The sequence below is a fragment of the Zootermopsis nevadensis genome, unplaced genomic scaffold (assembly GCF_977971745.1).
Source record: "Zootermopsis nevadensis isolate Lab colony 2312 unplaced genomic scaffold, Znev_1.0 Znev_ptg000020l, whole genome shotgun sequence".
Classification (NCBI taxonomy): domain Eukaryota; kingdom Metazoa; phylum Arthropoda; class Insecta; order Blattodea; family Termopsidae; genus Zootermopsis; species Zootermopsis nevadensis.
This window is the reverse complement of record NW_028259152.1, coordinates 5065872-5968426: the sequence shown is the minus strand read 5'-3', so window position 1 is coordinate 5968426 and position 902555 is coordinate 5065872. Positions and strand designations below refer to the sequence as shown.

Here is a 902555-nt window from a genome sequence, read left to right as displayed (position 1 = left end):
AGACAGACGAAAACCACGAAAATCTTGGCCATGATATCTAGTTTCTGGACCGATATTCGAACCCGGGACCTAACAAGTGCACGACAGGAGTGGCTGAACGCTGCGTCCGGTCCCAGTCGCTTCAAATGGCAGAATGTTATGCCGAAGCTTTGGAATTTGTTTTATCCTCATGTTGTACGCAATATATTGAAAAATTTATACGTTTTAAAATACAAAGGAACTAACTGAAAGCACCCAGTCTTGTCTCAGTCTCCGTTTTGCTCTCGTCTTTTCTTCCTGTGCATTCTGAAAGCACTCGAGACAAAATACTGTCTACATCCGGCCCGTTTAATTTGTTCGAAGATGAACTGAAAATGGTGCAACAGTTGCCTGTACTGGCAGCATAAATGTGACTTACTTTGTGAAATGTTGTTTTAACAATTTTTTAAGTAATGTAAGGATTTGACGTGCAGTGTATGACAGTAGATAATCTTGTGAACAGAACTTGGACACTAATACTTAATCGCGGTCTCCTTTCAGTCTCGGTCATAGTATCAATATACCTGACATCTGCTGTTAGTTTCTGTGACTAGGTTTATTTGAGCTCGCATCTGTTCTTGAGACGTCGCGTGTACTGTGTGCAACGGAATTAAACGAAAGCCGGGCATGTTGTTTTCAAAGTTTCATGTAGTTCTGTGAGTGAAAAGTGATACACACATACAAGATATAGGCAGATCGGAGCAGGCATTTCGTCAGTTATCAAAGTTGGAGCAGCATTTGGTAAGTATAAATATACTACTCAAAATATGTAGATGTTGGTCTTCTGAGTTGTAACGCAAACGATTCGGAGAAACGTACTGTCTTCATTTACGAGTATTCACACAATGACAGGGCGTCTTTTAATCCCTGACCAATGACTCACCTCTAATTCATTACCACTCTTATATTTTCTTATTAATCCAATATAAAATCTATTGACAAAATAAGCTTGACTTGTTAAATGGACAATGTTATTGCATACCCATATTTGTCAGGTATATAACCTTCAAATTAGAAAGTAAGATTTCGGTAACAACTTCTTTTACGTTTTTGCAGGACTACTTTCGCCACTTTTGATTGATGACAAGTAAGATAGTCACTTGATATCATATTGTTTTATACATTTTCAGTATCATATTTTAAAAATATTTTTGTATATTGCTTCCCTGCATTAATTTTTAATCGTGAAATTTGGCAATGGATCTAACTAGAAATGTTATGACTTGATTTCAGTTTTGAAATTTTTCACAACATAATATTAATATTATAATATTTAGATATGTTGTAATAAATGCAATCTTTTCAGATGGATAATTGGTTAATTATTTAGCAAATAAATAGGGTAGTTTGAATTCATGAAAAGCTCGTACGTGTCACAAGAGGGAAAAAAAATAATTGTCTGAGCTTACGTCCACTCAGGATATGCATTTTACGGTAAATAACTGAGTTCCCAATTTGACCCTTTGAACTGTTAGAACACTGTTTACCTCTTACAGTTTGTCACTGATACAATTCTTTAGTAATGTATTTCATGCCCATGGCATCTGGGTACAGGTGTTGTTAAAGCTTTTACGTACTGAGTAGGATTAGCTCGTTGGTATATTACGCTGACCTGAATTTGTTTGAACTGATTGCCCCTTGGGCGTGAGTCATTGCTTCTTGTACAAAGTTTAGACCTATATGACGATGTGGAATGGAAACGAAATATACTACTATAAATTATGAGTACAAGGAAGCGACCGTAGTCTGCTTGAAGGAACTCAGACACGATACATGGATATATAAAAAATAATGCTCTGATTTCTTCACTTTTACATGTGTTGCTCGGGAACATCATTCTTTATACCTGCTCATATTTAGGAATTCTGAATAACGAATATGCTCTTGTAAAATATGTAGGAGAAACTAGATCTACATCTGAAAACGTTATATTTTTTCTGCGTTTACTTATCCGAACAAGAAAATGCAAATTATAGATTATATACGCACGCACGCACACACACGTACGTTACGAAGCTCCCCATTGTATTGTTTTCCAATCCTTCGTTTTCTTTCGTCTTTTTTTGCCCTGTTCTCTCATTGTGGTGGAGGTACATGTTTCACAAAGCAAAGGCGATGAAGATTATGGACGAGGTGCGATCGGAAAGTTTCAAGACTGTGTCAATAGCGGGCGAACCGGATGTAGTACGAGCTTCTGCCTTTAAGGGGTGCGGCCTACATTCATAGTGAATCAGTTTGCCAGCCGGCATCATCGAATTAGCATTTGTTTCTTAGTTACGGGCGTTTTGGTAGTGCATTACACCGACCCTCCTGCGATTTCGGAATGGCGGATTTTCATGAACAAATCAAATTTTGCCAAAGACTCGCCAAAACGGCTACGGAAACCTATGAAATGTTAAAGCAAGCATTTGGGGAGTCCGCAATGGGTCGTGCACAAACTTTTGTGTGGCATTCACGTTTTAAAAATGGCCGAACCTCTGTCGATGATGACGAGCGTTCTGGACGACCATCTTCGAGCACAACGCCCGAAAATGTTACGAAGATTCGGCAGGCCATTCACGAAGATCGACGTCGTACCATCAACGACTTGTGCGACATTGTTGGGATAGGCTATGGGACCTGTCAGCTGATTCTAAAGGAAGAACTCCACATGCGACGCATCGCAGCCAAGTTTGTGCCAAGGCTCCTGTCTGAGGACCAGAAGCAGAATCGACTTCTCGTTTGTCAGGAGCTCAAAGATCTTGCAAGAACCGACCCCAACTTCCTTTCTAAGCTCCGTGTGACTTCTTCCTCTTCCCAAAGATGAAAATTCAGCTAAAGGGAAGGAGATTTGAGACGATAGAAGAGATTCAGGCAGAATCGCAGATGGTGCTTGACAGGCTGACAAAGAAAGATTTCCAGGGATGCTTCCAGGCTTGGCAGCGGCGCTGGGATCGTTGTGTTCACTCCCAGGGGAACTACTTCGAGGGTGATGGATGAATTTAATACCTGAGATAAGTGTACGGGTTTTTATACGCGCAGTCTGAAAACTTTCCGATCGCACCTCGTAGGTGTAATGAGAGGATGGGATTATCATACAAATTTTCTTTAAAATGGAAATGAAGGGGGGAGAAAACAGAAGACATTTGTATGAAAAAACATGAGGAATCTCGGTCAAGTTGTTCGGTGCTTTGCAAATATTAAAATGAGAGCCTTGAAATTAAAGCACACTAGAATTGTGGCTCATTCTATACGTACGTTCTCGTGACCAATCGTAGCCAATCAGGCTCAAAACATGTTGAGTATAATAATAATAATTATACAATGATTTTATGATGTATTTGTTTTTTCTGTGTTTTAATTCAGGGTGCTGTCAGTAGCTCAGACGATATAGCGTCACATGGTGGGATGATTAATGAATCAGAAAGGATATGGAAAGGAGCGAAAAGACAAAATTGATAGAAAAGTTGTTGTGGAGAGTTCAGTTCTGCTTGTTCTGGGCCTGTGGTGAACGCTGTGTACACTGACGTCAGAAGATGGACACTTGCTTTTAGTTATATCCTCTGTAGACAGGTGGCACCAACAGCTTCTCTCACATGAGCTTTGACAGAAGAGCTGCTTTCTCTTGTTTCTTGACTTTCATTCTGAAATTGAAATTGTTTACGAGTTCCTTGTTCTTTCATCCATGTGTAACTGCGAGGGTCAAGGTTGATCCACACAGCTGTGGATTTACGTCTCGGTGGTATTGGGTTCTTTAGAATCAAATTAGTGCGTTTTAGATAGGTCTGCTTTTCTATGTCCGTTCTTATTTTCAAAGGCATTGTACGGTAACTGAAACTTATAAAATGTGATACTTTAAAAATGCTGAGGAGCTTCGCAATGTCGGAAATCTTAAGGGAAGCGTGCTTTGCCATAATATTAAAATAGTTTATCAACAAATAGGTACTGGGGATGTGGAATGGATTCTTGTGACTTGATTCAGGGTTCAGTGACTCTTTAAACATGGCAATAAACCTTCGGATTCCGTAATTTGTTGGCTAGCTTAGCGCCCATTAGCTTCTCAAGAAGGCTTCTTCTCCAAGAATAAAATTTGTCATCAAAATATGGAAGTCATTCAGTTTCTACGACGATTTCTACCATCATCGGCACGAACTTCATTGATACTACCACAGTTTTTCTTCAGGGCTACAGCCTCATTAATTCGACATCCATGTCACAGTACAAGCCTTATACCACCATTGTGAAACACATAACATGGAACGAGAAAGTCAGTTCAACCTGAGCAAAGTTCGAACCTCAACCAGGGCATCGAATTCTGATTTTATGTTTTTGAGTCCATCCAGGAAAATTCCCGAAATCTATAGAGCACATATGCCTGTAAAGTTTAACAGACGCTTTTATTATCTCGTAATATTGGTCGCCAATTAACAGTCGTGGTTAACACTGCGTTTTTAAAAAATCAAGACAGAAATTGGCTGACTGACGTCCATAGACTTATCGGAGATCGAGCTGTGTCTGAAAGCTCGTGTTTAAGTTGTATTCATCATTATGGGACGACTACGTTTGTACTATACATACCTACGTGTTCATTTGTGTGAACGTCTCATTGAAACGTACACCACGGTCATGCAACATATCGAAGTCCCTCATAGTCTTTCTCTGGATTATCTCATCTTGTTTAAATTTAGTGTTGCTTTTCCCTTTAATTTAATCGTTAGGGTAGCTTACAAAGTTGTGTTCTGATCACACTCCCATTGAATCTAGAATTTGAATAACACGGAATAGACACCAATCTCTATAAGATTTAGCAACATTTCAATATTTATATAGACCCCCTTTTTGTCATCTTGAAACGTCGGTTTAAAAAAAGCCGTACAATATTTATGAATTCATTTATGACCTTATATATGGTTTATTTAATGAAGAAGTCTGTAACAGATTAAAACGTGTCGATACACGACACCAGTACACTGCTACAAAAATAAAAAACAAAACTATTAAATATAATATATGTTATTAACGTTTCAAACTCAACAACGATAAACAAAAATGTAACAAACACATTCACTCACCGAGGTACAGCGGCACAATACAACCAGCCCACATGTTCTGGAATGTATACTGGTATAAATAACATGCATCTGCATTTTAAATTGGCTCAACTAGCAGTAAAATCAGCTATTCAGAAATATTTTGCGTAACGTCTCCGGCAGTTGGCACTATTGCTGCATCCTACCACCTCATTTACCTGTTACAGTCGTCAAGTGTAAGGAAATGGTAATTTAAGATAGAGACGTCTTGCGTACTCGACGCAAGAGAAGTGGCTGTTGTTAAGTTGAACCTTAAACAACAGGATCAATCTCCACAGGTAATGCAGGAGAAAGACAGCAAAATATTTTCCGCAAAATAATATTTCCAGGAAAAGTAAAGAAAAAGTATCACGTCGAAAGTTTAGCAGGTGCTGATGAAGATCCTGAACATCTCGCATACCAGGTACTTCTTGTACTATCCGACTTGGATGACTGCTGTACGACATACACAACTCGTTTTCACAACAATATTGTACTAAAACTTCAGTCAGTCAGTCAGTCAGTGTGATTTCCAACAAAGCTGGTCGAACCTGTAGCTTGTAAGTAATCTTAGCAAAAACTGAATAACTCTCATTATTCAATGCATTGCCAACTCACAGTTCCAGTGATTTGTGGAAGCCGATCCCATCGACTTCTGGCAGATGTGAGCTAATGACAGTCAAACCGAGAGCACGTCACTGTGCAGGAAACTGCCAGGCTTGTCGCTGCCTTACAGTGTCCATTCTGCGACCCCAGTTGGGCTCCTGTTGGTTCACTACCGCACCCACTTGCAGCTGCTGCTGCTGCTGCTGCTGCTGCTGCTGGGGTGATGGTACCTGAGGAACCTGCAAATCCTTGCGATCCCAGCCGTGATGCTCTGGAGGATGATGGTGCTCTTGAATCAGAACCCACTCGTGGATCCATACTGGTTTCCAGATCTTCTTCCAGGCAGGAACCCAAATTTTCTTCCATGCTGGCACCCAGATTTTCTTCCAAGCTTCTTTCCATACCAGTTTCTTGTCAGGAACCCAGATTTGCTTTTTCTCGGTTCTCCAAATTTGTTTCCAAGCCTCTTTCCAGACTAGTTTTTTATCTGGTATCCAGATTTGCTTCTTTTCGGTTCTCCAGATCTGTTTCCATGCTTCTTTCCAAATTAGCTTCTTGTCTGGAATCCAAATTTGCTTTTTCTCAGTTCTCCAGATCTGTTTCCATTCTTCCTTCCAGACCAGTTTCTTGTCTGGAATCCATATTTTCTTCTTGGCATTTTTCCAAATCTTCTTCCAAACTGGTTTCCATACTACTTTTTTCCTCCAGAGCCCATGAGACGTATATTCCCAACCGTCATGATCTTTGCCATGGTGTTTCTCGCCAGGTACCCATTGTTTGACTAACTCAGGCACCCAAATTTTCTTCCATGCAGGAACTTTAATATCCTTCCAAGCAGGGATTTGTATCGGTTTCCACACGGGTTTCCACACTTTCTTCCAGTCTGGCACTTTAATTTCTTTCCATGCAGGGATTTTGATAGGGACCCACACCGGCTTCCAAATTTTTTTCCAGTCAGGAACTTGAATTTCTTTCCAAGCAGGAATCTGGATCGGTTTCCATTCAGGTTTCCAAATTTTCTTCCAGTCAGGAACTTTTATTTCTTTCCACGCAGGTACTTGAATGGGGTGCCATTCTGGTTTGTATATCTTTTTCCATGCGGGTTTCCATATCTGTTTTGATGCAGGTTTCCATATTTTCTTCCAGTCAGGTTTCCAGATAAGTTTCTTCTTCCAGTATCCCTTAGGTTCGTGGTGGTGGTGGTGCTCCTCCTCTGGGTGGTGGTGCTCATCTACTTGATGGTAATGGTGCTCTTCTCCGGAGTGATGGAGCAACTCGCCGGAGTGGTGATGATCCTCAAAGGAGTGCTTCTCTCCGGAATGATGATGCTCTTCCCCTGAGTGGTGGTGCTCTTCGCCGGAGTGGTGGTGCTCTTCGCCGGAGTGGTGGTGCTCTTCGCCGGAGTTTTGATAATCCTCTCCAGAGTGGTGGTAATCCCCCCATCCTCCAACTCGCGGCTGTGCAATCCTATAAGCGGACAAGATCAAGGTGTTTAAGAAAAAAGTGACGACAAAAGTTTTGTCTAAGAGAGAGGAAATAACAGAAGGACGGAAAAAATTATACCAGGAGTAGTATGTAGCCTACTCTTTACCATGCTCTATTATGGTGACCAAATCAAGGAGATTTTAAATGGAGACTATGTTTATAAATTCATTGGATGTATGAGAAATGCACAGAAACGAAGGTCAGTTTATTCTCTGTTTGTATGGGCAAAACACTGTTTGTATGAACCCAATTTCGTGCAAAGGGTTTTCTCTGTCTACGGACTCACCCCCACGTTCCAACGAGAGTGAAGAGCTACTTACTGTGGCTGCGGTTGTTGGCTTCCAATTGCTTTGCCGACTACCAGGGCAACTTGCAGTAATACGCAAAGGGTAACCTGTAAAACAAATTGTACTCGTAACATTAACAGACACTATCATTTACGACGCAACATTAGACATGAATTGGCATAAATAGCACAAGAGAGGCGTGATAGACAAGGACCTAACCAATGAACTGATTAGCAGTGCAGCGGAGTCATCGTTGAGAAACTGGTCAAGAAATTCCTCTTATTTTATGGAGTATGAAGGTCTATTGCCGTGTTTACAAAAGACCGTCACTGTAAATCACACTGAACCTTCAATCTAGTCTACGGCTTCACACCATATTTATGTATGATTAATCTAAACGCTGATCTGTTATCTGGTCAGATATAAAAAGTTACTTCCAGTTGGAGTTTAAGACCTAACTTTTGTAAGCATCACCCGCATTAGTGATACATACCCGACAGTGTTTTTGACCTAATTTTACCACAGTGTTGTTGAAGAGTACAAATTTCGAAAACGAGAAGTTCTATAAGAAAATTATTGTTAATTCACACTACAGATAATTATCTCCGCCTAGTAGAAACAACAAAGACAGTTCTTGCAGTCAAACTAGGAATTAACTACGTACACTAACATTCCATCACTTTTCACCATGATCCCAGCATTATCTAAAAAGGAATCCAGGTAAAGGTCCAGAGAGATTGTTTCTGGACGCGTCAACTTTCAGATTCCCTGCCCTGCCCTGCCCTGTACTTTACAAACCGTCATCCTAACCCAGTACTATGGAAAGCTGACCCCAGGCTGAGAATCGAGGGCAAAGTGCAGTGGGAGTTCGTGCAATATTAGTGTGCTGTGAGAAAGTGACCTGAATGGCTTGCTTTAATATTGTTCACGTCCCGCGTGACTCAGCCCGCGTTTCAGCGTCTCGCTTCAGCGTTTAAAAAAACAGAAACGAAAACCTTAACCTTCCCAAGGAGGAAACTGAAAGTGTTCTGTACCTTCCGCTGGAATGAGGTTATGTTCGCTGTGAGCACACGAAGGTGACAGAGGTAACCGCGCGATACGATATCGTATTACGTACGATAGGCTTGTTCGTAAGACATTTAACGATTGAGGAGGATCGGGAAGGAAGAGATCGTGTCAAGTCTTAAAGTTACTATAAAAGAAGTGATTTTGGTGAACTGAGAAAGAAACTAAGGAAATTTAACAAGTAAAATTTGTATGTAATCTGTATGACTGGACGCTCTGATAACAGTGTAGAGGACCTGGAACTCAACTGCAGTATGTAATAATATTTAAGCCGTGACAAAATAAAGGAGGATGAGATTAGCAGTACTAACGTTTAGCGCATACGCGAGAAACCATAAATGCATAGATAATTTTGAACGGAACCTGTTGGAACTTGAGATCTTAGGCGCAGAAAGGAGGTTAATATTTTAATTTATCTCGAAGCAACGGGGTGTATGAATGTGACTCAACGCATCCTTCTTACTTATACTGGGCGATGTGAAACTTATTCTTTTGAGCAAGGAGGGTGTTCGCGGAATAAACCATTTCATGAAGAGCAAAATGAATTGTAATAATTACAAAATACTGTAGAGTCTGACGAAATGCTTCCTACTTGTACGAATCACTTAAGAGCCGAAGTTCATATTGTGAAGAACAGTTTTCTAAGCTAGTCTATGCAAAAACAGACCAAAATCGCTGCAGCATCTCAGGCGTATGTGTGAATATGGTATATGCCAATTTCAAAATCTGCTTGTAAGGTGACTTCTTATCAAACAAACCGCGAGCTAAGATTGTGTTCCATGAAGAAGTCTGATAAATTTCTGTTTATTCGTATCATTTAATAAAATCATGAATGGCGGCCGCCACTGAGCACGCATTTCGCTAGGAATTTCTTAAATGGGGCTGAATTTCAGAAGAGTCGAGGCTTACGAGTTTTCATAAGGCTATTGGGCGTTGTGCAGCTATAAGCTGGAAAGCATGTTGTGGTTATGAAGAAAGTAGACTCCATCTGTTGAACTTCCAGTGCGTTTGTATGTATGTGTATATATTCCAATGTTCAACTGCCACTACATTTTAATATGTGTGTGTGTTTGTGTTTATTTACTCTGTCCTAACTGGGTTTAGAGCACGTGCGAAGAAAGAAGAACTGTTTTTTCCACGCTTCATTAGCATGATAGGTGAACTTTCTCCAAGCTTCTGACAGTAACACGATTTGAACTCAAGACCAGTAAACGGGGACAAGTCCATTCGTGGAGAATGGAACGCGTTGTGTCCTGTAAAATTGTGGGTTGTGTTGTTACCCGCAGTAATTAAAGATGCTACTCAGGCTTGCTAATCTTACTACAATGAAAGTATGCAATTTTGGATGCTTAAACACCAGTTCGTGGGAAATGAAACGCAATATATAACATTGTTCTTACTTTTCTTGGGAATGAATTGCATATTACAAAATATTGTCTTCGAAACATTAACACGTTCAGAATAATTTACGATTACGACCTATTTTAAGACAGCATTTCACCATTTTACGGAAAGAACAAGAGTGAATAATGTCGCTGTCGATATATACCCACAATTCCACACGGCGTCACAACCCGTGTTCTCCGTCGCGGGAATCTCAGATCTCATAAGAGTGAACAGACGCACTCAGAATTTGTAAACGCTTTGTCCTGTATCTGGACCACCAAACCGGGAATTTAAATTGGCTGCGTGAACCGCGTAATAGTAAGTGGCTTTGGGGTAATCACGTCGGCTAGTTCGAAGATAACTCTCTCCTGGGACGTTGGACCTGTGGGTTTATAGAAACATACCGACGTTTCAGAGGTGCTTACTCTCTCCATTATTATTGAGATGAATAAGACGCGGGCGTAGAGATGTAGGAGGAGGCCGGACAAGGCAGAAGTTTGGCTGGACCAATGAACAGGGTGGGGGCAGAATTGGAGGACAATCAGTGCAAGGGAGCCAATGGCAGTGGAAGGACCACAGTCAAAGAAGTAATTACAGGTGGATTCTGTGATTGAGGTTTTAACATTTGGTTTACATGTTATCCAGTTTCCTCCACATTCAATTCACTAGCAAAATTTATGTAGACTAAAAAACCAAATTCAAGTATTATTCCTGATATGAAACGCTTTGCATTTATGCAATTTTCGTGAAGTACGTATACAAAGGAAAAGCAACAGAATCCGCATTGTAGTCTGAGGGATGTAATGTTTCGGTCGACAATAACATTTGGTAATTATAGCGGAGCCCTCATGATGCGTTCATGTTTCGAGCTATAACAGTGTTACGATCGAGTGGAATGAGGAACAGACATTACGGCCAGCGCAAGATGTTTGTACTCAGAGTGGAGGCCATTACGGCAGAATGCCGTTGGGCGATTTACTTCCAGAACAGCTCCTAAACTCTTCTACAGCATGTGAAAACAAACCACTTAACCTCTCGCCCCGGTGTGTTAAAAGAGCCTGCCCACATAGAAACTTGTGTACAGGCATGAAAACAGCAGCGTTTCATATTCCGTATTTTTTATAGTTGTGTATGTACTGCTCATTTAACGATCATGGCTGAGTTTAGAAACAAATCTACAAGTAAGTACAGTTTCGGAATGTCTGTCCGTCCAGCCTCAAGCAACGGCAGCCAAACTATGTAATCAGTTTCGATAATTCTCGACGTGGTAAATTCAAAACCTAACATAACTTATTTATTGAAAGAATTTCCTCTCATTTGTACATAATTTATTATTTATGATGCATAATTTTGCCCCAAGTTGTTTAATTATGTTGGATATGAGAGAAATTGCGAAGGAAGTTGACTGAGGTCTAGCGTAATTGTGAGTGAAATTACAAATCAGTTAGACGGAGCTAAGAGTCGATCCAGCGACCCTCAGACAGTAAATCAGACATTTCATAATGAAACTTTTCTCTGAGATAAATTATTATTATTATTATTCAGTGTTCTGTCTTACGACAGGTCCATTGCTCTGCCCAAAAAGAGCTCTCCAGTTTTCCCTATTCTCAGCTTCTCGTTTTAACTCCTGAAACTTCATCTTCTTTCCTTGTTTAAGATCGTCGGTTAGCTGTATCAGTCTTCTTCCCAGTCCTTACACCTTTTTATTTCTAATTGCGTAAAGAATGCATAACATATTGCTTGTAATGATAACTAGACGCATAAATTTGTTCTGACAGAAAAAATATAATCGAAGGACAGGACATGTCACGAAATTAGGCTAAGTAATATTTAGTTGTACGTTACTTCAGTGGCATGGAAAACAAAGTTACCTAGACAGTTGACAAATGTCGAGTAACTTGCTTGAGACAAATAAATTACAGAATCCGCAACATGAAAGTGACATCTTTATTCAAAGGGTTTAAAAATTAAGACACGTTACAGTAGTACTACAAAGCCTTCTAAATGACGACACACTAGATCAATCTTAGTCATTCTGACTCAACACACAAAAGAAAGCTCACGTCATTTTAATTACATATTCAGTACCTTTAATGTACACGCTCTAGAAAGCAGGATTGTGTTGGAACACTCGGCTTGATTTCTTAACCGAGATGATAAACAAATTTCTCACTTCCAGTATCAGTTAACTTCATGTCAGTACCTCAGGAGTTGTTAGAAATATGGGAAAAGTTGTAGAACGAAGAGCTCCATATTTTTCACTCTTTAGCAGCAAGGTGATAAAACCGATGATGTGATATAGCACGGATGGTAAAATGAGTTCATAGTTATAATCGGATAATAAGAATGGAATATACCACTTGGGAGATGGTATAATAATAATAAATTGGATAATAAAGAAATACTGTGTTGCGGTTTCGAATGGATTCAAATTGTTCAGGACAGGATCTAATGTCCTGCTCTTGTAAACAGGTTAACGACTCTTTGAACTCCATAAAAGTCGGATTTTTTGACAAGTTGGACAACCGTCAGCTTCGCAAGAAAGAACTTCGAAGTGGTTGTTTGATCCTGAAAGTAATTTTATTTGACGAGTTTGTAACACAAAGCAAGAAACAATTATGATTTATTTTTAGAAGTTGTGAAACGCACTTTTTACTTTATAGCTGGCGTGTACAATTCTCAGTAATTTTATATTCGTTGTATAATTTATAGTTTATAAAATAAAAAAATTATACCTATAACACAGCCTTAAAATACTGCCAACTGCAGTGCTCGTTGTTTATTTCAATGCTTCTTAAAATTAAAAGTACCCAAACACCAAATTTGCTTATTTATTACGGTGTAATTACTAGCAAGCCCATAGATACTAATAGACAATACTTAATTATTTAACACTATTGTGGTTCATAGGATTGGTTTTATTAATTAAATATTTGCCAAATCACGAGAAAGTTGTGGACTTAGATAATATTTATATTACAAAACCAGTTATGATCGCCTTGCAACGAGTAGGGACGGAAAAGAACTGAGAGAACAGCAGATAACACCGTGCGAAATGATTTCATATACTACAAGATTATTATAAACTACGCACGAGAAACAAAACATGGAACAAATTAAATTTCTAATAGACACGAAGTTCTCTTTGGTATGTCGATGTTCACAATCAGCAGGTCTCTTTTCGCATAACGAACTGAACATAATATCCGAGACTTAATTTTACAAACAGATTTAGTGAAAAGGGGGGTGACAAAAGCTGTGTGGATCGCTCGAGATTCACTACCAGACTAGTACTAATCCACACAAATCGTCGATAGTATGTGATTTCGATTCCCTACTCGGCTACAAATTGTTCTGGTTTCTATGTGCATCACCACGTTTTCATTGACCCACACAAGTATAGGCTAAAAACACTTCACTGACCACAAGGCTCTTGTAGCTCCTCATGGTTCCTCCGTCTTCTCCAGTGCACAGGCGAAGTCGGGCGTTCTCCTCTGCAGCAACAATTACATCCGTGTCATTGGGCACAGGCTCCCGGGTTATATAGTCAGCCCCTACTCGTTACTTCAGATCTGGAAACAATTCGTTCAGGAAGGGATAGAGAGAAGAGATGGAGGAAGTAGAATTAGAGGAAAAGGAACGGTGGGACGGATGGTCGGAAGGAGAGGACCGCCGTCACGTCCGTGGGTTTCACTTTCTCCGGTTTGTCAGTCGTCCACCCACCCCCTCACAGAGAACAAGGTCTTCTCTAGCAAGGCCAAGGTATTGAGGAGAAAACACTTTAAAATAAAAAGTGCGTCAGGGGCGGTTGTGGCAGGCGCTGGTTTCAGGGAAACGAAGTAGCAGTTTAACAACTTTCGATAGAACTGGACTATCCAGATGGGAGAAATGCTGCATCTACAGTTTTCATTGGAATATCGACACGGAGAAACGACGCATCATGTATGCTGCTCGTGTTATGAGACCACTTTCACACTGCTTGCTTGTGAAGAGTGTCGATCAGTTGCGTACTTGGCTGAAGAACGTATCAGCGTTCGATTGCACAATTCGGATGTGTACCTCCCGAAAATACACAATATTGTACTTTCAGCAACATCATTTTTCAGCAAAATAGGACCATCTCATGATGACTGTCTATAAAACTTGACGATTCACAAATACCTTTTCATAGGATGTTATTGGCTTCCAGTGAAGATAGTGAAATGGCTGGCAAACAGACTTCCGAGTACGCTGGTAAGCTCTTCTGCTTTATATTCAAATGTCCCGGGTTAGAGTATCCTGATTGAGATTTTCATAGTTGCACCCAACACACCGGGAATATGAGAGAGTAATAGGCCAACTTATAGTAGGCTAAGGCCAATGCCTTCTCAGGCAATTCAGAGTTGTCCCGTACGTGTTCTTGAGACGTCTAATGATTTCCTTCGACTTTTCTCGTTTTCCATTAACATTTCGATGATATCTCTCTACTTAAACTGTGACTGCTATATCGGAAATTCTTAATTGCTGTTTTCTCTCGTGTTCCCATGAAAAAGACGAGAAACTTAACCCCGAACAGGGACGTAATCAGATTTAATATTCGTAAGTAATGTCTGAATTACTTCTGGAGTGATTCCCACACCAAGTCGTATTGTATGTAGACTATATCCTCCCCAAATCCGGAAATACCCTTGAAGAGGAAATATTAATTCCCTCTGCCATCACTAACTGGGTACGCAAGCTACTCTCTGCGGCCCCCTTTCTACTCTGGATGTCTAGTAGGGTCAATTGCTGAAGCTGGAATAAATTGGCTTTACATTGTCAAATGTAGTTCCCTGTAGTTTAAAATAATCTCTGTGAAACAAATAACAAACGTCTAGAAGCTCTTGTTCCCTGGACGAATATTTTGGTACCTGATTAAATAAGAAACTATTATTTTTAGCATTGTTCTGCTTGCCATTGTTGTAGAATTTGCATAGAAGTGTTACTGGTTACTTTTACGTTGCATTCAAGACAAGGAAAATTAAATTGTAGTGTCCCATAGGCTTTCATTGCTGCATACACTTCCTGTGTGATCTTCAACTTTTACTTTTGAGCTACTTTCCTAATTAGCGCGTTCTTCATGGGCGGGCAGGCCCATTGTTTACATCTCTAAGACCTCGCTCTGTTCATGTGCCAAACATTTCTTAACTCTGTAAAGCACGGTGCAGTGGTAAATGTGCGTAATTCATGCTTTAACCCTCATCATCCATCCATTCTTCTGTGACACTCATAGCATGGCGTTGTATAGGTCTGCGTGGCCTTGAAGACATTTTACTTGCACTTGGCGCCGCTGATGGGATATCAGACTATAAGTTTCTATTTTCTCTTGCCCAGCTGTACCAGTATCAGTCATGTTCCTATGTGAGATTTATATTGTATTCGTTTGAACGAAAGTGGCAGCATATTTTGCTTCAGTAGTAGTAGTAGTATTAATAATACTAATACTACTACTACTAATAATAATTTCCTCATTATAGATTACGCTGTATAATGGATTTAGAATTGCCTCAAAACTTAGAGAATCGTAAACTATCCTGTGTTATATGACTGTTATCTTTGTTCAGTAATTTGCATTTACAAATCTTAGGATGTTCTGCAGTGACATTAGTGGCTATATTTACCACGAATAATTAGAAACAACAGTGTCTCGAAGAAAAGTTTATTTAGCTGCTTTGTATGAGTGCAAAAAGTGGTCTCACGCTTTGAAAGTACATAAGTTACGTACAAGTGTTTAAGAACAAAAGAAATTTGAAAATTTTTGGACCTAAGAAGCAATCAAATAAGTGAATAATTTAAAATATTTTATAACAAGGATATTATTGTAATTTCAGATAGCTTATAACAAGGATATTTGTTATTCACAGTTCACCTAATAGGTCTCTTGTTGCTAAAGTGAATTCCAGGTTCGGAAGTTACAATGGGGTTGATACGTGGCTAGGATTTGGTAGATAATGAATGCACGTACAGTTCTGACTGGAGTGAAAACCTCTTGAAAGGACACTTCGAATTCTGGGAAGGCTATGCAAAGATAAAGTAAAGTTTGTTCTTAGGAAGAAAATTTGTAATGATGAGAGACGGGCGTAATTAGCTCAGGATAATGTTCAGTGGCAGGCTTACTGTGTTAACAGACCTTCGAGCTCTAGTGGTATGGCCTTCAGTTCACTAATTGACCAATAAACAGAAATAATAAGAACTTCGAATAAGTACACATTTTCTAGGGAGTGTAGGACTGATGTGACGCTCTTACGAATTCAGGAATAGGTTCGGTGTCAGATTTATTGTAGATTTTCGTAGCGCTTCATTCAGAGAATTGAAAATATATGCGATATTATGCATATTGAAATTTTTTGACTTTTACAGTTTTTTCCTTTGTAATGATTATGAACACACACAGCATGTGGTTCGAACACCCGCCTTAGCGTTGTGCGAAACACCACTCGGAAGACCAAGGCGTAGATAAGAGAGTACTATTTTAACAGGTCTTAGTGAAATCAGGTTTGGGATTGTAAATCGGACTCATCTGGCTCACAATAGGTACCGGTGGTAGGGTGTTGTTAACACAGTAATAAACTTTCGTGTTCTATAAAAGCCCATAACTTTTATGGCCCCTGGTGTTTTTGTTCTTTATACATTGTAAATTAATTAACTTATGTCAGTTTGATGGCATTGCAATCACAAGAGTTTTGACAGCGTCTTAGATGCGCACAGTTAATAAGTAATATTATACCAGTGATTTGTTGTAATTCAGTTTTATTTGACTTAAAAATGATTACGAGTGATAAATTGGGATATGGAACGAAATGATTGTGGCCTGTTTTAATGAGCAATCCCAGAATTTTCCCGGGGGCTGAGAAAAGCCATAAATATCACAAGTAAGTTTCACCAGCTCGGTTTGTGAATGGAACCGTAGACCTGTATAATACCAAATAGGAAATATAACTAGACTCATCAGCATTGAACGCCTTATACCAACGACGAGTGCCGTTTCAAATGTGTTTATTATAATTTGGTGATGAGGTTTCATTCTACGTAAAAACACAGTGATAAGTAACAGATAAATGGAAATTGAAGTGATATTTTTTATTGGACTGTTTTGATTTCTGTGAGCTCTCTTTTTTATGTCATTGTATAGAGCTTCGAGTTATCCTAACATACCCAACGAACCAACTCATGGTGCATTGTTTTACTAGCGAAACTGACAGGCATCAATTTAACCTGGAAATCCCCCATGTTTTATGGAAACCCAAGATTTGTTTGCTATAAACCGCCACTAGTTCTTATTCTGGACCAACTAAATCCAATCCACATCCTCGTACCCCGTCCCTTTAAGATCCATTTTAATATTGCAGATTTACGAAACTCAGGCTTTATTGTAGGCAGGTTTGCGATGTGAGAAGCAGTATTCATATATATAAGGTCCTTATGTATTCGGTGTCTAACAATAATTTCTGTTTCTGTTTTAATATAACTGGTTAATGAACTCTAAAACAATTTTTGCAAAGGTCATGATAAAAAAAATAATTACTTATGGAGGACAATAGTATGATTCACAATGTCAACAAAATCATCATGACGTTAAAACCGTATTTCCCATGTTTGAGAGAGCATGACATGTTTTCTTTTTGCGTCATAAGGTTGTTGATCGTGCCAGTATGGATTCAATTGCGCATGACTGATTGACCAGCATGGGAACGAAATTTAAGGATAATCATTCTTTGTATCCATTCACATAAGAACCCTCTAGCCTTCGTTTTCTTGAGACAGATTTGCTCTTAATGGATGCTTAGTATAAACGTTTAAAGCTTTACGGTCTTCACATAATTTGAAGACCCTTGATTTAGAAGTGAATTTATTTCATATACTTATTTTCTGTTCGTAGAAAAATAAATTTATTAGAACTTTGCCATCTTCTCTCTCATAAACGTATTTCTCTGTCTAACGTCAAATATTAGTTATAAATTAATTATTCAAATTATCTATATGAACAGGATCCTTCCATCCTTTTCTCGGACTGGGACCTGTTCATATACGTTCTTGGCAGATGATCCAGAAGTGGTTTGCCATTGCCTTCTTCTGTGTGTGAATGGAGTAATTGTTGGGATGCCACGGAGAAACCGGGGAAGCCCCGGAGGAAAACTCCGTGTTGCCTAGACCACGGCCTTGCCCAACACAAGTTATAAATTCGGGCACCGCCGGGAATCGAACCTGAGACCCCAGGATTACAAGGCCAGCGTTCTAACCGCTATACATAGTAGCTCTAAATTATTCGATATTTTTCAGAATAACCTCAGAGTTTCGTGACGTCGCAATATCTGTAACTTATAACTCACAAAAAATCTTCAAACAGAATTTAACTTTTGTGAAATTTTTTTCTCAGAATCAGTTATCAAGCGGGAAGCAGATGCCATAGAGCATCTGTGTTGTTTTACTTTGCATGTGTAATGATCTGATCCATCTTCCTGCCTATAAATTAATGAGAACATTATTCACACAGACTGAAACTCTTCAACATGGTCAATAAAGTTCATCAGAGACTTTCGTGCTATATGTTCTTTACATTGGGGCATAAAATGTACGCATGTCATTTGTGTTTAAGTTATTTTCTAACAGGTTACCGTGTTTGGAATAAATGAGTACTGTTGTTTCAAGAAAATAATGCTTCATTCTTATTCTCATCCGTTATCGATTTTCCATGACTCGAACCTCGGTCGACTAGTGCGTAGTCAGATTCTATGCTGCCTGAGCTACCCCTGTTCCTGGAGACCTCATGAGAGAATAAATTTTTACCTTAAATATTTATCGTCTTGGGAAATATGAATGAAGAATAATAATCTACGCCCCCTCGTTGTGAAACACGTCTATTGATTATCGGACTTGTTAACAACAGAATTGACTGTTTTGTTTTTTGTACAAACAGCCTGTATTTGATTTGAAGATTTCTGTCTTCTGGTCGATCGACCAGACTACACAGCGCAACAACCCAGAAGACAGAAATCTTCATACTCATCGCCCTGATGATGGAGGCAGTATGACCACTGAAACGTTGGGAAACATCGACCAGACTACACAGCGCAACAACCCAGATGACAGGAATCTTCATACTCATCGCCCTGATGATGGAGGCAATATGACCACTGAAACGTTGGTAAATATCTACCAGACTACAAAGCGCAACAACCCAGAAGACAGAAATCTTCATACTCATCGCCCTGATGATGGAGGCAGTATGACCACTGAAACGCTGGTAAACATCTACCAGACTACAAAGCGCAACAACCCAGTAGACAGAAATCTTCATACTCATCGCCCTGATGATGGAGGCAGTATGACCTCTGAAACGTTGGTTAACATCGACCAGACTACACAGCGCAACAACCCAGAAGACAGAAATCTTCATACTCATCGCCCTGATGACGGAGGCAGTATGACCTCTGAAACGTTGGTAACCATCGACCAGACTACACAATGCAATAACCCAGAAGACAGAAATCTTCATACTCCCCGCTGTGAAAACCTGAAATCGTACATAAATTTGATTTATTTTCAGATGTGTATGTCTTCATGTCAATCCACAAACGAGAACTGCTTCCAAGTTCTGAACGTTAAAGTTTTGCCGTAAGCTTCGAAATCCGGTCTACCTCACCTGAAAGAACTTGTAATCAAGTCTTGTTTCTTGGATGGGAAACAGTTTTCTCGTTAGGGCCTCGTCGCTTTGTGTTGACCTCGGTAAACTAATCCCTCCAAACAAATGGTGACTATATGTACCATATGCTTTAACATTAATTTTACCCATCGAGTGTATTTGTGGGTTTCTTGTGATTATCTAAATAAACAGCCATTATATATTCCTAAACAGCGTTAATCAATTTGATTTTTATAGTGAAAAAACGTTGTGTTTATTAAAGGTAGGAATTTCACTTTTACGTATTTTTTAGATTAGTTTCATGCTTCTTATCGTGTTATTTTTTATATCTTACGCAGAAGGAGTAAAACAGTCTTGCGGTGTTAGTTTAACCAGGTTCTTTAAAAATATTTATAAATGTATTTTCTTATTTTTCTTTTCCTTATACAGGCAAGGCAAAATAATTTCATAGAAGTGACGCCTCTCTGCATTCTTGTTCCTGGTTAGTAAGGCCGTGCTTATTTATAGGTGGATATCGGAGGAACACATTTACTGCATCTTCAGGACTAAAAATATAAGACGTACGCTGCTGTACTGACAGCAGTTACCGTTCCCTCATGAGGAGGGCGCCTAGTTTCTTCGCTGACCCTGGGCAAATAACGACTACTCCATAATGGTACAGGTTTTACTTCCACAAATGTCTGTGTGCCATCGTGATTTAATGGCTTTTGGTTCCCTTTACTACCTCCATATCATCTCACCATCCGCCTTAATAAGGTAATGAAATTGCAGGTACGTAGTTAGAGAGAAAATTGGGCCAGTTAATACACCCTGGAGCTAGAACTGAGTTAACGCGCTAGAAAATGTGGCTAGTTATAATGGTATAGTTTTTGTGAGAGGATTCAATGAAACTGGTTGGATGAGTTTCCGTAAGTTAGTGGAGTAATGGTAAGGGGGGGGGGGCGAAATATAGAAAGCAGATTGTTTATACATGAGGAGTCGCGGTAGCCTGGCTGGAAAGTGAAATGACCTAGGCATTGAAAGTAAGAGTGGAATCGCGTGGTAAGAGAACTGTTTTGAAAGTTTGCTTTTAATTACCGCTATCGACAGTTATGTTGCTCAACACTTGTGTCCCAGTCGAGCCAGATAGTACGGGTTTTCAGAAGTTCAGGACAGTAAAAATTTGGATTGTGATCTTGAAGACTACAATATGAAGATATCTGTCTTCTGGGTTGTTGCGCTGTGTAGTCTGGTCGATGTTAACCAACGTTTCAACGATGAATCGCCCTGATGACGGAGGCAGTATGACCTCTGAAACGTTGGTTAACATCGATCAGACTACACAGCGCAACAACCCAGAAGACAGAAATCTTCATACTCACCGCTGTGAAAACCTCAAATCATACAGACTACAAGATGTCATATCGCAGAAGATCACGATCCAAATGATTCGAAATAATATATTAACAAAGAGGAGTACAGTTTGTAATGATATTTCTTATACATATTTCTTAAATAATAATAAATAACAAATACGTCGTCCGAACCTGTGGCTGTCTAGCTTAGTATGACCCGTCATATTTAACGGGAATGAACCTTTATGTGTTGAACAGTAACACAGTTTGCTACAGAATCATCTTTTCAAAACGCATTGGAGGCAGAGCATTTTTTAAAAATTTCTTTATAAAAGTAATCAAATGTGAAAACATTTTCTTGGCGACTGAAGACAGATTCCTGCCAAACACAGTAACACAAAACCGACTGCTTCGCTCCATAGACTCCCGACTCTTGCCAATTGCAGAGTCCGCAAACCCCACCATCGCCTCATTTGCAATTCTTGCTACAAGAGCCGCCACCATCAGACTTTATTTTAAATTCTTGATCCCGTCGCATCCAATGTGTGACGGACATTGAATGGCTGTTTGTTAGAAGTAGATGGTATTGCCAGCATATGACACTTGAGAAATTAGAAAGGGACAAAATACAGTATCCTGAAATTTCCTTTATTTTCTGTGACGCCTGTAACTTTTCTAAAAAGAAAATCTGAGAGATTGCTCCTAAGTACTGGTTGTTGAGAAATGTGATTTAGTAAGTAGAAGAAGAGGCCTGCAACTGAATTCGACTATTAAGTGTTGCATTGTGTTTATGGAAAGAAAATTTAGAAGCAGTCAACTACGGCAAACGTCATTTTTAAGTTTCTCTGCGGTGTGAATACAAACGGTGGAATTTTGGGTCGTTGTGACAGCGCAATTTCACCATCGTATATATTTATATTTTTTGCAAGCTTCTAGGCTAGATATGATACCTCTTAGGAAATATTTTATAAAATATTCCTCGCCCCCCACAGTTTCAGGACTACAATTTTATTCAAAACCCTCGACTGTTTCTATTCGTTGTTTATATCTTGTATGTCGAAAATGTTGTACTAAATACGCAGTTCAGAAGAGGGGAGTGCTCTGCTATAATGCACAGTTACAAAGAGATTAAGTGCGGGAGTCCATTATAGAATAATATAATACTATGAGTACTTTATAAATTAGACTAGAAAATTGCCCGTTAAAGAATGATGGGAGAATCTGAAGTAGTACAACATCAAAACACGATTTTATTGACATGTGTAACAAAGCAAGGTATAAAAATTAAAATAATTGCTTATATTTCTTTAATTACAAAACCTCCACACTGTTCAAACGTACACACGTTTTGCTGCCATGAATAAAGATTCATATACTTAGAAGACAATGGATAAGCGAAAACTATTTTGTTTCAGTGCATTGTTTCCACAGAGTACTATATAACAATTAAAAGTAACAAATGTGAGATTTAAGGTTTCCACATCGGCGAATATGAAGAGGGTTTTTTCTGGTCTGTTGCGCCATATATTCTGGTAGAAGTTTACCGACGTTTCAGAGATATTTGGTACCTCTGTCATCAGGGTGATGACCAGATGATGGGGGCAGCAAGCACCTCTGAAACGTCGGCAGCTTTCTACCAGACTACACGACGCAATAGTCCAAAGTACAGCCATCTTTAACTAAGTTGTTTAACAAAAATTAATATTATTAGCTGCACATAATAGGCCTCATTTAACAGCATTTCCATGGCAACGATCATCCCATAAAACCAATAATTTCTTAATACCATACCAAGATAACGAAGAGCCGGGATAGCTCAGTCAGTATAGTGACTAGCTACGGGCTGGACGACCGGGGTTCGATCCCCGATGGGGGCAGGATTTTTCCTCTAGCCTCTGCGTCCAGACCGGCTCTGGGGCCCACCCAGCCTCCTCTACAACGGGTACCGGGGTCCTTTCCCGGGGGTAAAGCCGGCCGGGGCGTGATGCTGACCACTCACCCCCATCTAGTGCCGAGGTCAAGGAAGAGAGGAGCTATACCTCCTCTCACCCCAAACGCCTACATGGCGTATAGTGGGACAAACTTTACTTTTTTTTTTATACCAAGATAACGGTTATAACATCACACACGTTTCTAAATATTATAACATAAGGCCCAAAACCCCGAAACAACCAATTTTGTCCATCAACCGACATTGCTTAATATATAGACAGTTGAGAAATAATTTGTGTTCCCAACATGGATGCCTTTTCAGTGGCATCTGCTTATTACGAAAGTGTTGGCCTAAAGTACGGATGGAGATGAAACTGGACAAACATAAGCGGAAGTGGAAATTGTTCAGACTAATCAGTTTGTTTGATTTTCCTCTGGTGAACAGCATGTTGACTTTCCCTTAGAGTATGCCATGTTTCGCGCATAAAATTCTTATCCTTACCAGTTGAATTCTGGTCCAAGCTTAATATTCCATGCAAACGACAGAGCAAAATTCAATACCAGGAAGTATGGGAAAAGTTATGTTAGTCCTGGTATTGATTTATATACATTAAAGGTCATGCCATAGCACAGTCAGCTCCTTCTGACCTCAGAGGCCTGGGTTTGTGCCCAGGGCAGTCCGTGTGCGATTTGTGATGGCAGTGTGGAGCTGGGATCGGTTTATGTCAGAGTCCTTCGGCATTCCGCTGTCAATATCAATCTATCGTCGCTCCGTATTCACTCGTGTATCATCTGGGGGATGAGCAAGGGTTCGTCTAGCGGCCGCAGTTACACAGAAATACAGTCTCATTCCCTCGCAACCATAAAAATATACACGTTAAAACTTTACTTTGTTTAGAACTGCAGAAGAAATTTAATTGTAATAAAGGATTTGTTTCTGGACCTCGCTTATATGACCACTGCTTAAATAACATTACGATGCTCAGTGAACTAGGAGTATTTATCAGTGGATAACAGATTAGGAAGGAAATTTAGATTGTGGCGCTTATCTTCTGAAAATGCACTCACACAGAATACTTAAAGAATTTTAATGTGGATACCGGATGGTTGTAAAGATAATAGCACGTCCTTGAATAAGATGGCAGTCTCCAAGTTGAAACGAGTCAGAATATTAGTTCGTAGACGATGATTTGTTTAACGTTATACACATACTAACCAGTAAGTAACTTCTTAGAGCAGGGCCGTTCTTAAGAATGTTATTGAAATCTCAGGTATTTAGTTATAAAATTTTCCATATTTTATGGTACCGGAAGGTTCATTACCGTGTTTACAAGAGCCTGCCACCGGCCTCTGTTCCAGGCTAGATGAATCGAGTATACCTTTGCACCCTACTTCCCAAAGGCATATTTTAATATCATCCTTCTGTTTACGCTAAGGTAGTGGTCTCTTTCCTTCCGGTTTCCAACCACAATTTTGTTAGCATTTCTCATTTCCATCATGCGTGCTATATTTTGGTGTATTATGGGCTTTAAGTCATTGTCAGTAATCAACGTATGATAAGATATTCAGGAAAGAATTGTTTCTTGATTTGACTTTAAAATAATTTCCAATCCTATCTGAAGATGGAACTGGGTTTCTCTTATAATGAACTGCAACTGTTGAAGCTTGTAGAAATTGTTTCGTACAAACCAATATTGATTACAAAGAGCATTGGTAAGGTGCAGGGTAGAGCCAGCAAATTGCCTACACTGCCTGATGGACGAACAGGCCACCTGCGTGTATCACATCCCCCGCTCCGACACACAGTAAACACACTTCCTGTAGTCTGTATGGCCTTTGTCAATTCGATCCTCTCTTTGGTGTACTGTGGGGCATTATTTATTTATTGTCTTTTTTGCCAGCCATTGTGTTGGACCATATTGTGGTTATTGACGTTGCAATATTATGTGCGTGTGTGTATAAGACTGATATTCCGTAATAGTTTCAGCCGACGTTTGTGGTACTTAAAGCCGTTATAGGGATAAATTTACATTCAAACCGGCATCCATCTATTCGTTTGAAACGGAAACTTTCCTGGAAACAGATAGCCAGTCTCAGGGATAAAATTCAAACTCGGGACTTTTAATATAGAAAATAGAGGTTCTTGTCCTTAGCGTTTTATTGGCTGCAGTTCAGTGTACAACCTCGGTTTTCGGGAATGAATCGTGTTGAATGTTAAAAATCATCGAAGGCTATCGGCAAACATTGCAGTTGCAATTTCTGCTGCATTGCGCTGAATTGCGTTGGAGTTGAAAGTGGGAAGCACGTCGCTACCCACTTTCACCTAGGTCTCGCACCACATCAAGATTCAGGCAGCCCATACAATTAATTTTAGTCCAAATGTGGAAACTACAGTGTTTCCCAAAACAGCATTCGACACGGCTTATCCCCGAAAACCAAAGTTGTAAAGGGCAGAGATGTTAACCGCTGCATAACGATGTTTGGTGTTCGCCTTCTATCCAGCGATAACGATGATTGCTTCACAACTGAAGCTATATTCCTGCCAGACGCACCTACACTAAATCGACTACCAGACTCCAAACTGCAGCTAAATACAATTTCCGCCAGACCGCATCATACTTGATACTTTGAAGACCCGTTCTTCAAGTGCCTGAGCACTGCGGGTCCCAAATTTTCGTTGGCTCGATCTATAGACATTCGGTAGGACTCCTTCGACGAGGGATCGGCCCGTTGCAAGGCGTCGTCTACCTGTGCACAGGACAGCACAACACACAAAAAACGCGGACAAACATCCATGGCTTGAGTGGGATTCGAACCCACGGTCCCAGTGACCAAGCGGCTCAAGACCCACGCCTCAGACCGCGCGGCCACTGTGACCCCCAGACCGCATCATACCCTCATTTAATTTGTTTTTGGTATCAGAGTCGCCACCGTCAGATCTCAATGTCAGGTTTTATCCTCACCGGACAAACAACGCACTCATACGTTTAAACGTGACGGACATTGGCTATTATATTATATTAAGAGTAGGTGTTTCGTATCTTCTGTGCATAACACTCACTAGGTCAGATAACATGTACACCAGTTGTCACTCTTCAATGTTTTTATACGAACCGCTATGATCTGCTGCCATCCCGAATGTCATCTGTGTATCTTTTGGTGACTTTTCACAATAAAAAAGTCCATGAGCCTCTATTAGCTGATATTAAAGTCGTATCAGCCTCAAAATTTCCGACAATTGACGTATTGATATTAATGTTGTTACAAAATTACAAAGTATAAAGGTGAGAAATCTTCCTATAACGTGGCGCTTATGTGATTCTAACGTTATTAGAGGGTGAGCACGCACATTGACATGGTGATTACATAAAGTCTCCTTTATCTAGGCGTGGGGTAAGTAATTTCTGAGTAGGATTTTAGATTCTCACGGTAATGATCGCCTTGATGGTGGAATTTGGAAGTACCTCTGAAACGTCTTTAGAATTCCACCAAGTTACGATCCAAACGACAGTTGTATTTATTTCCTGACTAATTTAGGAAAGTAATGGATGCAGTAAAAGGTAATTTATTACCTAATTTACGTAGCAAAATGAAGATAATCTTCTCGATGTCTGTGTCCGGGGTCTGTTGCATAGCCAGAAGTTGTAATGGTTTTTTTAAAGAAATCTACGCCACTCGTAGAACCTGAATTATTAATTGCTTTCCTGTCATGGATCTGTTATACCTGTGAAAGTTGGCCGTGAATTGAATTTCGAAGGCTAAGTAGTAAGTAGTTTGTTTACTGTCTTCGACAACAGGAAATTTAATGGTTGCATTTATTTCGCGATCTTTAACGTGTCATTGAATTCCAAAGGCAGCACATTCTACACATATTAAGCACTTTAAAACAATGGCGTGTCTTCAGGAAAGAGATGATTTATATGATGCGATGCATTGGCTTGTCTGGTTGTTGTTACAGCAGTCAGGACATGGTTTATATTTTGAAGTGGATGCACGATCTTTATGTTCGCATGTATACGAGGACAACGCATGTTGAAGTGAGAACGTTTACAGAAGAGCTGCTATTTTTCACTAGCATCGTGGAACACAAAGAGTATGCAAATTAAGTGAAAGAGGAAAGGGTATTTAGACAGACAGCTCTCAGCTACTCATGAACGCATTCCTCTCTGTGGAATAATCCCCTGCGTTCATAAATTTCTGTCTGAATGTTCGCAGCGTTATAATACTAAGAACTCGCCCTTTTCTCATCTAATTTTCAAACAAGGTCGCCACGCTTTTGTCATGTCACAACACTCGTAAATTTTTCATACGGATTCAAAAGAAAGAAATAGCTGGAAAACAGCTGTAAAATGCGGCAGACTTCCTTCCAAACGCCGTTGTCATATGGTTATCTCCCTGACTTCGCACTCTGGCAGCCCATCGCTCATACTCAACATTGGGTAGGCTGTATCTAACTCATCCTGGGAAATCAGAAACGCATGTCTTGATAGAACATTAAAATTTGTCACTTTTACGTATTTTCCGTTTTCTGTTTACTATCTTGTCAACCATAAACACAACTTTCGACACCGAATGTCCTGAGTATACGATTCAGCGTTATATAATTACGAATCAGTAGGAAAGTTTATATAAATTGTACTTGTCCTTTTTTATTTTATTAGCCTGTAGTTGCTGATATAGGCCACTAGTGGTTTCTCTGAGGACGCTGTACCAATAATTAATGGCGGCGCAAACAGGAGGGGTGGGGACAAACATGGGGGGTAGCCCCTCCCATTACTAGCGAAGTGTCTAGTTGGGCTTCGCCCAGGGCCTTGAGAACTTCGGCTTTTATATAGTCCTAATTTGAGGTAACAAATATCGTACATCGTTCTTTGAATTACAATTCTCAAGTTAGTTCTTGTTGAATTGAAATCTGTGTTAGTGCAATTAATCTTTTTCTTCCGTTCATAATTATTAATATATTTTAATTGCCTTAAGCTTTGGAAGCTACATTTATTGCAATGAAACCGAATTCTCAACACCGATATAAAGTAGAAAAGCGAAATGTGCTTTTGATCAGTTGACATTGAACTCGTTCTGTGTTACGTAACAAATGTGATAACTGAAATAATCAGATTAAATTTTAGGTTACCAATTATTTTACTTTTTGATTACGTTACTTCGGATTTCATTTGTTTTTATTCTTATTTACAGAATATAAATAGCCTACCACGTTTTGACATTACTAATTAACAAGTGAAAACATAACAATAACAAAGATGGCTGTCTTCTGGATTGTTGCGCCGTGTAGTCTGGTAGAAGTTTACTGTCTGTAAACGGCACAAGAGCCCATAAGACAAACTCAGCGCCGTGGAAACCTCAAATCCTACATAACAATAACGAGTAATTCAAGGGTGTAATGTACGGCAGTTGCTTGTGTTAGGTTATAAAGTTCTTTTTATTAAGCTTTGCAGAAATATGCATTAGTGAATTGTGGCGTTGTTAATATTAATGCAACACAATGTTTCAGGACATTTAGACGGATCATATTTTGATCAACCCTGCTGTAGAGAGACAGTAGGGGACATGTAGCTAAGTCATAACATGCCATGTTAAGGGAATTGAATTTGGGGGGAAGGTGGCTCATTTACATAACTGCATTGCAGCCAAGGAGCTACACGTAGGAAGAAACATTCGTGGGTGGGTCCTCATTTTTTATGCTTCGCCCATCCGCAAGTAAAGTAGTCCAAAATATGTAACCTGTTATGTTGTAGACGACGTACATTGACTTATTGGGACAATTTCATTCTTGTGTAATTTGTTTCTTTTCAAGGACTGTCTTACTTAAGACCAAAGTAAATTTTAATGATCTTAATTCTTCTCATACAGTTTGATACACTGCAAGAATATGTATTATGTACATTTCTTTCTTCTGTTAATTTAGTTCTAATATAACAAGCATAAGGAAACATTTCGAATGAAGAACCATAAATGATGAGAGACGTAAACATAAATCTGAGAATTATGTTAAAATAGAGTTTTAGAATTAGGATGAGAAATTTGTACCCGATTAAATAGGATAAAGATGAAACCCAATACAAGTGTTTGTAAACAGTAACAAATCTTTGCATTTCATAAACTCGGAGAATTTATTGACCAGTTAAGTGACTTTCTACTTTGCAGGCAATACCCTGCTACTTGCACTCCCAATGTTGTTTCACTTTTCCGTATAAGTACTTGACATCTGTTTTCGAAAGCTGTTTTATCGTCTGAGATTATTGTATTTCGTAAGTAAAATTATTTAAATTTACTTAAAAGTGCTTTATTGTCTGTTAGTTTTACGTCTTATTGATTTGTTCCTAAAATCGTACACTCTTATTTCAGGTTTTCTCAATTCTTCACTATTACATATCTGAAGATGTATTTTCGTGTGTATTGTTAGCTACATCGAAATTTAAATACCCATCAGTTCAATTATTTTATTTCACGCATAATTAGGCCTATCAGTAGCTCAGGATCCAGTGACAGATTTGGTGTAATTTTGGAATATCAAATATCGAATTTCGATCACGTGGCGTTATCTAACGGCAACGGGCGGCATTAGCTCACTTTCAATTCCGCACAGAGTGCGTTGTCTTCCCGCTCGATGTCATGTCATGACTAACAAAACCAGAAGGAATGGAGACGGTTCTCAGGTACAGTTATCTGATTTTCCTAATTGACTTGCGATTGAGGTATCCTAATACAGTGCTTTAAATTAACACTTTAAAAGTAACATTCAGTAACTGAACTTTTTCGGGTTGAGACCAGCCTTGATTCTCGAAAGAGGCCCTGAAAGCTAAAATGTCTGCCGGTATAGAAGAACATTATAATCGAGATTTGAGGTTCTCACGGCGGCGGTGGGACTCCGCTGGGTTGTTTCGCCGTTTAGTCTACCAGATTACATGGCGCAATAACACAGAAGACAGTGACCTGCAAGACTGCAAATATTAATAGATCGTGTCGTAGCTTAAGCGAGTAGACGCTGGCTTCTCACCACGGAGACTCATGTTAAATCGTGGGTGATTTCAAGAGAGATTTGTGTTGGACAAAGTGACACTGGAGCAGATGTTTTATCTCAGTGCTTCATCTTTCCCTGCAAATAATCATTCCACCACTGCGAACACCACCCTTATGATGGAAACATCAAATACCGATGAAACGTCGGTAAACATCTACCAGACTAAATGACGCACCATTGAAGAAGACAAACTTTCTCGCAAAAGTGTTCGTGCACCATTGCCAGAAAAACTAGAGAAACATGTTGCAGAAGAATATATATTGTGACATATTTCACACCGCCGAAAATGTATCAAGTTAATTTTCAATCACGTCCCGTTGTGGGACATTTGTTCCCGTGATCCCGTAAAAATGTAAAGATGTAACAAGGATGTGCGATTTCATATTCTCACGGAGGCAAATGTGAAGAAGGCTGTCTTCTGGGATGTTGTTCCGTGTAGATATTGACCGACGTTTCATAGTAGCTCACTGCCTACATTATCAGGGCGATGACTCATCACAGTGGAATATCCCACAAGACAGCCATCTTCATGTAACGGGTACATTGCGTCCCGTACGATCTCAGATAATGCTTAGTTAATGCTTACAAGTTGTTTTGTGAATAGAAAATGTGCGGAGAATTTTCTCTGCCTTATATCGCAACGTTGCTGTTGGGATAAACCACTTTTTCCTATGCTAACTACTGTCAACTGATGAACTACGTTTGCATTGAACTGTAGGTTGACTGTGTTCCGGTAACACAGCGTGCCCATTGGTGCAGTGCTGAAGTAATGACGAATACGAGACTTTCGAAGCGTGTAGAAAGTCAGTGCAGTACAAGAGACTGGGATGTGCCGCAAGAATGTAGTTTTCGTGTCAGTGTGTTTTAAAATTCTTGTGAATCTTTACATCAGTAGCCCTACAACAGCGAGAGGCATACGTGGGATATTCCAGTCAGAGAAAGACTAGGAGAGGCATAAATTACAACTTGAGATACCCTTATACGGTTATTCTCGGTTAGAGAAGAAGGAAGTGCTTGGATGCGTGTGAAACTCAAAACTGGCTTGTAATTAAAAGCGTTACCACATTTAGAAACAGAAAGGGTAATGAAGACATAACAGAAGATAGAATGCAGTTATGAACTTTCGAGATCTGAGGTACTTACAGCGGTGAAGATGCTAATGCTGGTCTTCTGTAATATGATTTCTTATTGGAAACACATCTTGTGGCTTCTGAGAATATTAAGTTTTCTCATAGCTGAAGACAAGAAGAAGTGTTCACATTGAGCCTGGGACGAACATGTTATCCAGTCAGAAATTTGGCGAGCACATCACTCCACACACCAGACCATATTAGCTAACTTGCAGCCACAAATAAGGAGCTGGGGCTGGTATCCAACAATTCAGTGCCCTGAGGACGAGGACGAAGATATGTCGTCTTCTCCATTCAACCTCTTGACTCGGCTAGTAGCCCGAGAAGAATTCATTATACTTAGTCGCCGTGATAGCTTCAGATCGTACATATAGTCATAAATGTAATCCCACAAAACCCAAAATCCGTTAACATCATTACCATCGCAATGGTTGGTTATAACAACACACACATTCATAAATATTATCCCGTAAGATAAAAAAATCCCTAAACACCAGATTATGTAAGTTATCGTTATCGAAGAGGCTGAATAACGGAAATGCGAGGCATATTTCATCCGCAGTGGCATGAAAGCCTGAGTTATACATGAACTCCAGCCTCGAAAACCTAAGGACAAGAAGCTTATCACAGATCGCGGTCTTCTGTGTTGTGACGCCTTGTAGCCTTACACATGACCCATACAGCCTTTGCATAAAGCCGTAAACCATCGTAAGGGATGCAGGCTCTAACGCGACGTTTTGAATAACCAGCAACTGAAGTTAAGGTAGGAACGAAGACGGATGCCAGCTTCAAAATTCATGGCTGCATCACTATGCTAACTACATTTTGTTCCCGGTGGAACCTACGCATTGTAACAAGATTATGATGAACAGGTGTTTAGAAAGTGACAGGTTTTAGCCTTGTCAATGCCATGGGCAAGACAATTGCAGGCCTACATACAGTAAAGTACACTTGAATGCCATACCAGTCTGACGTTTTTACTCCCCAGCTTAAATAGTGCCCAAGTAATGTAAGATAAGAGAAAGTAAGGCACAAGGGCTGTACAAAAGTACAACTGTTGTATGGTTAAGGCATCTTGTTCATATCATGTATATTCAGGGACAAAATTAAATTCAACTGTTGCATCTATTGAACAAAATCTGCATTAGGTCAATCGCAATGTATCGAAACTTTTTCCAGATATATTCCGCACTTGAAAAATTATATTACAAGATTTGAGTTTTGTTACGAGATATGTGATCCGATGGGACTAATCAAACTGATGGCTTAATGGTTCTTCGAATTAAGTCTCTGTCCTTTCTCATTCATTACCTTCTAATTTAATTAAAATTGTCTGTAAAATGTGCTGCCCTATGACACAGTTCTCAATGAAGTCTCATACACGAAGGAGCCCTAATATTGGACACGTGAGACCGGCCACATTTGGATGTCCAGGTATAAAAGGTTAAAGAAGGAACAATGGAGTTTGTATATGCCACACACTGAAGTTATCTGAGCCTTCGTGGCTTTTACAATATGGAATAACACCAAGGAACTCGTTGATTTAGTCATGAATTAACAGCCACTTCGGAAAACACGTACTATAATATTTTCTGTAACATTCTTCGAGTATCCAACAGGCTACTTTTAATACATTCAATGTCACAAATAAGCCATACCCATGACTGTTATGGCGGTAATATACATCATACGTATAGATATAAGAGGGCATGCAAGCATTCCTGCTCCCGGAGATCATTAATATGAAAGTATGTAGGCCTACCTACCAGTGGTGATGTTCGCCGCCTGTTTGAAGTTACCTTTCCAAAATTTCTCCTCCGCTTTCAACACTTTGGTGAAGGCCACGCAGGAATGTAATTTGTTTATCTGTCTACGCTTAGGTGTTCATATTTTTCTTCTGATATCGCCTGATCCAGCAGTTGTTACTTCTCAGTGGAATAGAAATTAGCTTTCGGCGTTATTTTCTCAAAGAGCCGCCAAATCCGCGTCTCTGTCTGCATGTTTATCTCCGAAAGCACTTAACTGATGTCTATTAAATTTGATATAGGGTTATGAAGAAAGTTACAATAGAACGTCTAAAGTTAATTCAGATTTCGGTCCACTTCGATCAAATAAATAAAGAAAATTGTCTAACGAGGAAACTTAAAAATGTATCTTACAGGGACACGTTGTGTCATATGGGTTAGGATACCATCCAGCGTTGGGCTCTCGTGAACATGCTGAACAGTGATTTCATATTCTCACGGTTGCATGAAGATGGCAGTCTTCTGGGCTGTAGCACGGTGTGGTCTGTTAGAAGTTTACCGATGTTTCAGAGATGTTTGTACCAGACTGCACAGAGCTACAACCCAGAAGATAGCAATATTCATTATAAACAACGTCGAGTTTCTGAAAAATATTTAAAATTTGAGCAATTATGAGTTTTTAGAAGGATTTCTTTTTATTGATTTAGTTAACCCCTTCTTTACACGAAACTGTAGTTCAGTAAACTTGTACATACGTTTTATTTGGAAATGGTTTACTGTGCAATGAATATTTAATGAAATGCAAAGAATAACAGGTCCCTGACAACCTGAAGAGGATGGAGGGATCTGGTTCATATGGACCTGTCGTCAGACAGAACACTTAAAAAGAAAATAAAAAAAAATCGACAGACACACACGCGCGCTCGCACTTTTTTCTAAGTTTAAGCTAAAACCACTTTGGTCTCACACTGTGACTGTGCACTATATGCAAGAAATGTCATCATATGTGGAATTAATTATTTTTATAAAAGTTTTGAAATTGCCCTGACAGTCATAGGCAGTTATTTCTCGTCATATAATATTAAATTTATATGCCGAGAAGTTTCTATGATTCGTCTAGGTGGTGTAGGAAATAACTATGATAACCAAATGAAGAATCAGAATAAATCAGGTTGTTGTCGTAACATAAACTGGGCCTTGAACTCACAATTAGCCTAAAGGCAGCTCATTAGAAAGTCTTTTATGAATGGGGTAAGGTGTCTGGTAAATGATCTCTCTTTATACAAGAAACTGCTCGCAGCTCAATTAACCATCGTGTTGTTCCGAATTTCATCGTCCATATTTGTATAGTGCGACAGGCAATTTAATCATGATCATACTGATGTTCATAAGCGCGTAACTGACTGTTTATTATCATTGATTCATTTTTGGATATTTGACTAAACAAAGCGTAGCTTGATAACATGATTGCCAACGATGAATTGCACAGAACGTGGGTGAAGGCGGTTGTGGGCTATTTTAAGTTACTGTCCCAGCATATACTTGACGGAATCTGAGTAAATGTGCGAAATTCTTATGAAGGTGGCTAATTTTCGGATCGGGGTTTGAGAGATGTCGTATAAGACTAAAAAACATACTAAATCCCACTGCGTCAAATTTGGTATTTTCTGTGTTGAGCAAAGCAACTTTTTTGTGTTTAAAGACATTACTATTTCCTCTTTTTCATTTGCGTCATTATTCTTTACTTTTCTACCGGGATCGAGCAAGGCAGTAGTATAAACTTTGAGGTATATAATTAAACTAGTATAATGATGTAAACGTTTCCCTTTCAGAGAATTACAGAACTGATTCTGATTTCTTTATGCCACTGTTCCACGCACTGCAATGTGTTGACTTTTATTACGTCCCAGCTGTAGTAACAAGCTCCTGAAAAGGCAATTTACATCAGGCACCCCTTTCGCTTCTGAAACGCTGGAACATTTATGTTTCAAATAGAATTTTATTGGCAAAGCATACAGGTTCTGCAGTTCAAAACTACATTCGTATTTTTATTCACACATCGTTGAAAATCAAAACAAAAACGTCCCTGTATTAGCCTGATCAATGCTCCCTGCTGCGTTAACACTCTCAGCCAAGATCCTTTTACGTAAATTAAAGAAAAGTGTAATAATGTCGTTCACAGGCTATTTGTCGCCAAGCCGTGGAATTGAACCAAGAATAATTAAAGACTTTGAAATTTCAAAACAGCTTTCTGAAACGAATCTAACAAAAGAGAATTGTTATAGAAATATCCTTTACATATTCTACTTTTTCAAATCTTGAGGAATCGAAAATACGAAGAAGTTATGTAGCATCAAGGTGGCACACGAACGTTTTAGTGGAGAGCTCTTAATTATCGAAACTTCAAAACTACTGTTTTATAATGTACAGTACAAGTTCAGGTTGGCATTTACGTGATCTTACGCCTTAATATAAATTGCATTAACATCAAGCGTAATATTATATGCAAACATCTGAAAACAAATTCATACCTCATGAGAATCATTTCCTAACTTCATCGCTTACCCTACATTTTTAAGGACACAGTTCTTAAATAGCGATGGGGAATGTTAAAACACGAGGCATTTAGGCAAGGGAGATCGCACAAGCTCTGAAATGTCATTTTTGCTATGGGGGAAACTAACTGTTATGTGAGGTTTCAGGTTCCCCCGGCTGGAGTACGAAGATGACTCTTCTCAGATGTTGTGCCATGCGGCCTGGCAGATTGAACGACGTTTCTGATACGCTTACTGCCCCGTCATCAGGGGGCTGAGTAAGCGGCGCGCTGAAACGCGGGTTAAAATATAGCAACAAGTCCGACAAGACTTTTTGGTTTTAGGGTTTGTTGTAAACCCGTAAATGAAGCGTTGACTCATTGACTGTCTCGATCTTGAGTGTGGTATGAATGTAGATTTCTGCACATTGCAATTAACAGCGAACATAATGTTTCTTTTTGTTTACGTGGATTTTACGTCATCCTTATGTCGGTCTTAACTTTCTTATGCCACGAAACATTTCGGTAACATATTACTTCACTGCAATTTATCGTGTACGTCACTCTTAATTAATATACAAATAATATATTGTCCATGTACGGTGCATTCAAACCAATTAAATGCCATAAGAATAAATATACTTTGATCTTAGTATATTCACATTGTACACAGAATTGGTAACCCAATACATTTATTGAAGTAAATATAGCCTGGGATATTTTAGTCTGTAAAGTAGCTGGGTTTGGGCTGGTATACTGAAGTTCGATTCCCGGAAGAGGAACACATCCACTCCTCCTCAATAGCCTAATCAGCCTTCTGTTAAATTCGTACATTTGCTGTTCCCGCATGAGCATACCAGTTGGATCGTGAAGCTGGCCACACAGTTGTGATAGTGCCGAAGTCAAATGTGAGCGAATTTTATAATTCTTCCCCTTATATGTATTTATGTTGTTATGCTTAAGCACGCAAAAAACGTTGCCCTTTTGCCTGTCTGTTACTAAGTGGAAAAGGATTTGAAGTTCTTGAAATAAAATTCTGTGTTAAAAGTTTGTATAAAATATATTACAAAATTACAGGTTAAAAACAATAACAATATATCGCACTGGCTACATGAAACTCAACAGGTGAGGCAACTATGTGATATTTACATGGGCTTCTTCACAAAATAGGACATAAAAAACACCCGTTATCCGTGCAACAACATGCATAGTTGTACTTGTGAAGCATTAAAACGAAAAATAGAGTTACGGAACGCTCTTTACAACAAAGAATCATACCAGCTATTTTTAAATCCAAGTAGTGAAAACGTCTAACGAGAGACATCGGTCGTGAAACATTTCACTTCTTGATGACGAGATCGTTCTCTGTAAGAAACAGGTGTCATGGACGTTTGAGTCGTTCGCAGAGGAACGAGTGTCAGTCCCAACCGTGTTGTTGCTCATGGTGTTCGTGATGCTCTTCGTGATGTTCTTCATGATGGTGAATCGGTACCCAAACGTTTTCCCAAACCGGTTTCCAGACCTTCTTCCATTCCGGTACTTGTATCTGCTTCCATGCGGGCACCCAGATCTGTTTCCATTCGTCCTTCCACACAAGCTTTTTATCCGGAACCCATTCCTGCTTCTTTACTGCTTTCCATATCTGTATCCATTCTTCCTTCCAAATCAACTTCTTCTCGGCGATCCATACCTCTTTCTTCTCCGTTCTCCACACCTGTTTCCATTCCTCCTTCCACTCTAGTTTCTTCTCCGGCACCCAGATCTGCTTCTTCTCTGATCTCCACACTTTCTTCCACACTGGTTTCCAGATTAGCTTTTTCTTCCAGAGGCCGTGCGACGTGTACTCCCAACCGTCATGGTCTTTTCCGTGCGACTGCTCACCCGGAACCCAGACTTTCACCCACTCCGGTACCCAAATTTTCTTCCAGTCAGGAACTTGAATTTCCTTCCACACGGGGACTTTGATCTCTTTCCATATCGGTTTGTAAACTTTCTTCCAATCTGGTATTTTTACCTCCTTCCAAGCAGGTACTTTGATTTCTTTCCACAATGGTTTTTGAATCTTTTTCCATTCTGGTACTTTGATTTCTTTCCAAACCGGTACCTGAATTTCCTTCCAGATTGGAATTTGTATCTTCTTCCAGTCAGGCTTCCATATTAATTTGGAAGTTGTTTTCCAAACTTTCTTCCATTCTTCCTTCCAGACAAGCTTTTTTTTCCATACTCCCTCTGGCTCGTGATGATGGGCTGGCGGTCCGTAGTCTCCCCGTGATATATCAGAATCCACGCTATAATCAAACGGGTTACGTCATTACTTTTTGTTCTCTGAGCATCAACGCGAGTTCTCAGACTCCTTAAGCACAGTAACTTGTGAGGTCAAAATGTCACTGAGCTTTTACTGTTTTGTCGTATAATTATTTTTTGAGGTAAGAAATTGTCTCTCTCTTTATTTTTACGTCTGAAAACACGCTGATAGTATAAGTTACTATCACTTGCTTTCTGGAATATTCTAAGCTGCGATTGAAATATACACGGTAATTCTTTTAGCTTACCGACAGAATTATATAGGAATGTTAAAAATGCCCATTATTATCAGTAACAGGTAATTTAATGTTCCATCGACTGTCATGGATTTCGACTTCTGGCATTTTCCACATAGAATTAATCCTGAAACAGCGAGTTTTAAGACGTTCTGTACGTCTCCTTGAACGGCAAATGGTCTGCGTTCATACCACAGGACACCTATTATATCTCGAAGAGAAAGAATCCTCGATCCGTTTATTTGAGTGGACCATGATCATGGGGGTAAAAGAATCATAAATTGACTTACTTTTGTAAATTTTATATGTAACAATGATATAAATCTGTTTGTATAATTTTGATGGAAGGTTATTATGAGTAAAATATAATTTCCACTGTTGCATTTAGGAGGTAGTGACATTTAAAATGCATTCAGAACAACTACAATTACATGCGAATATAATACGTTGCTGATTATTAAGATGTCACATGGAATCATTCTATTTTCATGAGTTCGAAGACCGTACACGATATTTATAGAAGTATCATTCTTATTATAATGAGAAATAACGATACTACTACATCTATTACTACTATTAACAGTAATGACAATAATAATAACAATAAATCTGTGTGTTATTTGTTAATAATGAAGAGAATGCAATTTTATATAATGAAAAATTTAATAAATATGCCCAACAGAATTTCTTAATATTGTATTTAAACTTTTATAACCACTGCACTTAAAATGAATATTAGTTGCTAAGAGTCATTGGAGTGCTCGCTCAGTAGATTACATGTTTACTTTTGACTGCGAACCGAACGTAGCTGTTAGACGACAAATGAACTATTTTAAGGCAGCGCATTCGTGAGAGCTGATCAGCCGTATACTTCTAGGAGGAGCATTGTTTATCTTAAGCCACGTCTAGTTACTGTAAGCTTACTCACTGCTTCTTTTCCCTGACCGGGTTGCTGAGGGTGGGTACAGCAAGCAGCACTCCAAGCAGGGTCTTCGAGACATGAAACAGATCAGTCAAAGTTGATTTACGTCATAACCAATTCACAGCATAATTCAACCAGTTCATGAATATGAAAGACACTGACACATAGCAAAAATATTTTAGTAGCATTTTATTACTATATTAGTTAAATTCAGTGTCGCTGTGGGTCAGATTTATAGCTGAAAAGGGAGAAATAAGGAATATATATTAAGTTTTGGTGGGAAACCTTTTCGAATTTTGTTGATTGGAAGATGAAGACTGTGAGAGAATATTTAAAAAGTTTAGTGAAATTATATAATGTGACCACAAATAAAACAAGAACCTTCAGAAACAAGAACGAATAAATGGGTTTGGAAGATATGTTCTGCACATGTAGGTGTTTTTTGAACGTTGAGAAAAGAACAAATGAGAAAAATGAAGATGGCAAAATATTCTTCCTAGGGGCGGTTGTAGGATTCTTATTGACGAATTCTAAACGCAATGACGATACTGAAGAGCAACTAGGAAAAAGACATACCAGTACAACACTAAAATACTATCAATATAAATTACTAGGACATTTGAAGAAAATGCCCGAAGTTCAAATCGTTACACTGCTGTGTCAATATAAAGCACGGGACAGACGATAAAAGGGGGTTCCGTCAAACGGAAGGAAGAACCCCGCCCTAATAGGAGCAGTTCGTGACCTTAATGACAGGAACACAAGAAGCAGTAGACCGATCCTTTGACGGGATGAAAGTGATATAACCGTGAACGTACTGGAATCGTGTGTCTAAATTGCAAAGAAGAAGAGATTTTGGAAAGACCAAATTATGGAGGCAGGACAAGATGAACTACGAAATGAAAATTTAATGATTATGATATTAGTAAAAATTGTACTGGATTAAGCTTGTTCAGGATATAGCACAATGGAGATATTGTTTGCGGTTATAAATCGTTGAGTTCTATTGTTCAGAAACCTAGCTGGTTGATTAGTTAAAATGTATATCATCTGTCCATGTTCAAAACACTGTTATGATAACAGAAGTTATACAGGTGGTTGTGTTATTATTTCATTTGCCCTAGATAATTTTAAAATTATGAACCTTTCTTATTGTACTGCGTATATCAAAATGTCTTTAATTTAACTTCTTGGATATTTGGACTATGTGAAGTTACGTTCTGTTCATATGAGATCAGTTATCGCCTGTACCACGCCTTTATAGTCTGTAACAGATGAGTATTATTTTAGGCCATTATAATATTAAAACACAGTATTTAAAGCTTTTAATTACTGCCAATATGACGGAATAAATTTGTAGTTTTGCCTCTTGCAATGATTTGACAGCTTTAATTGGTAATACAATTGCAATACAGCAGATAGATTGCTCTTGTGCACACGATAATGAACCTTTAGCTTCCATACAATACTAGAAAATTATTGGTTTTCTGGGCAACTAAAAGCTATTTAGTAAGATCTGGTCTCAGTGAAGTTAGTTTAATTAGTTTTTGAATACACTTTTCTGAGGTTTGTACATGGTAGCTTACCTGATTTTTGCATAATCATTTCAAACCAAACATTATCAGTAATAATAAATATTCTGTAAATTTAAAACACCACAGGCTATGCTTCCCGCATCTACATTGTTCCATTACCATAAACCGGATCATCGTAATAGAAGCATTCATTTACACGTACTGATATTTTAAAAGAACTTGGTAATTGAGACGTTTAAGGAATTTTATTTGGGAACTTCAAATCTTGTTCTTTTATTTGACTACAGGCTAAATTTTTTTTACATTTGTCCTTAGGTTTTCGAGACTGGAGTTTAACGTATAATATTTCATTTAGAGGACATGTCGATTTTCGTGAAGATGGTAACCGCAATGTATGCAGAAACGTTGGGAAACTTTTAGCATTAGACGCAGCTAATCCCAGAAAAGCGAAGGTTTACATTAAGTAATCGTAAATTAGCATCGCCTACGATAAAAACTATGTGAAACACGAGCACCGAAGCCGGGTACCTCACACACGGTGACAATACATTTTATTCTGTGACCGAGAGCCACTGTACTCAACACTCAAAGCACTAGGCACTCATCCACCACACTGACCAAGAATATCCACGTCTTCATGGCGGCCGTTGCAGCCCCGCGTCGCCAGGCTATTTCGTTTGAAGACACTGCTAGTCTGCAGAACAGTGACTGAAAGTTTCAGATAGCCCAAACTCTGTTATATACTCGTCAACATAGTTTCATACTTTTGCATTGCTTTTAGAGGCTTTTTTTTATACTTCGTCGGCTTGCATCACTTTCCCCCGCCCGTCGACACCGGATAAAACACTCAAGCCTATTTCTCCCCTTTTACCAGACGCTGAAGAGAAGAGACAGAACGAGGAGGCCACAGATCAATGTAACTTTCTTTACTGGCGATAAAGAATAGGATGGGGTGGGGGGACACACACAATCTCCCACCTGGAAAACTTTGATGCACACACTCCAGCCCGTTCACGTTGGAGCAACATTGTTCAGTTTCTTTGTGAACAGAACATGCTATGATCATACCTAAATGAAAACTGAAGGAAAGTTTAAATCTGTGCAGGTGGCTTTAATTAAAGCGATGTCTTAGTTTCTCACTTTATCTTTGTGCTTAAAATCTGCCTGTTTATACTTTTCAGCCATTATCGTTAATTCGATATGAGTACACAAGCGTACACAAATACAGTGCATGTACCCATACATTCATTTAGTTATTCTGCCTCGTAGCCATTTTCTCTACCTTAATACAGCCAGTTAAACCTAATCTTGTATAGTTTATGATGATATTTTCACTAGTAAAATATTCGTTAAGAGCGAACAGGAAATCTTAAATGGTAAATTATCATAATTTATATTTTATGTGTCGTATGTTTTAAAAGATTATTTTCCTTGAGTACATTTGAAGAGTGCTGTGGCTTAATACTTTCATTCAACAATAGTTTTGCTTATTATACAAATACAGGTGAAAATAAACATTTTAATTATCTTGTTTTGAAAAGGTTTTAAGCAAACGATGTCTATTGTCGACTCAACAACGTAACGGTTAAGTAATGTGTATAAGCTAATTTGTTCACTCAGTAAAATCTTCTAGAGCTATCAGCCGCGTCAAATAGTTAAAAGATTAAACCGACGTTTCAGGGACCATCTCTGTTCCCATCAGGGTTTGATGATGGTGACAGAGATGGTCCCTGAAACGTCGGTTTAATCTTTTAACCATTTGACACGGCTGATCACCCAGCAAGATTTCATTGAGTTACGTCGCCGCGAAAGCTTATATGTTGTCGTTAGGTTAGGTTAGGTTAGGTTCTGAAACAAGCAGGTAGGAAGTTTGAGACACCAGTTTTAGGCGATTTTATTCTCTTCCTGAAGAAGCAAAACGGACATAAAACTCAAGACAACAATTCTGGAAGCACTCTGCAAACGTTTATTACAGTAGTACAAAATCCATATAATAAACGCACTGTCTATTTGTCTGTCCCTACGTTTCATATGCGAAGTTGTCCGTTAGATTTTAATAATTACTTGATGATTATAGAATTTAGTTTGGTTCGTATCTGTGAAATATAAACTTAACTAAAGCGAATAAGAGATCATTTAGCTTTATAAGAAAATAAAGGATGATTTTGTATGTTTATTTGGAAAGGATGGTACAGAAAATTGACATGTCCTGTTTCGAAGAATTGAACCTTTATATTTACCTGAAATTACTAAATAAAACCATGAGAAAAGTGAGAATGTTTGGTGCACTGATCAAGACTCTAACTTAATATCTCCAGAATCAAAAAATCAAAAGTGGGACTGAGGAAACAGAAACCAGTGTATATCTAATTGTCTACGACATCATTCATTATCCAGACAGACTGCGGAAGGAAGTCAGGAATATCTTAGGAAGGACAGTCGGCAGCAAGATATTAATCTCCGTAATTTGTTTCCCGTGTTTTGCTCATGTGTCAGTCCTCAGGATGCAGCTATTTTATTTCCATCCTAGCATCATTGAAAGTAAAGTGTGTGCAGTGCGACTGAGCGAGAAAGAAATCCTGCCACTAACACTAACTGCATGGATTTGATGCCGTTGACCTAGAAACAGCAGCGTTCACTGGGTATTGCACTGTCTGAGGAGTACATGGTGCATGCACATTGACATTCGTTCCACGTATGAAGAATTCAGAATTTTGGGAATATTCTTGCTATTTTCAAAAGTGAAGGTTCCAAGAAGTATGTACAAGATAAGTACATTCGCACTGGATAGAAGGATGTACGTTACATACACTGTAAACCACACAAACCCAGACATACATTGATACAAAAGAGCTGGAACCAACATTTGTTAGTTACTGTGTACCGGAATTGTTGTATAGTGCAGAGCTTGAACGAGATGTTCCGCATAGTTTAGGAAAAGGACGAGAAACCTGTAGACCACTCCATTGGGGTTCGCATATCTGGCAAGAGCAGTGTTTGTCCGTTTGCATTAGTCTGTGGCAGATGATGGATTTCAGGTTCTCACGGAGGAGAAAAATATTACTGTCTTCTGGGATGTTGCGAGGTGTAGTCTCGGAGACACTGACCGACGTTTCAGACGTGCTTACTCTTTTCTTCACCAGCACTATTGCCCATGAAATACCTGCGCAACATCGCACAAGACAGTCACGTTCTTAAAGTCGATCTCCGATTGCATCCCCCGCTACCCTATTCCTCTCGAAATAAGCTTCCATATCTTCATTAATTTTACAATTAACTGGTTCCCATCTGTGATTGGCCCTTTTAAATACATTAATGAACCTACACGACCTTAAACAAGGAAAGAAGATGACGTTCCAGGAATTAAAGCGGGAAGCCGAGAATAGGGACAACTGGAGAGCTCTGTTTGGGCAGAGCAATGGACCTGTCGTAAGACAGAACACTTAATAATAATAATAATAATAATAATGAACCTACGGATTACATAACAGGGTGAAAGGCTATCAGCTTATCAAGAAGGAAGGCACTTTATAGAATTTCTCGAAATATTAATTTTACATAAAATTATAAATATTTGTTCAGTATAATCTGTAGGGAAAGACAGAATCCTTGGACTGTTTGAAATGTCGAGAAATGCTGTTACTTCTCGGACGAAGAAGCAGAAAACCGAGTTCTATTGTGAGAGATGTCCCGGCCAAGCTTCCAGCACAGGCAGAACTAAGTGGATTCCGTAAAATAATACGGCTGTATGTGCTTCGTGTACTATATATTTAATATTTCAGTTTTTGTGTTCCCTCATATTTACAGACACAAAAATATTTGGGAATTGATGGTCAGCGTCAGGTACAGCTTTCAGCTCTTCATTCATGAACTGATACGGACAAGCTCCATATATTCTCTTTATTTTGTGTTTGGGTAAAATTCTGTTTATTTTCAGTGGTAACTTTTTATGTATTTGCTAAAAGAAATTTTTTTTTCTGACAGTCTTGCTGTCTAAACAGTGTCAGTTATGTGAGTTGACCACGTGACCTGCTCAGTCATTATCCACTGCATACATTGTTGATTTCTTTCGTATGTCTTAACCATTACACTTAGTAAATCTTAATTGGTAATACAATTGCACAAGATTGTAAAAATTTTCGATGCACAAAGAGCGCAAATATAAAATAGGTTACTTCGTTTTGTAATTCTGAAAACAACAGCATCTTGAAAGGAAGCTTGTCCGGTATTATTAACCTCTAAGTTAAGTTGAGTTCCATTAAAACTACGTACTAATTTCGTATAGCAGTAAAAAATATACTAATTGAAGGATTAAGATTTAAAATATATTAAACGTGTCCATATTTATTCATCAGTATTTAATATCATTATGTTAATCGCCAAAGCTCCCAAGATAGTGTATGCGGGATCTGAGGTGGACAAAGTGCACTGGGCCATGTTTACCTCAAAGTAATTCGTCTTTTTCCTTTCAGCTTTATAACACTGCTGCTCCACATTCATTCATTTATTCATTTATTCATTTAGAACTTACAACGTGTATCCTAAGAAGGGAGTACCGAATGAGACGACAGTATAGTTCTTGCCCTCGCATTATATATATCTACAAGATAATTTTTAATATTCTCGTCTCATTTTCGCGTGTATACTCGAAGTTCTCTTTCCATGAGATGATATTTAGTGAAGGTCCTAATTATGTTATTTTCAGTATTACAGACGTAGGTAGTGACATAGCCCAAGTGTCTTCAAGTAGTCCTCAATGTAGATAAAAATACGTAGTCTATTACCAAGAACTGTGTTGATGACAATGCAGAGAAGATAAGCCACTGGGCATGGGCCCACTACTTTAGTTGTTTACTGCAAATAGGAGGCTCATAAATGAAAAATTATTTCTTTGGTGTATGTACCTTGCTCCTTTCCTTTATCGTGCCTCAGTCGTTTCCCCTGTTTTTGCCGCTATTAATTTCCCATTCTTGTTACTTTTCAACATTTTAGTAGCCCACATTTCAAATACTTCAAAAATCTGCATATTTGTAGCAGCATTTGTGAAGTATAACCCTAACATTCTGCAGTCTGTCGTAATTATTGAGTGATTTTGTATTTCTGGGAGCGAATAATAAACACACACTTGCACACTTTCAGTCATAAACATTATCCGATTATATACATAAGACATATACTTGACATTAATCATGAAATACCGAAAATATGTAGAACTGACCTCCCAAAAAGATCAGTAGCCAACACAGATGTATGGTACTTGTGGGCGGAAAAGAAAACAATTTCCTTTTTCATTCTGTGGCTGTTCAAAGCCGTAAAATGAATTGACAACACCAGGAAGGGCACACATCGCTGCCACCAAAGCATGTCTTTAGGTTAAAGGTGAAGGGAAATCTTTTCATGTTTAAAACGTATCGTTTCCGAATTTGTTTAACTAGAAATGGAAGCCACTTGAATCCCATAGTTCCAAAGCTAGAATCGCGTATGTGAAACTTTCAAGAAGGCAAGATTTTATTTGCCATGGATAATCTGCACGGAAGTCGAGTTGCATCGAGAAAGATGACTGTATCTTTTCTCGCCGAAATTTGACGTGCACTTTCATGCAAAGTAAATGCTAATTTTAGCCGTAAGCAGTGAATTATGCAGACATTACAATTGTGATACTGCAGACCTCAATTTCGAAGAGGGAAGCCATTTTCAAGGACCTTAAAATAGCCTTTATTGTGAGACAAGTGCAATGTTCAGTCACAGGTGAAGCTCGTAACTTACACATATGACCGGGGAAGTGACAATGTGCTGCTTGGTCGCCACTGTTACACAGCTCCTAAGGCGATAGTAGAAGAGTATGGAGCAGTGGTGAGTGATGGATGACTCGCATGGGAGAAACGGGAGAACTTGTTAGCATGGGTCCAGGTCTGAGGCTAGCGGAACCAGGGAGTCCAACAGACAGGCCATCCCCCTCCCCCTTCTTACGTGAAGACGGAAGCAGAATCCAGCTTCCGAAATATTATAGTATCATATTTTATAGTGTAATTTAGAAGACGGGCAAAGTCGAAAGGAACAGTTTTACGCGTTATAACGCACCATCGTCAGAAAACTTAAGATTTTCGACTATAGTAAAATAACAGCTCTTTTCACATTTCTCTGTCCTCTGCAAAGGATATTGAGAGCAATAATAAGCTTCTTCTGCCTTGATAACAGCTTTACGCTCGCATCATGCGATTTTACAAACGAGACTGTGAAAACAGAATCATGGGTAAATCTTGAGTGAGAGAATTTCTATAACGCAGAAAAAATGTTCACTTGAAGTTTCGTATTGAATTTGTGGTTCTATTTGTTCAATATGGCGTCATTGTTTATCCAGGTGTGTAGAAGCTTAGAGGATTTGTGGCGTACAAAAGAAAATTTAGTTAAAGAAGGAGAAAGGTAACATGGAAGTCTGCATTGAATATTCAGCGCGAAATGCATTAATTAGCATAATAATATCAATAGAGAAAAGGTGGATAAAAACAAACGAGGGTCGGGACCGAGTCCTGCTTCATATTCTGGAGGTATTAGAGACCGGCTGTCCTGACTGAGGTTTTCCATGGCTTTCCATAGTCCTGCCGGGAAAATACTGGGATAGAACCTAAAATTAGGCCACTACCGCGTCTTTCCACATCCTTTCTTATTCGTTGTAGATTGGTCATCATATCATTCGATGTTATAGACAGATGTACTGACAGCGTCATTAAGTGAACTACAAATAAATAATGGCGGGCGTACGTTCGAACACACAACCACACATGGATGTCGGATGTAGATGAGAATCACCGGCAATCACCATCACCTACAAGAATGATTCTATCTTTAATCATAGCTAGCCTGAACAAGACAGCACGACAGCATGTCTGGAACTAATATCAGATTCTCGCATGGACAGAGAAGTACACGTTATCACTCACAAGATTATCTCCTGAAGAGTCAACATGAGACAACGTCACGAGAAAGACAAAGCGTACAGCGTGAACAAGAAAGGCTCAGAAACATTTAAGGCAAGAGTCACTTTACTCAGACATTTTTCTACAACCCCTAGAACTCTTACAGAAGCTAGTAAGACAAATTACGAAATTGGGCTAAAGCACTCGTGAGTGGACGATCTGTCCAAGACGTGTTACGTCGAGAAAGTACTTCTGAATTCCTTGAAGGGCGCTTTGTATTACGAAACACGAAAGTCTTGAATGTTTACGCAGCAATCAACGTGCAAGTGAAAGTAAATAATGCAATTAGGAGAACACATAACAACCGATACAAGTCATCTTCTTTGCATATTTCACATCACTTTCTCTTTTTCCAAACTAATATGTCAAAAATTCCCGTGTTTCATAACGCTGTGGGCAATGGTCAATATGCGTGCAGCTGAGCAGGTACTAATTTGGAAACAATTTCGCTTAAATTTTTTGATGTAAAATTATGCCTAAGTTATTTGATAACTTTTAATTTACGTTAAATGCACCCGCATTCCGTGCGGTAGTTCTAAAGTTTTCAGTGACTCTGGTTAAAATTAGGTTAAAAACTTTTCCCAAGTTCATTCTCATTACTACGGCCAGCAGTTAGAGATAGCAACTAACTAAGTAACTAGTTTAGAGAATGTGCGTAACACATGATTTTCTTGTTTGACTCTTTCTTCTGGGTTCAGAATTTTAAATTCACTGCGTATTTGTCTTTAAAATATAAAATTTGTTATCTTTCTTCTATCTGTTACGTTTAACAAACATTTTGCAGAATCTTGTGTTATTATAGAGACTATTGCATCTTCGTACTACAAATTTTAGCGATGTTTCTCATTCACTTGTGTTCATTAATTATCTAATATTAGTGCCAGATATGCAATTTATTAGCCACATCTTCATCAGAGCTGTAAGGAATATCGCAAGGTGATTTAAGTATGCTGTCAATCACACGTTAGTAAAACTTATTGTTATCTTTTATCTTGTTAAATATTACTTTTTGATGGCTGCTACTACACAGTGTTCTGTGATGTAGCCTATTTTTAAATTGAATGTAAGAGTTGCGTACAAGCTAAATTACAAGAACTGCAATTCAATCAACTTCAGAAATTTTATTTGGAAAATAGAACAGGCGGGTTCTAGCACGAGACAATGACCTGGGAACTACAAAGTGCGAAGAAATGCTATTATGGAGTATATAGTCAAATGACGGCAGCACAATCTCTCAACAGCCAGTCCATCCTCAGTCTCGGGATTCAGCTCTTTATTAAACTTAATGCCAGTGGCAAACACACTGTGAACGCTAGGTAGACCTTTCACCGTGAAGATAAATTGGTTCTGTCTTCCGAACACCCGAGTTCTTCTTCTGGACCTTATAATGCTCCCCGCTTTCTTCCTTTATTGAATTTCTGTGAGACTGACCTATCGAATTTCAGCAACGAGAAAACGTTTAGTGGAATATTTTCGCCATAAGTTGCAGATGTGTCAACCGATTTTAAATTATGTGCTTCACATAAGACAAGGTATTCAAATAAAATGTAATTGTTTTATCATTTAGTTTTCGATAGAAGTAAGTAAAAACAGTCGTTAATGGCAATTTCAATCCAGAAGCTTTCATTATTGAGTTAAATTATCAAATCTACGTTTGTCCTCAGTAATTGAGTGGTGAACTGCAATTGGTAAGCCGCATAGAATTAAATTCTTATAATTAGGCCTAGAGTCTATTTTCGTAAGAGAAGAAGAATAAATACCAAACGACAGTGTGTATTTATAAATCTTATTGTATTGTAATTATAATTTATAAACATTCAGCCACGTGACGGTAAGGCATATAATTTTGTGTTCACTAGCAAAACCTGGTGCGTAAAATGTCGGTAATAATAATAATTAAGAAGAAATATTAAATTTGCGTTCTGTTACATACAGCGATACTATCGTTTCGAAACAAAATACAGAAGAACACGAAAAATAAGTTGAAATACAAAAATCTAAATATTGAAATTCAGCAAGTGTGGAATGAAGTGTTTTGTAATGCCGGCCTGCGGGAATTGTAACTAACCATTAAAGCACCTGGAAACAATTCTATGAAAGAATTAAATAGATTATCCACGCAACACAGCCATAATTGGAGCAGCACACCTAATAAGAGAAGTGCTACTATCTGAAACTTGAAGCCTGGGCGGATGGGTTTACCGTTGGTTTAGGAGGAGAAATGCCAAGAAAAGGGGAAAAAGTCTGGGACAAGAGAAGATTAAGAAAATAATAACCAAAATTTCTATCAAAACAACAAATAAGACGCCTAACAGAAATATCCGAACCAAACAGAAACAACCTACAACAAAAATACAAACGAAAGGTTTCAGAATGTACATCCCTACCAAAAGAATTAACGCAAGTGTGGCAACAAAATAAAGTACAGCTAGCTCTAACACCTATGGCATTAATTGAAAACGTACCACAGCATCTACAGAACAGCGTGAGACATCTGGACCTACCAGAAAACATATTATTTACTAGTATTAGACTCGCGTTCCATGGTCCGTGCGTTTTTATGTGTTGGCATCATCTACTTTCTTTTCATATAATCAAATCAACGTACTTTATACACAGCCAACAACAAAAAAATTAACGGGTAAAGAAGCTATAATAGATTCTGCGAGGAATATAATAAATCAAAACAATGTAGATATCAACACAAATAGTCAGATTTGTCGTAGATGCCTGAACCCTGGGGGCGCCATTTCTAGATAAACAGAAATGAACAACAGTGTAATGGCAGTTAACCAAACAATACATAGATCTACAGCGAGAAAGAAAAGAAAACCGAGTAGGTAAAATAATTCCGTTCAATTTGCTTCACTTTTTTATTTTAAAGGGCTATCTGGAAAAGTACAGAAACCAATTACATAGTCAGCACAAGAAGATAAAATACAAGAACCAGAAAACAAAAGAACTGAAAACAGAATAAAACTAATCGAAATATAAATAGGCCTAATAAATCTGAACACTTTCTCGTGTCGAGAAAGTTTTCTCAGAGGAAACTATAACAACAACGAAAACGAAAACAATTGCGAAATAGGACTAATATCTAAAGTAATCTCCACCTAGGGAGTACAGGACCTTAACGTGGGTGGTGAAATTTTCGTATCTCCATGACCCTGAAGGCTATGCCGGCGGCAGGGTCTTCCTTGCCGGACAGGTCAAAGGGTAGGGATCAGACTAAGAAGTACTCCAAGTGATAGGGCAGAGGGGGTTCATAGGTGTGGTGAAACCAACCCCTCTAGGGGAGTAAACCCCAAAATCAAATCAAGGGGGCTGGGAGCTAATCACCCCCAACTCTGAAATAAACTGATTCAGAAACCTAAATGTGATGGCCGGACGGATCCTGTAAGACGAAGGAAGAGAGCGGAAGATAGGGCCGAATGGGCTATCATATTGAAGGAGGCACTGGCTAAACTTTGAGAGCTGTATGCCCAAGAAGAAGATATCTAAAGTAATAGTAAAATTTAAAGAGGCGATTGTAAAATTTAACACTTTAAACTATAATACGAGAGAAATAACGAGATTCAAACTCAAGCTTTCGTACACAAATGAATCATCCGATGTAACTACTGGATTCACCAGATTGTCCAGTGATAATCAAAGGCAGTAAAGACAACTGTAGCGTCAGTCGAAATACTTTTTATTATCAAGATTTTAAAGACTCAATCATTTCAGTCACCCACCCATCTTATCCAGTGGGTGTCGTGAGTTCTACACTCGGGAGTGTTATTGAAGCTGCCTGTAAACCTCCATCTAGTGCGAAGGTGAATAATACGTACCTGGAGCCATACCTCCTCTCCACAAACACGTCTTCGTGGTGTTACAAGCGACGCTTGGCTGAAATGCGTGATCTCACATGTCAGTTACGCTTTTCTAGTGTAGAAAATAAATTGTGCTGTTGACTGATTACAGGATGTAAGCTAATTGGAATTAAATTAATGAGGTGTTTTTGTCACGTTCAGCATAGCACAGCGTAAGAGACCGCATTCTGATGCAATTTTCTTTGTGACGTGCTCGGCGTAGTGTGCCAGTGGAATGTAGTGCCAGTTTAACCACTAGACGAACCAGGCGGTCGCCTAGGGTAGAAATTGAATAAAAAATAAAATGGCGCAGAATAAAATGTACTAAACGTCTGAAAACAAGGATAAAAAGAAAGAGAGAATAAAATAGTTTTCACGTATGTGGCCTCGTGATATACCGCCGTCGTTTCTTGGTATAGTACGGAAACAGTTTATGTGTGCGTACTGACGTTTCGGCACATTTCGTGACAGAGCGCATTTAGTATTTTAGACGTCATCGTCAGTTGACCGATTGATCGTGTGCTAATAGTTTCTGTTTCGCGTTTGTTCTGTGTTTAATTTTTCTTTCGTCATTTCTTTGTACTTGTTTTGTTTATAGGTTACACACATTAATTGGTAGTAACATTATTCTTTGTTAATAAAAAAGTAGTTTTATGTAAAAAGTAATTAAAAGCACGTGCATTAATGGCATCTATAACAACATTATAATTAGTTGTTAAGGTATAGAACTGCATACTAATGTTTCATTGAGGAAGGTTCACAAGACTGAAGGTTCACCTAGAGCGAAAAATACTCTTTAGCCGACCCTGATCGTATGGAATCGAACGTTGCTTTAATTACACAAGCATGTATGCCTTATAACATCTCAGGAGCGTCATGTCGACCGATAAAGTGTAGATGGCGCAAATAATTTTGTAAAATGCAAATACTGTCAATCAATTCATTACGATTTTGATGATCATGCACTAGGCTCAACGATTCTTCCGATTAATATTATTTTCGTTGTCATCATTATTATTCTGAAACAGAATTACTTCTGTTATCCTGTGAGGTTCCGTAATTATATTTAAGAGCGATGTATGGAAACCTTGCGTTTGCCGACAACGTGGTCGATCTTGCAGCGCAAGAGCGTGTCGTAAACACCAGTGCAACAGAGAAATTAGTTTCACAGAATTAGTAACTTTTACTGAGATATTTCTTGCACATCCTAAAGACAATAATAAGTTTCATGAAGAAATTATTACGCACACTTTCTTCCAAACACTTTCATTTGTGTAAATACTGTTGCACATATAAACATTAACTAACGTATACAAATTATTGAACTGTTTTCATTAATAGTTTATAGTATTTCATGGGGAAATGTTATTGACCGGACAGTGAGCACTGAAACTTTCCTCATTCCAAAATCTTCAGAAAAAGTTTTCCTCACAGTTTCTCTTCCGTCATTTGTACACTTAATCGGCTGTCAGGACGAACCAATTTCCACTTTTTTCCCAACTGTCCGGTGAGCTTTCGAACGTCCAATCCTTTCGTCGTCTTTCATGTCTTCCCGACCCACACGGATTCTCGAAATTTTCCTAGCATCAGCACCAGAAGCCTCTGTTAGAATCTCTTGAGTTTCACTCTCGCGTTTTCCTAACGTTGCACAAAATTTGATGTTCATGCGTTGATCCAATAACCTGTCACTCATCTTTCCGCCGGGACGAAACCACACGCTTTTGTAACTCTGCCGATGCTTAGCCTTATTTGCTTCACAAACTTCCACCGACCGTCGTAACACGTTTCTGCTTAGTTATTGTTCACTCGCTGCTCAATGTAACATATTCCGGGAATTTAATTATCAGACCGGAATTACCTTCGACAAAGATGTGTATGACTAGCCGGTGCGGCCAGCGGCAATGAATATGTTGCTGAATCTTGGTCTGTAGGTTGAATAGGGAAGCCCTTACGTGGATGGAGGGTGAGGCAGTGGATTACTTTGACAGGACAAATTAATCTCTCTGTAGTGTTAACCCTAAAGTGTCTAATAAACACATTGTATTTAATTTTGTTTGTAAAGGTATTTCATTGCTATAGTTCTACTTTTGCGTAGATGTATTGTGTATTTCATTGTAATCTTTGGCTTATTTCAGTAGTTATTCTCGTTGGAAAAGGGAGAAGGGGGCTTAATAAACGTTGGATTTGAAATAACGCTGTTAACTAACCCAAGAACCAGTGTAAGAGAACAAAGGGGATCTTTGGTTACTGTTACACGCGTGTAAGCAACAAGATCTCCCTTTCTCTTGAGAATCAATTCGTCCGTCTATTGTTATGACAACAGGGCGTGTTCCTGATCTGCATGCTAGCAATGTCGTTATGGAATGTGTTGCGTGATTGTTTGGCTACGTTGTAGTAACTTCAGTGCCAGTTTTGATACAACGCAATGAAAGTGAAAGCTTCATTTATTGAAGAAAAAAAATTATAGCGATTTCGGATAGGTGCTGTAGAACGAATTTCTGGCCCAAGATGTCTTCCTAGTTTCTCCTTCATAGCCAATTTTTATTTGTTCCCATGTTTCCTTGATGCTTATATATGTTTTACAGGGATATTTCTGAACAAAATCCTCCAGACATTAAGTGTAAGTGCGGATATATCAAATAAGCAGTTACGAACTTCGATATTAGGTGAGGCTAATAACTGCTTACCTCAAGAAAACTAGCACATTCCGAAATCAAGCAGATAGTCTCGGAATGGGTTGGAGTGTTTGAAACGACTTGAATGGAAAGTGTACATGATATTTTCTTTCTATAGGTCAGTGTGAAGCTTGACCTATTAGCCTAAGAGAGGGCCATAGAGCGTTTATGGACATTGTGGTTACTATTTTGAGAGAGGAAAATGGAAGGTTGTGAAATTTACTTAATGAAAATAATTATAATCTTTGACAAATGCGTTTAGTTATCAAATCAAGAAGAATGGGATGGGTAACGCATGCAGCACATTGGAGAACGATAGACAGAAATATTAGTCGAAGAATGTGAATGTAAAATAACACTAGGGATAATTGGTTGTAGAAAATAAAATAATGCTAAACTGGCTGTTAAAGAAGTAGTATGCGTGGTTACGTATTCAATTCAGCTATGTGAGGATAGGGTTCAGTGTCCGGGTCTTGTGCACAACATAATGAAGTTTTGCTTTCTGTAAATGGCGACAATGTTTTGACCAGCTAAGCCACTCTCACCTTTTCATTTCATTTCAATTCCTTAAGTTGTCGTATGACTCATGTTGCCAGATGCACTATCCTGCTCCTCTCGAACTCGCGAGAAATAATTGTATATAATTAGGTAACCGGGTATATGAAATCGTTTGATAATTTTTATCGTTTCTGCTGGTATTGAAACCTCGGTTTATATCACGTTTTAAATAAAAATCTTAGATTTTAGTTACGGCAGGAAATTAAAGAAAATTAATTTTCTTCAGGTAATCTTTCTTCTGACTGGAAGCACTATCAAACTTCTGCAGAAGATCAAACTGTCCGAGGATCCGCTGCGTGACTGGTGAGTACCGCAATGAATTATGGTTTTGTCTGTGTACCATTACACTAAATCTGAAACTGAAGAGAGAAAGTGTGTGGTTAGCATTCTAGCAAAGAAATACAACTACACGTCCTGGCAGTTATGTGTTTGTAACGGAGCTTCGTCCACACGGAAACGAATTGTTGTGACTGTTGCGACAAACTAGTTTGTTAAAAGGAAGCTGAGCTTAGCTTAGATCGTGATCATACCAGTGTAACATGGGTTTGTTCCGTTTGCACAGCAAGCGAGTCGTAATTATCACAACGGATGTAACATAGTTTTAACACGGATTTTACATTACTATAATTACGAGACAGAAGCCACAACGAATGAAGAGTCCATTAGTCCCCCAACGCAATAACGGCTTAGGAGACGAGAGAAAGAGAGAGAGAACCGGAAATTTCTTGTAAATTATCTCACTGCAGAAACTTTGGTTTCCTTCTTCCACAAGGTGCGTGAAAGTGGAATATTGTGAAGTCAGTAATTCTCTGATGTTAGACCAGACGATTCGGCGAATCTGATATCAAAGACTGCCATTTTACATGATCCTGAGCCACATCATCTACCTCTCACCCTAAAACATGTGAGATCTATCTTAATATTATTTTCACACCTCGTTCTTGGCCTTGCAATTGAGACTTTTTCAGATTTTCATCAAAATTCGTTCCGCATTTTCTGAATCTTTCGAGTTATTTTTTTGTGGTTTATTTTCTAACGCAGAAAGTGGCTTGTACTGCATAGTGTCTAATGGTAGATTGATTATTGTAATGCTTTGTTGAATTTTATTATGGTTTTAACAACATAGCCGAGTGACCACCGGTATAAGTGGTCCCGCTCTACCAAGTGCCAACAACCTCTTCGGAGGGTGGATGAGCGGGTGGAGGTTCAGGGCACCCTCATGCCCTTGGGGTGAGAAATTACCCCTAAAGGCGGATGAACCCGGATGGGTCAACGGCATTGGATGCGGAAGGCAAGGGGATTTCCCAAGTATCAGCAGCTCAAGAGCTGCTGCCAACCAATCCTAGGATTGATTACAAAAGAAGAAAATCAACGTAGCAATGCACCTGTGCGCAGTAAAGCGATGTTAACGTTATACGACTACACCTATCATCTTTGGTGCATTTGTTGTTTCCCCTTCGCTCAGCGACTATTTATCAGATCATGTGGCAGCCTACATAAAAAGGTTGCGAGGGCCACTTGCGACCGCGAGCCTCAAACTGCAAACCCCTGATGTAGGATCTGTTTAAGACCTTTTGTTTTTTTAACTGTTTATCAGACTGTTGAATTGTAACCTTTCTTTGTGGTTGTTTAAAAATATGGGTCTTCCCTTCTGTGCCACATAGGCTACTACAACATTTTGTTCTAAACTGGTTAATTAATAGTCACTGATATGTCTGCGTGTAAGCACTCCACTTGAGGAGGATAGTATTCTAATAAGGATTTCTCCATGCGCGTCATGTATTTATCATCAGTGAAATCGCCTGTGTAGACCCACATTCCTAACCACATAGTATACCTACACACAACTTGAAGACTGTCTGTTGCCCCTGAAGCTTATGTTGCAAACCTTTGGCCGTCATAATTCATCTTACCCGAACTTGCCAACTTCTTTAACACCGCCGCGATGTTGTTGTTGTTGATTCTTCTATGCTCCTACCCGACTGATACGACGTTTAAATGATGATATTAGAATGGATGCTTGGGCGCCATTTACTAATGAAGGTAAAGGTTGACGCAGTTGTAGGCTACGGATTCGGGCTGGTTAGCAGGAAATCAGTGCATGAGGTCGCCTCTGGGATACAAGATACAGTCAACAGACTGGATGACGTAATAATTTTGGTTATTTGTAGCAACGTAGCAGTTTAAATACACAAAAGGCGTCTTTAAAGTTCACAACAAAAAGTCTGAACCAAAGATCGGGCTGGCAGTGTAATATAAACTGGGATGAAACTAGTTTCTTCAATATCCTTAATTTTAATCATACGACATGTAATCCAAGTTAAATTTTGAAAGCTCTTTCTGGTAATGTATGCGAAATCTTATTGAATGAATTTGTTCCAGAGCGGCGTGAAAATATGTTCGCTGTGTCCGAAAACTGACCCGAGAGTTTCGTTTCGTCACTCACGCTTAGGAAGCAACACACACACAACAACAACAACAAGTTTTTAAATTGACTGGTCCTAGTTTGTCAGTCAGCTTGAAACTTATGCCACTGCTTCATTGTTTGGCCACAAATTATTGCAGCAATTGGCTGAGGGTAGCAGTTTCGTAATTCTGGAAGATTCCAAGAAGCCAAACTTTCTGCTAGGGGATAAGGCGCACAAAAACATTCGAAATTTACGTCGATCTCGTTTGAAAATCGTGGTCGGTTTGTGTAACCTGAATTTTGAATCTGCTCCCCCCCCCCCCCCCCCAGGGAGTCTAGATTCCGTGTTAGGAAAACAAGCCGAGGCCTGATCAACGGACTTGCCCAGATACATCATATAATTCAGCAATACCTGAAAGATTCTACTTATTTTGTGGACATAGCTGTATTCTACATTCCTGTAGGTGTGCTATTTGATTTACACACGACCAGTGTTAACGCTGCGAAAACATGGCCAACCAAATTCCTTGAGATGAAAGACCGGTTTGATCACTTGGCCGAAGAAGAAGGAGTTCATTAATATGAGATGATCGCAACAGTAACTGAGAAAGGTTCCGGTATCATTTGTTGAAAATGGCCTCATTAAGAGCGTATGCCGAAAGCAGGGCTCTTGAAATAGGAATTAAAAGTGATTTAAAAATGAAAAAAAAACATTATGGCGGAAAGGAACACAAGATTTAAGACCTAGTTATGGAAAATAATACGACAGGAATTAGGAGTCTTATATAAATGTTCAAATAAAATAAATTAATATTTAAACGCAGAGAAGTGACTACTCCCAGAACAGAAATACGTACGGATTTCAACACGTACAGACACCCGCGACCTCACAACCCCAGCCTGGAAGGCCGTACTGAATACCACCATTGGCGTGGATGTGGCACAGCGGGCGAAGCCAACCTTGCCTAAGGAAGCTGTTTTTTTAAAGAATTTACAGCAGTACTGATTTATAAAGGTCACTGCATTACTGATGTTATGAGCTCACGTAATATTTGTCATTACCATTGAAAAGAAAGTTGTAAAATATTTAGAACGTAATATGTTTTGCAAATGTAACGCGTTAAGGCATAATTCACGCTTAGGCGCTGTGCTTCACTCTCACACATTTGAACATATTTGGTTATCTGGGAGTTGAACATTCAGTTATTTTATAAAAAATATACAATAATTATTTTGATACTGTTATAGTAAGAATGATGTAGAATAAAAAAATGTTTTAACGTTTAAAGTTAATGGTTCTGTAACACTTGAGGCCCAGTTTCTTCTACCGTAAAATAATTACGTGTCACAAACTAAAACCCAGGTTTAAATAAAGCAAGTTTTGGCAATCCTCAAAGACGGATGTGAAATAATAATAGACTGGCTATATAAACCAAATAAACCAAAACAGGTTGATAAAAATAGATCCATGTGCTGGTGTAGATTTCTGTCATATAAAATTCTGAGCTACGAATCAGAAATTCGGTTAGTTCACAAAGCACAGTACAAAGAGATTTAAAATATTAATTTCCTTTAACATAAGAATGTCCTGAATCACAGACTCTCTTAACGTCCAAGTTTAGAAGTGATGTGAAAGCTGATATTCGAATCGACCAAGTTAGTCGGTAGGAAGTTTTATTTGTTTTCGTGAGGTACACTGCTAACCTAATTAAGATTTTCTCCGGCATCTGCAGTCTTTTGAAACTGATGTCAGTAGGCATAATCATTTCACCGTTTGTTATATTCATGGTACCATAATCGACGGTCAGTGACCGTTTTAATTAATGCAACGCCATTAATTATGAACTGTTCACCTAATGGATAAAATAGATGATGTCATATGTAGGCTTACAGATATTTTAGAAGTTCATAAACGGTGTTAAAATAGCTATGAACATGTTTGTTTTTTTCGAAGGTGACTGTCTTCTGGGTTGTACCGTGTAGTCTACCGACGTTTCCGAGGTGGATGCTGCTACACTACACGGCGCAACAACTCAGAAGACAGTTATCCTCATATTCAACGCCGCGAGAACATTATATCTCACATCGTTTTCTTTCGTTTTATGGTTCCAATATTTTTATATACTGTGTGCTATAACCAGGTCATTTTGCGGTGATGTTACTTTCGATTTCTGTAATATCGACTGAGTAGGAATCGGAATGGCTTCGTAACTTTCCAACTCGGAAGTGAAAATGGTCTAGACAGCTACACGTCGCAGAATAAGAAGGCAAATGAACTGTAGGCAGATGAGATGTGCGAAATGTTTCTTTTCCGTGAGGACATGCCTGAACGCTTCTACAAATCATCTTCTAAAACCTGGTCTGTACTGAGCCTGCAGTAGGCCAACGTTACGTTCACAGAAGGGGTTATTGTAATCGAGTCATGGTGGTAAAGCCTTTACATTAATCCGTATGTAATAGCCAACATCCGTCCGTCCCACCCTGCTTCTCCCAAACAGCGCGTCTTAAAAATGAAAAATGCTATCTCGACAACCGTGCTGATATTTCGAATCGCGGCTTTCATCGAGACATGACTGTATGAACTATCACGTCGCTCAGTGCAGTTCAGAATCAACTCTTTCTTAGTACGTCTATATTATGAATGTAGAAAGTGGATGAGGGACGCGTGATATATTAACACTATTAGAAGTTGTATATTTTAACTTGACGTTGAACCCAGCTTTTGTAAGGCAATATTGTGACCTCTGTTTACGAGAAGTTATGTATATTTGTTAAGTGGCAGATACTGTTACAGACTTATATTTGAGAGCTGATTACATTTGAACATCATGAATTACTGCATAATTTGAACTGTTTATTTTTGCAATTGTGGCTTTTATAATATAATAATTTAAGGAACGTGAAATTTTATCCAATATTTTTATTTTAGAGGAGAAAGTCCTTTGTGCATTTATACTTGTTAAATATTTTAAAGGAAAATGAAATACAAGAAGAAAGGTAAAACAGATTATGTTTATATATCACTTTCCCTTGTGGTGTTTACACCCGAACGACCTTGGCATTATGATTGTGTATGTGCGTGTTTCGACATGTGAAAAAATAAAAAACGAAAGAAAATTATAGTACAAAGACTAGGCTATATCACACAACTATTATAATTAATGCCAGACTGTATCTGAATAAGACTTTCTCTAACCGGAAAAACTACTGCAATTTACGTTTGTTTGTTTGTGTACATTAAATATATCAAAAGTAAACATATCGGAAGCTGTCAATATCTGTATATTGGAGAAGTCAGTTTTTCCGCAAAACAAAGCATTTAGGCTAAAATAATTTGTAGAGTTCGCGCACTGTATTTTGCGCATAAAGTTGGGAAGAAACGAAGATACGCCAGCAAAACTAGTCATACTGTGTTTGAATCAAGGCACAGGACTCTCTAGGCAGTGTACTGCTGTGTTTAGTCCTTGGACTGCCATAAGAACGTTAATCGTAGTTAAATGTTTTCTTTTGGCGTGCTGTGAAATTGTCAGTGCGGTCATGAACCCCAAGTGTAAGCCCTCAAGCAAAGTGATGAATACTCACTCACCTAGTTCCCTTTCGCTAATGCATTTCGCTCACGTCTCTTTTGCAGCCCAAAGTCAGATCTGCTGTGTCTTCCTGGAGAAAGTTGCGATGAATGCATGTCAATCAGAGATGCGCAAGGCGACGATAACAAGGGTTCATATCGTGGCGTCATTGAGTATAAAATTATTAACAGCTAGACGTTGTGTTAATGCTTGAAGCCTCATTTCCTCCGGAAACTATTAACTGGTATGCGAAAATTAAATAACAATGGGCTAAGCTGGACATGCGGCACTTATGGGGAGATAAGACATCCGTACATGTTAGTCTGCAACCCTGAGCGGAGACTAGGCTTAGATGGGTGGTTTATAAGAATGAAATTATGAGATTGTAGGTTCTCATGATGGAATAGATGTCGGTGTCACACTTCTCGGTAAAACGCCGTGTGGACTTGTAGGTATGTACCAACGTTTCGGAGGAACATACTGCCTTATTCTTCACGTATGGTTATGTAAATAAAGTACGTGTTGCCGAAAATAATAATGTGAAATTATTACAACCTTAGTTCATAAATGGAACAAGTTGTTATGGCTGTAATATATATGACTTTAATTCGGGATGTGGTCGATTCAAAGCCCGTTCCAGTCAGGTATCTCGTGACAATACTCGGTCATTCCTGGCAGATACTGGGATTGTCCATTGAAACAGCCAAGGACGACTCCTTTCCGTATCCTTCTCTCTTCATATGTTGTTCATAATCTGTTTTGATATATCGTAACTTAGAGCCTACGTGATTTATTTTTTTCTTCGCACCGAGTTTTGAAAGTTTTTTATGTGTTTGTATACAGCTGCTTTTTATGTGCTCTGCCTAGCAGATTTCCCGCACTTTAACTGCGGGGAGATCTGAGATACGGTAACATTCTCTTATAAATCTTTCTTCTCCGAAAGATTATTATAGAGCCAATTATGTCACGTGGGTCTGTCGCTAAATATAATAAAACCCCGAAATACAAAACATTTATCTACACTGTATTATCTACAGTGAGAGTTTTAAAGATATTCGTCAGGATTTTACCCATTCCTTCTGAATGAATATACAGCAGGTACGTTGTTCATCCTCATGTTAGTTGTGTCACAAATATTATAAAATTTTTAAATATATTATACAGCGACCGGCCCGGAAGAAAGTAATTAAGTATTTACGAAATTATTAGAATATGTTGACTGACATTAAGTGTCTTTAAGATTAGTAAGTTGTCATTTAAAAATTAAAGTCTTGAAAAATGGAGAACTCTTGGTCAAAGGTGTCTTTAGGAGAGAAAGTTATTAATTAATGAAAAACATCAGGATGATAAAAACCCTGTCGTGTGGAACTGTCAGCGGAAGTAACTTCTCTGAGCCAGTGCACAGCGCTAATCAGTCGCCTTCTATTGACAATGTTTATTTGTGGAATTAAGGATATAACGATGCCTCCTCGTTCTGAGTCCTTTAGGCGATTCGCGTGCTTTTCATCCTGATAATTTGTCAAAGTGGTGAATACTTCACTTATCATGGTTTTTGTAATGAAAATTTCTGACAAACAAATGGCAGAACTTACAATGGCTTCGATTTAAAGCCGTAATAGTGGGTACTGTTTCCTCTTTCTAATTCCGTTTAAATCAAAAGAGGAATGCGTTTGGAGAAAGCTGATAGATAATTGGGACACTAGATAACATATGGGAAATCTTGTTATAGCTTTCACAGTAAACAAAATTATAGTGTAGACCAGCAAATTGCAGGTCAAGATCGATGGGAAAATCTAAAGCAGTAAACACACACGGTCATAAATATTATCACATAAAGCCCAAAATCCCGTAACATTACCACGACAACGTTTATAACACATGAATTCATAAAAATTGTCCCGCTAGGCCTAAATACGTTAAGAGCAAATGGCCAATCAACTAAACCAACCAACCAACACTAGCCTGTATGATTTGAGGTTTTCACAGCGGTGAGTATGAACATTTCTGTCTTCTGGGTTGTTGTGCTGTGTATCCTGGTCGATGTTTACCAACGTTTCAGAGGTCATACTGCCTCCGTCATCAGGAAAGTATGACCTCTGTAACGTTGGTAAACATCGACGAGACTACATTGGGCATCAACCCAGAAGACGGAAATCTTCAACACTTGCCTGTTAAATATACAGATAGATACTTCAATTCTTGTTTTCGATCTGAACAACTGCCCTTGTTGATGCTTATGTTGTTCAAACAACGTAACTGAACAGTTTTGCCTAATTTAAAAACCTGTGTCACTAAATTACTATTTGGGAATTAGGTTTGCAACGCCGCAACAAATTTCTGCTACTATTGACTCTTGACACGGTACATACAACACGAATCTGCATGCTAGTTAACATTGAAAAAATGACTGACCTTTCATAAACACAACTTGTAAGTAATAAATATTTCAAGAATATTTATAATCATATAGACTTGTATGTTAGGTGCCATATTATGACTTACCCCCTTCTTCCTTTATCGTCGCCATTGTTGTTGTTGTTGTTGTTGCGAATAGGAGAGACCATGTCTCTGTGGAACTGCCCCCTCCCCCCAGATAATACTTCGTGAGCATGGAGCATCAGTGGAATGATACTGACAGGAGAAAGCTGATGGACCCGGATAAAAACCTGTCCCAGTGCAACTGTGTCCACTACAAATCCTGCATGGACCGATCTGAGCTCGAACTTGGGTTTCCAGTCGGATATTCCTTTCTCTTTACTGACACATGTTTTTTATATATATTTTCGCGGGATATAATCTACCGAATAAATCGACTTATTCAGAATAGACGATTGAAGACATTGTCGTTCTTTGGGCATGGCTAAGAAGATATTTTACTCTTACCTGGTACTCCTGAACATGGAGACAGTATTTTCATGGAACGTAGTTATCTACCTGTACGTCCACACGGACTTTGTTTCTTTTTTCAATCCTCTCTTTCCCTGCTTCTTTTTTCCTTCCTTTCCACTTTCTTTGTTATTTCTTTCATATGCCATTAGTTCTTTTTCTTCTATTTCCACCTAATACGATCTATCGATTCTGGCGACATTGGTTTGATAGGAACTCCGTAATGATGGCGCCTACATTCTGCTCTGAGGCCACCCGCACAGGCGGTTCAAATACTCGATTCTTACCATTGATGTCGCCTGGTAGCCTTGAGTTACCAGTTCAAATTACACTGCTCTGTTGCAGTCGTGACAGCCTACCGAGTGTGGTGGAGTGGCCAGAACATCTTCCTGGAATGCCCACGACTTTACACTTAGCATGGTATGGAACCATCTCATTAAAAGCTGCTAGTCACTTTCGTATTAATCCTACGAGATCTGATCTGCTGTTGTACGTAATGTCTAGGAATTCACTAGACATTCTGTTCATCGTAAAGCAGTCAGCCATGTTTTCGGTCACTGACAGTTTCTTGTTACTAGGCTGCAGCTTTAACCCTCAGGGTTTTTTTTAAATCCCATGCACGGGAGAAGTAGAATTCTGAAATACGCGGATAAACATCCATATCTGAGCTGTATTCGAACCCGCGACCCAAGCTTTAGCTAGTTGATATCTTGCAAGGTTAATTCACGGAATCACATGAGAAAGAACGAAAGAATAAAAAAGGTGTCGTTGTTAAAACAAATTTGATACTTTGATCTCTGACTGAAGCTGTTTGTGAAGCGGAAAACTGTAATAAAATTTTGTTTATCTCAATAATACGTTCTTCTTACAAAATGTTAATAATGATGCGGCTTACAAAATAGACTATATGGGGTAATTAAGTAGTTTATTCAGGTTTTATGACATTGATATCTTAACTTTTAAACAGCTCTCATCAAATTGCCTTCCAGTTATAACAATGGCGTATTGTAGGCTGTAAATTGTATTGGAAAAAATATTGAGATTTGCTGACCATCTGGACAAGAAGGTGCGCATAGTGGTCACTTTCCCTTTTATATCCTATGTCAGACGACACAGCTGCCCCAACGAATGTTTTTTTTTTTTGCAAGTCATTACTTTCACTATAGGGCCAAGCTTATTATCCCCGCTCCATCACCGAAACAAGTCTGAAGATGTCCTGGACGTGAGTGTAATCATCGTCAGTATACGAGTGTAGCCTACGTCTCCTTATGCTGTATTTTATGAATAATGAGATTTAAATATTCACATTTCCTTACCTGATACCTTAACATTTAGAAAACGTAATATTTTATAAACATTAACAGATGTTGTTTGTCTGTATCTGTTAGTAATGGAGTCTGAGTTGACTCTTTAGTGATGGTGTTTCAAGCATGTAGCATCGAATGAGAAAGACAGATACTAAACTGCATAGTCTGGTGGTTAACATTACACATTCGGGAGGTTAATATTTCAAATCTACGTTTTAATAACTTACAAAGCAGTCAAATGCGTTGATAATGTGTCTCTTTTGTTCTAATGTTAGTTCTGTTTCTGCGTCATGACACCTTGTATACGTGCATATGTTGTATTGTCGATGGATCACATATTCTTACTGTCTCCATCTTCAAGGTTGAATGACTGCTCAGTGGCCACTTTAGCGAAGAGTAGACAGGTCTACAAGCTGGTGGGAATTGCTGCTTTTGATTCGTTCCACCCGGCTTAAGAGGTGGATGTCGCGATGTTTTAAGGATGTCGGAGTAGTATTTGTTGTTGTCGCTGTTGGGAAAGACTCAGACGTTTATGACGTCTGACAGTGAAACCTGAGCAACTTCTGTTCCACCGACCTTATAGTAGCGAGGAAGTTTCTCTTCGAGGACAGTTTTTGTTTTGTACGTAAAACGCCCTGTTTCCCGTTGACTGGTGTGCATGTGAAACAGTGTTGGGCGCCAGTTTTCCTACGTTGTCGAATTGTCGCACGTAAGAGGAAGCAGTTTTGAATATTTGAAGGCATCAAGTTATGGCAGAGAGGGGAAAATACAGACGGAATGAAATTAAAATAACAGCAGATTCACTTCTCCATAAAAATTAAGTGCAGCATTCTGTCATAACCACTTTATATTAGCAAAGGCTCTGGCCAGTAAACATTAGCCGTCATTGCATGAATTTCGGTTTAAATATATAAGTGTTACCAAATCCAGTTATCTTTTGCAACATCATCGCGTTGAAACAATAATATAAATGCCTCGAGAATATAATTTTCCGTGGACTATTAGTATTTGAAATATTTTGTATATCGATGGTCTTGATAACCATTTATTACATTCATAATTTAAAATTCTATAATACCAAATACAATGTTGTTGTAATAATAATAATAATAAAAAGTTTTTGGCTGTTTGTGGACCAATCAAACAATTGATGCATAATAATAATTCAATTCAATTCATTTATTAATAATAATACATGTTAGAAGTAAGGATGAATAATGTGGTGATACAATTTGAAGTAATCTTCAAAATTGCTTTGAATGTCAGCAACCATGTTTGAACTATGTTCATGATCCAGGATTCTTCTTGTGGAGTTGACAGTCATTCATCTGGTCAGGAAGTATCACGTCTTTTAGGGAATCTAAAATTTCGTAACCGTGCTCACAACAGCCCATCATTGGATCCTTTTCTGAGCCAGCGAATCCCAAGTGCAACATGGCAATGGTGAACGCGTCTAGTACGTCTTCATAGCTTTTGTCACGCAGATTGGAATGAACAGCAACATCAACATTTTTAGTGTAGTGAGAACTGACCAGTCTATCGTTCTGCTGTAAAAGCTTCTGAAGTCGTCACAGCGAGCAGCAGGCAAGATGCTGTATTTATTGGTCCCACTTCTGTCCAGGAACACGCACGTTTGCCCACTCTTGCTTCCACTCCTGCTTCCACTCCCCGTGGGGCGTCTCCTGCCAGACCTCCTTCCACACCTGCTGCTGGCGCCAATCCCCTCCTGTGGGCTCCAGGTGAATGTGGCGCACCTCCACTCTGAAAAACATTGCACCATTGGTGGGAGTGTAGATTTATGTACATTCATACGTGTGTGTGTGTGTATATATATTCGTATATATTTACACACACGCCGAAATATTGTGTGCAGGGTGGTTTAAGATTGAATCTGCCAAATAAGTTGCTCAGAGAGAGTGATTAGCTACTGGGTTAATAAAATTATGCTTCAGTTAGGTATCTTCCAAATAAAATTTGTAAATTTAATTTCATAGTGATATTCAAATTTCAAAGATGTAATTTGTTTTTAAATTGAGTTCGTTTCATAAAGTGTTATCATTAAGATCATCGATAGGACGGGATAAGGTCAGAATCTAAAACACTGTCAAGAAGATTTATGAATTTAGAGATAAGATCTGCTGTAGAATGAATGTGTAGACTTGCAACCCATGAATCATAGTAGGATTATTTTGCGAACTTTCAAAACTACAGGCCTCTCATACCAGAACCAGATCCAGGTACAGGCTGAACCAGGGTACCCAATAGATACATTCTGTTCTCTTCCCCCTTATTACTTAAACACGGAAACAGAATCGAGCTTCTAGAACGTCGTACTTTTATAATACAGACCATGAGCTGTGTCCGAAGTAAGAGTTTTACTTGTCCCATCGTCAAAAACTTTTAAATTTCATTTAACATTAATGATAGGTAGGATGTGAAGATAAGAACTGCGCTGAAATGACTTGATATGATTATTTGTGGTGACCTCGTGCACGAAGATGGCTGTCCTCTGGGTTGTAATCCCGTGAGGGACTCATCATCCTCATGATGGAGGCAGCACGGGCGTCTGAAACGTCGGTAAACGTCTACCAGACTATAGGACGCAACAACCAAAAAGACAGCCATCTTCAGATTCGCAGCCATCAAAACCTCAAATCCGACCTGATACACCTTCGAATTCCAGGGAATTTCTAGTTCAGACTGCTGAACTGTCAACAAAAGTTTTGTTTCGGGCAATTAGTTAGGGTCCTCCGATGTTCTTTAGATAACCCGTCTTTTAAACTCCCAGTTTAATCACAGGAAATCCTATTTGGAATTCATCAAAATATTAGAAACAGGGCTGGGCTGGTTTCAGCTGATTGGAAATATAGTCTGCTGGTTGATCTCTGTGGACATAGTAATAAAATTTGAGGGAAAACAAATTAACTCACTAGGTGAATTAATATCCGTTTATCAAAAATGACTCTTCATGCAGTTATTTTTTTCCCAATTATAAAGTTCTAGAGAAATTCTATGTTATATTTTTTATAATCTTCCATATATTCAGTTTGTGTAAAGAGCTTATGTTTATTGTTGGTGACGTGATCTTAACTTTCCAGCTGTAAGGTATGAAAGGCAAACTTACGTATTTTTCGGGAAGATGGTAGCTTCACTTAAATTAATTAGAAGCGTCATTGCTATCACCATCTGCAACAGTCAATAAAGATCACTTTTCCAATAATCTTTTAAGGCATCTTTAAAAACTGAAAGAAAAATACTTATCTAGTTTATATTCTACCGAGGTCTTTATCTGTTATGTTAATTACTTATAATTACTTACAGTGAACAAATACGTATATAACGTAATAGTGTAAAGTGTGTGTGATGATGCACATACTCCCAATTTGCTAGTACGTGACCATTTCATGAGACGTTCAATGTAGAACACTTATCGGTAGTAAAATTACACTGAATTATTTGCAACTATAGGAACACATTTTCTGGTTTGTGCAGAAGATTATAATTTATTGTGAGACCACATAAATAACATAATAAAATCTACAAAATTTATATTAAACTTTTTAATAAAATAAATGAAGTATACTGAATTAAAATGGTGGCCGTTTCCGTTCGGTTTAATAAATTACTCGTCACTTCTATCCTAGATACAGACCGAAACTCCGCTTGCAGTCTGCATATTTGACGGTTTCCAGTGTACACTTCCCACTGCTCGCTGATTGATTCATCTGTCCATATTACACCCAACAAATTGCATTTATACAGAGAAGAAGCTAACATTTGAATGTCAGTCATACGCGCTCTTAACGATATGTTCCGCTTTCCCGTCAATTTATGGTTTAACGCGGACGTGCTTTGGCGCTTGTGTCCGAATTCGTGAAGACCTCGTTTTCATTGTGGCCCGCTTAGAGAGTGGATGGACGGCATTATGGATACTGAAGAAGTTTATGGTCCCCATAGGAGTTTATGGTTCGCGCTCTTGAAAACGGTTATGTCTCTCTGGAAAAATCACCAGTTCATTCCTACTCAGATGAAACTTACATCTCGACTGTGTAAATCCACACGCTTTACTTAAAGTCTCCTAACTGTACAGGGGTGTCCTTTAGTATAGAACAATGATAAATATTATTCCTGAAGTACAGACTTTAATTAAAAATTTCGTTCCACAATTACAGTGTATCACACATACCTTATAGGAATTTTTCAGTATCATATTCCATTTTCATATAGTTTGTCTATTGTTTTCATTCTTCAACGTTTGATTGGACATGCTTGCTGTTAAATTTCTCTAACTAGTAAATAACAAGTTAGTAAAAGTACTTTTTAATTGAATTTCATTGTGTTTGAGTCTTATGTCACTTGTTATTTGGTCTGAAATAGGGCACAACCGGCAAATTAGTGTTTATTAGATGCTTGTTCTGCCAGTTCGATAGGGAAACAAAAGTAATTTACAGGCACTGGACAAGAACAAATATTAATATCTCTAGCAACACTTAAACACGAGCTCTCGATTACGCATTACTAAGAAGGTCGTAGTCTTAGCTTCTCAAGATGTTCTACGTAAGTGTAAGAATCAAAAATATTTTCAGGAATAGGTCTGTTATTTACACGTTTATAAATTAAAAATATAGAAAATGACTCTTTTTGTATTAGATATCCGCAAGGTATACTTACTTTCGAATGTCCATATATTTTCCTTCTAAAATACAGATTAATTTTTCCTATCGGGTTTCAAGCCACTTTTGCATTCATCGTTTCCAGCACTGATGCCGCTATAACAGTGCTGACCTTTCGATTGTCTCGAATATGGTAGTCGATCTGCTCCTTAACCTCAGCATGTTGCGGTCTAAGAGGCATCATCAGCAGTGCTCGTACACCTCGCTTTGCGTTAGCACTCTTAACTTCGTATTCAGTAGCCCCAGATTCGGATCTCGGCTCGGGAAAATACAATATTGATTTGGGTTACTTATGACTTTCCTCAGTCCCTCTAAGCAAGTTAGAATATTCTCAACATTATGACGCCAGGTGAACCAGATGACGCTTATACTACTTCCAGTTTGGGGTTTGTAACATTTCAAGGGCTTGATTTTGTTGAAAAGAGCCTACGTGCATGTGATGGGTGTTACTTCATCGGGGAAAGTTCGACATTGAAGAGGCTGTTACACTGTCCCGGAGAAAGTGTTGAACCAGATGCACCGCAGCCAATATGTCGTACTTATTGCTACAAATATTGCCCATTGTCTAGTGCGGATAACATTCTGATGCGCTTCGATTTCTCTGAGACTCTTTGCACGACATGTGACACGCTGGACGGTAGCTTGACCTGTCCTTTGCAAATCTCGGTATGTCCGTCGTCTTCATTGGTTGTAATGGAAATCCAGATGCTTTCAAAATCAGTTGTTGGCTTCAACAATAAATTAAAATATATTTTAATGATAAATTATATCAACATTAAAATGATGATGGCGATTTCTTTCTAACGAACGTCACACTGGAGCGGTTGTCACTTCTGCTTCGTATTCGGAAGATCGCTTGACCGAATCTCAGCCCAAGGTCGACTATGGTTACTGAGACTTGTGATTTTCCTCAGTACCATTAGGCTGAGATAATACTTTAAAGCAGACCATGACCAAATGAGAGGATTCTTCTTTTCCAACACGGAATATGAGTTTCAATCAAAATCATCTGACATCTTCACACGACTTTATGTATAAAATTTAATTTGTTTCAACACATTAATTAACATAATCCACTTTCTACTGTTTGGTGCGTGGGTGGAATACAGGGTTTTCAACGATGCTGTCTCAACTGCAGCTTTATTTACAATCTAATTATTTAAGAGGACGATCTCGCGTTCTGTGAAATTGAGGAGGAAGGTGTCGTGATTTTTATGTGACAAAGGCATTTGCCGCAAGGTGATACTGCTAAGTAAAAACAATGATAGCTTGAGTCTGAATAGTAGCTGTCCCTTCCGAAATTCGGATTAGGCAACTCACGAATAGAAATTAGAAGCAGTAGCGTTTGAGCCAATACACTCTGTACTTCGCACTGAGTGTTTATTTTCTCTTAGACTTTCATCACATGGAACACGCAAAGAACATCTGCTTCTCGTTGTCTCGTTTTACAGATGCATTCGCATGGGCTGATTCCAAGAGATTTTAATGAGTACCGCGATGTATCGTCTCACAATTAATTATAAATCCATACAGACAACAGTATGTCTGTCATTCGTGAAGAAATAAGACGATGCGAAGAAACACAAGAGAAGAGGCCCTTTCACATTAAGGGGACTAATGATTTGTTGTGGGACCCCAGAATGCGAGGTCGTTCGCCGTTTGTAGGACAAGAGTTTCCGGTCCTTTCACCTGCAGGTCGTCTTGCGCTCAGTGAGACAGGGTTGAGCAAACGTCCTAACTCTGCTCGTGAGAGAACTTAATTGTGATCGTAATGCTAAAATGTTCTTGGAATATCCGGATTTAAATTCGAATATCTTAGAGCAACTCTTTAAAAATAGCGACAAATGTGATATTATCTGCGTCATTCTCCAATAATTTTGTATTTGGCTCACAGAGTGTAGGTCTGTTTGTGGGTTTCGTATGATTCTCAGAATAAACAGCTACTATTTTTCCAGACAATATAAACATCGTTGCGTGTTGTTGTAGTTAGGAACTGAAGTTTTATGTGGACAGGATCTGCATTCAAATAGTTAATGTTAGCTTGACTTGGGGTTCCGAAAGAACCTCTAGTCATTGAATCACTAGCTTTCATAGACCCATAAGAGCCTCACTAAAATTATCTTTATTGTTATCTATACCACTGTAACTGACTCCTTCATTTCGCATCTTGAGAAGCTAAAAGCATTCACCGTTTTCACAAGAACCCGCCACTGAGTCATGTCCTGAGTTAGTTGAATCTAGTCTACGGCAAGGAGTTGTTCCCAAAATTGAAGGACCGTCCTTGTCAGCAGTCCGCCACTTCATTCAGTACGGTGATATCTCCACATCTGGAGGTCGTCTCCTTTATTCGCGTCATGCCGTGTTGACAAGATGGACGATAGTTCTAAATATATTGAATAAGTAGTCTTACGTAGCTCACCAATGTAGTCTCCCGTCTTTCGGTTAGGACTGACGGCAACAACTCCTCACCGTAAAGAAAATCACGAAGTTACGGAAGCCTCAGGCGGTGTGCAATGGATTCATCTCGCTCAGAAAAGAGACCAGTGTACGGAATACAAACAATTTGTTATGCCATTGAGCACTGAAATGGGTCTTAGGAAAATAGATTCGTAGATTTAATTTATCTGGCTCAGGATAGGGACTGGTGGCGGGCTCTTGTGGAAAGTGTGTTAAACGTCTCGGTTCCATAAAAGTAATCGTGATTAGCCGAGTGCCCTGTTAGCTTTTCAAGGACTATGCTCAGTGAAGTTAGTTATGGAAACAGAAGCAATGGCTTGAGGACAGAACATAACAAAAGCAGCGGAACAGAATAAAATATGCATAATAGAGAAAATCTAATAATTTAATTTTAGGAATATCAGATATATTTTGAAAATAGCTGAAAACAGAGTAAACTCAATCCCAAAAAACAAGTAGCACAGTAATAATCTCCTTTAAATACTTTTGTGTCTTGTAACAGATTATGTAATTTAATCAAAAACTATAGTCAACGGCTGTTTTAATTCCAAGTGCAGCCCAGGTAAATTTGTGTTCACTTTTATATCTCAGATATGTTAATTTTGTTTATGTAATTGGTTGTGACGGTCACTCTTATTAATATTAACATTTGAAGCTAGCTTAGCGCTGGCTCTGACATTAAAACGGTTGCCTATTAATATGTAATTTTTTTCTGACTTTTTCTGAGTCCTAGTAAAAAGATCCCGTCTTTTTATACAGGACTTCCCCGTTTCGGGAAATTATAATTTAATTTCTTCTCCGTGTACTGCATCATATTCATTCCTTTATCCACGTATAAAATTGTATTTTTGTCGATGTTGGTCTAATAGATACCAAAGCCGACTGGATTTGTAGGTAGATACAGCATTTTTGGGAAAAAAATTATACTGTATCCATCTTCAACTTTAAATCTTGTGGGCCTATTTTCTCGTCCATAAGATGAACGCTATACCTACAGTTGCCTGTTCTTTTGGTTTAACCAGCGTTATGTTAATACAAAATTATTTGGGCCTCTCACTGTTACAGAGGGAGCATCACCTCACAGATTGCAAACTGAATTTTGCAGTGGTACAGCGTGCTGTAATGTCGATCGTTCTCGGCTGTCGGTCAGTGTGTTCATTTAGTCATAGATGGCAGGCTCAGTCTTGTACGTACTAATTTTACATTTATGAACCTTGTAAAGTATAGTTTGTCCCACTGTACGCCATGTAAGCGCTTGGGGGGAGTGGAGGTATAGCTCCTCTCTTTCTTGACCTCGGCACTAGATGGGGGTGAGTGGTAAGCATCACGCCCCGGCCGGCTTTACCCCCGGGAAAGACCCCGGTACCCATTGTAGAAGAGGCTGGGTGGGCCCCAGAGCCGGTCTGGACGCAGAGGCTAGAGGAAAAATCCTCTACCCCCGTCGGGGATCGAACCCCGGTCGTTATGAACCTTGTACTGAAATTCATTATGAATGACAAGTTTATAAATGGGGTGAAATATTATACAAATGACTAAGCGCTTACTGAGAGAGATGTTAATTACTAACACAGCCGACTGACGCATATTTTTCATTAACAGTGAACGAGTTTATTATTATTCACCTTTTAATGTCTATTTTATGAACTCTTCTTTCTCTTAATTCAGGGTAAAAATTGCTCCACTATTCCAAATTGGTATCTCTAGTCTTTTCCAGTTATTATCCAAAATATGGAGTTCATCTTTATAGTTTCTCAGGTTATGTGTAAAATAACGTTATTTAAAAGTAAGCAACAATTATAAAGGAATAAGAAATATGGCGTATTCCGTGAGTCCATTTAGTCAATCGAGCCTAAATCGTTTTCTCACTTCGATTCCAATGAACCGTGACGTCGGCAAGCTGTACCACAGTATTTTGCAACTTGGTTTTTCTAGCAAATTTTTAATTTTTTGATTGGGACTATCGTCGCCGACTTTTGTCGACTTCTGTTTCTGTGTTGTGCCAATAATTCCAAGGCTCTTGCTGTCCAGATCAAAGGATACCTCAGTTTGGAAGCCAAGCAAATAGGTTTCCTGCCGTATTCTTTCCTTTTACCCGATGAGGATAGCAGAAACTTCGTAATTTTATAAAGAAACCTCCTAATATTAGTTGTAATAAATACATATTTATTTATTTATATTTTTATTGTTCATAAAATAGTGTAGTTGCGTCATATTGTGATTTATTAAATTAAAATTAAATTATTTGGTTATTCCGTCAAATCACAATGTATTTAAAATAAGATAATTAAAATAATTAAAATATCATTCTGTGTTCCATATCACCTCCAGACACAACTGTGTTGTCTACTATTTCATCTCTGGTATGTTTATTTTACTTTCCTTATAATATTATTTATTTATTTATTTATTTAATTGTTTTCTATATTCATCCATATTCAATAATGTTTCTTTGAATCATTTACTTCACAGACCGATGTAAACATCAAAAGCATCACTTCAAACAATAAAGTTGATCCATTATATGAAAATATCTGGACACGACCTCCAAAACTACACTACGAAAAATTATAAAAAATTGTAATTGAGTTTTAAATTCAATATAATTTTACACCTGATGATGGTTTAATAAAAGCGAAACATGTTTTAACTGTTCCAATTGTAAATCGATTATTCTATATGGAACACAGAATGATATTTCAATTATTTTAATTATCTTATTTTAAATACATTGTGATTTGACGGAATAACCAAATAATTTAATTTTAATTTTTATTGTTGTTGATAATTTCATTTTCATGAGATGTTTTGCGTGATTAGCTGAGTTGCTGTAAAGGATCTGTGGAATGTAATTAAATCCAGTTCGTTTCTTTAAAAAGGTTTATTGTTTGCAGTACCAGATTCCTGTCACACATTTTCTTCTGATTATAACCTAACATTGAGTTGAGCGTATTTGTTAGGACTGCACTGCATGCAGCATTTATAGAACATAAATCACATGAGTTACTTACTGGTTTTTCAAGGTAAATGTTTAGTTTCCATGTTAAGAGGAATGCGGTTATGCATTTCAAAAAAACGGGGACACGTTTCCACAGACCTTGGAAGGTTCTTTCTTGTGTGATTAATTATTACAAATTGCTCCCAGACATTAAAAATAAAGCAGGCTGCTTTGTGACACAGTAGCCACACTAAATGACTATCTTAAATCAGTGATCGGCATTTGTTTAGAACTGATTGAGTAAAGATTCAACTTGCGAGTTTTAGAAACAACTAGTACTAAAAATAATTTGATTACATGGTAATTGCAAAGTGAATTCCATTTCCACCAACCCCACTACAGTCAGTCTAAGTACAGACGAAAAGAATAACAACTGAGCAACACCAATACTGTGGCAGGAGAACAGAAAGGTTCGACACCTCTAATATCACAGCTCGTATTTGGACACAATTCTGAACCAGTTCTATCCACCACAGCCCTTCTAATTCTAATCCATCCTTGTGAACCTCTCCACCCAATCGGTCTTACAAACATATTTTCCAGAGTTACCCACCAAAATTCTGTTATTTCTGCCTCTGCAGTTCTATCTGCACGCATAGTCCATCATAGCCTTTAACATTTTATTGTCTTAACAATATGAGAATACATTTTCTGTTAGGTATGTTGAAATGGTTGTAAGTCTTGTATACAGCAATAATAATTACATTTTCGTATAAATAAAGTTCTTCTGGAGCGGCTAGTCGTCATCATCGCCATGGTGATGATGGTGGTGATTATGTCCGTCGTGGTGATGGTGATAATGGTGCCCGTGTGAATCATGGTGGCTGTAGTAATGATGGTAATGTGGTTTTGGCTTTACCTTCACCACATGGTGGTGATGAATGTGTTTCACCCGATGTGGAACATGAATTATAATGCGCCTGCAACATAGGTGAACCAAATAACACATTTTGTAGCTTAGATGCGTCATGTTTGTGTTGAACTAAGTATGTATTTATTATTCCAGTCTATACACAAACTTAATTTAAAAAAGATATAAATAACGATAAAAACCTGAAGATGATGCAATAATAGCATCGAAACATGTCGTTAATAATAAGCGCCGAATAAATGTAACATCGTAATACGATGAAAAGCGCTATAATTTTAACAACAGCATTTTTAAATTAAGTTTGTGTATAGACTGGAATAATAAATACATACCAAATAACACAACTTCAGCTTTGTCATTGGTGGAATAACACTGAAACAAGATATGTGTCTAGGGATTTGCCACAGGTTGTATAGAAGTGATTCGTTAAACAATAATATTTCATTGGTAATACTACCAACTCATTCGCTTTTGTGGCTTTATATAATTTTAAGCATTCGCTTGCTCTAGAATTTAGCATGGGCCAGAATTTTATAATTTTAACGGCCTACCCCGAGGAACATTTGACTCGATCCCTATGTTTATTTTGAAATATTTTGCTCTTATCCAACTTAAGCTCGATTTACCTTCTTTCCAGTCGGAATTAAGCCCGCTCTATTTACAATCTGCCCTGAGTATAGTGTCACTAATGCATCTTTAATTCACAAGTGCCCGTAATTTTTAAAAATGTTATTTTGGCATTTGAGGTAAGGAAAAAAGATTTCGGATGCCAGATTTGTAAGGTGTTGTCTCTGACTGTTTTTGGGGTAGCCAGCTGCAAAAATCCTTGGAAAATCAAGTCGGTGAGATTTATTTCTGGAGCCCGAGTGTGTCACGAGCATGAGGTGAGGGCAGCTACAAATAACTTTGTTTTACGTAAGAAAGAACAGCCCAGAAAGCCCAAAATGCTCATTGCTATCATTTTAACATTAACCGAACATTATCTTTTATATCTGGCCCACACCCGGTCCTCAGGTCGGCTCGTGCCGCCGAGTCTTGGGGCCGTGGAGACTTGCGCCATACTCGTGGTGTTATTTAACCTATATCGCAGGTTGACAAGGCGTTCGTTTGTGCTTGTGACGTAATCAAAGTTTAAGCAGCAGCTGTCATTCGTGAGCACAGGCCTGCTCTGGACGTAAAATATTTCGGCTATATTGCCAGATAACGGTTTATGGTAATTTGAATTCCATCCATACTACGAGGTCTGCGCTTCAGTAATTTGGACAGGGTCTTACCGTTTCACACACGCCACTGCAGACAGCACTAACATCACTATAAGCGCTGCACCCAGAAACTGCAAAGACAAGGAAAGTCACTTACTTAATAAAATATATGTCACACAATTAATTTGTCAACTTTCTGTCATATAAGAGTTTGTCACCTGGTGGTGGTCAGATGTTGATTTGAAACATGCTGTAGCTATAATGTTGCTGACATTTGTACATACTGGTAGTGTATATATGAAATGTATAATATTTCTTTGTAACATAGCTTACGAACCGAAAGGCGGTCAATGAAAAGTATAGTAAGCATCTGAGTAGGTTTTTGATCAAGTTCATAATTCGTGTCACTTGAGTTTCGAAATATATAGAACCGTTTACAAGAGCCTGCCACTGTATATTCTCAGCTAGTTGAATCCAGTCAATGCTGCCACACCAAAGGATTTAAATGACTCAGTTTCACTTCTGCATTCCCTGTTACAGGATGGCGCACGAAATGTCATACCATTTGTTTTACATATAACACATTTTTATTTTTATAAAAGTAGTACAAAACTGGTATAGAATTAATCACTATAGCCTGAAAAATTGTTCCTAATGAATAACGTGTTCAATATGACCGCCGTTTTTCCTCACAACCTCTTGCAAACGAACCCTTGTGTTCGTCACCACTTTTCGACACAAGTCTTCAAATAGCGCACGGCACAACTGCACTATGAGGACTCTGAGCTGCACTACATTTTCTGGCCTCCTTTGGTACACTTTCTCTTTGAAGAAACCCCACAAGAAGAAATCACACGGATTAATGTCCAGGCTATGAGGCGGCCACATTTTGCCGCTCTCATGACGTTCAGGAAACTGATGCGACATCACACGAAGATTAAACGTCTTGTGCAGGAAATCAAGAACCACGTTCGCAGTGTGTGGACGGGCTCCATCCTGCATGAACCACTGTGTTTGCATAGGGAGACCTGTTGCCAAGAGATGAGGGATAAAACTGTTTTCCAACAGGTCTTTGTATCGATCTTTGTTAACGGTTTCATCGAAGAAAAATGGGCAAAATGTATTATACGTAAAACAAATGGTATGACATTTCGTGCGCCACCTGTATATGATTTGCTTTAAAATTTTCATTCTTCCGTCCGTCCGTCCGTGTCTGCGTTTCCCAAGTTTTCTTCTTCGCCCAGGTTTTATAATTAAATGCTCCGTTTCTCAGTTCTGTGCGTGCTACATGTAGGCCCATCGCTTATTTTATTGTTAGAATTTGTCCACCATTATTTACTTCGTATTAGATTCTCTGCCTGGTGTCCGACCATACTGCTGTTATTTTTTGTATTACCCAGTAATTGGAGCCAAATTCTGAAAAAGTATGCCTACCTTAAATTGGTGCTAGAGTTTTCTGCCATAGTTTATCATCATCCTACCATATGACGAATAATCTATAATATATACATTTGAAATAAGAAATTAAGATATTTAATAAACTAAGAATCAACGTTCGCCACCGTCTTCATAAGCCTTATAAGAAAATGCGTGAAATTAATGAATGATTTTGAGTGGCTGAGAGCAGAATTTTGACAATCGCGAAGAGATGTTTAAACAACGCAAAGCACAGCACCTGCTTACCTTGCATGAGGGAACCATGCCGATGCCAGTGGAAGTCCAATATTGCTGTTTCCCGGATGTTACGAATCGCTGTCTGAACTGTGTTCCGTTCTCACGCAAAATGAAGCAAATCACGACCCTCAGTCTAATTTCACTCTCTAAATAGTGTGCTCTTCCGGACTACTCAAGTTGAAAACCGCAAAGTTTCTCCATTTCGAAGTAGATTTGGTTGATTTCACCTGAGTTCATTATCGGGAAAGAACTTGAAGTTTTGATATAACACAAACATAAGTTATTTGTTGTTTTTAGGACGAGTGGGTATATAAAATCAAGACGATGGAAAGGATATTAAGTTTAGTCTTGTAATTAATAATTAACAGAACTCTAAAGATGTACTCCAAATGATTTTACGGTGTTCTCTGATGCGTTGTTTGCATATGCACTTTCTTCTACGATTTGATATTGATTCATTGCGAATACAACGAATTTATTAATTTTTTATTTGTCATGTAATGAACGTGGTATGATTCAGCTGTAAATCATTTGCAGTGTAGGCCTAGCATAACGTATAATTTAATGGTGACAAACATAAATATATATAGAGTAGAAGACTCATCACATCACAAATAGGGAATTATTCATTGTTTATAATAGGAGTATCTAAATGCCACCTATGACTGAAATAATCAGAGTTTCCAGCTATAAAATACTGTAAAATCGGATACAGGGGCGCGGCTTCTCCGTCTCTACAACCTCACTCATTGACCGTCCAATGTCACACTGTACAGAATCGCCATCCTCAGCATTCCATTCGGCTTCCATCTACAACCGCATTGTTACCAACTGTGGCAGTATAGATTTAGATTACCTGAGCTGGGCTAAAGTAATATCTAGTCTACTTATGCTTTTATATGAATCAGAATGTTTTACGTTAGCGAAAGAAGTGAGAAGAAAGCAAGCAACACAAATGTGTTTCATAATAACGGTCGCTCTGTAGAGGTTGAAGGACAATAAAGTAGTCAAGATATTTGACAAGAAATGGGGAAAACATTAATAAACCAATAAAGGAAACAGTCAAGAGAATTAGCTGTACTATTTGGGAAGAATGAATATCGATACTGAAGCTTCTGTATCAATGTAAAACCGAGGGTGTAATATGTCAGGGCATTTGATATAGAAATGGAAGTAACAGTTTTAATCTTTGTAACTGGAAAACGAAGAAGCTTAATCTGTGTTATTGCTGCTGATGCTGAGAATAAGAAAACCTGACCGGATTCAATTTATCAGAATTTGAACTGAACTTCATGTGATGTGTTCCATACGACGATTAAGTTTATGGGAAAATAAATTACGAACTCGTAGTTAATCCTTACTTTCAGTCATGTTTGCAATTCAGTTAACATTCGTGGGAAGTAGCCTACAAGCCTGTGTAAACACACTTATGGGGGGGGGGGGGGTGTCATCTGTTCCTTCATTTGGGTGCACAACTTTACATGCATAAATGAGTTGAATCGTTTAGTTAAAATAAATAGTATCAAATAAGATAAACATTCTTTAACCGGGTGAGAACTCAGGTTCTCACGGCGACGGGTATGAAGATGGCTGTCTGCTCTGGCAGAAATTTACCGATGCTTCAGAGATACAGTCCACGACTGTAATCTTGAGACTTGCAAAGAATGCAGGAAATCCGTAGCGCTAAAGGCAGACGCTATCTTTAATCCGTCCTCCTTCACCCCACTTCCTCACCCCGCAAGTATCAAGATTACAGTCATGGACTGTACTTGCTACCTCCATCAACAGAGCGATTGCCCTGGAACAGTTTCTGGCCTACAGTCTATTGGAATGTTGATTAAACCAAGGCTAACAGGATCCGGACTGGGATTATAAAAACTAATTTTCCGAACGCAAATTACGTGTCGTGTGAACTAAGTAATTTTTTTGCATGAAACGTCAGATTTTTAATAAGTTTTTATTAATTTATAACAGACAAAGGTAATCATACAAAAATAATGGGTGAATTGAGGTGAGTGGCGAAGAAAAGCAGACAGCAATGTGGCGATGTTAGGAAGATAACAAACAACCTGCAACAAATAATAGGTACATTAGTTTCGCTTTGTACACAGCGCGTAATATTGTTTGGGTAATTAAACATGGAATGATGGGTTGGGAGGGACATGTAGAAAGCATTCAGGAAATAAAGCACATTCTGATCACCAGAAAACAAAGGAAGGAACTCTTCGGAAGATCTAATCGCAAATGGGAGTATATTATTAAAATGGAGATTATATATTCTTACAGAAATTGACTGACGTTTCAATGGTGCTTGATGATGGAGGCAGAAAGCACCCCAATACATGATGCAACATCCGAGAAGGCGAGTCATCTTCATGAGAACCTAAAGGCTTATCACGTTAAAACGGTTATCAGAGAATTAGGGTACTAAGTTGTGGATTGTATTAAACTGGCTCGCGGAATGGATTTTTTGGGGGGGAGGGGGACTTCTGTGAATATAAAGACAAGGCGTATCTTCATACTTTTGCCAAAGGACGAGGCTGACTGCCAAACCTGGGGCAGTTTCTTGCGTGGATTTGCCCGATAGTGACGCAGCCAGTGGGCGTTGAATGTGATCCGACTCGAACCCGAGTAAATAAAAATGGTTATTGCTGGCGTCAGTTATGATAAACGTACTTACTGTTATGTAGGGAGATTCCTCAGTCCCAGCCGTCGTAATGGTGGTGGTAGTGGCTCTTGATGTATACGGGCACCTTCTTCACGTGGTGGTGATGGACCGTGTGCACCTCGTAAGGCACGTGTACGATGTAGTGTTCGCTGCAACATACAGTGAAACCGGCTTAATACGGAGGCTTGTGTGAACGGAAATCTGGTTTTATCCCATGTTCCTCAGGGTCAGTGAATATTGTGTGACAGTCCAAAAACTGCTTCCAACAAGATTGTAAAAGCGCACTCTTTAGAGAAAATTAACATCTCAGAACCGTTCTTCAAGGCCACATCACGAAGGATGTTCTTGCACTAATGTGTTACTGGTTCATTGTTGCGTTCTACAAGTTTGCGGTCTGTTGTGTGCATAGTAATGAACCATTCGTTTACAACAACAACAAGGAAGGGGGGATGCCTTGACCGGGCCAGGAACTGTTAGTTTCTTAAGAATTCTGCCTAAGTAACAAGCTTAAACTGAAATGTGTGTGGAGGGCGCAGACATTTCAGATCTTCTTTGATTTTGTTATAAGCAGGTTTTAATGCAGGCTGTTTCGCGGGCTGCTGTTTACAAATTTGGCAGGTGATCTGTTAAATAGTTCACTTTTCTTCATACTTGGGTCAGTTCATCTTTATCGCTACCAACGTCTTGCATCAGGTACATCACCTTTTTCCGTACTCGTTAAACTATGCACTGGTGAGATAATATTTCTTGGTCTTACAATACTGGTCTTCAAATGTTGTGGGTTGGTTTGAATGAAAGTAGGATTTTAGAAACTAATAGAAATTAGGAAGGGTTTAGAAGAGGAAACATGTTCCTATGCAGGGTCAACGAAGTGTTAAGCCATTTTTTGGTTCCTGGAGAGCTGGAACCAAAAAATGGCGAATGCAATTTATGAATAAGAAATGGTTGTGTATAAGTGAGAAGAAAGCTTATAAGAAAATAGCAAACTGTACAAATATAATTCATGTAATACATTTAGGAGAATATTTTGACAAAGCTAAACATAAATGGAAAAAGAGGATGAGAAAAGAGGAATAATAATTTTAAGCTGTCATGAGATACAAAACAATAGTGCATATATGGAACAGAATATATATCGAAAAAATCAAGTATTACACATTCTGTTGTCTTACATTAACTTGTATTTGTAAATGAAATTAACTCATATATATATATATATATATATATATATATATATATTCAATTTCTTAAATATACGTGAAGCATGTTTTTTGTTCATTTAAAACATTGCTTCGAAACCCAAAGAACTTTAGCCCCAGTTTCCACTCGAGACCCACTAAATTGCAAATAAGAACTCACTGTTTTCCGCCAAAGCCTCCTGGCTCTGGAACCGGGCTGCTTATTGCTACGGAGAACAACACAAACGCACAAAGAAGCTGCAACAAAACAAATTTATCTTTTATTACTTTATACGCAAGAAATAAGCTAACTATAAGAGTGTATAGGCCTGTGCCTTCCTCAACATAAAACCGTTTAACAAGACATATTCAGCGTAAACGATACAAGATGTATATCAGGTTGGAATGTTGTGCATTGATACGAAATACAGGTTTAAAAATGTCAAGGGCTTTATCGTGCTGGTATGAGGTGTGCCAGTTGATACGGCGATAAAATTGTAAGTTGTCGTCTTGTGGATTGTGACGCCTTGTAGTCTTGTAGGTGGCAACGTTTCTGAGGATAGTGTCTATTCCACCTACATTTCTACCCTCTAGATAGAGATAATAGGTATTATCATTCCAAAATATTGGTGATACCTACCAAACTACACGATCCTACAACCTAGAAGAAGGCAAACGAAAATATGTTGTTGTTTTTCGTGTGACAATAACATTTGGTTTGTCCTCCATTTAAAGTCGAGATTATCGTGCTCCGACACTCCACGATAGCGTGGACACTATTTTAATACTTAGTCCAAATGTCATTAGTAATGTAACAAAGCGAACATCACAATGCGACCTTATCTATTTAAGTTCATTTAGTGTCATATGCGAAAATTGTTATTTCGTCAATTTCCACAGCAGTTTTATAAGATCTCTTTAATTTTGTGCAAATCACCGTTTTATCATGAATATAAATGTCTTTCTTTCAAGCAGGTTGCTCAGTTTCTGGCGTGGTTGACAGGTCACAGTAACGAGCTATAGTTTTCCAGAAGACCAGCGCTCTTCCAGTCTTTGAGCTCTTTATATTCGTCAGAGCTTTGCTACTTTGCAAGCGTTCAATGCATAAAGTTATCACCACAACGGCCACGATGGTAATATAACACTTGTTGCCACAAGTATGTCTCTTCAGAATATTGTTATAATATCAAATAATTTCAATGCAGTTTATTTTTAAAAATCCGGACAAAGAATTGACACTTCCGATGTAATTTCATAGATCAAAGAAATTTAAATCATTAACCGATAATCTTTCGATGTGTTATGCTAAATTCCCACATTGCAGACCGTCTGAAAACAATGTTATGAATCTGGATTAAAAATTATTTAAATTTATTTACTCACTATGAACTTCAGAGCTGCCATTCTGTGCGGCTGGTCCGTTTATCTCCTTTAACACAGTTCACTTTGACTCTGTCAGTCGTTTGTTAGGAACGTCTTCGTTATTTAGTCACTTTATAAAGAGAAGAAAATATCCCCACCCTTGCTTAAAAAAGAAACAACTGTGTGACATGTTGGCTCCCCTCCCTTTGTTATGCGTCGAAATGCAGTGCAGTTCAAGTGAGAGTGGTCAGTGTACGTGTGTGAGAGAAATCATATGTGCCCCACGTTAATACCAAAGATGGGGGGAGTGGAGTGCCAAGGGATGCAGACTGCTGACCACTCCTCGTTGTTTTGATATCCCTCTGTTTGGAATAGAAATTTCTGAACAGGAAGTAGGAAGTGAAGTAATCCGAACCGCATTGACCGGTATAACGGGTCTTCCGCCGTGCGTAATTTCCAGTAATTGGAAATCTTACAGAATGTTCCTATTACCTTAGCTAACAGAGGAAGTGCTCTCGTTCTGAACTTAGAATAATATTTATAGACGAGTGAACGACTGTGCTAGACATTAACAATGAAGGTCGTAGGCCCAAAATATGAGATCAATTTAAATTATGGTTTAATTTTATTTTGTATTTTGTCTCTCACTGTAAGATAAAAATGATCTATAGATTTAGAGATTTTGGTAGCAAAGCGCAAAAAGGACGTATAAGAGATAAAGTAGAATTTTCATAAAGGTAAGCCCTAATTTGCACTCTGCATCTGGTATATTAAATTTCATTAAATAAAAAGTATTATATTAGCGAGATATGTATGACGCTTAGGAAAGTAAGAATTCGTACATTTTTTAACAACAAATTTTAAGGCAGGAAACCAGGTGAGAAACTTAAATGCAGATAGAACCATGACTATGCAGTAGAACAGTATATTTTAGAAAAAAGACGAATATGAACACGTTAACTGTATTCAGTTGCTTAAATATGAGGTTGAATAGCTGGGTTCCTCTAACACGATACTGAACCTTCGGGTTTTATGAAAGATGAGAATATCGTGACTACCTACGCGACTACCATTTGTAATTTTCGCTTTATGTTAGGTTTATTAGTGTGAGTAAACTGTGGAGGAAAAGACATTATGGTCAGTTAGTTCATAAAGATAAACGAGAAATGTATATTTTTTGTTCAAAAAGCTATCAGTGAATAGAGCTTGAAGAAATAAACTGTGCAGATGTCATCTTCAATCGTCTGTTTCAGAATAAGGTCCAGTAGAGAGGAAATATGAACACTTTTTTGGGATTTATAAAAGAAGGCAAATCATTGACAGTGGATGTCACTATCTGATGAGACACTGTTGCGCCACACATAGCACAGGATAAATTGGCTTCCAGTCATTTCTTCTATCTATAAATACAGTTTTAACAAAATTAAAAGTGTTTTCCAGCATTTACATGTTTCCCACATTTTTATCAAAACAAAGAAACATAATTTTTGCACCAAACCGTTGCCTTCGTTGAAATTTTAGTTCATGTTTGGGTTTGCTGAATTTGTTCCACCTTAGCGACGGCAACCGAATCATTTCTCTTCGTGCGTGCTGGAATTTCAGTCATTGGTTTAGATGTAACACACATCCGTGGATGGTTATTAGTAATAGAAGCAGGCGATTTCGCTTCTCAATTGGCATCATTGCTAGCCACGAAGACGCACTTTCTACTATGAAATTCAAGGAAAAATTTCATCCGCCAACAAAATTGTGCTTGAAGCCTTGAGAATATTACTCATTTATTAGTGAAACCTAGAAACATTTTTCCTGCGTGTGCTGATACAATGTTATACCCCTGTAATTTGTCCTGACCCATTTTTCATTGTGTCGGTTAAAAATTGTGACTCAATTAGGGAAACAATTTTAAGAAAAGAAATTCATTTTGTGTGATTACTATGTTTCGTCCCCTGAGGACTGTAACAGAAAATAATTAAGATTAAGACTTTTTTCCTCGTATTGCTTGGGACTTGAAAAGACTAGCAGTTCTACTCGATATTCATCTTTAAAATTTGTTCATAGGTATGTGAGGAAAATTCGTATAAACTGTATATAGCCTAATAGGATTAATATAATTTATAACCTTCACCTAGCATCGTTATGGATCTTAGAATAATAAGACTGAAGTGGGAGGGTTTGAAAACGACAGGGAAAGAGACTGTACCTATGGACAGTGTAAGTATAGGTGGGAAGATAATGTCGTCTTGCACAAACATACATTATGAATATGTGAGAGAAGTAACAGAATTTGTCCTGCTTGTGAACACAGTGATGAATCTGCTGGTGCGTAACAGGAGTACTGCTAATAATCTCAATAACTATCAACTGCTCAGGAAAATCATCAGAAGCCCGAGTTGGCGGAGCTAGTGCAGATGTTATGATACCACGTTTCACACCCATACAGCAGAACTGGCAGTGTTATTGTATACTGATATTCAGCGTTTTGGAAAGTAAAAGAGGTGTTAACAGTTTCTGACAAGTATTTCTAAAATGAATACTTGTCTTAATGTGGTCGTAAAATTTAGTCTTATCGTCGTTCCGCTGCTGATTATTTAGCACATATGCAGCTATTTACCCCAATTATATGGAAGTCGTTTCCTGCATACGCAACTTGAGGACGAGCGATGTCGTGATGTCAAGGGGTCAGCTATTGCATTGACTTTTTTTTTATTATTGGGCGGTAGTAATTTTTTGTTTCATAATTCATAAGATATTTATATAAATGGTTCTTGTAAGAAGAGCGTTTACAGAGACAATACTATAAATTATTACTTTTCCAAAAGAATACTTATTAATAATATTTCGAATTGTTGGCTTCTGTGCCTTTTCCATCGTCTGATGTTACAGAAAACACAAAGTTTTGAGAGCTGGATGTTTCCTCGTCTTCAGATGTAGTGACGGAGGTACCTACTCTGTGGAGTCCGCTAGAATGAGCAAATCCAGTCACTAACAACTTCATTACATCTGTAGACGAGGACAGATCCAGTTGTTGAACCGTTGTGCGTTTAGTAACATACGATGGACAAGATCCAAAAACTTAGCAGCCCAGGTTGTATTGTGCCGTCGTCAGAACCCTTCAGAATCTATAAACATTATTCCGTGCTGAAATTTGTACTAAATATTCGTGTTTGTTTGACAATGAACTCGTGAAAATGAGAATGCAGCCAGGAGCGCGTTTGTCCTGCCTGAAGAACCTCTTCACGATCTTTCTGATATTCAGACACGACGGTGTAAAGAATGTTAAACAATGCAGGCCATAAGCACGACACAAGGAATTTCAGAAACTAATGAATCTGTCAACACTGTGTCCAACTGCTGATTGTCCTTCGTCTCCATCTTCTTTTGTTTTCCTGCTTCTCGTAATGGCCAAACGCCATAGCCGATTAGTTAGTATCTACTTCGCATTTCGAGGTTCCGGGTTTGAATCTCGGCCAGTAAACCGTCTGCTTGACTGAAACATTTCGTAATTTTTCTCAGTTTCTATAGGATAATTGTATCTGAACAACTATACCGAAAATAAAAACAAAGAAACTCAAGTGGAAGGAAAACGATAAAGAAGGGAAATGAAAAGAGTAGATGGTTAAAGAATGAAGAAAGAGAAAGGTCGTGAAACAAACGAAATAGGAAGAGAAGCGAAGCGAAGGGAAGAAAGGCATAAAAGGACATAGAATAAAATAAAGAAAAGTTAAATGACAAGCTCGAGGAAAGAAATGAAAGCAAAAATGAGGAAGACGAAATGAAAGAAAACAGTAGGCATTTGAAAGAAAAGAGGACAAAGCGAGGGCAAATATTAGAGAAGAGGAGGAAAATCACTTTAAGAGGAGGAAGTTAAACGAAGTGGAAAGAGAGAATGGATGGAAAATTAAGGAGTGGAAAGGAAAGGGAAGTTATGAATAAGATGGAAATAAATTAAAGTCAAGGATAAGCAATGGGAAGAGGGTTATGCGGTGCGAAAGGTTACGCCGTCACTCTTATCCTCGACCTTTCATTAAAGGACGCGCTTGAAAGCAGTGCACTCTTTTGGCAAGTGTGACGCAACATGCGTGGCGACTAGTTTTCTGAATTTGATGTAATATGGGGAACACGTGTTGCTATGAGTTATCAACTTTCTCAAATTGTTCACTCTTCACTTCCGACTCAGCTTTCTTGCCTTCGTGTTTGTATTCACTTTCAAATTTCAGATATGTTAGGTTAGAAGCAACAATCCCACCATTATCTTTTGAAAACTCAGTCGCTACTGTGTGCCTGTGTTCCATTTACATCAACATTCGATAACTTACAATTGTCCACAGATTATGATTCTCATTATAAGCAGCGATTATTTTCCTAAACAGCGGTACCGATATAATGATATAATAGGCATAATTTCCTTTCTAAATAAATAAAATATGGTAAAACATGTGTAGTTTCACACATACTTTGACCGCGTATGTCAATGACAACTTAATTTCGATATTATATTGATTCATGAACCGCTGATAGATAGTGAAGTGACGCCATCAAACAGTATGAGTGCGAGTTGTGTGATGAATGTGCACCAGAACACGGCTTATGCTAATACTGTTTTGAGATAATACAGATCTTGTGTTTGCTGAGGTAAAAATACAGCAAACGGCTGTCAATGTTTGCATAAAGAGCGCAGAGTCCAACTTCCTTGCAACTGGGACCGAGGCGATGGGTAATTGAGATGTTTCGGTAACATCAGATTGTTACGTGTCGGGACTGACGTACTGCGACATGTACATAAATTACTCAAAATATCTGAAAATTTAATTAACAATTTTTTAAATGTTTACGAAACTTTCTATCAACTTAGTATTTATAGTTAGTAGCCTTCATGTAGTCCAGTTAGTAAGGTCTATCGACTTTGAAGATGACTCTTCCGGGATGTTGCACAATGTAGTAGATATTTATCGATGTTACAGAGGTTCGTACTGCCTCCATCATCAGGGTGATGATACTGACTTTCATCTGATGACGTTTCAGAGCAGCCATGCAATTCTAATGTGCAAGTATTTTGCCGCCATGAGCATATGCCAGTGATTCTTGTAATGCATTCTTGGCATAAAAGCTACACTATTAACTTAAAGCTGGTACATGACCGTCTTCTTGTCAGCATATGTAGGGACTAGCTCTACCGATTGTGCCGAACAGAAAAGGTTTTTACCTGAAGACGGAGATAGATCCCAGTCCGCGAAATGTCGTGTTTTATTAAATATGGGACGATGGATAATATTTAGGAAGTAGTTTGCTTCATGTAACACCATAACTTGTAATTCAGACACTGGTAGATGTGTAAGTACAACTTTTGGCCCTTACCATAACAATGACATTTTCGAGCTCTGTCCTGTGTGTTCATAACAAGTGTCCACAAATTCTGAGGCACGCTTTCGTTTTTCGACTAGAAAAGAGATTTTACATGCAGAAGATCCCATTCAAAATTTTGATTTCTTTAAATATTTATTTAAATTTAATATCTTGACTTCTTATTTTTCAGGAACCAAAACCCACATTTCCCATCACCCGAAACGTAATTTTTTACTTTCTGCTTCGGGTTTAGCTACAGACATATCTGATACCGAGAAACCACGTAACTGAAACATGTTCTTCTCTATCGTTGATGTAATGTCTTGCGAATGTCACTAGAGTTAATTTAGAGTTGATGTGTTTACTGATGTTATTTTTACATCTGAGATAATGTAGCAACACAAGGGTTTTTCACACGTGTTTATGTATAAATGTTAAGTACCAATAAATTGGAATTTAACAGCAGTAGGATGTATATTTTTATTGATCAGTTTCTGAGCAAGACTGTTTTTAAATTAGTTAAACATTGTAACTCAGCTTCATGTTTAGCTTATGATGTTATATGCATTCAGTTATTTTGCAGTTTACACAAGCTTCAGTTTAAGTAGCTGGAAATCCATTAGAAATACAATAGGGCTGAGAGCTGTATTTTCCACAGCTGAGTGGCCTCAGATGTGAAATTTGCATACGATGCCACGAAATTCTGCTACTAGTGGTGCCCTCTTTGTATCTTCACTCTGTCTCTGTAAACAGGATGAGAATTAATTAGTAATTTGCAGAACAATACCTAAAAGTCAATGAAAATAATTGGACGATATAACATAAAAGACATAACAATGGTACAAATGTAAAATTCGTAGCTGTTATGATTTTATTAGTGTGTGTATATAATAACAGATGTAGTGACTGCATTTATCATACAAAGTTCGACATTTTTGTGTTTGTTATATTGTATTCTGTGTCACTTGTCTGTTGGCAATGTTAGCAGTCTTTTATTTTATGTCAGGGCTAAGAAGCGTATAGGAAACCCAAAATGTGACTTCTGTATTGTATATATTTCCTATTATCCATGATTTAGTAAAGCTAGAACATCAGTTTTAAGCTAATGACTAAATTGCGTAGCTCATCGTGTATTGGTTGTTGTAAAAAAAAAAAAATTAAACTTGATCTGTAAGGAATTTCAGAAGATTGTTTTGATTTCTCATTTTATATGACTTAGAGCTATTTATGACATGCCCATATTTATGCCGGACTTATTTGACTGCAGCTTAAAATGCTTTATTTATTGCAAAAAATCTTTATTCGTAGATATCCATTCAAAACCACCAATAGTGAAATAGTGTTCTCTAGTTTGGAACAAACATATTTACAAGCTTGCATACGTCATTGCGTTTGATGTTCATTTAGTACATATAAAATCCATTACTCTATATAGAAACACATAGTAACATCTCTCCCATGTATTTTCTTCAATAAATACGATGCTAAAAATTGTGCATTGTTAACATTAAGATTTACTGTCAGAAGCAGAACAGATTTCATTGTTTGGTATCGTTGTATGTGCAATGCTTGCAGTAAACCTATTTTTAAAAATAATATGGGTTACAAAACTCTGATTTTGAGACAATCGGACCCAAAGACAGAGTTTAAATTAGATTGATACTGCTGTATTCAATTTTGATTTTTTAAAAAAATGTCACTTTGTTCTGCTGTCTAGTCCGATGCTAAAAGTCGCGAAATGGTACGTGAATAACGCCATTACCCATAATCGTCAGCACATGCGTGATGACGTCATGACCCTTGATTGTATCATTAGCCTTAATAACGTTGTCGATCTTGTTGAGGTAAAGTGTAGATAATATTAAAAATTATTTGCATGAAATGTGTGGTAAGGACACCTTTGGAATGTGTCTACTCGAAAGAGGACATATATCCACTCCACAAAATGCAATCGTTGACTTCATAGGTCAATTATAAAGCGTTGGTGATTATAGTACGTCATGACACCAGCCTGTTACTGCCACTACTTGAATGATCTCAACTAGTGATTTGTCTCTTTTAATTATTTTGAATTCATTAATATAATTACAATTGTACTAGATACACTTACCGAATTTTGATAACAACTACTTCAGAAGTGGCAATATTTAGCAATACGACTGCTAATACAAGGATACTCAGCAGAATCTGCAAGTAAAGGCAAGCATTATTTTATTAGGACTGTAGTTTTCAGAAATGCATCAACAAATCTGACCCGGAAGAAGTTCAGTTTTGTCACGGAAAGTTATAGGCCGGATACTCTAGTTAGTTTCTCAGAAGACTGACATTAAAATCTGTCAGAACCTGAAAAATAGCAAATAATTAATTTCCAAAATCCACGTAATCGCTAATATCTCCTTATTTTAAATTGTGTTTAAAAATATTTTGGAGAAATGCAATTCACACACGTACATCGTATTTTTAAGATCCCTCACCGTTTTTATCCGTCACTGTCTTCCCATTTCTAGTAAACAATTTCCTCGTTGTGGATATATAGAACGTCTATATGCACAAACTAAGGATCTTTGCTTTTGGTAATCATTAAAAAGTTTCATGAATCGTGTTTAAGGGACTCACTGCTATGAGTAGAATTTACCGTGAGAAGAGAAACATACACACTCTTTACGTAAGAACATTAATATTACTTTCCTGTCCGTTGCCTGCCAACGAGATATTTCTGGCCAATTATTTCTCTAGGCAATTGTACATAATTCATTGCCATCACATCATCATTTACATGTCAGGGACTTAGGTCACTTGTTGACCTGTTTCGGGTCAGAAAGTTCTCCACGGTTCCTTGTCCTAAACGGTTTGTAAATTTTAAAGAGCCCCGGAAGGCGCTCTCTTTCTATTCTGTCGAATTTCTTTATTCGGTGTCTATGTGTATTTGAAAATGGTGTCCATCATATGTTACGTTATCGATTATTATAATGTCTTTGTTTTTATATTACATCCAAGTGTTTTTCTTTCGTCATGCATGATTATTGATGGAAAATGATCAGCCCATATTATTATATTTTCGATTTAGTAGAATATAAAATCTTTAGTTCCATTCAGATATTGTAAAAACACATTTTTAACTTACTAGTAATATTTAGACTATAGAATTTTATTCTTTGTGCCATAGAAAGTGAGACTTAAAGCTGAGGTCCTCAAAGACAGGTTGAGAACCGCTGCGCTAGGTTGGTTACTGAGGAGGGTGTAGACCTGCGTCGTTACGTAATATGCCGTTTTGCTGGTTATAACATTCAACTTACTTTCACAAAGGTCTCTGACTCGTCCGTCCGACTCTGTAACTGATCATTTACAAGTATTCCGTATATCACAGACCAACATAATTTGAACGGGAATAAATACCAGATTCACTTAGTAGAAGATCCGTGCGTCATCCAAAGTATGTTTTGGAATTGGAGGAATGCTTTGAACACGTGTAAGAATAGATTGTAATTACTGGAAACCTAGAGAATATTATTAGCGGACACTGTGCCTTACGATGTATCGACCTGGTATGGTTACTTTTCTTTTAAAATACAGTGCGTGAACCACAGATAGTCAGGGTCAACATGTCACACCACATAGTTCAGAGCAAGGGTCTTCAGCCTTTTCCGGACCTAGAGCCCTATTCACACTTGCTCATAGACTCGCGGGCCGCAAGGTTATAAATTAGGATAATGTGTCGTAACTTCATGATAGTTGATAACCAATGCTACTAACTTGCTAACACATTTGTTTACTTTCTCAGCAATTGTATTTTATAAATCAGTCATTAGCGACATATTTACCACTGGTCGTGCTGGAATTATCTTTAAATATCTCTGTTGTTACCATCTGCAAGCATTCAGGTGTTCATTAGCAATACGTGTCCTACTTTCTGATCTGACGTTCTTCATTAAGCTATACGTTGCTCATAGTAACATTTACTGCGAAATATTTTAGATGTTAACGAGATGTGTTTTCTGATACAAGGTAACTAATTTTGACAAACAACTTTATCGTCACTCAGTTTTTTTGTTATTTCCCTTATGTAGCACGCTTCCAGTGAAAGATCTAGTTGGAAAACACTGGATTGGGTTCTAATAAATCTACATATCCTGCTCTAAAACTTATTAATTCCATAAGCTTCGTAGAGGAATTTGAAAAATATGTGTATCTATATGTGTGAGTATCTTGGCCTGTATATTTGATTGCATTCTATTTTCGCCTTTATAATTTCATAAATTGTTTACCCTATGTCAGCCTTAATTGTATTTCCCCGTCTCCTTCTTTGTTTCCCAAAAAACTGCTTTCCAGTTTCCCTACCAGCATTATGTAGGTTTATATTCCTCCCCGATTCGCCTTGCATGACTGGTACGAAGTAATTGCCTTGTTTTTAATTTTGTAGGCGTGGCATGCAAAGCTCTTCATTAACATCTTAAATTATTTGCTTTGTAGCTCTTATGGCTGGCAACAGAATAAGGGATATAAGCTCTGAAAGACAACTTTATACTGAAGCATCTCTGTGTGTGTTTTCAGTAAACCAGAAATTCTATTAATCAGTCACATACAACTATAATATTACAAAATTTGTTAGGCCTCGCAAGTTTTTTCAATCTGTAGTTGTGCGTCTCAGATTAATACAATAATTGGCATAGAAAGTGAGTCTACAAGGAATGAGAACAACTTTCAGGAAGTCCTCACATATCACAAATACCGATTTTAACAGAAATACTATTATGACTGAAATATATAGACCTTACCTTAAGTGTTAAATTTTGCTAAATTGCAGGTAACGTGAAAAGTAAAGTAGCGATCTCTTCTGGGTTTATAGCGGTGATATTTTTCTCAGCACTATTTTTAAAGTAGTTTTAATTATTTATATTGTGCAAGATATACGAATTTAAAGGGTTAATATTTAATATTTCGATTATTAGCACGTTGGCATTCTGACTTTTATAAGTTTTTCCCAGCTACTATAATACCAGCCTGTGGTTGAACCGATGAGACACTACATTTTGAAACACTTTAATGAAAATGAAAGTTGAAGCTTACTTACGGTTAACGTGAAACTCCCCATGCTGCATTGCTTAGCTACAAGGCAGTTCACTCCACGTTACATACAGCTGACTATTGCTGCCGTTCCGATAGGCTGGATAGTTTGACGCTCAAATACTCGTCTGTGTTCAAGGGCTTCAGGTTCTCTGCTTGCTAAAATTGCTTCAGACGCTCGTTTCATAGTCCCTAGTAGATATAACGTAATTCAGAAGTCCGGCACAAAAGCACATCGCAAAAGAATATTCACCACGCACTGCCTCGTATGATTTATTTCTGGGCTATTTAAAATATATTAGTCTGTTTCATAGATTACATAAAGCTGGGTATTAAAATGGTCATAAATTATGAATTTCAAGCACACTGAAGTTAACCGGGTGGTCTGGCTAGTAGCCGAAATCGTTACTAAGTTGTTGTAATGTGTAAAGTAGGCCGGAGCTCTGTGTTCCAAACCCGTAACCTCTTGAGTGTAAAGCAGGAGTGTTAGCGCCTGCTGCAACGTTCGCTACTGCTTGTAATATTAGTCATTCCGTTGTAATTTAAACTAAAACGATAGGTAATGATTTGTTCAAACGTAGCATTGCAAGTCACTCATTCATTAGAACGTCCCTGAGAACCAGTGCTGTACCTCCCACAACGTATCTTTAAGATTATATTTAGTAATGTTACGTTTGAAGGAAAGTAAATAGACATATATTTCTGTTTCTTTTCTAGAAACGCTTAATGTGAACAGACTTAGAATGTGTAGAGTACGAGGTGCGATCGGAAAGTTTTAAGACTGTGTCAATAAAGGGCGAACCGGATGTAGTACGAGCTTCTGCCGCTAGGGGGTGCGGCCTACATTCATAGTGAATCAGTGTGCCAGCCGGCATCATCGAATTAGCATTTGTTTCTTAGTTACGGGCGTTTTGGTAGTGCATTACACCGACCCTCCTGCGATTTCGGAATGGCGTGTGCATCAAATTTTGCCAAAGACTCGCCAAAACGGCTACGGAAACCTATGAAATGCTAAAGCAAGCATTTGGGGAGTCCGCAATGGGTCGTGCACAAACTTTTCTGTGGCATTCACGTTTTAAAAATGGCCGAACCTCTGTCGTTGATGACGAGCGTTCTGGACGACCATCTTCGAGCACAACGCCCGAAAATGTTACGAATATTCGGCAGGCCATTCACGAAGATCGACGTCGTACCATCAACGACTTGTGCGACATTGTTGGGATAGGCTATGGGACCTGTCAGCTGATTCTAAAGGAAGAACTCCACATGCGACGCATCCTGTCTGAGGACCAGAAGCAGAATCGACTTCTCGTTTATCAGGAGCTCAAAGATCTTTCAAGAATCGACCCCAACTTTCTTTCTAAGCTCCGTGTGACTTCTTCCTCTTCCCAAAGATGAAAATTCAGCAAAAGGGAAGGAGATTTGAGACGATAAAAGAGATTCAGGCAGAATCGCAGATGGTGCTTGACAGGCTGACAAAGAAAGATTTCCAGGGATGCTTCCAGGCTTGGCAGCGGCGCTGGGATCGTTGTGTTCACTCCCAGGGGAACTACTTCGAGGGTGATGGATGAATTTAATACCTGAGATAAGCGTACGGGTTTTTATACGCGCAGTCTTGAAACCTTTCGATCGCACCTCGTATGTGTCCGTCTGGCTGAGTGAATGTTCGTTTCATCTCCCGTGTCACTGAATGAATTTTCGAATACATTTTTTACTAAGGAGGTGCACAGGAAACGTAACCAGGCATATTTAGGATCAAAGTTTATAATGGAGTGGTTAGCTCTCCTATTTCGTATTCAGGATTCAAATTTTGATCCGGAGTCCGGCGATCATGACTGAGGTTTTTCGTGTTTTTCTCATTCTCTCCAGGCAAATGTCGGAATAGAACAACAAATTAGGCAGCGACAGCTTCTTCCACATCCTTTCCAATTAATTACTCGCTGTCATCCTGTCATCCCACGTTATACAGTCTAGACCCTGAAAGCGTAATTAAATAAATAAATAAAAACAACCCAGAAGACAGAAATCTTCATACTCACCGCTGTGAAAACCTCAAATCTTACATAATGTTTAATCCATAGTCTTTGTGTATTGTAAGTGCCCTTTGAAAGGTTTTAAGCGCTTTTCTCGATTCCCATATAACTCTGCCGTCTGCATGTATATTTTGGTAAACTACTCTTTTGTCCTCCTGTTATTTTTGTAGCCTTACAATGTTTACCAGCATAGGATATAATGTCTTATCATATTTTGATATGTGATATAAACGTGACAGTTCTGCATCTTTATGAAATCTTACAAAAACAAGATTGGAAAAACACACGAGTCTGGCATTTTCCTGATTAATTCAGCATAAGTCATTTTTAGTTTAGCTAATCTGAGACCTTGAGAACTAGAATTTGCAAGGCATACACAAAGGAAATAACGCCCTGCTGTCGACTTAGCATTGTCCTTCTAGCTTATGTCGGCATAGCTAACTAAACAACGAAATTTCCATGTTTATTGTGACGTGCGGACATATTCAAATAGCCTGTGTTTTTTTCGAAATTATCCTGCCAGTTTAATTGTTAGACAGATATACCGGATCTTTCAGCTGAGGATCCTTTTCGCTGTAGCAGCTGAGTTATCCGTGAAAAATATATCAATATGAATAATTCCCAGAGAGGTGAAAGTGTGTGGCGAACAGGAGTGAAAGTCATACAGAGCGAGACTCTTCCGTTTTCACGATCAACTGGATATCGTTCGTGTTACTAATTAGGATGGCAATTTGCCTTGCGGCACACCACATAACGAAACAGTTGTAATGTCAGACATGCAGTGCCATAAACGTTTTCGGAATCTTTAGAGGACTGATGTTCAGAACTTAATTATTTACAATAACCGTAGTAAACTTAACATCACGAGACGGTCCTATGTAATACGTGTTGCGACGTATCCATAATTTAAATTGGAAGAAATTTTAAGACCAAAGTGTCATTTGAGTTGTAATTGAATCTTATGAGCATCCCATCGATCGTATGTAATCTGAGGTGTCATGCTGCTTATGTGTGCGCGCTCGCCCGTCAAGATGCAGTGAAAGGACATCTCGAACCCGATACTGCGGAAAGGGAAGCATCTGACCCGAGAAAGTATGAATTAATCAATTGTTGATTATCTGCTAATTGATAATGAAGTTCCTTTAGAAGAACAAAGTTCTCTTGTATAACAGTAATCTCATCTTGCTCAAGTCTCGAAAAATATGATCTTTAACCTACGTTATTCTTAAATACGAGAGGCATTAAATTTCACTTGCGACTTATTCTTTAACAAGACGTTCAACGAGGGACTTAATAAGCCTTCTTTCCTTCAAATGTTGGCAGACACTAGCTTAAAATGATACAGCTGTGTTATTGACAAGCGTATTCTTCGAATGATTTTAGTTTCGCTCATTTAGGTTGGTCATGTTGGTACGAAGCTTTGCGGTTTCAAAGTCACAGTGTATTAACATTGGTAGCCTTTGGTTTGTGATCCGTTTACTGAAAAGAGATACCCAGTGAAGACTTTTGAAGTTAATATTAATTGCTTCGATCATTGTTTCTTGTGTTCGTAAATTATTCTTTGCAAAACAAGGGCAGCCAAGCGCTCTCAAACTTTATGAAGAAGTTAACTTGATTCTTTGAATGTGTTTTACCTTTTATTAATAGGAAGATGTTCCCTTTAATGGCTCATATTGCTCTGTTCCTGTTTAACTCCTCTATACCTAATAGGACTGAAGTACAGGTAAACGAGAAAACAGATGTGATAGCCCTTAACACACTCATGTACAGTGATTGTCGAATCCTTTACCACAACCGAGCGAACATGTAAGAAAATATGCGTTATGATTTATTTCAGTGTGGTGTTAATTAGTACTATATAAAGGAATATATTGAAATGTGATTTTCTTTTTTTTATATTTAATTTTATATTTATATATGAAATAATGACCAAACTGTTCATAAGAATAGGAATATATAGTATTTTATCCACACAAATTATTATATTGTTATTACATATGCCAACCTTACTAAGCCATCATCAGATGTGTTTCTTAAACATCAAATTATCTTATGACAGTAGTATTAGTTTAGCCCTACAACATGTTAGATAATTCGCTACCCTAAACCACACATCTAAATGTGTGGTACATAAAATACACACATAAGTATATATATATATACATATATATTTTTATTCATTACACATCAGGAACCAGTCCCCGAAATAATTGTTCATAAGAAAATTACTCTCATTATTTCCATTTGATCCATTATTCATTGTAACAGACTGTCATTTGGCAGGACCGCTCTTCTGCTACTCTTGTTTGTTCATATAGACACTAGAACAAGCCAAGACGCTGATGGTTGCTATTTACCAGTGATGATCGTGGTAGTGATAGTGATCAGGGTAGTAAAGGTGGTCTACGTGATCATGATGATCGTGATAGTCGTGGTAGTGACTATAGATGTACCGTGATACGGGAACCACGTGATGACGGTAGCTGAAAAAACCCAAGGATATTTGTTTTGTCATTTCATGGGTGTAACTTGCATATCTGTGATTTTTCACGTGTTTTCCTATTTGCTGTGAGTCTTCTATTTATAAGGTGGAGTACAAAGGAAGAATTAGATTATGAGATAGTTGTTTTCTGGGTCGTAGTGACGTGAAAACCTCAAATCCTACTAAAAATTAGATTACGTGTTTCATTTCAAGGAAATTTTCCACTGTTTTCATGCGATCTCAGGATGTGTTAGCTACCCATCGTTTCGATCATGGGTTAAGTTGGCCAACTTCACGAGACCTAACAAATAAAACGAGGAAGCGATGTACGAGGTGCGATCGGAAAGTTTCAAGACTGCGCGTATAAAAATCCGTACACATATCTCAGGTATTAAATTCATCCATCAACCTCGAAGTAGTTCCCCTGGGAGTGAACACAACAATCCCAGCGCCGCTGCCAAGCCTGGAAGCATCCCTGGAAATCTTTCTTTGTCAGCCTGTCAAGCACCATCTGCGATTCTGTCTGAATCTCTTGCCAAAGACTCGCCAAAACGGCTACGGAAACCTATGAAATGCTAAAGCAAGCATTTGGGGAGTCCGCAATGGGTCGTGCACAAACTTTTCTGTGGCATTCACGTTTTAAAAATGGCCGAACCTCTGTCGATGATGACGAGCGTTCTGGACGACCATCTTCCAGCACAACTCCCGAAAATGTTACGAAGATTCGGCAGGCCATTCACGAAGATCGACGTCGTACCATCAACGACTTGTGCGACATTGTTGGGATAGGCTATGGGACCTGTCAGCTGATTCTAAAGGAAGAACTCCACATGCGACGCATCATGACAACGCGCCAGCGCACACCGCCCTCAAAGTTCGGCAGTTTTTGGCCTCAAACACCATGGCCGTCATCCCTCACCCTCCTTAGCTCCGTGTGACTTCTTCCTCTTCCCAAAGATGAAAATTCAGCTAAAGGGAAGGAGATTTGAGACGATAGAAGAGATTCAGGCAGAATCGCAGATGGTGCTTGACAGGCCGACAAAGAAAGATTTCCAGGGATGCTTCCAGGCTTGGCAGCAGCTCTGGGATCGTTGTGTTCACTCCCAGGGGAACTACTTCGAGGTTGATGGATGAATTTAATACCTGAGATAAGTGTACGGGTTTTTATAGGCGCAGTCTGGAAACTTTCCGATCGCACCTCGTACATAACTTTTGTGCGTGTCGTCCTCCGTAAGTAGAAGCTGCCCTAACAAATTTCCATAAGATTCATTTCTGCGTTATTAATTCTGAATTTGACAGGCCAAGGGACATAATCCGTTATACCTTATGAAGAAACACAAAGCCTGGTACACACTACTGGAATATTTTGACTGCTCATCCTTACCGGATGATTGTTCCTGGGTCTCCCTTCACGATGCAGGCGGCAAGAATAAGAAACACAAACTGCAAGAGTAAGCAAGATATTAGCTGCTTATGCATATGGGAACGGTGTTCTTTGCCAATATTCAACATTTAATCTCTGTTAACATCATTTGGGAATACGTATTGTTTTGCAAAGGAACGTACACTTTATGGGTAACCAAAATTGTCATAATTTTTTGTAAGTTAATAATGAATTACTGCTTATTAGTATCACATTTTCATTTTAATTAAAAGTATACTTACAGTAGGAAATTACCCGTCAACAGTGACGAAAGAATCTTAAATAGTGGACACATAATCAGAGCTATTATCCCATAAAGCCCAGAATCTCTTAACAGGAAATGATGACCAAGCGACCAACTGTCCAAGCTGCCAGCCATCATTTGCTTATTATATAGACAGGTACTTCTTAACATGCCGAAGCTGGTTTGAAATTTGTGAAAATGCTTTTAATTTCAGGCTTATGTGCTGGACATGCAAACAGATGTGTATTTTCCTCCTCAATTTCCCTTGGTCTTTTTTCAATACGTAGTTAATGCATGCAGAACATGCTTCATTGAATTATGGGCATGAAGTCGCTATGTACCTACTGTAGTAGTCCTACAAACTACAGGTTACGAAAGAATTGAATTCTTAAATATTTATAAATTGTACTGTACTTCTTGCTTCAAGATTGTTATTAGGGGGGCAAGCGGGAGAAGGGTTCTAACGAAATCATGTTTAAATGACGAACTGGCTTAGTTGTTGATTGACTGCCTGGGGAAACTGAATAGTCGATTGTTGTTATTCAGTTTTAAAGACATTTTACAGTTGCTTCAGAACCTCACGATACATAACTGTCATCTAAGCAGTCACTTATTTCAGCTAATCCTCAGGACTTCTGATCTAGTTCAGAACCTTTAGAACCATACAGTGACTTTTATTTTCCTCCAATTTATAATTTCGTTTTCCTGAAGACCTCTTTCGAAACGATATTCCAACCAGCATTTTCATTATTTTGTTTGTTCTTCTATTTACTGCTTCAGGTATTTACTGCAGTTTAATTTTCGCTTTAGCCCAGATGTCAAATTCAGTTAAAATTGAACGATTATTAAAAGCTGGGCTTCATGTCGTTCAAGTTTCTATTGGCGGTGAAAAATATCAGCAGCTCCATATTTTATTGTGCCTTACATAGTAAACATAACACTATATACTTACTGTACGGTGTAAAAGCTATCAAGAGTGCCTTATACTATTCTTAACAGGCTAATTCCTACAGTGAACTCAACTAGTAAAGACGTAGTTCAATTTCCAACTTAACAATTAGTTTCTCTGGCAGTTGGGATTAGTTCTACGACTCAGTTACTTATTCGTTAACATAAGAATGCAAGGGACTGCTTTAACGATAATGCTGCCCGTTGAATTGGTCGATTAATATTAAAATATTAAAAAACTTGGACGAGCTTGTGCCCGTAATAAAATTTATTAATTTATTTTGAAATTTTAAATTAATTGTACACAGGAACTTTCAGTAGGCCAAATAGTATGTCACTGGTATAATACTACATTCCTTAACTAGAATTTAAAGTGCATATGTCGTGAAGTGTGAACAAAAAATACAAACCAGAATTCCCTTGTTCATCGTGGCGATGACCACTTCTGACAACTATAATGTGACAACACATACTTCAAGCTTATATTTATATACAACAATCCTATACTTTCACTGTTGATTTGTGATAAACCGATACGTCACATTGCTTTCTGTCTGAATTTTGTATAGTCGGAAGCCTTTGTTTCTGTTTCTGATAGGAATATAATATTTATTTCGAAACCTAAATGCGTGCTTTATACACCTTACCCTCAACACGAACATCGGAGTCACGTCCCATAATAGGATACAGTTAATTTCATCCGTTCGTGTCCACGTTACAAACATATGAATGGAAGCCTCCATTGCCAACAGTAGTGGCACGTGACTTCAGTGCCGGTCCCTGACCAGGAAGAAATCAAGTTATAATAAATATTCGATAATTTTCTTTCCGTCCTAATGGCCCGCATACGTACATACAAACTTATGCCTTGAAGTCAAAATAAGAGAGTATGTCACTATCTGTGCTGCGTTGCACAGATATACATGTACACAGTAAGCTATGGGTATACAAAACGTTATCACTTGTGGCCCAAAACCCTTGAACAGTATTACCATGGCAAAGTTATAATAACGTAAATTCATGAATACTATCCCGTAAGGCCGAAAATCCCTTAACAACTAACGATCACCAACCAGTCAAGCTACCAATTCTTGCTTATTATGTAGATAATTATAACTGTGGGAGTAATATTAATTAGGCGTCGCGAGGATGATAATATTTAAGCTTATTTTAAAGAATTGAGTTGTTTCAAGTGTCAAAAGCAAGAACACTAAAACTAGACTTTACAACATTTAAATTTGCATGTACAGAATGTCCCAAAAATATATATACACATAATACGGAATATTTAACCTTGTGTGTATACATCTTTGTGGGACATCTGATTCATGTACCATTCGTATTGTCTCGCTAATTAATTTTCACAGCTGATGAACAAAACCCTCGCCTTCTCCGAAGTTACTTATTTTCTGCGTTGTTTACTATATCAACGTAGTGAAAAAAATGTTTTATACAAATAGTGTTGCCGTTCATGAGTGACAGGAACATGGCGCGATGACCTTGGGTTACCAACATTTCGGAGAATCTGACTGCCTCCGTTTTTCCTTGAAGCTGGAGTCGATGAGGTGTCCTCAGCCAATACAAATCAGTGCCGAAGTGATTAGTGTAGCTGTTTCATATTCAGGCGATGCCGGTTCATATCTCAGTCTCGAAATCGTTTGTACAGACACGTTTTTGTGGTCTTCCCCAGTTCCTCCAGGATAAGGCTGTTATAATGTCGTATCTATTAATCTATTAATATCGATATCTATTAATTAACCTGACATTCGTTAAATAAATCGCTAATAAATACGAACGTTCTTTATCTGTTAAATTAACAGGTTAAACCAAGATGTTAAACAATAGAAATCTGCCTGGTTAAGATGGATATATTTCTTACTCACTTTGACAATCCTAAAATTATCTTTTTTCGAAGATATGCATAATATGAACGCATATATCCCTGGTCTTGCCTATTAGCAAGTTTCAACACGAAAACCGCAGGACGAATTTTTATTTAATTTGGTATGCACACATAATACAAAAACCATTTACTTTTACTCACTATTTGTTGGTCTATATTTACTTCACTACACGCGTTTCAGCTTTTATACAGCCAACATTATTGGTTCAGTGTTTATATTTTGGGTAGAAACATTATAAATACACTGTGGCCATTGCGTCACAATAAACGATATTGTTAAGATAGACTGTGACAATTGCTCAGAACTTTAAAATTCCTTTCAAGTGCACATTACATAACATCTTTATGCATGTTACATCATGTCCCTGTGTTTCACAACTTCTTTGTATGCCTTTGTTAAACAGATTTGTGCGCATTGAACCACTGATGAGGGCTCTGTAGATGAAGTGAGCCTTGTAATAACTGTACACACATATGCACGTTGCAAGGAATGTTAAGACTGGTGTAGGCATTACGCTATTCGAGGAAAACTGAGTTTCATACATTTTAAAAAAGAAGCATGGCGGACACACAAACTTGTGAGATAGCAGCAACACTGGCGTCATTTAATATAGGATCTTGGGATCATGTAAATGAGGACTGCGTGTTTTCTGTTGAGTTTGCTTTTTGGATTGCAAAACGACAACATTCGTGTTTAATTTGGCAACATTTATTAAACACTAAGAATGGTTTTATTTAAAACAAAATACTTCAAGAAACATTACAACAAAAAAGTAAAATATCTGTGAGTAGTCATTGTAGTGACAAACAGCAGTCTCATTGCAACAACGTGCATTTGCACAAACACGTGCATTTAATATAATAATGATGATGATTATGACACTTTGAGAAAGAAAGTCAGTGATTAGATTTTGTGGCGCACTGAATTCTATTCTATTAATTAGTTTTTTCTGCTAGCGGATGTAGTACATTATTACTATAGGGTATAATTTTATGGTGTATTAAGCTGAGTTGGGAAGTGAAAATACGCACTTTTCGACAAATCAAAGCCCAGCGCATTGGTCCGAGCAATTTGTGGTTGTGTTTGTGCAACACTAAACCAACTGTATGCGGACTGATTAGTGTAGTTAAGTGGTATTGTGTTTACTGATCATTACAGTCTTCTGTATAAGTTCATTCTCTTTCAAAAGTTAGTATTTACAGTTTAAGAAAGTGAGATTAACAGTGCAATATGTACTTAGTTTAAACATCACAATTAAAATGTGTATTAGCATTTATGACAGTGTTGTTTTATGCTGGTCATTGGTAAATGCTAATATTAATTTAGCATCATATGGATTTTTATATTTCAGATTTTTTCGAAATTCGTCGTTGATAAAGTGGAACGCCGTCAGCTTTACCCTGTCCTGGAAGCTGTCACCATCGACGTGTATCATGATTTAAACACAAGGTTCACTAGATAATAGACCAGGAATATTAAAAAATTCCGCTGCACTTATGAATATTCCCAAATACGTGTCAGAACATTAATAAATCGTAGTCATCAACATTAATGTGATTTTCCTAGAGCGCTGCACAAATACAGTGTCGAATCTGAAGAGCGTAAGTCAGCTTTATGATAAAATTCGTACATTTGCTGATATTTAATAAATGTATCAATTTAATTATCTTACCCGGATGGGATTGGTAAGAAACATTTTTACAGCTAAGGGGCTTCATGCATATGCCGAGGAAAATAACGTGCTTTATTTTTCCCAGCAAGGCTACAGAAAAAGCGAATATAATTTATATTTATTGGAGTTTAGTGCAATAAATACTTTTTCTGTAGCAATATGACTATAAAAAATCTTCGAAATTTAGTGGAGGGGCGTTGTAAACTTGTGCTTCCTGCTTATACAAAAAGCTGTGTGATTCTCTGTCGTCTTCCGTGAGAGGAAAACTGCCATACTCTATCCTGTAATTTCAGGCCGTAGCAGGCAAAATGAAACACATAGGTAAAACACAGAATGAATAAAAATTATAATCGGAAGTACCGATCTATCTGACTTTGTATCGAAAACAATTTTTTAATAACGTAAAATAGGCGATTATCAAGGTGACTTGTAAAATGAATTATGTCAATGTGACAGAGCGTCCACTGATCAATACATTCATCGTGAGGTGAATATACCTGCTCGAGGTTCTGTGGCACAACAGGCGATCTCATGTCCACACTTCTGTAACACTCAGGCAGGACGACACATAAACACGTCAGTCAAATGTTTCGATAAATATTATTTAAGTCTCATGTCATTTGGGCGATTCATGGGTACCCGTGATGCTCGTATCCTCCGAAGTCACCTCCTCCGAAGTCGTCGAAGCCGTGGTGATCGTGATGACCATGATCTTCGTAGTGATGATCGGGCTCGATTTCGTGATGAATAATTTTTTTCTGGTGGTGTACTTCGTTGATTATATGTGGAATGTGCACTCGGATATGCACACTGAAATGGAACACAAAGATATTTTACTCGGAACTTGTAAAGACAGCGTAGGCCTGCCAGGAAGTGTATCTGATTCACTGCATCAATAGCAAGAAAACTAATTAAACACTTTACAAAAATTTTACATTATTCCTTAGCATACATTTTATCCATTGTTCGTTATTAATGCGAGGCTTTTCAGCTATATTAGTCGAATAAAATCTAATTGTACGATGATTTTTAAAGATGAATTGATGATGTGGAAGGAAGAGGTTGTGGCCTAGTTTCTAGTACTGTCTGAGGTTTTGCCTGGAGGGACTAAAGAAAACCACGAAAACAGTCTGATTAGTCGGCTTTCGTTTTTCCTACTTTTGTGGCCCCGTAATTTTTTTATCAACTTGAAAAATCATCGACACAAAACTAATAGCACGGGCACTTGTGCGTGAAAGTCCTTTGCAGTCGGCCAACATTGCCTCAAGTGTCGGTATAGCACAAATACAAAAGAAGGTCAAGTTCCGTAAGTATCTTATTCATTGAGGCAGTGCGGTACTCAAAAACACAACCGATGCAGGTATTAGGACACTCTCTTTTTAACAGTTTCTCTAGGCTTGTGAGATTATCTATAAATGCTGTAAACATTATTTTGTTTTAATAAAGACCCTTAGTTTATTGAAGAATTACTCTTCATTTTAAATACAGAGATTTTTATCTGTTATAATTGAGAATTAAATATAAATTACTAAACATCTATATATTTAGTTGAGATATTTTAACTACGTTCTTGACAGCGAGTTGATCCATCAGTGGCTCTAATTACATAGGACAACGCAACACAGAAAAAAACAGACATAACATCTATGTCTCGAGATGGATTCGAAACCGTATCCCCAGTGTTCAAGCAATACAAAGGAGGTCATCCACCGCGCTGCCACTGTCATGAAATTTATTTTAGACTTAAGAGATTTCAGTAAGAATAAGACACGTGATTTACATTGAAAATCCGAAGGACGATTGTTTTTAAAAAAAAATAATGTGGATGAATTGCGAAATAAATATATTCGTAATTACAGATGAAAACATAAAAATCGTAAAGAAGGGCATAGATGCTTTATCAGATGTTATGTAGTAAGAAGGTTTATCTAGAAGTAAGCGCAGAGAAAACATTCTATGTCATTACTCGTAACGATAAAGCAAGATGAATTGTTAAAACAAAGACAGCTATTAAATCCTTCATACATGTGGAAAATTTAAAATATTTTGAAACAATAATAACAGATTATTCAATTCAATTCATAATGAAATCAAGAGCTGATAAAATCCGGGGAACCTTATTTACAATTCTGTAAATTTCTGCAATGCATACGAGTTTATCGGCAGAATTTGAAATACGATGTACTCGTAAGTCGGACGCTGCAGTGTGTACGCGAAGCTCAAGGTTATATCCAAACTTGTAACAATTTAAATGTAAACTTTCTTTTGAAAGTAGGAGAAAGAATAAAAGACTGGAGCGTTAAATCTCCGTGTCTGCGGTAAACGCCTGATCAGCTGTTTCCGGTCGTGAACATTTCCACTCCAGTCTTTTACTTGCCAGTTTAGGCACGGCGATTCTGTGATTGTGATCTGTTGTTGTCCCTTCGCGCTGCGTTTTTCGGTGGAGAAGAGAACCGTTTGTGACACTTTGTGGTTTATCACGTAGCTCATGGAAATTTATGTAGCTCTCTGTTATTATGAAGATTAGGAAAATTAAAAGTGATGTGTATCAAAGTAGAGTACTGATATTAATAAGACTGAGCATAAATATATGTTTACACTTCACTAAAGACCTAATTTCATAAAATGTACTGGCTGTTTTGCATGGAGAATTGTAGTTTTCTGTCCAGACACCGTCGTACATAGAAGTATACAAGGTAAAACTTAAATTCCATTCATTCTATGCCAATCTTAAAATAAATTCGAATTCTAACTTTATCGTTCGATAAGTTCATAGTAATTAATTTTACACCATTGCCAGACATTATGCAGTTTTCGGCTTATCTGTATCATGTTCAGAAATTTCATTCTTTTATTTTCATAAAGTACTCAAAAATTAAACTCAAGAAGATGATAGTCACGCAGCTAATCAACACATTTCCCTAATTTCTTTCATTTCGACCGTATCTATCCTCCACCATGTTAGAAAGTTTAACAACCTTAAAATCTTAAAAATCACAGGTTTTCGGAGGACGGATATTCCTTCGTTTATCCCTCTTTTTAATCTGAAAATCCATCGCTTAAACCGTAATTTCTAAGTCATCCTCTTTTGGACTCGGTTTGATGTTAGCTAACTGCCACTTCCACAGGAGCCTATTACTGGCATCTGTCTTCTGCCAGATGAATTTATTTAACGCCCTTGAATCCTATTGTATTATCCATTATGCTTCATACTCCAGTCTAGGCGTAGGTCTCTTCCGTTGTGGTTCTCCGACTGAGAATCAGCATTAATTTATCATTGTTACACGAATCCTACCGGCATTTGCCATCTCATAAATTTGGCGTACATGACGTGTCATCTTCTTTAGGAGATTCTGATATTTTGAATAGTTGTCTCTCGCCAGTTTCCCGCCCCGTTCCACATAGCCGTCCTCACGGTCTAGCCACTAACCTCGATATAAGGTAGAGAGTCACGAAGTAAAACAAAGACATCATTTTCCCCACAGCTACTTGAAAACAGGTATTGCCTGTCTGAGTTTCTGTGTCATAATTGACACTCTTTCCGTTACGGAACAGACGAATGCAGTTTTGATCGAAACAGCAAGCTGAAGACCGTTCTTTCTTTTCGCTTTGTATACAATTAAACATAATTTGTATTCTGCCCTGCTAGATTCAGTTTAACCACTGTGAAACTATATAATCAGCTGCCTTAAATTTTCAATATCTGTACATTTTGCTCACATAGTGTAAAAATAGAAATATTTCTGTTATCGAGAAAATATCCTCAGGTGAGACATTATTTTCCTAAAAATATTTTTAAAACCTGCATATGTCATCTGCCTAGCTGAAGAAGTATGCCTTAGCTCACTGTTCACACTGAAGTTACAAAAATCTTTTAATTTACCTGATAGGCATATTATTAATATCAAAAGGATTCATAATCAATGATGACGATGACAGTAATTATATCACATTAAAGGGATATTGTAAATAACTCGATGAACCTGTGTGTCCTATGAAAGGTGGGGAATTCTTTTCCTAGCTAAGCGACTGTTAACTTATCAAGTACTTCATTCCATGAAGTTATATTAGTTCAGTTAAATTTAATTCTTAACAAAATAATAAAACCACCATAGATGTTACATTACAAAGGTCAACTGGTTAATGCTGCTGAGAAAAGAAATTTCTGTTTATTTGATAACCATACGAAATGCATATTTAGCTTGAGTGTTTTAAGCTTTTTTCTTTTATGCGTATAGTTAGTGTTTGCCTCCAATATGCTCTTTGTTGCAAAAACTCCAATAAAGAAACTGAATTAAATAATTATTTTGAAATGTTTATAATGATAATAATAATACACATTTAATTGTTATAAATAGACATGCATAGGTCTACTTTATTCTCTTTTCCTTCAAGATACTTTGTCAATTATTATTATCATAATTCCTGATGTTATTAATACGGTTTATTTGATCGGTAAGCAGCCAAACAGCTTGTCTCAGTTCATTAATATAATATTACATCTCGGAAAATGAAAGCTCTGGCTTAGTTCTCCTGTTAGTTTCTTAATAATCGTAACCTTTCACCTGTGTCTCTACACTCATTTGAAGTTCTCTCACTTTGAATTTGCAGCGGAATTTTATTCTAAATGCCGTCATCTAACTCTGGTACATGAGTACATTTAACAAACGTGGTTAATTTCGATGGCATTACTAGTCCTTCGTTTCATCTGTACATAATTGTGTTGGCAAACATAACCATTAGAGGTCTTGTGCACAAATATTCAACTAAAATAATTTGAGTATATTTAATAACCAAGAATATATTTGTCGTCATGTACTATTCTGACTGTTGTTTTCGTAAAGCGAACTCTCATTTCTCTCTTCTAATAGCTGTCAGGAGTTTGGAGAAACCTAAATGCGATTCGTATTCGTGATTTCGTTCTGAGAGCGTACTTACTGTTCGTGACTTCCGCCAAACGATGCTTCGCTGATCATCACGGTTGTTATAAGAATTACAAATATAAGCTGAAACAAAGATCATATTTACAGATAGATAAAGCTTGCTTCCAAAACACTGTTTAGTCTTATGGTCGTGATGATAGTATGAAATCTCATAGAGACGTGTAAGTGATGTCTGTTTACAGTTGGAGTATAGTTATGCAGATTGAGAAACCGCGGGTAATTACGCAGAAACATTTTACAAAATTCAGCTTACACAATAATCATTTGAAACAACATTATTATGCATGTTTGCCACTGTAGTTTTATTGCGTGACTTTGCGTGACTTGCAGAATAGCCTGCACATAATGAGATTAATATACCTGATCGTATTGTGTACACGATGTCATTATATATTAATATAACCAGAGTTGTTGAATTTTCTTATTGTGTACTGAAATATAGACAACTTTCATGGAAGTAGTGCAGTATCGAAGTGTAAGAATTGTTTTTGATTTTATTACACTTTCATCTCATTCAGCCAAATAGTCAAGTACACGAGTTAAAGCCGCGTTTTTGTGTGATAAAGACGGCCTTGTTGCTGGGCTGCCATATAATGGTTAAGAAATGTAGTACAGCGCATAAACTCCAAATAAAATTGTAATAGATCGTTTAACTGCCTTGTTTATGGAAATTCTGTAGTGTTTTCCGTGACAATTCCTGTACCATCCGTGTCTGGTCTTCATATGTGTGTTTTAGTGACCATATTCATGCATTTACATCAGTAATACGCGCCTGTCTCTGTATTATTTTGTGTTCCATTTCTCTTTATATATTTATGATCATATTTTTTTATTGAATTGATATTAAGAATTTTTTATATTATTCCCCGTCAGTAGCCGCAACTATTGCGGTAATATTTGCGTGAATAAATTTCCTATAGAACATATTAAATTGAAAACTATTACAAATGATTTAACAGAGTCTTGATATTATTTTATTCAGATCATAATTATCTTTATAAGCAAGTCTACTGTAGATCGTAGAATTGGTACAAAAACCAACCTTTACACATAGGTAACGAAGGTATTTTTTTACTCTTATGCTCAGTCAAGACTTATACAACCTTGATATTTAATATGCAAATATAGGTAAATAGATAAATAAATAAATAAACATTACTGACCGTGATTCCGGAAGCCATGTTTTCTAGTTGCAGTGTTAGGAACAGATTGTGTTCATAAGTAGACACAGGATCTACACATGCTGCTCTTATATACCGAGAGAAAATATCATGATGCAGGTTTCAGGTTCTACTTTGTCCATTTTGGTGAAGAGGAGAAGGGGAAATGCGGGACACTTGTACTCATCACATTAATCTAATCTTGGCCATGGACTTTTCACTCTCATTGATGACAAGAGATAGATGTAAGCTTTTAGTACAGACGTTGAAGGGAGATGGACGGAAGAGAAGATATTGTTGATGCTTAGAGATCCTCCCAAAGCTGTTAACCTCCCTTCTCTTTTGATGTAATTGTTTCCATGCTTGGTCGTTTCACACTCCACTTACTTTCTTAATAACTTATAATTCACTCAAGTAAACAGGTATAAATCTTTCACTACGTTCATGGAATGTGTTTCCGTTCTCAAAGCAGAGTAAAGGAGCAAGTCTTGCATTTCAAGAGAACAGGAAAGAAAGATCATGTAGTTTGTGTGTGAATCACTTGATATTCTCCCTCCAGTGATACTGTAAGATATGGCTCAGTAATTTTAAACAGTACTACCACCTCAGAGCACATGGTTTGTATTAGACTTTTCGCTATGCACGCCTTTCTGAGCGGAATTAAAAGTTTTCTTCAAATGACCTTCTTGGGGGGGGGGGGGGCTGCTGCTAACAGTTGATGAACAGTGAGCAGTTTAAAATCACCTCAAGATGTCACTACTTGCCGAAACGTGTTATGATTATTGAATATTGCTATATTACTCGTATATGCTGTATGGCAGTGTGGTAACTAAAGGTTATGAAAATTAGCACTGCTCTAAAAATTAAATTTAAGAGATAAATTTAGCTCCTCTATTTCTTCGATTGAAGTCGAGGTCTCGCCGTTAATGGTTTGTTTATTGCATCCGATATTTACCACATACACAAAGTTCCCATTGAGTGAAAGGGAATACACGTGGAATAATTGCACTGGATCGAGATGGCTTCAAATCCAAGCTTTCTGTACCGGAGACTTGCTCCTAGACTATCAGGCTGCCCCAGGAGAATCACACATTTGTCCCAATTGTAGTTTTAATATCTTTGCTCCAAATCGTCTCGTGTTTCCTTGTAAAATTGGAGGCGGAGAAACGTGATAAATGAAAGTGTCGTAACTAGTTATGTGCGAGGCACGTTAAATGCAAACCTGTTTTGCGTCTGGCCCACATCTCAGCTTAGATCATGGTCAGCGAACCTTGACCATGACTGCGATGTAAACAATTTAGACGACAAGAAGGTAGTATGTAAGAATAATGTAAAAACTCCAAGATTTATGAACACAGGTCTCTACAGAATTTCTCAACGCTACATAGTCTGAGCTACTAAAAAGCGTCGTTAAATAAACCACAAATTAAATAAATAATACAGTTTAAGTTAGCAAATCTATGAAGTATTCCATGCGAGATATTATCTGCCTCTTCCCTCAAGGTTAACTCCATATGCGGATTAAAATGTAGCAGATCATAGCTGTGAATTCTAACGTGCCAGATAAACTACTGATATTCTTCATACCTCAGATAATGGAGATGAAACAGCAGTGAAGTAAATTTGAAGGAAACCTACGACAGAAAATTGTACGAAGATGGCTGCCTTGTAGATTGTAGCGTCGTGTAGTTCAGTAGAAGTTTACCAGCGTTTCAGAGGACATTCACAAATAGAGTAGTGCAACGTTCCCATTTGATGAATCTATTTAGATTTATACAATTTGTGTTTAAATGAAACGTTTGGTACAATCTGTAGACTACAGTTAAATATTTGTCAGATGCGTATTCTATTACGAATTATTTTAAACACCGATATCGTTTAACGATTTTACAGTTAAATACAGTTCCTTAAATGCAGTTAAACGGGATTGTACACGTACCGTATATCCTCTATTTTAAGGCGCACTTTTATAACATTTTCAGTATTCCGAAATCGGGGTGGGTCTTACATTTGATGGCGTCTAAGAATCGATGTAGCAAATTTTCTCCTGAAATCTTCTACTTACATTTGATGGCGTCTTAAATTCGAGGCAAAAAGGTAATTTATAATTTATTTTTTGCTCCAGTTTTAAAATTTCTTACAACTCTAAATAAAGTTTTTCTCCACCCCGCTCGATATAACTAAAATTGTGTGATGATTGGACTTCATCCGCCTTAATTGTGAAGCTACTCATGTGTAACAATTGAATTCTTGAATGGTAAGATGGAATATCGGTCGTCCGGTTCATGAAATTCTCTGAAGATGGCAGGACAAGGTTGTTACACCTTTCAAAAAGTTGTAGTTTTAGACACCAGAGTGATGGTAGCTAGAGTATGAACTTCTGGCGGGAAGGTTCTGTTTTCCCTTCTCAGGCTCCAGTCACTTTACTGAGTGAAATCATTTCTTCATGGAACTGGATCAGTCGGCGTGTTTGGTAGAATTCTGTTCCGTTCTTCTGCATACTATTCCAGTCTGTTTACTCTCTTGCACAGAAATTTCAGTCTGTTACACTCTGTATTATTCTATTTTGCTTTACTGAGTTCTGTCCTATTTTGCTGCACTGTATTCTGTTCTGGTCCATTCCAGTCTTGTGTAGGTAACGAGGTAGAAGGAAAATATCGATTGTGGTCTTCCGAGAAGTGAAGTAGTGTAATTCCTCAGCAACATTGGTACATTGGTAACTTCCTGCATGACTACACAGCGACAGAACTCAGAATACCACACTCGACATGTCTCTACCGTGACAACCGAAGTTCTCAGTAGGTTAAATAACTTGTGACTACAGTGTGATCAGGAATTTGTGACTCTCTCGGCGGTAAGGATGTCAGTTGCTTCAGGATTGTGACAGCGCGAGGCATTATAAGTCGTATTCGGCATTTCAGAAGAACGTTTATCTTTACCTGTAGTGTGAAATATGGAAACGTTGGTTACCGCTATAAGATTACATGACATCACAACCCATAAGACCACTATCAGTTATATTTTTATGAAATTAATTAACTTCAAGATCAATGCAGTTATGCAGAATTCCAAAGAAAGCATTCGGAAAAGAAACTGTATTCAGATTCCAAGTAACATTTCCATTCTCGTTGGTCTGTTAGCTGTAGTTATATACAACTTACCCACATTCAGTGTATGGGCGTTAACAAATAGAAACGTGGTTAATAATAACCCGACTTTGATTAGAGAATAAATTATGTTCTGTGCCTCGTACCACACCCACAGCATCTTTTGTGCGTGTGTTCAACATTTCAGTGGCAAGTAAAAAAAAATTGAGTTCTTGTTGGACTCGTGTCTTAGGCATCCACTTTCATTCTTTGGTCAATGACCGGATAGTCTCAACAGCTTGTTGTTAGTGAAAGTACTTTCATGGGAAAAGAACTTGTCCCTCAAGCGGCAAGGTCAAGAACTAGCAATAACTGTTTCTTTTTCACACAAATTTCCATTACAGCTCAACCCTTTCTATATTATATTGACGTTGCAAATATGTTCATCGTTACGCGTTTCTTAGGAAATAAAATAAATATGTAAGGTTTGAGGTTTTCACAGCGGTCAGTATGAAGATTTCTGTCTTCTGGGTTGTTGCGCTGTGTAGTTTGGTCGATGTTAACCAACGTTTCAGAGGCCATACTGCCTCCGTCGTCAGGGCGATGAGTACGAAGATTTCTGTCTTCTGGGTTGTTGCGCTGTGTAGTCTGGTCGATGTTAACCAACGTTTCAGAGGTCATACTGCCTCCATCATCAGGGCGATGAGTACGAAGATTTCTGTCTTCTGGGTTGTTGCGCTGTGTAGTCTGGTCGATGTTTACCAACGTTTCAGAGGTCATACTGCCTCCGTCATCAGGGCGATGAGTACGAAGATTTCTGTCTTCTGGGTTGTTGCGTTGTGTAGTCTGGTCGATGTTTACCAACGTTTTAGAGGTCATACTGCCTCCGTCATCAGGGCGATGAGTACGAAGATTTCTGTCTTCTGGGTTGTTGCGCTGTGTAGTCTGGTCGATGTTTACCAACGTTTCAGAGGTCATACTGCCTCCGTCATCAGGGCGATGAGTACGAAGATTTCTGTCTTCTGGGTTGTTGCGTTGTGTAGTCTGGTCGATGTTTACCAACGTTTTAGAGGTCATACTGCCTCCGTCATCAGGGCGATGAGTACGAAGATTTCTGTCTTCTGGGTTGTTGCGATGTGTAGTCTGGTCGATGTTAACCAACGTTTCAGAGGTCATACTACCTCCGTCATCAGGGCGATGAAGATTTCTGTCTTCTGGGTTGTTGCGCTGTGTAGTCTGGTCGATATTAACCAACGTTTCAGAGATCATACTGCCTCCGTCATCAGGGCGATGAAGATTTCTGTCTTCTGGGTTGTTGCGCTGTGTAGTCTGGTCGATGTTAACCAACGTTTCAGAGGTCATACTGCCTCCGTCATCAGGGCGATTCATAACTTTTTAAGTACAAAGAACTGTGTTAATTTAATTGTTTCAGTATCAATAATAGCAACAACATAAAAAAAGTTCTATAATAGTAAAATGTCAATGATAAGTGCGTCAGTCTTAAATGAAGTAATGATTATATAGCTGGTAATACGGTGGTAGATCCTCCAAGCCTTGTTCTTCAAGGCACCTGGAATGTGAACAACCGATGATATCTGGCAGCATATTAAAACTCTTACGTAGCTGTCAATTCAACACGTACTGTCTATAACTCCCTGTTCTTCAAAGAACATTTGGACTGAAACCATTATAGATATCCTTGTAAGCAACTTAACGACGCTACATCAACTGCACAGACTATTGAGCTTCGAATGTGATTAGATGATGATACGCTTTTGATCAGAAGAAACTCTTAAGAAAGTGGACGTGTTTGCTTCGAGATATCAGTAGATAGAAGGTTAATAAGGGACTTGGCGAAGCCACGCTAATCTTTAGCACAAATATCCTGTTCCCCCGCTGAGATTCGAACCGGTTGTCCTCTGAATGCAATTCATTTAACCTGGTTAACACAACTACATTGGAATGAGTTTCAGATTGCAATAATTCTGAAACGTGATCCTAATATGTTATATCTGTTATTTTGGTACTAGAAATACAGGCTTACATACACGATAAGTTGGAAACAAGGGGAAGTTGCCCTTCTTTCATTTGACTGAAGTTTTAATTTTAAAATAAACTTACTAGTTAGTTTAATTTTAGCTCTAATCACGTCACTGCTTTTTTCATGGCCAATTTGAAATCTTGCGTTTAACCTCACCTCCATCACGGGCAATGTATTGACCATTTGCATTATTAATCACAAAGGTGCCGTAGCTGTTCCCTTTATGACCCTCCATCTGAGGGTTGCTGATCGAGGGAGATTTTCTGCTGTATATCTGCTAACTGGCTCTTCACAACGTTCCAGTCTCCAGCACTGGGTTCAACGTATCTCTGACTGCTCTGAAACAGTCTTGCGTCTTGACGCTTGTCTTCTTGAAGATATCCTTTTCTTTCGTTTCGCCCAACTGATCGTCTCGTCTTGGTAATAAACTTTCCTTCGTGGTTGCTAAATTTATTCCACTTCTCATGGCTGCTTCCCTTTAAACCACGTTCATGACTACGAATTTTACCGTAAATTAGTCGATTGAAATCAACCTCGTGTTCTTTCACAGCCTGCCAGTCCTCAGAGCTTGCGCCCGTTAAATGTGTGAGGAACCTTGCATGTTTGATTCCACCCCCGATACTTTTGCTACCTAATACAAGGTCTTCATGCCAGCGGCCGTGACCCTGGTCATGCCAGCCATTACTTATGTACCGGTCTCCATAGCCTGGTCCACCAGAGGTGTGGCCAACCACGTGTCCTGTCCAGTCATCCGTGTTCTGCAGCCCTTTCGACACACGCCAGCTGCCGGCACCCACGCTGTGGCCGGGATTCGGAAGGAGGTTGCTCATGTGGTGATGGTGAACGTGCTTCACGCTTGTAGGAACGTGAATTAGTACTTTCTTCCTGCAAGAAAATTAAAAAGGTGTTGCTGTAAGAGTATTTAGATTGTTTCTTCAATTCGTGATTCTGAGCTAAGCTAAAGAAGCTTATACTCGTCTACCTGTTAAAAAAATTCCCGCGTTTTGTGTAGCTCGAATATTAGTCCGTCAGCGGACCTAGTCCTCCTGAGCCAGTAGAATCCGATCCGATATTTTACTTTAGATGCATTTCAGTAGTATCCTTCCATCCCCTCTCCGTTCCTTAAGTGGTATCTTCTCTTTGGGTTTTCAGACTAAACTTTTGTGTGCATATCTCATTTTTCCTATGTATACTAAAAGTGTCCCGTTTATCTAATTTTAATTTATTGTCCTAATAATATTCAATGTGCCTTAGTATTTTATCCATGTGCCTGTTGAGTCTTCCCTGTTAGGTTCAAATATTCTTCTCAGCAACTCGAACAACTTCAGTCTGTCCGGCTTCTCTTTGTTTTAAAGTATGAAAGTATTATATTTGAACACATTTTGACGATTCAAATTGTAAGTAATGTTCAACTGAATTTTGTACAGACTACAACACTTCCAGAAAGGCTTTGTACGGGAGAAGGACCGCCCTTCACCCTAATGACGTTCATCGAAATTTTCATTTACTGTCTTCAGCCCTGTAGACAGAGGCAGTATTGATACCAACCTACGAGTTCGCAAGACGTCATAACACATAGATAATATACATACCTGCCTCATTGATTGATTTATTTGGTGGTCAGATGTCCTCAGACAATTTCAGTCACTCTTGTATGAAACCTTGTTAAAGTAAACTTTAGAATGAACACATCACCTGCTACCAACGCAACTTTTCTACGTTCTACATACAAACAGAGACTAGAATTAGCGTACAAAGTGAAAGAAATTAGACGTGTGTAAAAGACCACATACAAGTCATGTAAGAGAATGTATTGCAGACTCGTTGATTCAGCTAATATTCTCTTTCTTGTAAGTTACTTCGTCATCAAAGAAAGGTTACACTGAAACTTTTACATAGAAACATATGTTTTAATATTATTTAAAATGATCAATTGCAATGACCATGAATTTCACACTCCAGAATAGTTACTGCACTTGGATTAAAATTTTAGCCCCACTTTATGCAATCTGAATAAAATAAATCCATATTTTATGGGCCATAAATACTTACATGCGTGTCTGTAGCTAGGATATGCTCTTGTTTTTAACTGATGCTCTGTTTAACTTAAAAATGTGGAAAGTAAATGCAAGATAATTTCACGTGTCGTGTTACAGATGTCAGTCTGTGGAATGGTACCGCTCACAGAGAAAGGCAAAACAGTGACCGAAACATCGTTAATTGCGCTTTATCATTGCCACCGTAGAAGCATGTGAAGCACGCACAAGAGGCTCTGGAAGAATACGGTGACGTAGCTCCCAGTTCTACTGCAAATAATTTTTACATGTTTTTTTTTCAGACTGCTTTTTACTGCATGGAAATTTTATGATGCTGTCATTAGTGGTAATAAAAGATCTATCCAATCCACACTACTGCCATCTATTACACAGCAAAACCATTTTAAAATATTTGATCTTTTATTTTTTCTATTTGTATTCGTATCCGATTGATAAGCCGAAGTTGGAGACAGCAAGAATCTCCGAAACGTCGGCAGTATGGCCTACATTGTACAAGGTGCCATCACCCGGAAACAGGATTAATATTTAAGATAGCTGTCTTCTATGTTGTTGCACCGTGTAAGGTGGTAGAAATTTATCGACGTTTCAGAGGTGCTTGATATGTTCATCATTAGAACGATCTCCCTGATGATGGAAACAGCAAGTACATCTGTAACGTTATTGTACTTCTACCAAAACACAAAAAACAGCCATCAAACTAGCCGCCGTGAGAACCTGAAATCTCGCAGAAATCACAATATTTAGCGAATAGTGAAAACTCAATATAAAAACTTGAATTTAACTGTACGTGCCCTTGATTTAAGATTTTTATTTTGCTAGAACTCTGATGACACTGTAAATTTCCGTCTGTCAAATTAATGTCATCAACCTGTCATAACTTGATAACAGATTAGCATCGCCTGTCTCTTCAGCACAACGTCCCTGACAAACCCTGATATATTCCAGGTGTTTTCCAAGTGTTTGAAAATAATTGTGCCCAGAAGCAGTGTTTTTCGACAGGTGGTCCACGAACAGCTATTGGCCAGCTTCTTAATTTATGCAGGTCTTCAAATTGTAGTTGGTATTATATTGGGTATATTTTATCACAGATATAAGCATTAATATTGTTCAGACCAGCTACATTTTCCTAAGCCAGTTTTATTTTCGTTATATAAGGGCAGAAAGAACATCTCTGATAAATTATTGTTTTGGTATCCCGTCGTATGTAATTCCTCGTTGCCAGTGTTCAGTGTCAAGATGGCTACTTTTTAGGTTACAGCGCCATATATTCTGATAGATTATGGAGACAGTAAGATAGTCTGAAACGTTGCTAAACTTCTACGAGACTAAACTCTGCTAGAACCCAAAAGGCAGCCATCTTCGGACTCACCGCCATGAAACCCGCAAATCATATTTAATTTTCAGTGTATATGATAAAGACGTCCCTTAATTTCAGTGTTAGCAGATATTGAAGATTATTTTGAAATGAATGTGACATTTTTATACATGTGATATCCCACATTTACTTGATTAAAGCATTTGTAATAAAATAAATTTTGTTACTATAGGCTCGTTGATCTGAATTCCGTGTTCTCAGCCCTTGTATATTTGTATGTGCCGACAGAAGATATATCTGTGCTGTGAATTGTGTGCAATAAACATTAAAAAATGTATGTACTCATGTGCTCCATTTCCTCTATGGATGACGACCAGCAATTCAGTCAATAGAAGCGCAACCTGGAAAACAGAAACAACTTTGCCTTTACCATGTACCATCAAATTTCACTAGTCTTAGGAATAAAATGGTGTCTCCTAAAACCAATACCGTCATTTCTGTCTAAATAACTTCAACCATTCAAATATTGTTTATGCGTAACTTATTTAAATCAATCTGGACGTTAAGGTACTTTGAGGAACATTTTTGGCATAATCTTCGATATCTACGCACCTTAATTATGCTTTAATCTGTATGAAAAGTCATATTCATGCTTATTTGAACACGGTAATGAGCTCCGTATCAAAATCATACACGCATTTCTTGTCTCCTCCTTATGAAACCCGTTTCAACAACAAAACAATCTCTTCGATTTGACTTCTCTAAAAATATCACATTGACGAAAATCTGTCATTATGAAAATTATATTTCCTATGTGACGAAACTTCTAAATCTGGCACAAATCTATTATCGGTCTGATTTTTATTTATTTATTTTTTCTTATGTGACATTCAATAATTCCATCGCATACCAAATTCACAGGCTTAATTACATACGGTGTTAGCTGCAGACCGCATTTCTGCTTCTGGTTGAAGTTCAAATCTCCAGGCTTCTTCTGTCAGCGCGTTTTTAACCGATAATGTCAAGCTCTCGCCGCCTTATAAGTTTATATACACCACTTAATGAAATTAAAATTTTTGGAGCGAAACCATGTAGGTGGAGCGAGAAAAGGACCTAAAAGCTTTTTATTTACATCATTCAGCTTCGCTGTTATACCCGTCGAAAGTGAATGTCGTGACAGATTTCTCAGTTGTCAAGGACATGCTTCCTAATTAAAAGCTCATAATACCTACGTTTATTTTTCACAGAAATGTAATAGAGATAAATTTCTATATTTGTTACTTTGTTAAGTGATAATTAGCGCAAATGATTTTGATCTGAAGATGACTGTCTTGTGGGTTGTAAACAACTACCAGACTACACGACGCTACAGCCCAGAGGGCAACCATAATCGCGTTCGTACAAACCGTTTCTGATTTGCTCTCTCCTATGTAGCATGGGTACTAGTATTAAAGAGTCTTTGCCATTTAAATTCCTGAATTTTAAAACCACCTTTGGTTGTTAATTTGATTGTAATAATAGCCGTGATTACCCATCTTCATCCGCACCAAGTATTAACTATTTTCCGCGTTACTTAAATTTAGTCTTCCCTGCCTCTGTCATATTAATTAATTTAAATCCCTCTGAGTTCAATTGCTTCTTCTAAAACAGATTTTAAGCACAATTTCAACATAAATTACATGCTTCTCGTCGATTATTGTTATTTATTTATTTATTTACATATATTTATGGCTCATGAATAAATCAACTGAAATTTTAATTTCTTCCTCCTTTATTCAATATTCGTGTTGTGATATCTAAATATGAAATTCACTGCCACAGATCAGTTCTGCTCTTACATGTGCTCGTAGCAGATGTTCAGAAAGTCCTTATCCAGTAGACAAGTAATTGCAAGTCACCTTAATAATGTGTGAATTTCAGTGACCGTATTCGCTTGTCAGAAGGACTGTATGGACGTGGTACTGAAACCAAACATCATGAGGGCTGGATATTTCTGTGAGGTTAACGACTGTTAGCTTCTCAAGAAGGGATCTGCTCCATATAATTAGATAATTATCTTTGTTCTTTTATACTGCAATCAGTAGGAGAGCATGATCATTACAACTTTTCTGACATCACCGAAAAAGAAAACAGAAAAACGCGGACAGGTATCCATTCATCTAGAAGAATTTTAAATCGGTACAGCAGCTTTCAAGGGCCGTGAGACCGTGGAGGTTTAGACAGCCTGTTTAATAGAGCCCGAGAATCTAGAGTTTCGTGATCTTTATCTGGCAACCGTCTTTAGCTGTGAATAATTCTCAATAAACATAATTATAAGAGAAAGCTTGCCTTTAATGTGTCCTACAATATGAATCCATAATGTGGCACTTTGACTGGCATAATTGGATCTTAAATGCCTTTTCCAATTAACTTCTCGCATTAAAGCTAATTATTCACATTTCTTTCTTTGTTAGAGTTTTAGTGAATGAAGTGTCTCAGGCTTTTGTCTGCAATTACAGAGCAGTAGAAAGTTCCTTACGCTATTTTCTATCGCATTGTTAAAATCCTCTGTGATTATTAAAGGTCATTGTCACACGCATTATTATGTTTAGTAGACGTCATTGGAGCTAGAGTCTGTATTCCTTATTATCTGTTGGAAGGTGTTTCCTTACCGAATTTCTTTCGTCTGACTCTGTGGAGTACATTCCTTCTTGAGAAGCTAATAGTCGCTCAGCTTGCCAATAAATCAAAGAAATAGGTAACTGAATGAATGTTCGTGCGTCCAGTTAACTTTTTTTACTTCCCGGGTTGAATACTCAGGGCATTTTGGAACGTAAGCAAGTTCAAGGGCGTTGCAAAAACAGAAGAGAAAGGCTGAGGCGAGGCAATGTTGAAGACAAATTACTCTAATGGCACAGGAATATTCACACTACACCACTTTCTCTGAACCACATTTTAACCTAAAAGGAAAAATCGATCAACCTTTAGGACAATAGAAAATGAATATCGGAAGTTATCATTTGTTTCTGTCGCACAGAGAAAGCAGCTGTAGTGTAATGTTATGTTTCAAGTAAATTCATATCCATTAGCATAGACCTATGTAGCTCACGTTCTTAAAATAGTAAATCCATGTAATAACTATTTTGCTTTCACATCACATTGGATGAATATGAAAGTTGAATAAATGAGATGAGGTTTGCAGAACAGTTCTGTTTCTATCAAAATCCTGTCCCGCACGCTGGGGCCTAGTGTTTGAATCATGCGAAACTAACAGTTTAAAGAATTCGCCTCTTAACCCTGTCATGCCTGCCCGCGTATAACAACTCCAAATCGGATGAATGGGTTTTCATGAAAACTTGTCAAAATACTCCAATTTGGTTTGAAATCGGACAATGATAACGGGTGGTTCATGTGAGACCAATGATCTTGTCTCGTGCAGAAGCGAATTAATGCAGAATCCAAAGGTTGCCTTGATCGTCTGCGTGACATAGAGTGGGGAAGTCCCTTGGCAGACTCTCAGTCGAGAGGTGAAATCTCGCGTAATAACGTCATCACCGAGATGCCTTGTCCACGCTAAGGTCATTGACATCCCTGGCATCATTCACCAAATTGTGACGAATGTGTCATAATTCTTGTGCTGTTCCAAAATTTCCTTGGTCGAACAACTTTCTTTCATTTCTCAAAGAAAAATGTAGGTTTTAGATATCACTGTAGAGTACTCTATGTACTTGTGACCTCTCATTCGCTTTTTGAACTAGTCAACCGATTATGTATGGCGTTATGTCACTAGAGGCCAGCCAACCTTGAAGACTTTAATTTCCCTCAAGCATTTATAACGGTATGATGGATGCAGGAGCTTTTGAGGTAAGAGTGACACTGCGGCATTTCATATAGGGTTCTGAAATTGGGTATGGTAACGGATCTTTTCAAATATAAGACATGTTTCTGGCCACCTTGTAGAATAACCAGAAAATGGGGAATTACTTTTATATTTTATAGACTTCCAGTATTGTAAATCTTATATTGTTAATATATAACAAACAGAATTGACAGTTCCCGTTATGCAATAAATGTTTGGATAGTGCCTCTGTGTATCTCACTTATTAATATGCTGAGCCCCATCATTTTATAACCAGCAGGGCATTACCGGAAACTGATAGTGACTTACCTAACTATGGAATTTGCAATCTTTATGGAACAGGAAGGTTCATTACCGTATTTTGATGTAAGCAGTATTCTAAACACACTTTTCTTACACGTAGGTAATATGTGTTCTTCCCTCGAGGTAAGATATTGATTTTAACACAGTTCCAAAAAGACGTAGTCTCACCCCATTAAAATACTAACATTAATTTTAATAGCATAGGCGTAATTTTACAGCTGAATGGGGTTCTATTCTTTCCAACGTACGCGTTACTCTACTTGGATGGCACGACAGTTATAAACATGTCTGTGCGCATGTTTTTGTGATATATTTGATACATTTATTTTGAAATGGTTTGATAAATTCTATATTGATATTCTGAGCAGACATGTTCAGTATATACACGAAGGGATAATTAAACCAAGAATATAAAGGATAATGGTGGAGAATAGTAAATCTTTATTATCAGATGAAAAAATCTTTTTAATCAAAGATAATGCAAACTAACAAGCTTCCTAACACGCCAGGACCCAGCCCGTTAAATTTCAGCAAGGTCTTTTATTTGACGGGAGGAATGTTGCGGTCATTTGGGGAAAATGACTAGGTCCCTCACAGTTACAGGTTGGAGCGAAAGTTGCTTTTGCTTTTCGTTGATACTAATCATCGAAGTAAAGAAGTGATATAATCAAACTTTCTAAGATAGCTTCATATAAGACGAATAATAAAAACAAAACTAACCCTGCTTAAAGTCACTCGTGATAAACAGCAATAGATTTGTTCCTTCCAGGTGTTAAAATTAACAATTGCACCGGACGGTATTCGACGTAGTGAAAGTTAGACCTCGGAACGTCGTAGGACATCAGTGTTTTCATTGCCGCAATTCAACAGACCAAATGTTTCATGCAAAACGTTGATGTCATATTTAAAATATTCTGCCACACAAAATCTTGCGTATCTGACTTATGATTCAAGTCTCTTCGTTTTCAGGGTTGAACCACGTCCGATGTTTCAGAGAACATTACAGTTACTTTCCTTTGTTGATACAAAAAGTTTAACGTTCACCGAAACGTCGAACAAAACATAACTAAGAGTTGTGACTCAAGGTCGAAAACCTTTGCGTTTGAGTGACAGCATACTCAGTCCGGTACGTCCCTATTCAACTTTCAATGTAACAAATAATTTACAAACGACGTCATAACAACGCTTCGCATTTTGATTACTTTTGTATCACTTCGTTTTATGAGAGCTGGTAGATAAATAGCCTCCACTTCACCTGGAAGTGAAGTTCTCTTACTTGACTTGAAGTCACACTGAGTAACTTCGGATATCGGGACAGAACTGGTAATCGTAATAGTTTCTTGACGTTTCGGAGACCATTGCATTTTTCATCTTCAGGTTGAAAGTGTTTTAGGGGTTTTAGGAAACCAGCCTTGAATACCTAAGAACAAGCATTGAAGTCACTTTACAAGGTAAATACCTCAGCGTACTTTAACTGGAAAGGGTTTGCTTTCAAGTAAGAAGTCAAAAGTATTCAAGTTTGATAGTGTACCGATACTCTTGCGTGCTTTCTCATGCTCAGTGTGGAAAGTGTCTTAGTATATTTTTTTGCCCGTCTGTTTGTCTATCTACTCCAGGATACACTACAACTTCTTTAGTAATAATGTCCTTGAAATGAAAAATAACATTCATAACAGATTTCCTTAAGTCTCTTGCCGTATCCGGAACGTGTGTGTAACAGACATTTTCAAAAAAATGTAAATAAAAATGTTTCTGCCTTAATTCCGGGGATTCAGTGTACTCCACACCAAAACCGATCAGATAAAATACACCGTTCAACAGTTGTAGCCACTTTGGCGTTGTTAGCCAGCTAGTTGAGGCTTAAGCTTGTTAAAAGCGTCTGGGTGGAGTTGTTTGCAGTGCATTTTATGTGGTCGGTTCTGCTGTGGAATAACATTGTCCTAATGACGCAGGCAGCAAGCACCTCTGGAACGTCGGTGTAATTCTACCAGACTACAAGGCGCAACAACATATAGACAACCGTCTTCAGACTCGCCGCCGTGAAAACCTCAGATCTTACAATGCAATTAGTTTATTACAATTAATGTTTTATAGTCATCTTATACAGCTTTTCCCAATTTCATACAAATACTTATATTTTGTAACCCTACTATTTCAGCGTTACAGCGTCATTTTCAATGGTATATGATATCTATTAAAATTTATATTTAAACAAATTCCTGAGGTATGTATTTCCTTAAAAAGTATCGTGCCCAATTAAACAGATCGTTTTAGTATTTACTTTACTTACGATGATTCATGTTAGAGGAATGTTATACGCTTTTATTTTATCTGTAAAGAAATTTGAGTTCTACACGGGCCACAAATTCATACAACAAATTTAATATTGACCGGATACCAAATTTCACTGTCATACATTGAGTAGTTTAGTAGATGAATGTACGGAAGAACAGAACTGACGTCAACATAATGTGTTTATTTTGACCACTTCGTGCAAAAAGAGATTTAGATCTAACCAGGACCGTACTCACTGATTGTTTCCTTAGATTGTGCACTAATTTCTTTCGACTGAGTTCACGTGAGAAGATGTCAGCGTTACGGTTCTTTGCACTTTGTTGCATTCAGAAAGAACGTGACAAGAGAAAATATCTTCCAGGGTAACAAAACGTAATGATAAGGGCAAAAACGCTTTCAACTTCACAGGTTAGAGTAATTGCGTTCTATGTTCAAACATGACTGTTGGGCCTTAACTGTTCTTTGTCTGCCCGAATGTTTTATCTTCGAAAATTCTAAATATATTTAGAATTTGGAAGGTCTCTTGGGGATTTACAGGGCTTAGCACTCAGTTTAATGCGTGGAAAAACAACTTAAAAGGCATTTACAAATTACTGGTGATTATTTTCATATAATTAGTAAGATTTTCCGTTTATTTATAAAACTATTTATTTTATTACGCTTTGTATAGTACAAGTTCTTGTAGCATCAGATCACATTGGATAGGTAGCATACTGGAATGACAAACTTTCAATGTTGATTTCCAACAGCAAATTTAATTGAAATCCACTGAATAATTTTCACAGATAAAACAGGCAGACGGATTGACGTACAAACACGACTTCGCATTATGCATTAAGTTTTATACATTGTCATTTACAAACCAGAAACCTTTAAACCGTCAGCATATCCTTGTGAACAGCAGTCAGTCAAAATCAGTAACTTGTTAGCCATGACAGGAAAGCAGATATTATTGTGAACGAAGTTCATTTACCGGTAACGGACAATCACGATTCGACATACTTAAACATTTGTAATTTGTTAAATCATCACGATATTCCTGGGGAGTAGGTGACTTGCAATCAAATATGAATAAAGAAGAGGCGAGAACAATACCAACAGAATAATGCTCACGTAGTTAAACGTGTAATTATTTTACATTGAGGACATAAAAAAGTAAAAAGCTGACGTTTGCGAAACTCTGTATGTGTCTAAAATATAACGCCTAATTTGTATACTCTGTGCAAACTCTGACATATCAAAGGTGTTTCAAATACGAGAAAACTCCGGAGCTGAAAGCCAAAGCCTAGAGAAATTATGGCTTGCCTGCTAACATCAGGATTCAATGCTACGTTCATATAGAGAAGTATAGTATTGGGCTCTGTGTGAGAACACATGCAGTAGGCCCTGACACATTCGAAATTGGGGCAAACTCAACGTACTCATGCAATTTTACCAAATGTCCATGTTTATGTTAAAATTAAGAACCAAAGCACTTACCGGTCTCTGAAGATGCACCCACCAGCTGCACCACAAACACTAGTTCTCCGATCTGCATTTACCCATTAACTTAGCCGTGAGCTCATTTCACTTTCTGTTGCTGTAATACCTAAATCAGACCGAGGGGATTTCATTACCATTGTCATTCAGCTTACAGCGCTTAGTTTGGATATAGAAAGGAAATAAATGTGCATATCATTCCGGAGTGAGTAGCGTTCGGAGAGAAAAGTTCAATCACAATTTAAGTGGTGTTCGACCTACAAGGGCGTAAGGAGCAAAGTAAAGGTCTCTTTCATGGGCGATCATTTCCTGAAATTGAAACTTTGAGGACTGTTGGCGGGTTTCTGCGAACACGATAATGAGCAGGTAATTTGACTATCTGAGCAATTACATCCTCAGAAAGGACGCCGCTGCTTGTAGTTCGTTACTGGCGTTGCGCTCGCCGTATTTCAGTGTATTTCGCGTTTTTCTGTGTAGGTAAAGGCAGAGGGTCCAATCAAACATCTTAGATGATCTGAAAATTAGGAAATTACCCAGCAGACCAAGGTTGTTAAGAGCTGAAAGCGCTTTGAAGAAGAATTGAATTTTGATATTTAAATTTCTCATGACGGCAAGCATGAATATGGCTGTTCTATCAGAGCCGCGCCTGACACCTTTGGAGACGTCGTTAACGTTTGCCAGACTACACGGCGCAACATTCCAGAAGACAGCCATCTTCAAAGATGTCGTTGTATGAATTTAACGGTAGGCCTACAAGATTGTTTTAAGTTAAATTATTATCAAATTTGAGAGTTGTTTGATACTGGATATTTTAAGTTTATCCATAAGTACGCGCAAATTGATCCTCGCATTTCAGTTACTTCTTTTGGTTGCAACTGAGAGAATCTACAGAATCACGTTGTTAGGATGGAACGAGATGAAACCCAGACATCCAGAATATGTGATATATGTTTTTATGTTGTTGTTTTTTGTCATTTTACGACGTACATAGCTTAAACCATTAATTATTCTTAGCGTTCTTCTTCCTGTAGCCTGTGTAGTAATAATGAGGCTGCCATTAGAGTGAACGCTACATAGAAATGGGCTACTAATTGGGCTAAGTAACAATAGAGGAAATGCATGCCTAACCACCGTTACGCAGTTGTGTGTTTCTAATCGAAGAAATGCAGTTGGTGCTTGGCAAATACGCTGCTCTAGCATTCAGCCATTTGCCACTGTGCAACAGCGCCCACCTTCACTTTGCTTCTCCTCCCCCTTCAATTATGACCTTAGCGCGGTATCAAGTTCCGCCAGCCACATCTGTCTTCCCTTCTCTTAAGCTGCATGTATTATGAAAGGGTTCCGAACAAAAGGAAAACAAATAGTAGTGCCTTTCATTGTAAAAGATGCAAAAGAGAAAACACGCAGATGATTTTAACGTTTTTATTTGGAATATGTTTGAAGTGCATCTTCCCTTTCATTCGCTGAACTATTTCATGCTCACCTAGGACGGATATAAAAGGATACATGAGTTGAGTGGTAAACATTGCATTCTGAGCTGCTGTTCGCTGCGGGTACCAGTGGATACCACACAAAATGGCACCTCGTGTATCCGTAAGTAAACATAAGCTGTCAGGTGTCGTACATTTTCATCACATAGTTACTTTGATATTAATCTTTGAAAATATCAGAATTACGAAACCTTACAAAACTCACATAAACTACTTTTCTTCGAAAAATTTTAAACGATAATATGTGATCTTGATGTAGAAGGGATGTTGGTATGAAATTGGTTCACAGAGAAACTGGGTAGGAAAATATGTCCTGGATTCACCTTCCTCCTCACAGGATTCTTTAAAGGATTTTTCTGTGTACGAAACGAAGCTGGAATTTGTCACCAACTAGAAAAAAGTTAGCCCAGCACCACTAAATTAGTTATTGTAGAACTTCAACGATCCATAGCATACTCTGCTTAATCATTTTTACCACATAAGAATACACAAGCTACACTTTTGACTTCGTACTCCCTCATTTTCATTATCAGTTTCTCTGATAGAGGTAATTTTATTGTGAGTTATTTAAATATATTTATTTACGATGAGACAGATGTAAAGATGTTTAAATAATTTTATAGATTACAAGTGAAGATGGGACAGTGGCCCTGTCTTTCTAAAAGAATTACATTTTTCATGTGTGCTTATAAGATCAGTTTCCAGTTTCAGCAGCTTCGGTTACTGAAGTCTGTCCAACATTGCGGCAATATTTGCATTTGAAATCTTCAGATTGAATGTGGCATTTGTAAATCTGTATAGCTGGTTTTATACGTGTCTATTACATTTGTTGCACTTCAGCAATATAATTATATTAAAATATATTATTCTTAGAATATGGCATAGACTCTGACGGAGTTGACGGGTCCTTTGACGTAACAGTCTGATTTGACTTCTCATTCTGTCCACGTGGAATCTAATACTGACGCGAAACATGTTTCATTATTTTTTATCCTTTGATCTTCGCCAATAACAGAGAAACAAATTGTGTGTGTAACTTAGGCACATCAATTAGGTTTTTTGTTTCATCTTGAATTTCTCTTGCTAACAAACAGCCAAAAGTATTCGCTTTCTAGATTGATGTTTTAGTGGTTATGTTAATGCGAGACTTGTTTACCACCGACTTGCAGTACAAGAAAAATAACGCAGTCCAGTTAGCTTGCAACTGTACAAAAGAGTTCTACGAAATAATCTCAGGAGGTTATCGAGTTACAAGGAATTTATTTTAACAAAAGTTACGTGCTTATTTGCAACAAAATATTTTCATAAGAACACTGCAGTTTCAGGAACGCGTATTTCTAATATTTTTACTCTGTGATTTTGCATATAGCTGGCCGGCTTTTACATCAATTTACCACAGAATAAACCCATTTTTGTTTTTGTAATATCAACAAACTGAAGTCATACTTTACGTCTCTGACACTTTTAACAGCATCGTGTCGCAAAGTATCACAAGTTACTTGCAGATTCTTCATATTAATATAATATATGACGTAGACGACTATTTTTAAAACGAAAATTCTCTTAGAAAATGACAGTCTTAAATTTTATCTCAATTTTTATAACTTATGAGCAGTACCCTGAGGACGATGACGGACATCGTTCTCGAAACTTCGGTGTTTTCGCCATTCAACCGCCCGATGATGCCGGTAGCTAGATAAGAATTCATTACAAGCAGATCTATATTAGATCAATACAGACCAAATTAAGACTCGCATGACAGCGTCTAGTTCAGACCAATATGAAGTTTCAATGAAAACCAATGTACGACTTCACAATTTTGTATTCATTTGAGGTACTTTGTGTGTACAACGTCTCAATCACATGGCTAACGGCCAATTTTAAAATAATTATTTGTTTTTATTCAGCTCAACGTTAATTATCGTAGTATATCGTACTTAACATTACGCAAGCCAGATTTCATATTTGTTCATTAAAGTGCTTTCCCAGGAAAATAAAGAACAAATCAACGCAGTGTTGTCGCTTTCTGACTAAGGGCAGTGTGTTTCGTAAAGCGTTGCTTCGTGTAGATGACATTAAACTATCAAGTGTTGAAATGCAATCTGATTGTAAAAATTATAGTACAATATTTCGAAAGAAAAAAGCCAGCAGATAGCATGGTGTTTGGGAAAATAGGACAATATATTTCAGGGATTAGGAGAGTACGCTTGTCGATGTATCTGATTTTCGATGTTAGGAAGGGGCGTCATGTTGACTTGATAAATAAATTAGACCTGTGCTTTCCCTTTCACCCATTCCTACGCTTTTCTCCTCCGTTTTAGAATGGCAGTTTTCTTTTTCGTGTCTGTCACCTCCGTTTGTTCGTCCATCCGCGACAAGTTTCAGTGCCAAATTGAGCAGCTTCGTGTCACCCGGTGTATTCATTTGTACTGCCACAAGGTTGTCCTGTCCCACTTACATCCCTTAATGGAATAGTAGCTAGTACTGGTGGCTCAAAACAGCAATTTATGCTCGTATTTGCCTGTGTAAAATGTTGGAAGAAAAGCTTTTTTGCTTGGCTTAATAAACTGTAATAATTGCGCCTGCTAGTAATGTGATTGGGTTTGGACCTTACACTGACCATTCCTTCGGAACTCTGCTAAAATTCACTTTGCCAAGACAAGAACTTTTAATACTTTACAAAAATCAACTGAGATGTAAAACGCGCTGATGGGACCTTTATTATTGGCTCATCGAAATAATGGATACTGAAGATCACTGGGGTCTTCTGTGGTTTGTTCTTTATTATTATAATAAATCCACGTGGTACTTGTGATGTTTCTATTGCTACGACTAGCTGTTTTTATTTCTTCGCTGGTTTGATAAAGGCGACCCTTGAAACTACACAGTGTGTTGCAGTTCCTTCAGTTTTGAGATATTCTGTTAGAAGTGGATGTGAGTCAGATTTGTTGGAAAATGTATCTGATACAAAATATAGCCAAACCAATATATGTGACTAAATTACAGTTAAATTCAAAAAATAGTTTTAATTTCAATTCTGGTCTTACATAGTGACATTGCTGTGGATATGTAAAGCTTGTGACTATATACTAATCTACGTCTATTTATTCGTGAATATTTTACTTTTTTGAATGACTGTTTAATGCCTGTTTGACCAAAAGGTTTTAATAGTCGAGGCTGCAGGATGTGAATTAAACGGTAGGAAAATCTCTCACCAAATAGATGTAACCAGTGTATTTTCTTGTGTGGTACATATCAGAATTGATGTCAGAATGTCCCACTATTCACCATTCTTGACTTCGCGATTATTAATGTCTTCCATAAATTTAACGTTTTAGACGTTCCTGTTTCTATGGAAATTCCGTGTCGCGTTTGTGTATTTTAACATCCTGGTTCGAAATGTCGACACTGAACAAGTTCGCTTTTGTAAAGTATCTGCATTTCATGCGTTTCATACTCATCCAATTTTGTTTTACTTTACAGTTTATATCTGTAATTTTCTTGGTTTTCTTTGGACTTTGCCATGCTGGAGGCGGAGGCGGCCATGGAGGAGGGTACGTAGTAAACAATGCACGTTAGTACTCAAGGTAGAGCTTAGGCCTACACCAGGAAAAACGCTGATGTCTGACTGACGCTTTGCAGGAAGAAGGTGATCATTCACGTTCCCCTCAAAGTAAAACACATTCATCACACGCACACAGTCTATAAGATAATTAAGGTGCCTAGCGGAGGACACGGTGGAGGCGGTGGTCATGGCGGAGGCGGACATGGAGGTGGCGGCGGATACGAAGTAGTCGCAGTGAAGTACGAAGACGGCGGACATGAAGGCGGTCACGGAGGCGGATTTGGAGATGATCACGGAGGAGGTTTTGGAGGCGGTCACGGAGATGGTGGCTACGGAGGCGGTGATATTGGAGGCGGACACGGAGGTGGGCACGGCGGAGGGTTTGGAGGTGGACACGGAGGCGGGCACGGCGGAGGGTTTGGAGGTGGATACGGAGGCGGACACGGCGGTGGTTTCGGAGGCGGACATGGAGGATTTGGCGGTGATCATGGAGGTGGTGGCCACGGAGGTGGTGGCCACGGAGGTGGCGGTTACGGTGGCAGTGGCGGCCATGGCTGGGATTAGAGCAAGACTGGGTGAAGTGATAAGCCAATGAAACAAAATCAAATTGACTTGTACCGTACAGCACAGTGATTCCGTCCAACAGTGGAATTCACGTATTGTGCATTTCACACTTTTGTACATAGGTAGTGTTCTCTTGTTCCGCACTGCGCATCATACGGGTAGTTTCCAGACTGGCTGTGATGTACCTTCTGGAACTAGCCTAACCTGTTTACTAGTCTCATCACAACATTATTTCTTGTTTTTATTGTTGTTGTTTTCTTTTATACTTATTGTGTACAGTTCATACAAATAAACAGCTTTGTTTGTAACACCGTGTTCTTCAAGGCAACGATTCTCAATTCCATGTATGGCTGTGTCCTGAAAATGTCAGTAAGAACTGAAGTATTAATGTCCTTTTCCTGACTCTTTGACCGAAAGTGCATGTAGGCTAACGTAGCTTCCTTCACCACCGACTTTGCAGCATGAGCTAACACTATCAAAGGTCTCCCAGATTTTGCATAAGCAGCTACCAGTTAAATATGACTCGCAATTTAACCTTAAATTTAACAATGTCCGTCAGGCTTAGTGATCCAGGAATTTCACCAGGTAGTCACATTAACGATGTCTCCGTGTGTCCATATATCCTGAGAGCTGTCGTCCTGTCTTGAACTGTTCCTTAAACAAACTCCTACATAGGAATCTTAAAATAACCATGTTTATAAGAGCCCGCTGCCAGACCTTATCCTGAGCCAGCTGAATCCAGTCAACACCTTACCATCCTAGTTCATTAAAATGCATTTCAACAACAGACCTACTTCTAAGCCTCCATCGTTTTAGTACTTTTCCCTTCAGATATAAAGTGCATTTGTTACATAAATTTCGTTCATCCGGATTCGTTCTACATGTTCTGCCCATTCCATCCTCCTTGACTTTAACACTCTACTAATATTTGATGAGTACAATTCATAAAAACCTTTAAGCAATTGTTTCCAATATTTGTTACTTCCTATATCTTGGGTTCATAAATTCTCCTCAGAACTTCATTCTTAAGCAGCAGCCATGTAGATTTCTGTCTTCTGGGTTGTTACGATGAATCGCCCTGATGACGGAGGCAGTATGACCTCTGAAACGTTGGTAACCATCGACCAGACTACAAAGCGCAACAACCCAGGAGACAGAAATCTTCATACTCATCGCCCTGATGATGGAGGCAGTATGACCTCCGAAACGTTGGTAAACATCGACCAGACTACATAGCGCAACAACCCAGAAGACAGAAATCTTCATACTCATCGCCCTGATGATGGAGGCAGTATGACCTCTGAAACGTTGGTAACCATCGACCAGACTACACAGCGCAAGAACCCAGAAGACAGAAATCTTCATACTAAGAATCACCCTGATGACGGAGGCAGTATGACCTCTGAAACGTTGGTTAACATCGACCAGACTACACAGCGCAACAACCCAGAAGACAGAAATCTTCATACTCACCGCTGTGAAAACCTCAAATCTTACAATATCCATGTACACTCATCCTTCCTACGTATTATATGTTAAACCAGGGAAAGTAATGATTTACCTTGTTGTCCACTGCACGAGACTTAAACATGTAGGAAACGTAGAGGAATAGTGTGTAGAACGTAGGAGGAAACCTCGTCTTGTTTCTGCCATCCGTGTCAGAAAATATTATATTTTACGAATGACTATCAAATTCAGAGTTCTTTCTGATTCATAAGTGTAGCTAAATCATCCTAACATGAATACAGTTGTTTCTTGTGATCTCATCAATTTCGTACTTAAATAAGCTAAGGAAATAACCACACGATTTATGTAGAAGGCTCGAGTTGATTTCCCTTAGTCCTGTGCTTTGTTTCAGACAAGTGTTTTCAGCCAACTTACTGTTTTAACGTAAATATTTTATACAGAGGAAATCTGAAGGAACAAGGCAGCAGGAGGCGACACCCAGAAACACATAGGTCATCGCCCTGATATTAAAGGCAGCAAGGATCTCTGTAACGTTGGTAAACTTCTACCAGGCTACATGGCGCTACAACCGAGAAGGCTCACCGCCGTGAAAACCTAATATCCTACATACTTAAATTTATTTTCATTTTCACAAGATCTCCACGTGTTGCATGTAGTAAACGTATGTCAAAAGCTTTTAATACCCAGAGTGCAGCAATGTGCCATAACTTATCCGCAGACAAGATGAAATATTTATCAGGATAAACTTTGTCAGTTTAGTCTCGGAATAGTTTATGATGTCCCATATCTTGTTTTTATTAAGGATAACATCTGTGTAGCTGGAATACTGCAGTGATGAATATATGTATTAAGTATTCCTGTGCACTGCAATTCTATTTTAAGGTTCGTGGAAGTTGGAATTAGTTTTAGCTGAGTAGTATATTTAACAACTTCGACAGTAACCTGTTGAGTGAAGGTAATAATGCAATACAAATATAAAAAAAATGTTTTATTTAAATGTGTGTATATGGTAACAACATGCAATTTAAATATTCATTACACGTACAAGAAATAATTTAAAATAATTCCATGTATATAGCATTTGAGAAGAGACATGCGAAGAGAGAGAAACCCATACCAGAGGCTTCTTTGTAACCTCCTCCTCAGGTCGCAGAAACTGCAAGTTTTTAAGTACAATAAAGTGTAATACAGACAATATCAGCTGTATAGTTAATGATTCTTGTCTGGTCCACATGCTTAAAGTAACAATACTATTTTGTCCTTAAAACTGTGTATCCAATACGTGAGTCAAATAAGTACTATATTATTATTATTTATTATTGACTGCAAATGGGTTTATACCCGGTGGCAGTGTCCTACAATAACATACAAAACAATGAGACAGAACAGAACAATGAGATACATCAACACAATGAGACAGAACAAAACAATAAACAAAAGGACACAACAATAACAATAAGACACAATAAACAATGAGATACATCAACACAGAGACAGAACAAAACAATAAAAAAAGGACACAACAAAAACAATAAGACACAATAAACAATGAGATACATCAACACAGAGACAGAACAAAACAATAAAAAAAGGACACAACAAAAACAATATGACACAACAATGAGATACATCAACACAATAAGACAGAACAAAACAATAAACAAAAGGACACAACAAAAACAATAAGACACAACAATGAGATACATCAACACAGAGACAGAACAAAACAATAAAAAAAGGACACAACAAAAACAACACATCCCACTCAAAATCAACCAACTCATAAATTACAAAACCATCCAACCTCAAGTACTTAACTTAAAAAAAAGAACTTAATACCACCTAGACATAAGACAACAACTGTAATGTATTAAAAACGTCATGAACTGATGCACTCACACAACAATACAACATACCACACTCAAAATAAAACATCTGACACACAATAAAAAAAAAACACATCCACTAATTAATCACAATACTTAGAGTAGAATATAAAGTCCGCTCTCAGTACATGAAAATTTTATCCCAAAGAACTACAGCCCTTCATCACTTGGAGACTAAGACACTTCACTTCCCTTATCACCATTTATTCCCAACTTAATAACCCTTAGCTTGTAACTACTTTTCTGACCCTCTTTCTAAAGGTGCCTAATTTACAGGGGAAAGACTCTAGCACACCTGGAGGTAATTGGTTCCAGCTTCTTATGGTCCTATTTACAAAGGAATATTTGCCTACATCCGTTCTTTGTTTCCTAGTCCTAATTTTCCGACTATGATCGTCCCTGCCCAGGTAGCATGGCTTTAATAATCTATCCTCTATCATTTTCCAAGCCCGGCCCCCCGTGTATGCTTTGAAAAGGGCGCACATTCGGGCTATCAATCTACGCTTTGCCAATGTTTCCCAACCAGATTCGTTCGTGAAATTTGCAAATTTAGCCGCTCTCTTCTGCACCCGATTTAGGGCTCTTACCTGTCCTTCCCTGTAAGGGTCCCAACACACAGCTCCATATTCAAGTATCGGTCTCACTAGCGACGTATAAGCTAAACGTTTCGTATTGTTATTTCCCTTTTTTAGTATACGCATTACGAAATGGAGAGCCTTCCATGCTTTAATTAGTGTATAATTCACATGATCTGCCCAGCTCAGATCACTGCGAATAAGTATTCCTAAGTACTTAAAGCTATTTGCCTCTGGAATTAATTGATCCCCAAAAAAGTAACTCAGCTTATCCTTCACCCTAGCTCTATTGAAGCTGACTGCTTTACTTTTACCTGGATTTATCTTCATTTCATTTTCTACCGCCCATTCCCATAATCTATTCATATCTGTCTGTAACTTATCAATGTCACTACTATCCATTATTTTCCTGTATACTATACAATCATCAGCGAAAAGCCGTATATTTGAATCAATGTTTTTCCAAATATCATTAACATAAGCTAGGAATAGCAAGGGACCTAATACGCTCCCTTGCGGCACTCCTGACGTTACCCTGACTTCATGAGATAGCTGTCCGTCCACTCTTACTCTTTGCGAACGTCCTAAGAGAAATTCCTTTACCCATAACACTACCCTCAAGTCCACACCGGTTGCAGCAATTTTTGTAATCAGCCTATCGTGTGGGACTAAATCGAATGCCTTTGAGAAATCTATTATAACCGCATCAGTCCTGATTCCCTCGTCCAATGAATCAAAAACATCTTGACAAACCGTGACTACTTGACTTTCGCATGAGTACCCTGGTCTAAACCCATGTTGACCCTCATATAACCACTCACTCCTTTCCCAGACTTGCCTTAGATACCCTGCTATAACGTGCTCCATTTGCTTACAAACCACCGAGGTTAAACTGACCGGTCTATAGTTCCCAACTACCGATCGATCTCCCCCTTTATAAATAGGGACCACTATAGCCTTCTTCCAGTCCCCTGGGATAGAATTGTTGTTCATCGTTACCTCCAGCAGACGCGCAAGGTATGGAATCATTGCTTCCCCACCTAACTTTAAAATTTCCCCGGGTCAAATGTACTAAAATAACATGCACGATTATTAAGTACGGAAATTAAGAATCGCTTTTTATCATCGCTACCATTACTAGGTGTTGGCTCTTAAAACTTTCAACTTTGAAAATACATCTCAAAAATTTGAAATGATTCTATACTGATTGCGCATCCTATGTAGGGATCTTAATGAATTCGACTATGTTAAAAATGTAATTAGATCATATCGCCTTTTTTAAAACGAAAGGGAAAAAAATTTGCAAATGTTACTTTTACCTGACAAACAAACAAGATGTTTCAGAACAGTGACGTGCGGGTGGTAAATAAAATTTATGTTCGTTACAAAGTGTAAGCTTTTATTATGTAAAAGTGAAGTCTTTCTTGACTTTATAAGATGGTGTTTCCTGTGTGCTATGACAGATTATGTATGTTGTGGGCCCCCTCTCCAGGCATTTCACCGTCTCTGTAAAATGGCACATGTATAATAATGTTATATATCTTCCGATTTTTACAAATTTTGTTATATTACTTTTTACAATAACAAATGTTCACAACATGAAGTAAGAAGACAGGCTATTAAGATTGAGATTATTTACTAATAACACTTGTATTTGTCCTGCGGAACGTACGTCTGAGTGAGAAATGAAATCAAATTATTAAATTATTTTATGTTTCTTAAAAGGCAATAAATATGTTCAGCAATTATATTTCCGTTCTAAAATACATTTAAAACTTGAAGCGAATCAGGAAGAGAATGCTTTGTTAAACTTTATATTTCAACCTAACTCCTACTTAAATACCTCTGGGGATGTGATTTTATCGATTGAATATATTAGAATACTGTGTGTATAAGCTCATCTGAAACGTCAGTTAATATCTACCAGACTGAACTGCGCAACATTCCAGAAGATAGTCACGTTCAATTAGAAATTCATTTCTAAATCAAGCCGACCTGATTTATAATTAAACAAATTTAATTCATTGCAGATTGACAGTCAATTAAAGCTGTTTCTGCACTTTAAATAATAAAATAAATAATCTATCAAGTAGACTTATGTATACTAGGTGTATACCATGAGTTTCTAATTGCCGCTTCAGATGGTGATGGGTGACAAGCTTTACACTCCGGCCGCTTTAACCCAGGAGGAAAAGCCGGTACTCGTTGAATAAGAGACTAGATAGGTCCTAGAGACGATATTTATGTGGTGGCAAAGAGGAAATTCCCGTCTCTACCCTAATTTGTCACTTTACTGTCTCAATTAAGTCCAAGAAAATGCTTCGTTCGAATATGCACTTTATGTGGATGTGCATTGTTTCAAACGTATAATACCTGCTATGAGGTTTCACAGGAAACAAGTCAACGTGTTTTAAACATAGTTTTGCTCAAAAATATGAGCAAACCTTGCGTGATCTTTCTCCTTAGTATTGGTGCTGCCGTACCAGATGTCTTTAATTACATCACCATAACTGTTGCTTATTACGAAACTCTCATAATTGTGTAGATGTTTATGATCTTTCCCGTCCATATCGTGAACGCCATTAATTTCAACAGTCTGGCCGACGTGATCCTTAGGGTCCATAACATAACGTATCTCCATGGACGTGTGATCATCGAATCCATGAGTCTCATACGTAGTCTCCTTGTCTTCGCTTCCATTTTCGTGTACTTTATACCCAGATCCGTCCCTCACATATTTCATATTTCCTTGGCCACTATCTGTTACAACTCTGATGCCCCCACTTGAATCATAAATATCACCGTATTGCATGTGGCTTTGGCCACCTCCTGTACTTTTACCATAATCCCCACGTAAAAGGTCGTCATTTCCATTATCCGCGTAGCCATAGCCACTTCCTGTATCTCCCTCATAACTTACACCTAAAACATTATCACGTCCACTGTCCACATGACTTTGGTCACCTCCAGTGTCTTCCTGGTGACCTCCACTTAAAACCTGACCATATCCATGACTCGTAATGTTATGGCCACCCTCTAATTCTCCCGCATAATTATCACTTAATAAGTTAACATGTCCAATGTGGGCATGACTGTGGTCACCACCCATACCTCCACTTAAAACATGGCCATGTACTTGCTCCAAGTAATTATAACCATCTCCTGTTTCGTCTCCACGAACCCCACTTAAAGCAAAAGTGTGGCCACCGCTCATCAACTCTTCATGATCGATATTTGAGTTATGGTTAGTACTGTGCTTCACATGGCCGTTTCCATCCTTATAGTTTATACTCGGTACATGCATTTGGCTATCGCCCAATCCCCCACCACTGTCTGGAAGATGGTTCTGTCCTCCGTAATTCCAGTAAGTGGCCTTACTGTGTTTCTGATCTCTGTCACCTCCATCATGAAGCATATAGTGGTCACCTCCATGCATATCTATTCCGTGTTGCATTTCGTCCTTATCGCTTCCGTGAAAATGCCCACTTTCTTTCTGGTCATGATTCGTGTTCCCAAACCCTCCCATTTGCATCGGTTCCTGTATATGATGATGGACCTGATGACCATATTCAATTCCCGTTTTACCAAGATAATTGTCGATATGATTGTCGTCGTGTACCTTATGTGTATGATGATGGCCACCGTGGCCGTGGTGTAGATCTACATATTGAACTTCGTGCGTATGGTGACCCCCATGTCCATGGCCATGTTCATGACCGTAATGATGGCCATGGCCATGATGGTTGCCGTGTCCATGACCATGGTGGTGGCCGTGGCCATGACTGTGATGGTGGACATGTCCGTGACCGTGATGGTGGCCATTCCCGTGACCGTGATGGTGGCCATGCCCGTGACCGAAGTGGTGGACGTGGCCATGACCATGACCGTGCCCATGATGTCCATGACTGCCTCCATGCCCGCCGACGTAAATATAAACGGTCTTGGTGTGGTGATGGTGTTTAATAAATTCTGGTACGTGGATTTTGAAGTGTACACTGCAAAATTATAGAAATACAGTAGTGTTATATTTATTTACGAAAGTATGCATCAGTATATCAGTACATTGATTTCTGTACATTTTCACGGGTATTTCAGGGTAAAATTCTGATTTAGTGCATTCAGTATTTTTACCAACATTTGTCAAATTGTTTTCCACAAATGGACGAACGTAATTTTCTTTGCTTTTTGATGTTATACTGCGTGATAGTTAAATCTGATTTAGACATTTTTATCACTCTGCATTGGATTTTGAAACTCTTAAACACTGTTTCTTTTCTCGAAAATTGTGTGTGAATATGTGTATGTCTAAGGTACTTCCTGTCACACTACTTAGTTGCAATTTCTGTGCAGCACATATTTATCTGTCCTGTAGCTAGTATTGCAAAGCCAGCAATTTCACAGCTTACTTGTTACTTAAACGGTCAACAGTAAACATGTCATTGGCAGAGCGTTCACGTTAATAGTGTTAGCCCGACTATGACTGCTAACATTGTTAACATGAACGCTTCCCCACTGGCTCTGTGCATAATTTAGGGAAGACAACATAGCCTAGCAAGCTCAGAAATCTTCAGTCAATATTCTCACTTAGGAAATTCACACTCAGGGTGATTAAGTCGATAAGAATGAGATGGGCTGGGGATGTAGCGCGCATGGATGGGACAAGAGATGTGCACCGGGTATTGGTTGGGAAGCCTGAGGGGAAGAGACCGCTGGGGAGACCTAGACGTAGATGGGAGGATAATGTCAGGCGGGATCTATGGGAGATAGAAGTTGAAGGAGACTGCATTTTGTTGGCCCAGGACAGGGTCCGGTGGGGGGCTTTGGTTAATTCGGTGATGAATCTTCGGATTCTGTAAGCCATCAAGTTGGTTAGTTAGGAAAATCACACTTTGCAATCCGTCTTTAATTAATTAACCAACGTTTTAACAAGTCAACACACTTACAACCTCAGCGTATTACTTACTGTTTGTTACCGCCTTTGCCACCCCCATGGATCACGGTCACAATGGCTAACACGAGAAACAAAATTATCTGAAAAACAAAGACGAGAACATTTAAGTACAGTTGTATTTGTTTATTAAGTGATGTTGTTGTAATCTTTGGAGGAAGATGTCCTGTAACTAATATAATTATCATCTCACTCTGTGGTAAAAGCCGAAATACCATCTCTGAGGTTAATGTGTTTAACGGTTAGCATTTGAAGCGTAATGTGGATTAACGCATTTGTCAGTTATCGCTGTCAAACTGGAAGCTAAATATCGTAAGTCCACAATTTTTGTTTTGTGTTCTACAAAAAATAGTTATGTTAACAAAAGTAGCATATATCTCTAAGATTTATTAACATGCATTATTTTAGAATCACTTATCATGTGGCGCTTCAATCTAAAAACTTTATGCAACCGCCATATTTTTGTAACTGATCTAAGGAAGTGAAAAATTGAACAATTGAAATAACTCTCTCATCTACGCCTATGCCAGCGCGTCCCTTCCAGTGAGGTTTAAAACTAAGACACTACATGCATTCCTTGTTCCACCACGCCTCAGCCTTCTTGATTTCATCACTTACAGTTCTGAAAGTTATTCCAATTAACACTAGTATCCTTTTCCCAACTGAAAAACTCTACACAGCTTACCACCTCTCTTAGTAACGCCATCTTTGTAACACCCCCTCGATCAGTCTGACATCGTCGTCCACCCAAAGTCACAACTGTTATGGAGGTGAATGTCAGACTTTTCATTCCTTTATAGCTTCCATGCTTTAGAGTGGGGTTTCTCGAGTCTTAAAAATTAATGCGTGGATCGAGAAGACATTTTTCACCATTCTTCTTCTTGTTTTGGTGAATGTCCGTCCCATGGATTGTTCAGTTTTTTCTTGCGGACTCCGAGGGATTGTGTTCGACATGGTGCCAGGACTGTACGCTTCATTGCTCTTACACTGCCGCGTGCCATCTCTGATGTTTCATTGTGGGTTAAAGCAGATGTTCCGTCAGTAACAGCTTCGATTTTATGCACTTTCCTAAAGATAAATTAATATCTGCTGTATAGAAATGTTGCTTCCCTGTTCCTAAAGTTTAGTTTCCCCTCTTTCTTTATAATTGTCGATTCCACAGCCCAAATATATGCCGCCCTTCTTCAGAGCTTTAGTTTTATAGATATCTGGGGACAAGCACGTAGCTCGTCTGAATATTTTTAAATCAAATTTTGTACCTCTTAGAAACCACGATAATTTTTCATTACAAAGATTAGGTAATAGTTATTTTAAGGTAATAATCACAGTTTATTCTGAGAAGCGTGCGACATCTACAAATCCATCTGTGGATCAAATTAAAATGTATTTTATGTTAAAGCAGGTGATATGTAGTAATTATTATACTTTGAAAGGTTAAATACGTAACGTCTTAAATTCAGAAACGGTTTTAATAACTATAGTTTTGGGGCATTATGGGCCTATGTCGAAAGCATTACAATCCGTAGCAGTTATAATTATTGTACACAGGTCCACTGGTAAAATATAAGGATGTATGTCTACGAATACACTCGGAAAAACGAATTGCATGTTAATGATTCATTACTAGAGCTGTTTTTCTCTTTTTCTTTATAAATTTATAGTTGCTTTAAACGATTGTTTACAGTTATAAATAAAAATATCTGTGTTCGATATGGTGTCCGCGAGAACACCATATCCTTATTCATCTTTTGTCCAGGCTATTACTGGGCACTTTTATATTCTTCTGTGCTTAAAAAACCACAAAACGTTTTAGAAGCTGTCTCTGCTTCTATCATCAGGTGAGAAATCTGCTCAGTTGTGTCCATTATAAAAAGCTAATCTCAGTCATTACAGTGGACCCAGACGAGTATATTGTTCTCCTTATGGCAGAAGCATTGTGTCGTTTTCAAAATTTAGGCGAATATAGAAATGTCCAGAAGTATGCATCAGCTTAATGACACCCTTCGTCAAAAACCTTGAGACTAATCCAACATGCACTTATGTAAAACATAATTGTTTCTTGTATTTTAGCTCTTCTTGGTGTGATGTGGAATGGATTCAACGTAGAGACGATTCAACAGACACAATCACTGTCGCCTCCTTCATAAAGTGGCGCCGGTGAATGGCTCGTTCACTTGGCGAAGAGACGGGAGTCCGTCTGTCCGCGGAACGCTTTTCCTTAATCACTTCCAGACCCTTCAACATCTGCAGATGGACAGTGAAGATGCCCAGCAGCGTCTTTCTTTCGATGAGAATCAACACCTGGATCTTGTAAGCAAAATCTTTCAGTGCTTTGAATTTCTCTCATGTAACGAGGCCAGAAAAACGTATCAATTTGAAAGTTATATTGTTTCTGCGCAATTGAAACGTAGTCGTAAAAAGTACCTCATGAGCTCTTGACGCTGTTGCTCAACTTGAATAAAAACACTGCATCAGCTGTTAGTTTTTTCTAATTTCGGTGAAATTACTTAAAATGATACATTCCGCTTTACTGAGTAAATTGTTGAACGTAAGCACGGGCCTACTGAGAGGTAGGAATTAAATCGAACCTTTGAAGATAGTTGTCTATTATTTACGCTGTTAGGTGAGATATTTTGATAATTTTTGCCTCCGCCCGCTTTACACTTTCAGTTAAAAACACCCATAGGTTTGGATTTATTTTTGTCCCTGATTATATTTTTTATAACGAAGCAATAGTAAACAGATAATTAAAAAATCTATGAAAGGAAGTTGTCAAGATTTATTGTAAGGCTGCATTCAGTTATTTGCATGGAAGACAACTAAAAAATATAATTTTTGATAACCGATCTCTGAGCCAAGTTTCAAATCCCAGACCTCATAAAGACAAAGCTGCCCATAAATCGGCCGAAGGCAGTGGATGTCATAACAGTGACCGAAAGAGGAGAATTGCAACTTAACGTGGGATCTGAACAACGTTGAAGTCCTGCATGCCTCAAATTCTCGTGGTTTCTTATTTCGTTAGATGTCAGGGAAACAATTTTTCTAGTTCCGGCCGTTCAAAAATGCGAAGACTTCTGGCACTTGATCACCAGATCTTGCAATTAAAATAATTCAAGTCTTAAGCCTCCCTGTGCACGGTCGTTCCCATCCGTCTCCAATCGGAATCCTCTTCTCTGACAGACATTATAATTTCCGATACGGTCCGGAGTCTACTTCCTCAGCTAACAGACTAGACGGTTAATTTATCAGAATCGAATAAAGTGGCTTCTTTGGTTATACAGTAAAACCTCTCTAGTTGGACACCCCTATATCCTGGACACCCCTCTATATTGGACACTTTTAATTGGAACCGGCGAATATCCTATAATTTTACATTGCCACAATACTCTATATCTTGGACACCCCTTTATCCTGGAACTTGAACACCCCTTGTGTTGTAAGTTGGACAGGTTCATGCACTTAGCTTCAATGCTTTTATGGGAAACATTTACAGTTAGTATTTTGTTGCTTTGAATTTATGACTTATGAATGCCTTCTACCTGAGGATTACCTTATGTTTGAAGGTGTGAGACTCTGAACACATCAATGGAATTATTTTGTTGAACCCTTCACTGGACTACAGTACGTATTGCTGGTACAATTTTAACTTTGTCAGTACTGAGCTTGCAACTGAGTTAAACAGTGTTAACAGAAATTGGAACGGTATGCTTTCGCTCATAGCCAACAAGGAATGGTTGAAACTTTATTCTGATTGCGTCGAAAATTAGAAAGAGGATGGACAAATTCAAAGATAAAAACAAAAAAGCAGTGTCTTGTGACGGACGTTTTTACAAGAAATAAGTGACATCATATGTTGAGCTAATGCCTTAAGTACAATTAAAAAGAATACGTTCTGAACATTTAAAATTTCATTGAGGCTGGGGTGTAATGTGCAACCACGAGAGTGGGTTTCAAAAGATTATTATAATTAATAATTAAATTATTCTTAATTCAAGCAAGCCTACAGTAGTTAGAAGATTATGTAAGTAAATCGATTGATTGCATTGTCGGTAAACGTAAAAGTATCGGTGCCCTTCCCTTTGAGCTTATCCATGCAAGTTTAATTTAGTGAAAACAAAATTTGTAAAAATTTAATTTACCCTTTTGATTTTTCTTATCAATAATTTCCTTTTTATGAAGGGCTCCATAATACTTTACAATTACCACATTGTTATTACACGACAATTTGAAAGGATGATTTTCCCCCTTTCCCTCTATCCTGGACACCCCTGTAAGTTGGACACATTATCGTGGAACCGCTGGTGTCCAAGTTAGAGAGGTTTTACTGTACATGCAAAACCAAGAACAGACAGACAAATTTTAGAGAGTAGGGACAAACATGGTGGGGGCTCCTGTAATTGAATGTAGAAGCACTTAAGAGCCAGTTCTTGTAAACACGGTAATGAATCTACGTGTTCCATAAAAATCGTCTAAATTTCGTAACTATCTGAGCAACTATTAAAATTTCGGAAATAACTCTCTGAGGAAACACGATAGAATGAAACTCTTGATTACTTTCTCCCTTGGACACTTCAGAAACAGATCATGTTCAAATTATAGAGCTCAGACTTGATGTATGCCGAAAATTAAATCATTTCCGTGCCTTAAATAACATCAAGGTGGGTGAAGGTTTCTTTTCATCTGTCAAATAATGAAAAATGAGACATTTTAAAGCTTTTAAAAGCATTTATTGAAAACAAAACAAGACAAATTACAAGTTCTACAGCGAAGTGGCGAAACGGACTACAACGCTGATAATTATAGAGAGTTGAAAGGAACCAAGGGAATAATAACAGTAATTATGGTTCTTCGTTCAGAATGATGGCGTAACCATCGGTACGAGGGGTGAAATTACCCACTCCCATCAAAATACGGCGGAAGCTACTTGACACAATGTAGAAGGAAACTGTGCCCGAAGGAGAAACGGTTGAATTTCTTGTGTGAATTGTATATTGTTCAAAAATCTTATTTTTTTTTCTTTTCGATTAATATTACACCGAGAATGTCTTATTACTGTTAACACTTGAGCACGCGAAATTCAGCTCAACAGAGAGAATTCCATTTTAAGTGTAAAAATTACAGAGTAAAAAAATTAACGATTGTTTATACATATTTTAATATATATGTATTGAAATATTTTTCTTATAAACATATTTGGCTAGAAACACGCACTCTTTTTTATGTCGTATAGGATTTTCGTTTAATGGGAAGGAATAGATGTCACCTTCGTAAAACTTCGTAACGTTGTTCTGTAAGAAGGTCCGTTGTGATTACTTTAGACCCTTTGAGACCTTTCTAACATGGCCAGTTATTTGTTTAAACATAAATTTAAGGTGGTAAGGAAGAAATATTTCGTCGGTAAAAGATAAACTCGCTCGCTGTTTTTGCCACATTTCGGCTGTGAGACTATGACTACTCAGACCCTTGGCAGTTCGACTGACGTACCCCTGGATGTTAAACGGTTAATGCTGAATACAAAGGGTAAAAATCACAGAACACCCAAATTCAGAGAAAGCCATTTCTTCTTCGTAGCTGGCCGTAAGTTTCTGCCCCATGTGTTGAGGAAAGACAAAATACCGAGTTTAGTTAAATGCTAATTAAAAAGACAATTTATCAGTGCCATGAGTGATGGTGGCTTGCGTGATCAGCTGCTTGTCCGCCATGATTTTTATGATGAGCCTCCTTGATGACCTGGTAGACGGTGTGGGTGTGGTGAACTTTCTTGATGTGAAGTGGGACATGAATCACCAACTTCTTTCTGTAAGAAAATAATATGTCCTTACTTATACGTCATCTCTGCTAATCGATATACAATGAAATGGGCAGTCTAATCCAAAATTCCTCTCAAGAAACAGATCGTATTTTACAGAATGCAAAACATAACAGATTATATATATATAAAGTTAATTTTCGTCCCACTAAACGTCACGCGTCTTAAGGTACTTTTAGATTAAATAAAATAAACTACCGTGAATTAATACCATGAGTACATAATGAATTAGTGGCAATAAGACAGAAAAATTTAGGAAATAGCATTGGTTCAATACGGGGAACAATTCTTTGGGCAAGCATGGCGTTTATGTTTAAGCATAATATGTAACACCGTAAGTTATCAACAGTAATCGATGTTAAATTCAATTTTAGCCCCTCCTTATTTTCACAAAAGCTTAATTACTAATGTCAAATTTAGAAGCAATTCACGAACTGCTATAACGTTCTTTCATTTATCTTATTATTCGTAGCAAGTAATTTATGAGAACTTTATTTACCTTCCACACGAACGTTTTCGATGCGTTCCCTTAAAATTAGTCAATTTTACAATCTTTTTCTTTAAGCAACCGAAACGTTGTTGTGCATTGCTTCTCACCTAACCTTAAAATATAAGACCTAATGTACTTTATCGTAACGTTTCTGTAACATGATTTCTCTCTCTCACTTGTGTGCGTTCTCTAGAAGTAGTGTGAATGAATTTAGCGTATAGCCATGTGGACCTATTGTAGTCTGTATTTCGATGAAATTCCGTATCAGTGTAGTGCTTGAAACATATTGGTTATCTAAAAAGGGCTTGTTATAAAAATAATTCGTACATTACATAAACACAGGTCTCATTAATATCTGAAAATCGTATTTCAAGCATGATAGACCTATGGTATGTTTTTAACGTCATACAATTGAAAGAAATATGAATATTTAATGTGGAATCTAGTGTGATTTTCGTTCTGACAAGAAAATTGTGCCTTCAGTAACCGAAAACGAGATCAGTGACGTATACAGAGTCAGAAATAAAACGTTCGTAAAATATTTATAATCGAAATTTGAGTCCACTCTTACTAAGAACTGTCATATAATTTCATGACTTACACTTTGCTGCCGGCATTACAGAAAGCTGCCAGCATGACAAGGAGCGTGAGTAGATTAGCGATCTGAAAGTGGAAACAGGATCAGCATTAGTTTAACATACTTCATAAAAATAAATTATAATCACTTTACACAAAACATGCTGAACGTAGTATGTTTTATGTTGGTTCTACATATCTCATGTAACTAAGTAACTTCAGAACGAACAGAGTATGAAATTGACTTTTTTTTTACAGAACGAAAAATAATTATACAATTAATTTCGGAAACTGTTAAATTATCTTTAAATTAGGGGATTGAATATCTCAAATTTGCAATATGGGCATGACTGTAATTATTTTCATCAGTGAAAAACCCTCGAAATAGCGCTAAAAATCGGTATAGTAGCTCCGTGTTCATCTGCGTTATATCTTCCGGGCATCTTTGTTTTTAATTGCTTGGAATTATGTTGATTTCTTATCCATCTGTATAACTCAGCACACACATATATATAAAGTGAAATTTCAGGTTCTCGTTGTAGCGATTATGGAGATGACTATTTTATGGGGCGTTCTGCCGTGTGGTCTCGTAGAATCTGACCGGTGCGTTTCAGAGGCGCTTGCTTTCTCCATCCTCCCTGATGATGGAGGCAGTAAGCACCCCTCAAACGCCAGTTATTTGTACCAGGCTTCACGGCGCAGCATCCCAAAAGTCAAGTAATCTTCATTATAAATAAATTCTTTCTTAAAATTATTCCTTCGTGAATGCCACCATTAACATAAGTTGTGTTTGCTCCTAGATATTTAAATTTTGAAATTCTTTAAAATTATGTTTAAAAACAGAATCGATTTTTCTGATAATCTTACCATTCTATTGAGCTTCATGTCCTTAGTTTTCGGTGGATCACTACCTGATGGTCTGTGGCGCCGTGTGAGTGGAGCTTATCGAAGATTTTGGCTTTTATGTTGGCCGGTCGCCCCACTCTGCTAGCTTTTTACTCCCGTGTATCTCGTTATTCCCATCGTCTGCGATAATAATACACACTTACGTCTTTTTTTCCTTGTATGCAAATAGTAACAAGCGAAAGTCAGTGTGAGAAGTGAACATTATCATTCTACTGCACTGTCATTTTTCGTTTCACTCTGTTGACACAGTTCAATTGTTCATCAGATTGCATGTTCAATAAAGTTGTAATGACATTGGAATATATTTTATAAATGAGACTTTAGTTTCTCGCGGTGTGTAGTCTGGTAGAAGTTAATTTAGTTGCATGTGTTGGCAAGAAACAGTCATTGCCAAGACGGCATTGGCATTGACCCTCTGTTGTCGTAAAGGCGAAATGATGACTGACGCAGCAATGCAGTTGTTCTCAGTCGTTGTGATACCGCGTTTATCTCCCCAAATATATCTCGTACCTTTAATTAAATGGAATATAAACTAATAAACAAATATTCATAGAAGGTATAGTTTTCATCATTCTTTTACTGCCGTGCGGAAGTATAGAATTAGAACAGACTCAATTCGCGGGCCCCTTAGGCACTAATTGCAGACTCCGTTTAAGAAACACTACAGTAGAGGAGTCATCTATCTTATCTACATAATGTCTGAGAGTAAAGGGCGAGAAATGTGGAAGGAAGCGTCACTCATTTTCACCACATTACCTGCTCATTGTTTGTTATAAGTCGATGGTCTTCCTTCAGCTCTTCCTTCGAAATACTGTCATACTGCCAGAAGGCTACACGGCACAACAAAACTGAGATCTGCTATCTACATTCACAGCGTCATGAAAAACTCATGTTCTCACCTTATTTGTTTCTGTTTGAAACATCTGTAGACCTGTGAAATTAATTAAACTTAAAATGACCGACCCATAGTCATCACGGAATTTCTATACAGATATTATGCATGTATTGTCCAATAAATGCCTACTAATCCAAATTTCTATAGCCATGAAAACTTCAAATTTCACGCCTGTTTTTGAGCTTCTTATTTTATGTTCACATCTAGGCCCTGAAACAAGATATACTGACTGGTTTTTCGTAGGTTCCCTCAGTCCTTACAATCAAATGACGGGATTGTATCATAAATTAGGCTTGGACCATTTTCTTACGTTTCTTTTTTATATACACTCTGTACACAAAAGAATGGTGCGGTTTCAAACGTTAATAAAGAATTTATTTCTCACCTTACACGGGCACAACATACACCGTCAGGGGCGGCAAATGTCCACGTTTCTCATGCGTTAATTACAATCCTTCAATGTGTGCACCCTGGGTCATACGAGACACATCCACACGGTAATCAAACTCATCCCAGACCCGGTGAAGCATGCATGCGTTATCCGATTACGAAATTCATGGATGGACGTGGGCAATGGTGGTACATAAACGCTGTTTTTAACGAACCTCCAAAGAAAGAAATCGCACGGTGTAAGATCTGGCGAACGGGGTGGCCAAGGGAAAAGGTTGTCTCCATTTGCAGCAGCATGTCCGATCCAGCGCTGTGGAAAAACACGATTGAGAAGCACTCGTACATTCCAGTTGTAGAATGTAATCGTCATAATTGGTATAATTTTTTTATTAGCTTTTCAAACCGCACCATTCTTTTGTGTATACCCTGTATATTGTTCATTAAATAATTATTCAGCACTGTATAATCGAAGCTATTAATAGAGTCGTTTAATAAACCACAAATAAATAGAATTATATTAAATTATTTTAATTTTCATTCTTCTTCGCTTCATGGTCGTCAAAAGTACTCAGTGCTTTCCAGCTGCTACCATAGCATGCAAATTCGATTCATAACCCATTAAATTTAAATATGCTTTTAACTAGCTAATAAGAATGTCCTTACTTAACAGTAGCAGCGGAGGAGAACACATTTAATTCATGAAATTAGGAAAGTGCAATTTAATAAAATAACGAATACATAAATTTGCGAAGTTACCTGTAATTTGTTCAATATTCGGATTGAAGTTTAGGAGGGTTTAAGGAAGATAATTCTGTTTCTTCTATAAATCAAATCCCAATCTTAGTAAAGTACATTAGCTCCCGCCTCTCTCAAGAACTATAAATAGAATGTCGAAGGTAATTTCAAATTTGTGACGTTAGATAGAACATCGTATATATACGCATATAAAACTCCATGAAGTTTTAATGTAAGGCAAAGTCGAAACACATAGTAGGAACTTCCGAATGATATCCATAGGAATGCTAAGCACTCGACCGCGGCGTAGGTCCTTGTGAAAAGTTACTGATCATCTTAAGTATTTTAATTATCGGATGGTCTGAGGTCGTTGATGCCAATATTATTGTTATTGCTTCGATTTCCAGCCGGTATCGCATATTCTGAGGCTTTCGCGGCCGGAGTCTACCTCATCAAGAGATAGAATTAATAAAATCTTCTCGAGCAATCAGCCGCGTCAAATGGTTACTGTAGTAAACCGACGTGTCGTATATACACAGGCGACTTCCGAGGTATCCAGTAAAAAGTAAAGTGAAGCTGCCCCACTATACGCCATGTAGGCGCTTAGGGGGAGCGGAGGTATAGCTCCTCTCTTTCTTGACCTCAACACTAGACGGGAGTCAGTGGTCAGCATCACGCCCCGGCCGGCTTTACCCCCGGGAAAGGACCCCGGTACCCATTGTAAAGGAGGCTGGGTGGGCCCCAGAGTCGGTCAGGTTGCAGAGGCTAGAGGAAAAATCCTCTGCCCCCGTCGGGGATCGAACCCCGGTCGCCCAGTCCGTAGCCAGTCACTATACTGACTCAGCTATCCTGGCTCATTCCGAGATATCCAGTCACATAATGATGGGGACAGAGTTGGTTCCCGAAACGTCGGTTTACTACGGTAACCAGTTGACGCGGCTGATTGCCCGAGAAGATTTTATTGATTGTACTCGCCGCGAACGTCTCAAATCCTATAAGAGATAGAATTGTAACTTCCGCTGAAAAAAAATACTTTGAATTCAAAGGTAAGTCTTATTTTCGCATCTCCCTTAGAAGCAAGGCTGCTTATAAAGTGCGCCGAACAATATCAGCACTATAATATATAACATTCTGCCATCTAGCGACATTACTGAGAACTCATTTAATATTGGGATTGGGGGGGGGGGTGGCATGTAAATAGCTTCCTTCCATATCCTTTTCAATTCATTATTCACTGCTAATCCTATAATCCGATGCGGTATAGTCTGAGCTGCTGACAGTGGCGTTATAGACCATAAATAAGTAAATGGATAAATATGACGTGTTAGGAAAATATTGTGTGGATGGGAGGTGCATGAACTTAAGAGACCACGTATCGTAATGTCGCCGATACCACGAAGAAAGGATGTAGGTCCTAAAAGCTGAGTAAACGGAAAGCAATTTTAGGAAAGTTGTCACAATTAAGGTTTATTGATTTTGTAAAAAAACTGGAAGTCTTTGAACATCCGCCCTGATTTGGCATTGCCTAAAGCCAGTAAAAGTCAAGTTTTTAATAATTTCGCGTCACGATGTCGTGACGCTTTCAAATATCAATATCTTTTTCATTTATGTGTAAGGAGGAGGGTAAGCAGGTACATTTTATTGTTATTTTTGTGTTTTATTGCGCGTGTTTCTATACGTAATTGCTAGTTTCCAAATAAGACGAATATCTTACTCTGTCCGACTTGTCAGATATGAATGCTCAAAGCCTAAAAGCTTTCCTAGCTGTTCACTTACCCTCTGATCGATCAGTGTTGGTGGCATGATTTCTTCCGAAACTCTTTTCTATCTTCTGAGAGTCAACATTGAATTAAAATGTCTACCTTCGGTCCATAGTGAGAAACTACAAATAATATTCTTTATTTGAAATATAATCTATTACATGTATAACAAAATAGAAATCTTACATTAATCAACAAAGACTAGATTGAACACTAATATTTTAATATTTCAGTGTGCAGCTCTTCGAATATTTTTCGTTACACTTGATGTTAGTTCTGCCTAACGAATACAATTCAATAAGTACTCCTCACTTTTCCATTTGAGGACAGAAATGCATCCAGTTTTCGCAGCATATTCTGTTCCGAATTTTAAACGATGGACAAAATCCAGAAATGCAGTAATGCTATTTGCAACATGTGAGTATCAGCTTCTCAAGAAAGATCTTGTTCCATTCATTTACAACCTTAAACTCCTGCCTTATCATTAATGTCCTCCAGACCTTCAAAAAACCCAATATCGTGGTCCTTGTTCTGTCCTGTTCCGTCGTTGTACCATTTATTTTGTCCGGTGTTGTGTGTGACGCTGCTGTGGTGTTTTTGAGATGAAGACTGTGGGACAACCCCCGCATTGAAAGCATCTTCTCCTGAGAAAGAATTATATTGTCCCGCTTTGGTACCACTTTGAGTGGGATTCCTTCTAAACGAAAAAGAACGGAAAGCTTTATAATACAAATCGTCAGAATTGGGATTGGGATGAAAGTTATCTGCGCCATTTTGACTCTGTTCTGTACCTGTGTGAGGTCTGTTAGTGTTGGAGTTCCCGTTGGAAGTGGAGAAACTGGGTTCAGTGTCCCGTCCGCCACTGCCAGAGTTTTGATTCTTGTATCGCTCGGCAGAATTTTGGGTATTGTACCATAGATTCTGCACGCCCCCGAAATTCTGATCTTTTAATCGCGATTTCTGGTCACTGTTTTGTGTGTGTGTATTAAATTGTAATTCGTGTGTGCCCCCAAAATTCTGACTGTTGTGTCTTGAATCATGCGTAACAGCGGAAGTTGGTCCACTCCCAAACTTATGGCTGTTTAATTGCGTATTTTGCAGAAAAGGGTAATTCTGAACACTGAGTCGCGATTCTTGTCCGTGTCCAGAGTTATAATTTTTTAATCGAAACTCCTGATCAGCCCCGAAGTTCTGATTTTTAAACCGAAAATCTTGTCTTTTCGCGCTGTTCTCATTATTGAACCGAAACTCCTGCCCATCTTGGAAGTTCTGATTGTTAAATCGAAATTCCTTGTTGCCCACGGGGTTTTGATTATTTAATCGAAACTCCTGCCCATCTTGGAAGTTCTGATGGTTAAATCGAAATTCCTTGTTGCCCACGGGGTTTTGGTTATTTAATCGAAACTCCTGCCCATCTTCGAAGTTCTGGTTCTTTAATGGAAACCTCTGGTTTTCCCCAGGGTTCTGGTTGCTGATCATCCGAAATTCTTGCCCGGCAGCGGAGCGAAATTTGTGGCTTCCAGATGAAGTGTGGGTGTTGGTAAATTCGGGCAGTGTAGAGTAACCCTGATTATGGCTCCAACCTGACGGGTTGTCTGAAAGAAAAGCGTTCTTGTTGACGTCATCATGCTGACTGCCTTGGTGCCATGTGCTGCTTTTGCTGACTTCGTGTCTGTCATAGTTCCCGTTTCTTTGCGCGTAGTAATCAATTGCACGAATTTCGTTCTCGAAAGGTCTCGACTCTTTGCTCGAATCTTCGCCATCGTGATAATTAGAATCTGCATGGTGTCCACCGTCCTCCTGGCTGTCTTGAATGGGAAAGTACGTGTGTTGTCGATATGTTGCATGCGGTCTGCGCTGAGGTGCCCAGTTTCTGTAGTGTTTGGCGTAGTTATACATCCCGTAGCTCTTGCCGCCGGTGAACGGTGTCCTGCGCCCTACCTTCCTGAGGTAGCGCTTCCTGTAGCGCCCTCGTCGACCCCGACCCTTCTTACTGCGGTGGAGTTTCCTGGGCTTGTGGCTGTAGTCGTGTCCGTACTTGTAGTTCTTCGCGTAGCGCTCTGATGTGTGGTACCTGTGAATGACCTTTACCCGCTGCGGCGTGTGGATCACTAGCCGGGAGCTGCAACAATGTTTAGCGCCTCAACCGTCAGAAAACATTATTACACATTCAGTTAAAAGTTCCACAGGAAGGTTTTGTTAATGCATATGCAGCTGAGGAAATATAAATTTTGTTATTATTATTTTCTGAGCTTCGGGTATGCGTGTCATCAAAAGCTAATGCCTTACTGAAAAGCTAATAGTTACTCACTTCTTTAAGAAACACTCCAAATTTTATTAAACCTATAGTCTACTATCATATTCACAAGAGCTCACCGTCGAACCTGGTCTCAGACATGGAAAAACTATGGGGATAATATTAAAATGTTGGAATTATTTGGCTTAGGATACTGACAGATGCTGTGTTTTTATTAAAAGTAATTAATTTTCGGGTTCCATAAAAGGTGAAGAATGTCTTCACTGGCTTTTTAACTTCAGGTAAAATTCTCACGTTACATGAACAAAAAATACCATCATTACATAAAAATGCGTGAAGTACCTGGACAAAAGAATAAAACAGAAAATCATGTCATGCGCTAACCGAAATAGCAAACTTAATTTCAAGAGTAATACAGAAGAGAGTCGGTGGATTTTCGTGGGCATTTACACGGCTGTTAAAAAATGCAAGTACTTAGATTGTAACATCAAATGAACGATTATTCCGCATTTTACTTCTGTCTAGAGTTCTGTAGCTGCACAGTGCACTGAGAGATAAATTTCAGTTATTTTTCAGGCTTTTTCTGATGATTAATCTGTTAACATCCTCGACAAATATGTTAACACGTAGATAACAGGTCACTCGGATGCTGAAGCTCTAATAATTAAGATCTCATGTCTTCCATAACTTTTCGTACTGCAAGTGGGTCCCAATATTCGAAGATGTTTTGACTAGAAATATAAATCCTTACTGTGTGGAACTTTCTACGCTTTACTGGCCCCCTTTTATTCGGACAGGCTTCAATACCATGGCCTCCTTTTCCTGCTTCCTAAACCTACATTTAAATACTTCATTTTCACTCAGTATGGAATCTGACCTCTGCCATACTTCATGTTCTCTCAGGGCTTAAAAGGAACCGTAAGCTGTGTTGAAGACATCCACGAAAACTGTCATCAATTTAGTAATTTTCTCTTTATTTTTCTTTGTTTCTTAAGTTGGGAATTCCTAAGAGACAAAAAAAAAACAGGACAAAGTCATTTATAACTTATAATCTGTACTCCTCACCAAATTGTAGAATTAATGTGGAAAAGTTGAGGATGATGGGATGGGTGCGACATGTAGTACGCGTGGTTTAGAAGATACATTTATTTTTATAGTTATATAACCCTGTGGGGGAAACAATTAGAGAGAAGTAAGTGTAGATGGGAGGATAATATTAAAATGGAACTTAAATATGGTTTGAGTGTTTGTAGGGCATGTGAGGTATCATGATAATATAAAACAGAATTTTCAGAAATTGAGCGTTAAGATGTGGAACAGATTAGTCTGGATCAAGTTTTTATTCAGTGGCGGGTACTCGTAAACATAATAATTAACCTGATAGTTCCATAAAATGCAGGTAATATCTTTGCCAAGTCGGTTACGAGGCTACGAACATCTTCTAGGAGTTGACTCTGGAAAGATCATATATACTTACTGTCCTGCTTCAACCTCCTCAGCCGGCTCCAGGAGCGTGAAGGCAATCAGTGTTACCTGAAACAGGCAGGGCAAAGGTTCAGGCACAAACATCGTCTCTCTTTAACTGGCTTGTCGTTGCTGGATGATGTTTACTGTACAGTGTAAACAGTGATTTGCCTCAGAGTTGTAGAAGCACCTGCGTTTTCTACGCAGATCTTTCAGGGCCCCGATGTCTTGGAAAATATTCAAAAAAACATGTCAAGGACTATTAGATTTGATGTCATGCACACACGATAAAGGAAACAAGAATATGAGATTTTCGCATTCATTACATATTCCCGAGATACTTACAAATATTGGCAGAACTTTACATTTCAAGTTACGGATGTTTGTTAAAGCAGAAGGCTGCTATGTGTACAGAAAAATGACCGTTCCATCAACACGAGCCTAGTAAGCCAGCCTCACACGATGTAAAATTTAATGTCTTTTATATCTTTGTAAAAGGTTACATTTGAAATCTTCAGCTATAGGCCTATGGTGGGAAGCAGCCTAAGAGTGTAGGCCTGTGTGAAAGAGATTATGGATTGAGGGTTGCCCTTGACGAATCTTCGATCTGAAAGGTTACAATATTACATCTTATAAATTTAGGTTGTGATGTTTGACCTTTGACCGAGGGCAGCCAGTTCCTCCGAAACATACTATAGAACCAAAAGACTACATGGCACAGCAACCCAACATCAAATATAAATTTATGTCGCCAGGAAAACCTTGAATCACACATGTGATAACGTATTCGCATCATACTAATTACTGCTAAAAGTACTTAATGCTGTTGTTAGTGCTATATGGAAAACCAATCATTTCCCCCTTAATCGGTGAAAATTGACTATACATATACGTTTGTCTTCGATAAAATGAAACAGCTACATTTGCTTCCAGCCAAGTTTTGGGTCAGATGAAGCGGTGAACGGTTTGAATCTCGACCTTTGACACATTGTATGCAGATAATTCTCTGTTTTCATCAGTTTCTCCAGAGAAACGCCCAGATACTACCTTTAAATAGGCCACGACTTATTCCTCTCCGCATTCATTATCTCTTACATCATTCGATGCTAAATAACCGTAGCATTTGTTAGAGTGTCGTTAAAAACTTCCTCTCTTTCCATTAACACAATAATATTGCATGAAGGCTAAAAATTATAAAATATGTAGCTTCATCAAAGCCTTAAATCGTCTCTCTTAAGTAGAAATGTCTTCCTCGACGTGACGTGAAAGTCTCAAACTAAGTTCTTTCCTCGAAGTGAGCAACCACATTTCACAGCCAATGTTTCTAGACGTGACACGGGAAACTAAGTTCTGATCTAAAACTTTTTGGGGCACCATTTCGCTTCTAATTTCATAGTTTGTAAAATTACGACTTGATACTTGAACTTTGAACAGAAAAATATAATTATGAGTCTACGTTTTATTATTACAGCAGATATTCAAATAATAATTTAATTTCTTCAGAAGAGTTTCCTTATTGTTGATTTTATTCAAAATCGGTTTGTATTGCTTTTGAAAAATAATGTAGGAACCCTTAAGGCTTTAAAGTAGGCCTCGGCTTTGATAGTGTCACTCACCACAGCCGCCGAGATCCACATTGTTGCTGCGTCACACGTTCCAGGGAAGCACTTCCGCCCATCTCAGTCTCTTTTGCACCAAGAAGTCCTCTCTCCGCCCGGACTCTCTTTATAGCCTCGCCGTCGCCAATAGGCGGGTGGAGGGGGTGTATGATGCAGGTCACTGCGTCGTCCTCCCTTCTTTGCAGTCATCTTCGAATCTCTTTTTTGGGCTACTCTTCGTACCTTGACACACATTCCTAATCTAATTTGGAACTGGTTTTCTATATTTAGTACTTTAAAGTCGAACCAGCGCACGTTTCCCATTTCAGTTTTTTCTCTAAAATATATTTTAAATATAAATGAAGAGCTCCACAATTTCCACTGTGAAAAAACAGTCATTAAAATGTTTAAATCAAGGAGGATATAATGGGTTGGATATGCAGCACGAACTGGCAATATGAGAAATTCATACAAAATTTTAGTCTGAAAACACGAACAGCTTGGGAAACTTTGTCGTATATAGTAATATAATATTAAAATGGATTTTAAAGAGGGTATAGGCTAGTTTTTACTGACCAAAATATGATCCAGTGGCGAACTACTGTGAACAGGATAAATAGCCTTTGGGTTCCATAAGAGAGCGTGGAATTTATTGAACAACTAGGTACTTATTGGCTTCTAAGAATAACTCTGTTCCATCGAATTAGTAGGTTACTTAGCTAATTAACTAGTCAGTTAACATACGATAAATGTAAAAAGATTAAACCTACTGACTTCATATTAAAAAAGTACCTTTCTTTGACCCCGAAATCCAAAATCTGACTGGAAACCGCTTAGTAATGCAACATGTGTTGTGCGCGTGTGTTGTTAAAGACTAATTCTTTGAAAGCTCGAGATTACAATCCTTTATTCTCTGTCATGATATCATGCCCTACTTACTTGCTATTGCTAACATCAAGCTGATTTGTAGAGCTGTTCGTACCCCCGGGCTGTACGAAAGAAGAAAGCATGACCTGGCGTCTCTGGACGCCATTACTGGCTGTAAATTTAATGGAAGTTAAAGCTTACATTAAATTGCCAAAGGCATTGTCAAGGAAAGTCTAAGTCTGTCCATATAATATAATTCACATTTTGTTAATTCGCAAACGTGATCCTGCTCTTGAACAAGAGGTCTCAGCTGACTTGAATTTTCAGGAAGTCAATGGAAATTGCGTTACATGTACTTCCTTTTCAGTTCGTGCTTAGTGTTGACTATGCATTGATCATCTTTAATGTTGTCCCAGTATGAATTGAAAGACTGAATATGAATTGGTCTCGAAAGAATTAGCCATTGTTTACTTCATCTGCATCGCATGAAGGGAGGCCTCGTACAGTCAAGAGTGGCGTACAGTGGCAATTATACTATTAGGAGTAGACAGACAGCACTGATGATATAATTCCACTCCACGTCTTTACTTCTACGAGACCAATTTGTCAGAATGTTCTATAGGCATGAACGATTCGTTATGCTTACAGTGTGGACAGAATAAACTGAGTTTTATTTTAAAAGGCGGTAATCGCAATGAATTAGGGACGACGAGACTGGCTCTCTGACACCTGCTACCTTGCCTGAAATTTAAAAATATCCTACTGAATTTGACAATAGCATTTTCTCTTAAATGATGGTAGTGTGTGGTTTAGAAATTCTGCTGATTCATTCTGTCTCAACAAATTATTCTTTCATTATAATAAGAACTTGGAGTTTTACTGTGTTCGAATAATTTTGACTTTACTGTAGCATAAATGTTCTAACACAAGATTTTAGATGTTGTGTATTTATAATATTCTGGGTTATTCTGCCATGTGTTCTTCTGTGTGTATATCAGAAGTTTGGATGAACGCTGTGCACCAATTTTCAGGGTTTAAATTAGGGTTAGAAGTCATTGGTCATTATGTTCCTTCCACCCAGCAGACTAAACAGAAAATAAACTAGGCAGACTGAAGGAAGGACCTTATACTAAGGACTTCAATTATAAATAAGCCACATTACACACCATTAATAATTACATAGATGTTGTGGTATACGGTTTGTTGTGTATAATTGCAGAGTTCGCAGTAAATAATCGTCGCCTACCAGTAAATAACGAATAATATATTTATCTATTTCTGTATTTTATCATTTTTACATAAAATATATATTTACATATAAATTTATTAACATATTCTTATTTTGTACAGAAAAACAATCTGGAGTAATGACATGATTTCAAGCATTACTTTGGTGTTTCACTAGAGAGGCTGCGCTATGTATGTTAGCCGTACTTAACACATTGTGGTTCATGTCGCTTCCTTTCACATCCTTTACGATTCATTATTTACAGAACATCCTGCCATTCGACGTTAAATAACCAAGACAACTTAAATACGATAGTTAAGAACTAATATTGAGTAACATTTAATGATTTGGTGGTGACGTAAATTTTATGCAAATAAATAATATTTTCATTAACATTTGCTCGCAACAGCACCGGTTTGTACAGTTTATAGCCTAAACAACTTCCACATTTTAGGGAAATTGTTTAATAAGTGCTTCTTATAAATCTACAAAATTTGTTACATTAACAATATCTCATTTATTTCAGGACAGGGGCACAAATGAAGGCTTTGATCTTCTAAAAGTTACTAACTTAAATTTCCGAAAGGTCACTGTAACGTTGAAATAATTTTGTCGCTTTTCCTTTGTATGTTAATGGCATTTAATTATCAGACAGTTCTGAAGAAAAATATATTTTCTATGTAACGGTCCTTTCTTTTATTCTATGGTAAAGGCTGCAACCCAAACTTGGTCAGAATATTAAAATATGTTAACCACCTTGTCTTAATTTTGATACATACATTGTTCACGGAGTCATCTTTGTTATGGCATTCATATAATATCAACATTTTTAATATCTTCTTTGTCTCCATGATAAGATTACCACTTTTTTGCTGCTATATAGCAGGCGCATTGTGTTGAAATCATGCCAGTTGTCCCCTTGCGCTAGTGATTCGACTGTATCCTTCAGATGTCGCCTCATCCATGCTGTTCGCGGTAAGATGTGTACAATTGCTGATACTCGTTTACGTGACGCTGTTCTTGTGACGCTTTGAACTCTTCGGGAGATAACTGAATCGACTTCAGACTGAAACAAGCAAAATATGTTAAGATCCAGTTTTAATGACTGGTTAGCTAATAGATTTATCAATTGCCGGACAGTGCCGCAAAAGAATTCTTGGAAGCCTGTGAAATTCCACCAGCAGTTTTTATTCCGCGTGTGATACCTTAAAAGTGCAGAGTTTCGTAATCAGAGTTCTTGTCATAAGGTTGTCATTCCATACGGCGTCAGTCTACTGCATAAAAATTTATGATTGTGTCTTTGATTTATATCTCGACGCTCTTTCTTTGAAACGAACACAGACCCACATCACGAGACAAGATGACTGATAAGTAAAAATGTACAGAATCGTTTTCGTCTCGTTACAACTCTCAGTATTTGATTTCAGAACATTAAATTTGCCCACCATTTTTGGTCTAAGTAACTGGCGTCTTGGGGCACATTCTTTTCTTACGAAGCTATAGTAATTCTTCTGGTCGAGATATTCCCCGCCTTTCACGGAACCCGAAGATTCCCATGGTCGTCACAAAAGTCCACCACTAGACCCTATCCCTTTCGTAGTTTCGTAGAACTGAAGGAGAATGGGCTGGTATAGGCTTACCCGGTGTCCTACGTGAGCGATTAAATGCGAGCGGTGCGAGTTGCGTGGGTGAAGCGGAAATATCAAACTGGCTGTTTGTGCGGTGCTGTCCTAGGTTACAGCGAAGCGATCAGGAGAGTAAAGCGGCCGGATTCCGAGATCAAATATTTTGATATTTTCGCGCAGGTCGCTACGCTGACCAGTAAGGCGCATGCGCAAGAAAGATCTGCCTGTGCAGTACACGGAAGGGGCATGCGCAGGAAGGCCGTGTGTTTCTCTCACGAAGGACACTACAAGCGATTCCCTTATGTTATATAACACCCCATGCTGCTTAAGCAGCTCGCACAGCTCGCTTCTTATCGCTTACCTAGGATATTGCCTTAGAGCCCGAAGCGTTAATTAATACCTTATGTGGGTTTCAACCGCATATTATATTATGCTTTTACCAAAATTAAAAATCGACGTAATTGGGAGAAGCTAAAGAAGTTATTTAATTGGTGAGGTGGACTGTTTGATAACAGAGCATTATGCTTTCTGTTGTGCGTGCCAAGCAGCATGCCGAAATTGTTCCTGCTTCGCGTTGCCTGTGCGGTGTCGCCACGTGCCGCGCTTATCCCTTCAGGTCAAACTTCCTTGTCTTCGCGATCGCTACAGGAGAGTGAATTACGAATACAGTGCCATCTGTGGAAAGAACGTTTTACTACATTATACTTCCCATTTTATTGACACGTTGAACCTCATATGATAAATTCGACGTTATTAAATTGTAACAATCTGAAAGATGCATTTGTGGACATATGAAAGTTACTTTCACTCAGAAAATTTATGACAACTGTAGTGATTTTAAAAGCGAGAGAGCTCACTCCAAATCAATATTATTTTGAATTAGATTTGCTGTCAGTAATTCCATATCCTTCACATTATGTGCAGTGGCAGGCTATTGTAAACACGGCAATGAACTTTCATTTCCGCTAAACGACTGTTAGCTTCTCACAAACGATTTTTCTCCATGGAGATAGTTCTGTCTTCTTATACCTTCAAGGAAATCAATAAAATGTCAAAATAGTCAGTGACCTTCCCAAGCCAACTCAGATAGAATATAATCTATTAATTTAACTAGCTCTTGGCATTATTTGTTCTGTCATTCAGTTCAGATAAAATTTCTTTCGACGCCTGTAAGTATACTATACAGCTTACAACTGTGTCGAATAAGTTGCCTACAGTTTAATTTTCTTTTCTGCTGTACTTTACATCGTTCGATTAACAAACAGAACACAATGAGACAGAGGATATTTCCTTTCGTGAGGTTTCGATGATTTGTTAATTCTTCGACAAAGCTGCATTGGAAAGACTTTTCCTTTGAGTATTTGAGAATACTCCTACCAGTAAACTTTGTACCAGTTGTATGATTTGAGGTTTTTACAGCGGTGAGTATGAAGATTTCTGTCTTCTGGGTAGTTGCGCCGTGTAGTATGGTAAATGTTTAAGAACATTTCAGAGGTCATACTGCTGCCTCTGTCATCAGGGCTGACCGCCGTGTAAACATCAAATCCTAAAACGACGGTCGTGCTAAAATTTTAATTTGCCTTTTACTTTGACAATGGACTATTGAAACTAAAAATACGGTATAAAGATGGTTACAGACAGACACTCCGGTACCTGGAAAAATTTATAAATATTGTGTATTTGTCAGCAACTACAAACTTGACAACAGTTTCAACCTCTGAAGTCACATCTGACAAATTTAACATAGTCAGAATCTATAGGTTACTTAAACAGTAATAATATCCTTACGTGACGTAGTAACAAACTCTAAGAATCAAAATGTAAAAATTTTCTTTAGGACTTTGCCATCTTCTTAAATTATGAAAAAAATAGAACAACTTTTCGAAAGCTGGATTATGCTTCCGTCTTCAGGTAAGAATTAGGCGGAGGAAGAAAATAAAGCCTATCTGTTGGCCCTCCCTCCCAGATTAAGCCAGCCTCAGATCTGGACCAGGTCCAGATCTGTTGGCTACAATGCATTGTTGGGTTATAACACATAACAGATGTCTGTCACTGTATTCTGCTATTAGCTAGATGAGTCTAGTCCGCTCCCACAGAGACACACATATTTGTTTAGATTAATTTTAATGTCATCCTCCCATCTACGCTTAGGTCTCCTAAGTGATCTCTTTATTTCATGTTTCCCTACCAGAATCTGTATGCACTTCTCAACTCCCCGCACATTATAGCCCTCTCCACCTTAATAATAATAATATTAAATCAACAGTAAAAGTTAAGAAGCTCCTTATTGTGTAATTATCGCCGTCCTTCTGTTTCTATCCCTGTCACGTCAAAATCAACACTTCACAGTCTTACAACACAACTCAGAAGCATCAACTTTACTGTTATGTTCGTTCGGAGCTTTATTATGCAAACAGCATTTTTATGGGCTGACATTCTGCCGGGAACATTACGCTTTACGTCAGGAGAATGTTCAAGTACCTGGCTAAATGTCTGACTTCACTTTCTCCTGCATTACCGCAGACGGGTTCAAGACTCGTCCAAGTCGTTTTGTTAGGCTACCTCAGAAGGTACCAACCGGATTTCCAACTTTCTCTTTCAGCTGGTTTCAGACGTGCCTCGAGGGGCCTACATATCCGTTTCATTATCGTTCACATCTGTAACAGTTGTTTTCCCTGTCAGGTGCTAGGGTACAAAGACCATTGGCCTGAGTTCAAAATCCGGAACGGAGGCTGGTGTGTAAGTTAAGAGGTAAAGTTGTTCCTGATACTTAACTAAACAACATGCCATGTAGTCGTATGGGGGAGTGGAGGTATAGTTTCACATATTTTTAACCTCGACACTAGAAGGATGATGGTAGGACGCGAATTTCAGTATCCCGCTTACCTAAACGCCATTCTGTAACTGACTAACCAGCTGACTGAATGGGGAAGTTGAAGTTCTTCGGCTTTTAAGGAACCAGAATACCAGAACTCATTATCAATTTCACGAGTGCAAGCCACTGAGCCCTATCCAAAGCCAATTTGGTCTATACACTTAAACCTTCATCCTGCCACGATAATATTTAGCGACGATTAGATTTATGGTTTATTATATTTGTATATTTAGTATTTCTCAAAGTAATTCGGATGATGACTGTTTTACGAAAAGCCTAGAATGACTTAGTCATCCATGTATTCTCTTGGAGAATTTGTACTGCATCGTGTGCCGGCTTCATGTTGACTACATGTGCGTATGCTAATTTTGTTTAAATGTATTTTCCTTGTTAGCGAATGGGGCGCAGTAGAACCTAATTCCAAACACTAGTTCTGAAATTCCAATCACAGAACTTTTCTCTCAGTTTAATATTTGAATTAAGAATGCCAACGGTCTCTCACCAGCACCAAGATGATAACAAATGTATACTTTCTATTTCTTCTGCCTTGTGCCTGAGGCCATCGGCTTATGACTTAAATCATGTAACAGTAGTAATGATAAATCAGCAAAGTTAACTAAAAACTTCCTTTTACTTTCCCTCTTTCAGGCTGAACATAAGAACATGAGTGAGGCATTTTTACTCTCTCCTGTCTGAATCAGGTTCATTAATTTTTACAATAATGTTGGTTATAATGATCTGAAGACATCTGTTATTTATTTTATGCCTTCAAAAACAAGTGTATATAAAATAACGTTTAACTCTGAGATTGTGGTTGTCCACACGTTAATACTAGAGAGTCATATAACATCGCAATGAAGACACACGCAGTCTGAAATTTAATTCACTTTTGCACTAAGTAGGATTTGAGGTTTTCGCAGTGGTGAGTCTGAAGATGGCTGTCTTCTGGGTTGTTGCGCCGTGTAGTGCGCTAGACGTTTACTGACATTTCATCGCCCTGATGATGGATGCAGCAAGGACCTCTGAAACGTCGGCAAACGTCTACCTGACTACACGGCGCAATAACCTAGAATAAAGTCATATCTAATTTTACTCAATTCTTCTAATCGATTCTGGTTTAAAATGAAGTAGTAGGAGTATTTTATCTTGTAATTAAAACAATGATTGGGCGGCTTTCTTAATATAAGTCCGTATCTATGTATGTATATGAAAATCTGATATAAAGCTGAGAAACTTCTTCAATCTTTGTTTATGAAAAATTGCGTACAAAATGTAAGTGTCGTTCTGCACTTTAGTACGGAGGTACAGTGCAGCAATTCTGAAGATAGGTTTAAGCATTATGAACAGAGACAAAGAATATTATTTAAATCCTGTTCGGTGAATAAGTGTAGCAAAAATAAAAGCACGTGTGACGATTTAAATATAAGGGTGAACAGAAGGCTTATATAATACAATTAGACCTGTCTACATTTTGAATGTAAATGAACAAGCAGTCTCGATTAGCTGCTCATGTCGGAATCTGTACTACGAGTAAATTTTGAAAATCTGACAAAGTTGTATGTATTTAACGTAAGCCAATTTAATATTTAAATAATTCGCCTCAACCCTATGCTGAAGGTCACTGACAACTGCCATTTTATTTGCGAAACAAAACAAGAGTACAGGCAGAATAATATAGCTTCGCCATTATGCATTCACTTTATGTACTTCGTACAAAGAACGGTTAGAAAGTGTTGTAGGAAGCCAACGACTTAAATCTCCAGTAAAACTGTTGATTATTAGACAGGACAGAACCTGTTTCCAGTTAGACAACCTTTGCTTTCTATTCGAGTTTTTTTGTTAAGGAAGATATTATCAATTATGCTTGCATGAACCTCGTGAAATCCTTCTTTTAACTGTTAATGTTACTTCGGTCCATAAAGTCGTAATGGTTAAGAGTCCACCAACACGAAAAATTGTGCATTAAAAAACTTCAAACAATGTTTTACATTGACTAAGTTCAAGGAGCAGAGGCGTTCTTGGGAACCTGATAGTCTCTAAGCCAGTAAAGAAGTTCTCTGCAATTTGTGGAACCTGGAGGTTCATTGCCGTATTTACATGAACCTGCCACGGGACCCTGATCTGAGCCAAATTGATCCAGTCCACACTCTGGTTCCCGAAGATACCTTCCAATATTATCTTCCCATCTACGCCCAGTTCTTTTTCCTTCAACCAAAATGTAGTACCCATTTCTCATATTCCCCATGCGCGCTACGTGCCCCTGCCTTCTCGTCCTTCCTGTCTTCATCATCCTAATATTTGTTGAAGAATACAAGATACATGAAGATTTCTGTCTTCTGGGTTGTTGCGCTGTGGAGTCTGGTCGATGTTTACCAACGTTTCAGAGGTCATACTACCTCCATCATCAGGGCGATGAAAGACAGAAATCTTCATACTCACCGCTGTGGAAACCTCAAATCTTACATACTAGATACATTTTGTTATTTTGGATCGCGAGACACTGGTATCATGGCACGTGTGAGAGTCCTACTGATGTTGAGGTACTTACATCCTGGTCACAAACATTGGCAACATGATTCTTTCAGCATATCGAGCGAGGAGACAAATGCAGAACGCGAAGGCGAGCTGCAAGAGAACAAACGTTTTAATATTTTAATTCATGCAAAATATTGTTTCTGGCCGTAAACAAATATTTTTTTCATTTTTTCTTGTAGAATATAAATGGAATCATGGACATTTTCATGTAGACAAAACTTTTTAAAACAGGGATACCGTTATTCCGAACACTCAAAGATTTTCCGGCACAAGAATGAACATTATATAGTTAAAAAAAGCTTACTTGCTAGTCTCAAAATTTACAATGAATTTGTTAAAAACAAACATCAAATAAATTAAATGTTGTAGCTATAATATAATAAACAATCCGTTCAAATTTATATAAATATGTGTATATATACATATATATATATATATAAATTACGGTCCAAGTCACTAAACACCATTTTTCTTTTAAATAGGACTGTTTTTTTTCCGTCAGCATTCGAAAATCCATCGTAGTTAATCTTCACTTCCCTTGAAATCAAATAACACTTAATGCTCTAAATCAACGATGTTAGTCCTCGTAGCTTGTTTCTGCATCCGAAATTAAGCCCTAAGAATGATACACGTATAACAAAGACATAAATACTTACCGCGCAGTCAATTTTCATGTTAGCGAGTAAAAGAAAAGATCTTGCAGGTTGCAAGAATTTGTATCAGAAGTCTGCAATGCAAGTGGTCAACATCTCGCGTGCACTTGTATTTATAGACGCCACTGACTGGTGATAGCTCTGGTGGGGGACCGCGTGAGGTGTGTTTGTACAAACGATCCCCGGAAGAAATAACTGCGCTTCATCTGGTAACTCTCACTACTGGCTGAAACGGGATTAGAGAGTACGCACAGGGTGGGGATGACAGCATCTGGCAGACGAATTACCGAATAACTCCAAACGAAAGTTTGTCACAAAGAAAGTGAAATTATAAAACCTAGAGCTGTAGTTTAAGTAACGAAAAATAAATATTATTTGTTCACGACCTTCCTGATTTACGGTCTGGTAAAACGGCAACGTGTTTTCCGACGAAGGACGCCCGGCACTCCTTCGGCCCCCAGTTTTTAAGGTGCAGTTCAACTAATTAACTCCATGGAGAACACTAACAAACTTTGTAATACTCCATTCAGTTAAAAAAGTTAACATGTTTTGCTCCCGAGCTTAAAAGTATATAAGCTCTTTATCCTACATATGATTTTCAAGTAGTCGGTTATGTTCGTAATAAGCCGCCAAGAGTTGAATTCTTTGTGTTTAATGAAAATAGTAATATTATGTTAATACTTCTAGAGGATATCACATAGCATTCATATCATCAGTTCCAATAAAGTAAAGAATAAAATATTCTTATTTCTGTCACTCATAAACATGACCTCGTTAAAAGGAACAAGATTAATGATTGTCTCATCAAAGTTATGCTGCAGAGGAGATTAGACGAAGAGTAACCTTGAAACAGAGAAAGGAAAATTTTGTTTATAGCAAGAGGACAAACCATGCAAGGCCCAAATGAGATTTTCACTTCTTTCAGTCATATTTTTGATAATGTGTCTTAGATACAGTAGATATATTACGTATATTCTTAGGCAGATGTTACTCAAAATCTGAAGCATACACATATAGTTTTTAATTAGTTTGAAATCGATTGGAAGACAAGAAAAATTTCGTTTAATTTCCTATATGGTATAATTAACTCAACGACTGTGATCGGGATTTTTCAAGGGTGATGCACAAAATCCGAAAGAAAATTACTGTTTACAGTCTTACTGCAGAATTTTCAAATACTAATATTTATGTGTAGGAATATCGAAAACAGAAGCGTTATTTGCAATAAAAACTGGTAGCCTTATTTTCATAGATAATTCCGTTTTGTCATGCGGAAGGCATGGAATGAGTGTTACAAAAATTGGAAAATTGCTTCGGACGTTTTTGAATACCCCATGCGTTCTACATACCCGCCCATGTATGATTTGAATCTTTCACAGCTCCTGAATTCAATTACGTCTTCTCGGACGACCAGCTGTGAGAGAACAGCCATGTAATCCAACGTTTCGGTGTCTGCTGATAAGCAGAGAAGATCTCGCGCGGCTGATCGCCCAAGAAGACTTCATTGTATTTTACATAAACGCTCATCTAATCCTCCTGGATATAATTATCGTTGAGATATTACGTGAAAACTGCAAAATACAGAACTTCTGATTGTTTAATTTTCTTCGTACTTCTGATTCTTCCTCATTCACAAAGTGAAGGATAACTTGAGCCTGTACTTAAGTATCACTTAATCACGGCCTAAGGAAGACTGTAGGTAGATCTCTGCGCATTCTTACACTGGATAAAGATGTATATGAGTGTTTGGCTTCATGTCCTGGCCGTTTTATGTCCGTGGAATAAGTCCCCATTTGATGGAAGACTTAGTGGATCTCGAATTCAGTCTGGGCATTTAGACAAAAATGCTTTACTCAGTATCCTGTTCTTGATTTACCCTCCATTTCCCTTAGTAGATAAAGAACTTATTAGGAACATAGAGACTCAGTGTGTAAACGAAAACAGCTCTAATAGAGTTACGCGTTCGTGCAGCAGATTATATTAAGGGGAAATGAAACACGAAATGCGTCTCGCAGAATTCAGCCATTATCTGTGTCGATTCTAACTTCTAAACAGATTTCTTATCTGATTTTGACACAGTTCTGAGAGTTATAAGTGTGTTTGGTTGACTGACAGACAGATCTGACGCTGATACTAACATACTTTTTCTCTCTTAGGCCTAGTTGATGTAAACATTCCCTGCACCAGATCAACTTTTTGAGTGTTGACCTCGTACAAGTTTTAGCATTGCTTCTAGCAGCCCGTCACCGATTCACTTCTAATATTGATGACCACTGCTGGTGAAAGTCATAACGTAAATCCTATTACTAGATTCGAGTTTTTGTTAAGCGTTTATTTGAACCTCGCTGTGAATAAGATATTATTTCCGTTCTTGCCAAAGAAAAACATGAGCCTGGATAGCTCAGTCAGTATAGTGACTAGCTACCGGCTGGACAACCGGGATTCGATCCCCGACGGGGGCAGAGGATTTTTCCTCTAGCCTCTGTGTCCAGACCGGCTCAGGGGCCCACCCAGTCTCCTATCCAATGGGTACCGGGGTCCTTTTTCCGGGGGTAAAGCCGGCCGGGGCGTGATGCTGACCACTCACCCCCATCTAGTGCCGAGGTTGAGAATGAGTAGGAGTTATACCTCCACTCCCCCCCAAGCGCCTACATGGCGTATAGTGGGACAGCTTTACTTTACTTTACCAAAGAGAAACAGCCACAAAGAAACAAAATGTTGCATGAAGATTTCTGTCTTCTGGGTTGTTGCGCCGTGTAGTATGGTAGACGTTTACCGACGTTTCGGAGGTCATTCTGCCTCCGTCATCAGGGCGAAGAATGGCCTCCGAAACGTTGGTAAACGTCTACCATACTACACGGCGCAACAACCCAGAAGACAGAAATCTTCATACCCACCGCTGTGAAAACCCCAAATCTTACAAAATGTTGCATTTTGGGGGTGTACCTTTTTCTTATCAGTTATTTTCACTTATGATGTCATAAACAGTCATAAACAAATGAATGCCTGTTGTGCCGCTCTCAAAGCAACCACGCCTACGCCAAGGGTCCAAGATCTGTGTAAATGTTTGCAGTGACAGATATAAGTTCATCAGGGCTACGAGGACGGCGGCTGCATCACCTAGTAACTTGTGAATTAATTAATATGACACCAGACAGTGACAAGCTACGCCATCCCTATACTTCAGGAAAAAGCAGTGTAGTCCTTTCCGGCACATTTCAGATTCTTATCCGTTCGCTCTGTTCGAATTGTACACCTTAACAAAAATAAGTCCTGCCCCATTAGGTTCCAAAGAGGTCGAAATTGTTTATCATCATCGCGGTTAAGATGGGAGCCCTCGTATTTCTTAACTGAGATGTCCCAGCTAAGATTCCTCACCCACAGCCTAACTTTTTTAAAAAAATGTTTTGGTGACTTATCGCAGTACAAACGAAGAATTATGTTGCTTTAAAATGTGCCACAAATGCTTCATTTCGAAATTTACACACTTCGTAATTCACACTAATTGACGCTAAGACAATGATGTATGTCAGGTACCACAAAGTTTCATTTTTTTTCCAATGTTAATAGTCATTTTATTTCTTCTTTGAGCAACGCAATTAAAATGAACAAATAACAGATGTCGTGTGTGCCTGTACTTATTTTCATTCACAAAAGTTGTAAGCGAATGATTATTAAAATTCACAACAGAGGAAATTCGGAAAGCATATCTGTGTGTACTATAATGGAATTTGCTGGCGCGGGTTATTAATAGTTTCTTTGTTACTGGGAAGAACACTTCTTAGTAATTGGCACCTCCTGTGCAGGAAACTTGCCGAGTAGCAAGTGCGTCCTATAATCTACATCCTTTTTGTTTGTAACACACAGTCGATAGGAAACTTGTCTTCAACTTAATCTTTCCAACGTTCTTGTGAATAATAATACCACTTTAAACAAAACGTTGAAATCTGGTTCAGCCTGCGTAAAATTATTTGACAAAATACGTGTTAAAAAATGCTGGTTTTTTGGTACATGTTATTTCTATGTTAAATTAATACAACCAAGAAAGAGCTTTTTAGTTCGAAATTTGTTGACTGCTTTGAACCACGACGGAAGTGGAATCATCCAGGTCATCCTTAGGAACTGAGCACAGGCAAGGTACCAGCTGCGTGTTGTGGTAAGTAGCCTGTAGGCTTCCTGACGACCCCGAGGCGGTAGGGGGAGCGGCCTGAAGTGCAACCTGGCAACAGGAAAAAGAAATCAGTCCTGAAGGCTTTTTAAAGCCTTCGTTCAACAACTAGGGAACGGTGGCAGGCTCATGGTAACATCTTCCACACAAACGTGGGAAATTCTGGATACATATATTTATTTTTCCAGTCTATACACAAAACTTGTTTTAAAATAATGTTGTTTAAATTTTTTTATAACATTTACAATATAGATTGCATTATGTTATATTTTATGGCGCTTTTCTGTGTCGTATAATATTACATCTATCACAGCGCTTTTGATTTTGACGACATGTTTCGATGTTTACCACATCATCTTCAGGCTTATCAATTCATACATTTTTAAAAACTATTGTACATATATGTGCATTGCGTTTATTGATTTTTAATTTTCAGTCTTCATCTTGAATTGGAGTATGCATTTTGATGTTCATTATCAGGTTGTATTGTGATGTATCGGACGTCTGATATCCACAGACGATAAACTGCCATAAAATATAACATAATGCAATTTATATTGTAAATGTTATAAAAAAATTTAAACAACATTATTTTAAAACAAGTTTTGTGTATAGACTGGAAAAATAAATATATGCATTGATATAACACAAACATGACGCAATTAAGATAGAAATTCTGGATGTCTGAGCGACTGTCAGTTTCTCAAGGACTCTTTTCTATGAAGTTAATTCATTAATAATGTAATCCAGTTTATGTGCCTTGAAGCTGTGACGATTAAAGTCCCTGAACTGTCCTTTTTCTGCAACTTTAAGACTGTCAAAAATTAAAATGAAATTATACTATGTGTTATGTAAGACAATGTTATTACATTTGTTTTATGACAGATTCAGTTTTAATGTGAGATATAAATGTGCAATTCAGTTATTAATCGTGCGAGAGAGGCATCAGAATATTGTTCTTATGCCTGTATTCTAACTAACTCCCTGGTTGAATGGCTGAGGTGAAGCAGGTTAACTCGGCATTATTTGAGCGGTAACTGATCCAATTTTGGCTGGGTAGATGGTTATATTTGCTGAGATTGTCTGTGCTGTGCTCTATTAAGAGCTGATAGTCGCACAGCTGTTTAACAAATGTTCTGTTTTCTATGGAATCCGAAGTTTTACCACTGTGCTAACAAAAACGAGCCAGGTGAATTCAGTCCATACATTCCCACTATTTCCCTAAGATCAATTTTAATATTATCCACACGTATACTCTTAGGTCTTCTGCGTGGTCTTCTGCCTTTGGGCTCTCCCGACCAGAAATATGAACGCATTTCTGATTTCTCAATGCGTGTTACATACCCCAACAATTTCGTTCTCCTTGGCTTGATCATCGTAATATACTTGGAGAACAGTACAAGTTGTTGATCACGTGGTTAGAACAGTTGATCCTTGAAAGTAACTCGTATCATTCCCAAAAGCTGATGTTTTACATTGAACACCATCCGCGAAAACCGAGGGGTGGGAATAAAAAGACGAAGGCATTCGATTATTCACTCAAAACAGCATCTTCTCAACCTTTGAATCACGTGCAGTTGATACATCGTCGTTTAATAGCTGCTTAATACCTGAGCAGGTGGTGCAGGTGCTGGGACCGCCACTGGATACGGCACGGCAACTGGCACGGCCGTGCCTCCGTGGTAGTGCTGGCCGTAGTAGACGCTGTCCCGAACTGCGGGCCACTGCACCGCTGCCACCTCCCTAGAACACGGGTCACTTTACAGAAGAATTAGTATTCTGTCCCAAACCGTTCGTTCCCAGTTAGTCTACTTAAATAACAACGGTGACAAAACTGTTAACACCAATGCCTTGTCCTGAGACTTGAGGGTGTTCATAACACTGCCATCAACCATCATGTCGGATGATAGCCAATGCCATCCTGACAGTGGACCGAGTTAGTTTTAGGAAAGTTTATTACTTAAAATTATGTTTTGAACATAAATCACCAGATATAAGACCGGAAATGTTACGATTCAAATAAATCAGTTAATTAATATCTTTTGGAATATAACAACTTTTATATATTTAAATTTCACGTCTTCTATAATTAATACTTATGCTTCAAAACTAACCATTCTGATGGAAGAGCCACAAGTTTGGTTCCTATCGTTTGAATTAATACTCACAAATGTTTAGTAAATTTGTTCCCACTCCCTTGTTACTTTTTACCAGAACGTGTGAAGCTCCATTGAGTTGAACTTCACGAGAGTCACGAGTTTGGGATTCCGATGTTTCATCGCCACACAACTACCTGTTTGGGGGGGGGGGGGGGAAGTGCTTCGTAAAATCTGTGACAGGATCTCCAAGAAAAATGGAAAGCATTTTATGCCTCCACTTAATCCTCCAACAAAACAAAAACCCATTAACCTAATTTCATACTTCTTCTTCTCATGTGACAAAAACCATTTTGACGACTTTGGAAAGTGTAATCGACATCCTCATCTTACTGGAGAGCAGATTTAGTTGCCTAACGAAAGCGTTTTGTAATATATTTGAGGCATTCATTTTTAAACTTTATAATTCATTTCGTATAGCCACGGTCGTCTAGCGGTTAGAACGCTGGCCTAGTAATCCTGGGGTCTCGGGTTCGATTCCCGGCGGTGCCCGAATTTATAACTTATGTTGGGCAAGGCCGTGGTCTGGACAACACAAAGTTTTCCTCCGGGGGCTTCCCCGGTTTCTCCGTGGCATCCCAACAATTACTCCATTCACACACAGAAGAAGGCAATGGCAAACCACTTCTGGATCATCTGCCAAGAACGTATATGAACAGGTCCCAGTCCGAGAGAAGGAAGGAAGGATCCTGTTCATATGGACCTGTCGTCAGACAGGACACTAAATAAATAATAAATTCATTTCGTACACATATTTTGAGTTAACCAAATAGCATAATATCTAGGCTCCTCAAAATCTGTATACAACAAAAACATAAAATACTCAAAAATATTTCATATCTTGAGTAGAATTTAATTTCATCTGCTTCCATTACTGAATTATTTACGACGCTATAACCCAAAAGACAGCCATCTTTGGCGCTGCGTTTGTTAAGGTCAGTGAAGGACACCACCGAACACTGCAAATTGAATTCGCACATGCACTGTGTGGCGTTACAGTACCAGTTATAGGTAAATCTATAAAGTTTTGATATATTACGTAATAACAAACTTCAAGTCTAATACGTACGATTTCTTCGGGTAGCTGCTGGAAAAGCTGGGCAGGAAGAATCCTTGTCCAAGAGTCAGACATGTGAACATGCATCCCCACAGCAACTGCAGATTAAACAGAATATTGTGTAGTCATCACCATATGGTAGCTTACTCAGCTAGTACAAAATATACCTTAATAATACTGTGAAACTAAGTTCTTTGTTATTAGTTTAGCTAACTTCGGTCTCACCGCCGTAAAAACCTCAAATCCTGTCAAGATACGTAAGTTACGCAGAATCGCAGAGAGACCATTTGTAATACATGAGCATTCTGTTACAGTAGATCCACACTTTGCCACGTTATTTTCATTCATTGTGATTTATTATAAAACTGATAGTCTTTTTTTGTTTAAGTTCATTGTTTGAATATGAAGACCAAAATATTTCACTCAACAATTCTCATTGAAGATTCTCATTAGTCTTGATGTCCATTTATTCCAAATGTAAATCTATTGTTACAAAAGGGCTACAGATTGCCTGGGGCATTAAAGTCAGAAATTCTTCCTTGTATTTTGTTACATTCTCGCCACATTTGAAATGCTGTAGCTCATAAATTTTTTATTAAAGCTATGCACAATTCTTTTCTTAATACTAGTCGTTTATGGGGATTTTATAGAGCTGGATTTAGGATGCATTATTCTGCATTAAAACCAGGTTACTCTAGTAATAATTAGTGTACCGGTATACCTAATTTTGTCGAATTCTGTCATTGGGCATTTTCACGACTCAGCTGTTATTCTTTGCTGTGCACATTGTGTTATGGAACCGTAGAAATGCATATTTTCAACCTTAATGGACAAACAACGAAGCGAGAGATATTGCAGTATTCCAACATTAGCATCTAACTATACCACATTATTGATATGTTATATTATTATCGGACAGAAATAATATGATGATAAACTATGTAAAGTGCATAATCATTTCTGTCGCCTCTAATAACGAGAGGACTCTAATCTGTTAAGACTCTTTCCGAGGACGTAAATCCTCCTCCCTGTTACTAATACTAATATATAAGACGTCCTTTAAGTTTTCTTTTACAGCTCCTGCTTCAAATTTCGCAAGCACAGAAACATGTGTCATCGTTTCCATAAATTTCACTGGAAATTTACAGGACTTGCGTTTGTTAAAGTAAACCATATGACGATTTATGATCTGATTATATAAATATCACACGAAAATTGCACTTTGGCCATAATTTCCAAACATTGATGAAGTCACATTGAAACAATAATGGCGTACCTTGTGTCGTGTGTACTTACCACGTCCCTGGTGTGATTAGTGGGTGCCATAGTGTCCACTGGTGTGGGAGAATCTCCAATGGTTTCTGACGCAATCACCGCAGCGTGTACCTGGTTTTATACCTCAACCCTTCCCTCCACCTTAACAAGAGGGTGGGTTGTCTGGACTGAGCAGTGCCCTTGACTGGCTCCCATGTAATATGACCCAGCTGCCCTCCAACTAGACGAGTATAAGTGCGTTTGCACTGAAGACATTTGTTAATTCTAATTATTGAGGAGTATTAAAAGCGTGATGCGTCTCAGGATTTCGAAGTATTGTGCTGATTATTCGGTGACTCTACTAGTATCTCCTGGAGAAACGAAACATATGCCTTGCTTAAAGCTGGTCTTCCATCAGTGGATTCCCTTCAAGTATTCAGGGCAATAAGCATCTACAAAACATCGGTCGATTTGTACCAGACTACACGGCGGTCACCTTCAGGTGTGCAACTGATAATTACATCCTCGGTTCGTGTCGAATATGAAGACTTATCACAGTGAGAACGTAAGCTCGCTCTTAGTCCTTACCTAAGCCAGTTTAACCCGACCTATAGCTTGACAACCTATATATTTACGGTTTGTTTTAATGTTTTTTGTTTCCATTTTTGCGAGTTGTCACGGGTGGTCTCTGCCCCTCACGTTTTGCAATAATACTTTTATTGCTTTGCCTCAAAGACTGTCTGAGTACCCTCATCTTGTCCCCTTTGAACAGTATTTGGTGAAGAAGATCGCAGCTGTACACTGCGGCAGTTTTTAATTTCCCGTAATAATTAATTCCTCTTAGATTAGCGTCTCGTGCTCCTTTCTGATCTACTGAAATCCCCACACCCCTTCGTTGACCAGAAAGTGTTCTTCCATTTGTAACGAATTTTATAAAAAAAATTGTAGCTTCTTGTTTGTACGTCCCGCGCCGTAGCCGCGCGGTCTGAGGCATCATGCTTCGGACCGGCGATACGGAAAGCGCGCTGGTTCGAGTCTCGGGAGAGAAGAAATTTTCTCATGAGATTTTCGACCAGTGTATGGGACCGGTGCCAACCCAGCATCGTGAGGAAATTGGGGAGCTACAATGGGTAGCGTAATCCGGTCAGGAAAAAGCTAGCAATGGCTGGGGGTTCGTCGTGCTGACCACACGTCTCCCTATATCTGGTTGGATGATCGTTCACCTCTGCTTAGGCATGTGAACGTGAGGCCAGCAGTCAAGCTAGTCGGCTTTGGCTCTCAGAGGGCTCTTACGCCATAATTTTAGCTTCTTGTTTGTATTAATGTAATTATTTAGTTACATACTTTGTTATGCGAATTTAATTCCCACATTTAAATTGAATACGTTACATGTGAGCTCAAGAATGCAGAATAAACAAGAATTGTAGCGAAAGATGTGAAGTATGTAAACACTCCCGTTAGCATTGAATAATTTTTTTAGAATTGTTCCGAAATTTGCTTTTTTAATTTAACAAGATATTTGAAAAGTAATTTAAAAAGAATTACACAAAACGCAAAGTATGAAGTGAGTGAGTTTTGGAATTACAATAAAGGAAAACTGAATAAACGAAAAAGATCAGGTTTTATCCGGATGATGATAAAGTTACTAACCAGCAATACGAAGTCGAAAGTGATCAAAAGTACGATATTATTGTGATATAATTTTTATTGCGGTAGCCGCGCTCAGTAAGGCGTTCTTTGAAGCTAGAACAGTTAGACTGTGTGTTCGACTTCGATTCTACACATAAAGTGTGGCCATGTCTTCGGTTTGAGCTGTCCTGAGTAGGTAGAGGTACTGCAATTTGCCGACGAGCGTCCAAGGATTCCTAACAAATGTCAAAGAATTTTCGAAGTTTTGACATAATAATTTTCCACAAAAGGCCAGGCACCTGTGTTGACTATAACGCCTAAAACATATAATGTTATTTTTAAATCTTCGTGCAAAGGTTATCACTAGTTCTGTTTTACCGATTTGTCAAGTCTTAGTTTGCAGAAAAACCTGTGTACAGTTGTTGGAAGAAATCATATTTTATTTCAAAATGGTTCTTGCCCTTCTTGAATCCTCATCCCCCGTTCTATCGGGATGCTTCCTTCAAAGAAAGAACCTTGGTCTTGGCCTCTGTTCTGATATTCGTCTCAAACCCCTGTTCTCAGACATCCTCTGTCTTCCTCCTTCCCACATTTCACAGGCAGTGTACCTTTCCGTTCTCATGTGGAAGGAAAAGTACTAAGATTACTTTCCATTTAGATGACCCCGTGGGGAGAATTATAACAAGTCATTTAAATTGGTAACGCAGTGGAATTCGTTAAGTGAGATGTTCTTTTCTGTCTTGTTCCCAGGCAAGATAATTCCAGTGGAAGGTATGTTAACAACGTTGTCGTTCTTGTCAGCCTATCAAAGCACAGTAGTTCAACTAAACCTGCATCATGATTCTGTATCACCTGTCATGGACCAGCGCGAACTGTAGGAATATGTGAAATATCATATCGCCCTTGCTGATTTACTGATGTACGATTTATAATTGAATGTTTTTCGCCGTTGGATGTGATCCTGAGCCAGATCATGCGCCTCCCATCTTCATACCTTGTTTCCTGAAAACTCATCATTGTCAACCGCAGGGCGTAGGCACGTAGTTCAGTTTCGTGGTAAAGGAAAATGCTATCCATCTTTTATCGCATTTTCCAGTGCCAGATTCTTAGCGTTTAGTCTGATGTATCGACCAATTAAGTGATGGCTACAGGCTGGATAACAGGAGTTCGATTCTCTATCACCACCTCCACCCTCTGGCCGGTATCCCCTCTCGCTCAGCTTGTCTTCATGGTGAGGTGCTTAGCACACAGACAGACAAAACCATCTTTCTCTGGTCTCAAGTATGTTGCAGCCCGAAAAGCTACATTTAACTATCACAGTTCACGAGTTAGGTGTGAGTTAGAATCTTTGATAACATTTGATACCGTCGTAACGCGTTTATATGTCTTCACAAGCACGTAACGAGGAGAAACTCTGTAGGACACGAGACGACATGAATGGACATAATTTACTATTTAAATGTGAAATATGGACCACTTTAAAGAGGGCCGAATCTCGTGAAAACATGAACGTCTTGTTAATGAAGTACCACTCTAGGCATGAGTTACGACTTCAGGAATAAAACATATCAGCATTATTCTTCAGCTGGTCTTCCAGTTTGGTGATTCATTACGAAGTAATTCCTTTCAAGAAACCGGTGTGAAACTTGGACAAGAAGCAGTAAAATCAAGAATTATGTTGTAGTCAGTTTGGTATATAGAACTGGATCCACCGATTATGGCCGCTGACCTTGTAGGGAGTGCCCAATATGCGGACCACTCAATGAAGGAAGGAAGGAGTTTACGTCGGTCAGTACAGCAGTGTGGAAGCCTGATATTGTTGTCTTGTGACTGAGCTGTGCTAACAACATGACACCTGTTCGTTGCAATCTCCTTTCTGGCCATTGATGATGCCTCGTATCACAACTCTCAGACAGACAAACCACCGACGTCTTAATCAAAAAGGACGAAATGAAAGCCTGGCTATTGGAAATGAACATCCCATTTTGTGACAACGTGTTGAAAGCTCAACTGTACGATTTAATCAAATTAAATAAATCAAAGTACGAAAAATATGTGAATGATCAAATTTTAGCAGACAAAGAGTGTACTGTAGTGAGACTTCCGCCGTACCATACCAATTTAAACCCCATTGAACTTATTTGGGCAGATTTAAGACAATGGGTTCCAAGCAAGAAGACAACATCTAAAATTACGGATTTCGAGCATCTGTGTAGCCAGAGATTCGAAGAAATTGGGCATGAGGAATGGGATAATGATTGTCAGCATGTGGAAAAACTAGAATAAATTAATTAAGAGCAAGAAGGCATAATCGAAGACTCTATTGAACGTATTGTAATTAAAGATAATTGAATGAACAGCAGCAGCAGTAGTGATGAATCAGGTGATGTCAGAAAGCGATGGTCTGAGAGGAATAGAAAAACTGGAAGAAGACGGAAGAGTTATGAAGATGATAAAATTATCTAATACTCTCTGCAGTGTTAATTTTCGAGTGATGTGTAGTGTAGTAAAATCGACTTTCCTGTGTTACGTAAGGTGGTGATATTTTATTTGGAGTGAACTGTAAGCGGCCTGCTGCCATCCATTCCAGCAAACTTCTGGTAACTGATTCGGTCTAAGTTTCCAACTCACAAAAGTTCAGCGGCCAAAAACGCTGGAACGTAGTATACCATCGTTTCGGAGGAACATACAGAGTCCATCCTTAGGACTGAATATGGCACATCAAAGGGAATGCATGTCTGGAACTTTTAAAAGATGCCGATACTTTTATATCTACTTTTGCCAGTAGGAACACATGCACATGTATGTACGTCGTGCATATATGAATAAAGGACTATATATTGATTCTCCGGTCATGTTGCACCATTTTTTCAACTGTGTCGAATAATTGTGTGAGCGATAAATTGTAAAATGTTGCATTAAATGGTCGTGTTCTCAGACATGACACCCGCTCTCCTGAACGAGATTCGTACTCGAGACCTTCCAAATACGACTTCGAACTACCAACCGCTGAAGCGTAAAGTTTCTTATGTTTGTGATGTTATGGGATGTGTAATACAGATTCAGTCGCAGTGAGAAATCCGTACAGAAAAAAGGAACTGATTGAGAGATCCAGGGGTTTTGAAAGGACGTACCGCCTCCATTTTTAACATCTTATTCACTTCTACCCTAAATATGTAGGCAACACGTTCCTCTGATTTGTTAATAACCTCCATCATCACTACGCAGCGCCACAACCCAGAATACCATAACCCACATTTCAACGGCCCTGACATCAAGTCTCGCGTAAGAAGCTGTTGGCCTTCATGTCTTATTTCTACAAACTAGTATTAATAGAGTTGTGTATCTGTAAAACAATAACAGAAATAATCCACCATAATAAACCTAAAATAAATTGAAAAGTTGGCAGAACCTATGTAATGAAAAGAAGTCTGCAAGTCCTCAAGGCGTTACAGCACACCGGACTATATTGGCATTTATTATAAAACGGTTTATGTTGAACTGAAAATACTATAATCATTGAAAACAAGGGACAACCTGACGAGTTACATACGAGACAAGAATTAAAATGTGAAAAATGTCAGGTAACTTTTTTCCCCTGCTTTTAAGCCATAATGGTGCCGCCACGACATACTATGGTCGGCCTATCTCTGACCTGAGGAAAGGGTTTTCCTGTAATGTAATGCTTAAAGCAGCGTCCTAGGATATTGTAACAGGTCAGTCAAGCAGACGAGGCGATAGGCCAGGAAACTGAACTTAACCTCGCAGCTAGACAACTGTATCTCTGTTTCCACAGCAGCATTTGCTTCGTGGTCGATACAGGTACAGAGTAGGTTTGCAAAAGATCGCGCTATGACTGCTGGCTGACGACAGAGTATCTTCATGAATCACAAACAACGTTGATCCGTAAACTAAGTCTTAATATTTTTAACAGTACTTGCAAATATTCAGGTCCTTGGATTCCTGTAAAGCGTACAGACATTTTCCTTTGCCGGGATAGCTACTAGAGACTAGCTACGGGCTGGGCGATCGGGGTTCGATCCCCGATGTGGCAGAGGATTTTTCCTCTAGCTTCTGCGTCCAGACCGGCTCTGGGGCCCACCCAGCCTCCTGTCCAATTAGTGCCGGGATCCTTTCCCGGGGGTAAAGCACTGCCGGGGCGTGATGCTGACCACTCACCCCCATCTGGTGCCGAGGTCAAGCAAGAGAGGAGCTATACCTACACTCCCCCCAAGTGCCTGCATAGGCATGTAGCGGGACGCTTTACTTACCATGTTTAGGCTGATCTGGAACCCATCCAGTTTTATGTCCCGTGGGATCCCGGGTTACTTCCTCGGAAGTATAGCTGCCATATCCTAAAGGTGACCCCTAAGCTCCGTCTATTCTGAAGGTGTGTGACTGTTAGTTCTTCGGTAGAAGGGATTTTCAAGTGGTGAGAGTTAAACGAATCAGCTTCAATTAGTCTTATTTACTCATAGCCTTGATGATGGAGGCAGCAAGGACCTCTGAAACATCGGTAAACTTCTACCAGAATACAAGGCGCTGCAACCCAGAAGACAGCCATCGTAGAACTCACAGCCGTGAGAACCTGAAATCCCACTTCTTACCGTTGTGCCTTTTTTCTGTAGTAGTCTTCAGAATAAAATATTGTGTTGGTGTGCGCGCTCTCGCATGTGTGTGTTTGTGTGAAACTAATGTTTAAAGTGTGTGTTTGGTTTTAGCGACCTTCTCTTTTGTTTTGACAAATACATTACCAAGATTCCGAGCAGTGGGTTTGTTCATGTCCAAGGAGAATGCCTTTTCAACACCATGGACGTGTGTGTCGCTCTCTCTCGGTGCAACATGCCATCACTCGACGCCTTCTTGTTTGAATACCACGATGGCGGGGAGGAATGTTTCGAGTTTTACCTCCACTCCTCCATTCCAACAAGGATAACTTGAATGATTCTTGAAAAATTATCTAAGGACTCAGATAAAACTGCGGAGTTAAAACTACGTGGAATGAGGTGTAATCATGAATGGTGAGTAGGCGTGAGTAGGAATTTGGAAGGAAGCGTCCACGGTCTTCTTCAAGGAAAGACATGTTGTGGCGGGAAAAAAGAAACTAAACGAAACCACAAATTCTGAGCAAGGGTAATCTGCCTTATTCTCTTTGGATTGTAATTTATATAGAGAGGCCTGAAAACGCAATCAATACAAAATGAAGAAGATAAAAACAGAGAAAAGTGGGCAAACTTTTTGGATAGAATAACACATGAAAGTAAAACCGAAGAGATTCTGCAATATTAACCATGAGCCGAGATCGAGGCAGACCTCTTATCAGATGAATTAGTGTGTGAGGTCGGAACAGGCTTGTGTTGTCTGTACCTTTGGGTGAAAAAATAATTACACAAATGGAGGAAAAGGTAAATTACGTGACACTGGAAAAGAATACTTACACAACTCTGTTTCTAAGCAAAATTCTCTGTAGGATTTCACGTTCTCACGGCGGGGAGTATAAAAATGACGGTTTTGATTGAAAAACCTAATGGGAAGATACAAATCAGAAGACTCAACGTAGATGGCAGAGTAATATTAAAACGAATCTTAGTGAAACTGGGTTGGAGTGTGTGGATTGGATTCTTCTGTTTGTTAGCGATTCACATCCAGCTTTTGTGAACACTATAACTAACTTTCGGATTGCATAAAAGGAGGTTAATTTGAGACTAGCTGAGCGTACAATTAGCTTCTGAAGCTGGAGTTGGTATGAAATTTGTTCGTCAGCACGAATAATTGTTAGCTGTTTAACATTTGTTATCTGTGTGATTTTTATCGCAAGATTTCTGCCCGCTGTCACTTCCTTATACTTAGGTCTGTTCGGCCCTCAAGCAAAAGAAATTATAACTGTCCATCGCTAGTGTAGTGTCTGACCAGATAATTGTTTGTGCCAAGCATCGATTTGTGAGAGAAAAATAAAAATTAACATCCAGGGGAGAAGTGGAATAGCACACAAAGCGTTTAGAGCTTACGTGTGCACTTTTCATTTTCCTTTTACTTACTCCATGAGCCGGGATAGCTCAGTCAGTATAGTGACTAGCTACGGGCTGGACGACCGGGGTTCGATCCCCGACGGACCGGCTCTGGGGCCCACCCAGCCTCCTCTACAATGGGCACCGGGGTCCTTTGCCGGGGGTAAAGCCGGCCGGGGCGTGATGCCGACCACTCACCCCATCTAGTACCGAGGTCAAGGAAGAGAGGAGCTACACCTCCACTCACCCCAAAAGCCTACATGGCGTATAGTGGGACAAACTTTACTTTACTTACTCCTTGTAACCGTTCCATTACTTTCACTCACCGAAACTCAGGTTAGGTTCGTTTTTAGTATACGTTACGCATGTGCGTGTTCTGCGTACCAATCTCTGCTGTCTGATTTGTGGACTCCTTCCTGCCTAGTTTTTCGTCTAGGGTCCCGATTCTTTCTTTTTTTCCTCAGGATCGTTTCAGTTTTCGAACTGATTGGATGAATGGGCGGAGAATAGGTAAGGGTCATTCTTCAGGCAAGGTGACCCTTGCAGTCGCCACATTCCAACCAAGTGAACTACTCACGTACACTCTAGTGGCGTTTATTGAAAAAAGAAACAGCTCTTTAACTAGCTATTTCCCTTTCATTCATAACGAATTCTACTCTCTGACAAATAGTGGTAGGTTTCTTTATCTTACTGCCATATATCTTCTGGAGACCTAAATTATTTTATTGCCTTATTTCGTTTGAGCCATGTTTGTTTCCGACTGTAACTTGAAGCCCGTCCTTCACTCTTTCAGCCTTAATTCCCAATGTATACAAAGTGGAAGCAAAAACATTGTTTTACGTCTTAAGATTTATTTTACCTGACTCTTCAGTGGCTCACTATGAGAATTCGTTCCAAAACATAAAAAAATTAAATGCATTCAAAGCAAAAACGTTCTTTTCCGATTCTGGCCCTGAATAGAAGTGAGTCACGTCATAGACTTCATGCGGTAGTAAAAAAATTTTTTATGTGAAGGAACTTGGAGGTAGGTCTGTAGTTTTTTGGGCCTTCTGCTAGTTTTCTGGATATCTGTGGGTTTCTAAATATTGTTGACATGGCATTGGCATAAGAGCGGTAGAGAAATTAATCCTGGGTTTTAACAAGTACGTGGGATGTTATTTGATGTAGACTGCAAGTCTATATATACGTATTTATGAACCAATTTAACTTTTCTTCTCATCAACGCCCAGACATTCTAAGTAATGGTTCCCTTCAGGTTTCGTGATAAAAATTTTATACGCATTTTAATCATGCTATATGCCACGTCGATCTCATTTTCCTTGAATTTATAACCCTAATAATAATTGGTGAAGAGCGTAATTTATGAAACTGCTTATTGTGCAGTTTCCTCCAATATCTTTTTCTTTCATTATATAAACATTCATAATTTATTTGAAAATGGTAAGGCGGTTGCAGTTCATAAGAATCACAGAAGTTTGCATTGACGTGAGTGAAACATCCGAACAGTATCTTCAGGACACTGCAGTCGCCTTTGGCAAGTTACTTCGTCCTGAAATCAAAATAATTTGAAATATTAATGTCATGTTATGTCTTTGACGACGGCAGTAGGCGCTGCAGTCAGGTTAAATAAGATCTCGGACTCTCTGGGGCGGACGGGAATGTATTTTTTGTAACATGTTCACCCTGCTTCTATTGCCCTTGAAATTACCTCTAAATCCCATTATCATTCCATTCTCGCAGCATTACAGTGAGCGGAACACATACAAACGTCCAAGTTTTCACTGTCAGAACGCAACTTTGGGCCCCGCTCGGCTCCTAACGGTGTGATGACACTTGTTGCCACCACACAATCTGAGTTGTGACTAGGCACTGTTTATTTTATTTCGTGATCATAAAATGTTGGTGTTCAACATTCCTTTGCCCCTCATTATTTTATATTCAAGAGCAATTATAAATTTATTCTAAAGACCTGTTTTATTTGTATAAAAAACTGAACGTAACTTGAATTTTAAATAGCTAATTTTTCAAAATATATATATAGTCAGTTCAATGACCTCAAAGAATAATTTTCTTGATTCCTCCTCCTTTCTAAAGCACAAGGCTCTTTTCTTAGCAGTCAAATATATCTTCTACGTCTTTTGACGTCGTCGCTACGAGAGGTGTGACTCGACGCTTGACGTCTGTTTTCCACGTGTTCGATGGCACCTCACGTTCATTTGTGTCATATGTCATCTTAGTCGAGCCGCTTGTCGTAGGTTGTATGCAGGATTTATGTAATTCCGACTGTCACAAACCGTCCAATATTATTAAAAAATTTAACCCTGACAAAAATTGTTACAAAGACTCGAACACAGGAGAGTTTTCGGGTTTCTGACCTTAAACCCTGCAATCTCTTCTCAGAAACGAAGATTGCCTAGGCGTTTTTCTTGTTTTGTTTTTAATTTTGAAGCTGCATAAAACTTCCTCGTCACTACTCCAACCCAGAATGGTTTTCAGTGGTGTGGCGTGGCGTTTGTTCTATAATCTTCTTAGTCTGGATGTCGTTTGTCTGTGGTGCTTAATCGAGCTAGAGAAATTAGCTTCACTGGGAATCGAACCCAGGACAATTTTTCGTGATTCCGAATTTCGTTTCTGCAATTTCTTCCTCGAAACAAACTGCTTTGTTCCAGTCTCCATTCTTCTATCGTTTTGGGGTTACGGTAAACGCCCTCAGCAGGAATCGGACTCGGACACATTTTCCGGAGTTTTACCCTGGTATTATCTCTTCTTGGTCTAAAGAAATAATCATGCCAAGTTTTGTGGAAATCGATGTATCCGTTCTCGAGATACAAGCGAACAAATACACGAACTCCCTATTTAAACTTCGTATGAAAAGTTGTATAGGCTAGCTTCAGCTTTAAAGGGTTACAATTCTGCAAGAAGAGCATGATATTACACATTAAATTTTTATTTGAATTAAGTGTTATTCCATAAACGTGGTTGCAAGGCAAGTTTATTTTGTACAAAAAATACGGCTATGAATTTGGTGTAATTAGTGCATATATATATATAGTAAGACAAGTAACGTCATTTTTATATCTGTGGGATATATTCTAATATGGCTGTAATTATTACACTTTTATTTGTGTACCACACTAACCACCCTTCATTGAGTTAGGGAAAATTAAAACATTGCGTGCCGGGTATTCTATCATTAAAAATGCCTCCATTAGTTACAACAAATGGGTATCAGTTGTGATATTTGAGGTTCTCACGGCGACCAGTATGAAAGTGACTGTCTTCTGGAACATTGTACCTTGTAGTCTGGTAGATATTGACCGACGATTCAGAGGAGCTTACTGAGTCCATCATTAGAGAGGCAGTAACTTCCTCTAAAAGGTCTGTTGATATCAACCACACCAGCGGTGCAACATCCCTAAAGACAGTCATCCTTAACGAGCATTGAGAATCTGACTATACAATGCGCAAACTTTGTAAAGAATAGTTAAGGTAATATGATGACAGTGGTATTTCATTTGTATAAGTAAAGTAAAGTAAAGTAAAGTAAAGTTTATCTCACTATACGCCATGTAGGCGTTTGGGGTGAGTGGAGGTATAACTCCTCTCTTCCTTGACCTCGGCACTAGATGGGGGTGAGTGGTCAGCATCACGCCCCAGCCGGCTTTACCCCCGGGAAAGACTCCGGTACCCATTTTAGAGGAGGCTGGGTGGGCCCCAAAGCCGGTCTGGACGCAGAGTCTAGAGGAAAAATCCTTTGCCCCCGCCTATATAAAATATCGGCAGTTAATATGTTCAAATAAAATGATTACACACACTGCCACACTGAAATACATGTTTCCAATAGTGTTCAGAACTCAGGTTTGCGACCCTGAAAGGAATTTCCGAAACGCAATGCTTTTCATGGAAACAACACACTCACTCGCGATAGGCAATGCGCATGTCAGTAGCAGTAATAACATTCTGATTTCCTATTAATATGACAGGATTATACGTACAACTGCAACCGACATGCACATACTGATGTATCACCACCTACATTGTCGTTTTAAGAGCTTCTAAGTATACCCCATATCGTAAACTTCAGCCTCTGGTTTACTCGCCGCAACCTGGCATCCGAAGTGTATGTTTGTCGTTTGCTAATACGAGCAGCATTAACTGTAATTGAATCGGCGTCCACCATCGAACCGGTAACCATACGCAGCAGCGTTCTTGGCGTCTACTAGAGCGGGGTTTCTGTGCTGGAAAAAGCTGCCATGACCGTGCGCTGGGCGGGACGACCCATTGGGTACGCTGTCCACCTCGCGCGGGTAAAATGCTTCGAATGTTCCTTCCTGAGGCAAAACTGAGACCAGTTTCTTGTCCTCCGGATCATACGGGAAGCAGTAGCTTGTTCGAATGAGAAGCGTCGTAACAAATACCCACAACAGCAGCATTTCTGCAACACAGTTCAAACTGTATACGTTAATGTGAAAGCACTTTCCATTGACGTCAGCCCCAACATTATTTCAGACGAAAAAGACATGAAGATTCAAACGTGGCGAGTAATAATTATACACAATATGTCGCACCATCGTCATAAACCTCTAACTTCCTTTAAGTATATCAGACCTTCAGTCTTGTACATTTTACACAATCAGGACACAGTCGATGAGTATATAAACTGTACCACAATTTAGAACATACATTGTGCTATAGGAGTTAATTAAAACAACAAGACGAGAAGAAAATTACACCGTTATGTACCTGTAATAGTTCAAATTGGCACTCTACCGACACGTCATCTGAAGCACAGTGAACCACGTCATCTGAAGGTTCGCTTTCTCTTTGTTTAGTTGTGTAACTTTCCGTGTTGGGAGTGGCTTCTTTGCAGTTTTGTAGCAGGAAACTTTTGCAGTCTTCCATTCTATACCCACGCACTGTGTACCATTACTTTTATCGCTCATGCCGAGAGCCACAGCCAGTAAAATATCACATTCTTCTTAGCTCGTAGAACATTGCCCACAGAATCTTTACGGATTAGGGAGACGGCGAAACAAAATGAAGTAATGACAACGAGTAGAAACTCGTCACAATGCAAGACCCCGATACTGTGTCTAATGCAGTAAGTCTCTTGTTGTTATGGAGCTCAAAAATGTATTACCCTCGTGAGAGAACCCTGCCGCTAAATTGAGTCCTGAGCAAGTTAAATCTGTTTTCCTACTTTTTTTATACCCCAACTTTGTCTTCCACCAATTCTTCTTTTCATCACCTGGTTTTTATATCAGTTTGAATGTGGACTGAATTATTCTGCATTCCTATGACACCAGCGGTGCCCGAATTTATAACTTGTGTTGGGCAAGGCCATGGTATAGGCAACACGGAGTTTTTTCCTCCGGGGGCTTCCCCGGTTTCTCCGTGGCATCCCAACAATTACTCCATTCACACACAGAAGAAGGCAATGGCAAACCACTTCTGGATCATCTGCCAAGAACGTATATGAACAGGTCCCAGTCCGAGAAAAGGATGGAAGGATCCTGTTCATATGAACCTGTCGTCAGACAGAACACTAAAATAAATAATAAATAATAATAATGGCACAATATGTTATAAGTGAAGCACACAAGAGGAGTCTAGCCTTCACTCATTGCTGTAGCTGGGGCGTTGAACAATTGCTGGGCCCTATTTGACTGCTGAATACTGCTTGTAATGAGAAATTGGCATTGGGGGACCTGGAAGTTAGGAAGACTCTAGCACTGCCAATTGCTACACTGATTTTTTCTACACATTTTTCATCATCTCTATCAGCAGATTGTCACCAGTGGGTTTAATTTTAGAACATCATATCAAGAACTATAACGTGTCGTAGTGGTGATCGATGCATTTGAATTTTCAGCAATGGAAATTAAACCTGGTATTAGAAAACTGTTGTAGCAAAAGATGTTTCCCCCATTCTATGTGCCATTACACTGGGAATAGATCCCTTTATTTTTAACCATAACCTAGGCTGCTTTGGGATTAAGAAGACTGCTGTACTAATCAGAAAGAGGGCTTTACATACATGTATCTTTATTACATGCCATGGATCCATAAATCAAATGACAACTTATTGTGGAATAAGTTGTAATACAATGCGTAATATATTACAGGAAAATTTATAAAATTATAAAATGTCACATATTATAAACACAGGGTCCACATAACTAGTGATATGTTACAAATACATCTACCCATTACATACAACAGACAAATTATATTACACATTTATTTTACATGAAGACAATAAATCATTACTAAACATTATGGCTTATTTTTGAACATAATATATTTATCAAAAAAGTAAAAGGAGTGTGTAATTAGGAATCTTTTTAATGATACTTCTAATTGTGCCTTTTTATTTAGAAGACTTGTGAGACTTGCTCTTCTGAAAACTTGAGAGGTTAGCAACTTGTCTGTGAAGCTGATTCTTATTACTTGTATTGCCACTGCTTAAAGCAGAATTAGTTTTAAAATGTTCTTGGTTATTAACAATGAAGTTCATTAATGAGAATATTTATTCACACGAAAGAACTAAGATCTACAATATCTTGAATAGCCTTCTACATAAATTTCTAGGTTTGACACCAGCCATTAATCTAATGATTTTCTTGTGTAAAGTAATTTTTTTCCCCGCATTAGATGAGTTACTCCAAAACACATTTTCAACACCAACAACATAGGCCTTTTGAGCTGTATTGACAAAAAAATGTCCACCATCAGATAGACCAAGGTACATATAAATTACTTTGTGTTATGTGCCAGATAAGTTTATGTCTGACATGTTGATTTTTAACCTAGACATAACCTCAACCTCACCAAGACATAAGGCAATAATGTCAAACTACCTTCAGACCTACATCTTAAAAACGAAACAGTATCCATGTAATTACACCTTAGGAAGGAAAGGTTTGGGAGCTTCGTCAGTTACCTAACATCTACATCTTAGGATGAGTCCAATAACAAAGTAAAGCTACCCATGCTTCATAACATGATGGGAGCAGACTCAGCAAGAATTTTGCACCATTCCAGGGATTGATGTTGAAAACGTCAGCTTCAGCCTAATTATGATAGCCATAAAGAAATTTGTCAACCCAAGGTTGAATTAAGTTTTTGAGATGTGTGTGTTTATAGACAATTGTATCATACAAGGAGCAGATATCGTGAGGCTGATCAAAAGCAAAAGGTTAGCCTGGCTTGGCCATGTTGCAAGAATGGAAGGAAGAGTGATGGAATGGAGAACGATGGGAAGAAGGATGAGAGGGAGACTATGGAAACGATGGATAGATGACGTGGAGGAGGATGTGAGGACAATGGGAGGGAGGAGATGGAGAAGAATTATGAATGATAGGACAGAATGGAAAAAACTCATCGTACAAACTAAGACCCACATAGGGTTATAACGCTACAAGAAGAAGAAGAAGAAGAAGTGTTTACAGACAATATAGGAAGGTGAAAATTTTGATCATATTCTCATTGACTGTAGACATTTAGTCAAATCCTGCAACTATAATATGGCTAATGGTCAACATACACGCGAGGACAAAACCTTGAGTGTTTAAACCGTACATGGATCTGTGACAAAAATACAAGGTTGCTGTAGACTGATGCTCTCACACTGGAGAAGGTTGCTGCTTTCTGTCATATTTGTGAGCAGAGTTGAAGCAAGTCAAACAGATTGTCCCAAGGACTCAGACGATATCAGCACAAAGAAGGTCAACTTCAAGTAATTTAAGGAGGAGGTAGTAGAAGGAGGTGTCAAGTATAATAAATCTGAGGACTCAAATGAGTCTAGTAATGACTTTGAGTGCAGACATTGTCAAATTAATCATGGCCCTTGAGACTACCTTGCTTTTGGAAAAAATGTAGCAAATGTGAAATACTAAATCATTTGCAAAGTCATGTAGAGTAAGACAGATAAGAGAGATACATTGGTATAAGTCAGGCACTGAATCCTTATTGTACTGTGAAAGTTCTGAGGTTTGTGTTGATTCCATAGAGAAAGAAGGAGTACCATTGTAACATTATCAGTGTAAATGTCAAGGAATAGCATGAGCTTATACAACTACTGCAGTTAAATGTATGAATATAAAGCTTGAAAATGGTGCAGAGGTGAGCATAATACCTCTAACCTTTCTATATATGATTACAGAGCAACTCAACATATGACCTAATAGTGTGATGCTTCAGTCATTCCAAGGTGACAAAGTAAAGCCTGTGGGTATAGTACATCTCCACTGTAAATTTAAAGCTACAGAGGCTTACATTAATTTTATGGTGGTAGAATGTTATGGTAGTGATACTTCTATACTTCTAGGCATGTCTTTATGTACAGCTTTGAATATGATAAAGAGAGTGAATACTGTATCCAAAAGTGTAAACACACCTAAGTTTGAGTTTATTAGAGGTAACGAACATGTGCCCAATGGGAAATTTCCTAAACCTGGTTTAGTTCCTACTGTAGAGGGAGCTAAGCCTGCAAGCTGATTACCCACCAAAGTTTCTAATGCTCTTAAAGAACCTCTTAAAGAGGAACTTGATATGCTGGTGCATAGAAATGCAATTATTCAGGTTGAACATTTGACTCTTGGAGATTTGATAAACAAAATAGTGTAAACTGAGAAAGCTAACAAGAAAGTCAGGCTATGTTTTGATCCATCCGAGCTGAATAAATTTTATCAGACAACCACAAGTTATACCAACTATTACTGACATCTCTAAGAAGCTAGATCTGAGTAAGGGTTTTTACCAAATATTAACAGATGAGGAATTGTCCTCGACTGTTGTTGTTTTGCCACTGACTATTTTGTTTACAGGAAACTCAGACTGCCTTATGGGGTTGTTTGCTGTTCAGAGATTTTTAAAAGATATGACGAGAATCACGTCAGTGATGTTGAAAATCTTGTGTTGAATTATGATGATATTATGGTAATAGGTGACACAGAAGATATCCATGATTAGACTGTTAGTAAACTGATGGATACAGCTAGAACAGTAAATATAAAGTTTAATAAAGATAAGTTGCAATGTAAGGAACCAGAGGTAAAATATGTGGGCCAGTATTTTTCAGCCCAAGAAATGAAGGTGGATACTGATAGAATTAAGTCATTGATAGCATTGAAACCATCAACATACAAAAAAGATTTGTGCCACGTTAGAAGAATGTTCATTTATATCAAAGTTATGTTCTGAACATGTCTGAGCTTATGTCCCCTCTGTGCCAATTGTTCAGAAATTATGTAGTATGGCAATTTTTGTCAGTTCACAACAAGGCCTTAATCAAGCTGAAATAGTAGTATGTACTATGTCAGGATTGGCATTATTTGATTCAGCAAAGAAAATTACACTTTAATGTGATGCATCTTAACATGGCCTAGGGTGTTTTTTTATTTCAGAATAGTAATGGAAATAAGCTTCAATTGTAGCATGCACTTCACATAGTCTCAATGAGAGTGAGTTAAATTATACAGCCAGAGTGATAAAGAGTTACTTGCAATTCAGTTTTGACCTAAGAAATTTTATAACTATATACAATGAGCTAATGTAGATGTACAAATAGACCATAAACCCCTAATACCTATCATGCAGAAGAATATATTCAAAATATGATCTTTGAGACTACAAAGACTAAGACTTATGCTGCTTAAGCATGATTTTAGTGTCTATTATGTACCTGGTAAATTCTTGTATTGTGCTGATTTACTGTAAAGGTCACACTTGAAGGAACAAGTAATGATCCAGAAATGTTGGAAATGATGCATTCTTTAAATAAACATATTTGTATGAGTAAAGTTTGACAGGAAGACAGAAACTGTAAGCAATCCAACTTTGCTATTTGTAAGTTTTATTTATATGGCTGGCCTGCTGTAGATAGATATAATTCCAATTCACTGTGTACCAAACAATAAGATGAAAGATAATCTGTATTGTGAAGCAGGCATGATGTTACTGAAGCAAAATAATTGTACCTAGATCATTTCAAATATATGTGCTAACACTGCTTCATAAAGGACATTTTGACTAAATTAAATCTGTAACTAAGGCTAATCAATTATTTTCTGCCTTCTTTATCACAAGATATTGAGTTGTATGTAAAATGTTGTAGAACATGTGAGAAACAAAAGTGTATCAATTTTAGGGAACTTGTAATGCCACACTGTACCAAAACTCAGGATTGAAAAGATAGGGGCAGTTATTCTTGATTATACGGGTAACCATACTTCATACTAGTTGGTTATTTTCCCCATTTGTTGAAAATTTGTCCAATACCAAGTATATGAGCTAAAGTTGTGACTGATGCTATGCAAAATGTATTTTCAACACATGGTAACCCTAAATATCTTATAGCTGACAATAACCTATTTAAGCTCAGAGAGTGTCATGATTATTTCAGGTCTAAGAATATTGCAGTACATACAGGCAGTCATGATTACCACAGGAGTCCTAGAATGCAGAGGAAGCTGTTGGAATTAGCTGCAAGATGCTGAAAAAGAGTCAAAGTGATATGGTTGTCTTTAGGGATCTATTGCAAGCATTCAGGAATATTCCATTATTAGGTGGCATTGGTGCCTCACCTGTGTAGATATCATATAGCCACAGGATCAGATCTGATTTGCCTACAATGAGCAAAGCTCTTGAGTCATAATTGAAGGTAATATTTGTGATACTCTTTATACTAAGCAATCTAATGTTTTTGAATTAATAATAATAATATTGGGAGAAAGGACAAATTATAAGTAAAGCGAAGGAACCGAGATCTTAGACATGCTGTATATAAGTGTAAAAATAAAATAACAGCTAATGTGAAGTCATATGTGACTAAAGCTGGAAGGAAAGTAAAACCTAAGATGCCTTGAAGGCTCTTCTGAAACATTTAGTATTTGAATAATGCTGAATTGGTAATATATTTTAGAACACACTAGATATTCTTATATACATGCATATTAATATACTTTCCATGGATCTATAAGTTGGTCAAAAAGTCATAAAAATACAAAACATACAGACAAATACAATTTAAAATATTTTACCTAAGATAACTGCATAACATAGCATTCTGTGTCTTGTTCTTTGCAGTAACACAGAACATTTTACTGATTAAATTTTAAATTGTTTTTGATAAAACTACTTCTCCCCCTTTTGCCATGTTTCGTCTACAGTATGTAGCTCCTAAAGTATAATTTTCACAAGTGACCTGCAAAATCTCTTTTGTTTTCATATGGTTTTTAGTTAAATTAAATAGAACTCTGCATAAAGTTTTGTGTTTGGCACCAGCCCTTATATTTTTTCCTCCAAATAAACAACATTTTACTATTACCACAAAAAATATTCCATGTTTCAATATAGAGTGAAAATTAGAAAACTAAATTGTTTTGAGAGTGACAGTGCTGCTGATATGAAGCATCAATCTAATTGCATAACAAGCTGTACATAATTTAAGATACATCTGAGAAAAACGATACCTCCAGTTCAAAAGGTTATCAATTTGTAAACCAAGTTATCTTAAATAACAGGAATGGGTCTTTCATTCTCAATGCGATAATAGTACTTATACAATTTGGCGCGACTTTTAATTTTAAATGCTAGTGAATAGAAGAAAATATGACGTCAGGCACAGTGCAGTAAAATCTTTCGTCCTCCATTTGGCGATACCTCGCTTTCTCCCACCATGCATGGTGTGTTATTAAGATAGTGTGTTAGAATAATGAAAATAGTAATAAATATTGGTTATACAAATTATTATTGTTATTGTTATTATTATCTTTTTAAAGTATAGACTTCCTTCTCTGAATGTTACAAAATTTTCTTGCTGAGGTTTTACAGTACAGATTAATAATTTATATTGGCAACATTGGACGCATACTGCATAGATGGGAGGGCTGGCGAAATTAGTGTATTTTGTAAAATTTTTGTGAATATCGGAAGAAGAACAATAATTTTTGTATGTAAGCGAGGAGTTTTATAATTGTTGAAGAATATTTTAGGTAAGCTTAAATTTAATGAAAGCCGTTGCTACGTACTTTCTCATTGTTTATGTGGGCAGATTACTACATGCTTTGTATACTAAACTAGAAGCCTGTTCGATTTTAACCTGTACTTGAATCGATTTGCTGTTTTTAAATTAGTATTGAAAGAGACAAGTGCACACCAATTTTTATCACGTTCGATGCGCACACTAAATGTATGACATGTTTTTGCGGAAAAGCAGGATATAACTTTTTCTATTTCTCAACAACCTGCTGGATGGTACTAGTAACCCGTGGTTGGCATGTAGAGGTTATGCAATGGAAGTGTATTGCTTTGTCCACAATAACGAGAAAAATTGATAACATAATTTGTGGTCTGTAGGTATATAAATGTTTCTAGGGATCTAAAACTAACCCGCTTACAATAAATGGGCTTTATACAAGCCTCATTCATATTTTTCGTGTGAGGTTAGGTCAGGTCGGATGAGATGAGGCCAGATCATTTCGGGTGATTGTCTGGCTTTCAGCTACATTTGCCACATTTTGTAGAAATATGATACTACATTGAAGTTAGACGTATTTTGTAGTGCTTGTAATTTACCAAAAATCATGACACTCTGCTGTAAAAATGTTAAATATCATACATAATTTTTAAACCCTTTATTTATACCAATTAGGTTTATAATGAATGAATAAATAATGCAGGGTTTTATTAATTTATTTTGAAAACCAATATCATACACGTGTTTCTAAGAAGTGATCTTGTTCCATCCTTACAGACTTCAGAGAAGGTGTAGAATCTCTTTCTGTATCAAGATGTTTCATATAGGATGGTTCGGTAATTTCAAATTAAGATTTTCAAGGCAGTATAAGAAGACCTCAATGGTATCCATTTCTTTGTGTGCCATTTAACCGAATAAGGTTACACAAGTTTGTGAAGTACTTAAAAATTAGATATGCCACATACAAACATACATATTTATTTTCAAATGCCATCGGAAGACGTGTTATGGGATGCACCATTTAGTCTGGTAGAAGTTTACTGATGTTTTAGAGGATGTACTGCCTCTGTAATCAGGGTGGAGGCAGCAAGTATCTGTTAAATGTTGGTAGACTTCTACCAGGCACAATATCCCAGAAGACAGTCATCTTCATACTGTCTGCTGCAAGAACCAGAAATCTCACTCCGAATAACTGGCAGCGGCTATGAAAGAAGACTTCCCTGTCACTCCCTTCGCTCAGCTAAACTCATCACAAACCTCTTGTCAGATTCTTCCTTCTTTCAGCCCTTTTACATTGCTGCATCCACTTTTTAGCATATGTATTTGCGCACAAACATGCCTTGTGGACAGCGTGCAGTTGAACATATATTCATATAAACAGAGCATTTATTTTGAGCTTGTCTATTTAGGTTATACTGTAACATCTCTCTACAGGTTTCATACATCTGCCTGCTGTCAGTATTATTTGGTGATTGCTCATTTCATCTTACTGAAGGAGGAGGGATCCAATTCCTACTCCAGTGGCACCTATGAAGATGGGATATAATTGCTTTTCTTCTGGGTGGTTCAGGCTGTCTTGGAAAACTTGTGTTTTATTTCCAAAATTTCACCTGCATGCACCCCTTTCATTCATATTTTCAGTAGCTGTTGCAAGAATGTCAAGTAGTATTTATTATGAATCTATGATGTAGTTTAGTGGGAATTGTAGTAACTGATTTTTATACATTCTGTGCATGAAGTTCATAAACAGATCCTATAATGCTGAGAACACTTTTGCCTGCCTATGCGTTTCACCAGAATCACTAATTGATCTTTGTTTTATGTGGGATTAAATAAATAGTTGTACTGTAAAGTAAATTTATTTTGATTCATGAAGTCCCAATTACACGTAACATATAATAAGTTTGGTGCAAGACATAAAACTTGTATATTTGTGAGGTTTTAGGTCCTCATGGTGATGAGCATGAAGATGGCTGCCTTCTGGGATGTTGCATCTTTTAGTCCGGTAGATATTGATTGACATTTCAGAGGTGCTTACTGCCTCCATCATTAGGGCTATCTACCCCATCTTTTACCAGGGCCTGTCACTCCAATGATAAAGTAAAAGTAAAAAAGTAAAGCTGTCCCACTATATGCCATGTAGGCGTTTGGGGGGAGTGGAAGTATAGCTCCTACTCATTCTTGACCTCGGCACTAGATGGGGGTGAGTGGTCAGCATCACGCCCTGGCCGGTACCCATTGTAGAGGAGGCTGGGTGGGCCCCAGAGTCACTCCAATGATGGAGGCAGTAAGTATCTCTGAAACACTGTCATTATATACCAGGCTACACAGCATAACATCCCAGGAGATAGCTATCATAATATGTCTTAAGACCTGTAACGTTTATATGAAACATTTTTTTGAATGATTTGTGTATTTAAAAAGTGTAAGCAAACAGCAATTTGTCTCCATTCACTGCATTATCAGCACTTTCATTCACTTTATTCAAGAATATAATTTATGAGCATGCCACTGGCATTGACAGCCTATCAGCAGTAAATGCGCATGTTTTTAAATGAATATACAATTCAGTAATGGATGCAAAATTACAGAAATATAACTTATTTGTACACCTTTACACTCTTGTTATGGAAGTGAGTACATTGAGATGATTAATAATTCTGAAGCTTATGATGAAAATGTGATGGGATGTGACGAGTTGTGTCCAGTTCCATACGTGTAGCAGTCTTTTATATCTGAATGTGTGTTACATGGTCTTCAGAGGACTTAGACAGTCTGAAAGCACATTTTTCTTATTTATACTGCGTACAGTTAAAATTAGAATAACACTTAAATTTTTGCATGTTTATTTAATGGTTTCTCACAGGAAACATTACTTCATATGTAAACCAGTTGTGTTCTTTAAAACTTTTAATCTTGTTAACTGCTGCATGGCATTGGTAGACGTGGTGACTAAACTGTTCTGAATTTATTTTTGTTTAATTGCAAAAAAGTGTTGTGTTATATTTGAAAATTATATCATGTTAATTGAAGTCTTATTTCATGGAAACAAAAAATTTAACATTTTGATATCAATGAATGTGTGTCCTGAGTCAACATTGTATTGAATTAATATCTGTTTCTGTATTCTTTCTGGAATGTGAGAGAATAGTTATTTCATTCTATATGTGCTCCGAATTTTACATATTTCTAGTATGATCATGAAACAAATTACTGTTTTTGAAGATGAGCATTTGTTAATCCTTGCATGCTTTTTTTCTTGCCTATGCCATTAACAAATCATCACAACCATTCAGCTGTGCAAGGATTTTAATATCTTTATGCCATTTGTTTTGTAGGCACCATGCAGTTGTTAGATGAAGTGTGACAGGATATGTCCATAACCCCATCATTCTACTGTCGAAAGAGCCCCAAGATTGCAGTTTTGTTTAGCTTGCTTGCCAGGCGTTCTGTCTATGATTTCAGAAATTTTATGGGTCCTTATCAGAATTACAACAGTCAGCTGCATGCATCTGTTTGTTTGATATTTCATGTTCAGACATTGATATAGATATTGCCTGATTTTCTTGAATCTTGGTTATTGGAGGACAACCCATCTTATACTTTTTATGCTGTTTAAAATGTAACATTTATAATAAATCCTACACTTTTAAAAAACTTTTAAAATACTTTTAAAATTAACACTGTAGATATAAAAGCTGTTGTGACTTACAAATAGACATAATCAGTGTACAATATCAGTTTTGTAGTTTAATTGGAATATGTCATCACCAGTTTCCAGTATGCAATTTAACAATTATGAGTTTATTGTGGTTATGTTGGTTTTCAGGAAAAGTGTTGTATCAGCTATTTCATACTTCACTCTCACTCTTTTAGCTCAAATGTCAGCAAATTGAAATGTTACAGGAGCAGGATATAAGCATTTTGGTTAAAAGTTTCCAGATGCATCTCTGTTCCCTAACTACTTTTATTGCTGGTTTAGTTCTTTAGTTTAAGAATAGAAGTGTTTTTTTATTTATGCTGCTTAATTATGGGAGATCTGACATTTTCTTTCTTTGTTTTACAGAGAATTGAAGAAAACTAGTTTTATTTGTTATACAAATTCAAGAGGAGACGAGGATCTAAACTCTTCTAGCCTTCGGTCCTTGTCTGGTAGGTAGTAATGTGCAGAAAATACATCTACTTTTGCATTTTCTGACTTGCTTTAAACATTTTGATTAATTTTGTTAGTCCCAGTATGTATTATATAATGAGTCGTCTGTTTTCAGTTTTTTTTGCATATGTGATTGCATTATTTGTGTTGTATCACAAGTTGTGAAATTGTCATTAGATTCTAATAAAATCATGTCATTGAAATATGAATTGAGGCTGTTTTATGAATTGTGGTGAACTCTCTTTTAGAAAGATTAAATTATCTTTAATTTGAGTTGCATCAGGTATTTACCAGAGTAAACAAGTTTACCATGAGTAGCTCAGACTATACACAGAGCATCACAGAAAGATGTATGCACATTATAATATGGAATATCAATTAATCACTACTGTCAGCTGTGCCATGAAGTTAACAGTAGTAATTTTGAACTACATTAGATTAATTAATTCACTGAATGCAAATGCTGATGTACATAATGGTTGAATTTATTAAAATGTCTTTATTTCATTCATTGAATGTGTGTATACATCTTTTTGGGACAACCTGTAGTATGGATTCATGTTTTTAGGTGGAATGGTTTATTGGTCATCACTATCAAACAGTGCTAAATATATATTTTGTGTGGATGTTTTTTATAACCTTTAAGATACGATACTACCCAAAGTTTCAGGAACCTGGTTAATGTGGTAATGGTGTTATTTTCACAGTTTCATATGGCAGCAGTATTTCTATAGGAAAAAGAGTATAATTCTGTTCAGCAGCCTTACATTGTTGACACATACAACATTTGCGGGTAGCATTGACAGAATATTAACCAGTGGGAAGCAATGTTCTGATTTTAGTCGTAATATATTTATATAAATTTGCAAGTTTCATAAAGCTAGTTTATGTCTGTCTGTCTCCCTCTTTGTTGGGGGGGAGGGGGGAGACCAACCAGCTACACAAAATCTATATCTACCTGTCTGTTTGGTGGTTGCTGATGAACCATTCATTGCAACTAATCTTGTGAGATTTGGTTTGATTGTAGAGTGTAAAATATGACTGCATTTTTTAATATTTTCTTTGTCTTAGAATTGCAAATGTAATGATTTTGCAGGACTTATTATTTATATCACTAAATTGTTATTATTTTCTTAAACAGCATTAACCTGTTGATTTTTGTAATGACGAAGTGTTGTGTTTTCTTTGTTGTACGTCTGAATTTTTTAATATTAATTAGACGGGCTTCAGCTTCAAGGGGTTAAGGGCTTTGAAGTAATTAATATAAACATTTTATTATTTGAGTCCGGGGTCCGCAGTGGCCGTGCGGTCTGAGGCGTGGGTCTTGTGCCACTTGGTCGCGGGGACCGTGGGTTCGAATCCCACTCATGCCATGGATGTTTATCTGTGTTGTGCTGTCCTGTAAATAGGTAGAAGCCTAGCGATGGGCAGATCCCTCGTCCAAGGAGTCCTACCGAATGTCTATAGATCAAGCCAACTAAAAAGTTGGGGACCCATAAAGGGTACCGGAAAATGTAGAAAACATTGTCAAACCGGAAAAAGAAGAAGATTATCTGAGTCCTTAAGTTGTAACTTATTTAACTTATATGAAAACCAAAGTTTGAATTCATATTCCTGCTAACCTCATTTTAGCTTTTGTTTTTCTCTGCTTATAAATTATTTACCTGGTTATGTATAGTATGCAACTTTAGAAGCTGCCCTCCTTTTGAATGCCTGCTTTCTCCTTATTCATTCACCTATTCAGAAGTTTAATATATGTCATATTCACTGTTTTTCAGGTGCTAATTTTATTAATCATGTCAGCCTTAGAAGGTCCTAGCTCCAGATAGATGGTCATCAGTTATTACTGGTAAGACACTGAAGTTTTTATGGAATTGAAATGACCTTTTATTGAATTGTATACACTATTTTTCTATTAAAAATGGTAACATTAAGTATTTTTTTGACTCAGATGTAATGTATGGTCTTCTTTGTGGACTCCAAATTCTGCCTATGCAATTCTCCTCCGGCAATAATCTCAGGGCTTCCATTGGATACTTCCAGGACATGGTGACAGTCTTCACCTGTAAGTCTCATTTTTTGCAATTATTCTTGATATTCAAAGTTTGCTTATGTAAACCATGATTTGTTATTCTTCATTTCTGTTCTATTGTGAAAATGTAAGTAATGTGAAGGAACCGTAATGGATCTCTTTAGTGGAAACTAAGAAAATGATGAGACATTGTAGATTACAGTTATTCATAGCAACGGGGCATTTGATAAAGTAAACAAACTTTTGAACGCATATTCTAATGCTATGTGAACCATAGTGTATGTATACAGCCACACAAAGATAAAAAGTAGTTTGGTTGTTAACATTTCATTTCATGCTGCTGAAATTATACTATAATTATGACAATAAATCACCACTGCTCAACGGAAAAAAGTTTACAATTAGTATATACAATATTATCTATTTACTCATTTAAGTAATAGATGATATGCTACTTTCGCAGATATACTTTTGAATAATAGGCATTGCCCCACTTTTAATACATAATGTCATGTCTAGAGATTTTAGGTGGTATAAGAATTTACTTAATCATATCTGTTGCCAACATTACTGTTACATATCTGAAAAAGAGACACATTAGAAGAGGGTAGGTTGATGAAGACTATCTTATGCATTAAATGGAGCGAGATTTTGAGTATACTTTTCAATATTATAACCAGAATTGAAACTCATATGCTTTTATATTTCATATATGATTTCTATTTTTCATTTTTTTTCTCTCTTTTGAACAAGGTTCTTTTTACTGCCATTTGGGGCATTGATAAAAGTGACATGTTATGTGCCAGCAAAATTAACTATTGACAAATATAGGAGTTTGACTTTCATTTGGTAATGATCGGGTGACTAAATTGTGTTTCCCATAAAGTATAATTAAATTTCTGGCAGGGCAGAATTTTTCTGTCTAAATCAGCTCTGGGTCCCACCCTGCATCCTACTCAATGGGTACAAGGGTTCTTTTCTGGGGATAAGGTAGGTGGGGGGGATTGAAACAACTGCTCATCTCCATCTAGCACCAAAGTTAAGAATGTGTTACCTATTCTTCCACTCTCCCGCTCTCCCATATATCTATATGGCATTATGCTTAATTAAGCACCAGGAACAGTTTCAACATTCACCTTATATTCTTCTGAAAAAGATCAATGATATTGACAGGTGATTATGTTTCTGTTCTGTTTAAATTAACTGGTGAAAGCTTGCTAACCATTCTGTAATTGCTTTGTGTGATTGGCATTAGTGTAATATTGTATTGATGGCTTAATTGATACACCTCGTACATTGTTCCAAATTTTATATCATTTTGAGTCTTTTCTTTTTTATCCTTGTAGGTGCTTCAGCCCCTTGTAACATCTTGTTTCTTAATGTTGCATAAATGGTTTTGCTAGGGTTACGGTAATTGAACTCCCAGCTCTTTGGAGCTGCTGCATTTTGTCTAAGATCTTGAAGCTTTTGTGGTGATTGAATGCAGCAATGAAGTCTTCTTCAGCGATCAGTCATATAAATACGGAGTTTGTCACATGTTCTGAATACTGACTGTACCTGCAACATTAGATTACAGAATGCTTTAACTGAGAAATTACTGCAAGTCTAATACTTTGTCTATCATATTTTGTTTAAAGTATAAAATATTAAAACTGCAGTGTTTCAGAAACTGGATTCTTCTTCTTTCTACTGGTTAATACAGGGGAAAGAGGTCAGAAAGTCTTCTTGTTGGGCCTCCTGGTTTTGCTAGTCCCAGACCTGGGGATGTGCGAGCAGAATGAGAAAAAATAGGAGGAAATAAAGGAGTATTTAGTAATCACTTTGCCTCAAAGATGGAGACAAAGGATCTCACAAACATTGACGATACAGCCTACTTATACACAGTGACATTATCCAGAAATAGGATCCACTGAAGATTTTTGAAGGCCTGAAGTCTTCTACAATTACAAATGTATTAGCACGGAAGGCAAGTTGATTACGAGGATAGTCTTCTCAGTTCTTAAGCATAAACAATTAAATGGAGGACTCTCAGTGCAGTTTGTTCTAGGCATACAAAGGCATAATCGGAAGTACGAGTAAAGTATCATAAATGTGTTTTGTATGACATTGATACCTCAATCAAAGCCTCGGACAGACAGACCTAACAGAGGACCGAATGGAAGAGGTGAATTGAGCTGGCCATGGACCGAATACGGACCGGAGAGCCATAGAAGAAGAAGAAGAAGAAGAAGATGACATTGATTGTCTGTACAATACCTTGTGACTTATTACTTGAATATATTGGTTGCATAACAGGTTGAGAAACATGACCACGTGTAATCGTCTGGCTACTTGTACTACAGGAGAAGACATTTTCAAGCTCATATGTCAGAATGTGTTGCTGCATTGAAAGACTTTTTGACTGAACATGAGCTGCAGATTAGTTCAGACATAATAGATCATTAAGAGACAAGTTATAGCACAAGACCGAGAAGATTTTTGGTGGTTTTGTCAACCATTTACACTCTTCCAGAGAAGAGATTAAAACAAAACGTAGTGAGCAATTGAGATTTCAGCAGATGCGTCTTAAAGGATGAATATATAAATGGTAATTTTGGGTTGGGGTTGCTGGTTGTAAGCATACATCCACTTGCATTAGTATATCTGTATGAACCAGTATTCTCAAGATATGCAGCAACAAAAGCAAAATTACTTGCTGCAATAGGCTTAATATAGAACATGATATGAGAATACAGATTTTAAGATTGTATCTACTTTAGAGCCATGTGGGCAGCAAGCAAACCCACCAATTGCATTGAAGAAGCCACACATAAATGTTTCCTGAAATCTGATTTTGATTTGTTTGAACTGTTTATGTCCTTTGCATCTTATAATTTGGAAACAGCTGTTTTAATTTAAAAATGTTGGGTTTGAGGATTCTTTTTTGAAAATATTTTATTTCTGGAAGGTTTATTAGGAGTAAAAAGATTGAGAACCAATGGTCTAGAGGATTATATAATACAGACATTTCATGTTTGTTTTGTAATTTTGTAAATTATTTCAGAGTTGACAATTAAACAGTTTACATACCTTTTAGATGAACCAGGTACGACTGGTAAGGGAATAATTCCTGCATTTAAATAATGATAATTTAAAAAAGAATACACAGTTTGTCATAAAATCGGGGAAGAGAAAGTACTGCATGGAATATAAGCATGAAAATGTGAAAGTCAAAAGTATGTGAACTTTTGCCCATGTTAGCTTATCGGTTACCTTAGTGGATTTTACTGCCTGCTGTCTTCAAAGTCGCTTCCTTTTGTTGTATCTCACATTTCTGCTAGCTGTCAATCTACTAAAAACTTTCCTGCAGTCCTTTCTCTACAACTTTTTTAATTTCTTCTGTTGGCTTGAACGTGCGTCCCATCTAGTGGATTTTTATTCCAAGGGACAGTTGCCTTTACCAAAAGAGACTGATGAGTTGGTACATGTATTGTTAAAAGAGAGCACCAGATTCCCAAAGATGTTGAAGAGCTTCTTGCATACAGCACAGAATATCACTGTTTGTGGTCTTACCTACATTACACATTTTTTAAGTGAGTATGGGCAGGACAGTTGCCGCCTGAAATGCCAAAGCCACACTGTACACTGTAGCCTGACCCATAACTTTGTCCCATAGGCTTTCCTGATGTAAATTTGTCAGAATGTCTTTGTCTCACTTTTACACAATATGGCACTTTCCCATTTCCCTTATTATTCTGAGTTTGCTTTGGTTTGAAAATATTGATTTGAATGTACGTAGGGCAGTCAAAAAGTTCCCAGAATTGTGGTATAGCACTGTAATGGTAGGACATATGGCAACACTTAACCTAATTGTCTTCAAAGTAGGACCCTTGCGCACACACAGACTTGCTCCATCAATCCTGCCATTGTTGGAAGCACCGGCGGAAGGCTTCGTTTGGAACCTTCCGGAGTTCGGCCGTCGCATTCGACACATCACTGCTTGTGCAGCAATTGCTCGCCGAGAAAAGCATTCCCGTCATCACCCAACCACCATACTCTCCAGATCTTGCTCCGAGTGACTTCTGGCTGCTCCATACTCTGAAAATGGGCCTCAAGGGGACGAGTTTCCCAACCATGGAGGACATCAAATCGAACTCCGGAAGATTCCAAACGAAGCCTTCCGCCGGTGCTTCCAACAATGGCAGGATCGATGAAGCAAGTGTGTGTGTGCACAAGGATCCTACTTTGAAGGTGATTAGGTAAGCATTGCCTTATATCCTACCATTACAGTGCTATACCACAATTACGGGAACTTTTTGACTGCCCCTCGTATATTACCATGAGTTAACTTGTGTCAACTAGAATTTTCTGAATTTAAATCTTGATTTCTTCCATTCTTAGTAATAATTTGACCTTTTATCGCTAGACAGAACCAGAGTTTGGTAGTTCACTTACTGATACTACTACTAATAGATCCCTTATACTTCTTTGTTATTGTAGGTATTGGCGCTAAAATCTTTATACTGTCATTTTGCAATGTTTTGTAAGTGTATCCGTGGCACTGGAAATGACATCCAGTTGTGTCGATGGTTATGGTTACAGACGATTCTTGTGGTGGTGGTTATCATTGATCTGAAAAGGGCAGTTAACATTTACTGCTCTTGTGTGTGTCTCTAATTTTGTCTGTTACATGGGTCACAACACCACATCTAAAATGTTATGTTACACATATCAGTGTTAATACTGTTTTGTGTTTGACAGGTATTCACCATCATATAATTCAAATTTATTGTGTAAGATTTGAGGTTTTCACAGTGGTGAGTATGAAGATTTCTGTCTTCTGGGTTGTTGCGCTGTGTAGTCTGGTCGATGTTAACCAGCATTTCAGAGGTCATACTGCCTCCGATGAATCGCCCTGATGACGGAGGCAGATGACCTCTGAAACGTTGGTTAACGTCGACCAGACTACACAGCGCAACAACCCAGAAGACAGAAGTCTTCATTCATATTTATTATTGTATAATTATTTTCATACCAAAAATGCATACTACACACAAGTCATGATTTGCATCGACTTGATTGGGTTGAATAAGGCAGCACTTCTATTCCTCTGCAGTAAATGACCCATGCCAGAGATGGTGCCAATGTAAATTTAATTGCATTTATGTGTTCAAGGACCAACATCAGAAAATAAATGAACTTGAAACAGTGGTACCAGCATAAAATGCTTGTCTCGTTTCTTAAGGCGAAGCACTGATAATAGTAAGTGAGCATCTGCTTATAAACAGTAAAAATTTATTATCTGTGTAAACATATCAGTTTGACATTATTTCACACTCCTTGCATGATAGCACAGTGAATATTGTGTTTTTTGAGCTTTGTATTATTTTGAAAATGAGAAACAGAACCAAAGGAGGCTGCTTTGTTATGACTGGCCTCGACATTTTTACTTGTAGCCTGATGGCATGAATATAATACGTGAATTTCGGTTAATCGTATTTTGACATACAAATTGCGTTCATGTAATATCCATGCAAGAGCAAATTATGTTTCAAGTTCAGTCTCTAGAAAGAAAAACTGTCACTACAGTTTAATCTTGACACTAGTTTCAGTTATTCCGTCACTGTCTTTCAGTTTTATTTTGGCAGTTTTTATAAGTTGGAGTAAACACGTCGCTTCTTTCAGACTGAATGCCGTGCCTTTAGAGTTCATTCGCATTACAAATCCAGTAGCAAAATTTCAGTTACTGAAATGCAATTTTAATTCATATTACAATTTGTTAGCTATAAGAAAAGAGGAATGAAGTTCTCACAAATTGAAACTTCAGTACATGAGTCCTTGAAAACTGTAGAACTTAAATTCTAAATGTAGGCTACATAGGAGTGATGTTGATTTCTTTGAAGTTAGAGAATATTGTGTCTGTTCTGACCAAAAATCACGAGTAGATTTGAATTCTCATGAACTCTTTAATATTATGCCATAGAAACTTTGAATTTTTTTTATATTTATTTATTTTATGTTGTGCTGTCTAGGCTGGCAGATAAAAATCAACCTTTCAGAGGAACTTAAGTGCCTCTATACTTATTGCTGTGAATTGAAATCTTACCAAACAAGAACATTCTTAGTTTCTTGCTGTTTGTGAGGTATCAGTGGCCGAAGGATTTCAGCAGAAACAATAAAATTCAATCCAAGTACATGTCTGTCACATTTGTCGTTATGAGACAGTTCTAAATTAGAATTCACAATGGAAGTAAGATTTCCTTGCATGCTTTATCTGTTTGTTTCATATGCATGAAAGCATGCATGCTGCATTTTAGGATTAAATAATGCAACTAACCACAGTGAATCTGAATAGGGGTAAGGATGTGAAAGGAGAAGTATTTATTTATTTCATATCCAAAATCACACCATTCAAAGTAGAAATCATTAAATGTAGTAATATTAATAACATAGAAATAAAAAAAAGGAGGTTGGGGAAAATTTAGTATAGAATAAATATAAAAGTAAATTTACAACATATATACAAAACTATATTTGAAACTGATATCGGGCTTGAAGAATGGCGTATTGACTGAGTAGGATTCGAGTTTCTCATGGTGAGTCCAAAGACAGCCATCTTCTGGGTTGTAGCGTCATGTGGTCTGGTAGAAGGTTTACCAACGTTTCAGAGGTCCTTGCTGCTCGTCTACGTGGCTCTACAACGCAGAAGACGAATCTTAGAAGTATGGGCTGTTTATTCATTTTTATCTTATTAGATTGTGGTTGGTGGGAAATGTATGGGGTCACCTGTTGTGTTGTTATATTATTACAGCAAAGTAGGTACCACCTTTTATCGTATCATTTTGCACAGTTGTGCTAGCACTACTAATAGCAGTATAAAGCTGAGCATGATTTAGCCCACGTGATTTGCGGTACTGCACCTTTATGAGCATTATGAGCCGGGATAGCTCAGTCAGTATAGTGACTAGCTACGGGCTGGACGACCGGGGTTCGATCCCCGACGTGGGCAGAGGATTTTTCCTCTAGCCTCTGCGTCCAGACCGGCTCTGGAGCCCACCCAACCTCCTCTACAATTGGTACCGGAGTCTTTCCCGGGGGTAAAGCCGACAGGGGCGTGATGCTGACCACTCACCCCCATCTAGTGCCGGGGTCAAGGAAGAGAGGAGCTATACCTCCACTCACCCCAAACGCCTACATGGCGTATAGTGGGACAAACTTTACTTATCTGTAGTACCCAATTGTGTGTTTGTATTTGTTTTAAAAACAGGGAAAAGGCATAGAATACAAGAAAGACTCTTCTGGGATGTTGCGCTGTGTTTACTAGTTTTTTAGTTGTGCTTACAGCCTCCATCATCAGGGTAGAGAAATTTGTGTAATAAAATTCTTTCACGCTTCTTTATAGGAAGAAACCATTGCTTCGGAGAAACATACTATTGCATCTTCAGGGCGTCGTAACCCAGAAGGTGACAGTGTTGTCATTTTAGCCTCTGTGAGAGCCCTGAATCTTATGTATATTTGAAAACAGAATGCTGAGGAGTTAGTTATTTTGACCCAAAATAAAAGTAGGCTGGAGAAAATTGCATAATGTGGAGGTTCATAATTAGTATTTTCTCTGAATATTATTAGGTTACCAAATGCAGGATGAAATCGGTAGATCATGTAGCATGCACGGGTGAGATGAGTTTTGGCTAGAAACGTGAGAGTGAAAGGCTATTTGGGAGACCCTGGCTTCATTGGAAGGATTTATTTGGAACGGATTTTAAACAACTGAAGTGGGAGGACTCATGACAGGGACTAGTGGCAGTGAACATTAATGAATCTCCATGTTGAATACAAGGGTGGGGACGTTTTGACTAACAGAGCGACTATTAGCTTTTCTAGGAGTCAGCTCCGTGAGATTGTTATAAACTAAATGTTGTTCGTTCTGTTGGTGTTTCTAGTGTAGTCTACTTTCTCATACTCATTCTTGGTTCTAAAAGGACCTAGTTCGTGATTTTCCAGGCTGCTGGACATGATGACATTCCCTGCAGGGAGACAGTAAATGGTATTTAGTAAGATTCGGGAAGAACCAGTGACAAACTCGCGAATTGTATACTGTTCAGAAGCCAGTGAGCATGTCAGGAACTTTGAATTTTTGGTTTTTGGAATGTTTTTTTTATTGCTACGGCTGTTTAATGCCAATACAAATAAAGCTATTTAACAACATTTTTCATAAAATACTTTTTTGCAATTTGTTGTTTACTTCGTACGCCTAAATTAATAAAACCTTTTGTTCCTTTGAAAAAGTTAATGGCTTGCACTCGTTGGCTTTTTAACCGTCCATATGTTAGACGGTAATAACATGTGAATCCTCGTAACTTTGCTTGTGAAATTTGCGTAGTGACATGTTATAAACACCCCTACAGATTTTTGAAACACGTTTTGTGTGTCTTCATTCTGTACGCGGTGGCGAGTTAAAATTATACGAGTAAAAACAAATATAGAAAATCTGTACCAACAAGATGTGGTTAAACCCACCATATGGTGGCAGAAGAGATAGCGCGAGGCAGGGCAATGACGGATAGAAAGCGCTCTGAGCAACACACAATTGTCCGAAAAGGAAACGTGAAACATTCACTGCAACCTCAAAAACCCCAACTATCTCCTGTGTGGCCTCTTATATTCATGCAACAACGGGCGATTGAACATCAGCACGTGGAATTGCACCCTTTTTTGGAACACGAAGTTGCTCACAAGAGCTCTTACGTAACTGGGTCTCATCTTACGCCAGTTCAGTGAAGTCCACACCATTACACCCTAGTTTTCCTAATCCATTTTAATAGTATTTTCACAGCTACGCTGTGCCCCCCTTATTGCATCAGTATAATAACATTTGGAGAAGTGAATAAATTGCAAGTGTTCTCATTATCCCAAGAGTGGGCCTTCATGTTGGACGCTTTTGTCTTGCAACTTGCATTCTGTTATTAAAGCCTGTCGGTAGTATGTAGGTATCAGTCAGCAAAATCTGAATAGCCGATAACTTGGTTTTATTTGTTGGTAATTCAAATGATGACGTACATACACGTCACTATCTGATAATGACGTAGCTTCCAAGATATTTTAGATTCACCTTATACTTTAATTTCATCGAATAAATCTTGGTTTGCAACAGCAGTTGTTATTCATCTATCAGCTAACCGAATTAATTCACGGTTCACCTTTCACGGTTAACGGCGTTTTAGTGATTTTCACTTCTGCTTTGTTCTGTGGAGGGTTTTTGGTTGAAATATGAATTGGAAGAGACCATAGTGAGGGTTTGCAATTGTCACTTCATGCGAATTCCTGAACGAGGTTTGAAAATATAATCGCAAACTTTCACATTCTTCCTAATTCAGCCTGCAGTTTTGCATTCTACACTGTATAACGAATGCAATGCTAAACTAACAGACAAACTTGAGATCTGAGGATTTGACGGCGGCGTAAGTTAGATTGTGTTGTGTGGTTATGTAGGTAGTTACCAGCGTTTCGGAGGAACGTGCTGCCTCTGTTTTCAGCGGGTTCCTCCGAAACTTTGTCGGTGTCGGGAACGAGAAAGTGGCACTGTAAAGAAAGAACTATTTGTGTAAGCTTGTTTGGCCCGCTGTGTAATAGGTTTCACGGAGTTTGATACAAAAATACGTGTTTGATGTGTACAATGTCTGCATAATAGATGGGCGGAGAGCAGTAGCAGTATGAAATGTTAACACGAGCCCCGGTGTTTTCAATGGCAGTGGTTCTGTTTGCATATCAATGTATCACCATAAGACGCGAGGTCATTGAACCGTGAAGGATATAGTCTTACAACTTCCTGAGAGAACGCTGCTTGTGCAGTCATGTACATACCATGGATCACCTTACAAGTGGCTTATCAGCTCCAGTTCTTGTTTCTAACTCTTCGTCTGGGTCTGTAGGAGGAGTGTACGTCCAATTGTGCATGAATAATTTTGTTACTTTGTTGTATTTATATTTACATAGTGCTACTTGAATACATGCAGCAATTTCAACTAGTAAAATTATTTTCAGATGTCGTTTAAATCACACGAGCCATGTTATATGTTAAGTATTTCATGGGGTCGGACGGTTGGATTAGATTAGATAAAAAAAACAATTGACCAGAGATTACACATACACAGTTAAATGAATGTAGTTCGCCAGGAGACTGATCACTGCTTGGTACTAATTGGTACATGGGGACAGTTTCGCTTATCTTGTCGTCTATAATTACGCTGCCATTTTTTTCAGTGGTATCTTGCCCAGATTCTTCTCCGTAATAACTATCTAACCAATCGATTCATATTCGTGAAACTAGGCATTAGTAACTGCCATCAGATTCTACCTACATTTCAATTTCCTAGCATCAGTATTATTGACATTGCGCTCATGCGAACCTCTGAAATGAATATGGCTGTATTTTGGGATGTTTTGTCGTGTAGTCTGGTAGAAGTTCTCCGGCGTTTCAGAGACAGAGTACCTTTGAAACGTCGATTAACTTCTACAACATACTAGTCTTCATACTCGCCGCCATAAGGACCTGAAATCTCACAATGTTATTCTAAAATGCGGAACTCTTAGGGAGAGGGGCGAACGCGGACTGATATGGAAGGTCTCCACTTCTGGGGGTCCATATTTCAGTGCCCTTCATCCAGAACGTCTTTTTTGTTTTACAGTAGTATTTCGTGTTTATCGCATTTATTTCTTAATGCAACATATAAACGGTTACAGCAGGCGCAGTTTGAAGAAAATAATTTTTGGTTTCAGATGCGTCCCTTTCTTTAACACATTTTCCAAAAATGATACGAACTTCATTTCGTTTTGCAGATTCAGCTTTAATTGAAAAGAAATGTTACATTTTTATACGTATAAACTGGGAAAGGTTAGATTAGGTGAGAAGTTTTCATTTCTGTAAGAGCAGTGTGGCCCATTATAAAGTATTTCGAGGTATAATGATACGTAGGGGAGGACGGGGGAATGGAGGCTAGTGGGTAATGCCGGTCAGGCACTTTTTTGACGAACGGTACCAGATAGAAGCTTCAATCCGCTTCTGACATCCAGTGCTTGATTCAGTGAAGTTCAACAGCGAATTCCGCCTTTGCTTCTGGTGCAGTTACCGAGATAGTTGCATGTGTCTGTTATGTGCTCCAGTGATCTAATACTTTACTTTGAACTTTCTTTGAATTATATGAATTTTTCTTGTGGGTGTACATAACATGCGATAGTTGGATATAACTGCGTAGATGATTATGAATAAATGTGCTATTTCACGGCAACACGCCTTTCGTTTGAGGTTACGCGGTTGGGGTAATGGCGGTCAAGGATCTCCATTACCTACGGTGGGTCCACGGACACATTGCAGAAAAAGCAGAGGCAAGCAGCATTCGGAGATTCAGACAGGGACACTCATGAAGGGTTCTTTGGAAAGCAAGGAGTTAATGCAAGAACACAATAGAAGTAGGCAAACAGCAATATTTCCAAAGAAAATGCAAAATAAGGAAACAAGGCTCAAAGAGAGAAAGAAAAGCTACTGGAAGAATCTTAAGAAAAGCTGGACTTCATCTGAAGAGGACGCCAATATTCTTGACGAAAATGACGGTGACAGAAACATTGTGAAAAATTTGGGAAAGACGCAGAACTCTGGTATAGATGCACAGGCTGTGGTATCCGGGTACATGCAGAATGCAGGGGCTGGGAATTTACGGATGGTTATCTTTGTGATCTGTGTTTGAGAAGAAGAAATACAAAATGAAAAAGGTTATTGAAGACTTCTATCTTAATATTCCGGTAGAATTTGTACGTTCAAATGATTTTGGTGTGTACACATTTTGTAAACTAAGATATATGCCTATTACTTACTAAGAAAACATTTTATTCACTCATTATCTTATTTACCTAAGTGACATCTTGAAGCTCAAATAGTGACCGTCATTACCCCTAAGAGTGGGGAATACCGGTCAAAGCTACGTCTTCAGTTATCATTTCCTACAGATCTTTTGTTACGTTCAACGTATTTTATACTGCATACTTAAGAACTAGACCCTTCAGACTAAATACCAGTTTATATAAAGTTTCAACTTTGCGTATACTTTTCGTTTTATCTATCTTTTCTCTTAAGTGACCGCTATTTACCCATTCTCCCCTACTTAATTACCTTAATAAACACATTTACACTACAGAATCACATCTGCCGAAAATTTCAGTCTGGTAAGGTTTTCCGACATCCTTTGGATAGCGTCGCGTATATTGTACAGTGGTAAGACTTGTGGGAATCTACTGGTACGGGACCGCGGGTTTAGATGCCGCGTGTGGGGCAGGCATTTGCGGTATGACGTCTGGAAAGACGAGGGTTGGGAGAATTGGGCAGGATTCACACCGAAGTAACGGGTAACATGCGATAGGTGATGCCCTGTGTCATTTCGCTTGTGAGTTCGCACCCAAGCAATCGAATTTCTAGTGTATTAACAACCTTCCTACATAGTGTAAGGCGATCTAGCAGAGAATTTGCTTTCGACACAGCGGATGCTATTTCTATTAGCAACATTCATTCCATATCTTCTGTTGCTTGTTTCTAGGTGCTTAGGTGTGAATCGTTCTTTAGGTTCCTCTGGACGCGCCCTTGTAAATCCTGTTACCTGTCCAGGGTTATGTGGGCTGTGCGTTCTCAGTAGCATTGTTCTGAAACGGCTTCTAGCTCTGACAATAAGAATTTCTTCAACTACTCTTTACTATTGGTGGTTCATAGTTTTTAAAATTTGGCCCCCAGTTGAGGCTTTGGCCATAAGAACGAAAAATAACTACCGCGATAAAAGCCTTTCGATAGTTTTTTTCTTTTGTAGACACTTAACCCCAGAACGAACAAAAAACAACCGACAGTTATTTCTGACGCGTAGCCTTCGCTTGTGCACTCACAGAGGGGCTTTTATTTTTCAGTTTAGTTTTATACGTAATGACAGTTGTGACGATTCGACAAAGATCATGACGCGGATAGGGTGAGACCAAGTTTTACACAAATACAAAGACATAAATTACAGTCTGTACATATATTTTTTAATCTTTACGTTCTTAGATGAGAGATGGAGAAACAAAAGATTCTGAACTGAATCCTTGGTCAAGGTTGCTCTTGTTGCTTAACTAAGCACCGCGCCATTCATCGTTTTGGGTGGGTGGGCTGTTGGCGCATTAGTCTCGACTCTAGACCGCGGCCTAGGTGCTTTATCCTTCCAGGAATGAAACCCAGTATCCATTAGATAGGAGGCTTGGTGACGTATTATGGCGGCGAATGGAATTGTTCTAGACTTAGGGTAGTTTTCGGTTAACTGTTGTACTTGGTGTGATCAGAACCACGTGCATGGAATATTTTCGTCGTCCGTTTAAAAGCAGGGCATCGGCACGAGCTTTTCTTCAGAAATGGAAACGAGATGGGATGTGACACCGTAACTGCCTTCTTCATGAGGGTGACCAGCCTGATGGCGGAGGCAGTTGGAACTACTCTGTATGGCCAGACACGGTGTTACATCCCAGGGTACTACTGTCGTCTTAACTTTAAACCTCACGAAACGGATGCCAGCCTTTACTGTACAGGTCAGCTTAGTCTGCGGTGGCGACGTAAGTTAATGCCTAGCTTCTCAGAATGTGTCGTTCATATGGATTATTTTGCCTTGATTATGTTCATGTCCGTTTCAAACTTGTGCCATGGAAGATTTCCTGACTTCGGTGTATTTCAGACTTGACATTTTCGAATGTCGAATGTCTTATTTGAACTCGGCGTAACCAATACGATTCGAGCAGGTTCTGTGCTTTACAAGAACTTGCTATGCATCAGAGTTCAACAACTGTGACCCCATTGGTCGCATTTGGCCAGTGAGTGATCCGCATAATGTGAGCATGTTTTTTGACCATTCATTGCTGTATTTGTACGAATCTTCGATTGTTGTGCGTCATTTGCACGATGCACTTAAAATGAACGCTTAATGGAAGAATTGTCTTTCCGCCTTTCTGTCTGTCCATTGAGTGTGCATGTGTTTCTTCGTTGATACTGAGTAAAACTGTGTTACACGGAGTTGAGGTAGCGGGAAAGCGCCAGTGGTTCTCCTGTAAAAATCTGTTTTGTATCTTCCAGGCTTTGTATGCCAACTCTTCAGTCCTTTTGTGCACACGCGTCGGAGCACTTTCTTATGTGTGGAGCATTAATTCCCTCCAGTGTAATTGTAGTATGCCTTCGCTCCCATCTGCGATTTCTCACTGCGTTCCTCTCTGACATTGCGGTTCGATGAACAATGGGCAGTATTCGCTTCCTGTCTCTGTCCCACACGTGCTCTCTCTATGCCTTGATTGGTAATTGTGTGTTAAATTCTGGACTATGGGGGAAGAGGGCAGAAAGGAGGGGAGAGTCAAGAGTTGCTAGGCCACTGGACTGGATCAATATTTTAACTTCCATAGATAACAACACAAACACAGAACTAATATTTAGTTTGCATGAGTCACGCCCTCTCCTGCCTTGATGTGCTAAAGCCGTACAGTCCAGCAGACTAGAAGCCAGCGACTTTCACAAAGTGCTTTATGTTGGTTCGAGTTTTTGGAGGACATCTCAAGACACTTCATAAATTTGTGAGCTGCATGGGCCTCCGTGCCTGCGCTAAGAGAATGGCAGTTGGTACAGTAACCCTTCCATTTGCTAGTTCTGGCCGTCTGCTTTGGCGTAACGAATTGCGTTTTTCGATTCGTCCGTCTGTTTAGGCTTCCTAAATCCCATCTTGCTTTGGTTGCGTCTCTCTGTATTATTTTTATACGTTTTTAAACTTTGAATGTGAACAGTATAGTTACGTGTCATCTTAATGCCCTGTTTTTCAGTTAAGAATATCTAATCTTTGTCGTATTGTAAACTTTACTGTTTGTTAAATAATCTCATCTCTTTGTCGTCTCAGTGTCCACATTTCAGATGATCCTATTTAATCCAGGTCTTATAATTATAATTTGTATCTGATTGTTTAGTTTGACCACTCTTCTGTGGTCAGACGATGTCTATAGAACATAGAATAGGCCAGAAAATCCAAAAGAACATTTCTTATAAAATTTTCGTAATAAACATTACGTTAAATGTTAAAACAGTGTGTTTATAATTAACTTTCGTTGTTAAAAGATTATACTTAATCCGTTACAAGATGTCCTACAACAAAAGAATATTTAGTGTTGAAATGCATGAGCATTAAATACTGTTAACAGCATTCATTTCTTGCATCTTGTTTGTACTGTGACTTTGTTCCTTCGTATACAGGTATCTGCGTTAGTTTAGCTGGTTTAAGAACTATTTAGCTCGTAAAAATCCATGAATAAGGTGTGACACCCATAATTCTTGTTGCGGGAGTACTCATCCTCTTCTGTGCCGCGATCTTGTGGAAAATATGAAAAGAAAAGAGAAATGCACACAGTTTTAGTCGAAACACCTGGAGTAAGAGGCCATTTGGAAGACATAGGCGTAGATTGGAAGGTAACATTAAAATAGGTTCTAGAGACAGGATATGGCGGTCTGGACTGGGTTTTCTTTTATAGTCAGGACAGGGAATAGTGGCGAATTGTGAGCACTGTAATGTCGATTGTTCCTTTTTTCCTCGTAGGAAGTTTTTAATCCTTGTCCCGTTTTAGTAACAATCTTCGGTCTGTGGAGCCAGTGAGGACTCAATACTTTGGTGTCACGTTTTATTATTGGAGATCGATCGGTGACACGACACATTGCAAGCCTTAGTGTTGTCGAGGCATTGGGTTCGATTATTGTTCTGTGCTTTTTCACATTTTTTGCAAACACTCCCAAAAGTGGCAAGGCCTATCTCCCCTGTCCTCCTTGCTTTGTGTTTGAGGTTAGTGGGAGGCACAGACGGAGCGCGAAGCATCTCATTCCTGCCATGCCGAGGTTTAGTAATGCCTGGAACCGCACATTTCAACGCCATAAGCGTTGGTGCATTGCGTGGTTGATTCTTGTTTAGCTTTGCGACACGTTTTAACTATGCTGTGTAGCCCTAAATTGCAGGATGATTGGCGAATTATGAATTATAAAGGAACTTTCCCCGAGGGCCTGGGGGAACCGCGAAAATCCTAAGGATAGCTGGCCACCGTGTCGAGGTGCGAACCTCAGATTCCGCAATACAAAGCGGGAGCGCTAAGACTTCACCCGCGACGTGCGGTGATGCGGAACGCAGACATTAAGTTAATTGTCCTCATTTGCCGTGATGTTTACCCACGTTTCAGAGGCGCCTACTGCCTCCATAATCAGGATGATTGCAGTGTCTCTAAAACATCGGTCATTATCTATCAGACAAGGCGCAACGTCCCAGAGGACAACCATCTTGATTCTGACAATCTATAACTTCCGGTACGAAACTTTGTTGAAATCCCTCCCTAGGTTAGTTTCAGCTGAACTGATTTGGGTACGTGGTGGGACTCGACATCTAGAGAACCATGAACTTATAACCATACTTGGAATAACTGATAATTGTTACGGCATTCAAAAATGTTATTTTACCTATTTTTGAAACGCGAGACCGTCCTTGAATTAAGCTATTGATCTTTATTTCGTGTTTTATCATAATAGACAGATACAAAGAAATGAAAGTATAATGGAACAGTACATCATCAGCTGTAGGCCCGTATGTGTTTCAAAGAAGAATAGAATTCTTCAGTTAGAAATGAATTTCGAACAGTCAGTTTATATTAATTAAAGTGTGTATGCCTGAAATGTATGTATATGCATTAGTCTGATGCATTAACAATTCACAGCAAGACAAAACAAAGGAGATACTATTCTGTAACTCTGCTGGAGAATACGTGATCAGAATAAACAAGTATAACCAGGAAGGCTGCAGTACTTTGGCCTAAAATGCTTATCTGTATATGTTGGTGACGTTGATCTGTTGTCTGAGAATATAAATGCCATAAAGAAATACTCTGTCAGGTTGACAAAGAAATTTATCCCAGAAGTACAGATAAAACTTTGTTACGAACGAATGAGTTCTTCAGCAGAGTTAGTAAATAATGTGGAAATATTTAATTATCGGTGTCTGAGAGCAACAGTAACGAAAAAAAAATCTTATTTGCGATAAAATTATGCGCAGATTACAGTAAGTGTTTGTTGTTATTTGATCATAAAATTGACATCTTCACCCATAGGCCTATTTTCCAAAATGAGAGATTATAAAAACAACAATTTCGCACTTTTGTATAGATGTGGAACCTGTGGAAATCACAAGCGTTTGAAGGCGCTTGCCAGGAAAATATGTGGATCTAAGCAAGATGAAGTTGGTGAATTCTAGATGTTGCGCAATGAGAAACTGTGTATTATGCAACTTATCTGGTATTGATGTTGGTAAAATTAAGGAAGTTGGTGAGTTAGACATTGGGATAAAAGAACTGCGTACAGAATTTTACTAGGATATCTCTGGGAAGTAGGAATACCCAGAAGACGGGGAGATAATATTGCGTCGAATCTAAGAGAAGTGGTTTGCGGGTTGCAAGGATGGAAAGAGAATAGATCTCACTGAAGATTGTGACCATTGGCAGACTTGGCGGTTAAAACTGGGGGGGGGGGGGGGGGGGGGTGTTCTCATAGTTTATTTCCTCGAACTGATTTTGATTATGAAATCTTGATTGTTCACCCGTGGCACTTCTGTGTAAAGTATTTCTGCTGCTGTTGCAGGATGAGTCTGTTAATCAGCGTTTGCCAGGTAAGTTCATGTTAAAAACCTTAAAGCGTTAGTGTGTCGTATGCCGCAAGTCCACTGTTTTGGAGCGGAAAAGTCCGTGTGTATTCCAGATGTGTTCGTTGTGATTTTACAAGCCTCGTTAGCATTAATGTTTATTGCTGGGTACAGTGTGAAAACGTAGCATGCAATTAATCTGCCTGAAGACACCTGAAATTATGTGAAGGCTGAAATACGCATTCCAAGGATGTACACGTTTTCCTGTTTTGTTTCCGGCGTTGGCGCATAATTTGCAGTGAAGCTAGTCGTACTACAGATATTACCAAAATGCAGAGCCAAAAATTATTCTTCCTTGTATCTTGTTAGTCATCGTACAGAAAGATGCTTTAAATAAAGTTATTTGATGAGTTTTTAGAAAACAGTTAAGTTAGAATTGAGGTTATGAAACAAGGGTTATAGTCTACGGATGCGAACAGAAGTTAAATTCGCGTAGATACTTTTACTGTAAACCATGACACCAAATTTGGAAATTAAACATGAGAACAGACGGACGGGAAATTTGTTAAATACGTGCAGTTTGTACGGGGAACGCAAGAACGGAAGATTCCGGAAGTTTGAAGGACGCTAATTGTCTGATTTTGCTTCGGCTGGTTGTGCAGAAGGAGTAGACGCAAGCTTCCGTCTTAATATAACAGTGAACACGTTCGGTGTGTACCATATCAACTCATGCACTTGTGGAAGACGTCTTTTCGGTTTCCTTCACTGATGCCGCGGGAGTTTTCGACTGTTGGTATAGCGTGCACCCTTTCTGTGGAGATACAAGGCAGGAGCATGCCACGTGACCACGTATCTCCATCTTTTGACGAAAATGCGTGAAATGTAACAGCAAACTCCCATATAGTTGCGCTGGAACACAAGGAAAATTTTATTCATGCCTTTACTCCATGTTTGTGACCCACAGCCATTAATATTCACGTCTCTTGGGGCCCAAGTGCATTTTCAGTTGTAGGTGAAAAATGTAACTTTTTCTGTACGTATTCGTATATGGAATTTACACATATGCCTTTAACTGAAGTTCAGTTCATGCGCTTGCATGCTGTGCTTGTTGGGTGGGAGAAGTCGATAAATGTACGTGCAGCTAGAGAAGAAAGCAACGAGACACGTTTCAGTATTGTGCAAGATTTGTTCTTTGACTGGAAGCGGAGTCAAAAGTTTGTTTCTGCACAAATTTACGCGGAACACTTTTGCTGACTGAAATCGTACCCGAAATATTTCGCGAGGTTTTCGTGATGTTGTCTTTCCCCGCGTACAATGGAAACTGTGACGAGAGGGTTAAAATCTAATTTTAGAAAAAAATCTCCATTTGAGTGTTGCCACTCAGGGGAGAGGTTGACCGGCAGAATTGCCGACCTCTCGTTGAAGCAAATCGATGAAAGGTTTGTGTGTTTGGCGTTTATTGCCTTGCTCTCTCCCTCCTTCCCTCCCGTCGCCCGACCATCCTCCGAAGTTACCACCCTCCACTTGATAATATTCTCCGTCTCACTCTGCACTTAAATGCCACCATGCTCTCGCTAGTCGAGAGGGAGAGAGGAGGTGGTATTAGTTCTACGTATAACGGCTACAGTGCCTCTAACATTTTATTACTCCATCTGCGTAGTGTGGAGAGAAGAGGTTTCTGCACATCACCCAGTTATAATATTATTAAGGGGGATGAAATGGAAGAGTCTATTTTGTTCAGCGATGAAGGGGATGATACAGTCAGGAGTTGACCATGACCTCTTTAAACTCCACTCTTCCTCATTGCGAATGTTAGTTTCCTAGTAACTTTTGCGGAGACCTGGCATTCATCGCTTATGAAATGTTTCCTGTGAAGAGTACACTGTTGGCCGGGTTCAAGATATCAATAATTTGCGCACCTTTGAACAGTTATGTGCTTTCATTCTCTTCTGCAACAAGATTCACGGAGCTTCTGTCCGTCCACTCCTAGTTCTAGTCATGTGTTCCCTTTGTTATGTTCTTTCGTGTATTTAAATCACATCCGTGTTATGTCGGTCCGTTGGTGACCATGTGGTCAGTTGCCCTACGTTTTCGATGATGAACGTTGTAATACATTTCCATCGTGTTATAATAGTATGTAATACGTTGGATGTAAAGAAACGTATTTTATGGCTTATTTTCGCTGTTTAATCAACATATTTTCTGTTGAATTCAGTTAAAATATGGAGGAATTTCTGTACAAGACTGTACGATATAGGACATGACAAAATTATAATCGGCTTTTCACTTTTTTCACAGAAGTCCGTTTATATTTTACTTATAGGTTCATTAAGTAACTGTATCAACAGGTGTTATGAACTCATGAGGTTTCAGAATTAATTTGAGATGTTACAAGTCAACAAACAAACGTCAGCATTGTTTTAATGCAGTAATTAATACTTTCGGGTTTTCAACTGTTTCTGTGTTGAACAGTATACCGACATATTCATTTACGTAGAAAACGGGGACATTTTTGTACTGTTAATTGTTCTCAGACTTGTAAGTACCTGAGGAACATCGATTGAGGGAGTGTGACAACAGGTTACTGAGGGTAATATTTTGACGCACGAGTGAGGAATTACTAGGAGGATGGAGAAACGTGCATAATGCTGAGTTTTGTTCTGTTCGTTTTGACCTATTTCTGTTGCGTGCTTGTTTGTTGAAATTATCTGAGCGAGAACAATATTTTCGCAAGTGTAAAAGAATTGTGTTCGACTTTCGCCAAAAGTTTTTGTAGGTCGGAGCGTTATCTCGGACCACCTCCCCCCGCCAGTCGATACGTTTTTATATTATGGTACGAGAATTCGCTGTTATTTGTGGAGACCCAAATTTCATAATTAATCTCGCTAATTTGTTATTGTACGTAGCTGTAAATGGTCAAGGGAGACAGATTTTGACGTAACTGATGCGCGTAGTATGTAGACCTCTGGACGTGATTTTAAACTATTAGTTTTTTCGACAAGTCATTACTTATTAGAATGGCGCCATACCTACCGAATGTTCCTCTGTGACAAATGGATTGATTTGCTTCGTAGTTCAAGTAGTCTGAAAAGCGTATATTGTGGACCAATAAATCTGAGTAATTTTATAATCTTAATGGCCATAATCGATTGACGTATTCGTGTTGTGCCAGGTCTCGTTTTTTCCTTGGTAGAGTGTTGCATCAGATGCCTCGGACGACCTGAAGCATGGGATTCCGGGGTAATCAACGGGCTATGGGCTGGACGAGATGTTTCTCTCCACTTCTGTGGCTCATCCAGCTTCCTATTCAGTGCATGCTGGGGTTATTTTCCAACGGGTATAGCGACCTAAGCATGAAGCTGGTCACTTTAATCCAGTGCCTCGATTAAGAATGTGTGGAGCTGTACCTTCACTTGAAGTTCCCTATGTCTGTTGTTGGTAATGTCAGGTTTACATAGTGTATGTTCCTGTTTACCTTATGCACTCAAGCTAATGGCGTAGGCGAATCGCGGAATTTGGCCCGGCTACTCCTCTTAAAGAGCTGAATGCCTTCGCTGTTACCTGTAACATTTTCTATACGCGCTGTTGTGCATTGTGAGCGAATCCCAGAGCAAAAAGCATTGGTGCTCTTAACTTATTTACAGCTTCCGTGTGAAGCGCAGATTATTTCTGGGGGAGCAGGACTGAGTATGTTTATGAAATGGCCTGTCGCCGTTTTAGCTGTTAAGGGGTACACCGAGACGTAGGCTCTCTCAAGCTCCTTGAACTTAATTCATTGGTTGATATGCATCATCTGAGATAAGTAGTAAGAACAACAGTCCGACATCGAAAGCAAATGAACGATATTGGAGAGAAGTTAAAAATGCTTAGCAGGCATATTATAGATAGTATTCGAAGTCACAGAATTATACCACGGGAACAAGGTGAAGTTAGGAAAATCTGGGTTATCGCCCACTACAAGAAGTGTGTCCTAAAACCTCCGAGAGGATGAATTGACTTAAGGGTAGTTTACTGGAGTCTAATCCTTGAAATTAATGATGATGAAGATGATTATGATGGTGGTGATGAAGTGCAGATCATCAGTCGTGCCGGCAAAACCCATCTGATGACGTTGCATAAGTCGGAAAATACAAGTTTGATGGCTGTCTTCTGGGTTCTTGCGCCGTGTAGTCTGGTATAAATTTACCGTAGTTTCAGAGGTCCTTGCTACCTCCATCATCAGGGCGATGAGTTACCTCGGTAAACTTCTACCGGACTACACAGCGCAACAAACCAGAAGATAGAAATCTTCAGACTCATCGCCGTGAAAACCTCAAATCCTACTTAGTTGGTTTCGTTGGCATAAGGCATACATTAATAAAAATATTTACCGTCATTATAGGATTTATTTTATGTAGTGAATAAATTAGTTCAATTTATGACCTTATCTTGTTCTGGATCGTTGACTCCCAAACAGTGGATTCGAGGATACATTTCTCATTGGTGGATCGTCTGTTATGAATAGCCTGCAACTAATTTTGTTCTAACATTACACGAACTTTTGGTTCGAAATTGTTTTTCGTTGTTTATTAAACCCGATGAAGGTTAGCGGTTTTATGGATCTTATAATTCTACGTCGACCCTACAATGGAACAATTATGAGATGAAATTTTCGTGTTTTGTTTCTGATACATTCTGATTCAAGGGTGCTCTAGGGCCGAAGTGCGCAAGGCTTCTACCATTGCCACAGTATGAAATTCAATTTTTAGAATAGTCTGTCATGAGGAAAATACTGGAATGTCGAACGTTTTATCTGCTATGAAGATACACCCCTTTTGTCTTAATGATGTTAATCGAAGAAAACATATTTTGCTTTATTGTCCCATATGCGATAAGTGAAACATGTCTTCTGGGTCTCTTTGTATTTTAGGAAACTTCACCTCTCTAATTCTTAGCACGTAGATTCCGAGTTCAAATCTCCACACGGCCTAATATCCCGGAAGGCTGTCATTTTCATACTCGCCGCCTTGAGAACTTGAAATCAGACCTACCTGAAGTGCGTCTTGATTAAAGATACCGAATATTAGTCGAAAATAGCAGTCGACTTTGGATATTATCCTGACTCACTTTCAGTTCTGCTTCTTGGAATGTTTGGAGGTGACTGTACATACCAGCGTGTGTAGCAGAGCATTGTACAGGTGTGGCGCGTCAGGTCTGAACCCGCTGCAATTGGGGCCTGCCTCTGACATTGTTAACCATTTAAAGGGGATTGTACGAAGTGTCCAAGTAAACTTCGCTTGTGAAATTCATTTCGATGGTTTTCCAGTGTTCATCCGCGTTAATTTTACGAACTAAAAGACCCCAAGAAGATCATAATGGTACTGACTTTTAATTCAGTAAAGAATGAAGTTTTCCTATTCTGTTAGTTCATTCCAGTTATTAAATTAAATAGTGAGTCATAAGAATAGCTTCCCCCCCCCCAAACTTCTAATTGCGACCAGACAGTCTCAAGGATAGTTGAGTGTACATTCAACTAGTACAACACTTCTCTCTTATTTTAGTATCGAACGTTCTCGTCTGTATGCCTTTGTTATATATATGTAAACTGTCAGAGATGAAGTAAATTACACTTTTCGCCCCTCCTCACTCCCCCTTCCTCTCTTCGTACTCTCAACGACGCTGCGACTGTTATAATAAAAAAGCTGGTTCATCATTTGATAAAGAAATACAAAGGTTCATTGCTTGCCGTATATTGGTAGAGAGGCGCCCTCTGATGCAGGTGCTAGTTATTTATACAGACACTCCAAAATTTATGCTCCTCTTTCTCGCTCTGTGGTCCCTTCCTCTTTGCCTCCCCTTGTTCCAGAAAACGTCTCGCATGCGAAGTTGGTTTCTCTGCAGCTCACACTCATACATCGTTGTAAACGTTGTTCATCGACCGTATGAACCCAAGAGGCCTTAAAACGAGGGTGCAGAGGTCACGATTTTCGTCGGGTTGTTATCTCTTTATATATTGTAGTATTCATGCTCACACTTTGCGTTGAGTTTTGAGTTTTGCGTGTATTGAAAACACTACATCTGCGACTTTTTAAATTAATATAAGGAAAAGAATTCATTGTCGGTATTTTCAGTGCGCACTTATATAACCCATTTAACAGTCTTTTAAATTTATTACATATACAGATTCAATTTATGTATTTTAAGAAACGAGAGTGGAAATGCTTTTTTAACATTTGCTGTTTTGCATACAGTAATTATTTGTGCTATTCATTTCTCCGTTATTCTTATGTGATGTACAGAATGTTGCGCTGTCTCTTGAGTCTGCTGTCCGTCTTGTCCAAGTTCTTCGGGCTGTCGATTTGTGCCCCAGGAACACTGATTTATAAGCGGATGCTTCTGCGCGTCTATTGTTGTGGTGCTAATTGCTCTGAACGATTCAGAAATTATCTCCCTTGTATTTGGTTAAATGTACAGCGTATCAATGCATGTTTAAAGAAGACTGCACAATGAAGAGCTTCATAAATTGTTTTTCACCAAACTTTGTTAGGGTGATCAGATCGAGGACGAGGTGGGGGGAGGTGAGAAATGAAACTTCACTTTGGTAGGGAAGCCTGAGGGGAAGAGAATAGACCATTTGGTAGACCAAAGGCTGAATGTGAAATTGGCATTAAAATTAATCGTAGGGAAATATGGTTGGGTTGTATGAATTACATTTGTCTGTTTAAGGATAGGTATCTGGTGGCCTTTTTTGGAAAGGGTGATGATCTTTCTGTTTCTATAAAAGGTGAGAAATTTGTTAGCTGCTAGATTCTAAAGGACTCATCTCCATGAGTTGTCTGGTATGAGCCGAAATGCAATCTACGTTGTATGCCATGCGCGAAATATTTGTACGATGAGCTTTCAAAATTAACATTTAAAGGTTGCATAAAGCTTCATTTAACCCCGTGAAGCCAAAGATCGTCTGTGTATTATTCAGACATTCAGTCCTTTCCTCAAAGAAGACGCATCCTATAACCATTTCAAAGATAAACCAATTTATGCTATTTTCGGAAATAATCGCTGGTCATTAAAGCGCGTGGTACAGGGGTTAAGGTAGGGTTGTATTGGACCAATGCGAACCAAAATAAGTTAACTCGACATCGTTTGGTTTACCCCTAATACAAAATTTTATCGAAATCCGTTCATTTTTATTGTAACGTCCTCTGTTATAGGTTCGCATGTTTATACTCAGCACTCTGGTATCTAACACTCTCTGTATTATTCCCTTAGGGTGAAATTAAAGTTTAATTCTATGGAAGTTTTTTTGTGATACAAATAAATTATCAAGTTTAGCTTTTCGGTTCGGTAACTACCAGTTCCTCACGCGTTCCTAACGTTTATTCCAGCGTCGTAAAGTAAGGTAATAATTGTATATTAGGTTTGCTGTGTATTTTCTCGAACGTAAAAAAGTCAGGTATATTACATTGAAAATAATTACTTACGTGATTCGCGTCTTTGTATAACCTCGACAGCTTAAAATTTCGAAATGATGTGAACGAGCAAATATTTGTGATAGCAGATAAGAGCAACTGTAGTTGCTCCTGCAAGGGTTTCATTTATCTACTTACATTCCATCTTTTGTTTCATTATCTAGTCCTGCAGTCTTCCTTCTTACGTCATATATTTTTATGTATAAATTCCTTCGTACTTTTTCGTAAGCACTGAGAGAAAATAGGTTGTACCTTGCTGCTGGAGGAGAAGTTGAATAATTCTCGAAATATACGTCAGGCGTACACATTCGCATATTTTCCAACGAGATACGCGGTATTTAATTAGTTTGCGACGGCGAACGGCGTCCCGACGTCTGGAGGGCAGAACGTGACACCGACGTCCATCGCGACTTCTAGCTAATGTGAAGTTCCATTCGGTTGCAAAATTAAAACTGCGCCACCGTGTTCATAGACAAATGGCCGTTCTGTAAGGTGACGTTCCTTTTTCTTCGGTCTCGGTTAACGCCGTGCGCAGACTCGTTTCTTTTATTGTTCTGCTCGGGGACTCCGATTTGCAACATGTACAGAGTTTCCGGCGAAGACAATGCTCTATGCTGAGATGTCTGCTCACTGGGATGTTGAGTCTTGTAGCTCGTATAAACTGACCTACGCTTCAGAGGAACTTGCTGCCTCCATCGTTAGGGCGATCATCGCTGGATGTAGTGTCAAATTTTTTCTCAGAGTCATTGGGAAAATAATGTTTCCAAAGAATTTGTACTCTTTTTCCTATTTAAGTAGATTCTAAGTTTATGGACGTACACGATGTAGTGTAAAGTAAAGTTTGTCCCACTGTACGCCATGTAGGCGCTTGGGGTGAGAGGAGGTATAGCTCCTCTCTTCCTTGACCTCGGCACTAGATGGGGGTGAGTGGTCAGCATCACGCCCCGGCCGGCTTTACCCCTGGGAAAGGACCCCGGTACCCGTTGTAGAGGAGGCTGGGTGGGCCCCAGAGCCGGTCTGGACGCAGAGGCTAGAGGAAAAATTCTCTGCCCCCGTCGGGGATCGAACCCCGGTCGTCCAGCCCGTAGCTAGTCACTATACTGACTGAGCTATCCCGGCTCATACACGATGTAGTGTATGCAAGATATTTATAAATGGGTCTATAAATCACGAGTCGACTTCTTAATAATTACTTCAGTTGAATTAATAACTTCTTATGTGATATATTGCGATACATCGTCTTGCATTAACATATTAATTTAAAGTGGAAATCGACACCATATTGCAAACGTACAGCTCGTTGGTCCGTCTTGCAGCTTACACCGCACTAAACAGAACTCTAACGTAAATGTAGAGACCGGGTTCGTTTCTTTCTGAAACGTGTTTTCTATTTCTGAGGCGTGTTGCTGATCCAGAACGCAGTTATGATATCTGAATTAGAAGTCTGGGGTAGTTTAACCCTTCCCTGTAAGTTACAGGATTGTACTGGCGTAAACCGGGTAGTGAAACTTTGACAAGATTCGTCCTCTCGCCGTGTTGATGGGTTTGAGCAGAGAAAAACGCTTAGTGTGCAGTGGTTATTTATATCTCATATACGTCACTTGATATGAGAGTACTTCCTTGTGTGTAGGTGTCTAAAAACTACACGGAACAAGTTGAACAGTCTTATAACGCGGGGCTGTCGATTTTTTTCAGCCCCGGAGTCATATTCACCCCTTGTTATCGATTCACAGGCAGCAAGTTTGTAATTGCAATTTGTCGAAGCTCTGTTGCAGTTTATTAAGAAATGATACCAAGTTTGGCGTAGGTTCACTGTTGCTCATTGCTTTTGTTTAAGAAAATCACTCGTTAATGAGACAGCTGAAGCTGGTTTTGTTACCATAATATTTCAGTATCAGGATTAATGGTTCTTGTTGCGTCCCTCCAAGTGTTTCAGCAGTATGACGCGTCATAGGTCTGTGAGATATATAATTTATTAGTTCGACTCTTATTTTGGACATTTTCCATCGTTCTCGTTGTTAAAAACTCGCAGCGTTTCTGAAACTGTATCTTTCTCCGTCGTCAGGTGAATGTAGGAGAGAGGGTTGCCAACTCTGGTGGTTCGTTAGAGTTGTCAGCTGCTTTGGGCTTGTACGATGATTGTGAATGATGAATTAGCAAGAGTTATAGAGGACGCGGTAATAGACTATTTCATTTGAGGTACTTTCCATCATCTCACTGTAGAGTACAGTAACAGGAAATCATCTGATGATGGCTGTCTTCGGAGTTGTTGCTCCCTGATGATGGAGGCAGCAAGGACCTCTGAAACTTCGGTAAACTTCTACCAGACTACACGGCGCAACAACCCAGAAGACAGCCATCTTCATTTACACTCCCGTTAAAACCTCAAATTCTACTTTGGTAAAAATCTATGGACTGCCTCCATCAGAGCAGCCTATCTCCGGACTGAGATTAGAACCCTAGACCTCTCGAAAACGAAGCAGGATTGAAGTTGTCTTCGTTCGTGTAACGAAGTCATTCTTCCTCTTCCCCCCCCCCCCCCCCCCCCGAGCACAGGATAGGAGTAGCACTACCTTATTATCGACCTCTTTACATCCGGCCTAACGATGTTGATAAGTAACAAGCGACCGCCTTTACCCTGGCTGTAAGCAGCGTGGCTGGCGTTGAAAGAAAACACCCCAACGTGGAAGTCTTTGTGTTCAGCTACTGGTTTCGTTCTGTATTAGATATTGCAATGCACGGACCGGATGTTTGGAGAGTAAATTCTAATTTCTTAACATATGTCTTGTTTCACCGAAGATAAATATAAATACTTCGCCATGGAAATAAGAGGTCGTATTCAGTTCTGGGAAACGAGAGGGGATTATAAATAGGATTGTGTGTGTATGATAAACGTGCGGCCAACGCGCGGATCCACAACTTTAAAAATATTTAACTTTGTTCTATATGTTTCACCGTAAATAATCCAGTCTTTTCTATGCGTAATTTTACAAGAAGTCTTCCACTGGGACAGGCCGCGCGGGGTACAAATAAACAATTCGTGTTCCATTTGTATGCTTGTTTTCAAGAGGACTTTATTGGTTCTGCCAAAAATTTCGCGATATTTTGATTGCGGAGTCTACTCAGTTCTCAGAACCATTATACATATACAACAAGACAGTGTTCACTAATTTACTTCGATACAATTAAACGATGTGTACTCGATTTTGTTAACACCAAAACAGTTGATATATAGTGTTTAACAGATAGAGAGAGCTGGGGAAGTCTTTAGTTTAGAAGCTTACTCTTACAAGATGAGTGTTGCACGACTCTTTGTCGACTTTTATGTTCTTTGAGCTGTAACTCCGCGCTGTTATTTCTACAGTTGTTAGTAGTTACTCGGGTAGTCAAAAATTGCCTCCTGTTAATGGAAGCTGAAAGTTCGTCACCGTGTTCACAAAACGTCTTCGGACTCTGCCTTGAGCTGGTTGAGTGCAGTTAACATCCTCACATTCTGTACCTCTGAGACGCAGATGCGTATTTATTTTTGGCCATCAGCTTTACTGTATCCCACGCGGCATCCTCCTTTGAGGCTGTCCACCATATTGTATCTGTTTGTTCTATTAATGAATCTGCCATCTAGATACTTTTGTTTCATGTTCTAAATCTCATTGCTCTTTTCTGCGCCAAACAATTTCTCCAAGTCAGAGGCCCTTTGTAAGAATTTTTTAATATTCTTTTTCTGGCGTTGAGTTGTACGTCTAAAATCCAATCCTAAAACTGAAGGACCGCTCGTTGTCGACTCTCCGCAGCTGCTGTCATATTCGTGGTGCTGTCTCCTCCATCCCCAACCTGTGAAGGCTCCGTGCCGGACGCGATCTTTGGCGTCGGTATATAAAATGGTATTGTGTGTCCGTTGGCATGCTCCGTCTAGCCCAAGCACCCATTTTCGTGTCAGTTTGGTTTGGTCATTGCATCTCCGTCTTTCGAACGATTCTGAATTAAAAATGTATCGGGCAAGTGTTTTTGTCCACACGAACTTTATCGCATGTTTCGGTCTGACATTTTTATTAGTCCAGTTGTTCGTAGTTGTCAGGAGATAGGCTATCATATCCAATTGGCCGGACCTAGGATAAAAGCTTAAAGTTCTGAAAGTTCAGGCAACAAATAACTTTTTTCGGAAAGTTCATATTTCGACATTTTTAGCAAATATTTTTTGTTACTTTAATAGGCTTGTCTCCAAGTTGGGGAAAAGTGTAAAGTTTTCAACCAGTATTTCATAATCAATAACTTTTGAAACATTATGTTGATCTTGGCTTGTGAAGTATTTATAAATCATTAACTTAACTGTCACGTAAAAACTCGTCATATGACTTCATTCTCACAGATGCTTTCTGTTCCGTATTTGTCGTCAGCGAACAGAGTGAACGCTTGATTATGCCTTGTATGCCCTGTATTTTTCATCTCCCGAAACCACTCGATGAATTAGGATGGAATTTGGTATTTGAGGTCTGGACCCAAACGTGGTTGAATTTTGTGCTGGACGTTATCGGTTTGCTGTAGCCCTTACTTTACACAAAATCGGTGTAGAATTTGTTATAATTTCAATATAAGATGTATCGTGCCATACATTTCGTTGCTTTCAATAGCACTTAACAGGAAAAAACTGAACTTAACTGCAAATAAGTCACGATCGCTGTTCGAACCCCTTACAGATTCGCCGTTTGTAATAACTTAAATAATTTCTGACAAGTTTACTCAGATTTAACGGTTTACCTTAGTCCACTTCTTTCGCATTTTATTGCTTTTGAGAACATCACAAAATTTTAATCAGAAAACCTGAAAGCGACCATGAGATAAATTGCTCTTTTCTGACCACAGGTTTTCCTTCTGCTTCTTTGACGCCGAAGCCCGTCTAAATAACATATGATACCACAAAGAAAACAATGCATCTTTATTAGAAAGATCAATTGCCCAATGCTGTTTAAGGAGATAATAGCTATTTACTCTGAGATTCACACGTAACCCAAAAATACAGAGTTATTCGTTATTAACGCAACTACCACTGGGCTTGAAAAGTTCGCTCTGTGTTTATAGGTGCTCGCTGATTTTGGGACCACTGAGTTCATTGTCGAACTTTGTACGAAAAGAAAATGGCGCCCCATTTGTTTAGTTGTATTAGGCACATTAAAGACGACAAGGTTTACTGAAATCGACAGTTTAGTTTTAGTATAAGGAAGAAGTCTACTTGCAAACTTTTGTTGGACACTCGTGAAGTGTATTCACACGACATAACTCGTGACTGACATTTTGCTCGTGTGTATATATTAATTGGTTTTTGCGTGACCTTTCTTTGAGGTATTTGCATAAAGGCAAACTTCTGTCATGAACAATTCATTTCCAGTACGAAGTGGCACTGCCATTGCCTGTAAACTGTTCTTTAAAGCATTTTCTGTTTTTGTCTCTCTCTCTCTCTCTCTCTGCATGAGAACGAAATAGGATTTGTCTGAATTTTACATGGAACAGCGAGCAGAATCTTTGAGTGTACGTGGATGGAGACTACTATAATTCAGCATCCTAGATCTGCTACTGTGTATCGATGCTAATCGTTTCTCAGTGTACTTGGATTACCATTGATGAATTCGTTGACTGTGAACCGGCTTTATTTGGTCGTGGAACGAAGTGCTGGGAACGTATAAGCGGGGGTCCCGTCCATGACTAGTGAATGAGTGAGTATTGCAGGAAGGACCGCATATTCGCTTTCACACAAAAAAGTCTGCTGTTCTTGGTCCATTAGTAATAGGGGGGGAGGGAAGTGACCGTCGCCTTTGCCTTTGCGTTTTTCATCAGAAATGACACACGCATTTGTTTCAATTATTTAGTAAGCTGTCTGTTTTTTATTCCTTTTCGCTTTTTGAGACTACAGATTAGCCTAAATATTACAGGAAACGCTGGAATTTTGCAATGAACGGAAATGGAATGCCATTTAGGCAGGTTGACACAGTTGCCGCTGACTGGAGAATGTTCGGCGAGTATAATATATTCATCTGGAGGAGTGCACTGCGCTGTAACTCGGAGGAGGACCTGCTATATATATATATATTTTTAGCGTCGTCGTCGTCCGCTTGCTCCTGTGGTGCGTTGGATGCCCCTTCCTGGTTAAACCATAAACTATACAAGTGAGTCCGTCCACATTTCAATCGTAAACCTAGCGGGTTTTCGAGGGTGAAATATACGATGTTAACGACGCTGGATCCGGAATGAAATTTAATTTGTTGGAGTTTTTTAGTATATACGAGAGGAATATTTTGTTTGAAGCATTATTTGTTCAGTGACTCATGGTGATATGCTGGGTTAGGATAACGGGGGTAGAGGAGGTCGGTCCATACGAAGAGGAAGGGGTTTGGGAGGTGCAATGGCGCCAGCGGCACACCAGGGGTTGGAGGTGGTGGTGGTTTGAGCTGGGAGGAGTAGGGTGGGCGGCGGGTGGTTCAGTTAGAAAGTTTCTGTCTCTGTCTCACACTACAACCCCCTTTCCCTTTTGTTATTGCAATATACATCCATTATTCATTGGTAGGGGAGACCTGAAGCCGTAATCAAAACAAATCGCGCGTCGAGAGACTAGCTTGTTTCTAGAGAGTGCGCGTGCTCGGTGCCCGCTACGTACCCCTCTGCTTGTCCAGGTTCCACAGATGATCGCCAAGTAGGCAATATGGCACTCACTCTCTCTCGTTATAATAACGTAGGGAACCAAAAGTAAGCTGCTGCTGTCTTGGTGTATGAGATCTGAAGATGTCGATTTCGGTCTGCTGGGTTGCATCCACACGTCCACGCGGCGTAACAACTACCCAGCGTAATGTGTTGCTGTTCTCGTAGTTATTAGGCTTGCTTAGTCGGCGAGTCCTTTCCCTCTGTGCGTCGTAAACCAAGTTCCTCGAGCACCAGCGAAATTTCACAAACTAATGAAACAGAGCCCTTGAGAAACTGATAGTCGCTTATCAGGTCAAGAGATTCCGTTTTTAATAATTTCGTACGGGTTTTTACGGCTGTGTGAGAAAATATGGTTGTTTAAAGTCGGCGTCGTGTGGATTTTGTCTGCTTTTACCAACGTTTCAGAGGAGAATATTTCCTCCATATTCAGCCACGAAGATGGAATCAGTATATTTCTCCTAAACGTTGGAATGCAGCCAAAGGTTCACAATTCAGCAACGCAGGAGACCTCCATATATATGCTTTCAGAGCTGAAGATTGAGGTACGCTCACAATTTATTTCTCGAAGTTCGACTTTAATATCATCCTCCGATCTACGTCCGGGTTCCAGGTGTTTTGCCTTAAGTTTTTGAACATAGCTCAGACTGGACGACGAGGTTTGATTCCGTGTACTTGCAGAATTGTTCTCTTCGCCGCTGTGTATACTGGCTGTGGAGTTCCCGAGCAGGCCACTCACTCCAACTTACTGAGGTTTGAAAATCATTGGACTTCATCTCAGCGCCTCCTATAGCACGCGGCTTTATGACTTATTACTTGAGTGAATTTACCTGTTATGTAGAAATGAAGTCGGCAGGCCTGCATTGTGTTTGGAAGGCCCGTTTCAATGCACGTCCCATTTATCAGCTGTCTTGAATGAAATGTGTTATGCTTTTCCTTCGCCTTTCAAAGCAAATGTTGGGTTAGTATATTGCAGTACGCCGTGGAAGTATTTTCTGTGCCCGTTTTATCATCCACAGTCATCTTGACATTGGCCGCAATGTACGAAGTGTTGAGTAAGCAGCAACGAGGAAATCCTCGTTCCAAGAAGCCGAGTTGTTTGCTGGTCAGATTTACATATTTTTCTGTTGTGCCGGGAGGTTAATTTCAGTGTTCACGAGAACACGCAACTGGACGATGTCCTGAGCCATGTAAATCTAGTCCGCACCATATTTCTAATACCTTTCAATATTTTCATCCCGTGAGTAGCCTGTTCTCTTACGTTTATCGAGTACAATTTTTAATGCGAATTTCGTGTGCCCCATTTCCCGTCCATTACATCTTAGGTTTAGTCCGTCAGAAATATTTGGCGAAAGGTACAATTTCAGGAGATTTGAAGTTCGGTCTTGAAGATGGAGAAAGTTTGTATCTCTGAAACGTTTCCTACGACTCCACACGGCGTCACAATGTAAAAGAACAAAATGTACAACTTGTGGAATTTTTTGTAATGAAATTTCATTCGCCGTCCTGTCTTTAAGGGTCCAATATTCTCATGAAAACTCTTGAGTCTATTTTTCACATCCATTTTAAACAACTTGTAACATTATAAATTCTTATTATATAGCTAAGACTTAGACTTGTAAGGATGCATTATATTTTATATTTTATTGTTAGTAAGTAGTTCGAAATAAAATGTTAAGTTCTGTATAAATAGTCGCTTAACAGTTTTGTGCTTAATTTTTACCGCGTAAGATCTTTTCGCCAGGTTCGTAGGTTTCCAGATAATTCTGCTCGTTCTGTTCAGTCGCTGTGCAAAATGAATGCGCTGATTATTATTCACCTGTTTCTGTACATTTGTATCGGCACGCCACTGACACATCCCCCTCCCCCGAATGGTCCGACTACAAAATCCCGCACACAGCTAACTGGGCGTCACTAATTGGGGTTTTGTGTGCCACATCGCTCTTGCAGGGGGTGGGAGGCCGCCGATCAACAAGTGATTTCTCTCTCAAATGTTCTTTTTTTACCCCTCCTACTTCCCGCATCTTTTCTTCTTCTTCGCTCTTTGGCCATGTGTCTTAATCCTCTTCCAGTTTCGCTGGAGTTGTTCGTTGTGGCTGGCGTAAGGAAGTGGTGGGAACTTGGAAGTGGCGTGTGATTGCCGTGGCCTTTTGCGGTGCACTGCACAGATAATTTAATAAAGAATGCTGTTCTGCCTTTTCTGTAATTTCTTCTTTGCAATCTGCAGAACATAAGATCTGCGTCTGTGTTGATTAGTATACACAACATCGTGGAAGGCAAGCATTACGAGGCCTCAAATTTTCGCATTATTTCTCATACGTCATTATAGAAATACGTTGGCTGCATAGTTTTCTCCTTTATAACCAAATGCATGTATGTTAACTTTTATATATTCCGCCCACTTTGAAATTACATATTGAATAAGTTTAGTTCCTGCATGTGTACTACTTTCAGACTCTATAATAATTTCGCTTACGTCTCGCTGTACAGCCTACCATCCAGCCACAGAAGTCAGCATAGTTTCATAAGCAATTATTCTACTCCACCCTCTGTCCAATTATATAAAGTACAACTTATGATAACGCTGCGTGATTCTCAGACATTTTCTTGTACTCCCCCCCCCCCCCCCCACATTACAATAAGAATGTATGGGTGGGGGCATCTATCATAAAACCTGCCTGAAGGTAACATGAGCGATGCAAATTACAATAAGCGAGCTGTACAGTAATTACACTTTTGGAAAAAATATTATTCAGCTAGCCAGAGCCAGAAAGAGTGGATTGAGATGGACGACTTGATATTATAATAATCAGGAATAAGGCTGTCGTGAATCATTGGCTTGACCTTGCTTGATAGCTCTGTCTTTTTCTTATCTTATAAACTTTTCCTTTGTGGCTGAAGCTGCCAGCCTTCCCGAATAGATGGAGCGCTCCTCCCTTTGGATTATTATTATAATAATATACATTTTGTTGCTCAAGAAGTACGCATAACCTTTGTTTTTGAGAGCTAGATGTATCTTATGTGATGCCGCGTTGTCTATATAAAGGCAGAATCGACCACATGGTTTGCGTTTCATATTTTCGTAAGACTTTTATTCACATCGCCAAGGTGGCGACACAACAAACAAGGGAAATTCCCGAAAATGGCACATAAATTCGTAGGCCCGCTGCTGTTATGGGTGACAAACGGGACCCTGTTTGTCTCACATTTTTCATTGCACAGTGCAATTATTAGCCTACAAATCTAAATCATTACCACCTCATGTAAATTTGTTTATGTACAATGTAAAAGCAACGTGTTTATGTATTATGAAGCTCGGAGAAACTTCATAACAGAAGCATAATCTAATCAACCAATTCTGGTACCTGAAGGTTTCGCTTCCCTAATACGAAACCCCACCATTAAACGCTATCACGAGCCGTTTCCATCTGCGTTAGGAGAACCTGAGGGTTCAACATTCCTAATGCCCAGTCCCACTGCTGGACACGAACCTCAGCCATTTTCACCTCCGTTAGCAGAAGTATCACGACGCAGTACCACGAAGGTAGATTCATCATCCCTTCTGAATGCAATCTTACGGAAGAAAGTCGTTCATGTAAGATATGAGGTTTTCACAGCGGTGAGTATGAAGATTTCTGTCTTCTGGGTTGTTGCGCTGTGTAGTCTGGTCGATGTTTACCAACGTTTCAGAGGGCATACTGTCTCTGTCATCAGGGCGATGAATGTTCAAAGTCGTGCATGTTCAGCGAATCTGCCGTGTGGAGTTCCTATTTGCTTGTGTTCCGCTGTTCGTTTAACACTTTCATACCAACCTTCACGAAACAAGAGGCTTGTACATATGTAAATAATATCGTTAAAAACTTTTATCGAAGATCTCCCAAACAAGGGAATGCTTTATAAATAATCATGATTGGAAAAAAAGTTTGTTATTCGTGTTAATTTCTCATAAATATAGCACGGCTGAATGCATGTTCTGCATTACCAATTCACGAAAAAAGACTGCCAAGGAAAATAGTTCTTCTTTTGAATAATTTTGTGGTTTATACTCTTGAGAGGCATTTTAATGTTCTTTCATCTACATCAGGAACATTGCCTTCTCTGACTAACTAACTAGAACCCAAAGGTTCATCACCGAATTAATCAAAGCCCTCCATCGGTCCCTGTCCTGGGCCAACAAAATCCAAATATTTACTTTCAGGGAGAATGTTTGAAAAAATCCGCCGTTAATACCACACACAGCGATAATGTAGTTCCCATGTCCTGTTCACTGTTTTAGTATATTATGTTTTATGCGGAGAAGTGTATTTGAATTCAAATTGAAATGCAGAAGTCGCACAGGACGATTCAGAAGAAGATGGTTTAACCAGTTACCAGAAGACGAAAGATGGAAGAGCTGGCAAGAAATCGTGATTTACAGGCAGAAGAACTTTTGTCTGCTATGCTATGCTACTCTGCTATGGCGATTTGTTGGAGGGCACACTATTAACATCGAATTATATGTGACATTCTTGATTATTTGTTTATTTATGTAACGGCGCTTACTTAAAAGTCAGATTATTTGAATGATAAATGCCAGCAAGATAGTACCAGGAGACAGCAAAGAAAGGCCAGTTGAGTGATTTTATTAATATTTGCCGAAAGTGGTGCTTGTTTTGTTATATGTGCGTCAGTGTTTTGCTGAATTGAAAAGAATCAGCCGTGAGACTGAGGAGTGAAACCCATCGAGGAAATGTTTGATGATGGCATGCGAACTACGTCACCTGCTGTCGTAGAATAGGCAGTTTAATTCCTAGTTCCATCATTGATCACAATTCTGAGCCATTTTCGCCGTCAAAATGTTTCTCTTATCCTGTTACATGCAACACATCATCATTTCCGAGATTTCGCTGTCCTAGCTATTGTGCTGGTGATGTGTGTGAATGACGATTTTTTCCTTTTGTAGGTAATATATTAAGTTTCTAGCCTTTCATACTGTACAGTTATTAAACATGTATACTTATTATATACCAATTACTTTTAATCACCTTAATTGTGCTGTTACATGTACATATGCTTTTAGATCTTTAATATACCATTATCAGTCTTTTAGTCCAATTGTCAAGTTTGGTCGACTTCCTTACATTCCTGTAAACTTTCAGTTTGAAAATATTAATATTCTAAAGTGTTTTAAAAACTCTGCAACATTTCAACAGTGAAGGATTTTTAAATGGATGGATTTTGCTACTTTTATTAAATTTTAACAAGTTATTACCAACAACTTTTTAAAAGTTGCTATATTGAAATTGTTTTAAAAAATATGGTGTTGGAAGAAGCTTGAATGTTTTTGCTTATTGGTGCCAAGAAGTGGCAACAGTGACTACGCAGTGTTAAGGTCAATAGGGAGTTTCTTCCATTAAATGTAATGAACGATTTGTATTGTTTTCAGTTTATACTAAACAACACTTTTCTTTCTTTTCTCAGACACTTGACTTCTAGACACAAGGAACTGCATGATCTCGTCGAAGGAGGAACTTTAAAATCGGCGGACATTGTCAGTAAGCGTGAGTCGTAGACTATTTAAAATGCAGGATGTATTATTTAAAACGCAACTCAGAAGCGGTCACGTAACTGCGGTACATACATGAAGTCAGAAGCAGGCCCAACCCCATGTAATAAATAGGCATCTCTAGTCGGGGGAATCCCGGATGTTAAGCCGCTGCTCACGCATAATGCGTGCAAGTGCGAACGTGGTGCATTCACAAGAAAAACTTGCGTTCGTTAGTAAGACCTGAAACACAATATTGAACTGGCTGTTTCTGACGTTGCCCCAGAAACACGCCAGAAAAAGGTGGATATTTGTCTCCCGAGAAGGTGGTGGTATTCTTCAGCATCTGCTGTAAAGCTGTTCAGGAACTTCTTCGTAACAAGTGAAATTAGAATAAATCTCTCTTGTCTCGTGACGCTGGTGTCACCAGAACTTAAATGTACTATATTGCCTGGGATTGCATTTAAAATGGAACATTCTGTATTTTAGCTTGGCGTATTGGCCTGTATTTTTGTGCATGCTGTAATTAAGAATAATTTACTGTATTATATTCCACTCGTTTCTCATGCAAGAGACCTAAATTGTATTTCCAATGAACGGAATTGCATGATGTGACGTTGCGGACATGGTTCAAGCTTACGTTCCGTCAGACGAATGATTGTCACTTGGGCCGGATTGCGTCTGGGCTTCGTTCCGATGGTAGTGAAGACCACCCCACCCCCGAACTTCATTTTTTTACGCATTCTTTTTATTCCTGCAGAAAGTAAAGGCACAAAGGTGAGGTTATAACTTGTTTACCTTTCATCTTTTAAAACACTCGACTGTCTTTAAGTAGGATTTGAAGTTATGTTGACGGCGATATGGGTTGTGGCGCTGTATACTCTAGAAGTTTCCTGATGTTTCTGAGGTACGTGCTGTCTCCCTGCTGATGGAGGCAGAAAGTGCCTGTGAGAGGCCACAAACCACAAAAAGTTACTCTATAAACGAATATCTCCCAATTTGACATCACACGTTTGAGCTAACCTGCTAGTTCGGAGGCTGTTCCTTATATCCTGAGGTTAGCTGATTAAACTGGATTACAGCAAACACACGACTCGTATACCAGTGTAATAAAGAATAACCTCTTCGATAGCAGTATGTTTGGCACTTCATAATCAAATAAAAGGAGCAATTCAGAGTTGAATTAGCCTCTACATGAGAGAAAAAATCTCATGCAGGGTGAGGATGGGAGGGTACTGTTCAGGGATAAAATACAGGAACCCTATTTTATATTCGCATTACGTCCCGCTGTTCTGGAAGTCTGAAAGACACAATTGCATGCCCGTCCCCTGTTGCGATAGACTACTCGTCATACATCCATCTTGATGCAGGTTTCAAACACTTGACTCCACTCCAGTCGGTCACGAACACCGGCCAGATGTGAAGCAAATGGCAGAAGATATAGTGAAACTACTCATTCGATATAGAGATATAAAGTTGTGCACAGATTTCCTCAGTTTCAAAAGCAGGCGCGTGGAACAGATGGTCAAATATGCAAGGACAACCGCTGTTCACTTCCCATTTGACACACGATGCTAAATAACCTCCCGAGTTGATAACGGCGAAATATGATTTAGGGTCTGTTAAACTTCTGTAGAACGAAGTATGATTTGATGTTTTCATGGCGGTGAGTACGAAGATGGCTGTCTTCTGGGTAGTAGCGCCTTGTAGTTTGGTAGACGTTCATCGACGTTACATAGGTCCTTGCTATCATCAAGGACACTCATCGCTAATACTAGAGCCACCAACGACATTTACGAGTTTCAGTACGAGCGCGTTTAGTATTTATTTATAATTACGTTCAGTCGGACGAATAAAATGTGTGAACTGACATTGTGAATGCATTTGAATAAATATATGCAACTTGATAGTTTTAAAGGTTTCAGTTCATGGCTTACCCCTCTGGGATTTAAATATTCGACATGTTACAGTTTACTTTCAGATTGAAATGAACTGACACGGACGTTTATAGAAAGTTACTGATTCGGTGTGCGTGGTAGTGGCAGGAGACTTCACTCAAATTAGACTCGTGGCTACGACATGTCGTAAGAGGAGATCTTTTTTATATACGCTTATGTTTCAGTTTCTAGCATCAGAATTTTAAGGGATGGGGAATACGTGTACAAAATCAGTATTTCTAATGTAAGGTGTTATTGTCGGAAGTTAAACGTTTGAACTTCACAAGAATATCGTCTCTGATCTACCAGTGACTGCTCGCGGGGCATATGGAAGGGTGTAACCCGTCTCGTGATTTGAGTAGCCTATAGCTCCCCTAGATTATTATAATGGCGTGCCGCTGTGTTTTCTCAGCAGGCTGGCCGGCTACTGGAAAATGAGCGGTTTCTGCTCTTGGAAGTAACCATTAGCTGTGGAATAAAAATGGGCACATGAACGACTTTTCGTGATGCCCACTTTTTCCTTTGTTATTGAAACTACTCCCACCCAGACCCATCTCTATTTCCATATTACGATCTGTAGTTAAAGATTTTCATGTTTTTTACTGCATGGTGTATCGACTTGTTTGTGTGGTAAGTAGAATGGTTGCAGACACATACAAGTTGTGAGGTGTAAAGGGCAGAAGCTGTTCTGAGTACTGTAATATTTAAAAAATATGTCTTAAGTGTGAAGACAGAAACCCTCAAAACTTACATGCGGGATAACTGAGATACTGACAACACTCTACAAACCATAGCAATACTTCGGTCACTTTGTCTGTGCTGTGAATTTAAATATTGATGATTTACATCGGGTGCTGAAAGTGGGAAACCTGGGAAAGGAGCTACAAAATTCTGAATATCACTTATCGCAATTAACCTCTGCTTACTGCCTCAACGAGACTAAAATACTTCAAGGTCGGTGTAGGTCTGTATTTCTTTCTGCTTTTCTGTTCTTCAGAGCCCTGCAATTCGTAGCTGGCAAGCTTACCGGCCATCTTCAGACCTCTGCGTTCATAGACAGCGTCTTCAAAACCCCAAAATCGCGCTTACCTGTTTTTTCAACCGCTGAGTCGCGACTTGGTTCTAAGCGTGTCGTGACTCTGTCATTACAACTGCGTTTTTACAAGTTAACGTTGGTTCAAAGAGTGTGGTAACTGCAGTGATTTTGATCAGAACTGTTTTGTCATCTTCGTGGTATGTGATGCTGTTTCTTTACTAAAATGACATTGCGCTCGTAAGGCAATTTTTAATATTTAGTTGTATTTTCAGAGCTTGTACTTTTAATCTAAATGCAGTATCTGCCCTTGTCAATCATTAAACATCCCTAAAACTATGTTAAATCTGTAGCAATTTCTATGAAATCTTAGCTCCACTACCATTATCATTGTCATAATGTAGCGATCGAGGACGTGGGCCACTTCTTTGCCCATTGAGGACTCATTCGTCGAAGCTTCTGTGCAGGTTGTCCTCTGCTTAATCCTCGTGGTTTGTAATTCTTAATAGTTAATGAAATCTGCCCCTTCACATTTTATCAGCATGTTGAATCCTGTTGGACTGTGGGCAATGTGAAACGTGTATAGGATGAAGTTAATAAAATATATGAAAATATGTGTGAACATATTAGTGCATGGACATGCGTGATACAATCAAGGGAGATCAGATAGGGGACGTGAGAAATGCATTGTCTGCAGAATTTTAGTCTGAAATGTGGAGGACACAGACCACTTGGAAGGCCTTAGGAGGATAATATTGAAATAGGTAAATATAGCGTGAGAGTGTGTACCGGCTTCAGCTGGCTCAGAATAGAGCCCAGATAACACACTGATGAGCATTATTGTTCTTTGAAAGGAAAGGAAATTTAGACCTGAAGATGGAGAAAGTACGTTTCTCCGCAACATTGGCATCTTCCGACTAGTTACACTTCGCCAGAACCCAAAAGAATATAATTTCGTAACAGTTGAGCGACTGTCAGTTTCCATGAAATTAGTTTGTAGCTGTTCTGTAGTAAACTGAACGATGTATTATGTGTGTGCCATTCCATACATTTGTCGACATTTTAGAATTAGTATCAGTATTTGGTAGTTCATAGTGCGGAAAAATGTGTTCCTGTATGTGGTTGCCATTATCGCGGCCCGTAGTGTTGCTGGCCACCGAATTTCTAACCGAGACCTGTGTGGCGCATAAACCACAGCGCGTTAGGTGTATCGGAAACATTTTCCCCGCCTCCGGATCTCAATTTTTCATAATAAAAAGTAGTGGTAGACAGTCCGTATGATATCGGAGTCGGAATCGCGGTTCACGTAATTTTATACAGGCCTACCCATCATGCAATACGCTTGTATACAAAATGCAGGCTCTTGTTTTTTGTAATTGACTATTTTGCTGCTGCATGTGGAGAGAAAGAGCAATTTTCATTTTGACGTGCGTTTCCGCGACTGCAGCTCGTAACGAATGTCTGTGACATGTGAGCTTTCTAGATTGACGATTCTGTGGATGGATTTGATATATGGAGAGCTCTGTAAAATTTACTGTTGATTAATACCTTTAGTCCTTGGAAATAGAGAATGGATCCGAACAATAGCATCCTGCTACAAGTGTAGGAATAGTTAAATAATTATTTTTGTACTTTGAATCGGTGACAGGTGTAAGCCTTCTAGATAACTCTCGCAATGCTCCATGACGAATGTATCGATTATGAAAAATTGCACTGTCCTCATATGACGAACGTCACAGAAGTGGGATTTGTGGGGATATGTCCCCTAGCATTGGTTTTCGTGTTTATATCCTGAAACAAGAAGACGCGTCTCAGAAGTGCGTGTTGGCGTCAGTTTTCGTAATCTGGAGTTGTGCTAAAGTTGTCTTTGTGCTTGACGTGTTGGGGAGGGGAGTTAGGGCTCCGTGCATTCGTAATCTCTGTGGTCAAGCTCAAGCTGATGTTGCGTTACGTATGGGGAAATAAAGAACTTCTGCGCCCGTTGCAAAGGAGGCGCGGTGGGCCCCAGAGCCGGTTTGGATGTGGAGGTGAAGAGAAGAAATCCCTGCTCCTTCGGAAAATCGAACCCCAGTCCATTTTCGTGCTTGGTCTCGGAGAATTAAGTGAGCGGACGGGCAGATGATAAATAATGCACGAAATCGTAATCGGGAAATCAGAAGCGAAGAGGCGACTTTCGAAGCGTAGACGACACGACAATTTGAAGTGGGTCTTGAGGGTGTGGACTGGGTTCATCTGGATCAAGATAGAGGTCATTGGAATGATTTTGTGAACACGGAAATGAACGTCGGGTTACATAAAGCCAGGGGTTTTCCTGATTAGCTGAGCGACTGTTGGATTAGGAAGGACTCTACTGCAAGAAGGAGTTAAGCTGATTCGAGTTGTTCGTTTTAGTTGAAAAGCTAGGTTATAGCGAAAGTTGTGTTGCTTGTCGCTGTCTTTCGTGTTGATCGGCGTTTGACGATGCTTGCCTTATTCAACAATAGCCCGTAGTGACTAATTGCATCTTTCTATCTATTTATCAAACTGAGCGAGTGTGTGTCAGCTTACAAAGAACTTGTGCCTTTGCCGTATATCCTGTAATTTGTAATGGCCATATTTAATATTCCATGGGAGAATGCGAGATTACAATTGAATTGAGTATTCAGATCCGTAAAAAAGTTCATCAAATATTTGTTGAAATTTTGATGAGCTGCTGGATATAACTGGAAAGGGCTCTAGAAATATTTTAGTGGTGAAATGAAGTATGCACAAAGAAATGAAGCGGCATTACATGCAGTTAGATTGTTTTATAGACGCACGGTGTACGGGTGTAATGTATTACCCTGGCAGTGTATGGAGAATCGCCAAAGCGAACTTTGTTGCTGCATGCATTAAACGCTAATGTTAATGGTATGACGTAACCTTCGCATATAGCAATGAAATTAGTATACGACGAGGCCCCATATATATCATATTTAGCGAACGTTTCAGGACCTGCAGGGTTAAACAAAAGACAGATAGACGGACAGACACAGATAGACTTTTCTGTGAAGCCTGTATGATCACGCAATGCTCCTAATGGTCACGCCATTTGCTGAACTTATAAACCTGCGGTATCCACCCACCCAGTACGAACTGCGTGTGTACATGATCGCTCATTGAACTACGCCATCTTTGTTTCTGTCGTTATAAAATACGATTAGAAACGCAGATCGATAATGTTGTACTGTAATTGCTGGTAATATTTATAAAACCTCAGGCGCCGTTTGGGGTTATAATTTTCCGTGATGCAATAATACGTGATTTTGTTCTCTATGTGGGTCACTTAAAGCGCAATAAAACGCTTTTTATTTGTTGGTTCTTTGTTTTGTAAAAACACGAAAAAATATTATATCAGTAGTTTATTTTTCATGTTTCAAAATAACACTTTTCCGCAAATTTATATGAATCGGAAATTTTTAAACCCCCCAGTCGTGTGTGATTATTTCATTACGAGGAGAATAATATTTGTGAAAATATTTAAATGAGCCATCGGCGAAACCATTATTGATATAATCGCGCCGATTTCGTGAGAGAGCAAGACACATTTCAATTTATTTACGTGAGGCAGTGGCTGCTATAAATACAGTTCGTTTTCAGTGTGTTAACTGTAAAGCACACAAATGACACGTGTGGTTTAGATTTCTTGGTCTTGTACCTTTTGGGGTTTTATATTGAACGTTGATGATTGGTTGAGTTTCTTCCTTAGGGTACATACAAAATGAAATACGCCGTTTGCATGATGAATGAGAGAAATTGAAATTTGATTCCGTTCGAAGTGTTGGGTGTTAAGTCACGTCTAGTAAGAACAATAGTCTGCTTTGTGACGTATTATGAAACATGGTCGAAAACATATCTGAAAAACTGCGCAGTATATAGAATATAGTTTGTAATATTTGGGCCCCTCCCATGTAGACCAGCTTATACATGCCATCTAGCGCCACCCTCCCACTCGCCGAGTGCGGGCACCCCACCTCACTGCAATCCTGATTCCATTACCATAATAGAAACCAAACGTAATTAAATAATTTTCCTTTTGGGCCCTCTATTAAATTATAATTTTCTGTTGGAACTTACATTAGCAATTTCTCCCTGCACTAACCAGTAACTTTCTTTACTTAGTAAAAACAGTCCTAGGAGATAAATATCTCTTCCTCATTATTGTAATTTAATTAAATTGAATAACCTTCGTGAACTGCAAAATTAAACGAAGTTATTTCGGTGCGGTTCCTGTCTCCAGGCCGAGGGAAGTTGAATTACGTCACTCGGCGGTACAGTCGCGTTCATTGTAAATATGCACACATTACTGTGAGGTGTTGAAAATACAAGTTTCCCCAAAATTATGGACACATTTGAAAATCTATTGTTTCCGCCTTTCGTCGGCTGTATGGAGATGAGGACATGTGTCAACAAACCGGGACATCTTGTCAGAGCCTATTTTGACAACACTTTTCCCCTCCGATGGATAGGGCGCAGAGAATCTGTTGAGGACATTCTTTCCCCCATTCCCGATCGCCAGATTTAACCCCACCTGGCTTTTTCTCTCGTGGGGCTACATGAAGGACGCGGTGTACAGCGCAAAGCCACCAAAACTTCAAGAGCTGCTGCAGTAAAATGTACGGTTTTGTTCGGCCGATTGTAAGTTGCTCACTGCTGTCAACTGTGCCATGAAGTTAACTGTGGTCTGAACACCAGCACTAGAATCACTAGTTCACTAAATGCCAATGCTCACGTGCGTAATGGTTTAATCTACTAAAATATATTCATTTCATTCATTGAATGTATTTATACGTCTTTTTGGGACATTCCACATGCATTCCAAGAATTTGTGAAATATAGTCGATATCTTTCACACCTTTGTTCAGGGCTGCTATTAGAATGTCACCACAAACACCGAACTCTACCACTGGATTCCGTCTAGAGATTGTTGCATGTAAGAAAGACTATTTCACATTGCCCCGTACTTCCCCAAGATACGTTACAGGGTACTGCTATTTATTTCTTGATCTTTCAAATGACCAGTTTCACCAGCTTTATCTCTCAGAGTGTGAACACTTTTCATTGCAGTGTTGAATGAACCAGAATTGCGAGGACTTTGCGAAAGTCAGAGACAATTTTGTGGAGAGCCCTTTCACTGTTTTCTCCTGTCGATAGAGGTGGGCTTATAGTAAGTTTTGCTGTTTCGGGAAAACAAGATGGTGTTTTACCGTACGCATGACAAATTTAAACTTATTAATATTGCAATATAATTTAGCTGATTGAAAGCTATAAGTTTGATTTAAAATAAACAGATCTTGAAGACTTGTCAACATGAATACGGAATACTTCTGTTATGGTTGACAAGAAGTTCTGTGGAAACGTCATGGCACCAGTTTTCTGTGATATGCCCTCTTCTTATGATCTGGTCAGCTGGAATTAGTCTTAAATAAGGGAGTGTACTGTTTAATCATTCATTTCTGTGTATAATTTTGGTTGGTACGATCCAACTATGTTAAAATTTTCTGATATAAAATGGGAGTTTCGCATCTTCGCCATGATTTTGATCATACTAGTTAATATAAAAGGAGTGCTTCATCCCTAATTTGTTCGTGTGTTTATCATCTTCTTTCGTGCAAAATTTCAGATGCCATGATCGTAGCGGCCTCATACCTGATGCGAAATATGCCTGTGTATTTCGTGTGGCCATGCTGTTTTACGGTGGACACGATGACACAGTTTTCCTTTTCTCATTTCCTATTCCGTTCAGTGCGAAAAAAATTGCGCATGAAATCTGCTCTATGTCTCTATAAATGGCGCGTGTGTAGACCGAAACCAACCATTTTGCATTGATTTCATCTGATTTAGCTTAAGAATAAACCGTTTGAAATAAATTGGCATAAAATCCATTTTAAAACAAAACCGCCGTGCTTGTAAAAAGTAAACTGAGCTTGGCTCGCGGGCCAGTGCCTGCCGTCAAGGCTACGGGAATATTTTCATTCGTATAAATTTGCTCTGGGCTACTCCATCTTACAGCCTCAGTCATCGAGGAAGATGTAGTGAAGAGAATGTCTTAACTAACTTTAGTCGAAACCATTCTTTGAACGCTCTGCCATCGCAGTATTGATTAAAATATGTTATTGTTGTAATACCCGACATCTCTCGAGAAACACTTCCGTCTTCAGGAGTATAGCCTACGTTAAAGCTATTAAAGGTTCCCACTGTTGACGTAAAATTGTGGTGGTATCAGTATATATCCCAATATCTAAGTTGAAATTACTGTTAGGTGTAGACCTATTTTGAATATTTTGTGCTAAGTTTCTGATATATACGTCTTTTAATCAAATTATTCTGTTTGCAATTTGTTTGCTACGAAGTCACGTTTGTTGCATGCGAGTAATTGTTTGTTTGCTTATATATAGATTCTTATAATGAAATATCCAAGATATTTAATAGCCTAATAGATATTTTGACTTAGATATTAGGAAGTATGTGTTACTATTACTATTATTCTGTTTGCTGAAACTTGAACCTTTAGTAAGTTTAACGCAACATACTCCTGAGGACTGCGTAGTAATTTGCTGAAACATGTTGGGTGTCAGAATGTTGCAATATTTGCCGTCGACAATCAGGAAATTGCTTTCATAACTGTTATACCGTAGGTCTGTAATATATCATGTTTTATTAATCGTTTGTGGTGTGTGTCAGTAATTTGTTAAAAAAATTTAGACTCCATCCTAAAAGTCATGAAGTTGGGTGAAAAATATTTGCAAAGAATGGTTAGGAAAATTAAAATCGGTGGAGAACAACACATCATTTTTACATAGCTTACTGTACGTGAAATTATCGTGCCGGTTTCTTGTTATCGAATGCTCATTTGTTGTTTTAACGATGTTGGTACTTTACGGAAAAACCAAGAGCAGCTAATAAATTGTGATTAAATATTGATCAGGTCTTTAATAGCCATATGGTATGTAGGCATTGTGGTTATTTCGTTCTGATACTTGTGCAAGACACGTGTTCTGCAAACGGGCATTGTCTATCACAGTTGCCATGGCATGTTACGGTGTCGGAGGGATCACTTACTGGATGTCCAGGTTTCGAATCCCGCTTGAGGCATCCTAGTCTGTTTTCTGAATGCCTGTCGCCGCGTGGCATCTGTCCATACCGGAAATGAAAACGCCATCGCATGTTCTGCCCAGAGACGGGTTCGATCCCGCACTGAAGCATTCGAGCACTGCAAGACTTTAGCTGCTGTGATTTGAATTACATAAACTTTTTCTTGACAGGACTGATTTTTGCCGCTGTCGTAAGGAAATGTGTCTAACGTGTTATGAAACGGCTTTAGCAGACACGAGAATGATTGTGTTTGAAGAACTCGTTCCATCAGTTGTCTGACGTGTAAGAAAATATCACGTGTTGAATAGGAATCGACCTGCATGTGTTTACATGCCCGTGTAAAGTAACCTCATTTCAGTTCGTCATCGAGAGGAGTAACGCAACCCTGAATTTGATTCGGAAGATTCTCTGTTTGAATTTTAACCGCGTGTCTGCTATTCAGACGTCAGCTGTTTCGTGAATGACTCAGCCTCTTTTAGGCGATTAAAATATGCCACTATCTGTATCTCCTACACCGAGGTTTTGTTGTTAACTCTCCTTAGCAATCCCAAAGTTCTGCATTACATTGTCGTTTCGGAAGCAGTTTATCTTCTGCATCGTATTTTCAGTGGTGTCCTCTCCTCCTCCAGGTGAATTCTACGATAGTGGGCCTGCATTTAAATGGGCCACGGCCGCTCTACTTATTTCAGTATTCACAAGAATCCTGCACTCCGACTCTGTATAATGTATGAAATTGGGAAAGCATCGTTAAATAAATTAGGATACGAAGAAAGACACTTCCTACAGCTCTCTTGCCCGATTCCTTCCTTCTTCACACCTATGATACCGCGTGAAGGCGAAGTTACTAAACACAACACCACGACTGTCAAGGCTGTAGCATAACGGGTGTTGAAGTGGAGCTGTACGAATCTTAATTTCGTCAGTACGCGAGGGTCAGTTATCAGCTTCACACTTCGGATAGAGAAAGAACCCCATTATCCATTGATAGAAGTGTTAAGAAAAATCTTCCTGTACCCTGGATCGAAAACTGGTCCTTTTTTTAGCCCCTGACCTACCATGAGTCTTTGTGGCACATTTAATTATTTGCAAAAGAAATATATGTAAATTGGCATAAAATAGGAAGTAGCGCTTTAATCCTTTAAGTATTATTTATGTTCATAATGTACGTTATACATAAATTGTTTGTCGATGTCGATATTTTGGGTTTTAACGCCATGTGGACTTCTAGGTAGATACCAAATAACTTCCTCGTAAATCGTGTTCTGCATCATAGTACCACAAGATAAATTAGTGCGTTGTAAGTTTTTCCTGCCTGCCAGTCAGTCACGTTTATTTTGTGATCATTGTCTTGCCCACTGGCATCGAGCCTTTAGACAGTCTTCTGTCAAAACTTCGAAATTGTCAGAATGTAACGACCGTTCTTGCCCGTGTGGACGTACGTGGACTGTGAAGACAAAATTGATTCTGACCATAATCACAGGTCAATTTGCATACAATTCAGTTAATTGCATTAAGCAATGCGTGCTTGACGTAATGTGGGATGCATTTTTATAGATACAGTTCTCATAACGGTTATGTGCAGTGTGTTATTATTATACGTACTTAAGAATGCGATACGATTTATGTGCACATTAAAACCTCTCTCTCTGCATTATATATTACCATTTACTATTCTTTCATTATTCATATAGAAACTTGGCACCAATGGATATTTTCTTATGTGCTGTTGTGGGTACGACCCTGAATGCTTTATGGAGACAGTCTTAACTTGTTTGCGTTTGTTTTCTAATTTCCTTAACTAGTTGATTATTTTTATATTAATTATAAGTGGGACTTTCATGTTTCTACCTTATAAACTCGTTTAGTCGATATTCTGTTTTAAAAATAAAAACACGTTCTACGAAGAAAGCCATTATGGTGGGCTATAAATTCTAGAAGGTCATTTTGATTTCGGTTTATTGTGGTTTATTTTAAGGATCTCTTTACTTACGAGCTGAAATAAGGGGGATTTCAAACTTCCAGACCGATTCTCAGGTTCACGTTTCCTTGTATCGCCGGCAGCAAGGACCTTATTCAAACGCCATTACAATGTATAAGAATCTATCTTAATATTGCAATCAAGTTAGTACATTATCCAATACAGTTCTTTATCAAAATCAGTCTTGCTGTATTTAACACTTGTAGTGCTGGAGGTTCAATTTCTGTTGTTGACGATTCGCCTACATCCCTGTAAGTGGCCGTCAGTAAGTTATTGATCAGATGACGTAAGTTCTGTTACTATTAGACAGCTTTTAGAACAACTTGTAATACAGACGACGAAAACGTCGAAATTAACTGGGATGTAAAGGAATGTGTGAGAAAGGAGGGGCTTGAAGTTGACCTGCAATTGGGATAAAGGGAGTACGGGGGATGCACATGCGAAAGAAATTAGTCTTTTTCACTAATAAACCTGCAAAGTTTGTGTGGACCTTTGTTTTAATTTTCTCACCGCACAGAATATGAAGTTTCTCTAATTTCTAGCCAGCTGTTTATACCTAAGACCTCAGGCAGATATCATGTGGGGAGAGAGCAGATTTCAACCTCTCCTCCTCCTCCCCCCCCCCCCCAACTCTGCTTCACTTGTGAGTTTTCGATACTTTCCAAATAAAGTAAATTTGAGCGAGTTGTTGAAGTTCAGCATAAATTATGATTCATGTTTGGAACTACACGGACATTTATATTCTGTAGTATTTATGGCATTTACACACTTTTACTCTTTGAATGATGACGCCTTTCTGTTTTCTCTGACGGCAGACGTTTGCAAACTTTTCAAGTCTCCAAAACCGTAACATATAATTTCTAAATTTTAGAAAACCAGTCTGCGTAACTTTGTTTCGAAATGAAATTGTTGGTAAACTAGTTTTATGATCATCTCTCTTTGTAAAATTCAGCTTCGTCTCTTCAGAGCTCGCACTTGTGCGAAGAAATGTTTGTTCATCTTCACGTTCCTACTGACGCTCAAGTTAATAAGGATCCCGGTACAGTACTGTATACACTCGGTTCTTAATCTGTATCCAGCCTTAACATAAGACGCTCTGCATATACATGCTGACTGGGACTCTCGTTACTTCGACCCTCCTCGGACCTTCGTCTTGACGTTTCTTTAGTGTGTTCTTCCTTTATAATGACAGACCACGATTTTTGGGTTCCGACGTTTATAAACAGACATTTAAAAAAGACAGCCTTCAGTTGGCTAATTTTTCTATTAATATAAACACGAGGCTTTCGAAAGTACAATGGAGATATTTGGCGATTGTGCCGTGAAGACTGCCAAACGGCGACAACCGGAACAGTGATCGCGCGTAGCGGAAAGACCGTGCCGCGCCGCCAACATGTCCGCAAATAATTCTCACTGTATATCATTTGGACACTTAATATACAACATTTATGACATTGTGGCAGTAGGCTACATTATGAAACTTATGTGTAGTTACATATTTTTGCATAAATTTGGTTGTAAATGTGTCAACACATTGCATGTGACTATTTCTTTACCTTTAGACCAAGGCCGTATCTAAACTCGTATTCCGTTGGGGAAAGGAGTTAAAGCTAATGAACAAAAACAGAAAATATCAAATGGGATTTTCGCTGCTTTCGTTGTAGCGAAAGTTTATTTCATGCAGATACAGATCATTTTCTTGGTGGTGTGTTCTACGTGATGTGGCATTTTCTCTATAGGCGACTGCATCATATCCAATTCGGAGGCTCGTATCATTAAGTCTTTTCCCCGGCACATTTCTTAAGACGGCTGTCATGTGGGATATTGCACCGTGTAGTCTGGTAGAAATTGACTGATGTCTCAGGTTCCTCACTTCTTCTGTCATTGGGCCGATCGCATGTAGTTACCGGAGTGGTGTTTTACCTCACCGGCCTTGATAGGCCATACGAAAGGTCATTGTGAGTGCTTTTCATTCAATAATATGTGTAAGTTTCCTTGATTATAGAACTGCGCGCAGCTAGCATAACTCCTGATTCAAAACACCACCAATGTTGGATTTGAGGTTTTCGCGGTGTTAAGTGCGAAGATGGCTGTCTTCTGGGTTCTTGCGCCGTGTAGTCTGATAGAAGTTTACCGACGTTTTAGAGGTCATTGCTGCCTCCATCATCGGGGAGATGTGTGTCCTGATGATGGAGGCAGCAAGACCTCTGAAACGTCTGTAAACTTTTATCAGACTACTCGGCGCAACAACCCAGCAGACAGCCATCTTCACCACCAATGTCGTTTAAAAGTTTAGTTGCTGTCCAGGTTACTCCACTTGGAAGCGTTTCAAAAAATCCGCTTTGCAATTTTCATTCTTCATTCATGTGCATGTTTATTTGTTGATGATAAAAATCAACAATGGAAATACTACGAACACATTGCATCATGGTGTTGCCTAAATTAATTTAATGGGGGGCTTTTATTTCATTAAATATGAACCATATTGAAAACAATGCTAAATTAATGTTAATAGAACACAGTAAAGTGTAAAATATTCTTTGTTTATTTCTGTATGAAGAGTAATTTGAGCGTAATCTGATGTTCGATTTTAACTTTATGTTGAGTAAAGGTTGTAAGTGCACCGATACGATTTGAAATGAAAACGCTGTGGCAAGAATTGCTGTAGACCACACGTGCCAAAGTAAATCGTCTATGATTCTTTTGAGCTGACACGCTTGGAATGGCTGACAAGCAATACTTCCTCAGTGTTCAGTGTTGTCTTAGTGTCATTTGTGCCCACTCAGTTCTATCGACAGGCCGTAGCTTTATTCTGTAGGTCGTGGGCCAACGAGTCTTTACAGTCAAGATGTCCTTTTCCTTCTTCAAAACTTGTGTTTTATGTCTGCATTTTAACACTGACCGAATAAGCAGGTGAGATTTAAGGTTCTCACGGCAGCGAGTAAGAAGGCGGCTATCTTCCGGTCTTCTGGATTTGTTGCGCTGCGCAGTCTGGTAGAAGTTTACAGACGTTTCAGAAGCAGCAAGTACTTTTGAAACGTCAGCGAACTTCTGCCAGACAACACGGCGCTCACCCCAGAAGGCAGCTACCGAGTAAGTAGATGATTAGATATTACAATCTTTAATATGCATCCTAAATTAGGAACACTCCAGAAATGACAAGTGACATCCGCTTTGTGATTCTTAGAAAAGTAATGGGCCTACGTATATTTGTATGTAACAGATTCGATGTCAGTGTAACGAAGTGTTTTGTGTGCACTAACTGAAATTCTAGAAATGCATCGTGAATTTTCTCAACCCACCTGCCCCGAATCACAGTTTTGTTTTATAATTTTGCCCCCTGCTCTTTATAAAGTGGCGGGAAACATGAGCACACTTTCCTGGGCCATATTCTTCAGCACGTGTTTGGAAGCGTGTTCAGCGGTTTGGACATATTCGAAGGTTCGTGGTTCGAATCAGGACGTAAGACTATGTTGCCTGCACCTAAGTAGCGTAGTCTTGTTTTCAGTACGGGGCACCTTTGATTAATTGACGTTCGTTGGCTCTTAATTATTTATGTTCTTTGAAATGATTATTTTTTATGAGTGAGTTGTGCTGTTAAATGATTGATTAGATAACGGTCGTCCATGCGGTTGCTACGAGAAACGAAGTAAACTGTCGAAGACAATATAGCAACCCGAAGGTGCTCGAACCGGGTACCTCGCGAATATAAGTCACATGTATTCAGTGTGGTTGAAATTCTTTCTGTTGTGTGTTTGTTCAGCCCGCTCCAATGTTGTGTTTGTTTTCTGTGTGGTTGTAATTTCTTAATTTGAAGGTGGCGAAACCGCCGACTGGAAAGAAATGTCAAGCTTCCTGTTGCATTTTGCATGTCACGTAAAACGGAGTTTTCCGTATTTAGAGGTTACACGAATTTCTTGCATTTGCAAAAAAAACCGTTAGTAATATTTAATGTACATTCGCACTGTCGTTATAAAGTAGCATCTCTCGAATAGAAAGACTGTGCTCTTGATTCATTTCCGAGTCTGTCCACATGACGAGGCGACCAGCAAACCGCTACATGAAGCCGTAAAAAGACACGTCATCCATTTATAAAAACGACATGACGTCACTCGTGTGGCACTCGTCATCACACCTTTATATCCACCACTGCTGCCTCAGTTCGATGATTTTGAATTATTCCCGTGCCAGTCACCGAAACACTAGCAAGCTATCATCAGAGCTGGAAATTGCTCGTTATTGACATCCAGTGAGGGTAATCAATGACTACCGAAACGCTTATATATGTACGAGAAGGAATCCAAAATTTAACACTACTAACTCCAGCCAGACCTTGCCTTTTCCCTGCAAGTAGGATATCGAAATTTTTAATAATACATCGAGGTGACCTTTAATTTATAAATAACTTGCTTTTGACTTTTCGGAGAGGTTATTACTATTTCAGGAGCATTGGAAGGGGATCGAGCTTGCTGCCTTGTTGTAGTTAATGTTTAAACTTGTGCTCCAACTCATGCAGGTATATAGGCCTACCCTTTAACAAATAATTCAGTCTTCGTCTGCCAGGTATAAGATATTATAAAAGTGCGAGTAGTTCCAGAGAGCGCGTAGCGAGTAACGGCTGCCGCCTCCTTCTATTTTGTATGATAATAGAATATCTAAGAGTTAGAACCATGTTAGCTGTTGTAAATTAATAATGCGTTGTTCAGGCGTTGAGAGTTTTGAACGAAGACCTTGTTCGAAACCGTGTGCTTTCCTTGGTATCTCCTTCGCATCAAATCTGGTTTTAGTGTGAGATAGCTTACCTTTAATGTGATAATTCTGATTACAGTTTTTAGTTTCAGAAGAGGAATATGTTCCTTGAAAGTCGAGCGTTAAATGAACAGAGATTTAACTAGTTGACGGATTCTTATTAAATCTGGTATGGACGCTATACCGTTGGATGTCAACTCACATCCTACTTTCTAATTTCGTACACTGTATGAATCGAACTTTCACCATGCGAAATTCTGGGATAGTATCGCCATTTTATCAGGGCCCAGAAATTTAGTGTGTTCGTAACATTCAAGAAAGCGAAACTTTACTTTAGCAGAATGTAAAATACGATGGCTGCAGCATGAAACTTTATTCGGCTTCCTGATTAATAATAAACGATGAACCGCTAAATATAAATTTTTCGCTACAAAGCTGGGCATTTGGTATGGAGATAGATCTTAAATACCACCAGCAGTTTTGGCTGGGAAATACCCTAGATTGGCGATCATGAGAATCTTCGATGTTTTGTCTGAAAGCCAAGAAGTTATGGAAACTTACACCAGTGGCATTTATGCACAGAAATACGTGACTAATGTGTATAATTATCTATACTTATAAAGACGATTGCATGTTTATTTGCACGATAGGGTCACCTGCTCAAGTGCTAAATGTCTGCCGCTGTTTCGTAGCTTAGAAACATTCTACTGTTTCAGACGGTGAATAACACTTCTGATGACGCATCCATCCGGTTCTTGAAATTGAATTTAATGATTATCAGTGATGATAATATTTGACTGTTTCTTGCAGTGCGTTACTTTTCATAAGTCACACTTAAGAGGTTCAAAGTACGAGGGACAAGACTAGCCTATGAAAGTGCTAAAAAAACGTGGTACTTGTAGTCTCACGTTTATATCCCATTACGTTGTAGTTTGAAGCTCAATGTTAAATTAAATTGCATTTAATGTGTATACATTTAGACTGTACATGGTTCATGTAGGAAATGTAGAAACGTAACCTTTTAAATGTAGATGGTATTATACTAATTATAATTTTGTCAGCCTGTATGCTATAGGCAGAACTACGCTAAAGTAGGCTTTTGAGTTCCTGCCAGAATGTCTTGTAACACGTGGGTACACGCGTATTTTGTTCCGAAGAATTTCTGTGCGTTGGACAAGACCATGTGGAGTTGGTGCTGGTTCATTTTGGTTCTCACATCTCTGCTATTCATTGCAGAGAAGCTTCATCAATTATCACATGCGCACGACGCTAAATGATGCACGCAATTTATATGGCATCGTTAACTAAACAATAAATCTTTAATTGTAAACAAGATGGGTGAAGTGACGTCATATTTACCGTGCCGAAGGATTGGGATATAGTGAGATCACAGACACTTAGAAGGAACTTATGTGAGTTGTTCGTTCTAATACCACACGTGTTTAAGTACAAGGAATTATACTAAATGTAAATCTGCTTAACGTATATGCTCGGGGTTAAACTTCAAAAATATTTTATCCTAGAGTATAAGGAATTTTGTTTAAATATAAGCCCCTGCATCCGTGCGACATGACTTACACGTTTTGTGTTAAACTTCAGAAGTGTGGATTTAAAAGTTACTTAAGTGTTGTTAGAATAGACTTCCGCATCCCAGTAGGTCTATAAACAATCCAAGCATAAGCAACTACGTGGAGCAGAGTTCTCCTTGCGAAGATGATAGTCTCTTAGCTAGCCAACAGGTTCTCCCAACACTCTTTATGCTACTCAGAAGTTTATTATGATATTCGCAACAGCCAGCAACGGGACTTTATGCTGACTCAAATCCAGTTCGCACGTCTCTCTCACTCGTAATTCTTCAAGACCTATTGCAATGTTTACCTCCTTTCTTGCCCAGTGTCTCCCAAGTGAGTTTTTCCCTCGTATCCTGAACATTTGTGTATGAACATCCCACATACATCATGCTTGCTACATGCTCCATCCATATCATCCTTCTAGATTTTGTTGCCCAAATAACATGTATTGAAAAGTACAAGTTGTGGAGATCCTCCAATGTATTTTTTTTTTCATTTTTGTGTCACTTGCTTTCTTTGGGTGTACTTATTCTCCTCGCTCTGTTATCTTTCTTTATGGAAAGAGATCAAGTGTCGTAGTCAGTTGATATTGTAGTTCTGTGTAGCCTGTTTTAATCTTTCTTTAAGCGTCCGCGAAATTGTTAACTTGAACTTTACCACTGTTTAGAATGATTTGTTAGTCATGTCTTTATATCTTTCTTTTTCCGCATTTTGTAAACTTATGTCTGTTAAAAAGTAATTACTTGTTAACGTAGAATTCCACTTCTTATACGCCGTGTACCTACTAACTACTCTCAGATAATCGAAATGGTATGGATAGGCAGTGACCGCGAACGTCATTGTAATCGCTAGAAATCTACATCATTGCACAATGCAAGGTTCTCTCAGCAGGTTGGTAGTGTGAGGCTCCTTATTGTGTATTCTGTGAGTGTATTGATACCACCTAACGTGTATGTTTACTTGAAGTAGCCTGTAAGTCAGCCAGGTCCCACGTTCGTGCCAATAAATACACCCTCATTAAACCGAAAATCTCACCGCATCCATAAACCTAACGGCACAGTAATTGGACGCATGGCATTGTCATGTAAACAGTCAGAGCCGCTAAATACACACCGATTAGTTTTTCACCGCGACTACATTGTCACTGTCACGACGAACTTAACAGTGTGTTATGTTCAAGCACGGATTCAAAAACGTTTCGGCTGTATCATGAAGACTTCTAAAATACCTCTTACCGAGTCACACTGAAGCGAATATTTCAGTTATTGAAGTGACTGGCTACGATCAAACTACGGATGTTATATTCCCGCGAGGACAGTGAGGTTACCTGCACCACCACACCCAGAACGGTTCTGGGGACCACCCAGCTTTATATCAAACAGGGGTTCTAACGTCCTCAGTATTTCCAGGCAAATGCCGCGATGTTTCGATGAAGTAACCCGCGACCGCCTCCTTCCATACACTTTCCAGTTCATTATTCGCTATTCTCCTCTCATTCGACGCTGAACAGCATGTGCTACTGAAAACGTCTTTATAAACTTTACTGTGGGAAGTTGCAAAGCGTTTATATTGTTTTAAAATTCCGAGGGTTTGCTGTATCTTGTTTGTAATGGTCAGTAACCTTTTCGACTCAGATTAACTGGTATTAATATATATAATACGAAGCGTGTTAAGAGAAGTGATACACGGCGCTTCGAACATTGGCTTTGCGTCAGTTCTGCTTCTATGCAGGTTGTAATGGCATAAGCGATGAACACCCAGTACATTGTTGTTGTTCTTGTTACAGTCATTAAATTCCATGTTGTCATTTTTCTATTTGTAATAAATGAAAGAATTTGAGTTTGCTTAGGTGGATAACTACTTTGAGACATGAAAATGTGCCACACAAATGGGGCGATGGTTTTTTGCTGTGAGGAGTTTGTGGCCTCACACGTGATTCGTGCAAGTTTAATTTGCTTTCTGAGTTTGATTTTTTAAAATTTTTAAAGCTTGTTCAAATTTAATTTGTTTTACGTCATAGATTTTTTTTATTAGAGGCAGATATTTTGATAACTGAATTTAGTCCTTTGAAAACGGAAGGTAATTAGAGTTTGTTTGAAGATGTGTGTAGTAGAAACACGTATGGATTCTACAGATGGGGAAATGAGAAATTTCTGTTTATGATTATACGTTGTCCGTGATTTTTATTTTGCAAAACTGCGCGAACACAGTATGGCCTCGACACTTCTCTCAGCCGAATTGAAAATTCGAAGAGAACCGAAATGGAAAATACTTTCTTTGGGTATAGGTCTTAAATGATTGTTCTAGCCCTGTTTTTGCCCGCAGGTTATGTTGGTACGTTAATATTGAGTTCTTATTTTACAAAATTTTGCAAGCATGGCACTGCCCACCCGCTGGTGATTGGTACAACGTTAAAGGGAACCGAACTGTAATGTCGCTTCTCAGGATTCGATCTGCACGCCGCCGAATTTGCCGTTTGACGTTAACGCATTACTGCAGACAAAGGAAGAGGTTTTGTCCAGTCGACGCACGGTTCTTTTGAGCAACCCTTGCCCGCAACATATTGTCAATTACAAGGAAAAGGCCTGCGTTGTAAGACCCCTTCATAAACTATAAATACCCGTAGTTTGCATATAGTCGCATTTCCTTTTGATGTTAAAAGGACGATGGTCGGATGGGTCCAGCACAGATCCATTTGAGATGACGCGAGATTGCTCATCTTTGTGTTCTTGCGAGATGAGAACGGAAAAGAAACTACCCAACTGCAGGATTATCAGAGAAGTTAACCCGCTCCTCGCCCCGGGATCCTGGCTGACCTAATGGAATTGATCCCGCCATCTTGTGACAGTCCAGCACAGGCACTGCGGTTGCTCCAAGCTATTGGACAACATCACAGAGACTAGAGACGAGAAAGGTCTTTTTATATAAACCTTTTTATTTTTTATTATTTTCAGAGAATCTCTGGACTTAGCCTTGGCTTTGTAGTCTTGTTCTGCTTGCGACGACCAAGTAAATTACTCTGACAAAAGCAAATGCCACGTTATGGTGGTGCCCAGTACAGTCGGTTTCTACGTATTCCTTGAGAGTTTCGGTCATCTTTCGCTTTGTTCAGAACATCCAGCTCATCTTCATCAGAGCACCGAACTTATTTGGGTTTTTTTCAATAGAAACCATGTCATATACGTATGCTATGAAGTCACCAACAAGCCCCCCCCCCCCCCCCCCCGACAATGTGTTTCGTGGCTACTTCTGCCACTCGTCCCACGAGTATGGTAATCAGCATTCGGGGATGGCCGATAGGAGGTGGTCCTCCAAGTTGAGGATTGCGCTTTGTCTAATAGTTTTAACAGTTTACCATAAAAATTGCGTATAACGAAATTTCAGGAAAATCCTCTGGCTTATACGCTATTTGGACATCAGAGAGGGTCGAGAAAATTGTTTTATGATGAGTTTCGTAATTTGTGCTTTTCACCTAATATAGTTAGGAGTGTCAAATTAGGTTCAGATGGGCAGGACAGTTTATGAAACGGAAAACTGGAAGAAGAGGCCTGAGCGTAGATGGGAAAACAATATTAAAATGGTTCGTAAATAAGTCGTTTAAGGATGTCGACTATGGGACTGGTGCTGCTTAGGATCGTGGCGACGGACTTCGCAGTCGTTGTTTTGGACCGTCGGCTTCTGTTGTCAGAGACGCGTAACTCCAGACTGTTATTCTGTGTATGTTGCATGAGTATTTTCTCTCATTAAAAATCGCTTCTTTGCGATGTAAGTAAATTTAATGACCCCATACAAGAACGCGTTCAAGTTCTTCACGTGGTAACTGAGCTTTATAAGCCTGTACCGTTTATTTACTATTTTTCCTAAAAATATATTCAGAATTAGTGACGTTATAGACCCTATAGTATGAACTACTGCCAGCGTTGTTAAATAGACCACAGAGAGGATATATGAACGGCGAATACTATTAAAGTGCATATTATGGATGTAAGTTCAGACGATGTGAACCAGTTGTGTTGGCTCGGGGTAATGTCGAATAGCGTGACTTGTGTGACTACTATGATGAGCGTATTGGAAGATCCCAGGTTCGAGTCTCGGCTTGGAATCTTTCCCTATACTCTTAATATCAGATTATATATATGAAATAATATGTTTGGTTTGGATAATTTCTCCCTCTTAGTACATCTGACTTGTTTTATGTGTAGCAACATCATTAACTTCGTGGAGCAGAGGCCTATATTTTACAGTGACGTAGCGCATCAAGATATACGCCATGGTACCCAACGGTTCGTTACCCTCTTCACAAAAGTCTGCCACTGGACCCTGTCACAAACCATTTGAATTCAGTTCACGGCCTCAACCGAAAATTTCATATTCATTTTAATATTATTCTCCCATCTACATGTTTGTCCTCTAAGCTAGGGAAGATAACTAAAATTTGATCATAAGCGTTACATTTAGTTATCTTCTGATAACATTTGCATGTGAAAAGGGTGACGCATTCTTGTATTAAAATATAAATACTTTAATAGCGCAAATTCTTATGGCGCCTTCGATCTGTTGTGAACCTGTTTGGCTCTCTTACTAGGGGTTAAATTTGTCATAAAATACATGTTTTAATTGCCTTACTTTGTTTTATTTTGTCGACGTATGTTCATCAGTCTAGTGGAAATGTTACAGTACTTGAAAATTCAGCCGATTGCAGCCAAATAGAGTTCAAATGGTTTCTTTAAACGAAAGGTGTTCTTTCATTCTATCGCTTACGCACAGTGGGACAAGTTTCATGCATTATGAAACTTGTCCCTTAGGTCAGAACAAGAGACATGTACCTGCTGGCACACAAAGTTATTTGTGTGTTATCATTGACCGGCTAGTTTGTAGGCTCCGAATTAGCATATAACTGCAATGCCATTTGTTGCCACAAGGCTGCACCGTGTGTACCAACATCTTTTAACTGGAAACTGAGTAAATTTAATTTTACAAAGTTCAGTGTAAGAGTTTAGCACCGTGGCTATGTTTATTATTTCTCAAATGTGATAATATTTTGCATGAAGGTTGTATGTGTGTCTTGGTTATGACGTAACCATTTTCAAAATTGGACATTATGCATTGGTCGAGAAACAGAAAGGTGGATATAAATTTTATGCTATAGCCAGATTTGTATTTTACATTTACACACAAAACTCCTTGAAGTAAATATTTTATTATATATTTTAATATTCTTAAATCTCTTCCTCGATATTCCAAATGGCATATTCCTTTCAGGCTTTCCGAAACGAATTTTACATCTCCCCATGCATGCTACATGTTACGCCTGTCTCATCCTCGATGTGATCATTCTATTAATGTTTGGTGAATTCTACAAATTGTGAGCCACCTAACTGTGTAAGTCTCCAGCTTAATCTGATTTCCTCGGTTGTCTTCTACGACTTCATCGAGTGCTCTGCCCTCTGTTTTTCTTCTGTCTTCAGAAGAATTGTTCTTGCCATCTTGTTTTCGGTCTTCCTATAATTCCTTAGTCCTTGGTTTGTAAGTTAATGCCAACTTCCTCTCTCTTTGGTCAAAATACTCTCCTCAGCACCTTGTTCATTCTCATGCATGTTTACGTATCAGTCTGTGTTCATCCGATAGCGAGAGACCAGGTTTCATACTTACCCCATGGAGCCGAGTCATTCCTGAGAAGCCATGAGCTGCTCAGCCGCTCAAGAATTCGCCAACATTTTATGGAACCCGTAAGGTTCATTAGAGACCAGGTTTCGTACCCTTATAAAACAAGAGTCATTTTAATCTTTACACATTCAGAAAGCAGACAAGGTGACAAAACATTGTTAACTGAATGGAAGAAGTACTCCCATTTCTTCAAATTTAATGTACCCACAGTCATGTGGATTAAAGTGAAGTCTTCATACTCACTGCTGTGAAAACCTCAAATCTTACAAAGTGAAATATGTTTGTAATACAATAATTTTATTCACCGTCTTTACACAAGCTTATAGATTGTTAAAATCACATAAAATTATAACATTTCAACATATGATATTGTTACATTTGTTACAAATGTAACAATATCATATGTTGAAATGTTATAATTTTATGTGATTTTAACAATCTATAAGCTTGTGTAAAGACGGTGAATAAAATTATTGTATTGAAGAACACAAGCATGACGCAATTAAGATATAATGTTTGTAATGTTAGGCCTATGTGCTGCGATGTGTTGAACACACGAAATGGAGGTAGCCGTCAGTTCGTTTGCCTCATTTACCCCCAGTTACAAAGACCATATGAACCTGCCCTTTCATGACATTTGAATTGCCGCTACATCTTGCAGGCTTCTGACCGGCAGATGGGGATGTACATATTTATAGCTCGGTTATCGACAGTTTTGCTTGAAGTAAGCTTTTGTTGTGTGCGATACCGTCATATTTTGTCTCTGCAGTTAACAGCTTTTTGAGGTACGTGACAGATTTTCATCGAACTCTGTGTGCACATTACATAGTTTTATGCCATTCAGCCTTCACATTTTCAGTTCCTTGACGTCGCTACACCCGTGTGGCATCCTTGAGACAAGGAGGGGCGCGTGGGGCAATAGTGCTATGTTATCTAGGACCGAAAATATTAATTCCCTGTTGTCACTGATGTTGACCTCTTGAGGTCGAAACGCGTTTGGCACTAGTGTTACTTATAGTGTTAATAGTTTGATTGTTTGCTTATTTTATATTCTAATACACTACACGGTATGCAAAGTTTTAAGATTTTTGGAGTAGTTGCATTTCAATATCTATCAAATTTGCAGTTATCAGGATCCCTTTTTATCCATTACGCACTCATGTCAGAAGTGCGAATGCACTATGCAGTTTCTTTTGAGTAGAATTTGAACCAGTTGCGTATTTCGAAACAAAGGATTTAATCATGTGCCTCATTTGATGATAGACGTCAAAACAGTTTCACTGTTAGCAGCAACCTATCTCGTTTTGTTGAGTATATTCGAGTAGTATGTTTTATTTCTGGGGTGTATATCGTATTATTAATGAATTTATGTTTATGTTAGGCTTCACCGTGTTTGTGTTGGGCGGTCTGTTGACACTATTCTTAATGCTTGGAGTGGACATATGCATGCATGTGTGTACTATTTGTGGAATATGCAGCAGTGTGTGTGTGTGTGTGTGTGTGAATGTGAATGTAATGAGGCGAGGGGGGGGGCATACAGGTGTCGCTAACATGTCGTGTACATGTAGCCCTCACACGTCATTTCATGTGTTCTCAGTGCCACCCTCAACTGTGTGTGTATGTGTGGCGAGCTGCGGTAAATCGCATATAGAGCTGTTAGTGGAGATTTGAGGAGGGATGAGGAGGAGTTTAATCTGGTATTTTGTCGGCTTGATAATCAGTGATTGATATCCGCACGCATGCACGGTTCCGATCGGTGGGTGATGTGGTGTGTGCAGCTAACATAATGTGTGTGTGCTCTGGCACGGACCAAAAACCCGCACCAGATTTCGCTGCAACGTGAATATGGCTGTCGCCGTGTGCTTGTGTGTGTTTTGTGGACAATCCCTCAAATACACCGAGAGCTCGTACGATATTGATGGTTGACCAATATTGTATTACTATTCATAAACTATTCGTCGCATAAGCACTGCGCTTCAGTATACAGAATACTGGAGGAGTTACAGCGTGCCCTCAGAAGTACTGCTGCAGACATTACAGAGTGTGGGACTGTGGATGTGTGTGGTGACGTCAGTGTTGTAAGATTTGAGGTTTTCACAGCGGTGAGTATGAAGATTTCTGTCTTCTGGGTTGTTGCGCTGTGTAGTCTGGTCGATGGTAACCATCGTTTCAGAGGTAATACTGCCTCCATCATCAGGGCAATGAGTATGAAGATTTCTGTCTTCTGGGTTGTTGCGCTGTGTAGTCTGGTCGATGTTAACCAACGTTTCAGAGGCCATACTGCCTCCGTCATCAGGGCGATTCTTAGTATGAAGATTTCTGTCTTCTGGGTTGTTGCGTTGTGTAGTCTGGTCGATGTTTACCAACGTTTCAGAGGTCATACTGCCTCCATCATCAGGGCGATGAGTATGAAGATTTCTGTCTTCTGGGTTGTTGCGCTGTGTAGTCTGGTCGATGTTAACTAACCTTTCAGAGGTCATACTGCCTCCGTAGATTCATCGCCCTGATGACGGAGGCAAAAACCCAGAAGACAGAAATCTTCGACGTCAGTGTTCATCGCGAAATGAATTAGCCCGAAACATCAGTTGCCTTCACGGAGCAAAGCCCTTCTTGAGGGACTTTAATCGCTGTGCGTGACACACGCCTACATAAAACTGACAAGTACTGCAACATTGCAGTGTAACGGAAGCCTTTATTCAAAAGGCGCGTGCTTACTTCAGATGCTGCCTCCTTTATTTTGTAACTGATCGTGACTAGGCCTCCCTTTTATTGACTGCTCGGCCGCAAGGTTGTACATGAAGACAGTTCATTGAAAAAAGTCGTGGTGATTTATTAGCAGAACTGTAAGGGTGTAATCCGTGCCGAAATAGTTTCCACAATGTCCTTTGATTCTTTTCAGTCTGGATACTCGTGGCTGACAGAAGTTTACAATAACATACGCGACGCATGCATTGCGATAAATGCCGTTCGCATAAGACGAACAATCGATTGCAGACGATGTAAAAACATGTCTGTTTGTCTTCAACATTAGATAAATCCACGCGATCCTACTTCTTATTCACAAATGAAAACTGAGCTAATTGAAATCCAATTTAATTCGGCTACTTTCCACCGTTAATGCTGCTGTCATTGAAGTGCATGGACTTGGGTTGTAACAGTTTTTTCTTCTTCCTTATTTGTTTGTTTATCACAAATTGAACGTTTAAACAACAGCGTGCTCTCAAGTAGACTGCCTCGACTTTGCCTCTGTACTTTTTACAAACAAATCAATAACTGAAATGTTAGAATTTTTCTTCACCTGGTAATTTTAATGTCAAGTTACCTACTAACGTGTTATCTTGCTTAAACGACTTTAAATTTCTAAATTTACAATGTTTTCTTAATGTATTCCTTGAGCAACGTAAATTCATAGTGATGCGAGGCATTGAGAATTAGCTCTTAGCTGGTTGTGGGATCGACTCCTGGTTGAATCTCCTCTTATGTAGACGCCGTGTTTTTTCGAAGATCTTTTACCGTACCGTGCATCATTTTATGGCCTTATGTTAGTGGCGATAGTGTCTCCTACCTCACAAATCGTGCGACCGCCATGTTCGTATTACTGGTTGCAGGAAATTGAGAAGTATAATTTTACGAAAGCGTCCAGTGGCGTATCGTCCCTACCGAATTTAATCAAAATAGGTTGAGCTGTTTTCGAGTTGATTAAACGGGACAGACGGACGTATTGTCAGACTACATTTTTTGTTGTCTGTGTTTTATACAGTGTGTTTCAAAACTATGTCACCTTAACAAATATTCAAGTAGACGTACTGTCCACAGACCAGGAGAAAAGCCCTGCGGGGGGAAGTCTTTTCTGGGGCGGTGCAGGGGGAATGTTTCTTATCAGCTGGACTAGAGGGCTGCTATTGGTGGGAAGTGTGATACGTCAGAGTTTTACATTCCTACACACAGAATGAAAACATCAAGGAGTTAAGATCAGCGTGTAGTGAGTGCACCTCTAATGTGTTCTGTGGGTGTGGTGATAATATTCTAGATTAAATCATTGTGCCACTGTGAGGTAATCTTAAACCTATACCCATTAGAACACACGAAAGATTGTTGTCTATTGTTCGTTCAGTGGTTGTGGAACGAATGCTTTTAGGATCGGTCGTCACTCACCGCGAAATCTTGCGCATGCGCGTATATCGAATTCTCCTAAAAGGGGGTTTCTCCTGGTCTGTGGACTTGTAGTTGTGGTAGTAATAATAAATGGTAAAGACGAATCAAACTTAATACGGATGAGGCGAGAAGCTAAGTTTCTCATTGAAGCATGAATCAGTACTCCCTCTAGACGCAGGCTGCTGCTGTGTCCGTAACTGAAATTCCGCTTCATTGTTTGAATATGGGCCGGATGTGTATTGTATCACTAGAGGTACACACGTGGAATATTTGTGGTAAGAAATTGGTATTTGGCTGCTCCAAATGATGTTTGGTTGTTACAAGTAAATTGGATTTAGGAGTATGAATGTTTGTAATGCGTGTAACGTTTTCAAAACGCCGTGTAGTATGACAGTGATACTTCCTAGCGTAGGTCCGTGAGACAGAGGGACAATCTGTGAGTGGGACAGCCGAGGGAGGTCCCCTTCTCTGCAGAAAGTCCTGCTATACAGCGGTAACTGTACGCTACTACAGAAGGTAAACACCCGGATTGTGGAATACAAGGTTACCACTCAAATTCTAATGTCGAGGTGAAGGATGCATGGAACTCAGACACAGGTATAGTTTTGCTGTAAAAGTTTCTTCGTATTAATACGGACCATATCTTGTTTCTAATGCGTGAATGGAAGGACGGTAGATGAAAAGAAACATGTAGTTCTGAAATCTGACTGGTAACTAACTCGATATCAAAGTCCTTCTTGAGAAGATGATAGTTTGTCAACAGGTCAACAAATTCAAGTTCATTACCATACATAAGTGTCTAACAGTATAATCCTCTTGATCCAGTCAACACCTTCTTCTGTTTCTTTTGTATCCATTTTAATATTATGCTTGAACCTAGTTGTTCAGTTGTTGTCTTCTCGTTAGGTTTCCCTTTAAAGTTTTGTACAAATTTCTCATCCTTTTTTGTGTGCTGCATACCTCACCCATTACGTTCTCCCATTTTCCACCCAATTATTTTTGGTAGGGGGTGTACATTATGAGTCTCCTTACAGTGAAATTTCGTCCATTCTCCTGATGCTTACATGCTTCAGATTCAGATATTCTTATCAGAATCCAGTTACTAATCTTTGAAGTTTTCATGGGAGTTGAAATTTTGATTATGGCCTGTAGGTTATTACGCCGAGCAGTCTGCTCTATGAATCTATGTTCCTCCGTTGATGCGAGAGGCCAAGTTTCACAGCCATACAAAGGCACGCAAAATTCGTATACCTTTACATGAAGCCTGTTGTTTTTGCTGCAATTGAAACAAAACAAAACAAAATTGCGATTTTATAGATAAGTATTTCCGACTTGATATTCGACATAGCTATTTTTTAGGCTGTATTTGCAACCATTTCTTTATTTCCTCGGACTGTTTTGGTTGGATCTCCATAGGCGAGGGATGTTTGTATATAATATCGAACTTCGTATTATTGCTTGTCGCTGCCATTTTTTATTAATTTCTCTTCCTGTCGTGTTGGCGGTATCGTGATCCGTGGACCAATATGACATCGGCATTGTCAGTAAAGCCCGACAGTCTATAATTTCTTCATTCTCCTAGATCGACGACGTGATCAGCTACGAGCAGTCAAATGCTCTTATTGCTAACTAACAAAGGGGCATAAACATGAATAGAGGCAGACACGGAGAGCGTGTTAGTAATGCATCATAATCGCTAGTTCAATGGCCGACCGGCTGTTCTTGATAGGTGTTTCGCTTTCCTGCAAACATACCTCATCTTAACAAGAAAACTCGAAAACGCATGGCTTTTGCCTTCGTTTTCTATACAAAACGTTGCCAGTAGTCGGCGGTTGGTATGTTTTGGTTGAAGGAGACGACCCCCATTTCTGAAGGCATGTTGGGACAGAGCGGCTGCGGACAGCTGACGAAGGGTGATCCTCCCAAGCTCGGAGCTGGGCCTCGTTGTTTGAATCTGTACAAATAAAGTTTTTATGCTGAAGGATCTGTGACACGATGACGCAGAAGTTATGTTATGAAGTCAGGTTGCAGGAGTGATCTGAGTGGAAATTACGAGTTACAAACATATTGCGGGTGTTTGAGGACAATATTTGTATCTACGGAGGAAGAATACAAGAGTAGGATCACAGACGCAGCTTCATAATTTGCAATCTTAACAAAATATTATTAGGTAATTAAATTAAGGAGGATGAGATGGGTGAGAAATGTAGCACGCACAAGTTATGAGACACCTGTCGCTGCACAGTATTTGTCGGATAATCAGAAATGAAGGGACCGCTTTGGATACTAGGCGTAGATGAGAGGACATCATTTGAATGAATCTAGGAGGGTTTAGGATGTAGACTGAATTCGGTTAAAATGGCTTTTGTGAACACGGTAATGAATGTATTGATTCTTTTATTCCTAAAAGTTTAATTTTAATAGTCATAGCGGCATATGTCTTTCATAGTTAAGCCAATTTTTAATGGCTCAGCAATTCTTCTTAGTCTTAAATACTAATATCGATTAGTTGGTATGCAGGTTAGAGTTTTGCTTACTTCGTCTAGGTTTCGTTGTACGCTTTGTCTCCACAATTTCATGACACGTATTAAATATAGCAGCCTCTGTCTTAACTTTAATTTGTTCACAGTTTTCTATCTGAAATTATTACTGCATTTAGTGTTCCGAAACTTGTGTATTTGTGACACACCTTTGAAAGACGTATACAGACAGCAAGTACTAGCCGAATCAGACTACGATACAACAGTTTGCAGTCATGTGTTTGTAATTAAATGATGGTTCATTGTGCTCCACATGTCGTCCATATGTATGTATGTAACAGCTCGAGATCGGCTGAATGGACTATCTTGAAATTTTATATCGGAATGTTTACGAGAATTTGTCGGTCTATTTCAATTTTCTTTAATTCGGATAACGGCTGGCATTTCACATGAAGATCTGCATTCGTTCTTGCGCATAGAAGTGACTGTGTGGGCAATTGCCGCGGTCATTTGCAAAGATGAGATGCCTTGGAATTCAAGCGTGGGGAATCCCCCATCCGGAATATTCCCCCGCTATCCACAGGTCAAAAGTCATTCTGACGAACGTCACAATTGTTAGGTTATGAATACATTTACTAACATGTTCTTTTCTGCTTTCTTCTCATTTATTTTTACTCATTTATTTCCCATGACTAATAGATCTACTAATACATTTCAGATCTACGAATGCGTCACGTGTGCCTTAATTAATGGCGAATATGGTAGGCCACTTTGAATTACTCATATTAAATATGTGTAAATTTAATAGGTGGATACAAAATTTATCAATGCCCTATGTCAGAAGACAAGCCTACAAGAATTCCTTTTCCTTCCATTGTTGTTGTTGTGATAAGTGCCGGGCTGAAGGTAATCGCGAAATTATTTGTTTTGTTTCCCTTTTGTGTATAATTTGGGGCATTTTTAATCCCACAAATGAGTTTGAGGCAATGAAGGCGCCGCTTTAATTAACACACAAATCCATGAATATCACTTTAACTATTTACATGTTACAAATCCTGTATTGACGCTCCTAATTCCTTGGGGTCTCTTTTAAAACAAAACGAGAATAGCGGATGGAAATAAAACAGCAGTTCTTGGAAAAGCATTCTTATAGGGCTCTGATGAAATGCAAATATGTGATGAGTGTAACTTGTTAGTGCGATGCTCGTGAAATTTAAATTCGTAGTTATGTGGAGTTGTAGGCCAAACGAGTATGTATATTGTTTAATCGGAAGCAGAAATTAATAATGGCGGAAACTTTTGGACATTATTTTGCCTGAAGTTTTTCGTAGAATTCTATGAAACGATACATTGAAATTTAAGTATCGATCTCGTTTATTTTCGCATGAGTGTGTAACATTTGTATGAATTGTTGAAACTGTTCTATGACTGACAGATTCTTTTAGATACTGAGCAGGGGAAGAGTTTCGTTCCGCCGTTAACCAAGTACAAACATCGGCTCTAAAATGGAGTTTCAATTATTAAAGCTATTTCATCAGTTCCTTTGTTGCAGCGGTTTGTTTTAAAAATAGGGCTGAGTTGAGGATAATGTTTCAGTTGTCTTTTGCCTCTACTGAAATCAGTATTCAACTGATAAACCATTTTTTTTAAACGCCTGGACTTTATAAAATCGTTTCACTAGATTTATTAGTTATGATTCCGAGTAAAGATTTTCATTCACTTCACCATTGATGTAGAATAGACAGAGGAATTTGAATAGTTTAAATTCCTGCAGTGTTTTCCGAAGACTTTTCTAAGTAAATATGCACTTACCACAGATATTTATTTTATTTGCTCTATAGTCATTCTGTCATAAGATTTCGCGTCTTTGAGAGTGATATGAGAAATTATTTTTGGAGAATAAATTGTGTAATCAGCATTTTACCTTCTTACTTCATTTCTAGAGCTTGCTAGATGTATTTCGATGTGGTGATTAACAAAAATTGTTTTCTGTGTTTCTATTATTTCAAATTGCATTATGAGACCTCCAGGTCTGAGGCTAGCTGAACCCCATTTCTTCCTGATGGCAGAAGCAGAATCCAGCTTTCGAAACGTCGTAGTTTTACAGTTTTATAATTTAGACAGTGACAAAAGTTCTGTCAGCTAGGACAGTTGAATCCTCCGTAAACGTCCATCAGGCTACACTGCGTAACAGACCAGAAGATATCCATTTTGTTATAGTTTTTCATGCACATATTTGATGCACTGCGAACAGTTTAATAGAAAATCGATTGTTTACTTTTTTCATGCAAGCGTTTTGATTATTTTGAACCTACGCGATTTAAAATTAAATACTGATAGTAAGTTATAGACCTCCAGTACCAACTTTTTTCGAAGTACAGTCAGTAATTACTGAGACAACGTTCTTGTAGACATACTGGCGTTCGACCTCTCCAGCATTCATTCACTTTCTGGTGCTAGAGTCGAGTCTTGTATGTACCAAAATTTCGATCGGACGACCGAACAAAGCTTGCAGCTTAACTCGCTGAGCTGTATTTTAAAACAGCTATCAAGCAAGTATCATATCACTTCAGTTCAGCCATGTGGTCAGGAATAACGCGCTCCCTGTGCGTTCTGCTTTCTCGCCCCGGACTGCATTCAAGCGCTTTATTTGCTAGTACTGATCCAACGAATTAGCGTTACATTAACTGCCCATCACACCTAATGCAAACATGGCTTGCGGTTTCTCTCGCCTATCAAAACCTATACGGGCATATATGCTGCCCGTATACGTACATACAGTGTGCTGATCTGTTCTACATATATGCTATTCTCTCTGTTTGTTTATATATCGTGTATGAATAAGGCTGGACGCACGCAGTTGTACACGCGAAGGGCAATGTACTCCTGGTGCTGTTTTGGGTCTGAGTGGCAATGTTTATCATCCGATAACCTTCAGGTTTGTTATAACCTTCAACTGTCATCTTAGACTCAGGGAGGGGGAGGGGGGTTTCCAAGACTACAAAAAGACAATAGTTGCTATGAATACCATTAAAATTGCTAAAATGAGTTGTTGAAAAATAAACCTCATCGGTAAACATAAATGCTTATGAGAAACAGAATCGGCCGCCCCGGGCCCGTACTCAGGCATCACTCCAAAGAGAATCTTGTCTTATTAATAGCCTGTGCTTAAACAAACATAGAACTGGAAGTCTCAAGTTTTTTTTACGAAGTCTAGAAGTGTAAAACTGGTACATGGATATTTCGTATGGGACATACATTAATCCGACTTTGTTGTTTGAAGAAATCTGGTTAATGTTGTTTTATGGCGGACTTCACACAAATGGTGAGCAATACTCTTCTCCATGTCGCCAGTTTACTGCTTTCCAGACGCCCAGAAATACGCGTCTTATATGCTCTGCTGCCAGAGTCACGCTGTAAAAGCCACTTTCAGCAGTTAAATTACCCAATTTTATTGGTATTTTAACTAATCTCCCCGTGATTTGGATTCTTATCGATTACTGAAAGTAATTCAGAGTAATCGTGTGTGTTGTACTGGTGATAAATGAGCGTAGTAAACGAAAATGTTTAGTTTATAAAGGATGAAATAAAAACAAAGCATTCAACTATAAAGACGCACATTGCGTTGAACTGCGTGTGTTCTGATATTTGACTTTGGGAGGGACCTCAGGCATTTCAGTTATTCAAGCCAATATTCGGTTTCTTGCCCAATAATTAAAGTTTCTAGTGTTGCCAGCGATTGTTGTTACAGTCATGCTAGAGGAGCGAACTTTTTTTCAAAATTAAAGTATCTGTAGCTGGTGCTGTTAGCGTTCTAGCAGAGTTCGTGTCTGCAAGAAACAAGCTTCGAGGGCATAGGCCCAAAAGTCTCAAATCATTTAGGTCTGTAGTGTAGCACCCCGGTGTGTTGTGTTATTATAACCGTCCGTTCAGAATGGCCAATTAACGAACAGTGTGTGAAAAGTAACGTACAGGAAGGTCCAAGATACTGGTTTTATTCTGAAAATGTTACTCGGCTATTCCCACGGAAATAAAAGTCACTAATTTTCTTATAATAATTAACTACTGAAACCAAATCTACTGTAGCATTGCGCTTAGTAAGTAAAAATTGTCATACAGTTAATTCTGAAATGGAACAGATATGAAGGTCTAATTCTTGTTGCTTGAAGCAGAGGGAAGTGACTTATAGATCGCTAGTGTTTATGTCCGACATGTAGTCAGCGTCTCTTACCTTTGTACCGATGTTGGCCCTTTAGCTTACGCATTAAACCAGAATTACCCCCCCCCCCCCGGTTTATGAACATAGAGGTTAATAACTGCTGATTTTTCTGTTTCTATCAAATCGTTGTAGCTGACCAGCTTATTTCCCCCTGAAATATGCGAAATTACCCTCGAGGAGTAATAATTCCCAAGTTCAGAACCACCTTTGTAGAAAGTTTTAAAACATTTTGACACATTTTAGGGGACCTTCAGAATGTGTATGCTTGTCGTAAGGACAGGGTATTTTATCTAATACGTGTTTGTCCCAAGAGCAAGTAAATCTGTTAGTTGAAGCCTTAAGGTACAATTTGGCTGCACGCGACAGAGACGGAAGACGGACACATCGCAGCTTGTCGCCACACAATTTTGAGGTGACGACCGAGACATGCGGCAAAGTGTTTGTTTTCTTTGTTTTGTTGAGACATACGTGCACATATTCTGTGAAAAATGAGTACAAAAATTCTTCTAAAAAGGTTACTCGAAGAAGAAGAAGAAGATGTGTTGCTGTGTTATTTGTTGCGAAAGAAACAAAGAAAACCTATGAGTTCAATATTGAAAACCAGACGCGAAGAAGGATCTTTCTGTCGGTGGTCAGTGGTCGGTTTTCTGCTGCTAATTCTACCAATTGCTCATCTTGGTCACCAGTAAATTTAATTTCTGCCATTATTTTACTCAACAACACACGTGCTGCCTGAGCCCGTCGCGAGACACTACTGGTCCGAGAGCGGTCTCCTGTGCTTTGCCTCTGTCGCCTGTCTTTGTCTCGCGCTCGTAATTGTACTTCATACGATTGTACAGAGAGCAGACAGGAAGCGACCAGTCTCGGTCTCGTAACTCTGTCGCCTGCCTCGGTCGCTTGTCTCTGTCGCGTGCAGTCAAATTGTACCTTAAGTTTCAATTTCTTCATTGTCCTCCATTCGTCTGTTTCCATTACTGTTGATTCAGTAGCCTATTTAAGCGGCTCACACGGAAACTTCTTTTTCTTAGAAGGATTGTATCTCTTTAAGCATTGAAATGTTGGAAACACGCACAACACAGCGTCTCTTTCAGTAGTAGTACATCCGTGCACGTGCGATGCAAGAAAATGGCACAAATGGTGTGTGGCGGTTTCGCCCACAGTCGCTTCTCCTCCTTCCTGCTTCCACGACGAACCTCCCCAAGTTCGCTCGCCCCAGTACTACAACTACGAGCTTTTATAAATATTACAATAATTAAATATACAGCAGAACTCGTTAAAATTGCATGGGTCGGTTCCATTTTCCCTTTGCCGTGGGTTGGGTAGGCAGAGCCACCAGGGTTTGCGTAACCGATGAAATGAAATTTTCTACTATGATTTCATCTTTCCCCCCTTCTCATCTCGTTCTGTAACACTTTTAGCGCGGTATTTTTAATATTATTTCGGTACCATAGTTCTGCTACCGATGTTTTAGTTTTAAAAACCTTTTACGGAATGGCGTTTTGTTTTGCACAGTACACAGCGTTCTTCCTGCAGCGCAGTACAACACATTTATCTAGAGTGAATATTTTGTTTTAATGCAGTGAGTGCGTCCTATGCAGCCGCGCCCTGCCTTGCAGGCTGATAACTTTCGTTAATGGTAAACCACGTGATTTCGTGGCCAGATCCCTTTGTAGCTGTCGGTACAAATTTGCACTTAATGGAATAGTGAGTGATTCCTGAAGAAATACATGAATGTTAAGCGTTTTCCAAATTGGAAATTTTAGCAACTGCAATAATACGTACAAGTTATTTGTATGCTACGGTTGCTGCTACGAAATAGCATGTGAGTAATTTGGAGGCGGTCGTAAGTTATCAGCAGTAGGCCTAATACCAACGTTTTGATCTGTTGAACCGAAAATGCGAGTGATGTTCGACGGAACGGCCGTTGATAGCAAAAGAAAAATAAGACATCCACAATTTTTCATAAATGTGTCTCTTTCAATCGTTCCCAACACGCGGCCCGCCTGTGTATTTTGTGCGGCTCGCGTACGTTTTTGTAATAAAGTAGCGGTTTGTATAATAAAACATTGCTCTAGCATAATTTAAATATTTAATTTTAAGTACGTGACGAAACCAAATTTGTCAAAAAATTAATGAGTTTTTTGTGAAAAGTTCTTAATAAATTGCCACGAAGTTTTAATAAATTGTCACATACAACCCGATAAGAAAAGGCGAATGTGTCCCCAAGTTTTAATTGGTTGAGAATCTCTGGTCTAGACCTTCACAGTATTAATTTCATGTAACATTGAGGGAGGGGCCTCGACAGCTTTGCTCCTGAAAACGGTAACCACGTTGCCCATCTTTGGGTAAGAAGATGATTGGGCCCCAGAACCGTTCTGCGAGATTTTCGGGAGGGGGGGGGGGGCGAAAAATAAGAATCCTTTCCTGGCGAGAATTGCATCTATCTAAACATCTTCGGGTTGTAGGTCAGTATTTCTCGACTGTTTTCATAAACGTTAGACAAAATGCAGTGTAATAACTCACTCGCACCAATTTCTAAGACACAAAAATATGAACATAGCTGGACGGTGACATCAACAAAGGAACTGCATCACAAGACGATTAGGACACAGAGCTAGTCTGAGGAAGATGCCGCTGATATTACCTAATTTTGTGAGCTGTTGTTAAATTCGTAGAAACGCATTTGAATTCAGTAGGCAGTGATCTCCCTTCTTCCCCCCCCCCCCATATCCCAAAATTATCCTTTCCAGTTTGTTCTCAAGCACTCCCAGTCTGTGTTCTTCACGCAATAGATGATTAAACCGACTGGCAGCAAACATGTATCATATTTGAAGATGGTTGTGTTCTGGGTTGTAACGCCATGTAATTTGGTAGAAGTTTACCAACGTTTCAGAGGTACTTGCTGCCTCCATCATCAGAGCGATTCCTCAGCGCACTACAACCCAGAAGACAGACATCTTTATACTCTCCGCCGTCAGAACCTCAAATCTTACATGCCTCAGATTTAATCTACTGTTCTTCGTGAATATAATTTTGATTTGTGACTGTCGTTGCGAAATAGGTGCACTTGAAATCTGCCATAGTTTTGAAGTATTTAGTTTTTATTACTATTTATTGCGTTCTGGTGACGAGCATGGGGTAGCTATGTTTAGCCTTCTGTGTCATCTGTTTATAGACCAGTTTCGTTACTAGCGTTTGAGATTTTCTGTGTTTTCTTTGTAGTATTTATGTTTTCGCCCAATAAATTAACATCAACATAGGCCAGAAACTGCAGTCCCTCTTCCTACTGATTCTTCATGTCCGTAAAAGTCTTTGTAAAGAAACGTCTGTGCTGAATGTTTTTAAAGTCAGTTCCAGCCATAATTACGTACACAGTAGACGTTTAGAGAAGGTAAGCCAAGCGTACGATTTAGTGTATCTTGAGTTTAAATACGCAAAACCCGTTTTGTTTGTTTAATATTTATACGTAAAAGTGTTTCTATCATACCCAGGTTCTTAAGGTCTGCATAAACTTTGCGGAAGTAATGAAATTGTATATTTATTATTGCTGTCGTATGAATTCACATTCCTGTTGACCAGTGTTGTTATTTTCTGTCGTGGTGCCGCGTTCGTTATTAAATGTTTTCTGAGGAAAGAATCAGTCTTCACCATAAGTCGCTTTTGCACTAGGAAAATCTGTATTGATAGTATCACATCTCAACCAGAAACGGAGAGAGAATTGGACTAGGGGAACAGAAATGTATAATATTATATTTCTGCATATACGAATGTAGTTGGTCTGGATAATTTTTAGTGAAGTGGGTGACTGCAGGCTGATATTTCGGGTTTAGTTTCTGGCAGGGGCAGGGATTTTTCTCTGTTACTCTGCTTCCAGACCTGCCGTGGAGCATACTCGGCCCACTATGTTATGGTACCCGGATTAAGACGGCCGGAGCTGATGAGCTTGGATGGAGCTTTGCATCGCCTTCCCTATACGTCGTCGTAGGACATGGATGTTAGATTGTAACGTGTGCTGATTTTAAATGAAATATTAGGAACTAAATTTAACTGCACGAAGTCTCTCAGTTATGTGGTTTGATATTTCAACGCTCGCGAAATTTGTAAACGAGAAATGAGAAATAAAATACAGCGACACGTAGGATGCCAGGCTACAAGTGACGTATCATACATAAAGAAAATGGTGGGTCGATAAACACGGATTAAGTGTCGAAGTGACGAGCAGATTACTTTATGTCGAATGACGATTATGTTGCGCGTCAGGTTGATTGCAGTTTTTCCTCAGTGTCTCGTATATTGCCTGGAAATTCAATATAATGTAGGCGTACACACTATGTTGAGTGTAGTCATCTTCATACGTTCCTGCCGTGAATATTTTCTCCTGCATTCTCTGCAGAGTTCTGGATTATTTGTTTTTACAACTGTATAATATTTACATCTTGATTTTGAAAGGACACTCATGTAATCAATCCATTATATAAACAACTATTGCTGAGGGTCTGACAGCAGCTGCTGGAGCAGTGTGCAGGCTTGTGATGTTCCATGCCCATTTCCTCACCCCTCCTCTTCGAGCACAATGGAACCATTCTGTGACGTATTCAGAGTATGATTTGTTTCCTTACTTTATTGTATATAATAGAAACCTAACAATAAAATGTGTGGGCTGAAGTAAAATTATTTGCTGTCATGATGAACTCATTTCTTCGGTATATGTTATAAATTTCTTCCAATTTACGAGTCCGAAAGCTGACGTCTGAAGTATTTAGTGTCATGTAACTTATACATACCAGAAATGTACACTTTGAAGATAGCTGTCTTCTGGGTTGTTGCGACGTGTGTTCTGGTCAAAGTTTGCCGACGTTTCAGACGTCCTTACTGCCTCCATTATCAGGACAATAAGGACCTCTGAAGCACCAGACTGCACGGCGTTACAACCCAGAATTCAGCCATCTTCGTCCTCGCAGCCGCCAGAACTTCTGATCATGCATATGCCTTGTAGATTTTCATTTAAAGGACCCCCCTGCCCCCGCCCCCCTCTCTCTCTATGCAACATTCTCGTAGACGGCTGGAGCGTATCTGTGAGGCACGAGAAACGTGATATCCTCATTGCTGGATGTAAGCTGGCTTTTAAGAAAGAGGTCTTTTAGTATTCTGCGGCTGTAATTGAACAGTGATTGTACTCTCATTGGGTTTTCTGTCGGGATGGTCGTGAACGATGACGATTTCGAAGACAAAGGGAGTTGTGAAATTCATGCAGTTTTGTGAAAATCGGAGTTGTTCAGTTCTTCGATGTCTTCTTCGCCGTGAACTAGTTGGATTTCCGAACTTTTGAGAATAAATTGCTGGTACGTCAAGTATTATCTTGCTGACACACTGTTTTGTGGACGGACATTCTCGATTACGGTACAGCACTGAACTCGCGATAGAATTGTTTCGAGTTATCAAACAGTGATTTTCAACAAATAGTATTCGATTTCATGGACGAATTGAAGCCTTTGATAAGGAGATAAAAATGTCAAACGACTTTTACAGTTGCTGTATTCTGTCATTGTGTATTTTTATGGCGAGTTCTTTACCGAGAGACGAGAATGCTGTCTCGTTCATCTTGCTGCTGCTATTCGTAATATGACGGCAACAGCGAGAGACCTTGCCATCAAATTAGTCGCTAATGAAATTCAATAACATAAAGCAAGTAAGCATGGGCTGAGTCATACCAAGCAAGCAACCAACGCAGCTGCTAAATATACGGAGTCAGAATATAATATAGCAAGCAGCATGTAGACTACTCAGTCACCACTTCTGAAGAATAAGCATCTTGGTCTGTATTGTACGTATATGTGAGTTCCATATCTCCTCCCAGAAACCTTCATCAATAAATCAATAGGGCTAGGGCATCATAATGCATTATGTATGACAGACATCCTCTCATTTCACACCCCCGTATTACATGTACATTTTATATAAATAAATGATGTTGGAAACGGGGGGTGCGGGATGAGGTTCGTGGCAAGAAGAGAAAAGGGGTGGGGTGTTGTGTGGAGCACGGGAAAATCGACCATTTGGCCTGTGAGATCACGTACAACTCTAGCTGTTTGTGCTTAGCGCTGGCGGGAGGAGCGGGGAGTAAGCATCGACTGCCGACCGAGCAGGCCGCCAAGCACGGGAGCGAGTCAGAAGAGCGCTTGGTAGCGAAGCGTGTGGGCTTTGTTTCGTGTTGTCGTGTTATGTTCTTCGGTCGTTCGTGTATCGCTCGTCGACTCGTGTTTTTTTTAAATTTCTGGTAAATAAAAACTGTCGCGTCGCGACGTACCTTCTTCGTGGTTGCTAGACCAGTTCTTCCCGTTTCGCGATTCCTTTTAGAACGCGCGTTCTTTATCGTATCTCTCTTGGCAGTTTTCTTCGTGTAGACTGTTTGTTTTGGGGGAGTGTCTGGTGGTGGTGGTGGTGCTTGTGACGGTTGTGACAATGTCTGACTGATTTGCGTTGCAGATGTGGGTTGTCTGTTCGGAGACACCAGAACTGTGGTGAAGGACAGTGGTGTTTGCTAGAAGACCGACGGTGAGGAGCCCTGGCTGTGGGTCGGCAGTCGACACGCGAGGAGGCAGCTGTTGGCATCATGCAGCACTGCATGGGTTCCCCGCAGCAGTTCTGTCTGCGCTGGAACAACTATCAAAGCAATCTGACCAATGTATTCGATCAGCTTCTTCAGAGCGAGTCCTTCGTGGACGTGACCCTGGCTTGTGATGGGCATTCAGTGAAGGCGCACAAGATGGTCCTGTCGGCCTGTAGCCCATACTTCCAGTCACTGTTTTTCGAAAACCCGTGCCAACACCCTATTGTCATTCTTAAAGATATAAAATGGCCCGAGTTGAAGGCCGTCGTGGAGTTCATGTACAGGGGCGAAATTAATGTATCACAGGAGCAGATAGGCCCACTTCTGAAGGTGGCAGAATCGCTAAAGATTCGTGGATTGGCCGATGTTAACGGAGATCCTGAGCCCGGACCTGCCGGGGAAGGAAAGAAAAGCTGGGATTCTAGGCAAGGTTCGACACTCCATGACACGTCTGAGAACGTAATTTCTCCTCCTACGACCCCGCAACAGCAACAGCAGCAACAACAACAGCAGCAGCAGACGAATCAGCAACAACAGCAACAGCAACAAACAACTCAGCAGCCACAGCAGCAACTCCACCGGCAGAAGAAAAGACGTCGTACGTCAGGGGAGAGGAGCAGTGTCAGTAGCCCTGAAGAAAGCTTAGGTGCAGAAGGACTAGATTCCAGTGCTTTAGAACTCTCTCCCCAGCAGCCACCCAACGCCATGGTGAACTCGCAGGGCCTACCACCGCCTCCACCACCGCAGAATCACCCCCACGGGCCGACGTTGGTTCCAATCCCAGGGGATCCCGGGCTCCCGTTGCCTCCCCCACCGCATCCTGACGACATGGAAATAAAGCCTGGCATCGCCGAAATGATCCGCGAGGAGGAAAGGGTAAGTACCTCTTTTAGTTCTGATGCATTTTGTTTCGTAGTCTTTTTGAGTAATTTTATTTGTTAGACATTGCAGAATAGCTTGTCACAAATGGTTTGAAATTTCTGTGTCGCATATTTGCCAAAAAAAGAAATAGGTGTGTTATAGACGAGAAAGATGTTTGAATATTTGTCAGGTCTCATGTCACGTGACTGTCTTCGGTTTAACCAACAATTATTGAAGGCTAATAACATAATATTCATTAATCGAAGTTTCCAATTTTGCGTACCGTTTCGTAATTCTGAGTAGTAGAGTTTCGCGTATCTTGCTGTATTTACTTCTGAGATATCGCACATATTTGCTGTCGTTAACATGGAAGTCCTGTGACCATATGGGGAGGCGTTCTGCCAGAAGCCCGTCGAATCGAAAAGAAAATGTGTGTTGATCCAGCGGATTCGAAATACGGTATCATCATATCTGTGCACATGTAAATGAAATTACTGTAACGATGTTCGTGTGGCAAAGAAATTTTTTTTTGAAGTAAGCACGGGCTGTCGAGCAACTTTGAAAACTTGCAGCCACAACAGGGTCGGGTTTCTTCGTGTGTTTGGATTTTTTTCTCCGCATTTATTTTACGAGTTCCGTTGCAGTGTTGGATAAGATATTGTCTGCAGGAACTTCGCTGCTTTTCATGTTTTACAATTTGGGCCGCGGACTTCGATCAGCACTGCTGTTCTCTAGTGTTATTTTTCTTGCGAACATCAGCTAAAGGGTCTAGTGGTATCAGTCTCACCGCAGCGTTTGTCCATTTGATCCCATGGGCGTGGTTATAATTCCCCACGTCACATACTGGTGGGTTGTCTGAAAGTTCGTGTTTTAGTCGCTTTTAGTTGAATCATATCAGAATACCGTTGCGTGCCCAGTGATTCTCTGTCATCTTGTCAAAGAAGCTTATTGTATTCAAGCGATATGAGAACAATAGTTGGTAAAATTACGTATGAACAGTTAGGAAAATCCGTTGGTGGGGGTTGCTAGGATCTTCACATTAAATTAACTTCAATGAGATGAATTAGAAAGTTTAAAAAAAATTGCTGATGTCATTGAAGAAAACTTGCGGAGTGGTCTCATATGTATGCTATTCTTGTCGACTTTTAAGTGACATTCAGAAGACAAATGACACTCGACGTCGATTTGAGAGAGTTTCCTGTGAGTGAAATATTTCAGATTCTTTGTTAGAACATATCGTCGTTTCGCTGTGATTGTTAAAATTCACTTTAGAGTATGAGGGCTTAAGAAATGTAATGGCATAATCTGTTCCAAGAAGTTCTTGATGTGAAATTGTATTTAAATAATGATTTTAAAGCGTAGGCTGATTTTATGGATGGTATTGTGGGTATTAGTCCTAGATAGATTTTGCTCTGGATGTGTAGGTGATAAGAGTAGGCTATGTGTTTGAGGGCTGGATTCGTATAGGTTAAGGTTGATTTACTTTGGATAAGTTTACTGAAAGAAAGTAGTTGAAGCCACTGAACTCTCAGGGTGTAAATAGCATCATCTCCCATAAACTGGCCACTGGCCTTCAAGTGGAAAGTGAATGTGTCCACTTGCATGTCACGTGACCATCCTGACTCATCTGCTGTTATCGTCTGAACACACACTCTTAGGTGATTGGTACTACGTATTTTGCACGTGTATTGAAATGCTGCACAACGAACAGAAACCATTAAACCGGTGTATCGCCAACGAGTACAGTTAAAGAAATGCCATACTATTTTTGTTTTAACCAAAATCATATTGGTACAGAAAAGCTTATTCATCTTTGCTGGTTACCTACTGCTACATGACCAGCCAACTCAAAACCGTACTGAGTAAAATAATTAATTTTCTAACTGAAAATGTTTTGCACAAGAGAGCGGAGTAGGCTTGTTTCTGAAAACTGAATGCACATTGTTTTAATTTCGAAATGTATTTTGTGTCTATTATAATCATAATCGCACCCAGGGAATTGTACTATTTCTGTATTTAGATTTAATTATTTTAATTTCCTATGCCAAAGAATATTTCGCTATGAGGTAGTCGGCGTAGTAGATGAGTTTAGTAGGCAGGTGGAGCTTCATCAGTTAACTTTGTATCAGATTTGTATACGCATCGTAGCCATCCGAAATAATAATTGTCTTCATATTGCTATCAGTTTTCTATTCTCTCTGCTTTTCCCCAGTGCTTAATTTCTGACAAAATAAAACAGCAACAAGTCTTACGCCCTTTCAAACGTTCTTGAGACCAAGGAGAACGCGCTAATAAGAAAACTGCAGACACGTTTAATCTGCTCAAGTCGAAGGAAACATTATTAGCTTAAAGCGCAGGTCACTAGTAAAGTGTCGTCTTTGCTTACCATTTGCAAACGATTTGCTGGCTTCTAATTTAGGGCTTAAATCACTCACTTCCAGTAAAATTTTCCAACGTAAATTAGGCTTTAGGACAAAGTCCAGTGACTGATTTCTGCAACATGCTAACGGGCGAAGGGAACATTGCCAGCTAAGCCACTGTCAACTTCTCACCAAAATCTCTGCTTCATGAAGTTGGTTAATGAAGATTCTGGGTTGTAGCGCCGTGCAGTTTGACGTATACCGACGTTTCACAGAGTTTTGTTGCCTCTTTCATCAGGACGATGGCACTATACGGCGCTACAACCCAGAAAACAGCCATAAATATAAAACGGGAACAAGATACAGGACGTGTGAGAAAGGGGATCGGCCGTGGCCTAATTAAATATTTTCCTCTGTGGGCATGGGGATGTCTTGGAACCCAGACTTTCGAAAGTGATTTCTCTGATGTTACCATGTAAGTTTGTACACACGAAAGTATTAAGTAGCTCCCAATTCAAGAGGGAGTGTACGTATGTCGCCTATAGCGAAATTTGAATTTTTTTCAGTGGTATTTTGCACCGTCTGATCTGCCTTCGACAGCAGTGAATGCCGTGGTTCCAGAAAAGTCCGGGAATTTGTTGGCCAACTGAGTAACCAAAACCTTCTTAAGAGTGATTATGGTCTCTGAAGTTGTTGAATTTGGGATGATTGAAACTATTTTTCAGTTCTTTTACCTTAGGCCTCTTACGGATAGCCGCGTCGTTTTGTGATTGGCAAATAACAATGAATATGCACACACAGCTTAACGTCCTCTCATCTGAAGATTCACTTTGACTTCCGGTCGAGTTATATGGGATTTGCAGCGAGGCTAGGTGTCAGGCCTCACGTCTCTACGACGTTCTTCACTTTCGTCATGCTTTCGTTTTATGGAGTGATTCATGTTATTGTAAATGGAGGTCTTTATATACTGACGCTCGGCTAAATTTGTAGAACAGTTGCTGATAAGTTTCTGTTATTCATTCTTCAGGTTCATTTATTCTAAGCATTCTTGGGTATACACCGCGTAATAGACAATTTACATATTGAAACAGGTCATTCACCGTACTTAATAAGAAGACCTCTGTAGAATCTTGCGTTATCAGCGCTGTACAGTCTCTTAAAATGCCCTCTTTCCGAAAGGTGACTTAGTGCAATAAAAATAATTTAATTTATGTTCATACTTCGTTAATCCAAAGTATTCGAAATTGCACTTTACGTCGTAAAACACATATTGTCCACACAAACAGTGCAGCATCTGTAACACGTCACGTAATAAAATAAAAATAGCATGAAACATAGTATAAGGAGAAACAGGACGAATATATTCAACTAAACAGGTGCCATCTCTTCTTACCAACTATGGAAACGTAAAGGATTCAGGAACAATTGCTAATACCTTAAATTATTTTTCTAACAAATATCGAAAGATGCTATTTTATTTATAAAGACGCACATCCTATAAAATTTTCTGATATTAAAACTATTCCAACCCCTGAGACTAAGATAAAAAGTATAATATATTAAAAAACACTTATCAAGTTATGATGAAAATAATACGTAAAATTTAAGAAGCGTGTTCAGCTTCAATTATGCACTCAGTAGTCCAAATTTGTAATCAGCTGTACAGTTATTTTTCTGGATCGTATTAAAATGTCAGTGTATAAACACTGTACAAAAAAGTGACGAACTATGGGTTGATTTCACTACCAACTACTTTTTCTAAAGTACTTGAGAAGGTTTTGTACAGTAGAAATAATCATATACGTTCTACAGAAATATCGGTCCCATGCCAGTCTGCTTCAGTAAAGATGTGGCCTTCGAACTAACAAAGTGTTAAAATCTGTTCACAAAAAATGTGCCGGAGGAACTTGATGTGATTTAACAAAAGCTTTTGACTTTGTAAATCATGAAATATTGTTTACTAAATTACATTTTTATGGAAGTCATTGAATAACTACAAAATGGTTCAGATCCTCTCTAACAGATAGAAAACAGAATATCAAAATAAAATCGCCTAATTGCTTTCAGAATTTGATTTTCAAACTGGGGAATACTAAAACATGGAGTTCCGAAGGGTCAGTTCTATGGCCCTTGCTTTTGATAATATACGTAAATGACCTTCCTCCAGCTCGTGTGGGCAGGGTAACTGAACCTTCCGTTTCTTTGAGTTGCGGGAAGTTCTTCACTTGCTTCCCTGATACTTTTAGTTGTCGGTGAGTGCGTTCTTTGAACGTCGTTAGTTAAACGAGGATGAATTTAACATTAATTTAATGACAATAAATTGTATACCGCTGTGGCTTTAGAAAATTCAGATCTGCACAAATAATAGTGAAGGAAGGAAAATAAAATACACGTGTGTATTTGTTTTCTGTAGTGAACGGTAATTAGTTTAAAATGAACGGTACTAATTAAAACAAACGTGCAGTATAAAGGTGTGAAGTAACACATCCCCGCATATAATACAAATAAAAGCAAACGTTGCCATTCGACATCGACGCTAATGATTTCAACCATTTGCAGAAATTTATTTTTGCGTTCTTCGGATTGGCAGGATATGGTGCTAACAAAAATTCACTATCTGCCATCTTGATGGTGTAGAGTCCTTCTTGAGATGCTAACAGTAGGCCCAACTCCCTGTCTTTTATGGAACCCCTAGATTCATTACTTAAGAGCTGTCTGCCGGTCCCTATTCTGAACCACATAAAATCATTGCGCGGCCTCAAGGCCTGTTTCCCTTCTATCCATTTTAATATTATTCTCTCAAAGAATGGGTCTTCCGAATGGTTTTCTTCGTTTAGGCTTTAAGACCAAATATTTTTACTCTTTTCTTATTTTTCTCATCCTTCCGTTTCATCAGCCGACTTAGGTTAAACATTCTCTTATGTTACCTGTTCTCAGACACCCGCGAGTGTTTTTCCCCCTCGACGTATGAGACCAGGTATCGGACCCATACAAAACAACAGCTAAAATTAGAGTTTTGTGTGTTTTCATCTTCTGATTTTTTAAATAGCTGATGGGAAGACAAAATATTGTGATGTGTGTGGTAGGAAGTATTTCTCGAATTTTGTCGTGTTTTAATTTTATCATGAACGCAATTTTGATTTGTTACCTTTGCCTACAAATGTTTGAAGTTTGCTACATTTTCAAAGGATTTCTTAGTTGTATTTACTCTGATTTTTCTGTGTGCTGTGATAGCGAGACAGGAACATTTTCTTAGTTTTACGCATTGCGAAAATGGGATCTTAATTTATTATATGCTTTAAATCAATGATTCTGTCGTTGAATGTTGCATTACCTTTTTGTGTTTGGTGTCGGATATTCACTCCTTTAAATCGGGTCTGGGACCCTTTCAGAGATTCACGGAAGAAAGCTATTTCAGAATTATGGAGGGCGTAAAAGAAGAAATACACCAGTACAGGTTTGTTACAACAATATGTCACATCACGAAAGCACAAGCTCATTCTGTGTAAAGAAACAGTTCTGTCCTGGAATCAGACATTCAGTTGAGTCCTATCAGCAGGCGTGCGGTTAAAGGATGAATCCTCATACATTCCTGTGGTTGCTTTTCCGTAATACTGGCCTGTATGTTCATTTTAGTGTCCTTTTTCGTAATTTGTTCCCTCAACAGGTCTGAATATTATTCAAATCTAGGCGCATAGTGTTGAGGCAGTAAAAAATGTACGTAATTTTAATAGGGAAACCCGAAAAACACACTCAGAATTATATGAGAAATAGATTGTAGGATATGAATTCGATTCATCTGGCAGTAGCGATGTTTTGTAGATACATTAACCAAACTTTCCTTTCCTGTAAGGCAAGGCATTTATTTGCTCGCTGATCGTCTGTCAGCTTGTCACTATGGGTTAGTTAGTTCGTTGAAACCACATTTAGCACTAAACTTTTCTGGTGAGCCTTTGACTATTGGAATATTGTGTAATATCGTATGAGTCCAGATGAGTTATCTTCATCAGCGTAAAAGCGTGTAATGCCCGAAGTAGGCCTACGTATTTATAGCCGCATTCATTTTGTTTTGATTGTGTAGAATTTGCAAAACACGTTAACCTAATTAAACACCGTACTCGCCTCAGACGTCGTTCCTGATCACTAATGACTGAGTAAAAGCACTTTACGTTTTCCCCGCAAAAAATGGAATATCGCTGGCGGCTGGCAGCACCTCAGTCGTGACGCGAGGAACGCCGGTTGCGGCATGCAAGGGGCCGCCAGCCGTCAACTGAACTTTGATCACTCAGCCGTGCGGGTTTTTCTCCGCTCTGGGTCTGCTGCTGTTCGTAATAAACGTGGCGATGCGGGGGTGGGACAACGCAAGAAAAATTCACTGTCGACATTGTGTGTATGGAAATGCCATGTCAATGCCACTTTTCCTCACAGGCAGAGAAAGATGGGAAATTAACTTTGAAAATCAGCTTTCCGCTTCCCAACTAATTTCAGTATTCTGTATAAAAGGTAATTAAATTATTGAATAAAAACACGAAGTGCCCGAGCCTAAAATAGGTATCGATAGTAATAAACGTTGAATGTTTTGCATGTTCGCGTTTTTCTTTCTTGTTGACTTGGCATGAGGTGTATTGATTCCTTCTGGAGTCTGGCCTTCGATAACTGATGGCGGTCAAATTTAGTTATCAGGTTTCCCAGCTTATTTTCTCGTACAGAACATTCCTTGCCCCCCCCCCCCCCCGGCCCCGAACGGTAAAGAGTTCCTGAGAGTTATCGTTTAGAACTTCCGAGTCTTTAATAAATAAAGTAGTCCGACTTACGTACTGGACATGCTATGTTTGGTAGTAAATTGCCAACCTGTAATCTGTGTATAGAATTAACGTATCTGTTTTCAAAAGTAACTTTCTTAAGAGGTTAACTTGGTTACACTTGCCTCTCGTTTTTGGTTTAAGACCCCCGGATTGAGCCCTCTGTCTCTTCTCGCCCTGTTTCTGGATCGGTTCTGTGTTCTGTAGCGTGTGCAGATCGCTGGTTAAATCTTAGAAAGATCGCTGACAACTACAAGAGAAAGATAACTTCAGTTCCGCATTTCTGTACTTTGCAACTGATGAAGTTACCGTATGTTCTGGTTGTTGGCAGTACCGAGAAACTTTGTTGCGTAATGAATTTCTTTATTCTGGCTACACAAAATTCGACATGCGTTAGGGACTTCATGTATTGGGAATGTGTTGAGCATCAAGTGTTCATGAAACATTTATTTAATGATAAACCTGTTTGATAAAACAATATCGTTTTATCATTCATTTATTACATGAATTTCTAAGCCATTGGAGGTGGAGAAGGGATTGATCCTGTTATCCGTTTCTCCCTGTAAATGGCACACAGCGATTTACAGTCCGTCATGCCGATATGCCCCATCTTTCATTTAGTTGTCAGGAATGCCGTAAAATTTATCCAACATATTTATTCGTTGTGTGGTTCCAAACAAGCCCGAAGCAGTTTCGCGGTGTCACGAACTCGCATGTGTTCTTCAAGCTAAAGCGTAAGTGAATTCGCGTATTGCCTAGAGGTGGACAACCCGCATATCCGAGGGGTCATTGTTCCTTTAATTGTCATTGAAATTCCTTATATTCGTATTGTCATTCTCATTGTAATTCTTATCTATATTGCTATTTTGTTTCTATTGTCGCTGACTTGTCAGGGAATTCGTTGCATTACGACAACTCTTAGCCCATTACCGTGTTCACAAGTTCCCGCTACTTTACCATATCCCAACTCAGAAGAGAAGCCCTCACCTTCATGACTTATTCCATTATTATCCAGTAATATTGTTTTACATCTGCATGAGAGACAGCGTTTCACATCCGTATAATAACTGGACGGGGCAGAGTCCTCATGAAAGTAGTCGCTCATCTAGTGACCATAGGTATCAAGCCGTGGATGATGTGGATTACGATTGGATTAATTTGGTCGTCCGGGTAGAAAGTATGCCCGAGTCTAAAAAATTGTGTGCAAATGCTCATCTTTGTCAGAAGTGTGCGTAGGTTTCTGCGAGATTGATGTAGATCATTGCGTGATAAACGTTTTTGAAACACGCTAAAAATATGCCATGAAGGATTCGCCCGTGAAGTAAATCAAAATTTTGATCCTTGAAAGTTCGGCACGCCGCTGGAATCGGTGTAAGACATGTCAAGTTGAGGTGAACAGATAATTACCAAACAATTGCACGAGAACTGAAATAAGAAAAGCTTAAGCGCAATTCGAAAATAAAATCTGTTTTTTTAATAAACAAAAATGGATCAGGATAAATTGAATGTAGGCCTACCACGTAACATTCTTCTCTCATATTACAATGTTCCGTTAGTTTGTGAGCAGTTTTAAGTGTTACCTGTGAATATTATAAATATGGCTCAGTTCGTTTAGAAATTAACCTCTTCAGAAAAAGTGACATTTCTGAGGACTTTTTTTTTCTTACTATTTCTGTCTCCGAGGATTAGAAGGTGACCTATAAAGGAAATGGGAAGTTTTGTAGATTATAATGAAGGAGAAATATCTTCACAAATTGTGATGCTGTTGAAACAAGAATCTGTATCGTAATGTATGCGTAATTGCAGAACGTTTGGACCAGATAAACCTCATTTAAAAGCCATGAATACATTCACAGTCTACGTGAAGCGCATATTTAGTGATGTCTGAGGAACAAGAAAGCGACAGAGCCTGACGTGCTAGCCTCCTCTGACATTGATCCTGCCTGCCTGCTTGCTTCATTCAAGAACAAGGCCACTAGAGAAGTGTGTAGCGTCAGGGTTTGGGGGGGGGGGGGGGGCACGAAGACGAAGAAAGAGCAAGAAGAGGGGAGAAAACTTCCACGGTACTTTACTTGCCTTTTCCGGTGTCAACTTTGGCACGAGAGTCGTTTCAATGCCGGAACGAACCCCACAAAAAGTTACTCACCTGACTGACTACACACACTTCTTATGGGAAAGAGTTGATGTCAATTTGTGGTTCGCGAACAGTGCTGGATCAATCACCATTCCTTTCCGTAAAGAGGATTCAGATATGAAGAGAAATCAAACAATGCAAAATGTTGTGTCCGGCACATCCTACTAGATTTCACGTAGGACCGAAATCACCGTCATTTCGACATGACGGCTTCAGTTATTTTTCCATAACAAAATGAGTGACATTATTATTAGTATTAACTTCACGGAATGGAGTCCTTGAGGAACTGATGGTCGCTTAGGGGGTCAAGATATTCACTTTTCTTCTCTCTGCTTTTATTTCTAGTCAAACCCACGATTATCTTTGTGGTATTTTTGTTTTCGGTCAATACGTCGGCACGACTGACCAGAAGCTCTTGTCCCTCTTTTTTCCTTACTCCTTGAAGTGGCGAAGTTAAAAACAAAGCAGAGGCAATAAGGCGTCTTCTTGTTTCAAACCATTCAGAATTTGAAATGCAGTAGATAATGTTTACCGATATGGAATTTACTATAGATTTCGTTTAAACACATTTTAATTAGCCTGTTTAATTTCATGAATGTAACAAATTCAATGAACGTTTTATACATTAATTCCCTCTTCTCGTGGGCTTTCATGACGTCTACTATAGCAGGTGTTCCGTGTTCGTTGCACTTCAGTTTTGCTGCTGTTATTATTATTATTATTATTACTATCCCATCTCTTCACCACTTTATGGGGTATGTACTTCCATGTACCCAAGACAGGCCTTGTCCCTAAGGTACATAGGGCAGCAGCTATTTCCAGGATACATATTGTTTTTAGCAAGTACCACATGTATTATATAATTTTATTTTATGAAAGCGTGTTTAGAATTATTATTATTATGTCATCATAACAAGACGACGTATTAGACATTTTTAATGGGGAGTAGACTTAAAATATATAGAAATCGGAACGATATCGATCATATTGTGCCGGCTCAGAGACCAATGGCGACCTCCTCGCTCCGCATACGAAAAGTTGGGTCTGGTGACTTCATAGCTTAAACAGTGAAGAAATGCAATGTATTTGGTATGTTTGCACTCTTCTTAACGCATGTTTCGCTGGATAATAGTTCATGACAGAATTGTAGTAACCCGTTGTTTTGGCAGCTCAAATTTCTGGCCGAGCCCCTATTCACAGATTAATTTATAAAAGATCTCCAGAGATGTTGATACAGAATGTGACATCTTTATACGGTGGAGGACGAGTTTTGTTTTCAGTAGACCAAAATTAGAAGTGCGAGAATTAAAATAGATTAGGCGCGACTAATAAAAGTACATTTAGCTTGTGGAGGTAGTTGGTACGGAACGGTGATCCCACCAACTAATGTAGGATGTTGTTGATGTCATTTTTAGAACCCTGTTTTACTTTTACGCCCGCGTAAGTCCTGTTGGCTCTATGTGTACTTTCCTTCGATGTTGAAGTAAACTGAGGCTCCCTGTGAAGTTCCTGAAGTCTCCATTTTGATATTTAATGGACTTGTAGCCTGCAATTATTTACATAAATATTTTGAGAACTGGATTACAATTTTAATGCGACTGACGTGAAGAGTTGCTCACGTGGGCAATCTGTGTAGGTCGCCGTTGTCCCCGCTGTTGGTGACGTCATTCGTGCAGGATGATGATATTACGTCTTCTTGTTATGACACAATTGTTGGCAAGGATGTAAAATTATTCGTGTTTTAGCAGCAGCATCCACTTCATTCATATTACGAGTGCAAGGAAATGCCTTGTTTCTGTTGTAATTTATATGCAGTTTTCGTAACTGGTGGTAGTCCAACCAGTAAATCACGTGTAAGTAGGGGCCGGTACAAAATTTTGGAGGACCGTAGCTTGTTAAGAATATGTCAGTTTGTTGTTCCTTCTTGAGTAGCGTTTTAGTTAGCAAATAACACGTGTTGCGGTATCACAATACGACGTTAAACTTGCAGATTTGAATTGCTGCAGGAACAGCTGCTCTTGGAACTAGGTTTGTATTTTCTTGTACTGACATCGATTCAGGTAAATATTACGATTCTCGGAGATACCTCATTAAGCAGTGAAAAGTAAAGCCAGCGTAAAAGGAGTTGAAGATTACTGTCTTCTGGTTTGTTGCGCTGTGTAGTCTGGTCGATGTTTACCGACGTTTCAGAGGTCATACTGCCTCCGTCATCAGGGCGATGAGTCTGAAGATTTCTGTCTTCTGGGTTGTTGCGCTGTGTAGTCTGGTCGATGTTAACCAACGTTTCAAAGGTCATACTGCCTCCGTCATCAGGGCGATTCTTAGTATGAAGATTTCTGTCTTCTGGGTTGTTGCGCTGTGCGGTATGGTCGATGTTTACCGACGTTTCAGAGGTCATACTGCCTCCGTCATAAGGGCGATCAGTATGAAGATTACTGTCTTCTGGGTTGTTGCGCTGTGCGTTATGGTCGATGTTTACCGACGTTTCAGAGGTCATACTGCCTCCGTCATCAGAGCGATGAGTATGAAGATTTCTGTCTTCTGGGTTGTTGCGCTGTGCGGTATGGTCGATGTTTACCGACGTTTCAGAGGTTATACTGCCTCCGTCATCAGAGCGATGAGTATGAAGATTTCTGTCTTCTGGGTTGTTGCGCTGTGTAGTCTGCTCGATGTTTACCAACGTTTCAGAGGTCATACTGCCTCCGTCATCAGGGCGATGTGTATGAAGATTTCTGTCTTCTGGGTTGTTTCGCTGTGCAGTATGGTCGATGTTTACCGACGTTTCAGAGGTCATACTGCCTCCGTCATCAGAGCGATGAGTATGAAGATTTCTGTCTTCTGGGTTGTTGCGCTGTGCGGTATGGTCGATGTTTACCGACGTTTCAGAGGTCATACTGCCTCCATCATCAGGGCGATCAGTATGAAGATTACTGTCTTCTGGGTTGTTGCGCTGTGCGGTATGGTCGATGTTTACCGACGTTTCAGAGGTCATATGCCTCCGTCATCAGGGCGATGAATCGATGCAAGAACCCAGAAGACAGAAATCTTCATACTCACCGCTGTGAAAACCTCAAACCTTACATAAATGGAGTTACTTTCAGAACAGTACGCGAGTTTCTTTGTTGTTACTTGGAGGAAGTTCTCTTGCGGCAGGAGAATCACGTTTATAATTATTTCCATTAAAATTTATCAATTCCAGCCAAAGTTAAAGAAACAGCATTGTTTCTTGTAGCTGAACGAGCGCAACCTGTTTGTGTGGTAATAATTAGGTTTTATGCCCATGTTATTACACTCATATTTGTAATTATCTGCCTGGGATATTTCTAAATAAGTTTTTTACCGCAGTTTCTTAACTACAATCCAAGAATTAATATCCCATGTTCTGAACCACCGTATGGTTTAAATTGCGTATATATTATATTGCATATAATAATATACCATAATGTCTGTTATTATGGTAGACTTGTTTATTTTTCGTGTACAGAACTTTGGCCGTGAACTGGATGGTGAAGATTATAATAGTTAGGAATGATGACGAAATATTTACCGTGTACATGTGTGTATGCCATAATAACTAATTCGAGTATACATGATCGTATGAAGATAATATGTGTGGAGTAGGGTAATTGTAGGAATGAAAATAAGCCTCTTCCAAGAGCAAAGATTCACGTATTCCACTACATTTGTGCATAGTTCGTGCTTCATAAAACACGGCTATAGGAGAACTGTTGGAGCCCGTTAAACCAATGCGACTTTCTAGTCCGCGAATGGTTGTTACTGAATGTGGAACGTTCCATTTGGAGTAGATTCTCAACACGACATAACGGTTAAGGTTTGCAGTAGGCTAGTCTGTGTTGAGAGTAATGCAGGCCTAACTAATAAAAATAAAAACAACAGATGTTGGGAAACAGCAACGCAAACCCGGCACTTTAGACTTTAAAATGTCTTTCAAAATAACTGCAGTAAAAACATCGGTATGTCGAATTTTAACATAAACCTTAATAATAGCTGTGCCGTACAGGATACAGCCTGAAGCACGAAGATCATTAAAATATGAAATAAAATTTTAGGGGCTAGCTTAATTTTTTTTCCCTCTCTGTATTCCACATGCATGCATTTTCAACACAATTGCGATCGGCTATTATTTTTATCTAATGCAGTAACTTGAAATAACACAAAACCGGGGAAGGGTTTGATGACTTAACATTTAGGCTTTATCAGTGTCGTGATTTCCCGCACCTTTGTAGGCCGGCTTGTGTTTGATGCCTAAAGCCTGGCGCATTATATTTTCGAATCTGCAAGCAATGAGTTGCACATTCGGTTTTGTGTTGGAATCACGGCATTGTTCGTACATGACCGTGGTTATTGCTTGGATGCAGCAGTATGCTTATTGCAGTCGGATTAATGACAATAATATACATGGGTGAATAGTTGAATGGGACATCTAAACCCTATCTATACAATGTATACAACGAAATATTGCTGTTGTTTCATGACCCTCCCCGCTGTGTCCGAATTGAAACATTTCGGTGAATGTATGTATCGAGTTTGGTGGATGGACAGTGTTGGCATTGGGCAGGCACTTTATACATGCGCCTGGGGGGATAAAATAGAATACACCCATTGATTTGAAATCCGCTTCTGTTGGTTCAGCGATAGTTATGATGAGCAGCCAGAGTGTCGGCCGCTACTGTATAATAACTGCGCCATCAAAAGTCCGCGTGTCATTATGTTTGCAGCCCGCGCTCGCAGATTTATTTGCACGGGGAGGGGGTTACAACTACATGCAGACCGGACTGAGCTGTGATTATCTTTCCACAAGGTGCTCCTCGTTCGCCAACGGGGCTGATTAGTAGTGTACAGTTTTGATGTAATACCGTTTGTGTGTGTACTTCGACGCACTTTGCAGATCTAGCGTATCGGGAAAATGGTAGGCACAGAACATCTGCATTTAATCCTTTACTATTTACGCTATCATTGCTACTTCTGTTGCATTGAGAAGGATTGCCGATTCGGGAGGTGCGAACCTCCGCGAACACCCAGTACTTTCTGTTAGCTAAATGCAGGAAGGCTATAACGCTACCTCCCACCCCCACCCCACCCCACCCCTTCGCCACCTGTATAACAAAACAGTATTTTAACGTTGGTCCGAAAATGCCCCCTTTTGTTTTCGAAACTAGCCAGAATAGGGCCCACCGCCGGCAATAACCCATATCCCTGGCATTGTGTACACTAGAACCGCCAGTTTAAAACAAACCTTCCCCTCTCGCACCGTCATTCCACATGTGTTTGTTAGCCTGTCTCTTTTATTCTCTCCAGTGAAACGTTTTTGATTCAAAATGAAACGAACGACGAACGGCGGGAGACAGCGGGTTGGCCGTCATTAGAATGTGCCGATATCGCATTGGACCAAGTTGCATTCAGGGTTATAACAGTTGAGTTGGCTTGTCGCTCAATGACCGTGCAGCAATATTGAAACACAATACAATCCCACTTGTACAGTCTGCTCTGGTGGGCCGGACACTGCAAGATCCTGCAGGTTGCAGGGCGAGGGGAACTCGAATCTTGACATATTTGTCGTATTCGTTGCATCTGATACGTTATGCAGATCGTTCTACTTCATAAACTTCGAGTTTGATGGAAGAAAATAAACCACAAGGAAATGCAGGAAAAATACTTAGGCCTGCCCACGTGTCGTCAGATACTCAAGGCCATGGAAAGATGGATTTGGAAAACCTAATATTATTAGAAAACTCATTACGTTTTGGTGGGTTACGCGACCCAAGAAACGCTTACGGAGTTTTTGTTGGAAAACCAAGGCCACGAGGGCAAGCGTTGAGGTTGGGAGCTAGATGGAGGTTTCCCGAAGATCGTGTCCAATGACGGGTAAGGGCAGAACCTCCATTTTTTAAGCACAAACAAAAGATGTTTGGCTGCAGACAAGACTTGATTCTTATCTGTATAACTAAGTTCCGGTTGAATTTCTCGGTGTTTCTGTTCTCTGTTCCTGCCTGATAATAAATACTTGGGATGGTTAGGCCACAGGCCTCGAGAGTAATTGCGGTTTGTGGTTAAAATACGCTAGCTGTAACGTTTTAGATAGGCCTATATGGTATTGCAGTTACGTGTTTACTGCTTTGATGAAGTACCGCGTAGGCGGGCTTGGATCTGCTAAGTTCATTGGTTGCTAAGCAAATAGAGTGTTACCCGTGTGTATGCAACGCTTGTGTTTATGTGCCCAAGACTCTAATGAATTTGATCCACATGTATGCAGTTATATTGTTCTTTGTAAGTCTGTAATCGGCCTGAAATACCCGTATCTCAATTGATGGAAACAAAAATAAGAACTTTGAACAGCACGAATGACTAACCTGCAGAATCTGTTATGCGGGAGTCGTTCTGCAATTCTTTGCAAAAAAAAAAAGAAGCAGGAACTGAGAAATACTTGGGACGAATGTATGTCGCCTGCTTTCCGTTAAATGCTTCCACTATTGTAGCAAGGCTGACAAGAATTACAAATAAGCTTTTTTTATTTTCCATTTCTTTGCCTCATTACCAAGAGTTAAATTTGCCAGATGGACATCTTAACCTTGGACTGTTGTCGCTTTTGTACAGAATTTTCAAGCATGCTTCTGTTGTAAGTGTTTCCATACAAATAACGTGTTGAACTGCGATCGCCGTCAAACGGAAGCTACGTAAGCCTGTGGATCTCTCACTCTCTCTCTCTGTCGTCGATTTGCATTCTGAAAACTCACCTTATCGAGAGTTGCGTACAACTTAAGTACTGCAGTCTCTTTGGTTTTTACCGCCGCCATATTGGTACTATTGATTACTAGTAATTAAGAAACTCTGAGGTTGAGTGGTCTCTGGTAACATCAAGAAGACTTGAGGTTTCAAGAAAATCCATTAGTTTATTCAAATGACGCAAGTGGGCGGACACAAGGATACGATAATATTATAAGCCTTTATTTAATCATAAAATTAGTAACATGTAACAAATTCCACGGTATTGTTACCTGACTTCTGCACCGTACAGGCCCAATAGAACATGTTTGTGTACTTGTTAACTGGATTTCGTATTGAGTATTCTTTTATTGTAGCGTCGCGATTTAATGACCCCCTGTCTCGCCTAGCAATCCACATCGCGGGCGGAGAAAATTGTATCTGTAGAGCGTGGAATCGCAAGGTTGCAAGGCTCAGCTTAGTAGACAAACTGCGGAAAGAAGTGTCACTGGCAAAACCGAGAAAGTGCCAACTTCTCTGACGGTTTGCCCTGTTTCGAAACGACAGCCCTGATGGGAAGGATCATCAGTTCGCGACTCTGAGATGCATGTATGCAGGTGTTTTAAGTGCATCGCTTTCCGATAGCCGCATTGCAATTGTTCTCTCACGAAGATGCTTTATGACAGACAGGTTTCTCAGCCCCGCGACCTGTCGGTGTACTTCCTGAGGCCGGCATCCTGGCTTTGTTATGCTGTGTCATCCTGTTTGAGGAAAAGTAGTTACTTAACAGTTTGCGACCAACTATTGAGCGTAATCAGCATAAAATCACGAACACTTGGAGGTGTGCATGTATCAGATACCTCAACAGTGGCTGAATTTATTAGAGAATGTTCGTTAATAATACATGTGCCCCAAAAAATATCTATACACATAATATGGATTTTAGTCTCGTGTGTATACATATTTTTGGGACACCTATATGCGTATGCATTAGCAGTAATTTAGTGGCTTTTCTAAAAATGAATTGGCTCGGTGTTTAAATAATTTGCCCTCATGTATAACAAGAAAGGTGGTAGAAATCCCTAGGTCTGGACGACTGGTGTTCGATTCCCGGCAGGGCAGAAGATTACAATTCTGTCGCCCTCTGGTCTTCGTATATCCCTCGTTTCGTTTCGTTTATATGTAAGTAGCCTCTTAGAGAATCTGCTCTATTTAATTGATAATTTTGTATGTCATTTGCAATATTTGTGGTCTTTATTCGGTCCCTTATTTCCTCATTTAACAATGAATTTGCATTAATAAAACACAAAATTCGTTTCAGCAGTGATACACCTTTCGTCTTCCGAATATGTAGTACCATGATTGGGATTTGATAGTTTCGGACACACATGACCCCATTTGGTGAAATTACAGTGTCAAGTTTCACAAAGAACGTATTGCCGTGTATGGCCGTGGACCTACTTGTGAACCAAGCAAACCTCCAAGCCGGCTGTGATGGCCCTCGTTAATTCGTGGTTTTAAATTATGGTTGAGTCAGAACATGCAATGGAATGAATATTGTTCTTTATGAGAAGCAAGGCAAAAAGCTGTGCCCACGTACAACGCCTTGAAGCAGGATGCGGTTAGTGGTCAGCCGTGCGCTCCAGTCTCTTCCACAACCCTCGTGAAGGAACAGGGGTACTCTTACATGGGGGCTGCGTAGGTCCGACAGCCGATCTGAATTAGGTTGGGAAAAGTTTAGTTCACTCTCCTGCAGGGAACAAGCTCTCGGGAATAGCTCGAAGCCAATCGTCTTACTGCAATAGCTGTCATGTTCCGTCCGTTTCTTTAGGAGATGAGTTATTTGTCCTTTCTTCATCATCTGTGTTCGGAGTAATAGCTCATGTAATGGGAAAAGAATACACAGTTTTGGTCGGAAACCCAAAAGAAGTAGACTGCAAATAATGAACTGGCTTTTGTGAAAACGGTAATTGATCTTCGGCATTCATAAAAGTGTAGATAGTTTTATTGGCCGGCTGAGGAGCTATGAACTCGAAAAGAAAGGTCTTGCCCTATGTATTTATTTATAACTTGGCTACTTCGGAGGCGTTCGTCTGGAATATCTTGTGCCGTTTATGGTGTTACGAAAGAACGCGTCGATAAACCAGTTAATATAGCTCAGTTCTCGTACCGGTCTTAGTGAGTTTATGCTCCAGGAAAAGGAATCGAAACGAAAATGAAACCAGCAATGTTCTGGCATGCATTGACGTGGGATTTATGAGTGCATAATAAGAGACGTAACCGCTGCTTCTGTGAAGTAATAAAACCAACAAAGAAGTCTGCAAACTCGTAAGCAAACTTCATGTGTGTCCAGCCCCCGCATCGCAGCAAGAGAATGTTTGTCTCATTAGGAAATAGTCTGCTGGGTTTTATTTCTGCGATCACATAAATAATTCCGGTCGTGCTTTTACCCAGCAAATGCCAATCAAAGCAGCAGAATGGAACGAGGGTATTGCATTATGCTTTCCCCTCTGATGGCCCGATTTCGACCCTCGAATTGTTTAATTCCGATGCATCGTCAGGCAGAGTCGAGGATTGTTTCAATAACTGCGGCCAGAGACGATGCATGGAACCTCGTGATATGTTCTACTGGAATAATGGACAAACAGTTACAGCGCGGGGTGGGGACATTCCATGCAGATCTGGTTGTTGTCACGTGGCGAAAAGCATCGCCATACAATGCTTGCATGTTGGGGAGGGAGGGGGTTTAATCGAAAAATAAAAATGTGCACACATCTGTAGCAGTACGTACGCCGTAATAATGGCTGGCCGCGAGTTGAACGTGTTACTGGGATTTTGGAATTCCTTTTGTCTTCGGAGCGTTGCAAGTGGGCTGTTGTCATCCGCGGGCGGAGAAAAGTCCTTTGGACATTGTTGACTGCAAAAGGGAAGATGTTGCACAAAGAAAAATGGGCCTAGGCACAAAAAGGATGCAATAGAAGGAACGCAATGAAGTCCACAAAGAATGAGAATTGAAGAACGGACACGAAACAAATAGAAACTAAGCGAAGCACAAGGAAGTAAGACGGAATAAACTAACGGGCAAACGAAAAGAGAAACAAATACAAGAAGACCGAACAAAAGAAGAAAGGGAATGAAACATGCACAACAGAAAGAAAGTCAGAATTCGAAATTTACTTCAGCGGTAGAGTAATGGGTGCGCTTTGTATACTGTTTAACGTTTCAGATACGTCGGATAATTACAAGATTATAAATGAATTGGTGTTAGCATTTTGAAGAGAACTAAATTCTCAGTGTAATCTGTTGTATTCCTCGTAGTTAGGGGCAAGCGGAAACAGTAAACCTGATGATCTTCATCATGATCATGTACGTCGAGTTAAGTCGTTGAGACAATCCTGTAAATGGCCGCAGGGCTGTCCCTAGGCTGTTGCTGGGTCCTAAAAGAATCATACAGGCGACTGGCAGCGACCTGTAGGTGTAATTTTTATGGTGCCAGCTTTTTACGCGTGTTTGTTATCTCCATGTGTCGAATTCTGTAAGGAAGTTGAAATTGCGAGTAAACGTAAATCTAACGTTTCCCTGATATCTGACTTTTGAGCAAAGGCTTGCGGACTTGAGATGCCATTCTCGTTAGCACCTACGGATATTTTAACCTCGTTGTTTTTCATAAAACTGTAGGCCATGAACTATCTTAGTCTCAAATCTAAAACTTCTTGACGATGGTGAAGAGTCAATTGAATAAAAATTTTCTTGGATATTATCCATCGTCTAGTAAATATAAAACTTAAAACGACGTTTCGGAGATGGGACTCTGTCTCCGTCTTCAGGTTCCTACACAGTTGGGCCCACTAGATAGAGCTAATCCCTATCTCATCCCATCTCCGAAACGTCGTTTTACGTTTTATATTTACTAGACGATGGATAATATCCAAGAAAATTGTTATTCAATTATCTTAGTCTCGTTTCAACGCATTGTTTCTGTTCTGTGAATGATAATACTTGTCTGTGTTCTTATTGTTGATGTGAATTAGTTTAAAGATGTCTGCATGTACCAGCTTAGTAAAATCGCGTCCAAGCGTCCTTAAATGTAACCTTTCATCAAAGCATTATTTGATGCATATGTAATAATTGTGTGTGTTCTTGAAAAGGAAATGGGCGGTGTTTGTGACCGAACCCGGGTTCTCGAGCCAGTAGATCTTACATTTCTTGGTTATATCTTGTAACTTTGTTTTACAGCTAGGAGGAAGATATTTACTGGTAATGTGTCCTGTTCTACGTTGTGAGGTTGACGGGGCATTCAGCACTCTTTAAGCTTTGTGTGAGTGTCAGTGTGGGGGGGGGGGGGTTTCTGTTTCCGTCTTCGAAGACGCGGGTTGTGATGGGCAGATCCGTTATGTTCATTTATTTATACATTATTTTCAAAAACTTTAAATTGAAGAATTTGTCGCGGAGCGCGGGGGAAATGCATGCTCCGTATTTGTGCAAATGTACCTAACTTCAGTCGATCGTGTGATCGTTATTAAGGCCGTCAGTGCTTTAATATTTTATTACAGCATTGACAAATGGACGCCTTAATAAAGATCACACGATGGACTTAACTTAGTAATCGCTGTGAACAGAGCTAGTGACTGATTCAAAGAAATAGCCTAGCTTTATTACCAGCTAGCCGCAAATAGCCGTGAACACGACCCCAAGAAGTAGAAGTTTCATCAGACCTGATCAACGATAAGCCGAATCCTGAGATAACCGTTATGAACGTCTAATCCTTTCATTCATAACCTAAATTAATCCCCACGAGACATCACCAACCACTCGATTGTGATTCTGACGCAATCGATTGCAAAGTTAGCGAATACCGTGAGGGTAAAGAGGAGTGTAGCGGTTGATCTAATCTGAAACCAACAAGATAGCCGAGATGAGAATTTTTTTATGTAGTAGTTGGTTACGACGGCACTATGTGGGATTAAATATGCATGAATTTATGTCTCCGCGAAGGTCGTAAGGTACACATGATCGCTCTGTCCGCGTGTTTCCTCTTAATTCCAGGCGTATTCAGCAGCAACATAATACTGTCGATTGGGGTGAGTATAGTGGCATTAGTGACCTCTGGCGTGTTAGGAAATCAACAGAAATATGTTCGATGTGGCTTAGACTGCGCTGGTAAATATATTCGCTGTGTATAGAAAATTCCTGGAACGGTTGAGAACGTTTCCCTCACTCGGTGATCATTGCTTATTGGGCATAAAGTTCCTTTATAATATGTAACATGAAGAACGAATTACGTGCCCGCTCCAAACGTTTCTGTAATTAGTAAGGCTGTGATTATAAGTTGTTGGTAACGACTTTTAGCTGTTTAACTGTGCATGAGTTAAGAAACGCGAACGTTGTAACTACGTCAAAATAATTTCATGCCGAGTTTTATTATTTATATTTTAGAGGAAGAACGTTTTTGGCTAGAGTTGGGCCTCGTGTATTCATTTTTTTTTCAGTTCACTGCTATTTCAACAGGCCATTCTCATGCAACCCTTTATTTCTTTACTCAAATGGCTGATTGTAGCAGTTTTAAAGAATTGGAAGATTTTCTTGACAACAGGAACGTAGAAATGCCCATGCGGATCAGGTCAGTAATACCATGCCCAAGTGCTCTTGATTCGAAACGCTACCATTTAGGCCCATTATTCATCACCAAAAGTGTTTACATATCCTAGCCCAACGCATCTGTAGAAATTGTTCGTAACTCGGTCGGCCATTGGGTGTGTGTACTCCAGAGGCAACGCCATCAATATCTAAGGCTGCTTGAATTCACAATGTCGCCATGAATATCGTGAGCTGTGTCCGAGTAAACTTGGCCCATGCGTGTGTCCTGTTAATCGTTTATAGCAGCGTAACACATGTTTAAGTTCAAATTCCACTGTCAAACTTCGTTGTTTGTTTTTGTGTGTGTGTGTGTGTGTGTGTGTGAAATTCTAGGTCTACACTTTACGTCTGGTTAAGTAGGCCAGGTCTTAACTCTACGTCAAGAATAACTTTTTCACTGGTGTGGTCAGCGCAAGCATTTCGTTATCTACGTCATGTGTAGAATGAATTACAAAGAGGCTGTCTCCTAACTTCCTAAATGAGGATATGCGTAAAAATTGTTCTGAAATAGAAACGCCACTACCTAAATATGCTGTGGTAAATCTCCGTCTATTAACAGCCCTGTAAACTTTATTCTTCCGACTATAATAGGAGCTGTCAGCATTTCAAAACTTGGGCCTCGCTCGCTCTTTCTTATCGACTGGCCGCTGTGAGTAATTTATTACCACTGCTACGAAATATGTTCACATATTTCTCCATTATTTTCTTTAACAGAAGTTTACATCTGCCATTATCATTAACACATAAAGTTACGTTAATTAAGCGGCACAAAAGTCATTCCTGGGCCGCAAATTGCGAACCTGTGGGCTGTAAAATATTGTACTGAGTTTCTTTCATAGTATTTTAGTAAGATGCTACTTTCTCTTGTACGAGATGGGTTACAACTTAGTATGTGGCCAGTATTGTCATTTTTATTTTTTGAACGGACTGTTCCCTTGGTTCTTACGTTTACGGAAATTGTTGTTACAGTTATGTCACTGTGCAAATGTACGTACACAACTTAATGCCTTGAATTCGCCATACTTTTTTGTTTTCATTCGTTGTATTATTAATTTCTGGCCCATTTGAAAATAGTGTCAATTTGGATTATACCGCATGTTCTATGATAAAAACGAAGAACCAAGCGGAACAGAAAAAGTGGTGGACTCTAGTTTTGTAATAAGATGTTCACGCCTGCACCAAGGCTGTTTGGAGCACGTGGGACACTCCAGAAGGCCAAATACAACAAACGCTTACGGAAACTCCCCGTGTCCTTTAGTCCCATTCTTGTTTTAGTTACATGGCATGTTATATAGGGTTGTTCTTGATAGATCGGTGTCGCTCTTCTGTTTTCTAGTTTGATTTGCTGCCTGCTTTAGTACCAGCCCAGAATTTCAATTTACTGTAACAGTTGGGTGACGTAGGATTTGAGGTTTTCACGACGGTTAGTTTGAATATGGCTTTCTTCTGCGTTGTTGCCCCGCGTAGTCTGGTAGATGTTTACCGACGTGGAGTCGCCCTGATGATGGAGGCAGCAAGGACCTCTGAAACGTCGGTAAACTTCTACTAGACTACACGGCGCAACAACCCGGAAGGTTGTCGTCTTCAGTTGGGTAACTTGTTTACGTTGTACTTCTGTCAGTGTCCAGTGGCGAACGTAAAACGGTGATTAAAATGCGTTTTGAAATAACGTTACCAAAGGTAGTGAAAGTAGAGGTTTTCCTGCCCTGAAGTGTGTGTTCGTGCACAACACTTATTACGTATCTCGTGATATCGATGTGCGTGAAACTCTTGGCTGCCACTCCATTGGCGTTACTCTAGGGACGGATCTAACTCTGAAGATTGTCTACGGCTCTCCATCGTCGCCTTGGTCGTTACAGGTCTCATCGGCCTATCGGTTGGTAACGGAAGTCCGTCGTAGAAAGCATTTTGATTTTATCAGTTTTATTTGATTGTGTATGTGATCATAAAATGTTTTGACGTCAGCGCGTACCATACAATTTTTCGTGCTTCAACAAATGTAACTATTTTGTGGATTAATATTAATGTAAGGATTTAATTGTCTGAATGGTAGCTTGTTTGATTTCAACTACCTGTAGGCTGCTCCGTAACTTTAAAGAACTCCTATCCCAGTGTGATGATGAAGGAAAAATGTTGAATTTCGAGATGGCAAATCAATTCTTCGATAATGTGGTCGAGCATTTGGGAACGATATTCACGGAGAAGAGAAGATTAAGTTCAGGAAGGGTTTCCTACTACTATTCAGTTCGATTATTTCATCTTGACGCCTAGTATCTAAGGACTGTTGAAGTTAACAGTGCTAGCTGCTGTTTGAAATAGTCGTGAAACCTGGGCTGTGACCCATGCACTTTGATAACGAATGGCATGCAATGTATGTAGTTATGTTTCAACATCAGTGTTTCATTGTAATGGTTGGGGATCGTGTAGGCATATCAGAATTCCGTCACAGGCGGGATGCAGTAGTTCCTAGAAGGAGGTATGCATGTCTCAACCTGCAACCATGTGGGAGCAACTTCCTGTCTTAGTTGACCCCTCGCCAATTTTTTCTCTGTGTGCATTGAAGCGTTGAGGCCCTATTTTACTTTGGGGGGGGGGGGAGATTTGGCTTCCGAATGCAAATGAAATGGTTTTAGGTGTAGTTTTCTACTTTTGTGTTGAATGTGTTACGTCGTTATGCTCAGGAGAATGTTTGGGCATGAGGGACGAATTTGACAGTGAGCTTCATAATTATTTTTTACTTTTAGTCGTTTTTTAGGGTGATTACATTTTGAGGATGTCATATGCAGGGCATGAGACACGCGTAGGAGATGAGAAATTGACACATTCTGGTCATAAATCATTGAGGTATGATGCAACATTGCAGACTTTGACGCAGATTGGAGGAAAAAATTAAAGTTCACCTACTTAAGTTTTGTTTCTTGTGAGGACGGAGAATTTCTTGACTGCCTGAGCGAATATTAGGATCTTTTAAATTCCCCTACTCTTTCGAGATAATATTTTGGAACAGCTATTTATGCGTAGGTACTCCAGATAATCGCAATTTTTGGTTTCAAGTGTTTTTGGTAAACACACGGCTGCATACTTCTTTTGTTTTTACTTTCCACTTGCTGTTCTTTTCGAACGAACACACAGACCAACACCAAGTGTCAATTCTGAGGCGTGGTCTCATTCACAGATTCTTGCAAGACAGGTGTATTTTTATTTTCACCAGCATTTGTGATGCAGTAAACGTGTTAGCCCTCCAGTGCACCGCCGATCGGATCGCGTTTTGTATCGGCATGTGTGTGCTGAAACAGATGCGTTCTAAAAAACGTACCGCGTTACATGGTGACGCCACTTGTCTCGTCGTATGTGGTTCAGCGAATGTGTGCTCCTGGAATGTTCAGGTGATCGAGGAGTCTGTGTGTTTGCGATAGGCGGGACGTTCAGCACCTACGAGGAGATGAGCAGTGAATCTGAAGGGAAAGACCACTTGGAGGCCTTATCGTTTGTATCGCCGGTGGGAGGAAGCACTCAAAATGGGCCGTAATTAATATTACATAGGATTTTCGGTCGGTTGTATTCAAGCGGGTCAGTTTACAGCCTAGTGAACACAAAGACATTTCTGTTCCTGCGTCAGTCCGGAGACCGACAACGCCTATCGACAGGATTTTTTTTGCGTTTCCAACTGATAAAGTTCAGTTCATTGAGCTGTCACATCAACACAGCAGGGTTAACTTCATAACGAAAGGAGAATATTAGGTTCTCAAGGCGGCGTGCTCTAAGATGGCTGTCCTCTGAGTTGTAGCAGCAAGAACCTCCGAAACATTTGATACACGTTTACCAGACTACACGGCGCTACAACGTAGAAGACGGCCATCTTTATAACGAAATGGTTTCTGTCATCTGAAGTATTCCTTTCCACAGTGGACTGAATTTTATTTCCGTTTGGTCTTCCTACCCGATCCCGTCACAGACACGTGTGTCCTGTTAATTGGCCGTCGTTGGAATTTTAACCGGCCAGTAGTCCCATCCTCAATATGCTTTTGTAATTTTAGCAACTTTAATTTTCTTCCATATTAAATATTCATTCTGTGGCTAAAATACAAAGATGGCTGTGTTCTAAATCGACGGAAATTGCTGCGAGTGAATTTACCATTTAATAATGCACGAAGAAGAGCAACGCATATTGTATTTTCCCAGAATATGAACAAGTATGTTTAAAGTCAAATTGTTTCTTGAATATTCTACTCATGTATGAGAACTAAAATGTGTAAGGTTCGCATATTTTATTTCTTGGCATTAACGATGTAAGTCTCTGAGTAAATTACAAGTAGTTTATACTGTATGTGACAAAAATGGCCAAGGTGAATTACTTATAGCTGGACAAAGAACAACAAACTCTTGCTGTATTTCCCAGAATGTGAATACGAAGCATATCGTCGCGTGCATGTACGTGGATAAGTATGCCATGATAAGCCGTGTTCTTGCACGGTGTGTCAGTCCTGCAGGCTCAGAAACGACGCTGCTTGGTCGCTGATTGATTTAGCCTATTCTGGCTCTTGTTGCATACACAATTGCGAACTCATATGGGCATTTTGAGTCATCTGTTTATACATAAATAGTTTATACATTGGGAATTAAAACGGAATATGGACCCAGCGTGCAATATATTATTACCCGTGAACAAACACGCTACATCAATACTCCCTATCGAGTTGGTGGGTGGGGGAGCTAGCGAGTTCTGTAGATTGCCCATCTGCCACTTGTTACTGGCAGGTTAGTTGCTCTCATAAATGACATTAATATATCATAATTTAATTTAGCTGTATAAACAAATTTCTATACCTAACGCATCTGTACCATAATATACAACTAATTTGAGTGTGCATTTTTTGTGTGCCTACGAGCGCAGATGGCTACTCTAAATAAGTTCCGGTCAGATGAAGCCAATAAATTTACTCCCGCCCAGAGTTTTTTGGCTTGAATCCTCTAGTTTTAAAGGGCGTGCATTGTGGGTTCATTACGACTTCGCTGGGATAATTTTCAGTACAGTATTTTTACATGGCAGCCGAATGCGAGGCTGCATGAATTTTGGAGCACGATGTGCAGAGCTACTGAACTGTTGCAGAATCTCTGTGGTTCACAGACGTAGGTAAACAATTCAGGCAGTCGGTTTCACGTTTCGACAACGTAATAGCGTCGTGCTTTTCAGTGCATTTGCTTCAAACGAACTTCTTCCAGTTTCGTGTTCCCGTGTGGTTAAAAGATTTTATGTCGGCCCTGAAGCTATTCTCACTCCGCTCCTTTTCAGATTCAGGTTAATCATTTCTGATTCTTTGTCCCAGATACGCTGATCGATATTCTCCTCCACATTCTTAATATATGTTACAGGCGATGGCCATCCAAAGCCCTCATGAAGTGCATTGGCCTCCCCAATTTGAGCGTTTCTGCCCAGTCGTAAACGTCCATGTTATTCATACAGTTTCCACTGTTCGCAAGTGCTTTTCGAGCTGTTTTCTGTGTTACAGAAGTCTCTAGTTTTCACACTGTCCCTACAAAAATCGTATTACAGAACAAACATGTCGAACGTCTCGCTGTAGTATCGCCGCTCCAAATGTTCCGCTAACCCGGTACATGGCGGTGAGGAAAGGTTCACATTGTTTGTATCCTTATTTCATGGCTGTCGATATCACTTCTGGGGTGCATAAAGTGTTTTGGTTTCTGACTTTTCCTCACAGATCGAAAAGAAATGAAAACTAAACGAGGTCAGGAGATATCAACGTTTTCTCATCCGGAAATTCTTTCTACCAGTATGGTGGTAAGGAATACTCTGTGGCTATTCAGTAACAGTACTTAATATTAATTCACAAACAGACGGACAACATTAGTTTCATTGTGTCAAGATTGTAGTCTGTTGGTCTTTGTTCATTGTCTGGTCGTGATCTGCTTGTCTGGCTTTTGTCGTGCGTTCTTTACACGCTTTGCATAAAATTAATGCACATACGGTTGATAATGAGAACCAGGAGTAATGAGAATGCCAAGGCTCAAAACAAGGACTCGTGTGGAAACTGTGTACTCCTGTAGGGATTCACCCTTTCCAGTCTTGTTTAAATATGCATAAACTAAATGTTAAGAAGAAAGGAATATAGATTTTCTCCAGTCGCAGACGCAGACTTGCATAATTGGCGAGACGTCTTCCGTTCTTTCTTACATTCCGTGGTGTTGCATGTACGTCTTGTATTCCATGAGTAGATTTCAAGTGCATTCTGCAAGTCTTGCTGTGATGCCAATGACATTCGGAAGTGGAAGTTTTGATTCACTTTGAAGCAGTGTTTCACAGTTGTTTGCAACTGTCTGCCGCAAGGGAATATTTATCAGTGTACTTTCTGTCTACAGCGGACATGATCTCTCATTCTACATGAAAGTCTAAGTATAGTTTTAAATGTACTTTACTGTCATTGCAACACATTTATACAAAATGTTGGTACTTTGCGTGATGTTCCCTACATGTATTTCGTAATTTTTTATTTTCGTATTGTGTCTAGTAAGTTACTGCAGAATATACAGAACTCCATTAAAATGTAGGCCTGCCAGACGTTCCTGTGTGCGCGCGAGTGCGTGCTTATATGGCAGCGATTGTCGGTCGAGGACTTTTACTTACCTTGGCAAAAGCGCAAATGTATTATGCCCACTTCTAGTATTTGCTGCACATACTGAAAAAAATATAAGAAGTTGTTTCTTTTCTGTGTTGTTGCGCCGAGTAGTCTGGTAGAAGTTTGCCAGCGATTCAGGTGTCCTTGCTGCCCCTATTATCAGGGAGGACGATGAGTGACAGAACAGTATGGAAAGTACTGTGGTTGTTAACAATTGAAATTTTATAAAATCATTAGTGAATTGAAGTAGATATTATTTGGAAAGTAGCAAACGTCTGTAGAAGTTGTATGAGGAAATAGGGCTGTTTTTATCCGTCTTCAATTGAATATCAGCTATGCTATTTAAGTTAAAGTAATGCACTGTCGCTTGCTGTCCACGCTTTTATAAATGTATCCTTCTGACGCCCTCGACAAAGATATGAATAGCCAGTGCGGCCCGCAGTGGTTAAAAGTTTGCCGACCCCTACTCTAAACGCTTCGCCAGACACAGAAAGTTGAGCATAAATGTTATTCGTTTTGAGGGGAGAGCAAAATGCTGACATTGTAAAGGGATTTTCAGTAAAGAGTGGGATTCCATTTTACCTGAGCGGTACATGCTGAATGAATTTAAAAGAGATTAACAAAGTAATATACCCCTGTGGTGAAATCGAGGAACTTTATTAGATTTATTTCAATGAAAATCGTGGCAGAAGATAATTGCTGAACTATTCGAGCAGTAGCTGTTAGTTATTCTAGGCTGTAATTTTGACATTTCTGCATCTGATTCGACCTTGTGAAGTTCTCAGTATCGACTGTGGTTTGAACCCAAGAAGTTAGCTTGCTGATGAACTATTTTTTTCCCTCAACAAAAAGTCAACTTCGAGGACAATCACCGCACAGTTAAACACTCTTTCGCCTTGAATCATACGATTTCAATGAATTGGACCTTGTCTGATACCGCCACCCACAAATGAATTTGTAACAAGTTACCATAGAAGTGTTGTTTATTGGTCATTTATCATTGTGTCAGTATTGTAGGACGGTTATCACATTACTTTTCTGAAATACTGCCTCAATAAAAATTACGTATCATGTTTTCTAGAGGTCTGTCAGGCGCACTATACAATGTTTCGAAAATTTGTAATGATTTGTGAGTGTACACCTCTTACGTCACGGAACCCGTTGCTCGATGTTGATAACGAAATGTGAGCGATGGGTAGCCTCCTGTGGCTCGCCGTTCATACCCAGTTTCACGAAATCCTGTCAGTTAGTGTTTATAGGCCTTGTCCTGATGCCAGTGATTGAATTAGTGGACGCAAGGGCACGCATTTCTCGCACATGGATCTGAGCGAATTACAAAGTCCTGTCACGTTAGGGCTTTCATCATTAAGGCTATTGATGGCCACCTCCGAGCTAAGCTGCCTAAATTACACCGTTCTTTCCTTTTTGTCTGTTGTGCCTTGGAGAAACCCCAAGTCCAAACTGCAGTGCAAGAGAAGGAGAGTAGGCGTGCAGGGAAAGTCGGGGGAAGTGAGTGAAAGTTTATTCCTGTCTTCGAAGGTTCCCCGGTTTCGCTGCTCGCCCTGGTTAAGGGTAATGCGAAAGTGTTAGGGTAGGTTTTAAATAGCTATAAACAGCCAATTTCTGATTTTCTGGTTTATAATTTGGAGGCCTTCGTAGCAAGGGGTAATGTCGATTAATTTAAATCGGTAGGGTTGTACGAGAAGCAGGCATTAACATCGTCGAACTTGGTAACGCATCATAGCAACTCTGAGGAAGGTGGCTGACTGATTGATGCTAAACGTTTACCAGACTATACGGCGCTACAATCCAGAAGACAGCCATTTTCGTACTCACTGCCGTGAAAACCTCAATTCCAACTTTAAGGAAACTGTGTCGAGATGTCATATTTTATCCCCCTAAAAACGTTTTGTGTTATTTTCCGTTTCCTTCTGAACTAGTTAAGTGGTCGCTTTCCAAAAGATTTCCCCATAAAACTTCAGCTTTTATTTCTGGTCTCCCACATAATCTGGTACATATTATCCTGAGCACTTCCCCCCCCCCCCCCCCCAAGCATCTGCATAATTTCTGCTCGTCCAGAAACGTAAGACCACTGTCTGCAACAATACAAAATTATTGCTTGTCGCGTAATATAATTCCATGAAGCATAGTTAATCTTGAGGAGAAATTTCCCGCATGTTATTCGACCGAGAGGTTCATTACCATTTTCACAAGAACCCGGCATTTTACCCTGTCTAGAAAGAGATGTAGTCCAAGTTCTGACAGCCTTTTTTAGTTGGTTGTGTTTTCCAAATAAGTTAATATGTAACAGGTGTAGCCCCGGCTCGATTTTCATTCGGCTATATATTTTTGCCTTCCTGGATAATTCATGTAGTTTGGGGCATCCCCAGCTTCCAGTCCATGCATTACCGTTGTACCGGGCAGACGTTTCCGATGGTTAAGGGACCAGAACGTTAACTTGACCAATCATATCGCGCATCCATTGCCTAGGTTAAGTGGGTGGGAGCTTTGTCTTCACTCTCCCATAGCCCTTCATGATTTGCTGCTGGAGCGCACAGCAATAACTTCCCATTTTTTACCTGTCGTAGTAATAATACTAAATTAATAACAGTAGCGATAATATCGGTAGATAATCTTACTGCGAATAAAAGAAATATAAATACTTTAATACAGTATGCTTCATAGGATTGCCACACGGTTTTATTTCCTTTATGGCCGCATTGGGCAGGTCTTCTGTGAAATTTATCGATATATTGCTGGTCTTCATAACGTTCTGTTACTCCTTTTTTCATCAGAATTGAACATAGTGTGTCATGTCATACTGTCTTACGCGATACTCATTAATGTAGAATTGCTTTTTCAGGAAGGTGCAATTAATTTGCATAGGGGATGTGTTAGGCAGTCAGATCTCTATTTTATTGTTCATCTATGTCCAATAATAACCAACTACAGCGCGCGCAGTGCAACTGATTTGATTTGCAGCTGTAGCTCATCTTTTGCTATCAACATCATTTAAAAAAAAGGAATTACTGACAAAGAATTGCTTGTCGTTCACGCGGAGTTATTGAAACATCGAACTTTTTCAGAGCTGCGAATTTTATTCCATTAATATTCAGGGGAGAAGGGTTGAAACGCGTTTTCATCTCGACTGGATGAGAGCGTATTAGATGGTTCAATGACTACTATCACTAGAAGTAGTTTTGCACCAACCAGAAGCATCCTCGAGAATCCCCTACAGGATGGCTCCCGGGATTGGTTGGCTATACCCTGTCGTGACGCAGGAGCGGGAAATTTAATTTAGTTGCATTTTACCGTCACAGCTTGTTGGTGGGTGATGAGTTTTAGGGTAGGGGGTTTCGTTCTCGGTAGTTAGCTCTTGGGGAGAGTGAGGGGGTGTTCTTTGCTGGTCCCGAGCTAGAAATTGTCCCTTTTCAGCAAAACGGATCTAAAGTGTAGCTCCTCCAGCGCAGTGTTCGTAACATTGAGAACAAGAACGGCGTAGTTGCCTGAAGTACCCAGACATGATAACGACACAGTCGCTGAATTTGCCGAAAAGTGATTTGGCAGAACTATATTTTAATGGTTATGAGCAAGTAACTCTGGTTCTTCGGAGCTCTAAGCTAATGTCTGTGCTGTTAAGGTGTTACATGTATGATTTGAGGTTTTCATAGCGGGGAGTATGAAGATTTCTGTCTTCTGGGTTGTATTGTGTAGACTAGTCGACAACCCAGAAGACAGAAATGTTCAAGGTGTTACATGTGTGTGGCCGTACTCGTCATTCTGTTACAAATCAGTGTTACATACTTAAATCCCACAATTAATCGACTTTCGGCAACTCTTATAAGAATAAAATGCCTTTAGATGTAACCGAAGTCTGGAATTCTAGTCCCGTATCGCGTTCAGCACTGACGTGACGCCCATTAATGGTGATTTCGGACTAACTCTCTAGCCATTTGATTTAGCGGAAGCGTACAAGAGTTCGGGTTTCATCTCTTTGCCTTGATCAGGTCCTGGGATGAGGAAAATGCCTCTATACTTTTACTAGGTAAATCACTTGTATGTAGTTGGTTATGGACGTAAGTAGTAAGTGAAAAGTTGGCTGATATTTTAAGTAAATCACGCAAAGGGACTTGGTGTGCCACAGATCGATTTACCTGTAAGCAGCGAGGTAATACACATTTTCTATTCGAAACGTCCCACAAAACTTGTTGCGCCAAATCGCGTATGTGTAACGGCTAAGCACGTGTACGTGTGCTACGACCTGAGATTTTCTTGTGGTTTCGCAGTAAGTCTATAAAAACATTCCATTTCCGTTCTGTGTTTTCCACATATTTACCTCAGTTAATGTCGTAGTTCTGACGGAGTTTCGAAGAATAAGAAGCAGTAAACTGAAGGCCGACTGGGAAGGCATCTTTCATTCGACATAGGATCTTCGTTATTCCAACGGGATCTTGTCGCAGTGTCGAGTAAATTGCGTAGTCCCTCGTAAACAAATATTTTAAAACTCGCTGTTGATAGTGCGTTTTGGAGGACTAAACTTATATAATATGTTGCCAGGTTTAGATTATTTATCGTTGAAAGTACCAATCAAGAACGCGTGGCCGTCGTATATCGAGTTTAACGAAAATTACAATTCCGTGGCACAAAGACGTACGCAGTTCATCACAAGGACTCAAGATTTCGTTCTTCAGGGACCTAATATTGAGTGGTGTATCCATGTTGCCGGTTCCTCGGAGAAGTATTTTGTTATTTATATCCCTACCCGCCTTTGCGATGAGGCAGCCATTTGTATTCCATAGACTTACTCAAACATGGCGTTTTCTGTACTAGCTCCTATCTTGTCTTCTCACTACCTGGCTTGGGTGTGTCCTTAGGTCTGGGATCCCAATGAACTGTTCCCGATTCCAGTTAAGCACGATAATGTGTGTCCCAAAAGTCAAACAGCCCGAAGTTTGAAGGTAAATATTTTATTATCGTAATAGGGGAATTTTAGTTTGCCGTGCTCAGTGACAACACTGGACTCTTGCAACTCCAAGAAAAATGTCTGACGCAACTTCTTATTCGTCGATGTTCAGTCAGTTTGTGTAACAAGCTTAATTCCGTTTTCAACAGTGCAATGCTCGTCTGTTGTTGGACATTGTTTTCGAACGTATTCGTATGAAGCAGTTAATAAAAATGTCTTATCAGGTGCATTTTCCTAGTGCCGCTGCACCAAGTAGTTTAACAGTTTCTATTTTACGTGTTTATCTTCTTCGCGAAACTCAGTATACCACTGATGAACGACACATAGGAAGGCCATCGATGTTAAGTGACGAATCGCCCGAAGATGTTAAGGGGATGTTGCTGTAATCGCCTAAGAAATCAGAAAACTTTCTAAATTTTATAGTAAACTTCACATTAAATTCTAGGTTGCATGACTTTTGGATTACTCTGTAGAGGAGATTACGTTACGCTTGTATGATTTGAGGTTTTCACAGCGTAACGTATGAAGATTTCTGTCTTCTGAGAGGCAGTATGACCTCTGTAACGTTGGTAAACATCTACCAGACTACACAGCGCAACAACCCAGAAGACAGAAATCTTCATACTCATCGCCCTGATGACGGAGGCAGTATGACCTCTGAAAGGTTGGTAAACATCGACCAGACTACACAGCGCAACAACCCAGAAGACAGATATGTTCATACTCATCGTCCTGATGATGGAGGCAGTATGACCTCTGAAACGTTGGTAAACATCGACCAGACTACACAGCGCAACAACCCAGAAGACAGAAATGTTCATACTCATCGCCTTGATGATGGAGGCAGTATGACCTCTGAAACGTTGGTAAACATCGACCAGACTACACAGCGCAACAACCCAGAAGACAGAAATCTTCATACGTTACGCTTCTTAATACTGCATACCGTTATTGTATTTGACAATGCGCCATAAAACCTTGAAGATGGCTGTCATCGGGGATGTTGCCCCGTTTAGTCTGTTAGGCATTTACTGACAACAGAAGTACTTGCTGTCCCCATCATCGGGGCAAAATTTATTATCTAAACAAAATCTCTCAGCCAGTTCCCTGCAATGCTTAGTTCATGGACTAGTTTAGCCGTCTATGATATGAGGACTGCGTTTCATCAGCGAGCTTTCGACTCTGGTGTCGATCCTCGTTTACTTCCGCGTCCATCTTCTTGGAATTGTAGTATCGGTAGACACCGTTTATACAGTTTTCATGTGTGTTTATTGTTTCAACATTTACATGTGCATAGCCGAGCGAAACATCGTTCTGGGTTTTGAGAGTGGGCCTACTTCAGTCTACTCTATCGATGTGTATAGACAGACAGACAGACAGACAGACACTGCGGCTGTGATTGGATTTCCGGGTGGCTCTGAGGCCCAGTCAGGAGAAATCATTTTAGATGGGCCCTGAAGTTCAGTTTAGCGCCTGACTAAAGCTCCCGTAGCAACATTTTGGAGAATCACATTTTTAAAATTCTCAGGTAAGATTCGTTGTCATTCATTTGTTCATGTGTACGAAATTTCTTCCTAAGCAATCAAACATTTTATGTTGTTCAGCTTGATATACTAATTCTGGGTGATTCAAACAAATGTTTTGTCGGCAAACCTGAAACGAAGAGACGATCTCGGGGTGGGAAGTAACATTCCTCTAACCCATCTGCAAGAAGGTGGTGTGCGGTGCATTAATTTCTCCTGAGATTGGGCCAATGGCGGGTTCTTATGAACACGGAAGTGAACCGTCCGGTTCCTTGAAAGACTGATATTTTTTTCACGAACGAAGTCGTTCAAGGTCTGTGGTTTGTGACCGTCATCAATTACGTCCAGCTCGGTCTAGTCCCTGGGTTTCGCAGTCACTTCGTGGTATATGACGGGCGTATTCACAGCATCTTCTGGATTTCAGAATGAGTCATTTGAATCGTGTATTTCTTAATTTTCGTGATAATTACTTGCGTGATAAAATCAGTGCATGGGACGGGCTGTTTTCCGGCTGGAGTTTCCTCGCCGGAGTCTGCAAGCGGGTGGCGAGCGATGGAAATCATTTTAGAGAAATAATACAGAGAACACAAACCATGTGGGACTTGGTGGGGAATGGAAATATCCCGTCCGACCAGAGCAGCGTATAGAGCCTAGGGTATATTCTACCTTTATATAATGCAAGAGGGAGAGAAAGCAGCATTGAAATAATTATGTGCTGGAGCAAATGGGAGGTAGGGTATAAAGGCCCAAGGTACAGTTCAATATTTCACATGTTGCCATTAATATTTCAGCAAATGAGTTTTTTTATTGTGCGTATTTTTCACAGTGTGTACGGTTTTAAATGAAATTCAGCTCATGCAGCGTAGTCGAAATGAGTTCAGCTTCCATTGGTCATCTGGACCATGACGTTTGTAATCAATCAAGTTGATAATTTGATTCCAGAGAACCCACCCGTTTTCTCTGCCCCTACTCCCCTCGAATCCAACCCACCCCTAGATGAATGTTTACTAGGAAATATAATCCAGCTTATTTATTAACTTGGCAATTCTGACCATTTGTTCGCAACCAAATTAAAACAAGCTGCACTCATAATACGGAATTTGCGATAGGCTGTTGTGCGTCGCTACAGGAAATGCCATCTATAAAACACAAGAGACCCCCTTTGACTTTGACTTCGCCAACGAAATCACGGGTCTGTGTAACGCTTATTGCTGTATAACTAATGAAGCACAATGCATAATTCAAACGTTCGTTACGTATTTTAAACACTTTGCGTGCAGGGTATACAAAAAACAGGGATGAAGGACCAAATTGGATGTAGGCTATGTATTTTAAAACATGTTCATCTCGTGTTTTCATGTTTTCATTACCGGACAAACTTACTTCACAAATAACAACGACGGTGCGGAAACAAAGATAAAGCAGAAAAATACACGGAGATAACAATAGCAATGTAGTCATGTGCATGAGGCATCACGGCTCTCAATTTTGTATGAAAATATGTACAGGGATTCACATAAACATGTACACAGCTCTGTGGCGAACTGTCGTATAGCCACCAGGTTTAATTTAATTTTTAATTATTGGACCTGTCACTTGTTACATCTTCAGCCTGTCAGAAACTTTGTTTGTGGAGAATAAATGCGTAATGTTACCAGTTTTACATGGCACAAACTAAAGTAATACAATAGGATTAAATTTAGATACGTTAGTAGCTAGAACGATCACCGGAAGGGGGAAAACTTGAGTTTCATGAACTTCATTTTCGTTGTCAGGTAATTTCGTTCCATCTGCATGCTAGGTTTAAGTAGATCGTCACATAAGACAGTATTTTAAATAAATCGAAGGCGCTCATGGTATAGAACACGGAATCTTGCATTATTACGCTGTGTGGTTGGTCCTAAGTGGATTGAGTGACGTATCTCTTCGACAGGTGGACTAGATTACTTTGCACGCTATTTGTTACTGGATTTGAGTAAAGTTCTGTTGTATAGTGAAGTGTATATGAAAAATGCAGCCATTGTTGGCTTGGGCCGATTACCGCTTACTCCCTTCGCAATATGTGTGTAGATAAAACGATGTAATATTGCGTTTCCGTTGTTATAATCCCTCTTGTGGCAGCATATGTTTGAAAAACGCTTTTTACAGGTTGCATGATGCACTGCTATTCTACCAGGCGATTGGATGGCGGAGTTAAGCTTTCAATGTTTTTCTGTAGTTTACGTATTTATTTAATGTGACAAAGTTTGATGATCAAAAGATGGGTGTCTTCTGGGTTGTTGCGCCGTCCAGTCTGATAGAAGTAAGTCCTTGCTCCCGCCATCATCAGGGCGATCGCCAGACTGCACGGCGCTACTACCCAGAAGACGGACATTTTCAGACTCATCGCATTCAAAACCTCAAATCCTACTTTGATAATCGGGTTAAATTAATGGATATCGACTTATTTACGCATGCCGCAGTAGAAAAGCAACTCCTTCCTTGCTGATCTTAGAAGCACCCCGATTTCAGAAAATTTAAAATGTCGAAAAAAGTGCATCTTTAAATCGAATAAATACGGGAAGCACGTAAATTATTGATTTCTTCCGTATTTTATTACCAAACTTCGAGAGTAAATCGTAGTGTGTGCCCACTCAAGTCATGCTGTAATTCAAATTAATCTCTTCTCTATTTGAAACATTTTTTCTGCGTCATCCATCGATAGCTTTAACATAGTTCTAATTCATTTATCCTTCTAAGTTCAGAAAAGAAAAGATGGCTGCTTTTATCAGTTCCTCCGTTATGTTTGGTTTAGGATTAGGTAAACACGGCGGGCACTGCGTTTACACTCTTGCCATGTGCGTAAGATACAGTCAGTCTTATGCTTGAGAGCCGCGTCGGGAATACGCGGACGCAGAACGTCACGCTCTGATCTCCACGCTAGGTGAAAAGGAGTGATCAGCTGGGTTTGCGAAGACGACAGACTGCCCGAAGTGTAGCGCTGTGGTTGCAGCATCTCATTCTCTGGTCTCTGGAAGTTCCTGAGACCGCAGGTAACAGAGCGAGAGGACCTAAGAGTTTAGAAGTTTCAACACAGTCTGTTATTAGAGCTATCAAATCAAGCAGAATAAGATGGGCGGGACATGTAGTACACATTGATCGACGAGAAATGAATGCAAAATTTTCCTCTAAACCCTTTAACAGCACTCCGGAGACGTAGGAGTGGATGGTTCGATTTTATTGAATTTGTCTGCAAGCAGTAGGGCGCGGAACTTGTTTACCTTTGTTCAGGATAATCCCCATTTGTCGGACAGTTGTGTGCACTGTAACGCACCTTCCATTTTCCAATAGGACAGGGAGCTACTTTATCAGTTAAGCCACCGTCTGCCTTTTCCAAGAAGCGCTACTCCATGTGCGTAATTATCGGCCTGATTGTCAAAATATAGTTTAGAACGATTATTCAAGTAAACCATTTGTATACCTTCCTTCTGCACAGAGTCTACGTGGCTTACGAATGTGATGGTTTTTATAGTTTAAATGATAAATATTGGTCCTTTATTTAATTAAAATTCAAATTGACAGCTGATGTTTTGTTTACTTGTTCTGCCGCTTAGGGAGTTCCCTCCCTAATTCAATCCAGAATTTAAACAAAAAAAACTGCAAATATTTGTATACGGCATGTTTAAATGTATAGCCATTTATAACCAGAAGGTAAAAAAATTAATATAGGCACAGAATGTTTGTCGTATGCAGTATAAGGGTGTTGTATGCATACGCCAAGGGTAGTGGATGAGTGAATAGCCTGAGAAAACTGCGGTGAAAAATCAATAGTTTGTTGCTGGAGCAGAAACAAAACAACCCTCGCACCGCGTGCATTTTTTGTACTGTCAAGTACATACGTTATATATCGCAATTCATCTTGTGTGTGCACACGTGTGCATGTGCGCATTGAGCAGCACAGGTACGGCGGGGGTGAGGGATGATTGAGGGTTGCGGTTGAGATGGCGCAGCTCGGCATAATATGTGCTCATATGTTTATATGAGGGTGGAAACGCAGTGTACAGGATAAATGATGGCTTTGCTCATTAATCCCTGTAGGCAAATTTGGACGTGTTTACCTATGCAATTTAATATTAAAGATATATCTATATAGTGTACCTTCGTTTGTTACGCTGTGCGCTCCGAGGATGTTTGCTTAGTGTAATGGGTGCAGATGCATAGACCGTGTACATAAGTTGCTGGCGTACCGCACTGCGCTGATTGTCGTACGTTCGAGTTATTGACAGTCGAACGTCATTGACGATTGTGTTCTAGAACCTTTGTCCGCCCCCCATCCGGAGGGGAGCGAGTTTCAGGACTTCATTATTGCAATTGGAATGACCTGTGTGCATTCCGAAGGATTTCAGTCGATGAAGTTGGTGGGATCCAGGAAGAGGAAGGGCAGAGATCTTGAGGGACAATTTCTGGCTAATCCTGTCAGCCAGACTGGCGTTATGTGTTTTTCTGTTGCGCTGTAATTTGTATTCCTTGTTAGGTATTATTGGTGTTATACAATCAGTGGAAATGCGTGAGGTGTAGTATGCATGAAGGAGGTGAGAGATGGATTCTAACTGAGCCCATAGATCTGAAAAGAACGGACCGCTTGGAACACCTAATCATAATTGGGAGGGGCACAAATAATAGTAAGGGCGTGGACTAGATTCAGCTGGCTCAGGATCCACTGATAATAAAAACTTCGACGAAATGAAGATTTCTGTTTTCTGGGTTGTTGCGCTGTGTAGTCTGGTCGATGTTAACCAACGTTTCGGAGGTCATACTGCAGTACGGCACAACAACCCAGAAGACAGAAATCTTCATACTAAGAATCGCCCTGATGACGGAGGACGTTGGTGGACATCGACCAGACTACACAGCGCAACAACCCAGAAGACAGAAATCTTCATACTCATCGCCCTGATGATGGAGGCTGTAAGACCTCTGAAACGTTGGTTAACATCGATCATACTACACAGCGCAACAACCCAGAAGACAGAAATCTTCATGCTCATCGCCCTGATGATGGAGGCAGTATTACCTCTGAAACGTTGGTAAACATCGACCAGACTACACAGCGCAACAACCCAGAGAACAGAAATCTTCATACTAAGAATCGCCCTGATGACGGAGGCAGTATGACCTCTGAAACGTTGGTGGACATCGACCAGACTACACAGCGCAACAACCCAGAAGACAGAAATCTTCATACTCATCGCCCTGATGATGGAGGCTGTAAGACCTCTGAAACGTTGGTTAACATCGATCATACTACACAGCGCAACAACCCAGAAGACAGAAATCTTCATACTCAATCGCCCTGATGATGGAGGCAGTATGACCTCTGAAACGTTGGTAAACATCGACCAGACTACACAGCGCAACAACCCAGAAGACAGAAATCTTCATTTCGTCGAAGTCATAAAACAAACGTTTGTTTACTCGCCATTGTTGTATTCTATTTATAATAGAACACAACAATTTGATTTGTCGTCATCCCCAACCAATTTGTAGCCATTTGTTTACTCGGCATTGTTGTGTTGGTATACCAAGGTAAACTGATACTAATAATACTACTCATTCAAGTTATAATACTCATTTGATACATTACGATTACGAAAACTGACTTTATGATCGATTTTAAGACGAAGATTTGCAAGGGTGAGGCTGGACGTAGAAAGTTGACTGACCAATAACAGTTGGCCTCTGAACAGCGACATAAAGAACTAAAACATCAGACCTATTTAACAGAGGAGCAAAAAATTGACAGTGGAACCACGGTTCCGGAGAATCTGACGTAAATACGTCTCTGTATTTAAATTATATTTAAGCAATAAATACAATGAAAGGAAGGTAGCTGAATGTAATGTAATGTCAAAATTATCTAGTCTACGACGCACTTCTTCTACAAGCGATTCACAGCTCAGCTCTTTCCGCATTAACGAAAGCGGGTTGTTGACGCCAGTAATGTAATACAACAATGCCGAGTAAACACGACGTTCCCTAGGTAACCATTGTTATCGATTTGTTGATACGGATCTTACACATTTTCCTTTCACTTTTTTGCCGAATGACCCTTCCGTATAGACCTATTTACGTCAAAAAAAAAAGAAACAACACACTGAAAAACGAAGTATTAAATATCAACAGAAATTGTTAGACGAAAGGAGCGCTTTGCGCTAGTATTTTATAAAACGACGTTAAAGTCACTATTGTTGTTTCCACGGTAACATTTGTGTTTGATTAATAAGACGGAATCCTTCAAGTTCTAGAATTCTGTGCATGAGCTAATTGAAACGACGCTTCATCATTATGAAGAAATTCATTATATTTATACTGATTGCATCCCTTGCATGTCTACAACGTATTGAATCACAACCCATCATGAGATTACAACGCTATCATGAAGAAAGGTAACAATAATTAAAAACTGGAGTTATATTTTATACTAAAATATTTCACATTCATAGTTATTTTGCTCATAACCACCATACTTAATTATAAGTAGAACCTCGGTCTATGAAATGCAGCTTGGGGCCCGTTACAATTTATTTGTAATTTTAATCAATGCATTTACGTGCAAATTTAATCGGCAAAATATATTTTTGTTTCAGAATGAGAATGTGGTAAGAAAAGCGACAATTTGCCGAGTCTGTTTCATTCTATTGTATATTTTTGTAGAACAAAGTATTATAGAGCTAAGAACGTTCGCCTTGCATATGATCAGTTTTAGTCTAAAAAAGGCACAAAATGTTTTGTTGCTTCATATCGTGCGTCAAACGATCGTCCGAGTATCATGATTGCTACAAATCCAAAGTATCTACAGTTATGTGATTGCTACAAATCCAAAGTATCTACAGTTATGTGATTGCTTCATATCCAAAGTATATACGAGGTGCGATCGGAAAGTTTCAAGACTGCGCCTATAAAAACCCGTATACTTATCTCAGGTATTAAATTCATCCATCATCCTCGAAGTAGTTCCCCTGGGAGTGAACACAACGATCCCAGCGCCGCTGCCAAGCCTGGAAGCATCCCTGGAAATCTTTCTTTGTCAGCCTGTCAAGCACCATCTGCGATTCTGGCTGAATCTCTTCTATCGTCTCAAATCTCCTTCCCTTTAGCTGAATTTTCATCTTTGGGAAGAGGAAGAAGTCACACGGAGCTAAATCCGGCGAATAAGGAGGGTGCGGGATGACGGCCATGGTGTTTGAGGCCAAAAACTGCCGAACTTTGAGGGCGGTGTGCACTGGCGCGTTGTCATGATACGTCGCATGTGGAGTTCTTCCTTTAGAATCAGCTGACAGGTCCCATAGCCTATCCCAACAATGTCGCACAGGTCGTTGATGGTACGACGTCGATCTTCGTGAATGGCCTGCCGAATCTTCGTAACATTTTCGGGCGTTGTGCTCGAAGATGGTCGTCCAGAACGCTCGTCATCATCGACAGAGGTTCAGCCATTTTTAAAACGTGAATGCCACACAAAAGTTTGTGCACGACCCATTGCGGACTCCCAAATGCTTGCTTTAGCATTTCATAGGTTTCCGTAGCCGTTTTGGCGAGTCTTTGGCAAAATTTGATGCACACGCCATTCCGAAATCGCAGTAATGCACTATCAAAACGCCCGTAACTAAGAAACAAATGCCAATTCGATGATGCCGGCTGGCACACTGATTCACTATGAATGTAGGCCGCACCCCCTAGCGGCAGAAGCTCGTACTACATCCGGTTCGCCCTCTATTGACACAGTCTTGAAACTTTCCGATAGCACCTCGTATGTTCTATGTGTAGGGTCGTGTATTGCCAGTAGGTAACTTATTCCTGATGAATAAATTGAAGTTTTCGCGGCGACTGAAGTTGGTGAAAGACTCTCGGGTTACAAGCTGCGTCAGGTGGCTGAATGACGAATAAACCATATCTTCTGCCAACATTTCGAGAGCAATCTCTGCTCTCATCCTCAGGACTGCTGCGTAGCAAATGGGAGCATTTGTGGAATTGGTAGAATGTGGGCGTGTCAGCTGTGAACTATGTAGTCAAGTTGGCGATAGGTTAGTAGCTTCTCGTTTACCACATGTTACAGAGCTCAACGCTATTGAGTTATTGACAACGTCGTTAAATAAACAACAAATGTGATGCCACGTGTCTTATTTACATAACAAATTATTCTGAATTCGTGTATAACAGTAAGGAATCTTCTTTCTCTAAATATTGTTGGAGACATGCATTAATTTTGTGAATCCGAGTCTCGTCTATATAATGTTTTAAAATTCAGTTCTTACCTCAAAGAAAACGTAACTGTCGTCATTACAAAGAACAGCAAGTTAATGCTGTTTAAGAAGATGCTGTCTGTTTACTTTGATAATCATACGAAATTGTACACATAAATACACTCTGTGGGCCAATTGTAAATTAAATGTTTCGGAAGGTGGTGTATGCATTTACCGCTGGGTCCGAAAGGGTTACGCCCCCATGAGACATGCTTGTAAAGTGTTATATTTGATTCGCTGCTGTGGCCCAAATGTATTGGCTGCGAAAATATCAAAATTCAGTGGGATTGCCAATATACAATTAACTGAAAATGTGTTCGAGGGAACTTGTACACGCTGTAATGAACCTTCGGATTTCATAAAATTGAGGAATTTATTGACAAACCAAGCGACTACTAACTCCTCAGGCAGGGCTGCTCCATGGAACCAATCGCAGTGTGTTTACGCGGTGACCAGCAGCCAGCCACACGGACATAGTTCTAAATACTGGTACATCGTACATTTAAGAGCCCCCCCCCCCCTTTTCCTTCCCGTGGAACTGAATAGACTCATAGCATTTTTGACAAGTGAATCCCATGCCGCAAAGCAAAGTCTCGTTCGTTCAAGGAGGACATAAAACCATGGCGGTATTGTACTGCATGCGAAAGATAACAATGTGGACATTAGGTTATTATGTGTATCAAAATCAAAATTAACACAAGTGTGTTGTAACGGCAGTTTGCGCATGCGCAACGCGGCATACTGTTTGAACAGACTGTCGCAAAATTTAATCTGTTGGAGGCGAGTGAAATTGTTGTTCCAGCCTAGAACCAGAAGCCCTTTAATCTGAATTACCACGAATGCTCAAAAATGGATGTTGTACCCATAAAATGGTATTTAAATTTGATAGACAATGCGATTGGCAAGCTAAACCTTGCAGCGCCATCTTTCTCTCGTTTTGTTCAAAAGTATTCACATTTTGAGATATTGTACGTCAATTGGTCTGTTGTGCCGGAATTAGGAAATGTCAACCGCGTCAGTCTTAAACCGTCGACGAGGTTGAAGGGTGATATCTGGTTTATTATGTGCAGCCTGATGCCGATCTGTGCACTTCTTGCATATGATCAAGGACTTACGCAGTCTACAAAATTTTAGCGGACATGTTCGTCATCCTGGGTGAGATGTCTTGTCTTAACTTCAGAACTCGTGTTTTACATCTCTGTTCTCTGGAGTTTATGTTGTTAAATCGGTCTTGTGCTGCCAGCAACACGTTGTACGATTTATCTCGACAGGTAAGTGGATTGCAAGCTGGATTCTGAGCTGTTGCAATGTGAATCAAACTTAGATCTTTTCTGTGCTCAAAGCGTGTTGTGTGTGATTGTCTCTACTCGGAACTCATGGACTGAAATCATCATTGTCTTTGCTTCGGCCAAAACATTGGTACAAACTGATGATAATGTACCATTAGGAAATCTATGGGATGGCTGAAAAGCAACGGTAGAGTAGCCCTGCAGTATTTCACTTTTACCTATAATTTAGACTGTGTAAGTACATCCAGTAGGATAGATATGATAAAAATTATTTAAAGCTTGATGTATCGTCTGTAAAAAATGCCTCGACATATGTCCGTAATTCATACTGTAACATCGGATAATTAATGAATGACTTGAAGTGGATGTGAAAGAGAGCGTTCGATGCCTGATTAATGGTACTATCGCAGAATTCACCAGTAGGGACTTAGAAAATCCACGAAAAGCGTTGGCCAGCTCACAACACTGACACGAAAGTTAGAATGAAAACTTGTTTAGGGTGACGAAGTGAAGGAGGATTAAGTTTTTGGAATATGTAACATTCATGGAGAAGATGAGAAAATCATACAGAATTTTGGTTTGGAGACCCGAAGGTTAACTACCGCTAGAGTAGCGGAGGACCTAGGGCCCAAGTATTTCAAAGTATGAGGTTAAACTGGATTAAACTGGCTCGTATAAAGTTGCAGTGGCTGACTCCAACGATAACGAAGTTCGGGTTGTTTCTTGAACATTTGAGCGGCTGTCAGCTTTTCAAGGAGGACAGGCCGTGCTCGATGGCGTTGCATTGGTACGTTTGTTTCCAAACGCGTGTTACCTGAAATGTCGATACATTAGCGTCACTGAGCCATCAAGTAACATTTTGTATAAGCGTCGAATTTTCTGGTAGGCTGCAGCAACAATATGACACCGTTTTTGCGTCAGTATAACTTAACTATGCCCGCACCGGCCATAAAGCTGTGCATGTGTGGTTACCGCAATCAATCGACACAATACCGCTGCTGTCACTGCAATGAGAGACCATTTCATTTTACAGATTAATCCCAACAGCGTTACAATAACACGTGTCCATGTGTGTGTGTGTGCATATTGTTTGTTATATGTGCTGCCGTACAGTCGAGTATGATGTAACTTACAGGGAGTACGGAGTGGTTTTGATGTCTGCGGTGCATTGTGGGAATAGTGATAGAGAAATGTCATCATCACCATCATCATCTGCATGATGATCATTATTGTCATTTGGGAATGGCCGTCCAGTGTAATCCTCTCATATGGTGTTCCGCTACCCTTTAGGTACATCCCCTCATCCAGCTGATGTATGGATTATACTACTATGTCGTGTTATGTGTAAATACATATAGTTGGAGTGGGGGTGGGGTGGGTGATAATAATTGTCATCATGTTTGACTGCCAATCAGAGTTGCTGTTGAAGGTATTAGAGGAATGTAATGCGAATTGGTTTGCAGAAGTTTGTGACCATGTTGATATGTGGTCCTGTGTCGAGGATGGCGTGGTGGTGGCTGGGCTATGTTGTTTGTTGCGTTATGGCTTGTAATGTATACAACATTTTGCGCTGATGGTGATGATTTTCTGCACAAGCTGTACAGAAATGATCGTGGGGGAAGTGGAAAGTGGAATGTGCCACACGTACATCGTGTTTGAAATAAATGGCAGCTTGTATACAGGGTGCCCACAGTGAGTGCACGCACGTGCGTCCTTTTACTTCGGTGTCAAATGGGTGCCTGTGCTGTTTTTCCACGGTGCAGGTGATTGCTGCAGGTGACGGGATATTTGTGAGTTCCGCATTCTTGCATCTTGTGTCACATTGGTGCATTTGACGTGCCTGTTAGAGTAGTATTTATATCGCCGATAAACCATGAGTGCACTTGGTGTACTCGCTCCCCTGACTGATGCTATGTGATTGAACTTTTTATGTGTATTGGATATCAATACCGCTTGCCAGTATCAGTGATAACCAGCAACACCTGCTGTCACGTGGTCATTTTTCACGTAGCTTTGCGTGCAGCTGCGACCACCACCTGTGTATAATAGAAATAACAAGGCGATAATTTGTTACATGACTAATAATGGACACTATATGGTAACAGCGGTGATTTTTTTTCCCCGTGGCGTGTGAACGAAGGTTAAAGTTTCACATTCTTCCGCTAAAATGAGTTACAGTAGTGTCTGGAATTGGATGTGCATTCTTGGTTCCGCAATATGCATGTCTCCGCCGATGTTGGTACTGGCTGTGCTCAAGTAGATATTTGTAGGAAATATTAACATACAGTTTTTCGACTTGTTTCTATACTTTATGGGATTTCACGCATCTTTTTTCCTTTCAATGTCTGTAAAAAGGATCGACAATCTTGGCACCCGGGGCTGCTGCCCTGCTCGGAAACCCCCCCCCCCCCCCCCCAACACACATACACACACTAATTCCACCGTGGTTGAAGCTAGCTTGTTCTACGATACAAATTCAGTTTTCCATTATCATCAGACCGATGAATCGCACTTTCCAAAGCCGTCTTACTAAACAAAACGTTTTACTCTATGATATAGTGATCAGAATCGTCATTGCGTCTTCCCAAATAATCCATGTTTTGTGTAAATCCTGTTTCAGAATTCTCGTGGCCTGTTTTATAAAATATGTTTTGTAGCGCCAAATCGGTAGATCGGAGAACCGTGTTCTCTTTTCCTAGCCATAAGTCCTTCATGTTTCCGGTATGTGGTAGCAATGACGAGTCTGTTCGATAATTTGCCACTGATGTGGCGACAGTCAGGTTGGAAAAAAAAATCCATCTGTTTGAGATTTTTAGGGCAGTGAAATTTTTTATTGTGGTCTTCCGGATCAATGTACCGTCTAGTCTTGTGTATCGTTACCGACGTTTCGGAGGAATATATTGCCTCTTACTCTGCATATGGATGTAATACGATCTTTCGAAACGTTGGTAACCATCTGCAAGATTTCAGGGTGTCATAATCGAAAAGATCACAGCCCGCATTCTTTTACCTGCTTTCAGCCGATAGTGCATAATTGATATGCATTTTTGTTTATTAATACCGACTTACGTTATAATAATCGTCCTCAGGTCCATTTTCAGGTGCTTTATTATTATGTGGAGTCCAAAGCTTCTGTTTTTATTGGTTCCTAAGATATCGAATATGTTTTTTGCCTTCTACGTACCAATTAGGCTTATTATAATGTTGTGTTTTGCTTATAAAATTGTTTCTCGTGTAACTACTGCCAGCCAGTTATTTGACATCACGAATAACACATAATAATTACTGGAGAGTCTTATAATTTTTATTTTCTCTTCCTAGAAACCGTCATAATGGCCGTCAAATCCATTAGACGCGAGCAAGAGGAAACAAGCCTACACGACTGTTTGCTGTTTAATTATAATGCGCTGTGCATGTTCCTGAATACGATCCAGTATCGATTGATAGTTTGCCCGATGCATAATTTAAATAGTACACTTAATTGCATGGCCGAACACTGTACATAAAGGTGACCTGTGTTCTCGGGACGGAGTTTATGCAGGAGAGCTGAACGAGCAACAGGCTCGTAATGTGTGCGCCCTGTATTAACCGGCTTGTTTTACACGTCTAAATATTCAGTGTTTTACATCGTTACCAACACGGGACAGGCATAGGAGGGGGAGGGGGGGAGAGAGAGATAAAAGAGTACACGGGACTGTCTGATAATACCAGCCGACGGGCGCCGCGCCAGAAAACCAATTCGTCTGTTAAAATTGCATCACCAACATTTTATACACCCGTGTTTTGAAATACATAGTTGTAAGATTTGAGGTTTTCACAGCGGTGAGTATGAAGATTTCTGTCTTCTGGGTTGTTACGCTGTGTAGTCTGGTCGATGTTAACCAACGTTTCAGAGGTCATACTGCCTCCGTCATCAGGGCGATGAGTATGAAGATTTCTGTCTTCTGGGTTGTTACGCTGTGTAGTCTGGTCGATGTTAACCAACGTTTCGGAGGTCATACTGCCTCCGTCATCAGGGCGATTCATCGCCCGTATGACGGTAAACATCGACCAGACTACACAGCGCAACAACCCAGAAGACAGAAATCTTAAAATAAATAGTTGTCCGCTGACCGCGCATAGAACCTTCATGTTAACCGTGTTAGCATGGCTAACGCTTCAAAAAATACAAATTATTTTGTCTTGGTTTTGTGGTTCACTGGGACCCAACAGGACCGATCAGATAAAATAAACGTCTGGCCAGTTGAACTTGGCTGACAATGAATATTATCTGATGTGTTCCGCTAATTCAGTATATGGAGTACCACTGAACCGCAAAACTACGAGAGAAACTTTTTTCGTCATCTGAGTTAACGTCGTTAATATAATAAACGTTCCGTCCCTGTTCCGCCTTTGTCAGTTAAATGAAGACGTTGGCAATAATTAATAATTGGCGGTTCCTGTTTGAAGTCAGGGTCTCCCTTCTTATTTATACGTCATTGAATATGCCCGTTTGTTTTATTTTGTGGGGAACTTTCCACTTTTTCTAAGGATACGCAAATTATTTTATATTTCCAAGTTTTGTGTTTGTCATGCAGACCTGCAATGTGTATCAAAGATACAAGACTCGCAAGATGAAAGGGCCGGGTTGAATTGTCTTTTGCAAAGTTGTTATATTCTTGTGTTTTATTAATGACCAACTGCATAGTTAACATCGAACTTTTGTGCGACTTATGAAAAAGGTTTTGAAACATTAATTTATCGTCTGAGAATCGCATGTTGCTTAGAGAGCGAAATGCGCGTTCAGCTGAAAGATGCAACGTTTTCTGTCAAAAATATGTCAGATAAATAGGAAAATATGGAAACTCATGAGGGTATGCGATTGTTGTTACACAGAGAATTTACAAATATTAAAGTCATACTCTGCTTCATTGCTTATTAATAGCGTAACAGAAGAAATACTTCGAATATATCATTTAGGAAAGGATTGTTTTACAATCATAACTTCTGACCAGTACATGACTTTTGGGGTAACTTATTTGCCTTGTGAACTGATATCTCGTAAATTTGTTGAAGACTTTAATTTGTACCAAAAATTGTTTGTTTTATTCTCATGCTCCTGTTTGTACATCAGTCCTTTGTGTGTTGTGATGTACTTTGGGTGTTTATTTGCATTTCGTAGGTGAATTTGCACAAAGAACCTGTTTTGGACGTTCGAACGACTTTGACTTGACTTTTCCCTGTTGCAACTATTATCAGAGGTTTCTGTATGAACGTAGTAAACCAGAGCGAATGGTGGGGGAGCAATTGGTCCAGCCAGGCTGATTAGTCCCCACACACTGGATACGTAGAGCTTTGATCCCTAACTACCTTTTGTCTGCTGCGACTAATGCATTAACGTAGTCGCCGTTTGCTTATCATCTCGTTAGCTACACTGTTTTAACCCTCCAATAATTACTACAAAACTTGCAGTAAATACAAGTCATCAATATTTAACCCTGTTAGCCTTCAAGGGCAGTGACGAGAGGTCAACCACACCTTCTCCGTTGGGATAAAACTCGCGTCTTCTTGATAAAGGAGACAGCGCGTCTGCCGCTGCTAGAACGAAGATGCTGATCATTGGTTAGGGCCTTGGCGGATTTTTGTCAGTTATAAGTGTGTTCTTTGTTAGGGTTTTGGTAAAAAAAATTGAGTAGTTTTAAACTGTCACTTTTGACCATTTCCCCGTGTGGCCTTGCCTTTGCATAGTTGAAAGCACGAAAATTCTTTTTTATCTTATGTATGTAATCGAAGGTTTCAGACCCCGAAACGCACTACTAGCTTGTCAGTAGTAATTCACAAAGTCTTACGGACGAATCTTAAATTCAGACACCTCTCTCTTCATTGTTTCCCGACGCAGTACGGAGGACCGCATTACCGGAAGTTCGCTAAAACAGAGCACTGTACTTCACACCTTTCATATGGATGCCAGGGAACATTTTTTCTTCTGAATTTATGTATTTTTTAAATAGCTCAAAAGAGGCTGTGTTTTCAGATTAACTGTGCTTTTGTGTGTGCGTACTCAGCCCCCACACACGCCTCTCTGTACGTGGATAGACTGGATAAGACTGATGTGGTATTCATCGGCTCAAGTCTTCGATGGATTAGTCATGACAGGGAATCCACTTATTTGGCGTATCATGGAATTATTTGAACCACGGGACATCAGACTCTTTGACGGATCCAAAAAGATCCGTCCTGTAATAAATAAGCCGGGGTTTCGCCAGCACCTTACGAATTGAAAATTAGGCAGCAGTTCAGAGAATCGAAGACTTGTACCAAGACACTAAGAAATTCCGAGTATAAGCTGAGATATGGAGCTACTTGTTATTGTTTTCCTAATAAGCAAGGTCACGTCATACGTTCTTCCGGGTGGTTAGCATTATTACCTTTTTCTCGACGTTACAGGCCTGCGTGTTCTCAACACACGTTTCTACTCACTAAATATTGATGTGTGCATTTTATGTTTCGTTATTTATGTTGTGTATACACATCATAGGATGTGTGTATACAGCTTGTGTGATTAAAGAACGCATGACGAAGAGATGGAACAACTAAGTTGCCCCAGAGTGATGCTAGTAGACCTGTTTTGAACAGTGTGTTTGTGGTTATTTAATGATGCTGTCATTAACGTAGGTTATTACGAGTGGAATGATAAGAGCGATTAGCGAAGAAAAGAAGAAGTCATTGCCTAATTTAAGGTACCGTGTTGATATTTGCTTGGCTGAACTGAGGGAAACCACGAAAACCTCATTCGGTCTAGCCAGTCTTCGGCCCGAGATTTGAACTAAGAGACTTCACGAATACGAAACGAATGGCAACCGTGTCGTTTAGAAATTTTATGTTTCTGTCCACTGGATACGGGGGGGGGGGGGGGGGGACACCCCCCCCGTAGAAAACGCGATTGTTTATCTTGTAAATTATTGACGAATTTGGCAGACGTAAAGTTGTTAAGAAACTGCAGTGTTCATATAGCTCTCCATTTTGTAACAATGTTCTTACGGTCATTTTATGGACTTGAGCACTTTCGTACAGCCCATGTGCTTCCTGGCATAATACGTAGACATGTAAGTCAGTATAATTTGGCACGGAATAAGGTTTTATAAAACGGAAACACCTGGAATTTATCTCTCATTAATTCCTTCATCACTAAAATTATGAACGTAAACTGTCATCGGTAAAGAATGAGGGCTTCGTTCAAATGCTCCCACGTCATTTCGCCTGTATAGGTGGCTTATCTGCAGATGGAATCAGCCGGTACGTGTTTGTTCAGGCTGTCATGGTATTGCCGGTTAAGACGAAGTTCATCCAACTTCAACATTCTGCTTGCATCCGTCCCTATTCTCGGCGATGGTATTCTGCGAACTGTCTTGAGTGAATCACCTTCACTTGTATAGGAAGCAGAGAATGTTGTATCAAAATTATTTCTGCGGTGAATATTGCATCATAAATGTCGGACACGTTTTCCTCTACATCAGCAGTTCACGTACCTTTTTGTTTCCCAAATAAACTTCAGACCCATTTGTTACCGTTGTGTTACAGCAGGCCGTAGTAGACACGTACGAAAATTAAATTATGCTTATTTAATGTGCTTTATGATTGCTTTGCATGCTCAGAATGTTACTTTTTGTCATGTGGTTTGCACCAGTACCCCGTCAACTTAGAATACTCCCGCAGCGTGTATTGCACTTCATGTAATTTATAGAAGTTCTATACGATCTTCAGGTAAAGTGTTGTTGTACGGGATCGATACGAACCCAAATGAAGTCTCCCTTACAATTTCTTGTGTAATGATCCAGCGCATACGGTCATAGAAATCCGTCGAGTAGTTTCTGTAGTGACATTTTGTGACGAACAGGCATCTCCGTTATCAGATTTAATGTATCCACAGCTGTGAAAATGTGGATAGCTTTGTCTGGTTTGTGACGCCGCGTAATCTTTGGGGTAGGCAGTTACCAGCAGTGATTCTACTCAGCAGCTGGACTACATGGCCTTACAGACCATAAACCACAATCCACGTCGCCCATTGCACATTTATTTTATGCGCCTCCGGCAAATAACTCATAAAATGATCATAACACCGTCTAATCTCTTAATCAGGAGCAAAATATCAATAATATGCGTGTCCCCCCACTAGAACAACAGCAAATTTGCGTTGTTCGTCGAAGAGGCGGGCCGGTTAACCGAGATCTCGACGTAACTTCCCTCAGTCAGTGTAGAGCCAACCGGCCTGTTTAACCAAGCTTAGCGCTCGATGTTCCAAATACATACATCGATCGTCGGTTACTGTAATTAAGTTCTTTTTGTTATCGCGACTCTTAAAAGTCTTAATTGAAGCTGATAAAAAAAATAAACCAACCCCCCCCCCCCCCCCCCACACACACACACACACACATATATATATACACTTTCAGTTATTCTTTTCCGGGCACCTTTTTCCGTACTTCGCCGGCCCTTAGTCCGTCCTGTATAAACCATAGAACAGGGATGATCAACCTTTTCCAATCATATAGCAACATTGAATATTTAAAGCTCAAGCGGATCAAATATATTATAATTTAAGCTTCTTTATTAAAAAATCATCTTCACGCAATCGAAATAAGAGCCACAAGTTTACGATTGAGGAAAATGAAAATGTATTGGAACTTCGAAGATTTCTGTCTTCTGAGTTGTTGCGCTGTGTAGTCTGGTCGATGTTTACCAACGCCCTGATGATGGAGGCAGTATGACCTCTGAAACGTTGGTAAACATCGACCAGACTACACAGCGCAACAACCCAGAAGACAGAAATCTTCATACTCATCGCCCTGATGATGGAGGCAGTATGACCTCTGAAACGTTGGTAAACATCGACCAGACTACACAGCGCAACAACCCAGAAGACAGAAATGTTCATACTCATCGCCCTGATGACGGAGGCAGTATGACCTCTGAAACGTTGGTAAACATCTGCCAGACTACACAGCGCAACAAACCAGAAGACAGAAATCTTCATACTCATCACCCTGATGATGGAGGCAGTATGACCTCTGAAACGTTGGTAAACATCGACCAGACTACACAGCGCAACAACCCAAGAGACAGAAATCTTCAACTCACCGCTGTGAAAACCTCAAATCTTACATATTGGAACTTTGTTGTTGTTTTTTTCAAGTTGCAGACAAGTTCACATTAATCAGTAGTTTTCTTTAACAAAACCAGTCTGTGGTGATATATTTGGCACTGGATTTGCTTGAGTAATCTTTCATTGTGGGGTTTAATTTCTGTTATTGCAGTTTTTAATCGTATTTCCCCATTAGTGACTCGTGTCCTCGTTTTGATTTGACATTGTTAGTATGCAGGACAATTGCTCACAGTAATAGTCACTGTGGAATACTGCCGATGTTGTTTTCTCATATTAGGTAACAATATTTTCCGTCAACAGGGTGACACATAATATATGTATGCACATACATACCAGCGCGCGCACAATCGGGCCGCCCAAGCGACGGTTTGAGAACCCCTGCCATAGAGTGAGGTGAACTTAATCTGGCTTAGGTTAGGGTTCACCGGGGGATGAACTTTCGGGTTCCATAAAAAGCTGGAAATGTCTTGACCAGATGAGCGCCAGTCATCTTCTTACGATGTCATCTGAACAGTGGAGTTGTCAAAAGGTGGTTAAAAATGTTACAAGCCTTGAAATGTGTGAAGTTGCTTTGAGATAGCTCCGTGTTTGCATTGTGGAGAATAATGCTTTTCTTTTGTGACTCGTTATTTTTCAGTCGTATTTATTAAACACGGGCAGTTTCCAGTCGCTGTAGGATGAGGCGGTTGCCTGTAATCGACCTCCGTTAGTTGCGTCGTAAAATGGGGGTGATGGTTCATTATACGGCGCGAGGAGGCTCAATGTCACCTCATGCAAAGTTAAGCTCCGTCCCAACAGCTCCTGGAACTGTATTTATAATCAAAGTTACAAAAACATAAACCCGCGCCTACACACTGCACACGTGATAGCGTGTCACGGCTTGAAGCTACTTCATAAATAGATTAAAACGCCTCTTCAAAGAAATTAAACCAGCCCTACCTTTGTGTAAGGTGTACTTGGCGTTCTGTTTCTTGTACTCTGATGCACTTACATACGTTCTGCTCTGTCCGGAGTTTTTCTCCTTTCTTTAGTGCCGAGGTTAAGATATGGGTGGGACATGTAACACGCTGCGAGTCGCGACTTCCGAGGTAGCCAGACACATCAGAACCCTGATGATGGGGACAGATGGTTCCCGAAACGTCGGTTTACTACGGTAAACCACTTGACGCAGCCGATTGCCCGAGAAGAGTTTATTGATTGTACTCGCCGAGAAAGTCTCAAATCATATATCAAACCAAACCGGTTTTGATGTATTGTTCGTGGACGAATTTGTAGATGCAAGTGGTCCAAAGTACTACTGGATAAACATTTCAGACTATGTTAAATGTCGTCGTCAGTGAAACGTCGTGTACCGCACCTCATGCTTCGAATGCATGAGACGTAACCGTTGGTTGTTAAGTGGTGTTTGCCTCCTCTGTGTTGTTAGGAGCCCCATAATCGGGCAATAGTTCGTTTCCTTTAATAAATTTGTCTCTCCAAGTGGCCTTCGTTTCAATTAGTATTAATTAACCGAAGGTCATCCAGCATTATTTTAAGACACTCCCTTTGATTCTAATTAGAGCCATTGTGCATCCGCAGTACTAACCACAGACAGTAGGCTTACTTTTGAAATCGGTCAAAATGAGTTTCATTCGAGCAGTGCTATTGGTTCAGCCCCTTTATAGCCTGAACTGCGTTCTGTGTCATTAAATGTTCACAGGACTACCAACTGTCGTCTTCATTCAGAGATTGTTATGAAGTCTGGGATATTTAGATTAAATTGTAAATACTCTTTTTATTAAAACTTAAATCTGTTACTGCATTATTGATTGCGAAAGCCTTTTGGTCTGCACTTGTGTAACTATGGATGGATTTTCCCCCGCACGTGTCCCAGAATTCAGCCCAGCACTGCCATGAAGCATTCTTGTATTGATAACGTGTGGTATCTAGAGAGAACATTTAGTTGGTGGCATATGTTACTTTCCGAAGGAGGAATGTTTCTGACGTGTTCTGGTAGTGCCCACTTTGGCATTAAATTGTATAATCATGAACGTTTCAGTCATGTGGATACATGCAAACGCCGGTATTGTTTTGTGAAGATATAGGTTCGAGTTTGCGTTTGAAGTCCGCGATAAAACAGGTTTGTGCGGTGTTAAAATCACGGGCGTTATCAGAAGACGCTCGAACTTCTCAGCTAGCTCGCTCGCTCGTGCGTGCTTGCGTACGTGCGTGCATGGCCTGCAGTTCAACGCACACGCCACACCAGGTAGCAATCAACGTGCTGAGGTTTTCCGTTCGTTTTCGTGCCCCCCCCCCCCCCGCTTTTGATATGTTGACGTGTATGTAACATGGAAGTGTTTCTGATTAGATTCAGCGATCGGTTGTAAGATAACTCGCAGAGGATAGGTCCTACCGACCTCTCTGTATTGTGTGTGAAATGGGTAGTCAACGAGTGCTTTCGTTGCTTTAATCTTGTTCATCGCCGTGCTGTGTGTGTGGCTTTGATTGATGCGTCCAAACATGTTATGATGTAGCACCGCTTACTTTACGTGTGAATGTTTCCACAGCAAACGCTAGCTTTGATTTATGCATGATGCATGGAACATATTAGATAATGTGTTAGTTAATTCAGGATATAATAATGCGCTAAGGATTAATTATTATTAGGTATGTGTATAAAGATGAGTATCAGTGCGGGATTTGGGCACTATTTGCTCTGGTTTGAATCTGTTTACAGTAATATGGTTGTATTGTTACGTAGTTCATACTTTTCACATTGAGGACTTTCGCGATTCCAGTTTTCACGTGATATTTTATGGGTGAATGAGTCACGGAGTTCCGCACAGGCAGGACATTTTACAGTCTCCTTCGGTGAACACGAAGGGAATAGACCACTTGTGTGACCTGGGCGTATGCTGAATGGCTTATCCTTTCCATGTGAGCTTTTTTCTTTATTCAGGTTAGTAGCCTGCGTGTTATGGTAACAGAAATGCATATTGTTGATGACGTTGGATTTCTACATCACCACACGAAATCGCAAACCAGAAGACAACCATACACACGAAAATGTCTGTCTTCTGGGTTGTTGCGCTGTAGTCTGGTCGATGGTAACCAACGTTTCGGAGGTCATACTGCCTCCATCATCAGGGCGATGAGTATGAAGATTTCTGTCTTCTGGGTTGTTGCGCTGTGTAGTCTGGTCGATGTTAACCAACGTTTCAGAGGTCATACTGCCTCCATCATCAGGGCGATGAGTATGAAGATGTCTGTCTTCTGGGTTGCGCTGTGTAGTCTGGTCTATGTTAACCAACATTTCAGAGGACATACTGCGTCCATCATCAGGGCGATGAGTATGAAGATTTCTGTCTTCTGGGTTGTTGCGCTGTGTAGTCTGGTCGATGTTAACCAACGTTTCAGAGGACATACTGCGTCCATCATCAGGGCTATGAATATGAAGATTTCTGTCTTCTGGGTTGTTGCGCTGTGTAGTCTGGTCGATGTTAACCAACGTTTCAGAGGACATACTGCCTCCATCATCAGGGCGATGAGTATGAAGATTTCTGTCTTCTGGGTTGTTGCGCTGTGTAGTCTGGTCGATGTTAACCAACGTTTCGGAGGTCATATTATCTCCGTCATCAAAGTATGAAGATTTCTGACTTCAGGGTTGTTGTGCTGTGTAGTCTGGTCGATGTTAACCAACGTTTCGGAGGTCATACTGACTCCGTCATCAGGGCGATGAGTATGAAGATTTCTGTCTTCTGGGTTGTTGCGCCGTGTAGTCTGGTCGATGTTAACCAACGTTTCGGAGGTCATACTGGCTCCGTCATCAGTGCGTCGTCTTCGCGTGGGTCTCTTAATCTATCCAAACGGTTCTGTTTGCATTTGTGACGTTATTTCGCGAGCAGAAATAGGAAGTTTCGTTTAATGTTAATGCCGTAGTTAAACTGATGTGTCATTTTTGTAGATTTAACGATTCATAACGTTACACCAGTTATGCTGGTGCGTTGATCACATTCCGCCTCTGATTTCTCGGGTTCTTTTCTGCTTTGACAATATGTGCTTCTGGGCAGCGAACGCTGTTAAAATGTGCTGATGGCACTGGGTACATTACTGGGAGTAACCCTGCCGAGTACAGAGAATAATTACAGGTGGCTGCTAATTTTTAGCGAAGCCCGCCTAATGTGTGGCTCATCCTCCCGTGGCATCAGACTCCTGGAGGGCTTCATCAGCGCTAGTAAAGATGGATGTTGTACGAGTCCATAAAACGTGACCGTCGCCACCGTCGGGGGGTGGGGGGATGGAGAATGAGTGAGAGCGCGCACAGACGTACAGTGCACTAATGGACGAGGCCCCTAGAAATGAGGTAATCACATTAGCAGCCATAATTACAAACCCCTTTGAGAACGGAAATGCATCCATATCCTGTGCATCATGGCTTTTTTTCTACCCCTCGCTTTTCTCTCTTGTGTGTGTCGTAGCGCTTCGCTCGCCGCTTCGTGCTTTTCCGTGTTTCATGTAATTCGATTAATTTATTTCAAATTGCCCTGAATGTGTTGTTTGGCGGGTTGCCGCGAACTGTTGGTAAAATGGCGAAGACCGCCACCGATGAACTGCGGAATGGAAACGAAGGCGTGGGGTGAAGAGGAGGTGCGAATTGCACGCCTGCGCAGTGGGAACCGTGCAACCGGATCCTTGGGGTGGTTCTTACGAGTCGAAAGTTCAAGAGCCTTTCTGATAGGTTGAAGACACCCTCCCGACTTTAATTTTACAACGAAATTGATTGATAAAGATGTGCTGATTGAAGGGAACAACCCCCCACTACAGTTCACGACGGCCAAATTGTAACATTAACCCCGCAACCACTGGTTCAGTGGTAATAACTTAGGGGTGAAGTTGTATTGGAACCATTGGACCGTTCTTTGCCACCACATCCCCATTTGATTATTCGGTGCGTGTTTATTCACCGCGTGGGGTATTCTTAAGGGTTGTGCAGATTTTGTCCTTTGGCTGCAGGAAGTCTGATGTTTCAACAGCGCTAGTGCATGTGTGTAGGGGAGCTTAATATTTTATCCCCTGGGCCATGCTACGGAGAAATATGGCAAACTTTTTAAAATTAAATTCTTTTAGTTAGTTTATTTACATAGTTGTACGAGCCTGATTCGCCTTTTTAACACTTGTTGCTGAGTGTATGCCTACTGAAGTACGTATTTTCGTAAAGAAATGATGCTCTTTGGAATTTTAATATTTGTCGAATTATGACTTGTTGTATTTACCGTGGAATATTTCGATGTTATTACTTAGGTTTGTAGATCGGCGTGTATCAAGCCCCTGAGTCTGATCGTTTCCCTGTTCGCGCGAACGTATTTCATTTTTCTGTCGTATTTGTTTTACCGTGCAGCATTTCCTAGTGTCTGGGATTATAAATGGGCGTTGACGTACAAATATTATGTTCTGTTTCATCAAGTAAACACAATCCAGTTGGGTCTACCTGTAAGGTGGAGATTTGTATACGCTCTTAAGCAGAGACGTGATAGGATCACTTCGTCTTCGCAGAAGAAAAACCAGTTGTCTTAAACAACATCTCGCATTTGGAAGCTGTAGACCTAGTTACACTAGTTACTCTAGAAAAGTACGATGAAATTTATCAAACACGTGTTGAGATTATGGACCCCATCTTTGCTCCGTACTGGTTTTCGTGGTGTTTCAGACTGTAGAATATTCTGGTTTTTCTCCTTCGGTCATGTACCGCCCGCATCTCGCGCGGAGAATCCATTTGAATTTCATCGTGTCTGCCTCCTGCGTGTTCTTACTCAAATTACTCGAGTAAACACCAGTCTGAGCGCAATGTTAATTATTTCTGTTTTCAGTCGTTGTCTTAACAATTTGGGTAAATAACTCTTCCCACCCTTACCAACTCCGTACTTGGGTGACCGAGGCGGGGAGGAGAGAGTTTGAGGAGATGTGCCAAACAGTTCTGACGCCAGCATCAGCGAAGATGTGTTTCCGGTTGTTCCCAAGGCGCTGCTTAATTTTCTGATACTTTTCGAACACTTTGAAGTGCGAGTTTTACTAGCTTGAGTTTCTAGCCTCATGTTTTATTCAGCCCTTATCATTTATGTTGTAAAGGTTGACTGGGTCGTTGGTGTGCGAATAATCGTTTAAGTTTTTGGTATTTTCCGCTTACCAGTTAAATGTAGAGAACAGTACGTCTCCTTTTAAGATCATGTTTTTAGGCATGTTCACAAATAACTGTTGCAAAAAATGAGCCTGTTAACGTCGTCCTATCTGCCCGCATGTAACATACTCGAGAATGGCTGAACGTATTTTCATTAAATTCGATATTCGGCGGCTTTACTGAAATTTATCGACACAGACAATGACAACGAAAATAGACACTGAAGATGAAGGCCTGCACGCGTTTCTGTGCCCAGAAGTGACTGGGTTGGGCATGTCCGTGCTACCTTAATTAACGTGGCCACTTTGGCTATCATGCTTCTCTTGGTAAACGTAATCACTGCGGTAACTATGGTAACCTAGAGAGTTCAGTCGCTGAAATAACTATGGCAGCTGTCACCATTCGCAAAGGGTCAAGGGTCAAGCTTTGACGAAAGCGCCAGAATTGTTAGGCTGTACATTTTTTGGCGTAAATACGTCTATAAGGAAGGGTCATTCGGCAAATAAGGGAAACGAAAAAGTGTAACCTGGTTACCTAGGAAACGTCAATTGTTTACTCGGAATTATTGTTACCTAGGAAACGTCATCTGTTTATTCAGCATTGTTGTTACCTATAAAACATTTCATTACATTACATTACTTTGCATTACATTCAGCTACCACAGACCCATCTTAAGCGCAACTAATTCAAGTTGAATAAGCAATGTCTTCATCAAAATTTACTGAATTGTAAAGCATGTATAAAGTAAATATTTAGAATAAAGCCAATATATAAACTTCCTTTCCGTATAGACGTATTTACGTCAAATTCTCCGGAACCGTGGTTCCACTGTCAATTTTTTAGTTAAATGTTTTGTGAGTCGAGATTTGCATTCCTCTAGTATATTTCTGACTTGCTTTGTAAGTAGTTTGATATGTGTAAATAAATTAGCCCGCACTGCGTGTAAAACCTTTGCACACGAGTAGTAGTGTCATCTCCCATTTAAATTCCTTTTGAACATGGAACCACAGTAGCTTAGTTTGCTAACGCTATATGATACACTCTGGATTTGAATGATTCGAGCAACAGAGTCACGGGTTCGGAAAGTGTGTCTGTTAAATTATTTATCTGAAGGGCCTAAAAGTCTAGTCGTACCAACATCTGATCAGAATAATTTTCTCCGAAGGTGTTCAAGAATTAAACTGATACCCAAGACATTTTCCCATAACCGTAATTTCGTATGCTGGTTGCCTTTTTCTCTCTCTTTTTTTCTTTCAAACCTGTATAATTGGTTATTGGTCCGTAGTTTATAACATTACGCAGCTGTTTTGTACAGACCTAAGCACGTAATCTGTGGAAAGACCTACTCTTTATTTATATTATGTTACATACTATTTTTGCTTGATATTGTTTCTTTCAATTCCGTTTTGTAGCTTATTCGTAATTTAATAATATATAAAATTTAGTTATTGGGTTGATATTAACCTTGGTAATTCTTATTAGTGTTCCGTATTATCCGATGGTTTCGGTTATTCAACCTCCCTTCGACCCCGTTTTTATCGGATAATCGCGACTCAGCTGTACAGTGGTTCTGAAGGAAATGGATTTAGAAGGCGTGGACTGGATTCATCCGTCTCAATGAGGGTCAAAGGGCCACTTAGCAGAACACGGCATTGACGGGATTTATTGGCCAGCCGAGCGGCTGTAAGCTTCTCTAGCATGGTCTTCCTCCAGACACTTTGTCAGTTTATACATTTTTACGTTGTGGAAGTGGGTTTTTATCGTCAGGATTATTATACCACGTAGTCGTCTCCCGGCTTTTAATCATGCTGCAGAGGTTTTAGGTAAGCCTAGGTTGTATATTAGATATTTCCAAGTAGAATTCCATATATTTAGACATCGTTCTCGTACTGTTGGGGGCACCTCGGGCCCAAAATGTGATATAAGGCTTGTCTGAATCACCATCGTTATTCTAATCGCGCACTGTGGAAACTTTTGTTGGGAGTGGGTCGTATACTTTCAGGCACTGTCCAGCCAACCTGTTGGCGCGTATTTGTTAACCATTTGGTGCACAAACAAGTTCGACGAGTCGTTCAATTTGTATCCCTAGCGGAATAAAGTAAAACATACAGTGGCGTGTGAAACAAGCGGATTATAATCGCAAGCGACACGCGTGTCCATGCGACGCGAGTTGGTGGTGGCCACGGCGATATCTGGCAGATTAGGAGGGAAACGGATGATGTAGTTTCACATATGGAAGCCCAGCGGCTATTTGCGGTTTTGCGGTTCCCCCTAGCTGGTAAGCCACTAGAATAGCAGCTCCAGTATCAGCCAAACCTCTCGACATACGAGAATACGTGGGTGGGAAGGGGCACATTTATTGTACCCTCGGCTCATACTTGCGATATTTCAAATACGTATGAACTCCGAACCAAGAGAGCTTTATGCCTTCCATCCAGTAGGTACCTGACCGCATGAAGTGGGTAATTTAGAGGTGTGGAACCTGAGCCACAACACATGTAAACGGTCTCTCCAGCAAGGGTACCTCGTGTGATAATCACCTGTGTGGGGCTTTTCATTTAAAAGTCTGCGTCGTTCAAAGAGTTTTGGTTCTTGTAGCTGCGTTGTCTGTTAATGAGTTGCGTATAGAGATACGCGGTTGACTGCGAAATTTTAGTCATTACATTAAAGTCGCCATAATGTGTTAAAAGGTGCACGTGTTTCAAGTAGAATTGCAGTACATCAGCCGAAGCTGGGAAATTCCAAAGATTGTGATGTGCTTGAGAATCGACGGAATAGAGATTTTATAGTACTCATATATCGAGAAATTGTGCTGTTGGGGTTGATTCGATTTGCACGAAATTAAACATAAATACTACCAGTTGGCCTTATTGCAGTTATTGGCACTCGTCGGTGGCTTGTGTAATTCCATTGAGAAGCATAGTCGCTCAGATGGGCAAAACATCCCCCCCCCCCCCCCCCCCCGGGAGAAGGTTGATTTTCCTATCTGCAAGACGAATCAAGCCATACTTTGGTGCTCCAAGTGTCCTCCTTGAGGTTACCAGATGTATTTCGCGTCTTCTCTATGTGATAAATATCCTGCCTTCTCATAATTTGAGCATCGTTGTAACATTGGTGAGAGTACAAATCATGAAGCTGCTCATGTTTACGCTCCCTTTTTCCTCTCGTTCCAAATATATTCATCAGCAACTTCTTTTGACCTCGTGTATTTTCCACACATGACTTCATGATTGCTAAGCCACTCCTACCATCAAATTCAACAACTTCGGACAATGTTACAATCACTTTAATTTTAAACTATTTATGTGTGTCATTTAGCGAGCTATTCCATTTTTGTGGATTTATTACCCTTACAGAAACGTGATTCAGATTTTTGTAATGTATTTTCTTCCAGCGGGGCGATTAGCTGTGACTTTAAAATAAGTGTTTTATTTGTAATCTGCATTTAGAATTGCAAAACGGATCAGGGAATATGCATTCGAGACTCTCGGGAAAAATTAGCGTAGTTTTTAAAAAAATTGGCTTCCCTCCGTAACACTTGGCAGAAGAATTTTCACATAATTTCCCCCTTTATGACTTTTACGTGGCAGCCCGGCGAGCAGAACCAACTAGTCTTAGGAACTGCTCCATTGTGTTGACATTAGCGTATGTGGCGTTTATGCGAAACTTTTAGATTATATGTATAACGTAATGGAAATCTGTAGTAGGGAATATATGCACCTTAATGGGTCACGAAATTGTTAAAGAAAATACCGAGAGAAGTTTTTAGCTCCCTGCCCAACCCCCAAGTAAGAGGGTCAACTCTTGTCTCTCTCACAACTGTTTTCGGCGATCCGCGCCGTGCTGATGCATGGCAAGGGACTCATTTCACATGGCGGAGGCGAAGGTAGGCCAGTAACATCAACATTTATGCCAAAGACAGGGAGGCAAGTTATGATTTTTTTAACCAGTTGAACGATTATTATCTTATGAAGGACTCCGCTACACGGCGTCAAATGACGCGCATCCTCAGCTTGAATGTATTGTAAATTGCCGCTGGCCTATATTAATAGTGCCATGAATTCAACCAGCATGTCCGCAGACATCGTCAAATTGGCCTGCGCTGGGGACTGCCGGCCGTTCTTCTACCCGCCATATGGCGCAATCCTCGTGGAGAACCTTGAGACTGCCAGGAGACACGCCTGGCGCGCTGCCAGCAACCGGCAGACGGACCTCCGCCAGTGTGCTCGATGCTTCATGAATTGCACCACAGCGATCATCTGTTCGAAACAGTGATGGCCACCTCCAGACGGCCACTTTTTCACGCGACAGTAACACTTTGACAGCGCACTGGAACTCTCGAGGAAAGTTAACTTTCTCACCATTAAAACAAAAGTAGAAATCTTCGCATTCATCAACATAATTGCTGTAGTACTTTAAATCTTAAATAGGACAACGCAGTTTTGTGCGCAGCAACTGGAAGGTCTGTTTTCGCGTAGGATAAATTAAGTCGAGACCGTCTTACCTGACGGTTGTGTAAAAGCGATTCTTTGATTTGACAGGCTAGGAAATTCCCAATCCAGCGGCATTTCCAGTAAATTCGTTTTGATTTCTCTCCACATCACTCACTGGTGCTGAGAAATCGTGGAGCTTATCGCCCGCGCCCCTGTGTATTTATTGTTCAACATGGGGTACCTGGCCTGTGCTCCACTTCGGGACGAGCTAATCGAGATGCATTGCAGTACGGAACAGAATCACATCAGCAGAACATAGTAAATGCTCAGAAAACCATATTCCTGTTGATTTTCGTTTTCTAATTGTTTACTCCATTAGTATCTCGTGTTTCGACGTCAATCTGGAACCAGAGACTTTTTGCAGCGAAAGTGTTTACTGTTAAGTCAAGATTCCTTTTTTAAAAGGAGCTTGTTTCTTGGACATCGATGCGAACAGCTGCTGAGGACGAGCTCGCCCACAGGCCGATGACAGATTGAGTGAGTGATCGAAGTCCCGGAAGGGGCTGGCTGGTTGTCGCGTGAGGAAGGGACGCAGGTAGCAGCTACCTGGTGCTGCTGCTGCTCAAAGGAGGCGGTAACCTTGAGAGAGTTCATGGTGAAGTGCTTTATTAGCACTTGATAAAACATATTGTGTTGGTCGTTAACACAGCAGGCTACTATGATCGATTTCGGTGTTCGTATGTGCTAATTATCTGGACGCCCTGTGTTAATTGCTGTAGTTTTCACAATTACTCCTATCGTAATTCGTTAAATCATGTTGCTTAAAATGGAATACCTAAAGCATGAAACTGCACCTAACCCTACTTAATTAATTTATCCTTTTGTTTATTTAGAGAGAGTGTGTGAACATACAGAGTTGAACAGGCATTATTACGCCCTTCCTGTTAAAAGGTGGAATGCCTGTGCTTGTGCGTCACCAGTGACTATGCAGGGCATGGCGGGTGGAGTGATCAGTTCGCCGACGAAGAAATATCCGCGAAGAGAATATTCGTGCTGGGAAAAGAGCCCCTGACATCTTGCTTGTTGCTAGTCGCTGACTGAGCCGTCCTTCCGCTGGCTCTCGAGTTCAAAGTAAATAAGCTAGATTCACTCAATACTGAATGGCCGTCATGGGACGTCGGACTCTGCGAGAGAAGAAAGGTCAATAATTCGGGTTTATACCCCAAAGGAACAGAGGGAAAACTTCTTTTATTTTTGTCTTCTCCAGTTCGACAAAAATGAGGAATATGTAATTATTGAAATGCTGCAGCTACGTATGGCTCCAGCAAGGAAATAATACGCAGAACAAGAATGGGTTAAGTAGCGGTGTTTGTGTATGCGTTTTATGTAAAAGGCGAAGACGATGTCGCTGGTTGGAGCATAGAGTTCTCTTTAAAGGAGGCCACGATCTGCTTGTCACCAGCCTCCTACAGTGGTAGAATTGATGGATTCGCCGTTCTTCGAGTTTCGATTTTTTAATTTGGAAGAATTGGACATTTTCATTTCAATAACTTGATAATGCCTTCGTAATGCCCTAAAATTGACGTTTAGCATCCGACACTTTCTTTCCCACAGTATAACTTTGCAGTAGGTACATTGTGTGGCGTCACGTCCAGCTCGAACTTACGCTCGTGTCCATGATTTAAAATGTTTCATACATTACAGTACACATACCAAACTAAGAAATATTTCAAAACAACTTCTAAATGTGTTGTAACACAGATTAACTGTCCCGTTACAGTGATTCATTGCAAAATACTTTGTATTGGTACCGCGCTGTACTTTTACAAACAGACTTTCATGGCGATGGATCGTTTTTATCAAGAAATTCCTTTGCTTTTATGGAATTGGAAGGATCATTACCTTATTCACAAAATTTATTATTTTATCTTCAGACTCGCCGCCGTGAAAACCTCGAATCTCTTATTGCTGTCTTTCCGCCACGCCCAGGTCTCACAGACGACCTCTTCCTTTCAGGTTTTCAATTAAAATGCACCTCATTCGCCTTTCCTTGATCAGCTTAATAGCAATAGTGGGTGAGAGTATACCTAAATCAGGAAGTTTCTCGTTTTGTAGTCTTCTTCATCCTGCGGTTACTTCCTTTTTGTTACGTCAAAGTATTAAAGTAGGCCTGAGTAATCGTACATTAGCTCTCCAACACGTGCCATTTATGATCTTTCCTTGTGGTGGCACATTTTCGTAAAAAATAACTTTCATGAAACGCTTGTATTTTCGGTAGATTGAATTATGCAGCTGTTCCTCACCTTACACAGCCGCTGCTTTGGCGGTGTTGGTGAAAAGGAGTTGAAAAGAGTGCTCTCTTGTTAATACATGTACTGCGTTCCTGAAAACAGGTATTGTCTTCATTGTTATCCCGATTAAATCTCCGGTTATGGAATGAATGTACGAGACTCTTATTAGAGTTCGGATCCTCCATTTGATGAAAGGATAGCTCTCAGGTGCCTTTCTGCGTTTCCTGAATAGAACTATAGGAAAATAATCAATGTTGTTAATAAAATATGCTTTTCTACATTTACCGAATAGAACTCAAGGAAAATAGAGACTAATATTGAGCTGTTAACCTGCTAAGCCGATTAAAAGTTTGGTGGCACGAGCATTTTACTGTAAGAGACTTTACTTTTTCAGTGGGATGGGATCACATTGTAAAACACGACGAGGTGGACAGAAATCTGTTCGCCTGGACGGCGTGCCGACTGGCTCAGCTGTAACACAGAGCCCCATCTGTCACATTCTCACGGCTAATACGTGCGGGTAGCGTTGTGGCCTGCCAGTGGCAGGTGCTCGCTCGCTCAGTCGCGGTCATCGTGCGGTTTTATCGGGCTCGATTCCTGTCTCTCAGTGTGTTCACGATAATGTCCTCTCTTCTTGTGAACGCTTCGAAATGACACGTTTTCACTCCACTTTTGCTGAAGTACGTAGATACAATCACGTGTGGAACGTCAGAAACCCAATATATAAGCAAAAGCAGAATATTTTCTCTTTCCGTGACCAGCCTAGAAACCTAAGCGACAAACTAATTTCATTTGTTTAAAATGTGTGAATGCCAGTTGAAACCGATTGCCACTACGAAGTGAATTGGGCCCAAGTAATGCGTCAAATGAAGATTGCTGTCTTCTGGGTTGTTGCCCTGTGTAGTCCAACGATTCAGAGGTCTTTGTTGCGACCATCATCAGGACGAAACGTTGGTAAACTTCTACCAGACTACAAGGGGCAACAACCCAGAAGACAGCAATCTTCAGTCTCACAGCCGTGAAAACCTCAAATCCTACTAACCAACCGTCATGTTCTCGAGGACTTTCTTAAGCAACAAAATATGAATGTCCTGGCTCCACATGGTCTCTTGGGCAGATACAGGGGCGGCGTCGCCTTCCTAAAGATCATCATCCCCATTCTAATATCAGATCTTCACAAAATATGTAAAATGGTTCACGGCGTTAACACGACGTTGGGCCTGCACTTGTTTCTGAACAAAATATTTCTCAGAGTTCGTGAACAAAGATGTCGCGTCCGTAGCCCTTTATCCTCAAAATCCTGCCCATAAAGCATTGCCGTTACATGTGTTCCCCTCCCCACAAAACATGGGCCCACTACAGCCAGTCAATTCAGAATTGATGCGTCCGACATCGCTGACCAACCTCGAATAAATCCGTGCCATTAATCAAAGTCGAGCGGTGACGGATTGAACACCAGGGACCGGCACATCGCTGATCGATGCCCCACAACTACACCGTGCGATTTTTTAAAGCGTTTATGAAATAAACTGCGGTGCATCAGGGGGCCGAATTGTACTCATATTTCATCCGTACCAATCCAGATCAGTTTGTACAAAAAAAAACATGTATGTATATTGACGTCAAACTGTTCTGATTGCATCTCCTCCGCCGAAATGTTGAAATTAGTGTAGTAGACAATCGCGCGTTTAGGTTCGTGTCTGTCCGCAGGTTTAAAGGGAGTTTGTTTGGGTGAACGCAAATGGCTGCGCTTACAGAATGTTCGCGGCCACACCTGAATTTTATGGACGGGATAACCAGCGTTCGGATTCTGTAAGAGGAAGAAATTTATTAGACCAGAGTCCGTTCTCTTCTCTAGGATTGACTTAATTAGTTGAATATGAACTCGTGGAATGCTTCCTTACATTCATTTCGGAATCTGTCTAAATTATACAAAACTATAAATTTCTACCTGTTATTTTATATGGGCGTGATGTATGGGTCCATCTCCCTTAGGTTGAAGGCCTTCGTAGCTAAATGCTGAGTGGAATATTTGTTTTTAAGAAAATAATGCTGTGTCATTTTCATTAACACGCATGGGGGAAACAAGAAATGTATGCAAACCTTCTGCCAGAAACCGTGAGGAGATGTTAATTCGTTTGTTACAAAATACGAATAGAAAGATTTTTTATTATACTCGGTCTTCGCTCAAATCGGTCTGCAATTTGAAAACATTTATAACCATTGTCCTCGAAACTCCTGAATCAGAACTAAGTTTAGTTGTAACAGATTAAGCTCGCAGATTTTTTAATTTGTGCGTTGATCACGTGACACTCTTCAGGTTTCGACTGGCCACAATTCAAGGTTTACTCCTTTAGGTGGGTCATTCTGTTCGATGCCTGTCTCAAAAATTGTTTATACTTTTCTTTTTGTGTATATTGTAGCCATTTTTTTAAATCCAGGCCCGTTTATATGGCAAGTTTTATAGCCCTAAACGTAGTCTGTTGTGATGCTGTGTAAAACTATCCGTGGTAGTTCTCTAGCATGCATTGCATTTGTTAGTGTTAGTATGCATGTCTCTTACGTAAGCCGCCATATCGATTGCAGTTCTGATTTATGACCGAACGTAGCAATATTTCAAACGATACATTGGGCTCACGAACCATACCCACTTCCTTGCGTAATGCTCCCCTCCCACAGACTTCAGTGTGTTTTGTATTGTATTTGCTCTCCTAGTTGTTTTGTGTGGGTATGAAACTTGGTCTGTCAGATTAAGGGATGACCATATATAAATAATGTCTGAGAACAGAATTCTGGTGACATTTCTCGTCCTAAAAGGGAGGAGGTGACAGGAGTTTCATAATTTGTGCTTTTCCGCTGTTATTAGCGTGATTGCATCAAGGAGGATCGGATCTGTTGTACGTTTAGCACGCACAGGACGAGAAATGCATACAGAATATTAGTTGCAGTACTCGAAAGGAAGAGGTCATTTGGAAGGTCTAAGCGTGACTAAGAGCATAGTGTTTATTGAAAAGGATCTTATATAAGGTGTGACGTTGTGGACTGATTTATCTGATTCTGTAGCAAGTCCTCGTAAATTTGGCTGAATTTTTGTTTTCATTAAGGCGGGAAATTCCTTGACTACCTTAGCGACTGTGAGCTTGTCGGGTTGGATTCGGATCCGTGGGAATATTTAAATATTTATTGTTTGTTTATTATTTTGGGACCCTGAGTTGCTCAAGGCACTGAAGAAATGGTCGTCTAAGTATCCTAAGTAAGTAAGTAAGTAAGTAGTTTATTATTTCTGTGGGGGATGACGATCCTTGGGTTCAACAGTACCCATTAGGCCAACCAGATCTGGAAGAAATAAATTTGCTGTCGTGAAATAGTGCGAGTAATTTTGCTACTGGTTTTTTGTGACATTGGCGATGTAAATGTGGTGATATAATTCGTCTAGGACGAAGTGTCTGTTTCTCTGGGTTGTGAATTAATGGTGTTTGAATCTTTTGAAATATTTTTTGGCGGAAATCGTCAAACTTGGGTTGACCTTTATACGCGTACTAGCTTTAAAACTCAGTGACCCAACATAGTTTCTACTGTGTTTATTGCAATCTGCTGCTTATTGTTAGACCGTGCACAGTTTTGATCTTGAGCATAATAACAAAATTCTAACTTAAGCAAAAGTTAATTAATGGAGGGAACCGTGTGGTGTGACTTAACTGAGCTGAACTGACAAATTTACGGTGAGAGATCATGTTTTTTTATAATACCAATCGTGGGCCGTAGTAAGTGGGGACATGGAACGTTAACGTTAACAAATGCTGGTTTCAGATTAAAATCTGGTCACGCAACTTCACGGTAAATACTGCAGGTTTGTGTAATTGCTTCATCCTGTGGTGACGCTTTCTTTTGGATGTTCAGAACTTGGCCCGCATGTAAAATGATAGTGAATTTCTAGTAATTTTGTTGCCTGTGAGGATTAGATGCTGGTAATCTTTTATCCACAGGTTCATTTAGATTATGCTTCCAGCCGTTGTTCAGAGTCTGAGCGCTGTCTGCCGTTTTGTTCATTGGTAGCCTGTTTGCACACGGTGGTGTTGTAAGTGTAGAACATCCAGTTTCGCCGGGAGAGCTATGAATTTTGTTTGTCAGCACATTAAGGTCCTGTTGAACTCCCGCAGAGACCTTGCAAGGTGCCCACTCAAAATTCGGTTCATTCTCATTTTCTTCTTTACTCAGTTCGCCAGAGGGGTGCATTGGGGGGTGAACGACCATTAGCACCCCATTGAGCCAAGCACTCTCGTGGTGAGAAAGCCTGTGTTTAGAATCGGTGCTAGTAATGGCTTAAAAGAAATGGTGCAGTCGATTTGTAATCGAAGGCTCTGTGATTTGAAACCCAACTCTGCGGCAGCCCAAGAGTAGAATGGAGTCTCCCGTGCGCCCCCCCCCCCCCCCCCCGAGAATATTTCCCGAGGTGGATCACATCCCCTGGTCAAAGTTACCGATCCTCCTGGTTTCATGTCGGATCCATCACTGTGCAGTTGAATTTACATGGCTCGAGTTTAATTCCACATTCTTTTAATTGCCCTGCGTGTTAATGAACAAATTAAACGGAAAATGACCATTTTAATTGTGTTGCTGTAGGCCCTATTCCCATCTTTCGCCTGTGGGCAGATATTCCATTTAATTTATATCTCGAAAATTAATTGAGCTCATTTCCGAAACCTATGTATATGCAATACTATAAATTTCGAACAAATAGCCTGTTTGTTGTAAATTAAATAAATTGTTGGCGCCGTAATGAATACGTTGCCGTTGAAGCAGGGCTTACTCTGTGGGACTTTTCGTGCGTTATTTCCTCTGTCGATGGTCACTAATTTGATGTCATGTCATTTCTGGTAATTCGAATAATCAATGGATGATGTGATTGGATGTTTAGCTCGTTGTAGCCAGTAGTCGGCGTCTTGGGCAACGCGTGCATTCAAAATACGTAGCTTTAATTTTGCTGGAGCGAGGGTTTGAAACAAGAAGTTTCTGGAAAGTTCTAACATCGTGTTCATTAATTTAAAGAATATTATTTACACATGACCTTAAGGCCGAAGTGATTGGTTTATTAAATTACACGTGATATGAAATATAGGCCGTAAAGTACTAATAATTGGAACGGACGGGGCATGTATCACGCATGGGAGAGGCGATAAATATTTGCAGAGTTTTAATCAGGAAACCTGAAAGGAAGATACCGTTTGGGAGAGCTAAGCGGAGGTGGGAGATACGGTATGAGGGTGAGGATGGGATTTATTGGACTCGCGATAAAAGCGGGCTGTTGTGAACACGGTAATGAACGAAGCTGACAGGGACGTACGACAGTGATTGGCCGACGTTTACTGCCTCGTATCATCAGGGCGACGAGATCCGTTGATAATTGAAGCAGGAAGCACTGTCAACTTCTGCGAGACTGCATGGTGCAATATCCCATACCGCCGTGAGTACAGTAGTGGCAAGAAATTTCTTTTATCAGTTGAGCAACTGTTAGCTGCTCAGGCACGACTTTGCTCCATGAAATTGGTTACGTCTATTATGTATATAACAATGGAAGTTTTAAAGATTTTGGATTTGAAAACAATGAATGAACTTCGAGGCTAGCTTTGAAGTGGCTGTGAACAGCAGAACGTGGATTGTGTTCACTAGCTTACGGATGGAGACATGGGACATGTCATGCAGAATCGGATGTTCAGATTGAATATTGTCAAGTGATAGCGGCAAAGGAGAAAGCGATATAGGATTTGAGACTTTCGCGGCGAGTACAATCAATAAAATCTTCTCGGGCAATCAGCCGCGTTAACTGGTTACCGTAGTAAACCGACATTTCGGGAACAAACTCTGTCCCCATCTTCAGGGTTCTGATGTGACTGAATCCTCTGAAGTCGCCTGGCTAGGACTTCCGGGGACAGTTTGTTCCCGAAACGTCGGTTTACTACGGCAACCAGTTAACGCGGCTGATTGCCCGAGAAGATTTTATTGAGAAAGAGATAATATCTACATTACTGAATTATAGGCTGCGTTTCATTCTACAAGTAGGTTACTAGATTTTTGTATAAAATAATGGACGGTAGTTCCCCTCACCCATGATAGCGTCATTAAACAGCTGGCCGTTCAGTGCACGAAAACAATTGAAAACGTCGTTGACGTGGTGCGTGGCTCTCGGTGCAGTGCAGGGGGGAGACAGCCGTGGTGGCGAACAATTGGTCCCTGCATCACGAGTGCTACTGAGAAGCCTTATTGATTTTATCCTCCAGCTTCTGAGAGAGTTGCAAGGGGGTGGAAACTGCCACTACCAGCAAGCCCGTTCGCTTGCTGTGTGTGATTTCGCACGCATCCCCAGCAAATGCACAAGAACGCGGGCTTCAAACTTGGAAAAATTCCCTTTTATTTAACAGTTGAAAACTTTGTGCGTTTTCTGTAACATCTGTTGCTGTAGAATGCATTTCGTGCTGCCCGGAAAGAGAAGGGCTTTATCGCCCGCGTTATGTTATTGAGACATTTCTGCTGGTGTCTGCATTATGCACACGACGAGCTGAAGTGATCCAACCACCAATGAAGATATTCTGGTTGGAAAAACTATATCCATACTGCTTACCAATTGAAATGGTGGATTGCCCCTTTTTCGTAACAGAATGTACTGCTGTTCATACACATTGAACTAACTACATGGATCAGAATCTGTTACTGCCAAATTGCTACTGAGTGCCTCCATTCCCCAATACGTCCTTTTAGACGTGCTGCTTAATTACAGCGGCTTCAAGTGCTGTTTACCGATTGATGAAAAGAGAAACTTTGTGGTAATTTTGATTGCCAACCTACTCAGTAGAGCTGTGGTGTTTTCGGGATTATTGTTCTCTTTTTAGACTCGAAAGTGATCGAACAAACAAAACATTACTGTTATTAACACACTAGCGTGACATTAAATTACAAAACTCGTAATAAACAACAACATATATATAAGAGTTACTCAATTAGACTGAAAATATGTCCCTTTCAGGTCATATTAGCAAATATGTTCAGCAATATTAACACACGCCTTCTTGGCTAGAAGCCTCCATCAATCTGAAGATGGCACTATCTGCGCAGGTTCGACAACAAAAAGTTTCCTGTTACAGTGAAAAGTTACTCTTAATGAAATACCGCCATACACAGAATTTGACTTGTAACGAACAATGAAAAAAGAAATGAGCAGGTGTATTACATAAACTAGGAGCAGTAGGAGAAAAGCAATGTCATCCAGGAGCCAGGGCTAATATTTTGTAAGTTGCAGCCTATTGTACTCGGAAGCAAAATCTTTGTTTACCAGGGAGGAAAGATTTGCTACTGGGGATGAAAAGGCGTCAGTCATTGCGATTATTCAGTCTCTAATTTACGATGTGAATATATGAAGCTTAAGTGCAAGTATTATTTTTCTTTAAATGTGCGTCATACAGACGTCGTTTCCTGTTCGCCAGCTTCCTCAGCTCTAGTCGGCAGTCGTTCGTTGGATGCCCATAAGGCACAGGAACAATTCTAGACAAATTCCTCATTTTCGTATGAGGAATCTGACGCTGGTGCCTGTCTTGAGCCATATAAATCCATCTCCCACCCAGCCCTGTTTCTCTAAGATGTTCTTTCATTACGAAGATGGTTTTTATTTCTGACTACTGACACCGCGGATTCAGACTGCTTGTGGCATTGATATTTGCCTAAGTCTTTCTAGGAAATATCTCTCCCAGGCAAGTAATGTATCTGTATCACATGTCTGGGTAGAGTCTAGAGCAGTGGGATTCAACCTTTTTTGTTCGCGTACCCCCAGATATAATTTCTCTTCAATTTTGTACCCCCAAAGTTGTTGGTGCATAATTCAAGTTATACATAGTATATAATCTACATCTAAAATAAATTGAATAAATTACATTACTGATTATTCAGTGTTTATCATAAAAAAAATTTAAATTTCACGTGCCCCCTAAGATGTCTTCGCGTACCCCAGGTTGAATACCCCTGGTCTAGAGAACTTTAGACTATTTTCGAATCGGTCTGTAGCCTGCAGAAGATTATGATAATGGCGATTTTAAATTGCAGATTTTCAGCTCCCTGACACGGCGTACTAGAATTGGGATCGAACATGAACGTTCCGAAAGCAATTCGGACTAAGTTTGTGAGTGTGGTTCTGTACTTCTGACGGCCATTTTAAGATGAGTGTTGTCTATGGGTGGGGTATGGGCTCTTATAATAGCGTCTGACTAGCAGGACATCTGACAGGGGGAGAGTGTGAATGAGCTGGCAGTGATGGATGGAGGGTGGTGAAAAGGGTTGGACCCAAGGACTGAGGACGTGTCAATCGAGGGCGAGTTGGGGAGTCTACTGCAGCCATCCCATTAACTATTGCTGTGCCACTCACGAAGTGCCCCGTTGTAGTGCCTAAGCGCAAAGGGTTGTAATGCAGCTTAACGCACAAGTCTGTACAATACCAACAACGATTCTTGCATGTGGCTGGGTCGAACGCATTGAGCCATTGGTTTAGATCTTGGGACATTCCTGTGGAATGTGTTCCACCACTGTTGTAGCCAGATATAAAGGCGGGTCATTACAAATCGGTGCGTCGTTCTCGCGAATTGGTAACGCAGTTCACAGGTTTGTAATTAAAACAAAAATTATAGTCACACAAACTGATTTCGCTGAAAATTGTGTTGAGTTGTGTGGAAACCGCGAGGAACAGCTTGCAGTAACATAATTGAAGACCGACTAACACTCTTTTTCTTACCATTGCTTGAAACCCGGAGTAGTGGTCTACTATAAGAAAAGTGTTTAAGCCTAAATATACAACCGATCTGCATATGTTCATTCGTGGTTGTAGTCTGCCCTAAAAACCATATTCCATGTCCCTTTACAGTTCTTTACTCTTGTGCGTTTTAGCGTGTAACGGTGTAGTTATCTTAAGTTTTTTTCTGTTTGTTTCAGGTAAGTTTACAAGACAGTTCCAATTCTCTTCGTTGTATGAATGACCTGTATTGAGGAAAGCGACTGCCGTCTCTTATCTTAACACGTAAGTTAGAAGCATCCCTCACAGCTAAATCGAATTTTGTTGCACACTGCCAAAAATTCCCATAATATGAATATGAAATTGAAATGATGTTTTATTACAAAATGTGCAATGTACTTATATGTCGGAGAAGGTAAAATGCCCCCTAACATCGTTAAATCAGCGTTGTGGTGTTTACTACTAAGTTTAGTCGCCTGTTCTGTCTGAAGTACCACGAACCAAAAATAGCAAAATCAGTGTGATGACAATTCAGCAGACGATCACATTGTGCTTCTGGGCTTCTACTCTTTGGTAGTGTAGAGTTGAAGTTCCCCTTTTATTTTTAAAATAATAAGGCGTTCTGTAGCACGTGCGTTGCTTCGTTGCGGGGACAGACTGCTGTTCTCGAACGGTTGTATTACTATCTGGCCTGAAATTGTTGTTGTTGATGATGATGTATATAGACATGTGGAGCTGAATTAAGCAGTAGAGTCATGCTCGTGTTTGAGTAAAAATTATTTTTAAATATTTTTAAATGCGTCTGGGACCATTAGTAAATAGGAACGAGGTTTCGTATGAATTTGGGAAAAAGTATTTAGTCGATTCATGTTATTTACTTTTCGGTTCGAAGTCCAACCATTTACTATCCGAATCGCTTCACGTCTGGATACAAAACAGTAACTTTGACACTTGGTGGGAAGTCCATAAAATCTGCCGGAAAACCCACTGCGGGAAATTGTTTGAAGTTACGAATATGTAGTGAAGAACTTGGAACATTAAAGGAACTTCTAACGAATTCCATGGTACATCATAAAACTATGTTTCACTTACCTCTGTCTTATAAAGGTCTAGGTATATAATATTGGAATTTTGGCTGGATTCAGGTGGCACAGGGAACTTTCGGGTGTAGTAGTAGTAGTTTACGATGGGCGAACAGTCTTGTGACTTGATTACATTTGCACATGTGAAGTGTGATCAGAATTAATTACGGATTTCGAATTGGATTAGTACCATATATGTGTTATTTTCACTGTGTCTTAAGGGAGCACGTTATGAGTATGTTCCGTGTGCCCTTACGTCTTCCAGCCGAGATTCTGCTGCTGTCACTGGTCGTAAAATTACTCTTTCTGCTACGGAGTATCGCGAGATCCGAATTCATTCTACACGTCTATATTTCGGATATAAATGGTATGCCAGCGGGTTGATTAACCACCGAGCAATTTCCTACCTCCTCCAGTTAAAAAAAATAATTAAAGTTCTGGTTGCTTTGTAATGAACAAAAAATACTGATTTCTTAAAAGATATTAATATCGTATCATCTAAATAACAATTTATATTTCAGTAGAGTGTGTAATCTCTATTTTTGAATAGACTATACGCGTACAGTGCAGTGTCATGGTAATTGATATGTGTAACAAGTTGAATCCAGTCGGTCGCTAGAAATGAAAAGCCGGTGGTCATCGGTTCCCTGAATGGAACTCGTTAATTTCAATGTTTTTTCTGTGCCGATACATTGTTATTTCTGTTCGAATAGAACCGTTTCCAGTTTATTTTATTTGGCTTATATTTGTGTTCGATGGGAAGAATTTTAGTTTCACATATTTTGTGAAAAATAATTTACTGCGTACAGAGACTTTGTTCAGGTGCCCAGTGTCCTTTATAAGCAATTGTATATTTTACAACGTTATTATGGCAGCGTGTTCGGTGTTGGATTCTCGAATGCGGATTACGAAACTGTTTTATTTGTCGCGTTAGTGGACAGAAACAACCGACATTTGCTTGTAATGCTAAGAACTGGGTGGTTCTCACCTTACCTGCCTTCATGGAACCCAAATATTTATTACCGTGTAGGATTTGACGTTTTGACGGCGGGTGAGTCTGAAGATGGCTGTCTTCTGGGTTGCTGCGCCTTGTAGTCTGCCTCCATCATCAGGGCGACTTATCGCCCTGTTGATGGAGGCAGCAATGGCCTCAGATACGTTGGTAAACTTCTGCCAGACCGCACGGCACAACAACGCAGAAGATAGCCGTCTTAATTTGTCACCGTGTTCACAAGAGACCGCCACCGGCTCTTGTCCTGAGCCAGATGAGTCCAGTCCAGTCCACACCCACGCACCCCATTTCTTAATATCCTCCATTTATTCTATTAGCTACCGCCTTGGCTTAATTTTTGCAGTGCGTTTAGTTCTCTGGTACTATGATAGTCGTGACAGACAGCTGCTGGTTTTATAATAATCTGGCGAATAGTTTCAGGGACAAGGATGGTCTTTCAAAAAAGTCACAGTTTAAGCATTTCTACCTTTACGGGAGTAACGGAAGTTTTGTGTTCCGTGTGAAATTAACTTTAGTTTGTGCCTGCAGAACAGTCCATCTGTGCCGTGTTGATTGTAATTAAGTACAAATACAGCGAGGCAACTAAAAATGATGTGGTTGTGTATAACTCAACTGATGACGTGCCGCTGCCTTGTGCTTATCGGAGAGCTGTATCGAAGAGCTTCATTATTACCTTCCCCATTTATCAAACCGCACTCCGTCCCGTATCCCCCTCACTACAAGTCTTGTTAGTTAAGTCACGTATGTGTGTATGCACAGGGATGAACAAATTAATACTTCTCATTCCGTTATATCCAGATAAGTGGGTCCCATGTCACTCCGCTCGGCGTGTGCTGATGTTTCAGATAGAAGGACCGACCTCCAGGTATGGAGAGTAGCTGCGAATAAGCTTATGCTGAACAAGATTGGAAAGGAGTTCTTCACGCCATATCACTACGTCGTCGTACTAATGTGGTCCCTATTTATTGTTGAGTCCTAGGTCATTCTTGCATCTTATGCGTGAGAGTAAATATTTTCCTAGTCATTACGAACAGTCAAGTTGTATGTTGTTTTCAGAAACACCCAGGGCATGTTACATGCATCGAAGGTCGCGGTTCACTGTTCATATTTTAGGTGTTCCGAGTTCCGTTCTTGGGCTTCGAGGTGCTTAATGTACCTTCGAACAGTATGGAACTTTTTATCGTCTTTTTTTTTTGTAAATGTAAACCAACCAGTAACATGGCGAACTCGCGAAATCTGTAGGCCTGTTTAACGTTACATTTGATGACTAACTAATTAACAGTTTTGCTAGTTTTGTGAAAGGTTTTGAAGAGGTGATCAAAACCGTACAAATTTTACGAAGGCCTCGTCCCAATCTGTAGGCTGCAAGTGGGTTATTGTATCGTATAATTTATTTGTGATACTTGGTGGCCTTACCGTAAAGATGGAAGTGTTTGGAAAAGAAAGTAGGCCGAAGTGTCATAAGTTGTTTTCAACACTCGCTGTTTTATGGTGGCCGAAGTTGTTAAATCTGATACACACCTTTTCTGCCACGTTTATGTTTTGGCACTTGGTATCGAAGTTCTTTGGTGTATTTTTTACGAGTCTTTTGCGGTTGTGACTTCATCTATGCTTGTGCATATGCAAAAACTGTAATATAAGTGGCTAGGTGGAAGTATACGACTGGACCCTTCACTGTTAAGTTTGTACACAAAGCTTTATGAGCGATGTATGTAATGTTCTCTAGAAATTGAAATATCATGTTCATACTTTATATAAAATACTTAATGACGTGGACTGAAATCTATATAGTCGGCATATTGTAGCCAGTTTGCTTGGAGTGCTTGATTAGAAAAGCAATTGTTACACATTTCAATAAAAGGCTATTGGATTACACTAAATTTAATTTAAACATATATGTGTGTTGAATTACATACTGTAGGGAAAGCTAGGACGACGCGATTCCGAACGTTGATTGCAGAACTCTGGAAGTGGAAAACTAGTAATATTTTGTTCGAATAAAACTTTCCTTGGATATTATCCATCGTCTAGTAAAATATTAAATAAAAAACGTAAAACGACGTTTCGGAGATGGGACTCTATCTTCGTCTTCACGTTCCTACGTTTTATATTTAATATTTTATTAGACGATGGATAATATCCAAGGAAATTTTTATTCAAATGACTCTTCACCATCGTCAAGAAGTTTTAGATTTGATATAGTAATATTTTAGTTCTAATTCCAAACATGAACCCGCATTTACTGCCTTGCCCTTCAGTCCCTAGGGTTAAGGGTGTTATTTATAGGAGACAGTTTTGATATAATATTAGTTTATAATTAATGCCAGTAACAGTGAACGCGTGGTCTTACGTGTGGGTCTTGGGCGCTGAGATCGTGGGTTCAAATGCTACCCGAGTTCTTTTTCCGCGCGTGTATTTTGTTTTGTCTTGTGTTAGTAGAGGTTTTGCGATGAGCTGACACCCCTTACGAGGAATTCTGTCAAATGAGTGAAAGGATTCATAGTTTCAGAAGTTATTCGGAATTGGAGCAGACCAGAGGGTCTAATCCTTAAAGGTTGAAGGAGGAAAATGATTATTATACATATTTTACCACATTCAGATGTTGCGAATCCTTGGAAATAAATTATAATATTACGAGATATAGGTCTGTATATATCTAACTCAGAACAAAATCCTTCCCTTAATTCATTGTCGTATTTCGTTATTGCAGACTTCTTTCAATTTACTTTAATTCCTGAGAATGAAGAAAGAGTATTTTTGTTGCTAGCGGACGCTGCAGTTGGATTTTGGTTTAATTTAATGAGTGTCGGAAGAAGGAAAAGAGATGTGCGCGAAGTCTGGTGGCGGTGGTAGCAAGGCTGTCTTTATTTGACTTAATAACGGTGCAGAAAAAATGCTTAGAGCTTTATCCGTTGAAAATGGCTATGTACTCCTAGATCAGCTTGTCTGCTGGACACCTCTCCGTTCCATTATCGCGAAATTTCTATCCAAGATTGACGAATTCCGTGTTATAGTCGAAAGTTAGGAACGATTAAACCGTTGGTTTTTCGCCGCCTTGTATACCCGTTAGAATAATGCGCATCGTATTCTAATTTGAACATAATTTGCGAACATCTTCATTTCTGCACGATGCGTTCTAGGTATAGATAAGTAAATTACATGCTAGCTGCACCTGCAGTGTATAAACCTTGTGACAAAATTGAGACACTTCGAGGATGTCTGTTTGACTCGGACTATTTCACCATTTTCGTAAGATGTATGTCCGACGTGTAGGCATAACTTACAGAATATTCAGAAATTACCTGGAATTAAATATGCATTTTGTTTCCTGTTTGTATTCCATAATCGCAGTGTTACCTGCATTATATTGTCTTAGATATATTGTAATGAACTAATCTAATTAAAAACTTCATCTGAAACAAATATGATATGAACTTGGAGTAAAACTTATATATCTGGTCATCTGAGCGACGAGCTTCTCAAGAATAACTCTGCTGTATGAAGTTAATTAAATTCATTGCAATCTCTACTTTACACTAAACTTTATTTTAAAAAATTAACTGTAATCCTAAGTGTCGGACGTGATCTCATCCCGGTCTGTGATTTTTATTTGAACCTTATTTCTGTATGGCACAAATAATAATCTAAGACTAGCATCTCTGCTCTCTCTCTCTCACACACACACACGATGGTGTCATCTCAGACTGTATAGCTTTGAGTATCCTGTTATTGCTATTTTGTTTGGCCGTATAGGCTATATTATTCCGATTTCGGGTTTCGGTTTGGGGGAAACGTATTAGTATTTTTAATCTTATGTAATTTTGAACTCCCTGTGCCCAGTTTTAAGAACAGCAAAGTCATTTTCCTCTGGGTTGTATCTCCAAGAACAAAATGTTATTCTAATATTTTTTTTTCTACGATCCGCAGTTTGGGAGAAGCAAAATGGTACGGACGGACGGATTTTGGCTGTTACTTATATTGACTCGTTAATTTACAAAGCTTGATGCAGAGTTTATAGTATCAGGCAATACGTATTTTAATTTCTAATGGAACATTTCTAGTCCGGACTGGTGATTTGAAGTCACTGCCCCGATGTTCATGTACGATTTGTATGCATGCACCACAACACGACATTGGGTCTTATAATTGCCTCGCGTAATGACGGCCCCACCATGTTCCTTTTCGCTGGCCGTTTTACGTCTTCTTCTTTGCTTCGAGTTTTCTTTCTCCTTTGGACTACGACAGAGAGCACTTTATGAATGTTTATATATAAATTATGCAAAACAGGCTTCCATTATATTGGAAATAAAGCTGGGAGATTCAAAATGGGGGAGACGAATTCGTCTGTTTTTTCTATGCCGTATAACCCCGTTTTCTCTAAATATGCAAATTTTCATTTCAGTTTGTTTTCCCTTTTTATATTATAACATAAAATTAGTTGTACCAGTGAGTTGTATTTGGAATTTGCGGTCGTGGAGCGTCGAGAGGAAAATAGGAAGTCGAAGGAAACAGCGAACAGCCTAAAAGGGGCGGTACTGTTTGGAACTCGATACGTCATAGGCAGCAGGCTGAGATGCGATCATTTAATTACGCACACTTGTACCTGAGATGCGTGGCAGTATATTTATAAGCGACAAGTGGTGAGGTAGAGGCAGTGAACTATTTATTCATCGTTGTAAACCAGTCTTCGTCTGAAAACACTAAAGTGAATAGCTTTCGTCTTTCTCGCCTCATTGATACCCTAGTAGGACGTTTCATCTTTGTAAGAAGTCCCAACGTTCTCTGTTATATAATTCTATTGTCTTCCTGGGGGGGGGGGGGGGGTTCGTGGAGGAACACTGGGGTTAACATTTTCCCCGATAGCCCGCCACTTTGTCGTTGTAGTTGATGTTTTATAGGCCAAAGGCAGCTTCTTGGCGAGACGACAACTGTCTTTATCCAGACCACGATCTTCCCTTCCACTCTTTCTCGCTGGAACTCGCAGACGATTGCCGCTCGTCATGGCACGGACCGGTCCGCCACGGACGGCGCACTGTGGAGCGGAGACACTTGTTGGCAACTTGTAAGCCAAGCGTCCCATCCCACCCCCCGTCCCGACAACTCCTTTGTGCTTCACTTCCTCCCAAGGTTTTTTTAAAGTGGATGTCTCGAGCTTTAGGAAAAGAGACGTAAAACACATCGAGCACTGGCTCACAATCTCCTCTTTAGCGCCTGTCATGATACTTCAAAAAGAATCTGTGAGAGGGAATAAATGTAGTACCCAGAAGTGACTACCTCTCGCCCCGCGTGAAGCCAAACTTCAGCTGCCACCATCAGGTTCCTTGCATTACTTTTCTTCTGGTGACCAGGACGTTGTTCCTTTTGTTTTCCGGAATAATTTCACCCAAATACAAGAATTAATGTGTCACTCCGTTCCAGCTTCACTCTTTCTCGCACCTGATTTCAGTTCCAGCACGAAGAGAGAATTTTTGTTATTGAATTCCCCTGTTAGAGTTATGACTTCCATAAGTTTTCGGTGTAAATATTTCCTGTGGCTGTCAAGACACGCCCTTAGTTTCGTCGTCGCATTTCCAGCCCCTGAAAACTTGCTCTAGGCTGGCAGCGGCGGTATTATAAAATGGGTGACTGGGGGTGGGGGTGGGAGCGCGAGAGTGATGGTGTTTACGTGATGCTGAACCCGCCCCCGAGGCAAAGAGAGAACTACCGTCGAGTTTGGTCGTTATTTTCATCTAATAAGTTGCCTTCTTACATGGCCCCGTATATGAATTATCTCGTGAATTATTTAGAAACTTTGGAGGATATTAGCTCTACCAGCGCTCCGTATCCACGACGCACTGCACTGTGCAAAGTGAGAATGCTTAATTTTTATTTCGATGATAATAGCCGTCATCGGTGCACCCTTTCAGGCTCGAAACCCTTTGTTATTTTTTTCTCGCATTCTTGCCATGTTCATAACTTTGAATGCGTTAAATGTAACTCAATTTCCAAGGTTCCAGTAATTATTGTGATGAAAGTTACTTTCATGTATTAGGATATCCGTGAAACGTCTGATGAAAGTTAAACGTTTCGTCTGCATTCTTGCCTATGGATGTGTTAAATATTCCGCTAGTAAGCCATCGACGTTCTTCAAGATGTTTATGTTGTTGGTGTCTCTACGTGTTCGTGGTGTGGCGCAGTGGCGTTGCCGACCGGCCGGTAGTCGTCAAGCAGCCAGCTGATTGAAATTTTACCGTGACAGATAGGCCTGGGCGGGAATCATTTGCACACCCTATCTGTGGTATAAAGTGTTGGAGCGAAGGCTACGTTTTTCAGTGCACCGGCAGTGGTGGTGATGGGGATTTGTAGGGTGTTAGAGTGGGGGCGGCAGATCAGTTAGGTTGGCTATGTGGTTTTCATCAAGTGTGAAATTGCTTGCCTCGTATTTATAGATAGCTCGGCTTGTGTGTGTTGGGGTGGGAGGTGGGGAAGGGGGCGATAATACCGGCGCTCTCCAATGATGCAGAATCTGCGTCACTGTGATTTTCACTGTTGTTTCATCACAATATAAACCACACACCATCAGTCCAATCGATATAATGGAATCAGCAATGTTAATTATAAAATAGTGTTCTGACCACCGGGTGTTTGATTTCCAGCATTTTTGTTCCACCTTTCCGGTTGTATGTATTGATGGTTTTCACTGGCGGTAATTATCTCGTGGTATTGTATAGGGTGGGGGGGAGCGGGAGAGAAACCCGTACATGTGAAAATGTGATTGTAAATGTTGTATACGACACAATCTCGATATATATACATGCATGCCTTCATAATAACGTACATGGCACATTGATTGCCAATCAAGTTCCGATTATAATACCTATCGATCGTGGTAGTGGTGGTGTGGACGGATAGAGTCCAACTGGATAAATTCTAGACGCATACATTTGCAAAATTTCTGCAGTACAGTTACTGCCTGTTTTTTTTTGAAAGATTAGACGTTGTAAAGTGTCGTATAATTTCTACTAAAGTGCATTTTGCGCGATATTCAATCGCATTTCGTTTTTGGAAAATGTATTTGTAATATATTCAGTTGCAACTCTTTGCTGTTATAAGTGTTGTTATAATGGACGTCTGAGGTCTGAGTATGCGTTCGAAACAGACCTGATAGAAGCTGGACTAAGTTGTTGTGGTCCGCGCGTTGTATCCCATTATTCATAATCGGTGTTCATGTGCGGATTTAGCAGTGCCAGATGCGAGGGCAGGTAGAGGCCAGAAAGAAAGCTTCAGCAATGCCGTGGAGTGTGTGGAATTGTTTGTCCCCTGTCGAGACAGGTGACATCCAGGTTGTCACAAACGTTTGTTTGTTTTGTGTAGTCTACGCAAACACCTGTTTTAAAACGTGCCTCAATTTGTTGTGTTGTTGCGAAATGTAAACCATGAAGGCAATGTTTAACAAGCTTGCACCATTTGGGTTGGGGAAGATTCAAAAGCACAAATGGATTGAGCAACTCTTGTTAGTCGGCTCAAATGCTTTCTGCGCTGAATGACTGGGACCACGTCGGATTTGGATTCTCAAGACGGCGAGTGTGGAAATGGCTGTCTGCTGCCTCCATCATCAGGGCAACGAGTTGTTTAGTCTATTAGGTAATCAAAATTTAAGGATTAGAAGATTAACGAACCGTTTGTATGTTCTAATCTTCAGGTTGTGTGCTAGAGGAAGTTAAATAATTCTGGCCGGCACTTCTGAGAGTGGTTTTATTTTAAATTTTAAATTCAAAACTTTGCAGTCTTCATCTTAAGGGTGAATATGTTGATTTGTTGTGCGTCCAGACCGGTTCTGAGGCATACCCAGCCTCCTATCCAATTGGTACCGGGGTCCTTTCCCGGGGGCAAAGAGCGGCCGGGGCGTGACGCTAACCACTTACCCCTATCTGGAGCCGAAGTTAAGAATGAGTAGGAGTTATGACGCCACTCCCCCAAGCGCCTGCATGGCGTGTAGTGAGACGCCTTTACTTTTAATTTTACTGTCACTCCCAGATATTTGAAATTTGTTAATTTAGATCTGCATCCTGGTGACGATATATGAACGTATAGGCATAGGCCTGCTTATTTTTCTCTTTATTTTGTTATACAGAAATGTCGTGTTTTTATTTGTTATTTGTTTTCACCAATGTTATCAACATCATTGGCTTAGACCAGTAGCTAATGTGTTTCGTTCAAATTTGAACGTTCGTGTCTGTTCAGGATATGTTTGGGGAGACATCAACAAACACTGACCAGGGAGAGGTACCGTGTTAGTTTCTTATTGGACGAGAGTCGCAGAAGTCAGGAACGTTTAGCGTGGTTCACGCCATGTTCCTGCAAGGGATAAGTAATCAAGCTACATATTAGAGACATTCAAGTAAGCACTCGTCGTGGGTAAACTACGCATCCGACTTGCCTGACCTTGTTCCTCGTTCGCTCCGTACACATTCTGAATAAAGTATTTGAAATTTGTAAGGAACGTGTGTTTCCACCCTTTCTTCTCCCACTCGAGGAATTTCAATCTTGCAAATACAGATTTACGTGAGCCGTCAATAACTCATGGACTAGCATTTAAATTGAACAGTGACCGTCCATGTTGGTCGGGAGATATAATAAAACTCAGTATGTGAATAATATTCGCTTGTATACGAGTCAGTCAGCAACATGTACCCAAGTGCTCATAAAAAGTCTTATCTCCGTTAAACCAATGGATGGCAAACTTAGTGTGAACAATGAATTAGACGCAACTAGCGTTTAGAGAATGCTGCTTATTTATTACTTGTAGCGCGCATTAGGAGTCAGTGGTACAGAATCGATTTAAGTTCCATCTTGCGCAACGCGATTTATCAATTTCCATGTTTTAAACTTTGATTGGAATGTTATTAAGAAGGGATGTAGAACCAAGGTTTGATTATTTCTTACGGCGAATATCGAAAGATGGCCGAACTGCATTCCTCCTTAGTTTGCAATCAGAAGTGCAGGAAAACTTGTCTGCAGCTGAATCTCCGTCGCTGGAAGCATGTTTTAACTAAAATCACTCCGTGATTCTCGATGGGAAAGCAGTGAGATATCGTATATAATTAACTGAAATTTTCAAAAAGAAGAGTAAACAGACAGGAGTTTACCGAAATATAGTCTGTTCGAGTATTATTGGTATTATTTTTATCCGCGCGTCGTGATTGTGCAAGAAATAACATTTCTGTCAAGACTGTCATGTAAGGCTGTCGCTGTACGCGTATGTGTTCAGCGAGTGTCACTCGTTCGTCTGACCAAATCCTGCAGTAGTATACACGGAACCTTAATCAGCTTAACTCGAAATCACCTGTTCTTGAAACCTTGATGGGTGTTTTACTCCGCCCATATTTTGATATTAAGTTGGCATTCCTGGCGTCATCAGGGTGTATAACGTGTATTAGGATCCCTCATAAGCTGGTTTGTTTCTTGGCCGTCATACCATCACACGAGGTGTGGCGAGTAATCGGACTTGTTCTGCGAACTAACCATTGAACTCTGGTATTTATTGTCGGAAATTGTTTTACGGAAAGAAGGCCTGCTGTGCAGAAGAGGGAATTGTCATCCAAGTTCAACCGTCCGGCCAAAGATTCTGTCCATTTCGACGAATGGTAACATTCAAAAATAGAATTCAGAATGTTTGACTGCATCGTAAGATGTAAAGGCACAGACCGATTCAGCGAACTCGAGCTATTTTCAAGTGGCGGTTTCGCGTGAATGCGGTTTACATAAAACGCGTCATATTTATCAACCAGTAGGACAACTGTCAGCTTTTGAGGCTGTTTTATGCCGTGCGTTAAGATCTTAAGTAGTCCGAGGTAAAGCCGTATGTGCTTCCCGATGGGGAATGAATGTCTCCAGTGAAGCTGGCAGTCGGTAGCGCATAATTGGCCCAAGTCCTATATTATCGACAGAACGTATAAAAAAAATCGACGAAAGAGATACAAGCTGTGCGTGACGTAGCCTCCTGCCTGACAAATGAGCTAAGAAGTTCCAGATTAGGACGAAAGACTCTGGTGCATGCAGGTTCCAGTTGCTGGACATGGAAGTTCGCGGAAACGCGCATAAGACCAGATGCGAAGAGAAGCATATGTTCAGCCCTTGTAGGACCAACGCAACAATGCGATGGAAAAGAACGAAGTGCGATGACCACACCACATGAGAGCGAGGCGAATCGGAGGTGTGAAAATATCGATGACCGGTGTGGAGTGTGTGGTGTGGTTGGGGTGGCAGCGGTAGTGCAGGTGGTAGGAGTTGAAGGGTTGCCGGGGCCTGTTGGCTCTCTTTCACACCCCCGCATATACCCCCTTGCTGCTGGATCGATGCAATGCGCCAAGCAAGTGTGAAGTGCTGGTTGCCTGACCAGCCACAGCCAGGGATGGCACGAGATGCTGCCAAGAGCGAGATGGAAGAACAGCCGAGGTGTGTTCAGTTGATTCAGGTTACCTCCATTCCAAGGAACACATTTTGCGGTCTGGTAATATTAAAACTCTCTGTTTAGTTGTCAGTCTCAATTCCTTCCAGTTCTAAGAACAAATCATCTGTACAGCCGCGTATTCCTTTTACGGGAAATCAGTTGAAGATTTCTGTCTTCTGGGCGTCATCAGGGCGATTAATCGCCCTGATGACGGAGGCAGTATGACCACTGAAACGTTGGTTAACATCGACCAGACTACACAGCGCAACAACCCAGAAGACAGAAATCTTCATACTCATCGCCCTGATGATGGTAGCAGTATGACTTCTGAAACGTTGGTAAACATCGACCAGACTACACAGCGCAACAACCCAGAAGACAGAAATCTTCATACTCATCGCCTTGATGGTGGAGGCAGTATGACCTCTGAAAGGTTGGTAAACATCGACGATACTACACAGCGCAACAACCCAGAAGACGGAAATCTTCATAATCATCGCCCTGATGATGGAGGCAGTATGACCTCTGAAACGTTGGTTAACATCGAACAGACTACACAGCGCAACAACCCAGAAGACAGAAATCTTCATACTCATCGCCCTGATGACGGAGGCAGTATGACCTCAGAAACGTTGGTTAACATCGATCAGACTACACAGAGCAACAACCCAGAAGATCTTCATACTCACCGCTGTGAAAACCTCAAATCTTACAGAGAAATCAGTTGTTAACCAACCTGTTATCGGAGTTACAGGAACAGTGAAAATTCCTTTCACGCTGGTAATAACAGTGCCCCGTCTTATCCTTGTCCATATTTTACGCCTATATTATGAGTAACGCGTTGGTTAAATTATTTTTCCATATTGATTTGTTGTCGCATTTTAGACATCGGTCTTCAGTATCTAGCAGTATCGCTTCGTGACTTTCTACTAGTGAGCACCACGAGACCTAGCGCCTTTATCGTACATGGTACCTGCCCGTTTGTATTATCACCTATTTTGGAAGTGAGGGTCGCTTTTATCACGTGATGTTCTAGAAGTAATTTCTGTACGAAACCCAGTCGCCATCATACGTTCATAGTAGTACAGCTTTCTCAGAATTGTAGTGACAGCTTGTAGCTCGCCACCATCCGCAGAGATAATTGATCTGTTTTGCTCTCCAAGACTTGGGTGGACAGGCGTGAATCATCCTCCCCATGTACACAGGGGCAAAAAGTAGGAGTGTGGTTAGTATTTCAGCACAGCTTCCGGGCAAAGTATCGTGTACACTCTAATCAAATTCACACGCATTCTAGAATTCAGTTTAATGTACTCTTACCAAGTCTAGTGTGCTGTGAGTGATGGCGTAGGCTCATATTGTAGGGTGCGTTGGATAGTAGGGAAATTTAGTTTTTTTTCTCTCTCTTGGCTTTACGTATTGTCTCAAGTGAAAAGTGGATCCGACTTCCGGTTCCTTAAAAGACGTGAATTTCTAGCTGAGCTACTGTCAGCTGTTCAAGAATGATAACTCCATGGAGTCATGTAGGGAACACGGTACTGTCGTGTATAGACAAAGACCCCTTTCAAGGACGTATATATCAGTTCCAGGTTCTGTGTTACTAACCACAAGATTGTCAATTACGGCCGTGAAACTGAAGATGGAATTTCGTGTTCGCGTAGTAGACGTTACATTGTCATGTAATTAATTTGCAGTATTGGCACTTTTACAAAAGTAAGAGTGTTTTGGTGTCTTCTGAAGACTGCGTGTGAAATGTCTGTTACTGCATGATCCGAAGCTTTCACAGCGACTAAGTATGCTGAATTCTCGGGGTGCCAGCCTGTACCCTGAGGACGAGGACGAAGATGGTTCTTTAAACGTCGGTGTTTTCTCCATTCAACCACCTGACACGGCTGGTAGCCCGAGAAGAATTAATTATGTCTATTATTGTTCCCACTACACAAGTTTTTGAACTGGTGGTATGTTTATATTCTGTACATTAAATTACGACGTAAAAGTTCTTGAAATGTTTTAAATACAGTTATTTCGACATGAAGATGGCTGTCTTCTGGGTTGTTGCGTCGTGTATTCTAGTAGAAGTTTGCCGCCCTGATCATATTTACGATGGAGGTAGCAAGTACCTCTGAAAAGTCGGTAAACGTTTACCACATTACGCGATGCACCGACCCCTCAGTCAGCCATTTTCGTCCGTCATTAGCGTTTATAATAGCCTTTTGGTCAGGGTGACGACAGAACGAAAGATACGCATCTCACTGTAAGATTACGAGAAAGCTCTGAAGTAAAAATGTGTATCTCCGTGATGTGACCACTCCGATGTTGTTTTGATTATGAAGCATCTAAAATAATGTGATAATTGGTAGACAAGAACGAAAGAGATATCAAGAAATAAGAGCATGAATTGGTTGACGTAGAGATACGTGCATTATTGAACAGGTTGAGCGCATGGGAGAGGTGGAAGGGCATGTCATTCACGCGAAGGAGAAATGACATGGCATCTGTACTCAAGAAGGCGGTGGCTGTTCATATCTTGAACATAAAACGTTAGATAGGGAAAACAGCCCAACTCTAACTGTTCACGTGATATGTAGCATGAAGGAATCCTGCGCAATGTCAATATGTCCGTACATCATCGCCAGTGAAAGTAAGGAATAGGCTCATTTTTTATAGTGTACAAATGACCGGTAATATGTTCCGTATTTTCACGTAATTTAGAACAACCTCCATATTAAATTTGTTCATATAGATGAGAATAATGTGTATCACTTGGTCATTTGTTAAGTTTCTACACCGAAGATCGTGTCCGCACGACAGGTTTTTGTGATCCACAGCTCTGGTGCCACTTTTCTCCTCCTGCTCAATACTTTTCTTATAACTGTTATAATTCTATCCCCTTCCCAATTTCCAGTTATTTATTACTGATTTTATTCTCCCATTCATACCTGATTTTTATACAGGTATTTTTCCCGTAATTCCAAGGCATTAGTACAGCAAATTATTCTCTTGTGCGCCACCCCTTCATTTACAGGAAGCCATTTTCTATTCGGAAATTTTCCCTCCACATCCTCGATGCCCTCAGTGGATATAAAACATCAGAAATAAAACAATTTCTGTTCATTTGCTTGATTTTGGAACTAATCAAATTATGTCGCTCAGACTAACAAAAAATATTCGGATATGAACGTATGATGCCTGCTTCAGGTTTCTAGTTGTTGAGGCTAGTAAGAACGGAGAGTGCATTGCTGTACAGTTCAGTGGTCTATAACATGTCAACTGACTTTCTTATCCGTCGTGTGTTTGCGCAGTGCACTGAATATAGTGAAGGCATGAAAATACAGATCTGGTATTATTTGTACATACATCGTGTACACCATGCGGTCATTGTGAGTACGAGCTGTCGCCAGAGGCGGTAGTTGAATCATCTCTGAATACTTCACCAAGCTCTGACTGACATGGCTTCCTTTACCATATGAAATTTGTCAAGTGCATGAAGCAATAGGGCACTTTGGTGACAGCCGTGTATGGGAGTGACATGTTTTTTAATGCGTGCTCCATACACAAGAAAATGGCAATTTGGGTACTCGTATTAAGCAGATGTTTGTGAAATTATTTTGTGAAAGCCTTGTGCATTAATGTCGTGACTGTGCACGGGAAGAGGTGTTGTAATCTGACTAAATATAAAATATGACTTTCGATTTTAATTTCCATAAAAGTATCAAATTGTTCGAATCTGTTTGGTTTTGTGGGGGGAGGCGGTACTTGACAGCGATGTGCTGTGGGCACTGAGCCCAAAAGAGAAGTAACAGGAGTACCGAGAAGAAATAAATTCACAACGATCATTTTGGTTTATGCTGTTAACCAGATATTAGGGTAATCAGATCCGAGTGTGCAGGGCGTGTAGCACGCTGGAGAATTTTAAATAGTCGCAAAATTTAAGTGCAGAGACCTCAAGTGAACAGACCTTTGAGATACATAGTTGTGAGTAATCATAAAAAGATGTAATGCAAATAGTGTAGGATAGGGGGCGAGGATTGTTTCTTGTGACTGTAATAATGAACTTCCAGATTATATAAAAATCTGGTAATCGCTTCATCTGCTAAGCGACTGTTAGCTTCTCCATTAGGTATTTGCACCGTGGAATGAAAGATGTCCTCTTACATAACGGAGATTCTGGCTGCATCAGACAAACCCTTCATCTTAGGACGATGTCTGTCTTCTGAGATGTTGCGCCATTTAGTCTGATAAAGTCGTCCCAATTACGGAGGCAGTAGCACCTCTGAAACGTCAGTTTCTTTCTACCAGACTGCACGGCGCAACATTCTAGAAGATAGTTATCTTAATTATCGTCGCCGTGAGAACCCCACATCTCACTCCTTCATCTTAGGGTTGCAGTCTGTATATCCCTGGCTGCAACTTGTAATTATGCTTATACTTTCTCCGTCGCTCTCTGACGGGACTTGGGGAGCGCAACTTCGATCACATTATTACCAACTTCAGGCTCTTGGCGCCACACGAACGGGCTGGCCGTCCATTTTCCAGCGTTTCCGTTCGTTTTATCCAGAGCGAAACACATACATATGTATACAGAGCACTTTCCTCTCCCCCCCTACTCCTCCCACTCATCCTCTCTCGTACATACACGTCGTGTTATAGGATATTGCCAGCCAAATTCAAAATTACACCCGAAAGTACTATGTAATACGTATGGACGTGAAACTGTGCAGATGAAATACTGCAAAACTCCCTGACGTATAATTAGTAATATTTTTGTATAAGCGAAAGCAATTATTGAGTTTAGGATGGGCAGCAGGCTTCCCCGTGGATGAGAGAGGGTAAAATGTAATATGGTTGTATATGCAATATTGCAGAGCTTCATGAGTTTCGTTCGTTATAGGTAGGCAGCAAGCAATCCGCTGCTCATATTTTGGTGCGATGCCATAAATAGGATGGGCCGGAGGTGTTTGTTTCAATAAAACCCTGCTCAGAGGATTTGTTTTGTAACATTCAATTCATAATGGCAATAGTTAATCTTACCACAGATTCAGAAATATTTACCACTTGTCATAATTAGAGCGTGGAAGGTGCTCGGGTTTCTTCTAACTAGTCCCTGACTTCATTTTGCTGCGGGCCTAATTTTGATGACATCACGACCACAGCCCTTTGACTGGGGCACTTTTAAGCATTAAAATCTCGTCCTGTGGATTATCTTTCGACTGTCACAGTTAAGTGGTGAAACAATGTTTTAAGCTTGTGATTCGCGAGGTGGCATGCGTGGGGTGCATTTTGATAAATACACCGTGTTTCAAAAGTAGCTTTACGACTTTGCAGGAGAATATAAGGTAAAGCTAGCAGAGATTGCGCGGTAGGAGAGTTTGCGCAGGATGTTCATTTGTTTCAATGGGAGGAGAGATTAAAATACTATTGTTCACCCAATTAATTGCAAGATCAAACGAAAATGAAGTATGTTGTTTGTGTTTTCATCTTATCTACTGCGTTTAACTGTATTTTACATAAGTTAAGGAATAAAATAGCATAAAATTATACGTGCAATTCCTAGTTTGTTTTCGGAGCTATTTTTCTAGTGCAGAGTATTACTAGTTATTTTCGGTATTTCTCCTTATAGGTCAGAATGCCAAACGTTTATGTGAGAAAGAAGCTATAAAAATGACTTACACCATACGCGCTGCAAGTAGACCATTCAGTATTCCTGAATCCACCTTGAGAAATAGGCTAAAGAAATGTGTTTTTGAAAAGCATGCTTTGGGCCCAGATTCGCAACTAGGTGTCGATACGGAAAAGAAATTAGCCCATCATATCAGAAAACTTCAGGCAGTTGGGTTCGCGCCAACACATCGCGATAACAACCGCGTCGATCTTAAAGTATATGTTTATTATGTAGTTCCTTTTATACAGAAACTGCTTACAATCTAAATTTGTCTCTCTCCTTCGAGAGACTACGCACGAGTGTCCTAATCTTAAACCTGGTCTCCTTCCTTCAAGAGACGCACTAATAATGTTATAATCACTTCTTTGTTCAAAGGGGCTTCACCACAGCCTGCCAACACAGCATTTTTTCTCATAACTCCAATACACAATCATAAACAGTTTGACAACAAGAATAATGAAAGCAGTGTAAGCATATGGACGTCAAAACCAGATCTCCCCAATCCAGTGTGGTGAGGGTCGAAACTTAAGATAAGCGACACCCATCATACTTGATTTTGTCTCCATGGTTTATGACAATCTTTAGTGTGCTTTACCGAACTGTAGGAAGGATAGAACAAAATACATTCAACAATTTAAAACTAATTTGGTGACTATTTTTTTACAAATCAGAAAGTATTCAATGAATCTGTCTAAGGATAACGTTCATAATCGCTCAAGTTTGTTACCTCTAACACTACAATCATCGAACTTGTTTTTCTTTCCAAGTCATTGCAATCAATTTTAACACTAGCCTACCACAATTACATCATGTCGTAAGCCTCCAACCATTCACTGAGCCTTTATCTCTTCCTCTTTCTTTCAGTAGATAGGATACAATTAAAAACCAATGCTCTTTATAATGAGAGGTTCTTAGAACATAGTAAATACATTCTGACTAATAAAACACTCATTCCAAATACATGAATATGTGAACTATTTAGTACAACAACTAATCCTTAACAAACATATATTTTCTACGTGGTAATTAGCTTATTTGACCTATTATTAATCTAATTGCCTGTCTTAATATTATTAAGAGACTTTTAATTTAATCTTTTAAGAGATCATTCTTTTCTCTTAATTCGTCCATTATATGGATAGGTTGACAATCCTGGTAACATAATATGGTGCTTTATGGTGATATGGTTGATGATTTTACATCTTCTGATTCTGCATAGGCGTACTTGCCGCTTCCGAAGTTCACTTGATGTTGGTGTCAGTTTGAGGTGACGTCACTCTTTTCTCCGTAAAGCTGCCGTTTGGAACTGGTGATAATCCACTCTTACTTTCACAATGGTTTACGTCATCCTGCTTATCATTATACATTTCTTTGCTTCATAACATTGGTCAACATATTCCTTACTTATTTTCGTCGTTTTATTTACTTATAACTTTCATATTCGTCGTTTCGTTAACTGATAACATACTCGAAGATTCATTATATTCGTCGCTTTATCTCCCTCATCTTAGTCGAAGCATTATCATGGACCATTATTAATTCAGTATACGAGCATTTAGTACAGAGCAAAATCATAAACAGAAACTCAAGTTACAAAGAACAATTCGTACGCTACTACTGAGAATCATTTAAGACCTAAAGAAATGCAATTACAGTTTTGTTTTTTGTTTGATTAAGTGTTTCTCTTCTCTTGACTTAAAACAATTTCTGTTCTTATACTATTCATTTTATGTAATAATAAAGTTTCTAATAACAATTTCTAATAACGTTTGATCGAAATAAGTAATTCAAACCAAAAACCATCTTTCCTACCCATGTGCGCAATCTCACCTACCTGGCTAGGAGAGATTGCGTAAAATTGAATGTCTGAAAAATCTGCATTATCTTATCAAAAATAGAAGAAAAACAATTGGAATATTGATCCCCAATGCACCCTACCCTATAAAGAGCATTCTTCAGAATAGTGGTTTGCACGACCCACTAAGAGATAATAACACAAAATTCAAAACAGTAACAATTAATTGCACATTTATTCAAAATCTAATTACAACTTTTTATTTTAATTTATTCAACAAAATTTATGAACTTGATCAAGTGATACCAGATTTTCAAAGTCTGATAGTCGTTTAGAAAAAATCTTAGATACCACATTTAGTAACCACTTCACTGTTCGTAAATTTTTAATGCGGTGGATGGGCTTAATGAAGTGATACCAGTTTCTCAATGTCTGGTCCAAAAGTTACTTAACAGTAGTCCTAAATCACGACGTTTAGTAATCTGGAGTCGATTTCTTTGCTTGGAGAGAAGTTGGATGACCACACTAAAAAAACCACGTTCCACCAAATATGCTATTGGAAATACAGCAAGGATCTTCTTAACCACTGTCCATAATTCTCGGGCAATCAGCCGCGTTAACTGGTTACCGTAGTAAACCAGTTGACGCGGCTGATTGCACGAAAATATTTTTTTCACTGTCCATAACTTTGAAAGCGATAAGAGCAGTAAAACTTTAAAGACGAAGCGAGGAAGGTGTTTCGCTCTACACTCTAGCCCTCATATGTGCGCTGTGTTCCTCGAAAAATTGTTTTAAAAGTATGGAAGGTAAAACAAGGCCGGGGAGATTCATATTAAAGGTTTTCAATATGTGCATTTGATTCAGTACCTGCTAGACCGTCGTGACTGTACCAGAATCTTCGTATTTAATGTGCTCATTTACTTTCTTTTCGTTACGTTACATGTCTTAAAAGTAACATTCTGATATGAAACCACGTGCCATGTTTTGTAATCAAAATTTACTTAAACTTCTTTGACAAGCGTAAGATATTAGAAAACGGAAGTTATAAACAATAACCCTTTCTTTAATTATCCGTTTCAAGCGAGAAACAATAGTGTTGGCCATTTTACTAGAGCCTGTTGGAAGTGGTGTTTAATTTTCTGGGCTATTTAACTATGTATAAAAAGTATTCAACTAACTTTTTTTCTGGTGTGTGCAAATAATACGTACAATCTGTATACTTCTAGGATTCACACAGAGATTTAAAAGGTAGAGATATGGACAGTCGTGTTGAAAACAATTTGTTCTTCCTTTTCTAAATAAAGCTTTGCCCATCCATGTACATTAAGAATCAATATCTCGTTCTTTTGTTACTGTCCTATTAGCTTTGATACAACACAGTCGGGCTTTAAAGTGGCAGTTATTCAAATCGACAAAATCCATTAATCAGATATCGATAGTAACACTTTTATGCACGTTATATATCCACAGTCGTTTGTTCATTTTTGCCCACTGCAGTTATGCCAAAGATTTGCGTTGTTATTTTAAGGGCACTTATCCGATCTATAATATTTTCATTACAAGTATGTCTGACGCCAGACTAGAAATGCTTGTTCGTAGCAGTGCGCTCTAAAAGGCAAATTCAGTAGCCCCTAATTGCTTAGGGTGGAGGATGTCCTGCAAGAATTTTCTCTTTGTCTCTATAAGTTCTCTGTTACCCACAGATATATTTCTGGAGAATCTTTGATAAGCTGATAGTCATTCATCTTGTCAAGCAGTTTCCCACTTTTTATATACTGGGAACGACCCGTTCTTCAAGTTCCTGAGCACTGCGGGTCCCAACTTTTCGTTGGCTTGATCTATAGACATTTTGGTAGGACTCCTTGGACTAGGGATCGGCCCGTCGCAAGGCCTCTACCTGTACACAGGACAGCACAACACAGACATCCATGGCTTGAGTGGGATTCGAACCCACGGTCCCAGTGACCAAGCGGCACAAGGCCCACGCTTCAGACCGCGCGGCCACTGCGGACCCCCACTTTTTATATAGAACCCGAAATTCCTTTACGTGCTCACTTGACCGCGCCGTTGAAATCTGTGCTGAGGCAGATAAATCGCAGTCCACTTTCATCGTATTTCCATTTTAATATTATAGTCCCTGTAATTTTAAATTTTTCCAAATTTTTCCTGCAGTGTGGCGCCGGAATTGTGTATGCATTTCTCTTCCCAGTTTTTCGTGTTTTAATCCTTGCTTTGACCATACCAATAATTCTGAAGAGTGCGCGTGGTAGCGGACTGCACCAGTGAAATTGAGTGCCACTGACTGCGTGGCCAACTTTTATCTTCCCACAATAATACTGGCACAGTAACAAGTGTCTTCCTCCAAGGAGTGGCAGGCTGGGGCCCCCGGTCGTCATGTTGCTGTCGGGAATCGCCCTCTGGCGGTAGCGTATTGTTCGTGCTGTCAGCGCTCTCGAGTGCCGGACTCGCGTCGTTTGATTTATCGCCCTCGAAACTCTCATAACACCCAACCAGCAGCAGTCCGCAGGGACCTCGCCCAACCCTGTAATAGGTAGTGTAGTCACATGTAATTGTTGTGTGCGTGGTGATGACATATGGGGCTGCAGTTTAATTTTAAACCTGGGATGGCCTGGGTTGCTATGCGTAATACCTCTGTGGGATGGTATTTTACGCTGTCCTCATGTGTGATGGCTCTGCTGACAGTCGGATCGGGCGGAGAATAAATCGCAGACCTCGTTGTCCGTGATCCCACCCTGTTTCAGTGCTTCGTTTCTGCATATTCTTGCGAGGTGGTGCTTTGTGATTTTGACTGTAAAATGACCACAGTGTGGAGATAAACTGTCTTCCATAACAAGTCTTACGCATGCATTGCTTCTGGGAGAGCACTTTCCGATGAAACATCCGCGGTTAGAAACAGCAGCAGCGAGAATGCACCAGAATTGTTCAACACGTGCTTTTTTAATGAATTGTTTCAAACTGTTTTGTTTACGTACGTTTGACATTTTAATCGAAGACAAGGAGGGCCGAAGCGTCATATTTCGAATATGCGGGCTGCAAAACTCAATTATAAGGTGTTTAATTATTTCATAAGAGAACTGTGCCCTTACAGCCAAGTCGCAAGAACAGATTGCTTGCATATTCGAGTTCGGGAAGTCAGGTTCGAGTGGAAGATCTCGAACTTCGTAAACCTTCTTGGTGTCGCAGACCGCCACTGTTCGTTCCGCAGTCATGTTTCATAGTAGCCTGTGAGCGCACAGAAGAATACTTTGGTACCAAAAGAAGTGCTCTCAGCTCCTTCCACGTAATGGCGCACTCTATCTGCACGCATAATCAAGTCGCGTGTCTGTCTGTATGTGTATAAATGTTACTGCTCGTACACAGTAATGCTTATTTATGCGTTTAATACCGGAGAAACATTTAAAGGATTATGCATATTTTATGAATGAGCAGTACATGGGATGAGTGACAGGCAGAGTATCAAGATTAAAATTTGCTGTTTTTAAAACAACGCAGTGAGCTGGATACAAAGAAATATTAAAAATGATGAGACAGTAATAACGTAAAATGGAGCAGTTACACGGCGTGATGAGGTGACAAAACAGGACTGAACAAGATTTTTCTGCTCGTAGGCTGCCGCGTCGTGTTCGAAAATAATTGTGGCGATGCGATTTAAGTCTGTTCGTGTTCGGGAACGGCCTGTTTGTTGGTGCGTTGAACTGACTGGCCACTGGGGGGACATGGCAGGTATCGAAATATAATTGGCTGTTTTTATGCAGACTGCATTATTGATAAGAATATCTTTGTTGGTCTGTCGTTATCTTTACGCTTTACAGTCTCATTATTCCATTAAAACGGATTATGGTCCATTTTGTTCAGCTTTGCTTCAGTCACGTAACTTTATTCTAAGATACACATTTTGTGCTTTACTTTTTGTTTCTAGACAAAACACAGTGTTGTAAGATTTAAGGTTTTCACAACGGTGAGTATGAAGATTTCTGTCTTCTGGGTTGTTGCGCTGTGCAGTCTGGTCGCTGTTTACCAACGTTTCAGAGGTCATACTGCCTCCATCACCAGGGCGATGAGTATGAAGATTTCTGTCTTCTGGGTTGTTGCGCTGTGTAGTCTGGTCGATGTTAACCAACGTTTCAGAGGGCATACTGTCTCCGTCATCAGGGCGATGAGTATGAAGATTTCTGTCTTCTGGGTTCTTGCGCTGTGTAGTCTTGTTGATGTTAGCCAACGTTTCAGAGGTCATACTGCCTCCATCATCAGGGCGATGAGTATGAAGATTTCTGTCTTCTGGGTTCTTGCGCTGTGTAGTCTTGTTGATGTTAGCCAACGTTTCAGAGGTCATACTGCCTCCGTTATCAGGGCCTGAACCTGAGAACAGAAATCTTCAAAACACTGTGTTGCTAACTGTAGAAGACTGTCTTATATATCCCATGATGACGGTGACCAATGTTAATAATATTAATGACTTTTATTATTATTGTTGTTGTTATTGTTATGATACACGGCAGCGGGAGGAACGACTACGGAGTGGGAAGAATATAACAGTGAACATAACAGTAAAGAGAGATAACTATAAACATAACAATAGTCGTAACCGGAAAGTAGAGGCGGCAGGGCAATGGAGTGACGTGGGATGAGATTGTCTCTGTGTGTCTCATGTGCTGTCTGTCCTCTTCCATTCCTGAGCAGTGAGAACGGCTCATGGTTACAATAGGACCGGCAGAAAGGGGACAGGGTAAATGGAGGGAGAACTGCGATACCTCGAGTCATCTGATGACGCCTGGAAGGCAGACAGCCAGCTCCATTCTGAACATAAGCGAGTGAGCGAGCGAGCCTGTAGGAGTGTGTGTCCGCGAAATCGATTATGGCAGCTGAACCAGAGTTCCTGGTATTCAAGTAATCCACGCTCTTCATCACATGCATGGGCCCAGTTGCTAATGGAAGCCTGTGACGCTGCCCACACCGGATTGTGCCGATTAACCAAAAACCTTCGTAGCGGCTGATGAACTTAGGATATGGCGGCTGTTTATTTGTCAACGTGAGTGATAATGATGATCCCTCGCCCATCTGTTCTCGTAAATCGGCAGAAGGACTTCATAGCTGCAGCTGCAGACTTAGCGCCACATTTTCAGGTGTTTGACGGTTGGGAACACTACAGGAAATAAGAATCGGTAGGAACGAATTAAATATGTGTGCTGTTGCTGTCTTCCCAATATTTTAAGGTCATCGCCCTGATGATGGAAGCAGCAAGTACCCCTGAAACGTCGTTAAACTTCTTTCAGGCTACACGGCACAGCACCCCAGAAGACAGTCATCTTCATATTCCCCTCGTGAGAGTCTCACTAGAGGAGTTACTTGTTAGACGATCATGCTACTGACCGAGGTCAGAACGTGGGCTGAAAGAACTTCGAGGGTCTGTTGCCACAGACGGAAGGCCGCATACACAACGGTATAACAATGAGTTGTTAAGGGAAACGACACTTTGCAGATAATATGGAATGATGTTTTTATTTATGTTGGTCTGTAGATTCTTATTTGTCAGCTTCAGGTTGTAGATTCTGTCGAATTGAAGAAAAATGTACGTATTGTAAAACCTGCGGAAATTGGTAGTCTTGTAGAGTGTCTAGCTTCAACCTTTCCGCCCACAATCCAGCATTTATTGTTATCGGTAAGTGTAATTTTAATGTAAGCTAGTCGTGTGCATTTAAAACTATTTTTGCCTCCGTTGTTCCATGTGTCCACTGGTACGTTTTAGAAGCCGCCATATCCATTCTCGAGCAATACATCCACCTATTTCGGCATAACCATGACGAGAATCAAATAAGACTGTAAAATTGTTGTCTTGCGTCCTGTCTGTCGTCTGGATTATAAAAACTACAGTGTTTCGGAAGCTGAATTCTGCTTCCGTCTTCAGGTAAACAGGGGAAGAGTACAGAAACCCATCTGTTGGACCCCCTCTCGAACCATTGTCCTTTGGGGGAATCTCCTGCTCAACTGGCTCCAGACCTTCACGCAATTAAGGAATCCCCATAATGACATCATAACCCATCCAGACACATGAACCACAGAAAGGTCATGGGACTGAAATTTTGTCTGACGCCATTGGCGTCAAAGGGCACGGTTTGATGGAACGAACAGTATTATTTGCACGACGTAAGAAGTGAACATATGCCTGTTATCACCTCATTACGCAACTAACAGAAACAGGGTTATAACGTTCTTTGTTTAAACTTGGGATTTGTAGTCGTCTATAGAACGAATAGGTTTGTGGATGTTTGTAAACCGATCACCAATCAAGCTTTAGGGGTAGGGGGTAGGACTATTGATAGGGCTATGTATTATATTATAGGCTGTTTGGAAACAAAATTAAAATGCGGCACATTCATCTGTCATAGCGAGTGGGATTTATGGCAAGACCACGCGAGTAATTACAGCAGCAGGGACCCCGAGACTTTGCCACGTAACAATAATTATAACTCGGACAGATATTTGTTACGCGTTGAATTACGACACTGCACTGAAAATGTCCACCTCCCTCCAACACCATAAAAATAATAGAACAAAAGCCGCGATATCCAAACTTGTTGGATGTGCATCGGTTTAATTCAATTATGCAGACAAGTTGTGACCTACGCTGTCGAAATCACCTTATTTGTATTTTAAATAACGAGACATTGAGCTTGTTTCTTCGAGACTAGTCGAAACATAGCCCTGTCTAGTTCTACCTTGTTGTCAGCTGTAACACTTACGTTTTGAAGCTTAATGATTTCGCTGCTGTCTTAAAAGTTAGCCTTCGTGTCTGACTTACAGACACGTAAATTGAGGAGTTTGAGGCACAATGGAGAAACGTATGTAATAAGGAGCGCCATAATCTGCACTATCCAAAAATATTATGGTTATCAAGAAGAATGAGACGGGTTTAGCTAATAGAACACGTGGTGGAAACTACTAAAGCACTAAAGGAAAAAAATGTAATGGGACAGCCCAAAGGAGAGAAACTATTTTTGAGTCAAAGAAGTAGATGAGTAATGCTGTTTAATACATTGTGTTTTAAATAATGTATTATGATGTGGAATGACTTCGTTTACGGTTCTGTAAAAACGGGAATTAACCTTTTCTTGCCAGGAAAGAACATTTCTTTGCTAGTTGAGAGACTACTGTCTTATCAAGATGGAGTTAGAGGCTGGCATGTTAGTCTGTTAAGTCCCTTGGATGGATAGCAATCCTCTCGAGGTCCATACCTACGCCAGACAACTGAATCCAGTACGCCATGAATGATTTCAAACTTGCCGATCTGTGCTTTGGGCGGTCCAAGACAATACGTGCGGCATGCAGACGAAATTTGGTTAAATGCAACTTCGGTATTTTCCGTTTATATTTCGGAACTACAGTGATGTCCGGTCTCGTTATAGTAGCCATAATCCTCTATGCAGTGGTTATATAAAACGTGATCTTGTAAAGAATGTCTTCAGATTTTAACGAGGGAGTTTTTTTTCGTTCCCCATAAATGCCAGAATGTAATTTATCGGACTCCGTCTTTCTGTGCGTCTGGCTGATAAATGGTTAATTGGATTTTCTTCATATTTGGAATAAAAGTGTTAGATCGTAGAAAGTGGCATATGAATATGAATCCGACAGTTTACAAATTAATGGTATTTGCATGAGGTACAAAACTCTTTCATTTTTGGAGATTATTTTTCCAAATAGTAGTCCGTTCATAATGACCGAAAATGAATATGGCGTACAGAATTACAGCAGAATTTAGTATGCTTATGCGTTCTTTTATATACGGTTTGTTTTTGCATCCGTCGCCGTTTGTAATACTCTCAGTTCGTTTAGATTCTCCTTGATCCGTGACTACTGGTTTTATTCTTTTATGTTTCTCTCTCTTTCAGTGGAAGGGAGAGGGGAAGAGAACTTGATGACAGGCAGTGGGGCGACGAACTGGAAAATGGAACAATTTCGGTGGCCGGAATTTATATAGTTGATGTGTAGAATTGGACTAAATTTACACGTAGCAGGGACAGCGCGCAGTTTTACACGGACAAGTTTCAAAACTTTTTTCTGTGTATGGTTTTACTCCTGCTGTCCATTGTGAAAGATTCTTCCAACACATTATAAATGCATGACAGTCTTCACTCACGGACTGCCAACCTGGCGAAGAGCAATCCGTGTTTTTAGCTGGCCGCTGTAATGAATAACGTATCGTGTTGTGACAATACCTCTCAATTATATTAGACCCCGAGTTCCTACCAGAAAAAGTACATGTAGGAATTTTTACCAACGAGAAGGAAATTTACAGTTGTCACATCACTTCGCTACAATGACAAGTTGGCGTGCTTACAGACAATTCAGTTCGCTTTCTGGGAAAAAGGTTTTACCTTCCAATAATTTTAATATTAACTTTTTTATGATATGCTGCCAGTCTGAATATTTCTATTTTTTTCCCACGACACTACAAAGTTTTATTGTAAAGATAATTGATAAGTTTGAACACGAGCTTATTAAATTACACTGAAATCAGTTGATTCTGAAGTACGTAAATTTCAGTTTGCAAAAACATTCGGTATTTTGTAGGATAGTGGTAAGTATATGTACCACGTAGTTAACTATAATTAATTTATCACATTTTTCAGATAATGCAGCTTCGGCAAAGTTCAGTCATCAGTATAAACACCGAAATGTTTCCTTCTAAACACCTGTCTCTGTAAGAGATGCGTTGTGTTTTCTTGGAGGTAGGCACCTGATTATTAAATAGGCATAGTATTTATACCAGACTTGTCCTTTAATCCTTTGAAAACTAAACTCGCCTAACTAATTGTAAACAAGATTTGAAATGTGCACAGACATTGCAGAGGTGTTCGACACTCCACGTCGCGTAAGGCATTGTTGTACTAATGTAACCCCATTTCATGTTTGCAACATTGTCGTCCAGCAATACTCTTAGATCATTGTTGCTCAATAATGTCGTGTCGATGTTACGCTTGTGCGCCCCGATGCCATTGTGAATTGATGTTCCAACAATTACCTCGGTTTCCAGTGTTGCACAACAATGACCTTGGTCCCGCGGGTTGTCTACCTCGTAGGAAGACCGCCACAGACAACACAAGCTTGTGTGTCCATTAAAGCGTTTATCGCCAGCGCTAGAGCTTGAATAATACCCCAAAATTCGGTTCCTACCTCGAGAAAAGTGTGTCGCTATTAGTCTACAAATATAAGTTGTTTAATGCTGTCTCTTATTCTGAGAATCGTTTGGAATCCATAAATATACAATGCGTGGGCAAAATGTAGAATTCGTGGATGTTTACATATGTCTATAGTAAACTCCAAGATTTAAAGAGTTAAAGGTTTGATCTAACGTTGGAATCTTCGCTCCTGGATGGATTTTCTGTATATGTGTATGAAATTCCATTCAAAATGGTCGTGCATATCTTGTGAGTGTTACTTGCACATTCACGACTTAGCTTATATTGTCATGTAGATGGCATATGGATAAGTTTCATACAGTGTAATTGTGAAATTATAACCTGCAATGCTGTAACGAGATCACGATGTTGGCGGTAAATTTTCATAATGTAATTTTTTAGTACCAGATGAGTGTTTATATTCAAAAGAGTTTAAACGAATTTAGTTATTCTTTGTTAGTTTAATAACGCACTTGCTGCTCCGTTTGTAGCCTATAGGGACTAATATTGAATAAAACATTCTAAATTATGTGGAAGGAAGCTATCGTGGCCTAGTTTAAGTCACTGTCGTGGCATGTGACCTGAGGACTGAGTAAAATCACAGAAAACCTGAGGTTAGATTTGAACCCGGAACTTCACGAATACGAAGCATGAATGCTAACTACTCAACCGCAACCTGTAGGTTTTGTGGCAGGTACCTAATTTACTTACCAATAAAAAGTCTCCATTTGTGTTGGTTGCTTTAATGGGCTGTTGCACATTTAAACCATTTTTCTTTACTTGGGTGTTGTAGTTTTGAGAACGACACAACTAAATCCACGGAGCTTGGTCCACTTCGAGAAGCTTAGATTCGCTCAGTTGCTGACAATTTTTTTTCCTTTTATGAATACCGAAGGTCGATCACAAGAGTCCCACACTGGATTTCCTTCTGAGTTACGTGAATTCAGTCAACGCCATCCTGTTTCATTGAGATGGGCTTTACTATTATTGACCCCGTCACTCAGGCTTCAAGTTTTTCATTGTGGCACTCCCCTTGTTGATGTGTGATGTTCCTAGTTAAAAACTTTCCTTCAGCTAGATATGCTTCAGCTACTAATGTTGTCTACAGGGACTTCGATATATTTGAAACAAAAATTGTTTCCCTCAATCACATTTTACAATAATTGCGTAACTATCCATATATCAGATATTAATTGCATTCAATATAAATTCGTGTATATTTTTCCCGTTTCACTCTTTCTCTACTCACCATTGGCTGTGTGTTATCATTCTAATTATATAAATTCTGTGAATTAGTATCTTGTTTCGCACGTTTTCTTCCCCTGTTAATCTAATTGACTTCATTTAATTGAAGTATTACTATTATAATAAAGATATTGACGTATTCAGCAGCAACTTGCCGTTTGTATTAACATCCTCTAACGCTGGCCTTGTAATCCTAGGGTCTCGGTTTCGATTCCCGGCGGTGCCCGAATTTATAACTTGTGTTGAGCAAGGCCGTGGTGTAGGCATACGGAGTTTTCCTCCGGGGGCTTCCCCGGTTTCTCCGTGGCATCCCAACAATTACTCCATTCACACACAGAAGAAGGCAATGGCAAACCACTTCTGGGTCATCTGCCAAGAACGTATATGAACAGGTCCCAGTCCGAGAAAAGGATGGAAGGATCCTGTTCATATGGACCTGTCGTCAGACAGGACACTAAATAAAAAATAAATACTCGTGTAATTTTTTTGTTATCTCGTTGCCTTTATTTATTATTGTCTTTTTTTCGTGTGCTGTATCTGTAATTGGCCTTCTGGCTGTTGATGCTGCACACTAATAATAATTTAAATAAGAAGAAGAAATTGAATTATTACACTGTGCCTTTGTTTCTCAAAAAACCCCTTCCTATCTGGTTTCACATTTTCGGTTTTGTGCGTCCCCCCCGGTGTGTTACTTCTGTCGGTCGGGATGTAACAGACACTAATATAATTTGTGAGACGGCTTCTTAATTCTAGGCTATTTCTGGGATGAAAATAGTTTGTAACAAGCGATTTCGAAGAGAAAATTCAGTTTTGTGTATTTAAATGCAAAATAAATTATGACTCGGTGAACTGTTGAATTTTAAAGCGGTTCCACATATTAATATGGTCAACACCTGTGCCGGCGTAAGTCTCAGTCTGTGCCAACTTAACACCTGTGCCAGCGGTTTTCCATTCCTTAGCCTCTGCGCACAGCAGCGCGAACCAAAGACGCTAACAGGGACATGGCTGCACCCGTTTAGAACTCGCTTGTTTAATCTTTACACCTGGTGCAGAAATAGTAGCCTAAATATTGAGTTATGTAAATGTTAAGTTTGAAATATTTATCGGTTTCCCAGCAGAAAGTTGCTCGAGGTTTACATTCTTTGTAGTAAGTTCTCTTAGAGATTTGTAGGCATGAACACTGAAGATTGTTTTACGCGTGTTTGTCGAAGACTCGACTGCACTAGAAAGCGAAATTGTACGGAGCTGTTTTAGAAGTATGAGTGTACCGGACTGTACATGCATTGAAACTATGAGGGCGGCATCTCTTGCTTGCAAACTTCCAAAGGTTTCTTCTTCACTTTCAAGTAAACTTTATAACAAAATAATTTATCGTGGGTGTAAACGTATCTTTTAGGCCTATGTAAATGCTAGAATTTATGTGTGGGTTATTGTTATCGTTATTGCTGGGAAGGGGGCGGCTGCTAACGGTCCTCGGGTGGTGTATGAGTGAATGTGGAACAGCGGTGGAATGATGCTGACGGGAAAACGGAAGAACTCTGGTTCCAGTACCGCTCTGTCCACCACAAGTCTCACATGAACTTCTATGGTTGAGAATTCAGGCCTCCGCCGTGAGATGACGGCTTCTATACGCCTGAGCTATGGCACGGTGCATATTCCTGGAATAGTTAGGGTATGAACAAGAGGTCAGAATGAATTATTTTCTGCCCCGGTTTTTGGAAGGGCTCGTGTCATTGTGTAATGTATTAATAGGAATACCTCCGATCTCTTTAATGTTACTGTGTGTGTTATATTACAGTGAGTGAGTAGTATATTTCTGTGACTAATACAGCTAATTTCGTAGACCTAATAATACCTAACAAATCACAGACCCATTGGGCTGGGTCGTTGAACAAAACGAATAATTTCCATACCTGTGATTTTTGGTTATGTCGCATTTTGTAGGTGCTTCAGTAAAATCTCCGGTATTAACCGCTTAATGTTGCGTGAATTGTTTTCACTTTATGAAAACGAAGCCTGATGCTGTGGCCAGCTTCCGAACTTATGCGTTTCCTTCCGAGTATTGTCCCATTAAAAATGTGTACGTCTTTTTCCTCGGCTGGCCTGCTGACTATTTTCTAACACTTTTTCTGTGCATTCGAATGGTCTTATTCACTGTTTCTACATACGCGAATGAACAGACGCCTTGTGTTCGTCTCGACCACTTGACAGAGAAACCACTAACGAACAAACTCCGTGCATCAGAGCCTTCCTGGACAACGTGATAATAGTTTCTGGGTTATTGCACCGTGTAAACGTTTGCCGTCGTTACTCGTGATATCAGGCACCTATGAAACGTCGGTAAGCCGCTGCCGGAATACATAGTGCAACAGCCCAGAAGAGAGTCTTTATACTCGCCGTTGTTGGAACCTCAGATCTCATATTAGTAGTTTAAGTACTCAAATGTTTCTTCTTAAGTGGAACCCAAAAGTTAATTATCGTTTTCACTAGAGTTTGCTATTGGATCCTGTTCTGAGCTAATTGTATTTCTTCCACACGCTGGTTCTTAATGCCCTTTTTAGTTGTCTGTTATATGTTGCCGTAAAAGCCCGAATGTTGGTGAAACCCTAAAAAAAACTATTCGCGCCTTATTTCGAGGTTTTGCCATTCAATGTTGGTAAAACCCGATATTCCACGAGAAGACGGTAAAAATAGAAGGAAGGGTATAAATGTAGTGACTCACTCTTATAATCCATGTTGTTGTTTTTTCGAATTTCCGGATTCATAAATTACAACTTTAGAAACATACATTCCTTATCTAAGTTGTATTTTAAAAACGTTTGACCGAAAGTACAAATAATAGATAAAAACATTGCAAGAAATATAAAAATTGTGAAATAATAAATATGAGATATCTAACCTAACCTTTTACTACCTGCTTATGGTTAATCCTAACATTTACCAAGACCCATTGGTAAGACCCCGAAATAAGACGCGAAGAGTTCTTTTTTCGGGCTTTTAGCAACAGTTTGGTAAAACCTAGGTTTGTCTGGGAAATCGTAGGTTTCACCAACAATCAATTAACTCAATTAATTTATTTACGTTTTTGCCAACAGCAAGAAGCCAATAACAGGCAAACACTGATAATACATACAATAATAATGATATAATAATGAAAAATAGTACACAAACAGATTAACTAAACTTATACATGTACAGTATTAAATATAACTGCCAAGTACAGGCAAACCCAAAATAGAAACAATATTAACACAAAGCAAAATAAATGAAATATAAATAAAAACAAATAATCCACCTAGGGAACACTAATATAATTGTAAAACGTTAAAGAAATATAAGATCAGATAACGAAGCTAGATCATCTACAAGACAATCTATCTAGATCATTTCCTTGTTGAGAACGTGCCCTCAAGGGAGACAATGTTTATGCGAAATACGTCTAAAGATTTACATACGTCATTTGCAGCGATGACGCACCTGGCTGAAGGACTATGTCATAGTGCACTGCTCACACTAAAAGTAGAAAATTCTCTTATTTGCCTCGCCGGCACACGTAAACCAACAGCGTCCATAATGGAATGGCAATTTATTTGCCCTTAAAGACATTAACAAGAAATAACGCATCGAGATGTCGTCGTCTGGAATAAAGTGTTCTAAAATTTAAAGTAGGTAGGATCAATTCATATTTGCGTGGGATATTAAAGTGAAGAAATCGGTAATTGCACAAACTGGCAAATTTTCTTTGAATATTTTATAATATATTAGAATCTGTCTGTGTAAGATTATTCCAAACGACCGAGGCATACTCAAGCTTTGACCTAATTAAAGCATTATATAAAACAACAAGACTGTCTAAAGAGGAAAAATTATAAGTAATAAAACGAATAAGTCGTAAGGAAACTTATACTAAGGTGTGTGTAAGTAAACGTTTGTCTGGTGTGTTTCGTATTCAGATAGTTCCGAAACAAGGCGCTGTTTTACCTACCGCCATCACCTATCAACTTTGCTTTAGAATACGCCATCGGGAATGTCCGGGAAACAATGGGGAGTCGAAATTGAATGGGACGCATCAGCTTTTGGTCAACGCTGATGTTGATATATCCCGACAAAGGCCAGTGGTCGTTCGCTCAATGAGAGGCTGCTTGCTGTCTCTGATTTGTAAACATAGTGGTGAGGTCTCATAGCAACACGCTGCTTTGAATAGTTCTGTTGTTCCTTGCGTTACCATTCGCCTTGGTTGAGATGTGCTTTGACGGGCGAAAACATTAAAATCACATAAATAGATGCTATTCACGACGCTTATCTGGAGCTAAAAACTAAGGAAATTAGGAAACAGGCATATATTTGCAAGGGTTGTTGCCACGCTACAGGACGAAATCGTAGTCTAAGGCGGCTAATAAGTACTTAAAATGTGGCAAAGTTAAAATATTTGGGAACAACGGTAACGAACTAGAATTGCATTAACAAATAAATGGCTTTGGATTAAATCCTCATGCAGTTCAGAATCATTTTGTCTTCTCGTCTGTCTGAAGATGTAAATATTAAAATATATTGAATTTCGGCTGGTTTCATGTAGCCCAAGATAAGGACCGTTGGTGAGGTCTTGTGAATGCTGTGGTGATTATTTGGGTGTCATAAGAGGAAAAGGCTTATGTTGACTACCTTAGTGACTTGATTTCTCAAGAAGTACTTACTTATTCATGGAATTAGTTAGGTTATGGAATAAATAACGAACTCCGTGGAGCAGGGTCCTTCTTGAGAATATACTAGTACTCTTGTTTAGTCAAGAAATACCCCTCTAAAGTTAATCTTGAACACATAACAGTGTGAGGGTGTGGACTGGAATCGACTTTTCCGAAATGCCTGGCTATTGCGTTGTGTAGCTTACGCTCTTTATTTTGGACTTATCCGCCGACTGATTTTAGAAAGGTTTAACCTTTAAAAAAACAGCATTTTGAAAGATAAATCTTCCATCGTTTTCAGGTAAAAAGGGAGGGAGACCTGTTCTGTTGGATCCGGTAGACCGAGCTGTTCAGATCTGTAGACCGCCATGCAGTTAAGATTTATAAGGCTAATGGAGGTAAAACTCCACACATTCAAATGCCGGGCAGAAAATATGGCGCAAATGATCACTTTCACGCTCCTGCCGTACTTATCCCCGAAAAAAGAACTCCCGTTGTCCTCTTGATGGGCTGCTTTGGCCACAGAGTTGGTCTGGACGTTGCTGCGAAAATAATGTTTTCTGCCTCTGCCGGGAAACGAAGCCCCGTCTTCTGTTCCTTAGTCACGTTACTGACTGAGCTCTCCTGTTAAAATGTACCTAGCATGAAATGTTCTCGTGAAGTTTCCCAAGTTTTGTCTGAAACGCGTTTCGATTTGATGAATATTGAAATAGACATACAAAAGAGTACATTACAAATAATTCACTTCTTACCTTATGTAACCATGATTCAATTAATTTTTTACGAGAGCAGTTCAGCGAATAACTTTTTAATGAAAATCCCCACTACAGTTCATTAACATTTCATTATATCATCGTTATTTCTTTTGTTCTCTCGTTTTCATTTCCTGCCCCAGTTCTACGTTATGTGATGTCTACAAAGTCATGTTTCACCATTTTCCTCAGTACGAAGCATCATATCATGCCAATAACTGGAACTCGATGCATGTTACCTCATTAAATTCGATTTTTTTTTCTCTGCGACATTTTTAGACCCTCATGAGTTTGGCGGATAGAAATGCTTAAAAGAGGCGTTTTAAATATTTCAGGCAGGAAGACCGAATTTCATTTTTATTGCACACATCAATATCCACGCCCGTTACGCCGCAAAAACTACTTTGCATATTATTAATTCACTAACGGCGAGGAATGGTTCTGCATTTCTGACACTACGTGTAAAATGTTCAATGTGTACGGTACATCTGATCTAGTTCTGTCTATTTACTTTAACACTCTAAGCATTTTGACGTAAATACGTCTATGAGGAAGGGTCATTCGGCAAAATAGTGTTACGAAAAAGTGTAACTTCAATTGTTATGTTACCTAGGAAACCTCGTCTGTTTACTCGGCATTTTTGTTACCTAGGAAACGTCATCTGTTTACTCGGCATTGTTGTTACCTATAAAACATTTCATTACATTACATTCAGCTACCACAGACCCATTTTAAGCGTAACTAATTCAAGTTAAATAAGCAAAGTCTTAATCAAACTTATCTCAATTGTAACGAATGTATTAAGGAAATATTTAGAATAAAGCCAATATATAAACTTCCTTTCCGTATAGACGTATTTACGTCTAATTCTCCGGAACCGTGGTTCCACTATCACTTTTTGTTAAGTTCTTGCTGGCGAGGACGATATTACGGTAGTTTTCAGGTACGGGAATTGTCATTATGTAGGCCTCTCATGTTTTAAGCGGGCTCATTTGTGAACGGTGTTTTCCAACATATAACAGGACGTGTTGTGTGGTGCGTCACAGTTTATCTGTACGCTTTGTAAATACGGTGAATATACAGTTTAATTTATTCTCATTCATTTAACTGCTTTCTTTGCACATTGGCTTACAGTGTAAATCATTTGTATAAAGTAGGCCATTTATACCGCCTGTTAGCTTGCATTTTTCTGGTATGAGCATTTATAAACAAACTGTGTTCAGATATGCCATGAATTCGTTATATTGCAATTGTGAGACGAGGCTGTAAATGGAAGTTCATGATGTTGGTATCGAAATGTTAAGTTCGATCATTTCCATTAGTGCAGAGCAGTAGTTCTGCTTAACACATCCTCATTCGCAAGACTATTAGATAAGCAGTGTAACATAACATTGTTCCACGCACGCAGTCATGGTGCCTCCATGTGTGTGATTAAGTAAGTGTTTCCACCAGACATTTAAACAAAATATTTTTTTCAGCTTCTAACATTTTCATTAAGCAAACACAATTTGTGGATTGGGAATTAAAATTACAGAAATTGGTAATCTATCTCTTTAAGATTTGAAATATTTTTGAACGTCTATAAATTCTACCTACGAAGTAATGGGATATAACCTCGTCGTCATGCTTGCAATTTATAACATACTAGAACATTCTTTATGCAGTATTTTACGTTTCTTGCATGCCTACCAACTCGCTCTGTGTACGCCTAAAATGCTGTACATGATCGGTGGCGACTTAATTTCAGATGCTTCTGCTCATATACTGTCACTTGCTGTACGCTGGCTAGTTTTATACGCGTTACATGTGAATGTTGTGTTGCGATATATTGTGCGATTATCGTATTTTCACGAGGCAGATTATTGGTAATCAGTGCTAGATATACAGTTAGTAGCTTAAAGTACAGAAAGTGGACGTCGCAGGAGGCGGATTCTGCAGACGCAGGCCGAAATGTTTGCGTATAAATTATTCGATTACTTAAAGCGTGAAGGAGACGCCATTTCTGCGTGTATCAGTGCCACCCACCTTCATTCCTGTAGGTCAGTACAACTTCTGTGTGGTCAGTGGGGATCGCTGTTAAACGGAAGTTTAAATGTAAATATTTGCCGGTGACGTGATAGAAACGTTGCATATGCTTCCAACATCTTTTATTATGCGTATTTAAATGACCTTAGTACCACCGCAGGGGCATATACAGCCAACGTGTATTGTAGTTTAAGTATAAGGCAATTCAAAATTGCAACAGCTTCGTGTTTGAAAGTTTTGTGAATATTTCGCTATCCAGTTTGGTACTCCAAAGATTGTGTGGGGCACAAAGTGGAGATCCTATGAAACGAACGCTAAATGGCGAGGTTAGCGTCTTCTGTTTTGAGAACTTGAGATTGCGTCCATATCCAGTCAGTAGTCCCGCTGAACATGAGCACCTTTATCGTCTTAGCGTTGCTTAACTGGAGTTGGTGGAATCGTTAAAAAAGCAAGCGGATAATATAAGATTTATAAAGAATAGAGTGGATAGCTATGACTGCGCCTAACCCACCCTTTGAAATCAGACTGAGCCAGTCCGTTTCTCTGTCACGAACTCGCATGCGTTTAAATATTTCAACCATTTTTTCTCGTAACTTTTCGTCTGGTCATGCATGCATTCATGTATGGGTGGCATGGAGAAGTATACTTGTATTGTAGGGCTGTGGTGGTTGTTATGTTTGTTGCCTTCCCAGGGCGAGCACGTCTCGAACCGCGTGTTTTATTCATCGCCCTAGCATCAGGATCGAAAACCCTCCTCTGATATTGCCCGTTCACATGGATACGACCATCGTGTTCTCCAGGAATATAATATATAAATTATATGTTACTCGAGGGTCGTAATTTAATATTTTAGTGCCCATCAAAAATATAGCTTTGACTGCATTGAAATCTATAGATTATTACTGACTTCTTTGTTTTGAAATAAAACACATATTTTGTCACATAAATTATACTACTGGACACATCGAGTTCCAGTAGAATCAAGTGTCAGTCAGTTTCCGTTTCTTAAATAGAGACGTCCGTTCTTGGGGAAGTACAATCTCTCTCCAAAAAGTGGAAATTTTTACTCGCAACGCACGAAATGTTTTGGACAGCTCTGGCTTTTTTTTTCTTCCAGTTGTAACTATCTTTAAATAATATATGTTTGAGGCTTATTCATTTTGCATGCTGTTCATTTTATGTATACAATGACGTAATACGTCCTGCTTTGAAGTTTAGGTTTTGTAGTAACTTTTATAGAACTAAGTTTTACTGTAGAAAATTATTTTGTCCAGTCTTCTACGTAGTTAGAAATGGGCCCAGAATTCTTCGAAACGAAATTCATTGACGCGTAAATAGGGAAATTCTCTGCTGTCAATTGTGGCTGAAATGTACATGTTTTTCCCTGTTCCATTTTCAAATTAAGACAACCGAACAATTGTTTATCAGATGAAGACTTTAATGGGAGCAAAATATTTTGCTGTTCATAGTTTTTAAATTTTAAGTTTCTGAAATATCTGATTTGGGGGCTCTATTTAAGCTGTTTTTTCACCTATTCGGACACAGCCCTAGGTAACTCTGATCTTCTTACACCTCTGTAGCCTATGTATTATTAACGAATAGCATAGGCTTTCATAACAATGCGTATGAATATATACATACAAAATTTTCAGTAGTAAATGGATTACTTAATAAAATCAACTTCATAATAAACACGAACTAAATAATACTAATAATATAATTTGCAATAAAACACGAAATAATTATCTCGTGTATTTTATTGCGAACTTTTTAAAGTGATTTATTTGTTTCCGATTAGATATGTATGTATGTACGCATTCATACAAGATTTTATATGTTTACTTGCTGTTTAAATGTGGTTATAATTGGCCATTTCTGTGTTTGTTTCAGGTAAGTGAAGAAGTCATCCATCATCTTGCTGTAGTTTGAAAATTGTTGTCTAAGCTGAGCACCGTTTCAGAAAGTAGGTAATTAATTTATTGTAAGATCCAGTGATATTACATGTTAAACATAATAGTCCTTGAAAGTTCTGTGATATATCGTTTACAATTACTTTTCATCTGGCCACAGCTGGTCTGACGAACAGGAAAGATTATTACTCTCCCCAGAGCAAGGATACCTGGGGATTGTGTTGGTGGCTTTGTGAGGTAATATTGGGCATTGCAGTAGTCGCTGTTTTAAACCATTTTTAGCCAAAATGCAGAGCCGTCATTCCTTTGGGTGAAGTGTTGCCGTTTCGGGTTTTATTTTGTGTTCACGGACGTTTTCTGCCAGATGAACGCGAAGGTTTATCCGTTTGCATTTTGACTCGACCTTGAGGCATGAGATTTGGGGTTTTCATGGCGGTAAAAATTCAGATCATGGTCTTTTGGGTTGTAACGCCATGTAGTCTTGGTAGGTGGTTCCTTCTTCTCTTCACTCCACTAAATATATTATGGGGAAATGTAGAGAAATTTACATAAGCGTCATCTTAGAATGTCATACATAGAATTGCGGAATATGTTAATCCTTCCTTTTATTTCACTAATATGGAAGGCCTTTGGATTAGAGGGTTATTGAGTTAAAATATTTTTGCTTGGTTAAAAATCAAAGAACCCCCTCCGTATAATTTGAGGTACGTCATGAGGCTATCCCAGATTCCGTCTAGATAACGGAGAATTTTGTTGTTTGCTTAAGAAAATCAACGATATTGGATTTGAAGTTTTCACGGCGGTGAATCTGAAGATGGCTGTCTTCTGGGTTGTAGCGCCGCGTAGTCTGGTAGACTGTTACAGCTGTTTCAGAGGTCCTTGCTGCCTCCATCATCAGGGCGTTGAGTGTAGGCAGCAAGGACCCCAGAAGACAGCCATCTTCAAAAATCAACGAGTTTCCTTTCCTATCCACAGGCGAAATATCTTGTTGAAGGTTTGGGGCTTATCTCCCCCCCCCCCCCCCCAGAATTATTTAACTTTTTAACAGCATGGGACGTCATAGGTGCATTACATTATTATTATTCTGTGACATTGTAATAGGTAGCAGCCGTATTGCACAGCACCACTTTTCGGCAACGTTATGTGGCAATAGGCTTAAATGAACTTACAGTTTCTGACTAAGGGGATTTATAGATGAAGACCGATTTACTGTTCTACCCGTCTGCCCGATCTCAGTCTGTTACGTTTATTTGTGTGTCGGGAGGGGGGTATTAAGGACAGTATGCCCTTTAAAGTGGTGCCACTACAACAGTTATGGAAGGACATGGTAAACTGCATCTGCGATTACCGAAATACGTTGAAGCGAACACTTGAATGCTGAATTACATTCCAAGTGTCTAACGGAGGGCAGATGGAATAATACACCCGTAAAGAAATAAATCCCCACCCTCCTTCATTGATATTCGTAAATCACAGTTTGTTGTGATGTCATACCGCATTCAATAAATATTTGGATTTGAAATTCCGTCGTTATTTAGTGAAAACTGTATACAAATGGGAGTAGCCTTGCAAAGAAATCGTGTATATCGGCCTATCTCGTGTTATGCGTTGTACGTTTCGCGTTATCAGTAGCCCATCGCGAAAGAATGCCACTTGTAAGTTCGCGTACTGTTTTTGACGTTACTCTGCCGCGCTTTTTCACTTCCCTGGTAATAAGTATTTAGCTCAGAAGTGCTAATGATGATAATTCATTTCATTTCTCGGAGTGTTTGCCTGTTACATCCTGTAACAGGCATGCACTAATATAAATGGCAAGATTTCAGATTCTCACGGCTGCTGGTGTGAAGATGATTGTCTTCTGGGTTGTTGCCGTGTATTCTGTGTAGAAGTAAGAAATAGAGCATCGGGATGTCGGCTGGAATAAAGTATTCTGAAATCCAGGCAATTTAAAATCAAATTATGATTTTGTGAAATATCAGACGAAAGAAGCAGTTACACAAATCACAAATTGGCAAATTTTCCTAAAAAATGTTTGAGTCAGCCGATGTAAGATTGTTCAAGAATGATAATTCCGTAATAATAATAGTACAGTGATATCGATAATATGGAGAAGATAAAGTTCTCCGTGTCCAAGCACCACACTGTTAAGGCACATAAGGTAGTAGGCTTACAGTTAGAGCATCACGTTCCAGCCACTTAACCCCCGGAGAATAATCCCGCCGTATGCAGTGGGTGGAACAGGTACCCGGAGTTGGTCGAGACGTAACGGCGAAGAGAAGCCTGTACCCTTTTCGGAAATCGAAGCCCGGTTGTATGTCGCGTTTTAAAACACGTATCAGATTGAGTTTCTAGGTATTGAAATGCCTGAGCAACGTCCAGTGTAATTTATCAGGTAAACCAGGTCTGACAACTTGAAACTTCATGAATAAAGAAACAGTACTCCTATGTGAAGAATGAAGAACGTGAGATAACTCGGTATGGAGACCTGTGTTGCGTTTGACAAGCAGGCGAGATTATGAAGTCCAGTGCGCTTTAATTTTAATTTTATGATTTTCAGTGTTTTCGTTTTTAATGACGTTTGACTTCTAATTCCCGATAATTACCTGAAATAATAAAACGCTCTACAGTGGTGTGTGTGTGCAGAATCAGCTTCCAGTTTTAACTAATATGTTGTAAATAAGTCTGGTTATGACTGCGAACCTGGAACATTTTACTAACGAGGCTTGTTAGTTAAGTAAATACAGTTAATTTGTAGTGTGTAAGATGGATTCATATTCGTACGCTTTGTCTGGAGGCTTTTAACAAAATTGCGTCATGAAACTGATGTATATTCTTGGACCGGGAATTGAGATTAGATTTTTTTCTCAGTGGCCCATCTGATAAGGTCTGTGGTCTTACCTGATGGCGAAAGCAGAGCCAGCCTCCGATACGTGTGTTTTTTGATCAACATAAGATAATGCCCAAGAATGCGCACCATTGCCGTCCCCTTAAAGTGTTTCGTAAAAACATAATCGAAGACGATTCGGGATGACAGATGGGTTAAGGCATCTTCAGGGACGGCGTCGCGTGCTGAGGAAGTGGACAGCAGTCCTCGTCCTCTTCCAAACCTCCGCCCGCGTGCCCAAGGCGAGTGCGTCGAGGTTTGGCTTGTGTCTCCTTTCTGACGAGATGTAGCTCTGCCTGTCGCTTCTCTCCCACTAGGCACCGGATGTTTGCTCGGAGTGATGGCGGCCGGGTGGAGCACCAAAGAGCCGCTTTGTTTGCCTCGTGTTTAAACTGCTTTGATTAACAAGATCTATTAGGCTTTTTCTTACACAGCTGAGTAGTATTTTATTCTAGGGCATTTGTAGATCGTGAACTCAGTGTTTAATATTCATTTGCCAGTTTCGAATGCGGAAACTGCCGCTTGCAACATCTCTCTCTCTCTCTTCGTTGTACTGTATCGATGAATTGATTTCGGACTTTCAGCATATATGAGCCTGTATGGATGATCAGATAAGGGAAGGTGTGATAAGCAAGGCATGTAGCACGCATGGAGAGTTGAGAAAGGCGTACAAAATGTGAAGTGGGAAATCTTCAAGGAGCAAAGCAACTGAAAGACTCACGTTACTTAAAAGGCGTTTCTTGGCTAGCTGAGCGACTGTTAGCTTAGATCACAGCTCCATGTACTTGCTGGATATAAATTTGACAAGCGATGGTTTGCGTATTTGTATTTACAATTTGACGTTACCGTGTTTGTCTTTAAATTCTGTGACGTCAAGTTTTCGTAAATGAGGGAATACATTTCGGGCTTATGAACATTACGATTGCAGCACGATGAATAAATTCTATCGTGATTGGTTGTTTAATGTTATTTGGTCAGGATCCATTCCGTAGACTTAATTTCTTTTGTTTTAAAGCTTTGGTACTCAAAGAACTAATTAGCAGTTTCGCCTGCCAGAACAATTCAAATGACCCTCCGCTGTGAAAGCTGTAACTTGCGGAACTTGAGAAACTGTGGTTTATGTTGAGTTTAAAGGTTTATACGATCTGTAAATATTTAAGCCGAGTGCTGATACTTCAATTTTATGGCGTATTTTTATAAGAGACTCGATTTCTGTGCCAAAGTAACGCGTGTGAGCTTAAGGCCGCGTCTATACTCTTGACGTCGTAAGGAACAGAGAAGAAATGTTATTTTTGAACACGGCTTGAACATCGTAATGCGATGAGATTAAAATTATGAAACAAAGTAATGGGGAAGGTCTGTTCGAGGATTCGGTTTTGGTTTGTGAATATTTCACATATACGACGTGTAGTGTAAAATAACCGAATATAAGTGAAATGTTACTCGCGCTATACAAGATTAGGCTGTAGTTCAAAGTTTTGACGAATGAGTTCTAATGTGACGCAGGTTATTTCGTATATGCAAGTTTAAAACTGTAAATATTTAGGAATGCGGCGATGAATCGCCCTGATGACGGAGGCAGTATGACCTCTGAAACGTTGGTGGACATCGACCAGACTACACAGCGCAACAACCCAGAAGACAGAAATCTTCATACTCATCGCCCTGATGACGGAGGCAGTATGACCTCTGAAACGTTGGTTAACATCGACCAGACTACACAGCGCAACAACCCAGAAGACAGAAATCTTCATACTCATCGCCCTGATGACGGAGGCAGTATGACCTCTGAAACGTTGGTGGACATCTACCATACTACGCGGCGCAACAACCCAGAAGACAGAAATCTTCAACTTTATATCTGTACTCACGGCCGATGTAACTTTGAAGCGTGTGTGAAATGTACCTCTCCGCTGTTTTATTCCTGCCATAGGGACAAGGGGACAGGGGAGAAAGGAAGGACCGGCTGCCAGGCTACTCTTGATAATTCTGTAATAAATTGTATTATGTACCAAATCCCCGTGACCGAACAGCGTAGGGAGGGCGGCGGCGAGCGAGAGAGCTGAGGAGGACACTGAGAGGTAGTTACTATCGGAGTAGCAGGGTCGATATTACAATGTTAATTATGCACAGTATCGATCACATAGGCACTGCAGCAGCAGGTAGCTTGTAATAGAGTTTAGTACAGCTCCATTTAATTATCAGTAGCCTAATAAATAATAATGGTTCCCTGCATTTAAATGTAGCGTGTGTGGACTACGTTTCACGACGACTATAACAAAAAAGAAACTAATGATGTTGAGCGAGGTACTGTCAACATGGGGGCATTGCCGAACGGAACACGAAACGTAACGCCATTCGGCCGTCTCACGGGACATTCAAGACTGCGGTGGTCTGTAACTTTTTGAGTTCGACATAAAATTGCCTCACCTCCGTCTGTTGAAAATTTTAAAAATTTGTGTAACTGTGTACCTCCACTCTTCCTTCCTTCTTCATGGCTTGGCGCTTAATTATGTACCAGTCGCAACTTTTACCTTTACCTAAACATCGCATTGTATCATTCACTCATTAGGTGTGTGATTCGAAAGTTATTATGTTTGTTATGGAAAAATCGCATTCAGCCGAACAGCTTGGGTAAGCAACCAGTTCCCCCCCCCCCCCCCATAGGAAATACTAAATTAGTGTCATTTTGCACCTTATTGAACTTGTTTCTGGCATAACAATTGACGCCAGGAATTTGTTACTCCAATCACTATGCCTTATAGCCCTCGTATTTTCTCGTGGATTCATATTCGTTCTTGTGAATGTGATAGTCGCTCAGCTGGCCAAGATATAGCTGACTGAGTCACCCACATTTTCGATTGGTAGTGGAGCCAGTTGAGTTGAATGTGGTCTATTTTGTTTGGCTAAGAAGAATCTTTGAATTTAAGAAAGGCAGAGGCAAGTGAACACAGTGTAATTCCACTCCTTTGTTCTTTTCGAATCTTTCCAAATTGTCTGCCGGGAGAATTTGTAACGCAAACCTGAGAATCTAAAATTTTGAAAAATCTGTGTCCGTGGTAGGTAGGTATAATTTCATATCGGTACGCTGTTTATAAATACTCTGTAGAGAACTTCTCGGGGTAGAATGCAAAATACTTAGATGGAATTAATATAGCTGGTTGATGAAAAAATAATGCTTGTAACATGTTTGTTATGTAACTCCGCTATGTGCTGTAACTTCGAGCTACGGAGTGTTCATCTCTAGCAAGCAGTAGGGCGTTCAATAACGGCTTTGTTTAAACTTGTACCCTCTCCCCCTGCCCTTGTGGCTCAAGTGTCTGGGGTGAAGCAGTTTGCTCCAGTTGCGCATTGAAATTGTGCATAACTATCAATAAAATGTTCTCATCGCCCTGATGACGGAGCCAGTATGACCTCTGAAACGTTGGTTAACATCGACCAGACTACACAGCGCAACAACCCAGAAGACAGAAATCTTCATACTAAGAATCGCCCTGATGACGGAGGCAGTATGACCTCTGAAACGTTGGTTAACATCGACCAGACTACACAGCGCAACAACCCAGAAGACAGAAATCTTCATACTAAGAATCGCCCTGATGATGGAGGCAGTATGACCTCTGAAACGTTGGTAAACATCGACCAGACTACACAACGCAACAACCCAGAAGACAGAAATCTTCATACTAAGAATCGCCCTGATGACGGAGGCAGTATGCCCTCTGCAACGTTGGTTAACATCGACCAGACTACACAGCGCAACAACCCAGAAGACAGAAATCTTCATACTCATCGCCCTGATGACGGAGGCGGTATGACCTCTGAAACGTTGGTTAACATCGACCAGACTACACAGCGCAACAACCCAGAAGACAGAAATCTTCATACTAAGAATCGCCCTGATGACGGAGGCAGTATGCCCTCTGCAACGTTGGTTAACATCGACCAGACTACACAGCGCAACAACCCAGAAGACAGAAATCTTCAGGAAACGAGAGAACTGAGATTTCAGGTTCTCTTGGCGGCATGTATGAAGAGGACGTCGTTCTAGGATTTGCGCTATGTCGTCTCGCAATAGTTGACTGACGTTTCTAGTGCCTCCAGTACCAAGATGCCATGATGATGGCACCAGTAAGCACCTCTGAAACTTTGGTCAAGTTTTGCGAGACCATGTGATACAATGTCCCAGAAGGCTGACTCTTCTGACAAACATATTCTGGCATTATGCACCATTATTCACGGTTGGATTTTGTGACCGTTGAAAAAATCTGATAATATGAATTTTGGCAGTACGCAGACATCACCTGGTTGTAGTAAGATTGAAGTAGCACTAATTGCAAACGAAAATGTAATACAGTATCAAACAGAGAACGCGACTGTTACCCAAACGTGTCGTAACATGGTGGACATTGCTTACTTTCCAGCTTAAGACAACCAAAATCGATGTTTATTGATCCATCTGTGTAATAATGGGACTACGTCATTTGGATACCACCCCGTTTTTGCCATATGGTCGCCCTGCCCTGCCATTGCAGTGCGGGATGTTCTTATCTGCATGGTGGTTAGAGACATACTTATGACGTGGCAGCTATGTGGGTGATAACTGACTGCTGAAGAGGAGTGGCGATACTACGTCATTAGCGGTTAAATTTTCATTTTCTGGGCCGCGTTTGCTTGGCACTCACTCTGTGCCTCGAGCTTTATCTCCACAGGCCTCCCTCCGTACGACGTAATGGCTGTGCCCTTGGGCGCTAGGTTGGCTTACTTTTTATATTAGTTCAGTAACATCTGTTGGTTACGAAGCTGAAGTTTACAGCTTGCCACCGTGTAATAGCTGCGTTAGGTGCTGTGTTTGTTAACGGGAGGACCCGTGCAGTTCACGTGTCTTGGGGGTCGAAATGCCGACTCACTACTTCAATGCCCGTGATTTGACGAAGAAGAAATAGATCTTGAGGAAACTAAGTAGTTTCACATGTTCCTGCCGCGTCACGAGAACGCGAGATAAAGTCGTAATTAAGAATAGATAATCGTTCGAGAATGTGGGAGAGTTGAATTATTTGGAACAATAGCAGCAGATGTAATTTTTAACAACAAAATAGATACGAGTATTAAATTCGAAATACTCGCTGCCATTCGGTTGACATCCAAAAAAAACCCATTTGTTAGACTGGACAGTGAGACTGTCAGACATTAAGGAAAGATTTGTGGTGTATGATGATACGGCACTGAGGAGAATATTTGGACTTGATGAAGACGAAGAGCTGGAGAAAAGTTCGTAATGAAGAGCTTAGTAATTTGTACTCATCACTAAATATTATTCTGGTACGGAACACGCATTCCGAGCAGCTTGTGAAACCTGAATAGGAGGGACCGCTTGGGAGACGCAGGTGAGGGACTGGATTATAGACCTTAGAGCAGGGGTTCTCAACCTTTTTCGCTGGGCGTACCACTAATTCTAATTTAACACATGAAATGTACCACTAACCAAATGCGTTGAGGGACAGCTGTTATTTATGTTAATATTATTTCTTACATAGTTCGCGTACCACTCAACATTGGCTCGCGTACCATGGGTTGAGAAACGCTGCCTCTGAGGAATAAGTGTTGTGAGAACTGATTTGAACTGGTTTAGATTGGGGTCCGGGGTTTGCGAACACAGCAATTAATTACAGACTTCCATAAAAGATTGGGAATGTGCTTGCCGTTTGAGCGACTATCGCTTTCTAAGTAGCATAAAAGTTATTTTCCGTGGTGTTAGTAATTTCTGAAATTCTTTATCAACATTTTTCAGATGTAAGTCGGATCAGAGCAACTGTTGTAACAAACATTTTACAGTTTGTTGCATCTCATTTAAGCCATTGTGGTGCTGTATGTTTGTTGGCGCCTGCTTAAGTTTGTTTATCAGCGGCCTTTCATGTGCTTAGGTTATATGCATATGGCGTCGAAAGAGAGTGCTGAAGTGGGAAACTTGCAGAACAAAACTGTCGCGATTCATTTTAAGGCGCAGTCCCTTGCTTCAAGAGACTAGGGAAAACCGTGAAGTGATGTCAGAATTTCCTACCTCCGACCGAGAATCGAGCCCGCGACTTTCGGAATACGAAGTAGAAGTGCTAATCACTCTGTTGTGATAGAAACATTTCGTACCGCACCGCGTAATAAAAATCTAGCGGTGACAAAGCAGAATGTGTTTTCTTTGATACGTAAGGTCTTTGGTATAATTAACCACAGACCTTCGTCTTGTTGCCGAGGATTGTTTAAGGTTGGTTCAGCTGAGCTGTCTCTTCAGATGATTCAGACTACTTCAAACTTGGTATTTAAGTAACGTTGCTAATGTAACTATCTGTTTTAGTGTATTTACAAGGATCAGTATCAAGGATCAAGACACGAGGGTGAGTTCGGCTATGCCGTATGTATGACTCCCCTTCTTAACAACGAATTCCTGTCTCATATACCAAGGGCTTGGAATTCGTGCGGAGATGAAGTATCTTGCAGTTTCCGTGTCGGTATCCTGCGTGTTTTGGCAGGTTACTTTATCTTTTCTTGTTACCTCGTGTTCCTTCCCGTCTTTAATTCTTCTTGTTTTCTCTGTTGCCCCATTCGTTTTTGGTTTTCGTCCGTCCTCGTAGCGTGATCGGATATGGCATTGCGCCTTCTTAGTCTAGTCTCGTCTTTATTTGTCGAACAATGTGGTGCTTTTTCTCTGCTCCTCTGGGGTAGGTACACTCCACAAAAAAAGTCAAGCGCTTGCAGTTTTCTGAATCTGAAACCACAAGTGATGTAAGCGTACAGCTGGCGTCATAATTCCAGCGATTGGTTATCTCCTTGTACTAATATTTGTCCATTTGTGGCTTTTCTCTACGATCCATTTACTGCAATGATTTGTGCAAGATGTACGTTAAACTAAGACGCTAAAATGTGTGCGTAATCTGAAGAAAAGCTTGTATTAATATTTAGCTTTTATAGAGACCTCCGAAAACAAAATGGTAGGAACCTGGCGTTGATTAGAAAACAGCGTTTACATGTTCGAATCCCGATGTTTAAATATGTTTTAATGAGTGTGTAAGTTATATTATTTAGCTGCGATGTTTCAAAGGTTCCGTGTGGAACTCGTGCCAAGAGCAACTGGAAATGGGAACCGAAATATGCAGGTCGTGACGTTAAAAAAGGAATGTATGATTGTCGTTTGCCTGCAACATGGGCATCCAATCGAAGTGTAGCTTCTACCTCGGAGGACTGGGAAAAGTCATCAACACTGTTCCTAGAATTAGGCAGACATATTGGCACCTTTGTTTAAATTACGTCTGACACAAATCGTTGTTGTTAATGGAAGGTATAGAAAAGCCACATACGTGCAAATACAAAGATATATACACGACTGACCGGAATTATGACGCCAGCTGTACACTTGCAGCACTTACGTTGTGGAACGTAAAATTTAAAGCGCTTGATTTTTATTGAACAGTGTGTACGTACTCGAGATGGCAAAGTGGCAGTTTCATTTTTTAATTTGTGGTTTATGTAACGACGCCGACAGTACCGAATAGGATATATCGAACGCTAGAATGATTATTGGGTTGGAAAGAATGTGGAAGGAAGCGGTTCGTGTTCTAATTTATGGTATACTGGCATTTGCCTGGAGGAAGTGAGGAAGACGCAAAAACGTCGATCACGATAGCCGGTCTCGAGGTCAAAATTTGAAGCTGAACCTCCCGATTACTAAGTTGGGGTCTATGTAGCTTTCATGTTATTGGGGATGGCGTTTGGAAACATGCATTGCGAGGTAATGTTGAGATGTTTGCGCGTGGATAAACAGTGCATTGTGTTCTTGCATTTTAATATGGCCACCGAATCCATACATATGTAAGTATGTATAGTAATGAAACTGCCGATGTAAGCACTGATAGAATTGAGGTATTCTGTGTGGGGTTTCTTCAGTATGAGGAACGAGGCAGACCTCTGGAGACCTTGCGCAGTGGAAGTCGAACAAGAAATGGTTTCCCTTTCCTCTCCTCTTCCTCTCCCAACCTCCTCCCGCTTCTTCGCTCGTTACATATCCGACCGACGTCTCCTCCTGTATTATGTATTTTACTGTCGTTTGTAATTACTGGATATTATCGTAATTACGCCTCGGCTTGCTCGCGACCGGCTGCATGTTATTGGCTACCAGCGCACCATGTGACCCAAACTGCAGGAGCCTGAAATGAAATCCAACATGGGGCTAAGCTACTTAACATCGGCCATTGACCTTCAGCTGAATATAGGAATGTGAAATTGAACAAACAGAATTGAGCCGCTTGTGTTTAAATTTGTAGAAGCTGCGTTTAAGAAGAAGTTCACGTCGGTGGGGACCAACCCCAGAAGCTATTCACTTTATATTTTTCGTTTTCTGAGTTAGTGGATTTCTGTGAGATTGCACAAAATATCGCACTGAACGAAAATAAAACATGCTTAGAAGTTAACAGAATTTATTAAAACAACGCCAGGCTTTGTGTTCAGTGCATTGTAGTTGGGTTTTGAACTTCGCATCTTGTATTACGGCAATCACTTTACCCCGCGTTGGTTTTCCATCGCGGCCTGTCTGCGTAGCCTTTAGAGTCAGTGTTTTTGTTTGTTTGTATTTTCCCCCTTTCATTTTTGTTCAGTGTCTCGTACGTGGTTTTCGTTTCAAATGCAAACCGAAGATGGAAGTGGCATGTTCTTCCAAAAATGTTGGTAGCCACCTACAAGAACGTACGGCGTCACAGCCCAGAAAGCCACAACAGACATATTCGCCGCCATGATATCCCACTTATTTGTACACACAGCACAAATTAACTCTTAATGCGGGTGCTGCGTGCGTTTGTATCTGAAAGTCGTCTACCCTACGAATTTTGATGAAAATATTGGTAACAGCGGACACGTAAGTTGTGGTCAGCATCACGCCCCGGCCGCGCTTTACCCCCCGGGACAGGACCCCTGTACCCATTGTATAGGAGGCTGGGTGAGCCCCAGAACCAGTCTGGACACAGAGGCTAGAGGAAAAAACTCTGTCCCCGTCGGGGATCAAACCCCGGTCGTGTAGTTGAGTGTTAAATTCTGGATGAGATTCTGAATTTTGTGTTGTAGAAGAGATCTTCGGAAAATACGCTACAGTAGCTTTTGTCTCTAATGGAAATGGCATCGACCCCACCAACTGTGCATTTGCTGGAATAGCGATGGAATGATATAGTATTTCGTCTGAAATATTTTGCCACCCTGTCGCGACGGCGCGGACATGTCACGTAACGTTTGCGTTGTTTTGGGAAATCAGACTCTAATTTACTACTTTCTTTGTTTTGGGCTTATCCAGCGTCTGTTTTCTTTTTCGTGAAAGAAACCTTAAAAATCACTTCGTTTCGAAGGATAGGTCTTCCTTCGTCTTCAGGTAAAATGGTGGGTGAGAGACACGTATTCTGTTGAATCCGGTAGACTGAGCTACTGGATACGGTTTTAAAAAATACCAGGTTCTTATTTGTCGAAATCGCCCGACCTTTGAGGGGTTTTCTTTGCGCCTAGGGCAGAGTTCTTGATTCTCGGTTAATTTAACTAGTGTTCTAGCTGCAATGATGTGTTAGTTTGTGAATGATGAATTAGAAAAGATGTGAATAGAAGCGTTTCTTGGTTTTCTTCAGGTACTGCCGTATTATTTGTCTTGAGATACTGCTGTTAGAACTGCCAACATCCGCGCCGGAAACAACCCAGGACCTATAGAATGACGAAACATTGTTTCTGATAAGATATTCGTATTTTTTGTTTCCGGGTGTCGTACATGCTCTGCCCATGAACTTACGTTATATGCATAAATTAATATACGTCTTAAATATGAGTGGTTTCCTGTCTGGAGTGTCAATATATGTTATTTGCATAAATTCTGAACATCTTCATCCAGACATTCTATAAGCTGGCAAAAATGTCATGGTTTATATTTGTGAATGATCTAAATAAACCTAGCTTTTTGTTTATGACTTCAATATAATCCGACGCCTTGGTGTGTGTATGATGATGATTCATAGTCAACTCTGCACCTCACCTTAAAACAGTAAGCTAATTTTAAAACATCACCGCTGATTCACCTTCGGCGCATGTACAGGCAGCAGCACGTACGATGCCCCCCCCCCACCCCCACCCCCCAGAGGGAGCTCTTCTCTCATCACGCAACCCACCGCCTACACAGTCGTGCAACACTGGAATCAGGAAACTTAACAATCGATAACAAGTGTGTTCTATATTTGTAGACGTGTTCATGTGTCAGTGTAATGGCTGTCTGATGACGCTGGGTTAGAACGTTCACTCACTCCATGCAACTTCAGCGGTGAGCTTAGGAACCTCCTCTCTCATTTACGAGATTTATAAGAACGGTGGGATCTTGCCCAATGAAATCGCTCTCGAATTCCTCATTGGCGCTTCTGATTGTAACTATTGTTTTCACGATTCGGTCGGACCTTCGAAAATTGTGACAGGAATAAAAATTGAAATTCAGTGGATGTGTCCTACAGGTTCGTTCAGAATATTTTGTTTACCAGATTAAAAAATTTAAAATAACATAATTACATGTCGTTTTCTATGAATGTAGAATTTGGCGTCTCGAATTACTGGGTACTGAAGAGAAACTTTGAGTAAAATGCATGCCAATGTCTGTTCGCTTTTCCGGACGTTGTTAGGGTGGTATCAAGGAGGATGAGATTGTAGTGGCATTCGGTCGGAAAGTCTGGAAGAGACGATTCGGAAAACCAGGGCGTGCGTTGGAGGACAGTATTATTGAAACTGATGCTTAATAAATAGAGTCTGGTGGCGAGATTCGACTTCCATAAAAGACGAGGAATCACTTGACTGGGTGATGGATTTGTTACCTTCTCAATAAGGACTGTTCCATAGAACTTGTTACCACTATAGTCGGAGGGATTTTTCCAAGGCACCACCATTCGAAGCAGATAAAAAATTAATGGGGAAAAATCGTCCCAGGAACGATATATAAATTGTATAGTTTTCATAGTTTACCATTTCGGTGTATTGATGCAACATATCCGAGTTATAATATAAAAAAAGGGATTTTATTTATAATAAAACACGAATATTCCTTCAACAAAAGCGTGTGTAAACTAATGTTTAATATAAGCAATGCGGCCTCAAGAATTCATAACAAATCCTTCCTTCTAATGAGGTAGCTCATCATATGACATATTCAATTGCACTGGACTGTGTGAGACTGAAATTGTTTTCACTACTTTGCTAAATGTGGCCAGAGCATGTCGTCCTTATACACAGTTCTACTGGTCGGAGTAGTAATTGATATTCTCGCGAGTCTGAAACAATATCAACCCGTCCTTCATCCTGACACGTGACGCCATCTTAAGAACATTTCTACCTTCTTTCGACTGACTGCAGGCTACGTGTGTGGCGGGCGATACAGCGCAAAGGGGTGGGAGCAGAACAGCTGTTTAAATATGGTTTTCATTTCGCTGGAGAGAAGAGCGCGCCCTTTCTCGTGGGGGAGGATCAGAGGACATGCTGAAAGGGTGAAAAGTCGGTAGATCACATTTTTGGAAGGACCGCGTAGCTTACAAAGCTTATTTAGCGTTGGGCGAGATACAGGTATGATTCTTAAGTGATCTGGAATGATTGGGAAAGGAAGCCATCGAAGGCTGTCTCTTCGGAAGGTCTTTAAAAAACCACGAAGTGTCTGGAATTAGTACGATGCATGAGAGAGTGTCCGATGGTTCGCTTTGTTGTTCCGTGACTGCAGAGACCTCACTAATGTCTAATGTGAGCATTGCAGTTCACGGTCGTTAGTTTGTCCTCTCGGATTTGTAGAACGGATTCTGGACGCACTTCTGAAATGTCACAAGACTTACTTTTGTTAGGTGTTTCTTCACGCTCTGGCGTGAGCAAAGAACATATTAAGGGCCCTTCGTATCTGCATGTCTTGTTTTTCAAGGTTGGGTCTGGAGGTCATTGTTATCTTTATTGTTATTCATATTATTCTTACTCCTATAGTTATTCCCACTCATGTTGCTGTTTATTGCTATTGTTATTCTTATTATTTTATACTTACTACTATTGTTATTCTTATCCTGTTCTTTTTGTAATTTCCATTGTTATGGTTGCTTTATCGTTATTTAGCAGCGACCTCGGTTCATATTAGTGCAGCAGTGGTCTAAGATTCAGTTGTAACCTTTTGTTACTATTGTGGCATTTCTTATTCTCTCGGTTGCCGTGCTGATTTGGCGTCAAGAACATCTCTGTAACGTACTCCAAAAATATACCTTTCCAGGCTTGTTAAGTAAGAAGTCAGAGCCCAGTTGCTATGTTTAATTCTTGAAGAAATAATTGTTATTTGCCCTCCTAGTTGCGTGTTTGTGGAGTAAGTTCTTGTTTCCGTCGTTCTGAAAGGATTATGTGGTTAGGGATCTCGTGGCCTGATTTGTGGCTGCACCGGTCACTTCGGTTGTGAACTTTCATTCAGCGAATGGGCCATGAAAGGGGGGGAGGGTTTTTTACAAGGTGTGCGTGCAACAACACGGCACAACACGTGTTTTTTTTGGTTGCTTTGTTACCAGAATAAAATGTGTGGCGGTGTTAACTTTTATCACTTTTTGAAGTGATGTTCGTTCCCCTGATGCTGTAGAACACTGTGTTATTTTTCCCCCGCGGTTGTGTGGAGTAGGGGTTGTGAAGGGAGGCAAGCGCTGGGAACACAACATCCGGACGCTCTAGGGTCAGTCACTGACGCAGGCACAAAACGATGTCCAGTTGGTTAACCTGCAATTGAATAATTGAGCCGTACTGAATGTACTGTATGTGTACCTATGTCTTCATAATGATTGGTGAGAACAAGGGTCCCCCGTGTATGTGGTGAATTATGCATAGCGCAACCATACACCGCTCAATGATTCAGCATTAGACTTGACTAGCTGCTGCCCGGGTGGACGGACGGACACATGGATGGATGGACGATAGGTGGCAGGGGAGGCTACAGACGGAGCTGCATGCACCGAAGTGACCCCGGGCTGCCCGGTGTAGCATGTGATGTGATTTGTGTCGGTTTCTCATCTGAAGAGGCCTGAAATCAGAAAGATGTCACTAATACTCACTCCAGAACACGTTTCTTGTGGCAAGAACTATTCACGAATTGGAGTATATTCTTTTTTATTGGACATACGTAAGTGTTTATCAAAATGGTCTGCAAGTAATTTGTGAAAACGTATATGTGGAAATAACTGTATAAAGTATGCAGTGCCGTGAAGTTTGGTAGAATACTGCGTGCTCAAAGCCGTGAGAACTTCAAATTTTACCAATTACCAGTTTCATAAAGCTGTTCAAACGTGTTTTGAAACCAAAATTCGCGTAATAATGCAATTTTGTATGTTTAAGAATTAAAATTTCGGAGAACGGTTTCAAACAGAATCCCGGTTCGTGAAGGATAAACTCCGGAAATGTTTGTTCTACCATTTTCCTGTGATCCTTTGCCGGTATGAACTTGGGCGCGTTGGAGGTGGCATGTATGTCGTTGTTACGATCATTTGGAATTATGAGCACTCTGATTGACCATAATATTTTAGTGTGGAGGGCATGCATGCACAGTTAATGTTTGGAGGTTGAAAATAATTTCATCAGGCCAGTCTTGCATTAACGCTTAAAGACGTTTCAAGTGCTGTGATGCTGAACCAGTTATTTGCATTAAGTTGTTTGAAATTTGCAAGGTTGTGCGGATAGGTTTCGCTATAAATTATATTATACGAAGTCTGGAGCTAGTGATTATAAATTGTGTGTATGGATGTGTATGTAACATGGTTTTCTGGCAGTTGAGTGCCATGTCGCTGGTACATAGTTAACACGTCACTGTGTCGTCACATCTCTGTAGCTGGAATGGTGTATAGTTGATGTGTGCTGGTCCCGATTTCTTTGCTGCCCCGACATTCGCTGCCAGTCAGTACACTAGAACCTCTCCCAGTACATGTCATGTCACGATGAATGTAATTACCGGGGCCTTGTTGAATTGATTATAGTTTTAACATGCTGTCTGATGTCTATGTTGTGGCCAATTTGCTTCTCTGAATGTTTTAACATCGCATGGATATTCCGTGGCACTACGCCGAGGCTCTTTGATCGGTCCCTCGTACAACTGGTATATAGATATATATATATATATATGTATATATACATACATGTACTCTTCGTCATAGAATTCGTTCGTTGCAGCGAGTCTTCGTTATTTACACAATCAACAAGCGATGTCCGTCGTTGCCCCGCCATTGCCTGCAAGAGTAGGTCCGATGACACACGTTCCCCCAATCGTTCGCAACTCACGTCTATTACTAAAAAAAATGGTGAAAAATTCAGACCATTTACCCATGCTCTTTGTGTTGTATGGCTTCCATGCAATTACGCCGGTAGTTTCTATTTTAACAGCAAGTACCGACGTACCTTTCAGAGCCCCTAACAAGGACATCATACAGGAGATATGATTCAATGTACATCCTTCGGCCCGTGACTAATTATTTACTTTTACCAATTTGTTACGGATTTGGTAGTGTGTCATTACATATGAAAGAAGCAAGCGTGCTTGTTTGGCTTTGTGAGGAGTACCCGAGTACATGAATTATTACAATTCTCAACAGAAGTACTGCTGTTGGTATATTCTTACTTTTAACTATAAATGAAGCATTGTTTTTGTTCTGACAATTTTCGTTTGAGTAACATCAGACTATGAAATACGTTAATTTTAATAGACAAAAAATTCCTTATGGAGTTTCGTAACAAGCTAAAGAAAAAGTGTTTGTTTAAATTTGTAATTACGGGCAATGAAAGCAAGCATACAAACAGAACTAGAACTGGTTTGATCCACTTATTTATAAATTATCGGTCGTTTATTTCGAAATATCCCCACTAATAGATCAAAGTCGTTCTTCTTATTTAAGGTACAGAAATAAACTGTCGGTACGAAGAAGGTGGTTAAGCAAACGGAGCATTCGGCAATTCAAATTCGCGTGAACATTAAATTTTAGATGTGAGCCTGGAGGTGGCAGATGTGGGGGGGCATGCTTACTATTGCAACATTCGGTTTGGGAGACGTAAACTGCGTGGATTGTTTATTTTTTAATGACGCCGTGTGAGAAGATTGATTAATGAATAATATTTGGAAAGGATATGGAAGGGATGCTAATTTAAGGTACTGTACCAGCAATCGCGTGGACGTACTGAGTAAAACCACGGAACATTGCGGCCAGTATAACCGATGTCCTGTCCGATATCTGAACCTGGGACCTCCCGAATACGAGGCAGGTGTGCTAGTAAAGTTTTATTTTCATGAGGCAAAGTACTCTTTTGTTAAGCTAATAATCGCCCAGCTAGTCAGTAAATTTCCCGACTTTAAGGAGCCTTAAGATCCCTTCACTACTTTTGCCCGGACCCAGTTCACACCCTCGTCTTATTTCGTTCAGACCCTGATATTATACTCCCATCTAATCAGTTGTCGTCTAACTGACCTCTTTACTTTAGATTTTCCAGTTTAAATGTTGTGTGTGAATTCCTGTGGTGACACTGGGAAGTGAAAGGAATATCTCAGGAGAGCCGTTAACCCAACCATGGTTCGAACTGGGTGCCTTGTGAATAAATGTGTTCAACGCTTCTGTAAGGAGGTGGTTTACAGTACACGTCGGTTTGGTTTCGGAATGTGGGCGAAATGAGCGTGTGATGTGTGATATAGTCACGGCTTTACGAATTAGGTAAATGTCGGGGGTGAGTCTGTAATTGATTCTACATATTACGGTAATAAAAATATTGATATCCACCGAATTACTGAAATACTTAACAGTCTTGATGGAGTGGTTAAAGCTTAAGTGTACGTCCTGTATATCAGGAAACGGAAAACATTTCGCGGTGGTCCTGTTTATGCCCTAGTTCCAATCGAGGTGACTAATGCCAGTATATACAAATTCAACAATAGGTCATATTATTTTGTTATTGAACACGTGTGAAATTAACTGGAGGCACATACTAGTATAGTCAGGCATGTCTAAAACTTTTGTATAGAAACGTGCACTCACACTGTTTCAGGATTGTGTAAAGAATTACTTAAAGCATTCTTATTGAAAGCTGCAGCATATAAAAATGAAAATCATTACATGGCTTTGCTTAATTGCGATAGCTGCGAATCGTTAGCACGTAAACATCTGTTTTGCTGAGTTGTATAAAAATACTTGTACTTAGTAGGTCATGGATGAGCGAACTCTTTTGTTTCTGTACTTTGTTTCCACAAAGAAATTCAAATTAAGTAATGTTGCAAGTAACAAAAAAGTTATAGTCATTGCTAATCTTTGCTTGATGAAAGAAAATAATTACGATTTAATATATAGCAATCTGAAATATGAGCTTATCGAGTTTCCAATAACTGTGCCACATTGTATAGTAGGTCATGGATAAATGATCAGTCAACACTTTTCTATTATATAGATAGATTCTCCTCCCCATACATTGTATTTTTGGTTAACCCTGCGCTGCTAGATTAACAGTTAACGTCAGTATTTGCTGCGGATACAAACTCACAAATACTTCTGAAATCTATGTGTACTCGAAATTGGAGAACACAATTTTACTGTTATGTTATACAGAACTGTTAACTGTCGCGTGATGTTCACCTGACTTAGGATATTTGTGGATTGATAATATTTATGTTCAAAAATGTCCATGTTGTTTGTCCGGCGGAACATGGCTGTAGGGATGGCTGTGGGCTAGACTGGATTGTAGCGATTCAGTTTACAGAGAATGTGTTTAAGTTTGTTATTTATCATCACTTTACACACTGTTGTATTCACTTGTGTCTGCTTTTGATCTTTGCAAGGTTACAGCGCAGTCATGCCCAAGTTCTGCTTGTTGCAAACAGTAATTTAGTTCCACGAATATATTCGTTGATGAATATTTCTACTTCCTTCGCTCGTATGCTATTGACCGAAAGTTACAGTTCGCTGATCCTGACTCATTCGTATTCTGGGGATCCGAGTTCGAGTCTTCTCCCGGAGGTCAGATATTCTGTTGGTTTGCATGGAGTTTTTGTCTCCAGACAAGTGTCGGAGAATTGTCTTAAAATAGACCACGATCGCTTCTTCCACATAAACGTCCTTCCAGATGCATCCTACTATTTGACGCTACATAACCAGCACAGTTGATATAGTATTGATAAATAACGGTAATCAGCCGTTATTATTACAGCATCCTGGAGACGGTGTGATCATCTTGAAAATGCCAAGGCCTTCTGTTGTGTCTCGGGCTGTCCAAGTTCAGGAACTCACGACCGCAAGTTCAATATTTCAGTTCGGCTCAGACCTATGTACGTTCCACGTTTGGGACTCGAATACGCGATCATCCTACTGGATTTAGTTATGGCATGAGATGGGAAAATGATCTAGTATTGTAAAGAAGATTTCTGTCTTCTGGATTGTTGCGCTGTATAGTCTGGTAGATGTTTACCAACGTTTCAGAGGTCATACTGCCTCCGATGAATAGCCCTGATGACGGAGGCAGTATGACCTCTGAAACGTTGGTTAACGTCGACCAGACTACACAACGCAACAACCCAGAAGACAGAAATCTTCATACTCACCGCTGTGAAAACCTCAAATCATACATAGTATTGTAAAGTTGATAAAAAATCACAAGGTGGCACTGGTCTTGTGTTCATCTCGTGAGACTAACAAGAAAGACGGGAAGCCCTCTGGATCTAAAAGAAATGTGGTGTAAAGATGTTGGTAAAGATCTGCTCTGCACGGACCGAGATTTTATAAATTCACTCGGCCTGGGGAGGATTTAGCTGAAGTCCGAAGTTACCTTGAACTCAGCGCCCTTTTCTCGAATATTCTCAATCTTTTCCCCTTGGGGTGACAGACAAACGTTCATGCCAATCTGTAGAAACAATTAAATCTATAGTTAGTGTATTTAATCTGCACCATCTCTACGTATGGGCCTTTCATTTCCGTGCCATTTTTAATAAGCACGTGGCGATCTTGTAAACTTGGGAGACGGGAGCTGCCAGCGCTAGGTGGCACGTGTTTTTGAAATTATGTACTGCAGTCTCGTTTCATCGAGTGTAATACTATCATAACATTATAACCGTTTATTGGTTTGTAAAATTTGAAAGAAATTTTTAAATTCTAAGGATGAACTAATTAAGAAATTGTCTGCTTTGAAATTAGGAATTTCTGGTATAGTAGAACAGTTTAATATTGCGGAGAGCCGTGGTATTTGATGGCTCATATTACAGGGAGAAAAGAAGCTGGAAGAGACTAAGCACAGAATATAAACAGATTATATATAACATTCCGTAATCCGTGTAGGTCCGCTGTGGGCTCCGTATGGATACACACAATGCTCTGGTACGTCACACAGAGCTGCTCTGCAAATATACTGCAGATTATATGCGCGGCTTCCCAATTTTCTGTAAGTACAAACTTAAACTAAAGAGACGTATTGTGCTGGTAGTGCTGTTCCTTTTTTACTCCCCCTTTAATACCGTTCTACCCAAAGTGGGGATGAATGCTGTACATGTTTAATACCGCCAGCATTTATGCGTGATCATACATAGACTCATTAAGCTTCTTGGTCAATATCCCCCCTTCCTCTGGGTGTGTGTATAGTATGTCGAAAAAGTTGCATGTTAACAGAACTACTATAAACAGTTTCAGAGTAACTGTATTCGGGGCAAAGTAGACTACTTTATCCGCTGCAACTTCATGAATGTCTGCGCATGAAAAAATGCTTACGAGACTGAGACACGTACGCGTTAAAACTCCGTGAAGGAAAGTGCGTTTTGGAATCATGACGTCGCTCGTCTAGTCAAGGTCCCAATGTGTTACGGAAGCCGGGTGTTCATTGTCGTATTCACAAAAGGCCGTTCCTGGTCCATAACATTGGCCAGTTGAATCCACGCCGCTTCTTTTAAGATCCTTTTGAATATTATTATTCCATCTACGCCAAATGGTACCTTCCTTTCATGAAGATTTCTGTCTTTGGGTTGTTGCGCTGTGTAGTCTGGTCAGCGCATCAACCCAGAAGACAGAAATCGTCATACTCAATCGCCATGATGACGGAGGCAGTATGACCTCTGAAACGTTGGTAAACATCGACCAGAATACACAGCGCAACAACCCAGAAGACAGAAATCTTCATACTCATCGCCCTGATGACGGAGGCAGTATGACCTCTGAAACGTTGGTTAACATCGACCAGACTACACAGCGCAACAACCCAGAAGACAGAAATCTTCATACTCACCGCTGTGAAAACCTCAAATGGTATCTTCCTTTCGTGTTTTCCGATTGAAATTTTTCTGCATCTCCCGTTCTTCGTGAGTCATACGTCCTTCACGCTCATCGCGTCTCTTCCTTGGTTGGTCATTATAGAAATAGTTGATGTTGTATAGAAATCATAAAGTTCCTCATAACTCAGTTGTCATCTTGCTGTCTGTTGAGGTCTACATATTTTCCTCATCACTTCGATCTGACACCCACAATTTGCTAGCGACGAACTCATTCCGCATTCTTTTTACTCTTAATCGAAGAAGAATCTGTTGGCGTACTTCGATTTTGCAATATAAGTTACTGCGTCTTACGAAATAAGCAGTGGTGTGGAAATGGGGGGGGGGGGGGTTCCAAAAACCTACCGCAAGTAGATCGCTTCTGTGAATGATCTTGAGGAAGGAGCCGATTCTGTTGGCTGGTGAAGCATATTTTGCTGCAGACATTTCAGTACTTCTTATTATCCTTATTCGATTGGAGAAAGTTTTGTGTGGTTTAAAATTCTCTGATTAAAAATGACAGTTTGAAATATGTAATCCTAAATATCTACAAACTTTATCCTGTCCATGTAAGTGACTGGGTGATGTTCTATAGACTACAGAAACCAATTAGCATTAAGTGAAAGGGTGAGATGGTGTTCTGTTCGGGGGGCTGCAACTTCACGTGGAACATTCCGGATCCGAAACCGGGAATGTTGCGCACAATTCACAGGATAAGGGCGCGCGGTAACTAACCCCTCCACCGCACCCCCAACTCGGTAACATCCGACGAAGGCGTAATGAGTCTGCAGTGGACGAAGCCTCTTATTAATATGTGAAACCCTGCGTTAATTTTTCATCATTTGCCTATCGCTGAAGTACTTGTGCCTGTTAAAAAATGTGTTGGTCGACTTGCCTGTCACTTAATAATGTTCGTTCCTGTCTCTCCCGCTCTTGAAATTAATGCATTCGCCATTCTTTGCCGCACTAAAGAGCAGACATATCATGTTTTAATGGTCGTCAGACAGTCACCGAACTCACTTCATTTATCTTTTTTCTACGGTACGACGGTTTGCACTCTCTTCTTAATGTAGTCTGTGGTTTCCTGTGATAGTGGTGGTATAATAAAATAAGTTCGGATTGGATTATCCAATTGTCGGTCAGTTTCGTTCGGAGTCCCTTTTAATGTTTAAAACGTAGTCATTCAAGTAATAAAGCATTAGTCTAATTCAGAAAACGTAACTCGGGTTCGTTTAGACCGACTTCAAGTAAGCTGAAACATGGCGCTCAGCTGAAATCTTCATGACGACAGAAGCACGCCTCCTTCCTCTTGCCCGTCGGACTGATTTTCGTTGGTTGCTATAATGCAGAGTCTTTATAATGTTCCTTCTTTTATCTTGTGTTTGTTCAAGGATAAATTTGCTTTTGGGCAGGGGCCCTTATAATATTTGTGCCTCCAATCGCCCTGATGATGTAGGCAGCAAGGGCCTTTGAAACGTCGGTAAACTTGTACCAGACTACACTTCGCAAAAACCCAGAAGACAGCCGTCTTAAGCTACCTTAAGTACATGAAGCTGCATTTTCAGGATCGTTAATGTTCACGGCGTTTCTCCGCGTTTCCTCAGCTTGGGTTTTGAGTCTAAATTCTTGAGCCTCAGTCTGCAAGGTATATAGCATGTTTCATTGCTTAGGAATTCCTTATTCTTCGCTTATCCTCTTTCAGTTCAAAACAGTATCACGTTTGTTTAAAAATCAAGTTACAGTATAGCCCAGCCTCCAAACAGTTCGTATGATAAGACACAAGCAGAACGGAGCAACCACACGAACTACGCCCAGCGCGGGTTGGTCTGTCAACATAGGTGTTCTCTAATATTGACCTCGTTTGGAAAGCAGCCAGCATGTGTTATTAACCTATAATAATCTCATTCTGTAATGAAACGCTAATGGCAGACGTCTCTTTGGAGAGCCGCGTACTTTGCAGGAGCTGCTATGCCATCTGTCGGAGAAGAGATAAAATGTTCATAAAAGCTATGCCATTAATCGATCATTCTCTATAATAAACTCGATCCTGGCCTCCGCGTTGGCTTTCAATCTAGTGAAAACGTAAGAACAATCTAAATAAGAACGTTTGCGTAGTGTTTCGTAGCAACCCAGTTAAAAAATAGTCCTGCCATCAGCTTTGTGTTGACCAGCAACCGAGTGAAAAATACCTCTAGCTCTGCGTTACTAAGCGGCTGGATGACAAAATGTCCTTTATTTTGCTTATCAGCCGGACGAGATAGACTACCAACTTTTGCATTACCCACCAACCGAGTGAGAAAGTACAACTAGTTTTGTGTTGCTTAGCAACCAAGTGAGGAAAGACCGCCTACTTTGCATGTTGTGGCAACCGAATGAGAAAACACCGTTAGCATTCCGTTGCCTAGCAACCGTGTGAGGAAAGGCTGAAAGCTTTGTGTTGCCTACGACTGGATGACAATAGACTACTTGCTTGATGTTGCCTAGCATCCACATCAGAAAGTGACACTACTTTTACGTCGTTTAGCAACCGATTAAGAAAAGACCACTTACTCCCAGAAGTTAAATCGCCCAAGTTTACTGTCAATATTTACGCGATGTGATTTGTGTTTCTTCTTTCAGCCTTTGATCCCATTCGTAAAATTTCTTCGAGCTCATACAATTAATATCCGTTCTCATGTGTCATTTTTATTTAAATTTCACTTTTCACGCCAACTGACCACATAAGAAGATGCATTCTGTACATGGAGCACCAATGATAAAACACATCTCAAAGTATTTTCACTGTTCGGAAGACGACGAAGACCAGAAAGATTTAAGTTAAGAAGCGTTCGTATTTTGCGTGTCCATGTTTTCAATGCTACCGTCGTTTTTAGGTAGGCCTAAACAAAGTTGCTGTCTGTATGAAGGCAAATGTCGAAGTTACGTCTTGAACCACAGACATTCCAGCTGGTAGCTCCTACACGAGACGTGTCCCAATGTGTACTCTTTTTTCTGTATCTGCGTGCCGGGAATCCCACAGACCCCAGTGGTGACCAGATTGAAAATCTCGTGCCTTGCGACCGGCCACGGTTGACATTAGAACCTATCAAGCACATGCCATTTTAATGCGTACTAACAGAACCTTTGTCCGCAGGTATATCCCCCCCCCTTGTCCCTCCGTTCGTTGCGTGTGCAGCCCGAAGTTATCAAACTATATTAAGTCACATGTAATATTCGTGTATTCAAAACTGCCATTTCCATTGCCCGTCAATAATTGATTTAGGCGTTCTCTCTTTAAACAAAAGTATCTACATACATAATCAAGTCACGAAAAGCCCTCGCCGCCACCGAAGGGAAAGGGGTTGTATACATCAAGAGAGTGCAGTTTTTGAGAAGTGAATTTGACATTTTCTTTGCACGTATATTTCACAGAGGACTACTTGTGTTGTACATGCATAATGAGAGAATATTTTCCCACAGGCTTTAATTATTTAAACCTACATATAGACTTAGTTGTGCTGGTATAGGCATAAGCCTAGTTCCATTGTAAAAATCTTAAGGTACAGTGCCCTCTTCTGTCGACCCAAAATTTCAAGCTGATCGATGTTCTGTCTGTTTATTAGTGTAAGAAATATATATATATATATTGTTTCTGATATAACAGCGTATTTCACGAAGGCCAGATTTTTTTAAGTACGAAGACCAAGTGACCCAGTGGCATGCCCATCGTAGGGGCATAATAAAGGCGACAGACGGAAAAAATCACGTGACTTTCAAATACTCTTCCAAAGAAATAACTCTGATCACTGTCCGAAACGCCAATAGTATATCGGTAAGAAATAAAATTAATTTAAATTAAAGAAAACGGGTAATTAACTGTCGTACTGAGGTGAATTCAAGAACACGCATTTCGTCTCTGATTAGGTATCAGCTAGGGTGCAATTCAGTCAGCTTCACCGAATGAAACCTTCGTGCTGGTTGTAAATATTTTTCATGGCGTTGCTAAGTTCTAATTGGATTTGGTCACAAGTCGAAAGTGCCAGCCTTTTGTCGTATGAAATAGAAACAAATCGAAATTGTGAACGTCGGTTGACGTCGCTGCGAGTTTGGCGGTGGAGCGTCACGTGTAGTAAAGCAACAGTTGTGAGTGTGGCTCATCTGTCTGCTGCCTCACAACTCGTAAAAAGCCGGCGGACTGCGCCACGCGCCACACGCACCCCCTCCCCCCACCCCCCCAGACCCACCCACACAACCCGTCTTTTTCACTCCGCACGTTAACAGCCACTAAAACGCGTAAGTCATTTCATTGCGTTTGAACAGATGCCTGGTTTTTTTCACGTGGACCATCTACTGCTTGTTTCCTGCGAGATTTAAAATGGAAAGATGTAGGCCTACTCTGATGCCTGATGTTCGTTTCCCATACCTCACCAGCCTTATTGTTTATTAAGGATACGCATCGATTATTGCCAAATAAATTGCAGTGCGCGGTCAGTTAGCGCTTATCCTAGTCTTTCGTTAAAGTCATCAGTTCCGAAAAGTGCCACATATAAAAATTGTAAATCTTGATTAGACGTTGGCTTATATTTTATAGAAGTTACATCTTTTAACATTTAAAAAGTTTTAGCCCGTATCAACACAATTTTAAACTATCAAAAATCCGGAAACGCACTGGAATTAAAATTTATAATGCTTTGGTTTCATCTAACTTTTACAGCGTAATGAAAATTATTGAAGGCGGTGGGAGTCAACAAATGGCCGAACTCCTTACTGCCAGGTGACGATATTTTACGTCTTGTGTCCTACCATTTTTTACGATGAGCTGGCGTCCAATTCAGTTTCATGTAAAGTGACGTTTGTGCTGGAGTGCTGCCAACCGACATTCAGTTGTCATTATCAGATTTTATCGATGTCCGTGCTAAAGAAACATCACAATGGCCTCTAACTTCGATTCTTTTTGGCACGAAAAGAAAATGAATCTTGCAGATTGGCCATAGATCCGATAGGAGAGTATTGTAGATCAAACGGGATTTGAGGAGGTCGGATCGGATTTGGAGGTGTAGACGTCAATGGGAAGACATTTTTTAAATAAACTTTACCCTAAACTTGGTATGTGGATGTGTAAACTGGATTCTAGTGTCTGAGGATAGGATCCAGTGGTCGTAGGTTGTGATGAAGACTGTTGTTACTTTGTGAAAGGCGATTTCTTAATCGACTGAACGATACCAGTTACTGGTGAGGATTCTGCTGCTTTGAATTGTAAAAAGTCCCTATATCATCATCATCTGAGAAGCACGAAGCTCATCTAATGAAGCTTTACCTCTAGAGAAAGCACGACGCGTCTCCGGTACAAAGATTAATTGGTTAAAACTATGGAAACAAACGCTCTCTTCTGAGAATCGTACGAAATCCATAAACACACAATAGGCAAAATGCAGGGCGTTTGAATGTTAAAGCAATTGGCACGTGTAGGCACTGTTGGCCTCTGTGAACGTCTTGATCACGATTTGTATTCAGTAGGTCCTTTATTCGATACCGGCCCGGAGGCCGCTGTAGCGAATGAAGTTTTTCGTCCATTCCCTTCCACTGTCCTAACCCCCCCCCCCCCCCCCCAATACCGGGAATGGATTTGCTTTGAAATAGGCCACGTTCATTTCCATATTATTTCCAATTCGTTCGGACGTCTGTCATTCAATGCAATATACTCTGTGGTGTTGAAATGCTTCGTTAAACAGCTCAGTAATTAATTCATGCAAGCCTTTCTGCCTCATCTTTTTGGGAATTCACGTAGAAAGAGAACGGATCTACTATTGATGCTGATGTAAATTTAATGGTTTAACAACGCTGCTTACAGAGAACGTGTTTTGACTGATGCTGTATGATAATTCGATAAAGCTTGCTAGTGCTTACAACAAACACGACCAACCAATTAAAAACTATTAACACGAGAAGCGATTTCGGTCCACGATTACATTATCAGCCTGTGATGTCATGGTAGTTCTAAACTATTTTATTCTCTCGTAAATGTCATACCATGTCACTCCAGAGCAGCAGTGCGTCTCTTGGAGCAATATAGCAGTCTCTGTTTCTCGGTTCTTCCAACTGGATCTTCGCTGTTGAGTGGTTATGTATTCGTTAGGCTCTGGGTTTGATTCCCGTCCCAAAACCGGATATCCTAAGGGCTTCGCGTTTAGTGAGCGTATAGGTTTTATCTTAAAATACAAAAAATAATAATCTCAGTATATGACAATACAAAATATACACTATAGGCCTATTGGGTAAAGGATAATGTCCAGCATAGAATTTGTATGGGTTTGCCCATGTTATGTCTTCTGCTATTCCCCCCTTGGCTATTTGGAAATCATTGAATTAGTGCATCTGTTGATTTATAATTCAGTAACAAACGAGGAGAGAAAAAAGAAATTAACAATCTAGGCAGCTTATAAAACCCAGTTTTGGACGAAAATGAAGTTATAAGTTTTCAAATAGGCGGTAAGATTGGAAAATATGAAATTTGTTCCACATACAGCCGAGCTTTGTGATCGCTCTCGTCTTAACCCTTTAAAGCCGAAACTCGTCTGAATAAAGTTCAAACAGCTTAGTCTCATCTAAGAGAAAAGTCTCCGTCAGGGCAGTGATCGCTGTTTACGCTGAGAATCATACAAAATCCATAAATGCAGAGTTACTGCGTGGTACGTATAATGCAACTGGAAAGCAGATTTATTTTGTAACCTGAAGGAATATATCTGCTTAATCAAACTGAATATTGCAGAGGTATTACGCCGTTAGCCGAAGAGAACCTGAAGAAAGCTGTGGTAGCCGTCACCAAATTGCGTGCCTGAAGGCTGCGGAAGGACTTTGCCCCCCGCCGTGTTCGAAGTCGCCGTTAGAGAGTTGCTAGCTTTGCTACAGTGCGAGGTTTTTAGCCGATAAGTGGTAGTTATTAATTTACGATCACTGCATAGAAAGAAAAACAAGCATACACTAAATATAGAGATGAATAAATAAGTAAGCACGCGCTAAAGGGAGTAAATAAATAAATGAGTTTTAATAAAGAATGGAAAACAGAAAGAAATAGACAAATGCAATTAAGAAAGGGATGAAGAAACGTGAGGTAATTGAAGAAGGGAGGATGGAAACACTAAATAAGGAGAGGTCAAAAGAGAATCATACATAATCTAAATAAATAATTAAAGAAGCAGACAGACTCTAAACATTGGCCTAAAATGAAAGATTCAAACGTCTAATGAAGAATGAAACAGACGACCATTAAATAAAGTAAAAAAAAAGAAACTAAAAAACAAGCAAACACAAAGGAATAAATAAAGAGACTAGAGAAAGGCAGGCAGGCAAGCTCTTTCTCAGGCACGAATTGTGGTTCTGCGCCATTCGTTTTTACTGTTGAAGTTCTGTCGAATCCAAGTCTTGTTCGTACAGGGTATCTGATGCAGTGGGATTTCTTCGTGAATTTTCACCTTTTTGGTAGCATCCTGTCCGTGCTAAAGAATTGTGAACTTGAGCAATCTGACAAGTTTTACGTTTATTGAAACTTATAGTGGATTTATTATGGCTATGAATTCCTGTTGACTTGCACGATGCTTAGTCACATGGCTGAGCCCCTGCAGAAGTGAGGATTGAGTGTTCATGATTAGTTTCTTTAACGATGATAAAAAAAATAAACCATGCTTGCTATATAGGGGATTCAAAGCCAAGACAGTGAGTTCCGTTCCGTTCCGTTGTATGTACCAATCCTTTGCTTTCGTGTTCTGTGGTTTCTGAGCCCCGAGATTTACAAGAAAACTCTAAAATTTCGTACAGCCGCCATGATTGCAGGAAATTTAAAAGTGCAAACTTGGACTGGTCTTTAGAGTCGGTTGGAGGGTTATTAACACTTTAAAACCAATGGTAACTATGTGTACCATCTGCTTTAGCAGTCAGGAAAGCTGCTTGTAATATTAATTTGTTTTGTATGGTTCACACTGTCAACAGTTATTATTTCCTTAAACATCTGACATATTGGCTGAATTATATATTATTATTTAGACGAGTTTTTTCAAATTCTTAAAGGGAATAGACATGTATTTATGATGCCATATGCACATCTTTCCTTATAAAACAGCATTGTAAAGGTGAAAATTCCCAGAGTTTCCATGCGTTCTTTGCACCGTCATATTCTGAATATAAAGACGTGTGTTCATTCTTAAAACAAGATACTTAACTTTATTGTACAAATATCTTTCATCAGAACTTATTTCTCGATAGACGCATGACATATTGCATCAGTTGTGAAAGTGTGCTTATGTGATGGTCGATGTTCACTAAAAACGGACTCCACTGCTCTTTGAAAGGACCTGTAATGTCGAAATTTATCAAAATACGTCCATCGGTTCTCGACTTGAAACATGCGGACAGACACGACTTCCCGTATATGTGTTCATTTTATGCGCGTCGTGAAAACAAAAGAATTATTAGAGTAGAGAAAGATGTTTCTTTTCACGAAGACAATAACATTTTTAAAATTTTGCTGCTGACTTCCCCGAGCATCGATTCAGAAGAAATTATTAGATGTTCTGTTTCGTGTTTCCAAATACGAAATTAATGTATTTGTATCCTTTGTTTATAGAGGGAGTTGATTCTCCGAAATAACCTAAGAATCCAACGCTTATGATACATATTAATTTATTGTCAATGATTAATCGCGTCCAGCAAATGATGAATCGAATAATACGAAAATTGGGGTCAGCGCAGTCTATTAATTTATTTTAACTCGGTAGAATACTACAAGTTTATTTTCTGTAATTCACTGACTTAAGAAAGACCTGTGTATACTGCCCCACCTCTGACCTTTCATTTCCTATCCTCTTCGTGAACGCTTTATAATATTATCGTATAATAATATATGAAATTTATTCGAACGGAAATCCTGTGCTTCTCCCCCAAACTAAACCGGAACTCGCTTATTGTGTTTCGACTTGAGCAATTTACTCACAATGGAACATGATATTACGAGGAAATAATAACGAGAGATTACTTGTCTATAACGTTCTGGTTGTTGAATAAATTGAAGTGGAATGTTGAATAAAAGAATTCTCTGCATTCAATCTGCTGTTGCAGGATAAATGAACTCTTCATAAACCTTTCTTTATGTTATATCTTTGTCTTGCATACGGAATGCGTAATAATTGTGCTGAATATTGACTTCAAGTGTAAGGTACTGTGTGATTCTGTATGGCCTGGACGGGGTGGGGTCTCTCAAACGTTTGCTGAATGCTGAGAGATATTTTACCGTAAATATGCTGGTATGAGGTTCTGTGTAATGTAAACTAACAGACCTATCCATTCTACGAGGGAATTCTAATCCTAGATTTAAGGAGCAAAATCTTGAAGTTCCTAGGACTGTACTTAAATTTTGGAAGACAACACATTTCGTGAGCTTGTGTTCATCTGGCTTGTATCGGTAGGCCTGTATAGAAATCTATCTTTCTCTGTTAATGTAACAAAAGTGGGGAGGATTTCTTGGAGGTGTCATCTTTTCCCTTGTCCGGGGTGGGGTGAAAATATAGAATTACCTTGCAAGCGGCTGGAGGCTAATAACCGGCCCAGATTGCTGGGTCTGGTTTCTCATTTGCATGGAATGTGCTCGGTATCTGCAGAGTCGCCCTTAAGACCGTACCCGAGACTGCAGGTGGTGTTTGCATTGACGTGCTGCACCGGGTGGACTTCTGTTAGTTCCATTAGCGTTCGGTAAAACAGGACTTACTTCCTCGGTTGTGTGTGACGTGTTTTCATAAACTTCGTGGTTTTCTTTCCCACCTTCAGGTGTATTTCTTTTGAGTTTCATCACCATTCAGAAAGACAGAACTTTCCCCCGTTTCTGTGCCTTGCCTTCAGGTGCTTATCGAAACAGCGACAGTTGCTTAATCAGGACTAACCATTGCATTGCTGTCATTGTTTCACACGATATATTTTATTGTTTCTTATTCCTGTGACGTAAGATTTTGGGATAGCCTACCGCCACCGTTTCTCCTGAAACTGGACATCCCCTTCCATCGAACAAATTCATCCGAGTTTCTGTACTAGCATTCGTATTCTTTAATTCGAAATTCCAATCACATCTCAGTGATGGATATTGAAATTACATTACTTTAGGCATGCTTAAGTGGTCATAAGAATAGGAAAGTCGCTGACAAGTGACGCCGTTATGGTAAATGTTCCGTTAGTGGGTTTTGTATGCATTTACAGTCGATTATAGATTCAGCTGTTATAAGTCAATCGTTATGAGTTTAGACATGGCCTTCAGCTTCGCGCACACAGCTGCAGCGCACGCAAAGCATTTTCAACTTTTGCGCTCTCAAGGTCACGCGTTTTCATGCAGCGATACAACTTTTTCTTTCTTTCTCGATATCGGGCCTAAGATTTGCTTTGGGACTGGGCACATGGTGTGGTACCTCACGTTCACGATTCTCTGCTCACTTTCGGGAGATTCGCGAATCGAGTCTGGTTCCCGAAAAAGTATTGTACACTTCGTCCCAACTTTGTGTATGAGTGCTGTTGTGGGTTGTGTTTCTGTGTGTGTGCTGATTGCTTTCTGTTGTTGTTGCAGGCCAAACTGCTTGAATCTTCGCATGCTTGGCTCGGTGCCTCCACGTCGTCTCTTGCCGGTAAGTAACCAAACCTTATCCTTGACTGTCAGCAAATTCCATGTGGCTTGCATTCCTAGACTACTTCGTACTTTGTTATTAATAACACACTGTGCTGGAGAACTTGTAATTCAATACTGTTATAAAAAATCTTTTGGAGGTAGCGTATTGATTGAAATCCCATTGCATCCAAAATTAACACAGTGGTTCGAAACATTACCTCTACATAACGCATTGTTACTAACTATATAATTATTTTCAAATCAGAATACAATGATCATACAACTAGAAATTAGACACTTTTGTGTACTTCTTAGTGTGTGTATGTGTGTGTGTGATTACATACGGTTATTAAAATATCTCCAATCTGATGGTTTATTGTCTCCAGCGAATGCTCCCTCCATTGCGTCACGAGACAGTAGACAAGTGGTTTTGGAAGTCAGAATGTTGCTAGACATTTTAAATTGCTTTTTTATTTATTATTTGCATAGCTGAGTCTTATTATGTGCATTAGTTCGGAACATGAGCTGAATGCACTGTTACAGCTGTTACGAAAATCCAGTCGTTTTGTTAAATCATTAGTAACTTTAATTATACATTTGTCAGTAGTCTGCGTGACGTTCTTTACTAGAACTCGCTTGCCAGTAGTATAATTATCACCGACCCTCCAAGTATAAGAATCATTTAGCTTTCATCTACAGTACCTGTTTCATTTCTCATTTTCAGGTTGCAGTTATACCACTTCAGAAATATGCATTTTGTTTCTGTCAGTGAATTTATTTGTTCAGAAGTTGTGTAAAACTATGAAACTAAAGTTCATGCTGCAGCACACATTTTAACTTAATTAAATTAAATTAAATGTATGTAGAGGAGCATAAATTAGACGTATTTCACTTCGGAGGACACATACTGCATCAAGAATCTTGTGTCGTTCCTTTGCTTGGATTAAATGTGGTACTTGTTCACAGATGCTATCGGAAGATGCAAGTGGATTCACGTCGGTGTTTTGAATAAAATGAATAATACTAGGCCACAGTAAAACAAAGGATGTAAATTAGTTCCAGTTGTCATTGTTCAAAGCATATTTACATTACAGGGAAAAAGGGATTGTTCTGTGCGTATGATTTATTGTGTATATTTAGAATGCTGACAGAATGGTTCTGCCTCCAGATAAGAAGGATATTTAGGCACTTTATATTTCCATTGCCGTCAATATTTTCGTTAGAAGTGGTTATATACTGTAGACGAGAGGAGGGGCACTGGAACGAAAATAACCTATGTTTCTAAGCAGATGGAATCGTCAAAAAGAGAACCAAGGAGTTAGTTGAAGTTCATTTTTGATGTTACTGCGACCAGTCGTTTCTGCATAAATGTATGCCAGTGACGAAGCTAGTGAAATTGCATTGTGCTTATAAAGAGATAACTTCTTGAACAACCTTGTTTTGTTTTCAGAATCGTAATAGGGAGCCTGTGTATAGCTAATAAAGTGAAATGTTCGCTTCTAAAGCCCACTCTTATTATAACTGAATGAGAACCTAAAAAAATACACGCACGTGGTCACTCCTTCCAATAGCATGGCCACGGAACGCTGCGGTTTAGTGTTTATCACTTCTTTCGTAACTCCTGGGTTCGAATCTAGGTCCGGTGACCGGCGTTCCTGATTGATGGGCTCTTTTTTTTTCTTAATCCTTCCAGGAAAATGCTGAGATATACCAGCATATACATTCTACCATTCGACGTCTTATAAACCTGTGCAGCTGTAACAGCGTAGTTAAATAATTGACAGTCGAACGTATAGTTGCGTGAGGTAGACGAACATTCTAGACTATGAATGAAGAGAGACACTACATTTGACGGGGTAAACAGATAACGTTTTGGCTGTGGAGGGTCCCAGGCGGTGCCCGCTCGTCCGTCTGGCATAAAGGTAGGCTGGAGAGAAGTGAGACTTTCGGAAGTGGAGCAGGATTTTACTTCAGTCCATCGGAATTTTTAATTTTGACATTCGCCTTGGGAAGGGCAGCATTCGGTGGAATTTTTGCATTTCCATTGGGCGAATTTTGATATTAATATTGAGAGAGCTGCATGAGAGTCATGCAGTGAAACGTGGAATTTTGGTATCGGCTTAGAATTTGCTCTAGGACCTAGGAAAACCACTGTAAACCATGATCGAATTGACTGGTCCCAGGACCTCCCGGATGTGCACAGACTTGTAGCCAGCAGTGTAACTTAAATACACGAACCCTAAGGGTAGTTTGTCTCTGTTGTTTTATTTCGAAAGCATTTACAGAAAAATGTATCGCTGTTTGCCCTGAAAATCGTACGAACCCCATGGATACACTCTGTGCGCATAATGCCGAGTTTTTGATTGCTAAATCAGGTGGGACATAACAGCAGACCAAACTTATGTTTGCTAATACGTACGAGTATTTAACTTTCTCTGGAAATAGGTTACTGGGCTGTTCTGGCTTGATTGAAACGGGTGCACTGTTTGTATTGTATATGCCGAAACATTTTATTATGGCATATTTCACACCGTAGAGACTGAAACAAATTGTTTAGCGTGTGTACAATTCTCAAGTCTTAAAAGATATATTAATTTTACGTAATACACACACGCAGCACATACACACAAATGTCTCTGGCTTCATTAGATGCTTCTGCAAAGAAGTTGCCATAATTCGGCATTGTCCGTCCGTCTGCATGTAACAACTCGAGAACCGCTGAATGGATGTTCATGTCATTTAATGTTGGGGCGTATTAATAAAATTTATCTACACATTACAGTTTCTGTTAAAATGAGACGACATTAACAGAAACTTTACATGAAAACATCTGAATGTGGTTCTGCGTTCAACTCGGGTGTAACTAGATAAATATTTATCGGAACGAAAAACGTTTCGAACAAAAGTTGTAGAGACAAATGAAACACGTTTTATGTCCAGTATACTTATGCCGTGAATATGTCTTTGATATAATTATACAAAATGGATATTTATGCTGTCATTGGATTGATTTTTACTGTTTTACGCTGTTTATAAGACATCAAAAGTTGGCATGCAAGAATTTAAAAATGTAGAATATTCACACAATTCATACATCCCGTGCTTTGTTTTAAAATGCGTTGGTGATAAAATTTCTGATTATGTGGTCACTTTTACTAATTTAATAAACGCGTATTTATTCTGGCAACAAAATTAACTCGCCGACTATTTATTATGCAGTAGCCAGAGGTCAGTTACATGGGGACACAGCGCTGGATGTCGAGTTTACCCCATGTAAGAAGCAACCATTCTAGTTTAGCCACGTGACTCAGGATGGGGTCTGTTGGCGGGCTAGGGTAATGAAATTCATGTTTAGTAAAAGATGGAGAATTTCTTGACAAGTTAAACATCTGTTAGCTTCTGAAGGACTCTTCCCCGTGGATTTAGTCATGCGTATATTACTGATGCCTATGCTAAAAGAACACGAAACTAGTTAATAGGATTCCTGAGAACAAACCTTGTCACTTCGGATATCTGAAGGCTCGAATAAATGAATAATATAACGAAATGAGCTGGTCTTAGACAGGATAGGCGAAGGAAGAAGTCTATGGAAAAATCTTACCGGAAGAAGAGATAGGATGGTGGGACACATTCTGAGGCACCCAGGATTGGTTAATTTGGTAATGGAAGGAACAGTTGAAGGGAAGAATTGTAGGGAGAGACACGATTGGAATATGTGACGCAGATTTATGAGGATGTGGGCTGTAAGAAGTATGTGGAAATGAAGAGATTGGCGCAAGATAGGCGAAAATGGAGGACCGCATCAAACCAGTCGAAAGACTGATGACAAACAAACAATAACTTTGATTTAGTCGTATCACACTGGAGCAATTGAGAACAAGGTGTTTGTATGACTGACCAATAAATAATTTTTTAAATGCGTTTGAAATGTAACACTCGTTAGAAAAGTATCGTATGAAGATGAGGTTCATAATTACATCGAGAGACATTCCGGTAATTGCTGTATGCAAGGCATCTCTCCTTGAGCCGCTGTGAGACGAACTTAAGATACGAAAATATTTTATTTGCCCCGTTGTGTGATCGTGGTGCATGGTCTTTGCTGTGAAGGAAGTATGAATGAACGGCTTATGAAAAGTGTTTGGACGTGAAAAACATGAAGCAAATATGGATTCGTAGACGCGTCGTCATGAATATATAGTTTTGTTGAGCTAATTAAATTAAGTGGGTCATAATGGGCTAGAAATAAGAGTCACAAATGTTTTGTTGGAATCACCACTTTGGACATAGAGATTGGAATTATATGATGCTGTTAAATTTTAAAGTTTACACTCTGTGCGCAAAATGCAGAGTTTTTGATAACAGTTACAACTGGCCCACAGCAGACCAAACTTATGTTTGCTAATACGTACGAGTATTTAACTTTCTCTGGAAATAGGTTACTGGGCTGTTCTGGCTTGATTGAAACGGGTGCACTGTTTTTATTGTATATGCCGAAACATTTTATTATGGCATATTTCACACCGTAGAGACTGAAACAAATTGTTTATTTTAAACACTATTGTGGGCGTATGTAAATGTAATAGCAGTCGTTCAGCCAGTCAAGAAATGTTTTGCCCAAATGTTTGTTAGGTGTTAGTAAGAGCCTGCCATTGGTCATCCTGAGCCATTTGAAATCAGTCTCCACACCTTCTCATGCTCTCCCCCCCCCCCCCCAAAAAAAAAAAACAACAACAACAACAACTCATTTTAGTATTCTCCAATCTACGTCTTGGTCAGACATATCTAGAATTAAGGTGTTACCAAGTTTGTTACTTATCAAGCCTGGATAAATAAATAAAATAGATGAGATTTGAAGCCCTCACAGGAGTGATGTCAATGTTGATCTGTGTGGTAACACCATCTAGTGAATGAATGCTTTGACTTTGTCAGTTATTGAAGCTTTTTTGTACATTTTGGAATATTGGCATGACATTGTGGCCATGAGGCAATTATATTCCTGAAAGTAGATGTGGAAAATTATTTGATTGCTGGCTATCCAGATTTACTGTAGGTTTGATTAGTTTTACAAATGAAGGCAATTTATTAAGATTTTCTTAAGTATTTAGATTATGCCTAGGTTACACGATGCTTCGTCACCGATACAAACGCAATACTGAGTGACGACTGGAAGTGTTTTGACTTTTTCGCATTAATTTCATGATCGGTGCAGTATTCTTTATCGTACTGATCAACAGAATTTTTATCGGAAGGTATTCAGATTTGGTAACATAAATTTAAAAGGCAGCAAGGGAATTAAAGTTCTTAACTTTTTTGTGATTTACGAAACTATGTAACAGGTATTATTTTCCAATAATTTATTGCATATCAGTATGAATGTCCTTGAATCACAAATGTAGAATCCCTCGCTTAGAAACAGTGCCCATGTTAAATTGACTACATAATGTCACGTAGGTGTCGGCCTATAGGTCACCAGTAATTTCTTAACTAAACAGAAGTTTTCATATTAAAATTTAGTAATCTTCTTCTAGAAATACTCGGGAAAAGTTGAAAATAAAAATAATTAATTCTAATTCTGAAAATTAAAATTCCTTAGTTTGTCACTGGAATCATTCCAACCTTATATTTTTACGTATAAAATGTATGCTTCATTTAATTGTAATCGGTTATTTAGTCCAGTGAGATTGTGTAAAAATTTTATTACAAATTTTTGTAATTGCCCTAGTCAGTATACTTAATTTTGTCATTCTCCAAAGAGGTGGGTTTCAGCACTGTATAGTAATTATTTTATAATAAAAGTAAAGTTTGTCCCGCTACGTGCGGTAAAGGCACTTGGGGTGAGTGGAGGTATAGCTCCTCTCTTTCTTGACCTTGGCACTAGATGGGGGTGAGTGGTCGGCATCACGCCCCGGCCGGCTTTGCCCCCGGGAAAGGACCCCGGTACCCATTGCCTCTGTCATCAGGTCATCGCCCTGATGATGGAGGCAGTATGACCTCTGAAACGTTGGTAAACATCGACCATACTACACAGTGCAACAACCCAGAAGACAGAAATATTCATAATGAATAATTCTTTGGTAATTTTCATATATTCCATATGAAATTCATGCAATGCTTGAAATTGAAGGGAGGGAGATACCATTATGTGCAGAAAAATGTATATTTCATATGATTAATGGATTTTTTTCATTAGTTTAATGTCATGCCTTGTTGTATGACCTGTTGCAACGGTCGACTGTACTGTTACCTCATATAATTAAGAAACAGTTGGATCATCAGTGAGGGTCAGGGTATAGATGAAGACAAATCTGAAGGATAGATATATTCCATGACAGGTGATGCACCATTATTTGTAAAATGCATGAGGAGAACCAGGCATGCCCTGAAGTGGGGGCCATTCAATTATGAGGAGCAGATGGTAGACTTTGATGCCCTTGATAGTGAACTGTTGCTCAGATTGGAGGAAGACTGTTGAAGAAGCAATAACATGATCTTGATGCTCACACCACCTTCGAGATACTGTTATCGATGAAAGCTGTTTTGTTTATCCACTGGAGGAGGCATTGAGGGCGGACCAGATCTTGGCTTGAAGTAATGCATGCTCTCTACCAACCTACCAGAGGCTTGAGAATGTCCTGGCTGCTGCAGCGTATTCACTTGCATGTGTGTATGTGTTCCGACAGAACAATTAACACTGGAATTTTATGCACATCTTCAAATTTGATTGTAGGGATGTCTTTGGTAAACTTCATTCTTGATATTTGAAGTAGGAGACAGAAGTGACTGAACAAAATTACAGAGCCATGTCAGTAAAAGTCAAGACGTAATTTTTGGAGTCTTAGTTAACATAGAGTAGAATATGAAAATGTTAATGGGCTAAAGCAAGCAGGTGGCTGTACTATGCTGACTGTCGTTGATGGGTTCTTATTTCAGAGCCCAATCTGGCGCCTCCTAAGAGCTCTAGTTATTCTTCTTCTCTCTCCTGCACCTCTTCTCTGGATCAAGCCCAGCAGATGCAAGCCGCTCCCTTCTTGCAGCCTCATGCATGGAAAGCCTTGCAGATGTCCAAAAGTTCTAACTCTAAGTGGACACAAGATGATCTCTTAGCGGCCATAGAACTGGTAAAGCAGGGGACGCCAATAAAGCCAGCCGCGGAGAAGTGCAACATCCCTGTGATGACGCTGTGGAGGCGCACAAGAGCATTGGGAGTCGTCAGTAGTCGCGCCTCTTGCAATTATCGCTACGGCCTGTTGCCCCAAGAAGGCACTCCCAGCGATCCCGATCCATCTCCCAACGCCTCTGTTAAAGTGGAGCGGTTTGACGGTTTCTCATAGTGACAAGTCGCGACCATTGTGAAACATTCTTTTAAGCCATTGATGATGACTTACTACTCATTTTCTAACTTTCCTTTTGGTTTGCCCTGGTTTTGTTTTTGTAGTGAAGCTGCTTTTTAAGTTTTTATTAGAAAGTAGAATTAGTGTTTGTTTTGTTTTGTATTTCTTAGATTGTTCCGCATTCCTGAAACTGAAAGTGCCCACCTGGACGCAGGCTCAGCTGAAGGAAGCTATACATGCGGTAGTAACACAGAAGATGCGATTCACCCAGGCATCAGCGCGTTATGGCATTCCTAAGGGCACTCTCTATGATAATATTCTTGGCAAATCTAAACGTATGGTGGTCTTGGAGGAAGCAGGTCTCACAGCTTATGAGGAGAGTGCAGTCCTGGAGTTCTGTTGTGAAATCTCCATACAGCCTTACAACCGCAGGACCAGAAAGTCCCTGGCATCAATTCTGGCATTTGTAGAAAAACTGAGACGTGCCCGTGATCCTGAGTTCCAATTTACGGGACTCGCTGGGTTCCGGTGGTGGTGGGCCTTCTGCAAGAAGCACAGCATTGTGTCCCTTTACTTCGACCGTAGTGATGAAATGAGCAACACATTCTAACTGTACCAATGGGCCACCTGGACTGTTGCCTGAAACAAGGAATACTCACTCTTCTGCATTAATTCAGTTTCTGGAGTTGGACTTCCAGAAGCTTCTCCCCCCTCACCATTTAAAACATGCAGGTTTTCACATTCCATTTATACCATATAAAATGGAAATAATGCTACAAGATGATTCACTAAGTTCATTTTAGTATATGTAGCTACATAATTATGTTAGACAGAAGAATAAGAATGTTTTTTAAAAATTATTTTGAAAACTCTGGCCTTCAGTTTAAATCGGGTTCTCGACTTTATCAGAAATGGGGCCACATTCACTGTTTCTGATTAACTTGTGGGCCTCCAGGTTGTAACAGGGAATGATTTATTTTAAATTCTTGACAGATTACTAAATGTCTCACTAACCGTACACTGCAAACAGATTCACATATTACTCCGTAATTTTCTAGTACAAAAACCCATCATTAGTTATGTGTTTGTCATTGTTGCATGTGCAATCTAACGTAATGTAACTTTTAATTTTTTTGTTACATTTCACACGCTTCCCTCGCAGTGTTCCTCGGTCAGATATACCCTCATTCTAGATATTATGTTCTACATTTAGCAGAACATTTGTTTATGGTGATTGCCTAATAATGGCAACATAGCAGAGCACATTTTCTGGTATCAGGTAAATATTTTGCATCATAAAAATGTGCACAGGCAGCAGAAAACATATTGGCCATCTGAGGCCCACAGATTGAGAACTCTTGGTTTAACTATTGGCAAGTAAGTTAAATTTAAACCATTGTTGTCTGCTACAGAACAGTGTCAAAAAAAGTTACAGAGTTCCTTTCCACAATCCCCAATATTGTTATTGTGACTGCAGAGACATTTTGTTGAAGTGTTCCTTGTTTTAGTGTACAGCGTTGTGTGTCGATGTGCTCATAGCTAGCCTGGGTGTTGCACCTGTGCTTGAGATCCAGTTGAACCGTCATCGCTACTTTTATATGGCATGTCTGCTTCAGAAATACTTGAAACAAAATGCATTAAAGATTGCTGCGTGTAAAGTTAGCATTAAAAACACCAACAATCTTTACTGTATCTTACTAACTGATATTTCTGTATACTCAGTAATATGTCAGCCATTTTATTGTGAAATCGCACATATGCATAAATTTAAGTTAATCTGAGATGGACTCTTCTTTGTATGTATTCCTTTTGGCGGTGAAAATTATTAGCTAGTTTTCTATTATCTTCTTGTTTCATTTCAGGTAGGACATGAATATTCTTGTGCTACAACATGAAAATGGTATACTTTGACTCAGAGTTGTTGTATCTCAGTATGGACTTTTATTGCAACTTTAATAAGGAACTTACCAATGGTTTGGAAGTACCAAAGTGAAAGTATGTCCTGCACTGCGCAACATTTCTGCCTTGACTTCTGAACACTGCCTACCCCTTCCAAACTCACTCATGTGTTGAAAACAAAGTAATCTGCAAACAGTAATAATTATCTTCTCTTCTCAGACTGGCAATATAAATATTGAAACGAAAGTGAAGTGAAAATCATATATCTCTAATATAAAGGATGATCACTGTATTAAGAGTGTAGTTCTGTCCATGAGTTTCACTGCCTGGATGTACACTCTTAATATTAATTCCTTGGCTTTTTGAAATTGGTAGATGGCAGTCATATTGAATGCATTTTCTATCATCTCTCACCTTCAGTGATAAATAAAGTAAGGTTGATAAAGATTCTTACATGAAGCTTAGTCATGGAGTAAAGTAAACCATCTAAATATGACAAGTTTGAGGGTGAACAGCTCAGGTGTATTTCAATGTGGAAGGCAACACCTTAAAACCTTCTTCAATAAATTTTGTTTTTGAAAATATTTTCAGAGTACATCCCTCAGAATTCTTTTCATTTTTGGTTAAGTCTTACTAGAAAAATTCAGTCATACAAAACAGGATTAACATAAGAGGAATTACCTTTCTCCATAATTTCTTAATTTCAGGCATCTGATTGAGGTGGAATTTGGCAAAGTTTTCATATTTTAAATAATATTGATAGATGATAGAGTTGCGTCATATTGTGAAAATATATATTTAATTAATTAATCTTGTCCGTCTAATCACAATTTAAAATTTAAAATTAAGATAGTTAATACGATAGTACTTCCAGACAGTCGGAACTCATCTACACCTCTCATCTCAGACTGATATAAAAACATCAACAAAAACATTCACCAACCTAAAAGTTTATTTGAACACGACGCACATATATAGAACAACTTCAAATATATTAAAATGGAATCTGGAAGTGAACACCACTAATAACTGATAAACAACTACAAAGAAGTTGCATATAAGAAATTATGATTAAGTTTTAAGTTTATATAATTGTACTTTTTACACACCTGAAGATGGTTCATGTAAGAACCGAAACATGTAGTGAGAAAGTGATGTTCCAAATGTAAATCGAATGTTTCGATAAGGAGCATCACATGGTATTTTAACTATCTTGATTTTAAATTTTAAATTGTGATTAGACGGACAAGATTAATTAATTAAATATTGATAGACATTGCATTTGAACTCTGGGAGGTAAAGGATGACCATCTCCCTTCAGTATGTGAATAGAGAAACAAGTAAGGTCAACACACTGATGCTACAACACCAGACGGCATCATCATTGTTGTTTTAATTATAAAGTAAAGGGAACTTTGTACTTTTAAATTAACAAAATTTGTAGCAAAGATCCCACAAAAAAATAAAAAATAGCATCTGTGTTGAACAAAATAGCTAATGCTCTCTGTTCAGTAACAGATAACCATACTGATACTTCCTACCTTTTGTATGCCCTTTCATCACGAGTGCCTACAATGTAATTTTAACTTCAAAGGTTTTATGAGAAAATATTGCAGTTCTGTGACTGATTGATGCTTCATTATTTTTCAGCTGCCAATTTTATTTGTCATTGAACCATATTTGAGAGGGGTTATGTTAAAGATTGCCTATCTTCATCTAATATTGAATATGTTAGAACAAATTATTGGAACTAGAAAACCTTTGCTTTGCCAGTTAGCCCTCCATGAATGTGGTTGTGGTATTGGTTTCTAATTTAGGGGAATGATTGAAGAAAGTTGCAAGTGGGAATCATCCTTGATCTACTGTGATTGGCATTTACCAAAACTTCATGAATGACTTGGCTTCATGTTGAAATAGATGCTTCCCACACCTCAACCCCACCCCAAAATGTAACATAAATCAAATTACCCTACATTTATTAATTCTTTTTATAATAAACAGTTTCTATCAAGTCACAAAGCTATATGTTCTAGTTGTGTATCTCAGACCTTGGTCTCTGGATCTTAGGCAGTGAAGTCCTTTCAGAAAGCTAGCTGAGTTACTACTGCTTTGGAACTAATTTTTATGTCCTCACTTGCATATGCTTGAAGATAAGGACCCTTCATTCTCAGGAAAAAAGAATGATTGCATGAATGTTTGCATTAGATTCTGCTTTAATTTCAGTTTTTCTGTAGGTGTACAACAGAATTGATGTAATATTTTTATTTTAACTGCATTATGAAGCTTTTGCCTGTTTATGTGTATAATTTCATTTATAAAGCTAATGTTACATTTAGTTTTTCATAACTAATGTGTGTTTAGTTAGCATGCACAGTGCACAGTCTCATACACAAACTACAGAAGTGCATAAGAAAAAACACGCCATGCTATTTAAGAGACTGATTGGCATGTACTGATGTGTTGAAAGAGATAGCGGACTTCTCGCAATGGAATTTCTCTCAAGTGTTGTTGATGTAATGACATCACATTAGTTGTAAGATTTGAGGTTTTTACAGCGGTGAGTATGAAGATTTCTGTCTTCTGGGTTGTTGCGCATTATAGTATTGTAACTGTTTTCCAACGTTTCAGAGGTCATACTGCGATGAATCGCCCTGATGACGGAGGCAGTATGACCTCTGAAACGTTGGAAAACATCTACAATACTATACAGCGCAACAACCCAGAAGACAGAAATCTTCATCACATTAGTTATTTAAGATATCAGATAGTTTTTTTAAGAAGAGTATTTAGTATAATAATTTTGTATGTGTCTGGAGAAAAGAAATTGGAATGCATGGAGAATCTACTGTGCCTCATAAGTAACCACAGCCCATATACTTCCACTTGCTCAATATGTAAATAATGTACAGGTTTGTTAACTTAATGGAAAATTTAATGTCTTCCATAACTGAAGTTTTACCTTTTTTGATAGATGATTTATCCATTTCAAGGGAAGTAACTTGAAAAATTGTGATGATTGGGGTTACTATACTACAATGAAATCCAGAAGCATAATTATGTCTTCACTATTTGGTGTGTAGTAGAGGGGTTCCAAATAGATGCAGAAATGCAAGTTTTATTGCAGGAATGAACAAGAATGATTGTAACACTTTATTTGATTAAGTTAATACTTTTTGGTGCACAGTTTACACATCATATTTGTCATGAAAAGGAAGTAAGATATTACAGTTGTTTTATTTGGAACATAGTTGTTCTTTGTAGATAAAAACTGCTGAGAATTTGCACAAAATAGTCTTGTTACTTGCTACATAAGTTAGGATTGTAGTTGTAATAACAGAAAAGCAACAAAACATTATTGACAGTTAAGAGAATTAAGTGTGGACAAAGATGCTTTTATTACAGAATGCAGTGTTGCATTCATTCATACAGAATGGAAATAAACAGTGAAATGGCTTGAAGGTTAAAATTTTTATCAAACTATAACATCTGGGTATATGCTTCATCTTTTTCCTTGTATCTCGGGCATTTGTAATGTTTTTGCTGGCGGGGAAAAATTTAATCATAGGCTCGTGGTGTTTTTTCAGGAAATACCCACTGTTTCAGTGATCAGTCCCAACTGTCGCATACTGCATTGTTGCTTTTATGGGTGTAGATATTAAATGCCAGCAGATATCAGAAATATTGAACTTCATTTTATATAAACTGAATAATTCTCATTTCAATCTGCGAATGGAGTGTAATAAACATTTTGGTCATTATGTCATTCTGATTAATCAGAGAAAGAGTTTTATTGAGTGTAGCATGTCAAAGATAGGAATAATAACTTGTGTCTTGTTCATGTCACAACACAAAATTTCCTTGGCAGTATTAAGGATTTTATTATATCCTTGAAATGCATTAATCATTCAGGATTCATTATCTCGTATGCCTAAGTTTCACATTACAGTCTTGGGATGTATAGAGTTTTCTTTGAGCATGATATTGAGACTTGGTAGATTGTTATTCTCATGACTTGACAACTATCACTATTTTACATTCAGTTCAGTTTTTTTTTTAAAAAAACTTTCATTCCATTCTAAAGTTAATATGCCCAGTTGATGTTTATAATGTGGTTGTAATATTAATATTTCAAATAAACCACTCCAGTGTTGAGGCATAGTGTAAGGTGTAACATTATGAAACAACCCTCAGTATTCACCCCATTCCAAATAACTATAGTGTAATGAGTGGTTGGGGAAATTGGTTACAGTATTAAATATTGGGAGGTGTAAATGTTTGTATGAATTTGATTTTGTTTCCACTAAGAAGAGTTTATGGCACTGTTAGCAATACACTGATGACTGTCACATAACATTTACTAAGGACATATGCTGTTTTATTGCAAATATTGATAATTAAATATTTTAATTTAACATTGAGCCTGTTTTCTTTTCACAATAGTGGTTGAATGAGAAATTCTTTATCAAAATTTTTGGTTTGAAAGTGTGAAAGGAAGAGCTAGGAAGGATAGTATTAACTTTTATATTAGGGAATTAGAATGGGAGAGTGTGGATTGGATTCATCTAGCTAGGGATGGATGACCTTTATTAAGTATATACACCTCCTTATTTTCAAAACATTCAAGTGGCCTGTAAATTTCTAATTTCTTTCTGTACTCCTTGCTCCATCTCCCCCCCCCCCCCCCCTCCTGATTTGAATATAACTTAATTTTTCATAACTGTGTTCTCAATCCTCAGGATTCAACCATTCCATTCCATTCAATATGTTTCTCTTTTGCAACATGCAACATTGTCTCATTTATTACCTTATTTTGTTTTGCTCCTTTTTATGTGTGCATTCCAGTACTACTGTTAATACTTTTGTACTAAGATAATTTGAGTTTCATGCAGAATGTTATATTGCTAACATGAATATGTATCTGTTTTGTTAATTCCTGTTTCATAATACATATTTCAGTAAGTAAATGCATGTGATTGAAATATAATTAAGAAGTCCTTTAGTTAGATATAACTAATTCAAAATGCTTCCTGTGCCTTAAATTCATGTTTCTGACATTAGATTCAAGTTCATTTTGAACTTGAGCCTGTGAGATACATATTCATACAGACGTCAGTATTTGAATATGCCATAACTGTTGTACGATATAGAAATATTATATAAACTCTCCTTAAAATAAAATAAGGCTGTTGGAATCAGACAACATACCCACCTACTCTCAACCCACACACACAAAATAACAATGACATTTATGTGATGCCTGAGATTATTGCTTGTACAATAGGCCTTTGTGCCTTTAGTACATGGATTTGCTGTCTTGGCATAAAAATTTCAACTTGTTAGTTTCTTGCTGTTTGTGTATTTTATGTGGTTTGTTGATGCAGTGATGAACATCAGATTACATAATACAGTTCATTGCTTATGAATGTGTTGATTATATTACTGTCCACTGACTGTTGTTCTCTGTTGTTCTGATTCCCATCTTCCAGCAGACAGCTACCAGTACCAGCTTCAGTCAATGTGGCAGAAATGTTGGAACACGAACCAGAGCCTGGTGCATAATCTGCGGTTCCGTGAACGTGGGCCGCTCAAGTCTTGGCGACCTGAGACCATGGCTGAAGCAATCTTCTCTGTGCTGAAAGAAGGACTGTCCTTGTCCCAGGCTGCTCGGAAATATGACATCCCATACCCCACGTTTGTGTTGTATGCCAATCGTGTGCACAACATGTTGGGACCTTCAGCTGATGGCGGTGCAGGTAATTTTCAGTTTGTATATTATATCAGAGCCTTGGAGTGTGAAGCCATACTGAACAGTGGGTATCTACAGTAGGAAGAGTTATGGGTTTGAACCTCTCATGCTCAAGTATCTAAAATTGCATAGAAGTGTCCTGTTTCGGTCAGGTTTCCGTTTACTGATACCCCTGACCCCTGTGCCCAATTGATGTGAAGTCCTGGTAACTACCATATAACTAAAATGAACACCATAATTCTGTTGGGTACACTGTAATGTTTTAAATATAGATTGTGTCATAACTTCTTATATAGTCATCTTAAAAACTCTTCAGTATCAAATTTCATGAAAATTTTATGAACAGTTCCCATTACTTTGTGCAGCTGGACCTGCTTTGGCAATCTGTAACACTGCAGTTTGCCCACAGTGTATATTCACGTGGGGTCCGCAGTGGCCGCGCGGTCTGAGGCGTGGGCCTTCTGCCGCTTGGTCGCTAAGACTGTGGGTTCGAATCCCACTCAAGCCATGGATATTTGTCTGCGTTTTTCTGTGTTGTGCCGTCCTGTGTACAGGTAGAGGCCATGCGATGGGCCAATCCCTCATCCAAGGAGTCCTACCGAATGTCTATAGATCAAGCCAACGAAAAGTTGGGACCCGCAGTGCTCAGGCACTTGAAGAACAGGTCGTTCCCAGTATATTCGCGTATTTAGTTTGATTCTCTGGATATGGATAAAATGTGATTATTTCTTTAAACATCATTAACCAATTGATCTTTGTAGAGGAGAAGTGTTGTGTTTCCTTGCAGTAGTAACTTATTCTTTAAATATTGTTTAGGTGAGCATCAGCTTCCAAGAATTAATAGGTGCTCCACTGCAATTATATATATGCCTAGGAATTTGTACAGAAGTATTTTGCACAGCATTGATAACTGTTGTTTGCTTGAATGTATGTCTAATATAGTTCCTAGGAGACCATATGCAGTTTTTAATTCCAAGAAATCAATCTATGTCCACTGCTGTTTCTTTGATAGACATTGTTTAATGCATAAATGAGTCATCACTGCAGTAACAGAAAAGATAAGATATTTCACGTCTATTCATTTATAGAACTTGGTAGTAAGTAATTAAGTAAAAATAATTCAGTAGTCAAACATTACATACATTAAATACAATCAAACCCTGTTACAGCACCCCTTACATTGCAACCAAGAAAGATTTGGAACAAAAATTGCCTATATAATTCAAAAAGGAATCCCCTGGTAAAGCGCCATCTGCCAATATCCGTGGGAATACAGTTGTGCCACTAGGCATTTTAATAAAGTCAATATAGCACTATGCCATTTTATTTCCATCAGCTATACAGACAACTCCCTGGAATATTAAGTTATAGGAATACTGTACAACAGCTTCTGTGTTAAGAAATAAATCCTATTCAGGTAAGAAACCACCTGTAGTGTCTCAGGGTGTTTGTTGAGTTATGTGGGTTGAGCAAATCAGTTTGTAAAGTAACCTGGTACTGGAAGAGGCATTGATTTGAAAATGGAAGCATTACCAAAAATGAACTGCTTACAGTAACAGGTAAAATATTGAGAATTCTGGTAGAATAGTTACAGATCCACTAGTGTTTTTATGTTTGATGGGCTGGTGGACTCTTCCATGAGTGTTTTCTGTACGTTTTCTTTGAGTCGGTAATACTATTCGTGCTGTATGTATGGAAACACACTTGAATTTCAATGCAATAGGTGTACTGGTCACAGAGTAAGGAAGTTAAATACACACAGATACAGGTAATCACAGTTAGTTTCATTTGTGTGATGTGGGGGAAAGGGCACAAATTGCATTTGTACACTTGTTCTACAAGAAACAGGCAAGTTCTTAATGTATCTGAGCACCATCAGATCATTTATTTGAATAATTACATTGCTTATAACCTGCTGTTGAGGCATTGATCATATGTTGATCTCCAAACTTGTAGCCAGTCAGGGACAATTCTGCATGGCACTTTTCTCAATTAGGATATAGCAATGTCATCTTCACAAGAAGTAATGTTGTCAGTGTCTTCCCATCAGTACAAAGTTCACTTTGTAGTTTCAGTTTTGTTTCCACAACCAACTCTTCAGAATTCCCACTTCTAGAAAATTAATCCACCATCTGTCACAAATTACTCATTTCTGAAAATGTCATTCCTTCAAGAACCGAATTCTGCACTCTCAGCTATTATCAGCCACGATTAATGTTGATACTCTGGTGGTTATACATGCTTGTGATAGCATAAAACTTCAAAGCCTTTGTAGTAAAGTTCTATCATAGATAGATGGTACCTGTCTATATAAAAAAGATGCCATTCATACTTTTAAACCCACGAGCAAATTCACTGAAAATACAGCAGGAAAAATCTGATGGAGAGAATCACAGTGTCACCAACATATAAATCTTCAAAAACAAAATTTTCCCCTCATGAAGTATCAGTTACCTTAAAACTGAGAATAATTTGCTGCCGCGTGTGATGATTGCAGACCTGCGACCCAAGGGACGTGGTAGGCCACAGAGGATCCTGTTGGGGTCATGGCCAGAGGACCACATCCGGGGGGTGATCAGGGCTGTGGTGTTCCGTGACACGCAGCACATCAAGGAAGAGCCACACCTTGGCTATCCCCGCCTGCAGGTAATAATCAATTTCATTTCATATCTGTGAATCTGTGATTGTCTCTACAGTTGACTTGAGCCTCATTCCAAGAGTGCATGGTCCTGACATTGTTTCTAAGAAACAGTTATCTCATATATAATTACACAGATGGTCAAAAATCAAAGACCAAGGCACGTTGAAATTTCATTCTCGCATAGTCTGTTTCTCTATTTTCTAAAATGTGTTTGTGACGTGACGTTTTTCATCCTTGCTTATGTAATATATTGGCTTTGTCTTTTAACTGTCTTGCTGCTTCCTCCTATTTTTTCAGTACTCTGTCTCTCATTTTGTGAGATTTAAGGTTCTCATGGTGGCATATATAAAGATGACTTGTCTTCTGGAATGTTCCACTGTATAGTTCTCACCCTTTTTTGCTGGAATTTTACTAATTCTAATTTAACACATTAAATGTACCACTAACCAAATGCGTTCAGGGAGAACTTATTTATGTTAATATTATCTTTTGATTTTCTTGCTTAGTTTGCATACCGCCTAACATTGGCTCATGTACCGTAGGTTGCGAACGCTGGTCTAGTAGATGTTACCAGCATTTCAGAGGTGACTGTACTGTGATGGAGGCAGCAAACACCTCTGAAAATGCTAGAAAACTTCTGGCAGACTGTCTTATCATTTGATTGTGGGTTTTAGGAGAAGTGGCAAAATGAGGCTTAATCACTAATTCATTCATCGTGTCAGAAATTCTACCAATGATACATATTTATTTGCAAAGTTCTAGCATAATTAGACCAACAGTTTTACTGGGGCATTACTCTTTTTTGTATTTGGATATTAAAAAAACCTGAGTCTGACATGTATGCTATACGAGGTGCGATCGGAAAGTTTCCAGACTGCGCCTATAAAAACCCGTACACTTATCTCAGGTATTAAATTCATCCATCACCCTCGAAGTAGTTCCCCTGGGAGTGAACACAACGATCCCAGCGCCACTGCCAAGCCTGGAAGCATCCCTGGAAATCTTTCTTTATCAGCCTGTCAAGCACCATCTGCGATTCTGTACTCTTTAAGTTGAATAGTACTCAACCGATTATAAAATGAACTTGCACTTACAAGCAGTTTGATTAAATGAAAGTTTGATCATAACCCCATTCTTGCGTATGTTTCTTGCCACTACAGCCTAGCATTGATAGGCCTTATTTAAAAATGTAGTGCTCTCCAATCATCCGAAATACTGCATATTGAGGCATCGTCTCAACTGTATGAGAAGTTTTATCTGATTGTCAAGTAAATTCTTATGTTGGGAGGGGTGACCAGACAAAACCGTACACGACAAAACCACACACGAAAATTGCGCACAGAAAGAAGCTCACTGTCATAAATGCTCACACGAAAATTACTCACATGGACAAATGCTCACACGGACAAATGCTCACACTGACAAATGCCCATATTCACAATACTATAAGTAACCGGAAGCGTTAACTGGTTACCGTAGTACACCGACGTTTCGGAATCAAATTCAATAAAATCTTCTCGGGCATTCAGCCGCGTTAACGTGGCTGATTGCCCCAAAATATGTTATTGATGCACTGTTATTATTGACATGACCAAAGAATATGTTTATGAACGAAAATTAGTGACAGTGAGCTTTCTGTGCGCAATTTTCGTGTGCGGTTTTGTCTTGTACGGTTTTGTCATGGAACCGTTGGGAGGATGATGCTGGAGTTAGAGTTGAATCATTATGCAGTATGGAGTCTGAGGATCCATGAATTTTACAATTACTGTAATTAAAGTGTACATAATAAATGTATTGTAACACATACTTAAAGCAAAAGAAATTTTTGACATGATTACAACTAAAAAGAAAAATTGTTTGTTAGATATGCCATGTCTGTCCCTCCACATGCAACAACTTGAGAAGTGATAAATGGATTATCATGAAATTTGATATAGGGGAGTTTATTAAACTTTGTGAGCACATTCCAAGTTTGATTAAAACTGGACAGCAGGAACAGGCACATTATATAAACACCTACTGATGTTTCTGTTTGTGGGAGTGACTGGTTGGGGAATCTCTGTGTGGCATCACCCAGCCAGATACAATATGCATTCACTTGTTTAGTTTTATGACTGGCATTGTAAATTTAAATTTATAATTCTGCAGTAATGGTGACACTTAAAAGGATTCAATCAATAAATAATGTCACTTGCAATCTGATCTTGTAGACCACATTTTGTGCCTTATCTCAGTCATGTATGACTTGATCTCTTACTTGTATCATTCCAAAACACGGGCCCCTACTGAAGGTAATGAGCTCTTTTTCCTAGAATGAAACGAAGGTGTACATACGAAAACAAATGATGTCAGCAAAATAACGGCATTTTTATTACATTTATACAAAATTACCATCCCGATTTAAGCATTTCTGCCAGCGTTGCAGAATCTTGAAGAAGTCTGTTCCAGCTTCTCGCAACCAGCTTCACATGGCTTCCTGGGCTGCCTCGTCAATCTCGTAGTGTTGACCTCTCAGGTGATCTTTCAAGGTCCGAACAAGTGGTAGAATGAGGGGGCCAAATACGGACTATAAGGTGGATGGGAGAACAGTTCCCAACCGTTCTTTTGAATTCTCTACAAGGTCAGGCGTGCAGTGTGAGGTCTCGCAAACTCTTTCGTTCTTGTTTGATGAGCTCGACTTTCTGCTTGTTGCGCAGAGTTGCAGCAGTTCATGGTCAACCGCAACACGGCCCATCGGCGATGTCCGTTTTTCCGTGCTTAAACTGTTTCACCCACCTTCAGACACTGCTGGCATTACCATACACACCACAAAGTTCCTTGTAGATGATTCCTGCTGAGTTTCCCCCCTCTGTCCCAAGAAGTTTAATGACACCACATTCACGAAAGAACATGCCAAAGTCAGCCATTTTCTCGCAATGCATCCTGGGAAAATATGGGGTGCGCGCATGTGCAAATTTTGCGTTGATGATAGAGTGGAAAGATGCCGCTAATGGTTCTATAACTTTAGTGACAATATTTCCGCCCTCTTATTCCCAATTTTACTGTATTCATTACCTTCGGTACGGCCCTGATTCTTCTTTCCTATCTGTATGTTTGTGTTGATCTGCATCACTAAGAACCTATAGCCCTTTAGTGCAAATACCATTGTATTGAAAAGTACAGAATGCGTCATTGAATTTTAAGGAAACTCTTTGTTGTCAGGAACCTCTGGGAGTACAGAACTACCCCGGTGGGTCGTGCAGTAATGGGCCAGAGCCAACAGTGTCACCAGGCGCAGCAGCTGCAGCAGCAGTGGCTGTGGTAGCTCAGGGACTGAGACAGCAGATGTGCAGTATGGTGGCTGCTGCACAGCACAATGCATCTCTATCTGGTGATGCTGGTGTAGGACTAGTGAACAGCCTGGGTGGACTGGTAGGACACTGCAACAGCTTGGGGCTCCCCAGCAATGGTACCACACATGGTGGCATGCCTAGTCTTGGATTGACCAGTCCATTGGGCTCCAGCCTTCATGTTGCAAGTCCTGTGGGCTCAGAATTGAGGGCAGGCAGTCCAGCAGAATCAGTGGCTGCCAGTCCCATCCCATCGCCACTTGGAGGTGGCAGCAGTGGAGCTACACCTACCCCAACAACTCCAAGTGGTGCATTGAGCAGTGTGGAAGTGGGAATTGGTGTGAGTGGCATGACATACAAGCCTACAGCCACCTTCACCTCTCCTCGGCCTGAAAATCTCTTCCAGGAAGACATTGAAGACATTGTTAAGAGTCCACAGTTGAGTTCTCCAGACAGTCTTGTTAAAGAGCCCAAGGAAACCATCACCGTGAAAGTGGAGCCCATCACTGGCAGTCCGCATGAGTAGAGCATGCAAGTATTGATTTGTATTGTGATATATCATGTAGAGTAGTTTTAGAATTATACTGATGTTCAAAAAAAAATATCAAGAAAATGACCCATTTTGTAGCCTGATTTGGCAAGGTCCAAAAAAAGACTTGTTTATGCTAGCAGAATTATAGAGATATAAAAACATAAACTTCCAAAAATATATATATATATAGAAGAGTAAGACTTCCTAAAAAACTGAGTTCAATATATAAATTCTAGTGCCATTAATTTCAAAAAAACGTGTAACTGATTATAGTATGCAAGGTTAACGTCTTAGTATCTGTGACGTGCATTTAGAACCCTGATGCTGTGTTAAGTGTATCAGATTTATGCTGATCCTTAGCATGTTCTATCAGTTTATTCACCCCTTTTAGAACTTGACTTTGCTGTCCAGAAAGTAAGGCAGTAATACTTAATTTTGACAAGAAATGCTTTTTATCTTTGTCGGCAATAGTGAGCCTTGTTAACACAGTAAGCTTGAGGACAGGTTGATTATCCTTGATTGTGCAGAATTTCCATTGTTTTAGGACAAACCAACTGTTAGGAAAATAAATGCAATCAGTGTTTTCTTATTTTCATATCTCTGTAGTATGAGGCATTAGCTGAAAGTTAAATCTCGCCTTCGAGTTTTACAGGTATCATGTTGGATACTTTGTACATTGCTAGAGATTTATATAATTTATATGTTACATTATTTGAACAATCTTGGATTATTTTAATAGATTTTCAGACATTTGAAATTGAAACAAAACAATACAAGAGATATTGATATTTGCACACAGTACAGGGAAATGTAATAAGAAGTGTGCTTGCTGTTGGTTATTTCTCTTTTCAAGAGTGTTGAGTAGTATTCTCACTAAGTGAGGGAATGTAAGGTCTTAGTAGTAGTTGCAAAACTTAGAGAATATATACATATATATTATCAACATATTTATATTTTGTGGAATAGTGAGAATGTGTGAGAAAAGATATGTGTGGTGCGTTTTCCATGTTTGTTAGTAGTGGCAGGCCTTGCTGTTGGCCAGTCAAAAGTGTGGGTGTCCAGTAGCAAGTATTAATGTGCTGTGTTGTCTCCATTTACCATACGCATCTCACATAGTATTGTTTCTACCCTTCTGTAGATGCCAGTATAGTCTAGTCAAAACTAGCTTGAAGTGAATCACAAAATATATCAATACTTATTTTTGTGATTTGTTTGTTTAGGACTAATGTACAAAATTTATATTACTAGTAAAATTAGTAGGATTATTTGAAAATGCCTTCCTGCCTGCCATTGGGGTATGCCAAGATTGAATTGAAGACATTGTTGACACACAAACAAAAGAAGTGATAAAAAGTAAATTATAATGAAGTGGCCTTGAAATTCGTTTTGCTTATTAAATCAGTGGAAAATAAAATAGCTATTTAAAAAGTGGTACCGTGAATTTGTAGACAATCCTATTCTTGATAAATCAATTTTTTGCATAAGAAATTTGTATACTTAGTGGACGCAAGCAACTTACATAGCATTCATCAACTTGTGCCTATTGTGAATGTTTTCATGAATAGGTTGTACTGCAAAGTTCACGCAAAAATGTAAGTAGAAATGAATGTCCATTGTTGTTAGTATTCTTGGCTTAAATGTGTTCAAAAAGTAGTAAAGTGCCTTCCATTTTTCTGACCACTTGACAATGTGATCAAATCATGTCAACACATTTTCTTTTAGTGAAGTCTGAAAAACAGAAAAACCATGAAACTTCATTTTGGTAACAGGTATCACCCTAAATGGCACATTTATTTCATATCTGTAGATCGTAAAGTTACCGGATGTCTGCGTAAATTTCTGGCACTGGAAATACAATCTTGTTACACATCAAATGCTAAGTATTAGAATAGTATATCAATGCAATAATTATGATAATGTAATGTGTCATGTTACTGTTTTGTAGTAGAGATCAAGAGATGACATACTGTGGCTTAGAAATCATGTACAGTACCTTGAAACATATTTCAACTTAAATTTTTATTAATGTCTTATTTATTTCAGCTTTCGCCCTATCTGCTTCGCTTTCCATGAACAACTTGACATGTGTCTGACAATCTGGTGCAACTTTTTTTTTTTGGTCATTTGTGTATGCAAATTATTCTTTAGTATACTGCATTTTTTTACCTGCTTTTTCGCAGTTGGCATGAACTCGGTATATTAATTAAAATGTAGTCTGCTTTAAATGTTTAAACAGTTATATGAAGAGAAACTTTCAGAACATGTGAACTCTCAGTCCAGAAATTGGTACTTTATTTTGAGAGACTTTTTGTGTATTTTAATTTGTCTCCCGCTTCATTTGACTTGCATCTGAAGCAGCAGATATATGTTGCACTGTAAAGAACCTAATTTTATAGCTCAAATAAGTCATTATTACCTTGAAACTGTTGGCTTCTGTAAGAAGTGAAGGCTGTTGGTAATTTGTTTTTCACACATTGTATAACAGTTGACGGAATAATATCACTGTAGGTTCTGTTCAGATTCATAGCTTCTTTTTGTCTGAAGCTGAGGTGGGATTTCTTCTCATTATATATCATATTTTTATCTATGCTGTGAAGGTAAATATAAATTGATCCTGGAACTTATTAAGCTCTGTGCCGTGAAGATCTGTGGATTAGTGGAGATAAAGCTCTACTCCTCCTTGGTCTCAGCGCTAGATGGAGGTGAGTGGACAGTTTCATGCTTCAGCTGCTTGACGCCCAGGAAAATTGCCCCTCATTCCCATTGGATAGGCTGAATAGGTCCCAGAGCCAGTCTAGATGCAGAGGCTAGGAGAAAAGTCTCTTTTGCCTCCTAGTATGATGTGTTGTAATGTAATATAATTTATGTATTTATTTTTCATGCCTTATCACATGGAGTTGTAGCAGGCACCCTCACTATTCAGATGCAGAATTTCTGGCTTTGTCATCATCTTCAGATATATGCGTGTTTTACTTTGATGTTTGAAACACTTCTCCAACATGGGGATTAGGTTCCTCAGATTCATGCTAAAGTAAAATAAAATTCACGCGTGTCCGATTCTTATGGGGATGGCTTATCCAAACCTCTTGAACAGATGGCGTATGTGCCATACCCACTTGATACAAAAGGGATGGAATAAAACTCAGATATGTTAACCACATGTATGAACAGTGTATAAGCATTATTAAACATTATTAATCTCTGAAAACTTGTTACATGTCACAGTTAATATAGAATCAAAAGTAATGCATTTTAACAAGATAAATTTCTGGTAGGAATGGACTTCATCATTCCTACCCGACATAAGAGCCATCTCTGATCAAATAAGATAGGGTTACTGATCATGTAGGAATGAGACTTCCGACAGTGTCTCATTGTATGTTGTAAAAATTAATTATATACATATATATTACTTTTACTATAAAAGAATAATAATAACTCATTTAAGAATTCAGTCTGTTCCACAAAGAAAGCACATCCCTTCACCCTTATGAAGATCAGTTTGTTACTGCTGTTGATATAATCCCTGTTTATGTTGTAAATTATATAAAACCCATAAATACAAAGCAAAGAGTTACCGATAATTGAGGCAGATGGGTCATGTAGTTGCCATTGGGCTCCAGAGGGTTAATCAGTAAATATTTGTCAAGTGGGTGTAATTCCACTAGATTGTCACTTCTTTCATTGTAGTCATCCATCCTTTAGAATTTGAGACACAGCATGTATACATGTGCTTTTGTGCAGTGCGGTGTTTTCTTTTCTTATAACACAGACACGACAAATTATAAGTGTTTGTATGTGCCATCGTATGCATGTGACTTAACCTGGCCTGATATTTCACAAGAAATTGTTTTGATCTTATGAGTCATGATTTCTGTGGGCATCTTGAAGAGACATCATCATCTTATTGAAATGTGACACGTATTGAAGCAGTTTAGAATCCCTCCAATTTGCACATGTTGGCTTACCCTTCTGAAGTGAAGCACGTTTCTTTGTCGGTGAATAAATGCAAATTTCGTTAATTGGGCACTGCTCTGGTGACGTTTGCTTCAAAGTTCTTTGCCAAGTTGTACATGGAAAGAAGGTATATAACAATATTCTAAATTGCTAAACACCATATTTTTATGCATTCCATACGGTGCATAAGAAAGGTTTTGGAAATTGTCTCCACCTGCAAACTAAAAATGTTAGTATGGAACTTTCTTGTTTATAAATATATGTGAATCTAACAACAAAGACCCATTTGCCACTTTTCTAGATAAAACCCAAGTTTCCTTCATGAGGAACAGTGGAGAATATACTATCAAGTGGAACTTGATACTATTTTTCTAAACAAATGTACTTTGGTATATTTTTGCTCTCCTTTCATTAATTTTGTCTGACATTGTTTCGTGATGGCGCTTGGTTCATTGTTGTTACAACTTTGCAGCATTGAAAGTCTTGTATAGTGACTGAAGGATTCAGTGTTGATGTAAGGGACAACTATGAAACCGTATATAATAGTTCTTAAATACCAAAGTACAAGCATAGGAAAGTGCAGTGATAAAACAGTTCTCGTTTATATTTTGTCACCCGATACAGCATGTCCTCCCTGGTTGATGCTTTATATGGTATTTTTGAGTGCCAAAGATAATTATTTATGTGCTCTGTTTGCACCATTTCTTTCAATACATTGCTGATTGTGTGTATGTTGTGTGCGTCGTGCGCACACTTGCGAGCTCTGGAAGCAAACAATTGCTTCTTGTGTTATTGTTGGGGTATTACTGTTGTGTGATCTGAGGATAAGACAGCAGACAGTTTCTGTCGTACCACCACCACCACCACTGTGAAGCGAGATGCCGAATGTAAAGGTCGTATGTAACTCATTGACAATTGCAGATGAGATGTGCAGGCCTTTAGGCATGTCACTGTATTTATAACATATTTATATGATAAATGAGTTTCTCTTCCCTCTTTCCCAGTCCAATGCTCGATGTAACATAATGTGCTCCTTTAAGTTTGCTAATGTGAATATGTACTGGTGTATTCAATAAAATAGTTGGAAAAGTTAAATATGGTTATCCCTGTGTTTTCTTTGTGTCTGATAAACGTGAACTCTGTCAGGAAAAGGAAGACTGGTAAAAGTAAGCGATTTCGTTAGCAAAGAAAGAAATTGTTGAAGCTGTATGTCAACTTGATGACTTCTCATTGAAAAATTTCACAGTGTGAACAGAATATCTGGTGGTGTTGCTGTGCTTTGAATGAAAGATGCTGCTCTTGATCAGATATCTCATGTAAGCAAACATACTTTATATTTTACTTTGAATAAAATATAATTCTTCTTCATTGTAATGTGGTTTTATATGTTGTGACACAACGCGTCTTGATCGATGTCTCCCATCACTGATGTTGATGAGCAGTTTTGTATTTACAGTAAACTTCTGTCTGATTGTAAATTTCTTATAAATAGAATTCAGGCACATGATTCAACTAATAATTTACATGCCACTGCAAGAAGCTTAACATTCAAAAGGACTCATTTTTTGGTTCTTCTCACAGACCAGACATTTTTACTCTCCATTTATCAACTCCCATTAACATGAAAGCATTTCTGTTCAAAAAGACAGGAACAGAAAAGTGGTTATGAAGGTTTTCTGTTGTATAATTATTTTGTCATTTTTTGGATGTGTGATTGCTCTCGGGGGCATTTTGTAACCATATCCAGAATCAAGATGGTAGGTTACGTAACTGGATTTGAGTGCAATCGAGTAGAGCTTGCTCATTGCTAGCTCTGGTCAGTAAGCACGAGGTCGATCAATCAGAATTACAGGTGTGTTCTGCAGTGAGGGCTGGTGGATCAAGAAGGCTTGCCATTGGCTAGTGATCAGTTTAATGGTGAAGTAAATCAGAGACACTGGTGGCTGGAGTGACCTGATTCATCAGAGTAATACACCAGGTCTCCTGTTGATGCTCTGGTACACAGTATTTACAGTAGTGCCAATTTCACATACCATGCAATGATACACTTGAATCACATTGAACTGCAGTGATGAAGCCCCAGATTAATTAACTGTATTATCAGCACCAGTAGATTTAACTGACATTGAAGTTACACATTGAGCTTTTGAAATCTGATCACTGAATTTCTGATTGTGGTGTGACTAAATTCACTGTGACATCCCTAAAAACTAAAATGTCCCTGATGATATTCAGATGTCGATATTTAGATGATTAAATAATCTTGTAAAACCCTTCTTTCAACTTTAGAAGTTTGGTGCTCTTGTGAGTTGGTTTCAATAATTGTGTGTGTGTGTGTACTCTCGGTGACTGTCAGCATCTCAATCAGGAGTCCTTTGAGTTACACCCTGCAGCACAAACAAGTTCTGAAAGCAGTATAACCAAATTCCGAGATGTTACCCGATTCAAATTAGTCACACGGTATGAAATTAGAGCTTACGGCTTCTTTTATATCTGGTGCGTGCTTAAAGTAAAGTAGCTGCGTTCATATATTTTCGGTGGTGCAGTATTACTTAGTCACATGGAACTCGTTATTCATCCTAGTGGCCTAACAGTAAGCCTACCGAAGCTGAGAAACATCTGCAAAGTTAATAGACTAAAATTGTTTTGTGATTGCAATGTGGCAGTGACCCGCAACTTTTAAGATAATAGCAAGCACGGGTCACGTTCAACAAGGAATAGGTTTCATTTGTCAAAGGTGGATCACTTCCTATGAACAATCTTAACGGTCCACGCCGTTATATAAACATCTGACATTCTTTTCCTTGGAAAATTATGATAATTCTTTCAAGAATGTTGGTTAAGCTGCCTAAAAAACTGTCGTTTTAAATTACGCCAATCTCCGTGGTGAAGACACGTAACAACACGCATATCATCTGCATTGTGTCCCAACCCTGAATATATATAATCCAAATTTTTGCTGCTGTAAAAACCTCAAATCTTGCACGTAACTTATTTATCATGGTAACGATGCGCCAAATTCTTAAGAGCATTTCATATTTTCACTCTAAAACCGCAGTGTCTGTATGGCGAAGAAGTATCGAACAACACCACAGATAAACTTTTTGTATGTCCTCATCTGATTATGCCTTAGAGCAGAGGTTGTCAGCCTTGCTAAGACCTGAGTCTACATTCATCCTTTGTTTCAAATCGCGAGCCGCCAAGTCGTAAATGTTTGGTTAAAACGTTATTTTAAACTTATATTGAATAAGGTCTATTTAAGTTTGTAACTATTTTTTATTAATACCCGCACAAAACAGTCTTCAATTGGTTTCTATTAAATTACGGTTAACTGTTAAGATTATTCTGAAGCACGGTGTATATATCATGTTCGTGTCTTCAAGGTGGTAGCATATACTCCTCATATTTAATCTGCTCTTGACTTCTTCCTGAAAATAATTTTGATTTATCTGTGTAATTTGAGAACATGGGGACTTTGCCACACACTCGATGACAGATAATAGACTATGAAGTTGTGATATTGTAATCAACCTTTCTTGAATCCCATTAGTGTCACACGGGATCATTTCAGATTCAGGTAGTTTCTTATAATGTATACAAATAACAAGTGTTATAAAAGTACGTACAAAACGTAAAAAAAATCAGAACGTCTGAAGCGCAACGTCATCATTTTAGTACAGTTACTGCTCGTCGCTAGCATTGGCTCAGACGCAGCTGACGTCACACCATTCTCCTTGCGTATCATCATCTGCTGCCCTCGATTCATGTCAGTGGCCGTCAGTTGGTGCTCAGATGCGCTGGTGTGCACAGTGACGTGTTAGTGATGCGGTGTGACAGACTGACTGCTGTCCTGTTGCTGTTGGCGGTGCAGCGCGGTGAGTGTGCTTGTATTCATAACTAATGACGGCCGGAACGTCAAGCCGAGATGTGTTTCAACGTGCCCTGTATCGCCTAGTGCAAAGATGATAATGCCATGTGATGTCTTCAGTAAAACGTGAAATAGGTCTCGCGTTTTTTAAAGCTTAAACATTTTAAAATTATTTATTATTACCATCGATAGTCAAATATGATTTTATTGCTGATTCCGGTTTCTTGTGACACTCCTGTGTGTTTAGTTTTGTATATACTTCTAAACCATTATCTGTGCTGCCTTGTAAAGGTTAAGTACTTGTGCGTTATTATTTGTGTTACTTAATTCCCCCATCGAATTAGTGTTATTAGCATAAACAAACACCTCGTTTAGACCATGCACTTTCATCCCTTCCTGGCTGTCGTGGACTGGCCACATGATATATTGTAAGACAGCATTAAAAAACAGTGAGGGTAAAGCTTCCGCTTAGTTGAGTACACTGCGAGCTGGAAATGAGTAAAATGTACATGAACTCAAAAATGCAGACTCTTTTCAACCTAATAAATTTCTGCCATTTTCCGAAAGAATTTCCACCAGTCCATCATTCACTACCTACCCACCCACCCGTGCAACATAATCAAGAATTCCACCTCTAAATTCCCGTAATTTATCACTTGCAAACAGTGTGAGGTCAAACAAGTTCGGCCTTTCTCTTCCGCCGAAAGCCACCGGAACATTAAACTATGTGATTGACGGTACTTGAGCTTCATACAATTTTCTGGCTTTTGTTTTTCTCCATCCCACTCTTTTCAAGGTTCGTGAAGAGATTAATATTGTCGAGTGTAATTGAGAATGGGTGCCGCGGAACTTGTGTGTCAGGCCCCATTCAGGCTCCACAGTGACAATCGCTTCGCTGAGCGTATAGCTAGATACAGAAACAAGATTAGCCCTACAGGTGTATGATGATGCATGTATTTCATGTACAAACGTTCACTATTTTCACTCTACGTCTCCACATACACGCGGTTCTATTCAGTTTCCTGCACCTCACATACTTATTTAGGAGAAAGGCTCTGTTAATTGTCATACTTAGTCTTGCAATTAACCTCCATAGACCGCCGTCGTCTTTATGAGCACGTTTGTGATATTCAGAAGCATATGCCATATTAAATAAATAATTAATGTTAATTATAGTAATATTTTAATATTTAATAGGAACTTTTGTGATTAGACTGACAAATTTAAACAAATATAAATAATTAATGGTTTAATGCTGCTTGTTTACAGTAGTTATATGTTTTTAAGATCTTTTCTACGTTATAATAATAGCCCATAGCTTCTTTTTTCACCTATCCGGTGTTTGGCTCGTTGGTTTATTCCGATTGAGAACTAATGCTGAAAGAATGAATTAATTAGATATCTGATAGGACTTTTGCCACAGAGGATCAGCCCATCCTAAGGTCTTTACACAGGATAATGCAGTATAAAAATGTGAGCGTACATCCATGATCCGAGCATAATTTGAACCCATGGAATTGTAAAACATTTATCCAGAAACTACCCCCCTTACTAATAACATTGAATCTGAAAACGTCTTCGATTTATCGATTTATTTCAGGAACGAAACTATGGCTAAAACTGTGTAAGGCAAACATGTTAATAAGAGAATAATAACTGCAGGCTCCTAAGAATATTGGTCGTTATCATTTGACGTCTTAATTAACACGAGACGATTTGTCCACCTTTAATTACTGACGAATAAACATCTTATTCGTTGCATTGCCTCATGGATTCGTCTCTCGCCGTTTCCCTGTTCAAGTTGCTCTGCAACAGGTGACAGTCCGGTCTGTGGTTTACTGCAAAGCCCCGTTCAAACTAATATCACCTTTACGGAGAGGCATGTTAAATTGTCCCAGGAAGACTGTCTCCTGGGTTGCAGCGCCTTGTATTCTGGTAGAAGTTTACCGACGTTTCAGGGATCTCTGATGATGGAGGCAGCACATTCTTAAAGAGACTAACACTTCCGCCCCAAACAGGGAAGTCAGACGTTTGATAAGCTGTGAGTTCTGTCTCTTGGATTCGGATCAGGGGATAATATTAAAGCTGATTTTAAGGAAGTATGATGCGAAGGTGTGGAGTGGATTCAACTGACTCACCGGGACCATGGGCGGGTTATCGTAGTGAACTTTCGGGTTCCATAAAAGGTGGCGAATTTCTTTAATGGGTGATCGATTATTAGCTTTTCAGAAAGGATTATTCTCCGTGTAAATGTGATTCCTGTCTCACGTTTAAACTATACAATATTTCTAAATTCCATACCTCATAGGCTATTGAAGGCTAACTGACGAAGCACTGCGATTACCTTTGAGTATGAGAACTTAGAGTCTGTGTGACGAGAACATGTCAGTTTGTCTGTAAACAAAGACGAAGTATGAAATTGCATAACGACGTTGCAGTTTGTAGCGGAACGTGCAAAACGGCTGGCTCTAGGTCAGCGCACAGCGCGAGGCCTAGTTTTCAGGCGGACTGAACCTTCACAATGGCATACAAAGGTGAAGACTAACATGAACTCTGTGGTATGCCTCTGCCAAACGTAAACAGGACAATCCAAATGTGAAGCGATTAAGTAAGCTGAACTTTCCTAATCGATCTACCTGTACCTGTATTTCCGTCCTTACGTTCATCCAGCGTTCTCCTTCTTCCCCATCCTCTTCCACAAGAATTGAGTCCTTGAAGTTCAGAAGTCAGATTTGTTCATCTGCTGGAATGTCTTCTTGTTTTTAAGTAGTTTCAGAGATCGTATGTCCTTGCATACACATCGCTAGTGTAGCTGACAATTTTATGTGTCATTAGGTGCGTTTGTACTTTGTACTCTGTGTTTTATTCCAGTGCGCCTGAAAGTTATTCCCAGTAGGAATCTATATTCTTATTAAGTGCAGTCTTTTCGCCCCTCTCACCTATTTAAATTCAAAACAAATTCTGAAACAACGTTTAGAACAGGGGTCTCAACCTTTTCCCGACCTGGTGCCACGTTCATCCCTTCAAATCAACTCGTAAGTTGCAAGATTACATAAATGACTGCAAATTATTGAACCGCTATGGCAGTATATTCGAATACCAATAAATTAGGTCTGCTATTGCAGTGATTTTTTTTAAAAGATTCATCATTACTGAGATACTTAAAGCTGTTCTTACTTTGTTAATTTTTCAATGTCGTGTTTAAATTCTGTTGTTGCGATTCGCACATCTTATTCGTTTAAAACACATTTTAATTGTTGTATGCTCTCATATACTTCTTAGTTTTAAGTGATCTCATCACTTGACTGAGAAGTAATTTTCTCACAGCAACGACTGTGGACATTGCTGTATTCTGGAATGTTGAGTCCTGTATTCTGGTATATATTGCCTTCTTGCCGCTCATAAATAATAATAATAAGTTTTTAGGCTCTCTCTGGAGTTGAGAAAGTGGTACTTCCGTTGCTGTCCATTCAGTCCTTGCAGGCGGCCTTTGGTTTCAACATTCCATAGGCCAGCAGCATTACCAATTATATAAGTCTTTCGGGACAGTCACTGACCTCTCGCTCACCGCTAACAATCCGTGTCTCCAGATTACCAAATACGGTCCTGCACCGTCATATTCTTTCCTCACATAACAATGTGCTGCTTGAAGGGGCCATAACGGGCTGGATACTGGCAGCGTATTTCATTAGAGGAATGCCAAAAGCTTCCGTACTCTGATACTATGTAACTGACTCCATGAATCAGAGTACTTGAGAACCTGATATTTGCTCATCTAATACAATTCCCCATTTTTTATGAAAACCGGTGGTTCCTCACCGTGTTCACAGAAGGGCACCCTATACAAGACCTGCACCATTTCGTAACACAGCCTAAAATATAAACCGTTTATTTCTCCCCGAACAATATATATTCTGTAGACAGTGTTGAATTCTATTGAAAAATATTATGAGAGGAGGTGGGTGACTATGCGCCATGATGATGGAGGCACCAAACATGTCTGAAACGCTGGTAAACATCTACCATACTACACGGCTGTACAACCCAACAGAAGTTTGTTTAATCTCGATTCCTCGATTAATTTACTGGTTTGGGAAATGGAGTGGACGGACAAACAGTGTCTCTCATTTATGAATTAAATTTATGCAAATAACGCACAAAGCCCATTATACACGTATGTATGCTTAGTAATGCAAATAATCACACAGGCTGGTGGATTTTATTTCATGTTTATAACATTTTGGTGCCGTAGAGAAACTGGTCAGGTTCTTGTGAAAACGATGGTGAACGTTTCGGCACAATTAGGCGGGCAATTTCTTGAGCCACTGGGTAAATATTAGCCTTTGAAATAACTCTGTCCCTTGGGGTTGTGTTGGTGACGCGAGCAGTTCCTCTGCTCTGACTACCACAGCCGGCAATAGGCGAGTGGCCCATGGCCCATGGCCTCCTCAGTCGACTCCTGACTTCAAATTGCCGTGGACCTGGTGTGAGGCATGAGGGTGTAGACTCATTCGAAGAGGCCGAGCATAGGATTCAAAATACGGCTCTTGTCAGAAAGAAGATTTACGTAGGAGGAGAGATTATCAGCTGAAGGACACTGCTCCGTGAAGGTGGTTAGCTGGAAAGAGGCTGCATGGAAGATAAAATGAAGACGAGAGGATAACATTAAAATTAATTTTAAGGAATTAGGTTGAGGTGGAATGGGATGGATTGAATTTTCTCAGGGTGATACCCAGGGGTGACATTTATGTGAGGTGGTGAGCCATCGGGTTCTTCCACCAAATAGTCCAAAAGTACACTCCATTTTCCCACACTGAGCTGCTAGTTTATACAAACTGCAAGACTGGTGATATCACCTGGAGTTGAATGCGCTGGCACCTGTACAGAAAACGAACGGAAGGTTATCCGTCACCTGGCAGCCAGTAACTGTACGCTTCTTCCATATTTGGCTCCCGTACAAGGTACAAGGGTCTCTCAGAGAAAGGGATCAGCATTGAGAATGTCTGAGAAGAGGATTCTCAGCAGAATATTCGGTCGTAAGAGAGTGGGGAGGGGGAGTAATGAGAGTCTAGAGAAAGTTGCATATTGAGGTGTTCCACAATTTGTATTGATCATTAGGTATTGTTAGGATGATGAAATCAAGGGGACAATGTAGGCGGAGCGTAAGGGAGAAAACAAATGCACAGGCCTATACACAGCCTTCGTCTGATAACCTGAAGGGACGAGATCACTTGGGAGATATAATGAATGATAATATTAAGACGAATTTTATGGAAATGGGATGTGAAGATTGGAATAATCTGGCCCAGGATAGGGAGCCGGGGTTTGTAGTCAGTACCTTAATGACATTTCGGGTTCGATAAAAGGCAAGCAAGCAATCTCTTGCCCGACTTCACGAATATTAGCTTCTCAAAAAAGACTGTAAGTCATGGAGTTAGTACACACATTGGGGTTACATTCGCCATATTGAAACAATATACAGGGGATGGGAAATGTTCAGGAATGGAAAGTGTCGATTACTTTTTTCCAGTAAATTCTTTTTTGTTGTGTATTTAATAAGCTGTAATGATCCTGTGGTTGAGAGGGATTCACAGTTTTTGGAACTGTGTGTCGATTTCCACTAGGGCCATATTTACGTTTCTGCATTTCCCTTTGTTGTGCTATGTTGTGTTGTGGTAGAGATCTTGCGGTAGGCTAATCCCCCATGAAAACATTTCTATCGCGTGTTGAAAAGGCCCGCTATCAAAATTAAATTTATTACGTAATTCTCTTACGTTATACCTACAGAGAAGGAATGTGGATGCATAAATGCCTGCAAGAAACGAGTGCGGCGTGGAAGAAAGAGCTGACTTTTAGACAAATTTCTTACCACTGGCAGCAGATAACAGTGAAATCGATGGAAGGAAGGCCCGTTATCCTGTTAACTGAATACCACAGATGGCAGTGTGAAGAAATTAATTTGTTTTAATGTGCTCATAGTTACAAGCGTCTTTCGGGCTCTGTGTTTTTTGTAACTCCTTGTAAGCGGTGACTTTAACGGGATGCCATGAGGCCATCCAGCGCTGGGGGTACTTGCTTTTATTTCGCTGTTCACTCTCTCTTCAGAAGCATAAATTCTCCTTTCTCTATCTTCATCACGCAAGCCAAATTTGCGGACCGACTCAGTTCTGAAATTGCATACCATCCACGGTCCCAGATGTCCCATTTTTAAGTTCCAAATGCTTGTCAAATACCTACTTAAAGTGTAAATGTGATTAATTAAAATTAACACGAAGTTGGCTATCGTCTGGGTTGTAACGCCGTGTAGTCTGGTAGAAGGTTACCAACGTTTCCAGAGGTCACTGCTGCCTCCATCATCAGGGCGATAGCAACACTCCAGAATACAGTCATCTTCAGACTCATCGCCGGAAAAACCTGAAATCCTACTAAAGTTAACATTTGTGTGAACTTGTAAAGAACAGAAACGGGAAGTTTATCTTAAGCTTAAACTTGGAATCGGTAGAAGTGAGGCGGTTATGATCTTCCTCAATCCCCTCGCCCCCGGATTAGCCGCGCCTTTCTTATCAATATGGTATTGATTCAGAAGTTCATATTTATGCACTTTCTCAAAGACTAACCTGCTTTTATAGAACCGAATGTCCAGTGTGTGCACCAAGAGCATGCCCCATTGAACCTTACCTTTAGCCAATCTAATCCAGCCTACGCCTTACACTGACATCTAGTTTCATATTGTCCTTCAATATTTGTCATAATTACATAAGACAGACTGGTAGGAATTTTTAAGGATCGTATTACAGATATATGGTATAATTATGACAAATCGAGGTGTGCATAACATATTTTAAATAATCAGCGTTTTCCGGTCCAACTAATTATGAGTATTAAAAGTTGAAACTAAAGACGTCAAAATGGATGTGAAAGAAAAATGTTAATTCTATAATGTCGGGGAAAAAATATCGATTAATGGACAACGTAACACGGAGGTCAATGTTTCGTTTGAGTTTTACTGACGAATGATGGTTAAACAGGAATGTTGGTAGCAGTGAGGCTAATTCATCTATAAACCAATGGGGTAAGGTATGAACAGTCACACAGAAATACAAAAACTAGGGTTGTAGCCCCAGTTCAGTAGAAGGTCAGGAGGGGATACAATTCCAGCAGATAGGGTAGTGGTAACAGGACACGTCATCATACAACGAGTGCACCCAGTGGCTGAACTGTAAGGAATAAACATGGATCGTGGAAATCCATCGGAACTAAGCACTTAGTGACGAGTATTATACGCATGCCTGCATATATGAACTATTATGAATTATAATGTACATATATCAAGAAGTTAATAGCACAGAGAATCTGAAGTAAGGTACCTTTATGAACATTGATATGTTTTAATGATTTCGGCGATTTTAACTTATAATTTTAAATGGTTATATAAAACAATGTCTAATTTAGTGGTTCTCAACTTTTGGTGGTCGCGGCATACTTTAATTAGGACAGAAAACTACATTTATGAGCGTACGAGTACACCATTTTTACGTAACGCCATTTATTGTATAAAAATAAAAAAATTGTAAAGCAGAAAGATGATGAAGTTTTAAGTAATTAGTAAAGCATAACCAACTATGGATAATAATGTGATTTTATTTTATTTTTATTTCAAAGCCTCGTGACGTACTTGGTACAAGTTTGGGGACCACCAGTTGATGACCACTGGTCACCTTAAACCAACAGATAGAATAGGGCATGTTGCAACACTGATGAAGATCCTCTTAGAATCGAAATTCGTTGGCATAGTTAACGATAATGTACAAAAGTTGTTGGACGTTGGAAGAAATAACTTCCACCGCATGGAAAGAAGTTCCAAATATTGTAGGTCTGTGTTAAATAAACAGACGCGGGCAGCTGACACAGAACTGTTCTCCATCTTGTTGGCTGGGGGGGACAACGCTTTACCACAAAATCTAGCATTTTATGAAATGTTAATAGGCCCTCGGAATTGAGTGGGTTCCGGGTTCTATAAAATGGGGCTCAGGGACTTCGTTTTGTTCTAAACGGTTGCGTATCGTTTTGTGTTCAGAGATGTAACGCGTGTATTTTTCCCAGCAGGCTGTGCGGCTGGTAGCAAGGGATGCCGATTCCCGGGTGCTCCTGCTCATTCCTCAGTGTTCTTCTCGGATGACTCGCTGGGGCCTGAGACTGTGGCCACGTACTCTTGTGAACGAGGCTTCGAGCTGCTTGGACCGGCGCGCCGAGTTTGTGGACGTGACGGTGTGTGGACGCCCGAGGGCATCCCGTTCTGTGGTGAGTGTTACTATGACATCGCTTTTTGCATCGGAAGGTTGGGCATTCCGTTGTCTGAGGTGCCTTTGATATACACGACGCTTTGGGAGTTGGCTGTATTCCCGTCTTCAAGTAATTTGTTTAATTGTACTAACAGAGTTCTGCCACTCTTCTTGTATTAGTGGTGATCTGGCGATTTCGTGATTAGAGTACTAGCCTGAGAATTCGAAAATGTCCCAGGTTCTATGCAAACTTTTGATACTAATGGTAAATCAAAACGTTTGTTTTGCCCGAAAACTCTGTATGGACTATCGGATCTTGATGATTCTTGGCAACGGAATGCTGCCAGAGGTCATACAACGTTTGTAACTTTACGTGCTGTTAGTTTTCTGTCATCACTAATATGAACATGGCGGCAGCACGAAAGCTGTGTATCTTTTTGTTTGTTGTTTGCGTCTAGGTATGTGATGTTTTTGTTAAGACGGATCATAAACACGCCAACAAATTTTGTATGGAATTGTTTTTATGTCAAATGTGGCAAACATGGCGACGGTGCGAAACACCAAGATTGTATATGAAGGTTTAACGGAGTGTGACTTTATACTGCATTTAATTTATATTGTGCACATAAATGGATAGCATTTCGTACTTTTTCACTTTGTATTTCTTGTTACCCTCATCGTTGAAGCATCAGAAGTGAAGCGGGCATTATAAGTTTCTCTTTTCCAAGAACTTGTTGCAACGTAAGGAAGTCTTCGAACACAATCAAAAGGCTGAGCTGAAGGCCAAGGAAGACGAGCAGAACAGTAATGAAAGAACGTGCACCCACGAGTAAATGAGTAACTGACGAACAATTTCAGGTCACACCCACTGTGTCAAAGACCTACTGACCCCATGTTCAGTCGCCACATTCTTGCGTGGGGGACCCGTATTGTGTGCTTATAAAATACCAGAGCACTCAGGTTTAATGGGTGTGAAAATTGGTTTTTCGCTCGAAGGAGAGTAACACTGATTGGAGATATTTGAGAACAAATTTGATCTAACAAAAAGCAGATGGGGAAAATTCCATAATTAGGAGCTTTATAATTTGCACCCGTTACCGAATATTGGTACGACAGTTAATCAAAGGGCTGTGAGGCAGGTGGGAAATAAAAATGCATATAAATTCTGTAAAACGACAAATATCTGCTTAGGACAGGAATGAGAACGAGAATATTATTAAAATTGGTGTTGGATAAATACAGATTGAAGTTGTGGACTAAACTGGCTCCGGATATGTTTTAGTGTCTAGCCTTTGTGAACAATGGTCGATAAGCTCGGAGGGTTTTTTGACCATTTGAGTCTCAACTTACCAACTATGCACTCCAGGGTCAATTACAACTTTTTCCTCTGTCATATTGAAGCTGAATGTTACGCTCCTGTGATTCTGAGTATCTTTACCGTAGCGTCCTGTGTAGGGCAAGATGACGAGGTTTTATAATGAACTTTCTGATTTCATGGTAGCTCTGGGGCTTTCGATTAAATAAATAACTATTCTGAGACGAGATTTTCATGTCGATGTTGGGCATCTGGATTGTATCGCTGTGTGGGCTCGGTAGATATCGACGTTTCGGAGGAACATTTTACCTCCGTCTTCAACATCGACAAATATCACAATGTGATCAAGAAACGTACTCAGAACTTGGAGTTATAATGACACGGTCATGCTAAACTAGAAAATTTCGTTCCTCTAGTTTTTATTGTGAAAATACTTAGTCTGTAATTAATTCCATGCTACTGAGTCCATTCTAAGACGCTAGTATTTGCTCAGGTGGCCAATAAATAGTCGCTTTGTGTGTAGCCCGAAGTTTCAGTACCCCTAGTCCTTACCCTGATTCACATGAATCGATTCACATAGTTATATCCTATTTGTTTAAGATACATTTTAATATTATCCTCTCATCTACACGCTTTCCTTCAGGCTTTTGTATTCATTTATCAGTTATTCCATGCGTGATATTCTCCTAGTGTTTCTGTCTCCAAGTGCCTGATCCAACAGCTCCGCTAACTGAAAAGCGATACAGGCACACGTTTTAGTAGTTGGCAGGAGGACGGAGCCCCCCATGGAAACAACGGTTCTTTTCTCCCCTCGTACTATGTGGGTCAAGGTCGACTGACAGGGGTGGATGAACTTCCGTTCTGTTCGGTTTTATTCCTTTTCAAAAAAAAAAGCCTCTACAGAGCCGTATCCAACGACGAGATTACATCTAAAGGCACGCGTGGAGGCAATATATTCTTCCGAGACATTGGAACCCACCTAGAAGACCTCGGGACGTCGCGGCCCAGAAGACCGACATCGACACCGATCATCACTGTCGTAAGAACCTCAGATCTCGTGCAGCGGTCACCCTTATTAGTCCATCGTTTAGTCGGTAGCTGGTTTACAGGTCAAAGTGCCGTCTTCTGTCTTACGCGGGTGGCGTAGTAGAGGGACGAACAGACCATAAGCAGACCAGTTTGTTAGAATACTGACCAGTGTCGACAGAATAGAATTAAACTCGCCGATTTCACAGTCCTTCCAGAAATATTTCGACTAATTGCCTCGTAATTTCGGCCTCACCATATCTGTTCCTTTCACGAAATTGTAAATTCATTTTTTTTGTCTAGTTTCCTCAGAAACGAAGTTTATCCTAAAGCTCTAGATATGATACCAAGATGTGATATTGTTACGACATTGTACATGATTCTGTGTCTTACCATAAACCTCGCAATGCAGCCTTTTACAATAACAGTTTCAATGCGAATGGCAACATTTATCGGTGCAAGTTACCTGCTGCTTGGAATGCTAGTTGCATGTGACACTAGAAGCAGGAACTACGTTATTGAGGCTCTGAATTTCCGGTCTCTACAATCTAGGTCTTAGCAATATTAGAACACCGCCATCAAGGCAATTAAGTCATGGCGAGTAGGTTAGCAAGCCGAATTGACATGCACATTAACTGCCTAGCGCAGGGGTTTTCAGCACGCTATAGCGATTCGGGTGCTGTCAAAAAATTGTAACCAGTCGATAGCAACTGTATGTACGTGTTATTTGGTTTGAAGTTAGGTGATCATGAACGAACATACAAATTCTGCTTCAGTCTTTCTTGTGTTACAAATTGTAACTATGAAATCCATCTGGTACTTTGAGGTTACTTCTGACAGCCTTCTGGCAATGTAAACTTATAGAAGATGATTAATGTGTTAAGTTAGAGGTTGGAGGTTTATCGCCATGGAACAGTCTGTTCTGAGAATCTAATGTCGCCGAGCTACTTGCGATAAACTGTTATTAGCATTTTATGCAACCCGGAAGTTGAAGATTTCTGTCTTCTGGGTTGTTGCGCCGTGTAGTATGGTAGATGTTTACCAACGTTTCGGGGGTCATTCTGCCTCGCACAACTAAGGCGCACAAGTCTAGTATTCTTTTACATACTAATCACTCTATGTGATCGGCTGTTTTTAAGCTTAAAGGATATGATGGGAGGAGTTTGACACTGAATGGGTCATGTAAACAGAAAAGTGCAAATGTTTTACAGTAGTTGTGCCGTTAACAAGAGTTTGAGTTATCTGTTGTGCCCCAGTAGTCAAGTAAATGACGGCCATGTTTGTGCAAACATGGACGCGCGAATGAATTTCCACTCCGGTTTCATTGTTACGGAACTAGGTTCAGCAGGATTTTTGGTTAACAGTCATTCTTAAGAAGAACTGTAGGTATAAGTGAAAGCTTATAACGGCCTGCGTCTCCATGTAGCGTTTGTTGGCCCAGTTTTTCAGCGTTCTTTCACTGGCAGAGGTCGCCTATTATTCGTAATCGCCTCGTACATGTCAGGAATCCATTTACTGGTTATCAGTCAGACGTAAGGTGCGCGAACACACATAGTCCTAGGCAGAGCCAGTTAATGGAGCCAAGTGGCGAGTGAACTTGCCTCTCGTCTAATGCATATTATTGTTCAACATATAGGTACCTTCGGAATGTTCAATTCGCAGTATTGAACTCGAATTCCTGAAATCTTACTAGCCATGTTTGCAGTAACGTTACTTTTCGTTAGTTCAGCCTTCGTACTTGCATGCTTTCGTGCAGTAGATCGGAGGTTCTGACGGTGACGGTTATGAGATGGCTGTGTTCCTAGGATGTAGTACCGTCTGGTCTTGTAAATACTAACTGGCATTTCAGGGAGTTTGTCTCCATCAGGTTGATGATGGACAGTCACGGTCGTGATTTCACTGCAATTATCAATGTTTGCTTTGAGTTCTTTCTTCTTTGATCTTTGCTTTCGATTCTTTGTTATGTCCTGCACGTCTACATTACCCTGGACCAAATTGTACGTTTTGCCTGCGTCTTTGGCTTGTGTCTAGAAAGAAAACAAAACGCATTTACTATGTAATCCAAAGATATTAAAGACGTAGGAGCTGAAACAACAAGTACAAAATAATGCCTCTGGGAAATAATGTTTATAGTGTGAAGAGTACGTACTGCCCCTCCGACCGCTCTCACTTCCTTGCCATTTACTTCTAACGGACGTCCAGTGACAGGTTTTTGTGGACCAACAGCAACTATCACCATCTCAAAAAGGGCTCTGCTGCATGGATCCGATATCAGGTAGTATTCTGATATGAGGGGATTGTGAAAAATCACGGAGAACCTATCATGAAGGGGCTATGACTCCCAGAAAACCTGACAAAAACAGTCTAGAAATTTGCAACAGATTTGGAGCTGCCTTTGGTCACGGGCGCTTGACTTGTCTCTCGGAAGCAGCGTGGTGGAACGAACGGCCGAGCGACCCATATACCACACTTTTTCCAGCAAGTGTTTACGGGCGCAGCAAAAGTGACATCCAGCAAGAGGTTAACTCCTGAGGCCGACGACTGAACGTAGGAAGCGACGTAGTGGTTGCTGCTCCTGAATCCTACTTGGTAAGTCAAATTTAAGTCCCTGTCGACCGGGAGGCTGGCTTCCGGTTCTGTGATTTTCCTAAGCCCTTCGAAGAATGTTTCGTCACCTGCTCTCTGTTCATAATCACGCCGCATTTCTCTCGCTCGATTAATTTGCGTGGGTTACATGTACGTCTTAAGTAGATCAATGAAAGGTTTAAACAAATCGCCATGAGTAATGCGTCAAACATCACACGGTGAGGTAAAGAATGTAAACTTTCCCCGTGCCTAACACCACGTGCGATGGTGTATGAATGTGTTTGCCCAGCCACCTGAAAGGGAATCCTGGTTTATTACATTCCCCTTGTGAATTTCCAAGTATTTGCAAATAGAACACAACGACTAAATAATAAAGAAACTGATGGGAATATCAGTAAACTCCCTGAAGCTTGAAGGTACATCGTCGTACTCACGAGCCATTTCGATCTGTTTCATACCTTTACATCCCATTTCACCAAGATTTGTCTTAATATGGGCATCTGATCTACGCCTAGGCCTTAGATATAGGTTGTTTTTTCGGGCTTTCCGGCCAGAATTTTGTAGCATTCCTCAGTCGCTTGTGCATGCTGCATGTCTGTCTCATCGTGTTTGATGTGACCACTCTTAATCATATTTATGAAAAATATAAATCATGAAGCTCCTCGTTCTATAATATTCTACACCGTAGTGGTACTTTTTCTTAGGGCTAAGTATCTTCCTTAACGGTTTATTCTCCGTCAGTCTGTGACTTTTTTGTGTGTCTTACATGCGCCTGCTAAATTGTCGTGGCCTAAATATCTGTCCAAAAAATCAAAGTTACGTTTTATTTTGTTGTTGACATCTTTATGTGTAAATATGTGCATTTTGAATTTAATGTACTTTACACATGCTCAAATTCAGTATGTGAACGAGAACTTACTGGAAAACTTGTATTTTAAAGCTGGGAGTGCATTTGAAAGATATTTGGTTTATATCCAGTCCGGGACTGACAGAGACTTAAATGAGTAACCAAGTAAAAGGTAAGATTGTCTCTGTACGTAATGAAGGCTGTGCCATAATGGCGTAAGCAGAAGTGGAAGTTCATCTTTCCTAACCTCGGTATCGTTTAGAGGTGAGCTGTGTACTTCAAGCTCAGCCGAATTTATACCCGGAGAAAGATAATCCAGTATCACTGGATTAAAAGGCTGTGTGGACCAGAGACCCGGTCTGGACATAATGACGAAAATAAAATCTCTACCCCTGCCGGAAATTGAACCTAGATTCTCCAGGCATTGATAATTAATTCACTGTGTAAGAGATGGGCTTATTTCAAAGTCACCGAGAATTGAGATTTTCCCAAGAAAAATTATATGCCTCAAAAAATGTTAAAAAGCTGTCAGGTATTCACAAAGAATATACGTAACAGACATAAAATAGACAAAAAACAGGGCTCACAAAAATGTTGGGACGATATCCGGAACATCAGTGGTATGATTGAGCCTCATTTGACTTCCTCATAATCACTTGTTGGTATAGTAAATAAAATGTTCAGTACGTGTAAGCGTACTACTTGCATTTCTATCGAAATTATTATTTTAATTTTACATTTTAACAGGTCTGGAAAGAAGTATGAGAAGACGGGTTAAATATTTATAAAGTTGAAATCAAAACTTGATGAAAACAAACATGTTCCCCGGTTCTGTTATGTGTAGCCAAGTCAGTCACTTCACAGACTGAGCTATTCCATGTCATAACGGAGTAGGCGTAAACCCAACTTCGATCATAACTTTACGCTCCTCGATGTCCGTTCAGTAGGAGGATAGGTTGATCCCTAAGCCGGATCGGAAGTTGTAGCGAAAACGAAAGTCCAGGTCTTTCCGGGGGTCGAAACCCGGTTACACTACTTCCTGACTTCTGTGTCGCTGCAGATTTGCAACTGTAGAAGCGGGAAATGTAGGGTGACTATGCCTGGCTCCCATTGCTTAGAGTTACAGAGCTGAGTCCAGAGCTATGTAAGATGCGTCTAGGTGTCTGCGTCCAGCAGGATCATGAACTAACAGTGAATCGTCATCCTCGGCTGGCCAACTCATTTTCCGTCCTACAGTGCGTAATGCCGTGCGGATCCAGGTTGACATACAGACCTACATTTCTGTAGTCATGGCTTCCTACTCATGCATACGAAATAATATGCTATAATGCCACTCTGAGGCACAGCAAATACTAGACCATGGTCCAGTGTTAATACGAAGTGCATGAAGAGATGACTTGTAACTGCGATTTGGGACATATTTCGATATGGTGTCTTTAACGAAATACATGAACAAGTATTTAAGATGTACGCATCTACCTACCGTTGCGGTCAAGTGGTTAGCACTCCTGGGGTAAGAATTATACATTATTTAACTATAGTGTCAACTGCTAACCTTATTTAGAGCCTAATGAGATGAGCGCGTGGTTATGTACTGTGAAGTGAGAGGAATTTTCGTGGTATTATTCAGCACTCCTTTGTAGGAACAGGATATCCACGAAACGCAAAGTGACAACACGTGAATCAAGAGAGACCGAGATTCGAACCGGGTTCCTGCCGAAAACAAGTTAGGCCTGGGATTAAATAATATCTGGTCATAAACAGTGTCAATTCGGAGCAGAGTCCAGCGTTTCAGAGATCGCCTTTGTCTGGGAAGGTTCCTGAAAAATTGGATTTCGTTACCTTACGTCACCACCGCGAAAACTTCAAGCCTTAAGGTTAGCTGTGTCCGTTAGAGCATGAACTTGCATGTAAATCTGTCGGTTCCGTCTAAACACGTGAGTTCAAGTCTGTTACAGCAGTTCTGCTAGATTTCAGTTTTAACTGCAGAACATCGAAGTCAAATTGACAAAACGGCAAACTCGAAGAATTAGAGCCCTTATTGAGAAGCTAGATAAGAAATTTCAAGTCTTCTATGGAATCCGAAGGTCTATTACCTTGTCCACAAGAACCCTTTTATGAGCCAGATAAATCCAATTCACACAGTCCCACTCTGTCTTTATGATCCATTATAATATGGTTCCATCTACACCTAGGTCTTTCAAGTTCGCTGTTACCTTCAGGTTTTCCGACCAAAATTCTATACAAATGAAAATTGGTGTAATTAGATTGGAATGAAGCCGGTTTACTTGTTGAATTTTGAAAACGCTTGAAAGGTTAATAGTTCAACCGCTTGACATCTCAGCAATGCGAGGCGTCGCTCGAAGGCACGAGAACTCGGAAAGTGTTCGTTAGCCTGATAAATTTTTCAGCCGTCGACCAGAACTTCTTGCAGGAAACGGGGAGTATAAATAACGAATTTTGGAGGAGAGGAATATATTTATTTTGGATATGTCGCCATCTTCACCACCATGAGAACCTCGAATCACGAACAAGTGCACTGTCCGTCGTCTACGAAAGTACTGGCAACACGGAAATGCATTTGTTGCTTTGCAGCATCCCCATACACGCCATGCCACGTCTCAAGGTCGAGTGAAACAGTTGCACGGAAGTAAGTGGGTCAGGACCCTGCTGGCCAACGACCTGCTCCATCGCGAAGAACGTGGAACATACCAAGACGGAGAAGCTTACACGATCGGCTTCTTTCATACAGTGAATTAGGGTGGTGTGGATAAATTGTGACGAAGCAGATGGACGGAGCACGAAGCACGCATGACAGAGATGAGATGCATAGACAGTTCAGTTGGAAAACCTCTGTAGGAAAGGGGCTTCACAGAGACCTGGGTATAAATGAAGATTGCTGTCTTCTGGAATGTAGCGCCGTGTAGTCTGGTAGAAGTTTACCAATGTCTCAGAGATCCTTGCTGCCTCCATCATCAGGGCATTGATGGAGGCAGCAGGCCAGCCCGTAATTAAAGGAGAAATATGCGTTACTTTGCACGGTCAAGATACCGCGGCCCTTCAAAGAGCTCTGGGCCTACAGCGAGCAGACCTAAAAGCCAGTAAGGAATCTTTGCAACGCAAAACGAACCAGAAAAAAAAATCCATGCCCATTTATTAAAGTAAAGTTACCAACATAACCGTTAACATTGTAAAATTGAAGGACTTTTAATGGCTGTACAAGGTAGGGTTTAACACTAGACACCAGTTATAAAAATATCTTGTGCAATTGCTAACAAGCGGAGAACAGCATGAATTACAGAGTTTCGGCCAGAACTCTAGAAACCTACTTTTCTGTTGCATATATACCCAGTTCTCAGGTGTTGTTAAGTTAATAGCTTTAAAATGCAAAGAATTTAGCTCATAGATTGGCCTACTGTTGCGATCAGATTTTTAATTGAGCGAGAATTATTCATTGCCTGCAGTTGTGAATATTTTTCGTAGTTCTCCGTTAAGGAAAGCAATGTAAGCTAAAAGTCATAGACCGTAGGACAGATTAATGCTTAACATTAACGAAGCTTGCTTATTGAAATATGCACAGTAATATCCCGAAATGCAGAATCACTAAATGGAGTAAAATGTGAACTGTTAAGTGAGCTGAAGTCTTACTATAACATCAACCGCATGATGTTACGGAATACAGTAGTTACGTGCTGTAACTGGTCTAATGCAATAATTTCAGAACAAAAAAAGTAAGGAAAATGTATATGATATATTGATGAACAGATACTAAGCTAAATAAAAATTGATGGACGATGGGACAAAATTGGTTTGCGTTACAGGACTGAGTGTAATTTTTAAAATATACGCTGTTATTTGGAAGTCGAAGTTTCTTTCATTTTGTTTCAGCTTGTCACATTCAAGAAATACTTAAGAACTGCTCCCTTATGGAAACTTCCTAAGCCCTCGTATCGTCCTGCGTCAACTGCCTCTGTTCTGAGTGCTGACGTTCCTTGGTCCTCTTGGTGGGTGAGGATGATGCAAGCACCAGGAGTCCGCTTCACGGCTCCACAGTAACGTAACATGTGCATTAAAGTTCTGATGTCGGGCACGAAAGCTAGCCTCTAGGGAGATAGAAACCGGTCCCCTGTAATCAGGACATCACGCCACTGCTGTTATCACTAGGTGGCAGTCTCCTGTTTCTTCGCTCTCCACAAATGAGTTTCTGGGTTTGATTTCAAGACTTCGTGTTAGTGGTGGCTGCAGGGTTTTATCCTTGTCACTTCTAGTTGCTTAAATCCCTTATTGGAAGTTGTCGTCCAGGTATCTGTTGGAATAAATGTTGATTTTAAACGCTGTCACATGACCGACGTGGCCGCCTATGGTAGGGACTGTAAGCCACCGCATTAAGTAGCACGCAAAATGATTTTCTGGTAATCGACTAAGAGACTCAAATCAAGTCTTGTCTTCCAACTAATTTAGGTACAATATAAAAGGAATCCTGCCAAGTTACAGGAAATATTACTGTAACATTACGTATTTTTGAATGATTTGCGTAATTCGTTTCATGGATACTTATATTTTTGTAGCACACTGATAATCAACTTTGACCCTAAGGGCCCATGCTTACTTATTTACTATCAGTCGTCTTTGTGGCCTTATGCTTAATTACTAAATACAATATTGCAATTGTATCCCTTGGAAATCTAAATATTGTAACACCGGGTACCATACCACGAGATCCATCGTTAGGATGGAACGTGATTCCCCAGGCCGGGCCCGTCAGAGTATCCCCTTCGAAATACGTTTATTTGAGCACATGACAGACCAAGCGGGACAATTTCAATAATTATTTATTAAATCTAGTTTTAAGATAACCAGGATTTCGGGTTGCTTGGAGCTTTGAGTTTATTTTATTTTTTCAACAATCCGAGCGGTGAAGTTGGATTTTCCCGATGACCCCGCACTCTTCAATTTTATTCACGGTCTGATTGCTTGAATGACCATAGTAAAGGAAGTCATGGCTCTGAAAAATTAATACGTACGCGGACACTGAGTGCCTGAACCATTCTCACGCTCAGCTTCATTTCACTTTCCTGATTCGCCTGTTGACTGTGGTTACAGGGCAGGGTCTGTGTGTGCCCAGGGAAGTGGAACTGTACCAGACCGCGGAAATGGACACTATATGTACCACTTCACTTGAGGTTTCGAGAAGCTACCGGCTTCCTGTTTCGAATGCGGCAAAATGTTTCACACGTGGATATTTCAAGAAACAAAATGCATAAAATCGAATAACATAGGCCACGTGCATCAATCATTTCTCATAGAAAAGGAAGTGAAAGTTAAGAAGATTTCTGTCTTCTGGGTTGTTGCGCTGTGTAGTGTGGTAGATGTTAATCAACGTTTCAGAGGTCGTACTCCCTGATGACGGAGGCAGTATGACCTCTGAAACGTTGATAAACATCGACCAGACTACACAGCGCAACAACCCAGAAGACAGAAATCTTCATACTCATCGCCCTGATGACGTTGGCAGTATGACCTCTGAAACGTTGGTTAACATCTACCAGACTACACAGCGCAACAACCCAGAAGACAGAAATCGTCATACTCATCGCCCTGATGATGGAGGCAGTATGACCTCTGAAACGTTGGTTAACATCTACCAGACTACACAGTGCAACAACCCAGAAGACAGAAATCTTCATACTCACCGCTGTGATAACCTCAAAACTTACCAAGTGAAAGTTAGTTGGACTAAACATAAGAGACAGAGGTCCTTCGGTACTGGGACCTTGATACAAACCACTCATTCGGTGAGTGGAATTCGCAATTTCTTGATGACACCGGACATGTAAGTCAGCGAAATAATGCAGTTCTCATGCTTAGTTTCGCAAGCCATGCAAGTAAGAAGATCGCCAGAACATATCACTACTACTGTTACGTAGGCCCTTACATCATGCATCTGTTCCATTTCTCACCAAGGATAATGAGATGGGCGAGACATGTAGCTGTCATGGGAGACGAAAGAAGCGCGTATATAGTGTGCAGAATTTCATTCGGAAAACCAGGAGGGGAGAATCCACATGAGAGACTAAAGTGTAGACGGCGAGATAGGTTTAATATTCATATGGATCTAAATCAAGTAGGATCTGAGGGCGTGGAGTAACTTCAACTGGCTCAGAAAGAAATCCAGATCTTGTGAACCTTCAGATTCTGCAAGAAGTAATAGAAAAGTTTTAACCAGGTGACCGACTGTCAGCTGCAGTCAGTCTTCATGTGATAGCACTCCCACACAAACACGGGCGATTAGCATGTTACTAATATCAGAAGCAACACCGCAGACAGTAGTAGTCATAGTTACCGCCTATCGCCGTTAATGTCGTAAGGTACCTGTTTACTGTGTCAGTGTGTCATCAAATGAGCGTGGAAAGATGTCCGTAACATGCCGTGATCGCTGCGGTCATTTGCTGATAAGACTGATCTGCCTCTTCAAGACTACTTTACAATTGCTCTCCGTAAGAGATAACAGCACCATTAGGTAACATTCTGGGTCCATTAAGATAAAGTGGGCCATAATTTCGAAAAATTTTATGAAATAAAAGTGCTGAGGACGAGACAACAGTTTGAAGTCCAGTTGGTAACTTCTGGCCAGTCTGAGCGAAATAATTTTAGATGTGCACGGATCCAGCGTTTGTGCCTGTCCTGTAGCGTGGTGTTGTAGAGGAAGCTACTCAGAGAGAAAGTATGTCGTGGTAGTACGGTAATCAAGCACTTGTGTTGACGTCTGGAACGTGTTTTAATGTTTCCCGCTTGTGTCTGCACGAAATTCTGTTGTTTCAGGTTTTGGAGCGATAATTTTGTCTTCCATTTGTAAAGCAACACAGTATACTGCATATTTTTATATATTTCACTGGTTTATGCCGCAGAGACTGAATTGAGAAAACTGATAAATTTTACTTTAAACTTTATGTAAGTTAGAGTAGGAGATTATATAGGACTGATATAAAATAACTCAATTCGCCCGAAAACTTTTAGTGTAGATCCAACCGCACCGAATGTACTTTAAATCCGTTCAGTTGTTTCGGAGATGGAACATGCTGCTTGTGAATCTGCCTCGTATGCGGGTGGTAATGGGCCGAAATCTCGGCCTCAATGCCTGCTACCGTGACATGCTTTTAGTTTTCTCCCCAAAGTACTGACAACTTCTGCTTCAAAACATGTTTATGTTCCTAGATTTAAACGCCAGAACATGCTTGTGCTCAGAGATTTAAACGCCAGAACATGCTTATGCTCAGAGATTTAAGTTCCAGAATCTGTGGCTGAACTCTTGTCGAGTAGTTGGCACGCCTTCTTCATATTTGGGAGGCCCTGGGTTAAAATCTTGGCCCAGGGAACGCCTATCCTGACTGAAGTTTTCATGGTTTTCCTCAGTTGCTTTAAGTAAATCACGTGATAGACGATGGTTGTCTCTGGGTTGTTGCGCCGAATCCAACCACGTGATAGTACTTCAAATTAGGCCACGACCGCTGACATCTCTTCATTCGACGCAAAAGTCTGAGTTACTTGCAGCGTCGTTAAACAGACCACGAATACATAACACATAAGTAAGTAAATAATTAAATAGGTGAATAAATAAACTGAATAATTGAGAATATGAATAAATAATAAATTGATTAATTTTTAATAACACGCCTGTGTTTGGAGGCTTCAATGCCAAACTAAATCTTTTGCTTGGCATGGAAACATTTATGCTCTGATGCTGCAGTGCACTTTTGCTCTGAGCTTTTATCATAATATGTGTGCACTGGGAATTTTCAACGTTAAAGTAGTCTTGCGCTAGGAGATATCGACGCTAGAATTAAGACGCGTTTGTTAGGAGATTTTAATGCAGGACTACGCTTGTGTTCGGAAATGTAAACGCCAAACTAGATTATAGTCGTAATTCAAACAGAGACTCAGTAGGTGTCACTCTAATTACATACTTCCCAGATGTTCATTACAAGCACGCACACCATGTGCGCAAGTTTTGTTGATAGTTGACTTCCTAGTTGCCTCTCGGTCTCTCCGGCCGTGTCAAGGTCACGCGAGCAGGCGGTCTACTGACTGCTGAGAAATCATCATCCCAAAAGGCGATCACGGGCTTGATAATCTCCCACTCTTCACTGTGAATTACTTCGTCAAAGCTACTTGTGCTGATGTTTGTCATTGCTGGCATGTGTTGCCTTACGCTATGCTGTGAGCTGGTGATCGAAGAAGAATCGACTGTTTACCTGCCACACTCGGTACAGAAACCTCCTCCTGCTCCGACCCTCCTTCCCACCCCTCCCCTATCTGGCTACCAAACTTTTTTATAAACTTTATGTACTGTGAATGGGAAAACAGGTTTAATGGAACACCTCATCTGACGGTCAGTTCAGAGTATCACGTTAGCCGCGGACCTCGAAGTGAATCATACGAATCAGTTGTCAAGCAATTTAAAGTAATATTTGACCTCATTGTTATTCGCGGCCAAGGTGCCGTGAAAGTAACCTACCTTCTAGAAACAAATTGTTCTTCTGCTTCGTAATTGAAGTACGCGTTTGCTTTGTACATAACGCGATCCGATTTCTGTAATCTTGTGTTATCGTTCTGAAAGGTGAGATCGAGCTCACAGTTTGAAAGTATACGGCGGGTAACAACTCGGCTCACTTCCTGAAATGTAGGGTAAGTCCCCTGAGGGTAACCGTAGATGTCTGAAGATGAAACTTCCATTCTATTGTTCATTTGTCGATTAATTAGCTTTATTTAATGTTACAATCCATGTTTAATACTAGAGGGAGCTGATGTTACACGACGTACTTGGATTATTTGAATTTACAGCCCTAGAGGAATGATGTGGAGGGGATATGTAAGAATTCCACAGATCGAGTCCTCCACAATACAAACTGCGTACAATTTGAAGATGGCTGTCTTCTGGGTCCTTGCGTCGTGTTGTCGGGTAGTAGTTTACAGAAGTTTCAGAGGTTCTTGCTGCTTCCACGAGACGTTGACATGATAGACATGCTCCTTCATTACGTGTTAAATTACGCTGAATGTACTTCGTTCCAAGAACGCTTAATAAAATCATAAACAAAGCTGATGTTTCAGAAACAACTACCGATAACATTCAGTGGAGAGAAAATTATGTCACCTTAACAAGGATACAGCCTTTGAGCCTATCCTGAACCAGTTGTGTCTACTCTTCATCCTTGTACTCTGTTTTTTAAGGTCTAAGTTAATATTATCCTCCCATCTATGCCGAGGACTTCCTAATTGACTTTTTCCAACTGTAATGTTGTATGCTTATATCGTATCCGAATGCATGCTATATACACGACCCATGTCATTGTCCGTTATTTAGACATGCTCTTGTGTACAGAGGCTAAAGAGGTGTCTGGAATCTCCCTTCACCTGTATATGAAAAGGTGCATTGTGTTTGGCGAGCTACATCCGCTGTAGACCTATATATTCGCTTAGATTCTGATCTTCCCACAGGAAAGTTGATAATCGGAACACTTGTATCGTCCGTTAACTTTCTTTTCACGACGTTTGAACTGCATAGATATAGCATTTTATTTTTAATTGGAGAAAGTTTAAAACTGCACTGTCATACTCTTCAGAAAATTACTGCAGTTCTGACAGTTTGCTTTCCATGAAAATCAGCATGAAATTATTTTTTAAATGACAGTGTTGGTTTATTGCAGAATGCCTCTGTTGTGCGGAATATCTATATTCTACAAATAATATCGAATTCTTTGTTAAACCAAGCCGTTGACGAAATCATCATTCAGAAATTGGAGGAACGTTTGTAGAAGTTCCCTTTTAACCTAAAACAGTCTGGTTACTTCAATATCAGATTGTCTTGAATGAGAAAGAAAGGTAAGTATCCATTCTGCTGCAAAGTAGGCCATTTCCTTTAAGAGATTTCATGTTCTCACGGCGTTAAGAGGTCAGGTTGTGGTCCTTCGGACTGATTCACCGCACAGTACTGTAGGTGGTTACCGACGTTTCGGAGTAACATGCTGCCCTCCATTTACTGACCGTTCATCTACTATCAACTTCTCAAGGACTCTGCTCTGTGGTGTCAACTAACACGTACGTGTTTAGTATGTTTACCTTCCTTTGCTATTATTTATAACCTGTATGCAGGCCTATGTGTTTGTCCAGTCAGTTACTGTTTGTTTATCAACGAAAGTTCCTTTCGATAATTGAGTAGTACTTTTTATATATTTCAACATAGGATTGTCGAATTTCTGTTTGGGATCAGGACACTTCGAAGTCAGGACCTCAGTCCCAACAGTACGGCCTTTCGAAACCGCAATCTCAGATCTACGATTCGTTCGATTTCATCTCGTTTATATCCCACTCGTCTCCCTGCTTAAGTCAGAATATTATATACTCAGTGACGAAATGGAACTGACATTTCAGCTTCAAGACGAAATCATGATATCGAAGGCGACAACTCGTAGATGGTGAAATTATATGTAACAGCGGAGAAACACGGTATTTGGGCGCCAAATTCGTTGGAGCCTTAGTGACTACGGTCCTGAAACAGAATTAGTCGATTACCTACTTCATATGCTGGTTTAAGTACAGCCATCGTCATCTGAAATACAAAGCAACGCACGTGATCACTGAACTGGTGAAGTTACGCGGAACATACCATTAAACAATTTGTCCAAGTTAATAGAACGAAGCGGAAATGTCTCTCCAATGGACGGATAATTTCGCCACAGGCTCCTGACCTGCTTCCGATCCATGAACCGGAGAGATGACGTCCAGGTTCACATAGAAATGCAAGCAAACGTCACAATGTCTTATGGGGCGAGGCAATATTTCAAAGTAAGCGGTATGTGCGTAAAAGACCAAGTCTGCTACGTTGTTGACTTTTGGCATCTCTGTTACGACTGACACAGAAACAAATGAAGAGTATAAGTTAATCTCACGGTGTAAGACTTGAGGTTCTCACAGCGGTGAATATGAAGATTTCTGTCTTCTGGGTTATTGCGCTGTGTAGTCTGGTCGATGTTAATCTCACGGTGGCCCGCGGGCCGTCCCATAATAGAATAATGTGAAATACAGAGAGCGAATTGGGCAGGCAGGCCGGCCGGTCCGCGTTCCATAATGTTTCTGTTGCTTAAATCGATTTTGATTCTTGAGTAATCATTCCACGGAAATGTTGCTTTTCGCTTTATGATTCGGGGTTTGTGGATTTTATTTTTCAGGTTTCACTGTCACAGAAGACAGCTGCTGGTAGAGCAAATATATCACAGATTATTTAAATTTTGTTGCAGTTTTGAATGTGGCAGCAGGAAAGGCTCCGATGCAGATCAGCTCGGATCTGGGCGGAATTCCGCAGAAGGCAATCGACGGCAGCACCAGCTCGTTCTTCAATGTGGACACTTGCACCCTGACCAGGGCAGAGCGCGTGCCGTGGTGGTACGTGAACTTACTGGAGCCGTACATGGTACAGCTCGTCAGGCTGGACTTCGGTGAGTCTGTGCTGTATTTACTTATACGATCAATCCGGTTTCATAATTGTCAGATCTCGTATGCCAGTTCGGGCTCTTGCGAAAACTTTAAAAAATATTTACGAATTCTTCAGATACGTGATTAATTATTTCTTGAAGGAGATGGTGTGCATTATTCTGAAGTGACGGCTTTAAATTTAAGCGCATAGCTGTTTTAGGTGTTAATTTTTAATTACCAAATTTCCCTTCCCAAACTATTACTCTCGAATATTTTTACCCGCCATTTTCTTTAAGGTAAACAGTAGCATCATTTTTCATTAAAGTGAATGCTAAGAATTTACACAGTTACATTTGTGCGTTCATTAAAGTGTTACTCAGAATCTGCTATTACAATTGAAAACAGCCGTAAGCAGTTGTTTAAAAAACATATATCACGTTTTTACCTTCTGTTTACAATTATTGCTTACGGGTTTCCCCGGTTCTGCACGCACTTCGCTTCACTGCGTTCCCCATGTAATTATGTGACACGCCTTGCTTGGCGACAGGCCCCGGGGATTATTCTGTCCAGGTTTTCTTCATTGAGAACGCCGCCCTCAACTGTCACGCACAAAGGGAAAGTCTGCCGGTTTTAGACAGACGTTGTAGCAGAAATTATCAGTTGGATCTTTCGATACGCTTTTCCATTACAAATAGAAATTAGTTAACGCTGTTCGGGGAAACTTTCTGTTGAAAGGTGAAGTCCCTTGTGATGGGAACTGAGATCATTGTTGAAACGTTTTAATGCAGCGGTGAGTCCGGATCAACAGCGGCCTAAGGTAACCCTTGGGACGTAGTTGGCTCAATAATGACCTCGGATGACGTAAGTACAACAATGGTCTGCTTCATGTGGAATGTCATGTACTCCAAAGAGTATGCTTTACCAAGCTTCTTGGATCTGCTTCTCGGTCAACCTCACTCTAACAGAGCTTTTGTGCTTTGTATGGTTCAATTACTTTTTGCCCAATTTGACGCCTTCGTAACACATCACCAAAATTGTAATCGGAAAATCTGAAGGAAGACGTGGACCTTGATGGGTGTAACATTAAAATGGATCTGAAGGGAAAGTGGTGGGAGGGTGTGGACTGGATTCAGTTGAATCAGGATGTGATTCAGTGGCCAGAAATGAGCCTTATAGTTCCATAAAAGACGAAGAATATTTTGATCAGTTGAGCGAAAGTGAGCTCATTAAATGAACTCTGCCCCAGTGTGGTGAGAACACGACACTAGTGAAATGCGATGGAAGGGCTCCAGCGCAAACTAGATCTCACGGATGTTATGAACAATTCATTACTTTCAGCGACCGAGTGACGGATGAGTTGATGGAAACCGAACAAAAGTAAACTCGTCAGCAATTTACGGTGAGTCCAGCAGACCACCTCGTGATTCGCTGTGGCTACTTTAGAAAGTCGACAGACGTCTGCAACTTGAATTCTGATTCACTGCTATTTCCAATTACCTTGTTTTCACATCCTCGATAAAATTAAAAGAATGCTATGCCTAGAATCACTTTCGGTTCTTCAGGAAATCTTGGCAGTTTACCGTATTCATTCTCTGGACTCGATTATTCTGAAAAGCGAAATTTATTCTATAAAGTTATTGCAGACATGTGTATGACTCGAAACACCAATGACACCCCCGGAACTCGGGTTATAGTATCGTACTTGGCAAAAGGGAAATTGATCCGTCTGTTTAATTAAACGCCACACCACGAAGATGTAACAAAACTATAACTTTAGTTATTTTGGGTGGGTGTCTCGTATTAAGAGATTGGGGAGGGTGTTTGAGAACGTGGTGCATAGGAGAATATTTCAACCAAGGAGGGATGACGTGACAGGAAGATGGAGAAAACTGCATAATGATGAGCTCTATAGTTCGTATTCTTCGCCAAATATCATTAGAGCGATGAAATAAATAAGAATGAAATGGACGGGGCATGTAGCGTGCATAACAGAAATGATAAATGCGCACACAGTTGTGTATCGGCATGCAAAGTCGTTTTATAGAGGACGGGGGTATTCGTGCTCTTTATTTAGTTTCGTGTGGTCGAGCAAGTTGTCAGGGGCCCACGGTTTTACGCATTTCTGAAAAGAGTGAGAATTACTATAAAGTTATTTGAGATTTAGATTTCTTACGACGGTGAAGATAGCGACTTTGGACTTCTGGGATGTGACTTCTACCCTGAAAATGGAGGTAATACGTTTTTTCGAATCGCTGGTAACGACCTACAAGACTACACGGCGTCAAAACCACGACCACAGTCATCAATAGGAAGCTGGTAGCTTCTCGAAACCTCAAGTGAAGTGGTACATATAGTGTCCATTTCCGCGGTCTGGTACAGTTCCACTTCCCTGGGCATACACAGACCCTGCCCTGTAACCACAGTCAACAGGCGAATCAGGAAAGTGAAATGAAGCTGAGCGTGAGAATGGTTACGCACAAAATCTCTGAAGCCGCAGCTCGTCCAAATAATATTTAAGAATTCAATCTGGACCTCAAAGAAAACACTTGATTATTATGTTATAAAACCTAGTTATTAATACCATAGTAATTTTCGTATTGTTTTGTTAAATTCCACATGGTTTAAACGACAACGCAACTGTTTTAATGCTCCAGCCTTGCACTTAACAATGTTTGTTTCATTAAAATATTCTTTGCTATTGTTTGTATTTGTGTGTATTAATGTTTTCCTCAGTAGCAGAAAACGTTCGACCTTTTCGCATTGACTAATGCCCGGGTGTCATAAAAAGATGACACGCAGCCAGCATTGCGTATAGTTCTTTTTGGGACATTCTGTGTGTGGCGGGTTGCATATAAAGTTGTGAGGGTCACGTGCCCTTTGAAGGGTTAGCATGTCTGTATGCAGTGAAGAGGTTCTACATCCTTTCATGCAAGAACAGCATTTCTCTCAGCATAGTTTGTAATTGTATCTGGCCTCTGGTGGTGTGATCAAGAACAAGAAATGCCGGTGTTTTGTCGTTATAGCATTATTTATTGTTAGCATTGCATCAGTCTGAACAGATAAACATCGAAAGATCCGAAATGACTCTGAAAGTGGCGAATAAAGAAAATAAGGCTAATATGTTCCAATAAAACTTCTTCTGTTATTGCAGTTTCATACGTTAGTTGCTTTATTTAAACCAAAAAATTATTTCTCTTTTTCAGTTCTTGCCCAAAAATTAAGGTTTGATGCATCATGTGGACAACTCAGTTACATACAAATTATTGTTATTATTCTATCTATTCACCACTTTATAGGGTATTTATTATTATTATTATTATTACTATTATTATTGGTTTAAAAAGTAAAGAAGTACGTGTTTTAAACCATACAAATTTGAGATGTTTCAAAATTAACGTTCAGGACATTGTCCAGTAACGGTCTCTCGAGAAAACTGACGAGTATTCATTTTCCATGAAAGTTTATTGAATGGCTGAGTGAGGGACCCTGATAAATGGAGTTCATTTTGTCTGTTCCACTATTATGAACTGGGTACTTAACCATAATTTGCCGTAAAGTCTTTTGCTCCATCCAGATATGATCGTCGTCTTTCTAACATAACTCTCATTAACTGTAAAGGCCATACAAATGCTCTGTTACCTCGTGACCTACTGAGAACCCTCAAATTCCCACGGCAGATGCTAAATAGAGCCTGAGACACACAGGCCTACATCATAGCTTTTCGGCTGCATTGTCTTAGGCACATTCACAAATTCAGTTATACTCAATGTTTCATTACGACCTCTGTTTCTTGTTCCCTGCATATTCTTATCAGAAGAACAAACATTTTAATTTACTGTTCACTCGATGGTGAAGATGTCGATTGTGGTCTTCTGGGTTGTGGCGCCATGTTGTCTTGCAAATGGTTAACATCGTTTCGAAGGAACTTATGGGTACTTCACCCTAGCAATACGTCCTCCGAAATATTGGAAATCTCCTACAAGACATCATGGCGCCACAACCTAGAAGACCACAAGCGAAAGGTCGTTTTCATTATTAATAACACATTTGTTGCAAAATAATGTTATTTATTACAGCTATTAATTTGCGTCGTCGTGATTAATTCTATGATTTTTCCGGACCACTGTTCGAAATGCAAAGCGTTAAAACGGACGGTTGGCTAACGTGTGTAAATGTACGTTCGTCTTGAAACAAGTAATACAATATCATTGAATATTTAATATCAAGTGAGTAAGTAACAAAAATGGCAAATTAACACATACAATTAACATGTGAACCAATTTACGATGGAATTTTAGAAAATTGTTCTCATTTCATAAGTTTACGGCTGACGAGTAAATAAGAGGGATTGAATCTGGCTGCAGGTCTCAAAAGGTTGAGAAACTTGGATCTAAGCTATTGATAGCATTATTAGATAATCCACAAATACAATAAATATATTCATATGAAACATTTGTTTTTGTACCTGATTTTTCCTTATGCAAGTATTTTAAAGACAAATTCAATAGAATATGACAAGAACTTATATCAGAAGGTCAGCAATGGCTTTAAATGCTTCACAGGGAGGAACCTTCCAGCAACAGTGTTGGTGAGAGTAGGCAATAATCGACCTGACCTGGGCACCAACCCTATCTGTAATCGTTTTACTGGTCAGCTGGAAGAGGGGAAACCACTGTTCTTGCCTTGCAATCCACCGATGCCTGGCGCCTTCGTCAGCATTCACCTGGAAGCGGCCAACCTCAGTCAACTCTCCATCTGTGAAGCTTTTGTCTATACGGACCAGGTACTGTCAAATTAAGGAAAAACACTTCAAGTAAGACATCTTTGTCTTCACTGTGCAGTGTTTTAGCAACACTAAGGTGCGAAATCCGTGTGTGAAGTCTGTATACAGTGAAATATGAACAAACTTCAGTGGGCTTGAAAATTTGTTTGTTAAGATTAAATTTCATTATAATGACAACTAGAAATGTACTTATATTTCAGAGGTGCTTACTGCCTCTGTCATCAGGGTGCTCATTACCCTGATAATGGAGGCAACAGGCACCTCTGAATGTCAGTACATTTCTGCCAGAGTACACTGTGCAGCATCCCAGAGGATAATCATATTCTTCAAATTAATCACAGGTATAATTAGGAACTCGCATTACAGGCACTGCCAATTGAACGCTGCCCTCAGTTCCGAGATCAGCCACCAGGCAGCACAGCAACATACAATGGTAAATGCTACATTTTCTACAACCGACAACCGCTCACTTTTAAGGACTCCCTTGCCTTTTGTCGGAGTCGTGGTGGCACATTAGTGGACGAGAGCAATCCCGCACTACAAGGCTTCATCAGCTGGGAACTGTGGCGTAGACATAGGTTGGTGCTAACATTTCAGCTCTGCAGGTTTTGTATCCATTGCATGAAATATATGAAAGTGTGGAAGAAGTATTAATTGCATGATGACTGATGTGCCCACTTCTTTTTGGTTATTATGTTTATATTACAGGATAGACTTTGCCAGCAGATTGGTGATGACTTTCTATAAAGATTCCAGGATATTGACTTTCAACTGAAGAAAAATATTATAAAGTAATTTGGAAAGTGGCAAATGCCTGATGCATATTGATCACTTACAAAACCAAATTTTGTCATGATGTCAGTGAACTTGTTACATGAATTACAGGGCATAATGAAACATTACAGTGCATGTTCATTTTAAAATAGACTACTTCTGGTAAATTAGTACTCTTCTAAAGCTTCTTCCTTCTAAACTCAATCAAAATTAATGCAAAATTGCCTTAATTGAACATTATAAGTTAAGAAATGCATATTCAGGCACTTTAAAGTATTTAAATTGTTAAGATAGTGGACATAGAGGTACAGAAAAACTAACAGCATTCAGCATGACAGTACAAACTTTATTCATTCAGCTTCAGTCACATAACACATACCAGATATTTGTGATGGAATATACAAATTAACTAAAAAATATCATCAAATCTCATTATGACTAAACCAAATTATAACCTTTCAAGGATTTAGAAGAGTATGAACATTACATTTGCCTTATATTTTAGAAGTGATTCAAACAGCCAATACTGGATGGGAGCTGTGCGAGATCCACAGGACCGAAACAATTGGAAATGGTTGGGTGGGGAGGATGTGACAGTTTCTTTCTGGAACTTACCTGGTGGAAATGAAAATTGTGCCCGCTATGATGGGTCAAAGGGCTGGCTTTGGTCAGACACCAACTGCAATGCAAAACTGAACTTCATTTGTCAGCACCGTGAGTGTACTAATGACTATATTATTACATAGTGTTAAAAATTCAGGTTTGATTTTTAGTGTCTGGAAGTGGTATGGGGTTTGGTCTGTATTGTGAAATAAATAGAAACTTGGAATTTATGTCACATCTGGAAATATTGTATTTCTGATATATTTACTAATATTTATATTTATGGAGTATCTGTTATGGTTTTAACAATTTATTTTTAGTTTCTAAGATTTTAATTATTAGTGGAATCCAAGATAACATCCAGTTCTTAGATTTCACCATTTCTTATTGAAATTGTATTTTTTCCTTAGTGGCACTACAAATCATTTGTACAGCATATAGTTTAATATAATTAGAAAGACACACCAAATGTACAATAATTAAAATTGTATGTTAACTCTTTTACAACAAAGCAAAACTCCAAAGTGAGGTTGCCCAGAGAGAACAAAGGGCTCCAGGGACCAGTGGAGGTCAAATCCATCATGGTCAAAGCCCTGCAAGGGCAGAAAGTGGGTTTTCAAAGCTCTAATGGAATATGAATAACAATAACGATAAGAACAAGAATAATAATGGAATACAAAATTAAAATATAAATAAGAATATAGTAGGTATATTGGCAATGCATATTTTCAGAATTTTGTTTTACTTTAATATACGTGGGACATTTAGTAATGTGTGAATAAGATTTTTCCACATGATCAGACACAGGAGAAACAAAATAGTATTTTTGCCCTTATGTTGTCTGATTTGCATTTATTTTTAAACTATGCAATAAGAACCTGTTAATTTATGGTCATATTTTTGTTGATGTCAGTTTCTGATACTTTCAATATTCCATCTGAAAGGTTGAGAATGTTAGTTACTACATTTAATTTTAGAACCAAAAGCATGTGGGAAACCTGAGCAGCCACCAAATTCAACAATGGTGGCCAAGAATTTTAATGTTGGTGCAGTGATTGATTACACATGTGATGAAGGCCACCTTCTTGTGGGCCCTGCATCACGCACTTGCCTGCCTACTGGCTTCTACAATGAGTTCCCACCTGTGTGCAAACGTAAGTAAAATATTTTGCTTTAAGTGAAAAGTCATTGCATTGTGCCTTGTTTTAATGCATGTCATGTTTAATCTCATGTTCTGTAATATGAAACCTGACCCGTGGACACAGCGAAGGCTTAAAAGCTATACCATGACTGCTTGTACCACTGGAAGGATAATGAACATTATTATTTTTTAATATGCTAATTTTCAGCTATATGACTCTCCTAGTACACTTTTTCTAAACATCTGACCACTTCACTACTTTCTGTTGTAGTATTTCTTCGGCATCTCCTTCATAATTCTTGGAAATTTTACTGCCTCATGCTTCACATGATAAAATGTTAAGTTTACGACCCAGTCATGGTTGTGTATGATTAATGATTTTATTCATTCTGTAATATTATTAGGGTTCATATTTACAAGCATTTATGCTCATTCAAACCACCCTTGAGGTATACGACAACACAAAAAAGATTTTTCACATTTATTATTTGACTGGTTTATTTAGAAGAGAAATATTTTGTAATGAATTGACCAACATATGTCAGTAGCACAGATTATTTTAGGATCTGTGTAATAAAATGTAATTCCTTGTAAATTAAATTTGAGAGACAAACCAACAAATAAAATGCTACGTTTGTTAATATGAATTATTTGCCAGTTTCTCAAGCAGTCTAGTTATCACTGTTCATATGACTGCTCCATCTCTGCTTGGTTTGATTCTTGTCAGACATAGGAATTCTTTTACCAGATCCAGACTGGCTCCAGAGCCCACACAATCTCCTATTGTCAGTGTGAAGCTATCACTTACCTCCTCCTAGTGCTGAGATTGAGAATACACAAAGATTTGCCTCCACTCCCTCATATATCCTTGTCATAGTGCTTAGGCATAGAGCCAAATTTACCATTATTATACAGATTCAGTGTAAGTAATTTGAATTGTAGGTATCCAGTGTGGCTTCCCTGCTGAGATACCCAATGGACAGTATCAGCTACTGAATGGTACTGTTGGCTACATGAGTCGAGTCATTTATTCTTGTGATGTAGGGTATGAACTAATTGGAAGAGCACAGCTCATGTGTGACATTGATGAGAGATGGAATGGACCACCACCTCGGTGTGAAGGTATCAGCATTATCACCACCTTAATTCTTATGAAAGGAAAAGCTAATGTAGATTTTAATAAAAAAAATGATTAAAGGATATGTAAGTGAGGTCTTTTGAAATCATATTTGGTTTACTTGTAATGTTTTTCTGTTTTGTGACAACATGAAGGACTATTTTACCTAAAATTAAAATAATATTATATTTGTTCTTACATGTTATGGTTAGAAAATATTTATCAAAACAGTTGCTTATTCTACTCCTTTGCATAATAACAAGACTGATAATTGTATACTAGAAGTCCTGTGTATTCCTGAGATATATTCAGAGAGTTGTGATCAAAAATGGCACACAATTATTTTTTTTTAAGATCTCCATTGACTGTGATGGGAATTACAACCTACTGTCCATTTATTTAAACCATAGACATATTACAATAATTTAATGTCTGAATGAAGTGTGAAAATGTATGTTTTGATGGGTTTCATTACACGGTCTATAAAATGAACTGAGATAAGATTATGTTAAACTTTAAACTATACTATAACTTTTAACACTGATAATTTATATTAATTAGGAGCCGGGGTAGCTCAGTCAATATAGTGACTGACTATGGACTGGATGATCAGGCTTCAATTCCTGACAGAGGCAGAAGATTTTTCCTCTAACCTCTGCATCCCACCAGCCTCCTATCCAATGGGCACCAGGGTCCTTTCCTGGGAGTAAAGCGTAGCGGGGGCATGACACTGGCCACGCACTAATATCTAGTGGCGAGGTTAAGAATGCGTGGGAGCTATAGCTCCTCTCCAAATGCCTATATGGCATATAATGGGACAGCTTTACTTTTTTAATTTTTATTAATTATGAATATGCATATTTTACATCTGAAATTTGGAAAGTCTTTACATTGCATGGGAGTGAAAAATTAGGGTAAGAATACTTTATCAAAATGCAGATTTCAAAGCTGTCCTGCAACTTTGTCACTGATAGGACAAGAATTAACTGTGTTATGTGTTGTGGGTTTGGCAAGATTCTAATGCACACTGTGATTTTCAGCCATATGTATTTATTCTGTGACTTCAGTAGACTTTTGCTATTAGTTGTATTAAAAGAGTAGGTGAAATGTGTATAAATTGTTTGATTATACTGATATATGTTGTATTTACTTGTTATGAAGCTATGATAGTTTCTTATCCAGTCTTTCTGCCTGAACTAGGCAATAATATTGAAACTAATCTGATGGCTAAGAAGGTAAAATTGGACCACACATTAGATCTTATAGTTATTGCATAAAGGTGAAGATATACAAAATATTTAACCTTCTTGCTAACTCATAGAGGTGAAATTTGACCACACATTTGTCCTTATTGATAATAAGTACTATATCTAATCTACTATATTTGGCATGTCACTGAGAATCACTCTCTGCTATTTGCTGTGCATCAAGTGATTTAGATACATTGTTGTATCAGATTATTAGCCATATCCTGTAATGAATATTTAAAATCCAAATGATTAAACTTCATACATTTGTGCAAGTGTGTTTGCTGGGTCTTAATTTGTGATGGTAGTTATTCCACAGTTGTTAAAGTTGCTCACAAAACCATATCAGTGAGGTTGAAATTCAGCTCTGGGAAAAGTTAATCAATGTTTCTATTCTACACAGCTATTGAATGTGATGACCCTCCCTCGATACAAAATGGGAAGTTCACAGTTAGCAACAACTTGACAGTCGTGGGAACAATGGTTGAATATTTATGCAACTCTCAGAACTACAAACTGATTGGCTCCAACAAGATTATATGCCTTCCCAGCGGAGAATACGATGATAATCCACCTGTATGTAAAGGTATGAAATATCACCTTTGGGACTAGGCTTTCACTCAGATTTAAACTCGCACTTAATGGAAATGTTTAACATGAGAATTTGTTAGCATTATTTTCTGTTCTGCAAATAACCAGCAATTATCATTTCATACAATCTTAAATTTTTAACAGTGTGAATGCAGTTTTATTTTTATGACAAAGTAGTATTTTGTAATGGTTAATTCATAAATATGAAAACATAATAGGACCATGACAAAGAAAACAAAATTATTACATATAAGGAGGGAGTAATAATACAGTTTTCAGATTCTTACTATAGGAGTAATTAAGACAAAACAAACAGGTTGCATGAGGTCAGAACTGAAGAGAAGCAGCCATGTTATGTTGCCATGTAATAATTTAAAACATTTGTTTAATTTTGCAGTAGTGATAAATGAATAACTGGTTATGATATGCAAGGCAATATCAGAACACTTTCATAAATTGACTTTACATTAGTCAGAACAAGCCCTTGTGATGGAAGTATTAAGCTTTGAAGATAATTTTGAAGTGTTATTTTACAGAAGAGAGACAGACAGTAGCTGCAGTTCCAGTATCACCTAGCAAACCCACACGACCACAGACACCTCCAAGCAAGGCTCATGGCCTACCAGTTACACCTACTCGACCCAGCCTACCACCTGCTCGTCCTGGCCCGCAGAGCCCCCATCAGGAGCATCCTAGCAGGGAGAAACCTTCCAAGAGACCACCAGCATCAACAGATAGCAAAACAGCAGAGTCAGCCCATATACCCCATACTGTGGCAGGTTCACATCCACAAGACAATGAGATTCCTGACAGTGTCAATGTGAGGAGTGATCTCTCACCAGATGTAAATGTGGCACATTCAGTGGATGAAGAGCGACATGAAGCAGGGGCCAGACTTAACCTAGGTTAGTGAAAATATTTACTCATGATCCTGCTGGTGCATCTCCAAATTACTTCTTAATTTTTATTATCAGATTAGTTCAGTGATGGCTGTATATATTTATCTAAAACAATTTTAAATTTTGGTAGCTTTCATATTCCATGTCAAGTTTTATAGGCCATTCAGATTCCTGATAGTGTATAATCTGTGTGTGTGTTTAAGTATATGCGTAGACAATTGCTGGTTGATTGATGGTAATTTTTTCAAAACAATATTAGAATGTTATAAATGTTATTACATTTATTTTATCGAGATTGTTAGCAGTAAACCATTTTCATGTTTGAGAAGAACTATGTTTTATGTTGCACAGGATTAATAAAAGTTTTTACTAAAAATTATGACACTTGGGTTATGATGATTAATTGATTGTTGTTATTTATGTATAATATGAAAAGCAAGGGCCCTACAATTGACTGTTTGATAATTTCATGATTTAATGTTCCCTAGTTAGAGAAAAAAATTCTGGCTGTTTTTAGGTAATTTTACTTCAGCTATTTCCTTTCAATCTGGTGTATATGAACCGTTTTTCACCTATTCCTTGATTGCCATAACAATGTAATTTAGTTAACAAAATTTAATGATTTACACAGTCAAAAACTTATGCTAAATAAGAGAAAATTCCATCTACATAAATTTTTTGGTTAATAGGTTTCAGCACATTGTCTGTTAGTTTGAAGGCCTAAAGCACAAGAGTGAAGTAAGACTCGAGACATACTACCACAATTTTAAAACTCGAGCATTCTATTAAAGGGAGTATACTAACAATGAATTTTGTACCAGTAGAGATTTTATACACATTTATCCTACTAAAAGTGTATGCAGTTATTTAGTTTTATTTATTACATTAATAACAGTCTTACACAATGAATTGGTCTTATGCAGGAGCCATCATAGCTTTGGGGGTGTTTGGTGGCTTTGTGTTCCTGGCAGCTGTCATCACAACTATAGTCATCTTAATAAGAAGGTAAAATACATCATTCCATTATCAAATTAACTCTTAGACCTACTAGACTTTCTTAATTAGTAATCCTACTGTATGATCCCTCAGTTTAAAATTAAGTAAGTTTGTGTGTGACGTGTTAATGCATTAATGGAAGGGAGCAGTGGATGCAAGGCAAGAACATATGAGGCATTATTAACGAGTTCTAATGATTTTATATATGATATGATGATGATGATGATACAATTAGTATTAATGATTTCTGGATTTTACCTATCACCAATTATTTTTAGCAGAACACGTCTTGTAATCTGGATATGTTTCTGTCCTCAGGTAAAAGGGTCAGGAGTAGGTACTTGCTTATATCTCAAATAACCAAAAAATCATTAATAACACATTTTTTGTGCCACATAACAAGTTTGTTTCAGCCACCGTTTTATACATCTGCTGTGGTTCTGAGTACAAAAAAGTATGCTTCCTCAAAATCCAGTTTTTAAAATATTTATTGAATTTGTGTTATTGATCAGCTCAGAACATGAAGAATGTACAATCTCTTGATCCTGCTGTACTTAGTTATCCATCTTCTGATCAATTCAACCTTCCATCTGTTATAGATCTCACAATGATATGAGGTACATAGCCAGTTTGACTTTAGAGACTTCATCAGATTATTATGTTCTCAGCCATTCTTTTACAAATCTGCCTCAATCACATTTCATACTGAAGTAACCACCAAGAACATTCTAGAACTAATAATCTACTAGCTAAGACAAGCAATTAGCTTAGTGGTTATGACTGTGACATATTTGGAAATATCTTTCTGGGATATTTGCTTTTGCATATTCCCTACATCCTTTGAGTCATACTAATTTTGAATAGTACATGACAGTTTCCTTTTTCATCATTCCAAATTCATCCTCACATCTTCCTTGACAGTACGCAACCTGTGGGGTTAGTGCATCGTCTTTAATAAAATATCAGTTAATCTACCAGTCCCTTCCAGGGTCTGTATTTCCTACTTTTTTGTTGGTGTCACAACGCTGTTCAGTATTGTGTGATTCAAATCCTCTATACTTGCAATGACAGAGTAACTGTTAACTGTAGGACCATCATAATAGTCCACAGCTAACTGGCAAAATATTTATGGCAATTAATTTCAGAACTACATTTTTTCTATCACTCCCTCCCTTTCTCAAAGTGTCATCTTCTCTGGAATCTTGGCTAAGTGTGGTGATGAGATAGACTGTTTTTATAAGCGTAGCAGAGACTGCAAGTTCATTGTGAACAGCTGAAAATGCTCCAAGAAAACTTTCTTTCTGTTCATATTACATATATAAGTGGAAATATACTTCAAACCACCTATTTCAAGTGCCTGCTATATCGTATTAAAATGGGGTAAGTACACTGGATGTCCATTTCCTGTTTTTAATGCAGTCAACAGTTTCATGCCCTTGTAAACTGAGTTTTGTCAGACGTTTTAAGGAAAATAAAAGAATTTCTTGTCAGTATCTTTCACAGAGTCATTCAAATGAAGAGTGGCATGTAAATGCACTGATATTATGACATAATGATGCATTTTTACTTCTTACTGTAATGGAAATGTTTAATGTATTTTGTGATAGGAGATGCAGGAATATGACTAGTACCACATCTGCACACTTTAGAAAACGGTGATTACCTTATTTCCCACATTTTCAAATATCCAAAACAAAAATTTACATTTTGAGTAAGTGAATAATCACAGGTTTAATGCATATATAATTACAATGTTACATAGCTAATTTGAAATATGTTGTCACTAAATGTTCTGCCAGTGTGGAATTGTTGACAAATCAGATTTTAATAATGCCATTGGTACATTTATGAGGAAATTTGTGGTTGGAGTAATTTAATTTAAAAATGGAATTGACATTCCAGAAAAAAATTAGTTATGATTTTGTTAAACAATGATGATAACCAATAATTTGATCCTTAAATGGAATTTAAATTCCAGAGAATTTGAAAAACTATTAATCCTTACTGCAGTATCTACTTGCCTCTATCCATTCATAAGTGACAGTTCTGGAATTCCTTTGTTTCCTGTAATAAATTATGTACTTGCGGTCTAGGTAAATAAACCAGAAACACATCTGTTGGTGGTTTTATTGCTGAGATGTGAGTGAAATCAAGTAGTTAAATCCTTTCATAGTCTTCTCCTATTACAGACAAATAATTAAAGTGGTCCTCTGCAAATATGACAGTTGGTAGCATGAATCTTCTTCAGTACCGTCAATCCAAATCTGCATGTTCATATAATGAGTCCTATTGTGCTTCTTTATCCTAGCTGTCTTATTCCTATTTCTGCTAACACTACTGTATCAACTAACCCAATATTTTCTGTCCCTCCCCTTGCTGTTTTAGTGGGAAGAAACACAAGCTTCCCCCTGCACGAACCATGCCATCACGCTGGTATACACTTCTGGCCCTGCCTTTCCCTGATCAGCAGGTCGGGAGGCGAGAATTCTCTCGCGGTGCTGCCTATCGAAATCGCACCACAGCTGGCTATTTCTCAAACCCACTCTAGGCCCATCAAGGTATGGTACTGATGCAGCATTGACATATGCACCAGTATTAAATTCAGTCTGCACCAAAAGCACAGTTATTCTAAATTGAATCAAACTTACTTGCACTATGGACTTCTACTCCTTTGTACCACCACAAAGAATAGTTTGATTTAAAGTAAACTAGTGTTCTGTACACAATTGACATTTTATTATCCTTAGATTTGGATTAATGAATAAAATGTCTGTGAAATTGTTGATTGTATATGTGATGGTACACTTCCTACCACCTTTTTATTATCATTCTATGACCAACATATTTCTTTCTTTAGTTTTTGGAAACATTTCACTAATTCAAGTCAATTGATCCTTTTCAGGAAATCAAATCCCCACTACCTTTATTAAATGGATTGCAGATGAAGTATTCCAACAGCAGGTTGGCAAAAATACTCTTCTTTTCTCTGTCTTTTACTTGTCTTTTAAATTATGCTTGCAAATTTAATACTTCATATTGCATGCACCTACTATCATATACATACATAGTCCTTGAAGGTATAATTTAACAATAATTTGTCTTTCTATGCATGATATGAGTCATGACTATAGCATCATAAAATTAAAAAGATAACATTGCATTTCAGATTCAAAATGCCCCTGTCTACTAACTAGACCTATCCACCTGGTGTCACATAGAAAACTTTATATGGAACTAAAGTAGTAATTTCGTCCAAACATTCATTCAGTCTCCAAACTTACCTGCAGCAATGTTTGGTGCTGATAGTAATGTACTGTTATTCTAAGTGTGCAGAAGTGCTATATATTAGTTTCTGGGTCAGCAAAGTTTATTAAATTATATTTGTGTTCGCTCAGAGAAAGGGTCAAAGCTGACCTGAGCTCATAACTCCAGCTACACAAATACAATAACATGAATCAGGATGATTAATAATTTTTAATCAACTTGTGCCCTTTCCAAGGTGGGAATGAATAAAATGCTAATTAAAAAGTACCAGGCTTGTGTGAAGGTTCTTTAATCAGGATTTCTATTTGAATCTTGTTGCATTGTTCTTGGACTTCAGTAACATCACAATCTGTTCATACTTGAAGTTTCTTATAAATTTAAACTTCAAAGCTGGATTAATTCTGATTGAAAATATCAAATTTTGTAGGAACTGCACTTTTTTCACCTAACATTACAATATTTTGTGTATACTGAGTCTTCCACTTACATTCTTTTGTTTCAAGAGTTCGTTTATTTATTAATAATTATGTTCCCATATAAAAGTTGGCAGTAATCTTAATTTATTTAGGCCATGCTCAAGTTATCAGGGTTGCAGAATTAATCAGTCTTCTTTTATTTAAACACTTCTATAATTCAATTCCATAACTGAGTATGGGACTGAATCTATGTGGTGTTTCAAAACCATTTAGTAGACAAAGTTTTGTGAACCATAGATTATTCATATTGTTACATAAAAAAGGGGTGCACCATAGAGATTGGTAATCTCTAATGTATTTTGTCAAGAAAAATATTGGGTTGATATCAGAATTTGTAAAAAACATAACATACAGTGCAATGTAAACAAGGCAGCTGTCATCATTCCACCAGTTTTGAATGTAACTGGTTTTAAAACTAGTTAGCTTCATCTGTCACACTATGTACAGAACAGGATGGAAGTTATCTTAGTGATATATTTATAAAAACTAAACCATATGTATAAATTGCCTTGTAATGTACTATATTATTATTTTAAACATAAGGTAAACAATCGTTTTTGTTTGAGTTATTTTTGTTTAAAGACAGGCCGTCACTGTTTATAGCCAAAAGTTCAGTGTTAGGGATACTGGTTGTGAATTTATTGAATCAACTATATTATTCAGAGACATCATTTCTTTCTAAGTAGGAACCACAGTGCTAAACATTACCGCCATCGTGCTTCTCCAGACTGCAATACGGTAGCGTCATTTGACTCGTCAGGTTCAGAGAGTAGAGGAGGACTCAATCGCTACTACCGTCGAGCCTGGGAGAACTTGCATCATGAGTCGGTAGCAGCTGGAAACAAGACCAAAGGCTCGAACCACTTACCTCTTAAGCGCAAGGAAACACTGGATGAACCGGTGAGTGGAGGCTACCGCAATGTTGGAGGCACAGAGCGTGATGGGAGTGAACTGGTAGTCAGTGATACCACTGCTGCCATGTATCTGCCCAAACCTTCAGCTGTAGCTGCCGCTGAGAAGAGAAGGCACCACCATCACCATCACCATCATTCCACTGGTGCTACACCAAAGGACACTGCAGGAGATTGGAGGCAGCAGGGACGGAAGAATAGGTACTGAATTTAAGCTTAGCATGATTATTAGACAAAGGTGCCTTGCTGATGTTGGCTAGAAACACTCAATAAGAGAATTAATAAAATATTCTCACAATAAAATCATAAGTCAGAATATTGCTATAGAAAATTGCATTGCTTGCTTATGGTACATCTCTCAGCCCAGAAGCTATAACATGCAATTTTCAAACTGAGATTCACAAACCTGGCAAAACAGTTCTGAGGCCAACCAGAAATCCAGAGCATAACAACAGAGTATATGAATAACTTTGGGTTTTGGAATACCCTGCATCAAATGCTTCAGGTTTTCCAGCACTGAAGAACCTACACCATTCAAAGTAGCTTATCTCTGAAAGTAAAAGCTAAATTTAAACTTCAGCTGTGAAAGCATAAGGACAAGAACATACAGTATCTGTTTTACAGATTATATATTCATATCGTCATGAAGTAAGGTGAAGATAATTTACACTTAATTATAAAACACTTGGACATTAAACATATACAATTTACTTAACTATTACTACAAAAGTAAGCATTGAAAAAATTTGGGTCCCAAACTTGTCATGTGTATATTAGTTTGGAATGTGTTTTTAAGACAGTAGGACCACATGAAAGTAATATTCTTCTTGTGATGTTTTGGAGCTTGTATTCATATTGAATCCATTTTATTCTGGTATTTTAAGTGGCACATGTCACATCCAAAATGTGTAGTCCCTGTATTATGCTGTACATTTTTACCAGCTAAATGGAAACTGGGAAGGTGGTAAATTAATTCTACCTGATTTACCTGTATGTTCAAAGTAACATTTGAATACAGTCACTGTTATTAAATTTGTTCATGCATGCAGGAATTTTAGGTACTAAAACTTAAATCTTTTTAAATATACAGTAACCATCATTATGAATAATGGTAGAGAAATTGCATTGATGGTTTCAGACTATAATTTTGTACATTTATTATAAGGATGAGGCAACATAGTTGTTATGTTTACAGTTCTGAAAATAATATTAAAAATTTGGAAAAATTCAGGATTTAAGTGAATATATGCCACAGTTATCATGTCTTCAGGTACTACTTCATAGGTGTAGAAAGGAGTGTTTAAGTATAAATGGCCTGCTTGGTCAGGATGTTAATTTAATGCTAAAGTAGGTTCTTGGCAAAATGATTGAAAACTCGAATCAACCACTGACAAGCAACATCAAATTAAAATAATTTTTTTCATACATTAAAACAGTTTCACCCTGTCTTGTGTATTGTACATTAAGATAAATTCACGCCAGAACAACTGAAGGCCTGGATGAAAAGACCAGGTTAGTCTTCTTTAGTAAATTTTTCAGAAGTATTGAGGGCTTGTCTTTCTTGCTGCATACTCAAAAACGATGTAAGTTTATTTTTCATCTGATTACATGTACTGTCAGTGAACACACATCATTCTAGCACCAATTTGTTGGATGGTTTCTTCTTTGCATAAAACCAAAGGAAAAAATCACAGTAAAAAGAAGACCAACTTAATTGTCATGCTACACCCTTCTGGATGCTAACAAATTGGTACATGTGCAGTGTGTTAATGGTATGATTTATTAAACAGAAAAGTCATCCTTAAATTTTAAATAGGTTCATTTGGAAACAATAATAAAATATATTTAGTTCAGGTCACTTCCATAAGTATTTTATTTCTTTAATGCTTTAGGAATAAAAAATCAAATCAAAAGCTACTACATGAATTCATCTGCATGTATCATCTCATGATACTGACAGATACCAACCCAAGTATTTACATTATAACTAAATTGCATGGTGAATTATTTATCAATAAACTTATAAAAAGTGCTATTTCATAAACAATTTTACTTCAAACTTTCAGGGATGGAGAAAAGGCCTGTGTTGAACTTTACATTGAGCATGGTATTTTCATCTGAATGTAAACTCACCTCAAAATTAATGAGCTATCTAATTGCACACTATAAACTATATAGCATGAATGAATCTTCTGAATTTTTTGGGATCTTCTGTTATGGTGGAAATACAAAACAATGCAGGTACCAGTTATGGCACATTGTTACTTATAAATACTAAATACAAATTTTGTTCATGGCAACTTCATCTTCACTGAATTAAACTTACCGGTGGTCGTCTTTTGGGTTGTCATGCCATGCAGTATTTTGAAGGAACATATTACCTCCATCCTCAGGGTTGATGTGAGGAGTGTTGGGAATTGGATAGTTTATATAGAGTTATGAAAAGGATCAGGCCAAGAGGATTGGTCAGTCAGGAGTCATGGGATGAGGGAGGAAGAAAAAGCAGTGTCTAGGACAAAAGGAGATGTGTTCATTGCACCAGAGAAGTTTCAGTCTGGAGAAAGACATACAGCTGATCTTTTAAGGGGCCAGAGAGGAAGATGGGATTAATAGGAAGAGGAACAACACTTCCTGTTCTTTTTCTCTCTTGGCCTAATCTTCCTCTGGTGCTTTGAAAAAGGCACTTTGCTACTGGTCCAGATGCAACTCCATTACCTTCCTAATACATGGTTCTGATTGGCCAGTCCCTTGGTCTGATCTCTTCTCCTAACCATTTATAAATTATTCATTTCCTAACACTCATCTCTTCTGCCCTGAAGATGGAGTCTGTATGATCCTCCATAAATGCTGACACACAGCCATGGTGCAACAACCCAGAAGACTACCATCCTCATTCACATCACTATAAACATCTCAGATCATACATAATCTAAACTTGATTCATAAGTTTGTTTTGGAAGTGGACAATAGAACATTTACTTTAATTACTTTGTGTTTCTCAGACAATACTCACAAGCTACGTATACTTAAGCCACCTACTGGTACACAAACATATATCCAAAACATGTATTAAAATACTATTTTGCCTTAAGAGTCAAATGAAGTATTGGAACTTGCACTTGTTACGAGCAAAATGGTAGTGACCTGCTGATGGCCAAGAAGTATAGGCAGTTTTTATCTTCAATAAATATTTAAGGAGAAAACAAGAAATCTCAATGTAGAGAGAGAGAAATAGGCATAATGTTTGAATCTTGCTCAAGGAAGGATATTTGTGTGTGATACTTTAGTTGCATTTCATCATAACTATAATATCTCATAGATGATTTATTATAAAAATAAGGGTTATAGCTGGAAATAGCTGTCTTACTGCTTACAATATATGAAAATGGAATAACAATGTGTAACATGACTAAGGAATAAAGTGAATTAGTCTGTGGGGCTAAATTCAGTCAGACTGGACATGAAACAGGTAACTGATTCTCAAAATCTAGAAAAGGACAATATGGAACAGTTTCCACAAGGGCACTTTTTAATTTTATTACACACCAAAACATCTTGATAGAAATGAATCCCTCGGCCTTACTTTTAAGGGTATGACAAATGTAATGCTTACAGATAAAGTACAGCAAAAGTATTGAATAAGGTATGAACAAGGTTAGGCTGATGAGGTTCATGACGAATGGGTGGAGTATGCAGTGATTTATCCAATGCCAGTGCATATTTTTGCTGTTTTTTCTGTAAATTTACATTGGCATTTTACTGTGAACTGGTTTCTTTCTTACATTAATTACTAATGTAAGACTTAAGGAGAAAGGTGTGATATTTATTTTCTTCCAGCATAGAATATCAAATCTACCATGAAAACATATTTATTACAAAAAACAGTGTATCACAAATAACATTTTGTTAAAATATATTACAACAATATTATGATAAAACAACGACTATTACCCTTGCTATGAAGCAGAATTTGTAGCCTAAATTAATATAAAAATAATTTTTATGCTTGCAAGTAATTTGATGTTGTATGAAGAGATGTAATTGTTGCAGAAAAAATATTTTAAAACTGTTAATATGTAATGAAATTAAAATGTATATATAACAAACACCATATTACTCATTATCAGTTCCTTACCTGACTAACACTATGAAGTATAATTCTTCTTGAAAAACTCAGTCATTTAGCTGGTCAGCTTGACTTTCTACTGTACCAAAATATTTATTACTACCTTTACAATAGCCCACCATTGGTCACTATTGTCAGTATTCTGAGTGACATGAATCCAATCTTCACTCTCATATGCAATTTATTCAAGATCAATTTAAATATTATCCTCCCACCTGTACATGTATCTCCCAAGTGTTTTCTTCCTTTCAGGTTTTTCAAATTATATGACAAGGTTAGAAGCAACTCTAAAAATAAACACAAAAGAGAAAAAAGACATTCAAGGTCAGAAAATTATCTTCAGTGAACATCTCTGTGTATTGGAGGATGGGGTATTGCGACAAATACAGTGAAACCCTATTAAAGGGTTTCTTGACAGAAAGCTATTTAAAAGTTCTCATGTATGAAAACACCATGGAATTCATTCAAAATACATTTTTCAGAAAACTGCCTTCTCTGTGCAACAAGAATCAGGACCTGAAAACTTATCAAGTTCAGAACTCGAAGTGAAGTAACCTTACACCTGGCATAATTCCAACCATTTGTAATCTCCCTGTACTACTCTGTATGTTCCTTTTCTCTCAATTGATTATAATTTCTTTTGCCAGATGTGTGTTGAGGAAGGAAAACGTGAAATGACAAAATTGTGAGAAAACATCATTACTTGACCTTGCAAATATGATGTAGCAGGCAGTACAGAAATGAAGCCTCCCTCATCTTCACCTCTTGCCATGGGACTTGGTCCCACATCTCCAAAAAATCACTAGCATTAATTAATACCTACTGATCATTCACAATTATCTTCCCATCTCATCCAAAACCATATAATCTGTATGTTTAAAACAGCATAATTAAATAGTCTCAGTTAATATATCATTTGTTAACTTTGTCTCACCTTTTCAGTAATTAATTTGAGTTTTACGCCCTAGTATTCTCTATTAATCTAAGGCAGCAATTCCCTAACATTTTTTCTGAACCACAGAAAATTATAGGTGGTTTTGGTAGACCACTTAATGATTTTTCTTGTAACAATTGTAATGTGCTGTGCTATGAATGCTGAGAAGTCAGTACTGTACCTAATTTATTTCATAAGTATCTTGACACTTCTGTACTATTGATTCATGTGTTTTTATTAATTATGTTTCCTAATATTTTTTTAATCCCACTTATTCCATGGGTGACATGAATGAAACTCAGACCACTCTCAGGAACCTCTGATCTAAGACACAGATAAACATAATAAAATTAATAAGTAGTGTAGGGAAACTAAGAAATTTACCTTATTTTCCACTGAATAAACATGGCAAATATCCCACAATGCTTCTGACATACATTTAATGTTTAAAACATTAATATAACTTAAACTATTATAACATTTAAACAGGAAATATTACTAGCATACACAGAAACTGCAAGGAATAGCAATAAATGTGTTATCTTTTAATAACAGGAGTTACTTAGCCAGATTTGAATGGTATTGATCTCTTCTGCCTGCTAGAATCCATACATACTTTTTAATTGTATATTGATTAATATTTTAAAAAAGAATAAAAATTACGGCATTTAAACAATGTTTTGCAGTAGATACTGCAAAGAATAAATATAGAACCATAAGAAATTTAAATTTTGGATGTATACAGTGATAACATCTGCAGAGAATGTGACTTTTTAGGAAATGTATTGTTCATGGCATTGTGATACACATATTTTGTTTGAAGGAAATATGTTTAAGTTAAGTAATGAAATCTTATGAAAACTGTAGAAAATTTACATTCCTATTTTTGTGTCCAATTGTAAAGATTAAATTTGCTGATTTTGTTATCATCCTGAATAAGAAGACTGGAATTGGTCTTATTTCATTTCTGGAAATATTTGAGGTAAAAAATACTTCCTCTTCAAACAAGTAACAAAAGCTGTTTATTTATGCACCTCTCTATTCAAAATTATGTGTCTTGAAGAAATATTCTACAATTCGAATCTTACAACACAAGCCCCAGCTGTTTTTGTTAATGTTATACATGTGTATAGATAGTCATGTACCACACCTCAAAAGTGAAGAACCTAAACACAAATAATGTTAAAAATAAGTTATTGATACATTTTACTTGCATCATTTTACTAATATGATTCAGCTTTCACCTTCATCTTAAATAACAGTTAACTTAGAATTTGTACTGAACCACTAACCACTATAAAGAAACATTTTCAAACTGTACACTTGCAAAAAGGATAAAAATGTAATTAGCAAACAGAGTCATTCATCCACAGACAGTTTGTATCACTATTGTTACTTTTATATGTTTGTGTTGTTAATCTCATTTATATTGTGGCTTGGGCAACACCAAATGAGAATAATGGGACTGTCTTTCTCAAGAAGTGCAATACATAAGTCTAAAACAGTTTGGTGTTACTAACCAAGTAATCATAAAGCACCCATTTTGATAGACACTTCTATAAAAATATGTATATGGCACATAAGTAGGGAACAGTAATGCAAATTATCCTTGAGAATGTATGTACCTTTAATCTTAAAACCTTGCATACTATGCAGTGTATTGATATATAAAATCATGCATACAAACAAAACTGTTTACATATTAAATAACACTTTGTGCCAAATGTGTTTTGACCTCAAGAGGTCATTATCAATGGCAAAACATTAATTCATTAGTCTGTCTATTAAAATAATACAATTCATGAAATGCATTTGGCACAAAGTGTTATTTAATGTGTAAACAGTTTTTTTTGTATGCATGATTTTATTTATGTACCATGTTTTCTCATATAACCCCCTGACATGGGAATCTAGGGGAGTAAGGTCTGGTAGCCACAGTGGCCAGATATGTGAATCACCACAACCAATCCATGTCAGGTATCTGCTCACTCAGGTACTCTGTCACATGTTAACTGAAATGTGGGGTGCCCCATCATGCTGGAAGTATGTCTGTAATTGTGTTTTGTGTTCAAATCATCTTCACTTTCTATCCATAGCTCCATACCATTGACAATCAGACATATGTTCACATGACATTTCTAAATGGGAAAGACTTCACGAATAAGACCCAGAAGTATTGACATAAAGCACCAGACATCTACATGCAGCAAAATTAAAAAGCAGATTACTTCATACTTTTACACTGTAATTTGTACATGATGAGAAATGGATTAATGACTTCAAACAATATGGACTTCAAAGTTTCTATCCGTAGGCTACTATGAAGTTTTTGCAGTTAGTAGTGTCTTAGGTGGTAATTTTTAGGAATTCTCTAACCTTGAAATTTGTGTCACCATGCACATTTAGATTACGCACATAAAGGAATTATGAGAAGCTAATTGTTTGTTACTGTGACAGGGGCAAATTTTTGGCTAGGTTATACTGCATTGTCAATAACATATTAGCTGCCTTCAATATTCAGTAATCTTTACCATTATGATAATTCAGAAAATTCAAATAACTGCACACCTGACTAATGCACTAAAAGGGACTAATCAGCACTGTAGGGATTATCAGGGAAGAGGGCATGGATTGATATGCAATTTGATCAATCTTGTTTGTGTAAACCTGTGGTCTTCTTAAAATCCACTCTCTGGCTTACATATTTTAATTTGTGAATTTAAAAAATTAACTATATTTTTACAGAATTGGTTCCAAGAACCTGCCACTCAGTCCCTATTGCTTGTCTTTTATCAGTGTGTAAGACACATTCCATTTTGAAGTGTCAAGTTCAACAGACCTAATCATGGATAACTGCTACAAATTTTAGATGTAATAGGCAAATGAAACAGAAGTGTTACATGTAATGCATGTATAACTTATAAGTACTCAATTTGATAGGTTCATATTTAAAATTACAGAATTTGATACAAGGCATGATTTTTCCCCTAATATGTTCTGCTTCGGTATGTCATTCCATCGTGTAGTTGGGCAGTACAGTTTCTTACTTTCTTTATGCGACAGTATTTATTTAACTTTATTAATTGTTATTTAATTCAAAAATATTAATGACTTTATGAAGCTACAGTCTTGAGAATTTTAGATCAAAGCAGAGAAGATTGAATACTTGGTATGACTAAGGCATAGAAGTACTGATAATATTACCAAATTGCTTGAAAATAAGACAAAAATTAACTTAAATGTTTAAAATTAATTTGACTATAATTCATATATTAGGAATACATGCCATGCAAGTATTTCAGTTCATTCAAAACCACTCATTTATGGACTGAGCTGTGATTACACTAACACTGTTCACTGTTAATTATAAATTAATGCTATCTGTAGATACGTTGAATACTGACATATTTTCTTTAAGTAAACTTTTTTTTAATTTTTCAATAACTAAATTTACATAAAGAAATCAGATTATGGAATTGTATAATATACAAACACTATATGGTGCAACATACAATAATTACACACATATAAAATAATTAGGTTTTAAATAGGATGTCTATTTACTCCATCTGAATATCTTTTGAAAACAAACAAGAACAGAGCAAACACAGCATAAACACCGTGCAAATACAAAATAACTGTATAAACCTTGTGCCTCAGTCATTTTATTGCTTTGTTCCTTCCTGTTCATCCTTTGTATGTCACATTTTGGCTTATAAATAAGTACTATGTTTTGGAAGTTTCTGGTGGCAATTGTTTATTTTGATTTGCACTGTTCCACACTGAATTTTACATGTAACTGCAACCTGGAAAGCACCCATGTTGATATCACTCCACTCATAAGAAAATGTGCTACTGATATGAAAGAACATACAGAAGTGAAAGTAAGTTAATGGAAATGTACAGCATGGACATGCGATAATCAGTGCCTCTTCATCCGCCTCTCTAGCTTCTTCTGCTTTTTCTCATCAATTTCTTGTGATGCAGGAGCTTGATGAAAGAACCATGGAGAAAGGAGACCAACCCACAGCAACCAGAAGCCACGAAATGGAGCCTAGAAAACACAAGCCAAAGAATAGCATTATACTGAACGGGATGCTACACTGCCATTATCATCACAAACATAAAAATGTTATCATCTGTACAAGCTTTCTTTCAATGACAAGAGTTTAATGAAACCACTGAATTACAGAAAAATTCTAGTGTTTCAATGATCTCACTTTACAAATTTAAAAAAAAAAGTTGTGCTGACAAGTCTGAGTCTTATGTATTAATCCTACTGAGGCTCATCTGATAATCAACATTCACAGTACCATCAATAAGAAGTCAGATCCTCTGTCTAATTTCTTACACAGGTCTATAAAGTAATTTTGCTTCATATTATTTTTTTCAACCCCCCCCCCCCCCCCCCCCCCCCCCCCCCAAGAAGCAGCATTCAACAATCAACATAATTTCAATGTGATGATTGTTACAATTGAATAACCTATTTTATAAGGTTAGATAAATAAATGTTTGCTTTTAGTTTGAAACCCTAAAATTGTTTCGATTTTGGGTTGCATCTTGTATACTGGAAAATATGGTAACTTTCACAAGTCTATACTTTGACTACACTCAAGAATGTAAAGTGAATTTTATGCTTGTAAATTCAATTGAAAATCTAAGCCACCGCATGTTGAGTAATACTTGTGTCTTGAAAAAATGAACATATCAGGGGTCATTTTTACCTTTTCTTAAGTTGCATATAGCAAATCAGATTTATGCTTCATTGATTGGGGTTGGTTGATTGGAAACCCACAAAGCCCCCTGTGCAGTCAGTATGGCAAGGCACTTTTGGGTTAAGTTCAAGACTGCAATCCTTGGAACCCTCATCTGCTAGTTCCTTATCACTTTCATAGTATGATGACGCATAAATATATGCACCCATGCTCTGGCCAGGATAGGAAGAGGAACGTAACAAAGAATAAGCAGCAGATACAAAATTAGGTGGACTTACCAACAACCACAGTAACCAAAAATAATTTGATATAAGAGATAACAGTTGGCATCCAGATGTTAATATGATGAGATCTTTCAAATGCCTGAAAATAAACATAATTAGGGTTTAACATCCATGTCTGATGTCAATATGTAACAGTGAACCACAGTGAAATAACAGGTTTAATAATACTATTAACATTATGTGTACAGGGTTTCTTTAATTGACACAGCTATTCAAATTAGTTCAGTGCTATTATTTGTACACAGTATGATTAAGAAATAAATGAACAAATAGCACATGCCTATTCAAGATTTCACAGTGACTTGCATAGTTCATTTTTACAGGAATAGCTGAACTTGGCTATTCGTTACATAGTAAATGGAGTAGATCATATTTGTTTGTTCAGCTGTACAGTTTATATACCTACATGCACATTTACAGAAGGCATACATATTCTGAGCTATTCACTACTAATGAAAACTGAAGCTTAACCAACTTTTCATGCATCTCACTGTTTATGTATAAGTATAAAATATATGAACATTTCTAATTGTTGAAGACTAATATTATTCCATAACAATAAACAACAATGGCAAAATATTTTCTAAGGTTTTGGGGATGTGAATTTTTTACTTTACTTAATTTATATAATTTTTCAGCCCTTACACTTACACAATAATATTATACTATTGTAGGCTATTGATGTTAGGAACAGCTCACACAATCAGTAATGCAGCCAAAACTTACTCTGCAATACCTCCTTCCATATTGAGGTCAACTCCACTGTCCAGAAGTTGTCCTGAGTCTGCATAATTTGGTTTTGCCATATATGCCATAAACTGAAAGCTTCCTACATATGCAGCAGCAGCAAATAAGAATAATATCTATAAAAAATACACAAATTCATATAAACTTTTTATTGAAGTTCAACATTTATATAATTTTTGGTTTTCATAAAATCATAATGTCAATAATTATGAATGCAAATGGATTTTGTCTACATTATTTGTTCAAATTCTTCCATATCAGTGAAGAATGCAATTGCCATCTTCAGGGTAGTTATCCCGGATAGGAGATAAGCAACAGATCTCAGGAAAGGAGAAAGTGAGTGGTTGATGTGCTGTCCCTGATGATGCCCACTAGGCTAGGTTATGGAGTTCTGAATAAGAAGAGAAGAAGTGAGGTGACCTATGATTTTATGAAATCTTCCTGGTTGACACATTCTTCCTCCTAACATAGGAAGACATACCAAAATTAAAAAGGAAAGGCCCTGCATTTTCTAATGTAGTAAAATGCCAACTGAATCCAAAATGCATATATGTTACACAAGTTTGAGATAGCAAAGGAGATGATAATATAAGGAAACCCTATCACACTACTATTACTACTGCTAGTTGTGGTAATGCTTATGATGAAAATGGGTCATGATGGACATGGAAATTTGTATTCTGATCACTGTCAATTATCCTATTATCACAAGAGTGCCGGTAACACAGATTATAGGAAATACTCAAGTAGAAAATATATGAACTCACAATCATTTGTATATTAAATGTATCTGAAGTAACACATGTTACTGTCAGATATATTCCATTTGCAACAAAAACCATATTTCGATAAAAATTTAAAGTTGCTGCATTTTCTTCGACAATTTGTTTCTGGCCTTTCGTTGCTTGTTTTCCTTTTTGTGGCTGAAATTAAAAAAGACAGGGTTAACGAACTTCAATATGAAGCCATGTTATAACTTGAAATAATGGCAAATAAAAGTGGTAAGTATGGTAAAAAATAAACATAGGCATACTTACTGCCATGTTACGTATTTGAAGAACCGAATAACTGAAATACTCCTCCAGATGAGATTACAAACTTCACTTTTACAATATTGTCATATTTTCATATAATACATATGGTACACGAAATGGGTACTTTATCAAAGCTATAGCAGAAGAAATAACAGCAGACGCTCCACGTTGTGCTAGTCATGTATGCTACTGACCCTGCTGTTAATTTATAAAACTAAGCATCAGCTGTTATCTAAACACACGAATATCAAACTGCGGAGTGCTAGATTTCGTTGTGGTAAGTCAATAAGAAACGTTAATGTCACATGCAATATGGCTATTGTTGCAGCGTACTTACCGCAGAATTGTTGAAATATCTACAGAAATACACACAGCAATTTTAAGACTTCACCAAGAGAGAGTGGTGCTGAAATGATTACCGGAACTTATTTGGAAAGTTAGGTTAGTATTACTTGGTTGTCAAGAGTATCGGTAGACTTTTATCTGCTAGTGAGTGTGCTAAGTGACAAAGAATGCATTCTTGATTGTTTATATTTGTATAATAATGCCATGGTCTGTGCGATTAGGATTGTAATAACTTAACTGACCTACTGAAGTTAACTATATATTCCAGAGTCAGATTTCCCGTAAGGTTTGTTACAACCATTTCGTGTGGACTTGGTTACCTCTCCAATGAAATTTTAAATTGTTAATAGATGTAAAAGTAAAGTAAAGTCGTCCCACTATGCGCCATGTAGGCTCTTTGGGGGAGAGGAACTATACCACCTCTCCCGCCAAGCGCCTACATGGCGCATAGTGGGACGGCTTTACTTTTACTTGTTAATAGATGAGCCATTTAAAAGTTGCCAGTCATTGTTTCCCTGTGACGACTTTGTTTTGTAAGATTGTTTATTTCTAATGACTGGCAAACAATGCAAATGAACTGGTGATGTCAACATTGCTTTGACCAGTAGTGTTTTCTGGTGGAATACATACAATGACAAAGCAGGCAATACCTTTATATTGCTTTGTCAGTATATAATTGTGGTCAACATATTTAACTTTACTGTTATTTGATGCATTAAATGTAATATTGCCACCACAGGCACTAATTTTCAATCCCTATTTTATGTAATTTAATGATCATCAAAAGTTGACAGTGGAACACGTTTTTACAAGCACAAAATTATCTTGTCTACGACACACTTCTTCTACAAGCGATTCACAGCTCAGCTCTTTCTTGATATCTGGAGTGAGGTGCAGCTGAATATTTATGAAATTTTCAGTACGTTATATGTCAATCAGCCACTTACTTTGTTTTGCTTTTAATCCTCTTCTGTACTTTTATTAACATCCTCACTTCTACCAGGGGCTAACCTCAATCATTTCCTAATGTACCCAACTGAGTAGATCCCTTTTGCATTGGAGGATAGAAACAGGTCCAGTTCAGTAAATTTTATTTGCCCTTCACAGCCAGAGTTTGATTGTGGGTAGTTCAGTAACTGTTTGTACATTCTGAGAAACAAACTTTGCAATAAAATTAATTTATCTTTCCTTTTCTGATAGGTGCTTATGTTTGTGCCATAGCTTAAATCTACAAACAATATCATGGCATAATAGAATTTGTTTCCAGCTCTAGGGCTTAAAGATAATAAAGGATGGATTATGAATATTCTGCATTTAGAAGGGAGACAGATGTACACAATAGATGTTGTGGAGGATGGGTGTGGTGTATTAAGGTAAGGATTTATAGCTAATTTCATGTTTTGAATAAAATGAACATATAATGAATATCTGTCTATCCATGTATTCATTCTCTTAATTACTCACCATATGTCGATGAAATTAGGTATTGTGGGTTTATGGTAAAACCTGTAAAGCAAATGTAATTTTGGTTCATACTGATCTATTATAACCCCTAATTCACAGGAACCTCAAATAAAATTTTATCAGTTTTGTTAAAAATGGTTTACTGTTCAAAAGAGATTTGCAAGTGATATAAAATATGGGTCTCATTATGATCTACAACATTTATATGAAATAAATAATGAAATACAGGTAGAATTTCTTTTCTGTTTGACCATGAGACTCTGACTTTGTAAGTGGTTAGCCTCATCTTGATCTGTCACATCTGTGCTACAGCAGATGCTGAAAATGTTGTGCTCCTGACCAAATGCACTCATTGTACCTGCAGAACACAATGGTGTTCACTCTGTAAAATCATCAAATCAAGATGTAAGGACCATATTTACAGAGAGAGGAATTGAAGGCGTATGTTCAATCAGTATTTTTTTTTGTCCCACTAAATAGTCTAGGATTATAAAGATTAAATGTACATTTATCTCTCTACCTAAACAGTGTATCATAAAGGCAATAAGGAGTTCAGCATTCAGTGGAGGTGATCATGATCTGTCCATTTTACTTCAGGGGACAAATGTCTGTATCATTGGATAGGAGGATTGATGGTTGCATGGTACATATTCAACATGATAGCAGAGAGGACACCCCCCCCCCCCCCCAAATTGATGTAATAATAATAATAATTTATTTACATTCCATGGATCCATAAGACAGTCAGATGACAATAGGATGTGGAAAAAGTCATAATAATAAAAATAATAATAATACAATATATATTATAAAGTACAATTCATACTATTATATAAATTTCACATAATACAAAACAAAGTATTCACCTAGAGAAATGATAAGCTACAAATAGATCTACCCATTACACACAAGAAAAATTTATCACTTATTTGTAAACAACATAAATTCATTGACAGAGTAAAAGGAGTGTGTAATTAAGTATCTTTTTAATGCTACCTTAAATTGCTCCTTCTTATTTACAAGACTTGTGAGATTTGATGGTAGACTGTTGAAAATTTTGATTCCTGCATAATATGCACTCTTCTGAAAGCATGAGAGGTTGGCAATTGGTCTATGAAGCTGATTTTTATTCCTTGTGTTGACACTGTACAGCAGTATTAGTTTGAAAGAGTTCTTGGTTATTTACAATAAAGTTCATTAATGAGAATATGTATTCACATGAAAGAGCTAAGATTTCTAATCTCTTAAACAGACTTCTACATGAATTCCTAGGTTTTACACCAGCCAATAATCTAATAATTTTCTTTTGTAAAGTGAATATTATTTTACTGTTTGATGAATTTCCCCAAAAAATTATTCCATACTTCATTAAAGAGTGAAAATAGGCAAAATATACTGATCTGAGTGTGTCAGTGTTGCTGACATGCAACAGAGATCTAACTGCATAACATGCGCCACTTAACTTAGGTATCAGTTTATCAATATGATTTGTCCAATTTAGGTGATTATCAATTTGCAAACCCAAGAATTTTGTGTTTATTGACTCTTGTATATACTTCCCATTATAACCAATACTTAAAGCAAGCTGTGGTGAGTTATTTGTTATAAATTTTATTATATTCGTTTTATCTATATTTAGGGCCAGCTTGTTAGCAGTAAACCATTTACTCATATGAGACAGAACTATGTTTGATGTTGAACAGAATTCATCAAAATTTTTATTAGAAATTATGACACTTGTATCATCAGCAAATATTATGGGTTCTGTTAAAGTATTTATTGTTTTTATTGTTGGAGGAAGGTCATTTATGTATATTATAAAAGGCAAAGGCCCTAAAATTGACCCTTGGGGAACTCCATGTTTGAGAAAAAAATTTGTTTGTTTTTAGGTGCTTTTACTTCAACCTTTTGTTTTCTATCTGTTAAATAGGATCTGAACCATTGCGCTGCTATTCCTTGAATGCCATAAAAATGCAATTTATCCAACAAAATTTCATGATTTACACAGTCAAAAGCTTTTGCTCAATCACAGAAAATTCCTCCAACATGCATTTTTTTGGTTAACAGATTTTAGCACATTGTCTGTTAGTTTGAAAGCTGCATCTTCAGTGGATACACCTTTCCTGAAGCCAAATTGTTCAGGGACTAATATGTTATTAGCATGCATATGATGACTTAATCTATTGTACATAATCTTTTCAAGCACTTTAGAAAAAGTAGTTAAAAGTGAAATTGGCCTGTAATTTGTCATACTGGTTTTGTCCCCTTTCTTGTACAGCAGTCGTACTACTGATATTGAACCCTGGTTGTCTGATCTATACTCAACCACTTCCTGCTGGCAGCATAGCCTAGGGTGACAAAACATTTTTTCTCCCTCACAAAATTTAATTTGTGTATAAATGTTGTTACTGTGGCCAAATATCCATTTGTGGAATGTAGTAATTTGGGAATGTATGTAATTGAATGTACTTGTTATTAACTGGTTTTTCAAAATACCCTCCAGAATTAAATGCAAGTTATACTATTGTAACAGATGTTCTGTAACATTCTGTTGCTTTCTTTTTTCAGGATATCTGCGGTGTTATTTGTGCAATTCTGACATGGCTCCTCATTCTCTATGCAGAGTTTGTTGTGATGATGGTGATGCTTCTACCAAGCCCTTACCCAGTGTACAGTACAATAAATATTTTAATATTTCAGACATTTGCATTCTTGGCATTTGCATCACATTTAAGAGCAATGTTCACAGACCCAGTAAGTCTGCTTATTTGTTTCTTAGTTTATATGTTATGTAGCATCATTTGGGAGGATGACTCTGACAGATGAAGTGAGAAGGTTGGGAAAGGAAGTGGTATTCTATTATAGAATTTGCCTGGAAGGGCTGAGGGAAACAATAGCAGAATAACTGGCTTACATGCAGAGTCTAAGCATGGACTTCCTGAATATGAATCATTAGCACTTAAACCACTCAACTACAGCATTTATTAAGTTTCAATATAACATAATATTAGGAAAATTCTTAGACTGTGCCATTGCTCAATTGGTCAGATGCCAGCTTCTCACTATGGAGGCCTGGCATCAGTCGTGGTTGACTTCAAGTGAATTTTGTGGTGAATGAAGTGGCACTGGGGCAGGTTTCTTTTCCATGTTCTTCAGTTTTCTCTTGCCAGTCATTATTACACTGCTGCTTTGTAGTCATCTATCACCACCCCATGAAGTGTCCCATAGCTCTGAGCAAGCAGCACATTATCATAACCCCTCAGTCAGGGGCTTCATCTCTGACCCAGCACTTGGCTGGTTTTGGAGTAAGGTAGTTTTTTAAGGAAAAAATTTAACTTTTTTGTGCCATTTTCAAAAGATTCTATGTAAGCAATATATGTTGCTGTATTGCTGTTAATTTAGGAGCTGGATAGCTTAGTAAGTACAGTCTCTAGACTGCAGACTAGACAGCTGGTGTTTGGTTCCCAACAGGGGCAAGAGGAATTTTCACCTAGCTTCTGTATCCAGACAGGCTCTGGGATCCACCCAGACTCCTGTTCAATGTATACCATGCTCTTTTCTTGGAATAAAGTGGACAGAGCATGAGGCTGACCACTCACCTTCATGTAGTGTCTAAGTCAGGAATGAGTGGAGCTGCCCTCCGCTCCCCCATACAGTGTCATGGCATGACCCTTAATAAGCACAAGGGACACTAGAACCAAATTAATATTTATTTTACTCTCTGATTTTATTTGAATGGCATCTTTCTAATTCAAATGTTTCTGATATGCAACCTTCATATTTCCCACCTCCACTCATAGTTATTTGCATACTGCAACAAGATAGATGTGTGTGTTAATCCAAAGTAGCAGATGTTTAGTTTGCTGTTGGGAGCCAGATTTTGATGTTGTATATGTTTTATAGCTGCTGCAGCTTTGAGATGAGTATTACATTTATATATGTGGTTATGTAAATTAATATATTGACATATTACAAGTTTAAAATTTAAATGCATAAGGATTAAAGGGTTAATATTAGACTAATCTTCCTCTCTCTTTTGAGCAGATTCCTTCTTGAAGAGCTAATAATTGCTTAAGTGATCAAGAAAACCCTCATATGGAACTTGAAGGTTCATTATCATGCTTACATGAGCCTGACTGCTGTTGAGTAGTATTTTGAGCCAGTTCAATCCAGTCCACATTGTTACATAATGTTTCTGTATTATTTGTTTTAACGTTAACATTTGTGCATAGGCCTCTCAAGTGATCTTTAAAATTGTTCATGTATGTGTTACATGCATTGCCAGTGTCATCTGCCTTGCTTCCATTAACCAAAAATATTGGGTGAAGAGCATAAATCATGAAACTCCTCATTGTGTAGTTAAGTTTTCTGCAGTATCTTATTACTTCCTCACTCTTTAGTCCAAATATTCTTCACAGAACTTCAATCTGAAACACAATCTGTGAACATTAGACAGTATTGAAGAAATTATGTAAATTGTGATACCTGTTGAAGCTGCTAAGGTACATAAATAAAGACTAGGAGTTTTCAAACTGGGACCTGTTACTCTTTCAGCAACTAACATTTTCCCGAACCTCTTTTGTCACATTGGTCTGATTCAAAAACCTGGTTACAAGACTTGGTCAGGAAATTCCATTATGATTCCCAATGTGTTCTGTCATTCTGACTAAACTCCTTATTCAGCAATAATACCAATAAGTTTCTACAGAAAATGTAGTTTGTGTATGACTTTTTAAAATATGTTTCCACTTTCCTACATTTTTTTGTCAAATTTGGGAAAGAGTTTTTTGGAAACTGTTTGATGAATTATGACATCCCTAGTATTTTAGTTTTCTGTGCAAAACATCACAAGACCACACAAATCTGATCAACCACTTCCTGTTATAAGTTATAAAAATTACATTGTTAGTTTTTTAAGTGTGATGGAACAAAATACACAAATTACATTCATGGCCTGGGTTGTCATTTACTAACGCAGGGACTTTGATTATTTTAGGGTGCAGTACCAAAAGGAAATGCAACCAAAGAGATGATTCAACAGATGGGTTTTCGAGAAGGTCAAGTGATATTTAAGTGTCCAAAATGTTGCAGTATTAAGCCTGAACGTGCTCATCATTGCTCAGTATGTCAGCGGTGAGAGCTAGAACCTCTTTATACAGATTTTACTAGGATATAAATCCACCAATTATATTACATATCAGAAAAACTGTGTTGACATTTACTCAGTAATGATAGTATGATATTTTCAAATCTTTGTTGCAGATGCATTCGCAAAATGGATCATCATTGTCCATGGGTGAACAACTGTGTTGGTGAGAACAATCAGAAGTATTTCGTACTGTTTACTGTAAGTTGACATTTCTGTTATTTAATGCCTTGTATATTGTAGAGCTTGGCATGATAGTCATGGGTCAAAGGCTTAGAAGTTTAAAATTAATGTAATTAAATTTAAATAAAGAACCAACCCTTACTCAGAATTCATGAGTATGTGTACAACTAACAGTTCATTTTTGCTGATAGATGGAATAGTGATTATTGATCTGAATGTCTTCATGTATTGTGTAGAGATAATATTAAAATGGATCTTAGAAATTGGGTTGGAGGATGTGGACTGGATTCATTTTACTCATAATATGAACCAATGGTAGCTAATGTGAACAGAGTAATGGACCTTAAAGTTCAATAAAAGATGGGACATTTCTGGACTAGATGAGCAACTATTAGTTTCTCAGGAAGAACTCTGCTCTGTGGAATTTAAATTGTGTCTGCGTGTGTGCAGTCAGTTGGTTTTTTCCCCCCTGGTTATCAAAATTATATGGCACTTGTAAGGTTTCTTCCTTATCAATTGATCTTTTTTCATTGCGTCATCTGTGCCTGTGAACTTCAATGATGCGTGGGCATTAAAAAAACATTATCTTTTGATTTATATTACATGATGTAACTTGTTTTTTGCCACTGATGATGACCTATTGAGGTCGAAACGTGTTTGGCATTAGTGCTCTTCATAGTGTAAACAGTTTTGCTTGTATGCATATTTTGTATTTATATCTGTTTTCCCTTAAACACTTCTATAGGTATTTAGAATTTATGGTTAGGGATATTGTGTGATTGTTTAGAAAGTAAAATCAATTAATACATGTGATCATGCCTCTTGTTCTTATTTGCAGTTCTACATTGCAATGATCTCAGTTCATGCACTGTTCCTGTCATTTAACCAGTTCATCATGTGTGTACGTCATGAATGGAAGGAATGCTCGTCATATTCTCCACCAGCAACTGTGGTCTTGTTATTATTCCTAGTGTTAGAGGCTCTCCTTTTTGCTATTTTTACATCTGTGATGCTTGGAACACAGCTTCAGGCTATATGGAATGACGAAACGGTAAGGACATTTGAAAGGTGCCTGCCATCAGTTGCAGCAATAATAGGATGTTTCTGGTATTTGTAAAAGGATGAGTTAATCAATACACCATGTGGTTAGCTTCAGGAAGTTCTGTGACAGGAACTACTTCTCAAATTAGATTATACTAAGAAGCACATGGATGCAGTTGCCTTTAAAATCTGTCGTTCAGCAACTGCACAGTTCTGATACCATTTGTACAGTTGTAGAAAGCAGTGTGCAATCTCATGCAAAACAACTTTTACCCGGTGTCCTACGTGAGCGACAGAATGCGAGCGGTGCGAGTTGCGTGGGTGAAGCGGAAATATCAAACTGGCTGTTTGTGTGGAGCTGTCCTAGGTTACAGCGAAGTGGTCAGGAGAGGGAAGCGGCCAAAGTCCGAGATCAAATATTTTGATATTTTCGCGCGAATCGCAGTGCTGGCCGGGAAGGCGCATGCACAGGAGAGCTCTGACCCAGTACAGGGAAGGCTCTTGCGCTGGAAAGTTGTGTGCGCTGCACCTCATGACAATGGCAAAAACGTTAGCGGAAGTTATAATTAGTGAAGTGAAAAGCAGACGCATTCTTTGGGACATGAAACACAACAGTTATCATAATCGGATGCTTGTGGACAGGGAATGGAGCAAGATCGCAGAAAATGTACGAGAAACAAGTGAGTATTTTTTTCAAATTTTTTTTGACGTAAATACGTCTATAAGGAAGGGTCATTCGGCAAAAAAGTGTAACGAAAAAGTGTAACAATGGTTACCTAGGGAACGTCGTTTGTTTATTCGGCATTATTTTTACCTACGAAATGTCATCTGTTTACTCGGCATTATTGTTACCTAGGAAACGTCATCTCTTTACTTAGCATTGTTGTTACCTAGGCAACGTTCCATTACATTTCATTACATTACATTAAAATACATTACTTTACATTACATTCATCTACCACAGACCCATCTTAAGCGTAACTAATTCAAGTTAAGCATTCAAGCATTTTTGTTACCTAGGAAACGTCATCTGTTTACTTGGCATTGTTGTTACCTATAAAACATTACATTACCTTACCTTACCTTACATTACATTACTTTACATTACATTCAGCTATCACAGAGCCATCTTATGCGTAATCGAATTGATCCCTAATAGCATTTGCAATGTAATCTAATGTGCTAGGGAGCATTCTTGCATACTCGTAAAACAGTTTTGGTCCTCTGGAATTGCTTCTGAGTTGCTCAAACAAGTGGTGAAATTCACCATACAATTCCCTCCCCAAGTAAATGGTGTTTGTTGGTGATCTTTTCCTTTCGGCTGCCTTCCTTTTCCTAACTATTAACGTTTTCAAGAACGCACTTTCTGTGAGCAAAAGGTCACGTTTACCTGACCAAGCCATCGTGGATACTAATGTTGAACGCGTCTTGCCCCCCCCGCCCCCCCCGGTCTCTCACGTAGGACACAACAAGCGATTACCTCGCTTCATATGACACCGAGGCTGCTTATACAGCTCGCTTCTTATCGCTTACGTAGGACATTGCCTTAAGCTTTGTGAATCCCTGCTACATCTTTGAAATTATTATTTGTCCAGGGACAATGTCAGAACCTATTAAACTTATCAGTACAATAATTCTTAAAAATCAGTATTAGTATCAGGTGAGTTTTATGACTGATTTTTTAACTGATGTACCATATTATCTCACTTAGATTATTTGAAATTAAGTATGTTAACTTTTACTGTGTATATGACCATCTTGTGTGTCTCTTCTTGGATAGGGAATTGAACAGCTGAAAAAAGAAGAGGCACGTTGGGTGAAGAAGTCTCGATGGAAGAGTATTCAGGCAGTATTTGGACGCTTTTCACTTGCATGGTTTTCACCATTCACACGCCCACCACCTAAAACCAAACTTGAGAGTTACCTGTACTCAGTGTGAGGTAACTATATTTTATTCTTTCTTTTCTTTTTAGTGGGATATATCTTAAGGACTGATTTTTGGTGATTATGTATAGATTCTTGATTTTGCTCTTGTGGAGTGAGTGGGTGGTGTTGCTACTAATAACCAACCCAGCAACTTCTCTTGCCTAAAAAAATTGTCATTTTCTGTGATTATAAGTTGAATCTTGTTAATGTGAGACTAATTATGATTTTAATTGGTTTATTTGATCATTGCTGATGTTGCTAACTAAACCCAATAGTTGAATATGGTCCAAAATGTATGAAACACACATTTCTCAGCTTATTATGTGAAGCTTGGTACTTGATGGATATTCATTACATTCCAGTTGGTGCTGCAACAATGTCATAAGACTTGCTTCTTGTGTACTACTGTAATATTACAGTCTATTGTTAATCTGAGTATAATGAACTTAAACCTTGAGGTGATGTCTTCTATCTTCATTTGAGTCATTAGCAGGTTTTGATGATCACAAATAGAAATGCTTAAGCAAAGTATTACGTAAAGTCAAGTTTTCAGCTATGTTCAAGTTAGAAATAAAATATAAGTGACTTGGTACTGTAAGCAGTGTATTTGTTTAAATTAACATGAAGTTCTTGTTACGTTAAACTTTTTTCTTCAGTTAACAATCACATAATGGAATGTAATTGTGCCTTATAAAAATTTCTGGCTTATGAAAGATATTAACATTGTTAGCTCTAATATTCTGAAGGAAAATTTACAACTGTTGGTAGATTATGTAATAATGTAAACGAGAGTGGCTGCAGCATATATAAACATTCTCTACACTCTTGTAACATTTATCATACATCTTAGAAGACTTCATAAAAATATGCATGTAAACTTACATGAATATCTTATTAAAAGCCCATAACTTTTTATTTAATTTCTTTTTGTGTACATTGTATGAAGTGGCAACTATATTTTAGTGGTTTTAATGAACTGATATGAATGGAAATGAAATGTAGGCCCACTTGACTTCAGCAGAGATCTCCTCTACCAAATGTAATGCAAATTATTGAAATGAATTTGGAATTGAAATGTATGGACAGATGTGACTTGACGTGATTGTTGTTTTATATATTGCATGTGGAAAGTTATTAGTGAATAGGCATTTAGGTCCAGTAGACACAGATATTGAATACTAAACCCCCTAGTCACTTTCTTCTGCCCGACAAGGATGCAAATATGTTTCACATTGGATTTTGCACTAGTATTTCTGGTCTACATTCATTCAGCTGTTTGGCAGCCAACTCTTTGAATCCAGTGTTGTTATGAATGATTCTTTACATAGATCCATTATATATTCATGTCTAATCAGAATATAGTCCCCAGCATGGCAAATATTAACATCATTGACAGCAATGTACTATGTGCCAGTTCTGGCATCAGGAATGGACTTCCAGTCTTTTCAGATATGTCAGCCCTTGAGATTTTCAGATTGCTAGCAGTGAATTTTAACACTGGAAATTTCTTCAGCAGCAAGCAAAACTATAAACCTGCTGTTCATTTGCCTGCCCCATTGTTGTCTTGAATAAGAATACAAATAATTGACTTCTGATATTCCTAATTCTGTCACTAGATATCATGCACGCAGAACAGAATGTATTAGGATCTCATTATTTCATTCAAACCACAATTCAGTCCTGGATTTTATTGTATGCTCCTTGTAGTCCATATGACACAATCTTTAATGAAATGCATTGAGTGAAGTGTCACTGGAGAAGATACAACTGTTCACTTTTAGGGTATGTATGTATTTTTTTACTGTTTGGATCAGAGGATGTTACTAGTTATGTACATTTGAACCATTTATGCATTTTGTGTTTCTTGTCATTATATTCAGTCATTTGTGACAGATGACTTGTTAGCTGCCATAGATAGCTCTCTTTAAGACACGGTAAGGTAGTCAGTTATAGCAACTGATGCTATAAGGTCAGTGCAGTATGACTGGAAATTTTGAGCAGTGAGTGTAATTCGGACTTCAGCTAAACACATTTGTGCATATTTTGCAGTTGTTCTGCTATCACTGTAAGAGTAGCATTAGGGTTTTTTACACATCTTATGAACAATAGGTCCTACTTTTATTGATCACAAAGCCATCAAGTCTCATATTTAAAAAACATCTGCATTTTGAGCTGTAAAATAAGCTTCTAATTTCTAAGTACTATGTTTAGAGTATTTTAAATTTATTGAATGGGTGTTTCATTTATAACTCAATATAAGTTATAAAGTTAAGTTTGTGCCTACTTCCTAACTAAATGGACAAGCATTATTGATTGCTGATTACATTTTATTGTGCTTTAGAAACCTACAATCATGTGAGCTAGCATTATTTTTCATATGTTAATATGAAGAATAAAGCTGAACATGCCATTATTTCATAGCAGTGGTGACTGTTACAAAATTGTGAATTTTATGCAAAATGTTTTATATATTTCTAAATTGGCTTTTATTAAATATCTGATGGCCTACAGGCAAAATATTGAGCTGGTGCAGTACTAGAGATATGCCATATGCAGTGCAAATTTTTTGGTGTTTTATCTGTTACCATTTACAAAGTGAGACTCTTGTCAATGTGCAGAATACCAGGCCTCCACTATGGTTCTGTGACTCTGAGTCTACATTAAGCTAAATGTCTCTGCAGGATATCACAGTATTACTGGGAGCAAACATAATCTTGCCGTATGGTCACTTCCAGCTGTTGTCAGGGAGACGGAGGCTAAGAACGTAAAAAAGACTGAAATAAGACACATTAAAAGAAAACCAGGCTTTCAAGCTGTTATATGTTGTTGTTCATCAGTGAGAATTGGAGTTCTTAAGGTAATGAAGTTGGCAATTTTAGTATTCTGGGTTGAGGTGCCTTCACAACTCAGAAAACTGCAATTTACATTGTTTGTCATTGATATTATAACTTACATTACAGCCTTCTGGAGGTCTGTCATGAAAGAAACATCTACTTTAATCCACATGTCATGTTTAATTCTGTGTGGAATTAACACCCTAGCAGCTTTTAAAATAAAAGCCTGAAACAAGGAAATGTTGCATTACAGCTTTCCATGCATTGCTGTGGCATACCACTAAACTTTTAGTCCTAGAGTTGAAGTCTGCCCAGCAGCCTTGTAATATGTGGTTTAAAATCAGTGTTCCCATGAAGGTTAATGAAAACTATTCAACTGTTTTATGTACGTATGAGTGTAGGTTATTTTAAATTCACATACTGGTGCCAGTTTTGGTTTGATTTATAAATGTTTATGTGTTATGTTAGTGATATGTGGATTTTATCAGAACTGTGATAACATTAGCACTGCTGTTTTAAAATCAAATTAAATGGAAAGTAGGACTCTGTATGCCTCTCTAAATCCATGTAGCTTTTCAATGGATGATGAAAGTTAAAATAATTGTTTATGTGTAGATGCTTTTGATTAGTGGAAAACAGTAATTGATTTTGTGATGCATGGTGTATATGTGAGGTGGAAATGGGAATGAATTTATTCTTTTTGGTGTGATAAATTGAATCAAATGTTGATTACCTCAGTGGGATCTATTTTTGGCCAAACAATTTTTAAGGCACACTTGGAAGTGATAATAAATGCATACAATATTTCAGTTGGAAAACATCCCCCATGTTTTCAGAAATAAATTAAATATGTGTGGACCTCAAGGAAAGCTTTGAAATTACATAATACATAGTTATGGCTGGTATTTAACATTGTTGTTCTTCTTTAGTAGCTTGTTCTAAGTGATACTTTGTGTCTGTAAACTATGTGTTTTTGTTTTAAATATTTACTGAGCTGTGGAAGGGATAGGAAGGTAATGTAGGGAAGAAGGGAAGGCAGTAAAGATACAAGAGGCTCAAAGGAAAACAAGAAAAAGGATGGTAGCTGATTTTACAGAAAAAATCACTCCTTTTTGAATTGCAATGAGTTTTTTATGCTAGTATTTATATAATTTTCAGTGTTTACATTGATAATTGTTATAGTAGAGGAAAAGGACTTGATGGATAAGAAGTTGCATTTTAAGCCATATCTCATAAAGTTTATGTAAACTAAATGAAAACCTTATGAAACTAAAAAATTATAAAAGTTTGTTTTTATTCATTCCCACTTGTGTTATTAGAACATATTATTACTTTACCATGTAATACTTTTGACATTTTTATCGCCTGAATTGTTATACTGCATTATGAATTCACCCTTTTAATAAGTAATGGCGAGTGAATTGTTGCAGCCATATTTGAAGCCAGTGAAAGGAAATTGATCCCTGATATGAAGCATGATTTGGTCTGAACAACACCAAATTGTATGAGGTAATTAATTATATATGAAAAGTATATTACAAAAAGAAAATATGTAATGACTATAACAAATGTTGGAAATAGCATATATTTCATGTTTTCCTGAATGTGCTTCTGTTTTAGAATAGTCTTCAGTATTTGCCTTGAAGGTACAGTGAATAATATGATATGTAATACGAGGATCTTTGTTAATATATTTCTGAATACCTATGCCATTGTTTTACAAAGTGTAGTATGTGTACCACTGGTGGTACGCAAAGGGATTTCTTGGGGTCTGTGGTGGAAAAGAAATAATTAAGAATTGTTTCAGAGTTTTATCTGCTGTCAGACAAGCTCTGGTATAAAGAAAATTGAACAAATTTGTTAATACTGATAAAGCTCATAAATTTTTGTTCATTTTTAACTTACCATGTAGCCTATTTTTTAGTTTGTACCTGAAGCTTAATCTCAATGTAATTCAGCCACTTGCAAGTTAACTTATTGTGATATAATTGAGAGAGAGGATGCATTGATAAGGCAGAGATCTTGAAAGGGGCTTGCAAATTTTTTTAAGTTTTGTAAATACTGCTGTATGCTGTACTGTTTAATATTATGACATGTATCCCAACTTTATTAAATATTTCCATATGTAAGATTCAATCCTACATGAGAGAAAGTACTTAGAAAAGTGTGTATATAAAATGTAATTTCTTTATTTTTATATGATTGCTTGATAGTTGTGATTCTACATGGGAATTAATTTGCAAGTTCTGTACATTATTTTCTTTTTATTGTTGGTGATCCCGCACAGAAAATAGTGAATTGTGGCAATTGATTTTGCTTTTAAATTTACTTCATGTTTGATAATGCGTAGAGGTGCAATTAGCTGTAGTAGATGCTGCTGCTACTGCTATTATAATGCATGGAAATTTCAAAGGATTGAACTAATTTTTTTGGGATTATGAATTTACATGTTACGAACTATTAAAGTATTATAGTTCATTCTGAAATAAGAAAAAGAATGGGACTGAAACTTGAAAATGTTTAAGAAATATTTTATATTGTGTAGAAAAGAAATAGAGGAGTAACATTCAAGTAATATGTGCAAGTTAAGAGTAAATGTTAATACCGAGTACCAGGGGAAGAGAGACAACAGAGTATGTCAGGAATGGTAGACTAAACTGTGGTGTATTGCACTTAATAGGTTCATTAAATGATCTAGTTAGAGTATCAAGTGGCAAGGGTGGATTTCTGTGAATCAGAAGACAGATATTAGAATCTGATAAAGTATTATGTGTACTGTTCAGGTATCCTTGGGAATGTAAATGAATGGCTTATCCTGTTATTTACTTTGTGTGTGTGTGTGTGTGCATGTATGCATGCATGTGTATATATATTACTGATTGTAACAACAACATTGTAGATTATTATTGTTTACTGAAAATGAAATGTAAAATAATTACCCATGTTCAACTGGGTAAATTTTTTGTCTTGTTAATATTATAAAACATATATTACAATTGAAGATGACTGTCTTCTTTTATGTTGTGTCATGTACTCTTGTAGAAATTTACTGATGTTTGAGAGGTGCTTTCTGCCTTTGTCATCAAGACAACAACACAACATCCCAGAAGACAATCATCATTAATCATCTTTGTTGACACACTGAAGCCACTAAAGCAGTGTGCTGAAGTTGCAACACTTTATATTTTCCCAAGTGTACAGTTATTACTATTTATTACACTACCTTTCTTTTCTTAATTGAATTGGAAATAGTATTTTAGGTGAAGTGAAAACCCTTTTGAGCACATATTAAAATTGCTTCATTTATCTGTCCATTCACATGAAACAACTTGAGAATGAATAAACTGATTTTGAAGAAGTTTGATATTAGCAAGTTGACCAAAAATTGTCAAGTCTCTTCAGTTTTAATTTATAGCAGACAGTTTCAATAACCATTTTATGTCAGGTCATAAATATATCATCTTATCACTATAGGTCATTATACATAAGTGCTTCACTTATTTTAATAGAAGATTGCAACAGAAAATAAGAGAGTCATTGTATTTCTTCTGGTTAACATACCTCATAATATATATACTGTGTACATGTACAATCTTTCTCCTAAGGCTGATTTCTCCAGTTTTGGAAATACAGAGGAGATAATTTTTATTCATGTATTTGTAGTTTATTTAACGGTGCTCTCAATAACGTAGGCTATATAGTGTCAGATGATAGGGAGGTTAATGATTTGGAAAACATATGGAAGGAAGTGGTTTAATGTAAGGTACTTTACCATCATTTTCTTGGAGGGACTGAGGAAAACAGTGAACCTCAGTTACAATAGCTGGTCTACGGTCCAAGATTTGAATGTGAGACCTCCCGAATATGAAGCAGGAATGCTAATCACTCTTCAATGATGTTTGATATAATAATGTAACTGTTCTTTTCATAATTTCCAACAGTGATGTCTTCTCAGTCAGTAGCCATGTCAGTGTCAAAATGTTTTCCATAATTGTATGTCAAGCTCCTGAAATTACTACACTGTTAAAATCTTATAAGTTTCACCACTCCTTTGAAAACAGAATGAAAAGGCACTGGATATATAGGATTTAAATCACACGTATTTTGAGTGTGGTATATTGATTGCCAAGTAAATAATTAACTCAATGAATATATCAGAATTTTGATTAGTAGCACTAAACTTGAATGTTATATGCATTTTGTTTTCATTATTTCTGTGCAGGCTGTGAACATTTGATAGCATACTGCATTCAGTGAGAATGCAATTGCAATAAATAAAACAAGATGAGCGTTTATAATAATGAACCTGCCAGTAACAAGATATTCATCCACTAACAGGTCACTGAACAGCATTTTTCATACCATCATACTTTACATGTTGTTGTTTTTGTTTTTTTAAATTTCTTGCTGCTGGTTGCTGCATTTGTAGAAAGGATATATTGCACCTTACTGTATACATTTTGTTTTTGTTCAAAGATATAATGGGGTTTAGTGTTATGAAGTAAAGGAATTTGAATGTACTTTGAATTTATTTTGTGGGTGTTTTGCTTGCATATGTTCAGTGTTTGCATGAAAGTGCCTAACTCAGATGCAGAATACCTGTAAAATATCGTATGACATACTGGTATTATCCTGATGCTTGATTTTCATTCTGTAAGATATTTAACAGGTGTCAGCTAGCTTTTTTTTTTGCCATTTTTCTACAAATTTGGATTTGTTGGTACCGGTGATTTTAGAAGTGTAGAACTGTGGTACTGATTCTCCTTTTTTTTCATACTTGTATATTTTTAGCAGAATGCCTATCTTAATTTCAGCTCTGAGTCAGTTTGCTATGGAGCACCAGCAGTACTGATTTTGTGATCTGGTCTTCTGTGGTAGGTTATAAGGGATTAGAATAATGGAGTTACTTTACCAGTGATGCAGTGCTCTTATTATGGAAAACTGATTCTTCATATCTCTTGCACCTCTTCAGTTATGAATTATGTAATTGAGAATGCTCAGGGATGATTGTATGAGTGTTTGGACCAAGAACTTGACAAGCTGTCTTCTTGCTTACAAACATGAAGCAAATGCATTAACAGTCTACCATTGTCATCTGTACTGAGGATTTGAATAAGAAAGTTCATTCTTGATGAATTCTCTGATTTATTTGGTCATTTTTTTCCTTGCCTAGCTTCTTTTTCTACTTTAGATATTTTTATAATGAACTTGATTTACGTTATATTTTATATAACTTTGTAATGCATTAGTTCTTCTCATCATGTGTTCAGAGACTTGAAATAGTGGCATCCAAAGAAAATCACTGCCATAATCATCAAATTTGAAGATTTCTGTCTTCTGGGTTGTTGCGCTGTGTAGTCTGGTCGATGTTAACCAACGTTTCAGAGGTCATAGTGCCTCCGTCATCAGGGCGATATTCATCGCCCTTGACGGAGGCTGTATGACCTCTGAAACGTTGGTTAACATCGACCAGACTACACAGCGCAACAACCCAGAAGACAGAAATCTTCATACTCACCGTTGTGAAAACCTCAAATCTTACATCATCAAATTTATTTTCTTGGATTAGCAAACATGACGCATGTATCAACCTCAGAATTCTATAAAGAAGATATAAAGTGAAGTCAGTTAATTAAAATTTATGTGAATTATTTAAGATGATCTGTAGAAATAAGGCTCATCACTAAAGAGAATATAATTATGACAAGGATGAACACTTCACTTATATTAAAGATTACAGTAATGAGGAATTATTTACTGCTTGTTGATATTTATGCTACTCGATAATAAATAAAAAATATACTCTGAATGAATAAGCAATCAATACGAACATTTGGTGAGAGGGCGAAGCTGGAGACAAAATTATAACGTAATTTAAACACGGGCAGAAGTGGATCACACTGTACGTCACATCATTTTATTGGTGACGTAACGATGTATGCATGATTCACCTTCGTTATTTTAAATCTGAAATACCTCTCTGTGTTTTTACCGTTGGCTACAATGAATATAAGGCGTGGCATAAATAAAATAATGGTTCCTGACCCGTAGAAAATAGTCTTAAGTACAGCATTTGTTTCTATTATATATTAGCTTATAATAAATTAAATTTATTTTGAGTTTCATATTTGAAATGTAAAGATACGTAAAGTTTTCGATTCGTTTTGTCATTTGATTGGCAGTTGTCCAAACAACATGGCATCTTTTCATGTGTGAAAAGTATTTGACATGGGGAGCAAATATATTTTGAAGCATAATGGGAGCTCTACGTTGGGTAAAATATTAAAATTATTCATGTCACGGCTGTTTTATTAGTTGGAACTTTATTATATATAGAAAGTGGTTCTTTCCTTTTAGTAACGTGTATGCTCTTCCCGAATGGATCAACGCCTATATGATGAGAGTGTCTTGGTTAAAAGTTTAAATATTATACTTCCTAAAAACAAAATGGTATAGTTCTCGAAATATTTAGTACAGTAAGACGTTGGTGACATTAAATAGTTGAGAAAGGGCCATTACATTGCATCTGTAAGAACTGTATTCCATAAATTAATGACGTTTTCAAATGCTTCCATGGTTTTGAATGCACATTTCTTTTCAGATAGTAATGCTGGAATAACTGGTTCATAGAATGACGGCAGTTATGGCAAATGGGAATTGGGATCCAGGTTGGTACAGATTCATATAATTTACCTAGACATTAAATTTTCTTTGAATTTATAGAACTTACATGTGTGCTTGGAACATTGTTATTATTGCTGTATTATGTGGTAAAATACTACCAAATAAATAATGATGAGTGCGTTTTAATCTGTTAAAATAGCAAATATGGGCAATGTTGTAAATCTAAACTGAATGACTAACTTTTGTGTACATTATAAGCACTTCAAAGATTATAGATTGGAGTGTAGTATGCAGTTTGGCTCCCCATCACACCATATTCTGGGCTGTCTTTGATTCACATAGTAATCCTTGTTGGGTTAAGTTTGGTTTGGTTTGTGTTCTGTTACGTTTAGTAATATTAGGTGGATGAAAATCATATTCATCACTTTTGTGATTAAAACGTGTAGCTTGTTAAACAAGCACTTATTCAGAATGTTTGTACAAAGCACTAGGTAGAACTTAAAAAAAGAAAGTAAGGTATGTGACTGAAAGTAAAAGCTGCATTGTAGCATATTTAACAAAAGACCAAATGGTTTGAGCTCTGTAAATGTGAAGATGGCTGTCTTCTGGGTTGTTGCTCCATGTAGTCTGGTAGTCTGCAAGTGTGTTAATGCAGTTTTTCTCCACTTCCCCTATATGTCTTTATGATGTGGTGCTAAAGCACAGGAAACCTTTAAAACCTTGTTATTGACAGAAAAAGAATTTTGCATTGAATGAATTGTCTATAGGGCGGAAATTTAAAATATTTAGGATAAAAAGTAGGATATGAAAATTGCATTCAAGAGAAAATTAAGAGCATTGTAAGTAAGATTTGAGGTTCTCATGGCAGTGAGTCCGAAGGTGGCTGTTTTCTGCCATGTAGTGTGGTAGATGTTTACCAATGTTTCAGGTGTCCTTGCTGCCTCCTTCCTCAGGACAGTGAGTAAACCACATGTGTGGTATTGGTTTGAGATATAGGAAACTGACAGTCAAGGCAAAGCCTTGGCCTGACCAGTAGGGAGTGGAGTTAGGATTGGACGAGGGACTGGGAATCAGTAGGAGTAGGGGGTATGCCACAGCCTGGCCAGCAGGAAGGGTAAGGGAATGAGAGAGAGAGAGGTCCGAGAAAACTGCTCTTATAAGGGTTTCTTAGGGTCCAGCAGGTGGATCACCAGACATGGGGGAGATGGGTGGATGTGATGAGGAGGAACAAGGAAAATGGAAATGACTGGCCGAGGTCAGGTTGTGTCCTGAAAAGGACAGTCTAGTGGCCCAGTCAGGACTGATGGTGCTGTGTCAGATGCTTCCTACGTCCTTCAAGAGAGTGGATGAGCGGCTGCTATGACTGGCTCAATTGAAAGCCATCCTCCCTGATTATCCAGTCCATGTATCTGGATTTGGTGGACAGGACTGTTTTCCTGGAGTTAATGCAGTGGCCCAGTTTAAACTCTGTTTGGCCACAGTGGATTTGTCTGGATGATCCAGCTGGATGTGGTGCTCCTTAAGAGCAGTTTAGTTACAGAGACTATTGCTGCTATTCAGTTCAGAATATGTTGTTGTCCCATTCTCATTCTGAAAGTATAAAGATTAACAGAACTATACTTAATCTTTTCTGTGTTTTTATGGCCATTGAAACTTGATATCTTACTTTAGAGCAGGTATTTTCAACTTGTGGCATATTGAAATGCTTTGTTAGGTGCACATATATTTGTTGTGGGATTGCATCTTCCTCTGTGATGAAAAGTAGTACCCCAGTGTCAGGAAACATGCTTTGTCAGTGTTGTCATTCGACAGTACCTATTGCTGTGAGCAGCTACTTAGCTTGATGGAGAGAACAAGTCAAGAATTAGAATGCATCATACTGGTGAAAGTGTGGAATTAGGTATGTGAATTACAGCAGAAATTTAATTTTATATTAAAAGTTTAGTGAAGCAAATGTAGTGTCAAACATCTCACATTTGAATCTCGTTTGAACAAAATGTTATACATGTGTCTGTAGTATATTGGTCTACCAGGAAGATGCTATCACAAGTCAAAGTACTGTCTACTACTATTACTATTACTATGTAGTCAATTTTCTGTGGTGCTATATTTTTAATTTTGTTACTTAGAATGAAGTTTTAATTGCTTGTCCTTTATAGCAGAAGCAGCTGATTTTGGCAGAGACACTAAGGAAATGCAAGCAATAACATTTCTGGCATGTATTGTGGGAAGTGTGTGATTAAAATCTCCACGTGGGCACCAATTATCATGACTTGCATTGTTGTCCTCAACCTGCCACTATATTTTCTTGAAATAGGCTGCAACTGTTTCCTCCTCAGTTATTTCAAGTAAAATTAATGCTGTCATCCTTTCATATTATATTACACTCTTTAACTTCTGTCATTGGTACAGCATTGTTAAGTAGCCTATGATCCTTCCATGTGGTAGTGGTCTTCTAAAGAGAGTATGCTCTGTGGCTTACAGACAGTTGACATCAAGTTGACTGTGGTAAGTTGCTCTTCTTGTCAGTGTTTATATTTTATTTAAATGATCAGACTATTGGCTGGATGACCACGGTTTGATTCTTAGTGGGAATGTTTCGGTTTCTGCCTTTGCATCTATTTTCAGAACTGCAGAAGGTTACCACCCTGCCTCATTTTCACTTTCATTGACTGCCATAGTTAAAAACATGCAGGGCTTTACTTCCACACTATATATTTTTATAGCGTTGTGCTAATCACATAGATAAATGTACCTGTATTTATTTAGACTGCTCTTGCAGTTCAATTTTGTTTTCCTTCACTTAAATAGAAGTAGTCCCTTTTCAAGTTTTATCATTTCCAGAAAAAACATACAAAGAAGACTAATTATTTATTGTGATGATAGAATCCCTATACTCATAATTTTTATTGAATCATATGTATTGAGATACTGTGTTCGTGTCTAACAGTGACACACATCTTTCTGTTGATTTAAATGGAAGATATTTATGCTCTTGAAGAATTCAGTTGGTAGTGTCTGTACTATTTTTCCTGATCCTCATGTTTATAATTAAAAATAACTTTTCATAGCCAGTTTTTGCATTTGTTTAAGGGATGCTTAGATACTGCAGTATGTAATAAATTATGTATTTGTTTTAATTGCAGCACTGTCCCGGCTTTTAGTGTCATTGGAAGAGGCCAGACAGTTTCTTCCAAGTTCGGAAGAAGAATTTGGTTTCCTAAGTGACTTATTGCAATCTAAAGAACTGCATGCCTTAGTAAAGGTTCATAATAAGATAATAAGCAATGGAAAAGATGAGAAATTTCATCCTACTCTTTCAAATTCAATGCAGATTGCATTGGAGGTTCTGGATGTAGTTGGGCCAAGAGTTGCTTTAAAAGAAGAATGCAAGGAAATTTTTTTGTTGCTCCAAAAACCTCACATTCAGGTATACTACAGCAAATTTTTGTTTCATGTTAAGTCAGTATAAACAACTTTTAACTTTAATGACCAAAATATAGTGTGGATACAAAAGAAAGCCTAATTTTTTCCTATTTTTATCTGAGGTGACAAACCAGACACCTTATTAAATTGAAGTATATGTGGTGCTTTTATATAGAATTTCTTGACATACTGGGGATACTGTTACCGACCCGTTCTTCAAGTGCCTGAGCACTGCGGGTCCCAAATTTACGTTGGCTTGATCTATGGACATTTGGTAGGACTCCTTGGATGAGGGATCGGCCCTTCGCAAGGCCTCTACCTGTACACAGGACAGTACAACACAGAAAAATGCGGACAGACATCCATGGCTTGATTGGGATTCGAACCCACGGTCCCAGCGACCGAGCAGCACAAGGCCCACGCCTCAGACTGCGCGGCCAATGCGGACGCCTATTTCTTGACATCCACAACATTTAATTTTAATTGCATGGATTTTTTCCCCCTCATAATTAAGAATGATAAATTGTGCTTAATTGAAAGAAGTAAGTGATTCTGTCTCAAATGTTTAGCAGTTATATGAAATTCTGTAAACAGTTTTCAACTTCTTAAGAAATAAAAAAAACTTCAAACAAAGAAAATATCTAACCAGAATACAGAATTTACCTTTTCCTAAGAAATTTTAGTCTTCATGTTTTCTTCAGCTGTGACTGTGAATTGTTTCATGTTTGATTCACTTAATTACACCAATTAGCCTCTTTTTACTTTCATGTTACATGCCCCAAAACTTTAATGAATAATTTTAAATATTTATTCTTAGGAGTGGATAAATGAAAGAAAAATTACCAGAACTTCAAATTTGAGATCCATCTCATTCTGGAAATAACTAAAAAAAATTGCGTATCTCTGTTACACCAGTCTGCCAGTAAAAATTGGAAAACTTTTGCTGTGTGCATCTGATCTGAATCTCTTCCATCAAGAAAACTTGATTATAGACAAGGCATTACAGTGTATTTTTTAAATACTGTTGATTAGAAACAAAGATTCCAACATCCATTGTAAGTTACAAAGTGCTTGATAAGCATAGTTTGAAATGAACAACATTTGAATGATATTTGGAATTGGAGAATATGTAAAACTCTTTTATCGTGTCTAATCTGTTTTGAATTAGAGTAATTCAAAACAGATTAGTTTATTGGTGTGAACAATGAAGCAAACTATCATCATTTTGTGAAGTGGTTAACAAAAATTTAAAGTAGCAAGATTACTGACATTTTGGATCAGCCCTTGACAATGAAAATGAAGCAAAAGTCCCTCCAAAACATGTTTAAAATCTGAACATGACTTTTGTGCTTGTTTATATGCAGGGTTTGCTCTGTGCCCATGATGCCGTGGCACAAAAGGACTATTTTCCACGACTGCCTGAAATACCACTTGAGGTGGATGAAGATGAAGAGACTATTAAAATTGTGCAACTGGTGAAGAGTAATGAACCATTGGTATGTTATTTTTGTTATATTCCTCATTTTGTGTTCTGTGCTATTTGAAAATATAAAATGTTTCCTTAAAAAGTTTTTGGTGTATTTCATGAAATTTACTTGAAATTATAAGAGATTTGAGAAAGTAGTTGAAATGTTGGCTGTGATCTGGGTTGTGAGGCCATGTGCTGTTCATATGGTTTACACCATTTCAGCGTATAAGTATGGAGGTGATATTGTTTTCCAAAATGTTGATAACCACCTGCAAGATTATCACAACTCTGGAAATCACAGTCCATTTAGTTGAGATATTTAGATGTAATTAAATTGTTACAACTTTTGGTTATATACAGAGTGTAATTTATTTATTTCCATTTCAGTTTGTGAATTGTTAACAAGATTTTCATAAATATTTATGTCTTTTTTTCTCTTTGTCTCTCATCAAGTATTTTTCTTGTCTGTTCCTCATTCTGACTTGAGAGTTGTATCTGTTTTTATAATAGTGAAAACTGTCTTCATCACTTCAAGAATACTGTTGTATATACCGTATTTATCATGGTTTGATACCTTAATTATCAGTACATGTACATAAATAGTTGATCAAGGTTTTTAGTTATAAATTTCATGTTGCTTTAAAAGCTTTTATAAATCTCTACATCTATTCTTTTCATAACTTGCTTGCACAGAGTGGTGCCCAAACTGTTGAGCCCATTGTGGTAAGTTTCTCTGTCCTGCAGTGGGAGATTTCACTCTTCAGAATTTTCTGTATTTGTACCACTGTTTTTTTCATTGTTCCGTGCATTTGGTTGTACTATTGAATTGTAGTTCAATCTGTCCCCTTGATCTTCCTGAAATACTAAAAAGCAGTGGTGAATGTTCTGGTCTAAATTTACTACAGTGTTTATTAACTTCATATGCACCAGGTCAGTGAAGTGGGTTGTTTAACTGGGCAGCAAAGGTCTCAAAACTACTTTTATACATGCATTACCAGAAAAACAGAATGCAGTTCTGATAGTTCTAACAATGTCTGCCATCCAAGTTTCACATGACCTAACCTCTACACCAGGATTCACTGCTGCTAAAGAGTTTTGTCCTGGCACTCTTCCTAAACAAAACCTTTTTTCAATACATTATACAGGGAGAATTTTTGACTTCTGAGCCAGGGTGCAGCCTTTCCACTATGTGCAAACACTGTTGGTTGCTATCTTCCCTAGTCAGTCAGCTTCAACCATAGTGAGATTGCAGCAGTGTTAGAGTGACATTTATTTATAGGTTGTATGAGTAGTGGTGGCACCTAAATGCACGATGTGTAAGCCGAGAGAGGGGAGTTCGGTAGTAGTGAGGGTTACACAGCCTCAGCTGCGGTGATGCACAAATCTGAACACAGCTAGAGCTACAAACCAACTGAAGCTGACACCCATCTAACATGTGCTTTGGACAGGTCCATCCCATACGACAAAAATCAGTCCTTTGCGCAAGTGCCAGCACTTCTCATGCGACCCATACCTGTGCTATAAGAAATGCTGAAAATATTCCACATTGGTTTGGATACCTTTCCCACATCTTCCAAACATATTCAGCATGCACTGTAGCTGGTCTCTGGGTATATAGGACACTTCAATTAGGAATATTAATGATACACTTGTTTGAAATTTTTAAGTGGAATTACCATCAAGATGAATATTTTCTCTGAGTTTTTCTTCCATGTGTGGATTGATTTGATAGGATTTAGTTTTCACATATACCCACTGATTGAAAAGACTTGTTACATTAATTAAGTTTGACTTCTGGATCATGTGATTGCAGAGAGTGCACAACTATGATTTTGTAAGGGGTGTAGTTTAAATAATTTTGTAGCAGTTCTTGAAATCTCATTTGTTACTCCTGTTTCTTGTGCTAGGTGTTTGAGAGATGATGCTCTTCTCACTGCTGCTGTTTCATTAGTGTAAACTTGGTTCACTGTCGCAGCTGACAGAGTAACAAAAGCAGCAACCAATGCAATGGCTGCTCATAGCAGAATGACCGTAACCAGGTGCTGCCACCTAAAATCTCTGAAAAACTGTTCCTTGTTTTGTTTTCTTCCGTTTTGTGTCTCATCATGTTGTGTCATATTTCATAACTGTGGTCCCATTATTATGTGGTTTTATTGGAGTTTATCATCAATCATATGTAGGAAAACTTCAAATAAATAAGGGACAAGTTTCTGCCCTCTTATCCTTTTCATCTCAACAGTAGTAACTTGATTCCCAGTAGAAACACACAGATGATTTGTGAATACTGTATTAAAGTACTTTATTCACTTTAGATCCTGTGAACAGTAATGTCAAGATGTAAGTTTTAAGTGATTTGCCTTTCATATAAAATACCCTATTTGATTATACTGAAACAGCTATAATATTCATAAAAACATATATTTTTCTGTTGTAAACAGCAGGGTTGTGTGCTGACATATAATGTGTGAAGTCAGTTTAATTACAAAAATATTTGAAAAAGGATTCATTTGTTATTACATTGTCCATGTCCTGCAGTTTGTATTCCTTTAGTTTCTTGCAGAACTCTGCCATCCAATTACTGTGATACAAATTTAAAACTTGCTCTCCAGATGCAAAGCACATCAAAGCCACTCAGTCTCTTGTTTTGGATGATTATTGTTCTGATATATAGATTTTGTTGTTATTTTAACTATTTCCCATTCCATTTAAAATGGTGCATGGTTTTACCAATCCAGCTTTTTCAGGTGAAATGTTAAATGATTTAACTGTCAGAACTGGTTAAGAATTAAGTGCAAAGAATGCAATACCTTCACACATTGAGGTTTCTGTTGTTAAAATTTTACAGTTGATTTTGACAGTGATGGTGATGTATATATTGTTTCTGCCCTCCATTGTGTTAATTGATTAGAACACTATAGAAAAACAATATTAGAGTCCTAATCATGCCAGTGGCTAATGAATAGAATAGAATAATAAATGGTTTGTTACTTTCCATAGGCCCTTCATAGTATTAAGCCAAGGAAGCAGAACATGCCATAGTATGATATTAAGTACAAATACAATAATTAATGCTAATATAAACATAAGTACATAGTTGTTACAGATATTTATGAATAGCTTGTAAGAATGTTATACAGAGCACAATAATCGTGCCAGAGAAATATTTACAATAATAAAATAGTATGTTTTTTTTTTAAACAATATGTGATACGTGGGAGACTAATTTTGTCTCTTTATACTCATATGTTAAGGGATGAGGGCAGAAAATTTGCTTGAAGTGGTCAGTTTGTCTTTACTGACTACTGTTGTGAAATATAAATTCTTACTGAAAATCGGTATTGTGTTGGATATCCTTATTTCCTTAATCTTGAGTTACAATTATCCTGACATGATTTCTAGTTTTATTTCAGAGCATGAGTACTGTAACTGTTTATTGTTGTGATTCACATTGTCTTGGTGTGCTTACTTTGCATTTGTATGCATGGTGTATTAAAAAGCCATCTTTTGGTAGAGTCTAGTTATGCTCAGTAAAACACTGTTAATAGAAACTAAACTAATTCTCTGATATAGAGTTTGAATGTTCATCACTTAAATGAGTGCCCGTTCTTAGGTTCTTATGCCAGATTAGTTAAATTCATATGACCAAAACTTATTTCCGTAAGATCTAGTTTCATATTATCTTATTTACAGCCCAAGAGATTTAATCATAAAAAAGTATCCATTTCTTTGATAACTTTCTTCTGGGATATGGTGTCATGTAGTCTTGTAGAAGTATACCAAGTGTTTCAGAGGACCTTGCTACATCCATTATGATGATGATGATGATGAGTAGAGTTAGCTATCGGTGTTTTGGAGAAACATCGGTATCTACCTACAAACCAACACAGTGTCAAAACTCAGAACAGCATCATCATCCTTACTACAATGAGAACCTCAAATGTCACACCACTTTCTTTGGGGGGGGGGGGGGGGGGGGGGGGGGGTGATACAGAAGTTGATAGAATTGTTTTTGGACTCTAAAAAGCCATTGGATCAAGCAGTTCCCACTTTTTTTAAGGCTTCTTCAAGTTCCTAGTGTAAGGAGATAATTTATTTCTGAGTAAGTTACTTTAAACGATTCATGGTTTTGAGGCTAGAACAAGAAGGAAAATTAACTCCCTTAAAATGAACTGTTCTCCCATTCTTATGGCTAATGTTTGGTAATTAGTCATGATAGCTTTATTGAGATTTGTCTTACTTGCCAGTTTACATTTATTCTATTACTATGTACTATTTATATTGGAATATAATTGCTTTATCAAGTCTTTTTTGATTGCCAGCTATCATTGTTCCCAATATGACAGTCATATTAGGGTTTACCTTGCAACAAAAAATTAAATGTTTCTTGGTTTATTTGATGATACTTTGTCAACTGCACAGGTTGTTAAGTATTGAATGGCACAGTGGTTTGGATAAAGGATTTTGAAGGATGTACAGTAGGACAGTAGTGTTTTGTTTCAAGTTACCTTCCCAGAATTTTCCTGGTAAGATTTAGGAAACCAAACCTCTCAGGATAATGATTCTGCACTTTTCTGGAAGCTCCTGGACTAGAACCCTTGTTCTTTAGAAACAAAACATTTAATATTAATTTTAATAATATGATTGCATGGAATTTAATGATAATTACATTTGTTGCATTATGAAGATAGATTATATGTATGGATTCTCTGCTTCTGTCCATCATATCTTCTGTTGTATTCTGAATGTTTAGTAAAACCTATGAGTAAAACAGGAGAATGTAAGTCCTGATGTTCCCAATCCCATTCTGCATCCATTGTTCTTTATAATTCAATGAAACTGAAGTTCTCGATGGAAAACACCCAACATTTGTGATCTTTAAATGTTAAATTATTTTCATTATTCCTTGTATGGATAAAAAATTAAGTAATTTGCATGTATTTTTACATTTATCTTTCTTTCCTTTGTTGTTCAGTATATTATGCATCAAGCATAGATTCATGGATATTTCTGTGATTTCATTTGGCCAAGGTGGGTCCTACAGGTATCTTTCATTTGCATACAGTACTAATTTGTGTCTTTTTATTTCATCTATTTGTGGACTGTACCATACTTACACTAATTATGTGAGGGATGATTATGAAATACTGAAAAACTGCCACTTGTTTGTCATCAACATACACACCAGACTTTGTGAATATCCTTGTAAATGTATGGCAGTATTTTTCTTTAAAAATCCAATGTATAATAATATATTTTTGAGTTCCTTGCTACTAAAATGTAATTCTTGTTTTCAGTACTAAATCTTTTAGATAGCTTATCGTGTTTTTTTTAATTCTTCCAGTTCTGTACAGGTTGTTCATGCCAAAGATGATAGTCACCAAATACATCTCATTGCTTTGTATTCCTTGTTTTGTTGCAAATGGTACCATGGATGATAGAAAGAAATAATCTGGATTCTACATAATACATAATGCTCTAACTTTTAAATATTTCAGTGTGAGAACTAGTCTTTGATATAGTGTTCGCAATTTTAATAAGCTTTGAACATGTTGTTCATATTTGAAGTTTCTTGTTGGAAATTCATTTTTTCATCAGGGTGCAACAATAAAGACAGATGAAGAAACAGGAAAAATTGTAATTGCCCGTATTATGCATGGAGGAGCTGCAGATCGCTCAGGACTCATCCATGTGGGGGACGAGGTGTGTGAAGTAAATGGCATTAATGTTGAAGGGAAAACACCTAATGATGTCCTCAAAATACTGGTTAGTAATAATATTGCACCTGTATTTAATTTTTCTGTAGTAGTATATTCATAACTTTAGCAGAATTTATTTCTCAAAACAGAAGTTTTAGTTTTAATCCTTTTATAGCTGCTTAGGAAGGTAATATATGTTTTAATCATTATGTCTGATTTATAAAATATTTATGTGACTTGAAATACATATTTTTGTATTTATGAATTCTAAAAAGTTATTTATTTTTATACTCATTTCTATAGCAGTGAACTGATATTTCAGTTCATCCATAGACTTTTGCCAGTGATAAATTTTATAATATAATCTTTCAACTTTGTTCTTAGGAACACAGGTTGTAGGACTGGACAGAAATTGGAGAAGCTTGTATACTGTAATGTACCCAATGGCAAACTCCAGAAATTGTTGAGCAACAAAAGTAATAAATAGAACAAGTTCATTCAGTTCAGTAGTGTTTAATGCATTTTATTTTGAATATGAGCAATGTTTGTCTGGCGTTTCATTTCATGTTTATTCATATGACCAAAACTGAAGAGTTATAACAATTCATGTAGCTTAATTGGGATTTAATGTCTTGTATTATGAATGTGAACAACATTTTAGTGATGTTTTATCTAATGTCTTCTTTTATATGACTAAAATAGTAATAGGCACAGTTAACAATATCTGTATAGCACATGATACAGATAATTGTAAAAGCCTCAAATTGAGGTAATAAGAATGCTGTAGAAGGTGTTTTGATTGGTCTGATGATAGTGAATGCTTATCAGAACATTAAACCAGAATGTGAATGTTTTATGATTACTGTGTTTTTTACTTGTGTGGAATTTTGATATATTGTACACACAACTTGGTTGCCAAAAAGCAGAATGTGAATAGATATTGTAAAAAAAATTGGATTACTAAAGTCAACAGATAGTGAAATGCCTGAAGATGGAAGATGTTCTTTGAGAACATATACATACATTTAGTTAGTGTGTGAATGAGGTGAAGAAAATTGTGAATTAACTGGTCTCTCTCTATCTCTTACAGCAAAATTCTGAAGGGACGATAACCTTTAAGCTGGTTCCAGCAGATGGGAAAGTGGGTATACGGGAAAGTAAAGTTCGAGTTCGTGCCCATTTTGATTACACATCTTCAACAGATCCCTACATACCATGCAAGGAGGCAGGACTGGATTTTGTAAAGGGAGATGTGTTACACATTGTAAGCCAAGATGATGCTTACTGGTAAGTCAATGAATTATGTTTTTCATTATGTAAATTTTTTGCTTACACAAGGCATTAGCTTTTCAGTAAAACCCTTGGAAAACATATGACGTGAAACTGAATTAAGTATTTGTGTTCTGTATTTTTGTTTTGAGCAATTATCTCAAAAGGTAGTAGTATTATATTGTAGTGGAGACAAGATCTGAAAACTTAATTTACCTCTTGCTCTTAAGTGTAATTGTTTAGAAATATTTATTTTGGTCCGATTGTACTTGCAAGGTGGCAAGCTCGAAGGGAAGGGGATCGCAATATGAGGGCAGGACTGATACCTAGCCGAGCACTGCAGGAACGCAGGATTCTGCACGAGCGTACACAGCAGGATAAAACGTCAGAAGAAGGTGAGATAAGGGATCAGTGGTAGATCTGAGGGAATGTAGTTTAATCACCACCTTGTAAAAAATTTGTCTTCACATTGTTTAGATATTGCATATATTCCAAACTTGTCATACATAAGAGTGTTTCATTTAAACCCTCTTTGTATTGAATGGAATCTCATTTATTTCTCCTTTGCACAAGAGAATTTTAATTTTCCATTATAATTTAGGTTTTAATATTGTTATCAAAAAATATTTGTACACAGGAAAAAATATTTCAGATTGAGTTTGTCTGCAGCCTTATGCACATGAGTTAATAACTTAAATGAAATACTCTGCATTTGAAAGCTTTATCCCTAGCCTAGTGAAGATGTAATCAAACTACTCAGTAGAAAGTTAGCGAGTGGCAAATTAATATAAATTTATATAACATGTGCTGTGTTTCATTTCCTGTTGATTCTTACGCTAAGAGTGCTATTAACTTTGATATAGAATTAATAAGATCAGATTTGTTTATTGTTCATAACAGAAGTGTAATTTTGCTGATGCTAGCATGTGTGTATATCTCTGGTTCCAGATTACACTATAGTTTTCTCCCCCCTTCCTGGTGGTGAATGTGAGTTGTTGACATTGCAACTGCACTGAATATCTTGATGCCTTGCATTAATTATAGTTATATTTTATCTCTTGTTCCTGAATTCTGCAGCATGGTTTTGCTTGGGTTGGGTGTATACATTGCTCTAAGTTCAGAAATCTTGATTATTAGAATTTCCATAAACTGTTTCAGAAGCTTCTGTAGCTTGTATATATTAAAATGTAATTTGTTTAGAAGTTAGAGATAGCAGTTGATCTATTATATGTAAGTTTTAAAGCTGATATTATTCTAATTTTTTGTTACTACTTTATATTGGCTATTGAATTCAATGTTAACAATACATAATTTATTTATTAAAATAGATCTGTTTAGTTTGATACAATTACTGATGTTTCATATATGGAGATATTTACCTGAGATACTTTTGTTTCTGGTATATTTCAGGGTCATACAGCGATGTGGTATGGTCATTAGGCTTACATTTGCTGCCCGCTAACTTCCCTGTAGGTTTGTGCTCTGTTTCAGTCCTCCCTGGGTGTCAGTCCCCTAAGTCCCCTCGCTGTGCCTCTAAACCTAAAACTAAAAAGATTATGTATGACACAGCCGAGAATGATGACTTTGACCGTGAGGAGATTGCCACATACGAGGAAGTAGCAAAGCTTTACCCACGCCCGGGGCTTCACAGACCCGTGGTCCTCATCGGGCCTCCGGGTGTTGGGCGCAATGAGCTCAAGCGGAGACTCATTGCTACTGACCAGGAAAAATATAAGACTCCTATTCCATGTGAGTACTTCTGTGGTCTTTGTTTCCTTTTATTGCCTTCACCATTTATTTTAGAGCATAGGTTGCATAGACGTGCAACCAAATGTTGTTGAACTTCAAGTGTAGAGAGTGAAATATTTACCTTGCTTGTATCACATTTTTGATGGTATTCATTTTATATTGATATCACTACAACTTCTGTAGTACTGCCAAATTAATCTTCCACTAGCTTTTGGAAATGGAGGTGCCATGCACTGAAATTTCTTGAAGGTCTGATAGTGCAAAAAGTGCACGGTTTTCTCCATGTAGTTGTCCTGTTGGTTGTGGAATGTTAAGCTTACATTGTCACCACAGAAGTTGGCATTGGACCTTATTCAAAGCCTGCTGAGTCCAGTTTGTATCCTTGCACCCTGTTTACCTAAGGTCTATTTAGAGCACCCAGAAAAATCTTACTCAACTTTAATTTTTTCTGTTATACAGACAAACAATTTATTTTAGAAGATAAAGGTAGACTTGCCTTTATGGTAAGTAAAAGGCAATTTTTAAATGTTCATTTATATGAGGTATATTTTAACAGCAGTGTTAATGTGAATTGTGATCTGTATTGTGCTGTCTAGCCTTTACCAACATTTTAAGGGAACTTGTACCCTGAAAATGGATCCAATTTGTTCCTATAGAACATTGGTAACCAGCTACAAGATTACAGTTTTACAATCCAGAGAACCATATTCCATTCATTGTTGTTTTCCCTTTGGCAGGAAATGATGTGTCAGTGTGTTGTGCTTGAAGATATGTCTGACACATTGCCAAGCACTTGAAGTTCATATTAGCACAAATTATTTGTAAAATTATTAACTTGTGGTATCTGCTAGTGTGTATACAATTTGAAGCATTTAAAGATAAGTATGTGTCATGAGTTATCATCTGTGTGACATACATTTATGTTTTCTTAATGTCTTGTCTCTTTCAAAATAGCAATCCAGTTGAAATCACCAACCAAAGAAGAAGAAGGAACTCTACAAACTATCAGTCCAGAACAGAATAGAGAATTAGCAGTATTTGCCAAATTGAACTGTTTTTATTTTGACTAAGTTAACTTTTACTGAAATTTGGGGTAATGATGAGAGAGATTTCATTCAACAGCTATGTACATGTTCATCCATGTCATCATACTTTATAATTGTTTATAATTCATCCCTGCATTAATGCTTCCTGCTTTCTGTGTTTTACTTTATTAGGTGATTTATGTAAGGAATGTGGATATGACTGTCTGCATTTGTAAATATGTACAAGGAAGTGTATAGCATAATTTTGTTTTAGACACATCTCGTCCTGTGAGACATGGAGAAGTAAATGGAAAAGAGTATTTTTTTGTAACAAGAGAGAAAATGGAAGAAGAGATTGAAGCTGGAAAATTTATTGAATTTGGAGAATACAAAGGGAATTTGTATGGGACATCGGCAGAAAGTGTCAAGTCATTAGTGAATGCAGGATACGTCTGCATATTGAATCCTCATTACCAAGTCAGTTGCTTCTTGATACTCTAGTACATTGATATTGTGTTGTGTATGATTTTCACAGAGGTAGTAGTTTGTCCTATTTTTTTATAGGCCTTGAAAATGTTGAGGATTCCTCAATTAAAACCATACATAATATACATCAAGCCACCACCATTTGATATTCTGAAAGAGACTCGTAATGCGTCTTATGCTAGATCAACATTTGATGAGAACAACTCCAGGGGTTTTACTGTAAGTACAGTTCTTCCTGAGTTTCGTAATGTGTTTACATTTTCTGCAGGATTATACATGTCTTGTGGAAAATAAGGTATTCTAGGGAATAAAATACCAGGGAAAACATCCATGTTTTATTATGATGAAAACTGAAACATATTTTTGCACCTGTTGCCTTCATCATCTTTGTCTAATATTTTGTGGCTGTCTTGTCATTTGAATACTTTTTAGTAATGTAATTGACAGCATGATTTCTGTCCTTTGCACAGAGTTTATATACAAACTTTGTCAAAATCATGTGTCTTTTATTTCAGGATGAAGAATTTCAAGAAATGCTACATAGTAGTGAGCGTATAGAGTTTTTGTATGGACATCTCTTTGATGAAGTTATTGAAAATGCAGATTTGTCGGCAGCATTTGAACAACTAGTACGTGCTGTGAACAGAGTAGAGACAGAACCTTTGTGGGTCCCAGCCTCTTGGGTTCAGTGACAACATTCATATCACTCATGACCAAGAAATTGTCATTGGTAAGAGTATTTACAAATTTGGTTGAATGTCTAGCCCACTAAAACATATTAACTTGCAGGTTGGTCACCTTCATATGTTTCATGAATATTTTTAGGGAACTGCAAGTCCTTAATGTGAGATGTGATGGGGAGTATGAAATCTGTAGTGTGCTAAAAAGTTTACTTATTAATGTACAACTGTAGGTGTTTGTGATCTGAATATGCATCATAAAGGAAGTGTTTATGAGTGCCTTTTGGCAGAAAGAGGGGAGTCTGATTTTATTCAGTTTTGAAGAGAATAGTTTGATTCCTTTTGTGTAAATTGGCTATTCTACTATGTCCACAAGTGGTTTGTGTTTTCTGTGTATCAGGTGTTTCTTTTGTGAACAGTATTTGTTTTGTTTCCAGATACAGAGTGATATTGAAGGAATGGAGAGTATTTGAATGTAGTCCCATTTTCAAAGTGCTCCTTGATGTTGGTGTGGACTTTGTTTCCATATGCAGAAACTGAGCAAGATTTGCCAGGTTGAGCTTGTTATATACTGTTCTAGTTAAATATTGGGGAAGATACAGTAATGAATTTAGCAGCAGGTGGGCTATATTCATGTGTTTGCCAGACTGTTATTTCAGAGTAGTGTCATATGGACACACACTGCTTCTCTCCATGTCATATTAGCTGAAGCTCTTGTTAATTGTTATTTCCCACGTGTGCATGGGGATGTATGTCATTTAGCTCAGGCGTTGAATGGTTACGGCCCTGACCAATCACTGCCATGCTAATGTCGTTATCAGGAAACAGAACTCTGTAAGGAAAGTGTATGTGTAGCCCATCTCATATGTTAATTACAGATTTTAATCTTGTACCAAAGATGTCCATGTTGATATGATTTATAAGATTATTTGATAAGGTATGAAAATTCTCTCTATTAATAATGGAATGTACAATAATAATGACTGCAGTAATTAGTCTGTTGTGAAACAAATCACAGCTTGGGAAATGTTAACGTGCAGTTAACTGATAGTTCATTATTACCTGCTGTGGTTTTTCCTTGATTCCATAGTTTGCAGCTCAGAGATCATGAGGTCACATTGTGATAAACAGGGATAACTTATATTCATTGTTCACTGCCAAAATTTGCTAGTTATTAAAAAGTTAGCTTACAAGTGATATATGTATGTCTGAAGGGCTCTGACATTGGCGTGTTACAATAAGTTCAACTGTTATTTTGGTCATCCATTGTCTTGATTCTTTCTTAAAAAATAACATTTCAGAGTCTGGCTCTGTCTGCATCATCAAGTAGGCACCCCTTTCTCCTACTGTCACTTGATGACAGAGACATATCCAGTCTCTGAAATGTTGTGTTTCGCAAATATCCAAGACAAAGGATAATATCCAAAGTAACAGTGAAACTTATCGCAAGTGATATATATGATAGGCAAGTATTTGCATCAAGTTCTGGATTTCTACTTGACAAGATGTGTATGTTTGAGATTTAATTCCTGAATACCTTGATGTAGATTACATCACTTACACTACTACACATTTGTCACTATCCATTCTTTGTATTACAGTTCTTGAGGTCTTTGTGCATATCTAATACATTTGTTAGGGAGACCTGCTCCCTGTTTATCATGTTTGTAGGCTACTGGATTTTTTCCATTCCTCATGTTAAACTCCTGTTTCAAAACATGAAATGAGCTTATTGTGTTGTTCAAGAACACATTGTTGACTGTACACAAGGAATACTTTTGACATTGTTTAATTTATTTATTAATGTGTTTTTATGTGTGTTTTCTTAAATCTGGGAAACTTGTCTTCACAGAGAATATTTTGTATTTATCTGACATCGTATTCTAAAACTCTGCATTAGTAATATTGTAGAATTTTATTGGTGGTTACTTATTTAATTTTTGTTGTATATCTGAAAATAATCTTGACCATTTCTAAAAGAAATTGGACCTTACCATTTGTACGTTGCAGTAGTGTTGGAAAGTGGAATTATGCAAACCTGGAATTTGAATTTTGTCAACATGGTTGATATGCAATAATCAGATTTGTGTTAAGAATTGTAGATATTTATTATTATATTTCTTTAACAGATACAGTTGGTATGTATTAATACACTGCTGTACACATATAAAGACTTGAGAAATGCAGGAGAATTTCATGACAGGTATGTGATGGCTCTCTGAAAACCATGATGCAGTAAGATTTAAGTTTGACATTAGGGGCTCTTGTATGTAATGGATGAACATCTTGAACTTAACTGTCCGTGAAGCAGGTGGGATAAAACACAGAAGACTTCTATGAGGCCTGATCCTATATGAGTCATTGAGTGACTCGAAGTCCATGTGTCTTCTAGTGGCCAGTGTCAGTACAGAGTTCGAGATTTTATGGCTGTGGGAGGAAGTTGCATCTGTAAAATATTTCACATCCCTTTGTGTATTTTTGGGTTTGTTATTTTAATATCATAAACACTGCTTAAGAAGGCTTATTATTACAGTCATTAATACATTTGAAATTAGGTTTTAACTGTAAATTTCAGTAATAATCCCTTGCAGCATGATAAGCATGTGTTTATGTCATGAGAAATTTCAAAGATGAGATCATAAGCTAAGGAACAGTAATGATATTTTCAGTCCTTCCATTTTGTGTTGGAAGAGAACCTGAGTACTGGCCACAGATATTTCTGCACACTTAATGATGACCATACAGATTGTCTATAAGCAAGCCTTCAGCAGACATGTTTCATGTCCATTGTAGAATCAGTTCTAAAGTTTTGTTCATTACTGCAGGCCTTACTGCCTCTCTGTCTTCTTTAGTCAACAGATTCCAGAATCAAGTTGTGGTCCTACATTGAAATCCATTTAATATCTTAATGTCGTATGGTTTTTATGCTTCAGAAGTTAAAAATATTTGGTCCTAACAAATATTCCATAAGCTTCATGTAGTATTCCCTTCTCAGGATATTCTTCTTTAAAAGAATTTCCTCTTAAGTTCTAAGGAACAGTAGTTAATAAGATTTAAAGTCTCTATTTTCAGGCTGACTGGTGCACATTTAATCTTTATGCATCACAGTAGCATACCATTAAATCCTGGACTTGAAATCTGGCCAGCAGCCCGTTAGAATATGGGTTTAAATCCCCATTCTCATACAATTAAAGATAAATTAAATGTAAAGGTGTTTTGTAAGGACATTTAAGTGACAATTTTATGATGCTCTATCTTGTGGGAAAAAGAGATTTAACTTTTTTGTTTTAACCCTGAAACTTTTAAAAGTAAATTATTTCAGCAGCTTCAGACTTGTCTGTAGGAGTAAGTATAATAATGTCTGTATTGTTTGTTTAATTGCCTGTATACCCCACCTTGATGAACCGATAAAGATATCCTTTCACACTGCACAGCTGGCCATCAGAACACAGGCTATTGCTAACCACTCACAGTAGTTTAAAATATAAATGGGATTTTAATATAATTTTATGGTATTTCAAATAAATAGATGTTCAGTGTTCTGATTCTTAATCCCATCTGGCTTCTTGATGCAGTGTAAAAAGTACGTGTAGCAAACTTAATTGAAGGAATTTCTTCAGATGTATGTTTTTCCTGATAAAGATCAAATGGGATATTTTTGCCACCAAAGTTTTGCCTTGTATACTCTGTTAATTTACTCAGCAACCTTCAGTATATATTTCATCAACTTAGTAGACAGAATTTGAGGTTAGATCCATTCAGAAACAATGATTATCTCTGTGAGAGTCGTTGCAGATGTAAATATCTTTTGTTAATTGATTGTGCAGAAACAAGTTTTACTTGTTACATAAACTTTGTATATATGAACATGATTCTTTCTCACTCATTAATATAGTGATGGCATGGGCAGCAATATGGTCCAAAGTTCTTCCTCTTTATAGTGCAGTGGAACACGTTAATTCCCATTTAACGTGCTGATTGTGCTGTAATGAAAAATATACATTAATAACAAGTTCATAATTATAATACAAGGGACCACTGTATTAGAAATCCAAAATTGGCAGTAAAGATAGAACATTTATAAATGATTTAACACTATGTATTAGAATATTATACCTTACAGTTTTAAAAGTTACAAGTAACAATTTTTATGACTGAACTGTGACATAGAATAACACAATGAAAACAGTTATATGCAGTCTTATCTCGTCTTCACGCCAGCCACATCTTTGGCCACCAATCCACCAGCAATATTAGTGAACACCAGTGTAATCTCTGCCTTCTTGTAGAGTCTTAATCTGGGAATTGGTCTTCAACAGGCCCTTCTAACCCAGCCTCATCACATATATTTACTAACTCTTGTTTGTATTTTCTCACACAACAGGCTTGTATGGTAATAAGTGTTTTAGACTTTTATCCAAAAATGTTTTGAGTCGTACCTGAGTTACTTAATATCCTGACATTTTTTGTGGTTTTATTCAGTCTGCCCTGGCAGACACTGTGACAGTACTCAGAAATTGACCTTGAGTGTATTTCCTTTTCCTTACTTGCCATCTCATTTGGTTCTATATAACCTTTGCATTTGAAGCAGCATTATTAAAGAAACCAGAAATCAATTAAATAATCATTCTCCTGATATTTTTCTGTGCCTTATTCTTCAGTTTGCAGGCACAGAACTCAGTTTTGAATCAGTTTGTAGTATACTACATATTACTCCCTATTTTCAATCCATTCCTCCTTGAGACAGTTGACAGTATGGAAAAAACATCTTATCTGAAGCATCCTCCCTCGTGTTTGTTTAGTTCTTCCTCTGCTGTGGAATATTAATATTTGCTTACTATCATCTCTATTTCTGGATGAGTTCTAAGTCTGTCTGCATGAGTAAACTGTGCCTCTGAAACTTTAGAACTTAGTATTTTTAGTTCATTCAGTACACCAACTAAAGTAACATTCGTATGCACTAGAAATTAATTTTTAGCAGGACCGAAGCAGCACATAAGGTAGAAAAGCGTGCCTAAGATATATCTATTAGTTATTACATTTTCATATGACATTTTAAAGAATAAAAGTATGTCACAATTAATTGAAGCATTATGATATCAGGTTTTTGTTCTAGGCTGTGAAATCCTATGGTGACCAAGTAACTGTATGATACACAGTTTTTCTTTAAAATTATTTATTTACCTGTAGATTTAGTACCACGTACAGAGAACACATAACTGAACCTTGTTCTGAGCCTTTCGGTTCAGTCCACACCTTCACATCCTATTTTTGTAAGATATGATTTAATATTAGTCTTAAGTCAATGTTTGGGTATCCTGAGTGGTGTCTTGTTAAGATGTTTTGTAGTAAAAATGTGTGCAGTTTTAATTTCTTCCATCCTTCTATGGTAACCAAATATTCAGAATTTAATTTTTCTTTTCTTGTTTCCATTTCTTCTGCCACAGTACAAAATAAATTTTGTTCTTTTCAAGTAAACAAAACCATTTTTCAGTTTTAATGTAGCTAAGAGATACATGTGTGCCCGAGAGAGAGGTAATAGGAAAGTGGAGAAAATTAAATAATGAGCTCGAATATTAATGCTTATTTCCAAATATTATTTATGGTGATCAAGTCAACAAATATGAGATGGATGGGGCATGTAATATGCATGGGGGAGATGATATATGAAAACAAAATATTAGTCAGGAAACCATACAGGAAGAGGCCACTTATAAGATGAGCAGATAAATATCCAAATGGATCTTAAATGAATAGGATGTGAAGATGTGGATTGACATCAGTTGGCTCCAGACTGCCCAGTGGCACCTTCATGTGAACACAGTACTAACCCTTTAGGTTTCATATAAAGGTTGGGAATTTCTTGTCTAAGCAACAGTCAGCTTCTCAAGGACTACCCTGCTTTATGGAATTAGTTTAAATATGGATTAAATTGTTGCCCTGTACTGGCACTGCGATTGAAAGAAGTTCTGTTGCACATGGACTGTGAGATGCTCTCTAAGGTGGTGACATTTGATTAGGATAGAATGTGTAAATATCATCGGACTGTACAGTTTGTGTGCTGTGGTTTTAACAAGGAGTAGAACTGTTGGAGGATTCTCAACTGACAGGGATAATTTGTGTTCATTCCTCTTGTTATAAAAGTGGTATAGCACTTTAAGGAAACAACACTAAAGCATTAAAATTTCACTACAGAAACTGTCAACATGTCTAGCTGCCCCACAAAGGTACCCATAACCCATTTCATTGTTTTTCAGCAATAACTTATGTTGTTTAATTTGTATGCAGTGCAGAAATGCAGACTTATAAAATAATGACCTGTTACAAAGTAGCTAATTATAATGGTATTATTGTTCATGCATCTTATATATTTACAAGTACCTGTATTGATACTATTCATAAATGATCAATAAAAATATTGTTACAGTATATTTATTACCAAGCAGGCATGAAGATTATTTTAATATTGACCTTTGGCATTTCTATGGTGAGTTACTTAACAGGTAACTATGGAACACCTGTTGTCATTTTGATAACCTGATATTAGAAATAATGGAATAGTGGTCCACAATAGATGATTGGGCCCTCCCATTATGACTGATTATTACAATTTCCATCCATCTTTGATTATGATTCCACAGCAGTTATTACGATGAACTAATCTAGGAGGTTGATGTGGTTGTAATGGATGTGAGAGAATAAAGATGCACCAAGTTTCTCAAAACATTATAGAGAAAGCTGAAATTTTATGTACAGATACTTTCATGTCTTGAAGATCACTGTCTTCTGGGTTGTAGATGTAGAGGTTTACCATCATTTTTCAGAAGTGTGTGCTGCCTCCATCATCTTGGGCATTGACATGGTGGAGGAGGCAGCAAGTACCTCTGAAACGTTAGTAAACTACCAGACTACACGGTGCTACAACCCAGAAGACCGCTATCTTCATACTCGCAGCCATGTGAATCTCAAATCCATTTCACAAACACTATTTTTCTACGTACTCTCCAACATTTTCTATGGCTTTATGCCTTTTTCCCCTGTTGGAAAAATTGGGGTAAACGTTTCTGAGTGACCCTCATGACCCAAAATAAGCCAAGGTTTACATCTTGAGGGTCTTTGAGAACAGAATGCTGAGGGTAATATTCTTAACTAAGACTGATAAAGTGACAAGGCTAGAGAAGGTTACAAAATAGGAGCTATATAATTTGTACTCTACTGTGTAGAGTGTACACAGTATGTTATTAGGATGAAACGAGTAAAATTAAAGGTGAGATGGGAGTAAGTAACATGTGACAGATGAGAATAACACAAAATTTTGTTTTGACAGGGAAGGGATCACTTGAAAGGCCTAAGCATAGATGGATCTTTAGGCAACTAGGTGGGAGGATGGACTGGATTAATCTGGCTTGTAGTAGGGACCGATGGCGGTCTGTTGTGAATATGATAATGAATCTTCTGGTTTTATGCGAGGCTGGAAATTTCGTGTCTAGCTGAGCGACTGTCATATTCTCAAGGACTCTGCTTCAAGGAATTAATTGAGCTAAAGTAAGTAAATGAATTTTAAAAAAAAAGTCAAAGAATTAGGTTTGCAGTAGGCGTGTGTGTCGGCGCAGTTAGGTTCTTGTGCCAACTCATCGTTGTGGCGCACGCGATGTGGGCTGCCTACCTGCCAGTAAATGTTCGGGCTCCACTACGTATACACATCCTGCGGCTTCAGGTTTGTCCGAATGAGCGCAAGCGCACTTGATTTGTTAGGATTATGCTTCTTTCTTTCCTTGCAAACTTTTCACATTTTCCATTCCGGAACAAGTATCTGCCGGAAGTGTAGCAAGTTATTTCCGTTTAATGGTGGTGGCGTGTTAGCAGTATTTCGCGAGTGAAGAAATCTATTTGTAACGCTTCGGTCTGACGGCAGTGTCGAACATAGGTAGGAAGACGTGATTGCTGCTCTGTGTCATTGTTACTGGTGAGTTAATTGAGATTTGCCTCAATATCTTTCTACGGCAAAACAACAAAAAGTCTTGATAGTTTGTGCTTACAGCGATTTTGTAAGTTTCTAGTACAGGAATATTTTTTTTGAAATACCATTTGCCGCTCTCTCGCTATGCCGTGGAATTAACGAAAGAAATATTACGAATTTCGTTAGTGGTAGTGGATTTCGCACATTTTTCCACAAGGCAAACAGTAAAATTAGTTCAGTATGACGCACAGAGACTTAGCCGTTTATAAAGGTATGTACGTCCATACGGTGCATACGTATGTATAAACAATGTTCATATTATTTTTCATTCGTCGTTATACTTTACGTTTAGACAATTTTATAAGATTTGTTACAATTCATAGAAACCTTTAAAAGACTGAAAGTTTGGCAATAAGCAATAAATAAAATATTAAGGTTAAACGTTACTTATCTAAAAAGGCACAGTGGAGTGTTCTTGTTAACCGTGTTAGCAGTATCAGCCCAGCGAACACTTTAAAACACGAAAATTGAAGTTTTCTCTCCTACTTTCGAGCCAGCTTCAGCCAACCAGGCGTTCGCCGCGAGCATAAACCTCAACAACCAAGTGGTCCAACAGAATAGGCTTTTGTCTTTCCACCAATTACTTGAAGAAAGAAAGAAAACCAGTTTCCGAAACGCAATGGTATTTATTATTAATGGAAAGAACAATCTTACAATGGATAAGTCCTAAAATAATTAAACATATTACGTCACACAATGTTTAGAAAATTTTGAACGAAGTTACGGCACTTTGTATCTACTTATTTATACATTGTGCACGTACGTTTATGTAGGCCTACATAAAACATATATCTGTGTATGTGTAACTAAATCAGATCAAATAATAACCTGATCAAGACAGGATTAATTGAACAAAAATTCTGGATTTTAGGGTTATGGCAAATTGTACATTCGGTTTGGGATCCGGATCTAATATATGTCGTTTAATGAAGAAAGTGTCATAGCAACTGATTATCTGGCTTAAACTTGATCATTGAAACGAGTTTATGTAAAATCATGCATCAAGGTTTCAAGACAAACGAGTTTAGTTTTGAAGATTAATGCAAGTAAACTAAAACATTCGAAATAGAAATAGAAAGTATGTTGTATCTGCTGTTTCATAAAATTTAATCATTAATAATAACTTATTTTCACACTCAGAGAAGAAATTTTGTAATGATGCGTTTAGCGTTGTCGAAGTTCTAAGAAAGTGACCCTATTTCGTCACATGGTCTTGATAGAACATGTACGTAGGCCCAGATTTTCACTATTAGGCAAACCTGCATAGCGTCATAGTGCTAAACCGCGCATATAAACATTTGAATCCGCGGTATCGTAGTGCAAATATTTAACGAAAGTTTGCTATTTCTGACACACAGTCTGCAGTGTTGGACACGTGCCGACGCCTCAAGTCTGTTTGATATTGCGAGTAATGTAAGACAGTAACAGCTAATTGTTGTGACAAAATAGAACGTCGACAATTTGATAAATAAACCGTTTCTATTAACTTTGAATATTAACTGAGGAGAATATTTGGTCCTATGATAGCGGAAGAAACAGAAACATAGGAGAAATTATGATACTTATACATAATGAGGAGCTTCATAATTAGAATAGGATGAACACGGTGGGGCATGTTGAAGATGAGAAATGCATGTAATATTTCTTAAGAAGTCGAGCTGTTAAAGAAGGACTTTAGCCACTACATTAAAATAAATTATGATGGATCTTTTAAATTTGTTATAAATGATCCCTCGTAAAATAAACTGGTATAAGATGACATATTATGCTTATATTTACAGTCTGTATTTGAAATATTTCTGGAGATGGCATATATTTTAATAATGTATCATAAACGTAATACGTAAATTAGATAAATATAAATGACATATCAGTACGGTAATAAAATTCTGTCGAAAGAAGTGGCTAAGACTTTAGGAAAGAATACCTGAAATCGAAATTGAACAGTGCTGTTAAGTAAACAAGGAATCGATCTATAAACAGCACAGGTGTTACGTTTGACTGATAAGAGCTAACATGAAATAAGTCCGATAACTTTTAATTTAGATCACCGACATAAAATTTCATCAAAATACGTGTAGAGGACAAAGAGATAAACAAACAGATGGGCAGACAGATATCTCCCATTCATTTCAGTCGCTTCATGCAGATCAATCAGGTCAGTGTAGCAACTTCAGTTTCGATTGGATTAGGGCAGTCCTGACTAAGAAGTCTTGTGGACATTGTCTGCATATCTTAAAACAGGCTACGACAACCTCTCCCTGAAATCCTTGCTGATGTCATCGTCATTATCAACACTGGCACAGGAATAACCCAAGGCATCGAGATCGCTAGAAGCAAGTAGACGAGCCTTTACCAGTGAACACGTGTGAGAACATCGCCTGACGTATTATTTATTGAACTTAAATGTGTTATTTCGGCCGTTCTGGTTATCATCTCTCGCGAAAGTGGTATGTGATATCGCGTGCCGTGCCACGTCCAGCGTAGCGTGCAGCACATTTGCAAAGTGTGCCTACAGATTCCAAAGTTTGCGTTGTCTCGAGCCGTTCCTTGCAGATAAATTAGCCTGCTGCACACAGAAATCGGTATCTGCTGCGCTGAAACAGTGTGTTCTGTCGCGTTACCAGAATAAAGGTCAAAATCATGATATAAGAAGATAGGAAGTGTGTGCGTAGCGTGACAATTCTCCCCCAGTTAGGCATTTCCACCTATTCCCTTCCGCCTTAGAAAAGCACGTAGATCTTCATGTTGTGATGGTCATTGTCCGATTTTAACCAAAATTGGAATTTGACGATACATTTTTGTGAAATCTGCCAATGGAAAATTTTGCGAGACCCCGGTTAGCCGTTCTCGAGTTGTTATTTACAGGCAGACGGATGGATAGAAGCTAATAGGTACATTTTTCGAATTCTAGTTGTGAATATGCCTAAAAATAGCTAACAAACCCTTTGAAACTGCAACAAAGTTCAGACATATGTACAAGCATACTGAAGCTAATATAATGATGAAGTTAAGAGGAGTTAGATGGAGTATCCCTACTCTTCTGTTAACATTATTTTACGTTCATCTTCTATTTAAATACCTGAAATTTCATAGACTGAGGTTGTGTGAGAACAAGATGCCTAGAAGAATGTCTGGTCGTAAGAAAGCTCAATGAGCGAAAAATGATGGAGGTTAAAATGATTGACTTCTTAAATTGTTCTCATCTACATATATTTTTATCAGGGTATGTATTTAGGGTCTGCTAATTTCAGGCTGATGAGGATAATATAAATAATGGAGTTCACATTTGGACAAGTCATGTTTTTGGTATAATGGAAGTCAATGAAATAAAGAACTGAAAGCTCAGAGTACATGCTTCAGAGGTACCAATGGGCCAAAATGCTCAAAGTGTATTCCAAGTCTTATGACAGACTGAAATTCTTTGAAAACAAACACAGAAATGTATATGTAACATTTGAGGTTTTCACAATAATGTGAATATTGATTATTGATAATCTTCTGGGTTGTTGTGCAATGCAGTATTTTGGTTGATATCAGTGTTTCAGAGGAACACACTGCCTCCATTATCATGGATGATGGAGGCACACAGCAAACATACTATGTGGTGTAACATCGGATATCAATAGAAATGTGTCATCGGCACTAGTGGTTTGAAGATTTCAGGAGCTTGTTCTGGATGAAAAACCTATACACAACTTTATTATATTTTAAATGTGCTTTCTGTAATAGTTAAAACTATTTAAGATTTGAGGTTTTCACAGCGATGAGTATGAAGATTTCTGTCTTCTGGGTTGTTACGCTGTGTAGTCTGGTCGATGTTTACCAACGTTTCAGAGGTCATACTGCCTCCGTCATCAGGAAGTATGGCCTCAGAAACGTTGGTTAACATCGACCATACTACACAGCGCAACAACCCAGAAGACAGAAATCTTCATACTAAGAATCGCCCTGATGATGGAGGCAGTATGACCTCTGAAACGTTGGCAAACATCGACCAGACTACACAGCGCAACAACCCAGAAGACAGAAATCTTCATACTCATCGCCCTGATGATGGAGGCAGTATGACCTCTGAAACGTTGGCTAACATCGACCATACTACACAGCGCAACAACCCAGAAGACAGAAATCTTCATACTCATCGCCCTGATGATGGAGGAAGTATGACCTCTGAAACGTTGGTAAACATCGACCATACTACACAGCGCAATAACCCAGAAGACAGAAATCTTCATACTCATCGCCCTGATGATGGAGGCAGTATGACCTCTGAAACGTTGGTAAACATCGACCATACTACACAGCGCAACAACCCAGAAGACAGAAATCTTCATACTCATCGCCTTGATGATGGAGGCAGTATGACCTCTGATAGGTTGGTAAACATCGACCATACTACACAGCGCAACAACCCAGAAGACAGAAATCTTCATACTCATCGCCTTGATGATGGAGGCAGTATGACCTCTGATAGGTTGGTAAACATCGACCAGACTACACAGCGCAACAACCCAGAAGACAGAAATCTTCATACTAAGAATCGCCCTGATGATGGAGGCAATATGACCTCTGAAACGTTGGCAAACATCGACCAGACTACACAGCGCAACAACCCAGAAGACAGAAATCTTCATACTAAGAATCGCCCTGATGATGGAGGCAGTATGACCTCTGAAACGTTGGCAAACATCGACCAGACTACACAGCGCAACAACCCAGAAGACAGAAATCTTCATACTAAGAATCGCCCTGATGATGGAGGCAGTATGACCTCTGAAACGTTGGTTAACATCGACCAGACTACACAGCGCAACAACCCAGAAGACAGAAATCTTCATACTAAGAATCGCCCTGATGATGGAGGCAGTATGACCTCTGAAACGTTGGTTAACATCGACCAGACTACACAGCGCAACAACCCAGAAGACAGAAATCTTCATACTAAGAATCGCCCTGATGATGGAGGCAGTATGACCTCTGAAACGTTGGCTAACATCGACCAGACTACACAGCGCAACAACCCAGAAGACAGAAATCTTCATACTAAGAATCGCCCTGGTGATGGAGGCAGTATGACCTCTGAAACGTTGGTAAACATCGACCAGACTACACAGCGCAACAACCCAGAAGACAGAAATCTTCATACTAAGAATCGCCCTGATGATGGAGGCAGTATGACCTCTGAAACGTTGGTTAACATCGACCAGACTACACGGCGCAACAACCCAGAAGACAGAAATATTCATACTCATCGCCCTGATGACGGAGGCAGTATGACCTCTGAAACGTTGGCTAACATCGACCAGACTACACAGCGCAACAACCCAGAAGACAGAAATCTTCATACTAAGAATCGCCCTGATGATGGAGGCAGTATGACCTCTGAAACGTTGGTTAACATCGACCAGACTACACAGCGCAACAACCCAGAAGACAGAAATATTCATACTCATCGCCCTGATGACGGAGGCAGTATGACCTCTGAAACGTTGGCTAACATCGACCAGACTACATAGCGCAACAACCCAGAAGACAGAAATCTTCATACTAAGAATCGCCCTGATGACGGAGGCAGTATGACCTCTGAAACGTTGGTTAACATCGACCAGACTACACAGCCCAACAACCCAGAAGACAGAAATCTTCATACTCATCGCCCTGATGACGGAGGCAGTATGACCTCTGAAACGTTGGTTAACATCGACCAGACTACACAGCGCAACAAACCAGAAGACAGAAATCTTCATACTCATCGCCCTGATGACGGAGGCAGTATGACCTCTGAAACGTTGGTAAACATCGACCAGACTACACAGCGCAACAACCCAGAAGACAGAAATCTTCAATTTAAAACTACTATTTTAGATTAAACGTTGTGTGATGACAATGATTTAATTATCCGTTTTGCTTCTTACTTGGCCTCCTCCGTACAAATCTTTGGTACAAAAATATAGCCTAGAAGTTGTCATGTTAAGTTCTGGAACAGGCTATGGGGGAGGGGGTTATATCTGGGGGACTGCATTAGACTTCGCGTGTGGAGTGACGAAGAGAGAGGACTACAAAGGTAGCTCATTCACCTAACAGCTTTGCTCTGATGAGAGTGGGTCACGCTCTCAAATTCGCCTGTGGCATGTGTTGACAAGGAAAGATGGCTTTCTTATAGAGAAGTATTTCTTGAGCGTGACATTTTCATGAATCTTGCAACAGCAACAGACAGTTTGAAAAATAAAACAAAACAGAAGGTCGGCAGTGAGACAAAGTTTTGATTACGTAGTCTGTTACAAGTTTACCAACGTTTCAGAGGCCCGTGCTGCCTCCATCATCAGGGCGATGGTGGAGGCATATGGACCTCTGAAACGTAGATGCACATCTACCAGACTACACGGCGCAACAACCCAGAAGACAGCAATCTTAAGGCGACGTATTTTTCTTTGAGTCACACGAGACCAGCTTTTACTGAAGGCACATTGTAACACACGTTTATTACCGGATAATATTTGCGTGCCACAATAATTTTTTATCGAAATCAATTTCTCTATTCACCGATTCGTTCCATGTTTTGTTATTTCCACTTTCTAATGCCGGAACTTGCATGTTGTATGTAGCGTGTAGCCTCTATTCAAGAGAAAAATCGATTCCTTAAAGAATGGCTGTTGTACCCATTATCCTCTGACGACAGGTGAAAGAATGAACTTGTACTCAGTGCATGGTTTGTTGATTCTCCGGAAGTAACAGCAGCGTTTTGTTATGCCCTGCTTTTTATTAATTTAATGGTACTTTCTCAACTGCAGAAGTTGCTAAAGGAGGAGAATGGGGCGATCGGCAGATGTGAAAGGATACTGAGAGAGGATATTTCCATTCTGTCCTTGCTCTACGATGAACGTAACTATTCGTAATAACAGAGATTGTCGGTGTATGATAAATAACTGACGGACGACAATGGGTTTTCCTCCAGTTTGGGGGTTAGGCGGGGGCTAACCTTCCACGTAAAATCTAGTATACTACAGAATCTTACACATGGCCTGAGACTTCGATGGTTTGACCACCTGAGCAACTATTATTTTCTCAAGGAGGCATATGCTCCATGCAGTTCGTAGTTACAGGATGTGGGCAAGATTCATTTGGCTGAGATAGGGTCCAGTAGTGTGCTCGTGTTAACAAGGTTGCTGGACAACTATTAGCTTCTCAAGAAGGACTATGCTCCGTGTAGTCCGATGATGTGCAGTTTATTCAGTTTATGTTGTACTTTGCAGCAGTGGTAGCGCACAGCGCAAACGTTACAAAAATTAATTCCCTAAGAAAATTACTTAGGCGTACTAATAACACTGGTCAACAATGTTTCGGTAACATAGATGAAAATATGTGTTTCATATTGTATTTTTGCGCTAAATTCAAATATGACCTTGAAAATTTTCCATCACGTACCATTTTTGTGTTATTTTATCTTAACGTCTACCAAATGAGTGAATTTCTTGATTCCATAGGGATATTTTCTTTGCAGGTTGGCTACACTGGCAGTCTCCCATAACCTCAGTTTAAGTGTGAGTTTTGACGTTTAATCACATGCTATTGTAATGACATTAATGGCCTTATGAAAGAAATAGGAGTCATTTATGATCCAAAAGAATGGCGACTATTTATAGATTCGTCAAAGTTCAGCTTGAAGGCCGTGCTGTTACACAGTGGGAATGAAAAAGCTTCAGTTCTAGTAGCTCATTCTGTAGGCCTAAAAGAATCCTATGAAAATATTGAAAGAATCATCAAAAGTTGGAAGTACGAGGAACACAAGTGGCGGCTATGCCCTGATTTTAAAGTCATAGAGTTGTTACTCGGTCTCCAAGGGGATTCAATAAATACTGCTGTTTCCTCTGAATGTGGGACAGTAGAGCAACAGATAGGCGCTATGTTACGAAAAACTGGCCGGGAAGAAATGAATTAATTCCGGGAAAAAGTAAAGTCAAGTTCAAGCCTTTGGTTGACTCACAAAACCTTCTCTTACCACCACTTCATATTAAACTAGGACTTATCAAAAAGTTTGTTAAAGGAATGGATAAGGAAGGAGAAGGATTTAAATATCTGAGGGGAATTTTTCCGAATCTTAGTGATGACAAGTTGAAAGAAGGAATTTTTGTTCTGCCCTCAGATCAGAAAACTGTTGGATGATGGAAATTTTGAAGCCAGACTTTCTACTAAAGAACTCGCAGCGTGGAAATCTTTTGTATCTGTGGTGGAAGGTTTCCTTAAAAAGCGAAAGGAAGAAAACCACCAGCAGATTTGTAAATAAACCCATAAAAATAACATTAGTAGTAGGCTAAACTTTGTACTGTATACGGAAACGAGAAAAAGTAAAAGTTATCGTATCAAAAAATCTTACGTGTTAGGTGTTTTTCAAGGTCATATTTGAAATGAGCGTCCCAAAATTAGTAAAGGATACTGAAAATTGTCCATGTGAAAACGGTGGAAAATTGTAATAAGTAAGAGTAAAGCACTTTTTAAATCGCCATACAAATTGAATTTCCTTCAAACTTTACACACTCACAGTGGTTTGTTACTTTTCCTTCATTCCATTTACTTTATTGTTACACACAGACGACTCTGCGTGTGCAAATTATCTGTCCATTGTGCACCAAATATGACTCACGCGTTACAATGGGTTTTTCTACCTTAATACTACGTGAAGTGTTTCATGGGAATCTGGCCTCTAGGTGATAGGGCACCCAATTAATCATAGTCTATAGTTAGTATTTGCGAATGTGGGGCAGACAGCGCCTTGCACCATCAGGGGTCAACTGTGCTGCCTCGTTAACTAAGCGAATTTTACACGATTTTATCCGAATATGGCCACTTGCATATTAGGCCTAATTAAATCATGTAACTGCTTGGACTGTGGGGCACGAAATGTTAAAGATTATTTCTTATAAATATGTTGCCTAGACCACGGCCTTGTGTTGGGCAAGGCCGTGGTCTAGGCAACACGGAGTTTTCCTCCGTGGCATCCCAACAATTACTCCATTCACACACAGAAGAAGGCAATGGCAAACCACTTCTGGATCATCTGCCAAGAACGTATATGAACAGGTCCCAGTCCGAGAAGAGGATGGAAGGATCCTGTTCATATGGACCTGTCGTCAGACAGAACACTAAATAATAATAATATAATAAATATGTAATCCACAAACGCGTTTTATTCACGTCCTAGGCTCTTCAGTCGTGTGTCATTGTTATGAAATACTAGTGAAATATTAACTCAAATTTCAATCAAAACTCTTCGCTATGATAGAGTTTAGAATCTTGTTCACTGATGGACGAAATTTACTGAAAATCAAAGCGATCGCGCAAAAAATAAGGCAAGTTAAACTACTGTGCGATTATTTAGAGAAAGAAACTTATGCTAGCATTGTTGAATTAAGGCCTTCCTACCTTAGTTAATGTCTAGATAGTCTCTAAATAGTACAAAGTAAGTTATGAAAACGAGATATGAGTGTCGAACAGGGAGTTCACAACAATTATAAGACTCTGATTTGAGTCAATGTGCCATTAGAGTCTCGTGAAAGGATTTTAACTTTGATTAATGTGTCACTTAATTCACCAGGCAAATTTAAAAAATTTGGAAGGACACATGGTGGAAAAAATCTGAACAACTTCAGAACTAATAACCATATGTACGCGAGAGATAGCTTTGCCCTTAACCAACCTTTCTCGCTGCTTAGAACAATATGAATAGACCCACTGAATAAACAAAGACAATGCTGACGAAGAGTGTATTGTCATATAAGAAGACCTAAGTGTAGATTGAAGGATGAAATTAAAAGGAAACGTAACGAAATATACAATAAAAATGAGACATGGATTAACCTGACTTAAGTTATGGGCTCTTGTGATGGCAGTAATGAACCTTCTGGTTCCCATAACACAGTATTGGACCATCCCGTGGATACTTATCAACTGCTAAAGCGACGTTCTGTTCCATGGCGAAGGCGCGTCTAACTTTTAACACAGAACAGAGTGTGCTTCGTATTTTCGGAGCGGTCCTAGTGACTGATCAAGAAGAACAGTTTGACTGCATTAACTTATAGATTAGTAAACTGGGCTAGTGTTGACGCAGAACATGAGGACGTGTGTTTTCCTATCTTTTAAGTACATCGATCCCAACTGGGAGTCCCATGTCAAGCTGTAAAGCTGTGAAGGTGGAAGATGTACAACGGTTTACCACTGCATTGTGTTTTATGGATCCCAGCCAGGTTTCAGTGTTTCACTCTCAATTGCCGGTATGCTTATTTATAGTTAGTTTACATAAAGGTGAAAAAAGGAACATAGCGAAAATCATAAACTATTCGAAGCTTTTACGTAACTGCGAATAAACAAACATGAAAAGTTAAATGATGTTTATGTATTTGGGTCGTAACATTTAATTCCTTTATTTACACGAAACGTAAGTCGGAACCGAATTGTTCTGATGACTTATCTAACTAACTAACTAGATGGCTTACCGAACCCGGTTCATCACCGAATTAACCAAAGCCCACCACCGGACCCTGTCCAATCTCCTTCAACTCCTATCTTCCATAGATCCCGCCTGAGATTATCAACACTTTCAAAGGATTTATTAGCCACCCTAAGATAATTTTGCCCGCCTGTCTGCTGACGACGAGATACTAACATGTACTTAGTTTTTTCTGAATGTTAATGGTGAATAAGAATGAAATTAGATCGAAAGTCGAGACATTTTTAATGTACTATACAAACATTTCCCTAGGTAAAACGAGGAGGAAAGCTAAAGCATCGGCAGATCAACAACAACTGACCTTCGTCATACCCGTGACCTGAATACGAAGCAGGATTGCTTATGATGATAATATAAGGGTTGGTGGAGAGAGTCGCATTGACAGAATACTTGTCGGTAGTTGATCTGACGTCGAATTTTAATTGTTTGTAAACCACTACTCCTATTTTGTACTGATTAAATATCTTCATGCCTTTGTTTCTGTTTTATTATAGAGTTTGAGATGTCTTTAACACACATTTTAGTATTATCCTTTGTACGTACAGGTTTCACAAATGGTCGTCTGGTTTACAGACTGAAGTTCTGTATGCGTTTCTCGCCTTTCGTATTTGTTCTGTCCATATCACATTCCATGATTTCATCGCCCCAATAGTATTTATAGCCCATGAATGGTGTGCACATTGCAAAGCTGATCGTTAGTGAATGAGATTTTCTCATTCCATTGGTGAACTTACTGTCTTACGTCCAAATATCTCCTTGTTATTTAGAAACCGTTAGGAACGCGAAGTTTTACTAGAGGCTAGTAGACAGGTGGGGCTAGAAGTAAATTCAGAAAAAACTAAGTACATGTTAGTATCTCGTCATCAGAAGACAGATGGGCAAAATTATCTTAGGGTAGCTAATAAGTCCTTTGAAAGGGTTACAAAGTTCAAATATCAGGGAAGAACAATAACAAATCAAAATGACACTCATGAGGAAGTTAGGAGGAGATTAAATTCTGGAAATGCTTGTTACTTCTCAGTTCAAAATATTTTGTCTTCCCGTCTGATTTCTAAGAACCTTAAAATTAAAGTATACAAAACAATAATCTTGCCTGTTGTTTTGTATGGGTGCGAAACATGGTCTCTCACTCAGAGGGAGGAACACAGATTGCAGGTGTTGAGGAGGATATTTGGGCCTAAGAGGGAAGACGATGGGGCGTGGAGAAAATTGCATAATGATGAGCTTAAAAATCTGTACTGCTCCCCCAGTATTGTCAGGGTGATTAAGTCGAGAAGAATGAGATGGGCTGGGCATGTAGCGCCCATGGATGTGACAAGAGGTGTGCACCGGGTATTGGTTGGGAAGCCTAGGGGGAGACCGCTGGGGAGACCTAGACGTAGATGGGAGGATAATCTCAGGCGGGATCTATGGGAGATAGGAGTTGAAGGAGATTGGATTTTGTTAGCTCAGGACAGGGTCCGGTGGAGGGCGTTTGTTAATTCGGTGATGAACCTTCGGATTCTGTAAGCCATCTAGTTAGTTAGTTAGTTAGTTACGAAGCCGGCACATTTTTCCTTCAGATCTCCTTTATTTAATCTTCATTTGCTTCTTTTCCATTCTCTAAAGTTGCAGGATGTCTTATAGATTGTCTAGCAGAATACCCTTAGTATCACCATTATCTGTGTCTTCTTCCGTGTTCGTATGTTCTGCGCGGTGATTTTAGTGAGGTTAAAGGCTAACTAACTAACTAGATGGCTTACCGAACCCGAAGGTTCATCACCGAATTAACCAAAGCCCTCCACCGGACCCTGTCCTGGGCCAACAAAATCCAGTTTCCTTCAACTCCTATCTCCCATAGATCCCGCCTGAGATTATCCTCCCATCTACGTCTAGGTCTCCCCAGCGGTCTCTTCCCTTCAGGTTTCCCAACCAGTACCCGGTGCACACCTCTTGTCCCATCCATGCGCGCTACATGTCCCGCCCATCTCACTCTTCTCGACTTAATCACCCTCACAATACTGGGGGAGCAGTACAGATTTTTAAGCTCGTCATTGTGCAGTTTTCTCCACGCCCCATCGTCTTCCCTCTTAGGCCCAAATATCCTCCTCAACACCCGATTCTCAAACACCTGCAATCTGTGTTCCTCCCTCTGAGTGAGAGACCATGTTTCGCACCCATACAAAACAACAGGCAAGATTATTGTTTTGTATACTTTAATTTTCAGGTTCTTAGAAATCAGACGGGAAGACAAAATATTTTGGACTGAGAAGTAGCAAGCATTTCCGGAATTTAGTCTCCTCCTAACTTCCTCACAAGTATCATTTTGATTTGTTACTGTTGTTCCCAAATACTTGAACTTTGTAACCCTTTCAAAGGATTTATTAGCTACCCTAAGATAATTTTGCCCGCCTGTCTTCTGATGACGAGATACTAACATGTACTTAGTTTTTTCTGAATTTACTTCCAGCCCCACTTGTCTACCAGCCTCTAGTAAAACTTCTGCGTTCCTCTTTATTGTATTTATATCGTCCCCCAATAAATTAACATCATCAGCATATGCCAATAGCTGATGTGTCCCGTTCAATTGCAAACCCTCCTGCCTACCTTGGACCTTCCTGATGGCGTATTCTAGCGCAAAGTTAAAGAGCAAGGGAGACAAAGCATCTCCTTGTTTTAGACCGTTCTTGATGAGGAATGTCTCAGATACATATTTACCTACTCGAATTTTGCTGCAGGTTTCATTTAAGCACATTTTTATTAGACCCACTAGCTTCTTTGGTATACCAAATTCAATAAGAATATTATATAGCACTTCTCTCTTCACAGAGTCATAGGCTTTTTTGATACCTTCGAGAAGGGAGGTTAAAGGCTGGTAAAGTTTAAACCTAATTTCACCTATATATGAATAAGAGATCTGAAGATGCATGTAGTTGTACCTCAATGTCTTTTGTGAATATGAAGCGACATTTTGTTAATACTGTTTTAAAGTAATTCGATATAAAAGTAACGCCTGTTGTGTCGTAACATTCCCTGCGCATTGCGTGACGTAAATCTCTTTTTAACTTAATAATCGCTATCACAACGAGATGAAGTTTTCTAGTGGCGTGCACCATGAAGGTAATGAATAAAGTCTTGTGCATGTTATTTTGCTCCGAGCTGTACCTGCCGGCAACACGTTTCAAGTAGAACGTAAGCAGTCAAATGTTGCACGCAAATTCTAACAGCTAAGTTTGTATTTAACTCACTTTAGCATGACAACACGTTAATCAAGCAGCATTGGCACAAGAAACAGAGACGAACTTCCTGTTGTTGCACTGGTGAATTTGGAAGCGTTGTTACAAACTTGCGAACAGTGTTTAAATTACTGAATCATCTTAAACATCTGAAATAAACCAAAGAGGAAATAAATAGGCCATACTGTCTCCATCACTGAGGCCACTCATCGTCCTGAAGATGGAGGCAGTAAACACCTCCAAACAGTAGGTCGATTTCCACGAGACTAATGGGCCTAACATCCCATAAGACTATCTTCCTACTCGTGAGAACCTAAAATCTCGTCTTTTATCTTCAGATTGCAACAAAACTCCCATCTGCACAAGAATTGTGTGATATTAATAATTTATGTTGTGCGCAAATTAATTGATGGAACGTGAGTTACATTTAGAACGCTCAACAGCTGCGCGCATTCAGAAAATGAACAGGATATTTAATCAGCTGTGTATTCCTGTTCCCAAACTGTTTAATCAAGCCTTGTAAACATCCTCCACTCACCTGACAGTTGTATTATTAAAACGACGTTTCAGTAACCTTTATGTCGGGTGGGTTCTTAAGTTCCTATTGTTTCCGGGATGAACCTTTATTAAGATACAGTTTGAAGAACGTTTTATAGAGGAACCAATGCAAATATTCTATATTGTGGAAATTAAAATTACCAAAGAACACGGTCAATGAAAGGAAAATAACTGGAATGCGCTCATGTTTACGTCGAGCAAAGGATGAGGGAATGTTTTATCACTAAACGACTAGCAAACTGAGAAAATCCAAAGCCAGTCGCGATTATTAGCTAATCTGTCGGACAAAATAGATCGTCTGTAGAATTTTTTTTGCTGTGAGTATGATTAACAATAAAAAATATAAATTTCATTTTGCGCTCTTCTGATGCATAACCAGTATTCTATTTGTTTATTGATATAATAAAGGGGTTCTAGCACAAATTAAAACCATTAATAAATTAACGAAATTTTGTGAAAGCACATTTTCTGATAATATTGTCACCCGCTTCTGATGATAGCCTTCCACGTTCACTACTGCCAATAGCAAATGCTTTCGCGAAAAATTATGCGTCATTGGTAATTACGCAAGTCAATAGTTAAAAGAACAAAACAAAACACTGCCGTCACTGGTTTGGCATCTGTTATTTCTGCACTTGCACAACAGACCTTTCGCGTGGTGCCGCATTGCGTATCCCAAGCGCGGTGTGTGTACTCACAGACTAGCTCCGTGGTCGTACCGAAATGTGACCTACCCCCGGGTCAGTGGTAACAGCAGTTGTAATTCACTGGAGCATGTGCACTGTATTCTCGAAATTCATCCTTTGCGATTATGCATACCTCGTTAGTCCTGGTTTCCATTTATCACAGATACATTTTACAAGGAATCAGAAATTGTTTTCTTTGTAAGCTTACATTCACAATTTTGGAAAAGATTTTAAGAAGTTTCGACCTACATTTATCGAGATGTAGGTTTTATTATCGATATCCTATGACCAAAATATCTGTACATTTAGCCACATATAATATTGCTGTGGCTGAAGGAGTAGAAATTAAAATTTGTAATGGCGAAGAATTGGCATGAACAAGCGTTGCTTCGTTCCGATAATGTTTCACATATCTGTAGATTGATATTAACGGGACATGTAGACACAAAGACAGTGATCTTATATAAAAGATTCCTTTCTTGCCGTAGTGTAAAAGTTTAGGAACGGGTAATACTGCAGTCAATCGTTTATGAATAGCGCTTCTCCGTCGAGGCAAGGTCACGCCGGCGTTTTAAAAGTAGCACACTACGGCCCCGCCCGTATTCCTTCACGCAAATAACGCCAAGTTCAAGGATCACACAGCTCTTCAGAGTGATCAACTCTGTGCCTTCTGAATCCAGATTTACGATTATTACCTACCAGTCGCATTGCTGGACAGGATATCTATTCAGCAGCACTCCATTTGGAAGACCGACAGGATGGGTAAATATTTAAACAAACCTTCGGAAAACGGTTCATGATGATGCGAAATGGATTTCAAAAATAAGCTTTCAGATTAAATTAAAAATAAACTGCACTGCAGTACTTAGGTATCTGCAAACAATTAAATACAACAGGAAACTTACTCCAATCAACTGGAAATGCAGTGACTTCTATCCATTTCGTACATGGACTAAATGTGTAGTGGAAAAATACTAAGGACTCGAGTTAGTTATTTCCTCGTAATAATAAACTAAGGGCCTATATTTTTAAGGGGCAGGGGCTCAAGTTTAGACCATCCCGCCTTTGTTCGATATCACTAACTTTGAAAGGATTGCGAAGGGAGGCGCCTAGAACTCGAAAAAGCACCAGGGCCTGGCTAGACTACAGCCCTTACAGCAAGCTAATCTTATTAGGTAAAAGTCACTACATCATATACGAGCAGCCGGGATAGCTCAGTCAGTATAGTGACTAGAAACGGGGTTCGATCCCCGACGGGGGCAGAAGATTTTTCCTCTAGCTTTTGCGTCCAGACCGGCTCTGGGGCCCACCCAGCCTCCTCTACAATGGGTACCGGCCGGGGCGTGATGCTGACCACTCACCCCCATCTAGTGCCGAGGTCAAGGAAGGGAGGAGCTATACCTCCTCTCACCCCAAGCGCCTACATGGCGCACAGCGGGACAAAATTTACTTTACTTTTACATCATATACGAGCAGTTGTGTGACGTCGCAATATAGAACAGCATTTTGTATCTTTACAGACAGACAGACAGACACACGAGTATTCCAGTATCTGTATCGGCTGGCCACCAGCGGAAGGCTAATCATGGTGGTGTCGAGGACGGCTAACGTTCACCAGTCACCCGCGTCCATCAAAGAGGTGCAGAAAAAGAACTTAGGCATAACTCAGAAACAGCATATAGCAATTTGGATAATATGTAGAAATCAACGGCTGTCTACATGGTATATGTTCTGCACATGTCCCGTGAGGATTTCCAATGAAATTAATATGTAAGCTTAAGGAAATGCTGTTCATCTATGAAACGTCCCTATATTACGCTTCATGGGAAGTAATTCTCGAACCGGTGAACATTATGATAATGCAACTGCTGAAAACAGATCTGCAGGGTCAGGAGTGGCAGCCACAGGCCTTGGCAGTCGTCTGGCACGCGAGCCAATTCCCTCTAACTGAAACACATTTAATGCGATGCCATGGACGTTATATCACTGAGTGTTACTCCCCCGATCAGCGATAAATAGTTCGTCTCTAATTCTGACATTTCTTAGATTGCCCTGTCACGAAAACAGAAGATTGTAGGTAAATAAATTCTGCCGAAGTTGATTCGTCACATGTCTTTCGGAATTTCCTTCCTGGCTTACTTTTTAATTATTTCCTCTGTATGTCTCTTTGCTTCAACATTTATTTTCTTAAATTTGCCAATGTTCCGTAAACACTATTTCTGGGAATTGTCTCTTACAGATCAGTTAATCGCCATGTTCAGACACGCACGCAAATGAGCTCAGTCTACCGCATTCCAATTATAGCCATTATAATACTTCTTCAAAGAAACAACGTGGACAACATTACAGTTTACAGCTGGCGATATGTTCTAGTTTAAGAGTCATGACTTACAAGAGCTGCTGAGTAGTAAGAGTGAGGTGTCAATGGCCTTACGTGTTTCCATGGCAACGTAACTGCAGATAAATTATAACTCCATCGCGAACACACAGTCTCAATTTTTTTTTTGGCTGGCTATTCCGCACGTCACGAATCTTGTATTAGCACCACAAAATTTCAGACCAATTAGAATTTTGAATACGCAGACGCATATTTACATTCGCGTGTTTATTATTATTATTATTATTTATTTTGACTGCAAATGGGTTTTTACCCGGTGGCAGTGGTCCTACAATAAGACACAAAACAATAAGACACAAAAAACATAAGACACAACAAAAACAATAAGACACAAAAAACATAAGACACAACAAAAACAATAAGACACAACAGAACAATGAGATACAACAAAACAATGAGCCAGAACAAAACAATAAGACACAAAAAACATAAGACACAACAAATACAATAAGACAAAACAGAACAATGAGATACAACAAAAACAATAAGACACAACAAAACAATGTGCCAGAAGACACAAAAAACAATAAGACACAACAAAACAACACACCACACTCAAAATAACCCAGATTTTTGAAATTAACAAACTGAACACAGAGCACAACAGTAATTCTTATTGACATTGCTACGCAGGCAGTATTTTACTCCTTCCGTGGGTCTATTCCACATCAGTAGTAATTTCAAGTTATTGAATCTTTTAGATAAGCATTCCTCGTCGCCTCTGCTATCACAAAGTAAGAAGAAACGCGATCAAATGTGCGTGCTTCGAGAGGGATTCGAATCTTTAGCTCCGGCTTGAGAGTAGGCCTCTGCAACTTGGTGTTATTTTCATTCAGTTACATTACGATTGTGTGAACACATCTCATTTGTATGTTCAAGCCGCTATCACCCCGAATACAATTGTAAATATGTTGGCCACATGTACGTTGCTAGGCCTATTATTGCCACGAATGAAATCGGACGTCAATAAACACCAACGCCATGTGTGTACTCGATGTTTATTTCAAGAGCCAGGCCTTTTAATAGAGTGCTCGGTTGGACTCTGTCCATGTTACTATTTATGTCAAAAAAGTCAGTTCTCAGAAGAGGGAGCGATACTTCGTTAGGAAGATAAAACTTTGAAGACTGAAACTGTCAATTTAAAAAGGTCAAAATGTGAATTGATCACTGAAATCCACAACTATTCTCCTCTTCCGCGCGGGTTAGATGACATCAGAATAACTACACCGCAGATGAAACAAGCATTCCGAAAGGAAACGGCCCACATTATTTCGAACAACATCGACACATAAATCACTTCCAAAGTAGAGAGAGAAAATATTAAGTAGTTATCAAACTGATAGTTGTTATAAACAAAGCATTAAGATAATAATAGTTTAGAAAAATACTTTTAATACGAATCTATGACATGGTACTTCCCCCACATGCCTTCTATGGTATTGAAACCTGACAGTAAATGGCAAAGACGAATCCATAGCCACAGATTTCAGGTTCTCATGGTGATGACTGTCTTCTGGGACGTTGCGCCTTGTAGTCTCATAGAAATTGACCTACGTTTCAGAGATGCTTACTGCCTCAATGCGATGATAACGATTGTCGACCTGATAATGGAGGCAGTAAATACCTTTAAAAAAACATCGCAATATACAGGCATCTTCTTAATAAAATCTGTTCGGTAGCTGCCGGGGTGAAACGTGCGATTTTATTGTGTTCTTTTTTGAGCGTTTCCTGCATGGTATCCATAAAAGCCGCCGAACGAGCTACGAAAGAACAATTAACATGAAGTTACGTATATTTATGGCACTAATATAGGTGAACTATTATTTGAAACTTCTATTTTTTATGGTTTGTACTGAACTACTCGTATAAGGAAACAGTTATACAGATGTCAGCACAATATTTCTGTCTGAAACAGAGGAAGATGAATGAATGGACGTCTGCATTGAATACATTTTTAAATTCTGGTAAGGTGGGTTACTACTCCTTATAACCTAGTTCATTCAATTACAGTCCAGTGTGCGGTCGATGTCTCAGCTGCCGGCGCTGACAGACCCTGGTCCTCTGCGGGTCACTGTCCATTACCACAACCACCCCGCCCTGGGGTCTATCACTGGCGGAAACCGCGCGTCGACGTCTGGACTGCGACGCTATACAAGAAGCTTCACCGACAATGTATCGTCAGTATCGACGACTCCAGCCGTCGGGGTGGAGGAGGGGCGTGGAATCCGACGCGTGAGGTTCGAGTTACCACCGAAGCCACCGCCACCGTCGGTTCTGCACAGTGGCGCTGCGAGTGGCAAATCGACGCAACAGAAGCAGGTGGCGGGAGTCGAAAGTTGGCTGCGAAGTCGAGCAGGTATATCTTCGTTCTTCAGCGGTCCTTTGCCCCACGAGCGCCAGTTGAATCACGGAGTTGGTGGTGGACAGTTATTGACTGGTCCAAGTCGTGCGGTGGTCGCTACAACGGCGGTCTCTGCCCCGAGAATTCACGACACCGAAAGATACCGAAGGGGCACTCTGCCTCCAGGCGCCTCCAGCCCCGGGACCGACTGCTCCCCGGAGGCGGCCACACTTCTGAAGGCCGCGCGTGATGGGGACGAAACGGCGCTCGGTTTCATTCTGCGGCAGGCTGAGAGTAGCGGCCTGCCGGCCGAAGACCTCAACTGCCAAGACAGCAGCGGGAGGGTGAGTGACTCTAAGTCTTCTGCTTGTACCTGTATCGTTTTCGCATTCTTTGCACACGCTGTATAAACAAGCTGACCACATTTCGATGGCATTTGGTATTGAATGCCTACGCTAAATTTGCAGGACAAAATTTTATTTTGGTTCGCCTCGGTCCAAAGCAAATGCAACTCGTAATTTTTTTAAAAAAATCTTATTTGATAAACATTTCTTGCAACAACAAAAAAATAGTACGTAGCATAAACATAGATCTCATTATGAGAAACATATTTAGATTTTGTATGCCTAAATATTTAACGAAACACAACCGAAAATAATCTCTTATACATATATGTAATGAAGTTGAATTTACAGTAATAGATTTAAATTTGTAATAAATAAACATAAAGATCTGTGAGGAATGCAAAGTCGCAAGAAGGTCATCACCATCATGTAGCTTTCAGGGAGTTAGGCCATTGTTCCGGCTTCACTTTTTCAAAAACCTCTTCAGAGGTCTTCCCAGACTCCTTCTTCTTAAATTTCTTAAAATTTTGGGTAGCCTGCTGCTTCTTGCCATTCTGTCTACATGTTCAAACCATTTTGTTTTATCATTTTCTATTTTTTCTAATACTGGGACTATTTTCAACTCCTCTACAATTTCTGTATTAGTTTTGTCAGTTTCGTTATTAGTCGGAGAATAGTTTCTACTGTCATTAAACACTATAATAACACGCCTTTGGTGGTTTTCTGTTAGCTTGTTCCTTTCCGTGTCTGTGAGACAACGATTTGCTGACTGAAATGAGAATGTGTAAAAAGAGTACCACCTGGAACTCATAAAGCCCACTTTCCTATTGCTCAGACCTCCAGTCCCACAAATCTTGTTTATTCTGTGGCGTTTAGGCAATGCAAGTTTATGTGCACACAGTAAAATGTAATTTAGCTCGTGGGTTAAAATCTTGCTAATATCTTGTGTAGTTTGTCAGATGATCGAATCCTACTCGCATCTACTACTACTACTACTACTACTACTACTACTACTACTACTACTACTACTACTACTAGCAGTGTTGCACGCAGTGTAACTGCGGGGAAATTCGACGAATGCTTCTAGTTTTTGCGTCTGTATTGGCCGAAAGCTTTCCACAGGCGTGATCACTCAATACGAATCATTGGATGTAAACGGGGAAAAACAAATCCCTAAACCAAACATCTTCATCGGGACAATTTTCGGGGTTTTTCCCCCCTTAGCCCGTGTAATCTCATCACCGAAACAAACAACTTTGTTCTTGGCGCCGTGCTTTTATAATACTTGCTTACCCAGCCACAGAAAAAAAGACTTAATAAAACAAAGAAAGCAGATCACTTTATTTGGAATTTAAACCAGTACAGTTTTGGGGGTTACGGCCTTCGTTTCTGTAATCTCCTCTTCGAAGCAGACAACTTTGTTGTTGCTGTTGTTTGTAATGCTTAGTTTACGAGCTACAGGAACCGCTATCAGCCTCATTCGAACTCGAGACATTTTTCTGGAATTTAGATCTTCCTGTGTTATCTTTCTTGTCTCGAGGAATAATCGTGTCCATTTTCGTGCAAATCAGTGAATCCGTCCGTTATCGGCGTAGAAATGGGCATGCAAGCATACACACAATTTAAATGTTGTATAAGAATGTTATATAAAATCATATGTAAGAATATTTTGGGAAGAATATCTACTTTAAATTTAAGGGTTGCAATTTAAAAGTGTTGCGTCGTTCGTTGCCATGTTAACTTGGGAATAGGAAGTCGCAATCACTTGTGCGAATGTTTACAATCTATCTGCATGCAAATTATCAGTGGTCCATCGGTTATCACTGTCACGCTGTTCGATAAATTAAAAGTTTCGCACTGTCGCCCCCCCCCCAAAAAAAAAGAAGGAAATTAAGCTAAGAACAGAACCACTGTTTACAGGCAGTGCCGGTTTATTACCAGGGTGGATCGGAAGGAAATAAATTATTTTTAGCTGGCTGATGAACAGAAAAATACGTAGAAATGTATTAATTTCATGCACTTTGTAAAAGCACGCACAAAACGTGATCTGCTTCTACACAAGATGGCCATAATATGATGGTGTTTGCTCTGTTGAAGTAACAAATGTGAAATTATATATTGCGAGAAACAATTTATTTACGATAGGCGTATCATTTAGCATACGAGTATGACTATCATGAGAACTTTAAAGGTCCCTGCGTTTAACCCTCCCGAAATACGACTTTAGAAGATAATTGAAGGCCATAAGGCGCTTATTATTTACATAACGTGATGGGAGTACAATTCAGCCAGTGCAGAATACCAATATGCGACTTAAAATGTGTGCCGCTACTTAATAGTATTTTTTTTCATGAATGGAAGTTCTGTATAAAATTGTAGCTGATGTGTGGAAAAAAACAATCATGGCAAATTTTGCCTGTTACACGTACCACGTTCCATTAGCCCTACGTTAAATGAAACAACTACAGATTTAAGGCTGGCGCCACGACGTTATTTTGCTTGCTGTACAGTATGCAATCGCCATGTCACCATATCACATACAATCTGATGCTTCAAGAGTCTTGCTGAATTTTCCTGACATGTGCTACAAACAAAAGACTGCACCGACAAAACACGTAATGTAACCAGAAAACAAATTCAATTTTAATGACTGTTTTTCACAAATATGAATCTGTGAATAGTCGAATAATGCAACTTCGAGGTCCATAAATGCCTAGGAATTTCTCGGCCAACTGAGTGACTATTAGCTTCTAAAAAGGTCTGTTTCAAAGACTTCGCTCTCATTTTTTGGTATAACGTCTATTTGTAGCAGATATGGATAGAAAGACACTTCGAGATAGCTCGAGGTGTGATGACTTGCCTACGTACTTAATTGGATACACTATGAATGTAAAGCTTCCGTAGGATTGTTAGTATCGACATCACTTGTCTCAAAACAGTGATGCGCGTTAAAGAGGTGGTTCACTTTATTATTATTATTTAGTGTTCTGTCCGACGACAGGTCCATATGAACAGGATCCTTCCATCCTTTTCTAGGACTGGGACCTGTTCATATACGTTCTTGGCAGATGATCCAGAAGTGGTTTGCCATTGCCTTCTTCTGTGTGTGAATGGAGTAATTGTTGGGATGCCACGGAGAAACCGGGGAAGCCCCCGGAGGAAAACTCCGTGTTGCCTAGACCACGGCCTTGCCCAACACAAGTTATAAATTCGGGCACCGCCGGGAATCGAACCCGAGACCCCAGGATTACAAGGCCAGCGTTCTAACCGCTAGACCACCGTGGCTAAATTGCACACTACAGATCCTTCATTTGCTTGGATGCGCCATGACTTTCAAAGCAGGCTTTGCTGCTGTAAGTCCGTTGTTGTCAGCTGATTGTTAGAAGGCATGATTTTATGTGTATCATTTTCAGCTATAATTTCGACAGTAATCAGTTACTTTCTTCAGCTCCCACTTGCAAACGTTATAAAAGCAAAAGTCTAGTATTGAAGACGTAGAAATATCTAGTGTTTGTGATGTTGATCACCTTTAGTGGTTAATCTGGACGTACTGTACGCCATTCGTTACTAGACGAGTAGGGCCATCGTATTGCACGTGTCGTGTTAGCGGCTAAACGTGCAGAAAGGATTAGAACGCTTGCACATGGCATTAATGCAACAGGCAACCTGAACTTTGACGTTATCTTAGTTGAAGCGGGGAACACTCACTGTGTGCTATCGGTGACACATCTCGCTGTGCATTCGGCGAATGCTATTCCTTGAGTCGACCTAGCATTCATTAACGACGTTTTCCATGCGTTCATTGCACTAACGTAAGTTCATAAGTAAAATCTTAATTGGAAGTTGCGTCCTTTCTCTCACATGTTCCACCTTCCATATAGTTAAACGGAATTAATTAAGATTTCGTACTAGAAGAGCCACTAAAAATTGTTAGATAATTTTATTTCTGGACTATATTGGTCCGCCACAACCACCACTTAATATGAAACTCATGTAGAAATTTATCAAATTACTTAACAAATGGATTATTTTACAAAATAATGGCACATGCCTTGAAAAATATGTGTAATTAAGACATGAGTTTTAGTTTAAGCGTTTTTTATATAGCCTGTGTTCACGGAAATAGGGCAGATAATCGTTAAAGGGCGGCTAATATTTTGGAGATTTGTTTAAAAATCGCACAGAAGGAAGAAGGGAAACAAAACTAACACGACTGTAAACAAATTTGTATGCTTGTTTTCACGCCAATTGCATGGTGTAACTGAATGACGCAACCGAGTGGTTAACACCCCTGCTTCATATTCTGGAAAGCCTAGGTTCAAATCCAGACACGGACAGGGTTTTCGTGGTTATTCTTGAGTCCATCGAGGCAAATGACAGGAGACTATCTTAAATTATACCTTGCCACTTCTTTAGGCAACCTTTCCAATTCATAAATCATCATATCGCTTCATCTTAATTCAGCTGCTTACTGGCAGAACCATAAATTAATCCACAAATAAAAAATACGTGTGTGTCATATTTAGTATCAGCCTTAACAAGTAATCGTTTTAAATGTAGACGTATTTCAAAAATATTTTCTTTCGCAAATTAGTCACCTGTTATGTGATCGATGCGATTGGATCTCTATCCAGCATGTCTGTTTCCTTCTTGGTCGACCTGGTTAGAGCCCCTTATTTGTTCTTCTTAGCTCCTGAGTCTACAGAGTGCAACAAAGTCGAACGACGGCATACATCCATGTTTCGACTGGGATTTGACCCCGGGACTCCAATGTTCAATTTCTGTAAGATCGAGCTGCCACTGTAATCGGCAATATCTGCAGTAAGTGAACATCATACAAGCTCTCTGAAGACAGTATTTATGCTGATGATGTATTCGGTTTATTTGCGACTAGTTTCATCCCTGTTTTAGTGTTACACTGATAAGACCCTGTGTGATACATAGGGCAATTATTTGTATCTGGATTTGCTACTTTGACGTGGTTCATAATTTTCATCTATTTGTCCACTTCAAAGCTAGGCCGTTCGTGATTATTGGCAGAATATAAAGAGTAAATATGCTGCGAATGAGATAAAGAAATTCAATAAATATTATCGTTTGACCTCGACCTTTCCATCAATGCATCTGGCGATTGAGTCTGGAATGAAATCCACTACTTCTGCTGTGATAACTACTCATCTGACAAAAAATGTGTATCTTGATAAAAACATAAGAAAATGATTTGACATTTATTTCTTGTTTGTCATGAAGATGAGATATTTTAGTCGAACGCCTCCAGACTAGTTTGGCCTTTTCTTATTCTCGAAGTACAAGTTTCTATATGTGTCTGGAATAGTAAGTGACTCTACTATCTTCAGAATTAAACGTATTTTTTTAAGGAGCCTGTTCTTCCGCCCACATGTTTTAGCTCTGAAACTGACAGAATTCGATTAAATTTGCACTGAGGATGCATATTGAAATGCTGGGCTAATTTATGTTCACATCGATCCATTATAGCCACCACTTTCTCCTTATAAAACTCAGATAGAAATTTGTTGTTTTCTTTAAAAAAAGTGGGGTATTACTGCACAAAAATTGGAACGTAACATGAAATATATGGGATACCAAATTAATTAAGATTTACAGCTTCTATTTTAGACGTCTTATGTGTTTAACGAAATACAAGAGAATATCATTTCGGAGTCTGCAGTGTGAGTAGCTCTCGAATAAGATGTCTGTATCTCTAAAATTAAGTATTAAGATTTATTTTATACTCAAAATGACACAGAACGCATTTGAAAAATATGTGTTCTCCAAAGTTGAATGCGTCTTTACATTCCTTTGCCAGTATGAACACTGCTGGCTCAAGAGCAACACAGTCTGTGGTGTCCTCTTCAGGCAAACACTGTCTAAAACTGCTAAAGTGTCATTTTGTATGTAATTTTCCTCGGTTTTACCTCTGTCGCCATTACTCCTTCAGCAAACCACATTGGCAAAATAGTTTGCGGTCTGAATGCTTCGGGTGGGAACGACGACTCCTTCTGCGTGAACCCCTTTTCAGGTGCAAATAACAGTGCATGCAAGATACGTCTTTCACTTTTCCTGTACAGAAGAAAGCTTGATCTCTTCCTATTTACAAATTTAACAGTTTAATACATATATACGCATTCCAGCGTAGCATTTGTCTTCCTCTTCATTCTGTAGAATTACAATTCCACACAGCTCTCGGCTATGCGTTTTCAGTTATTAATCCTGTTCCATATCGTTATGCATCATGATATACTTGCCTGAACAAATCTTCCAGAAAACTAGGCCCAGTATTACTCATATCTGTTCTTCAGTAAGTCAGACATTTGAACTTTCTGACTTTTCCGGCGACAATAATATCCCATCTTACGCCACCAGACCGAGCGACCTTTCGAAGTCATTGAAGTAAGTTTATGGGTTAATTATGTGTCTGTTAAATAACAGACTTCAAGTTTTGACTAATATAGCTCGAAGCTGATCACTGTCTTAAATGCATACACATTCACATCCCCATATCTGCTGAAGTAAATGGGACGATACATTTAAAGTCGATTAAGTTGTAATAAACGCATATGGAATTTTTGTTTTCAGCTCGAAATTCAAAGCATTTCGTGCGCTTAGGATGATACTAGCTCCTCTTCTGGTTTACGAAGCGCATCCCAGCAATCAATCATCTCATTATATTTGCATTGTGCTTTCCGAGACGTAGATAAGCTGTCGCCTGTGTCAATTCGAGTACGACCGTTCCGCATTGAAGCAGGCGTATACAAACATGCACTTGGAAAACACACAACACAACATCATTAGGCGAACGGAAGTGTCATTGGCTGAAATTTCAATAATGTGAATGACAAACATGGAGAACGGTTAAACAGGAGAATATACAGGTATTCCTGAATAACATCAAGGTCCCTAGCCTGGGTTTCGAGATTAAAGTATATAATATAAATTTCGACGTAAGGTTGATTGATGATTTTATTTTAGAGTGTGGACTGCAGTGAAACACTTTTATGAACCGTATAAGGCAAAGTGGGTGTAAGTGATCAATAAAATCAACATCTACTGCTAATACAACAAAATAAACAAGACAGAAGTAGTGCACTCGCCACGGGAATACACCGTAGGCCTAAGATTGTAAATTAGTGAAGAGCCCGGAATTGACGCAGTTGGTCGCCCAAGAAGATGTTATCGCATTTAGTTTCCGCGAAAGTTCCAGCTCTTTCCTGATCAAACTGTTGTTTTAACGTATCGGAATGCACCACGCGTTTTCTGGCAGTAAGAAATTGACGAAGAGGAATAGTGAGAAATTGAAAAATGTCTTTCACTAATTAAGCAGATTCGACGATAGACAGGGAATCGGCCCAATGCGAAGCATGCACTTCCATAGGATAACAAGACAACGCGATAAATAATTGGCACCTCTGAAACGTCGGCCAATATCTGCAACATTCCAGAAGACAGCCATCTTCATTTAACAGCAGATTCTACGGAGTTTAAAAAACCGAGCGGCTTGACGTAGTGATAAGTATTTGGAAATGGGCCTATCCAAATCTTAGCCGGGCTGTTGGTTGTATTGACTGACAATTTTCATGTTTTTCTTCAGTCCCCACAGGCAAATGCCTGCCTTTATATAGGAGTACAAAATCTTTATCTACGTACCGTTCATGATCATCTTCTCGTATCAGTTGATGATGTAAGTTGTCGTAAGTGAATCGAAGAAATGAAGTTTTACACTCGCATTTGAGACAAACGTAACAAATGCAAATAACGTTTTTACTGGCGTTTTTATCTGCTTTCGAGCTATTTAACTGCTTTATGCAAGCTTTTGCTACGAGGACTGATATGAATTTAGCAGTTAATTGCATTTAATTTACAAAGTTGAGTAGGATTTCACATAAACACAAGTTTTAGTTTATAGTTTCTTCAATTCTCTTCGGGAAATCGTTAAGTACTGAAGTTTATCAGTTGTTGCAGAAGACCGTAGAATTACTATCACACTTTGTCGTGTTCACAATTCGACTGTGGTACGTAGTTTTCTCTCCTTTTCTGTTCTCCTGGGAGCCTGTAGTTTGTTTCTCAACTGATCACTTTCTATCTGGAGAACTCCGCAGTTACAAATAGTACAGTCGGCTGCATTTGCTGTCGGGCGTGCATCGATTTTAACGTGCTCTCCGACTGCTGCATTTGTCCAAAGTTTTAAAATTACTTCACGTATGAATACACACTCTCCAATAGAGTTGTTTGGGATTTATGGCCCTTATTTATTGCAGATACAGTCAAATTGTTAAGTAATTAACAACGCCTAAATAAATAGGCATTTCATGCAATATTCCAGACATGCCAGGGATACAGATTAATTAACAGAGATACATTTACGGCGGTGAGTACGAAGATGGCTGCCTTCTGAGTTGTTTGGCCGTGTAGTCTGGTAGAAGTTTACCGACGTTTCAGAGGTCCTTGCTGCCTCCGTCATCAGAGTGATGAGACTCATCGTTAGTAAACATGTACCAGACTACATGGCGCTACAACCCAGAAAATAGCCATCAACGTTCGTATTAATTACGATCCTGCTCATTACTAATCGCCTTCATATACGACAAATATAAAAATGGCGATGCCCCACGGACGAGAACCGCGACAATTTTATTGATAAATGCCTTTTGATGTAAATTTTGGCAATGGAACGAGAAGGTTCTCCAGCTCTATTGAAGGCTCAAATTAAATTAAATTTAATGAAGAAGAACAGTTAAAACCCAAGAATAACGAGCTTGAAAGAAACATCCGTCCTGCCGTCAGCTTGGCGGAGTGCCAGACCTCCATTACATAACCTATACTACAGCCACAATAAATTTCTCTCGCTGGAAAATAATTTGCAGTCACTAACTATGGAGGCGGAGAACTAAGCTATTACAAATTTACTAGTAGCTGAATCTGTCACAACAAAGAGACTGTTCTTTGTATCTAAATCACGTTCCTGTAGACCACAATACTCACAAACTAAGTAACTAACCAACCAAGAAATATCTGAAAAGACGATAAATACTCAGCTGGTCAAGAAATATCCTGCTTTTATTTAATCAAAAATGTCATTAACATTTTAACAAAGATCCTTTAAAGGAATCGTCCCACGCCCGATTCTGTCCAGTCCCCCATCTTCAAACCCTCGATCCATTTTATTACTGTCTCGTCCACACCTAGGTTTTCCAGTTGTCTTTTCCCTCCGGGTTTTCTGAATAAAATTTTGTATTTGAAGTTTCAAGTTTTTTGACGATGGTGCTTTGTAATACGTAAAATTATTCTTTTTTACTTTGTCTAATTTCTTAATTATAAAATTATGAAAGTACGACGTTTCGGAAGCTGGATTCAGCTCCTGTCTTCAGGTGAATAAGGGGGAGAGACTTATGCAACGTCTGTGAGTAAACGTAACAAAAAGTAGAGAACGGAAGGTGGGCGGAGTTCTTATTTCTTCATTAGAAAAGAACGCTATTCACACAGGGACGCAACGTTCGTATTAACCGTGTTAGCCCGGCTAACGTTGTGAAAAACGAAAAATAAAAGTCTTCTGTGTTACTTTTCGTGGTGCAGTGGTTCTTCATACACTAAAAAACAGCAGAATCGATCAGATTTAATGCGTCGTTAGCCAGCCATCCTTACTAGAGCTATTTTGTGGTTTCTCACCGTTCGAAATTGAACGTTCAGATAATTCGCAATAACTTCCTTACCTCTTACTATTTGCGTCGTTTCAGGCTTTCTAAGAACGGGCCGCTCTGTGAGGTATAGAAATACATTGTGGGATGTCACACTATTTCGAATTTGTCTTCGTGTCACATCACCTGTTAATGACTCACACCAGAAAAATGGAAACAGATAAGTAATTCCGTTCTGAATGCTAAGTTATTCGTCCGACTAAATTCAAGACTACGGCGACTCGAATGCCCCTGTCTTGTGATACAATCTACTGTATTCATGGGTTGATTCTTAGTTTATTTACCGATGATTTTTCAACATCATCGTTCATGATGTTTGGATTATATGAGTGATGAATTAAAAATATGTGAAAATAAGAGAGGTCGATGAGTATTTTAAAGTTCTGTGATGGGAAGACTGAGTAAAACGACGAAAGTCTAAACAAAATAACCGACCTATGAGTCGAAAACCGGACTGGGGACATCCTGAAAGCATTGAACTTAAACGCACTTTATGATGCGTGTTCTTGACAGTTTGGTTATCATCATCTGGCTTGTGTACGTGTAGTGTGATCTGTCTTCTTAAGTTTTGTTTCTGAACAACATCGATCGAAGCTTATTATTGACACCATTTCTGAATTATAATACAAACATCTTTTATAGAATACAATGTGAAATGACTTGGTCTGCCTTTCTGTTATGCAACACTTCCTGCATATTCATTGTGTACATACTAATGGTCGGTATTTGTAACTATCATGTCAGAACAATAAGCGACGCACTGCCAAGAGGTGTCAAGGATTGCCACGCCTAGCAGTACGTTGTTTGTGTCACAAATTCACCTGTACCACGACAGCTACTTCTTTCCACATCACCTGAATTCAACATTTGCAGCCCAGGGAACGCAGCGGTAAAGTTGCACAGAGCTGATTATGATTGAGGATACAAAGGAATTTGAACACAATAAAACTGAATGATTGATGCTTTGTAATGCTGTTAACATTATGAACAGTTCAGTTAATTACTTTATTAAGGAGGTTGCTGAAGTAATATACATAGAGAAAACTAAGTATCTTCATGCCCCATCATTAGAATCCAATACAGTCATAATAAAAATTTAATTGAGAAGGCCTTCCTAAATTTGGGAACGACAGTAACATATTAAAATTTTATTCACGAAGAAATAAAAACCAGTTTGAGATTGGGGAATGCCTGCTGCCTTAACAACGTTGTTTACTTTTTTGTACCCCTCCCATAGATCTAAATACGAGGATATACAAAATAGTAACTGTTGCAGACAGTCTGTCGTTTTATGTGGGCATGAAACTTAGTTTCCTGCCCTAAAAGAGAGGATGTCGTAGATTGTGGATGTGTGAAAACGAAGTTTTCAGGGAAATCTTCTTACCTAACACAAAGGAAGTAGCAGGACAACGAAGAATCATGTATAACTAGCGGCTTCATAAGTTGTACTTTCAAATATTATTTGGGCGATCAGCATCCTCCTTACTGATCGCCCAAATAATATTGTGCAGGACGTGAAGGGAGATGATAAATTCATGCAAGTTAATTAACAAATCAACCGACGTGTATTCAGTCCTGAAGATTTTCCTTGGAATTTTTAACTTTGCTCCCTGAAATTTTCTTTTTAAATAATAAAATTCTATCGCAGTATTTTTAGTACCCTGTGGCAAGTATAGGACATTCTGAAATAGGCGTGAAAATAAACATCTTGTCCTCAGCCACGTGTATCAAACCTTATGAAGATGCAATTCTGTTTTATCTGCGGTTTAGCCTAGAAGTATAAATTGTGACAAACACAAGATATGAATCACACAGATGTTTTAGACACTGTAGACTACTGTTGAAATGCCAATATTTTTTTTTAAATAGTACTAGCTAAAAATAAGTATTTACACTTCACCACTTACGCGTTACAGACTGTTTAGAGACATAGTTACAACTTAGTATATTAACTGAACCAGTTGATTAATGTTAATCTTTTGTCGGTTGTGGTGAATGTTTAAGCACGTCAAAATCGATTATTTTCATATTAGAAAGAAGTACCTCGTGTTAAGAAAGGTTTATAACGATATAAAATGTTTATCTTGCTTATTTCTGTAATTTAAGAAAAACACGTTCATATTTGACGAAATAGGTCCATAAATAAAGTATATTTATCAGCTGTAGCGAGCAGGTGACACCAAGATCCACTTCTTTTTCAACTTGTAATAAGGAGCTCACATAACATTTCATGCAGACGAGACTGATGGTCACTTCAGGAGTTTAACAAGCGACAGATGAACAGAGACATGCAAGGAATATCTTGAGGTACGTTATTTTTTCTTTATTTGAAAACCAAGCTCGATATGCCAACGGAGTGCCATACCGTAACGCTAGATTGAAATATAAAAATAACGAAAAAGCACGACCTCATTGCAGACAAGCCAGGCGTCATATTTAAAAGCAGAATGAGGATGTAGATACAGCCTATAGCCTATTGCAGTACCTACTAACAAGGAAGGAAAGAAATAAAACTTACAAAGCAGCAGCAACCGTGTCATTACATTAGCCAAGGGCAATTTGCTGTGTCTGTAATAACTACAGTGATAGGGGAGGGTCTTTCTTGAGAAGCTGATAATCGCTCAGAAGGTCAGAACAATCACCGCTGCGTGTAATGCCCGAATATCCCTGTTCACAAGAGCCAACCACTGGACCATATCGATGCTAGTTGAATTCAGTCTGTATACTCAAACGCTGTTTTTTAAAAGCCACAGTGGGCCCGTTAGAGGCCGTAGTTCCTTGGAGACAGTCTCCCCTATTCGCAACAATTACAGTGTTGACGTCACATCTACGCTTATCTGTCTGCTTGATATTTTCTTGGCAAGAAATTTGTACGCATTTTCTCTCTCGCTCATCGTACTAGGGTTTATGCCCCTCCCGCCCTCCTTGATTTGACCACCGTAATAATATTTGGTGAGCAGTACAGATTATTGAGCCCCTCGTTCTACAACTTTTTCATGCTGCTTATTTGTTCTTTGTCTTACAGATTCAAATATTCTCGTCAGCACTGGGTTATCTAACTTTCTTCATCTGTGTTATTTTGTTCTTGGGCGAGAGACCAATCGTAACAGCGACATAAAAATAACAGGTACTGTGTGTGTGGTGTGCAGACAAGAGGCCGTAATGTGAATTAATCCGAATCTGTAACTGATTTTGCTCTCTATGTGATCGTTAGAAGTCACTGCAAGCGTACAACTTACATCTGTTAGTCTACACAGGAGTGGTAGATTTTAAATAACATTTTGTATGATGATGATGATGATATGTACTCGTATAAAATTAATATAAACCCTGTGGAACGGAAAGAAGGGAGTGGTGCATAATACGCTTTTGTACTTTATGAATATGCCCTCGATCCATACGATGATGACACGCCAAGGTTCTACCAGCAATCTAATTGATCGAGTCTGTCAGAATTAGTTCTGATTCAAAACAGGACAGAGGTCTAGTCTATGACAACTGAAGAAGAAGAACATCCCTAATTAGGTTATTTTATTGCTAGTAATTTTGTTCTAGGACTCTTGAAATTTTAATATACGCAATTTATTTAATTTTATCATCAGAAACAGTAACGCAGAAAGTTAAACACCAAGCTCTGTAACGAATACGGAGCCGTCGGATTAAAGCTTGCTGATAAAATCATTCAGTGAAGGGAATTGGAATATTATGCATACAGAGAGACATCATTGGATTTATATTTTCCAGAAGTACCAACGATTTCGTTAGTAGGATGTTACAGATTTTTGGATGACATACTTTTCCACATGCCGAACTTATTTTTGGCCTATCAGTGTTGCCGGATGGGCTAGGACACCGTCTCGATTCTCCGTCCCCCATCTGAGCTGTACGTCAAGTAGAAGATATAGCTCCTTGCATTTTTAAATTCAGCGCTAGGAACAGACGAATGGCCGAATTCAGCTTTGTCCTCGAGAAAATTCTCCAGAACCCGCTGGTTATGGGGCTCGATGAACCCAAGACCTAGCTTCAAATGACTGTGCCATTAGCAGAATTTTGCCGAGGGTGTCTACAGTCGAAAAACCCACTGACATTGAAATGGAAAAGTAGCTTGTGGGGATGCGAACTGAACTTATTCAGAATTGTGTCTAGTGACGCTGATATTATCGGTGTTGAATCTTTGGGTTATATTACAAGAGAATCAGTCGTTTGCTTAGTCTGTTATTTAGATGGTCAATAAGTCTTTTAGTCAATCAGTTATCCAGTCGGTAATTTACCCAAGCATTTATACAGTCTTCCAGCCTGTGTCTTAAATGCACACGAGAAGGGTATGAGTGCGTATCTTGGTCGAAAGGACGTTCCTTGCGCAGGCGGTCCCCGCCGCACTGCAGTTAACAGGCGCCAAGGTTCTTTCCAGGCGCGAGTCTGTCTGCGTTGCGGCGACGCAGGATACTGGAGTCCAGAGTCCGTAACAAGAACACCGCACACAACACAAGTAACATGATTTCGATTTCGTTCGAAACCTGAAACTTGTTTTCTTTAGGCCTCCTGGATGTTAAATTGTATGCCCTAATGCTTAAAAGCAAGCAACAACAAATTATTTTTAATCTGAGTGACTTATTCAAGGAAAAAGAATTTGATATATGAATAAAACTGCATTTTCGAAAGAAAGGATAATGTTCCTGCAATGTAGTTTGAATGTTGGGCTAAGTTACGTATTTTCACACTTTCTTGTTAGAAAAAACTGCCTCAGATTTACGATAAGATCAAGATTGCGTATTGGAAGTGCTCTTAACGCGTGGTTCGTAATGTCTTACGCAGGCCCTATTATCCCCGTTCTTTGAAACTTTATGCCGCACAATAATTAATGTTTCCTTTACGTTGGATAAGCTATAAAATTCATAATTCTCTATAGGGACATTGGCATCGACATTTATTAAGCCTATATTGGACATGTCTTATGTCCACGTCTAAATACATTTACATTTTTTTAGTATGTTTTACATTCTCTGCTTTTATTTAAAATTGTACCACTATCCCTTATCTTTGCTACCCCCTAATTTATGACTTGTGGGAACAATCAGCTGTTTATATTTAGCGAGGCGGAATTCCTCTTGACATTTCATAAAATGAAATACAAGACAGAATTAATTATGGTTGTTTGCCAACAACAAAATTTATAACCGAGTAAATTTAGGAATACGTTGTGAACTGGTTCTGTCCACAACCAAACTTTAAAAATACCTTAGAATGAATACAAATGAGAGATAGGAACTGCTAAAATGTGGTATTTGGAAAGTAAGTGCTCTCCAAATTGATACACATTTGCGCTTGTGTTAGCACGAACATTGAGCGATTGTAAATTATTGGACGCAGGCCGACAGGCGTAATTCGGGTTCGGTGAAGAGACACGTGACAGGATTTATTGCTCTTGTGTCTCCGGATTTACGGTTTGTTGTGTCTGAAAATCCCGTGTTGATGACTAGCAATACAATTACATTGCAAAGGTATCTAACCTGTTTTACTTCCAGCGTCTTAGCTCTCGTGTTCACATTTCTCCACGTACGTGCCATTCCGACAGACAAGCAAGTAAAAGTCCCTAAGCAGACGGACGTTGCGTTCTAAAAGAGGATAATATTAAAGAGGATAAGAACACAAATAACTTACATGAAAAATACTTTTTTAAAAAAACTATTCTCAAATACAGGTCGTTTTTTGTTGAAAACTCTAACTAGAAATCATTTAAAGTTGTTGAATTATATTTACATCAAAAGCGATTGTGTGGGAATAGAACTATTGGATTAGTAATTTTATACTAGTGAAAGTATTATATCTTCGCTTGGGGTTTCAGAAGATAAACTTTTCTAAAATAATGAAAGTGCAAGCTTCTTAAATTACACATCTTTAATAAACTATTAATTAATTATTATATTAAAAATTAACATTTATATTTAATACGAAATGGGACTGTAGCAAAGAACTTCGTTTAACTGACACATGACAGTTCGTGCATTACAAGAAACGAACAAATTATTCTTACGTATCATTAAATTCAAGTAACGTGGCACCTCACGTCTTTTTAAGATATTTGCATATAGACTTCGTCATTAGAAGTTTGGATAGGAAGATATGTACGTATTCTCTTAGTGCACTCTTTCCGAATTTGCACTTTTCATATTTATTTATTTATTGTAGACAGAAATGAAGTCGCCAGATAAATTTCATTGTAAACACAATAGAAAATTTAATCGAAATCTGTTCTGTAGCTTTGGAGACGACACGTGAGGACTTACACGACCTCCGCTTTATGTATTCACTTATGCACTTCGTATAAAGAACTCATGAGAATGAAGCTGATAAAATCACGTCGTCAGATGGGATCCGTTCCACCTTGGTGAACCAGACAGCCCATTGTTCTGCATGCAACTCGTGTACTAGTAAATAATGTCCATCCATCAACACGTGGCGCTGAAGGGGATGAGATATCAGTTTAGTGCTTGCCATCCATTATTTGATCTAGACGTTTATTACTTTCGCTCGTAAATATCAGAGCAAACCAGTTTAACTCGTAACCATGATTAAAGAACTGGCGATACCGTGATGTTCACCTAAGAAAAATCCGTATTGAAAGATTTGTAGCAACTCATATGCCTACTTCTTTCCTTAAGGAAAGTAAAGTAGTGGACTAAGGCCTGTGTAGGTCCACTTTGTGGGATGAGACCGGGGAGGGGGGGGCGTATACCACGTATGGGTGCATATAAAATGCATATTTCTTAATTAATTGGATACATTGAAGGAAGAGACCACTTGAGAGGCATGGGATTTTACGTGAGTATAATATTTGCGTCATGAAGAGATATGGTGTGAGGAAATGAACTGGACTAAACCGGCCGAGAACAGGGTCTAATGTCGAGCTTTTGTGAACACAGAATGAAGTTTTTGATTCCATAAAGGCCTTCAATTTATTGTCCAGCTGAGCGGTTATCAGCCTCTCCAGGACTCTGCTCTATGAAATAGTGGCTTAGTTGGAGTTTTAAACTAGTAATAGCAGGTTACATAGCATTGCATGAATAATTAATTGGAACAATGTAGAAATGGTAGTGATTGTGGTCTAAGTACCAGCAGCTGCAAAAGACTGAGAGAAGTGAAGAAAACGTGTGTGAAGACAGTCGGACGCCCTCTGGTCAGGACTGGATCCCTTGACCTCACTAATACGTGGCAGGATTACCAACCAGTACACCGAGACGTTGTGTGCCAAAAGCACCACAGGTTAAGCTATAATGACGGTGTCTAACAGAGCCACTGTACGTATTACGCACGTCTTTTACCGCAGAGCAGTCCACCCACGTTACGTTATTTCATTCCATACGGCAAGAAATTTATTGGCATGTTACGAGGGGCCCGGCCCCCAAGAGTGGCTTGTATGCACGTGTCGTAGTGCCAATCCGTTTCAGAGATAGCCGTATAAGGATCGACACGCATTTACTACATACTGATGACAGTTACCTACAAGAATATGAGGCAACAGAGAATAGCCATGTAGCAACTATTTAAACAATGTAGGCATTTTCATTACGCACTCTGATTCGTAATGTTTACAACGTCCTATTGGCGGGAACTGGAAACGTCACCTGGCTCGCAAACGTCCCAATTGATAAGTTAACAAAGTACTTCATAAAACAAAACTAATAACTGAACAGCCTTCATTCCGAGACTGGTCAAATGCAGTGTCAGAGATAAGTGATTGCGTTCCGGAAGTGTGCTTATGATACGAGAGGATTTGTCAGTAGAAAATGTGTTTCATGTTGCATTCTCTAACATTCATCAAACACAATTTTTAAGATAACTGTCCCCTGGGATTGAAAACCTCTTATGTAATTTTATTTCTAATTTTATAATTTATTTAAAGGCGCTGTCAGAAGGTCAGACAAAAGAGCACAACTTAGAATTACAGGGTGATTAATAATGAATTCACAAGTATATGAAAGGATCGACTGTGGCCTAATTGAGAATATTCGATATTTGCTCAAAGACTTTATGCTTTGTCTTTCAAAGTGTTAGCAGGGCTGACGCGATGAATCAGGTTAAGACAAAGGGGGCAGTAGGAGCAAAAATACTGCCTTGGTACGCACATAAACCCGCACTAAATCACTCGCCAGGAGTTGTTGCTGACTCAGCCCTTTAATGACAGTTGCAAGTATCTTGCCCATAAGGTGAACTGTTGAATATTCCGCATTATCTTTATCTCTAGATGCAGAAATGCGAGCTTAATAATTCATGAAATGATGACAATAGACCAGCTCTACGCATGTTTCTGTCGACTACAAAACAGGTAAAATGTATACATTAGTCAGAGAAAATGTCAGGCTTAGGGCGTAACCTTTTATGGAGTCCGATGGGATATACGTGTCCGACTACTTCCCGTAAAAGTGGAACGGCATTTGTTAAAAACATGTTTCTCCGGTGTTACTAGTCTGTGCAGACTTAACATGCTTATTAGAGCTTTTTCACAGGAATAAAACTCTCATAGACAGCAATGTGTCTGTTACAAATGAAAATGTTACTATACAACGACTCTGTTTGTGTGGCGTTATGGACGTTTCAGTTGGGTGGGAGCTCACGCCATGTCATGTTCTGTGGCACGCAGAGACGTGTAACAAACAGGAAAGGAAAAATGTACCCAAATTGCATGTACATTTATTTTCCAAACATTTTCTTTGCATAACTCATTAGGTTTGATGCTAATTTATGCTGTATCTCGTTTTATGACTGGAATTATACTGATTGTAGTTCTAAACCGGTGCAAAAAATATTAAGAAGCAGCGAGAATCCTTATGACAGTGTGAGAGTCAGTCACACGCAACTCCCAAAGTGACCCTTCTGTGTTCGATCGGAGGTATGTTCTTGTCCCTTGAAGTTGCAGTCATCGTGTGGTATCTGGACACGCTGGACAAGACGCCAGCTTGGAGGGTAGGGGGAAGGAGGGCTTCCTCGGTCATTTTTCCTCCAGCATGATGGGGAAACCATCGTAGATGCATTTGGATGTCATAGCGTTTCTGAAAGAGCGACTGCCCGGAATTTGGATACGACGAGGAGAGGAGACAAAGTCCTTGGAAACCATCGTCTTCAGATCTGTCTATACTGGACTTTTTTTCCTCTGTAATTTTGTAAAAAAACAGTGGTTACAAAGTACTTGGGGTACGAATCTCACATGCAACTGCCGAAGTTGGTCCATTTTTACAGCGTACATGTGACGGCTGTAGACAAAATTATGTCTCTGTACATTTATCCAGTTGTTTGTTGATAAACTCCTCTGCTTTATTAAATGTGAGTATCGAATATATGAACGAAATGAGATAACAGACAGTTTGGTTTTCAGACTCCTGTAAGTTACATTGTGTCCAGTGGCTTACTGGCAATGCTAGAGGTGATCACCCAGCTGCCAGGTGTAGATATTAACAAGCCGGACAATGAAGGCAACACGCCCCTCCACTTCGCAGCCCAGGCTGGTAAGTACAACAGTCGGCTCAGTCAAATCGAGAAGCTCAAAGTTCTCAGTGAAGTTAAATCAGAAGGGAAAACTCAACACTTCGACGCTGACATCACAAAGATTTAATCAAATAAGCGCGAAAGTGGTTTGAAGTACAATCAGGACTGCTAATAATAAAGTTGTTAATAATTTTGCACTATTTCATTTATCAAAACGATAATAATGAAATCTCAGAAAGGACGATACCAGATCTCACCACTGGGTAGAATTCTACGTCACCCACTAAACGATTTCAGCTGAACTTCCCTTTTCTTCATCAGACCATTTCCCCACAATTATTATTTTAATCGACACAAGGAGGAAGCCATTTGGACCTAGAAACAATTTTTGTTGAATGTTTGTAGTTGTCCATTGTGCTTCCTGCCTCCGCATTTTCGATTGGTAGTGGAGCCGGTTGAGTTTTTGGTAGCGTTTTTGTTATCGGATCTCTCTTTTTTGAGGGGAATTTGTAAGGCAAATTAGAGTTCCCCCCCCCCCCCCCCCCCCGAGACTGTGAAAAGTCATGGCCATTATTTTCTAGTTCCAGCTCGTCATAATCCTCTGTAACACACTACCCTATAAACAACGAGCTCATGCAGCAGAGTCCTTGAGAAGATATTAGTTGCTCAGCTTGTCAAGGTACCCCTGCTTTTATAGACCCAACCTGAAGGTTCATTATTATGTTGGTAACTCCCCACCACACTGGACCCTATCTTGAGTAAGTTGAATGCAGTCCACATCCTTAAGCCCTGTTTCTTCAATATTATTTTTAAAATCATTTTGCCCAGGCCTCGATCTATGAAGTGATATCTTCTCTTTAGTTTTTACAGCTGAAATTCAGACCTATGTATGTTTATGTCCTAGAAAGACAAAAACAAAATAAGTTTTAATTTTTGTGATTGATGAAACATTGCTACTTTAATTTTATCAGTATCTAGGTTTATAATTCTCTGAAACGTGGATGTTGGTAAAAAGGGGATTTAAACATGAATAAGGAGTGTAAATGCCACAAAATAAGAAGGATAAAACATTAGAAAAATTGCAGATTATAATTTATTTTGGTTACTTATTAAGGAAAGAATTCTGAGTGGCACTCTCTTTGATACTTGTGTGTTTGATGCATTTTAATTACGTGTCTATGTTTGGTAATGACCTACACCCACTCACACTGAGATATTGCATAAAAAGAACAAATGGAATAGAGATTTTGAGATAAAATGGATTAGTGTTTTTCTGCTTACTAAAATCACTCATATGTTCACAATCATGTTTATAAAATGGTACATATCGTGTAAAGATTTCAAATTTGAGATGTGATTTAGTATTTTTTTGTTTTTTCAGGTTAATTTATTTTTCCTTTCTTATTGTTATTTGATTTACTTCTTGTTTAACAGAAAGTAATAATGTCTTTGAATATTACTTTGTCACTGGAAAAGAGCAAATGGCTTTATTCCAGTTGTGAAAATCTGTTTTGTCATTGTAGGGCATGTGGAAGTACTGAACTTCATGCTGAGCAAGTGCACTGGCGTTGAAGTGGATGCAAGAAATGCCCTGGGCTTCACACCACTGATGAAGGCAGCTCTGCAGGGTCGCACCAAGTGTGCCAAACTCCTATTGTTTGCTGGTACATACACAGAGTCTAAACTACTTTTATCATAGAATACTATCTACTGTCACATCATAGAAATTTGTAAAATTAACAAAGACACAAAAGTCGTACTGTAGTGTGATTTTTTGCTGAGTTTTTAACTTATTTAAAGACACTCTTTCATCAGCAAGTTATAGTATTTCTGTGCAGGAACTGGTAACACTGGTGAGTTGGCATGTGTTGGATAACATGTTTACATGTTTCAGAATCTTCATGTAAAACATTAATTGGAATTCTGTTCATTATGTGGTTGCAGTAAATGTTTCAGTGGTAGTAATTATAGTGTTAACTGTGTTTATTATCTGGACAAGCTGGTAACTTCATACTCAAGTTTTCTCATTTTTATTCCCAGTAAGAAAATCAGAAGATTTGTCTTCAATTTTTAAACTTCTGTTGATGTCACTATGTTGCTTCTATACAATCTCCTGTTGTAACATTTAGAATTAATTTTTAATTTTCCATTTTCTGTAATGTGCAAATTTTTAGTTCAGTCCCAATAAAATAGTGTAAAGCATATTTTTTCAAACACTCTTCATATATATGTTTACAAAAGGAAACTTTTTTATAACTTATAAAGCACTAGATATGCATAATTTATATCTGTAATTACAATATTAACACTAAATAATAAACTCAGAAGTAACCAAGACACAAGACTAAAAAATGTCATGAATAAATGAAATAAATTGACTGGCCTCAAATAATATATTTTAAACTGTAACTGGGATGAAGTACAATGTTTCTGAAAACAGGGCAAACAGGATTTATGTTACAGAAGTTGCAGTTTCTATTATAGTTATAATTTTTTGGCACTTTTACAAAGTAAAGAGCCAGTTATCATAAAAGCAGGAAAGGAAGTTCCTGTGCTAAAGAGAGATACTTGAATTTCTTACATTGCTTAGTTGTGAGATTATTCAGATTGAAATACGTGTATGTAACTATATATTAGGTCCTGCACGGTCTGAGGCATCATGCTTCAGACCGGTGATACAGAATGCGCGCTGGTTCGAGTCTCAGGGGGAGAAGAAATTTTCTCATGAGCTTTCGACTAGTGTATGGGACCAGTGCCAACCCAGCATCGTGAGGAAATTGGGAAGCTACAATGGGTAGCGTAATCCGGTCAGGAAAGCTAGCAATGGCTGAAGGTCTGTCGTGCTGACCACACATCACCTTGTATCTGGTTGGATGATTGTTCACCTCTGCTTAGACATGTGAACGTGAGGCCAGCAGTCAAGCTAGTCAGCTTTGGCTCTCTGGAGCTGTTATGCCACGGATTTATTTATTTTTTTAACTATATATTAGAGTGTGTTATCAGAGTATTTTTATAATAGTTTTTTGCCACTGCCCTTTGCTTCTAGGTGCCTCACCCACACTACGAGATACAGGTCGTGGGCTACGAGCTGAACAATGGGCACGATTTTGTGGACGATATGTCTGTGCTGAAGTTATTGAGAAGTTTGCTCGACATCGTTTGCTTGAGAGGACAACAGCTTATGGTCGGTGGGGTAGTGAACCTGAGCTTGGTGCACGACTTCTTATGGGAACAGGAAAACTCCCAACTAGCAGTGGTCACAACTCATCACAGTCCACAGGTTTCAAGTCCCAACTGCGGCGAGCATTTCGCAAAAACAGCTCAGGGTCTGATTCCCCTCCCAGTCGCTATTCGCTTGTCACACAACTCACCACAGCTGCTCTCTGTGCCAGCTCACCAGTGCTCCCCACTCCTAATGTCCCTCCTGTTGTCAGGTCACTGATGAGACCATTAACAGTCCCTAAACTCCAGGTAACCCCTGCATCATCAGGAGAAACAAGTGACTCTAGTGCTGAATATCAGAACACAAAGGACAGACCACCAACAGCAAGACCTTCAGGAATTCGTTTGAAGAAGAAAAAGTAACATTAATTGCAATTCCCACAGTACTGTAGGAAGAATACATGAGACTAAGAAATGTGCTTTTCTTCATTAAAGTAAAGTTGTAACGTGTATTCAGCTGCCTTAATGAATAAGAAAATTAATTTGAAATGGAAACCGCAGTGAAAATGGAGACGCAATGTATAGCACAAGGTGATGATAAATAGTATCTTATTCTTCCTAATAATGAACTTTTGAATACAGAATTGCAGTTATGTGTATGAAAGAAGCAAATTTCTTATTGCCAAATTTTCAATATCTGAGACAAAGCAAATATCTTCCCCATGTTTATGCTATTCAGCATTTGTATTCTAATCAAACTTATTGTTTTACACCTACTGTAAACTTCAATAATTGGAAACTGTACATTCTACTTTAGTGTAAATCTAGAGTCATGAGTATTGAGACACAGCTTGTAATAATGCACTCAATTCAGATTTCTTATTGATGTTTCTCTACATTTCCAGTCAGAGGAAAGGGAGTTGGTATGACATTTCTGAGGTTCTTGCTGCCTCCAGCATAAGGATGATGACTCATCACTCTGATGATAGTGACAGCAAGGACCACTGAAACATTGGTAAACTTCTACCAGACTATACAGCACTACAATCTAGAAGACAGTCATCTCAGTTTGTACATTGCTTTATATCAGGACAGGACTGGTAAAATCTTTGTGTGAACATGAAATAGGCATCCTTAAATGTGATGTTAACCTTCATATTAAAGCAGAGAATATATTTATCATGGTGAGTGAATTAGTGCATCACAAACCTTGTGCTATGCCATTTTGTGTCTGTCAGTTTTAATATATAAATACAGTAATGTTATTTTATTGCATTTGTAGATTGTATCTGACACGAGGCTGAAACTAAAACAATGCTATATCAGTTGATTTATTATATTCATTTTGGACTTATGGATGTTTTGTATTGTCAGCTACTGACCAAATTTGGATTACATACATAAAACAGAAAAAATCATGTTCATCTTTCTGCCTTAAAAATTATTGTTAATAAGAATCAAAGCTTTATTTTTGTATGCTCTTTAAAATGATGCAAAATTTAATAATATTCTTATTTAAGTATTGTTCCTGTTGTCCTAGACAGGAAATTCACAAATTTATTAAACACAATATCACTTGCTAGTTTCAATCAATTAAAAGTATAGCCAGGTAAAACAGATGCCAAATAACTGAATTAAGATTTCAGTTGCATCCCTCGCATTAAAATGTGACAGATTTATTACATTGTTGAAGTACAATTAGAGGTAAAATGTTTACTACTCTTTGAATTTGAGAATATGGTTGCATCTCTCTTGAAAATAAGATGTAAATTTTGAAAAAGTATTCCACTATTCTTCTATGGGTTTGGAGTACTTTGGCTCAGACATTCACTGGTAGCACAGTTTATAGCTTAAGAATTGTTTGTGTATGTGTAGTGGCATATACAAACATTTTATTGAATATGACTCTTTTTCAACTTCCCAATGTATACTATATGTAAGCAGGCTCAGTAACACCAAACATATCATCTGTAACGTTCTCATGCATAAATTTTGTCTACTTTTAGAAAATCTCATAAATGCCTTTCCATATTAGCACATGTGCATTGTAAAATTTTGTTAGATTTTTTGTTCAGTGGCTCTATGTGGACATAGTTTTTCCATATGTGTGATAAGCAGCATGTGATTCAATAGTGTGCAAGATTCCCATTCTGTAAAATATGAATATGTTTACACTAAAGAAATGGGTGATTTTGTATCAAGCGTGAGAGAGATTCAGAAGAAAGTTTCCAGTGGTTTTAGTTCACCACAGCAACATTATTCATAATTGTGTCAAGGTAAGAACAACTGGCATGTTAATAGAGAGGAAACTAAATTATTGTCAGGTGTTGGACACAATCAAAGCTGGTCTTGAACATTTGGCTTATTTCTTAAACACATTGCACAACCAATCAGAGTATTACAAGGGACAGTGAGATCAGTTACAAAATTACTGAAACTGTAGCTTTATAAATCCATACTTGTGCGCCCTTTGGATTCATGTAATTCAGTCAATTTCTGTAACTGGTCTCATCAGTCAGTAGAGATAATTAAAAATTAACCAATATATACATGGAAGAACTCATAGAAATCTTTCATCTTGAATAGCCCTGTATATTGACAGAACTATTATAGCATGAAAGCCAGAATGTGTTTAGAATGTATGGGACATGTATTCAATCCAAACTTTCCAGAATTTTCTGTAATACAGGTATGTAAACTTCACTCTTCACTGGAACTTCTCTAACAACACAGCTCATCAACTAAGAGAGGTAGCAACCAACACACTGTTTGCATGTAGTAGAAAAGCCATGTCCCAACATAGCCTTCAATAAAATGTCTCTGTAATGTACAGTATAAGGAGGCCGGGGTCCACCAAGGACTGTAGCGCCAACTGAAGATGAAGAAGAAGTACAGTAAGCCACAAAATTATTCATTATATTACACTGAATCTATTCCATAAACCTGCACATACTGTCCTTGGCCTTCTGGAAATAAACCATGTACAATGGATTCCATATTACACTGTATTTAATAACATTAAATTGGTTTATTTCTTTGAATCTTAAATTGAAGCATATTAACATTTGCAATTTCCTGTGATCTACATCTAGCCAGCCTTCTCTGCCATCTATATCTGACTTACCATAGTCTTCCTTCTTCAGTTTCCCACCACTATTTTCTTTCCTTTTGTTTATTTTTCCTTACCTGCTTTTACCTGTCTTGTTCTCCATACTTCTCTGGCCTCATTTAATGTTTTGATTTCAAGTTTTATCACATGACCATACTACCTTATTCTAGGATTTCCTAGTTAATCATAAACAATTTCACCTTTAATATTAATCTGACATATTTTTATTAAATATTTTTTATTTTCTCTTAATTTCTCCTACTTGCAGTCGTGCAACATTAACATAATACAAGTTCTTGTTGCCATATCTTATATTAAAGTGTTTAAACATGTTTTATACAATACTAATACCACATTTGAAGGAATATTTTCACAAATTAAGCCTATCAAAGCCCATGAAATCTTAATCTGGCAGTCAGCCGAAATGGAAAATGTCAGTATATTTGTCATTCTGCACCTGATCTCCTTGCTTCTGTGTGTTCATATCCTATGTATTGGTTGATCATTTAGTGTAGTTGGTTGCAAAGTAAAAATTATATTTGCTAGGAATATTAGTGTTCATGGCTCATTTGTAGATAACATCCACACATTATATAAAAATATATCATGCAATGAGACAGCATGTAAATTTTCTATGGGGCTTTACTTTTTGAAATATGTTTACTCAGAATTTTGAAGTGGAATAATTTCATCTCTACTGAAGAGAAGTAAGATGACATTTTATCCCACTTCTAGCTTGTAAAACTATGCTATGAATTCAAAAACCAAATCATTATTGTAAAGAAAAGAAACCGTTCCATTATCACTGTGCACACATTGCACAAATGAAAAGCCTTACTAATGAAAGCAGAATGTAATTCAATTCACTCGTCTATTGAAGATTTTCTGAATGTCATGTTTTCTAATATCATATACTAAGTAGTGTTGTAAAATATATTGATCAATATAAATACATGTAAAATATAGAGGCTATATAAATACATTTTTAATAATTTAAAATATACCTTTCTAAGAACATATTGTATTCCATTAGCATTTAAAGTATTTGCTGTACTATAACTTGAAATTTTTTTAAAATTTATTTTTAAAATGATACAATGTGGTGTTATTGCCTGAACTTTGCATGTAATTTCAGACTCCACAGCTTATTTTCCTATAATGCCTTTCTGCACCACTACCAAAACAAGAAGAATAGCTATTCAATTCATTTAATTCAATTCAATTCATATTTTCATCATATTTCAGGATTTTTTTCAGCCGCAATGAATTTCATAAGTTATATTAAAAACAAGAAATAATCATTCCATTATATCAGAAGTTCCACTTATTTCTTGTGTTACAGGAAATAACTATAGGACAAAACAGAGTTAACACATAATTGTATGTCTTCCTTAGTATTGTATCATTGTACTTGATAATGCACAGCTACTGCCTTCATCATGCCATTTGCAAATTCATATTCTCTTACAGATGTAGTCATGTACATTAAGGCAGAGTCACAAAGAGTGGAATGTCCCAAGTTGAAAAGTTTGTGCCTAGTAAAAATATTAATATTTTAAAAACTTTGTCTCCATATATAAAATCATGCATACAAACAAAACTGTTTACAATTTAAATAAAACTATGTGCCAAACGTGTTTCGACCTCAAGAGGTAATCATCAGTAGCAAAAACATTAATTCATTAGTCTGTCTATTAAAATCATACAATTCATGAAACGGTGGTAAACCGTAAAAGGTTGCACTTTATAAAGCCATACTTCATGTAATACCACACTGAACGTTTAATTGCATATGAATTGGTGTATTACCTAAATTGAATTACTTGGCTTCATGTGCACTGGTCAAAATTTTACTTGAGGTTTCTGTTGTTGGTCTACAGTGAGCTGTGGTTGTGTTGCCTGTGCCTGGATTGTGAACTTCAACATTGCATGGGTATTACTGTCAGTTCTGAAATGTGTGCAGGGTTTATAATCATTCTGACTAACCAGTGTGGCCATCTATTCATCATCACAGGTTCTACAGCCTATTACAGGCCTTGACCATCCCAATGGCCATCTATTGCATATGAAATTTAACTTTGTTTCTGTTTACTAACAGGTCAAATAACACATTGAAGTCGTAGATGTTGTGTTCATTTATGATGTTTAGCTTTTTGCTAGTTTTATAGATGTAGAATTTTTCTAAAACATCAAGCATTTTGTTTTTTGAGGCTATTCTTAATACGTCCAAGATATCTTCCATGGGGCCATATTCGTGTTATTTAATGTGTAAACAGTTTTGTTTGTATACATGATTTTATATACCAATACACTGCATAGCATGCAAGATTTAAGATTAATATCTCTATGTTTGTCAACATTTCTACATATACATAACTTTGCAATTAAAAAATAAATGCAGTAAAAGCAGACAATTTTCTAACACATTCTATGAATAATACAGTTGTATACAAATATACATTTAATTTGAAAAGAAAGGCTGTAAAATAAATAACTGCATTTAAAACACAATTCTTTCTTCTGCTGCTACTAGAGTAAGATCTGTACAAAACTGTATAAAACATATGTCTGGGAAAAGTGACCTTTTCACGATACACCGAAACTATCCACCATTATCTGGGGTAAACAAAAGATTTAGAATTTAGTGAATAAACTAAAAAGCTCTATGAAGAATAGCCCCTCGTAACAGTCACTCATCTAATCAAATTACAAACTTTTATGATAACTGTTCATTATTTGTACACAAGAGCTCATCACTGGACTAAGCATCATGATTATATCCATATCTTTAAACATCATTTCTATAAGATCTATTATAATATACTCCCATCAGTCCATCTGTGCCCTGGTCTCCAAGTGGTCTTTACTTCTCATATGTTTCTTCCATGCTACATACCCTGCTCATTTCATTATTCACTTGAACTCCCTAATATTTAGTGATGAGCTCAAATTGTGAACCCCAGCCTCTTTGTTATGTCATCTCTCTCAGGTTAAAGTGTATTCTTCAGCTCCCTGTTCTCATACACTCTAATTTTATGTTCTTGTAAGGTGAGACACCATGTCCCACACTCGTACAAAACAGCAGGTAAAATTATTGTTTTGAAAATGTTAACCTTCCAGTACTGGCCTCCATACATAGTACTGACCCGTTTTGTCACATGGCGGTGGTCTGTTTACTTGGTTATAGACCACATATATGGTGGTTAAATCTCCACTGTCAACAGTGTAGGACACCATTTAAATCACTGTCATATACATATACTGAAGGATTAATCTTCACATTTTCAAGTATAAAGGAGGTTAGGAGTTTCTGAATTCAATGTCATCAAGTATTTACTGAACTTAACGCGAGATTAATTTGTGAGAGGCAGGCTAGCTCAGTCAGTACAGTAACTAGGCTGCTGACTGATTCGACTACCAGGGTTTGATTCCTAAGAGACAGAGATTTTTCTATTTGCCACATCCAGACTAGCAAAAGGGCATACCCAGCCTCAAACCCTTTGAGTACTGAGGGGCTGTTTCTTAGGAGGTTAAGTGGCCTGAGCATTAACTGGCCACATGTCCATCTGATTAACCATGTGTAGCACTATAACTACACTCCTCCATACATTTTTATGAAACTATATTTAATTAAGCAAAGGGATAGTTTTCCTTTTATATAATTTTGATTTGAAACAGTCATTTCCAAATACCTTCTTAAAATTTTGAACAATATACTAGCTGTCTCCATATTATGACTTTATCATACATTCTGGTTATTAGACAGAAGCATATATTTAGTTTCCTCATTGGATTTTAGTGAGAGATGTAAGGAGTAGTTTATTGACCAGAACATATGGTACAAGGCCCCCAAAATTGGCCAACATGGCTAACCACCTTCTGTTACTAATATACATATTTACCACTGGCTGAACTGTATGTTCCTTTGTGTTAGACATCTGCACAAGTAATACTCATTGCTGCATATGTTCTCATACATTACTTTTTTGGTGTTTAATAGTTTCGTATATAAAAATAGTAGCATAAAACATTTTTGTAATTTTATAAAAAATAAACCTATTTTGCCTTGAAAATGGCAACTTTCTATTTATCGTGCTCATTTGATGTGAACGCCGGACATGTGACGTGAAGAACACCTTTAGAATTTTAATGTGCAGGAGACTCGTTACAAGCGCTTTTGATATCCATGGTTTTATTTTAGCATTTGCACGCATATTCACTGACTCACCCCATTTGACTCCGGTGACAACAAATTGAGACCTTTCATGGTATATCGCTTCGAAAATGTATGGGAATTTGTACGTTTTCGGTTTCATGCTTTTTCGATGTTTGTGACGATTCGCAGAAACGTAACTCCTCGCTTATAACAAACGTTATCTGTACACTAAAAAGTACACATTTTCCATCTTTATATGATTATATGCAGGTACTTTACAACAGAGTCTAGTTATTTTATAGGCGGATTATTCAATTTTGTACCATATCACAGTTTTGGCTAGGCATGTAGAAGTATTGTTTATTACTTTCATTTTATTAATTCATTTGATCATTATTTATTTATTTCTGTTATTCACTGAACAAGTGGTTGTCTTTGATTATACAAATTAAACCATGATGATGCATCCTTTGCTATTTTGGGAAGTTCATGTAAACTACACCACGGTGAATATCTATGGTGTTGGTTACGGACCAAAGAGCGTTGAACAGAAGTCAAAGACGAAAGGGAGGAGTGATGTTATTGGCCATTTGTACTAATCCGTGTTAACTTGAAACTTGTGCATGTTTCAAGATGGTAGTGTGTGGATGCTGTATTTGTGCATGTTCCTTTTCATATTTATTTATAGCAGATTATGTCTTGAAATATATAAAAAAAATCCTGCACTCTGAAATGAATTTGTGGCGTCTTCATGGAGAAATATAGACTGAGGTTGGTTCATACAATTCAGGAACAATTTTTCTTGAAAACAAGAGGTCTGTCAGTTTTATGGCATCCAAAGTAATTTCCTCCTGAGTGATATCGCAGCAGTTATTTAAGCATTTGTGACACACTTCTTTAGTACGTTTACCTCTTGTGTCACACATGGATGGTGTAAATTCTAGAATCTGTTTACCTTTTGGGTTCTTTTCAGGTCATTGGAATATAAAACATTGTCCATGTTTCAGGCTGTATTATATTTGTTAGACACTTCAGAACATCCAAATAAGATACCAGTTTGATACTCTGTCTCTATGAAAGGAACTCAAGATGCACCAGACTTTGCTTTGGTATGTTGGTTATCTTGGACAAAAATTTTAAATCTTGCAAGACATTAGATTGCTCTAATGAGGCTGATATTTTCTTCTCCAAATGCAGGTTTGAGTATTTTGTAGGTTTCTTTGGTTGTCTTGTAAAGTTTCACATAATAGCAATGATATTCTGGGCTGCCAAGCTGCTACATAGCATAACCCAGAACATCGATATTCACACCACTCTGTATACCTCATATATTTCATAGAAAACTTATACCCACATTCTGTAATATCAGCAATTTTTAATTGCGTTGACCATTATGAACATATACACAAAACAGTATTGTACTCATAGCAATATTCCTCATATCACAGTTGCTTCACTTGTGTTACCTATTGAACAACATGTTATTGACATACAATAAAACCAGTCCTGAAATTTCATGATGAACTGTGATGGCATTACACACTTTTTTATTTTTCCTGAAAGAAAGGTATGATGCGTGAATGTAAAATGCTGTGTAAATGTTTAGACAAAGGAAATTAAATTAATGTGTTTCACCATTTAGGTGCATATATATTGTCTGGTATATTAACAGCATTTTAGGTAGGGAATTTACTGTCAGACTGAGCAATTGCCAGTTTCTTAAGGATTGCATCAATGGCATTTTGAAAAATTTTATTTGAATGTCAAGAATTCCTATGCACACTGGAAGTATTATGACCTTAGGCTGTATATATTGGGTGTCCTTCTGTTATGTTGTGTCCACAGATTCTGTGATGGGGACGTTTATGGTGGTCACCTTCTGATGAGTTGTACTAAGATGCCATTTGTGCCTCAGTAACAGAATAATGGTAAGTGTACTCCATCACTGTAACTGATAGCATTAAATATCTCAGTTTATAGGTATGGAGAACAGACTGGCAAAGGGAATGGTGTAGGCTTCAGTTATGGAAACAGATGTAAGAATGCTCACCAAATAATGAGGACCTGTCACCGTATGTTATACAGTTGCAGAGACCTCATCACCAATCACTGCTTCATGACTTGTGAGGTATTTGATATAGTTTTAATCTGTGTGTTGTTGATTACTTGAGGGGTGGATTATCAAGGTTTCTTTGCATTGTTAAAAATGTTACTTGGGTCACTTGTGGAAGATTAGCTTTAATTTGGTATGCTTATTGCTCTTGAGATTTGTCATCTTGTTTCTGTAAACATTATGCATTCATGTATAAAGTGAAGCTTTCATGGTGACCAAAATAGATGAAAGACTCTCGGGTAACAAGCCGGGCCTGGTATCCTGTGACAAAACTGCTGTCTGCCCGGAAGGCCGAGCCAGCGATAGCAAGCACTTGACCTCATCTACCAGTTCCTATTGATCAGTGCGGAACAAAGCAACAGATGGGCCACCAGCAACACGATGCTACTACCTGCCGTCTGCCGCCAGTTCCCATCGGCGAGCATGCTACATAGGACCAGTTTCATTTTGCAGCTACCTTGAGGATGAGAGCAGAGATGGCTCTCAAAATGTTAGCAGAAGAAATGGTTCTTCACCATTTTATCCGAGAGTCTTTCATCAATTATGCATCCATGTAAAATTTTGAGAATTAACAAGGAGCTGGGCAGTCTGTGGGAACAAGACATAACTGCACAGTATTTAAATGGACTTTACACATTGTGAAGAAGTTGTGTGTTACAAATAAGGGAGCATATTAAATTGATGTTAGTCATTTTATAGCTGGTTAGTTTTCAGCCAGTAACAGGGTTTTGTTACAGTGTTATGTTTCCATGTACCAAATGTGTTGAAAATTGTTTGTATTTTCAGCTCTTGTTATGGATATTATAAGAAAAGTATCATTGCACTAAAATAGTCCTATTGCCCCTTGTAAAATGAAAAATCAAAACAAAAATGGCACACTTCCCAGGATGTCATAACTGAACACTTTGCATTAAGTGTAAGGTGAAAGTGCCTTATTCTGACAGTTGATAGAAACCTACCCAGATCCTGAGTAGAAGCTGGAACTGAAAGGCCTGAATCAGGTGCTTGCACATGCTGGTAATGCCAGTATATACTGTGAAAATATTCTCTGAAAATAATGACTGTCCATTAAACAAAACCATAAGACATTATGTGTTATATAAATCCATCATTCATGGGATTCTTTTTAGGAATATCATGCAGAGGGCTAAACAGGAATATTAGATAAATCTATAATACCAAAAGTACAGCACCAGAACAGTTTTAATACTGTATTTTCATGAATAATATAAAAACATAAATTTGTAACTATCAACAAGTTGTGAAAAATTATAGAACATGTAAGTACAAATGTGATATACAAAAGCAAATATAAATAGAGAACACTTTCAATACACAAAGATACCTGTAACCGTTCTAGAATGAAATATGCACACTTAACATGGAGTGTTTTTTCCTTTATGGGTGGACTTAATTATGTGAATCAGTATCAAAAAATAAAACCTGCCAGTCCAAAAAAGATGGCAGTATCCTGTTACAACTACTTTTACAGTAATATAAAGGTATACATTTTATAAACTTCTTTCCATCTGTTGAGCATCTTCAAATTTATACTTACAAATAATATATTAATTTGGAGCAATGAACATTAAAAATAATTTATGAAAGTTATGAAACTGTTTTCATATCCTGGTCTGTGATTCATAAAACAGTAATTAAATATAAACAGACTGATAAATGGTGAATATAATATTATAGGGTGGGGTCATTTTCCTATCACCTTAGGCAGTGTGCATCACCCATAAAACTGAATTATTTCACAGAATAATGAACAACTGACCAAAAATATGCAAAACACTACGAAGATCAAAAAAGAAATACCTACAAAAAAGAAATCTACAAAACAAATAAATCAATAAATGGTTGCATTAATAAATATATATTAGTTTTAAAGATGAAAATAACAATAAAAAACCTGAGGATGATGCAATAGCATCGAAACATGTCGTAAAATTAATAAGCGCTGGAATGTAACATCGTAATAACGATGAAAAGCGCTAAATTTTAATTTTAATTTTAACAACAACATTTAAAAATTAAAATTAAGTTTGTGTATAGACTGAAATAATAAATAAATATATACTGAATTATAGATCTGTTCAAACAGGAGAAAACATCAAACCAACAGTGATGCAGAGTCAATCAATATTCAATTTTTGTGCATCTTTTACTATACAAATCCAATTATATATTTCTTCCTGGGAATTGGATTCTTATGTGTGTATCAAGACTTCTGTCTGTTTTGGCTTGAGTCTTTGTGTGACAGATATTTCACTCAAGTTTGGTAGCATGTGAAACTTCAAGGGAACCATCCTTAAAGCATGTGTGTGTAGCATACAAAGGGGTATGTCATACTTCCACTAGTAAGAACTGCTGCTACAGCAGCGTGAAAGTTCCAAATCCTGCCATATGGTCTTTTGTAAAGAAATGTAAGTTGAAGACACAAAGTCTTAATTTGGTTGTATTCATGAAGTAAAATTAAGTAATTTGACTGGGAAATCACAATTGAGAGAATGTTAGATTTTAGCACTGAAGGAGAAGAACTTGAAACTAAGCCATGTTCTGCATATGATGGTGTAAGATGTGTTAGCTTCTGCTTCTAAAGTGAATAAGAATTTATTATTATATTTGCATCCCATAAATAACAGCCTAGGATCTACCTTTGATTGGAATATTAATGATAGACGCTGCAGAACAGAGTTGCAGACCAAGAGCCAGGAGTTTTGTGTGTACCAAGAGATGGCAACACATCTTCACAAAATTCTGTAGCAGTCTCAGTAGAATACATTAAATCCTGGCATGGAAGAGTTTACAATCTGACAACATCGCTGTAGATATTAGTATTGAACCTTGGGATTCTACTATTGTAGAGTTATTACACCTTTCTTTAGTGTTTTGAACATACCATGGATTCAAAAATCGATGTTTGAGAATGATATAAATATTTGCAGTCTGATGTGATCTTGTAGTGCCATGTGGGTCACCATGATAGCACCCACAGACACTCAGCATGGAACTACATAGGATTAAATGTCGAGTTACCAAAAGCAGCCATCACTTGGTTTGTAAACTATTCATATGGATAACATTCTTCAAATCTGATAAAAAAATACAATTTCTTCAAAATACACAGGTCTCTGACATATTAGTTTATTTACAGTGATTAATCTGGACTGAATTTCTTGTTTCGTTGACTCCTTTTATTCTTAATATTCGATAAAATTTCATATGCTTGCTGGATTTCCATGAACTTTTCCTGAGCTGCTTGCTTTAGTGTAGGATCTTTTGCTTTGTCAGGATGAAATTCTCGAGACAAGGCTCTCCACCTGGCTGTAATTTCTTGCTGAGATGCTCCACTGGAAACACCAAGCACCTGTTAACATATGAACTGGTCTATGAAACTGCAAAGACTAAAACCCCAAAAGTATGTGATATTAGAAATTCATCAGTCATGCTTCTCCCAAGTTCATCATGCTAAGAATTCTCATAAGAACCCTCCACTGTGTAACATTTTGTAACAAGCTAGTTTTTTTATGGCAAGAGGTTGTTAGCCCCTACCCATTCTCCAAGTTGGAGATCACCTTCCATCAGCTATGCATATTCAGTATATTCACAGCTTCCCTGCATATTTTGTGGCTGTTTCCTCCATCCACACCTTGAGCACATGTAACAGTGTGGTGACAAGGGACCCAATTAACGAGTTACATAACTGCACTTTAGTTTCCAAATTAAAGTAATTAAATCCTTGTGGATGTTATCAGACATTTAAGTGGGAAATATTAACTGACTGTAGACAGCAGAGTGACTTACTAATGTCCCAATATTTGCATCTAACATTGGTTGGCAGGAAATTATTCTAAAATGTGTACCTGTATGTTAAGTGATATGATTGTAATAAACAGTGATTCCAGAGATATGTGTGTATAATAATGGTATTTCATCACTGCTTCAGAATACTTGGCTGCCAGTTACTGAAACAACACTGTGCCCCTTCTGACTGTAGGCTCTTCTCCATCACTGCAGCATTTTCTTGAATCCTTCCTTTGTGCCTCTACTCAAAAGCAAGAATGTTTCATGCTTCCACTAACCTACATCTACTCAGAGGAAAATTCAGAACATAAATCCTGAGTACATACAGTACTTAGCTACTAGTACTTTGTGCAAGAGTGCATAAAAATGTAACTTTCTTACAAGTTATGGCCACACACCTTATATGCATTTTGTTCTCCATGAGGATCTGACAGATCAATGAGTTGTTTCCATATCTCATACCAGCCATGGTGCTGAGCATAATTCCAGGTATCATATAGTGACTGTTTGAGATCAGTCCACAAAGGAGAAGTTAAGAAATGGTGCACAGCTTCTGAAACCTTTATCTCCTCCCCCTCTTTATCCGTGAATTTGGCATTGAAATAAAAGTAACTCCCCCACAGGGACAAGTACAGCATTCCACAAATGGACAACACCATGATGCGCCTGGACAAAGATTATGCTTAGAAACTATGATGAATATTATTGCAAACAATGTTTTTAATTTTAAATATTCAGTCTTTCAAAAATTATTATAACATTAAATGTTAAAAGTGTAAGGTACATTTTATAATATGTCAGAGCTTGTTTTCATTATAACTCAATATCACCATGAAGAAACTAGTTTTTAATTCTCAATATTATTCTTTCATGGCAAAACATTATCTGCCAGGAATAAGGGGTTTTGATGGAAAATTTCACAATACCTTCAACATGAAACTGATATGAAGTGTTATTAATAATGAAATGTTATATTACTGTGCAGTACACTGCAGTTTTCTGTGTAGTGAAGGCATGGTGTCTGTTCAGAAGTGCTGAGTTTTGCCTTACCCATGCAATGAGGATAAGGACTGTTATTTTTGAACTTATATTTTCAATGCCACAAATACTGTATGATTGTAAAATTAAAATGAATGTTACAACTGAATATGCTTAAAAAAACTTCTATGAAACAAACATGCTTGCATTTTCTTACATAGAGATTTTACTGTATTTTGTCTGTTATATGGATTATGTATTTGATCACAATGTATATACTGATTTATACAACATTTCAAGTACCTACTTTAATAATGATTTCTGTTGTTTTGGTTTTCTCCGCCATTGTTTTGATTTTGTATCAAATGCTAAAGCAGAAACAAATGTCATCAATGTGTACCACGTGGAATCATCTTCAAGGAGCCAGTAAAGTGGGAGTGTTGCATATGCTCCAAACAAAGCCCAATGAATAGTGCCTTCTTCTCTTCCAATATTGCCAACTGTCCAAACCCCTACAGACACAAACATAACTACTATAATACAAAAACATAAATTAATGAGCATTTAATCAATAGATGTCATTTCATTCATACCCAATGCACAAGCAAGCGGCACAAACACAATTAACCATCTCCAATTAACACCTCCAACTTCTTCGTCAGGAATGGCTAACCACAGAACTGAGCTCCATAGGTACGCTATTATAACCATACCACAGAATCTTGTGGTGGAAAATGGAGGCTGGAAATGAAAAAGTGGGGTATGTTTAAAATATCACAAATTCATGATGATACACATACATGCATATGCACTCACAAATAAAATGTAACAACTATTTTCAACAAAATTCTTACTTCCTGGCATTATGTGACCAATAGGTTCATCAGTGCACTGAAACATTATGCCTGCAATGTGCTCTGTTAACAAATGTAATTAATATACTTTTTAGAACAGTTTGCAAAAAAGATAAACAGTCTCATAATTGACATGAATGTAGATCTCATAAAAAATACTGTTTTAAGCTTGCTCTTATCATAGACGATATATATTTGCACCATTATGGTTAAGCAAATTTAACTTATGATGGTAATATGATAACATAATCAAATTTAAAAACGTTTTTGCGATGTTTTTATACTGAGAAGGCACACTTTTTCCAAGCTTTCCAAATTTCATGCCAGTTAGTACATTAACATTCTGAATAATGACTAATAATGTTGGTCAAATTCTGTGTGAAACCCTGCAACATGCACTACTGAATACCAATATGGCAGTCTAATGAAAATGTTAGATTGAAATAAGATGTAAAATATGCAAAATTTCAAGTCTGCCTTAACATTATAAACATTCTAATTTTTCCTTTAAACATAATGTGTATTTATTGACATCATCTGAGAGCCTGCAAAATTGTTTCAAGGCCTTAAATTTCATTATAGTAAGTAATGAACAGCTGAACACAAGAAATTTGGCATTATAAGATGTTTTACTGTTATGTACAAATGTTATATGAAGCATGTGTTTGTGTTGAAAAACACCAAATATTACTATCAGAAATTCTTGAATTAAATATTCCAGGCTTCAGTTACATAACTGAAGTTTTTCAATTTAAAATAAAATAAAAAGAATGAAAATAGGCCAGCAGACTGCTTACCTGTTTCTACACAATGCACTGTGTTTTCCTTTATTATGATCTCTTTCAGTTACATAATTCTCTTACAGTGCTATTCCTGCAAGTGCCCTAGGTTCAAATCCAAAAACATTGGGAATTGTTTTCGGTTTTACATTTTTTACTTATAAGAAAAGGAAGTTGATCATCTTGTCTATGTGTCCATACTCCATAACTTTTGAGTGAGCCAGTTAACAGATTTGATTAAGCTTAGTATAAATGGAAGCAACCCACCTTTGTAATTCATTTTCAACCATCAATAATACCAACATGATATAGGCTGTTTCCATTACAGTAGTGTCCTTAAATCTTCAAAATATATGTAGCTTTTGTTAAGGAAATTTTTGTCATGTATTTTCTCTGAGTAATTTTTGTTGACCCTATAATAAGTGTAGTTCATACTGTTAGTGACACTATGAAGTGACTAGATTTAGATGGATGCATTTCCTAATTTTAGAACATCTAATTTGGTTGGCTGCACATGAAACTAGATATCATCTTTGTAAGTGTATTAACTTACATTCCTTTATGTTAAAGTTATTTTTGGAGGAAATTCAACAGACAGTAAAGAGTATTTAACAACCAAACAAAAATCATTAGAAAAATGGCAGACATTAAAAGAAGAGCCTATTTCAGAAATTTAATATACTTCTCCTTTCAGGTGAATTCTCTCGTTACTATTGCTCATTGTTGACAACATGTTTCAAACAGATTCTGACATACAGGTGTTAATTTGGAAGCAGAATGTGAAACCACTTTCTGCATAATTTAATTTTTAAGCAGCTTTATTTAAGTTAAGTGAGAAAGCCACTTCCAGTATTAGTGAAGCAGCAGTAATTATTTTGTATCTTCCAAACAAACAATGCAGAGTGAACCCCTAACCTGATCTGATTGAACCCCACTACTGCTAACACTTTTATGAAGAATCTTGCTATTTCTGATACCTATTTCACTTGCTGCTACTTGTATATTGACAACAATGTAGGAATAGCACAGGATCAATAATTTTTTAAACAGTCAGTAGTGAAAATATATTTCTATTCTTATTGGTATGCAGAAACATGAAAACATCAGAAGTGAGGACAGGGGTACTTGAAGCAATCTCCCATTAAGAAAGATCTAAACATGTTATTTGTACATTAATTCCAAAAAACTATTATTAGTAGTAATTCATTCATTCACTTAGTGGTTTGACAATTACAGTTATTAGGACTATTACCACCATGGTTCGAGAAATGTATGTACATTTTAATGTCAAGTTATTAAGCAGAGGGTGAATCAGTTGCGTGGTAACTTAATAAAAAATTACCGTTCTGTGTTCCTTTACTCGTTGTATGTGTTTTTCCATAAACTTTTTATCTTCATTTGCATCTGCCACATATTCGGGTATATGGAAAATATCTCTCACCCAGCCACAACCAATATAACCACCAAGTGTACACCACCAAAGAAATGCTTGAGCGTCCCTTTCGAGGTAAATGTGGTGTAAACCAAAAAATCCACCACCTAACCACAACACATATGTTAGAAACATACTTTTTTTGGCCATCTTACGTATGTCAACGCTCCCCCTTTTTCGTACTACTTTGCAAAGATGACCTAACGCGTTGACACCTGTTTCAACATACGTCACTCACACACGTGTGTCGATGACTTGTAGCAGTACTGTAGCCTGTGCTAGACAACAGGACCGTAGTAACCGTAAACACATGAAATTACATGTTTCAAGGTTATGTCGAAATCGTACAGCGTCGCATTCCCAACAGCGGAACGTAGGTGGAGATGAATTCGTACTTCAGTTTACTGTACATTTTCATTTATAAAAGAATCGACCACACGTTTGGACTACTAGCATTCGTAAGTAATACAGTACATGCGTTTTGGCATTTAATTGTTCTAATAAATGAAACGTTTGCGTTTCGAATTATTCCCCGTGTAGGTAAAAATTTACACTGCTGTGAATATAGGTTCTATACGCTGTACCACCTGTATTCGAGGCTTGAAATGCAGCGCAAGGTTCAAGCTTGATTTCTTTTCGAAAACGTTTAACCTACAAGAGAATTCAATGTATGTCGATATTGGCCTTCTGGGTTGTGATCGTTTTACATAAGATGTCAACGTTTTGGAGAGAAACGCTGTCTTCAGGGTTGAAGAGACATGCGTCTGCTGTTAACTTAATATGCTTTGTGGGCATTTACAGGCTTCCCTGAAATATCTTTGAAGAACACTAAATAGCCCACTTAATCTGACTGCCCCTTTTGATTGGCATAATAATAATGAACTTGCATTTCAATGTCAAATTCAGCAGTTTAATACAAGGAGAAGGAGGGGGGAACTCATCTTTCCTTAGCCATGAATATTACAATTTCATGAGGTACTGTAGTTGCAAAAGTTATCCAAAGAACATGACAATCCTGAACAGATCTTGATTCTGAATGATATTCCTCAGCAGTGAAGTGAATCGCACTGGTATTGTCAGCATTTATATTTTATGTGATTTGCATTTTGTTTCTGTTTGCTTGGGATGCGAATGTTTTGTTGCTCATTTGAGGAAATAAATGTTCTTGAAGGGTAACTAAAGACTTGAATTTATTTTATTTTATGCTGGCTGTACAACCTTTTAATTGTATTATACAAAGTTTAAACTTGTTTTATTCTATAATATACTGGCTACAAAGTCTTTTTATTGTGTTATATTGCATATTTTGAACTTATTAGGTCATCTTCAGGATTGAAGTGGTAATGTTGGGTTTGTCATTTGTCAGGAAGACTTGGTCTTTTGTCATACTTTCAAAGGTTATTTACAATTTGCTTGTTTTTAATATACATAGAAAAGTATTTACATCACATATATGTGGTAAGTCCAATGTACAGAATGTCCCTAACAGATGTATATACATTATAATACAGAATATTAACCTTGTTATTAATCTCTATGTTGTTTATGGAAGACATGGACGGTGGTCATTTTGAACATCTACGCTAGATTTGCTAATTCACTAAGTGCCAGTGCTGACATATGTAATGGTTTAGTTTATTAAAATATGTATATTTCATTCATTGAATGTGTTTATACATCTTTTTTTGACACTGTATACAAGTACTGTATAGCAGATCATGCCTTATTTTTGGGGACAGGTTTTCTTTGATGGGCTAAAGAGCTTTCTTGACAGGAAGCCAACTGTCTTGACAATGTTCTTGGATGTAGGATCCTCTCTGTGTAACCATTGTTCAGGAAGGAAATTTTATTTGTGTGGAAAACTGTCAGAATCACAGATAGCCTTTGGCCTGTGAGCCAGGGTGTAGAGCACAGGCAGTTTGTTTGCCAAATGGTGATGAGATTTGGCATTCAGATTGAGAGTGGTATTTTTGGATCCTGTATACTCTGTGTCCATAGGAGCCATCAGGTCTCCTGTGAACATCAGTATGTAGGGAGGGAATGTGGCCATCTGAGCTTCTGTGGTAAAGGTGAAGGTGATATTTCCTCATGGAGAGGAGAAACTAGATGACTTCTTACTTCACCTCAACATCATCCACACCAACATGGAAAAAGGGGACCTGATGGCTTCTTGTGACAGGAATCCCCCACACACCAATCTCTGATTTCCTCCACCTTGGTTTACAGGGCCAAGGCTATCTGTGTTTCTGAGAGTTTTCCACAGGATAAACTATAAATAAATAAATAAATAAATAATTCTTCCTTCAAGAGAGCCCCACCACCTTCAACTACATTAGCAGGTTACTGTCCAGATAAGTCAGGGTGGTGGTCCTCCTGCCAAGAAAGAGCTCTTCAAGAACCTGGCTCCCTCCAGTAGGCCCCCCAAAAAGGCCATATTCTTTCTTCCTCTCACCCTACCCAGCCCACTTCTATATATCCAGCTTTGAGACTGTTGGCATGACCCATTTCTCATCTCTGTTTGGTCTGTTCCCTTAGCCTTCCCTTCTTCTGACCCTATATAAATTTGCCCAGTTCCCATAGGGAAGCTCTTCAATTCAATCTGACATAGGCAACCTACACATGGATCCATGTGTCAGTTACCAGCTACCTAATGTGATTTTATAACTCATACCATTTGTTATTTAAGATGCACCAGATGACGACATAAAGTCAAACAATGTAGTGCAGTATTATATAATGAAGTTAATACTATTTACAATTGTGGGTACTTGTGGGTTATCGGGGCACATCGCTTTAAAAATAGGTTAGGTTAGGTTATCTTAGGTTACGTTAGGTTAATGTGTGTGGATAAATGACATATACTTGAAAGTTATTATATTTTATTTCAATAAATGACAAATTATTATATTTTATTTTGATATGCTTGAGATGTTAATTGTTGTTACTAACTGTCTCTGGAGGCCAAAATTCGCTTATAGATTTTAAAATCATTTTAAAAATATCGCCATTATATTTTGTACACCACCACATGAACTCCCCCGTTTTGTGTCCCGATAACCCACAAGTACCCAATTCTGTTCACCACATACAAGGATTCAAATTGTAACCTTTAATCAGGATTTGAGTGTTCTTTCACCAGTGAGTTTGAAGATGGCTATCTTCTGGTTTATAACAGCAAGGACCTCTCCAACATTGGTAAACTTCTACCACACTGTATGGTGCTCAACCAAGAAGATGGCCATCCTTGTAACATTAAATGTTCTTTTGAAATGTACTTTAGCAACAGACAGACCTACTGTTGTCTTTGAAACTTCTCTGGATTTTATTTCCTTCAAAGACAGTACTCTCATTAGTTCTTCATTGTAACTTTCTTGAGATAAGTCATCAGACACATCATCAAAGTAGCCTCCACCATTGAATGTCCTCTGGTAACATCATACTGCTGTCAGGTGATGGATATTGTAGTTCATTATTTCTTTTCACACTATTTGATCCCTTGTGTCTTATGCTGCTCTACAAAAAGAATACATGTAAAGACAATAATGAATATTCAAAAAATATCAAATTATAAATGAAGCAAGTTTAAATATAATGTAATTATTTTTAAGTTCAGCATGGAATACAGATATCAATAAAATATGTAAAAAATATACAGTAAAAATGATGTAAGAATGGTTTATGGTAACTAAGTAATTCAATGGAGCAGACTCCTTGAGTGCTGATAGTTGCTCAGCTAATCAATGAATACCTTGCCTTTTATGGAATCTGAAGATTCATTACCATGTTTACAGTTGCCTCTCATTGGGCCTTGTTTCAGACTGTTTGAACCAGTTCACACCCTGTTCTTTAAGTACAATTTAAATATTATCCTCCTATCTATAACTATGTCTCATACATGGTTTCTTTCCTTTAGGCTTCCAAATTAACATTAATTATTCATTTTTTATCTCCCATCTGCGTGAAGACAAGGTTTTTAAAAATATGTATTATTTTGTATAATTATTAAGTGCATAAGGGTATAATAAGTGTAACTAATATGTGAATTGTGAGACAGGTGCCAGTATTAATTTTGTTTGACATTTTCACTGCTTTAGGAACCTCAAATCTCAAATTGTGAGGTATGTGGCTCTGTGGTGCTGAAACACATCAGTTATGCAGTCAAACAGGTAAACAGTCAATAAAGTTTAAATGTTCATTAATGTTTTATATTAACACTTGGTATTACATAGGTTCTGACACAATTTAATTTATAGCATATTTTAATTGTAAACTCAAAAATATTTTAACCAAGTGAATAATCTTAATATAGACCTACATCTTAACATGTATGTAATTAAGTGACCCATGCCCAATATGGTAACTGATTCAGTGTTAATACAAGACACAAAGAAGGAACGCTTGTGTGTTATGTGAAGGCAGAACTAATAAACATTTAAACTCAAATACACAACATGATGCTTCTATGCAATCTTATGCCTTCCAGTGAATAGAGTGTTGATAAAATTAATTATTATATTGTATACGGAAATATTACTGTTTACAGTTACTAGTAAAAAGTTTGTGCAGTTTGTATTGCATGTATTATATATTAGTAGTATAGTATTAAAACAGTAATCTGTATTGGGAGAGTTTCCAATTTCTTAGTAGGCAATATACAGGTTTGTGTTATCTATACAATATTAATTAGAGGTGCTACTGAATTGTTGATACTGGGAATGACCCATTCTTCAAGTGCCTGAGCACTGCGGGTCCCAACTTTTCTGTTGGTTTGTTCTATGGACATTAGGTAGGACTCCTTGGATGAGGGATCGGCCCGTCGCAAGGCCTCTACCTGTACGCAGGACAGCACAACACAGAAAAACGTGGACAAACATCCATGGCTTGAGTGGGATTTGAACCCACGGTCCCAGTGACCAAGCGGCACAAGGCCCACGCCTCAGACCGCGCTGCCACTGCGGACCCCACTGAATTGTTGATACTTACAGAATCTTTGTTTTTCCCTTCTTGAATATTAATGATTGCTGTTTTTGCTGATAGGGGTTCTTCTGATTTCCTGTTAACTTCTCTATTTAAATTTCTTCTTGTAATTTTTCCTATGATAAATTCTCTTTCTAGGGCATCTTTGAAAGCTTCAATGCGAGACTGAATGTCAGTTTCAGTTCTCTTGTTCTTTTCTGCCTCATGTTTATTTTCAGAAGAAATAAAGCTGTGACCTTCATCTGCATTCTTATTATGTAATAGGGATTCTTCTCCTTTCCTGTTTATTTCCCTGTTTTCATTTCTTCTTGTATTTTCCTCCTTGGCAGTCTCTTTTTGCAGTAGCTTTCAAACCTTCAAAGCAAGAATGAATGTGGTCTTCAGATATCTTATTCCTTTCTGCCTTGTTTTCATCTTCAGAAGAACTATAACTCTAACTTTATGGCAGCTTTCAATGCTTCAATGCGAGAATGAATATAGTCTTCAGTTCTCTTATTCCTTTGTACCTCATGTTCATTTTTAGAAGAATTAAAGCTGTGGCCAGATTCAGACACTGACCACTGTGCATGGTATCGAGCATCTGCATTTCCCCTATGAACGGAAATAACATGAACAGATGATTTTAATTGTGTACTTGTGTCATCCATTATTATGAATAACTTTGGATGGGATAAATAGTGATATGATAATGCAAAGCTATGATCAGTCCAAAAATAATTTAATCTTCATCTCAGAATGTTTTCTCATGCCATGTCTAATGACTGACGGCTCAGATTTTCCAAATACATTCTTTCCGAATTTGCACCCAACATTGGTCTTGATATTATTCACTATGTGTACAAATCATTGTTTGAAAGGTAATAAAAAGCACAGATAAGGAAAATTAATGTATATATCAGTATAGTGTAAGAGTTCTTTACATATGCAGCACCAAAAAGTGCTCATCTTGAAGTAGGTATTATGAGATTTTATTTCATGTACTAGTTCTTTCTCTACAGTCACCTGTATTTAAAAACATTTCAGATTCACATGAAATGGAATCGTGTGGACAGACAGACATTACCTTGTAAAGTGAACAAATAAAATGTTTACTTGGTACCATCTAGCACTCATACTCTTAAATCTTGTCATAGTAAATTATGATTTGGAAGCAAAGTTTTTGCTGAGGAGCTAAGATAGCCAGTCTGTAGACTAATTACTTCATTTTAATAGTTCATTTCATGACCTATATATTGGTTACAGTTATGCTGATTTATTATTTTCAGCTGCTATGACTGTAATTGTATATCAAATAAGGTTATATTACCTCATTTGTTTTTGGCATTTATTTTGCCATATTATGTGAGTTATCACTGTAAAAGCATGTCATATGATCATATATTAGTTTAATGAGTTATTAGTCATTTCACTGACCCTAACACTTCATGGGACCACTGAAACTAAAACTAGTGTCTGTAGATTTGGTTGCACAGAACAAGAATTTAGTGACTGCAGTCACTTATTGAGTTGGCCATCACAAACTAAATTGTCTTAATTTGAATGCCACAGTTCAACATAATTTGCAGTTTTTAATGATGCTTCAGGCCCATTAGTCAAAGTTAATAAGACAGGGTAGCTCAGTCAGTATATTGACTGGCAACGGACTGGACGACCGCGGTTCTGATCCCCGACGGGTGCGGAGGATTTTTCCTCTAGCCTCTGCATCCAGAACGACTCTGGGGCCTACCCGGCCCTCCCATCCAATGGTTACCGGGGTCCTTTGGCTCGGCCGGGGCGTGACGGTAACCACTCATTCCCACCTACTGCCGAGTTTAAAAATGAGGAGCTATACCTCCACTCCCCTAAGCGCCTACATGATGTATAGTGGAACAGCTTTACTTACTTTAGGTTCATTCATCGACAAAAAGTAATGGGTAAATAATGTAATAAGCATTTCAGCACAGACTTTGATGCATGCAATGAAACCACATATTTTGCCATCGACGTGTATCCCCACTTGTTTCAAATTATGTATTCAAAATACGATTGAGTTTGTAGTGAAGAATATTTTAAAGTAACTGTAGATACTTTGGATTTGTAGCAATCACATAACTGTAGATACTTTGGATTTGTAGCAATCATGATACTCGGACGATCGTTTGACGCACGATATGAAGCAACAAAACATTTTGTGCCTTTTTTAGACTAAAACTGATAATATGCAAGGCGAACGTTCTTAGCTCTATAATACTTTGTTCTACAAAAATATACAATAGAATGAAACAGACTCGGCAAATTGTCGCTTTTCTTACCACATTCTCATTCTGAAACAAAAATATATTTTGCCGATTAAATTTGCACGTAAATGCATTGATTAAAATTACAAATAAATTGTAACGGGCCCCAAGCTGCATTTCATAGACCGAAGTTCTACTTATAATTAAGTATGGTGGTTATGAGCAAAATAACTATGAATGTGAAATATTTTAGTATAAAATATAACTCCAGTTTTTAATTATTGTTACCTTTCTTCATGATAGCGTTATAATCTCATGATGGGTTGTGATTCAATACGCTGTAGACATGCAAGGGATGCAATCAGTATAAATATAATGAATTTCTTCATAATGATGAAGCGTCGTTTCAATTAGCTCATGCACAGAATTCTAGAACTTGAAGGATTCCGTCTTATTAATCAAACACAAATGTTACCGTGGAAACAACAATAGTGACTTTAACGTCGTTTTATAAAATACTAGCGCAAAGCGCTCCTTTCGGAGCTCCTTTCGTATATCAATTTCCGTTGATATTTAATACTTCGTTTTTCAGTGTGTTGTTTCTTTTTTTTGACGTAAATACGTCTATACGGAAGGGTCATTCGGCAAAAAAGTGAAAGGAAAATGTGTAAGATCCGTATCAACAAATCGATAACAATGGTTACCTAGGGAACGTCGTGTTTACTCGGCATTGTTGTATTACATTACTGCCGTCAACAACCCGCTTTCGTTATTGCGGAAAGAGCTGAGCTGTGAATCGCTTGTAGAAGAAGTGCGTCGTAGACTAGATAATTTTGACATTACATTACATTCAGCTACCTTCCTTTCATTGTATTTATTGCTTAAATATAATTTAAATACAGAGACGTATTTACGTCAGATTCTCCGGAACCGTGGTTCCACTGTCAATTTTTTGCTCCTCTGTTAAATAGGTCTGATGTTTTAGTTCTTTATGTCGCTGTTCAGGGGCCAACTGTTATTGGTCAGTCAACTTTCTACGTCCAGCCTCACCCTTGCAAATCTTCGTCTTAAAATCGATCATAAAGTCAGTTTTCGTAATCGTAATGTATCAAATGAGTATTATAACTTGAATGAGTAGTATTATTAGTATCAGTTTACCTTGGTATACCAACACAACAATGCCGAGTAAACAAATGGCTACAAATTGGTTGGGGATGACGACAAATCAAATTGTTGTGTTCTATTATAAATAGAATACAACAATGGCGAGTAAACAAATGTTTGTTTGATGACGTCATTTTTTGGCTACAAATAGGTTGGCGGCGACGACAAATCACAAAACTTATAACATATGTTCCGCAATATCTATCCATTGTTCCAAATATTTATGTAGGGCATAAAATTTTTACATATTTTGCTGTTTATTTTGGGACAGAGAGGAATGGAGGAGATGCTGGGGCCCGCGCGCGAGCTGAAGAACGGGTCGTTTAAGTGCAAAGTACGTTTGTAGCGCTTTTAGGCAGCGCATTGTACTGGTGTGTTCTTGTGTGCTTCTGGTCATTTATATTATGAACACTAGATGGCAGTTGTGCTGTTGGTGCTCCTGCTATCTAGCAGGAAGTTTGGAAACTAATGAATGTTATGGTGTATGGTGTGTTTTAGGTGAATCGATGATCTTGTTACGTGCTATTTCATGTGTTTCAGACTACGAATTGTGCATTGTTCTTGCAGAAAAGTACAAAACCTCTGGACTTCTTAATATTAAAGATGTCAAACGCCTCGCCAGTTTTAAATGGTGAAAACACAGGCGGTGTCGCAGATTTTTCGACAGACGCTTCCGTCAACATGGTAGCAGCAATACATGATCACATTTCGTGCGCCAAACCAGTGCAGGTTGACCCGTTTAATGCCCAAGATAGTAAAACAGGGATACTTGCATATTCCTGTGAATTCGACCACATGTATGCTAGTTTGACTGAAGGAACAACTGTTCAAAAGGATGGTGCTGAAGTGAAACATTTAAAAGAGTTGCTGCTTCTACATCTCGATTTAATACAACAGCAGTCGGAACAGTTAGTAACAAAAGATAAACAACTCTCTGCTTTGCGCCAGGAAAATGAAACGGTGAGTAATATACTTAAGACTGTGTACATGTTAAAATTAGATAATATTTTATGATACAAACACATTAAAAACAATGCAGTGTTTCTGATATAGTGCGCCTTTCAGTCACAATAGCGCAAGCATCGTCACCAAGCGGAAGTGAATGGAATGAAGTTAAATAGATCTGGTTTATTAACATGAATTTATATAAGGCGCTACTACAAGATAATCGAAAAATTACCATTTCTAAGACGTAAATTTCAACTACTGTTCCTATGTTTCAAGAGTTTTTTTGTTTTGTATTGACTAACGTGTTTGTTTACATCATGGCTCCCATGTGAGTAAATGAATACTTTGTAAAGTCACATTAATCTCATTGAATTAAATATTACAGTCGGAATGTAGCATTTACTGCATATTTTGAGGACCTGTCAGTCTATGTTGTGTAATGTACAGCATAATTTAATTGAGAGCTTTGTATTGTTTTAGTAATTTATTTAAAAAGAAAATATTTGTAAAAATTTCCAGTTTTTAAAATTGTTTATCAGTCACATTTTGTATTTTTTTTTGCCACCGATGTTTTTATATTTACATAATTTTTTAACATTTTCTACAGCTCAGACAGAGGCTGGAGCGAATGGATCGCAGGGTGACTTTGCAAAAGCATCGGGAAGTTTTAGAAGTATTTGTGCCAACATCTGGTGGGTGTGTTAGTCCCCCAGCAGCGTCCCCACCATTCACAACTGGTGGTCCATCTGTACTCCTTGGCTCTTCAGGAACATCTATTATTGAATGTGATTCAGAAACCATTACAATTCCTTTGGAAACTATTGATAGTAGCATACATAACATTACTGTAGGGAACAATAGTGAAAGCACCTCTGTCACAGATAATCAAAACATTGTTACTCCTCGTTCATCTTGGGAAATAGCCAAGAGAAGGAGAAGAGGGGATCCTGAAAATACTAGTTCTACCAGCTGTAGTGGTGGTCGACGGAAACGACTTGCATCTTGGACATCATCTATAAACAGTGATGTGCTTTCACATGATGGAAGAAACTCTGTAAATAAGGAGACAACAGGGGAACATAAACGAATGCAGAAGAAACTTAGGACCAAAGGTTTCCTTTCCTTTCTTGTGGTCTTTTTGGTTTGTTTATATTTAAATATGTGAATGAAGTGAATGTGGAATTAAGAAATGTGAATTACATAGTTCATACATCACCACAGAATATTAGTTTCCTGTTCTGTGTGTGTGTGTGTATGTATGCAATAATATTGAAGTCTGGAACAAGTTCCAAGCTTGGTTACCATTTGCTTGATTAGTGTTTTGGTTGGAATTGCAACAGTGATTGTTAAGGCAATAATCTGGTAGGAGAATGCTAAAGTACTTGATCCAAATGTGTCACTTTTATTCTCTCTAGATTTTTATGTACACACTGCTTTGAATTCACCCATCTGGGTGGTACAGCTGTCTAGGCCAGGGGTGGGCAATTATGTATAGTCTGGTGGTAGATGGAGTTAATTTGAAGAGATGGCTGATGGAACTCATAAAAAAATTCAATACCTCAAATCAATAAATATTGTTGGTTATTTGTGCTGCTTGAACATAATTCATATATATATATATATATATATATATATATATATATATATATATATATATATATATATATATATATATTACAATACAGAAATGGTATTATTTTGAAGTCTTAATTTGTGTTGTCACAAATTAAACCTAATCTGGAATTAGCCTGTCAGCTTTCTCATACCCAGTTCAAGGTATAGTGAATGTGTGTTCCTAGGAGTCCCAAAGCATAGAATATTATGTATGTAGTGCCATTTCTATGAAAAAAACAAAAACACACTGTGTTGTGTATGAACAGGGCTTGTAACACTGGATATTAGAAACTTAACACAAATGACACACCTGTTTGGTGTCAAAAGAGCAGTCGTTTGGGTGAGAAGGATATTGTCTGCCAGCAGTATAACTGTCTGCAGTAGACCTTTTTCACTTAGAAAACCATTCTTTAAAGTCTAATTTGCATTCTTGCTTCAAACTGAAGAAGATTTATGAGGTTATTGAGGTTCTTTATGGTATTCCTGAGTTCCTCCACACAAATGCTGTGATAGTACCATCAAATTGCACAGTTCTGTGGTAATGCTTCTATAAAATGTCAGAAAAAGTAATATACTTGTCTGTCCTGATGCTTCAGTTCCAAAACTACTAAATGGATTTAGTGATATTACTAGTTTACAATAAAAAAGTCTATAGTTGAATTTTATTAACATCCATATTGGTCAACTAACAGTAGCAACATAAATTAGTTTCCCTTGATCATTAATTATATGCCAAATCAAAAAGGTTTCTTTTTTATTTGTGGTTTAATTAACAAGCTGTCAATAGCTCAGACTGTATAATGGTGAATTAGTGAATAATGAGTTGAAATGTATATGGAAGGAATGATGATGACCTAATTTTAAGGTACTATCCTGGCATTTTGCTGTAGGTGCTGAGAAAAAAACATGAAAGTCAGTATAGCCAGATTGGAACCTGGACCTTCTTAATATGAAACATGAGCATTAAGCACTAGATACAGTAATCAGTAAATAAATGTTTCAAATGATGTATGATGTACCAATTTTTTGATGAGTGGTAAAGTTTGAGAATGAAACATTTTTTGAAGTCTGATTTGAACTTTGCGTGATGTAGGTGTTAACAGTGAACTGATTCAGGCCAAGATAATTCACTGAACTTGTAGTGTAATCATTTTTAATTGCATTTTGTTTATCTGTTTAGTAGTTGGACAAATACTTACAGAACTTCTTGGCCTTTCATTTTCCTTTTAAGACACCTTTATATTTTATTTATTTAATATTTTTAGAGACCCAGTAAAACTAAAATCCTACATTATTTTTTGATTGAGTTAAATTCTTTATGGCTGTATGTGAATCACATTTCTCCTAAAATTACTGTGTTATTTACATGTGAAATTATCTATAAATGAAAGTCACTGCAGCAAGAAAAGTACATACACATTTTGTACATTTTTTAAAATTATCAAGAATAATTTTGTTGAACTAACAGTTTTAAAATAATGTTATGTGATTATTACTTACTTACTGAATGGAGCTGATTCGCGTTATGTGATCATACTACACAAAATTAAATGAGAAATATGTTAAATTCAAGCTAATAGGTCCACTTATGTTGTAGTGTGACAAAGTTGTTAAACTAGTTGTTGAATCATAAATTCATTCAAAATTCTGCCTTTAAAGTTTGAAAATAAATTAACATCATGCGACACAGCAAGATATCCTTGTAGCCATGTTTTCATATAGATAGCTTATTGAGGAGTTTTTCTTTTAAGCTTTCTGAGAATGTAGTTTATTAGATGATTCTCATTCCAATTGTTTTATTTTGCTGATTTCAGGTTTTACCACAAAGAAGGAAGCTGTACTGACTACAAACACACTCTACTATACACCTATTGGAGAGTCTGATTTGCCATGGGGAATTGAGGAGCCTAAACTTAATGGACATGTTGAGGTTTGGTGTTGAATATATTGTATGAATTGTGTTTTTTGTTCTAATTACAGTAACTTCTATGTAGTCTAATTACCATAATTAGTAATATGTATATCATTCTCATGTGTTAAGAAAAATATGTTTGTACAGCTTTTGTATGTGGTTGTTTTTGCAAACTTTTAATCCTTTCTGTTGTGATACTGTAGGTTCCTAGTTGGAGACTTAGGGTTTATACTAGCTGCTATACAATGGAGGGCACTGAGAATTTAGATGATGAAGTCTTCAATAAGCGACATCAGAGGCTAGAGATAGACGAACGAAGAAGAAAAAGGTACGATTATTATTACCAAACTTTTGTGTTATAATCAATGAAGGTTATCAAGTGTAATATACCAGATGAATACGCTTATCGTTTGTTGTGTTCACTGAGTCGCTACCACATACTTCCAGCTTTTGCTTTGACTACTGTTCCATGCTAATTACAGAAGTAAATAAAAACAAGTTTATATTGTGATCATTTGGATTGTGACATCATGTAGTCATGTAGGTGGTTACTAATGTTTCAGAGGCAGCTGCTGCCTTTGTTGCTTGGTTAGAAGTACCTTCATGTGGTGGCTGCTAGTTCCTTTCAATTGTCAATTAACCACTTTTCTGATTACATAGTGTTGCAACCTAGAAGATCACAGTTTGAACTTTTACTACCGTGGTAACCCAGAATGTCATAATTATAAACTAATTCATGTTTTGAAAACTACCACACCCACAACGTGTGGGTGTGGTGTGTAGGACATGTTTGTTTCATTGTGTACTTCTGTGTTCAGTGGCTTAATCCCAGGAAGCTGGTACTTAGGCTTTACATGTTCTTGTTACAACAAAGTTTTTTAACTGAAAAAAAATGTAACATTTTATTCAAAGTTTAGTAAGAAAGGCCATTGTGAGGAAATAGTGCACAAGTTCTAAAAAAATGTGCAGTCACATTCATCGTTTTGGTATCAGTTATAACCGTACAGTTATGGAGGTAAACACTATTCAGTATTTTATTCTAAATGTCCCCTATGCAGTTACCTGGATAAAATTAAACCTACAAAATGAAACTTACAGACTTCAGTGTCAAGCTGAAATGGTGTATTCACAGTAGTCAGTAGTAGTCAATATTTTGTATGACGGATCTGGTAATGCTCCTAAATATCATGAAACATGTATTATAAAACATGTAAGTTGTACCATTTATCATATTCTTACATTAAAGTTGCAATTGTTGGGAAAGTTCTTTTAAAAAGTGCGGCAAAAGTGTTATACAGTTATAGAAAAGTTAATACTATAGCATATTGCAGATGGGATGTGCAACGCATTCGTGAACAGCGTCAGGTGGAAAGATTGAAACTGCGAGAGATGGCATCAGCAAGGAGAGGTAGTGGAGGAAGCAGTGGTCGTCACAGTGATGGAGAAGAACCCCTTAGTTCTTTATGGCCACAGCTAGATGATGCTGAGTACCTGGAAATCACTGAAAGCGTACCTGTTGCTGCTTTTGGTCTTCCAATTACCAAGTTTACAGTAAGGTGTGTGAAAATTATCATTTTTTAGTTTCCTCAGCCATTACTTAATTCACTGGATATTGTACCCCTTACACATTTATACAGATTAACTTTCAGTACTTGTAGACTGCCTCTGATTTTTATGGAAATGTACAGATGGAAAGAACTTAATCTTATGAATTTAAATGATGTGAACATTTTCTGTGACTTGTACAAGGATAGGTAGTTAATGATTAGATGGAATTTTTGGTCAGGTTATAATTAAAGAAAGGTGTTTTTTGAAAGCTATGCAGTAGAAAACTTCAGAGATTGCACTTTATCATCTTATCTTTATCTGTTCTTTATATTCCCTTATATTCATTAATTTCACATTGTTTGTATGCATTATGATAAATATCAGTATCTGATTTGGGATGACATCTTTTATGACATTTGTGACGTAGTATCTACTGCATCTGCCTATTAAGAGAATTAAAATTTTTCTGTTGCTGTGTCAAATAATAAGTACTCAGAATCATCAGAGGACTCATGATGGCTGTTTGAGTCCCAAGTGGGAATGCATTACAATATTCTGTTAAAAGTTGGTAGAACTTTTAATGCTATTAAATCAAATGCAATTTTTATATTTATTTATGAGTTAGTGGAGAACTGATACCTGATAAGACTTTGTGGTTACAAAATGCACTCCACAAATGAATGAGGACTTGCCTGCGATTTAGTTAGATCACCTTTAGTTTTTTGCATGATCTGGCCAACTGAGTTTACTGTTAAACAAATTATTTGAGAATGTTTCAGAATTTAAATATCTGGGAACAACCATCGGAAATCTAAATAGGGTTCATGAGGAAATACAAATTCTGAAAATACTAATTATTATTCAGTTAAAATGGTGACAATCAGGATATACAAAAATAGTAATTTTACTAGTTGTCATGAAGCTTTGTTGTAGTAGTGAAATCTAGAATTTTGGTTGAAAATTCCCATCATAAAGATCGTGGATAAGAATGGATCTTTAGGAGATGGGTTACGAGTATCAAAACTGGTTTAGCATTGGTGGAATGATAGATAGATAGTACCACAGGTGAATTTGTGTTTCTGCTGACAGACTACGTTTGTTAATTAGCCAGTCATTTATTTTTTTTGGAATTGGAAGCTACAGGATTCAGTACATTTTTCCTTTGATAAAGACATATATGATGTGTTAAAATATGTCTTATCCTTTGGTCTTTGCTGCTGCAGTTCAGTGTTCGACTTCAGTTTTCGTAGATAAGCCATGTCAAATGTTGTATAATGTACACTGTTTTCACATTTGCAGAGTTTGCTGATATTTTCATCATTTGATGCAGCTCATCTCTTAAACCCAAAGTTGTACATTAAAATATATTGTTTACATTTTCAGTTGTGGTGCTTGACTCAGTGATTACTTACAAAATGACTATGGTGTAAGGATATTTCTGAATAGCAATTCATTTTGTGTCTTCACCTAATGCAGTGGTTGGTAACTAAATTAAGACATAATTTACTCTATTCCAGTGAATTCTCTTTGCCTTGGTTAACATCAACACGGTGTAAAACTCCAAGTCACACATCATCACGGAAAAGAGGAGAAAACAAGAGATAGCTTTGAGTGTAATTACCGTAACTTCACTGTCCTGATTTTAATATTAAATTCTACTTGAAGACCAAGTTTGTAATTACTATAATTTTTCTATATAAAAAATTAATTTTATTGCTCGAGAAAATCAAGCATTTATCAGAGATTATGAATAGAATGGATAGAAATTACATGAAAATATGTTCTTTTAATTTATTTTTATAGAACTTAAAACACCATTACATCTTCAGGGCTTCTGATATTACAGTTTTTAAGAACCTCATTCCATTCCAGTATTCAACATTTTACACTCAACACAGAATTTGTGAGTTTATGTTCAATTTGTTTAACTAGGGAAGGAAATGAATTGATCACCATTTCATGCTGTGTGTTAATGGATCATCCTGCTTGGCTGTACATTTTCAGTATCAGTTTCAGAGAGCTTTATATCTGGTATGATCTTGGTCCCTTTTAAAAAGTAATTTATGTGAAAATATATAAGTCCACTTTCCTTTTTTGAAAGTACTGTACTGTTTCATGCATTATGTCTATTGTGAAGCAAATTTAGGAATCTCATCTGCTCAATATAATCTATAGGCTGTAATTAATTCTAAGTACGGGAGTTTGCTTTGCATCACATTTGGATTCTGCGAGCATATCCAAAACATATGACGTACATTAATTTGTTATTCCTTAAAAGGATTTTCTATATATATACCAAATATGACCTCTGATAAATTCTTGTTCACCTCATCATTTTGAGCTCTGATATGCCCATATAGTATCTTACATTTGAAGTTATCTTTGCATTAATAAATATGTCAGAAATTGTACAAATTGTGAATCAGTTGTTAAACTTTATCAGTGTTACATGTTTTCTGTGATATGATGCTGAATTTAGAGATGTAAACATTATACTGATAGCTGGCAATGTAATGTAAATAAAAGTCAAAGTGATACAGGGAATCTCTCCAGAGGCTTCTGGAAGGAATTACTTTATGTCTTTGGTTTCATACACTAAATCAGTACTCATATGTTTATAGAAACAGAGTTAAGAACTGTAAACATTTAAACATCTTACAGGAAGCAGAAAGGCAGATCATAATCCACAATTTGAAACTTCCCTCTGCACATCTCACAGAATGTACTGAAGTCAGTCAGTTGATCAGGTTTGTGTATAAAATACGAATTGCATTTTTTATTTCAGTTACATATTACATGTGTTAAATATAAAAATATTCAGTCTAGTGAGTTTAATATTACTGAATTTTGCAGTGCTCCATCTAAACTTTGGTGGGGATTAACTTGTCACAAGTTTCTCATAATAGTCGGTATTCACCATTGCATTAAAGTGATATTTGGTGGCTGATAGAGCAGATAGATGTTTTTAAAAATTTGGCATTATGCTTGATAGATGGTGGTGTTTTGTGTCACCTATCCAGAGAGCTTTTTTTCTACTCAACATTTAATTAGTCAATGTGAAACAGAAACTATTTTAATGTTAAAAGTGAGTGACTGTAGGAAACAACTTATCTGAGAAAGTTAATCAGTTACGTTTCGTAACTGTCCAAGTAGGAAGTAGAACATGTGACCTCACTCATGGTTTTATTAGTTAACAGCCTTTTTCCTGAAGTAAGATATTTTTCCAAGTTGAGTAAAACTTTCTTAAAACAGAATTATAAATTTCTTGGAGTCTTTCCATTTTTGGATTTATTTTTGTATATCAAAGTTAGGATATTTCAGCTCTCAGTTATGTTAACTAGGGATTGTGCTTGCATGTTTTCATTCATCTGGAAAATGTTTCATTAAAACTTTATAGACATATTTATACACTAACCTTTTCCCATAACAGTCACTTATCTAGTACTGCACCTTCACTGCTTTTTGAGAAAGAGGGACTTGTCATGAACCATTATTTTCTTCTCAGTTTTTGTAACAGCAATTGAATCAAGGTAATTGTGTTAGAACTGTAAGTTGGTATATGTAATATGAATTAGATCAGTGTCTCTCAACCAGTGTGTCACAACATATTTAATTATTGTATGTTTATCACATATATTGAACATTCAGAAAGCGTGGTGTATCAGTGAGATCTTGTTCTGGCCTACTTTATCATTTCATGAACCTCTGCGCTGTAAAGTAAAGCAGTCCCGCTACATGCCATGTAGGTCATTTGGGGGGAGTGGAGGTATAGCTCCTACCCATTCTTGACCTTGGCATTAGATGAGTGTGAGTGGTTAGCATCACATCTGCGCTGTGCTTTACCCCCGGAACAGGACTCTGGTACCCATTGGACAGGAGACTAGGTGGGCCCCAGAGCCAGTCTGGACACAGAGACTAGGGGAAAAATCCTCTGCCCCCATCGGAGATCAGACCCCAGTCATCCAGCTAATCACTATACTGGCTGAGCTATCCCAGCTTCCTCTACCACTGTTTCTTTGTTAAATTGTTACTTCCACCATTTTATTTCTTCCATTAGCAAATATTTCTTAATATAATTTTTAATTATTCATATTACAGTATAATTGTTGTATTTCGCATATTTTTTGTTTCTTCAGATATGTTCAAAATAGTATGTGACAGTCTTCCATTTTGTGGCATAAATTCTGTTAATAGAACTTCTGTTATTTTAATGATCTACTACTGTAAACACTTAAGAATATTGTGTTAAATTATTTGTAAAATTTAATTATTACTTTCATGGTACATTAAGTGTGTGAAAATTTACAACATTTATTTACTGTAGACAGTTTTTTTTATGTTGATATTTGAGAAATGACTGGGTACTATGTGGGAAATGTCAGAGTTGGATTCAAAATGCCTTTAGTATGTTACACTTTCTGTAGCTTATGGCCCTGTAGTTCTCACATTATGTGTTATATTACCAGAATATGAAATTTAGTATATTCATTAGTATCACCATTATATATTTTGCTCAAGATATTTAGTGTCAAATGTAAGAGAATTGTGATTCAGTATATATTGACTTCATTTAAATTACAAATGTCACAAGAATTGTTTTCTTCAATTTTCCCATATTTTTCAAACTTGTATACACTTAATAATGTAGGTGTGGCAATAATATGTAATTTTAAAGCAACATACTGCATGCATGTGAAATACAGAGTATAAAATAATTCTGTGAAAAGTAATCACAGATTTTATTGTCATTATTTGTTAAGAAAGCAGAAATCTTATTGGAGGTGGAGGAAATACAATAAATTATTTAATTTTGCTGATAGAACCCTAACCAGTTTATTGGTGCAGAAAACTGTAAGTGACCAGTCTTTTTTTTCTTCTTCTGACTCCTCCAACAGTGAACAATAACATGCAAAGTAATCATTGTCTGCTCACATATAGATGTTAATGCATGAAGTGAAGTCGGTACAGGTCCTGTGCATGTTCACCTGTGAGACCAGATGCCAGTTTCAACTTTAGTAACCTGGGTAGCATAGTGTTCATATGTACCTACCACTGACAGCAAGATGGAATATTTCCTAACTTTGTTTAGCTGTTGTTGAGAGTTATTTTTATGATAGTCTAATTTTATTCTTTGGAAAGCATTATAGCTATTCCCGTTTGGAAGATGGGCATAGAAATGAAAGGAGTCTTTAGAAAAGGTTCTTTCAGAAGACAAGAGAGAAGATCATGACTGAATATGAGTATTGAGTTTATCTGTGAGCTGAGCACTGTAGATCCAGTGGAGAAATTGACACATAGCAGAATCTTTGTCTTTAAATTGCTGCCTGCTTTTTTTTCATGCAGTTCAAGTTACGTAATTTTACAGACAAACCTCAAGGTGCTCAATAAAATCTTCTTGGGCAATCAGCTGCATCAAATGGTTAAAAGATGGGGGCAGAGATGGCCCCTGAAATGTCAGTTTCATCTTTTAACCATTTGACATGGCTGATCGCCCGAGAAGATTTTATTGAGTTACATTGCTGCAAAAGCTTCAAATCATATATAACCTCTAGATGCCAACCTTCTGCATCTTTGTGGGCATCACATATTCATTCTGTTTATACAGGCAAGACAAGATAGTATTGTTGTTGCCATTCAGCAGCCATCAGAACCTCAGCTCCTAAAGTGATTCTGAAAACCATACTGGATGCATAGAAGCAGATATGAAGGTTTGGGGTTTAACTCTGATAATAGGAAGGAATTCCAAAAGTGAGATTTTATATTTGTTTGCTGGGGAGTGGTTAAAAAGAAAGAGATCTACGCTGTTTCACTTTCTGTGGGCTAAACAAACTGCACTGGTAGACAGTCGCTGGGAACAAACAGATTTGTAAGGTGACAATGTGATCTCTCCAGATGGTGAGGAAATGGAGTTGCAGTTAAGTTTGTCACTTGACCTAGTCCCACTCATTGATGAGGCACAACATGCAAATGGACATGGCTCTGCAGCCATTGGAGGAAGAGTTTTAATTATTTTCATGGCATCACTGGGAAATTGTCCAGAATGTCTTGGCTGCAAGAAAATGAGTTGCTAATGGGTGGTAAAGCAGTTGCGTGAACAACATTAAAAGGAGTGCATGATGATATTTCTCTTGCACCTGTGGTAATCAGAAGAAGGTGATTGGTTTTGGCATACACAGTTATGAGCAATAAAATGTGGGTACATCATAATTGTCTGAAATCTGAGTTAGTGTCATGAAAAAATACAGTCTCCTCCCCCCCCCCCCCCCCCCCCCCCCAGCCAGAAAGTTCAAATTGATATGCACTGTTGGAATCCTACATGGCAATACTCTGAATATTGCCACATATCAAAAATCTCTGAAAATTCACAGTACTATGAATATTTTTGTTTCAAAGTATTAACATTCAAGACCCTCTGTATGATCTAAAATGCGTAAAGGTGGAGCTAAAGTTCTAGGTGCTTAACTAAGCATCACACCATGCAGTTGTATGTTGGAAAGGAGGGATATTTCCATGCATTCTTAACCTTAGCAGTAGATGAGGTGAAAGGATTGCTTCATGCCCTGCTGCTCTACCCTTTAGGGATAAACCCCAGTACCCACTGGATAGGTAGCTGAGTGGGTCCCCGGCCTGGTCTGGACATTTTTGTGATGAGGAAAATCCTGGCCTACTGAGAATCAAACCCGTCATCTATCCTGCAGCTTAATCATTATACTGACTGAGTTATCCCAGCTTCCCCTAAAATGTGTGCCTTGTAGAATTCGCCTTCTTTTGTTTCAAACATCTTTGGATTCAACAAGTAAATGAAGAAAAGTTGAGTAGAACTGTTGTAACATCCACAAGTATGTAATGAAGATGAAACATGCAGCTTGCCACATTTTGAAGAGCATGGGAGTAACAACATCTTCTGATGCGCACATTTTATATTCGCATTAAAGCAGTCCAGAAATTCCATCATCCCTGTTTTTTAATTTAACTGGTAATGTCTATGACATTAGTTTTGTCAAAGACAGTATTTGTTAAAATGTAGGTTTTGAAGTTCTCATGATGGTAGTACACAGATGGCTGGCTTCTGGGTTGTAGTGCCATGTAGTTTGGTAGAAGTTTACCAGAGATTCATTGGTTATGCTGCCTCCACAAAACTATCAGTGTGAATATGGCATTGAACGTTTGGTTCCATAAAAGGCAGTGAATTTCTTGACTAGCTGAACAATTGTTAGCTTTTTAAGGATACTGCCTCACACATTTACGTAGGGTAATATTTAAAATATATCACATCCTGTTATTGCAAGCTTTATTGTTACTGGGAAAGGAACATCCACATGCACAAATGGTGAGCAAGTAGTAGTAGTACACAAAATGAATGAAAAGGTATACTGATTCCATTGATATAAATTTATGTAATTATCCCTACATATTCATACTGGTTGATGTGAGTGCCATTCTGCTTCTGTTCAACCTTTTCCATACCAAGAATGAATGGGAGTCAGTCTATGTAAATAACTGGAATAAGTTGGAAATGGTTTTAAATATATTTTGGCTTCTGAGGGGTAAATATTTCTTGTAGAGGTATTTTGAAAGGACTCTGGATGCCTTTATCTGCATTATTTTGTAGAAGTGCAAATTATGAAAAATTATATTATGTTATTAAGTTACTCCTAATTTGAAGAAATATTCCTTATCTGATTAGTGGATATACACCAACAAAATGTGATACTGGAGTTGAAAGAAAGAAGAGCAGTAATTTACCTATAAATTACTGCCAGAACATGTTTATGACTGAATGTGTGCACTTATGAAATATGAAACTCAGATACTGGGCACAGGCATTAAAATTAAAGTTTGCAGATATATAACGAAGTTCTTTTTTAAATCCTTAAACATAATAGGCTGTAATATTTTCATTCTTTGTAATGATTATTGGACAGTTTATGGATTTGTCACTTCATTGAACACAGTGTATTTAAGTTTATTGAAGTGAAAGAGAGATTAATTTCAGTTTGTGTAATGGATGTCTAGGTCTTTCATTCTGCATACTTTAAATATTACCAAAGACATCCATAATTACAACTCAATTTCCACAATCTCAGCTAGTCAAAATGAAACTGTTGAATGTTACAAGAATAATGAAAATGATTACTATATTTCAGTAGGCATATTTTATTGATTTCAAACACTTTGTTGATGATATTCATGTTAAAAATGGCTTTATATTAAGAGTTCTATGTGCATATTTTATTTTATTTTTTTCTTGTGCTATTTATGGCATCAGATATTCTGAACAGAAATTGAATGAAATGTTTTCTTATCCCTATGTTAGTAGGGATAACCAAGGATCTGCCACTGTCAATACAAACTACTTGTTTCCTCCTTGTAGCTCTGTGACTGTCGGTGATGTAATGTGTTAGAGAGGAAAATATATTGTTAATTAACTAAATTGAAAAGGTAAATATTTTATGATAACAGAGTTACTGTTAACTCTTTCATTGTTATGGTAGAAAAGTGTGTGTGTGTTCCATTATGGCAAGGAGTGGGATGAACAGATAAGGTTCCCTTGTTACTCATCAAATGTCATATTTATTTTGAACAGGTAAAGGCCATAGGAACGAAAATGACTGCTCATATTATAAGGGAGGTAGGAAAAGCATGAAACAGGAAAATTGGGACAAGTATAATTGAAGAATGGTATAAGACTTGGAAGGAAGGCACTTGATAAGGAAAGTATAAGAGAATAAGTGTATGTGTGTATGTGCAGAAATAAAGTAGTATGAGGATACAACTGTATCTGTAGTAAATATTTATGATAGCTGGCATGAGAAACCATACTTAAGGGACTAAGGAACATGCATGTAGAATATTGAAAATAGTGGAAATTTTATCCATATATCTGCCTTTATGTGAGATCCATTTTTATGTAAATAGGCATTAACTAATGTCTGCCAGTCTTCATTTTAGAAGTGTAGAATATTTATGGAAATATTTTACTTTTATACACGTGTGTTCTTTTCTCCCACTATAGTGGTAAATGTCAGCCATGTGTACCTAAATTGTTTTAGGATTTTAATGTGTATTGTGTTTATATACCTGTAAATGAATTGAAGTAACAGTGGACAATACAGTTTGTTATAAGCACATTATTATATGATAGATCATTTTTGGACAATGAGGAAAGTTACAGATGATTTTACAGAAATAGTATTATAACACTCAGGGACTTTGGAACTAAGTTAGAAAAGGGGGTAGTCACTCTAATACTGTGTACCAGGGTTCACCTTCACAGAATTAAAACATTTCTTATGACTTATAAATATTTTCAGATATCATCATCAGTCATAAAGTTGTTTTTCCTGTAGACAGAAATGGCCATGTTGAAATATGAGACCATCAACCTTTACAATGTTTTTTTTTATAATTAATTATTTACAGGCCATTAAAATTATAAAAGCTTATACTGAGAAAATGGTGGAAGACCAGTGAACAAAAGTGGTGTTTGAACTGGGTAAGTGAAGTTATTGCTTGTATTTTGAGAAGGATGTAAGTTATCAGCTTCATTCTCTACCCACCTGCATACCCATGAAATGAAATGATTGGGTGTGCCTCAGCACCACTCTAGCCATGGTGGAAAGGGATGAGAAGGAATGAACCCCAGATTTTGATTCCACAGCATGTGATAGTCATTGTGGCTCTTTGTCATATAGTTCAATTGTTTTGGCCGAAGCCATTCTGAAAATTGTTAAATGATTTTCTGTTTCCTATTTATAGCTTGTATTTCTTTAGGATTAAGTTCAATATAAGTGACTCACCATACTAGTGAACACAAGAGAGCTTCATAGGTAAGGCTAATTTTAAAAAGTTCCCATATTTAGCTTATACAAGAGATGTAACACTTCAGTTCAAGCAATGTAGAGTGCCAGGGAGTTAATTCCACCTCATCAGCTGACTACCCCACTCCTTTTTTATCTACAGCATTTGTAAATTTAATGTTTTCATATACAATTATATTAAGTATTTTAGTAATGTCTGGATGTAGTAACGTATGTCTTTTAATAGGCAGAGCTCGTGATTGCCAGTGTATTTGAGTCTGTGTCAATAATTAAACTGTGAAAAATTACAACTTAAAATAAATAATTAAGAATGAATGGGTGACATTTAAATGCGTTTTTCTCTTATTTACCATTAAGAACCATTTTCAGAATAGTTCATCCTGCAAGTTTGATACTCAGAAGAGATTTGGTACAGGGAAAATTACGAAAACACATGCAAAATAATATATTGTAAATGCGTCATATTGTGATTCATAATTATTAAAAATATATTAAAAAATATATTAACTCGATGAGGAAAGTTAAATGATGTTTTAATCTTTTAACAATATTATAATTGTGATTGACGGCAAATTTTTAATATATTTTTAATGCAAAATAATGTTTAACGTTTACCCTATTTAGTAAAAAAAATGTTTATGTCTCTGGATATCAAGAGTCCTGCTAAAAGGCCTAATTTGTTTGTGGTACCATAAAATTCCAGTTACACAAGTTTATGTTGTGGCAAAAGGAAATATTATTTACAGCAGTATAGTGTGGATTTTGTTTTAAGGAATGTTTGGAAAATGAACTAAAATTGTGTTGCCTTATATGACTACTGTTTGAACAGATTTTCATTTTATAATGAAACATTGTCAGAAAAGGGTGTTTTGGTAATATTCCAGAAATTTCAGTGGTAAGGTTGAATCCATAAACCTCAAACCTCTCTGTGAAATGGCACTGTGTGGAGAATTATGGGACTTTACATTAGGAGAGATGCCTAACTGTCATGTGGCAGCAGTAAAATGGCATATTCAATATGTATTTATTTACATGTGTGCCTTTAAATTTAGAAGTATAATTTTTAAATTTAGCAAAGTGTCCTGTGTTTATTGTATCCACCATAAATGTGTCTTTTTGATAGGAATTGGTTGCTACTGGAGAATAACTGCTTGGAATGCCAGCTTTGATATACATCACTACTTATATCAGCACACTTCTTCTAAATACACACTCTACAACATTTAAAAAATTATAATTTTCTCTGCAAGTTATGTGGTTTTCAACAAATATGAATACATATCTTTGTTTCTATTTTCAAAGAAATAATGAACAAGTCTTAGCCCTGTTAAATAAAATAAAAAAGGGTATAATATATAGTTTAGTAATTGTTAAACCAGGTTGAGCTTGACCATTGTTATTACTGTTATTAAGGCATGAGATGGTTCTCTACGGAACTGCAACCGCTAACGGGACCAACATGAATTTGGAACTGCAATGGAATGATACTCATGGGAGAAAAACCAAGGAACTCGGTTAAAAATCTTTCCCAGGGCCACTTTGACCACCATAAAATTTCCACATAAACTGCCCTGAGAGGCGAACTCGGGCCACAGCGGTAAGTAATCGGCGACTAACCACTCGATTTGGGTCTAGTAAGAATCATCATGAAATCATACCGGTGCTTCTAGCTTGCACAATATACGCGGGCCCTAGTAACTGTCTCGCCTTCTCATCGTTGGTGAATAGTAAGGCAGGATTAAATGAAGCAACTGGCAATAAGAGGCGTACGCGATATCGTATCACCTGCACATTCACGAACGATGAAATTACTAGTCTGTGAAAGTGCCGGTGGATGCATACTATATATTCTATAATTTACTTTAACTTAGCAGTTCGTTTTTCGTCAGTAGTAGAAATATTAATTAGTGTGACTACACCACATCATCATCATCATCATCACGGGTTCTACAGCCTATTACAGACCTTGACCGCCCCAACAATGCGCTTCCATTGGTCCCTATGTATGGCTTTCCTTTTCCATCCCTGGACTCAGAGAGCTTGAAGATCTTGTTCTACACAATCAAGCCACCTAATGGGGGTCTCCCTCTCTTTCTTGTTCCTTCTATATTGGTAAATGTTACTTTCTTGCTTGGGTTGTGCTTCACTGGCTCTATACACATAAGTGGATTAATTGGATGATGCCATAAACTTCTATACCCTTGCCACCCTTCTATAGCGGTAGGTGATGTAACAGAAAAGTTGCTTTCGGGCTTTCAACATTTTTGCCTGTTACTGTCTTAGAAGCAATATCGCTATCATTTTGGTGTGACGCTTAGCAATGAAATGCCTCCATTACTAATGTTTTTCCTCGCTTTCTCCTCTTTTGTGCAAAAGCACGCCATGAAATGGATCTTATGTAACCTACCTGTGCTATGATACATAGTATAAGTTCTATAAACTTTCCATACCATGTCTATCATTTGTGTTCTTTGGTAACGGATGGATGGGGCCGTTCGAGTCTGTTGATAATCTGTGTTCAGTTTATGCAGTCACTCTCTGGCTGCAGGTGATAGACTTAAAAATGGCAGAAAATCGTGATACTGGACCTCTCCCTCCTGGATGGGATCGAAAATATGATCACCGGACAGGGAGACAGTAAGTTAGTAGAATAACGAAGTAGTTACAGCTATAGGGTCAATAAAGAAGATATAATTTCTAAAAACTATCCTTTTGATTAAATGTTACGAACTGAGTCAAGACTGACCCTTTTTAAACATTTATTGATTTTGGGAAATATGAAGAAGTTATTGGGGGTTAAGTCTGGAGAACAGGATTATTTATAAAGTGCTGTTTGCAAGCAAATTTTCATTGTGAAGAAGTGAAAGCCAAGGATTTGGCCATTTCCTCTATGCAGTGTATCTCAAATACTAGTCAAACTTCAGGAGGAATATCCAGAACAGATTTGGAATGAATAACTCCTTGGAGGTGCACACTTTGGTCCTCAAGGTTCAGTACTTGTCCCTCTGCTTTTCCTCATATATGTCAATAATTTACCACCAACCATTAATTCTCAGTCATACCCATACTATTTATGGGTGATACAGATGTTATTTCACATCCAGAAAGCTTAGCCTTGTATATATACATGTATTTTTTGTATTTATAAGAGTTATTTAATTATAGAATGTTCTTCCAGTTTTTGAGGAACAGAAAAACTATTTGTCAGTGTTTTCAGTGAAGCATTAGGAATGAATTTGACCATACGTTTAATCAATCATAGTTTGATTTTGAAATCAGTAACTTGTATGGTAAATATATCATAAAAAACCAGAGATATTTTTGTTTAAATTTGTATCCTTGTCTACAGTTACTACATCAACTATTTTAATAAAACAACAACATGGGAAGATCCAAGGCTTCGTTATCGTCAACTGGCTCAGCCTATTCCGCAACATGTACCAACAGCTGTGTCAGAAACCATTCCGTTGCAGGTATAAATCTGTATGAATGTTTTGCATTGCAAATTTTTATTATATATTATTGATGATTTCTCATTAACATTAGGAATTAAAATAAATTAACTTTAATTAAAACCAAGATATCTCCAGAAAATTGTTTCTGTTAAATTAATGTTTTGTGAAACCCCTCCCATTACACTTGTCTAGTTATGCTACTGTTGATTGCCTTGTTTATGATGTGTTTATATTTTGCTGGAAAATATTCAATTCTTAAATAAGATGATTACTTTTGTAAAGTTAGTGACTTTCTTTTCTATACATAATCTCTTCTTTTGTTTTTATACATGATGTTTTTGAATGGTATGTGATTTCATCACTATTTTCTTTGGCCTAAAGGGTTCTGTCAGAAAACTTAGGGAAACACTGTATTAGACAATGACAGACATTATGATGTCACCAAGAAATTATGTTCATTATTTGAACATTTCCGTCTCTGCTCACAACTTTGATACAGGAATACCTCATTTTATGTGTTCAGTTTGCCTGCTTTTGTATATATTCAGCTTTCATTCTTAGGATTGTCCCCTCAATTATGCGTTGTGTTTGAGTATGTATGCAGTTTATTCTGCTTCTCACCCAAATTGTCTCACTTGAGAAGTCCGATATTTTATTCTCCCCATTGAAGCATGTTTGCATCAGTAGTGGATTATACAGGGTGATTCAAATGGTTAGGGTCAAACTGAAGGAGCGTATAGAGGTACTCAGAGAGAACAACTTTCGAATAGGAATTCATGTCCTCTGAAGTTATCCTGAGTCAGTCGAGGCCATTGAAGGTAGGGAAGTCTGATAACATACCGCTGAAATAATCACACTTTGCTATTCTCCTACTAGCTTAATTTTGTATTACATGTATCCCGTCAGATTCTACAGAGGCCCCTGGGCTGTTTATATTGTGTTTGTGAGTTGATAGTGACTGGTGTCTTAAAACAAAATGAATTATTCTACAGTTCTAATCTTGACTTCATGACTTTATGACTGTAAGAGATACTCAAAGTAACTACCTTCATTCTTGACATGTTTTTCATATCTCTTGTTGACACATTACTACAGATAGTTCTGCAGAGTTCAGGATTATCATGAAAGGCCTAATATTCAGACTGAATGGATGCTTTCAAGTTGTCTGTAGTTCTGGTATACAATGCATAAGCATTGTATTTGCTGATTTTTCACAAAGAGAAATCACATTGTGACATGCAGTGATCTTGACAGTCAGTGAGTAGTTCCACAATAATAAATCTATTCTGTGAATGTCTTATTAAGGAATTCCAAGACTATTGTTTATAATGGTGTGATGCCCAATTCTACTGCAAAATCAAATTGTCAAATGATGGACATATTACATACAGTAATGGGATGGGTGTAATCAGTTTTGATGATTCTCAGAAATGCCTATAAAATAAACCTGAACTCATTAGAAATCATTGTATTTTTGCATGCTTGAAGTGGCTTCATGGTTTTATATAAGAAGGAAGAGAATAGTTTATTTAAAAAAATTATAACCAGAGGTAGGACTATGCATTTTATGATGACTTTAATTCTACGATTGTGGAACCTTGATTTTCAAATAGAGTAGTAATATTTAATTTTTTAGTGTTCTTTGTTATTGTAACAATGTCCTTAATATTGCAACTAATTGACAGCAAATCAAACAAAAATTATTTATGTCATGATTTATGCTTCTGACATTAATCTATTGAAGATTTTACATATTGAAGCGTTAATGTTTTTAAGTGGTTAAATATTTTCCTAATTGGTGTTCTGTCTTTTCTAATGTGTGTGTGTGTTATCCATTAATGATGTATCCTTTTTCTTTGCATCTCACCATTGGCTTTGTCAACAGCACGGGTCTCCAGATTCCAGAGGTTACCATGTGTACCCTTCAAATTCTTCCCAGTACCCACCACAACCAGCTTTCCAAAGTCCAGCCCCATATAGCCATCCATCAGTGTTCTTTCAGGTAAATGTTCTGTACATGTATATATACACCTTGCGTTTTATATGATAAAGAGTTTGTGTTCAAATAACATGGGAGCATTTAATCTGATTTAATTTAATCAAACATTTTTTAAAATTCAACCTTATTTAATAAATTATTTTTTCATATTATATTGATTATTTAATAGCATGAATCTTACCTGTAGCATGTTTGCTATAAATGAGCTGTCTTTTTCTGCCCTTGCAGAAATTAAATGTTTAAACACAAGCCTTTATCCTTTTTGATGACCAGTATATTTAGGTCAATACACTCCGGAAATTTGATATTAATGAACAACTGAGTAAGTAACTAGATGGCTTACAGAACCCGAAGGTTCATCACCAAATTCACCAATGCCCTCCACCGGACCCTGTCCTGGGCCAACAAAATCCAATGTCATTCAACTCCCATCTCCTATAGATACCTCCTGAGATTATCCTCCCATCTACGCCTCCCCAGTGGTCTCTTACCCCTCAGGCTTCCTGACTAATATCCAGTGCACACTTCTTGTCCTATCCATGACATGCAGTGCAGCTGCCACAGTAACAGGAGTAAGAACGTGTATTTAATTGTGCTAAGTGAACAGAAATAACATGTATTTGGTTTTTTCCCAATTTCAGTTGCTTATAAGAGATTCCTGCCATTGAAGTTAGTTCATAAAGATATTATTTAGAAATGTAAATTTATATAATTTTTTGAAATTTGGCATAAAATCATTTTACATAGAAATGCTAGTAACTAGGAATACCCAGAGCCACACCACCCTATGGGTGTAACTGGTGCATTGCACCTGGGTGGCATCATTAGAGTGGCGGCAGCTTGCTATGGGATCAGAATTTTGAAGCATTGCATTGGAGTGCCAAAAATCAGGGGTGGCACCATAGGGTAGCAAAGTATGCATTTGCCTATGGGAGCCATGGTTGGAGAGGCGCCAAAAAGAACAGAAATCCATCCATAATTAAACTTGATAATCAAAAAATATAAAACTGTAGTACTTATACAAAGGGACAGCAGAATGTTCTTGCCCCCAGGCGGCAGATATGCTTGGCGTAGGACTGGGAATACCATACAGAAGATCTCAATGAACACACTGGACTTTACTTCCTAAGGTTTCCTCAAGGTATGATGAACCTGTCTACATCGAATAATGAGTAACTCTGTGGAGCAAAGTTCCAGTTTAATATTATCCTACTATGTACACCATTTCCCAAGTTGTCTGTTCTCTTCAGGTTTCTGACTAAAATGCCTTGTGTATTTTCTTTTGGAATTTTCAGTGCCCTGTGTTATGGATGAATGAAAGTTTTTCCCCAAGCTTAGTCATTAAATCATTAAAATTATAGGTGTTATTCATAATGCCATATGATGTCTTAAAATTAACAGTTCATTTACACTGCTAATAAGAGATTAATTTATTTTGTGTTGCTGACATCATTGTTGCAGTAGTTATTTTGCTGTATTTTGTGATTGTCATCCTCGATGTGTGCCTGTATCACTTGTACCTTGTTAGATTGGGCCTTTTAAGCCTTAAGTTGAACACATGGCCATTGCGTATATATTTTGTTCTTTTTGTTGGTGTTCTTTATAATTTTCTGAGGGTCTGTTTTCAACCTTGTGCTGGAGTTGGCATACAAATAATAAAAAAATAATTTTTGTTATTGTTGTCCTTTGTTGATATTTTTGCTGCTTTTGCTATTGTTATTATTAACATTATTATTGATCAGAATTTTGTGATCATGTGCATTATAGCTGACCAAGTTATCAGCTTAGGTGTTTGCTTTGTCATCATGTTGATATTGAGAAGGTAATGATCTAGAAAACAGTGTCATCCACTGTTATGTTCTTTACATGAAGTTTCATGAAAGTAGTTCTTTTGGTTCAAAAGTTATAAGAAAGATACATACTTTAATTACTCAGTTATTGCTGATAATACTTTTGTAAACCAGCCTAAAATTGAATATGCAACCTTTCATAGTGGCAGATATATGACAGAGATATGTTAGAAGCATGTAAATATGTATTATTCTTCATTTACTTGTTAGGCAGTTTCTACAGACACCTTATGGGGAGACAATTTTTGTCCACACATTGGCAGTCACAGGGTACAAGTCAGAGCTCATTTTCTAAATATTAATTTAAATTGCTTTCATGAGCTGTTGTACTGAGATATCAGTGCTTTTCATGAAACTTGAGACAGTATCCTACTATGTGGTTCTTTATTTGTAAGTGCATAATTTAATTCGAAGATTCATATATTGCACATTGATTTCTTGGCTTTCATCTTTGAGTTAAATGTTTCATGCTTTATCTTGTATGTTGCTTTCAATTAACACACAACTTCTTGTATTTTTTGTTGAAGATGTTCCTTAATACACTTCTTTTTTCTTTTTCTTTTTCTGGTTAGGATTTGACAAATGTTCGGCCAAGTCCTATTGCTGGTAGAGCAGTAGGTCTTCCTATCAACCCATATGCTTCTCCAGCTCGTACAACAGAGACTTCTATGACAACTGACACAGAGCAATCAGTTGCTAAGATCAGCGCCATGTTTCCCACTGTGTCTGATACACATATTAGGACGCTGCTGATGAAGTAAGTTAGCAGTGCAGCCCCGAAGAAATTAAATTACATTGTGAAGACACTGGATCCAAATTTAGAGGTAGTAGAACAGTATCTTGCTCATCACATACAAAATCTAGTTCACATATCATTGATTTTGATGAAGTCTGGTACAGATGCATTTTTTATTTAACTTACATGTCAGTTGAGAGTAGGGGGATATATTTGTCTCTTATGTGATCATTGTAATGGTTAACACTTTCTGGTCCTATACCCTTCCTGATGGGATTTGAGCTATGAATAAAACTACCTATAAAATCGAGAAGGGGATATTGATGTTTAATAATGTACTGTGGCTTGTGCAAAGACTTGTAACTCACAAAGCATATGCCATATCTGCACAAAAGGTGGCTTACCTTGTTGAGAAAATATAGGACCAACAGTTGTCTTTCCTAAATAAGAATCCTGATTAACTGATTTCTGTGATTTAATCATGTAGAAAAAATCTTGCAAAGATTAACTGATGCCTGTGATACATGTGGCTTGAAGTTATAAGGTGGAATTTGATATTTTCTGAACAGTATGTCACAATGAAAAATGAGGAAAGAAAATCTACAGTGTTCTTTTGTACTCATATTCATTTATAAAATAATAATTCTGAAGCATTTGTTTAATGGTATCCATTTGCATATATGCAAATTGACAGTGCACCTTTGACAGAAAACAAAAACAGTAAAACAGTTTGTGATTATTTTCTCACGAATATAATAATTTACATACACTATATTTAATATTATACATCATTTCAGATATATTTTTCTTGTTTAAATATATTGATAAACATACTTTACATGCAGTTAAGTTTTATTCGTAATTTGTCATGCAAACTGGTTCACATTTTTCATTTTCCTCTTTAGATGTTTGGGCTCCATAAAGTTTTCTCAATTTTTCAATAATAGGTTTTTTATTTTATGAGGAGAGGGACAAATTCGTTTTTCTTTTTAAACTGTCAAAACTGGTGATCATTTAAAACACTACATCAAGGCTGCTTGTTTATTCCTTGAATGTCAAAGGCACCCAAAGTACAAGAGAAGTTTATGAAATGGTTTTCACAGAAGTTTAAATATTATGTCATATCTGTTATTTTTAGAATGAGCATTTTCCAAACACATCTATCTTTATTGCATTTCATGGATCCGTAGGTTAGTCAGATTACAATAGGACGTGGAATAATCATATGTATGTATGTATGTATGTAGTACAGTTCACACTACTGTAAGGATTTTTCATATTATAAACAAAGGGTTAACTTAAATTAGTGATGTGTTACAAATGAATTCACCCATTTCATACTACCTCTTTATAATATATAAATACAAGAAAACCTTAATGAACATTATGACATTTGAAACATGTGAAATTCATCAGCATAGGTAATGTGTGTACAAGAAGTTTTGTTTGTACTTTGTGAATAACATAACTTTGAAATTTTAACATGCTGCGAACACTACATTAAGGAACTTCAGAAAGTCTCCATTCTAGGAACATCATACATCATTCGAAAGATGCTCATGTAAAATATGTAATGCCTCACATGATATCTGTTCGATGCATGTAACACGTATTAAAAAACAAAATGTATTTCAGAAATAGCTGCTGCACTATGTACCTCAGGGGCAAGGTTTGTCTCAGGTACATAGAAGTAAATACCCTGTAAAATGGCGAATAGATGGAATAATAATAATATTAAGCCACTCTTGTGTTACATAGTAAAACGTTTCTTTTATATTCCTCCAATTTTAGTTGTTGGTGCACACTACTAGCCAGACTGCAGCAGTCATCACTGTAGTCATCACTACATTTTTTGGGTCATTTTTGATTTAGTTTGATGCAAGTTAGATGCATTGTCATGGCCACTTATGTTAATTTGATGAGTCCTTTGAAGATTTTGATGTAAGGTATTTCTGTTATACTCTTTTATGTATTGCCATTTGTGTCCTTCACTTCAGTTTGTTTTAGGGCCATTACTTATGGGTCTCTGTACATTTTTGTGTGGATCTTGGGAAGTTCTTGCCTGAGAGAAATATTGCTTAATGAAAGTTATATGTGCCCAAAAATTACAGACTTTATATCTCACATAATAATTTTATAGAACTTTGTGATCTCAGGAAAATGACTCGTGTTGTAGCAATACTTACTCACTGTCCATTTCTGAAAGCATTGTCTTTCCTTCTGTTACCACCATACAGTCTAGCTGTCACTAGCTTCATTTGCAGCGTATTGAATATATCTACACAGCAGAACACAAAAAGGAGCCTTTTGATATCACCCTAAAGGATGCATTTGCCCATTTGTATTGTTAAACTGAAAAGATGTCTATATTTTCATGTGATTCTGAGATTGATTGCTATTACTGTATAGTTGCAATGAAGGGTAGGATTCAAGACTGTTGCACTTTATAAGTGGACAATTTTAATTTTAAAATTGGCCTTGCATATTAAAATAATTTATACTTAATGAATTTACCTATTTATTTTTTGTAGTAATTTATTAAAATCAATTTACTACCAAGCAGAATTGTAATTTTAAGTTAGCTCTTTGAGGTATTGTGTTTTGCTTGTCATATAATACCATGCTTACCTTGCAATCAAAGACACACATGTGCAAATGTAACCCTGTCAGGAATAAAGTGTTGGGGCCACTATTTCAGGTATCATAATCGTGAAGCGGTGGTTATGAGCGCACTGCAGGTGGAGAAGCATCCCATTAGCACCCCTGGGCCATATGCCACACCACCTCTTCAAGGCAGGCATTTTCATGCACCAGGCATTGGAGGGTTTTCTGCTTTGCAGATGACTCCTCCCCTTGGGATACGTGATAGTCCTCGAGCTGGTTCCCCCATACCTCGTCCTGGTTCAGGCGCCAGTGGAAGCTATATTGGCTCACCAAGAATTGGGGATGTATATCGGCGACCCCATTCTTCCCCCAAGATGAAACTGAGGTTCACTTTAACCCCTGGACTAGTAATTTATTGTAGTTTGTATTTGTTTCAGGCCTCCTCATATATGTTTCCCTATTAGTACCGCATGGATTCTGTATGCTGTGTATCAGGGATTCTCAAATTTACAGAAATTTATCTTGTATTTCTCAAAAATGATTGCTGTATTACATATGCAGCTTTTTTGAAAATTAGCTTTCCTGAACAGCCTGCAGTTTGTTTTATTAATGATAACAGCTGTTTCTCTGTAATCTATATAATGCCACTTGAGAAATCCTGGTAATCTTATCTTCCTATAGATAGTAGTATATTTTTTATTTCAATGCATCTAGTCTCCATTGTAGTTATGTTTTAATTTATTTTTATTTAATTCTTTCCCTACTGTTGTATACAGGTATATTCAGGCAGCAGTATGTGACAGTGTTCCTATTGATTGCTGGTGGGTGTATGGGGTCTGTTCTTTGTTTATACACTGTCTTAAAATTCACTGTTTATTCAACTGTATTATCTTATTAGTGATAGCAATAAAGTTGCTATGTAATATTTTGTGACTAGTTTTTAGTGAACAGTTCCTGTGTGTGTGTGTGGTGTAGATTCATATTATTATAAAACTGATGATGATAAAATAAGCTTAATATGCAAATTAAATCGTAATTATTTTCAGTATGTTTCTTATTCTTCCAACCTTTCATCTACAAGGACTTTAAGCTTTATATACTACTTCCAAGATTGTAGTAAATATTTGAACATAGTATGTCTGATTTTGTATATGTAGTTATATATTAATTCATTGTTGGGCTGATGAAATCTCATTATAAGTTGTTCTGAAGTTTTTCTTATATTGGTGTGTGTACTCCTCTTGCCATTATTAGTGTGTATCACTATTTGGGAACAACAGGGTTGAACAAAAGCTGTTTCAGAACTATATATTTTTGTGCATAAGATGCATTGTGCACCCCTAGCAGAAAATCAAAAGTCATATTTCACAGTAGAGGGTTTGTCATATTCTCTGAACTAAGACAAGAAACTTACTAAGTTTGCTTTTGTTCAAGTGCATTCATCAGGGCAGGAAGGCTAGGAGGAATTATAAATGAGTTATTGTACAATTTTGTTATCATTTTTGTTAATTTTCAGTTGTATAGAATTGCATTATTTGAATGCTCTGAGACAACCAGACATTTTCACACCATCACCATGTTTATAATTTGTATTGCCCAGAGGAATGGTTCATTAAAATTTGTGTATGTTTATGGTCTATCACATCAAATTCAACATTCGTAATTTTAGTGGTCTATTAGTGTATTAATGTCAAACTGAAATCTAGACAGGCTTGTAAACAACTATTACCACACAAAATTTCAGGACCCTTCATTAAGCGACACTTATATTGTGTTTATTCCTGTAAAATTCAGGAAGTAAGCTAAAAAAGGAAAGTTGTTGCAAATTTATATATTGCCAAGTGGATTTTGAATTGAAATTTTTGTAAACCAAGTAAGACTGGTGATTCTCCTACCTTGCCTTTGTCCCAGCGTTGAATGAACGTTTAATTAAATTGGTTTTCTGTGTACATTTCATATGAATAAGGGCGAATAGGTTATCTAAATGAAATACAACAATTTTCTTCATAGCAGCAACTTTATGATGTCACTTTACATATTTTATTTTCAGTTTTTATTTATTAGTTCACTTATTCATGTGCTTATAGCATGACTGTTGTAATGTGCATGTGTTGCTATTGCAAACTGACTGAATACATTGTGCACTTGTGGCCAGGTTGATGGATATGTGACATGAGTTTCAGTTTCTAGTGAACCCATAAGACAAAGGTATCTAAAATGAGTGTAGTTTGAATTTAAATTCTTCAGTGTTCATTGTTTCACAAAGTAATAAGTAGTAGAGTTATTCAGACACATTTCCACTAAACTTGCAAACAGCTTCTTTACCTCGGTATCTCATTAATCATTCATTGTAAGTTGGGACTTTTCCAAATCCAAAAAAATTTGTGTTTGTCTTTGTACTAAATTTTAAAGTAGCAAATGGATAGAGGTAGAGGAAGATGAAGAGTCTGTAATATGGAATTCATGGTTTACCACATTTTTCACCTTTCTGTTGGAATAAAATGTGAGAAAATTGTTAGTACTCTGTGCATATTGGCTACTCGTGTACACTGTAGGTGTCTGTAAACATTGGTGTATATATATTTATGTATAGTCTGATATCTACTTTATAATTGAAATTGTTTTCTTTTTGCACCACATGGACATTAAATATTTAAATATGGCTTACATATGTTGATTTTAAATCCAGTATAGCCATTACACTTCATTCCTTTGCTAATTAATTAAATAGATGGTGCTTAGTTTTTTCAGGGTAGAATTTTGGTTTTATATATTATCATTTCTTCTCAGTAGCATACAGACTCACATATTTAATGTTGTGTATTGACAGATATCTGAAGAGTGTGTTTCCCAAGGTGGATGAAACTTTACTGTTGGACATCCTCTCAAATTCTGATAACAATGTCCAGAAAGCAACAGAAAAGTTGATTGCTATGGGCTTTGAAAAGCGTGACACACCTCCTCCGAGACTTACCTTGCGGAAGAAGGAAGAAGAACAGCAGAAAGTGATGCAGGAAAACCAGTCAGCAATGCCATCTTCACCTCCTCGTATGAAGAGTCTTGAAGAGAAGCAGAAGAGTAAGTAAGAAAAGTATCTTGATATCTGTAAGATTTGAGGTTTTCACAGCGGTGAGTATGAATATTTCTGTTTTGTAGAGTAAAACTTTAAATGTATGTTCTTGAAGCACTGATTCAGACAGGCTAAGTTTTGACTTTGTTACTTGACATTTGGTATAGGCTTTTGTGTATTTTTATGGTTCCAGCAATGAAAAGTGAACATGAAATTTGGAACTTGGATGTCAAGAATCTCTACAGGTTAGGTTCTTTGAAAATAATAGGGGAAAAATTAGGATGATTTTAGATGTGTTACAGAATGCACAATGATACATCACCAGAATATGCACAGTGTGTATACCAAAATGAAATGCTTTGATGTGACACTAATTTAAAACTTTTTCAGTGTTTGGAGTAAGGGGAAAGTAGAAAATAATTAGAAGAGGATTTTCTGAAATTAAATTCAAATGAATAGAAGCTTAACTTACTAATTATGATAACCTTTAGTACTACAGTATATTTCAATGAATGCCTCCAGTTTGTTTTCCAGGATATGTTGAATGAAAGGTATGTATTGGAGGGGTGAAGGGAAGACTACTTGGGCAATTGGCATGCATAGTGGAGTATTAATATAATGTTGGGATGTATTAAAATGCACATTTTTTGGGCTGTTTTCCAGAGTAGAAAACAAGCTTAAGGGAAATATAGTGTGTTTCTGTTATTTAGTTATGATTTATTTAATAGCACTCATAATTTCTTAGACCATGTAGTGTTGAATGATGGTATAATTAAAGGTTGATTATATGGAAGGATGTGAAAGGAAGTGGTTGTAGCTTAATTTAAGAAACTATCCTGCCATTTACCTTGAGGGACTGAGGAAATACCTCAGGATAGCCAGTCTCTGGACAGAGATTTGAACCTGGAACCTCATGAATACAACGCAGGACTGCTAGCTAAATGTTCATGATGGTGGTATATATATCATGTTTTCTTTTCCTATAATATATATTGAATACAAGATTTAAATACAGTCTTTTCCGTTGTTATGTTTTGTGGGGTATAATGTGTTTGAAGCGTGCCTACATTGAAAATATAAAATAAGTGTCATCCATTTTGAATTGAATGCTGCTGAATGGAAGTTCCCAGTCATGATGAATCAGAATGCTTCCAATGAGAAGACTGTAGTCTGTTCTTAGAATTGCAGTGATTGAGACACATTTTGCCACTCCTCACAGTTCTTTTAAACAATTTCTTATACTTTTGTTAAGAGCTTCCTGGGTATATGAAGTATGGTGACACCTAAATTTGTAGAACGCATCATCTTCATGAAAATAAAATGTGCGTATCATGTTGGCAGTGAAAGCAAGATTACAAGAAAAATACCCTGACATTCCAGAGCGTGTGATCACAATAGCTTTAGACAGTGTTGATTTTGATGAAGAGCGAGCAAGCCAGATATTGAATATAATGGTACAAGAGGAGGAAAAGAATAAAGTAAAGGAGCCAGCATCAGTAAGAGAAAGGTACGCATGGAAATCTGTCTACTCAGTCTTAAAACATGTTTCACATTTTTATAGTTCCAAGATTCATGATGTAGTTCTTATTAGATCAGAACTTGGATTTGAACATTTTGGTATGACCTTTATTCCTTTTGATGATATTAAGACGTGTAATTATCATGTTGGCAGTGAAAACAACTTTACAGTACTAGTAGTAACAGTAACAGTAACATGAGGCTAAAAGGGCCAAGAATTACTGTTACACCTAAAACACAGATTTTTATAGTAAATTCTTTACAAGTGTCTTAACTTTCAGTCCTGCTCTAGTCCTACACCAGTTTCAGTCCATCAAAATGTGTGTTAGGGGATTTAGAACAAGTTGTGTCTTGACATATAGCTTGCTTAATCTGTAAAGCAAACTTGTTAAAAAGAACAAGATATTAAATTATGAACAAAACAATTACTAGTATTTCAAGTCTGTAAGTTTGTGATGATGGTGCATTGTTGAAGCATATTGTTTTCTGAACATTATCCATTGTCCAAGATTAAATAAAATCAATAAAACCTCGTTTCAGAGATGGGAGTCTATCTCTGTCATCAAGTTGGATGACTCTTGGATGATGGATATTGCCCAGAAAACAATGTGCTTCAATTACTGGTATTAATGAAGATATAATTTTGTCTCTGTGAGTCTTAAAGGAAATATGAGTTAATGATCTTTACTGTGTTATACTTTACTGTAAATGGTGTGAGTTTATCACTTAGAGATTTTGTAGAATCTTTAATTAATCAAGAAACTTGTGACACCTTATAGCCAGCCGGAAGAAGCTCGATCAACTCCACAACCAACTATAGAGCCAGATGCAGTTCAGGGGCCATCACCAGTGCATAGACCAACAACCAGAAAGGCACCTGATAAAATGGATAAAGGCCAACACCGGAGATCAAAAGGAAAAAAAGATATTCCCAAGTAAGAACCAGCAAGTACAAATTACATTAATATGTTGTATCATGACACTTCCAAGTGATGTAAAATAATAATGTTACAGTCTGTGTCACCTTAATAAATCATATACAGAACTTTTGATGCTGTGGAGTAAATTGTGTTACAGTAAACTACCAGGAGGATTGAAACTGTTATTTTATTATGTTTTATGCATTTATTTGTGTTGCTGTCTTTTGTTCCTTTCTTCCTTTTATGTTATTTAAAATTCAGATCAGAATGACTAGCTTAGCAACTGTTGGCTTCTCAAGAAGGATTCTGCTTCACATAGTTGAAGGTCAGTAAGTGTTCCAGATGCTGATTCACAGAAGTCAGCGGATGTGGTCTGCAGTCATTAAGGTTTGCCAAGTCTGATGTAAAGCCTTTTCTTTCACATTAAGGTAACTGAATTTGAGGGGCACTGGTAATAGTAATATGATTAAAAATTCATGCATTACTAATTTATTTTGTTGCAGAGTTTCTCGTGGTACAAGTACTACTGAAGACAAAGAGTACAAATCACCATATCTGATGAAGGTTTGTGGGCCAAACAGAGATTTGTACAAGGGACCAAATGATGAACTGTTACTGTAAGTAATGTTTAATTAAGAGGTCAGTGATGTGTTGCCTTGAATGTGCATGCCTCAACTGTGGATAAATGGTGACAGGATGAGTACCTTTTATAAGGGGAAAGAGAACAGGAAAATGATAAATTGAGGAACTCAGCAATAACAATTGCAGTTATGACAAACTCAGTTGGTGCCAGCTTGAAATGTCATGGAAAAACAACAGTATTAAGTCACATACCTAGTGACTTAGTGGAAAGAGTAAAGTAAATCTGTCCCACTATACGCCATGTAGGCGCTTGGGGGCAAGAAAGGAAGTATAACTGCTACTCATTCTTAACCTCGGCATTAGATGGGGGTGAGTGGTTAGTGTCACCCCCAGCCATGCTTTACCTCTGGGAAAGGACCCTGGTACCCATTAGACAGGAGACTGGGTGGGCCCCAGAGCTGGTTGGACAATTTAAATTGTAAAGAGAAACATGCACATACAACCAGCACCAACATGACACAGGAAATAAAAGAGTGAGAGTAAACCTTTTCTTGATAGCAATGTAAATAGTACATACAAAGCTAATTGAACTATGCTGATTCCAACAAAGACATAATCACATTGAATTCAGCTGGCCATGCATTACAGTAGCATGCTGCCAAACTGTTAAAACCACAGAAATGAAGTCTAGCTGTCAGGCTTGTAGTATGGAGGTTTAAATCCTCTGTTCATATATGGTAAAGCATAGTGTAAAATAGCCATATCTGTGACATTCAGCCAGAAGAATGAACTTCATTTCACAGGCTATAAAAAATTATTTTCTTTGAATTTCCAGTTTTTGAAAAAAATATGTAGGTGTCCAGTTTTATTATTGGATTTTTTAAAATAAAATTTCTATTTTTTTTCTCACCGAGTTTTGTGAATTAAACCCTAAAAAATTAATACCAGTACTTCATTTGAAGTATGGGTTTTGTTTTCATTTCAGATGTATTTTGTTTCTTGTTGGTTAGTCTGGCATTCTATCAAAGAATTATGCATATGACTGTTGGTATAAATTACTTGTTAGTTTCTGATCATGAGCAAACAAAACAAACTTTCCTCAGCAAGCTTATAGCCATATTTTTCCAAACCTGTGTATTGTCAATCCTATTACTGTTTAGAGTACAAAACAACTAATTTAATTCATGTTACACCTTCCATATTTACTGACTGTAATTACTGATGACTTCAAATTTCTTTGCTGGCATAACATCACATTGATTCCTCATCTCCTGAAGTAATATTAGTGTATCCTATATAGTTTGCTGTTTTCTGTGTAGCATATAACACATACATTAGTGAAAAATAGAAAAGTAAGTATTGTGCACAGTGCAGTGGTGTTTCTTAGAGAATCCCTAGTGGGCCAGAAGTTCCACCATCAAATTAAGTTTGATTACAGTTTTAGCAAGATCAAATGGGTGAAATCAAGGTTTGAAAAGTGTGCACACTGTTAAATTAAATTAAATCTGTGGCGTAACGGCTCCAGAGAGCCAAAGCCGACTAGCTTGACTGCTGGCCTCACATTCACATGCTTAAGCAGAGGTGAACGATCATCCAACCAGATACAGGGTGACGTGTGGTCAGCACGACGAACCTCCAGCCATTGCTAGTTTCCATGACCGGATTACGCTACTTATTGTAGCTTCCCAATTTCCTCACGATGCTGGGTTGGCACCGGTCCCATACACTGGTCGAAAGCTCATGAGAAAAGTTCTTCTCCCCCGAGACTCGAACCAGCGCGCATTCTGTATCGCCGGTCCAAAGCATTATGCCTCAGACCGCGCAGTTACGGCCTAGAAAATGGACATGTTGTCTTATTAATAATTGCATTTGTCTTCAACATTTTCTTATTTAGTCAGTATCAGTATCTAAAAATGTTTTTGGCATTCTTGTGTTTTACATTAAAATTGGATAAAAACCATACTTTCTTGAAACATTTTATGGGGATTAACAACACAAAATTTCAAATATCCATTCATCCAGGTCAGCATTATTACTTGACTGAAAGACAAATTCAAATTCTTATTCAGTGTTATGGAATGCCTAAACAGAATGAGTTCCATGCACCAGTACCTGTCATTCAGAATACTTTTTTGTTCTTACATTTACAAATTTGAGCTCAGCTGTAGTTTTTTGTAATGTAATTCATTGTACATGGAAACAATATTCACACATAAGTTTAATTCAGTGGGTGAAGGTGAATTTAATAATAAGTGAAATTCAGTATGCTTGTGTCCATTTCATTTTAGAGTTGATTATATCACTTGGAATGGACCAAATGTTGATCTCCTGGGGAATGGAAGGAGAATATCATTAGCAAAGGGACCCAATAAGTCACTTCTTCAAGGGGAACGCTCATACATAGCAAAGGGTCCCAACAGTGACTTGAGGAAAGGGCCAATGAGAGGACTGGCAAAAGGAAGCATCTACTCCCAGCTAAGTACCAGTACTGCTGGTGAATCACGTGGTAAATAGCATTGTGTTTGATTGAGTCCATAGAAAGTAAGTAGTTATATCCTTAAATTTAATTAAGCATCTTTTTATACATAGGTTTCATGGTGAAAGTGATTATGTAAGTATGTTTCCCAGTACTGTATATGGTTCAATAAAAGTTCTTTCCTATCTCATAAAGTAAAAAAAAATTACATTGTGTGAAATGCATGTTTATATAAATTGTAGGAGTTCAGAATCAGAGTGGATTAGTCACTTTAAAACTTTCATTAGTACCAGTATGAATGGACAGACTGTGCACCCTGAAGATTAAAGAAATATGTTCCTTTGAAATGTTGGCATACAGCCAAAATAATATATATAAAGCAACACCCAAGAAGACCGTTGTAAGTGCCAGGAATCAATTTTGGTGACCTTTGTCCATGCTGCTGCTGCTGCTACAGCTGTTGTCACAATTGCAGATTTCAGGTTTAGAATAACAGACAATATGATGCTGGGCTCTGATACCTCAGTATGACTGCTTATTTTTGTATAATGTAGATTCTAGTTTTCTCATTATAATGATGGAATAAGAAAGTGTGAACTGAATAGCATACTTTTAAGAGCAGAATATTTTAAGATACATCAATGTATTCAGTAAAAATTATAACTCACTAGAATAAGCACACAGGGACATACATGTATGGAAGGTGAACACCATTCTTTGAACATAACTGAAGATGTAAAAATTATGGTTTTTCTATGATGGAAAACTGCAGAAAGAACATGCTGAAATGTAACTTTGAGAAAACGTTTTTTTATGTCTTTTGTGAAGTCCAGTCTGAATTGACAAACTTAATATATTAAGATGGCTGTCTTTGGGATGTTGCGCTGCATAGCCTGGTGGATACTGATCAATGTTTCAGAAGTGCTTATTCCCTTCATCCTGAGGGTGAAGGCACTAAGAACCTCTGAAATATCATTTGGTATCTACTACACTATATTGTACAGCATTATAGAAGACTGTCATCTTCATACTCATTGTTGTGAGAACCTGAAATCTCAACTTAGTACATGTCTCCAGCTTGTTGGCCTCTGCTCTTTTACTGAGGTGGAGGAATTACTGTAATTTGTTGTGAAATTAGTGTTTGTATATATATATATATTTTGGTGATACATTAAGTCTTATACCTCCTATTAATTAATTTCTTAAATCTTGTGTGATCTCCTTTGGCTTTGAAGCCTAGTTTCAAATGATAAGCTTCTTGTATGCATTGTGTTGTTCCATGATATTGTTTTCGTCCTTCAAACTGCTCCTGATTTAATCCTGTTTACTTCCGAACATAATGCTGTAGGCTACAGGAATTGCCAGTCTGCATGAGAGATATCTGCGCCCAAGATAAGTAGTTTTAAAATTCACATGTTTTTTGAGCAGTCTCTTTTGTTTGAAAAACACTGGTAATCCATGGTACTTTATTTTACAGATGTCCCACTAATTTGTATGATCAGTACTAAAATTATAAATAAACATGTAGAAACTTCAGATAAAATTTTTTCCTTATAAAATGAATGTAACAAAACCAATTGTTTTTGAAGATGAGCATCTTCTGCGATATTATGTCATATACTCCGATACAAATTGACTGATGTTTAAGAAGTGCTTACTACCTCTATCATCAGGGTTATGAGACTACCAGACTATATGGTGTAATATTCCTGAAGATGGCTGCCTTCTGGGTTATGGCACCATGTAGTCAGGTAGAAGTTTACCATCATTTCAAAGGTCCTTGCTGCCTCCATTCTCAAGGTGATGATTGCCCTGACTACACGATGCCACAACCCAGAAGACAGCCATCTTCGGACTCACTGCCATGAAAACCTCAAATCTTACTCAGTTTTCTTCATGTCAGCCACTGGGAGAATGTGAAATCTCACACAGTTTCATTTTACATGGTGAATGAACCACTTCAATGGACATTTATTCTTAACAAAGACTGTCACAACAAATATAAAGTAACTACAAACTGTACATTTCTGTACAAAAAACACATGCAGTAGAACAACTATATTGTTTATGTTTAGCCTGCTAAGGGACTCTGCCCTGATGATGGAGGAAATATGTTCCCCTGGCAACACATTCCACTTGCACACAATGTCAGCACTCAAAAATAGGATCAGCACACAAAAAGAATCATGTGAAAGCTTAGTAGACACATCACAGATTGTTCTACCAGGAACATAATATGGAACTTTCTCACTTGACTGAAAACTAGATAACCACTATGAACTATGTTGTCAGTATTATTTTATATTGGTATATGATTTTATTCGTGATCTTCCTAAGATGTTTCAACTTTTCCAACCATATATATGAATGTTTGTCTCACACACAATTTCAAAATGTTCTAATTTTTCCAACTAAGTAAATATGAAAATCTATTACTCATTGTTAGTTAAATGAGGATTCCCTGCAGTTACAGTATATATATGACATGTGACTGCACATGAGGCTAAGTGACTTCCATAGACTGGCAAGATCACCAATTGGTGGCTTTGCAGGCTCTTGAAAATATCATATGTATGTTAATAATAAGGAAGTTTCAAAGTTCCTGTCATGTAGACAGGTCATCCTTGGGGGGAAATATCTCAATTATAGCATTTAAGTGTTCAGAATTTAGAGGATGGATGACTTACAGATGATATCATGTAAACAGAGTTCTTATAAAATGTAATGCTAGTTTGGGAATGCATTATAAATAAAACCTAGCATAAATGTATAAACTCCAGGGCCATAGTCTTCCATCAGATTATGATTATTCAGATACATATCAAACAAATACAAATTTTCTGTAATCATAACACAATGATTTATTCAATAAACAAATATAAAATTCTGCAATATCTTTCATACAGTAAACATGATGTTTGCAGAGTAGTGAAGTTCTTCCTATTCATTATTTAAACACAGATATGTTCTCATGTTGGTATTGCTTACCATTTTGCAGCCCTCAGCTGAGACATTTGTGAAACAGGTTAGACACATTGAGATAATTAGTATGAAATGATACACAATTTGCAAGTTCTTCAGAAAAATAAACACCTCATGAGTAACAAATTATCATAACTACAGTATTCAGTAAAGAATACATGAAGTGACATCCCATAAATGTTACTATGGGTTAATGTAGTGCACTTTATTAATCACAGTTCATCTTCATTAAGGAGCATGTTTGGAATTCCTTTGTTGATGGAGAATTTCCTTCCTGATTCTGGACAAACCAACTCTCCTTCGATGACTTCAACCTGGCACAAAGAGCAAAATAGGATTGACTTCCAGTCACTGGCATTCATATACTGATAAATTTAGTATTATTTCATGTGCATGTAACAGCTTATTGAATAAGGAGAAAAATCAACATTTCTACATCATTCCTTGCAGCTTTAGAAATTATGAGTATTCACAAAAGACACTAATACATGAATTTCACAAATGGCTAAAAGCAGTTTTAGAAACAAATTTACTATACTGATCTTCCCTTGCTTACTAAAGTTGTACAAAATAGTAATGTGTCCTTACCTCAACTAAAACATGGTGTACTTTCTTCAGGAATTCAACATCATTCTCATAATCATCACAAACAGCTCGTGGCAAATCACCAGCATGACCAATCTGAAAATCAGTAAAAAACAAAAGACATTCAATAACTGAACAAGGTTCAATCAAAGTAACAACCAATTGTGACAAACTGTCATTTTTATTTATTCTTACCATTACAATCAACTTTATATATTACCACACTAAGAATGGTTCATAATTAAAACAATGCAGTAGTACAGTGATGAGACTGTCATGCTAAATTGTAACTCACACTGTCAGCAGCATTCCAGAGGGTATCCCAGTCCAGCTTTGGAATTATTCTTGAGACAAATTCAGAGTTAAATTCGGTTTCTAACACTTTTACATCTTTAGCCTGAAAACAAAAATTATGCTTGAATTAACATGGGTTCTTTTGTAAAGTAAATACCCTTTTACTGTTAGATTAATTCCCCCACCCCCACAATATTCCATACTTTATTACAAAGTAGAATGACCTCAGCCTGTTCATACTGACAATATGAAACATTGATCTAACTGTGTAAGAAACCCATTTAATTTGGCAATCATATGATTCTTCCAGTTCAGGTGGTTATTTTGTAGACCACAGAATTTTGTATATATTTTTACTACATCCATTACTTCATACACATTGTGGTGAAATTTATTTTTTATTTAGTGTTCTGTCTGATGACAGGTCCATATGAACAGGATCCTTCCATCCTTTTCTCGGACTGGGACCTGTTCATATACGTTCTTGGCAGATGATCCAGAAGTGGTTTGCCATTGCCTTCTTCTGTGTGTGAATGGAGTAATTGTTGGGATGCCACGGAGGAAAACTCCATGTTGCCTAGACCACGGCCTTGCCCAACACAAGTTATAAATTCGGGCACCGCCGGGAATCGAACCCGAGACCCCAGGATTACAAGGCTAGCGTTCTAACCGCTAGACCACCGTGGCTGTCTGTGGTGAAATGTCATATCAAAATTATTATTAATAATTATGACACCTAGTATCATCAGTTTTTATTGCTGTTGGATGGTCATTTATGTAAGATATTAAAAATAAAGGCCATAAAATTTACCTTTGGTGAACTCACGCATTGTTCCCCAATTACAGATTAAATATGGAGCTAAACTTGGTCCTTTCATTTGCACTCCAGCTCACAATGGAAACAATTATTATGATTATTACCATTACTAAGAATCCATCCAAACATGTCTTCTGAATAATCATTTTAAAGTTAAAAATCAAGTTTCCCTTCAAACTGTAGCATGAAACAGATTGTGAATAATGATTGAAATTATAAAGAATTAAAGTAATTTGCAGAAATTATTCTGGGAACCCTTAAAATAGATGTTAGTGGTATCAATGTAAACGAAAGTGAGGCTTCGAATTTAAAACGGCAAATAGTTAAAAATAGCCTAGTGCAATCACTAGTTAATTGATAATACTACATAGACGATGCGTACTAACACAGTATTCAAAAGGTCCCGGTTTCTTTCCCAAAACATCATCAATTTCACGGAAGTGAAACGAACTCCTGAAACTTCATGTATATTAAATATACCTAACGCAATACACAACATACAATAAATTTGACTCGCAGCAGCATATACGTGGTAAACTTCAATATAACACACTTCAACCGTACGACTTTGTTACTTACTGTACGCTATTTGCTTGACGTGAAATGCTTACAGATAAATACATATTTTTTAAAACAATTTGTTAAATTATAATTGAACATAATGTATACTAACCACTATTCCTAGTGGATATCCAACGTTAACGCCCTTCAAACATTTGGATGTAAGCATGTTGTGTGTTAAAAGTTTCATTTTTGCTGCACTTCAGCTCACACTAAACGTAAGCAACTATACAAATGGAAAGAAACAAACTTTTTCCGAATGTCAGTTCATTTGATGAACCAAGCAGCAAAGTAACAACCTGTTCCACACTAAGGTTATCTGACAACGTAACCTATTTTGCACTTTTACAAATAAAAGGGTGGTGGATGAAATGGCCTGGGAATGTAGCACTCACAGGAGTCATTGATGTGCATACTAAATGTTGGTTAGAAAACCCGATGGGACAAAACCAGCAAACGGAACTACCATCACCTACGCAAATGGGAAGATAATAATGAACTATATCGACTGAAAAAGGTTGTGTCCAGTGGCGCGCTCCAGTGAAGAAGGTCATGAATCTAGGTTATAATAAGAACTGCATAAAGAAATGAATAAAATGTATTTACATTCCATAGATGCTTCATAGGCCTAAGCCAAGGATATAGAATGTCATAATACAAATACAACACACTAGATTAAAGACATAGTTTTAACAGCTATCTACAGACAGGATGTATGTCCGCCAACACTAGTTTAGTGTTCATTGACAAAAAAATTACAACACGATCTACGTGAGCAGCTATGGCAAGCTACGTTTCTTTCTAATCGTACGTATCATACTGGCTAAATAGGTCTACGATGATAATCTGTGACAGTGAATAATACTATAGTCTGTGGTTCGAGGTATTGCGAGGTTTGTGTGGTGTATTGGGCTTGACAGTTTTGATGTTTGAGGATTCTTATGATTGAATTTAATTGATGTTGTTTTGCATATAAGCAAGTTGTGCAATAGGTAGACCTTGCCCAAGACTGTTCCAGATATTCTGGACCAGAATGGCACAAGGTACTTCTAGCGGTACGTCTTCACGTAGGCATGGACGAAATGAACACGATACTTCGTCAATCTCTTCCAGTAGATATGGTGATGCAGAGTGGGAGGCGAAGGAGGTAATTTGAATTTTCAGGTGGATACTGGCTTAGAGCAATGTCGTTAATAGGATAAGAAGGAGAATGCGTTTATGTAAATCGGCAATTACTTTATTTGAACGGTAAACTGCTATCAGTTCTGTACGAGTTTTATATCTTCCTTCCTCTCCCCTTCACTCGTTCATCACCGCCCGCATTACTTGTCATTTGTGTTCATATTGTAATTTTTTTGCAAAACCACAAAGCCATCAAATGATCTCTAACGTTTCTTAGTACAGTCTTCCTAACTTGGTTTTTATATTAATAGTATGTTATTCAGAAGCTGTCTCAGTAGTCCTTACACAGTTTTGGGAGATACTAGAAAACTGCAGACTGCATATAATTCCTGCTTAATGTGAACTTCAGATCAGTCTATCTGTCTAGCATAGAATATGGTGATATAACCAGTCAACTGCAAAGGTCATACGTTATGCCAGCATGGGGTAGGTCCTCTGGTAACTGTAGTGTAGAATTAGACAAAAATACATGTATGAATTGTAGATCTCATTATGAACTAGATTTTATTTGAAACACTTTTCAGTGTGTTGAATATTCTGTAACAGAAAGGAAAAACATTTTGCCTCTGTTTAGTGTTAATAACTTTGTAATGGTATATTTATTTTTGCATTAAATTGTAAGGAGAGAAATTATTGTCATTCATTCACTGCTGTCTACAGTATGGAAAGCAAGATTATGATAACAATAATTGAAATAAAATAAATAGTAAATGGAAGAATTAATAAACTAAGTTTAATTTAAAATATCATTAAAATTTAATATGTATTACTCATTCAAGATTGAAATATTATGCCATGTGATTTGTGTTTTGATTGCATTAACTGAGGCAGGTTCTCTTCACTGGCAAAGTCAAGACTTTCCTGATGGACGTGTTATTATAATAGTGTTTTGTTGTTATTAACATTAATTATATATTATGCAATAAATACGTATTATATATAAAGTGAATAAAAGGTAATTATTTTTAGCATACAATTTTTTGTTCAGCCCTTTTCATACTGGGGTCCTCATACACCCCAGTATGTAGAATAAAGAATTCAAGGAGCATATAATTATGTGTGCATTTGTTTATGTATTTGTGTGTGAGAGATTTTTCTGTGTGCTTTCAGTTTACTTATAAATCCCATCAATCAATGCTGTATCTATACAGTCTGAGTTGCTGGGTACATTGTTAAATAAACCATAAAGAGAAATTCACCACATAATAATTGTACAAATGTAACGCATATCAAAGAAAAAGAGTAACATAGGTTAAAGAAATATTGGGATTAACAGGTAGTGAAATTTAATTAAGTTAGCACTATCTACTATGTAATTCCTGAAATAAATGAAGCGAAATTGTCTGAAAAAAGTTGTCCCTATTTTGTAAAGTTATTTGAAGGTGGTTATGTATGTATATATGATAGGTAACAGCTGATACGGGTTATATGAGTTGTAATGAAGACATGGGACTCCTAATTTCACAATATGTTTTTCCATGAAACATTATGTAACCTTCCAGAGAATTACTTATAGTTTATGTTTTCCATAACACAAAAACCAGATATGATATGTATGTGTTATTTATGATATGAAATAATTTAATTCCCTCAGTGAAATAATACATAAATTTCTTAATAAGTTAATACGTATGCTTAATTCAGAATGCAGTTCTAACATGTTAAAATCAAGAAAAATAAGTGACATTTTTATTGTTTGTGGTATTTACTATTAAAAAATGTAAAATATTTTTTAGAAAGAGAAATTTGATATGTTGGCCTTTTATTAAATTGCAAATTGTTTCAGGCATTACGTCAGAGAGAGTTGGAAGAGGCTAGGGCTCGTGCAACACAAATGGAAAAAACTATGCGTTGGTGGTCTGACTGTACAGCCAATTGGAGAGAAAAGTGGAGCAAGGTAATGAATTGATTTATATTACACGTGGGAAGTGCACCACTTGGCATTACTTTTGCAGCGTGTTGTGGACTTTCACATTCTCTATACAATGTTCATACACTGAATACATGTTCGGGTTATTATGCCTGTCTTTCCATCTTTCTGCACATATGGACTCAAGAACTGCTAAATGGATTTTGATGAAATTTTGTAAGAACATTATGCCAGTGGAGGTTACACCAGCTTAATATTTTCATAACAACATGCTGCGCCCATGGAGTTGTAAGGTAAGAGCAACAGTAGCACCACTTAATGCAGGTACCTGGATTAATTGATAATAGATTTTAAAAAAATATATGCAGGATTAAAGATTTTTTAATGTGTGAAACATGGTGAGATTGGGGGTTTTATGGTGGTGATGTTGTTGGTCATGGTATCTTTGGTTGTGGCATCACATGGTCTTGTAGTTGGTTACCGTTGTTGTTGAAGAATATGTTACCTACGTCTTATATTTGGTAACTGCCTACAAGACAATATAGAAGAATTATGTTTGAAACATTGTTTGTCAGTCAATAATTACAAACATGGTAATGATGTAAAACTTTGAGTTGATATGCAAAAAGTTTAATGTAGACAGAATCTGATCATCTAGGAGTTAAAAAGATAATGGTTATAATATTTTACAACATATTAACAGTTGCAAGCATCAGTTTAAAATGTGACTTAATTGATGTTTGGTTGCATGACCATCTGCACAGAATCTCAACATGCTAACCCACTGGCTAAATTATTCTGATGTTGGATTATAAATGTAACATTATCTAAATATTGCGGAGATTGTAAGTGTCTGTATGTCTGTCTGCCTACAGTTTCATCTATATAACCAGTGGATGTATTCAGAAGGAATATGGTAACAAAGTCCCTTACAAAAATTCTTCGGTAATTACAGTTTTGTCATGGATTTACATTGTTTGAAAACTGTTAATGCATTATATTTTCCAAATTCTGAGACTTCCAAAAACTCATGTATGTACATCCATTGGTTAGAATTACATAAATGCATTTCCAAGAGATGAATCAGGAGATTTGTAAATATTTAAGTGTTTTTTCATGGTTTTGAAATGCACGTTTCAAGTGTTGAGACAGAATCAATACATAGTATGAGTAAACATATATGCAGTAAAAGTGATATTCTTGTACAAAACTCTGTTTTTGTAATAAATTGCAGGTTCGAAATGAGAGAAATAAAGCCCGTGAAGAATCCAAGATACTGCGTACCAAACTAGAATCAGCTGTTAAAGAAACAAATGCTATTAAGCGTGAAAAACTGGAGTTGGAAAACCAGAATGATCAGTTAAAGAAGGAAATGGAAAGGATTCACTTGCTGCTGTTGAAGCATGCAGGACAATGGGATCAGGAACTGCTGGATGCTTTGGAAAGTGAAGATCCAGAACATGATGTCTCTTTAAAAACTGGAGATGGGGGCAATGCAGTTGGTTCTTCCAGTTTGCAGAATGTAGCTGAACTAACTGTTGGCTCTGTTAGTGCTGATCTCTTTCATTTAAATGAATCGTTGCAATCTAGGCCAGAACGTGAACATGGTGATTCATTAGTGATAGACAAGGACTCGTGTATAGAGGAGTACATTCTGCAAGGGGCTGTCCCAAGGCATGCCGTAGAAATATATGTTACTGCAAAAGAAAATGCAGTGGACAGAGATATTGATGGATTGGACGATGTTAGTAGAGATGATCTTGGTTTGGCTGTTTGCGGTGAAGTAACACAAAATATAAATAAGAGTGAAGTAACCTTTGACTTTCAGTGTAAAACTAATGATGACACATTGACAATGTCCAGAGGATTTTCTCAACAGGCAGATAGTGATCTTCCCTCTCTTGACAAGGAACATCTTCTTCAGAAACTGTCAATGTTGCAGCTTCGATTGGATGAAGCGTCAAAAACCGTTCAAGCTGAAAGAGAGTAAGTGGACTATTTATAAAATTTCCTCCCACTTTTTACACACATTGTTTTGGGGCTATTTCAGTAAGATCCACGTTTACAGTGCTTCATTTCCTGCTGTGGGAAATTTGTAGTATAACTGGTTAGTATTTTAGAATTCAGTGCATATTTCTGCTTGTAACAATCATACTTGAAGACACAATGGGAACACTTCAGTATTTATCATTTCTTCCCTGATATTGTTGCTATTTACATGTTTAAAAATATCATAGCCTTTTTTGTGCGTGCACGCATGTGTGTGTGTGGGGGCGCGCGCGTGTGCTTGTGCATGCTCATGAGGTAAATATTTTTTTTGGGGGGGGGGGAATTATGCGACTCATCAAAGAAAGAGAATTTTTTTGTTCATTAATTTTATACATCTACACTCATTTTTTTAGGAAGTCATTTTGTTTTGCCCATTTTCTTTCAGAATGTTAAGGTAAAGGTAAAATTGTTTTGGTGTTTAAGCACCATACCATGAAGATGTATGGGGGAGTTAAGGTAAGGTTTCACTTGTTCTTAACCTCAGCACTGTATGGAGGTGAGTGGTCAGTTTCATGCTTTTCTACCACTATAGATAAGGCCCCCCACACCAAATACTTATTGAGTAGGAGGTGTAAGGGCCTCAGAGCCAGTCTGAACATGATAGCAAAATTTATATTAATTATTAAATGGTTGTACACTAGAATTTGTCTAATGAAATACAGTTTTTATTTTAATTTGTTCAGTTGCAGATATATAGCATGCTACTCAGACCACTGAAACCACTCTGTTTGCCTCTTCCATCAGTGAAAAACTCCTGTTGCACCGTGGTCTTGAGAAGATGCAAGGAGAGCTCCAGGAACTGAAGGATCGGTGCGAAGATCTCCGAGCTTCGAAACAGGAGGTTGTTCGGGAATTACTGCAGCTACAAGACCAGCATCAGGATCAAGTCCGTCTCATTCAGCTCGATCTGCAGGATGAGGCTACCTCTCGTGAGGGCATGGACCGACGACTGGCTGATCTGCGCACCGAGGTGGGCAACACTACTGCTGAGCATATCTCTGGTCCAATCACATTGGGTCAGCAGTGGGTGCGTCTGTTTCTCTGATGACTAGCAGCGTCCTGCTCCTGTATTCTGCACCATGCTTTAAGTACTGTTTTGGTTGATTGATTAACTTTATGTTAACATGAAGTTCAGTTTAATTTGAAAACTCAGAACAGTTTAGGCCCATTGTAATTTTTTCATTTTGATCTTATAATTTGTCTAAATTAATGCAGTACCTAAATTTCCTAATAAACTTATGCTAGACCTCCCAAACACCAAAGTAAGCTGGTGAATAACATATGTTAAAGAGACTTTGTATTTAAGAAGTGAAACATTGTAGGCAGAGTTAAATACATACAAGGTACATATTTTAATTTGGTTTCCAGAATAGCTGTTTTAATCACAGTGTGGTATTTGCGTTGCAGGTTCTAATATGTTGAAAACATATGTAGTCTTTTTGAACATGACATTTATAAGTAGTAGTGAAAAATTATTATTTTAATTCATAGAAATGACCATCTAACAATAATGTTCTGCACATGTTATGAATCCTGTGTACAATGCTTTTTGGATTTGTAAGTAGGCTTACTAATCTAATCCCACAAAGTGCAATCTTCCTTGAGAAGCTGATAGTTAAACAGTTTGTCAAGAATTTTTTTGCCCTTTATTGAACCAGAGGATTTATTACTATGTTAAGAAGAAATTATTAGCCATTTTAACCAAGTTCACTCTGCTACATCTTGTTCCTTTAAGAATAATTTTAATATTGGATTCCTATCTACAGCTAATGTAGGTCTTCCAGTTGACTGTTAGTAGATTTTCTGAATGAAGCTTTGTATGCATTGTTTGCTTTGCTTTACTTTGTATTCTGAAATTATTATATGTGATTATTTCATTTCTGTTTTACAAGCACAGAAAGATTTGATAGTTTTGTAACTATCTGGCTGAATCACATTTTTCTTTGCATCATTCTGTATATAACAGTTATTTTCTTTGCTGTTTTTTATAGTCATAATACATGATTTTTTGCCCTGAGGAAAGAACACAAAGGAAAGTATTTGAATACTAAGTTCTATGGAGAATCTTTAATATTCACTGCTTTACTTTAATGATGTTTCACTGTATTTCAAATTAAATTTTAATTGCATGCTTAAAACTCAAGTATCTACTCATCCATGTGCATGTAAAAGACCTAACTATTTGATTGATTTAGATCAGACTGTGTTTGATAGACAAACACTACATCTTGTTAATCCCTTTTTGTTTGTGTTTACTTTCATAATTTTAATAGTTGCTTTACTCCAGGGCCAAAATTAATGTTCACTTGTATTGTATAGCATTTATATTGTACTTATGTTAACGTAATTTATTTTGTAGGTCATGTAAGTGTCTGTGTTGTCTTTTACATGTCTTTTTTGGGTCCTTTGATAGATGTTGATTCTGATACATGAATACTACCACGTGAATTTTAGCACGTATATTGTATTTGTTTCAATTTATTTAAATATATTGACCATATATTTACATATATGGTTTTTCTTGTATATCTTTTTCAGTCTGGTTTTGATTTTGGTGATATATGATTATCATCTTGTGTGCATTTCATTTACATTTTGTTGTAAGGCCCATATTACTTAAGGACCTAAAACATTTCTGGATATGTCTCATTGAGCCTGAACCAGAGAAATGAGTGTCTTCAATAAAAGTTATAGGGAACTATAAGGTACATGTGGTATGTCATAATATTTGTATGATAACAATATGTATTAAGTGTGCAACCATTGTAAATGTTGTTTGGATTCCTGTTATCACTCTACCATATACCATAGTTTGAATTGAATTTAAAATACAATCCATATACCTACGCAGGAGACAGGTATCATGTGTAATAATTGAAACATAAATTTTAAATTCTATCTCATAGAGACATGTTTGAATTAGAAATCTAAATAAATCAACAACATAAATTAATATAGATGCAGTCAATGGGGTTGAAGTTGGGGGGCCAGAAGTTCAGGATGCCAGTCATCCAATCCATTGATCTAAAATATAAAGTGTTCATTATAAGGTGAACATGTCATGACAGTTGTCCTGGTACTACAAGTTCTGTCTGGTGACTAGAGGTTTATTCATCCCTTGTTACTGTTGGCAGTTTTGAGAATGGAACAGTAAGGTATTCAGGGATAAGAAATCTACCATATCAAAGAAGCCATGATTACAATGAGAGACCTTTTTAGCTGATGTGCTATCTTTCATGTAATGTGTGGATTTTTAAACTATCATTGTTTTTCTCTTTTTTTAAAAATTTAATTTTGGGTTTATGTGACTCTTGCAGTTGGTCAGATGAGATTGTGTTCATATTCTCTAATCCACTGTTGTCATAGTGTATATTTAAATAAGTAAGTCTAATGATGATAATAAATTTTGTGGTGTGAACACAGTTGGAGCGCTTGCAGGCAGAGAATGCTGCAGAGTGGGGTAAGCGGGAGAGACTAGAAACTGAAAAATTAGGACTAGAACGAGACAACAAAAAGTTACGTGCTGAGGTCCGAGACATGCAGGAAAGGCTGGAGAGGAAAGGTCGTCCATTATCAACAACTGATACTGATGTTCGGCAACTACAGCAAGATCTTGCTGACAGAAATAAAGTTAGTAAATCAGTGTGTTAGTTGGGCTCATAGTTTCCTGTAAACATAATTTGCTCTGTTGTAACTTCTGATTTCTTGAGAACTATTTTATTATTGTCATCTTCTATCCAGACTTTCAAAAAAGCAGTAAACTGCTAAAAATATTACAAAACATCACAGTTTGTTGCCACTCCTGCTTCTTAATTTGGAGGTCCCAGATTCACTCCTCAACATAGAGGCTGGCTATTGTGTCTCTGCTATAGTACTTTAACTAGGATGTGATGATTTCCTTCTAATTGTCTCCCTATTCATCATGTATAACCATCCTTCTATTCAGTAAACTTGGATAGCTCAATCAGAAAAGTGGCAATCTACAAGCAACATGACTGGATTTTGATATGTGGTGGGAGCCAGTAATTTTTATCTTTGCCACTATATTCAAACTGGCTCTGTGGCTTCCAGTCCATGGTGTACATTGGGCTCTTTGTCTTAGGCTAGTCACTGGACTGTGAAACTAACAACTTACCTCCATCTAGTGCTGAAGTTAATGGTGCATTGAGTTTTTTCTTTACCTACCATCCAGCTGTATGTTACCTAAGAAACTGAAAAGCATAATTAAATAACTAGAAGCAGAAAACATCTGAAGAAAAGTTGCTACATCTTGTTCATGATATATATTTTAATCAAAATGCTGACTTTAAATTTATTTCAATATAATTTGTATTTGGTGTAGGAATTGTCAGATTTGAGACATTCTCATGGGAAGTTGAAGAAGGTGCTTCAAGACAAATCTACAGAACTAGCACATGCTGTGCGCAGAGCAGAACAGTATGAAGCCGAAGTGAAGCGCCTACGTGGGAGAGTGGAAGAACTGAAACGAGAGTTAGCAGTTGCTGAGGACGAAGTGGATAGTGCCTCCAATAACATCAGGTTTACATTATTCTGTCTTCGTCAGGCATTTTGCTAACAGTAGCCAATTTCATACTTTATTATAAATGTAATTCTTTTGCTAGTTATTTGTTATATAAGTGTACATTCATCTTATTTGTCCTTCCTCTCTTTCTCTGTATCTCTGCATCTCTTTGCTTATTACTATATGATGGAAAAAGAAACAGTGTTATGTAAATTCATGAGTCATGTGATAAGGTAGTGATTTTCAAAATGTTTATTTTGTTTGAGTTTGCACGTTCTTTGGGAACTCATCTTCCCCTTGTTTCGACAATTAATATAGTTCTTCTCTGAATCTCTTTTGAAATTTTATTATATTACTGACTTCTTAAGATAGTGTAATTGCGTCATATTGTGAATATTATATCAATTATTTATTTTAATCCGTCTGATCACAATATATGTTCCGTATCGATCAATCGATACGGAACATGAATGATATTTTATTATCTTAATTATAAGAAATTTTAAATAAAATTATATTGTGATCAGACGGATTAAAATAAATAATTGATACTGACTTCTTATTTTGGAATATATGTAAGTATAAAAGGTGTTTACTGAATTTGAAGTTTTAGTTAACCGTATCTCTTATCAATATTTCCTCTATATGCCTTAACTTTTTAACTTTTCTGATTTCAAGGAAATTGCAGCGCACCAATGATGAGTTACAAGAACAAATTGAAAGTTTACAAGTTCAGGTGGAACATCTTCATACAAGGTAAGAGTTAGGAATGGCCTTTAATCTGTTGCCATACCTGACACAGTAGAATGTACTGAAATTAAATGCTTCGTGCCCTCCCTGTTGGATTTCACATACTGAAACGTAATGTATTTAAACTGAGTGTCCTGGTGTCATCACTGTATGTAAGGCACGGCATATGGTTAATGGATGGTTGTCACATTAGCTTGCTAAGAAATTAAGGCTGTCTTTGTGTACTATAAAGACTTGAACAGTTTTTAAACAGCAGATCCTTACTTTAACATTATTATTTTCAGAATGATAATTTCTTTAGATCCTGACTGCAATTTAGTATAGGCAAAAATAGTTTAATTAGTTGTTTTTAACCCCTGAAACCAGAACATATCTGCTTTCCTGTTCCAACATCTGATTGACATGGTTGTACATCCAGCAACCACTTTGGCAGTATTTGTTCATAATTTTACATCCTTTTGGATGTTATTCCAAGATTTTAACATGGTAGAGAGATAGACTTCTGCTGTAAGTTGGTGCTTCCAGCTGCCAGAAAACTTAGAAATTGTTTCAGTTATTTAATTGGAAAAGTTTGATCACCTTTCATTTTCTCAGTGCGGTCAACAAGGCATGGTCATGTTGTGGTTTGAGCTCTTCTGATTTCCTTTCATTATTACTAAAGACTGTGGCTGGTTTTGATGGACATTAAAACCTGTGGCGTGTTATAAAGAAACTTTGATTTAGTATAAATTTTGTGTGTGAACTTGCATTTGTCCCAAAGGCATATTGAAATACTGAAATGAACAATATTGAATTTCTCCAAAACAAGTGTTGCCATGGATTTGCATGTCTGGAGGTTTGCATTTTATACATAATATAATGAAAGTTTCTGCTATTGAATATTTTAAATCAGAATACTGAAATGCATTAAGGATTTTGTTGAGTACTAGTGTAAAAAGCGTGTTGAAATTAAACAGAGAATGATTTCTTTTATATCTTAATCCCTTACCTTTCTTCTTCCTTCCCTGCATACCTTTCATACCTTTTGTCTCCTGTCCTTTCTCCCACATTCCTTTTCAGTTTCTTTTACATCCCATCTCACACTTCTTTGCAACTGTATTCTTCCTTTTTATTTAACACATCACATCACATTGTCTGGATTTTTAAAATTTGCGTGTGCATGCATCGAATATCAGTGTCCATCACACAACTTCCTACATTGAAACTAGTCTACTTCATGTTGTGTTAAAAAGTCTTCTGAAACCAAAGAATCTCATTGGAAATTACTCATTTTTTTCTTGTACAGAACATTTTGTGGTGTGTTGCCTTTATTGAGAACTCTTTATATCAACTGTGTTACATGTTTGTTATCTCTGTGAGAGCATGCAGTCATTCACTGAGCATCAAAACAGGCTTCAAATTTGGTTTTATATAGTGTAGATGTTTGGAGTAGTTGTAAGGAAGTGACTGTATGAGATATTAAAAGAGAAACTTGTCTCTCATAACTGCAGTTAAGGTCTTCATTATTGTGTAGCATCTTGTTTTAAGTGTTGTGTGGCATTTTGGAACTCCACTATTTTAATAAATTTCTGCAAAAGATTTTAATGCTAACATTTGTCACTGACTAGTAGTGGAAAATAAGTTACATAGTTTCTGAAGCATCCTGTGTCTAATTTCCTATGTTTATCCGGAAAATATTCACTAACATAACAGGGACATGCTTCTTCCATCTTCAGGGCTAAGGATAGAAACTATGTATGTCTCTTCAAAATGGTATCTACCTAGAAGTACACATGGCATTACAACCCAGAAGGCTAACATCAAGATCTTCACTGATGTGGGATCTTAAAATCTCTTTGTGTTGAAAACAGATGTCTTTTTACCAAAATACCATATTTTAACCTTCATACCAGTAAAAAATAAATTGTTGTAAAGTTTGCAGTATCCCTAGTTTTTTTATGACTTTCTCCTCCACAAAATGCATAAAGTTAGTGCTAGATGGGGAGGTCATATATGTGATTAACTTTAACTGAAACTTGAAGCAAACTATTGAAAAATAACTGGCCAGTAGGCGTCAATTCAAAGCTCACATTACAATTTTACTGTTTACTCCAAAATACAAAATAATTTCATTCATATATATTGAATAGTTTCATAAATGGTGTGTATTTACAACCTCCCCATTTAAAAAGTAAAAAGTAAAGCTGTCCCACTATACGCCATGTAGGCGCTTGGGGGAGTGGCGGTATAGCTCCTACTCATTCTTGACCTCGGCACTAGATGGGGGTGAGTGGTCAGCATCACGCCCCGGTCCTATGCAGTAAATTAGTATATGGCAAAGTGTGTTTCTATTTAATATCTATAACTTCTATTTGAAGTATTTTTTGATGCAGTAAATATTTATAACTAAAAATAATTGCTGATTTGGCATTGTGATATCTGTAGTTTATAAATGATAGATTAATATTTGAAACAAGTTAACATCAGGTCCAATGAAGTATATAAAATGGCAAAGACTGCATATGTAAATTCTGTGCTCTAATTGTAATGTTCTCTTTTATTGTTTCACCACAAGGTGAGGTACATCAAATTTATGTTCAGTACATACTTTTACTCTCTGACTAATTTTGTACTAATCCTTAAATTCGTTGACAGCCAGCAGCTGTGTGTTGAGAACTCTGCTCCATCCTCTTGAAAGCAACGTCTTAATGTACTAACATTAAGCTTTAACATCTTAACTGGATTGAGGCTTTGTTTTGGGATATCATGTGAGTTTTTCTATTCTTGTGACTTCCTGCTCAGAAATATGGTTCAAGTTCTTCAGTTTTGTAATTTTAGATAAACAATTTGCATGGAAGTTTCTCTGAGAGTGACTAACTTATTTATGTTTGCTGTGTTGGACAGACTCTTGTAAAACGTACGCTCAACTTAAATATGTATTGCATGTGTTGTAATGCACTTGTCTGTATCCTTTATTTTCTTGTACAGTAAGTATATTAATTCTGTACTGTAAACAACTTTTGAAAACATATAATTAACAGAGTTGACTTATGAACTGTATGTTTTCTGCTTACTATCTAATACTTATCCTTAGTATAGGAAAGTGCTTTTGGCTTAATTGTGGACTGTTAAAAAGTTGATTAATTATTATTCAAATAATCTGTCATAGCAGTCTTTACCTTTTTTTTGGTACATTAGGAATTAGAGATTTGAAATTATTCAGATGCAGTTCATGCTGATTTTGAAAAAGGCTTTATAAAAGCAGGAATGTTAAGTTACGCAGACTTCATAAATATGAAAGTGAATCAGCTTGTATGAATATTATGTAAAATTTTTAGGAAGTAAAATTCCATATTAAGTGTATACATCAGGATGGTGCAACTTTTTTCTTCCTATGGGCTGAGAATGGTTTTTCCTGTTGGAACCAAGGGCCAAGAAACCCCCCTAATAGCTAGATTTTGTGATTGTTTACAAGTTTTATTCAGAAATTATGACCAGTCGTATGCTCAAATATAAATTTTATTTAAATGTGCACGAATTACTTCAGAGTTAAATAGCAGCAACATTTTTTACATCCTTCAGAGTAAAGAAAATAAATGAGCTTGCAGTAAGTAGTAACAAATTAAAAAATAATGTTATGTGCCTAATTACGAGTAGCTTTGGGCTGGATGTGGCCTGCTGGCCACCAATTGGAGTACACTGATGTACATCATTAGTGTATGGTTATAAATGAGAAATACAAAGATAGGATTTGCCAATTGCACTGTCCACATGCTCGTAAGGCAATTATGGTGCAAATACTTAGGCACCAATGTCTGCATGTGGGAGAGTAGAAATATCTGTGGTTTAGTGAAATCTTGTATTTCTGTATATTTGCATGTATGTATGTGAGCATTTAGTTTGCTATATCTAATATGCATCCATTTGATTGCATTAGGACATGCCATTTTCTGCTGTCTTTTGTCATCTTTAGATTTTATGGTCATGGAATGGAATTAATAAAGCAAGTTGGCAATTCTTATCAACTTTGGTGTTGAAACTTCACAACACAGGCAAAACATGGGAATATTATTATGAGAAAACTTAAGTTCTTAATCATTTTGAATTGTGCATTGAAGATATAGTTATTTCAGTTATGTATTATGTACCACATATTATGTATGTAGGTAAGTCAAAAAGGATCTGCAGTATAGTTATTAATATTAACAAAATTAAAGTACACAACTCACGAATGCTTCATTTTTCAAGTTACCCTGCCTTTCAACATACTTGGTCCAGCACAAGCTTTTCTATGCCTTCAGAGAAATAATTTGTCTTGACATGAAACTACATATACTCCACATCTGTCATGGATGATTTGAGTAATCTGCAGGGAGTTTGCCATTTCATCAGTAGTCTCCCTCCCATTATCAAGAATTATATGCACATGCTTGGTGTTCATTTCAGTCATCGATGTGACAGCACACACTGATTGCTTTACATCACTGACTAGCCATTTAGTAGCATTTCAGTTGACTTGTACACAGTTTGTTGTAGCAAAACATGCCACCATACTCTGCAGTTAGTCTATTGTGAATGTTATCAAGTGTCACAATGTTGAGACCATGAAAGTTTGTTCTTGTTTGTTATGAGTTGTAAGTGAATCAGCCATGTTCACATCACTGGTGGGGGAAAGACACCTGAACATGCAGGGTCAAGTATGTAATTACAACAACAGAGAGGTTTACTGCTTATGGCTGTATGCACATTTGACATTTGGGTCATTCACAAAGGAGAATTGTAATAACTTTGTGGGTACTTATTGAAATTCTAAAAATATTTACAAGTAACCTCACTTCAGAAGACATGGCAGATGATCATAAACTTTCATAATTAAGTTGTGTCTCCTTGCCATTATGATATGAACTCATATCATCATAATGGTAAAAGACTTGGATTTGACATCCAGCATTTAAAATTTCTTTACTATTTCTTAATATGAACATAATGTGGTCCATTCATATAAAATATGTAATTGTAATATTTCCTTATTATTACCTGAATAATGTTTTGGGTACAGGGTTCGTATGTCCAGCTCTTCAACACTTCTCTCCCACAGAGGACCAGTGTTGCTTGGTGAGGAAGCAAGTGATGATGACATTCGTGACTATTGAGTGAACGTGTGCACAAGTGCTTGACAAGTGCCTAGACTGACAAGTTTGCAGTAGAAAATAATTTTGTTGTCTTAAACATAAGACTTCTGTACCAAGTAATGTCTCATAATAGGAATATAGGTTTATCACAGATTGTCTAGTTTTTGTGTTCCATAGTGGCAGTGGAAAAATGTAACTTATCCTGTCCACTGTGTTGCAAACATTCCTTCCATAGCAGTTTATAATTGGATGAACAACGTGGAGACCCCTGGCCTGTTTCGATGCAGAAGAAATCTGAAATATTCCGGTCTTCTTCTGCAACATCCTGCAGCTGTGTGACCATCTGGTTTGTGTATTAAAATTCTTTTAATTTTTTAAATGGAAGAAAGAATCCAAAACAAAAGGATAAATGGAGCATTCTGTATCTTCTTAATTTTGTTTTTGTTTAGTATTGCACTGTCATGTATGTGGCATTTCAGAATGATAATTAGATGTTGATGTTGGTTTTTCTGGGGTTTAACACCATGTAAACTAGTAGGTAGACATTTTATAGGAATTTACTGGCTCCATGTTCATAGTCTTGAGCCTCCATCTTCAGCCCTGGAGATGGAGGAAGTATGTTCCTCTGAAGTGTTAATGTGTATCTACAAGTCCACATTTTATCACAATCCAGAAGACCAACATAAATATCTTTACAGATGTGAGAACCTCAAATTTCATAATACTGTGGCAATGAATTATTAGTGATTAAAATTGTTTCCCTACATTAAACAAATATCAGAAGTGAGGTAAGTGTCCATGGCATTAAAATCAAAGCCAGTGCTTCTTAGACTTTGTATATACCAGTCTCCTTAATATGTTATCAAAGCAGATCAACTTACTGTTGGTATAAAGTATGGCAAATAATATTTGAAGGTACTAATAATGCTAAAAGAATAACTTATCTGTTTTATATAAAAGCCAGTTTGATTTTTTCAAATTAGCTTGCACTCACAGAGGCCTACAAATTCTCAGTAATGATTCTAGATGGCAAAATATTGTGTTGCTAATTGATACTACCACTATATAACTTAGAAGTAATTCTAAAAGAAGTCATGAAGTATGGAGAGTATGGGTGAAGGAGATGAAAGTACAAAATGGATAAAAGAAAGGATGAAAGGAGTAAGGGATGAAGATATGAATGAAGTCATTCTGCATTGAATTTCAGTGACCCTTTTCCACTAATTTAAGGTAATTAATTCCAACTATATAATTGCATACTGTCATGTCAAGCATTTCTTACAGCATTCACTACTTTAGCTTATGTAATATAAAACAATTGCTATAATAGCAGCACAGTGTTTCTCTAAAAATGACTCATAAATAGTGTGTAAAGTGTGTGAGTGGTTATATTAGAGTATTTGAAGTTAAACCTTTTTAGTCCATTACCAGAACTGTCTTTTTTGGTCCAATTATAAAGGGCTGGCCATAGTTGGTGTAGAAATACAGCTGCTCATCAGTAGTATGTCAGAAGAAACATGGCAGGCACTCCCAAAATTGGAACAAATGTTGATGGTTTAATTAACTTAATGCTGGTGTGTGGTTGTGGAGGTTGAGTGTCAGACTTTATATTGTGGTCTGTCTGACTTTGCTTTTAGGGCAACAGCATGGGATAATGCAGGATTCCCAGGTACAGTACAGATTAGAAGTTAAATGCGTGTTTACAAAGAGGCGCCTCTGATTTTATCTATCAGTGTGATGTAATAGATTTACTCTCGTTTGAAGAAATGGAAGATCAAAACTACCTGTACATATTATTGCAGAGACTGTCATGTGCATTGATATGCTTGTAGCTTCAGTGGGGTCATTTTCATTAATTTTTCTTGGAACTTTCATGTATTGACAAAGTTTGGTAAGATTGCAATCTCAGATTCCATGAAAGCCCATTCAGTGGTTTTCAACTTCTAAAGAACTTGAGTTAAGGTCATCTTGGTTGCCAGGTCACTGCTTACACCATTTGCACAAAAGCTATGCAGATGTGAACAAGGTGTATTTACAAGAAGAACATGTGTTCAAACATGAAATTTCCTTCACATTAAAATAATTTTCTGCTGTTCATGAACATGCAGCAGTGATTATTCTGACGAGGAAATACTGTATAACAGCAGTATGCAAACTGGTAACAAAATTTTGGGACATGGGAAATGTTTGTGACCAGTGCTAATTGAGTGAAAGAACAACTGAAATGATTAAACTGTGTTGTCTGTTCCTTCAGTCAGCTGCCTAAGAAGTATTTAGTATTGACATGGCACAAGTTGGAAGGCCTTCCATTTTCAATTTTAAAAGTATAAACTTGTGGATGATTTATAGCTGTTATTAACTGTCCGTTTAAATGACTGGAATAAAACAATTTTGTATATGATGACTGAAGGTTTTCATGTGTTGCTGGTCTAACCAATGGCTGCTCTTAATTTTCCGGTAGTTCCCCTAGTAGATTGTTAAAACAAAATAAATTTACTTGAAGATATTTTCTATATACATTTTTGGGTTTAGAATATGATTTTTTAAGAACATTCAGTTCCAGAATTAAAAGAAGAGAATGTACTCAATGGTTTCAAGTATTCAGCTTGGTGGCTGAATTTTCTCTTCTGAATTCAGTGATAGTTCAGCCTGTACAGTATTATGCTGATAGGATTGAATCAGGTGTGTAGAGTGTTGCATTCAGAATTTTTATTAACTCTTTATTATCATTATAAAAATGCAGTATAAATGAATACATAAAAAATCATTGTGTAGCTTATTTTCTCCATATATTTTGCCACTTTCCAGCAGGAGGTTATGAATGATCTTATACTATTTGTTTCATGCCACATGTATTTTTACTAACTGTAATGAAAGTGGATCCTAATGTAAGAAGTTTTAAACTGAGAAATGAGAATTTGTGAGTTTTAGTTATGGAAAATGGCTCTTGCATAGACCTACAACCTGAATAATTTGCAGTTTAATACAAGTTCTTACAACATACATATTAAATTATCAGATAAAGCATAGGATGTAAGTGGGTATTGTTAATGTGAGTTGTGTATACATGAACTTGTGGCTATATCAACAGTCTAACATTAACATTTATTGTATGGGAATATGGGATTTAAACCCCCATACTATAGTGCTGCCATCCAGACTCTAACTCCAGGTTTAATGATTTAGTGGCACACATGGCCAGCTGGATTGCATGTATGCTGCAATAGACAATCAGTAAGGGTTAATTATTGGCAGTGTAAAATACATATAAATATGAAGTTGCATACTATTAAAGATGCATATAGTTAACAACAGCATGGAGTGCCATCAGGGTTGGTGGGGGGATTTGGTTTGCAAATTTTGGTTCTACCATTTGAACCAAAAACAATGTTACAGGAGAATGTGAAATAACCACATGTTGAGGACTTGGTGTAATAGGTGTGTGTGAATTTCCCTGTACTGCTGCTTGACTTCCCATTGTCAAGTTGTCCTGTCACACTCTTGGTAACTGTGACAAAACTGTCGGGTGTGGGTTGGTTGTAAGAATTCAGGGAGTGGCCATTCCTAATATGGTTTCCATTTCTTGAAGTTCTGCCATTCCTGTGGCTGTATCCTCCATTTCTTCTTACAGAAAATGATTGTTGTCCACCATTTCTTAACTGTGTGTTCTCTGTACCAGCATGCCCTGATTGACTGCTTTGATCATAACTTCGTTCTACAGACTGCTGACCTATTGGGATACTCATAACTGATGGCTGATAGCTTTCTGCTGAAGGGTTTGTGTGGGTTACATTCCCTACCCCAGGTGTTACAATAACAGTTTGTGACTGACCTCCCTGAGCAGCTGTCTTCTGAGGACTTGCAACAGATGTTATTCTTCCTCGATATCCCTTGGGTATAGTATATTCTGGAGTGCCATGTATGGTTTGACCTGGTTGTAGGATATCTCCAGGATTATATTGGTCTTGATCATCCACATCCTGAATTACATGTGCACCACGCCCATTCAGTGGACCAAGAACAATATGTTGAGTTTGTGTTGGTACACCTGTGTGTCTTGTGTCATTCACTGTGGCATCATACGTTTGAATTCTGTATCCTTGTTGTGCTCTACCATTTTCATTTCTTGCGATTCCAAAATTGCTGGTTTGCCCATGTTGAGATCCTGTTTCTGTGCCTGTATAGGCATCAGGTTGTCTTGTTGTTTCATCATTATAGTCTCTCATGTGATCACTATGATGTGGTGAAGTTACAACTTCTTGTCCTGCGCTCCCATCTTCATGAGTTTGTTGCTCACTGAGAACATGTGAAGATGGACTGTTGTTTAATGAACCAAATTGTTGATATCCTGACTGCTGGCCATTTGATATTGATGTTCTGCCATTTTGAGGTATACCATTCCTGCTTCCGGATTGAACCAATCCTAGTTTGCCTCCAAAATTTTCATAATTACTGCTTGCTGTTCTACTGTAGCTTGTCTGCCCTGAGCCAGCCTGTGCCCCACCAGTGTAAGAGATGCCATGCAGAAATGACCCTTGAATCTGACTTTGTGACTGTCCTGAATATGCTCCACTCTGAGCTGAAGCTGATCCACCACCATGGAAAGGAGATTTCTGTCCATTTGTTTTTCTATCTTTTTGGTAGGGTGTAAATCCAATTTGTGCTTGACTGGATGTGCTACCTTGGCCTTTGGCTTGTGCATCAGCCATTCCTCCTTGGGAACCTGCCTGGACTTGGGTGTTGGTTCCATAGTAAACACCTCCACTTTGTGCTTCAGCTGTTGTGGCTCCACTAGATGATCCCAGTTGAACCTGTGACTGAGTCTTGCCATTTCCTGCCTGTCCCTGTGCTGTGCTTGATGCTCCTTCTTTACCTCCAATTACTTGGCTCTGTGCACCACGATCTTTGTCACTAGTTTGTGCTTGAGCAGAGAAGGCTCCTGTTCCTGAATAAATTCCACTCACCTGGGTCTGAGCAGTACCTCCCCCATACTTCCCTTGTGCGGAAGCAGCTGCTCGAGTTTCATTGTCTTCTTGTTTCACATTGCTCTCAGCCTGAGAATCTCCTGCTGCTGTGTAACCAACAGTTTGGTATGCATCCTGGCCAGTGTACACCCCACCTACTTGGCCAAGCCCTCCAGGTTGTACATACCCTGGTTGTGTTACTGTCCCACCTCCCAGCTGTTGGTATATTTCACCAGGATAACCAACTTGTGTTGGAGTTCTTATACCAGGTTGCTGGTAAAGTCCTGGTTGATATGTAATAATACCCGGTGGTGCAACACCTGTAACTCCTCCTGGTACACCAAGACTTGGGTGATAAATTCCTAATTGTACAGGAATGCCCACACCTGATACCCCAGTGGGCTGTTGATAAATTCCAGTAACTGGAGGTCCTGGTAACCCAGCACCTGGTATGTGTATGCCTGGCACTCCTACACCTGATATTTGTGCAGTTGGTGCTCCTATTCCTGGGACTCCTACACCTTGTATTTGTGTACCTACTGGAACTCCTACACCTGGAATTCCAAAACCTGGTATTTGTGGACCTGGTGCTCCAACACCTGGTATTTGTGCACCTGGTGCTCCTACTCCTGGAACTCCAAAAACTGGTATTTGTGGGCCTGGAACTCCTGGAGCACCAACACCTGGTATTTGTGCACCTGGTCCTCCTACTCCTGGAGCTCCAAAACCTGGTATTTGTGGACCTGGAGCTCCTACACCTGGTATTTGCACAGTTGGAACTCCTACACCTGGTGCTCCTACTCCTGGAATTCCAAAACCTGGTATTTGTGCACCTGGAGCTCCAACACCTGGTATTTGTGCACCTGGTGCTCCTACTCCTGGAACTCCAAAAACTGGTATTTGTGGGCCTGGAACTCCTGGAGTACCAACACCTGGTATTTGTGCACCTGGTCCTCCTACTCCTGGAGCTCCAAAACCTGGTATTTGTGGACCTGGAACTCCTGGAGCTCCTACACCTGGTATTTGCACAGTTGGAACTCCTACACCTGGTGCTCCTACTCCTGGAATTCCAAAACCTGGTATTTGTGCTCCTGGAAGTCCAGCACCTGGTATTTGCACAGTTGGCACTCCTATTCTTGGAACTCCTACACCTGGTGCTCCTACTCCTGGAACTCCAAAACCTGGTATTTGTGCAGTTGGTAATCTGGCTCCTGGAACTCCTACACCTGGTATTTGTGCACCTGGCACTCCTATACTTGGTACTCCCACACTTGGCACTCCTATTCCTGGAACACCATCTGGTATTTGTATACCTGGCACTCCAGTTAGTACTCCCACTCCTGGTGCTCTTGGAACTTCACTTGGTGCTCCTGGTACTCTGACAGGTTGCTGGTAAACTGGCTGTGGTGCACCTGGCACATAATCAAACTGTCCTGGTTGTGTTCCATAACCATAACCTCCTGGGAAGCAACCTTCACACCCATTCCCCTGCCCAGACTGACTCTGAGCTTGACCCATTCCATTTGTTCCACCTGCAATGACATACAGTACCTCAGTTTTATTTGTATATGTATATGGCTTGGCAAAATATTGGTCTCATGTTGGTACATCACTTATGAAAAATTAATATCTCTTAGTGTTTCTGCTTAGAGGATATTGTGTGTGTACAGCAGTTTACTTTTTGTTTCTGTTTTGGGTATAATTGTTGAATGATGGTGCTAGAAAATCAACCAGACTAGAGTGCAACACTACTTGCCCACATGCAAGAAGTCATCAGCCAGTGTTAACAAAATTTCTTCAGGTAAGGAAAATGAAGTACATGAAGTGTGAATAAGGAAGAAGTTCTTCAGAATAAACTAGAGCAGTGGTTCTCAAAATGTGATTTTCCAACAGCCTAGGGATAACTAAAATAGACCAGCAGGAAAAAGAAAATTTCGTGTTTTGATATTGTAAAGCAAATTAAAGAAAACACTAAAATTGGTGGCAGTCCTGCTCTGTTAATTTTCATTAAAATATTTATCTTTCAGGAGCTTGTTTCTGTTTCATAGTTAAGATGTCTAGTTGAACTAGCTTCAGTTGCTTATGAAATTAAAATGGTTTGCAGAACAGCATACAAAGTTTTAGCTGTGTGGACAAGGACGAGGTCAAATGGATATCTCAAATAAAAGGGACCCATAGGAATAATTCTCAGAAGTAAACAACTGTAGATACTTTTTGACACATTCTGATTTTTTAAAGGAACAGGTTTGTGGAAGATAAAGTATGGGAACCACTGAACTACGAAATACTTTTGATATTCTGGGTTTTTGAAAATGTATATGGATTTAAACATGTTTTGAACAAACTAATCTTACAAAATTGATATAGTATAGTTGATATAATAATAAGCAAAAGAATTTGTTTTAAAAGTTTGTGATGATTTTAAGAAACACCATGCAAGTTAGTGTGTGTGTGTAATGATAGAAACAATTACTGAAAATTGGACTGACTTTGAAAGCCCTAAGCCATGAGCCTCAGCTTTATGCATTTTTTGCATAAAGGGTATAAAGTACTTTCATAATGGATGAATATTGTTTGCCTGCATGTTTAATATTGAACACCACTTTCTGAACATTGCATCCTAGTGACTAGTTTCTGTTTCTGTTTATGGCGCTACAGCCCGAGCCGAGCCTTGGCCTTGTCCCATGTGGGAGGTTTCTTTGTCTTAAGTGTGCATTTATGAGTAGTGAGTGCCAAGCCCACTGCCTCTGCACAATTTCTGCTCAATCCTGATTTGTCTGCTAGAGCCATCTAGTAGTGAATCAGGAGAGACTTGGTTGAGAAATGGGCACTGAATTTTGCTTACAAAACATCTCGTTCATGCTCGTAAGGTTTTTTCACATGACGTAAATTTATGACATGGGACCACTGTCTTTACTTCCCCTCCAAAGGAAGTTGTGCTACAGATTTTTATCACACTTAAAAATCCATCAACCTCGGCCGGGTTTGACCCGCGAACCTTGGGTCCAGTGGCGAGCACGCTAACCACTAGTCCACCGAGGGCAACCTAGTGATCAGTACTTCCACTTATTTTGGCAATCTCAGATTTAGCACTTGACCTAGTGGCCTGTTAAACTGGCTGAGTGGTTTTATGGTTTTTTCAGTCCTTCCAGGTATATACTGGGATGACACCTTGAATTAGGCCACTACTACTTTTTTCCCTTTAAATTTTATCTTTGTATTTGATAGTATATAACCAGTTTAGTTGGAAGAGTCCCTTACTTTATGTGATACTGAAGTTGGAGGACAGAGATGGTATACTTATAATCACAGAAAAAAAACACATTTGAGAATTGTGTGTTGGCAGCAACTTTTCATCATTTGTGCCCTTTTTCTGGATGTTATAGAGGTAGTTCTGTGTGACAGCAATTCAGCTAATTGTGTGGATTATGTTATGTATATTGACAGTCTTTATGAGCAGGGTTTGCTCAGTCAATATAGTGACTAGCTACGGGCTGGACGATCGGGGTTCAATCCCTGACGGGGGCAGAGGATTTTTCCTCTAGCCTCTGTGTCCAGACCGGCTCTGGGGTCCACCCAGCCTCCTCTACAATGGGTACCGGGGTCCTTTCCCAGGGGTAACGTCGGCTGGGGCGTGATGCTGACCACTCACACTCATCTAGTGCCGAGGTCAAGGAAGGAAGGAGCTATACCTCCACTCACCCCAAGCGCTTGTACAGCATGTAGCGGGACAAACACAATATTGACGGTCTTTACTTTGTAATTTTCTGTGTATGCAGTATTGTGTTTATTCACAAGAGTGGAAAGGTGTACTTTGAGATGGTGATACAGCACCTTGAAAGGATTTATTTTAAATGGTAAGGTTGAAGATTTCATGGTAACAAAGTGATCAGCTGTGACAGTTTTGAATAAAAGTCTAACATTTCAGAGACCATCCTGAAACATTGGACTTTAGTACCAAATTTACATGTCTTATCACCAAAAATGGTTTTAGCACATGCTTTCTGGCAACTGCTTCAGTTTAATATTATCATTTGTTCATGTGAGCAAATTTGTAAGTGAAATACTTAAGTCTTGTATAGGTTATCCTGGCATGGAAAGGGAATTTTAAATATAACTCTAGCAGGTGTAAGTAGTGCTTAAACAGTACCAATATAAGGAACTGCTGATAATAAGAGAACATTTCATGTTTCTTGTGGACATTAATGTCTTAAGTTACTTACTGACATGAGTCCTTGAAAGGTCTGGGGAAGACTCCGCCTCTGCTTTGCCTTCATTCCCACCATTCTGGAAGGCAAGGTACTGTGTCTGTGTCTGGCCCCTGTGCCGGCGACTGTATCCCCTGGTAGTGTAAGTTTGGCGCTTTCTTCGACCTTTGACCTGTTGCAAAAAAGCATCTCCAGTTTGAGGTTCTAAAACCTGGAGTTCCTCTTGATCAGGTAGCTCATTGTTCACAATTCCCTTGCGGAACTGAGGTCGCATTTCTTGCAGGAGGGTTGCAGGGAAATCACGACAGAAACTGGAGATTCTGGACCCTGCTACTCTCCACACCTGAGGAATGTACATTAAGAAGAATTAGAAATTGGTGATCTCAGATTTTAGCTACCTGTACATCTAACATAATAATTCCTTTCTTTTTATATTTTTAAGAGGAGATGTCCTATGAAATATCACATTATGAAGACTTGAACAGGGAAAAGGTCAACACCTGGCATCTAGAAACCTAAAATTACTACCACACAGATCTGAGCCTTAGCCTTTCTGGATAATTTTCTGCCACCTTTTTGAACCATTCTCCTTGGATAAAAGTTGGCACATCACAAGGCCTCTAGAACAACACAATAAAAAATGCAGACATACATACATCCATGCCTCAAGTGGGATATGAACTCAATGTTCAAGCAGCAGAGACTCTAACCTTGAAACATTTCCATAAAAATAATTTTTTTCTTGTGAAGAAGTTTCTGTAAGTTTTTCAAGGGTCTTTATCGAAGAGGTTGGCTTAGCAGTGACTTGTATTTAGAAGGCACCCTACTGGATTTGAATTTCAACCAGGAAATGGCTGTCCAGACTAAGGTTTTATTTTTTTTAATTTCTCAAAGTGAATGGCAAGTAGTTCCAGATAGCCCATATTTATCTCTGTTCACCATTAATGATCATGTACATACATTCTACACCATAATATCCTGTTACATCACCATTAAAGAACCAACGAATCAATTGTATTAAATGCCGGAAACTCATGATTATGCATTATTTAAAGGAAGATGTAAGATTACCTGGGAATATGCTTTTAATAATGAACATTTCTTGATACATCTCTGTATATTGGTGAGATTTTAGCCGATTTTTCAAATTGGTAAGGAAACTGAGGCTTATAATATCCATATTATGCGTTTTCTTATTCTTAAACCCCAGTTTATTTAACAAACCTTTCTCAACTGCTTAGGTCAGGTACTTGCAGTTTGTGACCCATGGGACAATTTTGTGATATGTGAGCTCATAATAGTTTTCTTTACAACTAGGATAATTTCGAAAAGTTTTAAATTTTGAATATCCGTTTTATTTCTTACCTGTTATATTAAAACCAAACGTCGCGGTGAGTAGTTATCACTCCTTCGTATTTGGGATGTCCCGGCTTCAAATCTCGGCCCTGAGACCAACTATCCTGACTGGTTTTTCGTGGTTTTCCTCGGTATTTCCAGGCAAATGCCGGGATGGTACCTTAAATTAGACCACGACCACTTCCTTCCATATCCTTTCCATTAATTAATAATTAAACCTATCATTCGTCGCAATATAATCTGATCTAGTGACAGTATCGAGTAGACCATAAATTAAATACGTACAAATGTTTTATTACACACTTGCTCTGCGAAAGCCAGAATATAGTTTAGCAAATCGAATATATGTTCAACAAAATTGGACATGATTATCAGTGGAAGTATTACAGTCCATAAGTTACAAATTGTCCTAACTAATCGACTGCATGACATAGCCATAAAGTCTACTGTAAGAACGTCCATGCCCTAGTGCATTCTTTTTCTCAGGAATATGGTTAACTTCATCCGCTTTACCACCATGGAAAAGGCCCCTTATACACGAAAGGGTTCAGTGGGGCTTACAGCCGGACTGAAAGTTTGATAATCCAGCCCGTCTGGAGTAATCACGGCTCATAAATTCTGTTGTAGAGATATCACACTGCAGAGTATGATCGGAGTCGTCTTTGAGAAGTTTATAGTCGCTCAGCTAGTCAATGTATATCCCACCTTTTATGAAACCTGAAAGTTCATTACGATGGCAAGACCATGCTACTAGACTCTACTCTTATCCAGTTGAATTCAGTTCACAATCCGCACACTCTTTCTTTAAGATCAGTTTTAATAATATCCTCACATCTGCGTCTGATTCTTCCAGGTAGTATTTTTGTTTCAGGTTTTCCTACTAAAATGTATGCATTTCTCACTACAAAAATCTGTTCTTGACAGAGCTAATCAACAATACATTTATTACACTGCATAATATTTTGATGAACCTTTGAAACTGAAGGACCACAAGAAATAGATTGGTCTGCCTGTAAATTTCTTGGAGCCCCTTCTGTCAGACATCATTTTAGTTTGACTTGCAAGCGCGTTACGACTCAAACTCAGGAATATCTAGATGGTTGAGCTTCACACTCCGGCCGCATTTATTCTAGGGGAAGGGCACAAAGAGCTCTTTTTGACTAGATGAAAAGGGAGAGGTTCCATTTTGTTTTAGTTAGCTGATATGGCGCTACAGAAATCTGGTAATATGCGATTCTTGGACTAGGCAGAGGCCTTTCTAGATGTAAGATATGATATTGAGGTGTGGGGGTAATGCTCTGTAAACTTGTCTTTATTTCAAGCCGAGAATTGTCCTCAGTATTTTGAACTTTACTTACCAGGCCCGTCGCCTGAATTTAATTCTTATTTTCCTCAACAAGCTAGTCGAGGAAATACGGTGTATCAAGAAGGATCGGGTCATCAGACAATTGGAAGTAAACGCTTAAACGGTTTTATTCGTTTGTTAATTGTTTTTAATTTTAATGTTCATTCTTGAAGACAGACGAACAAATGAAGGAGGCAAGGCAACCTTGATCATTGGTCTGGAGATGAATGAGATTAATTACTACAATCCAAGGCCTTTTTACTTATGTCAATTCCAGTCGTGACAAGCAAAATCTACGGAAAATGACTTTTGTTTGAAATGACACCGTAGGCGTCGTAAGCTGCTGTTTGGCAGCTAATAATTCAGGTGGTCACAAAATGCAGTGGGCCATATGCACTGTCGTAATTGGCAGGTATATGGAACCGAAATTTATCGTAGTTGCTTCTGATGTAACCAGTGATAACTTCGGTGCGGATCTACAAATATACAATTATCGCTAGTTTATGTGATGATTATTGATAGATATCAAATGACTAATGAAATGTAATCCTTAGTCCGCTGATAAACGTCGTATTATGTCATAGACTATTGAGTTAATCGCTTATAATATTACAAGCGTTAAATACCCTTGAGTTCAAATGGCATTGTTTTGCCAAAAAATACATTTCCATGTAGCACACTCGCGAATTTATCTATAGCAAAGGAATATTTTGGTTTCTTCTGAATATTGCGAGGTCTGACAATTTAGTCAGGGGATAAATTCGTTCTGTAATATATACGTACGAACACAGAAACACACATCTAAATACTCGCGTTCTGATTTTGTACAAGCATTTCAGCGTCTCTGCAATGCTTGGAAACACTGATGGGAATTATTTCTAGAAAGTCCTTTCAGTTATATTGTCACATTCGTCATCTTCAGGGGGTAAAAATGGTATCCATTAACATGACATTGTTGATATTAAAAATTTGTAAGAAAAATAAGCTTTATAGTTAAAGTTATTCGATGTTAATATATACTCCATTAACAGCCATAACATTACAGCTTATGTGTACTAATGTTAACATATTGGGTTACAACGCGGTTATTAATTTTAATTGCTGGAATGAAGATACTTTTATAAATGTAATCATCTGATGACAGTCCAGCACAGTGACTGAAACTTACTGTGAGGGTAAGAAGTTGCTCTTTCTAAATGATTTTTGATATGATTTCTCAGTATTTATCCTTGACATCCTTGACACGAACACAAATATCAACCGACTGTTACATAATCTATTGTGAATATGATGTAACCAGAACACCAAAAGCTGCTAAATAAGTGTGAGGCTTGTGGAAGATCTGCAGTATGTATGTCAGACCATGGGGGGTTTAGAAGTCAAAAGACCACCACCTGGAATTTATTATATGACTTGAAAATATATATTATTTGTGACGAAAAGCATTTAAACAATAAAGGTCTCTGTTTAATTATGAATATGGTGATAATTCACCTGCGAAGATATCTAACGAAACACAGTTTTTGATAACTCAGAGCGTCATAATATATACTCATCGGCAAATATTACAGTGATCAAATCAAGGTTGGAAGGGCATGTAAGAGATTAAAAACTGAAATCTGAATAGAAAGTATGCCTGCCACTTGGAAGACCGAGGCGGAGATGGGAGGATAATATTAATGTCTAAAGAAATATGATACGGTGTCGAGTGAACTCGTGTGACTAAGGATGTGGATAAACGTCGTCTTCTGTGAGCCTTCAGGTTCCATAGAAGACGAAACATTTTTTGATCAATTGAATGATTATTACCTCCTTAGTAAGACATCTCTTCCGTGGAACTGATACGTTTCTTCAGAGCCCCAGTGTCCAGAAATTAAACACATCTCATGCTTACCTCATATTTTGATAAGTTCTTGTCCGAGACATACATTGTCCTGGGTTTGTCTCTCATCCTGTACGACTGTCTTTGTGGCCGAAACTGTCGCATCTGATGTTTGATACGACCGTCAGTGTCCTTGATTCGTTCCAAGTAACACAGAGATTTTTCCAGGTCCTTGTACGCTGTTATTTTCTGAAAATTCAAAGCCACAGGAAATATATCTTATATAACAGAACGCGAAATTTCTCATTATATTAAAACCATTTCAACTGGCCTATACCTCTTGTGCATAGCCAGGTGTAGGACTCTGAAAGACAATACACGGAGCACCACGAGAAAACCTAATGACTCAAATAAAGGGCAGATGCTTCTTGGGGGGGGGGGGGTAAAATGGCCCTTACCAACACCTCCATCTAATGCCCAAATCTAGAATGTGTGAGGTTTTACCTACACGTTCAAAATATGCCTTACTGATGTGATGTTTAGGCTGTTGCATGTAGTAGGCCCTTACCATGAACTAGTTTGAACTGTGTGTTTGTTTTTTCCCCTGCTATTTCAGTTTGAAGCAAACATAAGTTCGAAGTAGGTTTTTTAACTCCAGTTAAGAATTGGCATGCATGTTGCAAAGCAAAGCAAACTAAACATTGCGTTGGGTTTATTAGATGTTTGCCTCGTTCTGGGTTAATAAGGGAGGTAATGAACCAGGAAGCTCGGTTCGGTCAGTGCCTTCCTGATACGACATGAACAAGTAACGTATTTATCCGATTTCCTAGAATATTCATGCTTATAGAACGCTCAAACAGAGTGTTTTGTGTGGTGCATTGCGATGGTGTGATCCGCCATCTGAAACATCCACCGCTTGTCATAATAAGGTTTATTATGTCCCTTGTAGTACAGAAGATTTCTTTTTCGAAAATGCAAGAAGTGTCACGAACTTTGTGTTCGAAATCGGGAAAGTTTTTTGAACGACTTACAGTTATGGGGGAAGTGGGAGTAGTGGGGAAAATTTCCGACTTGGCTAAAATTTCGGTCAGTGGACATGTTAATATTACTCGATGAAATGTTGAACCTGTTATTTACTTGAAAGAACACGTGAGACTTGCATATGAAGATGACAGTGACTTTACCCCCTGTAGCCTATGCCTACGAATGTCTTACATAGACCGAAACAGGCTACATACACAGACTACCTCGAAAATGAAGGAGGAGGAAAGAATGAAATTAAGATGGAGCTATTACTATCACATACAACAGTTACAGCGGACCTACTGTCGATTCTAGGTATTAATAGAGCGGAACAGTTGTTCACAGAGAGACAGATGCGGATTAATGAGTTGCCAGTGAACATAATTACCATCGTTATCATGTTACAATTTCGGTAAATTGCAGTTAGGTGTTTCTGCGTCAATGCGATTGCCATTTACAACCAAACTGGCCGTTTTTAATATGCTCTGTTGTATGAGTGAGATCGACGAATCTGAACAAATGCTGGAATGTTGGATTCTCTTAGAATTTCGCGCAGTTTCTTCTCTTTTAGCATCCCGCGTCCTTCTATTTATACCTCAGACTGCAAGAACCTCGTAGACGCGTCGTTTCCCCAGTAAGAAACACAAACACAGGAAGACATAATCAGACTGTGCCCAGATCTCCAGTAATGGCGAAGGCTACTTGCTGCTCACCAGATTCTCGTATTATTTGGGTTCCCAAATCAAAAAGGATAAGTGTGTATGGGGGACATGCAATACGCATAAACATTTTAGTCGAAAAACTGAAAGGAACGGACTAGTAGGAAGACCTAAGCATAGATGTTGAGATAATATTAAAATTGTGATTTTAGTAAAAAATGTGTGATTATGTGAAGTGGATTCGCCTGTCTCAGGGTTAATTCCAGTAGCAGATGTCACAGCAGTGAAGCTACAGTCGCAATAAATGGCAGGTCATTTCTCGACTACGTGGCCGACTATAAGCTTTTTAAGACTGACTATTCCACGTAATAGTTCAGTGATGTTAATGGTGACTATATTAATGTCAAGGGAAGTCGGGTAATTTTCCCAGGAATGGATGACGGTCTTTTGGGGTATTGCGCCATGTAATATCGTGGAAGTTTACCAACGTTTTAGAGGCATCTCTACCGCCTCCATCATGAGGGCGAAGAGTACACGGCTCAACATTCCAGAAGGCTGCTATCTTCATACTCGTCCTATAGAACCTGCAAATTTCTAAATTCCCAGAAATAAATTTGGATTTAAGAAGGACGAAGTAAGCACAGAATTTAGGAAGGAAATGCGTGGTTTGTACTGATCACTGAGTGGTGCCTGGATAGTGGAACTGTACGATCGGTTACTCTTGTAGCTAGGATGGGGAAGACTACGAAGCACATCGGCTTTTAACTAGGAAACCTATTGAAGTTGGAGAAGGAGATAGAAAGATAACATTAAGCTGTGTCATTTGGAGGCTGGCTGTGAGAATAAGGAGGGGCTTGCAAGTAGTGTCTCAGATAGAATAGTGTCCACTGCCAAGTTTTAGTGTTATCAGTGCTGGGCCTTCGGGCTGTGCTACCACAGGTCACAAATAATATGAGTACATACGCCTTGTCAATGTAAGAATTATTTTAATACAGTACAGCTTCTGCTCCTCAATGGTTCCAACACAAGATATCTGGGCGTCTTGTCTCTCGTAGTTTGATGAAGTGGAACGCATCACGTAGCGAAGAAGCTTCAGCTGGATACTTGTCTTTTTTGTTCATGGCATATGATAACATCTTGCTGCGTACAAAATAACTGCCCTTGTTCATTATAATCCTCGCAAGCGAATGAGTTTTCGGTAGCCAAGAGCAGTCCGAATTATAAGTTAAGAACTGTACTAATATATTTCCTGTAATCAAATTCGAATAATAATAACAATAATTTGCCTCTTTTACGATGCGATAAACTGAATTACAGTCAATAAGCTGAAAAAGGAACAAGCACTGAAGCAAGAGATTTCAGATTCTCACTGTCTTCTGGGTTGTTGTGCCGTGAAGCTTTCAGTTTAGATGTTGGTGAATAAATTCCGAAAAGCAGAATTCTTCTACAAAGCGCTAGACGAAGTGCAATTTACATTATTTGGGGTTACTGTTCGACAAAATGTTATCTTCAAATTGCTACAGCAAAGAACGTTACTGTGCAATTCTCCTTAAGCCTGAAATGCTTGTCTCAGAACTCGAGCGATTTCAGCAGGACATGCCAGGATAATATGGGGCATATTGCAGCAAACTTTCCCATGGTGCTTCATTTACAGAAAAACCACACTCATAAACTTCCCACTCTTCAGACGTCACACCACCAGATGCCTGCCCGTGGGAACCTCTAGAAGAGAGCATTTTTCTTGATCTCATACCAAGAAATTTACAGAACTTGTACCATAATGTGGTACGTGTACACAGGACAGTATTCAGAGGATGTCTGAAAACTTTAAACATGCATGCAAATTATACCTTCATTTAAGCATGCAAGTACCATTTGATGTTATGCGTGAAGTTGATTTAATGACGCAAATATATTTCGGGCTATTTTATCGACCATTGGTTCTTACTAAATATGACGTTCAGGACCAATACACCTGCTGAGATTTGAAAGGTTAGGTGGATGGACAAGGGGGGGCATGGACACAATTACTAGAGACTAAGAATAAAATTCCGAATTTGTAAGGCATGAATGGTGGGATGAATTGAGAATGAATATTTTGGAACGGACTCGGTCATGGCCGCAATGTTATTTTTCAAAATTTGCTTGGATAGACTGAGGAAAATCACTGAAACGTCACGGTAGCCAGGCTTTTTGCCGAGATTTGAATTTTGGACCTCCCGATACTAAGGAGGAAAGCTAACCACTAAAACGAAACATCCGGTCTCAAAGATTAGCAGGGAAATTTTGGAAACGTCTGGAATTAACTCCGTAAAGAAAGTGGAAAGGCATCAGATAGCAACAACGCGGTATCTAGCGCACAGAGAAGTGGGTGAACGTACAAACAAGCGCTACCCTACCTAATAAGAAGAAGAAACGAAACATTATAACGATAGCTAAAATGCGCCCCATTGAAGGACTGACTCTAGGTTACTCACCGTGTTGTAATCGTGTAATGTTTTGTACTTCAAAAATCCGGCAGTGTCTGGAGGTGTGACCATGGCCGTCTGTCTTGTTTCGTCCAACTGCACCTCAAGTGGGTACTTGTGGTACTCCACCGTGTACTGCAAACATAATATCCATGAGATGAATAATTTAAACAAAAAAAGTTTAAGGATAAATAACCTGGTGGTCTGGTATCCGAAAGATACGATATCATTTTATACGTCTAATAATGTTTGGTTGGAAGCTCCTCGGTATTGTGTTCGATTGCAGACTTTGATAATAGATTGTTAAATTTTCAGATTATGCTGACACAATATTGGTTAATTAGTTGTCTTCCTCAAAACGCTTGGAAAATTTTGTAATGGAAAGTAAGAATTTTAACTGTCTGGTTGATTTTATGAACGACTGAATTGAGAATTAATGGCATAGGCGAATCTACATGATGAAGGAAGAAAAAATAGAACGAATTTCAAAATTGTTTACCGCAAATTGGAGTTCGTCTTTTCTTTGATATTTTTAATCGCTTCCAACATGATAAAGATGCATTTACCTTGGTAACGTGAGCGGTGGCGAACGTTTCCCAGCACAAGATCACGACAGCCACCCTCACGAGATGCGCAGTGGCCATGGTAGGCATGTTCTTGGCGCGTGGTCCGCGTGCAAGTGCCCACTGTCGCAACTGAGACGTTCTGTACGCAGATGAGCTAAAGGTTCTGTAAGCCCAGCTGACCTCTTTCCCCTACTGCCGCTTCAACGGGCTGTGTAGTTTGATCTCTGAAGACACAGTTCCGTCCTAATTGTCACTTCAAATTGCTTGTGATGTGTGAATACATTTACTGTATTCGCTTCTTTAGAACAACAGTACTTCACAATTTACAGCTTTAATACAACGAGAATCTGTACTGTAGGAAATTGTACACACACACAGATCACTGAATTATATTTTATAGATCATTTTAGTATCAAGAAAACCCACTGAAAATTCTTCCCAAATTCCAAATTTGTGAAGTACCTATTACGGTATTCAAACTAGTAGGCGGGTAGTGACAACTTATCGCCCAGAGAGAGAGAGAGAAAAAAAATATATTTATTATTGAGATGTCGCCGATTCTGCCTTTTGAACTTTATTGTCTTAAAATCGATAACGCATAATTCAACATTTCGTTCTTACAACCTGACAACACCGTGTACAGATCCGCCAGTTCCAACCTCATATTTGCCCCCCCCCCCAAAAAAAAAAAAAAAAAAATTGACAGGCATTTCATAGTCTTCTGTGCAGAATCTGATTCTTTGATCATTTATTTTCCATTTTTGAACACAATAAAATCCAGTAACACCAAATAGCAACATGAAACATTACTTTCACCAAGAAGTCGCACTGAGTTATGAATACCGCTGCAGAATTTGTTCAGTAGACAGTAAACCAAGTTGTCTTGACACATAGCATTTCTTGTTCTCGCACAAGTAAGACCTACCACCTTCTCGTTGGAGCCGTGTACCATTAGAAAAGTGAGCTTTGGCCACTCATCACGTGAAAAGATCAATTTTTCAGTTCTGCTGCTATTCTAAACGTTGTACTATATAGAGACACATTATTATCCAGTGTCGTATTTAGAGACAAACCACGACAGAGACATTTCCCAATGAAAGTACAGATTTGAATTAGGTTTATTTTTGTCACACACCTAACATTCTGTAGCGCATTTTACTCGTAATAATATTCATCTAAAACTATTAAGTGATTTTGGATGATGAAACATGCTTTCCATAAATTGAATCCCGTCATGCATTTTGATACAATCGTAAAAAGTTAATCGAGTTTTTGAAACTAAAGGGGCAGAAACATTGGTAAAGAAATCTTGTATCATTGAGAGTTCATTTTCTCAGCGGAAGAATCAAATGGAGTTAAGTATACCGTATAAGAACCGAACAGCACGCTTTAGAAACATTCACTGTGGATTTCGCTTGAAGAAGGCGGTCTGCTTTTTGTAGCGTCGTGTATGGAACAATATCAAAGCGTTACATCATTGGCTTAGTTGGGAAGATGCAGTTCTACCCCAAGAACACATAACCAGGGTCAAATCAACAGCTGTGACGTCAGCAGAACGTGACCTCCCAGCAGCTGAGGCTTGTGGTTTCGTTTCACGCTTTAAAGTGTGCCTTTGGCCTACACCAGGGGTTCCAAACCGCAGCCCGCGGGACACATGAGACTCACCTAGTTTTACGCTGCTGGCGTACCTTAGTTGTAATGCCGTGCTAACCTGTGTTATGCAAAATAAGTACCAAGTGTCAGAAAACAGCGCTTGTAAATGTCGTCTGTATTTCGCAGCTCGTGTAGCTGTTTTCATCTGTTAAGATCAGTGCAGGACGACAAATTGGGAATTGCAAAAACCAAAATTAAAGCTGATGTTGAAAGGTTCGTCATGCAATAGGACTGTCAAGTGTCTCACTAATGACCAGTTTTGTTAAAAAATGTTGATTATAAAATGAATCTATTTGCAATAGGTAAGTTTTTTGGGCCTATAATATGGTATCATTTTAATAAATCGTCTTAATTTATAACTTCGGGGCCCGCGAGTTGAGTAAAGCTGTTTTCAGTTCTGCTGCATGGCTTTCCTTTAAACTGAGAACAAGGCTCTGAGGATAATATTTGAAAACGACGGAGAAGAAGGACAGAGAATAATTAAATATGAAAATTTTCATATTCTTCACCAAATATTGTTAGGGCGATAATGTGCATATATATTAAGTAGGGTTTGAGGTTTTAGGGCGGTGAGTGTAAAGACGGCTTTCTCCTGGGTTGTAATGCTGTGTAGTCTCGTAGAAGTTTGCCCGCGTTTCAGAAGTCCTTGCTGCCTCCATAATCAGGCCGATGTCTTGTATTCGTACATTTAAATCGGAAAACCTGAATAAAAGAGAACACTTGAAATACTGAGGCGCAGGCTAGAAGATAATATTAATATGCATTTTGCATAAATAGGTTGTAAATTGGAGCAACTGGCTTAGAATAGAATCTATTGTATGGTTTTTATGAACACGGTAATGAAACTCGGGGTTCCATAAAGACGTCTCAATAACCTGAACAACTCTGAAAGGATTCTGCTCCGTGGAGTTACTTTAGTTATTTGTGACAGTAGTACGAGGAGGATGGATTTTGAACTTCGTCGCACAAGGCTGCGCGCTAATTCCGCTCCAGTTTAATGACAAACAAATCGGGAGGATCTGCGAGTAGAAACATGAAGTAGTTAGTGACGTTAAGAGGGGCCAGCAGTAGCTTTTCAACGGCCACGAGAGATTCCAGTTCAACTCCTGAACGTGAGTCATCGCAGTCCAAGTGATTTTCATAGTTAACAGTAGAAAATGCGTGATTCAAGAAGGTGGAGGTCTGGGTTTTCTATTCTGGGATTCAACGAACAAGGCGGTAGCTGATGGTTGTGCGGTGGCAATGTTTATCACGTGATGAGACTCCAACCAATCAGTGTCAGTCTTCGTCGCCGCTACTGCACACTTCTGTAGCGCTTTCCACATTCTTTTGTGTGAAAGCGTTATTTTGTTATTTGGTGTTATTGAAAGTTTACTGTGGTATAAATATGGGAACCAAATAGCTTAATTCAAATGCTTGATTTTTCCAAGAAAATTTTAATATTTACTTTGTGCTAGGTTTAATAATTATAAGAGAGACGCGGAGAATGTCGGACTTGTGAACAGTGTCGCCAAGTCACCAGAAAACAAGTATAAGAACCGATAAATTTGTTCGATTTTAGCTTTGTTTTCCTTGGTGCCACAATCCTTCACTCACCCTTCTTGTCTGAAATCTACAATAGCTTGAATTATGAAGGAACGTGATGTTTGATTATAAGTGCTGACATTTTTTCTTTTAATGTTTTGAGAATCCCTTTCTGACCAGTCGTTGTAACCGTGAGGAAAGAGTCACCAGGCAAGACCGAAAACCTACTCACTTGTACATTTTGGTCATATATGTGGTTTGTCAAAAGAATGTGTACATTTCTTGCTTACCTTACGCGTGTATATATTCTTAATTAAATTATCCTTCCATCATTAGGCGGAGAGTACAAATTTTACAGCTTTCGATTAGGTAATTTTTTACATTCTTTTGCTTTTTGATCTTTGCCTACCTACTTCCAAAATATACGTTTATTCAATAAATTTTAAACATGTGAGTAACATATTGAACACATTAGCGCACGTTACAGATTTGTAGTTTCAAAACCGAATTAGGGAGAGCAGGGTAGGAAAATAGCAAGGATATTAAAATACAACGATACAACTTTATTAATAGCACATATTTGTGACAATAAATTATTCTAAAATCACTTTATTCTATTATCTACAATATAGGAATATAAAAATTTAGAAACACTTTGTTTCGTAAATACAATACGTAACAGTGTATAGTTTACATTCTACATATACTAAATTACGGTGAGAAATAATTGTCGTGCTGCCCTGGAATATTATTATTATTTAACTCTTTTTATTTATCATAATATAAAATATAATATAACTCTCGTGTTCAGTAAAATACTATGGGAATGATACATAGACACTTTACAAATTAATTGACAGCAAGAACCATAGAAACTCAAAATTCGAGGATGTAGCAACACATAAGTGTGTGAAATCAAACCATAAGTTTCTTCCTCTTTCGTCACAGTGATTCGCCGTGAGCATCTAGCACACATCATACACTGCTGTGAAGTGGGTTGCATGTACGTAAGGGGTAGCGGACTGGCACTTTGACAAGTTATACTTGTTTCTAGTAGGCTCACAACAGATTTGATACTCAGCTTTATTTTCAATTACTGCTAAGTTATATGCTTTGTAAACTGCCCTCAAAACGCAGGACTTAAAAAGAAAATCAGTCCAACTGCAGATAGAATGAGATGCGTAGTGTTCTCTTAGAAATATCAGAGAGACGCAGTAAGTTGGAAAGAGAGTTTTTATTTTCCCACAGATTTTAAGACTTCGGTCAAGATTAAGTCAAAACTTATATTAGTTCACTGATATATTAACCTTCTGAATTTTAATATGGAGGCCAAGATATGGTGTCTGAAATGGGCATGGGCAGTGGAAAAATAATTGCATTCTGAACATAGTTACAGCCCATATTTAATAGACATTTGTGTAAGTCCTGAAACACAATAACTAACTTTGCACAAAGTTAGTACAAGTGAAAGGGTCCAGACGGGCAGTTAAGATAACTATAATAACGACAACAGATCCTTTGTGCAGTTCTGTTTTGTTTTTCTTTTAAAAGGAAGAATAAGGCACCGAAACTCAGAAGACTGCTCAAACTTTAACGCCGTAAATAAATACATCAACTCTCACATAGAAAATAAAATTTCTTGTAAAATTTGTAAAAAGGTTAACTGAAGGCAGAATTATTTCAGCTTATGTTTCATACTACAAGATGCTACAGCTGGTAAAAAAAGCCCTATGAAATAAAGTATTATGATAAAATCGAATCTCCAGTAATTTTGTACAGAATTTATATTTGTGCGTTATTCTAACACAGAGCCGGGGGTTGTGATCCTGCCGAATTAGAGCCTAAGATATCTGAAACTGTTCAGATAATTTGTATTCGCCTTGTGGTCGATAAGCATTTTAACGACGTAGGCCTATATTGTTTACAATTAATTACACAAATTAAGAATATTATATAATTTCTAGACTACTAACGTTATTCACTATTATCGAAGTGTTTCTAGTAATATCATAAAAGAGGAAACAAAGACTTTCATTTTAAACTATATATTGAGATGTGTAACATAGAAGCTAGTAAATTTTAATGCTACATATGTCTTTCAAGCATAATTTCTGAGTATCATGGACGTTTAAGTTGGCTTGATTTTACTCTGATACAGGCGATCTCACTTGTTTAAAGTATCATGCAAATATTAAATAAAACAAATTAAATGTAACAGACTGAAAAATCAACTAATATTAAATAAAACATCAAAATGCAAACAAAACTAAACATAATATATTTATGTTTTAAAGAGACACGAAGAGAATAAATGAAACATGACTAGGATACATAGAATTATGACAAGCACCAGACATGGTGGCTGTGGAGAAATATAAATAACACACTGTTGGATTTAAACGTAAACTAGTATGTTAGAAAATAAAAGAAACATAAATGTACAAATCAACACAAAGTCAAGGAATTATATAAATGTAAAAATTAAGTACAGGCAAATTCATCCCTCGCGTTTGTCGAAAGGATAGAAAATCGGAGCATTAGCTTCTGGTAGCGACTTCCAAATGACATAATTAACCGCAAAGCATGAACTCCCGAATGCGTAATTCTGAAGCCATAAATCAGTTTTTACTCTCAGCTGAGAGAAGTGAATGTATTAGTTGACCTGAAGGTGCTGTAGGGATGCCTCTGTGTTTTTGTAGAACAGGAAAAGTTTCACACATATTTTAGTTTAACATTACCTCGAAGTTTTTACTATGCATGAGAATAAAATAACGTGTATTCATTAACCAAAATTAATTTTAAACAATTTTGTATGGAATACCGGAACTGTACATAGTTACTACCTTTGAAAACGAAGTAAAATGTTGGCGCAAAACATAGTCTATAGCGCGTAGTAAAGGACATGGATTGCTTCTAAGGAATAAGTGATGATGATGAGATCTCAAGTTTTAGCGACGACTGTGAAGATGGGACCAAACTCCTCTGAAACGTCGGTCACAGACTACGGAGCGCAGCATCCCAAAAGACACACACTGAAGATACTACTTTAACCTAAGAGCAAGAAACAGGAGCTTTATAATTTTTACCAAGTGTTGATGTGTGTTCTCTAATCCTGGTGGGAAGAAACCACTTAGAAGACCTAGTCGAAGATGGGAGGGAGGATGTGGACTAGATTCATGTCAATCAGGACAGACACCAGTGACAATTTGTTATGAAAATGGCAGCGAATCTTTGGGGTTTGTAATACGTTCGAAATATCTTGACTAACTGAGCCATCGTAAACTTTTCAGGAAAGAGTCTGCTCCATGGAGTTGATCAAAGCGAAATGAAGTCAATCTTCCGAATTACCCTTGCCTGTTTTCGAAAATACCAGTAACTTAGCACCGAAACAAGTGCATCCATTTCGACGCGATGGGACTGAGATGCCGACATTACGACTAGGATAATACTCGTCCATTTAAAATAAACTCGTTAATGTTAGTTTTGTGTGCAACTCTGGCCCTCATATTTTGGCACTCGAGCGATTTCCTTCAGCAGTCGGAAACTCGCACCAGTTCCTTGGTCGACTGTATTTTAAAACCCCGGATTTGCACACACATGTGCACCCTTCAGTAGCAGGGAAACCCTGTTATCTATTAATAGGGTCCTGCAACCGACTTAACGTGGGACAGGGGTGTGGATTCTGTTCCTTGGAGGAAGCCTACAGAAGTACGCGAACTCAGGTGATTGTTTAATAAATATCACGTCCTGTGGTAAACAAAAATATTGATAGACACTCGATCAGTCCTACGTCTTAATTATTTATGGTTTATGTGACGACACTTTTAGTAGCTGAGACTATAAAACGTCGAAGCGGTCGTGGTTTAACTTGAGATACTACCCCAACCTGAAACAACCACGAACATCCTCAGTCAGGATATCAGCTCTCCGAAGCGATACTTGAACTAGGATATCCCAGAAATGACGCAGCACTGCCAGCTGCTCGACTACAAAGTTCGGTCATTCATTCCTATGTCAGTACACTACTGCCATATATAGCTCATCAGGGAAGTTTCACGTAAGGAACACTTAAAGTTACCAAGTATAAGCCTTTTGCTTCTGCCATGTTTTTCGTATTTAATCTAGACAACAGTAGAAACATTTTTCTTTTATGAACATCTTTGACAAATCATCCTGCCGTTCGGTCTACATACCCCGAACTATGGAGGTGAAAAGTGTCGTTAATTAAACTAAGAATATTGCAGTTGATAGCTTACATTACTGGCCTTATGTTGATGTATATTTGCACTTACATAAGTACTATGTAATTTAGTGAGGATAAATTCTTTATTTGTATTTTTCAGAAATGAAGCTTTTTGACAGCCCTGGACGTTTCGTCTTATGCATCGCGTGTCCAAGCTCACCCTCACACCGCACCGCGCTCAGCCGCAAATATTTCAGCTTACTGACGTAACGAAGGCAATATGCACCCGGCCAAAGCTCTTTGCAGGCAAGCGGCAAATGAGCGAGGGAGAAATGCTGCCCTATTTGGTATCCAGGAGGCCCCAGCTTCTTGGCCTTATACTCTGTTATCATGACTGAGGTTTCTCGTCGGTTTCCGTAATCCTTCCATGTAAATATTTAAATAGCAGTTTAAAATATTCCACGACCACTTCTTGTCATATCCTTTATGATTCATTAAATAAATTATGTATAGCAAGATAGCGCGAGCTGGCAGTTTTAACAATCATATAGACAGAGCAATAGAATATATATGTTGCCTTACCCTTTCTCTGCAGTGCTCTTAAGGGCGCAAAAGAACATTTATTTTAAAGAATTTCAGTGAGAACCAACCAAACCTGCACGACAGGAGGCAGAAAATGTACCAGTCATGTTTATCCTAAAGAGTGGAGATTTGTTCATACGACATTTTCATTCACATTGCTATAAACCCACCAAGCTTTTGTCATTTTAATTTAATAGAACAGTTGAATTCAAAAACACGCAAGAATATTAGACAAATTTAAAATTTTTAACACGTGTTAAGTTTTCGCTATTAGCTCCGCACTTTGTAAGTATCAATATTCCATTCATTGATAATGAATAAAATATTCAGAAACATTTTGTTGCTTCATCATTTATAATGACTTTAATTATCACAAAATTAAATTATGTTTTCGTCTGTGGAAATAAAATGAGCAGAGATCTTCCCCCCCCCCCCCCCCCTTGACCACCGCAGGTCCAGAGTAGCACACCGCACAGTAAAACTTAAAAATACCATAGAGGGCTCTGTGTACAGCAGCAGTTTCGTTACCTGATAATCTGCAGCGTGTACTTCGGTATACAAAGGAGTTTTAGCTTTGAACTCTTCCCGTATAAATGGTTTCTGCTTACTGGTATAAAATGGAGATTTCATCTGATTACCTCCAAGCTAGGAAAAGGACATATGGAAACCACCATATCAAAATCTCAAGTCCTTCAGCATTCTCGGAAGAAACTAATTATAAACATCAGGCAACGAAGCTGCTCATTATTATGATGTTTACTTAATCCTGCAGTTTAAACTATTGTGTTAAGTAGTCTAGATGTAAGACGTATTTGTTAAAACTTGACAACTAATACACATAATGCATTAAATAAAAATTAATATAAATTAAATTAACATGTAGGCACAACTGAAGAACTTACAGAACATAAATATGAATATTAGCTGCCTATTGAAGGACTTCCATTGATATATACTATAGCACCTGGTCCAAGAAATGACATGGCATATGTTGAATCATTCCCGTTTCAATAAAGGCACATTGGTGCGGCTTTTATACACAGTTTTGTGACTGAAAGGCTTTATCTCTCTGTATATATAAAGTAACTACTGGAAAATATTTAGAAATATCAGCACAACATCATATAAAAATAATAATTATCTTGTCACCATTCTCTGGCCACGTTCAGAAGGAAGATAAAAACATGCACTTTTCTGGTCCCATCATCAGGAAATCATTTTTGCATTTAAAACACACCGACAAATCTATTCTAATTGAAGAGATTTATCAAACTCTTCTGTTCCTAATTATTACATTGTCTAGAGGAACGCTAGAATAATGTTCCACACTTTCGACCGACAGTGAGGAAACTTCCAGAGACCTTTTTCAAACACAAAGAAAAGCTATCAAGTTCTGTCTTATGCGGAAAGATTTTTGGATGTTCGCATTTCCACAAACCTTTTTTACTTCTTTAGAATTAATTAATTTGAACATAATAATGACCAGATGTGAAGCAGCATACCTTGTATTATAAATACGCACTCCTACGTGTGTATACATTTTTAACATCGTGCAAGGATTTTTTCAACTCTGATAAAATCCAATTATGTCAGTAAAATTTTGTCGGCTTTCACTCGCTTTATTTCTGTGCTGTCTTCATGTAAAGGACTGTTGTGTTCTTAACCGTCTATAGTCGCTGTTTCATGTTCGTATTTTGACAGGCAATTCAAATATTCAACGTCAATTGCATGCGAAGTTTGAATATTTGCTCACATCGATATGTACTGCCAGATACTGACGACATTAGCAAAATCCTTTTTCTAATGCCAGGTAACCATTTCATCTTGCAGGATGATATAGTTACACAGCAAAATGTACTCGGGCCACACAAAACACATTGGCGGGCCGCGGGTTGTTATCCCCTACTACAGACTGTTAAGAAGACAACGTCAGTCTGTCATCTTCGTTGGCCATCGTTCAAATACACATTCGATTTTTGACTTATGCCTTAAATAGGTCACTCTGTACAAACTCGTATTCATTGCATCCAATGTTAATTCTTGAATTGAAGTTCCCTGTTTTCTTTCGTCTTGAGCCGTAGCTTAAATTGGCTATCTTCCTTCAGACGGTGATGGCAACGCCGAGGACTCTCCCCGGGAGAGGCACGGATAATGTAGGCGGAGGCAGCAGCTTGGACGAGGCACTGTGAAGCCTCATACAGGAGGACTCCTCGTGCTTGTACAGGTAGGACTTCAGCGCGAAAGCCTTTCCACAACGACCACACACGTGTGGCTTGGTATGAGAGTGCGTCTGCACGTGCGCGCGCAGGTTCGACTTGTCGGCAAAAGCTTTTGTGCAAATAGAACACTTGAATGGCTTCTCCCCTGCAAGATGAGGATCTCATTTCAGGCTATTTACTATTGCCATTATTAATTAGTGTTACTATAAATTATTATTTTGTTATTGTTATTATATGGCGCTAGTAAGATAAACACACACAAAAGTAGCAGGTCTGTGTGTTTATGTTTAATAACTAGAATGCAGGACAAAAACATGATATCAAGGCAGCTAATAAATATTTTGAAACTGACTCTGGCAAAGCTCAGTCATTTTGGAATTACTAACACAAAAATTATATCCACGACGTTGAAGTAGAAAGCCGGGAAATACTTGGTACCATTCAGTTCAGAAGAGTTTTCTTTCCGTCTCGTATTTAAAATACACGATTAAATGTTATTTTGTGCGGGCCTCAGACTCGCTGTCGTCCAGACGGAAGAACGTGGACTGAGGGTGTTTGAAAACAATGCGCTAAGCGGGATATGTGGGTCTAAGAAGAAAGTGGTAACAGAAGGCCGAAGAGAATTGTACGATTGATTTGTATTCCTCGAATATTTTTGCAACGATCAAAAGGAGGATGAGTCGGGCGGCGAATGTAACACAAGGAAGATGAGAATTGCTTAAAACATTAGTCGGAGAAAATGAAGGGAACCTATCAGTTGGGATACAAAGGAGTAGATGGGGGTATCATATTAAGATGGATCTTAAATTAATGGTTTGTGATGTGGACTGAATTTATATGGTTGAGGCAGGAACTGATGGCCGGATTTTGTGAACACGGGGATGACCTTGGAATTTTGTAAAAGCAGCGGAATTTCTTACTAGATGAGGACTCTACTTTATAAAGTTGGTTACCTACTGCTACTGTTGTCAATATTCCGAGCTTATTTGACGCATAACTTATGTAGGGATAAGAAGTAAGTAAAGTTTGTCCCACCATACGCCATGTAGGCATTTGGGGTGAGTGGAGGTATAGCTCCTCTCTTCCTTGACCTCGGCACTAAATGGGGGTGAGTGGTCAGCATCACGCCCCGGCCGGCTTTACCCCCGGGAAAGGACCCCGGTACTAATTGTAGAGGAGGCTGGGTGGGCCCCAGAGCCGGTCTGGACGCAGAGACTAGAGGAAAAATCCTCCGCCCCCGTCGGGGATCGAACCCCGGAGGGATAAGAAGAGTACTGCTAAATAAGTTATCAGTCAGTCATTTGACATGACAGTCATCCTTGAATATTCGTACTTCTCAACACCTAAAATCATGAAATATGACAAGATCCTCTATTCTGCTTGCATCTTTTTGAGCACCATTAAATACCAGAACTGCAGATATTTAGCAGGGAATAAAATACGATGCTTATTATGAATTAGAATTATATGAAATGAAACCATCACGCCTTAGTTTAAAATACCATCCTTTGGATGTGAAAAAAAGGTAGCAAGTTTATGAAAACCGTGCAGATCAGAATATAAGCGAGAAGCCCATTGGCTGAACAGAATGAACATGTTCAGTCTATACTTATGCATGGGTTGAATTTTATATCGTGAAGTACCGCAGAGATTGAAAAAGGTTTTCTTATTGCTGTCGGCACGGAGTTGGTCCACTTGCCGTTTAAATATAGATTCCTCACCGTGAGGTGCATGCGTCGTAAACTGTTGAGGAAATTCTTCTCTCGTGTTCCGCGAACTGAGCTTACAGGAGAAGTACCTGTGTGGGTCCGGATGTGTCCCTGCAGGAGCCAGGGACGAGAGAAACACTTGCCACAGTAGGGACATTTGCAGCCTTGGTTGTGGGTCCTCACGTGCATCGAGAAGGCAGGCATGGACACATACACCTTATCGCAATGGGGACAGCGACGGGCTTTCTTGTCACCCAGTGATCGATGGGTCTGGCGGTGACGTGCGAGGTTACTGGAGGTGCTGTAACGTTTTCCGCAGTCAGGGCAGCCGTGCGCCTCCGACTGAAACAAGTGTTCCGCTCGAAAACATTAATTCTGAAACATTTGTAGAACTGTTCTTTCAGTTCACAATTTACCCAGATTCAAATCAAACCAATTCAGATTGTGGTCTCCTGGGTTGTGACAACATGTAGTCATGAACATGGTTACAACACTTTTGGAGGAATCTACTGAATTAATTTTTATTTATATCCTGTAAGACAGCAGGTTTCTTTGAACAGGTGGTAGCCACCAACACAAGACGACACTGTCGCTGCCCACAATATAATTATCAAAATTTTCACACCAATTGATTCGGTTTATATAACGTCTGCGTTTGAAACAGCTTCAATAATCTATCCATCGACCAACCGGTAATAGGCGAAGCAGGTGGTTTCTGCTTGTACCTCTGTTCCTTCTTCAGGAGGCCTCACTTCCCCGTAGCCTCGTGCCGTCTCGGAGTGCAGCACGTGGTGGCTGAAGAGGTGTCCCGCTGCAGCCGCGAGGCTCACCTCTGCCAGCTGAGTGAGGTTGTACAGCTCAGGGGGACAGTCACCATGCCCACCGCCTGGCTCAGCGACGCTCACGCTCCTCTCTGGGCTGCTATCTGCCGACGCACAGTTCAACAAAGCATTACACTCATCACATCACTCATGTCGTTCTCGTACCTAAATATTTCTCGTGATCGCCATGCTTTGATATATTTTTAAAGACAGAATTTAAGTCCACATATGTAATGTGGCTGTGAAATTCTATCCTCACAAATTTGCGTGGCAATCCTACTGGTGGTGTTGATAAGGAGGTAGAATGTTTCAACTTTCGGTGATAGAAGCATCTTCATATCAGTTTCAGGAAAGCAGGACTAGTGTTGCGTATAATAAGATATTATTGTCCATACTGCTAGAATCAGGTAACGAATGGACACATGCAAGAATGATCTATGTTCCATTGAACACTTTCTCCTCTCGCCAATACAGATTTATCTTGACTTGGAGTCTATCGTCGTTATCCGTGAAAATGAATGGTTTACGGTGCAATCAACGGGTAGTTCTGTATGGTTATAACTGGGTTTTATGGTTTGCTTTTCAGTGTGTAAGAGAATATGTTCCTTCAACTCTTGGGGGCTTCAACATTTTCCTGTGGTCAGAACTTAAAGGTTTCCGACGATGGTGACTTACACCCTGTTAAATTTGTCTAATCTCTATAGACGTCATCAATATAAAATATAACATACGAATTAAGATAACGCATATTACTATTAGTAACCGCTCGACTTGAAGCAGAATCTTTCTTGAGATACTTATAGTTGCTCAGCTGGTCAAAAAATTGTCCGCCTTTTATAAAACTCCATCTTGTTCAAGAACCCGCGACCGGAGTCCCTTCTGAACCTCTTAAATCCAATCTGCTCCACCACACCCTGTTTATTGATCTGTTTTAATGTAACAGTCTTGTCTACAGCTAGGTCTCCCATGGTGCCTCGTCCCTTTAGGTTTCTAGGTCTAAAATATTATACGTATTTATTATCTCGTTCCTGCTTGCTACATGTCCCTCTCGAAAGTCAAATTTGACGAATGTGAACACTTAACAGTTCGGAAAAGTTAATAGTTGTATTTAGCGAGTTTCTAATAATGTAACTTTTAAGGAAAGAAATTCCGGGCTGTGAAAGAAAATACAAATTATAAATAGGCTGAACAGTTCTAAGGAAAAGAGTGTGTTCAAGGTAGATGAAACCCATGAAGCAGGGGGGGGGAAATATACAAAGAAACTTTGTGACTAACTAGCTCGTCTGTTATTATTAGGATACTGAAATCTAGGATCTTACGATGGGCTGAACGTGTAACTTTGATATGGGGAACAAAATAACGACGCAGGAACACGGTTCATAAAAAATGGAGCTCGGTAACTTGAAAGACAGATAAGAAGATAACACTAAAATAAAACCCAGGAAAATAAATTTTAGAACGTGTACTGGATTCAACTTGTTCATGCACTTGCCCATTGATGGATCTTGGATAAAATTTCCGGTTCTCTTACCAGTAATTGTGTTGGTTAGTAATTTACTAGTTGGCATGTTAGCAATGCTCGAACCGATAATTGCGTCACTTGGCCTGTCCAGTCCTCATTAAACAGACTTCTTTGAAAACCAGCGCAGGGTGGCAGAGTTGTCTTCTGTACTCCAGAGTCGGTGCAAAGGTCAACGTAAGTCAGTTAAAACAAACATCATTGTTAATACCACTTACGGACTTAATTTCACAATTTATGGCATTAGAGCATGATCCGGGCTGAGAGATTTTCTAACTTGTCACCTGGTGTCATGGGCTGAAAGCCGTGCTGCAGTCCTCAAGATTAGTCAAACGTAACAACACCTTTACCAGGCACGCATAACCGCAGTTTCCGTACTCTTGAAGAAGCTCGCCGTCATATTTCGGCAACCATTGAATGCTCAATTAGGAGTAAGAGTAGAATGAGTGGAAGAAGAACGATTTCTTAGTTCCCCCGTTCATCCTATATCAGTCCATTATATTTGCCTTGTTGAGGTTATGTAAAGCGCAACGTGTACCCCTCAAAAGTGACGTATTTAAAAGTTAAAGAGGACGAATATCAGAAACTACGCAATACACGGTGAAGCGCACATGGCAACAGCTGAATTACAGTTTGAATGTATGCCAAGTTACAAACGGAGCTCGTGTAAAAATAATACATCGAAAATGAAAAAGTCAGATTTTTGTTCTTCTGTGTTATTTCATTAAATAAGCATTTTCATTTTAAATACTGGTTTTCTTTCATGGAAACCCTTTAGAATCGCTTAATCACTTAAAGTTGTATCAATAATCTGATGGATACGAAAAATAAAAGACTGCACAGTAAAAATCACTAAAGAAATACAAGAGCTTGCGGAGCCAACAGTTGGGTATCGATCCAATATCCGATGTTTATCTACGTCTTCGTTATTCTTGTAGTCATATAAGTGCCTTAGCAAACACGTTTAATTATAGGATACAAATTGTATTTCATCTTATAGAGCGAGTTATTCTGACCTCTGTCACGTCCTAGACGCCATAGAAAGGCAGACCCCGTAGCGTGAGGCCGTCGGGTCCTGCAGGTGGCAGGTGGCTGAAGGCACCCGTAAGGTGGGTGCAGGCACAGTGCCATGGCAGCAAGTTGTTGCAACAAGTGGAGGGAACGACGCCAGGGCACGGATGGAAGGGGGCGGATTTTGGGCGTTTGCCATCCATCGCCCCTGCACGTCTCTCTCTGACGCACCAGCATCTCTCTTCGTCGTCGTTTGCGTTCCAAAATTTAAAAAAAACGATAAAAATAAAGCCAGTGTCCCCATTCCTCGCTACCAACTGACGCACCCAAAATGTAACCAAATGACGCTTTTTTAAGTGCATCAACTGTTTGCACTTGTATTGACTGATTCTCAAGTTATTCAATACAGACTCCCTAATTATCTGAGGGTTTCCGTAATAAATTGTCCGCCTCATATCAGTGCTTCCTTGAAACTGTTAAGCTCAGCCAGTGGGTGGGCATACAACAGTGACATCGCGCTGTACGAATAATTGTGCACGAAGACTTGTATGAACAGGTAAGCCGAAGTCTGTCCGAACTTACCCTCTTGTGCTGAAGTTGGCCGCTCAGAGCACGTATCAATTATGCAAGATAGTGAGCAACCAATTTATCGTGCGCCCGGTCACCCCGAATCACCCCAGACGGCTAGATTGTGACCTTGGCTATCATGCCTGTGTACGTCCACGACAACTGGTTGCACGCGAGATGAAACCGTTGTGTAAGCACAGCTTTCGCAGGTAACCTCCTCTTTGCTGTATGGACTGGTGATGATTAACTCAAATAGTTGCCCTTCAGGTCACCGGACTTATTTGCAGGAACCTGTTCGTCTACGTCGCTGTAATGTATCGATGAACTTAAAGTTGAAATCCGAGGGATATGTGACGCATTTGACTGCCAAATGTTGCTCAGTGTGCAGACCGAGATTTATTACTCTTGTTATAAGAGCAGGGTTACCAACATTTATATATTATAAACCTTTAAAGACATTAAAAACTCCGCGTTATATTTTGTGTTCTGAAACTTTTACTTGCGCATATAGCTTCGAGTTTTACGAATACATTTTTAAATGTGGAAATATACTTTTTAATCAGTTTGTTCTTGTATGTACATACATATGTATTTTTGGCGGTAAGAATCAATTTTATAAACATTATTTAGATGCGTTTTGTTCTTTAGGATCTGAACCTAAGCCTACTTGATTAGACGCTGACGTGTAATTTTACAGTCTTCTGTTCTAAATTCAAATAAACATTCTTGTCAGGACTGTGTCCATTGTCTGTTGAAGGTTTTTTAAAGCGTCTTAAAAATCAAAACTTTCTCAGGATCTTTTTTCAGGTAAAAAAGAGACACCTGCTGTGTTGGATCCAGTGATCTTAATACGAAGGGAGATCCAACAGTCCAAACGCTGTGATTTTTAAGTTTTAAAAAAACTTTTTAACAGACGGTGTATAAAACAAAGAAAGTAGAAATATATCATGGCTAAAACGTTCAGACAAGAACTTGTCATGGTTTATATATACCTGTATTTCAATTGTCCTTTTGATTTCAGCAGGTGGAGCTGAACATTAGACATTTACGAGGCTGTGTTGGTGTAGATAAACAACGCACATGTCTGGGCACCATCTTGCACACGGCTGGTATTAATAGAGAATAGTGATGACCTCAGTTAGTTCCGATAGAACAAAAAAATTAGCGTGTGTCCAGTATTTGGGGATAAGAGCTTTCTTGCAAACTACCAAAAATATTATAGACCATTCACACAGTACAATATCGATAGAATACGACCAATAGGCTTAATGCAAGTGTCAGTGAATGCCACTCAAGAAAGGATTCATAGCAAGAAATTCCGAGAAGAACTCTTACAGCTTCCACTCTCTTTTAAACTATTCCATCAGTGAAGGAATAACACCAGAAATTTAAGTACGTAATGGTTATATGTACTACAACTTAATGATTATTGCTATATTTCGTAGTGCTCAATTTTACGTGCAATTTCCACTGGAGTAGAAGCCCACTACCTCAGTTTTTTAATATAGCCTTACAACATTTCCTTGTCACGTTTTCAGTTGTTTTAATCCTTGGAAGCCGAAGAGAGGAATTTAGGAAGGATAACAAGAGAGTAGAAACAAAGAGAAAATTTTGTCGGGAACGAGTGAGAGACACTTTATATTTTGGGGGGAGAGGGGAGAGAGAAGAGAATTTTATAGTTAGAAGATTCCCAGGTAATGCCCACTCGTCCTTCTGGTGTGGATAAATAAAAGTGGAGACGTTAGGGTGATAATTAGTGACAGCTTGCAAACAGAGACTTTGAAGCTGAAGCTGATCTAAATAACATGTAAGAGTATAATCAATTGGTTAGTGCTGTTTAGGGAAACAATAGCTATTTACTCCAAGAATCATGTTTTTCCCATCAATAAAATACAAACATGCTTTCACTTGTGTGCATAACCACTTGGAAGAACTTTTTGGTCACGTCTCCGAATGGAGGAGCGAAGGGGTTAGAGGTGTGTTCAAAAAAATGGAAGATAGTCGTAAACATAATTGGAGTTTATCCAAGTTATCCGGAAGTAACTGCATTAGTGATATTTTCAAAATTTCTTTCTCAAAATATCAGACAAAACTTGTGAGAATATCTAGCAGTTTAGTTAAACATTTTTTCGATGTTTTAAGTACATACTACATTCTTCTGAATTCGTCATTCACAGATTATCCTACTATTATCCTTACATTTCTTTAATGTCTTATACGTTTTGTATTTTCGGGAAAGCAAAACTCTAGGAAAGCGAATACTTAGAATACTTCTTGATTTGAAAGTCCTTCAAAATATCTGGCTAACTATACAGATAATAACGAAGATAATTATCTTATGGGTTTCTGCGCCAGGTAGTCTGACAGAAGTTTACTGACGTTCCAGGGGTATTTGCTGCCTCTATCATCAGCTATTGCGCTAATGATGGAGGCAGTAAGCACCTCTGAAGAGTCAATACACTGTTACATATTACACGACGAAGCACCCCAGAAGGCAGTCATCTTCATACTCGAGGCCGTAAGAACCTGAAATCCCACCTAGATAAAGTAGTCCAATTTTATGCTGTAACAGCAATGTGCAGCAGTGTACTAATTAGCCAGAGCTGTAGCAAGCAGCAGACCTTGTATTCCAAAGAGAATGGCGTGAAAATAGCCCAAGCCGGCTCAGTCTTCCTACGTACGACGTGGCACGACTTTTACATCGCGAACAATTGTATTAATGCGTCATCTGAGCTGTCCGCATGCAGGGTGTACTATTTAAAACGCGTCCCCTAAACAGTCAAGCACTAGGCACAAAATTCAAATCAGAATAAAACCTCAATTTACTAGACTCTCAGAACGTTCCCCCGTTACACCAAAGTGAACGTCACCCAAATTCCTAGGCCGCTGCCCACACCAGTCGTGGATGCAGGTACCAATATGGCGAATTATCGAACATAACTTCGCGTCGAAATCGTTCACTGCCGTTCATGTAGCATTTAGCAATCGCGACAAAGAAGTGCCGAATAAGACGACAGTACACCGAATGGTAACAGAATATCGGAACACAGGAAGTGTTTGTCTGTGTCAAGTGCACATCGAGCGGCAAAACATCTGAAATCATGGTCGAACCAATTTCAAACATGCATCAGATACAGCAATGAGACATGGCTAAAAGAATTCTATATTACCACTGGCTTCGTCCTTCTGTGCGTGAAGTGGTTCGTGCGTTTTAAATAGAACTCTGTGTACAGTCTACAGTTTTGTCCAATTGGATGTGGCATCCGCGTAGAAGTAAGAACGGTGTTCGAAATTCTGCATACTGCGCAGAGGAAAAACTTAAGTATGGAAAATTTGTGATTTCAATTTTGACAATCAGAATATAATCTCTGGACTCTCTGAGAATCACATAACATCCTTAAGTACAAAATGTAGAGTTACTGATTGTCAAAGTAGCTGGTACATATATTTACCATTCGACTTTAAAGGTATAATAGAGACATAGTTGACAGACTCAACGAAATTAATTCTTAGTTAAACTCTTTTATGGTCTTCCATTAAATGAAAACGAACACAAGTCACTGCAGTGGGATGTGACGTATGCTCTTTACATTTGTAGGCGTCAGCGTCGGTTGGACCTTCCGATGCGTCAACAGACGTGAATGTGTGGAGTTTGTTTGCAGCTGCTTAAGCTGCTTACCGCCGTGGAAGCTTATAGGGGTTTTCTATTGTAGAAAATGGCGGCATGTCTCTGGAGAGCAGATATTTAATGAAGGGCCACTTAACCCTTTAAACCCATCGGTAAATATATATCCCACCTACGTAAACTATCACTATGTTTGCAATATTATTTCTATATTTTGTATGATTCTCAGTGTAAAAATGGATTATTTCGTCAAAGTCTGAACCATTTTGATGACGATGCCTTATAATATGTAAAAACTGTTATTTTGTACTTTGTCTATCATCTAAATTATAAATTAACAGCACTCCGACTTCCGGAAGCTAGATTGTGCTTCCGAAAAATCTTAGTTTTGTTATTTAACAGTTAAGACAGTGCAGAAAGTCCAAGAGAACAACTTCGTAGGAATTATTTTCTTCATTCGCACTTAAACCTTAAAGGTCTAATAGGCCCGAGCTCTGAAATGCACTACGTAAGTAACAAATATTAGTTTTTCATATTTCAAATATTAAAACGGCCTTTCTTCAGAGGCTTGTTCGAAACATTTCGTATTCACGTATATAAAATGTTAAGTAACAAAAAAAGTTTCTATCTGTTGTCTTGTATGGGTGTGAAGCCTCTTAAGGGGAAAAAACAGGTGGAGGATGTTTGATGAGGAATTTTGAGGAGAATATTTAGATCTGAGAGCTAATAGTAAAAGGGATATAGATAAAATGACATAAGGCGAACTTTAACAAATATTATTATTGTGGCCAAGTAAGTGAAATGGTGGGCAAGACAGGTAGTATGCATGGGGAGTTGATAAACGAGTGCAAAGACTGGTCGGAAATCCTGAAGAGAAACAGAATATTTGGGATTTGAATATTCATATAAATTTAAAATAAATAGTGTATAAGTATGTATATTCACTGGATTAGACTGGTTTACTATCGACTCCAGTAGCGGCTTCCTGTAAACACCGTAATTATCCTATGCGTTCCAGAAAGGTGGGGAATTTCTGGGCCAGCTTAGCGATTATCAGCATCTCAAGTAAGGCTCCCCTCCACAGTGTTAGGTACGGACAATTGAATTCCTTACAGATGGAGAATTTTCTGACGAGCTAAGTGACTATCAGTTTCTCAACAAAGACTATTACTTCTTCAGTTACTGTTCTTTAATTTCAAACGCCGGCTTTAAATTTCGTCGGCGGGAACAATCGTCCATCAGGTGCTACCGACTGGTTCTGAAGCACGTACCTCTCTGCTCGTACTCCACCACTGTGTTGTAGCGGCGGTGAGTGATGAGAAACGCTCTGGGCATGGTTCTCGGAGGCTGCTGGACCGCCTTGTCCTGCTGCCTTCGCTCACACGACTGAAACACCGTCTTGAGCCGCGACGCGTGCCACAGAAGTCATTTGAACAGCCTCCCCACAGCACACCACCTCCTGTGTCGCGTGCCTTCCCCCCTCTAAAGAACACTCCCTCGCCTCACACGAGTGGGGCTCTCACAGACCTACGAAATGCATTATCTGACTTAGTATATTTTTGTATGAAAACTTTCCTGTTTTTACAGTATATACTGAATTACATTTTTCAGTAAATGCTCAGTGTTTATGTGTTCATGGCTATCCAGGATAAAACATGGATTACAGAAATATCCTGTGATCAGTGCTTATAAAACAGTCATTAAATATGAACTATGTCCATTCTAAAGGATTTTGACGACGGTAGTTTACACTTAAAACTATTCATTGTCAGGACTTTTTCCATCGTCTGTTCTTCAAAACCACGACGTTTCGGAGAGAGAACCAGCCGCCGAAACGTCGTGGTTTTAAAGAACAGACGATGGAAAAATTCCTGACAACGAATAATTTTAAATTAAATATGTCGTGTTATATAAAAGCACAGTCATTTGCCAACTATGTGTTTCTAAACACTTTCAGGGATATGCTTATGGATGAACACGACAAAATTAATATTTTGTATTCGTGTGTTGTCTGTTCCTTAAGAGCGTGTAATTGACATTACGACAATCTTGCTTCATTGCATTACATTTAAATTTGTTGCATTAATCTTTTAAAAGTAAGGCAATAAATTTATTTTTGCTGGTAGTTTGATAAATGGAATATAACTGAACTGAGTTGTCTGAATTTTGTCTTGAGCTCGGTGTCGGTCGTCCTATACTCCAGAACATGGCACGTAACTAATAATATACCAGAATATTTTTTCGTTCATTCCAAAATATGTCAGTAGTAGCAACATCTTAACCGAACGTCGAACACACGGAGACAGGCTATTTTGATGAGATTTCCATAGTTTTCTTCAGTATTTCCAGGCAAGTGAAACGACAGTACCTTAAACTAGACCACGGCCGCTTTATTCCATACTATTTACAATTCATTACTCATTAATCACCCATGAAGCTAAGCTGATAGCGTCGCAAAACAAACCACAAATAAATAAATAAACCACGAAGAGCACTGTTACTTGACATGTCGTAGGTCGCCATCATATATTTACAAAATGTGGAATATTGGCTTATGAGTGTCAGCAAGACAGAAAACCACAAAAATAAGCCATATCTTCACTTTATTCTTACATTTCAAAATATCCCAAGAGTTGTCAAGAAATTATAAAACTACTTTACCGGGTATTGTTTATTCATCTAATTCTGAAATATTTTTCTCAGAATTATAAAGAGACTTAAAGGCTGTAATGATACAAAGAAGCACATTTTATTTTAACGTGTCACCAATTGCTTTATCTTCGATATTGCTGTCACTAAGTTTATTTAAACTTGAATATAGAGAAGTCTTTTGGACCAAAAATGGTAGTTTATAATTTCATAAGTCGCCCCAGTATCGCAAACGTATATTTATGTCAGGTTCTTTCTTACGAAGTTTCTAAACTCTGAAGAAAAGATCAGTTTCAACGGTTCGCGGCAGAAAACGCAGTAAATTTGACTTTACGATTTCACAGTAATATAGACAAGCGCTACAAGTTCAGTATCCAATTTTAAATACGAAGGAACTAGACCATCGAAGTATACCACCATGGGTAGAAATTAAAATTACCGTATTTTAACATAACACTTATTGACAAAACTCTCCTGCGGAAATCCGGTTCAGCATGCATTGATTTTATACGTCGAAATGTAAAATAAGATTGAATAGTAATACAACCCATAGAAGAAACTGTTATCAGCTAATTTCCAATTCAACCCACGTAATGGTAACTTCTTTATCTATTGTAGAATCATATACGCACCAATTTCATGGTTAGGATTTACAATAATGAATTTGCATGTTTCTGAATTTTATTTTAAATAAAAGTTAAATAACTTAACTAAATAGTAAGCAAGAAAATGACAATCAGGATGAAAATTAGAACAAATGTTATTTTATATAGAAAATTCTTAAACTTGCAGTATTTATGTATTTCAACTACCGAATTGTTCGCGTTTTGTTTCACCTGATTTCTATTTTTTGCTGGTACAAACTCTTTTTGAGACATTGTGAAATTGTTCTGGAAATAATTGTTAGAATAAATCAATTCCTTCCCAGTAAAATTTAGGTACTTAATTCAGTCCATAATGAAAATACAGATCCCAAACTTAATCCAGTGCAGATCAGACACGAAATCTTGTTTGCAGAATTCAGTAGGTTTCACAGATAATAGGACCTATTACAAAATTACATCCTACCATTTTAATAACAGTACAACAATTCAGAAACAAGTTTAAATTAACACAGCTTGTTCGTGCAACACCATACTGGCCAGAACTGAGTATTATCAGAGGCAGGCAGAGAGACCTGGCTGCGCAGTCAACCTCTGAGGAGGAGAAACGTGCGTGTCTCGTGGAGCTGTGCCAGAAAGCGCGCACATACACACCTTGTGTTTGGTCTCCTGTGTTTTAGAGGATCCAACAAACTTCCTGCCAGATTTAGACCGCTGACTAATACGTCAGAGAACCCATTCACATTTTGTTCGTCGCCATGTTGTCAGCGCCGTTGCAGATACAGTTAGTTGATCAGCGACTTTACTCCTGAATGCTGTACATCAGATTTTGTACAAAAGAATAAATAATGTGAGGAAAATTCAGCAAAAGTTTATTCGTCATTCTTGTCCTTATGTTGTCGCGGCATTAATTCAACGTAAAACTTGGGCTTTCGGGGATTAGGCACGTCGAATGTTAAAAATTTACTTCCAAAATCACCATATTTACTCTGATGATGACAACTGCAATGTTTGCCGAAACGATGTATGATTTTCCACTTTTGACGTGGCTCATTCCCGACAGCCGAAGCACACATTTGTTTTTCCATTAATAAAAGGATTAAACTTTTACAATTGTTGAAATCCAGTATATTATCCTGTTTTTGTCTCAGAACATAGTTAATTCAACTATGTTACACCATTCAAGAAAATTTGCTTGTATTCGGAAAGATAACTGCTAGGTGCAAGGCAATAATTGTCGCGAACTTCATTACCTATTAGGAAAAATGGGCTTCGTGATTTTAGCTTATATACGTCATAACAGGCGTTAATTTGGAGAAACTTCGTAAGACTATATTAGATTTTTGTTTGAAGTAACGTGGTGATGGTTCTGTATGGACCAAAATGACGTTTTTAAAACAATATAGATTTCAGTATCAAACTAAATTCAAACGCCTTCAGTGATTTGGAAACTGAAACCTAAGGGCAACATGTGCCACGCCAGGGCTTTCATTTTACCTTACGTGTGAAGAAGACATTATAGATTTCACAATGACCGAACAGGGAATAAAACCCGGGACTTTGATGCAAAAGATGTTTACATTCCTGCAGTTTTCTTCTCTTTTACGCCTGTTTTAAATCGGAGGTAAGAAACAGGAATGTGTTTTCGTCTGTTAGCAAACAAGAGGGAAACGTATACGTACTACAGCAATCAAGAAATCCCACGCCTTTTATGGATTTCGAAGGTTCACGCAGTTCCGCTGCTGGACTCCAAATGAATCCGCGCACAATTTAAAGTTTTCGATTATGTGAATTCAGATGGTGGTCTTCTGGGTTTCAGAGGAACAGTCCTGAAGAGGGAGACGCTATCTTTGTCCGAAACTTTGGCACGCAGCAAAAATACTACAATCCTCAACCCAGATAACCACCACTTGCAGATGGTTCCAGTTCATATCTTAGCAACTTATTTCTTTCAGATCAACTTCTCTTGTACGCCTCTCCCCCAAACTTGTTGCTTCCGTCAAGTTTCTACTTTGCTATAATTCCGAAAGAGTTGTTACCTGTTTTTATGTTATGATTTTGTTAGCATTCTGGTGAATATACATGAACGCCTTACGTCTGGCTGATCCGCCGTGTAGAAGGAGTCCTACCAAATGTCGAAACAAATTGAGGAATCTCACTTGTAAGGAGGACGATGTTCTTCAAGGACTACAGAACCAAGGAGCAAGAAAGTTGTACATTTTTCCTGAGTCATGGGTTTTATGGAAGCATGTAAATAGTGATGTACTGCCTCATAGCACTCCAATGTTTTCTTCAGTATATGACGAATGCAAAATACCTGATTATTAGTAACCGAATTACGTCGAAATGAGCTTCCAGTAATGTAGGAGTTATATAGGACTGGTGTGAACTACAATTAAAATAATCCCATCAAAATCAAGTGTAATCGAATCTCGTTTATTAATTTCCGAGTTGAAACACGAGGACAGGCGAACGGGTACCGTTTACCCTAAACACATTTACTCAAGCACTTTGTGCATAAACGAATGATAATATGAGCAGTGGAAGACAGCCACAAATGCAGATTTAGTAACGTAGCAGGATGGAGGGTGTCGATTCAAAGATCTAATTCTTTCCAGTGCGCTCATAATATTAATACGAGGCGCCCGACAGTTGCCACTGCGCCTGCAGCGAGTAAGAATAGACTCGGCTGAAGGGTCCGTTGTCCTGCAAGCTCGCACGTGTTCGAGACTTGCGATTCTAGCAGGTGTGGTTGCGAGCTCGGTGCTCAATGTGACACGCGTGTCTGCATGCCCGTCAGTCCTCTGTATGTTATATTATTTTACGACGCCCAGTCAACTATTATTTAAAATCACAGTTACACAGATCTTCTGTTCTCAAAATCAACTTTAAAACATCTCCTTGGTCTTCCTCTTACTGCACAATATTGTCTTCACAGCACATGCCATTAAAATCTACCAAAATGTCTCTTGCACTGGCCAAGTGAGAGATTTTGTAATAAAATTTGTAATGTATTTCATAGTTTGTTTCTTGTAATTACCCATCTACACTTCCCACATCACTTGTGTACTGCTTTACTTAGAGAAGTGTTTCTCCTTAGTGATAAACTACTATGATCGGCAGCTTTCACAGCGACTTGATATAGTAAAGTTTTCTCTGGCTCCCAGCCGTGACAGGTGGTTAAAGGCGGGGGGAAAACAAAGTTTCGAGAACCATCTCTCTCCTAGTCGTCAAGAGTACTGATGGTTTTGCCGCCTTTTCACCACCTTATATGGCTTGTAACCCAAGAGAACTTCGTTATATAGATTTACAATTAAAAAAGACTGTACTACACACCAGGGGAATATATTCCGTTGAAATTTGTAACAAAGTACCTTTTCTAATCAGACAGTGTTAGTCCAGCGCTCAACCTCTGAGTTGGGAAATACCACTTTTAGCTTATTGCTGTAATTTATTTACGTTTGGAATAGCATATCTTTACACAGGCCTAAGAAAGATGTGGAAATAAAATAAAATCTTACTACAAAATAATCAATATTAAGACAAAGTTTAGAATATGCTCCTGGTACCCTTGACTTAACCACCCTACTGTTGTTTGGTGAAGATCACCATCAAGCCCTTTGTAATAAGAGTTGTTGCTTACCATACAACAACTCCCAATCTGGAGGATCTCCTATTGTCATCTGTCCGAGGCTTCTTATTCAACATATTCATATCTAGCAGTCCGTTCTACCCGCTATCTGAGGACGAGCCACATCGTGGTAACAAGGAACGCACTTAACTTGGGTGGAAAAATCTCAAAGTGCAGTTAGATGACTCGCAATAAAATCAGATGCAAAAATATTAGCTGGATAGACTCGTACAAATTAAGGCCTCTCATGGTCTATCACTCAGAAAATCCATGTGTATTTATACCTTTCCCATTTTATTAGTTTTTGATATAAAGAGCGATTAGCAAGAACGCATCACCCACGTATAACGAAAATAATCTGTTATCATTCTCTGCTGCATAGACGTACGGGAAATGTATACACAACGTAACAATTATAATGTTATCTCTGTTACAGAAAAAAGGTTTATTGAGTACAAATTGCGAGTTTAATTTCTCATTACATCAAGACACTGCTCGTTTTGATTAATATTTGGCGACTTATGCTTCAGATGCTTTGTTGCCCGATATTAATTAAAATTAGAATGTGTTGCAAAACTTTTAGCGAAACTTGCCATGAAAATCCGTTCAGCGTTTCTAGAGTTATATGCAGACACGCTAAAGGAAACAGAAATGGCGGAAGTAATAAGCACATATTAGCAAACTTTCGTTATGAACACACCCAAACCCCACTCGACTTGACTGGCCTGCTATACACATGTGTCGGAGAAGTTGCCGCATCAGTAGGCGTAATCCGCTTACAAAATGAGCATCGATCATTATCTTTTGGTTTCGCACCCAGCAACGTTTATCTTCTCATTCCATTTAAAGTCTTCGTTAGATATGAATTGCCTGAAGATTCTAAATTCGATTACGTTTTAAGAGCAGTAATGTCCATAACCTTCAAAAGGATTATGTATATTTCGAAAATTTCTTCTGTAAAGACTAAAATAATTACTTTTCAAAGAAAAGACCCCAATCGAAATAAAATGTTTGTTTATAACAACGTTATTGAATAACTTAACTGTCTGAAGTATCTCGGTTATTAAGCTGTTTCGCGCATGAAAATCACAACTGCATTACTGACGAAGTTTTAAATTTCAACAGAGCAACTGAATTAATAACCCAAATCAAGCACTAAAATCACCCTGATGACGGAGGCAGTATGACCTCTGAAACGTTGGTTAACATCAACCAGACTACACAGCGCAACAACCCAGAAGACGGAAATCTTCATACTCACCGCTGTGAGAACCTCAAGTCTTACACACTAAAATCTACTTGGTTTCAGAAACATACAAGAGTTAGAGTTTACAAGGCTTTAGTACGGCCAGTGTTGACTTAATGGCAGCGAAGTTTGGACTTTTCTTTCATCAGATTTATGATTCTTGATACAAAGGAACTTAGACTCCTGCGTCGAGGCTGTAATGTCAGTAGCCAAGACTAATACAGAAGCCCGATTTATGTGCTGCGTTTGTGTCATTTCTTTTCAATAATAACATTTGATAATGCACCACTATTTAAATTAGTCACAAATATGGAAGACTGAATTAAATCAGTAAATAAACATAGGCTTGCATCCAGTTAACTCTATGGTATGTTCTTGAGCAGCCGATGGTCATTTTACTCTTCAAGAAATTAGAATCCCAAATGCAGAAGTTGCTTTTTCCTTCGAAATTTTCATTCGGTGAAAGTCTTCGAGATTTATTTTCATAAGACACACCTTACAATTATACTACCATAAAATTTGGGGAACTTCTTAAGCAGCTGATCTACTACAGCTATTGGTTGATTGGTTGGTTGGTTTGGAGACAGGGAAGTATCGTAGCGCAAACCCACGGAGCAGAATTTTGACGGTGGTACAAGAAATATGTCTTCAATTTATTGTCAGTTGAACATTTTAAATAAGTTGGTTTCTGTGGCACTTACAACGAAACTCAAACTGAAAATGTAAGTTTGTTGTTATAAACTTGCAGTGCTTGTCTTGACTTGGAACATGTGTTGAATACCGGAAGAACCCCCTCCACCCTTCCAGAGCGTGTACAGAAGCCCCTGGCATTTGAAATGCTCCCATTCACAGGAAGATGAAGAAGAGAGAGGTTTTCCTGCATGCGCACGTGGGTACCGATGAAAAGAGAAAGCAAACAAATAGCAGCTCCACGCCACAGATCCGCCTTTCAGAAAACCCTTCCACTGCCTATCGGGAAATTATTGTTGCTTGCCTTTCGAGTTAATTTCTTGTACATATTTCGTTTGCATGGGTACACGGCGGGACGGTATTCGTCCGTTCTTATATTTTATTTATCTAACCACAAAATAAATTTCGTTGGTCTATGAGGTATGAAGCATAACTGTGGGTTTATGATTTGAAGCTTTCACGGCGACGTAACGTGACATGTCACATCAGAACCCTGATGATGGAGACAGAGACAGTCCCTGAAACGTCGGTTTTATTGTTTAACCATTTAACGCGGCTGATCGCCCGAGAAGATTTTATTGAACTGTGGGTTGGTACGAGGTCTGAAACATACAAACATCGGCTTCAGTTCTACGTTGTTTCTGACATAGGCCTGGCTACACAGTATATAGAGACGTTTCGAATAATACATATATACATTTTGATTTGATACATATATTATTTTATTTAACCATAACTTTGTCAGTATTGTGACTGGCTAAGGACTGGACGGCCGGGGTTTGATCCCCGACGGCGGCAGAGGATTTTTCCTCTAGCCTGTCTGTCCAGACCGGCTCTGAGGCCCACCCAGCCTTCTATCCAATGGGTACCGGCGTCCTTTCCCTGGGGTAAAGCGCGGCCGGGTCGTGATGTTAACCACTCTCCCGCGTCTAGTGCCGAGGTCAAGAATGAGTAGGAGCTACACATCATCTCCCCCAAAACGACCTACATTTCGTGTAACCGGACGGCATTACTTTTTGTTATTTTCCCTCTTATTTTACGATAAACTGCTTTTCAGATACTTTATAAAGCTCGCTTTCATTGGTAGTAATAGCAGTTAGTATTAGTAGAATAACTATAAATACAACAACAGTTAACTACTTTTCAGTCTAATATCTCTGATGTCGATTAACTACATGAACAATGCATTTGATTACTTTTTAATTGTAGTATCCATAGTGTTGTCACCAATAGATCTTTATCTGTAATACATGACCATCAAGACTGTCGAGGCATCACGAAACCGCGAAGCACGAGCTTATACACGTCAGGAGCGGACATTTCCACTCATGAATATCTGAAGAGGGCGGCCTACACACAGTGAATGTGCTCTTATGATGGTGGGATGGTCCCAGAGATAAAGGGCAGACGGGGTCTGCGTCCATAGGTACGAGAGGCTAATGGAATAATTTTATCACTGGCTGGTTGACTGTCTTACTCTTAAGGTGTTTCCCGGTGAGCAGGTACATTTTATAAATTGATTTTTTAAAGGTTTATTACAAAGTATTTTTTATTGGTTAATACTGATGTTATGTTGGACATGTAAATTTCCTTACGTATAATTGATATTGCGCACCCACGTGATCGGCATGAAAATTTCCACAGTGACTCGCAACAGCATGAAACACTAGTCTCAACAAAGAACTAACTTAGAAAATATTTTATTTGCAATTATTTAGAGGTGAAACATTTCTTATGAAAATATACGAAACATTCCAGAAAATTCAAGCCCTCACCTTCTACAGAACAAGCAGAAAATTGGCAATAAAACACAGAGAACAGCTTGCATCGACACGTAAATTTAACTGAAGCCTCTACGAGTGATGTGCTTACTGCACCTCACGCTGTTGTACGCACATCTTACCCCCTTCCACCTGAATTTAGACATGCGCAAAATCTCCTACCGCGCAATCTCTGCTAGCTTTACCTTACATACATGACATTCTGGGAGCTGGCTTTACTGCCGGCTTCAGGTAACTGGAAATTATAATTGCAAATTTTTAATCTTTAATAATAATAGCGACGGGACCTTTTGAACACTGGTGTAGTACAACATCCGCGGCCCCCGTGGTCTAGTACTAACATCCAAAAGATGAGATTTTTTAAACGCAGGGAAAGCAAGAAACGTTTGGAATATTTTAGCTGGAAAACTAAGCTGTAAGGTAAAATTTCACTTTAGAGACCCAGAGCATAATATTAAAAATGGGCTGTGAGAATAGACAGAAGGATTAATCCGGCTGAAGATAAATTCCAATAGCGAACTTTTACAAACGCGATAATGAATCTGGTTTCTGTAAAAGCAAAGAATTTTTTACCACCTTAAACTATAAAAGAACCTCCAAGATATTACTCCAAATGTCCTTAGGAATTTCGATATGGCTTGAGCACACTAAAACAAAATCGATAGTCTTTTGCGATATCTCGATAGTGCTATACCTGAGGCACGTGCTGGCTGTGAAGAGGGGCTAGCAGCTGTGAAGGAGGTGGTCGCCGCCCCCTACCGGATGTTTAACACGAATGTGGTGCACAGTCGTGTGGTGGGTGCAGCTCACAGGAGGAAGTGATGATTACAGACACGTCCCGCGTCAGCTTCGAGCCGCACCAATTTCGTTTCGACAGCGATGCAGCAATGCAAATCGATTGTTCTCGCTCCTTTTCTGACCTCTTCAATTTATTTATTTTCTCTTTATTTCACGCCCCTTATCTCATTCTTCGTTCAATATAAATATGTTTAATTTTTTTTCCTCTCTTTCCCTTTTCTTTCTTTATCCCTGTATTTCTTTTACACTGTCGTATTTATTTTTATTGCTTATTATATTTCTTTTCGTCTTTTTTCTGTCTTTGCATTCTTTATTTATTTCTACTGTTTTCTGTTTTTCATTTTTCACTCTTCCTTTTTTTCTAAATTTCTTTCCCTTTCGTTCATTGTTCTTCACAGGAAAACCTCAACGGTGTTTGTAATTATGGGAAAAATGTACAATTTTACATAAATTTATGAATGAAGCATGCTAACTTATAACACTATTAGAACAAATGTAGGGCAGCTTGGGACAGGACGGGGCCACGGGGCAGAACGGGGTATCGGCTTTATTTCGTCTGCAATGCGTTGCAATCTATCGGGTCCTTATGCACGTGACGCCAGGAAATCAAGTGCCGCCCAGCCATGTACTAGCGAGTCTACATGGTTCTTCAGCCACTTCAGAGTGCATACATGCATGCCTTGCCGTAAGATAGCAACTTGTACAAAAACGGCAGATAAAAAATGTTATTCCTTAATATAATGCAGAGCATCTCGCAGCGCTCTTGAAATTGCATTATTTTGACCACTTTTGGATGTTTCCCTTGCTTTATAAAGAAACTTGAGGTTTCCACGGCGGTTTGTCTCCGATGGACATGACTTCCTATCGAAATACCACCTCGATCCTGAAGAAAACAGCAGGTCCCCATTTCAGAACTTGATAGTCACTCAGATGTTCACCTAATTCCCCGCTTTTACTAGAACCAATAATATCCTTGCTATATTTACAAAAGTCTGACACTGGGCCATGTGCTGAGCAGAAAGAGTTCAGTCCACACCTTTCTATCCCATTTCTTGACGATCTACTTTATTATTAAGATTTCTGTCTTCTGGGTTGTTGAGCTGTGTAGTCTGGTCGATGTTTACCAACGTTTCAGAGGTCATACTGCCTCCATCATCAGGGCGATTCTTAGTATAAAGATTTCTGTCTTCTGGGTTGTTGCGCTGTGTAGTCTGGCCGATGTTTACCAACGTTTCAGAGGTCATACTGCCTCCATCATCAGGGCGATGAGTATGAAGATTTCTGTCTTCTGGGTTGTTGCGCTGTGTAGTCTGGTCGATGGTAACCAACGTTTCAGAGGTCATACTGCCTCCGTCATCAGGGCCCTGATGACGGAGGCAGTATGACATCCGAAACGTTGGTTAATATCGACCAGACTACATAACGCAACAACCCAGAAGACGGAAATCTTTATACTCACCGCTGTGAGAACCTCAAGTCTTACATACTTTAATATTATTATCCTTCTATTTAGGCCTAGTTTCCCCAAGCGATAGCTTCCCTTAAGGTCTTTTGATCATAAACATGCTGGAAAATTTAACATAAATCCGTTTTGTGCCTTACGATGGTAGTTTGATTTACTATCCAGCAACGCTCCATCTTTCTACTGTACTGTGCTGTTTGGGCTACACGTTCAGTAGGTCGTAGGTCTGCCTTCGGGTAGTTTCTTGAAATTTGTGTATTCTGCCCCTTTACCTCTATGCACGCATTTACCGCTGTAAGGTTAACACAATAGCTGGAAATGTACTGCCCATAAATTAATAGTGATAATTTTTATATTGTTTGAATAAAAAAGTCAATTGTTAAACCATGCAAACTTACGGGGGAAGTGGAAGTGTAACTCCACGCTTTCTTTACCTTGGCACTGGAAGGAGGAGAGCGGTAAGTTTCACGCCTTGGTCCCTTTATATACCAAGGTAGTAATTCCGGCGAAGAGAACAATCCTGCCATGCTGGGACCCGAACCTAGTAGCCAAGTCACTGCAAGACTGAGCTATCGTGGCTAACCTATCCCACGTACATGGAAGTTCAAACATAAAATAAAGCAGAGCCTGTCCGCGGCGGAAGCCTTCTGCACTGCCGGGCGCGTTTCAGGAGTGAATCAGCAGCTAGACTTCCGTTCTCTGACACCCGTCGTTTTTTCTCGTGTCTGATCAGTACACAGGAGACATGGCTTCAGCTGCGACAAAATTACATCTCATCAATATTCTTCAACGAATATTCCTGATTGTCGAAAACGTTTTCACAGTAATTTGAAGGTTCTCCAATTATTGAGAGGTGATGACATCAAGGATTGTAGAATTGGCGGGACGTGTAGCACGCATTAGGGGGAGATGAACATTTCATGCAAAATGTTAGGTCGGGAATCCTGAAGGTGGGAGATTGCATGGGATATTCATATACAAATTCATTTTAAACAAAGTGTCTCCTCAAGGCTTCGGTATTTTTTTACCGTATTGACGCTCAGAAGACTCTACTATGTATCTCTAACAAAAAGTCGTGTTTTCATAAACGTTGGCACTAAACGAATGCCATCTGAGGTTAATTAACGCATGGAACAGAGTCGATTTTAAGAAACTGACAGTCGTTAAGTAATTCCTCGCCTTTTATGGAAGCAGAAATTGAATTGCCGTGTTTACTGGAGCCCATCTATCCCGAGACAGATTAATCAAGTTTTTATCCTGTATGAGATTTCAGGCGCTCATGGTGGAAAGTATGAAGATTATCTTTTGAAATATTGGTCTATGAAGCCTGGGAGAACTTAATCGACGTTTCAGAGATGCTTGATACTTCCATTATCAGGGTGATGGGATTGCCCAGAAGACAGTCATCTTCAGTCCACATCCTCTTCAAAATCTTTTCGAAAAGCATCTTCCTATCAATGCCTAGGTCTTGCAAGTAGTTTCACCCTTAAGATATTTTACTAAAATTCTGTGTTTATTCCACGTCTCCCTCATATGAGTTGTATGGCCAGCAAATATCTTTTCTTTCAGTTGGTCACTCTGGTGATACTTGGTGAAGAGTTCAGATTTGAAGCTCCTCATTGTGTAACTTTCACCAACCTCCTGTCTCATCCTCCCTCTCTTAGGTTCATGAAATATTTTTAACATCCCATTCGTTTTACAGTATCACTTCCACAAAACGCATAGCATGCGACAAATAACATACAGTCATGAGCTTAAAGTTACATGAACAGAACAACAGACTCAACAGGTAACTCTCGACACATCTAAAATCGAAATTTGAAGACAAGTCTTCTTCGGATTCCATTCAGCCTCCAGACAGGATAAGCCCATTAAGAAGTCTGACAGGAACGTGTGTTTTATCTTGTCAAGTATTTATTTTGAGTGCGTCCCGGTGATTGCATGCACATGGCGTCCCAATTGGGGGAAGGTTATCACTGCGTTTGTAGAGATACAAACATGTAAAACAAAAAAAGGTTAGCCATTTGGCTCCACGATGCTTGATTCACGCGACAACCAAAAAAAAGTCGGTGGATGCTGCAGAGGAGCGTTGTTTAGAGATTAGCAAGTGGTTATATGGTGAGCATCAGCGGTGGTCCATAGACACTGTGGGAGGCTCACAGCCAAATGGTGTCACAAAATTTGACAGCATACACTTAATCTAAACTACAGAGTGTTCCATTGGAATGGGACTACAGCAAGTAATTAAAAGCCTTAATTTGTCATCCTTCTAAAATTTGTACTTGAAACAAAATATCAAGAACAATGTAGAAAATCAAAGTGGAAATTAGTATTTGGAAAACTCTCTCTAGATTATATATAATTTTCTATTCCTGTTAACCTATAGGCAACGTAGCAGGATTCAAACAAGAGGATATATAAATCTTACACAACGACAATCTGTGTGTCTTTAAATTCATTGGAGGTGTTATGTCTCCCCAAAGCTCAGTCCGATGGAAACATGTTGCCTTGCCTTAGAAGTGAAAATTCTAGTCAGCTGTCTCGTTTAAAAATAACTAAATGCTGTATTCAGTGGTCCCCTCCGGCATGTGTAACTTCAGTTCGTTCCGTTGTCCTCCCCTCACGTGTCGGACTGGCTTCGTCGCTGTAAGAAGGAAATGACTGTTCATAATTATGTTTTTCTATGTTTATGTTCCCTGTAATCTGCCCAACCAAGTTAATATAGCACTAATGATTCTGATTTGTGATCGGGAGATGGTCGATTTAAATATCAGTTGTAATATCAGTTAAATGAATTGGAGTTTACGTGAGTTTTATAAATTTCTGTATGATAACGCCACGGCCGCTTTATTATAAATTCGTCTTCCGTGATTATCTTCACATCTCATTCCATGCTGCGTAACCTCTGTAGATGAAACAGCTTCGTCAAATAACATTATAAGCAATATCTCAGTATTCAGTTACCAGTTAATTTTCTGGGGACATCCTTTAGTCCATTACGCACAGCTGTGCATGTTTCAGACAGTTAATTACACTACTGTTTCAGATTAATTTATTCTGTCATGTCTACTTAAGCGGTAAAACTTACATTAGAATAATTATCACAAAGCTATCTTTATGCTTTGTGGATGAATCGGCTACTGACACGCTTTTGGATAAGGAATAATAGGAATAACACAGGAACGTGTCCATTAAATATCTAGTGTGTTCACAACACCAATATTATTGACATTTTGACAGTGTACTGGAGTACATCTGTCGGTAGAATAAACATACGGCGATAAAGGCGACGTAATTCTGCACCAACTGGTTATTGCTTGCGCTATTATTCTTCTACGGCTGTGGCCGTAAAGCCGAGACGACGTATTGAAGCTTGCAGTGCAGCTGTTACTGGCGTTAGAATCTACAACGTTAATTCATCGGCGAATTGCCTTACATGAATTTCACGGTCGTTAAGTTGCGAAGTGAGCATGCTCACGTGCCTGTGGGCGCCATTTATGACACGGGTGCGCCAACGACAAAACTGCAACAATCACACAGATGTCCCATAAATGCAAGGCCTCAGGATAACTTTGCAAAATACTAAAATATGTTAAGAGGGAATAGATGTGCTTCCAATCTCAAGTGTTGGAATCTTTTACTGAGGATGAACAGTTACGGCGCTACATTCTTTATATTATAGACAATAAACGTTTCGGCGTTATTTACACGTTGACATGATAGCGACAGTGTAATGTTTGCAGATTTTCCTGTAGCGCTGTGTGTCTTTCGCCACTGCTTCTCCATGATCTGGAAACGCTCTCCCTTCTCTATCACGTCAATGTGGTAACATTGTCATAACATTTTATTATTGATAATGCAAAGAATGTAGCACTGTAACAGTTCGTCCCAGGTATAAACGAAACAATACTTGAGGTTGTAAACACACGATTTACAAGACATTCGCCTCTTTATATGTGTACGTATTTTGCTAAATAAGAGTCTTCTCTGTAGGATTTGAGATTTTAACGGCGGTGAGTCTGAAGATGGCTGTCTTCTTGGTTGTTACACCGTGTAGTCTGGTAGAAGTTTACCAACATTTCAGAGGTCTTTGCTGCCTCCATCATTACGGGGATGAGGAGGTAGCATGGACCTCTGAAACGGTGAATTTCTACTAGACTACACGGCGCAATAGCCCAAAAGACAGTCAACTTCAAGAGACTTCTCTATGGTCCCGGAATTATGGGGCATATATATATCCTGTATGAGCCTGGATAGCTCAGTCAGTAGTGACTAGCTACGGGCTGGACGACCGGGGTTCGATCCCCGACGTGGGCAGAGGATTTTTCCTCTAGCCTCTGCATCCAGACCGGCTCTGGGGCCCACCCAGCCTCCTCTATAATGGGTACCGGGGTCCTTTACCGGGGGTAAAGCCGGCTGGGGCGTGATGCTGACCACTCACCCCCATCTAGTGCCGAGGTCAAGAAAGAGAGGAGCTATACCTCCACTCACCCCAAACGCCTACATGGGGTACAGTGGGACAAACTTTACTTTACTTTATATATATCCTGAATATAGACCCTATAACATACAGATTCCAATTATATCTTCTTACGGTCCGCAAAACTTAATAGTAAAAACAAGCAAAAGAATAGTATTAAAATATGACTAGAGTAGCATTAATGGAGCACACTATTTGCAACCGGCGAGCACTATGCATGCTAAACTGTTCATCGCCTTCTGTTTCAGTAATAAAAATGTCTGGCCACGGTCTTGTATTTGCACTACATGAGGGTTAGAAGTCTAGTATTGTCCGAGTTTGGTCGATGTCACAAGGGTTCACTGAGATCCGTCTGGCAGCCGGTCACGTCCGTGGGCAGCACCTGACAGCCGTCATTGTTTCACGATTCCGGCACGCGCGGACGTTGCAACAAAAGTAACATGGCGTTGAAATGGCTCGCAATTCGTCAGATTTCACTGTGCTTGCCGTACAATATCCATGCATAAAGAGTGCAACAACTATTCAAGTGCTTTCTGTGCGATTTTCGGTCACTTATTGACTTTTGCTTTCGTCTGTCACAGATCTGTTTTCGGCCAAGTTTACCAGTAGCTGATATATTACGCTCCACAACTTACACATTACTTATCTCCTTATTTCGTTGCACATATATAATGGAGATTTCTTAACATAAAACTTACGGTACTGATCATAACGGAATCTATATTATTGGTCAATGTTCAATTGTTACAACTAATTCCAGATTAATTGAGTTTTCTCTGGTTCAGTAAGTCCAAGTTACAGTCAGAATCAAGAGAAGGAGAATCATTTAAGACACAAAGCTAAATGGTTCTACTACCTGTCATAAGCATATAGCTTCTGAAGGAAGATGACGTTAGACTAATTAATATAATTTGTAAATGCATTAATGTCTCCTATGATAATTATGAGTGCTTAAGGAGTACAATTGTAAATTATTATTAGCTAACAAATTCTTCTTAAGAATCAAACAGTTGCTCAGCTAGTCAAAAAATTCACCATTTAATAATCACACACTCTATACCGTTAAGATCTACATTTTAATATTTCCCTATTTCTTCCAAGTGATTGTGTTCCTTCAGGATTTCAACCTAAGATTTTGTATGCATATCTAGTCTCTCATGTGCATGTCACATACTTCACACATTTCATTCATTATTTGATTACCTGATGAATTATCCTACTTTAATAATATTCTGACCCCAAAAATTCCAGACTACCGATAGTAAATTCTGCTTAGGTTCTAATGTGTTTATTTTTTCCTTTACTAATTCTCATGTGTTGGTGAAGAACGTGCACAGTTTCTGCAGCCATGAGTCTGCAAAATGCTGCATATTGGGTATTTGTGAAGCAAATATTTGTGAGTGACTAATTTCAGTACTTCCAAAACAGCAATAGAGAGCACTTCACCTTGTCTGAAGTTTATTACAATTGAGGATTGCAATAAACTTCTTAAACTGTTCAAAATATTCTGTTCACCACAGACATCTCTGAGGTTATGTAATGAAAGTTCCCTGTACTCAAACATGTACAGCCTGTAATAAGACTTATACAGTTATAATTTGCTGAAAAAATGATTGCATATCATTATGAAAATATAAAATTTATTATTATTTAATTTATTTACAAAGTTACTTTCTTGATTCATTGTGTTTTTTTTATCTCATTGTTTGTAGTTGGTGTACATGACTGCTCTTTGCTTTGCAGTTACTTCAGCTGTTTTGAACACTTGTGAACATTATTGACTTTCCTACTTATGATTTAATTCACATGAATCCATTACATTTCAGTTGATCTTGATGAAATGTTTATACATACGTAATTTTTTAAAGGAACTCCCAATATTACTGTGGAAATAACTTCTCCAGCAAATGGACTACGGTTTACATGGATCAGTTCACATCCTTTCATCACATCCACTTGCCCTAAAAAAGTATATTCCTCTGTAATGTCACAATTTTAAATGTATTCATTAGTTTGTCATTTATAGTCTGATGGTTGGTGGTGGTAAAACTGTGTAGGGATCTTATTACCGGCTGAGCTACAGTTGCCAGAGTTGTAATACCAGCATATGGGATAGATGGGAGGATGTACTCATATGATCACGTTGTATCAAGAGCTCAGAGGTCGTATTACGAAGAAAACCTCAAATCTTACATGGGTCGTATTATGTTGATATAATTATAATACTTCTAACTAGAGCCAATAGTGAGTTGTGTTTTGTCTGACACAACTTCGCTCATATTTGTTGGTAAACTGTATTTGCAAATACATGCAGGGAATCGGGTTGGTATTGTCTGTGGTAATCGGTTGCAACATGTATTGTGATAGAATCTATCCGTGATATCACACATTATATTTGAAATAACTCTGCCATGATCACTTTAAGGAAATAATTCTAAAACACACCCATTACTCCGTGATTGTAGTAAGCCTAGATAAGCGAAAGTTATTTCTTTTAATTGTCCGTGACTGCAACCAGTAGGTTGTGTACCTCATATTAATAGTGGAATGAAGATGTGGACCACAATGAATTATTGTTTCTTCTATTGGACATAGCACAGCAAGTACATATGGTAATCCGTGGTAACGTCTTTATTTATTTTTGCAGGATTTGTATTTCTTCGAGCGTTGAATTTAATACTGCGAGAAGAAGTTTAGTCGTCATCGTAGTATTTGCGATTTGGTTTGGTTTCGGTTATATTTTAGTAAGTCAACAAGTAGTATGTGTATGTGTATATACACTATTATAGATATTTTTGCGTAGTCATGTAACAAATGTTGGGACTTTGTTTTGAATTTTTCATAAAAAACAAGTTTATGCAATGTCACATAACATGAATATGATTTTCTGTATGGCGTTTTCACAGTTCAAGATGCTTACGTATGTTAACATTTTTTGACAGGAAATTTGTGGACAACTTAAATGTAAAGTAAAATGGCAAATTGGGATGGATCTTGTTTTAGAGGTGATGAACACAATTATAATTTGATTCCATCTGGATGCGAAGGAAGTAATGTGCAATCTTTTCCTGGAACTTCTGTTGATTGGACATGCAATTCTGTTTCTGAAGAGATGCCACAAACATCCATAGATGGTCTTCAGCAGTGGAATACATCAATTTTTTCAAATCAATATCAGCAGCCAGTCTTTAGACTGCCAGTTTCATCAGGTTATGTAGATCAAAACTTTCAGGGTACAAACTCAAATATAGGGTACAGTGTTGAATTTAACACCAACTTGAATCCAAATGAAGTACATTTGGAAGAAATGGCAGCAGGATCATCTCTGACACCTACTGCAGGGGAATTTATTCCAAGACCAGCTTCAGTACAGTTGAGCTCTGAATTAGGAAGGGGTGCTGAAGAGTTAGACATAAATTGTAGGAATGCTTCAGAACAATCCAGACCAGTGGCTTCAAGTACTTACAGTGACTGTGATCAAGGTAATCATGGGTTCAGAAGAGATGGTGGTGATTCAAAACATTTTCATTCCCATCGAAACTCATCATCTGGAGCTGTTCGTGATGTTTTCCACAGTAATCGAAAAGGAAATGCTCGTGGGATATTACAAAATACTGCTACAAATTTTAAGTCATACAGTATGGAGAAAGCAAAGAATCAAGATCGGCAGAGGTTATTGGCTGAAGCAGCAGCATTTCTGACTTCATCTGGTAATCCTGATATAGCACCTGTTTCAGGTGTTGACAGTAATTTGAGTATACAAGTGAAGCAACAGAATATGAATGTTGGTTCTGTGTATCGACCTAAAGGTAAAGGAGAATTTAATAGGACATATACTTATCCAAGCAAGCACAATGGTGATGTATCAGATGTAAATTTTAGTTACAATGTTCAGCAGCAGCCAGAAAGCTTCAGTCAGCAAAAGAGGAGAAATGATAGCTATCACAGTCAACACTACCAAAGTAGCTTTCATAATCAGAGAAATGTTACAGTGTCAGAAATGAGCATTGGAAGCAAGCTGAACAACCAGTATCGACTTCCTAACTGTAACACTATTTCTGGTTATCGTGGTACAGGAGCTGCACGTCGTGCATCTCCTAGGAAGGATGCAGACCAGTATGGAGAGCGTAGTGGTAATACAACAGGTAATTACGAACTCCTTATAAAGGAATTCATAGTAGGAGCAAACTTTTTTGAAAGTAAGGATCAGACTACTTTCTTGCACATATTAAAAGTATAGTACCTTACACAAAAGGAAGTATATATTATATTACAACTTATTTCAGAATCAGACCTTTAACTGTTAAAGGAATCTCTATTATAATAAATAGAATGGTGTCATTGTTTCACACTGATAATGGCTTCGACCCAATTTATTAGGGAATATTCAAATTCCTGAAACTGGTGATTTAAAAAACTCAAGCTTTATGTTAAATTCATTGATAGACTGAAAGAAAATAGCTAAACTTCACTCAAAAATATCCAAGTATTCTTGAAAGTGAAGTGGTTGGAAAATGGAAAAACTCAATAGATATATGTTTTATTCACAAATAATTTGTAGTTTTGGCAATTGTGGGAAAGAAATGTGCTTAAATGAATCTTTCTGTAGTCTCCTATCTGACAGAAACTAATGGCTATGTTCCTTGGTATTAATCATCTGGGGCATGAAACCAACCAAGAACTTTACCTGTTCTGTTCTTGTACTCTGCTTTTTATGATGTGGAACTCTCAAAATAAAGCAGAATGCCCCATAATTTTACACTTATTGACATGAGTAGTAACCAAGCAAAAGAATGGCCTCAATAAAAGAAATGGAGGTAAATATGGCATTAAAAAGTTAAATTGGTATCACATTCAAAGATACAATGGGCATGTTTGAAATCCATAAACAGAAAATATTTAGAGAAACAGATGTTCATGCAAAGACCAGTGATTACCTAGCTGGAGGTCTCTGAAGTGACGGGCAAATAAATTGAATGGTGAAATCACTTGGCAGCATGTATTAGTAAGCTTACATAAGTGTGTGATGTGTTTTATATTACTGTTTGCATATTGGTGAATAGAGGTGCGTGTCATAGGTGAATATTTATTATATTCGTACTGTTTGATTCTCTTTTTCATTTTACCATGAAATGGTTCAGATATTCTTATTCTTAAGTTTACCTGAAATCTGTTGTGTCAGATGATGATGCTAGCCAGAGAGAGCGTCTTACTGAACAGCTGACACGTGGAATTCTTGAATGCCTGGTGTGCTGTGATAGAGTCCGACAGCATGATCCTGTGTGGAGTTGTACCAACTGCTACCATGTGTTGCATTTGAAATGTATTAAAAAGTGGGCAAAGTCTTCAAAGGCAGGTAAGCATACAGTTATAGTTTTCACCTCCACCTAATGTTTTGTTTTAATAATTTTGTTTGAACACTGAAGTAAATTGCTTATTATTACAGCTTTCAGTACATTGTTGGGAGTTTAGAAGTCCATGAACTATGTGAAAAGTGTCCAGATTAATTCTTTACATTCTTTTATTAGAAGGGAATTCTTTGATAAACAGTTCTGCAATAAGTTAAGAATTTTAATGATAGCGCCAACCCTTCTATTGGTTTGATAAGTTACTTTATCACCCCATGATTCATCATTCTGTTGATGGTCATAGAGTCCCACTGCAACACAAACATCTTCCCACCAATGCTACCACCATCACCTTTGCTGGTGCTTATTGTAATTTTCTTACTACAAAGTGCCATCTCTTCTGCTTGAGGCAAGAGCAAGCAATTCTTTTGAGGTGTTTTCCTAACTTCTCTAGCTAAACATTACAGCATTGCATTGACATTGAACATTCATAGCAACAACATACATATAGGTGCACTCGTACTGCAAGTGATATTAAAATGTACAAGGTCTAAACCTTTGAAACGCTAAATTGCATCATACCAAGAGTGTGTGTTTATAATAGTTCATAGTTAAAATTTAATTATGGTGGTGGAAACATTTTAATTATGATTTTAAGTAGTGCTTGCACTTGTCTGATCTCTTCTTAATATGCATTTGCTTTTCATCTTCCGACCCAAGAAACAGGTTGGCGATGTCCTGCATGTCAAAATGTGACATCCAAGATTCCATATGAGTACCATTGCTTCTGTGGGAAAGTGCGTGATCCAGAATGGAATCGAATGGATGCGGCACATACATGTGGACAAGTGTGTGGGCGTTCTCGGACTGACAGACGCCCAGACTGTGCTCATCGCTGTACTTTGCTCTGTCATCCTGGTCCCTGTCCACCTTGTGCAGCCCAGGTCAATAGGTATGGTGTTTTCAGAAATATGGCTTCTTCAGGTCATAAGTAATGGATGTCTCTTATCAGAAGTCATGAATGTTTAGCTGTAACAGACTGTTGTTAAAGTTAAACTTTTTATTTTTACTTTATGTTGCCAGTGCAGAATATAGTCTCTGGAGATTTATAAATTACATAATACAGTATAATTCGTAAATACACTATAAAAGTGCCATCCCCCTGCCAAAAAAAAAGAATGTAAATGTCATTTGGATAGAAAAAACCTATAAAATAAAAAATGTCATAATAAAACACATGAACAAGTCAGGAATTTATTTAATTTAATCTAACGTACCATTACAGGCTGTTAGGTATTCCTGTAAAACTAAATAGATTTGAACAGTTTTGTTGAACTGTAAATTGTATATAGCCATGAAAATGCCAAAGCAGACCTTTCCAAAAGTCTTTTAATGTAATAGCCATGCTCTACATTTATGTGAATCAGAATGAGAACTCTTTTTCCACGTATTCATCACAGATATTTAAGCATTTGTCCCACTGTGACATGTAGGCATTTGTCCTTGTGCAGAAGAAATTGACATCAAGCGCCTTTAGCTGGGAAATTGCAGCATACTGCATGTCAGCATTAGTTGCAAATCAGTTACCAGCCAGGTTCTCCTTCAAGGGTCCAGAGAGGTGGAAACCATTTGGTGCAAGTTTGGGACTATATGGCAGGTTCTCCAGAACCTTCCACTTGAGAAATGTGCTGTTACCTCTTTGAAATACCTTCATGTATTACTGTTATTATTTCATATGTACTGGATATTTTATTTTGTTTCTCTTTTTATACACTTACAGGAACTGTGGTTGTGGGAAGAAATTGCAACTTGTCAAGTGTGGATCAGACCAACCCCTGCTCTGTGGTGCTGTGTGTGGAAGAGAACTTAATTGTGGTATTCATCACTGTACCAATAATTGTCACACAGGAAACTGCCTTGAATGTCAGAAGAAGGTAATACAAGGTAAAAAGCACTAGGAGAAGCATTATTACCGGAGCATCGGTCATCACGGATTGATGTTCGCCCATTTTTAAACACATCTACCCACTCGTACACTCTTCTCTCGCCAATGCAGGCATCTCCATACTGTTGCAGTATTCTTCTATGAATTTCATGAGGTTTCACAACCTCTGACCACAAAAATCTGATGATTGCTTGCTGCTCCTCTACGGTGCAAACAGCTAGGGGCGCCCCCTTTTTGTATATGCATCCCTTCCAATTAAGCACGCCACACCATCTATTGGGCAGTGTCAAAACCTTCTCTAAGAATGTATCTTCCCTGCGCGGGAGTTTGAAATGCCTGGGGTATTCATTTCGTGAAATATTGTTAATTTGCTGTTACTTTTTGAAACGCCCTCGTATAACGCTTGTGTTCTTAATATAAAGAATAGCAGATAGTAATTTACCCCATAAGGGAGAGTTTGCATAAATATTTAATTGTATTTAATTTTGCAACATAAGTGTGAAAGGAGTAAATTTGTGTATGGTTAACTGTTGTGGAATCTCAGAACTCTACTAATTCTCTACTAATTGTGTGGTATTCGTGTGCAGAATGTCATTGCAGGAAAGTGACTCGTGAAGTTCTGTGTACACAAGAGTCCTCAGCTTCAAAATACTTCTGCTGTGATGGACTATGTGAAAAGAAACTGCTCTGTGGGAATCATCTTTGCAGTCTGAAATGTCACCCTGGACCCTGCCCTGACTGTGAATTCTCTCCAGACAAGGTGACACACTGTCCGTGTGGAAAGATGTCTCTAGCAGATAAACAGATTCGATCAAGCTGTCTAGATTCCATCCCTACTTGTGAACAGAAGTGTATGAAAAGACTGCAGTGTGGACAGCCAAGTAAGTACCATTATTAATGGTTGTTTTAGAGTTATAACAGCCCACATCCTCCCATACAGATATGCAAGGTGATGGGGAATAGTGACACTTCTTTGTCGCATTTGTCTTGTGAATGAAATTACTAGTGATGTTGGTGGGCTTTCATGGTATTTGAACAATAAAACTGATGCAAATCTTGGAGGAAATATAATACTGAAATAATCAACTTGGAATCATTGTGATTTAACCTTAAATGAGGGCAGTCCTTAAGTAGATGAGCCATAAATTTGTATTTTGTAAGAAGAAAGGTAAAGGGATTTGTACAGTTTACATTCTTTATGCCTCCAAAGCATTATAACTCCGAATTTCTCAAGGGTAGGATTTAAGGCAGGAATGTAAACTAAACCTTGCAGGCTGTTTTAGTGTATTATGCATCAGCCTGGGAACTTGTGTAGAATTTGTTAACATCTGTGTTGACATCCATAGCACAATACCATTTAAATGTCTATGTTATGCAGTGCCACTTATAATCAGAATAACTTGCGGTTAATAAAGTTAGTAATGTCATTAGCTTTGTTTTTAACTATGTGCTAATTTTATTAAGTACATTTGCATCACCCCTCCTATCAGGCCTGACAATTAACTGATGGAAATCATACCGGACGTCAAGTGTCACTACCTATTCACAGATACATTTTAACCACCTTGTGCTTTTAACCCCATGCCAACACTGCAAGTGAGGAGCATCTCATGTTGGTTTGTCATTACTTTTATATGTGTTTACATAAACCTCAAATTCTGAAAGCTGTGGATGCCATCTTGGCTCTATAGTGCATAGTTTGGTAGGTAAGAGGGACCTTCCTAACATATATAAGAATGTTTTAAAGGTATGTGGTAGAAAGGTATTCATAAATGTTTCCACATCTGGTTACCAATTGTTGACTTGACAAAAGTTATTCTAGAGTATATAAGATTAAAAAGTTTTACCTCACTAAAAATTATCAGATGGGAAATCAGTTTCTTGTAGAACTAAAATTATTATTTTTATTAAATATAGTCTGAAAAATATATCTGTGTATGTTTGTATAATTTACCAAAAATTTCATATTTCACCTTTTTCACTTTCCTATTGAAGAGCTTGTAGTTTTAGAATATGTTTACAAATTTGAATAACAGTGTCTTCTTCAAACCCAAATAATAAGGTAATTTTTATGACTAATGTTTTCTGGACCACAAATGTGGAGAAAATATAAGTAATAACCTAGGAGAAACTGGAAGGAGTCATAAAAGAGACCAGAACACATGATTGTCTAAACCGTACACTACAGTGGATGAAGATATAACTAACTCACTTCATGAAGCTGAAGTCTTTCTTTAAGAGCTAATTATACTCACATGGTATAGAAATTTCTTAACTTTTCATGGAATGCAAGGGCTCTTTACCATGTTTACAGAAACCTGCTGTAGACCCTAATCTGTGTTTCTGGATCCATTCTATATCTTCATACCTTTTTTTTCAAGATCCATTTTAGTAACCTGCCATCTATAAGTAGGTCTCCCAATTGGCTGTTTCCTTACAGATTTCTGATTACAATTCTGTATTCACTTCTCATCTGCCTCGTGTGTGCTGACTCACCTAACTGAGTGTTCAAAGAAAAGGGTTGTCTTTTCCAGCTTCAAAATTTGCTGCGTATACATACTGCATTGAGTACCTGCACCTGATGGCTCTGAGTTGCTGTGCTTCATTTGATTTCAGGTGATCCACATTCATGTCAGATGGATTGTCACATTGGGCCATGTCCTGTGTGCCCTCTGACTACAATGGTTAAATGTAGGTGTGGCAATATGGATCGTGAAATAGCATGCCAGGATCTCACCGCTAAGGCTGATGATGCTAGGTGTGAGAAGAGATGTACAAAGGTATGAATATGTAATCACCTTGTCGTGGTGGTGGGGCTTGAGTACCTCAGTGACCCCAAGAGCTACTGGTAGGGCCTCCCTAGCCAGATTGGTTGAGGGGGAGAGGTCAGACTAAGACAGGTACCCTGGTCCTCCAGGTTGGAGGTTGGTCGCAAGGCTAACAACCTTGCACCGTAAAAATGAAGATGTTTCGAAACTTCAATCAAAGCCCCGGACAGACGGACCCAACAGAGGACCGAATGGAAGAGGAGAATTGAGGAGGCCATGGACCGAATACGGACCGGAGAGCCATAGAAGAAGAAGAATATGTAATACAATCTGCCTACTTCCACCCCATTGGTCTGTGCACTTTTTTAGTATTGTTAATCTTTTGTACAAGGAACTCCCTCCTCTCCTCCTTACCAATTTATCTCACAGGACTGTTGGTAGCATTACTCCCAAAGTCCACTTTTTTGGTTCAGTGTGAGAAACTAAATCATCAGGAACATTACATTTCACTACTAATTCTTCTAATTGCTTTTTCATGATTCTTATAGGGAAATTCCAGGTGCAGATGGGTGTGTGAAACATGAAAAATAAAGTAAAGAATAGGCAGGCTGTCCTTACAGTAAGGCATATCTTGTAATGCAAGCCTTCAGATCCTATATCCATTTGGGCATTAATGCCACCTAACCATTGAACTTTTTCACTTTGTTTCTTTTATGGTTTATTATTACTGTTTTAGAAACGGTCATGTGGAAAGCACAAATGCAACCAGCTTTGTTGCATTGATAAGGATCATGTATGTCCTGTTCCTTGCAACCACCAGTTGAGCTGTGGACAACATCGCTGTGAGGAGACTTGTCACCGTGGTCACTGCCCACCTTGTTGGAGAACAAGTGAGTAGTAAAACTGTGGTAATGGTAAACGTTAATAGAAGTTATCTTTTTATTTTCTTTCTTTTATTTATGTCCTTTGTATGGAAATTTTTGTTGTGGAGAGGTTTAGAAATAAGGGTTTTTACTGTTACAGGTTTTGATGAGTTATATTGTGAATGTGGCGCTAGTGTAATGTACCCACCCATCCCTTGTGGTACAAGACGCCCTGAATGCTCAAAGCCTTGTTCACGTACACATTCATGTGAACATCCAACTCTTCATAATTGCCACAGCCAGGCTGTTTGTCCACCATGTACAGTACTCACACAGAAATACTGCTATGGTAAACATGAGGTATGATCATATCACATTACATCTTAAAAAAATATTATTTCTGTGGAAATGAATGTAAATTTGAACACTGTTAGATTAACCTGTTCCTTGTTGTGGCTGACTCACTCCATCTGTATTATAATGTGTACATATTATGTAGTCTCCATATGAAAGTTGTTATATTTAAATGTTAGGACCCTTGCTTTGGAGTAACATTTTGAGGTAGTATTTTATGCATGACTTAATCTTCTTCTTCTTCTTCTTCTTCTATGGCTCTCCGGTCCATATTCAGTCCATGGCCTCCTCAATTCTCGCGACTGTTTTATGTAAATTAGCTTCAAACTTACTAAAATGTGAAGTGCTTAAGAAATCTCTTATAAACATGTCTGTTGTAGCACAACTATGATCTCACTATGCACATAAATTCATGATTATGCTTGAAGGATCTTTTTCTTTCTCTCTTTCTTCAGGGGTTGGCTTGAAAAATATGTAATATTCATCACTCACTAGTGTTACACTTATTGCTTCTCCAGTAGTGCATACTGTTATTACACATATCATTTCCAATTTCACAGCTGCGAAAGAGTGTACCATGTCATCAGACTGAGCTTTCATGTGGACTTCCATGTAATGTGAACCTACCTTGTGGTCGTCATCGTTGCATCTTGCCTTGCCACAAGGGACAATGCATTAAGGAAGGTCAAACTTGCACACAGCCATGCACTACACCACGAAGTCTCTGCGGTCATAATTGTTCAGCCCCTTGTCATGATGGAGCTTGTCTAGATACACCATGCAAGGAAATGGCAAGTGTGAAATTTAACTTGTAAATTGTCAGATGTCATGGAAACTGTGTAAAAGATGTAGATATTCCCCAATTTTGCCCACAGTACAGTGTAGGTGTGGCTTAACTGCTGTAACTTAACATTACCTCTTATTAAGACTACAGTGAAACCTCGATGCATCGTTTTCGGCGGGGGTGGGAAATAAAAACGATGAATGCGGGAAAACGATAGATGCGGGAAAGCATTAAAAATTTAAAAAAAAACAATGTTTCTCTTTCAAAGTTACTTCTTTTTACCAAAAAAGTCTTTAATGGACAACTGGTTTGTCGAAACTTTACGTTTTAGGCCAAACAGAGCCCTTTCCACGTTCAAAATGTTTTCCTCGTCACGTTCACTAATATTAAGCGCATAAAAGAACGACTTCACTTTTGCCAATGCAGCGTGTGCTTCGGCAAAACTCGGCAAAGTTCGGGCTCGCATTCGTCGTTTCTCCCTCTTCCTCACCGCTCCCTCAACCTTCGCGGACTATAACAGGAAAAATGGAAGTACTATTACTGCCGAACTCAACGAAACGTAGCTGTAGAAGACACGATATGAACCAGAAGAATGAAAAAGTTTCGCTCGCCTTTCCTTTGTACTTATAGTAAAAGCATTTGTGAAGAAATTCACACTGCACATGCCATCTGGCATCGCTGGAACGAAATATGAGTGCACCCAAATTAAAATCGTAAAATTTCTGACAATGGGCACCGCCATTCACTCCAACTATCACCCCTGCACCGCTGACCCCTCATTCCAAAAGAATCTGTGCTGGTTGGGCGACATAACAGGTTACCGCTACTGTGTATTCCAAAAACATTGTGCGTCTTTCGGTATTAATTTATCTCAAAAATCAGCATTTTAAATTCTCAGAAACGATCATTGCGGGAAAATTGTGGGGCGGGACTAAGATTTTTGAACGATCGATGCGATAAAACGATAGTTCGAGGAACGATAGAAGCGGGAAAACGTAACATTATTTTATATGGGATGTATTCGGGACCGAACAAAACGGACGATGCATCCGGGAAAACGATAGTTCCGGGAACGATGGATAGAGGTTTCACTGTACTTTTAAAAGTACCGAGTGTTAAAAGTTCCTACAGTTTGCTGTAATAGGTGTTTGACTAATATGTAAAAATTTATCTTTTTTATGTTTTTAATTAGTGTCTACAGATATGAATTAATACGATTTAATGGTGACATCTTATGCTTCATTGTATGAACTTTATTACATTTGTCAGTGTGGTGATTTTATTTTCAAGGTTTATGGAAGTTTAGGTTCCATAAAAGAAGAGTTCTGCTCCATGGAGTTAATGAGTTATAATGAAGGCCGGCCTTTTCTTCTCAATTATACAGATTTACTGCTCAGTCTTCCTAAGTTTCCAAATTTGAAATGTTGATACATTCCTCTGTCCCATTACTTTCTCTTTCATCCATCTTATTTGTTCTTATTATAATTATAGGTAAAGGTAACATGTGAGTGTGGGCATCGTTCAATGAGTAGAGCATGTTCAGACAATGCAAAGGAGTACCAGCGTATTGCAACCTCACTCCTTGCTTCCAAAATGGCTGATATGCAACTTGGTCATTCTGTTGACATTAGGGATCTCCTGGGAAACCCTTCAGCTAGGAAGTTGAGTCTAAAAACGTAAGTTTCTGATCACTGTACTGAGTGCTTCACTATCATGGCAATTTAAGAGTGTGTGTTATGGTTGGTGACAAAACTAAATACATGGCCATAATACAAGATCAATTTAAGAAAAAATGGCGGAACGTAATTTAAGTACCACCTTGAAGGAAGAATGTAGATTACAAGTGTTTGAAAACAAGTTGCTCAAGAAGAAATTTGGACCTAGGAAGGATGAAATAAGCGGGGAATTTAGAATATAACATAATGAGGAGCTGCATGAATTGTACAGGTCACCTGAAATAGTGAGGATAGTGAAATATAGGAGGAATCGATGGGCTAGACATGTAGCATGTGTGGGGGTGATGCAAGGGGTGCATACAGAATTTTGGTGGGAAAACGACCACTGGGCAGACCAAGAAGGAGATGGGAGGATATTGTCAATATGTATCTTAGGGTTGTAGGCCATGAGGATGGTAAATGAATAGAGTTGCCTTAAAATTGTAGCTGGTGGTGGGCCTTGTTATTGTTGGTGTTGGACCTGCAGGTTCTGCTACCAGGGATTTGTTTAATGTACTGAGACTGCTTAACTAATATAAAATATGAAAAAAAACCTACATTTTTCCCTGCAGAATCATCTGCATGTGGATTATGTGCTCAGAGTTCTGGGTTGTCCATAAGGGATTTTTATATGTTAAACTGTGATGCCATCCAGTCGCCCTCAGTGGACTAGTGGTTAGCATGCTCACCACTGGACCCGAGGTTCGCGGGTTCAAAGCCGGCCGAGGTCGATGGATTTTTATAGGTGATAAAAGTCCTTAGCACAACTTCCTTTGGAGGGGAAGTAAAGCCGGGAGTCCCATATCGTAGATTTACAGCATGTAAAAGAATCTTACAAGCATGAACGAGATGTTCTATAAACAAAATTCAGTGGCCATTTCTCACCCAAGTCCCTCCTGATTCATTACTAGATGGCTCTAGCAGAGAAATCAGGATTGTAGAAATGGTGCAGAGGCAGTGGGCTTGTTATTCTCTACTCATAAATGCACACTTCAAATACAAAAAACCACACATGAGAGGAGGCCAAGGCTCAATTCAGGCTGTTGTGTCATAGAAGACGAAGAAGAAGATGCCATCCAAGGGTCATTTTTGTGACAAGCACCTCAGGTGGTAACACATTGCCCAAGCAAGCTACAGAAAATCCTCAATTATACTTCTGAAAATTACTATGAGGAAAGCACTTTGTTCCACAAATGATTTGTAACTTAAATTTAAATTTAATTGGGATTTCTGAGAATTTTATTTTCAGTTTCACTTCTGGACTAGCTCTTTAATCTGCTGGCTACCTGAAGGATGTCCAGGTACAGGTCTGCATTTGGATTTCAGTAATTAAATCAGCACATATAGTAACCATCACTGTCATTGTTATATTTTGATTTCCAAGGAGTAATATTATTTTGTGAATAAATGAGAGTTTTATACTTGATAGTGATTAATTAATCTACATTGTCTCTGCCCTTAGTAATTACAACGCCATTCTTGTAAAGTCTTTTCTAAATAAATAATAGAATCATAACCTTTGTTTCTTTATATGTGAATGTCAACATGGAATTTGGTATAAGACTTTTACAGGCTTTCTTCTCAGTGGGGCATAATAAAGCTTGTTTTGGCCAATTTTATTATACACATTTATTTATACGTCTCACTTCCTATATTGATATATCTCTATATTTATTTTTATGGTGAGGATATTTGAAAGTCAAGGTGAATGCATTCCTATTTCAGTATTGACCCAGGGACATCGAGTTGTCCAATACGTTGTTATTTCCCTGGTTAAGTTAACAATAGTAAAGTGCATTCACATTTCCTCACCATAGGGTGTGACCTGTAGTGATGTGTAGTATTATCCTTTATTGTGCGTAGTTGCAAAATGTAGGACTTGCCATCTGCTGCTTTTGGTAATTGAAATTGTATGTCATCAACAGTGTAATTATAAAATATTATTTTAGGTTGGACTGTACTGAAGAATGCCGCTTGATTGAGCGAAATCGTCGACTTGCTATCGGATTGCAGATCCGTAATCCAGACTTGAGTTCTAAACTGACGCCACGTTACTCTGAATTCATGCGTCAGTGGGCTAAGAAAGATCCACATTTCTGTAACATGGTCCATGATAAACTTACAGAATTAGTGCAGCTTGCTAAACAGGTACTACTGCTTTCTTTCTGTAATTAAACTATTTGTCTCATTTCCTTCCTTTCTTTATAGTGATTGCTAGGAGACCATATAAAGTCTAATGCATAAAGTAATGGTGTCCACAGCAGTTGCATTGGTGGGCAGTCATATGTCATGTTTGTCTTAAAGCATGATGTGATCCATTTGTTATGTACAAGGCTAATCATTCAGAATCATGGCAGTAATATGTGATGTCACATCCTTTCAACTGAATATCACAATCAAGTGGTTAGCAATTATGGTTCATGTTTGGGAGGCTCCAGCTTCAAATCTCAGCCCTGAAACCAGCTATCCTAGTAGGTTTTTATGGTTTTCATCAGTCCTACCAGTCAGATGCTGAAATAGGATTTTAAATTAGGCCATAATCACCTTTCATAGCCTTCATATCCTATATATGCAAATTTACCCCCCACCCCAAAAAAAAAAAACCAAGTAGCAATAACCCATTGAATTGCAAGAAGAGGTTTTAAACTTTGTGGAATTAGCAAAAAATCTTGAGAATCTTGACAGAGACAAAGGACTAAGACAGCGACATTTGTAGGTTAACATATAATTGAACAAGTACATAATTTAAACTATTTGGGTTACAAGGTAACTTATATGCAAAATAAATGTATTGAAACCAGTTTAAATAAATTTAAATGTTTTTCAGAGCTTTGAAGTGTACATTGGATGTGAAAGTATGAAGGGAAATTACACTGAAATTTCACATGATAATGGCAATTCCATCAATGTTGTATGTAGTGAAAACTGACACTAAAAAAGGAACAATTAAGATGACTATGAGAAATCAAGTGTGGTATTTGAGAACAGTCACTAGATGCACTTGACTCAGTAAAAACTATAATTGAATTGTAAGAACAGAGATAAGAATACAGAGTATTTCTGATATGGTAATAATGTTTAAATATAATTGAAAATATTGTATAATGAGAATTAAAGTTACTTCGCAGCAAAAATAGTATGAGAATATCAGTGAATGGTAATTGGACAACCAAAAATTGATGGAACAAATAGTTTGAAAGAGGCAAAACAAGACAACGAAGTGTAAATTGTGAAGTTTATGATGATTGTGATATTGATGCAGAGTAAACATTATTTATTTATTTGTGCATTGTTTAATGGAACTGCATCAGCTACAGAAGTTGAATTGATTATGATGAAAGGGTGTTGGAGTAAAAAGGGTCTGTGTTCTGTATTAGAATATTATTCAGGCTTGTGAAAGGAAGGACTGGCAAAAAACATAAAACATGCCTGTCAAAAGTGTGGTGTGTGGCTGAAATTTTAATTGTGTTTATCCAGTATACAGATTATAAGTCTTTTTGTTTGTGCTGAAAAATATTGCTTGGTTTGGCATGGAGTAGTGTTGGATAGGAAGTCTTTTTAGTTTCCAGTAATTTATCAAACGAATGACAGTGTGTTGCAGAAGAGTTACATGTCTAATTCAATTTTAGAAGTGGAAACTGTAACATCCCAACTGAATTTTTAACAACCTGGATATTTGGTAAAATTTGGTTTGACAGTGGTATGAAATATCTTACATGTGCATTCCCAGTACTGATTATTTGTTCTTAATTTTAGTTTGGCACTTTCTCATGTATATAAGTTGATAATTTTGATTGGGAGGATAGATTAGGAAAGATGATGTGACCTACTTATGGTGCTCTTCAAGCAGTTGTTTGGAGGAACTGCAGAAAACCATGAGAACCTTTGGATAGCCAGTTTCTTTGCCAAGTAACATGCTTAGGAATTCCTCAGTATGAAGAATATGTTCCAACCACTCAACAATGACATTTAGCAGCTGAATTTTAGCCAAATAACCAGCTGCTTGGTCATGTTATTCTGTATCCGGTGAAATCTAGTCTTATAAATAGATACCTATACCACAGACCTTTGTGTTTATACAGGTAATTAATCACATTTGTATTTCATCTGAGTTTATTATTTGTGTACTTGTTACAGTCAAAGCAGAAGAGCCGTAGCTATTCATTTGACTCGATGAATAGAGATAAGAGGCATTTCATACATGAGTACTGTGAACATTTTGGCTGTGAATCTGTTGCTTATGACCAGGAACCAAAGCGCAATGTTGTAGCTACAGCTGCTAGAGACAAGGTAATAAGAAGTGAAACGATGTGAAGGTTGTCATCATCAAAAAAGAAAATTAGCTTAATGACTCTACTTTTTTTTTCTCAGGCATGGTTACCAAGTATGAGTCTTTTGGAAGTGATCCAAAGGGAAAGTGGGCAAAGGAAAATTCCTAAACCTGTCATAAGTTCAACTCATACACCATCACAAAGGTATGTAATGCAGATCAGTCTGGTTAAATGTAAATACATACCGTAATGCTGAACTTGAACATGAGAGTGGCACAAGTAAATCCAAACCAGTTGCAACAACTTCTGTCAGTAAAATATAAAATAAGCAAACAAACTATTAACACTATAAAAAAAACTAGTGCCGTACACGTTTCAATCTCAAGAGGTCATCAGTGGCAACAGGGAAATTAATTCATTTAATCAAAATGGTTTAAAAATGGTTTAGAAAACAAATAATGAAGTAGAGTATTTTACAAAAGCATATCAAGCAACACTACACTAGATGTTGGTATTCACATGAGTTGAACTCTGCACTTAGCTATTGATCCAATGGTACGGTGGTCATAGCTGGTCTGCGGCGAGCCGTGGTTGCATCATCCGTACTTGTGAACTCCAACGAAGAATTTGAGTTCGTTGGAATTATTCAGTCTGTCAGTTCTGTCTCTGTCACAGCACCCTCAGCATGAATTTTGAAACTGTTGTAGCTAATGGACTGTGTTTCTTCACAAATGCATTAGATAAATGCCAGTAAACATAATTTATATAGCATAAGATTGTGCTTAAAAGGAACTTCACCTATTTTTAAATACTTTGTGATTTGCCTTGATAGTGACATGTGCATCTTATGTTGCAGAATGATGGATGTTTTGCCAGTGAAGTGTTCTCAGTCACAGTCAACTTCCAATGTGGCTAAATCATGTAGTTCTATTGCACCCATAAAATACAGTCAGGAGGAAGATGAAATTGACTATTTTGATTTCTCATAAATATAATCACATTAATCTTGTATTGAGAGATGTAAGAATACTGATAGAAACTAGAAATATGTATTTTGTGGTGATGGTGTTAATTATTACAAATTTGAATGAAATATAAATTCCTCATAAAAAGTAACACAGTATATGAAATTTTAGAGGCTGGAACCCCTACAGCGTGTTAAATTGGCACAAAAATAATAACTGCTGTGATGGTGAGAAACTTGTTACATTGTTTTCAAGAATACTTTCAGGATGTGAATATTAAAGAACTAGTTACATCCAAGTTACTGTAAATTTTGTAATACCATCATCATAATTTGAAATTTTTATTTAATAATTTCTCACATAAAATAACAGGAGAAGAAATATTATTCCCTCATAAAACTAGTTACACTGTGCTTTGTTTGTAATTATTATGTTAACTTTGTGTATTAGTTGGGGTAGTGTACATATTGTTGTTGTTGTGAATACACAAGTTTTTGTGTATAATCAAGAACACTGGGGTTTTTGTTGGTACTTTCTATAAGCTGTGTTTTATGTGGTGTATAAAGTTTGGTTTCTTTGAAATTCTTTAGCTTATCTTCATATAAAAACAATACTGTTCTGTTCTTTCTTCATATGCTTATTCTTAATTATGATTGCTTGCTTCACTGGTCCCATTATCTTATAATTTGCAGGGTGTTGTTTTTATTATTGCTGAGGTTATAGATTGTTGCTACTGTTGTAATTAAAAAATATGTAGAATTGGAGGGAGATGCCTTTGTAATGTGAATAGAAGCAAGGAGGCTAGGAGGTTTCAGAATTCTTGGAACAATAATTACCAGTGCTGATTTGTTTCTCATTTCATTCTTTATACAAGAATTAGTTTTCCAAGATGCTTCAGTTACCATTTTGCTCTTTACATCAGAAGACAAAATGTCAGTGTCTTTGTGGTAAATGTTTGTGCGGTATAGGCCTATGGGTGAAGACAATTTTGGACAAAACATAGCAATGTATATTTTGTGAGCAGCAGAAATGCATTGTACTACGAGGGGCAGTCAAAAAGTTCCCGGAATTGTGGTATAGCACGGTAATGGTAGGACATGGCAATGCTTACCTAATCACCTTCAAAGTAGGATCCTTGCGCACACACATACTTGCTCCATCGATCCTGCCATTGTTGGAAGCACCGGCGGAAAGCTTCATTGGAATCTTCCGGAGTTCGGCCATCGCTGGTTGTGCAGCAATTCCTCGCCGAACTCCAGAAGATTCCAAACGAAGCCTTCCGCCGGTGCTTCCAACAATGGCAGGATCGATGGAGCAAGTGTGTGTGTGCGCAAGGGTCCTACTTTGAAGGTGATTAGGTAAGCGTCGCCTTATGTCCTACCATTACCATGCTATACCACAATTCCGGAAACTTCTTGATTGCCCTATATATAGTAAAAAGGTGATTGATTGGTTATGGAATACAATTTTCATGCTATGAAAGCTGTATTGTAAGTTCATACAGTGTATATTAAAAGACACTCACCTTCAATCTTTGTGTTATGTATCAGGAGGAAATTTTACTATGCAGCTTAGGAAGAGTAGAATTAAGAACTGAATCCCATTTATTATATTTTGTTCTTGTAGCAGATTGTTTCTTACAATGGTTTTTGATTACATGGTCTGCAGCTGGTCCACTAAATTCTTTTATATTATTGAAACCATGTAGCAGGTTTATATGGTACTGCTTTCATTGATTTGCATTTAATCTGTGTCTTACAGGTTGTGTTTTCTTGTGCTGCATGGCTTTATAAAGAAGTAATTGAATCACAGAAATAATTGTAGGGAGTGCTGCAAGGTTCAAGTATTTCTTGTTCAAACTGCTAGAAGTAGTTGATTTATTGGGTGTGGGTCACAGATCTATTCAGGAACATCTTTTTTTAATGTTTGGAGAATCTTAGGTTGAGAATGCGTAGAATTACATCTTTACATTGCCTATACAAATAGCATGATATTTTGAAGGATAACTGCTTGTTTATCTGTCTGTTAGAGAGTCTTCTAGATAGAGACTATGCAAATTGGTAAACAGTGTTAAAATTGATCATGGGGAAGGCACTATTTCAAACCATGCTTACTAAATTCTGTTAATGTAAGTTCACCTTCAAAATGTAAAAAGGGCAATTTAAACCATCTTTTGTCACACCAGAGTTTTTCATCCAAATACTGCCTCATTCATTGTTAAATTAATTGTAGGGTTGTAGAGAGTTTGTAAGCTAATGGTCTCTCACTAAGTCTGTTTTCTCTGAGATTCCATTTGAATATTCACCCATTTATGTCTACAAAGGTTCTCTGACCTGAATTTATTTGCATACAAGGCACATTAAATTGTGTCTTTTGTAAGAAGGGATGTGATTTATTTGCCACACCATCATAGAAGATTGTGTTTTCCACTTACTTCCTATATTAATAAGACAGTAGGAAATTCAGATACAGTGTGTTTGTGCTTCTCTTACCAGATGTCGGGGGAAATGCATGGATGATGTAAAATTAGTTTCATAATTAATGTTACTTTTATTGTAAAGCACATTATTTTGTTTACATGGCAATACTTTCCGCATCTGATGTTGAATTAAAATGTACAGTAACAAAGAAACTTTGTGGAAGGCTCCCCATAACAAACAATCCAGGCATAGAATCCTCTCATCCAACATGTTATTTTATATATACATAATGTGTGTAAGTTCCAATCGTGGGACCAGATAGTATCAAATTTAATGGTCGAATTAGTGAAGTAAAAGCACTACACCTGCAAACCAAAATGTGCTGCAGTGAATTAGTGCCTACCACCCATGTGGAAGTAATTTCTATTTGTAGGGAGTTTCTAGTTCTTTATAAGTTGAAGATGGCTGTCGTCTGGGTTGTTGCACCTTGTAGTCTGGTAGAAGTTTACCGACGTTTCAGAGGTCCTTGCTGCCTCCAACACTCATCGTCCCGTTAATAGAGGCAAAGTAAGCGCCTATGGTATAAAGTCCATACCAAATTTAATTTAAATACGAAATGATAAGGATATAATATGCGCATAAACGGGTATGACATGAAGTACTCGTTTGGTTGGGTTAGGTTCGGTTAATTCGCTGAGAACCGTGCGTAATGGTGTCATCATTCCGCCGCATGATTTCAAGCAACCGTCACGCTGATATTACCAGGCGTAGTGAGTTAAGAAATATGTTTTTTGACGTAAATATGTCTATACGGAAAGGTCATTCGGCAAAACATCGTTAGGAAAATGTGTAAGATCCATGTAAATATGGACCGACAATGGTCAGCTTTTATATGAACTGCGTGCATAACAATTCTTTACTCCTTTACCTAAGAAACTAATTGTTATGTCATCTGTTTATTCGGCATTGTTGTGTTTCATTATTGCCGTCAACAATCCGCTTTCGTTATTGCGGAAAGAGCTGAGGAGCCAGTGGAACGATGAGACTGCATGAAGACAGTTCTACTAGCAAGATGCCCTGTTGGATCAAGATATATTATCTTTGCCAGTTGTACCTTGCACAGTTAGAAGTTGTCAACCATATCTCTAAGTAATTTCTGTAGCGTTGGTAACATTGTTCTAAGATGTCTAACTCGAAGGAATGATTTGTGTTGCTGAATTGTTATGTTAAGTGACGAAATTGATCTTGTATATTGCTAACAATAATTTTAAGCAAGATCGCTCGTTATAAATAGTATTATTGTACATATTTTGATATTCGTGTTACTTTCATGAAGAGCAGGTGAATATCAGTTTGTTCATTAGTCAGAAAGTGTGTGACTATGCTGAAATGATTCATCTGTTTTGTTTGTATTGCAGGCTTTATATTTTGAGCTTAAAAAATGGTGAAACTCTATGCTTTGAGCGTGTTGTACAAGGGCACAAATAATGCCATTTGGCTTAAATCCGCATATGATCTATCGGCCTTTGGTTTTTTCCAAAGAGGCAGTGTTCAAGAATTCATGGCATTTGTTAGTAAAACAATTGTAGAAAGAACGCAGACTGCTGCAAGACAGTCAGTAAAAGAAGGAGGTAAATAGGTTATCCTTATTACGAATCACTGACATTTTCAAGCATTGCACTTCTGTTACGTGGTACTGAATGCTGCTTATTTTTCAGAATATATGTGTCATGTGTATGTTCGAGGAGATAATTTAGGTGGAGTTTTGATATCAGACCATGATTATCCCCATCGTGTTTCTCACACATTGATCACTAAGGTAATGTTATAATATATTACTATTCTGTTTGATACAAGTAAAATAAATGTAGGGAAGCTAAATAATAACTTGTTGTCATTGCTAGTTGAAAGGAAAATGCTTGTTACTACAAATTTAAGGCTGGAATGTAATTACAGTTTAGGTTCTTTTCATATAACTTGTGAGCCATGTATTTGAAAGATGTATCCTATGTCAAATGTTTTGACCAAGTAGGATGAATAGAATTGAATTGAAGATTGTGCATAATTGGACAGTAACAACATGTTGCTTAATATCACTTTATCAGTATAAATTAAACTAAACTTTTTTACTGCAGTTAGTTATCTGTCAGTAAATGCTGTAACAATGTTGATATGTTGTGTAAGTGAAAAAGGCATAAGTTACATGTCATCATACTATGTAGAGGTGATGAGAAGCCGTTAAACTTGGTCTTTTATTGTTACTTACGTTCTGTCTAGTGGGGCAACTTCTGGCAGTCAGGAGCAGTCAACAGTGTCAGTGTATTTTTTATTTGTGATTTATTTAACAGTGATGTCAATAGCTCAGATTATGAAGTATCAAATGATAGGATGATTGAAATGAATAAATGAATTGTGTGGAAGGACATAATCATTGCCTAATTTAAGAAGCCTACTATGGCATTTGCCTGGAGGGATTGAGAAAAACTGCAAAAACCTCAGGATAGCCAGCCTGTAGGCAAATAATTTAATCCAGGACCTCTTGAATTCAAAGCAACTGGGCTAACTACTCAGCAACAGTATTCAGTATGTATGTGGTAACGTTTATCATAAAATGGGATCCCTGAATATAGAGAAGGTAAGAATTGTCTCTCATGTTTAGGAATAATAGTTCTTAATAGGGAGGGCATGTTATGTTGTGTTGATGATGGGATTGTACTACTAAACTGCCAGGAGGTGATACTGATAAAGTAAAGTAGGGAAATAGGTTCCTGTTATATAATTTAATATTTTTGTCTTGAAATATTTTTTCTGGATTGATTTAAAGTATCAAGGCTGTATATTGAATATACTTATAAGTGAAATTTGCATAGTATTTAAGTAAAGGGTGAAATAGAAGAGAAAATTATGGCATACGCTCTGAATGTACCAAAAACTTAGCTGTTTACAAGAACAGTGTCTTTTCCTCAAATATGCAGAGTTTAACAGTTCTTAATAATTCACCACCTTTGTGAACTTGTTTTGTCATAATTTTATATTAATTTTAGGGCTTGAAATAATATATTGTCCTTACAAGAAATACAACCAGCCATCTTCTTTCTTTAACTACTGTTTAAAGGTGTATTATTTTCTGTCAAAATGTGGGAGAGCTGATGAGGCACATATATTAGTTACTAGCAGAACGATGAGTTGCAGAATAAGGTTCTCAGTTATTGCTGTGAATTTGAAATTATATTGTACATGTATTCTCATTTCTATTTGATTCTAATTCTGTATTTGTCTTTTTATCAACATATCTTTCTTGCTATAGGTTCTTGATGATTTTGCATTAAGTGTGCCTGCAGCATTATGGCCAGTTGGTTCTGAAGCGACAATATCATTCCCTCAGTTGTACACATACCTTGCTAAGTACCAGAATCCTAGAGAAGCTGATGCTATGACAAAAATACAAGAAGAACTTGATGAAACAAAGATAATATTGGTAAGGATTCTCTTTGTAGAAAAGGTTTTTCTGCATGTTGTTGTTACATACAAGCGTTTTTCTTCATTTTATAAGAGCTCTTTCTTATCTTTCTGTGTGTCCCAATATATCTTCTCTCCCCTGCAAGAGATGCGTGTTATTTCAGTTTAACCACCCATTTTGTGCACCAGACACCAATGTTAGCCTGTAACTTTAATTTCAGTTTAAAGATTGATGAGTATGCTGTTACTGTTGTCTGTCTGTTGAAAGGTTAAGTATTTAATAAAGGGCCATCCATTGGCCAATTTTAATTAAGAAACAATGTTTTTGGAACTGGAATCTGTCTTCAGAGATAAGGAATAGCTGTATTGATTGGGCTAACAGAGTAAGTTTTGCTTGATGACAGAGACAGATTCCAGTCTCTTAAATTCCATTTTTAAATTAAAATTAGGACAGTGGTAATGTCAAAGAAGTTTGTTGTTAACAGTAAACTATTGAAAGTTTGATTTGAAGGTTTGCTGTATCAGCCAGCATCATCCTGTGGTTGTATCATAATTGGTTTCTTTATTATTTTCACACAGACAGAGGACAGAAAGGTCCAAACATCATTTAATTTTGTCAGCATGTGTGTTTTAAATAAGAAGAAGAGTGCTTGAATAGAATAGTACTTGACACTCTTGTTTATTGTCACTTGACACTAAAATGTTTACCTTTTTCTGTTATTATATTACCATTTTTACTTTTAATATACATTTTTAATTCATTTTCTTCTTCAGCACAACACAATAGAAGCAGTTTTAGAGCGTGGAGAGAAATTGGATGATTTGGTAGCCAAGTCAGAAGGGTTAAGCATGCAGTCTAAGGCCTTCTATAAAACAGCTCGTAAAACAAATTCATGTTGCACATTTGGATAAAGTAACCCTTCTGAGACATGAGACTTATTGATGCCATCAACCAGGATGACACTGGAAAGCAGGAACTTAAGGTACATTTTTGTGAGCTTTTAGAAACTGGGATAGCAGAGTATATAATTTGGGTAAAATAATTTTTATGAAGTAAATGAAAAGCATATTTTTAAATATTCATATGAAAGTGAATTGTTTTACAAAATGACTACTCTTACCACCCATCTCATTGGGTGAAGATTTTGCTGCCAAAGGCCCCTAATCCTGATTTATTTCACAACTGTAAGTTTGTGACAAGATTTACTGCAGGAATATACAAGATAGTGTTTCTATCCTTCCAGGAACTGCATGATCCTTTAATTCATGACTTACTAAAAGAAATTTTGTGATTCATCACAAATTTGTATTTATTGGATTTTTTTACAGATGCAACTGAAGAAGATGCCCATTATTCACTCTTCTTCAGTTGTTGCTACATTATCTTCCTGCTTAAGAAGCAACTGGTTTTTTTATGCAAATGTGTATACTGGTTGAAAGGGGTGAGGTACATTGTTCCCCATTCTGATGCTTCTGTATACAATAACATTCCATTAGGTAAACCTAGGAATCCGCATATTTATTTGTGTAACAGAAACAGATAATGTTTTCCCTGAAAGAAGGCAGTAGATGCTGGACATTGAGATATTTCTGGGCAATAACATTTAATTTTATGTGTTAATTTTATATGCTGAGCACAGCATTTTTAAAGTAATAGCTGTACTCTACACTAACCATAAAAAACGATCTGGATGTCCAGGTAGAACTCACAAAGGCTACTTTCCTACTGACTTCTAGTCCTTCAAACTTCATGTTTGTTATGGTTAGGTAATTGTAAATTTTAAATCTAACAATAACATTAAGCATTTTTCATGCTTTATTATGCTGTGGTTGTAAGCAGATTGTCATGGATTGAACCATACTTCAGTCAGTCTGTTTTAGGCATGTCACAACTAAAAGTTGCAGAAATGTGCCTATTAAGCTTCATCATGTCTATCCACATGTAACTTGAGAATTGCTGAACTTATTTCAATGAAGTTTGTTTCATATTCATAGGTTTTACTAATATCTGTTACCACATTCCAATTTTGGTTAACATTATACATCGGTGATCAGAAAATGTGTTTCTGTACATGGAAGTGTTAGTGGGGAATTTCCATCCAACCTTTCAATCAATGGGGAATCTTCCATTTCTATCACCCAGCCATATAGGTCACATGTAGATCATTGACCTCAGACAACTCTGATATAACTCACCCTATTTACAAAGGTAAAATTATGGTAAATGAATAGAATTGTTTCCCTATTCATATATTTCTATACTTGCTTTTTATTGCTTTATTTATGAATACATTATAGAATATTAGCAATTCTGCCACCTCCTTTTTGGGAGAACATATTACTTGAGTGCTGATTATGATTATGTTAAATCTGTCAGAAGTAATCTCAAAGGCTATTACCATCTTGTGTTTCTCATTGTCACTTACAAAAAATATTTCATAATCTGCCTTTATATAATATTTCATATTCCTGAATTCAACAGTTTATCAGTTAGTTAATCGGTTATAACTGTCAGTTCTAAATCCAAACTAAACTAAAGTATTCCCATGGTGTTGTTTTACATTCTGCTAAAATTGTCTTAACAAAACTTGCATATTTTTCAAAAATGTATTACCACATATAATTTCACGGCCCTACATTAAGTGACTGTGATGTTGCTTTTACCCCACAAGTATGTATGCCCATCATACCATCATCATTATAATTATCAGTACTACTATTATTATTATTGTTGTTGTGAATCAATTGGTTGGTCCACAAACAGCCAAAAACGTTGGGCTTTTGGCCATCATAACTTGACTGCTTGCTGACCATGTGAAACTGTAGCCACAGCTCAAACCACAAGATGGGCGGCTACAGTGAGTTGGGATCGTGCGTACACAGTAATTGGAGTGACCCAAGAAACACAGCCTTTTGCATGCGGCTAAGTAATGCTTCAGCGTTACTCTGGCATGCCGGAATAAGCTTAATGTTAGCCAGCAGTGATGGCTTGACTCCTCCAAGAACTCTGATTATGAGGACTACTAATTTGACATTAAGTCCGGGATACAACTGTCTTAGCTCAAACATGAGATCTTTATACTTGGTTCGTTTGTTAGTCTCCTTCACAGCTATGTTTGTTTCAGCCAGGGGGCTGAAAACTCAATGACATACATAGTGCGTTCAGAGACATCGATGAGAATGATATCAGGCTTGGTAGCTGTTAACTGCCTGGTAGTGGGGAATGAATAGTTCCAATAAATTATTGTTATTGATTATAGGAAATTAAAATGTATGAGGTTGAGGTGACATCTCTTGGCATACTACAGTTTGTGAAAATTAGTCTGTTTGTTTAAATGTTTATCTGGGGAACAGACAACATGGTGATCTCATAAGCCTGCTTCTTTTCCCACAAGAAAGGAATGTTTTGCAGCTTTATGCAAATAAATTCACCCCATTCTTTACAATGCTGCCAGAATTGTATGGCTGTTACAAATTATTGTTCACTCCAGTTATTTACTGTAATGATTACTTTAATGCCATAATCAAGGTTTTTAAAGACAGAGTGCTGAGATAAAACTTGTGAATGGAGAGGAGTTATGCGGTTTGTACTCATAACCTGCTGCTGTTATGGTGTATTGAGTGAGATGAAAGGATGATTATATGAGGGTCTTTCAAATGAATTTTGATTGGGGATTCTTCTGGCAAAAGGAGTATGTGCCTTTAAAAACAGTCCCCACAGGTGCTGAGTGACATACCAGATGGATCTCCTCTGAAAAGAACTACCTGGGCTGCTGGAACCACTGCACCATCATAACAAGATATTTTCATCCACCCTGAATCTGTGGTCTTGTAGCACTCTCTTGAGGGGGTGAAACAAATGGAAGTCACAGAATGATTGGTTATTGCTGTATGGGATATGGCCCATCACCTTCAAGCACACTGGGTGCATCATATCCTGGACAGTGCAGGGGCACATGATGAAACCCCTTGTGAGGATGCTTTCTCTTCATGGTGCTGCAAAGTCTGTGGAGGATTCCACAATACCATTGTACATGAATGGTTATAACCCTCTGTACTAAATAACTGAATGAGAGCTCATTGATCTTGTTTGTACAGTTGTGCACTTGAAATGCCAGCATTTAATCATGTTGCACTATTCCTGTTACCTCTAGTGCACCTGTTCTGTTATACAGTTTGTGGTTGACGGTGAAATGTATGCAAACATGTGATTGCCTGTGGCTGGTTGTATTCATTAACATCTCTGCATGTGGGTTTCATTTGAACCATTCTTATTTATATCTAAGTTTGTAGTATTTTCCTGTACTTCTTATTTCTAAAACATTTGTAGAATTTATTATGTTATAAGCTGTCTCTTCATTAACCATAACCATTTTCTGATGGAAAATTGTTTTAACAAATCCATCCTCAGAATTTTATTGGTAGCTTGATGTGTGAAAATATTACAATTCCTTGTTTATGATGTTGCATATTTTTAGAAGCAAAAAGACTCCACTTAAAATGATAAAATAGATAAGGTTTTAACAAATTCAGACCTATCTTTTATATTATGTTGGGCTATATACTTTATATTAGTTTGTAAAAATTCCTTCTATAATGCCAAACTCCATCGATTACCTTTATCTCAGTTTTAGTACTTTCCTTCATTCTGTAACTGTACCTACCAAATCATATAAGCTACTGTGAATTTGCTTTAAAAAAGAACTTTTGATTGATGTGCTGCAGGTTTCTCCTGAGTTTTAGTACAAATTAATATGTGACGGTGGCAACTTATGGGTGGAGCACATCATGTAATATGTGCCAGGTTCAGTACTTTGTGTTCCTCCAGTCTTGTGGCTGAATGAGTTATGCTGTTTTTATATTTGTAACCTGGATGTGGTTGTATAATGTAAAAGAAGTGTTGTCTAAGTGTAGACAACGTTTGTGTGTGTAATAAATTTTACAAAATAGAATGACATTTTTAAAGCGATTCAGTTGTAAATAGTTACATGACTGTTGTATTAAGGTAACAGAATTTGTGTAAATTTGAAGCTAAATATTTATATTAACATTTTCAGTTATTTTCAATTATTGAATGCCAAAGGAAAGCAATTTTATTTGTGTATTTGTGAAGTATGTTATTACCTTTGTGAATTGTAAGATATTTTAAACTCAGAATCATATACATAATAAAGCTGAAATGTTTCAAACTTTTATGTAGGTACTCAACATTTTTGCTGTTGCTGCTACAACTAGTACTTCCACCACTATTGTTATTACAGCCATTACAACTGTCACTTAAGTTAATAAAAATTTGGAAGTGATGTGTGTGAACATTTTAAGATCAGAGACAGGAATTAAATTACATTACATTTCATGCCTCAGTTCTTAAGAAATATTGTAGGTAACAATATGATGACAGGCAGTGCTGTCCTCTCAACTATTGGCATGCAACTAGTGTGGCAACCCACATTATCAGTAATGCAAGTGATGTTCAAGTGTACAGACCTGAAGACAGTGAAGAAGTTCTGTATGTTGAGAAAAGTTAATAAGGGCATGCCATGTGATGACTGAGTTGTGATTCTTTTCTTGTACTTTGAAGGATCTATGGATTGTATATAAATTTTATTCTGTTCTAGAATTCATAGAAATATGTCACATCAGTAAAATTTCAGGAACAAGTTACACATACTTTCCTTCAGATGTTTGTCTGTATGGTGAAGGTAGAAACTCTTGAAAATTAATAATCATTCAATTGAGTTATTTCTATTCAATTTCCACTAGTACAGGAACCCACTAAAATTTGCAAAATATAATAAAGTTTTACAGTCACTACTTTAATTACCAACACAAAATTGTTTCATAAGAATACATAGGTTTGTTTATAAGCTCCATATAAACTTTACTGTCTAGCTCCAATGTTTCATTGTCTATCACTGTGAAATCAACAGTCAAATATGAATTTCACACAGCTATTATATTTTATTTAATTATACTATCTACAGCCCATATTATATAATGTAAAGCAGTAGGTTGATTGGTGAATAACATTAGAATGTGGCCTTATTTTAGGGTACTATTTTAGCATCTGCTTGGAGAGACTGAAAAAGACCATGAACCCTGGAATATGACATTTTTGTTTTGCAGTTCACAAACACAATGTGGTAATAAAATTGTATATTTTTAAAAGATGTGTTACTTTAGCTCATTAATGTCTTTCCACGCAAAATTTGACTTAGTGTTACACCTGTCTGTGGAGCGTTGAAGTGCTTTTTTGTATTGAAATTTTATTTCTTTATTGTAAGTGCACTAATACAAGTATTTAATTTACGACCCCACCTCCATGGTCAGAACGGTGGTAGAAAATCCATAAGTACACTGGACAAAATGCAGAGTTACGAAATGGTAACGCCGGTGGTAGCTTTAATTACCGTTGGGTTTTGAAAGGTTAAGTGTAATTAATAAAATGTACAAATGTTGGTTAAATTATAAACACAAGATATCAAACTTATAAATAATGTCTTATTCTGATATATTCTTATTATGTAGGGTAATTCAAGTTTCTTTTGTATTAATTAACGGTTTGGTATTCATTAGAAGGTGTTGGGGGGGGGGGGGGGGGGAAGGAACAAGTCTAGTCTTCTCTGCTGCATGTATCGATATACCGTTCTCAGAAGTCAGTGGCGAAGTTCTACTACTAGCTATATGTATGAGCTATTACAGAGTCCTCTAAGGTTATAATTTAAATTACATTGGTAATAATTGTTTATACATGTGCAAGTGTGGTATACACCATTGATCTGATATTATCATAGTCATTGAAGAAAATGGCTGATAGCGCAGGAAATTGGTGTCTCATTGAAAGTGATCCTGGTGTTTTTACAGAATTAATCAAGGAATTTGGTAAATGTATATTTCCTTATGTGAATTTAGGGTACCATTGTTTCTGAATTTTTTCCTTTTGTTGGTTGGTGTACACCATATAAACAGGTTTTCATTAGATGATTTAAATTTTGGAAACGTATTAACTATTCATTAACCCTCCAATTCATAGTCAATAAATTTTTCGGTGCTGCGATACGTATCAAGACACATGGTTTTGTTAGATTGAATAAGTGGATGTTTCTAATAAGAATTAATAGATATTAATAATGGGACTTTATAGCTGGGTAGCACAGTCGAAACTTAGACTATAATGACAAATGCTCTACAGAATCTTTTAACGTAGCCATCCACGTTATATTTATGTATCACTGTACTTAGTCTTTCACACCAAAATAAATGCACAAGAGTATGTTTTGAGTCCTGTTTTATGCTGTGATATTCTGGATGACTTTTTAGTGCTTTTCCCGATTGTTTTGTTTCTCCTACTTGTTAGATGAGTTTAGGTCAGGTTACCTAAGGGAAACCCTCTTTTTTGTTAACACCAAAGCTCTTGTGGTTAGACAAGTGAATGAGACATGCCTAAATGTGGCTTTCTTTATTGTCTGATGGAGGAGCACTTGCAATATATATATATATATATAGTGAGAGAGAGAGAGAGCACTCCATATGTGGAAACAAGGACAATTAAAAGGTATTTTCGGTACTTCAAAAATGTGTTATTGGAGTGCAAAATGTCATAATTCTGAATAATTATGCTGTCAGAAAATTAGCCTGTACATATATGTAATCCACTTGTTGGTCAGAGTGACAGCATTTAACATGTAACATGGTCATTAAACAGGCTATGGATTGTATAAAATACTCTATTCTTTATCAAGTATTACTTGTTTTTGTTGATCCTGCTTTCGCATGCTTGCACCATGGAAGTGGGTTGTGTTGCCTACATTTTATGAGAACTTGCTGATGATTGAGGAAACTGCCCATTTCCACACAATGCAACCACACAAAAGCAGGATCATCATTAACAATGAATCACCATTAATGCTTGAAACCTGTTACTGTTATCTTGTCATCATGTCCATAGTCAAGTGTGACATTGATGAAATGGAAAGTTGGTTTTGTTTTCCATTTAGTTTGTGTGACTGATATTCTTATTGGATTATATAAATAGAACATAGTGAGCTAACAGATAATGGTGACTACAACTGCTTTGGGTTTCACAATAATTTATTTTCTTTCATTGCATAGTTTTAGTATTTAATCATACAGTAATGAAGAACTTTCATGTTACAGGTGTTAAAGGTGTCCAGGTAGAGGAACTATGGAGCTTAGATGCAGAACAGTTTGACAATTTGATGTATGTTTCTTCATACATTTATATTGTGTGAATTGCTACCTTCAGGATATTTATAATTTTTTTATATTATTATGTCATATCTCTCTCTCTTTATGCAGGCCTATCCATGGGTTGATTTTCTTGTTTAAATGGGTTCAAGATGATGAACCAACAGGGTCTGTTGTTCAAGACACCCGGCTTGATAAAATATTTTTTGCCAAACAGGTAATAAAACTTTTTTTTTTTCCAACGGAACAGAATTCTTATTGGAAAGCTATTAGTCACTCAGCTAGTAAAATTCACTGTCTTTTATGGGACCCAAGTATTTACTAATATAATGTTTGCTACTGGCCATTTCTAATGACCTACTAGTGCATCTGAGCATAATTTGTTGCTCTTAGGGAGCAATTCCTATCTGATGCAGTGACAGCCAATTGACCACTGCTTGCCCAGACTTGAGCCAGCTTAAGCGAAGCTGCTATCTCTGCTCATAGGACAGCACTAGAGGATGAGGAGCGGTGTACTCCCAGGAAGAAGTAATCTATGCTGCCACCGTTAGAAAGGGTTGTGCGCTGTCTCAGTTTGTCATCCCAGTTCCCATCTGTAATGTAGTGTAATGTCAAATGCTAACTACACTTCACATATCCAGATATTTTATCAGCTATCAGATTGTAGACCTATAAGTAATATATGTGAATGACATTTAAAATCTATGGAAATTGAAAATGTTAATGCAGTTATAATATATGATAAATGTAACTCCAAAGAAAACTGTCTCTTGCTCTATAGAACTCTGGGTAAGATTATTTAGATGGGATAGTATAAAGTTGAGAGATTTGTTACAATATACTATGATTAAACTCATACATAAGCAGGCAGTAATGCCATTGCTGTTCCAGAACAGCTTACAAATACTATTCCACTGATTAGAGAAATATCTCCACAGAGATTGTAATTAATTGTGCATAATACATTCATAAAATAATTTTATGCCGAGTAATGAAGTTCTTAAGTTTTGATGGACTGGTTAAAACTTACATAATTGTGCATTTCATGGTTTTAAAAGATGAAGGAAGACCTCTTCAACATAGTTTGAGTAATATCTAATATATTTCTGTTTATTTCCTAACATATTTGAGGTGACACACACCAGTCATGTTTTGTTCCTGAACATATTGGAAATTAACAGTAGGAAATGTGTGCAAATAGAGTTTGATCATATGTGTGAACACATGTAGTTTTGGGTTGTCTTGTTGGTTTCAAATTAGAGCTATTGGACATGATTTTAATGAATTATCTGTTGACAGCTTCTAGGTACCTGTTTGTTTTAAATCATCCATATTTTTAAACTAGTTTGTATCATAACATACACTAATTTCAAATACTGTATTATCATCCGAATATCATCAATAGTCTCACACTGGAAACAGTACCTTGAAGCAGTTTGCTCATTCATGGCCTACTGTATACTTCAATCATAAATGTGGCAAAACAGATTTGTATATATTAATGAATTCTCAACAGTGTTAACCTAAAACAGTATAATTCTGCAACTTTTGTAAGTCCGATTGAATAACTTTTATTTTTCTGGGTATCAGGGTAATGGTCACTTTCAAAAAAGTGGTTTTACACCCATGTAGATACTACTGTTCACTCTCAGTTACCTTACATAATTCCACAAATAGAAGATCTTGTGTGGGAGAAAGAACTAGATTTTTTTTGCCATTATTGTTATGGAGGGGAAAGACAATGTCTGTATGGAATTATGACCATTAGCTGGCCCATTGTCTAGCCCCATGACACATGAATGAATATGGAGCAGCAGTGAAATAATACTGATGGGGGAAACCAAAGATCTTGGAGAAAAACCCGTTCCAGTGTCACTCTGTCCATCATAATTCCCACATGGAGTGTCCTGGTTGCAAACCCAGGCATATGCAGTGAGAGGCTGGTGACTGAGTTTTGGCACTGCCTTGTCATACTAATAGGCTTAAAGAATTGGAACATAAACACTGTATCATAAACTGAGGAATGACAAACTAAGAAACCTTTTTCTTATTTACATTTTTTACTTACTGGAAGTTTGTCAGGTGGTCAGAATTTTTATGTGTGTGTGTTTATGTATATGTATGTATGTGTGTATATATATATATATATATTTACCCGGCTGTTGTTCATCTTTTGTAGATGCTAGTGTAATTTTCTTTTGTTTTAGGTCATCAATAATGCCTGTGCTACTCAAGCAATCCTTAGTATTTTATTAAATTGCAAACACCCAGATTTAACTCTGGGCCCAACTCTTACAGAATTTAAAGAGTTCTGCCAAAGCTTTGATGCTAATATGAAAGGACTTGCACTGAGCAACTCTCAGACCATACGTTCTGTTCACAATTCATTTGCCCGGTAAGTAAAGGGGAGTGTTCTAAGCTTAAAGCCTCCAATTGGATTTTGGAGGTTGTTAATATCATGATGTTGAGGCAGGCTTGTTTGCATGTGTGGTAAGTTTTGCACATTGCCCTTGATAAAGAGTGTTGTTATAAACAAATGACTGGAGACCTGTCAGAACCAAAATTGTGCATTTAGGAGGCACACATTTGATGTACAGGCAAAAAGTGATTAATAAAGAATTTTTATATTTCTCCTCACTCCGTCAGGACTGAGCATGTGATATTATGTTGAAGTAGGCCATGACTGCATCCTTCCACATCCACCCTGTTTTATCAATCATAATCATTGTACCTTTGTTTGACTTGATCCTACAGAGCATTAGCAGTTGATGTAGTGTTGTGTCATTACATATCCACTTAACCAACAAAATTGTATGTGCATAATCAGTGATTTATGGGGTCATCATCTTACAGGTAAAGTTTCTTACTAAGAAGTGAGCTTGCTAGACTTTATAATTGTGATGGAATTAAAAATATCAGCAGCCAATACACCTTTGTCATACTGTTATACCAGTAGTAGTATTTTTTCTGAGAACTCCTTTTAAACATTAAGCTTGTAAAGGGTGTTTTGTTTTACAGGAATATGTGTTTCCTTCATATTTCCTTCAGACATGATTTTTTCAGAGCCTGTATTATGTTTTTAAAGACATTACATTTATACACGCTATATCCCATATGGCAAGTTGAAGATATAATTATCATCTTTAACAGAAATTACAGAGATTGGGGTGTTCTCATTGAAATTTTGCCCGCAGATTAATAATTGCAATAATTTTTACCAGTGTTATGTTCTGCTGATGGTCTGCAGTGAATGAAGGGGCATGCTAGTGTGAGCTGTAGTGTCAGATTTTGCCTTGTGAATAACCAACACAAGTACATGCTACTGCATGAAGTTTAGGTGAAGTCATCTTATGTTACTAAAGCCTGGTCTTGTGCATTGCATACCTTTTCGATGTAACTACAGGTCTAACAATGCATCCGGGTGTTTAATGTGACTCCAGTTGTATATGCAACAGAGTCCTATTGGATGCTGCTGGATAAAATTTCACTATACTTTGCCCATAAGTTAATTGTAGATGCATGCCATACAAATTTCCTCATACTACATTCATTCTGTTACTTATTTTTCAGGCAGACACTTTTTGAATTTGAATCTAAATTGGCTTCCAAGGATGATGATGTATACCACTTTGTTGGTTACATTCCTATAGATGGACGGTTATATGAATTAGATGGACTTAAAGAAGGCCCAATTGATCTTGGTGCAGTTACTGCAGATGCAGACTGGTTGGGTATTGTCCGTCCCATTATTGAAAAAAGGATAAAGAAGTATGTATAAGTTATTTGAAGGAAATTTACTTGTGCATATTTTCTGTTGTATCACATATAGAACTCTGATAATGAAATACAGAAACACCTTTTTATAGTCAACTATGTGTAGTAAAATACATACAGTTAGATACTATTATCAGATAATTGTTATTTTACAGGAAATTTTAATTTTTTAAATCATTATTAACACTGACAACTTTCATTTGCTCTCATAATTTATTAGATGTGTTTCAGTCCTACTAGAACATCATCAGCGTTGGTCTGTAACATTTTGCAGTAAACACAAATGATGGTCCAGGAGGACTGAAATGAGTCTAATAAATTAATTATGTTAGTGAACAAAAGCTATTGGTGTTATTCATTAAGGATTAATTACAAGCAACATGGTACGAGAGGCCACAGAGTTATTTCTATATATATTGCCTTTTTCAGCAGGTTGAATTTCTGTAAATGTTCTTGGCTCAGTAGCGTTTTGGGTATAATCTTTATGGATTTTAGGGGCCTGAGCCAGTGGTCTAATTTCCAAGGTTTTAGGGACTAGTTTTGAGGCCTGAGACCTTTAACATGATTATGATGCCATGTAGTCTTGTAGGTGGTTATTAATAGTTCAGAGAACCTCTCGCTTTCTTCATAAGGGTAAATTGGAGGTGATGAAGTTCTTTTAAAATGTTTAGTAAACACCAGAAAGACTAGATGTCATAACTAAGAAGACCACATCCAGGTATAATATTGGTATAATGAATGAAACATTTTAAAAATCATAAAGACTATTAGATTATTTTGTGCTTATCAAATATTTGCTCATAACAGTGAATGATCAGTATTCAACCAGTGGGTAGCAAAGGTTATATTATACCAGAAGAGATACAGACTGCTAAGAACAGCTAGCTAATGTCAAACAGGAAGACAGTTGGCACAGGTTGGTCTCAAGTTGGCTTAACAAAGTGTTTACCAATAAAAGGGTTGAGAGACTTTGAATTCTAGTAGAGTTTGCACAACTTTGGGAGGATAAAATACCCAATACTTCACACATTTATATTTTATGAGGACTTTTTTTAGCATATATACATCTTGCATTTCAGGTATAATGATGGAGAAATACATTTCAATCTAATGGCAATTGTATCTGACCGAAAAATGACTTATGAGAAGAAAATTACACAAATTCAGAAACAAGTGGAGGTGGGTATATTAATTAACTGAATATAAAATGTTTCCCTTATTCCAGGTTGTAAACATTCTTTAGGATGAATTTATTCATTTTTGCAGTGAAATGTGGCAAATGTAATTTATCAGATGCCTTTTAACTGCTGGCATAAAAGTATAAGATGATTGCACCTGAATATCATCAGCTTGTATCTTTACTATACCTAGATTAAAAGTATCCTTCCCAAATTGGGTGAAAATAAAATCATAACAGGTACCATCTTAACTAGCCATTATTATGAAGAGCAAAAGTAACATGAAAAGTGGCCATACATGTGGATACAGGAAGTACAGTTACTCTTTTAAATTAATACTGATTTTCTAAATATATTGAAGTCATTTTAACAAACAACAGATACAAGTTGTATATAAGAAACCAAACAATGGATAATACTCAGTTTGACATAGCACTGTGAATTGTACCAGTTAAGTAAAATAAGTCTGGCTTATTGATACAGTTATCATGAACATAACCATGCTTATTATAAATATCCATTAATACAAAGCATATCATGGCTTACCAAGCAGCTACAGGTGTTATGTGAATCAAAGTAAATCCCCGACAGTTCTCACCATCCAAACAAATCAAAATTTATCCCTTCCCCAGGCCAAGCTGTTTATATAAAAAGAATTTGACAAAATAGAAAGCTGATAATTTTTAGTGGAAAAAATGGGCAATATTGAAAATGTTCACATTTTATCCAGAGGATAAGCTAACCTTGACTGGAATGGTAAATGAAGCTGTAAACTGCAGAGAATCTAAAAATAAAGATAAGAAGGGAAAGATTAATTGGAGAAACAAGGATCAAGGGTAATGGAAAGAAAATGTAAAGATAACAGATGGCCAAGAAAAGTGAGGCATTAACAGATTTTTTTTAGAACAGTTTATATATATATATATATATATATTGTTCATCTTGTAAAAAAGTGTTTATAACACACTCCATGGAACAGAGTCATGTGCGTTTGTGTAAATACTGGTTAATCATGCTCACCACTTAGTGTAGTCTCCTTCAGCAAATTGGAACTCAAATGTGTTCTCAGCTTTCATTCTGTGACTTCCCACATGAAGTTGTGGTTAGCAGTCATTTATGATTTCTTCTTTGTTGTGCTATGTTTATTTGGAATATTGAAGTTTTCTCTTTTTCACTCAGAAATGATAAGAACATTAAATATTTTAACTTTTTTTCTCTCCTGTGTTGTGTGGGGTGAATTTAAAAGTATTTTTTTTCTTGTTTTCACATCAGGAGAGTGGCATGGAAACTGATATTCAGCAAACTGAAATCTCCAGGCTACGTTTACTGATTGAAGAGGAAGAACTGAAAACTAAACAGTACCAGATGGAAAATATCCGAAGGAAACATAACTATCTCCCACTCATTGTAGAGATTTTAAAAATTCTTGCTAAAGAAGGACAACTCCTGCCTCTTTATGAGAAAGCAAAGGAAAGAGCTGTGGAAAAAGAAACCAAGAGAGAAGAAGCAAAGGCATGAAAGCGCTTGTGTTATTACATACATCATAAGACATGCAGATGCCACAAAGATACTGAATTTATTATTTGTTTCGTTCACAAGTCATAATATAAATGAGCCATTCTTTATCCTGAGATGTGATGGGAAGATAAACTATTCAGTTTTATTTTGTCATGAAACAACACCAATGTACTGAATGTTTGAAATCAGTAAAAGTGAGGCTTTTAGTTCTCTAACCTTTATGTATGCTGTCTTGTTAATCCAGATACCAATAAGTGATATGATTTGTGCTAAAAATCATTCTTGGCAGTGTCCAAGTTAACTTCAGTAGCTTAAACTTGAAAAAAATGTCTATGGAAATTTTTTCTAATAATGAATTAATGAAGGTACTAGATGAATCTGAAATGGAGTAGCTCAGTCAGTATAATATCTGACTACAGACTGGATGACCAGGGTTCAATCCTTGGTAGGGACAAGGAAGTTTTCTTCCAGACTGAGTCTGGGATCCACTCAGCCTTCTAACGAGTTGATTGATATCAGGGTAAAGTGCAACCAGGGCATGTTGCTTGTCACACACCTCCATGTAACACTGAAGTTAAAAATGAGAAAGAGCTTATCTCCCTCCCTGCCAGCACCTCCACGGCATGTATTGGAGGCAGCTTTACTTTTTTAGTGGGTGAATCTTATGATCTGTATGTTTCATCAAACAGATGCCATTTAGGTATCTAATAAAATGAGTTATCTTGTCAAAACCTAATAAATACAAACTGAAATGTCATGTCCAGTGCAGTTTGATAATGTATATTGCTTAAGGCTTGTAATATTGATCAGCAATGTACTCATAGTTATGCATACATATTTCCTGATAAGTATCTTGTCTGGGAATGGAATGGTCATTGCAAATGGATAAGACAGGAAACTGCAGAAGGCAACCTTAAGCAAGCATTATTTAATAATGTGAAATATTGAACATCTTATTACAGTAAGATATCTTTCATTCTCGCTGATGTTTATTTCTGACTAGTATGGGCATTACTGTGTTTGTTTGATTGATGTTTATTGCAGTATTTAATTGTTGTATTTTAAATATTTTGTACTTCATAATGAGGTCAAAACTTGAAGAACTACAAAGACAAGATAACATCTGAAGTGCAACACACTGGAACATGAACTTAATCTTTATCTGAAATAAGTCTTAAGGTACAGGATCTACTAGGAAAGTTAAGACAAGGAAGTAAGCCAATAAGTAGACCCTATATAAAATTGTTATGCCATTGGGAAAGTCTGAGTGACTATTGAGGGATTGATACTTTGTAGAAGAAGTCAATTTTTTGTGTATGCCCTTAGGTAAAGTGGTCCTTAAAATTAAACAAACAAAACAGCTCAAAAAAGTTAATGGTGTACCATACATTCACTTTCTAAGAATTCAATTACAGACATCTTCCCAAATTTCATCCAAAAGCTAAGATACATAAAACCAGTTCTGATCTTGATGAGTATGAATGACAATCGTTGGGATGTGCCATGTAGTCTGATAGAAACGTACCAATGTTTCATAGGCAGTAAGCACATCTGAAACATTGGTAAATTTCTACCACACTACATGGCACATACCAGAAGGTAGTCATGCTTGTTAATTCTGTTTTTTGAACTGTTTTGAATACTAGCTGTTCCTTTTGTCAGTCTGTCTGTAACTAATAGCATCCAAACTCATTTTATTGTAAAGATCTAATTATATTTTTGGGTATTAGCACAAAAGTTGTTCCTTTTAATTCCATGATGCAAACACTGGACACCACTGAGACCATAGGACAGGCTAACACGCAACACTTTAGTTAAAAGTTCTTTACTTTCATATTCATTTATCATTCAATGTAATGAGTGAAAAGCAAACATACTCTTACAGCAATAAAGCTGATAAGTAAAACAAAAATTTAATGTACATGTTCTTAAAGTATAAAACATTAATCAGGAATGCCTATATAAAATTATTCTGTCAGAGATAATGAACACATCCATTTCTTTATTTCTTCTTCCGATCAGCGGAGCATTTTGGGCAAAACCACTTCCCTTTAGGTTTAGTGGTCAGCCCAACACAAGCAAAGTGGAACCATTCAATTGGGCACTGAAAAAGAGAACATGAATCATATGAAAATATAGAACTGTATGCATTTGAATCACACACACTCCTGTTAAGCTGTTGTTTCCGCTCCTTGGTTGTCAAAATTAAAGGTATCACAAAGATAGCTCCTGTATATAACAACAACAGTGTGCAATAGGGATAACAGCTATGCTATGAAAGCAATGAATGGATTAGTATGTCATGAAATGGACCATGCACTCTATTTCTTATTACTAATACTTACATCAGGGTTATCACAGCCAATCATTTCCCCATATGACACCTGGTGGCAGAGACAATATGTAGGTTCGTTGGGGTCCACTGGCATGTCAAGTACATCTGAGGGATGAGCTATTCCAGCCAATCCAGGCAACACTGATGCCAAGCCAGTATCTACACCTGTAAGTCCAGCTAATCCTCCGGAAGTTGAACTAGTTCCTGAGCCTGATACAGTTCCACTGCTTGAGTTGATGCCACCTTTCTTCTGTTTCTTCCTAGCTGCTTTGACAGCCTCCTCTTCAGAAGAACCACCACCAACACGTTTCTTTTTCTCCTTTTCTTTTAGCTTTTTACGTCCTTCTGCAAAACATAAATAAAACTGATTTTCAGGATATAACTCTAATTTAAAACACTACATATCTATGAAAGAAACCTAGTGATTCCAAGCATGTAGGACAGCATGTATTTATAATGGCACTGGATTAAATAATATTTAACATTTTCATATCTAACTATTAAATGTTCAATACAGGTGTGACAAAACTCCTGTCTTTTTAAGTAAAAGAAGGTCTATATGGTATTTGAGTATATATACATATGCTTTTAATCCTAGTATCAATGTAAATTCCAAGACCATACTCTTTGTTGATACAGAGTCTTCTTGATTTCTAGAGTTGCTTAATGCCTTGTCCTGTATTTCAGTTTCAAATCTAGCAAGATCTGAATCAAGTCGTCTAATGTGTTTGTCGACCTGCAATTAAAAAAAATTTAAATCATATGACTTATCACATGGGAACAGGATTTAAACCCTTGTACTGTAGGGCTGTTGGCCAGGCTTTAATTCCTAAATAGAAATAGATGGATACAATACCATATAAATGTAGCATATAAGAAAAAGCTGCTGTTGATTTGTATATATAACAAAAGTATGATAAGTATCAGCAACAGAAACCCATTTAGTTTGGATTCTACTGGTCATACTTAACTGAGGAATCCACTTCTACTTTATTGCCATGAAGTAACCAGTGACTCAGAATTATACACTCCCCTAAGGTATGCAACTTAATAATTACCAATAACTGATATTTTGAGATACAAAATTCAAAAGCTTTCATATGGATTATAGTGACTAGCTACGGGCTGGACGACCGGGGTTCAATCCCCGACGGGGGCAGAGAATTTTTCCTCTAGCCTCTGCGTCCAGACTGGCTCTGGGGCCCACCCAGCCTCCTATCTAATGGGTACCGGGGTCCTTTCCCGGGGGTAAAGCCAGCTGGGGCGTGATGCTGACCACTCACCCCCATCTGGTGCTGAGGTCAAGGAAGAGAGGAGCTGTACCTCCACTCACCCCAAACGCCTACATGTCGTATAGTGGGACAAACTTTACTTAATGTAATTTTTAATAAATTTAAATGGATCTTATGTGAGAACTGTTAAAGAATACTTTATTTTTATATGCTGTTGTGACTACTTATGTTGCAATATTAGAAATGCTTGTTTATTTTCAATAACAGGTGAACTTATGATGTTTGGAGTATGTATGTATGATAAACAGCAAAGTCCTTACTGAGAAGCTAATATTCACTTGGAAAGGACATTTCCTGCCCTACTGATAGTTCATTGACATGTTCAAAAGAGGCTGTCAATGGACATTATCCTGAGCTAAATTAATCCAGTCCACACATTCAATTTCTTACCAATTCATAAGTTTGAATGGCTAGTTGTACTTTGTCATCTCCATATTCCTTTGCCTTATTAAATAGGCTCTGTATATTACTCATTTGTTCTTTCTTCTTATCAGGTGGCAGAGTCTTTACGTTTCGAAGGTATTCGTCTGCTAGACGGTCAATATTTCGCATTAGGGCTTGGGCCCTGGCATCTAAATCCCTCATTAAAGTGAAGTTTCGCTGAAGCTCAATGGGCAGATGCTCTAGACCTGAAAGAATACGACATGTACACAAGCATCTAAACACCGGATTTCGATACAATAACCCTACGTGTAACAAACATGCACTTACTATCTAAATAATGCTCTAAATACAGGGCAGACGTCATGGTCGGTTGGCGTTTTTCTGAGTTGATATACTGAAGTTTGAACTGATGCAACTACAACAATTCAAACACTATTCTCTAAATAGTATTTTACATCATTTCTTTAACATCAATCAACAAAATTATTATCATGGCACAAGAAACAAAAAGTCCCCAACCAAAACGCCAAACATCTTTGGATATCACTTTAAACCACCATTCACTATCTTGTTGGTACTGCCTGTTGTAACAGTGCAGCCAATTAATCCTTGCAACCGCCGACAATACAACCAACATCTGAAGCTCAAAAATGAAATGCTTTGGCGCGCGCAAGAATGTAATCATATGCCAAACGTTTAATATGAGAAGAAAGGACTGTAACAAACGACTGTGCCACAACTTTGGCAGTTGCTCGTTTTTCACTTAGGAGGCATGTAGGCAGTGGCGGCGAAGTGGGCGACGCCCCACGGCCACGAGTGTCGTAAATGACAACGGCAGAGTGACTGTATACTGTTTGGTCACATTATCACTTTCTTATATCTCGATGCAGATATAATGAAATTAAAATTATACATATTGCCACCATCCTTCGGAACGTTGCAGTCGAGTGGTTAGCACATATGCTGCGTATATGGGAGATTCTGGGTTCACACCTCGACCCAGAAACTGGCTATCCTGAGGTTTGTAAGTCTCTACACGCGAATGCACAAAGACAAGACAGTCAGTTATAATCGACTGTATTTCTGAAGTTAACTATTTAGTTTTTGTATAGTTACTAATACAACTTCTGCTGTGTAATGACTAAACAAAACTAAAGAACGTATGCCTAGTTCAGAAATTTGAAAAAGCACAGAACTCCACACACCTAAACGGTATGATGCTTTGGCAGAGTGACTTTACTGTTAGTTATCAATCTTAACACAGTTGTGGGCTATCAAGAATTCTGAAGATCTTAACAGGCGAGGGACTGACTCTGTAAACACTGTCTTTTGTCGTTACATATTCCGCACTATCAGTAACACATTGATCCACGCATTCTTAGGTCTTGGCACTATATGTAAATAAATAGTAGTTTCACGCTCCAGACACGTACAGTACCAAGGAATATTTCCCTGAAACCCGTCAGGTAGAGACCTGTTGGTACCGAGATCATGTCCAGCCTTGGTAACAAGGACTGTGAGGAATCAAACCTCGGTTGTTAGATCTTATTTTATCTTTTGTGGCACAGCTGCCCATATTATGTGAAGATAATTCAACAGATCCAACTACGGTCAGTTGCAAGCACAGAGATGTATGATGCATTACGTAATAACGAGCACACGTCCTATAAATGCGGGGCTAACGAGCAACTTGGCAAGGTTGATGACCATATTTGGAGAACAGTCTTTGTAGTAGTCATCTAGCAATTTAGAGGTCAAGCGTGTCAGAGTTAAAGAGACTATCAAAGACTTGTGTGTTTTCTGCACGAATTGTATGCAGTGCACGCTTAATAAGTAGCAGCATTCACGTGTTTGAAGATGAAATGTAAAATGATAACTGTCAGGCTGATTTTATTTTATTATTGGTCTAATACAACCACGACTACAATTACACTTCATCAAATTTCTGAAAAGGGGGGGGGGGGAGAATTATTTACTCTAAAACTTGACACATAATACTTGTTTATTTTAAATATTTTTCGATCTAGTAGGCCTATATATAGGCCGATATGTAAAATTTGGCAAAGTTCAGTGGAATGGCAATAACAAAAATTTAATCCTTTTGAAGTTCTTACAGTGGCGAGTACGAAGATGGTTGTCTTCTGGGTTGTTGTACTGAGTAGTCTTGTAGAAGTTAACCGATGTTTCATAGGTGCCTGCTGCTGCAATTATCAGAGCGATGGTAAACTTATACCAGACTACACGGCTCCACAGACCAGAAGACAGCCATTTTTATACTCGCCAACGTGAGAAACTCAAATCCTACATAGGTTTCTTGTGTAGTAATTTGTCTTAGAACTGAAGTCCTGTGAGGTGATACATTTCTGTTTTGCTTTTTGTAATGCCTTTAGTGCGATAATTATAGTTTGGTCCCTGTAAATTAAAGGAAAGTAATTAATAACGTTCTAACTTAGTGGTCTGATCCACGGTTAGCTGGATAATTACCTGCATTCATAATTACGGTGGCATTAACAATGATGGTTATACACCGAATCGCGTGCCCATATAAGGGCATAGTTTTCCAACAGGTTCTGCTAGGTTATAATGCTTTCATATCAGATAAAAGCGTCTTGTTTGTTCACTGACAGTAACGCATGCTTGCGACCAGACAGCATATCGCAATGAAAAATGTGAGTGACCCGTCTTCCTTATAGCGAAGACCATTTTTAAGGCACCTTTTTCTTTACGATAAATAAAATTACATTTCAAAAACATTTTGTTATTTGTTGTTCTACACGGAATATTTATTATTTATTTATTTTGGAAACAATTAATCGTATTTCCCAAAATGCTGGCGCAGTTTAGGCAGCCATTATGAATTAATGATGAAGGTTAGAATGGATCTGCCAGTAATGAATTACTACGTGAAGTCAATATTATATTGGTAACCACTTTATGATTGACCCCTAAAATATTTCGCTAGTTCATAAAATTGAATTTATTTGGCTACCCCTTTTTTAAAATGACGACCATCGTGTTTCCTTTTTCATTGTTACTGAACGTACACGCTCTGATTCAATAAATTAATGTCCTGAAGTGCAGCACATAATCCTCTTAGATATTTACAAGGGCCAAACAGAATCTTAGATCGATGTATGCTGTCTGTGCAGTTAAGGTCAAAGGCATTCATCCTATTAATAAATAATTAGCTATTTGAAGCCGAAGCTCGTCTAAATAGTGTTAAGAATTCAGACCGTACGTCAAATAAAGCAAAACACTCCAGTATTACAAAAATCAGTTGTTCACGCTGTTTAAGGAAATGGTCGCTGTTTATTCTGAAGATTGTACGAAACCCATAAATATAAGTGCAGAGTTACTGATTGGTAAAGCATGTGGTACATATTGAGCCCATTGGGGTTTAAAGGATTACCTATACTTTACATAAGTTGAAAGAAACTGCTGTAGACTGCTCTATATAGATCATACGGACAGTGAAATGAAATGGCAGAGGTAAAATAATTTCGTTTAAATGTAAATGAACGTAGCTTGATATTTTTTGACGGAAGGGTCATTCGGCAAAAAAACGTAACAAAGATGTATAAGATCCATATCAACAATGTGTAAATATGGACCGACAACAAATTGTTGTGTTACATTACTGCCGTCAACAATCCGCTTTCGTTATTGTGGAAAGAGCTGAGCAGTCAATCGGTTGTAGAAGAAGTGCGTCGTATACTATATAATTTTGTGCTCGTAAAAACCTTTTAGAATATCACAGGTACTTATCTTATATAAGAATTATTACATTACATTATATTATAGAGACGTATTTACGTCAGATTCTCCGAAACCGTGGTTCCACTGTCAACTTTTATTTCTTGACATTCCTAATCACTTGTAGCTTACATGAAACCAGTGTATTTAGGCCTAAAAGTTAAATGTTTCCGTATATCGCAGAGTAGCAAGTTTGCTTCACAATAAAATTTCTACGATACAAAAGAAACAATTAACGCAGAATCATGAAAACTTATAGGCTATAGTAAAACTTCTACAATATATTTCTTAAAGTACGATATTTAATGGGGGGCTTTCTTTTGACGTAAATACGTCTATACGGAAGGGTCATTCGGCAAAACAGCGTAACGAAGATGTATAAGATCCATATCAACAATGTGTAAATATGGACCGACAACAATAGTTATGTTACCTAAGAAACTAATTGTTACGTCATCTGTTTACTCGGCATTGTTGTGTTACATTACTGCCGTAAACAACAATGGTCAGCTTTTATATGAATTCCTGCGTGCATTGTTATTTTACCTAAAAAACTAATTGTTACGTCATCTGTTTACTCGGCATTGTTGTGTTACATTACTGCCGTCTACAACAATGGCCAGCTTTTATATGAATTCCTGCGTGCATTGTTATTTTACCTAAGTAACTAATTGTTACGTCAGCTGTTTACTCGGTATTGTTGTGTTACATTACTGCCGCCAACAATCCGCTTTCGTTATTGTGGAAAGAACTGAGCTGTGAATCGCTTGTAGAAGAAGTGCGTCGTAGATTAGATAATTTTGTGCTGGTAAAAACGTTTTAGAATATCACAGGTACTTATCTTATATAAGAATTATTACATTACATTACATTTCATTATATTATAGAGACGTATTTACGTCAGATTCTCCGGAACCGTGGTTCCACTGTCAACTTTTTTCTAAATTGGCGATGAAGCAAAATTAATTTTGATAAGTCGTTGAATGTCTTAGTTGTGGTCAATTAATGACTTTTGCCAGTAGCTGAGACTGTGTAGCATCGGAAAGAGTGTGAAAGGAAGTGGTCGTGATACAATATGATGTTTTGGCATCTGCATGGACGAGCTGATAAAAACCACTAAAATATCAATCCGGGATGGATTGACAGAAAAGAGAGAGAGAGAGAGAGAGAGAGAGATTCAGGCGGTGTCCAGGTTGAGATTTGAACCCGTGACCTCCCGAACAAGAAACAAGTGTCAATCACTCGGCAGCCAAGTTCGATATTCGGCCATATTGCTGTTTTGTTTCAGAATACGTGCGCTTCACGCCTGTTCCATTGTTGCGTGCAGCCACTTCCCCTTTAATTAACCACGGCCCTGTTAACCAGACCAGTACAGGCCATGTTTTAAGGTCGTTGTTACTAGCACCGTCGAATCCATGTTTACGGTGTCATAGCCATTCCTTCACATGTGTAAGCGTTGCTAATTAGTCACAGAGAAATGCCTGTGTTACCTATTTGCTCTAATTAATACAGGAACCTCGCATAATCCAGTTGTAGTCCACTTGCAAGTTCTTGGCGGTCAATGTAGTGAAAAGTTTCACATTCAGCACACTGAGAGATCAGAACTTACATTTCTTCAGTTTTCCAATAATAAAATTGCTTATAATAAAATACAAAACTTAAGCTGAACGCCAACTCAGAAGTAGCATCCACACTCTTTTGCAGGTTCATTGCACAAAGTACGATGTGTCCATCAATATGTTTTATTTCCAGCGCTACTAACTGATTTCCAATGGATTTGGTACTGGGGCTGATTAATTGATTAATTCTCTAGTTGTTTAAAAGTTTATGTTTAAAGTACAATGGGCTGAATTAATCAGGCTCGGGACAGACACTCCTGGTGTACATGATACCGGATTTTTCACGACAGTAATCATTATGGATCCATAAAAGGCGGAGAATCTCTTGATTGGCTGAGCAACTTGTATCTTCTAAACTTGCACTTTGCTCCATTGAGTTAATTTGTTTAACGTTCAGAAATTATACGGGCTGTTGTTGAATCACATGGAAAGGTAATCATGAATTTATGATTTGGAAGGCGGTGGTTGTCAGGACAGCTGTTTTTAACCTGCGTTCCTTGCGTGCACATTAACGACACATTAACTTGTTTGGATTGATGTAGTTGTCAGGACAATCTGATTTTTATTAGTCTCGGTTTGGCGTATTTCTTACTTGAAATTAAATTGAAGTCAATCTTTTTCAAGTTTTTATTTTAAAGGAAGGTTAGTTGATCTTGCTGTAGGCAGGCATACATGCAGGCTTTTAACCAAAGCGCTGGTCTTTCATCCTAGTTCTTTTAAAAATAAACTGTACTGAAACAATGAAATTGTTTATTATTATGGTAGTTATTATATGAATACATGTCCTTGTTGACAATTCTTGTCAGTATTTACCTCCGTAGCGTTGTGTACTGATCTCTTTATGCATTAAACTGTTGACAAGAAACGAGGTAGTATTGGACATACATAGTATTTTTCCACAATAAAAGCCAGACAGAAACGAAAACACAAACTGCATTTGGAAAAATTTTGTAGCCAACTCTAAGGAATTTAGAATACATTATACTTTTCTTATTGTATGCATACATTAATTTCTGATCCGAGAACCCCCGCCTGTATTGAGTAGCCCTGTCTTAGTGACTCACATGAAGACTTTTCTCACTGTAAATCCTTTCCTTTATTTGGAAATCTGTGGCAATTCTTCGCCCCACACAGGCGTTCCTATCCAAGAGTTACAAAGTGACAGTCATTACAAGTTTATATTATGATATCGTTTGATGGGGATAACGTTTGGTACAGAAATGGTAAGACGTCGCGTTACTAGGTCAGGGGCCGTCCGGTTTTCTACCTATCCATGTGATCAGTCCGTATTTAAACAGCGGACTACTGCATTTACCTCATCATTCCAGACTTGCAGGTGCTCAGTGTGTGTTGGTGCTGTATGACGAAGAAGATCTAGATCCTTCAAAAACAAATTCTTTAGAGCTTACAATAAACTGTAGATTTCTGGATTTTGTTCTTATTCCAAGTTCATATATAAATATTGAAGATGTGCGACGATGATGTGGCTGCTTTGGTTGTTGACAATGGATCTGGAATGTGCAAAGCCGGATTTGCGGGAGATGACGCTCCAAGGGCCGTCTTCCCATCTATTGTTGGAAGACCTCGCTATCAGGTGAGAGAAATAATCGGTTCCAGGATTTGGTTTACCAAAATTATGTGACCAAAATGTTAGTAAAACTATGCGTTAATGTTTCTACTAATGACAAGGATTTTAAATATAATTTAATCATCACAATATACTTACAGTATATTTATGCAACATTTTTACGTTATGTGGAATCGTATTTTGTACATTTATATACCAATAGTCGTTATTTTCTTAGTGTAGTACTGATTTTGTCTACGTTAACGTTGTCAGAGACGAGAAATGCATAAAATATTTTGGTTGGAAATCCTGGCAGTAAGAGGTCACTTGGAAGATCTAAGAGTAGATGGAGATAATATTAAAATGGATTTTTATGGAAATATGTTTAGTGAGTGTGGATTTGATTAATCTTAACCACATTTCTAATTGTTGACTTAAAACAAAATTTATTATAGAATTTATGTATGTGTATGTTTATCTATCTGCGTAAGAGATTTCAAATGTCAGGATTCATTGATTTTTTTAAGTATCACAATCAAAACTAAAAGCTAATTAAATATTTCATGCAGCTGCCATGTTGTTGTTTTACATTATGCAAAAACAGTATAACAAAAGTTGCATATTTTTTACTATTTGTGCTGAAAACACTTATTTATATTTTATTTCACAGTCTATCTAAACTGAATAATTTCATAGAGCAGTTTATGTTAAAAAACTGATAGTCACTCAGCTGGTAAAAAAATTCTGTCTTATATGAACCCAAAGTTATTTGTAAATTACAATTTGTGTTCTTCTTTCTTCGTATTACCCTTCATAAATATTTAAATTTGGGCACTGACATTATTCTTTGGGCATCCTGTGACAAACAGTAGAAAGTATAACAATGAGGGAGTATATTTCTCAGGAAATACAATAATGTATTTACACATATTTAATTATTGTGCAGGGCATAATGGTAGGCATGGGTCAGAAGGATAGTTATGTTGGAGATGAAGCCCAGTCTAAGAGAGGCATCCTGACAGTAAAGTACCCCATTGAACATGGCATTGTTACCAATTGGGATGACATGGAGAAAATCTGGCACCATACATTCTACAATGAGCTGCGGGTGGCACCAGAGGAGCATCCTGTGTTGCTAACTGAAGCACCACTTAATCCAAAGGCGAACAGAGAGAAGATGACACAGGTATGTCAATTGGCACTTGACACATTTACAATAATTGTGGTTCAACATTTACCAGATAACTTAAGATTAATATATCAGACTTAAGCGATGATTTTAATAAATACTGTATTTAATTTTCTGCAATAAATCACACTCTTCTTACTTTTTAACTATTTTTAAATATCTGTTCACAACCAGAGAATGACCTCAGTGTTAATGTTTCCCTGGACCTGTTGCATTGTTCATTGCTCTAAAAATGAAGCGACAACATTTCAGGAGCTAGCTCTTCTCCCATCTTAATGTGAAAATGCCTGGATGGTCCCAGCCAAAAATTTGTAATAATGACAATTTACTCAAGATTTTGTAGTGTCCTTTCCCAGCAGGAAATAAAGGCACAAAAGAGATAAAGCACTTCAATGTCTCAGATGACAAATTTGTGTGCTCTTTATGCTGCAAAAGCTACAGTAGATTCTACATGAAATTGTATGGAAAATGAGTGGAAACCATTACAAAGTACAGTAATATAAGAGTAATCAGCATTACACCTAATTGTTTTCATACATTTATCATCTCACCACTACCACTACCATGATTATCATCACCAAAAGAGATAAAGAACAGGAACAGTATGAGGGGTGGAGAAATGAAAGAAATTATTCTTCACTGAATTTCAACAGAATTTTTCTGCAAGTTCATGACTGTAGCTTGTGGCCAAACTCGAGAATTGCTGCATCATGCAACATGTATTGATTCTTGAGAATATCGTGTACAAAATGTTATTGAATTTGTGTAATTTATACAGTAATCACCATATTTAAAAATTAATAATTAACAATTATTTTCTGATACAGATTATGTTTGAGACTTTCAACACACCTGCAATGTATGTGGCTATTCAAGCTGTTCTTTCCTTGTATGCATCAGGAAGAACTACAGGTATTGTGTTGGATTCAGGGGATGGTGTCTCTCACACAGTACCTATATATGAAGGTAAGATTTCTTGGAGTTGCTGTTTTTATTGACTCATACTCTAAGTATTTTGTTTATCTCCTGGCTACTTTTAACAACTTGAAGTACTGTTATAGGTAGCAAACACAGTGCCAACAAACTCCATGTTCATTTTCACTTTTTTTTAAAGTTATGCAAGTAGTTAGGAGTCAAAATGACTGGATTTGATTAAGTAATATTACAGGATGTATAAAAATATATAACTTATGTAGTAATTTCTGTGGTAAAACAATAAAAAAATAATTCATACAAGCATGTTAAGTTTTGTTTCTGTACAGACCCAGAGGGTATTTATGTTGCTATAAGTACATCTACTGAAATATGTATAAAATGTAACCAGGAATTATTCAGTGGATTGCTTCAGTCTCTCTCACAACGAACAGAAACATACATAAAAATAAATAGATTTAAGTTTGAACATGAAGTTGGCTGTCTTCTGGGTTGTAGTGCCATGTAGTCTAATATCTTATTATATTGCTTATTCTTAGGATATGCACTGCCTCATGCAATTCTTCGCCTGGACCTGGCTGGTCGAGATTTAACAGATTACTTAATGAAGATTCTCACAGAGCGGGGATACAGTTTCACAACCACAGCTGAACGTGAAATAGTTAGGGACATCAAGGAAAAACTGTGCTATGTTGCACTTGATTTTGAGCAAGAAATGGCTACTGCAGCTTCATCTAGCTCATTGGAGAAGTCATATGAACTACCTGATGGACAAGTAAGTTGGCTCATATAAATAGAAAAGTATTTAAAATTATAATGTCAGTGTTTTCGTTGCCTGAACATATGATTTATATATTGGTCAGAGAGAACTACATATCCAATTATTGAGCTGGAGTAGTTCAGTTAGTAAAGCAATTGGCTGAGGGATGGGTCACCAAATTCTGATTCACAGATGGAACAGGGATTTTTTTCCTTACCACTTTGTCCAGAATAGGTTTGGGGTCTATCCAGCCTCCTATTCAATGAATACAGGTGTTAGACTAGCTGGAGATAGAAACTGTCCACTCACCAATACTAATGAAGTGATTGAAGGTTTGCCTACATGACCCATAAACCTGGTTCTCAAGCCAAGGGATGTATAATTAACTAACATAGCCTGCTCTACAATGGGTACCAGGGTCCTTTCCCGGGGGTAAAGCCGGCCGGGGCGTGATGCTGACCACTCACCCCCATCTAGTGCCGAGGTCAAGGAAGGGAGGAGCTATACCTCCTCTCACCCCAAGTGCCTACATGGCGCATAGCGGGACAAACTTTACTTAATAGTAGCTTTTCAGGCTTTTTAAAATATACACATGAATGTACATACATTTGTTCTTAGGCGGTTACAAATTAGAATAAATTTACATATGGATCTAACAAATAGCATTGTGTACAGTCATTAGTGAAGTGATCAGGTAGCTTCATGAAAGAGCTGCTTCACATTCCTGTATATTCGACACTGCAGAAAGTATTCTGAATTAAATAGGCATACAATTTCTGTTCACATTTGTTCCTCTTATTTTTCAGCAAATAAACTCTTGGTGATTAATTTAGTGGTGGACAAATGTGTCTTACTCAGATATGTGTGTCCATACGCACATAAACATTGTTATTATGTAAAAGAACTTTAATTTACATGTAAAACTAATTAATAAAAGTTATTAATTATTTCTTAGTTATTTAACAGCACTGTGGTGTTAAATGAGGTATTCTCTGATATTTTTCTGACCAGGTGATTACTATCGGAAATGAGAGATTCAGGTGTCCTGAAGCTATGTTCCAGCCATCATTCCTAGGTATGGAGTCATGTGGTATCCATGAGACAACATACAACTCCATCATGAAGTGTGATGTTGATATTAGAAAAGATCTGTATGCCAATACAGTACTTTCAGGGGGAACGACTATGTACCCTGGTATTGCAGACAGGTAAGTCTGGAGGGAATTTGTTACCTCAATTTACTCATGAGTCTAACATTGCAGAGCTAAAATCAAATTCAAAGATGTTGTCACAACATGATACCTTCCATTTCTCCATCATTTCTGAATTGTAATACAAGATAATATTTTGTTTTGAGTTTGGAATGGGTGTGAGGAGAAACATTGATTTTTTTGAATATTTGTTACATAAAGGGGTTTAGTTGTAAATATTTAACCTTTTAGTTTAGCAGTTAGATTTGTGAGTACTTAAATTTATATATGTATAATGTACTGGATTGTGTGTATTTCAGGATGCAAAAAGAAATAACAGCTCTAGCACCCTCAACAATGAAGATAAAGATCATTGCACCTCCAGAAAGGAAATATTCTGTATGGATTGGTGGCTCCATCTTAGCATCTTTATCCACATTCCAACAAATGTGGATTTCAAAGCAGGAATATGACGAGTCTGGGCCTTCAATTGTACACAGAAAGTGCTTTTAAATATTTATAACTAAAAATAATTTCCGTTAAACAATGTTGTAATAATTTATAAACATAAAAAGTCTATTTGTGGGACAGGTGGCAATTAACTTATTGTGAAAAATCTTTGTATTAAACCAATTTTGTGCATTGTCTATATACCATTGATTGTTGCATAGATACTGAATTCAATAAAGAGATGAACAAAACATTCTATTTTTCTTATTTCCAGCAGCTATCTTCCTATCAAGCAGGTTTGTGTTGTAAATACAGTCAAGTCTTTTATTCAGAATTTACCTGATTCATATCTCAGTCAAGTTATGAAACAGAATGTCTGAGATTATTGTGGTGTTCTGTATCTCATAATAAAGACAGAACATTCTTGTTTTTACCCTGAAGAGAGAGGAGATTCCTCTGCAATATCATGGTTTCAAAAAACCATTTGTTGTGTGATATGAGGCATGAGTGTTGAGTAGGTTTTCCTTGTGAAATGTGGTCAGGGAGTGGGAGGAAATAAAACAGAGAGTAAGGATGGAATAGTAGCAAACATATTTACCGGTTGAACCCTAGTCTTTATGCAGTTGTTTTTCAGAGATGGCAAATATGAACAAATTCCTTGTGATGGCCACGGATTACCTATGCTGTAGCTTAATGTGATGTTTAAGGCATGAAGTGCTCTCAATATTTGCGATTTGTGGTCAATATAGTGTTACTGAACTTGAAAATGTTGTATTTTTAAATTGTAGACGCAACAGACTGATCAATAATTACGAGGTAAGATGTAATAAAAATTATGAGGCAATGGGTTGTTTAAAAATTGTGTTTGCGTATCTCCGGTTTGAGTGATATCTGTTCGGATTTATTGGACGTTTTATGGTAATTGGTTTTTGAATAATTTGTTTACTTGCATGTTTAAAAATAAAATTCGTTTACAGTTCATACGTTATTGGACCGGGGGACTTGGCATACTTGTCTTTGTCATTCCAGTCATGGTTAGAGGTTAGAAAATCAATCAGACAGTTTATTTCATTTTATTTAAATTCATAAGACCTATTAAACCTAATACCCGCCAGATTTTAGCATTTTAATTTCAGTGTGTCAAAAATTAATTTTCTCAAGAATATTTACAGTCTTATGTTACCAAATAGGCGTACAGGGTAAGGACCATGAGCAACAAATGATATTCTTGAAATCCACCTGTTTTGTTTTAATCTTGAACATTTCTCTTATTGGAAAGAGTGGAGAACTGCACCTGATACAGTATTTCCTATCTGCCTGCCTGCAGTATACCACAGGACTTTGACATACTAGCAGACCAAACACAAAATATGTAAGATGTGAGGTTTTAACAGTGGTGAGTCTGAAGATTGCTGTATTCTGGGTTGTTGCGCCGTGTAGTCTGGTAGATGTCCACCAACGTTTTAGATGTCATGCTGATGAATTGCCCTGATGACAGAGGCAACATAACCTCTGAAATGTTGGTGGACATCTACCAGACTACATGGCGCAACAACCTAAAAGACAGCAATCTTCAAACACAAAATAGATTAAAAAGCTGTAGAGCTGTTGCTTCTATATGCATGCATGTAAATTAAGTTGAACTACAGGTAAAGTGGACTCTTATGAAATTCAGCCATGGACATTCATTAGAAGGTTGCCAGTAATATATAACCACATCCATTTTAACAGAATCACTCAAGATTAATCACCATACTAACTTGTAGAACTTCCTAACTTGTCATTGAGGCAGTAAATTCAGATTTTTGTTATGAATATTAGGCCAACACTGCTAAACCATTTTTGACAATGTGTCAATCAGTATGACTTCTGAAAATTGTTAAGAACTGCTTAGTGCCTTTGTTGAAGTCATGAATATTATAAATTTCTTTCGTTGTAAACAAATGGTTTGTACCCAGTTGTAGATGTTAACCATTTGGTTTGTATTTTCTTTCAGTGATGTAGATAAAGCCTGAAAGGAGGAGACCACTCAGAAGGCAAAGACATAGATATGAAGACAATATTAAAATAGATATGAAGGAAATCAGGAGGAAGGGTAGAAAGTGGATTCATTTGTCTCAGGATAAGAACTTGTAGTGGGCTCTTTTGAACATGGCAATGAATGTTTGGGTAATTTGAAGGGGTGGGGGGAATTTCTTGACCAGTTGAGTGACTTATCTTGAAGAATTCTAAATCATGGAGTTAGTTTGTTATGTTGACATAATATATTGACACAACAGATTGTCTTATTCACTGTTACTTGGGGTCATAAACTTTCATTTCTTCTGATTATTTATTATATTAATAAAATTGAATGTTTGACTGCTACTTACAGGTGTTGATATGAGCCAGCTTTGTGGGGGCTCGTCTGATGTTGGTCCAAGCTCAAGCCAGTCCGATGATGGAACGTCTCGTATACCACCACAGCCTCCTCCTGCATCCTCATCAGGAGGGTCATCTTCAGGAAGTGCTGCTGCAGCAGACCAGTCCTCACGACAGAGTAATCTTCAACGAATCCAACAGCGCAAACAGCAAGTGTATAACTGGCCCCATAACAAGAAACTCCTCAAGCTGGCCATCTACTCTGCTTGTCAGGTCATTGCTTTACATTAGTTGGAAGTAAAACACCAAGGATCATGATTCTCTGGTAGAGCACGGATCAGTTCAGTCAGTGTGTCCCAAGATTTTGAATCTTGGAAGGTGTTGAGTATTCAGTTTACTAGGTAGCAGGTTCTGACACTAATGATGTTGGAGTTAGTTATTCTCCTTGTTGTTGAACTGGTGCCTATTTGGTTGGGTGATGATGTTATCATGGGGGATACCCACACATGATTGGCTGTTTGGCTGGAGAACCCTCATGCTGGTTGTTTCCAGCCCTTTCAATTTGTGTACAGAAATGTTTATTCCTTCATGTAAAATGCCAGACTCCCTAATATTAAATTTCTGTGGTTGTCTAGTTGTAAATTATGAACATACAGACAGACATGGGAAGGCTGTTGTTCTGCATATTTGTGCAATTTATAATTGTGAATGTGGCTACAAATAGTAGTTTTAGTTGATTCCATCATATTGGCTTTAACAAAACTTGTGATAGGGAGGCTGTGTTCTTACATAACCATATTCCTCAGTTTCATCTACACGAACATATTCCCACACAAACCTTTCTGAAGGGTTTGTATTAAATTTAACACAGCAAATGATGTCAAGTATTTGGAATCTTATCTACTTGTGTAGGGGCATTGCATGGAAATGAGTGTCTGTTTCTTATTTTTTGTTTTGTTTTTAAACATTTTTCAGGCTGATGACTGCAAATGCAATGGATGGAAGACACCAATACCACCTGCAAAATCTCCTCGAGTAGATGTTTCCCAGCCTTTAGCAAGTTTCACTGATCCTTGTCGTAGCTGCGCACACGTGCTAGGTATGGAATGAAACATGCAAGAGGCATTTAGTCTCATTTACCTGAGTTTGAAATTGCACGCTGTGACATGTTTAGTAAGTGCACTTATCAGATAATCTGTTTACTGATTCAGCTGTGTTTAGAGTGATGGCACATACTTTACAACTTTATGTATCAGTGTCATGGATTTAGCAATACTTGAACACTGAGTAGTGTTTATGTTCCCCATGAAAGAAAGCAAACACTTGGGGACATTCATGGCTATATGTCCAGATTAAATATTGAATCTTCATTTACGTGTTTCAAAATCACGTTCTGTTGCATGCAGTGTAAAAGGGGAAAGAGTCAGTCATAGATGAGCTAAGGTCTGTGTGCTTGTTGAAGCTATTGATGATTGTCTGTGACTAAGTGTAGTTTGTGATGATGATCGAACATTGTCACATCAAAGCCCCTGTCTTATCTCGTGAACTGGGAATTTATATGTTCACATATAAACAGTTACTCAATGAATATCCAGAATGCTATTTCCTGACTTGAAGACATTCCAGTTTGAAAACTACAGTGAAAAATGTGGAAAATTTTAAACGGAATATAGACGTATTTGATTCAGTTTTGGCAAATGAAGAAGTATGGTTTCACTGTTGGATACAGAAATCTAACAGAAGGCATTGTTGTGGTAGCAAAGGGATGTCTGCCTGGTTGCCCAGTGTTTTGTAAGATGTTGTGTAAGTACTAGTGGACATTATTCGACCAAATTGTGTGTAAATTATTCAATTTATCCACTTGAATGTTTGCCTTTTATTTTCTAAATCTGCCATCTGAACCTATTAAACTTCCTGTGTAGTTCTTATTCTGTATTGATCTAGCATTCTTGTACCTTACTAATTCTTCTCCATCATAAGCCACTGTATGTATATTGTGAACAGAAATTTTAATATAAAATTTATAATTTTAGTAAATAGATTATTTTCTTATTAATAGTCTTCTGTTAATGTGAATAATACTTGCTCATCTGCAGTATCCACAGATATGGCTCAGATCTCTTTAACCACAATAAATACCAAATGCTGTAAAATGACCTCCAGATTTTCTGTAATTAGAATCACATGTGAGTCATCTTGCACCACTGTCAGAAGAAGAAGCAAATCGACTTCTAGGAATGGTGGTTGATGTTGAAAACATCTTCATGAGCATGCATCGTGAAGAAGATGCTGATACGAAACGTGTGTACTACTACCTTTTCAAGGTATGCCTTGTTATTAATGACTTTTTAAAGTATGTAACATTATGACACCAGTGGCCTTGCAGCATTGTTATATTTATTTGTGAAACAAGTCATTTTGCATCTCATTTTAGAATTTTTATTTCAGAATTAACATCATATATTTTATGTAGTTATGCCTCAATTAAGAAACATTGCTGTCTAGCTTCATTTTATTTGTGAAATTGTGCTGAAGATTATTTGTCTTTGGTATTTATCCTTTTGTTATTACCAGAATCAATTAAAAATGCTGTATTGATCCTATGGACATTTGATCAGGTCAAAAATAGAAACATACAGTAATGGAGAAAATATAACATCAGATATCATAAAATCTTGGTTTTAATTGTTAAGTTAGGGGGAAGAAAGACTAATTTTTCAAACCTAATGTGAGCCTCTTATGTAGGGTGAACACAGAAAAACTGTTCACAAAGTACTCTGGTTTCCTGTATACTGGCTCGGTGGCTGCAGTTTTCATATTTGTGTAAGTGGTAAGTGGAGTATGAATACATATAAGGGACTGTATAATGAAATATATGAGGTTTCGAGGAAGTGTGTAAATTTTTGATGTCATAAGTCAGGCACCTGTGATATCTGCATGTAAATTTTATCCAGTGGTTGACAGTCTCAGCTGATAGAATAAATGGATGATCATAAAAATTTGAATATGTTTCCTGAATAGCCAGTGTGGTGTATTATATCTGTAGCTATTGAACCAGCCAAGTTTTCCATATGTAAATTCATAAAGTAGAGGTTTTTGGTATTATTATGTGGTTCTTCTGATATATAGGTTCACTGAAGATGTTATTTAATTCTTCAGTTGCCACGTGAATGAAAAGGAACGTTATAAAGATTGTAATTACATTTTAGGAAACATGCATGAGGGGGAAGAAAACAGTTACCATACCTAGGGTGAACAAAGGAGTGGAAGTTGAAGATAAAATTAGATTGCTTATTGCACATTCATTCCAAATGTGTTTTTGACTAATTTTTGCCTGTGTGAATATAGCTTTTTCTTGTAATGGACTAAATTAATTGAACACTATGCTGAAATGAATCTCATTGGTTTAAAAAATTATGGGTTTTGTTAAAGTTTAAAATTGTTGCAGTACTTTATGCACAATAAACTTGCTTTCCTTCCAGTTGCTGCGTAAGTGTATACTAACAATGACAAGACCTACCATTGAAGGACCTCTTGGTCAGCCACCATTTGAAAGGCCAAGCATAGCAAAAGCTATTACGAATTTTGTTCTCTACAAATTTGGACATCTTGCTCAAAGGGTAAGAAAATAAATTTTCCAGGTGATAAGAAGCAAGTGAAAAATAAAATAATTATGAACAGTCTGGACAGATTTATAAATAACATTTTTCTTCAGGAATGGCAAACAATGTATGATTTGGCCAAGATGTTCTTACATTGTCTTAACCATTGGAACTTTGAGACTCCAAGTGCAAGACGACATGTTACAGCAGAAGAAGTGTCTGCATACAAGATAAACTATACCAGGTAAATGCACAGAAAAAGAGTGACAACCATAGTGTTTAGATGTACTTGTAGGAGATTTCATTGTCAGATTATAGCAAGTACTTTTCTTTCTTTTCAGGTAAGTGACAATTGCAAAAAAACAAACAAAAAAACATTGAGAGGGTAGAATTAGAATTAATGTGTGGAAATCCAGGCACTTCATGTTGATCAGTTGCTACTGAATTTAGTGACAAATACCAAGAGGGGCATCCAGTTGATCAAACAGCCATAGGATAAAAATTAATCTGTTCAAAGAAACAGGAAGTGTTAATGACATTCCATTCCATTTTGTTTTGTTGTCTTAAGAAGGACATGCAAACAGCTACAAATTTTAAACAGTTTGAAAACGTGATGTGGGTTCTGCCCAAAACAAATATACAGTATTACCACTATTTCCATTCATATGAATAGCTTTTTCCATATCTGAATTGACATTTCATGTAATTAATGTTAAGGGTTCATACTGGCAGCTGACTAAGTCCATTTTGATCCATCTTGGACAGTTTGCACTGCAGCATTATGGCTATTTGTTGTTCCAAAAAAATGTCATGTTCTGCATACAAATTCTGAGAGTTTAATGTCAGAACTTCATAAAATTTAACCCTGAAACAGTTATTTTTTGACCATATTAGGCAATTTGGGGTACTATTTCCCTTGTAAATTTAAACAAATTTTTAAGAAATTTGTATTTTGTGTAATTACTTTATATACTCATTAGATCGATATTCATACGACTGATTAAAGAGTCGATTGAAAGGTTTTGGCGATAGTGTAATACAATTCAGTATAATTTTATAGCATCAGATGATGAACAAGGTCCAAAAACCCAACAATCCAGAAGAGTTAGGTATATTACATGTACTTATATTAACATTTATTTGCTTTAGATATCTTGATTATGTGATGAATTTGATTCATATATTGCACTGAAGTCTCTTTTGATTGTGCAGGTGGCTGGTATTTTGCCATGTTCCAGCATTTTGTGATTCTTTACCTCATTTTGAGACAACACTAGTGTTTGGGCGCACATTGTTACGTGCTGTGTTTCGTTCTGTGTATCGTCAGCTCATGGACAAATGCCACAATGAACGTGACAGGATGCCTCCTGAGAAAAGGGTTCTTGTTCTTACACATTTTCCCAGGTGAATTATAATGAATGAATGATAAAGAATATGAAAAATTCATAGATGTATCTGTATATATTTTATGAATTGTTTGTTTGAATTGTAAATAATAAATAATGAAGACTTGATGTGTTTCCAGCTGACCATTGTAAATTTCCTGATATCATTTGTGTACATGTATGTATTAAATTTGTTTCATAACTGTCAATCTTGGCCTTCTAGTTTGTGATGCCATGTGGTCTTGTAGGATGTTACAATGTTACAGTGCTTGACCACTTCCTGTTCAGTTAATTTGCAGTCATTCTCCTACAGAATACTCTGTAGCAATTTATGTTGGGAAAGTATTTTTAAATAAAATTAAATATTCTGGAGGATGCCTTTCTGAAATTTTGGTTCAATATTTAGCTTAATTTGCTGACTAAAAGCAGGTAATTTTAAATGTATGTTGTACTGCAATGCAGGTTTTTGTCACTGTTGGAAGAAGAAATTTATGCAGTGAGTTCTCCAATTTGGGATCCAGAATTCAAGCAGGTTCCACCTAGCCATCTGCAGGTGACTTTAGAAACTAAGCTTCCTACTACAACAGTAACATCTGCATTGAGGCGTGGTGGGGAATTTGAAAAACTAACTGTGCCACCAAGTGATAAGGACAACTTCACCACTGTTAACCTGAGTCCAGGATTTGGAAAGAAGCAACTTAGAGAAGGAGGCGCTGCGAGGTAAATAAATAAAATGTGGCCGTAAATAAGATGTACATCCCAATTTTATTGTAGTTTTAAGAACAAAATGTTATTTGAGTGGATCATATTAAAGACCAGACTGTGATCAATTATGTTATTGTGGCTAGTTCCACTCTAGAAATCTATATAAATATGAACTATGGCTGACAACTATATTAGCTTGAGAAATAAATAAAAAATGATGCTGTACTCAAATTATCAGCGTGCTCCACTGGTACTTTCACTGCTGTCTGAATTAGTCTTATTGTTATCAGTGCTGAAGATTACAGTACCAGTACTTTTGAAATGTTAACATTTTTTCTTTATATGCATTAGGTAGCCTTTGTGCATCACACAGAAATATTTCCATTTAAGAAATATGTGTAAACAACCTTGGCTTGTGTTGAAGCCTTGCATTGTAATTATTTTTATAATTTATAGTGCCTTCAATTGGCATGCCATATGATGGCAAATAAGCACTGCCAGTTCTCATTTAGATATGAAGAAACTTTTTCTTCTGCCTCTATAAACTTTTCTTTTGGTTATGAAAACAATTTTTACCAATTCTTTTAAAACGTTTTCTTGGCTACCCAATATGTTACTTCACAATTGTACAAAATAGCAACCAGAACAAAAATGTTTCCTCTAAATTTTAATTCTGAGAAGGGTATCAACATATATTTGGGTAACATGATGTAGTTGATTAAATGCTACTGTTTCTCTGTGCATTCTGTATTTACTGGAATTTGCATTATAAGATCACAAATTTGTATGATGTCTCAAGACCTTCCCTAAACTGAACTTAGTATGGTGTAAGTTACTAGCTCAAACACTTGTTCAATAGAACAGAGTCCTTGAGAAGCTAATTGTTTATCATCTAATCAAGAAATTCCCCACTTTTAATGGAACCTGGAAGGTCCATTATCATATTAACAAGAAATCATCATTCCCTGTTCTGAGTCACATGAATCCAGTCTACAAATCTCTGCCCTATTTTGTAAGATCCATTTTAATATTATTCTATTGTCTGTGCTTAGTTCTTTCAAGTGATTCCCGTCGCTTTAGGTCTTATGACCACCCCATTTCTCATCTCCCCCATGTGTGATATATGCCCCACTCATGTCATCCTTCTTGACAGTATGGTATTTATAGGTTATATAAGTGGAGTACCCCATCTTTTGATAATCTTGCATTTCTGATTTACAAAGTTTGGGTGAAAAGAGGATTGCATCTGTGACACTTGAAGGAGCAAGTTTCCAACCATCTGATGCCAAGAAACGTCGCCTGGTTCCAGAGTCAATGGAAGATTTGCCAGAGGCTACTGTTGCAGAAATTATTGCTACAATAGATGCACCACCAAACATGGTTGGCCCTGAGGTAAATAAACTTAATTTTTTGAACTTCCAATGAAATGCCATACCTCTTTCAGCCAGACTTTCCCAGAGCAGATTCCTAGATTGACTGTTCTTAACCTCTTGACACACAACTTCATCAGTTCTGAAACTTCTGTCCTCTCCATCAGAGTCCTTCCATCATATCTACCTTGTTGCAGACATTTTAGCGTTTGCAAGCATGATTTGTCTATCTAAACTTTGTCTTAAAGGACCATTCCTTTTGGTAGTTTGATAGTGCATGTAAAGTGAAGTTTAATCAGTCGGGTAAAGTAGTTCATTTTATCTGAAGGAAAACTCAGAGAAAAGTCAGTGTACTGGTTTGGGGAGGACAATTATTTCAAACACTTGGACAGATGGGTGCTTTTAATGAGTGGTCATATTTTGAAGCAGAAACTGCAAGGTTATCCATTTGAAAACACTGAATTTAACCTGAAATATAGGATAGTCTTCTTTGGTATGCTCATTATGCACCTATACATATATAAAACTAATAGTTCCCCTTTGCATATAGATGCCAAACAATGACATAGAATTTAACAGAATAAATTTTTACTATAATAAGTGGTAGTAATTATTAACCTACAATCTAAAGTTCTCATGGTGATTACCACTGATAAAATCTTATCTGGCTATCAGCCATATCAACTGGTTAAAAATCACGGATCATTGCTTCCCCATCATCAGGGCTGTGATGTAACTGTATGTCCAAACCATCCCACATATATTCATACCTGCCCAGAGCCCAAGTCTGAATCTGAGTGCAAGCAGATAAAGACTGTGATGTTACTGAATGAGGATTACCACAATAAGGTGCAAATAATATTGAGCAAGAAACAGTATATCATCATACTATTTTGAGACCTGAATTTTGTTGTTGTTGCTGAAACAAGTAACTTCATTACAGGCAGTTTTCCCTGAGAATGCACCACGAGATGAAACAGCCAAACAAGAGGAGTTGCGAGGAATCATATCATTTCATGTTGTTGGCAATTCACTAACATCAGCAGTTTCAAAGCAGACAATGCTTTGGCTCATTGGTCTTCAAAATGTGTTCTCCCACCAGTTGCCTCGTATGCCAAAGGAATATATTTCACGTCTTGTCTTTGACCCGTAAGTTTATACAATATATGTTGTCTCATGTTAGGTTTTGAAAACCATCTGCTAGTTTTGCCACATTCATCTTCCTTGTGCAAGTAACATAACTAGCATACTGATTTGTAGATTTCACTGTGTTTTGTCCAACCAATTTGTATTTTGTTTTAGTGGTTTGTATTAAGGACCTGAACATACTTTTATGTATTTTATTTGAGTTTTTTGACAGATTTTATTGAATTTAATATGTAGCACTTTTATTATATTATGATGTGTAATTTTCATTCACCACAATTCAGTTTCATGCCCATTTCACTTAACAGTCTAACTCAAACACCTTTGGAGCCCTTTGACAGATGTTTATGAGACTTGATATGTGGAAATACTTTGCTGCAAATGTTATCCTTACAAGTTTTGTAAAGTTAATTCATTTTAATTAGTTTTAAGCTTTACATTTCTGACCTGACTAAATATGTTTTTGAATATACTTTGTTTATAATTTTCCAGAATGAATAATGTCTATTAAAAATTACAGTTTATAGTAAAATCTCTTAGTATGATGTATATGCACCTGGAAACTGCAGGAATTTATTTAAAATTTTGAAATATGTGATATTTTTAGAAATTAACAACTCTTTCTGTGTGGTAGCTAGGCAGTTAGATACAGGATCAGAGGGAAGATATGTTCATAGCATATGACTTTTGCAATTCCTGCAATTTACACCATTTTATACCAATCCGCAGATAATTGTAAATACAGGATTCTACTGTAATAAATTTTCATTTGCATTCAGAAGTTAAAAATTAGGAACTATAACACTAATAAGCAAGAATGTTTATGCTGTGAGTAAATATCCCAACTTATCTTCTTTTTGCTACAAGGTGAGCAGTGAAAGGGGTTATTTAGAGCAATTGTGCTTTTCACTGAAGAAGATTTTAATAAAATATCAGGGTGTTAGCATTTTGTTAGTAAACAGAAAATATGTAATTAGGGAAAACATCAAGTACACATGGCCCATACTCTCTTTTAATGATGCTACATTTAATTGTTTCAGGAAACATAAAACTCTGGCCCTTATTAAAGATAATCGTCCTATTGGAGGTATTTGCTTCCGAACGTTCATGACACAAGGGTTTACAGAAATTGTTTTCTGTGCTGTAACAAGCAATGAACAAGTAAAAGGATATGGAACTCATCTTATGAATCACCTGAAGGACTACCATATTGGACATAACATCTTACATTTCCTCACATTTGCAGATGAATTTGCTATAGGTATGCTGCTATGTATATTTAGTCATAAAGCTGAAAATCATATTACATGTAGAAGTGTAGACTTCCAGCATCTTAAAGAAGTAATTTGGTCTCCAAGTGCCATATTGAGATTTAACTTACTTAATTTGTTCCCTAGATCTTTAATGCAATTTAAATGCCCAGCAAGAGCCTAGCATATGGATCTCTAGTAAGCTAAAGGTTGATCCACATTGTTCTACTTCACTGATGCTTGATTTTGGAACCAAACATGAAAATACTGCTCTGTAGCATAACTTTCATTAGTATTCATACATTTATGACAAACAAAAATATTCCTTTTAATTCTACATTAAAATTGTTAAATTTTTTATCATTTATTTAAAATATTGCTACAGTTTAAATGTAGGTGTTCATATATAGAATTTTGTTTATTTTAATGTCATATAGTAAAGGCTATGATATGAATGTTTCATAATACTCTGCAGTTGCTGAATACAAATTATTGGAAATAATGCTTTTACAAATTATTACTGTGGAAGCAGAACTTGTCACCAGTCCAAAATAAATTTTCTCCAAATTTCACTCAAAATCTAAAAAATGTAAAAATGTGGGAAATGTCATAAAATGTTACCTTGTAAGAACCTCTTACAGATGCCCTGCACTCAGATGTGTGCATCAAATACAAGAAGGATCAATCACAGTTCTGTCATACATTGCCTTGTATCTGTTCAGCTACACAAGTCTCTATGGGACAGAAGCCACTAGTCATTATTTGTGTAGTTTAGTACTTAGCAGTGAAAGAATGGTAGGATATTTAACTTGCCATATTATGATTAATAATTACAAAAAATGGAGTAGACTGTTCATACTTTCACACCATTCACTTTGTAATGCCTTAAGAAATAGTCCTACAAAGGATGCCTGCAATTCATAGCTTTAGAAATACAGTGCAGTTGTGTGACGGGAACATGCTGTGCAGGCCTGACATGCTGAGCAGTTAACGAGGCAGTTTCCTGCTTTTCCCAAAGTTTGTATTGGATAAACATTCAGTTAAAATGTCTTACCAGGATACTTCAAGAAACAAGGTTTCAGTAAAGACATCAAGTTGTCCCGAAGTGCATATCAAGGCTACATCAAAGACTATGAAGGTGCTACATTAATGCATTGTGAACTGGATCGACGCATAGTCTACACAGAATTCATTGCAGTTGTCAGGAAGCAAAAAGAGGCAAGTGATAAATAGCATTCTGTTCCATGTTCTAGTCTGATTGTATCTCAGTTATCCACTTTAATACTTGTAAAATATAATTCAGTTTCTAAAATTTTTTTGATTTGACATGTATTATGGGTAGGGTTTGACTTAGGAATGAAATACTATGTATAATTTGGAGGTGCTGTACATTTTGTGTATATTGCATAGGAAATGGTGGACATTCTTAAATAACTGTGAAAGTACAAAATCTTTTTAAAGATAAGCTCACATTAGAAGATATCAACTTTCTGTACAGTTTAAGTATACTGTAAAATGTAGGAACATATAAATATAAAATGCATGTTTATGATTATGTTAAACTTTGGGGGGGGGGAAGTACATAGCAACACACTTTAGAATATTAATCTGTAGCTGCCAGTACTACTTTCTTGTAACCTTTAAACAATTCCAAAAGGGGACTGTATTGCAATGAACAAATCAGAAGTTATCCCAAAGGCTGTGTAGGTGAAGTTTTGGGTGACAGTAATTCTGAATAAAGAGTTAAAGAAGTCTCAGAATAGGCCTTAGTGATGTAATTCTTGGTTTGACAGAAGTTAAAGTTGAAGCAGTTAATTAATTTTAATAATTATGAACATTTATAGTGGATTGGCATAGAAAGATGGGGCATGGCCCACTTTCAGAACCCACAGCAATATGAAAGTGCACAGTTTCAAAGTCACATCAATAAGCTATATGTTATTGTTTTGCATATAAAATGCTGGCTGAGGTTTAAATTGTGATAAGCCAAAATATGACTAATTTATAAATTTTTATACACTACGTGTTTACTAGCATGTCGGTGTCATCTGTACTTTGGCAGGTCTCAAACCAAGTATAAATATATTTTAATACTGATTCATGTTAAATGTTTCTAGGAGAATAAAGTCCAAAGAACAATGTAGGGTGTGGGGGACATGTAGTGGGAGAATTTTCTCATGAAAGGATAAGGAATGACCTAAGCATCATCTTGTTTAGGAGAGGGACTGGTGGCAGGCTCTTGTGAACACAGTAATGAACTTTCAGTTCCCATTAAAAGGCAGTTAATTTCTTGAGTAGCTAAATGAATGTCTGCTTCTTAAAGGTTCTGATCCATAATGAATAATGAGATGAAGTGTTGTTAACTAATTTACAAGGTTCACGGTTTTTCTCCTAGGTTGTCAAGAAACTGATCGAAATGCGGCAGCAGGAGGTGCAAAAAGTTCATCCTGGTCTCACATGTTTCCGAGAAGGTGTCCGGGGAATTCCTGTAGAAAGTATTCCTGGCATTAGAGAGACAGGGTGGAGGCCAGCTGCGAGAGCAACAAGGGTTGCTCGAGTCACTGAGGAATGCAATGATCCAGATACACTACTTACAACACTTAAAAATGTTCTTACAACGGTGAGATTTGAATCCTGCAACTTTCAATTAGTATTTTTGTTTTAAGAAAATAAAATAAAATATTATTTTGTTGATGTTGGTATTCTGGGCTGTAATGCTGTGTGGCCTTGTAAGTAGGTACCAGCATTTTGAGGAGCCATACCATCTCTATCTTCAAGGCTGAAATATTGATATTTACCTACAAGTCTACACAGTGTTACAACCCAGAAGTCCCAACATCTTTACCACTGTGAGAACCTCAAATCTAAAGTATAATTTTGTTCATTGGTTTAGTTTCATTATATTTTAATACTTTGGGTATATCAATGTTTCTCATCATAAGCTGAAAGGACATAAGGAATTTACTTAATATGAACAGTGATTTGATCCTGAATTGCACTATATAGAGAAGTTCACATTAAAGTCTGTTCCTTCATCCATTGGTACCAGTGTTCAGCATAGATTTGTGACTTGATTACATACCAGTAATTAATGAACTGATGATGTTAGGGATATGAAATTATGCACAAGAATTGAATATAAATATCCCTACACATTTTGAGTAAATGTCTCCTCCTTTCAAGAATTCTGTTGAAGTATTTTTACATATAAGTTTGCAAGTTTCATAAAATTTGGTATGACATTGAAATAGGGTGACTAGATTTTGAACACAGGTCCGGTATAGTCATTGTGGATGATATTCATTTGTGGTACTTTTATCAGTCACACACACCAGAAGGTTTGTAGTTGCATCTTGTACCTTCCTACCTTTCCTCTTTATCACCCTGTTCTAAACCTTACCTTTTTTTCCCCGTCAGAGTTCGCCCTGGTCTTCTCCAGTTTTGCTATGTTATATAGGGACTGGTGTGAGTCAGTCTCTGCACAGTGGTAAGACGCTAAACATCTCTTCCTTTTCTATCTCTCTCTCCCTCTCTCCTAAATTAGGTGGGTCTTCTCCTGGAAGTGGGGCAAAGAAATGACACATGTTCCCAGGGCTGCTTGGTGATCCATCATTCTTTTCTGTGTTACTAGTCTGTATCTTTATATATATATATATATGTGTGTGTGTGTGTGTGTGTGTTTAAATTGTAATTTGTTAATAAATAATAGTCTTACAAAGGGTTGTGGGCCTGTGTGTTTTTTAATTTACACTTGTTTGACCAATCAGATAATTAAATCTTCTGTCTTAGATAAAAAATCATACTGCTGCTTGGCCATTTCTTAAACCAGTTGACAAGAATGAAGTTCCAGATTATTATGATCACATCAAGTATCCTATGGGTAAGTCCCGTGAAAGGGTGCTAGTTAGAACTATATTCATATGTATGTATGTATGTAGTTCATGAGTGTATGATTTGTAAAATTATAATATGATTTTATTAACAGATCTGAAAACAATGGGTGACCGCATCAAGGCTCGTTACTACACAACCCGAAGACTCTTTATTGCAGATATGACTCGAATTTTCTCCAACTGTCGTCTCTACAATAGTCCTGATACTGAATATTATCGATGTGCGAATGCTCTTGAGAAATACTTCCAGACACGCATGAGAGAACTTGGACTTTGGGATAAATAATATTGAGAATTTGTATTTTGTACAACTGAAGGAATAATGTGCTACAAAAAGGGGAAGAAAAATTATTGTAAGTACATAAAAATCTGAACTACTGTTCTAATTCATCACATTCACTGCCAGGCAATTAAAACCCTGGACACAGACACTGGGTTGCTCATTCTTTTATAGAAAGATAATTTATTTGTTGCATCAAAATATTGGGTTTCTAAATCATTCTTCCTGAATGTCATGGGTAAACAATTAAGACTCATGCTACATGTTTGGGAATTCAGTTCTTGGTCTGGGCACCAGTTATTCTGACCAAAGTTTTAAATTACCATTTGATGTTGAGTAACCTATAAAATTGCTTAAGTATTAGTAGTATAACAATCTAAAGCACTGTTTGGAACAATTCCTATGACAGTTTTTTTTATTTTCATTTAGTTCCATGACACTGCATGGGTATACCACCAGCTTTCACACAAGAAAATGTGCCAATTTTAACAACAAATGAATACTGTATTTACATCAAGAAATAGTCCTGGAAAATACATATTTCATTTCATCTGTGAAATGGCTGCATTTGAGTGACATTGCTAGGAGTACAAATAATAAAGCTAAGTGAGGTATTAAGACAGTTGAAACCAATCATGTACTGTATTTTCTGTATATAAGTAACTGGATACAGTAATTATTATTAAAAACGAAACTAAACTTAATTTTCAAGATTTGCATTAGGCTTATACCAAGTTTTCATTGTACTGGTGACATGTAACAAACTAAGGTTGAGACTTATCCAAAGCTTTTAAGGAGTTATGCTTCTGATGTTTGTTCAGTGTGTTTGTGCATGACTGAATGTATGTATGAGACCTTATAAATATAAGCTGACTATAATAAATGTACTATTTTCCTGTCATGGTGCACCAAATGATTGAGATGACGTATGAACATGGTATTGAAACTTCAGTACAGTGGATTCTGGTTAATTGGGACATAGCAGGACTAGAATACTTTGGCCCAATTGAGCAGCTGCCCCAATTATGCGAAGTTCCACGTAAAGAGTTAAAAAGGTTTAAAATAAAAGACAAACTCCCATTTATTGAGTTGATTTATTGAGCAACAAAAATACTGCAAATGAATTCTGGAACTAATGGTACAGATCAGAGGAAAATATTTGTGCTAAAAACAATTTCAATTTAATGTATGTATCAAACACGCATGTATGTAGTTCTTAACAGTTAAATGGGTTGTTTTTTTAGGGAAGTGATAATGGTGGTGTTTAGCAAAATATATACATTTGAAGGGTGTGTCACTGACCCCTTCTGAATAAAGGATATGTGTGACAACACCCATCAAAAAACCACAGTCTGGTCTAGTAGAGGTCTGATAATTCAAATACTGATGATGGTGGCAGCATAGACAGTGACAATTACCCCTGTGCCAATTTACAGTATCAGGAGCTCCAGGAATCAACACACTTCCTGCAACAGCAGTACATGGGGCTTTTTTCACTACAATACTGCTAAATATGGGATGTCCCAAAACTAATGCAAGCTGATATTTAAAGTAAATATTTTATTAGTGATAAGGAAATTTAAATTTGTGATGCCTTACACTGCATTATACTTCATACCCACAGGTCACTGTTGATGGAAAATTAGTTAGAACCAAGAATTACATTCAAATAATGTATTGTGTACCCCAAGACACCATCACTGCCTGGAAACAAAAATAATGATGCTGTATAATTGTCCTCCATTATTGCATGGTATTATATGTGAACAGTGGACTACAGCCTGTCTTAACAGTGATAGTGAAATGACTAATGGCATGGTATTGTGATACCAAAATCTAGGAAGCTATGGTAGGCTGGCTATTGAGGGAAGATAAAGAATGCTTACAGAATGATGGGGAAACCCCTTAAAATGGCAATAGATTGTGATGTGAAGTAACTAATATTTTCGCAGCCATCTTAACATAAGGTATTTTTATGGGAACCATTTGGTAAAATAAATACCTTACCATTATGAAGGTGCTGAATCAGGTCCTTGTAAAAATGATTACTTCTGCCAGTTGCTTGGGGGGCAGGGGGGAACTTGCATAAATGTTTTCTGTTTGCTATTTGTAACCAACAGCAAAGGATTTATCAAACCTTTGCAAACAGTAGGGTCTAGCACAATTTAAAGTTAAAGTGACTATGGGAAAAACTGACACATCATAGAAAAGAAGTGCTTGAAAAAATAAGCTTCAATACATTTTAACAAATTTAACTACATAAAATTACATAAAAAATTAAATATCACACAGATGTACAGCAGGCTACAATAAAAAATCAGTGTACACTCAATGAATGTTATACTTATGGAATACTTGAGTCATTCCTAATGCAACATTTTGATGGAGGAACATGCCAATTGTAAATATATGAGTTCCTCGATCTGTATTCTGCATCACACAACCTTCCAGATCTTTTTAATGTCAAAAACATCTTCCTCATAGCCACTTCATCTTGTTTGTGTGTCACAAGATAGGTGTTCGAACAACCACGTGATATAAATTCAGTGTTGAAGCGTGGATCATGTTGCCTGGTGACATTTACTACTGCTGACAACCATACCCCAACTGATACATCTTCACTGTTATATAACCTGTAAGCACAGATTCACACATTTGTATACAAACATTTCAAAACAAGAAGAATTCCAAGCTCAGATTATGCAGTTTACCTTAGGAATTCTGCATTGACAGCTATAAAGTGTACCAATTTCTGAGACAGAACATATCCACCTCCCAAAGCATATGGTAAATAGTAATCACACAAAATCCAATCAGATTCTTTCCACTTTCCATTCACTTTCACTTGTGCTCGTCCATTAAAGAATCCCCAGTAAAGGGAATTGCCCTTTGTCAATTTTATTGTTTGCAATTCTGATACAACCTTATCAACTTGAACAAATGAATCATCATCGCATTTCAACAGATACTGAAAATGTTTAATTGTCTTATCAAGCCATACAAATGCTTCAAGCACTTTCTTTGTCAAACTTTTATAGTTGTCATAAACGTTTGGCAAAAGTACCAGATCATGATGAACTGACTGCTCCTCCTCAATCAATGAATGCGCTTCTTTAAAACCAGCACTGCCTACAACAAAATAGTACTGTACATAGGAATTATTCTTACATAATGAGAGCCATGTGTCACGAATGACGTTTCTTCTATGTACACTAGGAGGAGAGGACAGAATTAGGATAATAAGAATTTTGTGATTATGTGTGTCTTTTTCTAATGAAGTATCATTACCGTACCATTTATTGAGACTCATTTTCTCTACGCAATTGTCTAAACTTAATAAATTAAGCGTAAGAGTACAACCTACTATAAACGAGAATAATGCAGAGAATACGACAGCTCTCCGTTTCATTAAAAATGACATCACCACACACGTTCAACAACACTATAAATTTCTTTGAAATGTAGTGTAGCTAACTGTAATCGGTTCATAAACTATGGCGATACGTTTTCTCATTAACGCTTCTTTAAACATCGAAAATATTTTCAGTCAATGCTTGCAACCCACTCCCATACGACATATTGTCCTGCTTCGGTAGCTCAGATCGAATAGAAATATGCATAGATAATACATGGATAATAATGGAGGTAATACCATTTTGGTCTTCCCAACGTTAATCTTTGTTTCGTTTCCGCATACTACAATTTAACATTGTAATTTGAGTTATAACACTGTTGGTTTTCTTGTGCAAGTCCAGGCAGTGGTAACTGTGTGCGCAGGTATTATTCGATTACTTAAGGTTTCGTTGTAACCTAAGGATTAGCTGTGGAGATATTGGGGAAATTGTCTTAAGAAAACATTATCTGAGAGAAGGCGGATGATGGGAGGTTGAAACAATGTCAAAATTTTTACACATGTGGTGTATCGTTTGTAAAGTGATCATATAAAAAATAAATAGTATTCGTAACCAATGTTATCAAGTTTGAATATGGCTATGAATTATAGTCAGTAAATTCTAGTTGCAGACCTAAATACAAATATTCTGTAATACATGGCAAGAAAAATTTTTCAGAGTGCTCATTTTGATTGGAGCATACAGGCCAACCTCTCCAAGGATGCTGGACACCAGATGTTTATATAGCAGACATTTCTCAAAGATTGTCTTTATAATGGAAGAAATTGTTCATTTGAGTAGAGTAGTTCTGTTTGGTCCAGGTTCAACTTTATGTTCAACCTCACAACCTTTCGAACCCTCTTTTGGACACGCTTGAATTTATCATCGTAAATTTTGATTGCTAAAGGTAACCTTGTCCTACAGCCCACCAGAACCTGCTGAAGGATAAAAGAATGAAGGTTTTAATCCATGGATTTATTTGGTGAATGCTGAAGTGTGTCATTCAGGCAATAGATCAATATGGATAGTTGGCAGATATATTCTTTCAGTAAAGCAGTGTGGAACATCCACCATACTTGCCCGATTTAATACCTTGTGCCTTTTTCATGTTTCTGAAGAAATCTTGAAAGAATCTCATTCTCAATTACTTGAAGGTAATCAGAGAATGTGAAGGCAGCACTGAAAGGAATTATCTCAGAACAGTTTTCGCTATGCAGGAAGGATTGGCTGAGAATTAGAATATGTGTATGAAGCCAGTAGGTGAGTAATTTGAAGAAGGCTTCTAGGGTTATTCCATATTCCATAATAAATCAGCCTTTGCATGAAACTTTCAATAACATGAGTTTCAATGAAATTTGGTGTCTGTACAGGATGTAAGTATAAAAAAATGCCAGTATTTAGATTTTTAGAATGAGTGGTTTATGAGCTATAATTTCATAATGTAAAAAAATAAATTGGTCTGTTGAGTAATCAAGTATGTACTGAAGACTCTTAACTCTTATGTTGTTGTACCACCATGCAGAAGCAAATGTGTTGTGCATTGTGAGTTGAACAGTTCTGGAAGAGTACAGCATGCCCAGATGTCATTCTTTCTTAGCACTCAGTCAATGTAATGTAGTTAAAACTGTTCATACTAGAGGGAGTGTAGTCTTATATATTTCTATTTTAAAATGTTAGGATATTGCATTGAAATATGTGGGAATGAAATATTGTACAGGAGCTTAAAAGAGCATAATGGAGTTATGACTAATGCACAACCTACTGCTGTTGAGAGCCTTCTGGGTTGTAGTGCCTTGTAGTCTGGTAGACATTTACCAGAATTTTAGAGGTCCTTGCTGCCTCCTCTTTCACTCGCTGCTGTCTGCTAAAACCTCAGATCCTACTACAATTACTGAAATTAACTATAATATGAACTGTCACTACCTACCTACTTCCTGAACCTTGTGATTGCAAGGATAATTCTTTGAGATCAGCAAGAACCCTGTCTAAGTTTTACATTTTGTCTTTATTATTTTCCTGTTTAGAAAAATGATCATTATTTAAAAAAAGATTTTCAATCTAAACTTATTAATTACAAACAGTGTTAATTTCAGGATTAGTGGTGTGGGAACTGGCCTCCTTCGAACATTTCATCATTCTTATCTTTTTTCAGTTGACAAAAAGGAAACAATTTTAAATATAATAGGAACTTGACTTTTAAATCCATCTTTATGTTAACTATTTTTCAGAGAAAATATGTGGATTCAACATTGATTACAGACCAATAATAATAGCAGGTTAAGTAACAACTTATATGGGTCTGTGGGTGACACCAGGCACAATTAATTCTTATTTTGTTTAGCGGAAGAAACTTATTGAGGAACTCCTTCTTTAGTGCATACTGGCCCGTAAGCTTATTCATCTGTCATCATTTCTCTTTGTGCCTTATAATTGTGTCTGGTAATAATTATATTTTAGTTTCGGATGTAGACATATGCCATGTGAAGAGGTTTTAAATTTGTATTCTTATCTTAAAATAATACCAATAATTGCCAATTAATAACTGTATTAATCCTCATTAAATGCCTTTTGTTGATTCTCAAACTGAAGATCATGGATGTATATTTATGTCTGTTTCACTCATTCCTTCTTCATTTGTTTATTGTTGGAAGAAAATTAAACATTTGAGTTATATGACATGTCTCTTGATGTCAGATGCATTTGCAACTGGTATAAAAATTAGAACCGCGCTCTAAAAGTGTTGGAGAAGGATTTGTGTCCATCTTTCTGTTTTGACTGCTACAGTGAAAGTCTGGTGCCTGTTGAATTCTATGGAGTTTTCATTGAATGATCATAATTTTAGAAAGAACAACACACACAAAGTTACTACACTACTACCACACTACATAGTTATTACTCAATTTTCAGAATAACAAAATATACATATTATTGTTTAACAGAATAACTTATTGCTCATTTTTTTGTAGTAACCACATAACTAGCATGGTGTCACTAGAGTGTCTGTGTGTTTAAATGATTTTAATATTGCTTTATTATGGTATGTTTTTCATTCTGTATGTAACAGATGGTCATAAGAATTTCTTTTAGTAGGTAGGTTCATCTGTGTTCATTTTCAGAACAGAAAATTCAGGCATAATATCCTTTAATATATTCATTTTTCCTCTTGAAACACACTGTAAACCAGTTTAATACCACAGTATTAAACAATGTTATGGAGGTATTTATAATTAACTGGTTTCATATAAATATGTTAAGTATACTAGTATTTAGGTCCTCTGTAATACAGCTGGATAATATAGTTATTTCCAGGTCTGATCTTTACAACATAGGGCCTAACCTAACCAAAGTTAAATTGCTAACATTGCTGTGAATTACTACCAGTGATGAATCAGGAATTTAATAGTTCCAGAATCATATTCTTATTAATACCCATATCAGTCACAGCTGTACTTACAACAAAGAATGCTAATTGACCTCAGCAATGCCCTGTTCATGGAGAATCCTTAAATTTTAGCTTCTTTTCAGCTGTAATTTATAATTAAATAATATTTTTGTTCTGGGATTGTTTGGAGAATGGTAAGTGACAGTGAACAAAGTTTTGCTTGTTTCTTTCGAGACAGATTAACTAAGAACATAAGACTTCTGTGAAGTGTTTCAAAGAAATGGCTGCTTTTGCTTCTCAGGTATCAAAAATGTCTGATTTGTGGAACAAAGACAGAAGTGTTTTTAATAGCGGTTCCAATATACATTTTTTTGGCCATTGTAGAATAAATGCATGATTTTATGTTTAAACAGCACTCCACCACAAGTGCACAACCACAGATATAATGCTTAATGTGTCTCTCTTGAAAGAGAGCCTAAGTGTCCATGCAGCAGGAGGGAGTAAAATAAAATAGGATACTACTTGTTGGTGTGATGCACAGTACCACCAAAAAAGCTGAGAAGGCCCAACAGGAACCCTGAAAATGGTGGCTAATATGGCTCCAGTCAAGCTATGGCAGGCCCAGCAAGCCAACAGGTAAGATTATGGGAAGACAGAAAAGTTTGGAGACTTTTTTGTCCATCACTCGTATAGAATGGAAAGTGTCATAAGACATGTATCGTTATTTTGTATTTGCTACAATTTACTCATTTCTGTTACTTGACAGGACAGAAAATTTTATTTTATAGTGAAATGTGAAATGCATGAGAGGTTAAAACACAGTATGCTGCACGTGGGAATAAAGAATTTAGATTTTGTGTTTAACACTAAGTGAAGTAAAATATGGTATTTACCTGGCCCTTTTGTAGAATGTGGATATGACAGTGCACAAATGAAGAATCCAGTCCATTTTCAAATTATTTGGGCTGTATTATGTGTAAGGAGTTTATTACTCTGAAAACTGTTGTCCATACAAAAAGAAAAAAAAAACACTCTTATTTAACTTTCCCTATTGTCTTCCTTTTGAACATAAAAGAAAAGTACCTCACTGTTCACGTGTACTGTTCTGAATGAAGTGCCCTGTTTTACTCTAGCAACAGATGTTATGCTGAATCTTGGCTCAACTGTTTCCCTGTTGATGGAAGAAGAGTTCCTGGCCGTCTTGCTACATTGGCTCTTCTTCTTCCTGACAGTAATGAAGAGAGACGATTTTCACGCGGGGTATCATGAGTTTCTTCATTTGCTGATGTTGCTGTTACTTCAACAGTTTCTTGAGTTTCTTCACTACCACTCTGTTTAGCAGGTGATTCTGATTCAGCTGTATCTACAACATTAAATAATTTCAATGTTACAATGCCTTCTTAAAGTGAAATAAAGCTATATGGAAAGACAAATGAAGATTAAAGCATATGAGTATTTTGTTATTAATATGCTATGGTTAACTCTGAAAAATATATACATATTAAGTTTTGATGTGCTATGACACTTCGAATGAAAGTTTTTGAATGCTATTTTTATTTTAAACACTTAGAGGGTAAAATTACTTAAACATACATGTCTACAGAACCTTTAGTATGTGTTATATTAACATTTGTTCTGTTTTTCTCTTAGAATTATTCTGTAGGGGAAATAAGAAATTCTGAGAAGAGCTTGCATTTCTTCACATGCTTTTAACTGCACAGATGGACTGGCATATGTTGTGAATTAACTGACTGCTGTTTAAAACAGAATCCGTTACCATCAGAATCATGAGGTTCAGCTGCCTCAGAATCCTTCGTTTCTGGAGCTGGTTGGAGGGGACGTCTCTTTGGAAGTAATGATGACACCAAGTGACGGCGATTATTGCTATTGGCTGCAGGTGCACTAGTGGGTTTCGTAGCACCAGTCACATGTAACCGTGGACGACTCCGTAAACGTGTAAGTGCATCTGGAACTGGTGTTGTTACAGTTTCTTGTGGCTGTGAAAGGGAGAAAATAATTAAGCATGCAAGAATACTAAATTCATAACTAGCTTACATAATGATAGCAGAACCCAGAGTCTCAACACTGCTGCTACCAAAGCCTTGTTATTTGACTAAATTCCAAGCTAATTCCATACACCTCCCTTCCTCACATTTGTCTCCCTTAGAGTCATTGTAATGTGTTATTGTCCCACATTCTTCTTTGTCTTCCAGGTGGACATTTTCCAAGATATTTCTCCACAGAAATGTTGTATGCATTCCTTGTCCCCACTTATAGAACAATATAAATGAACGGTGAAAAATGAAACTATTGGACTTTGTGTTCTGCAATAATAAAGGTTTAAGAAAGAAGTTGCTGTTCACATAAAAATAGCCATTGCTAGCTGAAGAATATCAAAGTACACGTATTTTATTGAAACTTTTTTTTTGTAATTTCATGGGCTGAAAATATCACTTTAAACTAATTTTGGATGTGTGTGTGTATTACTAACTTCCTGTGCTTCAGGTTTTGTATCATCAGCTGTTGTTGGATGACTTGCTTGCTCATTTCCTTCTTGTTCAGGCTCAGTGGGAGCAGCTTGTGTTGTGGTTACAGAAATGGGGGCTGCACCTGGTCTTGGGCGTCCACCAATGTTGATTTTTGGTCCTGGGCGCAGAGGTCGAGGACCACCACCAATGTTTAGTCTGCTCCTAAAATATTTGGCATATTGTGTTTTGTAATAAACAAGTCTGTAGACAAAGATATCTGGAAATTAAATTGTGGACCAATTTTTTGTTCAATGTATTGTAGAGACTATTTTAGGTTCATCATGAACACTTAATATGTAAACTTATGGGAAGAAGTATTGTATTCCAGCAGCAGTTGTGTCTTGTGAGTGATAATCCAGTATGTGAAATAATATTTTTTGTATTATTTATTTACTACAGTAGTGGTACTTGCACAACATAGTTCTTATGGTCTCTTAACCTTTAAACGACGGTGATTTAAATGGCAAAGTGGTAGCAGCCCTACAGAGTTTTTTGCAGGTTTTTAAATTTTTGTGCATGCTCTACGGAAGAATTTAATATTATCTAAAGTAAACATGATAAATTGACGAAATAAAAGCCATATTTATTCGAATAGAACAGAGAATACATAGAGTTTTTTAAAAATGCAGTTAATATCTTAATTGCCTATATAGGCCTTAGTAACATTACTTTCTTCTTTGGAAGCTCATTCGACATGGTAGAAGCCATAGTTGTGAACTAATGACCACACAGAAAAATTTGTTTCCCCTACTTCAGTGGATACTCATTCTTTTCACAAATCATGCTGAGGAATGTGAGTGGCTTTGACAATAACAATGTTTATTGCTGTTTATGGTTATATTTCCCGGGTTGACAACTCAGGCTGAACTTGTCAGAACCCTAGAGAAAGTGATTAAATATTTGCAGCCCATAAAAGAGGCCAAAAGATGTAGCCAAGTCTACTTACAATGTTGCAAGTTTTGAGTTATGCACAGGGAATGTTCGTAGGGCTGAGTACACAACTTACGTCCCAGACAGGGAACGCTAGTACGATAAAGGTTAATATGCTTCAGTGGACAATGCAGGAGCTTTGTGGAACTTAATTTATGAGGTTGATGAAGTAGGGATCTTGTTAGAGATTTTCTCTGATTCATGATCAACAACTGTAATTTCTGAGTTTGAGGGTGTTGAACTTTTTTTGTAATTTGATAGCTTCAACTTCCTTTTCCTGGGTCTTTTTTAAGAAACAGGTAAACTAACAGGGACATTGTATAATAATAGGGAATGTTCATAGGTATGAAAGCCACAGTATTGTATGAAAACAAATAAGTAGAAGAAGCATAAATCACCTTTTATCTAATACTATACTCTACACATTAAACTGGGGTAAAATTAATGGTGTTATACAGACCTCCCTGTTGTCCTAGGAGTGGTGACTGACAGTTCAGAAGATATTGCTGGTTCGCTGTTATCTTCTGTGCTTGAATTGTCTGCTTTGGTTATGTCACTTAATGGTGCTGATGTTGCTCTGGTGGGTCCACTGCGACGCTTCGTGTTATATCTACATAAAACAGTGCAAAGCATAAGGGTGCTTTCACATGCTCCAATATTATCTGTATTGGATGTCTGTGTTGGTCATGGTAACTGTGTGATGTGGCTAACTTATGGGTCCATGGAATGTAATAATGATGTATAATGTATGTATGTGGCTAGAAATGCTGTCTAAGCAAGAGAGTTCACAGAAAAAGAGAGTGCTTCAGCTAACTTTACTATCAAATAAAACTTTGGATTTCTTCAAGTCTCTAACATTTCTTGCTTGCTTGTGTTTCATTTTAGTATGCTTAGTTCCTAGGTTTATGATTTACTGTGTTATGCTCATGCACAGTCTGGCTGTGCTTCACACTATTATGTCTGTAAACGGTGAACTCCAGGCTTAAAATCCTCCTTGCAACCCAGTAGTATGGGGGTATGAATCACCTACACATTCCTAAAAGATAAAGGTTAACCTCATTAGTACAGGGGTATAAATCACCTGTTCCTGTATGACAAAGGTTAACCAATGCAAACTAGCACTTGACATCTGAGTAACAGTAAGTTCTGAAACTTGGCTATGAGGGGATCTTAAATATTAATGCCTGAATGTAAAGAGCTGTTTTCTTGCTGACAGATTGTTCATAATATTACACATACTTTTTGTGATAGTACTGCCACATACCTATCTGCAAACACAGGCCGTGGTGAATGTGTTCCTGAAGAAGTGGACACTGCTTCAGGAGTTGCGGCTGTTGTGCTGGTTACCCTGGTGCTTCTTGTTGTTCCAAATCGTGACCTATGAAAGCCATTATTCTTAGGAGCTGTTGAGGTCACTTCCTTGCTCTCTTCTTTCACAGCTTCTTCCTCCACTGGTTTAGATGTTGTCTTTTGTTGACCACGTCGTCCAAATGATCCACTTCCAATTGGGGTCCTGTTGTAACATATTTATAAGTGAGGCCTGTGTAATGAGATTAGAGATGTAATAAAGTTTAGTTAATGATAACAGAACATCAGACATTGATGCAGGAAGAACAAATGTCATGTCACACTTGACTCTCATTACATCTGTGGTGTAATCATTTCACATTTGTGGTATATTCATATTATATCACCTTTCATGTCTGTTAGTAACAACATTAAGAATTTAAGTTTATTTTATGTTCAGAGAAACTTATGTCACAAAGTTTAGTGCTTGCATATATTGAATTATTGTTAAGTGTTTAATGTATGTACATAACAACCAGAAATAATTCTTTGATAAGTGTATTTGTGTTAAATATTGTTCTTCACTAGACTGATTCAACTAGGCCAAATAATTAATAAGAGTATGTGATCATAGTGAAATAAGAGTTAGACATGAATTTCACAATGTTTTTTTGTTTTTTTTTTGGGGGGGGGGGGGAGGACAAACCTTATCACCTACACTGCTATCTTCCAACCTTTGTCATCCATACCACCATGCCATTCCATCATCATGTTCAGCCACATTGTCATAACTAACCATAATCACACATACTTTTGTTCATCATTCACATTCACTTTCCCATTCCATTCAAAATTTTACGACCTCTGCAGTTGAAACAAGCATCATGAGTAACCTGAGAATTATCTGTCAGGCCCTCCTCTCATATGTTCTGTTTCTAACCTAATCAGAATGGTCCAAGTTTATTATATCTGAATGAGCATTGTAGAATATGGATTACAGCTAAGTGACACACCTGTTACTACCAAATCGACCTTTTGTTCTTGTACTGGTTTCTATAGGTGCAGGCTCTGTTGTAGAAGTAGATGCACTGTTTGGACGGTACTTGTTCTGCCCATTCTGTCCACGATGGCCTATCCTTCTAGTTTTATAGCGATTACTTCCAGTTGCTTGAGTTGTAGGTGTCTCTGTGGTAGTTGTAGTAGTTGTGGGTGCCTCTGTTGTGGTTGTGGTTGTAGTAGTGGTTGTAGTTGTGGTGACTGCAACGGTTGTGTTAATGCCCTGATAATGTAGGATAATCATAAGTTTTGTTCACTGTTTATAGCACATTTTGTTGCATTTAGAGAAATAAAAAAAATTATATGTTTCTCATTCTACCAGTGACAACATATCTTAAAGAGCCACACAAACATTTTTTTATTGCAGTCAGGTATACTTTGAAGTTAAAAGATCCACATATTACCACAGCCCATTTGTACATATGAAAATATTATGGGCCTTAGTAAATTTTAATCTAGTCTGTATTTTCCAGTATGGACTACTAATTGCATGAGTTGTTTTGGGCTTTGAAAAGATAAAACATATATTTACACATTTAATTGAAATGTAATATTAGGACTTCTTAAGAAAATCAAAGATGAAAGTGCTGGAATTTACATCATCTATATGCACTTGGCAACTTTTGGAGTCATTCAGATAATTCCCACAAATGCAGTACCTTGCAATTGAATTAGATATACCGTTCAGTGTATTCAGTGCTAATTTCCTTAGACTTTATGTTATGGGTATGAAATTGGAGTAAGTTGATTTTATTTCTGTTAACAAATAGTTATTTTGAAAATATTTAGTAATCATACAAACTGATCACACTCAAGTGGTTTAAGCCAACAAAGATGTTTTAGGTGTATGTTTTTGGTTTATTCACTAATAAATGAAAATACTTAGGTAATAAAATTTCCTAGCAAGCACACCAAATTATCCTACATATTTTTTTTATTTGGCCTCATTTTATATATATAATTTATGACACTTTCAGCTCTGAGGAGCTTATATTAAGGTTTGCAATTACATCTATTTTTAGGAGTGGATTATCAACAAAGTTATCATTCACCTCTGTGATGTTCTCCTTTTCTTCATCTTCCTCAAGGCTACTGTCTGTGGCATTCTCATCTACATAGTTACTAGCATTTTCATCTTGTGTCTGTTGAAAAATGGCATACAAGTCCAATGCTGCTTTATCCATCATAGCAGCTGTTAATGCAGTATCTTCTTCTGTAGTTGAGACAGTGTTTTCATCTGCTGTGGCATCTGTTTCTGGAAGCTCAGTGACTGATGGTCTTACATCATGACTTACTGGTTGTATAACTCCATCTGTATGAATGCTTTCAGTGGTTTCATCAGGCAGTCCATCAGATTCCTCTAACTCTGGAGGAAGTGGTGGTGTAGATGGTCTGTAAGCATGTTAACATCCTAATACTATGAATTTGGCAAAAGATTATCTGCATAAATAGAACTGTTTGCACAGATGCCATCCACATATATTTAAAACATGGATTCATTATTCCAGACAGAAACTTAGTATTTTCATGAATAAAACTAGCAATCAACAATGAAGGAAAATCTAAAGCAGTTTTTAAAAAACATTTTCATGGAAAAGTCTAACAAAGTGAAGTATAAAAATTAAAATACTTATTTGTGTTTGGTTAACTGATGTAGTGAAAGATCTGGTTGCTACATTGTATATAAATGTATGAATTCACATAGTGCAAAATTTGAAATTTCTTAAAATCTTGATAATGAGAAATAGGAATGTTATTATTATGAACTGTGTCAGGAAAATGGGTTAGTTGGTATTCTGCATGAAGTGAAACTTGGTTAAAAGTTCTTTTACTGATGGGGAGGTATGGGCTGGCCTGTTGATGTGATGAAAAATTGAACTGTCTAAGATGGCTGTCTGCTGGATTGTAGCAATGTTGTATACTGTGATAGAAGTTTACCAACATTTCAGAGGTCTTTGTTGCCTATGCCATCAGGCCCTAATGAGGCAGCAAGGACATCTGAAATGTTGGTAAACTTTGTCAGGCTACACATCACTACAATCTAGAAGACAGCCATCATCATGCACACGACCATGAGAATCTCAGATATAACCAAGTGTTCAAAAGTTTTGCTTTTTGCATGAGTTCAGATATTGGAGAACTTTTGTGTATAATATTTCTGTCAAATTTGAGAAGTGAGAAATACACATTATATCATAGAACCTCACACAAAGATACTGAATCAGAGATTCAGGTTTTGATGAAGGGATAATTTTAAAATGTACCTTAGAGAAATATACAACTGAATAACTACAAAGTTTTCAGTTACAAAAACATTTAAATATTTTTAAAATGTTAATAAGTTATTCAAATGTGATTATGGATCTCTTTTATGAGGGACTACACTAGAAGTAGCATTGGTGTTTTATACCTGCGAATGTGAGGTCCACGTCTGCTGCTGGTTATTTCTGTGTCTGCATTTTCTACTGATGCTGATGTAACTGTTCCCAGCTCTCCTCTTCCTCGGACTCTGCTAGGATGATGCTTAACTTCTTTCTCTACACTCTCCTCATTTGGAATTACTCCAAGGAATCTAAATGGTCCTGAAATATTGTTTAGGGAGCAGTGTATTATAGACACACACGCATACACATTTACTATAAGTTATTGAGAAGAATTATGATGCCCTATAATTTTTAAGAATGCCAAATTATTTCAGAAGCTAGCCTGAAAAATAAATCAAATTCTCAGATTTGATGAGTGATTATTTGGAAATGAGAGAATGAGGTAACAGGAAACTTAAGAGATGTACATAATTTGTACTATTCAGGAAATAATATTGATTTTATAGGATCAGTGGGGATGAGGTGGGTGGGACATATAACAAGCATATTGGAGTGAGTAGACATTCATATATCAAAATAATTCTTACATAAATTTAGTCACTCAGTGAGCTTATGTCATGTGAGTAAATAATAGTGTTGTGCTGTTCTGTAATTTTGTATTGTGAAGGAATACTGACTACATGATAATGTGAAAACATGAGAAGTGCAGAAAAAGTGATGGTGATTAAAATGGAATTACTGTATTCATAGTAGTTGTCAGTTCTAAATGAAACAGAAAATTATAAAATGTAGGACAGAAAATTCTAGGTTTAAACAGCGAAAGACAATGTTCAAGAAAAGCAATGTATGAAAGTGATGCAAGATGGAATAGTGTAGCAATTTTAAAAGAAAGGATTTTGGTAAATTTTAACAAGTTATTACCAAATACATTTTTACAGGTTGGAATGTTTTTTAAAAAATTCTTTAAAATATTAATATTTTCAAAATTAAGGTAAAAAGGGTGTAAGGAGGTCCAAAGAATGACTTTTTCACTAAAACTTTGATGATATAATGAAGACCAAAATGGGTATGTTCATGTAATAGAACAACATTATGGTAAAAAGTAGTTGGTATAGGCTGTAATGGTATCTGTACTAATACAAGAAGTTTTGTATGTTACCAGAGCTCTACATATAATTTCACTAACCTGATGGAAGCGTAGAAGGGAATGAAGGTGGTTGTGATGTTAGATCCTGGCCACGTGACACATCACTGGAATGTGTTCTAAATGAGCTGCTATCCACCAGTTCTAGACTGGGGCGCCTTACACCGTTGGTGGGTCCTGATCCGCCACTACTAGGTGATGAGCGTCCTCTGTTAGACAGTGGTTCTTCTATGGATGGAGTGGTGACTGTTGCACTGTTGTGATTAGATCTTGAACGTGGGGGGAAGCGAGTGTTGGCTGGTAGGCGCTCCTCGGCGGCAGGTGTGAGTTCTTCAGAAGGCTGAGTAGTTGTTTGTAGATTTAACTGGCGGCCACGGAACCTTCAAAATGTAGTTTGAACAAGTTTTATATGTAATTTTTTGTTCAAATTTAGGCAACTAGAATTCATATAAATGATAACAGAACAAGTGAGATTTGAGGTTCATCTTGCAGTGAGTATGAAGAAGACAGCCTTCTGTGGTATTGCATTGTTTGGTCTTATAGAAGCTGACTGATGTTTCAGAAGTGCATACTGCCTTATCAGTCTGATTATGGAGGCAGTATGAATCTCTGAAATGTCAGTTAACTTCTACGAAACTACATAGTGCAATATCCCAGAAGGCTGTCTTCCTCAATAACAGGACACCTTGTAACAGTTATATTAAATTAATTGCATGAAATAAACACTAACATGTCATTGTCATTAAATCTATGTTGTAAAATCAAAATCATACTGGACATTTAATGTACAACAATATTAACAAATTGAAGTAGCCGACAAAAATGGAGAGATGAGTCAGGCAACTTAATATATTTAATGTAATTGAGACAATAAAGGAATATTAACAAAAATATTTGTTATACATATGCAGAATGACTGCGGACCATATAGTTAGAAGTTGCGAGACTACAAGCCACAGGGAAGAAGAGAATGAGGTTGTCCCTAAAACATGGAAGAATTAAACAATATAGAATGGATCAGAACAGGCCAGTGGTCCTAATACTTGCTGTACTGTTAGTGATGAAGATGAAAATTGAAAGGCTTACATATCTTTATTGTTATTTACTACTGTGTTTCTCCTTATTCTATCATTCTTTTCTTTTTGTATGGGTCTGTGGTGCATAGTACTAAGGCTTACGAGTTCAAAATACTTTTATGTGTTAAACTATATACGACTGATTGCCTTTCATTAAAAAAGCAATGGACTTCGGTAACTTTGTGCATTATACCATATATTACAGGCTACAAAAAGTACCCATTTGTCACCCATGATTTTCTTAAGAATTGTATTGAAATAATTAAATTACTTGTTTAACATTGATGGGCAATGATTATGTAGCTATAGAATTTGATTGCTGAAATGTGGCTTATCTTTTTCTCTTAGTTCATCGCTTATACTGAAAAAGGTGTATTCATTTTTGAAATGTATTAATGACTAAATTTGTTACTTGAATGTTTGAAAAATGAGGAGTTAATGTAATTGTTTTGTTTGCTATATACCTTGATCCACGAGAAGGTGGTAGTACTTCATTTGATGATTCTGGAGCCACTGCTGTACTGGCTTCCCCTTTGCTTCTCTCAATTGTTGTGTAGCGTTGTCTTCCATTACTTGGTTTACTTTCCAGATGTTCAGGATTTTGTTGCTCTGTTGCTCCTTGAGGCTGACTTCTGTTTCTGCTGCGTCCTCTTGCAGATGCTGCGTGATTTGCCTCATCAGTGGCGTCTTTGGGAGAAACTGTTGGTAAATATCGTTTCCCAGAAGTTGATGTTCTCTCTGTAGTGGTAGAAGTAGTTGTGGGTGGGCTTGCAGTAACATGTGACTTTTCACCAGCTGTGGCAATGGTATCGTTATCTTCGTCATCATAATAATAGTAAACGTACTCATACTCATAGTCCTGTCCATTCGGGCCTTTCTTTACTTCTACGCGTGATTGCTGGTTACTTGATGAACCTGCTGGCACAAGAAGTTTGTCACCAAGTGGTGAGTCTACAAAGTCAAGATCTTTTTCATATTCTTTCTTCATTTTATCTGTTACAAGATTGACTGGAATTATGTCAAAATTTGACTTTGTTAGAATTGCAGATGTGCTAGTCAGTGGAAGCACTGTTGTAGTTGTGACTTGGCCAGAACTTGCTGCTATCTTCTGAATGGGTACTGAAATGTCACCTTCTTTGGTTTCAAATTTTGGACTTGTGACACCAACTTGAGACACAGGTTTCACTTCAACACTACTAATTAGACTGTCATCAGACTTCTTTTCAGATTCAGCAGATGTGTCTTTGCTTTCCTTTCCTTCTTCTACATTTAGTTTCTTTTGCATTACTTTATGCATATCTGGCCCCTCCAGTTTCTCTTCAATTACTCCAGAATCACCTTTAGATTCAATTTTGACTACTGGAACATGTTTTGCTGTTGGAACCACCTTCCTAGATTTGCTTGTTACTACTGAATATTCAGTTCTGATCTCTTCAGTTTCAGGAACTAACTTTATTTCAGTTTGAGGCAAAACCTGATCAGGTGCAAGAATTGCCTGAGACAGAACTCTGAGCAAGGCACTCCTACTTGAGTTTTCACTCTCATCGGAATTTGTTTGCACACTGTCTGTGGAACGTTTGACTAAAGGTGCATGATATCGAGTGATTTTGTGAGAAGTTGAGAATACATTTTCAGGCTTGGTAAGAGGTGGTGATAAAGACTTCTCAGAAGCTGTTTGGCTGGGTATCTTATGTGATGTTGAAAAGTCTGAAAATATATTTAAGAATAGAATTAGTTGGTACAATTAAAGATTTACTGCTACTTAAAAACTGATGGAAATTAATTTATATTGGGATTTTCAGTTAACTGGAATTGAGAAATAGCAGTATGTTATTGCCTTCTGTCATACCACTGTTCTAGACCAGGAAACAAAATTGACATATGCTACTTTGTTATATTGGTGTAGTAATCCATCTACAATATGATTTGTCACCGAATGCTTGATTGATTGATTGACTATTACATTATTTAACAGCACTGTTACAGATGCATGGGATATAGTGTGAAATAATTGGTCATGTCAAGCATTGTTTTTTATCATTTTGTTTAGGCAACATATAAATGTGAATTCTTTTTAACAAGTTCTCAGTGTCATATTTTATGTAATGGACACATAAATGACAATGAAACTTTGATACAGTTGCAGTAGTTACTTTTCAAGCATGATGCCAATGATGATATGTGACATTTTAGCTAATTGGGACAAAATTTTCTCCAAGTGTCATGCAAATATTAAAAAACCATTACTTCCTGTGAGGAATAAATGTGTTATCAGTTTTCTACTTAGGAGAGTAAATCATAATTAAAAGTTATTCCTCAGTATTTTTTAAACTAATATCCTTCATATTTTTTATTTAGTCTGTAATACACAGCAACATTGGTCCTGTATGAGAACTACGAGATGTATGGTGGCTGGAAGTATAGCTTCATGCATTCTTAACTTTGACACTAGTTGTAGGTGAGTGGTCATCTTTATACCCCATTCACTTAACATCCAACAAAATACTTCATACTACACACATTTGTTGGTTATGAGGCTGGGTAGTCCTGAGAGACGGTGTGGATATAGTGGCAAAGAAAAAAAAATCCTGTGCGCTTTCCAGAAATTGAACCCATGATATCCAGTCCATAGCTTAGTCACTGTATTGACAGCTGCTCTGGTTATAATTAAGTTGCATTACACAGTCAAGCACATACTGAAGCAAATAAATTACCATTGAAACTGAAAGTCCTCTCATTCCTCTTGTGTAGTAAAATTTTGTTATAGTTTGACAAATTCATTGTATTCTGAAATATATTCAGTTTTATTTTCAGGTCCGGTAAGCCTCAATTTTAACTCATATATTTACCTTTCACAACATATCTTTCCACATGTTTTGGATGTTTTGCAGGAATAACTGTTTTGCCACTGTGGATCAGGACATATTCTTCTCCTGGTGAAGGCTTAGTGATTATCTTAACATCTTCCTCATCTTGTGGCTTTCCTAGAGCATTGTGGCTCAGTGTAGTGGTAAGAAGTAACAGCAGCATTGACCTGGAAGCATAAAACAGAAGCAGAAGTTGAATTATTTTCATGAAGTTTGATTTTATGTTCTTATTGTAATGAGTCTGAATATGTTGTCTTCTGAGTTGTTGCGCCATGTAGTTTGTTAGAGATTTACCAGAATTTGTCCAGACTGTATGATGCAATAACCTAGAAGACAGTCATCCTCAGTCCTATTTTCAGTAAAGTAGTGAATTTTGTTTTTACATATTTACTTGCTAAGTAGAATTAAACTGGGTAATCTACATAGTTTACTAATTACTAACTGAATCAAATTTGTTTAGATAAAATACACAGGATATTTTACAAAATTATGTGAAAATGTTTACATCAGGATGTCAGCAGATCTTAACAGCTGTAGATGGAATTTTCTTCTGCTCATACATTTTACATGATTAAATCTGGGGACTAGACACATGATTAGGGTATGATAAAGAAGAAATAAATCCAGAATCTTGGAACAAGACCCTCTTGGGAAAAGTGTCATTTGGTACAGTAAGGCAGAAAGACCAGGATAATACAGATATTTTGTAATGCTGATTGTCTCTAAACAAAATGGAATAATGTATAGTATATTAAGGAAGTGTCCTTTGAAATATAACACTGCAAAGCATTGACCAATTTAAGCATATTTGATCCCTATATTTTTTTGTCTCTTACATTTGAGAATATAAATTTCCTGTTGCGATATTTTAAGAAACCTACAACTAATATTGCGAAGTCTATCATTTTTGAATTTTACGTGGAATATGTGGATAGAAATATGCCCTTTTGGCCTAGAACGACTGAAGAGAACCACAAAGCACTTCAGAGTAGCTAGTCTCTGGCCTGAGATTCGAATCCTAGGTCAGAAATTGATTGGGGAGGGGATTGCAAGGCTGAATTTTTGGCTAGGGTGCCAAATACCCTTGCACTGGCCCTTGTAGACCTAACAGAAAAGTAGTAACAGGATAAAAAATTGCATAGTGAGTAACATAATTTGTGCATTTGACCAAGTATTATTAGCATCAACGATGATGTAGATGGCTCATGTAACATGCGAGGGGGAGACTTACTCAGGAAACCCGAAGGGAAATGTCATTTTGGAAAACTGACGGACATAGATGGGAGAAAAATAAAGAATGAACCTTAAAGAAATAAAGCATGAGGATATGAATTTGATTGAACTGGCTCAGGACAGTGTCCATTGAACACAGTAATGAAGTTCTGGTTCCATGAGTGGCGAGGCATTGGTTGATCAGCTGAGCGACTGTCAAATTATTATGAAGCCCTCTTCTTAACGGGGTTAGTTTAGTTAATGCTGGGACTCACACATAAGTGGATTACGGGTTTAATAAAAGAATTAAAATCGGTGTCATGTGCATAACATTTCGTAGACAAGTTGCAATTTCCGTTGTTACTACCCACTTTTACTTTCTTGAAGTTATCGTCATGACATTGCAAAATGAGGGTCAACGGCACATACCAGGAACGCGTCATAATGTTCGAAAGTGCTTCAAGTGACCGACAACATTTTAAAGGGAAAGTTTGTTATTCAGCAGTCTATGGTAATTTGTCGTTTAACGCAATTACGTAATCAAGGGTCGTGCTTCCGGAAGGAGAGATAAATCACATATCCTTTCGGCCAAAGAGTTCCTGATCATCTTTTGCGGTTGTAAAATGACCACTAATGTCGATTACCGAGAGCTGTAAAGAACGTAAACTAGATTCAAGGGTGTATTTTGTCATATGTAGATAAATGCTGGCGCAGATTTCCGTTATAGGTAAGGGAGACCAGCGAATAATGTCATAGCTGGGTAAAGCGACGCCCCTCTCTACCTCATGTCAATGATTTTAAATTTTGTGCCGTTAGGTTCGTCGCGTTGGTACTCGACCCCAATGAAAAATGGTGTGTTGAGTGAGCGCGGGTATTTAAGCTTTGTGTGCAAAAGTGTTTTCTTCGCGTTTCTGTTGCGATTTTATAGTCACAGTTTAACAAAATTGACTGTATTAACACTTATGATCAGTTTACTGAAACGGATATAAAGTGAAGACGTCGAACGTAAGTCATAATCAATACTATAGGCTTTTGAAAAGCGTTTCTTGCGTCTTAGGTTATAGTTTGGTAAACAAGTGCAACCAACTTTGGGTAAATTACATAATAGTTTTGTGTGTGGGTCACTGTGATCGCTTAAGAGTATTTTCCTTCGTCTTTCGATATGTTTGATACTCGATTGCGTGTTTTTAAACGTTCTGTGAAACAATAACTTGTGCTGTATTTTGAAGTTATTTGAGTGTATTTTACTTGATTATTAATGGGAAGGTGCTGCTTAGGCCTATATCGTGTTCGAACATTTGTTGTATTTACCATTTTTTCTATAATGCGCCGTTGGGAGAAAAGCGCTGATGTATACGTTTTGGACACAATTGTGCCTAATATTCGAAATTTAAATGAGTCGATAATTTTACTGCTGTTTTCTGTTTAAAAGAAACTTTATTTTTCTGACATAGAGCGTGCATCGATACACTGCCTCCATCTTCAGTACTGAAGCAGTGATGGAGGCAGTATACTCCTCCGAAACGTCGGTATCTGTCTATAAGTCCACACGGCATCACAACCCAAAAGACCACTATGGACATTTTCAGCACTTTTTTTCTGAAATCTCAATAAACAATTAATAATGTCCAAGCAATTTATCGTAATAATCTTTGTGGTTTATCAGCTATTTCTTGGATTTTAAGTCAGCCTTCCAGTCTGTCGTTCAACTACAGCCATAGATCATTTAGTGTCTTTATGATTTAGACCTTCAGCATCTGACTTTCCAGATTTCCGGTCTTCACGAAGGCATATCTCCCCTTCCTATTCTGTTCCCACACTCACCGTATTTCTGTACATAAAATTATTTTCAATGACTAAATCTAATATTCCCTGGAAAAACCTCACGTTTTCTATAGGCTTACAAGTTTAGAAATAGTGACCACTGCAACCGACCGTGTCACTTAATTCTAAAGGCAAAGAGTGCTTTACTGGAATAAAGAACAAGACCTGGAAGTTAATTGCATTGGTGAGACGTGATTTATCCCCTTTCTCTTTAAAACCACAAATCTATAAAGGAGTCTGTGAACTGAATCGGTACACGCGGAGACAAATGTACAAGTAGCTGTCGGGATCACTAAATTCTTGGATTAGTAGCTGTGGTCGCAGCATGACAGGATACACTTTAGTTCTGTTCTGCCCGAAACAGCTTTCCCCGTGTGCCACAGAGCATCATGGTTACACCATGCCAGTCCATTTCCATCAGTTGAACTTACAGGGGTATCACTCGCCGAAAAAAAATGTTCCGGGGCCCCTTTTAACCAAAATTACTTTTGCAGGACGAAATGAGAAGGCCGAGTGGATTAAGTTATTTTACAACACTTTCAACTGCATAGTTTACATAATTGAGACACAGCAGTGCAGGCTATTTATTGATAAGTTTTTATTATTGGGAAGTTTATAAATTGTAAGTCAGTTCGTATGTCGAAAAGTGCGGCCGTGGTCCATTCGAATGTGATGAAAAAATAAACACTGAAAACCTCAGTCAGGATTCTAGTATCCAGGCCGAAACTCCATCTAGGTACCCAAATAACAGGCTACAATCCTAGAGTATTGTCTTTTCCCAACCTGTCTCTTACTTGAGGGAATAACATGCATTGTAGGTGTTTGAAAACGAAGTTCTCATGAAAATACTTTGTCTAACAGGGACATCACAAAACGAGGAACATCGTGATTTGTGTAGGTCCCTTGGAATTGGCATAAAGAATTTTAGTAATGAGATCTGTTGGAAAACGGCTGCTTTGAATACCCAGATATTTTTGCTCATTAGTGGGCCAAATCCAAGCTTTTTAATTACCTACAATCATTAACGACAATGGCGGACTCGCGAATTTATATAATTGGGCGCCAACTACTGTCACTTAATGTAGCGTTCTGAAATAAAGTACGATAATAGTGTTTCGATTTTTTAAAATTCAAACAACATGGTAGCCATGCGAGAATTTGCATTTACGCTTTATTTGACAGCGAGAACTAATGAAACGGAGCTAGGATTATGAACCTTTACATGAAGACGGATTATAAACATTCGTGAAAATGTTGTATGAAATATTATAAGTCAGCAGTTACGAGCATGAATCGAATCTTTTCTGTTCTACACGACACGAATTTAAAATATATAGAATCTGTACTAAACACATAAATTCTTCCTAAAAAGAAAATGAAAAAACAACACCAGTATCAATAACAGTTTGAAACTTGTAAGTCACGGTGAATGCACCGAGATATATACAGGCCATCAGCTGTGTCAGTTGTGTCAAATCCGAGTTACAGAGAACTGTTTTGTCGGTTTTTGACTCATCTGTGATGCCACTGATCGTCCTAGAATATTTTAGTACAATCGAGAACATATTTACAATAATTTCGAAACAATAAAGAAATTATGAATGGAATAGAATTGTTTTAGTGATCCTGAATTAACGAAAATAACCAGTGTATGAAAATCATAATTCTAGATCAAATGCATGTTGAAACAAATGGAAATCTGATGTCTGATCGTGTTCGTAGCGTCTTTACTTTCTTCGTGTTTGGGGCGTTGACATGTGTTAAGCCTCCGGGGCAGAGGAATCTATAAACCTTGGCATTGGCTCGCGAAATCTCTGTGCTAAAGTCAGGTCAAGTGCTGATTTAGCATTCTCATACAAACATATTAGAAAGCTGTCCAAAGGAGCCCTGAACCGCTTAGACAACAACTTGCTCTTGTTTTTAACTTCATCTTCTGGAAGTGAAAAGTTTAAACATGGACGTTCAGCTAAAGCTACGAGAAGTCAGAAATATTTTGACTCCTATTTCATATTCTCAGATTAATTTCATTTGGAGATAAAAGCCCGTTCAGAATTTAATGTTTTGTAACAATCTGTGAATCTCAGTGGCCGCACGGTCTGGGGCGTGGGTTTGAATCTCGCTCGTGGCATGAATGTGTGTTGTCGTTCGGTGTAGGCAGAGAGAGACCTTGCGACTGGCTGATCGCTCGTCCAAGGAGTCCTACCAAATGTCTTATTCATAATTTCACAAGTAATCTGAATTGAAATAGACCACAAAGCCTAATTCATAAGAGTTGTTGACGGCGATAGCAATAACTTATGAATAAGACATGCAGTTTTAGTTAGGACTCGTAATTTGTAGAAACATCTGTGCCTACGTATTATTATTATTTAGTGTTCTGTCTGACGACAGGTTTATATGAACAGGATCCTTCCATCCTTTCCTCGGACTGGGACCTGTTCATATACGTTCTTGGCAGATGATCCAGAAGTGGTTTGCCATTGCCTTCTTCTGTGTGTGAATGGAGTAATTGTTGGGATGACCACGGAGAAACCGGGGAAGCCCCGGAGGAAAACTCCGTGTTGCCTAGACCACGGCCTTGCCCAACACAAGTTATAAATTCGGGCACCGCCGGGAATCGAACCCGAGACCCCAGGATTACAAGGCCAGCGTTCTAACCGCTAGACCACCGTGGCATATGATTAGATTATACCACATTTTATCTGCGGCGGAATCCACGTTTTCTTGACTTCTCAATGCGGTGATGTCCGCCTTCAGCTTCTTCAGGACGGCCCCGGAAAGCTTGCCTGGGTGGTACTGGAAAAAGGCCAATTCCTCCTTGTCCACTCGTATACAGATATCAGAATGAAATATTTACTCTTCCAGTGCTCGCACGGTTCTCCCAATCCGGGAAGTATATTCTCCTTGTCAACAGTCAATCTGACTATCTCATTTTCACACAATTGAATGATAAATATTAGAACGTTGCGTCAAACGCCATCCCAATGAAACATCGCTATCCATCCCCGTTGTAAACCATCTCATATTCGTTTGTATATAAAACTGTTAAATTTCGAGAAGTGAATGTCTGAAGCATGGTTTTCCTTTTGAGACTCACCTTGAAAGCGAGTGAAACTTTATAATGTGTTTCATATCTACTTACATTGCTGCACTTTAGTATTCCAATGACCTACAGACACGAAATCGATCATGCACTGAATGGAGATTTATATTCGCTACATGACTTTCAGTGTGTTTTAAATTATAAAGAGCGACTGAGAAAGTTACAATGATCATGTATGAAATATTATAAAACGTTTACTTTCCTGTATAATTTTACGTCCTTCTACAAACCTATTACTTTATGATGACCTCTGCCCAGAGTGAGAAGGGAGGGATACTAACATTGAAAGTACTATAGTGTGTGAAAGCAATACGTTTAGTTGGAATAACGGTAGCTGAAGGAGAGGTACAAAACCTACCAGCTATAAATCTGTTCAGAAACATTGTCCCATAATCATTGTTTGCCTTGTAAGGTGGAAATGTAACAATCGATGTTTACATGTTTGTTGGTTCCACTCTCTTACGCAGGTAACTTGTAGTGACCCACAAACCCACCGAATGAATGATGAATTCAACCAAGTTTCCTGAAAAACCGAAGCTCTACAGCCACCATAAAATAAAAGGAATGCAACAATATGTAAACAAATATATATGTCGGAATTTGCGTCTCAAAGGATTTGCGGTTAGTTAATTTAAAATTTAATTGAATCTAAAGTTATTGAATGACTCTATTTCAGCTACAGGGATTACATAATGTCGGAAGTGAGGGTTGGAGTAGGTAAGGGTTTAGAAAGAGACCATCTTGTATTGTCAAGGTAATATCGTGGTATCTGAATACGCTGAGGAAATTCATGAAATATCTCGATACACATAACTGGTATCCCGACTGATATGAGACTGAGGTTCTCATGCCTTTAGGCGTCATTATATAAAATATTTGACGTTGCAATAGAAAGATAAGAGGGTGGGACATGCAGCAGAGAGCGTGAACATGCATACAAAATTAAGGATTGAAAACATCAAAGTAAGAAACTATACACAGCTAAAATATAAAATTAAAATGTATTTTCCATAAATAGGACTTGGATGTGTCAACTGGACTTAATTAGCTCAGGACAGGATACATTGGTGGGATTTTTATAAAAATGGTGGAAAAATCACTATTTTTACAAGGACAACAATGTGTGCCATGATTATAGCTTATCTTGTTTCTTAGTTAGAACCAAGACTTGATTTTGTGTAATTGGAAATTTTGAAAATTTTGTTATAATTCTGTTGTATAACGGAAACTCTTCAGTTATTACTTTTAAATTACCAAACTGTACACGCAACTGCCATTTTGTACGGATGCATCTTACATAGAATGACTTTATTTGTTTCTCTGTACATCGATCCCTGCATTATGATTAGTTGTTTACTGTTAGCATAGTACGAACACCAAAGCACATTTGTATTCAACGCTGCCATTTTGTTTGAAAAAAGTTTTCGCTCCTGCAGACGAGCAGAATTCAAAATAATAACAACCGGTATTTCTCTCTGATACCTACAAGACATTTTATGTCTGAGTCATGATGTTGGTATTTCATCGGAATTTTATCTACAGTTGGCGTATCTTCTGATCGGACCAATGTCTGACATAATTATTTACAAAAGTGATACATCAATGTCATCATGAGCTTGATGTGAGCAAAATTTAAACAAAAAGTAGCCGTTTAAAAGAAGATTATAGAATAAGTTCTCAAATTAGGCTTTAAATACAAATTTAAGAGATAAAGTACGTGTTGAAAAGAGTCTAATTTCAATTGCTTCGTGCAGTTAACTTATGTAAGATATTTGTCGACAAATGAGAGAGCATATTTGTTTCTTAATTACATTATTTTGCTACGGGGCTTAGCTGCTTTATACGTATAAACTTTGTTGATAATATAACGACCATAAAATACAAACGTTTTTAAGTTAGCTAGAAACTGTTTGTGACTTACTTATGTCAGAGTTTCTGTAGACAGAAGAAACATAATATTGACTAGCTACTTGAACACTTGAATAAAATAAGAAATACATGTAACATTTTGATTGGAATGTATGAAGGGAAAAAGTTTTTGAGAACTAGTCGCAAATCGAAGAACCGTACGTAAGAGATATAAAGAAACTATTTTCTGAAAATGGTAATCGATTTAACTGCCCCTTAAAAGACTCAGATGTAGAGATTTGTGAACAAGGCGATGAACCTTCGATTTCCAGATCAGCAAAAAATGTTCAAACAGGTTCACTGCTATCAGCTGACAAGGAGCAGTCTGCAACCAATAAGACATCATCATCAAAAAGTAAACCGTAGATCAATTTTACATTTTTAGATCTGATATGGCCTATCTTGATATCTGCACGCTCTCAACAATCAGATTGACTTGTTATTGTATTTCAGGAAATGACTCTGATTATTCACACACAAAGTTTTAAGTCACTTTAGTTTGAAGCCGAGTGTCTCTTTCCTTGCATACACAGCCTTTTAAAAGAAACAGGCTGCGGTGTAAGACCTTGAGAGTTACAGACATGCTGATTAAGGACAGACTGTCTGTTAAGAGAGATACTTCCACCTGAATTTGTTCGCAAAATCACAGTACAAGTACACTTTAAGCCTTTACAGCACGGTGATATCTGCATACACTATACCACATGCTTTAACATTCGCTAACTGTAAAAGAAATCTAAAGGTTTGCGGCGTTGGTATATTATTAAAATATAAAACTTCTTGGACATTATCCGTAGTCTTAATTTAATAAAAATACGACGTTTCCGGGAACTGTTTCTGTCTTCAGCTAATACATGCTCTGTCGAGCCATATCTCCGGAGATAGGGACTAGCTGTATCGGTTGAGTCCAGTAGAGTACGTTTTGCCTGAAGAAGAAGACAATTCAGTCTCCGAAACGTGATTTTATTTAATTAGGACGAAGGATAATGCCAAAGAAGTTCACTATTTTAATTCACTAATCATGCTCTTGCTCACAGAGTTTACTTATTACTGCCAGGATTAAGAATGCATGGAACTTCACCTCCACATCCCCATACGTTTTCATGGTTTGGTGCTTAGGCACAGGAACAACTCACTACGGTACTTTCAAATGCAAGTTGATGAAAGAAACTACGACGTGTATCTGTGTGTCTTTATTTACATATATAAATATATATTTCTATGTTGGCTATGCATGGACATACACAATAGAAGCAAATATATGTGACTTTTAGTGCTAAACACTCCTGCTTAGTAGCTATATGAGCAGGTCCCAGTTATTATCTTCTCTCACAGACCTTGTGTACTTACGAGGTTTTTGTAGCATTTGTCAATTTTTCCAGGAAAAAAGCCGGAATAATGTCTTAAAGTAGACCGTGACTCCTTCCTTCCTAATTCTTCTTAATTAATCAAATATATATAGCCAAGGTCTGCATTCACGTAGGCACTTTAAGTTACTTTGAAAGTCCTTATACAGTGAGACGGAAATAATACGCGTTTAATCAGAGTTGGTGGTAATGAGCTTTCTGATCCAACTTGCGTTCTATTCATGTACATCACAGGTAATTATGAATTCCCACCAAGGCTAGACGCAGTCTTAACTGTACAGATAAGCAACGTTCTCGCGTGTAACTCCGTTACTAACGGCTCAGAACAAAACAAATACCACAGTATTCTGCATTTATTATTATCTCAAGGCCTCTCGTCTTCGTGGTGTTGAAAGTAAGGTTGAATGATGCTTCTGCTCACACAAAACACTGTTTTCTGTTTGGCGCATTGAGCAGGTTAGTAAAACGGTTTTTCTTTAATCATATCTTGAGGTTTCAAGTTCGAATCTTGACTAAGGTATTGGCTATCCTGGCTGTGATTTCATGGTTTTACCCAGTGATTCATACTAAATGCCGAAAAAGTAATTTTAAGTAAGCCACAACAACACATTTAGAGAATCTGAATATATAATTATTCATGATCATCTTCCCATCTCATTTGACCCTATAAACTCATACAATTGGAACAGTGTTGTTATAAGCCGAATAATCTTTCAAGTTATGCCCCAAAATGTTAAGAGCTCCTAGATTCGTATTGCGAATTTTATCAAGAGTCCAATAAAATAAATGGAAAAGGCATGTTAAATTTCAACGATCAATGATTTATTTCATATTATCACCCTTTTCTTTCTTTCTATTATTATCTTTTTATAGCTGTGTCTCATTCCCTTCTATTTGCTAATTATTTACTTTACATTGCCAAATACATTTCGACTTCATTAAGCCATTATCAGCGGCTATGTATTTATATATCTGGTTCAATATATAAAATAAAGGATTATATTAAATCGTAAAAATCTTACATTCATTTTTAAATAATTGAAAACACAAACATTAAAATTTAGATCAAGTGTTTGGGTTAAGAATGAAACATTTAAGCACACCTTACTTATTTGCAGTCACCATAAACCATGGATAATAGCTGCTGCACTTTGTATTGACTGTGCGCTTATCGTATATTACGTGTTACTGTCACTTTTATTGTTGCAGAAATCATGTCTCTCACATTTTGCGTCATCTTTGGCCCCCCAAAATTTCTGCCAGTTGTGCTACACTTATGCTACGTGTTATCATCACTTGTAAATGCCATCACATTTTCTTCTTGCAAATTTGGTCTTTAATTTTTTTTTTTTGTGTAGTGGTTTCATCATTGTGGGATACTGTCTTGTTCTCATTACACTAATGTGGTGTAGTTTAGTGTAATGTAGTGTGGTGTAGTGTGGTGTAGTGTAGTGTAGTGTAATGATAATAAGACAATAACCTACATCACAGAAGCCACTACACATTTAACTCCACCATCAACGTTCTTTTAAAAGCTGCCTAATCGTAGCAGAACTTCTAATACAGAACATTCTGCCATTTACTGAGAAAACAACTAAAATATTAAACTGGGTTGTATGTAATTCGGATTCACTGTAACTTCTTGGTTTACAAAAGTAATATGTTGCTTTAAAGTTGTTAGTCAAGCGAAAAATTTTAAAAAATAATGTGTCTCCCATTTATGAAAATACAATAATTATATATACGGTGACCTGGGATAATGAACGTACATAATAAACAATATGAAAGGAAAGTAAATATGTAGTCCGCATAAATTTAATTTTTTATAATGAACAGTAATTAGTTTAAAACTAACAATACTAATTAAGATTAGCATTTAGTACACATTTAATGAAGGAAGAACAAATTACAATAGGAAATTAAACCGTGTTACTGGAAGTTGGATAGGAATGTCTTCATTTTAGCGTATTTTCTCCTACGTTGGCCTACACGTCAGTGAAAAAGAAATATTCACTTTTGAAACGTGTTGACAAAAAGTTCTTTAATGAGTTGTTTGTAAAACGAAGAGATTCAGTGTAGTAGCTACCATCCACAATTACATTTCTTTCAGTCTGCAGTCTGACTGAAACTTGTACAGATAGGATGAGCCTGTCTAACCATAATTGGACAGAGAAATAAAGTAGGTCTACATGACTTTCCTCAGTTCCTTGCATGAGAATGGAGACAGCATGGGCCACACTGTCGGTGTGAACGTGGTTGAAAGAAAGAAAATCATTGCCAGGAATAGAACCCAAACCATTCAGCCAGCACTTCATGATTCCGTTGTTTCGGTTTCTGAATGATTGGATGGGGCATTTCAGTAGTCCACGACGGCTTCATTTCGCATGCATTCCACCTCTGTAATAATTCTGCCACCTTATTCGGCAATAAATAACCTCTGCAATTGGGAAGAGTCGTTAAATAACCCATGAATCACAGGAACTGAATATCGGAATTTTTTTCATAGCTGCTGCAGTTATAATGTGTCAAATCGTTATTTGGGACGTAGTCCATCTGCTACATTATAAATCCATAAAATTACGGTTCGAGTGCTGGATTCCGGACCTGGCCTCAACCAGAGGGCCCAACAGATAGGCTTTTTGTCCCCTTTCCCTTATTTACCTGGTGACGAAAGCAGAGGTAAGAAGAGCGTCGTATGATAGGGTATGCATAATTGTGAATGATGACCGGAACTGACGTGGGTAGAAGTGGCCGTGGCCTGTTTCAAATGGCTATTTCAGCATGTTCCTTAAAGAACTGAGGGGAGACAAAAATCTGCAGCTGGGAGAGTGTTTTTTTGATTCGAAGCAGAAGTTCTAACCATTGAAGAGCGACGACCGATAAAATTACTTATGTTTCACTGAAATGATTTTAACTGGTTATAAAGTAAAAGCTAATTAGCATTTTAAACAAACGGAAGTATCTGTATCTTCCACTCAGATCAGCAGCTGACCTGTATGTTTTCATCAAGTAGCCTACAAAAAGAGGTTTCGTCCCGGAAGACAAAAGTCTATTATCGACTAAAGTAGGCCGGAAACCGTCCGTTAGCAAGACAGAATTTCGATCAGCATTCAAGGATTAGAAAAATAGCAATTGAAGTTCTACATCATAATACAACAACCACCTTAATTTTTAGCTTGAGTGGAACTTTTACTTCACATGACTGCATTAAAACATTTTATATACTCACCTATTTCCATAGGTAATGAGAAATTTAAAAAAAAGTCTCGGACAAGTTTTGTTGCCTGTATCGAGGCTAATATTTTACATTAATATAAAAGGCCTGTTGAAAGTATGGGGAACGATTTCTTTCCTGTATTCCTTCATCTTCTTCACTCCTTTATCACGTATTTATTTTTCATCTGTGTTATTTCAACGTTTTCGTCATCTATATTAGAAGCGTAATTTTAAAGGCTGTCTAATAGTATCGGAAATTAAAATAGAATTTCTGCCATCTAGCATCATTACATTACCATCCGTGCTACGCCAACATTTTTCTGCTAAGTCCACGCCATTCAAATATCTCTTCTCTGACAGCAATCAGACGACACACCCACAAATACCAAAATGGATTGTGTATACTACAGATTAGCACAACTTAGTGATATGGCATGTTGCTTTAGAAATAAAGTATTGTTGTGAATCGCGATGATGTAGGTTATGCAACAGTTTTAGTGTTCTTTTCCAAATATGTTGTTAATTAACCTCCCCTCCAAAAAGTCTTATAACAATACCGTATAATTCAGTGCCTATAAAAATCCTGAATTGTTCAGTTTACAGATTTTTATATATGAGAAGAATAAGGCCTTTTCTGTGGAAGAGAAAAACAGAACCTTTGCCGATTATTGTGCCTATGAGAAAGTTACTTCTGTGTTGTACAGAGTTTGGTAACTAAGGATCTTGGTTCTTGAGGTTAACGTCTGAATTTTGTCTGAAATTGTTTCATTGCTACCGTGTTATTTCGTTTGTATTGGCACAACGAAACCTTCAACATGCAATTTGAGCTAAATGGCAGAATAAGTGAGAAATACTTCCTGTTTTAAATTATCTACCCGGATCTAGCAGAATAGTTTGTTGTAAAGTACAAAACATGACATATTACACTTCACTACAAGCTGTTACAAAGGAGATCCATTAAGGACAATATTAAAATTATTGCCTGTGTAAATTTGCGACATAAAGGATTAAAATAGAGGAGAAATGGGTATTATACGAGGGCTAACAATTATATAAACGGACTGATGTTTTTGTGTAGCAGCTGACAAAACTGGCGCGTGTTCGATTACGTGGCTGTGTGATTCAGCAGATATATATCAGTTATTACTGTTCAGTTTATTTTGTGATTGCATTGCTGTACTTGTTTTGTTGGTGTATTGCTTTTCTTTGTAAAACTTAGGAGTAAAGAAATATGCTTAGTACATTCAGTAAGATTTACGAAAGAACCTGACAGATTGGAAGATAGCGGTTTACAATGAGACTTTAGCTTTCCAATATGATACAGACAAAACGTCGAGGTCTCTAATAAAAAAAAAGTCGACTTCTCAAAACCAAGAAAAGATAGAATGTCAGAAATCAAGTAACAAAAGAATGCAGAACTCCTGTTATGACGTCTGGTAACTGAAGTATCTCACTTTATGGAGAAGAATCCTTCTTGAGCAGCTGATAGCATCTCAGCTAGCTAAGAAATTCGTTGTAAAATATGGAACACGATAGTTTATTAGCGTATACACAGGACCCCGCCAACAATTCATATTTTGAGCCAGATGAATCTATTCCACATCCTGCCACTCTATTTTCTTAAGATTCGTTTTAATATTGTACTCCCATCGTATATGCATTGGTCACCCGAGCGCTCTCTCTCTCTCTCTCTCTCTTCAGGATTCCCTGCCAAAATTTTATAAGCACTTCTCATCTCCACCATTCGTGCTACTTTCCCAGCCCAACTCATCCTTCCTGATTTGATTACGGTTATCAAAGACATTATCTAGCATATAATTAATTTGTTCCTCCAACACAGTTTAAGCAATATTCTGCTTTCAGCTTCTGGAAATTGTGCTGTAGTGCATTAAAATAATATACTAAATCTGTGAAAGTAAATTGGGTTTGAATTATGGCAGTGGCCTTTTCACACAGCAGTTTCGATTGAGATCATTGGCCGAAGGACATGAAACATGTACCGTACTAGCCTGATTTGTCCGCATGTGACGTTATGTTTCCGAAACTAGAATAAATTCCTCAAAAGACCTTATTTTTGATCAGAGAATGCATTCAGAGCTACATGACTGCATTTCCGAAAGGAGACCAAAAATTATTTTCAGAATTGTTTTTAGTCATGGTGGAAATGTTGAAATCTCTATAAGGCCTGAAGTGAACCCGTTCATGGAGACCGCCCTTATTAAGCATCATATATGCGTTATAAGTTACAGGTTCTTTTAGAACTAATCTAAGGCTCATGATGGTAAGTAATACTTGGCAGGTTTGTAATATTTCAACAAGCTCCTTACTGGTATCTTTTGTAATAATGAAAGTGAAAATCTTCTAGCTCGAATTATCGGACAAAGGAATAGTCGGTGAAATAGTTACTACTGCCTTGTCTCCTATTTTACTGCGTTCAACAAAACGATTAAAGCACAGTTTTGAACAAATCCTATCAATTCGATAGATTTTTCAGTTTATTTAATTACCCGAGTAAATTGCAGATGTGAACGAACTTCATGGACCAGAGTCCTTTTTCATAAAATGAGAGTCGCTGAGCTGCTCTTGATATCCCCAAACTTTATGGAACACAAAGGAACATTAGGCGGTCGTCTTCACAAGAACTCGCAGCCATTGAACTCTGTTCTGAACCATTTTAATCCAGTTCACACGCTCACAACCTTTTCTGTATTTTAGTTCATATTCTCCAAAAATGTTTCCACAGCGGCCCCTGGGGCCCTAGCTTCTTAATAAATAGCACCGAAGCCTCTATCTTCGAGGTTAACTGGCCAAAGTGCGAAGCGAATATCTCATTTCCACCTAGCACCACGATTAAAAATGCATGGAGATATAACTCCACGCCCTTACACCTCTCCTTTATGTGGCGCTTAAGAACAAGAACGACTTTTCCTGTCACTTTCAGAGACGAATAATTGAATCCTTCGTAAGTGAGTCAAACGAGGAGAATGTTTTCATCTTTTCAAAAGTAATTACAGAAACTTTCATAACTACGGTTAATAGAGATCACTTTCATCTCGAAGCCTTACACTACTTCTGTGTCCAGTAGCTTAAGAGCCTACCTGGAATTAATTTTACTATTGAGCTTTGTATAACAAATGCAGAAAAGATAACACCTTTTAATAATTTCACGTTGATCGCCATAAATACTTCAGTTCCAAAACAGGTTTTTCTTACATTGTCTACGATGATTATCAATAAGAAAACAATCACCATACCTTAATGATCCCATCATGTTTAATAGCAGTCAAGTTCTGTATTTGAAGTAAAGCCCTTGTCTTCTTTCAAAAAGCACTAATGATCCATGCAAACAAAACACACACCAAGCACACACCACCCTAACTACAGCTAAAGTGAGAGTGGTCGATGCTGATGGTCACCCCACTCACTGCACACGCTCTGTTCTTTGAGAGGCGGGCGGGTACGTACGACTTGTTTTATATGGCGCCGCCTCGCTGACCCACATCACAGATTCAACTCTCTTCTGGCTGGGTCTGCTCAGTTTTCACTCCACCCCCATGACACAAGCTACAGCCTTTCAGGTCCTGTAGATAATACCGTGTTTCTTATTTTATTTAACGACATTTTCTCAACTGTTAAATTATATTTTATAAAATGAGAAAAGTACGTGAATGATTAATTGGAAAGAATGTGAAAGGAAGATTCAGTGGCCTACTTGTTTCATAGTAGAATCACAGCATTTGACTTTATTGACTAGAAGAAAATTACGAAAATTCTAAGTTACGGTAACCAAACTCTGGTCTAGAAATCAGGAATGGCACATTATGAATACGAAGAAGGTTTTGTGATTACTCAATCTTAATTTTACTCATTATTATTAATATTACTACTTATTTTGTTATTCTCTTTTCAATTTTGTAATTTTTGCTTGTGAAAGCGATTGCCTACTATACGTTGCTTGTTGACGTTAACCACTATACTAAACTTATTATTATTATTAGTAGTAGTAGTAGTAGTAGTAGTAGAAGTAGTAGTAGTACGTGCAGGTCAAAGATACCGTTGAATAACTCCAGAATTTTGGACAAAAATAGTTAATTTAGGATGACGTGGTGATCTTAATGCTGGGGTAGAACAGGAGCTAACTACCTTCTACTGCGATGTTACGTCATAATGTAAAGATATTATAAAACAATTAATGTAGACACGTTTCATAGAAACTGGAGTAGTTTCATCGCAACTCTAGTATAATTAAAGTGCAAATTTTGTCTCCTGTAAAGCATAAGGACACTTGCGTGCGGTTTCTTTTTAGCGCACACAAATTTTCAATCACTTTTGGTTCAAAGTTATTATTAATTAATAATTTATCTTTTCGTTTAATACGGCGACATACTCTCATTACAATAACGCTAATTTAATCTTAATTTTTTCTGTATTGAACTGGTAATTGCCAACAGGAGGTCATTATGACCTTCGATTGTGCCTGCGAGTCTTTCATGTAAACGTATAAATGAAGTCTGAAAACAACATCTTTATAATTTCATAAAACTTAGAATTTTGAAATAACAATCGTTCTAGATTATTATTCTGTTGTTTTACAGCAGTGAGCTTTTTAGTTGATGTAATAAAATTCAATGTAGCACGATTTTGGCCATGGGTTGTGAGAATGGACGGCGGGTGAAACTGGCTCAGAATTGTGTTCAGTGGCGGGCTTTGCTGTCAGCCATGTTGAATCACTACCGGCGACTGAGATAACTTTTATGTCACGTTACTGCAGAAGTATATAAGTTATGTGTATTCTTGAGCTGCTTGGAGACAATCTTCATTCATTTTACATAATTACAGTTAGAGTCACGTACAGTTCTCTGAACTCATTATATTCGGCAGTGTCTCAATACAAAGCAAGTCTTATTGATTTAATATGTGCACGGTGTGAGTACAGATTGTTGTCTTCTGGGTTGCGACATTTAGTCTTGTGAGTGTACAAGATATGTTCTGAGGAACATCTGCTTTCTCCATATTCATGGTTGTCCTCCCGAAGTATTGGTGACTGTACACACCCAAAAGACTGTACTAGGCAACAAACCGGAAGATCGCAATCTGGGCTTTTCTTGAAGATTCACACAGCAAACGTAGACGCCGACTGCTGGAATTTTACAATGAACTTTGTTTTTGAAGAGAATCAACAACATTCTGGTAGGTTATATATAGCCTACTTCATAGCCTAGAGAAACATTTTAAATCGTGACTTGTAGGATTAATATATTGCATGATGATCCCAGTACCCCCGCAATCATGCTGCCAATGGGCGGGACCACTCATTGACAGCATGGCTGTTTCCCCAGTTTTCTTCGTATTGCGTGATCGACAGATCTTTCTATTCTTTGGCTCATTGTGGTAAGGTAGTATTTTTAGTAGGAAGTCTTACTGTTGCTACAGCAGGCACACATTCGAAGTAGGTGCCTTGAAATGCAAAGAATACACGCAACGTACTCTCGTCATAATGGAGAACCATCTTCAGTTTTAAACACAAGACTTGCATTGGCTGTGTTCCAAACTCAGGTTTTACAGATACATCTTTTGTTCCTGTGTATGAATTCAAAACACTTTCACCTTTGTATACGTAACGTGTAGCCTGTACAAACATTCTGCGGTTTCTTTGTACCGTTACCTGAACTTCAAAATGCATTCTGACGACAGAAGAGTCACTTCATATTTTTCAAAATAAAATATAATGTTACTGGTGATGCAAAAATAACTGACATTTAGATTTAATTCGCCGTTTTTCCTTTGTTAATGAAATGTGGATGAGTATTTGCTTCCGTTGTTCAGAGACCCTCTCAATAAATGATACGTACGCCACTTCGTTGCGAGAGGCCCGTAATAGAGACGCGTCTAGCCATCCGCTGTGTGTCGGAAACGTGAGAACAAACTTCGATTAAATTTGATATTCTACATAGTATATTTCTGGACAAATTTGGTATTGGGATTCATGCAATGTAAAGGTTATTTTTGGCTCATACATATCAAAGCTTATTTAATATACACAACCAGTAACAAATTAATTGAAATTTATTCAGTTTAACTTGGAGATAGACACATGTACCCGACCTCCAATAACTGTCCTTCACCTCGTGCGTGCATTTCAGTGTTTGTTGCTATTATTTTCACTAGTTAACTTCAACACTTGTTGAACATTGCTTATCAGCAGTTACTGTACTTTTCAAATCTGAAGACTGTCTCTTCTGCCCAGCACCATGTTAATAACTCGTCACTTATAGAGTGAGTATTATCGAATTATAAACGATGAATCGGAAAGAATATGGAAGGGTATGGTCATGCCTATTGGAAACTCGACTGTAGCTTGGGATGAGACAGAGTCCATCAAATGCATCTACTAATTGTTTATTTAATGACAATTTTAAATTCACAGGTTATATTATGTAAAATTATGAGATTGTGAATTTTTAACTGGAATGGCTATGAAAGAAAGCTGTTAAGGCCTATTTAAGATAATATTCTGGAATTTACCTGGAAGAACCTAAGAAAATCAGAAAGAACTTTAGTAATGGAGCAAGTCTCCGAGCCAAGGTTCAAACCAGTAATCTCTGAACACGAAAACAGAGTGCTAATCACCCTACGGCTGTAGTCATTTTGCTTAATATAGAGGTTATCCCATAAATCCAGCATTATAGGAAAAACACAAAAAAGGCAAAATAAAAACTTTTATTCACAGAAATTGCTCAATATGTCCACCATTGTTCTCAATACACAAATCCAGACATGATAACCAGTCACGGTGAATGATCTCAGGAGTAATGGTGTTACATCCCTCAATAATGGGCTGCCGCAAATGTTCAACACTCCTAATTTTCATCAGTGGATCTCCTTGAAGGTCCACTGCGTGTTTTATCTTCTTTGGATTCTGTTTTCTCAAACTTTGCAACAAGTCTATTAACACAACTCTGTGTTATTGGCTCGCGGTCTGGATGCAGTCTGTTAAATTCAGCAGCGGCCTCTCTTTGACCCCGAATTCCTATGAGTAGAATTATTTAGAGTCGTTCTTCCTTGCTCAGAGACATTACGGTCTGTAGAAATATAAAAATATGAATTAAGGTTTGTATAAATAAAAAAATATTATTTTTTCCTATAATGCCGGACTTATGGGACACTCAGTAGAATGTGACCATATTATTGAAATCGCGGATGATACCCTTTAGGGTAGCTAACCACACGCCAAGATTGAAACCGAATTACAGGACTGATTACAGGGCACCAATAAAACATCACTGCAAACAAATATACAAGTCTATCAAATTCTAAATATTTTCCATTTTAACATAAATTTTGCGTTCTGGTTCCTCTCCCAGTACAAATAAAGCCCTGACTCTTCTGGTCAAGGCTTTAGGGACAGGCAGTTAAGCTTAATACTTCATAGTTCATGATGACGAAGATCTTCCAAATTTGAATGAGACGCCTTAGCGCAGTACCATCCCATAGTAACAGTAAACTTAAAGCTGAAGTGATGGAAAATTTCGAGTAAATGATCACTCGAAATATAACACGTCTAAGGTTAATGAAGGAATAAGATATTAAAATTCTTACTGTGAGGCAGGATGTAAGATCTTAATAACGCTGTAATGAGAACAGTTTCTGATGTGGAGTTACTCTGAAAGAGATAAAGAAATGCGTTTTTAAAACGTTACGTTTTGCGTAAAGAAACTCAAACCTTGCGGGTTTTAATTGCGTACGAAAATAAACACTAAAGTAGGCTTGTGGATACTAGACTGGAAAATCTAAAACCACATAAACTGTATTTCTAAGCCATTTACAACGCCAAATATTATGCGTTGAAATAAAATTATTCAAGAGCATTACAAATACTTATTTCAGGGGTAAGGTGATTGTAATGGAAATGTGGCAACAGTGGAGGAAAGGTGGATGTTAGTTGCCCGTCTGAATTTGTTGTGTTTACTTTATGTACAGTGCTCTCAAACTCTGAAAGGGTGTAGGTATGTCTAGATCAATATTTATGTGTCCAATGTGCCTTGACAGACTTCGGAAGATATTTGTTGTTTTGGTTCCGTGTATGTTCACTCACAACGTTTGGTTAAATGTTCTTTGCAATATTTTAAGTAATAAGTAACAAGTAAACATCCATATTCCACCATAGTTTCTGTTGTAGCATTCGATTGGCTTCCATCAGTTACAATGGGAATGTGTGTGTGTGTGTGTGTGTGTGTGTGTGTGTGTGCGCGTGCGGTGTCTGTTGTTGCAACATTATAAGTTTCCATCTTGTGTTTAAATACATTGTAATGAATTATTTAATTTTAAAAGACGTTCGAACAAACATTACAATTTAAAAGCCACATTTTGTTCGAAAAGTAAGTGGCAGTTCTCAGTTTGTTCAAAATCGTTCTTCTAGTGGCCATTACATAAATATTTGTTACACTTCTTAGGCTTTCCGTATGTAACAATCGATTGATAAATGAGTGAACGATGAATGCGTATACGAATAAATGACCATTATGCCTTTGGTTACAGACATGAGAATCATTTTGCATTACACATTGCATGACCGGAAAATATTTTTCCTTTCAGATGAATCGTGCAGCGTAAAGAATTTCCTTATTATTTGTTCCTAATTCAAGCTTTAGATCGTAGCAAAACTCGGACAGACAGAAAATGAAAGGAAAATAATTAAGCTATGTTGGGTCCGGACCGCAAATTTTATATTACCTCATTATGAAAAAATCTTACAAAATGAGGTTGAAATTGTGTTTGATAGTTCAGTTTAAACATGTATAAAGAAAATACTATTATAAAAATGTGCCTAAACTTTAATTTATAGGCATACGTTAGTACCCCTCCGTCTCAGAAAAGCAGTTTCTTTAAGGATCTATATTTTTATAGCGAGAAAGCAATTTACCAGGTTTGCTTACTTAACATTTGTAATTATTTCTGTTCAAGGAATTCAGTTTCTAGACCCAACCCATCATCTGACAAACGAAGTATACTTTGTATGAACACTGACACACAAAATGAGTACTGTGTTCACAGGAACATACGGAACTTTGCATATTTCACTGGCATAAATGCCCTTCCAAATAAAGGCAACGCATGTCGAAAATTGTAGCCCTCCATATTTTAGTTTTTTTCGCATCTCAACAAAGACGGTTCTAAATGTTTGTTCGGGGGATGTTAATTTCAATCAGTATTTCTTTCAGTATGTGAATGTTTATACGGTTTGAAACTAATTTTAACATTTTGGGAATAAAGTACTTATGTAGCCAACGATATCTTTATAAGACATCAATATGAATATATAATGACGTATTAGAGCAAAATTACATAATAATAATAATGAATGAAATGTTAAAATTGAGAGTGAAATGTCAAATCCATTCACAGTTTGACGAAGCCAAGGAAATGCGTTCAGTGCAAAGTTTGTTTGTGAAAGAAAAGCAAGAGTCCAAGCAAGAAGTATTGAGAAATAAATCTGACTTTTCACTTTCAGAAGTAATAATCAATTAAGAGGGAAAGTGTGATTAGTTTCGATTGTGAAATATTGGAAGTTGAGGAAAAATAGAGGCAGTGTAAATGTGTTGAATAAAAACCAAGTATATTTGTGGAAGAACAGGACAATTAATCAAGGTGAACAGTGCATGAAATTGTGTTCATATGCGAAATTACATGCAGGTGCAAATTTAATTTCCCTCTGATCAGGGGCCTCTGATATTGAACAACGAATATAAACAATCAGCATCACCACTTTCAACTTCAGCACCAACCTAATCTGAACAGCAAGCTTCAACGTCGGTTTCACATGTCCATCTTCAAGTCTGAACACCACCAATGGTTAAAGTAAGTGGCTATTTTTGTTTTTCACTTTTGCTTTCAGTTTCTTAACAGTTGCTGGCTGAACTATTTAGAATTCCACAGATCACACTTTTCTTGTGGTCTTTGAAATGTATTCTGGTACGATTTTGTAGACAGTATGTAAGCATCAAGTTGTCAGCGTGTATTTCAGAAACGTCACTACGTAATTAATGAAGTGTTTTATATTCTTGTGTGTTTCTGTGTACAGCCTCTGTGTTTGATCCAGACAGTCTCGATAATGTCTGACTTTTATCCATATCTACTCGTTTTGATGGTCATAGAATATTAAATTAGTTTACATTAATTTATGAAGTTGTCTAACAGTGCGAAATTTAGATTGGATTAGGGAACGAATTGACGAGGAGGAGAGTTGTAACTGAGAAAGAAACGACAGAACGTTCGGAACATCTGTATAAGGAGTTTCATTATTTATTATTTAGGGTAACACAGTGAAGGTGGATGAGACTGGCGGAGGATGAAGTTCGCGTGGGGAAGTGAGTAAGTGCGTACACAATTTTAGTCACAAAACCTAATGGAAGAGAGGATTTGGAGATCTAGGCGTTGACGGGAGGATGAAAGAAATCGTAAATAATTTAGCTGTTTGGGTGTGTGGACTGTATTCAGTTGATTAATTGGTTATGGTTGTCCCAATTAAGCATATGATAACTGGAATAAGGTTTATCCAGAAGAAGGCTGCACTAGGAAAGGGGTATAAAATTTTATATACGATACTGAGAAACTGACAGTTGCTCAGATGATGAATAAATTCCATGTCTTTTGTATAATCTTAAAGCTCATTACTGCATTCACATGATTCCGCCACTAGATATCACTCTGAACCATCTGACTCCAGTCCACACGCTGACGCCATTTTGTCTCAAAACTAATTTTAATATTCACATCCCTTTTGGTGAAATTTCCCGACTAAAAACTACGTAAATTTCTCATATCCGCAATGCGTGCTATATGTTCCGTGCACCACATATTCCTTGATTTCGTCTTTCTATAAATATTTGATGAAGACAACAGAAGTTTTTCACTGTGTAATCTTCTATAGCCTTACTACCTTACGTTACCAATAACGCGTCGGTATACTTAACTGCCTTCAAATGATTTCAGATTCAGAAATTATTTTCTACGAAGCGCTTACGACTTCGGTGTCTGTCTTCCGTCCGACCTCCAGGGCAATATCGAGGCCGTTTCGGCTGAGGCCAATCGAATATGACAACGCCTCTGCACTAAGGACCTGAAAGTGGAGTGGGTGGAGTAGAACAGTTACCAGAGCTTTCGTTCGTATTGTTAAGTGCGTGACACTGATTTTCTCACGATTTCTTTATAGCTGAGATCCTGTCATCAGACTGGTCCGTGGGAAAGACATTGATGTTATATCCTATAGATGGCCTTTAAATGAAATTGAAACAGCTTGAACCACATTGCAGGTGTAACTGTATCCTATTAGTATGTAGTACAAGCTAGTCGCACCTTCACTTTTTTGAGTCTGGATTTCCGAAATGTGATTATTCGATTTCTTCTGAAAGAATGTCTTTCAGCTCATCGTTTATCCTGGACTGTTATTTCCTGTACATCGGCAATGACTTGTAAGAAAGAAAGAAAATTCTAGGAAATGTTAGCCTAGCTGTCTGCTGATTTAAAATTTTAAAACGCTCTTAGGCTGCCATATTCTGAAAATAATCCGTATTTGTTCTGGTATGTGCAATTAGGAGGCTCTGTGATATTGTAGCAGGTTTCTGGAGATGCCTTTCATTGTTAGACTACTACCACGACTAATTCTAGTATCTCAAAAAATCTGTCAAGATACTTGTTTCATTGAATCATTGCTTAGGGCATGTTAAGAAGTACCTAATGTCAATCTAGATCGAAGTAACCTTGCACTGTTTTCAAGAGATATTGGCATAAGTCTGCAACAGCTTCTTACAGGATAAGAAATAAAAACCTTTTCAGTTGATTTTTTTTAAATTTATATACAAGAGGGGTGGACAACAGTCGCCTGCGGACCAGAAACGGTCCGATAAAAATGTTAAACATACACTTACGGCCCGCGGTGATCTGCAAACATTAGCTACCAATAAGACGACTCTTTCTCAAAACGTATATTTTCTGTAGGCGACGGTGTGAGGCGACTCGTTTTGCAATCACTTCGTAATATTCCCATTCGGCCCCCGGATAAAATATTTGCTTATCTCTGACCTATAATCTGAAAGCATTTAAAATTACCGGTTTCAACGCTTTTCATATAAATTTTGTAACATTAATAGAAAATTACATTTTAGTTGGTGTTCAGAAAGGAATCCGCCATCTGCGAAACTCCGAGAAACCCCAAGGTTACGCGCACATACATTAGAATGTACCAGCGGAGATTGGCTAATGAAAGCAGGACTTTCCATGAGTTACATTTAAGTGGGTTTGTCAACAAGCTTGTGAAATGTACGAGATATTCAGGATATGACGTTCATAATAGCTATATCATGACATTCTATAACTGCATCATGCGTTGGGGTCCTAAGCTGTATCTCTATAGTGTGTCTGTAAATATTCTTTTCGATTCAAGAAGCTAAAGTTTTAGTAATATAAAGGAAACGTACTTATGACCAAGGTCAACTAATGTTTCTAATATAAACGCCTGGTTTGCATTGGTTAACACTCCAAAAATGTGTAAAAACCGCGAAATTTTTCAGAAAAATCAAAATCCCTGGGGAACTGACATGTTTAGAATCGCGGCGCTTTGTTTTAGGCACTTATTGTAACTGTCATACGATGAAGTAGCGCTCTTTCACATGTGTATGTGGAAAACTAGTTTATCGTAAAACGTATAAATTCCCGTGGAGTGTCCGAATGATACACCATGAGAGGCCTAATCTGTTGTCCCCGGAGTCATAGGGCGAGTCAGTGAAACTACGCCCGGAACCCAGTGAGATATGACATTGACGATCCTCATGATACTAAATAAAACCGCGGATATTAGAAGACGCTGAATAGCGAAGGCGCGTAAAAATAGTCACGTGTATTAGTGCAGAATGACGTAGAAATGGGACACTTAAAAGTGAAAAATAAGGTGTTAAAGAACATTACCCATTTCTCTACTTCCTGAAAATGCTCGTTACTTTTCTACGGTGATGTTCATAAGTTTGAAGAAATTAAAACAAAAGGAGTTAAAGAAATTTTATGATATGTTCATATTTACAAGAATTGAGAGTGACTCGAAGACAAACAAAGAGCTTAATATTAGTTTGGTGTTTACTAAATTGTAACCAAGTTCAACGGACCGTAGGCTCTCACTTTCTGCGTACACCTGCCAAGAGGACATCGTCCCGAATTTCTTCGACCCTGTTATGAACTTCGAGCGTGGAGTTGCATGGGACAAAGCCAAGACAGAGTAATTTATTGCTTTCCTCATACCAGAATTCAAACTCGGTTACAGTTTGGTGTGCCAAATTCAATTAGGGAAGAGTTTTCTGTTATTATTTTACAGTGCATTTTATTTTAGATTGTCTTGAAATACAGTACTTCTAGCGGAGTCCAATAAGACTTGCCTATGCTATTGGGCATATATGCCTGCAGTTTTGGCCAAGATTAAAAAAATCAAAATTAGAAGTCTCATTTACTTTTCCACTTTCCCATATTGCCACAAAACATTTCTTGGCCAACAGAATAAGGATTTCTAAAGTCATTTCCAAATCATTGCTTTTCCTTTGTACTCCAAGACAGAAAGGAGAAACAGAGATGGGTTTTAAAAAATTAAAAGACGATTATTTTAAAAAATATTTTTTCGTTCAACCGTACTTTAACGCCAGTGTTTAATGCATGTGATATCATAACTAGGAAATAACATGTATTGAGCGTTCTGTGATACCACTTTATTCGTTGGACAAAGACTTTCAAAACAAAATCACAGAAACTCTGCATAAGCATATTAACTGTGTTGTTCGTTGTTTTTTCGCTTTGACTTTCCACGACAGCATTTTCGTATCGTCCCAGACGGATTCGTCGAAGGACTTATTCTTCGTGTTGCACGAGTTCTTCCTGTATGCGGAGTGACAGGCACAACTTCCAGGGCCACCAATTTCCTTCGAAAACAGGTTACGACGAGTCTTGGATTACCATTCCCACCACATTCTACGCTGTTCATCAGGCTTAGTTTTCCATCATCAGCTCGCATGATCTCATCACTGCTGCCTACACGAAGCAATGTGGTATGCAGGTGGGCGGGGAGGTCCGCCCGATAAGCAGCATGTGTCACCGTTGTCTGCGGACATTTGACCTCCGGTGCTACAGTAAAACAGTAACACCTATCACAGTCCTCAAGAATATTCCGACTGAAACGTATATTACGACACCTTCAGGACTTTTTTTTGAAACCAACGACAGTATCTGTTTTGACTATCTACGGTTCTCCGATCAGCCGTATTTGATTTTACCCTTTGCAGGGGATGCGCGTATCAATGTGCCGTTGAGCATCCTGCAGTTTTGTCGCTTTTATGTTCTTCAGATGCCCTCGATGGACCAAGCTCAAGTTCGATCCGACTTCATAGCCATCTCATGATTGATCATCTGAATCTCTACATTCGTTATCTCTTTCAAAAGTATGCAGAAAATGAGGCTAATTTTTCCGCCTCATTGCATCATCTAATTCATCAGAAGGTCTTTTTTGTTGTAATTCTTTAAGGGCTTTGATTTCTGTTGAACGTAATAGATTGGAATTCAAGGGATATACTGACTTTATAATTTTTAATAATAAGTGCAATATAAAGTGATGTAATAATAAATAATGCTATTAGAGTTAATAATAAATGCATTATTAAATATATAGGGCCCAATTAATGTTTTGTTCATTAATTATAACATATCACTATGAACTAGATTTCCACAAGGCCGATAAGTGAAAACGATATTTCTGTAACCACGAGTATGTGGCTTTATTATTTACGTAATTCTTTACAGCCACGTGGTAGGTCTTCGTCTTATGATACTTTTGACAATGATACTGCCTTAGGAGTCCCGAGGATTGTAATGTTTTTTTTTTAACCCAAGGAAGGTAATGAGACGTAATTTAGTCCGCTGAATTTTTTTAAGACTTTGGTTACCATTGAAAATTCCCCATTCTAGATGTTCAAGAGACAAAAATTCACTTTCTTTTTAAATGTCTCTCTCCAGAAGACTATCCGGAAGAATTCGAGTGGTTCCGGTGGCTTAAATCTTAATTTTTTCCTGAAGGAAATTCATAGTTGGTCAGTAGACCACGAAGATGAGTCTGAACGTTAAAAGGCAATTAACTACGGGAATAATATTCTTGCACACACTGTTGCAGTAAAGTTTGTCGTCCACCCTATAAAAAAGTAGTCCCCAACTTTCAGCCTTAAAAAGTTGTACAGCAACATCGAGGCAGCTACAATGGGATAGAATTAAAAGCCCATCCCATGTTTGGTACGCACATCAGATCCCAGTTGACGTTCGGATACAATACATTCGAGAACTTCGTATCATCTTAGAATGTGAAACCCAGTGTTATTCAACTTCAGAATGACATTGGATTTTTTATATTACATCTGTCTGACAAATAGTTCTGTCAGTTATATTAACAGGTTTCTGTAATAGGTTATATATATATATATATATATATATATATATATATATATATATGATTGTATTACTCACATGTGTATTCCTGAATGCAAATATTTAAGCTTTTAATTACTTTGTATGTGCCCTGGTTTCAACTCCAGCCGCTTCAGTGATTAGCTCCAAGTTCCTATCAATCCACCCCCGGCTGTGCGTTTCATACCTAGCAATGTTTTAACAGGCCAAGGACCGTGGTGTTGGGCTTCGAGCAAGACTCCTTCCTTGGTTAGCTCAGTGGTTGTTTAAGACATTTTGGTCTTACCTACAAGTCCACACAGCGTTAAACCCGAAAGACCAACATTGCAAGTTTGGTGGTTGTCGTCTGGGATCTTGCGCCGCGTAGTCGGTTGAAACTGACCGACGTTTCAGAGGTGCATCACCTGGGCTATCAGTTTCTACCAGACTGCACGGCGCAACATCTCAGAAGACAGTCACCTCATACTCCGGAGTGAGACCAACATACACGGGACCTTCCGATTGGAAAGCCGAGATGTTAAATACTCAACTTTGACCTTCGTTACACTAGTTTCAATAGAATATACCGATGAGCTTACACGGCTCCAAAACCCAGAACAACATTATCGTTCTCACCGCCTCAGATCTCACATGGCACATGTTGAGTTCAGCAGCCCAGCATGGATCCGAAGTCTGGCGTGTCGTAACAGACAATAACCATAGTTACGCTATGGTATTCAGTAGTTGAGTAAGTTTTGACACACACTGTAGTAGAGGTGGAAAGTATCAGAAAATATCCGATTGCTTACCACATGTAAGTGAAAGTTTACAGTGGGTGCTGTGGGTGGGGATCAATATGAATGCGTTAAAGAAATGCGTTAAAAGATTGGATACGTTTGCAGTTAGCACGGCCATGCGAGGCTGTTCGTAGTTTGTTACATGCCTATAGGTTGAATTATGAGGTACGGTACCTACTCGTCTGTTATGAATTCATTATTTTCATCCAGTTTAAAGTGTAAAATTATTGTTATTGGACTATCACAGTGTGTGTGCTGTCTTAAGGAACGCATAATGTTAAATCGGGCTTCGAACTTCGCTCGAGGCATTGACATATGTCTGTATCTCTTTCTGTGTTGTGTTGTCCTATGTATAATAGCCTTATTATGAACCGAACCCACGTCAAAGGATTCATACTAACTATTTAATGGTTCACATTTCCGAAATTCAAAATTGGAACATGTCAGAATGTATAATTCGTGAAATCTGAAATACTATTGCATTTTTTGCTGTAATTAAATACCACCCCTCCCAACTGCTTCCCCAATCATGAAACGCACCTCTTACTCCCAGATCTATATAATTACTCTAACCTCCCACTGACATTCACCCTGAAGATGGCAAATGCAGTGTTTTCCGAAATGCTAGAGTACGTTCTACACGCTACACTGATAATCATCCAAAGCCGAATTTATAGTTAGTGATTGTTATTATTATTGTTATAATTGTAACAGTTAAAGCCATTATCATCATTATCATCGACCATATGAAACTGTCATGGACTAGGGTAGGTTGTTGACCTGTTCCAACCTCGGTTGACTTCGTAGCCTCTTCAGCTGTCGTCCTAGGCTTCTTGTTCCTGGTGATTGTACTTCATCATTAGTTTGGTCCTGTCGGCGTGGCAAAATTATATCTGTACTCCAGAATGTGGTCTGTTGGTCAGGACAGACTCGGCCATTGGTTCGTGGCGGATTTCTGAGCACGATAATGAACATTCGGGTAGGATGTATAATTTATTAATTAGCTTCTCAAGAAGGAGTCTTTTGCGTGGAGTTTACTTAATTAGCTTGTTTATTATGCATTTTCGTACTTGGCGTTTAAAGTGTAGAATGCCTTTCGTATATTAATGCCGGGCCATGGCGCTGTAACCATTCTACGTTTTGTTTTGAAAGTGTCTTTGCCAATTTTAGAATCAGTCAAAGTTTGATTAAAGATCTTGATTCGTTTAATGTGTAAGCAGTTAGGAAGAACCTTCACATTTACATCGACTATAAAAAATCAGGCAATGTTATTAAAGGGCTCTCATGATCATATACATGTGAGTTTTCAGCATCTTCTTGCGAAATGCAGCAGAATTCAGTAAAACATGCCATTGCGTCAGCTCACGGACAAGTCGACTTGCTTTCTTTCTCATTCTTTACCGAGGGGAAAGGAAGATGCAGCTACAAGTTGTAGATTGAGAGGTAATGTTCCTTTCTTACTCGCTGTATGTAGGGTGGCCATAAATTAACGCCTGATTTGTTTGTTCAGAATGTTCGGAAAATCTGGAACAAATATCAGTACCAAGTATTTTGTTTTCGAAAAATATTAGACGAATTTAACACACGTACACGAACAAGCCAGTTAGGCATAGCATGGTTAGAACATTGTTACTGAATTCTGAAGAAACTGTCATGTTCGGGTCTTCGTTGTATCACGGAAGAAGTCTGTGAAATTCGACCCAGATACGGGTTTCTTTGAACAAAGTAGCGAACTTTTAGTTTATGTATCGATTATCAGCTTCTCAAGAAAGATTCCGTTTCAAGGAATTAGCTAAGCATCAAGCATCTGGAAGCCTAAAACGCTCAAAACATTTCTTCTAAACTGTGCTACCACCTTATTTGGTATTTTTAATTTGGCGTGAAAACACATCACTGTATGCAGTTAAATTAGTTCTGTAATTTTGGAAAACACATTCCTGAACCATCATACCAAGCTTTCTATTTTAAATTATTGTAGGTGTAATTTTTTACTCCCTCTCTCGTAAACCTCCATTAAAGTCACATTCTCAGAACGTTTTTGTGATAACAGTTGCTATTGCGGAAAGAAAACTTTGTGTTCATAGCTGGCAATTTACCAGCTTCTTTGCCTTTAGTTAGGCATACGAGTCCTTACATTAAAATAAATCACCTACCTCTGAGAAATTTTTACTTGTTATTAGTTTATTTAATTTCGCGTCCTCGAGCACATATAATGTGTAATCGCCCGTCAAAAATGACAGAAGAATCTAAAATAGTACAGTTATAATGTGATAGTGAAGATTTTATGCACCCCTGATTCAAACCTACTGACCTTTACATCTTGAAATTTCCTTCTTCAGAGAATGTCACGTGTTGCGGTAGAGTGGTTCGCCCAGGAGTCATGGTTACACTAAGCATCGAGAATAAGAGAGAAACCCGTGCTCTAATAGACGCAGACAGCAATAGTCAGTCTGAAGTTTGAAGCCTATAGTCACTTGTAAGGCCAGCAAAAGCGAGCCTGTATTGTTGAACTGAAGTTTAAATGCTTATGTTTTCGGTTAACTTTGTTTCCGAGGACTGACTGAATTGCAACCATCTTGGAGTGAATAAAAATGAAGTCGGTGCAGACGATCAAGTGTTGTGGACATTAGCAGTTAAATAAATTAGTTGGAAAATGTAACAATTATAGTCTCTAGAATGTTTATCCATGAATGCTAACGTTTGATATGCTGTAATGAACTGCTTAAAACAGGCGAGGTGGACGATCAAGGACCTTATGAGATTACTTTTTTGATTCGGCCGACATACATACTGAAATGCATGAGAAGTCTTCGCGTGTCAGATTTTAACCGAAGTTGGGGTGTGTTTGACAGATATTACTGAAACTCCCCAATGGGTCTGCAGAGTTTAATTAAGGTTCTTTTAATGATTCTCTAGTTTTTTATTCAGACAAACAAATATGATGAAGGTAGTTGGCTCATTTGTACACGGCTGCAGAAGATGAGAATCAAGATAACGAAAAAAGTGTTGGTGACAGTGGTAAAATGAAAAACGGATGAAATGATTTCCTACCCCCATTGCGGCGAAATTTAACACAAAACTATTTACATTCATTGGTGTGCTTCAGAAGTCAATTTGTACCTGAATTAAAACCGACTACGTCTGATATTTCTCACTCCATGGAGTATGGACGAAAACTCTTTTGGAGAAGCTAATAGTCGCTCAGATTGTCAAGAAATCCCTTTCCTTTTTTGGAGAATGAAGTTTGATTACCGTATTCACAAGTCCACCACTTGACTCCATCCTTCACCTAATAAACTAACTATCTCACATTTTATTCAAGATCCGCTTTAATATTAACCTCCCATCTACACCAAGGTCTCCCAAGTGACCATTTTCCTTCAAGTTTTCCATTAATATGTTGAGTGCATTTTTATTTTCTTCCTTACAAGCTACATTCTTTGCATGCCTCATCTTTAGTGAATATATCACACTGATAATTGGAAGTGATGTTAGCGTACGGCTGGCGTCATAATTCCAGTCATTCGCAGTCTCCCAGTATTTGTTGGTGTGTTGCTTTTCTCTACTGTTAATTACAGTTATTCATGCTAGATGTCTGTTGAGCAAAGACGCCAATTTGTCTGCATAATTTAAAGAATTTTAATCTTGTATGTATGTTGTTATCAACGTTCCAGAGAAATGCCTCGTTTCCTTCTTCAGAGTTGCAGTATCAGGGGGCTACGTAGGCATTGCATAATGACAGTTTATTTTAGAATACCAAGAGTTATGGGCATTTTGGATGCTAAGGGATCCATTTTGAAACTACTGCGCAGCTGTCTTGTGTGTTCACCGCACTTAGTAAACTGGATGAAGAGAAGAGGAAAGCCTGAAATATTTAATATTTCAGTACGTCACGGTTCGGAAAGTCTGAGGATCCGACCCGTGTTGGGCAGCGAAAGGTTCGTTATTCCTTCTGACCTTTCAAGACACCGTTATTTAGTTTCGCTCTATCACCTTGAAAAGCCTGTTCTGCTTCTGACTCAACACTCAGTACATGGCACGATGTCTTCATATATTGCATTTGTTCTATGGATAGGATTCAAAGCATCTGCAAGAGTTGTGTTTAAATTGCAAGTGTCACGCTTTGCTTTGTACCGAAAAATAAATGAACATATTTCGAAGAACACAGGTACTTATATTTTCTTCAGGTAGGAGTTCTTCTTCCCATCTTCGCAACTCCGAAATTTAGTTTCGGTAGATTCTTCTGAAGTTATATGTTTGGAGCACAGCGCTGTACGGAAGCGAAACATGGTCAGTGGGAAAGCCAGAAAGAAGAAGGATAGAAGCATTTTAAATGTGGTGCTATAGAAGGATGTTGAAAATTAAGTGGACTGATAAAGTGCGAAATGAGCTGGTCTTAGACAGGACAGGCGAAGGAAGAAGTCTATGGAAAAATCTTACCAGAAGAAGAGATAGGATGGAGGGACACATTCTGAGGCACCCAGGATTAGTTAATTTGGTAATGGAAGGAACAGTTGAAGGGAAGAATTGTAGGGAGAGACAAAGATTGGAATATGTGACGCAGATTTTTGAGGATGTGGGCTGTAAAAAATATGTGGAAATGAAGAGATTGGCGCAAGATAGGCGAAAATGGAGGACCACATCTTCAATTCTCATCCTTGTACTATACTATGCTCTTTTGATTAAATGCAATTTAGATACTGAAAAAAGTTGTCAGGACATTAATATTGCATATTTTCTGCTGCTTTCAAGTGAATAATGAAATTTAATAAAAGTAAACGTCTTTCTGTTACGTTTCCCCCAAGACCTTGGCAAGGGATCGATCCGATGTTGCCAGGATCGGAAGGGATAAGTAAATTCTACTGGTCTTGTACTTGCCAAAAAAGAAAACAACGTGAAGTTGAAGCAATGCCATTATCGGCTGAACGACATTCCAGGCTGATCACGTGATGCACAGTGACGTCACTTTCTCCTGCTTCGACACACTGTAGTCAGAATAATACAGTGAAACTTTACTGCTGTCGCCTGTCGTATTTTTCACCAATGATGGGAATACTACTACTACCACTACTACAGAAATTATTATCACAGCTACTGTCACTATTATTATTGTTATTACTGCTAGAAAGCTATCTTAATCTAAGACCAGCTAAGAACCGGGTCAGAGATGGAACTCCTGTCTGAGGACTGAGGGTGTGATTATGTGCTGTTTGATTTATTTGGGCTATCACACACCTCGTAGGGTGATAATCAATAAGTGTGAAGCAAAGGTGGAACGACGATCAGTAGAGAAAACCGAAGAACTCGGAAAGAAAACGCGTTTCATTTCCACTTCGTTCATCAAGAATATCTGTTGCAGTTGCCCGGGATAGAATCCGTATTTCTTTTGTAATAAGCCGGCTTTGGTAAGGCCTTCTCCTGTTACTACTATGAATAATAACACGGCATATAAAATATGGATGATGAAAACATAAAAGGAATGCAAATACAAAAAAAAATTGAACTTTTGTATTCGTCTGATGGTTAAAATAAACACAACGCATTGGGAGTTGCTTCCGTCACAGGTGAAAGTATGAAAACTAATCTGCTGGGTCTCTTGGCTGAAGCTAATCTCAGTCCCTTAAGACTGGGTTCCTTGGATGAAGCTACAGTCGGTCCCTTGAGATTAACTTTATCCGATGGTTTTATACTTTCACCTGATGACGGAAGCAGCTTTCGAAATCTTGCGGTAGACAAGGAAAATGTCCAAGAATATGTATCAGTTTAATGACACACCTTCATCAAAAGGCGTTACACTAGCTAAAAACCAAGTTCTGAATGTCATCATTCATGTAACAATAGCATGACTCAGAAGCTAAATATTACTGGCACTAACCCAGAAACTAAATAAATAAACTGAAATTATATACTTAAGCTATTAACTAGAATATGTGTGTCTTTCTCAAAGAAAACATTAATTGATGGCTTAAATTTCTTGAGATATCATAAAAAGTTAATTTCTTTATTATATTAGCTATTTCAGGAAATTTTCAGACAAGTAGCGTCATACACGAATGTGCTGATATTTGAAGTTTCGTAGCCGTTGGGGATCGTGCGATATGAAATGGCAATGATTCAGCACTGCATACTTCAGTCTGTAAGATTTGAAGCATTCACGGCGACAGAAGTCCAAATGCAATTAAGTATTCACTAGCAATCAACCATTTCCACATATCTGGATTTGACCTTATTTTTTAATACTGTAAAAATCAGATAAGCTATAATGGAAACTAGCACTGCTTATGTCGGCAAACAAAGGTTCATGTGCGATCCATCAAAGTTCTGTATGACCTTTCTTGTTTCATTTTAGGGAAATTTAATGTTGCATTTATACGTGATTGCAATAGTCATTTGTATGATTGCAGGTGAGCAATCTTCCACCATTTACAAATAGGCACATAAAGCTAAAACGAGCTATATGATGTCTTTCACGAAAGTGTATTTTGGTCTCTATGATTTTGTATAAGATCCTTGGTGAAAAACCTGACGTTAAGAGGCTGCAGTCCTGTATATGAGAGAACTTAATGCTAATTATCATTCTTCACTGTGGAAATAACGTGTGTGTGTAGTGTAATCTGGCCTCACCTGCATTTCTAGTCGCTGTTCCCTCTGCTGTAACCCGAGAGGCATCTTCCTTCACTGTGTCCTAGTTCAAATTGCAACCGGGTCACAGCGAAACACGTGAAAGGATAAAAACAAAGATTACACCATTACAATACGAAGACCGTTTTAGAAAGCGCAAGCTGCACGCCTGAATGTATATGCAACCAACCTGACATTTCAGAGCAGCGGGTTGGTTCGCGAGGAAGGTCTGAGCACTTCGCACACTAATACAATAAACTGCAAGATTTAACTGCTTATGCGAAAAGCTGATAGTAGCTCGGTTGGGAAATAAATTCCCCGCCTCTTACGGAACCAAAATGTTTATATCACGTACATATTACGCCCATATAAACAATAGTGTACTTTATATATTTTCATATCTAAATCTTTAGATAAGTTACGCCACTCATTCGCAATACTGAATATCACGATTGTACCTTAAAATTTATACCGACTTCCCTTATCCTTATGAAATTTGTATTTAAAATTAAACAGTTTAGATCAAATAAGGCGTAGTTCCAAATCGAGTGGAATGGTTTCCCGTTATGATTTCATTTAGGATACTGACATTTTTAGTAATAAAATAATTTTGCGTATATAATTCATTAATGCTGTTATAACAAAATAAGAATAAATTACTTAAATTATTCAGTTATTTCTTGTTTCTCTCAATTAAAATAAGATACGCATACGTATTTTTAGAGGAAACCTTTCAATAACGTGGTTTTCCATTTAACATGACAGTAGGCCTACTATATGTCATTCTTTTTATTGTTGCATAAATTACAAAAGAAGGACATAATCATTTCTTGTCCTACAGTTAAAGGTCACGTCCTAAGTTACTTTTGATTTTATAACTCGTTTACCTTAGTTTTTTTTGCAACGTCTGTCCAGTTACAACTTCCCGACTTCTGTCAAAACAAGATGCAACATGGCGACCTTGGAAATAAAGTTCCTCATGGAGACTGAAGTTAATCACAAAGTTATTGGAATACTGTGTTGGGAATTGTCTGAGGTATTTTTGATTACATTTCGGGAATTTGCTCGCCTTCGCCTCTAGGTGACAAGTTTTTATTATACTTATACTTTTTGGTTCTTGTTAGTGACAACGGTTGGGATCGAATGCTATGCTATGCTTGTGCGCTAACTAATATTCAGTAATTCACAATCGAATCACACAAACAACTACTGCAGAACACTTAAGCGTTCAAGTATATTACAAGATGCATGTCTTCTGGGATGTTGAGCTCTGCTGTCTGTTAGAATTTGCTTCCTGTACTATCATCAGGGCTCACTTATCACTCTAATAACTGATGCAGCAAGCACCCTCTGTCGGATTACACGGTCCAGAAGACAGTAATTTTTAAAATCTCTGCCTTGAGAACCTGAAATCTCACCAAGTAGAATCAGTTTCTACCTCAGGAAAGGGAAGAAGGAATTGTGGTTCAATCTCATAGTAGGTTTATTAATAAATTCGGAAAATTCACCTTTTGTTTCCTATTATTGTAATATTTTTACGAAACGTCGCTTTTGTGGAAAGCGTCAACAGCCCGCCATCTCTTGGCAGCCACAAACACTTTATCTATCTTTTGTATGCAGTGTTCCTGAAGCAATCTCGAGATGGAACTAGAAGTAAGAATGCTAATATTATTATACAATTTTATTCCTTGGGAAGTCATTTATGGGTTGAGACTTCTTCAGGGCACGTAATGTGATTTGTAGCGAGTGTGATGACAACGAATATACATTTAAAGGAACAAAAATAATACTTTCTTTAAAACCGTTAGATTTTTAGCCATAAAACTTGCGTTGGTTTTGTCCTTGACTTAAAAGGTTGTCTGTCCTTTCTCCAGCGCCTTCGGCAAATTCTAGTAAGGAGTGTGAAACGCAGTCTCTTACTTTGAGGGAAGAACTTGCTTTACAAGTGTTTTATAAGAAAGTGCTCAAGGAGTTTTTTCGAACTGAAACGCTGAAATAAATGAGCAATTTGAGGTATTAAATAACCAATAACTTCGTCATGACAAGGTTAGGTTAGGTTGGGTTGGGTTGGGTTAGGATAGAATAGGTTAAGTTGGGTTAGGTTGGTTTGGCGGATGGAAAGGTTGGGCTGTTTGTTTCCAAGTCAAGGGTGGGTTTCAGTGGCCGAAAGGGCCTAAAATCCCTAATGGGCCGAATGGGCCAGACGGCCTAAAATGTCCGAAGGGTCTAAATGTCCAAGAGGGCCTAAATGACAATGGTACATCTTCAAGGAGACGTGGCAAGTGTCTTCTTAAGAATCGCCGATCTTAAGGTCCTCTTAGACATGATGGAAGCATGCGTGGACCAAAAAGCATGTCGCCAACAATTTCTGCATAAATTTTAATTAAAAAATCTTTGCTGGAAGCTGGATTAACTTTGACATAAAGTCATTCATTGAAACTTATTTTTGGCTGTTATTTCGAAAATGAAACATTTGCGACCCCATTTTCATAGGAACATTTTTTCTTATTTTTGTTCCTGGAACACGCACACGAAGTTTGTAAACATACTTCTGACACCCTGTATATATATATATATATATATATATATATATATATGCATAGGGGCTTCGCTGCACGAACAAAACAAGTTAGGACATGTATGCACAGCATAACTCTGGTGCGTTTGACATAATTTTACTTTTGACCCTTGATAATGGTGCCATTGATGATGCAATTATCTTTGCGTGGGTGATGTCTGCGCCTCCTGTCTGGATGGGTGATAACGGTAGATTCCAGTAAAATTGCCCGCTGTGTCACACCCGAAAGCAAAATGCACGTAGGTATTAGTGTAAACTGTTTGTTAGTGTTGTCTGATTTTAACCAGAATTGGAATGTGTTGATACATTTAGTAAATCTCTCCATTATCAAATTTCCTAAGAATCGATTCAGCGTTTCTCGAGGTTTTGCAGTCAGACAGCCGTGACAAAGTAAATATGCCTATGTTTGCAACGTGCATAAACAAATTATGGTCTTGAGGTAAACGGAATTAAGAGGCCTAAATCAGTAACAGTAAATGAATTTTGCGGTTTGGTTCACTGTGTGACTGCAAAAGTGTGTTGGATCGGGAGAATTGTGAGAATGAATTACGTCGTGGTTTACACTAAGAATGGTTTTATATACACACATATGACACATAAACTTTGAAAAACAGGTGGTAAAAACAGACTGTTACAAACTTTTCACTTTTGTTCTTCAACAGAGAGTGTAGTTCTGTCTGGCTCAATTTCAGGCCTCCATATTATATACAACCATATAATTTCAAAGTGTTATACTGCTTTTAACTTCTGCTACTAATTGTATAGATGTTGGATGTGAAAAGGGGGAATTGTGAAATTATAACTTTCAGTATATTTATTAAATGCTCTGAATTTCTTTCCTTGGAGAGAACAAAGTATAAGAAGGCTGTGATTTGACTGATTCATGTAATCAGAGTTATTTAAGCCTACTTAAAATACACTTGGATGTTTACAAAATTTTCGTTGGTAAATTAATGGTTACTGAACACACACATTTTACACCCCTTGTGTTTTTTCAGCAAACCTTGTTCTTTTTCTTTCCATGGATGAAATTTGTACAAATGTCACAGTAGCGGATAACTTCATAAATGGTGTATGCTGCTTCTGTTACTTTCATATATTCAGCAGCTAGTCGTAGATCGAAAATATTGCCATGATATAATGCGTACACTTTACACAAGACTCTCCAGTTTACGTAAAAGTCTAATAATATTTTACAGGAATTTTATGTAGTATGTTTGTTTTTGAAGACGAATCACATTTCTTTTTTGCAAGAGTCACAGTGTGTTAGTGGAACACAGCATCAGCTATGTCTGGACTCCGTGAGGAAGTGGGCATTATTTCAACAAAACGTACATTCAGCAGAAAAAGCCAAAGTATTTTAGATAATGCCAAATATTATTTTCATTTTGTGATCACATTTTTTCACAACAAAAGCGGAATACTTATTTTGATGACCGCTATGAAGGCTGCATTTAACGTGTCCCAGATATGCTAACGTAATATATTAATGTCTGCTGTAACGTACCATTAAATATAGAATATAATTGGTTAACCATGCTGTTTTCTGACAAAGACAACACGTTGGCACAGAACAGAAAAATTATCAGGAACGCAGATATAATATTCGGAGATCTCATGAAGACATACTTGCTAGTTATCAGAGAATGTAAGATGTGTACTTACATATTTCACTTCGTGCTACTGATTAATTTACATTTAGTCTTCATAAAATAGAATATACTTCCATGTATCTGTTTCAGCATTGCACAATATTGTACAATACATCTGCAGTTCAGAAGAAGCACCCAAAATATGATTAGTTTTAAAAGAATCGAATATTCGTAGTTTTATTATTAAATCTGTTCGCATGAGCAGAATACATTAAGCTGTAGCTGATTTGCCGTAGAAGGTTTCTCACCCAAAAAGTGATTTTGTTGTTGGAAATACACAAATACAAGAATTTACATTTATTTTATATGTATTAAAGTCGCCTTCTGAAAGATGAAGACTTTGGTTTGGGTGTTGCCTCGTCTTCCAATTCAGCACTATCGCTGACTGGAGGAGATGTAGGTTTGCTCCGTCCAGGAAACCTCCTGGTGGTGGTTCGCCTTCCTGAGTCCAACTCTTCTGCTATGACTGGATCGGAAGATGAGCCGGCGGCTGCCTGAGCCTTGTTGTTGAACCGTCGCCTGCTGCTGCTAGCAGAGTTCTGCTGACTGTTGCTTGTACTGCGGGTTGATTTGATCTCTTCCGCTGGTAAGACCGAAGACGGGGTGGGATATGCTTGTACCACTTTGGGTGAGCCACCGTGCAGCTGCAACAAAGGTGATTTGGGGTTTAGGGTTCTGTAAATGTCGAAGAACATTGAGACTATCTGCGTGACTGTCATCTCATAGAATTTATTCCCTTATCCTCTTACAGCGAGGCAGTTGATAATTGCCCTGGCTGCCTGGGACTGACTAAATATGTATTTTATCTTATCGGTTCAGCTGTGTTCCAGTACATGAATACTACTGAGTCACGAAACTAAGACACAAGATTTTTAGTTTTCGTTTTTAAAATTGTTAGCCGGATTAACACAACTAACACAATTAACATGAGCTTTATTCCTCTGGTTTTAATTGTGATTGTTTATCTTTAATTTACCACAAAAAGTCCGAAAGAATAAATTGATACGTAAGCCTACGTACCTATGTATATAATACCGTCCTTTAGTGTTATTTACGGTGTTACGTAAAATAAATGTCTCCATCTTTGCCTGTATATATTCCTAGACGGTAACCAATGTTTTGCTTAAGAAACGACTGCAGCAAAACGAGAAGTCAATGCATTAGCAATAGAAATCGACTGCACCGGTTATGAAAATTAATGGCGATAAATCATCTCCCTTTTTCAGCCCATTTTGAGCAGGAAATGAATCACACATATATTTCACTGTGCCATATAACGCATCCAGCGCGTTCCAGACAGCCTTGGGAGTATTAACGGTCTTTGCGCCTGACCTGTAGTTAATGATTCATGGAATTCACGAGATGGTCAAGGAAATGGCCACACCCATACAAACCTGTTGCTCTCGCCTTCTCTTCAGGGCCGCCAGAAGTTCGTCGTTGCTTCTGAAAGGTCTGACACCTCCACGAACCAGGGTCTTCTTGGGTGCTTCAGTTGTGGTGGTGGCAGGAATGTCGTCTTGTCCTTCTTCTACCTCTTCCTCCAGGTCTTCTGACTCCACCTGGAACATCGAATTAAGAAACTACATTAGCAATGTAACTGGCTACACATGTAGACTGGAGTTTTTGATGATTAATAAATAACATCCATCTGTCGAGGTTGTTGGCACGCAGAAAATTGATAAGAACACATTGTGGTGATGAAATGAACAGAATTTGTGATGGAGATATCCTCCAGTCCCAAAGCTTTGCCCACTGAAATTATAAAGAGAAACGACTGAGTCTCAGACCCTCAGTGTATGTGAAGGAAATTCATTTTGCTGTCCTGAGTGTTAAACCCGCTGTAAATTGCAAACACAGTTTTGTTATTTTTCGGTATATGATATGGTTATTATCATAATACTGTATGCAGCGGAAGCTGGGATAATTAAAATACTTTTTGTTTTATAGATTTTCGATCTTGAATGCGATATCAGACTTATCGAACGTTAAGAATGAGTGTTCAGCATTCTTGTTTCGTATATGGGAGACCCCAGGTTACAAATCTTGGCTCTTGTACCAATTATACTGACTGAAGGTTTCGTGTACTTGCCCAGTCCCTCGAGAAAAATGTCTGCCTGGTATCTTAAATTAAGCTACGTCTTCTTCGTTCTATATCTTTCCCGGTTTATTTTTCATTGTTCATGTTATGATTTGACGCTGTAGGTCTATAGTCTGAGCTGCAAACAGCGTCGTTAAATAATTTATAAATAAATAAATAAATATTATAATTTCTTCTAGACTAACAGTTTTATTGTCCTGTTCGTATGTAATTTAGTGTCCTCAGAGGAATGTCAAAAACGCTGGCTACAGCTTTGTCAGTTTTCTTTTCACTGCCTGTGTTTAAAAAACGTAGGCCTGCTGACGGTGTACGTATGTACGTATTCCCCGACATTCAGCTTGCCAGCCGTAACTATCATATTTAAAAAATGATTCGGCTTTTCTTAAGCCGAGCCACGGACTTCTATGAAAATAAAAGACCAAAACACTGTATGAACTTGCAACAACCAAGTTTGTAACGGTTATTGATAAGGTCAAATTCCCTGTGTAAGAATATTTTTATATTACGAAATTGTACTTCTTATCAGAGAATTATACTTTTGCTGCATTTTTAAGACTACGGCATTGGCAAATTTCCTTATAAATGTCCTTTGTCCTATAGGATTTTACTTTCGGGAAAAGTGTGGGGCAGGAAAATATTATGTTGTTGTAAAGAGAATTTCGTCACGATGACTTTCACACTGCTTGAACAAAAAAGAAACAAACAAATAAGTTGAAGGTTGGGGGGGAGGAAGTTTTGAATATAACAATACATAAATTTATGTAAACTGAACACTGAGATTGCATCCTTTGAAACTAGTAAACAAAGCTCGAGATTTTCGATGTATTAAATGGTGTCAGTCTTTCTGCTAGTAGTCAAGCTTTCCATTAGTGTGCATAATCCCATAAAACATGAGAAATAGCTGCTAGCTGAAACACTATTGAAATTAAGAATAGTCCCATATGGTGTGAACCAAAGGCTATCCAAATTAAAATCGTTTACCAAAGCCAGAACTAAATATCAAATTAAGTAACGAGAGAGAAAATTTTCAGTATTTTGAATCTATGAAAGTAATTTCTTTCGCGTGGTGGAGAGGAGTGTATATTGTTCGACCAGTCGAACACTGGGATCGCTAATTCGAATCTCGCTCGACGCATGGGTGTAGCCCTTTGCCAGTGTTGTATTGTGTTGTAGGTGAGGTATTCCCGCATCTAGGCAGTCTTTCGAAATGTCTAGGAATTCGATTGAAACAGGCCAGAGGGCCTAATACGCTAAACTGAAAATAAATAATTTTAATTCGTTACACAGGCCATGAGATTTATGCATCCCCGACTGGCCACAACGGCGTACTCGGAATCAGCAGATTTCTGGTGTCAATTACGAGCTTCCAGTAAAAATATTTTGTACCGTGACTAAGCAGGACTGATGACACTGAATGATAGTTAGTTTTATCAGCAGTCTCACATAAGAAATGAAAATATACCGATATAGCGTGATTCTTAAACAACGGCTTCGTGGCACTGACATGAGACAGTTGTCTCAGCTTCGAGGCGTCAGGCTCGCATCCGGGAGACTTTATTTCGGATCTGGAACAAGGACCGCCTATCCTCGCATCGATACAAGCTATCGTGGTTTCCGTCAGTCACTATAGTAAAATTCATACGTAGTAACTTAAAATAGGCCATGATATTTTCTTCCCAACTCATTATTCATAATCACACTAACATTTCACAGTAGATTCTTAATAAGCTGACATCCCAGTTGGCTTCTCTGTGTGAACGGGTGGTCCTTTACACCAGTACTATGGCTTTTTTATATTGTTAGGTCATCAGAGTTTTGGATGTCCTGTCTGAATGAATTGTTAAGGATGTCATGTTTGTGTCTTCACGCACCTGTAAGCTCTACGTCAAGTCCGTTCGATAATTATAACATATAAAGATTTCTAAGTACAAAATATTTCTCCGGATTCTTCCCAGTCTGGGGCACTTTATATGGCCTCAAAGTAAAAATTAACTAGCCATCACTGTTTTAACATCTTATTGAAGTCTGAACAGCGAGGAAACGAAGTAGACTGAAGAAACCGTAAATTTAGTTTTAATAACAGAGTAATAATGTAAATAATTTGTTTCATATAAAGTAAAAAGTACCAGTTCTGGGGGAGGTTCCACAGGCTTTGCTGTTGTTTGCTGCTTTGCCGCAGTTCCCCGGCTGCCAATAAGGGGCGAAGGACCCCTCTGGCCACGTGTGTTTAGAAGCGATAATCTGCCTCTGCCAGCTGCCGGTGTGACAGGAGCTGGCGCCGGCTCACCTTCGTCTTCATAATCGTACTCGTTGGCATGGTCGTTGTTAGGTGACGCTGCCGTCGTGACCGTCAGAACCGTGGTAATGACGAGAAATAGCCTACAACCCAAAAACATGTTTGGAGCTGAGTTGCTGAGTGCAGTTACAGAAGAGTGCTAATTACAGCGGTTGAAATAAACGCAGAATGAACTCTTGGTAGCTGAAATAAAACATCCTTTTTAAAAAGAATTATTCAACTGTTCTGAGTGAACAACATGTGATGCATATGATGTGATATCTAAATAAATCTAAATAATGTGGACTAGAGGTTATTCTAGGCTAGTGATCGAACTAGCAACAGTAAGGTGTGATAAATAACAACTTTGATATGTGGGTGATTGGAGAGAACAAACAATTCTAAATCAGGAAACAGTCCTCCTTAGGAAGTTCATCGTTTCTCAGCTAATTAACTCCCCGTTGTTCATGGGCGCGTAAGTCCGTATCACAAAAAACTAATATTTTATGATCTACTTCTTGTCTTTGCATTAAGTCTTCCACGCCATCTCTTCCATTCAGGGTTTTCGATCAGAATCTTGATTTCTTTAACAACTATATATACCAGCGGTTTTCAAATCACAAACTCTTTATTTTGTATTTCTGGATTTTGCGTGAGTCTAAGTGTAATTAGAGAGTTTTTCCTTATACAGCATTAACCAGAAATTCCTTGTAGTTGAAAAGTGTAGACTGAGGTCTTAAATGTTATTTAGATGATCTTCAGATTGTTAATTTGGTTACCCTATTAACGCCTGATAACAAATTACAAAACTTCCTATTGTCTCCAAACTCCAGTTAATTCTTCTCTCTTAATTCCAAATATTACCCTCAACATTCTTTTCTCAAAACATCCAAATGTGTTCTTTCCTCATTGTGTGAGACTAAGTTTTACAGCCTTGTAAAACAACAGATGATGTCATAGTGCAAATTTTTTAATAGTAAGTCATATTCTGAACTGAATGATTGCAAGCATTTCTCGGATGTAAACTGTTCTTATCTGCTTCAAGAATGTGGTTTTGCTACTGCTGTTTCCGAATATAATATGGCTGTCACATTTTCGAATAAAATATTGAGTAGGCTTAGATTTAAATTATGATTTTGTTCTAAATTCTGGTGAAAAAATGATCATATACTTTATTTCGTTCTGGTATTCCTAGTTTCATAATTTAAACTGAAGCATAACACTGAATGTGATTAACAAATAACGCTTGCTAAACTCCCTTATTTTCAACCATTTATGATATAACCACACATGAAATAACATAATGGAAGAAATATTCAGCTGCAAGTTTTGGTTTAAGGACGCACCCTTCAAACGGTTCGTACATTATCCGGTACATGTAATTAATGAATTGCATATATCATTACGTAAATAATGAAATTAATATTTTATACATATTAATTATAAATTGGACTTACTTAGCAGTTAAATTTCTTCACGAAATTGATCTTATCAGATTAAGTTACACATATGTAACGTCACATATGTCAGCCCATGTCGTCAGGAAATGACGTGACAAGCAGGCAGGTATCAGAACGTGGCTTTTCATAAAGTAATTCGTTGAAAGCAGAGTGACCAACTTTAGAAGCACGATCGAAGGGAGTTTGGTATCGTTACAATTTTGGCGTTGAGATGCTGTTGGAATGAAAAAATAATTAATGAACCAATGGGACAACCCCATAAAAATCTTCGTTTTCGAATAATGCTCAGTAGAATACCATGAATCGAACAAGGTAGTCCAAGAAATTCCATAAATAAAATAAAACAAAACAACAGACAAGTTACAATAAATAATATGAAGTACGTTACTTTTAGCACGTAAATACACGTTAAGAAATAATAATGGTGATGTAACGTGTCTTCTAAACGTGTGTGTTCCATAGAACCTAAATGCTAACTAGAATATGAGTGTTGATTTGTCGACTTCTAAACGGCTCGAGAAAGAAGGTAAAGATAAATCGATAAAAAAGGTGTTCCTGAAATTGCTTTGTGTGAAGGGTGGAACGCGAATACCGTTACACGATTTTAAATTTCTCAAAACACGTTCCTTCATGAGACGGATCATGTCGATTAAAAGTCAGCAGTTGTCCTTGATTGTATATTCCTGAAGCAATGATACCGAGTCTTTCATTTGCAGCAGTCTGTCTGCCTGTCTGTCTTCAGTTTCCTTTCAAATCTTTTAAAGCCGTGACCAGATATTTACGCCTGGCCGTACGCAACAGGTTTTTTTTTTTAAAAAAATTATGAAGTATACACGGTTTGCCAAACACTGTGCCACGCCCGCCGAAACCCAGATCAGTATTGTGCTGCCGTCTCTATAATGAGAGGCTCCACATATTACATCACTGAACCTGCTTCCTATGAGACGTATTAGTTTCAAGAAAAGTTAACTTGATTAAAAGGGCACACCAGCGGAGACATTTGTTGTTAACGTTACTCAACAAACCATACGTACAAAAATGTAATATGCCTTTAGATTTCCGACCTTGTGTACTAAATTTCAATGAAGAGTGAAATTTTTATTTTTCAGTCTCTTAGGACGAATGCTAGGATATTATCAGGTTTTTAACATCGTCATACGAAATTGCATTGCCTCACTTATGTTACGTAAGTTGAAAATGATATTGCATAGAGAATACTACACTGAGTGAGTCTTGAGTTACTTAACGGCATGGAAGGATATGGCAGTAAGCTGTCGTGGCCTGTTCTAAAGTGCTATTATTTAAATGAAGGAACTGGGGGAAAGTCACAGAAAACTGTAATAGCAGATCTCCAGGCCGAAATTTAAACTCAGATCTCTTAAATATGAAGCAGGCGTGATCATAAAGATGAGAATATATAATGCATAATTTTTAGCTCATAATTACCAGATATTTAATTGTGATTATAATGTATAACCGGACTTAATTGTGACCTTTTACAGTTTTTAGGACGACACATTTTAACACTTAAGTTTGAACCAAACATAAAATCACTGAGGAGAGACAGCCCCTGAGGCTGAAATGTACCTGGCACAATAAATTGTAATTAAATGCTAGTTTGCTATAAAAGTTGTTGGAAAGTTGTTACAGTGCATGTTCATTTTCGCATGAATGTGACCCGAAGTCTGTCGTTCAACAATTTTTTCTACCTTTCTTGCCATTTTTGGAAAACATTGTGTTCCAGCAATGGGATCACGTGTCCCAGTCTTGCGCCATGCGGGTTGCTTACCTACTATCGAAAACGCGATCGACAGACATGGACAGGCCCGTAAAATGTTCTTCAGTCACGTGGGGAATTTCTCGATCAGCCGTTTCTCAAGAAAGGCCCTTCTCGCAGCGTTTTTCATCTAATCATCTCTTTTTCGCCGCGATAATCTACATCCTACATGCATGTACTACTTTTGTCCACACTAAAACAAGATCACAGTTCGTCTTTCTATCAGACCCATACGACAGTGGATGCAGCTTGCAACTATCAGTGGACAAGATTCGACTCGAAGATTTTTGCGATCTAAATCTCGTGTCTATTAACGTTCTACTTTGGAGATAAGTAAATGTATCCCCCGAACGAGGCAAGGTCACCACGTGTACGCTGGCGTAATTCGGAAAGTCTGTCGTTGACGTACTTACTCTTGAGCTCTTGAACGACGTCTCGATGTTGGATTTGCAGGTAGATATCAACGATTTGGCTGAGCTACTGCCCTCGTCTACAGGGCTGAAGCGACCAATTTTTATACCCATATAAAGCCAGTAAAAATATCATGTATGTTTTAAACTTACATTATTAAATAGAAGACAGGATTGTTAACTTAATGACTGCAAGGCAAATTAACAACAGAAGTTGATTATTCCCAGAATGCTCTGTAAATCTTGCTGTATATTGTGAAAGTGAGCGGAGAAGTTAGGAAATCGACTTCTTTAAAGCACTTAATGTGTCTGTGCTTTTGTCTGCGCTGTGGACGAAATTAATTATGCAACGGAGAAATAAACCGGTATTAAAAGCCTGACCCTCGGACATTATTTATATGTGACAGGTTTGGTGGAATTTGATCACCTCTGACATAGAAGAGATCCGCTGCCATGTATCTACCACGCAGACTACGAACTTTAACATTTAAAAATCATAAAATTACGCCATTAAATACCCTGTATTGCAGCATGACATTCTCAAGATGGCGGACTAGCCGCAAAGCTATATAAGCAGATTTCGTAACTCTTTGCGGTCGTGAAGTATAGAGTGTACCATTTAAAATGCAACCCATCAAGTCACACTCTACGGTATAAAAATAAAGCCAGAAGCAGGCGTACTCCAGTATAATAGACTTTCCAAACCTCCCCCGTGACACTCGACTCAAGGTCACCCTTGTCGCTAGGTCGCTACAAAGGCCATACGTTCTGATTTCATTCTTGCATCGTAGTGATTCTTGTTGGATCGCGTTTTAAATGGCACACTCTTTGCAGCAGCCGACCATGCATTCTAATTTCACTTCATCGACTCCAAAGAGAATCTACTGCCTGTGTAATAAACAAATATTTTTCCCTAGAGAAAGCAGTTCTGTCATGCATCAAGCACAGTGTTATATGGTCCCTTGTTACCGCGGTTTAACGCGTTCTGAAGACACGGATTGGGCAAACGGTGTCCAGACATTGAGGTTAGCTGCAAAAGTGCTAAGTAAGAAGTTGTAAACAGCCGTAAATTGATAGTCCTCCAGCTTTGGGGTTAGGTAGTTGACTAGCAACACTTAAAAAAATAAAAAATTACGAAATATTACAAAAGACATCGGACACACACGGATTATTTTGCACGTCAAAATGCGGCAGGGAAACCAATAATAACGAAAATTACTTAAAGAGAAACATCGTAATTTGATAATGGGATAACGGGGACAAAATGCCTACAAATAAAAATAAGAACAATGAGAAGATGTAAGTACAGATGGGAGAATATTGTTAAAGTATGTCAAAAAGAAATAGATTTTGACATTCTGGACTGCATAAATAGGTCTCGATTGTATTAAATGATGGGTTTTTCGAAAGTTGTAACAAACATTCGGTTCCAGGAAATGCGGACAATTTCTGAGCAGACCGAATGATTGTCAGAATGCTCCGATGAATTAGTAAATGTACTGTAATTGTATGTGCTTGTTGCAAAATGTGCTTCAAATCTATGTGGACCTGCGGAAGAACTTGAAAAATGGCATTTCCAAATAGTCACTCATTTTTCAGTACAAGATATATAACGTATCTAATTGGTACAGCGTCGTTGAATAAACTAAGATAGAAGCAGCCAACGACATTGGGTTTCTCTTTTATAATTTGGCTGCTCTCGCCTGTGTGTAATACATAGGCGTATCTTTAAATCGGTATGTTAAGACTCCATCAGCAATAAAGGAATTACATAACATTTTTAGCAGATGTAACTCGTTGGAGTGTAAAAAAGTGTTCAGAAACCTAATATTACTCTCAGAACCTGCAGCCATTAATATACGACATTCATGTTGGTTCCATGTGGCAAGTCCCTTAACCTCTCACCCTTTGACTGTTGAACCTCTGACGACGATAAATAAGTCTTTTAACGTATACGAATAAAATTGTTTCTCTACCACACACATGGATAAAAATTGCCTCTCACTGTACTTAATGTATGTGAGGCCTAACGTCCAAACATACAGTTCTTTTATTTGCCTCCTGAAGATGTATTTATGTCGATTCTTCAATGACGGCAACATTAAATCACGAATCTGTTTGTCTTCATACGTATTTTCTCCTCTGAAGCACTGCTGTATGTTCTAGAGCAAAACGAATATGCAGATTTAAAGAATTAAATATTAGATGTCGGTTATCCTTGGTGTACTTTGAAGTACCTAAAAGTTCGTGACCGTGTTTACACTAACTCGCCACTGGACACTGTCTCAGCCAGCTGAATTCAGTCAACACTCTCATACCCTATTTAAGACACAATTCAGTATTATCCTCCCACCTACACTTAGAACTCTCAATAGGACTCTTCTCTGAAGGTATGATGCAGTTAAAACTGCATGTGAATTTCTTATCTTCAACAAGTGTGCTACATGCTCCCTCCCATTTGATCCACCTTGATTTAATTATACCCTAATAATGTTTTGTGAAGATTACAAATTATAAATTCCTTATTTAATATTCTCCACCAACATGTTACTTCCCTTCTCTTTGGTCAGCACTTTCTTCTCAAACATTCTCAAATTTTGTCTCCCTTAGCGTGGGAAACCAAATTAACAATTATATAAAACAGAAATAAAATATAATTTTGTGTGTTTTGATGATTGTTCGTTCAATAACTTTTTATCAGCATCAGTATTCTCGATTGTATGTTTTAATCTCTATGATTATAGATAGGATACAAGAAAACAAAGATCCTGAACTAAACAGCAGCAAATATTCAATAAAATCTTCTCGGGTAATCAGCCGCGTTAGCTGGTTACCGTAGTAAACCGACGTTTCGGGAACAAACTCTGTCCCGATCTTCAGGGTTCTGATGTGACTGGATCCTCGGAAGTCGCTTGTGTAACTCACATGTTACGATTTAGTCCCGCATTCTGACAACGAGACATGGATATCTATATATATCTATATATATATATATATATATATATATATATATATATATAAAACTTAGTATTTTCTGTGTATTTCACGGCCAACCTACTTTTAGGATCTAATAGAGCTTCCTCGTTTTAGTTTTCAGATTTATAATTTTCCCCCAACAAGTCGTCTGCATAGACCAGTAGCTGTACATACATTTTAGTCGCACGTTTTGTTCTAAAATGCCTTACAGATTCTGAACAAGCATCCAAGTCTAGGAATATCTTTAGCTGACTATTCAGTTATCTAAATGTCCTATTAAAAGTTGCTTAGTCAAGATGTCGGAAAGTCACCATAGTTGTTAGAACTTCCTGTTAAAGTATGACTAATGTACTGAAACTGGCAAGCACTTCAACAGTATGATTATTGCCAAATTTTAAATGTGTTCAGTTGTTTCAAGTCTGCGTCAAATTGCGGATTTCTTAGACTAGAATACGAGGGGGCTTACATAAATGAGAGTGAAAAGTGCAACATGAGGTTTGCTGGATCAACATTTCTGAGGATAAAAATAACCTTCCTAATATCAGTTTTAACAAAAATTTTCACGTACCGTATACACTTTTTCTAAGTGTATAAGACTTAGAAAACGTAAAAAAAAAACATGTCCAGAGGAAGGCGATATTATATGTATCTGCCTTATTTTAGGATCATGTGCTCCACAACCTTGAGTGAAAGGGTAAACAATAACAGATCTGCCTAAACACGGAACAGAAGTATTTTGATACACAACTATATGTCTATTGCGAAACCTGAGGTCACATTTTTCCTTTAAATAACCCACACCGGCAGGGCACATGCAATGAAGCTAGTAAACAAGACTCATTTCTGCTTTTGGCATTGAACTGTTTTCTTACACGGAAGTTAAATGATCGTCGAATTGACAAACTGTCGAAAAACGTCAGGATGTCAGTTATCAGTCTTTTAAAAATTTGGGTCGGTTTATAAACTGAGGTTCGCTGGCCCTGAGCGTGTTCGCTCGCCTGGGCTTCAATATTAATGCATTTAAATTACAGGTATGAAAATTACTATGGAAGTGACGCTTGGGATGAGAACATGAATATATTACTAAAATTCAATCAGCAGACATTAGATATTTAAGAGGGATGTGTTAGATTATTCAGAATTGGAAATAAAAATGTAGGCTACTCAAGGCGGTAAATTTTTATTAACTAAAGGGGGAATGCACGAACAAAGAAACGAAGAGACTAGACAATTGTACTTCGTTAGCAACGAACACAATACTTTACTATAAAAGGTGAACCTTAACAACAGAGGGGAGAAGAGGTAGTATGAGGACGTAATATAGTGGGGGAATTAGTGGACTAGGTTATGTTTATTCGGTTATATTACCACAGTATATCAACTGTTGAGGTTATTTAGTAAATAATTGCATGGAATGATTCGTTAATGGGGAGAAGCATTCGTGGCAAATTTTAGCTGTAGTATATTAGCATTTGCCGTAAGATGTAGAGGAATTACACGCACTTAAGAACAGCCGACCACTGTCAACGGGAAACCTCCCAAATGCAAGTTAGATACGTTGCAGCTGTTCTAACCTGCTTCGTAACTTTGTAGACACATGGGAAAGAGACATCGCGTTCTATTCGAAAGGCCTGGTTGAAGCAATCTGGCTAGTTCACAGTTAGTTTCCCATATAACGCAATGCACTATTAATGGACGTAATTCATTCTAGCACCAACCTGTCAGTCGAGCTCTTCACTACAAGAGACGGCAGGTAACTCAATGCGTGGAATTCTCTGCACTGCACTACAGTGACTCTGTTCATCATATCATGAAAAATTAGAACAGTGAGGTAAAACGTACGATTTAAATTCATCATTTGAAGTTCAATTTATACGGCTTAGGTTTATATTCTCGCTGAGTTAATATTTATTCATTTCTGCACGAAGTCATAACCTTTAGTCAACGTCACAACTTTTGCTTTAACTGCAAGGAACTAATGGCCTTGATGCTTTAAAATGTCAGGCATGTTATTACAGCTTCAAAGAAAGAAATGTCAGCCCAGATATGAAGACCAATTAATTTACAGTCCTTGTACAGGGCACTTGCAATTTTTTTGTGAAACTCGGATGCTTAGGTACTAAGTGAGACTAATTCCGTGGTCTGGAAGTGGAGCGGAGAATTTAAGATCTTTCGGTGGTGAAGATGTCGGTCTTCTGGGGTGTAAAATCTTATGGTCTTGTTGGTGGTCCAGCGTTCTCCGGAGGAACCCTGGCATTGTAACACTGAAAAACACGATCGATGCTTGTGGACTTGTTTAACGACACTTTTTCTGCTGCATACATTATACGTCAGTGGAAAGATAGGTATGAATAATGATTTATGAAAATGTGGATGAGAGCGGTCGCGGTCATTTTTAAGGTATTACATTATTTGTTGGAAAGACCTGAGGAAATATGTGAAACATCACAATCATCAGAGCCGAGCTCTTGGCTGAGATTTAATTCCTAGACCTACTGAATATGAGGCAGAAGTCTTAACTTCTACCCCGACGTTCTCTTCTAGAGAGTGTTCTGAAGTATTCGTTAGCGAAATTGAAGAGGTTCGACATTATCACACAAAAATATGACCGATATGGCAGCTTTTACTGAACCCCAATAAGTTCGGTCTCATATCATCAAAAACTTGTAAACGCCAATTCCGTGGAGCAGAATCCTTTTTGAGCTGTTAGTCGCACAGCTGGTTAAAACATTTCCCACCTTTTATGCAACCAGACGATTTATTACCGTGTTCAGAAGAGTCTGCCGTTGTACCCTATTCTTATCCAATGAAACAGCGTCAATTCAAGTCCCGTTGTGTGTGATATTTCAGCAACCCAGCAGACCCGAGTGCTTACTCAACACATTCGAGGCTAAGCTTCAATCCCTGGAGGCAAATGTTCCATCTACAGCCTGAGGACGACGACCGTAGTGACAAAGGATCTTCTTTATTACGTTTTAATAACACGCTCCTGACATTGCTACTGTTAAATTCTAAGATGCAGTTCTAAAGATTAAATTTTGTCGTTTTAAAATACCTCATTTCAGTCCTTCCCACGGTAGCTGAATTCCGACTGAATTATTTAATTCCTTGGGTCCCGTCTACTTTCCCATCCAGTGCGTAAACCGTGGACCTTTCCCCGGGAATAAAGCGGCCAGGACGTTAGGCTGACCACACACCTCTATCTAGTGCCGACAACTCTTTTCACTATCTCTGAGTTGACCTATCCAAAAATGACAGATGAACCACGCTGCTTGGGAAAGCGCCTTCGGAGAGGGTGTAAGTCGGTCTTTCTGCGCATTGCGACAGCCGCACACAGATCCTTTCACCTGCAGGTCGTGATGCACGAATGCGAATCCATTTATTCAACACTGAAATCAACTCGTTACATAAAACTCAACGAGTTGCCTTCGCCATAAGACATTTTGTTTTGTCTTCACTAAAGTTCAGAAATAAATGGTAACTCTTAAAACGCGATTTAGAGAAAATTGCGTAACCCAAGTGTTTACTGTAATTTCTTATAACATGTTTAAGTCCTACTGTTTGCCCACATTTGACCATAATAAATTATTAATTTAGGCCCACAAGATTTTCACAAATAAGATGCCGGTATTTAAACTTTAAATATGCATTGAATGCAGATAGAACAACTGATCAAATTTTAACTTGCAAATAGAAGTACACATTTACATTTTGTGAGCATTATGCCAATATGAGCTCCGTTTGTACTTCGACATACTTCCAGCCAGTTGTAAGGGATCTTGGGTGACTGTTCCTATAGAGAAGTCATTTATGGACACACTTTACCGTTTGCATAACTCCCCCCCCAAAAAAAAAAAAAAAAATCTCGTAGAATGAGACAGGTTGAACGGCTGAGTGGGCATTTAGTGGTTTCTGCACAGCGTCACCTAAACATGGGGATGCACCAATTTGCTGGAAGAGTAGTACGTCTTTTGTTTGTGGAAAAGCGTAAGATTACACAATTCGTGATTTTAATGATAAGTAAAAAAAATTATCCCCAGCCAATCTAAGAACTTTCGGATGAGTTTCAGCCGTGTGTTTCAGAGAAGCAACGTCCGCCGAAGGCGCCAGTGTTATGTTGGGCAGGATGCTACTCGGAGTGAAGAATGCTTATGGGAGATGGCATTGAGGCAATGCCATTAGAAGCATGTTTCCCTGAGAAACCCTCGTGTTCTGCCTGTACCCTCTTATAACTTTCGTTTGTGGTCAATCCCATCCTGTGCGATTTGATTGTCCAAATATTTGCTAAACGGCAGACTCTACAACTTATTGAAGTTGCTCTTGGTGTAATTTTCTTCGAAAACGAATGGAGAGGAAGAAAAGTAGAGTTCAGCACAGCAGCGGATGCTGCGACAACCGAAGAATGATATATGACGTCGAAGGCCACATTCACCGTCAGCCGATGGGGATCAGTCGGGAAACGCTGACCTTGACATGATCCGTTAAGAACGAACGTGGGACTACGTGTTTATTTATCTCCCAAAAGAAATTTAAGTACAACTCACAATGCAATCTGAGAGACTTGTTGATGAAAGGAATTTCGCTAAAGAGGGATCGAGAAAAAGAGTGTAACAAAAACTGCGATGTGGCAAAATAACTGAAGACTGGATTTTGTTTACAACAGCTACGTTGCTAAGAATAAGAGCTAAAATTAAGACAAAAACATCAGCAGTTTTTATCGTTAAATTTTAAATATTTGAATCAGTGCGCACTAACTACACCTTACTGTTTCAAAATCGATTACGCAGTTAACAAGCAAAAAAAGAAAAGAAACATTTTAAACCAAGAATGGCTTCTAGTTGGTCGTTTGAATGATGACACAGTTCAATGACGGCAAAAATGTGGTCGACCTCAAGTTTGTTCTCATTTTTAAGACTTGAAGAGTGAGTTTTTATGGCTTTAACAGTTCCAGTTATTACCGAAAGGTTAATAAAATTACTTACTCAATGGAGCTGAGTCCTTCCTGAGAAGCCAACAGTCGCTCAGACACTCAAGAAATTCTCAGCATTTTATGGAACCCGAAGGTTCATTACAGTGTTCACAAGAGCTCGCCACTTGTTCCTGTTCTGAGCCAGAGGTTAATTAAACACACACGCAAATTCTGGTACAGATATGACATGTTCTTAGAGGCGCAGTGAATTCCAAAAGATGGAGTGCAAACTTATTTTAATTTCACAGCAGATGTTCCTGGCCTATATGCAAAATTAATTCTCTTATTAATTCTAGACATTCTTCACAAAAAATATATTTCTTCTCGATACATATCTAACTATTTAAATGCTAAAACCGACATATCTAATCTAGTTTAAATACATAGCTCTCTATATTTTTATGTAACTTCATCTGTGAAACTGGCACTGCCATCTTTGAGCATTACTAAGAGACTATTGGCATTTTTCACTGACATTTACAGAATCCGAGAGATTATCGTGTTTACAAGAGCCTACCAACGGACTATACTCTGAAGAAATATGAATTCAATTCGCATTTCATACACTGTTTCGCGAAGGTCCGTTTCGATATTAGCCTCCCATTTATTCTTATGTCTCCCCAACGATATATTGACTTCGGTTTTTTCGCCCAAGATGTTGTTCTTGTTTACAGCCATTTGTTCTACATGCCTCACCTATGTTATCCCCCTTGGCCACCCTGTTAATATTTGGCGAAGAATATGTCCACATTCCTTCCTCGTACGTCGTTTTGTTCAGGCATCTATCAGATAACTTGTAGCGTTTATAAAGCAAATTTCCGTAGGTATTTAACTGCAGGAGTCAATAGCAAGTTTCATCGTCGAATTAAAAGAGAAGGGGTCTATTTACAAAAGCCTGACCAGGAAGTTATTCGGCGGGGAAGGGGAGAGGTGATCTCTATCTCTTTTAACCTTGTATTGCTACATACATCTATCCGGGCGTGGAAAGCCCAGATTTGACAGACACAACTCTTAATTGGCTGAGTTAATGTTACAACATTCTTTCAACCGCGGAGGTGTATCGCGTTAAATGAGGCGATGATATCATTAGTAGTGAGTAGTAAAAAACTTGGAGACTGTCGGGGCCCATTTCAATGTCTTCCCCGGCAGAAAGTCTGAAGAAGACCACAAGAAACCTAGGTCAGGTTAGCCATTAACTTAGCAGCGATTTGAATCGTGTGCCTTCCACATACAAATCTGGAGAGTTGTCACTATGCTAATCTTCGCAGAAGCGACGTTTTTATTTAGGGATTCTTTGGAACGATACAGAACTGCATCATTGACCCCCAAAGTTGTCAGCAAGGATCTAGTACGACAACTGTGCTGTTTATTTTGCAATAGGCTTGTACTAGTTTACTGGTCCGTTTGGTTCAATACGAAAGATATTCGGAATACTCACTTGTACCCTTCATGGCCGGATGTTTATGGAACAGTGCATAGAAAATGACGGGATGGTGAAAGTTGATAAGATTGTAGTAGTCATTTTTGCTGCCTGGCAACTTTGTTTCTCAGTTTTATTTGCAGCATCTTTCAGATGCATCTCCACAGCACCAAAACACATTAACTCATGACAGTGCGTTAGGTTCTTGAAAGTGGCTACAACTAACAAAGAATTACCGCATCATAGAATCTGTCTGTAAGAATTTGCTTTATCCTGTATAGGCCTGTGTATTCCACGGTTAAGTCCCGCAACATCTGCCTCTGGGAATCTGTTAGTGTTTTATCGCGTCAGGAACCACATTTTTACGTCGGCAATAAAATACACGTTCTGAAATGAGATAAAGTGTTCCCTTTCCGAAAATATAAAGCCTGCGACGCGGTTGTTTGAGTTTGCGCTAATCACCTAGCAGCAATCTTAAGTCGTGTTTGGTCCAAGTGGGACTAGCTCATAGTAGGACACCGGGACTGCGCAACTTGTGGCTACAAGTACAATAATACAAGAATGGGCTCCGATATTCGCCGTAGGCAGGGTTCGAGCCTTCTGCGTGAGATCGAGCGTGCCTTATACGGTGTTGTCAAATTATGAGCATTCTACGTCTAAATAAAAATAGTAAAAGAGAGCATAATGTGGCAAGTTAAATGAAAAGGCAGTCCTCAGAAAACACGGAAGAGAAATCACGCATTTGCATATATTATGTAAAACTTTCTAGCTCATTAAGCGTTTAGTTGTAATGTCACTTGTTTAGAACAAATAATCTACAATGACATGAATGCAGACTTGCGTGGTTTTGTACAAATATCACGTATTTATAATTTGTTTGTAATTCTGTCAAGTGAACCTGTAAAATCAAAACAAGGCTAAGTACTATCTTCTGGGTTGTTGCGCCGTGTAGCCTTATAGAAGTTTACCGACGTTTCAGGGGTCCTTGCTGCTTCCAATATCAGAGCGATCGAGTCGGTAAACTTCTACCAGACTACGCGGCGCAACAACCTAGAAGACAGACATCTTCATATTCACCACCGTGAAAACCTCAAATCCTGTTAGCCTAAGTACTAAGGGGGGAAAAAATGTTAATCCATTATATTCAAGGGAAACAAGTTTGAGAACATGTGCACACAGAAAGGTCTGCAGGATAAGTACGTCACGTTATAAAAACGAAGGCTGTAGCTTCGCTAAGCAACACCCATCAATTTACAAGAATGAATATCTTGTCTGTGCATATGTTTGTACTATGGCTACATTCACTGTGCAACTCAGCCAACCCCCATAATTTATACCTTCCTTCTCATATCACACTCATAACTTACCACTAATCTATTTTCGCCTGGCTCTGATGACTTAAGGGCCGCGCTGAGAACTGTGTGTGATCATGGAGACAGCAATTCTGAACGAAATGAAATCGCTCTAGACTTAGTTCTCTGCTAGGAGTGACTATTTAGCGATGTCTAAAATACCTGTTTTGTTATTTTTTCGAAACTTAAACTGGTTACCCCTTTGTCAATGCTTACAGTTCTGATAATTATAGTATGAAGAGATTTTACAAATCCCGCACTTACGTTTAAAAACAAACAAAAATGGAAGTTATAAATAAATTATAAACTTAACATCAAACTTTCATCAGAATTTCTGCTGCGATTAGGTTTTATATACATAGTCTGTTAACTGCGTGTTTTTCGTTTCACGCTTTTATAAATTTCGGTAAACGAAATATTTCACACAGGTTGACTGTAACACTTCATTAGTAGCCCGCATGAGACCAATAAGTAAATTATATATTACGCGGTCTTTATGTTGTTACATTACATTAGAAAACAAAGCCTGGAAAGACACTCTTAACATTTTATTGAGCCCTTGAATTATTAGATACAACCGGAATGTGCTTCCTTGCAGCTATGGCTTGATGCATATTAAATGTTAACATGTGCAGTGATGGCCTATACACATTATTTGATTTGTTTTTACACAGTGAGCTGCCGAGTGGTTAACATTCCTGTTTCGTATTTGTGGTATCTCGGATTCAAATCCTGACCTGCAGATTACATATCCCAAGAGTTTCCATTATTCTCCTTAGTCACTTCAGGAAAATTCCGGAACAGGACCATAAATTTCTTTCACGTTCTTTTCATTCATTAATCTTTTTGTTTTCAGTGATGTACAGTCTAAGTCACTGATAGTGGCGTTAAATAAATATAAGTGTTGATATTTACAATTATGAAATTCCAAGTGAAATGGTGTGGAAATTACATACAGAACAAAATTGCAAGACAAAGACAGCTGTATGTCCTTCAAAATGCGACGAAGTTTGGATATTCGGAAACGACAGCAGCTCATCGCAAGTACGTTAAATATCAAAATTTGTTAATATTTGCTGCCATTCAGGTCAGAATCTTCTATCTCCCGCCTCAGCTCTAGAAAATATAAAGATGAAAGACATAATTGTATGAAGTTTAAAACTGTAATTTTATCTTTTGTTTCACATGGTTATGAAGATTGGTTGCTCACATTTAGAGAATAACAATGATTAAACGTGTACGAGAGCACGCGATTCGACAAAGCTGTCAGCATACCGGCATTATATGACTTAATATCGAGGATAACATTTGGACTTCAGAGAGAGGAAGTAATTGGAGGCTGTAGAAAATGCATAATAAGGCACTTTATAAATCAGTAAGAATGAGATGATCAAAGCAATTAGCACGAATGGAGAGATTAGAAATGTATACAGAATTTTTGGCGGAATCAATTGAGTATGACATTTATTCAACTGGCTGAGTAGGCCTATGGAGTCTAGTAACGCCAAAATTTTGTGGTGAGAGCGGTAATTAACCTTGATTCCGTAGGACTCAGGCCGGTGGAATTAACGTTTGCACGTGTGTTCATATTGTAGTTGACTGTTTCTGTTCGCGCGTATGCTTCTAAGCTGGGTCGTTCGGTACGTTCTGTTGTAGCATGGTATCCGTCGTGAGAATGGTTGCATATTTTTGGACATATAAAGCTAAACATGTGAAGTTGAGTAACTGGAATTGGCACAACCTGATGGTCTTAAGCAGCACAAGTTCTGCCTTCAGGGTTTACTGCTGCGAGAATACCGGTACTGTATCTTTTATTATTTTTTCTCCACTTTCGATTTGACCTCGATTGGAAAGGGCTCCAGCTCTAAGCTGTGTCTCTCTCTGCAAGTGTAGCCCTCTCTTTCTATTAAGGTGGTAATACAAATGCAGAACAAATTTCAGGTGTAACTTGAGACAGGGTTACACGTAGCACTACCATGTAAATTATCGTCAATCTAATGTAACACGTAATTAAATTCCGTGGATCAGAGTCCTTCATGGGATGCTAATAATTATAATCGCTTATCTGAACAAGAACTTCTCCGCCTTTTATAGAACCAAAAGTTTCATTACTGTGCTTACTACTGGGCCCTTCTCTGAACCAGTTTAATGGAGTTCACTCACACACATCCTATTAATTAAAGATCTCTATTAAAATTATCCCTCTAATTTTCATTGTCATTGTTTTCCGACTATAATATTTGTGAACTTTTAATTTCATTCAGAAGTAAAGAGCGAGAATGTTTTAATCAGCTTCTCAGTTCTAACTCTGCTCTCTCTGGTCAGTTGACATTAACAGTTTTGTTTGGTTACAGCACAAATATCTCCACAACAATTCTTGGTGTTCGCAGGTCAAAACAAATTATCAGGGATAATTAATTGTGCCACATTTTATAATATAATTCTTCTCGGGCTACCAGCCGTGTAAGGTGGTTTAATGATGAAAACACCCACTTGTTTTCTCAATTAAGCCACCTTACACGGCTGATAGCCCGAGAAGAATTCGTTATACTTAGTGGCCGTGAAATCTTCAGATCATACATGTGCCACATTTTTTTTCGATCTAGTTAGGATCATACTTGAAAGGCAGCTTAGCTCTTATCAGAGTGAAAAACGTTCGATCCTGGTACATTCAGAACTTTCCTGGGAATCATAAACCCCTCAGTTACAACGACGGTAGCAGTTTCAAGCTAACTTTTTCGTTTCTGGGACAAAATGTCTGCCTCCAGATCTTTGTCAATGCCGTTTCGGTAGCTTTCAGATGTAACAATGTTTTATCTTAGAGCGAGTTCCACAAACAAGCGAATTAGCTGAAAAACATCCACTCCACTGCCGTCTGAAATGTAAACTTGTCGCTTGGAAACCGGTATATTTCCTCAACAACATGACCTTGTTATGAACACTGTTTCACTTAATTGACTCCTAGCACTACATATTTTCATATTATTATTCTCATTCCTAATTATACTTTTACACCTATTAATACTGCTCACACAAGCAACATCTGTAATATTACAACAGTGTGTTCTTCCTAATGTAGTAGAACGTAGCAAAACTATCCCGAAAGCGTATTCCGTTGCTAGAAGAGTTGGAACTTATGAGATGAAAGATGTCACTCAAGTACATTTATCGCCTGATCTTACAGATAAACTGACTGGAGTTAAAGACAGATTGTCAGTAAGTAAACAAGTAAAAATAGTATTATATAAAAAAGAAACAAAATATACGAATTCATAGGAGCGTACCAAATTAAAATTTGAAATAAGTTTGTGGCTTTGAAAAACTTGGATGAAAAGGGGGAGTCTTAGAAAAAATACCAACATGAAGTCAAAGCAGTGTAGGTTATTAGAAATGGGATCAGAATAAACCTCCAATAGGCCACGACTACCTCCTTGATTTGCCGCTGCCATAGCGTCAACATTCGAAATATGCAGCGGATTTAAGCACTTTTAATTTAGATGACACAAAAATTAAACTAAATATGTCTCAATAGAGCTCTTAGAAACCATCACAATTAACACAATTTCACACTGTACATACAAACCACTCAAGATAATTTTGTTTAGTCTTATTCCATGATCTGTAGTCGAAACATCGTCAATAAATAGCCTAAGAATTTGTCAGTATACCAATCATAAATGAACATCTCTATCAGCAAACGTGAGGTAAATTTTGAATTTAAAAACGTCAATATTTGGTTTGTTGATAAATCTGGCACATGAACATCTTAGAATATGCTATTCATTCATTCGTATGTCTATCCTTAAATTACAAGTATTACTTCTGCTGCTGCTGCTGTTACTGCAACAACCTGCATTTCTGTTTCTGCTACTACTGGGGTATCACAAGACGAACATTCTGATAACTTCATTTCCGGAAAGTTAAGTCAAAACCAGGATGCGCCTATTCTGGATAAAATACGCCTCCAGACCATCTCTATATTTTGGTACATCGAGCGTCGAGCCTGAGTGGTTATCAGTCTGACTTCGTATTACAAATTTCTAGTATGTCGGGGCTAATAAAAGACGACAGATATTAAGTCTACTGTTAATTACACTTTGAATTGATTTTGTTTCTGCGTCAGGTGAACGCACCGGTCCATCCTCTCAAATGCTTTTCACCCGAAACTGCGTGATGATATTCGATTAGATTTGATGCTGAGGGCTTATGCTATTTAGGTTTTGAGCGAGTTTAGTTTGGTTTTATTTCGTTCAAACATAGCCCCTACTATACGTGGCGCTTAAAACAGATTTTATCGATTTCCTCAAAAATTGTTCGTCACAAACAAAATATGCATGTGTTACAAAATATGTTTCTTCTGAAAAATGTGTGTTTCATTGGAGTGCTGCTATCGACTTTTACCCTGTTTCGGCAGGAATCAGTCTAGATGCCACAATGTTACATCATTTATTTACCCATTTATTTGGTGACGTGAAGAGAACATGGCTGTCTTCTGGGTTGTAGCACCTTGCTCCAACATCAGGGCGATAAGCATTCATCGCCCTGATGATGGAGGCAGCAAGGACCTCTGAAACGTTCGTCAACTTCTACTAGGCTACACGGCGCTACAACCCAGAAGACAGCAATCTTCGTACTTCGTGACAACCTCAAATCCTACGACATGAATACAGTCTACGAAAGAGCGAAACATAAGTTATTTTCTTTCATGTCGTCACATAAAAAACTTGTTTTCCTTTTTCGGTTTAATTGTTTCACCCGTCCCGTCACAGGCGAACACGGGTTTAGGCCGGGAACCAGTACCCCATCTTCACGTAATTTTCTTACGTGGCGTGTGTGCCGTGAATGTGGGTGTCGGTTTTTGATGTATTAACATTTACAAGCAAAGTGGTAACTAATTTAACAATTTAGCTCCACTTTCAGTAATTCAACATTTTGCGCACACTACGTGTTTGTCGGCTTTATTTAAATCTCACAATAAAGCTTGGTCGATTATTTAAATGTTGAATAGATTAAACATTTGGTTGGTGATGCGATGTTTTCTTGGACGTAGGACTCAGGCTTTTAAATGTAATTGGCATTTAGAATAATAAAGTATGTCGTTCTGTAAATAAGGAAACTTCTCCTTTTAATGAATTATAAGGAAGGACACGTAATGGATTCAACTTACTTAGAATAGGGACCGGCAGCAAGCTCTTGTGAAAGCGGTAATGAACCTTCAGGTTCAGATCTAAAAGTTCTTGACGATGGTGATGAGTCATTTGAATAAAAATTTTCTTGGATATTATCCATCGTCTAGTTTTATATTTATAGTTTTATATTTATATTCTACGTTTTATATTTTATTTACTAGACGATGGATAATATCCAAGAAAAATTTTATTCAAATGACTTCAGGTTCAGCTTCTCATGAAGGACTCCCCTGTCTATTTTTTAGTTACTTAGTTAATTAATAAAACCGTTTCGTACCAATGACATATTTGTGAAAGCAGCTACAGGAGAAGGATTTATGAATTGTGGTTATTCTGCGCAGAATATGGAGGCAGTAGGTTCCTCCGAAACGTTGGTAACCGCCTACAAATCTACACGGGGTCATAATCCATAAGATAATTATACAAATTTTCATTGCCGTTGAAATTTATAATCTCATAATGCAGATTATTTTCGCTTGAAGTACAAGCACTTTTTCTAAAGAAATTTCAGAATTCTCACGAGCTTTTAATAGCATCAAAACTACGCGTTACAAACAAATCGTGGGACATATTGCCTGTATTGTATAGGTAATTACAATATGATTTAATGTCGTTTTAGAACCATAATAAGCAACGTATTCTTGTAGAAAAGTCATTAGTAGAATTATTATATTTCGACGTGTTAGTAATGTGATGACTAGTTGGATAAATTATAAATGAATTGTAAGTTCGTATTTTGTATTGTCCATACACGAACCACCAAATTAAGTCATTGCACAAGAAATTTATATAATTTTGTCTAATTGTCGACAACAGATAACTGGTAACTAATTATAAAACATGTTATCATTACAGCATAATAAATCGTTCGGGATAATTATACTCTTCAGAAAATGGGCAGTCATATTTATTTCTTAGGCGCAAATTCAGACATTATACATTTGTATTTCGCAAATTCAAAATATTTGGCATATAATATGTGCTAATGAACTGACATTCTACCGCAAAGTGAGTCGCTATTCTAGAAACAGGAGTATGGACTAATCATTGGATGGAAGCTTTTAAAGAGACTACGATAAAACGATAGCATTGAAAAATATTAAGGTACAAGCAATAAACTAGGTGGCTTTTTGTGGATTCGGGGTACCGTCAAGATTTAGGTAATACGTCCTCTGAAACCTTGGTAACCATCTACATCACTATAATTCGAGGAAATGGCTTGTAAATGTAACCCTTTCAAGTTAAAAATGAAGAGTGTTACCAGACGAATATTTAAAAACAAAATGAGCATCGTGTTCTCGAGAACACGTGGAAATTTTTACAAATAAAGGCAACATGTCTCTCTCACATAGGACGTTTAAGGTTTGTTCAGAATATGTTTGATTCCAGACTTTTTTGGACACACTCCACAAAGAAACATCACTTAATAGTTGTGTGTGATAAGCAGTGGGGGTATATTATTGAAGTGATAATTCTTTTATTTATTAGATCGGGAATTTCTGATACGGGCTAAACTGAATGACTTTTCATGCTTTGAATCAGGTTTTTAGACCAAGGCCCTCGCTGCGCTTACAAAGTAACCGCTGATGAAATATTCAAGCCACAATATAATCGTAACACAGTCTTGTCAAAACACAAGACAGCCTGCTTCAGGTGCTAAATTCAAATAAGAGGTGCGCCACGCTTACTATGTAGGAAGCAAAACTCACTAGGAATGAAAGCGATACAAAACTTGCAATGCGGAAGACCTTGGAAATCTATGACGTGTGGTCTGAAGAGGTTTTACTCTGCTGAAGTTGAATTTTTCTGCATAAATCCAGCTAGTTTATTGTCGGACACAATGCAATAAATGATGAAACTGGCAGGATATTCTTTATACGCCACCTTACAGACAATCAGTGCAAGTGAGCGAATTTATCTTCCTGTCAGCAACTAAGAATGTCAAGTACACTAGTTCATAAAATAAGTAAACGTATTACTATTGTTGTTGTCGTTGACTGGGATCATTGGTATGCTATAATATAATTCATGCAGTCTCCCAAGAGATTTTTCTTTTTAGATTTCAGGGCAAAATTTGCATTACCAATTCCCATGTTCTGGTGTGTTTTACAAGCCCCATCCATCTCAGTTTCGTTGATTATGTCATCCTTAGATACTATTATTTGGAGAACTCCCCAGACAAAAATAAGGATCAGAAACCTGGAATGCTGAGCAATGATGTTCATTAACCAGTGAAAAAGAAATATGCAGGCCCTAAAGGGGCCTGTATATTTTTTTATTTCTGACCATCTATACCTGAACTGTAATTCCTAATGATAAATAATATTTTGTTATTTACATGTAAGGCACATGGATGAACGCCGCAGGATTTTACCAAATAATTTCTTTAAGACAAAACATGTATATAGAAAACATAACATTTTAATTCACAAGCGTAAGTGGCATCTGTGTAAGGAATGTTATTCTGGACATCTCCACTCCCCATACGTCTTCATGATACTGTTCAATGGCCTACGGTATATTACAATAAGCGACCGTAGCGTCATATGCTGCTAATCTTCATTAATAGTTCTGGTAAATACCTGCTCCAGGTACACTATTCCATAACTAGCAAAGGGCCTTATGTTACTTAATCGATACCATGTTCCGGAAGGGAATACAAGAACCAATTATAATTTTCAGGAAATTAGGAACCAATTTTAAATCTAAACAGCGAATGAATGCAGCAGTTACTCGGATAGACTGCAGATAAGTTGTGCAGAGCTGTTCGTGTTTCATACCTTATGCGTTTCGACTTAGACATTCCACAAGAGCATAAAACCACGAAAATTCGCCGTTACAACAGAATTTTAATTATCAATATTCAAATTCCATTGCCCTATATTTCTTACAATGTACAATGAGGTGAAATAAGATACTGCATTTTTCCCCTTTGAAGTCGAAGTTAGCCCGCCCAGTATTTAAGAAAACACTACACACCTCGTTACAGCGTTCAACTGGTTAATGCTGTTTTAGAAAATAATCCCTGTTTTATCTGAGAGCATTACATAATGCAGAGCTTGGCATTAAATCAGCTGACACGTCGCGTTACCAGTAGGTTTTAATGGTTTAATAGTTTAAAAAGTACTGAATTTCAGCATAATTTCATACTCTCATTCATAATGATATTCCTCCGGTTTTCTAAGCTTATCTGCAGGACGTAGGACTGGTTAAGCAACCAAATAGACGTTTAATCTAACAGTCTAATCAAATCTCAACAATAAAAGCAATTGTCATTTCCCATTCACATGAAGTTGTGCTTCATTACGTGAAATTTATATTATTATTATTGATACTTTTTGTTAAAGAATGTTTTATTATTATAGCCAAACCCCGCCTTATACAAATCTTAATTGTATACTTTTTTAAAAAAACTTGGTTTTTGTGACTGTTTGTAATAGATTCTTCAGTTCTACAAGCTACTTGGCGGGAATTCAAATTATATTAATAAATGTAAATTAAGGCGTTGCATCTGACAGCAGAATTCGATTTTTGTTTGATTAATGTTACATGTTAATGTTTCATGAAAGTTCAAACTTCGTAAACTATGAAGGTAGCATAAATAAAATACTTCATATATGACTTTCGGTACAATAACTGTAGAAGCAAATTCTCCAAATATAAATAGCTTTCATGTTCGGATAATCACACCAGACAAAAGACCATAAAAGCTAAGTCTTCTTTAAGACATCTGATTCACGCAACAATGTATTATTCCTTTGTATGGAAGTTTTTCATAGCCACAACTTATTACTACTTTTTATACATTATAGCAGTTGATGGTCAACTCACGTGATCACAAATCGCCGCATCGTTGTTCTAAACCTTCAGTCCTTTATTTAGAAAGAAAAATACACAGTGATTTCTATCTACGGGGATGCTAATTCTCTGCATAAAGTGATATACAATTAATTTGAACACTGTTGTTGAAGACTAGGTATATGTTTGAACTGGAAGGGCGCCGGGCGTTGTGCGACTGTTTTATACACACGTGACGTCACAATTAGTCTCCCTACCTTAACTGGAACCCCCTACCCCTGACTCCTTTCTTCCTCCTACTCCTTGCTTAAGTCTCAAAGAGAAATCTGTTTTGTGTGTCGGATTTTGAATCAGATTCAAAGCTGAATGTGCGATTCCAGCGATAATACGACTCCGACGAGCGATGAGAGTTCCACATGCTTTAGCAGAAAAAACAGAAGAGGAAAAACTTCCGTTCGAGATGGTTAAATCAAAGCAGGGTAGCCAACATTGTTATCCACGAAAAATAATACTAGAAACACTAGGCCCATATTATCGCACGGAGGGACTTCTGCTGATGTGCAGTTGTTTAAAAGTTGACGTCGCCTTCTTAACTCGTCATTCAGAGGGCCTGTCACATAACAATTAAGCGACCGATTCCTGGGTTATTTAACGACGCGTTTTTCTCCGTACACTCTAGAGCTTGAAATGGGAGTATGACTGCAATTGAAGCGATGGTGGTCTATTTGAGGCACTTCCCCAGAATTTACCTCAACGTCCTGAGGAAAACTTCGAAAACAAAGGTCGGGATAGCAAGTTTACTTTTCAGTCAGATACTGAATCATCTTAAGTTTGCATGAGTTTCCTAAGTTCTCGAGGATGTGTCTTAATGTAGGTCGCAACCACTTCCTCTCATATCCTTCCAAAATTCGATGTCTTCTTGGTAAGATTTTTTGTGTTCGTGGTGACAAGGGCGAAGATTTCTGTCCAATTGGATGTTGCGCCGTGTAGTAAGGTAGAGGTGACTACTGGAGATGATACACGGATCACAGAGAGAGGTCGTAATAAAAGTAAAAGTTCGTAATTAGTGTTACTAAGGTGATAAGTCAAAGGACGATGAGGTGATTGGAGCATCTAGGGGGAATGTAAACTCCGTGTACAAATTCACTCGGAAAAAACAAAAAAATTGAAGACCTAGACTTAGACGGAATGATAATTTTAAACAGTTCTTAATATAGTTTTAGAGTGTAGAGTGGATTTATCTGGCTCAGGATGGGGTCCACTGGTATATTCCTTGGAATAGAGTAACAAACGGTTTTGTTCCATAAAAGATGTGTAATTTCTTGACAATCTGTCAAACTACAAGCTTATAACGAATGACTGCTTTCATCGAGATATGATTTAAACTCAATTGAGTGTTTTAGGATAAAGTTAAACTGTTATAATACGTTAACAGAAGCCGAAGGTAATATGTAACTGAGGCCTATCTTAATACGACTATTTCGGGATCCCTTCTTCAAAATGTTCGCATATAAAGTCGGATCACAAACGCTGTGTATGTAGGAAAAAAAATCGGCCAATTAGAATTTATGTCCTTGGTTGCTGTGTTATCTTGTGAGTCTTGTAGATGACTAACCCCCTGCCGTGGAGAAAGTATCATCGCCGCTCACTTGACAGCAATGCGATGAAAAATTACGTCTTTTTTATTTTAGGAGTTGAGTTAGCTTCATAACCAAGTATGGCTTGAAAAAATCACATAAAATAACTAGACCCAAGCGTTGGAAATTACCTAGATGTATCACGTCAGAAATTTTTCTCTGATACTTTCTTATCCAAATGCATTCCCTGCGACTTGAAATATCTTTAGGGTATATTTTGATTAGTTAAAATTCTTTACTAAAGTAGCTATTATAAATAAATGGTTTCGATACAGAAATTGCCCTTTTCAGAACTTTTAAAGATATTATTTACTTCACATTCCTTTATTAATTAATTAATTTAGTTCTCATGTCTTCATAGATGCAGTAATTATAAATGTATTGTTGAAATTCAGCGGAGAATGATTTCTTTGAACATTCATCCCTCTCTTCCTTTCTTTTGTAATTTTTTCTTCCCTCCTTTCCGCCTTGTTCCTTTTCCATTCTCTCTGTTTGTTCATTCTGCGTATAAACTTCTGTACAGAACAGCAGTAACACTTATCGGCCACGCCATCACAGTACCTTTAAGACTTAAAAAATGCAATTTTGCTTTCTTTAGAATTGTTTGCTCCTTGTAATTGGCCTTGCAGAACAGCTCAGCAGATTTTATATATAAACTCCAGCAAGAGCTATTGCACTATCCCAGTCTAACGCAAAGTAGCAATCAAAAGTAATACATCTGAATCCTTAATTTTTATATGACTACATACACTACGAGGTAAAAATACCATCGTGAAATCGCAAGGACACGAAGAAGAGAACAATTGTTGTTATTCACTTCCCATAGCATAGAACATCAAAACGTATGTGATTAAACTTAGAAGACCTACAAGTCTCAGTACACGCTATAGTCTGCTATTCAAACGGAGTCGTTAATTAGTCTCGTTGAAGACTCATCAGCACCTGGTTCCCAGACTACATCACTTTATGTTCTATGAGAGTGACAGAACCATTAAAATAATACGTAAAAATAAAGTTGTTATATATGTTAATTTTTCGGTTGTTAGACATCCGACGGAAAGATAAGAGATTCAAGAGAGTACTGAAGCAAGAATTCTCTAAATGATTTAGGGACATTACTTTAAAATAGGCCATGTTTCTATTCTTCTTCTTTTTTCACATTAAGTCATACTAACTCTCAATGTTACATGCCTTAGACACCTGATATTAGTCGCTGAATAAACCAAGAATCAATACACGCCTGTATAACTACTGCTGTGACGTTGTTTTGAATCATAATAATGTTACCGAATATTCAGGTCACCCCGTGAAACACAAGCCACGTGCATTTAATGCCGGTTTTGCGTGACTTGATTCCAAAGTTAGAATCGGACTAGTTCTGCTATGAAGAAAACATCATTGATGAAAGACAATCGGATTACACGCCGCGTCAAGTGGCTGAATGATGGATAAATCATACCTTCTGCCAACGTTTCGAGAACAATCTCTGCTCTCATCCTCAGGGCTGCTGCGTGACAAACATGATCCCGGCGTTACAAGGAGCACTGTGATAAAGATTTCGATTCCAGGTCAGGGCATAAACTCATCTCTGTGTTTTCTGCAGTATGTCGTGGTCATAGTTCTTCAATGAGACGATCCAATATCCAAGGTCTCTTGGTAAATAAATAGAAAGGCTCGGGGTGTTAGAAGTACTGAGTCGGATCAGGCTACACGGCTTAAACCATGTTACTCTAAATAATTCTTGTGTTATTATCAGCTGTCAACGTTCAGTTTTCCTTACTATAAACATAATTATCAACCACCTGATTTTACTTAAATGAAAACCGTGAACCTCTCGACTGTGACTTGTACGGGAAGATTGAGAAGCCAAGCAACCCATATTAAAATATGTTTTAATAGTTGGGGTAAATGAGTAATAAACCATTTTAATTGGAAGAGTTGCAGCGAAGAGACCACTTGAGATAATTAGACGTAGATTGAATGATATATCAAAATTAATCATAAATAAATTAAGTGTGAAGTTGTTGGCTGAATTCAACATGTTAAGGATAAGATCTAGTGGCGGGCTCTTACGAAAACGGTAGGGAACCTACGGGTTCCATTAAAGCTGGGTTTTTTTAAATTAGCTGAGCGACTGAGGACGTTTCTAAAGGACTCTGTTGCATGAAGTTAATCACTTGGTTTACTGGATACTTACTCAGCTACTTTCAATAAAGATGCACTTGATATGGCGTGCCACCTCTCGACTTTCATGTTATAGATCTAGTTAACTGGAGGCCAAGAAGTTGCAATTGTCCAGTCGGTAGGCTTGTGTGAGATGCTCGTTCAACTTCGCTATTTAGGTCGATATCGCTCTCTTTGACTAATCTGTCGACACCAGCAACGTGTTGTGCTCAATCCCCAGCAACCTATCATTAAAAGGACCAATAAATAAGTGCACAGTTGCTACACGTAGCGCTTACGGGATGTCGTGTAACATGTGATTTAAATAAACACCTTTATTCTGTATATTTAATATTTCGAAGAAAGTCTGAGTTATTTTCCCGCTGTTTAAAATTCAGATCTGAGTATTTTGTCCACTAATTTGCACAGATTTTCTTGAAAATCGACATGATATGAATGGCACTTGAGACGTCTCCATCGCGATATTTGATAAACTAATATGGTGGTCATATAATGTTATGAGGCGGGGCCGAGATTATTAAATAAAAGCTTCAGGAAAATGTAAAATAACCGATAATTTTGGTTTGAAGTCATTTTGTCTTCAAGTGAAATTCTTGTGATAACATGCTAGAAACTCATTTACAAATTTTTGTTTCGGTGCCCCATGTGATTGATGAATTGACAGTTACTTAAAAAGTGGTTTCTTTCGTACTTCAGACGCATCGTTGCACTCTCTTTTCTACATACTTGGTCGTAGAAAAGAAAGTTTCAGATCGAACTTACTCAACGATAGCTTTCTTAGTGACTTGCCAACAATTTTTCCACTTGCATGCACAATTCTGCATTAGTACGTATTCATTGCGAAGGATAATCGATTCTCGCTTTTGCTTGTTGTTTCGATCAGCATGTACAACGTTTATGAAAGTATTGGAGAAACAAACAGTTATTATGGCATCCTTAATGTTTTATCATGCGAAGGACTTGAATGACGAACCAAGTTTCGTAAAAATTAATAGAATAATATGGACGTTTAACAGGAAAGCAAGTTAAAGACCAAGCACGTTCACAATGGTACGTACAATGATTCAGATCGACCGCATTGATTCAATATGAGCTCATCGAACTGATGAATGTGTGACCAGACGACATATTCAAATTCCATAAAGTAGATACTTTTTATTTAAGTTTGCGGTTGAACATAAAAGAGGCATGTTCATTACTGAAAGTTTATGAAGAGCACACAACACATCCCTTTCAGGATTTTAAGCATTGTTAGTGATTCATTTGGTTGTAGCCACTTAGTAAGTTGCTTCAGCGAAAGTGAAAGTTGGTCTAGTGCCATGGAACATGCACAAGCCATCTTTGCATGAGTGGCATAAGTCGACTTATTACGCGTTGCAATAGTTTTTCTCATAAATTACAAAAAACTTGCTTTTCTTATATTTACATAGATTACGCCTTTTTTCCCTTTCTTTTCGGACTTCAGAACATACAATGATTTTTTCCAGACACACTACACGACTACATACTTGGGAATCTATCGCCTAACATTGCGGTCGGTCTAAGACGTTTTTTTGTGGTTCGACATAATAATATCATACAACTTTCGAACACATTTGCTTCTTAATTCACTGTGTGAAGTTTATATCTCTCCCCACTAACAAACCTGGAAAGGTGTGCTCCGATAGTACAGAGTTTAAATATTTGGTTAATATAGTAACAAACAAAAATACGTTTACCAAGAAGAACAGACTAAATTCGAGGACAGAATTTTATTTCTTCGCCGTGTAGTCTATCATCAAGTGATAATGGAGCCATTAGGGACCTCTGTAAGGTTTGTAAACTTCTACCATATCCAAAAGACAGCCATCTTCGCAACAAAACGTACCACAATAAAACCAGAACCATTCCAACTCAACCCAATCTAACCGAACTTAACATAACCTAAACTAACCTAACCTAACCTAGGCCAACGTAAACCAATACATCCAAACCGAACAGAGCAAAGTCACGTAAATTTGAACGATGTTTTGAGGGGACATCGATTTGTTACAGTTGTCTGTTGACATGTTGTATATACGAGGTGCGATCGGAAGGTTTCCAGACTGCGCTGGGATCGTTGTGTTCACTCCCAGGGGAACTACTTCGAGGGTGATGGATGAATTTAATACCTGAGATAAGTGTACGGGTTTTTATACGCGCAGTCTTGAAACTTTCCGATCGCACCTCGTATTTGGTTGGTGCGTATCTTATGTAGGCACCATCAGAACTATCGACTGTGAGTGAAATCTGGGCATGTCGACATTTACTTTGTTTTACTTCGTGATTTTTATGTAGGGTTTGGAATAACGGAGCTCAGTAGTATGACAGTAAACATAACATCCAATAAAATTAATGCAATAAATTTGCATTCTGGTAAGTTTGTCCAAGGTCGACGCAGGAAATTGTATAGGCCTGTAAGTAGCATATTATAGTACCGTAATAAATTACCTCGGGGCATCTGGGTCGTATCTGGATATCTGCAGTTTCAGCTGATCATTGCAATGCAGAAAATAAAATTATATGAATCTCAAGCAACAAAAATATTGTTTGCACAAAGCTCAAGGGAAATATATTTGTGTGTAGCCTAAATCACCACGCACAAATCGCATTAACTTAGCATTCGATTCTAGGCCCGAAACTATATAGCCTGGTGCAGCTAGACGTGTTACAAAAACAAAAGACATTAGGCTTGCGTGGAATTACTAACAGGCCTGGTTCTAAAAGCCACAATTGCGCAAACATAAAAACCTACAAAAAAAATTACATAGTCATTTATTTAAAATTAAGTAGTGAACTGGTTTTAAATATTTAACGTCATTGAGTAAATGCACTCAGAATCTGACAGTCGTTCAACTGGTCACGAAATTCTATGCCTCTTACGCAACTTGAAGGGTTATTATCCTACTCGCAAGATGCAACCAGTGGACCCAATCATCAGCCAGCTGAATGCAGTCCACGTATTCACACACTTTATATCTAAGATTGACCACATTGTATTATCATTCTACCTACGCCTCTGTTCGGACTAAACTTTTGTACGCTTTTCTCATCTTCATTGCGCCTACTACACGTCTCGCCCACCGTGTTTGACAGGCTAATTATTTTAAAAATTAAAAAAAAATATAAAGGCTTCTGTCTTTCTTTCGTGATTCAGTAGTAACACTGGAACATAGCAAAATTGATTTACCGTTTGGCCGATTCCTCGCCCGCGACTCACTCCTCGCCTTGATGAAAGGGCAGCAAACACATCAGAAACGTCGGTAAACGTCTATCAGCCTACACGGCGCAAGAACCCAGAAGACAGCCATCTTCGTACTCACCGCCGTGAACACTTTCTGGAACCAAACAAAATTACAAGGTCCGCTGTATTATAAATAACTCACATAGGAAGAGAAACCCCTTGATTACAATTTATTTGGTTAATTACTTCGTATGATTTTGTCTTGCTCAAGATTTTACTTCTTTCCTAACACCTGTTGACCGTCCTCCGATCCTGCGAAAGAAACTGTTAGTGCATTCTAGCGGTTGTTCAGTCGAGTTAAAAAAGTGTTCATACTTAGTTCTGGGTAAGAATGACGTATGTCAGTAGAAATTACGTTTGATTTAAACCCGTCCTATCCAGCACTAAATAATTTATTAAAACACTGCTACATTAGTTAAAAACACGTAGCGGGAAAAATATATTCATCTGAGACAGTAATTGCAGTGTTATATATAAAAAGGGCGTAGCTTTAAACCCGGAGTTCATCATAGTATTCACCAGTCCACTGTACCAAGTACCTCTGTGCCAGCTGAGTTTCAACTATATGTAGACTTGTAGTTAGCTGAGTTTTGGGCTGAAGTGCTGAAGTAGGATGCTGATGCTGATCTTAAAAACTGCGTAATTTGTGAAACCATAGCGCGTATACGTGACTACTTTTGGTCTTCAATACCTTAAAAGTTAAGAAAATATGGGCCTAATTTCAACAATTACCTCCGAAACGTCTGTGAACTTCTGCCAGACTACACGGCGCAACAACCCAGAAGACAGCCATCTTCAGACTTCACGCAGTAAAAACCTCAAATCCTACATAAAAGGGCAATTTTTTCAACCTGATTGCAACTCGCCTAAAAATCATTCTTCATCAGCAATTTCTTCCACGTCAATCGAATTCCGCTTGAAGATAGCTTAGAAGTACACAACAAGAGAGTGGCATTG

At 38.1% G+C, this 902555-nt stretch overlaps 33 protein-coding genes and 10 long non-coding RNA genes across 109 annotated transcripts; 16 read left to right on the top strand and 27 right to left on the bottom strand.

Moving 5' to 3' along the window:
- The first annotated feature begins 401 nt into the window (after positions 1 to 401).
- On the top strand, positions 402 to 456780 carry LOC110827709 (protein bric-a-brac 1). 10 transcript variants are annotated; one of them, XM_022059610.2, is made up of 12 exons: positions 402 to 759; positions 54554 to 54630; positions 143769 to 144008; positions 200680 to 200765; positions 202545 to 202615; positions 202718 to 202831; positions 240072 to 240145; positions 281524 to 282523; positions 430204 to 430261; positions 444959 to 445225; positions 447716 to 447864; positions 451043 to 456780. In XM_022059610.2, exons 8-12 carry the CDS (start codon positions 281651 to 281653, stop codon positions 451712 to 451714), a joined length of 2019 nt encoding a protein of 672 aa, XP_021915302.2. In that variant the 5' UTR covers positions 402 to 759; positions 54554 to 54630; positions 143769 to 144008; positions 200680 to 200765; positions 202545 to 202615; positions 202718 to 202831; positions 240072 to 240145; positions 281524 to 281650; the 3' UTR covers positions 451715 to 456780. The 10 variants fall into 10 exon arrangements, with proteins under 10 accessions (XP_021915302.2, XP_087208235.1, XP_021915305.2 ...); XM_087352109.1 differs by lacking the exon at positions 54554 to 54630; XM_022059613.2 differs by lacking the exons at positions 402 to 759; positions 54554 to 54630; positions 143769 to 144008 and adding exons at positions 196407 to 196629; positions 198048 to 198174.
- LOC110827711 (uncharacterized) lies at positions 4871 to 13426 on the bottom strand. Of its 2 annotated transcripts, XM_022059623.2 has the most exons (3): positions 13319 to 13426; positions 7478 to 7551; positions 4871 to 7139 (listed from the first exon to the last, which is right to left on the bottom strand). In XM_022059623.2, the coding sequence occupies exons 1-3, from the start codon at positions 13340 to 13342 to the stop codon at positions 5762 to 5764; spliced, it is 1476 nt and encodes a 491-aa protein (XP_021915315.2). In that variant the 5' UTR covers positions 13343 to 13426; the 3' UTR covers positions 4871 to 5761. The 2 variants fall into 2 exon arrangements, with proteins under 2 accessions (XP_021915315.2, XP_087207830.1); XM_087351704.1 differs by lacking the exon at positions 13319 to 13426 and having other exon boundaries at positions 7478 to 10086.
- Positions 36311 to 41004, bottom strand: LOC110827717 (uncharacterized). Its single transcript, XM_087351770.1, has 3 exons — positions 40885 to 41004; positions 38738 to 38799; positions 36311 to 37557 (listed from the first exon to the last, which is right to left on the bottom strand). The coding sequence occupies exons 1-3, from the start codon at positions 40903 to 40905 to the stop codon at positions 36687 to 36689; spliced, it is 954 nt and encodes a 317-aa protein (XP_087207896.1). The 5' UTR covers positions 40906 to 41004; the 3' UTR covers positions 36311 to 36686.
- Positions 65658 to 71726, bottom strand: LOC147873273 (uncharacterized). 2 transcript variants are annotated; one of them, XR_015535947.1, is made up of 3 exons: positions 71586 to 71726; positions 67618 to 67679; positions 65658 to 66254 (listed from the first exon to the last, which is right to left on the bottom strand). It is a non-coding gene; the product is annotated as an uncharacterized LOC147873273 (long non-coding RNA). The 2 variants fall into 2 exon arrangements; XR_015535946.1 differs by lacking the exon at positions 71586 to 71726 and adding an exon at positions 68146 to 68206.
- Positions 74487 to 79260, bottom strand: LOC110827716 (uncharacterized). The gene is made up of 3 exons (XM_087351795.1): positions 78375 to 79260; positions 76764 to 76822; positions 74487 to 75538 (listed from the first exon to the last, which is right to left on the bottom strand). The coding sequence occupies exons 1-3, from the start codon at positions 78390 to 78392 to the stop codon at positions 75355 to 75357; spliced, it is 261 nt and encodes an 86-aa protein (XP_087207921.1). The 5' UTR covers positions 78393 to 79260; the 3' UTR covers positions 74487 to 75354.
- Positions 80304 to 83688, bottom strand: LOC110827718 (uncharacterized). Its single transcript, XR_002542461.2, has 4 exons — positions 83595 to 83688; positions 82393 to 82469; positions 81046 to 81182; positions 80304 to 80434 (listed from the first exon to the last, which is right to left on the bottom strand). It is a non-coding gene; the product is annotated as an uncharacterized LOC110827718 (long non-coding RNA).
- Positions 88857 to 94468, bottom strand: LOC110827722 (uncharacterized). The gene is made up of 3 exons (XR_002542464.2): positions 93988 to 94468; positions 91027 to 91103; positions 88857 to 89659 (listed from the first exon to the last, which is right to left on the bottom strand). It is a non-coding gene; the product is annotated as an uncharacterized LOC110827722 (long non-coding RNA).
- Positions 97951 to 101573, bottom strand: LOC110827720 (uncharacterized). The gene is made up of 3 exons (XM_087351791.1): positions 101521 to 101573; positions 99880 to 99938; positions 97951 to 98496 (listed from the first exon to the last, which is right to left on the bottom strand). Exons 1-3 carry the CDS (start codon positions 101536 to 101538, stop codon positions 98367 to 98369), a joined length of 207 nt encoding a protein of 68 aa, XP_087207917.1. The 5' UTR covers positions 101539 to 101573; the 3' UTR covers positions 97951 to 98366.
- On the bottom strand, positions 103701 to 111430 carry LOC110827715 (uncharacterized). Its single transcript, XM_022059629.2, has 3 exons — positions 110793 to 111430; positions 109625 to 109692; positions 103701 to 105496 (listed from the first exon to the last, which is right to left on the bottom strand). The coding sequence occupies exons 1-3, from the start codon at positions 110808 to 110810 to the stop codon at positions 105316 to 105318; spliced, it is 267 nt and encodes an 88-aa protein (XP_021915321.1). The 5' UTR covers positions 110811 to 111430; the 3' UTR covers positions 103701 to 105315.
- LOC110827712 (uncharacterized) lies at positions 112882 to 120368 on the bottom strand. 2 transcript variants are annotated; one of them, XM_087351672.1, is made up of 3 exons: positions 120224 to 120368; positions 119631 to 119689; positions 112882 to 116801 (listed from the first exon to the last, which is right to left on the bottom strand). In XM_087351672.1, exons 1-3 carry the CDS (start codon positions 120242 to 120244, stop codon positions 116138 to 116140), a joined length of 744 nt encoding a protein of 247 aa, XP_087207798.1. In that variant the 5' UTR covers positions 120245 to 120368; the 3' UTR covers positions 112882 to 116137. The 2 variants fall into 2 exon arrangements, with proteins under 2 accessions (XP_087207798.1, XP_021915316.1); XM_022059624.2 differs by lacking the exons at positions 119631 to 119689; positions 120224 to 120368 and adding an exon at positions 117969 to 118898.
- Positions 128704 to 133130, top strand: LOC110827713 (uncharacterized). The gene is made up of 3 exons (XM_022059625.2): positions 128704 to 128796; positions 132177 to 132247; positions 132336 to 133130. Exons 1-3 carry the CDS (start codon positions 128779 to 128781, stop codon positions 132820 to 132822), a joined length of 576 nt encoding a protein of 191 aa, XP_021915317.1. The 5' UTR covers positions 128704 to 128778; the 3' UTR covers positions 132823 to 133130.
- On the bottom strand, positions 137986 to 142445 carry LOC147873272 (uncharacterized). The gene is made up of 3 exons (XM_087351744.1): positions 142384 to 142445; positions 141714 to 141781; positions 137986 to 140745 (listed from the first exon to the last, which is right to left on the bottom strand). Exons 1-3 carry the CDS (start codon positions 142402 to 142404, stop codon positions 139161 to 139163), a joined length of 1674 nt encoding a protein of 557 aa, XP_087207870.1. The 5' UTR covers positions 142405 to 142445; the 3' UTR covers positions 137986 to 139160.
- On the bottom strand, positions 146404 to 149589 carry LOC147873271 (uncharacterized). Its single transcript, XR_015535950.1, has 3 exons — positions 149441 to 149589; positions 148599 to 148660; positions 146404 to 147495 (listed from the first exon to the last, which is right to left on the bottom strand). It is a non-coding gene; the product is annotated as an uncharacterized LOC147873271 (long non-coding RNA).
- Positions 153363 to 160348, bottom strand: LOC110827710 (uncharacterized). The gene is made up of 3 exons (XM_022059622.2): positions 158597 to 160348; positions 156994 to 157049; positions 153363 to 155381 (listed from the first exon to the last, which is right to left on the bottom strand). The coding sequence occupies exons 1-3, from the start codon at positions 158615 to 158617 to the stop codon at positions 153725 to 153727; spliced, it is 1734 nt and encodes a 577-aa protein (XP_021915314.2). The 5' UTR covers positions 158618 to 160348; the 3' UTR covers positions 153363 to 153724.
- On the bottom strand, positions 160711 to 168523 carry LOC110827719 (uncharacterized). The gene is made up of 3 exons (XR_002542462.2): positions 168365 to 168523; positions 167722 to 167798; positions 160711 to 161739 (listed from the first exon to the last, which is right to left on the bottom strand). It is a non-coding gene; the product is annotated as an uncharacterized LOC110827719 (long non-coding RNA).
- Positions 171812 to 177138, bottom strand: LOC110827714 (uncharacterized). Of its 2 annotated transcripts, none has more exons than XM_022059626.2 (4): positions 177039 to 177138; positions 175755 to 175840; positions 174140 to 174287; positions 171812 to 172580 (listed from the first exon to the last, which is right to left on the bottom strand). In XM_022059626.2, the coding sequence occupies exons 1-4, from the start codon at positions 177066 to 177068 to the stop codon at positions 172416 to 172418; spliced, it is 429 nt and encodes a 142-aa protein (XP_021915318.2). In that variant the 5' UTR covers positions 177069 to 177138; the 3' UTR covers positions 171812 to 172415. The 2 variants fall into 2 exon arrangements, with proteins under 2 accessions (XP_021915318.2, XP_021915319.2); XM_022059627.2 differs by having other exon boundaries at positions 171814 to 172580; positions 174140 to 174272.
- LOC147873270 (uncharacterized) lies at positions 187565 to 189594 on the bottom strand. The gene is made up of 2 exons (XM_087351764.1): positions 189377 to 189594; positions 187565 to 189068 (listed from the first exon to the last, which is right to left on the bottom strand). Exon 2 carries the CDS (start codon positions 189064 to 189066, stop codon positions 188785 to 188787), a length of 282 nt encoding a protein of 93 aa, XP_087207890.1. The 5' UTR covers positions 189067 to 189068; positions 189377 to 189594; the 3' UTR covers positions 187565 to 188784.
- Positions 456781 to 459420: 2640 nt separating the features above from the next.
- On the top strand, positions 459421 to 504241 carry LOC110827692 (sushi, von Willebrand factor type A, EGF and pentraxin domain-containing protein 1). Of its 6 annotated transcripts, XR_002542458.2 has the most exons (14): positions 459422 to 459552; positions 467652 to 467846; positions 484896 to 485093; positions 489633 to 489853; positions 490220 to 490431; positions 491133 to 491341; positions 492208 to 492384; positions 493314 to 493493; positions 495139 to 495321; positions 495863 to 496231; positions 497149 to 497230; positions 499607 to 499779; positions 500124 to 500182; positions 501648 to 501710. XR_002542458.2 is itself a non-coding variant. In XM_022059574.2 (13 exons), exons 1-12 carry the CDS (start codon positions 459501 to 459503, stop codon positions 499767 to 499769), a joined length of 2241 nt encoding a protein of 746 aa, XP_021915266.1. In that variant the 5' UTR covers positions 459421 to 459500; the 3' UTR covers positions 499770 to 499779; positions 501648 to 501778. The 6 variants fall into 6 exon arrangements, 5 of the variants coding, with proteins under 5 accessions (XP_021915266.1, XP_021915263.1, XP_021915262.1 ...); XM_022059574.2 differs by lacking the exon at positions 500124 to 500182 and having other exon boundaries at positions 459421 to 459552; positions 501648 to 501778; XM_087352106.1 differs by lacking the exon at positions 499607 to 499779 and having other exon boundaries at positions 501648 to 501785.
- Positions 504242 to 507931: 3690 nt separating this feature from the next.
- Positions 507932 to 513903, bottom strand: LOC110827685 (transmembrane protein 208). The gene is made up of 5 exons (XM_022059562.2): positions 513716 to 513903; positions 513446 to 513601; positions 512658 to 512794; positions 511926 to 512010; positions 507932 to 510986 (listed from the first exon to the last, which is right to left on the bottom strand). The coding sequence occupies exons 1-5, from the start codon at positions 513719 to 513721 to the stop codon at positions 510855 to 510857; spliced, it is 516 nt and encodes a 171-aa protein (XP_021915254.1). The 5' UTR covers positions 513722 to 513903; the 3' UTR covers positions 507932 to 510854.
- A 6-nt stretch (positions 513904 to 513909) lies between these two features.
- On the top strand, positions 513910 to 531787 carry LOC110827682 (palmitoyltransferase ZDHHC3). 4 transcript variants are annotated; one of them, XM_022059552.2, is made up of 8 exons: positions 513910 to 514153; positions 515258 to 515430; positions 518090 to 518275; positions 520518 to 520654; positions 520784 to 520868; positions 521689 to 521901; positions 523672 to 523831; positions 531466 to 531787. In XM_022059552.2, the coding sequence occupies exons 2-7, from the start codon at positions 515350 to 515352 to the stop codon at positions 523828 to 523830; spliced, it is 861 nt and encodes a 286-aa protein (XP_021915244.1). In that variant the 5' UTR covers positions 513910 to 514153; positions 515258 to 515349; the 3' UTR covers position 523831; positions 531466 to 531787. The 4 variants fall into 4 exon arrangements, with proteins under 4 accessions (XP_021915244.1, XP_087208238.1, XP_021915245.1 ...); XM_087352112.1 differs by having other exon boundaries at positions 524180 to 531787; XM_022059553.2 differs by having other exon boundaries at positions 513910 to 513989; positions 523672 to 531787.
- A 1063-nt stretch (positions 531788 to 532850) lies between these two features.
- metro (membrane palmitoylated protein 7-like protein metro) lies at positions 532851 to 555516 on the top strand. Of its 5 annotated transcripts, none has more exons than XM_022059550.2 (13): positions 532851 to 532925; positions 533253 to 533319; positions 536422 to 536705; positions 538066 to 538197; positions 538863 to 538892; positions 543765 to 543932; positions 544956 to 545152; positions 545411 to 545529; positions 546704 to 546883; positions 548183 to 548385; positions 548473 to 548613; positions 548910 to 549124; positions 549512 to 555516. In XM_022059550.2, the coding sequence occupies exons 2-12, from the start codon at positions 533283 to 533285 to the stop codon at positions 549084 to 549086; spliced, it is 1668 nt and encodes a 555-aa protein (XP_021915242.1). In that variant the 5' UTR covers positions 532851 to 532925; positions 533253 to 533282; the 3' UTR covers positions 549087 to 549124; positions 549512 to 555516. The 5 variants fall into 5 exon arrangements, with proteins under 5 accessions (XP_021915242.1, XP_021915240.1, XP_021915235.1 ...); XM_022059548.2 differs by having other exon boundaries at positions 546608 to 546883; XM_022059543.2 differs by having other exon boundaries at positions 546545 to 546883.
- A 1194-nt stretch (positions 555517 to 556710) lies between these two features.
- Positions 556711 to 600831, top strand: LOC110827684 (uncharacterized). 9 transcript variants are annotated; one of them, XM_087351919.1, is made up of 7 exons: positions 556792 to 557040; positions 564599 to 564638; positions 573585 to 573699; positions 576469 to 577143; positions 596230 to 596359; positions 597863 to 598003; positions 599386 to 600831. In XM_087351919.1, exons 3-7 carry the CDS (start codon positions 573646 to 573648, stop codon positions 599922 to 599924), a joined length of 1539 nt encoding a protein of 512 aa, XP_087208045.1. In that variant the 5' UTR covers positions 556792 to 557040; positions 564599 to 564638; positions 573585 to 573645; the 3' UTR covers positions 599925 to 600831. The 9 variants fall into 9 exon arrangements, with proteins under 9 accessions (XP_087208042.1, XP_087208041.1, XP_087208045.1 ...); XM_087351918.1 differs by having other exon boundaries at positions 573581 to 573699; XM_087351915.1 differs by lacking the exons at positions 556792 to 557040; positions 573585 to 573699 and adding an exon at positions 556736 to 556791.
- Positions 600832 to 602829: 1998 nt separating this feature from the next.
- On the bottom strand, positions 602830 to 606975 carry LOC110827687 (uncharacterized). The gene is made up of 2 exons (XR_002542456.2): positions 606839 to 606975; positions 602830 to 604145 (listed from the first exon to the last, which is right to left on the bottom strand). It is a non-coding gene; the product is annotated as an uncharacterized LOC110827687 (long non-coding RNA).
- A 3089-nt stretch (positions 606976 to 610064) lies between these two features.
- Positions 610065 to 616882, bottom strand: wus (TM2 and DnaJ domain-containing protein wurst). Its single transcript, XM_022059568.2, has 5 exons — positions 616643 to 616882; positions 614261 to 614408; positions 613975 to 614179; positions 613088 to 613355; positions 610065 to 612252 (listed from the first exon to the last, which is right to left on the bottom strand). Exons 1-5 carry the CDS (start codon positions 616880 to 616882, stop codon positions 612043 to 612045), a joined length of 1071 nt encoding a protein of 356 aa, XP_021915260.1. The 3' UTR covers positions 610065 to 612042.
- Positions 616883 to 617058: 176 nt separating this feature from the next.
- On the top strand, positions 617059 to 635933 carry LOC110827688 (male-specific lethal 1-like 1). 3 transcript variants are annotated; one of them, XM_087351913.1, is made up of 8 exons: positions 617059 to 617190; positions 620827 to 620898; positions 625657 to 626049; positions 626645 to 627149; positions 629466 to 629581; positions 629767 to 629891; positions 630895 to 631119; positions 632629 to 635933. In XM_087351913.1, the coding sequence occupies exons 1-8, from the start codon at positions 617116 to 617118 to the stop codon at positions 632714 to 632716; spliced, it is 1599 nt and encodes a 532-aa protein (XP_087208039.1). In that variant the 5' UTR covers positions 617059 to 617115; the 3' UTR covers positions 632717 to 635933. The 3 variants fall into 3 exon arrangements, with proteins under 3 accessions (XP_087208039.1, XP_087208040.1, XP_087208038.1); XM_087351914.1 differs by having other exon boundaries at positions 625630 to 626049; positions 626645 to 626822; XM_087351912.1 differs by having other exon boundaries at positions 625630 to 626049.
- Positions 617906 to 624873, bottom strand: LOC147873269 (uncharacterized). The gene is made up of 3 exons (XR_015535959.1): positions 624214 to 624873; positions 621716 to 622300; positions 617906 to 620245 (listed from the first exon to the last, which is right to left on the bottom strand). It is a non-coding gene; the product is annotated as an uncharacterized LOC147873269 (long non-coding RNA).
- Positions 635934 to 643426: 7493 nt separating the features above from the next.
- Positions 643427 to 663029, top strand: LOC110831332 (uncharacterized). 4 transcript variants are annotated; one of them, XM_022067215.2, is made up of 10 exons: positions 643427 to 643569; positions 644282 to 644405; positions 646273 to 646389; positions 648809 to 648993; positions 651671 to 651961; positions 654407 to 654654; positions 655988 to 656153; positions 656944 to 657099; positions 657588 to 657701; positions 659955 to 663029. In XM_022067215.2, exons 1-10 carry the CDS (start codon positions 643496 to 643498, stop codon positions 660178 to 660180), a joined length of 1701 nt encoding a protein of 566 aa, XP_021922907.2. In that variant the 5' UTR covers positions 643427 to 643495; the 3' UTR covers positions 660181 to 663029. The 4 variants fall into 4 exon arrangements, with proteins under 4 accessions (XP_021922907.2, XP_021922908.2, XP_021922909.2 ...); XM_022067216.2 differs by lacking the exon at positions 646273 to 646389; XM_022067217.2 differs by lacking the exon at positions 651671 to 651961.
- On the bottom strand, positions 662979 to 666124 carry Trmt112 (tRNA methyltransferase subunit 11-2). Of its 2 annotated transcripts, none has more exons than XM_022067219.2 (4): positions 665777 to 666124; positions 664005 to 664106; positions 663713 to 663805; positions 662979 to 663438 (listed from the first exon to the last, which is right to left on the bottom strand). In XM_022067219.2, the coding sequence occupies exons 1-4, from the start codon at positions 665933 to 665935 to the stop codon at positions 663337 to 663339; spliced, it is 456 nt and encodes a 151-aa protein (XP_021922911.1). In that variant the 5' UTR covers positions 665936 to 666124; the 3' UTR covers positions 662979 to 663336. The 2 variants fall into 2 exon arrangements, with proteins under 2 accessions (XP_021922911.1, XP_021922913.1); XM_022067221.2 differs by having other exon boundaries at positions 665494 to 666110.
- A 78-nt stretch (positions 666125 to 666202) lies between these two features.
- LOC110831331 (coiled-coil domain-containing protein 102A) lies at positions 666203 to 683266 on the top strand. 6 transcript variants are annotated; one of them, XR_002543549.2, is made up of 9 exons: positions 666204 to 666528; positions 668350 to 668460; positions 669668 to 670419; positions 671227 to 671509; positions 673906 to 674112; positions 674825 to 675021; positions 675683 to 675760; positions 678389 to 678501; positions 680793 to 681018. XR_002543549.2 is itself a non-coding variant. In XM_022067212.2 (8 exons), the coding sequence occupies exons 1-8, from the start codon at positions 666415 to 666417 to the stop codon at positions 682555 to 682557; spliced, it is 1797 nt and encodes a 598-aa protein (XP_021922904.1). In that variant the 5' UTR covers positions 666203 to 666414; the 3' UTR covers positions 682558 to 683266. The 6 variants fall into 6 exon arrangements, 5 of the variants coding, with proteins under 5 accessions (XP_021922904.1, XP_021922902.1, XP_021922905.1 ...); XM_022067212.2 differs by lacking the exons at positions 678389 to 678501; positions 680793 to 681018 and adding an exon at positions 682503 to 683266 and having other exon boundaries at positions 666203 to 666528; XM_022067210.2 differs by lacking the exon at positions 678389 to 678501 and having other exon boundaries at positions 666205 to 666528.
- Positions 683267 to 683564: 298 nt separating this feature from the next.
- LOC110831325 (uncharacterized) lies at positions 683565 to 699442 on the bottom strand. Of its 2 annotated transcripts, XM_087351907.1 has the most exons (5): positions 699277 to 699442; positions 698720 to 698845; positions 694633 to 694809; positions 690053 to 690380; positions 683565 to 687361 (listed from the first exon to the last, which is right to left on the bottom strand). In XM_087351907.1, the coding sequence occupies exons 1-5, from the start codon at positions 699361 to 699363 to the stop codon at positions 684171 to 684173; spliced, it is 3909 nt and encodes a 1302-aa protein (XP_087208033.1). In that variant the 5' UTR covers positions 699364 to 699442; the 3' UTR covers positions 683565 to 684170. The 2 variants fall into 2 exon arrangements, with proteins under 2 accessions (XP_087208033.1, XP_087208034.1); XM_087351908.1 differs by lacking the exons at positions 694633 to 694809; positions 698720 to 698845; positions 699277 to 699442 and adding an exon at positions 691403 to 691540.
- Positions 699443 to 703046: 3604 nt separating this feature from the next.
- LOC110831317 (uncharacterized) lies at positions 703047 to 722484 on the bottom strand. 4 transcript variants are annotated; one of them, XM_022067184.2, is made up of 6 exons: positions 722407 to 722422; positions 721351 to 721413; positions 719961 to 720216; positions 711872 to 712071; positions 711236 to 711488; positions 703047 to 709582 (listed from the first exon to the last, which is right to left on the bottom strand). In XM_022067184.2, exons 3-6 carry the CDS (start codon positions 720022 to 720024, stop codon positions 709320 to 709322), a joined length of 780 nt encoding a protein of 259 aa, XP_021922876.1. In that variant the 5' UTR covers positions 720025 to 720216; positions 721351 to 721413; positions 722407 to 722422; the 3' UTR covers positions 703047 to 709319. The 4 variants fall into 4 exon arrangements, with proteins under 4 accessions (XP_021922876.1, XP_021922879.1, XP_021922875.1 ...); XM_022067187.2 differs by having other exon boundaries at positions 711159 to 711488; positions 721351 to 722484; XM_022067183.2 differs by having other exon boundaries at positions 721351 to 722482.
- A 15889-nt stretch (positions 722485 to 738373) lies between these two features.
- Positions 738374 to 757673, top strand: stc (nuclear transcription factor, X-box binding stc). 3 transcript variants are annotated; one of them, XM_087351966.1, is made up of 15 exons: positions 738374 to 738640; positions 738971 to 740173; positions 741211 to 741384; positions 742097 to 742328; positions 743157 to 743320; positions 743909 to 744202; positions 745938 to 746101; positions 746826 to 746979; positions 747113 to 747312; positions 747867 to 748097; positions 749582 to 749766; positions 751755 to 751953; positions 753943 to 754095; positions 754177 to 754280; positions 754933 to 757673. In XM_087351966.1, exons 2-15 carry the CDS (start codon positions 739003 to 739005, stop codon positions 755063 to 755065), a joined length of 3558 nt encoding a protein of 1185 aa, XP_087208092.1. In that variant the 5' UTR covers positions 738374 to 738640; positions 738971 to 739002; the 3' UTR covers positions 755066 to 757673. The 3 variants fall into 3 exon arrangements, with proteins under 3 accessions (XP_087208092.1, XP_087208095.1, XP_087208094.1); XM_087351969.1 differs by having other exon boundaries at positions 738374 to 738650; XM_087351968.1 differs by lacking the exon at positions 738374 to 738640 and adding an exon at positions 738659 to 738772.
- Positions 757674 to 758502: 829 nt separating this feature from the next.
- Positions 758503 to 766113, top strand: Ykt6 (YKT6 v-SNARE homolog). Its single transcript, XM_022067178.2, has 6 exons — positions 758503 to 758802; positions 758880 to 759092; positions 759180 to 759280; positions 760769 to 760939; positions 761695 to 761903; positions 762250 to 766113. The coding sequence occupies exons 2-5, from the start codon at positions 758903 to 758905 to the stop codon at positions 761830 to 761832; spliced, it is 600 nt and encodes a 199-aa protein (XP_021922870.1). The 5' UTR covers positions 758503 to 758802; positions 758880 to 758902; the 3' UTR covers positions 761833 to 761903; positions 762250 to 766113.
- A 141-nt stretch (positions 766114 to 766254) lies between these two features.
- Positions 766255 to 775819, top strand: Uch-L5 (ubiquitin carboxy-terminal hydrolase L5). 5 transcript variants are annotated; one of them, XM_087351971.1, is made up of 7 exons: positions 766255 to 767063; positions 769078 to 769141; positions 769240 to 769345; positions 771336 to 771523; positions 772699 to 772896; positions 773982 to 774081; positions 775353 to 775819. In XM_087351971.1, exons 1-7 carry the CDS (start codon positions 767027 to 767029, stop codon positions 775596 to 775598), a joined length of 939 nt encoding a protein of 312 aa, XP_087208097.1. In that variant the 5' UTR covers positions 766255 to 767026; the 3' UTR covers positions 775599 to 775819. The 5 variants fall into 5 exon arrangements, with proteins under 5 accessions (XP_087208097.1, XP_021922867.1, XP_021922868.1 ...); XM_022067175.2 differs by lacking the exon at positions 766255 to 767063 and adding an exon at positions 767547 to 767654; XM_022067176.2 differs by lacking the exon at positions 766255 to 767063 and adding an exon at positions 767564 to 767633.
- Positions 775820 to 776511: 692 nt separating this feature from the next.
- On the bottom strand, positions 776512 to 780279 carry Ing5 (inhibitor of growth protein 5). Its single transcript, XM_087351972.1, has 5 exons — positions 779937 to 780279; positions 779616 to 779854; positions 778558 to 778669; positions 777944 to 778278; positions 776512 to 777702 (listed from the first exon to the last, which is right to left on the bottom strand). Exons 1-5 carry the CDS (start codon positions 779971 to 779973, stop codon positions 777601 to 777603), a joined length of 825 nt encoding a protein of 274 aa, XP_087208098.1. The 5' UTR covers positions 779974 to 780279; the 3' UTR covers positions 776512 to 777600.
- Positions 780280 to 783262: 2983 nt separating this feature from the next.
- On the top strand, positions 783263 to 791323 carry LOC110831316 (actin 403). 2 transcript variants are annotated; one of them, XM_022067182.2, is made up of 7 exons: positions 783263 to 783366; positions 786310 to 786575; positions 787495 to 787734; positions 788565 to 788703; positions 789210 to 789445; positions 790442 to 790638; positions 790941 to 791323. In XM_022067182.2, the coding sequence occupies exons 2-7, from the start codon at positions 786450 to 786452 to the stop codon at positions 791131 to 791133; spliced, it is 1131 nt and encodes a 376-aa protein (XP_021922874.1). In that variant the 5' UTR covers positions 783263 to 783366; positions 786310 to 786449; the 3' UTR covers positions 791134 to 791323. The 2 variants fall into 2 exon arrangements, with proteins under 2 accessions (XP_021922874.1, XP_087208096.1); XM_087351970.1 differs by lacking the exon at positions 783263 to 783366 and adding an exon at positions 784108 to 784195.
- A 393-nt stretch (positions 791324 to 791716) lies between these two features.
- Gcn5 (Gcn5 acetyltransferase) lies at positions 791717 to 807963 on the top strand. 5 transcript variants are annotated; one of them, XM_087352120.1, is made up of 17 exons: positions 791717 to 791886; positions 792350 to 792442; positions 793445 to 793704; positions 794407 to 794530; positions 795610 to 795755; positions 796914 to 797051; positions 797147 to 797277; positions 798246 to 798437; positions 798881 to 799138; positions 800347 to 800515; positions 801437 to 801642; positions 802680 to 802900; positions 803947 to 804107; positions 805285 to 805509; positions 806679 to 806769; positions 806875 to 807135; positions 807492 to 807963. In XM_087352120.1, the coding sequence occupies exons 3-16, from the start codon at positions 793453 to 793455 to the stop codon at positions 807066 to 807068; spliced, it is 2508 nt and encodes an 835-aa protein (XP_087208246.1). In that variant the 5' UTR covers positions 791717 to 791886; positions 792350 to 792442; positions 793445 to 793452; the 3' UTR covers positions 807069 to 807135; positions 807492 to 807963. The 5 variants fall into 5 exon arrangements, with proteins under 5 accessions (XP_087208246.1, XP_087208247.1, XP_021922915.1 ...); XM_087352121.1 differs by having other exon boundaries at positions 792350 to 792466; XM_022067223.1 differs by lacking the exon at positions 792350 to 792442.
- Positions 807964 to 808137: 174 nt separating this feature from the next.
- LOC110831323 (beta-1,3-galactosyltransferase 6) lies at positions 808138 to 810705 on the bottom strand. Of its 2 annotated transcripts, none has more exons than XM_087352122.1 (2): positions 809774 to 810676; positions 808138 to 809695 (listed from the first exon to the last, which is right to left on the bottom strand). In XM_087352122.1, exons 1-2 carry the CDS (start codon positions 810481 to 810483, stop codon positions 809407 to 809409), a joined length of 999 nt encoding a protein of 332 aa, XP_087208248.1. In that variant the 5' UTR covers positions 810484 to 810676; the 3' UTR covers positions 808138 to 809406. The 2 variants fall into 2 exon arrangements, 1 of the variants encoding a protein (XP_087208248.1); XR_015535994.1 differs by having other exon boundaries at positions 809554 to 809695; positions 810427 to 810705.
- LOC110831337 (uncharacterized) lies at positions 810693 to 816616 on the top strand. 7 transcript variants are annotated; one of them, XR_015536000.1, is made up of 4 exons: positions 810693 to 810707; positions 811609 to 811714; positions 814250 to 815178; positions 815604 to 816616. It is a non-coding gene; the product is annotated as an uncharacterized LOC110831337 (long non-coding RNA). The 7 variants fall into 7 exon arrangements; XR_015535999.1 differs by having other exon boundaries at positions 810702 to 810839; XR_015535995.1 differs by having other exon boundaries at positions 810704 to 810839; positions 811573 to 811714.
- LOC110831335 (uncharacterized) lies at positions 813580 to 843132 on the bottom strand. The gene is made up of 12 exons (XM_022067222.2): positions 842933 to 843132; positions 827031 to 827215; positions 824646 to 825888; positions 823148 to 823485; positions 822048 to 822219; positions 820690 to 821029; positions 819595 to 819860; positions 818559 to 818807; positions 817755 to 817904; positions 816328 to 816526; positions 815614 to 815833; positions 813580 to 815199 (listed from the first exon to the last, which is right to left on the bottom strand). The coding sequence occupies exons 1-12, from the start codon at positions 842947 to 842949 to the stop codon at positions 814979 to 814981; spliced, it is 3600 nt and encodes a 1199-aa protein (XP_021922914.1). The 5' UTR covers positions 842950 to 843132; the 3' UTR covers positions 813580 to 814978.
- Positions 843133 to 847630: 4498 nt separating this feature from the next.
- LOC110831338 (uncharacterized) lies at positions 847631 to 851181 on the top strand. The gene is made up of 3 exons (XR_002543551.2): positions 847631 to 847684; positions 849084 to 849536; positions 850671 to 851181. It is a non-coding gene; the product is annotated as an uncharacterized LOC110831338 (long non-coding RNA).
- A 14515-nt stretch (positions 851182 to 865696) lies between these two features.
- On the bottom strand, positions 865697 to 894730 carry LOC110831322 (uncharacterized). Its single transcript, XM_022067196.2, has 4 exons — positions 894549 to 894730; positions 871016 to 871268; positions 868186 to 868350; positions 865697 to 867435 (listed from the first exon to the last, which is right to left on the bottom strand). The coding sequence occupies exons 1-4, from the start codon at positions 894566 to 894568 to the stop codon at positions 867103 to 867105; spliced, it is 771 nt and encodes a 256-aa protein (XP_021922888.2). The 5' UTR covers positions 894569 to 894730; the 3' UTR covers positions 865697 to 867102.
- Positions 894731 to 897092: 2362 nt separating this feature from the next.
- Positions 897093 to 901867, bottom strand: LOC110831339 (uncharacterized). Its single transcript, XR_002543552.2, has 3 exons — positions 901785 to 901867; positions 901545 to 901692; positions 897093 to 898560 (listed from the first exon to the last, which is right to left on the bottom strand). It is a non-coding gene; the product is annotated as an uncharacterized LOC110831339 (long non-coding RNA).
- Positions 901868 to 902555: the final 688 nt, after the last annotated feature.

What these genes read in the sequence shown, in the direction of transcription:
- LOC110831331 (XM_022067210.2), top strand. Translation starts at nt 666,415, where the DNA reads ATGGCACAAGGTACTTCTAGCGGTACGTCTTCACGTAGGCATGGACGA. An exon ending in ATCTTGCTGACAGAAATAAA is followed by an intron (nt 674,113 to 674,824) that starts GTTAGTAAATCA and finishes TATTTGGTGTAG; the next exon opens with GAATTGTCAGATTTGAGACA. An exon ending in GTGGAACATCTTCATACAAG is followed by an intron (nt 675,761 to 680,792) that starts GTAAGAGTTAGG and finishes TTTTGGGTACAG; the next exon opens with GGTTCGTATGTCCAGCTCTT.
- LOC147873272 (XM_087351744.1), bottom strand. Translation starts at nt 142,404, where the DNA reads ATGGCGTTACTAAGAGAGGTG. An exon ending in TGGCGTTACTAAGAGAGGTG is followed by an intron (nt 141,782 to 142,383) that starts GTAAGCTGTGTA and finishes TTTGTTTTTCAG; the next exon opens with ATAATTTTGTTTCTCGTGTT. An exon ending in GGCAAAGGCGGTAACAAACA is followed by an intron (nt 140,746 to 141,713) that starts GTAAGTAATACG and finishes ATAATTTTGCAG; the next exon opens with TGTACACTTCAAAATCCACG.
- LOC110827682 (XM_022059553.2), top strand. Translation starts at nt 515,350, where the DNA reads ATGGATTATGAATATTCTGCATTTAGAAGGGAGACAGATGTACACAAT. An exon ending in GATGGGTGTGGTGTATTAAG is followed by an intron (nt 515,431 to 518,089) that starts GTAAGGATTTAT and finishes TTCTTTTTTCAG; the next exon opens with GATATCTGCGGTGTTATTTG. An exon ending in CTATATGGAATGACGAAACG is followed by an intron (nt 521,902 to 523,671) that starts GTAAGGACATTT and finishes CTTCTTGGATAG; the next exon opens with GGAATTGAACAGCTGAAAAA.
- LOC110827711 (XM_087351704.1), bottom strand. Translation starts at nt 7,578, where the DNA reads ATGTTACGAGTACAATTTGTTTTACAGGTTACCCTTTGCGTATTACTG. An exon ending in AGCCAACAACCGCAGCCACA is followed by an intron (nt 7,140 to 7,477) that starts GTAAGTAGCTCT and finishes GTCCGCTTATAG; the next exon opens with GATTGCACAGCCGCGAGTTG.
- LOC110827713 (XM_022059625.2), top strand. An exon ending in GGAGGCGGCCATGGAGGAGG is followed by an intron (nt 132,248 to 132,335) that starts GTACGTAGTAAA and finishes GACGCTTTGCAG; the next exon opens with GAAGAAGGTGATCATTCACG.
- LOC110831316 (XM_022067182.2), top strand. Translation starts at nt 786,450, where the DNA reads ATGTGCGACGATGATGTGGCTGCTTTGGTTGTTGACAATGGATCTGGA. An exon ending in ATGAACTACCTGATGGACAA is followed by an intron (nt 789,446 to 790,441) that starts GTAAGTTGGCTC and finishes TTTTCTGACCAG; the next exon opens with GTGATTACTATCGGAAATGA. An exon ending in TACCCTGGTATTGCAGACAG is followed by an intron (nt 790,639 to 790,940) that starts GTAAGTCTGGAG and finishes TGTGTATTTCAG; the next exon opens with GATGCAAAAAGAAATAACAG.
- LOC110827714 (XM_022059626.2), bottom strand. Translation starts at nt 177,068, where the DNA reads ATGGCACCCACTAATCACACCAGGGACGTG. An exon ending in CTAATCACACCAGGGACGTG is followed by an intron (nt 175,841 to 177,038) that starts GTAAGTACACAC and finishes TTTAATCTGCAG; the next exon opens with TTGCTGTGGGGATGCATGTT. An exon ending in AGCAGCTACCCGAAGAAATC is followed by an intron (nt 174,288 to 175,754) that starts GTACGTATTAGA and finishes TCTTCTGTAAAG; the next exon opens with TGACCCGTGTTCTAGGGAGG.
- Uch-L5 (XM_022067173.2), top strand. Translation starts at nt 767,727, where the DNA reads ATGGCTGATAGCGCAGGAAATTGGTGTCTCATTGAAAGTGATCCTGGT. An exon ending in AGAATTAATCAAGGAATTTG is followed by an intron (nt 767,803 to 769,077) that starts GTAAATGTATAT and finishes TTCATGTTACAG; the next exon opens with GTGTTAAAGGTGTCCAGGTA. An exon ending in GTTCACAATTCATTTGCCCG is followed by an intron (nt 771,524 to 772,698) that starts GTAAGTAAAGGG and finishes CTTATTTTTCAG; the next exon opens with GCAGACACTTTTTGAATTTG.
- LOC110827685 (XM_022059562.2), bottom strand. An exon ending in CATTTAATATACAAATGATT is followed by an intron (nt 512,795 to 513,445) that starts GTGAGTTCATAT and finishes TATTTTTTATAG; the next exon opens with ATATTATTCTTATTTGCTGC. An exon ending in ATGGAAGGAGGTATTGCAGA is followed by an intron (nt 512,011 to 512,657) that starts GTAAGTTTTGGC and finishes GTTTATTTTCAG; the next exon opens with GCATTTGAAAGATCTCATCA.
- LOC110827712 (XM_087351672.1), bottom strand. Translation starts at nt 120,244, where the DNA reads ATGCGGTCTGCAGCTAACACC. An exon ending in TGCGGTCTGCAGCTAACACC is followed by an intron (nt 119,690 to 120,223) that starts GTATGTAATTAA and finishes TCTGTTTTCCAG; the next exon opens with GTTGCGCTTCTATTGACTGA. An exon ending in AGAGGAAATGGAGCACATGA is followed by an intron (nt 116,802 to 119,630) that starts GTACATACATTT and finishes ATTTTCTTGCAG; the next exon opens with GAAGAAAGTACTAATTCACG.
- wus (XM_022059568.2), bottom strand. Translation starts at nt 616,882, where the DNA reads ATGGCCAAAAAAAGTATGTTTCTAACATATGTGTTGTGGTTAGGTGGT. An exon ending in GAGTAAAGGAACACAGAACG is followed by an intron (nt 614,409 to 616,642) that starts GTAATTTTTTAT and finishes TTTCATTTCCAG; the next exon opens with CCTCCATTTTCCACCACAAG. An exon ending in GCCGCTTGCTTGTGCATTGG is followed by an intron (nt 614,180 to 614,260) that starts GTATGAATGAAA and finishes TTGTGTCTGTAG; the next exon opens with GGGTTTGGACAGTTGGCAAT.
- LOC110831325 (XM_087351907.1), bottom strand. Translation starts at nt 699,363, where the DNA reads ATGCCTACCATGGCCACTGCGCATCTCGTGAGGGTGGCTGTCGTGATC. An exon ending in CCACCGCTCACGTTACCAAG is followed by an intron (nt 698,846 to 699,276) that starts GTAAATGCATCT and finishes TTATGTTTGCAG; the next exon opens with TACACGGTGGAGTACCACAA. An exon ending in AGAACTTATCAAAATATGAG is followed by an intron (nt 690,381 to 694,632) that starts GTAAGCATGAGA and finishes TACATTCCTCAG; the next exon opens with GTGTGGAGAGTAGCAGGGTC.
- LOC110827720 (XM_087351791.1), bottom strand. An exon ending in GACCCAGGAACAATCATCCG is followed by an intron (nt 98,497 to 99,879) that starts GTAAGGATGAGC and finishes GGGTTTTTTCAG; the next exon opens with CTACCGTCATCACGTGGTTC.
- stc (XM_087351966.1), top strand. Translation starts at nt 739,003, where the DNA reads ATGGCAAATTGGGATGGATCTTGTTTTAGAGGTGATGAACACAATTAT. An exon ending in ACTGCAGTGTGGACAGCCAA is followed by an intron (nt 744,203 to 745,937) that starts GTAAGTACCATT and finishes ATTTGATTTCAG; the next exon opens with GTGATCCACATTCATGTCAG. An exon ending in ATACACCATGCAAGGAAATG is followed by an intron (nt 748,098 to 749,581) that starts GCAAGTGTGAAA and finishes TTATAATTATAG; the next exon opens with GTAAAGGTAACATGTGAGTG.
- Ing5 (XM_087351972.1), bottom strand. Translation starts at nt 779,973, where the DNA reads ATGACGTCTGCCCTGTATTTAGAGCATTATTTAGATA. An exon ending in CCATTCAAACTTATGAATTG is followed by an intron (nt 778,670 to 779,615) that starts GTAAGAAATTGA and finishes TTTTAATTGCAG; the next exon opens with GTCGACAAACACATTAGACG. An exon ending in AGACTCTGTATCAACAAAGA is followed by an intron (nt 778,279 to 778,557) that starts GTATGGTCTTGG and finishes TATGTTTTGCAG; the next exon opens with AAGGACGTAAAAAGCTAAAA.
- LOC110831323 (XM_087352122.1), bottom strand. Translation starts at nt 810,483, where the DNA reads ATGTCATTTTTAATGAAACGGAGAGCTGTCGTATTCTCTGCATTATTC. An exon ending in GTCAATGCAGAATTCCTAAG is followed by an intron (nt 809,696 to 809,773) that starts GTAAACTGCATA and finishes CTGTGCTTACAG; the next exon opens with GTTATATAACAGTGAAGATG.
- LOC147873270 (XM_087351764.1), bottom strand. Translation starts at nt 189,066, where the DNA reads ATGCTGCTGTTGTGGGTATTTGTTACGACGCTTCTCATTCGAACAAGC.
- LOC110827709 (XM_087352109.1), top strand. Translation starts at nt 281,651, where the DNA reads ATGCAGCACTGCATGGGTTCCCCGCAGCAGTTCTGTCTGCGCTGGAAC. An exon ending in TGATCCGCGAGGAGGAAAGG is followed by an intron (nt 282,524 to 430,203) that starts GTAAGTACCTCT and finishes TTGTTGTTGCAG; the next exon opens with GCCAAACTGCTTGAATCTTC. An exon ending in TTCAGCTGATGGCGGTGCAG is followed by an intron (nt 445,226 to 447,715) that starts GTAATTTTCAGT and finishes TGATGATTGCAG; the next exon opens with ACCTGCGACCCAAGGGACGT.
- metro (XM_022059543.2), top strand. Translation starts at nt 533,283, where the DNA reads ATGACGGCAGTTATGGCAAATGGGAATTGGGATCCAG. An exon ending in AAATGGGAATTGGGATCCAG is followed by an intron (nt 533,320 to 536,421) that starts GTTGGTACAGAT and finishes TTTTAATTGCAG; the next exon opens with CACTGTCCCGGCTTTTAGTG. An exon ending in GGATAAAACGTCAGAAGAAG is followed by an intron (nt 545,530 to 546,544) that starts GTGAGATAAGGG and finishes GGTATATTTCAG; the next exon opens with GGTCATACAGCGATGTGGTA.
- LOC110827692 (XM_022059570.2), top strand. Translation starts at nt 459,501, where the DNA reads ATGCGGTGTGACAGACTGACTGCTGTCCTGTTGCTGTTGGCGGTGCAG. An exon ending in GCTGTTGGCGGTGCAGCGCG is followed by an intron (nt 459,553 to 467,651) that starts GTGAGTGTGCTT and finishes TTTTCCCAGCAG; the next exon opens with GCTGTGCGGCTGGTAGCAAG. An exon ending in GAACTTCATTTGTCAGCACC is followed by an intron (nt 491,342 to 492,207) that starts GTGAGTGTACTA and finishes ATTTAATTTTAG; the next exon opens with AACCAAAAGCATGTGGGAAA.
- Gcn5 (XM_022067223.1), top strand. Translation starts at nt 793,453, where the DNA reads ATGAGCCAGCTTTGTGGGGGCTCGTCTGATGTTGGTCCAAGCTCAAGC. An exon ending in GTTCTTACACATTTTCCCAG is followed by an intron (nt 798,438 to 798,880) that starts GTGAATTATAAT and finishes ACTGCAATGCAG; the next exon opens with GTTTTTGTCACTGTTGGAAG. An exon ending in AGAGAAGGAGGCGCTGCGAG is followed by an intron (nt 799,139 to 800,346) that starts GTAAATAAATAA and finishes TGATTTACAAAG; the next exon opens with TTTGGGTGAAAAGAGGATTG.
- LOC110827684 (XM_087351915.1), top strand. Translation starts at nt 556,751, where the DNA reads ATGTTCGGGCTCCACTACGTATACACATCCTGCGGCTTCAG. An exon ending in TACACATCCTGCGGCTTCAG is followed by an intron (nt 556,792 to 564,598) that starts GTTTGTCCGAAT and finishes TTTTCTTTGCAG; the next exon opens with GTTGGCTACACTGGCAGTCT. An exon ending in CCCATAACCTCAGTTTAAGT is followed by an intron (nt 564,639 to 576,468) that starts GTGAGTTTTGAC and finishes ATTCAATTACAG; the next exon opens with TCCAGTGTGCGGTCGATGTC.
- LOC110827715 (XM_022059629.2), bottom strand. An exon ending in TTTGGCGGAAGTCACGAACA is followed by an intron (nt 105,497 to 109,624) that starts GTAAGTACGCTC and finishes GTTCCATTTCAG; the next exon opens with TGTGCATATCCGAGTGCACA.
- LOC110827717 (XM_087351770.1), bottom strand. Translation starts at nt 40,905, where the DNA reads ATGAAGACGTGGATATTCTTG. An exon ending in TGAAGACGTGGATATTCTTG is followed by an intron (nt 38,800 to 40,884) that starts GTCAGTGTGGTG and finishes CATGTCTCGAAG; the next exon opens with ACCCTGCTTGGAGTGCTGCT. An exon ending in CCGGTCAGGGAAAAGAAGCA is followed by an intron (nt 37,558 to 38,737) that starts GTGAGTAAGCTT and finishes GTTTGATTATAG; the next exon opens with CGTGGATTCTGATATATCAC.
- Trmt112 (XM_022067219.2), bottom strand. Translation starts at nt 665,935, where the DNA reads ATGACCTTCTTCACTGGAGCGCGCCACTGGACACAACCTTTTTCAGTC. An exon ending in TATGCACATCAATGACTCCT is followed by an intron (nt 664,107 to 665,776) that starts GTGAGTGCTACA and finishes TTTTGTTTTCAG; the next exon opens with GCTAAAGATGTAAAAGTGTT. An exon ending in TCTGGAATGCTGCTGACAGT is followed by an intron (nt 663,806 to 664,004) that starts GTGAGTTACAAT and finishes ACTGATTTTCAG; the next exon opens with ATTGGTCATGCTGGTGATTT.
- LOC110831322 (XM_022067196.2), bottom strand. Translation starts at nt 894,568, where the DNA reads ATGCGGCGATTTGTGATCAC. An exon ending in ATGCGGCGATTTGTGATCAC is followed by an intron (nt 871,269 to 894,548) that starts GTGAGTTGACCA and finishes TTTGGGTTGTAG; the next exon opens with GCTATTTCTCGTCATTACCA. An exon ending in TGGAACCTCCCCCAGAACTG is followed by an intron (nt 868,351 to 871,015) that starts GTACTTTTTACT and finishes TCGATGTTCCAG; the next exon opens with GTGGAGTCAGAAGACCTGGA.
- Ykt6 (XM_022067178.2), top strand. Translation starts at nt 758,903, where the DNA reads ATGGTGAAACTCTATGCTTTGAGCGTGTTGTACAAGGGCACAAATAAT. An exon ending in ACAGTCAGTAAAAGAAGGAG is followed by an intron (nt 759,093 to 759,179) that starts GTAAATAGGTTA and finishes CTTATTTTTCAG; the next exon opens with AATATATGTGTCATGTGTAT. An exon ending in CTCACACATTGATCACTAAG is followed by an intron (nt 759,281 to 760,768) that starts GTAATGTTATAA and finishes TTCTTGCTATAG; the next exon opens with GTTCTTGATGATTTTGCATT.
- LOC110831317 (XM_022067183.2), bottom strand. Translation starts at nt 720,024, where the DNA reads ATGCCCAGAGCGTTTCTCATCACTCACCGCCGCTACAACACAGTGGTG. An exon ending in CTCCTGAAGAAGGAACAGAG is followed by an intron (nt 711,489 to 711,871) that starts GTACAAGCAGAA and finishes CACTTGTTTCAG; the next exon opens with TCGGAGGCGCACGGCTGCCC. An exon ending in ACACATCCGGACCCACACAG is followed by an intron (nt 709,583 to 711,235) that starts GTACTTCTCCTG and finishes CTCATCTTGCAG; the next exon opens with GGGAGAAGCCATTCAAGTGT.
- LOC110827710 (XM_022059622.2), bottom strand. Translation starts at nt 158,617, where the DNA reads ATGTGGATCTCGGCGGCTGTG. An exon ending in TGTGGATCTCGGCGGCTGTG is followed by an intron (nt 157,050 to 158,596) that starts GTGAGTGACACT and finishes TGCCTGTTTCAG; the next exon opens with GTAACACTGATTGCCTTCAC. An exon ending in GAGGAGGTTGAAGCAGGACA is followed by an intron (nt 155,382 to 156,993) that starts GTAAGTATATAT and finishes ACATTGTTGCAG; the next exon opens with CTCCCGGCTAGTGATCCACA.
- LOC110827716 (XM_087351795.1), bottom strand. An exon ending in GCAGTGGCGTGTGTGAAACG is followed by an intron (nt 75,539 to 76,763) that starts GTAAGACCCTGT and finishes CCTATGTTGCAG; the next exon opens with GCGCATTATAATTCATGTTC.
- LOC110831335 (XM_022067222.2), bottom strand. An exon ending in GGAAAGATATGTTGTGAAAG is followed by an intron (nt 825,889 to 827,030) that starts GTAAATATATGA and finishes ATATATTTTCAG; the next exon opens with ACTTTTCAACATCACATAAG. An exon ending in GGTCGATTTGGTAGTAACAG is followed by an intron (nt 818,808 to 819,594) that starts GTGTGTCACTTA and finishes ATGTTACAACAG; the next exon opens with GACCCCAATTGGAAGTGGAT.
- LOC110831332 (XM_022067215.2), top strand. Translation starts at nt 643,496, where the DNA reads ATGGCAGAAAATCGTGATACTGGACCTCTCCCTCCTGGATGGGATCGA. An exon ending in GATCACCGGACAGGGAGACA is followed by an intron (nt 643,570 to 644,281) that starts GTAAGTTAGTAG and finishes CCTTGTCTACAG; the next exon opens with TTACTACATCAACTATTTTA. An exon ending in GGAAAAAAAGATATTCCCAA is followed by an intron (nt 657,100 to 657,587) that starts GTAAGAACCAGC and finishes ATTTTGTTGCAG; the next exon opens with AGTTTCTCGTGGTACAAGTA.
- LOC110827688 (XM_087351912.1), top strand. Translation starts at nt 617,116, where the DNA reads ATGAATTCGTACTTCAGTTTACTGTACATTTTCATTTATAAAAGAATC. An exon ending in TGCGCCAGGAAAATGAAACG is followed by an intron (nt 626,050 to 626,644) that starts GTGAGTAATATA and finishes CATTTTCTACAG; the next exon opens with CTCAGACAGAGGCTGGAGCG. An exon ending in AACTTAATGGACATGTTGAG is followed by an intron (nt 629,582 to 629,766) that starts GTTTGGTGTTGA and finishes GTGATACTGTAG; the next exon opens with GTTCCTAGTTGGAGACTTAG.